The sequence below is a fragment of the Nycticebus coucang genome, chromosome 6 (assembly GCF_027406575.1).
Source record: "Nycticebus coucang isolate mNycCou1 chromosome 6, mNycCou1.pri, whole genome shotgun sequence".
NCBI lineage: Eukaryota > Metazoa > Chordata > Mammalia > Primates > Lorisidae > Nycticebus > Nycticebus coucang.
Window position 1 is genome coordinate 8,893,106 of NC_069785.1, and position 1,119,395 is coordinate 10,012,500.

At 37.1% G+C, this 1,119,395-nt stretch overlaps 2 protein-coding genes and 1 non-coding gene across 5 annotated transcripts; 2 read left to right on the plus strand and 1 right to left on the minus strand.

Annotated features, from left to right (window-relative positions):
* The first annotated feature begins 119,070 nt into the window (after positions 1-119,070).
* On the plus strand, positions 119,071-957,579 carry MDGA2 (MAM domain containing glycosylphosphatidylinositol anchor 2). Of its 3 annotated transcripts, none has more exons than XM_053595463.1 (17): positions 119,071-119,395; positions 446,447-446,586; positions 518,964-519,138; positions 585,436-585,632; positions 609,700-609,832; positions 642,363-642,632; positions 682,077-682,406; positions 710,757-711,050; positions 777,629-777,898; positions 804,164-804,312; positions 848,654-848,831; positions 853,286-853,306; positions 856,699-856,854; positions 857,605-857,763; positions 870,665-870,795; positions 889,499-889,604; positions 957,460-957,579. In XM_053595463.1, exons 1-17 carry the CDS (start codon positions 119,116-119,118, stop codon positions 957,555-957,557), a joined length of 3,087 nt encoding a protein of 1,028 aa, XP_053451438.1. In that variant the 5' UTR covers positions 119,071-119,115; the 3' UTR covers positions 957,558-957,579. The 3 variants fall into 3 exon arrangements, with proteins under 3 accessions (XP_053451438.1, XP_053451439.1, XP_053451440.1); XM_053595464.1 differs by lacking the exon at positions 957,460-957,579 and adding an exon at positions 892,636-894,573; XM_053595465.1 differs by lacking the exons at positions 119,071-119,395; positions 957,460-957,579 and adding an exon at positions 892,636-894,573 and having other exon boundaries at positions 446,442-446,586; positions 518,969-519,138.
* LOC128589319 (U6 spliceosomal RNA) lies at positions 396,141-396,247 on the minus strand. The gene has a single exon (XR_008380914.1). It is a non-coding gene; the product is annotated as a U6 spliceosomal RNA (small nuclear RNA).
* A 104,018-nt stretch (positions 957,580-1,061,597) lies between the features above and the next one.
* On the plus strand, positions 1,061,598-1,062,363 carry RPL10L (ribosomal protein L10 like). The gene has a single exon (XM_053593379.1). The coding sequence runs from the start codon at positions 1,061,648-1,061,650 to the stop codon at positions 1,062,290-1,062,292; it is 645 nt and encodes a 214-aa protein (XP_053449354.1). The 5' UTR covers positions 1,061,598-1,061,647; the 3' UTR covers positions 1,062,293-1,062,363.
* The last annotated feature ends 57,032 nt before the right edge of the window (positions 1,062,364-1,119,395 follow it).

The window sequence follows — 1,119,395 nt, forward strand, 5'->3', positions numbered from 1 at the left end:
GAAGGTTCATCACAGATAATATTGGGGCTTCTTAGCAAGCTTATGAATGAATGAATCCTTTTTCTTAAATATTTTATGTGAAATTTATGTTTGTATTGCCAGATTAATATTTATTTATATCATAAAAAATAATATGTAGAGGCATCTTTAACATCTATTACACAAATACAATCACTGTTAGCAAATGTTATAGTGGCCACAGTATATGATAAACATGAAAAAAATTAACATAATAGTCTTATCCTATAAAACACATATGAAAAGAAATAATTGACTTCTATAGTCACTATTTGTGTCTCTACTGCAGTACTAAGTACTGCAGTATTTAGTGTGCATCTAATTTTAGCAAAATACTAAAATGCTTATATAATCTTTACAACATATGAGAATGCAAATTAAAATGAAGAAACAACTCTCAGGAGATTAAATGACTTTTTTGAAGATCATAGTGAAAATAGAGTTTGGGTAAGCCTTTCTACCCTACCACCCTGCTTTCCATTTTATCTTGTGTGTCATGGAGTGTTCAAAACTTTTCCTTTTAAAAAGCCACCTTGGTTACTGATAAACAAAAACCAGAATGACCTACTGCTTCTTTTTTCCAGAGTAACAAAAGTTACTCTGGAAAAGTTACTAAAGTTGTGTTCAGTGCATCTATTTCTTTAATGCTGTGCCTCTTCACTTATTGATATTCGACTCAACTTACTCCCTGTAAGGATATTGAACCATCCTATTCTTAATTATGTGCTCCTCAATATACAGGACATTTAGGCTATGGAGTAAGTGATATGTGCATAGTTCTCCTAATATGTTTGCTGTAGTCTGTGGATTATGAAAACAAAAAGCCAATATTATTATGTTGCACATTTTACATTGAAAACACTGATTTTCCTTACACAGTTAAGGAAAGTTATATTATGATGGGAGGATTTTAAGAATACTAATGGATTCATGATGAGAACTGTGAGTAAAATGTCATTCCAGAAAACTTACCAAACCATCGTGTGGATAAATCTATTTACTTCATTTTAGACTCTTGCTTCTCAGTATTTTCTTTATCTGAGATATTAGATATCTGGAAAGATACTCTTTCTAGAGTCACACTTCCTTTGAATTTCCATAAATCATCTATTCCATTCATATTAATCTCTTTGAAAAGCAATGTTTATGATGGGATGATTTGAAAACTACTGACCACCTCTCATTGTCACTCAGGCTTTTGTCCCAGGCTTACTGGCATTTCTTTTATCTGTATTTATTTCTCTTATCTGCACTTCTTTTCACCTTTAAAGAGGCACTTTCAGCTCTGCCTTGGTGTTCATTAGTCCTTAAAATAACCTTAGTACTTGCTCCTGGGAAGGTTTATACACTTTCTCTCAAAGTTTGTGTTGCTAATTGGTCTAGTCAATGTTTCTTCTTTTCTTCTTTTCCAATCATCTCCCCTTAAATTTCCCACCACAGAGTAATTTCCCGTCCTTAGTATTGCTATGCCCAAGTTTCTATTTTTTATGTGAATATTATGGAGCCAGATAGTTGTTTTGTATTGATTTTTCACATCCGTAAGTTTTTTCATGCAAAGGGTACCCCCTAAAAAATTTATTGTTATTAAGAAATTAATTTGTAGAACCATTTTTAGTAACACTTGAAAATAGCTGTTATTAAAAGTAAATACTTATAAATTGAATGCCATATGTAATTTTGGTTTGCATGATATTGTTGTGATGAAAGAAGGTAAGTGATAAGTAGAAATTGTAGGGAAAGAAGCATTATCTTTGGTATTTAGAGATGGGAAAAAATAAATCAAGAAGGGAGATGGTACTGTACTCTTTTGACCCAAATGCAAAGCTTAGTTAAAAGGTACAGAGTAGAAAATCAGATTGCTAACCTTGGAAATAAAGTATCACATCCAGTTCTTTAATAGGAGCATGGAGTCTCATGCATTTAATAAACATAGCAGAAAGCAGGTATAAATTGTGAAAACAAAATTACACTTAAATTGAAAATCTAATGTAAAGAAACTAAAAAAAGAATCCAAAAAATAACAGGTCATGCACATTTCACAAGAGAAAGAAAGTCTTTAAAAAAAACCTAGCCCCGGCCAAAAACTGCAAAAACTGCAAAAAAAAAAAAAAAAAAAAAAAGATGGAGATTTTACCTTTTTTATGTTTACATGGATGGAACTGTAAAATATTCTTCTTAGTAAAGTATCTCAGGAATGGAAAAAAAATAATAAGATCAAATTCAACTGCCAATTCACTTTATATTTGCAAACACATACATTGGGATACTTGCTTTTGTGTAATTAAAAATGACAGCAATTTTAAAACATTTTATACTGCAGACAAAAAACTGTTCGTAAGAGGGTACCCATAGGAAAATAAGCATTCCAGGACAGAGTTTCCAGAAGTACACCTTTTACTACAATTACAATACTTGCATTCAGGCCCTCTGCAGTTTTCATCTATTTCTGTGGAACAGAAAAAAATCATATATCTACCTATTAAGTGGTAGATAAGTGTTAAATGTATGTATGTATGATGTATGTTAAATCATATATTTACCTTTATTACAGTGACTTATAATGTTCTTAAATAACTAAACATATGCTATATTTAAAATGTTCAATCTCACTAAAAAATAAAATAGAAAATGGTTCAATATCACTAAAAAATAGTAACAAAGATCAAAATATTTAATATCAGAAATAAATGAATGCCTGTGTATCAAAACTGAATGCTATGAAATTAACAAAATTTAAAATGTAAATTATATTATGGAAAAGATTATATATATGATCCTAAATAATATATTTTGTAGTATTATAGCCAAATAAGGCACAGTATTAAAATAAAATTTTTTTGATCTCTATGGTTGGAATAAAAAAATGCCTGAATATACAAAATTGATCCTAAGGAAAATAAGTAATTTTAACATAGAATGTAGTTGATAAGTGTTAGAAGGATTATGGTTTTTAAATACCTAAAGGTAAATTTTAATGATGCTTTAAGCAAATATTTTTTGAGGAAATTTCTCTTAATATAAATAAAAATGTCAGAAAAGCCTGTACTCATAAAATACATTTTTTCTTTCCATAAATTATAACACAGAGAGAAGAGAAAGTGACATTGATTGCTTTTCAGCTACTTCTCCCAAGCTCTGGTGGGAAAAACCAGTAAAATGTACCAGATATCCTGTGTGCTTCCGTGTGCAGGTAGATAGGGCCATGAATCTAATTTGGGGCAATGGACTTGGAGCAGAAATGAAGGTGCCACATTTCCAGGATAAGAATGGACATGAAGGTGGGTTCTCTCTGTCCCCTTCCCTGACCCACATGTTCTGGATGATCTCTGGGTAACAGTGAAGCAGAGCTCCCTTGCTTCCAAAGTTATCTGGAAATAACTTTGAACATGTACCCTTGGAGATTAAATGTGTCGACAGACTGCAATTCTGAGGTTGTCGCCTGCCATGACTCTGGCTCCTAGAACGCGCAAGGTTTCCAGTTGACAAGCGCAGGCATGTGCCTGTCCGCTCACGTCTTCTGGCCTCTCCTCTCAAAACACTTCACTTTCAAGGAGTAGCAGGACCACTGACATCATCACTATTTCCAAAGTGTTAGACTTAGAGGTTTGGATGAAGGCTCAGTTTAAGGTTCTCACTTCTTGATAAACTCTCAGGAAGCCACAGGCTAAGACTTGTATATTTTATCCTAGTCTGGAAATAACTTATAATATTGAAGAAAAATACAAGGGTGGAAAGTACCTAGCCAGATAATATAAAAAATAGACGCATACATGGCTGGATACTTTTCCACATAGCCCTCGCATAGCTCAGTAGACAAAAGAACAAATTTTGGAGTCAAGGACATCTGAATTCAAATAGTTCTATTATCATTTATTAGCTTTGTGAACATGGAGCAGTTAGTTTTTGAATGTCTGTCTGCAACCACACTTTGTCTATAAAATAGAAATAGCAAATCTGTTCTCATAGAGCTGTCACTTGTAAAATATTACAGTATGAAAGTGCTAAGCTTAATATTTAGTACGTTAGAAGAATTAACAGTTACCATTTGCTTACTAAATGCTCAGTAAATCTAAGTTACTATTAACATTCCCTTGATTCTCCTTAATGATATTGTAACTAAACTAATGGACCAGAGCAAACTGGGCTTCACATATGCACCAGAATAAAACATTGACGTGTGACAATGACTGGAACCCACAATTTCTCCCCTTGGAACCAAGATGGCTGGGACATGACTGGAACCTGGATACCAGAGCTCTTTCAGAAGCCTCTGGTTTTTTTCCCCCAAAGATTAGAGCTAAAATCTGCCTCTACATACCTTACAATAAATGATCAAATTTGAAACCCGTCCATCACATCCTGCCAAGATAACATTCTTTTTTTTTTTGAACTGTCAACCAAAAATTCTATTTTTAATGAGTAATAATTAAAAAATAAATATATTTTAATGGTCAAAACTTAGTTACATATAAATCTTCAGCTATCTCTTTTTCTGTTGAATATAAAAATATTTGAGCTATTTTTTGTGTTTTTGAAAGTTGATACATTTAAAATTGGCCTATCCTTTTCAACAAAAATTAGAACAATGGTAGGAATTATGAGGTATAACCAGAGAGTTTCCATAGTGCAATATTAAATATTACATAGTTTGAATTTGACATACTATTTGTTTTATGGTTCACTTCATGATCTCAGTTTGGATGGGGAAACTGCATATTTTAACCCTATAGTTATTTGTAACTTCATTTAATCTGAGATAAACAACAAATGGAAGTATTTTTTTTTTCTTTTGAGACATCTCACTCAGTTGCCCTGCATTGAGTGCCATGGCGTTATCATAGCTCACAACAACTTCAAACTCTTGGGCTTAGGCCATCCTCATGCTTCAGCTTCCCGAGTAGCTGGGACTACAGGTGCCTGCCACAAGGCCAGCTAATTTTTCTGTTGTATATTTTTATTTATAATCTTATGTGCTATGTGTAAGATAACATTCCTAAATCTATTCCCTTGCTTTCTGAGCCTGTAAACTTGCCTCAAACCCCAAACTGGAGTAAAAGAGTGGAGCCAGCTCTATCTCCTTGCCAGCTGGTCCATGCCACATGGTATTGGTGTCTGTTCTCATCAGCAAGGGAGCCCATTTGCTTGATAAACATATCCTATAAACTGAAAGTGTTGTGAGGAATCATTGTTCAATTTCTCTTTGTCTATTTGCTTCTCCTTAAAAGTTTGAAGTCATCATAATTCATCTTTTATGTAATTCTAATCTACAGATGCTTTCAACCAGATTATAGCATATTGATCATTTAATACTAAATTTGATAAAAGGTTTTCACAAAAATTAATAATTTAGGTCATGAGTTGAATATGACCCATAGTAGGATTCAAAAAAGGCAGTAGTATAATTATTGTAACAAAACCATTATCATATTTTATTTGGCATGGAATTTTAAAATACTGGGTGGATAAATAGAACCAAATCCTCTCTCTTTCATCCTTCAGCATGATCTCAAAATCTCAGTCAAGGTAAGCAATAACACTCTGGACTTTAGGGGGGATGATTTTTGTGTCATGTTGGAATGCTGGTGGAAAATGAGAAACAACTGTAGAAATTCCGATCGGTGAATTTATAGTTTCTAATCATCTTTCTCCCTAACACACTTCTCTAACTGCTTGCCATCCAGGTGACTCTTAAGTCCCACTCCGCTCTGGATAACTGCTTTATGACACTGGCCCTCACTTTTGTCTTCCTCCTGCGCTATTGCATTTATGACTTTAAATGTTCAGTGGTCCATGTCATGCACTCTATATGTGAAAAAAACGAGCTCTCCTTTCTTTTTTCTACAAAGCTATTTAGATTCTCACACTATTCTAGATGGTCTTCTCTGACTTTTATAGAACACATCTTATATTTCAAATGAGGTCCTTGAGAGGAAAAGGTCACAAAAGACACATTTTCTCCTTTCTTTTTTATTTTTCTGTAACTATAAAAGCATGTGGGATCTAGATGGCAGTGTGTCCTCTCTCGAAAATCTATTCTATATTGGAGGAACTTAATGTCAGATGATTTTGTCAACAGAATCTGGCACCACCCTGGGCTATGTTGGGTGATTGTAGTGGAATATAGTTCAGAAACATCCTGGGAAAACAATCATCCTGCATTTCTCCCCTGAAGAGCCTGTGCTCCACTGGAGCTGCTAGCTCACAGTTCTCACCTGCTGGCTGTCATTTTAAGAAGGTTCTTGATTTCAAGTGGCCTTAGCGGCTGGGTAGCATTGGAGTTCTATATTTTTCTGGTTGTAATCTACCTTTTTTCTATCTTCCAGTTGCTTTTGTTTCCTGAAAAAGAAAAAAAAATCAATATACACTTACATATCTACATATATAAGCATGTGTGTTAAGAATATTTTGTTAAGAATTTTAATTATTATATATTTATATGATTACTAAGAAAAGTTTTATTTTATTTTTTCCAATTTTATAAAACCTATACTTTATTTTGTTTGACCCACTTCAACCTGAGTTGATTCAATTCTGTTTTAATATATTTAAAGTCACAAAGCTTTCCAAATCCCCCCTAACACTTTTTAAAGACTCATTTGTAGAAAACATGCTCAACATTGCATCCTTGCAACTAGGTCAGATAGAAGAAACTCCCTGGAGGAAGTAGGAAGTATATCCATCATTTTCATATGCTTATTACTAGCAGCCCATCTGAAATCTTGTTAGTGCCAAGTAGGGGGATTTTTTTTTGTTTCCCTTCCCTTTGGCTAATGACTTATTTACATATTGACTTGTTCCATGGGATTTGGGGGAAAAAAAACAATAAATGTGCATTCGACTATAAAGTAAAGTCGTATTCAGAAATGTATTCTTATGAAAATCCTTCTTTTGTTACATTAACAATTTGAAATGATTAATGTGTCATGAAATAATCACTAAATGACATATGGCTTCATAATCAGCGTTGTTCTCTGCTGGCAGGATCACTGAGTTGTTGGATGTGCAAATGCAGGTCTTAACTTGTGGTAGCTTAGTGTAATGTATGAAAATCGAAGAGGGGGTGTTTCAAACCAAGAAAATTCAACTTTCATTTTGCATGCATGGATAGTACTGGCCTGTACAGCAAAATGAAACCTAGTCTTTCTATTATTGTGAGGTTTGCTTAGGATTTTTTTTCTGAGAGATTTTATATGACCTTAAAGATGCTGAAGCCCTTTTAACAAATTTCATTTATTTAAAGATAATTCTGCTAATGATGTAGCTAACCTCGTTGTAGTGTTGATTTTAAATCACATTCCTGGTATGATTTATAGAAAAGCATCTCTCTTCAGCAAATATCAGCTCACGATATTGGTCTGTCATAAGGACAAAGATTATCAGAAATAGAAATGCTATTTTAGATTAAGGATATTATCTTCATAAAACCAAAAATTATAACTCAATACAGTAAGTATTAGAAGAAATTAAAACATTATCTTTCCCTGATAACTTGGTGCCAAACCACAGAATTATTTTTTAAAGGCAACTATATTACTGATATTAATACCTTTCATAAATAGATATTATTGAGATGATCATTTCAATAAAATAACATTACATATGTATTTATAACAGGTGAATAGATGCTTCCAAGGCATAGATTTTACTCAATTTATAGTAGAATGTAAGTTCTGAGATAATAACTGACTTTCTCTTTTTAGTGACATATTATAGCACTGTATTTATATATATTAATAGTTTTATTAATCTACTTTGTTGTTATAAAACCATTCTATAGAAATAGGTACAATTTTGCTTATTTTGCAAGTGGAGCAAAGAAGGTGATATAAATGTGTAATACCATAAAATTATCTGAATTAAGTTGTCAAGTGATTTTTATATTCACAGTAGACATAAAGTTTGTGTGCAATTTAAAATAGTTTAACATAGTAAATTGCACACAAACTTTATAGATACCCTGTATATATGGCATTCTAAACATATACTTTGTTATCTAAATTTTAGTTGCAACCTGAGATTGTTACTTTAAATTTTTTTTTAGAAAAATAGTCTTAAGGTGACTTTCAGAAATTCAAACACAGAAGGATAGAAGTGTTAACATTATGATATAGTTCCCTGTCTTCTATCTCAGTGCATTTTTCCATACTTACTGCAATTTGAAGAGAAAAAATTAATCCAAAATAAGAATATATGACCTATTTCTATAATAAACACAGATGATATTTCCATTACAATCTCTAAGAAAAATATCTCTGTGTAATGAGACAAATTTTGACTTTCCCGGCTCCTTAATCTCTTGGATGACTTTGTTGGAACAGATATTAAAAACCCAGTTCATTGGCATGGTTGGGAGTAAATAACACCTTGGCACAAGTACTACTCCCTGGATTTGTTTTAGGACCACAGTTTGGCAGTCTCAGCCCTACCTGGGACCGATAACAAATCAAGATTGCCACTGTAGTCGGCTTTACTTCTAAGGATGAGAAAGAAAGAAGAAATCTGTGAACTCATGTTTTATATCATTTTTATTCATTTCTAAATAATAGACTCTATACTTCAAAAGATTTAGCCTATCTTCAGTAGCACTTGTGCACACAAATCATGGGGTACTGATCAAGTCCCCCTTTAAAAAGCCTTTCTTGTTGAGAGTATCTTTCATCTTTTCAGTTAGAATATGAGATTTTTGATGCTAGAGATTTATTTTATGCCCTCTGTCATTTATAGTGCACCAAGACAAAGACTTTGTGCAGAAGATTCTGGAATATTTCCTGATTGTTTTGTGATTATTTGATTTATCAGGTTTGACTAGACTTAACATTTGAAAATGTTACAATTATAGAAGCATTGTTATTTTTTTTTTATTGTGTGTGTCCAAATAAAATTATTTAAATAATATTACCTCTTCCCTATGATAATTCTGTCACACTGGTGATTAGGGATCAGCATATGAATTTAGGGGGGGCATAGATATTTAGACCATAGCATTTAGTAACTTAAATTGTTGCTGAATTCACTTAGCATCTCTAGTAGATTTTTTTTGTAGATTTTTTAAATTTGATTTTTCAATTGTTAGTTGATAGCATAAGAAATACAATAAACTTTTGGGTTCTGGCATTGTGTTCTTCAACCTTAGTAAATTTACTTTTATTCCTTATAAGTATTTTTTGTTGCTATCTCATAATTTTCCTTTTTAAAATTTTTTTTAAATTTCCAAATATTAGGGCGGTATAAATGTTTTCATTACGTGGATACACTGTATAATGCTGAAGTCAGGGGTTAGAGTGTGCATAGTGTTGGTTGTGCCCGATGGACAAGTTGGTTTCTATCACCTTCCCTCCCCACTTCTTGTTTCCCTGTGTCTTTTAAGTCTCTTTGTGCCCACGTGTACTCGTCAGTTAGCTCCCACTTATGACTAAGAACATGTGGTGTGCTGAGATACTCCACCGAGGATAATGGACTTGATTTCTTAATGATTTTCTACCTCCACAAGTAGGTTATTTGAGAAAGATAGTTTATTCCTTTTTTTCTAATCTCCTTATCTCTCATTTCTTTCCCTTGTCTTAATATGCTAGCCAGCGTTTCCTCACAATGTTGAATTAAAATGTGAGAGGAAAATTCTTTTCTATGTTTCTAATTTCAGGGGAGTAAGTATAGTATTAGCTAGAGAAATGTTGAATTCATTTATTCATTTTAGCATATTTTGTCCTTCTATTTCTAGTTTGATGTAAGATTTTTCCATCAGTGGATATTAAATTTTGTTGTATTTTTTAATAAACTGAAGTGACCATATAATTTTTTTTTATTAACATAATGTGGTAATTGCCTTAAATGACTTTTATAAATTTTTGCGTATTAGATTACTCTTATGTTACTGAAGTAAACCATATTTTCTTGCTCTGTTTTTCATATGTAGCATTCAATTCACTAATTCCTTTCTTTGTTAATTACTATTTTTTCTTTTTTTTTTGAGAATCTCATTTTGTCACCCTAGGTGACAAAGGTTGCTGTGAGCTATGACACCACAGCACTCTGGGGTTCAGGTGATCAATCCTCTGGGGCTTAAATCTTCTTCCCTCAGCCTCCCAAGAAGCTGGGACTACAGGGGCCTACCACAATGTCTGGCTAATTTAGGAGACAGGATCTCACTTTTGCTCAAGCTGGTATCAAACTCATGAGTGAGCTCAGGCAATCTACCCACCTTGGCCTCCTAGAGTGCTAGGATTACAGGCGTGAGCTACTGATCTCGGCCTGCTAATGCTTTTTAAATTTTATTTATTTGTTAGTTTATTTATTTATTTATTTATTTGAAACAGAGTCTCACTTTGTTGCCCTTGGTAGAGTGCTGTGGCATCATAGCTCACAGCAACCTCAAAATTCTCTTGCCTCAGCCTCCCTAGTAACTAGGACTACAGGGGCCTGCCTCAACACCCTGCTATTTTTTTAGAGATGGGGTCTCATTCCACTCAGGCGGGTCTTGAACTCCTGAGCTCAGGCAATCTATCTCCCTTGACATCCCAGAGTGCTAGGATTGCAGGCCAATTGATACTTTTAAAAGAATGCTTATAACTTTATTTGTGAAGGATATTTGTCTGTAATTTCATCATCATGAATATCTTTGTTTTGGAATCAAAGATATATGTGTCTCAGAAAATAAGCTCAAAATACTTTTTCCTCTTCTAGTAATATAATTTGTATAATATTGTTATTACCATTTTCTCAACTGCTTAAAATTCATCAATCAAGCCAAATCATCCAGAGTTATTTTTGTGAGAACATTTCATAATTAAAAATTTAATTTCTTTAATATATGATGCTATTCAGATTTCTATTTCTTATGCCAAGTATGTCTTTCAAATAATTGTTCCATTTCACCAAACTTGTTGAATTTGTTCACACATAGTTATTTATTATATTCTCTTTTTATTTGGTTGACTTCATAATTCAATTCCTTATCTTGGTAAATTATGGCTTCTATCTTTCAAGAGGGTTATAAATTTTATTAGGTTTTTCAAAAATAAGCTTTTTATTTTGTTGACACTTTACTTTTTGTCCATTTTCAGTCTTAATAACATTAACTCTTTATTTTCTCTTTTTTCTAGCTTTATACATTTCAGATGTAAGTCATAAATATTATAACATAATTAATAATTGATTTAAATTACCTGATAATAGATACTTTAGCAGCTTTCCACAAATTTTCATAATTTGTGTTCTTCCTATTATTGATCCAATTGTTTTCTGATGTCCTTTGTAATTTTTTTTCTTTTTGTTTCTTGATGTTCATGTAGAGAGTGTTTATTATTGGCAAAAAGATAGAAATGCTGAGGAATGGAATGGGGATGGAATAGAATAGAATAGGAGACTGTAAAAATAGATTTACACAAATTTAGTCAATTCATTTTTGCCAAAGGCAAAAAAAAAAAGAAGACATAACAAGTGTGGGTGAGGATGTGGAGAAAAGGAAACCCCAGTGTATTGTGGGATTGTGAACTGGTACAGCTATATATGAAAACCAGTATGGAAGGTCCTCAAAACGTTAAAAATAAAACTACCATTTCTGAGTATTAAAGAAAATAAAATCAGCATCCTGAATAAATATCTGCACTCTGTCATTCACTGAAGCATTATTTATAATAGACAAGATAGACAAGATATCTACCAACAGATAAAAACAGTGTATATACACAAGGGAATACTATTCAGTCATAACAAAAGGAATTCTTGTCATTTGTGACAACATGGATGCACCTGGATGACAGTTATTGCTAAGTGAAATTAGCCAGACACAGAAAGACAAATACTACATGATCTCACTCCTAGGTATGAAACCACAGAAAGAAAGAATAGATGAGGGTCAGGGGATGGGAGAAATGGGGTAATTTGGGGCACAGTTTCAAAATTTTAACTATAAAATGAGTAAGTTCTAAAGATCAAATGTACGATATGGTGATTATAGTTCACAATACTGTGTTGCATACTTGGAACTTTGCTCGGGCATTAGATCTTAAATGTTATCACAAAACAAAACAAAATGGTTAAGTAGATAAAGTGATATAAACATTAAATACTATGGAAATCATTTCGCCATATATATTATAGCAAATCATCACACTGTACTCCTTTAACTTAAACAAATTTATTTGTCAATGAAACTTTAATAGCTTTTAGGAAAAAATTGAAATGGTCAACCCCCCCCCCAAAAAAAAAAAACAACTCACAAGCATTGGTAATTGAAAAGGGACACACATGCCAAGCTGAAAGAGCTCCAAATTGGCAAAGCTGGAACAATTTGAGCAACAAAGTAAATAACATCATATTAAAGTATAACACAAAATATATAATCAATTTATCTGTGAATTTATTTATTTTTATACAGATCTCACTTTGTTGCTCTTGGTAGAGTGCCGTGGCATCACAGGTCACAAAGGTCACAACAACCTCAAACTCTTGGGCTCAAGTAATTCTTTTGTCTCAGCCTCCCAAGTAGCTGGGACTACAGGTGCCCACCACAATGCCTGGATATTTTTAGAGACGGGGTCTTGCTTTTGCTCAGGCTGCTTTCAAACTCCTGAGCTCAAATGATCCACCTGCCTTGGCTTCCTATATTTCTGGGGGGATTACAGGTGTGAGCCACCACACACAGCTGTGAGTTCATTTCTAAATAAATAAATAATAAAGGAGAACAGACAAATGTACTCAAATGCTTAGAAATATCAAATATATGTACTCCTCCCTCTGGGGGTGGAACTTAACTCCCTGATACAGTATGGATGTTTGCATCCTCTTAGAATCCATATGGTGAAACCTAATCACCAATGTGGTGACATTAGGAATTGGGACCTTTGGGAGATCATTAGTTCATGACAATGGACCCTTTGTAAATAGGATTAGATCCCTTATAAAGAGGTCCCAGAGAGCTGCCTTTCCCCTTGGTATTATCTGTGAACCAGAAAGCAGACCCTTTCCAGATACATAATATCATAATATGCTAATGCCTTGATCTTGGACTTTCCAACCTCCAGAACCATGAGAAATGAATTTTTGTTATTCGTAAGTCACCTAATGTATGATATTTTGTTATAGCAGCCTGGATGGATTATGATACTCTCCCTTATCCGCTTAATGTGGGTTGTATCCAACAGTGACTTATTATCAAAAAGCACAGAAAGAAGAGTGCTTTTTATTCCCTTTGATAGTTGGGGGGGAAAAAAACTGTTAAATGCCACCGTGATCCGATATTCAAGGTTAGCATCATCAATAGTAAGTCATGCTGATAACAAAAACCCTTAATCTCGTGTGATGCAAATGGTATTTCACAATCTGAAGCTCTTTATACACAATCTATTTTCCTTCTTTTTCTTATTTTAAGTATTAAGCCTACATTGACAATAATGACTCTCCTGTTTATTACTTACAGTTGTTACCATGAAAACATTGAACTACTTTGTGTGGGTAAACTTTCTGAAAGAACCAAACAACATTTTTTCCAGGACCTTTGCCTTATGTTTTTTTGTTTGTTTGTTTGTTTATTTGTTTTAATTTAAAGTGAGTATGAGGGTACAGGCCAGGCACAGTGAGTGGCTCTGGCCTATAATTCTAGCACTGTGGGAGATGGAGGCAGGAAGATCCCTCAAGGAATTCAAGACCAGCCTGAGCAAGAGCGAGACCACATCTCTACTGAAAAATAGAAAAAAAAAAACTAGCCAGGTCTGGTGGCTCCCACCTGTAGTCTCAGATACTCAGGGAGGCAGAGGCAAAAGAATAACTTGAGCCCAGGAGTTTGAGTTTGCTATGAGCTATGATTACATCACACTCTAGCCTGGGGCAATAGAGTGAGTCTGTCTAAGAAGAAAGAAAGAGAGAAAGAGAGAGGGGGAGGAAAGGAGGAAAGGAAAGCGGGAGGAGAAAAGAAAATGGGAGAGAGAGAGAGAAGAAAGGAAAGAAGGACGAGAGAAAGAAGAAAAAAATAAAGATATAATAAAATCAAGAAGGGGGAAGGGGAGTCCATAAATTCCCACATAACATTTATTTTTAATGTAATAAAGTCTATGTTGCTGTTTAAGAATACTGCAATGATATTTGTTTTTTATCTCTAGAGTTAATTTATATTTTTAGTATTCCATTTTATCTCCTCTGTTAATTCTTAGTCATGTCTCTTTGGGTTATTTATTTTGTAACTTCTTTTATGCATTTGTAATTTATCACAGTCTGCATTCAAACTATATGAACTGTATTTTTTCTGCTGCATTTTTACTTCTGTTTCTTGGGCTCCAACACCATGTGTTTTATATTATTTTTTAATTTTGCATCATGACTATATTATTTTATAATGTTCCCCAAATCTTGCATGCCCTGTTCTCTTTATTTACTCTTTCACTTTTGGTATTTCAATGTGGACAGCTTCTATACACCTGTATTTAGGTTGCTGATTCACTGAATTTCTCCTTTGGTGGGCACAATCTGCTGATAAGTTCCTGAGAAGAATCCTTCATTTCCATTACTGTATATTTCATATCTTGCATTTCCCTTTGATTTTATTCTTTATAATATCTGTCTATGCTGACAGTTCCCATCTGCCTTTTCCTTTAACATATTTATCATAGTTACTTTAATAAAATAGTTGCCTTTTTCTGTAAGACCCTTTACCATTTTTATTGTGGTATCTCAAAAATCCCTGATTGATAATTCCTACATCTTTGGACCTTGAAAATCGGTCTGTTTCTTCCTTCATCATTTGTCTAATACATTTTGCCTAAATTCCAGTGAAAAACAGTGTAGTAACTAGTTGCTATTACTAGTTTAAATATTTCAACAATTTATTTACACCTTAAAAATGTGTAATTGTCCAATTAATCAGAAAATTTCTAAGTTACAAATTAACAACCAAATAATTCAGAAACAAGGAGAAGAAAAACAAATTCTTGATTAAATCTGAGTGAATATAGAATAAATATTGACTGAAAACTACATTAGTAATTAAAAAATTCCCAAAGAATTAAATATAAAAGAATTATCTTTAATATAAAAAATTAATTATTACTGCAATATGGGTAAAAAAGAAAAAAAAACTGAATGCTATTAAGTAATCACTATGTGCCTGGCACAGTAACATCACTTTAGTTAACTATAGTAAGATTCATATTAGGGAGCTCGGGCTTACAAGTCAGTATTCCAACCTTGATCAAACATTAGTGGGGCTTAGTTCCAAAATTAGCTATGACTGACTTCTAGTTCCAGGTCTGGAAGAAATAAAAAAATGGAAGTGATAGGATCAGAAGAATAAGAAGAAAAGGCCTAACTTCAAAGATAATACGTTTTCTGTCAAACCACAGAAAGCAGACATCAGTATGAGGAGAGCCATCAAACAATAAAATTCTCGGAGGGACCATTAAGTGAGTTCTCGGCCAGAGAGAAAGGAATACAGATATTCTGGCTGCTCTACACACTGGTGCTCTAGCAGTGAAACAACTTAGGGATTTAAAATATTACCAAATCACTGAGGGCTGTGGCTGGGAGCATCAATCAAAGGAGGCATAAAAATGCCTCATAGCTGAGCCTAGAGACTCTTTATAAAATAAAGTTTGGTTAAAACATAGCTAGAGATCAGCAAATAGCTGAAATATCCTCCAGCAATGCTCAAGGCAATGATAGAGTTGACTGTGTTCATATACACAGCTCCAAGATATTCAAGTAGTAGTGAGGCTGGTAATTTTGAGATGTAGAATAACCCTAAAATATCAACCAGCTGGAAAAGGCAAGAACCTTCAATATTCTAAATGATTGTCTTCCTCAAAATACCTTTTACCCCCAGATATTCTTTATGAAATTAAGAATTAGCTTTATATGTATTAACTTTCTAAACAAGTCCACAAGTCATAACTCATAATCTTTATAATATATAATATCTCAGAGAAATGTCTACTTTTGGGTGACAGCTCTTATTTATGCCATTAAAAGGTAATTTTTTTTTTTTTTGAGATACAATTTCACTTTGTCACCCTTGGTAGAGTGCCATGTTGTGATAGCTCCCAGCAACCTCAGACTCTTGGGATCAAGTAATTCTCTTGCCCCAGACTCATATAACTGAACTACAGGCACCTGCTGCAATGCCCAGGTATTTTTAAAGATGGGGTCTCGCTCTTGCTTAGGCTGGTCTGGAACTCCTGAGCTCAAGCAATCCACCCACCTTGACCTCCCAGAATGCTAGGATTACAGGTGTAGAGCCATCTTGTCCAGCCCATCAAATGTTAATTTTGATCAGAAAAGTTAAGGGCTTTTTATCTGGGCTATAATAAAAAAACAAAATTTTGGAGATTTTGAATACTAGAATTCAAGCACATTTATACATACATGAAGTCAATTACCAAATTAACTACAATTATCTTATAATGCTGAAAAATTTTTTATGTAGTTAAGAAGTATAGACATTTAAATGCCATGCTTATAAAAATGAGGAGGATTATTTTCTTTGAAAGCTCTGCCTATGAAAATCAGAAATATAGGTCAGTAGGTTTGTTTTAAAATACAATGTTGCTTCAAAATATGTCCCAGAAGAAATTCTAATAAGTTGTTGGCATAGTTTTCCTTTCATAGAGAACTTAATAAAAATGATAATCAGCAAATCTATGAATATATTTGTGAACTTTTATTTCCTAACTGTGGTGAATGATTTTTCCTGCAAGTAACAGGGAAACCAATCAAAATGCAAGAAATACTATTTCACTTAATGAGAATCTTTCCATCGTGTGTCTCAGTAAAATCAGGAATAAAAGTTAGCATTGGAATTAGTCAAGATCAGTTTTCCATTCAAGGGACCAGAAATTCAAAACAAAATTTGGTTAAAAAATATGGAAGCTTAGTTTTTCATTACATAATAATTAAGATACATGGGCCAGGATTAGAAAGGTCCTCCAAGAATTGGAGATATAGCATCCTCCTATCTTGATGTACAACTTTTTCAGAGCTTCCATTTCCAGTTCACATTATGGTATAGAAAGAATATTTTAACCCTCATTCTAGATAATAGTAGAATAAGCTAGAGAGAAAAATATAGTCAAAACTTGTATGTCTTTGGACAGAATTGAATGACATGACAGTATCAATAAATAAGAAAAGTTAGTACATACAGACCTTATTTCAAGGAGCTAAGAGCACGGCTAAAATTCAGAAAGTCTGCTGTTAAAGAGTGGAATGGCTGTTTCTACTACAATATCTCTACCGGCTTTGTTTGTTTTTCCCTAAGACATTAAATGATTGCTACAGCTTCAACCATTACATAGAAGATAGTATTCAAAGGCAGGAGTTTGGAGAGGCAGGAGCTATTCCCACCTGCTACCCCTACTATCTGAGAGGGTATCCCTTTCTCAGTGATTCCTCAGAACTTTCATCTACAACTCAGGGGACACTATCAGGTCCCGTGCCCAGCTCTGAATGTAAGGATAGGTGTGAAAGCAAGGATCTGGGGAGGAGAATGAGATTGACTTAAATGACCAAAACCTATGATAATTAATTCTCTTTACTCTCTGAACTTTGGCGATAAAACAGAGTTCTGCTGGTGAGCAAAATTGGAGAATAGCTATTAGTTAAGCAGGACATAGTGATTGCCATTATAACAAGGTTTGGGGTGTACTTTTAAAAATTCAATGACATAATAAAGCCAAAATTAAAAATGTTCAGCACAAATGTTCAGTTTTAGAAAGTGGTATTGGAAAATGGAAAGAAAGTGGAAGGAACCAAGAAAGGAAGAAAGAAGGAAAGAACGGAAGGATGGAGGGAGGGAAGGGAGACCAACATTCTTATTTTTAATTTCCAAATACTTCTTAAGTAGGAAGTCAAAATGTACTATAAACTATTTAGAATTGAACAAAAATGACAATATAATGTACAAAAATACTATATAATGCAGCTGAAATTTTTCAGACTAAAATTTAAAGTCTGAAATGTTTTATGAGAAAGCAAGAGAAAATAAAAAATAATCTAAGCATCTAACTGTGAAAGTAACAATACATCAAATAAAAATGAAAGAAAAAATATTTCAAAGATGAAAGTGAAAATTAATTTCTTGGGGGTAAAATTATTTTCTAGTTCTAAATTAGACATCTATTAACTTAAGATATTATTAGGTCAAAGGAGAAAAATATACAAAAATATCCTTAGATGCTATAAAATAATTTGAAATCACTGCATCCTTAATTTATAAAAAAATCAAAAAACAAATTAAGAATAGGAGAAAATACCTATTGAAGAATATCAGAAATAAATAGAAAACCCCTTATTTTTTTTTTTTTTTTTTTTTGGTTTTTGGCCAGGGCTGGGTTTGAACCCGCCACCTCCGGCATATGGGACCAGCACCCTACCCCTTGAGCTACAGGCACTGCCCTAGAAAACCCCTTATTAACAATGCCCCAACCATCAGTTATTAACATTGTTACTCTAATACAGATACTAAGAGAATTAAAGACTTTAGTCACCTAAATAATAGAAAGTTAATATTTATGATAACTTTTATTATTCCTAATAAACTTAAAATATAAATATATTAACATAGTATTCAAATATATGAGAGAACTCAGCAAGATTCAAGGCAAGATATACCCATATACAATTACATACCCTTGCACTATAACTATAGCACTAATCAGTTATTAACAGATATAACTGATTTATAAAAGTAGTGTGAAAGTACTTTATCCAAAACATAAATAAAATAAATAGTAAAATAAATAATATCAATTTATGAGACTTTTATGAAGAAAATAGTAAATCTCTATTCAAAACATAGGACTTGAATAAATAGCACATATTCCTTAGATAAAAAGAATTACCGCAAAAAAACATTTTATTTCTCTTCAAATCTACGTAAATACAGTACAATTAAGTTTTCATCACCAATAAAACCTGAGTAAATAAACTTCTTTAGAATATAAGATTCATAGGGTTCCTGAAATTCAAATTGCAGGAGCTGAGAATATCTCAAATAGCTGATCTGAGAATCAACAAAGAGCCTTGCAAAGCCTGTCAATTTAAAAACAACAACACATGCATTTAAAAATCATTGTTAAGTAAGATAATCCTTGGCTACCATCATCACCCTCACACACATAAAGAGCAATGAAAACCACAGGTTCAACTGGTCCATGTTTACAGTAGGTAGCTCAGGGTTCAGAAGCCATAGGGATTATTTTCAATACTGGCTAATGGTTCTAAGGAACCAAGACAGATCAACCAACCCAGTAAGAGTAAGCTTAATGTAATATTTTGCCTAACAATGATTTTTAAATGCATACCTTTGAAATTGGCAGTTTATTCTTTAAAATTCAGAAATATACAATTTTCCCTTTTCACATGGAATTCATATTTCCATTCCACTTCCACTACTAAATTGTATAGTAATATGCCACTTTATGCCCACATTGTCACAAAATATGTATATACACTAAAGTTTTAAATTTTATTATATAAGAATTATTAAATAATTTCTCTTTTGATTTGTATTGTAATTGTTTTAGTAGATAATCTTAGCATATGCATATTATAAGTTTAATAAATAAATGTAAAAAATAATGAAATATTTTTTAAAATACATATATTAATGAGATTAATAAGGCAATTTTTTGTTTACTGCCCTTATCAATGGATAAATGAGTTATTATTAGAATATGCCTACACATAGTAAATTCTACTTAAGAGTTTTCATCTTATTACTTGAAACATAAAGGAAGTTTATGTGTATAGATTGATAGGAATGAAAGGGTTTTGTTTCAATAATGCCACTCAACTTAAATGTCTTTCATGCCAAAATAACAAAATAGTGTCTGATCAAAAGTTATTATTTATTATGAACCAGCTAGCAAGTAGATTGCTATCCTTTGAGTTTCTTTTTTTTTTTTTGCAGTTTTTGGCTGGGGCTGGGTTTGAACCCGCCACCTCCAGCATATAGGGCCAGCGCCTTACTCCTTTGAGCCACAGGCACTGCCCTCCTTTGAGTTTCTGAAAGCAATGAACATGAAACAATCTGAATTACAAAGTACTTTATTAAACCCAGTTATTAGCATCATTCACTGTCATGGACTTGATTTGGGGAAGAGATAATACCCAATGATGTTCTATCAAGGCTTTGCAAATGAAAATTTATTATTACTCTTACTCTATGTCTTGAATGCACTTTGTTTAACTTGATATATTAAGAAAGGGTTTGTGTTGATAGCTTGTATGTGTCCCTGCAAAACCACTCTGCTTTGTCCTTTGCCCTGCTTTCTGTGCTGGTATGCTGCCTGCATGGAGGAAGCTGTGGGCTTCCAGGCCTTCTAATTTCTCCATGGTTGCAGGTGGGAGAAAGATCGGTGGTCAGTCTTGAAGGAAACAAATGAAGTCAGTGTATTTGTTCTTCTGGATTCTTCTCCTTCAAGGCAACCTTAGCCTGGTTGTTTCCCTAACCAGAGAACAGCCTTGTTGACAAGAGTAACTCTATCAAAAGGCTCTCCTTTCTCTTGTGCCTTTGGCTCAGAGCCTGCCCCTACTGCCCATTGTGTGCCCTATGGTTCTGTAGCCCTGTCATCCCCCTTTAATTCATCATGTTCACAAATCCTAATTTTAGTACACCATTTATTGACATCTTGACTGATACAGAGTTGAAGTGATAAAGATATTTAAAGATTCATTAATGTAATATTTTTAAGTCTTTTTATCTTGAACTTGACATTTTCGTTAAGATATTTTGGAGCTACAGATTTGGCTCATTCAGTTTATGAGAAATGTTCATGAAACGGCCCAATTAGCAAAGCTGATTCTCATTTTCAAGCCAAATACCCAATTCTTTCTTTTCTTCATGTAAAGTCCAATTTCATTTATCAATTTACATAAATGAGTTATGTGTTTCCAGAAATGATATTAAAAATATTGAGAAACAAATAGTGGCACACATTTGCCAGATAGATTAGTAAATGCCATGACTCAATATTGAAATATTTTACATCGGATGTAAGTTTATTCATTTTAAGTTATAAAACTTAGAAAATATATCAATTCTCTATTTCTCTTTATTTAACTTTTATAATGCTATGCAATACTATGTATTTAGTAATAAGTACTATATATTTAGCTAAAATTAGTCATTTACAAAGCAAGGATATAATATAAAATATGATACACAAAAAATAAAGTACATCTTTTTTTAATATTTAACTTGTATGTTTGCATACATTTTGGCTTTGAGATGATTAAATAAGCAAGAACAAAAATCAGAAATAAATTCATTTAGTTTTCTATACATCATGATCAAATTTTCTTGTATATTTAATGATGCTAAAACTAAAAATTCTGATAGAATAAAATTTAATTTTACAAATTAGAATTAGTAAGAAAGTAATCTCATAATTATAAGTAAGCTGAGAGATGATTGTTACTAGAAATATAGTTTATGACATGATTTGGTAAAATAGGTTTTAACTTTTTTATTGATATGATGAAACTATAAATCTCTGAACAAAATTTGTCTCTTTCTCTCCCTCACACACATACATACACACACATAAAGTTCTGCATTAAGAACTTCTACTGTGATAACTTTGGTATATAACATCTTGGTTATATTTACAAATATCTTTATTGCTATACAACATTGATTCTGCAATTTGAAAATTCTTTCACTGTAGAAAGAGTACTGAGAATTACCTGATGAGAGTATCTTAAGTGTAAACAGGGGCCAGGAGGAAAGAAAATATTAACCTCTAATAATTTCTTTATGCTTTGTGTTCACAGAAATCTTCAATTATGATAGACATTTTGCTCTTAGATAGGCATTGGGAGATGTGAGTTCTTAAAACACTTTCATCATTACACCCACCACCCCACTCTACCATATATCAGATGTATTTCACTGTAGAAAAGGTGGAATGCACATTTTTTGTGAGCATATTTGTATGATTAACATTCTACACTCTTAAAGGTCATATTTATGATAGTAGCAAATAGCCCTATGAGTTTCGGGTGTGTTAATTAAATCATTGAAATAAGTTTCTTTTGTTTAATGTCTGGGGGTTATCAAAAATGCATTTTTTTGTGGTTAAAGCAGCCTTAAATAATTTTCTTAAACCTACCTTATAAAATTGCCTTTGAAAAGTATTTAATAAAAGATATAACCTTACCCTCAAAGAGGTCTGGCCTTGACACTTAGGCTTTAGGAGGTGAGGTGATCTCTAGAGCTTTGGAATGTCCTCCCTGAATGAGGATGGCTTGGTTTCCCTAAGGGCCTTGGCCACTGGACCTCTAACAATGTGAATTATAAAGGACGCTTTGGGCCATGTGGTATCCATTCAACATTTAATAGACTAAATCCTAGAATTGAGACCTGTGGGTAGTCAAACATGGAGTACCAGTGAACACTCTGGACAATACGGCTTGGATAAACTCCCTCGGCTGGCAGTATGATGTGCATATTGTCACACATCCATGTTAGGTAATACAGCCCAAAGACAATGGAAGCTTGACGTTTGGAAACCCCAGTCAACTCTGCCCTGGGCATCTCTTACCCTGGCTGATTTTAATCTGTATCTATTTCCAGTAATAAACCCTAACAATGAGTATAACAACTTTCAGTGAGTCCTGTGAGTCTTTCTAGTGATTGATCAAGGCTAAGGATGGTCTTAGAAAATCCCAAACTTGGTATTGGTGTTAGAGTGAGGATGCTGTTGTGGACTGTGCCTTCTACCTTCACAAAAGTATCTCATATCCCTTTTTACAGATACTCCCCCTTTAATGATAATATACTAGAGGACATTGAATGCATATAAAATCATGCCTAACATGGATTGTTACCATGGAATCAAGAAAGTAATAATGAGCTCTCTATCTACCAAGAGATCATAAATGGTACGGAGATTTTCAAAGAACTGTTGCTTCCAAAGATCCCAGTTATGGAGGAAAAGGACATTGTATTTGAACATTTAGAAGCTTTCAAGTAAAATTATCTTTGTTTTTTGATAAAATTAAGAACTATATAAATTCCTACAATACTAGGAATTGTAATTACCTTTCCTTGGTTTCTGGAAGTTAAATTGTGCAGTCATAACCAAGCATAATGCATACTTCTGAGTGGGTAGAACAGGTTTTTGCCATGTTCTTATACTTAGAGATGTAATGCTGTGAATGACAGCAGGATGACGGGTGACTGAAGTATAGCTCACCATACCCATTCAAGGCAACTGGTGAAGAAATGTGGCCCAATATTTTAACTGGGTTCTTAAATCATAGAAGTATGGCAGTAGACCTCAGGGGAAGGGGTGGGTACAGAAAAAGAATTAAAAAGAGAGAGAGAAAGAAAAGACAACACAAAGGCCTTAAATAATAAAGCCATATGTATTTCAAGTGATTTAAACAACCATCTTACATCAAATTCCACCTGTGTATGCAAGGCAGTGTTTTCAACACAACAGCAGAGAAGTAACTGTTTATTATTGATAGCTATTCAGGCTCTTTCAGAGGGAGTAAACGCTGAGCATGTCTGCAACCTGCAGCCTTATCTCTGTGAAGCAGCAGCCTGGAGAACATAGCTCTCTCCATCTGTGTTATATTCTCAGATCTTAGCAGCTGAGAAACAGCAGGTGACAGACTCCTAACTTCTAGGGAGATGGAGGAATCACACAGCAAAGAAATAAATATTCAGCACAAATAACTCATTGCATCACTACTGTTTACCTACCTAGAGCTCTTTGGGTAAATTATGCTTTATCAGTTTCAAATCATACACCTTAAGTTAACTGATGTTCCAAGCTGTTATATCTGGCTGGTAGCCTAAATTTTAGAGGGTTACAGATTCCAAGTCTTTTATGAATATTGTGCCTTTGATGCTTGTTTCATTTAATTATAATAGACAATGCTTGTTGTTTAACACATTGCATTTTACACAATTTGTCCTGTGTAAGGATAATATTTAGGCAAACCTTTTTGTAAACAGTAGAAGGAAGAACTTTCAGTGAATTCTGTGTTATTAATGTTATGAATATCATTATTTGTTCAGTTGTTACTGTTTCTTCAGCAAGCTGGGGTATTTTAGCTTTTGCTTTTTACCTATTATTTACTCTACTTAATAAAAAGAGAAGGAAATGTTTTTACTTTACACCTAAGCAGCCAGGTAAAGCACATGAGCTGGGCCAGGGAGAGGATGTAGGATCTCTCAGATCTAATGAGAAATCTGTAAATTCTCATAGGTACTTCTTTTACTAGTGACACCTAGTGAGACCTTTCTGTGAGGCAGTAGCATCCCACCCATTCACATAATAATGAGTTAGTAGAATGTGGACTGTGCAGCAGTGTCCACTGTAGTCTGTAGCATATGAATATATTCAGTGGTTTTATTTTATTTATTTTTCTTTTATTTTGAAGGCCAATATGGAATAAGACATATTCAGTGTTTTAAAAGGGATGTATATTACTACTAAGTGATATAAAATTTCTGTTTTCCAAGTCATAAAATATTAGTAAGTGAATGAAAGAGAGACAGGGGCGGGAGTTGTTAACTGTAAGTTAGTGATGGTGAATAAAGGACTGAGAGAAAAGAGCATGGGAAGAATGTGGTATGTCACACGAGGTGGCCACGTTGGCAGGCCGGAAGCAGCTTGCACACACGGCTCTCAGATTTCCCAGCGCTCCCCTTTCATTCTGGGGTGAAGTGGGTACCTCACTTGCCTTACCTTAATTGTGGCCCTGCTGCTCATACAAAAGTTTCCCAATAAACAGAGGGAAAGTGAAGAGAAAAGAGTATGGATTATAAAACATGTGACAATTACCTGCAGAGAATTTCATCATGTGTTTCATATTTCCTTCCTTGTCAAGCTTCTTGTGTTTTATTCATTTTTATTGTATTTCTGTAGTGATTCGAGTTGACTAGAAGTAACATTCTGCATCTCATCATATCTGTGATAAAAACAGAAATGTTTCTAATATTTTATCATCGAGAATGATTATTACTATACGAATTTGCTAGTTGTTGTTTATCAGGTTAAGAACATCTGTTTTTATTTGGCTGAGAATTTTTAATCAGACAGAAGTACCAAAATTTATCAACTCTATATTCTTCAGCTACTAGGTAATATTTCTTTTCAATTTGTTATTGTAATGTAAATTACAGTAATTGATTTTCTAGAACTAAAACAGCCTGTCATTTTTGGAATCATTACTAGATTAAATTTCCCAATATATTATTTAGTATTTTCCCCTCTAAGCATTTTATAATTTTCTCTTGTCATACTGGCTGCTGGAATTCATATCCATGTTATACTGGACACAAAAGGAGTGAAAAAGCCTCTTTTCATTTTTAAGCCTCTAAAATTTTCTGTAAAATTTAAATACTTAAAAAAAATCGGTAGACTTCATTATAAAACCATTGAGCCTGGTGTTTTCTTCTTGTTCTGGTTTGATTACTTAAAGGTATTTCTTTGTATATATTGGTAAATTATCTTTATCCATGTATTTTTTCATCTTTTTCTCTTCATAATCTTTTTTTATACGACAGTCTCACACTGTTGCCCAGGCTAGAGTGCTGAATCATCAACTTAGCTCACAGCAACATCAGACTCCTGGACTCAAGCAATCCTCCTGCCTCAGCCTCTAGAGTAGCTGGGATACAGGTACCCACCATAATGCCCAGCTAGTTTTTCCATTTTTTATTGGAAATGGGATCCAGTCTTCCCCAGGCTGGTCTCAAACTTTTGCACTAAAAGGATCCTCCTGCCTCAGCCTCCCAGCATGCTAGGATTATAGGCAAGAGCCACCATGCCTGGCCCTCTTTTCAAACTTTACATCAAAGTTTTTCATGGTTCTATTTCTTCTAATGTCTGTTTTGATAAATTGGTATTCTTTAAGAAATATGTCTTGTATTGGTAAATCTGGTATTCTTTAAGAAATATTTCTTGGTTCAACACCCATAGCTCAGTGGTTAGGGTACCAGCCACATGCAGTGGGGCTGGTGGTTTTGAAACTGGCCCGGTTCAAAAACTGGGCATGCTAAACAACAATGACAACTACTACAACAACAACAACAACAAATAGCCAGGTGTTATGGTGGGCACCTGTAGTCCCAGCTACTTGGAGGCTGAGGCAAGAGAATAATTTAAGCCCAAGAGTTTGAGATTGCTGTGACAGCACTCTATCAAGGGTGACATACTGAGACTTTGTCTCAAAAAAAATAAAAACCATAGAAATATGTCTTTATTATCTAAGTTTACATTTTTTATTGGGATAATGTTTATAATATCATCTTATTATATTTTAAACATGTTTAGGATCTATAGTGATGTTCTCTTTTTATCCAGGACATCTTTAAGTTGTGCTATATGTATTTGTTGATAAATCTTACTAGAGGCTTATCATTATCATTAATCAAAGAATTATTTCTATTTGTTGATTTTCACTTTTGCTTATTTTTTGGTCTAGTTTTTGTTATAGGTAATGTTTCCTGGGAAGCAAACTATAGGTAAAAATTAACACAGAAGTTTGATAAGGTGGTATCTTGGCATTAAAAACTGCAAGGTAAGGGGAAAAAATCAGAACTGAAAAAACAAACAAGTTGGTCTCTGATTCATTTGCAACAAAAGACTGAGTCAATCAGATGGAGTTCTGGAGCTGGGGTGGCTTTTTAGCATCCTCCTGCTATGCTGCGTCTATATCAGGGTTTCTCTCCTGGTCCATCAGTACTGGCACAGGGCCCCCTGGGTGGAGGACTTCCAGTGAGACCTTTCTGTGAGGCAGTAGCATCCCACCCGTTCACATAATAATGAGTTAGTAGAATGTGGACTGTGCAGCAGTGTCCACTGTAGTCTGTTCATGCTACTCAAATGTATTTCTGCTGTATGGCATGATTCTGGTATTTTTTTCTTTTCCTGGTGAAAACTTATTAGAGGAAAGATCCACAAAGCTTGTGACTCCTCAGTAGATCTATAGGCTGTAACTGATACACAGAATTGCCCTCCTGGTATGAACTGAATGTTTGTGTCCCCTGAAATTCATATACTAAAGCCATGACCTCACATGCAAGGGCATTTGAAAGTAGGTCCTTGGGGGAAATAACAAGGTTTAGATGAGGTATTGGAGGTGAGGCCCCCTGGTAGGATTAATGTCCTTATAGGATGAGGAAGAACACCAGAGTTGGCTCTCTCTGTACACCGTGTTGAGGACAGCAAGAGGCAGCCATCTGCAAGGTGAGAAAGAGGCCATCATAGGGACTGACTATTCTAGCATCTTCATCTTGGACTTAGCCATTCTCTCGAGCTATGAGAAGTGTTTGAGGTTTAAGCTACCCCGTTTATGATATTTTATTATAGCATCTTGAACCAAGAGACTCCTTAACTACCTGTTTTTATTCCCTTCACCCTTAAATAGCACCTCTACTGGTCTGGGTGGCCCAACTTTAGATGACTCAGACCTTCATCCCTAAGAATTCTAAAACCCTGGTCCCTCTGCAGTCTCAGGTGCTGGCTAGTACTATTGCATTCACTTTCAACATTCTGCAGGACAATAACAGGAGACGCAAAAGTGGATCACCTTCTGCTAAAAATATTCCTCCCTGCTCTCAACTTCTATAAGAGTTCCACCACTTCCTGAAGTTCAAATTTATTAGCCCTATTGGACTGATTGCTTTTTCTTGAGACCCCTGGCAAAAGTTGCCTGAAGCATCCAGGAAGAAACCACAGGTGAAGTTCCTTGAGATTCTGGCAGTGTCTTGGGGTTGATGCACTCTGCCTTTGCCAACCATGGCTTCTGTACCCCAGAGTCCAGACTCCTCAAATGAATAGCTGGGGGTGATGTTAAATCAGTTATAATATTTTAAGCCCTTTATTTTAGGCTTATACCTTCTACCTATTGGGAACAAAAAAAACATGTTATGGTGGTTGATTTACATTAACCACAGATCTTAAAAAATGACATTTCATCTTTGTATGGTTTCATAGCTGAGGTTGGCACCCCATAGGAAACTTTCTGGCTGTTTGATGGTTTTCCTGTGCCACCACTGAGTGGCTGATTAGTCTTTATAAAGAACAAATGCCACTACTCATGGTACTCGAAGTTTGTGTCTATACTTAGGGACATCACACAACAATAACAGATTAGTGTTAAGAAACGGTAGCTCACACTACTAAACTCGGGCAGTCTTCTTCACATCACCATGGTTACCGTAGGTACATGTCCACCATGCTGATACTCACGTTGCTGTTAACTTACCACGTCATTTTGTCGACTGGGACTTTTAGTACTTTAGTAGTTATTTCACAGGGTTAGTAAACACCAATAAATGCAAACATTTCTGTTACTTAAAATACAACTGAATGCAGAATCTTCAGAGACCTTGTATGCATTCAAACATTTCTGTGTTATTTTGTTCTTTTAATCTAAATAGTCACTCTTTTTTTTTTTTTTTTTTTTTGCAATTTCTGGCAGGGGCTGGGTTTGAACCCACCACCTCTGGCATACGGGGCCAGCGCACCCTACTCCTTTGAGCCACAGGCACCACCCTAAATATTCACTCTTATGCCAATTCTCCACTTCCTTCATTATTGCAATGTATGCTAAATCCTGAAATCAGGTTTTGTAAGTACCTTAACCATTGCTCTTAAGTTTTAGAATCACTCTGGCTGTTCTAAATTATTTGAATTACACAGAAATTTTAGAATATGATTCCCAAGTTCTACAAAAGTCCTGCTGAGATTTTAATTGGGATTTTTTTATTCTGCAGATCAATTGATGAAAAATATCTTAATAGTATTGAATTTTAAAATGTATTAACATGTTATATATTATCACTTACTTAGGGTATTTCTTACCTTGTTTTAGATTAATATTGTGATTTTTAGTATTTTTGTTTGTTTGTTTCTACTATTGGCTTAGTAACTATACTCCACTTTTTGATGTTTTAGTACGGTTGACACTTGAACGACATTGGTTTGAATTGTGGAGATCCCCTGGTACATGGATTTAAGATTACATGGTTTGAACTGTGAAGATCCCCTGACACCAAGCACGCATGCCTCCTCTCCTCCCCTTCCCCACCATCTACCTCTGCGATCTCTCCCAGACCAGCTTTCTCTAGCATCTCCTCCCCAGTCTTCCCAAGGAGATGGTGATGAGGATGAAGACTTCTATGAGGAAGTAAATATATTTTCTCTTCTTTATGACATTAAACAGTAATATTATTACTGTATTAATGTTTTATTAGTAACATTAAACAGTAAACATATTTTCGGTTCTTTATGACTTTCTTAATAACATTTTCTTTTCTCCAACTTACTTTATTAAACAATGCAGCCTTCAACTATATTAATTTATAGTACAAGAATCTTATAATTGTATATTTTTACTTCCTATCTCTCCTTTTGTTTTTATCATTGTTATTGCCAACATTCCTTTTATTTCCCTGTATGTTATAATCTCCACAACACATTATCATTTCTGCTTTTAAAGATCAATTAATTTCTAAATGTTTTCAAATGAGGACAAACTATGTTCATATTTATCCAGTTAATATTTTAACTATGACAATAATATAGTTCTTGTTTTCTGAGTTGTAACATTTCTGATAAGAAATGCACTGATGTTCTTATTTTGGATTCTCAGTGAGTAATGTCAGTTTTTTCTCCAACTACTTTTAAGATGTTTTCTATTATCACTGATTTTTCAGCAATTTGGTTACCGTGATCTTGTGATTCTGCCTTTATTTCGTCATGTCCTACTTGAGGTTTGTTGAGTTCTAAACACTTAGTGTTTTATAGGTATGATCAAAATGGAAAAATTGTGGTCATTATTTCTGTAATTTTTTTTGAATCTTCCTGTCTATAACATTAATCATATAGTATTTATGCCACTTAAAATTGCCTCACAGATCACTGAGACTGTGTTCCATTGCTTATTATTATTTTTCTCTGTGTTTCAGTTGGTGTAGTTTAATGACTTTAGTTCACTGATCTTTTCTTCTTAAGTCCAACTGAGTTTTTTAAAAAATCAGAATTTTTTTATTCTAAATATGTCTTTTGCTTCATTTTTATACCTTGAACATGTATTTTTTCCTTCAAAATTTTTTAACACATTTAAAATAATTTTTGTGAATCCCCACTCTTCTAAATCCACTATTTCGTTTATTGTTTCTATTAAATTATTTGATTGATTGATTTTTCTCATTGTCATAGGACCTGTTTTCCTGCTTCATCTCATATATAGTAACTTTAAATTGGCCCTAAACTATACGGGCTATAGTGGTGAGTGTTTAGTTTTTGTTGTTCTTTTAAAAATGTTAATTTTGACATGTGCCCTGGCAAAATTCTGTTAAGTGTAGAGTAGAAATGTCTTAACACGATAATTAAGAAAGTGAAATGAAGGCTATGTTAAGCAGTTTGATGTAAGCATTCCAAATTGTTTATAAAATCAGCACATGGTACCCCATAAATGCATTAATGTATACAGCTATGATTTAATAAAAAAATAAATAAAAATGTTAATTTTGTTTTGGTAGGCAAGGATGCTTTTGTGGATAAGCTTAATCTTTTAAGGGCTTGCGTGTTATGTTGGACTTAGCAAATTCTTTACCTAAAGGCTACTCCAATACCAAGGCTTGTCCTGGTTGCTGTTTCCACTGAGTGTCCTGTGTGGTCAATCTGTTCTGCTTGGTTGGAAAGCATATGTGACCCAGCCCTGTTGGAGTGCTAGGAAATGTTGGTCTGGAAGCTCCCCACCCATTAACTTTCCTCATGTTTATGCAACTTAGTAATGTGGAAACATACTCCAGGAAACACCTGCGGGTGTTCCAGGAGCCCCTCCTTGAGATAATTTTCCTTCTCACTTAAAATTTGCCCTGTGCATTCCATACTCCAGGCTCCTCAGCCTTCCTCAGCTCTGATCTCTGTTTCCTACACCTCAGTGAGATCATGCTGAGGATCACCATTCTCTACCACACCTTGGAAAGTGATTTCATGCCATTCATAGGACTCACTTTTTTTCTTCTTCCCTTAGGCAGCAATCCTAAATTGCCCATTCTCCTATATCAGAAAGCATTTGATTCATGTATTTCCCAAGTGGTGTGTGTGTTTAGAGACAAGGTCTCACTGTGTGGCATAGGCTGGTCATAACTTCTGGGCTCAAGCCATCCTCCCACCTCAGCTTGAGTAATTTCACAAGTTTTCCAGTTTATAATGTCAGGAAAACTCCAGTACCAGTTATTCCTTGTGACCAAAAGTTACATTCCATATGTGTTCATTGCTGATAACATTTTCTTATTTACAGATTTTGTAATTTTACCTATTATTAATTTGAGTATTTTATATGTAGTCATTTTACATTCTATTTCTGGTAATTCCTATATCTGAAACCCTTGGGAATCTTATTTAGATTTTGCTATTTGTTGTTTCTGCCATCTCACTCCTAGTAACTTGATTTCTTTAATCTTAATCTTTAGATAGTTTAGGGTCAAATTTTTCTCCAGGGGAGAATGTGATATTATCTCTGCTAGGAATTTGATGTAGTAAGCTCTGGGACCAGGCGTACTGACACGAAGCCAGGTTTCCTGGATCAGCTCCCTCAGGCTCAGTCTAGAGCACACAGTGCTGATATCAACATCTGTCTCAGCCTCGCTCCCTCTTTCTTGTTTCTGTCTTGCAGGCAGCTCACTGTTCTTTGATTCTATCTCAGGATTCAGGTCATTTTTTGCATGTTTATTGTGTTATTTATTTAAAGGGTGCTTGGAGATTTACTTCCCAGAGAATATGGCAATGCATTCAAATGTAGGTTTTTATGAAAAATCTAACCATTTTCCTTATAGGTTATTTACGTTGATTTTAAAGATCTTCCTTATGTCTCAGGTGTTTGGTTGTACTACTCTGTGTAATTTTATTTATTTCATTTTACCCTAGATCCAGTGTACTTATCTAATCTTAAAATTCATGTTATTTATTTTGAAAAATTCATAATGAGTATCTCATCCTCTGCTACATTTATCCTATTTCAATATATGACTTTACCTTCCTACTTTTTTTCCTCCCTCAAACTTGCTTTTAGTCTTTCTAAAATCCTCTAACCTTCTTCTCTGTTTACTAATCGCCTCGTGGGAATTGTCTTACCTGGTTTTTAATCATCATATTAGATTATAATTTTCTTTCTCAATATGCATATTTTCCTTGTAATATTTTTTTAGATGGGTACATGTTCACCTATCTAAATATAACATTTTCCAACCTTTATTATAGCAACTTATGGTCAGATCAATAGTATATATGTAAAATTAATGTGTTACAACCTTTGGATTACAGTTTTAAAAGGAATGAAGCAGGTGTTCCCATTCCTTTTTCCTCACTACCATGAGCTGAATTTCATATGTTGAAACCCTAATCCCAATGTGATAGTATTTGGTGGGGCATTTAGAAGGCAATTTGGTAGTGATGGTAAATCTCATGAATAGGATTAGTGCCCTTATAAGAAGAGGCCACCATGTGCTCGTCCTCTTTCCTCTGTGTAAGATAAAGGAGAAGCTGGCTGGCTATGAACACAAGCTGGGCCTTACCACCAGACGTGGAATCTGCCTGCACCTCGGCATGGGACTTCCCAGCCTCCAGAACTGTGAGAGGCAAATATTGATTGTGTATGCCACCTGTTCATTATAGTTTTTTGTAGCAGCCTGAACTAAGATACTCACTTCTCTGTGAGTGTAGATGTGATGGCTGGAGTGCAGATGTCCATGCTGGACACTAGTAGAAAAGCTTATGAGGGTTATTAAAAAAAATGAGTCTGATTTGTTGACAATGTGGAAATGCCTGATCAGTCACAGAAGTCATGAATCATTGACATTTATGAAAGATAAATGAACATGCATCTTATTTAAACTGTTTTTTTATTTGGAGTTTTGTCACAGCCACCTATATCCTGTTCAGAGTGTATACCTTGCTAACAGGCTCATAAATTAAAAGGCTTTCCTTTATTTAATACTTTTTTATGTGTGTAACTTCTGTGTGGCCTATTTTCAAATATATCTGCTTTTTATGTCATCTTATCTCTTACAGTAATTGATTTTTTCTTCCCAGCTTTATTCAGCTTAAAGCTACTTATTTTATAGTCTCTGTGTCAATCAGAGTTTGATCTAAGAAGCAGTGCCACCAGATTTGAGTGTAATAAAGGATTTGTGAGAGGGATTTGCCTTATATATTTGTGGGACCTGCTTTGGAAATCTTTGTGAGGTTATTATTTTCTGAGTTGGGTGCTGAGCCTGAAATCATCAGGACAAGCAGTCAGAAAGAAAAATGGGTATAAAATGTGGGTGGTAACACCAAGATAGTACCTGCAGGACTAAGCCAGAATCCACTGGAACACTGGCACCCACGTCAGTCCTTCCCAGTTTCCACGCATTCAACTTCAAAATCAGGATGAGCTACAGGGGGAACAGACATGAGCTCAAATATGTCTTACTCAGGAGTCAGAGCAATTGAAAGGAGGGATGTGGCAGGTGTGGCGTTTCTGTGGGACCACCTACCGCCAGACTCTAGCAAGGTTAGGCATACTGACCACAGCCTGCATGATGTGCAGTGTCTCAGCACTGACCTTCTGGAAATAAAAAGACTATAGCTCCTGCTTCATGTCACCCTTCCAGATCTCATGCAAAGTAGCTCTCATGGCCTCACTAATAAAGAAGCATGCTTGGAGAATTCTGGGGAACACAAGTTCGGTTGAGTTGATTTGACCTGATACAAATCCGTGACAGTCTCTGTGGTGAACAACCTTCAGCTTTCCCTAATAGCCACTGGCTCTCACATTTAACAGGACTCACTTACCTGTCACAGAAGTGACTGTGTGATCTGTGATTTTAGGTCATGGAAGACATCAGAGTCTCCTCCTCAGTTTTCTGTGTTATTCATTCTGAGGGAAGTTAGCCCCTAGGACACTTGCTAGGACACTCAGGTCCCCCTGTGTACAAAGACACCTGGAGAAGAATGAGGCCTCCTGCCAACGAGTCAGCGCTCCATTGCCACTGTGGGAGTTAGGACTGCAAGTAGCTGATCTGTTCCTAATCAAGTCTTCGCATAATTCCAGCCAGTCAGCCCTTGATACTCTGCCCAACAATGTGGGAGCAGAAACAAACAAGCCCTCTGTGCACTGAGGATGTGACCTTAGCAACTCTGAGGTAATATAATTAATGCTGTTTAAGCCATTAACAACAGTTAATAACACAATTGTTAGCTCTTGAACCTGCTTTTCATGCATTCTTTCAGAGAGTGTAATGTGTTGAACTTCTTTGAGAGGAGCTTCCTTTGAAATGACACAACACGGTTTGGTTTGAGAACGTTTACTGCCAGAGTTATTTGCATTTGTTTCTGTGAGGTGTGTGAAGAATCCACTACTCAAAGAAGAATTTGACCTCAGTACTTTCAGCTTGAGGATACTCAGATCACTTAGGCAATATAAAAATGAACCCTCAACTCACACCAGGTGAAATCTTTGTCTTAATGTGTATTTTCCTGAAAGCATTGTCTGATAAACATATGAAATGACTCATACGCAGGCAATGTATTCCAGAGGTGATTCCAAGGTGTCAGACAGAGGGAGTGAAGACAGGCAGGGAAAAACACAGCATTCATGGAGGGTATGCTGCTGAGCTGGGCCATTGCCAAGGGTCAGCGTTTCTAGAGGTACCCTGAGAAAAAGTATGAAAAATTGAGAAATATTTTTCCTCTTTCCCATCCTCCATTAACTGAAGTTTCTCCAAGAGGTGTTTTGGCTTTATAGAAAAGCTGGGGAGTAGAAGCTACATGCAGTAAGCATGGAAACTGTCCGCAGCTGCAGCTGAAACTGAAGACAGACCCAGAGTGTGTGATACAGGAATTCGGAACTATCTGCTACATTTTTGAGTTCAAATTTTAAGGGGGATATTTTTCTCTCTATACCCAGACACCAAGTGGCAATTAAAAAAGCTTTTGGCTTATCTTATTGTCATAGTGGAAATTATGTCTTTTTATTCTAACCTTCCATGGGAGGTCTAGCACTTTGGCAGACCCCAGCTTTGTATGGAAAACTCAGTTCCTACTCCCTACTACTATGCCCTGTTTCATCCTCCATTTTGCTGTGTACATTGGAACCGAGCTATGGAAGTTTATTCTTCCCCAGGAGAAAAGATTTAGCACCAGCTCAGAAAGTTGATATTCTAATATCCCATTCCATCATTAGTCTGAACCATAGACATTTCTTTACTGAAAGTTCAGCTCTATATTTATAATACAGGATTTCTGTAAGTGGACCACCCAAGGGACTGTAACAAGCTGTCAACAAACAGAGATGGTCAACATAAGGAATGAGGGCTATGGTACCAATACATACATGTGGTGATGTTTGGTCTGTGAAAATTAGGTCAACTCATGGGGATGGTCAGTGTAGGGATGTGGTCAGCTATGGAGGTTCTACTGTATTTGCTTTTCAACTTTTATCCATCATTTAAGGTATTCCAAAATAAGAACTTATTAAGCAAATCTAGTCAAAAACATTAAAGAAATGGAAGTCCCTTATCTTTTTGCTTGACAGCAGTGTGGAAATTGTCTCAGGAAAGGGACACTAGCTTTTCTGTCATTAAAATATAACAAAGACATCTGTACCAGTGTTTATTGCAACCCAATTCATAATTGCTAAGTCGTGGAAGAAGCCCAAGTGTCCATCGACCCACGAATGGACTAGCAAATTGTGGTCCATGTATACCATAGAATACTATGCAGCCTTAAAGAAAGATGGAGACTTTACCTCTTTCATGTTTACATGGATGGAGCTGGAACATATTCTTCTTAGCAAAGTATCTCAGGAATGGAAGAAAAAGCATCCAATGTACTCAGCCCTACTATGAAGCTAAATTATAGCTTTCACATGAAGACTATGACCCAACTATAGCACAAGACTATGGATAAAGGGCCAAGGAAGGGGAAGGGAGGGGGGAGGTTTTGGTGGAGGGAGGGTAATGGGTGGGGCCACATCTATGGTGCATCTTAGAATGGGTACAGGCGATTGCACTAATGTACACAGCTATGATTTAACAATAAAAAAATCTAATCATTCTCCAGTGGATTCTCCAGAAGGAATTTTGGATACGATGATCCTTGATACTCACTAAAATAGAATTTTGAAAGTAATGAGTTTTGGGGAATAAGTGGGGAGAGGGGTGGATGGTATTTGCATGTAACACAAAACTGATGGCTTTGGCTGTAAATGTAATTCCCCAATGTTTTGCCTAAGATTGAAACCATTCTTAATTACAAGCTAAATGAAGTGGAGCCTTGCAGAAATCATCTAAATATTTTGTGCCAAAATAAGACATGAGTATGTGTGGCCCATATTATGTTTCTATATCAGGATATTATTTATTTTCAAGGGAGTAATGAATGGCATGGAGTAAAATTGTCATGTCACCCTAAATTTCTACAAATATACTCTGAACATACAGTTGCATTTTGTATCTTTTTTATCAGGATATAAACTAAAGGAGCATTTATTTTTCACTACCTCTACCCTCTCAGCAAGTGGCCACATTCCCTTTTTTGTCAGTAGCTAAAGAAACTTAAGGCTTACTGCTTTCTATAAGAAACTAACTTACCTAAATTATTAATCACAGTTGAGTTAATCCTTTGAAAAAATGTGTATTTTCTTGATCCTAAAAGCATTGATGCAAATCTACTCATGAGGCTTTCTCTAGTTCTTACTGTTTCTAAAAAAGTTCTAAAGTCCAGAAACAACCAGTAGTTCCCAAGACTGACCATGCATTAAACATCAACATGAGAAGGCTTTTAAAAAATAAAGATCCTCTACCATGATGGCAGGAGTTAGCATTTACAAGGGCATGAATCAAGTATAGATAATTTAAAAAAACTTTTCCAACTGATACATACAAATTCACCTTGGTCCTGATTCTCAGTTTGGCAGCGAAAATAACTGAATTAGAAAGGTCACTTATTGCCATCTAGGATTTAGACAAAATATGGAATTTGACAAGATCTACTGACTAATGCACTTTTGAATAAACAAGGAAACTATGGCATAAAGGAATGAAAATCACTATTGTCAAAAAGGGCTTTAGTCACTAACGAAAAGTAAATTGTAAGAAAATTCTTCTATTTTTAGATAGAAGAGTTAATTTGCTGTTTTATTTATCTCTACCCTGATGAGGCTGAAAGAAAATTATTTTAAATTAGGCAAGAATATAAGAAAATACTTCCCTAGAGTAAAAGCCTCAGGTTTATATCCATTTTTATATGATCAAAAGGTTTAATTTTTTTTCTCAAGTATAAGAACTTTATTTTTTTTTATTAAATCATAGCTGTGTACATTAATGCAGTCATGAGGTACAATGTGCTGGTTTTATATACAATTTGAAATATTTTCATCAAACTGGTTAACATAGCCTTTAGGGCATTTTCTAAGTTATTGTGTTAAGACGTTTATATTCAACATTTAGTAAGTTTCACATGTAACCTTGTAAGATGCACCCTAGGTGTGGTCCCACCAATTACCCTCCCTCCACCCATCCTCCCTTCCCTCCCCTCCCTCTCCCCTTTCCCCATATTCTTGGGCTATAATTGGATTATAGCTTTCATATGAAAGCTATAAATTAGTTTCATAGTAGGGCTGAGTACATTGGATACTTTTTCTTCCATTCTTGAGATATTTTGTTAAGAAGAATATGTTCCAGCTCCATCTATGTAAACATGAAAGAGATAAAGTCTCCATCTTTCTTTAAGGCTGCATAATATTCCATGGTGTACATATACCACAATTTATTGATCCATTCATGGGTCGATGTGCACTTTGGCTTCCTCCATGACTTAACAATTATGAATTGGGCTGCAATAAACATTCTCGTACAAATATCTTTGTTATGGTGTGATTTTTGGTCTTCTGGATATATACCTAGTAGAGGAATTGTAGGATCTAATGGTGGGTCTATTTTTACTTCTCTAAGTGTTCTCCAAACATCTTTCCAAAAGGAACGTATTAGTTTGCATGCCCACCAGCAGTGTAGAAGTGTTCCCTCTTCTCCACATCCATGCCAACATCTCTGGTTTGGGGATTTTGTGATGTGGGCTAATCTTACTGGACTTTGATGATATTTCAAAGTAGTTTTGATTTGCATTTCTCTGATGGTTAAGGATGATGAGCATTTATTTTTTCATATGTCTGTAGGGCGTGTACCTGTCTTCTTCAGAGAAGTTTTTCTTCAAGTCCCTTGCCCACCCTGAGATGGGATCACTTGTTCTTTTCTTGCTAGTGCGTTTGAGTTCTCTGTGGATTCTGGTTATTAAACCTTTGTCAGAGACATAACCTGCAAATATATTCTCCCATTCTGAGGGCTATCTATTTGCTTTACTCACTATGTTCTTGGCTGTGCAGAAGCTTTTTAGTTTGATCAGGTCCCAGTAGTGTATTTTTAAAGCTGCTTCAGTTGCCGAGGGTGTCCTCATAAAATATTCACCCAGGCCGATTCCTTCAAGAGTTTTCCCAGCACTTTCTTCTAGAATTTTTATAGTTTCATGTCTTAAGTTTAAATTTTTAATCCAGTAAGAGTCTATCTTAGTTAATGGTGAAAGGTGTGGGTCCAGTTTCAGTCTTCTATAGGTTGCCAGCCAGTTCACCCAGCACCATTTGTTGAATAGGGGATCTTTTCCCCACTGAATGTTATTAATTGGCTTGTCAAAGATCAAATAACAGTAAGTAGCTGGGTTCATCTCTTGGTTCTCTATACTGTTCCATACATCTTCCTCTTTGTTTTTGTGCCAGTACCATGCTGTTTTGGTCACTATCAATTTATAGTATAATCTGAGGTCTAGTAGCGTAATTCCTCCTGCTTTGTTTTTATTTCTGAGGAATGTCCTGGCTATTCAAGGTTTTTTCTGATTCCATATAAAATGAAGTATTATTTTTTCAAGATCTTTAAAGTATGACAGTGGAGCTTTAATAGGGATTGCATTAAAATTGTATATTGCTTTGGGTAGTATGGACATATTGACAAAGTTGATTCTTCCCAGCCATGAGCATGGTATGTTTTTCCATTTGTTAACATTTTCAGCTATCTCTATTCTTAGAGTTTCACAGTTCTCTTTAGAGATCTTTCATGTCCTTTGTTAGGTAAACTCCCAAATATTTCATCTTCTTTGGCACTACTATGAACAGAATAGAGTCCTTGACTCTTTTTTCATCTTGACTATTGTTGGTATATATAAAGGCTACAGAGTTATGAGTGTTGATTTTGTAACCTGAAATACTGCTGTATTCCTTGATCACTTCTAAGAGTTTTGTAGTAGAATCCCTGGTGTTTTCCAGATATACGATCATGTCATCTGCAAAAAGTGAAAGTTTGATCTCTTCTAACCCTATGTGGATAACCTTGATCGCCTTTTCTTCCCTAATTGCAATGGCTAAAACTTCCATTACTATGTTAAAGAGCAAGGAGACAATGGACAACCTTGCCTGGTTCCTGATCTGAGTGGAAATGATTTCAATTTAACTCCATTCAATACGATATTGGCTGTGGGTTTGCTGTACATGGCCTCTGTCAGTTTAAGAAATGTCCCTTCTATACCAATTTTCTTAAGTGTTCTGATCATGAAGGGATGCTGGATATTATCAAAAGCTTTTTCTGCATCTATTGAAAAAATCATATGGTTTTGTTTTTTAATTTGTTTATGTGATGAATTATATATATATAGATTTATGTATATTGAACCATCCATGAGATGCTGGGATAAAACCCACTTGGTCATGGTGTATAATTTGTTCGATGTGTTGCTGAATTCTGTTTGTTAGGATCTTGTTGAATATTTTTGCATAAATATTCATTAGTGATATTGGTCTATAGTTTTCTTTCCTTGTTGGGTCTTTTCCTGGTTGGAGGATTTAGGTGATGTTTGCGTCATAGAATGTGTTAGGTAGTATTCCTTCTTTGTTTATATTTTGTAAAAGGTTGGGTAATGTAGGTACTAGTTCCTCTTTAAAGGTTTGGTAGAATTCTGACGTGAACCCATCTGGTCCTGGGCTTTTCTTTTTAGGGAGATATTGTATACTTGATGATATTTTAGAACTTAATATAGGCCTGTTCAACATTTCCACTTGATTCTGGTTAAGTCTTGGAAGGTGACATGCTTCTAAGTATTGGTCAATTTCCTTCAGATTTTTATATTTCTGAGAATAAATTTTCTTGTAATATTTATTAAGGATTTTTTAAATTTCTGAGGGGACTGTTGTTACTTTGTCTTTACCATTTCTGGTTAATGAAATTAGAGATTTTACTCTTTTTTTCCTGTTTAGGTTAGCCAAAGATTTATCTATTTTATTGACCTTTTCAAAAAACCAACTTTTTGATTTATTAATCTGTTGTATAATCCTTTTGTTTTCAATTTCATTTAATTCTGCTCTAATTTTGGTTATTTCTTTTCTTCTACTGGGTTTGGGGTTGGAATGTTCTTCCTTTTCCAGTTGCTAGAGTTGTCCCATTAAGTTGTTAGCTTCCTGTCTTTCCGTTCTCTTGAGGAAGGCTTTCAGTGCTATAAATTTCACTCTTAGGACTGTCTTTGTGGTATTCCAGAGGTTCTGATAATTTGTCTTCATTGTCGTTTTGTTCCAAAAATTTGGCAATTTCCTTCTTAATCTCATCTCTGACCTAGCTATCATTCAGCATAAGGTTATTTAACTTCCATGTTTTTGTATGAGTATGCAGATTCCTATTGTTATTGAGTTCAACTTTTATTCCATGGTGATCCGAGAAGATACAAGGAATAATTTCTATTCCTTTAAATTTACGGAGGTTAGGCTTGTGACCTAAGATGTGATTGATTTTGGAGTATGTTCCTGGGCTGATGAGAAGTATGTGTGTTCAGTTTTGTTGGGATGAAATGTTCTGTAGATGTCTGCTAAATCCAAATGTTGGATGGTTAGCTTTAAATCTAAAATCTCTTTGCTCAGCTTCTTATTGGAGGATCTATCCAACACTGCCAAATTAGTGTTGAAATCTCTATTATGGAGCTGTAGGAAATCATGTTGCTCATGTCTGTTTGAGTTTCTCTTATAAATTGAAGTGCATTCTGGCTGGATACATAAATATTAATAATTGAAATCTCATCATATTGAGTATTACCCTTAACAAATATGAAGTGACCATCCTTATTCTTCCTTACTTTTGTTGGTTTAAAACCTATTGTATCTGCCATTAAAATCGCAAAATCTGCTTTTTTTCTGCTTTCCATTTGCCTATAATTTAGATGACCATCCCTTCACCCAGAGTCTATATTTATCTTTTAAGGTAAGATGAGATTCTTGTATGTAGCATATATCTGGCCTGAGTTTTTGTATCCAGTCAGCTAGCCTGTGCCTCTGTAGAGGACAATTTAAGCCATTCGCATTAAGTGAGAATATTGATAAGCCTGGTAGAATTTTGGGTATGGAGTTTTTTGAAAGTCCAGTGGACATTTTTAATCTTTTTGCCACTGTGGAAGTTGGAATTTGTCAAAAGTTTATGAGTGACTTTACTTTTGTGGTGGAGGATTGCACTGGTCATTAAGGATAGGTCTGAGAATATTCTGGAGAGCTGGTTTAGTTATGGCAAATTTCTTCAACATGTGAATGTCATAAATGTATTTAATTTCTCCATTATAAATGAAACTCAGTTTAGCTGGATACAGGATCCTGGGTTGAAAGTTATTTTGTTTAGGAGATTAAAAATCAATGACCACCCTCTTCTAGCTTGAAAAGTTTCAGCAGAGACCGACAGTCATTCCGATATTCTTCCCCTTGTAGGTTATGGTTTTCTAACATCTAGCTGCTTTCAGAATTTTCTCCTTCATATGATGAGCCTGGGGATATCTTATTCATGTCAAATCATGCTGGGGTTCTCAAACTGTCTGCTATGTGAATTTCAGAATCTCTTGTCATGTCTGGAAAGTTCTCTTTCATAGTCTCATGAAGAAGAGCCTCTGTACCTTGTGAAGCCACTTCATCGCCTTCAGTGATTCCTATAAGGCGAATATTAGTTTTCTTCGAATTATTCCAGAGCTCTCTGATGGAATGATCCATTTTTGCTCTCCATTTCTCTTCCTCTTTGAGAGTTTTGGAGTATTCAAAAGCTTTGTCTTCAATGTCAGAAATCCATTCTTCTGCTTGGTCCATGCTGTTCTTGAGGGATTCTGCTGTATTTCTAAGATCTTTGAGGGCTACAAATTCTTGTCTCAATGTGTCAAAATCTTTGGTGATTTTGTCTTTGAATTTGTTGAATTCTTGAGACAATGTTGAAATACTCCTGGAATTTCTAATTCCAACTTTGCCTCTATTCTATTAATCTTATTTGAGATCCAAATTCTGAATTCAATTTCTGACATCTCGGCCATCTGTTTATGAATGGGATTTTCAGTTGTATCTGCCATAATCTTCCTTGTGGGGGTTGATTTACTCTGGTTATTCATGTTAACAGAGTTTTTCTGCTGATGCTTATTTTACACCATTTGGCTAAATGAGCACATAAGGAGAAGTTAGGTTGGAGGCTCCAGGAGTAGTTATTAACTAGCCCTTTGCCCAAAAGCTGAGACTGGTGTCTGTACCTTTTCCCCTAGAGCTTTGCCAAGGACCTGTACAGTGCTACGGCCTGAGAAACTGGGTCCTACTTGGTGTGGTGGGGCTAAGTGGCTCAGTCTTGTTTTCAGGTGGTCTCTGTCCTACACTGGTGAATCAGTTACTCTGGGTTGAAGTCTCAGCTGTGGAGAAATACCAGCAATTAAGTCTCCCTGCCCCTCCCCCACACACACAGGCAACAATTGTAAAAGGAAGGTTAAACCTTCACACAACCACACACCCACGGTACCACTTTGGAAAGTCCTTGGGTGATTGGAACCCGAGGATCAAACTACCAGTTCAAGAGGTCCAAATCAATTGTCCCAGTCAGCACCGGTCTCAGGTGGGGGAGTTCAAAAGGTCTCCGGCAACTAGATAGCGGGGTCTGCTGGCAGCTGAAGTATGACTTGCTCCGGTGCTCTGTGAGGTCAGAAGGACCCACCGAGCAAATCAAGTACTCTGAGAAGGTTGATGCCTCCTTCCCCACCTTGCACGTCTGTTATACCCAGTCACTGGTAACCCTGCAGGACTGTTACCCAGTTACCTCCAATGAACAGATGCTCCAGGGGTTTGCGCCTGCCTGAGTCACAGGGAGATATATGTCTTCTCAGCCAGGCTGCCGCTCTCTGCCACTATCTAGCAGGGAAGGTGTGGCCTGACAACCGCAGGTGCTTAATGGAGGCGGGGGTGGTTCACTCAGTTCCAACCCCACCCCTGATTGATGTTGCTGACAGAACAGAGCAACTTCACAGAATTTGTTTCTGTCCTGGCTATATTCCCCTGCGGATCAGACGCTGTTTGAGTTCACAGAAACTGCCATTCAGCCCCAGTCTGTGCCGCTGCCTGGTCTTGGCTGCAGTTTGCATTGGTGCAGGCATGGTTATAGCTCACACTTAGCTGTCATTTCCAGCCTCTGCGTGCCCACCTTTGTCTCAGCTATGATCCCCTGAGGGCCAGGCTCATCTTAGGCTCAGTAAAGTGGTCCTCTGGGTCAGCCACAGCCTGATAGTCAGCCGTCTCTGTGGGCGTATTCTAGTCCCCACACTCTGCCCAGGCCGGTACCACCTCAGGCATACCCTTTACTCACTGGGCCTGTGTTTCTGTCCCAGATCTGTTCCACCAGTGCCTGTCACTGGAGAAGATGCCCAGCTTCCTCTGGATGCCCAGAGAGACAGGGAGTGTCTGTCCAGAATATCCAGGGGTGTGGGCCCTATTGTTCCCACCACTGTGGCTGCTGCTCTGTGCCTCAGGGCACCACCGCTCCTGTATGGTTCCCTCTCAGTTGACTGTCTTCTCCTTATGTACATGCTGCAGAATCAGCACAGACAAGCAACAGGTCTTGTCCTGTCCACACCTCTTGAGAAAATGGCCAAGAATCTGGACTCTATGTGGTACAGACTTCCAGACCTCGGGGTGAGAGTGGAGGGGAGTGCTGGGAGTTCAGAACTGTAGGTAGAGAATATATACAGTTTTATACAGTTTTATAGTTTTATGCCTGGCAGGAGAGTGCCATGGCACCCTAGTAGGGGAAGGAGTTCTGATTTTTAGAGGGTCTCTCCCGTGGGATAAACTGGGAGGACATTTGAACTCTGCTTGCTTGTTTGTATGGAGAATACTGCTAGCCATTCTCATAGGGGTGGGGATTCCTGTCCACTTGGTGATGGATTTTGTACCTTTTGTTTGTATCCTTGGGGTCACACCTTGCCTCAGCAAGGTTGATATGCATTCTTCAACCTTCTCTCTTGACTCAACTCCAGACCATCAGCTTACTTGCTAAACTTCTGTCCTTTAATTCTCCTTCTGGACAGGTGCCTCTGTAGAGAGCTGGCTCCAGTTGGCCATCTTGCCTCTGCCCCTGATCAGAGAGTTTTATATGTGAGTATATGTGCATTTACATACAACATATGCATTTGCTTTGTTAGAATTAAAGGGTTTCAGGCAGCGTCTGTGGCTCAAAGAAGTAGGACGCCGTCCCCATTTGCCAGAGGTGGAGTGGTGGTTTCAAACCTAGCCCCAGCCAAAAACTCAAAAAAAAAAAAAAAGATTTCATATTTTTATTTTCATTGTTAACTGAGGCATAATTGACATACATCAATTACACATATTTAAAATTGAAATGTTGTAAGTTTTGACAGATCTGTACACGTGAAGAGCTATCACCAGAATTGATATAGTGAACATATTTATCACCCCCAATAGGCTTCTCCGACTTCTTTCTGGTCACTCCCACCAACCTCATCTCAGCCCTTCACAGGGAATCACTGATAGGTTTACTGTCACTATAGACTGATTTGCATTTTGTAGACTTATGCAAATATAATCATGTTGTATGTAGTCATTCTTATTCTTAAGTCTGGCTTATTCCAAGTTGAATAAATTTAGATTTATTCATACTACTGTTTGTGTCAGTAACTCATTATCACTCAGTAGGATTCCATCCTATAAATATACCACTATTGTTCACCTGCTGATGATCATGTGGATTATTTCCAGATTTTTCCTTTTACAATAAAACTGATATGAACATTTATGTGTAAATCTTTGTGTGGATATATGCTGTATTTTCCCTTGTGTAAATACCTATAAGAGAATGACTAAATAACATGGTAGTTGTTTTATATTTTTTAATGATTTTCAAAAAGCTACCAAACTGTTGCAGAAAATGATTGCACCATCTTCTAATCTCATCAACGGTGTGAGAGTTCCAGATCTTCCACGTTCTCAGCGATTTGTATGGTCAATTTTTAATTTTTGCCTTTTAATAGTTATATAGTAATATCTCATTGTGATTTTAATTTGTATTTTCCAGTGACTAATGATATTGACTATGTTTTCATGTGTATATTTCATCCATATATCTTCTTTCAAAAAGTATCTCTTCAAATCTTTTGCTTGCTTTTTTTGGTTGATTTTGTTTGCATTTCTAGAGTTATTTATATTTTTAACATCTTCTGAATATAAATCACTTACGAATTTTTTTCTCCAAGTTTGTGGCTTATTTTTTCATTCTATTAACTATATCCTTTGAAGGATTAATGATTTTAATTTTGATCAATTCAAACTTATCAATTTCTTTTGTAAATAATTTTGATGTCATTCACAATTCAAAGTCATATATATTTTCTTTTATATTTTCCTTCTGAAGTTTGATTCTTCTATATTTTACATGTAATTCTAAGATCCATTTGCATTAATTTTTGTATATGATGTGACATATAGATATAAGTTCATTGTATGGGGAGGTATGGAGGATACTGAATTTTAACTGTTCAACACCCAGATTTTGAAGAGACTATTAAACCTCCAAGAAATGCTTTTTATTTTTGTCAAAAAATTGATTGTGCATTTCTGAACTTGTGTTTTGATCCACTAAACTATTTGTTTGCCTTTATGCAAATGTCATATTGAATCACACATTGAATCACATTGAATACTTCATATTTTCAAATCAAGTAGTGTGAATGTTTCTACTTCTTCTTCTTTTTTTTTTTTTGCAAAGTTGTTTGGACTATTCTAGATTCTTTTATTTTCATAAGAATTTTAGAATCAGTTTTTTAACTTCTACAAAAAAGCTAGGATTTTGAATGACATGATATGGAATCTACAGATCAATTTTAGGAGATGTTTTATCCTAACAATATTAAATATCCTCACCCATGAGCAAAAAGTGTCTCCCCATTTACTTAAGTCTTCTTTAATTTCTGTCAGTAATGTTTTGATTTTACTTTTCAGTCTTCAGGACATCTTTGGTTAGGTTTATTCCCAAGTATTTAAAACTTTGTAATGCTTTTGTAAATTCTGTTTTTATCATTTTAATTTCCAACCTTTATTGCTAGACTTTAGTCATACAATTGATATATTTCAAATTAATCCTTTGCCCTTAAGCCTTTCTCAGCTCATTTATCTCATTTAGAAGATTTGTTGTAGAGTTCATCAAATCCTCTGTATGGGAGATCAGGTTATCTGCCAATAAACAGATAATGTCATAAACCAAATAAACAGTTTAATGTCTTTTTCAATTTGTAGGCCTTTAATTTTTTTTTTTTTGTTGTTGTTTGTTTGTTTTGTCTTATTATACTGGTTAGATCCTCCAGCATGATGTTAAGAAAAAGTGGTGTCCTTTTCCTTATGACAGAGGGAAAGTATTCAGTCTTTTATAATTAAGTAAGTTGTCAGCTGCATTTTTTTCATATATTCTCTTTATAAGTTTGAGAGAGTCTCTTCAATTCTTATTTTGCTGTGAGCTTTTTTTTCTAATCAAAAAGAGATATTAGATTTTCTGAAAATCTTTTTTTTTACCCAAAAAATCAGTGATAAATAGCTCTTTTACTATTCAGTAAGATACCATATGATTTTTCTTTTTCCCTTTCTGTTTGACAGTATGGCATGTTTCAATGACTAATTTTCAAATGTTTGAACAACTGTAAGTCTGGATTAATTTCACTTGCTCATAGTGTATGCTCCTTTTTAATATACTGTTTGATCTGACTCACTGAATTTTTATTTAGCAATGTTGCACATGTGTGTATAATGGATATGGGTCTGTGAGAATAGAGGTCTGTGGTTTTGTGTCTGTGTTTTATCCTTTTGGTATGAGGACAATGCTGACCAATAGGAGTAGTTGGCAACTATTTCCTCCTCTTCAATTATATGAAAATGCTGGTATAGAATCAGTATTATTCATGTTTCCTTCTTAATGTTTAATAGAATTCACCAGTGAAGGCATCAGAGACCAGAGGCATTCTTTTTGCAGGAAGATTTTAAGTGAAAATTCAATTTCTTTAGTAGCTACATGGCATAAGGATATTCAAGTTACCTATTTCTTCTCCAGTAATCTTTTGTAGTTTGTCACTGTTAATGAATGGGCCATATATTGATATTATTTATTTAATTTATATAACGGTGCTCTTAATATTCCTTTACTATCCTTTAACATCCATAGAATTTGAAGTGATTCTCCTTCTCTTTCCCCTCCTCCCTCCTTCGCTCTAATTAATCTGGCTGGAGTTTAATCTGATTAATATTTTCTTACTACCCTTTAATAGCTGTAGAATTTAAAGTCTCTCTCTCTCTTTCTTTCCCTTTAATTATTCTGGCTGAAGTTTAGTCTTGTTAATATCCAGTCAATTTAATATGATCAAACTGTTGTTACCATAAGCTCTACATTTGAGAATTAACAGGTTTCAGACCTGTGTCTTTGATAAGACAGCCACTATATCTGGTCAGGAGGAGAAGAGTCTGAAACTTAGAATGTAAGTATCTTCCTAGAGCTGGTATTTCATGTTTCTGGACTATCCAGCCTTCAAGAACCAAATACAGGTAGGAGTATTTAGTATAGTAGTTGGTTTGAGATATTTATATTAAGATGTTAAAACTTTCAAGTATATCCGAAGGAAAAGCCCTGTGAATAGGAACAATGCAGGTACTGATACAAAGGGGAAGCACATATGTACTCTTAGAAGCTAACAAGCATGATGAAAGGTGGGAGTAAGGTCTGAAAAGGGGGTGGCAGTGAAAAACAAGTCAAGGGCCTGATGGCAGGCAAGGGAAGTCAAGGGAAAAGAGGAAGCTTGGGTAAGTGGGGATTGTACTACAGACCGGGAACTCCTACTCAACCATCTACTTTAATAAATTTGTAAGGACAGGAGAAGAAAGGACGATAGTATTGACACTATTAATGCCTTGGAGTGTATAAATTTAATAATTAGATAAGAATTTAGAAGCACCCATGCTGAATTAAGCTGTGAGAAAACTCTAGAGAAGACAGAGGCAGATAAATGTGGCAGGATTTCAAAAAATGGATGTTAGAAGATCTAAAAGAACACTATAGTATTTTGAAAGGTTTGGTAAGATTATGTAAAGTTTTTGGTTCTTTCCTTTCTTAGAAAAAGTGAGCAAAGTATGAATTGAATGGTTCTCAGAAGTTCCTTATGGTCTCTAGTTAAACTATACTCTCACAAAACTTACATAGATACATGTTCACTTCCATAAACATTTCACAAACTATTATAACGTTTTTCTTCATTTTTGTTATCACCAGATTATTTTAACTGAAGAACATAGCAAATGATGAATATTGCATTAATTATAAATTCATATTATCTCCTTGATATTATGTTTCAAATTTGCACAGGCACATTTTTAAAATAAAATATTATTTTGCATTTAAACAAACCCTGAGATAATAATTCATAGAGAAAAAAAACTCTTCATCTGCTTCATTATTTTAAGCCACCACAAGTATTTCCTATTAAATGAAAAGGAGGCTCTATAATATAATTGATTCATTCTAACTAATTTTTTTATGTAATAAATATTCACTATGTTTCATGCTATAAATTTATTCATTATATTTAATTTCTTTAACTTTGCATTTCATATAGCCATTTCAACTACAGTAATTCTTTTTCCACAACATATTTTTTCAATTGAAAAATACTCATATAGAAAATAAAACAATAATGAAAACTATAAAGAAGAGTGTTAAATACACATAGTTGACTATTAACATGGGGCTGAGAGTATCTGACTTCTTCATATAGTCAAAAATTGGCATATAACTTTTGACTGCCCTAAAGCATACATGCTAAGAGCCTAGCGGTTACTGGGAGCCTTATTCGTAACATAAAGACACCACACATTTTATGTGCTGTATTGCAGTAAAATAAATGAGAGGAAAGAATGTTTTTAAGAAAATATAGTGAAGAGAGAATATTTTTGCTATTAAGTGGGAATGAATTATCATAAGAGTTTTCATCTTCATCATCTTTACTTGAGTAGGCTAAGGTAAAGGAAGAAAAGGAGGGGTTGGTCTTACTGTTACAGGGTTGCAGAGGCAGAAAGGGCGGCAGGTGAGCAGGCAAATTTGGAGTAACTTTTGTTGAAAAACAAATTTGTGTGTAAGTGGACCCACACGGTCCACACTCATGCTCTCCACGGGTCAACTGTAAATGCAAGGAATCATGTTAAAACCACCCCAAATATCACAAGGCAGAGAAAACATGTTTAAGTCTTTTTATGTACATATAAACTCTGTCTAGAACCAAACTTCTCCCAAATAGATAAATAATGTGTATGTCTTCCTTCACAGTGATGTTCCTCTTAGCAGCCCCTGTTGAATGTCCCTGCAATCAAGCATATTTGTTTTAACTATAAATACCAAATATTAATTAATATATTTTAACCTCTAATTGGTTGCAGAAGGGTTCCATGTTCCCAGTCTAGAAGTCTTTTGACCATCACAGATCCATACAGACAAATAAGAGAGGTATACCTTTATAATTTTCCTGGGAAGACCAAAATCACCTAGTTACACCTACATTGAACATCTCCAAACCATGCCTAGGAAGTGGGAGTCAGGAGGAATTGGAAAAATCACCCCCTTCTCTCCAGCTCCCTCCACTCTGACAGTGTCTAAATTTAATCTTCTTGCAGTGTCTTTAATGACATAGATAGTTTAAATACATTTGTAGGTCACAAATTTGAATCTTGCATTTAAGAAGCAATTTTCTAAAAGATACCACAGTGAAATGAACACCCTTCATTTTCTTTGAATGTTAATTTTAAACATCAAAAAAAGAAAAAAAGTTCTGTTTTGTTCTCTAATTATAACCTGAAGGTTTGTCCCGTGTTCCCCAAAGATGTATATTTTCTTTGGAAAATAAAATAAAAGGGTTTTTCTCTTTAGCTATACACATAAAATCTATTATTTAATTTATGTTGAATTTAATGAGAAATTAGCCAATGTGTTCTAACAGAGTCTGCTGTTAATGGGCAATAGCAATTTCTGCTTAATGATTATTAAATAGCTTTATTGCCAAAATGCATCATTAATACACAATATTAAATTGGGATGGAATGTGAAACGCAAATGGCATCAGTCATTTTCTTTTCATCTTCTCCATCTTCTCCCTCGGCACCACTGCACACAAGTGACACCCGGAGAGCTGGTTGTGAAGTCACTAACCTTTCTGAAGCAGATGTCTGCACAGCTTGGTGGGCACAGCATCACTCAAGCTCCCTCATGTTTGATATTCCCGAAATCAATCACAGAGGATGGGAAAAAGAGATTATGATTTTGTTTCCTTTACCCATAAAATTTAAGTTTACAAGAAGGAGACAAACAATGGCAACATCATAATCAACCCCCAAAACTAAGGGGAAAAGCTGATAACTAAATATCCATTAGAAAGGCAGCTAATTCCATCCTGAAGCTTTACTGTTTCTGTCTTATAGGAAACTATGTCCAGAATATGAGAGAACAAAATGGAGTTAAAAATCCTAATTTCTTTCTTTATTCTGTTGCATTATTGATACTTTGTTAGGTTTCTTAGTATTTTTTCTCCAGGGCTGTCATGGTTTTTTTCTTTTTTTTTAAATAAAAGCAAATATGATTCCTAGATAATAGAATAAGCACAACTGCGGAGGGTGCCTAAAGTGATGTATCAGGAGCATCGTGGAGATGTGATTCAAGACAAAGATAACCAACCTGGTCTTAGTCACTGCAGAATGTGTCAGCACATGAGGGCAGCTTTTCAATCCTTTCCACGCTCCCACTTACAAGCTTTTCTGAGCTCTCCAACAATCTAAGCAGTTTTTTTTTACAGTTGCTATTATTCAACATATTGTTTATAAAGGGACAGAAGTTTGAATATATATCATTATTTATTTTTTAAGATATAAAAGTAAAGGGTGGTGCTGTGGCTCAGTGAGTAGGGTGCCGGCCCCATATACTGAGGGTGGTGGGTTCAAACCCAAGCCCGGCCGAACTTTAACAAAAAAATAGCTGGGCGTTGTGGCAGGTGCCTGTAGTCCCAGCTACTTGGGAGGCTAAGGCAAGAGAATTGCCTAAGCCCAGGAGTTGGACGTTGCTATGACTTTACGTGGAATAAAAGTATCAGTCTAAAATTAATTGCTGGATGATGGTGAGTTATGTGATATTTCACTGCATTTGTGTGGGTGCGTGCGTGTGTGTATATATATATATATATATAACTGTTTATATATGTATAAAACTGTTTATAACTCCACCTTCTTTTCATTTGCATCCTTCCATTAAAATGAAGTAGCATTTCCCAGAGGACTCTATAGATTGCTAGGATCTCATTAAATTAAAGACTATAAGAACTAAGACAGAAAAGGAAGGAATTGCCATTTAGCTCGTTTTACTGCCTATAGCAGCATCACATAATAACAGTGATGAAACAGCAACTTTCAGTTTGATCTTCCAAAGTTCTGTGTGTGTACTTTTGAAAAAAGTTGCATTTACTAAGGATTCATTATATACTCTTGAGGAAATAAATACTATAATTTTCCCTAAAATATTATGTTACTTATATTCAACTCATTTTCTTCAATTAGATTCTAAAGCCAAATTTTGGAAGCATGTTTGGACATGATGTTCAGATAAGCAATTGTATTTCAGATTGCAGGTATACATTTTTTTGTACATAAAGTAACAACTTATTATGAAAATTTTTATATGTAGGTAGCTTGTTTAATTTGCCATTTTAGGCCATAGACAATGTATTGACTTAAAAACTAAAATCTGTCTCCTGAATGATAGCAACTTACTATCATAAAGTCATGGGAAAAATTTAAAAGTCCCTTAATAAGGTGATTAAGTTTAATTTCGTATAAAGGTATACACACACCCACATATCTTGAATCATTCTCTGAACTTGATCATGGTACAATATTGTTTTGTAACTTTCTACCTGGGTTCAAGTCATTGATCCACATATTGAGATGAATTGCAATCCAGGGATCAGACAACTCTCATTCATCCATGTCTGCTTGCTTCTGACAGGTACTTGGAGAATGAAATTCTGCCTTGGCCCCAGGAATTAAAAACTGACTTGAAAGTCCACCATCCATGAATGATTGCCTCAGCACTTGCTGTAAAAAATCTCTCTTACTTTAACACATACTATTCTGTTTTCAGGCACTGATGAAGCTTTTTTCTGCCCATGTCAGGGACATCCTTGTTCCATATTAATAGATTTGCCCCAACCTTCAAAGCTGAGACCCTTCCTAGAGCTTATGATTCTCCCCCTAACCCCAGAGACAGGCTCAAGACTTCTACATAATCTGTGTATCTGCTTTCCTAATCAACTGTCTTGGAGGCACTGGGAATTCTGCCTACACTCTGTTTTGCAGTGATTACTAACATAGACCTTTCACTTGGTTGCCAGTTGAACCATCCCTCAAAAAGGATAATTGTTAATTTGTTGAGCTACAATTATTCTTGTTATTATAGTCTCTTATTTTACAAACATATTTGACAAAATAGTACAAATGGTAACAGATGTTTGTGTTAGCATTTTTGCTTTGAATTATCATTTATATTGGACAAAGAGTTTTTTAATGGTATAGTCTGATGAGAGAAACCCATACTATATTTTTGTTTTCACTTCATATTGTATTTCCCCAGCTTAAATATAAAAACTGTCAAAGAAGGGGCCATACCAGTAGAACATAAAAACACACTTAGATTTTTAATTAAGTCATATGAAAAGGCAGATTTCTTAATAGCTAGAGCTACTCCAAATGGAATAAGATCACCAAAGAACAAGATAGCAAGTTTGGAGATATTAAAATGCAGATTAGCCAATTGCTGGATGGTGGTGCTATATGTATTTTCAAACAGCAGAGCTACAGTTGAGTGGTTTAGAATACGATCCCTAAGATCACTTGCAACTCCATGATTTTATAATATTGTATAATGTTAGAAGTTGATTGCAACTAAGATTATGAACCCAGCTCTTTCCACATGTCCTAAGCCTTTGTAAAATGTGCTGAACCTGTCTGATCTCCCATTCTCTCTTATGTAAAATGTATATAACTGTGCTTTCTTTCAGAGCTATGATGAGAATTAAGGAAAGTTTTTAAACTTCTCCAGCAGTTTACTTGTAGAAAGTGTTATAATTTCATTATAGTTATTAATAAAACAGTGTTTTACAGAACTTTAAAGACCATCTAGTTCAATACTCTTTCAAGTGTATAAATGTTCATTATAGCGCTATTGTCAATGTAATTCAGTGGTAAAATTGTAAAGAATATATTTTTTTCTTATAAAATATGGATACAAAGACCATATGATTCTCTCAATTGATGCAGAAAAAGCTTTTGATATTATCCATCATCCTTTCATGATCAGAACACTTAAGAAAATAGGCATAGAAGGGACATTTCTTAAACTGATAGAGGCCATCTACAGTAATCCCACAGCCAGTATCATATTTAATGGAATTAAATTGAAATCATTTCCACTCAGATCAGGATCCAGGCAAGGTTGCCCATTGTTTCCACTGCTTTCCAACATTGTAATGGAAGTCTTAGTTACCATAATTAGGCAAGTAAAGGTGATTAAGGGTATCCATACAGGGTCAAAGGAGGTCAAACTTTCACTCTTCACAGATGATATGATTGTATATCTGAAAAACACCAGGGATTCTACTACAAAACTCTTAGAAGTGATCAAGGAATACAGCAGCGTCTCAGGTTACAAAATCAACACTCATAAATCAGTATCCTTTATTTATACCAACAATAGTCAAGCCGAAAAAACAGTCAAGGACTCTATTCCCTTTAAAGTTGTGCCAAAGAAGACTAAATATTTGGGAGTTCACCTAACAAAGGACATGAAAGATCTCTATAAAGAGAAGTATGAAACTCTGAGAAAAGAAATAGAATAGAATAATTCTTTTGTTTTTTATTTCATTGAATTCAGCTCTAATTTTGGTTATTTCTTTTTCTTCTGCTGGATTTGGGGTTGGAATGTTCTTCCTTTTCCAGTTGCTTGAGATATCCCATTAAGTTCCTGACTCCCTTTTTTTCATTCTCTTAAGAAAGGCTTGCAGCAGTATAAATTTCCCTCTTAGGACTGCCTTTGCAGTATCCCAGAGGTTCTGATAATTTGTGTCCTCATTATCATTCTGTTCCAAAAACTTGGTGATTTCCTTCTTTTTATTTTTATTTATTTATTTATTTTTGCTGGGGCTGGCTTTGAACCCACCCACCTCCGGTATATGGGGTTGGCGCCCTACTCCTTTGAGCCACAAGTGCTGCCCTAGTAATTTCCTTCTTAATCTCATCTTTGACCCAGCTGTCTTTCAGCATAAGGTTATTTAGTTTCCATGCCTTTGTATGAATATGAAGATTCCTATTATTGGTGAGTTCAACTTTTATTCTGTGATGATCTGAGAAAATACAAGGAATAATTTCAATTCTTTTAAATTTACTGAGGTTAGCCTTGTGACCTAAGATGTGCATCAGTTTTGGAGGATGTTCCATGCACTGCTCAGAATGTGTATTCACATTTACCTCTTTCATGTTTACATGGATGGAGCTGGAACATATTCTTCTTAGTAAAGTATGTCAAGAATGGAAGAAAAAGTACCCAATGTACTCAGCCCTACTATGAAACTAATTTAGGGTTTTCACATGAAAGCTATAACCTAGTTACAACCTAAGAATAGGGGGAAGTGGGGGAGGTGGGTAGAGGGAAGGGGATTGGTGGGATTACACCAGCGGTGCATTTTACAAGGGCATATGTGAAACTTGGTAAACGGTCTGTGAAGCTAGTGAATGATGCCCCATGATCATATCAATGTACACAGCTATGATTTAATAAAAAAAAATAAAAGTTCAAAATTTGTAATAAAAAAATAAAATAAATTGAGGAGCATTTTGGTTGGGCACATAACTTTTAATAATTGATATCTCATCATGTTGAGTGTTTCCCTTAACAAAAAGTGACCATCCTTGTCTTTCCTTAATTTTGTTGGTTTAAAGCCTAATGTATCTGCAAATAAAATTTCAAACCCTACTTTTTCTGTTTTCCATTTGCCTGGATTATAGATGTCCATTCCTTCACCCTGAGTCTATATTTATCTTTTAAGATAAGATGAATTTCTTGTATGCAGCAGATATCTGGGCAGAGTTTTTGTATCCATTCAGCCAACCTGTGCCTCTTTTTTGGATAATTTAATCCATTCCTGTTAATTGAGAGTATTGATAAGTCTGGTAGTATTTTGGGTGTCAGGTTTTTCAAAAGGACATTTTTAATCCTTTCACCACTGTGCAAGTTGGGTTTTGATGAATAATTTCTGAGTGTGTTTACTTTGGTTGTAGAGCATTGTGTGGACATTATGGAGGATGGGCCTGAGAATATCTTGAAGAGCTAGTTTAGTTATGGCAAATTTCTTCAATGTTTGAATGTCATTAAAGTATTTGATTTCTCTGTCATAAGTGAAGCTCAGTTTAGCTGGATACAGGATCCTGGGCTGAAAGTTGTTTTGTTTTAGGATATTGAAGGTTGATGACTATCCTCTTCTGGTTTGAAAAGTTTCATCAGAGAGATCTGCAGTCATTCTAATATTCTTCCCCTTGTAGGTTTTGATTTTCTTACATCTGGCTGCCTGCAAGATTTTCTCTTTCATGATAACTTTGGTGAAGTTAATTACAATGTGTCTAGGGGATGCATTATTTGGATTGAGTCGTGCTGGTGTTCTGAATCTGTCTGCTATCTGAATTTCAGTATCTCTTGCCATGTTTGGAAAGTTTTCCTCTAAAATCTCTTAAAGTAGAGCATCTGTTCCTTTCAGATCAGTCTCATCACCTTCAGGAATTCCAATAAAGCAAATGTTTGCTTTTTTGGAGTGATCCCACAGGGAGCGATCTCAGGGAGTGATCCATCTTTACTCTCCATTTCTTTTCATCTTTGAGCATCTGGGAGCGTTAAAAAGCTTTGTCTTCAATGTCTGAGATCCTTTCTTCTGCCTGCTCCATCCTATTACTGAGGGATTCTACTGTATTTCTTAGGTCTTTGATGGATGCAAATTCTTGCCTAAATTTGTCAAAATCTTTGGTGATTTTATCTTTGAATCCGCTGAATTCTTGAGACAACTTTTGAATTACTCCTTGAACTTCTAATTCCAATTTTACTTCAATTCTGTTAATATTATTTGCTGAGTTCAAATTCTGAACTCAATTTCTGACATCTCAGACATTTGTTTATAAATGGGTTCTTCTGTTGCACCTTCTTTATCGTACCTTGGGGGAGTTGATCTACTCTGGTTATTCATATTGCCCGAGTTTTTCTGCTGATTCCACCCCATGGTTATTTTTCACCATTTGTTTAGATAGGCTGGAAAGGTGAAATTAAATTGAGGGCTCCTGGAAATGTAATTAACCCTTTACTAGAGTGCTGGGACTGGTGACTGCGGCTTTCCCCCTATGGCTTTACCTAGTTCCCATTCAGTACAATAGCCTGAGACTCCTGGGACCCACTTGGTATAATGGGACTAGGTGGGTCTGTCTTGTATTTATCTAGACTCTGACCAATCCTAGTGGATCAGTGACTTTGGGTTGAAATCACAGCTGTGGAGGAATATAAGCAATTATGACACACACACACCCCCACTGGCAATAACTGGGAGAGAAGAATAAGGCCCTCCCTTTACAACACAACCAGAGTATAACCTTGGAGAGTCCCTGGGTAATCGGCCCAGATCAAGAGTTCCAAACCAATTGTCCTAGTCAGCACAAACACAGATCAAGTTGGAGATTTCAAAAGGTCTCCAGCAACTGGACAGCAGACTTCCATTGGCAGCTCAAGTGTGACTTGCTCTGGTGGTCCGAGGAGTCAGAAAGGCCCGCCTAGCAAAAGAATTATTCCAGGGGGAACGTGCCTCTTTTCTCACTTTGTATCACCATCGCCCCCAGTCACTGGTTACCCCGCAGGGCTGCAGCCCAGTTCTCTCTTAATATTCATTACTCCGGGGATTTGCACTTAAATCAAAGAGGAGACAATGCCTGCCCAACTAGGCCATTTCACTGTGTGACCTGCAGGTTGGAGGATTTCAGGCCTGATTCCCTCTGGTGATCATTGGAAACTGGGGAGTGTTCCACCTGCATCTGTACCCAGGCGGGTGTTACCATTAAGTTGTCTCCCTCAGAGACCATGCCTCTGCCTTGGCAACACTACACCTCTGGAAACCCTGGAGGTCAGGTCAGGTTCCCTCGTGTTTCACAGAATTGGGGAGGTATCTTTCCCAAATTTGACCCCAGTGGGAGGGACCATGGAGTCGCTGCCACTGTCAGGGGTGGGGCCACAGTCTGGGGTACTGCTGTGCGCAGGTCCCATGATCCAGGCATGGAACCTCCAGCTGCATGGGTCATAGAACCCAGGTGGGGAGTCAGGGAGCTGGAGAGCGGTGCCCCATGGGTAGCATAAAGCTGGCATGCCAGCAGGTGTCACTGCAGTCCCCAGTGGTTGGTGGTGCTGGTCCCATGCTATGCTCTTTCCAACACATGGCAAATCTCTCTCCCCTTGTGACTCCCCGCCTCTATTAAAATTATAGTTTCAGTGCAGCTGCCCCTCAGTCCAAGAGATACCCTGCCCTAGCAAAAATCTTCCAGACACTCCGGATTCTGAATGGGGTAGTCTTCCAGACCTCCAGAAGAGGGAGGGAAGGGTGAATTGGGAGTTCAGGAAGGTAGGGAGAATATTAGTTCAACTTTTGTCCCAGGCAAGAGACTGCCTGGGCTTGCAGTGGTATCTCTTTGTGGAGGGAGTCCTGGCCCTCAGTCATTTTCTCCCCTTTCGTGAAACAAAAGGTCCTCTGTTCACTACTTGCCTCAAGCTGCTTTCCTGGGAAGGGGAAGGATTCCTATCCTTTTGGGGATGGGTTTTGTACATGAAATTTGTTTCCTTGGAATCCCAGCTTGCCTCAACTGGGGTGACGCAAACCTATCAATCCTCTCTCTCAACTCAGCTCCTGATCTTCCACTTTATTGGGTTGGTTCTGGCCAGTATTTCTCTGTCTGGACAGGAGCCTCTACTGAAAGCTGGCTTCAGTTGGCCATCTTGCCTCTTCCCCCTGCCTTATTTCTTTTAAGGTAGTCCTTTTCTTATTTTTTTTTTATTATTTTTTTTTTTTGTAGAGACAGAGTCTCACTGTACCGCCCTCGGGTGGAGTGCTGTGGCGTCACACGGCTCACAGAAACCTCTAACTCTTGGGCTTACGCGATTCTCTTGCCTCAGCCTCCCGAGCAGCTGGGACTACAGGCACCCGCCACAACGCCCGGCTATTTTTTGGTTGCAGTTTGGCCGGGGCTGGGTCTGAACCCGCCACCCTCGGCATGTGGGGCCGGCGCCCTACTCACTGAGCCACAGGCGCCGCCCCCTTTTCTTATTTTAATCACTACCACAATTAGGCCTTTTCTTGTAGTGAAAAAAAAAAATCTGCCCTTCTGCCACTTCTTCTCTGTGGTAGTGTTTCAATAATTTGGGACTAGACAGAACATTCTTAAACATAATACATATTTCGTACAAGGTACATTATTACTTTAGAAAAATATAGGGGCAGTTAACACCCATCAACACCTTCCACCCAGGTAGAATAATGAAAAACTTTATTTTAAAACTTAGATAAAATTTTAAAATTCCTAGCAAAATTCAAGTGTTTAAAAAAGAAATACAGTAAACCTCCATAGTTGACTATCTCCCTACATCAACCACCTCCTTAAATTGACCTAATTTTCATAGGACAGCCATGTACCACATGTACTTTAACAGTGTAGTAGGCCTAGTTCCTTATGTTCACCATTCCATATGTTGATCAGTTTTTTTCCAGTTCCTTAGGTGGTCAGCTTACAGATGGTCTACTGTTATTGAATAGTCTGTAACTACTGAAGAACTTAATTCAGCAAGTTAAAATTTTCCCACACATAAATATACCATGCCTAGGCTGGGCATGGTGCCTCATGCCTGTAATCCCAGCACTTGGGAGGCCGAGGTTGGTGGATTGCCTGAGCTCACAGGTTGGAGACCAGCCTGAGCCAGTGTGAGATCCCATCTCTAAATAATAGCTGGGGGTTGTGGTGGGTGCCTTTAGTTCCAGGTACTTGGGAGGCTGAGGCAAGAGGATCACTTGAACCCAAGAATTTGAAGTTCCTGTGAGCTAAGATGCCACAGCCCTCTACCAAGGGTGACCAAGTGAGATTCCATCTCAAAAAAAAAAAAAAAATCATACTTAGATGGTTTTATTGGTAAAGTAACAAATAATAAAAACTAAATGATAAAGTTTTCCAAAAATAGATGGGAAATATCCCACAACTTATTTATGAGGTTAGTGTAACATTGACACAAAAACAGATAAGAATACCAAATCCTAAAAGAAAATTCAGCAAACAATATGATGAAGAATCTGCGATTAACCCAGAATTTTAGAGCTGGTTTAATACCAAAATATTTATTAATGTTTTTCATCAAAAAAAGACATTGAAAGAAAAATATCTTGCCGCGGACCGCCAGTCGAATGAGTCTCAGTCCGAGGGCTTTCAGGGCGAAACGGCTCAGGTTGATTGGAAGGTTGACGCAGGGTGAATTGACAGACTACTAGACACCACAAGTGATGATGAAAGCAGCTGTACTTTACTGATTTTTAGGCATGGTATTTATACATTTTTGACAATGTCTTACAAACTACAAAAGATATTTTTATGACTTGCTGATGCTTACAAAGTTCTTATCGAGTTTTGTAGATGGGAGTAGTCAACCGTCTTTTCTTAGACAATGTTTCTGCCCGTAAGGGGGAACAAAGGACTGCTGCTTATCAGCAGTTACTCTTTTACTTCTCTTTATCTATGTTTAAACCTTCTTTCTTTGTAAAACTGCTTTGTTCACATTTTGTATTTTTATATTTTTATATTTGATTATGATTTTTATGTTGTTAGTGAATTGATAGTGAATTATGTATATGTTTTAAGTGTATAGTGACAAAATTATAGAGAAAGCAATTTCATAGAAAACTTATTTCAAAGAAACAGTTTCAAAGGGACATAAGGTAGAGATAAGAGACCGGAGGGAGCGGGTATCTGGTAGGAACATCTTAACTTATCATCCCTGCATTCTCTTGATACATTGTTTCAATTAACTGACCTTTATGGTGGGAATGTGTTCCCTTGGAGACATTTAGTCTCCATTGTATAGATGAAGTCATGGATTAGTAAGTCATTATGTTTATTCTTAGTTTCTGAGGACATTCAAGCAACAATTAACCATTCAACTCAACAAACAAGTTTCAAACAGGTTTCAGGGTAAAGGTTATTCAGGCCTTTATGCCGCACCTCATGAATTCTTACGTTCACTAAAAGGCATGCTAGGCAACTTATGCGCTGCTGTCGCAGGCCAGGGGGACCGGGGGCAACGCTCCGGGGAGCACTCACCGCCTTACCACAGTTTTTACAACGCGGACAGAGCCATCCCGCCACGGCTTGATGCCGGGGGTGCGGCATTTCCCCCTTTTTTGTTAATGAAACGTAGCTCAAAGAGGTCTTGGCGAACAGCCTTTAAGGAGGAAAAGACACAACGAAGGAGACAAGGTAACAGTAAAACAACACAGAATATCAAGCATCCAATAATGACAATAAACACAATGTACTGAATCCAGGACACAGGATTTAAAGATTTAAGATTGTCAGAGAGGGATTGAGCCAGTGAATCAAGAGAAGTGCTAGGTAAATGAGCTTCACTGATGGCAGTGATATCTTTTTGAAGAGTATGTAAATCATGTGTAATATCATTGTCCTTCCAGACACCCTGTAGATGAGCTTTAGTTTTGTCCCAGGAAGTGGACATATTATAAGGTAAAGGAGTTACACAAATAGCAGGAAAGGCAGAATGACATCTGGTTTGAAGTTTATGTTGTATAAACTTTATATCTTGTCCTAAGGCTAAAACTACTTCTTCTAGGATGTTAAGTTTTGCTTCAAGTTTATTATCTATGCTGGCTTGAGTCATTAAAGCTAGAGTTATGTTGCTGCTGAGAGAATTAACAAAGTGAGCTGTGTGAACTTCTTGAACCAAAGCAGTAGTGGCTACTGCAAATGTTGTGACTATAGAAATTAAAGCTAAAATACCGAGAATTAAAGCAGCTACAAACCTCTTAGGTCGAATTAACTTATTAACAGTATGTAAAACTTGTAAAGCAGAATTATCATACCAAGGATCATCTTGTAAATCAACAGGTAATAGTACATAAGAGGGTCTTTTAACAATTAAAACAGAATTAAACAAGCGTTCATTGAATAAATCAGTAGAAGTAAGACAATTTGTAACTTTACAAGCGGTACAAGAAATATGATAAGAGTTTTTAGATTGTGTAATAGTTAAATACTTATTTGGAGCTAAAAGTAGAGCATATGGATATCCAACACAAGTTCTTACTGACATTGCATTTGGTTTTGGCATATTAGGTTTCTTTTCTAAAATTAAGTTGGATGCAGCAACAAGTCTAAATAAATCATAGTGTATTTGAGTTTTATTTTTGTCTTGAGCTACCCATATGGGCTCAACTAGACCAGGTGTGAACCATCGTCGTATTGGTTGGGGAGTACCAGACCACTGATACTGATGAAATTTATCTAATTGGTTCGAGAAATATTTATTATGATCAAAACAAGAAGTAGGAGAATAATCCCAGATGACTGTGTTTGAATTTATAGGAGAATGCTTGTTGGCAGCATTTGGGAATCCACAGGAAAGCCAAGTAGGTGTTTTAGTTAATGATGATTCCCAGAATTGATTTTTATTTCTATATTTTTCTTTACAGTTAGGGAGAGGTAATGAGTTAACAGATAAACAGGTTTCATTATAATTAGGACTTCCAATAGTTTGTAACTCATATTCCCAAACATAACGTCTATTTGCATCATGAGGATCTGGAGCATCAGTTAAAAATACCCTGTAGCTAGTAGGTAAACAAAAAGGAGGTGTGTTGCCTCTTAAAGTAAAGCAAATAGGCAAGGAGTCGGCTTTGCCAGTGAAATTAATTAAAGCCGCAGCATGATGTCTGGATTCTGAGTCAGTTAAACCTCCTAAGCGGATAGAATCATTAGAAAGAATTTTTATGGGGTCTGGATCTAGCCAGCCCACAGGGTGTAGCAGTGGAGGATTAGGAACATAAGACCAATAAGCTGCAGTTTCTACCTTAGGAGTAGAGATTAGTGATAGAAACGCAAGAAAGTACATTGTAGGAGTTAGAGGGTTTCCTTGAGATATGAGAAGTTGTTTAGCTTGTTTCACCAGGGCACGGATCTGTGTCCACGTGGTCTTGGAGGGTTTCGGTGAAATTTCCACAGTCGTCCTCATTTGTGCAGATAGGATCTTCATCCGCCGCAGGCGTTGTCTTCTGCGCCGGGGTCTCCGGAGGAGCCGGTTTGATGAGCCGGTCTGGAATCCAGACGGGAGAGTCGGCATCCTGTGGAAATATGCAAGCATAGCCTCGTCCGGAGGTTAACAATACATCAGGGCCTTTCCATTGGCCCGATAATAAATCTTTCCAAAGAACTTTAGGAAGGGTGGCAGCCGATTGTGGCTGCCAATGGGAGAGAGCAGGGGTTAAATTGTTGGAGTTTACATTAAGGTGATTTAGGACGAATAAAGCATGGGTTAAAATATGATGAGGAGAGAAATATTTATGAGCTTTTTGTAGGCGTTCAATTTGTAATTTTAATATTTGATTAGTTCTTTCAACAATTGCTTGACCCTGAGGATTATACGGGATCCCCGTAGAATGAGAAATCTTCCACTGTATACAAAATTGTTCAAATGCTCGAGAGGTATAAGCTGGAGCATTGTCTGTTTTTAATTGATGAGGAACACCTAGCTGCTGAAAGCAGTAAAATAGGTGCTGTACAACATCTTTGTAGGCCTCGCCAGGTCTTGCAGAGGCACAGATAAAATGAGAAAAAGTATCAACAGTAACATGTACATATTGTAATTTTCCAAAACTAGACACATGTGTTACATCCATTTGCCATAATACATTGGGGCGTAAACCCCGAGGATTAACACCAAATTTTAAAGGATGATGAGTAATAGGACAGGCTTTACACTTTAAGACTATTTGTCTTGCCTGTTCTCTAGTAATTTGAAACATTTTTCTTAATGCGTTAGCATTTTGGTGATGTAAGGCGTGGCTTTCTTCAGCTTCAGCCACTGATGCCACCATAGTACGTGTTAACAAATCTGCAGTGGCATTTCCTTGGGCCAAAGGGCCAGGTAAATTAGTATGTCCTCTTATGTGACCAATATAAAATTGATTATTCCTTTGCTGAATTAAAGTTTGTAGTTTCTTTAATAAAGGTAGAATAGTTGAGGTTCCTGTTAAAAGAGCAGTTTCAAGAGCTGGAAAAAGAGAAGCAATATATTTTGAATCTGTGTACAAGTTAAACCTTTGTTTGAAATTATTAAAGGCCGAGATTAGAGCCCATAATTCTGTTTGTTGGGCAGAGGCTTGTGTGACCTCTTTAATAAGAGGAGACAGGCCTGGGCTAAAAACTACAGCTCGACCTGTAGAGGAGCCATCTGTGAACAAGGTTATTGCGTCAGACAGAGGCTGTTTGGAACACATAAGAGGAAATATAAGTGAAACTGTTTTTGTAAATTCAATTAAAGGATGTTTAGGATAATGGTATAAGATTTGACCTGCATAGCCTTGTAAGGCCAATACCCAATCATCATTATTTTGAAATAGTTGTTCCACTTGAGTTTTATTATAAGCAGTTACAATTACATGAGGATCTTTACCAAATAATTCCCGTGATCTTTTTCTTCCTTTATCAATTAATAAAGACACCAGGTATGGATAATCAGCAACAATCTTTGTCTGAACATGTGGTAAATGAATCCATTCTAAAATACCTTCCTGCCATAGGCAAGCTGTAGGAGTATACTCAGTAGAAAAAATGAGTAAAGACCATGGGTTTTGATAATTAATTTGTTTAACCCTAGCTTGAGTTAAAGCCTGTTCAACAACTTGTAAAGCCTGCAAGGCTTCTGGAGTTAAATGTCTAGGGGAACGGGGATTAGAGTCTCCCTGTAAGATAGTAAACAAAGGACTAAGGGTTCCCGTAGTAATCTTCAGAAAAGGTCGAATCCAATTTATTTCTCCCAGTAATTTTTGATAATCATTAAGAGTTTGTAATTTATCTCTCCTTATTTGCACCTTTTGAGGTGCAATATAGTCAGAGTGAATCCATTGTCCCAGATAACTTAATGGTTTATCTCTCTGAATTTTCTCTGGGGCAATGACTAAGCCAAATTTAGTTAATTGTTCTATAGCCTTTTCTAGCATTAGCTGTACTTTTGGCAGCTCAGGATGAGCTAGCAAGATATCATCCATATAATGAATTATGTAAGCACTAGGAAATTGTTTTCTCAGTGCTGCTAATGCAGCCGCCACAAATTTTTGGCATAAGGTAGGGCTGTTTTTCATGCCCTGTGGTAAAGTTTTCCACTGATATCTTTTAAACGGTTCCTGTAAGTTTAGAGAAGGAACACTGAAAGCAAAACGAGGACAGTCATCAGGATGTAAATTAATAGTAAAAAAGCAGTCTTGTAAATCAATAATTATAAGTGGCCATTGTTCAGGTACTGCTACAGGAGATGGGAGCCCAGGTTGAAGGGAGCCCATGTCTTCCATAATGGCATTAACTGCTCTTAAATCTTGTAAAAGTCTCCATTTGCCAGATTTTTTCTTAATGACAAACACAGGAGTGTTCCATGGACTAGTGGATTCCTCTAAATGACCTTTATCTAATTGTTCTTGTACTAAAATTTGTAATGCCTGTAACTTTTCTGTTGTTAGGGGCCACTGACTAACCCACACAGGAACATCTGTTAACCATTTTATCTTACAGGCATAGTTTTCTGCAGTGGCCCCTATGAAAAACACTGATCGTTCAGCTGATCCCCTGTAACTAGTTTCATATCTAGAACATGTAAAAGATCTCGTCCCCACAAAGTATAGGGTAGAGAGGGTAACACATAAGGTTGAAAGTAAATTTTCTTATCCTTATATTCACATAATAAATGAGATGTACTCCGCATAACACCAGAAACAGAACCTAAACCAACTAATGAAGACCCAGTCCGATGTACTGGCCAGGATTTTGGCCAGTCAGAAGCTGCAATGCAGGTTACATCAGCTCCTGTGTCCATTAACCCTTTAATAGGCCTGCCCTCAACTTTCATTTTTAACATTGGTCTATCATATAAATCATGTATGAGAGCTACACAGTCCTGATCAGTAAATCCAAATTGACCCTCTCCCCTGGCATCATGTAAGTGATAGGTGGGAAGTGGTATATATGGCAACAACAATAACTGAGCAATTCTTTGTCCCTTATGAATTTGTGTAGTTTCTACTAAAGACTTTACCATGACTTTAATTGTATTCTCAGTGTCAGAATCAATAACTCCCGGAATAACTTCAAAATGTTTGGTATAATTGGAACTGCGACCTAAAATAACACCCACTGTGCCCGGTAACAATTTTCCTTTAATTCCAGTAGGAACTAGAGTAACACCATCATGTTTAGATATAATTATGTCTTTAGAGCTGGCAAGATCAAGGCCTGCACTGCCAGGAGTTCCACGCGGGAGGTCATGAATTGTCCATTCTGGCGGTATACAATTAGTGGTAGATGTAGGTTCTAAAAAAGGTTGTACTACAGTAGACTTAGGCTCTCCCTTGGGGTCGGGGCTGGGAGAATGCCCCTCATCTAGTTTTTTGACCTATTGCCATTATTAGCATTTGCACCCTTGTCAGACAAGGGGGTTCCATCTTTATGAAACTTAGATTTACATTCATTTCTCCAGTGCCTGCCCTTCTTACAACGAGGGCATGGTCCCGGGGGTAGCCCACGAGACTTATCATTACTATTATTATTATTGGAAAACTTTTTACAATCCTTTTGTATGTGGCCATGCTTCCCGCAATTATAGCAGGTAGGTATGGCATGCGGGGGTGTACAACCAAAACATGTGTTGCTAGGATCTCTATCAAGAGCATTCTTAACATATGAACTAAATTTCTGACCCCGCATAGCTGCAGCAAACGCCATTCCCTGGACGATTGCTGGTGAGGCATCCATGCATGCTTTAATATAATCTTGTATTGTACCTGTTTTCCTGAGTGGACGTATTAAGTCCTGACACAGCGTATTTGCATTTTCCCAAGCCAACTGCTTGAGTAATAATGCTGTGCCCTCAGACGGTGGGAGCATTCTATTAATAGCTTCTTCTAGGCGAGAAATAAAGTCAGGATAGGATTCTTCCATACCCTGTTTTATGCCTGCTAAAGTTGTGCCCTTAGTACCTGGAGGAGGTATTCTGCGCCAAGCAGAAACTGCATTGTGGTTAATCATTTCTAAAAATTGCCGTGGTAGTTTAATTTGATTTTCAGAGGTGGCAAATTCATCTGTTCCTAAAAGCATAGATAACGTGGGCTGTGCCTTTCTACCTACATGTTGATTAACGCTTTCTCTGCATCTATCTTCATATTCTGTTCTCCATAAAATATAGTCACCTGGGGAAAGCGTGGCCTTGGCCGTTTGTTGCCAATCATACGGAGTAAGCCACTGACTACTGATTGATTCTACAATTTGTAAAGTATAAGGGGCAGAAGCTCCCGATGTACGGACAGCTTGTTGCAATTCTTTAAGTGTCTTTAACGACAGAGGTTCCCAGGTGGGTGGTGCCCTTTCCTCGGTAGGAAAACGTACCGGGAAAGCGAAAGTAAAATCTCCCTGCTGACGGGCTTCTCGCACCGCCGCCTGAAAGCCTATGGGCGGCGGGGGGAGACAAGGAGGCACACGGGGAAGTGGAGCCCGCAAAGTTGGCCTGGGTGTAGTCACAGGCACACGGACTGCCGGATAAGCTCGGCGAGGGTGAATGAAATCATGCATGTTATCTTTTTCATCTGGTTTAGTAAATTCATCCACCACATCCCACTCGTCACTATCCGATGAATTATCAACCGGTGGGAGCGGCGGTAGAATATTTTTGAGTGTTGGAGCTGAGGGAATGACGCCCTCAGCATTAGATATTGGCTCGGGGTCTTTAAGAGCCTCTGGGGGGACTTCATCGTAAATGGGTGCCACCTTAGTTTCAGGGCTTCCAGCCTCCGAATCAGTTTCTCTTATGAATGCTTCTAAAAAGGTATTGTCAGCTAAAAGTTCTCTAACCTGTAACCACAAAGGAAAAGCTTGTGGGGGCAAAACCTGCTCCCCATGTTCCTGCATGTAATTCCGCATTTCGCGTCCCACTCTCTTCCAGTCGGAGAGAGAGAGAGAGCCTTCCTCCAGAAACCAAGGACTAACCAACTTTATGAAATGCATAAGCTCCTCCAACCGTTTGAGAGACACATGAAAACCATTTTTTTCTAACAAACGCTGTATCATGACACCGAGCATGTGTTCCTCTTTTGCTAATGTATGCCCCATGTTGTCCTGCGGATTACTCACACTTAACCGGTCAGCCTTTACCGGCGGGACTCGAGCTCCCTGGTGAGAGTCGCCTTCAATCTGAAAAGAGAGGAAAGAAAGAAAAAGAAAGATCACCTGTCCTTCAGGTCCCTGTTCGAGGGCGCCAGCTGCCGCGGACCGCCAGTCGAATGAGTCTCAGTCCGAGGGCTTTCAGGGCGAAACGGCTCAGGTTGATTGGAAGGTTGACGCAGGGTGAATTGACAGACTACTAGACACCACAAGTGATGATGAAAGCAGCTGTACTTTACTGATTTTTAGGCATGGTATTTATACATTTTTGACAATGTCTTACAAACTACAAAAGATATTTTTATGACTTGCTGATGCTTACAAAGTTCTTATCGAGTTTTGTAGATGGGAGTAGTCAACCGTCTTTTCTTAGACAATGTTTCTGCCCGTAAGGGGGAACAAAGGACTGCTGCTTATCAGCAGTTACTCTTTTACTTCTCTTTATCTATGTTTAAACCTTCTTTCTTTGTAAAACTGCTTTGTTCACATTTTGTATTTTTATATTTTTATATTTGATTATGATTTTTATGTTGTTAGTGAATTGATAGTGAATTATGTATATGTTTTAAGTGTATAGTGACAAAATTATAGAGAAAGCAATTTCATAGAAAACTTATTTCAAAGAAACAGTTTCAAAGGGACATAAGGTAGAGATAAGAGACCGGAGGGAGCGGGTATCTGGTAGGAACATCTTAACTTATCATCCCTGCATTCTCTTGATACATTGTTTCAATTAACTGACCTTTATGGTGGGAATGTGTTCCCTTGGAGACATTTAGTCTCCATTGTATAGATGAAGTCATGGATTAGTAAGTCATTATGTTTATTCTTAGTTTCTGAGGACATTCAAGCAACAATTAACCATTCAACTCAACAAACAAGTTTCAAACAGGTTTCAGGGTAAAGGTTATTCAGGCCTTTATGCCGCACCTCATGAATTCTTACGTTCACTAAAAGGCATGCTAGGCAACTTATGCGCTGCTGTCGCAGGCCAGGGGGACCGGGGGCAACGCTCCGGGGAGCACTCACCGCCTTACCACAGTTTTTACAACGCGGACAGAGCCATCCCGCCACGGCTTGATGCCGGGGGTGCGGCAATATCTAAATGATCATTTTGATAAATGCAGGGAGAAATATATAAGCTAAAATTCTATCATGTATCATGTTAAATCCCTCAACACAAGGAATAAAAGAAAACCCTTTGTGGTTACCAGACCCCTAAGTCTGTGCTCTTCTGAACCCACATGCCTTTATCCCCAGCTCTAACCTATCTCTGCAGAATCCAGCATTTGTTTTCCACAACCGGCATTACCACTGCTGTAATGTAATAAGTTGCCTAAACCCACTTCTACTGTGGTGGCTGCCACTGTGAAAGTGAACAGTTCTGAGACACTCTACATAACAATTTCAAATATTGTGATTTGGTCATTTGTACTCTCACATTAACCTGAAATTAAAAAAAAAAAAAAATCAACAGTTCCCTATGGCAGCCACCCAGTGGCTTCTACCTTACCCACCCTTCCTCTTCTCCCAGCTCCTGGCAGTGTTAATCTTCAGCAGAACCTGGTCTCAAGGAATTCTGGAAAATGCAGTTTTCAAGCATCTAGCTCCAGGGATAGATTAGAAAGGTGTGGGCCTTAGTGCCCATAGAAAATAATCAGGTGAAATTAATAAAACAAATGAACAAGGGAGGCGCCTGTGGCTCAAGGAGTAGGGCACCGGCACCATATACCGGGGGTGGCAGGTTCAAGCCTGGCCTTGGCCAAAACTGCAAAAAAAAAAAAGAGAAGAAATAAACAAGTTTTCTAAATCAAGAGTAAGATTTAAAATCACTATACAAAAATAAATTGAATTTTCACAAAAGTCAGAAATTAAACATTAAAGTTACATTTATAATATTAATAAAATAGGATAATTATGAATAATTGTAAAACACCATTAAAATATCTAGGGCTAAAGCTAAAAGTAAAATTAAACTTTTTTTTGGTGTGTGTGTAGAGACAGAGTCTCACTTTCTGGCCCTCGGTAGAGTGCCGTGGCCTCACACAGCTCACAGCAACCTCCAACTCCTGGGCTTAAGCGATTCTCTTGCCTCAGCCTCCCGAGTAGCTGGGACTACAGGCACCCACCACAATGCCCAGCTATTAAAATTAAACTTTTAAAAGGAAACATAAGATAGGAAATTATGACATCCTTTAATCAAAAGGGATCATAAACACAATATACAAATTTAAAGAAAATATTTCAACAATAAGAGCAGACAAATATTTGCGCACAAAGACCTCAAAGAATTTTACCATATTAAAAACAAATATTTACTTCCATAGAAAATGAAGGGAAGGGTGGCCCCTGTGGCTCAAAGGAGTAGGGCGCCAGCCCTATATGCCAGAAGTGGCAGGTTCAAACCCAGCTCCAGCCAAAAACTGCAAAAAAAAAAAAAAAAGAAAAAAAGAAAAAAAGAAAATGAAGGGGAAAGATAGTCATTTCACAGTAAAGAAAATTCACCTATCCAACTCAGACATGAAAAGATAGTCAACCTAATTAGTCGTCATAGAATGCTTTTCAAAACCACAGTGTACACACATAATATAGTTTTACACCCACCAGATAGAAAATATTAAAAAGTCTGATAATACTGTATGTGAGGCTATAGAAGAAATGCTGATAGAATGTAATTTGTTGCTACGGCCAAAAGGCAAAGTAGCTCATGCCTATAAGCCTGGTAGGCTGAAGCAGAAGGGTCACTTGATTTCAGGAGTTCAAGACCAGCCTGAGCAAGAGTCAGACTCCCGTCTCCACTAAAAATAGAAAAATCAGCTGATGTCATGATGGGCACCTGTAGTCCAGCTACTAAGGAGGCTGAGTCAGGAGGATCACTTGAGCCCAAGAGTTTGAGGTTGCTGGTTGCTGTGAATGAGGCTATGAGGTCAGGGCACTCGGGGCAGCAGAGTGAGACTCTGTCTCAAAAAAAAAAGTAATTTGTTACAGTAACTTTAGGAAATGATTCAAAATTTTCTGCTAAAAGTGAAAGATATGTATATTCTATAACACCATAATTCAACTCCTAGAATAAACCCTTGAGAAATTATACCTATATACAAGGAGAAATTATAATAATGTTTGTAGGTTTGTCTTAGAGAAACCTGGAAACAATCAGAATGTTTACTGAAAGAAGGATTAAGTTAATGTTTGCATAATTAATGTATTAAATTATCATAATCACAGAAAACTGATAATAAATAAATATTCCTGAAACCTGAGAAACTTAAGTATAGGTTTAAAGAAAATATATTTATCTCCCAATGATAGATTTTGAAGAAACTCATGTAGTTAAAGAATGAACTTGAAATACCTTATTCTGAGTCCCAGATAATTCACCCCAAATCCATCCCCCCATGTACTCACACCCTTCCCTCACTTCAAAACATGCTTTTTGATTTCACTGTGGCAGAAATAAATGCCATCCCCGTTTGTTTTTTCTAGGCCCCAAAGATGGCTACATTTCCTATCTTCCCTGGCAAGAAGGTTAGTGGGACATGTGCTTGTCAGAGTCCTGCTAATAGTTTTTATGACTCTGTATAATCTACCCATCACAAGCATATCTTTGACTCTGACTTCATCTCCTATTATTTCCTGCTTGCTTTTCTGTTCTTTATTATTCATCGAACCTACTAGAAAGCTGCCAACTCAGGACTTTGAGCTTGGTATTGTCTATGGCTGACAGCTGTCCACATGACTCCCTCTCTCACTCCCTTCAGGTTTTTCTTCATCATTATAAAAATATTTCCCTGATGACACGATTGCAATCTTATCCTCTATCCTCAGCAGTCCTTACACCTCCATCTAAGTTTGTTTCCTCATAATGCCAACCAGCTTCTAACTTCCTAATTTTGTTTGCTTGTTTAATTATTTATTTACTTGCTGGCTTTCTCTTGTAAACCCAGGGAATATGCTATTAATTTATAGCCATTTTGGAGTGAAATTACCTATTTGTTTCAGTATTACAATAAATCAGAAACATCTCATCCGTAAAATGGGGCCATACCGTACTCTGCCAGATGAACTTCTTTACATGTTGATTGAAACAGATAAAACTGTGATACAATGTGTTCTATTCATGTAAAGCATTTATTCTAATAAAAAGTAACTATTTTGCTTACCCATTTAAATAACTGTGTCATTACATATTGTGTGTTTTTAATGTATTAGAAAATCCCCACCAAAAAAAGTTCTACAAAGTTCTCTCAGAGTAGTCAAAAATATCGATAGATTTGTTTATTCTTTATAGATAAGAGAAATGAGGTCCATCTAAGTTATCAAAAACAGAAAATATGGAATGACAAGTTGAGAAAAGAACTGTAATAAATCTCTGGAAGAGGGTGGCATTCATCTTAGAGTTCTGAAGGTTCTAAAGTACAAACCTCCCACCGAAAATAATTAATAGTGAAAACAATCACCACAACCACCACAGGTTGTATAACTTTGTCCTGAGTTTTAAAAAAATGTTTGTGTCTATGTCAGGAATTATGGATCAGTAGAATGTATATTAGAGCCCTCTCCCCCATAAGAAAAAATCAAAAGGTAATTAAATGAAAAAAATAACACTAGCCATAATCAGTATTAATGAGTTTAATTCCCTGGGGATAAACCATTGTTTTCTGTGAGGGCACAGTAAACTCTGGCCTCAGCAGATGAAAACTGGTACACGAATAGTCTCAAACCACAGATATATTGGAAAGAGATCAAAATAATAATTGATCAAGGAGAAAAGTTTGCCTTCCAAAAATTGGAAAAAATAATTACAATGCCTTAATGGAAAGATGATAAAATAATTAACCTTGGAATTTTAGAAGAGTCTCAGATTGACTCTTTTAAGTGAAACCTAAAACAAAAATTTAATAATGAGCTCTCAAGTTAAAAATAAAACGCAGCGCTAGCTTTTATGACAGGAGATGATCTACAGGTGTTTCATCTTCTGCTCAACTCAGTCATAATGAGAAAAGACCTGATGTCTGTCCATATGGTCACTCCTGCCCTGTCCCTTCATTGCCAGCCCTGTTGACCGTGCGGCTCTCCAGCCACCTCCCAGTGAGATGAAGTCATCTCCTCTGCCTGGACTCAGTGTGGTCTTTGTGTTATTCTGTATTTATGGTTATAGAAATACAGAATATTTCATTTTTTTCACGGATACTTTTTTCTTTAAAAAAAAAATCAAAAGGTTTGACATTCAAAATAGTTGTCTTGATGTTGCTTTCAGAGGCTATTTTCTGAAACATACCCTTCACTAGATCTTTATTTTTGCCATTCTTCCATAACAATCTTGTTCTCCTATAGATGATGTAGGTGTCTCTGACTATCCTGGGAAAGAAAGCACATACTATTTTGGCATATAATCTTACTACACATATTGTATTAATAACTACCTGTGAATGCATTCCTGTTATGGGCCATACATTGCAGAAATTCACTCTCAATTAGTTTGCCCTCCTTCACTCACATGCTCAACAGGGAAATACTTGCGTGGATTACATGAAAGATAAAAATAGCAGACTGCATTTGCCCAACATGTGACACTTGAAATATGAATAAATGAAATATATTGAAAGTATCCCTCCAAAGAGAAATCTAAAGGCCATTTAAATTGCCATAAACAAATAATGGTAATCACTAAGAACATTATATTTAGATTATGAAATGTAAGTTTTATATTTATTTTTGGTATTTTCTTCATCCTAAACATTTTATTATTCTGCCTTTGTTTTTACGTGGTTTTTCCTATATTATCAATATCTAATATACTTTGCGTATTTTCTATATTTTTGTGAATTATAAATTTTCTTTGTATCTCTTTGGAATAAGATAGTATATAAATAACTAGGTCTTTGAGCAGGTCTTGAGCTTGTGAGTTCATAGATGTTAAGAGGAGAAGCACAGATGGACAGCAAGCACACCACTAATCAACACATCTTTGTCAGATCTCATTCAAGTAATTACTGTCCCTACAGGGTCCCGTCTTAAAATATATGCTTCACCAAAAATTCTTAGTATACATTAAAAACAGATGTTGACAAATTCATATGGTTTAAATGCATGAAATAGGATAAGGAAGAATGTTTCCACAGTAGAACTTAGCAGCACTGTAGCTGTGAGTAAGACTATTTGGATGGCAGTTTAGATCATGAAGAAAGTGGGAGAAATGTTGATGTCAGAGAATTTGCAGGACAGACATCACCAAAAGGAATAGAAAGGCAGCGCAAAATGAGACTCTCAAACTTCTGCCCAAAAGGATACACATATTATACCTATAATTAAAAAGATCAGAAAAAGTAGAGAAAAAACAAGTTGAGAAAAGACCAAAATCACTACTTATGCATATGTAATTAAATGATGGGTGACATAAAGCTTACAAGGACCATTAATAATAACTGAAACTATTATAAAGCCTGTTGAGAGAAAATGAGGGATGGAGAATGCAGACAGAGAACAGCACAAGGGAAATGTCAGAACGAGTTGGGACGTCTCAGGATGTTGGCAGAGCACATCTTCCTAAGAACAAAGGCCTGAGAACACGGTGAAGCCTTTCAGTGAGTATTAAGAATTAAAACAATATTATTGAACCTCGACTTTCAAAAGGCATCAGACAACTATTTCAGTAACAATAATTTCCTGGAGTGACTGAGGATATAGCTAAGCTAAAAAAAATATTTTAACTCTGAAAGACACAAATAAGGATGATGGAAATGGAGGGGACAAGCATGTACTGAGGAAACCCTGTGCACAGAGGCCAAGTTCCAGATATAGCACTAAAATATGTGAAGCCTGTGGAATAAAACAAAAGCATTCATAAAGTAAGTAAATAAAACAAGGGCATTTGCAAAGTAGGAAACTTCAAGAAAGACACAATCAGGAACAGATTCAATCATTTCAAAGACATTTCAGACAAGCAAGGTCTATGAAACAATTGACTTGGACTCTTCAAAATGTGAAGGTCATGGAGGAATAGAGATAGACTGGAGAATGGTTCCAGATGAAAAGATACTAAATAAATATGACAGCTAATAGTATCAGACTGTTATAATGGAAGTTAAATAAACATAATGGGACATTTCTCAACATTGTAATAATAGTGGTTTTTCCAACTTTTAAAAACATGCAATTTGTATAATTTCCTTTTGCTTCCAAAAGATATTCACTGTAAGACCTTTTTATGTAATATAATTTACATTATAACATAATAATAATATAAAATAATATAATGTAATTTTTTTTCTACAGGCCCCTGATATTGTATGAACCACAAGTTCCACAAAGCCCTGGGTATACTACTAAAAGAGGGAAAATTTATAATTATAAATGAAAGAAAGGGGGAATTTTTTTTTTTTTTTTTTTAGAGTAGTCATGTGCTATAATAGAGAAAAGAAGTGGGAGTATTTATCTGAAATATGCAGCTATCTTCTGGTCAAAGTGATTCCAGACCACTTTAGGTAGCCACATTTAAAATTTAATCTTTACAGTTAATACTGAATATTTAAATGACCGGTTGATATAAATAACAAATTTATGCACAGAAGAAAAACCTACCTACCTATATTATTATAATCAGAAAGTGGTTTATAAAAAGACTGGCATTTCCACTGAAGTAGAATGATTCTGTAGAACTCTATTGGAAAGTTTGAAACTTGAAGGGGAAAAACTAATTTAAGAAATGCAAAAGTTAAAAATGAATAACTTCAAAGTTGGATTAGCCTAGATATTTGCATTCACTTTTCTAGTCTCCTTTTCATCCTGCTCATCTGTTATTAGTCACTTCTGTGATGTCAATGTGTGCATCTGTATAAACAGGCTGAGTAAGGGTTTATTTATCCAATGTCCAAAAGACTAAAAGATCTCACATTGTGTGTCAGTATTAGTTTCCCAATTTTATACAAGTAAACAAAAAAATATATATCTGTCTTTAAAATGTCAGCTATTACTTAAAAATCAGTGCCTGCGGTCTTTAGCCATTTGAGTTCTAATACTGTTCAGTAGTTTTTGTTTATTTGGATTCTCAAGGTTTATCTTAGTGTTATGCTCAAAACAGTATTTATTACTAATTTCCAAAATCACATATTATAGAATCCAGAAATGTAGATATATAAACTTTATTTAATGGTATGTTTGTGTACAGCCTTCCGTGTTCCATCTAGTTAGTAAATATCTTGATTTTCTTTTTTTCCTTTTACTGTTTGGGACTCATTAAGGGTACGAAGAATTAGATTACACTGATTGCATTTGTTGGGTAAATTCCCTCCTATAATTGTGTCCCTCCCCAAAGGTGTACCGTGCACAGGAACCCCCAATGACCCCCTCCTTCCCTCTACCTGATTCCCCCACCCCCCACCATGAATTAGCCCATCTACTGCTTTTATATTATAATTGAGTACATTGGATTCTTGCTTCTCCATTCTTATGATGGTTTACTAAGAAGAATGTGTCCCACCTCCATCCAGGTTAATACAAAAGATGTAAAGTCTCCATTTTTCTTTCTTTCTTTTTTTTTTTTCTTGAGACACAGTCTCACTGTGTCAACCTCGGTAGAGTGCTGTTTTGTCACAGCTCACAGCAACCTCAAACTCTTGGGCTCAAGCAATTCTCTTGCCTCAGCCTCCCAAGTGGCTGGGACTACAGGTGCCCACCACAACGCCCGGCTATTTTTAATTTTTTTTAATGTAGTTGCCATTGTTGTTTAGCAGGCCCAGGCTGGGCTTGAACCTACCAGCCCCGGTGTATGTGGCTGGTGCTATAACCACTGAGTTATGGGTGCCGAGTCATGCCTCCATCTTTTTAATGGTTGAATAGCATTCCATGGTATACATATACCACAGCTTGTTAATCCATTCCTGGAATGGTGGGCATTTAGGTTGTTTCCATATTTTGGCAATTTTAAATTGAGCTGTGATAAACAGTTTAGTGCAAATGTCCTTATGATAAAATGATTTTTTTTCTTCTTGGTAGATACCCAATAATGATATTGCAGGATCAAATGGGAGGTTTAATTTGAATCCTTTGAGAATTCTCCATACTTCCTTCCAAAAAGGTTGTATTTGTTTGCAGTCCACCAGCAGTGTAAAGTGTTCCCTTCTCTCTATATCCACAACTGGATAAAAGATTTAAATCTAAGGCTTGAAACAATAAAAATCTTCAAGGCAAGTGTGAGAAAAACACATGAAGATATTGACCTACAAAAATTTTTTTTTTTTTTTTTAAGACAGAGTCTCGCTTTGTCACCCTTGGTAGCATGCCATGGTATCATAGCTCACAGCAACCTCAAACTCTTGGACTCAAGCGATTCTTTTGCTTCAGACTCCCAAGTAGTTGGAACTACAGGAGCCCGCCACAATGCCCAGCTATTTTTAGAGACGAGGTCTTGCTCTGGCTCAGTCTGGTCTCAAACCCATGAGCTCAGGCAATCCACCCTTCTCGGCCTCCTACAGTGTTGGGATTACAGGTGTGAGCCCCCAGGCCCAGCATGGGGAATTATTTTATGAAGAAGACTTGAGTGGCAATTGAAACAAAAACAAAAATAAACAAATAGAACTTAACTAAACTGAATAGATCTGTACAGCTAAGGAGACAACAACCAAAGCACAAAGACAACCTTTAGAATGGGAAAAGATTTTTATGTATTATGAATAGGATGAAAACTTGATAACTATGACCTATTAGAGAACCCAAATTAATCAACAAAAAGAGCCAAAAATCTTATATATTACTGGGTAAGATACATGAATAGAAATTTCTCTAAAGATGACAGACAATGGCTAACAAACATATGAAAAAATGCTCATCGTCCCTAATCATCAGAGAAATGGAAATCAAAACGACCCTGAGAAAAATTTTGATGTACAATTGCCACTTTAGAGCTTCAGTATGACATGTAAGGCCTCAGAAGAAATTCTTGCAAGATAATGTGTGTTAGCTACTACAGGATAATTGACATTGGTGACTCAGAAGAGGTGAGTGTGGGAGGGAGATAAGAGATGAAAACTTACCAGGTAGGTAGGTACGATGTATACTAGAAGCTCAGACTTCACCACTATATACAATTCATCCATGTAAACCAAACCCACTTGTACCCTTAAATCTATTGAAATTAAAAAGAAAGATCTCCTAGTAACAATTATCATCCTCTTAAACACACAGTGTGAAACCTTAAACTCATCAGCTGCTCCACAAATGTTGTCATGTTTAAAGAATATCTTGTCCCTGGCCTTTCCCTTGAGTAAGATACCAGCTGGGTGCGACTTACACTTAATCTGTGACATCAGCCATCAGACTCACCAACAAACTCTGACTACGAAGAAAGAGATGGACCTTTAAGAAAAAAACACACATTAAATGCCTGTCCAAGACCCTTAACTAATGGTTCTTCTGGGAGAGCTGCCTTCTTAGCATCCATTCCCTGACACTGATGAGAGGCCTGGGATCTGAAGGCAGCTCACTGTTAGTTAGAAGGACACACAGCATCTGGCTGAATTCTGCTATGAGAAATTCTTGTTTAGCAGGGCCAAAAAGAGAGATTCTGTATCTTATTTCTGTGGCTAACACACACTGTTGCTTTCTAATCTGGTACAAAGATAGGATTAGTCAATGAACATATTTTGTTGATAAAAGCTCCAGAAAACAATTACAATGCAAACTACTTTGTTTTGGAAACTATGGTACTTTCTGCAAGACTTGCATCTGGCACCCTAAATATTTCAGCTTTCATAAAACTGTGCATGTCCCAGTTTTTAGGCATATCAGTTCATGATTATTCCCATTTTTTTTTTTTTTTAATAACCAAAGGACTAATTAGGTCACTTGTAGTCTGGCTGCAGTGCCAGGTCCAGGATCCCAGCTGGAAGCGACATTCAGGAGCGCAATCAGCATGTCTAACACTGCCGCCTGGCTATGGAATGATTGACATTTCAAGAGCTGAACAAGCTTAACATTAAATGAAATGCATTGAGGCAGAGCTGACACTAGGAAATGAACATATTTGTTTTACAAATATTTGCCCGACATTCACTATGTGCCAGCCATTGTGCTGGGCGCTGGAGATAGAGAGGTTAAAATGAAATAGCACCTGCTCGCAGAAACTACAGCCTGTGGATTCAGACAAGTATGAGATTTATAACATAGTATGATGAATGCCACAACTGAGAGGAAAAAAAAAAAAGAAGAAAGGTAACTAGAATCTGAAGGAGGAGCATAAAATGAGTTATAAAGGACAAATGAGGGAGGTTCGGAGGAAGAATAATCACTGGGTGGGAGATCGCTAAGAAACAACAGCACAAGGAAAGGAGCAAAAAGCTGGAAAACGTGGCAACTTCTGGGAAATTAGAATATTTAGAACATGAGGCACAACTCGTTACTATGGCCCTTACAACTTTGCGTTGTTGAGTTGTGGGTCTTGCATTTCAGCTTCCTTTAGATGTCCACTGCCCCTCGGTTGCTCAGGCCTCTGTTTAGATCCTCAATTCTCCCAGCTCTTTCCTGTCTCAGTCTTTGCCCATTTGGTTCTGCTGCAGTTGGGTCAATCTTATTCTTAATTCAGCTTAAATATTACTTCGTTCAAGGCATATTAAAGGGATCACATCTCCCTTATTCAGCATCATGACAACCCATAGCATCCCAATATCTGTAGGTATAACAACATATAATCACTTTTTCCTTTTTTTTTTTTCTTTCTTCCTTCCTTTCTTTTCTTTTTTTTTTCTTTTTTTGCATTTATAGTAGTCCCCACTTACCTGCAGGGAGATAAGTCCCTGAGTGAATACCTGAAACTGTGGATAGCACCAAGCCCTACATATACTATGTTTTTTCTTATATACCCATACCCATGGCAAAGTTTAATCTATAAAATTAGGCACAGTAAGAGATTTTCTTAGAGTCTCATTCTCTTCCTCAGGCTGGTCTTGAACTTCTAGCTTCAAGGGATCCTCCTACCTCACCTCTCAAGTAGCTGGGATTATAGACACTGGCCACCATAGCCAGCACAGTAAGGGATGACTCAGAACTAATAATAAAATAGAAAATAACATAATAACTAGTAATGAACAAGAAAAACTGTAACAATGGACTGCAAAAAGCATCTTTCAAAATATCTTATTGTATGTGATATTCTCAGATCATCCCTGACCACTGGTAAGTGAAACAGCAGAAAGTGAAGCCACAGACAAGAGGCTACTACTGTACTTGACTGTCAAGTATCTGTTCAAAATTCCTATTTTCACATTATAATATAATCCTTCACTTTTGTGTAATATGAATGTTTTCTCATCATTCCTTAGAACACAAAGTAGAATATCAATAAATATGTGTTTAACACGTAAATGAACATCTCCCTTCTCTTCACCCCAAGTTTCAGGAGAGCAAGAAGGATCTGTCATATCTACCACTGTAACCTCATAGTTTAGGTCACTTCGTGACACAAAATAAACAATCAAAAAATAGATGTTAATTGATTAAATAAACGAATGCAAAATGCAGAACAGTGAGAGGCTGGATTGATGAGGCGAGTCGGCAGCCACATCCTGAAGGGCTCTTTAAGCCCCATTAAGAAATGTAGATTATGCTCTGAGGGCAACATGAGCAAATGGATGATTTCAAATTTCAGAGTAACATAATTAGAATTTGTTTAATATGGCAAAGGTTTCCTAGATGCAGTGTCATAGTGAATCAAAGGGGTAAATATATAGAAAATTGGTTGGGTGGTGCCTGTGGCTCAAGGAGCAGGGCACTGGCCCCATATGCTGGAGGTGGCAGGTTCAAACCTGGCCCCAGCCAAAAACTGCAAAAAAAAAAAAAAAGAAAATTGGGGAAATAATAGGAACAATCCACGTTATTAAATCTCTATACTAGGGAATAAATATACTGGCCTAAGAGAGATATTGCTTTCAAAATATATTCTCCACCTGGATTCTTTATATGACCTTATAAAGCTCATAATCTTGCTTTTACATTTGTGCCCAAATATTCCCTTTCTTGGATGTGAAATGAATGTCTTGAAAATAAAGCTAATTCATCTTTATACTATAGGGACATATTAGGAGGAAACAGCTTTGATTTTCTCAGGATTTTCTTGATTTAACTATATTTAACATTAACCTCCTCCTTTTTTGGCGGGTTTTGATATTTTATTTAAAAACATAAAAATGGAATACCGTAGTGTCTTACAAAATATGTTGAAAAGATTCCATATGTATCCCCATTTCCACACAATGAGGTTGTTTTCACATATCGCTGGGGAAATATTAATTTAGCAAAAGAGATATAGAAATGAGTATGCTGCTATTCAGGGTTGCACCTCCACCAATTGTCTCTAACTTACTGATATTTATATACATTTTGAAATTGATTCCATGGTTTCAGATGACTGTCATTTCATGCGATACCTGCCTGATACAGAAGACACACATACAGTGGTCTAGTCAATACTATATGCATTTCATTATCCAACATAATAAAAATAGTGATAGAGTCCCTGAAAGTTAATGAATTTTTAAGTTTCTAGATGACCATGAAGAGAGATTATAAAGATTTTCATTTGTAGTTTCTCCTTAGGAAACAATGTATATACCACTTTAGTGTTGCCACCTGACCAGAATTTCATAGCAAGTTAATGAACAGTAGAGCTCTGATTTGAAAACAGTCTTGTGTGTAAATTTTGGTTTAGTCCAAAGCCAGGCTTTATTTCCCTTCATCTCCCTAGATTAGTGTCTCCTAATTCATCAGATAAAGAGATAAAGAATAAGTAAATGTATCTCTGAAAGCTGTTCTTATTTAAAGACGTTTCTTTTGTGTTGCAACACAAAGTTGGGCATCTTGTATGAGCTAGAACCTGATTAAGCTGCAGAGAACTACGTAATTGCAAGTCTCATAAAAATTAGGATGTCTTTAATTATGATTCAAAAGCAACACAAAATTAAAGAAACATTAAAATAAATACTAAGAGAAAGTGATACAGTGATTGACTAACAAAAAAAAGGAGTAAAATTTGAAACTACTAATATAAAACAGGATAAAATTGAAAACATGTTTTATTTTTTTTTTGTTTTGTTTTTTTGTTTTTTTTTTTTTTTTTGTAGAGACAGAGTCTCACTCTATGGCCCTCGGTAGAGTGCCGTGGCCTCACACAGCTCACAGCAACCTCCAACTCCTGGGCTTAAGCGATTCTCTTGCCTCAGCCTCCCGAGTAGCTGGGACTACAGGCGCCCGCCACAACGCCCGACTATTTTTTGGTTGCAGTTCGGCCGAGGCCGGGTTTGAACCCGCCACCCTCGGTATATGGGGCCGGCGCCTTACTGACTGAGCCACAGGCGCCGCCCTGAAAACATGTTTTAAAAGATAATATTCTTAGTAGCTTTTAATTGACAGAAATTTTTTGGTAACATAAGGTATTTATTTATTTTTCCTCAAGTGTCTGACTCAAAAATTAAAATCTGCTTTCCTTAACTAAAAAGAAAGACAAGAAGACATTAGAATGTTATAAATGTGTACCCTCGGTATCCTATGACCTTATTTAAATATTCTAATTCTTAAAGATAATTTATTTTTATTTACTTGTCTTATTTATACATCACTGATTTTACTTGTTAAATTCATTGACAGAAATCTTTGTGGGACAGTTGAGAATTCCCTAGGAAACATAAGCTGGAGTTTATCATATTCTAACACAATGCATACACAAAGAAGACAATACCTAAATGTGACGGTATCTTATGCCAGGACAAAGTATCAAGGGGCAGTTTTCCTAGAAGACCAGAAAATGATCTATTAAGGCAGTAGACCAACCCTATCATTCTTCTGTGCACAGAGTCTACATTTTATTGTCTGTCTAAATGTCTACAGAACAATAACTTCAATTGGGATTTATTATCTGTTTTCTCATTATACGTATTTTCTGGCTTTTTCATGGCAAAATGTATACTTTTAATTCAACATTATGAATAATAAACTGCTAACCATTTTTAGGGAAAACATAATTTGCTAAAAATATTAAGCAAAAATAATTTTCATTAGATAATTATTTTTCTGTATCTTTATAATCTTCAATTTCTATTATACCATTGATTATTAAATTTAAAGGGCACTAGGAAAATCAATTCAAAATGTGATTTATTCAGAGGAAAAGATTTCATGTTCCTAAGGCCTGCATTATAATTTAATTTATATGCCACTAGACAATGTTGTGACTGACTCAATATTTACAAATTTTAATAGAGCAATCTAATGAGACAGAGGGCAAGAAGAGGCCACCGTCTTCTCTGTGGAGTCCAAGCTCTACTCTCTTCCTAGGGGAGGAGACTGAGCCTAGCCATGGTGGTGCTTCATTTCCCATAATTTGTAGTCACTTCATATATTAGATTCCAACCAAGGTGGTATAATCAAACCTCTGAAAGAACAACTGATACATTTCCACCTCTTTCACAACTGCTGTATTTTGATGATGACTTATATTGATTACTCATGGAAACATTAATGTCCATATCCATGTTAGAAAGCTCAACAAAGCCAACCAGAGGTGGAGAACACAATAGGGCTTTCATTTTTTTTTAAGCAAAGGAATCCTTTAATACTATCATTTCTGTATTGGATTATTGCTCTAATATTCTTTATTTTTCTGACCATCTTCAGTAGCACCACCAAAACACACAAGCACAAGTATATGCTGTGATATGTCATGACCAAGGTTAGGTCCCATGAATCAGAATTTTAACAAACAGGGCCCAAGGAATCTTTATTTTTATAAAGGAAATAAAAGTTTGATGAACAGTAAACTATTTGGTTTATACAGAAGTATAACCTTAATTCCCTAGTTAGGTTCTGAGAATATCCTAAAATGTATAATTAATTAATAATTCTGATAATTTAAACCACAATAGACCAGATTAATATATAATTTTAATAACATCACCACATACATAGTCTTTATGAAAATTTCCCCCAAATAATATTTAATTATATGTCATTTTAAGTTATTAGAAATGTAAAGGCTAACATCTATCCTAGCTGTTGATGTCTGTTAACTAGTAAGTACATGTCAATTATTTTATTTTGCATAGTATAATGTAAGCCTGTCCTATTGTTTACAGGATTTCATTATCCACTATTACTGTAATAAAGTGCAATACTCCCAAACAAGTGACTTTAAAATATTATTTTGAATAGTTCAACATCACAAAGCTTGTACTATTTGTAACTACCGTAGATATGTTTTCAGTGGGTACAAAAATAGCTGTTAGTGGTAATTTGAGGTTTGATAAAATACAGAGCAAATGGAAACAAACTAACTTTACGTTTATTTTATTTGATTTAGAAAAATAGGGAAGATTTGAAAATTAAAAACCTGACTTTTATATTTATGTGAATTGGCAGGAAGGGTGAAAGGTATCTGACCTATTTAATGTCTTTTCTGAAATGTGGTTGTAGTTAGAATTAAATACTTGGCAGCACAATAGGCTCATAAACCTTGGGTGAGTTGAGAACTTCATTTAAACACAGAAAATGGTAATGGAAACATGAACTTTGTCTTTAGTTTTTAATTTTAGACTATATGAAAGATTAAAAATGAGAAAGACAAATATATGGGAGGGCAAGAATTGCATTCAGAAAAAAACTACCTCATTACAAAATGGATAACTAAAAAAAAAAAAAAAGTGCCAGATAATTGTTCTTATAAATTCTGGCAAATCAGATAATAACAATGTGTAATATATATTCATATAATACTGCTTTAGTATATATATATCTAAATATATATATATCTGATATTCCTTTAGTGTATATATATATATATATATATCTAATATATCTGATATTCCTGAACTTGATCTTTAAAGGAATTATCACCTTACCATATTCGCCATTGTTCTTTGCTTGGTTTTGTTTTCTTTTGTACAGCTGGGGAAAATGAGCAGAATTAACTTATTCAGAAATTCAGTAAAAGAACTAAGAAAAGAATTGTCTTTACTCTTGGAATTGATTGGTTTGTGTCCTTTTTTACTGTTCTATAAAAGAATCCAAATTTGAAAATTAAATAATTAATTTAAAATATAAACAACTAGAATTTTTTTCTTTTGAATTATGAAATATTGGATGTGACAAAGGATAGCTGTGATGTGTGGACTCCCACAAAATCATGCAAATTTTAAAGAGCTCAAAATCACAGCAGAAAACTTGTAACATGAAAATTATGTTTTAGTTTCAAGTTTCACAAATATTATGAACATTTTCAATAAGGACACTCAGTAGTCAATTCGATGCTGTCACCCTAGGTTTGGGAGATATCTCTCAGTGCCAACAACATTGATCCCATGACCTCCTCCACCTGGGAAAACAAATTAAGCCAGGTTAGCCATTGGTCTCACATTTTGTATCTTTATTATAGATATAGATAATTGTTTTTCTGTATCTTTATTATGGCAGAACATCAACCTTCCAAAGGTTCTCTTTGTCTAGTATTGGCGGGAATCTGATTACATGTCCAGCGGCACTAAGAATGATCAGGACCATGGCTAGCTCCTCGCAGAGTTGCTCTCCACCCACTGCTTTGTCCATTCCTCCACTCCTCATGTTTGCCAGTTGGGTAAGTACTCAGAGCATGATCTGAGTTGATACTCCTGATGCTGCTGCACTGTCCCCAGACGAAGGGTCAAGGCTGCAGTGAGCTATGTTTGTGCCACTGTACTTCAACCTAGGCAACAGAGTGAGACCCTATCTCAAAACAACAAACAAAAGTAGATTTTAAAAAAAATAAAATAATTTATTAACAGAGAAGAAAGCCAGTAAAATATCCTATTTTTAATAGGAATGAAATATAGAAAAATAGTTCTGGTGCTAATGTTTGTACAATAAAACTAGTCAATAGGCTGTGGTTGTTCTTACAAAGTCCATTCACAAGTATATTAGGTAGATAAACCTGAGTGTGAAGAATGAAGGGTACAAGGAAAAGAGTGAAAATAAAAGCAACTCCAGAGTATCTAAATTTACGGGCAATATTTGTAGTTCAGAACTTAGTTATACAGATGGGGTTTGTAAAAAAAAAAATAAATAAAGTAAAAAAATCATAAAAACATTGTAAAAGAGAAGCAGAATGATGCTGTGGTTAAAAGCAGAAGTCAGGAGAAAACCAGCCCTGTGCCTGAATCCCATTACTCCTGGGCAATAATTTGGATGGTTTATTTTAACCTTTTGAAACTTGCTTGTTCTTCAATAAAATGAGTATTAGAGATTTAAAAGATAAGGTAAATTAAAAAAACATGCATGGTGCCTAGAGAACATTTAGTATTCAATAAATGACTAGGGAAAAGAAGGATAAAAATTAAACCAAGTGTTAGACATTTAATTTACTCACATTAATATATGATTAAGGATGTGTGTGGTTCATTTGGCACATATTTGGCTTCTGATTCAGAGCAAGAGAAATAAGATTGAATTATTATCTTTGTTTCTTCATTAGTACCTTTTTTGTAATTTATATTTATTGAATGCTTACTCTAGGAGATAATATACCAGATATTTTCCAAGCATAATCTTATTTAATGCCCTCTATACATACACACACACACACACATTTTCCTTACCATTATTATTCACATTTTACAACTGATTTTCCTAACATCATATACTTAGCCTGTAACTTAGCTCTTTACAATCCCAGAAACTGATTTTGGCCTAGTGTACCTATTGTGGATTTCGAATAATATTCAGACTGAATCCAGAGAAGCTAATGAAAGAAGTGTATTAACTAAAGTATGAAAAATGTAGAGCACTAAAGTGCATGTAAATTACTTATTATTGGAAATCACCAAAGGAAGAGGGAGAGATTTTTTTTCTTACAAAGAAGATGTAATTGCCAGGGAAACAAGTGAACTGTGAAGACAGAAGGAACGGGATAGCAAACGCACAGGCACTTTGACTTGAGAGGGGTGCACATGGGCTGATCCTCACACAGCCGTCTCCATTATTCACCTTGCAAAAGAGAACTTCTGCCTTGATAAACAGTTACTTGAAGACACCCCAAGCCATTTCTTCTTGCCTACCTTGGTCATTGACGTGGAAAAACAGGACGCCTGGGGCAATAGGAGTGAATTTGTCTTTATGACAGTAAAGCTAAGGACCTCTCTGAGGTGTCAAATTCAATAACTCTGAGTCACATTAAGGCTTCTTGTTATAAGTCTTGAATTAATTGTCCATATTGTTTATGCCATGTTAAATTTAGCTTTATCTTAATGAAAGCCAAAGCCTCCTGAATGAACCAAGTTTCCAGGACTGTGTAAAAATCTTGAATAATCAAATGTGAATTAACTGTGCTAAATCTTTAATTTGATTTTTTCTATACTATACATACAACCTTATTATCTTTTTTCCTGGGGAGACACATATAATAATTTCAGAGTAGAAAAATGTGAAAAGTTGTTCTTACACAAAAACTATTTTTATGTATGCCTAAATTAACAAAAATGCCCATGGCAAAAAAATGAGAAATCCAGCAAAAATAATTTTACAGATGTGCAAATTTTCCATGTGTCTCTAATTATATTTCCCATAAAGTGATTATCATTTTTCATATTTAGAGCAATACCATACCAAAGGTAAAAAAATAGAGAATGTCTCTTGCTATCATTGAAAATAGTCATCTTGCTAAAGTATCATTTATTTGGGGGTATACTGCTTCATTATCAGTGATATAAGAATTCATTCTTTCTTCGAAGTTTGTAACACAATATATTTTGAGTGGAGACTGTTTATTCAAAATTTGGAGACTTGGTTGGCTGTGATCCATACGTAATACTGTTGCTGCCACTCTCCTTGGCATTTATTATTCTTGAAACGCTTTCTGAAGTTTTCAAGTTATTATCACAGTATCACTCAACGTGATAGATTCCAGTCGTCAGTACCAACATTGGCATTTCTCTTAAGGGCAATAAAAAGAACAAGAGAAAACATTCAGAAGCCAGGAAGACCCTTCTTTTCTCCCTGAGAGGTTTGCATGTCAAGATTCTCATGCAGCATTTGGTATAGACAGATACATAAACTCAGGAATGCAACATAGATTTGAAGTGTACTTGCACCCACAGGCCAAAAGTGTACTTCACCCAAAAATTAAATCTTTTTTTTTTTTTAAGAAAAATAAGCAATTAATAATGTGCTGTTATAAATTAAAGGCCTATGAGAATCTGTACAGTTTTTTTTAATGTTCAGCAAGGTAAGACTTTCTCATTTACCTCAAAATACTCCTCGAACAATATCCTTGAAATACTGTAAGTATAAAGTCCCTGAAAACAGGTGAGGCTGTCATATAAAATAAGATACTGTGTTAATCTGTCTGCAACAGACATTTAAAATTTGTAGAATATACCTTTTTATATCTATTTAAGTTTCACAATTCTTAATCAGGAAGGATTTTCCTTTTATCTATGATTATATTTTTCCTATTTATGTATTCAAACAATGTTCTTTATGTTAATCATGGCAATATTAGATAGTAGTTTGGGAAAATTGAGGCTTGCTTATAATCACGTGAACTTGAAGCTGGTTATTCAGTCCTAGTTAAGCCTTAAGATGACTACAGGTTTTTGCTAGAAACTTTACTACAACCAGGTGAGAGACTCTGACCCTAAATCACTCAACTAAGCTGCTCTAGGAGACTGGAACTGAAGAAATTATATGAGATAATAAATACATTGCATTGCTAAATTGTGAGGTAATTTTTTAAACAGCAACAAATAATTCATAAAGACACAAAGTAAGCAAGAGTTTTTTTTTGTCATTCTAGTTCAGTGTAAATAATATAGGACTTGAAGATTGATAGCAGGGCAATGCCTGTGACTCAGGCACCGGCCCCATATACCGAGGGTGGGGGGTTCTAACCCGGCCTCCGGCCAAACTGCAACAACAAAAAATAGTCAGGCATTGTGGCAGGTGCCTGTAGTCCCAGCTACTTGGGAGGCTGAGGCAAAAGAATCTCCTAAGCCCAGGAGTTGGAGGTTGCTGTGAGCTACCAAGGGCGATAGAATGAGATTGATAGCAGAATCTACTTTGTAACATCTGCAATTCATGGTGTATGGATATTGTTTGAAAGTTCATATTTCAAACTCCAGCTGAAGTTATTAACAATATAGTCTTTCTCTTTTTTTGTAACAGAGTCTACAATAATTTCACAGATGTGCAAAGTTTCCATGTGTCTCTAATTATGAATATATTTCCCATAAAGCAATTGTCATTTTTCAATTTAGATCAATACCATACCAAAAGTTAAAAAAAATGCCTCTTGCTATCATTGAAAATAATCATCTTGCTAAAGTATCATTTATTTGGGGGGTATAATGCTTTATTATCAGTGTTATAAGAATTCATTCTTCATCCAAATTATCTAACTGTCCGTCCATCCATCCATCTTTCACTGACCTATTAATTATGTATAGTGACTTGGACTAAGTTAACCCTACCTGAATATTAACAGTCAAGATTATTCAACAGAAAATTTTCTTGCAGGACTGATTCTGTCTTAAAGAGTTAACTTCTTTCTTAATGTACTATTCATTTTATACAATCTCAGGCAAAAAAAAAAAAATGGAGAAAGCAGTTGCAGGTAGGAAAAATGAGTTAACTGAGGAAAACAATGCAAATACTATCTAATCAGTTTCTACTGAGACAGGTATACTGTGTGACTTTCTGATAAAACAAGAGATTTTACCTGAACAAGATTGAATCTTAGTAAAACTGCTCCTGTTTGAACAATGCAAAATAATTTTAGACTTATTAATATGAAAAGTATAGACAACCAATCTTAAAATTAAATTGTTTTCTAGAGTATATTAAATCTTTCAGTTTTGCATTGCTACAAAACAAACCAACCCCAAACTTACTAGTTTAAAACAACAATAATAATGTATATGTTATTCTCATGATTCTGCAATTAAGGCTGGTTTTTATCTGTTTTTGTGGGGAGGAGTTACGTGTTTTGTCCATATAGTATCTGCCCACATCCAAGGTGGCCTGATCATTTGGGTTGGCTGAAACATCTAAGGATTGGTATTCTTTCTCTATTTCAACATACAGACGAGTAATGTGGCTGGCTTCATACAACAACGGTCTTCACATGTGGCTTTTTATGTGATAGCTGACTTCCAAGAGAAAGGAAGAAAAAACTTCTAGACTTACAGTCTAGACCTGAAACTGATGTAGCTTCATTTTCACTGAATTCTTTTGCTCAAAGAAAACTATGATGCCAGACCAGATTCAAGGAGAGGGGAAATAAATCCTCCCCCTTAATGTGAGCAAAAGTTACATGCAGAGAGCAAAGGATCTGGTGGCAACCACCTCTAGACGACATCACTCAAGACTACCTTCTAGCCACACAATTCTTTTTTTTTTTTTTTGCAGTTTTTGGCCAGGGCTGGGTTTGAACCCACCACCTCTGGCATATGGGGTCGGTGCCCTACTCCTTTGAGCCACAGGTGCCGTCCCGCCACACAATTCTTGATCCTCTCCTGTAAAAGATATCCTTTGTATGTTGAACCTGAAAGCCTCAGGTGATATCAGGTGCAGACTTGAGGTCCAGTGATCCATTATCTAAGTCAAATCCAGAGAGTACAGTTCCTCAGAATCAGAGATGCATGGGGGTAAAAGACTAGTTATCTTTCCTCTATGTGTCAAGGTACAATAGTAACACTGTCTATTAGTTTCTAATTTCTGCTACAAAGATGTAGCACAAACTTAATGAAATAAAGCAACACAATTTTATTACCTTACTGTTTCGAAGAACAAAAGTCCAGAATCAGTTTCAGTGGGTTACAGTCAAGGTGCTGGCAGGCTTGCTGTCTTTCTGGGGCTAGAGGAGAAAAATCTATCCCCTTCCCTCTTCAGCTTTGCGAGGTGACTTGCATGTGTTGGTTGATGGCCCTTTCTTCCAGCCAGCAGCATCAGACATTCAAATCTCTCTCTTTGAACACAGGCCCAGCTCCTGTCACCACATTTCCATCCCTCTCACTCGGACCTTCTTGTTTCTGAATTGTAATTGTATTGAACCAACTTGAGATATACAAGATAATTTTCCCATTTGAGACTCTTAATCATGTCTGCAAAGGCCTTTTTTTGCCATGTAAAGGGACATAATATGCCATGTGGTGATGGGATGACTCATATTCAAAAAGGGAAAAAACAAATGACACATAATGGTCCTTAGTCCACAGCAGTTCTGAAATCCAGCGGGGAATATTTTTCAAGTCTTCCCTGCTACTTCCCTGCTACAGTCTATTCCTTAGCTAGGACAAATGTGCTTTCTGACAAATGTGAGCCCTGTGGCCTTGTGTCTTCGTGCAGGTGTTTAGGGTTACCCTCTGAGCTACTCTCTCTTCTCCATGAGAAATTGCTCGGAGCACTTTGAGCTCAGAGCTCCTATACTGCTTTGTCCCTTTTATCTGCCTGTCACTTTATTCTACATGTATGGTGATTTTGCCAATAAAATTACCTTCAAAAGATAATATGTTTTCCTTTTTCCTTCCTTTCCTTCCTTTTAATACTTTACTTATATAACTTTACAGGGTGCAGGTGTAATTTTGCTAGTTGGATAGACTGCATAGTGGTGAATGAAGTCAAGGCTTTTGGGGCACTGGTCCTCAACCTTTTTTTCACTAGGAACCAGTTTCATGGAAGACAATTTTTCCATGGACCTGGGTGGGAAGGAGATGTTTGGGGGATAATTCAAGCAAGTTACATTTATTGTGCACTTTATTTCTGTTATTATTACATTATAATATATACTGAAATAATTATACAATTCACCATAATGCAGAATCAGTGGGAGGCCTGAGCTTGCTTTCCTGCAACTAGACAGTCCCATCTGGGGGTGATGGCAGACAGTGATAGATGAAGCCTCCCTGGCTGGCTGTCACGTTCTACAGAGTGGCCCATCTCCTAACAGGCCATGCACCACTACCAGTTTTAGGGTATCTATTGCCAAAATAACATACATTTTACCCAGTAAGTAATTTCTGGTCTTTCACCCCTTTTGCTGCCCCCTACTTTTCTGAATCCCACTGTGTACATTGTGTAAGTTTTTGGGTTTTATTTTCATTAAATAAAAAACACACTCACAAATCTTTTTGAGGTAGGACCTTATGCTTCATTTTGTGAGATGGGGTGCTGGGGGGACTGTGCTCTTAAGATTCATGCCTGTGAGATTGTAGAAGTATTTTTGTCTACATGAGAAACTCTCATTCTAAGTGCTGTCTTAAATTTTCCTACAGTCTTAACTCTCAATTTGAAATTGACCCTGAGTTCATGTTTTACTAGCAAACCCTGGATTGATCTGCCCTGAAGCCATTTTTATTTTGAAACTTTCTTGCTGTCTGGTGGAGCCAGTAATGCAAACCAGAAAACACTCAGTTAGGAAGGTTTCTCCTAAAATCTTTTTGAAAATTGAAGTATTCTTTCTTTCTCTCATCTCTCTTTTGCAATGTGTTATCATAGGTAACTAAAATACATCAGATTTAGTTTCAAAATTCTGCCTAGATACATCTTTATTCAGATTTACTGTTCTATTTTTTTTCTATTCCACTGAAAGTGACAATCTTACTAATTGTTTCAAAAATGCATAGCACAAGCTCCCTTGCTCCAGTAATTTCTTTCCTTTCAATTTCCATAAGCAGTCTCTTTTCTGCCCTTCAGGCCTCAGCTTGTCCCAAAGCCAATACCATATGTCTTAGTTATTTGTCACAGAAGTATCACACTTAAAGATATTAATTTCTATTTCAGTTATTTGCATCAAACTCAAAGTCAATTTTTTTCACATAACACAATCTGCTATTTCTCATGATCCTAAAATCTGTGCTAGGCTCAGATGTGCAGCAGTTTATGTTCCACGTGGTTCCTCCTTGGTCTGGATCATAAGAGGTAGCTTCAGCTCATAAGGACGGTGCAGTTGTGGTTGGCTTGCCATTTTTCTCTGCCCGCTCGGGCTTTTCCCATGGCTACCTTATGCTTCCTTACAACATGGTGGCGACAAGTAACCAGACTTCTCATATGGTGGTGGATTTCTAAGACATCAAAAGTGGAAGCAGCTGCTATTTGTAATGGCCAAACCTAGAACTTTCACACGTCCTTTCCATCTCTGAATCTTCAAACAACTCACAAAGCCAGCTTACATTCGGGAAGAGAAGTACAGTCAACCTCTTGGAGTCAGGTACATTGTGCAAATTTAGGGAGCGAAGGAAATGATGATTGTCGTCTTTGGAAACTACACACGAATATTATGCCCATTCACATTGTAATTTTCTCAAGGAAAGTACTTAAAATCACCACAGCTGCAATAATGGCAGTAATTATTTTTCAGTGTTTAACACTTTGAGGTTATAATTTATGTCTAAAATCATTTGACCCTAGAAAGCTTCATGGGCTAGCTATTAGATTACATAATTGTAATAAATCATACAAAATCAAATTATGTGAATATATTGTATAAAATGTTAAATTATTATGTCAATAAATAACCTTTATTATAGCAATACATAGAATATATGATGCTCTAGTTTCCATAGCTTTTAATTTCTTTAGATTTTATTTAATAGAAATATATATGTATATGAACAAAACCAAAAAGGGAAAAAACCCCAAATTTAATCTACTGATGGTAACTAGAGTTTTTTTTTTTTAAATAAAAATCCTGTCATCATACTCTATGGCTTACACACTGGATTTAGAAGATAACTTTAATAGCCACCGGGTGGTATCTTTTATTTAGCTAGAGTCCTGAAATACATAGGTCACAGGTGCTGGAAATAAATATGACAGTCTTTTTCATTTTATTTTAGGTTTTCTGTAGTATATGTTGGCTGATATTATTTTACCACATCTGAACACTATTCTTATTTTGGGTGAGTTTTCATGAAAAGCAAGGACTATGACCAGTCTGATATTTCTACCTGGGAGTTTGAATCTTGAAATAATAAACCAAAGTCTCAGAGATGATAAAGATAAATTCTCGAGGTGGTGGCCTGGCCTTTATTGTGATAAATCAAAGGGCAGCATAAAGGTTATCATGGCTTCCATGCCAGCAGAAACGTTCCAGCTAATTCATTCTCTGACAAGGTCTCTGGTATGTAGTCTTCATTGGTCTTTACCGCTTTTCTGAACTTAATTCTCTACGTTTTAAAAAGATTTGATAATTTTTGACTTTCTGCTTGGGCTACTCAGGATCGCTTTTTATAGTCTGTAATCAGGAAACCTAACGTACAAACTTAATCACAGTTTAACAGTGTTGTGCACAGCAGTTCCCTCTTATCCACGATGGTGATCCCAGCCTCCCAGTGGATGCCTGAAACTGGGGATAGTACATCCCCACCAAACCTTACATTGTGTTTTTCCCTGTACATACACACCTGTATAAAGTTTTAGTTATTCATTAAGTGTACTAAGAAAGCGACAACCGTAACCGATAATACAATAGAACAACTAAAATGGTATCTTAACAAAATTATGGGAAAATGCTCTTTCTCCATTTTCTCTCCCTCTCTCCCCCTCCCTCTTCCTCTCTTCTCTCCCTTTCACTCTCTCCCTTTCTCTCTCTCGCTACCCCTCTCTCTCCCTTTCTCCCTCTCTCTCTCTCTCCTCTCTCTCCCCTCTCTCTCTCTCTCCCTCTTCCTCTTCCTCTCTCTCTCCCTCCCTCCCTCCCTCTCCCCCCCTTTCCCGCTCCCTCCCTTACTACCCTTCTTTTCTTGTGATCTGTACCTCTGATAACCAAGATGGTTGCTGAGTGACTAACAAGAGGGTAACATATACAGCACAGAAACACTGGACAGAGATGGTTCACATCCCATATGGGACAGAGCGGAAGGGGGTGAGATTTTATCCTGCTACTCACAATGCTGCACAATTTAATACTCATGAATTATTTATTAATGACATTTCCATTTAATACCCTATTCTCAGACCAGAGTTGACCACCGGTAACTAAGACCCCTAAAAGTGAAACTGTAGTATTCACACATAACTTGAATATACCTTAAATGCTTTCTTTTTCATAGCTGTATGCTGTTATTCAAATAGTGTTAATATGTTCTCAAATGGGGACTGTACTATATTAGCAGAGCTACTGCCCAAGTGTTATGGAAGTTTTGTTTGTTTGTTTACAAATCTCACTAATTTTAATTATTTAAAGTGTCCCTGGATGAAAAATTCTCAATTGTTCCTATAAACTAGTGATCAATTACAAGATTTAAAGAGAAGCTATCCTATAGCAAGACACTTGAAATAACAAAAAGACAATCTTCATTTATCTATATATTTAAAAAATTAATCATTTTAGTCAGTAGAACTTTATACAAAGCAAAATACTCATTCTATAAAAAGCCAAAATATTACTTTTCTTGTTTTCAAGTTCATTAAAAATTACAATAATTACAAATGCATAGGTAGGAGTTTTTTAAAATAACACTTTGTGTAACTGGAACCAATATCATTAAACTGAATATTATACCTAGAGAAAGTATCCATCAGGCCCTTTCAGATTAATATTCCACTAACAGAATACACTAACCCTATGATTGTTGCTAGCATAGATGAATTTGGCCTGGTTATGTACTCCATATAATTCTGTCATTTTGTACTCTCTGGTGTACAAAGATCCCTTTTCCTTATATTATGTCTATGAGATTTATCATCCATATTACTAGTAGTAATTACTTCATTCTCATAATTTTTTTTGTGTGTGTGTGGAGACAGAGTCTCACTTTACCCCCCTCAGTAGAGTGCCATGACGTCACACGGCTCACAGCAACCTCCAGCTCTGGGGCTTCCACGATTCTCCTGCCTCAGCCTCCCGAGCAGCTGGGACTACAGGCGCCCGCCCCAACGCCCAGCAATTTTTTGGTTGCAGTTTGGCTGGGACTGGGTTTGAACCCACCACCCTCGGTATATGGAGCAGGCACCCTACTCACTGAGCCATAGGCACCACCCCATTCTCATAATTTTAATATAATTTATTGTATTAGCATTTTACTCTTTTTAATTTGGGTTTTTAAAAATGCAATATGTAGTTTATCGTAATGAATACTTTTTTGATGATTTTTTCCTAATGATGAAGACTAGTTGCCCTCCTGTAAGTAAATGCTTTTAAGAATGTAAGAGCACTGAGGTAACATGGAATATTTTGTCCCCTTCACCCATCTTTTCTTTTGATTGTAAGACTTAGAGTCATCTCCCCAATTTTGTTATTCTTTTGTTCCTTTTCCAAATTACTTCTCCCTTTCCATGTGTTACGATTTGTGAAATCATAATCTTGAACTTAGTGAAAGTCACTGTCAGGTCATTCCAAGTAGAGTTAATGAAGTGCTTACAATCAGCCTACTGTCGCTGGCCCTGAGTTCATGAAAAGGATAAGTGGGAGAGTAAGCAGAGTTCACTCTCAAGGTCAGGGTTACTCCAACAACATTCAGGAAAGGACAGGTTTTTCTTTTATCCAAAATCTTTGTGGATTGTGGATTTTATACTATTTCTTAAAAAAGCATAAAAGATAAGATATTAGAAAAAATTAATTATGTAAAACAATAAGCTCATGGATTTATTATTAGATCAATAAGTATAAAATTATCTCATCAAATTAGTATGTAGTTTTCTCAATATGTACTACCAATCTGTGTATTCTTATTACTGTGGACCAGAAATAAACAGTTTATAGATCATCCCAGTCAATAGACCACTATACTGATCTAGAATTCTCCATAAAATATTCAAGGTGTAATCTCTGGTTACTTCTCTGTGTGTCATTTTAATTTTATGATTATATTTAATTTATTTATCTTCTCAACATGACCATAATATATATGAGAGAAGCAACATTTTGCTTCATCAATGTTTTCTTTGCTTCTAGTTAAATAGGAAGCATTTAATAAAATTTAGTAAATGTGTGAAAAAAAACAGATAAAGGGATTGATGAGCAGATGGGAATTGCATGAATCTTATAAATCCCCTATTAACTGTTCAAAGAAGATTTTATTTTGGGTTTTTATTATAAAATAATTACTATTATAGTGTTTTATCTATAGGTGACTGTGTTTCTCTAGCCCAGGGGTCCTCAAACTTTTTAAATAGGGGGCCAGTTCACTGTCCCTCTGACTGTTGGAGGGCCAGACTATTTAAAAAAAAACAACAAACTATGAACAAATTCCTATGCACACATCTTATTTTGAAGTAAAAAAACAAAATGGGAACAAATACAATATTTAAAATGAAGAACAAGTAAAGTTAAATCAACAAATTTACCAGTATTTCAATGGGAACTGTGGGCCTGCTTTTGGCTAATGAGATGGTCAATGTTCGGTTCCATATTTGTCACTGCTAGTTGTAACAAGTGATGCAAGTGTGCATCAGTTAGTCTAGATCTGGTTGGAGATTTCAGATGTTTCATTCTGGAAAAAGTTTGTTCACAGACATAAGTGCTACCAAAGATGGTTGCCATTTTGAGTGCATGGTTCCTGAGATTAGAATATGTCTCAGAGGGGAGAGATGCATAGACATTAGGAAGGCTGCTTGACTTGAATGCATCTTTCAGAGAGTCACAATTCTGCAGTTCAGCCGGTTCCATTTGGTAAATCATATCCACCTTTTCAATGTCAGTAAAGCTGTATGTCCTGTTCATGGAGATGAAGCTCTTTAAATCTAAATTGGAACTCCTTTTGCAAATTTTCCAGTGAATCCACGCATGTTTTATTTGGGAATGCAACCAATGGATTTTCTGCTAACAGATTTTGAGTTGTGGGGAGATGGCAGAAATTTTCCTCCTTCACTAGTTTGATGAGGAGGCCTAATTTTACTTCAAATGCTTTCACGTGTGATTGTATATCACAGATGAGCTTCCCCTTTCCTTGAAGTTGCACACTGAAACTGTTGAGTAGCTCTGTTACATTTATCAGAAAGGCAAGGTGCCATTTCCATTTTGCATCATTGAGCTCTGGTACTTTTTTTTTGAAAGCAGAAAAGCTGTAATCTGTGGAAGTGGGTCATAGAAATGTTTCAAAATTCTCCCTCGACTCAGCCAATGGACTTCTGTGTGGTACAGAACATCTTCACAGGTAACATTTAGCTCAGACAGAAATTCCTGAAATTGTCTGCAGTTTAGTGTATTACCCCTAATGAAGTTAACACAAGATACCACAGTTTTCATAACAGAGTCCCACTTCAGTGATTTACTATACAGCACTTGGTGGATGAGGCAGTGTATGGCTTTTGGATGAGAATGGTTATGTTTGTCCATCTCTTGGTTAATGCGAGCAATTACTCCTTTCTTAGACCCCACCATGCTAGGAATACCATCAGTTGTCACACTGGCTAGTTTTGCCCAGTCCAGTTCCAAACTATTCATAGTTTGGCAAACCTTTTCATAAATATCCTGTCCTGTAGTTGTTCCTTTGATGCTTTGCAGTGCAGCAAGCTCTTCTGTGACTTCGAAATAGTCATTTGTACCATGAATAAAAATTAGAAGTTGTGCAGAATCATGAACATCATTACTTTAGTCAAGTGCCAAGGAAAAATAGGAAAGGTTTTTTGCAGAGTTTTGGAAATGCTGATGCAAATTGTCTCCCATTTCTTCAATCCTTCGTTAATTGAAAGACTCACTGTACTAAATAAATTTGCCTTCTCTGGACACATCTCTTTGGCAATAGAAAGAAGGTATTCTTTAACAAATTCTCCCTTCACAAATGGTCTGCCAGTGCACGCTATTATCTTGGCAACTTGAAAACTTGCTCATAGTGATGAAGTATTTAGCTGTTTCTACTTCACAAAAGTATTTTGCTGAGTTGTCAATGTATATTTCAGTTTTAATATTTTATCTTTTCTCACTTCTCTGACCAAACTATCATATTTGTCTTTATGTTGAGTTTGATAATGTCGATGTAAATTGTATTCTTTGAATACAGACGCTATATTCTGGCATATCAAACACACAGCTCTTTCCTTGTACTGCATGAAAAAGTAATCATAAGTCCACTGTTCTTTCAATAGCCTACACTCCAAGTCAATTTTTCTCTTTCTTGATATCATAGTTTCCTAGGGATTCCAAATTGCTATTAGTAAAATATCAATATATATACAGCACTCCAAAAACAATATACCAGCAATAACTTTGCCCACACAGAGACATATAGACTGTACTGCCCATCAATGCAGTCTGATCAGTGTCCATCAATGCAGCCTTGCCAGTCCACATCATTTCAGCCTCGCCAGTGCCCATACGGTGGAACTCTGCTTTTACCTCAGGCTCACACTGGTGCGGTGTGGGAACAGGCACGATTGCAGAGCCAGTTCCTCCACCACCTTTCCAGTTCACACTACCGTGTGTGAACTGCACTGCAATCTGTGAACTTGCACAGGAATCTGATCTCATGGGTGAAAAGACCCATGTGATCAGATTCCACTGCAGGAAAAAAGAAGGCATGTATGCCTTTTTTCTTCCAAATCTAATGCAAGATCAGCCATACAAGCATATGGCTGAACTTGCACTGCTCAGAGATCGCAACAGTGTGAACCGGGGCTTACACAGCACACAACATACAACATCATACACAACTAAATAGCAATCAGAATATAAATGCACTTATTCTCAATTAAATTGGATTTCCTACTCCTCAGCTGTCTGCAGAGCTGGATTAAGTTCCCATGGGGCCCTAGGCAGATTACTAGTTTGGGGCCCCCATGAGATAACACTGAGCACTGGCCATTTGCATTAACACTGACCACTGACCATTTGTGATAACACTGACTGCTGACAATTTGCATTAATACTGAGTGCTAACAATTTGCATTAACACTGAGCACTTACAATTATCATAACCACTGAGCTCTGACCATTTGCATTACCTCTGAGCACTGACAATTTGCATTAGCACTGAGCGCTGACTATTTGCGTTATCACTGTGATGCAACCCCTCTAGAAACTACCCCCAACCAACTAACCAACTTAAAAAAAAGGCTTTCCTAACTTCAGAAAAGGCTCTTCTAACTTCAAAAAAGGTGCCCCATCTGCAAAAAAAAAAAGACATCCTAACTTCAGAAAAAAAAGGCCTCCCTTAACTGCAAAAAAAGGCCCTACTAACTGCAAAAAAAAAAAAGACCTCCTAATTAAAAAAAAAAAAAAATCCTAACTTGTTCTTACCTCAGTCCTTAGGCAGCAGCAGGCTCTGCACAGGCAACCTGGTGACTTCTCTGATTACACCGGAGACTGAGATGAGGAGTCGAGAGACAGAGAGAAGGAGTGGAGTTGGAGAGTAGGAGGGGAATTGGAGAGTGTGGGGAACATTCCACACATGTGCACTGTGGCCTGGACAGTGGGTTGCTAAGCAGGGTGGCAATAACACCCAGTGGGGAGAGACAGAGAGAAGGAATGGAGCCGGAGAGTTGGGGCACATTCACACATGTGCACTGCAGCCTGGGCGGGATAAGTTGGGTACTAAGCAGGACAGGCAGCTGTGGCAAAAACACCCAGTGGGCCAGATAAATGTCCTCAGCTGGCCGCATGTGGCCTGCGGGCCATAGTTTGAGGACCCCTACTCTAGCGATCGTACAGTATCTTTTGTTGTTTGTAGACAAGCTTATGTGGCATATAAGCTTATATCTTGCTCAATGGAGACATCCTTCTTCGCTCTCTTGGCCACATAGTAGGTATCTATCAGTCAGTGCTCTTAACCTTCCCTAGCAAGTCACTGTTTTCTTTGGGTTTCAAAATGTACCTGTTTCCTCTAAGGCCTTTTTTCATAATTCCTAAATCTTAAATTGAGAATAGAATGTGAGTTAAAATCATGCTTCAGGCGGGGCACAGTGGTTAACACCTGTACTGTGGGAGAGTGAGGCATGAGGATTGTTTGGGGCCAGGAGTTCAAGGTCAGCCTGAGCAAGAAAGAGACCTCTTATCTCCAAAAAAATTAAGAAGATTTCCATACACGGTAGTATGTGCCTATAGTCCTAGCTATTCAGAAGGCTGAGGCAAGAGGATTGCTTGAGACCAGGACTTCGAGGTTGCAGTGAGCTATGATGGTGCCACTGTACTCTAGCCTCCACAACACAGCAAGATCATGTCTCAAAAAATAATAAAGCATGCTTCATAGGGAATACTCTCATTGTACTAAGTAAATAATAGAATCTGTTATCATTACTGTGATATATTGTTTTCTTTGATATCATTATATCTCTTGTGAATATTTCCAGCACTAATGTATTTCAAGCTGGTGACATCAGGTAAATAGTTATTAAGAGGAGTACAAGCCAGCATTTTACACTTCTCACAAAAAATTACATCGATATAGACTGATATCGCTGAAAACAAATGTATTAAAATATATCACCGTAAATCATTCAAGATTATATCACTCAATTAATTGTTTATGTAATTACCCTTTTTGGCAGTATGAACAGGTGTACTGGAATAATTTTATACAGTGATTAAGCTGTACCCAATGATAATAATAAGTGTGTCTAAAGGTTTTTCACACTTTGTATTTGATTAATAAATCTATACTTTAGAGATGCAAATAAAATTTATTCAATATTTCAGTAAAACTTTTAAAACATAAATAAATTTTAGGCATAGCAGACATTTTTGTATTTGGGAACTTGTCCAGTATCCATAGCCTCTTTCTATGTTTGAAGAAATCTCCAGTTTATGAATCTTGACTGGAAACAAATTTCTATTGCAATTATGTATGTGGAAGCAACACTGTGTTCAGGCATAGCTTTTAACTAGCTTGGTTTCTCTCATTGTCTTTTATTTGGAATGTTCCTTTTAAGATAATAGCTCTGAGAAACCACCGTCCATGCTGGAGGCCCACTGTAATCAAAATAGCATAACACTGTATAATGGACACACAGATCAGTGGGACAGAAGAAAGAAGCAAAAAAAAAAAAAAAAAAGCCACATACACACAGGCAACTGATTTTTGATGACAAAGAGAAGAACACATAATGAAAAAATGATAGCCTTTTCAATAATAATGCTGAAAAAATTGGTTCACCTTATGTAAAAAAAAAAAAAGAAAGAAAGAAAAAGAAAGAAACTGGACCCTTGTCTTTCATCACTTACATAATGAACCCAAAATAGATTAAAGATTCAAATGTAATCTCTGAAACTATAAAAATGCTAGAAGAAAGCATGGAGAAAACTCTTCTGGAAATTGGTCTTGACAAAGAATTCATGACTAAGACATCAAAAGCATAGGCAACAAGAATAAAAATAGAAAATGGGACTTAATTATACTAAAAAAGCTTCTCTATAGCAAATGAAATGATCAAGACAGTGAACAAACAACTTTCAGAATAGGAGAGAATATTTACAAAGTTTACATCTGACATGGAACTATTATCCAGAATTTACAAGGCAATCAAACAACTCAACAATAAAATCCCAAAAAATCCTTTGACAAAGTAGGATAATAACATGAATACACATTTTTTTTATTAAGTCATAGCTGTGTACATTGATATGATAATGGGGCATCATTCACTAACTTCACAGACTGTTTGACACACTTTCATCACACTGGTTAACATAGCCTTCCTGGCTCTCAGTTACTGTGCCAAGACACATTCCACATTTACCAAGTTTCACATATACCCTTGTAAGATGCACCACTGGTGTACTCCCACCAATCCCCTTCCCTCTACCCTCTTGCCCTCTCCCTCCCTTCCCTCTATTCTTAGGTTGTAACTGGGTTATAGCTTTCATGTGAAAACCCTAAATTAGTTTATAGTAGGGCTGAGTACACTGGGTACTTTTTCTTCCATTCTTGACATACTTTACTCTGAAGAATATGTTCCAGCTCCGTCCATGTAAACATGAAAGAGGTAAAGTCTCCATCTTTTTTAAGGCTGCATAATATTCCATGGTGTACATATATCACAATTTATTAATCCATTCGTGGATCGATGGGCACTTGGTCTTCTTCCATGACTTAGCAATTATGAATTGGGCTGCAATAAACATTCTGGTATCTTTGTTATGATGTGCTTTTTGGTCTTCTGGATATATGCCCAGTAGAGGGATTACAGGATTGAATGGCAGATCTATTTTTAGAACTCTACGTGTTCTCCATATCTCTTTCCAAAAGGAATGTATTAATTTGCATTCCCACCAGCAGTGCAAAAGTGTTCCCTTTTCTCCACATCCGCACCAACATCTCTGGTCTTGGGATTTTGTGATATAGGCTAGTCTCACTGGAGTTAGATGATATCTCAAAGTAGTTTTGGTTTGCACTTCTCTGATGATTAAAGATGATGAGCATTTTTTCATATGTCTGAAGGCAGCACACCTGTCTTCTTCAGAGAAGTTTCTCTTCAAATCCCTTGCCCAGCCTGCGATGGGATCCCTTGTTCTATTCTTGCTAATGCGTTTGAGTTCTCTGTGGATTCTGGTTATTAAACCTTTCTTGGAGACATAACCTGCAAATATCTTCTCCCATTCTGAGGGCTGTTTGCTTGCTTTACTTACTGTGTTCTTGGCTGTGCAGAAGTTTTTAGTTTGATCAAGTCCCAGTAGTGTATTTTTGAAGCTGCTTCAATTGCCCGGGGGGTCCTCCTCATAAATACTCACCCAGACTGATTTCTTCAAGGGTTTTCCCTGCACTCTCCTCTAGTATTTTTATAGTTTCATGTCTTAAGTTTAAATCTTTAATCCAGTGAGAGTCTATCTTAGTTAAAGGTGAAAGGTGTGGGTCCAGTATCAGTCTTCTGCAGGTTGCCAGCCAGTTCACCCAGCACCATTTGTTAAATAGGGAATCTTTTCCCCACTGAATGTTTTCAATTGGCTTGTCAAAGATTAAATAATGGTAAGTAGTTGGATTCATCTCTTGGTTCTCTATTCTGTTCCAGACATCTACTTCTCTGTTTTTGTGCCAATACCATGCTGTTTTGATCATTATCGATTTGTAGTATAGTCTGAGGTCTGGTAGTGTAATTCCTCCTGCTTTGTTTTTATTTCTGAGTAATGTCTTGGCTTTTCGAGGTTTTTTCTGATTCCATATAAAACGAAGTATTGTTTTTTCAAGATCTTTAAAGTTTGATGTTGGAGCTTTAATAGGGATTACATTGAAATTATATATTGCTTTGGGTAGTATGGACATTTTAACAATGTTGATTCTTCCCAGCCATGAGCATGGTATGTTTTTCCATTTGTTAACATTTTCAGCTATTTCTTTTCTTAGAGTTTCATAGTTCTCTTTATAGAGATCTTTCATGTCCTTTGTTAGATAAAGTCCCAAATATTTCATCTTCTTTGGCACTACTGTGAATGGGATAGAGTCCTTAACTGTTTTTTCAACTTGACTATTGTTGGTATATATAAAGGCTACTGATTTATGAATGTTGATTTTGTAACCTGAGATGCTGCTGTATTCCTTGATCACTTCTAAGAGTTTTGTAGTAGAGTTCCTAGTGTTTTCCAGATATACTATTATATCATCTGCGAAGAGCAAAAGTTTGATCTCTTCTGACCCTATATGGATACCCTTGATCACCTTTTCTTCCCTAATTGCAGTGGCCAAAACTTCCATTACAATGTTAAAAAGCAATGGAGACAATGGGCAGCCTTGTCTGGTTCCTGATATAAGTGGAAATGATTCCAATTTAACTCCATTCAATACGATATTAGCTGTGGGTTTGCTGTAGATGGTCTCTATCAGTTTAAGAAATGTCCCTTCTATACCAATTTTCTTAAGTGTTGTTAAGTGTTCATCATGAAGGGATGCTGGATATTATCAAAAGCTTTTTCTGCATCAATTGAGAGAATCATATGGTCTTTGTTTTTTAATTTGTTTATGTGCTGTTCGTTTACATATATTGAACCAGCCTTGAGACCCTGGGATAAAACCGACTTGGTCACGATGTATAATTTGTTTGATGTGTTGCAGGATTCTGTTTGTTAGGATCTTGTTAAATATTTTTGCATCTATATTCATTAGTGATATCAGTCTATAATTTTCTTTTCTTATTGGGTCTTTTCCTGGTTTGGGAATCAGGGTGATGTTTGCTTCATAGAACATGTTGGGTAGTCTTCCTTCTTTTTCTACCTTTTGGAACAGGTTGAGTAATATAGGTACTAATTCCTCTTTAAAGGTTTGGTAGAATTCTGACGTGAAACCATCTGGTCTCGGGCTTTTCTTTTTAGGGAGATTTTCTATGGTTGATGCTATTTCCAAACTTGATATGGGCTTTTTCAACATTTCCACTTGATTCTGGCTAAGACTTGGAAGGTGACGTGCTTCCAAGTATCGGTCAATTTCCTTCAGATTTTCATATTTCTGAGAATAAAGTTTCTTGTAATATTCATTAAGGATTTTTTGAATTTCTGAGGAATCTGTTGTTATTTCATCTTTGTTGTTTCTGCTTGATGAGATTAGAGATTTTACTCTTTTTTTCCTGATTAGGTTGGCCAAAGGTTTATCTATTTTATTGACCTTTTCAAAAAACCAGCTTTTTGATTTATTGATCTGTTGAATAATTCTTTTGTTTTCAATTTCATTTAATTCTGCTCTAATTTGGTTATTTCTTTTCTTCTACTGGGTTTGGGGTTGGAATGTTCTTCCTTTTCCAGTTGCTTGAGATGTCCCATTAAGTTGTTAACTTCCTCTCTTTCCGTTCTCTTGAGGAAGGCTTGCAGTGCTATAAATTTCCCTCTTAGAACTGCCTTTGCGGTGTCGCAGAGGTTCTGATAGTTTGTGTTTTCATCGTCCTTTTGTTCCAAAAAATTGGTGATTTCTTTCTTAATGTCATCTCTGACCCAGCTATCATTCAGCATAAGGTTATTTAACTTCCATGTTTTTGTATGAGTATGGAGATTCCTGTTGTTACTCAGCTCAAGTTTTATTACATGGTGGTCCAAGAAGATGCATGGAATAATTTCTATTCCTTTAAATTTACTGAGGTTAGACTTGTGACCTAAGATGTGATTGATTTTTGATAAGTTCCATGGGCTGATGAAAAGTATGTGTATTCAGTTTTGTTGGGATGAAATGTTCTGTAGATGTCTGCTAAATCCAAATGTTGCATGGTTAGGTTTAAATCTAAGATTTCTTCGCTCAGCTTCTTGTTGGAGGATCGATCCAACACTGCCAGAGGAGTGTTGAAATCTCCGACGATTATGGAGTTGGAGGAAATCAAGTTGCTCATGTCTGTTAGAGTTTCTCTTATAAATTGAGGTGCATTCTGGTTGGGTGCATAGATATTAATAATCGAGATCTCATCATGTTGAGTATTACCCTTAACAAATATGAAGTGACCATTCTTGTCCTTCCTTACTTTTGTTGGTATAAAGCCTATTGTGTCTGCAAATAAAATTGCAACACCTGCTTTTTTCTGATTACCATTTGCCTGAAATATGGATGACCATCCTTTTACCCTGAGTCTGTATTTGTCTTTTATGTTAAGATGTGACTATTGTATGCAACAAATATCTGGCCTGAGTTTTTGTATCCAGTCAGCTAACCTATGCCTCTTTAGAGGACAGTTTAAGCCGTTCACATTAATGGAGAATGTTGATAAGTCTGGTGAAGTTTTGGGTATCAAGTTTTTCAAAAGTCCAGTGGGCATTTTTAATCCTTTTGCCAGTGTGGAAATTGGAGTTTGATCCGAAGTTTCTGAGTGAGTTTACTTTTGTGGTATAGGATTGGGTTGGTCATTATGGAGGATAGGTCTGAGAATATCCTGAAGAGCTAGTTTGGTTATGGCAAATTTCTTCAACACATGAATGTCATTAAAGTATTTAATTTCTCCATCGTAAATGAAACTCAGTTTAGCTGGATACAAGATCTGGGGTTGAAAGTTATTTTGCTTTAGGAGATTAAATTCAGTGACCACCCTCTTCTGGCTTGAAAAGTTTCAGCAGAGAGATCTGCAGTCATTCTAATATTCTTCCCTTTGAAGGTAGTGGTTTTCTTTCTCGTGGCAGCTTTGAGAATTTTCTCCTTTATATTAACTTTAGTGAAGTTAATTATGATATGCCTGGGGGATCTTATTGGGGTTGAGTCGTGCTGGGGTTCTGAAGCTGTCCGCTATCTGAATTTCAGAATCTCTAGGCATGTCTGGAAAATTCTCTTTCATAATTTCATGCAGAAGGGCCTCTGTGCCCAGCGAGGCCACTTCATCTGTTTCTGAAACTCCAATGATTCGGATATTGACCTTGTTAGAATTATCCCAGAGCTCTCTGAGAGAATGATCCGTTTTTGCTCTCCATTTCTCTTCCTCTTTGAGAGTTTGGGAGCGTTCAAAGGCTTTATCTTCAATGTTAGAAATCCTTTCTTCTGCTTGCTCCATTCTGTTGCTGAGGGATTCTACTATATTTTTCATGTCTTTGAGGGCTGCAAATTCTTGCTTCAGTGTGTCTAAGTCTTTGGTGGTTTTGTCTTTAAATTCGTTGAATTCTTGAGACAACTTTTGAATTTCTCCTCGAATTCCTAATTCCACTTTGTTAATCTTGTCTGCAATCCAAATTCTGAATTCGATTTCTGACATCTCAGCCAGTTGTTTATGAATGGGATCTTCAATTACATCTGCCATATCTTTCCTTGGGAGGGTTGATCTATTCTGGTTATTCATGTTACCAGAGTTTTTCCACTGATTCCGCTCCATGGTTGTTTTACTCCCTGTGATTTTTTTCCCCTGGGGCTTTGTCAAGGGCCTGTATAGTGTTGTGGCCTGAGAAACTAGGGCCCTGTCTGGTGTGGTGGGTCTAAGTTGTTCTGTCTTGTTTTTAGCTGGTTTCTGTTCCACCCTAGTGAAAAAGATACTCTGGATTGAAGTCTCAGCTGTGGAGAAATATCAGCAATTAAGTCACCCCGCCCCCCATTGGCAAACAATTGGAAAAGAAAAATCAAACCTTCCTACCACCGCGCACCCAGGGCACCACCTGATTTGTCCTCAGGCGATTGGTTCAGTTCAAAAGGTCCAAATCAATTGTCTCAGTCTGCACCTATCTCAGGTGAGTGAGTTTAAGAGATCTCCTGGAACTGGATCACAGGGGTCTGGTGACTACTCTGGTGTGGCTTGCTCCAGTGCTGCGTGGAGTCAGGAGGAGCCACCCAGCCAATAGATGAGTCTGGGAAGGTTGCTGCCTCCTTCCCCACCTTGCATCACTGTCACACCCAGTTAATGATAGCCCTGCTGTTGGCTGACCCAGTTGCCTGTAGTGAACCTGTACTCTAGGAGTTTGCACCTGCCTGAATCACAAGGAAGTCTGCCTGCCGCTGAACTCTGCTTCTCTCTAGCAGGAGGAGGTGAGGCCTGACAACCTCGGGCACTTGATGAAGGTTGGGGGATTTTCACTCAGGTCCAGTCTCACTCCTGATTAATGTTACTGACAGAACAGAACGGGACAACTCTGCAGTTCCCCTGCAGAAGAGAAGCTGAATTGAGTTCCAAATTAGCTTGTCTTTCCTTTTGTATTGTCTATAGGCTGACGTTCCCCTGAGGGCCAGGTGTGTCTTAGGTTCAGTAAAGGGGACCTCTGGGTCAGCCCCGCCCTGGGAGTTTCCCCGCTTTGCAAGTTGGAGTTGGCTCAGGCAAATCCTATACTTACAGTCTCTGGTTGCCCAGGGAGACAGGGGGTATGGCTTCAGAATATTTGGTAGTGAGCTGTATTGCTAGCAAAAGAGGGCTGCTGTTTTATGCCTCAGGCAACCGCTGCTCTGGTGCAGCTCCCTTCTGGCCAACCGTCCTCTCTCCGCTCCCGTGCCCCAGAGTCTGCACTGACCGGCTGCAGCCTGGCACTGTCTTTACCCCTCGAGCAATCGCCCAAGAGTCTGGACTCCTGGGGGACAGGCCTCCAGACCTTGGAGCGAGAGCAGAGAGGAGCGCGGGGAGTGCTGGGAGCCTGGGGTTGCGGGCAGAGAACACACACAGTTTTACACAGTTTTATGCCTGGCCATATTGTCACCAAAAGATGGCTGTCGCACTGTGCCTCAGGGAACTGCCACTCTGGTGCGGTCCTCTCTGCGCCGACAGTCCTCTCTTCACTCCCGTGCCCTGGAGCTGAGCAGCTGCAGTTGAGGCCCCATCCACACCCCTCGAGAAATCACCCAAGACTCTGAACTCCTGGGGGACTGGCCTCCAGACCTCAGTGTCAGTGAAGGGCAGCACTGGGAGCTCAGAATTCCAGGTAGAGACTATATACAGTTTATACAGTTTTATGCCTGGTATGAGGACGCTGTGGCACCCTAGTAGGGGAGGTAGGTCCAGTTTTTAGAGGGTCTGTCCCGTGGAGTGTAGTGGGAGGACCTTTGAACTCTGCCTGATTGTTTGTGGGGCACTTTGAGCCGTTCTCATGGGGGAGGGGACTCCCGTCCGCTTGGTGATGGATTTTGTACCTTTTGTTTGTATCCTTGTGGTCACAGCTCACCTCAGTGGGGTTGATGTGCGTTCTACAACCTTCTCTCTTAGTGCAGCTCAAATCCACCAGGTTACTTGCTGAATTTTTGTCCTTTAACTCTCCTACTGGACAGGAGCCTCTGTGGAAAGCTGGCTTCAGTTAACCATCTTGTCTCCTCCCCCCTGTATACACATTTTTTTAAAGTATAGAAGCATGTGAGCAAGAAGCATATGAAAAAATGTTGTATGTCAGTAATAGTTAGATAAATGCAAATTAAAACTACAATGAGATATCTTATACTGATCAGAATGGCTCTAATTAAAAAAGACAAAAAATAACATATTTTGGCAAGGATATGGAGAAAAGGGAACTCTAAAGGCCTAAAAATAGAACTACCTTTTGATCTGGTCGTCCCACTACTGGGTATCTACCACAAGGAAAAGAAAGCATTACATCAAAAAGATATTTGTACTCATATATTTATTGTAGCTCCATTTACAATAGCACAGATATGAATCAACATATTGTACATTAAAAAATAGTTGGATAGATAAAATGTGGCATATGTACACAATGGAATATTATTCAGCCATTAGAATAAATGAAATCATGTCTTTGGCAGGAATATGGCTAAAACTTGAGGCCATCATTTTAAGAGAAACAAGCCAGACACAGGAAGACAAATGCTGTACGTCCTCACTTGTAAATGCAAGCTAAATAATCTGTACCATGGCTGTAGAGTGTGGAATGATAGACACTGGAGATTAGAGGGTGGATGATGAGAAATTATGTAATGGGCACAATGTGCATTATGCCAGTGATGGATACCTTATAAGCCTTAACTTCACCACTGTGCCATCTATCCCTGAAATAAGATTACTCATGGACCCCAGAAATTTATACAAATAAAAAACTATAAAAACTGTATTTCTAATTATCACAAACATCTATTAATAACTCTAGCCCACATACCTGCTGACTGTAACCTCTCTCCTCTTGTTGGACAGAGTGACACAGGACACTTGTGTGAGTGTGTGCCTGTGTGTGTGTTTCTGTGCTTTATTTCTATCTATCTCCATCTTCTTACACTGACAATAAAGCCTGTTGTTTATAGTAGCTTTAGGAGTTGGTCCCTAACTACTTCTCAGAAGGTCTTCTTTTTGTTCCTTCAATGCAGTAAGCTCCCAGACCTCTGTTTCATTCTTCTATTTTTCTGTAGAACTCTCACCACATTATATCCTCAGGTCTATCTCAATATAACCTTCCTGTTTATATCAGTTGTCTACTAATTACCAATCTTTTCATATTCTATCACATCCATTTCATAGTCCTTAGGAAAATCTTGAATTATCTTTATTGTTGTTAGCTTGTTTGTTTATTGTTATCTGTTTCCTCCCATCAGAATGTAAGCTTTTGAAACAAATCAAATGCCCCCAAAGGTAGCATGATTGAATGATTATATTGCATCTATATATTGGGATTCTACTTAGTCACTAAAAATGTTACAGGAAATGATCACTTATAGCATTGGAAAGATTCCAGCCTATAAAATGAAAAAAGCCAGGAATGTATAAAACAATGCCATTCAAAATATATGTCTAACAAGTATCCTTTCTCTAAGCCTGATCTAAAACATGATGATACATTAAGGAGTGATAGAAAAAATTTAATATGGTCCAACCACATTTTTTGAAATTAAAATCATATGTGAGAGACTAGAATGAACAGAAAAGGACACATAAGAATACTTCTCATGTGGGAAGAGTAATTGTTTTTGATGTATGCGTGTGTGTATGTGGGAGTGTTTGCGTGTGTAGGTACTAGTTCATGATGTAAAATGTATTTATTATTCTAGTTTGAGATTAAAAAAACTGTAAGAAAAGCAAGTTTGAAGCCCTGTGCTCTAAGGGAACTTTATTTAATAGGGAAAGGACGAGGCAGAAAAGTCTCCTCCCTGGTCACAGTAAAGTAAGGAAAAAAGAAGCAGGAAATTGGGAATTGGGAGTTTCCTTTTCCAGGCTTTTGGGAAGGAAAGTGGCATTCATCAGGTATAGAAGACTGAGGACCTGTTTCTGCCTCCATTCTCCTCTGTCCTGTCTCAGGCTTCCCATCCCTACTTGGAGAGCAGACTCATCAATGTTAAGTTGGGAACAGGATTCCTTTACATCCAGTTTTCCTTGTTCTTTCTGGTTCCCTGAGAGAGGGCATGATGTGGTACCCATGTTTTAGCAAACATTATTCCACTAAACTTCCACAGTATTCTCCAGAGACCTTGTCAAAGTAATATTTTGGAAGATTGAAATAAGGTCCCTTTTTCCCAATACAAAGAAGGTCAAACCCCTCTGGCCTGGTGGAAGTCTTGAAGTGGGAAGCTTATGGTGGAGGGCAGTGCAGGAACAGAGAGAGACAGTGGAGAATAAGACAGCAACTTTGGAAGACAGGTGTATGATTGTCTCTTACATATTAAGAACTCTACACTATAGAAAGTTTGCTTTTTGAATCTTGCCTAATGTCTGGTGAAAATATTCACAAAGTGCAAATAAGTGGATCTAAAACGAAGTACAAATGTCAACATGAGAGAGAAAGACACACAGGGCCATGTGGTTCCCCAAAGTAAGTAGCATGCAGGAGAGCTAGAACTTTCTGCTGGTCCCAAAGCAGAAGGAAAAATGTCTGGAGATCTGGGGAAAAAACCTGAGGCTGGAAAGGGGAGGAAGCTCAGTTCTTCTGACTCAAAGTCAGTGGGTGAGCATGTGAGCTATGCATGTAGCAGGCAGCTATGGGTGTAGCAGACACCCAGAGATCAAGTGGAGGCCAGCAACACTGGGTGAAAGTGGACATGTCCCCCCATTACCAGCACAAAACATGAACCAACACTCTTGGAGGGTGAGGACAAGGAGAAGAACATGTTAGAGAAGAGAAACAAACAACGACCACCAATACCCCACCAACCACCCCTCCAGGCCGCCAAACTGGGTAATTCTGTAAAAGAAAATAAGTTTTAAACCCAGAAGGGATTGTGTTTTCCTAGCCTTTTATAACTATTACCTGATATGAGGAGCTTGTGACAAGGTTGAATTTAATTATAAGAATGTTAAAATTACATTTCTATAAATATGTGTTGTGATGGCTAATTTCAAACCCCTCACCTTGTTAAGATCCAAAGTCCTTCCTTCTATTTCCTGTTACATGCACATCTATAAATTTTGTGTTTGATTCTCTCTTTTAATCCTTTACATCTTATCTATGGGTTAATCAAATCACTTCCTTTTCAGTAACAGCAGATTTCTTTATATTTCCACCACAAAATTTCTAATCTAACTTTGATGTAGATTTTAATATGGTTTATTGGCAACCTAGAACTGTTAAGTATTGCTTCATACTAATCTGTTTTCAAAAGGTGGTAAACTGATTACAGTCATAAACAGGAAGTTCTCCACATCAACATTTAAGTTGCAGAGTTCTTTAAGACTATGTCCAGAGATGTGGCACTTTCAAAAATAATCTTGAAGCAGAATTGTGCTCTCAAATTTTGAAGTTTCTGAAGATATTATACTATTCCTAAATACAGAAATGCCAAACTATTACAGATAAACTGAATTTAGAATTTGATGTGACTGAACAGAAATGGAGAAGATGAACATTGAATGAAAGAAGTAAAGTAATGCATTTAGAGAAAAGCAGTTCATCATACTCATAACATTAAAGGTTCTGGGCTGTCAGCTCAAACAAAATGGAAATCAAACAAGTTATTAGCCCCATGTATTAATGCTCTCTAACAACTAACAAAATTATCAAGAAAAGTATTCAGTACATTATAATAATGTATTACTTGGCCACCATGTGCTAAGTGCCAAGCTATGGTACTTTACGTGTATTATTTAATTTAAAGTTCCTAGTAACAGCTTGCTCTTTTCCTTTATGGGATATGGGCAATGTCAAGGTCACAATGACATCAGCAATTCAAGCCCAGGGCCATCTGATGTCAAAGCTCAGACGTTAGACTATGTCACACTGCCCTGTACTGAACATCTTCTACTCTGGAACAAATCAGCCTTATGTCTGTTCTAAAAATAGTGTCAGAATTATAATAAGAGTTCAAGGGAGACATTCCAGAATAAGAATAAATCTAGGGCAGGGCTACTAAAATTACCTAGAATATGGTATCTAAGGGTAGGCTTTTAAAAAATAATTATGGGTTTGAGATACATATTGTAGAGAAATCATGAGTGGCACAGAAAATCCTAAAAGTCTAGAACTAGGGACTAGCATGTCTGTTTTGGGGGAAAAAAAAGGCATTTATCAAATGAGTGAAAACTCCCAGAAACAGGAGGCTACTTTAAGTTAAAGATAGTGTATCAAGAACCTGGAGGCCCTTGCTTCATGTATGCTGCCTCTGCCTCTGTTTTCCTCAGTTTGTCGGACACTCTTCATGGGCAGCCAGGATATATCTGAGACCTTAGCCCCATCATCTGGTTAGAAATTACCTTGGCATCCTCTCAGAGTAGTATCCACATATCCAGCCTCTCCTAGGCACTTCCTTTTCTATTTAGATCTGAATGTGGTCCCCTCAGAGATTCCTCTTTGGGTATTTTGCTGCTTCCTCAAGCTGACTGTCCCCCCTCAACCCCTCTCAGTCCATACAGTATGGATCTGCCCTGCTTCTTTACTTCTGATTCTGGCAGTGACCATTCTCATCCCCCTTTTAGTTTTTACTAAAATCCTATTGAGGAATAGTCCTGTGTCCTCAAACTAAATAATTGTCTCAAAACTTCACATCATTGTCTCAGTCCTACTGCTTAGGAAAAACCGCCACCTGCCTGCCTTCTGGAAATGACCAGCACCTGTGTCCCCAGTGCTCTGCTGTGCCTCAGGGCTTTTGATATTATCTGAAACAGCTCATCTGTGTGACTTCTAAGCTCAGTGCTGAAAATTGCTACTAAGCAAAAGGGATAAAACTATGTGGACAGGAATTTGGCTAGAGAAAATTTACCAAGACAGAAGATTTTTTTGCACTACAGGGGTGATTTTAATTATGGGGTTTTATCAAATTTTGTAGCTTTTAAGGAGATCTGGTCAACAGGGTAGATGTGGAGAGGGTGATAGTTGGTGGACTCACATGTACGTCTGAGCCACAGATGATGAAGCTTACCTTAGCAGGTTTTGGAAATACCAGAAATAGGGTTAGTACAGGATAAGACTAGTCCAGACATCCAGATATGCAGCCAATTGCGGTATAATTTAGGAAAGGTTATAGTCCCAGCAAGCTGCGATATGGGCAAGGAACCTGTGATCAAGGAAAACAGAGCAGGCTCAGAGAAGTGTGGGGTAACAGGTCAGGGTGTGGAAATCCCAAAAGATTACTTGCACACATAGCACCACTGATGATTTTCATCTATTTATGTTCTGTTTTGTTTCTGCAAACATGCCAGGCAATGGTGTGTCTGGGAGTCTGATTTAAAGGGCCAGCAGGGAAACCAGAAGCAGATGTAAGTAACAAACAGGGTCTAGTATTTATGCTGCAGGAAGAGGCTAGGTTGGAAAGAAAAGACAGATTTGACACTGATATTCTGAATCTGCCTTAGTGAGCTGCATCTTCAGAGTTATTAGTTTTTCTTATTTTTGTCCCACCACATTGGATGGATCTTCTGCTGACCTGTGACTCTGTGACACTACCTCTCCTAGGCTACTGTGGTTGTAGCATCACGTTCATACTGAAGAACAGAGACAAAAATTTTAAATTGAACTAGGGTCAATAAAATTATGACAGGTTATTATGGTAAGTAAGGATGTTAGGGGAAAGCCCCCAAATTTTCATGACCTTGTTATCACCAATGACAGAGTGACCATTGTGGTTCCTACTGGAAATAGCATCTTACTCTTGAAGGGACCCTGGCAGTGACGCAGTGTGGGATTCCTTAGTGTTCTTTGCTCTATGCAACATTCATATTCAATATGCAAAATCCAAGAAGCTGGCAATCCCTGAAGTTATTTACACAGCTTCTACAGGAAACTGCTCTAATTAGGCAAGACAGAGTGTCTTGGGCCTGATTTCATAACAGTGTCTGGAGTCTGACTTCTAGAACTCTTCTCTCAGATAAAGTATCTCCTGTCTTCTCCCTCAGCCTCTGACTCCCCACCTGGAGACCCTCAGCAGCCAGTAGGAAGGTGTGGCTGCACACATCATGCTGGTTTTGTCCATGCAATCTTAAAAAATGTTTAATGTTAAGAAGAAAAAAAATACCTTGGTTGATTGAGCTGGCCAATTATTTCCATAAGTAACCTATGCAATATTTTGATAGGAACAAAAAACTACTAAATCTAGTGTGATTTTTATCTCATTATCTCATTTGGCTAGAGAAAATTTACCAAGACAGAAGATTCTATGCACTACAGGGGTGGTTTTAGTTATGGGATTTTATCAAATTTTATTGTAATTTGAACTAGCTTTATAAGGAGATCTGGTCAACTGGGTAGATGTGGAGAGGGTAATAGTTGGTGGTCTCCTGCTCTAATTAGGCAAGACAGAGTGTCTTGGGCCTGACTCAGCATGTCTGAGTCACAGAAGATGGAGCTTACCTTAGCAATTGATGAATGCACGCAAAATTTGTCACCCTGTGCCCTAGGACTTTATTTATAGCATTTACAGTTTCAGTAGAAGTCCTGGTGCATGTGTTGACCAACCTACCCTGTCCACTAGATCATGTGTTTCTTGAGAGAAGGGATTAGATATTATAAATCTCTTAAGTGTGTGATAATCTTGGACAAGGCCTGGCACAGAGTTAATGCACCAAGCTGTGTCCCCAATTTTTATTTAGGTATAATTGAAATAAATTATAATGCAACCAGGTTCTCTTAAGATCTCTCTAGGCTTCAGATATTTTACTTGGAAATTGCTGAGGGCTCTATGGGTACATGGTCCTTCCTGTGTGGAGATGGGCATTATATGAAAGAGAAAGGCCCTGTGTTCCTGAAGCTTATGTCTTAATGTTAAAGGTTAAGAACAGTAATGTCCACCATTATAGCCACTTAGTTTGACACTGACTTTGGGGGATGATTAAATATTCCAATCTAGAGTCCTGCAGACACTGAAAAGAGCCTAAGAGTTAAAAAGGACAGTACAGATGTGAGGGTGAAGGGCTACTTCAGAACATTATAAGCTGAACTCCAAAAGAGCCTCATGGCCCAGATATGTGTGAGCCTCCATATGAGAAAGGAGTTGCAGCTTCCTGCTCTGTGAGGTTGCTGTGCTGCAGTGTGCAGGAATCTACTCATAAAAGGCAGATCTCCAGAATCATAAGAATTTTTCCCCCTACAGGTGACCAGTGCGTGAGCTTCATTCATTTCCCTTCAGAAATGCTGTACGTTTGAGTTTTGCTTCTAGAGTGATACTACATTCCACCTGGTGAGAGGGGCATTTCATAAGCCAGGGGTTCTCAGCACTGCACGGACCATCCTTCAGGGCCCTGTTGATTCTTGGCTCCTCATGTCTTCTAAACCAGAGGGTAAGCGCTGGATCATATCCTATAAACATAATAGCAAATTCCATTCACATGAGGAAAAGGACGTTGGTAGAAATACTGAGGACTATTTATTTTCTAGCGCTTGGGGCCCCTCCTCCCAGCAGAAGAGCAGGTTAGGGATGGGGGACCCGCAGTACATTACATTAGTCTGTTAGGGGAGTAGGTAAATGATTAGTCCTCCAGAGTCCACAGAATTTACTTTGTAACGTATGTATAAATGAACGTTTTAAACCATTTCAACCACTTCCGTATCCATATGGTCTCTGAATAGTGGAGAATATTCTGCAAAGTGGACTGTGTACGGGAAACACTAATAGAAAACAGCCATCAACATATTCTCAGATTTTCCCTACTAATTCTTGTTGTACCATTTCTACACTCGTTCCAATGTAAATGAAAGATGCTTTGGATTTCGTAAAGATTTTTCCAGCCCTTTTGTATAATATATATTAGCTCCCTATAGATGAGAGGTAGCTCTGTCCCAATAAAAGACCCTGTCTTTCACAAAAAGGAAAGATTTCCCAAGCAGTTAACTTCAGGAGACACTGCATATAAAATAGACTAATCTCTGAACTCCTAGCGTTCCTTTCCCAAGAGACTTCATCTGCTGGGATGAGCCTATTTCCAGTAAAAAAGACAGAAATGGGAGAGACACGGTTCCACTTCTGAGTGCTAGGGCCTGTTCTCCCCTATAGCCAAGCAGAACGGATACTAGGAGACCTTGGGCGGCGGGGAGGGGACAGCATGTCATGTAATTACCCCGGGTCTTAGGTGGTAGCTGGCCTTTCGCGTGCAGACGCAGATAGCGGCCGCAGAGATAAATAACGGGCACTCGCCGCCGCGGAGCTGCCGGAGAGCCTGGTGGGCCTCGGCGGGGGAGGCGGGAGGTTGGAGGCCGGTGCCGCTGGCCTCCAAGAGTCTCCGGCGTTGTCCATACTGATGAGCTCGGCTGTCACAGGAAGGCAGAGCGAAGGAGGAGCAGAGGAGGCGCGGAGGCAGGCGGCAGAGCCGCGCACCCGGCTTTGACGTCGCCCGGCTGCGGCTAGCAGCTCGCGCTCTCAGCACGTAGCGCACAACGTGACCACACACCGCCGTCCTCCCAGGCAGCCCGGCAGCCGGTCCGCCCGCGCTCTGCGCTCGCCGCTTCGCCCTCCTCCTCCTCCCTCCTTCGCCTCCGCGGCGCGCAGCCCCGCGCACACCCAGGGATTCCGGCCGGCGTCGAGCCCCGGGCTCTCAGCCGCTCAGCCCGGGCACCTCTGCCGCTGCTGCGGCCCGAGCGGCGCCACGCAGCCGGTGTCCTCTGCGGGCGGCCGCTCCCGCCTTCACCTCCGGATGCCAGCACTACGTTAGCCCGAGCGGGGAACCCCTTCTGCGGCTCCCTCCTCTAAACTCCCGTCGGTCCCGACCGCCCCCACCCTCTCCACCTGGCGGGGGCGGCGCGGAAGCGAAGAGGACGAGCGCAGTGCCGGTGGGCACGCGTGGACGGGTGTGCGGATCGGGTCTCCGCTCGGCATCTCTCTCTCGCAAGTGGCAGTGCCTGGACTCTGCTTTCGGCTCCGGCATCGCTGCGGCCGGCCGGAGCATCCTCTCGCTGGCGAGGCGTTAAAGGCGATTCCGGAGAGCAGTGGCGGCGGCAGCGGCCGAGGCCGGTGCCCTAGCGAGCTCCAGACGCGCACTCCGCTCCCCGTTGGACCCTTTCCTCCTCCTCCTTCCCCTCCTTCCTGCCCCTCCTCCCCACCCCGGCCCCCTAGCCCCACTCCTCTTCCTCCCCGCTCGGCTGGGCGATGCGAGTCTGTGCGGTGTAACAGGATTGGCGTTGCAATGGCAACTGATGGAATGGGGAAGGCAAGACAGCAGAGCTGGGCGCTCCGGACTGCGGGCGGGCGGGCCGCTGCCGCCGCCTGACGCTCCTCCGGGGACCTTCGCGAGTTACTTTGTAAAGGCGAACCCAGGCCAGAGAGCCCCGGTGGTGTCCCGGGTCAGAGGCCACTTCCTGCTCCGGGGCTGTCCGAGCCAGGCTCGCATCGCGCGGCCCCCCGGCCCCCTGCCCGCGCCCGCCGCCTGCCCCGCGCGCCGCCGCCGCTGCGGAGACTCGAGCCCGCTTCCCTGAAGAGCCCTGCTTCTCTCGGTTCCCCTTTCCATCACCGCCCCCCGCTCCCTCCCCGCGTCTGCGATTCTTCCAGGCGCCCGGTGCGAGTGCGGCGTTCGTGAGTGTGTGTCGGGGTCTTGTGTTGTGCAAGTGTGTGTGTGCGCGCGTGTGTGTGCATGAGTGCGGGGCGTGCGGGGCTCCTGCGCTCCGCTCGCGGCCGCCGCGGGGGAAGGACGGACGGACGGCGCTTCCTCCTTCCGCCAGCAGCTCCCGGGCGCCTCGGCCCGGCCCGGGCGCGAGCGGAGCGCGCCTTGTCGGCCGCCGGCCTTCGGAAGGTCCCGCCGCGTCCCCCCTGGGCTGGACATGTTCATGTTCACGTGAAGATGGATTTGGTGTACGGTCTCGTGTGGCTGCTGACAGTCCTCCTGGAGGGGATCTCCGGCCAAGGAGTGTACGGTGAGTGCAATCGCGACGCTATCGTGACCTTGTGATTCTTAGGCTAGGCAGGCTGCCGACCGAAAACGCACTAGTCGCGCCGCTCGGGGCCCCTCCCGGCGTGGCTTTTGATTTACACTTCATCGCGTTATTGCAAGCGCCGAGGAGGCAGCGAGCGCGCTGCGGATTGGGCTGCCAGCCGCTCCCCCGGCGCCTGGGCTCCGGCGCGGAGTTGGGTTGAGCCGGCGGCGACGCACTCGTGCGGACGAGTGCTTTGCACTTGATTTATCCCCACGGGGAGCCCGAGCTCCAGTAGCCTTTGATTTAATAATGCTTGCGTGCCGCGGTATCGGTGCTGCGGTTTCCCCCTGAAGGGAAGCTTCAAGTGTGACCCTTTGGAGGCTCCCCACCCCTCTCCGCCTCTTACCTCTGCCTCTCCACCTTCCCCCTTTTCTGTCAATACCTACGTGCCTTGATTCTCCAGCTCAGGAAGTGGGGTGACAGTTGAGTCGCGTTCTGCTCCAGCCGTTGCCATGAGCACTGACTTGGGGAGGGGAAGATAGCAGGCGAGATTCTCGGTGCCAGACACAATTAAGGGACATGTTTGTGTGAATGGGTGAGCAAATTCATGAATGAACGGACGGCTAAGTCCGCGCGTCTCGGCTCCAGGGCAGGACACCAGCTGTCTCCAGCAGGAGCAGAGTCTCAGCTGTCCTCTGGAACCCAGATCTGGAAGGTTTAGGACCTAGAGAATGGCAGGCTTGTTAATTCGGAGCTTTTGAAGTCCTCAAAAGCAAATCCAGGTTCTTTTGCCTGTCAGTAGTTGGCACCCTTGGTTTTCGGAATTGAAATACTACACTACACTCACACGCACACGCACACGGGTCCTGGTTAATAGTGGACTGAAATCTAAGTCCTCTCTTAGGACAAGCAGGCGGTGCCCCAATAGAAAAATAACTTTTGTGTGCTCGAGGTATGGTGGGAGGGTCGGCGGCAGCCCTTGAGGGGACAGACGACCATGACTCACATACAGCACCCCCTACAGCCGGTATCCAGACGTGTGTGCTGGAAATCCAGCCCACTTCATCCTTGATCTCACTAGGGTTTGGACCCCAGCTTGCAGGGCTAGGTCAATGGCTGTCCCTGGGCCAAAAGGCATGAGTACTTGTGAAAGGGTTGGAGCTTTCTTTGCAGACTCTAGAGCAGACCACAGAGCAGAGGGTGTCTCAGTGGATTTTGAGTTCTTAGACTCTCTGGAAGGCGGGAGTGCAGCCCTGCGCAGGTGTTCATGGATGAACTCTGGCCATCAGACACAGCCTTTCATCTCTCCTCTGTATTCTGCCCAGGGCTGAGCAGTGCTAGGGAGAAAGGGGTGGGGTCCGCACCAGCAGCTGTGGTCTCTCCTGTGCTCCATCCGCCACTCCCCTCCCATGTCTTTCCCATTGCCTTCCTGGCTCAAGCTAGCAAGCACGCTTCCGTTCTTCCATCTCTAAGCATCTGAACTTCCCTCTCCTCACTCCCTCCTTCTCAAGTGAAAGACAGGTTGTCTGGTGGTGGTGGTGGTGACTTGGAGATAGGATGTTTATGTGTGGGGCGTGTGTTGGAGAGAGATGCTGACTCTTCTGGCCACTTCAAAACTGCGGGGACAGCAGGAGATAGGGCCTGAGAGAGAGCAGGAATTCACTTGGTTTTCATGTGACTCTGCTGCACTCAGGTGTCCCCTGAACCCTTGAGAGGAGCTGGGCTTCTAGAGATGGAGGAGTACTGTGGTTAGAGCCTCAAGAGCAGAATTCCTCTTATTCCATATCCGAATCTGTGTTTCTCTTTCATTGGTTCAGATCATCTCTGCTAAAAGAAGTTTTTGGTTTTGTATTGTTTTTTAAAATATGTGTGCCTTTCTCTGTGTGGGTAGGGGTAATGAGAAGTGAGAAGGACTATGGAAGCAGCAGGATCTTGATGGAACTGCCTGAGTTAGAAAGGCTTAGTTCCATTTTCCTATAATTTCTTTGTGGTTCAGATTATTTGTCTTGGAAAGTCTCACGATGGACAGTGGAAAGGAGTAACAGTGGAGAGAAATAGGAAACAATTTTATTAACATAATCCTGTGCCCATGTCTGTTAACAGTCAAGGAGAGGTAGTTCTGCCACTGAGCCGGGGACTGTAATGAAGACGGGGTCTTTTCATGTAGGTTTGTTTTAATATTGACGTGGTCATTAGTCACGTAGCTAGGAATAGAATTGGCTTTGTGTGAGAAACATTAATCAGAATTCATGGTCATTGTAAATGTCACAGCTAGTAGGTGGGTAAAAAAAAAAATTGTGTATTACTTTTCAAGTAGGTCTTGCCTATTACAGAAGTTTAAGTTCTCAAAGTGTCACGTGATCTTTAGCATCAGCATGACCTTGGGACTTGTTTGAAATGCAAATTCTCAGGCCCCTCTGAGACTTTCTACATCTGAAAGTCAGGGTGTGGGACCCATCCATTCCTGTTCATCACCTCAAGTGATGGTTCTGATGAACACTAAAAGTCTGAGAAGCTCTGACCTAGACCGACAATTTGCTTTGACTTTGTAAATCATGACCTTTGTTAACATAAGGTAGTGTTACTGTTGTCAAAGCATTTATAAGGAAGGAATCAGTTTAGTTTTATTTAGTTAAAAATTGATCAATTATAACAGATGTAAGATTTAGTGTAAGGCTGGAAAGTGTATTTTGAACATTTTACTTAAAGATCTTTGAAAGTGATTAATTTTAAAAGTAGATAGAAAATTTCTAATATAAAGGTCCGTATTTTCCAGATGCAAACCATTCATACTACACAGAGTATTATTTCTTAACTCTGTCTTCTGTTAGCCAGGTTCAAGAGGAAACAAAATCACCTTCTAGGTTACTCAGGTGAGATAACTTCATTGTCACCTAAAATTATAATATTTACATTAGTGGGTCTCAACCTTCCTTATGCCGCAACCCTACAGTTCCTGTAGTTAGCCAGCCACAGGTTGAGAACGGCTGATTCATATGCTTCAGAGTTGTGTCTTTCTAGTCTTCTTTTCCTAGAATGGTGAGGCAATCCTTTCACTTCTCCACTTCTGGCTCGAAAACTCTGATCATGAAATTCAGATTTTAAGTTTTAGGAAAATTGAAAATATTTGTTAATGCATGGGTTGTATTGCCTCTAGTACTCCAATTTTCTTCTTCTCATGCCCACTCAGTTCTACAACCATGTGTATAAAAGTTTCTGCCATAGACCTAGGAACTGATTGTCATTTATCTTGGAATTTTTTTTTTTTTTTTTACCAAACTAACTGCACGGCAGCTAAGATTTATATGTGATGTGGCAGTTGGATAAGAGAGATAGATTATCCTTTAACTGCCTGTCTACCCTTGGTCAATAGTTCTGTCATTAAAATTTTTTAATGGGATCTGTTCTTTATATTTCTTGCATGTTTCCTATTAGATATGACATAATAATAAAGTGAATTATTTGAAAACACTTCTGAAAGATTGCAAAACCTCTTCATAATAGAGAGTACGCACACATGTGTGTGTGGACACATACACATCATAGTCATGCGGACTTCCGAAGATATTTAAATGAATAATACGTATTTGGAGATACATATTTTTAAAATTTACTTCCGTACACTGTAATTCTCACTTCTGGAATTTCGAAAAGCTATTGGAATTTTCTTAAAATCACACGTAACAAAAACCATTTGTAGTATTTTGAAATTAAAAAATAAAAACATTAGAGATGCCCCCATTTTTTTCCCAAAACATTCTTGATATCTTAAAGTTTTATTTGAATTTTCTTGTTACTTAAATGCCACCACTGAAAACCAAAATGTCATTAAATCAACAATGAGCTGCTATCTATTTCTGGCATTATTAATTTTGTTGTGCTCACCTTGCATCAGGGTTAGCTCAGGTAACTAATAGACGTACCATCAAGGCTCAGCATGTGTGTGCTTCACGCTTACTCACATATCTAGAGCTAAGTGAGCTGAAGCATTTTCCTAGTTTTGAAAGTTTTCTTCTTATGTTATTCTGTGGTAGTAAATTGTTTGGGTTACTTAACTGTGTTTTATAGAGATCCTGTTGATAATGACATATTCTCTAGAATCATACCTTGTGTAAACGTCTCAGTTGGCTGGCTCAAAAAGGAAAAACTTCTCCATTGACACACTGTATTTTTACTCCTGATTATCACACTCTTAATTTCCAAGGAAGATGCTAAAATATTAGTGCATCAGCAAAGACAAATTCCCACTACAAACAACAACAACAAAAAAAAACACAGTAAAACTCCAGCTCTGAAAAGCTTCAGTGGGGACCAAATCAAGCAATGGCTTTGTGTTCTGATGACTGTCCAAAAATAGCTTCCAGAACGTGTTAGGTATTACACATATGTGTCAATCACATGCTAACTTGCGGAACACGTTCAAGTGACAAATTAACAAACCATATATAATAACCCTATGTCTATAATATACACTTTATATATATATGGTTTGCCTATAGCTGTATCTATCTGAGATATACATGTATATCTCATACAGTTTAAGAATGGCACCCCAGAGAGCAGCTAAACAGAAATAACTTGGTGGAATTAAGAACAAAGAGATAAGACAAGAAGGTCCCGGAAGACACTTCAGACCGTCAGTGGGTTGACTCTGGATGGGCACATTGATTCAAAAGGACCAAGATGCTACGGGAGGTCAGTCGGCCATTACAGCCAGACTGAGGACATAGCTGACCTCATAGCAAAGTTATCCTAAGGTATATTTATTGTGATTTTTTGTCCAGATTGGATTTCAAGAAGCCCTGTGATGAGATACTGCTTTTGACTGAACCATATTTAGGATGTCAGCCTGTAGGAGAAGATGACTTTAATAATACTGCTAAAAAAAAAAAAAATCAATCCGAAGCTCTGTTACAGTCTTTTCTCACCTCTTTTCCCCTTCCTTACATGACTTTCCCTGCACACTCACCCACTATCTTAGCTTGGCTTCCATCTTATCTTGGGATAAATTTTGTCCATTGGTGCTTGCTGATCATATTACTGCAATTTCACCTGCAAAATGGGTTTATTGTTTTATACTATATTAATTGCGCATGTGCTGTATGTCCCTGGGGAAGCCACCGAGTGGGCTAGTAAGTACAGGATATCCCATAAGTCACCATACATGGGGACAGTGTTGCTATATGTACCTTATTAACAAGATATTCATTACAAAATTTTACAAAAAAAGTGGTCAACAGGTAGAGAAGGCTTGTAAATTCTTTGTAAAATTTTGTAATGAACATTTTGTATTTTAGATTGAGCAAATTATACATCAAGCCTATGTTATCATTTTATAGTGAATAGGTAAGTAGGATGCCAGGGTGCAGACAATTAAGAGTCAGAGGTTAAAATGTAGAGATTAGGTAACCCTAGTGAACATGTTACAAAAGGAATTCTCGAAGGCATTCTTCATGATCTTGATTTCTTTGATTAATTTTATTGTCTTTGGTTATGATTCTTCATCTTTACATTTTAATACTATTTTATTTTTATAGCTTTATGATTGTAAAACACCTTAAACTTTTCTTGAGAAGAAGGACACAAGCACACTTTTCTGAACATGACTCTGTATTGTTTTAAATTTACTATTTAAATGTCATTGGATCACGTGCAGGACTATTTAAATGTTCACGACTCATGGGGATGGGATTATGTCATGAGCTTTTTGAGTTCTCTTTATATTTTAGTAAGACAGTATCAAGAACCATAGTCTTGGATTGCTCTTAAGATCTATAGGTGATTTTTCACTTATATTTTCTGTGTTGGCCCACATGTTGTGGGAAGAGACCCACAAGAATTGGGCTCAAAACTTGTAAAACCCACAAAGGCAACAACAAACAGCCAGATGAACTTGCCTGGCTCTGGAATTGACCTCTAGACCTTGTACTCTTTGTCAGCTAAAGCTAACCAGGGGAATGTGATATCCGCTCAGAGTTAAATTGGGGAAGGTCTTTTTAAATTCTCCTTTTAGGCTATTTTGGAAAAATATGAAAACTGTTATATTGAATGTTTCAAGTATGAATGGAATGAATGTTTTCAGCTTCATCATAATTGCCATTAACTAAATAGTTCCACAAAATGAAATTTTATTTCTTTCCTTCAGTGACTATTGATGTAAATAATATACTATTTAGAGGCAACTGAAAAAATGATTGCATTCATAGAAAACTATATCCTATTTTTGTTTTCAAGCCTAATTAATCTCTTGGTCCTGTAAAATCACAAAGTTATAAGTAAGAAGAAATTTTAAAATCATTAAATAACCTCAGTAATTTAAGACACAGAGGTTTTACTATCATGTCAGGACGTCCTATGGGATTTGTGAAATTTCTTTTTTCTAGGGTCTAGATATATTTACTGTAGGAACATTTTTTCATTTGCAAATTACTAAAATTTCTCATGAATTTCCCATGCTCCGTTATTGAGGTCTAAACTTAGTTATTTGCATTTTATGCCCTCACAGTTCTATTTTGTTTCCTAACTATACTGCCTTGCACAGATCCCATTTAAGCTCTTTTCATACTGGTTTCTTGCTACTTTTCCAAGGCACTCTGTCATTTCTCATCTTGTATTTTGAAACACTTTATTTCTTTTTCTATTGATTCTATCAGTTGAAATGAGTAAGATTAAATGAGTTGAAATGAGCAGATAAAGGATTTCTGCTTTATAATCATGCATTCCTTAGGGGTTAGAATCAGAGATGAGATTGTCAACTATTAGGATCATATTTTTTGGCCAATAAACATTGAACTGTAAATATATCATTTTAATACATGTTATGATAGGGTTAGCAGTATTAGAAATTATGATGTAGTTTACTCTTATTGTCTTTTAGTCTGTATGCTACCCCTACAACTTTGGATAAAACTAGGAGACTTTAGTTTCTTTCTATTCATGGCCATGTCTATATTAAGGACTGTCCTGTGAGGATCTGAGGTCCCCAACATCTGACCACAGACCAGTAACAGTCCATGGCCTGTTAGTAACTGGGCCACATAGCAGGAGATCCTGGCCTCACAGCAGATGGTGGCTGGTGAGTGAAGGAGGCTTCATCTGTATTCACTACCACTCCCTGTCACTCACGTCACCGCCTGGACTCCACCTCCTGTCTGATAAGTGGTGGCATCAGATTCTCATGGGAGGTCAAGCCGTACCGTAAACTGCATGTGAAGGATCTGGGTTGCACACTTTTTATGAGAATCTAATGCCTGATGATCTGAGGTGCAGATGTAAAACACACTTGAATCATCCCCAAATACTCCTCCACCCATAGAAAAATTGTCTCCCATGAAATCAGTACCTGGTGCCAAAAAGGTTGGGGACCCTTGCAGTGTGGTTGACAGAGTCAACTATTGATATGTTATTTTATTTTCAAGCAATATATTTCTTGTCTTACTTTGTTGTAATGGGAATGGAAAGAATCAAAATAATTGAGTGAGTCCACAGAAAGGGAAACCCGTCTGTCTGGAAGAGGAAAGGTTTCCTCCCAGCTGGATGTCCCCGAGTCCTAATGGACAGCACAAAAGGCAGCTGAGATCTGAAAGAGGGGAGGAGGAAGGGAAGGCTATTACAAAAATGCTTCTGCCCTTTAAGTAATGGCAAAACGGCAAACTCATTTTTTTTTTTCCTGAAGTAACTGGAACTTTTCTCAAATGCATCCTACAGAGTAAAAATGAAAAATGTCTGTTGTGTGGCTGAAGGACATCTTCAGGGAGAATTTTCTGGTAGGAAAAGATGAAGTGATGAGGGGCTTTTGACAAAGAGCCTATGTCATTTTCAACCACGAGATCATTCTTTTTTGTTGATGGATTGCATGACTTGGGAATGTAAGGAAAGGTGGGTGCAGACTGAACGTCAGCCCTGTGGCTGTTACTTTTGAGTGTAGCTGGGTTGGGTTCCTGCCTCACCTCAGGGGGACTTCTGTCTGAGGAGAAGAAAGCAGATACTATGAGTGTCCTACGAAGGATGGAAAGTACTTAAATAAGATGTGCTTCTTGTATTCAGCGAGAATGCTTCACAGGTTCTAGGCAAATTTAGGTAACGTTCCAGTAACTTCAAAGTTAGCACATTAACGTTTCACTGCTGTGGATAAATGATCCAGCTGTGTTGTAAGGGCTGTAAACTCCAAGAGGTTATAAGTTAATTAAGGAGATAAAAGCAAACGGAAAAACCAATAATAAGACTATGAGAAATACACAGATGTTTGTGCCTAAGCTAAAGAGAGCTATTCCATACAGAAGCTGTCATGCTTGGAGGAAACTTCAGAAAGCTGGTACATCAGGCACTGAGCCTTGAACATGGGTTGGCATGATACAGGTAAGGGAGGGGTGAAGAGCAGTGCTACGGCGTGGACCCCAGCGGGGGGATAGTGGTACAGAAAGAAAAATAGCCCTGGATCAGATGTGTAACAAAGCGTAAGCAATTTCTCAGAGTTTATCCCAACTTTAAACTGTGCCTTCCCCCTCCAAAAGTCTGGAGGTCTGCAAAATAAATGACTGTTTTGATACTCTGGGACTTGCTTGGACACTTAACGTCCCTCTAGTTTCTGAGGTGTTATCTGTGCAATGTGAAGCTAATTTAACAGCTCTTCGGAAGAACTCTAAAGGCAATTGTCTGTAAAATTCCTATGGGAAATGGAGCTCCCTCCAAATCTAAGCAACCTCAGGAAACTTGGAATATACATGGCAGCTCCTGTCTGAGGCAAACTCAAAAGACTTTTCAAGGCTAAAAAGAAGTGTTGCTTAGAAGCAGCAGAATATGACTCTAAGTGACTGAAAGCATCACATTGTAATGTGCGGCCAATGAGACAAATGCATTGCCCTTGCGAAAAGGGAGGCACATGCTTTTCCTGTTGCTTGTCATCACCGTGCAAGGCAGCGTGATGTAGTTGGATTCTGCTGGGTTACTTGGGCTTTCTTCTTGCCCTGCTTCTGCTTTCGTGTTACCTCAGGTCAAAATCTTAATCTCCAGCCTTGTGCTTCCACACCTAGGAAACTCTGAGGAGAGTGGACTGATGCTACCAGCTAGAATAAAAGTGCAATTGGGCTTTTATATCCGGAGTAGAAGGGGGAGAACACGGAACATTTCCTTTCTCTTCTTTAAAAACTGCATTCTTAGATGCTCTTGCAATTGAACCTCATAATAGGACAGTCACTTAGTTTTTAGAACAGAATAAGGGGCTAGGAGATAACTGGAAAAAAATATTCCAGTTGTTTCGGTCAAGCAGAAAATGACTCCAGTGGTGTATTTTTAAACACTAGCTGTAATATGTGCATGAAATGCCATCAGTGTTGTATTTCACATGTATGCGTGCGTGGTACCGGTCCTCAGGCTTCCTCTCTCCATCCATGCAAGGCTGAAGTTTCTCCTTTTTCTTTTTAATGATGGTGGTGGGCATGGAGCTGGTAACCCCCTCCCGTGAAGAGCTTTAGAGAGCGTGAGTGTAACCTATGTTACATGGGTACATTTATCTTATATAAAGATGTGTATGTTCAAATAGATGTACACATCTTGTTTTTATGTCAAGGAGCAAGAATATTTTTAATACCCTCCATTTCAAGCCTGATTGAAAAAATAGCACTATATAAAAAGAATTCACCCAAACAAACAAAGAAAATGTATGGATGTAGTTGTAAGAACGCTTATAATTTCTAAATAAACACATAAAATGAAGATAAATCATTAAATGGAGTTCTCATAAAATTATTTTGTAACATCTTCTAATTTTTGTTCTAAAGTAACCAAAATTACTGTTTCTCACCTACTCATATAATCACTGAAAAACATCTTTAAAGTAGAATTAACTGAAAAGGCTGAATGGGGTTTTATTTAGTCTTAAACAGTAATAACCACATGCATAAAAAGGATTTTTAGACACAATGCATTTTAATTCTCCTTGGCACTTACTTTGTATTTTTTGATAGTGAAAGGTAGTTCACTCCTATAATCCCCATTCATACAGTTAACTAGGTGGCTGCAATTGCTTAATTGAATTAGTCTTCTGAACATCAGAACATTAGCTTAATATTAGTTCAGCATATTGGTCAGGTACCTCTTCAGACAAACTAGATGGCTGCCTTTACTCAGGACTATAAAGAAACATCAAAATTGTCAGTTGAGAAGAATTTCCCCATCATGTGGAGGGAACAATACTGACTTTGCTAAAAAAAGCCACCCTAATCATATGTACACCCTGGACACTGAGATATCAACAGACAGAACCGCCAAGTGATTTCAGAGTTAGAAGTCTTACCTTGGTATCTCAGAATTACAGTTTCATGCTGGTTCGGAACATGTATCTTTCTTTTTTTTTTTTTTATGGCGTATGTTCCATCATTATCGTGATTTTCTGTCAGCCTTTGAGTCACTTATGCTTTTCATGTTCACACTGGTCTATATCACCTGTGCGCTTCGCTTTAACAAAGCTACTCTATTCATGTTAAAGAGGCTTCAGTCTTACCCCACAATTAATTATGACTCAATCTTTGGCTAATTTTGGTCTTTCATTGTCATGTACTGGTTCATCTTAACATACTTGGTTATGGTGGCACAACTCTCTTTCATTATGACCATTCCCTGAAATGTTGTAAACCACACAATGACATCATCATTGTGAAAATTGGTGTTTAGAAACCTCCCATCTTTCCCCAAGACAAGAAAAACTCTCAGTAGGCTGCAGCCTGAAATAATCCGCCTTTTTACGCAGAGGCTGTTTATTCTTTGATTATTTCCTAGGCCTCCCTATCAGTCACCCCTCGGGTTGCAGCCGTTGGGGTGGGAAATGGCCTATGATTTTACTGTTGAACTCTGTCATCATTACCTCATTTTGGCTAAGTTTTCCAAAAGCTTTTTTTTTTTTCTGTCATCATTGAAACTTATGGTTAATGTCTTAACTGTCTAAGCTGATTTATGCAAAGAAGTACTTTGAAACTTTTATGTTTAACCACTTTCCCAGTTTCAGAGGTCTGAAGAAGGTATGTCCATATATGTCTGTATAGACACACACACACACACACACACGTATATTTATATACATACAGGTGCACATTGCAACTACATATATTTGTATGTACAGTATGTGTATACATACATACTTTAAAAATACAGATTCACATATAAATATATTCACTACATAAATATGTATAAGAAAGTGTGTGTGTGTATTCAGTAGTAACTAAACTTTACTTTGGTTAATCTCAAGGAACTAGGTGGCTTTCCCACTTGCCTTGCAAATCTGACTCTTATTTTTGGAAGCAGGGTAATGTGATCTCTCACCAAATATTCATTTTAATTTTGAAATATTTTTTGTGATAAACTCATGTTTGTATTCATGAGTTTACGACATTACTTTTGGAAACTCTCGTTACTTTTCTTCTCTTCTTTTTTTATTTATTATTATTTATTTTTTTATTAATATTAAATCATAGCTGTGTACATTAATGTGATCATGGGGCACCATACACTGGTTTTATAAATAGTTTGACACATTTTCATCACACTGGTTAACATAGCCTTCCTGGCATTTTCTTAGTTAAGTTGTGTTAAGACAATTATGTTCTACATTTACTAAGTTTCACATGTACCCTTGTAAGATGCACCGCAGGTATAATCCCACCAATCACCCTCCCTCTGCCCATCCTCCCTCCTCCCTCCCCTCCCTCTCCCTCTTCCCCAAGTATCCAATGTACTCAGCCCTACTATGAAACTAATTTTTGGCTTTCATGTGAAAGCTATAACCCAGTTCTCTTCCTTTTTTTAGGTTGACAAAACAGAAATGTTTCTTAGCTCCATAATACATGCATTATTTATTTATTTATTTTGAGACAGAGTCTCTCTATGTCACCCTGGGTAGAATGCTGTGACGTCACAGCTCACAGCAACCTCAAACTCTTGGGCTTAAGCAGTTTTCTTGCCTCTGCCTCCCAAGCAGCTGGGACTACAGGTGCCCACCACAACGCCTGGCTATTTTTTGGTTGTAGTTGTCATTGTTGTTTGGCAGGCCTGGGCTGGATTTGAACCCACCGGCTCTGGTGTATGTGGCTGGCACCCTAGTCTCTGAGCTACAGGCACTGAGGCTTGTTGTTGTTGTTGTTATTGTTGCCATTGTTGTCTTATCTGGCCTGGGCTGGGTTTGAACCTGCCAGCCTCTGTGTCTGTGGCTGGTGCCCGACCCACTGAGCTATGGGTGCCGCCGTGCAGGTTATTCTATCCACATTACAGTGATTTATACATCTGAAGTTACAGATGTGGCAGTTACATACGTAGAAGACCTTCCCTGCCATTCCATTAGTCAGGACCTTTTGGTAGTATTCTCTGCTTTCTAAGTGAGAAACACATCAAACATATCTGCATTCACATCTGTTTTCTAAAATACATGCACAAACCAAATTTAAGTGTTTAGGATTATCTTCCATATTTCTCTATTATTTTTTGCATGAGATAGATGCAAAATCTGAAACTCGAAAAGTTTAACTTACCCTCATACAGTTGTTGGTGGCTGGATTTGGATTCAAATATGAAGAATATGTAAAAAGAAATACTTGTTAATAGTTTTTTATATATTATTCAAATTATATTTAGATATACCTATGCTTATACTTTCTGTGCTTAAAACATGGAATGTAGCTAGCTCATGTCATGCCATGCACGAAACTTACCTCAAATAGTATATACATATTTGAAATTCAACTTGGGAAATCAGTTATAGTGTTTTTCCTGAGAAATATATATAGGTAGCTAACATTAGCACTTTACACCATTCAGTTTTCTTTTTTGCAAAAGAAAGATATGGTTTATTTTTATTTTTTTCTTTTTAGTCTTGAAATGCCTGTACTGAGGACTCTCTCTGGTATAAACTACTTTTGGAATGACAGGATATTTTAAGCTTATTCATAATTAGTAACCTGTAAAAATGAAGACATAGCTCTGCTATATATTCTGCAGAAGCAGCTATATTCCTTCAGATAAAATCGCAGGCATTTGCTTATAAAAAATAACCACTGTCAGGTACACTGCATTTTCCCCCCAGGCTGATTAATAGTCACTGGCCTTAGTAAGACTGATAGTTAAATGTCGTATTTGGCCTGATTTTTGAGTTCCCTCTGGGTGTTGCTTGGACATTTTTCACTCAGAGTTAATTGAGGAGACTATATCAGTGGATTTCTTTTCTTGAAAATCTTGTTGTGCTCAGCAGGACAGTTGATTACAAGCTCTGCCCCAAGTTGCCAGTGAGTTCCTCAAACCTCAACGCTTACAAATTAGTGCAGCTTAGTGATTTGTTTTAAGCTTTTAGCTACAGTATTTGCTACTACAAAAGTCATTTTTTTGCAGTCCTTTTTGAATGCAGTTATTGTGTCATACAGTATAACCCTGTACCATTCTGGCTATCGTGTGATGGATACAGAAACTGCTTCAATAGGAAACCATTTCAAGAGAGAACAGGAAAGGTATTATATTCGCTGCAGTGCCGTGCATTTCTAAGCAGCTGATGTTTTCTTTAACTGATAACCATCCCCCCTCAAAATTTCAGAGGCAATTGAGTCTTTAGAACTTTAACTCTTAATTCAGTCTGGCTGCAGGAACAGCATCCTGAAATTCATTATACATTCACATTTCACAGTTGGGAATTCATTAATTCGGTAGTATAACTGTGTTGTTATTGTATTTTAAAGCCAGACTTCTTTACTTTTAAAACATGGAGAAACACTGATTTTGTGAATCCTTTCTTTAAACAGCATCTTCTTAATACCTGAGCCAAATACTTGAAACTGGGGGGATATGACTTGTGCATTGTAACTTGTGATAATACTATCAAACGGTTGGAGCATCACATATTTTGTAATGGAAAGTTTCAAATTAAAATGCAAGGCTTTGTAAAAGATGGGTGAACTCCAAGTTCACAAAGTGTTTAATAGATTTTATGTTTTTACAAGTTATACATTTAATTCTCTGTTTGGGAGTAATTTCAGAACATAGTATGCCCTATTTTTATGTCATTCTTTAATTTTAATTTTTACATTTTATGGTACCTTAGATGCATGTTCTATTTTGTACAGAGATGGATAGTTATTCAATCATTGAATTATACACTTATACATCTAGATTTTAAATGCATCTATGTATCATTTAATTGAATATTATATAATATTAACATTTATCAATAATTAAATATCTATAAAAAGTACAATAAAGATTGTTAAACAAAATAATGGATGAACTATTTTGTGAACCTAAAAATGATATTTTAAATGTCTTATGTTGTGGCACCAAGTCGTCCACGAGGGATCCCTCCCATGACCAGAACACCTCCCAGTAGGACCCACCTCCAACTTTGGAGATCAGCTTTCAGCATGAGATTTCAAGGAGTCAGACAAACCAAACTATAACAATAATTTTTTCAGGCTGGGTGGTCGATGATAAGATAGAACAAGTGGATTCCATAGTCTACTGCTGAATCTTTTCAGTGGATCTCTTTGTTTGGTGCAATGTTATAAGAGATGCCGTTTTGGCAGGTCACATATTCTGAAATCCTTTGGACTGAGGTGTTTGCTGAAGGGCTTGTAGGCAGAAAAAATAAACCCATACCTAGAATATGTGTCAGTTTCAATCAAGATGAATTTCTTCACTTTGATGTGTGAATGAAGTCCACTGTACTCAATTTGCACCAAATGGCTGGTTAGTCTCCTTGAGAAATGATGTATATCGGGGTCTTGCCTGCTGGCAGGTTGTACGTTTATCAGCACCAGCAACTAGGCCCACCCAGGCGACTGGGAGCCTACGCTGTTCAGTGTGGTCATAACGTCCACACTGAGTATGTGGTTTCTTCCTTCTTGTGCTGATTGCAGCGATGTTGGAGCAGCTGAGGGCAAGCTGACTCAAGTCAACTGGTCCATTCATTCTGTATACTTGTTTTTTACTGTATTCTAACCACTATTGCTCTGTAACAAGCCAACCAAACTTACTGGTATAAAACAGCCACTCTTGGATACAGTGGGCCAAAAATTCAGACAAGGCATAGTCAGAATGGCTTATCTTTTTCCAGTTATTTCTGGGCCCTCACCGAAGAAGACTTGAAGGTGTAGCATGATGTGACCCCTGGCAGCTGCAGTCACCTGGCGGCACCTTCACTCACATATATGGTGGGTGAGGTGCTGCCTGATCTCAAGGACCTCAGCTGGACTGAAGGCAGAGCACGTCAGTCTTACCTCTCTGTACGTTTGGGCCTCCTCACACTTCTAAGGAAAAACATCCCGAGGAGTTAGAAGTGTGGTCTTTTGGGATCTTGCCATGGAAATTACATGTGTCAGTTCTATGGCTCTCTGTTATTTGAGGCAGACACAAAAGTCCACCCAGGTTGAAAGAAAGGGATTATAGATCCCACCACTTTATGGAAATAGTGTCAAGTTCACACTTAAAAGAGGGCTTGTAGAATTGGAGAAATGTGTGTGATATTTTTTAAAAAGCACTGTCTACCGCATGCCTGTAACCCATTACAGACTTGCCTTGTGTGGCTTATGTGGGACAGTTTAACCCACAGGGTCAATAACATGGTGTACACAGATCTGTCTACTTTGTGGCCACTCCCACAAGACTTATGTTTGCATGCCTCTTCCCACAGAGATACTGTTGCTGATCTGGTATTTCTTTCTTACAGGCCTCCCACCAACAACCAACCAAGATATTCACTGCTGCCAATGAGGTGATATACAAAGTATTCTTACTCAGCCCCTCTCTTCCCACACAGTCTAGAATCTCGGAAGCTCTGCCCCTTGCATGGATTTCTCTCATTGCTGTATTTCAAGGCACCCCTTAGTGGGGCTGCAGGACAGCTGTTAGTACCTTTCTTCTTCATACGCCATGTGGAGCCAACCCATCTGTGAACTTGGCTTGAAGTTCGTGGTTTAGGGGACTGCCCATTCAGTCTTGGGTATGAGGGGAGGGGAATGAGTCAGTGCAACAGGAAGTGTGTAGGGGTCTGGACCCCTCTGCGTGCGGCTGGCTTGCGCATTCCCTGTCCACCTGTGCTCAGTCCCTAAAACACCATTTTTACTTATTAATAGACTGCTATGGGACTTGCTTGATCTTATGACTTGACCGATAGACCTAACTTGTAATGGGCATTTTTGGCACCCTAATCTCTTAATAGCCATTTTTCAGGCATTCTGCCTATCCAAGTTCCCTTTAATACACCATAAACATTTTTTGCAAATGGTCTGTAATTCCCTATTGCAAACAGCATGGGCTTGCTCAGTGACCTTAGGACCTGCTATAAACTCTATGTGTGTCTTTCTGAATTAAAGATATTTCTAATATTATAGAATTTGTGGGGACATTCGGGCTAAGCTTGAGAAATTCTTCAGTGGAACCTGTACCTACTGTAAAATGTTTGATTGCCCTAAGCACCACTCCAAGCCAGCATCTTTTTGTGGCATATATAAGTAGGTTAGAGCAGTATTCCTAGAATAGGATATGTTCTATCCTGAATCCAGAGGCCTTTTAGGGATTGTACTTCTTCCTTATTGATGGGAAATGTGAGAATGTCCTGTTATTTTAGAAGGTTGTCCTTTACTTTTGAATGTACAGTGATTTGTCATTTTCTTTGGTAGGGTTATCTTCCTGTGACTCAGGCCTTGGACTCCTAAAACTTTTACTGATAAGGTGTTTATTTTCCATTTTTTGAGCATATATGTCTTACCAAGGCTGCTAAAGTACTTGCCAGTTTCTGGTTATCTGGTTCATTTGACAGGATGCCATTGATATAATGGACCCATGTAATGATCTTCCTAATATTCAGTAAGCTCAGATTCTTTAATACTGTGTTACGGCAAAGGACAAAAAGTGTTATTACAGTCTTGGGTCAGGATGGCACCTGCCACATGTGAATGAGAACTGCTTCTAGTTGTCCTTGATAGACAAGATCAGTGATGATTTTGCTACATCAATTGCAGGGTACCATGATGTAACGTTGTATTAATATGTTCTAACAGAGACATGGCAACTGGCCAACTTCCTGCAGTTGGGGCTTCTACTTGGTTGAATTTGTCCAGTATTAGCTACCGGCATCTATCTTGTCTGTGAATAAAATGGAGAGCCTGATACCAGGTCCAGCCACTGCTGCCTGTTTTCTATCTTTAGGGGTGGTATTAGAAACTTCCATTCCTCCTGGAATGTAAAAAAGATGGTCCTTGATTTGCTGGCATGGTTTTGGGTGGGGACAGGAGGTGTTTAGGGAGCCCCTTCACTCATGCTGTCATCCTATCTATGCCACTCGTTATAATTGTGCCAACGTTGCTGTTGCTTCTGAACATTTAGTGACGTAAGTGTCCTCTAATTTTAAGGATCCTGTCATTCCCACTGCTGTCAGGGAATACAGTTCCATGGTGAACCTCCTGTCAGCAGTTTTGGTTTTGGCAATGTGGGGACCTCTTTCACTAATGCAGACTAGTGACTTAGAAGGTGAGTTTTCTGCCTTCAAGTAGTATGTGGATGCAAGCTTTCCTCCTTCTGTTAATCTTTTTTCTTTTTTAATTTTTAATTCATTTTTATTGTTAAATCTTAGCTGTGTACATTAGTGCAATCAAAGGGAACAATGTGCTGGTTTCATATACAATCTGAAATATTCTCATCAAACTGTTCAACGTAGCCTACTTCTGTTAATCTTTAAAAAAATTTTTTTCTGTTTGTCACTTTATGATAACAGTAAATTGTTAGGTCTGGTTAGTTTTACCTCCATTTTCTGGAGAGCCAGGTGACAGTGAAACAATGTTCAGACTTCTCCTTTTTCATTCCAAATAACCAGTTGTCTTGGTAAAATTAAAAAAACATACTCCACCATCGTAGACTCTGTTACTACGTTTTGCAGATCATTTGTTCAGTTTCCAAGATTGTTTGGACATAAATTGTGTTTTCCTACCAAAAAATTTTGTATGTTCAAGCCTCAGTTCCCAATGTGACTATATTTGGACATAGAATTTTTTTTTTTTTTTTTTTTGTAGAGACAGAGTCTCATTGTACCGTCCTCGGGTAGAGAGCCGTGGCGTCACACGGCTCACAGCAACCTCCAACTCTTGGGCTCAAGCAATTCTCTTGCCTCAGCCTCCCGAGTAGCTGGGACTACAGGCGCCCGCCACAACACCCGGCCATTTTTTTTTTGTTGCAGTTTGGCCGGGGCTGGGCCTGAACCCACCACCCTCGGCATATGGGGCTCACTGAGCCACAGGTGCCGCCCGGAAATAGAATTTTTAAGGAGATAATTAGGGATAAATGAGGTCAGAGGGTGAGACTCTTATCCAGTGAGACTTGTGTTTTTACAGGAAGGGGAGGAGACACCAGGCGAGTGTGTGCTCAGGAGAGGACAAGTGAGAATAGAACCACATGAAGGGCCGGGGGGAGGCCTTTGGAGCAGCCAGTGCTGCCAGCATCTTGTTTTTGGACTTCTAGTGTTCAGAATTGGGAGAAAATGGATTTCTGTTGTACTTTGTGATATTCTGTTATGACAGCCCTCCTGAACTAATACAGAAATCAGTAAGAGGAAGTGACTGCAATAGCAGAAATCTATCCTCCTTAGAATAAAATACATTGTATTTTTTTTTTTTTTTTTTTGTAGAGACAGAGTCTCACTTTATGGCCCTCGGTAGAGTGCCATGGCCTCACACAGCTCACAGCAACCTCCAACTCCTGGGCTTAAGCGATTCTCTTGCCTCAGCCTCCCAAGTAGCTGGGACTACAGGCGCCCGCCACAACACCCAGCTATTTTTTGGTTGCAGTTCAGCCAGGGCCGGGTTTGAACCCGCCACCCTCGGTATATGGGCGGCGCCTGTGGCTCAGTTGGTAAGGCGCCAGCCCCAAATACATTGTATTTTTAATACAGTATTTCACTATATATTACATTTCTGGCATTTTAATTCTACCTAGTAAGGGTGAAATAAGCAAAATTGGCTGGGCTTTTTTAGCAGCACTATTGCACCATTTCCTGGGGTCCTCACCATAGTGTGATTACAATTTGTCTCACATCAAAAACTCCCTTCTTAGCCAACTTTACATCCCTTCGCATCTTAATCCAGTACCTTTAGAATCTATTCACCTGCACACTCTTCCAGATTTTGCTGGTACTTATCGGCTAAATCCACTTCCTTCAGAGTGTAGCCTCTTTTCTTTCTTGGTAACCTTTGCACCTTCACAGCTGGGTTACGCTGTAACTTAGCCCTAGTTATGGGTTTGGCTGTCAGGAGGGGAGCTGGGGAGAGATCAGTGGTGCACCATTATTCAACTTTCTGCTCCATTCCCTTTGACCTAGCATCCTCCGAAGTGACCCGAGGTTATTCTCCTGATTATAGTGGCACGTGCTGGCTAGGTCCTTTGGGCCACTGTTCCTTTCCTTGCTTTGTGGGCTCCGCAGTTCCTCAGCCAGGTATGACTTACTCCTGGTTATTGGCCTTTCATCCAGAAGGGGAGGTGGTTGTTAATCCTGGGAGAGACTTACGCTCTTGCAGGGGACAGTCATCTGCACTGTTTTCGGGGAAACCACAAGCAGTGGTCTCCAATAGGGAGGAGTCTCTGCAGGCACAGGGTTCTGGGGAGCCTAACGGTCGAGACTGCTGAGTGCGTCAAAGCAGATGTCCCTGTCTCAGGGTCTCTGCGTCTTTCCAGGTTGGGCCACCTTCAGGGGTAGGAGACTCTGCAGGTCAGTCCAGGCATAGCCACAGCTCCGGCTCTTACGTGTAATTAAGTTGTGTCTCTTATCCTAAGGATTTTTTTTCTACTTGTTTGTAGAAAATGAGATTCTTTTTATTAACTGTCAAGAAAGCTTTTTGGCTGCCACACTTCACCTTACATTGATTGTGTTCGTTTTCTATTGCTTTTGTAACAAATTACCACAAACTTAGAGGTTTTAAGCAATATTAATTCTTTCTGTAGTTTGGAAGCTGACAGGGGTTTCATTGGGCTGAACTCAAGGGGTCAGCAAAGCTGAGTTTCTTTTTGGAGGCTCTAAGGAGAAACTTCCACAGGCTTCCTCGTATCGCTCAGCTCATGGCCTGTTCTTCCATCTCTGAAGCTACAGGTGTTACCCTCCCCCCCCCCGTGCCGTCCTTTCACAGTCATGTCTAGAAAGCACCCTGTTATGTACATAATGTCTAATAAGGATTTTCTCACATCATTGTTTTCTCTGCTCCTCTCTCCTGCTCTGTCATGTTCTTTCTAGGACCCTTATGAGTACACTGGCCCTGCCCTCACCCTGATAATCCTGGATATTCTGTCTGTTTTAAGGTCAATTGATTAGCAACTTTAATTATATGTGCAATTGGAATTTCTCTTTGCCGTGCAACCTAACACACTCAGTTTCCCAGTGGACATTTGTGTGTGGGTGTTGGAGGGGGCATTGCTGTGCTGACCACACTAATAAATTGATTCAGCTTTCCATTGTCTTTATGAAGTGTATGGGTTGGCTCCAGAAATAACATCTGACTTTGTAGTCCTTGCAATTATTACTTTCCCAACTTCTGAAATCCCTGAGACATTACACTCACCCAGGGAAGGCAAAGCTAGACCTGCGTACGGCTCAAGCAATCTCAGGCATAGATCTCGGTAAATCTCAGCAAAGAATGATTGCTTCCCCGGTATTCCTTTGATGAATGAAATCTGTTCTCTGGAGAAGTTCATTGCTACTGTGTTGCTCTTGTTTCCTGAGTTACTTGGGTTCCATAGAAAAATCCACTTTCTATTTTAAAGGACCTTAACTGTGGCAATGTCATATTTTCTTATGGTGGTAATTAGTTCATGTCCTTCTAAGGTTCTTACTAGACGGTGATGTCCTGCTGGGATAGCAGTCATATCTACCAGTGGCCCCACAAATTGGTATTTGGAAGTTAAGGAGTAAAAATGGAGAGAAGATGGTTTGTCAGACAGTACCTCCTTTTTTTTTCAACCTGAATCTGGCTAAGACTTTCAGTTACTTCTGTTTGATGTGGTAAGAACTCTGGCCACAAATGCCAGTTTTTAGGGATTTTTAAATCTTGATTTCTGATTCTGAGTTGTACTCAATTCATTTTTACTTATTTGGAAAACTTTAAAAGATGTATTTTATTTCCACCATCAGTTATCAGTTGCTTGCAGAAATTTTGTGTTTATGTATCGTATTAAAAAGATCTTCATAATTTTAAAAATTAAAAAATGATAAGGTACTATTTTCTTGCCCACCACCTATTTGCCTGGGTTTGTGACATTTTACAGCACTGTATTTCACTTCAGAAAATAATTATGTAACTTGAAACAATTTAAATGTCTTCTTCTTAATTTGTTACACATGAATCAAAGTTCACTTTTACCTAAGAACATATAAATATTGTAAACATTGAATAACTTAATATTTTCAGACAATATAAACTTACTTTTGTTTTTTCCCCACTATTGATGTTGGTCTCATTTATATAATATTTAAGAACATTCAGGTGTTATCTGATGATAACAGATTGTTATTTATGATATAATGAAAGCTCAGGTTTCTCTGTGAATAATTTATGATGTCCATCTAAAATTTTGTTCTCAGCAATAATAGATAAGAGGAATACCAGCCACCTTTGATTTTTTTTTTTTTTTGTAAATAGCCTCCGTTATTCCCAAATAATTTGAGATGTTATGATAGTACTTTATAGTAAAAGGAAATAATGCTTTCTAACAGAAGAGAAACGGATGATGCTCTCTGCATCCTTTTTCGGTGCGTTCTCCTTTCCTTAGTCATCAGGGAGGGAAGGTCCTCAGAGTCCCGTCCTTGTCCTTTTCTCTTCTCCTGTCACCATCTTGCCTTGGGCAGTGTGAGCACCATCTCTGTGTGATGACCGTCAGACTTACCATCGTTCTTATCAGATCTTACGTCTTTTTCGTACGTCCACTCGAGTGCTCAGAGGCCTCACAGTAAATATAGCAAAATCTGAACTCTTGATTTTCACCTAACTCTTCCCCCTGCTCCTTCCCCTTCTCACCCAGAGTCACTGTGACTATGTAGACAATGATTAAACCATTCAACAAAAATATATATGTTTTACATAATTAATTTTAGACATTGGGAAAAAAGTGTTGATGTTGCTGTCTTACTAAGGGCTTTAAGTCCAAGACAGGGGTCAGAATGTGTACTTAAACCTTTGAAGCGTTACTATGGTGGCTGCAGATACAACTGTTATTGTTAAGATTTCAGGTAAAAAATGGTTTAATAAAGAAGTGTTGAATGTACATGAAAAAATTCCAGATTTAAGTAATATTAACAACATTTTTTCTGACCTTTATTTTACAAACACTTCAATTAGATCAAAATATACTTCTGGAGAGTACTCTGCTGAGAACATGGTGTGGCTTTATTTATCTAGTCTTATTTTATCTATAAAATGCTTTTGCTTCCTAGTCCTGGTTCCCTGTCTGTCATTGATCTCCCCCTGACTGCCCTAGTCCACTCAGACCTCATTCTTTGAAGCCAAGCTTTTCTTGTGCTTATAACTTAAATGCCTGTGGCTTAGTACTTAATTGCTCTCTATTTGTTTCTGAGAAAATCATTATTAGACATTATGTACATAACAGGGTGCTTTCTAGACATTTATGAAAACATTCAAAGAATTATAAAAATGGCCTTTCTCTTCAAATGATATAAACTCTCGCAGAAAAGACAAGAAAATTATAATCATTCCCATAATAATACCATTTACTGAGAATGTGGTATGTAGGAGTACCTTTATTTCATAGACTTTCAAAATATTCCTTTAACAGGAGTATCCCAGAATTCAGAGGAAGAAGCCGGGTGTCAGACAGCTTGCATAAACTGTGAGAAGTTATGTAGCTAATAAATGTGCCAGAAGGGTGTAACTCCGCAATCTGTATTCATGTCTCAACAATACAGAATAGCACAGTATGAGACGGGCGGACATTTGGAAGGTTCACAAGAAACATAGTTTGAAATTATACGTGTATGAACACGTCACATTTGTGGACACAATTAGAGGTGGTCAGTGATAGGATATTGTTTTGGGTAGACTTTTAGAATGTGCCTGTGTTAATCATGATAACTATAGAGTTAATGAGAAAATAAAACTAGGATGTTTACAGCTGATTCCATATTCATAATATGTCATGTTTACTATACTTTTAATATAGAGATAAAACATATATTTGAGACAGAAGGTTATGAAATTTCTGTGTCACTGTGTGATAAGAAAAAAGTGACAAACCACTCTACTATCTTGATATTTCTGTACCGCATAGAATAGATAAATTAAGTGCCAACATAGGCATAGGACCACTTTTGTCCACAAAAGGAGATCCTACTCCTTTTGTCACAGTGTTTATAAAAGATTATGGTTTATTTCTCTAGTTAGGTTTTAATCATCCTGGATGAGAAATATTATTATATCCAGTCCCTGAGCCAAATGGTGAAGTGGAGTTACATTTTAAAGGAATTATGATTTTTTTAACCTTTTTTAAGCTTGTATCTGATGTTAATGCATACTATTATAAGGAAAAGTCATCCCTAAGAGGGCATTACAAAGATGTATACAGTGTAATAAAATGAATAATTCATTTGAAATGGGCCATGTGTATTACTGCAGATAATCTAATATAACACATTACAATTGATAGATATCTTCTGGAGTAGGTTTCCTAAGGTAAGGATTCAAAATGTCTGTACAGATTTAAAATGCACTTGAAAATTTAAAATTTCAGAGTATTTTTCATTTTCCTGACGAAGGGGTAAGATGTATTTTGGCACATGGATGAAGCATTTATTTATGTGTTCATTTGGTATATGAGAACGCCATACATAGTAGAGCTAGAGATTAATCCAAACACTATTCAGTGTAGACAACCAGACTTTCTCTGAGAGATCAATGTCTTTCATTCATAAGCCACAGTAAAGAGAAAGAGGATGTGATTTGGAGTACGGTGGGAGATGGTGCAAAGGTTTGTGCTGTATTTTGGAAGCAGAAGTTCACAGAATTGAGTTTGGAGAGGGTGAGGAGTGGGGAGAAATCAAGAAGACTAATGCCATCTCAGGAATTTTAGCTGGAGTTAGTGTGCAGAATTAGGTTGAATAAATTTGAAGGTGAACTAGTTTGGAAGACCTGCAATTCCTTATCCTTACCTAACTTTGTGGATTTCAGGTGCCAAAGACCTTGGACATAGAAGGTGTTGCATAAATGTTGGCCTCAAAGATACACATGAAGAGAAAGTTTTAATTGACGAGTGAAAATCCCAAGTTCTCTCATAACAAAACTGGATTTGTAATTAATCATCTTTCCACGAATTCTCTCTGTCATACACTCCTACTACCCAAATTAAAATTATTTTCAGTTATTTCAACTACCCACTGGATTTCCCATTTATATCTAAAAGTTCTGTGTCTGCACACACACCCATATGCACAGGTGTGTTCTGTGAACATAATCAGCACTAATTCCTTTGCTGTGGAGTGTTTCCACTTTGAGATGTCCGGTTTTCCTTTAATTCTTTGTGTTAGGCATCAGTAAGCCAACTTCTTTGACTCTGTTTTCACGTTGAACACTGTAATCACATGTTCAGAGCCTAGCAGGACTTGATTGAGAAGGATGATGACACAGGAGACAGTAAGCAAATGAATCAGAACTGTGTCATTTCATCTCCTCGGGTAACCACATAGACATTTAATCTGAGCGTGTGGCAGTTTGCCTCGCCAGCGCTAGTGTGGGGACAGAACTATACAGTTAGCCTGATGGTTCAGTCAGGAAGCAGGATGAAGTGAGACCAGCTAACATTTAAAATTATATGTGATACATATCTCACAACTGAAATCTAATGCCTTACCTTATCTAAAACTATTTTTATGGTCAAAATTTGAATAAGAGTTTTCTATAGGGACTTCACATTAGTTTATATTTTTTATAATATTCTACATAAGGACACTTTTATGCAGAACCACACACACATTTACAGTATACAGAATTGTGATTTCTTTAGATGTAGGAATGGGGCAGTCTTTCCTGGGATTTTTTAATCTTCAAAAATTATTTTTTTAACGTTTACACAAGAATATTCTTACAAAATTGTTTAATACTGTATTTTAATCTAGGTGTTTTGAGTGACCGTTTGGCCATGTTATTTTAGAGAAAATTCAACCAGAAAGAAAGAGAGTGATATTTCTCCTGAATTCCTTTTTAAACGTATATTGATGCTAGCTAGTTGTTATGAATAATGGCCTGCCAAAGTTGGTTTATTCATAAAATTAAAAATTCTTTATACGAGATTTTAATTGGGGGCATTTTAACCACCCACAAAACAAGCATCTCTTAGGGGTTGAAGTTAGGAGCTCTTGAGTTACTGCTCTGGGGTTTGAATCCTGTTTGTACCTCCAGCCAGCTGGGTAATCTTGGGTGAGTCATTCAATCCTGTCTACACATCTATGTTCATAAATAAGTTTTGTGAGACATTATTTCCTTATTTGTAAATTGTGTGTGCAATATCGGGTCTCATGAAGTGGTTTTATACTTCGAAATGAGAAAAGGCACATAGAATACAGATCATGATACTTTGCACATTGTGAGTACTTAGGCATTTTTTAATTGCTTGAAGTTGTTGGGCTTACACACACATATGTGCATTTATTAATGCTGCTTCTGGGCACTAGATATATTCAATTGATGGAGATGTCTCTAGCGTTAAAGTGATTTTAGTGGATTTTGGTCTGAATGATTAATTCAAACCTAGAAACCAACAAAAGCTGTCTCCTTCATTTGCATGCATTAAAGGCACAATTAGACTGCTTTGTGGTTTCATGTATTTTCTTTTCAGTTATACTTAGAAGCTGTTGCTTTTAATAATGAGATTAATATTCTGTGTTTCTTTTTTGTTTAAATTCAAGTTATACCTTTTAGAAGGATACCTTTGTTTTAGGAATTTTTGAGTCTAGGGGGATCAAAGTGTTTGAAAGTATAATTACATTACCATGAAAAGATCAGATGCAGTGACAAGATATCCATGTCAGAAATTACTGTCCTGGCTGGGTACAGTGGCTCACACCTGTAATCCCAGAACTCTGGGAGGAGAAGGAGGATAGAATGCCTGAGCTGATGGGTTTGAGAGCAGCCTGAGCAACCCCCCGTCTCTAAAAATAGCCAGGCATTATGGTGGGCACCTATAGTCCCAGCTACTCAGAGGCTGAGGCAAGGAATTGCTTGAGCCCCAGAGTTTGAGGTTGCTGTGAGCTGTGATGCCACAGCACTCACTGAGGGTGAGTCGAGTAAGACTCTGTCTCAAAAAAAAAGAAAGAAAGAAAAAAGAAATTATTGTTCTTTACTGGAAATCCTTATTCCTTAAGCAGCTTTTTGAAAAAATGTTCCCATTTATCCTGCTGCTTCTTAATTTCTGAGCATTTTTACAGAGGCAGCTTTTTGGTGAAGATGCACCAGTGCCTGCATTTTACATCTGGAAGTTTAGTGCCTGAGCATCACCCTTTCAAATTCTGTCTTGCATAAGGTGTGTCTATTTTTATATTTTCTAATTTAATATCTTTCCACAGTATTCTTGGGTATTTCACACACTCCTTTGAATGAAACTTACACTTGCTGCAAGATAATAACAAGGCATGTATAATTTTCTTGACAGAAAATCAGCACTTAAGAGCATTATCATTCCTGAAAGTTTGAGTTGCCAGATTATAAAACATGAACACTTCCGATTTCAAGGATCATTGAATTTTGGGGGTTAATTGTTTTCTGTGAAGCCGGATTTAAATCAGATAATCACCACAGCATTGTCTACTCACACAGGATATTTTATATACGCTTGTAGAAAGGTATTTTCTCTCTGGCAGTGGAATATATTTAACATGTAGGGAGAAGAGATGACTCACAACATTTGGCCTGTTGAGGTTATTTTTTATAAATAAATTTCATATGCCACAGAGAAGTTATTTTTTTCTAGTTATACCACTTTAAAAAACATTTTGAACATAATATTTAGAAGGAAGAATTTAAGAACAGCATGCCTACGTATTTTTACCTAGTAGCCTACGTATTTTTCATTTGCCACAAAATAAAAGACACACGGATATTTTTTATCTTGTATAAACTGGTTCAAGAACTCATAAAGTCAAATTAACTGCTATTAAAATCAATTAGTCTTTCTAAAGTTTATGGTTTAGGCATATGAGATATAGAGGTTTTCATTTTAACAAAATATAGTTCAAGGTATAGTTTATGAAAGATAAAAAGGAAAAAGTTTTGTCTACTGGAGGCCAAATTTGCAGCAGTTTTTTAAAAGACCATAGTTATTAAAAAATTCTAGGACTGATTTTTACATTTGGAAATTTTTAAAATGGATGAATTTTATTATAAACATGTATATTTCACATAATTTATTAAAAGATGAGCATTCAAAGTTATATAATTCTAATAAAGTATAAATTATTTATCCATTGTCTTATCTATTCCTAGTTGGTAGAAATGTGTAATTTCCACATAATTGAAGTCAACATTTATTAAATGTTTTTATTTGATATTATACAGCAACATGAGAAATGCTTATGATGTAGTTTGATTTTAATTTTAAGTGTTAAGTATAATCTGTTGTAATACATTGAACTCATTTTGAATCTAGACAGTTTTTATTTTTTCCCCTTTATTTTGGGATATACTACAATAAACATTATGATGCATCTGGCTTTTTTCTTCTTTAGAAATATTTTCTTTTCTTTCTTTTTCTTCTTTGAGAATATTTCTTAAAGTGAATTCCCCAAGGGAGTACTGGGTCAAACTATACAAACATGTTTCCAAATTACCTACCAGAAGACATGTACCTTATTTTCTCTCTTAAAGGATCAATTTACTGGTTAGGTTCATATTTCTCTGTATTTCATCTCCTAGAAAAGGACAAACGACCTATTTTTTAAACTTTTCACCTTCACAATATTTTGACATAAAGAGTTTCTCATGTAAAACTCTTACCCAGTTAATGCAGTTTGAAAAAGCTCAGATCTTGTAGCCAACCTAGAGAATGCACTTTTGAGGGTGATTTGGAGAAAAGGGTTAGATCCAGGGAGAAGAGCCTACCTTATGTTTACAGAGGACGGCAAACTGAAATTGGTAGTATCTTAGTACCACCATCCGTAGAAGTCTGCAGCTTTCATGCAGCATTTTTGAAATAAGTGTGTAATATAAGTTCAATGGAGATTACTGATATGACAGTAACATTTGTGAATATATTAGAATTCTCTTTTTAAAAATTTGTTTTTTCTTACATTCTCCCTTAGTGTTTTGATGTATTTATCTATGAATTTCTTTCTACTTCATATTTACTTAAATGTTTATGACATAAACTAGCAACATTACGCTCGATGTTCAAGATTATTCCTGAATGGTTTAATTTACATGTGTGTACACGTACATGCAGACTATGATTATCATCTCCTCCATGAAAAGTGCACAGCCTGTGCATTGGGAAAGGGTTCTATGTGCCAACCACTTTCCAAGTATTATCGCTTAACCTTGACACCGTTCTATGCAATGCACCGTTCCGTTATCTTCATTTTAAAGATGAGGTGATTCCAAATGAGAAGGGCTGGTCTACTGTCTTAAGTGCATGTGGTAAGAAAGGACAAGAGTCCCAGTTCAAGCACAGGCAGCCAATTATAAGCATTTTCTAGCCAAAGGAAACCTGAAAGATGAATGAAGTGTTTTCAAGAGGCTGGGGAAGGAAGAGAAGCAAGAGGAAATAATCTGTGCCAAGTCTTAGAAGCATGAGAAGCCAGAAGGAGCATGACAAACTCAAGGAAATTATGATGTTTATTATGGATATTTATTTAAATGTGAAGGAGGAAATCACACAAGATGAAGATAGAAAGGAAAATAGTGATCCGTCCAGATGTTTTATGATAAACCAATTAAGTTTGAACATTGTTCTGAGGAAATGTAAGGGCACTGAAGGGTTTTATTAATGAAAATGACTTTTCATAATTTCCTTGTGCGATGATCCTTATGATTACCATGTATAGACTGAAGAAGACAGAAGAAAATTGGAGGCAGAGGAAACAGAAATCGTAATCTAGAGGATGCTGTCAACAAGGCACATTTGAAAACAAAGAAGACTTAATTATTGGTTGGACTTAATGATCGGATGTTTTTATGGGGGGAGAGATGCTTCAGGAATGCTGCCACATTCTGAGACGGAGGAGCCTTGTGACACAGTTCATTGCTGTAGAGAACGATGGGTGATAAGAAAGTTTTGTGGGGAAGGTTATGAGTTTGGTTTTGGACCTAGTAAGTGGCTGTAAAGATGTCTACTTTATAATAAGGTAAGTGGGGAGGGGGGAGGTTTGGGTGGAGGGAGGGTGACTGGTGGGGCCACACCTACGGTGCATCTTGGAATGGGTACAGGTGAAACTTACTGAATGCAGAATACAAATGTCTTCATACAATAACTAAGAAAATGCCATGAAGGCTATGTTAAACAGTTTGATGAAAATATTTCGGATTGTATATGAAACCAGCACATTGTACCCCTTGACTGCACTAATGTACACAGCTATGATTTAATAATTAAAAAAAAAAGACAAATGGATCCGCAGTTCAAGAAAGCTCAAAAAGTAGGACATCGGGATTTGTGATTTACATCAGTGTTCATGTGGGTTTCATGTCAGGTGTCATAGTGTGAGAAAATCTGAACAGAACCTGAAGGACGTCAATACTGCAGTGACAAGAGTCCCGCAGAGTTGCTGAGAAGGGTTTTAAGAATCATAGAAGGAAAAGCAGAAAAAGTGCAGTGCTGCAGAAATGGGAAAATACTGAAAAAGAAAAAGTCAAATACTCTATAAGATGCCAGGTATCAGGTGAAAAGGACATCTGTGATTTGGTAAGAGTAGATTCTAGTGAATGTTGGGGCGAAATCATGCTGATGTTACTGGAATTTCTCAGCAAGGTCCTTGGTCTTGAGGAGTTGAAGAATGGATTCACTGACCACCACCAGTAAGCAGCAGGACAGGTTTGACTACAGATAAAATTATAGACAAGACAAAGAGGGGAAAAAAGCCTCCAGAGCAGCAGAGGGGGTCCCGAGTGGGGAGCCCATTTTGGTTGCCTGTTGTGGGGGTTATATGCAGCTTCTCTTTCCCTGCAGGCAGGAGGTTCACGAAGATGGAACATATGTCTAAAACATGTCACAGCCATCGGCACCAGAGGCCTGTGAAGTTAATTTTAAAAGTACTATTGTGTAGGAATGTGGTCCTGTTTAGAGCATTCCACTCCTCTCCAGGAGTGGAAGCTTAGCTAGAATATTGATCACACTGGTGTATGATCTGGGCCCTGCCTGGGCCCTGAAAGTGGCCTCTGTGTTCAGCCCTCAGGGAGGGAGGCCTGCCTCACTGACAGTGAGTGGAGGACACGTCGCCGTGCACTGTGGGTCATGGTACGTGCTCCCTGTCCGTCCACCATATGCTCATTTTGTAAGTACAGCACTTAAGCAACTTTTTTAACTTAAGTCTGTGTGTGTAATTTTTCCTTCATAAATATTGTATATATCCCCTTTTGCCAGTGAACAAAAGGTGCCTGGGATGGGCATATATGGACTGAAAGAATGTGTCCTGAAAAAGAGAAGACTTTGTTTCCAAAGATAGGAGAAACTTAACCATTTTAAAAAAGTAATGGAAATGTATTCAGGGAGTTTGAGGGACTGAGGGGGCTGCAGAGCCCAGGTGCAAATAATGAGCATTAGACAAAGGGGGATGAGTATGGAGAAATGAATCTCTAGTGTAAACCAGAGGAATAGAATATAGATAATAAAAAAGGAATTGCCCATTTCATAGCTTCTACTGCCCTTGTGAACTGAGAGATGAGGTCATCTGGTTACACCAAGGGGAGTGGAGGAGAACAGAACGCTTCAGAAGTGTGGTTTTCAGCTTTGATGCACATTAGAATCAGCTGACAGATTTTACACTCTGACTATAAAGACCAAACACCATGCTATTTAAATTAGAATCTCTAAGAGATGGGATCTGAGAATTAGTATTTTTAAAAGCTCTCCAGTTGATTCCATGCTGTATCCGTTCTTGAGAGCTAGTGAGAAGGTTTTTACCTATCTTTTCGGAGGAAAATGGGAGATACCTGCTTTGTGACCAAGGACAGGTTACTGATCATTTCTGTTTTATTTGTAAAAAGGGAGTAGTAGGGTCTGCCTGTTAAGGTTGGTGTGAAGAATGGCTGAACAAAAAGAAGTAGAGCATCTAGCATAGATCCTGGGAAGTTTTCAATAAATATTGATTCTATTGTTATTTGTATCCAAATAGAAAAGGATCTTAGAAATATCTTTCATTTCTAATATCTAGCTGTTTCATGTACTCAGGACCTTAGGATATTGTGTTAACTTCATGGGGATGAAGGGAACAGATTTTGTGATGCCTTTTTTTCCCTTTGCACCATCACGGTAATTTATTTTCGGACTTACAGAAGGTGCATGCCTGTATGACTTTTTTTGATGGTTGTTTTTGTTTTTAATATTCAGACACCTGAACCTATAGAATTCTTTTCAGAAAGAAAATCTCTGTATTCTATGGATTATTTCATAAGCACAGGAAAAGTAAAATTTATACTAAACAGACAGGAAACAATTGTTTTTGAATTATCGAAACTTGCTCTATCATTGTAGTGTAGTGCATAAACTTTGACATGCAAAATTGGGATCTGTGTGTGATACACAGAAATACGCATATATTGCATATGTATATATCCAATGATGATCTAAAAAATTTTAGTTCATATAGTATGAAAATAACGTAATGAAATTTTTCTTGCCCCAGGTTACCCCTACTCATGAGAACACATTATATTTAGCAGCTGTTCTCACTTGCTTCCCACAATGCTCATTGATGCTGAAAAGGATTTAGTTGATGTGTTCATTTCACAAGTATAAGCATTAAGTGCCTGTGTGTTATTAATTTATGCATGCGTTATGTTTGTGTGTGTAATTTCACAAAAATAGTATATATCCCTTTTTTCTTGAGCAATGCAAGAGAAATACTGCCCTATATCTAAATCATATTTTATGAGCCCAACCTACATGCTCTTATGTTTTTTTACACCTTGTTATTCAGAGTATAGCCCATGGACCGGCAGCGTCAGAATCACCTGGGTGCTCATTGGGAGTGTGGCTGCTCAGGGCATGCCACAGATGCCCTAAATTAGAATCTGCATTTTAATGAGGTCCTTTGCATGATATGCGTTCACAGTAAAGTTTGAAAAGCCCAAGTGCCTCAAGGGAAACCTGTTCTTCCTTGGTAAACATTTTTTAATGAGTTGCAGAAGAAGAATGTTTATTCTTTTAGAAAAAAGCATGTGCCTAATTTTAATTGCTTAACTATAAAATATGAATAAGGTACAAGAGAGAAAGGATTAAGGGTTAAATTGCTGAAAAAAAAATTGCTAACTTGCTGAAAAAAATTCCTTTATTTTAATAACCAAGGGTTGTCTCCCACTTTTTGTACAAGACATGCCTCCTTACTCTGAACTAGTCAGTATCCTCATCCTGCGTTCACCCTGTCTGAACCAACGACTTCTAGTTTTCTGAGCAGGTAAACAGAAACCACTCTGGTGTGGCACAAGTGGGACACACTAGCCTTCCTCACACAACATTATCTTCAATAATGTGTTTATTTTCTTCAGACCCATAGAGACCACAATGGTTAGTAACATTTTTTAAAAACTAGGATGAAAATACTAGCATATCTGTAAACATCCCCTCAACTCAAACTAATCAGAATTGCTATTCATATAATGCTGTTGGAAGAGCCATATGGTACTTTCTAGTAGTTCTTTCATAATAATATACACATCACAACACTGATGCTGTACGGGCTCTTTATCTGCCATTTTTGCCCACACATAACTCTTAACAATTTTTATTTTTTGATCACCGGTGTATTTGCTGTGAAGTAGACCCTGTGGATGGAGTTTAATATGCAGGATGTTTGGCAGGGATGGCTCTTGGGATGAAAGCCTCATCTCAAATCTTATCCTACGAGCCCAACTACATGTTCTTATGTTTTTTATACTTTGTTGTTCAGAGTGTGGCCCATGGATGAACCAACAGCATCAGAATCACCTGAGTGGTTATTGGAAGTACAGCTGCTCAGGGTTTATCACAGATGCTCTAACTTAGAATCTGCATTTTAATGAGAGGAAGAAAAGCCGCGATGTGTAGAGAAGTTGAGTGATGATACAGTGCCTGTGACAGATTCTGTGGACCCCCTGGAGAGCTCTGGAGGTGAGACTGTTTCAAGTTGGGATGGAGGGCTGACCTTTTATATGTCTGAAATATGAACGCCCTGCAGGGAGGAAAGACCTGAAATGGTGTGGTTTGCTTCAGCTGAGGCTGAAATTGTCTTCAGTTGAGGTTTTCTGAAGCTTTGCTTTGGTGCAGTACAGACTGAGCCCACATTTGTTGCTGTAACAAATGCACCAACTTTGGGAAGTCCTTATTCCTGAAGGGGGATCTGGCTGGTGCATCGCAGTATCCATCAAATTACCCCTTGCAATGATGTCTAAAGCAATCCAGGGACCTTCAGTAGGTGAAGATGATAAAAGAAAATTCAGTTCTGTTTTGCAAAGACTTTTGGGTGGTCTTTGAACATTGCCCATTTGTTAGTGTAATATTTAATGATGATACGCTTTATGGGTAATTCAGTACTATGCGATCTTTGCTGTTACAAACTCATATAAAATCATGATTGTTCAAAAATAATTAAGCTTAGTGAAAGCAACTTTAAATTAATGTAAAACATATTTCTGAGTATAGCAGTCACTATGCCAGGCATGGAGATTAGGGTGATGAAATAAAAACCCAATGTGATCTCAGACCTCGTGGAACTTATGAAAGATGTAGAAACAGACATTAAGCAAATAGTCTTGCCAATAAATGTACATTTTAATCCGTGCTATGAAAGAAGTGCAAAATATGCCATGAGAAGGAAATTTTCTTAAACACGGGTGAGTGGAGTGACTCTGAAGAAGAGCTTTGTGAGATGAGACCTAGAGATGAGTGAGGGCAAGGCTGGGGAGAAGGGACTTGGGACAGCAGGAAAAGAAAAGCTACAGCTGGGAGAGAGATCACGTATCCACCCCAACCCACGAAAAGAAAAACCCAAAACAATGGTGGGCAGCACAGTGGACAGGAAGAACATTGTTGCCAGGTAGATGAGGCCGGAGACTTGGGCTGGACAAACTCAAGTAGAACCTTTGGAGGTGGTTGTCTGTTCAGGAGGCAAGTCTTGACTCTTTTTAATGATAATCATTAGATTGACTTTAAAAAAAAATAGCTTCCGTGTGGCGCCTGTGGCTCAAGGAGTAAGGCGCCAGTTCCATATGCCGGAGGTGGTGGGTTCAAACCCAGCCCCGGCCAAAAAACACACACACACACACAAAAAAAGTTTCCTAGCTGCAATGTAGGAAATGGATTTTTAGCACAGATTACTGACTGATAGATGTGTCTGTTCATTTGATACCGTGTGACCCCCCGCAGAGGGTATCCAGAAAGACGGGGGGGATAAAGGAATGCCGAGAAAACACTGAGAGAACTGTCTCCATGAGGGGGGTCCCAGGACGAAGGATTTACAGAGACTGGAAACTCAGGTCTCCTGTCTTGGGGTTCCACTTAGCTATAATTAGATAAAGAGGGTAGCAGAGGGGGTCTGGGGTAAAGCGAGGGCAGACGCTAAGTCAGAGGACTTCTCAGAGGCAGCGAGGTTAGGGGAGGGAGTTTTCCTTTGTTCTGAAAACTGAGACACCATGGAAGTCTGTAAAGCAGAGAAAGGACCGTCTACTGAACATATTAGAAAGGTGGCTCTGTTTGTCCTGCAAGAGTAAAGATTGGACCATCATAACATCAGATATGGGGGAATTGTTAGAGAGACATTTCAGTAATCCAGATAAGTAAAGAAAGCTTATTTTGAGGCCTTAAAGATGAAGATGCAGCAGAGAACTTAGAAAATGTTTATTGTGAGTCTACATTTGTCTATTTTCAATTACTAATTTTGTTTAATAACCAGAAGTCATTGAGCAGTTTTGATAGCCGGAAACCACAGTTACCCGATTTAAGAACTGCAACTGCAATGTAAGTTCTGTGTTGCCTTGGTTTTCGGGGGATGTTATGAACATCAGCATGGGTGTGCGATTGGAAGGAACAATCAAATATAAGTTTTAGTGGGAGACTAAGTAAAACAGTGTTATTCAAATATTTTGGTAAAGAGTCTTGTACTCTGAAGTGAAATGTTCTGTTGTTGTTACTACCTAAATGTCGCTGGGGCCATATGTGTTCTTTGTCTCTACCCTTACTAGACATGTAAGAAATTAATAGACACCGTTCTAGTACCCTGAAAGAAAGCATTCCAAGGTCATAGAAACTGATCATAGAAACAGATATACTGTAACCTGTTATTTTTAAAGGAGCCATAGATCTCAGGAGATGCAGATTAAAGTTATGTATCTGAGACTGCTACACATTCTTGGGCTTTGAGTTGTTAGGGCAAGTAAGTTATGCCTAATCCAGAGACAAATCACTTTAAAATGGAAGTTTCAGTGTTTTTTTTAATTTCACATAGCAACTTAGTGGTAGAACCAGGTCTAAGTGAACATTCCATTTAACTATGATTGTAATAGAAATGTCTGTAAGGGCAAAAGTAAAAATCAATCTGTAAAAAATTAACTTAGACTGCATTCGACAACAGTTTTATAGGGTTTCTGTCATACAGTCTCCTATTTCTATGTAGTTCAGTCTTTATGTGAAAACTATTTATTTGGTACCAAGAAGATAAGCAGAAGTGTATGTTTCCTTAGGTTGAGATCAAGGAAACTAAATTGGTTTTGACTTTACCAGTTCAATGTGACCTCAATTTTAAATTAAAATTAGAAGCACCTAGGGATGTTGTTTACCATCAATCTCAGCCTGGAGCTTTTTTTTTTTTTTAACTTATTGGATCAAGGAATATTCATTTATTTTTATGTTCTGGAAGCAACACTTTGGATCTATTTACATCTTTATAATTTGATAAAATGTATAGATTTTTTTTCCTCTAGGATAAATAAAAAAGATTTCTAAAACAGAAGGAACCAGTACCTTCACCCCTACTATGTTGTAGACACATCCTTTACAGTTGACAATGATTTAATACTTTATCACAGGTGTCCTCAAACTTTTTAAACAGGGGGCTAATTCACTGTCCCTCAGACCATTGGAGGGCCGGACTATAGTTTAAAACAAAAAACTATGAACAAATTGCTATGCACACTGCACATATCTTATTTTGAAGTAAAAATCAAAACAGGAACAAATACAATTTACATCGCTTCATATGGCCCGCGGGCCACAGTTTGAGGACGCCTGCTTTATCATGTGGGTAGACATTAAAGGAAAATCAATGCCTCAGAGAAGGGGACAGTAAGGCTGACATGATTAATATCCTCCTGAGCATACACTGTGACTCAACATAGTTCTCTTGGAAATGACCAGAAGAAGCCAGCCATTGGCCTGTGGTTTGGGAATCAAACAACAGAACTTGTTTGAAATGATGTATACTTTTAGTATATTGTTAGGGTTTTGCCATCTGGATAATCTGTTTCTACTTTTGAGTTTCTCTGCACAGACTGCTTAAGAGGCATGCCTCAAAGGAGTAATAGTTTGTGTTTTAGTTACAATCTTTTACAAACTCATCGAGATTTTAGGCAAGATATAAAATTTTCACAAGCTTCAGTTTTTCCAGTTATAACATAAGGATATTAACACTTTTTTTCCATAACTCACAAAACTATAATGGCGGTCAGAGGTGTTTTTATTTCTTTCTTTCTTTTCTTTCTTTTCTTTTCCCTCCCCTCCCCTCCCCTCTCCTCCTCTTCCCTTCCCTTCTTCCCTTTCTTTCCTTTCTTTCCTTTCCTTTCTTTTTTTTTCAGACATTCTCTCTCTGTTGCTTTAGGCTAGACTGCCCTGCTATAGTTTCATCATAGCTCACAGCAGCCTCGACTCCTGAGCTCAAGTGATCCTCCTGCCTCAGCCTCCTGAGTAGCTAAGGTCCAGGTGCCTGCTACCACCACAACAGGCTAATTTTTCTATTTTTTTAGGAGAGATGGGTTGTGCTCTTGCTCAGGCTGGTCTCCAACTTGTGATTTCAAGGGATCCTCCCCCCTCGGCCTTCCAGAGTGCTGGGATTTCAGATGTGAGCACCGCGCCTGCCCCTCTTCACTAACAGGAGACGTCAGGCATGTCTGTTCTCAGTGGGAAATGAGCATCATCAGCTGTTTGCTCTGCCTGGAACATTCTTTCCATACACACTTTCTCTCCTTTATTACCTGCCTCCCATTTATTCTTGAGGACACAGCCTGGGGGGCACTTCCCAGATCCCTTCTGCCTGTTCTCAAGCCACCCTGTGCTTTTCCACGTCACAGGACACACGTGCTTAGCACTGCTGCGCACCTTTCTTTTTTTCCTCCATCTCAGTAAAGACAGAATTGCCTCATTCACACGTACCTTCTAAATGCTTGTCACTGTGTCTGACTCATACTTAACTATTCAATAAATATTTGTTGATTAAAAGAGTGATGCCGTTCATTCTCCCCTGCCCAGATCTTATTCTCCCTACCGTGGCTCCCTTTAGTTACCCTTTTGTTAGTGCTCCAGTGGTACAATTGGTTAGTGCATGGTACTGACAGAGTTATCCTTTTGTTGCCTTTAACTTTGACTTTATATAATCCGTATTTAGTAAGCACTGGTTATTCTTCTGGGCACATTGGGAGTTTAGAACACTTAGTTCTGTCTCTGAAGGATATGAGAAAATGAAACAGATGCCTTGGAATACTTAATAATAGGTCACATGTAGTGAATATTTACTGTCATAACAAGTACTGTGCTTATCACCGTGTAAGTTATCTCATTTAATTATCACTGTTGGCCGATGTGATAGTGTATTTGTTTTCCCTACTTTGTGCTAACCATAAATCTCAGAGTTTCAGTGGCTCAAAATAACAGAAGCTTCTTTCTCACTTGTGGCTCAACTGTGACTCTGCTCTAGTAACTTGGGGGAAGAAGCACCCCTGTCTGAGACAGGTCTCAGCCCGTATGTAGGGATACAACATTCAGATGATAGCAGGACGTGACCTTCTTGTGGCACAACCAGGCTTTGATTCATGGACTATGTCATTTCTGCTCACGTTTTACTGAGCAAATCATGTGGTCAGTGCTGGTGCTTGTGTTTTGATGATATGTGCTTGAAAGAAACGCTCTTTGCTATGGGGACATGGTCAGGAGAATTAATGAAAAGAGGTAAGACTTTGTGATTAATAAGGGTGGGCAGTTGGACACGGTGGCCTGCACCTGTAGTCCCTCCTACTAAGGAGGCCGAGTCAGAGGACCACCTGAGCCCAGGAGTTTAAGTCCAGCTTGAGCAGCACAGAAAAATTCCATCTCTAAAAAACAGGACAGAGGACAGTGGGTTGGCAGGATCTCCTGTGGTGTCTGAGTATTTAGAAAAGTGATATGGAAGGTAGTCAACATATATTTCATAAGGAGCTTAGGAGCTTGTGAAGGGAGTTAGGACTGTGAATAAAAGAAAACATAAATTTCTGTTATGCAAGGGTGTGAGTCATAGGAGACGGGGTTGGGAGTTAATGAGACTGGCAGTAATGCCAAATGCACGTATTCAAACATAAAGATACTTACATTTGGCCAGGAGCCGGAGGGTGACAAGAACTTTAATGGATTTGCTTCATTTAAGTAATCACCAAATATCTCTCACATTGAAGTATGTTAGAGGTAATGACTGAATCTGATTTTCAGCATTGGAGATGCTCAACAATTGCAGTCATAACAGGGCTTCGGGTGACAAATCGTGGGCAGTTTTGCCAGCTCATGCTTTATATCCTCTTAATGGGAGCAACGTTGTGTTTCAGCCAGCCTGACCCAGTCACAGTGAACACAGCATCCAGCCACGTACTGCCCAGGGCCAAGTTCAGGTTTGCTGCTCTGAAGACTGCAAGATGCTGCTGTGATTGTTGACATTCTCCCCTCAAAACTTCACCCTCCATTGGAGCCAGAAGAGGGCAACTAGATTCTTATTTCTGTAAGATTTTTTTTGACACATTGAAGAGTGGTATATAAGCTAATCTTATAATTTAGAAATAAAAATTTACTATAAAGGTAAAGTTTATGGCAAAATAAGGCAGGAAGCAGTTAAATTCTTTTTCCCTCTCATCATTATTTGCAGAAGGAGAAAATCTATTTGAAATTGTCTACGATATACCTGGGATCAAACGGGACTTACTTACATGTAATTAGATCTTTATGATTTAAGAGTTCAGAATTTAAATTGAATAAAGTTTTTTAAAAATTTATCATTCATGTCAATATTGTCTTACTCCTTTGGGAAAGAGTATTGATTTAGTTTCTTATATTAGGAAAATTAGAAGTAAATTGTATTGTCCTTAAAATTTCTAAATTCATAGAATAATTGAATTTGCATTTGCCAAAGTTTTCCCCCAAACAGTTCTCTCAGAATCTCTTTATCTTTAACATTCTTTCCTGTCCTCTCTATACATTTGTTCCAGGTAACCTTGAATAGTCTATAATGTTCTGACTGCTAACTATTGTTGCAGTTCAAAATCTCAGTAATTAATATCATCTTGAAGCAGAAGCAATGATTAATAACTTGATAAAACATATATATTACTATTAGCTTTTTGGTGATTCCTTGATTTCTAAACTTTGGCATTTCTTTGGTACCTTGGTTTTCATGTTGTGTGCACTGTTTATAACTCTGGATCTTTTGGTATTTAACCCCAGACCTCATAAAAGTTAGCCTTAATCCCAAGATTCTATGCACATGTATAACCATAGTCTAGAGCTTCCTGTAAACCTTTCGTCTGGCCTCTTTTGTAGCCAACATGTTAAGGAAGCTTGGGGCTGTCAGTATCCGGTGGGTGGCTGTGGCTGAGATGAGGCAGCATCTTATCACTCTGTGGGCCATTCGCGCCCCACAGTAAGGGGTGGAGCAGCTGTGACTGACCAATAAACAAACTTTAATAAGTTAAATTGCAGTTACACTTAGGATCAGTGCTAAAAACCTTTTCAAACATTATGTGATAAAAAAGTGTACACCTGTGGTGCATCTTACAAGGGTACATGTGAAACTTAGTAAATGTAGAATATGATTGTCTTAATACAGTAACTAAGAAAATGCCAGGAAGTCTATGTTAACCAGTGTGATGAAAATGTGTCAAACTGTTCATAAAACCAGTGTACGGTGCCCCATGATCGCATTAATGTACACAGCTATGATTTAATATTAATTAAAAAAAGTGTCCAATTGGATGACTGAAATTGTCAAAGGAAACAAATCAAAAAATCCACAGCCTTTATTTTAGTCAGTACCAGCCTCAAAAAGACCAATATAGCTGCTTATGCTTGGCCTGTGAGTGCAGGAAATTACCTCCTTGTCTGTGAGCTGTGCTGCCTGGTCGCTTGAGAGCCCCCAGGCTCAGTTGTTCTGAGTTTCCACATTGCCTCCCCAAAGCTGTGCCCTTTCTCAGCCCCACATCCTGACTCAAGATACAGTTTTGATTTCTGGAATTTTCCATTCTTCACTTGATGTGTGGTTGTAGGGAAGCCTTTGATTTACCTACGATATTATTGGTATTAGTTTTAATGTACCTAAAGCTTTTTGCTTATTTATTTTAAAGAATCAATCAGCTAGTCTTCTATTAGAGCTAACCCCCTAATGTTCACTGCTTCATGAAGAGTATAATTTTTATTCATGTGATGCATAGTTGGAATATTATTATTAGGCACTAACATAACCAGGTACTATTTATGTCTACTTAGTATCTAACACAATGGTAGGTGCTTTTATACACCGGGTTTCCAATCACATAGCAGGTTTGCAGAGAAAATATTGCTATATACCATATTTAAAATTTAAGAAACTTAAGTAACTAAGAAATGGAAAAACTAATGAGTTCTTAGTTGAATTTGGAAGCTCAGTTTCACCTTAAAGTAAAAACTTTCACATTTAATGTCCTTTGAGTTTTTTTTTAATTGGCATTATTTTGATACCAATCTTTTACTAATCCACTAATTGGTGTACAATGAATTTGAAGTTACCTGCTACCTCCTAATTACATAGCTTTTCTTTAAATTGTCTCTATCGCCATCTCTGTATAGTGTTTAGTGTGCCCATAATATGCTATATGCAGATTGTAAACAGTATGCATCTGACCTAAAAAAAAAAAAAAAAATTATTTGACCAAGTGACCTAGTAACATTTAGTTTTATAAATCACCCCCCAAAAATTGTGTTAGGAGAGTAAACAAATAATCGAAATATAGGAGGTGTAAGTACTTTTAGTCAGCTGGTAAATTTAGCACAAGAGTTGTTTTTTTAAGAATGCAGTGACTTATTGGTAGAAACATGCTACTTTATCAGTTCCTCATTTAAAGAAACTAATAAAATCATGTGGCGCCTGTGGCTCAGTGGGTATGGTGCCGGCGCCACATACCAAGGGTGGCGGGTTTGAACCCGGCACCGGTCAGCTAAAACAGCAGTGATAACTGCAACAAAAATAGCAAGGCATTGTGGCGGGTGCCTGTAGTCCCAGCTACTCAGGAGGCTGAGGCAAGAGAATCGCTTAAGCCCAAGCGTTGGCGGTTGCTGTGAGCTGTGACACCACGGCACTCTACCGAGGGTGATAAAGTGAGATTCTGTCTCAAAAAAAAATAATAAATAATAAAAATAAAATAAAATTTAAATAATCTTGCTAATGATTTATTCTTTTCCTAGATTACCAGACTATATTCACTATTCATAACATGTTAGATCATTTCCAGGGATTATTAGTCACTCCCCTTACTGGTCTTTATTTGACAAGATTATTCCAGCAGTGGTGGTTTAAACTCAGACCTGTCCAGAAGGACTTGCTTGGCAAAGCAAATATTCCTCATTTGTACTGTCCAGTGGGGAAGTGGCTAACCACGGATTATTTTTAAGCACTTAAAATGGGCTAGTGAGAATAAGGAAGTGAGTTTTTATCAATTTAAAAGTACATGGTCATGTGTGATTAATGGCCAGTCAGTACAGTTTAGAATGATTCATGTCATATTTATTTTTTGAACAAATATGTTTCCTTGAAATCATATTGCAAGGGTACATGTCAAATCTAATAAGTGTAGAGTATAAATGTCTTAATAAATAAGTGAGGTGAAGGCTATGTTAACCAGTTCGATGTAAGCATTTCAAATTGTGCATAAAATCAGCACATTATACCCTATAAATGCATTAATGTACAGAGTTATGATTTAATAAAAAAATTGTTAAGGAAAAACAGATTCGTAGATGAGCTCATACAATTATGGAAGAAACATACATTAACGGTCCCTTATTATTAAAAAATGGCTCTATTTTTATTTGGTGGTTACTTAGGTGCAAATTTTAGAGATTGGTCGGATTTCATTTGTCCCATGTGCAGCATACCCTCCCATTACCCTGTACTTAAAGCAGACGCAGTAATTAGCCCAGGCAGAGAGAAGCATTTGGAAAGTCAGACATGCCTGAAGGAAAATGCTTCTCAGAAGTGTACTGGCAGGTCAGTGAAGAGGAAGCGGGATTTAACAACATTATTACATTTAGGTCATTTTATTTTTCATGCAAACTCAATACCTGGAATGATAATAAATCACCTATTATCTCACAGATTATATGAGGGAAGATAAATGCATAAGCAGACACTATTAATATAAACCCTCTAACTGGCTAATTCAGAGTTTACTGCCGGGAACGAAGTAGTCTGGGAATTTTAGCAGTCCGTCAGACGAGCAGCAGACATGCACAGACATTCACTTTGAGTCTCTGTCAAATGTGACAGTAATGGCCCTTCACGTTTTACTGTGTGCTTCAGGATTCAGAGTCAAATGTCCTTTACATGTAACATCGAAACTCGGCTTTCTTGCCCTCACGCCGGGGTGTTAGTGGTCCGCATCCTCCTCCTCACTCCTTCTCACTGCCACTCTTCCCTCCCAGGGGAGGAGGAATGATTTTCTACTCGTGAGGTGGGAAGGAGGAGTGGGTTGCTCTCCCGTGATTGCAGCCCTGTCCACACTCCTGCCGAGACCCTGGCGAAGGGCACAGGTGCAGGTGGCTTCTGTGCATCGGTCCTGAAAGAAAAAGAACACGGTAGGCCCATTCAGTTCTGCGTCAGAACCAGGAATTTCCTGTACTCACAGATTACAAACTATACTTTAAAAACCCAGCTTTGTCAATAGTAAGAGTGAGGTTCTGGTCTTACTGGATTAGTTCAGAACTTACATGGGGAAGAGGGTTCTTATTTATTTGACTTATTTGAAATCTAATAATTGTCACCTGAAATGGTGAGAACTGAGACCGAGGTTGTGGGGATTGTTCACTGGAGCCTCGGTGGGTTTCAGAATGCTTTCAGAATGCAGCTGTCCTCTGTTTTCCTTTCTCTCCAGCTGACCTCACTCCAACACAACCCCTGGGTACTGTTAAGAAGTGGCCTAGGATGGAGGAGGCAATGGTTAAATTCTCACACTTCCTGGGGAAAGGGCACCCATATGACTTTGATTTACAGTATACAAAAGCAAATCATGTGACCAAAACACGTGTACCCCTGTAATATTCTGAAATTTAAAAAAACTAGCTTAGATATTGGAAAGGTTCCTTTTTTCTTTTGCTTATCATAGACCTGTACACCCCACATTTCATACTCTAACTGGACTGGGGTACTCTCTGTCAAATGTTGCCCTGTCTTTTGGCTTAGGCTAGAATGGTACACTTCACAGTGATCTTGGTTCTTTCGTGCTTAATGTAGTCCTTGTTCCGGATAACTGGAATTAGCCATAAAATGCTCATGCATTTAAAATTTTGTATTTATTAAGTATACATTATCATAGAATGGTTAAAATAGTTATTTTGGTAGGAATTAAAAGCACCACTTAAGTGCTATTTTTCATATTCTCGATGGTATCATTTTGTCATTTTATACTTATTTTCAGCACCTGTTGCTGAGAAGGTCATGGCAAGTAAATGTGTTTGTCTTTCCAATGGTGATATATCTATGACAGGGAAGCAAAAAGAAAATGAAACAACACACCAGGAAGATGGATTAAACTGCTATAGGGTATTTTTTTAATTAAATAAGTAATTTTCTCAACGAAGATTATAAAAGCAAATAGGTGTTTATAAAACAGCAATTATAAAATATACTTTGTGACTTCCAAATACTAATAATAAAGGTAAACTTATGAAACACTTTTCATGTACCAGATGTAAAGCTAAATCCTTAGTAGATTTAAAAATCCAAACCTACCTGAAGTCTGTACTATTATTGGCACCATTTTTTTGAAGAGGGAAGTTAAGACACAGTAGAAATACATAATCACTAAGCCTTGGAGACATACATCTGATCTCTGTTGTGGAAGTCGTTGAGCTACGTAAAGATTGCTATGCTTTTCATTTTCCCGTTTCTTTGTGTATTACTTAGTAAAAACTCTGAGTCAATAGAGATTTGATGTGATCAGTTAGCGTTTTAGATCCTTGACCCACTGGAGGGTTCCAAGTCAGGAAACCTGGCTTATTTTATATTTTTACCTGTAGTTATTTCTAAGAATCACTCAATGGTGAAAACTTCTCATTAATGTGAATTCATGAAAGAATATTGTATTGGAATTAATGTATCATTATTCTGTAAGTTGACACACTAAGCATGAAAATAACATGAATCTCTCTCTATTTATGTCTGTGGATGTGATGTGTGGTCAAGGCCAATATTAGCTGTAAGATAAATAGGATTCCTGCCCTCTAAAATTGAGTAGATTGTATATTAAATAAAACATTGATTTAAAAACCAAATAACCAATCTCAGGGCAAAAGTAATCAGAGATTTTATTATGGGGAAAATTTTGTTTTAAAACAGGGGAAAGTGTATCATGACTTTTTAAATGATTCATGTAAATTTTCTCTAAAGTCTGTTGTCAGTTCCTTCAGTCGAGCTATGGAAGCCATATTTGATGTAACTCCAAATATAGAAAGATATTTTAAATATGTTCATATTTGATAACAGAAATTAAAAATATCTCATATAAAAGTATAAGTAAAATACTTAATAAGTGCATGGAGGGTTATTTTTGGTGTGACATGAACGGTTATCACCATATGAGGTATTTTACTAGTAGAGAAAATTTTTTGTCCTCTTGTGTTAAGAACAGGTGTATTATTCACAGTGGAAATTAGGAAAGCTATATATAAATATATGTGCAGATAAAATATGAGTCTATATCCTAGACTGATTGTAACTAGCCCTCACAACATGAATTCTTTCATGATAAATATTGCCTGCAACGTGTGGATTCAGAACCTCTCCCCCGAAGTGTGAATTGCCATCCTCAGGTGAATATCTAAAATCCACCTGGCAACTTGGTTTATTTCTTTAATTTAAGACTTTGCTAATAGGTTAAGATGCAGAAGTCATTTGGATAGGAGATGCTTTTGTCAATTTGCCATTTAATGAAAAACAGGGTTTTGGGGGTCAGACAGAGCTGAGATTGACCCTTGCCAGTGGCTGGCTCAGGGGCCATAGACAAGTTATTTGTACTCTAAGGTAGGTCCTTAATTATCTCTTCAAGCAAGTTTCTTCAGAGTTAATGTGAAAAAGTAATGAGAAAACGACAGAAGTTATCACAGTAACTGGCACATAGAAAGTGCTTCAAACTCAATGGGAACAGTTGTCTGAGATTCTTCCCTATTTCAGTTTTCACACTAAGCAATCAGAGAAAGAAAGAATAAGGGGAAAGGGGGAGAGGGAGGGGAGGGAGGGGAAGGTGGACGGAGGGAGGGTGATTGGTGGGATTACACCTGCCGTGCATCTTACAAGGGTATATGTGAAATTTAGTAAATGTAGAATGTAAATGTCTTAACACCATAACTAAGAAAATGCCAGGAAGGCTATGTTAACCAGTGTGATGAAAATGTATCAAATGGTCTATAAAACCAGTGTATGGTGCCCCATGGTCGCATTAATGTACATAGCTATGATTTAATAATAATAATAAAAAAGAAAGTGTGATACCAGCCCCTCCCCAGAGTGCCTGGGTAGGAGGAACTTCAGGTTCTACAGACAAACTAGTCTGCATTTAGATAGGGTCGTTTAGGTCTTGGAGCTCATTTGCCCGATCAATTAGTACATTTTAAACTAGATGTGAATTTTCTGTGTTTTTTAAACTGTGGAATTAGAATATGTTTAAGGTACACTTGACTTCTTGTGTATGACACATTTCCCGTATAAATGTTATTAAAGCTGATTACATGTGAAAATAATTCATACAGTGTTTAAAGAGCCCCCACAGAGGCAAATTGCTTGGATAAAGTTTAACATTTTTCAAATAGAAGTATATTCTGATACTTTTCCATAGTCAGTAGTGAAAAAAATTATACATGCTGTTCATAAACCCTAAAGACAATTTACTTTGAAATGCTAATAAAATTTAAAATTCACCTGCCAGCAGTTATAATCTTAAACATCTAGAACTTTAAACAGCTTAAGCATGTTCTAGAAAGGTTTTTGTTATTGTTAAAGCTTGTATTTGATTCAAATTTCTATGTTAGCAAAGGATTGGTAGGCATAACAAATAGTTACTTAACAGGTGTAGTCTTTCCGTGTGGGTGTGTAACTTCCTAAATTATTTATCTGAATTCTATGGATTAAGTTTTTATCCTGCAACTGTCAGGCACTGGCAAATAATAGAACACAGAAGACAGATTTGTAGACATATAGTTGAAATATAAAATAGAATGTAGGGAGCGCAATGAGAAAATATGATAATATTGGAGTACAGATGACAGGAATCATATTTCTTGGATTCAGTATTCATTTGGAAACTTGATAAATATTTCCAAATAGCCAGAGTTTTGTCCCTCAAGAAGAAATATTTCACTCAAAATAGCCAAATAATTTTTATATTGACGGTATTGGGCCATCTGCGTATGCCTTGCTAACCAGCCTTCCCCTTTGGAGCAGTGACAGGTTCACCTGCCTCACTCCTCACCGGACAGCCACTTCACACAGGGAGTTACTCTGCAGCCGCTGCCGTAGCTGCTGTCGCAGGTACCGTCCTGCGCTGCTGGCCACCACGGTGCCTGGTCAGCATGCCCTGCATTCCAGATAATCTTGTCATTTCTCTTAGCTTTCTGGTTCTTTGTTTGGCATATGGCTTTCAATTGCCTAAGACTGGGGACATCTCAAACTTAACATCAGAACTGAATGCCTGGTATTTCCTCACTAGACCTTCTCTTTTGAAGTTTTCATTTCTTTTTCTTTTGCAGTTTTTGGCTGGGGCTGGGTTTGAATCCACCACCTCCAGCTTATGGGGCCGGTGCCCTATTCCTTTGAGCCACAGGCGCAGCACTGAAGTTTCATTTCTTTTCTCAATAAATGACATCTTAACTTTTCCAGTTGCTCAAAGCAAATCCTTGAATTCCTTTCTGCCCCCCAGCCTGAATTCCAATCCGTGAGCATAGCTGTCCTTCAACAAGTGTCCAGAATCCAGCCTGTGTCCCTGCTGCTGCCCTCATCCAAGTCCCATGCCATCGCGGTCAGCTACTTCAGACCAGCTCCTAGCTAGTCTGCTGCTCCTGCTCTGATGTCCCTAGAGTCTATTTCCAGTACAGAAGCCAGAATGGTTCTTTTAAAACCTACATTTTACATCTTTCTCTGCTTTCTCATCTCTGTCTCTCCATTCCAGTGGCTTCCTATCTCAGGGGAAGAGCCACAGATCTTTACAGGGAGAACCAGGTTCTACAAGAGCAGCCCTTCGTAGCCTCTCTGACCTCTCTCCCGTTGCTTATTCCCACTGCGCTGGCCACTCCCCGGGGCTCCTGGTCATTGGGCTTCCCGGGTGGACACACATTCCACCTGCTCCTTAGCCTTCGTATTTGCTGTTCTCTCTATTTGGAGTATTCTTCCCTAAGAGCCTCCTTGTGCACTCATCTCTCTAGGTGTGTATGCTGGGGTCTTGTTCTGATCACTCTATTTACCAAAGCAGTGTCCTCCACTCTCTCCAAGGTAGCATTCCTTAAATCTCTTTCCTGTTCTATTTATCCCCATCTGACACGTTATATATGAGCTTACATACTTGTTTCCCTTTCTGTTCCCCTGTTCATCTGAGCTCTATGAAAGCAGATATTTCTGTATTTTCTTTCTTTCTTTTTTTTTTTTTTTACTGTCTGTAGGGCTTGGAATTTTCTCTAGTGCATCAGATGTTCTCAAGTATCTTTTGCAAGAACAGGTGGATTTGGTTGGATCTACTAAACGTTGGCATATAACTTGCCTTGCTGCTGTCTGTTTGTGGATTGTGTTATATAGTTAGGATGATTTGTTTCTCATACTTCTATTCTGAAGAAGGTGGAGATGTTTTAATAAAAGACCCCAACTCACTAGAAACTACTGGTGCCTGAGGGCAATTCCCGAATCAGTCTCATTGAACAGTGCTACAGTCTGTGTCCCATTCAGTGATGCCTTCCCCACCAAATATTATTAAATGGACATTAAAATGTCTGTTTTATTCAGCTTACATTAACTCTTCCAAACCATTACCATGTCATTGTGGTCATGGAAATATAAAATAAAATCATGGTAATTTAGATAATAGCAATTTTTTTTAGCTTTTTACATTTTTTTTTTTTCATCAGGAAAAAGTCAATCAATGTGGTGAGCATATCTGAAATGTCCTGGAAGTGATCCAATTCAGTCTCCCTTCAACAGTTGATTTCATCACATGATAAACAGTTTTCTCATGGGGCCAAATTACACAAGACTATTAACCCATTTTAAGTAATCAGACCAGCTCCTAGCTGAATTGTTTGCTTATACTCCCATGTTTCCCATGGCCTCTGAGATGAAGTCAAAGCCTTTCAGTCCGGATGCAGGGCCCTTCCCGCTTTCTCTGTCCATCCGATGACCTCAACAGCCTATTGCTGGAGAGGACACCCTGTCTGATGTGCCATCTTCATTAGGCTCATTGTCACGGACCAAAATAGCCCCCACTGACCTTTCGTGGCCCCAGCGTACAGTGGCTTGAACCATTTCCTAGTTAAAAGTGTTTGTCTTAAAAGGCACAAAAGATTGTATTAAAATTTGTATTTTGCCTCAGCAGTAGTTCTGCTGACATATAACAACTAAATCAACTTTATTCTTTCCCCTCTTTGCTTCAGCAAAACTCAAGAAATGTGAAAAAGAAAGGACTGGACAAGGTTCACATGTCACTAGTTGCTGTGTCCCTTCTGTTTGCTACAGTGAACTATGAACACGTACTCTCTTTTCCTTTCTTTAAACCACTTTAATCTCTATTGTGGGATAGCAAACAAGTCACTAAAATTTGGAAGCTGCAAATATGTGGAGACCAATGTCACGCAGTGTGTTTTCTTCTGAAATCTGCCAGATAATGAAGAAGTCTGTGTTTGTTTTCTTGCATATTTAGATCTTATAACAAATCTCAACATTAAAGTCAATTGACTCTTGCTAGTCATTACCCATATAAGTGTCAGCAAACGATAACCAAAAAAATTTAAACTGTTTTCTATTCTTCTTGTATGTACTAATGAGAATTGAGAAAAATTTGGTTGCATCAGCATGTATTTTTATTAAATTCAAGCATCCTAGTGTTGTAACCTTTTCCCATACAAGATATTCTTCCTTATTGTTCATCAAACTTCTAATAAAACACCAACGTGTAAGCAGTAGGGAAAACTGGTGAATTATTTAGAAAAAATTTCTCTGTGGTTCATGGAGCGAGGCATTTCAGTTTTGCACAAGACACATGCTTTCTGACTCACTCCCAGCAGCTCTTTTTGTCCTGCAAACCATTTCTTCCCAGTGGGAAACAAATCATATCATATATCTTTATAAGTGTATTGTGCGCTGTGGGGAAGGGTGGTACATTTTCAAAGAGGTGTGGGTGGATCTGCTGACACAAGGAGAGTAGTACCTTTAGTATTTAGCCTTAGATGTGAGGTTTTAGCTGGCGGCTGGGATTTCAGGATTGCTGTAGACATCTAGGTCTCAATTAGCTCTACTGATGGAGAGGCATCTCAAGCCCCAAGGTAGGGATTAGAATACATTTAAACATCTAAAATACATAGTTAACTTTTGGATTATAGTCCTTGCAATAGACACCATTTAAAAATAGTTTCATTAGGCCAATATAAAAATTCAGCTGTATTTTCAGAATACCAGCTTTTAGAGAAAAGGGAAGAGATTCTAAATTATGTTTTCTGGCAAGACAAAACGACGTGGGATTGAATGTTTTAGCTTGGCTAGGCAGACAATTCTATGCTTCTCCCCTAGTTCACATGTCCAATTCACTCAATAAATGTGTGTATTCTAAGAACATACTAGTGGGCATATAAAGGAAGTTTCTTCAGTTAGGAGAAGATAAAGAATAAATAAGTCAACAAATAAATACAGTTCCGTTATGATTTGTGCTATGTAACATGATGTATCCACTTAATAAACACAAACTTGGGAGGGGGCACCATTAAATACACATTGAGAGCTGAACTCTCTTAAGACGGCAGGAGATAGATCTCGAGGGACAGATTTGGATGATGAGCAGGAGATATCCCGAGAGTGGGGTGGGCATGGCTGAGCAAAGCAAGCAACAGTGAAGAAGGGAAAAGGAGTTATGGAGACGTTGGAGCAGGAGCTAGATTACTGAGGGCATTACATTATAAAATGCATGGGCAATATATAACCAGGTGGCCATAGAGGTTGTGAAGACCTACTGGAAGATCATTTTCGCTTTTTGGGGGGTGGGGGGAGATACTTGATCCTTTGTTTGTGAAAAGGAATCATGCAGACATCCTTTAGAACTTATATTAAAGTCATTAGTCATTTCTTTCATTGTAACCATTACAAAGCTTACCTACAGGACTGTGGGAATGTTGAGCTTTACCTTACTTTTCTTCCCTTCAGTATTTGCTAAACTGATTTGATATGATTTTCTTCGTTTTGGTAAAGGCTGTTACTCTATCTGTAATGTTTATAGAAAAATACGGAGGATGCAGCATTTTCTGAGTTTGTTTACTCGCTGACTCATCCATCCCTGTGGGCCCAGGCGTCACTCCCATAGTTAGGGCATCTATAGTATTTTGGTACATAAAGTCCTTACAGCTGTAAGAAAACAATGTGTGCGCCTGCCCCCAGGAACACACGTATGCAGAGGAACATGCATTGCCACTTAACTACTGCGGTTCTTATCTATAGGCGGGAAAGTAGTGATTGCTTTTACCTTGTCTCATTGGAAAGTTGGACCACACATTCATTCTTGCAGCCCCTTTCATAACGAAGAGTATCTATTTCCACCCCCTTGAATCTGGACCAGCTTTATGACTTTCAGTGGGAATTATCCTGCATTTTTCAAAAGATCTCATTATCATCTTTTTGGTTCCATGAGATCAACTGCTCCCAAGAAACATGGTCTATCAGGGGTCCTCAAACTACAGCCTGCGGGCCACATGAGGCGGTATGATTGTATTTGTTCTCGTTTTGTTTTTTTTACTTCAAAATAAGATATATGCAGTATGCATAGGAATTTGTTCATAGTTTTTTTTTGTTTGTTTTTTTTTTAAACTATAGTCCGGCCCTCCAATGGTCTGAGAGACAGTGAACTGGCCCCCTGTTTAAAAAGTTTGAGGACCTCTGGTTAGGGCTGACATACCACAAGAGAGGCCCATGTGCTAATGGGTTTGTAGTTAAATGCTGCATTACTCATTAACACAGAGTATTTACTGAAGGCAAATGTCTATTGCATTGGTAGCACAAGGCGTTTTAAACTGTAGAGAAAAAAAAAAGAGGAAGAGAGAAAGAAAATGAGAGACTGAATGGAGCCTATCAGTTATACATCCCTCCTAACAAAACACCCTCAAATGTAGTGGTTTGAAAACGGGTTATTCTCACCATCGATTTTGTGAATGGTATGTGGGCTCCTCACTTGGTCCTGCCTGCACCTTTCCCAGGGTCCTTCAGCAGGTAGACAGGTCAGCTGGAATGCGTGGGACTCTCTTGTGGTAGTTCAGCCTTAAAAAAAAATCCAGACCATGTTTCTTGAGAGCAGTTGATCTCAAGGAACCAAAAAGATGATAATGGGGTCTTTTGAAAATTGCAGGATTATTCCCACTGAAAGTCATGAAGCTGGTCCGGATTCAAGACGGGGTGAAAAAAGATACTCTTCTTTATGAAAGGGGCTGCAAAGAATAAATGGGTTGTCCTTCTTCATCTGAGAAGGTTAGAGTAAGACCAAGATTAAAAACTAAAAACAAAGTGGAGGGGAGTGATGGAGGAAGGTGGTGGGAAGGAAATCAGGGGACATTTCAAATGCCAAAACGAAGGTTGCCAAGTATTTCTTCTAAGTTGTACCCATTAGGGTTCAGATACTGTCAGTCACATGTGTGTTCAGCAAAGCCTTCTAGGGGTTTGGAGACTGTGGTTGCTGAGCAGGAGAAGGAAATGAGGAAGGAGAAAGGGCACAGAGGGGAGAGCCTGGCAATACAACCTCATTCTAATCTTAGCTCAGTCATTGGACAAAACCAAAGCGTTTGCTAAGGCAGCATAAAGTTAGTTCAGAGGAGCAACCTGGCCTAGGAACACTTTTCAATACGATGTCAAAGAGTACCCTTTTCAAGAAGATCTTCTATGAACAGTGTTGATTTTTATATCTACTGTGCATAATTTGAGGATGTACCTGATGTTTTGGACTGTCCCATTGTGATATGGAAATAGTAAAGACTGATGTGTTCATTTACTGAAGCATTCAGATGAAATAGGATAGTCTGGGATATTAATGGCTGGGAAAGGATTATAAAAGCAAAATCAATTAGTATTGAGACAGGAGAAATTAGATCCCTTTATTTAAATCACTGAAGGTGGAAAGAGTAAAAATATTGCATGTCTTAGCACCTCTGCAGATAGACTTTGCTGTTGTTTACAGAGCTGGTCTCAGTTCCCATTGGGGTAGATTAGATATAGATTAATTAACCCAAATCCCAAAGTGACCAGATGAACTTGTGAGAACCTGGTTCCTGTGGCTTTTTGTGGGTAACAACTTAAGGAAGTCCAGTGTAAGTCCCATTCAATATATGACTTACATCTTGTTTGCACCCTTATCAATAACTTTAAGCATTTGGACTTTAAGTCCTTGCTTGGACTCCAGTGATACAGTTAATTTCAGTAGAGTTCAAAGGTTATCTAACATTCATCCTGACTTGCTCTGTGGAGCTACTTCCATCAAGTACCACATGTTTCATAGTCCCTGAGCCCTCAACAAGGGAGACGTGGGTGTCAGGTTAGTTTTCTCCAAGCCCTGGGTTCCTTCTTCTGGTTTGCACATATAGACAAAGCGATGGTAAGTTCTCCTGCCACTAAAGGCCCCAGGACAAAGCCTAAGACTTTGCTTTATCACTATTATGACCCCTAAAAAGCAAAAAGAAATTTCTGTCCTAATTCTTCATAATGGAAATAGCTTTCCATGGATACGTGGTCGGAAACTAACATAGGCACATTTCAACCGAGTGAGGGAAGAAACGTGGCCATGTCTCTTTTTTCCTGCTGCTTGCAGAGGAATTGTGATTGTTTTTATTTTATCACACATCAGAGCTCTGTAAACAACCTCTAAAAATAAAGTCGAATTATTTTACTGTTTTGATGAGTGATTCATCTGATCAAAGTTAATGCTGCTCATCTCTCTTGGCCCTCTCTGATTTCAAAGCAGCCATTGATTAGTGCTTTTGCTCCACTCCCCCCTCCCTGGCCTCCTGGTCTGGCCTGTCTTTGTGGATTTTAGAATGATAGCACTCACGGGCTACTTCTGTGCCTGGGCCTGTCAGTTAGTTGGTTTAACTATCTGGTTGTTTAACATGGTCAGTTCATAGAAATGTTAAATTGCTGGACCAAGATTGAAGCAAAACTTGTGCCACTTTTTTAAAAATACATACTTTCTGTGTAGATTCAAACTATTCACAGGTTTCCATAGTTTTAAGAGGAGCTATATTAGATTAATGACATAGCGTAAAGTGTGGCATTCTGAACCGGTGAGTATTTTTTACAGTGGTCATAGCTAAGCTAGTATATACCGACTCCAGGAAAATAAGCCTATATCAGATTTCTAAATCTGGGGTAAAGAATATAATTTTTGTACTTGAATGGATTGACAAGACTTCCTTGTAGTTAAATCAAATTTAAGTTTTATTTTACAATATCGGTTGGCACAGACCCATACATACCCTGGCTGGCTTTCGTTCTCAGTGTACATACATGTGCACTGGGTTCACACAGCCAAACACCACCCAAGGATGTAGGTGAAACATGACCCTTTGACTTGGTCTCAGATGCCACTGAAACTGGAACAACAACAACAAAAACTTTTGCCCATATTTTCTAAGCAAAATTTGAGTTTCATGTCAACTAAATATATATATGTATATATATATATCTGATAGGGTATTGTATTTTGTTAAATAAATAATTTTTAATAAAACCATTTAGTTTCAATCTTGAAAAATGGAAAAAGAAATGAATAGAGCTATTTTATCCTATGCTAGTAATAGAAAATAGCTTTGTATGTAAGCATCTTTTATAGTTTAGGGTCATACCTTGAACTCTTGTCTCTAATCCTTTGTCATCTTCTAGAAAAATAACTGTCCTTGATCAATACCATTTAAAAAAAAAATTCCTTCTAAATCTAGGATGTAGAGGACTAGCGGGGAAAGTCACAAACAGTGTTAACTTTGGCTACAATAGACTCATGGCCCATCAGCTCACCAGGGTCCTTGATCTTGCCCTGTAACCGCAGCTGTTCCAAATAGCCTCCTCATTACTCTCTATAGATACTAGAGACCTTGGCCACTTTCATCAGGCCTCCTGTCTGACTCTTCATCTCTAGCCAATAGCACTGACATATATTTTTTCCATAGAGTAAAAGGAGGTCATCAATATTCAACATAGGCGGCACTCAGAAATATGAGGTCAAACAAGCAAGTTTGCAAACTCATCCTAGAGAAAGGTGCTATATACCTCCTTGCTGAGTGTCACTGCAGTCATCAGAGGGCCAAGGGTAGTACTTCGAAGATGACCAGAATGAACTTAATTGCCAGACCTCCTGTTGGTTAAATTAAGATGCTTAGGATTTCTGTTTGACTAGATATGACATATTCAGGTGGCCTATATACTGAAAGACCTGGAAAGCCATATTTGTGCTGTTACTCTCTGTGGAAACACAGTCTTACAGACATTAGATTCTGTGGGGCACATGTCTTGTACCTGTTGTAAAAAAGTGCTGGTATAATGGCATTTAGTTTTGGTATCACCAAATTTAAAATTCTTGTTAAAATTGCTCATTAAATCATGGAAAAGTTGCTGGGTAACATGACTTTTTCCAGTATTGGAAAATTACTTCTATTTGACTATCAGACAGAATCGGAAGCTACCTTTTATCAGCAGTAATGGATTCATACCGATTTAAGCACATTCCTCCTTGGTCCTCTTTGTGATTGGACAAGAAGCATGCAGCTGTGCCATGCTTTACCAGGATGAGGAGGACCATCCCCACTGTGGGTTATCTCAGTAAGATTACTATAGAGCCCTGGAGAAAGCGTGAACACAATTCTTATATGTAAAAGTAACCAACAGTCATTAATTCAATAGGAATTAAATAAAATGTTCAATTATCCTCCTGGGATAACCATATACAGCATTTAAAAAGAGGAACCGCACCATAGCTATATGGCCTGTATACCCATAAATCATGTTTATCTTATTTCCTTGCAAGTTTAAATTACATTATTTTATTCTGTACAGTGTGAACTATCAAATAAATGAGCTCTCATTTTCCCTCCATGGTAGTGATATTACTGAGGATATACAGAGTACACATACAATGGGTTATCTAGCTAAATCTGTACTCAGTCTTTACCTTGATTTCTACATGTTTTATATATACATTTCAGACAGATTAATTCTTTATTTGAAAACCAAGGGAATTGAGAATAACCCATCTATAGACTTGGTGCCCAGCCTTGGCTGTAGCAATGATCAGCAAGGTGAGTCTGAGAACGTAATTAATGCTTTCCTGGCCTTATTTATCTATAGAAGAAGGATATGGGGAGAAGCTTATTATTTTTTTTTTAATCCATCCTTGTTCTAAATTAATATGATTTTAGGCCACGTTCTTGCAAAGTATGTAGAGGAAGTATTGTACGTTTTCTAGATGGGAATATAGAGGCAAATAAAATTGTAACTAATTTAAATCCTATTCTTTGTTATGGGGTTAATTTCATTGATGGGGTTAAGTGAAAATCTCACGATCACATATGGTATATTTTACCACTTCTTGGAAGATGAAAGGTAATTATTGCAGTAGAACGTGCAGCTGTGTGTATGTGTGTATGTGCTTTGAGTTCCGGGCATTGCCTCCTCCTTCTGTGCTTAAGTGTACATCAGTAATTACCTTAATTTGATTTACTGCCATTGGAATAAAATGGAAAGAAACTCCAGCACTTGTCTTAGTTTCCAACTGACTACATTCTTTCTTGCTAGCAGATTTTATGTCTAGTTATATTTCAGATGGAATGGCTTGACAGATTTCTTTTAAGCTACAATCACTGACTCAATTATAGAATGTCCTCTTTACACATAATGATATTGTGAGGCTTACCAGGAGAGCACAGACGTGATGTCTTCCCAGAGTGATTTTATTATCTAGTTTAGGAGATGAAATAAACTGATGGGAAACAAATAAAAAATGACACAGTCCTGATACAGTGCCCCATATTTGTAATTTGAACTCTGATTTACTCTACCAAACTATTCTGTCTAGAATTTTTAAAGCAGCTCTTCCTTATACTGTACCTAACAGCAGCTAAATTCTTTTGGCTTTTGTTTCTGAACTTTCTTTAGGTGGTGTAGGCTACAGAGATAATTGTAGGTTTCTTTTTTTAGTGTGGTGAAATATACTTTGCTGTGTATAATGCACATTTTTTGCCTGAATTTTTGAGGGAAAAATAAGGATGTACGTTATACATGGGTACTAATTCTGTATCTATATAAATGTTTCCAATTCCTTTATGCTTGTGCGTCAAAGGTATAATTCTATGTTAAAAATCAATGATAAAATTCCTTTATAATACAAAAACAAGTACCTGAATATGAACAAATACACATTTTTTTGGATTAAAAAATTGAAAGGTGTTTTTTCTTAAAGTTTGGGCCCAAATTGTGTGTGTGCATTTTTCATGGGAGCACATTATAACATGGAGAAATACAGTATGCTGTTTGTCGTTTTAACTGTTTGTGACTGTATAAATTCCATGGCATTCACAATGTTGTATAACCATCTACACTATCTATGCCCACAATTAAAAAAAAACAAAACACCCCTAACATAACTGTATACACATTAAACAATAACGATACCGTCTCTTTTTCCTCCACCCTTCGGCTGCCTGTATTCTACTTTCTGTGTCTGTATATTTACCTATTCTAAGTACCTTGTGAAAGTGGAATCATATAATTTTCATACTTTTGTGTTTGACTTATTTCACTAAACATGTATTCAAAGTCAGTCTATGTTGCACTATGTATCAACATTTCTTTCCTTTTTGCTGCTGAACAATATTTCATTGTATGCATGTACCAACTATTTTTTAATCCATCTGTTGATAGATACTTGGGTTGTTTCTGTGACCATTGGTGTACAAATATCTGAATTGCAGCTTTCAGCTATTTTGAACGTATTCTCAGAAGTAGAATTGGTGTATATATAGAAGTTCTATGTCTAAATTTTTGAGGAAACACCAAACTGTTTTCCATAGCAGCTGCAACATTTTATATTCCCACCAGCGATTTGTCCATGTGCTTACCAACAAGTTTATTTTATGTGACTTTTAAAATTATAACTTTTATAGTAGGTGTGAATGTGTGAAGTCTTACCTCATTGTGGCTGTGATTTTCACTGCCTTAATAACTGATGATGTTGAATGACTTTTCACATGTTTATTGTTGTCTGTTTTTTTTTTTTTCCCCCAGCATGTATCCTAAAATACACTTTGTGTCTATATCCTGTAGATAGATTACTTGGTAAGGGATACATACTCCTTCAATGTACTAATTAATCAATATTTGTTCATTCCCATGGCTTGGATAATTATGCCTAAAGGTGACAAGTCTAGACTCTCTGTGTGTGTGTGTGTGTGTGCATGTGTGTGATTTTAAAGAATCTTCCATATATTTAAACCTCCCTAAAATAAAATTTAATTGACTATAGATCTTTAAAGGAAGCTATTTTAGCATCTTTTGAACCAAAGAAAGCTGTGTGAAAGTGTTTTAAAGTTGTTACAATAATGATTATTAGGGAGAGGATGTTGAGCAAAGGTTGCTGTGATTCAAATAACTGTTAGGTTGTCACATTTATATTCATAAGCAATGAATATAAGGGAAAGGAATTATAAAATTATTTTTTGATATTTTCAATTCTTGAGATACAAAAACACAAAGTGAAGGGACTTAATGAGTTCCAAGACACCCCGAAGGCTACTGTGATGGTAGTTGGCATATTTTACCAACATTACTAATTTATATTTACTATTGATAGAGTTGGTTAATTTGCTAAAATAAAGAATGAGAGAAAGTTCCACCTATGATGACTTGAGTTTTACAAAATCCTTTAATTACAATACTAGGTATTTATTTTGTTTAAAAAATGGGCAGATTACTTCTTGGATGTCATTTCTTGATTGTCAAAACAGATAATCTCAATAAATTTGTGAGAAATAATCTTAATGAATTTGTTTCTTTCAATGGTTCTTTTAGTTTTGTTTTTTTTTCTAACCAATTACCTAGAATATATTTAATTATTAAGGGGAATTTTTCATTGCCTTAGCTTTGTAAAGTGTACATACCCTTCTACCACAGAACCTTTCAGTACTCAATAAAATTTACAAGACTACCACATAGAATAAAATAAGCCAAATATAAAAGAGTATATTATATCTGATCCCATTTATATAAACTTCAATGACAAAACTAATCTTTAATGTCAGAAAGCAGATCATTGTTGCCTGAGGCTACAGTGAGACAACTGGCTACAAAAAAGAACTGGATAGTCATGGGGGTGGGGGAATGGCAGCTTTCCAGATTTTGATTATGACAGTGGTTACACAGGTGTAGATATTTGTCAAAACTCATCTTAAAATAGGTGCATTTTCTTACTATTCTTCCTATAGTAAGACGGCCGGGGTGGTATTTTAAATGTGTGGTCTCAGTGTAGTAACACAGTTTGTCAGTAACACATTGGCATGAATCCTTTCTTTGATTTAGCTACCACTTAATGCAAGGCCAGGCTCTTGTAGAATGGGCTTATGTACCAAAACATACCCTTTATGGTTATAGGCTCTTTCTTGATTTAGACTTGAATCAAGACTGCATGATTTATTAATGTTTAGAAGTTAGGAAAATGGCCTAATCTCTGTGGAACTAGTTTCTTCATATGTAAAAAGAATAACAAAAATACAGACCTCAGAAGGATATTTTGAAGATTAAATAAACTATTCCACTGAGCAGACTGCCTGAGAGATGTTACACATTTGGCAAATGTTAGCTGTTAGTGATATTGGCAGTAACTTTAGGTAGGGGGGTATAAGGAGAAAAGTAAAAGAGAAAAATGCAATTTCTGGGCACTTCCTATTCCTTTATTTCAGAAGGAGCCCTTTGAGATGGCCTGAGGGTAGAATGGTTTTCTGGGAGGGGACAGAGCGGGAAAGGGGGTTCTGAGACTGGAGCTGGGTCATGGTCAAAAGCAGACTACACCCGCTGAATGATTTTCCTTTGGTTCCTGAACATACAAAACTACAAAGTAAAACATGAATATGGGAATTACTCACTAAAATTGACTTTCCAAAAGTGGGGTAGTCAGAAGCGCTTCCTGAAGAAGTGAGGAACCGAGTCCTCCTGTTTCCAGGTTTAATCAGTTGCTTCAAGTTCTTTAATTCTCATGCAATTCCTATGTCTTGACTCTGGAAGTATTAGCACAAAACCTGATGTCTTTGGGTTCCTTTTTATTTTACCTTTCAGTAAATTTTATTGAGGAATAATTAACAGGCAATAAAACGCACTTTTTTTTTTTTTTTTTTTTTGCAGTTTTTGGCTGGGGCTGGGTTTAAACCAACCATCTCTGGCATATGGGGCTGGCACCCTACTCCTTGAGCCACAGGCGCCACCCTAAAATGCACTTATTTTAAGATGAGTTTTGACAAATATCTACACCTGTGTAACCACTGTCATAATCAAAATCTGGAAAGCTGCCATTTCCCCACCCCCATGACTATCCAGTTCTTTTTTTGTGGCCAGTTGTCTCACTGTAGCCTCAGGCAACAATGAACTGCTTTCTGACATTATAGATTAGTTTTGTCATTGAAGTTTATATAAATGGGATCAGATATAATATACTCTTTTATATTTGGCTTATTTTATTCTATGTGGTAGTCTTGTTAAAGCCAGATTTGTTTTTATAGAGAAATCATTATACCTCATGCAGAATGTTTATTTCTTTACTTAGGGATTTGGTAACCACCAAATCACGTGGGAAAATTGAATTATAGGGCAGAGACCACACTATAAGCCTATGTACTTTTGCCTAGTGTGGGTCCTGCCTCAGTGACTCACTCCAGGTAATAAACACTTGAGATACATGGCTGGGGGTGGCTCCTTCAGGGAGTATAATTAATGCCTCTCACTTCATTATGCTGTCACATCCTTGAGTAATTCTTCATTTGGATCCAGCTAAAAACAGCTGAGATTCTGTGGGTTGCTCTTCTTTTTCTTTATTTTTTAAAGTATATCAGTTTTATTATTTTCCCGTAGTGCTTGGGATCAGTGAGAAACATGGCTGACCATCTCTAAAGGCTCTTCCCGTGAACTTCTCCGTGACGGCATCAGGCACTTGCTACGCCCCAACCCTAAGGCCTCTGTACAAGTTTTGTTAGTCACGTTCAGGGGTGGGAGGGAAACTTAAGTTACGGGCTTTGTTCTAGAAAAAAATCTGTGTATGTCAGGGTGGGATTTGTGAAAGAAGTTGATCATTTAGCTAGACTTTGTACCTGGGTAAGATCGTAAGTGTGAGGAGTGGGGAGGTGTCATTGTTAGGGGAGGGGAAGGATGTACCGGTAAAGGCCAAAACCTTGGGAAGAGATGAAGGAGGCTGCGGAGATAGTAATACGTGATCCACATCACATAATTCCTCTTACCCACTGCACTAGAAGCAGCTTGAGAACAGAAATGCTGTTTTACTCCATTTTATCCCCAGCATCTAGCACAGCCCAGGTTACACAGTAGGTACTCAATAAATACTGGTGGGAAAAAGGAAGGGATCCATGGGACCTGGTGCCTGGAAGTGGGCCTAGTGGCAAGTGGCTCCTGACTGTATCTGCATAGGTGGGAACCATGACCACGTCCATGTTAATGACCACAGTTGTCTCTGACACACTAAGGAAGCAGTGCCTCCCCCTGTAAGTTCTCAGGAGAACTGCACCTGAAAAGTTTGTTTCATAAAAGAGAAAGAGACTTTCTTTACTCTGCCTGAAATGCAGTGCTTCCATTAATTTATACCTTTCAAGGGCTTGGTACGGTGGCTCAGGCCTGTAATCCCAGCACTCTGGGAGGCCAAGGTCAGTGGATTGTTTGAGCTCAGGAGTTCAAGACCGATCTGAGCAAGAGTGAGACCCTGTCTCTAAAATAGCTTAGAGTTGTGGGGGGCACCTATAGTCCCAGCTTCTCAGGAGGCTGAGGCAAGAGGATCACTTGAGCCCAAGAGGCTGAGGTTGCTGTAAGCTGTGATGCCATGGCATTCTGCTGAGGGTGACAAAGTGACACTCTTTGAGGGGTGGGTAAATTTATACCTTTCAATTAAAAACAATTCCATGAGTCCTTCAGAGAAATCTTTAAAGAATCTATGCTTTCATGGAAATGTTGAATTTATTCGCATTGCTCTCAAGTAATGATGCTTTCTAACCCTTTATGATGGATTAGAGTTAGTAATAGAATTAGTCATTAAACCTGGAAGCCATTATAGAGCCATGAGAGTGAATAAATTAGAGAAACAAACTCATTGTTGTCTCTTCACCATGTCCCAACAAAGTGACTCTTATTTTAAAGTATGACCCCTAAACTAATATTTGTCCTAGACAAAACCATGATTTCCTTGAAGGAACAAACCTTAATTTAGAAGAGAATTGTACTTTGTGCAAGGGCGGCTGTTCCAATTCATGCTGAAACTGAATTCTTTTTTGAGGCAAAAACGTGCACCGATTGATTTATTTCGAAAGATTTTTAAGTTTTATTTTTTAAGAGCCAACACTTCTATAATTTCACTGTATTTTTGTTTAATTATATTTTAAATATTATTTAAAATGTGCCAAGTCACTGACAGAATCTCTCCACAAGAAATTATTTGCAGTAACTAAGCTCACAGATACTCAAGCTGAGTCTTAACTAAACTGCTGCCTTTGCCTGGTGCTGAGCTTTTCAAATTGTTTGAATTTCTGCCAGACTTTAACAAGTAAGTCTGAAAGCATGAATGGCAGATGTCCAATCCCAGCAGTTGAACTTGGGAATTTTCACATCAGAGATTAGTCGTTTTTCTTTTCTATAGGATTAGCAGAGAAAGAAATTCTCTTTTCTAAAACTGGTACTAAAATTTAATGAGATTCCATAGAAGAGGGTCATTTTTTTATGACTTATCAAAGTTCTGTTCATTGCCAGTAGAAAGGAAATGTCCTGTCCTGTCCCAAAATTATGCTGTAATTGGGTTAAATTGACATTTTTTTCCAACAGTCCATCATTATTTGTTGATTAGTCATCACATTTCAAAAATATTACTTTGTGAAGGCAATGGGAAATTTTCCTTGTCCTTAAATGTGGGTGGTCAGTGAATACATTAGGAAAATATCATTTAACACAGTGATTCTAAAAATGTTCTAAGATACTACTTATGAAAATTTCTTGGTATAACTGATCTGTGTTATATTCTTAACATTTTAATAACTAAATTCATTAATATGAGGGCACACAATTTTTCTATCCTATAAAAAATTCGGTTTCATCTGACTATTCATACTCATGCCCCATGCCTTTCTCCCTAAATGTTTTTGCTTATGTTTTTCCCTCTGCTCAAAATGTATCTTACCTTCTCAACCTCCCAACTCATCCTTCAAGATTCAGCCTGTATCTTTTCATTTCCACTACTAAGTGATAACCACCTCTCTTGAAACTTCTATTTGCATCCTTTTCAGGGCATTTTTCATATTCTTCTTTTCATTTAAAATGTTTGAAGTAAATATTAACTGTGTACCGTGTGTTTAGCAAGGCCATTGCAGAGTTTATATAGTTGATTGGATGAGAAAGAATATTTAACATACTGTTAAACGGTGATATCTGGCCCCACCCCTTCTATTCAACATTATACTGTTGAATAGGGTCTATCCAGAGCAATAAGGCAAGAAAAAGAATAAAGACATTTAGATTAGAAAGAAAGAAGTTAAACTATTAGCCAACAACATGGTCTTGTTAAGAAAACCCTGTTTGCGCGCGCACACACACACACCATTATAACTAATAAACTAGTTCACAAAGTGGCAGGGAACGAAAAAGAAGTCATGTTTCTATATACTGACAAGGGAACAATGCAAAAATGACATTAAGAAAGCCATTACATTTGAAATACCATCAACGAGAACAAGATTCGTAAGACTAAATCTAACAAAAGTGCAAGATTTGTACAGACATAATTGAAAGAAATTAAGGAAGTTGTAAGTAAATGGAAAATCATCTCATGTTCATGGACTGGAAGACTGTCTCTTGTTATAATGACAGTAATCTCCAAATTAATCTATAGGTTCAACCTATTCCATATCAAAACCCTCACTGCCTTTTTTGCAGAATTTGACATGCTGGTTCACAAACTAAAATGGAAATCAGAGTATCCAGAACAGCCAAAATGATCTTTAAAAAAAGAACAAAGTTGGAGGACTCATTCTACATGATATAAAAATTTACTACAAATCTGCAGTAAATCAAGACAATTTGATATGATCTATGGCACATATGAATGGAAAAGAGTCCAGCAACAAATTTGTGTATTTATGGTAAATTGAGGTCACAAAGGTGCTAAAAAAATTCAATGTGAAAAGAACAGTCTTTGGAAATAATGAGGATGTGATTAAGTTAAGGATCTCAACATGGGTAGATAATCCTAGATTATCCAGGTGAGCCCAGTATTATCACAAGAGTCCTTGAGAGAGAAAAAAGGAGGCAGGAGAGTCAAAATCAGAGGTGGAATTGTAAAGATGGAGCCAGAGCGTGGGATGGAGGGACTCAAGTCAGTAAATGCACCCACTCTCTAGAACAGTGTTTTTCAATCATTTTTTATCTTACAGCACACTTGAACTTATAGTTTAACTTTCAAGGCACACTTAAATTATGTTGATTAAAAAAAGAGGAAAAAGTATACTTACTTTGTGCTTTGAACTTCATTCAAATATAGTTTAATTAATGATCTTTAAAAATTTTTTATGGCACAGCTAAGATCATCTCATGGCACACCGGTGTGCCTTGGCATACCCATTGAGCATCACTGCTTAGAAGCTAGACGGGCCAGGAAACAGATCTTGCCCTGTAGTCCTGCCAAAACCTAGGGGATCCATTGTGGATTTTTGACATATAGAAATGTAACAGAATAATTTTACATTAGTTGAAGCCATTAAGTTTGTGGTAATTTGTTATAGCCAATAATAGAAAATTAATATATAGATAAGTTGGACTTCATTACAATTAAATCCTTTTGCATTTCAAAGCAAAACATCAAGTGAAAGGAAAACCCCTGAAATGGGAGGATATATTTGAAAATCATATATATCACAAGGGACTTGTATCTAGAAAATGTGAAGAACTCTTAAACTGAACAGGAAAACGATAAATTACTCCCATTTGAAATTGGGCAGATAATTTGAAAAAGACTTCTCCCCAAGGAAGATACATAAATTGTCAATGAGCACATGAAAAGATGCCCAATATTAGTGGTCATTAAGGAAATGCAAAAAAAGCCCACAATGTGACAGCAGTTCATTAGCACTGGGGAGGCTGTACAGAGAAGAATGGACCACAGAGCATGTTAGAGAAGGCGTAAGAAACTGGGACCCTCACACGCCATTGGTGAAGTGTGGAATGGTTCTGCCTTTGTGGAAACAGTTGGTGTTTAGTTGGGTTTTTCAAATGTAAAATGCAGAATTACAATTCTATTCCTTGGTATATATTCAAGACAACTGAAAATAGTTTTACACAAAATCTTGTATATGAATATTCCCAATGACATTATTCATTATACTGCAAATGTGGAAGCAACCCGAATGTTTATGAGTCTGTGATGGATAAATAAAATGCGGTGTGTCCATATGATAGTGATAAAGAGAAATAAATGATGATACTGAGTGCTCAGCGGAAGAAGCCAGACACCAAAGGCCCCGCTTGTATGACTTCATGTGTGAGAAATCTCTGGAATTTCTGGAATGGGCAAATGTGTAGAAAAAGAATATAGATTAGTTCCCTGAGCGTTCTCCAAACTTCTTTCCAAAAGGAACGGAGCACCTATGAAGCATATTGCAAGGGTACAAGTCAGATCTATCAAGTATTGAACACAAGTGTTTTAACACTGTGATTAAGTAAATGAGGTGAATGCTATGTTAAAAAAAAAAGAATATAGACTAGTGGTGCTGGTGGGCATTAAGGGAAAGGGGAAGGATTGTGACTGAGTGTGGAGTTTTTTGAGATAATAAAAATGGGCTATAATTAGATTGTGGCAATGGATGGAGAATTCTGTCAATATACTATTTACTGCAATAAACACTGCAGAGTGGTAAAATTCATGGTCTATATATTATATCTCAACAGAGTTATTAAAATATAAAAAATTAAATAAGGGGTAATAAGTACTTCAAAAGGGTAATGAAACCTGCTTTCATAACCTAGAAGTGCTATCCCAACTTGACTGAGGCTGTTGTGGAAAGCTGCTTTATACAAGAGATATTTAAGCTGAACCATAATGTGTTTGTTCATGTTCTTGTATAGCCAGTGATCTCCCTACCAAAAAGAGCTGAATTTCTGTGTGATGCAATATCAGATAGGGCAGAGGGCTGGGACTGGTGATGCCACCAGGACTAGCTGGACGCCGTCACTTTTGTGGGAGCTTTTTGCCTAGACTGAGCTGCATGACCAAAGGTAAGGAAATCAGAAATTGTGGTTGTCTATAATTATTGTTAAGGCACTGAGCTCCTAGAAGCAGGCAATGTAGTATAGACAGTGATTACCCCAAAGTTTTAAACCGCTGCATATATGTTTCTAAAAGTGTGTTAGAGTCTGGACATTATGATTTATGTCTATATTAATTGTTATGAGGGACATTAAAGAAGAAGTTTTTGCCTGAATGTGGATGTGAGGATTAGAAAAAGCTTTGTTGAGTGGAGTCTTGTCTTGAATGAATGTGCCGTGCTCCAGGTGAAGAACAGGGCACTCCAAGGAGAAGGGACAAGGGGCAGAGGCAGGAAACCAGGACCCTGAATGACCACCCTGGAGTCTTTGAGAGGTTCAGCTTGGCGGAGTTGTGGGTGTCGGTGGGATCAGAGCACTGATTAACTCAGGGAGCAACTTGTATGTGATTACAAAAAGTTTGAACTTTATCAATAGGAAAGAAGGAATCATTAATGATTTGTATTCACAAAATGACATAAAAGATAGACTTTTAAAAATGGAAAGTGATCGTGATTTATGCAAAGACGAATATTTAGGAGAATCTGTGAAAATCCAGGCAGGGAGCTCTAAGTTCCTGAAGCAAGGCCATCAAGAAGGCCTGGAGAGGAAGGCAAACTGTCATGTGAATTGTGAAGGTATTTAAGAAATATGAAAGGTTGGGCGGCACCTGTGGCTCAAAGGAGTAGGACGCTGGCCCCATATACCGGAGGTGGTGGGTTCAAACCCAGCCCTGGCCAAAAAGAAAAACAAAGAAATATGAAATGTCATAGTCTGTACTTAACAACAATACAACAATGATTTTCTCCCTGTAAAACCTCTAAGCAAAGCTCTGTATTCTTTATGATTTTGCTACTTAATTATAATCTACAAAACAAAGTTTTATGAGTCAGCAAGTATTGAATAAATAACCCTCATGTGTCCAGACTAAAGATGAATCTGTAACAGAGAATTATTCACGCATGTGAATATGTTTTACATTGTATCCGTAATACACTGAAAATCAGTGATTTGATTGACGGGAGAAAACATCACTGACTCACATTTGTATTCTCAGTGCCCAGCACAGCATCTGAAAAGCAAGAGGTACACAGCAAATGCTTGTTCAGTTAACAGTAATCCTATAATCACTGGATTAGAACATAAAAGGTGTTTTAAAAAAGGATGATTTTTTTATGTAGAACCTATATGCAAAGATTATAAAAAAAAATCTATGTTTCTCAGATAGTCACCCTTTTTGGTATCAGGGAGATAACCAGTTAAGGTGGTTACTGTTTACCCAGACACTTCGTGGCCCTGAAAATATGGGCTATTGACAATCGGGTAATCAGGAATAAGTAACTTAATTACCTGGTGCCTCAGTTTACTCATTAGCACAGTAGGGATAAGAAAGTCTTCCTTTTACATCACCAACATGTGTTGAGAATTATGTGGATTTAAAGTAATTAAAAATAAAAGTCTGAAGGGGATGGCTAAGCTCTTCAGAAAATATGCTGTTTATGCACAAGGTAATCATTTCAACTTCTAAACACGGCTAATAAAGAATTTGTCTTAGAAAGTAATCATGTATTATCTGGGGATCATATTTTGACTTGAAGACAGATGCAGTTTTAGATGATTTTAATCCAAGATTCAAATACAGGGATTTAAATAAAGAGCAGGTTGTTATTAATAAGCAGACATATTTAAAATCCACCATTTTCTCTATTCTTTAGAAAGTTAAAGGTAGTTAATGTGTTGGCTAGTACCTAAGGTATTTATTTTTCAAGATACAGAAAACCCAAAATATGTATTTGAAATGATGATACATTTCAATAAAGTCTTGATTATGCAATACCCATAGTCTAATATTTGAAAGTCTCTGAAAATAGATTAAAAATCAATTGAATAGTTCAAAGGAATCATGAAGATGTATCGAAGCTCACATTCCTATTTAAGCCAGGAGTTGCAAACCTCTCCGTTCCCACTGGCTTGTCATTCAGAGCTCAGCTTAACTCTCATCTCCCATGAGATACGTGTTTTCTGGCCGTTCTCTCTCACATCTTTGTCTTACATCACCACATCACAGGACACTCATCCATTTATTTACTTGCACATTTTCTGTCGCCCTCCCCCAGGCTGTGTGAAAGCAGAGACCTTGTCTGACACTCTATCCAGTGCCCAAAATAGTGCACTGTGGGTTCTTAATAAAGGTGTATTCAATTAATGCAGTGATTTTAAACTAGTGTGCCAAGGCACACTGATGTGCCATGAGAGGATGGTAGGTGTGCTGCAAAATTTTTTAAGGATCATTAATTAAATTATTTACAAAAGAAGTTCATAGTATGCTCTTTTTCTTTTACTCTTTTTTTATCAGCTTTTTTTTTTTTTTGAGACAGTCTCACTATGTCATCCTCTGTAGAGTGCTGTACTGTCACAGCTCACAGCAACCTCAAACTCTTGGGCTGAAGCTATTCTCTTGCCTCAGCCTCCCAAGTAGCTGGGACTACAGGTGCTTGCCACAACACTGGGCTATTTTTTGTTGCAGTTGTCATTGTTGTTTAAGCAGGCCTGGGCCGGGTTCAAACCTGCCAGCCTCAGTGTACGTGGCTGGTGCTGTAACCCTTGTTAACGTAATTTATGTGTGCCGTGGAAGTTTAATTATAGTTTCAAGTGTGCAGAGATAAAACAAAGGTTGAAAAACAATTAATTAATGAGTTGTGGATAAAATCACAATTGGCTTGTCTTTAGTATAATTATCTGAAGTTTTCCCAAGATGGTGTTATTTACCCAACAAATGGAGGGTCGTGGCAAGTTTAAGATGCACAGTTGCTCACTTGCTAAAGTTAGAAGTTTATGTAAGTGAGAGACTGAGTTGAACCTGACAGAGAAGTTGAAGCTGTGACTAATTCTGAATTAAGAGATGTTTTGAATAATGCTGTATTGTCAAAGAGTATCAAGAAATAAAGTAGAGCTTAACTGGGAATATGAAAGAACTTCAGAGAAGACTTCTGCATCCTTTGATTAACTCGTTTATTCATGTAGTGCAAGGCTAGCATCTATAAATTCCATGTCATTATTTAAGCTAAACAAGGAAAAAATGATATATGATGGTATTAAGGGATATAAGCTATAGATTTTGTTCAAGAATTAGTACTGATACTCTTAAATTTATACATGGTGTTAAAACTATAATACAAAGTATTAATAATTACTAAAAGTAAACAAGAAACTAAGACATGAAGTCCTCAAAGATAGTTAAGTTTCTAAAACATTCATACACGGGGCAAAGGTTTCACATAATACTTAGGTACATTTTCATCGAAGGATTTAAAATAATTTTAGTGCAAAAGAATGCACATTCCATCACATGTAAAAACCATTCTCAACGTCACTGTTTTAAAATGTGAATTTATTATAGTTTCATGTTTGATGTTGCATTTTTTTATGGAAAATCTTGAATGAAGTGTGGAGGTCTGTTTTATGACACTCGTGTGGAGGACTGGCCATCGGAAGGATGCCCCATTCTTTTCTTCCTCTACTTCCGTGTGCCATGACACTGTATCAAGGATTAATACATAAGTAATGAAAAAATGGTAATACCACTGCTAACCGTTAGTGAATCTTTGCTATATATCAAGCACTGTACTGTGGATTTCAAGCCTGTTATCTTATTAAGTCCACATGTACAAAGTAGGTACTATTATTATGACAATTTTACAATTGAATAAGCTTACAGAAGTTAATTTACTGAAGTTCCATTTTATTTCAGATTTTGCAAGTCTAACTACCATTGCCTTACTTATGGTAATGAATGCCCTTTTAGGCAGAATGAGAGAAACACGGGTGGGAAATAGTTCTTGAAACACGGGGTGTGTTAGACATGTTTATATAATAATAACCCCTAATTAATGACAACTTCAAAATCTCAGAGGCTTGTAATAGCAGCCATTTCTTTTCCCACATAAATGCACGTTGCTTTACCTGTGTTTTCATTTTGGGTCCAGTGGCAGCTTGGAGGAGCAGAACAGCAGAAGAGTTTCATACCTACTGTGGTCTTGACTTTGAAATGGCAAACTGTGGCTTCTGCTCAGATTCCAACCATCAATGCAAGTCATGTGACCATGTGCAAGAATCAATTGGGCCAGAAAGGGTGCTCTGCCCAGAGTGAGGATTAAGTGTGGGGAAGTGATGTGGGCACTTCATGTGGTGGAGCATGGTATGTTCTTCCAGCGTTATTTAGCCAAGTTCATGCTAAAGCGTATAGATTTTCTGGTTCCTTGATTAAAAATTGTATTCAAACACATTACCATAAAAACTTGTCTGTTCGCAGTCCCTTATTCCCCTATCCTCACATAATCAAAATAGTCATCCTTAACCAGGGCTTGGGTTATTGGAATCGTGGGGATTGAGAAAAGTTATCAGGCAGCGGTGGCGTGGACGTGATCCCTCTGTATCTCGTTCTTATTCCCAAATCCTGCTGAGAACCACTTTCCTGAAAATACTGCTTTCCTCTGGCCAGGAAGTGGGCCCAAATGCAGAGGTCACATAGGAGAGGTTGGAGAGAGATTTCCTTCCCTCTATGTCCATGAAAATACATGTGTAGGGCTTCACAAGCTTGAACGCAGAATGAAAGGATAAAAGCTTTTAAAGAAAATAGTTGAAGAAATGCAAGGCATTATGACAACTCGTAAGTGCTTCCTGATTTCATAAGATTAAAATATTACTTTACCCAGTAAGTGAGCTATCATAGCTTTAAACTTATTAGTAATCATTTTTTTCTTTTCTGAAATGACACAAGAGTTAGAGAAGTCTGGTAAGCCAGGCAGCCACTCTCTCAGTGTGCTCCTGGGAGGTGTGTGACCTGTGGAGAGGGCCATTGTCACCAAGCTGCCTAGGAAGCAAAGTGTAGCTAGCATGTTATGCAGCAAAAGCATCATTTCCCATAATTGCAAACCACAGGGAGAGAAAACCAGTGCCTTGTTCAGACTTAAAACCTCAGGGAAATGTAAAGATACTGTATATACTGTATATTTGTTTTAAAGAAGAAAATAACTTCCCAGGAGCATGTGTATCCTTGTTTTTTTTTTTTTTTTATTGTTGGGGATTCATTGAGGGTACAATAAGCCAGGTTACACTGATTGCAATTGTTAGGTAAAGTCCCTCTTGCAATCATGTCTTGCCCCCATAAAGTGTGACACACACCAAGGCCCCACCCCCTCCCTCCATCCCTCTTTCTGCTTTTCCTCCCCCCCCATAACCTTAATTGTCATTAATTGTCCTCATATCAAAATTGAGTACATAGGATTCATGCTTCTCCATTCTTGTGATGCTTTACTAAGAATAATGTCTTCCACGTCCATCCAGGTTAATATGAAGGATGTAAAGTCTCCATTTTTTTTAATGGCTCAATAGTATTCCATGGTATACATATACCACAGCTTGTTAATCCATTCCTGGGTTGGTGGGCATTTAGGCTGTTTCCACATTTTGGCGATTGTAAATTGAGCTGCAATAAACAGTCTAGTACAAGTGTCCTTATGATAAAAGGATTTTTTTCCTTCTGGGTAGATGCGCAGTAATGGGATTGCAGGATCAAATGGGAGGTCTAGCTTGAGTGCTTTGAGGTTTCTCCATACTTCCTTCCAGAAAGGTTGTACTAGTTTGCAGTCCCACCAGCAGTGTAAAAGTGTTCCCTTCTCTCCACATCCACGCCAGCATCTGCAGTTTTGAGATTTTGTGATATGGGCCATTCTCACTGGAGTTAGATGATATCTCAGGGTTGTTTTGATTTGCATTTCTCTAATATGTAGAGATGATGAACATTTTTTCACGTGTTTGTTAGCCATTCTTCTGTCATCTTTAGAGAAGGTTCTATTCATGTCTCTTGCCCATTGATATATGGGATTGTTGGCTTTTTTCATGTGGATTAATTTGAGTTCTCTATAGATCCTAGTTATCAAGCTTTTGTCTGATTGAAAATATGCAAATGTCCTTTCACATTGTGTAGGTTGTCTCTTTGCTTTGGTTATTGTCTCCTTAGCTGTACAGAAGCTTTTCAGTTTAATGAAGTCCCATTTGTTTATTTTTGTTGTTGTTGCAATTGCCATGGCAGTCTTCTTCATGAAGTCTTTCCTCAGGCCAGTATCTTCCAGTGTTTTTCCTATGCTTTCTTGGAGGATTTTTATTGTTTCATGCCTTAAATTTAAGTCCTTTATCCATCTTGAATCAATTTTTGTGAGTGGGGAAAGGTGTGGGTCTAGTTTCAGTCTTTTACATGTGGATGTCCAGTTCTCCCAACACCATTTATTGAATAGGGAGTCTTTCCCCCAAGGTATGTTCTTGTTTGGTTTATCGAAGATTAGGTGGTTGTAAGATGTTAGTTTCATTTCTTGGTTTTCAATTCGATTCCAAGTGTCTATGTCTCTGTTTTTGTGCCAGTACCATGCTGTCTTGACCACTATGGCTTTGTAGTACAGACTAAAATCTGGTATGCTGATACCCCCAGCTTTATTTTTATTACTAAGAACTGCCTTAGCTATACGGGTTTTTTTTCCGGTTCCATACAAAACGCAGAATCATTTTCTCCAAATCTTGAAAGTACAATGTTGGTATTTTGATAGGAATGGCATTGAATAGGTAGATTGCTTTGGGAAGTATAGACATTTTAACAATGTTGATTCTGCTTCCTTTAAAAAAGTCTCCTCTTTTCAGAGATTACTGGCAGGTGGAATATTTCCTCTTTAAATTCCTGTTTCCACGATCTCAGATATTCCATTGACATGGCTTATAAAAATGGCTTCAGCCAAATCATATTTATATTATTACCTTTTTAAAGACTAACTGCTCTGATCTGAATGTTTTCATCTTTCAAAATCCATATGTCGGGAGCTGAACTACCTGTGCAATCTAAGATCTGCTCTGAACATTTGGGTTTTATTGCCTTTTTCTTAATTGAGAACAGAAAATACCATCAAAGACCATGGAGTCTTTGTGGTCCCGTATGTCCTCACTGTGAGAAGCCTGTCCTGCCCGTTGGGTTTGAGCTCACCATAGGTTAGGGTTTATTTTTATACAGCACATGTTTTTACACTTTAAAGTGGGTTTGTGTGTGCATGTGTGTGCATGTTTTAACGTTGCTGTTATTTATTTACAGACTTCAGATAAGTTTTTATGTATTTTTCTTTCTTTTGGAGCTTCCTAAAAATTGATTAGCATCTGCACTGAAATATAATTTAACAGCAAATGGAAAAAAGGATTGGACGTTGTAAATTCTTAAAATCACTACAGTGACGATTATCCTAGTATTCGTTGCTTATGTAGCTGAGACCAAATAATTAGATTTCAGATACAACCTTGAGCACAGTTGATTGGACAGCTGTTGTTTTAAGCAAAGGGCTCCAGATGGCAAAGGTGCAGCCTTCTTCAGATATGGCAAGAAGGTACAGCACCTTCCACAGGGAAACAGGGATGGATTATAAATGGGCAAAGGGATTAACAAATTATGTATTTATTTGTTTTCATAGTTAAGTAGCTGAAGCTCAGAGGCTTTCAGCAACAGAGTTGAAAGTGTGGTTTTTAGTTTTGTGAATGGATGATCACAAAGAAAAAGCATTTTTAAAAAAGTTGGCAAACGCTGAAACGCACTGTGGTATGAAGCACATTGCATATCCATAGCACTGAAGTATCAGTTTCCATTCCTGGGCTGAGATTTTTTTCCCGTGGTTGTATTGTTCTGATTTTACGTACACCAGTAACTGACTTTTTGTTTTCTTGTGGAGTTAACAGCAAATAAAAAATTTAAAAACAAACAAACGATAAAAACAAAATCCATATGTTGAAACCTAATACCTAATGCAATGCTATAGAGGTAGAGCCTTTAGGAGGTGGTTAGGTCGTGAGGGAGGCGTCCTCATGAATGGGGCTAGTGCCCTTATGAAAGAGGCCCGAGGGAGCTTGACTTCCCTTTCTGCCCCGTGAGGACACATGGAAGGCACCATTGATGCAGTGTCAGCCTTCACCAGGCAGTGATTCTCTTGGTGCCTTGATCTTGGACTTGCCAGACCCCAGAACTGTGAGTGATAAATTTTTGCTGTTTATAAACGACCCAGTCTAAGTATTTTATCATGACAGCAGGAGTGGACTAAGATACTAACTCAATGTGTAAAAGCATGGGCTGGATTCAAAGTCTAACTCTACTAAATAATTAGGATGCGATTTTGACAAAGAAAAACAATCTGTTTGGATCTGCTCCTTCATCTGTAATATGGGAATAATAATTCTTTCTTCTTTCGACCTGCTCTGTAAATTAAAGGTGATTTTAATTTACATATATGTATATATACATATTCACGTATCATAATAACTTGTGATAGAAGTAATAGGTGTTCAGTAGTCTTTGATGATTTTTGTCTCCCTTTAACAAAAACCTCTTTACAGGGAGATGGAAATGGAGGAAGGACGGTCTGCACCGTATACTCCATCAGGGTCTGTTGAATCCAGATTCAGATTTTAATGTCTTTTGAGAACAATACTGATTGTGCAGATTTATATATCATGACTTTTATTATTTCTTTTATTCCAAAGGACAATGAGATCATTGACTTCTGTTTTAAAAGTGTAATAATAACCTTTTAATTATTACATGGGTTGACTTGACCCTTTTGTAAATCTAACATATATTATGGGATTTTAGTGATACTGTTTTTCTGTATCTTGAAACACTTCACTATTTCATCATCCTAGGAATTAGTTCTTTATTCATCATTAATTTCCAACTATTATTTAAGTAAGACTTAAAGAGAATTAAAAGAGAAGATATTCCACAATTATTAAATGAATCAGTAGATGAATGAAAAGAGGCCATAGCACTCTATTCATACACTGATAATTTTTTTGATATTTATTATATAAGTGAAATATCAAACCATGTTATTTTCAGATTAACAGATCAGATTAATTTTATCAAAATCAAGAATAACTGAATGAATGACTTTTTTTAAAATAAAAAAAAAGTGTGGAATCTCACCTCATTAGTCATTCAACTGGAAGGACTTTGTCATTTCATAATTTACTGCAAAAACTTGATTCATCCTATCTTGATTAAAAGGTTATTTTTTATAATATTTGTATCAATATTGAAAATTTAAAAGATCAAAAATTTAAAATAAATGTACTATAAATTACAATACTCTTTCTACTTATTTTTCTCTTATGTAAATTATTCATGAAACTTAAAAATATATAAAGATATTTATATTAAAAAGTTAGATTCAATTACATCTATTTTATTAATTTTTACTAAAATCTATAAGGCACATATTATCCATCTTTTTAATAGATGATAAAAATTAGGCTCACAAATGTTTTATGTTCAAGATCACAATGAGCTCTGGTTTCTGAACTGGAATTCCAGGACTGGTCTACAGAGCACACGGACATGCTGGATATTACTCTGCACTGAGAAAAAGTAGGGATTGCTTTTACTTAAAGTAGGACTATTGCTATTACTTGGGTTGTTCTTTAAGATTGAGGACATTTATACAATTATCTGTAAAGCAGGCTGCCATCTTTTACAAAAGACAAAATTTGGAAAACATTTACATTTTAGTATCAATTGACTAATTAATTGACTAATCCAAGTTTGTGCAATAGGCTAGTGAAAAAAGAGTGGATTTTGATAAGGTTTTGATTCTGAGTTTTGTGTTCTGTGATGTCATGTATTTGTCATTATATAAACAAACACACACACCCCAGTGTAATATTTTTACAGTGAATTACCTTATAATTACTTGAAGTTGTTGAGCTAGAGGCAGCAGCTCCACTGACACACAGTAGTCTGTGATAATGTTCAAATAAGTGGGAGTGAAAACAGACCTGTATGGAACTAGGTTAGTATGACAGATATTTCAGGGCTTTTTGCTTACATCTTTCTTAGAAAAATATGTAGTGGGTCACAGTCTCGTGTTCGTATTTTTACAATCCGTTCTGCAATAACAGGGTTATAAGACAGTGACCTTGCAGGAGGGCTTGGGGGCTGCACTTATGGAATTTCATTTATGAGAGCAGGATAAACTACAAATGCCATTGAAATCAACTGAAAGCCAGGAAATGTCACTCTCTAGTTAAGTCAGTGTTCTGGTATTTCTTCCTGACTTTATTAAATGCTCCCTCCCTCCTCTCTGTATTTAATAATGCTTCTCAACCTCCAGTTGTAATAGATGGAGCTTGCGGAATGCAGAATCTCTGTGACTTATGTACTTTCTTAAAAGTACATACTGAGAGGATTGAAGAGGAAACATACTGATGGGAGAGACTAGAGCTAACAAATGCATCTTGCATTTTGTGACGTTGGCTACAAGGAGTTACTTCACAGTTAAATGAGTATTTGGCCCATAGTAAGGCATTAATACAATCTTTGTTAGTATCAGCACTGATATTTTTTCTCCATCCCCAAACCAGCAAGTATGTGTATACAAGGCCATCTTCTCGTGTCTGCTCCTCCCTGGATCCTTTTAATTGTTCTCTTCCAACATTGACAGATTTACTTTGGGGATTGACACACCAGGGAAACATGGCTTTTTGTTTTTGTAATGATTGATTTGACGTTCGCACCATCAAGCATAATATGATTTTGAAATAAGACAAAAAAAGGAAATGAAGAGCCAAAGTCACGAAGAGGAAATCCCTTTATTTTTTCCACTGTGCTTAAGATTTTCTCTAAACATCACTTCTCCTTAATGGGTAATTGATAGGAGGAGAACATCCTAAGTTTTACTTTCTGATGCCCACCTATGAAGTTGGCGTTGCAGAAGTAATTTTTACTTATAAATATAGATACTTAAACTTGATCACAGGCTCCAGGTGATGTAGAATTTTTCTCTGGGTCTCTGTGGAGTTAAGAACATAGCAGATGATTTGCGTTATTTGGCAAAAATAATGCTTGTGTTTTTGATAGAATTAATGTGGGACTCTTAGTTTTTATAAATATTTAGATACTGGGACCAGATTTTTTTGTTGTTTATTATTTTATATGAAAACTATCCATTAAGATGATAAAAATCATATCATTAATATTTCAAGGAGAATTACTTTTCACCGTGGTACTGAGGTTTGATTTTTTTACTGCTTCTTCAATTATCTAATAAAACGTTCACTTCATCATTTTATATACTACGGTGGTGTCTGCTGCAAAGTTAATATATTGATTGCATTTTTTAAATGGATGTGATGGTTAGAAATTATCTTATTCTACTTAACCTGGGAAAGTAAACTTGTGGTAAACTCAGAGCCACTCATACTGAAATTACAGTGTAGAATGTTCTAAGGGTACAAGGCACAGACCCACATGCGCTGTATGCACAGACTCCTAGACCTTTGTGAACCTCTGTCATATAGTGAGTGACATGGAGTGCCCCCGGTGCCACCTGCAGTAACTGGTATAGAGAATGTGGGTCTCATGCCACATGGCAGTGGGAGTGAAGGTGATGATCCCAGCCTCTGAGGCCATTCTCACTGGGTTTAAGTTTCAACTCTACCTACTGGGTACATAACTTTAGGCAGGTTATTTATTTTTAAGTGGTTCAGTTTCCTCATCTGTAAAAGTAAAAGGCGGTAACAGTAGCAACTACCTTTGAGAGTTGATGTCCATATTAAATAACTAAATAGTATATGTAAATTGCACAGAAGTTCTGACTCCTAGTAAGCACTGAATAAACCTTAGCTGCTATATTTATCCTTAGTCATAAGAGTAGTACTAATAGAAATTAAGGCAAAAAGCATTTCTTATTTTTTTTTCTTTCTTTCTTTTATTGTTGGGGATTCATTGAGGGTACAATAAGCCAGGTTACACTGATTGCATTTGTTAGGTAAAGTCCCTCTTGCAATCATGTCTTGCCCCCAGAAGGTGTGGCACACACCGAGGCCCCACCCCTCTCCCTCCTTCCCTAAAGCATTTCTTATTTTAAAGAAAGAAATCAGATTTGCAGTTGACCTGTCATGACTGGATTAACTAGAATTGGGGCACAATTCATGATTAAGAAAGCCAAAGCAAACTGTTTAATAAAGAAAGATGGGAAACTGTCAGGAGATTAAACTGGAGTAAGAATTTCGGAGTTAGGATACAGGATGAGTGAATTAGGCTGAGGGGCCAGGGACGGAGCAAATGAAAGTCCCATTGCTGAGCCCAGGTCAGCAACCCAGGAGAGGAGAAGGGCTCTAGCAGAGCTGGCTTCTGACAGGATCCTGCCATGGGGCTCTCCTCAAGGAGTCCAGTAAGAGAGAATATAAAGAAGTATTGTGAGGAGAGCCTCACAACTGAGGCTCATGCTGGGGCTGGGCACAGGTGCTGGTCTTCGTCAGGGAAAGTCTCCCTATACCCCGAACCTACTTGGGTTTAATCTGCTGTCTTCCTTGGCCTGACTCTAGCATAGCAACAACAAAAACCCAGAACTCATATTCTTCTCCCTAAGAATTTACCATCAATAACCTAATGTTTTTGCTTGTAAACATTATCCGAATTGTATTATCACCCGAACAAAGAGAAAAGATAATAATGAAATACAATAGACATTTTTGTTCCAAAGCACTTCTGGTGAATTTCATGGCATTCAAAGTATTTTCTTCCTACCAATTTCAAAACATTACCCTCTACCCTCAGTGTCCCACCTTTTTTTTCCTCTGATGCGAATTAGAAGAATAAGTGTTACCTTGGGCCACACATTAAATACGCACTCACTGATGGATAGCTGATGAGCAAAACAAAAGGTCCATGCATACTTTTCGCAATATGCAAAACAGTCCTCAAAAAATCAGCATACAGCTTGCAGGCTGCAGGTTGAACACCCCTGCTCTGCTGTTTGATCTTTCTAGAATTTTTAAAGATAGCAACATTCTACAATGAAATCACTTCTTAATTTTTAAAACAAGGTTAGCAGATTCATGAGTTGTAAAACACTTCTTCCATGTCATTTCCTCCAGTCAGCTCCTCACATGCGTTTAGCTGATTTTCTCCTCCTTATTAAGAGCAGCTGTGTTGAAGCAGCTGGCGTGCACATCGGGCAGTAAATGCATGCTCTATAGATATTTGACACCAGTCAGTGCTTTATCAGCTTTATAACCTCTAATTAGTTAAACCACAGAACATCTGAGCACATTAGGTAATTATTAGTTTCCTCCCATTTCACAGATAAGGAAACTGAGCATAAGAAAGGTTTGTTTTCTACTAGATTCAAATGGTTAAATGAAGATGAGCATAAGGCGAACATTTGGTTTGTGAATAAACATGTTGCCTAGTGAGATGGTGAATCCTGGGGGCTCTGGCAATGAGAACTGTGATAACTTAGCTGCACTTATATCCCAGGGTTTATAACATGGCTAATACCAAGCCACTTTTTTCAGGGCTAGAAATAGTCCATGTACATTATGCTATCTTTTCTAACTCACAGTTCCTGCCCCATTACTTGGAAAACACTCCCCAAAAGAATAATGCTTATTACTTTAGTGATGTTATCTTAATAAAATCTCATATTTTGATTGATAATTTGATAGAATTGATGTCTATTAATTTTTCCAGAGGCATAAAAGAGACAGAGAAGTAAACTCCATAATGGATGTATTTAGTACAGAAATGTGTTGAGTTAGGGAAATAATCAGTTGCAGAGGGGTTGATCATTGATACTGTTTGATAGAGACATGCTCAAACAATGACCCCAGTAAATAAATTAAATCATTCTCCTCTTAGCATAATTTCTGCCTTTAATTATTGCTTGACACTGAATCAGGATGAAAATATAAAAATCATTGGAAAATGAAAATATTTATAAAAATTCTAATCAAAGTGCATTAAATCTGTTTCATACATGAAGTTTAAATGAGTCGGCTGGTCCAGTACACTTTTGGAGGTACTCTGGAGGCCAGAAATTTCCTGCTCCTTTATATGTGTATATGAGCCAGCTAATTTTCCGCTGATTTTTTTTTTCTATTTTTATAGTCAGTATTTTAAACTCCAGCCAGTTGCCTTCCCAGAAGCTGGACTATCTGTTCTGAGGAGCCAGTGGTAGTAGAAAAGACCAGGGCACTAAAAGAGAAGGTACGCTGCTTGTTGCAGGTTTTGGTGGAATTTCTACATGAAATATTTGGCCCTTTGTGACTCAGAACTTACCTGGGGTTACTACCAGTTCCTCGGGTAAACATCTTTAATAATTAAGTCTTACGTTGGAATCAGGTCAGAATTTTTTAAAATTATTCAACCAAAGGTTTAATTATCTTAATCATATTCAAGTGATAATTATACTTGATATGATACAACATATTTCTAAATTCAAGCAAGATATACAGCTAGGGATTATTCCAATGAATAAAATAGGGCGCATGATTTATATAGATATTTTTTCTTGCTATGTCACCTGGGATGGAATGTTGTAACAGGATCGTAGGTCACTACAGAAGTGAAATTCTGGGCTCAAGGGCTCTTGCTGCCTCAGCCTCCCAAGTAGCTGGGACTACAGGTGCACACCACCACACCCAGCTAATTTTTAAATTTGTTATAGAGATGGGGGTCTTGGTATGTTGTCCAGGCTATACTCAAACTCCTGGCCTCAAGGGATCCTCCTACCTTGGCCTCCACAAAGTTATGAGATTATAGATGTGAGCCACCACAACTGGCCTATTGAAAATTTAGATGGGGTATTAGAAATATGTGAATATATGCATGAGTTTTGTAAAGTAATGAGTAGCATGTAGAAGTCGGAATTATTATTCATAGTCACTGTACAGAACTATGCCTTATATTTAGGAAAAAATTAGCCATGTAATAAACTTTAAATACCATAAGTAGTGCAACAATATGGAAAAGCAAAGGCTGGGACTGGTCAGCCTAGGATTCTGTTAGGAGCTCCTTTCTACAGTAAGACAAAACGAAAGACATGCATGTGGCGGGAGTAACAAGAATAAGTGGTGGAGGCCTCAAACAAGGTCCCATGTTCTTGATCCATTTAGTTGTATTTAAGATGAGAAGAGTGTGTGTGCCTAAGGATATGCTAGGCAAGGCTGTGTCTCTTTGTGTGTGTGTGTGTGTGTGTGTGTGTGAGATGTATGCTGTATATTTTTAAGAGAAGGTGTACCTTTGGCTGAAAACTTGAAATTTAAATACAGAAAAAAAATATTCAGTAGAACATTCATAGTTGACTACCTCCCTACACGGTGCTCCTTCAGTTGACCTAATTTCCATAAATCTGACATCCGTCACATGTACATGTCGGTACAGTAGGCCTGGTTCTTATGTTGACCACCGTCTGTGGGCCGGTGTGTTCCCACCCTCATGTAGTCAACTTATAGAGGTTCTACCGTATCTCATCACTTACAGCGTGATGCCTTATTTCTTTAAACTTTCTAACAAATACAGAAACTAGGACTATCCTCCTTTTGCACAGGTATAGTGAGTTAAAGAACTGGCCTAATTTGAACGTGTATCTCTAACTCTAAAACCAGTGCTCATTTGATGCCATAGTAGCGGCTTGGATTTAGATGAAGTTCACAGTATCTGTTGTTTTCTTAAGTAGAAAGGCATTCTTCCTGTTAATTTTTATTTTTCTATTAATTCTGTGGCATATTTGAGAAAGAAGACAACATTTTTAAGATTAATAAATTTAGGCCTCTTAATTGGACATATTCTAATAATGTATATTGATAAAAACATTTTCCTTTATTTGTGAAATTTGATCGATGTTTGGAGTTAAACTTGATTTCCTTTAAAACGTTTTTCTACCTTCATCAATTATAGGATTTGTTTTGCCCATTTCATTGGCTGCTTCCTCAAATTTCTTTTGCTTTGTGAATATAACACTGATGTTTAAAATGCACCTTTATTGTCTCTCATGCTTAGGATGAATGTTCCCTTAAAGGTGACCTTTTTGAAAGTAAGACTTGAGGAGTTATTATTTGTGCTCTAGTGGAACACCAGACCACAAGAGGGAGAACATTACCTGAAATGTGCTTAAGATTGAATTCTCAACTGGATTAATCTTTTAGTAAACTGAATCAGGTAGGATGCTGTGAGCTGTAAGTAAAGGAAATTCTGACCAAACTGGCCCAAACAGTAAGGGTATTTCTTAGCTCCAGAATTTCTCTGTGCTCAAGAATTGACTGTCACCTGGGCCTCTGTCCCTAACTGGCCTGCCATGTTTGGTTTCTTTCCTGTGATCTTCAGATGATTTCTGTTGTGCTTGAGAATTGGCAGAGAACATGACCTGGGATGATGTGGGGGTTTTGTTCATATTCCTGAGAGACAGAGAACCTGTTCCCCAACCATGAAATGTAAATCTACTCTTTAATATGACTGGACCAGATGAATAGCAGTTGCTACATTAATGCCATGGACTGTTTAGCCAACAGGGCTCAAGATCCCTCACCTGGCAGCTGGGGATGGGGAGGGATCAATTAGATTATGGGTTAGAAAGAGGCGAATGGTTATTAGATTTTGTGTTATTTTATAAACTAGTACCAATGTTACTCTCATTTCAACCCTTTTCATATAAGATCTTTGATTATCAGAGAGAGTTACTTCAAAAACAGATATAAGTATTAGAAACAAAAAAAAAACACAAAGTTAGATATATTATTTATTTTGGTAGCCAAATTTATATCGAGTGAAAGTCATTTTATGTTTCAGTTTAAGAAATTCTCCACTGAAATAAAATAAAAAACTCTCCAAATACAGGCTTAGTTCATGAATATCACTTAAAATTGAAAGTATATATTATAAACAACAAAGTGAATTCCATCTCAAATTGGTAACATGAAAATCCAGCATTTAAAAAAATTATTTTGGCTCCAGTGAAAATTTCAAATATGCCAGGATTTTTTAATTATATACTGTAACCCTTGGTAGAAAGATGATTTTATGAATCTACGAAGATTTCTTAATAGCAGTTATTTAAACCTTCTTCATCTTTATTCTCTCTAGAGAATGTAAGTTTAATAGTGTTTGGGGGAAATTTCCATGATATGGAAATTGGAGTAAATGACCAATTAAACAGATTTTCAGTGTTCTGAGTTACCTACACTACCTTCTCCAAAGACATAATCTATTGATGGTTCTGTTTACCATGAGAAGCATGTTCTTTTTTCCTGCTGATAGTACTTTTGCTAAAAATTAGTGGTTATTCCATATCCACTAATTAGAATGATTCATTCACTTTTATATTGTATTTTAAGATTAAAAAAAAATGTAATGGCTGGCAAGTGTTTTAAGTGTCCAAGAATGAGAGAAGCTGAACAGCCCGGTGACTCTTCACCTGTGGTACGACAGGAACATCCCCAGAACAGCAGCTGGTTGATGACTTCAGTCTATATAGGTAGCATGAGGTCTATAAAACCCACTTTTAACTTAAGTAACCTTGCTTGTGTCGTGACTCGAGCAGGCTGAAACGTAATCTGTACTATTAAGGCCCCAGCAGAACTTCCTAGGGAAGAAAGAAAGGAAAAATGGGATTCTCTGGAGACTCGGAAAATTGTAGGGCGGGCTCCCTGCTGGGCAACTAGCATGGATGGAGCCAGGGAAGTAGTCCAAAGCAGTAAGTGTCCAGGTGTTTGGAACATGCCCGCCTGCAGAGGAATGGGAGGTTTTAGACAGCCTGACAATTCATAGCAGAATTTTAGCCATTCTTGGCAGTACAATAAATAAAATGTTGTCCCTTTTGTTAGTGAGGCATATATTTAAAAATGAACAACAACATCAAAACAGGCATGGCGCTAAGGCCTTCGTTAGTGGAATGCGTTTGGAGCAGGTCCCCTACCGTCAAGAAGCAGAGGAATTAGGGCAGGGGAGTCAGAAGCCCAGGCGTTTTCTGGGTGGGCTATCTGAAGATGGCAGCAGCTGCAGCAAGAGCGTGTGTACACAGCCCCCCTGCACATGCTGGGCACTGACTCTCATGAAGCCAGACTCTGACATTTCCCTTCCCTACCAACGTTTTGCCCATAAAGGCATCTGTGTCACAGTTGGGATGGACTCAGAAAACGGATGAGATTTAGCTTCTAGATGAGCAGTGTCTGCCCATTGGGCAAGAAAATGTTGAAAGGTTGCCACAGTTTTTGAATCAGTGTATGCCATCACTGTAATAATGTATGACACATGTTTGTCCCTCAGTTGATATGGAGCTAATTTTAGTCTGCAAGCAAAACTTACCATCTCATTCAATTACAGACACTTGCTGGTCACAGGTTTTATGATAGAAATGCATTCAAATCATCATAAAAAATGGATGTCTGGATTGAGTATCTTTGTCAATATTTAAAAATAATAAGTTTTTTTTTACCTATAATCTTATTCATTAATGTTTTAAAGTGCTTAATTGAGACTCCTACATGAAAACTTTAACAATTCCATGCAAAGCTCTTTTGCAAACCATGTGTGTAAACTTTATATACATACCGTATATATTATTATATTTTTTAAAGAAAATGAAATAAAATTTATAGATTATAGCTGCCTATTTTACTCCCTTAAAGAGGATATCTCCAAACAGGGATGATACTTAAGGATGAATTTCCTTGAGAAATTCTATTGTTAAAAATAATCATTCATCATCATAAATCCACCCCAAGATTTCGTTACAGTTGTCATTATACTATAATGTATGTTCCTTATTTACCCTTAGAGTGTTAAATTTATACACATCTTTGAAAGAGCAAGGATATTTTTATTGACTGGCAGCCAATAGTTATTGTAATAAAGGCAGAAAACTTACCAGATGGGCCAAGATGCTGTACATATGTGTTCACCCTGAAAACAGAGGCTAATTGTAAAATCCATTACTTAAGGGCTTGCTTTCTTTTGTCAATTCACGTTATTTATTTGTTCCCAAATTCCAGAAATGTTTACTCATTATTTTTGGAATCTTGACAGTTGTTCTTCATTTTGTTTAGGTACAAATAATGTACTCCCCCAGAAAACTGCTTGGTGAGTCAGTCACTTTCAGTAAATATTACTTTCCTATTGGAAATATAACTTCCTTTAGATGCTGGGTTAAAATAAAAATTGGCATTGTATCAGTACCTAAAATTTCCCCAAACCATTAAAGGAGATTTATTTTTTTTCTTACCCCTGTCTACCCAACATTGCCTCAGAATCTTTAAAACCAAGATTGGAAGTTCTTTGAAGAATAATTTTATTTTTAGAAAGCATTACATTTTTATTCATAGCATCTTCACCCCACCCTAAATTGGTCTCATATTATCAGCCAGGCCTTCTTTCGGCCACTCCTCCTCATTTGCCTTCATTTTCCCTGTCAACTAGTCCAGAAGAGTCTTTAAAAAAAAAAAAATGAAGAATCACATTTATTAGAAAGTAAGCCATTTAGATTTATATCTCAATTATGTGAGCTAAGTGAAAAAAATTTAATGAAAAATGTGCATAATCCAAAAATCAATTTACTTGCCTTATGGATCTGTATGCAATATAAGGTAGAGAGGTGAGTTTTGCATGGACAGGCTAATCAAGGGAAGCCAAATCAAACATTTGTTGAAGATCACTCATCAATCAAATCTCTCACACACACACACTCAAGTCCTCGTTAAGCACAACTACTTTCTCACGACGGATCCTTTTCATACCTTTCTGTTCGTAGTGCTTGATACAGAATTTGGTACATATAGGTACTTGTAAAAGTTTGTTGAATTAATAAAATGTAACATTTGTGAAGAATTGTCTTTCATTTGAAATTCTGAATGTTGACTCAAGCTTTCTAAGGTGGTATATGGCACCCTCCCTTTCTTCAACCACACAGCCTACTTGGTGTTAGAAATATTTCTCATTCCCTATTTCTTAAGGCCTGTCATGGAAGGGTCTTTTCTCAGAGTTGGCTCCTGAATCCGAGCCACTGGGAATTTTTATATACCTAAGACTTCAAATGAGAGATTGTAAGAACCAAACATTTTATTTTGTGATTACAAATTATATGTGAATTTCATGTGAATTTTCCCAGATTAAAACCAGTATCTGACATGTTGCTGATATTATATTTATAATCATTTAAATACTAAACGGTGCAACATCTTCAAAATTTTATAAATTTTACTCCCATTAGATTTGTAAATCTTACCTCCACCATAATTCCATTTTCCTTCCTTTGTTAAAATTGGAGGCATTCTGGGGAAAATCTTATTTTACCAATGAATTCATGAAATATGTATTCTCTGCCTACTTGGTATGAGACCATGATTATCTGCTCTGGGGAATAGAACAATTTTGAAGACACGGCTGTCCCTTCCTTAGAAAGCTGTGTGATTGTGCAGAGCTTGTCGAGGCTGGAGACAGGCTTTCCCTGGGCTTATGTCTTTGGATCAGTCACTTATTTCTCAGTCTTAGTTTTTTGTATTGGTGAAATGAGGATAATACTCACGTCACAGATTTATTGTATGGATTAACTCTTCTTCATGTTATCATTAGAGGCAAGATCTCTCTCTGTCGCCTAAGCTAGAGTGCACTAGCACAGACACAGCTCATTGTACCCTGAAACTCCCGGGCTCAAGTGACCCTCCTGCCTCAGCCTCCTGAATAACTGGGACTACAGGTGCTCACCACCATGCCTGGCTAATTAAAAAAAAATTTTTTTTAAAGACAGGATCTCACGATGTTGACATGGCTGGTCTCAAACTCCAGGTTTCTAGTGATCCTTCCATCTCAGCTTCCCAAAGTTCTGGAATTATAGGTATGACTCATTATGCCAGTTCTATTTTCTTTTTTAATGCAGAAATTTTAGCAAATGACCAAGCACCACATAAAGATATCCAGAAAAAACTTAGAAAAGGAGAGAAGTATTGCACATTCATAAAATATTTTACTTTTTATCGTAGTAAAAGTACCAGATAGTGTGTTGTAATAGCAGCTGTTTACTCTGCATGTGTTAGATGCCAGGCACTTTTCATTTTACACTCAGGTGGGCATCCCCATAACCTTTTGAAGTTACTGGGACTATTACCATCTGCAATCCGCAGATTAGTAACAAAGACTAAAGAAATTGAACTTGCCTTGAATGTTCCTGCTGGATAAGCAGAGACTCAAGTCTAGATAGTGTAGTTCTTCTGCTGTTCTGGTCAAGGTGATGACATTTTGGAAAATGAGAGTTTGCTACTGGACATAATCTGGAAAAAATGACCTTTGAAATCCAGCCTTGGAAAATGCCTATAATTACAACAAATGGAGACGGAATTATGACAGTGATACCGGTATTTCAGGTTCTTGGTCTCGGCGATTTAAAGAATAAATCGACGGACCACAGGAGTGGTAGTCAGGATTTATTTACAGAAACCAAAAATTATAACAACTACAGAGAGAACCCAGGAGGGGAACAAGTTCTCCTGCTCCCTCTTAGAGGTCTGTCTTTGGGCGCTCTGCTCAGGGGTTTATATAGTGGCAGGGGGTTGTTCTGTTAGGCCGAGAGTCTTGTCAGTTACAGCCAGCTGTCCACTGAACTCTCCTGCCTTGGAAACTGACAGGAAATTTACCAGTCAGAAGTGCCCTTGGAGGAGACAGCAAGGCGCCATCCATGAAACTGACCAGTTAGAAGTCCACGTGGAAGAGACAGCAAGGTGCCAGCATCTCCCCTGCAGGTGTCCGGCCCTTCCAGGAAGCTGGTTCCTCCATCCGCAGGAGGGTCAATACCTCAGGGCTAAGGCAGCAGGTCGTGGTGCTGCTTGTCCTGCATCAATTCTCCCTCTCTGAGTAGAAACTCTAACTGCTATTAGGGAAAAGGGCGAAGACTCGATCTAACTGCTTCCTGCTGAATCGGGCGATGATGCGGGGGGCAGTTAGGTTTCTCCAGAGGGAGAGTGATCCAGGGGTCCATGATAGAATCAGGTCTTGGACAGGAACCGTCTTTTCTGTGTGTGGCCTGATGACATTTCTGGAAAATATAAATCCGATTAGTATAATCAGTACAAAGCAAAGGTAGGGCAGTGTCAGGTTAGAGGCACAAATTTAGTGATGCTAAAAGAAACCTATATTAACATTTTTCTTGCTGTTTTCTAAATGATAAATTCAAACTTTCCTTTGGCTCACAAGTATAGGTGGACTGTGGCTGGCTCTCTTCATAGTCTGCTTCTGTAGAAGGTGGCGGGTTCCAGGATTTTACTCGTGAATGATGTATCCAGTAATCCATTCCCATAACTTTAGCAGCTGTAGAGGAAGATAAGATAACAGGAAAGGGACCTTCCCAAGTCGGGGTTAGGGAAGGTGAATTAGAGGGAAGAGTTTGATCATGACTAGATCCCAGGGGAGAAAAGTTCCTCCCCAAAAGGTGAGTAGGACTTGCAGACATGATTAGAAAGGTATGAGCAAATAGTCAGTTATCCTGATTGCATCTTAAAGACTGAGTGAAAATTTTGGTAACTGATATAGTTACAGATTTGGGGGATAAAAGATCAAGGTTAGAGAGAAGTACAGACAAGGTTGCTCTAGTGTCCAGAAGACATTCTGTTACCTGGTCTTCCACTGTGAGGCAAACTCAGGGCTCTTGAGGGGTGATAACACAAGCTAGAGCCATGAGAATTTGCCCCAGGCACTCTTAGTCCAGGTGGGGTGCTGATGGGATCACTGTTCCCAGGCAGTTCTTCCTAAAGTGGCCAGTCTGACCACATTGGAAACACTTGTTCTTAGCTTCTCTGGCTTCCCTCTGCCCCTGAAAGGTGCTCGTTTGTCAGAGTGCCATTACTAGAGCTGTCATTCTTTTTTTGATCCCTTATCTCTTTTTCTTCCTCTTTCTCCTGATCTCGGTTATAAAAGACCATAGTGTCTGTTTTAAGAAGATTCTCCAGGTTATGATCTGGGCCTAGAGCCAATTTCCGGAGTTTTCTTCGAATGTCTGGAGCCGCATGAGTAATAAATTTGTCTTTTAAAATAATTTGACCCTCTATGGAGTCAGGTGTCAATTGGGTGTATTTTCTCATTGCGCCCTTAAGCCTCTCAAGAAAGGCTGAGGGACTCTCATTTTGCTCCTGGCAAATAGTAGACAACTTGGCATAATTTGCAGGCTTTTTCTTGGACTGACGGACACATGTTAGAAAATGTTTACGCCACCAGTCACCTCCTTTCCCGGGTCCCATTCGGGATCCTGAAGGGGAACTGCCTGTCTTCCCGTGGGGTATCTGTCCCTGTCTCCGGGAGACATACTGCCATCAGTATTGGACATGAACCACAAATCACCCCACTTCCTAGCTTCATCCAGGACTTCATTTTTTTTTGTTAAATGTTAAAGTTTGATCTAATAGTAACATTATATCTCTCCAAGAGAGGTCAAAGCTTTGTCCTAACCCTTGGAGAACATCTATGTACTTAGCGGGGTCATCAGAAAATTTTCCTAAATCAACTTTAATTTGCCTTAAATCTGCTAGAGAAAACAGAGTGTATACTCATGTACTTCCCCTTTCACCACTCGCCTCCACCAAGGGACACAAAGAAGGATATGGTTGCCTTCTAGGGGTCCCAGTAGGACCAGTAAAAACTCTTGGGACAGGGCAGCACCTATAGCTCAGTGAGCAGGGTGCCGGCCCCATATACCGAGGGTGGCAGTTTCAAACCCAGCCCCGGCCAAACTGCAACAAAAAAATAGCTGGGCGTTGTGGCGGGCGCCTGTAGTCCCAGCTACTCGGGAGGCTGAGGCAGGAGAATCACCTAAGCCCAGGAGTTGGAGGTTGCTGTGAGCTGTGTGACGCCACGGCACTCTACCGAGGGCAATAAAGTGAAACTCTGTCTCTACAAAAAAAAAAAAACAAAAAACCAACTCTTGGGACAGCCTCCCTCCTGGGGTTTTCTGAACACATGGAGGAAGGTGTGGGAGAAGTAGATGGAGGGTTTGAACTAGGGAGTGACCTTGAGAATCCCTGACTATTTGGGGAAGTTACTACAGCTAAGTGAGCAGACTATCTGACAGGTCTTACACAGCTGGGGGTTGTCCCTGAGGGAAAAGAAAGCTTGCACATAAGGGCACCTCAGACCACCTTTCTTCCGGTTTACAAAAAGCATCTAGCTGAAAAATGGTGTCATAATTAAGAGTACCCTCTGGGGGCCATTGTTCACCAGCAGAGAGTTGATACTGAGGCCAGGCCTGGGTGCAGAAGAAAACCATACATTCTTTTTTCAGCGCCTGGGGATCAAACATGTCCCAGTGCTCCAGAATACAGCCCAGTGGACAGAGAATCCCACCCCATATTCCTGAGTCGTCAGAGCATCCTCTGACCAACTCACGAAGCCTTCCGACCAAATGAAAGGAAGCATCCTTCCAGTGCTTGGGGAAGAGTATCTGAGGAGAGTGGCCTCCTCAGCCCTGTACTTGTCTGGAATTAGCCACTCTTACCAGCATAGCGCTTAATGCCCGCTGGTTCTCCTGTGCCTATAACATCCAGGCAGCACAGCTCCGAGAAATCAGGTATCAGGGAGCCTTCGTCCCACCTGATGCATATATTCTGCCCCTTTCTGCCCCTTCCCCCCACTAGCCTCAAAGTATCAATTAAAGTGGGGATGAGCTCCATCCTGGAGAAAATGGCTGTGTGATGTTTGCACATTTAACTTTATAGAATCTGTATAAGCTTTTTCTAAACTCCCCATAACAAGAAAAGGAAAGTAGGCTTTCCATCATGAGCACGTCTTGGTGTTAAATACTATGCTTGTCTAACTTCCCTTTCTTTCTCAAAGGTTAGCAAAGCAACAATAAATTAGGGTTGAGTTGAGAGACCGTGTAAAACTTTTTGTATTACAATTAGTTGCACTCAGCCGAGGTCCTAGACAAACCTAGAATTATCTTAAATTTCCCCACACCAGAAGAAATTAAATACCCAGGGTCATCGTCGTTGCTCTTCTTTATGTTCAAAAGACTGAGCAGTAGCCAAGGTTCAGGGCCAGTCCCGGGAGTCATCCTGGGCTTCCCTTCACAGGCCTCTGGTTGCCCAGACAAACTATGGAGGGGAGTCATGTCGCCCCTTGTTTGAGGCTGACTTCTCTTTAACAAGGTCCGCCCTTGTGTTTTTAGTGACATAAAAACACTAATGAACAGTAAAAACTCTCAACCCACCTACAACATTTGAAACCCCCTTAAAACATCTAATACACACTTCTAAAAAAACAGAATACCCTTACAACATTAACTATATAAACAATTCTTACCTACATTCAAACAAAGCATATTTACTATCAAAGAGAAGGAGAGAATGAGAAGAGGTCTACAGAAATATAAAAAATTTGGGACCATGGAAGAGAAGAGAAGATAGGAAAAGCTGGGAGAGCACAAGTTTTCGAAGGCCCTCCCAAGTCCAGGGGTCAAACCATTGCTGGGGACCCCAGGGTCTTTGGGTGCTACCTCTTTACTTGGCTCTGGACCAGGGAAAAGGAATAAACAGAGAAGAGGTTCAATATTCTTTCAACAGACCCCTTGCCTCCTTTCTGAAGCCAAAGGGAATGAGAAAGTTTGCCCATGACCTGGAGGTCAGCATCTACACTATGCCCAGTTACATGCTGGAGGGCCTTGAATTTATTAATCTCCAGTAGGATAGCTATAGAGAAAAACAGGATAGAGGTAAGCGGTCCCATTACTTACCATAGATGTCTTCTTTCCATCCCCATATGGGCCACCAAATATATTACTGGAATTTTGTCTTCTCTCCTGGCTGGCTCGCCAAATATGATACCGTAACTTCAGGTTCTTGGTCTCGGCAATTTGAAGAATAAATCGACAGACCACAGGATTAGTGGTAAGTCAGGATTTATTTACAGAAACCAAAAATTACAACAACTACAAAAACCAAACCTCCTGGCAGAGAGAACCCAGGAGGGGAACAAGCTTTCCTGCTCTCTCTTCGGGGTCTGTCTTTAGACTCTTTGCTCAGGGGTTTATATAGTGGCAGGGGGTGGGGGTGTTCTGCTAGAGCATGAGTCCTGTCAGTTACAGCCAGCTGTCCAATGAACTCTCAGGCCTTGGAAACTGACAGGAAATTTACCAGTCAGAAGTGCCCTTGGAGGAGACAGCAAGGCACCATCCATGAAACTGACCAGTCCGAAGTCCACGTGGAAGAGACAGCAAGGCTCCAGCATCTCCCCTGCAGGTGTTCAGCCCTTCCAGGAAGCTGGTTCTTCCATCCACAGTAGCATCAATATCAGGACTAAGGCAGCAGGTCGTGGTCCTGCCTTGTCCTGCATCAACAGGAGCCTTCCTGAGTCAGGGAATTCAGTGAGGGAAGGATCAGGAGTGGAAAGTATTGAGCAGGAGTTAAAATAACATGTATAGTTGTCTGGAGAGAAGTGAAAAGGCAATGAATTATAGGTTCTGATCGTTGGCTCAGATCAGGTCATGGAGTCTTAAATGTCAGTGTATGGAGTTTGTGTTTGATTTAGTGTGCAGCAGGGTCCCCTGACCTGTTTTGGGTGGCACTCACAATGACTGAACCATCTTCAAAGCCAGAGATGGACACAGCCTAAAGTCTGATACTGGAAACAGGCATGACCTCACCCACCCGCACCCATATGAGAGCAGATGGAGGCCAGGTGTCTGGGGGAAAAGTCACTCAGTAAGAGTAATTGCAGAACCTGAGCTCAGGATAGGCCCTAACTTCAGAAATTTCACAATGGAAAGCCAAGGAAACTTTCAAGCCCGAGTAGCAGTTCTGTGAGGTTATAGCTTCTCTGAGGAACCACTGCTTGTTCTCCTGACAGGCGGGAGAGAGAGGGGTGTGCTCAGGGTTTATACATGGGGCTGGGGAAGGAAGGTATATAGAGTTGTGTTTGTGGAGAAATTAATCTGAGCAAAAGGGTATGAGATCTATCAATGAGATTGGAGGCAGAAAGAGCCATTTAAAAAGAAATCTAGCAAAGTTTTGCTAACTGAATTATCAGTTAGATAATTGTAGTGACTCTTCCACTGGATCACTATTGCTCTGTTTTCTTTTCTGGGATAAAAATCTCTTGAAATGTAGAAATAAAGGTTTAAAAATTTCTTAAAACGTTATATGTCAGAAGGTTCCTTACATTCCTGCCTCTGAGCCTTTCTCCTGAGGATACAGTGACTATAACTTCACGTTGAACATACGTGGCAACTTTATGACAGCACTGAGCATGGCAGTATCAAGTGTCCCCAGCACACTTACTGTTGAGAATGAAATACCGCGTCTGTCCAAGGCTCAGAAGAATACGTTTTTAGCCCCCTTTCACGCCCAATTCCATTGCTGTCCTACACACAACTCAGGGACTCTCCACAACCACACACCGCAGGTCTTGTGAGATGAGATTCCAGTGACTGAGCGTGGGTGCTAATTCCAGTGCTACTGTTAAATAGTTGTGTGACTTTGGTTTAAATTATTAGAGAGATTTTGCTTCTGACATGCCGTTTTAAGCCAGAGGACGCATTAGCAGCCCATTTTCTTTTTCAGGCAACAAAAGCACACATGGTCTGAAACCTGTCTCTTGTCACCAGCTTGTACTTTCATGAAGGTCCTGTCCTGTTCTAATAATCTTCTTTCCCAGAGCGTTTATAGGGCAGAACTCAGCATCCAAAATGTTATTTGTGGCTGAGTTGAACTTACTTGTTTGTGTATATTTAACCCTATTCTGTAACTCCACTGGGGTAAATTAGAAGAGAAATAAGGGAATGAGAAAAATGGAGGTTGAAACATAGTTTCCACATAGATAAAAGAAAGGAAGCGAAGGAGATATTGTTGAGGCTGCTTTTGAAATGCCAACTTCTAAGATTCTGTGTTGGAGTGAGGGTGAAGTGCACAGGCAGTGGAGACAGAGAAAGCCCACTCTCAGCCTTCCTCTTAGATAAAATAGAAAACTATTTTTTTATTTTTAAAATTAGAAAATTGGATTAACTCATTATTGAAAAACATTAAAAATTATTTGTTGTCCAGCAATCTCTGTACTAGGCATTTATCCCCATGAAAAAAAAAATTTATAAAGAAGACACTTGCACATGAATGTTCATAGGATTAAAACTGACAATCGCAAACATGTGGAAACAACCCACATGCCCATCAATACATGAGTGGATTCCTAAAATGGGGCATATATGTATACCATGGAGTACTACTCAGCTATTAAAAAAATGGTTAGCCTAATACCTTCTGTGATGACCTAAATGGAATTGAGACCATTCTTCAAGGTGAAGTATCACAAGAACAAAAAAAAAAAAAAAAAAAAGAAATACCACATGTACTCACTTTTAAATTAGAATGAATCAATCAATTCTTACATGCTCTTATGTAAGTAAAACTCCATGGAAATCAAACTGTTGGGAGGAGGGGAAGGGGGAGGGAAGATGGGTCAATTCATAACTAACAGGTATAGTGCACACTGTCCAGGTGATGGGCACACATAACTTTTACTTAAAACATACAAAAGCAATTTAGGTAACCAAAACATGTGTGCTCCTGTAATACTAAAAAAAAAAAAAAAAAAAAAAAAAATCCACTTGAGAAGAATTCTTTATTATGAATAGTTAAAGAGACAAAGATTTATTTCAAAGTACTGATAATAAAATCATCATGCTGTTTGGAAACTTTCTCAGACAATTACTGTGAGGTTCACAGCTGTCTAGTACACCTTCACACGCAGTCTTTTTCAATCTATGTTAGTTCTTATATTGCCAGGTTGATCTTTGAAAATAAGACAGTTTTTCAGTTGAGCATATATTTTTGTCCTTAGTCATAGTCGAAAACAAACACACATTTCAAAAAAATAATTTTCAAAGATATCTTTCCCAGCAACAGAATTTCCATCTACATATTTGTTTTTCTGTGAAATAGAATACAGAAAAACTACTAGGTGTACAACATACTCGTCAGACAGTCAGATGGCAAATGGAGACTGCAGTGCTGGGAAAGGAACTCGGCCCAAATCAATAGCACCTGTAAATGGAACTGCCACACCAAAACCCAAGCCTTAGGCAGCCAGAGAGTCAACTGCTCTTCCATAATGGAGAGTGATTTCAGCAACTGAACATTCATTGAAATTAAGTGGATTTCTTAAATTATTGCAGGAAAGAAAAGGATGAAGGGTTGAAACAACAAGACCGACACTGAAGTATATGAAACTGCCCTTGCTCTACCAGAAAAGTAAACAGAATGTTTGACTCAGTTCATCTGTTATTTTAAACAACCATCTTGAGTGTATGTTTGAAATATCCAGGGGCATCCAGTGCAAAGTGGAAAAGTTAGGCTTGAAAGCTATAAGAAATTGCGTAGAGATTGTGTGAGCCATTAAAGAATTTGGCAGGGTGGCATGATCTGACTTTGTCCCGTTAGTGTTTTTTAAAGTGGGTAGAAAGATGAAGACCAGTTAGGAGACTATTGCAACATGAAGGGTGAGGATGGAAGGATGATGATGGCTTGGGTGAGGGTTCGGGGGTGAAAGTGATAAAATGTGATCAGATCCTGGGTCGATTTTGACTGATAAATAGGATTTGCTGAGGGATTGGTACCTTGGCATAAGAGAGAGACATCAGGGATCACATTACTATTTTGGCCTGAACAATGGAAAGGATGTAGTCGCAAGTTTCTGAGGAGGGTTAGACTATGGGGAGAATTTGTTTTGGGTTGGGTGATATCTTGACATACTGGCTTGGATATCAGGTAGAATTATTGAGTTACATAAAGCCTGGAGTTCAGAGAAGAGCTTTAAGCTGGAGAGAGAGATACGTCAGGCCACAGACATAGATAAGACCTCTGGAGGCCTGAGTGCTTGTGTAGCAGAAAGGTAAACCCAGGGCTGACCCTGGGAGCACAGCAATGGATAAGGTCACTAAATTAAGATAAAACAAAGAAGACTAATAAGAAATGGCAAGAGAGAAGGGAAGAAACCTAGAAAGTTGACGTCTTGAAATGCTTTTAGTTTAATTTAAAATAAAGTGGAAACAACCTAAATGTCCTTCAACCTAGGAATGGTTTGGTAAGCTGTGGTATATGTATACCATGGAATATTATTCAGCCATTAAAAAAATGGAGATTTTGCAGCATTTGTATTAACCTGGATGGAGGTGGAACACATTATTCTTACTGAAGCATCACAGGAATGGAGAAGTATGAATCCTATGTATTCAATTTTGATATGAAGACAATTAATGACATTGTGGGGCATGGGGGAAGAGGAGAGCAGACAGAGAAGGAGGGAAGGGGTGAGAGAGAGGAAAAGAAGAAAATGAAAAAAAAAAAAAAACAAGAAAAGAAAATAGTGACTAATTCTCACATAAATTGGATTTAATTGTGACCAAAGTACATTGATTAAATATTAATTTTTAATTCAACTTGTTAATATGTTGTTTAGGATATTGCATCTTCACTTATAAGTGACATATGTTTGTAATTTTACCTTATAATAATATATTTTCTCCAATTTTAATATCAAGTGTACCCAGATCAAGTAGTATGATTTTGAAATATTTCTTCTTTTTCTATTGTCTATGAGATTTGGCATGATCTGTTTCTCGAAATTATCTTTTATTTATAAATATTAGTTATCTATTTTTTATACTTAAAGAATAATAAGAAGTTAACTGATGACTCCATACTGAATCTCAGACTCAAAGCATTCCATAATAGACATACTCTTATTTGACAATGTGAATGTTACTTTCTTTGCATTATTATTATTGCTTAATATTTCGATGTAGCAATTGACTGATTCCTTTTCTGAATGTATTTATGTTCATTTGTTCTTTACAAGGTTTTTGTTTCTTGTCCTTATCTTAAACATTGTTATTGTTATTAAACTTAAGCCTTTTTAATTTTGTGAAGGCAAAAAAATGGAAACCTAATAAATACGTGTATATGTAAAAATAAAACAATGAACATTATTTTTTTTTTTATTAAATCATAGCTGTGTACATTGATATATTCATGGGGCATCATTCACTAGCTTCACAGACCGTTTCACATTAATTTAAAATAAGCTGCAAATAACCATAAATCTTTCAGAAATGAATTATACCTTTTATTGGGAAATAGAAAAATAACAAGTTCTTTTTTAGATATTATTGTTGATAGTATTTATACTGTTTCTCACTTTCCTCCTTCATGTATGTTATTTCCTCTTACTGCTCCAAAAAAATAAAATGAGATTTATTAGAAAGGAGCAAATGGGAATTTATTTATACCTTATAAGCATTCCATGAAAAAATAGAACTTTTTTTTATTAAAGAACTATATTGATAATTACTCTTTATTTTATGTTGTTTATGTCTTCAATTTTCATCACATATTTGTTCATCGATTGGTTATGATGGACTTCACTTTCTTTCAATCTTTAAATATATGCTTCTCTTTCTTGTTATTTTGTGTCTTAAGCCTTGGAAGACGCTAGGCTGCAAAATACAGAACGTGTCTGATAATGTGCAGTCTTCTTTCTTGAGACTTGATTGGGCGAAGGGTTGATATTATTAAAATTGGAAGCCAAGAACATGCTTTATTTAGATAAGATATTGTCAGGCTGTGTCCTAGAGACCCAGAGGAGTGATATGTACTTATTGAGGTGTGAGAACTTCTCAGTATTTAGCCTGAAGTGCAGCTGCATGTAGTCAGGATGTTTTGATAGAACCAAAAAGCATAGAAAGCAGAAGTGGTTTATCCCTGGGCAAGAGCAGTCGCCGTGATTTCTGGGTTGGTATCGGAAATCACTCTAATACATTTAAGACTGATCTATGATAAAAGGCGAAAGGAAAACTACCTGCTATTTTTAAAGGGGTGCAAGTTTTGAAGTATTTTTTGAATGAAAAATATATTTTACCTTCTGAAGTATATTAAGCAATTATTGTTTTCAGTTTAGCTTGTGAGATGTTATATCATGTGCACTTTATTTATAAGCTTGATTTGAGTTTCAACTTAACATTTATATATGAATAAAATTAGTATTAAATATGAATAGTTATCTTTTCTGTAAATACTTTAGCCATTATGAGAACACTTAAAAACTGTAAATGAATGAGGTACAATCTGTGCTTTGAGAAAGCTGGGTTGGTTTGCTTCCCTGGTGTTTCATAGGGTCAGTACGGCTGTGTGGCCATAACATGGCTGGGGCAGGGTAGGGATTCTCATGAAGTCTCTGCCACTCTCTGTGTGTGTGCTGAGCCCATCTCAGAGCTTTAAGTTCAGCAAGAGAATGTTCTCTTGATATGTTATCTGTGTATCAAAATGCCATCACCCTAGAGAGTATTGCTTATAACTTGTGACGAGGCCAAGACATTGTCCCATGTGGTGATGCACATGTGATCCAGCTCTGTGTTACTGCCAAAACGCAAGGACCGGGTTTACAAAGACACAGTTTCATACATTGAAGCCAAAATTTGGCCTCATTTTGTACTTTTTTCAGACTAGTGAATTAAAAATTAAAAAAAAAACAACAAATCTTAAAAGCGAATGAATCATAGAATCATATATGGAGCATACATATGTGGAACATCTCAGAATTCTAATGATTTTGCTTTTTCTTTCACAAATCATTTGCTCTGTTGGTGGTTTGCTTGGCAGTGCTGTAGACACAGCTTTAATGTGGTGCACACACTCAGTGCAGGATCAGGGCTGTGAGAGTGGTTTCATGTTTACCCGGCTTGGCTTTAAATGCTTGATGTTGTTGATTTTGAAGTAAGAGGGGGTAGTATTAACATGTTGAGGTGGCTTGCCAAACACGTTGTACTGAACCTTACAGCTGTGGACGCAGACACAAGGCTATGATCATTTTATTATAAAGAAGTTGCTAATAAAGAAAAGAAAATGCTGGATAGCTTTATTTAGAAATGGTCACTAAATACTTTTGAAAGACATTTTATAAAATTGTCTTTACTAGAATATATGAACCTGAGTATTGGAGAGTGTGAATCATTACAAATTAGGAAAGAAAGGAGGAGTTGCTGATTAACAGTTATGAGCTCTATTTGGCACATGTTGAAATTATGACACAAGACAGACATCAAGGAAGCAGTGCCCAGCCAAGAAGTTAAAGTATGTGCCCATAATTCACAAGTGATTTTAGGAGTTGAGGATGAGATTTAAGAGATAGTATCTGTATCTGTCAGGACGGACTGCTGTAACAAGGCACCACAGTTTAGGTGGCTTAAAAAATACAGAAAGTTATTTGTTCCTGGTTCTGGAGGCTGGAAGTCAGAGATCTGGGTACCAGCATGGTGGCTGTCTGGTGAGGGCCTATGGACAGCTGCCTTCGGCTGTGTGCTCACGTGGCTTTTCCTTCATGCATGTGTAGAGGAGGGGTGGCAGGATGAGAGAGAGAGAGAGAGCACTTTTGGTGCTTCTTCTTTTAAGAATACCACAGCTATGATTTAATAATAAAAAATATATACTTAATATCATTAGGCATTAGGAAAGTGGAAATTAAAATTACAATGAGATTTTACTACTCACGTATTAGAATATTTAAAATGGAAATGATTTACTATATCACGTGTTGATTTACCATAACAACTAGAAAATGTATATACTTTAGGCAGGAATGAAAACCAGCACATTGTACCCCATAAATGCATTAATGTACATAGCTATGATTTAGTAATAAAAAAAAAGAAATGGTTTGATCACTCTGGGAAAAAAAAAATAATAATACCGATCAGATCAGGGCACCACACTTATAAGCTTACTTGACCATAATTTAGGCTCTATCTCCAGTTACAGTCGCGTTGGGGGCTGCGGCTTCAATATATGAATTTTGAGGGGAACATAATTCAGTCTATAACAGTAATAAATGCCAAGGAATAGGTAGAATCTCCCACACTTTACATATAAATGAACAAAACAGGAAGGAAAAGCGTGATAGCTAAGAATGATGAGGAAACACAATAGGAAGGTATTGACTCTGGGTATTAAAGTATGTTCAGGAGAGAAGCACTTTTGGAAAGGCAGAATGAAACCACCCAAATCTCCTCTTCGCTTTGCAAAAAGAAAATGAGAATACTGGCAAAAACCATCAACATAAAGTTTTTAGAATTCTGGAAATCAGTCAGAGATGACAATTTGAGGAGTATTTATTTGAGAAAATCATTGAATTTCAATAAGCACAGGGAACTTCATGGCACTTTTCCACCTTCTTTATATGCTTCTCCTTCTCCCTAGCTCCACAGTTCCTCCTGAACACAGTAACTGTGAAAACCAGCAGGCTGTCATCCATTGGTTGGAGAGGTTTGGAGTCTCTCAGAAAGCTTTCACGTGTCTGGAGGATCCCTGGAAAGAACCTTATTCAACAGGTCCTGTCTTTATCCTACTGTACTTAGGGGTTACTCATTGAGGAAAGCTCTATCACCTAGGAGGTCCTTGGAAAAAAAACACAGCCATAAGAGTTAGCATTGTACCTGTCTGAAGTGGTGATGCCAGTTGGGTCCAACAACAGACTGAAAATGCACTTTAAAAGAAAATCTGATGAATGAGAAGTCCATAGGAGACATGAAAATCTCTGTCATGTGCCTGAGGTTCTAGAAGGTTACAGCCATGCATGTCCTGGCCACATCCAGAGAATGTATGCATGCCCAGGAAGAAATTCAGAAGACCTTAATTGTCACCTCTGACTGATCTTGAGACTTTGAATTAACAAGAAGTAAAAACTAAGAGTTTTTAAATGCTGTAGTTTTGAAGCCATGTCTCAAACCCACACAGAGAGCACCTCTTCAAAGCTGAGAAACTTAATTGATTCAGCGCAATTGGGGAAATGGCTGTCTAGTCATTTGCTAACTATGTAACTAAGCAGAGAATTTAGGAGCTGCACAGAACAAAGAATACAGAAGTTTAGAATTAGTCTTAGAAGTCATTACCAAGCAGTAGCAACAGCAAATCATAGGAATGGAAGATCTGATTTCTTAAATTGTCCAGTTTTCAGTGAAAAAAAAAAAGACATACACAAACCTGTATATGGCTCATATACAGGTTAAAAATAGCAACAACAGGGCAGCGCCTGTGGCTCAAGGAGTAGGGCGCTGGTCCCATATGCCGTAGGTGGTGGGTTCAAACCCAGCCACGGCCAAAAAAAAAAAAAAATAGCAACAACAAAGCAGTCAGAAACTCCAATTATGACTTCATTAAAGTAAAAGGCTTATGATCAATAGCTTCTGATCAGCTATTTTAAATATGTTCAGCAAACTAAAGGAAGTCATGTCAAATAAACTAAAGGAATGTATGAGAACGGTGTGTCACCTAATAGAAAAGACATAAATCTTTTCTAAAAAGTTAGCCATGAGGTGGTTCCTGTGACTCAAAGGAGTAGGGCGCTGGCCTCATATGCCGGACGTGGCAAGTTCAAACCCAGCCCTGGCCCCAAACTGCAAAATAAATAAATAAATAAATAAAAATAAAGGTTAGCCACCTAGAGATTTAGAAGCTGAAAGTATAACTAAATGAAAATTCAGTAGTGAGGCTCAAGAGCAAATCTGACCTAGCAGAAGTAATAATAGACAAATGTAAATGTAGGTGAATTAAGATTAATCAGAACAATAGAAAAAGAAAAATATACCCAACTTCAGACACCAGGGTCCAAGATCCAAGATATACACAATGGAAGTCTTGTAAGGAAAGGAAAGAGAGAAAGTGGCAGAAAGAATATTTGAAGAAATGATGGCCACAGGTTCCCCACATTTGATGAACTTTGCATGTACAAATTCAGATGTGCCAATGAAAGCCAATGCATTACAAGTAAGATAAACTCAAATCCATACCTGAACATAACATAGTCAAAAGTTTCAAAAGATATAGAAGGAATTTTAAATGTGGCAAAGTAAAAGACCCCATTACATGCAAATGATTTTTTTCTTATTTTTTATCCTTTTATTAGTTTGTTTATTTATTTATTTATTTTGAGACAGAGTCTCCCTCTGTCACTCTCAGTAGAGTGCCCTGGTGTCAGAGTTCACAGCAACCTCAAACTCTTGGGCTTAAGAGATTCTCTTGCCTCAGCCTCCCAAGTAGCTGGGTTCACAGGCACCTGCTACAACGCCCGGATGCTTTTTGGTTGCAGTTATCATTGTTCTTTATAGTAGACCCGGGCCAGGCTCGGATCTGCCAGCCTCCATGTATGGGCTAGTGTCCTACTCACTGAGCTGCAGGCGCCGAGCCCATGCAAAGGATTCTTAATAAAATTAACAGCTCCTTTAATTAGAAACCTTGGAAGCCAGAAGAGAGTGGAGTGACAATTCAAAGTGCTGAAATAAAAATATTGTCAACCAGGAATTCTATGTGCAGTCAAACCATCCTTTTGGGAAAAAAGGATACTTTAAGAAATTCTGAAATAAATAAATTGATAGAATTTGTCAATAGCAGATACATCCTACAGAAATACAAAATGGCATCCTTCAGGTTAAACGGTCAGAATACTAGACAATAACCAGAATCCACAAGCAGAAATAAAGAGCACAGATAAAGGTAACTATTATCTATACACGCATATAAAAGAAAATATGATATATGAAAAGGCAACTTATAGTTCTAAAACTGAGTTGATGGGGTTATCATGTATAAAGGTATAATTTATGTGACAAAAATTGCACAAAATGGCACTATATTGGAGCAAAATTTTTGTATACTGTGAAGTTGAGTTGATATTAATCCTAACTGGAATTTTTTTTAAGATGTTAACTGTATACCCCAAGGCAACCACCGAGAATATTATTCAAAAAAATACAGCTAAAGAACATTAAGGAAATTGGAATGTTACTCCAGATAGTAATTATTTAACACAAAATAAGGGAGTAATGGAGGAATAGAGGAATAAAAAAGACATGGGACATATACAAATAGCAAAATGGCCTATGTAAGTCCTAGGTTATTACTTACATTAAATGAAAATTTATTAAAGGCTCAAATTGAAGCCAAAACAATAAATTACAAAGGAACTTAGAAAATACTGTGAGATGAATAAAAAGATGATACAGTGTGCCAGAGTCTATTGGATGCTGCTAAAGTCATACTTATGGGAAACACATAGCTGCAAATACCTACAATAAAAAAGAAAATATTCTCAAATCAGTAACCTAACATTTTTACACTAAGAAACAATAAAAAGAAAAACAACCAATTTAAAAATGCACAAAGGAATTGAATAGATACTTCTTCAAGGAAGATCCGTAAATCATCAATAAGTACATGAAAGAATATTGAGGATAATTAGTCACTAGAGAAATTCAAATTAAAACCACAATGAGATAGCGCTTCACAAATACTGGAGTTACTTAAGAACAAAAAAACAAACTTAAAAGAAATAACCTTTGTTGAGGATGTGGAGAAATTCAGAACCTTATAAATTATAGATGGAAATGTAAAATGTTGTGGCCATTATAGGAAATATTTTGGAAGTTCTTCAAGATATTAATCATGTATCTACCACTTGGTAGGTAAGTTCCTAATAATATACACCAGAGAAAGTAAAAGATATGTTCATGTAAAAACTTACGCACAAATGTTCATAGCAAAATTATTCATAGTAGGCTAAAATTGGAAACAACTAAAATATCTATTAAATAGTGACCTGGTGAACAACATATGCTATGGAATATAATTTTGCCAAAAGACGAATGAACTGTTGGTACAACAGAGATGAATCTTGCAAACATTATGCTATCTGGATACAGAAAAATTACAAAAGAGAGATTGCATATTTTGTGATGCCACTTACATAAAATGTCTAGAATATACAAATTTATAGAGACATACTTTGCATTAGTGATTGTTGGGAGCTGAGGGAAGGAGGGAATGGTGAGTGACTGCTAACGATTGTAGGGTTTGTTTTGGGGGATAACATTCTATAATTAAATGTTTACCTCTGTAAAATACGAAAAATTGAATTATGCAAAAAAGCATGAATGTTACGGATGTAAATTATATCTAATTACACTTTTATTTAAAAATGTCTTTATTAGACATTCTGCTTAAAAAATGATAAGTAGAAAAGAGGGCGGCACCTGTGGCTCAGTCGGTAAGGCGCCGGCCCCATATACCCAGGGTGGCGGGTTCAAACCCGGCCCCGGCCAAACTGCAATGAAAAAATAGCCGGGTGTTGTGGCGGGCGCCTGTAGTCCCAGCTACTCGGGAGGCTGAGGCAAGAGAATCGCTTGAGCCCAGGAGTTGGAGGTTGCTGTGAGCTGTGTGAGGCCACGGCACTCTACTGAGGGCCATAAAGTGAGACTCTGTCTCTACAAAAAAAAAAAAAAAAAATGATAAGTAGAAAATAAAAATGACAAAGAAGCTAAGAGTGAACCAGGATAAGATAAAAGGATATAGTTATCCTTTTAAGAAGTTTCCTTGTGAACAAAAGAAGATAGGATAATAAAATTTAAGGGAGAAAGAGGTCATTGATAAGCGCTTTGTGGACTGAAAAGTTTAAAGATTAAAGAGAAGTAACTAAGAGAAACATGACAAATATAAAGGAGGGAGTATAATTTGATAATTTTATTTCATGTGAAATAATTACAAGTTTCTTTTAACACAGATACATTGCTTCTAATTATGATTGATTACTGCTATTATCAAATTAAACTATCTAATTGTCCATTTTATTTACATCCATTTTTTTTCCTCCCCCAAAGTTTGCATGACATTCTGACCTGAGCCACATCAGTGAGTTAGGTCTATGCTGAGAGTATGATTAGAAAATATTAAACTGAAATTTTCAACCTGGTGTTGTTCACTCATGAGAGATGACTGCCTGACCAAACTGTTCATAGTTCTCTGATTTGTCAGCTCATATTCGCTATTTAGGTTTTGTTGGGTGGTTGACAGTTGTCAAGATGACACAAATATGTGATACGTGAACTTGATTCAACCACTTCCGCAGTTTGATTGTTGGTTCTAAAATTCATATCCCAAGGTACTTAGTTTCTGTTAATTTTAGGCAAACAATGTATTATCTGTTTAGGTATTTTGACTTATATATTCTGTTTACTGATATCTAGAAATTTAAACTCAGTGAAATCCAAGAAAGGTTGGATTGAAAGGTTCTTAGCCATGTTTTTAGTAGATCAAAGGGACTAATGAAAGCCTGCCTTAACTCAGGTCAGACCACACGGAATACCCGAGGCATCGGGACTATGGGCTGTAAACAGAAAATCTATGCATGTCATATGGAAAGGCTGTGGTTAGATCTGGATGGATAGAAGTACTGCTTCGATGTCTTTCTGTTTATTTGTTTATGTAGTAAACAAAAATGGGATATCAATATGTTACTAAACGGATCTCTTTAAGAAAACCTGTCTCTTAGAAAGACAATGTAGGAATTGTAAGTGAAAGACTTCAGATACTGACTGCTTCATTTACCTTTTTTAGGATGAAGTCAGTGTGAACAAATATATCAAAATATACATCAAATTATATTTTTAAATCAATGCTTGGAATTTAAAATTAACAAACATTCACTGTAATAAATTCAATAAGTATTTCTGGAGTATAATGTTAAATTTATGAGTAGCACTTCTGAAGGAATATCTTTGGCTTGTATGAGACGGTTTCTAGTTATGGTATAGGTTTTATTTTGTCTGTGCTTACTAATAATAATAAATAATTACTCACAATGACTAATGAATAATTATTAGAATCTGGAGAGGTGATACAAGTTTAAAACAAGAGCAGTAGTGGTAATATGAGTGCATATATGTGTGCCAGACATTATTCTAAGCATTTTTCATTCCTTGTTAATGCAAAGATGTTAGTATCAGATGAGACACAGAAAATCAGAGAGGTAAAGGAGCATGCAAAGACACACAGCTGGAAAGTGACTGAACTGAGGTTCAATCCAGACACCCAGGTTCCGGAGCCTTCGTTCACTATCACTGCCGTACACTGCGCTTTTTTATTTTTCTTTCTTTCATACAAATCATTTTTCTCAGTCTCCTTTCCTCATACTTCTGTCAATATCACCAAAGTAAATGCATTAGGAAAAGGTTAAAAATGTGCTTTTGTGTGTGTGTGTGTGCGTGCACGCTTGTGTATTTTATTCATTTAGGAAGAATATACCTGGATTTTATGGTGATGAAATTGATAGTTACTCTCAACTCCGTTTTTCCTATCTGGTGTAACAGACACAAATTTAATACTTAAAGTGCTTGGCTATATGAGCAAATTTAGACAATTTTTAGAAGATGTTATATGAGAATGGGACTCATGTAACAAGACTGATTTTTCATTCTGCATGTGAAAGTCAGCTTCGATGTTAGCATGGCTGCAGTCAGAGTTGATGCTAAAGATTACACTGGTGATGGCAGTGTCTTTACCTTCAGCTTCTGCAAAGAATTACATTTGACACTATTCAAAGTCTAAAATAATCTGGTTCAAAACTTATTATAAAACACCTTGCTCCTTTGAAACTCAAGGTACTGTCTTACAAGAAACTAAGGGAATGTTGTTGTTACTATATTATTATCTCATTTTAAGGACTGTGAATGTGTACCTGTGTGGATATGTAATATAGATTTAAATTATTTAGCAATTAAATGTTATGGTTAATCAGATTTTTGCATTACTGTTACAATTATGAATGTGTAATATACCTTAATAAATTTTTAACCACTAGTTAATAGTTTTTATTCTACATATCCAGAATGGGAATTAAGCAGAATTTTCTAAAAGAATACTCATTCTTTTAGATCTCAGAACTTTAGATCTGTTGCTAATCATGCATACATGTAATAAATAAGGTAGGTGAATGTTTTGTTTGTTTTAAAACCACTGCATTTACTTTATTCACTCTTGATTTATGACAAATAACAATTTCTGATCTTAGAATTAAATATTTGCTTCATAAAGAAAAATTAGAACAAAAATTATTGGTTTAATTATTTAACCATCGTTTCAGCGATAGTTAAATAATTTTCTCATCATTTTATAAATGATTTTATTAAGGACATGTCACACATAAGATATGATATATAAGGCTAAATTTTATTTTCAGATATGAATCTTCATAGAAAACTTTTTTCTTATTTTTAAACATGGAATTGTTCCATATTGTATTAATGGGCAGGAATAGCAGCAATAGAGACATAAACCCAATGATTAGTGTATTGCCTCTTCAGTGTAAGTATTTTAAATTAGCCATATTTAATAATAACAGCCACATCTGAAGTGAGTGAATACAAATGTAAGTGAACATTACAAATGTTCAGCTGCGGTTGTAGAATTTAAGTAACGTGCTCATGGTCCACCAAGAGTTAGCACAGAGGCAGATTTTAAAACCAGACTTCTTACTCAAGACTCTCTGTATTTAATGTATCTTAAGTTTTGAAAGAATTCCATGAAGCAGTAACTAACTCTCTTAGTCTGAGGATGTCAGGTTGCTAGGACATTTCTCACCTTCTGCGACCCATTCATCTTCTCATGTCCCCCATTCTTGGCAACACTGATCCCAGCTCCCTCTCCTCATTCAGCTGTGGACTCTGCTGAGCACCAGCAGAGTGACCAGAGTGGAGGAGCAGGATGAAAAGCCTTGAACTATCCTTCAAGGATTCATGGTCTGTAATTAGCAGGGGCAGCCAGTTCGGCCGTTACCTATAGCCTTTTTTTATGGTCCTCCTCCTCCTCTGTGAGGAAATGCCCAGAACATAGTGAACACATTCCTTCTCTTCAGTTTAGCTGAGTCTTAATTCCATCTCTTAGTGTACAAATACCCCCTGCAAAAAAAAAAAAAAAGTATGTTATTGTGCTTTTACTGTCTAATCAATAAAGAAAAAATGATTAGGACTAAAATAAAGCTGTTTTTTCTAGATTTACTTTTAGTAAAATTAAATTAATGTAACAGTCTTAAAGGGCCTAAGTAATGTGCTTCAGGAAAATGTACATTGGGGAGAATTTGTGAAAACAACCTGTTAAGTCCCTCATGGAGGGTTGGTTAAAATTAAAGTGAGAACGTTAGTTCATCCGATTTACCGCGTGCCTAAAATGGATCAGGTGCTGTTCTAGCTAGGCACAAGGTTCTAAAGTGTACGAGATTCAACTCCCTGACTTTCTGGCGGTCCACTGATGAAAAGACCAGGAATATCCTAGAACCTAGAAGACCAGGAAACATTCCTGAGGTTTTATTTATCGATTTATTTTTTAATGTCGGATTAGTATGAGAGAACACATGATTTGATTGTGTTGTTTACTTTTGTTATGTAAACTTCAAGTTGAAGTTGAGTCCTTCATCCAGGGGGTCTGCTGTATACCCTCCCATAATGCCCATTAGGAAGAGTTTTTCTCTCATGTGGGTGTTTTTCTCTCATGTGGGTGTGTAGTTATTTATCTGTTGGTCTCGTATTAGTATTGAGTACAGTTGATACTTAACCTTTCCATTCTTGTGATACTTTACTAAGAATGGGGTTTAACTCCTCCCAGGTTAATACAAAAGATGTAAAGTCTCCATCTTTTTAATGGTGAATAGTATTCCATGGCCTGTCATAATCTATTCATGTATTGATGAGCACTTGAGTTGAAAGTGATATGAAGTCCACTCAGTCCCTGTTTCTACGCATTCCCACTGCTGCTTTTGATGGCCAGATCCCTTGTCAAAACCAAAGCGTTTTCTCTACCAGGCTTCACTTGGGGGAGTTTCCATTTATAGTGTCCTTTGGATGGACTTGCAGTCTGGAATAAGTTCCTGATGGTCTAAATAAGGGCCTTGAATTTGTTTGACTATAGAAAACATTGTTCTTTTCATATTTATATGTTCAGTGAATATTGTAGCTTGCTTCAATAATATTGTGACTTAAATACATTCTGTGGATAAACAGACATGTGTCTGTATATGAACAGTGTGAAAGTCAGCTCACATTGCTGATGGATTGGTAATTGCATCCTCTCAGCCTCCCTCACAGCGACCACCTGACAGGGCTTCTTTCTTCCCTGCATTCCTGGATGCAGACAGTTCTGACAGTTTTATTAGTTTCCATTTCTTGTTTTAATTAGATTTCCATGCCTCTTATGCTCTATTGCTCTGCATAAACCATGTTTCCAAGTTCATATTAAAAGGAACCTTCTATCTCAAGTATTTTTTCTCCAATGTCCATAGTTCCTGTCTTTTGACTAATCATTCCATTTGTATTTACTTCAGTATGTTAACAAACCACTTAGAGTAATAGCTTTTTTTCCCCTCTTGAACACAGTACAGTCTACTCTATGCACCACCATACAAGTCCTTTAAAGGCTGGGTTTCTGTTTTAAACATCTAAATATTCTCCCAAAATGCCTAGCATGCTGTTGGTACTGAGGTGATCACTTTAAACACCCTATTAATAAATTGGTCTATGTTAATTCCAGACAAGCACGTCAACAAACTCACAGCATTTCAATTGTTTCTAAGGCCCCTCATAGGCATTTCTTATAAGCCTCTACACTGTTCCCTGGTTTATTTCTGTTGGTAGGACACTGCTGTACCTGAAGCTGGTGCTCTTTTCTTCTTACTATTATTAAATGCTCAAGGTAGATTTTATTTTTACCTTTGATCATGACAAAGTTCTCAAAGTCATTGATTGACATCACAGAGTAGAAATGTATTGTAGGGAAGAGAGCTTTGTTGGCAGAAAGTCACCTGTGTAAATAATTCATTGTAAGTAGCACCCTGCATAGTTTTCCTTTGCTTTCAGTATGTAGAGACCTTTAACCTATCGGTTTTATTCTGGTTTACAATGTATACCAAAAAATGAACATATTCCTTTTTGAAAAATAAAGTGTCTCTTACACCTCCCATGTGATCCCTGCCCCCAAGTCTTTCCTGACCTATAAAACATGAGATATTTTCAAACCAAACATGAGTCTGTCTGGCCACAAAAATGGCCACACTTTAAATAAAAGTGTGTGTTGATAGATTTTATAGTGTGCAGCTTAGACTGCTTCTCAGCCATTAAATATGGACACTTAGATACGTTTAGAGCTTAGCCATCAGCTTTTAGTGGCATCAACCTTTCTATGTTGTTCTTTTATTTGCACAAGTATTATTAACATAGCCAACAGGGACTTAGAATTAATTCATGGGTATGAAACTCATTTGTCACAGAACTTGACAGATCTTTACAATACAAGCACAGGGCCAGAATTTTTCATTTAAATATTGAACTTGGTGCTGAATCATTGAATAATGAAAATGATCTTTCTTTTTTAAAAAAAGTGAAGTCAATTTTACTTGGTGCAGTTAATACAGATGATTATTTACTCACCTCTCTTAGTACCATTTTATTGGCAAACTAGATGAAGTGTAGGAAAGGTTGGTTTACATTTAAAACTAAACCCCACCTCACCCTGCAGTATCTCTGGTGACCTAAAGTGGTTTGGGGAATCATCAGCTGTTTCTTACTGGCCCTGTGATGTCATTCTTGTTATCTTTATTTATTTCTACAAGTTTGGTTCCATTAGACCGTCTTCTTGTATTCTTCAGTATACATTGGGTGGACAAACAGACGTGATTGACTTTGCTGAATAGTATCACCTCTGGTGGGAAGACAGAATACTCACAGCTGAGTACTCTAGAGGTCCTTGCCTACTGACCTGGGATTTAGTGCACGCTTCTGTACTGATCAGGGACCACTATTCTGTACAACATTAATAACAGCATTAATAACAAAGCAAACACAAACAGTGTAGCGCTATCGTACAGGGAAGTATGTTTGCTGGTGGGGGATATTAGGTTTGGCAGACATGTCCAGTATCCCTATTCATTCAGAATGGGATTTGAAGAGGCTGTGATGACTTCACATTGATTTTCCCCACCAATTAAAAACACGTGCAATTTAGGAAGGATATCTTTAATAATGTTATCACATGACTACATGCTTGAAATATGCAAATTGTACATTTTACATCAGGAAAGCCAGTTAATAAACTATATTTTAACCTGATAATGGTTTTGTAAAATTCAAAGGAGTATGGAAGGTTATTTTTATATCTGCTTAAGCCTGAACACAATTAGCTTTTTAATAACTGTTATTTTCTTACTGGTGATATTAACCCTATCATTTAGTCCCCAACATACCTTTTTGTAGTCTTTACATTTGAAATATATGGACATTATCTTTAATTCTTTTTAATAAAGGAATATTGAGACTATATATGAACCAATCTCAAAACTTCAAGATATTTCTAAGGAGTAAAGATGTTTGGCTGACTGTTTCATTGTAACTGTAATGGAAAGACACTAGATTAGACGAAGTTAACCAGGTTTGTTTAGGACTCATTTTCTCAAAGTATTTTCATGTTAATGTTCTTAGGACTCTGGTCGGTCCCTCTCTCTGGTCCTCTCCCTGTCTCTCCATCTCCCTCTGTCTCTGCCTCCCCTCCCTCCTTCTTGTGTTAAGCCTGGGAAAATAGATGGTAATAAATTGAGTGAGCAGTTGAGTAATCCAGAATATTATGTAGTGAAAGGGAGCTATAGCACCAGTATTTTAATTTTTTAGATAGACAAAGGCATCTTGTGTGATTCTTCCTGTTAAACTGAGATGGATCGAGGTTGGTTGGGCAGATGCCACAGAGGCTTAGAAACAACCCAAGGACAGCATTGGGAAGTGATGGCAAGGCTTAAGAAGAGAACAGAGTGGAATGTTTTTCCAGGGGAACCATGAGAACACTACAAGAAAATTGGAGATGGATACAGAAATTTATCTAAGAAAAACTGTAGAAATTTCGATGTAGAGGGTGGAACAGCAATTGCAAGGTACAGCTGTGTTTCAGATCCTCTTTACTACTTTTTCCCACTGATTCCAAAATGGATGCAGGCTCCTGAGGATTTACTGTGGGTGGCTTCCTGGCGGAAAAGATACAAAGCGTGAAGGGCATAAAGAGGACAAGGGGAAGAGCTGATGATGTCTTTATGGGACAAAGCTTGCTTGGTAAGACAGAGAACTGAAATGTGAAGAGAATTGGCATGTGCAGAGCAGATTGAGAAGCCAAACAAGGAAATTACCTAAAATATCAGGGAGGGAAAATCGTGTGAACCCCCTAGATGCTATGGCTCCACCCTGCTTCCAGAGTATTTTGTTTGTCTTGCAAAGTATTTTGGTTTTCTGTTTGGATTCTTCTTGTTCTTGAATTGAATCAGAACCTGCATTTACAAACAAGGAGATTATACCCCAAAGACCTTATTTCCTGCCTCTTTTGAGAGGTCTAAAAACAGTAAGTGTTGACACTTATTCCTACTTGGCAAGGATTTTCAATAGAGATGCATGGCTGCTCCCTTCAGGAAGGACATGAGTCCTCTGTTTCTCCCTAGCCCACTTCAATCATTGTCTGAGTAACATCCAAAAAGTCTGCAGTGAGCCATAATCTGATCTTCATTGTAGGATGAGTCATTCCACATGCATTTATTGATTACCTAATTAAGCATCAGGTACTGGTCTAGACCCAAAATATAACACTGATGAAAGGAGAAAAATTATTTCATGGAGATTATATTCTAATATGTGTGGCAGATAATGACCAAAAATAATGAAATATTGTATAGAGTGTCTGAGTGACAAGGCTATGGAGAAAAATAAAGCAGGCAGAGGACATGAGCATCAGTTGAGTGCTCTTTTAAATAGGGCAGTTAGGGAAAGTCTTATTGTGAAGGTGGCATTTCAGTCAGAACTTGGAGAAAAATGAGTGGACAGTCCTGGTGGTTCTCTAAGGGAAAGCATATTCCAGGCAGAGGGAAAAGCAAGGGCAGATTTCCTGAATGGGTTTGCTAGTGTCTTATAGGAGGCCAGTAGGGGGATGGAGGGAACCAGTGAGACTAGTACCCAGGGTCCAGTTCTGGAATAACTTGTAGGTTCATGGTCCCCAGTCTTTTGGGGGCACCAGAGACTGGTTTGGTGGAAGATAATTTTCCCCAGACCAGGAGGTGGGGTGGGGGCTCTGACAGGAGGTTGAGCTTAGGTCATGGTGTGAGGGGTGGGAGCCATGTAAATACAGATGATTTTCCCTTGCTCACCACTCACCTTCTGTAACTTTCACTCTGAATGTGAACTATGTGGCCATAAATTTTAGGGAATAAAGCAAATGGGTTACATCAAACCTGCTCCAAGCTATGTCATGAAGCTGAATATTTTTACCCTTATCTATCTATCCCTTAGTTCTCTGAGATACTAGTGAGGGTACCCTGTGCTCTTTAAATGAACTGTACTTCCTTGTAATACATTTCTTGGATGAAGGATACAAAGAGGGAATGATCAGGTCTGATAAGAAGTCTTCGTCGAGGATAAGTTCCTCTTGATCATTGAATGATGCTTCCATTATGGATTCGTTGCCTTTTAACTCCAAAGCCACCCTTCATCATCTGCTCTGCTACAATGGAGTTGAGCCTCTAGGCCAGTGGTTCTCCACCTTCCTAATGGCGCAACCCTTTAATACAGTTCCTCATGTTGTGGTGACCCCCAACCATAAAATTATTTTTGTTGCTACTTCATAACTGCAATTTTTGCTACTGTTATGAATCGTAATGTAAACATCTGATATTAGGTGACGCCTGTGAAAGGGTCGTTCGACCCCCAATGGGGTTGCGACCCACAGGTTAAGAACCGCTGCTCTAGGCGGTTTCCCTTTGCAGTGATCTTGAAATCAACCTTTGCCAGAAGAGGGCACTAAAGCAGTTTTGCAGATGAAGCAGGGTTTCTCTTCCTTGTTCTGGTGTGATTCTGTTTTGCTTCTTAGTTCTATTGTAAGAATGCCTGTGTGGGGACATGCAGTGGCACTCTGCTGCAGCCATACCCCGAGAGTGTGCAGCCCTGCACCCCACCTTGCTGTGCTTGGCCCTTCCAGTGGGACACCGTCAACATCTGCTCTTCTGCTGCTCTGCTCCTGAGCAGGCTCTAATGGCCTAAGTCCATTTACATACACACAAACCTGCCTTCGCCTACTTGTGCTGGTGATGTTTCCTGCTTGCCTAGCAGCTGTGGACCAGTTCTACTCTGGAAACTAAGCTGACTTCTCCATTATCCACTGGGCTGCAGCCATCCGTCCTCCAGTGAACTCTGAATCTTGGACTTGAGGAGGCCTCCTGCCAATCCAATCTATTCCTTCCTTGGGTACTTTCCTTCAGCCCTGGGTTTACTTTAAAGTTTAGAGTGAACATTATAACAAATAGTTTTCTTTTCTTTTTTTTTTTTACAATAACCTTTATTTTCTTAAAGTTAATATTTGCAGTATAGGAAACTGAAAAACACAAGAAGCAAAGAACAAAGTCATCCAAAATCACAAGCAGTTAAGGGTTTTCTATTTTAAATTGAACACAAACCTTATGGACACTCCTGTATACATATGCATATAAATATATGGAGGGAGGGAGAGACAGAAAGAGAGAAAGAGGGAATATATCATAACTGGTATATATTATATATACCCAGATAAATACTGCATGATTTCCATGCTAATCACACAGGGTAGGCAGGAAGATTTTTACTTTTCAAACAGTTTAGAGACCAATGGAGAAGGGAAGGAGTGAAAAAGAGAGAGAGAAAGGATCATATACACACAATCACCTCTTGATGGAAGTGACAGAGTGAAATGTTACAGGAAGGTCAAGTGCATCTGCCAGGGAGAGTTAGAGATGTTTTGAGTGTGGGAAACCCCTGCCATTAAGGACTTCCCAGTCAGGAGGTCAGGAGGTGTTGTGTTGTTGTCTTTGTATGTAGCACTAAATGTCAACACGAAAGATCCTTTCTGAGAACACTTAGTCTTGTTACAGGACTGGAAGACTTTGGCTCACCACATCACTTACTGTTCTAGAACAATAATTTGCTGAAAATCTCCTGATAGTGGAAAATGAAGTCAACTTCTCAGCTGCTCATTTAACACTCATATAATGATGTACTGATCAGATCCTGAGAATTGTAGGGAAAAAAAAATAATTTGCAAATTTAAAGTAGACTGCCAATTATACAGCCCAACTTTAACGAAACATTGGTGCATCTTACTTCGTATTAGGCCATATATACCCAGGAGACATGTTTGCATCTGGATAAAATGTGCTAGCATAGATTCAAAGCATCATACAATTGTTTACTGCCTCTTTTAAATAATTAGCACTTAAAAAGAGTCTGGCGATTGTAATTTGAATTTGAATAGAAAAAAATAGGATCTGTTTATCTGAATCTGTATTGTCTTCAACATCAGTGCCTGTAACACTATTTATCATTTGACAGTATATTTCCTTATCATACAAATAAGACATTAGGGTACAAAACTGCCCACCTGTGCGTCAGGGTTATTATTCATTACGCTCTCCTGGGACGTCTGGTTTTTAAATATTTATTAGTATGAACTCATACAGCTCCTTTAATTCATAAGGAATATGTTGAAATCTTAATCTTGTCTTTTTGAGATGCACCGAACCCTGGGATTAATGTGGTAGCTGAAGTAGGGGGAAGTTTAAAGCACAATTCTTTGGCACAGGATCAATGGATCAGTTCCAGTGTAAACAAAGGTTGGTTTAGTCAAATTAGCCATCTGTCTCTGATGAATTTAAACAGTAATGTGACACATTTGAGAACTATAACAAGCTTTTGCTTATTTTTATTTTTTTTTTTTTAACAGAGGGAAGGTAGCAATGGATAATAGCAGCCCCCAGGTTTCCTCTCCAGATTAATTCCTGATTTGCACAGTAGCGTTTCCTTCCCCGTTAACAGCTGGTATAATTTGTAACAGTTGCACATTCGAAGCCATTTCCTATTCTAGATTCTACACTTCTTAAATTCCTACACAGTTACTTGACTTCTTTTCCAAAGTCTTTTTTCTTCGTGGATTAACCAATTAAGTCTGTCATTCTGCCAAGGAGTGGTCGGTCTATAAGCTTTAATTAAATGCTTAGAGTCAGCGTTGTATATGTCTTTTGAACACACAGCAAAAAGGTGTGTATTTTTGTCTTGTGACTAAAGTTAGGGCAAGACCATATATTGGGAAATTAGACTAGTAATATCCCTCAGTGGCAAGGCTGTATGGAATATTCATGCTGAGCTGTCAGTACTGCTGGTGATTTAAAGAGAAGCTTTTTACTCCTTACAAAGAAGTTAGTAGTAACTCTGTCTTGCTGGAAAATACTACTTTTATTACAAACTCTCCATTATCCCTTACAATGGTCTGATGTATTCTGCTACTTAACTCATCGCTACTGTTGCACCTGGTATGATGGTTGACTGGTGTGATGAACTCAACCGTGGGGTACTTGTGAACTGCTATTCCGAGGAACAAAATTCTGGAAATCCCTGTCTGCTTTAAGACTCACAAGAACCTCCATACTTCAGAGTATACAGAAAGTAAGATAGTTATTACTTATTTTTTTGTGCTAATATGTATGTCACATTTGCATATAGAATATCCAGCATCACAGATGTGCTCTGTAAATATAGGGCCGCCAGGTGGAGGGAAACATACATTTAAGTTTTCTTTTAATAATTTATTTAGGGCGGCGCCTGTGGCTCAGCGGGTAGGGCGCCGGTCCCATATGCCGGAGGTGGCGGGTTCAAACCCAGCCCCGGCCAAAAAAAAAAACAAAAAATAATAATTTATTTGTACATATTCTTTTATTGGTAATTTGCATTTGCTTGACTGTGACTTTATGGTGGATTAAATTATTGCCCTGATTTTTCACCCTGCCCTACATCCATACACTTTGCCTTGAGTCTTTCTGGTTCCTTTACCCAGAAGGAGGGATCAGTTAGTTTCGTGAGTTGAGTTCAACCATGTTTTCCTTGGATCAAGAAGATGTTAACAGTGGGTACTCCCAATGGCATTCAGTGTGTGACCAGGCCTGTCCGCTACTGCTCTGCCACTGCCATGAGTGCTAGTTAACCTGCTATTCCAGAAAGCATAAGAGACTCATGGAGGCTGGAGATGACGGCTCAGGCCTGTAATCTTAGCAGTCTGGGAGATCAAGGTGGGAGAACTGTTTAAGGCCAGGAGTTCTACATGAGCCTGAGCAAGAGCAAGATCCCATCTCTACAGAAACAGAGAAAAAATAGCCAGGCCTGGTGGTACATGTCTGTAGTCTCAGCTACTCTGAAAGTTGAGGTGAGGAATCACTGGAGTCCTGTAATGAACTAGGGAGATGCTATTTTACTGGCTCTGCCACAGAGTCAGACTCTGTCTCAAAAAAAAAAAAAAAAAAAAAAAATAGATGAGCGGTAGAGAGAGAGAAGGGGAGAGACAGGTGGTGTGGAGTCAACTTGGAAGGCAGGACTAGCTGAAGGCAGCCTGGGCCAGCCAACCTAGAGGCATGGGAGTGAGAATAAACACTTGTTAATTTAAACCCTTTGAATTTTGAGTTTGTGGCTGAAATTTGGACACCTCCTATGATGAAGAGCATGTCTATAGAGCTATCATACTAGATGTTAAGGAGATGACATATTTCACTCTGCACATATTTCATGTTTATTTCTGTCCTAATTTTTGTCTAAAAGTTATTATATCAAAAATTACCATTCCTAAGATCCATTATCTGCCTCTGTTATTCCGTCTGTCCCTACATTACTGAAATCTACTTCTCCCAACTCAGAGCCACTTTGTCCATGTCCTCCCTAACATGACTAAACTGTGTCCCAGAGTCTTGGGGGAAAAGCACGTTCCCCACAGTACCTGCCAGTTTGATCTCAATGTCCTTCAGAAAAGTGGCCCTTCCCCTGACTGCCATTAGTGTCCTTCCATTCATTTGAATTAATTTTCTAGTTAGTTGTTAACTTAAATAAGTTAGTAAGTACTTGACTTATATCTGCACGTTCAAGGAAGAAAACAAAATAGTGCCTTCCAGAACAAAGAATCTCACCTAAAAAAGGAAATCTGGTTTCTACTGTTAGAACCACCCAAAGCAAGTAACTCAATTGTAATTTATCTGTACTTCTGTTTTTCAAGTCTTCAGAAATAGGAAGGTTGAGCTTTAGAGTATCCTCTTACCCAAAACAAGTTGTGTAAGTGTTATAAATGGAATTTAAGAGACTGCTTTTAATTCTTTTTATTTGCTCGATAAGAATGCAATTAGATAATGAAATGTACAACATCTGGCAATCCTAATGATGACAAATATTAAGGAGAAACTAAAATAAAAGAACATATTGGCATATTAACATGGTTGGTTACCTGGCACATAACTCTTCATCACCAGTTTCTAGGTTTCTCTAGACTTTCTGAGTGGCATTCTCCAAGGGCTGCAGGACCCTGTTCCTTCTCTCTGTTCTTCCAGATCTGTGTGGCATTTAGCCCCCCCAGCTTCTCTCCAGCCAGGCTGAGAATTCCTGGGGAGGTTTTGCATTGTATATTTCAAGGTAGTTTTCTAGACTATGACACATCACCTCACGTTTCTCCCTTTTCTTCTGTTGGCACCCCAGTGTTCTCTCCAAACATCCTCAGACTGTTTCAGAGGGTGAGTGTTCTCGTCGAGACAGCCTGTGCCTGAGAACCTACTGTGTGTGTTGGTGCCAATGCTGCTGAAGCCAAAGCCAGCTCTTTTTACTGTTCCTTGCACTTTTATAGAAGCCACCAGCCTCCTTCTCTACCATGGGATTTATACATCATGAGTTCCTGAAGAGGAGACTATAATTCTGTCAGATGACAGGTGTTTCACCCGTATCCAAGCACTCTGACCTAATCAATGCCAGGTCACTGCTCTTGAACTTCTCCTGAGTCTTCTATCCACCCATACAATACTCTTCCTTAGAGTCTTCCTGCATTTGCTTAGCGTATCCAGACCCACGTGGTGACTATGGTGAAAACATGTTAGACTGCTTAGATTAGGACCTCCTGTGAATTATAAAGAACATTTCACAGTAATAAATTTGACCACTTCAGTTGTATTTACCACAACTGTAGGACTGCTACATTGTTCTTTTGCTTTGTATTTTTACTAATTAAAGCATAGGATAATTAATACTATTTAACAGATAGATATTCAAGACCTAGCATGTGCCATATCTTTTGCTGAGCTAATAAAATGATCAAATAAAATAAAATCTGGAGCTAATAAAATGATCAATTAAAAAGTTATTTATTCTTATAAATAAGTGTCCAGTCTTCTACATACATTTAATGAATATAGACTATTATACATATTCAATAAGTACATATAGAATACTACTACACATATCCATTAAAAATAGTATATGGGAATAATGGGAGAATAGTGAGGTCATAATTCTCAATAGAGATTGAGACCAAAATAGAGATTGTAGTATAGTATAAAGAAGGACAGTATTTGCAGATTTCAAATCATATTCTAGAATGTAATTGTCTTTGGAGTATTCTCCATATGTTTGTGGAGGTAGAAGATATCCATATATTCTTTTCTGTTGCCTTATCCTCCAAGCATCTAACAGGGCCCTGAACAAATTTATGGAAACCATTTGATCCAAAATGCCTTTATCAGATTGGAATTATACTTACTGATCAATCAACAAATCCCATCACGTGTACTAAGATAATGACTAGGTCTTATGAAGTCCTAGATATTATGAGAATGAAAGGGAAGGAGAGCAGAGAGAAGAATGGAATGTGTACAACATCATCTGTGCTCAGCTTTTCTAATCTAATTTGGGCATATGACAAGTATCTGTTGCTTTTCTACCCAGTGCCTATTTCTCCTTTTTCTAGTCCCCTGATTTTCCTCTGAAGGTTTTTTCTTAACCCCAGTCTAAGCCTTATGTTGTAGGAAGATTTGAGAATACCATTCACTCAGTAGACCCATCTCTGGTCTCAATGACCAGCTTAGTGATGGACATGACCTAAATTAGGCCAAAAGAAAACAATCTCAGGATGACGTGATGCTGTCAGAGAGATGCCGCCTTCTCTGGCAGAGACTGGAATATGAGGATTGGAGAATGGAGCTGCTTCCTCCATCTTGCTACCAGGAGGGAAGACAGGATGCTGTTTTAGAAGCCACACCATGGAGCCTAAGATGTTGCTGATTCCTTGGAAGGTCTAACAGTAAATCCTGGTGAAATCAGATCATTGATAACATGGGTTGAGGTACTGGATAAAACCTCGAATAAGATCAAAACCAGGTCTGGATTTTAATTTACCAGAGCCAATGAATTCTTTTAATAAAATGGGATTGGATCAGTTCTGCTATTGCTTGCAACAAAAAAAAGTTTTAACTGATACAAATGAAAACTATTCAGAGGCATAAATAGCTGGAAAGAGTCAACAGTAGGAAGGTAGAAGAAAGCATTATTAATATAACAGGGTGGTGCAAGGAAGTGAATATTATGAAATGGAAACACACTGACGTAGCTGTGTTCTCCTGGTCCCAGGACAGACTGGACCAGAGTAGAGGGGAGGGTGGGACAAAAGATGTGGATCTACTGGGAATTACTAGGACGATTGTTAAATCTGTTCATTACAGATTAGCTCATAGAAAATAAGCAGTAAGATGCAGTGGATTTAGGGAGGAAACTCCACTGCTAAGTCAGAATTGGAAGGTGAAAAATCATGATGGCAGGAAGAAAGATCAAGTCAGGAATTGTCAAGGTTATAAAAAGGCAAAAGATGCTTAGAACGCAAAATATATCTAAGGAGGGAGGAACATGTATAAAGCCAATTAAAATGAATAGACTTGTAACACAAAAAGAGAAAAACAAGTATCCAGTGTACACCATAGTAACATGAAACTAATATATAAACAACTACACGCCCACACAAAAGATAAAAACAAGTATATTCTAGGGCAGGGGAAGAGAGATGAAGGAGGCTCGGGGGAGGAGAGAGGGTGATTGGCAGGTTCTTACCTAACATGCATGATGTGTGGGTGTTCGGCACACCTCCTGGGTGAAGGGATCAACTGCAACTTGGACTTTACCTTAGAAATGCAAACAATGTAACCTAAACCTTTGTGCCCTCATATTAATCTGAAATTTAAAAAAGTGAATCGATCTAATGTATTTGTTTAATGATAACAATGTAAAAGTAATTAGCATGTAGGATGAAAACTAGAAGTTTTATTCTGCCTTCAAATGGGCTGGGATGTTACTCAGAAGGACACAGAGGCCGAGGAGTGTGGCTGGACCCAGACGAGTGCAGCTCTTCACTGTGTTCTGTTATCTTCAGATTCCCTCTGGTGTAAGGAGACTCTGCACATGTTGGTTTCTACTGAATAACTCTCATGGTGGCCAATGTTCTACAACACTCGCGTTGATCATAACAATATGTTTGTTGGTCTTTTCCTCATTAAATCTTTTGCAGGATCTAGCACCCCTGATTTTGCAGACTTCGGAATATAAATGCACATGGTACCCTGAACCATCTAGAGTATCTAATTTCACATGGAAATGATTTTTACCTAGTTAGAGGTGTCACAAATAAGAAAGTATTACTTCCTTGATTTCAAAGGGTAAACGCATTGAATGCTACAGTCAACATTTAACGAGTCTTTGCCTAATTTTCTTAAGTCTAAGGAAGAGGCTTCCGCACTAAGCTGAAAGAATACTGCTAAATTTAATGCTTTAGAATGACAACAGTGAACACGCTGTGTTTCTAGCACTGTTGTAAAAGCTTTCTGTGAATTAATTTATTTAACTCCCTTGCCAGTTCTATGTGGCAGTGTTCTTATTATCCATATTTCACAAGGGACCGAAGTTCAGATAGAGCAAGAAGTCACACACCTAGTAATATTGTATTTATCCAAGGGCTGCCTAAAAGAGTTCAAAGACTTTCTTTTCCCTTTTAATATGGGTCTTTGTTAACAATGACTTTCGAAAGACAGTGTAACACACGCACATTTTGTGATTGTGTGTCTCGTATCCTCATTTTGAGAGTGATCCTATTTGAAGTCTTGTTAAAAGAGAGGCACCACGTCCCAAGAGTTGCATCTTCTACCGGGAAGAGAATGTTAATTCCCCAAACACTTTTCATCCTCCTTTGGAAGATTAACTATATCCTGGAAACTTAAAAGAACGTGGATTACAGGAGCTTAATTCACGTACAGCTTTGATAGAGGTGAGCATGAGAAAAAAATTATTCTTTGTTTTTTTTTTTTGTAGAGACAGAGTCTCACTTTATGGCCCTCGGTAGAGTGCCGTGGCCTCACGCAGCTCACAGCAACCTCCAACTCCTGGGCTTAAGCGATTCTCTTGCCTCAGCCTCCTGAGTAGCTGGAACTACAGGTGCCCGCCACAACGCCCAGCTATTTTTTGGTTGCAGTTTGGCCGGGGCCGGGTTTGAACCCGCCACCCTCGGTATATGGGGCCGGCGCCTTACCGACTGAGCCACAGGCGCCACCCTATTCTCTGTTTTATTTTACCTTTAGACTGTTGTAACCTTATGTTTCTAAGTAGCAAAAAATGTACACTAATGAAAATATATAACTTCTATGGTGACCACGAATGAATGGTGGAGAATGCCTAGAGCCATATAATGTCACAGTCACAGACACTCTAACTCCCGAGTAATTTCACAATTGCTTTGAATGACATAATTTCTGAAATAGAAAAGTCTCTGGCTGTGACCTTATACTAGTATTTAGTCAGACATACAGATTCGTACCTGTACTCGTCAGAAAAACAGTTCTAGTGGACTGTTCTCAATATCTTTCATAAAATTAAATCATTCCTAAAAAAATTCCATTTTACCTTTACAAATATAAAATATTTTTTCTTAATATTTAATAAAATCTCCTCTGTGAAAATAGGTGCCTTTTTCTTGGAAAATTTTCTGAAATCATCTCTTGGGATACATATAGTTTGTAACCATAAGTGGATGTTTGTACGGATTATTTTCACTGTACAGTAGATGGATTGTTTTACAAAATAAAATGCATTGCTAATCTTATTCATGAGCTTCACAGTTATATGAAAAGAAAAAACGAATTTAAGGCTGTGGATCATTAGAAGAAAAGTTTTGGTCAATAGCATGTAAAAAATTAATACATTAAGAAGAAAATATGTGTTAATCTAATCAATTGTTCCTGTTACACAGATCATTTAAAAACCTGGTTAAATGTAAGTTTAAAAACATTCATTTTACTTCATTTTGTTGCTGTAATGTGTCTATAATTTTAGGTATTATTTATTTTCTAATCTAATTATTAGAAAATCTGTTGGAAACAGGCAATGACAAAAGAGGCTATGGCCACCATTTTTATTCAAAGGATGGAAGGTTGCCACAAGTTTCCACAGACACTGACCAAATAATTTAAATATTGGGGTTCTTATCAAGATGCATTATTAGTATGAGATGGAAGAATATATCATGCTGGGTGTGAGTGGCATCTGTTTTGTGCTGATATATTCTGCGTCCTAAGCATCTTTCTGCCTGCAGTAAGCACTGAGTAGATGTTTACTACATGCAGGCTTGGTGGGTTGGAGACAGGACATAGCAGAGCAGTGTCTGGGACAGGAACCTGGCAGCAGTTCTTGTGAAAAGGATGTGGTGGTTTTCTTTGGCCTTAAGTTTAATATGTGCCTGCTTTGAAATCTACACACAAAAAAGGTCTGCAGTGGTCATATTCTGTGTTATCACGTCTAAGTAAGGGATGTTATTTTGTTGGCTTTATGCTCAGATCCCAGCGCTTTCATTTTCTGCCTTCAGCTTCTCAAAAAGTGTCTCCAGAGTTAAAGCTAAGACCTTTGTTAAGTTTCATTCATTCCTTTAGGAGAATAATGAATAGCTGATGTCCTCAATCTCTGCTTTCTCCTTTCTGCTTAGCCTCTCTGCAATCTGGCTTTGTCACCAGTGCACATAGAATAGTCGGTCCTGTTTAAGACATGAAGACTGATGTTACGAGGGTCAAATACAGAGGGTATTTGCAAGAACCTTTTGCTCTATTTCTCCTCACATCCCCACCTTGAAGCTCTCTTCTCTTGCTCAGGTAGAGTTCAGTTCCCTTTTGTCTGACAACTCCAACTCCCCAAAGTTCTAGCCTGTTTCGGTCCAATGCCGTCCTCGTGACACCTGCTTCACGAGCAGTCCTTCCGTGGTTGCTGTTTGTAACTCACCCTCTGTGACGGCCGCCTTGTGCTTTCTTTTCTACCTCTTTCCCTTTCTTTTATCCTTCATTCTGCGCTTTTTTGCCTTGCTCCTTCCAAACATCTATCCATGAAAGTCTTGATACTTACGCAGTAACAAACAGTGGTTCCTTCCTCATGGGAAACAAGGGGACTTTCTAGGGCCATTTTTATAGATTTATTTATTTTCTGATTTTTTTTTTACAATGAATATGAATTATCTTTAAAGTCAGAAGTAAGAAATGAAATTGTTTCTGGTTATAAACAAGAAATGATTCTCAAGAATAAATGCTTTCATTGACTCCTCCAACAATCATCTCGCACGCATAGCCTGACCTTCTGTGTTAAGCAAAACGAAGGCAGTGTCTCAGTGCAGTGTGTATAATCTGTAAATACTTGGCATAACCATGTTCATACTGCGATAAGCTCACTGCACTCTGCACGGTTGAAATCGCCTCATACAAACTCTTGGGAGACCTGGATGAAAACTTAAGTCTGACAGGACTTGCACCAACATACTCAAGAGAAGAGACCATGATGGTGATCCCAACATTGTTCCACAAACTCCTTACACAATCTGTCCATTTGCAGCAAAGAGAAGAGAGGCTGGGAAGGAAGTGTGAGGCTTATGAGAGACTTGCTGGGTTGTTGAGAAAGATGTAGCATCCAGGGCTGCACAGTAGATTTGAGTTTAAAGAAGAAATCTCAATGAATGGAACCAGAAATGATACACAGTATGTAATTTCATCTGAAGGCATTTGTGAGCTATAGAAGTGCAAGGTGCACCTCTGAGAAACCAAGTGGAGACCTCTTCCCAGGAGACCAAAGAGCTGAGCAAAGATTCTCAGCAGGCTGCTGGTTTTAGGGAAGAGAGACATGCTATAATAAACAGCTGCAGATGACTAGAAAGAAAAGAAAATAAATGGAAAGAGACTTAAGAAATAATTTAGATATTGGAATTATCAGGAATCCCTAAAAAACTATGAATAGTATTTTCAAGAAATAGAATGAAAGATGGAGGATTTTGTCAGAGGACTGAAATCTGAAAAAAAATACAGTGACTGAAAATGAAAAATTCAGTGCATGGCTTAATTAAAGATTGAGGAAATGAAAGGAGAGTGTTAGTGAACTGGAAGATAAAGCTCAGGGAGGGAAAAGGCTGGGGAGTGAAGAAGCGTACTTTAAAAACCCTGTGGTCAGCCTACAAGCATGTCATTCAGAGCTCTAGAAAATGGGACAGAATCTATAAAAACATCCAAAATCTGATGAGTAAGCCACAGATCTAAAGTCTAGACTCCCAGTAGGTAAAATAATGAAAAACCACCCCTGTGTACACCATGATAAAACTGCTACCAAAAAAAGACAACAAAAAAAGCGGCCAGTCTCTATTTTAATTTTGTTAAATTTTGAATTCCACATGTATATAAAGTGATTGAAAAACTAGAACCTATCCAGTGGTAAGTCTCCAGAGATCATAAAAGATCAAGATACTGGGCCTGAAAACTGGAAAATAATAAAAATGGGGAGAGACATGAGGCTGTTAAACGAGAAGCAAGTATGTGAGACAATTACGGTAGTCTTAAAAACCTTCCAGTGTTGTCAGGACGAAAAGGCAATTTTCTCCTTCTGTGTTATCCAGAGGACAGAGCTCCAGATACAAGTTGCAAGGAAGCAATTTATGCACGTTTAACAAATGGAGCTGAATGAAAATGCAAGTGTGAACTCCGTCATTGAGATTTTTTAACCTGGATTTGGATGACTAAGCTTTGCAGATTTGAAAGGTATTCTTAAATTGAATGTGAGTTTAATGAGCTCTCCTGTAAGACTCCTTGTAACTCCAAGGTTAAATAATTCTATAATGTGCATTTTAGTGACTGATCGTTGTGTTTTCCTGACCACAGCTGACTTAGGAAACCATTCGCTTCCTCATTAAATCAGCAAGTGTTATTGAGGACCCACTTCACGGAAGGTCCCGTCAGAGGTGGTGGAGCTACGGAGAAGCGTAATACACAGTCCCTGACATTGACTCGACTGTGCACTTGAGAGAGGCTGTTCTGAAGAGTTTATAACTTATTTAGGTCACTATAATGTAACTTAGTACAAGGGAAGACAGGACATATATTATTAAAATGGAATTGAATAGTGTAAAAGAATAATTCATCTCCACTAAATGGGTACTTTATCCCTTTTTACAGGAGATTACTTGCTGTTTGTCATGTATTGAACAAAACTGTCTAAATATAAGCCTTTTCCAGGGTAGACAGACGATCTTAGTGTACTGTAGTTTAATGTTCTAGAAGCCATACTGGAGCCTCAAAGTTCTCAGCTGAAATGATCTTGTATTTCTTCAGTGATCCCTACTTTCCGTATTAGTCACCAATGTAACAATGCCAATTTTCTGGCATAAAATGATCAAGTAAGTCTTTAAGTAATGGCAGAAGAAAGGTATTATTAATAGTAATTTTAAAATGTATTTTCTGTGCCCTTAAAATGGAATCTTCTGCACTTATTTTCTGTCCTAAACATTTTCTCCACCTCAGACTAATGAGTTGGAAACTTTGATCTCATCATTTTAATAACCCAAGTTGAGGGGTTGGTGTACGCTGTAGTCTAAAATGATAAGGTGCACGTACCTTCAAAAACATACTCATACCAAAGTCTATTTTAAAAAGTATCATTTAGGGGAAAAGATGCCTTACATTTAATAGTTACCTTTAAACTGGAGGGGAAAAAAAAAGAAATACCATATACCTCAGTTATTTTTTTATCTGTCCTTGATATGCCCTCAAGCATTGCTGAAAAGTATTGTCAGTTCCTCTGCGTGAAGATTGTTTGCAGAGGAAAATAAATGTTTCGACTGTGACGTTGTGTTCCTGTTCCCATTTGATATACCTTGCAGCTTGTAAGCTGCTGAAGGAAGACATAGGGACATTTTGTTTCAGTGCTGACAGACTAAAGGAAAAGAGGCTTCTAATGTGATGAATGGCAAAATAAAAACAGAGACGTCTCTGTCGTGCTCGTGTGCTGAAGGCTTAATGAAGCTGATGCACAGTCTACCTGTAAGCGTGTTCCCCAGCCAGGAATCACCCAGAAACTGAGCCCTCCTTGGAATGGGAGCCCAGTCCAGGGGCCTGGGCATCTCCCATCTCCCTGCAGGGCCCTTCCTTGCTGTCGTCCTTTGAAGTTTTCTGTGAATTTATACCTAGGAAATCTGAACACGCTATGGACTGATTACAGATGTAACTGCCATTTATTCCAGATTTTAATCTGTGTCATCTCTTTTTTCCATTTCAAATAAATTGTGCTAAAAGTATATCTCAGTGCATTCTCCAAAATGCCTCAACGTTTTTTTAAAAGTTATTTTTAACAGTTAATAATGTAGAGACGGCATCAATTAAATTACATTCAACCTCTACTTTTGTGTTAAACCTCTGCTGTTTACCCAGAACTATTTTGGAGGCTCTGATCAATGTAGGTTTTCCCTTGAGAACTTTTTGTGCTGATAGAGTGCTTCATCACTGGAAGACAGAATAGACTTGTTGATTGTATTTTCATTAATTTTTGGTCCTCCTTTGGCCTTTGCTTAATTGGCATGCCCAGAGAGGGAGGACAGGCTGTTTCCTATTTCAGGGACATGTTGTTAGTGTTTGAAAACTATATAAATGTACACAACCATACTGAGGAGCCAAAGAAATTAAGCTTTGCCAAGGGCAGCTTTAATCTGTTGATTTGGAACTTGGGAAGTGTGGGTTATTTTGTGATTGAATAACATTTTTGAATGTTTAATACATGGCTCCATTTACCTTGATTAGCTCAGCAATTCGCTACACATTATTTCCAAAGATGCTAATCAATTTTAAATCAAAATAGATCAAATTGGCTCTAAAATTGTGGAGATTATACCTGAAATTGTCAGTCTCTTTGGGAAATTGAAATTCTGGCATCTTAATGGATACAACTGAGTCATGCTAGTACTGTATAAGAATAATGGGTTTTAGAAGTACTACAAGGTAGGATAAATTTCTGCATATAATAGCTACTTTTAAATTAATTTAGCAGTAGAATTATCGTATCAATTTTATTACATTTTGAGAAAATAACTGTGCCATTTTTTATAGATCCTGTTTCTTCTAATTGATAAAATTTGAAACTTAGAAATACCATCTAACGAGTTATTAGCTATCTTATTCACTTCTTCGTATTTTACAGTTTTAAACATTTATGGATTATTCAAACTTAACGGATTTAAACATTCACCCTGGTCAAATGGCAATAAAACTACTCAAAACTGAGGAGTTCAGGGGTACAGTTGGGGGAAGGGTTCCTAGAAAGAGAGGAGGCCAGTGCAAGGACTGGAAAGGCTTCATTAGAAAAGGGCAGAAAAAGAGCAGAGTAGAAAGTGACCAGAGCCAGCTCAGCTTTCATGCGGTCCCAGGAGGGTTTTGCTGAAGGTGGGAGGGGGTTCCCAGAGGGAGTCATCCTTTCCGCAGAGGAACTAATTTTGGGGGCTCAGAACAAATCTAGAAGTTACTTCCTTAACTGGCTGTCAGCCTGGACAGAATAAAAGTTATTATTCCACTGTTTCCCAGGAACACCAGCTCTGAAGAGTTCCTGGGGGTGGACAGTGGTTTGCTGTGATCACACAGTTTGGTTTCTAGCCTGCTTTTTCCCATCAGCTGTCTCCCAAAATGGCTTTGCTCTGTCAGGGCCATGAGGATTTCTTTCCCACAAAAACTGCAAGTGTAAAATTATTTAAAGCAAAGAAAATGCACTGTTTTTGGTGAACATCCCCAACGGAATACAGCATTTCTATTTATAATTAATTGTCTAAATGTTTATGTATAGTAAATAGTCTTGCTAACACTGCGCGTAGTGCATGAGTGATGAGTCAGGGAACTTTGCAAGGTGCACCAGGGAAGGCTGAAAGAACATGTGAGAGCATCTAAAAAAATATCCTCCAAATGCAGTGACTAAATATTTAGAATGACAATCATTGAAGCATTGGGTAAGGTGCTCTAGGAGGAAGAAGCAAGCACTTCATGAAAAGATTTAGCAGGATGTGGGAAATTAATTTGTCTGTGTGTGTACAACTGCATAGTGGAAGTTATTTTTGCTAATTATTATTATACATAGCATGTTTTGCTACCCTGAAATTTAAATCAATAACAAAGTATCAATGCTGTTCAATATGCATAAGAAAAGAAAGAAAATTCTCATGTAAGTTGAAATTCATTTTATATTAGTATTGTTTTAGAAATTATTTTCTTAATCTGGATGGCGCTACTCTTATATTTTGGACAGGTTCAATATTGGCTTTAATTTGAATTTATCTTTGACTTGAGAGAAATTTACCTGAGTTTTTCATGTAGTGAATATAATAGTTTAGAATCATATTTCAAGGAATAATCACTGGTCCCTTCAGTGTTCTGAAGTGTACATTCATTTCCAACATGTCAAGGGCTTAATTTAAAACACTTATTGATTCTTCATTTTTGCTTAGCTGTGAGCTCATTTATTTTAATGGAATTATTAATAAAATGTCAACTTTCTCCTGTTTGTGTTCTGTTTCTATTTTCTGACCACACTTACATGTGATAGAAAAAAATGACTTATACTATCTCTCAGGCCTTACAAACAACTTATACTTTAATGTGCGTGTTACAGATTTTTAATTAGAAAGTCCACGTGGGTTTCTAAATGCAGCTTCACTTATCATGGGCATCAGCCTTTTCTGGGAAATTAATCCCATGAGTTGCTTGGAATGAGACAGGAGCAACAGCTGGGGTTTGGGGCCGTCATATCCAGTGCTTCATGATTTTAGGCAATAATTTTTCTTCTCTCTCTCTCTCTCTCTCTCTCTCTTTTTTTGCTGGTATCTTGAGTAGGTTGTGGGTAGCTTGGATTCTAAAAGAGTACATTCATTAAAGCAGAATCACAAAGTGACTAAAATAAAGGAAAACATTAAAGAGAGACTAGTCGATAGTGAATGCAAATCCTTTGGAAATTCATAGTTGGGTGATTTGATGATGTGGGGGCTCACAGGGAATACGGCTTACATGTCTACACTTGATAACATCTGAGATCTGGAGTAGTCTATTGACAAAGCCAGGCACATGGACATGGCGTTTGCCAAATAAGAAATGAATGGGGGGAGGGGAGAGAGGGAAAGAGAGGCTAAGGAAGAGAGATATCCAGCAGTTTCAATATACACAGTTCTCTTACGTTTTTAAGCATTGGGCTATATTGATTTAGTATCTGGGCAAGGGGAGGGGTGTTTTTATCAATAAGCATAATGGATGCCAATTATATATCAGTGCCAATTATATATCAGAAATATTGCAAAGATGGGGGGTGGAGGGGACATCTTTGGACTCCTGTTTCCTCTCTTAATTCTAGAACAGAAGAACCATAGTGCTCACTCATTTGGAAATCACTATCTCACAAACTGTAGCTGACTGGGTCGTGAAGGTGGGGATGCCTGCATATGTGAGAGTGCCTGTTACCATTTGTTTTCAACTAACGGGATGAGTAAACAATGTCACCTGGAAAGTAATGAGGAGGAGCAATGAGGGACAGAATCCTCCGCTTCCATTCTGACAAAAGGATCAAATGAAAACTCAGGAGAACTTAACCATTGCCATTTCTGTATTTGCTTTTACCCCTCAGTGTTCAAAGACGATGAGAAGTATAGATAGCTTATGGCTCCTAAGTAGCTTTATTGTCCAAGAAAACCATCAATTTTTTTCCATTGAGCAAGATTGTAAATTACAGTGTTTTTCCCTAAGATAGAATTGCAGTGTAATTGTGCAAATGAGATATATATATTTAAGTCATATGTTGTATACAAACTTGCAATTTAAAATAATCACATGAGGGTGGGAATAAAACAGGTGGCCAAAGGCACACTTTCCATCCTATGGAAAAAAATGATGGAAAAGAAAATAAAATTAGTTCTTCAATTAGGACATAGGAATGTAGGAGGCAGAAATTAGGTTAGGATCTAAAAATACATTTTAATTGATAGAGATCTTTAAACTACTATATTAATCTTTGTCCTTTTATGTTTTTGAACATTCTACATAAAATCAAAATGAATATTCCTTAAAATAATTACCACTACTTGCTGAAATCTGAAGCCAAATTTCATTGCTAAAACATGTGGGTTTAATAGCTTATTTTCAAATAACATTGGATATACTGCCACCAAAAGTAAAAGTTAAAAGGTGGAAATGATGATGGCCTAGCACTTAGCGGATTCTCTTTGTCCCCTGAATATGTGTCTGATGGCTCCCAGTGTCAGCAGACCCTGGATAACGCAGACTGGTGATACAGACAGCAATGGCTCTTAAGGGGCTTCATTGTCACATTCCTTTAAATGATGTAAACATGTTAGTCTTTCAACTTTGTTTTAAAGAACATATCCAATGTTACCGAATATGAGACAGAAATAAAAGCCCAAGGGCAAATATAAAATAACAATGTATCATGGTATGCATGCTGTTGCAAAATTATGTTCCAATTCCTAGTGTTTTGTTTGTGTCTAAAGAATTAATTAGTGACTTGTAACAGTTTGTACCAAGTTTTATACATAAATAAGAACAGACATATGCATACGTAATTTTAGCATATTCCCCTCCATAAATTATTTATGTGTAAGGATATGTTGAAATTTGTATTACTTTTTTTTTCTTATCCAAAGGAAATTTAGTATATATGTCTCTTCTCCCTCAATATCTATCTGTGAAGCCTGTTGAACTCACTGCCACCTGCCCATCCCTCACCGCTACAAATTTAGTAGGTTTTTGCAGGTAAAATGATTCTGTTTCTAGACTTGTAAAGTATCATTAGTCAGTTGCTAAGGAAGAATGGTTTCTTTGCCCATGTTGGTAACTTGCGTATGCTTACTTGGCGTACCAATAACTCCTCATTCTTTCCACTACAGACCCCTGATACACGTAATAAACATACTTAGATTCATTTTCCTTTCCTCACGAGAGCACTCATCACCTTAACTTTCTACACTATACACTATTGAGATTTTTAAAAATGAGGAAAAAAATTTTAAGAGGTGAAACTTTATGTATGCTGTATGCTGGGGACATATTTTCTTGATGCCAAATTTTCCAGTTTTCTACTTGAAAAATAATAGTTTAGTAGGGATGAATGAGCTCATATGCTTAGGTTATTAGACATTTGTATAGTTGTCAGGTATTCAAGTTTATGTTACTCTTCATGTAGTCCTATGTACAAATATATGGATAACTGAAGGACAAAGGTATCTGTATAGTGCCCAAGTTCATGGAGCTCATTGTATGGCAGACACCCAGGTAAAAGTTCATTGCTTCTGCCTTTCAGGAATAGTCTAATTTTATACTGAGTTATCTAACATCATGTTTTACATTTCATATTAATTCATGCCTACATCATTTTATTTCGATTCCCTCTGTGATTTGCATATTATTTTTATAAATGAAGAGTTTAAGAAGTTAATATTTTTGAACGTTGTAACCTCCTTTCTAAATATTTTGCTATAAACATCCTCTGTTTTCTTCTCGGATATGGCCTTCTGGGATGTGTGTACACACGGGGGCACACTGATCTCTCTGCGTTAACTTTTGACATCACAATTTCCCTTTAGAGCTCTGGGTGTTTTCAGCTTGACTTATCTTGTTTTTAAGTCATTCAAAGACTCCCACATTGGAGTCAGTTATAAAAGTCAGATGCAAGCATTTTTGTAGACATGTTTTTTTTTTTCCCTTGTACTTGTGAAAAATAATCTATCCAAGATACCTTTTATCTAATGGATATTTCCAGTTTACAAGGACAATCATATGTGAAGCATTTATTGATATTTGTAAACTATATGTTAATGTTACCACTATCCTGACTCTTAATATGTGATTTCTTCCAATTGTTTCTTCTAACTTTTTCTCTGATGAATGTACATCAGAGCAGTTTTTTGGGCAGTTTTTTGTTTGTTTGTAAATAAATTATTCATTATGTTTATTCTTATAGGTAAGAATATATTTTCTAATCACTTTCTAGTTCACTCTTGAACTGGGAATCTGTCTGTTCCATGTGTTAGAAAACATAACCCAAATGGGTTTAGAAGGTAACAAGAAAATAACATGGCATATGCAAAACAAGAGGATCTGATGTACACACAGTTCCAGAACTTGGCTTCAAGTTCCCTTCACTTTGGTGCTGCTTCTCTGCAGTGCTGCAGCTGTGCCTGACCCTGTGTCCAGGATAGTGTCAGGGTCAGCTCAGGGCAGCCACACCATGACGTTCTGAGGAGGAGAAGCATTTCTTCTGTCTTCTGGCTCTTCCCCTCAAAAGAGGCAGAGACCCCTCTACTGGACGCTTTAGCAGATGCCGCCTCCCTATGGTCCACTTGCTGGACCTGGGCCATATACTTCTTCCTGAATCCATCTGCACTTAACAGTGTCCTAAAGAGGATTACTTGGGACTCATTACCCGATTGAAGCATGTGCCCTCTGTGCCCATAGCTCAGATGGCTGGAAATGAGGTAAAAACCATTTGTGAGAGGAAAGTGTGGGTTCTGTTGGTGAAAGAAGTGGCGATTAGTTGTGGAGGGTGCTCCAACCGATGTCTGTCTGATACAGTGTGTGAAAGACTGTGTTACAACACTCCTTGTGAAAAACAATCATTGATTTGTTGTTAGTTTCCTATGAGCTAATGGTTTGACTTGGTAAAGGCTAAGATGGACTTAAGGACATGGCCTAGGGAGGTACCGTGAGAGGCTGGTGAACGTGCACATGGGAAGGTGCACACGGTTAAGGACGGAACCAGGGTATTTTTCACGGGCTGTAGGAATAAAGAGATTCATTCTCCTTGGTTTACATTTCTGACGGGAATGCAAGCAGTCTTCAGCTTCATAACGGGTTATGATTCCAGAATTTATTTGGTGGTTCAGAAGTTGAAATGGCATGTAGATATTTCTTCAGTTGAGAACACTGTGGTGCAGAGAACTTAGTGATTTTTTTCCAGGGTCATGAAGCTGGTAGGTGACAGAAAAGTCACTTAGTAGTCTATATTGTTAATTGCCGCATACGCTATCCTTCAATCTTGGGCCACATTTTTCCTTAAAAAGAAATTGTGATGCTTGGTGGTTTATATTTCTAGACATGCCTGTCTTGGCTTATTTACATTTTCATACTGCTGAGCGTAATATTCTGAGACTTGACTTTAACCCCAAGAATAGATTCCCCTCCTGCCTTTAAGTACTGGTGGTGCGTGGTATCCAGCAACTGAATACTCGTTCTAGGTTCTGTGTGTGTGGGCATCCTGAAGAGTCCGGGAGCAATGCCCCACTGCCCTCCACACACCCAAATGTAGCAGCTCCCTCTGCTCGCTCTGACTGCAGAGTCTCAACATGTGACGCGCACTTGGCCCATCGGATGTGAACCTTACGCCGTTATGTGTGCCGGGTATCCAGGGCTTATTCACAACAGTGTCACCAGGTCGAGAATCCAGCAGCAACACAGAAAATTACTCGCATGATGACTGGGGATCCCCGAACCATCTCTCTGCTATATAATAAACTGGCTAGTCCCTCATCCTGGCCTAATTCTTTATTCTTCTTTGCAAATCTAGGAGCCGTTCTAAATCCTGAAATACAGTCCTTTTCTGCAAATTACTTTAACTGACAGAGCCACTCTCACTACTCCCTGTTGTTGATAGAATCTGCTGCTTATTCAGTAACTTTATAAGAAAATACAAAGTCAGCATTGGATACAAAGATAGAGCTTCGTCTATACTATGCAGAGGTAAAATACGATTAATCTGCTTTTCAGAGACAGCCATACGTAGATTATCATCACTGGAGATGCCATGGGGCCACTAATCTCCTGTTGGCATAAGAATAAAAAACAAAAGAAGTTTAAAAGAGGAAAGAACTTAACATTGCTGTTGTGTGACACCCTTGTAATCCGCAGTTTTAGTTGGTATGGGGTATCTGAGAATATCAAAAAAATAAATGTGTGGTCTCTTGCTAATCAATGGAGAGGAAATATATTAAATAAGGGGGAATCCCCTGATTAGGGCTATTATTCCTAGGTGATCTTTCAGTTTTAAGAGGGAATTTATTTTATCCGTGTATAAATGAAGACCTGCCTATATAAAATGTGCTCCAGTGACTGGATATAATGGAAGAATACTGATGACAAAATCACTGAATGATTATTCTAGACTCAGCACTGATGTCATTGGGTTTGTGATCTCAAGAGTTTTCAGAATGCTCCTTTGTAAAAAAAAAAAAAAAAAAAAAAAAAAAAAAAAAGAAAAGAAAAGAAAAAGGATTAAAGGTGCTCAAAGATTTCTTTCTCTAATCTTTATAAGAAAATACAAAGTCAGCATGGATACAAAGATAGAGCTTCGTATGTACTATGGAGAGGTAAAATACGGAAATTCAGCAGGAGGACAACATTCCAGAAGTTAATTCTAGTCTGGAGTGACTTTCTGATCTAATTCCACCTGCTTCCTCAGGCCACCTATAGCTGGCATATGAAGGAGGAGATTGGGGACATTATCTGTCTCTGCTTTAGACTTTTAAAAATGGGGCATATTGTTGAAAGGAGGAAAGAAGTGTGCCAAGGGGTGCTTTCTTTAACCTGCAGCTGGTATTGTAGCAAGTGTTTCTTCCACTTTTCTCAAAAACACAAAGCAAAACAAAGCAAATGAAACCTGAGCAAAAGGTTGTTAATTTAAGGTTGTCAGTTTGTTAAAATCGGGACTCTGCAGCTGGCTGCTGTGTGGTCAGCTTCCGAGTTTGCACTTCTTAGTCCAGTGACACTGTGTGGTGTCCTACTTCACTGGACGTTGCATACAAGTTAAGGGCATTTGCTTCATTTCAGATATTACACATTTATCTCAACATATCCCAATAGCAGGTGAGTGCCTACAAAAAAGAAGAAAGGTGCATAATAAAGGATTGTTGAATTCATATACATACGTGTGAGTTACCAAATGTCTGAATTTGGAGCAGCCAGTCTCCAGTTTGGAACATTCTGAAGCTACTATTGATGCGTGATTCTGAGTCTCAGATCCCACGTGTATAAGAATTCACATGATAAGAAACATTTTCATCCTAATCGATTCTGCTTTGTTACTGGTGAAATGCTAACTTTACCCTTCATCTATTCATTTTTGAGACTTTCCCAGTTATATGTGGGTAGAAAAAAAGTCCCCAAAAATGCTAAATGGGAAAGAGGTAAATGATTCAACATTTTCACATCAGGATCTATAGCACAAAATATTAAATTACCCCATGTATATATTATTCCAGTGATTATTATAGAATATTTCCTTCATTGTCACCTCCATTATCACATAAACTATTACTGTTTTGCTCACCGTTCCATCAAGCTATAGAAACTTCAATATATTTTTGAAGAATTTGGGTGAATACTTCTTTTATATAATTTGTTAAATTTTCTATTTTCAATTAACTGTTGCTTTTTCCCAAAGTAAGCTTTACTTTAGTAACATCACTACCTACGAAATATTACTTTCATGAAAGTTATCCAGTGTTTTAAATTTGTTTAAAAGAAATGTCTATACTATATACATGGACTTAGCATATATAATAGGAAAAGATAACATAATTTTTACCAATGTGTACATGAAATAAATTGTATAGTAATTAATTTGGGAAATTTATAATATTGTTAAAATATTTTTAAAATGTCATTTAGTCAAATTTTTATGGAATTGTATGAAACATAGCAGAGCTTCCAAGTGCAGTTATGAATTGTGGCTGAGATTTAAAAAACAATGTATGTTAAGTGGGTATTATAACAGGGACCTTATTTTTTTTCCTATTCTTTCGTTCAACTCAGACATAGCTGACATCCATGCAGTGATAGAAAACCAGGGATTTTGAGTGGCTCTACAGGGAATCTGCTTTATAAGAGACTAATATCAATAATTTCAACATTATGCTGTCATCTCTTAAGAAAATCATTGAACTGTGGATTAAAATTAGCACTTCACAGTTGAAATACTGTTAAGTAAGGACCTTGGCATGGGCTACAATGAATTAATGATGTCGATAGAACAAGGCATCTCTTAATAAGTCACTCAAATCTTCGGCACTTCACTTGAAAGGTTGATACCATTTCGGTAAGTAAAATGGACAATTTGATTTATGATTTTATAGTCCTCTGATTTTGGGGTCCCTTTGCATTTTTATCAGTGGAAACTATAAACCACAGTGGAATTAAAGTTGCATTAAATACATATATATAGTGAGTTGTTATTTAACATATCTACAAAAAAAAACTTTTGATCTTTTGTGATATTTCTAACGTGCAAAATTCATAAGGAAACTCAACAATTGATGGTTTCAAGGTCACCTTATTTTAGTTATATAACACATTTGATTTTGATTTATTGTTGAAGGTCAAGTCAGATATAAATAGAAAACATTTCACACGTTAATATTTTTGTCTGTCCAAGTATGTTAGCTGAACTTACAAAGAAAACATTAAGGTAATAATATCCATGGTGTTCACCGGTCAGTCTTCCATAACTCTCACAGTGTTTCCTGAGACACTAGCATGTGTCTTCTAGCACTCTGACTCTCGACAAACACTGAACCTTTCTAAGCCAAGCTTTATTACTTCGGGGTTGCTGTGTTTATGTATTCAGGATGGCTAGAACAACTTGAGGAACATAGGCCTGAAGGTGGTCATCATTAAAAACAGAAAAAATTGCTTCTTTGAAGATTAGACCTATGTGTGTCCATAACAAAGTCCATTGCAGAGTTTATCATCATTTGTTTTTAATACATTCCTGCTCCTCCTGCAAACTCAGTACGATGAAGACAGACTTTCCGCCTGCACTGGCTGCTCCGTCAGTTCATTGATACCTCAGCTAAAAAAAATGTGTTCGTGTATCTGTGGTCTCCTGTTCATTTTCTACCTTCCCTTTCTTTCATGCATTCAGTACACAAAACTTTTAAGTCATAAATGGGAGAAACAATTTTTATATTCAGGAAAATATGTCATGTTTAGATCCATTAGAATTGGAACAATCAAAAAATGAGTAGATAACATCTACTAAAATAGATGTTCCATAATGTTCTAAAATAACATCTTCCATATTAACTGTTTCTATGTTTGAAAATGTTTGATTGTTTAATATATTCTTCCTACATTATAAATGATAATACTATTTCTATAAACATATTTGATGCTGACTTTACGGCATAGCCTTTCAAAATTCAATTGCATTTCCACTTACAATGATATTTCCTTTGCACTAAAGTATAGTTTGTCTTCATTCATTAGTTTTATTGATTTTACTGGAATTTATTTATTGAGGACCTTTTCCCTGCTAAATACTATTCCAGGATGTGAAATCACACGGATGAAGGAACTATGGTCCTTGTCTTCATGGAGTTAACATGTATAGGTGGCTTGGTAGACATGACATAAACCACTAAAACTAAGAAAAGCACAGATGATGATATCTGCTGTACAGAAGGAGAGACCAGCTGGTGGCAATGAGGTGAAGAGCCATGACTGGTTGGAATAGTGGTTCTCGACCTTCCTAATGCCGCGATCCTTTAATACAGTTACTCGTGTTGTGGTGACCCACAACCATAAAATTTATTTTTGTTTCTACTTCATAAGTGTAATTTTGCTACCCCTATGAATCACAATATAAATATCTGATATGCAGGAGACCCCCAAAGGGGTCATGACCCACAGGTTGAGAACCACTGGGTTGGAAGAAGCCGCTTTAATTAAGATAGTGAGTTCTGTGGAGAGAAAACAGCAATTGGGGTGAGGTCTAAAGGATGGGAACAAAGTGCTCACATTCCAGTACGTGTAAGTGACAAGTGCACACAGTCCCTCGGGACTGAATCTGTGGAGTAGGACAGAAAGAAGGCACATTCCAGGGAAGGTAAAATGTGATCAGGGTGGAGAGGCAGGAGCCAGCTCCTGTAAAGACTTATCTGTAACTACAAGGAGTCTAGATTTTGTTGTACTCATAATGGGAAATCATTGGAAAGCTTCCAGTTATCCTGATATCACCTGTGCCCGTGGTTCCCCACTGGTATTGGTCTGTGACCTGGTAGGAACTGGGCCACACAGCGCAGGACACAACACAGTTTCGTCTGTATTATAGCTGCTCCCCATGGCTGGCATCACTGCCTGAGCCCTGTCCCGTATTTGGGGCTGTATGAATTATCTCAACTTTTTAAAGACACATTGAGTTAAGAAAGGATAATAAATAAAATTATAGAAACTGTCTATCAAAAGGGCTAAAAACCAAAATAAGGTGAAGCTTGTAAAATGGCTAATAAAAAGGTTGGTTTGTAGTGCTATTTAGAGCAAATTAAACAAGTAGAATGTTATCAGTTCTTTATTTCTCTCTGTATATTTCTGTCTTAGTTCAGGCTTTTGTCACAAAGTTTCATAGACTGGATGTCTTATAACGAGAGAAATCTATATCTCTTAGCCCTGGAGACTGTAAGTTAGGGATTAGGGGCTCTTCCGGATTGCAGCCTGCCATCTTTCTGCCTTGTCCTCACATGGGGGAATAGGTGAGGGAGCTGTGTGGGTTCCGTTTTATAGGGATGCTAATCTCTTTCCTGAGGATTCTGCTTTCTTGGCCTAATAACCTCCCAAAGGCCCCACATCCTGCTATCATCAAAACTGAGACCTGGGAGTTCAACATATGGATTTTGTGGAGACACAAAATTCAACCTATTATTTTCCACACCTGCCCCCCTGAAATTTGTGTTCTTTACACATGCAAAGTATTATTTGTCATGTTAAACTATTTTAAAGTGCACATAAACTTTATGTCCACCCTGTATTAATTATACCCCAACAGCCCTGAACATCTTATTTCCTTCCATTATCAACTCTAATGTCTAAAGCCCAAACTATCATCTAAATGTCACTTCATCAGGTCTGGGTGAGGAAAGACTCATCCTGAACACATGGCCATTTACCTGTGAACTTGTAAAACTGAACATGTTACATACTTCCAAAATACAGGCATAGGGGACAGGCACACTTCTTTGCAAAAGAGAGAAATAGGAAAAAAGGCTCCTAGCTCCAAACTATAGGACAAGCTCCAGGAGATTTTAAGGTTCAGGAATATCCTCTTTGGCTCGATTCTGTGCTTTCCAGGCCTAATGGGGTCATCCACAGGGCTTGACATGAAGGCCCCTCCGTGGGGCTCTCCCAGGCTGAGACCCCATACCTGTAGTTATGGCAGGTGGCCGTGTCCTTAGAAGCTACTTGGAGGCAGCCACACCCAGGGGTTGTGCTGTGTGGCCCTCACTGCAGCTCTCCCATATCCCGTATCCCATTGCTGGTACTCTTGAAGGGCAAGGGCTCCTGAGATGTGTGTTCAAGTCAGTTTCCTTAAATGATCTGAATCACTTCCATAGATCACCACTACGCTTATAATTTCCAAACTGATTTCTTTAACTCATTCTCCATAGTGCCAGAAGAAATCTTCCAAGGATTTTACTAGGTACATAATCTGTACCCACCCACGCCCATCCTAGCAGTTTCCTTGAGCATTCTACCTTTCTGTATAATTTGTACCCACCCACGCCCATCCTAGCAGTTTCCTTGAACATTCTACCTTTCTGCATCATAGTCTCTCCAGTTATTTGATGTATTCTAAATTCTCTCTCATCTAGACATTTCTGTGTTTTTCAGCCTTTTTTGTACAAATGACAATGGCTTTCTCTTTTTCTCTTTTGTATGTGTGTTACCCTCATTAATGCAGTTTTCTTCAGAGAACTCTATCTAGGGGCTGGACATCTACTCTAATTAACAAGAGTATATCGCCCTAGAGCAGTGTTTTTCAACCTTTTTCATCTCGTGGCACACTCGAACCTACGGTTAAACTTCCAAAGCACACTTGAATTATATTTATCAAAAAAAGACAGTGGAAAAAAGAAAGCACTTACTATGCTTTGAACTTCTTTCAAAATAATTTAATTAACCATTTTTAAAACTTTCTGCAGCACACCTATGATCCTCTCACAGCAACCTGGTCAAAAATCACTGCCCTAGAGGAAAGTCTCTGGTTGGTGCTAATCCACTGAGTTCAGTTTCAATCTTGTCCTTTTAAAAATTCCAGTTCATTATTTTGAAAGGGAGAGTGATAGCATGATGATGAAATCCACAGAGAAGCAAAGAAGTGGTGAAAAATCTGGGTATCGGATTGGGATGTGCTGATTTTCTCAATCAGTTGGATTAATAGAATGAATCAGTCAAGATGGCATTAAATAAGAATGAACGTGAAATCATTTTCTGCTCCACAGTGGTTAGTTGTGTCTGCAACACACTATCAGTGGCATTATTTTTTAAACCTGATAATTTTAAATAACTGATTTTCTAGTGGTGTTATTTGCAGTTACACAGGAAGGGTCAGTAGTGAATTTTAAAGTTAGCAAAGTACCAAACTGGGTTAGTCTAATGACTTGGTTATAGAGATGAGAAAATAGTCCCTGCTTATTCTGCACTGATCAAACTCCCTTCAGTCGTATAATCCCCGGCAGATGTCTGCAGATTGTCAGCACACAGAAGAAGCTCGAGCATGCATCAATGACCAGCACCGAGAAAATTGTGCAAACTACTGTAGGCGCCATGGTTTAAGGAACTGAAAATGTTTAGTCTGGAAAGAAGATTTATAGGAGACATAACTCTTCCAATATTTGAGTTGTAGCCTTGTTGAAAAGCAATCATTTTTATAGTGGAATTCTCCCACAGAGAATTGAAATGATTACACTACTCTATCAGGGAGACTCCCTAACAAATAGAGCTACTCACAAATAGAATTCTGTTCTAGAGATGTCGGAGGTAACAGTGATGCTTAGACTGAGGCAAGACTCACCAAGGGAGGTGTGGAGAGGCCCAGGCGTGAGGACGGGTGGGGCCGCAGTAGACACGGAATCACTATTCCCATCCCTGCTCATGATCTCATCAGAAACAAAATTCGTATATGGATTATTTAGGCAGTTCTGACAGTGAAGATAAGACCCATGGATGTATTACTTGGAAAAAGTCCTTTAAACGTAAAGAAAAATACTAAGGGAATCGTGCGTTACTTATAGCAGCAGAGAAAAGTTGAACTCACTGCTCAAAACCTTTCTCTTTTTAGTGTCCAATGGCTAACATGTTGCAGCTACTTGAAAGAAACTAAAAGTGAGAGGTTTATGCGCCCTTTCTTGTTTAGCATCAAACATAAATGTTAAATTCTGCCCTTCTCTTTTCAGATCCTGTCTGTTTTGTACATGCTACAATTGGTGTTATACTGAGCTTATTTTCTCAATTTACTTTTATGCAAAGTGCTTTCGAAATGGAGGTTTCAGTTTGGGGAAATCCAAACTCCATTTCCCTAGACATTTCAAGTTCAAAAGTGACTTCTCCCATAGGGAATAGGCTGATCATTCCAGCCCCCAAACCTCCTGCACTCCCATAGTGCTTGCTCTCTACACCTTCCCTCTCGAGGACCCTCTTCATTTTAGTGTTTATTTACATCCGCACCTTCTCTCTCCTGCAAGGTTTGTGTTCACCAGGAGCAGGAACTTGGTGCTGTTCATAATTTTCTCCTGCTTCACTGAATTTTCTTTGGGCATCATTTCTGCTTAGTATTTATTCAGTGGATGCTTGAGTAAAGTGATTATTATTTTCCTAAAGTTGGGTCCAACAGAGTGAAGAATCAATAAACAAGAAACATAGTAGTTAGCTGCAGAATCCACAGTGGCCTTGTGGCAGATTAGGAATTATTCCACAGATAAATTAACAGCAGTCCATATATTCTGTGCTAATGTCCCTGGAGACTGCAGTGCAGTTGAAATTTGAGACTTAATTGAAATAAGGAAGAATTAGCATGTACTTGGCAAATAATGATGTAAAAAACTCCTAGTACGTTTTTTTTTTTTTTTTTACTAAAATGGATTATAACAATGTAGATCAGTTACACATCAATTAATGTCTGCATTTGACCAATATTTATTGAGTGCTTTATGATATAATGGGCATTCTTTTAAAAATGCTTTCATTTATCAATCGACATATTGTAAATGTACAAATTAATGGGATATAATTTGATGTTTTGATACAAATCTATGCTATATAATAATCCAATCAGGGTAATTAGGATATATATACAATGTGAACCCATATTTTGGAGAGTAAATCTAGAACTAAGTATTCACAAACAGTATAGGATAATCACAGTTTAAAAGACTCACAGGTTAGTAGTGAAAAAGAAGGTTAGTGATGCCTTAAACATCAGTATCACTCAGCCATATTTCAGAGAAGATGTGTTGTTATTGGCAACCATAAAGGACATCATTATAAAGGGATGGAACATAGGGTCAGGTTGGGAGAGTATTCTGAGAAGGTGGAGACTCAGTTAATTTTGCCAGCACATCTCTTACCTAGGACTACTTTTCTAAGCTACCATACATGGGACTTTCTCGTCATGATACTTCATATATATTTTGCTGTCTGACCCCTTGGCTTTTCCTAGAACTAATTTTTTACATGAAACCAGTTAGATCCACTGTGTTGGTGATCAGTAAATTTAAAAAAACAGCTTTATATTAATATTCCACATATATATTTTTAAAGAGTAAAAACATGTGCATTGTCTCACTCTAGCCTGTACTACAACGGAGAAACATCAGATAGCTAGGTGAAGACACTGATTTGTCCTATAGTGTGGTCTACATTTTTGGATTTGACTGAGTCATTTCTTACGACGACATATAATTTATTCTGCTGTTTCCTATTATCTGTGAACTGGAGGTTTAATTATATTCAAGTTCAGATGTTTTTGATTTTACATCTTATCATGAAACACATAATATATTTGGAGGGTGAATTTGAATCTCTAAATGTTAAAGAGGGTGGGTGGGTGTGTTCAGATGTGTGTTTGTATTTTATCTTTTCCTGAAGCTCCCAGGAATGTTTTTAATATCATAACAGGTACACATATGAAAACATACCTTTGATATTTAGTATTTTTTACTGGATTGATAAAATATTTCAATTCTTTGCACAGAATTTCTTAAAAACTTGCTCAGAAGCTTAGTAGAATGAGCTTATCAACGTCATAAAAGGCGTGGATTAAGTATAAGTCATCACGATGACAGCAGTGAGTGGCCTTTCTCTGGCTGTGTTCTTGGTTCTGTGTGTGTGAGGCAGAATGACGCTCTGGAGGACATCCTTAACTTCAGCCGAGTGTTCACGTTTAAGCCCAATCATTGATTTTATGCATTTATTTTCTCTTTACAATGGACCATTTAAATCACACTAAAAAAAAGCAGTATGATCAAATTAACCCTGTATATCCATAATTCAGCTTCAATAACTATGAAGTTTCTCATCATTTTCATTTCTTCTTTTTCACTTTTTTTCGATCATTTTAATAGAAATCTCACACATGTAATTTCTTGTGTAAATAATGTACTTCCAGCCAATAAGGACATTGGAATACTGCTTTAGTTGCTGAGGCCACCAGAAAAAAAAAAAAAAAAAAAAAAAAAAAGAACCGGATGGCTTTAACAATAGAAGTTTATTGTCTCTCTGTGGGGGAGGCTAGAATCCAAAATCACCGGTTCAGGAGGCCGTGTTTCTGAAGGTGCTGGGCAGCTGTTCTTTGGCTTGTAGATGACTGTGTTTTCCCATTGTCTCTCTTCCACATGTCAATCTTTCTGTCCAAATCAGTCATACTGGATTAGAGCCCACCCTAATGAACCCATTTTAACTTGAGGTTAATTAACCTTATTTGATGTTACCTTTTTAATGTCTCTCCCTCCAAGTTCTAAGATACTCAGACACATAATTTGGGGTAGGGGGGCAGAAAATTCAACTCTTAATACGTACTAATTCAACTGACTTGGAATTAACGGTCCATGTTTAGATGCACATGTGGAAATTAACTCGATGTAAATCAGACAGGTGGGAGGGGCAGGAGGGAGCTGTGCACCCTGGTACAGGCACACAGTCTGGGTGAAGGGTGCACTTACAACTTTGCCTCAATCTGTACAAAAACAAATTATGTAACCAAAACTTATACTCCCTAACCTTCTAAAATTTAAAAATATAGAAATCCATTTCACAACACAATTACGCTAACAAAATCTTAATAGTGTCTAATATCTAGTGCCTGTTTCCCTGATTTGTTCTTAAATATTTTGACATAACTGGTTTGTTCAAATGGGAGACAAACACTGTCTACTCGTCGTGTTCATTTCTGATGCCCGTTTTATTCTGTGATGGGCCCTTTTCTACCCTCTATCTTGGAAATGCCATCAAGTTATCGAGAAATGGATTTATTTGTCCTGTAGAATGCTATACATTTTGTCTGAATCATTACTGATGCTCTCATGTAATTTATTCTGCATTATATTCAGAGGTTTGATTATATTCAAGTTCAGATGTTTTTGATCTTACACATATCACGAAATACATGATGTCTGGCTATTCCACTTTCAGTGATGATAGAATTCATTAGTAGTTTCAGGGATTGTTACCTTTATTTCTGCGTTATAAATTCTCCAGTAACATTTAATCTAGCAAATTTGCTGATGATCATTACCTACATCTATTATTTCATTAGGATTGTGAAGCAGTGATTTTCTAATTCTGTTACTCCTTTTGTATTTCAGTTGAAATCTTTAATACAAAAGAACTCTCCTTCATTATGCAGGTAAAGCCTGATGAATGCTTTGTATCTGTTCTTTTTTTTCTCCACTAACTCTTGATATAATAAGTGAGCTCTAACAGTTGTAATGAGTTGGTTCTATTATTTTTGTTAGTATTGTTATGGAAGTATGGATTTTTAAATGCACTGTGGGTTTTGATCAATTTTTAGTCATGATTCTTTTCAAAGCTAGAATTGTTGCCCCTTGGATGAACTGGAGCCCTTTCTACTGGACTCTGACAACTCCCTCCTGGGCCAGCACGGGTCCTACGCTCAACTTAATCTACCCTCTCATAGTCCAGAAGTCTACTCTTTCTCCAGGGAGCTCTGGTTCCTTTAAATGGGAATTAGCATTTGGATGATACAGCCTTAAAGCTAGGTGTCAAATTCTTATTTTTAATGAAATGTCGTTTCAGGCTCTAGCTCAACTGTTTTCAGCTGCCAGTTTTAATGGTCTCTTGTAGGCTTAATTTTCTTACTCTCAACAAACAGAGATGGTTCCTGGATATGGTTACAATGTCCAAGATAATCTAAATTGAGGAGGAATTCTTGTTACTGATTTAGGCCTCTAAAAGGATTAATTTACCTTTTAAAAGACTTTTAGAATAACCAAGGAGTTCATTGATCAGGAAGATATAAGCAAATGTGTGCTACATAGCTCTTGCCCTAAATTACCTTTTCTGAGGTAAAGACTTATGTTGGGGAATGTGCATTTTTTATATATCTTGTGGGTGTCCAACCTGCACCTGCGGGCCACTGCTGATTTGTGAGGAATTTGTTTGTTTATCTGTGGTGTTGGATATCACAAAAAGTATGCACAGACCTTGTCTTTGCCAATCAGCTTTCATTAGTGGCTTGTGTGTTTAATGTGCGGCCCAGGACAACTCTTATTTTTCTAGTGTTCGAAAAAAAAAAAAAAAAAGACTACGTACCCCTGATTATCATACTGTTCTGTGAAAATCTGCAATGATTTATTCAGTGGATGTAGACTTGCAGATTTAAAAAAATTCACTTTGAATACCTTTACTGTTGGTGTGTTTTCCAACATCTACTACTACATTTCACATTTTCTTTCATCTACAAGTTAAATGTGGGCACATATTTTCCTGTGGTTATCTCACAAACTGAGAGAACGCACAGTTGTAGTGGAATAAATTAGATCTGATTGAAAATGAAAATCTATTTGTAAATCCACAAGCATGGAATTGCGATGCCTATGAACTCTGGAGGGAGAGCCTGAGGTCCTGGTCTAGTGAATACAAAAGCTAATCAGAAGATAAGGGTGGGTTCTGGTCCTGATGTGCCATTTATCCCTGTTATTATCGTGGAATAGCTGGTCTCTGTGCATCTCTGTTGCTGGAAGCTACAGGTGTGTAAGGTGATAGGGAGCTTACTAGCCACTGTTAAGACTCTAGCAGTGCACATTAGAATGGATTGATTGGCTGGTTACAATCGGCCAAATACTTTCTTGGTCTAGAAGAATAGGGAAGAATTGTGTACTGTGGCTAGTGATAGAGAGGCCCTGGTCTGAGTCATTCGAATTCTGAATAAATAGGAGGGGACAAAACTATGTTTAGACAAGAAATATCAAATATAGTTCAGTAGTTTTCTGACAATAAGAAATAGAAGTGCAAGATCTGTGTACAAAGGATAAAGCTCACCTTGCTATTCCCCAATCCTCTAGGATTTTCTGTGGCTCTAAAATATTTCTATCAAGCCAAGACCAGCCAGTAGGAAGATAGCCAAATACATTTATGCAACTTTGTTCCATTATTTTCTGGACCAGCTCCAGCTGCCATAATTGGGAAGAAATGTGTGAAAATAATGAACACACACCTTTGGTTTAAAATGTGGACTAGGATTAGCTATTAATATTTTAGGGAGATGCGAATGTGTTAGCTTATGATATATGTACGATGGAAAGAAATCTTAACAGGAAAAAAGTGCCAAAATAGTCAAGTGTTAAATCCTTGGATGACTGACTCCTGCTTAGTCGGTGTTTTATAAACTGTGCTGTCGTAAACTGTAAATACTGATGTCATGGCAATCAATGAGGAAACCGATTTTTTTAACCTTCAAACCAAAATATGGAATGATACAGAGGGTGTGTGTATATGCCAAAATTGCTATATTAAAATCTTCCCCCGTATACGTATAGTATACTATACGTATTTTTTTCTTCCATTGCAAGAATTGAAGTGTTTATTTCCTAATATTTTTATTTTGCTATTCATTGGGCCCCTTAATTTTATATGCCTATTGCTGTGGACATGCTTGTTTCTGGGCATTTAGTAATGATTTAAATAATGCCAATATAGTTTTTCCTGACATAAGAGTGTGTCTTAAGTACATACTCCTTTGCTGAAAGAAAGTTTGATGTTGCCTTGAAGCACCATTTTTTGTGGACCCACTGTTAGAGTGGCAAGATGATGGCTCAGGGCAGCCCCTGAAATATTTGAAGAAAAGAAGAGCAAGTCAAGTTTTAGCAAGAAAGGAAATGTTCGTTTTAACAGATTGGATAGCAAGCTAGAGCTTGCCCTGATACTGCAGACATCACGGGGAACACAGTGCTGGATTTTATACACAACGTGAGGGGTGTCAGCTGCTTCTTGGAAGTTCCCAGGGTCTTGATCAGCTCTGTTCCCAAAACATATTCCCATCACAGTTTATATCTATTTGTCCATGTCAGAAATTAGTCAGCCCCCATACCAAACAACCAGTTCCCCAAAATAACCCACCTGCAAGGCCTTGACTAATCCCATGTCTGTAACAGTTCAGACCAGCCTGAACTAAGCCAGTTCAACATAGCCAAAATCTCCTAACTGCATCTGCCATCCACCTGCCTGTGTCTCATTAACCGTCTATACTAAAACTACCGTGGTGGAAAGGCACGTGGACATACATCTTTACTAACACTAGATTCTGAGCATGAGGATCCCTTCGTCATAGCATAGCCAAACTTCAGAAATGAAGGTCTTCAGTGTTTGTGTTGTTTCAGTAACAGCTTCATGCTAAAAAGATTTACCCTTAGCATTTTATTGTAGGAATATTAACTCAGGGAACAAGTTGCAACATATATGATCAGAGTTGACAAGAGGGATACTCCTCAGAATAGTCCATGGAAATGAAAAGAATACACACAACAAGGTTAAGTACATATAGAAGAAGCTGGTGTTTGGATGTTTAGAGAAAAATCAGAGATTATAAGTAACCCGCCAAGTTTCCTGTTCTGTGGCTCTATTTTCAACTTCTCTCCTTCAATTGTTTGCTTCCTAACTCCCATTCAGAGCTTGGAGGATTACTTAATTTTCAGAAACAGCCCACAAATTAGGTTATACCTGATACTTAGTTAAAGGAATATTTACCAGAGAATAATATACAAAATGAATTATTGTGAATTGCATTGTATTTTTCTGTTGGCTTAGGCTGACAGTTCAGAATAGTCAGTGTTTGTGTTTATTTTATGTTTCAGTAGAATCTTACCCTGAAAAATTAATAGCCTCAAAAATTTATGTGCAACAAATATTACTTATCTGGTAACTGGCACTTCTTAGATTATAAATAATCATAATTTAAAAGGAAGGTTCTATTAAGGTAATTATAAAAGGAAAATAAGTCAGTAACTTACACAAGGAAAATTAAACAAGAACACTGGGAATTACACACTAACTTTTATTGTTAAATTTAAATGTTCATGTGTTGCTTTAACTGGAGCATATTATGTTTGTAGAATATGATGTCAATTTTTCAATATTTTATTAATCTGAAGTACAGGATAATTCAATGAATTATCAAGGTCCCTCACCAAGACAATAGTGGTAATGAACGACTTGTTTTTTAACTAAATCTATTAAAAGGCTCAATATTGAAAATCTGAAGGTCAGTCAAATCTTATTCTTAATGAACATTTTTTTAAAAATGCAAGTATCAAACCTTTGAACACATATTCAATCTCACTAATTTTCAAATAAATTAAAATAAAAATAGGGTGAAATAATTTTTCAGACCCCAAATTAAGAAAGGTTTAAAATGCATTTTAAAAATGTTTTAATTTTTAATTATTATGGCTACATAAACGTTGTATGTATTTATGGGGTACTTGTGATATTTTGATGTAGGTATATCAATGTCAAATCGGGGTAATTTATAATTTCTTTATATTAGGAACATTCTAGTTATACTCTTGTTTTAAAACATATAATAAATTATTATTAACTATCTTGACTATATTGTGACCAAATACTAGATCTTTTCCTTTCCAACTATATTTTTGTACCCGTTACACATCCCCATTCTATCCACCCCTCCCATTTCCCTTCCTTGCCTCTGGTAACCACCCTTCTAATCTGTAGCCATGCATTCAATTCTTCAAGTTTTTGTTTCCACGTGTGAATGAGAATGTTTGAAATTTGTCTTTCTGTGCCTGGTTTGTTTCATGTAACATAATGTCCTCAACTTCCAGCCACATTGTTGCAAATGACAGGATTGTGTTCTTTTTATGGCTGAATAATATTCCATTGTAACCCGCTGGTTTTGAAAGAACAATGAATGCCACTTAAAATGCAAATCTGTCTATCCCCTTTGAAATGCAACCTGGAAATAAGTGTCTGACGCAATGATAATTTCAGTCCTTCTATTGAATGATCATGGTCCTCAACACATGCGCTGGGAGAAATACTTGAATACTCAACTATATTAGCATAAAGTAACATTTAAGCACCACAAATAACTCTCCATGAAAGTAGTTCTGTATTATTGGAGATAGAAAATAGAGCCCATGAAGAATAAATAAAATCACGCAAAGCGCTAAGGGTGATAGATAGGGGATATATGACTTGAAGTTAGTATCTGATGGCTAACTCTGTTAATTTGATTTACAGGACAATTACCTGTAGGGATTTATAAATAAAGTCCAAGCAGCATAGTACCTAATTTTCCACAACAATATTGCCAGATGTCTTTCTAAAGGCTTTGTTCTAGCTGCTTTGAGGAAAGGCAGCCATCAGCTGCAATTTCAAAATCATAAGACACTGGGATATAGCTTTCATGTTATATGAATCCTAGTAAATGTGGAATGTAAAGGTCTTAGCAAAATAACTAAGAAAATGCTACAAAAGCTATGTTAACTAATGTGATGAAAATGTGTCAAACGATCTATGAACCAAGTGTATAGTGCCCCACGATCATACTAATGTACACAGCTATGGTTTAATAAAAATAAAAATAAAAAAAAATCATAAGACAGAGATCAAACTATGGTCATGATGTCATGAGTTTCAGGAAGACCAAATTTTATAAAACGTTTCCTATTTTTCTATACAATTCAATTGTATATGTTATGCAGAAACCTCTATCTATCTCCATGGATTGTCTACTTGAATAACTTCTTTTTAAAGCTATTTATGTTTTATTTAAAATTGTTAAATCAGAAGTTCCATTTTGCATTGCAGTGATAGAAAGGAACCCTCAAGTATCATCCTATCTGTGGGACAGGAAAACACTCTGTCGTGGAATTTAAAAAAATGTTTAGAGTTACTTTTGGGGAAATGACATTAAATAGGCAAACATGTAAAATCTATTTTAGGTGATTTTATTGTATCAGAGTCCCTGAAATATTTTAATTTAAAAATATTTAATATGTCCATTAAAATCTTGGCAAGATGAAGTAATAATGGAATAAAGATTAAAGTACTCTATATTTGACTTCTTATGAGAGATCTTACCTGGAAAAATTGAGAACATCATATTTCAGAAATTAAAATGCAGAACAGACAAATAGGAAACCATGTGTATAATATGTATGCACGGTATTATCTTAACTCTGGAGATAAGACACTATTAGAAAAGTTATAGTGTTTTAAAAGTTCATTTTAAGAAACAATTAAGAAATGAATATTAACAGTATTAGAGAAAATAAGAAAGTTAAATGTAATTTCTCTTGATTCATGTCAAGTAAGTATTATTCAGATTTTGGCTTGATCCATTTAAGATACGGTTGATCTGTTTCAATTATGAACTGAAAGGCTGCCTATATTACATGAATCTGCTTTACTATAAAAAATAATTTTATTTTTGCTTATATAATTCAGTTTGGTCTTGGATGGGGTTCAGGATATTTTTAAAATAAATTGCTCACATGTTTTTGGTAATGTTACTAATAGAAAGAACTGTATTCAATGCAGTCCTTAAACATATCTAACTAATCTGTCAAAATAAAGCCAGGTGCAAATAATGTAGTCTGAAATTGATTATATTTTAACCTACCTGTGGTGATGAAGATTAACATATAATACAAACTTTATGACCATTAAGGGAAACCCAACCAGCCATCATGACCTTTATTCTGATGAGGTTCTAAACATTGTCTCTGAGTCTCTTTGTCATTTTTTCTCCCTATTTTCTGTCCAGAATCATAAGTTTGGAGCCATCACACACTCTCTCTCTCTCTGACTCTCTGTCTCTCTCTTTCTCTGTCTAGATAGATAGGTGGATAGATATAGGTATAGCTAGGTATGTGAAGATATATATACACACACACATGTATCTATATACAGATTTTGTATATACATATATATTCATATATACACATGTAATATCTCAAGACCACTGATATTGTAAACTGATTAAAATCATGTTCTGTATGATTATGGTTTGTATTGTCTGTAGAAACAAGCTTGAATATTTTAGTTAAAGAATATACAAACTTAATAAATGTTTGTTAAATCGATGATTAAGTGAAAAAATTATCTCCACCACCTGTTCATGTATATTGTGTAGCTGCTGAAACTAGAAATCATAGCAAATTTGATTGATACCTCGGATTTATTCTAAGACTAACATTAAAGATTAATAAAAGTTGGAAGCAAGTTCACAGTTAGATGTTTTTGGCAAACCTTGGCCTAAGAAATCATTGGCAGAAAAGAGGAATCTATGTTTGTGGTCATGGTTCAAAGAGGAAACATGTTCTTGAATGGTCATAGTTTGCTTGAGACTCTGTGGACAAACATACCTTTTGATTTAACTCAGTATCGTTGCCATAAATAGGAGCACAATTAATTTTTTTATTGAGTGAAATTGGATATTACCATGAATGTATGAAATGTTATCCCTATTCAGTAATCAAATGTGTTCACTTTTTAAAAATTTCTTTAATGTGAGGTTACATAAAATTAGGTTACATTGTTTGCATTTTATGTTACATAATTTTGAAAATTACATAACTTTGAAAATTAATAATAGCTTTAAGATCTTTCTCTTTATGTCAGACTGTTCACATGCCACCATAACTTATGCACAAAATAACAGTTGTCTGAAATTATTTCCTGATGAGAGGTATTTATCATATTGGTGATATTCCTGAGGAGAAAATAGACAAAAATTATTTCTTAATCGTGGGTATATGTCCAGGTCACCAATGAGGCCTAAAAAAGCAAAAGCAAAAATGACTGCCCTTGTTAAGCCCTGTTTTGATGCCTGTGTTTGTCATTATGATGTCTGTTTATTTAGGCTAATCGGGAAATCTTTTGATTAAGCAGAAGACTTCTGTTTCTAGGAAAGGAAGGAATAACTAGTTTTCTCCTTGCACTAGGCACCCCTGACCTTCTTGATTGATACCTTGGGTGCCTTCTTTCACTTGGATACAAATAGGGGAAAGTTCCCTTCTCTTCTTCTCAGAGATGAAAGAGAATCTTAAATATTTTAAATTTGATATTTCACTATAAAATATGAACTCATGTTAAGAACTTCAAAGAAACTCTCAGGAGGGGTTGATATATTTGGTATTTGGTGGTAATAGGGCCAGCCGAGCCCTACTCTGCACACACCATAGAAAGCATTTGATCACAACTTGAGGTTCCTGCACATGGCTTTAAAATGTCGGCTAATTAATGAATTTTATTTTTAGCTATGTGCCTTATTTATAATTCTTGGATAAGAGAAACATTTCTACCTTAACATTCTGTTATAATTATTCCCTGACAGTCAGTTAGTCTTTAGAAAGTGATAAGATGTGTCTATCTGGCCTTCTATCTATACATCTACCTACTGTCCGGAAATCAAAGGCCAAGTCTTCCAGTTCCTTAACAGACAAGTGCAAAACAGGCTGTGAGTAGTTTCTAAGCAAGAGGACTTTTGATAACAATCTTCTCACTGGTTACGTGAAAACTTCCCTCTTATTACCTACATGCAGCTCATCAATGCAAGGGACATCTGTACTTAGCCCAGAAATCTCCTTCCCATTCACTGATATCTCAATGGGATATCAGTGAATCTGAGGCCCTGGAAGGGAATTCTCTAGAGTTCTCATTAACTAGATGCTATTTTGATTATTACATCCATCTCATATTCTTCACTACCGCTTAGATTTTAGATTTTTTGGCTTCTTCTTTTATAAATTTGTATACTGCATTCCTGTTCTCTTAAAATTCTACAATTTAACACTTCTAATGTGGCTTCTATTACAGCTTTTAAGCCTTTTGTTTTTATTCCCACAAATATACACAGCATTGTGAATGTGAGATTTGGCAGTTACGGATTTAATGTGATCTGTGTAGGGGAGCTAGACTATACCATCTGATTTATTCTCAAAACGAGTCTTTAGCCTTCACAGAGTTATCATAAGATGCCATTAGTCATCAGTTATTAGACAGTGGCTTCCTTTCTTGAAATAAGATCCTTTTTCTCAGATCTTTCATTTCTTTAGTTGCTCTGATAGTATTTTCAATTACTCACCGTGATTTCGCTAACAATAGTCAATCCGTTCAACTTTTCTGCAAGTAGGAAAGTGATTTTGTATAAATGACAACAAGCACGAAAAACTAGACTTCAGAAACTTTCATGTTAGCTAATCCCAAGAGCTAGAATTTTTGCATAGTTCATAAGCAAAAAGGCTTACAAGCTGCACTGTGGTAGGTGTTTGTTTGGGGAATAGATCTTACCCTGCTGTTACCAAACTCTCTCTCATTAAAGCAGCCACCGCTGTCTCCTTTTGGTTTTACAAACTAAAAGTGGGTGCCTATAGTTACCTTCCCACAGAAGTATATAAGGACATGAAGACTTCTGAGTCTTAAAAGTAACATGCTTTTCAGAAAATAAAATGCAAAGAATGTTGATGATTAGCTGGAGCAACGTGAGACAGAAAAACCCATCTCGTGGAGAGTGAAGTCATAGAAAAACTTCATAAGAGGTGCTTCCCAACTATTCCTGCAGTGTTACATTTGCTGTCTCAGTTTTCCCTTGATAAGATGGTGATGGTAACTCTTCTGAATGCTTACATAATTTTTATTCGGTAAGTAGCATTTTAAAAACCTTTAAAATTAAACTTTTTAAAAATACAAATGGTACATATGCAGTGTACTGCTTGGATTATCAGTTTCTTTTCTATTGCCTTCCTGATTCAGGCATTTCACAGACCACTATGACCTCCATAAATAAATGAAGGACATCAAGTAAAACAGCAGCCCCAACAGCAGCACCTAAGACATGTCCTTTATTCTTCTCAGTTAATTTAGTTGGCTGCCACTGTTTTGGGTAAGAGGTTCAGAGATAAAATAGAAACTAAAGGCTTATTCAATGTAGTAAATGAGTGAGTGAATCCTTTCATATGTGCCAAGAAAAAATTACCATGAATTCAGGATGCAACCATAACTTAATGAACTCCATTGGAGAAAATGATCAAGAGAGCAAATAGACAACCTACAGAATGGGAGAAAATATTTGCATGGGGTCCATCTTATAAAAGGACTGATAACCAGAACCTACAAAAAACTCAAGCAAATCAGCTAGAAACAACCAAACGACCCCATTAAAAAAGTGGGCAAAAGAAGCGAACAGTAACTTGTCCAATGAAGATAGATTAATGACCAACAAACTCGAGAAAACAAAAATGCTCATCATCTCTTATCACTAGGAAAATTGAAATAAAAAAACCACAATGAGATATCATCTAACTCCAATGAGAATGGCTCATTTAAAAAAGTCCCCAAACAGCAGATGTTGGTGCGGAAGCAAATTTACACACTATTGGTGGGACAGAAAACTAGTGCAACCTCTGTGGAAAAGTGTTTGGGGACACCACCCAGAACTGAAAGCAGACCTACCATTTGATAAACAATCCCGCTGCTGGGAATAAACCCAAAGGAAAAAGGTCATTTTATAAAAAGGACATCTGCACTAGAATATTTATAGCAGCACAATTCATGATCATGAAGACATGGAAACAATGTAAGTGCCCACCAACATGTGACTGGATTAATAAAATGTGGTATATGTGTACCATGGAGTGCAAGTCCGCCTTAAAAAAAAATGGTGATTTTTGGACAATCTAGAGGGAACTGGAAATCATTTTTCTAAGTAGTTAGAAAATACTAAATTGGAACTAATCCATTAACATTTAAGCACACATATGGAAATACATCTTGATGAAAATCAAGCTGAGAGGAGAAGGGTCCAGTGACCACTGTCTGGGTGCAGAACACACTTCCGTGCATAACTTTGACTTAATCTGTACAAAAACAAAGAATGTAAACCAAACATCTGTGTCCCTTAACATTCTGAAATAAAACAAGTAAAAAAGTAAAAATAAAACATTGTAAAATGGAACTTGCAATAAAAAAATGTAATGTTTTTAAGTTTTCTAGGTGCTAGCTAGTTATCATTAATGTTGTCCTAATTTGTGTGTGTGCCTGTGTGTGTGTGAAAGAAACAGTCCTTTCTTTTGTCCATTTATATTGTTGTTAAATCTTTTAGTCCTTAAAATCATTGTAGCCTAACTTGAATCACCCATATCTCTTTTTTTGCGAAAGCTGCATTAGAATAAATACCAGCACTGGTATGGTAACTGGGAGAGTGCTCAGGATGGTACACAGAAAGAACTACATTTTCTAATTATGTTCTTTGGTCCCTTTGGTCGATTATCAGGTCATCTCTTTGCCTTCTCCTTTCTAGAAGGGGCATTTCCTCATAGCTGAGAGGACGCGCTGCGGTCACCCATCTGTTTCAGCTGATTATGACGTACACGCCTCCCAGGGCACATTTTTTTCTTTATGTTTTCTGGTCAACCTCTGCTGTACAGAGTAGATTAATTATCATCCTGGTTCATTGCATACTATCGATTTTGTTCTGGGCGTGGTCTTCTTTTGCTTAGTTATTGTTCACTGTCTTTTATCTTTTCTTATAATCTCTAGTAAGCATTCACCAGCCACGTTTCAAATGAAAACTCGTATCTTTACCATGACTCACTTGTATGTACGTCAGCTTCCTTCATCCGTTCTTTGCCTGTGTTCATTCCTCACTTGTTCTTTTTTTGCATAGTATTAATTCATTAATATATTTCCCTTAAAAGTCTATTTATGTTCATCCTTTTTAACTTTATAAAAGTAGCATTTGTTTTCATGATGCATTAAGTAGTCTCTAAACCAGTTACATAGCACAAAAACAGTGGTAGACTGTAAAAGGTAGGGTGTTAAGAGCGTAATGATTTCTCTCAATCTGTAAACAAAATGTACAGGCCATTTACTTCTTTGGGAGAAGTAACTAGTCAGCTTGCATCTCTTGCTTTGCAAAAATTGGTTTATGAAAAGATTTTACTTACCTACTGCAATTTTGAAGTTTAAGGGCCTCTATTTCTCCTCTGGCGTAAGCAGATTGTGTTGATTTGAAATCTCGTATGTCAACTCGTACAAGACTGCTGTTGACTATACTTAGATACACAGTGGTCTGACTAGGGCCGAGAACACGTGGCTGGAAACATTGAGACAGCACAGAGAGCCCCCAGGGCTGTGTAGCAGTGAATAATTCCTACATGGTTATATAAAGAGCCACCATTTAAACAATCATTCCTAACCCACCAATAATTGTATTTCCCTATTATAGCAATGTTTCATGGGCAAAAGTTCTTTTATGATATATGAAAATAAATGATAATTTAAAATAAATTCATTTTCCAAAAGCGACACAAACACAGACTTGTTATCATGAACATTTTTGAGGTGATGGTCAAAACTAAGTGAAAGAAGAATTTTGGGGAGTGCTAGAAAGAAAAGTTAGTTATTTCAAATAATTAAGATTTATGAAACGGCAAGTAAGGAGTTATGCATTTTATAGTTATGGTACTACTTTCAAATTTAGAAATAACCACTACATTTTATTAGGCTAATAAATCTAAAATGTCTGATTTGGAATTAAAAGTTTATTTTATTGTATCTCAAACAAGAAGCACTTCGGTTAACCAAAGTATGCACCTGAAATATCCACACGGTTTTGCTGTCTTAACTGTAGCTTGTGTGTCACCAGTGAAGGAACTCGGAGAAAGAGTGGTTAACGATGAAACAATGAAAGGTGTTTTCCACAGGTTGTTTTCACTGAATATTTTTCCTTTCAAGAAGTGGCCCAAAGCCTGGAAGAAGTGGTAGTCAGTTGATGTGACGTCTGGTGGACCACTGTGGTTGACAGAGTTTCCACATCCAGCTTTTGTAGTTTGAGCAGTGTTGTTTATGGGACAGGGTTGTCTTGTAATCTCTGTTGCTTTATTACAAGCATCCTCATCATTTTGTCTGGTTGACTGCAGTAGACATCTGCTGTAATCGGCCAGCCAGGCTTCGTGAAGCTATGGTGGGTGACACCAGCACTGGGCCACCACACAGACACCATGAGCTTTTTTGGATGAATGTTCAGCTTTGGACTGTGTCTCAGCACTTTTTCTTTATCCAACCATTGTGCCCAACACTTGCAACTGTCAGAAATAATCCATTTTTCATCACACATAACAATATGGTATATAAATGGTTTGCCTTTATGTTGTGACAGCAAAGAAGGGCAAGCTTTGAGAAGATTTCTTTTCTGATGCTTCTTTAATTTATACAGAACCCACCTGCTCCAGATTCTTTACCTTGCTGATTTGTTTCAAATGGGTATAATATTGTTGAAATAAGGAATGTGAAACCTTACTGCTAATTCACGCCTAGGTTGAGATAGATTGGTTTTTAATAATCTTGGCTCATTTTCTTTCTTTTCTTTTCTTTTTTTTTTTAGCAACAAAGTCTCACTTTATCGCCCTTAGTAGAGTGCTATGGCATCACAGCTCACAGCAACCACCAACTCCTGGGCTAAGGTGATTCTCTTGCCTCAGCCTCCCAAGTAGCTGGGACTACAAGTGCCTGCCAGAATGCTCGGCTATTTTTTCTTGCAGTTTGTCTGAAGCCACTTTCAAACCCGCCACCCTCGGTATCTGGGGCCAGTGCCCTACCCACTGAGCCACAGGCAAATTGAAGGAGAATGGAACTCCTCAAACCATGGACATTCATTAGCCACATCCTAACCAAACACTTCACTGATATTTCAAGATTCCTGCATTGCATTATTTCCATGAGGAACTCATTAAAAAAAAAAAAAACGCACATTTTTAATTTATCCCTGGTTTCACAAAAATTGCTATGAAAAAATATTTGGAAAACAATCACAAACCAAAGCACCTGTTTCAAAGACTAAGGATACACTTTCACAATTAAAAAGCAAAGCAAGCTAAGAACAGTCAAAGTGAAAGGTCAGCATTATCAAATTAGATTTAATACTTAAGTAAACTGGACAGTTCTTACGTAATAACCTGATACACATATCATTAAGAGATATTAGGCTCAAATAATAATTTGATTTACTTTCTGTCCTCCCATTCTGTGAAGATATCATTTAGGTGACATAAAAATGAAGCCAAACTGCTAGGAATATGTGAATCTTAACTGTGAATATTTCGGATAGGGATTTCATAAGTTTTCATTTTCTGGAAGCCTTACTCTTTCAATTACTTCGTTTTATTCAACTCATACAACTATGTCAGTTATGTTTTATAATTTTTGTTTTATAGATGAGAAAATCAAAGGAGAAATATATTTGGTAACCTGCCCAAGATATGTGTTTTGATAATAATATTGCTCATATTCCATGTAATGGGAAAATGCTAAACTCCTTTAGTGAGACACAGATGGAATACCCTTCTAGCTCATTGGATATGGTCTACCAGATCTCCGTTAGGATTACTGCCCCCCCCCCATACTGATAACACCTACACCTGAGCATGCATCAGGAGATTCGAATAAAGTGCCCTGCACAGAGGACTGTGTCCCTTGTTTTGAACAAGGTCTAGGTATGATACTATCTGTCTTCTCAAGCGTTGGCCTAGGAAAGGATTATCAAGATGAAGTAAGCAATCACTCACACTAAACAGTTATTTTCCATAGCCGAGGGAAGAGACTTTTTGCTTCTGATGTGATTGATGATTAATACAGAAACTTTCTGAAACACATTTTCACATAAGAATAATAATGGTGGAAAAAATCCACATTAGTGATAACTTGGCATTCCCCTGTCAGATTTGAACAGCTGTTTTAGACGCCAGAAATCTCTATGAATTTTATGCCAGGCAGAAGAATAAAATTAATGATAGTATTGGATTCATTGATAATTTGAGGAAAACTTTGAGTTATTGAATCCTCCCTAAAATTAACAAACTTCCCGGCACTTTTTGATGTATCTGTCCTGTTTTTAAAGCACTGATTTATGAATTATTCTTTGTGATTAATCCAATGTCATGAAATGCTGCTTTGCTGAGTGGACTTGAATGTTGCACTTTATTCTAAAGTTTTATAAAATGTCTTGTATAATTGTATGAAAACTGAAAAAAAAATGTGCACCATTTCACATCTCATTATGTCTGTGAAAGTAAATCCTTTCGAAATACACAGGTATTCATTTTTAATTCCTGGCTCATAATTTTTATATTATAATTAGGATGTTGGTTGATAGGATAAAGTCAAAACTTTGTGTAATTTAATAACTACCTAAAAAATTATATAGTGATAAATCTGTGAAGTATTAAGCCGTGTTTATATACCCACATACTTTCTCTTTAATTTTGAGTTTTCTCACATTGAGTTATCATTGAATTTATTAATTTATTAAAATAATTATGTAAAATTTATTTTTAAAACTATGAACATGAGGATGTTACAGTTATTGATCAGAGAAGATTTATTTCTCAAAATGTTTGATGCCAACAGAGAGAGAGATAGCAGGGATGGTTTCCACCAATGCTGGGCAGTTAAACTACAGATTGCTGAGGAGTGAGAATACAGAAATAGTTCTTTGGGGCTAGAGTATGTCTTTGCCTCTTGTCTTTATATTATCATGCTGTTTAGAAAATGGAGACTCAAGAACTACTACAAGATGAAAATAGATGCCAACCACTCACTGCCTGCTGAGATCTGCCAGGGTGAGTGGAAGTAAAGAGGAGCACTTGTGGGCAAATGAGGTCAATATGAATATGTTAACAGATGGGCAGCTGCTGCGATCTTGCCTTCCAAGAGGTGCTAATGTGCTTCAGCTTCCTCCGTTAACCACCTGCATTTCTTGTACCTACACGGTGGACCTTGATGCTCTGTGGGACAGAACTTAAAGCAGCTCTCTGTCCCAACTCTTTGAAACGTGGAGTCCCAGGTAAATAGAATGATTCTTGCATCTGACACCTCTCAGAGTTGAAGGTCCGCTCTGGACGTGAGAATGGTGGGGCAGGAAGAGAGAAAAGAAATGAAAACGGCAGCTGCGCTGCTCGTGACGATTGGGGTGATGGTGTGCACTGTGTGAAACAGTCTCTTGTCACATGTTTCCGATTGACACCTTAACAAAAGCTGGAAGATTGGTAGAAAGAGAGGAGGAAGAACAATATGGAATATCTGAAAAATAAGATCATTGAAAGTAAATGTAATAGTAGAATGATAATAAAAGTTACCAAATTTAACAACAACTAAAAACTTTCTGAGGTGTTTTATAGAAGTGTGGGGCGAGAAATTTGGGGTCAATAAAGGCATTCGAAGTGATGCTCTCATGATTAGAAGTGCCATGATCTGAAAAAGTACAAATGAGAGTCTTTTAAAACTACCTGTTTTTTCACCGTAGTGCTGTTGAGCTAAAACGTCTCTAGAAAAGGAAGGGGTGATAATTTTGAAATGGAAATCACAGAATATTTTTTTTCTTCTCTTCCTTTTCTTTTTTCTTTTGTTCTTGCTTTTCTTTCTTCTCTCTTTCCCTCACATGCGATGCTTCGGGAAATCCTCTCAAAGCTTCAGAATATGTCTAAAATCTGCACCTCAGAATCCATCTAGAATTGTTATTGACTCTGCTAATATCCTATTACAGAATGCAATGATCACTATAGCATCCTAACAGGCCTCGTCCCATCTTAGCTACGTGCCATCCCTTTTCAACACAAAAGTTAGAATGGTCCTTCGCAAGAAGTCACTAATACAGAATGACTGAATGTATGAGGGAATGAATGGACAAGGAAGAGAGATACATACGTGTTACGTCTCTGACACAGGTTTCCTTCTATTACAATCTAGAAACTTGGATTCATATTAAGTTCTGTAAAGTAAATTAACATTAATTCACATTTAAAACTTAGATATATTTAAATTTTTCAGAATCACAATGAATTCTGGACCATTACTATGTGCGCGGGGAGGATATAGGGACTATTTTCCACATCATAGTTTACTTAGACCTAGAACTAATTTCTAGTCCAGTGTTTCCTCTAATGAGAGGATGAAAACTGTTGGTAAAAAAAAAAAAAAATGATCAGGGTCCTTTGTCCTGCAAAAATGCTGTTTTGTGAGAGGTGGCCCAACAGTATCTTTGTAAGTTAGTTCCCTAGGGAAACTTCCCCCCATTCCCCTCTCATCCCTAAAGGAACTGTGTACTTTTCTTCATACCCGGGAGTCAGAGTACCCAGAGCTAACGCTTCCTTATTTTGCTTCTCACTTAAAAATTATAATGTTTTTAAGAACTAACTGGAGTTACCCTTCACTCATAAACCAATGATAAATTCCAGCTGGAAATCGAGGTGCAAGCTTCAGAGACTGTTGACTAATTACAATTTATTTACTAACACATGTCAGATGAGATTTACCTCTGTGTCACAGTCCCTGTATACATTTATGGTTATGAAATTCATGGTATCCATGTCATCACTGTAAGTTTGTAACTGTTTCTCCATTTCTGACTATTTATATAGTACCTCTTATACAGTGCTGTTTGGATATTTATCTTTTTTATATATTTCAGAAATAATCTATATTACTTATAGTGAAAGCTCTGCTTTTTTGTAGTATTGTAATTTTCCCTCAATGGGGAAATAAGTCTGATGTGATATTTTTATTCCAAATTTCCATGTTAAACATAAATTATTTCTGGGTCATAAAATATTTCTACCTTTGAAGGCCTTTCTACCTAGGATGTAGAAACTAAACGCAACATCATTTCTCTTATGCACTTTAATTTATATGATAATAAAAAGGACTTGAGCCATTTGGTCACTGATAAGTGATTATATGACTCTGGGATAATTTGATTGCTTTTTCATGTAGGCAGAGATTGGATTTTTTTTGAAGCAGAACTATTTTATACTCTGTATCAAGACGGAGAAACATTATACAGGCTGCTCAGGATATTAGCGTCTGTTTGAACTAGTTCCTCTTGGCTATTAATATGTTGGACAAAATACCTTGCGTCTAATAAACCTTCTGTCCCATTACGGGCAGACCACGTCACATGCAACTCTCATTTCCTGTAAACTGGGGCATCGTGTAAATGTTGTCAAACAAAAGTGTGATCATCTGCTCAGATGTTGATTTGAAAGTTTCTGAGTTGAAACTATTTTCTTCACTCTGGAAATAGCACTGGTTCTTTGCCAAGTGAGAGATCTCCTCCCACGCTTATCATCCTCTCTATGGTAAAGGGAGTAAAAGGCTGGGAGGAATAAAGCCAGCATCTTTTCTTAGCAGCACACTAACTAACTTGAGCAGAGCATTGGACTTTGTTAACTCATATTTGCAGTGACGCTGCTGGTACTTATGTACCTTTCAGGGATCTTAGCCGTTCTCAAATGTCAGAATGTTCTTATATAAAGACATCTAATTTCTCAGAGTGTTTTTTTTTTTTTTTTTGCCTTCTTTCTCCATTTCTACCCTCAGACAACATGAATATTACCATTATAATGGCAAGTTAATTACTGTTATCAGAACCATCTCTGGGTTGTGTCTCCCTTTCTGTGTAAAAATGAATCATACAATCATCCTATAGTTTGAGAATTTCTATAGTAACATGTCCTAATTACTACAGGAGAATCTATAATATCTTATTTTTCTGAAAGATTCTTATTTGAATCTTCCAAAAAATCTTCTCTTTCCTAGTTTGTCTTCAATACTCAAATTCAGAAGTCACACTAAATATTTGGGGACCAGGTTTATCTATTCCTTTCTTATCTGTGTACATTAGCTAGAAAATGAACTGCATTTTAATCACTTTTTAGAAAAAGGCAAAGATGTGAGAAAATAGTATTTTTCTTTTTATCATAAGATGAACATCTAATAAACAATAAATCTATGTTTTTGATAGAAAAAATATTGGATTGTTGGTATTTGGAGCTTAAAGTGTTAATTCTTTTCTTTTTTTTTTTTTATTGTTGGGGATTCATTGAGGGTACAATAAGCCAGGTTACGCTGATTGCATTTGTTAGGTAAAGTCACTCTTGCAATCATGTCTTGTACCCAGAAGGTGTGGCACACACCAAGGCCCCACCCCTCTCCCTCCTTCCCTCTCTCTGCTTTTCCTTCCCCCCCATGACCTTAATTGTCAGTAATTGTCCTCAATTGGAAACTAAATATTGTAGTTATCAGTAAACATAATTTTATTGTGGATAGATTATAACTATTGCAGTACTTTTGCTGCTTAGACTTAAAAGACCTGTACTAAGAATAGTTTCTTTGACGTATTCAAATAGTCCTTCAATACTTTGAGTTAAATACTGCTAGGAACGATTTCTTAGTTGAATTCATGCAGTTCTTAACTATAAACACTGATATGTTCACTTTTCTCTCTGAAATTATTTTATTTATTTTTATTTATTTATTTTGAGATAGTGTTCCACTTTGACGTTCCCGGCAGGGTGCAGACTGGGCTTAAGCAATTCTCTTGCCTCAGCTTCCCATGTAGATGGGACTACAAGCACCCAGCACAAGGCCTGGCTGTTTTTAGAGATGGAGTCTCGCTTTAGCTCAGACTGGTCTTAAACTTGTGAGCTCAGGCGCTTCGCTTGCCACAGCCTCCCAGAGTTCTGGGATTGCAGGTGTGAGCCACCGTGCCCAGCTTGAAATTATTTTATTTTATGTGTGTGTGTTTATGAATTAAATTTTAAGTATGAATTTGACTTCAAGGAACTATCCATTAGAAGTTTTTAAAAATATATTAAGGAAGAAATTTATTAGCATAAAATAATTTCTAAATAATCAAAACATTAAATCTTTTTTTGTTTTTCTGTAAAAGAACACATTATTTATAAGGTTTATAACCAGGTTAGCATGTGAAATTTGAAAGAGATGAACCTGGCGGGACAGAGAACAGAGAGAATGTTATTGCATGACCTTGGGGAGGTTAGGTGTTAGGCCTGAACAGTGGCAAAGGCAGTCGCGATCTCGTGGGAGCTGCACACTGCAGATCAGTGGTGTAAGGAGGACCGTTTGCGTGTGGTTAGCGGGAAGGGTAATGCCACAACTAGGGCAGGGATGGTAGGACTGGTGTAAATCATCACTATCTAACATTACTTGTGTCTCATATGATGTGAATATTTTTCCTTACTCATCTCATTTTGAATGTTTACCAGTGGTTATTTAGAAAAATATTTCAGTAGAAGTAAAGTTTATATGACTAAAACTTTATGTCCTATATGTTGGGCAGAGTTGCTTCTAGAAATATGCTTGTAGTTAGGTTAGATGCCAAGAGAAGGAGGGGGATCCTTTATTAGACGGCACATTTTGCAGCTTTGGGTGTGAGGATACAGCATTAAAAATTGTCAATAAGTTGCTCATTCTAAGACTTTACTTTTGAAATGATTTCAGCCTTATTTGAAAATTAAATAATTACGTTTAACATTGCAGATTATTCTTTAAAGTGTCATAATTTCACTGACTATATCAGAGGGGAAGATGTTGTCAATTTCAAACTATTTGAGTTTATATTGGGATTTGGTAATCTATGGGTAGATCACATTGCAAATTCATTAAATCAAGAAAAAATGATCATGTTTACATGATTATTGCTCCAAAGATTCTGCTTTGTTATTCTCAGAGACAATTCTTTTAAAGTAAGATTTGTGGATATTTCCTTTTGTTGAAATTTGGCATTCAGGAACTGCCAAATCTGATGTCCCTCATATAAAACGCCAAAAACGAGGTTCTCTAGAAATTAGCAGCAATTTCAAAGGCTTCAAGATGTCAAAGATTTTCAACACTTCAAAGCCATGCCCTTTACTCATCTATTTAGCATGACCTGTCATGATGAAATCCACAGATGAAATACTGTCAATATTTCATCCACAGATATCTGAGTATCTAACAGGAGATATTTTTTTAATGTACTCCCTCCCATCAGAAAGGTCACTTGAGCTCATTAATGCTGGAGGGATACTGCTCTGACGTGTTAAAATATACGTCCATGCTGTTGGATTTTCGGTAAAAGTATCGTGGACCACAGCATTTGATGCTGCATAACTGTTTTTTTCTTGGCCATCCACATGTTCATCTAGAATACTTATGCAGTAAAGTCTGCGTTTTAAAAGATACCCTTTTCCACCAAGTTTGCATAATCTATCTTATGAAAGGAAAACTTTCTAGTAGACAACTGCGACTTTTTAAAATTAAATTTTTATTTTACTTGGAAAAAATACATGAGGTTGAGTTTTGCCTTAGGCACTGTGAGCTAGAATACTAAAAGTTTTGTCCATTTCAAAAACAAAAGCAATATGTTTCAGAAGCATTGAGTCTATTTTTAAGTACCTTAAAAGAAGCAATGAGAAGTGCATGGCCTGGGACTGAGAAGGTGTGAACTGAGTTCTCTTAGCAATTAGCTGTTTAACTGTGGAAAGATGACTTGACCAACAGGGACAAAAATTCTTCCTCTATAAAAGAAAAGCTGTGTTTGATGGTGTGACAGGGTTATTGGCGCTACTTGTAAGTGAGGATATCTCTGGAATATCATGGATTTTCTTCATGATAGAGCTGGGCAAGTTACTTCTACCAAATGGATTCTGTTAGTATATCTCTTTCTGTACTTACGAATCTTTCTCATATTGCTGACAAAAAATTAGCAAAGAAATAAATTGTTATGCTGAAGGATTTCGGTCAAATGGACATATAATTTGGTACATAAGGATGACTAAAATCCAAGGTAGAAATCAAAGTTTAGAACCATTAATTACTGTAATCAGGTAAAGGCAAAAGCTCTGTAAAGCAAAAATCAGACAGAGTTGTAAATGAAAAAATGAGTATGGACTTGGCAAAATCCAAAGTGTCAGGGTAGAGATGCTGGGCCAATACCTTAAATATAGGGGAGTGTGCTTTTCATAGTGTGCATTCAGTCTTATTTCCATTCCACAGAGATTTTTTGTGTACTTTATACTAGTTGAGGTTCCAAAGGTATTAAAAAAACATATTGCCTAACATCCAGACTCTTAAAACTTTTTCAGCATCCAAAAACTAAAAAGACAGATATTTATTGAATACTCACCATGTGAAAATCATTGTCTCAAGAACACATTACATGAATAATTGCACTTAATATGTGTGACCTTTATAATGTGGATGTTAATATTAGATAAGAACTTTAAGTGTCACAGAGATTAAGAAGGTGGGTGATGATAGAACTGCCTCTCAATATCAGATTCGACTGTGTCCAAAGGCTATGATTTTACACTTTCAACTATATTTCTCCATTACAGATCTAAACACATATGTCTACATTTGTTACTGAAAATTTAAAAAATATAAATTAGGGAAAGGAAGACCAACTTAAATATAGAAAACTTTATTCTAAGTGATAATCTCACACTTATGTAGAATTTACACAAATAAGTCCTACCATTTGTTTTCTAATCCCTTTTCTTCACTTGGCAGTGTTTTATATGTCAGTAAATATTAATGAGGTCAAATTTAATGACTATGTATGCTATCCGATCTCTTATCAATCAGTATTTGTTTTGTGGTTTTGTGTCTATATTTTTATTGTACAAAAACTTGTAAATTGATTATGTTTGTGTCTGAAACTTAGTGGAGAACATTTTGTTTATGATGTTCTAGATTAAATTTTGTAGACTTTTTAAAAGCTTTGTTACATTTTTTGCATCAGAATGTTGTTAACATTTTTACCCCTGGGAAGTCTGATTCCTACTTTCCTCATGCCCAATGCTAGATTTTGTGTAAATATGCATGTTTTTGTACTTTTGACAATTAACAAGTTGTTGACATTCATAGATCTTCACTTGATACTCAGATTGAACTTTTCTGTTATTCTTTTTGGTAATTTAGATTTTTTAGAAAAGTAATTTCATCCTTTAAGCTAGTCCATATTTCTACTGCAGTACGCATTATAGAAATTTGCTGTGTAAGGCTTTTTAGATAGCATGAATTAACCTTTTGACCCATTGTTTTTGCAATTCCCCCAGGTTGTCCTTTACATTTTAATTTTCTTCATGGATTTTTTTTTCACATTTAAAAGAGGTTAATATTGGGCAGCACCTATGGCTCAAGGAGTAGGGCGCCGGTCCCATATGCTGGAGGTGGCGGGTTCAAACCCAGCCCCGGCCAAAAAAAAAAATAAATAAAAGAGGTTAATATTAATATAGTAAAATTTATTTGTGTTTCTTTTTGACCACTACCTTTGATTTCAAACAGTTTCATTTTTAAAATAGTAAATTCTCTCAAAAATTCTTCTAGAGGACATATGTACTATCTTTAGGCATTAGTAAGGCTATTGTAAACCCAACTTAATGATTATTTTCATTGCTTGTTACTGTGGAACAAGTGAGAGTTTTTCGTCTATGGCTTCCTGGTAGCACCTGCCCTGCTGTTGACAGGTCTATCCAGATGTTGCCTGGTGCCTCATTTCCCAGGGTCAAGAGTGTGTACTGGTGACATGTTGAGTGGGGACCGAGTGGTCACAGATAACAGAGCAATCCCTCACTCACAGTTCATTACAGGAAAAAAAGCGATATGAAGTGAAAGTGAAGGATGAAGCTGCACAAAGTAGCACAAAGTGCAGATACGTTACAGAGAGAAAAGAACAGGCCAGCCTTCATGAGCAGAAGTCGAGCACAGGCTGCTTTTTATGGGCTCACTAGCTGGTCCCCTATTTTTCCCGCAGGAGTGGTAGCCGCTTCTCACATTTGGGGTGATTGATTAACAGGTTATATAACAGATGTTATATAACAGTTTCCCTTTCTACTCATGTGTCTTCTCCAGAATCCTTCAGGAAAGCTCCACCCATGCTATGCTAATTAGATGGTAATGAGTTCTAGGTCATTTAGAGGTCACTAAGAACTGTCTCACTGTGGATGTCCCACCCAGAAACAGTTCCTTGCTGCTGTTTGGCTCCTAGCTACAATTCCATTCATGCTCTCTGCCCCTAGCCACCTCCTTGCCCTCTGTTCATCCTCTGCCAGTGCCCTCTGGTATTGTCACAACTCAAAATAAGTAGAATTGGAAACATAGAGCAAGGGAGCCAATGACAGAGCCACTTGGGCCTGTGCCCTGAGACGTGTTCCTTGCTCTCATCAGTAACTCTAGGTGACTGCTTTGTCCTCCATTTGTTCCACTAAATATGTTGACACCACAGGGGTCCCCTCTGATGAGTGCCCTGAAACTTGCAGATTGTTCCTTTCTTGGAGCAGGGAAATCCTTCTGTAACCTCCAGGATCCTGACCCTCAATTATAGGGAACAACCCTAGCATTGGCTCTTTAATTTTCTGGAGAATATGATCAACAATGATTAATGTTTGAGAGTTTTAAAAAATATATATGCCAGAGGCTCCTGTAAACACCTTTCATGCATAAACTCATTAAATCTCACAACCATTCTGTGCAATGGGTATTGTTGTTGTTATCTCCATTCAATACCTGAGGAGATGGAGGTTCAGGATTTTCAAGGTACCCAGCTGGTAAAAGAAGGCCCTCTCTCTCCAGCTTCTTGTGTTAAACATCTTTCCTCCCTCTGTACTGCATAAGAGTCAGGTTCTCCAAATCTTAACTTTAGTCTTTGTTTGATGCTACCATTTTTAATTAAACCATGGATGTGCTAATTCCATGCTAACTGCTCCCTCCTAATTATCATTAATGTTAACTGAACCTAGCTTCCTTTGTGATGGCTGCAGTACTAATGATCCAGTCCATAGCATGGAATTAGCACATCCATAGTTTAATATGTGAAATAAATGATTTATATGTATTGGGAAGAGTTATGTCTTACAAATTATTTTTATATCCAATGTAGTACAGTAACTTTTACAAAGAACCTTTAGTTTTATGACAGAAATAACACATATGCAGAAATTTAGATGTACCTTTTATTTCTTGGCAGACATGAACTTAGACTCTGTGGTTTTAATATCCCTCAAATCAAGTAGGCTGAGTGTATGTATGGATGAGGAAAAAAGGTTAGAAATCCACAGACAGCCACAAAAAAATTATTGTGAATTATAAACCATGTTGGAATTTCTAGTTACAAATTACCAGGGAAATTTAATTGCATCAGTGCTGCTCTAAATCATTATTCTACTTAAAAAACAAACAAACAAAAAAAAAACTTAAATATCTTTAGTTAAAAATGTATGAATTAATTGTTTAATACAATAGGATGCACTCATCACTAATAACACTAGAAATAGAAAAACATAGGTAAATATCAAGTAAAAATGCAAATTATAAATAAAAAAGTATATGCAGTCATCCACCTCATATTGACATTTTGATCAATGAAAGACTTCATGTAAGATGCTATTCCAGGAAAAATGGAATACTGTATCTTTACCTTCTCTGTGTTCACACACATACACACACACACACAAACGCTTGCCATAGCATTACAGTTGTCTGCAATATTCAGGGCGGTAACATGCATACCATTTTGTAACCCAGAAGCAGTAGGCTGTAGCCCATAGTCTAGGCATGTGGTAGGGTGTATTATGTGGGTTTGTGGAAGCTGTGTAGTAGGATATATTCTGTGGCTCCTGCCATGTTGGCACAATGACAAAATCACTTACTGATACCCTTCTCTGAACACATCCTCATTGTCAAGCAACACAAAACTGTGAATGTGGGTAGTTATTTCACACCTAAGTTATACATGTAAGCATAGTTCAAAATGAAATAAGTAATTACAAAATAATATAGCTTTAAATATATTATTTAAAATATTGAATATACTTTCCCTTTTTCTGGATCATCATTACTTTTGATATGTTACTTTTGCAATAAAAAGGGAAAAATAATCGCATCATTGTTTTCTATTTATTTCCTATTCCGCACTATGACTTTCTCTATTACTTTAAACAGAAAGTATTTTATTCAGTTTTCACTGAAAACATAATAACACTTCAAACCTTCTATTGGTAGAGTTCTGTCTTTGTAGTAGGCTTAAGGTTATTTGGAAAGGGATACTAATGATTTTTCAGCTATCAGATTAGTAAATTATTACTATAATACAAAGTTGGAACTCTAATGGAACACAAAAAGTATTGTATCTGCCAAGACTTTAATGTTTTTTGCTTTCATAAAGTTTATTAATAAGTTAATTTCAATGACTAAATATATAACTAGAAAAATTGAAATGATTTTAAAATTTAGAATTATTTGAATACTTATCAAGTAAGGATATCTAGTATTAGTTATTTTATTTGAATTAAACAAATCAGTGAAACCAAGATTAGGTGTTTCTAAAGTAAAGGAGAAAGCATTTTGCCAGAGATTAATTCTAAAAATGGGGGAAAAAAGGCTGTCATGATATAATTGTTTTTTGAATAAATACGCATTTTTGCTAAATTATATTTCTTAGGCGTGTTCATGTAATAATTTTTCTTCATCTTTTTCCTTTAGTTGTTAAAACATTTCCATGTCGTTTGATAGAAAGTAGAAATAAAGGGCTATTTATTTCTACTTTCTATTTTTTTAATAGAAAGTAGAAATAAATGTCAAGACAATTTTAAAACTTTCTTACTACTGAATGATTTAGCATAGACTGTGTAAAAATGATAATGTGAGAATATCCAGAGTCTGTCAGAAGAGAAAAAAACAAAACACAATGAAACAAAACAAAAACCTCCTTTAATGCCATTAATCACAGGAAACAGGACAACACTCAAGAATATCTCCCTTCTCCTCTAATTTCCATCCGGAGAGCCATCTAGCACTTCTCTGGCAAAATTAAGAGCAGAAAGGCTGCTTGTTTCTCACTGTCAACTCATAATACTTTGAGACACTAAACCAGGAGCAAAGTGTGATTTTAGAGCCTCCTCTCCAGGACCACTCCAAGGGAAGAAGGTCCGTGATCTTTTCTTCTTTCCCTGCCCTTGACACCAACCTTGAGATGACATTTGTAATTAAATTCACTATTGCTAATAAAACATAGCATGTGCATTCACTCTCTGAAAATTTCCTCTGATTTTTGAGGGAAAGATACTGTCTTCTTAGCTGAGTATAAATCAACCTCACCTCTATGCTTTCATTAATTGATGTCAATTTGTCAGCTGGAAATAGTGACTCCTGGGAGAATATTTCATTCTTAATCTTGACAGAAATAGTGGGTAATATTAAGACTTTAGTGGAAGTCCCGTTGACCTGAAGGAGCCAATCCCATGGGAAGCCTAATAAAATCTGCTCGCTTGCAACTATGATGGAGCTGAAACTCCCAGGGAACTGGCTGGTGATGTCACTGACTGTTTTAGCTCGTTGGAGTTTTCGGTTTTCTTTTATATAGAGGAAACACAGGCAGAGTGGGGGGAAGACCTAATTAGATATTAACTTGCAGGTTTGCCCTCTAACATAATATCAAGACGTTAATTTCTTTCATATTCTAATCCAAAATAAAGTCAAATAAGCCTGGAGAAATAGCTGGTTTTGAATATGTAGCTCTGCTACCTGATAGGTCACTGTACATGATTTTCATATTTCTCTGGGGTATTTCATATATAGTGATCAAATCGGATTATATTTTTTTCTAGAGCCTTCTCATTGAAAAGACTTTTTTGTTTGGTTGGTTTTTTTTGTTGTTTTTGGCCGGGGCTGGGTTTGAACCTGCCACCTCCAGCATATGGGGCCAGCGCCCTACTCCTTTGAGCCACAGGCGCTGCCAAGATTTTTTATTTTTATTTTTTTTTTCAAATTTCCAGCTCTCACTGTGAAGCAGATTTGACATTTCAAAGGCAGTTTTGAGTGATTATTACTTGCATAATCAATTCTCAGGATTCTCTATAGGCTCTCACAGTTTGCAGTGTGCTGAAATCATTTGCCAAACTATGCACCTGGCATTTATATCCAAAAGAGGTGTCACGTTTAACTAAAATACATATTTTTAAAAATTTCTGCATTGGCTGAAGTTTGATTTTAATGCTGTTTTAACTCCTTAGATAAAGGGGGGAAAAACCTAAGAAATTCAATTTATTAGGTCAGGAGAAGCTTTGCTGGGCATAGCTAAGGAATCCATCCAGTCTCCCTTTGTTTCAGCTGATTTATTAAGTATCATTTAGAATTAGATTAATTTTGACCTCAGCTCTCAGTCCTCATCGCAATCAAAGTTAACATCCACATAAGTCTGTCTTCAAATAGGCTTCTGAAAGAAAATCTCCTTATTGTCTTTGGCTCTAATTAAGAGTTTTCTAGCGTATCGGAACAAATAACTGGTGTCAGGCTTTTGAACTCAGACACAAGATAAAGGGTAATAAACCCTACATGAGTACCCATCTACTTTGACTCTGTCATAAGTATATTCAGTTTTTAACTCCCGTAAAAATAAATAAATAAATAAAAAACAACAACTAAATTTAGCACTCTTTTCATTTTTGTTCGTTTGTTTGTTTGTTTTTTCACTCTTTTCATTCTTTGTGGCAGCTTTTAAAGACCATGGATGGGTAGGACCTGGGGAAATAGAACCAGGTCTCTCCAGGTTGGTTTGGGGCCATCCAAAGATTACTCTGCCACTGTTACCTATTTACAAACACTTGGATTGTTAGAGGTTGCCAGTCTTTCCCGATTGCCTTCACTCTTCAGTTCTTTCTCTTGCCTGTGCTTACTTTGTAGACGTGTAAAACGAGGTCTCGTTCTATGTACCATCCCTGTAAGTTACTATCCCCCATACCCGCTCTTTAGTACACAATAAGAGTCTAATTACCTTAGCCTGTTAATCCAGTGTTTCCTACTTTCTTCCCCATTTTTATACAAATGTTTCCTTGAGGGACAAACCCTGTGACGATAGGGTTTTCACTTCATTCTTGTTTTAAGTATGAAGTTAAAGTTTATATTTCACTTTGTATAAGACCAGTTAACAAGATTAAAATATTAAATAATGCTAAGTGACATACTAGTGTTGAGCATCCCTAGGTTGTGTTTTAAACACACACACATAAGCATGCCCTTAGTAAAACATCAGAACAACTTCACGTGCTCCTTGTGTCACACATAAGGAACCTGCGCTGCGGAGGGCTATGTGGCTTTGCCAAGGTCACGGAGCTAGTCAGCAGCTGTGTGTCCCTCAGAGACGACCCATGCTCACGTATTTTGCTGCCTCCTTTGCCATTTCTAAAAGTTGAAAATTATGCCCAGCTATCAAAACCCTTAAGTGATGTCCTGCTTCACCCAACTGTAGGGCGTACTGATAGACCGGGGAGGTTGAAAGGTAACAGTCACCTTTCCTAGTGCCCTTACCCAGAACCTTTATTGGTCGTCATGGTGTGAGATTCATGTTTCTTCACTTCCAGACTTCTTTTAATTTGAAACTCTGATCATGATTGCCATTTCTTTTCTGAAACACATGTACTTTTGTACTTTATGTGCTATTATTTGATCTCATCAACCCATAGCCAGCCATTGGTAAATAGTAATGCTTAGTCTTTGATGTGGTTTCCGGAAACCTTTCCTGCTTACTAAGAAGCTCTGTTTACCCCTTTGTCTGTCAATCCTGTTCTGGCATCTACTTTGACTGTTTTGGCAGATCTTTATTATAAATCTTTGTGACTTTTGGCTGAGAAAGCATAATTTATGACTCTAGTTCCATTTTAAAAAAATAGAACTACTTCCTTATAGACACCTTCACTGTCCCCTTCGGTTACAATTACTTCAGTCCACTGCCTCTGAATTGGTGGTGTGTCCCTGACCTTGGGCCTTGTTCCTTCCAGAAGTGATTCCGTTTCCCTCCTCCCTCAGTCCCCATTTCCCTCTGTTGCTTATGTCCCGCACGGTTATGTGCAAGTGTCAGAAAGTGAAATCGAACTAACCAGTAGAATGAAGGAATGAGCATTAAAATTTGTATTATAACATGTAATTAGTAATATATTAACATATTATATCTAAAATAAAATTTGTATTATAAAATTTTATATCTATATTAAAATTTGTATTATAACATGTAATGATAGTAATATATTAACATATTATATCTAATATATCATGCGTATTTGTGTGTATAGACACCCCACCCCACCCCTCCCCACCCCGCCCCACATAGTTAAGGATTTTGTAGACTTCACCTTGATAACAGTCCCCTTTGAAACATATCCCTGTATTTCAAATAACAGAAACTCATCCATTATAACATAAGTTGAAAGGTAATATCATGCCATCTCCTGGTCATCCTTATTTTGTAAATGAGCCACAGCCTTGTCACAGAGGGGACATTTAGAAAAGCAGATTCTTCTGTTTCTTGCAGATAAAACTGGTGTGAGCTCTCTCTCTCTCTCTTCTCTCTCTTCTGTCTCACTCATTTGCTTATTTCTCTTCATCTTTTGATTTCCGCTTTCATAAAGTCCCTGATGAGTGTATATATCCCAGCCTGAGTTATCTAACAAGTCACTTAATTATTCTTAATTTCAATATCACTTAATTTATATGTATGATTGAAGCACTTGCATGTAAAAAGAATCAGATTGATTTTGTCTGCCCCTGTTGTTTTCTCCTGGATCACGTGTCTGCCTGTGGTCATCTCAGGTCCATCAGCTCAGGCTCACGTCTGCTGGTACCAGCAAAGCAACAGAGGATCTGTGTATGTGGGTGTGGGGGAGTGTGTGCATATGTAGGGGGCGCTGGGTGCATGTGTATAGGGAGTGCGTGGGTGTGTCTAGTACATTGGAGATGAGTTTCCACACCAGCTAATTGTCCTAGAGAGCACTTGTAAGTTATAACATTGTCCCAACATTCTCAGGTTGTGCCCCTTGGTGATCTGCCCTCTGTGGCGCTCACAATTATTCAGTTGTTAAACTGCTATCAGGTGCAAGACTGTATTTGAAGTTATATCCACTACAAACTAAAGGAATACTGCAACATAAGGAATAATCAGAAGAACATTAGAGTTTCCATGCTATTGTGGGAAAGAAATAAAAATCAGTAATATAGAGATTAAACAATAAAAGTGGTTAGCACAATTCGTAGAATGTGACTGGTGATTTAAAAAATAGGTATTATTATTATTATTTTTTTTTGTAGAGACAGAGTCTCACTTTATGGCCCTCGGTAGAGTGCCGTGGCCTCACACAGCTCACAGCAACCTCCAACTCCTGGGCTTAAGCGATTCTCTTGCCTCAGCCTCCCGAGTAGCTGGGACTACAGGCGCCCACCACAATGCCCGGCTATAAATAGGTATTATTTTAACAATACTGAATATGTGTTACCATCCCCAGAAGTTCACTTGGAAATAATAATAACTCTTACATCAATAGCACTCCCTGACCATGGCTTAGTATGTCTGAATCTCCCCATTGTTTAAAGTTCACCACAGTCACTACTTTCTCTGTGAAGAGTTAGCTTATCAGTCAAGGCTCCCACATGTGGAACAGTATTTGCTCTTTCATTAGGCACCTCATGTGCATAATATACAGTATTTATATATTGGATAACGTACAATTATTTGTAATCTTGCATACTATTGACTGTTATTTTAGTGTTTGGATGTCTGAGACTCCCCTCTCCCATTCTCCACCTAAATTGTGAACATCTTGAAAACAAGGGCTTGGACATACAGTCCATGAAACACCCACCATAATAGTGCTGTATGCTTGGCACAAGCATTCACATTGTTTCTTGCAGGAATTTGTAGACAGATAATTTTAAAAGGATTTTTCTCCAAGGAAATGGTGCGGGGAAATATTAATTTTAATAGAAATTCAATTTAAGATTGAAACTTGCTGAAAACTATTTTCTGTGATGTAATGTTTATTTTCTTCAGATGTACAGTTAGCCTTTTAGGACTAACTGTATATTTCTGGGCTTTTTTTTTTCTATTTCTTAGATTTTAATTTATTTCTTCAACAGTCACACAGATATACACAAATGCAAAATTTCTTTTCTAAAATGATCATTAAGTCCTCTAGAATTGTCATGGCAAACCACAACTCTACATATGTGCTTCAATTTTGCTACTGAAAGTTCCATTTTAAACCTTTCCACCATGTGTTTTGAGCATCTGATGCATGTATTTTGCTCATGTGTTCAGTTGTTTCCACATGAGAGATGGATGGGAGAAAGTCCAAATAATCGTTGAGTATTGAACTCTTCTAGGCAAAAATGTAGGGCAGTGCCTGGGCTGGGTGGGTAGGGTGCTGCCCCATATACCGAGGGTGGTGGGTTCAAACCCTGCCCCAGCCAAACTGCAATAAAATAGCTGGGCATTATGGCGGATGCCTGTAGTCCCAGCTACTTGGGAGGCTGAGGCAAGAGAATCGCCTAAGCCCAGGAGTTGGACGTTGCTGTGAGCTGTGAGATGCCAGGGCACTCTACTGAGGGTGATAAAGTGAGACTCTGTCTCAAATAAATAAATAAATAAAATGTAGCTTGTTTTAGTTAATTATTTCCATTTTAAAAAATTCTCCATTGTTGTTATATCATGTGTTTCCAGAACTTCCACAGCAATAATGATCACTGGAAATACTAAGTATGCAGCTTCCTGTCTCTTCTTGGGAGATTCTGAGTCAGCAGCTCTAGGTGGAAGTTGTAATTTTAACAAGAATTTGTATTTTTAACCATAACTTCTATTCCAGCAGAATTTCATATTTTAAAAAAGTACCTCAGGCAATTCTTAACATCCAGGAAGTTTGGAAAAGCGTCTGTATGAAGCCGTTAGCCTTCCTGTCTCTTTCCTTCACTCCTCGTTACAAATCTTCGTGGCATCACCCGGCACAATTTGGTTTTATTGGGAACATGTCTTCCGAGTTGAATTTGAGGCATCAAAGCCATTAGGGTTTATTAAGTTTCTTTTAGTGCAAAGAAAACCACTCACCTAAGAGTATTGTTAGCTGGTGAATTGTCTTCATTGCTTGTAAGATAGTTCTAACTAGAGCAATTTATTCTCCTCCATCAATTATGTGGGGATCCTGCAGATTTGAATTTACGATTGTTCTGAAAGCACTTTACTCACTTCTGAGTTTCTTTTGTTGTTGTTGTTGCTTCAGTCTTTTCAAAGTGCTCTTTTTTGAAATAATTGGAAACTGTGTTTCCAGCAAAAGTGAATAGCTTTGAACTCCAGTAGTATTGTTCATTTAAATGAAAATAAGAAAACGGGATCATATGTTGCTCAAATCCTTTTATTAAATATCTACCTATGGTCTTTCTCTTTTTCTCGTTTTTGACACCTTATTGTGGTGTGGTCTGCCATCCACAATCATTATAGGTATTCTTGGGGCTGAAATATATTTGAACCACTGAGCACAGATTCTGTGAAGAGAATGTTCACAGTGGGAAGCCATTTTTCTGGGAAATAAATGCACCACAGAAAATTTAAATTGCTTCCATATTTTTCACAGTGATATTCTGTTTATAAAACTAAGACATGTGCTCCGTTGTTATTTCTAGGGTTGAATCTTCCCTGTTCTGAGAGCTTTACAATTCTCTTTTTTATTTCTATTTTGAGAAAGAAGTTTGACCAAATGTTTTTCCTGGTGCAGCTGCCCGGACCCTGCTGGTTTTGTGTTTCCATCTCACAGTATATTTATTTTTTAACTTCAGCTTCTTGGAACTATAAAAGTACTTAATTTTGACTCTTTCATGGAAGTAATTAGGAGACTCTGGGTTATTTTGATTAGATTTCATATTTAGCCTCCCGCTACTACCCGCTTAGCTGGGAATAAGAGCAGCATTGCCATTCCTGTAGGGAGAGTTCTCAAAACAGCACTGTCACTATAGGCAGTTTTATACTTTCATGAGCAATGTTGATTCCCTCAGATTTGGAAAAACAATATTTGAAGATTTTACTTTTTGAAAAGCCCAATTAGAGGCAGTTCCTGTGTAGAATGTAAAACTGTGAAACATAGTGTACCTTTCTTATGAGAAGGCTTGTAATTAATGTTCAGGCAACTATATATATATAATGAATATATGGTCTCAGTCAAATAAAGGGAATGGAAATCACTTTCTTGGGGCTTCCTGCATTTCTACTGATGAGCTTGTGGACCTCTATAGTTTTGGAACCATTCCAAGGTGAGCACAATGGATCAGGAATACTCACCTGTTCCTTTGTCATAGTCTATTGGACAGATCTCACCTAGGACTAGGGGCCACCTGGGTTCTGTTCTCAGGGCACCATGTCATGCCATTATGTAATATCCTGTCTCCTAAAGAGGGTACATTCCTGGATGAACCTCTCATCTACATTACGTGGTGAGAACTGTAATGCAAAAATATTTCTACATAGCATTTTATTGCATTCCCTATCCCTTATTATGACTTTCTTCTTCATCTTTCATTATGAATTTTGCATGAATATTCAGAGCACTTTCCTCTTTTACAGTATTTTTTCTTTTCCCTCTCTTTGTCTCTCATCTAAATGAATACATCTAATGTATTGTGTTCTGAAAATAGAGGGGCAAAAGAACACCAGATTGTAAACACTGTAATACAGCAGTTGTTTTTCAACATGCCTCCTTTCAGTCTTAACATTTCCTCTGTTCCTATTTAATTCTGAAACTATTTCAAAATCATTTTTAAGCTCCTAATTGTTCCTTTTTTCCTCCATATATCCTTATTTTCATAGTAGGACAAATATTTATTACTTAACAATTTAAGATCATTTAAGAGAATCAGAAGTTGTAATAACTAAAATAGGAATGACATATCCTCGAACATACTTCGTAGTAGGCATCTCTAAAGAGTATAACTCTCTTAGGAGTTGATTTTAATCCCGACAGTGAGTGAGAATGAAGAACATGGTATCCACCTTTTTCATAAAAGATTAGAATCGGATCAAGTGAAATATTCACTTTGCGATTTTGAAGTTAAAAATAACAGATTCAAATTGAAGTATACATCCACAACTATATTGAAAAATCCACTCTGTATATAAAAAAAAATAAAGTACCAGATTTGGAGATGATGAACATACTCTTCTCTTTTTCCTACTTCTTCCCACTACTCTAAAAATAATCCTGCTTCTTAGCATTTTGCAGAAATTGGAAGAAATAGCTGCCTTCACACTTAAGTCAGTTCCTTTGGTATTAATTCTCATAAAATTTTGGATAAGAGCAATAGTGTTAGAGACTGACAAAATTATGGAATAAAATTCACTTGGATTACTTAAAATTTTTCTTTTAATATATGCCTTCACTTTAAATACTTAATATATTGGTCTACAAATTTCTGCTACTGATCAAAACACACACACACACACAGTCTCTCGTGAAAAAGAAAGAAAATAGGAATTAAAGAAATGGAGGTAAGAAAGGGAATGCCAGGAAAGGAATGGAAAGAAGGAAGTTGATCGACAGATTTATCTTGAAATTCTGTAAATGAAGGAAACTAATAGTTAAACACTGACTTCTAATAGAGAAGGAATTGTTCGCCCCTTAAAATAGCACAGCCTACCCTCACTTATTCTTGCGGGTACAGGACCTTCTCTTAGAGAAAACCAGGCCACGGTCTTAGGCCCCCAACCTCCAGGGCCTTTGCCGGCCTTCTGAGGTAATTCTCCTTGAGGAAGTCAGAGTTATTGTCCTTTCACTCGTCACCAGTAAGTCCATGACTCAACGAACTCAAAGAAGACACCGCAGGGGGGTTGAAGGCCTTGCCTGCCTTCTGGAGGAATATTTCCTGCATATAGTATTCTGCACAACAGTATAAATAGGCTTAGCCATAGGGATTTGAAGATTTTTCTGGTCAAAGAATTATAGACTACCTCACTTTCACTAGGACATAAATAATTCTCCTAGTTAAAGAATCATTGAAAGGCACAAGAAAATGTACCTTCATCCCACAGAACCATACTAGATACATTTCTGGCCATTCGTGGAAGTTGGACTGAAGCTCTCAGACCTGCCAAAAACTGGCTTCTGCTTTCGGTTGCAGAGGACAGCAGAAGCACGAGGCTTAGTTCATATGTCCTTGCCTTCCGTTTGAAGACTCTTGCTTGCTTATTCTGTGTATTTAAGGTGCAATCTGATGATTTGGTGTGCAGACACATTGTGAGTTAATGTGCACAGCAAAGTGTATTAACATGTTCACACAGTTACCTTCCTTGTGTGTGTTTGTGTGTGCGCCCAGCAAACTCAGCATCTGCCTTCTTAGCAAACTTCAGGTATACAAAAGGGGATTGTTACCTGTAGTCAGGATGCTATACAATGTGTATGAGTGAAACTTAATAACCCGTGACCGACCCCTTCCTATATCTCCCTTCTCCACCCCTGGTAACTTTCATTCTACTCTCTGCTCTCACCGTATGCAAACCCAACGTAAAAGGATATAGGAACTTTCCCCTTGACACTGGTCTTGGCAATGACTTTTTGTATATGACACCAAAAGCACAGACAACAAAAGCTAAAATAAACAAGTGGAACAATAGCAAACAAAAATGCTTCTTTCAGCAAAGGATAAAATCGAGAAAATGAACAGGCAACCTAATGAATAGAAGATAACATTTACAAACCATGTATCTGATGAGGGTTTAACAGCCAAAATATATAAAAAAACATACATAACTCAAAAGCAAAAAAACAATAATAATCTGATTAAAAATGAGCAAAGGAACTGACTATACATTTTTCCAAAGACATTCAAATGGCGAATGAGCATTTGAAAAGAATTCTCTTAGTATGTCATTAACCAGTTTATCATGTTTATGGGGAGGTGTCATGGTAAAGGTAACAGAAAAAAGAAAATTAACTCATTAACTGCAAATAAGCAAATATCCTCTAAATCACTTGGAAGAAGAATGTGCTTTTGAAGATAATTTACTTTAGTAATAATAGATGATTTAAAAAATATATAGTATTTTTATTAGTAAAACAATAAATATTAAATAGAAACAAAAGCAGCAAAAAAAGTCCATATGATCTGAGAAAAGAAAATCATAATAAAAGATAAAAATTATGTTTAAAAAACATAGACAGACTCAAGCTAGGATTTTAAAAAAAGAAAGAAGCTAATTTTTTAAGTAGCTATAAAATAAAAAATAAAATGGCACATTTAACTCCAAATTTGAAGTCATGAAAAACAAAATTAACAATGTAGAAAACACTATTAGAAGGTAGTGCAGAATGACTTTTTGGGGGAACGTACATTATCTCCTTTCTGTCCGAACATTTTTTTTCCCTTAAATTATTGTTTATGTCATTCCCAAACCACTTATCACATGGCACTTTGAATCAGAATTGGTTGTTTTCATGTCTTAAATTCTCAATTATATTTTAATTATGACAGGCCATGAGTTTGCATTAGTGTATTTCTCTCTGCATTTATAAATATTTGTAGGAAGCAGTCCTTCTAAATTGCATGCTGCTAATATTCCCTCTTTTGGGAGGACACATACCAAAAAGAAGCACTAAATCCTTTCATTCCAAATTGGTGACATATATGTTAAAATATTTAAGGTCAGCCGGTTATTGAACTGCACTAAGCAGTTTAGACCTTTTGACTGCGCACCGCTTGGTGGGAAGGTCATCTCTCCCTTCGCCTCTCCAACACTGGGTTCAGACACTTGCTGCAGAACGCCGACTTCGGTTCTAGACATCTCATTTTACGGGCTAATCTAGCATACCTGAGGTGTCAACATGTTTTTACCCAAAGTCTACATACAGCATAAGATTTTAAAGAGTATTTTATAGTTTTACAGTTTTCTAAAGTATATTTATTCAGTAAGGCCTATTGCTGATTTATTTATTTATTGAGACAGAGTCTCACTATGTCACCCCGGATAGAGTGCCATGGCATCACAGTTCACAGCAACCTCAAACTTTTGGACTTAAGCAATACTCTTGCCTCAGCCTCCCAGGTAGGTGGGACTGCAGGCGCCCACCACAACGCCCAGCTATTTTTTTTTTTTGCTGTTGTAATTGCATTGTTGTTTGGCAGGCCCAGGCTGGGTTCGAACCCGACAGCTCTGATGCATGTGGCTGGCACCCTAGCCACTGAGCTACAGGCTCCAAGCCCCGAGTGCTGCTTTAACCGGAACATAATATTCACAAACTGAGAGTCACTGTTCTTCTGGTATTCCTCTATCAGCAGCATTAGAGAGAAAGTTTGCCCTTGTAATTTCAAACATCATATTTCTTTCTTCAAGGGGGTTACTCCATTTAATCATGTTAATTTATTTTTCTCTCACAAGAGGATGTTCTGGCTTGCCGATTGTCTTCTGATTTATTCTTCCATGGTTTCATCTCTAACTCTTTAAAAATGGAGCTGGAACATATTCTTCTTAGCAAAGTATATCAGGAATGGAAGGAAAAGTATCCAATGTACTCAGCCCTACTATGAAGCTAAATTATAGCTTTCATATGAAGGCTATAACCCAACTATAGCACAAGACTATGAGGAAAGGGCCAAGGAAGGGGAAGGGAGGGGGGAGGTTAGGGTGGAGGGAGGGTGATGGGTGGGGCCACACCTGCAGTGCATCTTAGAATGGGTACAGGCGAATCTTACTAAATACAGAATACAAATGTCTACATACAGTAACTGAGAAAATGCCATGAAGGCCACGTTGAACAGTTTGATGAGAATATTTTAGATTGTATATGAAACCAGCACATTGTACCCCTTGATTGCACTAATATACACAGCTATGATTTAACAATAAAAAAAGAAAAAAAAGAAAAATGTTGTACCCAACTTTCTTTGTTGTGTATCAGTTGCTAACAGTGATTCAATTGTCTGTTTCAGTATGTGTTACAATTCCTGAAAACTTTCCCATTACCACTTAAAATTCTCAAATGTTATACTCTTTAAAGCTGCGTTAGAAGGCACTAGAGCCAATGAACTCTCTCCCTCCTCAACTTCCTTTCCTTTACAACATGTGGTACAGACTCATTCAACTGATCTCACATTTTTCCCACAGCTCACTGTCTCTCACATCTTAATATTTAACCTCCCGTTCACTTCCATCCATAAATGTTAAAAACGAAACAAAAACTGCTATGTTTCTGTGGCTCATAGTGAAGATTCTTTGGTAAATCATTTTACATTATCTAAAACCTACTCATGCCTTTTTAGCATAATGTACTTAATGTAATGTAGCCCTCTTTAACACATTCCTACTTTTCGTGCATTTTTAAAATCTAAAGAATACACATTCACAAATTATTTTGTATTCATTTTGGCTCATTCTTTTGTGTAACAGAAATGTTACAACTTAGTTCATCACTCTCCTCTCTACATAATGGCCGTGCTTTATAGAATCTAATGTTCCTGCTTTCAAAGGTGTTACATGGAGTTGTTTTACTCACAAACAAAGCTGAATGAAATGATACACCCACCCCCTTCCAGTCGCGTTATTATATCCACTTCTCTACTATTATATTCGTGTTCACTGTCCATACTCTCTTTCCAGCATTCCCCATTTTCAGAAGTTAACATTTATTGGTCCTTCATGTTTTATCTTTTCTTGAAACCATCTTCATTTGGAAGAATGTGTGGTTATCTTGCTCAGAAGAGTGAATTCTGAACCTGGGGCGATCCTGAATCGTGTTGTATCATTCATTCCTTCATGCAGCCATCCAGCACACCTTCAAGTCTCTAATCCGAGGCCTGGAATAGGTGCCCATTAGCTTAATTAGATGCCACCACTACAGAGCCGGAAAATAATTATAAGCTGAGAGAATTAGATACATGTGCAAAAGCTTATTCTTCACTGAGTGTGAAAACTACGAACAGAGTTTAAAAAACAAAACGACTGGAGGATGAATAATTTTTACTGATCCCTCGAGGACGTTAAGTAGCATTTTATAATTAGTTTGTGGATTTTTTCCTACATTTTATATATTGATAATATTAAAGAAATATCAAAGCTATACATATATCATGAACCCATCATTCCTCTTCCTGTGAAGAAGATAGTAAAATTTCATGATTTATGATAAACAATGCCACCTTTATCCACCCGGCTTTCCCCTTCATCATAAATAAATGTTTGGAGAGAAAGAGAGACTCTAGCAAGAGTGTTATGTGCTGTGTCAGATGTCAGAAGTCGGAGGCTGCTGCCTGTGACTCTCTCCCACCTCCCTAGGTGGGACGGAAGCTTCAGTCCCTCACACAGTCGGCAGTCTGAGGAACAAAGAGGCTACATTGATTAAGCAAAACCTCCCTATTGGGGCCCGTTTTCACAATTCCAGTAGCAGAGGGAGTGCATAGCTTATAATAGGACAAATTAAAGATTTCAAAGTACCGTATGCTACAATTTCAGTGTGACATTTAACATCTGTTACCTCATATTTTTAAATGTTCATCTATGTGAATTGATTTTCCGTAAGATTAAAAGAGTCATTGGGGCAGCCCTTCCTATTTGATCACCTAGCCCCAGTTCACTGACCTCACTGCTGCTGGTGACTGTCCCTGCTCAGCCGGCATCAGAACTTGTCAGATGTCTCCAGCTGCTTCTACCTCTTAGCTCCTTTCATAGCAGGCTACCGATGAGCCAGTCCTTCGGAGCTTGCTAGAGATACGTTATAATTGTGTGATTTAAAAGCCGTATTGGAATGACCCTTCTAGAATTTTGTTAACTAATATTTTTTGCAGTTTTGGCTTGCTATTGTGTGAGATGGCAAACCTCGTACTTTTCAATTTCTCCTGTCAGTGGGGGTCAGAGTAAGATGGAGATCCGGTCAGGAGGGCAGCGAACGCTAAACACTGAGAAATTGTGAAACACACTTCTTGGGAGTTCGGGATTTACTCAGAACTTACTATATGAGGGGGACGGTCAGGTGACTTGCTTCAGTTATCTTTTGCTGCATAACAAACCACTTCCAGATTCAGTGCCTTAGAATGACACGAATTTGTAACTTTCCAGGATTCTGGAATTCGACTCCCGGATTCGTCAAAGACAATGGAACTCAATGTTCTTTGACACACGGGGGCATCCCTTTGTAATGAGAACGTTTATATTTTTAAAAGAGAAGGCACAGGGAAAGGAAGTTAAGAAATATGACAAAGCTGGGCTAATTCAAAACCAAACCCGGGCTCTGTCAACAGTTGGTCATATTTGGAGAGAAAAGACAGCCTTCATTTAAAGTATTCTCTTGACATTTCTTCTTCATTGCCATGAATGCACATAGTAATAGAGCATGTAATAAATTACGATATTATTACAGAGCTAGACTATGAGAAATGATTTAAACTTTATTACAGAAAGAGGAAATTATTATAATTTCTATTATTTAAGGTAGGGTAACTGTTATAATTAACCCTGAAGTGTTAGTGGCATGGCATAATAGAATTATATTTCTTACTAATGTAGCAGTTACTGTTAGATGGATATAAAGTCAGTGGCCTTCCACAGTGTGATTCATGGTGTCAGGGGCCCTAACTCTTAGGTCTCTACCTCCCCCTAGAACAGTGCCGTTCTGCTTTCTATCCAGAAGACAAGGAATCAGAGCATGGTGAAGATAAACCAGTTTCTCAGTCATTTCATCTTACAACTGATACGTGTTACTTTTCTTAATATTCCATGCGATAATTAGCTATGTGGCTCTATGCGATGTAATGGAGCTGGGAAATATACCCTTGGTTGGACGGATATTTTGTAACAACAATTCTGATTTTTGAGAAGAGAGCACAAGTCTTTGGTGGACCATTGGTCATTTATATTGCAATATGATAAAAATCTCTTACTCTGAAAGGAATCCTAAAGGTTATCTAATAGGACAACACTTCTGATATCTGAGTTTCTTTTGTGAGATTCAATAAAGTGGCCACAGTAAAGTGGTCTTGGTATGTCAGAACATACTGGTATAGGAAATAAGTTGAAATTGGTATTGTAAGTAAGAAAAAACAAATTATTGAAGTTTTAAATCATATTTACTTTTTTTTTTAATTCAGATTAATATGAAGGTGCAAATGATTAGGTTACATTGAGTTTCTAAGGCAAAGTTCCAGTTGTAGTGGAGGCAGCTGAGCCCTTCATCTGGGGGTGGGAGGTCGCCCATCTCCCCTCTCCCACCCCTCCCCCACTTGAGTATACTGTGTTAATCTCTCTTATGGGCATGTAGTTGTTCTTCTATTAGATTCACATTAGTAATATTTCCTTTTTTATAAAATAGATGATTTTATTGACTGTTACCGTGATGTACATTTCATTTGTACCTCTTCTTTGTTGGAGTGAAGCGGTAGAAACCCTAAGCTGCACGTTACGGGCTGTCTAGTCTGTTCATCGGCCCCTTCGTCAAAGTCTGGGGCACGTAGTGTGTGGGAACATCAGGCACCAGTGTGCGTGGACAGGGGCGGGCACTGGGAAACTGGCTCTCCTGTTCACAATGCACCCGTGATCGCATGCTTGTTAGAAGGTTCTCTTTTTAACAACTAAAAATGTTTTCTTGAAGGTCTTGCCTGTGGCCTCTAACTATGCACCCTCTTGAACAAATCTAAATACTTCTCCATGATGGCTTTCCTCAAATATGTACTCAAAGAAATTATCTCTCTCCAAGTTCCTTGAATGTAATACCCTGTGTGAGGTCTGTTTCCTGACTCTTCTCATTACCCTACTCTCAACATTGCTAACTCTTTCCAAGGTCTTCTGTTAGCTGCATATATTTCTGTTTGCTTAGTTTTGAGTCAGTGTGAAAATGGCAACAGTTTTATTATAGTTTGTGTTACTGAGTTTTCATTTACATAGAGGAAGATATGGAAAATACATTGGCCAGGAACAAAATCTCATTACATTGAAAAGCTAGCTGCCTAATATATCCACTGTTACCCTTATGTAGTTAACAAAGACACACAAAGAAATACACAGACTAAAGCTATCTTTATCACTTTACAGGTTTTTGGCTGTTAAATGCATTTACTTTCTCATTCTGGTAGACTATGGTAGACTGTGACAGGTAGGTTAGCCTTAAATTTTTTTTTTAGTTTAGATTAACACGGGAAGGATGTTTCAGCAGGCCTTTTCTCAGAACCGTATCTAGCTATCTGCCTGACTTCCAAAGACAGAGATCTAGGTGGGCAATTTCTCAGACTTCATTTTAATACACATGGAATAAATAGAATGGAGATAAGCACAGTGATTTGTCCCTATTCAGATTTATTTATGAACATTATATTCCTCCCACAAAACCACTGAAGTTCCACCCTTATCCCAATGGCCTCCTTGGGGCATTCTTAAAGAATTCGTGATGGACTTGTTCCAAATGAGAGTTCTCTAGCTTCAGCTATATCTTAGGGTTATAATGTGCGATGTTTTAGCAAGTGTTCAGGATCTACAGGTAGTAAACCTTATGTCAAGGATTCTGAAGTGGGGTTTGGCAGGCTTTAGTAGTGGAGACAGAGGGAAGAAGCTCCCGGGGCCCCTTTTCTAGGGAGTGGCTGCTATTTTAAAATCCCTTTGTGGTAAACCAGCATTACTGGCCCCAGAATGTCTCTCTTATCTCCCTCTGTTTTTAGAAAGTAAAAGCACTTCAGAGCACCTGCCTTATACAGATGTTAATTTAATAGTGCCCCAGCTAAGTCAGAATTGTGAATTTGAATCCCTTAAGTCTATTTGAAAAGTTAAGTCCTTCAGTTCTCTATTCCATTAACCTTTATTATGAATTCCAACAGCAATCACTTGAAAAAATTATACTATTCACAGTTTGTGCAACAATTGCTTTTCCTTTAGCTTGAAAATAAGCAACCCTATTCATATTCACTAATACATTTCTTCCATTATTATCAAGGCTCTATGTAACTTTCCTGACCTGTATGTAGTCTGTTCTCAAAAAAGTCTTAATAAATGTTTGCAGATGAACTGAGAATAATCTGAAATACCAGGCAATGAAAAAATAGATGTCATTATTTGGCATTGATAGTTTACAATTTTATCCTTGCATTTCTCCTGGAGATTCTTTTTAATATCTTTAATAATGCTAAGTGATGTCAGTGAAAATATACCATTACTGGGAAATTATTTTCCAATTTCTGACATAGCCGCTCCTCTCTGCCACTTACTGGAAATAGATGGTGCTTATTTAAATCTGATTTGTGAAATATACTTTTACTCTGACTGCTTGGTCTTGGGGGGGAAAGTTAGTGTGAGTGTTTCAAAGGATTTTGCTCAGAGAAAGTAAAGAGAGAAAAGTGACACCTCCTTAGAACCATTACGAACCATTACGGGCCTAATATTTGCTACCAGATGGTAAGAAATAAGATGCTCATATTTAAGTAAGATTGGAATAATCTTAAAAGCAAAAAATCCAAAAGGAGAAGTTTTTATTCTCAGAAAACCTTCAAAAGAAGATACAAATTAAGGCAAATGTTAACTATGTGAGGTAATGACTATATTAATTAGCTATATTCATCTGCTTCACAATGTATATATCATTGAAAATATCATATTGTGTATGATAAATAGATATAATTTTCACCATCAACTTAAAATATTTGATACTTCAACATGACAAAAACAAGATGTGTGTTTTCTTTCTGCCAGTAAAGACTGCAAAAAATGAAACCATTGAAATTTATTATGAAGTCTTACTTAGACAAAATAATTTTTTTCATATTTTTGGATAGATAGAAACTGTCAGCAAACAACTTTTTTTTTTTTTTTGGCATAAGAAAGCACATTTTGAACAAAATCTAAGATTATTTTCACAAAGAATAAAGAAGTTGGTCAGTGTCAGCCTCAGTAGCTTTGCTTTGGTTCTTTATGGTAATGTATATATAGAAAAGCTAAAACCATAAAAATTTTTTCCATTTTTCTTACCTTTTGGCTGTGTGGTTGCTGATTACAAAATCAGACATGAATATAGGGTGGCTCTCTCTAGCTGTAGTTTTAATGTTGTAACCTCTTAAATGTGTTCGTCTGTTATATTTTTAAACAAAACTGTGCCCCTTTGAAATAACACAGCCATTGTGGCTGATTCTCATTGCCTACCTATGAGAAAAACATACAAAATAGTACAACAAAAAAAAAATGACAGTTAAGATAGCGGAGTTGCACAGTGGAAGTGTGCTGGGCCCAAAAATAACAGAAGTTTGTCCTAAATTGCTGTATAATAATGGTGAGTCTAACCGTGTTTTTATAGGGTAGACCTCATTTCAGTTTAAGATGATATGCAACCTGAATTTCGAATATGAAATACTATTTGGGGGGTGTATTGGCATTTAAGTGAAAAATAGACTCTTTCAGACACCTATAGGGCTGAGAACTAAACAAAGGCCTGTGCCTGCAGGGTCTTAGAAATGTTGCTGGGCCCCACAGCATGACGCTGAGTGCCAGTTTGAAGCATCGTAGCTGCTCCACGCTTTCCAGAGTATACAGGAAGTTGCAGAATCAAACGGAATTAACATCCTCTGGTAATAATTGAGGAGATGCATTCTTTTCACTTACTATTAACTGTTTCTATACACAGAACACAAATGGCACCAAATGTGTAGGGTTTTTTCCCCATACCAACAATTCTGCAACTCTCCAGACACCAACTGGGTGTTCTACAATTTAATTAAATGCTGACTCTAAACTGCGAGGTGTTAGTATCAGATCCTACAAGCTAAGGGCTCAGTCCCACATGGCTTCCCCACTTCAGATGCGAGTTCCAAGTCCTGGACCACTGGGACTTCTGACCCACTGGCTATAAATTCAGGGTATCCCCACAACTTCTCATGTTTGATAGTTCACAGACTCCCAGAACTCAACACCCCTTGCTTACTATCAGTGGTTCATTATAAGCATATGAATGAGCCAATAGTGAAGACTTAGGGAGAGGTCCAAACAGGTCCCAAGTGCCAATCTTCTGCCCCTCGGAGTTAGGCAGCACCACCCCCTTCCTGCACATGGATGCGTTCACCAACTTAGAAGCTCTCCATAGTATTAAGGGCCTTTTATGGAGGTTTGATCACTTCGGCACGACTCGAGTACAAACTCAATAGCCAGCTCCTCTCACCTCCCTGGAGGCTATGGGGAGTGGGAATGAAAGTCCTAGGGTTCAAAGCCAGCTGCATCTTCCTGGAAATGACAAGACATCTAGGGTCCCACCAAGAGTCATATCATTACACCCAGAGGGATTCCTAATTATCCAGAAAATTCCGTGGATGCAGGGGCTATGTCAGAAACAGAAGACACATCACTTCCGTCACTCGTGAAATTACAAGCTCTCTGTCAGGGACAGACGGTAAAGATTAAACACACCTCTCATGTCACATCTCCCCAAGTCAAAGGAGAGAATTTTAGAGGAACCCGAAACTCAGCTGTTCTGTTTCTGCCTGAGACATTTACAGGCAATAGGCTTTGATTGGAGCTACCACCCTTACTATTTACCAAAGAGCTCACTACATGATGAATGAAATCACTTCTCCTGATGGTAGGAGCAAAACTTTACCCATCTCATAGACCACAACAGATCACAGGAGGGGAACCACTTACAGTGACCTTCAAGGGAATTTTAGAGGCACTGCGGGTCTGTGTGGGGGACTGCTATGTGCCCTACATCAGTGTCGAGGATGGACATCAGAAGGGACCAGGCGGAGGAGCGCTTTGCCATTCTCCAGTCACCGTGGAGAATTCCCCTGCAGTCTGTGTCATCATCCTGCCAGAGAAAGTTCAGGATTAGTCCCAGGAAACTTCCATACCAGCAAGGCCCATGGCCTGGTGGTGCCTGAGGCAGTCTAGGAAGGTCCCCCTTCCCGTTCCTTGGCCCCTTTCTTCGCTGCTCTAGCTCCCTTAACAGATTCTCAGTCTGTGACCAGCTGGGCAAAGGGAGGACGCATTGTGGGAGGAGGGAGATAAGAGTCTGACCTTTCCCTCCACCTCAACAAGAAGCGTCTCGGGCTAGCGGTGCAGAGCTGAGCCGGGGTAGGGTGGTGGAGAAAGCAGCACATTTTATGAAGTTAAAATCTCCCTGGACTAGACTTTTTTTTTTTTTTTACAGTTTTTTGGACGGGGCTGGATTTGAACCCACCACCTCCGGCATATGGGGCTGGTGCCCTACTCCGTTGAGCCACAGACGCTGCCCTGGACTAGACATTTTTATTACTAAAATAGTGATGTTTAATATGTGAGAACAACATGAAACTATTTTATTATCTGTAAAAAATAGGAAAATATTTTATATGGGGGTTAGAGAAGAATGAGTCCGTGGGTCAGGCTTAAGAGAACAGGGTGGGGAAAAATAAATTGTTTTCTATTACATGCCATTGAGTTCAGCCCATTAGATGTATTGATTAGTCACTACAAAGAGACATGGAATTCATTGACAGCATGTGAACAGATTTCTGCTCTGCCACACTGAAGTCTGCTGTGGGCAGGGTGGTTAAAATGAATATGATGGATACTAATATTACCAATTTAAACTTGACTTTGGAAAATGGCAGCCTTTAAATCTGCCCAGTTTGTTTTACTTTTTTCCTAGGTTCACTCACATACTCTGGCCTGGGCTTGTCTGTTTTCAGGGGTGAGCTCTCTGACAAATGAAAGGAAGGGTGTATTTTTGCACATAGTATAAACTTCACTTGTCTTTCAGGTCTTCATGAAGCAAGAATGCTCTCTTTCTCTTTTCTCCCAAGCACATTCCTCACCCCCTTTGATTTGCCCAAAGAATTATGTTCAATAAAAAAGCCAAAAATTTTCTAGCATTTCCACTTCAGCCATACCTTAAAGGGAGGAGTCTCCTTTAAACAGTGATGTGTCTGTTTAAACCAGGCATCCTCAAACTTTTTAAACAGGGGGCCAATTCACTGTCCCTCAGACCGTTGGAGGGCCGGACTATAGTTTAAAAAAAAAAAACAAACTAGGAACAAATTCCTTTGCACACTGCACATATCTTATTTTGAAGTAAAAAACAAAATGGGAACAAATACAATTCACACCGTTTCATGTGGCCCGTGGGCCGCAGTTTGAGGACACCTGGTTTAAACTATAGCTTTCTTTTGTGTTTTAAGCCTTATGGCTGTAATCAAACCATTATAAATTCTGGATGGCAAACATAGAATGATTTTGGGGGGCGCAGCACCCATAGCACAGTGGTTACAGTGCCAGCCACATATACCGAGGCTGGTTGAACCCTGCCCGGGCCTGCTAAACAACAATAAAAACTACAACAACAACAACAAAAATAGCTAGGCATTGTGGTGGGCACCTGTAGTCCTTGCTAACTGGAGGCTGAGGCAAGAGAATCACTTAAGCCCAAGAATTTGAGGTTGTTGTGACCAGTCACGCCACAGCACTCTGCCAAGGGCGACATAGGAGACTCTGCACCCCCCGCCCACCAAAAAAAAAAAAGAGAATCATTTTTGGGACTATTCACTGACTGTAATCTCCCACACAGATTTCTTAGATAATCTTCTCACACGTAATTCCCGTGATGCTGTCCATGTACAAGACTAAGTACTCAGATACATTTTCAGGTAAATTTTCTCCATGGCAAATGATTTTATTAGAAATTCCACACCTGGCTGACTCTGTGGTAGAAACTTTTTTTTTTTTAATTTTAAGGAAATAAATAAAAATATGAGTCATTATTTTTCTATACTATTACTAACATTATTTTTTTTAAGTCACAGATAATTCCTTTCTGTGAGCACAAAGAAATGAGCTCTGAGAGGGATGTACTCATGAGAGTCCGTTGAAAAAAATAGCAAAGTGATTTTGTAGGCTAAGATTACAAAGCTATGTACTTGTCACATAAACAAAGTATTGACCCAGACTGCTTTCTATGTTCCCACGAGAGTTACGGAAATAAATTATGTTTCATCCCTTTGTGTTCCTTTCTATTTTTCAGCCATCGTACCTCTACTATCATGGCATCAAGAAATTGAATTTCATTCCTGACTCTTTGCTCTTTCTGTCTGTGCTTATCGCTGTCCTGGGCCATTACACAGGGAGCACAGGGCATCCCGGGAAGCTGGCCTGCAGCACCTGGCTGTCTTTCCCTGCCCTTTCTCTCAGCCTTCAAAGTCTTCCTCATTTTCTTCGGTCTCTATTTGTCACTGCCATCCCTCTCTGCATTTTTAGAGAACAAATCATTTTACTATGTTTTGTGATCTCCATGGTAAATAAGAACGGCTAAGAATGCAAACTGTAAAATTGCTCAAGTTCACCCTTTTGGATAATGTTTTTTCCAGAAAGTCTCTTCTTATCATCTAATAATGATTTTAAAAAAAAGAAGTTGGTGAAAATGAACTCACTAATTAAAAAGAAAGGACTCTCGTTGCAATTTAAATATAATTAGAATATACCAGGTGTGATTTGTAAATTTAATAGCTGTACCTATTCTTTTGAATTTTAGGAGATGTCTGAGGGGAAAACATTTACTTTCAGAACACATAGATGCTTACTCTCTGACAGTCTATAAACAGAAAAACCGGGCACAGCTGACTGTGGCCAAAGGCAGACCTCCTTTCATGACCTTGCTGCTGTTTCAAGTGTGTTTTATTCTTTCCTTCTTTCTTGCTTTCCCCTCTTCCTCGTAGTCAATACTGGTGTTCCCTGTGGGTGCCAGCGTCCTACCCCTGAACCTCACTTATCCCCCAGAAGGGAGCAAGCAGTGGTGGAACGGAGGACACAGCCAGGACGGTGCTTTCTTCCTTCAGTTTTGTTCATTTGTGCACTGGAGTTAGCACTTCCCTTCCCCACCCTCTCTCTCTCCAGTCACTTGAGAAGGTCCTCACGCCAGAGCAGGGACTGGGCGTAGGATGTTCTCCGTTCTCTGAGCTGTCCATCATCACTCATGTATCATTACACATTTTATAATACTTTTGAATATAAAGCCATCCGAGGTAGGTAAACCAAGCATTATGACACTGTTTAATTCAGTTACGGTATGTGGCGATTTCAACGTACCACTCCTATTAACTTGAGAAAACTGAGATGCAGCTGGTAGACCCAGGGTTAATGGCTCTTGGGTGCTATGTGGTTGCTCTGCTGTTAAAAGCCAAGGCTATGAGGCTAAGTGATGGTTGTATCTATATACCCACCAGCACCAAGTTAGTCCTTCCTTGTCTTGAAAAGGTCTGGTGAATAATTAAGACTAATGTAAGATGACCTGTGGAAACCTCCAGAAGTCTTACATGAATGTGTCATGTACATAAACTAAAGGGAAATTTCAATCTTCAGCCATGATCCAACAGGCAGGAGCCTCCATCTGGAAACAGGATGACCTCCTTTTAAGCCTGTGCTTCTCAGTGGCCTTCATGGAGGGCCAGTGCTGTGGGAAAGGTAAATGGAGAAACAAACAAGTAAACAAATGTTTTTCATGAAGTTATAATCTAGTGATTGAGTAATAGAATTGGAGCAGAAAAGATCTGCCAGGACCTACTGTGGTAAGGAAAAGTAAGGCTCCCAGGGACAAGCCCAGGATTGAGCAGTGTCCTCAGAAGTTTCCAAGTAGAAGGCCTTGGGCCCTCTCCCTTATCAGGAGAATACCTGAGTCCCAAAACTCACCTGAGAACCCTCTTTAGGGTCATTCCTAGTCAGTTGTCTCCCTTTTGGAGGTGGCCGATTTGTATTCAGTTTTGATCCTGGATTTATTTTTCATTAACATATGGTTGTATATAATTGATAGTTTGTCTAGAATTGCAATAGTGGACTTAACTACCAGCAGTGTACTGTTTAAATAGACAGTTACTACCATGACTTATAGTATTTTATTATAGAAATAAATTACAACACATAATTTGTGTACTCAATCATATAATTGTGAAATTCAGAGCAATGAATATTTCTGTAGTAAATACATATGTAGAGAGAGATAAAGACATATATAAATCTAACCCTTTTCGTATGAGCAGATTAGCACAATTATCATTTTCTTATCTATTTCAGAGCTAGAGACCTCCTGGTGATATGTAGTGTAGTAGCTCTTCCTTATCCACAGCAGATACAGTCCAAGATGTCCAGTGGTGCCTGCAACCATGGATGGTACTGAACTCAACTGCTGTCAATTGAAAGACATTTCTGTTCAGATCTTCCACCTACAAATTAAATGCCTTTCGCATCTTCACTGAACACTTATTGTCCATTGTGCCCATCACTCATGCAATTTGAGAGCGTGGATTCCTCTTTCCTGTCTTGCAAATTCATGGACAGAAGATTTAACCTTGCTATAGATCTTAGCAACCTCCACATACGATTTTTTTTCTTTCCTTATTGAGCAAAGAATTTTCACTTAAAAGAAGCACTTCATGGCTTCCCTTTGGCATATCCAAATTGCCAGCATCACTTTTCTTGCCCTTTGAGCTCACTTAGTAAAATCACGGTTTCTAGAACACAGGCACTGTGACATTGCAGCAGTCTGTTTGATAACCAAGACAGCTGCTAAGTGACTAACGGAAGGGAGGGTACACAGCACGGGCATTCTGGACAAAGGGATTATCCATGTCCTGGGTGGGGATGGAGTGGAACGGGACAAGACTTCATGGCACATGTTTTAAAACTTAAGAATTTGTTTCTTTTTGGAATTTCCCATTTAATATTTTCAGGCTGAAGTTGACTGTGAGTAAATGAAAGCACAGAAAGCAAAACTGTAAATAATAGAGGACTGCTGTATACGCAGGAGTGGTGTCTGCAGGCAGGTGGAGAACGTGGGGGTTAGGGCATAGGCTCTGGCCTCATGCCACCTGCATGCATTTTTAAATGCATTTTAGCTTTTGCTTGCCCATGTAGACAATAAGGTTTATTATAATACCTACAAAGGAGAATCATTGTGAGAATAAATTTGTGAGCACTGGGTTACTGACTTCGCTCCTGACCTCAGCTCCAGCACCCGCCCTGCTCACGTCGTCCCCTGCACCCGCTTCCCTTGAGCGAGTCTCTGATCTGTCAAGGGCGCCCTTCATCCTTGCCGTCCCCTTCCTGCTCCCTCCGCTGACTTTCTTACTTGGATCTTTCTCAAATCATCAGGGAAGCTTTTCTTGGCTAGCTTATCTAAAACGTTGACTCATTATCCTCTTACCCTCCTTTATTTTTACTTTTAGTGCACTTTCACTGGAATTATGTTACATTTTTCCTCCTTTAAGTACTTTTTGCTGTCTTTTCACCACTAGAAAATAAAGGACAGAAATTTTTGCTGTTTATTTGCTCTATTATGTCTGTAGCATCTGGGTCAGTACCTGGTCTAAATAGACAATGAGTTTAGTGTCAGTGAATAGGAGACTAAATAATGTGTATAAATCCTTTAGCAGTCTGCTTATCACAAAATAAAAAGTCAAAATATGTTATCCATTACCTTTATTATCAATTATACTATTAAAATTGATACCAACCTGTGGTAAGTCATATGAGTAGTGTTTGATTCCCAATAATTTCACCACCACAGGCCTATTTACTTTTACTGTGCTAGGCTGAAGTGAGGGTTTTGTTTTTCCTGAATAGAAACTTAGATCAATATATTTGACAGGGTTACTATTTTCTGAAATCAAAATAGGAAACTGTTTCTTCTGCCGCACCGAATGTGTGCATTTGACAATGTGCTTTCATCCCAGGATACACTGTGGCAGGTGTTTCTGATCGTTCTCAGCTTTCCACTCATGATGTTGGGTCCAATTAATAAGCTTCCTTTAAACTTCAGGAATTGGTTTGTATTTCTGTTAACACTGTTCTGCTGTTGGCATAATAGCGCACGTATACGTCTACATGGATCTGCCAGTTACATACTTGGCTCCTCTGATCGTGTCACACCTTGCTTGTGCCTGTCATTACCCCGATTTTCACAAAACTGTAAATTCCAAGAGAAAAGTGAGTCTGCAGGGTTCTGCAATGTTAGCCTAGTTCTCATAGATGCTTCATATACGTTTGTTGGTGAAATATTTATTTGTATATATAGTAGTAGTTAAAATTAGACTGGCCCTTAACTTTCCTACTAGGCCTTCTAATAATTCTCAAGTAGACGCCTTGTTTTAGTCACTTATTTGACATTTTAAAAAATGTGCATTATCAAATGATTTTATGAGGTTGAGACCACACAACCTTGCTTTTCTCTTATGTGAATTAGCTATTAAACTACTGTGGTATTGTTTCTAGTTAATATTTCTTATCAAATTTCAGTTATTTAAAATGTCAAATGATTTATTTCTGATAAATTTAGTATTCCATAAGATTGAAGAGCTTTTTCTTTTTCTGAAAAAAGTGTTATTATAAATGGCAGATTTTCATTATTGCTCTTTTCTTCATTGTGAGGAAGAGAGTTGCATATGTTTTGTTTTGTGGTTCATTTACAGTTCAGGACAGTTTTAGGTTATCCTTACCCTTGGTTCAGCTCCTTCCCCTGGCTTAAGGAACACACCATCTTAACTCCCTCTATCAAGGCATCCAGCTATGAATTTCTGATTAACATATGGACACAAACGATTCGGTTCTGTTGTCTGCATTTGTCAAGTGAAGTTCAGGGTGTAGTTGAAGGCTTCACTCAGGAGAGGAGCCATATACCCCAACCTTGCACCCCTTTACATGAAGGATTACCAAACACCCTCGGTAGGCTCCCTCCCCTCTACTTGAATTTAATTGTGTGTGTGTGTGTGTGTGTGTGTGTGTGTTTTCTTGGGTGGGCCCGTAGTTGGTCACCTTCGAGTTTCATATTAGTACTGAGTACATAGGATGCTTGCTTTTCCATTCTTGTGATACTTTACTTAGGAGGATGTTTTACATTTTTAACAACCTCCGTCAGTGGGATTTCAATCACAAGGGAATCCAGCCAGTGGGTCTTCATTGCATTCCTGAAAGCTCCCCACCACTCTGCTTGCCCTGGGCCTGCCTGGCCCCAGGCTGCCTTCCCCCCTGACTGCCCATGGTGTTTCTGCCCCCACAAGTGCCTTCCCCGGCCCACTGCCCTGGGCCCTGCACATCGCAGGCTTTCTCTGTCCTGTGTTTCTCAATTTGGAAACCCTCTGCCTTGGCGCTCCTTGGCCAGATCTTCGATGTTAAAGGATCTCATAAAGAGCTTTCTTGGCAGTGTTTTTTGCCTGACCACTCAGGTCACAGTTCATCGGTCTCACCTTCCGGCTTCCCTGAGCCTATATTTTCCCTGTGTTTCCCACTGTATAGCTGTACCCTCTGCGTTGCTCCTGCTACATTGGGAGGCAGCTGGAGCCAGGCAGTTGCTTGTGAGGCTGTCTGTGAGCCGTCCCCGGCTGGAGGTCATGTGTTCAGCTTGTCATGTGTTCAGTTATTAGCTGTGCCCTGAATTTAATTCTACCTTTAGAAGGATTAAAGGGAAAGGAGGAAGAAATTTTCTATAAATTCCATATAACGATAGCTGGGTTTCCAGGGAAATCACTCACATCTTTCTCTCTTATAACTATGAGGTCAATGGGCACCCCTAGAATGATAGGGGAGCTCATCGTTTTTGATATTTTGACACTTTTCTTTCCAGGGAATCTCTAGGTGGAATCATGCTGAGTAAGACCATGGGATTTATTTCAGCTTTTCATTTATTCTTTTCTGATGTCTCCCAGAGATATCAGCTAGGAGAGTCTTTATCTTTTCATTCTTCCCAGGAAGAAAGGATGTATAAAATTGTTCTGTGATTCTCAGCTTTACCAGTTGTAGGCTTAACAATCACCAGTGGCTCAGGTTGCCCTCCTTCTCCTAAGAAGACAAGGTTTCATGAGAAAGTTATTCTTTAGAAAGTATTTTCCGGAGTGAGGAAATGGTACAAGGACAGCAAGTAAGAATGTGAGATAAAACCAAGTTCTGAGGACACAGAGGACTGGTGGTGGTGACGGTCACACTCAGAGATGTCAGACTAGGAGCCAGGTATTTATATGCCACTTTAACACGAAGGTCTGCTCCAAGTCTGCATCTCCTCCCAGCAAAGCGGACGGCATCTGGCTTGCAGAGGCCTCAGCTGCATGTTGTTGGAGTGACAGCCCTTTGCAGCCAGTGCCTGCGACTGTGAAGGAATCATAGCTGCACGGGGAAGCAGTAACAGGGTTGCCTGTGTTATCGCAGGGGTGTGTTTGGAGTCCTGTTGTGGGAGCATTGCCCTTCAGGTGGGGAGATACAAAGATGCTTTCATGTCTCTATTTACGAACCCAAATAAAACAAGATTGGCTGCATGTCTTCTTTTTATTATGGTCTTACACCAACAATTCTGGAACCTGATACTGAAAAAATACTGCCAACTCTGTCCCTGTCATGGGCATATATATATTCACACACACACACATGCACACACAGACACACACAGACACACTCCCTTGGTGCACACCTGCCCTGGCTCACTCTTAGGTACTCAAGCACATGCCATCATAATCCCTGCTGTGCTTCAACAATTCATGGTCAGAATATATAAGGGTAGTCATGAAGTTCATGTGCAGGTTAAATAGTTACAGTTACAGCTATTTAAATTGCACGTGAACTTTATTTCCACCCTGTATATATAAAGTCAGTCATTATTTCCATGCATATAAACAATTTGGTATTCTTTTTAAATAATATGAACACAGCATCAGCATCAAAACAAAAAGGAAGAAATGTTTTTCTACATCTATGAAGTATATTTCTGCTACTAAATCACCACTGGAATAGAGTGTGCAGGGGACAGCAGAGGATCACTTGACCCCGAGGAAGGTGAACCTAGGTTTTCAATTCATCATTCCACACATTTTGTGGCCTTCTGCTAGGTGCCAGATACTGGTTACCATGCACCTTTTGTGATAAATGATTATGTGAGCATGAATTATTCCATGTGTTTGCATATACACTCCTATAACCCATCTCACATATGCAAATATGACCTGAGCACATATCTGTCTACACCATGGTTTATTTCCTTATTTAACTTAAGTCATTGCTGTGTTTCTCAATAAACCTGCTATGTATAACTCCATCATATATATATATATATATATATATATATATATATGGAGGCTGGCAGGTTCGAACCCAGCCTGGGCCAGCTAAACAACAATGACAACTGCAACCAAATAATAGCCAAGCATCCTGGCAGACACCTGTAGTCCCAGCTACTTGGGAGGCTGAGGCAAGAGAATCATTTAAGCCCAAGAGTTGGAGGTTGCTGTGAGCTGTGATCCCATGGCACTCTACTGAGGGCAACATAGTGAGACTCAGTCCCCAAAAAAAAAAAAAAAAAAATTTTTTTTTTATAATACATCTATTAACCAGAGCATCACTGCAGTTCATTTTGGCATCTTGAGTAAGACAAAAGGACCTAATTTACTACAGAAGCCTAATGCATAGTTAAATTCTGCAGATTATTTGCTAGTGAGTCAGCCTATTTACCAGGATAATTCAACTTGCAAATTAGTCATGTAGAAAGATTTAGTTGGCGAAGATAGAGTGGGCACATTTGCCCTAAAAATAGACACACTATGCTTGTTCCTAAGGCAGTACAGTAGCTCCACACATAAGACACAGAGAGGCAGCGAGAGACTTTTTTTTTTTCCTATCCAAATGATCAATTCCCTTCCCTGATAGAGCTTGGAACCCATTGCCAAGCTTTGGTGCCAGCTTCTTTCTACACTGAAAAATAAACCCTGGCCCATGCTAATGAATCAAGCAGCAGCAGTGCTGATGGGTCTGGTTCTTAATTTGCTTTTTGCATTGCTGACATTTCCTCTTTCCAGCTTGGGAGTCACAGCTGCAGGAATAGAGCTGCAGCATATTTCTGGCTCCTGTCTCTTGAAAATGGCATCATAGAGCTTGGTAGTGAAGGAGCTACACTGGTTTACATACATGAGAAATGGGAACTATTTAAAGCCTTATAAGCAATACCTAAAATGTGCTAGGCTTCAAGGTCAGAGCAAAGTGTTCTTCTATTCTGTCATACCCAGTGATGGATATTTCCTCCAGGGTTGTGGACGGATCTTGAGCCTGAGAGCCAATAGATACCACTCCCTTCTGGAAAGGACGGAGACTCTTAGGACTCTGTGGGCTAGCCTCAATCACAAACTCGTACTGTACTAGGGATGAGCTAAAATTGTTTTCCCTTTCAATTATTTTATTTTTAGACTTTAAGTTTGCAAATGTAGTAGGAAGCTAAATCAGTGCAGCTAATAGCATTCAGAGAGGGATAAGTTGCACTCAGATCCTCCACTCTTGTTCCTGAATCACACCCGAATGTATTTAGGGCTTGGGAGTTTTGTTGGCTTGCTTGTTGGCTTGTTTGTTTGTTTGAGACAGCATCTCATTCTGTTGCCCAGATTAGAGTGCCGTGGTGTCATCATAGCTCACAGTAACCTTAAACACATGGGCTCAAGTGATTCTCTTGCTTTGGCCTCACAAGTAGTTGGGACTACAGGTATGTGTCACTGTTCAGCTAATTTTTTCTATTTTTCGTAGAGATGGGGCTCTGGCTTTTGCTCAGGCTGGTCTTGAACTCTTAAGCTCAAGTCGTCTCCTATCTTGTCCTCCCAGAGCTCTGGGATTGCAGGTGTGGGCCACCGCACCCAGCCCATACCCCGATGTAGAATGGACTGAGACGTTGACATCTACAGATACTCAGAACGAGATGTTGAAAAGTACATGGAGTCTTATGTATTGGATAAGCTATCTGCAATTCGAGAAGATTCTCTGTTGTAAAGATTGGTATTGTGCTTTCTGAGGAACAATGCTGTACATAAGACATGACCTTCTGTGGTGGTATTCAGAAAGACATTGCCTTTATCAGAGTATAGCATGGCTGCTCAGAATAAACCAGGGCCAGAGCTCATTAATGAGGCTTCTTCAGCAAATTACCCCTACTGTGGATATGCTTGCATATTGCTGGGCTGAAATACCAAAATTTGCATGTGTTTTTCCAGCTGTGCTTGTTGGTTTAATTTAAATGATCAGCTGAAGAAGAAATTCTAATCGTATTTTTAAATAAGGAGAAGGTCTCAGTTTGATCACATTTGAAGGCTGACTTGTTTCCCTAACTTGTCTCCATTCTATTCTTCCTCCATTTGAAATTTGGAAACCCATTCCATTTACAAACTGTGGGTAGATTTGAGCACAAAACACATGAGAAAATACTTTACCCTCTCAGGAAAGGAAAGCATAGACAGTGCCTTCTGGTAAGCTGCAGTCTTTCTACAGTGGTGGCAAATAGACTATGGAATAATTGGAAGCATATCAAATATGTGGTATAGACACAAATAACAGCTGATATCCACTGATATTTACCATATGCCCTGGACTAGGCTAAAGTCGGGTGCATTATCACATTTTAACCTCTGTGCAGTAGGAAATCATCATTCTCATTCTCCAGTTAAGTTATCTGAGGCACAAAGAGGGTGAATATTTTGCTTTAGTATTCCGGTGCTGCTAGTCCATAGTGTTAGCCATTATTCCATAGAGTCATAGCCTCATTTAAATGCTTTGGAGTGGAGAGAAGTTCATATGAGTTATTTCTCAGAGAGGAAAGATTAGAAGAGTTGGAAAAAAGAAAAAAAAAAAGGTACTGTTCTAGGCTAAATAGTAATTAATGTGTTCACTCTTTAAGCAGCTTTTTACATTGTGTTAGAGACAGACAAACCAACCAACATCTACCTGGCAGAGCAGGAAGTGCCGGGTGGGTGCACAGGAGCATCTGGAACCCACAGGGAAGCACAACTGAGCCAGAGTGGACCCCATTCATCCAGCAGGGGGCAGGTGCAATGAGGATAGATGAAGAACTCAGATCCTGAGCTAATGATTTCCTCAAGAAATGACCTGGCTAGAGGATACCTCCCAGGGTTGCCCTTCAAGCCTGGAGTATTATAAAGAAATATGTTGGTTTAAGTCAGAAAGTTTGGGGCACTGCTCCAGGTAAAGTTCATTTTCCTGCCTTTCTCCTTTCTATGCTAAGTATGAACTCTAGTCGGGGTCCTCTCTTTATAGTTTTTAAAAGGAGTTTCCCCTTCCTTGCTTATTTATCCTACTAGAAATGGGCTATGTGAAACATTGTGAAATTCAGTTTATGCATAAGGGTGAAAATCCAACATTAAACTTATTTGTGACCCCTGTCCCAGTAGCAAGCTGAAGTATTCATCCAGAACTAAAAACCTCAGCCATTTGGAAAAACCTGAATCTCTTAACAGCTTCCATTTGTCTCAATGAGAAGGGCAACTTCTCAACTAGAGAAGTAAAAATGCTGGGAGTATCAGAGGTGTTTATGGATGAGTTTTCTCTGAGATGTCCCAGTTAGTGGAAGATTATTAGCTGTGGACCTTCCTGTTGAAACAGTGGCTGCAGTGAATGCTTGAGTTGAGGGTGAGGAGGTATTTGATTGTGAGAATGGGCTCTGTGGATATAAGTGACCAGCTTGAAAAATAGAGAGGGAAAAAAAAAAGTAAAGGAGCCTTAGAAAAAAAAGCTAAAGGTTTTAGGTCCATTGGGAACACTGTAGATTTCCTAAGGCGGGGGGGTAGGGTGCGGGAGGAAATCAATCATACAAAAAACTGTTTGATAGGCAACATTCTGGAAAATTCTTAGGGAATGAATTTGAGAGAAGTGAGCCCAAAAGAATGAAGACCAGGGGGAACATTTTCAATAACCTGGTCATGAGGAAATGAAACCATCCATCGCCATGTTGGCAAGAACACAAAGCCTTGCTCTCCTTGATGAAAGAGAGCTTTGGCAGGGCTTAGCATTTTTCAATAAGCCTTTCCTGTATGCGAGTTGTTATCATGAATGCAAATGCCCAACTATGACGACATTAGAAAGTTTTAGAACACAAGGTATAAACATTATTACAAAGGCAAGACAGTAGGTCATTGGCAATGCTAAGCCAGGTGGTGAAAGTGTGGGTAAAAGGTTCAGTGAGTGACACTCGGGAATGCTCACAGGTGTTGCTGTGGCCCACACTTCAGGCCTTGAGCCCACAGTGATGTGTGGGTCCAGGTGAAAATCTACACAATTCTCCATTCAGAAAATGGTGGACAATTTGGGGAAAATGATAGAGCTGCCAAAAATATTTGCATTGCAGAATTGCTTTCAACAAATGTCTGGCAAAACACAGAGAAAATGTTGGCTTAGCTAGAAATTAAGGGAATTGGATATTTTTAGGAGGGTGCAGCCGCTCTTCCTTATGAGTGGTGCTCTCATGAGATTTAAGTAGGGTAACTGTATTGACTACATAAAGTTTATTTGTCTATTGCAGTACTGGCTTTAATTTAAAGGGCTGACACCCCCCATCTTTAAATATTGGGGTCCAGATTAACCAAATCAGAGTTTATATGCCCCACACTCAAATGTGGGTTCTAAAGGGAGCTCAGTAGATCTATAAAGGAACAAGAAGGTGGGAAATTGTATTAGTGCATTGAGGCCACCCGTATTTACATTCTCCATACAGGGATATCTCTGTGATGTACTGAATATCTCTGCCACACTTACGGTATCCTGTCCCTACCTGTGAAGTGCATTTTGGGGCAATAAGTATGACAGTACAGATTGGTTGTTTACGCACACTGAGAGTGATATTCTGCTTTCTTTACCTTCACAGTAATAGCCTAGGATTACTAAGAACCATTTGATTAAAGCATCAACTATGTTAATTTTCCAGTTGAAAGTCATTTGATCAGCCACAAACACAAAAGACAAAGTTTCACAAAGCTACAAATCATCCTGTTTCTATGAGATATAGTGCTTCTATTTCTGTTTTTTTTTTTTTTTTTAATAAATCCAAAGATAATTAAAGGGTAAATGTGTACATTTTAACCTGGGCCCATTTTCACCACAACTTTGGGGTCTGCACAGTGAACCAGAGAGAGAAACATCTCTGAGCACACAGTAGTCCCTGTAGCATAAAACATTTGTAGCTCGCAAGTTTTGGGACAGTATTTAAGTAACATTTTCAAAACAATCTGCATCTGGGTATTATTGTAACAGCTGAACTTTGGTCAAAATTGAAGGTATCACAGAAAAACAGTCATTTGGCAAGAATAGCAAAGAGCACTTATACCATAATTGATAGGCTGTTCTTAAATGATTATTTCTCAATATGTGGTCTTATAGCTGTGGGGATGAGGGGAAACTTCCCCTTCACTCCAGAGAGTTCACTGAAAGATCAACTCAAAATAAGACAGATTAAGAAGAGAAAGAGATTTATTTACTGTGTTCATGGGTAGAATCACAGTGATAACCCAGTATTCCAGGGGAATCCTGAAGTTTGTATACCCTTATTTTAAGGAGGAAGAATGAATGGGTGAGGGGAACGGATTGACTTGTAAATGACTCTCTTTGGAAAGTAACTTGAGAGACAGGTGTTATTTTTAAGATGAGTTGGTCCAGGTCTGGTTGCATTCTTAGTCTTCTCTTCTGCACTGTATTGAGGTAACAGGGAGGGAAGGAAAGACAGTTGTTCTTTTTGCTGGTCCTCTGGTTTTATGCACATAGAGAGAAACCTGCTGTTCTTCAAGGGCCTTTAATTCCAAGTACTTTTTCTACCAAAGATTCATACCCTGTTTCCTTGAAAATAAGACATCCTCTGAAAATAAGACCTACTTACAGGAAAGATAAGACATCCCCTGAAAATAAGACCTAGCGCATCTTTGGGAGCACACCTTAAAATAAGCACACTGTCTTATTTTCGGGGAAACAGGGTATTTTGGGGTAAAATTTCCTGTGCTCCATCATAGCCAAAACATTTTTCTCCCATCAAAATAATGTTTTATATCATTATTCCTTTTCAGATATGTTTACTTCATGTTCTCTTAATTTAGAATTAATTTGAGAATAATAAGTGATGGACATATATGCTAATTTCAGATGTGTCCGCTGTGATTAAATTTTTAAACACATGCAGAAATTCAGCAATGGCCAATAATTGTTTCACTGGCCATATCTCAGACTGTGCTCTGTGAAGCCTCCACACATTCCTGAATTAGCACATGCATTAGTTTCCTGCACAACTAGATGAGATACTTAAATAGCAGAGAATGCTTTGTCTGCTTTGAATAACAAAGAGATGATTTCATTTTTCTCAGTGTGCTTATAATTCAAGTCTACAGCCTTTTTCCATTTCCATGGAATAACAATGTAAATGGCAGCCTCAGCCCCACAACACTTCAATTCCCTCATGTCCTGAATCCAGAATCTCTAATTTCCCTCAGTGAATAGCTTTCCAAATGTCTCTGCAGTCCTAAATTAAGTTTTATGAAGCTTTAGGAATATCTCCATTCAGGTCTGAGGCTTCTTACTTCAAAACTGGCAGTAGTCATGGTGATTATTTTATATGATAAAAAATAATTTTCAAAATGATTTTAATTATTTTGTCTTTTCTATTTTTCTATGCATTTAGTTTTGGAAATCAAAATAGTTTCTCCAAAAAAATTAATCAGATAGAATGCCACTTGTTTACTTAGTCAGTATTTCACATTTCTGGAAGACAATCCCAGCCAAAACACCCAGTGGGAGGAGGAGGGGCCTCTGTTTCCCAAAAAGACAACTCTGGTTGTTCTAAAGTTTCTCTGACTAACATCATCAAAATGCTTTTAATGGAAAACTATTTATGTATCTGTGATTTCTTTATAATTACCCAAATTAATGTTTCCCCAAAGCCTGTTTTTTTTCTAAAACTTCCCAAGTTCTGTTTATACCATGGCTTTTATCTTTTGAAAAGCAGTTATATCCAAATGTCCTGGCTCAGTGCAACCTGGTGTCATCCTGAGCATATGAGGAATGCCATTCCTCTTCATCTGTGTATCCCAGTGTTTGGCACCATTTCTAATACATGGTGGGTACTCAACAAATATGGAAGGAATGTATGAAAGTATGTAAATATCTGGGTCCTGATCTGCAACCAACCTCCAACACAATTATTAACCTTTATAACTCTTATCTGCATTCACTTAGGTCATCCAATAATAAAATAAAGAGAAGTTTGTTCATCCGTCAAAAAGCCATCGTTTAGAATATGATTTATTTAAACTACATTGCATATATTAGTGACATCACGATTGTGAGGGTAATTTTTAAAGCATTTACATTTAGCACTTTCTTTTTCTTCAAGTTTTATATTAATATTTTAGATAGGCATTCCTTTTTATAGAAAGACACAGAAAATAGATAGTTTAAAAGGGCTTTGCTCACATAAGTGAAAATAGAAATATATTGGTGTACTGAGATTCCATCATTCTTTTAGCATCTCTTTTTAGCTAAATACATCAAGAAGAAATCCCTTCTACCTGTCATGGGACAGAATCACAGCCAAAATGTACATATAAGATAACTGGAATATATAGATTCTTATCCCAAAGATGTATAAATCTAATTTAGCAGTTACTTATGAGACAATGTATGAGACAATTCATTTGCTGTACAAAATTTGAGCAAAGCTGTGACATGATATGTATGTGTGAGATTTCCTTGATCATCAGAAATAAGCATTAATTCAGTCATATCTGTTTAATGCTGAACATAAAATAGACTTTTATCTTATGTCATACATTTTTAATAATCTTTTTACCACAACACCATGAGCTGAAACCTAATTGTCCAAAAAAATCTTTATAAAACAGAGAGAGACATATGTCCAGAGACCCGTAGGTTGGCCCTGTCATTTCGACTCTTTAGCTCCAATGAACATTACCTTTCACGTGTTACTCTTTTATGTTGGCCGTCACTGAATATCCAAATTGGTATAAATAATGCATTACCAGTAGCTTATCTCCCAAACTTTATTCCTTGAAGTGACGATGCCTCACGTTATTACTGGAGGTCTTGGCAATGGAGCGTTTACAGTCAGATATGTTGTGGGAAGCTGTATTTGGCAAATTTAAAGTGAATTTTCTTTACTGCAGGACTTTTTTATAGGCTTTACTGAGGTACCTCATGAGTTGCCATTTTGGGAAAGGGAATTTAGACAAATTCTAATTTTCCAGTTACTAATTCTTTGCTAATTTTAGACTTTCTTAATCTATTTTTCACCATGAAGTTTCAGAAATGTGTTAAGCTAACTTATTTTTCTAATAATAGAATGCTTTTACTCCAGAAGTTCTCATTTATGCAGAGAAAACATAGCATTCCAGGAAAGGTTTTATTAAATGTCTTCTTCATTTACTTCTTTCTGGTAGTAAACCGGGACTTGAACTTACTTCTAGTGTTATGCTTTTCCTATTATAAAAAAAAAAAAAAAAATGTACATATGTGTGTGTGTGTTTGTGTGACTGAGGACACCTTTCAAACAGTTTTTTTCAGTAAATTTTGAAAATGTCATCTTTTTTTCCCCTTTACAAAACATAATGATTAAACTCGTAGCAAGGTAAGTTGCCTCTGCCTCTGGCGATGCATGCAACCTCTTGAGTTTTTAGTAATTATTTATGATCACTAGGGTTTCTTACATATATATAAACATGTATCCACACACACATACACACACATATATGAATAATATAAAAAGAGGAAAGATCCTGTCTCATCACACTTTACTCATATCGCCTACTCAGGGCTAACCAGAGCTGCATAGGTATACAGACAGTCTCAAATACAAAGAGACAATGGCATAAAAACCATAATGGCTGTCAATGTTTGATGAGTTCTGAATGTGTGTACAATTCTGAGCCTTTCATACGACTGTGTGTACTCATTCAGTCTTAAGAGTAATAACCAAGAGATAGATCTCGTTTTGTAGTTGATGAAAGTGACACAGATTAATTTGTCCCAGGTCCAACAGTGAGGATGATGGGACAGGATATGAATTTATCCTGTCCCATCACACAGAATGATGTGCTGCTATCATTGGAATAAGGAAGACTTTAACCTACAATGAAGAATATCCTTCTGAGTTCTTACTTGCTGTAAGATCTTGTATGTTTAAAATGACATGACTTGAGTTGCTCTGTTATGGGTAGGTTGGAGCAGGTTTTATAAACCTGATTCAGTAAAATAGTATAATGATAGCTTCTTTTCCTTTTCCAGGGAGCAGAAATTTTATTTAGATATTTAAAAACTCTGACCTCCACTCAAATTAATTGAATATGTACTTTCTTAAAGTCTAGCATAAGGGACACAGATCATGGCAGAGGTCAAATGCCGGATGGTGACAGAAGGTGCCTGACTGAGGATGTAGGTGTCACCCATACTCATTGTCATAGCACTACCATGCACAAAGTTGCTCAGGAAAAAAGAAAAAAAAGAAATAATCTTTGATTCTTCTGTTAGTTGATCAGTTCATTAGCATGTTTTAATGGCTCTACCTCCAAATATGTTCCATTAATAAATCATTCCACATCTCTGAATTGCCTCCTTGACTCCTGCCACAGTCTCCTGACTGCTTCTTGCTATTCAATGGTCTTCAAAATGTGTCTGAGATCATGTCGTTGCCCTACTTAAGACTGTTTTCAGTACTTTAAAAATCAAATCTGGACATTATAGCAGAGTCAACAGGAGACTGCTGTTGACCTCTCTGACTTCTGTAGGTTCCCCTGGTATTCCTTACTGTAGGGACACCCTCTGCCTCTCTCTTTTCCACCTCAGAGACTTCGTCCATCCCTTTGGAGGGCTCTTCTCTGGTTCATCATTGAAGCCCATGCCTCCTGTCAGTCCGTCTTCAGGCCTCAGATCATGTGTGTTTAATATGCCCTCCCCAGCCCTTTCTCCTCCCCAGCGCTCAATTTATCATATTACTTTTATTTTATTTCTAGGATTCATCACTACATGAAATTACTTGTTCTTACTCCATCTTTCCCACTAGAATATAAGTCTTTTTTTTTTTTTTTTTTTGTAGAGACAGAGTCTCACTTTATGGCCCTTGGTAGAGTGCCGTGGCCTCACACAGCTCACAGCAACCTCCAGCTCCTGGGCTTAAGCGATTCTCTTGCCTCGGCCTCCCGAGTAGCTGGGACTACAGGCGCCCGCCACAGCACCCGGCTATTTTTTTGTTGCAGTTTGGCCGGGGCCGGGTTTGAACCCGCCACCCTCGGCATATGGGGCCGGCGCCCTACTCACTGAGCCACAGGCGCCGCCCAAGAATATAAGTCTTATTTCTCTCATTCATAGGTTTATCCTCAGGACCAAAAGTGGTGCCTGGAACATTGAGGGACTCAATAAAATACAATAAATATACCAAATATGTAAGAACAAATATGTGATGTATCAAATATACCAGAGTGAATAAATATTCCAAATAATGATTAAAAAGTGAAGCTGGTATTAAGCATTTGAATGGAAAAGCAAGTCTACAAAATTAATTTATAAAGATTATACTTAAAGTGAAATTTGAACATTGATAATTCACAATGCAGAGATGTAGATGATGATGAATGCTTGATAACAAGATAAGACTTTCAGATGAAAGTGCTAAGGGACAAAGACATCAAAAATTGTGGTAACTTCTTTAGTGAGACAGAACTAGGAATAAACAGCCACACTGCGTCTACATTTATATACATTATATGTATAAATAGTTACGCATAGGTATATATCCTTATATTTTATAGCTGATTATAATTTCTTAGACAACTTATGAAAGGTCTTATTGTAAGTTTGTGCTTTGAATTACCTTCCACAAAGCTGTTATTATGTTGTATTAACTTTTTTTCCATTTAGTGTTTTACAAAGATCTAGTTATTAAGGTCAAAAATGTACTCTGTGTGTGAAAATGTACTCTGTGTGTGTATATACATATTTATAGATATACATAGATGTATACATATAGATCTATAACTATAGAGATACATAGATGTATATAGAGATAAAAGATGTATAAATGTATATAGAGAGAGAATATACATATTCTCAGATCTGTATAGATGTGTATATAGAGAGAAAAAACAGTTTTGAATTCAGATGCTTGAAAATTGTATTATCTTAAAGGTGACAATTTCATTTTAAATTATTATTCCAAATTCTGAAAATTAGTAATTTTCAGATTAAATCAAGATTTCCTTATTTTGTGGTGAGATTGAATGAAAACTCATCCTAAAATATTTTTTGCAGTGCTCAAATTTGAAGAGAAAATGTCTAGTTGCAATTTTGAAAAAAAAGCACAGGAACTATGTCAATGAAACAACTGAACTTTGGGACTGCACGTCAGTCTCTTCAAATATGAGAATGACCGAATGGTACTGGTATGGCCTGCTTTGGATTCATTATCCTTCTTCATAAATAATACGTACAAAAAAGTGAAATAAAGTGTTCTTTTAAAAGGTTTTTCTGTTTTCTAATTCTATTTCAGATTTGAGCAGCATAAAGAATACAATGATATATTTTTAATGTAATGTATTTCTAGGAAAGTTTCTTTGTGAACTGATTATAAAATTAAAATAGCTATCCAAAGAAAGCTAACAAAAATCTGACAATAAATGTGCTCCAGTGAAATCAAGGATTAATTTATCTTTCTTAGGAGTTTAGCACCAGTTCATTTCTCTATTAGGTAGCAGCAAATCCATAGATCTAGACTAAGTCCATGATAAATTTTAATCTTGGCATGTTCAAACAGTAGATCTCTTAATAAGAAGTGTCTCTCACACAGTCTGCAGTGAATCAGATGTTTGGCAGAAACTGGGTGACGCTTTCCCAACTCACTAATTCATTGGCACTTTCTAAGAGAGAAAGAATTGCTAGACAATTGAAACAAATTCACAAGTTGAGGAAGTATCTGGCATCATATTAAGTCCCAGAAAAGAATAAAAAAGGGGGTGGGGGAGAGGGGATTTTCTGCTTTTCTGACTCTGTCTCTTGGCTCCAACCATCTAGTCTGGCCACAATTACACAGTTGCAGTTAATTCCCCCTTCTACAGAGAATGTTGCAAAAAGAGAGGGCTGCGGAGAAAAAGGATATTGCACGTTTGTATTTATATCTAAGTGAATAATAACAAAGCGTTTGTATTTATATCTAAGTGAATAATAACAAAATTGCATGGAAAACTTGGTCCAACACCTTTCCCCTTATTACGTTGGTCAAATTGGTGAGTACTGGGAGTTTTCAGAATCGTACTGAAAACATAGTATCTGCAGACCCTAGCATCTGAATATCAGAGTCACACTTCTCTCCCTTTCGCCTTCAGTTCTGTCTTGATATTTTATGAATAAAAGTCATGTCATTTTCTTTAAGTCCTTCTCTATGTTCTCATCAATTATAGGGTTTGGACTAGGGGTGTGTATTTTCTTTTTACCTTTAGACAACACAGTAAAGCCATTTATTTTTTTTTAAATACCAATAAAAGTAATGGCTTTTTATACCGCTTTGTAACATATACGAGGACTGACAACTAAGTTCCGTCACCGTGCTGGACTTGCTACCGTGCACTCAGATTGCAGCACTGTACTCACAGCTAGGTGAGGCTTCATCCCCTGGGCGTGTTGCCGGGTCCGCTGGAGGAGGAGATTCCCTGGTTCTTGCTTCCCAATGCCAAGAAGGAGCAGGTGCCTAGCTGATGACTGAGTGATGGCAAATACAAAGCAAACACAATCAATGCACATTTATCACAGAGCAAAAGCACACAAACGATACCAAAAACATGTCTCAAAGAGTGAGATGGGTCCCTCTGTGTAAGTGGAGAAGAGACCCCAATTCTGGGCAGACGCCCTCTTCGTACCTGTGCACCCTTCCTCAAAGCTTCTTGAAGAAGCCACTAGGGTTGAAAGTAGGGATTTTAGCTATAAGTAAATGAACACCCTAAGACCAGGTCAGTGTCAGTTCCCAGGGGCTCCCACTATCTGTTCCAGGGGGAAACAGTCCCCAGCCAGTAACTTCCTACTCTCTGCCCTTCACCAACCCCCTTAGCCTTCCACACTATGAAGGAGAGAAGCTGCGGCGGGGGCCGTCTGTCTCCTGCCAGGCCCCCCACTCCCACCCTTCCTGTCAAGGCGGGAAAGTGGGGGCCAAAAGGGCAGACTCCGGGCTCAGACAGAGCAGCCCCAGAGGGAGGGACAGGCCATGTGTTTTGTGGCTGAGGCAGAGCTGCCTCCGCACCGGGGCCTGTTCCTGTGAGCCTGGCCTTGCTTGGTGCAGGGCACAAGGAGGGGGCGTCCAAACTCGGCCGACACTGCCCAACAACATGTGTCTCACAGTTGTGTTCTGTCCAGTTTGGGGGTTGTCTAGTTGAAATATATTCTTTTTTTTTGTTGTATGTTTTGGGGTGCCACCATGAGAAAGAGCTTGAATCAGACCAATGAACAAACATTAAATTTTCCAATTGAACTTATCAAGAGTGGAAGAGAAGTCAGGGACTTGTTAGTCCAAGTTTGGGGGGATAGTGGCATGAAGAAAACTGCAGTGTACATATAGACAAAGAGCTTTCCTGAGGGGAGAGAAAGCTCAGGAGTGACGAGAGGCCAGGGCTGCCAGTAATGAGCAGAACTGATGAAAACATTGTAGAAATTCATCAAATTGTGTGTCATGCTGTGGGCTGACTATGAGAAGCATAGCAGACCAAGTAAACAACAAGAGAGAAGCAGGAAACTTTTGGCTAAAAATCTCAGCCAACAACTCATGACTGTTGGATCACGACAGTGCACTAGCTCACACAGCACTCTCTGTGAGGGACTTTTATCCAGTAATAAAATAACTATATTGGATCATACTGCCTTCTCACCTGATCTGGACCCCAGTGACATTTTTCTTTACCCCAAGATAAAGAAAATATTGAGAGAGGAAAGAAGGGAGAGGGGTGGGGCCTTGGTGTGTGTAACACCTTCTGGGGGAGCAAGACATGCTTGCAAGAGGGACTTTACCTAACAAATGCAATCAGTGTAACCTGGATTATTGTACCCTCAATGAATCCCCAACAATTAAAAAAAAAAAAATTCTACCTGCCCTAAAAAAAAAAAAAAAGAGATATTACATTTATTTCATATTGTAAAACACAATGCAGTCTTGGGAATTTGATATTTTAAATCTATATGAGATCAAGATTCATATATAGAAAAAATGTATAATGAAATACACTCAAAAGTAACATTGAAAAAAAAAAGAAAATATTGAAAGGAAAACATTTTGACAACATTCAAGACATCAGAGATTATATGATGACAGCTCTGATGGCCATTCCAGAAAAAGAGTTCTAAAATTGCTTGGAAGCATGGACTGGGTACTGGTATCAGTACATAGCTTCCCAAAGAGAGTACCTCAAAGACGACCAAAGTGATGCTCAGCAATGACATATGTAGAAAATGGCCTTTAAATTATATTTCAGTGAAAAATAACCTACTGGTCCTCAACTGTCCTGAAAAGAAACAGTGTTACTCCCTGTTCCTGGAATATTCCAGCCTCCATGCTTGTCTGCGTGTGTGCATGCACTTGAGTTTAATATCTCTCTTACTCCTAGACATTAGATTGGTCTGCATGTTCACTAGTTCTTGAAGTCTTCCATTAAAAAGTCTTGTTAGGATTTGGTGGTGTTGGATACTATAATTTTGTGCTTTTAGGTGACTTTTTCCACATTTATTTTGTATCAAAATTAAATGAGGATTTATTTATCTGATCTCATATTATTGTCCATATGGATATGCACAATTATTGGAAATATCTTTTGCCAGGTAGTACTAAAAATTGGTATCCCCACTCCGAAGTTTGTAATGGGAATATCAACCTTAGTACATCCTCTCCCAATATGGCATTAACATTGAACCATATTTTTCAAGGATGAGGATTTCACAAATTTACAGAAATACACCAGGGATTATGGAGACTTATCAGATAAGCTAAATTTAAATTGCCTGGTAAATTTAAATGAGAAATTGTGTCTGAAGGTCTGCCGTGGGAACTGCTTCGATTCCCATCACACTTGGGCTACTTTGTAGGATCCCCCCACCACCCTCCTTTCTTGTCTCCACACTGTGCATCCTTTCTCTCACAATGCACCCACACGAGATGCCTTTCTATCATCGGTTTCTTTTATCATTATAGAAATACAAACTATGCGATTTTGGGTTGTTTGCTTTGGATTATTGATAGCTAGGCAATGGGAGGGCAGGTGGAGGATGAGAGTACTTTTCTTAGTCTATGAAATAATGGAATTTTCCTTATGTAAAACAGAGACATAGGGGCCAGGCACGGTGGCTCATGCCTGTAATCCCAGCACTCTGGGAGGCTGAGGTGGGTGGATTGCCTGAGCTCAAGAGTTTGAGACAAGCCGAGCCAGAGTGAGACCTCATCTCTAAAAACTAGCCAGGTGTCGTGGGGAGCCCGTCATCCCAGCTACTTGGAGGATAAGGCAAGAGAATCACTTTAAGCCCAAGAGTTTCAGCTATGATGCCACGACACTATACCAAGGGCACTCTGTAAGAATGACATGACGTTTGGAGGACAAGATATGCAATGCTATGATCTAAGTATTTGTCTATCTCCCAAAATTCATACATTGAAATCTTAAACCTGAAAGTGATGGTATTAAGAGGTTGGGCTTTTGGGAAGTGATCAGGTCATAAGGACAGAGCCCCCATGATTTGGATTAGCTCAGTTATTAGTTTTTGTTTTCACTTGAAATAGTAAAGTTTGTCCTGTAGAGTGTATGTGTGTGTGTATATATGTATAACACGTATATATGTATAACACATATATGTGTATATATGTTACATATATGTGTAAAAACTTACCTAGACACTGATTTATAGTGATGAAATTAATAGCTAGCATTTACTGAGGACTTTGGTATGTTCTAGCATATCTTATGAATTATATGACTTAATTCCCTGAGCTTGCTGATGAAGTGGTCATTTGTTGTTCTCATTCTATAATAGTCTTAGAAAGATTTAGTTACTAGACCCAGGCCACACAGCTTGTAAAGAAGGCTCTCATATGGTAACAAGATGCTGTCTGTGTCCAGTTGGTGGCCTTGCTACAGTGTCCATGGAAATTAGATGAAGAAGTTTGATTCAGGGTATGTAACAGGATAGTACCTTAGGAGTATCACTCAATTTTAAACCTAAGTTTTTTTCTAAAAAAGAAAAAAAAACATGTGTTCTACAAGCATTTCACCTTCTTTTAATTCCCAAATGACATTTTATCTCTTGAATTCTTTTGGCCCTTAAGAAATGCTGCCTACCGTTTTATAAATGCATTTGTCTCTGGATAGACTCACAAGCCATAGAAAGCCTGCGTTTATTCCTCTTCTTCTTGGAACTTACAAAAGTCAGGGGCGTAGACACTGTGTGTTGTTAATGACATTTATGACAGAACTGAAGGCTGATTTTTGTGCCTTGAATTCTAATACACCTCTCACCTTGTTGTGGCCGTAGTTGACTCACTGACCCACTCCAATCCCTTGATTTCTTAATGTCTTTCATAACATGTTTCTCTTTGCATATAAAACATGTCACTTTGTGCTCAGTCCAATCCCAATAAGACAGTATGTGTCTTTGCTTTATTTTCTTTGTTTAAATTGACTATTGCTTATAGTGAAGGGACCATCAAGAACCTTGACCAATCTTTGTGTTACATAGATATTTACCTTGTGTCTGTTCAAGACATTTTAAACAAAATTTTAATCTATGTTTGACTCTTTCAAATTATTTTTTCAGAAATAATATTGAAGTCTTTCTCTCAAAGCTTCATTGAAGACGTAGTCAATACCGCTAGGTACATTTACTCCCCCTTTGGTATGTTACTTTTATCTTTCCCACTGGTTCCCTTATAAACAGAGATGAAGTCTTTTCCATATTTCAAAACTCAAGTGCCTCATGCAATGTATTAAACATGATAGGAATTTAATAATTTCTGAGCTTAATTTTATTAAAGAATATGCTCTCACCCTCAAAAATTAACCAAGCACAGGTTCCAGCCCACTTGCCAGTAATTTAAGAGCATTTCCCTCGCTGTTCCAAGTTTACTTCTAGTCAAATACTTTGTGGCCTCGTTAAAACTTTTGTCACTTAACAGATGTTTAATATTGCTATCTCAGGTTTAATATCAATTTGAAACAGTAAAAACTGTGGCTCAAATGCTTAATCAGCCTGATGGAATGATATAATTTATGTGGAATAAAAAGGTTTTGACACTATACAATTTTCTGGGCTGAAGCAAAAATGCTTCTAAAGAAAAATCAAATGAAATTTTGATGAGATGTTGGTAGTTTTCAAATGCACATTAATAAATCTTTGAGATACATCAGTTTCCTTTATTCGTAATATATTCTGCTTTCAGTGAAACCATGGACTAAAATCTCTGACTTCTGATTAAGGATGAATACAAAACTGTTTAGCTCAAAAGGATTTTTCCTGCAGTCTCACCTTGAAATTGGCTGTGCATCACGTGATTTGTGTGTGTCTAGCAGTAGCGTTTGAAAGCCTCAGGGCCTCCGTCCCAGGGAAACGTACCAGTCTGACATCAGTGACGGCCTCCAGCGCTTCTTCCATTCCAGCCTGTCTCTCCCTCTGCAAATGCACCGTCAAAATAATTGATCTTACCGCATAATTTATACCTTAACTGTGATCTACAAAATTACAAAAAATATTTTTGCAACTTGACATATTTCCATTCATTTCTATTTTGTTTTTATTCTAAATAACTGTCTGTAGGGTTTCCTGTCTCATGGATTCCTTTCCCTCACTCTTTTATTGTTCTTTCTTCCCTTGACTGACGTTTTCTATCAGCCAAACTGAAGACAGTCCCAAGTGCTGTCATGTCCTCATTTCCCCTCTTCTTTTCTGAAAGTATCACCAGAAGGAATTATTACTGCGAGACGGCATTGGGCTACTAGCTGTGAAACTTTAGGCAAGCTTCTTAGCTGTGGGCTTCAGCTTCTGAATCTGTAAGTTGGTAATACTCCTGAGAAGAGTCCCCTTCAGTGTCATTGTGAAGAGGAGTTCACACCTGCAAGAGAGCCTGGCACACGACACTCCCCAGGGTACACTCCAGGCCTTGGGGGTCTTACCACCTGTCCTAACATGGCCGTGGCTCTGGCTCCAAATAAGAACCCATGTCAGATGATCTATTCTAGAATATCACTGGCATGCAGAGTTTGTAAGTTTGGCAGACCCATGGAGCAGATGCCTGTGATCTTTCTGTTTTACACATAGGTTACTGCTGACATTTTCCTTAGCTGTTTCTTCATGAGCTCACTTCCAGTTAACATTTCTCATTTCCACAAATTTTATATTCCTGTCTTTGATCCTGTATGAGATTTTCGGTTTATAGTTATGATTTTGGTTTCCTAAGACTAACTGTTCTGGACCCAGAGATGCAATAAAACTTTACAGACTGAGAGCAAGACTTTGAGTGAACTTGAACTTAATCATTTTAGAGCATGCAAGGTTTGGCCATAGTCCTCCTACAAGGACAGAGAAGTAAATGTCCTTGGTTCTGTCGATGATAATTGTGTCCAGAGCTTCAGGAGATTTCTAGAAAGCTCTAGAAAGTTCAACCACAGGAGCCGCCAGTACACATGCGTTATTCCCCCCTGGTGGTGTCAACGCATGGGAGGTTTTCCTACAGTTGTCTTAACTACCACTCACTTCTCCTTCCTGGGGGGAGGTAACTTTAAAGTATTCCTTTTATAAGTATATATCCTAGGATCAATTTATATTATCTTATCTTTCTTTTTTCAGTCTAGGAATTCTTTTTTCCTGATTACTTCCACTCTTAGAAGATATTTGCTTTCCTCCCTCATAAGCTATGATCTACCACTATCTCTAGGAAACAGATTGATTCACGTAGCCCAACACTAAGTTAGCCATTGGTTTTCCAGATAAAAGGCATGGAGTTTAGCCAGAGCTGAAAGCCCATTCGGCAGACTGAAGTAGAATTAGAAAAGTCTTTGAGGTCTTCAAAGACAACACTTGTGCCATAAACATCTTTTATTTCTAATGACCAGCAGCATGCTTGATGAATAGTAAGCATTTGGATACTTGTTGATTTAATGAATAAACAAGTACATTTATAGTACGATTAGGCCAATTTTTTTTAACATAAAATGCTATTCAGTTTACTTTAGAGAGAACTTAGGTAAAAGCAATAGATTCATTTATATAGATAGAAAATTTAGGCATGGGGATACTTTCAAGTTAGAATAATAAGCTTCTGAAAGTTTTTGCTCTCTGAAATACTTTCTCTCTTCATCCATTCACCCTATTCATTCACCTGTTCAAAAAATATAAGCATATATCAAACATCTCTTTCATGTAAGGATTATAGTTGATGGATCATTTGTTTTCTGAAGTTTTCTTATAAGTTTGTTACAAATATAAACTTGAAAGAGTGAAGGGGTAAACAAAATACATAAATGTAAAAACCTAAGAGAAGGGCAAGGAAGTAAATCACAAATATGTAAAAATAAGAAGAAAACGGATAAATGCTGGTATCAAATTAGTACAGCAGAAGTTAAAGGAAAGGGTGTAAATGGCCTCTCCATTTCTTTGAATGACCTATAGCATTCTTGTCAGTAAAATTTTTGAATACTAGAAAGTAGTGATAAGTTCTTCCTCCATCCCCACATTTCATCATCCTCAGTAAGCTGTAAAAAACAAAGGCTGACTCAGGTTCATTAAGCTTTGCTCGGCACTAAGATGTTGAAGCCATTAGTACTGGGGATTAATTTCTACGCATGTCTTCTAATTGGTGATCAGAGTGCATAGTGGTCCTTGCTCAGATCCTGACAAGCTTCCTGTCTGAAGACAATAAATGTTACATGGCTTTTGTTGCTGTTAGACTGTGAGCCAAAAATAAAATAAAACATTTTATTATCCAAAGGAAGCTCATAGCCTATAATGTCTATGGTGCTTCTTACTAAGCAGAAATCTGCTGTTCCCCATTCTCCCACGGGTCTGCACGTTTCTGCACCTTCCTCTCCTCAGCGTGCTGGTGCTGCTCATCTTCTTCTGTTTTTTTTTTTTTTTTTTTTTTTTATTGGATTATTTTAGGCTCTTTCCTTAGAATGGTGCAACCCAGAAAGGGGAAGAAGTGAATTCAAATCCAAGAAGGAATATTCCATATGGCTTGTCTTTCCACTGATGATTACACTATATTCCTGATATATTCTTTATACTTAAAAATAAGTCAAAGTAATATGAACTCGATTTTCACCTCAACATATCACCAAGGTGGCTGGGAATGACAGAGCTTCTGAGGGAAGTGGCCTTCCTCTTGTGTCATAAAAGACACCTTTTTAAAAAAGACTTGAAATGTACCTATTCCAGTACAGAATTAGAAATAGGGATGGCAGCATGTAGCTTTTTATTAGGCCCATCTGGAAATATAAAAATTGCTTTTCTCAGAGTTTAATTTGCCATCTAGAAGGAAAAAAAATAGAAACAGATAATTTCAGACCAGTCTGATGACTGCTTTAATAATAGTGTGATGTGTCGTGATAATCAAGTGAAGGTGTCTTTAGTCCTGTCATGATGGCTTCCTAGAAAATGAGCATTTCAAATTTTATATGTAAATTAAAAAAATTATTTCAAGACTCGAGTCCTGGCTCATCTTCATTTTTACCACCTTAGTTTAAGCCCTCATCATCTCTCATGTGCGTTGGTGAAATGTCCTGGTTTTTATCTTTTCTCACATAAAAGAATACTCTCAGTACACCAGCCAGATTGGTCCTTGAAAAATTTAAATCAGATCACATTATTTTTGTACCCAAGACTTTTCAATGTCTTTTCATTTCATTCACATTAAGCATTGGTTTTTCCAATGGCTGAGATGGTACGTGGGCCAACCCCCACACCTGCCTCTCCCCTGCCTTCCTCCTCCCAAACCCACTCCTATCCAGGCACATGGGGCCCCTGACGTTCCTCAGAGATGTCAGGTCTGCTTTGTGGGCTTCCCTGGAGCAGGTTCCTCTGCCGGGAAAGCCTTCTGTCATACGTCCTTCTTGTCGTGTGCCCACATCTTTAACTCCTTCATATCTTTTCTCAAATGCCGCCTTCTTAATGAGGCCTAGTCTGGCCACCCTATTTAATCCTCCATCTCCTAGCCTCCTCACATGGGCATTCCTGACCCTTACGATTTTGTACAATTGTACCCTTTTCTCCAGATCATATAAACCCTTCTAATATTGTCTAATTTACTCTTCTTATTTTGCATTTTGTGTTAGATTTCTGTTGATGTCAGGACACACAACACACGTGGAGTCTGGCTTGGCGAAGAACCAATCTCCAAACTCAGGCAGAATCCAGTTCATTGTGGGGTTTCATTGTCCTTGCTGGCTGTCAGCTGTTGGCCACTCTTTGCTTCTGGAGTCCTTTCTTCCAGTTCTTGAATATAGATTTCCACATCTCAGGGCCATCAGTTGCTTATCAGATTCTTTTCGGGAATAGAATATCTTTGATTTCTCCTTCGGTCCCACCTCCCTGAAACTCCCAACCAGAAATAGTCCTCTGCCTCTAAGAGGTCAGAGATTAGATTGAGTCCCCCAGATGAATCAGGATAATCCTCCTATTTTAGCCTTCATGACCTTGATGACATTTACAAAGCCCCTGGTGTCATACAAGGTCACATATTTACAGGTTCTGGGGATTAGCGACTTCTCTGAGAAGCCACTATTCTGACTACTATACATGCTGTTTCTTGTCTGTCTCCCCCATTAGAAGGTAAGAAAATTTCTGTCTGAAGGTAAGAATCTCCATCTGTTTTGTTTACTAATACATCCGAAGCACCTGCAGAGAGGCATTTTAGACCAGTAGTTGGTCAATGAATGGTACTGAAAGCGCCATGAATGACTAAACAGTGACTCTCATCCTTACTCCCTAATACTCAATTACTATGTAGATAATAATTATCATTATGTGTTAATAGTAAATCAGAAAAATAATTAGCATATAGAATATCTCACCTTACTTGGAACATGCATCTTAGGTTAAATATGATTACATGCATTCCTTGAACCTTTTCAATTGAATTGAATTGAACTGAATACTGAACATATTCAGTATGGAAAAATCTACTAAAAGCCAAAAGACCAGCAAAGAACCCTATTTTCAGGGTTATAAACTGCTATTTGTAATGATACTTGATGATACCATGGTAATCTATAAAGAATTCAAAAAAATTCAGTTGAAAACAAGATGATATGTTTCAATAAGTGATCACATAATAAAAAGTAAGGTATCTAGTAAAAACAATAAATGATTAACCACGTTATTCATCAAATGATTGAAAACGAAACAAAATTGTCCATTTTAAGCCCCCAAAGTAGTAAACAATTTTTAAATGGTTATAGTAAATGTTGGTGAGGGTGCAGTGAAATAGGCACACGCCTGCAGCGGTGTGAGTACAGACTGCTGCGTTTTGGAAAGCGGAACCGAACAGAAACAAGCATACAGGAATCTGCTCTAATTGCAGAAGTTAAATGTGACTTGAGTATTACAAACTAAATATGTTTTTTTTTTTTCCTTTCTTAACATGTGTAGACATTTTTTGACACCCTCCATATTCCTATAATTGTACTTCATTTATAATGAAGAAAAAACATCAAGAAGTCAACCTGCAAATATCCCTACAGAGAGGTAGAGAGGCCATGTATGACTTTTATCTTCTTTGTAGCTTTTTTGAAACTATAATTCTCTTCATTCGGGATATAGTGCTTTAATTTTTAGGAGGAAAGTATTAAAAACATTATATGAAAATACTGTTATTTTGAACTTGGGATAAAAGGTTCACTCATTCAAACATAGCTATTTTCATCAGCATCTGTTATGTACAATGCTTAGAGAAATGAAGAGGAAATAAGCCAATTATTACTTGCAATATTTCATGGCTACTTCTATCTATATTTAGATTGATAATCTGGAAGAAGACAAAATTGATAAGGTATGAAGTCTAGGATGTATCAACACTCCCTGATAAATTCTGTTCCTCAGACATTCAATCTTCTCTGTTTTATAATTACTATTATTTTAGTGTTCACATAATAAACCATCCTAAATTTGTACCGTAATTAAGTAAACAGTTACCATATTGTCAATCATTCTGTACTATATTTAGTAAACACATGATGATTTCAGAAATTATATAGTTTTAATTTTTTTTTATTTAAAGTATGCCGCAATGAACTATTTAATTATATGTATTAGCTTATGGTTATTTCTATGGAAAAGATTTCTGACTTATAAAATTTATTATGTTTACTGAAAATTAGTTCCAAATTTCTTTCCAAATTATATACTGATTTGCACGCTTACGACAGTGTGACAACTGGACTTTTCACGTATGGTCATTCTCACAATTATGTCAGCTCTCTGGTTCTTGGCTTAGTCCTGTATTAAACCACTTGCATAGAATTTCCCCATAAGGAGGTGAACACCTTTCAGTTTCTATGGACCATTACTTAGGCTTCGAAATTTATACTTTATATTCAATTTGGATTGTATTGAAAACTATTGAAAAGCTTTAACCCAATTAATGCTTGAAGTTTTCAATTGTTTCTTTTTTATGCAAATATTGACTGTGCAGGTGCTGTTAATAATGTTGAGTCATGCGTGAACATAGATAATGTTTTAGAAATATTCATCGTAGAGGTAAATTTTTTCTTTGAATTTGTGTGGTTGCTTTGCGCGTCATTTATCCTCTAGTAATTCAAGCACTTCAAACCTCTTCCTGTCTTCATGCTCCAAGGACTTGGAAGATTATACAAAATTATGTGACAAAAGGCATGGATTCTAAAAATAGAATCTGTAACTGTCAAAGTAATTTTGCGTTTCATAATTCAGGAGAGGCATTTGGAAAAGACTCTGAAATGGGACAGACTTGCACCTTCCAAGTCAAGTGTGCGACTTGTTCGGGGAGTGATAATTTCATTTCCTTCCACCAGTGCAGCTACTAACATCGCTTAACATCTCCACTCCCCTTATCTGTGAAGAAACATGCAAAAACGTAAAAGATATGTCAGGAAAGGGAAATAAATGATTAATTCTCAGACATTTTTAAAAGCAGCATGTCTTCATAGCTTAAGACTTTGTGGAGTTTATAGATAGCACAGAATATGACCCTCTAGCAGTAACATCAGAGTTTATACCTATCAGGAGCGCACCAAGTGAAAAGCACAAAATAAGGGTACGGCTTAACTTTTATTTAGGAATTCAATTAAGAACTGTAAGATGAAGGGTGCATTATAGTTCCTTGATTTAAAAAGTATTTTAATTAATTTTTACTCTGGATAAAGCTACATGGAGGCACAGCTGTTATTAATCATTTTTATGCAAGTATAATACATGTATACATTAGCCAAGAAATAAAGAAACTGATTTGGGGGTATGACTTAGAAGCACTGATTAATTAATTATTGATATAAATATCATTTATTATTTCAGATTCCAAAACTTAGCAATTCTATTCAATGTGCACAGAAGGTGAGCTGCAGTTTTCTATTCTTACTGTCTTGGGATAAAGGCTTTATGACTCAAGCAGATACTCTGAAATTCATTTCAGGCATAAGATGGGAAATGTGCTCAAAATACCTAAAAGATGTATGTCATAACCACTTTCGTCAATATTTACAGGAAGGCAAATAAAGAAACAATCCTGTAAAGTGATAGGCATTGTAGGTTGGATTTCCTTTCTCTCCCATTGCTGTGTTCAAGATTGAGACTCCTATAACAAACACAAGAGAAAATAAAGCAAAAGAAACAGGGAAACATGCGTTTTATGCTAAGTTTGAGAATGAGTGGACAGTTGTATGAATGTAGAGACAGGAGGGCTCTGATCTAATGGTGATAAACTAGGGGAGCTCAGTAAGGCCTGCTTGCTCACTGTGTGCCTGTGTCTCCAGAAGAAAGGACATTTCTTCTCAGTTTTGCCGGGAAGGAGTTTAGAGGAAAATCAGACAATTCTTCTATGGCTAGTTTCAGGGGAGAAGGGTAGAGACCTTCCTACTTCTGCCTTTTTCTCAAACGCCATGGTGCCATATTTGGGAGTAGCATGTCCTGAACCCATCATTATAAAAATCTAAAGGACTCAAATTAAAATTAAATGTAGGAAGTCTTGGGAAAGCTTTGACATAAAGATAAGGGAACGCCTTTGAAGGCAAGAGGCAAAGAGGGCCTTTCTAGATAGAGGGAAGCGTGCCTCCATGGGACTGAAGGAGCAGTGTGACCTCATGGAAGAGCAGGACACCTGTGGGCTGGAGCTCAGAGTCAGGCTGTAGATTAACAGTGGAGGAAGCCCCAAAGAGGCAGGTGTAAGCCTTCAATAATGGGCTTGCTAGTTTAAACAGTTGACTCTTGATCACCAAGTAAAGCTGGACAGGAATAATTTTATTTGTATCCTTGTGCAGAATGAATGAGTATTTGCTTTTGGTGGTGGTGGAAATGGAGAGAAACAGCCAGAAGAACTGTTACTAAACTCTGTGATCATCCAAGCAATAAAGTGTGAGGACGAGAGTTAAGGCCAGGGCTATGGAAGTGGAAAGGGCAGACTGACGTTCCATGGGATTAGTCAGTCCAAGGGACAAGTACAGGAGAGCCGCTGATTTCACTGGGAAAAAGGAGAGGGAAAAATCCAAAAAGACTGCGATATTGACCACAAATGTAACCATCTAACATTCATTTAGACAGCAGAAAAGGGAGTTCAAGAAGACTGATTAAAAGTGAACAGGGAAATGTAAAAGCATGATTTCAGGCTCTAGAATGTCAAATAGAAAAGATATGAAGGGAGGAGGTAGAGAGTGTTGAATACGACAGAGACATTAATGCAGTTGAGAAAAAGAAAATATCCACCCAGTTGAATGGGCAGGTAGGGGATCTGGGACCCAGCAAGAGTGCTTTTGTACAACTGAGAAGGACGGAATGACGTTGCCAGTCCATGGTGTTGGCGATAGAGGGTGGGAAGGAAGCAGCCTGATATGGTAGCTCCAGAAATGATGGAGAGAGAGAGACTGCTGTTTTTAGCTTGGGAACCTGAGAATGATTTGTGTTGAGGGAAACAAGAGCATTAAATGATGGTGCCAAATACCTAAAAAAGGTGAAAAGGTAGAAAATTCACAGCATGAATGAGGAGAGGATGGTTATGCAGAGGATTAAAAACTTTTTTTTTTTTTTTTTGTAGAGACAGAGTCTCACTGTACCACCCTGGGGTGGAGTGCCGTGGTGTCACACGTCTCACAGCAACCTCTAACTCTTGGGCTTACGCGATTCTCTTGCCTCAGCCTCCCGAGCAGCTGGGACTACAGGTGCCCGCCACAACGCCCGGCTATTTTTTTGTTGCAGTTTGGCTGGGGCTGGGTTTGAACCCGCCACCCTTGGCATATGGGGCTGGCGCCCTACTCATTAATGGAACAGAAGAGAAGGATTTTGAAAAATTAACTAATATTTAATGGATCCCTTTTTTATGTTATTTGTGATTCAGTTTCCTCTCTTGTAATTTTTCCATTTCATGCAATTTTTAAGGGAAAATCAAACATGCACAGAATAGTTTGTGAGCTATATTTTGTAGTTTACAAAATATTATATGCTATATAAATGCAAACAAAAATTAAAGGAAAACAGTTCATGTTCTTCTGTCTCCTTTCTTTTTTTTATCTTAACAGTCTTTGCAATCATAGCCTTTCTCACATTGTGTCATCAACGTTATAGAATAAATATGCTTTGTAGGCTAGAAATGGAATTTTGTATCATTTATAGCATTACGTTGGAGGGATGATGTACTCTGTGGTGAGATGTGAATGTGGCACTTGAGGATAAGTTTACTCTGCTGTAGCAAAGGAGGAGGGTCTGCTAGAGCAGGGAATCTGGGACTCGACCCTGCAAGTGCTTGCTTCCTTTTCTTTTCTCCTCCGCTCCTCCTTCTTGTTTTATTTCAGTCTCTGGAATTTCTCTCCTAGCATAAACCAGTCACTAATTTTTGAATATCCTACATCAGGTTTGTGGAAACATAGTAGTAACTGTACCACCAAGTTTGGGGTTTCTCATTCTTCTGTTTTCCTAAATATACCAGAAGCTCCTGGAGGTCTGGAATTGCAGTTTTAATCCCCTGTAAACATGTGCTAATGCTGCTTACAGCAGAGACACAAATGTAGGTACAGAAACAAAATTTAATTTGTCAAGTGAGAAACAAACCTGGAAAAAGCCTTCAGTTTCTCTCACAGCCAGTTTAGATCACACAGTCATGCTAACTTCAGACCACAGAATGGAACATGGTGGCCAGTGATTTTCAAACTTTAATGCCTCATGTCCTAAAGCCAGAGACTTACTTCTTATGAGGTATTTGAATACTGCTTATTCATCGTCCCTCAGCTGTCACCCCTTGGTGAGCTATCATGTTAATTCTACTTCACAATGAAGCAATTTCACCTCTCAACATACATCATAATTTATCACTTAATTTAATCAGCAAAGATGTACAATTGGTGGGCCAGGCAGACCTGACCATTGGCTGTCATGGAGTTTCCAGTAAGAAAGTTCATGAGTGCCAGAGATGTGTCCACAGACGGAGCTCAGATTTCCAAGTGAATTTATCTGATCAAATACATGGAAGGGGAGGTGACAACTATGGGTTGTGGACTGGCCAGTCATTTGCTGCCAGATAGCCTGGGACCAGACATGTTCATGACCTCAACTTACAGTTTGATTCTATTTAAGCATTTAATACTGGTGTGCAAATATGACCAAACTAGAGGTATTTGCTAGTAAAAGTTTAAGCATTTTGGTGAGTACCTAATTTCTAAGGTTGCCCGTGTTGGTTGTACACAGCCTGCTTATAGCCTCTCTCTGGCAAGCAGAAGAACATGTGGTTTGCTCTCTTCTCCCACTTCACTCCTGTGCACTTGCTCTGAATCCCATCTTAAGGTCTGTTAAGTGTTCTGTGTCTCTTTTAATTATACATGTACCTCACGTCTCCCCTAATGAACTTGTACTGCTGTCAAGGCTGGAGTCCCATTCTATCTTTTTATTTCCATGGTGGATGTTAGAATAAATGGATATAAGAATTAATGATGAGCTGAATAGATGAACAAAAATAATGAATAATTGTTTTGTTACTGTTTTCCAGATTGAATGTGTTTTCACTGAGTTTCTTATTAATTAGGCAAACAAAGTACCTGGAATGGTAGCAGGAACATGGAGGGAGATACGTGCTTTGCCATTAAGGGTTTTACAGTTGTGTTTTTATTCCAATGTTTTTGTCTTTGCTGGTGCCACTGATATAAACCCAACAAAGTATATTTTAGGTGTATCAAATATAACTGGAAGATTTTGAGTGCGATGTGGGTACAAATGCAAGGGGACAGGGCTGTCAAAAATGTATTCTGCATACATAGCAAGTGGAGAAAGATAAGATGCAGAAAAATAATAAATAAAAAATAATAGTTATGAAAGGAAGAGAATTAAACATTTGATGTAAAGTAGTGTGAGTTTGGGGGAGATTTCAGATTAAATGTTACCTCTTGTAGCTTAAGACCTTACGTCTATAAAGTGAACAATAAAGATTTTGGCATTATATTGTGAAAGAAACAAGAGGAAAAAACAGTACGGAAGTAGAAGTGTTGTATATTTTTCATAATAAACATGGACTTTTAAGTGCTCTGCACTTCGAATTTTTTTCCTGTACACGTTTGCCCTGTCAACAAAGTTATTTTTAGCAGAATATTACACATTCAAACTGGAAGAACAATGTCAGGGAAAAAAAGGAAGAAAGGTGGAGGTCAGTGCTATTCTTGTGCTGTAGGTCAGTCTTTCAGGTGCCGCTGCTTAATTGCATGTTCTCGGTACCACATTAAGGGACTTAGATCGTGACCAGACCACCCACTGTGGATGCTGTCTCCAGTCTTGTCAGCTCACCCACATCCCTTTCCTCTGAATTCCTAAAGCTTGCTATTTTTATATCTCAAATAATTGTTATATAGCATTGTTTTTCTTTCAAATCACACAAAATTTGTTTCCTGAACTTTCTGTAAACTTTTATGAAGATGTGTATATATATAAAACATATGTGTGTACACATATATATATCATATATATATAATAATGGGTGCTCCAGCACATATTAATGTTGTGTGTGCTTGCTAAGAAAGACATTTTCCTTAGAGTTGGCCAACTGAGGCATACTGTACTATGCAAAGTATTTTAGAATCTGATCCAATCATATTAAGGTTTCTCTGAGGTCTGGGAATGAATGGAAAGAAATCTAATGAAGCAGTAGTGTCTGCCTAAGAACTCAGAGCAGATATTGGACTTTTATTCCTCAGTCGTCTTCTGATTATGCAAATAAATATCTCCTATCTCCACTTTCATTACTTGGTTTCCCATTTTCCAAACCTTGTTGGTCCTGTATCTTTTCTTTCCTTCCTCCCCCTGCTTTTATTTTTTTGAGCAAGTATCTTACTCTGTCACTTGGGCTAGAGTGCCAGAGTGCAGTGGCATCATCATAGATCACTGCAGTGTCCAAGTCATAGGCTCAAGTCATCCACCTGCATCAGCCTCCTGGGTGACTATAGGTGAGTGTCAGCACACCCAGCTAATTTTTGTGTGTTTTGTAGAGGTGGTGTCTCATTCTTCCTCAGGCTGATCTGGAACCCCTTGCCTTAAGCAATCCTCTCACCTCAGTCTCCAAAGTGCTAGGATTACAGGTGTGAGCTGCTGTGTCTGGCCTACCTTTTCTTATTATTCCTTCGTGGTTGGGTACAATGAAACTCTGTATTCATATCCATTCTTCCTCCTCCTCTTCCTTCTTCCTTCGTTGTGATCCTTCTTCGTATGATTCTTACAGATGATGCTTTCTTCTTCTTTTGTCTTAGCTTTGATGTATTTCTCCTGTATATTCCCTAATTTGTTGTATATGACATTTGAAACTGTCTTTCAGTAGCAAAATTTCTGCCGAAAACACAGTTCTCTTTCTTGGCTAGAGACACAGGAATTCCTAGAGAGGCAGAGAACCCATCAAATGCATACAAGTGGACCTTAACGATTTGTTGAAAGAATAAACTTTGTTCCATATTGAAATCAAGTATAAGTTACTTTTTGAGTACATAGGTACAGTTGAATGATGTTGTGTACAGATGTCAGTTATTCAGCCTTAAGGCAATTTGAAGTGTTTTGCAGAAACAACAACATACAAAGCTAGAAATAGATAAACACTGAATTGTGACTTACAAACTATATGCTATATAAATATTTGAAATCAAAGAAAAGTGATGTGGAGTTAAATAACCAAGGAAAATGTTGACAAGATGAAGTCTGTGTTATGCAAGGGAATTTTTAAAGCTGGCAGGTGCCCTATGAATTGAATGAAATACAGCATCAGAGCAGCTGACTCCAAGACGTATCTCTGCCTCTCCAGAGTTGGGTCTCCATAGGGAAATCTTGTGTATGCTCTGGGCCTCAATTTTCTGCTCTGTAAGTAGGAAAAAAATGATAGCTTAATAATAGCTGTCATCTACAAATTCATTGTCATATGCCAGAAAAAGTATATATATATATATTAGTTTCTATAATCCCCATAACAATCTTTAAAAAAATGCATTTTTATTTATCATAGGACAAAGTAGTAAAAAGGTTAAAACACTGACCCACACTCACAAAAAGTTATAGAGGCAAAAGTTATGGAGTTGAAATAGAACCCAGTTCAATGCTGCTTCTTATAAGACTCTTGAGGGAATTAATGCAAGTGAAATTGCACCTCTCCAGATGATATGGATTTCTATAGTTCAGTAGATTCTGAGTTATAAGTAAACTGGGGATAGTATATTTAAGCTATAGGTCTATATCATGGAAATTTTAGACTTCAGTATTTGCTTGACAATATAGCAGAATGTTGTAGATCATGAATCAGGACTGGGGAACTGTGGCCTCTGAGGTCCTTAGATAAATCATTCTGAATGAATCCAAATTTTACAGAAGAAATCCTTCACTTTTCATCCATGTGTGTTTATCATTCACATTTTTATTTTATTTTAAAAATGAACATATTAAAATATCCCCAAATAGTATACGTTTCAATGAAATAATCCTTTCAGATTGACATACACGAATAGAACATTAGTAAACCATAAGGGCTAAATTGATGTCTGCTATGCTCGTGACTTCGTTCTAACTTCCCCTGCTTGACTGGTGCCACTACCACACATGGCTGGTTGGCAAGAGTTTATGGGAGTTCAGTACGCCAGTCTGCTATCAGATTTTGACAACAGCAGTATATTCTATTTCTGTCTGAAGTGAAATTTGTGAATAGTTGGATAGCGTAACCATATTTTTCACTTGTCTGCTTAATAGCCTGTCATGTCAAAGAAGACCAATAGAACACCAAAAGAAGAAAATTGATTTTTAATGAGGATTGTGAATTGCAATATTATTTTATTTCTGCCGAAGATAAGGTGATTTGCTTGGCTTGTGATTCGGCAGTATGAGCATCAAAGAAATTCAGTGCTCATCAGCATTGTGACACTCAGAAGGACTGCAAATATTTTACATTAGAGGGAGAGGCACAGAAGGTTGTACTGCAGAAATTAAAAGATGTTAAAGCAAAAATAAGTCTTTCAAGAAGCAATAAGACACAGACATAATGCCACTGAAACAACTTAAAAAATAGCTGACATATTCAGGAGAAAGAAGGGAAGCCATTCAGTGATGCAGAAATTGTGAAAGAATGCATTCTCCAAGTTTAGATCCTGATAAGGTTTCAACGTGCAAACAGCTGTGTCTTTCAAGAAGAACCGGGCAGCATGAATTAGCCTTCAACTTTACAGAACAACTTCATGCAATACTTCAAAAGGACAACATATATTATTCAATCGCTTTGGATGAATCAGTTAATAATACCGACTCGGTGAGATTTTACAATTCATTTCAAGTGCTAAGAAGCATTCCTTACTTTGGGCACTCTTTTGAACAGAACATGGGAAATAGGTATCTCCAACAACTTTCAACATAAATGCTTTGAAGTTGGACTGAATTGGGTAAATGTAGTGAGTGTGTGTACAGACGGTGCAGCTTACATGACAGGAAAATATGAAGAGTTTATTGTATAGATTAAAAAAGAAAAGTATTAACAGATCCAGGTGCTCTCATTTCTTCCCATTGTGTCCTGCACAAGCAAAATCTCTGTAATGAAGCCTCTATTTTAAGTGATGCTTTGCAAGAAGTTAAGTCTTGTTAACTGTGTTTGTAACACAGCATCACCGGTTTGGTAACATGCTAAAGTTGAAGGACGAGGCGTTCAGTGTGGATTTGCCATAGCATTCTAAAGTGCCTGGCTATGGCAGGGACAGCTTCCCTATGAGAACAGACAGTTAAATTTTATGAGGAACAGAATAAGCACTGTGAATTGTTGAAAGAAGATTTCTACAGGAATGCGGCATTTCTGATGTGATAACATGTTATCATGTTAAATCATGTTAAATCAAAGCAACTTGAATATTTCTTTGCAAGGCGAAAACTAAGTGACAAAATGAGCATTTTGAAAAAGCTATTTCTTTTCAATACACTTCTTCAAAAATAAATTGCAGGTGAACATTTTCTCCAGTTAGCAAAGGTCATTGATGAATAGGTTCATATATGCAAATTATTTGAAGACTACACAGCTGTTACAGACATATTAATTGGAGAGTACAATAGAAGTTTCACTGACTCTAAGAGTCATGACATTGCACTCAAATTAGCGTCTCAGCCTCACCTATTGTTGTCACCGTGGCTCCAAAAGAACTACAGATAGAGTTGATTGAGCTCTTAGTAGATGGCATTTTAGAGTCATTGTTTGATGCTAAGAAAGATCCAACTGAAAAATGGAAAAATGCAGTAGAATACCCACACTTTCAGCAAAATGTCCCAAAACTGTTTTCTTGCTTTTCAAACACTTTTGTTGTGAATCTATTAATACCTTCACCTCTCTAACCCAAATCAAGACTCCCTTTGGACACAAATGATTGGTTTTCATTTAGAGGATCAGCTGAAACTGATCATGTAGCAACCAAATCTCAATGCTTTCCAATAAAAAAGCAGACACTACAAAGTCATTAGAAGTTGGGTTAACTTTTACAACTTGAACTTCACCTAAGAAATGCGAACAGTGTAACCTAATTATTTGTACTCTCATATTAATCTGAAACTTAAAAAAAGGAATCTCAAAGAAGGTTAATTTTAAAATTAACAAATCGTTTTCATTTATTGAAATTATCAGGTATGTACTTGTTAGATGTTTATAGAATAATGTACATTTTAAAGTAAATCTAATCGAACTTTCTTGAATGTGGCCTTATTTAATTACTGCTAAATTAATGTGGCTTCTACTAAGAAAAGTTCCTCCTCCTCACCCCTAACATGGATTGTGGAGCTCAAGCACCATGAGTGTGATTACTAGATCTGACAATAACCAATGTTGTGAATGCAGCAGTGTCATTTACTTTTGTGGTGAATCAGCCCCTCATATAAAATGAGGATACTAAGGTAAGATTCTCAAAGGAGTGCTATAAGGAGAAAACGAGAATATGAACAGTGCTCAGAACAGGGCCTGGTACATAGTAAGTGCTCTATCCTTGTTAGTTACAGATATTTCTTGTTGAAGAATGTAAATTGTGGAAGCAAATATGCTTAACAGATAAAAGGAACTTTCCATTCACTGTATTATTCCTGTCTCTTGATCTGGGTCTCTTCAACCAGTCCCCGGTGATACCCATTATGTCTAGGACATGATTATACAACATTTTTTTTTTAATATGCGTATGTGAGTTATATAAATATCTCTGTTTATATCTTCTTGCATTTTATATACATACATACCTAATATATAATAGATCATCTACCTTTAGAGTTATCTGTTGATCTTTTGAGAAAAGCAATGTTCCCAATATGCTGATGCTTTATTTTACGTTGGCTTCTGAAAATTAGGTAATTTTCCCATCATAATTCAATGTTAGGTGTTGGTTTTATTGCAGAGTACCTATCAGTGTCTATGAGTACAAATGTGACTACAACAATGAAAACCTTCTTCATTACAAAAAGCAGGAGAGAAAATATATTCTGTAAAACTTCCTTAACTTTGAAAATATGCTTATTAGGAAAATCCTGTTTTTCACTTGAAGTTATAAGCTGTTTATTAGAAATTGATTTGTGTGCTTATCTTATGAATATTAATACAAGTCCACTTCATCACCTCAATTTTATATAGCCCTAAACTTATAAAAATCTGTATATTCTCATACTAATTAGAAAATAATTAGTAATTAATTCTCTTACTAAATCTCAGACGTTGTGTGTAGTTTTTTCTTCATGCTTACTACACATGATAGTAAATAAAATGCTGTGGCATAAATTGCTAATTACATTTAAGTTAAACATGGTCCTTTATTTTCAAATTCAATATATAGTTAAATGTTATGATTATAGTAATGCATGTAAACAAAATGTTGACTATACTGTATTCATGAACACGATTTAAAAGTTATAATTATGAGGAGCAAACTCATTCTCAACTCCAACACTTTATCAAGAAAAATCTACTAGGGGGACAGAGTGAGATGATGGACTAGAGACATCTCCTTGCCAAACTACTCATGGTGAGACAGGGGAAAGGGACTTCAGCCACCTCTGGCTGGGGAATCTACCCAGAAACATCGCTCTTGGGGGACAGTGAAGCAATGGGAGACTTCAGGAGCCAACAAGGAGGTCTGGAGCTGAGGAAAAGTGACACAGAAGGCAGGTGTTCGGTATGGGCAGAGGCCGGTCAGTCAACCAGCTTTCCCATGGAGAACTGGGGATGGGAAAGGGCTAACCTACAGTGTTTTGATTTTGGACTGAGCTGCTTTTTGGAGCATCAAGTAAACTTGAACAGCAACCAACAACCAGGGTTAAACACCAGGTAGGATGGTTCTCCCATCATCTTGCCTGCTGGTGAGGCACCGCCATTGTGGGAAGACCATGCACACAAAAGGAACAGACTGCAGAGTCCTGATATGTGGCCAGCTCTAGCACACCTGCTGAGCTCAAGCAGCCTACCTTGGGGTGAGCTGAATGGCTCCTGCACCCCCTGGGGGGGGCTGCTTTCTTTAGGGGGGACACTCTTTGATGGGCCTCCTGGGAAGTCTGGCAAGAGTTAACACACACACACACGCGCACACACACATATTGTTTTACATTTTTTGCTTTCTTTTGTCGATTTCTTTTCTTTTTTTTTCTCTTTTTTTGTTATAGTTTGTTCAGGTTATATTTGTTTTTCCATTTTATACTTTCTTCAATAGCAAGGGGTTTTGTTATGATTTTTTAGCCCTTTCTTTCTTTTTTATTTCTCTCCTTTTTCTCTCTTTTGATAGAGATTTTTCTACTTTTCTCATCTTTCCCACATAAATTTTCATGCAACAGCTAAAATATGCCTACTTTTTTCCTTTCTTCTCTATCTCATATAATTATATTTTTAATTTTCTTTGTGTAATTATTATTATTATTTTTCCTTTTTCTCTTCTCTGAGGGCTGAAGAGTCATGGCATAAGTCTGGATCAAAGAAGCTACAGGCTCATGGTTTAGTGTGTTCTTCTAGCTCTGGCCTATGGAAAGAAGGTACTGGTAGGTCTCCACTGGGACATATTGCTAATTTCTTTCTACATTCGGCAGAAGTAGGGTCAGTCTTGCTTTTGCCCAGGTGGGTAAGGAGCTCCTGACTTTTAGAAGGACCTGTCCAGCCCAGCTTTCCAAAGTCCTAGAGCTTGGGGTGTGGTTAAAGTACTCTGTCAAATGCCACCATTTCTCCTGCTGCTCTCTTTCTCTCTTACTATACTTTTCTCTCTCCATACCTTTCATTATTTCCTTCCACCCCTCTTCTTATTTTTTCCATCTTTATCTTTTTCTTTCTTTTCTGCCTTCTTGCTCTTTACCCTCACCTTTCCTTGGCTTCATATGAAAAGGCCATTTCAACACCTAAGCTAGGTAATTTAAAGTGAAGGAGGTAGTGAGAAAGAAAAAGTAAGAGAAGGGAGTGAACTAGAAGAAAACACACATGAGGAGGAACTAACAGATAAATTCAGGCAACATGAAAAATTAGAACATAGACACCCCTAAGGGACCAGGGGTAGCTACCAGAGAAGATTCTCTCTCTAAAGAATTGATGGAGGTGACAGAAAGTAATTTAAAATATAGATGGCAAAAACAATAAAGGGAATTGACAAGAAAGTGGAAAAACAGAACCAAAATACATATGAAAGATATGAAGAATATAGAAATGATATGGTGGAGCTTAAGGACTTAAAGGAGTCAATTGAGGAAATTAAAGATGCAATAGAATCAATAACAGATTAGACCATACAGAAGAAAGAATCTCAGAGCTAGAGGATATAGCTCTTGTACTGACTCAGGCAATTAAGGAGAGATAAAAAGAAGAGAGAGAAAGCAGAACCTTTGCTCAGAGAATTATGGGACTTCACAAAGTGTTCAAACATAAAAATTATAGGTATTGTTGAAGGGGACGAATAATGTCACAAAGGAATGAAAGCCCTATTGGAATATATCATAAATAAAACTTCTCAAATGTCACTAATGATTCTGAAATACTTCTTTTAGAGTGATATTGAACTCCAATATCATCTCAACAAAAATAGTGTATCTCCAAGATACATGGTCATGAAATTTTACAAAGTCAAGACAAAAAAGAAAATTCTGCAAGCAGCCAGGAGTAAGTGCCAATTGACCTACAGGGGCAGATTCATCAGGGTAACAATGGAGTTCTCAGCTGAAACATTCTAAGCCAGAAAAGAATAGTTGTACCTTTAACTTTCTTAAAAAAAAATTAATTTTCACCCTAGAATTCTGTATCCTGCTAAACTAAGCTTGAAAATCAATGAAGAAATCAAATATTTTACTGATATGAAAACATTGAGGAAAGGTGCCACAATAAGAACAGAGCTACAGGAAATACTTAGACCTATTCTACACACTGACTATCGCAATGGACAATCAGCAAAGTAAAACCCCACAAATCGGGGGTGCTTGTGGCTCAAAGGAGTAGGGCACCAACCCCATATGCCAGAGGTGGCGGGTTCAAACCCAGTCCCGGCAAAAAACTACATTATAAAAAAAAAAGAAAAAAAAAACCCCACAAACTAAAGGACAAAACCTAGCTTCCACAATGGCACAAAGGATAAAACTAAGCAAAAGACCTTCACAACAAAATGAATAGAACTCCACAACACTTACCAATTCACTTAATAAATGTTAATGGTTTAAATTCCCTATTAAAGAGACATAGGTTGACTGATTGGATAAAAAGTACAAGCCATCCATACTCTATCTCCGGGAAATATACCTAACCTTGAAAGACAAAACAAGACTCAGGGTAAAGGGTTGGAGAACAATATTTCAGGCAAATTGAAGTGAGAAGAAAGGAGGGATCGCAATCTTATTTTCAGATTCAAGTGGATTTAAAGCAACTAAAATCAAAAAAGACAAAGATGGTGACTTCGTACTTTTCAAGAGCACATTTCAATTCTAAATTTTTATGCACCCAACTTAAATGTCCCAGATTTATGAAGTAGACCATAATTAGTCTGAGTAATATGCTATCCTATAACACCATTATAGCTGGGGACTTTAACACCCCTCTGGTAAAACTGTGCATATCATCTAAACAGAAACTAAACAAAGATACAATGGACTTAAACGTGACTCCAGAGCAATTGTGCTTAATAGACATATACAGAACACACCATTGCAAAACTAAGGAGTAAATGTTCAGCCCATGGAGCCCATACTCCAAAATAGATGATATCTTAGATCATATCAAACCTCAACAAAGTAAAAATAATTGCCATTATACCTTGTATCTTTTCAGACAACAAGGCAATGAAGGTAAAACTCAACTCTGACAAAAATTTTCATCCCCACACAAAGGCATGGATACTAACAACTTGTGAATGACAGTTGGGTTAAGAAAGAAATAAAGAAGGAATTTATTAAATTCCATATAAGTTATTAAATTCCATATAACCACAATGACGCTGCAAGTTACCAAAACGTATGGCATACTGAAAAAGCAATTCTAAGAGGGAAATTTATCACATTAGATGTCTGCATCTGAAAAAACAGAGAGTGCATCAACAGCACTCTCTTAAAATGAATCATTTTAAGGAAATTGAAAAGAAAGAGCTATCCAATCTCAAAGATAGCAGAGGAAAAGAAACACCAAAAATTAAATTATAAATAAATGAAATTGAACATAAAAGAATCATTCAGAAAATTAATGAAACAAAAAGTTTGTTCTTTGAAAAGATAAAAGAAATTGATAAAACCTTGGCCAGATTAACTAGAAACAGAAAAGTAAAATCTCTGATAACCACAATAAGAAATGAAAAGGAAGGAAATAACAACAGATGCCACAGAGAAGCAAAAGATTATCTCAGACTACTACAAGAAACTCTACACCCAGAAATTAGAGAATGTGGAGGAAATTAACCAGTACCAGGAAACACACCATCTTCCTATACTTAATCAGGAAGAAACAGATCTCTTGAACAGACCAATATCAAGCACTGAGATTGAAGAAACAATAAGCTTCTAACAAAAACAAAAAATCTTTGGACTAGATGGCTTCACACCAGACTTCTATCAAACCTTCAAAGATGAGCTTCTACCTATACTCATCTTTGAAATAGAGAACCCTCAGAATTGGAAAAGACATTTGCAGGGTATGAATCTGACAAAGGCTTGATAACTAGGATCTATGGAGAATTCAAATTAATCAACAAATATGAGCAAACAATCCCATGTATTTCTGGGCAAGAGACATGAACAGAACCCTCTCTGAGGAAGACAGATGAATGGCTAAGAAACATATGAAAAAATGCTCATCATCCCTAATCATCAGAGAAATGAAAATCAAAACCACCCTGAGATACCATCTAAGCCCAGTGAGAATGGCCTACATAACAAAGTCTCAGAGTTTTAGATGTTAGGGTAGTGTGAAGAGAGACAGACACTTCACACTGTTGGTGGGACTGCAAACTAATATAGCCTCTTTGGAAAGAAGTATGGCGAATCCTCAAGGAACTAAAAGTAGACCTCCCATTTGACCCCACAATCCCACTACTGGACATGTGCCCAGAAAAAAAAAAAAAAATTTTATCATGAAGACATTTGCAGTACATTTTTTTTTTTATCATAACCCAATTTACAGTTGCCAAGATGTGGAAACAACCTAAATGCCCATCAACTCATGAATGGATTAACAAACTGTGGTATGTGTATACCATGGAATGCTATTCATCCATAAGCAAAGATGGAGATTTTACATCTTTTGTGTTAACCTGGATGGAGTTGAAACACTTTCTTCTTACTAAAGTATCATGAAAATGGAAAAGCAAATATCCAATGTACTCAATTTTCTTATGAAGCCAGTAGGTGATCTAACACATGCCCACAGAGGAGAAAAACTTAGTTCTACTCAAGTCGAGGAAGGCGGAATCAGGGAGTGGGGAGAAGGGGAATTGGTGTATGGCACAATGTAAGGGTGTATGGCACACCTTTTGGGTGCAGGACATAATTAAAAGTGGGGCTTTACCTAACAAATTCAAATATTGTGACCTGGCTATTTTTACCTTCACAATAACCTGAAATTTATTTTAAAAAATAATTTAAATAAATACTAAAAAAAAAGAAAAATTTGTATTGCTCACACAATAACATATAATTCTTGGTATGTGCACTTTTCATAATCTGGTCATATTTACTTTATCATGTACTTTTTTAATTTTTACATTTTTCATTGTAGGTCCTAAGTTCATACAGAATAATACCCTTTTCTAATTACTTGGTTTTTTTTTTTTTTTTTTTTTTACTAGTCATTTTCTTTTTTTTCTTTTTTTTTTTTTTTTTTTTTTTTGTGGTTTTTGGCCGGGGCTGGGTTTGAACCCACCACCTTTGGCATATGGGACCAGCGCCCTACTCACTGAACCACAAGCGCCGCCCTCTAATTACTTGTTAATTTGCTTTAAGATGACCCTTTAAAAGATAGTCTAGGCAGTACGTAGTGGCTCACGCCTGTAATCCTACCATTCTTGGAGGCCTAGGCTGGTGGATCACCTGAGCTGAGGCATTTGAGACCAGCCTGAGCAAAGTGAGAACCCCACTCTCTTCTAAAAATAGAAAAACTTGCAAGGCCTTGTGATGGGTGCCCCTAGTCCCAGCAACTTGGGAGGTTGAGGCAGATGATTGCATGAGCCCAAGAGTTTAAGGTTTATATGAGCTACAATGATGCCAGGGCACTCTACCCAGGTCTACTGAGTGAGACTCTGTCTCAAAAAAAAAAAAAAAAAAAGGAAGTCTAATTATGATGCAGTTTATGAGAGTCTAAGCATATTAGAAATAATTTTAAGTCACTAATATATAATTTTACTTTTGTTTTCAAGAATTACTCATTTTAAAACTTTCTAACAATTGTGGTTTTGAGCATAATTAATGATAATAATATATTTTGGTCTAATTTGCACTTTACATTTTAATCATGCAAATAAATCCACACATTTCAGTAGTTATATTAGAGACCTATTATAAATGGAAAGACGTGAATAATAAATAGCCTTTGTGAAGGGAAATGTTAAGTATTCTTTACATTCTATTTTGTATTCTTTCACTCAAATGGCAATATAGTAGCCACTACGGTTCCTTTAAACTTAGGATAGTTATATCTTTTTATTTATTTATTTATTTCAGTTAGACTCAAACAACCATTTCATTATGTTATGCTTTCTGATCTTCTTAAATGCCTAGCACAGTTGAGGTTAACTTCAAGACAATTTCTTACTAGTAAATATTGGGAGTCTATATCCTTTTATTGGAGGTTTCAAATACCTGATAGCTGATCTTATGTTCTGATTCAAAGAGCTTCAGTTCTATTCTGGGCTCTAAAATGAAAAGTCCTTCAGGTGTTTAGTCAAAACCTCAGTGGTTTAATTTTTTTTTATAAAAATTTGAAAAACAAATCCTCAAATACATTGGGATTTTGGTTAAATATACGGCAGTATAATTAGGAATAAGATACTTTGCAATAAATATACAGGTTCTGATGGATGTAAAATAAATTAATGTTTTAGATTCTGCAATTTAAGCAGCTGTGATGATTATTTCTCAAGCCTGAAAATCTTAAGAGAACAACAATGTTTGACACAGGTAGCTATTTGCATCTCTTGCTGTAACGTTTTTATTATCTTGAGTATTTAGCTAGCAGCAATTCAGGGTTCAAATAATAAACATTTCAGTTTTTAAGACTTTGGAAGATTAACTTCTCTTTTAGCCAGGGGTCTTGTTAGAAAACACAAGTCTATGCAAAATTCAGAATATTCTCACACTCCTCAGCTTTTTCATTTCCCTAAATATGATCTTTTCCATTTTGGCAGTAACAAATTTGTGTACTTCATGTTTAAATTCAGAACTCTTACTCATCATATTTTTTTTCTTAATTCTTTTTGTTTGCTTAAAAATACATCTACCTCTGGACAGCAACTTTAAGTGGAAAGGCAGAGTGAACCACAATGCTGCCCACAGCCTCTCCTCATCTGTCCTAGAGGATTTTAACAGAGCCTTGCTTTCTGACAAGGTTCCGGAGATACCACAGATGTGCAGCTCCCTAAAGCCTTCCTGGAATTCTGCCCCTTTCTTGAAGGCAGGGGTTTACATTTATTTTGTTTATCATTACATTTTCTATATAAGCAACAAATAAATTTTTCTTGAAATTTGGACAGGACCCACAGGACTAGTTGTATGAGTCTGTATATGATAAGCATTTTGATGTGGGCCAGTCTTGCACTAATTCACTAAGAATTAGGTCATGCATTACAATATATCATGACGACAATTTCCACCACTGGAAAAGTTGGATCACTTCATGAAATAATAAAGGTTAATGAATTCTAAGCTTCACTTTTCCTTTGCCCTTTGGACGTTAATAATTAACTATTTTTCTTCTCCTCAACCTCACCCTAATCAATGTATATATTCACATACTTATTGTTCATGTATTCATTTACTGTTTCATTTAATCACTCTCAACACTACTTCAATTTTTTTTATTTTTCAATTTTTAAGTCATTCTTTTTTCTCTTATGTCTGTATATTTCTGGATGGCCTATCTCAAGCTCCCTGATGTTTTTCTTATGTTTGATCACTTCTATTGTTGAAAGACCCTGATGCATTTTTCAGTTTGTCAGTTGAATTTTTTTTATGTCCAAAATTTCTTCTTGAATTTAAAAAATTTCCATCTCTTTGTTAAATTTGTCTCATAGGCTTCTGAGTTCCTTTTCTGTGATACCATCCCATCCACTGAGCTTCTTCAGGACAGGTATTTTGAAGTCGTTATCTGAAAGGTTACATATCTCCATCCCTCTGGGTTGGTCACTGATACCTCATTTATTTTGTTTGGCAAGGTCGTGTCTTCCTGGATGTTCCTTGATGTCTCAGAATTGAAGAGTTAGATATTTAATTTATTTAATTTATTTTAATCTTCACAATCTGGGTTTGTTTGAACCTGTCCTCCTTGAGAAGGCTTTCCAGATATTCAAAGAGAATTGAGTGCTGTGATCCAAGTCTTTGGTCCCTGTGGCTGTCCTAGCCCAGTAATGCTGGCTCTTGGAGACTGCTGATAGTATTGGTTTGATGGACGTAGGCCAGATACAGGATGATTTCCTGGGTTACCGTGCAAAGCCCATGACTTTCTTTCCTCACTGTGCTGGGCTACTGGAGTTAGGGGAGGAGTGACCTGTACCCTCTCTCCTGGCCAAGGTGCCAGGTCATATCTGACAGTAGCTCAGTCTCACCCAAATCTAGTGGTGACTATTGTCTGGCTACCTCTGATGTTGATTCAAAGCCCCAGGGTCTTTAGTCAGCAGGTGGTAAATACTGACAGTTCTGGCGCCTTCCCTTTGTGTAGTTGGTTTTCTTCTAGTCAGGGATGGTTCTAGAAATGCTGTCGGGGACTAAGTCCTGGATTTCCAGTTCAGGAGTCTGCTTGGTACTTTACATTTTACTGTGGCTGAGGTGGTATCAAAGCTGCAAAACCAAGTCCTCTGAGCTCTTCCTTTCCCTTTCTTCAGGTGGAACGTGACTCTCCCTTAGTTGCACTGCCCGGAGTTGGGGGAGGGGTGGCACAGGCATTTCCTTGGCCTGTATGACCAGTTCTCACTTAATCCACTGGCTACCAGCCAGCACCACCACCAGAATTCCCTGCCCAAGACCTACAGCTTTGTGGCCTGACAGCCTTATGAATTTCCTCCAGCCTGCTGGCTCCTTTATGGCAGTTTGTGCTGGGGCTAGCCAGAACCTGGGCTCTGGGGGCAGAGGATTCTCCTCTGGCTGGGCTCCTCTGAATGCTCCCTGTGTGAGTGCTGGCGGAATTCTGCCCCATGCTGTGTTGTCCCATGACACAGCAGCTCTGACTCCTATGTAAAGTCCCATAATGACTTTATACACATCCCACAATCGCTTTATACCCCTTCCCCAACACACAGATTCTCCCTCTGCCTGACAGACTGGTGTGGCTCTGCCAGGATGTGGGTGAGGGGTGGAATATACAATGTAAGACGGTCTTCTCTGCCCTTTTCAGGATCTCTGTCCTTGAAGTAAATGATAAACTCGTGGACTATGATCACTTACCTGGTTTTTCGTCCTTCTGAAAGGGCTCCCTAGTGAGGGTAGTTGTTAAATTTGGAGTTCGTGCAGAGGTCATCATGGTCTTCTCACTCTCCACACCCACTTAGTTCCACACACCTAGCATTTGGTGTCTGCTAGGAGGGCTCAGTGTTCAAAATCTGAAAGGTTGAAAGTTTGATAAGATAAAGGCAAGCTTAGGTTCAGTTTTCTGTCCACAGACAGAAGTACTGGCTTGAGCACCTGTGTCAAAAGCAGTCTCATGTAGCCCCCTAGCTTTTTGGATAATGCATATTAGAATAATTAACCAAAAGAGGACACAATTTAGTAAAAAATAAGAGAATTAAAAAGAAAACTTTAATTTTTAAAATGATACTTTCCGATACTAACATAGAACTTAAATTTAGCAATTTTCCCTCAAGAGGTACCTCGTTGTCTATATGAAAATAGTTCATCAAATTGGCTTGGAATAAATTAAATGAAAATAATAACCTTCAGATAATGGCCCTCAGCTGCTTAGGTCAGAGTTTGGAGTTACCTGTGTTGAAGGGGTTTACAGTCGCAGCAGCTCACCAAAGAGAAAATGGAACATGTGATGCTGATCATATATTCCTGGGTATTTCTAGTATTTGCTGCTGTTGACATTGCAAATTAGGAAAACATTTTTAAATTCATGTACTTTGAGAATGACTTTTAGAGATAATGAAGATCAAACCAGACATTTTATAATCGACAAACCAAGATCAGAGAAGTGATTCCTCTTGACTAGTGAGTTATATTTATACACACATGTGTCAAGAACAAGTACAATTTAAGCAGATATTCCAAGTGAGGTGGGGTTGACATGTAACCATGGAAGCCCAGCGAGCTGCCACCCATTGACCAATGGCAGCGCTGCCATTATGTGGGGTCTGACTCAGCCCCAAACCTCAGAAGCACTCCGCATGCCTCATCCCTCTTCTTAGGGGCAGTTTCACATTCATCTACTCAACACAAACTGATTCATATAAAGTATGATAAAATAATGCCCGCCTGTTTACCATGAGAAATCACTGTCCATGAGGAGTTTCAGGGCAGACCCCTCCAACATCCCCTAGTCCCCAGCAAACCCATAGTTACGGTCAGAAGATTGCTTGCTCAGAATGAAATCAGAGCAGAGTTGCACTGAAGGACGTGTCAACAGAAAGAAGCCATACTCTTAAAAATAATTTTAAGAGGTTTATTCTGAGCCGAATTTGAGGACCACGACCCAGAGCCACACCCAAGAAGCCTTGAGCATGTGTACTTGGCTGTGATGGGTTTACAGTTTGATTTTATACATTTCAGGGAGACTGTAATTATAGGTAAAGTCATAAGTCAATACATGGAAGGCATACTTTGGCCTGAAAAGGTAGGAAATCTTAAAGTGGGGACCCACAGGTGATAGATAGGTGGGTTTAAAGATTCTTTGGCTGACAATTGGCTGAAAGAGTTAGGCTTTTTCTAATAGACCAAGAGTCAAAGAAAAGGAATGCTGGGTTGAGAGTCTTTTTTTTTGTGTGTGTGTGTGTGTGGTTTTTGGCCAGGGCTGGGTTTGAACCCGCCACCTCCGGCATATGGGACCAGTGCCTTACTCCTTGAGCCACAGGCACCGCCCAAGATGAGGGTCTTTTAATCAGAGATAAATTACAGGGCACATGCCCAGAACCAAGTGGTTTGTTGTATACACTGAGGACCTGCAGGTGTGTCCTGCACAGTCTGAGGCCTGTTAATGAGTCACAGAGGACATCTCTAACAAGGGAAGGGGGCAGGATGCCTGTTAGATCTCCTTACTCATGGCTGGCAACTCAGCTTTATGGTATCCTGTTGGTCAGGAGGAGGTCAAGTCAGTCTGCTGTTGGGGGTCAGGGAGTCTCAAGATTTTCTTTTAGTTCATAGAAGTTGAACTAAAGTTTCTTACTAAGCTAGGTCCAGAGAAGTGTCACAAGATGTCATAACAAAGGAGGGTTACTACTATGTGTGTGCCATGAGAATGGAAGAGGTGATTCTAGTCAGACAGAACCTTAGAAGCATCTATGCTGTCTCTAGGACAGTGTGTTACACTGTAAAGTGTGCAGGGGCTGGCCGGGGGCAGGGATTGGTAGGGCTGGAAATTGACAGGGTAAGTGCTGGAAGAGTAGAAGGGGACCAGATTTTCCCTATTCTATGGCAAGAGAGAAAATTCAGCCAAGTAGATCAAGAAGGAGCAGATAAATAGGAAAACATCCAGGAGAAACTGTTGGCCCAGAAGACAAGAGTAGATGTTAAGAAAATACAATTAAAAACAAATTTTTCAAACCAGAAACCCTTTAAAGCAATAAGAAAGAATTTACAAGAATTATGAAGAATGCTCTAAGAAAAGTAAGGGAGAATGTCTCTTTTCTTATTTGCAACAGAGAGAATTGGGCATCTCATTTTTAATTTGTATTTTCCCTTAGGTACAGTTTTAAATTGAGAGTTATCAAACATCTAAATGCTGGAGTTGAGAGAAGAATTTTTTTAAAGATGGGTGGGGCATCAGAGAGGGTCAGGGGGTTGAGGGGAAGGTAACAGTTCTGAGGGCTCCCAAGCCCACATTGTTTACTCCAAGTCTGGATATTTACTACCAAATAGTTAAATGGCCTCTTTTTACCTCTAATATACCTGTTACACTCATGTAATTCAATGCTTAAAATGTTGTTTGTAATGTTTGAGGGAATTACATTGGAATCCTTTACCCCTAGGCATTTTAAAGTACAGGATTGTGGCAACAGTTTTTATTCACAGCTCTCGGGGAATTCCAGCCCCCTTCTCTTTTTTTTTTTTTTTTTTTGTAGAGACAGAGTCTCACTTTATGGCCCTCGGTAGAGTGCCATGGCATCACATAGCTCACAGCAACCTCCAACTCCTGGGCTTAAGTGATTCTCTTGCCTCAGCCTCCCGAGTAGCTGGGACTACAGGCGCCCGCCACAATGCCCGGCTGTTTTTTGGTTGCAGTTTGGCCGGGGCCGGGTTTGAACCCGCCACCCTCAGTATATGGGGCCGGCGCCTTACCGACTGAGCCACAGGCGCTGCCCCTCCCTTCTCCTTTTTTTTACCCTTAGGTCTAAGGACTGCAAAATAGGCCAGAACTTTACCTTCTCACTTCTAGAACTGCAGGGACAAGACTGCTTTGTTTTGTAAGGACTTTTTTCCCCTTCAAAAGGGAAATCCACAAATCCTTTGTAATTCTTCACAGGGGCTTTTACTTTTCCTTTATCCATAGCCTACAGACATTTCTAGAAAGCAGTGTTTGAAAAAAGACTCTTTACAAGTGGAAATAAGTGTTTCTATATACCATTTAAAATCACAAAAATTAGTAAATTCAGCCTAAGAATCTTGAACAGCATACTTAAATACTTTTAATCATTATAAGTTAGTTTTGGGACTTTTTTCATTTAACTTCATCATACCTCAGTTTGTATATGGGTATACATTTTTATGTATTTACACCTATATTTTCTCTGTACAAAATTTTTATAACTTTCATTTATTTGCTTTCATAGATTCAAAATGTACACTGTTAATCAAAGCTCTCAGGAAACATTAACCATTTGCTAATACCATGCTGGGTACTTTTGGAAATAAAGAAAAAGTAAAGACTTGATGCCAGTCACAAAAGTTGATAGTTTTTATGGTGAATTGCAACTAACTGATATAGGTAATGCATAACTTTCTACAGAATTGTATGACTTAAAACCTCGGTGGTCATGGAACTTTCCAGATGCAGGAATCGAAAGAAATAATCAGGGAGGATGCCAGACAGAAGGTAAAATGTGACCTTTAGTTTGAATGATAGTGTCTGAGTTGGGACCCATGCTGTGTCTAACAAAAATCCACTCAGCTAACTGAGGATGAAAATGCTCAGTGTGGGGCTCAGGTTGACTAGGTCAAATGACACCAGGAGTTACACTCAGTCTTCACAAGCTGTTAAGAACAAAAGTGGCCTGGCTTTGCCTTCATCCTTTTCTCTGGGCCATTCATGCTTCTGCCTTCTTCTCCATGTGCAGTGGAATCACACTGCCTTTTTTGTATGACATCCTCAACATTGTTTATGTTTCTGAACATGACAGAAAATTAGTTAGAACTTACACTCCAGACTCCCAAGACTTTGCTCTTTGGTTCAAATGCCAAGTAAATGTTGTCTGTCATCTCAGAGTCCTTAATTTTACTGTATATCATAAGAAAAAGAGATTCATAATTGGTCAAGTACAATTAAACATCTTTTCTGGTCAGTTTGGATGGGTGACCCTGAAAGCATCTCCCAGTAATGAGCAAAACTCAAGAAAACATGACAAAACTTCATCAAATTGTGTGTCTAAATTGTTGGCTGACTGTGAGAAGCATAGCAGACAAAGCAAACATCAGTAGAGATACAGATAGGAAAATCTTGACTGAAAATCTTGGCCAAAAATTCATGACTCTTGCATCACAACAATGCACCAGCTCACACAGCACTGTCTATGAGGGAATTTTTAGCTAGCAAACTAATAACTGTATTGGAACACCCTCTCCACTCACCTGATCTGGCCCACAGTGACTTTTTTCCTTAGTCAAAAATAAAGAAAATTTTGAAAGGAGACATTTTGATGACATTCAAGACATTAAGGGTAATATGATGACAGCTCTGATGGCCATTCCGGAAAGAGTCCCAGAATTCCTCTGAAGAGTGGCCTATGTGCTGGCATCAGTGCACAGCTTCCCACGGGGTGTACTTCAAAGGTGACCACAATGATATTCAGCAATGAGGTGTGTAGCACTTATTCGAGGATGAGTTTGCAAACTTAATTGTTAAGCTACATGTATTGAACACTGTCATTTCTGAAGTGCTTATTATGTGCTGTGCCTACTATTTTAAATCCTTCATATTATCCTCATAATAAAACCAGTGAAGTAGGTATTGACACCCTCTTTGTGTAGCTGAGGAAAATAAAGCACCTTGTAAGAACACACAGATGGTCAACATGGAGCAGAACGTGACCCCAGGCACCCACCTTGCGAGTTCTTCCTCTCAAGTCATCTGCTACACTGAGTCATGCTGTGGCTCATATATAATCCCTGAATGATACAGACACCAAGCTGTAGAAGTGGATTCTTTTAAATTATTTTTGTTCCGTAAATTACTAGAGGCCAGCTTCAGCCAGTATCGACAGTGGTGGTATTTGTCTCTTCAGTTTTCTTTTCACTCCTCACATGTTTTTGCTCTGTTTCTATAGCTAATCAGTACTTTTCAGCAAGGCTCATATTTTATACTGCCATTTCCTGAGAACTCTTTCACCTTGTAATTGTCACTTTTGTTGCTATATTTTGTGAAATGATTACCATGTTCACAACTTTGAGGAGCGGTAGCCATTTTACTGTGAAGCTAATGGTAATGACCATGTCTTTATTGACTACCCGTTATCAGTCAAGAGTTGTGGTTTTTTTTATCCACCATAATTGGATGTAGTTAGGAAATAAGAATTTTTGAAAAGCTCATCAATCAAATCTATACTTTTTTAATTTAAAAAATTACTCCAATGGATATGAAATGGGGACCCTTATTTTATTTTGTCATTCTGAATAATACTTGGCTATTACTTTTTTCCTTTGTCATGTATGTTATTGATTACGGTCTTGAAATTTATCAACATTATCAAGGTCTTATTTGCTATCATCAGTGACTTTCCTTAGAACATTTTAGAGATGAGTTGTTCATTGTGGTTATACAAAAGCTACCCATTCCTTCCTTCCTCCACAGAAAGCAAATACTGTAGCTTCTCTGCTCCTGGCATTGGGGAGAGAGACAGTGACAGCTGGAAGGTGGGGAGGAAGGAGGGTGGAAAGAGGAGCCATGATGCTCACCAGGCTGTCTCCCGACCTTTATAAGACTTCAAAGGAAAAAATATATATCTTTTTAATTATCAGTAACCATTTATCAGTGTCTGTCTCTTAAATAAAAATATTATGACTCCATCTTTAAAACAATGGCTTTGTGCCATTCTTGAAAGTACTTCTGATTGAATTGTTACCTTGATGCATGATTTCATATGTACAATATTTGGTAGCTAAAAAAATCTCTTACTTAGCTATTTTTATCACTTAGTTCTATATTCTTTTTCCATTTTTACTATAAATATTTTACTAAATATTTTATTTTATTGACTAAGGGAATATGGATTCCTAATCTTGGTAAACGTGAACATTTACAATAAATTTGTTTGGTGCAGAAATATAGTGTATATATGTGTGTGTGTGTGTATACATACACATTCATGCCCATATACATACATAGTTATAATATTTAGTCTTTGACATGTAATTTATTAAAATGTATAAAATTATTAGAAATAGTCTAATTTTATACTTCTAATTGACGATATTATTAGATACACATCATGTTTGTGAGGTAGGTCAATCTACTGGTTCTAAATACTGCTTTGCCCATGATTATATAAGCAACTAGTAACTCAGCTGGGGTTTGAAATCATGTCTAATCACATCAAGAATAGTGTTTGCTCCCTTTTAGGAAACGTTGGCAAGATAAACTTGACAGAGCTGAAGGCATCAGCAGTATCCCTTGAACGTGCCTCCGTTGCTGTGAGCTCATCTGCCTCTGTGTTCCCAGGTTGCGTGGTTTCCTGATTAGCTCCGCAGGATTCTATTCATCGCAGTCATCCCACTGAGCTTAACACCCTCATTTGATCAGTGACTTTCAATTTTGTTTTTGCAATATTTTGTTCTCTACTGGGGAGTCTCTAAGTGGGAATATCAGGTAGGATGGAGCCACTGGGAGCTGCATGGAAATACTGTGGCTCCCGCCCAGGCAATCAGGAGCAGTGATTTTGACGGCAGTATGTGGGAAAGTGGCCCTCTCAAGCTACAGTGCAGATCATAAAAGTCTGAAATATACTAGGATGTAAAGGAGGGAATGCAAATAATAGTAAAGCTGAGTTGTCCCTAGTGTAGTCGATACAAACCAAGGAGAAAATGGAAGGAACAGAAAAGGAAGGGGAGAGGAAGACAACATAGCAGTTCTTTGAGAAATGATCCTGGAAAATTAATTTTGAGAAAAAATTTGTACATTAGATTTTTTCTAGATTTTAAAATTACTGCGTGGCCTAATGTCATTATGGCATCGTATTAGACTGATTAAGAAAGTATAATCAATGTTCTCAGCCTTCTTCTCAGCTCACTTTATGTAAAACTCTGGAGTCATGTGGATTGAGAGCCCGTCTTGTGGCTCCCCAGCTCCTCTCTTAACCAGCCCTTCTCTTGGCTGAGTTCCTTTGCCTCAAACAATGCCCGTTTCTCACGGCCTCTGGGACTTCCTAACATTATGTCTGTGTGCTTATCTGGTTATATTTTACAATACTTCGTAAGCCTCTGGATATATTTCTTATATTCAAGTATATGAGAGAGTAGTTGATGGTACTAACTGGTTACTAACTGATGTGGAATACTGTTGTGTTCTATCCATCTATCTACTTGACTTATCTATGGAGCACCACAAACCGGCTTTACGTTGACTGTCCATAAATTACAATGTTTTTATCTCAGGTGTGATCACAAGAAGCTTCTTTTATATTCCCAAGTAGAGTGCTTTGTGTACTAGAAATTCTTATGAATTTCTGTTCATAAAAATAATGTACTATGTTTCATTTACTTTTCCTGTACAATTGAAAATTAATTACAAATTGCATATAACAGTGAGATGCAACATGGGCCTTATTAGACAAGCATTTCATAGGCATTGCCAAGTAACCTAGTATCTTCCTGTTCAACTTCATTATCTTTAGTTTTATGAATCCTCTGCTTCAATTAAATCAACAGGTCATACCCTGTACTTCAGTTTTTATAGTGAACCTCTTAGCCTATTTGTAGACCATCTCCCTCTGAATATGCAGCTTTCCTCTTCACAGAAAATTTAATTCCTTTCATTATATCCAAAGCTCACTAACTCTAAAACTTGTGGACTTCAACCCTAAATAAATCACCCTTTTCTTTATTGTAGCCAGTTTCTTCTTTATTTTATATTCTCCCAGCACTCTTATTGTTGCTCTATGCTAGGGCATGTTGATCTTTTCAATTGGCTGGAATTAATCTTCAGGAAATTTGATGATGTCTCCAAGCAGAATTTGAAAGCTGCTCAAGGCTGTGCATTTTTATTTTTTCTACATTTTTCCACAGTGCCTTAGTTCCCTATCCAAAATGACTGCTCGATAAACTCTTGCTGAGGAACTAATTACATGGATATGCTGGAGTGGCCTGAGAAATACAGCATGAGGTACCTGGCGGCTTTGAGCCAGAAAATGAAGCTAGGAAAAGGAGTGCAAGAGCAAAAACCCAAAACCAGAGGGGCTAAAGGAAATAAGCTGCTATGTGGTGAATTTTAAGATTCGTACCGAGTTTGCGCAGAGGCGAAAAAAGCAAAGGCAGACAGGACAGGGTTTAAACTTAACATTAAATGAACCTGTTCTGAAAAATAAATGTGTGCTTATAGGAATTTATGTTGTGTATTTTTTTTTCACAACTTGAAAAAGAGAACAAACCTCAATCAGAGATTGACCAATAATAGATGAATTGCACAGTCTACCTTTCTTTTTTCTCTTTGTTAGACATATTGGCCTTTATGTACACCGGTATGTAAACGTAAAGGATAATGATGTTTACCAGAAAAGTAAGTGTGGAAGGAATGCGTGTGAAATGCTTGGTGTGTTCACAGAAGGCAAGCGCCAGCATCTGGTGCCTTGCTGCGGTAACTCTTAGAGCTATTCACACAGGTTTTCAAAAATGAATAGTCAAATATCTAAAACTAATTAAAAGACAATTGATATAAAATAAAGATTGATGAAAATCCTCTGAGGCTAAGGCATTGGAGTAAATTGTGTTTTCTATTGAATGGCAAATACTGAAAAATGTCTTTTTATTGTGTTGAAGATATTTGACAAAAATACTTTCTTATAAAGTGAAAACTGTATTTTCTCAATGATTCATAAACATGCCTTACCCTAAGCAATCTTGTAAACATAGGTGTTGTATACGTGTGTATGTGTGTGTATATGCATGTATGTGAATATGTGTATGTGTGTGTGAGCGTGTATGTGTGTGTGTGTGTGTGTGTTAGGTGATTGTGTTGAAAGGAAACTGACTAAAGAAGAGCAAATTACCTGATTCTGAATGGTCAAAGACACTAATTGTGCCCAAGATACTTGGTGTGGGGGTTGGCTGTGGGAAACACATAGCTCACTTATGTGATATATAAAGGATACACATAAATGATAAATCACTGGAAGAATATTTTCTGAATATGTCATAAAAATACAAAATTAATTGCCTTATAAACTCTAAAAACTGTTGCTTTAGAGCAGGCGTCCTCAAACTGCAGCCCACGGGCCACATGAAGCAGTGTGAATTGTATTTGTTCCTGTTTTGTTTTTTACTTCAAAATAAGATATGTGCAGTGTGCATAGGAATTTGTTCATAGTTTTTTTTTTTTTTATTAAATCATAGCTGTGTACATTAGTATGATCATGGGGCACCATACACTTGGTTCATAGACCGTTTGACACATTTTCATTACACTAGTTAACATAGGTTTCGTGGCATTTTCTTAGTTATTTTGCTAAGACCTTTACATTCCACATTTACTATCCAGCTCTCCAACGGTCTGAGGGACAGTGAATTGGTCCCCTGTTTAAAAAGTTTGAGGACCCCTGCTTTAGAGGTTAGGAAGAAGTGAAATAGGGCATCTAACTAGAATAATTAGAACAAGTTTTTACAACAGGAATGAAAATTGAGATCTTGATAGTTTGAAGATTGGGACAAGTACAATGTCATGAGATGGTTTAATGGAAAAGGAAATTGTAAAATGTAGATAGTCATAAAATCCAAGAAAATAGGTTCAAAGTGAATATTATTTTTTATGTATTATAAAAAAGACTTACATTAGGAAAGTGGCAGATTTAGGGATAACAAGTTGTTTAAAGTATCATGAGTACATCAGTTTGGAATAGAAGGAAGATGAGGCTCGATGAAGGAGGATTTTAAAGGTCAAGCTAAAGCATTTTCAGTTTATTTGGCATGTTATTTCCATAACTTGGCATTAAAGATTTTTGAGAAGTGAAGACCTGAGGTGGATTTGGGGGAGATAACGTTGGCAGTAGTGCTTGGTGTAACGATGAAGCAAAGTGATAAAGGCTTTGACTGAGACGGAAGTTGTAAGCCAAGAAGTTATGAAGAGAGTTAACTCTTACTGAGTCATTTTGATGACTAATTAAACCCTTCACTGAACTACAGAGTAGATATACCTTCTCCCCATTGTCTAAGTAAAGAAATGGGTTTGAAAAGTTAAGTAATAAAGTAAATGCTCGGAAAACACCTAGTTGAGCTAGAATTTATGATAAGTTCAATTTTCCTTCAAAATTCAAGCTCTGGGCGGCGCCTGTGGCTCAAAGGAGTAGGGCGCCGGCCCCAAACCCAGCCACGGCCAAAATCTGCAAAAAAAAAAAAAGGGGGGGGAGGAGAAAAAATTCAAGCTCTTACCACTTTAATACACTAAAGAAAAGTCTTCAAAATGTTGGTGAACTGATAGCTATGGGAGTACAGTCAGGTTAAAAGAAAATTGAATCACAGGTGACTGTCAGTGAGAGGGTACTTAGACAAGTAATAAGTTTTATACTTAATCCATCTGACCCACTAATAATATATTAGTTTGGGGAGAAATTTTGAAAGGAAACTGTAAGTATAAGATTAGAGGCGAAAGGACCACATATTTCTAATTCTAAATAAAAACTTCCATCAGTTGGAGGAAGAAAAGTGCAGAAAACAACAGAAGCAAATGCAGTCTGTGTTTTTCTTGCTCTTGTATAAAATCCCCAAGTTGACCTGTCACGGTATTTGAAATTATTTTGATGTTTAGTTTGAAAATGTTAGTGGTGGTGTTCATTGATGACAACTACATTTGGCAAACTGTAAACTAAAAATAGATATTCACACAGTAATTCGTGTAGTAATTTAAATCCTCTATGGAACAAAAATAAGTATGATTAAGAAAAATCTTAATAATTTACATATGAGAGAATATCAAGAGCTCTGCCTAAACTGAAAATTGGGACATTAATATCACATGTGCCTTATTGCCTGGCAATATTAAAATATAAAACACAGTGAAAACCAAAAATTAAAGAAAGAACACTTCTGAGCAATCAGAATGGATCTCACGATATATAAACAGTTAATGTCAGGTATGTTATTCATAAGAATGCAGGATTTCTCATAAACGAGATTTATACCTTAACTCTCATTTAAATGTATATTTAATGATCTCTACCATCAAAAATAATTAGTGGGAAATCAGGGGGAAACTTCCGGCTTAACTGTTATTTGCTTTTGTGCCATCTTTAAACTGCATTATGTCATAATATTAAAGATGGTTTTTTGGGCGGCACCTGTGGCTCAAGGAGTAGGGTGCCAGTCCCATATGCCGGAGGTGGTGAGTTCAAACCCAGCCCTGGCCAAAAACCAAAAAAAAAAAAGATGATTTTCGTATTATCGACTTTAACTTTCAAGGAAAGTGTGACACATCATTATTAGACACTCCTTAAAAATCAAACAGGTTTATAACAAGATTTAGATATTTTCCTACCTGGAATATTTAAACTTAAGAGGGAGTCCTGACTTTTTAAGTGGAATTTTCCAACCAACAAGGAATTTTACTGGTAAACAATACTTTATTCTCATTTGATGTCCGATTATAAAGTGTCTAGTTCAATGAGCATAATATTTAAAAATGAATTTGTTAAGAGACAGTTTAACATATTCCACAAAATCAATCATCGTTTTTACTCAGCTTTATTAAGGTATCATTCACATACAGTACAGTTCACTCATTTAAGGTACAAAACAAATTATTTTAGTATATTTACAAGGTTGTTCGGCCATCCCCAAACATGAATTATACCCCTCTGCTGCCCACCAAAAGCCCCCTACTCATCAACTATCACTTCTAATTCTTCTCTCGCCAGCCTCACAGCCCTGGCCAACCACCAATCTACTTTGGCGCTATAGCTTTTCCTTTTCTGGACAATTCATATAAATGAAACCATACTTCATGTGGTCTATTGTAACTGGCTTTTTTCACCGAGCTTAACATTTTTAAGGCTCATCCATGCTGTGCATGGGTCAGTATTTGTTACAACCAAATAACATTCTACTTCATGAACCTGCCTCATTTCATTCATCCTTATATAAATTAATAATGGATAATTGGTTGTTTCCACCTTTTAGCTTTGATAAGCCGTGATGCTATGAATTTTTGTTAGTAAGTTTTCCTATGGATTCTGCTTTTATTTTGTTGGGATTATTCCCAGGAACATAGCTTTTGAAGAGATATATTGGGGGTTATATACTTGCCCTTTACTAGTCTTAATTTTTAAAAGTGTCACAGTTTCTTTTTTTCCATGTGTAATTAAATAAATTCATGGTGATCTATTTAAAGAAAAAATTAATCTCCCCATTCTGCTTTTCATCAGACCTATCAGATAATCAAATGAAAATCAATAGTCCAGTTTTTAACATTTCATATCCCATGTTATTCTCACATTGTTACAAACATATAAAACACATATAAAAACTGGTATGAGTACAGCATTTGATATCTACATGAATAAGGTCTGTTTTATGATCTTTGAATATAGAACAATACTGGTGTTTGCAATGCAAATTGTTTTTCTTGTTTAAAAACCTACCTTAAGTATTTCTCCTCTCTCTCTTTTTGTTTTGTTTTTGTTTTTGTTTTTGCTTTGGTTTTGAGACAGAATCTCAAGCTGTCACCCTGGGTAGAGTGCCATGGCATCATCATAGCTCACAGAAACCTCCCATTCTTGGAATCAAGCAAGCCTCTTGTGTCAGTTTTTCTATTTTTCTTTTTTCTTTTTTTTTTTTTTATTAAATCATAGCTGTGTACATTAATGCGATCATGGGGCACCGTACACTGGTTTTATAGAGTGTTTGACATATTTTTTGTCACACTGGTTAACATAGCCTTCCTGGCATTTTCTTAGTTAAGTTGTGTTAAGACAATTATATTCTACATTTACTAAGTTTCACATGTCCCCTTGTAAGATGCACTGCAGGTGTAATCCCACCAATCACCCTCCCTCTGTCCCCCTCCCTCCCTTCCCTTTCCCCTTTCCCCTTATTCTTAGGTTGTAACTGGGTTATAGCTTTCATGTGAAAGCCATAAATTAGTTTCATAGTAGGGCTGAGTACATTGGATACTTTTTCTTCCATTCTTGAGATATTTTACTAAGAAGAATATGTTCCAGCTCCATCCATGTAAACATGAAAGAGGTAAAGTCTCCATCTTTCTTTAAGGCTGCATAATATTCCATGGTGTACATATACCACAATTTATTAATCCATTCATGGATTGATGGGCACTTGGGCTTTTTCCATGACTTAGCAATTATGAATTGGGCTGCAATAAACATTCTGGTACAAATATCTTTGTTATGATGTGATTTTTGGTCTTCTGGGTATATGCCTAGTAGAGGAATTATAGGATTGAATAGCAGATCTATTTTTACATCTCTAAGTGATCTCCTCCAAAAGGAATGTATTAATTTCCACCAGCAGTGTAGAAGTGTTCCCTTTTCTCCACATCCAGCCTACAGACATATGAAAAAATGCTCACCATCTTTAATCATCAGAGAAATGCAAATCAAAACTACTGTGAGATATCATCTAACTCCAGTAAGATTAGCCCATATCACAAAATCCCAAGACCAGAAATGTTGGCGTGGATGTGGAGTTTTTCTATTTTTAGTAGAGACAACGTCTCATTCTGGCTCAGGCTGGTCTCTAACTACTGAGCTCAGGCAATCCACCAGCCTGGGCCTCCCAGAGTGTTAGGATTACAGGTGTGAGCCACCCCGGGCCCTTGAATATTTCTCTAGGCTAAACGATGAAGCTCCAACTCATTTGTTTCAAAGACACAACATTCTATAAAATTCAATTTATATAAACGTTTACCTCTCATTTAATATTCAAATTTAATGATTTTACCTCCTATTTTTTGTGACTACAATAAAGGTACAAGACTCATCCTTTCATGTATTTTCTTTATAACTGGACATAGTTATAATTATAGTAACTGTAAGTACAGTAATCTGTATAGGCTAGATTCTACAGTTTTAGGTTGACCTAGTCAATAGTAAGCCCTAATTTTAACATAGATTGCTGAATTTATTTTCCAAAAAAAAAAAATTGTGTGGCCGCCCAGGGAAAAACTGTTTCACAGCCTCTCCACCAGCATTGTACATAGTAAATTTTTTTAAATTTACCTATTTTATGTACATTTCATTGTTGATTTAATTTGCATTTATCTGACTACAAATGAGATAGAACATCTTTTCGTAGTTTGATTAGCAATTTAAATCTCCTCTTCTGTGAATTGCGAATTATTTTCCTTGTCTCTTTTTCTATCAAGTTCGTTTGTTTGCTTCTTATAATTTATTGGAGCTCTTTATATATTAAGAATATTAACATTTGCTTATTATTTGTGTTGCAAATATTTTATCATTTGATGTTATACTTTGTTTTTGCTGTCCTCTACCATACACATCTTTTATAAGGTACTCACCTGTGTCTGTTTTTTTTCTTTTTTTCTTTTTTAGTCATTGTGGTTTTCTTAGGAAGGCTTCCTCTGCCTGCTTGTAATAGAAACATTTTCATATTTTTTTTATACATTTCCTAAATGCATTTCAACTAATACTATGTTCAAGCAAAAGAACAATGTTTGCAAGGTGTTCAGGTGTTCTCAGCTTTCTGGTGTTTCTAAGGTGATGCTACTGAAGTTATCACATCCAGTGTTTTCTGCACAATATGGGGTGCTTTATAAACTTTCAGAATATGTTATAAAATAAAAGCTTATTCATTTTATTCATTTTTTTCTATAATATGTTTCAAGCAGATATTGGAAAATGCATATTATAAATGTTTAAATTACAAAACACAGGCCACTTAAAAGTTATCACATATAATGTGAAAAATAAGGCTAATAAATATTTTTATCAAAAAGAAGTATTGATTCAAATGGTGCTGTACCATAAAACACCTCAATTTATAAACCTAGAAATCATCTTGTTGTTGATTATTGTCTGGCGTCCTTTCAGTAATAGGGGGAATCTATTATTCTTAAACTTGGAAACTAATTAAGGCTATGGAAAATTTAAAATTCTTATGAGACGACTTGATTAGCACATTTTTGGAATAAGGGAATTGCAGGAATATTAACATGTAGGAAACGACTTTTTGCCTTGTCATTCGAAAGTTATTTAACTGGTTTTGTGCTACCCTTGATTCTATTCAAAGTATGAAAATGTGCCTGGGGTTAAAATGATTAATTACTATAATGTTAATATTTTATGAGAAAATATATTAAATCCTGTCTTAAATACAAGTTGTAACTGAAGAGATTACATTAATTTAGGTAACTAAAAGAAATGGATGCTTCCAAGTAAGTTGGGCATTTGAGACTTTACCTTAACACTCAGTCTCTTGTTTTTCAACAGTGGACTTCTCCAAAAGATCCAATTTCATTAGATGGTAATATTCAATTCTGTTCTCCTTCAACACTGTCTAGCCTAGATAGTAGAAATATTTGACCTGTAAATATATCTTGTTGGTGTTCACTAGGGCTACGGCACCATTTATTTCAGTTCTAGATTAATGTAGCACATCTTCCTTTTTTTTTAAAATAGTGTGGCTATAATAAGTTACTCTGGTATTTGAGGGGAAAAATAAATTTTCTATCTCAAGAGTAGTTTGCCTTTGTAACAGTTTGCTTTTACTTTCTCAGGTAGATATTAAACATACTGACTTAGTAATTGACAATCTTAGAGTCTGCTGAAGACAAGTTTGGAGAAATTACCAAAAAAGAATATCAGCCACATAAGGGCCTGGCTTAAGCAAAGCCAAGAAAATGGAATTTCAGAGGAGGTCAAGAAGAACATTTGTGACTATTGTTCTTTATATATATATGGAAATATATATATGCCTTTGATGCTATGCAAAGACACAGAGTACAGTTTTATTTGAAATTGTTCATAAGAGTTAATGACTGATCTGAGTGGAAATGTTTTCAGTTTTACTCCATTCAATATGATATTGGCTGTAGTGTCCATTGACCCATGAATGGATTAACAAATTGTGGTATATGTACACCATGGAATATTATGCAGCCTTAAAAAAAGATGGCGACTATACCTTTTTTATGTTTAACATGAATGAAGCTGGAAAATATTCTTCTTAGTAAACTATGTCAAGAATGGAAGAAAAAGTATCCAGTGTACTTAGTACTATTACGAAACCAATTTATAATCACTCACACTTTCATATGAAAGATAAATCACAACTATAACCCCCATTACCACCGTTTGGAGCTCAATATTTTCCTTTCTTTCTATTTCCCTTCATATTACAAGGGTACATGTCAATTCTATTAAGTATAGAGTATAAATGTCTTAACACAATAAGGAAGTGAGTTAGGTGAGGTGAAGGCTATGTTAACCAGTTTGATGTAAGCCTTCCAAATTGTGTATAAAATCAGCACATTGTACTCTATAAATGCATTAATGTACACAGTTATGATTTAATAAAAAAATTGTTCAGGGTACATGTCAATTCTATTAAGTATAGAGTATAAATATCTTAACACGGTAATTAAGTAAATGAAGTGAAGTCTATGTTAACTAGTTTGATGTAAGCATTCCAAATTGTATTTAAAATCTGCACATTGTACCCATAAATGCATTAATGTATACATGATCCATGTGTTTATGACTCAATAAGAAAAAAGTTAATGAATGAATGAATCCCACTATATTTCCATTATTTATTACAAATTAAAGAACAAGGTAGTTCAGTTACATTTGTATTCCTCTGAGAATGTTAACAGTAACTAGCTAGTAAATTCCAACCGAGATTTTATTTACAATTGTCAGTCTTTTATTTGATGATACATGATTAGACTGTGAAATAACTTTATTTTTAACAGTTCTAACCATGTAGAGTAATGTCCCTGTTCTTCTTATTTTCACATACAAATTGGATTGGCTTTTTGTTTATTTATTTGTTTTACTATTATATACAAAGCTAGTTGGGCAAAGTCAAACTGAAAATGATTGCTTTGTATCTAACTTTTAGTAAAACATTATCTCACACATTATCTTTAAGGGACTTAAATCTGCTTAGATCTGACAACTTTTAGATGGATTATAGTACATACAATATTTTTAAATGCTTCAAATGAAATAATATGTCTATTTGAAAAAACACAAGTAATGATAATAAAGAAAAACTGAATTTAATCTGTACTTTAATCTGAAAAACAGAATTAAACTGAAATTAATTTATCATTAATCTGATCAATGATAAATGAGTCAGAAGGTAAAATTTAAATAATATATTCTCTACAAATACAGTATATCATTTGTAACAGAAACAGTGGTTATATCACCCATGTTATTGACTGGTAAGTAGAACACGTTCAGTGATATAACTTCCTAATAAAAGTAACCAGGTGAAAAAGAGAATTAGGAAGGAATCTCTGGCTGTCACTTTGACTCTTGGACCTTTGGAAAACCTGGTTAATACTGGCTAGTACTAGAAGACCTAGAAAGAATCACTATTTCCCTAGGGAAACTCTAAAATGGATCAATTTTTCTTGGAATTATTTCACAGAGAAATAATATCCTCAGATATCCTCAGGACATTCACATTTCCAAATTCTTTCAACTTTTTTGGTAGAAAAGACACTTATGCAAGAGGAGATTGGCGTTTGGGACTCTAATCTACACTCTTTCTGTAGTTTTCCTGACCTCCCCCAACACTGGGAAGCACTGAATCCAGGGAGCTCAAGCTGTAGGAAAGAGCCCTTGAAGGTTCCCTGTGCTGTAGGAAGAACAGGCCCTGTCATGAGATTCTACGTTACTGAAGTACAAACAAAAATGGTTTGGAGCTCAATATTTCCCTCCCTTTCTTTTTCCCTTTATGCATAGTTATTGAGATTGCCTTTTTGATTGAGTTCTTGGCACCTCAGCTCTAAAAAAGATTTAGATAAATTAAAAGCTTCCGAGAAAAGCCACAAAAATGATGCAAGAGGTCTAAGTATTGATTTATGAGGGAAGAGAAAAGAATGAATATGGCTTGGCGTGGTGTCAAATGGGGATGTGGTGGCATGCTACGGCTATAAATATTTGTAAACAGAGGGAGGAGGAAAATGTTTTTACAATGGTTTCATGAAGCAATATGTTATACAAGAAAGACAAAGTTAACACTGTGTATTAATGTCTTTCTTTCTTGGTTTCCTCTCTGAATATTCTGCTTATATGTTTACATAAAAATGGAGTAAGTTACCATTCACTATCTGGGCCAACTGAGTACCTCATCCTATCTCATGTGGGTAAAGAAAGCGAGAGAATAAACAAGAGGAAATTATTTCCTTTTCAGCATTTGAAGAACACTGTGTGATGTCCATGAGTGCTGTAGGCCTTTACTAGGTCTCTGTTCACCAGTACCAGCCATGGGCACCAAGTAGCTTAGGAATGACAAAGGGGTTGAGCTGCAGCAGCAGAGCTGTGAGATTCTGTGCAGGCCAGCACAATCGGCTCTGTGTTCAGGGGTGCAGAGCTCCTCTCATTTATTATGGGCAGAGTCAGCCCCACCTCAGCAGCTGTGCGTGCGGCTGGCCGCATCGTCCATGTGTGAGCCCAGCAGAAGGGGATGGCAGGGGTGGGGCACCGCAATGCACATTTCCAGCTGTGCTCTGAAAGGCACGTCTTTCTTCTAAATCAGAAGGGAATGGACTACTAACCCCATTTTAAGTTTTTCAGAAATAATACACATTGGAGAGGTGGATGGAGGTGAAGGAATTGAGTTTTATTTGATTTTTGTGATCATATGCTTGAGCATCTGTTTAGTTCCAATCCAGTTGAATAGTGTAGAAAACAAACTACAGATTTCCCCAAAGGAACTTTATTGTGTACAAATGGGTTTTCTTCAAATTGACTTAAGTTGTTTCTTAGAATTCAGATGCACTATATCAAGAAAGTGCATTCCTAAGCAGTGTTATATTGGGTGATTCAATTTTAGATGAGACTGTGAAATCCTGTTTTGCCTATAAAGTACTAATAATTCCATTTTGCCTCTACCAGGCAACTCTTCTCACATGGTTTATATAAAAAAATGAACTCTAAGATTTAACTTAGAATTCCAGAAGGACATTTTTTCGTGAAGGGCCAATTCCCTCAGTGGAGATTTGCACATTGCACATGAGCATCGATCACTTTTAACTATGCATTTGCTGTCATGGAAGGACCCCACTTGCTTGTTACTCGCCTGGAGAACTATGCCCTGTCATCTCACATAATAGGCTTAGTAAATTAGCATTTTCAGTGTGGAATATTCACATATATATGCCGTTTCCTTTAGAGATGACTCATACATACTGTTGAAGTAGAATCAATAAAACTCAGAAAAAAATCACTAGAATGATTATCTGAAATACAGATGATGAAATCACACATGATAATTTTAAGATTCTTTTTGAAGTTCTTCTATAAGGTCTGACAATTCAGTTCATGAACTTATCCTAGAAAAAGTGCTGTGTACCTCATTGCTGACTATCACTACAGTCACCTTCAAAATACTCCCCTTGGGGGTCTATGCATGGATGGCAATGCCTAAGTGTGCCCTTCAGAGGAGTTTCGGAGCTCTCTTCCTGGGCTGATCATCAGGGCTGTCATATGGCACACTAAACATGCAACAATAATGAGCCCCATTCAGCAAGACACTACCACACATTGGCAGCAACACATTGGCAGACAACAACTGTGAGACACTAGTACACTGCCCTGTGACACCTTACTGGACTGTTTGTACAGCTGCACATGGTGGCACGTTCACAAACTTCATTGTCAGGCTCGATTAATTGTGTGATTTGGGGTAGGTGCTCTTTTATATTTTTCCTATAGCACAGAATTTTCAAGGCAGATGCTGTTTAGAACATTTCTAAAGTATGTAGTTTAAATTATAAAAAGGTACAAAGCAAATAAACCATACTCATTAGACATGCATCAGGTATTAAAATACAGGCATTCTGAAGCTAATTGGATGCTCTTTAGAAATGTTCTGCAGCTTATAGATTTTGGCTTTGGATCCCCCGTTCCATCTCCCTCTTTCCTCCCATATTTCCTGTTTCTTCTTTTCCTGTTCCCCCTTCTTCCTCTTCTATGTCTCCTTCTAGCCCTTTTTTAGAAAAGAATTTAAATGTTTATCAATTTATTCAACATGCTGTGTGACGTTTTATTGTAATCTGTGTCTAGGAGCTGTTTCAAACTAGAATCTGTGATCAGTATTTGGTGAATATACAGATAAGATATAATCAAATATTCAAACATTTTTAATTAACTAGGAAGTCTGAGAGTATATTTAAAAGATATGAAAATAAGGTGTTTACAAGTGAGGGAAAACATCCTCACATAAACTGTTAGATTACCAATATGACAAACACAGACTCTAATATCTTTAGCTCCCAGAGAGCTTTTCCTACGGGGAAACAAAGGCCGTTTTTGAAATCTGATGAAATTGTATTGCTATGACCAAATTATTAACTATTTTCCGAATCTTTACTGATTGCTTTTTTCTCAGGAATGCATATTTTTGATTCAAAATAAAAACTGTCAAGCATTTGTAGTTTTTAGTGATCCTGTAGAACAAGAAGCGTCTGATGTTAATATTGTAGCCTGTGATGCATTTATTGTGAAGTAATTCAGAATAAGTAGAATTAAATAATACCTATTGTCAAAACTTAAGACTTATTCATTTGACACAAGGACAGCTTTGCGCCCTTTGATTACATCTCATTCCCCCCACCAGCCTGGTCACCACTCACCTACTTCCATTTCTGTATGTTCACCTTTTTTATTTTTTGTCTGATTTATTTCACTTAACATAATGTCTTTCAAGTTCATTCGTATTATTGTAAGTGGCAGAATCTTTTCCTTTTTGAATATCACATATTTCAGAATTTCTTTACCCATTCCTGTGTCCATGGACACTCAGACTGTTGTGAGTAATTCTGCAGTGAGTGTGGCAGCACAGATTCCTCCTCAAAGTGCTGAGCTCATTTCCTTTGAGTATATACATAAAAGGATTTTCCAGGATACATGGTAGCTCCATTTTTATTTTTTTGAGTATTCATCTTTCTGTTTTCTACAATGACTGCACCAATTTACAGTTCCATTCACAGTGAACAAGAGTTGCTGTTGCTTTTCTTTTTTCCCCCTCCAAGCTCTTCTTAGCATGTGTCTCTTGTCTTTTTGGTGGTAGACATCGTAACAGGCGTGAGGTGATAGCTCACTGCTCTTTTCATATTCACTTCTCTGATGATTAGCCTGACATCTTCATATGCCTGAAGTCCATCTTTATATCGTCTTTGGAGAAATGTCTATCCAGATCCCTTGCACATTTTTACATCATGTTACTTGTCTTTTGTTTGTTTATTTGCTATGAGTTGTGTGATCTCCTCATATGTATTGGATGTTAATCCCTTGTCAGATATGTGGTTTGTAAATATTACTCCCAATCTATAGGCTGCCTTTTCATTTTTTGATTGTTTCCTTTACTGTGAAGAAGCTATTCAGTTTGATGTAGTCCCATTTGTTTATTTTTGCTTTTATTGCCTGAGATTTTGGTATGATATCAAAAGCAAAACAAAACAAAACATTGTCAAGGCCAGTGTCAGAGGACTTTTCTGCTGTTTTCTTCTATTAGTTTTATAGTTTCAGGTCTTACGTTTAACTCTTTAATTTATTTTGAGTTGATTTTTATGTATGTTGTGAGATAAGAATCCACTTTTATTCTTTTGCCGGTGGATATCCAGTTTCCAACAGCATCTATGGAAAATATGATCCTCTTTGTTCTTGGCCTGCTTACCAAGAATGAATTGATTATATTTGCTTGGGTTTATTTTGGGGCTCTTTATTCTGTTGCATTGCTCTGAGTGTCCGTTTTTATGCCACTGACATACTAGTTTCATCAGTATAGCCTTTTTTAAATTTATTTTTTATTAAATCATAGCTGTGTACATTGATATAATCATGGGGCATCCTTCACTAGCTTCACAGACCGTTTACCAAGTTTCACATATACCCTTGTAAGATGCACTGCTGGTGTAATCCCACCAATCCCCTTCCCTCTACCCACCTCCCCCCTCCCTCCCCTCCCTTTCCCCCTTCCCCCTATTCTTAGGTTGTAACTGGGTTATAGCTTTCATGTGAAAACCCTAAATTAGTTTCATAGTAGGGCTGAGTACATTGGGTACTTTTTCTTCCATTCTTGAGATACTTTACTAAGAATAATATGTTCCAGCTCCATCCATGTAAACATGAAAGAGGTAAAGTCTTCATCTTTCTTTAAGGCTGCATAATATTCCATGGTGTACATATACCATAATTTATTAATCCATTCGTGGATCGATGGGCACTTGGGCTTTTTCCATGACTTAGCAATTATGAATTGGGCTGCAATAAACATTCTGGTACAAATATCTTTGTTATGATGTGATTTTTGGTCTTCTGGGTATATGCCCAGTAGAGGGATTACAGGATTGAATGGCAGATCTATTTTTAGATCACTAAGTGTTCTCCATATCTCTTTCCAAAAGGAATGTATTAATTTGCATTCCCACCAGCAGTGCAAAAGTGTTCCCTTTTCTCCACATCCGCGCCAACATCTCTCGTCTTGGGATTTTGTGATATAGGCTAGTCTCACTGGAGTTAGATGGTATCTCAAAGTAGTTTTGATTTGCATTTCTCTGATGATTAAAGATGATGAGCATTTTTTCATATGTCTGAAGGTTGTGCGCCTGTCTTCTTCAGAGAAGTTTCTCTTATGTCTCCGACATAGGTTTAATAACCAGAATCCATAGAGAACTCAAATGCATTAGCAAGAATAGAACAAGGGATCCCATCGCAGGCTGGGCAAGAGATTTGAAGGGATTTGAAGAGCATAGGTTTTTAATACAATTTAAAACAAGGAAATGTGTTACGTTAAAATTTATTTTTTTTTCCCATTAAGATTATTTTTTTTCCCTCAAGGTCTTCTGTTATTTCCTGAAAATTTTTAAGCTTTTTCTATTTGTGTGAAAAATGCCATCGAAGCTTTGATAGAAATTGTGTTGAATCTGTATATCACTTTGAGTAGAGTAGACATTTTAGCAATATTAATTCTTTCAATCCATGAACATGGAATATCTTTCAATTTATTTGTGTCTTCTTTAATTTCTTTTGGAAATGTTTTATAGGTTTCAGTATACAGATCTTTCACTTTCTTGATTAAATTTAAATATGTTATGCTTTTTATTATGATGCTATTATAATTGGGATTGTTTTCTTGATTTCTTTTTGTATCAGACTTTATTGATATACTTTATTAATATTGGTGTATGCAACTAAATTTTATATACTGAAACATTATTGAACTCGTGTTAGTTCTTACTGTTTAAGGTGGTATATTTCAGGTTTTCTGCTTACAGAAAACGCGTGTCATCTGCAGATGAGGATTCTTTCACTTCTACTTTTTGATCTGAATGCTTTTTTAGAAAAATTTCCTATGTGATTGCTCTTGCTAGCACTTTTTTTGTACTGTATTGAATAGAAGAGGTAACAATGGGCAACCTTGCCTTGCACTGAATCTTAAAAGAATTTTTAATTTTTCTCCATTTATTATGATTTCAGCTATGGACTTTTACTTACTAGCCTTTAAAGAAATTTCCTTCTATTCCTAATTTCCTGAGAGTTTTCATTTTTTATCAGTACAGAGGGTTGAAGTTTGTCAAATGCTTTTTTTTGCATCTGTTTTGATGATCATGTGGTTTTTATTTTTGATTTGGTTAATGTGATGTATCACACTAATTTGTGTATTTTAAACTAAACTTATAGCCCACTTAGGGTAAATCCCACTTGGTTGTGATAGACAATCTTGATGCATTGTTGACTTTTGTTTGCTAGTATTTTATTGATGAGTTTGGATCTATCTTTATCAGAAATAGTGACTTCTACTTTTCTTGTGGCATTTTCACCTGACTTTGGCATCAGGGTGATGCTAGTCTAAAAAATAAGTTTGGAGGTACTTCCTCTATGTACATTTTCTGACAGAGTTTAAAAAGGATTGGTTTTAATTTTTCTTTAGATATTTGGTACAATTCAGCCATTAATTCTTCTGGTCCTGACTTTTCTTTGTTGGGAATTATTTAATTACTTTATCAATCTCTTTATATTTGTTATTGGTCTATTCAGGCTTTCTATTTTTTCTCCTTCCTAAGACACCAGCCAGCCTGGATTAACACCTTCTCTGCAGCCTCATTTTAACTTAGTCTATTCCTTAAAGACCTTTTATCCAAATATTATTACATTGTCAGGTATTGAGTGTTAGAAATTGAACATAGGAATTTTGATGGAACACAATTCAGCACATAGCACGTGATTTTTAGACAATTTACTAAAGCATTAATTATAGTGCTAAAAAATAGAAAGCATGTACAAAAAGAGCTCTTGAAATATGCACCATAAAAATGTTTAATGGCAAAATGGGAAATTTTAAAATGTTGGCAATCATGTAGTACTTATACTACTAAAAATGCTTATTAATATCTGTTTAGTAATTTATGATTTACAGGAAGCTTTTATAAACATTGTTATTTTTACTCATAATAACCTTGTGAGATTAGGTAGGAGATTAGGTAAGATAAATTGCAATGCATGGGGCGGTGCCTGTGGCTCACAGGAGTAGGGCGCCAGCCCCATGTACCAGAGGTGGTGGGTTCAAACATGGCCCTGGCTGAAAACTGCAAAAAAAAAAAAATTATAACACATGTAAGAACATGACTTTTATTTTGTGAGACCATCATGTGTCAGCCATTGTGTCATTTTGGTTTTTTTTTATCGTTATCGCAATTAACCTTTATAACTCCTCACCTCTGACTTTACACACCAGAAAACCAAAACTCAACAGAGTATTGGAAACAAATTTTTTTCCTAAAATATCCTGTGATTATCTCTCATTGAAATTTATATTTGTATGTGTGTATGTATATATAGTTTTTTTTTTCATTTTTGTTTTTTACAGAGCGTACAAACTCTATAAGATTCTTGGTGTTACTAAAGATATGATTAGGCTTTATTAATCATTCTTAACATTTATAACTTCCTTTGTATTTTTGGTCCTTTGCTTTCCCTGAAATGATCTATAAAGCCATTTCTGTTCTAAGACTATTGGTAATTCACACTAATTAAAAAGATGCTTACCTCATTTGCTTAGGTATTAACTTGAGGCCTATGATGGTATGGCATAAGAAATGCACATCTTTTAAGTAAATAAGATTGAGATAATGGATACACAAGAAACTCATTAAAGGCTATATATGAATCCAGGTAGATGATTTTTAGACCTGATGTCTCATTTAACAAATGTTTATTGAACCTCAATCAGATAAAGTCATAATCTTAAAGATACTGAATCCTTGCCCTTGAGATTATAGTTTGCTAAGGAGGAAAGATTAAAAATATAGTCATAACTATAAATATTTTCTACACCTATTACTATGGTGCTGATGATGAAATTTAAGAATACTTGATTGCATTGTATAGCAAAACTCCACCTGCCCGTGAAACGACTGTTATTCCTTTAACTAACCTATTCCAACTATACTCAGATTTCCCTTATCTTCCATTGAAATCTCTTCATGCTCCTCAAGTACCAAAACCACTTAGGTACTTGAAAGCTACTGAAATAGAAATTTATTAAAATGGTGGAGTTATGCATGTGCCTTGAAGATGCATTCTTCCAGTGGAATTTCAGACTACAGAAATCCTTTAAAAGTTCTCTGCACGAAAGCTCTACTTACATTGTTTTATGCACATACACACACATGATATCCCTTACAAAAATGGCAAATTCATTTTGATAACATGCTGCATTTTGTATATTTAGAATTTAATATATGACATGTATGTAAAAATAACAGTATAATTTGAATATCCTCTTTATGTTTTGGCTTTTACATAGTGTCCTAATCACCTGTCCATTATTTACAAAGTCCTGCGTATGTTTAAGCCTAACTGGATAGTCATAAATTCTTGGGAATGCCTTGTATTCTTTTACTTTAATATTAACCTATCAGAAAACGAAGGCCGGTGCATAGAGATCTTACTTTTCCACCAGCCAGGAAATGTACTAATGCCAGTGATGGGCTTACATACAGTGGATTTGCAGATCATGGTACACAGAGGAGCGGTTACAGGTGGTTACTGCTCTCTTTGTCTTGAAGATGTAGTAAAGTTAACCCAAAGATTTCTAGAATGTTGTCAGAGCAGAAAGAGAATCTGATTCCAAGCCAATGTACAGACATATAAATGGACACACAGTCAGCCATGTGCTGACTTCAGGGTTTTGAATTCCAAGTTCCATTTCCTGAAAAGAAGCTTCAGACTAGAACAGGTCCTGTCTTTGATAAACTGATATACCTGAAAAAATACTAAAGCAGCAAGACAAACATAGATTATGATGACAGGCATCCAGTTATTTCAAGGTATATCTAAGGTGTTATTTTTTAATAGGTTAAGTTGTGATTAAACAGCAAGGGCAGAGTGACAGTGTGCACAGGATGGAAGTTTCTCTCACTGAGGTGGAGTCCACTGAGGGTGACAGGGTTTTCCATGTTGTCAGGGACCAAAAATTCTTTCTTCTGTTATCAGAGATGTTTTTGGTTCAAGGTGTTTTTGTCACTGTTACTGCCAGTTTTCTAGTCTATAGGGAGGAGGGTATCTTGGGAAAATGCCCCCTCCCTTTAAAGACATCCTTAGATGTTACACGTCACGGTGGGTTATATCTCATTGCACAAAGTGCAATTATGTGACTCCAGTTAGCTGCAACGAAGACTGAGATATATGATCTTTTGTAATATTTGTGTCAGTAGCTTTGTGGTGGTCAGAAAATTAAAGTAAAATCTGAGGAGAAAATGGCAGTAAACATTTAGGTTACTTGACCATTGATCACACAGAAAAGATAAACAGTCCTAGCTCTCCTAGGAATGAGCTATCAGGCCAAAGAGGAGATGGCAAAAAAAGGCTAACCTCAGGCTGAGTCATTGGAGATACTGATCGGGGTTCTTAAGTTTTTCCTTACTAGGAGAGAAGGACTAGTCTCAGCTTGAAACATGCTCGAGTATACTGTGATGTGAAATATCTGTAATGGATGACTAGTGTTTTTAGAAGTCCAGTAACCCACTTCTAAGATCTTCCTCTTGATATGAGATGACCAGAAATAAGAGGTACCTTGGAAGAAGGATACTTAAGTACTTTACAAAGGCTGTCTTTGGTAAATAAATTAGAATGAACTGTGTAATCTAGCTACATTGGTTGAATATAAAGTAAAACCTCTATAAGTTGACGCCTCAAGGGACTGTAACAAGCTGATCAACATGTAGAAGGGTCAACGTAAGGAAGTAGGCCTTCTGTACTGATGTGTAGTCTACAAAATTTAGGTCAGCTTGAGGAGGTGGTCAGTGTAGGGAGGTGTTCAACTATGCAGGTTCCACTTTGTTTTACTCTGCAATTCATATTGTTCAAAAAATAAATGTTTTCAAAGAAAATTAAGAACATCTATAATGAAAATGCTAAAATTCTTTCTAACAAAACCAAACTTTGTGCCAAAGCAAGCAATGTTTATTATTTTGAAGATATAACATAATTAGTTACTTTAAACATTAACATATATTTTTGTAAGCAGGAAAGCTTAATTCAATTTTACTGATTTGCATTTGAAGATATTTGTTATGTGATTTCTATTAAACATTTTCTCTTAACTACAAAGTTTTGGCTTTGTCAGTAACAATAATGATGGCTACCATTTGTTGAATATTTTTTATATGACAAGCACATAACTTACTCAACCCCTGTGTTGCAAAATTTTAAGGGGCTCTGTTCTTATTAAGAATATATTACCTCATTTAATCACAAAGACTGTATTAGAAACTATGAGGCTCATTTTTCAGATCATAAAATGTAAAGAGGATAAACTTATTTAACCTCTTTAAATTTGACTCATTCCGGGTCAAACATTTAATAAGTGAAAAGGGGACTTGTGCACTCACATCCGTGTCGGGCCAGTGCCCAGGTACGTCCCTGCGCTGTGACAGACCTGTCCTGCTGCAGCTTGTCTCTCTGTCCTGTTTAGACGTCTTGGTTCATCATTCTAAGTAGGCTCTTGGGCATACTTTCAGATCCATTTCCCTTTTGTCCCTTTGTCTCAGCTGCTTGTCAGGACCCAGACCCTATATCAATTTGAGTGTTCACTTTCTTCGCTCCTACGACACAAACTCTGTGCACTGCCACAGAAGGTCAAATACATAAAAAGATTGATTTCACCACACGTTTATGTCTTCCACCCTTTTAATCTCAACTAGATTCTCAATACATAGGAATCTTTTTATGCGTGTCAGCAATTCTCCCTCCATTTCTCCTTGGAAGCGATGTATAACTTCTTCAATTTTTCTCCACTTGCAAACTAGCTTCCCTCATATGTGAATGAACCAGCAGGTGCCTTTCAAATAAACAGTAGTCATCACATTGGAATTTTCTTCATTTCTTTCCGCCATAGCTGCAGAGTTCTTTGCTTCCTCTTGTCTTCTGCACTCTGTTTCTGCCCGTCTCTCCCTCCCTCCCTCTCTGTCTTAGTAATGAAGAGGTGTTCTGTTCCTTTCTAAATTAAGATTTTCTTAATATGTTCATTATTTTATCCTTTTTTTGCCTTCGTAAAACTTTGTATCCAGGGTGGCGCCTGTGGCTCAGTGAGTAGGGCACCAGCCTGATATACCGAGGGTGGTAGGTTCAAACCAGGCCCTGGCCAAACTGCAACCAAAAAAAAAAAAACTTTGTATCCAGTAACATGGATAGTTCGTGTGTAAAGTTGTTGGTCAATAATTTGTTAAGAAACTCTTTCTCGCCTGTGGCTCAGTGAGCAGGGCGCCAGCCCCATATGCTGAGGGTGGCAGGTTCAAACCCCGCCCCGGCCAAACTGCAACAAAAAAATAGCCAGGCGTTGCGGCAGGCGCGTGTAGTCCCAGCTGCTGGGGAGGCTGAGGCAAGAGAATCGCGTAAGCCCAAGAGTTGGAGGTTGCTGTGAGCCATGTGACGCCATGGCACTCTACTGGAGGGCAGTAAAGTGAGACTCTGTCTCTACAAAAAAAAAAAAAAAGAAACTCTTTCTCTCTCAAGTCATCATCATTCACTTCTCATTCTTCTGACTGCAAATGTCAGGATCAAACATGGTAAGGATTTCCCGTTTTAAACACACACATGCACAGAGATGCACACACCACACAGAGATGGACACACACACATGCACAGAGATGCACACACACAGATGTGCAAACACACACACAGAGATGCACACACACAGATGTGCAAACACACGCACAGAGATGCACACACAGAGAGAGATGCACACACGCATGCCCAGAGATACAGGCACACACACTCACACACACACAACTTCTTTAAATCCCAAGTATTCCAGCAGATACTGAAGCTGCCCTTTTCTCTACCTTGACAGCCAGACTTCTTCTGTAGACATTTGCTCTCCTGTTCTTTCCTCACCTCTGAGTGCAGTCTTTCTTCTCCACTAAGACTCCCTCTTGCTTTCCTCCTGGGGCCCTTTCTCGTTCAGATTTTGCTTGACCTTCCCTGCTGTTTCATATTGTTGGACATTTCCTCACATCTTGGGTTTTAGAGCACTGTGCTTTCCCCTTTACAGACCCATGTGTCAGAACATTCCACCTCCGTCATTTCCGTGGACTCCATCCATTCTTTGCGTGTCGGTAAAGATTCACCATGATGTTCAATGCTTCCTCCTCTGCGTCATGTGTTTTCAGTGAGATGTGAAAGGCCCATGACTCACTTCCACTGTAGACTAATGGCTTCCAAGTCTTTACCTCCAGGCCAGATTTCTGTCCTGTTTCATGCTGAAGTGCTACAAGCATCGTAATCTTAAGATGTTGAAATCTAAACACGATCTTCAAAATACTGGCATTTTCTCTTGTCTCTCTAGTGCAATGAATGTCAGCACCAGTCACTGAAAGTCTAAGCCGGACCATGGAGTCTTCCAGTCCCTTTAACTAACCAGTCCCTCCCATTCCCTCTGCTTATTCCTATTCACAAACTAATCAACCACCAATATTAAAAATTCTACCATCAAAACATCTATTATAGTTACTACTCTTATCCGTTCTCAGTGCCATGCTTTTTCCCCTTTTCTCACTGTCATTCCTCACTGAAATTCAGTCTCCACAGAGTCTCCACTTTGACCTACTTAACCCGTTACCTACCGTTGATCTCCGAATGAATGTACAAAATAAAAATCTAGGGTCGGCGCCTGTGGCTCAAGCGGCTAAGGCACGAGCTACATACACTTGAGCTGGCGAGTTCAAATACAGCCTGGACCGCCAAACAACAATGACAGCTTCAACCATAAAATAGCCAGGTGTTGTGGCAGGCACCTGTAGTCCCAGCTACTTGTGAGGCAGAGGCAGGAGAATCGCTTGAGCCCAGGAGTTAGAGGTTGCTGTGAGCTCTGATGCCACAGCACTCTACCCAGGGCAACAGCTTGAGGCTCTCTGTCTAAAAAAAAAAAAAAAAAGAAAAACAAAATCTAACCATGTCACTTACCTGCTTAAACCCATTGCTCATGAAATGAAGTCCAGACTTTTTAATGTGACTGCAGAGCTCTCTTTCAATGGTCCCCAGTTTATGCCTCGCCACTCCTCAGGCACATGTTAGAACACACCATGCCGGGTTCAGTCCCTCAAGCGCAGTGGGTCTCTGTTGGAGACCATTAGCCACCATCTTCCCCCTAGCCTTTCTTGAATCTCAAGACATATTGAACTGTTCCTACAATGCATACATCACCATCTAAATTCTTACTGCTTTATAATTTCCTACTTTTGTATCTTTATTTGCCATGGTTTATATGTTTTATGAGAGCAGAAGGCATAGCAAATGTGTCTATCATCATATCCCCAACACTTAGAATAGTGCCAGACACAGTACATGCTTAATTAATTGTTCTTGAATGAATTGATACCAATAAAATGTGTGCTATAAGAAAATTACACTGAAAAGGAATATTTATAAAAATGTACCTAATGAGTACAATGAACACTGTTCGGGTGATGGGCATATTTTATAGCCCTGACTCAAGCCATGTAACCAACACATTTGTTGATATTTTGAAATTAAAAGAGTTTACTTCATTTGAGGGAATTAGTCTTAGCTAATATGTCAAGTATTTTCATATGCATGATATTACGCAATCCTAAGAGTAACTCTCTGAATAGAAAGAACTTTTATACATGAAAATATTGGGACTTAAAAAAAATGGTGATTTTTCTAAGGTCAGAAAAAAGTTTTTTTTAAATGCAATTAGAACAACACCTTTTGGATAAGTTTATTCAGTTTTGTTTTTGCTTTCCCACAATGGCTAAAATTCTGATAAAAAAGCACACAATTTGCATACACTGTTCAATTATACAGGCTTAGAAGATGCCCAACTGGTTACAACTAACAGTAAAACAAGAATCGTGGTTGCCATTTAGTGAATCTTGGCTATATTACTCACTAGTTGTTCTTTAATTGACCTTATCTAGACTATTGGAACACAACTCCCTTTACCCAAGTTAGCTACCATCTACAGAAGTATTTGCATTTATAATGAAAAGAAAACAGTCAACACATGCTATTATACAATATGAAGCTTCTAGTATTTGGTTAGCTAATTTATGACCACTCTTTGGGCCTCACTGTAATTCATGTTCAGTCTTTTTTTTTTTTTTTTTTTTTTTTTTTTAAATATGGAACGCTTCACGAATTTGCGTGTCATCCTTGCGCAGGGGCCATGCTAATCTTCTCTGTATCGTTCCAATTTTAGTATATGTGCTGCCGAAGCGAGCACTCATGTTCAGTCTTACAGTGGAAGAATCCTCATGCTGTGGAAAATGCCAGATTTCTGAGGCTTTATTGTCTAACAAAATAGCTTTATTTGGGAGGTGGGAGTGGGAGTATGGACATAGATTTAAATCTTTTTTTATTAATATTAAACCATAGCTGTGTACATAAATGCGATCATGGGGCACCATACATTGGTTTTATAAACAGTTTGACACATTTTCGTCACACTGGTTAATATAGCTTTCCTGGCATTTTCTTAGTTATTGTGTTAAGACAATTATATTCTACATTTACTAAGTTTCACATGTACCCTTGTAAGATGCACTGCAGGTGTAATCCCACCTATCACCCTCCCTCCACCCATCCTTCCCCCTCTCTCCCCTCCCTCTCCCCATTCCCCATATTGCTAAGTTATGGAAAAAGCCCAAGTGCCCATCGATCCACAAAGAGATTAATAAATTGTTGTATATGTACACCATGGAATATTATGCAGCCTTAAAGAAAGATGGAGACTTTACCTCGTTCATGTTTACATGGATGGAGCTGGAACATATTCCTCTTTGTAAAGTATCTCAAGAATGGAAGAAAAAGTATCCAATGTACTCAGCCCTACTATGAAACTAATTTTTGGCTTTCATATGAAAGCTATAACACAGTTATACCCTAAGATTTAAATCTTTAAATCATAAAGGTACCATTAAGCTGAGAGCTGTCACCAAGAAATTGCTCCAAGTAGAAATTAAAAATATCTTTTGAGAGTTTTTTTTTCCATCTTTTATTCTCTTGATACTTCACTTGCAAATGGATATAAAACTGTTGTTTGGGATGATATTTATTTGCATAAAGGACATTGGTGCTGTCCTTTAACTCTCATTGTTTTATAGAACTAGTTCTTACCTTCCTGTTCACAGTATGTGTGAGAGTACATTTTCATATAAAAGGGACAGTCTGAAGATCATGTTTGCTTCCTGTTGGTGCATTTCCAGATTGGATGAAATCTAAGGAGAGCCATCTGTTGAATATTTAGTATTCAGAACTGTAGAACTACTTCTGGCATCTGGTTTTGCCAAGTCCTAGCTAAAAATAAATATTAAATGGGGTTTGTGTCTTTCTTCATTGGTGTTGAACTCTCCTAGAAGTTACATATTTCCTAGGGAGAGAAATGTGGGAAAAAGAAAAGTAGGAATTTATTTTTCATTTTCATTCACAAAACATTAGGTTGAAATTTAAGATCAAATATACTAAGATATTTCTATTTTCATTTCTCTGTCTAAGTTTTCTACAAGCTGCAGTGAAATAATATCACCAATTTGTAGAATTGTGCACATCACACACATACCTAAGCTGTAAATTTATGATGAGGTAATAAAAGTGTAAAATTACACTATTTTGCTAACATTTCAAAAAGGAGTCTTTATATTTAATTTGTGATCATTGGAAAAGTGTACTGTTTCTTACCTACTTGTACTTTAGACCGACCTCCTCTTAGCTGTGAATCAATGCTGTATTGATTCATCTAATTCTAAAAATATCTCGCAAGACTTGAAGTTCCAATTTGCATTAAAGAAAGAGAAAAACTGAATGAAAACATTGTTATATACGTTAATAAATGTTAATCTAATTTCTCTCTGTATTGTATAATGTTATATGGTAGAGATAATATTGGGAAATTTTATAGAAATCACCTGCTCCCAAGGGGCCAGTTCGGCAAAAATTAAAATGGTAAATAACCACAGAGGTTTGTTGTATTTTCTTACTTCTGAAGAATCTACCTGGATACCAGATTCTCCATACAATTTACTGTTTTTAGCCATCATATACCTTGTAAAAAAATTATATATGACTACGGCTTTGAAGATACAATATTGGTGGTGGGGAGGGTTCACATTTTCTAATCATCCTTCTGGGACGGCAAACCAGTATTTAAGGGAATAAACCAGAAGCATTGCATCAAAATTGTTTGTTCTTGTATTATGGAGAGGGGGATCTTGTCACAGAAGAATGTCAATAGGCCCCACCCTGGCCGATCTTTAACAATAGGATGAGCTGCAAAACATTTGTCTCTGGCCAGCATGGCACTGTGAAAAGTACTTGGCTTATGCACATGCCAAAGCTAAAGATACTTCCATTTTCATACAGTAAAAATCTCTTATCCCTCAGAAGAAATGTTTTTGATAAATACCAAGGATAAATAAGGCAGAAGGAAATTGTCAAGCAAATGAGGGAAACAATTATAGTTGAGCATGATTGTGTGGTAAACAACCATCAGCTGTTTGCACTCAGAGGCTCAGTGAACAGCTCAGTTATTTAGATGCTCCGAGGTACACACTCTTTTCCAATTTCTTTGAGAGTGAGGGTAAAGGATACATGAGCCATAACATGGTAAATTCCATGATTGAATTGAATACTGAACAAATACATTGAATTTCCAGACACACGTGGCTATTTTTTTATTCTGAATTATTGCACATTACCGTAACCGTTTTTTTTGAAATGTATTTTGTAATGCATGTATCTTCTACGTATAATTGCATGATGGTCAAATCTATTTTATAGCAAGAAAGCCTCACGAAGACATAAAAAATTAGAAAAAAACCTTAACAAATCAATTAACTGATCAATACCACATTTTTAATATAAATGAAACACTTTTTAAGGAGCAACAAATTTCCTATTGGATGTAGTATCTTTACATCATTATGCCGTGTTCAGATAATGAAGAAAATGGCGTTGTTGTTTCTTGAGGTCTGCCTTCTTTATTAGACGAAATAATTTTACTCTGTGTCATTTGATTGTGTTATCCTTCTGTCAATCCCAGATAAAATAAAAAAGCGGTGACCGTGAAAAGAAAATTGAAGGAAAAAAGACAAAGATGGAAAGAAAGAGAGAATGGCAGAATCCAAAACAGTACCTGCGTGAGACTAGGAAGTGGAATTTAGTGATGTGGGCAGAGCACAGACAGGTCCAGTGGAACCTCCCTCACTGGCCTCCTCCCTACGCTGACCACCTCCTTCAGGCCAGCTACTTTTCAGAGACTGGACATGCACCACATGTAGGCTCAGTGCAGCAGGCCGAGTCCCTTGTGTTCACCACCCCGTGTGCTGACCAGTCTGTTGCAGTCCCGTGGGTAGTCACCTTACAGAGGATTGCCGCGGACCGCCCGGTCGGTGGCCTTCAGTCCAAGGGAATGCAGGGAGAGGGAACGAGGAAGATCGAGAGATCGGCGAAGAAATGACAGTCTGACACACCACGGGTGAAGTATGCAGCTGTAATTTTACTAGGTGCACATGTTGGTATTTATACATTTTTTACACAATTACATAATGCAGTTTTCATTCTGCTGGTTATCTTTAGTGCTTACAAATGTAGTTTATTATGCATTGTCAGGTTTCTCCACATTCCGTCCCCCCCCGGAGGGTAGCGGTTTATCAGTTAACTTTGTTCGTTTCCTCTTATCTTTGTGTTGTAACCGCCTACAATTCTTTTCTTAGTTTCTTATTATCTTTTCTGAACAGTTTAACTTTTTTCTTGATTTTAATGCTTGACTACTTCTATTTTTATTTCTACTGATTATAACTTAAGAGTTGATTTTTTGGCATGTATTAAGTTCTTTCATTGATTTCTATTATATGTGAGAGTTGGTGAAGCACGGTGTTCTGAACAGAACTTTATTGTATTATGATGAGTGGATGTGTTCTAGTGAATTGTTTGTGCTCTAGGGTTTATTGTTTCAGCTCTCTGGTATTTACGATGGGAAAACATCTTTGTGTGTTCATTATCGGTGCCACTGAGTCTGACAAGCTCACGAGGTTGTGCTCTATCTGAATCAACAGTGCATTGTGCTCATTCTTAAGAACGTACATATTGACAATTTATCAGAGTGAATGAGTTTCAGGTACAGAATGACAATCACATGAACAGATGCCATAATCTTTAAACTTTGGCAAATACCTAAGACACGTAGTGCAACATTTCTGATGCTTGTACGTGTTGGGGGCGCTGGGGGCTAAGCTCCGCAGAGCACAATCCACCTTCCCGTCGTTCTATAACGCGGACAGCGCCGCCTCACAATGGCTATATGCCGTGGGCGCGGCAGAGGATCTACTGTATTTATTTTTCAGTGACAGCCTTTTTACACTAAGTCCCTCCTTGAGGCTGAGCTGTGGGAGTATTCAGTTCATCACAGATTTAGCATATCTGAGTGCTGTTTATCATTTAGGCCACAGTACCATTCGGTAGTAGTGCAATGCCCAGGATTTAACAACCTGTTCCTAAAAAGTGAGACCACCTTCCCTTCTCATGGCTTGAGACTTTACCAGAAAGATTATGAGAACTTAGTTCTTAGAGTGACCTCCGCCATTTCATGAAGCTGTGAAGTGGGCCTTCAGCACCTGGTCCTTCAAGGTGTGGCCCCTGTGTTGGAATGTGAATCCCTCAGGCTCTGCCTCTGGCTTCCTGACCCTGCCAGCAGCATTTCCTGCCCAGGGGTAGCATTCTGCTAAGCAAAGCTGCCTCTCCTCGTCCCCACTACTTTGACTTCAAAGGAAAGGATGTGGTCACCCTAAGTCCATTCCAACTATGGAGTAAATTCCTCCCACCCCCCGCAGCAGAACCTAGCCTTTACATGTTTAAGGAAAATCTCCATGGTTCACAAAAGAGGAGAGTAACGTGGAGAGCGGCTGGCTGCTCCTGTGTGAGTGGCTCCTCTCAGGCAACCCCACTCCAGAGCGCTCGTCAGGAACTCTCTCCTTCAGGCCACTGCTTAGCCCACTCAGAAAGCCACTTTCCGCCTACATCTAGGGTAGTTTATCTCTGCTGAGAAGGACACTCTCAGTCAAGAGTCCATTCTCCAAACTGCAGGCCGCCCTAAAGAATATTAGTTCTTTTCCCCAGGTCAACACCTTCACAAGACTACACATGTTCTGTCCCACGCTGGAATTCTTCCAAGTAAAACACATCCTGGCATCTCTTCTCCTTTCAGAGGAAATGCACCATGAACCTCTAGGGATACAGGGAAACAGGAGAAATGAATCAATCCTCTAGTCCTAGGTTTTTTTTTTTTTACATTTACAGTAGCAAATGTAAGTTACTTAGTCTGTAAAGTAATAACATCAAGGTTTGCATCTTAGCCCCACCACTCACTAGCTATGAACCTCTGTTTTCTCATCTGTAGAATGAAAACGATGATTGTCCATTGCATATAGAAACTGAATAAGATAAAAAATGTATAAAACATTTTGTCTATGCTGGACATGCATTTTCAATAACTACTAGTGATTTTAAAGTGCTAAAATCCCGATGTAGGGACACACAGGTCCCCCTTATGAATCTCAATGAACCAGGTCCAGGTTCTACTCACATTCTCTCCCGTGGGGCTGCCATTCTTTCGACTTCAGCCCTTTGACTTTTGTAAATAGTTGTCCAAAGAATAATGCAGATATAGTCCAGTTTCTTCAAGGAAAAGGGAAACAAGTAACACTTCCCTCCTAAGAAACATTAATGTTTGCCGAGATCATTTAAAACCTCTTAAGATTGATTTGTCAGTGTACCCTTAGATGGTGAAGTACAAACTATCAAAGCGAACCCTAATTGCACTGAGGCGACTCTGTTGTCATATTTTCTTGAAGAATTAAATGCATTTATTTTAGCTTTGCATTAAAAAAAATACTCTGATTTAGGATTTACTACAAATTAAGAGATGATCTTCCAAGGAGCAGGTATTTCTTACGTTTTTAATTTGATTTAGTCTGCATTTTGTTTTTATCAATGTTGAAAGGAATAGTCCAGGCTTCAGCCCTTCACTCAATGACATCTATAAAGCAGGTTGGTTTGGACAATATTATCTTTAGATACAAAGATAATATTGGATTTTGTAATAGGAGATACTATTAATTTCACTTATATTTTCTGAAAATTTAGTTTCTCAACCAAGACCTTTATGTGATGTTCAGCTGTTCTTTTGCATACCACCGGCTAGCATGTTTCTTAAAAGGACCATTTAAAATAAGATCAACTCGGGAGAGGGGATGCAACTCTCTGGAATAGCAGATGAAACTGTAGAAGTACATCTTAAAAAAACTACAAAGCAATAAAAAAAGTAAGACCAAAAATTTAAAAACAACAAAACCCCCTCAAATTTGCAGATGAGGCACTCACTGAGAATACAGTTATAAAGAATTAAAAAGGGAGGGGCTGAGGTAAGTCATCAGTACAAGCAACTCACATGAATAATACTCCTGAATGTTGTGTCTGGAATCACAGAAATAGCCTGTCAGAAGAAGGGTGGATTTCATGACATTGAATCTTGAATGTTTAAATGTATAGTATGTCCAAAATTTAATTCTAACTCTGGGACTACAAACAGATTTCATTTAAAATGACAATTATAATGAACTTGTAGTGATTGCCTGGGCTGAGAAGGAGTCTCAGATTCAGCCCAGATTCATTGGAAAAGAGGGCTGTAACTGACACCTGCCATGCCGTTGCATCATGAGAGGCGGCTCACCAATTGCTGATCCCTTATTACTTTGTCTTGCAAAAGGCTTTGCTCACAAAATCTTACTGAGAGATCAGTAAGACTTTTTATGAAACAATTTTGAAGTGGATTGTGGGTTTGGTGCTTAAGTGATAGTGCCACCAACTTCAGTGACTCCTCCGAGGTCATACCCCTGAGAGTGAGGGGGGTTCGCCGGACTGGAATGGCTGGCTGGTACTGGCGATTGATATCATCTAGTTACCAGGAGTCCTGGAATTATGATTAAAATCAATGTTTGGGATATTTTTATTTCACATTTCATTTACTCATTGGGGAATAGCACTCTGATCAAAGGTGCGTAAGGATTTGATTTGCGTTGTCGGGCATTCATGTTTCTCATTCAGAACTAAAAAGTAGGAAATCTATTTATACATTGGTTTATGCATTGATGTCTTGAGAATTTAGTTAACCGAATCATTCCAGTTGAGTACAGCCAGCTATGATCTCTGTGCTGACAAAATTAAACGATTACCTATAAAATAGAGGCCCCCTAAACTAGGAGTGTCAAAATTATCTCTGGAAGCCCTTCACCAGCCAACATCACTATAATGTCATCTTTCCTTTCTTTCCCTAATACAATTCTTAGATGAAAAGCAATTTTTTTTTTGTTGGAGATTCATTGAGGGTACAATAAGCCAGGTTACACTGATTGCAATTGTTAGGCAAAGTCCCTCTTGCAATCATGTCTTGCCCCCATAAACTGTGACACACACCAAGGCCCCATCCCCCTCCCTCCCTCCTGCTTTTCCTCCCCCCCATAATCTTAATTGTCATTAATTGTCCTCATATCAAAATTGAGTACATAGGATTCATGCTTCTCCATTCTTGTGATGCTTTACTAAGAATAATGTCTTCCACGTCCATCCAGGTTAATACGAAGGATGTAAAGTCTCCATTTTTTTTAATGGCTGAATAGTATTCCATGGTATACATATACCACAGCTTGTTAATCCATTCCTGGGTTGGTGGGCATTTAGGCTGTTTCCACATTTTGGCGATTGTAAATTGAGCTGCAATAAACAGTCTAGTACAAGTGTCCTTATGATAAAAGGATTTTTTTCCTTCTGGGTAGATGCCCAGTAATGGGATTGCAGGATCAAATGGGAGGTCTAGCTTGAGTGCTTTGAGGTTTCTCCATACTTCCTTCCAAAATTTTTTAACCTTGTATTCATTTTTAGAGGGCACTTATTTGGTAAATACTATTAATAATTCTTGAGACCATATAAGTCATGGTATTTGTTGAAAATTCAGAACAGTATTGATGTTAGTAAAGACCTATGTGACTAGAAACACGTGATTATTTATACACACCTATCCTTATGTTAAGGTACCTTAGCCTCAGAAATCATTCTTTCTCCATTGTAAAAATCATAAGGTATGTGTCTTAGCCTGTTTATGTCACTATAAAGGAATACCTGAGGTTGGGTAATTTATAAAGAAAGGAAATTAATTGGCTCATGGTCCTGCAAGCTGTACAAGAAGCATCTCACCAGCATCTGCTGCTGGCCAGGGCTTTAGGCTGCTTCTGCTTCTGGTGGAAGGGGAAGGGGAGCCGGCGTGTGTGGAGATCACATGTTGATAGAGGAGGTGGGAGGGGGAGGAATACTCCAGACCAGGCTGATCTAACTGCCCAATCACTCAGGAATTAATTAATAAAGCTAGAGAATTCACTCAAAGAGCCATGCAGGAGGGATCCACCCTCATGCTCCAACACCTTGTATTAGACCCCACCTCATGACATAGCCACACTGGGGATTAAATTTCAAGGTGAGATTTGGAGGGGAAAAACACACCATGTTCAGACTACAGCCCTGTAATTTATGGAATGCTATTTACAAACTTTTAGTACTGTTGTCCCTTCTTCTTGAGAAGCATGAAGCCACTTTTCCATATTATTTGTAATTCAAATTAAATACTAAAATAAGTGTATCCAAAAAACAGTGTTTCATTTTCTAAGTGTTTACTATCGCTGGTTTCCATATTCTTTTATATTTCTGAATATGACATACCTAGCCTGGTACCTTGAATAGTATATAAATATGACATTATAGCCCCTTTTAAATGGAATGTCCTTGTAAAACATACAAATTTATTATCATTGATTTCAAAGAGAATAAAATAGACACATAAATTATCGAAATGGGTAATCGCACCATGTTAAATGAGGTTTTGTGAGTTGGTTGTCCATCACATGAACAATAATGTATGATACCAAGTTGTAGTAGTGAAATACTATTGGTGTCACAAATGTGATAATCTTTCAAAACTGAGGAAGTGCATCATATTATCTTATAGCTCAGAAGCAAGTCTTTTGAATTACAATGTTTCTGTGAAGTATTCTTATTAGAATCTATGGATACCTTTTCTTTCTAGAGTAATTGTGTTGTGGGTAGAATTCTGTGGTATGTATGAACCTACAACTACTTGTAGAGGATTCTCAATGTGTTCAATTGACTAAAATGGTACCTGTGTTCACCAAACTGCTTGAACAACTATTTTCCTACAAGTGATTGTTTATTCAGGCATTATGTGAACTCTTCCTTTAGGTATAACTCCAAACCCATACAACTAGGTTGATAATGTACCTTTATAAAGACAGATTAATATTTATGACTTACAGAAAACAGTGAGCTGGGCCTTATCACATTGCTGTAGACCAAAACCAAGTTGGTAATGCAAAGAGAATACATTTTGGTTGCCTGCTTAGAGCAGTGTCAGAGAACCTCTGAGTAACAGCTAACATGAGTATCAGAACCTACAGATTTTCAAAAGTCATTTATAATGTGATCGAGAGTTTTACTATTCTCTTTTAAAACCAAAATCTAATAAATATGTGAAATTCACCTCTCTTTCAACCTTAATACTTTGCAACCTTAATGCTTGCAACCTTAATACTTTGTGTGTAATTTAAAAAAAACTATGATGAGACATAAGATGTTTATTTGTCTATAAATACCCATTACTTTAAAACATTTGTTTAACTTACTTTAAATGAATGTAGTGACATACACCTTTTTGTTTGATGTCTCCTATAATATAATTGAACAATTCTGTACAAAATCTGATGATGTGATGTTGTATACCGTGTAATCCTAAGTCTGGAACATTTACCATCATACGAAACTAAGGGTAATAGTTATTAATGGTGTCTTGGCAATGGTCATCATTTGAGCAACTTATTTTCTCCTTTTCCTTTTACCATCTCTTTCTCCTTATTTATAAATATCTTTCTGATTTCTCTCAGTTTTTTTTTAACTTCTATTCCCAGAAAATATAATTGTGTTATCACTTCCTAGTACGTGTAGTAATAGCTTGATAAATTCGAAAGTGCCTCTCCTCTTTCCCATTCTTTGCTTTGTTAAGAATTTTTTTCTCTTTTAATTACATGGACATGAAAGTCTTGTTACTGTTGCCAAATTGGTCAGATTGATGGGAAATTTAATTTTTAAAAAGATTTGTGTAAACATTGCTCAGAAAGGAAAACTGCCAGTCAAGGCAAGCTGCCACGTCCCCTTCTCCTGATGTGAGATGAGCCTTAGGCCTCATCTCCGTCAGCGGCCCCCACAGCATCATTCACTGAAGACTCTCTAGTTCATAAATACCGTAGATACTGGGTACGGCCAAGGGAATGCTGAAGAGCAAAGCAACTGCAGCAACTAATGTGATTCTTCTAGTAGATGCTTCCAGAGAAACCCCTGGGTTTAATACTTTTGGTGTTTACATCTCTAACAGACTTGAATGTGTTAGCACTGGTGAAGTTCTAGAAAAGCAATCAAATTTGAACATCTAAAATGTGTAACTTAACACACTATCGATAGTGCATATATTTTACCTTGCTGGAATTTATTACTTAATTTCATTAGTTACTTTTATTGAAAAATGAAAGAAAATATAATTTATATTAAAATGGTATCACCATAATTTAATGTAATACATTATAGGCATGATTAGGATTAGGGTTGAAATGTAAGTGGAATCTGATTTTGTAAGAAAACTCATGAATGGTTGCAGTTTTGTTGCAGGAAGGTATATAGAGATAATATGTTCCTTTTCTCTGCACTGCTATGAGTGTGAAAGGTGAAATAAAAGAAAGGGCATTCACGGTTCACTGGATGTTTACTGGGCACACGGGGAGCGTATACTAGAAGGACCCCGTGCTGAGAAATGCAGTGAGCATGTTGGAAGCGACCCCTGAACTCATTCACACATGGGGAACTAAGTAAGCAAATAAATGAAAAACAAAGAAGTAACTCAAGTGAAGGGCTCAACTTCAACTTGAACTTTACCTTAGAAATAAGAGCAATGTAACCTACACATTTGTACCCTCATATCAATCTGAAATTAAAAAAAAAAAAAGAAATGAAATAGCAGCACTTTTTTGAGTACTATTAAAGAAGCATGTCATATGGTGACGGGATCTTCTGGGGACCCACTCTCCTTGGAGGAGGTGACATTTAACCTGAGATCTGAAGCACTTAACCATTTTAAGGCACTGCACTAGTTATATAAAAGCATCTCAAACCCAAAGATTTTAAGATCCTCAATGACTGACCTAAGGCAGCGATTCAAAAAGGCATTTTAATTTAAATAAAATAATGTGTAGTTATGTACTATGGCAACTTGTTTTATGATCTAGGGCAAATTACTTAAGACTTTGTAAAATAGGAAAAGTAATGCAAACTTCAAAGGGTTATCATGAGGACGGCAATTATTTCTTGCTCTCATCTTTGTCTTCTTTTTTACACATATTCCCTGGTCTGACTCTCCATTTCCACTTCCTTTCTCAGTTAAATCCTTGAGACACTGCTCCCTCTGAGGTTGACTGCTCCATCCTTCCCTTCTCCGCCTTGGTGACCTCCTCCCAGGCCCCCTTATCCTGTCTATAGCTTCCCTGCTGGGGTCAGTGGTGACTTCTGTGTTGTTATAAGTCTAGGGTGTTTTTTTTTGTTGTTGTTTTATTTTGTTTTTAATTGTTTGGGATTCATTGAAGGTACAAAGAATTAGGTTACACTGATTGCATTTGTCCCTTTTTTATTTATTTAATTTGAGACAGAGTCTCATTTTGTTACCCTCGGTAAAGGTAAAGTGCCATGGTGTTATAGCTTGCAGCAACCTCAAACTCCTAAACTTAATCTATTCTCTTGCCTCAGCCTTCCAAGTACCTGGGACTACAGGTGTCAGCCACACCTGGCTATCTTTTTAGAGATGAAGTGTCGCTCTGGCTCAAGTGGTCTTGAACCTGTGATCTCAGGCAATCCACTGGCCTCAGCCTCCCAAGTGTTGGGACTACAGGCGTGAGCCACCATGCTGGACCAAAGTCCCTGTTATAATTGTGTCCTGCCCCCAGGAGATGTGCCATACACTGTGACACCCTATCCTCCTCCCTCCTGCCTGCTCCCAGCTCCTTCATTTCCCTACCTCCACGGGCTTCATATTAGAATGGATACATTAGATCCTTGCTTCTTCATTCTTGTGATGCTTTACAAAGAAGAATGTGTTCCACCTTCATCCAGGTTAATACAAAAGATGTAAAGTCTCCATCTTTTTTAATAGCTGTATAATAGTTAATCCATTCCTGGGTTGGTGGGCATTTAGGCTTTTTCCACATTCTGGTGATTGTAAATTGAGCTGCGATAAATAGTCTAGTGCAGGTGTCCTTACAGTAAAAGGATTTTTTTCCTTCTAGGTAGATGTCAAGTAAAGGGATTGCAGGATCAAATGGGATGTCGAATTTGCATTCTTTGAGGATTCTCCATGCTTCCTTCCCTAAAGATTGTATTAGTTTGCAGTCCCACCAGCAGTGTGAAAGTGTGAAAGTTCCCTTCTCTACATATCCACGCCAGCATCTGCAACTTTGAGACATTGTGATGTGGGCCATTCTCACAGAGGTTAGGTGCTATCTCAGGGTGGTTTTGATCTGCATTTCTCTGATGATCACAAACGATGAGAATTTTTGCAAATGTTTGTTAACCATCGGTCTGTCTTCATTCAGAAAGGTTCTGTTCATATCTCTTGCCCAGAGGTAGATGGGATTGTTTACTCATTTTTTGCTGATTGGAGTTCTCTGTAGATTCTAGTTTTCGACCCTTTGTCAGAGTGATACCCTGCAAGTATCTTTTCCTATTGAGAAGGTTGTTTTTTTGCTTTACTTGTTGTGTCCTTAGCTGTACAGAAGCTTGTCAGCTTAATTAAGTCCCATTTGTTAATTTTTGTTGTTCTGAAGTCTTTGCCATAAATCTTTCCTCAGTCCAACATCATCAAGAATTTTCCCCATACTTTCTTCTAAGATTTTTTCTTGTTTTGTGTATTAGATTTAAGTATCTTATCCATCTTTTTTTTTTATAATGTAGTTTTTGACCAGGACTGGGTTTGAACCGGCCACCTCCGGCATATGGGGCTGGCGCCCTACTCCTTTGAGCCACAGGTACTGCCCTATCTTATCCATCTTGAGTCAATTTTTGCAAGGGGTGAAAGGTGTGGGTCAGTCTTTTACATGTGGTTATCCAGTTCGCCCAGCACCATTTGTTAAGCCATGACACCTGGCCTACCGTGCACGAATTTTAAGTGCTTAACTCAACAGATTGTGCTCATTCAATTTAAGGGCAAATCTGGTCTTGACGCTACCTCAGCCATCTTTCCACCATATCAGATTAGCCGTGTGAGCAGTCACATTTACTGTATTTGATTCTCCTGGAATTATCACTCATGCCGCACCCGGCATCCTTACGATATTCAAGGTATGGTGGAGAAATACCGGCGAGATGTTTACTTATTTTGCTTGCAGAATTATCAGAAAAGATTAACAACTCAGATAACCCAATTTTCATTTTATTTATTTATTTATTTTGAGACAGAGTCTCACTTTGTTGCCCTTGGTAGAGTGTTGTGGCATCATAGGTCACAGCAACCTCAAACTCGTGGGCTCAAGTGATTCTCTTGCCTCACTCTCCTGAGTAGCTGGGACAGGGTCTCCCTCTTGCTCAGGCTGGTTTGGAACTCAAGGATCCAGAGTGCTAGGATTACAGGTGTGAGCCACAGCGCACGGCCTCCAATTTTCATTTGCCATTAACTAGAAATAATGAAAGCTATCAAGGATAATGTATTTAAATTAAAACTGTGACTAGTATTTATTTACCGTGGTTTAAAGGAGTTATCTCTTTAATCATCCAAATAGTTCTATGAGGTATAGTTATTCCCTATACTTAACTCATAGGGAGATTAGATGATCATTCTAGTAGTAAATAACATGTGAACCCAAGCCATCTTATTTGCTTCAGAACCTTGCATTTTGAAGATAACACCATATTATATAGACTTGATCCAGTTAAAATACCAATTTCCAACTGAAAGGATTTTTACATGAATTTTTGTATAATTTGTGTTTCTTTATGAAGGTGTCTCAAATCAGGTTTTGTGGCATGAACAACATGGTTCAGGTAGCCAAACTTAACACGTGGCCCAAAGCATTTTGAAGGGTTTTATTTTGACTAGACTTTAGAATAATTGGATTTTATCTGCATGCAGTGGCTCACATCTGTAATCCTAGCACTCTGAGAGGCCCAGGCAGGTGGATTGCTTGAGCTCACAAGTTCCAGACTAACCTGAGCAAAAGCGAAGATCCCATCTCTACGAAAAATAGAAAAACTGAGGCAAGAGGATTGCTTGAGCCCAAGAGTTGGAGGTTGCTGTGATCTATGACGCCATGGCACTCTACCCAGGGTGATAGCTTGAGACTCTGGTGCAAAAAAAAAAAAGAATAACTGGATTTTATTTTCTATTCTTGCATTACTTTTTGTCTCCATACTTAAACATTTGACTCTTTATGCCAGAATGTCTGTGTGTACTAAATGACAGTTGATTTATTTTACTTCCTTTTAGAAGCACACATCTGTGGTCGATTATTTTAAAGAACAAAGGACCACTTTTAAAATGGTTGAGAGTTAGAATGGAAGTTTACTAATAGTCGTATTTAATCACTAATGGCAAACGTGTTACTGATGTAGTTAAACTAATAAATGAGTACAAAATAAGGCAGCTGGTCTTTACTAATCCTATCACCAGGTAACCTAATAAGCCTCTCCCTCTTACAGTCCCAACAGGATAATTTATTTCAAAAAAAAGTCAACGTTAACTAGCTTTCCAGACAGGTATTAAAATAACCCAGAAAAACCTCCAGTGATTTGAGAAAAAAAAAGAAAAAAGAGGAAATATGTCTACAGGGTTATGGGATGAGAGAGTGGGAGAAATAGAAAAAATATGGAATGAGAGAGTGGGAGAAATAGAAAAAATTTATATTTTTCATCGAAATATATTTTCCCGTGATGTTGAAATTAATGTTGCTTTTAATTGTTTTTAGAATCTAAATGTGTGTGTACATGTAGCTATGCATGCTTATACTTCATTAGTAGTATTATAACAACATCATTTTTTTCCATTGATCTTTCATAAAATTCCTCATGGATTGGTATGGTAATTTGCAAAACTTTCCAGATTAGTAAGTCTATTTTATACTAAAAAGAATTGGATTCTTAAATCATGATAAAAATAGTCAACTCAGTCTGAAGTTTATTAATAGTGATGAGGTCCTACAGCTCCAGAAGTCACAAAAACACAGAGATGGCATAGTCTAAAAGTATCTAATTATTTCATAGAAACAGTCTTTGACTTTATGAAAACATACAAATTTAGATAGACAGGAATATGAAAAAGATTATTTCATTAAACTGCTTCAATTGATTCCTCATTTACTCATAACACACTTTTAATGCCCAAAGGGAAATGGCCTCTGTGTGGTTCTTTGACAGAATAGTTACATCGGTTTTTAAGTCTGAGCATCTCAAATCTTGCATTTTGTTTGCTGGTGGCTGCAGAGAAGATGAGTGACTCATTATGACGACTGTTTACTGTAGTTTACTACCTAATGTCATAATTGAAGTTGACTTAGGAATACAAGTAAGGCTTGTCATGGAAGAAAAATGCTCTATACATTTATTTATGCCCCACTTCTCAAAGATGCCTTTTCTTTTCACTATGAGGGTTCTATTTTTTCAACTTAAAATTTTCCAAGTGTTTGTAAATTATTCCCTGTGATACAGTACTGAATTATGATACACGTCCTGTAAAACTGTTTGAATGTTTGTCTTTCTTTGAATTTCTTTGTATATCCCAGTTATTCAAAGCACAGGCACATGTTCCCCAAGCCATGGCATTTGTGTATAGATCTAATTGTGTTATAGATTAATGTGTCACACATACACAGAATAATAATCATTCCTAAAATGTATTTCATCTTTAGATCTAGGCATATAAAAATAAATCAAACTGACATATAAGACACCTTATATAAATTAAACATTTTTATTAGGTAACCTGTAGCCCACTCATCAAACTGAGTGAAATAGAACATACTTTAATTAGCTCTTTGTGAAATACTCATGTGGGTATGGATACATTGATTTTGCATCCCCTTTCTTTCCTCCCTCCCTTTCTCTCTCCCTCCCTTCCTTCCTTTTCTCATCTTTAATACGACACGTTTGAGAGAATACACCCCTGTAGCTTACAAGTATTAGTCTAACAAACTAAGCTATGTTGTTTGAGTTTGATAGTTTTTAAACAGAATTAAGAGCACAAGACATAATTTATCACTGAGTCAATCTGAATCCAAAGATGATGATAGCAACAACAAATTTGGCTTTTATTGGGCTTTAAACATACATGAAAAATGAGTTGATTCAGTTAAATCATTTGTCAATTGAGAGTGAAAGCAGATTTCATAAGTTTGTTGCTGGATAATAATCTGAAACCTAGAAAGTTACATTAAAAATAGTCAACGCAAACAAAATCATGTCTGAGTAACTAATGACAGAGAGCAGTTGCATGAATGAGAATCGTGTCCTTTATTTATCATTGCTTATACAGGCCAGCACCTGTGGGCTGCTGTCCACCTGCACAGGCAGGTGGCTCGAAGTACAGAATGTCTACATACCTGGGGTTTCTAACATTTTTGTCTCCACTTAAAAATGTGGATGGAGTTTTCACTATTTAACATACATACACATTTTCCCTTTAAAAAAAAAAAAGGGGTGGGGGGAATGTGTTTGCAATGAGACCATATTCTCACCTGACAACCACCAGCTAGAAGAGTGTCAACTCTCCACCCGCCCTCACATCCTTGTTTGAGCCAATTCCTTCTGGTTCTCAGCAGAACCCACCCACATCTTTCTCCCTATCCTTTCTAACATTTGCTCTGCTGCAGATGACATCTGATGTGTCCCCTAAGGTGCTGGAAGGATTTTTGTTTGTTTGTTTCCTGTAGTTCATGACACATTTTTAAAATAAGAATTAGCTTAATAGGCTTTCATGGTGTTTTTTAGGTAAGCAATTAAGATCCAAACCAATAACTAGTTAATAATTTCGTAACACCCGGTCTATTTAGCATTAACATGAGAGTAACCAAACATTGTTATGATTCTCATCATTTTATTTGGGGATGGAGCACCTTCCAAAATACTTAGATTTTATGCAATCTTAGGTCACTATCTGGGCACAAGTCCTAAAAAGAATCCCCAGTATATATTTCAAAATCACTCAGATTGATTGCTTGTCATTTTTAGATTTTAGTTTTTTGGTCTCATGTTTATAATGCAGATTTACATCAGCAACATAGTTCGTGAGAAGCTTTTTCTCTGAAGGTTGTTACCTGGAAAAGTGAAAACTAAATAAATAACTAAATCAAAATCCCATCCAGCTGGATACATACACACAAAGGACACAATTCTTTGGGACAGGTCTATGAATTCACACTTGCCGATTTGTTCTAGGGGTCCAGGCTGTGAGAAGGGGCAGTGTGAACAGAATCTCTTACGATAGTGCATAAAATGTGAACATTGTCAAAATAGGCTTGTATTACTTAGGGTCTCTAACATAGAACGTGATACTGGGGTGAATTTGGTTGTATGCCCTGAGAAAAGAAGACTAGACTCCTTAATATATAGATTTCTTCTCCAGACACTTTGTTTTTTACTTGCCTCAACTGATCATTAAAGTCGCCCTGGTCTGGTGGAAATACAGGATTTCACAGTGGGTGACAAACGCAGTGTGAAGAGAATCTTTCCCAGGAATTTGTGTCTAAATCCACATTGTTTTCCAGACAGTGATTTGGTTTATCACCTACAGCCTACGCAGACCATAAAATTATAGAGATGTTAAGTGATAGTTGAATAATCACCTCAATCCTTTGATCCTCAAAGAACTTGAGAAAGAGAATGAGATTATTAAGGTTATCATAGGGTAAGCGGTATTTTTGTTTGTTTTCCACAAACGTAACGAATAATAGTACATTAGTCCATGTGATTCGCCAATTGTAGGCAAGAAACTTTGTGATTAACAGTGTAACTGGGTGTTAAATTCCTATAATTTCCTCTCCAGCTTCTACCTTTTCCTTACTGTGTGAACTTTTGGTATTCAGTTACCCTCTGCAGACAGCAAGATTTCTTGTGTAGATCATGGTGAGATGTACTATCCAGGGTTATGTGAACTTTGAATGAATGATTTTATTCAAAATACGTAACAAAGAGCCAGATATCTTGAAAATCATTCAAATATTCACAAATACATATAAATGTTGGTACTGTACATGTGCATATGTGTGCGTGCTAAATTTATACTTTGTGCTGTAATTTACATTATACATTGTTAAGTGGGTCATGATGGGAAGTAATTCTAGGAGCCACAAGGAAGATGAGTGCACTAACCTGTCTGGCTTTGTTCGCATTAGGGTTTATCTGTTAGAAATAAGAGTACATACATGTCTCCCCCAGCCATGGTCCTTGATTTTGTAGGAGGTCACAGGCAAGATTATTCTAGCAAAAAGGCACTAGGGAGTGGAATCCCTGCCAGCATTCTTGTTGCCAAGTGTTAGACAATATGCTTGTTCCTTAGGTTCAAATAGACATTAATTTATATAATTTAAATGTCAAAAACACCACTGTTAGATACAAAAGCAGCAAAATGTGCTGGATATTCTCCATTTCTGCTTTTATGTTCAACCTCTGCCCTTTTCTACCTTCCTTTGTTCCTTGGCAGGCTGACCTGGGTGGGCCAACTCAGCTGATTCTGATTGATGGGGCTGCCAGGGGAAGGGGCTGGTTTGTAGGTGGAGAAGAGGTTTGGGGCTTACTCCTCTAACTTCCTTAGGGGGCTACAGTTTGTGCTCCTTTGTTCACATTATGCTCCTGTCTGTGGGTCCTCTCCAGCTAAAGTTTGTCCAGAGCTACACTTATTGCTAGTTCTGGCCCAGGCAGGGGAATAACCTCCAGCCTTCTGTGGTCCTAGAGCATTTCATAGTCTTTGCTGTTTCTCTGAATTCCGCCTGGTCCCTGAATTCCACCTGGTCCCATCATTAATATCTCCTTAATCATGCTTTTGAGCCTGTTGTTTGATTCCTGATAAGACTTTGACTGATAAAAAATATCTTCAATGAAACAAAATTAATGACTTATCTGTAGAGAGGGAGGAAGAATCCAACTTCTGGGATGGATCAATAGCATTTAATGACTCTTTTTCTAAAAACAAGACAAGTTGTAACCAAGTGGGTCGAATTTTCTTTCTCTGTGATTCAGAGTTTATAAAAATGGTACAACTGTGTGTACATTACCTTACTGGCCTAAAGGGCAGAGTGATGCTATGACTTGGCGTTTTACAGTGACTGGTGTGCAAGTCACAGGAGAGTAACTTGAGATGGAGTAAAACTGAAAGAAGCATTCATCTGGAGACTCTTGAGTGAATTAGGTACAAGCTGAGAGTGGGAGGGAAGATGTGCTAGGCAGGAGTCATTGGAAGTTATTGAAGGGATATTACAATATACAGATAAAGTTTTATTCTTGCTGGATTTGTGACCTAGGCAAGTCATTTAGTATTTCAGAAGCTCAGACCTCATCATTTCAAAATTGGGAGAAAAGGGCCTTTCCCATTGTTGTTTCATGGATTAAGTTGATGTAAGTAAAGTGCAGGGCATAGTTCCTGGCACAGAGTAAGCACAACATAATATAAACTTCAGATATTATTAGCAGTGTATTTATGGGTGCTGAGGGCTGCGGGGGAGAGAACACATCTGGGATAACTTGTGGATATATAATTTATTAGAGTAGGTGATACTTTGGTGCCTTTCACTGTTGTAGATAATTTAGCAGGATGTTCAGATCTTTATGTTTTCCTATTAATTCTGTGTAGGTTTTTTTCTCAAACTTACATTGCTCTCATCTTAATGTCTAATATTGTCATTGTGCTCAAAATAGAGCTAAATAAAACCTTCTGCCTGAAATTCCAAGGGTATCTAGATATCCGCTTTGATATTTTTTAGTTTATTAATGGAATGTGCATTTTGATACACATTCCCTGTGAGTCTGGTACAGCTGGCCATAGGCAACACTAATGTATCTGACTTTCCTGATTGTACTTTGTGCTTTTGGGAGAAACAATATCTTATACATGTTTGTATTACTCAAGGATCTAAATACAACATTTCTTACAAAGTGCCTGCTCAAATATTCATCAAATTGAATTGAAAGGAATTACTCCCCCGTATAGCTAAGGCAGTTCTCTGTAACAAAAATAAAGCTGGGGGCATCAGCATACCAGATTTTAGTCTGTACTACAAAGCCATAGTGCTCAAGACAGCATGGTACTGGCACAAAAACAGAGACATAGACACTTGGAATCGAATTGAAAACCAAGAAATGAAACTAACATTTTACAACCACCTAATCTTTGATAAACCAAACAAGAACATACCTTGGGGGAAAGACTCCCTATTCAATAAATGGTGTTGGGAGAACTGGATGTCTACATGTAAAAGACTGAAACTGGACCCACACCTTTCCCCACTCACAAAAATTGATTCAAGATGGATAAAGGACTTAAATTTAAGGCATGACACAATAAAAATCCTCCAAGAAAGCATAGGCAAAACACTGGAAGATATTGGCCTGGGGGAAGACTTCATGAAGAAGACTGCCATGGCAATTGCAACAACAACAAAAATAAACAAATGGGACTTCATTAAACTGAAAAGCTTCTGTACAGCTAAGGAGACAATAACCAAAGCAAAGAGACAACCTACACAATGGGAAAGGATATTTGCATATTTTCAATCAGACAAAAGCTTGATAACTAGGATCTATAGAGAACTCAAATTAATCCACATGAAAAAAGCCAACAATCCCATATATCAATGGGCAAGAGACATGAATAGAACTTTCTCTAAAGACGACAGACGAATGGCTAACAAACACATGAAAAAATGTTCATCATCTCTATATATTAGAGAAATGCAAATCAAAACAACCCTAAGATATCATCTAACCCCAGTAAGAATGGCCCACATCACAAAATCTCAAAACTGCAGATGCTGGCGTGGATGTGGAGAGAAGGGAACACTTTTACACTGCTGGTGGGACTGCAAACTAGTACAACCTTTCTGGAAGGAAGTATGGAGAAACCTCAAAGCACTCAAGCTAGACCTCCCATTTGATCCTGCAATCCCATTACTGGGCATCTACCCAGAAGGAAAGAAATCCTTTTATCATAAGGACACTTGTACTAGACTGTTTATCGCAGCTCAATTTACAATCGCCAAAATGTGGAAACAGCCTAAATGCCCACCAACCCAGGAATGGATTAACAAGCTGTGGTATATGTATACCATGGAATACTCTTCAGCCATTAAAAAAAATGGAGACTTTACATCCTTTGTATTAACCTGGATAGACGTGGAAGACATTATTCTTAGTAAAGCATCACAAGAATGGAGAAGCATGAATCCTATGTACTCAATTTTGATATGAGGACAATTAATGACAATTATGGTTATGGGGGGGGAAACAGAAAGAGGGACGGAGGGAGGGGGGTGGGGCCTTGGTGTGTGTCACACTTTATGGGAGCAAGACATGATTGCAAGAGGGACTTTACCTAACAATTGCAATCAGTGTAACCTGGCTTATTGTACCCTCAATGAATCCCCAACAATAAAAAAAAAAAAAGAAAGGAATTACTCAAAATTTGGTTTTTCTCATACCTGTGTCTTCCAAGCTAGTCTGTGCTTCCATTTTTATCAGATTTCTTTCTAGTTTAAGTAATTTTGCCTCTTGTGCTTTTTGCTGTTTTCACTTTTAGACTTGTCCTGCAAACTAAGTCTAATTGAGGATATTATTCCAGTTGAAAATATTTAATAACAATTTTATAGTTATAGACAGCTTTATTTCCTGTGTTGATTTTTCCCTCTTATATAAAATATGAATCATTTATTCTATCATATCTACTAATAAAGTCAAGTCAAAGTCATTTAAGAAATAACTGTAGTTGAGCCTTTTGCTGCTTGTAAACCTTCTATGGTCACTCCAAGTGTCATTTGGCACAATGCACCTGTATGCACTGCTCTTTACCTCTGGGGCTGGGCTTATCCAACACGTGACAATGTTCATCCAGGACAATGGATGAACTTAGTGTTTAAAAAGGGAGGGTACTTCTACCACCTCAGAATTTGTCTTCCTACTTCATGACATAGCTTTAGGCCTCACCTCCCCTTTATTATTGTGGCAACTACAGGCCACAATATTTTTTTTTTTTTTGAGACATAGTCTATTTGCCCTCAGTAGAGTGCTGTGGTGTCACAGCTCACAGCAACCTCAAACTCTTGGGCTTAAGTGATTCTCTTGCGTCAGCCTCCCAAGTAGCTGGGACTACAAGTGCCCACCACAATGCCCGGCTATTTTTTGGTTGTAGTTGTCATTGTTGTTTGGGAGGCCCGAGCTGGGTTCATTCAAACCTGCCAGCTCTGGTGTATGTGGCTGGTGCCCTCGCTGCTGAGCTATAGGCGCCAAGCCAGGCATTCTTTTAATACTAAGCAGCTGCCAGAGAGAAGAGATTCATGTTTGTGAGAGTGGTGGTGGTGGCCATGGTAGGAGAGAGGGAAGGAGTTATTAGCAGATGCAAGTCAATGCTAATAAAATATTTCCCATATTTGCATCATGGGTTCATGCCTCTGGAAAAAAATTCAGACTTTAGGTAAATACACTTTACAAAATAATAACAGTTGCTGTTCATGGAACCTAGAATTATTATTATATCTGAATCCAAACTGAAAATCTGAGTACCCAACTGTGATAAATACAATCAGAGACGTGGATATACCCGTAGAATTTACTCTCTTTACTTGAAGATCACATTTTCTGTGTCCTGTCATATTAAAAGTCCTGCCCGCTTGATTCCAGCACCGTCCCCTGTAGGACAACATACTATTGAGCCCTCTTCCTCCAAAATCAGTATCTCCTGGTCAGGGTTTTTGACATTATTACATTTTAGTAGAATCCAATCTTTGTCATTTTCTTGCTAGAGAGCATCAATGTTAAAATAATAATTACAAGGCACACAATGAATTCCAACACAAAACTACTTTCTAAGATTGCTGTCAGAGGGTAACTTAATTTTTATGCTTCAAAACTTGTCAGTAGCATACCTATTATGAAAGAAGAAACGTTATTTTACATGTAGACACCCTTAGCTTCCTCCCTTTACATGTTGCTGTTTATGGTAATTCCTGCTGAGTGAGTTTTAAAAATATATGCTTTGTGACATATGGCCATGTCTGTCAGAGTCTGTTTGCTCCAATGACAGGGAGTTAATCCAAATAGAACCCTGTTACAGGAAATGCATTTTTTTCTGTGGAATACCTAGGAATCCCTCTTGTCTCTGTCTTTCCTCAGTTTACTATTGTATTTGACATTGACTTTTTTAAAAGGGCCATTTTCAGCATATTAGTGATGAGTAAAGTCACTATTTCAAGGTGTAATGTTGCATAATTTGTAAGATCATAACTTCAGGAACTGAAAGGGACATACTGAAAATAAATTATTAAATAATTGGTATCCTCTTTCTGAATGTTTATGGTCAATATTTATGAGAGAGAAGATGGAAGTACAGTCAGCAGTTTTGGACACAGAGTGTTGTGGAAGTGCGGTCTAGTCATGACATGCCACTGCGTTCTTCTTAAGGCCTCTGCATTCCTCTTTGTAAGCATCTTTAACTTACATAGCTGAACAATCTATAAGAAACTGCGTTGTCATTTCTCTTTCTTGTCAGGCTTAGATAAAAAAGTAGTAAGGTGAGTACTACAGAGTAGTACATGGCTATTAATTATGTTTAATAGTTCTTTCCAGATCATTTTAGCACAGAGGAAACTACAGATCAGGAGAAGGTGATGTCATTCTCTGGTGGGAGACAACTGGCCTTCAGTGCTGACAACCTTAGGAGGGAGAGGTTGGGTTTCAATGACTAGCCTTTGGGGCAATCGATATGTGACAGCCAGAACTGGAATGTATCCTTTAGTCAAGGCATTTCATTTGATACATAAATCTGTGGGAATTATTATGTGTGAGGTTGATAACGCTCTATTGAGTACCAACTATATCATACAGCTATTGATTAAAAGATAATTTCTTGTTTAAGTGCAGTGACCTTGGTTATGCCTGCAGTGCAAGAGGGAATCTTAAGAGAAAATGTATAAGATTACCCGGAACTGATTACAGTGTCACTTTCATGTGTGTTTGTGTGTTTCCACTTTTTTTTTTTTTTTAACCCACTATGTCACACTGGGTAGAGTACTGTGGCATCACAGCTCACAGCAACCTCAAACTCTCGGGCTTAAGAGATTCTCTTGCCTCAGCCTCCCAAGTAGCTGCAACTACAGGCACCCACCACAACACCCGGCTATTTTTTATTGCAGTTATTAATGTGTAGCTGCCCCAGGCTGGATTCGAATCCACCAGCCTTGGTGTATGTGGCTGGTGCATTAACCACTGTGCTATGGGCGCCAAGCCTGTGTCTCCTCCACTCTAAAGCTACACTAGAGCAGCCAACCAGTCCCTCAGCTAACCTGCTCAAGTCTACTTTCATCCACCTTCAAATATACCTTGACTGGGCACATATATTGTTTTTCAATTGGTCACATATATTTCATTGATGATACGATCTTGTATCTAGAAAACCCTGAAGATTCCTCCAAGAGTCTCCTGGAATTGATAAATAAATTCAGCAAAGTCTCAGGATACAAAAACAATGTACACAGTCCACTAGCATTTCTATATATGAATAACAGTCAAATCATAGAGTCGATACCATTCACAATAGCCACAAAGAAAAAAAATATTAATACCTAGGCATACAAATATAAAAAAGTAAAGTCACATCATTTTTACAATAGGGTTCTGTAGGTTTCTTTGAAGCTCCTCTGTCAGTGAAGCCCCTTGCTTGCGTCCCCTTTAACCATTGTATTTTAGAAGTTTTGGTTCAGTTTCATCTGGGTTACAGTGTGATGTGGGTGAACAGCAGAGGTAGATAGCTCCTCTCAGTGGTGGTACAAATACAGATGTTCAACCTCATCTTTCATCTCTTCCTCTACGATCTTGCCTTCCAGGAAAAAATTGAAGAGGATTTGTGGTTTTGATAAAAGTTCAGATTTTGTAACCATCCCTCATTTTCTCTTACTATACTTAAGTTCAAAATAATGGGCTTATTTATTTGGAAAACACAAGTTTCTTTTCATTAGTGTTCTTCTGTGTGGTTGAGACCACCATTATTCATCATGCTGTTGGAAGGAAGGAAGGGAGGGAGGGAAGGAGAAAGGGAAAGGGAGAAATAATACAGATGGAAGAGAAAGTGGACGAGAGAGAGGGAAATGGAAGAGGGCGGGAAGGTGGGCATCTTGCTCCCGTTCCTCTCTCACATCAGTTTTGTGACCATATCCTCATATCCTCAGGGAATGGGGCGGGGGAAATGCCAAGCTGGAAACACCTCTCCTTTGTCACTTATCATTGAGTAGTGTATTAATATTCCAGGCTGCTTTAACAAAGTACCACAAACTTCATGGCCTTAACAAGACAAATTTGTTGTCTCACGGTTCTGGAGAATAAAATTTTAAGATCAAATGTTGACAGAGCTGATTCCTTCTGAGGGCTTTGAGGAAGAATCTGTTCCATCTGTCTTCCTGGCTGTATGGGTTCCTTCCCTTACCTGGGTGCGTCACCCCAGTCTCTGCCTTGATGCTCATAGGGCATTCTCCCTATGGGCTTGTCTGTGTCCAATTCCCCTTTCATGTAAAGCCAACTTCTGTGGATTAGGGCCGACTCTAAAGACTTAATTTCCAGTTGATGATCCTGTCAAGAACCCAACTGTAAATAAGGTCACGTTCTAGGATAATGGAGGTTAAAGCTCTGCTATTTCATTTTTTCTTTGGAGGGGGGGACATGTTCAATCCCATCAAATGGCATATCCTTTTTATGTAATAATACAAAGTCATTGGAAACATTTTCTCTTACTGCTTCCTAAGCCAATTCCAGACTGGAAAGCACACTTTTGCGCCTTTCCCCCATAAAAATTAGTAGGTGTGAGATCTATCAGGAAGTATCTCTCTTATGGAAAATAGGCCTCTGCCAATTTTTAGCAGTTCTACAGGAAATATAGAAATGATTCTGAAGAGATGAAATATCCTTGACACTTTCTTTCTGTAGGCTGGAGTTTAGCAGCACATTTTAACTGAAGATGGAGCATGCTTTTAATCTTTTAGTTTACAAACTATTTAGTGCAATAGAAAAAGGAATATACATTTACCATATCAAGGTAAATCAAGATCTAGAGAGGTGTAGAAAGAATTTCATTATTTGAGATACAAAAATAATTTTTCAGATTATAATAGATGTTTTGGAACTTACCTCCAAGTCAGAAAGGTACATTCACAGAACCTGATTGGGAAGTGATGGTGGTTTGAATTTCATCCAACTCCAGGATACCATCCTGCATAAAACAGACAGTCTATTGTTCCAGTCATGGATACTAGGAAGTGGCTGGAAATCCACCAACAAGTAAGAATTCTGTGATGTCACACTTAGGGAAAATATTGTAACATAAATCACAGTATGCACTTTAAGTGGCATGCCTTCAGATATTTTATATAGGTGTTACAGCATAATAAACATTCCACATAAAAGGCAATTAGTGTTTACTTCTTATTGTAAAGGAAAGTATATAACTTATCATAAGAAAGGGAACTAAATAATTCCCATATGATGTAGTGAAAATCCACGTGATCTTAGCCAAAGGCCAAGAAGCGATAATGTAGTGAAGATCAATTAGGAAAAGCTATAACTTTTGGAAATAGAACTGCAAGTCATCTGTAATACTAGAATTCTAGTCTAAGCACATATTTAAGTATGGTAGTTATCCTCTCTTTCTATGAACTTTCTTTTTTTCTTCCTCCCTTTCTTCCTTCTCTCCCTTCCTTCCTCTTTTTTCCTTTCTATTATTTATTCATATAGGCTGTTTTGTCAACTGCATTAATTAATGCATTCAATAAATGTTTAATTAAGGAAATAATGTCCTTGATACAGTGCTAAGTCCTTGAGATATTACACTGAGTAAAGTTAGGTAGAGTTCCTCCATAGAAGGACTTGACTTTAAAGTGGAGGAGACAGACTTTAGCAATCCCAGATGTGTAGGTAAAATTGTATCTGCAGAAAGTAGTACAAAGAAGAAGTTTATGTTACTCTGAATGTCCATTAATGAATGATCTTACTTATTCACGGGGTTCAGTTGGTAGCAACTAGGATAAAAGGAGTGGAATGAATCTAAGAACCATAGAACCACACATGCAAAGCCTTTGGGTCTGAATTAAACAGTAGGGACAGAAAGGAGAGAGAGGGGAGTTTGAAGGCTACACAGAAGCAGGGGAAGAGTTTACAGGGTTTCCAAGGTCACATCCATGTCAGTTTTATTTTATAACTATTAAAGAGCCATAGAAGATTATTGAATATGGTCATCAGTAAGAGGGCTTTTACATAGCCAGTGAGAGATTACAGTGGCTTGTGATGGCATGAGAGTGGTGACCATTGAGGGATGGATGGACAAAGAGAGTAAACTCATCAGCACATGCTCCATAGTGATGTCAAGGGCGAATTCTTAGACGTCTGATGTAAGAAACGTTTCAGATGGTATTGCCATTCAATGATATAACGAAGACTGAAAAAAGATATCTTTTTTTGTTTGTTTGTTTTTGGAAAGAAGAGAGTTCAATGAATTAAATGTGGAACATATAAAGACATTTGAGAGAAACTGTCAATAGCTATGTATAGGGCCTGGAAGGCCGGCAAGTCTCTGTTGGGAATAGAACCTTATGAGCCATGTAGATGGTAACCGGGATTCTACAACTTCACATAAGCGTCCTCTAGAATCAGAGTGGACAGGACAGAGCTAGGAGGAAACAGGCAGCCTGTGGTTTTGACTCTTCTTCCTTCAGTCAACCAAATTGGAATGAACCATGAGCCCTCTCCCTCCTATAAATCATGGATGGGAGAATGTGATTCTTTTAGGAGAAGACTTACTGGCAGATATCCCAAGGAGCTTTTCTTAAGATGTAATAAGAGTTTTAGGTGAATTCTTCCAGAAGAGTGCAAAAGCCTTAGCTTCACAGTCCTTTTCTAACATTCTCCATCTCAAGAATTACAGAAAAAAGTTACAGACATGTACCATGATAACATGAATTAAAGGCTTTTGACTTGGCATTTTCATGAACATATATACACACATGTCATGTTAAAGACTTTGTCCTTAGATTTCTAAAAGTTAATTATTTCTTGTCTGATTTATTTAAAATGGAAATTTATTTCCAGAATTGAATTGTGCACTCACTCTGCTAAATCCTAAGAAAAAAATATTATCAGAATTTAGGAAGCTTTTTCTCATTGTATTTAATTTTCCCTTAGTGTCTCTCATCCAGTGAGTAGAGTAGAAACAGAGGTATTTGTATTTCATGGCTGTGGAGGTATTCTTCTAAATATTCGGCTAGAGGCAGTAATCTGAATTACTGTGATGTGTAGGCACTAATTTGTTGTCATAATTTGAGATACTAGTGTAGGTCAGTGACAAAACACTACTTAAAGGTATTGGTAGCTAATAGGAACAGATCGACATGAGAACTTGTCAAAAGGGCCTTTCACTGTAAATTAGGGAATATTTGATATATGTCAAAATAGCTCTGGAATGAGACCCTCAGGTCTCTCATTCTCAACCCTTAATTAAATGTAGGTTTCATCTGCATAGTAACATCTATGGTTCAAGCTATTCCTTGGCTATTCGTTTTAAGTGCTGAAGCTTCAGTACAAAAAATGCCATTTTATAATAGATTGGCTGTTTCTTGGAATTTTTTATAAGTATCTGACTCCTTTGAGGTTACAATAGGAGTATTAAAGTTCTCTTTTTTAGGAATGCTGATTATAGTGATGGATTAGAAAAAAAAAAGCCCATCAGAATTGCTTTTCGGTTGATAAATTTGATAGCTATTCATTAGTTCTTTTTCCCTAACTTTTGCTCACTTTAAAGTGGTTTTTGATATTAAGTAAATGAAGCAGTAGTTACCTGGAAAAGGTAATTGTCCATGTTTATTTTTGAAAAGTCCAGTTTCAGTTGAAATTTTCATAGTGACTTTCATTTATTTGTTTGATGAACTGGTCTCAGTAAAAGAACTTTAAATTTGTTTATAAATTCAATCATTTTTATTACATGAGGAATTTACATCAAATTGATGTCATTTTTTACAAATGTGCCTAATTTCTACTTTTTTTTTGTATATACTGTTGAGAAGAAAATGTAATAATTTTACTGATCAGCTATAAACTTCTTGTATGTTTCTTCCATACATGGATATATTAGACCACAAACAAAACCACAATTCTGAATTATCAGTGTGATTTGAATGAACCAGGAACTGTGACAAGCCCTAGATATGAATTATCCAATATGGTTCCTTCACCAATATGAGATAGAAAGCCATATAATTTTCAGTTTATTGATGAGGAAAATAAGATTATCCAAGATTATATGATGGTATTCCAAATTCAGGAAATCTAGCTTTAAACCCAGTAGATTACATGAGCAACATTGGGAAGATTTAACTCTTATCATTAGAGACTTTTTAATTAAAGGAATATACTTATACATATATCTGTATATATGAACACACATACATATTCATAAGAACAAATATATACATGTACATGTTTATTATTTTAAAGTACCATTAAACAGATATGAAAAAATTACATATGGCAGAAAATTACTATTGAAAGAATGAATTCACTTTTTATTTTCTCTTAAATCAGCAGTTCTCAACCTGTGGGTCATGACCCCTTTGTAACAATGTACATTGCGGCATTAGGAAGGTTGAGAACACTGTCTTAAATGATGTTGATAATGTAAAAGTATAATTTTGGGTTAGGAAGAGAGATCCTTGGAAAAGTGGGCCAGTAAAAACAGAGGTGGATAAGATGATCTTGAGTGAGGATTTGCCATAGGGGACCCAGTGAGGAGGGCAAAGCTGTGACTTGAACCATAGTAAGTTTGGTCATTCATTGAGTTTTTATAAATTATCGTATTTTCTATACAAATGAACTGAAAAGAGTTAGAATGAACTTGAGAGAGTGCAAGAAATCAAGAATTTCATTAAGATCTGGGTGTGGTGGTTCATACCTATAATCATAACACTCCAGGAGGTGGATGCAGGAGAGAGCCCTTGAACTCTTGACCTCAGAAGTTTGAGACCAGCCTAAGCAAGTGCGAGACCCTGTCTCTACTAAAAAAAAAAAAAAAAAAAAGCAATTTCATTAAAGAACCTGGTAGCAGAAAAAGCACAGCATTGGCCTATTGGAAATGAACACAAAATGCTGTCATACTCCACTGAAGGCCCAGATTTCAATACCACATGATGCTTACAGAAACCCTGCAAAGATAGTCACTCAGAGTAATGCAGTAAGTGAAAAGTCAGACTTCTTCCAAGTTACAAACAGAGGTGTGGATTATGTCTCAGGCAAACTTAGCAGGGCTAAGAAGAGGGTAGGATTTGTAAAAGCCAGAAACAAAATTTAAGAAAAGTCAAATGCTATGATTTAATTAAAAAAAAAAAGAAAAGAAAAGTCAAATGATTCTAAGTCAATAAAAACTGGTTTTGAAGTTCAGGGTAAAAATGTAGTGAGTCCAGATAGATAGGTGTTTCTTTATCCTTGTGGATTACAAGAATGAGAGTAACTGTGAAGTGGATTGTAAAAAGGACTACGGGCAGAGAGATAGAGTTTGGTTCCAAAACTTAGAGACTACAAGATTGTTTGACTAAAAACCAAAGATATTGGCAAATGACTTTCCTAAGACATCACCACTGTTAAAATTCTGCTCAGGATCCTGGTCGCCCAATCTCTAGGGATACAGTGCGCAGTAGGACACGAACAGGGTCATACACGCACAGATTATTCTTAACAATTAGTAATCACCATAGTAATCTGACAGGGATTTCTTTCCACATCAGTATTTCTTTTTTTTTTTTTTTTGTAGAGACAGAGTCTCACTTTATGGCCCTGGGTACAGTGCTGTGGCCTCACACAGCTCACAGCAACCTCCAACTCCTGGGCTTAAGCGATTCTCTTGCCTCAGCCTCCCGCGTAGCTGGGACTACAGGCGCCCGCCACAACGCCCGGCTATTTTTTGGTTGCAGTTTTGGCCAGGGCCGGGTTTGAACCCGCCACCCTTGGCATATGGGGCCAGCGCCCCACCGACTGAGCCACAGGCACTGCCCCACATCAGTATTTCATACCATTTTTGCATGGTAGTATAATAATCCAGCGATGGATACTTCACCTTTTATTAGTCCAATGTTTTATTGCTTGATACTTAGGATATTTGTATCTTCATCAAACATTTAAAAAATTAATTCACTTTTATAGTTATACTTGATCAGACCTTTTCTCCCTTGTATGATTTTATGTATTATTATTTTTTTTTTTTGGTGGTGGTTTTTGGCCAGGGCTGGGTTTGAACCTGCCACCTCCAGCTTATGGGACCAGTGCCCTACTCCTTGAGCCACAGGCGCCACCCGATTTTATGTATTATTTTTAAGAGGAGATTATTGAGAACATCTTTGTAGAGATCTTCTGTGCAGACGTATAGTCCTCACACATACAAAGCCTACACGTGTGCTTGAAAATATTGATGGTTTCCATCTACAGCAGCTTACTGTGGATGGGACGCTGATCCACCGAGCATTCATCTCATCATCATAAAATCCCTTGATCACCTTTACAGAGGCAGAAACAGAGGTACAGAAAAGTCAGATCATTTGCCCAATATCACATGTTAGTGTCAGAGAAGGGACTGGAATCTGGAGACCTGTATTTAGAGTCATTACAACTACACTGCTTACTCAATCTCTATAAAATCCATATTCCTCTTAAACTGCCTTTTTAAAAATCAAATGATCTTAATCTTTTCCATGTCATTACATTGGAGCTACAAATACAGTTCTCCCTGTATGCTGTTATGTCCAGATTTTTTCCATTATACATGTAAATATTGCAGTGAGCATATTTACATATAAATCTGATGGAAATTTTTCTTCTTACAGTAACTTTTTTAGAAATGGACCAAGCATTATATGTATTTTACATTTAGAAGCAAACTGCTTCCCCCCAAAACTGTCCATACTACATTGAACAAGTGTGGAGGTGTATGCTGCCTCACACACACCCCAACATTAGGATAATAATTTACATCTCGCATTTATTAATATCTTAGGCAAAAAGGAATAATTGAAGTATTCAAATTTATTTAAAAATTATTTAGGTAAAACAGTACTGAACAACTGAGCATGTTTCCGGCCACACATCTCTGAAAGCAGATTTTGAAAGGCATTGACCCAGATGTTTTACAACTTAGATCAATTAAAGTCTGAACAGCTAATTTGGTTCAACATCTAACATAAACATGATCTCATAATTTCTCTAGGGTAAAATTAGAATAATTTCCAAAATAACATTTAAAATCAAAGTAAGACAAATAGTTATGTGAATATTTAAGCAAAATAATTTTACATTTAACAATATGGGACGAAGTAAATAATCATTTACTTAGTTATTTTTTATTTATTTCCTTATTTATTTAAAAACTGTAGGGAAGTATTAGAAATTTACAATAGATAACAGGTTAAACATTTAAAAGTAAATTTAAAAATCTTGTACACTTAAGTGTTGTGAGACTTGCTACTATTCTTAAGTTTTCAAGATTTGGGGCATTGCCTTATTTTATTAACAAACTCTAGCATTATAGCAAGCATGATGATTCTAAGAAGGGGTATTTACCAGTTTACTCAGGAGAATGTGGAAAATTGAGGGTCTTGACCTGGGGCAAGCAAAACAGCACAAGTATTTTTTGAGAGAGGAGACTGTGGCCCAGCTCCTGAAGCCTGAAGTTCCAGGTGGTCTTGGAGATGGCAGGTGTAAGAGCGTTCATGGGAAACCGCCACAGATGTGAACCTCTGATATCTGTACTTACAGGGCTAAATTGAATTGTTCGAACAGAAATTTTGGACAAGACAGCTCAGCTCCTGTGTATACTTCTTCCAGATTGTCAAAACAATATTTTAAAAAATTTGGAGTTGAATAACACTTGCTAATAATTACTTATGTTTCATATTGTGTGGTTTAGACAAATGTTTTCTTTGAACTCTTATGGTACCAATTAATTTTAAAAGAGTATCTTTTGCTTATTAGAAAATAAATGAACGATTAATTCTTTTTCGTAATTTTATTCTATCCTCTGAAATCCTAAATACATAAAATGGAAATGTAGCGTGGCAAAATGAAACACACGTGTGTTTATGTGTGCCTGTGTGTCTGTACACATACAGAGGATGCCAGAATTACACAGAGACATTTTAAGAAGGGAAAAGACTGTATTAAAATTGTAAAACTCACGAGTACATGCTGATAAAGTTATCTTGCATATTATATCTTAGCAGAAGTCAAACATGAGCTGAGTATGATGATTTCCATACAATACATTTTTTTTCTTTCTTTAAATGTGTATATATATATATTTTTGCACCCTCTATAGAAAATGAAAATTACAAAATTTATTTCTAGCATTACGCAGAATTGAAACTAAAATAAGCTTTGGCAACACTAATCTTCATTGGGTTGTTCACTTTTTCAAATGGAAGTTAAAACATACGCTTTTCAGGGTTTTAGAGTGGACTAGAGATCATGGGACATGCCTGCACTGTCCAGTGCTCGGTGTCTGCCAAATTCTCAGTCCACGAGAGAACTGGGCCAGCGGAGTCCAAATCTCCCTGTCTCACCTTAGATGTTCTTTTGCCTCATTCTGACTTTGCGTGGGTGCCATTATCGCACTCATCCCTTTCTTCTGGGGTCCACAAGGCATTATTATGACGGTGTTCAGCAACCTGCTCTTTTCAGGGCTAGTCCCAGGTGGTGGCAGTGATTCCTCAGTGGAGAGAAACAGTGGGGAGCATAGCAGGCCAGAGCCCCATCATTTTGTGCCTACTATTGCTGCTCTCAGAAAAGCAGATTGAAGTTTCCACTTTTGACATATCATTTCCTTTCTTGATGAACCAGGCTCTTTCTAAATACCTAATTTATGATTCAGGTTGGAGCACAATTGGGAGATTAACTGCATTTTGGTTAGTATTTGCTTGGACTTTGTGATTATCTCCAAGAAAACTGAAAAGCTCTTAATTTTAGAGAAGCGTAAGTACACTTAGGTGTACATTTCAGTCCAGAGGGGTTTAAAAAAAAACAAACAAACTGTTGTTAATACCTCTGACTCCAGGAGTCCTGATCTCTTGAGATGCTGTGATCACTTGTTAAGAGGCAAGGAAGATTTGGTTCAAAGAACCTTGGCACGTTCATCGCCCATGTAACATATGGCTTCCAACACAACTAAAAGAAAAGCCATTTCACAAGTTTGATTCTGAGGGCAAGACCTGATAGAAGATTTGAAGGATTAAATGATGTCTCCTCCTGTAGCGTTATATTAGTTTCTCTAACTCCTTCACTATACTCCTGCAAAAATTTCAAAACCCATAAAGAACGGTGCCCTGAAAGCAAGAGGGAAATTCCTTTGTGTTTACCTCGCTTTTGTGTTTGTTTGTACGTTTTATAGTTTATAACCTGCCTTGCCACCAACATTTCTGGAGATGTTTTTTGTCTAAAGTAAACCGAGTAGGTAGAGACCCAATTCAACCTTTAGGTGGAGACAATTCAGGATGTGGCATAGGATTCCATATAAAAACAGGCAACGTGTGCATCGACTATCACTTCCTTCCCAAGACAGAGGATACTCCATTCCCCGCAGTTTTTGCCTTCAAGTTGGGGTATACTTCACTCAGTTCACACACGTCCTTTGAAGTCAAATATGAGATTAATGAATATTAGATAGGCTCTCAGAAATTCCCCAGATGCAGGTTAAATATTTTTCCTGTCGAGTACCTGGAGGGAGGTAGTGATGGGCTCAGGGTAGAAATAGCCATGTAAAGACAGTGGCCCTGAGTGACTCTGCAAACTTGATGACTCACATGTCAGAGTCTGAGTGGAATGTTTATTTTTTATATTTTATTTCATTTCTTTTGTCATTAGTATTATTAATTTTTTTATTTTTTTTGAAACAGAGTCACATTCTATTACCCTGGGTAGAATGCTGTAGAGTAATACCTCATAGTAACATCAAAAACTCCTGGGCATAAATGATCCTCTTGACTCAGCCTTCAGAGTAGCTAGGCCTACAGGCACTCACCATTGTGCCCTGCTTTATTTTTCTATTTTTAGTAGAGACAGAGTCTCCCTGTGGCTCAGGCTGGTCTTGAAGTCCTGAGCTCAGTCAATCCACCTGCTTTGGCTTCCAGGAATGATAGGCTTATAGGTATGCACTACTGCACCCAGCTGAAACTTTTCTTCCTTTCTCTTTTTTTTGCATTTTTTGGCCAGGGCTGGGTTTGAACCCACCACCTCCTGCATATGGGGCCAGCGCCCTACCCCTTTGAGCCACAGGCACTGCCTCTTTTTTTTTTTTTTTAATCTATAAAACATGCAAAAGTCTTTGAGGTTTTAGCTTTAGATATTAGTGGATTTCTCTCTTTTTTTTTCTTTTTCTTTTTTTATTGTTAAATCATAGCTGTGTACATTAGTGCAATCGCCTGTACCCATTCTAAGATGCACCATAGATGTGGCCCCACCCTTTACCCTCCCTCCACCAAAACCTCCCCCCTCCCTTCCCCTTCCTTGGTCCTTTCCCCATAGTCTTGTGCTATAGTTGGGTTATAGTCTTCATGTGAAAGCTATAATTTAGCTTCATAGTAGGGCTGAGTACATTGGATACTTTTTCTTCCATTCCTGAGATACTTTGCTAAGAAGAATATGTTCCAGCTCCATCCATGTAAACATGAAAGAGGTAAAGTTTCCATCTTTCTTTAAGGCTGCATAGTATTCCATGGTATACATGTACCACAATTTGCTAGTCCATTCGTGGGTCGATGGGCACTTGGGCTTCTTCCATGACTTAGCGATTAGGAATTGGGCTGCAATCAACATTCTGGTACAGATGTCTTTATTTTGTTGTGACTTTTGGTCTTCTGGGTATAAACCTAGTAAAGGAATTATAGGATTGAATGGCAGATCTATTTTTAGGTCCCTAAGTGTTCTCCAAACATCCTTCCAGAAGGAACGTATTAGTGGGCATTCCCACCAGCAGTGTAGAAGTGTGCGTTTTCCTTCATATCCACGCCAACATTTCTGGTTTTGGGATTTTGTTATGTGGGCTACTCTTACTGGGTTTAGGTGATATCTCAGAGTAGTTTTGATTTGCATTTCTCTGATGATTGAGGATGATGAGCTTTTTTTCATGTGTTTGTAGACCTTGCGTCGGTCTTCTTTAGAGAAGTTTCTCTTCAAGTCCCTTGCCCACCCTGACATGGGGTAACGTGTTCTTTTCTTGTTAATACGTTTGAGTTCTCTTTGGATTCTGATTATTAGACCTTTATCGGAGGTATAACCTGCAAATATTTTCTCCCATTCTGAGGGCTGTCTGCTTGCTTTACTCCCTATGTTCTTGGCTGTGCAGAAGCTTTTTAGTTTGATCAGGTCCCAGTAGTGTATTTTTGATACTGCTTCAATTGCCTGGGGAGTCCTCCTCATAAAATATTCACCCAGGCCGATTCCTTCAAGTGTTTTCCCTGCACTTTCTTCAAGTATTTTTATAGTTTCATGTCTTAAGTTTAAATCTTTTATCCAGTGACAGTCTATCTTAGTTAATGGTGAAAGGTGTGGGTCCAGTTTCAATCTTCTATAGGTTGCCAGCCAGTTTACCCAGCACCATTTGTTAAATAGGGAATCTTTTCCCCACTGAATGTTTTTAGTTGGCTTGTCAAAGATCAAATAACAGTAAGTAGCTGGATCCAGCTCTTGGTTCTCTGTTCTGTTCCAGACATCTACTTCTCTGCTTTTGTGCCAGTACCATGCAGTTTTGAACACTATGGATTTATAGTACAGTCTCAGGTCTGGTAGCGTGATTCCTCCTGCTTTGTTTTTATTGCTCAGTAATGTTTTGGCTAGTCGAGGTTTTTTTCTGATTCCATATACCACGAAGTATTATTTTTTCAAGATCTTTAAAGTATGACAATGGAGATTTAATAGGAATTGCATTAAAGTTATATATTGCTTTGGGAAGTATGGACATTTTAACAATGTTGATTCTTCCCAGCCATGAGCATGGTATGTTTCTCCATCTGTTAACATCTTCGGCTATTTCTTTTCTTAGAGTTTCATAGTTGTCTTTGTAGAGATCTTTCACGTCCTTTGTTAGGTATACTCCCAAATGTTTCATCTTCTTTGGCACTACTGTGAAAGGAATAGAGTCCTTGACCGTTTGTTCAGCTTGGTTATTGTTGGTATATATAAAGGCTACAGATTTATGGGTGTTGATTTTGTAGCCTGAGACATTGCTATATTCCTTGATCACTTCTAAAAGTTTTGTAGTAGAATCCCTAGTGTTTTCCAGATATACAATGATATCATCTGCGAAGAGTGAAAGTTTGATCTCTTCTGACCCTATGTGGATACCCTTGATCGCCTTTTCTTCCCTAATTGCAATGGCTAAAACTTCCATTACAATGTTAAAGAGCAATGGAGACAATGGGCAACCTTGCCTGGTTCCTGATCTAAGTGGAAATGATTTCAATTTAACTCCATTCAATACGATATTGGCTGTGGGTTTGCTGTAGATGGCCTCTGTTAGTTTAAGAAATGTCCCTTCTATACCAATGTTCTTAAGTGCTCTGATCATGAAGAGATGCTGGATATCATCAAAAGCTTTTTCTGCATCAATTGAAAGAATCATATGTTCTTTATTTTTAAGTTTGTTTATGTGTGAATTACATTTATAGATTTACGTATATAGAACCAGCCCTGAGACCCTGGGATAAATCCGACTTGGTCATGGTGTGTAATTTTTTTGATGTGTTGTTGGATTCTGTTTGTTAGGATTTTATTGAGTATTTTAGCATCTATATTCGTTAGTGATATTGGTCTATAATTTTCTTTTCTTGTTGGGTCTTTCCCTGGTTTGGGGATCAAGGTGATGTTTGCTTTGTAGAATGTGCTGGGTAATATTCCTTCTTTTTCTATATTTTGGAAGAGGTTTAGTAGTATAGGTACTAGTTCTTCTTTAAATGTTTGGTAGAATTCTGACGTAAAGCCATCTGGTCCTGGGCTTTTCTTTTTAGGGAGATTTTGTTTAGTTGATGCTATTTCAGAACTTGATATAGGCCTGTTCAACATTTCCACTTCGTTCTGGCTAAGTCTTGGTAGGTGGCGTGCTTCCAGGTATTGGTCAATTTCTTTCAGATTTTCATATTTGTGAGAGTAGAGTTTCTTGTAGAATTCGTTAAGGATTTTTTGAATTTTTGAGGGGTTCGTTGTTATTTCATCATTACCATTTCTGATTGATGAAATTAGAGATTTTACTCTTTTTTTCCTGGTTAGGTTGGCCAAAGGTTTATCTATTTTATTGATCTTTTAAAAAAACCAGCTTTTGGATTTATTGATCTGTTGTATAATTCTTTTGTTTTCAATTTCATTTAATTCTGCTCTGATTTTGGTTATTTCTTTTCTTCTGCTGCGTTTGGGGTTGAAGTGTTCTTCTTTCTCCAGTTGCTTGAGATGTTTCATTAAGTTATTGACTTCCTCTCTTTCCGTTTTCTTGAGGAAGCCTTGCAGTGCTATAAATTTCCCTCTTAGGACTGCCTTTGCAGTATCCCAGAGGTTCTAGTAATTCGTGTCTTGATTGTTGTTTTGTTCCAAAAATATGGTGATTTCCTTCTTAATCTCGTCTATAACCCATGTATCCTTCAGCATAAGGTTGTTTAGCTTCCATGTTTTTGTATGGGTATGCAGGTTCCTGTTGTTATTGAGTTCAACTTTTATTCCATGATGGTCTGAGAAGATGCAAGGAATAATTTCTATTTTTTAAAATTTGGTGAGGTTAGATTTGTGGCCTAGGATGTGGTCGATTTTGGAGTATGTTCCCTGGGCTGATGAGAAGAATGTGTATTCAGTTTTTTTGGGATGAAATGTTCTGTACATGTCTGTTAAGTCCAGATGTTGAATGGTTGAGTTTAAATCTAAAATTTCTTTGCCTCGCTTCTTTTTGGAGGATCTATCCAGGACTGATAATGGGGTGTTAAAATCTCCAACTACTACGTAAGTGGAGGAAATCGAGTTTGCTCATGTCTGTTAGAGTTTCTCTTATAAATTGAGGTGTGTTGTGGTTGGATGCATAAATATTAATAATTGAGATCTCATCCTATTGAGTATTACCTTTAACAAATATGAAGTGTCCATCCTTATCCTTAATTATTTTGGTTGGTTTAAAGCCAATTGTGTCTGGGAATAAGATTGCAACACCTGCTTTTTTCTGCTTTCCATTTGCCTGGAATATAGATGACCATCCCTTCACCTTGAGTCTATATCTGTCTTTTAATGTAAAATGCGATTCTTGGATGCAGCAGATATCTGGCTTGAGTTTTTGTATCCAGTCCACCAACCTATGCCTCTTTAGAGGACAATTTAAACCATTCACATTAATTGAGAGTATTGATAAGCCTTTTGAGTGTCTGGTGGACATTTTTAATCCTTTTGCAACGTGGAAGTTGGAATTGGGTCAAAAATTTTTTGGGTGGGTTTACTTTTGTGGTGGAGAATTACACTGGTCTTTATGGAGGATAGGTCTAAGAATGTCCTGGAGAGTTGGTCTCATGTGCATGTCGTTGAAGTATTTAATTTCTCCATCATAAATGAAGCTCAGTTTAGCTGGGTACAGGATCCTGGGTTGAAAGTTATTTTGTTTTAAGAGATTAAAAGTTGATGACCATCCTCTTCTAGCTTGAAAGGTTTCAGCAGAGAGATCTGCAGTTATTCTGATATTCTTCCCCTCGAGGTAATGGTTTTCTTTCATCTGGCAGCTTTCAGAATTTTCTCCTTCATATTAAGTTTAGTGAAATTGATTATGATGTGTCTGGGGGATGTCTTATTTGGGTTGAGTCGTGCTGGAGTTCTGAAACTGTCTGCCATCTGAATTTTGGAATCTCTTGGCATGTCTGGAAAGTTCTCCTTCATAATCTCATGGAGAAGAGACTCTGTGCCTTGTGAAGCCACTTTGTCACTTTCGGGGATCCCTATAAGACAAATATTGGTTTTCTTAGAATTATCTGAGAGCTCTCTGAGAGAGTAGTCTGTTTTTGCTCTCCATTTCTCTTCTTCTTTGAGAGTTTGGGAGTGTTCGAAAGCTTTGTCTTCAATGTCAGAAATCCTTTCTTCTGCTTGCTCCATTCTGTTACTGAGGGATTCTACTGTGTTTCTCAGATCTTTGAGGGTTGCAACTTCTTGTCTCAATGTGTCGAAATGTTTGGTCATTTGGTCTTTGAATCCATTGAATTCTTGAGATAGCTTTTGGAATTCTAATTCAATCTTATTTGCTATCCAGATCCTGAATTCAATTTCTGACATCTCAGCTATTTGTTTGTGCATGGGGTCTTGTGCTGTTTCTGCCCCATCGATCCTTGGGGGAGTTGATCTACTCTGATTATTCATATTGCCAGAGTTTTTTTGTTAATTTCGCCTCATGATTGTTTTTCACCATTGCCTCTGGCTGTCCTCAGAGTTGGGGAGGTGTCTCTCCAAGTTTAGACCCCAGCGGGATCACTCTATTGTTGCTGGATCTTTGTAGGGAGTGACCCTGTGTAGTTCCTCTGGGGCTGCTCTAGCTAGGGAGTTCTGGTTGTGGAAGCAGCTCCGGTTTGTGACACACCCGGATCCAGCAACAGGGCTGGGGGTGGTGCGCACAGTTCTGGGAGTGCCTGGTGCGCAGTGACTTTGGCATAGAGAACCCAAGGCTCCAGCAGTCTCTGGCCAGAAGAGGAGGTCTGCGCAGAGGCAGGGAGGGCTCCAAAGGGCACACAGCTACCAGAGTCCCTGTCCAGATGAACGGGCTAGTGTGGAAGCTGGGAGGACACAGGAGGGAGGATGCAGGGTTGCGTGGCTCCCGCAGTTCCTGGTCAGGGAATGTGGAGGTCTGGTGGGTGTGGGTCACTGGTCGGGGGTCGCTGCACAGCTCTTATGGAGGTCTGGGCGGCGCCAAGCCCAGGAGTTTGAGGTTGCTATGAGCTGTGACGTCACGGCACTCTACCCAGGGCAACAGCCCAAGGCTCCAGTGTGCCAAAACCGTCTCACTGTGCCCCTAAGGATTAAGGCTGTAAGGCAGCTCAGTCCCCGCCTTTAGGCTGCTCAGTCAGTAGGTTACTTTGACCCTGAGGGCGGAGCTTGCAGGGGTAGTTCTTTCACAATGGCTTCCTGCACCCAGCTCAGTGGCTCAGTCTGGGGCCCCAGACAATGCCCAAAGTTCTCTACACTCCTGCTCAAGCTCTCCCCAAGGCAGTTCAACTGAGTCCCAAGTCCTATTAGTGGATTTCTCATTAAGAAATGTTTTAGTAATGAAATCTGAATTTGCAAATGTGGAAAACTTTATGCAATAACATTTTTTAAAATGTAGAGTGCTTTGCTTAAAAAAATAGGACATGTACGTATTAGTTTGTGGAAAATGATTCAGAATAATATCTAGTAGTTCTATGTTCAATTTTTTAGGCACTTAATACCTTGCCTTGAATAAATTAGTTTTGTACAAAACATTATTGCTTTTTATCATTGTTTTAACATCAAAATTTAAATTGCATCCTGGCTTCTGTATTTACCATTGAAATTAGTGTAAATTTAATGTGAAAATTGAAAATTAACTTGTTATTGAACTTCGTTGTTTTCTCTCGACAAACTTCCATTGATCTTCTTACATACTATATTGCATATAAACTGATAAATTGAGCTTAAATTAAAAATTAAATTAAAACTTAATTTAAATTACAACTTTAAAACTATGCTTTAACACTTGGGTATCACAAACCTAAAAATATTACATCAACTTTTGTTTATGAACACTTACTCCATGTAAGACTTTTGTTGTTAATAAACACTTACTCCATGTAAGACCAAAAGCTTCTAGGTTTAATTTTCTTACCTTGGGGCTTTGGAAAGTCTCTCACTGTGGCTCACTTAATTTATAACAGTGCTGCTCAACATGTAGTCAGGAAATAATACAAAATGCAGTAGAAACTCACAGCTGACCCTCTCCCTAACTGACGACCCCCTCCCTAACTGACTATTCCCTAAGTTGACCTGATTTTCATAGACTGGACATGCACCACATGTACTCAGTACAATAGGCCTAGTTCCTTATGTTGACCACCTCTGTGTTGACAAGTTTGTTACAGTCTTTTGGGTGATCAACTTACAGAGGTTCCACCATATTTAAAACTCTTCATAATTAAAGCCTTTTACTAAAGTTACATGAGGAAGATAATGATCTTTTGATTGAAGACAGTATAATCAAGAATGGATTACTTTCATTTTATAGCTAATCAAAGTAAAGACGAAAGAAAAAAGTGTTTCTCTCTACTGGATGGGAATACAGTGCTAACCAAATACAGTAGAACCTCCGCAGTTGACCACCTCCCTACATTGATCACCTTCTTAAGTTGATCTAATTTTCATTCACCTAATTTTCATGCCCCTCGTGGACATGTAGGTATAGGAGGCTTGGTTCCTTATGTTGACCACCTCTGCGTGTTGACCAGTTTGTTAGAGTTCTTTGGTTGGTCAACTTACAGAGGTCCATAGAGGCAGTGGGTAAATAAGATCACATTGATACCAAAATTATAGTTAATTCAAAATGAACAGTGGGGACAAACAAAAAATAAGCTGAATGGCTGATTTAAGATAATCTGCATGTTGCTTGTGTATCAAAATACTGTTCTTTTGGGGATGACCTAAATGACAAGGACAGAAAGATTTCAACTACGATGTTTTGGGGAGTGTTATTGTAATTGACCTACAAGTTGAACATTTTGTTTATGTGCTTGTTTGGATATGTGTTCACCTTCATGGGTGAAGTGAGTGTGGTAGAAGGATGTAATGATAGTCTTTTTTGAATGAAGTGGAGGGCAAGTATGTGATTTAAAAATATCTTTGCATAAAAGCAAAGGCAAGTAAACTAAGATGAGGGACAGGTAGGAGATCATAATAATGACCAACATATAGAAGCTTATCAAAGTGGTCTTCTATTTTCTTGCTCTATCCTTTCACACATACAAATGACATGGTAGAAGCTAGCCTGCAGTGGACTGAGGGTTGCCAAGTACGTGCTGAAGTATGGATGAGTGTGTGTCAATGTTTCTGATAAGGAGACTGTAAAGGGAAGGGGAGAGGGTGCTTTTCAATGGGGAGATAAGTGTGGATTTTTCTCTGTTTTTTAAGATGAAGGAGATTAGGCATATTTATATGTTGTGGGAATTAACCATGATTTTATCAGAGAGATTAGAATGTTTTGAGAGATTTCTTCATATGTGGTTTGGAAGTTGGCAAAGTTGAACTTACAAAAGAGTAAAAGAAAAGAAAAAAGGAAAGAAAAGAAATTGGACTTGTAAGGAAGTACCTTTTTAATAATGATGAAGAATACTAGAAACTAGTATAGTGTTGCAAGAAGTTATAGTTGTGTTGGAAGTACAGATGTGCAGGTTTGTTTCTTATAATGTGTGTAGTTATTCTTTGCAGGCCTGAAGTGTACAATATCATTAAGATGTTCAATTTTTCTCTCACCACATGTGTCTTACACACGGGTAAACCTCAGTGGGTGTTGAATATTCTGCATTAAGCTTGGTTTGACCTACTAAGATTTTTCTCCTCTATCAGACCTCACTTTATTCATCTTTTGACTCCACTTCTCCACAGCCATATCTCACTTGAAATCTCTCAAGGGCAATGACCTTTTGTTCTCCTAGTTGACAACTCTGTGGTCAGAGGTATTTTTTGAGAGTCTTCCAGACTGGAGGGTCTGTTGGTGTAACCTGTGAACTGCTTCTTTTTTGTTCTCCTTCTACCTCTCTGACTATAATTACACGAAGTCTCGCTCCTTAACTTTTCTAGTCAACGATTCATATTGAACATGGTTTTATCATGACTTTCTTAATTTCTCACTCTGTATACTCTTCCTTGGAAATCTCATCTATTCTTTTGTCATCAACAATCACTTTGAGGCTCAAACCTTCATAAGCAGCACCTTGTCAATCACTGGTTAGGTCTCCATCCGCGTCCAAATTGACTTCTTCACCTTCTCCCCCAATCTTGATCTTCACCTCTTCTTTATTTGATTTTGTCATAATGGAACATGTAATATAACTCAGCTAATGAGGAAGATAGAGTTATGAATAGCAACAAGAATAAGATGGACCAGAACTATACACACAATACTTAATTTAAAATTCAGACTGGAAAATCACTGTGGAATAGAGAGGTAGAAGAGATCTCACATAGTATCTTTTTTCTTTTCTCCAGACATAAGAGCGACACATTACAGACCAGGGAATAAAAGTGGGCTAAAATATGTATTTTAGAGAACATACTTGATAGGATCTGATTCAAGAAATGCAAGTTGGAAGGAAAGGAAATAAAGAGGACACAAGTCACATATCCTAGAAGTACTGTACACATGTGTTGCACAGAAAATTGTGAATAAGCAGAAGAGACCAGGCATTGGCAGTGCTGATTAGCTAAGTGCTATAGAAATATTACAGACCACTGAAAAGTTTGGTGAAAGGAATACAATAACTTAAATTGATAGAAAATGGAAGAAATTTTTATTATGTTTGCTTTAAAAGTAAGACTAAATGACAGCCAAAAGAATGGTGTTAGGTGTCAGTGCCAGCTCTGTTCTCTTTGGCCATGTGGGAGCAGTAAGCATGAAGCTCTCTTTCAGTCAGTGTCTCTGCCTGTCTCTCCCTCTGCTCCCTCTCCTTGTCCCTTCCCCTCTCTCTGTTTTCACAGAATCCACAGTGCATTAGGGATGCTGGTGCAGGCTGGCCTGCCCATCTCTTCCCTGGAGCCTCTAGGAGAAGGACCAGTGAGAATACTTCTCTCCACCCTCCCAAGAGATCTGTTCCCTGCATCAAGAACATAAGCTCCATTGGTCTAGTGGAGAAGCTTAGTACTGTGATAGTGGCAACTTGAGTTTCCAGAGAATTGTTGTATGAAGGATTTGAGGGATTTGCTAAAGCACAGCTCTTAGTTGGGACTCTCAGAGGACAGAAAGCTCCTACTATCAAAATGATTACTGTCTAGTAATAATGGCAGAGCTTTTAGGAACTGTCCCTGTTAATGGAAAAAGCTGCTGCTTCAAAAACATTTCTCGTCTAAGTCCTCATGCTAACAAGCCCCTCAGAGGCCCTCTTTTTGAGCCTCTCCCAACTATAAGTAATGTGAGCTTCTTGGTAATCAAGAGGGAATCTTCTATTAATAAATCACCATCCTGGGCAGCATCTGTGGCTCAACGGAGTAGGGCACCCATATGCCAGAGGTGGCAGGTTCAAACCCAGCCCCGGCCAAAAACTGCAAAAAAAAAACACCATCTTCCACCTCGTCAGCCAAGGTATAAACTTCAGTGTCATCTCAACTCCTTCTCCCTCACTCCCATTCAGTTCTTCCTCAAATCCTATCAAGTATGTTCTCTAAAATACATCTTTTAGCCCATTTTTATTCCCTGATCTGTAATGTGTCGCTCTTATGTCTGGAGAAATAATGGCAAGCTTAGTATCAAGGTGTATAGTACCAGTGTCAAGGTCTGGAGTAAATTATAAACTACATGGGACACATTTTAATGCCATTATTTCAGGAACATAGCAGTCACTTTATTACAGACATACCTTTAAAACATGCTGTTTTCTCTTGCTGGAATGTCCCTCCCCTTTTGTTCAAACAAGCATCTTTCCAAACTTAAGTTAAATGCCATTGTCTGTGCAAAACCTGTCAGATGCTTCCGGATGGATTCAGCCATTCTCTGCTTTGCTATCATATGGCACTTTCCATTTTCTTCTGCCAAGGTGCCTATCTTGTTCAACTGTAATTACAATTTTTAATAAATTGGATGGACCCAATAGGCTGTTTGCCCCTAGAGGCCACAGCTATGTCACGAATACTCATATCTCAGCACATAGCCTCTTGCCTAGAGGGAAGTCGCGTAATAAAGATGCTTGAAAGTCTGTATAAGATGCAAAGATAAACAACACTCCTGGTTGTTGCCATTGGAGAATAATTTATTTATAATCTTTCTGCAGAGACAATTTGGTTTAACTTTCAGAATGTATTCTAACAAGAAAAATGCCATGTCTGTCTTTTGTCCTTTGAGGCTGACCTTTTAAACCCAAAGCCGAAACTTCCTCAGATTAAGGCACTTGATATGATTACTGTTAGGAAAGATTTAATGGGATGAAATTTAGTTTGCTTTTGGAAAATTTGTATGAATATGAGTCTCGTGCGATAATTAATAGCTGACTAAATAGAACAAAGGGGACCATGACCCTCAGTACAGTTTAAGGATGATGAATTGAGGCTTTTCCCAATAAGGCAGAGATTCAAGCTATCTTTCTTTGGATATAATACTTCAGATTGCATTTATATTTAAAGTAAGGAAATTCAGTGCCAGAATTGTTGATATTTTGCTAAATAAAGTAGGAGTTTATTGTCACTGCAGTGATATTCCTAAAACAGAAATTATGAAGTAATTTTAATTAAATACCTGTCTGTTCTCTGAATTATGCGATGCGAGGCAGATGCTAAATATGCTCCCCATCCCAGCACTGAGGCTTCATATCAAGCTAGAGTATTAAGGGAAAGGATCATCACTAAGGGATACATATCCCTGGGGGTGGGGGAGATAAAAAAACAAAACAGGAGAAATGCACTGCTAAGTAATTCAAGAAGAATTACCGTTATAAGAATTCTAGGTGGGGAACATCCTGGGGAAAGACACTTAAAATCTCAGGGTGTTCTAGCTTCCTACAGCGATAGGCTGGTGTTTCAGAGAAATGAGGTTTTGGGTTGGAAGGAATGTGGACCTTTTATGCTGGACTTGAATGCCACCCATGTAAAGTGTCAGGATACTGGGAAAAGTCATCAGGAGACACTGTAGCTTCTTAACTAGGAAACTGATTTGATAAAAATAGAAATTTCAAAATACTGTTTTGGGAGGTGCATGGTGTCAGGGATTGTGCAGGGGCTAGAGGCAGAAGGAATTGTAATACTTAGGTTCTTCATGTAGTTACAGTGCTCTAACTACTTCAGAAACAATGTCTCCATACCTTTGTACCCTTTATGCCCTTGGTCCATTCTAGGTCTAGTTTTGGAGCTATTTAGAACCTGAATTTAACTATGACAGACATATTTTTAATAGGCAGCCTGAAGTAATGAAAAGTACAAAGGACCAATGATTTTGGTTTCATTTAGGCTAGTACTACCACGGGACTGTGACCAGGTCATTTGATATCCTCAAGCTTTCCTCCTTAATACGGAAATAAGAGTTTTGACCTGCATGAGCTCTAAGGCCCTGCTAGGTAAGCTTTTCTGCCAATGAAAGAAGTAAAGGGCGCTTCCAAATGTTCACCTTATCACTGAACAGCTAAAGTACGGTACATATATTTTAGTGAACACTGAAATAATCCCTCTTTAATACTTAAAACTTAGTGGAATATTCCGTCCTCCTACAGGATAGGTGGTAGGCTCATGATCATTGCTGTATGTAGGCAATTACCTTTTCCTAGAATGTGTTAAAATATAGAAGAAAAAAGCAGAAAATTAACTCTTATAAATGTCTCACAGTGTGCTTACTGTATAATTTAAATGGTTTCAATAAAGCTACTTATTTGCATAATGATGTTTTTGAAAGAAATATCTTAAAAATAATAATACTATGCATTGATTTGAAATTAAAGCAAAATAACAAGTGTAAATTAGTCTGGAAAAGATGTCAGCTCACTATATAATTAGATATATTCATAAACACGTGGGCTATCATGTATGAAGCTAAATTCAGCATGGGGATAGTGGGTCTATATTTTCAAGATGGTGGGTCTATATTTTCAATTTAATTTTTTCTATTTCTATTTTTTCTATTTATTTTGTAAACATTTATTGATTGCCATCAGTTTGTTAACCTCCATAATAGGGATACAACTATGTATGTCAGTTGTCTAAAAATAAATACCATGCTAGTATTACTTATCTAAATTGAAGTCTAAATTAGATAACTGTCGGAAATGATTTATAAGAAACATTACGTGAAACCTATCAGAGCCCCCAGAGAAACACCAAGGATAAGGATTTCTAATGTCATAACACTAAACAAATTATTACAATGTCTAGACAGAATCCAATGACATAGTAGAAAATTTTTGATAAATTGGTTTTATAGACCAAACTAGACAGTTGGTGGTTTAAACATCACTTAATTTTTCAAACCAATGAAATAATGCTTAGCATAAAGTTTAGTTACTTTGAAAAAAGTCAAAGGAAAAAGGTCAGTTTATCCCTTGGAATATTTTCCTTTAGCCAACCAATACTTATATGAATCAGAAAAGTCTTTCCAATAATCTAGTCTGAGTAGTAGTATCATTATAGTTAGCTGGGGTATTTGGTAAAAGTGCAAATTCCCAGGGCTTCTGCAGACACACCAGGTCATTGGGTACACTTCTAAAATCTGTATTTTTAAAACATTCTTAAAGGTGTTTATTGTACACATTAACTATAAAAGATAATTTTTCAGAAATATTCTTCATTTTTATCCTATTGTTGGAATTGTTTATATGCCATTTGATGATGGATATTGGGCAGCAGGGTTCTGAATGTTAAGGTTGAATAATAAGATTCTGCTTTTGTACTCAGAAAGAAATAGAAATCACCAATTTTATTGTCAATAACTGGGCTTTTCCATCTTGCAGTTTCTGCCTGACATTGGGAAGGATAACAAAATATACTCTTCTCAATGTTTAAGCTGTATGGTTGGGCTGTGTATTTACGTTATATTAAAAATAGTATTAGATATTAGAAATTAACTATTCTGTTTTCTTTTCTTTTTTTTTTCTTTTCTTTTTCGAGATAGAGTCACACTTTTTTTGCCCTCAATTAAGTTCTATGGCATCAAAGCTCACAGCAACCTCAAATTCTTGGGCTCAAGCAATTCTCTTGCCTCCCAAGTAGCTGGAATTACAGGTGCCTGCCACAATGCCTGGCTATTTTTTAGACAGGGGTTTCACTCTTGCTCTCTTGCTCAGGCTGGTCTTGAAATCATGAGTGCAAGCAATCCACCTGCCTCGACCTCCCATAGTATTCTGTTTTATTTTTAAAACAGGTTTCCCCAGAAGGGATTTTCCCATAGATTGGCCTTATCATCTTTTTCCCCCCCCCATAGAACCGTCAAATTCATTTTCTACTTCTATAGCATATATCACCGTCTTGGTATACAGATACAGCCTTTCCACTTGTCTTTAAGAAAAATAACCTTTTCTTTGCATACCCAATTACATTACAAACAAAAATGCTAAGTTTATAAATGGGATGATCCCAGTCTGAGGCCAGTGGCTGTCAGTGATTTAGCAGATAGCAGGTACTGTATTTTAATAGTAAGCACTTATATGGCCCATAGAGTTTTTGTATGTAGTTGCAAGTCGGGGGCTAGACAAATTTACATTGGTCCTTTTGACACTGAAGTAGGGGGAAATTATATTTAGGAATTTTACCAGTTTTATGAAAACTAGGTTTCTTTTGACTCAGAATTTTAGACTAACGCATCAATAATTAATTTTCTTCCTCAAAGTCGTAATTCAATAATCATCTTTTGTTTATGTCAATGCAAGCATCCATAAACATCAGAAATTAAGTTCCTGAGAAACAAACTGTCTCATTCCTTCCTTCCTTGTTACTTGCACCCCAGGACTTAAAAAATTAGTAGGTAAACATCACTGTCTGCAACCCAAACATCATTGTCTGCAATCCAAAAATTCCTCTTTCCCTTCCAACTGTCTTAATTCTTTTGCACTACCTATTCCTTGCTAGCTGAAAGTTTGCGTTTCAGGAAGGGAGGGCCGCGTCTTAGCAATCGGGTTGTACCCTGGGATCTTGTACTGCCTTCCTGAGGCATCCCCCGCCACCCCGGTCCCCTGCAAATGTGTGGGTGACTGTAGGGTAAATGTGGAGTTACGAGTGATAGATATGACTGTGGTGAAGCCTGATGAGCACTGCTCCTTGGGTCAGGCTGGTCTGTGGAGAGCAGCTTACTGACCTCCTGTCCTCCCACCTCCAGCTCCTCCCACAGTCCGCATCGTGCACTCCGGCCTGGCCTGTAACATCGAGGAGGAGCGCTACTCCGAGAGGGTCTACACCATCCGGGAGGGCGAAACCCTGGAACTGGCCTGCCTGGTCACGGGACACCCACGTCCACAGGTGAGTCCCGCGCTGTGACGCCCTGAAAAATTCTCTTTGATCTTTTCTGTAAGTCAAAAAGTGTGTAGTTTAGATTTAGCTCCAATGAGGGGTGTGTGCACCCGAAGTGTGTGCACAGGGCGGGAGAGGTGATTTATAAACATTCGAGCTCCAGGTATCATTTTGCAATAAAATGAAAAAAAAAAAAAACAAAAAACATTGTTTTGGTATTGTGAGAAATTTAGAAAACACTTTTAGGGAAGCTGTTAAAAAGGCAACTACAAAAATATCTCAGTAAGATAACAATTCATATGGCAAGGAGTTTATTTTGAAAAGTGGAACATGATTTCATGATGACATAATTGCAATCAAACAGGCATTTGTTCTGAAGAGTGCCAAGACAAGGTCCATGTTCCTTCCTTAGCCCCAGTGGTTTAATTTATGGAAAATTTCAAGAAACGAACATTGACAGGTGCTACATGGACTCAGGCTTTTGGAATCATCAGCTCACACAAGCCAATTTAATAGCAGGAACAAAAATTTAGACTTTCAAATGGTCCTAGAAGTACAATGATAGGGGAAAGAAACTTGTAGAGACAAAAGATGGCCATAGAAGCCAGGTAATATATTTACGGTACGTATATACGATGCAGAAATCTAATTTGGATACAGAATATCGAGATGAGTAATTGATAAGTCCTATTGTTAATAACCTGAATAGTTTAAAATTCACATTGGTGATCAACATAGACACAAGGGCAAGAAATGAAGTCTGATTTAGTAGAAAAAGTTACATGGTTTAGTCATTTGTGTTACAGGAAAAAAAATACAGCTAATATAGCTTCAAAGGCGAAAGTGAAGAGTGGGTGAAGGTTTTATGAACTCACCATTTTATCTTTAACTTCTGCAGCGGCCATCTTTATTCTTCATACTCAAGGATCTTTTGATCCTTCCATTTTCACTGTGAAGAACAAATAAAAATAAGCCTAAGAAACTTCATGGAATCAAGCATTAGATAGACAGATGAGGGAAGACCATGGATAAAATTGAAATGTAAATATTATTCCATAAAACTTATGATTTGAGGAAAATGAGAAACAGCAAAAGTAGTCTAGAAAATATAATTAAATTTTTTTTTGTAATAATTAAAAATTTTTGACCATAAAAATAAGTAAGTGAGGGGATGGTTGTGCTAATTAGTTTGATTTAAGCATTCCACATGGTATATCAAATCATCACAGTGTACCCCATAAATGTATACAGTTACAATTTAATAAAAATTAAGTAAAAATGAAAATAAATTGAATAAAAACAATGCTAAAATTTCAAATGATAGCATTTGTTATTAATTGAAAATAGATCAAAGAATAAGATTGTTTTAAATTTGTTTTCCTCGAAATTTGACCCAGAATGGTTAGACTTGGTAAAAAAAGGATTTCAAAAGGCGGCATTCAAGGACGAAAGTGGTAGTGTTAAAATGTGATACAGGGAAACAGATATGTAAAGCATTTTTATTTTAAAATGTATGCAGAAAACAATGGAGTCCAGCGAAATAATTTTACCAAATTTTAAAAATTATGAAATTAACTTCACTGTATTAGCGCAAAGAAAAATTAGTATTATAATTTGATTATAATTTTTGTATTTGTAGATATGGATAAAAAAATTCTAGAATAGAACTTGAGATCAGAACTGCAAGGTCTAAACAAATCTGAAAGAAGCCTTGAGGAGCTTAGGAGAATCAGTTCATGGCAAGAGATTTATCAAGGCTCTCATTATCCCCACAGTGAATTTACCAAAGTGACACCCTCTGAATTCCAAATTATACTTAAAAATGCGACTTATTCTTTTAAGCGTTTATTTATTTTTATTAATACAAATGGGGAAATGAAGTTGTGATTCATAAGTATAATAGCAAAATTGCTTCAAAACTTGAAATTATTGGTACCATCAGACTTCTTACCTCTGTTTCTAACTCACGCTCCCTCTCTCTCTGTTCTTATGACTTTCTAATATTAGAAATGGCTTATCTTCTCCACATATATTCCCTTTTTATCATTCATAAATCAGAAGTATGGTCTTTGACTGTAGCCAATTGAGAAACAATTCTGAAACAAAGGCATAAACCATTACCTATTTTTTTCCCAAGCTATTCCAGTTTTGAACTATTTCAGTGTGTTCTGATCCTAAGAAAAAATGTACTGTCCCAGTATCAACATGTTTTCATTCATTCCTAGAAATAATTCAAGTGTTTGCAGGTGAATCAATTTCAGCATATGGTGCCAGTTTGAAAAATGAACTGGGCCTCTTTCTTGTCAACAAACCATATAAAGAAGGCTGACAAAACAGCTGGGGCTTGGCATCCTGGCCAGAGACTAAAGGGCATGCTGTTGGCAAGTGGTCCTGAGGATGATTTTTCTTGGCTGATGTTGTGAAGCTGAAATGACTTTCTTGTGTGTCTAATCTGAGCATGACCATAGTTGGGAACACAGTGGAGGAGAGAAGTTTCTCATTCACTGATCAGTAAATTTCTTAATCTGATGCCTGTTCCTGTAGAAATGAGAGTTGGAAAAGTTATCTGTTTCTGGAAGGATTCTAAAGCAGCACGGTTTTTCCAGACTCTTTCAAATTTTCTTTCAAAATACATTGTTTCTGTTGAGTAGTGACTTGACGGTATTGGGGTATCCAAGGAAAATACAGGTGAAGGGGAAGTTAGAGGTTAAGAGCCTGACATGGGGACCAGACAACAGTGGGACCTTGGGAAAGTCTCCTAACCTCTGCGCTGTGTGCCTGTGTTCTTAACAACAAGGAAGCTTATATCATAGACTCCTTTTGAGAGATAAAAAATTTACATTATGAATATATGTACTATGCTACTTATATTTACACATTTACATGTACATTCTGTGTACTTAATATGCATTATGTTGGCATGTAATAGAAATATATGTTGGCTTTATTATTTTTAAGTAATTTAGGACCGTCTCCTCTGTGGTCTACAGTTGAAAGCATATATGTGGAAATACGTAGGTTTTAAAAATGTTTTTCACATTCCTATATTCTGTTTTTAATTAGATACATTTAAATCATTTTCAGTATTTGTTTTTGGCTTCGTGCTCTGCAGAGCCTAAACATGTCTGTTTCAGCATTCCACATTGTATATCAAATCATCACATTGTACCCCATAAATATATACAGTTTTTTTGTTTTTGTTTTTTTGCAGGGAATAAAACTATGTATAGACTACCTCATTTAAAGAGGGTTCAGTATAAAGATACATGAGGAAATAGGAAAGAAAGGACGTTGGGTGCTGTCAGCAGGTCTAACCATCTGGTACAAGCTCTAAGTACTAGATTCACTGGCCCACTCTTTCCCTCTCACTCCCCTCCTTCCTTCTTCCCTAAATCCATCCATCTATTCCTCCCTCCCATCCTCCCTTCCTTCCCTCCTTCCTTCCTCTCTCTGCTTTCCTATCTCTCTCAAAAGTATCACACAAATAACTCAAACAGATGAGTATTCTTGTAAATGATTTAAATAATAGGATATTTAACACAAATATTCCTTTTTTGCCTCCTACCCAAATTTCCCAGTGGCTAATATTGAATAGTTTGGTGCGTCACTTTGCAGTCCTTGTTCAATGCATTTCCATAAATATAATTATTTATGTCCATATTGCACTTTGAATTGTAATATGTTATATAATGAAAAGTATTATTCTATGACTAGAATTTTCCACTTGGCTGCGTATCCAGAGCACCAAGCGTGGGTCTTGTCTTGTGGTTCTCTATGGGTGGTTCTCAGTGGCAGAGAGCATGACAGGCTTTCAAAAAAAAATTTCTCAGTGGGAATATTTCATACGTCTAGCACATGTGCTCGTTTATTAGACCTTAGTGTATTACACCTGACCCATTAGCGCTTTGCTTTTTGTATAGGAAAAATAAGGCAAGGCCATTTTCTCATTTTATAATAGGATCATATTCAGACATTTGATTGCTCTATAAAAGCATTTTTTACTATCAAGACTGCTGTAGAGATATTGGTGTTTTTGTCCTTGTTAATCGTCTTTACAAATTCTAAAGTGATAAACTTATAACAAGGAAAATCTTAGCAAACCTTGATAGCCACTTCTTCAGTTTGAAATGATTAGTGCTACCTGCGTACTATTTTTTGCAGTTATTTTATGTATCTTGATTCATATTTCCATGCCTTTTTCTGAATTAGTCTATTAAATTTCTTGTAATAATGCTGATACATGCACATGAAAACAGATATGAAATTTGTGAATTTATGTCCAAGTAAGATGGGAAGACTTTGGTTCTACAATCTAATCAGAAACAATCAAATACCACGTGTGTTCATTTTGTGCTATAGAATTCAGTATAATTTGCTCTTTTCATCTGTGGCAAATAAATCCATACTGGATCTATCTGCTGCATTATGTGAGAAAATACTCAAGAAAACAACTAGTATTTTTTGGATAAATATTTGGATACTGTGTGGGACAAGTATCCCAAAGTTTTATTCATCAAAACTTTGGTAACAATGGCTGCTTTCACGAGCTACCCTGCCGGGCTCCAATACATGGCTTATCCTATCCCCAGGTGATGCACGTCTGTATCAAGTTCATGGTTATGTGGGTAAATGTCCTCAGCACAGCTCATTCAGTCTTTCTGGTGGCTGATGTCATACCTGCAGATTGTTTTGTTCCCATTGATTTTTATGTAGAGAAAAAAAAGCCTTTTTTGTCGTTTTATTTATTTATATTAAACCATAGCTGTATACATTAATGCAATCATAGGGTATGATGTGCTGGTTTTATTAAGCCATTTTGAACCAACACTTTAATATTCTCCCCAAATACTAATAGTTTTTACTCCCAGTGCATCAAAATTGACAAAAGATTTTTAAAAATTCAGGGCGATGCCTGTGGCTCAACAGAGTAGGGTGGCGGCCCCATATGCCGGAGATCATGGGTTCAAGCCCAACCCCGGCCAAAAACTGCAAAAAAAAAAAAAAAAAAATTCAATTAAAACTCTCATGAATACAGTCATTATTGCTCCTCCAGAGATGTGAACCTACTTACTATTCTTTCAAAATTCAACTTTTGTTTAGTTCTATGAAACATTTTTATGCTTGGAAGGACCATTTATTGCACATTCCACATACTCTGCCCGAAAATGTTAGTCAGTGTAGTCCATAAGGCAATACATGTAAGTCATTTAACAAAGTGCCTAGCACAACATAAATGCTTAGTAAATTACAATAATATTTGTGATTGAGCTGTTGACTTCAAATAATTTCTTCTATAAAAATAATAATTTTAAGCTATTACTATCATCACTATACAATTACATTTAACCAAATGGACTAGAGGAATTATTCCTGCCTGTCCCATTGAGATTGGTCTCGGCTGTATATTGGATTTGGCTACTAGATTTTGAGGTAGCTGTGATATGGGTCTAGATTTTTAACAGTGCTAGGCTAGGGAGAATGTAAAGTGAAAACATTCTTCCATTACTTAGGTTTAATTATTATTAGTAAGAATATTAAGAGCCAAGTCCTAATATGCTGTTATGATAATTCTTTGGAAGTTAGACACCATGAAAACGATAGTAAGTAGGGTGGAGATACAGGAACTTTGTTGTACTGAAGAAGGTCTCAAAACACTCAGGGACATGGAAATATGACTTGAACTTATTACATGAGACTAGTTTTTAGTGAGCTCCCAAAAGACACTCATTGTAAGAAATGCCCTGGTGAGATGGGTCAGGCATCTTTGAGAAGCTTGGCCAACACTCAGAGGAGGGGGTTGTGGGAGCCCAGAGATGGGGAATCCTGGCCCAGATAAGTGAGTCAGTCTGTGATTATTTACTCCAGACTCCCAAGTGCATCACTGGGATGGACATACTTAGCAGCCAGCAGGATTCTCACATGGGGTATATATGACCTGTGGAGTAAATCAGAGTCATTTTGGTCGGAAAGATACCCTTCAAACCAGCATACTAAATCGGTAGTAATACTGTGTACGCCAGGAGAAATTCCAAACATTATATGCTACCATCGAAGACTTACCATCAATGAAAGAGTGCTGGTCTCCATCATGCACCTGTTCATTTCACATGTAAAATGCCTCACATGTCAAGTGGGTTATCGTATATGATAGAGAATGGCTAATAGCCAAACCAGCACCGCTGCTGGCCCAGGTGTGCTATCTTCATAACAACAAATCAGCACACCTCTGGTACTATCTGGGAATGCTGCTAGTCTCCTGAAAAATACATGATTTTTGTTTCTTAGCCAGAAAAAGAATTTAAAAGTTTGCATGCGTGTGGTCTATGCCCAAGGTCAGGGTAGCGCTCACTCTCCGTAACTTACTGTACACAGGGAGCTTGGCCGTGTGGGTAATCGACAGAATACTGTGCAGGCAGTTCCTGACTTACAATTTTCCTGCTTCACAATTGCAAAAGCAATAAGCATTCAGCAGAAACTTTATTGTGAATTATGGTCCTTTCCCAGACCAGCTATCTGCAGTGCAAGGCTCTCTCTGGGCCGTGGCCGTGGCAGTGAGCCACAGCTCCAGTCAGCACCCTGTAATGAGGGTAAACAGCCAGTGCTCAGTGTACCGTGTTGCCGGATGTTTTTGTCTAACTGTAGGACAAAAGTCTGAGCCTGTTTAAGGTGGCTATACTAAGCTATAGGGTTTATTTGGTTATATGTAGTTAAATGCTTTTCAACTTACAGTGGGTTTGGTAGGAGGTAACTCCATCATAAATTAAGGAGTACTAGTGCTAGTCCACTGTGTTGGTTATATCATGGCATTTTTGCCTTGTGGGGAAGAATGAGTAGCAATATTCTGGATTCCACAGTAAGATATGTGCACAGAGAGAGGGATCTAAGGTGTTACTCCTCACAAGTCCTATCATTCGGGATGGGAACCCACTGTGAGGTAGACTTTTGGATATTAGGGGCAGCAAAACTAACATATAAAACATTGCCCTGAGCCACCATATCAGTTAACCTTGACAGCTGCAGTTTCAAGTAGGACTCAGAGCAGGATGAACCCTGCAGCATGTCTGGGTCTCATTGTGAACCACCTGATGCTCAGGTGACAGGTCCAGGAGACTTGGTGTTGGGTAAAGATGCTGTGTGGATTCTTTAACAGAATTATATCACAGAGTAAAATCAAGCTTTCTGCAGGAGAGTTCTAGTTGCTGTCCTTTTATAAAAACTGTGTAAATGTAAGGGGTACAAAGCAACGTTGTTGTGTGCATAGTTCGCTTAGTGGGGAAAGCCGGGGTCTGTAGGCCATCCATCATCAGAATAGCACGCACTGTGCTCATTAAATGACATCTCACCATCTCTCCCCCGTCTTCTTACCCACTGTCTACAATTGCACCCCAACACCCACGCCTACACATGACTTAGCTCCTGCTTGTGACAACGTGTAATATTTATCTTTCTCTCTGGTTGTTTCACTTAATAGAATGGCCTCCACTTTCATCCATGTTGCTGGGAGGACATTCTTTTTTTATTGTTGAATATAATCCATGGTGACATTTTCTTTGTCCAGTCATCCCTTGATGACCCTTAGATTGAGTCTATGATTTTGCTATTGTGAGTAGAGCTCTGATAAACACAAGTGCAGGTATCTTTTTGATGTAATAATTCCTTTTCCTTTGGATAGATACCCAGTAGTGGATCAAATGATTGTTCTGCTGTAGGTTTTTTTGCAAAATCTCCAGGCTGTTTTCCATAGAGTTAGTACTACTTCACTTTACACCTTTGTCAATAAGGAGTAGGTTTCAGTTGACACATACTCTCTTTTTTTTGTCCCTTGGTTGGGTAATCCTGGGGCTTATTCTACATGGCTCCTTAGAGGGTCCCAGCAGAATGGAGCTCCAGTCACTCTCAGCCATGACCAGAGCAGTAGCATTTTCTTGTGCTGGGTTTTCCTCATTACCTGTGTCACTGTCCCCATTCTTTTATTCTGTTTCTCTGGCATTAATTCCCCAAATAAACTACCTGCTTCATAAGCTCTTGTTTCAGATTTCCTTTTGTGAGCTAAGCTCAGGATCAGGGAGTACCCATCATCTGGACTCAAACTTAATGAAGATGCATCTTTCACATGGTCCTAACATCTTCTTCCCTCTGATGACCTTATGTTGCTTAATAGAAACTCAGAATTATTGTACTTCTATTTTAGTTAAGGACTTATAAGGGAAAGGTACAAGTCATTAGCCAAGGCATAATGTTCAGTTACAATTTTGTTTTATTTCTTAAAACTTTTATGCAACATAATTAGTGTGGGTATATTCTCTGTCCATTTGAGCTACTGTAACAAAATACCATAAACCAGGTGGCTTATGAACAACAGGAATATATTTTTCACAGTTCTGGAGACCCAGAAATCTAAGATCAAAGTGTCTGCAGATTCCATGCCCAGGGAGGACCTGCTTCCTCCTGGTCAGCATCTCCTCACTCTAATCTTACACAGCATAAAGGGTGAACATCCTCCTTGGGTTCCTTTTATAAGACTATTCCTCCCATCCACAAGGGCTCCTCCTTCGCCCCACCTACTAACACCATCACATTGTGGTTAGTATTTCAGCACATGAATTTGGGAGGGACACAAACATTGAGAATATAGCAGCATAGACTATATTTTCCTCATGTATTCTCCTGATCTCTTAAAAGATGTATCTTTTACATGAATTAAATCTATGCATTGAAAGTTTGCAAGATTATGCACATAGAATTTTGTGTGATTGAGATTTGCGGTATAAATATAGACTGAGGATTTGTTGAGTTATTATAACTTTGCCTCTCACTTTCCCTCATCATTCCAAATTGTGAGAGATCAGCAAATGGATCTAAAAACACAGAATCAGAATAATTAGGTGTACACATTACATGAACTTTTGAAATTACTGTCTCCTTTCAAATCTATATATTTTAGTGAGAGGTATTATAGGTAGGGGTGATAAGATTGCATTGTTTTATTAACACTACAGCAGTTTACATGGAATCAGTATTATAAAATTATCAGAGTATTTCAAGAAGATAGAAGGAAATCAATACTGTCCATCAACATGTAATTGAGAATCTATTGATCATCTTTTTCAGCTATATATATGTCATTTTGAGCTAAACAGTTGTAATTCCTTTCATATAGAAGTTCCAAACAATCATATGGACATTGATGGATTGGATTTTGTATTTTTATTCTTAGACAAACATTCCTTATTTATTTATTTTATATTTTTATTATTATTATTCTTTTGAGACATAGTCTCATTATATCACCCTTGATAGAGTGCTATGGCATCACAGCTCACAGCAACCTCAAACTCTTGGGCTTAAGCAATTCTCTTGCCCCAGCCTCCCAAGTAGCTGGGACTACAGGCGCCCGACACAACACCCGGCTATTTTTTGTTGCAGTTATCATTGCTGTTTAGCAGGCCAAGGCCAGGTTCAGACCCGCCAGCCTCGGTGTATGTGACTGGCGCTATAACCACTGTGCTACAGATGCCGAGCCTAGAATAACAATCCTATTGACATAATTAAAAAATGTATGATTTAACTGGGATGATAACTAAATAGTAGATATCCCACAATATATATACTTTTTCTTGGATAAACCTTAGCATAGTGTGACAGTAATTTTTTGTGATGGAATGATAATCAAATTAGTGGATCCATTTTTATGAGCCTTTGTTATTATGCATATACTTTAAGTCTGTGCTGATAGATAAGTTATTTAGACATATTCATCATGTTGTAAATGATCATTTGTAGTTATATTTACTCGTATTTTAAAGAGGTAGCATAAAATAAATATAGTAGTAGTCTACTTGTGGTCCTATTGAATGTAATTCATCCTTTTCACATATGGTAAGCACATTAATAATGACAATTACAGCAATTAGATCTGCTTCAGTTTTCAAATATCTAATAAAGCACTCCTTAGAATGACTTTAAAATACAGAGGTTTGAAATTTAAAATTGATAATTTTACGTACACTATAGAAAATACCACCTATTCATTTCTGTGTTACAGAATATATTGTCAGTAATAATTCATAATCTATACCAATGCTTATTGTAAACATGACACATTTATTCTAAATTAGGCTCATTACAGCCTTTTTGCGAAATGCTGAGAAATGCTTCAAATAAAATCAATAAGAATTAAAACTCATTCTATTCTCTGAAGAAGTTAACTTATGCCACACAAGTGTATAAAATGTATTTCCAGAACTAAAGAATAAGGAAACAATTATTGAGAATGAATCAATCAGCTTTTTTTTTAGGAATTGTTAATCTTTTGTTTTGATTTTCTTTCAGTGCCAAGGTCTTGACAAAAAGCTAAAAATAACATTTATTTTCCTGACGGTTTTATCTTTTTCCATCAGCAAACATTGATTTCTTCCTTTTTCTGCTTCTTGTTGTACACAAGAAAACATCATCCAGTACAACCTGGACCCTTCTTCTTTACTTACTTGCCTTTGGCAGAAATCATTAAGCGATGTTGGATAAAGCTTGAGCAGAACAAAATTCTTAGTTAATTAGTGCCTTCTCCGTTGGGCGTCATAGAAATTCTGTAATTTTTATTTTTTTTAATTCTTTCTTTCTTTATTTTTTTATTGTTAAATCATAGTTGTGTACATTAGTGCAATTGCCTGTACCCATTCTAAGATGCACCATAGATGTGGCCCCACCCATGACCCTCCCTCCACCTAAACCTCCCGCCTCCCTTCCCCTCCCTTGGCCCTTTCCCCATAGTCTTGTGCTATAGTTGGGTCATAGTCTTCATGTGAAAGCTATAATTTAGCTTCATAGTAGGGCCGAGTACATTGAATACTTTTTCTTCCATTCCTGAGATACTTTGCTAAGAAGAATATGTTCCAGCTCCATCCATGTAAACATGAAAGAGGTAAAGTCTCCATCTTCCTTTAAGGCTGTATAGTATTCCATGGTATACATGTACCACAATTTATACTCTGGTTTTTCTTCTGATTGGAGAAATTCTGTAATTTTTAAAATCAACTTTTAGGCATCCAGGTCTGCAGTCAAACATGAGTGACCTTTTGTGCTGACACCATGTTTGATCAGAGCAACTGACCATTCTGAATAACTTTTTATAGCACTTCCAAGAAGATGAATTATAGCCAAACTTACAGATAATGTTAGAAAGAGTTTTTAGAAATAGCACAAAGGCACCGTGTGTGTTACTCTGTAGAATGAATGTAAACCTATTGCCTGAAATATGTTAATATTACATTAACTGACACCCCACATTAGCCTAACTGGTTCTCTAATTCAGGAATCGTGCAAGCACCTCAATTGCATACATAATGTGTTAGTTTCCTAGAGTTGCGCTAAGAAAGCAGCACATACAAGGCGCTTACAGCAACAGAAATTTATTCTCTCCCATTTCCAGGGCTAGAATACCAATATCACGGTGTCAGCAGGGCCACCCTTCTGCTGAGACGCTGGGTGGCATCCTTCCTTGCCTCTTGTTAGCTCGTGGTGGTATATATATAATATGTATATATTACAATTTATACATATCTAAAAAGAATAGATTTGAAATGTTCTCACCACAAAGAAACTATAAATGTTTGGTAATGGATATCCCATTTGCCCAGATTTGATTATGACACATTATATATGTATATAAAATATTGCATGTACCCCATAAATATATACCATTATTATGTATCAAAAAAAGGTTAAAAAGTAAGAACTCTTAAAGTTTATATATAAATATATATATACACATATTTCTGTGTATAGACAGGTATATATAAAACCCTAAAGATAAAAGATTCACCCATAGACTGCCTCATTTATTGAATAAATGAATGTGACAGGTGTTATCACTTAAGATTGATTGTTCAGTATTTAAATTAACTTTATTATTTTTGAAATATAAGCCATTCACCACTAAGAATTAGGCATTTAAGGAAACCTTTGGATTACTGGGGTCTATGAGACACTGTTAGATGCCATATACCTCATTGCCTACCTTGTGACCTAGAAGACATCATGTGTTTTCTTTTCTTTCTTTTTTTTTTTTCTTTGAGACAGAGTCTCAAAGGCCACTCTATTTCCCTTAGTAGAGTGCTATGGCATCACAGCTCACAGCAACCTCTAGCTCTTGGGCTTAGGCGATTCTTTTGCCTCAGCCTCCCGAGTGGGTGGGGCTATAGGTGCCCACCAACGCCCAACTATTTTTTGTTGCAGTTTGGCCGGGGCCGGGTTCGAACCTGCCACTCTCAGTATATGGGGCTGGTGCCCAACCCACTAAGCCACCCAGACGTCATGTGTTTTTTTCTTTTATAACTCAGCAAGGACTTAAAGACACTTGGGGAATGGGACTCAATCATATGAAGCTCCTTTAGTCAGAGAAAATTCTAACGTTAAACCCTCCATTTTGCTATTGACATATATACTTTCCCCCATTGATACATTCAATTCCCACTAGTTAACGTTAACCCTCTTACACTTTCCATCAGCAATTAAATAGATTTCCTCTCTGAAGTTCCACTCTGGTCAGTATTGCCCAAACAAAGACATGAGATTAATCAATAACTGTCTATATTTTATATTTGTTAATTAATTTACTGATTCCTAATTGTTCACCACAAACATGTTTATGGATCATCTACTAGTGCAGTGCTAATCAAAGCAAGGTGATGAAGATGGTTTAAATGTGCAATTAGTTATTTAAGTTTGTCTTGCTTTGAAAAACATAAATCCATGTGTTCATCATTTGTCCTTATTGCATGTATTTCTCCTTGTTTCTCTTCTATCAGCGTTACTTGGGTCAGGATTCCTGGAGCAGTTCCTGAGATGGGGATTAGTGTGCAAGAAATTTGTTTTTAAAAAGTGCTCATAGGAGAATGGACTGGTGAGGGACTAAGGGAGGAGGCAGAGCGGAGCAGGGAAACAAGCAAAGCAAGGCTGTGATCTCAGGCAGAGCTCCTCAGAGGATGGTGTCGGCCTGATCCTTCAGGGGAGCTTTGCAGTGTAAGCTGTGCCTCAGAGTTTTCCTGTCCCTGGTGGCTTTCAGTCTGTTTCACTGTCAGACCTTGTCAAGCTGTATCCCGGGTAAGAGAATTCCCGGGCTGGAGGGGCTGGGTAATAGCATTTTTCTCTTGGAGTTCTGACCTTGTACCCCACACAAAGTGACCTATACCTGCTGAATATATATGCATTTGTTAGATAGATAAATTGGAAATAGACTGGTGGAGGAGCTTAGATTCTACACATAAAAAGATAATGAGGAGTGTGATCAAAGCTGTAAGAAGAGGGGAAATAGATTGCTCTTGGAGTTCAGAGGAAGAACAAAAGATATGTACTTTAAACCAAGCTGATCAAACAGATCGACCACTCCCAACAAAGCATTGCCAGGGCACAGAATCCTTATCACATCTGAATTGATGGAGACATTAGCAATTGCAGAATTGAATTTTTTTCTTTTGCATGTGTTTTTTATAAAGATAATTTTTTTCTAATTTCACAGATATTTCCTGGAGAAAAAAATGTAATTATAATATGAATTCATTTTTCTTTACTTAGAATAAGGAAATTCTCCCATTTTTATAAAGGTAACTTGCTAATTTAACCAAAATACCTCCATCAGCATTTATTAATTTATTGGCACCTCAATTACTAATATTATTTGTTCGTCCACATTTCCATGGATTTTAGATTTAAGTATAAAGTAATTTACAATTATTTATTTCCCTTCTGATAAATAATCTGTGGAGATACAAGAGCACCTGAGAGTGATTTGTTTACTTTATATTCTACTTCTCTGTATTTAAAAATATTGAAGCATAGCAGAAAAAAAAGCTAGAATTGGAGTCGATAGATACTCTGGGTACTAAAGAATAAAATTTCGCTCAATGTATTCATTATCTCTAAGACTTAATTTCCTCGTTCCTCGAAAGAGGGTCCCTTTTACCTAACAGATTATCTTAGAACTCATAATTTGGACTCATTAGTATTATGTATTTTTAAAAACAATGACTGTTCGTGTTTAACTAAGAGGCAAACAGGTGGAAGATACTTCTGAGAGACTCCCCTGGAACTGTCAAATCAAACCCCAGAGGTGACAAACTATTACTTGCATGCTGCCTAATGAGGCACTCACCGCTTGCCTCACCGGTAGATTCTGTTCAGACACTTCATCCAAGCAAATCCTAGTTAGAGAGATTATCTTGTCAAATTCTTAAATTTTTCCAATGAGACAAAAGGGGTCTAGAGAAGGCAGGTAATGTGCCTGAAGAGACAGAGCTCCGAGAACAGGATGGGGGGTGTTGTCTCTTAGAATTTGGCTCTTTGTGTTACATAGGCTGCTCTCGTGTGGAAGCGGGATATTTCCACGCTATTAAAATAAAACGAACAGTCAGGCCCTTGACTGCTTCATTTAAGTGCACTAAACTTTAAGAAAACTAAGTAGAATCATGGATGTTTAAAAAAATGATATTGGAAATAGAGATTTATCCAAAAAAAATAATATGAATAGTATAGGTAGCTATAGTATGGATATTACTTTATACCATTTTTCATGGTATTAGAGAAAAACTCTTAAGTTATACGTGACAGTCTCCTAGGTCTAGTTTAACATTCAGGGTTAACATTCAGGGTTTACATTAGGAAATGTAAACTGGACTTTGCCTTAGGGTCTCAAAATTATCACAAGTCTTTTAATTATTTAAAGGAATATAGATACTTTTGGAACGTTTGCATCACATAACTTCTTTCAGGACATCTGTTACTTCAGCAGAGCTGAAGACTCATCTGGGAACGACACTGTACATTGTAAAACTGATGTGGTGGTACGCCGCATGGCTATTTTTGGCTTGTAAGAATCTACCCTTCTCTACATGAAGAGTAATTCAGAACTTCGTGCTTCTGTGCCCCTACTTGTTCTGTTACACCTGTCTGGAATGAGCTTGCACTGTCCTTAACTTGGTTTCTTCTTATTCATCATTTAAGATATAAGCTGAGAAGCTTTCTTAATATGACACCAAAAGCACAAGTGATAACAACAAAATAGATAAATTGTACTTTATAAAAAATTAGGAATTCTGTGCTTCAGATGAGACAGTTGTGAATGTGAAACAACCACCCAAATAATGGGAGAAAATATTTGTAAAGCACACCTCTGATAAGGAACAGAGTGTATGTGACCCAATAACACAAAGACAAAAAACACCGCATAGAAATTGACTGAGGGCTGGACTAGACATTTCCACAAGAAGAATACGAAATGGTCAAGGCGCACATGAAATAGATGTCCAAAACTACAGTGACATACCTCTCAGACCCACTAAGACGAAGACTGAGAGGGCTCTGAACAAAACGAACAGTAACAAGTGTTGGTGAGGATATGGGGATATTGGAAGGCTCATGCTTCTCTAGTGGGAATGTAAAATGGTTCAGTGACTCCGAAAAGCAATTTGAAAATTTCTTAACAAGTTAAATGTTGTGACAGTATGACCCAGAAATTACACTGCTAAATGTGTACTCATGAAATAGAAACATGCCTTTACACAAAAACTTGTTAGCACAAATGTTCATGTAATATTACTTAAAATAGCCCCAAAGTAGAAACAACCCAAATATCTCAGTAGATGAATGGATAAATGAAATGTGCCTATTTCTATTTTTTGGCTGTATTTTATAGTTATAAATAACAATTGTATATATGAGTACACTATAAAACAAAAAGATACAAATAAAAGTCATACATGGTGCAAAAAGAATAAACCTTTTTTTATTTTATGCTGTATAAAGAAGTCACTCACAAGGGACCATTGTGAACAAGTCTGTTTATATGGAGTGTCTGGAATAGGACACTCCATATAGACATAAGGGAACAGACAGCGGTTGTTTGGGGCTGGTGGAGGAAGGGCAGGGGGCACTGAAGGAAGATGATAAATGACAACTAAACTAATAACCACAAGCCTTCTTTTAAAGGGGACCAAAATGTCCTAGAATCTGATTTTTGCTGATGGTTGCAAAATCATGTGACTATGATATATGTTGAATTGTAAACTATAAATGTGTGGGTTTTATGGTAGGAAATCATATCTCTGCAGTTTATCAGTGAAGCTGTTAAAAATAATTAAACCCCTAAACTTAAATGTGCCTTCTAGAGTAATTTCCCTGAAATCTCAATTTGAGCTAATGATTCATTCTTTGGGCTATTGATGTTTATATTTAAGTTAACGTAAAAATTCCTCTTATGTCTTATATTTGTGTTAACATAAAATGCCTCATACCACTGTGAACTAATAGTTCCTCATGATCAGAGATGAATTCTTCTTTATAATTATTATTTTTATTTGTGCCAGAGTCTGGCATAGTTCCTCACGTATAAGAAGCACACAGCTGAACTTAACTAGTTGTTCCTTGCTTTCGCTTTTAGATTGTATAACAATTTTTAAAATATAAAAATACTATACACTGGAAAAATGCATCCCTTAAATATTAGAAAATGCTATGTGCAACATATTCTTTCTAAATGAGGGGAAATTTTTGCCTTGAATGTGTGGACGATAAGGATATACATATTATAAGACAAATATGTAACATGTAATGTACATGATATATTTCATACAGAAGGCACAAAAATGTTCTGGGCTATTGACATGATTTTTATGAAGGAAAAACCAGATCAGACTCATTTTACTTACTTCTTGTTATATAAATATTATAAATCAAAAAGCCCTAATGATTATTTTATCTTTCATTAAAGTACCATTGAGCTTTCCAAACATTGTTAATCTTCTCTGACTTTTTCTTGCCTCCGTATACTTGAGAGAAGGAGCTGGGCTGAACTGCTACAACCTTGTTATTCAAATATTATTATACAGTTTTACTAAAAGATTTCATGAGATTTCACTGTCATCCCACTTTCATTAATAACACCAGAATATAATCCGACGTGAATTTTGAAGACAGCTTTAAGCTTTATGTAACAATTATAAATTGGTTTTACATTCAAAGTTATGCTTGAGAAAATAGAAAGTCCCTTAACTCAGTGACTTGTGAGGTTCTTTGGACTAAATTCTTTTTCTTCAAACAAAATCTCATTCAAAATCTAGTATCTAAGTCAGAAGAAGAGAGTTGCTCCTCTTAATAGGGACTGACAAAGGGACTGTCAAACTCTAGCCATCATTGTCCCTGGGCACCTTCAGAGATTGCTTAAGGCTCCTTAGAGTAGAAATCATTGCCTGTTTGGAAAGTAGGCCTATGCATCTCCCTGCACCTGTGAGATTATGTTTTTTTATAGTAACCAATTACCTTGAGCTAAGTTAATTTAATGGCATTTGTTAACTGATTAGCAAACAGTGGCACTGACTAATAAGAAAAACAAAGAGGATAAAAATAGTATTCAAAAATTCAATATATAGTCATATATATGTATAGTTTATAGTTTTATAGACTCTTTTATAGAAAGGTGTTAATGGGTTAAGTTGGTGATAACACAATGATGTGATGAAAATAGATATGGAAGGATTTGCAGGCAGTTTGTTTACCAGTAATATTTAAAGTGCCAAAGTTTGCAAATGGTTCCCTTGGAAAAACTTTGAAGTTACTTTATTGTAAAATTATTTTTATCTTCATTATTTTCTTCATTAAAGGCCCAAACTAAACCACTAGAGAAAGGAATGGAGTGGCAGCTAGCTTGGGGATTGCTGTTAACACTGGGTGTGACTCTGAGTCTTAGTAAAGGGGGTGAGCAGGTGTGCTCTGGAAGGGAGAGGACGGCTGGGAAACTTCTCTTCTTTTCCTCCTTTGATCCTCCCTCTCCTCTTTTTTTTTTTTTTTTTCTTCTTTTTCTTGACCTTAATCTCAGTCTCTTTCTATTTTGCTCTCTCTTCTTTCTTCTGGAGTTTACCAGAGATAGATGGGCTGTTCGCCCACAATGGGACCTTCAATCAGATCTTTAGATTTCACCTCAGTTTCCTCATCTGCGAAGTAAAGATAATCATGGTGCCTCCTTTATGGTGTTTTGTGAGGGCTGAATGAGAGGGGCCATGCAGAGCATCTAGCAGAAGGCCGGGCTTGTAGTTAGGATCAATGAATATTACTGATTGATCATTTTTTTCTCCTTTGTCTTTTTCTTTCTGTACTTTTTTTTTCTTTTCCTTTATTTTATTTATTTATTTTTTAGACAGACTCCTTTTCGGTTTTTCGTTGCCCGAGCTAGAATGTTGTGGCATCATCCTAGCTCACAGCAACCTCAAACTCCTGAGTTCAAGGATTCCTCTTGCCTCAGCCACCAGAGTTGCTGGTACTCCAGGAACTCGCCACACTACCTGGCAAGTTTTTCTATATTTAACCTCATTCTTGCTCAGGCTAGAATTTCTGAGCTCCAGGCATTCTCGGAGTGCCTGGGCCTCCCAGAGTGCTGGGACTGTAGGTATAAGCTGCCGTGACTGGCCAACAATTGATCTTTTCCTTTTCACATCTCCTCCCTTACTTCCTTAAATTTTATTTTTTTTTGTTATTATTATTATTTTTATTTATTTTTATTTTTTTATTGTTTAATCATAGCTATGTACATTAGTGTAATCAAGGGGTACAATGTGCGGGTTTCATATACAATCTGAAATATTCTCATCAAACTGTTCAGCGTAGCCTTCATGGCATTTTCTTAGTTACTGTATGTAGGCATTTGTATTCTGCCTTTAGTAAGTTTCGCCTGTACCCATTCTAAGATGCACTGTAGGTGTGGCCCCACCCATTACCCTCCCTTCACCAAAATCTCCCCCCTCCCTTCCCCTTCCTTGGTCCTTTCCTCATAGTCTTGTGCTATAGTTGGGTTATAGCCTTCATGTAAAAGCTATAATTTAGCTTCCTAGTAGGGCTGAGTACATTGGATACTTTTTCTTCCATTCCTGAGATACTTTGTTAAGAAGAATATGTTCCAGCTCCATCCATGTAAACATGGAAGAGGTAAAGTCTCCATCTTTCTTTAAGGCTGCATAATATTCCATGGTATACATGTACCACAATTTGCTAGTCCATTCGTGGGTCAATGGGCATGTTTATTGCAGCCCAATTCATAATTGCTAAGTCATGGAAGAAGCTTAAATTTCATTTTAATACTTCATGTGTGCTGTCTCTTGTTTTTACTTTCTGAAGAAAAAATGCAAAGTACTTTTGTTTGACTTTTTCAAGTTTTTAGGTTGAGAGTGCTCTAATGTAATAATGGCTTACAACGGAAAAGTGAAAAGCAAAACAGTGTTACTCATGAATATCTGAACTACAGTATAAAAAGTGAGGTGCACAAAGCAGCAAACTATTAAAATTGAAGTGAACAGTGATTTCAGTGTTCTGCGATGTACCAATGGTGACAGTCCAAGGTTAAAACAGTTTTTTGCAGGAATTGGTCACTGACAATTGAGAAGAAAAAATTATTTTAGAAATCTAGGGGGAAATAAGGAACTAATATTTGACTTTTGGGAAATCATTTATAAACAAAATTTTATTAATAATTTAAAGTTATTGTCCAACATTGGAGACGTTGCTATATCAAAAGGGAGAAAATAGTGGTCCGTTTGGCATAAGTGATTTATTGGAGATGATGAAATGGGGAGCCAGACCCCAGAGTGGGGTGGGGACCCTGACTCTTGGTAGGCCAGTGTTCCCAGGACCTTCTCAAATCACAGTTCCCATATTTTCTGAGGTTCTACTTACTCTCATCCTCTGCTACAGAGTGACCATTTGTAAAAGAACCTGTAGCCACGTTTTAGGCCTTTTCACTTCATCAATACGTTCATCTTTTAAACACACACACACACACACACACACACTTGCTCACACTGCACTTTGGTAGGTATTTTCTTTTCAAGATTGGTAGTGGGGAAGCAGAGCAGAATTACATTAGTGATTTTCAGTGAATTGTGTTTAAAATACTAAAGACAAAAGGAAGGGATCAGAGATGAAGCTAATGCTTTCGCTGGTCAGCACCTAGGCACATGAAAACCAAGCTAAGCCTTTGTTGTGCGGGAAGGTTAAGTGCAGACACCATGGACTGGAATCTTTCCAAGTTCCTCCCTCTGATAATAAGACCCTAAAACCTTGCGCTGGCTGCTATCAGAACATATTCCTCCATAACTAAAGTTAGTAATTGCACACAGGAAAGAAAAGAGCCAAATAAGACAGAAGAGGTAATTCCCTTTTAGCTTCCCCTAGAAAGGGACAGCTTCAATCCCGCCAAGTAGAGATTTTCTTTGCAAGATTCTGGTAGAGGAAGTCATTTGAGTAAATAAACCTCCCTGGCTTTGAAAGTCAAATTAAGAAATAGATCTTCCCTAGGTCTTTCTATTATTTGGGGCACATATTCACACACACAGACACACACCCCATGTGCATGTTTACGTGCAATCTGTCTCAAGCATAGTTTTCTTGCAGTGATGATCATTCTTGTATAAAACATTTATTTTTTTCCCATCACTAGAGTTTGTTCTAAAAAACACTGTGAAAAAATTTCATGTCTTAGTTCTCATTCCCAGGACATTTTGTCATTTGAGCCACACATAATTCAAGAATAGATGCAGAATAGATGCATAATTCAAAATGATGGTATCATCATTCCTTTTCCCCAAACATTAATCTTTATGTTTTAAATATAAATATTTGACTTTTTATTTTGAACTTTCTGGGTCCATTAAATTATAGCAACCAAAGCTCTTTTCTCTCTGATTTCCCAAGTGGCACGTACCCATATTACCAATGTGAATATTAATGACTAGAATTCTTTAGTTTATGGAACCACTTAGTGTGTTCTATTAGGCAAAACCAGGATTGTATATGCATGCAACGGAAAATTCTGGAACTCTAGAAAGTGAACAGAAAAAAATCTCATTGCCTTTTGTGGAACACAACCCGTTCATTGTGTTTAAGAGTCTAATATTGCTTAATGGAAAAATCCAGGGTACCATTCAAACTAAATGAAATAATGATGTAAGTTAGGGTGCTCCTTCAAACAGCATCTTAAGTAGATCCTTACACACTTCTGAGTCTGGCCTCACAGCAGCCATGCAGGTTCAGAGCTTGTTATGGAATTTCATATTCCTTTAATGGAAATGGCCCCATGCTGAGCTTTCGCTTTCTCCAACTGTGGCAGTAATAGTTAGTAATCAAGTCATAATGTAATAATCACAGCTACAGGGAAATGCCGGCTGATGAAATGGGCTTCAAGGGGGAAAGTATTGGTATTTTTCCAGACTTCATTTCATCAGTCTTTTTGTTGTATGAATCTAAGCTTATAGGTGAAAACAGCACCTCAAAAGTGCCTACACAGATAATGCAATATCACTTGCTTATTCCTACTGAATTTTTCTTGTCTGTGTACTCACAAATTTGAGAATTTTATGTGGAACTCTGAAGAAGCTGTATTCCCTGAGCAACAGCCAAGAACATTCCTAATTGTAGAGTTCCCCACATATCTAACTGATATTTTAATGATCACATATCAATAAAGTGTGTTTATATATTATGAGGCTTGAAACTATTTGACTTCTTTAGAAAATTGATATTTACAGTGTTTCAGGAATTTCTATGAAAAAACTGCTGCTTATTACCTAGAATGAGTTATTACTGCATATATATATATATATATATATATACACACATATAAAGTCATGGTCTTAAATTGTTTCAATAAAATACAAAGTTCTCAAATTTAGAAATACAAATTATACATTCTTTCTGTGAAAACTATACGGTCTATTCTTTTAATTACGGGGTAAGAGAACTGGTCCCTGAAAAGGTAATGGACTTTATGGTTTTACCTTGGAGGGTTGTGAATGGAATGTAGTTAATGATGATAATGGATGATTTCCAGAGGCTTTTAGATTTTCTAAGAATAAATATAGACATGGCCTAGCCAAAGGAAAAGTTTGAACAAGGGTGCATGAAATTCTGCTACATGCAGTACTGAGCAGTGATCTTAAGGATGTGAGCATATTTCCCTAAATCATATCTTTCAGCTAACCCCAGCTACTCCACTTCATTGTAAAAAGTCTCCCCACTGGATGTTTTCTTGACCTACAAGAATTTTTCTCTTTCTCAATATTACTCAGGTATTAAAAGTCGCTCTTGGCTCTCAGGAGTGAGACTCAAAGCATTCTGAAATCTTTATAATCACATATGTGCTAAGAATATTTTTAAGAAAAATTTTAACTTACTAATGAAAATTATGTTTTCCTATTATTGCTATTACATTCGGCAGTTTTTGTTCCTAAACTTTGATTTCCATGAACTCTGCCAATAGCCGATCTCCAGCTACTGTTTTATAATGAGAAAGTTTCACATACAGGTTGAAGTAGAGTTCTCATGGTATCATCAGACTATCACAGGCTAGTTATAACTGTGCAACCCCAAAAGTTCCTTGTATCTAAAGAATAAATAATTATAAAGTGTTGGCACCAAAGAGATCAGAGTTGTGTTTAGACTCATGGTAGTCAAGCAGTTGATGCTTTTGGACATGGAATCCTTGACCACCCTGGCCATCTTGCTTTCGCATCAATTACGGGGCTCCGGGATGAAATCTCTCTTGAGTTCTACTCCTAACTATTGCTACAGCCCTCCTCTTACTATTCTTTAAGTATCGGTTAGATTCCAGTTATTTGTTCTTTTAGTATCATTCTTTTTAAATTTTTTTTTTCAAAATTCCTTTCATGATGATGTTGTGAATATATAAAAAGGAAATAAAATGTTTTTAAGGCCAGATGAATAGATATAGGCTTTATAATATTGTGTTAAGTTCTTCACATATAAACAAAATAATGTTTAAAACTCTAGGGAAAGGCAGAAGGAAGGTTGCTCAACATATCCAATAAATGCTTCTCAATCAAACCGTAACGTTTAACTGCCATGCAGACCACCTAGAAGGGGTATCGTCGACCTACTAAAGGGCTTTATATATTGTAAGTTCTTTACATTTTATTCCAAAAATAAATCAAATTATGAATCACTTATACATGATAAATGGTTAAAAATAACACAAAGCCAACAGTGGATTAAATTAAAAAGGTTTAAAATTTGTAAAAGAAAGAAATTCACAGATTATGTTTTCCATAGGATTGTCAGAATTGTGTGTGTATTTGTATGTTAGAAATCACCTATAAAAAACTGACATCAGTCAGATAAGAAGATATTAAAAAACATTATATATAGAAAATAATGGAAAAATAGAATCGGCCTGACAAAATTTCTTTTGGGAAATTGGGAATCAATAAATACAATGGCCACAAAAACAAAAAAATGTGGAATAATAATTAAAATTTGATATGAACAAAATCAAATAATGAATCAAATCCTTTTTACATAATTAACATCAGCAATAATGGATACAAATTAAAATATTCAAAAAAGTGAATGTTAATGGAATTTAAAGTTACTTAATTTCCTTCTCAAGGATTAGATTACCTTTGTGATCTTAATTTTAAGGACTGTTTTCTTATTTAAAATGTTTCCACCTTGGTGTAATTATGATTAAAAGCTTTGTATTTACCAAAAGTCACCTTATGTTGAGATTAAAGTGAAAGAGTCAAACCTCCTGTATTCTGCCATCCCTTGCCCACCTTTGTGATTATACTTGGCATGGTTACTTTCTTATATAGGACTGTATTACCAGAACTTCATATCACCATTCCGTTTTAATCCTCACAACAAACCCATCAATTCATTCAACATATGTTTATTGATTTCCACTGCTATTTAAGCCATGGTATTCAGAGTTGGGTTTACAGACAGAAATAAGATAGTCCTGGTTTAGGACTGCACAAAAAAGAACAATTGTGATATCAACTGGTAAATGTTTTGAATGGGAAAGTCTGGATAGCCCGCAGGCAGGGTACCTGGCCTAGACTGGGAGAGTCCAAAAGGGCTACCCTGAGGAAGTGAGGTTGACCAATGAATAATTAGAGTGCAGGGGGTTAGGGAAGGAAGGAGTGGAAGATTAATACCTCAGACAGAGAAAATGGTTTGTTCAGAAGCCATGAGGTGAGAGCTTGGCACTTTCATTGAACCAGAAGCTGGTCAATGTGTACACAGGAGAGGAGAAGTTGCGATTCCAAAGACTGAAGAGATTATAAGGACCAGATCCTGAAGAGCCAAGGAAATCCACTGACGGTCTTTAAAGTTAACTTCAGTCTTCTCTGAAATATTTTAATTAAAATATTGACAGAATTAGACTTTAATTTTGGAAAGATGATTCTACTTACATGATAAAGACCAACCAAAGTTAAGGAGCAGGGGATCAGGAGCAAGATGGAAGAGAAAAAAACATCACATAGGAGATTCTTGTCGTTATGAAGGTCAGAGATGATGGTGGCCTTACCAAGTTGGTGGCAGTGGAGATGATCAGATTTGCGACCTATTTGGAAGTATTTTTATAATCTAGAGGATTCAGTGATTGATGTGTAAGGTGGGGAAAGACTAGACAAAATTAAATGTCTGGAGTTCCTGGGTTTTACAGCTGGTTGGTGAACTACAAGCAAAATACAGATTATAAAATAATAAGTGTAGTGGAGTAAATAAGGGGCTGAACCATTAGGCAACTCTCAGTTTTGGTTTCAGTTTTATAGCACCAATTATTTGGGTTAGTTACTCTATTTAAAATACATCTGTTTGCCCGCATGTAAATTGGGAATCTCCAAGGCACTTCTCATATAGCTGTGGTGATTAAATAAGGTAAATGTATATACAAACTCAACCAGTGTTTAGTATTGTTAAAATTGGTTATAATAATAGAAGTCAAGATTTGTGCAGAGTAGAGATTATAGTTTCTAGGCATTGTGATTTGTAATTTGCTTTTCAGCGACCTGGATAGGATCTCTGTGTTATTGGAAACTAATTCAATTAGTTTAATTGGTATTAACATGGAAGTTAAGTTTTCTCTAAAGTGAGAAAAGATTATACTAATGTCACTGGTCCTCACAGTGGAGTTGGGATTTTTCTAGGAGATTTCAGAGATGGCTTAGTCAATTTTTAAATACGAACACATTTATCCTGTACTGAATCAGTGCATTTAAAAAGAATATAAATCCCCAAGCTAAACAAAACACTGGCTTCCATAATCATGGCAACTTTTAGCTGTTACCTTTAGAATCTCCTCCATGACCTTAAAAGCAAAGAAGATAGTAGCGTACATCAGCTACCAGGAGTAGTGAAATATAGTGGCCAATAAAAAAAGGAAGTGTAGAATATTTTAGGGATATTTAGAGTGTAAATTCTACTATCAGGAGATACATATAAACTTAAATCTTGATTACCTTACAACATGGACTTCTAGCACTGTCCAGGACTAGATGTCCGTGTTACAAGGTAATCAGCGCTAGACGCGGTTCTTAGTGACCTATGAAAGGTGATTGTTACAGAAATTATTTTATTGTAAATTAAATGAGGCTATTTCACAATAGTCAATAATACTAGTAGTCAAAATGAATCACTTTTTAATGATTTTACTACACCATGTTATTAAAGGTCTCGAAGTTATTCGTGTCTATTGCATCTGTGTGGTGGAGATGCTAATGACGCACCGTACACCTCTCTCCGCATTTGTATTCAGTGCCTTGTATTGGTAATTTGAAACAACACTGTAGGGAACATTTATGCCTCAGAAATGGGCAAATGCTGCGAATCAAGGCTTTCTGATCTGCTTTCCTTTTGTTTACAGAACTAGTAATTAAACATTTAAAGCACATATTTTATATTTTTTATTTTAAAATATTGAGGGGGTACAAATGTTTTTGATACATAGCTTGATTCAGGGCTGTAAATGTGCCCGTCATTCAAATAGTGTTCATTGTACCAGTGAGGTGGGTTTTTAACCCTCTGCTACTCAACCCCCACCCGCACCCCGGCTTGATTTCCCATGACTTTTGCTTCCCTCTGTGCAATGGGTGCCCAGGCATTAGGTCCAATTTATTAGAGAGTGCACGTGTTTTCCAAGTCTTGAGATATTTTGATTAGAATAATGGTCTCTAATTCCTCCCAAATTGCTGCAAAAGGCCTCATTTCATTATTTTATATGGCTGAGTCGTACACCATGGTATACACACCCCACTCTTTTGTCAGTCAACTTGGGTTGATTCCACATCTTTGTAATTGTGAATCAGGCTGCATGAAACATTGAGGTGCTGTTGTTTTGTTTTTGTTTCGTTTGTTAGTTTTTGATAAAATGACTTCTTGTCCTTTGGGTAAATACCCAGCAGTGGGAATGTGGATTGAATAGTAGGTCTACTCTTAAGTTCCTTGAGAAATCTCAACAGAGCTTTCCACAAAAGTTGGACTAATTTGCAGTCCCACCAGCAGGGTGTAACTGTTCCTTTCTCTCTGCACCCATGCCGGCATCTGTTGTTCTTGCACTTTTTAATAAAGCCCTTCTAATTGGGGTAGGGTGACATCCCATGGTGGTTATAATCTGGGAGTTGGGCTCACAGCGTCTGGTGCTGGAGGATGTGTTGGAGTGTTCTAGCTCCTTTGTCTGGTGCTGGCGGATGTGTTGGAGTGTTCTAGCTCCTTCATCTGGTGCTGGAGGATATTTTGGATTATTCTAGCTCTGTTATCTGGTGCTGGAGAATGTATTGGGGTGTTCTAACTGCTTTGTCTGATGCTAGAGGATGTTTTGGAGCATTCTAGCTCCTTTGCATGTATGACAATTATAGTGATGATCGTAAAATAAAGAACATTATCAGTCATCTTAACACATAGGAGTATTTTAATGAGGATTTCCCTGAAACACTAAAAAAAGCTCGTAGTAGATCCAAAGTCTTTCTTATTCAAATGATAATAACTCAGCCAGAAAATATAAATCATACATTTTCTAAGAGGAGATAGAAGCATATTGCTCTATACGACTATTTAGCTGTGTCCTGCATACTTTTCTTAGATGATGAGATCATAAAGCTCTAGAGAAAGACAAACAAAAGTCTTAAAATTTGAACCCACATACATGAATAACTCTAAGTTCCGAGGTTATGTGAAATGCCTGCTTATTGACCCAACTGTGCAGGACCTGCTGTCAGTGATGGAGCTCAGGAAACTGATGGTGACAGCACCTGAGATGCTCAAAGTCTCCAGACAATGTGGCCAGGTTGGCGACAGGCAAAGGGAGGGATTATCCTGGTAAATTCTCCTGTGTCCAAGATCTGCCCCACAGCCCAGTAGGCCCTAGAACTCAAAATTTTCAGTAACCTTGGGAGGCTGACTCGTGCTAACAAAACCCACAATAACTTTACGTTTCTAAGCAGAGTGGTCATTAATTATTCATTATGAGATTTGCGCTTATTCTCATCATTTTTCTATGTTATGTCTATTTTTTACGTAATATGTACAACATTTAATAATAAGATCAAACAATCATAGTGCGAGTGTTATGTTTGTCACTATATTAAGGGCTTTTAACATATCTGATATTTATAATAGCCTGCGATAAAAGTATAAATGAAGGCAAGGTTAAATCATGTTAACTTGTCCAGAGTGGTGGAAAAGTTGAAATTTAAGCCCAGGCTGTGTGACTGGAGATTCCATGCCTTTGTTGTTGTTGTTGTCACTGTTGTTCAGCAGGCCTGGGCCGGGTTCAAACCCGCCAGCCTCAGTGTATGGGCAGGCTCCCTACCCACTGAGCTGTGGGTGCTGCCTGAGGTTCCATGCTTTTAACCACTGTACCATACCACTTTCTTTTTTTTTTTTTTTTTTTTTTATTGTTGGGGATTCATTGAGGGTACAATAAGCCAGGTGACACTGATTGCAACTGTTAGGTAAAGTCCCTCTTGCAATCATGTCTTGCCCCCATAAAGTGTGACACACACCAAGGCCCCACCCTCCTCCCTCCATCCCTCTTTCTGTTTCCCCCCCCATAACCATAATTGTCATTAATTGTCCTCATATCAAAATTGAGTACATAGGATTCATGCTTCTCCATTCTTGTGATGCTTTACTAAGAATAATGTCTTCCACGTCCATCCAGGTTAATACGAAGGATGTAAAGTCTCCATTTTTTTTTAATGGCTGAATAGTATTCCATGGTATACATATACCACAGCTTGTTAATCCATTCCTGGGTTGGTGGGCATTTAGGCTGTTTCCACATTTTGGCGATTGTAAATTGAGCTGCAATAAACAGTCTAGTACAAGTGTCCTTATGATAAAAGGATTTTTTTCCTTCTGGGTAGATGCCCAGTAATGGGATTGCAGGATCAAATGGGAGGTATAGCTTGAGTGCTTTGTGGTTTCTCCATACTTCCTTCCAGAAAGGTTGTACTAGTTTGCAGTCCCACCAGCAGTGTAAAAGTGATCCCTTCTCTCCACATCCACGCCAGCATCTGCAGTTTTGAGATTTTGTGATGTGGGCCATTCTCACTGGGGTTAGATGATATCTCAGGGTTGTTTTGATTTGCATTTCTCTAATATATAGAGATGATGAACATTTTTTCATGTGTTTGTTAGCCATTCGTCTGTCGTCTTTAGAGAAAGTTCTATTCATGTCTCTTGCCCATTGATATAAGGGATTGTTGGCTTTTTTCATGTGGATTAATTTGAGTTCTCTATAGATCCTAGTTATCAAGCTTTTGTCTGATTGAAAATATGCAAATATCCTTTCCCATTGTGTAGGTTGTCTCTTAGCTTTGGTTATTGTCTCCTTAGCTGTACAGAAGCTTTTCAGTTTAATGAAGTCCCATTTGTTTATTTTTGTTGTTGTTGCAATTGCCATGGCAGTCTTCTTCATGAAGTCTTTCCCCAGGCCAATATCTTCCAGTGTTTTTCCTATGCTTTCTTGGAGGATTTTTATTGTTTCATGCCACAACTCCCTTTACCACAGTCTCAAAGAAAATGAAATACCTAGGAATATACCTAACGAAGGAGGTGAAGGACCTCTATAAAGAAAACTATGAAATCCTCAGAAAGGAAATAGCAGAGGATATTAACAAATGGAAGAACATACCATGCTCATGGATGGGAAGAATCAACATTGTTAAAATGTCTATACTTCCCAAAGCAATCTACCTATTCAATGCCATTCCTATCAAAATACCAACATCATACTTTCAAGATTTGGAAAAAATGATTCTGCGTTTTGTATGGAACCGGAAAAAACCCCGTATAGCTAAGGCAGTTCTTAGTAATAAAAATAAAGCTGGGGGTATCAGCATACCAGATTTTAGTCTGTACTACAAAGCCATAGTGCTCAAGACAGCATGGTACTGGCACAAAAACAGAGACATAGACACTTGGAATCGAATTGAAAACCAAGAAATGAAACTAACATTTTACAACCACCTAATCTTTGATAAACCAAACAAGAACTTACCTTGGGGGAAAGACTCCCTATTCAATAAATGGTGTTGGGAGAACTGGATGTCTACATGTAAAAGACTGAAACTGGACCCACACCTTTCCCTACTCACAAAAATTGATTCAAGATGGATAAAGGACTTCCTTTTTTTTTTTTTTTTTTCAGTTTTGGCTGGGGCTGGGCTTGAACCCACCACCCCTGGTACATGGGGCCAGTGCCCTACTCCGTGAGCCACAGGCGCCACCCCCTACCGCTTTCTATAGGAGTCCCTCAGTGCAGTGTACAAATGAATGAATGAACGCACTTCCATTATTTACTGATAGAGCCACACAGGGGATTCCATTTTTTGACCACAGCCTGTTCTTTCCGGTTTGAAAGTCCTCCGCAGGCCTCTGAGTGTCTGTGCTCTGATCTGCGAGTTATGTGTTGCTTTACAGTTGAAATGTCTGTGGGTCATCACAGCCTCGTGTTCACAGCTGCTGCTGTGTGTGCCCACATTCTGGAAGGGATTTCCCGTCACCTTTAATGATCTTAAAATCTCTGCAGCAATAGTTAGTGTCACCAGACTTAATGAGCGTCTCTTCCTTCACAGCTAATTCAAAGACCAGTAAATCCACCCCTCGCCCTTTTTTTTTTTGGTGGGTGCAAAATTCTCTGCCAGAGCCAACTGGACAGCATGCCCCTTCCTGGGCTGCTGCTGTAGTTCCCTCTCCGTTCTCTCCATCTCAGAGGTGATCTCATAAGAGAAGGGGCCTCAAGGGAGGGAGGTTAGTCTCTTTCATATGAGCACCACGAGCACTCAGACGCTTAAACATATGCATCAGACCAAGAGTAATTCAGAAAATAGCACTGAGTGTAAAGAGAAAAAACCTTTTTTTGCAGTGCGATTTCTTCCTAAAGGTATTTTTGCTGCTGTACTTGGCATCTTGTTAATAAAAATATTACTTGGGCTATTTTAGCTCTAGTCTTCATACTTGTGTAATGCAACACTGTGAGTTGGGCCATCTGTTTTAACATCTTATGATATATCATTCTTTGCTGTTTTTAGCAGATGAATCTTTCAAACAGCAGTTCATAAGACTTGATCCTTACTTGTGGCACCACCTTTTTTCTTTGTAAAAATATCCTGGATATTCTAGATCTCATTTTACATTTCACTCTTGACCTTACACTTGAGATAGAAAAGGGATAAATGGTACCATGGAGAACATGTAGTTTTGAAAGATTTTGGCTAAATATCAATTTGTCCATTCTAATCTTTGTTTGGTTTTGTTTTAAATCCCAAGCTTAGATTTTTAAAAAGCTCGAAGAACATGATATTGAGGAGACCTCAAAAAATGTGCTGCTGGTTATAAATAAAACTATTTATAGCTTGCTGATTGATTTCTCCTTTTAACTGTTTCCCCAACCCTCTGAACCCTCTTAAGCCTACACAGCTTTTGTTGTCACCGCCATTCAGTGTGACATCGAGGTAATTTGCTTTTGCTCAACTTTTATGCCATTCTTCTCCGTGTTATTAACTCAGTGGGCTAGAATGCTAACAACTTTAAATAGCCCATTTGTTGTCATAGTAACTGATATTAAAGCTAAATATAATCTGTCTCTTGGATTTCACATTGAAATCGTTGCTGGTAGCTGCATTCTCCAGGAACTCTGTGGACTGACTGTAGGACTTTGTAAAAAGTGGCCTTGAAAATTTAGGCTTGCTAGAGAAGTTGACACAGTGGCATCCAATTTCAGCCCCGTTTATTATTTGTTTAGACTCATTCCTGTGCCATGAAATGGATATTCAGAGAACACCAACAAGGATGCTCATTGAAATATTACATGACTGTAGGAATGAAAATAGCATTTACTCACCGGGTATTTCCTATGATGTTTCGTTTTTCTCTTTTACTTTCCTTTGTAATGTTTTCTGTAATGGTTCTGAAGTTTTTAAAAATGGCCCTGTGGGTCCCAGAGTTAGAGAGACGACTTGTAGACACATCCTGCTACCAATTCTGTGTCTTTGATTACGTGTCCTCTACTTAGAGTTTCAGTAAAGATTCCACCTCCTGCTTAAAGTCAAACTATCCTCTTTCACTTCCCTTGTGTCAGTCTTTTTTCTTCTCTATTTTTTCTTTTTTAACAAAAATACATGCACTGCATTGAGCACACAAAACTTGACTTTAATGTCGGGAATCTCAGAAAGAAAGCTGACTATAAACAAACAAAACAAAACAGAAGAACAAAAGTTAAATTTCCCTCTCCTCCCTTACTAATTCATCTTGCCTTGAAGAATTCATTGCTCTCATCTGGGCTTCGTGATCATCCTCTCTAGATGGATCAGTTTTTTACCCTTTTATTTTGGGCTATGCTATCTTCTTTTTACCTCCTATATCATTACTTTTCTATCTAACACCCTTCCCAGCTGAATGAATTCTCTCAACTCCCTTGCTCTGTGGAGATGCAGAGTTATTTTTGGTCTAGGCTCCCCATCCACCCCCAGATTCAAAATGAAAGAATATTCTCGGCAGCAGCTTATCTGTTGAATATGTATGAAATATCCTAGATGTTAGATCTTCTTGTCAAAGCCTCTTATATAATAACTTGTTGGTAACAGTCATCTCTCTCCCTTCCCCCACGCTTCTCCACTGGCCCTTTTCTATTCTACACATGTAACACGCCCCGAACCCCTGTGCCCCCCTCTCCTCTCTCAGACCCCACAGTTGTCAAAATTCACTTCCTAGTAACTTCAGCATCTGTTTCATAAAGCTAATTTTCTTCTCAAAGTTCCTGGTTTTTATATATATATATAAAATAAAATACATATATCTCCATGCTTTTTAGTAGCAACATCTATTCTAGTGCTAAACGTATACAAGTTCAATATTAGTTCTGTCGGTTGTCAAATCATGTCACAAAGGAAACGCATCCTGTGTTCAAATATGATTTAGAAAGACTGAGTTAAACAAACCAAACAGGTTTCCTCACCAAAAGAACATCCATCCATATGTTCATTATATGCTGACAATGAATGCTGTGAATTTCTTAAGGAGAAAAGCAAAAATAGCATCTCTCAAATATGTCTTTCTTGCAAACGTCTAGGACCCTCAGTTATGGCACCATTTTTATTTTTCAGCAACCTTCGAACAAGGGTATGTGAGCAGAAGGACAGTTGTAAAGGAATTGACCTTAATCTCTTCAACCTTGCTGTGTACCTTTTTCTATAATTGATCTGGTCAAAAAAGAGTTGATGTGATTTGTTTTTCCCCACCCATTATAATGACTCTTATCCCTTTATACAAGAGAAAAAAGCCCATGTACTTAGCAAACTTAATTGCATTATTGGTGCATTAATCCTATATTTAAAAAAAATCCAACTCCAGGGCACCAAACAAATCAAAATTAGTTTTTGGTCTTGGTGTGGAAAACATTAAATGACTTTTAGGTTTGAATAACAAATTCTGCAAATATGAAGAATTTTTTCAGTTCTCAAGTTGTCAACTGATAGGTTGCTGGAAAGTATTTTTGATGAGGTAGTATGATATGACAGTATATGATATTCTTACCATAGCTAGGAAGAATTTCCAGGAATCATTCCATGTTCTTATTTATGTGAGCAAGTTCCTTAGTTTTTAATTAGAAAAATGAAACATATAGATAAGCAGGATGCAGAGCCCTTTGTCAAATTGAATTAATTTGAAAAAATGGCCTTTTTCAGCTGATGAAGAGATGTGCTTCCAATAAATGCTTTATCAATCACATAGTATATTTATATAATTTAAATAAATTATATACTAATATAATTTTGGTGATAACTCAAAGTATCAATTCAAAAAATAGATGCATACATACCTTCCCTTCGATAATATAAAAAGTAATCAGTGAATGATTTTTTAAGCATATAAAAGGTTACATTAAGATAAAATCCTCTGTAGAAAAGTCGAGTGAAACATTACTCAAGGAGAAGAAGAAAAGTACATAAAATTTCTGACTATTAAGGAAGACTGTGTTTTCATATTTTTCAATAAATGATTATCAAATTATCTTCCATGGATCTATCATCTAAGTGATGATTTTAAAATTGAATAATTTTACTTTCAAATTTCAATAGTTAAAATGCATCTTTGCAACTAATTAAACTTACGAGAATAATTTTAGATGTCAGCTGAAAAATCTGCGAAGGGAAGCCTGATATCTCAAAAGTCTTCTGGGACTTCTGTGAACAGAGCTGTTTGAAGACCACAGTTGTACCACTCCGTGGAAGCTCTGATCTCAGACTTCTAGTTCTTCTTCCAAAACCCAGAATCGCCTTTTCTATCCCATCTTCCCAGGCCAATTGGCCTTTTCTGGATAGAGCTCTTGAACTATAAAAAGTGATTAATTAGCTAATCCAATTATGTAGTCAGTTTAGGTAACTAATAATAGCTTTTGGCTTCAGTCATTACTAAAATGTTACTAAGCGACTCTATACACCCGGCCTGATTCCAGGCGCTGGATAAACCACCAGGGAGCAGGGTGAGACAAATTCCTGTCCTCAGGGAGGACAGGGATTCCTGTCCTCCTTTATGGACACCCCGTATAATAAAATATAAGAGAAATAGGAAGAAGAGAGCTGGAAGAGGGAGTCAGGGGGTGATTATAAGATCCTGCAAAATATTTAGGGAAAGCCTCCTTAGAAGCTGACATTTGAGCAGAGACCCAAGGGAGGTAAGGGAGTGAACCGTATGAATATCTGAGGCCAGACATGTCTGGAAGAGGAAGCGGCAAGGAAAAGGTGCCTGGGGTGAGATGGACCAAATGTCACAATACCAAGGAAAGTGTCGGTGTGAATGGATGGGTGTGAACTATGAGGGTGCAAGAGATAAGACCAGAGCAGTGGGAGGCAGAAACCTGGGGCTGGGAGCCGTGTTGTCTGTTGAAAGGCTGCTGCTTTTTATTCTAAGCTGGGAAGCTATTTGGAGTGTTTCTGATAGGCCAGCGCACACTGCAGGCCAGCGCTGAGGACCCAGGCTCCCCTGACCTCACTGTCCCTGCATAGATACTTTTCTCCCCCATTCCTATCTCCTGCAGTTTTCTCTTGGTCTCCCCTCCCTTTCTTTCTCTTATTTCCTTCCTTTTATTTTGTTTCTATGTGTAACTAAATAACGTTCTTTAATGACCTGTTGCATTTGCTAAAATGTCCATTTCCTTCCATGTCAAAAAGCCAACACAATCAAACTAGAATAGAGACAATTCCATACTTAAAATCACTGCTACGTGGCATGGCTCCTTCCTCTCTTGGAGTATCAGAATTGCCTTCCAGAGAAACGGCTTCTTGTTTAGCGTGATACCTTCTCTAAGTGCATAGGGTGCACTCTGGAGTGCACAGTTGGTTGGAAAGAAAGAAGCAAGTTCTCCTGGAGAAGTGCCCTAAACCTGAGAAGGACCCCAGCAAGGTGGGGGAGAGACGGGGAGTGGGGCAGGAGAGACAGTGCCTGGGAGGAGAGGGCTGAGTGGCTTTGAGGGACATGTGTATTTAGCATTTTATTTTACAGTTGTTTATTTGCTAATTCCATGATGTAATTATAGGCCCTACCCACAACTGCCCTAAAATCCAGTGGTCCCCTGCAGTCCCTACACATGCTCCGTGCTAATCGTCTCTGGGTGCCGTCAAGTTCAGGGGATTTTGTTATACGTTATTCTGGGGCATGAAGAAGAAAATAGCCAGGGGACTGTGATAGAAATGAGATCAGAGTTTCAGAAAAATCATAGAAATTTGAATTAAAAAAAAATTCACTGAAGTAGCCCAAGACATGGGGAATGTGTAGGAATATGGAGGTGGGCCTCAAGCTTCTCAGTCCTGCAGAGTTTGGGGTGGTGGGTGGGAAGAGGCAGGGAAGGGGCCAACTCATTTCGATGTAAAAATCTGAAAAGATGGAGCAATGTCAGTTGACATCTGGGCTGTCATTTACCAGACAAGCAGGAACAGCACACACAGAGCTGAGGCACGAGAGCGCTGTCCTGGAAGCTGAATGCGTGTCAGCTCTGCACGGGTTGGACCAGGGATGTGAGAATGAGAGGTGTAATAACAGCAAAAGTGCCGACGCAGCTATTAAGCCAAATTGCCATTTTTAGGCAAAAATGAAACATCCAATTTCAATGAAATCTCATTCTGTGGAAATTGGGGAAGCCAAAGGGAAAATGAAGATTAAAAAGAGAAGGAAGAGAGTAGGGAGATTTTCTGTATTTAGCTGCAAATACAGTTTGAAAGTTACTCTAGATGCAGCATAAACTTAATGGACAAAGCTAAGTGTTAAATGCCTGGACCTAGACACAAACGGGCAGTGAACACAACGGTGTCCCTTTTTAAAGCTCCCGTTGGATCCTGCTTGAGGCGTGACCAGCGTTGCCCACCCCTGGTCCTTCACGTCCCAGACTCCCTGGGAGATGGTCCGTGTCCTGTTCCAACCAATTCCGAGCTCTTCCTCTGACCTCCTGTTATCCTTCATGCTACTGGGTTTTGCCCAGGATCTAGAATATCCTCTTCTTTGTGAAGTTATGATCTCTTTAATATTTTGGGTATTTCGGCCTTTTAGGAATTTGGGAAATTTCAATACTTTGTAAACTTAGTTTCAATACTTGGGAGGCTCACAGTGTCTGAGGTAGTCTTTCCCCACCACTGGCTAGCTGAAATTCTAAACAAAGTTGCTCTGTAAATCCCTGTCTTTTAAACTACCCAACCCCACAAATTCAATTTTACCCTTTTTATTGTATTAAGATGATTGAATTAGATAATCTCATTGAGCACCAGCCCGTACAGTGCTGAGAAAGTAGTAACTAACAAATAAATGTTAGTTTTCATAAACTTATTTAAAGTCAAATAGACATTCCTCCAGAGATGATATGAAAATGGCCAAAAAGCATATGAAAAGGTGTTCCACATCACTTATCATTCTAGACATGCAAATCAAAACTGCAGCGAGATAACATTTCACCTCCACTAGGATGGACACTATTAAAAATGACAGAAAATGCCAGGACCTGGCAAGAACGTGGAGAAATCAGACCTCTTGGTGGGAATATAAAATGGTGTAGTCGCTATGGAGAGCAGGATGGCATTTCCTCAAAAAAATTAAAACTGAAACTGTGAGATGTTCCAGCATTTCCACTTACGGGTCTAGACAATAGAACCTCCATAGCTGACCTCCTCTCCAAGTTGACCTAGTTTCCACAGAGCAGGCGGACACCACATGTACGTGTCAGTGCAGGAGGCCTCGTTCCTTACAGTGACCACCTCCGTAGGGTGACCAGTTTGTTACAGTCCGTTACAGAGGTGATCACCTTACAGAGGTTCTCCTGTATTTGTAATTCAAAAGTGGGGTCTTGAAGAAGTATTTACATACCCAAGTTCCTGCGGTGTCATTCACAGATAGCCATCAGCTGGAAGCAACCCTTGTGTCTATTGACAGATGAGTTGATAAACAAAATGTTGTACGTATGTGCAACAGCACATTATTCATTCCTAAAAGGAGGGAAATCCTGCTTCATGCTACAACACGGATGGACCTTAGTAGCATTATACAAAGTGAAATGAGGCAGTCACAGACGAATACTCTCTGACTCCACTTACCTGAGTGATCTAAACTAGGTAAATTCATAGGGACAGAAAGTAGAATGGTGTGTAGGGAGGAAAAAAAGGGGAACTGTTGTTTAATGGGGATTCTCAACAGGGGGCCAGTTCACTGTCCCTCAGACCGTTGGAGGGCCGGACTGTAGTTTAAACAAACAAAAAAAAACTATGAACGAATTTCTATGCACACTGCACATATCTTATTTTGAAGTAAAAAAACAAACCGGGAACAAATACAATCACACTGCCTCATGTGGCCCGTGGGCCATAGTTTGAGGACCCCATTAGTCTTGCTAGGTGGGAAAGTTCTGGACATCTGTTGCATAACAATATGAAACCCTACTATATTGTACATTTAAAAAAATGTAAATGATTAGGGAAAAAAAGCCACAGAAAAGGATTGTCCATTTGCTTCTTTTATTGAGACTTCACTTGCACATGGCCTTTACTAACCCCTTTGCTAATTCCTTCCGATCTCTAGTAGCAATTGTCCCTACTCCTCCATTATAATAATACTCAACTCCTCACCTGTTTATCTTTCTCACAAGAATGCCTCTTAGAGGCAGCACCTGAGACCCGTTCTTCCCTGCATCTTCATGTCGTGGTGATGGAAGACCCAGATCCAGTGCCTCACACACCCTGCTTACTAAACGAATGAGAAATACATAGAAACGTTGGCCATCTGCTGTATCACCTGTCAGTTTCAACCCATTTTCTAGCATGAAAAAGAGACTTCACTGTCACACAAGACATAACAAAATCAAACCACATTGAAGAACTCAGACACCATACTCTTTGGACAGCAGGGCCTATCATGCCAACATGAATGTTTCATCTATTAATTGTTTTGTAAATAGGAGAGACATAAGCTTTAATTTTCATGAATATTATTCACGGGCGGCTAAGCTTAAACAGCAAATGATTTTCTCTATTTCATAAAGTATGAAAAAGCTGCCAAAGGAGAATTGAAATAGGCTGAGATATTGACCATATGTTGGATTTTTACTATTTTAGGAATTTCTACTTTTCCTAAGATATTTTCTGTTAGAAAAGTAATTTTCTGTTTTCTTATAAAATTAAAATAGGGAACACGTCATCCGTAAAAGTTATTTTTATTCCTTTATTGAGAAGTTGCTCTCACCTTGTTCTTTATCTCACTGCTGTGGTGTTTTTTTCTATATTATAAAATATAGATATGTTTAGCATTTTGACATGTGTTAAGCTTTGATTTTGGGTTATCCCTCCCAAACTGTGTCCCTGTTAACACTTTTGTTTTACCACCAAAATGTAATACTAGTGATACATCTTAATTTGCAAGAAGAACAATTATTATGTGAACAGATTATGGTTTTTTAATTATCCATATTTCTCTCATAGTTTTAAACCTTTAGTGCTATTGCAAGCTCACCGGATTATGAAAAAATAGCAAACTCACATTTAATAGAGATGTCTAAAATTGTGATTAAATATTTCTTTTATTTCTTGAGAAGGGACCTGTGTGCATATCATTATAATTCATGTGAAAAGAAGTGATATTTCCCATAACTAAATATATCACAATCTTTTTCTGTTCTGAAAGTGGTCTTCCTAAATAGCTTCGAGAATTTATTTCTTTTTGTTATAAGAATATCTTAATTTTAGCAATGCTTCTATATTTCATGAGAGTCTTGAACTTACTGAATTCTAGCTTCTCTAAGTTTTATCCCTCCTTTTCATCAAAGTATGCTTCCTAGCTTCTACCTCCTTAGCCATTAGAACAGCTCAGTAAAGTAAAAAACAAACAAAAAAACAAACAACAACAACAACAAAAAACCACTGTTTTCATCATCTACAGACCTGAATTGAACATGAGGCTGAGGATTACGATAGAAGAGGCAAAAGGAACAATAGCTGCCGTGAGAGGAAGTTAATGGCTGTCCAGGAGGTGGCTGTGTGGAACTGTAGTTGCGTCCTTTATTTCCAATAGCCCTGTGCCTCCCTACCACCACAAATTAAAGTAATAATAGTAACAATAATATAGGTGGTGCTTGTGGCTCAGTGGGTAGGGCGCCGGCCCCATATACCAAGGGTGGCGGGTTCGAATCCAGCCCAGGCCTGCCAAACAACAGTGACAACTACAACCAAAAAACAGCTGGGCACTGTGGTGGGCTCCTGTGGTCCCAGCTACTTGGGAGGCTGAGGCAAGAGAATCACCTAAGCCCAAGAGCTGGAAGTTGCTGTGAGCTGTGATGCCACAGCACTCTACCCAGGGCGACAAAGGGAGACTCTTATCTCTAAAAAAAGCATTTTTTTAAAGTAACAATAATAAACACCACAATTAACTACAATGGAAACCCACCTTTTCTATGAGAGAGATCCACCATTTTCCCTCCTTTTTAGGTGGAACTAACCCAAAGAAAGTATGAAGTACTTGACAGAGGGCACTCGACTGAGGACCAGGACTAGTCTTTTCTTTGCAGGGAAACGTTCCAGGTAGACGCAATAGCAGATGGGAAGGCCCTGAAGTGGTCAAGCATGAAGAACTCTAACAACAGAAAAGCAACATATATGAAGAAACAAAGTAACTGCAGGCATTTTAAAGCTCAGTAATTGATAGGAGTTGTGGGAAGTTGTCGGAAATTTTTAAGCAAGGATATAATACATTAATGTAAACATTTTGATTTTTTTTTTGAGTTTTTTTTTTTTTTTTTTTGTAGAGACCGAGTCTCACTGTCCCGCCCTCGGGTAGAGTGCCGTGGTGTCACACGGCTCACAGCAACCTCTTAACTCTTGGGTTTACGCGATTCTCTTGCCTCAGCCTCCCGAGCAGCTGGGACTACAGGCGCCCGCCACAACGCCCGGCTATAAACATTTTGATTTTTATTTAAACCTTATTTCCCTGCGAGACGACAGCTGGCACTCCAGTTCTCTTTGTCCTTTTCCCTGGCAAGCAATGGGCCCGTGATGTCCAAGCTTGGGGGGGGGAAATATCATAGAATTCCCCTGGGACCCACTAGTCCCTACGGCCACCACAGTCAGGGCAGGAATTGGGAAATAATCTGTGGAGACTAGTGACATGAAAGTGAAGAGCTGATGCTCCCTGGGGAGGACAGTGGCACACACAGGTGGAGAGCAGTGTGACGCCTGCATCTCTGAGGACAGGGAGAGACCTCAAGGGAGCTGGCATCCCGGGGATTTGTGTTTAAGAATCTCCCAGTTCACTGGCCACAGCAGCTTTGGGGCTCGTGAGAGAATAAAAGCTCTCCAGCAGCTCAGGACCTGCAGACAGAGGCGTGAGGGAAGGAGGAACAGAACCCCAGGCCTCTGCGCTTCTCAGGGGTTGATCTCTGCCCAAAACCCTGCTCCTTGTTCTGCTCCGCATCTTCCTCCCGTGGACTCTCCAGAGGGTTCTGGCACTTTTCCCTCTGATTCTCACCAGAGCTTTTTTTTCCCTTCTTCTTCTTATTATTTTTTGTCTAAAACTTTTCCTATGTGCTGAGAAAATTTGACAACTTATGCCTCTAGTTGGCCTAAATAATATTGCCTCTCCTAAACAATATTTTTCCATCTTGTCGTAAGAAAAATGTATCGCAAAGGAAAAAAAGAAGGAAATGAAAGCAGGTCAACCCAGAAGAGGTGATTGACACAGTTCAGGTGGGGTGATAATAGTGGCCTGGACTGTGATGACAGCAGGTGAGATGCAAGTCTGTCCAGATTCAAAGATGGAATGTGAAGACATGGACCCGGTCTTTCAGTGGGAGGCAGGACCCATGACTACGGCTTTAAAATTTCCATGATGTTTTATATCTTATCTGTGTGTGTGGAAGACTGCTGTAGTCCGTTCAGGCTGCTATCACAAAACATTAGCATTGCAAGCCAGGTGGCTTAAAAACAGCAGAAATCCCATTTCCGCTCTAGGGAGGCTGGCAGTCCACAGTCAGGGGCTGGCAGATCTGGTGTGTGGTCAGGGGCCTGCTGTTTCTGCCATGGCTGAAGGACAGAACTTTGGTCTCTGTGGCCCCTTCTAAGGGCTCTAACCCCATTCACGAGGACTGTCTTCTTGTGAAATGATTAGCCTCGAAAAGGCCCCACCTTCTAATTGAGGGTTAGTACACACAAGCTAATAAGTAAATGATAGAACTTTGAGAACACAGTGTCAGCCACACTTCGCCAGGGGTAACCTTAGTCTCTGCAGCATAAACTGGTTGCAAATTCAGGTGTCTGCTCTCTGAAAGGTGATAAAGTGGTTTAGTCAGTAGAGCTGAAATATTCTTAACGAAGGGTGTCACGCGGGTGTCACTGCAGTCTGAGGGTAGGAGTATACTGACTCAGAGTCTAATCCTATGTGAAGCTGTGCTGACAGATGCCTTACCAAAGAGACCCTCTCCACCTCTCCAGATTTCTCTTCATGGTCCTATATTTCTGCCACATCTGCCAGAGACTTTTTAAGACATTTCTTAGGCCTCTGGATACAACCATAGTAGACTGTGGACAGTCTATTACAGCTTCACAGTCTATTATGTAAATAGTGATAATAGTAATAATATAATAATAATAATAGTAAAATATAGGTTTTACATAGTATGAAGATCTGTTTCCTGCCGCAGACCTGCCAGGTTCAGATGCCTTGCCTTTCATTAGCTTCTCTGTGTATCAGCTCTTTATGGACAGAACCTGCTGCAAAAAGGGAAATGCAAAGAACAGGTTAAAAGTTTTTTCTTCAATAAGTGGCTGTCTTATTCCTCAGCACTTTGCATCCTGCTGTTCATGGGAAGATCTGAACCTGTTTCTCTAACAGACTAAGGTAACCTCTGATTTCTCCTTGTCTTAGCAAAAAACCTGAAGAAGTGAAGGGACCAAAAAGATTAATTGAAACACAAATTTAACTTTTGTTTTGTAGGCATTGCTTTCAACACCATATATACTAATTTTTTTTTTGCAGTTTTTGGCCAGGGCTGGGCTTGAACCCGCCACCTCTGGCATATGGGGCCAGTGCCCTACTCCTTTGAGCCACAGGTGCCGCCCCAAATATACTAATTTTTTCTAAGTTCTTATAGCTCTATTAATTGAAATTTTTTTATCAGATGTATCTAGCTATTAGGTAAATAAAAATATAAGATTTAAAAAATTACTTTGATTAACCTACTACTGGCTTTCTCTTAAACAAACGCTTTTGTTTTCTAGCTACTAGTATGATTTACCAGTATTCTGATGCTCAGGAATTGTATTTAATGAAAATAAAATGCAAACCAAAAAACAAAAATAAATGAAAGTCAGACACTGTAGTTTCCCTGATGCCAAACATCTGTCAATTTTAAGACTCATTTTATTAGTACAAAATGCCTAACTTCAATAAAACATTAGACTTCTGTCGTGTATCTTTTTGGAACTGTCATTTCCTTTCTGGCTCCCAATTCTATCCCATTTGAATCGTTTCCTTGTTGCTCTGTGTTACTATGATTTTTCCATAAATTCATAGAGGAAAATTATCTTCTTTCATTAATCTATTTTCCTAAACTTTTTATAATAACATGACATTTCCACTATCTCTTCTATGAGATTTATGTAAGATGTGGGAAGAGGTATGCTTTTTACATCATGTTTTCCTTTTGGTATTATATCATCTTGTTTTATTATTGTTATTATCATTTTTGTTGAATTGTAGAGATACAAACTGTGTGTGTGTGTGTGTGTGTGTGACTGAGTCTCACTTTGTTGCCCTTGGTAGAGTGCTTTGGCATCACAGCTCACAGCATCCTCAAACTCCTGGGGTCAAGTGATTCCCTTGCCTCAGCCTTCCGAGTAGCTGGGACTACAGGCACCTGCCACAACGCCCAGCTACTTTTTAGAGATGAGGTCTTGCTCTGGCTCAGGCTGGTCTCCAAGCCCTGAGCTCAGGTAATCCACCTGCATCAGCCTCCCTGAGTGCTGGGATTGTTTTTGTTTTTGTTTTTGTTTTTAAGATGTATTCACCTTTTGTACTCTTACTCTTTGCATAATACCCTATGTTATATTTGTTCTCTTGTCTTTATACTTTCACCTATTAAATACATGTAGTATTGATTATAAATATCTGAATTTATACCAGGCCCAAAGATGTATGCACACATGTTTAATTCTGGGCCCCCTCTTAGCGGGGCTCCCACCACTGTCTCCTTGGCTTCCACATGGCCCTTATCCCACAGTGTAAAATGTACCCCCTCAGCATCCTTTGTCCTGAAAGTTTTTCATTTTGTACTCAAGATGATGCTGGACCCAACAAACTGGATTAAGATACAGCCTGAAGAACAGCCTCAACATTATGTTGCAGAAGGTAATTTTAATTAACAGAAAGCACATCAACAACAGAAAATCTGCACAGTGCCTTCCATAACCAACGATCCCCCAATGTGCCTGTGAGCTCTGCTAGTATTGCACATGGTCGTCAGATCAGTTATGGGGAATCAGCCTGCTCCCCAAACCCAGGACTGCAGCTCCCTCCTCTACACGGTGTTAGGCTACCATGGATCCTCTTGCTTGTCACTGACGTGTCAGAATATTTATGTGTGTGTGTGTTTTATCACCTGCCCCTGGAATTCATTTTTTTTTTTTATTTTTTCACATTCCCTTTCTTATTTCTCTCGGACAATTAGTGCTCCACCTCTAAATTTAAAAAAACACATAAATAAAATAAAGGAAGGAAATAGTCTGCTCTCGGAATTTGTTGACCACGTTACCAGTCTTCATTCCTTGGGGATAGCCCTATTCTTTTCAGCAGACATGATACTTAGAAACTGGCTCATTCTATGCTTGTTAGATGAATCTAAGCTTCATCTAGTTCAACCTGTCAGTAATTCCTTCTAACAATTCAGTGTAGGTATATATATGGTATTCCTTCTAATACATGATCATTTTGAGTTGCCTGAAAGGGGTTTGTGAAATTGTAGTCTCCTGGAGGGTACTGAGGGTGGTGTGTTTACATCTCCCTGAGCAGCCTTTGAATGCCTCCATTTTTCTGCTGATGATAGTGACATTGGTAATGGGTGTGAAGTGACTAGATCAGGACCTGGAGGAGGATTGACAGGTTTTAGGCTAGTTGTTAGTGGGAGCAAACTGAAAAACGGAGCTCATAGTTAATGGAAGCAGTCTTTTTTTTTTTTTTATTGTTGGGGATTTATTGAAGGTGCAATAAGCCTGGTTACACTGATTGCAATTGTTAGGCAAAATCCCTCTTGCAATCATGTCTTGCCCCCATAAAGTGTGTGGCACAGTCTTTTTAAAGTTGTGCTTTACATGTAAATGGTGCCCAAGGCATGCTCATAAAATAAAGGAACAGAAAGTAAACGTGAAGTCCCGTTGCTGGTCAGTGTGAGGATCAGCTGAATGTCTGGAGTGTGCTGTAGAGTGAAGAGCACAGAGCACCAGCTGCCGTGGATGGACTTGGACTTGGGCACAACTGGTCTCAGAGCCAAGACCTCTCCTGGAGGTTAAACTCTGCTAACTGTTCTCTTTCCTTACCACAGTTTTTTCATCTGCCAAATACAGGTAATAATGACAATGACTTTGTGATGTTGTTAAGAAAATTAAATGAGTTAGTACTTATAAAGGCCTTTAGAAAATATGCTTGCATGAAGAGCTATATTAGTGGTTATTTTTATAATTTCCTTAAGTGAATTATTGTAAATAAAGATAGGATGTTATAATACTTGAGTGAGCTTTTACCTAAGTAAGGAGTTATTTTAATGTCTTATGGAAACATCTTATTGTGTAAATTAGAAAATATTTTACAGTCCATACATTTACAAAGGCATGACCACTCTGTATCTAGAGTTTTACAACTTGCTTTTTTCATTTAAAATATACCTTGGAAACAATTTTCTGTGCCTAAGACATTAAAATTTTTCTCTTCTTTCATAGTCGTTTAGAGTTTTGAAGAAACATTGAATTCATTTATTCTGGCCTTCTACTTTCATGTTAGGAATTGATTATACAATTGATTGTTGAATAATGCAGGAGGCAGGAGTGCTAAGCCTCTGTGTGGTCAGAAATCCACCTATATCTCTGAACTTCCTCAAAAATTAACTACTAATAGCGTACTGTTGGCTGGAAGCCTTATCAAAACCAAATAGCCAATTAACACATAGTTCGTATGTTGGACGTGTTGTAGACTGTGTTCCTACAATAATCCAGAGGAAGAAAATGTTAAGAACATCAAAGGAAGAGAAGATACGTGTACTGTTCAGTACGTGGGCGTGGACCATCACAGCTCTTCACCATTGTCCTCTTCCTGGTGGGTAGGCTGACTAGGAGGACGAAGGGCAGGAGCAGGCCTCGCTGTGTCAGGAGTGCAGAAGGGCAGGGAAATCCACGTGTACTCCACCGGGCGGTGCAGACTATGTTGCTTAAGGGTCAGCGGAAGGACTGCAGATTTTCAGATTCATTTTTGTAGTATGGAATTCTATAAAATGTGCCATCATTAATATGATTCATTTATTGTGGTTGTTGATTAGAGTGACTACCCCCCCAAAAAAAAGAGACATTCATGTTTATTATTAATAATACCTCTGGTTGTTTGTAGGCTATGAAGCCTAAATCTATGTAATTGCCTGAAACATTGCACACAGAGCAGTAACGTAATCTGTTAAAACTCAGTTAAAAATAATGGATGGAGCACGCTCATTAAGGCTGTTATGTTATGAAGTTGTAAAAATAACAACTAGAATGGGCAAGGTGACGCCAACAAATAAATTGTTGGAAGACAAACAACATCTGGTCATCAGAAAGGGGAAAAAATTGAATTTGAAGCCAGTGTTTTTAAAACCAAGAAGTATAATTTATAGCACAGAATTCTTTTTGCAATCAAAAGCTTATAAACTTGCAGCACCTGGTACCCCTGGAAGTGGAGAGGATGGCAAACCTCAAAAAGCCAGGAGCTTTAGTGGAAAGCCTGTTTCAGGAGCCATTAGACCCTGATGGTCACGTTTAGGCTGTGTGTGATGGAGTGCTGGTCCCTTTCATTCCCTGACAGATGCCAGGTTCATATTCAGGAAAAGGTAAACGACATGATCTCTGCACAGGTAAGGGGACACTAAATTAAAATAAAACAAGAAAGTGAATGTTTACATGATAAAGTTGAGGTGCCCTGGACACAGCCATAACCTCCTACCACCTCACACCCAGGATGCTAAGAATACGGTCTCATCCTCCATGGATACGAATGGAAGATGCCCCCTCAGAGAAGGCCTGGGAGCAGGAATCCTGAAGATGCTGAGATCAGAGACCTGTAGTCAAATGGCCTAGGAGATCCTCATCTAATGAAGACCATGGTTAGCAAATACCAACCACCAGCATGGAATCTCCAATCAACGTTCTTAGTGTTTTACTCTTAAATATGGCTAGACAGCTATAGATCGTGACATATGTATTTGTGGAAGGCATCTTAGGTAAAAGACTGAGGCCAAATTAAACCAAAAACTCATAGAAGTAAACAGACACCAAACAGGGAGTGAAGATCTCTGAAGAACCATTCATTAGTAATCTTAGAGTAATAAACCGTGATGATGCATTGATGAAACAAGAATAATTTGCTATTAAAAACAACTTTCCAACAGAATTGAGCTCTTGACAATTAAAGATCAGATAGTTGTGAGACAAATCTCAATGGGAGGTTTAGATTAAAGAAATCTTTCGTAAAGGAGAGCAAAGAGATAATGAAATGGAAATTAGGAGACAAAAAAAAAAAGAGAGTGTGGGTAGGAGAAAAACAATATTCCAATAATATTCATATTATTCAAATGATTCATATCATTTGAATAATATGAATCCCAGAAAAACACAAAAAGTAAAAAATGGAAAGTCATTGTCCAAGAATTATGACAAGAATATTCCCTGAACATAGGAGAGAAGAGAAGCAAGTTGAAAGGATTCCCTGGGACGATGTTGCTGGGAGGTCTGAGATAAGATCTGCAGAGCAGGTTCAGAAAACAACTGATCCAGACTGGAAAGGCAGACACTCCGGGCAGGGATTTCTCCAATCAGAGAAAGGAAAAGGGTACTGATTGTATTTTTACCAACAGAGGGAGATAAGCATCCTGACAGAGAAGTGAGACTAAATTCATGGTGACTGAGTTAAAAAGGATCGAGCAGTCATGACACTATTTTTTACTTCAAGGAAAGCCAAAAGTGGTGGGAAAAAAGAAAAATTGCATAGTATCCTACATGGCTGGGCAGTGAATAGTATTCATATAGTCCTGGTGACTTATGACTTAATAACATAAACACTGAGTCTTCATTAAACTAAAACTCTGATACACAGTATTTTGGAACATAGGGGGATATGACGTGTGTCTGTGTGGCTGTGTCTTTGTGGTGGAGGTGGTGCGGCTGGCTAGTGTTGTCGAACTAAATCCCCTTCTCACATAATGGAAATCCAGTTAATATGCAATGCTCCAAACACAAACACCGAGGAAACATTTATGCAAATAAATTTAAAAAAAATACTAAAGGGATTGAAATTTGCTGCCGGGGGCCTGCCCCAGGGGCAGAGTCTTTTAAGAGCTGTGGAAGGCATCTGGGGAAACAGAGTAAAGGAGCCAAGAGATACAGAGACGGGACACAAACAATAAAGTTTGAAAGGTTGGCGCAGGGGACCACTGCTGGCTTGTGGGGCTTCGGTGAGTGGCCCTGAGTGCTTGTTCCACCCAGCTTTTATTGAAGGCTATTTTCTTAGTTAGCCAAGGGGAGTAAACTGGGGAAGGGAACCAAAACATCAGCAGTTTCTCTGAGTAAGCATGTTACATCTTATTCTGTCTATAATCATTAACTTCAAGGGTCTGGGCAGCCTAAAGACATCTGGAATCTGAGCCTGTTTAATTCTAAATTATACATATAATTGATTAAAACATTATAGGAGGAAAAAAGAAAGGTTTTCTATACTTTTCATAATACTGTGGTTTCTTCATAACTAGGTTTTTAAAAATAATATAAAGCAAAAATCCTTCAAAAGTCAGTTCTATGTATAAAAAAATGGCCTTTTTGTCTGCTGTATTATTTAGTAATTTGAATAAATGCTACAAGAAATGATTCTGAGAACTCTATGGCATTGAGTTTACCACTATTTACCCTTGTACTAATTTAAGAAGTTAGAGTGAGAAACACTATTATCCTTTGATAGGGATAGGAAGAGGCCTGGCTCCAGGGTGGTAATAGTTCACTTGATAACCTAATTTCACTTTGAAATATGAACATGGGGAGTGATATGTGGAGAGAAAATAAAATTATACTAATTTTACTATTTGTTTAAATATGCAAAATGAAATTGTTAAATACATCTATAAATCTGAGACAGCCAATAGAAAAATACCATGTAAATGGCAGCTACGAAGTAGCAATTTGTATCTTGCAGTTATTTTTTCATAGGTTTTTTATCTTCACCTTTTTTTAAGTGAAAGGATGGAGTTTATTGATATATAAAGAGGAGGAACAGAACCTCTGGTAACTGATGGGGGAACCCGATGTGGGAAGCCCCCTCTATCTGCACCTTAATGGAAGAGAAAATTTGGGGTATATTTTTTCTATTTTTATCAATACACAGTATCATTTAAAGAGATCAAGGAAAGAAAACAGTGTTTTGGCATGTGCATATAAAATTATACACACACAGAAGCTACATTTTCAATAGCCTTTCACAGGATGGCAATTTCTACCCTTTAACGAAGATGTCACATCACTGAAAAATGCTAGCTGGCCTGTGTGCTACAACCTAAACAATAGCGCATTTGCCACAGAGGCCTAATTCTGTTCATAATAGAGTTTTAAAATAGAAGATTCAAAGATCAGTACTAATATAGATATAAGCATCAAATAAAAAGGGTAAAAGGAAAAGTAAATTAAAATAACTAAGACAACTACATTTGTAAGTATGTGACTTAGATTCTTTCGATGAGTAATTACTAACAATTTTGATATATGTGACCATAACATATTAGACATGGAAAGCCAGAGATAGGTCTTTAAAAATCTAAGAAGGTTGCACAGGGGTGTCCAATCTGTGCCCCATGGGTCACTAATGCATGGGTCACTAATCCCCATGCAGATATTTGAGGCCTGTTTTGCTTAACTGTGGTGTTGAATATCACAAAAATTATGCCTGGACCTTTTTCGTTCTTTGCCCATAAGCTTTCTTTAGTGTTTATGTATTTAATATGTAGCCCAAAGCAACTCTTATTCTTCCAATGCACAGCAGAAAAGAAAAACCATTGGACATTCCTGGGAGTAGAAAAGATAGATATTACTATAAAGGTAAAAATTACAGGAGTATAAATTGTACACAGAGGAACTTATTCATTTAATTCCAGAGGGCACATAACTTATAGTGAAAATACTTTGCTTTGGAGAACATAAAATTTACCTTAAATACATTGAAATTAATAGAATTTTAATAAAAATAAGATGAGCATTTTTCATTTATTAAGCCAATTCATGTAATTCTGCAGGTGGTTTTTAAAAGCCTACTATGTGTTAGGCACTGTGCTAACTTGGGGATAAAATAGTTAGAGAAATGGGTAAATTTGTACCTGCAGAAGCAGAATCTCCTGGGAGAGACTGGTAAAGAAGCAATTATCAAACATGCAAATGCCATCTAGGGAAAGTCATCAAGGGCAAGAATAGATTCTTTATAGGCCATAAATTTTAGAATTATTAAGATAGACGTGCAGTGGTCATCTAATTTTTTACAGAGCTATAAACTAAGTTCCAGAGGATAACGGTGTAACTGTAGGCAGAGGGAAAACAATGACACGTGCGTCTTCTCACCACTGGGACCTGATCTCCCATCACCAGGGGGAATGGCTAGATGGCTTGACGCCTTTTAACATCTTCTATGCAAGGCAAAAATCTCATCAAGCCATTTAATAACTACATAATTTTTGAGGCTGAGCACAGTGGCTCATGCCTGTAATCTCAGCCCTCTGGGAGGCAGAGCTCACGCATTTGATACCAACCTGAGCAAGAGCAAGACTCCATTACTAAAGAAAAAAAAACAGCCAGGTGGGGCAGGTGCCTGTAGTCCCAGCTACTTGAGAGGCTGAGGCAGGAGGATTTCTGGAGCCTAAGAGTTTGAGGTTGCTGTGAGCTATGACACCACAGCACTCTACCAGGAGACAGAAAGACCCTCTCTCTGTAAAAAAAAAAAAAAAATCACATGGCTATCAGATGGTAGTTTCATCTCATGATTTTCTGTTCAGTTCCAAATGTCAATGTCTCTATTTTTTGTGCCAATACCATGCTGTTTTAATCACTATGGCCTTAAAGTAGGGCCAAAAGTCTGTCTGGTAGGGTGATAACCCTCCAATTTGTTTTAACACTAAGATTCGCCTTGGCTACATGGGCTTTTTTCTGGTTTCATACAAAACAAAGAAGTATTTTTTCCAAAACTTGAAAGTATGATGATGGTATTTTAATGAGGAAAAGAATCCCTGTTCAATAAATGGTGCTGGGAGAACTAGATAACCATATGTAAAAGACTGAAACTGGACCCACACCTCTCACCACTTACAAAAATTGATTCAAGATCAATAAAAAAAATTAAGGCATGAAATAGTAAAAATCCTCAAAGAAAGTGTGGGGAAAATATTTGAAGATATCAGCCTAGGGAAAGATTTTATGAAGAAGACTTCCATGACAATTGCAGTAACAAAAATAAATAAATGGGTCTTAATTAAACTGAAAAACTTCTGTACAGCTAAGGAAACAACAATCAAAGCAAACAGACAACCTTTAGAATGGGAAAAGGTATTTGCATATTGAGAATCAGACAAAAGCTTGATGACTAGGATCTACAGAGAACTTAATCAACAAAAAAAAGACCAAATAAGAGAGATGAATAGAACCTTCTCTAAAGAAGACCAGATGAATGGCTAACAAACATACTTTAAAAATTCTTATCATCCCTAATCATCAGAGAAATGAAAATCAAAACTACCCTGTGATATCACCTAATCCCAGTGAGAATGGCCCAATGGCTAACAAACATACTTTAAAAATTCTTATCATCCCTAATCATCAGAGAAATGAAAATCAAAACTACCCTGTGATATCACCTAATCCCAGTGAGAATGGCCCACATCACAAAGGTTCAAAACTACAGATGTGGACGTGGATGTGGAGAGAAGGGAACACTTTACACTGCTGGGGGGACTGCAAACTAATGGAAGGAAGAATGCAGAACCTTCAAAGAACTCAAGGTAGACCTCCCATTTGATCCTACAGTCCCATTACTAGGCATATACCTAGAAGAAATAAGTCCTCTTATCATGAGGACATTTGCACTAGATTGTTTATCAGAGCTCAATTTATAATCACCAAAACGTGGTGCCATGTTCAGCCACTAAAAAAGATGGAGAATTTACATCTTTTGCATTAATCTGGATGGAGGTGGAACACATTCTTCTTAGTAAAGCTTCATAAGAATGAGAAGCAAGAATCCAATGTACTCAATTCTAATATGAAGGCAATAGATGATCTAATGGGGGGGGTGGCTAGAGAATAAACGGGGGGGAGGGAGGAGAGCAAGGGATGTGTTCACGCTGTATGGCACACCTCTTGGGGGCAGGACAATTATAAGAGGGACTTTATCTAACAAATTCAATCAGTGTAACCTAATTCTTTTGTGTCCTCGATGAATCCCAAACAATTAAAAAAAAATTATTGAAAAACAGAACTGTGTGTGTGTGGTGGTAGGAGTTACAGTCTGTATGAATGATTAGTCTAAACAAAATAGTAGCAATCGTAATGGGTAGAAGAAAACTCTTAGTAGGTTTTACAAAATGTGAGGGCAACAGCAAAGAAATTAAATTGAATGAAACATTCTATACTTGCATTTCTTCACACTACCTCGTCTTTTGTTCACTGTGGCCCCCTGTGTTGGGTATCACTTTTACTGATGTGAGATGTTTCGTTCTAGAAAACAGACTAACTTCCCTATGATCACAAAGCAATTTCATGATAAAAAAAAAAAGGACTTTTAATCTGTTTTGTTTGTTCCCTTACTTACAAAAAATATTCTTGTTAGGTAAATGTCACTTTATATATCAAACATCACTTTCATCTCAGTGGAAAAGTCACAGAATGTAGTCTAAAGGTGGTACAAGAAAATATTCTAGAAAGCAGAACAATCAGTCAGAGGAAAAGAGTTGGGAGATGCAGGAGTTTGGGGAAACCCTTATGCTCCTTCCATACAGAGTGCGTGCAAATGTTCTCACTGGAGACTTAAGCTTTCCATTCAACAACTGGTCTTTACTTAGAGGAGGCACATGCAACTAGACTTCTCCATCTCTGACAAAGTTTTGTCACTGAAACAATGTTTTTTCTCTGTCTTTTATCCTGGGAAGGAATTGACATTTTAATGGAAAAGATAAGATTTTTCTGGATCTGGATGGGGTGTCCCTATGAGGACATCCTGAGGCATGAGGATATTTGGGTGTTTTTCTGGAGGGGAATGGGAGCCTGAATGTAAGCCTTGGCTTCACCATTTTGCCTTTTGTGACTCATATTAAAGCACAAACTTAGTTTTTATTATGAGTACTTTAAGCACTTTGCTTCCCCAAAGTTCTTAGGAGTTGAGCTGCTTCTGTTTTAAGGAAGTATTAAAGTAGCCTTGTAGGATCACCAGAACCCCACTACTGGGGATTCACTCAGAAGAAAAGAAGACATTGTATAAAAATGACACCTGCTCCCGTGTGCTTATTGTAGCACAGCTCCAATTGCAATACTTTCTTCTCGACTTCTTATAGTTTTGTGTCTCTAAGTTTAAGTCTGTTATCCATTGAAAATGATGGAAAATCTCTTATAGATACAGGCCTAGGCAAACATTTTATGGAGAACATTCTAAATGCGATCATAGCAATAACAAAAATAAATAAATGGGACCTGATCAAATTAAAACATTTCTGCACAGCTAAGGACACAGTGAATAGAATAAATAGACAGACTACAGAATAGGGGAAAATATTTGCATGCTATATATCCAATGAAGTGCTAATAAACAGGATCAGACAATCCTATTAAAGGGTAGCCAAAAGAGATGAACAGAAACTTTCCGAAGAAGATAATAGCTAACAAATGCATGGAAAAATGCTCAACATCTCTGATCATTAGGGAAATGCTAATCAAAACCACGATGAAATATCATCTAACTCCACTAGGAAGGACTCTTAATCAAAGGTCCAAAGCAGCAGATAGTGAGGATGCAGAGAAAAAAGAACACCACTGGTGGGATGCAAACTAGTACAACCACTATGGAAAATAGTATGGAGAGTCCGCAAAGAACTAAGAGTAGACTACCATTTGAGCCAGGAGTCCACTATTGTGAATTTACTCAAAGCAAAAAGAAAAAACAACAAAGACATTAAAAAAAAAAAAAGACACTTGTGCTCAAATGTCTATAGTAGCATAATTCTCAGTCAACAATCACAAAAATATGAAAACAACCAAATGCCTATCAAAACATGAATGGATTAATAAAATGTAGTATATGTGTACAAAGAAATACTACTCAGCCTTAAAAGGGTGACATAGTATCTTTTCTAACAACCTGGATGGAGATGGAGACCCTTCTCCTAAATGAATTCTCACAAGGATGGAAAAGCAAACATCACATTTACTGGATACTAAATTGGAACTAGTTAATCAACACTTATGTGCACATATAGAAGAAAGTTCAACAGAATTCAAGTAAGAGGGAGCAGGTGGGGGGTTGTAATTCAGACCTAACGGGTAAGTACATTGTACACTTTCAGGACCAAGGGCACACTTACAACTTTGACCTAAAATATGTAAAAGAATGCTATGTAACCAAAACATATATATCCTGAATATAATGAATTTTCAGTATTGTTCTGAAATATTTTTTAGTAATATTCTGAAAAAAAGAAGAGAAAAAGAATTCACAATGGACAAGATATTAAGTGCAAATGTTAAGTGCCCACCAGTTGATCAGTGCTCCTCAGCCAGCACGAAGAAGGACGTAATGTCTTTTGTGGCATCTTGGGTGGAGCTAGAGGCCACTATCCTAAGAGAAGTAACCCAGGAACAAAAAACCAAATACGGGTATCATATGCTTTCACTTCTACGTGGGAGTTGAGCAATGGGTGTGCCAGCTCAATTAGCTGGGCTTAATGGGGATTGGGTAGGAGGAGGACTTAATGGGGATTGGGTAAGAGGCTGAAAAATTACTTAACTGGGTACAATGTATGCTATTCAGGCCAAGAGTGTATCAGAAGCCTAGAATTCTCTAGCATGTAATTCATCTATGTAACCAAAGGAAAAATTAAAAAAGAAAAGAAAGAAAAAGAAAAAAGGCATTTTTAGGTTCTAAATTAATTTTAGGCTCTAAATTAATTTAAATAAGAAACTAACAAAAAGATCACATATTTTAAATAACACACATTTTAAATGCTTAACTTTGCAACATCACGTGATTCTGAAACCCATCTCCTAGATTGGGCATCCACTCCTGAGAATTAGTTGAGTAGAATTTGGAGGTCCTCCATGATTTCAATAAAACATATTTAGGGCAAGTTTTCTCCAAATGACCTGTTTTCTAGAAATCACACACACGCACTCACTTTTTCATACTCCTGTGTGCAATAACATTTTCTAAATGTAGCTGATTCTGCTGAATGTTAAGAAGAAAGCTCCCAATTAAACTAATTGGCAATGTAATATGAATAATTGACTGACACTGCCCTCCTTAGTTAGAGGTATTCGCTTTCGAGAGGGGTGGCTAAGTCCTCTCTGACTGGGAGACCAGGAGACAGCAACAGCAATTTAACACACTGCCTCTGTTGCTCATTTTCCATTCTGGGTAATGTATTTTTGTCTGAAATGTCTTCATGTGTTTACAATATTCCAAAACATGTATTGCCTCCGTAACAATAATCATTCCTTACTTTCAATGCATGATTTCTGTAACTTATTTTTGAATATTTATTTTCACTCCAGTGTGATACCATGCACGTTTTCATTTTTAATTTGTACCTTCTCATGCACATGATATTCACAGAGAAAGACAGATTTCAGGGCCCTGGACACTGACAAACGATGCCTCTCGAACCCTTTTAATTATCTAGCTACTCTTTATTATTACAGTTGTTATCTTATGGAATGTTCACTCACTCGATGTATTCTTATAACCCAATTCAAGAAACTGAACATTACCGGGACAGTATGATTCTTCTTAAGAAATGTTTCTTACCAAGAATAATGTCTATCTTCCCATTATTTTTGGTGAAATCACTCTGTGTCTTGGCAGCTATTTGAGTGACAAGGTTAGAACACTGAATGCACCTAAAATATTTCAAAAACCAAAATGTTGACTGAAAAACATTGCTTCTATGCTCCAGTAAAAAATGTATACCTAAAAAAAGATGACATAAAATTTTGATATAAAGTCTGTTGTTTCAAAATGTGAGAGTGCAGCAGCCGTGGTGTGTGTGGAGGAAAAACAAACCTTTTCTATCAAATATTTATTAAAATGGTGAACTTTTAAGCAGATAATTTAATTTAGAATGATCCCATTTGTTAAGCACTGAAGACATTTTCTTCCTAAGGAAGATTTATTCACATTTTATTGCAAACGTAATAATAAAATAGCCAAAAGTAATAATAAAATAATAAGACTTACAGCGTCTTTTGGGTATGCGTTTCCTTGAAATACTAAAAGGTAACAAAACTTCTCTTCAATTAAAATTGTATGCTTCATATCTGTTTTATATGAAAGAAGCTTTTTACGTTTCATGTCAAATTGATCAAAGCATGTGACTTCCCTTTTCCTATGCAAACACATCTTTTTGAAAAGGCTGATTTTCTCATCTGTAAAAAAGTCTATAAATTATTTTATACAATGTACAGTAATTCATATTAGACAAGTTAAAGTAGATGCCTACAGTGAAATATTTGTGATTAAAATAACTATACTTTTCCTTAACTCAGTGATACTCGTCCACAAAAGTAATGCTGTAGGACTTTCATGACTTCATAACTTCACTGGCCTCTTCTCACAGCCATTTCCTGTGCATATGGATTTCCGTAACAGTTACGGTCCCAAGGTCATGGAGTACGCTCTGCTTCCCCCTAACTAGCATGTCATCCATCATAGGCCCTCACAAAAACTTGGGTAATGTCACTAGTTAACAGCCCTAAAATTTGTGCCAGAAAATTTGTTTATAGTTGTCCTACAACAGCCAGACCCGGCTTCATAAACACTGATAATAGAATTTTTGGTAAAGAATTAACAAATAAGTATAGAGCTGATCGTAATTTATTTACAATAAAAATTTTAGATATTTCTCCTATTTAAAATTTTCTATCTCTTAGCTCATCTTTACTCTTCATGAATTTAAAAATATTCTTATAAATAATTTTGTATTTGTGGTCGTCTGGGCTAGGAATATTTTACTAAAAACAGTTTTATTTTAGATAAAACTTATCAAAAATAAGATGTATCCATTAACTTCTCCACATTGTTAAATGGAGCTTTTTGTTTCTGAGCTTTATTTTCTTCTGAAAACTGCTAAGCCTTCGTCTTTTCATAAAGCCTCTTCTCTGAAAAAAATGCCCTTCTTGGGTATGTGGTGCTGCCAGATTTATTTGGCAAAGTCTACAGGGTAACTTATACTACAAACATTTTAATTAATAACGTTGATGTTGATGCTTTTATTACTGCTAAACGGATAACTTGCTTTGCGTCAGCACCTAAGAAGTTGAGTTTCCTGGAGTGCAGATTCGCTTCAGAATTACATGGGAGCATTAATGCTTCTTAATGCTTTAGAGTTGTCAAGAAAAACAGCTGTATGCTGTTGTAAGGAGGTGAGTATCAAACACCTCCCAGGTATGGAGCACTGTTTGCAATGAACAAGATCTACTAAATGTTAGCTTTCATGAGGGTTATAGTTTTTAGGGAAAAAGCAAGCAATGAAATATTTGATAACTATTCTTATTTCTGGTATTGAGAAGTGTCTTCAAGAAAATTAAAGTGGATATGGTGATTGAGAATATCAGAATCTGCTGTTGTAAGTAGGGCTGCAGGGAAGCTTACTCTGATGAAATGGCATTTAAGCAGAGGAGAGGGAACAGCCAAGGGCACAGGCCTTGTAACAGGAGGACTACGGGTGTGTTTGAGGAAGGTCACTTGGCTAGTGTGTGGTGCTTGAAGGGTGAGTGGTAGAACGTGAACAGGGATACAGGGCCTGATGAAAGGTGGTTGGGTTCCATTTCCTGGGCAATGAGAAGCCAAAAAGGGTGGAGGGGGAGGATGATGTGACGTGACTGGGTTTCAGCAGGGTCATGTTGGATGCAATTTGGGAAATCAGTTTGAGGGGTCAAGGGTGGAAGATGCACATTGTGTCCAGGGAGAGGTGATGGCAACAGGGGTAGGGGGTTAATATTTAGAGGTGGTGGGATAAAAGTAGATCCATGTTTCTGAGTGAAGATTTTGGTTGAGGTGTTAGATGTGAGAGTTAGAGAAGAGTGGTAAAGATGACTCGTGAATCTTAACTTACTAATTTTTGACAGTAAAGTTTATCATCGATTATCAACAGGTACATTTGAATAATGCATCTTTGATTTCTAATATTTTTGTGTTACAAACAGATAATCAGTGACCATGCCAAAACCAATATCTTGATTCTTGTTTCCATTTCACCCCATGTTTTAGTGACCAAGGAGAAATATATCACCATTTTTACCTATAAAATCATGTTTTCAAGGCATATTCTTCATTCAGAGTGATTTCTGCTACACTGTCTCAGGTGATTTAGGAGGTATTAAGAAAAGCTTGCATTAACACAAGGCCTAAGGAGCTGAGTGTGAAATATAGCTAATAATTGTTGCAAATCAGATGAACAAGTCAGAAGTTAGAGTTCTTCAATTTGCTTAATCTGATTTTAATTTTTTATCAGGGAACTAAGGTTATATTTTAGGACCTTACCTTCTTGGATCATGCCCAAAAAATGAATGACTTTTTATTTGCAAAGCTTTCCTTTTTAATGCACCAATTTCTCTGGCATTCTGAATTAATAAAAAGTCCTGTCTAAATTAGATTTTAGTTGTGGGCAAGGGAAGATTTGCTTTCCTCCAGGGGAGGTAATAGCTATATTTATAGGAACCTGGGTATGCTAAGTGCTGCATATTCAGGGTATTTGCACTAGTAAGTTATATTAATAGATAACGTGATAACAAATTGCTAAGAACTGGGTCAGAGGAAAATATTAAATTGGTGCCTTATAAGTTTTCTTAACAGCTTGGCTTATTTTTCAAGTGAAGTGGGAATGCATTTTCATGGAGGCTTTCTTTTATATTTAATGACCCAACTCAAAAAGAAGTTTATTAAAAATTAACTCTGAAAAAATTTAGAGCTGATAAGACATGTTAACTTACTTTGAACATTTTCAAACATGTTGACATTGAATACTTCAACATGTTGCTAATGTAGAAAGACACAGTGTACTTAACTCTCCTCCCTGGATGTGTCCAAGTGGCTGCCATTCATTTAACAGCCACTCACCAGGCACTGTAAGGAGCCTGCAAACAGTGCATCATCAATCCTTGCCTGGAAACTAGGGAGGTGTTTGGGAAAACATCACTAACCAAATCAGCCTGTCAAAAATTTATTTATTTATTTATTTATTTATTGCAGTTTTTGGTCTGGGCCAGGTTTGAACCTGCCACCTCCAGTATATGGGGCTGGCGCCCTACTCTTTTGGGCCACAGGCGCTGCCCTTTATTTATTTTATTTTATTTTATTGTATTGTATTTGTTGTTGAGACAGAGTCTCACTCTCCCTCGGTAGAGTGCTGCGCTCACAGCAACCTCCAACTCCTGGGCTCTTACCTCAGCCTCCTGAGTAGCTGGGACTACAGGCGCCCACCACAATGCCCGGCTATCTTTTTGTTGCAGTTTGGCTGGGGCTGGGTTTGAACTTACCACCCTTGGTTTATGGGGCTGGCGCCCTACCCACTGAGCCACTGGTGCCGCCCAAATTTTTATTTATTTATTTATTTTTTTTATTTTTAAACTAATGTTTGGAAGAGAGCATCTTACCTAATTTGCATTCTTTTTATCCCAGAAGTAACATGTGACTCTTGGTCTACTTCCTCACTGTCACCCTTCCCTGGCTTTCCTCAAACTCTGTCTACTCCCATACATTTCCTACTGAGGTCTGTTGTACCCTCCAGCTTTCATCTTTGGAGTATCTAACAGTGTTGGCCCCCAACAGTAGATTCTTTTGTTGTAACCCCATTTTCTGTAAAATAGGCTTTCTTCCTTCCTGTCTCATGGACCCAAACGTTATTGGTTCTAAAAGCCTAATTTTAGACCTTCAGATCTGGTTTCCTGAACGGCTATCAGGGTCAGGTGATGATGCTCCAATCTATGAGAAAGTAAGTTCCTCTTGGCAAGAATCAGAGGGACTTCACCCAGCAAACACAAGCAGTATAACCTGGCTCATTGTATCCTAAATTATTCAACAACAACAGCAACAACAAAGAATCTAGATAAATAGGGAAACAACAAATAAGAGGGGATAAGACAATTTTTCTTTCTTTTTGTATTGTTGGGGATTCAATGAGGGTACAATAAACCAGGTTACACTGATTGCATTTGTTAGGTAAAGTCCCTCTTGCAATCCTGTCTTGCACACACCAAGGCCCCACCCCCGTCCCTCCTTCCCTCTCTCTGCTCTTCCTTTCTCCACCCCTCACTCCTTCTTTTTCTCTCTGCTCTCCCCTTCCCCCACCCCCACCATGACCTTAATTGTCATTAATTGTCCTCATATCAAAATGGAGTACATAGGATTCATGCTTCTCCATTCTTGTGATGCTTTACTAAGAATAATGTCTTCCACTTCCATCCAGGTTAATACGAAGGATGTAAAGTCTCCATTTTTTTTTAATAGCTGAATAGTATTCCATGGTATCCATATACCACAGCTTGTTAATCCATTCCTGGGTTGGTGGCATTTAGGCTGTTTCCACATTTTGGCGATTGTAAATTGAGCTGCAATAAACAGTCTAGTGCGAGTGTCCTTATGATGAAAGGATTTTTTTCCTTCTGAGTAGATGCCCAGTTAATGGGATTGCAGGATCAAATGGGAAGTCTAGCTTGAGTGCTTTGAGGTTTCTCCATACTTCCTTCCAAAAAGTCTGTACTAGTTTGCAGTCCCACCAGCAGTGTAAAAGTGTTCCCTTCTCTCCACATCCACGCCAGCATCTGCAGTTTTGAGATTTTGTGATGTGGGCCATTCTCACTGGGGTTAGATGGTATCTCAGGGTGGTTTTGATTTGCATTTCTCTAATAGATAGGGATGATGAACATTTTTTCTTATGTTTGTTAGCTATTCATCTGTCTTCTTTAGAGAAGGTTCTATTCATGTCTCTTGCCGATTGATATATGGTATCATTGGCTTTTTTCATGTGAATTAATTTGAGTTCTCTATAGATCCTAGTTATCAAGCTTTTGTCTGATTGAAAATATGCAAATATCCTTTCCCATTGTGTAGGTTGTCTCTTTGCTTTGGTTATTGTCTCCTTAGCTGTACAGAAGCTTTTCGGTTTAATGAAGTCCCATTTGTTTATTTTTGTTGTTGTTGGAATTGCCATGGCAGTCTTCTTCATGAAGTCTTTCCTCAGGCCAGTATCTTCCAGTGTTTTTCCTATGCTTTCTTTGAGGATTTTTATTGTTTCATGCCTAAATTTAAGTCCTTTATCCATCTTGAATCAATTTTTGTGAGTGGGGAAAGGTATGGGTCCAGTTTCAGTCTTTTACATGTGGATATCCAGTTCTCCTAACACCATTTATTGAATAGGGAGTCTTTCCCCCAAGGTATGTTCTTGTTTGGTTTATCGAAGATTAGGTGGTTGTAAGATGTTAGTTTTATTTCCTGGTTTTCTATTTGATTCCAAGTGTCTATGTCTCTAGTTTTGTGCCAATACCATGCTGTCTTGACCACTATGGCTTTGTAGTACAGCCTAAAATCTGGTATGTTGATGCCCCCAGCTTTATTTTTATTACTAAGAACTTCCTTAGCTATACGAGTTTTTTTCTGGTTCCATACAAAACGCAGAATCATTTTTTCCAAATCTTGAAAGTACGATGTTGGTATTTTAATAGGAATGGCATTGAATAGGTAGATTGCTTTGGGAAGTATAGACATTTTAACAATGTTGATTCTTCCCATCCATGAGCATGGTATGTTCTTCCATTTGTTAATATCCTCTGTTATTTCCTTTCTGAGGATTTCATAATTTTCTTTATAGAGGTCCTTTATCTCCTTTGTTAGGTATATTCCTAGGTATTTCATTTTCTTTGGAACTATGGTGAAGGGAGTTGTGTCCTTAATTAGCTTCTCATCTTGACTGTTATTGGCACATACAAAGGCTACTGACTTGTGGACATTGATTTTATATCCTGAGACATTACTGTATTTTTTGATGACTTCCAGGAGTCTTGTGGTTGAGTCTTTCAGATTCTCTAAGTATAAGATCATGTCGTCAGCAAAGAGGGAGAGTTTGACCTCCTCTGCTCCCATTTGGATTCCCTTTATTTCCTTGTCTTGCCTAATTGTATTGGCTAGAACTTCCAGCACTACGTTGGATTGTAAAGGTGACAGAGGACAACCTTGTCTGGTTCCAGTTCTAAGAGGAAAAGCTTTCAGTTTTACTCCATTCAGTAAAATGTCAGCTGTGGGTTTGTCATAGATAGCTTCAATCAGTTTTAGAAATGTGCCACCTATGCCTATACTCTTCAGTGTTCTAATTAGAAAAGGATGCTGGATTTTATCAAATGCTTTTTCTGCATCTATTGAGAGGATCATGTGATCTTTATTTTTGCCTCTGTTGATATGGTGGATAACGTTTATGGACTTGCATATGTTAAACCAGCCTTGCATCCCTGGGATGAAGCCTACTTGATCATGATGAATGACTTTTTTGATGATAAGCTGTAATCTATTGGCGAGGATTTTGTTGAGTATTTTTGCATCTATATTTATGAGTGAAATTGGTCTGAAATTCTCCTTTTTAGTTGGGTCTTATCCTGGTTTTGGTATAAGTGTGATGTTTGCTTCATAGAACATGTTGGGGAAGATTCCTTCCTCCTCCATTTTTTGGAATAATTTCTGCTGTACAGAATAAGCTCTTCCTCGAAAGTTTTATAGAATTCTGGTGTGAAGCCATCTGCACCAGAGGTGTGATGGAAGCACGTTTGCTGTTTGTAAACCTTACAGATAAGCTTGCATTCAAAATAAAGGCATATTACAAACATATCCTTTGTATTTCTTTACATCTTTCTTTACCAAGATCATCCCTCCCCCCTTTCCCTTTATGTTCGTTTCCTTGGTTTGTGCCTTTCAACGAAAATGTCAGTTCTCTAATCCTTACCCCAGGCTCTGCTCATTTTAAAGGATCTACTATAAGATAGCTGTAATTATTAATCTATTCAATTAGCAAAGATTGTGAGGAGCAGAAAGGTTTCTAAGAGCTCTCTCTTCCTACATGATCTGAATTCTATTAACTATTCACATTAACTAATTCACACTATTACCACTATTCTTTCTATGATGAGTTTCTAAAAAAGAAATAAAAACAAAAAACTTTGTTTCAGAAGACTAGAACATTTTTTTCTATTATGATTCCAGTATAAAAACAAAAGTCTCTCTATCAAAACTTGTAAGTAATAAATGTCTCATAAAAAATAAATTGAATGAGTCAGAGACTGGTGAGCTATTACTGATGGGTTCTTTGACATCCCATAGTATGGAATAAGCAAACATTTTTCTATGGCCTAATATGAACACATAAGATTTATGTTATTTTCTCTTCACTTCTCGCTTCTTTTTAAAAAATTAAATTAACTTTGGAAAGTAAGTAATTTAAAGGGAGAATTGCAAATAGTGCTTCAACCTTTTCTTACAGATACCTAATAAATATGCATTCTTTTAACATCCATTAGTCTTGGAGATTTTGATCATTTCAATATACCCTACTGTTATACAATTAGATATCATAATTACATGTTCAAATGATTACAAATATGAACATATTTCCTAATTACAGGCAGACAATTATACAAACTATGTAAATGTACAGTAATTGATTGATGTGACAAATATCAAGAAAATATTTCCAACAAAGGATGTTAGGGGAAAATAAAAATATACATATGTCTATACCACAGTTACTTTCCATGGTTTTCAGTATTTGCTGTTGATTCGAATTCTGATGTGAATTCTATTTATTTTGAAGTGAGACTTTAAGTGAGACTCTTACCTGAAATAGTGAATGTATAAAATTATAGAAAGAGGTAAAATCCTCTTCATGATATGTCATGATAGCAAATTGGAATACATGTCCCTTCCTATCCCCCAATATGTTCCACACACTTTTATCTCCTTTGGGTTTTGTATCCTCAATGTGTACTGTTGCCAGAAAGCATTGACTGTTTGAATATATTTGAGATCTTAGGACTTCTTAAACATCAGTTGTAGAAGTAACATTAGTTGACGTGCTTGTGGAAAGTGAGATTTTTAAATCTTTGTCATTTGCTTTACTGAAGGAATACAATGTATGGAAATCACTAGTGATGATAAACTTGAAGTTTCAGATATGTCCACCATATCTGATATGTGCCCACCACCATCCAACCAACCTTGGTTGATAATTGATAAACGGTATCCATAATTCACCTCATGGTATCTTGTGTTATAGAGGACCAACATGTAACCTGCCAATCCCATTTCTGGCAGGAAAGAGGGGAATTCCCCTCTTTCCCCTTCTTCCCAAAAGAGGGGGATTCGATATATTGAAAAGGCATCTACACCCCCATGTTTATTGCAGCACTATCTACAATAGCTAATATTTGGACTGAACTAAGTGTTCATCAGGACATGAGTGGATAAAGCAATTGTGGTACATATACACGATGAGATGCTGTACAGTCATAAAGAAGAATCAAATTCTGTCATTTGCAAGAACATAGATGGAACTAGAAAACATCACGTTCAGTGAAATAAGCCATACACACAAAGGCACGTCTCACATGTTCTCACTCATATTCGGGAGCTGAATATTAAAACAGTTGATCTCAAGTAGACAGAGAGTAGAAGGAGGGTTACCAGAGGCTGGGAAGCATCGCAGGGGCTGGGGTGGATGAGGTGAGGATGGTGACAGACACACATATACAGTTAGATAGACAGAATGAACAATATTTGATAGCAAAAGAAAGTGACTGTAATCAACAGTGTGTTAAGGAATGCTTTAAAATAATAGAGTAGAATGTTCTGGAAACAAAGAAATGATAAATCCTTGTGGTGATGGATAATCCATTACTCCGATTTGATTAATTCACATTCTGTGCCCCTATCAAACATGTACCCTATAAAATATATAACTATTATGTACCCATAATAATTTTTGGAAATGAACGAAGAGGGTTGCATTCCCTCCCACCCTTGGGGTGGGAGAAAAATTTTCTCAGAAATGTCAAAATTTGGGTCTGAATTGAAACTGTCTACTATTTGTTTGAATTGTAGGACCAGCAATTCCTGACTTTTTTCTTCCCCCTGCCATCATTATGCTTTGAGCCCACCTTATTCATGTTGAATATCACAATATTCAAAGTACTGAAATGTGCTTAACAAAGTGGCAACTGAGGGCTAATGTACAGAGTCTGACTTTTTTTTTTTTAATTAAGGAAAATGTACTGATGCAAATTGGCTGCATTTTCCCATACTTGGTGTTTTGAAAACTGTGTAAGGAGAGAACAAATATTTATGATGCACATTGTATTTTTTCCCATAAATTATAGTAAGGACTTTATTTATAGGTGCCTGACAGAAGTGTTTTATGTTTAGTTCTCTTACCTTTCAATTCCAGATATTATAAAATAAATCTTCAGGATGAAACTTAAGTATTCATGGGGGTTTGTTGATATCACTGTTAATTTTACGTAGATGGATGAACTTGTAACATAATTTACTATCAAACAGCAGACTTATTCCTTAAACTTGATAAAGTTATTTATTGAAATGTAAATACACTCCTAATTTAAATGAGGAGTGTGAAACTCTTCTATACTAAAGCTTGCCTTCGGCTGAAGACACAATAATGTCTTTATGAATTATGCAAAGTAGCTTCCACGGATTTCAAGCAGCTTCCAGTAATGTTTTTATTTAGCAGAACATGACTTCTGATGGGTCTCAGGCTGCTGACGTTGCCACATCTGTCGTTAGGATTGACATCACACAATTACTCTGCTCGGCTTGGCATTAGAGGTGAACTTGACTGAGGGCAGGTGAGAATGGAGGGAGGCGAGGTATATCACTAAGCATTAAGTTGCAGATAATGGAATTAATTCCAACTTGTTTAATTGTAAATCGATTAATCCTGGTAATAATTCCTTATAAAATGTGTGGTCAAGCCTGCAGGAAAAGTTCTAAGTCTGTGCTTAGAATGATACCACAATGTTGCTAACCAAGAGAACTACTTCCTCTGTGACAACCCCAACGTAATTCTCCCAACCAATAGTTCAAGAAAAATGCATTGTAATTATAATCATTGTATTAAGAAGCCCCCCAAGAACTCTTAACCATGATTTGCATTTGGAATAACGGGTTCCTCACAAAGCACATCTCTTCTCAATTAATGTGGTTCTGAATTCTTAAGCAGAGAACCCAGATTCTGTCTGCAAGCTTAGTGTAGGGGATCTGGCAATGTAGTTTTTTCAGCTTTCTGGACTCTGAATTGCAAGGAATCCAAGTGAAAAGTTGAAAGATGGTGAGTGACCAGTGAACGGTATCCTGTGGGCATATGGGGATATTTCCTATCTATCTACCCCTGTAACTCATTTGATCCTTACTATGTTTTAGCAAAAATCAAAACTTCTACCTTGCTATTGAAAACATTAAACTGATCATAGGTTAGGATTATTTCCTGTCCATTCCGGTTGTTTGGGGCGACCACTCTGTTTTAAGAAATCTTCTCTGATAACCATTCTCTTTTAATTTTTAAATTGCCCTTCTCCCTTCTTTCCCAGCATACAGGTTCCCTCCCTCCTTCCCTCTCTTCCCCTCCCTCCCTCCTTCTCCCTCCTCCCTTTTTCCTTTCTGTTTCCTTTCTTCTTTCTTCTTTTCTGTCCTGGGAACATTCAGCCTCAAGAATCCAAGGTAATGCTGCAGAGGATAACTATATTTTATTCTTCCTTTACATCCCAATTAGTAAAAAACTATTGGGTAGAAATATAATTATATACAGGAAAGTTTACAATGAGTCAGTAAAGTTGAATAGTGTACGCTCTGTTTAGCAAGATTTAAAACAAGTATCCATTTTCACTTGTTCTTGGAGAAAAGTTTTCTGTTCTACTTCAATTAAAGCACCTAGAGTTAGTTTCTCTTAACCTCATAGTGAGACTGAGCACAGGCTCCGAATTCAGAGGGAATGGGACTCCCACCCCAGTCCACCCGTGGGTCTTAGAAAAATCATTTTCCCACTTGAAGAATAAGTTTCTTCCTTTATAAAATGAACATCTAGTACTTAACTAATATGATTTTGTCGGGATTAAATGAAATGCACTAATAAAGCATTTGCCAGAATAAATCCTTAATAAATATTTGCAACCTTTACTAGAGAGGTAGTCACACAGATGATCTTTAGAATCCTGGAACCACAGGATTACTAACAGTGTAATCCTAGAAAAAGTCAGCCAACCTTTCTGAATTTCCATTTAGTCATCTGCCAATTGAGGATTAACAATATAATATTTATCGGTAAGATTTTCATGAAGACATTGGGCTAAAAGTGCCTAGTACAGAATCCAGCAAAGGATTAGCCCCTATTTCTTCTCTTTCTAAACCTCCTTCAAGGTTGAGAGAAGTAAAATACAAACTCTTGCTCTTTACCCCTGGCATTACCCTAGAAGGCTGAAATACTTGAAACGTGTGCAGGAACAGCTTACAGCTCATGTTCCCTGATTCATGGGTCCCCAAATGGGCCCACCTACACAAACATTTCAAAGGGGCCTTTTTCACTTCTATTACTTCTTATGCTGCATTTTAGTTTTGCAAATCTTCTCGTTAATAGCTTTTGATCACCTGGATGTTGAGTGGAGTTGATGTCCATGAACAGTTATGTATAAAGGTCATTTATACCTCCAAGTGTTGCAAAGTGCCCATACGATGTCATGTTGTAGGGTTTTTTTCTTTTATCTTCTATAAGTGTTCAAATATTTTGGTGGCAAATATGAGTTAAAAATCCTTTCATAAGATTGAAAATGCCCTCATAGGAATTTGATATGTTAATTTTTTCTCTTTGGTTCCAGGTAGCGAGAAAACTGAGGAGGGACAGATGATTCACTCTATATTTCTTAGGGAAATTTAATGTAAATTTCTAGGGGATGATAGTTCAGATAAATTGTTAGAAAACATGAAAGAGAACTGAGCTGCATTATTTATTTGGCAAACTCTGGCTAACTGTCCCTGTTAGGATAATACTTGTATATTATTATCATAAACATCTCTGTAAAGCTTATATGCTTCGAAGACATTCTCATTTTTCTGAAATTATGCTGGCGTTCATTTTTAATCCCTTAAATGGTAGGAGTTCACTTGGTTACCTTATGAATAAATGTAAAAGTGACTTAAGTAGAGTGCTGTTTGGAGTGAGTGGAATCGAGCCATCGATTTTTTATAACATATCTAATACTCTGTGGTGTCTGCAATACTGTTAATTCAGGATATATTCTATCATAAAAATCATTAAAGAAATTACTGATTCACCTCCAACAAGATTGAGAATGATGGTGAAAAAAAAATCCCATAAGAAACTTATAAGGGGAAGATGGAAATTCTGTTCAGCAACACATAAAAAAATTCATAATTTCTAAAATTTGTGTTAAATCAGTATTGATTAGTGAGTGTAAAAGTGCTAAATTTAAATCAGGGAAAGCTTTTAATGTTCTGTGGGAAACATTACAGTGAAACTTGAATGGCCTCCTGTATTTATTCACTCATATTACAACAAAAATGTGCTTGAAATATACTCCATGTCACTTCAGCACCTTTCCCTACATAAAAATGACGTATTGATAATTAAGTTGTGAAGTTCCATTTTAAGCTACTTAAGGCCCAGTTTAATGATTTATTATTTTTTTTTTTAGCCAATGGTGTATTCTTTCTCTCATGATATGCTTGCTACTTGGATTTTTAAAGATTTGTTTCCTATATAACATTTCTGACGCACCCCATATGCTTTATTCCTTCAGTACTTTTAGCTGATCCTTCAAGGGCTTTATTTTCATTATTTTGCCTGTGAAAAACAGAAACAGAGAAGATCTTTTACCTACAGGATCTTCAAATGTTAAAAATGTCTTTCTAATTAAAGTTTTCTTCATACTGGTTTGGCTGCTCATTAGTGACAGGCATGAATTCTCTCATGGAAAGGAAACCTAGTGACAGAGAATATTGAGATAGCAGGGTCGCTTCATGGGGTCATCAGGGACCATCTTTAGTACAAGATTTCTACCTGGAAACTGGCCCAGAATCTAAATCGGATCTTGGAGCTCCACCTGTCATATTTGAATTTCCGGCAGCAAGGAAGAAAGGGGGGAAAGGTAAACAGTCCCGTTCCGTTGTCTTTTAAGGCGTGCCACCAGAATTCCCTCATAGCCCTCTGTTTCCATGGCATAGCTGTGTGCAAAGAAAAGATAACCCTGTAGGCCTGAAAATGCTCTGCGTAGAATGACCTGCTTGCAAAGTTAGCCTTCGCTGGCATCTGGGAATTTGGATTTCAGGAGGGAGCCCTGCATTCTCATGTTACTGAATGTTTGCATATCAGTGAATATTTTTCTTTCACACTAAGGTGAATGAGGTCTTGAATAAGTATCAAATATTGGAAGATGTCCCCTCCTCCTACCTTGGTTAGTGAATGTGGATTCTGGGCCAGTGTTTTTGAGTTTTCATTGCTGGAGGTGAGAATCCTGAGGACAGCTGCCCTCCTGGGTCACTCCAGGCATCTCAGTTAGAATTAAGTTTGCCTGTTAGTCACAGGAAAGGCACAAAAAGAAGTGAACAAGATAGTGTTTACTCCTGCCCATGTGGAAGACTGGAGATACACGTCAGTCAGGAACACCACGACCCTGGGAGGTGAGGGGGTCAGATTTACTCCGTTTTACTGTGCCTTTGTGCTTGACGTTCATTTCTTATCAGCTCATGGTTCAAGATGGAGTCCACCAGAAATATGCAAAATGTAGAGTGTGGCTTTCCTAATAAGGGCATTTCTGCAGTACCTACGCTGGCCAGGTTGTAGCTGGGAAATGTCCTTATTCTAGGCAGTCACGTGGTGACTAATAATTAGGAGTCTATGAAGAAGGGAAGAGTGAGCATGGGGAATGAGCAGGCCCTGACAATTTATAAGTTTGTTCCTTTTATCTGTATAATTTTCTTCATGAACTTTTTTTTTAATCTTTGTAAAATTTATTTATTTATGTATTTATTTATTTATTTCATTGCATTTCAGAGTAATAGGAGGGTACAGATGATCATGTTACAATGTTTGCGTTTATTAGGTAAGGTCCCTGTTGAGTTGTGCCCCTCACACAGGAGGCATGCCATGACCCTTATGATCCTCCTGGAAAATCACGCAGGTTTCTTTTCTTATCAGTGAGGTCTATAACTGGGAAAGCTGTTGCAATGAAGAGATTTATGTCTTTCTGCCACTGAGGAATATTTCCGTTCAGTATTTATTTTATATTTTATTTTTTTTATTTATTTTTGAGACAGTCTCACTCTGTTGCCCTGGGTAGAGTGCCATGGTGTCATAGCTCACAGTAACCTCCAACTCTGTTCTCAAGCAATTCTCTTGCCTTAGCCTGACAACTTGCTGGAACTGTAGGTGTCCACCATAATGCTCAGCTAGTTTTTTCTGTTTTCAGTATTTATTTTTAAAAAGTAAGGGAGGAAAGAGGAAATATTTTTCCTAAGTGATTATTTCCATTCCTCTCTACTTCTGTTGTTTATCTTCCCTATTTCCTATCTTTCACTAGAGAATTATATTTTATTTTTTAACATTGTTTATAATAAACATTTATATTTGCTCATGGTAAAATGAAATAGGTATAAATAAGAACTTAAAGTAAAAATTAAGAAAAAGAAAGTCTTCCCAATACCCTCTTCTGCTGGGTTGTGTACATTGATTTTGTAACTTGAAACTTTGCTGAATTTATCAGTTCCAGAATCTCTTGGTGGAGTCTTTGGGGTTTCTAGATAGCAGATCACATTGTCGGCAAAAGGCGACAGTTTGACCTCCTTTTTTAGGCAACAGTTTGACCTCCTTTTTTCCAATTTGGATACCTTTTCTTTCTTTCTCTGGCCTGATTGCTGTGGCTGAACTTCCGGCTCTATGTTGAATGGAAGAGGTGACAGTGAGACTTTGATGGCTGTGCTGTATTTATGTAAGAGAGATCTTTGTGTTTAGGAAGTGCACACACTAAAATAGAGACAACTCACTTTTAAGTAGTGAGAGAGAATATTTTATGTAGTAAAATATTAGCATTTGGGGAGTGTGAGTAATGGATAGCCAAGTATTATTTGTAGTGTTCTTGAGACTTTCCTCTGTCTGAAAATAGATCCAAAGAGTAATCAATCCCTGTAGTAAGACTGCTGCACCATTGCTGGCCAAAAAATCCCCCATATATTTATATATAGATATGTGCAATATGCAGATATGTTTAGTATGTATGTCACACATCTCCTTCTGTTTCTCCCAGTCCTACTTATAGAGAGTTCAGTTTCATGCGTTTCAACATGTTAGTGATATGTACACACAGATATATGCACATATACTACATGAGAAAATTCACTTTGTTTCTTTTTATCTTTTTAAAATTTAATAACACATCTTGTATTTTAATTCTTTTAAAGATTTAATTCAATTCAATTTTAAAGTCAGTCAATTTTAACCACTTCCCTATCACTTGATATTTATATTGTTTTCCATGTTAGACTGTCACAAAAGCAGTAGGCTTATTTTTCTGATTCTTGTGCAAATATGTTAGCAAGGTAAATTTTAACCCAATAGTTGAAGTGTGAGTCAGAGTTTCCAGTTTTTACATCATTTATAAAATTCTTTTTTTCTTTGTATGGGTATGTTAGTAATAAATTAACCTCTTAAGTTCAGGAGTTAGCCACTTACTTCTTTGAGTATTCCATTTACTTAAGAAGGAATTCAGTCATTATTTGATATTTCATTTTGTTATTTCCTGAATTTTTATTAATCTCTACATTTTCATTTCATTCACAATTAAAGGCAAACATGACCATATTTATACTGATATATTAATGATGTGTAGTAATTTTAGATACTTTTACATTATACACTTTATTTACTTTTATATACTTTTACATTATATATTTTAAGTAACATTAAAAATAAGCGTACATAATGGCAATATTATAGGACTTAAATTCTGAAGATTCAGGCTCTAGTTTCATTTTTCATGGTCCATCATGTGCGTCAGAGCAGAGAAGGCCTCCTGGCCATTTCCCAACTTTAAAATAAAAGCAAACGAAAATATACTGTATACAGCAGGGACAAGGAGAGAAATAAAATCAAATCCTTTTTAGTTTCTATTTTGTATCACTCTACAGTACCAGCGTGTAGCTTTTGTTCAGGTTTTATAAACTAAAATACACAAAATTTGAGTTGAATGCCAGTCATTATTGCTAACAAAATTAAGTCTGTTGTACACAGCTGTGTTTAAAAGAATGATATTGTTTATAATGAAATGTTTTAGATGTTCAGAGTGTTTTGGCAGTTTAGTAGAGATGTTCTCCTTGAAAAAGTTTATACATTTTTTTGAAAATAATTATTGATGTAAAGTGAATTCTAATTATCAAAATAGTCGAATCATTTGTGGGCTTATGAAAGCAAAGCCATTAAATAAAAAAAAAAACCCTCTTTTAGCAACCAGGTGTTAAAATTATACATAATCTTGATAAGTCATTATAGTAATATGTCTAAACTATCCAAATCAAATAGGAAATTTAAAATAAATAATGAAACACATCCAAAAATAAAATGAGAGCCTACCTGCACTAAATAAGGAAAAATAAATATTTCACAAGGCTTAGAAAATATGTGGGAGGAACTAGTCCATCTTTCAATGTAGCATTGAAATTTAACTCTTTTTATAATAAAATTTATGTTGCCCTCCATCAATGTTAGGGTATTAGGCTATGAAGAATTCTATGTAATTGAATTCAAATTACAAACACTATGCAACGATAACATTACATTTAAAATTGTACAGTTTAATTGTGTCTATACATTTCTTAAAACATTGTCAGTAATTTGACAGGAGAGGTAGGGTAGCGACTCTGAAAGCAAACTCTTCGAATGAGTTACTGCTATTTGCTTTTGCTGTGGGGAAACCAACCTAAAGTAACAATCTCTGTTGCTGCTTGCTCAGATCAGGTGGACCAAAACAGCAGGAAGTGCCTCTGACAGATTCCAAGACTCAAGTGTCTTCAATGAGACTTTGAGGATTACAAATATTCAGCGCCATCAAGGAGGCCGGTATTACTGTAAAGCAGAGAATGGCCTGGGGTCCCCAGCGATAAAGTCAATCAGAGTGGATGTGTACTGTAAGTAAATTTCCCAGAACATTTTGATTAAGCCTAGTATGGGTTTCTTCTATCCTACAACTATAGTTTTCTCAGAAATCATAAATAGTTCTGTTTAGTTCAGAATGAAAGATAATATCTCCTTTAATACATTCTTGAATAAAGAAATCTTTAATAGAAATTTCATAATGTTCATGATTATAAGAATACATATTCATTATATAACATTTAGGAACAACATTAACAAAAAGACAATAAATATTACTGGTCATTCCACCAATAACTGCTCGTGTTTTAATGCATTCACTTTTTTATTTATATATAAATATATACATTTCTATATTTTTATGAAAAAAGGTCATAATATATATACTTCAAATTTTGTTTGTTAATTTTACCTCTGTGAGAAGAGAGCTATTCTTATCTTTAATAATATACATCATGGAAGCAGAAGAATCTGAATTAATTCATAAATGACCAAAATCTGTGCCTAGTCTGGTTTTGATCCAACCCTTTTGGAAGTGATCAGCACCACCAGCCCTGAGCAGGGCCCCACCACCTGAACAGTATCCATTGATTTATCTTTTTGTTCTCAATCTCATTTTCTTACTTTTTGCTCTTTGCATATATATTTAAAATCTCCGTAGTCTCCTTACTTTCTTTCCATCCATAATGAAGCAAGGCGGTACAAGCAAGTGCATCTTTTTCCTAGGTTTATCAACCACTCCCTTAAGTGTTGCTAAGAGCTTGCATTGAATATTTTAAGTCTCTCATGTTATAACATAAGGTTTATTTTCTCTCTTTAAAGCAACTGAGACAGGTAACAAGTGAGGAGTTTCTGTTTTTCTACCTTTCTTTATTTCCCTCTGCCTTTTCTGTCTGAGAGGCACAGGCATGTTGCCTACGTAGGATGGGTCTTGACATTAGATATGGCCTGTGTAGGAGGCGCAATGCTGAAGCTCACTTAGTTACTCAGGTGACAGAGATGTGGTGACCACACCGCATTGGTGATTGGCCTTCCACCGTCAGGTACTTGCTCCCCTCCTGAAAAGGATGGACTAGAGGTCTGTGATTCGTCCTCTCCTGGATGCTGTCGCCTTGCAGCCCCTCTTCCCGTATAATTATGGGTGCACAGATTGAGCACACCTGTATACTACCCAACAGTAATATAGCCTCTGGCCTCTCTTTTCTTGACTAAATATTTCTAGTGCTTTTGTTCATATATAAAATGAAACTAAATTTAATTTAAATGAATTGAATACTTCTGTAATGTGACTTTGTATAGTACATACCTTTGCTATTTTGTTGTTGTTATTAGAGTTTAGGTCATAAAGTTTTAAAATACGTCTTTCCAATGTCTTAAACACGATTCTGAAATATAAAAAAGTTCTGAAAACGAATGGGTATGTTTTGTTTTGTTGTTGTCTCCTTTTTTTTCTGTTATTTTGTAAACAAAACCTAATGTGAACTAGTTTCACGGCAAAATAAGATCTGAAATGATTTCAATAGAAAAACAGATAAGAAAATTATACCCTTTATTTACCTTACTTTGTAGGAATAATCATATGTTTTGTTGAGGAAATGTATTTGGTGACATAATATAACCATAGTTCTGGCCGGGTGTGTTATATAATATATGCACTGTATTATATTTCTAAAATCTGAAAACTTCTGAAACACATTCCTCAAAGGTTTTCAATGTGGGGTTGTGACCTACATTGCTACCACAATGGGTTGGGAATTTAAAAAAGAAAAAAAAAAAGCATTACTGGGCTAAAGAAATAAATATTTATATTTATTGGGGAAATCACATTTTTAGAGACTATAAAAAATACCTGCTCCTTTTAATCCCCTGCAAAACGTTTCCAGTATATTCTGCAGTATCCTTGCTTCTTTCTGTCTATTCCTATTTTTTTCTCCCCAGACTGGGTTGAGCTCAGGTATCTTACTTCATACTGCAGAGTTCCCTAGAAATAACCGCAGGGCCGCCTCCAGTTTTCCCTGCCCCGTGAGTCTTCTGAGGCTGCGCGCACTGTCCACCAGCCACGCCTGAAGCTTGAGGTCTGCCGTCCTCCTCTCTGACTTTCTTTGGGTTTGTCCTCACACAACTTGGACTTGATAAATGCCATGAAATGTCACTGCGTTGTCTGTCCCATTGAAGAACTATTTTCAGTATTTTTTTGTGACTAGAACTTATAAAGTTGTCTAAAATTACATTTGAGAAAATAACATGTTAAATTCTGGACTCTATAAAATTAACGTCGCATCTTTCTGATATACATTTTCCAGAGACTGTTTTACCTTCTGCTCCAGAGTGTGTCTTTCTAACATGGGGATATTCACATACTTTTTATGTAGCTATAGTTATTCTGGAAGATTGGAATAAATAAATCCATTTAGATGGTAAATTTTCAAACATGTTTTGACTGATAAGATGATTTCATAATAGAGACAACTAGAACTAATTGAAGAATTCATTTAACTCCAAATTTAGGAGTTAGTTTTTAGGTTCAAGTATGTTTCCTCTATGTAAATCTTTGTAATTTAACATACGCACTATCATTGTTACTAAGGAAATGACCAGCCTATTAATACTGCGTTTAAATCTTGCAACATGGGTGTCTAAAATTGAATTATAATACTTTTAATGTGCGCAGATTTTGATTTGATGTTGGACTGCTTGATTTAATAGATGCGCATTTTTATAAACCATAAACAAGGGAACAGCTTTATTTCAGGTATTTTGCCTTAATTATTTTAGGAAATGCTAAAACAATAGAACTGGTATCATTGTTGAAGCCTTAGCTTTAGAAATTTCCTCTACATTTTTTAAAACTAATTTAACACATGTTATATTCATAAACACTGATAGAACTTGGAAACAGGATGCACATAAAAACAAAATACATATACAGAAATCTTTAATAAACTTATGCAACACCAAAGTGAGGTAGACTATGACTTGGAGTTAATAACAATAATAGTAATGTTAAAATTTATCTGAGTGTCTGAGCTGGGCTGTCTTTAGAAACTGCCCTATAATTATCAATGTGGTGGCTCACACCTATAATCCCAGCACTTGGGAGGCCAAGGCAGGTGGATTGCCTGAGCTCACAGCTACAAGACCAGCTGACCAAGAGCGAGAGCCCATCTCTAAAAATAGCCAGGTGTTGTGGCAGGCACCTGTAGTCTCAGCTACTCAGGAGGCTGAGACAAGAGAATCACTTGAGCCCAACAGTTTGAGGTTGCTGTGAGCTGTAATGCCACTGTACTCTACTAATGGTGAACAGGTGAGACTCTGTCTCAAAAAATAATAAATAAATAAAATAAAATATTAATTAGTATGTAGCATATGTATCAATACAATGTCATCAGCAGTCTTGGATAGTTTTTATTATAGTGAAAATGGATATTTTTCATTAAGTCCCATGTTTTATATAAGTTTCTAGACTTTAGAGCTAAAAGCTACTTAAATGAAATTTAGTGCTAACCATTCATTATTTTGATGAGGAAATTCAGTTTTAAAAAATAAACTTAAAAAATTAAAAAAAAAATTAAAAGGAACTTGCTACAATGATAACTGATAAAAAATGAGGTAACTTTTGGTTCCATGCCTGTAGCTCAGTGAGTAGGGCACCAGCCACATACACCCAGGCTGGCAGGTTCAAGCCCGGCCGGGACCAGCTAAACAACAATGGCAACTACAACCAAAAAATAGCTGGGTGTTGTGGTGGGCGCCTATAGTCCTGGAGGTTGAGGCAAGAGAATTGCATAAGACCAAGAGTTTGAGGTTGCCGTGAACTGTGATGCCACGACCCTCTACCAAGGGCGACATAGTGATACTCTGACTCAAAAAAACCAACAACAAAAAAAAAATGAGATAACCTTTCTTCACATGAAAATTTTGATATATTTATAAAACTATATTAACATTTTGGTCACTTTAAAAAGATTTGTTAATCTTTGGCAACTTTTTCTCAGATAATTCTCTAGAATTTCTTTTAGTAGAAAAAAATTGAGCTCTGTTGAGTTTCTAAAGGTACTACCAAATGCTGTTTTTACTATTTAAATCAAGAATATAGTTTGAGAAATTATTATAATTATGTTCCTCGATTTATGGGATCTATGATTTAATTTTTGAGAATTTTAAAAGCATTCTAGGAGTGCTATGGCATATAATTCCTACTTAAAAAGTATACTTATAGCCTAGTAGATTTCATATCCACATAGTGATGTATTATTTTTTTCCAAAATGTGATACGATCATTTACACAAATATTTCTGATCAAAAGCTAATCCATTGCCTTTCTTCTTCTGGAGTCTGAAAACTCACGGTGAAATCCTGGAGGTGAAATGTGTTGTCTTAGTTCTACTTCAAGCTACTTGTTCTTAACATGCCCTTTCTTCACCTCTTCTCCCTAAAAGCACACTACAACAACAGTAAAGGGATACAGCAACAACAACACTAAAAAGGCATCTACAACAAAGATAGAGAACATGAGGAGTCGGGCGAGATGTTCTAGAACCCTTGAAAATCTCAGTAATTGGAGTCGTCAGTGAGGTCTTAGACTGACGGTATAGTTGTGCCTAAAAACAGAAGAATTGGTCAAAAGTCTGTGTAAGGAGAGTTGCACCTAACTAATCTCCTTCCACGGTTCACACAGCTCAGTGCCTACCCTCCCTGTCCCCATTCCCATCAGCTCTCCTGTCACCACCCCCAAAATATTATAAATGCAATTTTTTGAGAAGCTCTATCTATGCTGAAAACTGGGGAACTTAACGGAACAGCCCAGCTAATAAACTCAAATTGAAACTTACTATTGATCAGCAAAGCCTCCAGTAGGCTCTTTTGTAAGTGATTCTTAGATGTGAATGAACCCACTGACTGCCCATGTAGGAAAATCTCTGAATGAGAAAACTCAAGGTGAAGAAATGGGGAAAAGCATTGAGCACGGAGAGAATGCCGAGCATTAAGTGGAACATGATTATGAATGCTTATAATCGGCATTCCCAGAAAAAAAAATCGCATATTGCAGTCACGTAACAGGAAGAGTAAACATAAACGAGGGGCTTTCAGAAAATATCCAACAGTTCTTTAATTATTAAAAATAACAAAAATCAATAAAAGGGCCAAAAGATAAATCTGAAGAAATTTCAGAGAGTAAAAGAAAATGTAACAATCAAATGAACAAAATGAAGATGTTAGTTAGACTTAGAGATGTCCAATGAGCTGTTTTCCAAAATGTTTACATATAAAAACTTAAGACTCAAAGTGATGTTGATCTTTTCAATAGAAATCTGGCTAGAAGACAAATGAGTGAAGGCTTTTGAAATTCTGAAGGAAAATTATTTTCAAACCAGACTTTCGTACCCAGGCTATTTTATTTCAAATATCAAAGAAGAAAGGAAACCACTTCTAGGCCTGGAGGATTTCAGTCTTTTTTTCTTCCGTGTATCCCCTCTCAAGACTGTCAAGATGTATTCTCAAAAATCTATCTACTTTTAGATTTATTCTCCCCAAACTTGGAGGTAATCCAAGTAAATGGAAGAAATACAATCCAAAAAATAGGAGAGTTATATATAGGACAGTGTCAAGGAGATGCTTAGGATGGTAATGGAGCAGAGGACCATGGCAATCGTTGTGCTTTGAGATTCAGGTAGAAAAGACACAAGCTGGAAAGGGAGGCTCCGAGAAGGACAGATGTCTTCAGGAAAGAGATGGAACTGCTGGGTGACCTGATGCTGCAGAGGAGAATTTGATACTTCTCAGGGAAAGCTTAATATTATGGTAGTGTGTATAAAATGTGGGAGTTATTAACAGAAGGCAAATACAGTCGTATGAAATGAAATGTAATCAAAACATACTACCAGGTTCAACTGTAAAGAATACTTGCGTAGCGTTTACGATAGCAACAGCACGTGACAGCTGCAGAGGGATGACAGGCACATCTGGAGAATGGGAGAGGGTAGTGCGAGAGAGTTGGAGGCTTTTTTTCCACAGTTAGAAATCAGTAAGGCAATGAGAAAATGAAAAAAATAATCTATAAATAGCAGTTAAACGTTCAGAAATACAAAGGCAACACCAAAATGGATAGTTAAGGGGTTAGAAAAGGTTGCCTGTGCGCATTGGAAATGTGGAAGGAGGTTTTATGTGTAATTATTTGGCTTTTTAAATTGACTCGAATGCATAGTTTTATTTTTCTAAATTCATAAAATATAGATTTGAAGATTTTACCACCGAGGTTCTTGTTATTATAACTTCCAAGTCAAAACTGATTTCTTTCCAGATTTTATCATAAGATCATTGTCAGTTCTAAAATGTAAGACAAATTCATACTCACATTTTTCTTTATTTATACAAATTAATATTTCTTGATAGTTGGTAACAATTAAGTATGACTTAAAAGATACTATTTCATATGTAAAGGATATACAATAACATAGAATTTGTTGGTGCCACATTCTGATGACCATTTTTTTCCCTAAGCTTTTCACAATGCTTTTTCCCTAAACTTTTCGGGTTAATCTCCACTACTGTTTGGTTACACATTGTTTAGAGTAAAATATTTAAAAAATAACTTTGACTCTTTTCTTCATTCAGCATATATTTGAGGAACCATTCAAAATATAGCTCGTTATTTAAGGAGACAAAATGAAAAGTTGAATTCATTTAAATGGAATACAAATGTTAAGTGATAAGGTTAATAACATAAATTATATCACATGACAATGAATGATGTGCCAGTGGCACAGAAAATATAGTGCCAGGAATAAAAGGTTACTGTGGCTTGTTGTCATGAAAGAAGTGGGTTTTTTGTTGGAGTTTGAAGGATGAGTTTTGAGAGACAGTTCTCCCTGGCACTTCTACATGTCTTTTGACAGCTTGTGTCCTGACCTTTCTTTTTTCAAGGATGTTTATGTAGCAAACAGCTTTGCACACGAGAGCTAGTGCCTGCTGACAAGGAAGAGGGCAGATTTGTTTCCTGACCAAGATAGCAAAGATAATGTCTACCGTGGGGGTGGAGACGGGCAGGTGTTCTAATAGGACAGTGGTAAGATGGGGGGGTCCCTGAGCTCCAGGTCCCGATTGTGTCTTCACAAACCAGCCATGTCACACTGAGTGTGCACGGTGGCTGCCTGGGCTGGCCATGGATTGCCCCTGGGCAGACAGAGGTTGGGGAGAACACATGGGAACAGGGGGCTCAGACTTCCATCTGAGACTTCAGTAATAAAGTCTTGTCTCTGACACAGAAGTGTTGTGTTTTCTGCCAGAATCCATGAAATTGTGGCAGCTAGCATGTTAGCCAGCCAGGAGAGAAAATATCAGACTCCCTTAGAATTTTTGACAGAATATGGCTTAAATAAGTAGAGGGAAAGGTCAAAGTTTTTTTTTGAGACAGAGTCTCAAGCTGTCTCCATGGATAGAGTGCTGTGGGATCACAGCTCACAGCAACCTCCAACTCTTGGGCTCAAGCGATCCTCTTGCCTCAGTTTTTCTATTTTTAGTAGAGACAAGGTCTCATTCTTGCTCAGGCTGGTTTCGAATCTGTGAGCTCAGGCAATCCACCTGCCTCGGCCTCCCAGAGTGCTAGGATTACAGGCCTGAGCCACCATGCCCAGCCCAAAGATATTTTTTAATGAGTGATAAATTTGATGCAGTGTTGGGCAATCATGGTTAATGTGGCAGGTTTGGGGAAAGAAAGCTTAATTTGAACAATGGACTTCTAAATTGTGTGGACTTCTAAATCATCCACCATATGAATTATGATGCACCATTTATTAAATATTTAAAAATAAATTGTAATTTTATGACTGCAGAAGTACTGATAAGAGTTAACATTCTCCTGATAGCAATATCGCTTCATTTCTGTCTAAATAAGAAGCAATGGCCATTCAGTGAAAACATCCAAGTCCACCTTTGGAGGAAGAAAGAAGTTATTCTAGGTAGGAAAAACAAAGTAGGTTCACAGAATTTTGGGTTCTCATTCCCAAATATACATTAAGATTCATGAAGACACTGAAACAATTTTCTAGGAATGTATTCACCTAATTTTTGCACTTATTCTCAGCCATGTCTGTGTTGCTCACAGGGTAATAGAGGTCATATAGCTTTAAAGGTTAGGGTTTGATTAAAACTTAGTATTAATCCAGAAAGAAATTAGATTCAGAGGCATAAGCTTAATAAATTTTCATGTGTGCATACCCTGTTCACACATGAGTCAAATCTTTTCCAATATCCATTAAACATTTTGTAAGCATTCTCATTTCTGAAACGTATTCTCCACTTTAATCTCACTTAGGTAGATTGCTGCATTTCATTATTCTATATTCAAGTGGTGATATTTTTGGTCCTTGTCTGTTAGATTTATTTATTACATTTTCACTAGAGAAATTAGTAGGAGATTAGGATGACATATTATGAGTTTATTCTAAAAATACAATTTACCTGTGTTAGAAAGAATTACAAACTGCACAGTTAAAAATTATTAATAGTGAGTTTTTTCTTTTCTCTTTTTTTTTTTTAATGTTATTGGAATCATCAACATGACTTCTGAACTGAATAGTTTAGGAAAAGGCTAGAATGACTAATGGGAATTCCGGATATAGGGCAAACCCTGGAGAAAAGTAATGCCTTAAATTAATCCCAGTAAGCATAATTTTATCACCCACTGCCCACCCTCCAAAAAACGTCCATCTTGGGTTTAGAAGCTCTTAGTAGTGCTTGATGAGTTAATTACAAAGTTTATTAAAATGGGTCGCTGTCATGGTAATTACACTATTAATAACATTTAAGACAAGATTTTGCAGAGTTATGAATGCTACATAGGAAGAGGAATAGCCCGTCATTGTTGTTTACTAGTAGGACACACAACCAGTCTATTTCCCACATACTATTAGAGTTCCTCATAAAAGAGTTTAATCGAAAACCATATTTGATACCTGTTTACTGTTTTTTTTTCTTTTTCTTATTTATTGTTGAGGATTCATTATGTTATTATTTTTTTAGTTGTTTCAGGTTCATTGAGGATGAAAATAATTAGGTTACACTGATTGCATGTGTTAGGTAAAGTCCCCCTTACAATCGTGTCCTGCCCCGAAGAGGCGCTCCATACACTGTGACCCTCCATCCCTTCTCCCCACTCCCTCCTTCCCCTACCCCTCATCTTGAATTGATTTGAGTTTTTCTCTTATGAGGTTCTGTATAGGTTTACTATTTCTTATTCACAGGATGTAAGAGAAGAGTTACTTTTAAATTAGTTTAGCTCTATTTTATAAGGCCGAGTAGTATCCAGTGACTACTAGTCACATGCCCCTGTTAAGACCTCGTCACCACCCACCTGCTGGAATGCTTCCTGCATGGCCCAGACACAGGGTCAGAGTGGAAACTGGCAGTTTTCCCTCGGTTGCTCTGCACTATTCCTACTGGATTTAGGTGGCTGTGCTCATTCAACCTAGTTCTGAAACTCCCAGACATTCTGTGAGCCTTCTGGACTGCACGCCCTGAAAGGCCACTTCCAATTACAGTCTGTCAGTTTGCGATGTTAATTGACGAACTGCTGTATGCAGAACACTCTACTAGGAGTTCTGGTGAGAGATAAAAATACCAGGCCTTTGCCCTAAAGAAATTCATAAGCACTTAGAGATTTGAAAAATAAACATTAAAAAGAAGAACTTGGTTAAAAATTAGATGAGTCTCAAGCATGATACTGAAAGAACTAAGGTAAAGGTGATACAAAGGTGATATTAATTAGAATGTCCTCTCACTAAATGCATTAAAGAATTCAAAAAATGGATATAATTATTACATCAGTGTGCATTCAATTTCTAGGCCTAAAAACTATCAATTCCGAGCCAAGGTATAAACTGAAAGGTTCCAACATTCCTCGTAAAGATTGAAGGCTATTCTGATGTGCAACCGTGTTTATGTTTTTTGTTCTTGTAATTACCAACAGAGAAAAACATTGTATCTAAATTAGTAAAAGTTATTCCTCGTTTAAAAATTGCACATACATTTTATCTGTCACTTTTAAAGAGGTAAATCTACGGGCTAACCTGAGTTAAAGGCCCATTAAAACACAGACCAGGGCCAAGTGGGATTGCTTAGCCAAAGGTTAAATGGTGAGCAGATGCTCCCACGGAGTCAGCAGAGTGGAGATTGGCATCCAGTGCTCTGATTTCCAGGCAGTTCATGAACCCTCTGAATCTGGCTTTCTCCCTGAGGCCAGAATTTGCTGCTGTCAACTCTCTATCACATACACATTTCATTAAGGAAGGGAGAAAAACGTTAAGCAGAAGAATATAATTTGTCCAAATAAAGTGAGGTAATAAAATGGTTTGAATATGAAAAATATAGGAGGCTGATTAATGGATGTCTTTCATCTATTTCTTCAAGTCTAGCATATTCTGAGGCATTCAGAAGACAATGTAAAAGTTTTAATGGTAAATTATTGCTTACTTTAGTATTTAGCACTTAAGGCCATTACGGAAGTAGTACTTTCTCTGAATTTGTTCACAATGCATTATACCACCTAATTTAGATTTATATTAATAGTAGCCCCAAGAAAACCTGGCATTTTGCTCAGGCTGATCTCAAACTCCTGAGCTCCAAGGGATCTTCCTCCTTTGGCGCCCAAAGTGCTGGGGTCACAGGTGTGAGCCGCCTGCCCGGCCCCCGTTGTGGGTCTACTGTGCTCTTCTCTCCACTTTTCCATCCAGTCCTGAGTCCCTCCTGTCCTTCCAGGTCCCCTGCTCACTAACTGCTTGAGTTCTTTCTTAATCTCCTCTCCTGTGTTTGCTTTAGAAAAGGTGCACCACAAAATTTAGTGTGATTGCCTGTCTCTTTAAGTGACATGTCCAGAACTTACTTTGTGAAATTTTGAGAATGTTTCAAGATGCAGAGTGTTTTTTTTTTTTTTAGAAAAGTTGTGTGTAATGTATATTATTTATTTATTTATTTATTTATCTCGGTAACATCACCACTGAGATCAAGGGCAGTGCCTCATGATAAAAAACATTAATATTCTGTTATTAGATCTGTGTGCGAAGTCATGTCAAACCACGAAGTGGGATAAACAAACAATATTCTCAAATCATTCCAGGGCAGTGATTGTCATCAAAAAAGCCACAGGCACGTCAAGTGTGCTTCCAAAAGGTTTACAGAAAAACTTTCCTTTTTCAGATGTTTTAGATTTCAGAATTGTACAGAAGACATTGTGGAATTGTACATAAGGCACTGCATTAATGGTTTTTGTGTGAGCAGAATTATGCGATGACTCACAGCTATAAATCAATTTTTTCAAAAGGACTTATAAACCCCAGCTCTTTGGGAGGCTGGGGCAAGAGAATGGCTCAAGTCCAAGAGTCTGAGGTTGCTGTGAGCTGTGATGCCACAACACTCTACCAAGGGCAACACAGTGAGACTGTCTCAAAAAAAAAAAAAAAAAAAAGGTCCTATAAACCTCTAGGGAACAGAGGATCACTACTTAGTTTACCCCCATTCAAATAATTAATTCAGCAATGAACTTTTAGTGGGGTATTAAAAACATGTGTTGGTTTAACCTGAGGGACACTTGGCAGTAAAATCAAACTGTTTGATGCTCTTCCTTTCAGAATGTCCATTTGAATTTTTGTTTTCATCCTTCTTTAGACCTCTGCATTCTCAGAAATCGCCTACATATTTTAAATTACTACGTCACTGTGCATTCCCAATTATAACAACGGCAAATAATACTATTTACATTTATATGGTATTTTACTGCTTAAACATTGTGTTTTCATAAATGTCATCAATGCAAAGATCCAGGCAAAGGCATTACAGATGCGTCATTATGTATAATAAGAAAAAGAGAGCAAGTGACTTGTGCGATTAATGGCAATTCACTGAGAGAGGGAAGTATCATATAGTTTGAAAACTCTGAATCATAAATTTAACTGTGGCTTTTCTTGTCTTTCTCTGTGAGTAGCAATGTTTTCAGTGTGAGACCGAGATCTATAAAACAATGCCTTCTCATAGCACCCTTTGTGGGAGTAAAATTCCACTTCATACGGTAGCGTAGATAGCAACCCATTCTGTGTTCATTCAGCAGAGAGTTGTCACGTGCCTCCTGTGAGGCAGATTTTGTGTGACTCAGTGTTGGGAACAGAGGGGTAAACAAAACCAGCACAGTTTCTGTCATCAAGATAGTAGAATGCAGCGTATGACAGTTTCAGATGCTAGCTGTAGCAGCTGAAATGCTGAGCTAAAATTAGGAAATCGTGGTTCCATACTTTATGTTGCCCCGAGACTCACTAAATTGTGAATTCAAACAAACAGATTTGCTTTTCTGGGTCTCAGTTTTTTTTGTTGTTGTGTTATTTTTCCTTTATCAATGAACAGATTGGACTAAACATCTTTAATCATGTTTTAAATTTTTAGATTCTTTGATTCTGAACTTTTTTCTTAGAAGTTTACTTTTAATTAAGCGGAAATCATTTAAAGTGAAGATTTTGAATGTGTGCTATAGAATACAAGGAAAATGAACCTTGATAAACAAATGCTTGCTTCCCTTTCTCAGGAACTGTTCTAAATACACATTTAGCACACACATATATCAATACACATTTTCTGAGCACCTGTTAGACATGGAGATAGTCAAATACGCAAAACATACTTTCCTACTACTAAGTTACAGCCGCTTTAAGAGGATTGTAAACACAAATAAGATATTTACAAAAGTTCAGAGAAAAAATAGTTGCCAAAAATTTGGCATGATCGAAGAAAAGTCTTGAAGTTGTTAAGAAAGAGCTCCCCTGGACAAGTGTAGGTGGCAGAGGGGAGGATTTATGACTGGTAAATTGAGGCAAAGATCTATGTATATGAGACAAGATTAATCTATATACATACACATACATACAGGGTGGACATAAAGTTCATGTGCAATTTAGTTTACTATTTTAATATATAAATATACATATTTATATGCATCTCTATCCTCAGTAAACACTATTATCAACTATTGTTAACAAACTATTTCAGAGCACCCATCTTGAGATTCCACTCCTTATAAAATGATACAAAATAAGGAAAGGGTGTTACAACTGATGGAAATTAGACATTGAAATGAGAGAATATATTTAGAAAAATTAAAATACAGTTTTAGTACTTTGGCTTAGAAGAGAATGGAAAGTATCCCTAAAATAGAAGAGCTCAAATTAGATGGTTTGTCAATAACTGCATTGTCCTCTTGAAAGTTTACTTTTAATTAAGCGGAAATCATCGCTTAATTATAAGGAGATTCCACTCCTTATAATTGAGATAGATTTTAGGGATTTTTTTTTTCTATTTCATGATTTCCTTTTCCATTGAATGTGTTTTATTTTACTTAAAAGACCCATGACACAGATCACACATCTTGTGAATAACTTTGTAATACAAGTCATTTAAATAAATCGTTGCGGCTGAATTTCCTCCCCAGAGCAAGTGCTTGTCCATGTAGCTCTGTCTGCCACACACTTGGTCTTACTAGGCGAATCTGCAGCATTGTGCTAAAACGGGGATAAATCATAATATTACTTTTGACTACAACTGATGGATGAAACAAAATGGAATGACTACACACTTGGTATACATCAAAAGTAATTAGCAACCCTTTCAATAACGACTGTATAGTCTTTTCCAAACATCATTCACTATTACATATAAATATATTATATATATATTCACTATTGTATATATTTCTAATAACATGAACAGATAGTTTTCAAAAGAAGATATGTGAATGGCCAAAAAAGCATATTAAAAAATGCCCAACACCACTATGATCAAAACAATGCAGATTTAAAACTACAGTGCAATACCACGTTACTTCAGTTAGAATGGCCATTAAATAAAATGTTAAAAAAAAAAAAACCAACCCAATAGACATTGGTGTGGATAGGAGAGAAAGTGAACAAGAATGCTTATATACAGTTGGTGGGACTATAAATGAATATAACCTCTATGGAAAGCAGTATGGTGATTGCTCAAAGAACCTAGAGTAGATACACTCTCAACCTAGCAAGCCCACTACTAGCTGTCTACCCCAAAGAAGTCATTATATTAAAAAGATGCCTACACTCATATGTTTACTGCAGAAAAATTTGCAATTGCAAGGACATGAAATCAACCTAAGGGTCCAACAATGACTGGATAAAGACAATTTGATATATACATACCATGAAATATTACTCGGCCATAAAAAGAATGAGGTAACATCTTTTGTGGCAACCTGGATAGTCTATTATTCTAAGTGAAGTAAACCAGGAATGAAAAATCAAATACTGCATGTTTTCACGTCCAAGTGGGAGCAGAGCTGTGCGTACGCAGGGTGATACAGAGTGGAATGTCAGTTCCTGGGGATTCCAGAGGTAGGTGGGGTCTAAGGGGTGGAAAATTATATAAACTAATAAGTACAATGTATATTATTCAGGTGATGATGACATGTGCACTAAAAGCTTAGACTTTATTACTGTATAATTATGTCATGTGACAAAGCTGCCCTTGTGGTCCTAAACCCATTAGAATGAAAGAAACATCCAAAAACCTAATGTGGTATATGAATTATGGCATTCAATTCTTAATTGATTGCCTTCAATGAATCAAATCTATTCCATGGAAGAATAATTTTAAGAATATGGTATCATTTTAAACTATTTCATGGATGCTGTTCTACCTTCAATAAATGTTTGTAATCATGTTTCACCCTATTAATGTAGGCGATTATTTTTTACTTCATAAAAAATAAATTTAAAGTACCATATATAGTGATAATTGTTTTTTTATATTTTTTTGCTAAGACAATCACCACCATTTCTATACTTTCTTATTTTTCATTCATAGTCCAAATTATAGCTTATACATATATACACACGTATAAAACATTTAAGAATAGTGTATATAAATATGTATGCACACACGTAAAGCATCTGTTCTGTTTTTTCTTCTGCTTTTCCTATATTCACTTCTCCTTTTTTTCTTTTCTTTCTCCTAATTTTCTCTCTCTTTTACTTTTATTTTATCATATTTGGTCTATGTATTAGCCTGTGTTCTGATAGTATCAATATTATCTGTATTTTATACTACTAAGATTCATATTATAGTTTTATATTTTTTAATTTACTTGAGGATTATTTTTACTATAGATAAGACATTTAAGCCAAAACTTAGAATGAAGTATATTTATTATACATTTCTTTGCAAACGGATCTGAAGTATTATTACTGGAATTGAAAATACAATTGGGGAAGAAATGGTCTTAATTCATCCTCTTCCTCAATCATTTAATAGTATTTGAATGCTTATTATGCATTTGAGGTGATGTATCTTTGTATTTCTTCAAGTAAAATGTCAATGTAGCCCCTTACTGGGGATCAGAAAGAGAGGTTTGATCCTGCTATTTTGTTCTTTGTATGACCTTAGAGCAACAATCACTGTGAGATGACGGAGTTGGAAGCAATCTATTTTAAGGTCTAATCTAGCACTGGCATTTTACTGCTGCCTGTCATTTCTGATAAAAATTTAGGAACTGAGGCCAGGTGTGGTGGCTCATGCCTATAATCCCAGCATTCTGGGATGCCAAGGTGGGTGGAGTGCCTTGAGTTCACAGATACGAGACCAGCGTGAGCCAGAGCGAGACCCCATCTCTAAAAATAGCCGGGCGTTGTGGTGAGCGCCTGTTGTTTCAGCTACTTGGGAGCCTGAGGCAAGAGAATAGCTTGAGCCCAAGAGTTTGAGGTTGCTGTGTGAACTGTGACACCAGGGCACTTTACTGAGGGTGACACGTGAGAGACGTTCTGTCTCAAAAAAAAAAAAAATTAGTAATTGAAATTAATGTAACCAAGCAATTAGTAGAAAGTGAATTTTTAAAAATAAACTGAGTTTTCCCCGGAGGTGCTTACTTTCACTTTGTCATAATGATTTGTCCTGTTAAAGAAATAGTGCTATTTAATACTATTCCTAAAATAAATAGGCAGAATTATTGGAATGTTAAATTAGAAGAGGTGAAATTGTAGGTTGCCTAGACCAAGTTTCAAGTATTCTGTCCCTATTTTAGAATTAAATGTAAATGTATACTTTATATGTATGTATGTATATATTATATGTATAAATTATATGTATGTATGTATATCTTCATATCTATGTATAATATATATTTCAAATAATGTATATATATTCATACATACATAGGAATACATATATACATGTCCGCACATTTATGTGTGTGTATATATATGTGCACATATATATTTGTATGTCTATATATATATGAGAGAGAAAAAGATTGGGAAAGAACTGGCTCCAATAATTGTGGGAGCTGGCAAGTTTGACATTTTTAAGATAGTCCAACAGGCTGGGAATTCAGGTAAGTATTGGTATTTTCATCCTGAGCTAGATTTTACAGGCAGCATTTTTAATGTTGCAACCTTTAAAAAAATTCCCTCTTTTTTTCTGGAAACCTCCGTTTTTGCTCTTGTAATCTTTGACTAATTAGTTGGGGCTCTTTGGCATCATGGAAGATAAGTCTTACTCAGTGTCTACTGATTAAATTATTTGTCACATCTGAAAAACAGCTTCCAAGGACTGATGTTTGACAAAACAAATGGGCACAGAGCTTAGCGAGTTGGCACATAAACTTGGTCATCAGATCTCTTTCAATCATTTTGAAATTTTATTCTTCATCCAAATGTGTCATCAATTCTTTTTAAACATAAATTACTCATAAAAGTTTCAAAACATGGCTAAATAAATAAAGCTGGTCGAAAACAGCAGCATATTCTTAGCATTCTTACAAGCTTTTCATCGTAATTAATGTGGCAAGTAGTCAGTTGATCATTGTATCAGTCTTTGATAAAGTAAATAGACATCAAAAGCTGAAGTTTAAAAACTGTTTCAACAAGTTTGTTTTCAAATGAGTCACACAGAAGCCATTCGATGCACATACACGAAGTTAATGCCTGTGGTACGCATAAACACACATTTATAGCTACACTTATATAACTGTGAACAATTAAAAAAAAAACAGGATTGTAGCAAAAGTGTATACATGTTAATTCCATGACTAATGGTAACATTTTATAGGAAAATTCAGGACTCTGTTACCGTAACTGGACAATACTAAAATATTATAATCCAATTATAATTATAATCATTGTGGTACTTTTTCTAATCTTGCCATTTCAGATTGATTAATGAGAGTATTTCTTGCAACATTCCTGGATTTAAAAGAAAATCATTCTTTTTGCTTTAAAACATATTACATACAACACATTTATATGTGATTGTTTTTATTTTAGACTGAAAATAATCTCAAACGATTAGCATGAGTTCACTGTTTGATATCAACCCTCAAGTTTGATATTTATAGGATTTTTTTTTTTCTTTTTGCTGTGAATCTGGCTTTGGTAATATCTCAGAATTGAACCTAACCAGTGATGGATCATAATGGTACTTTTCAAAGTCATTCTCTCTCCTATGCACAACTTTTCGCTGTTTCTAAATCAGTGCAAGAGATTAAAATTTTTTTAAATATTTTCTCATCACTTCCATCCTTTGAAATTGGTTGGCTGACTCTATTCTCAGAACATTCCCTGAAAAAAATTACTTGGAATCATTTTATTAAGTTACAGCAATTGCTATGCAAAAAGTTTCTCAGATGTGCAAATACTAGGACTAAGGTTTACTACAAAAATCAAGAACCTGATCATAATATTCCTTATCCTAGAATCAGCTAACAGAATATATGGAAATTCTCGAAGGACAATTGTCTTAGGCTGCATTAACAGAATACTAAGAAAGCTTAAAAATCATTTACTTCTCACAGTTCTGTAGGCTGGGAAGTCCAAAAGGAAGGTGCCAAGAGAAATGGTATCTTGAGAGCGCCTGCTTCCTGCCTTGTCCCCACACCGGGGAGAGCTCAGGAGAGCAAGCTCTCGTGTCTCTTACCAAGATACTGATCCCAGCCATGGACCACCCAACCCTCAGGACCCAATTGCCTCTCAAAATTCTATCTCCAAATACCATCTCATTGGATTTCAACCTATACAGTTGAGAGAAGGCACTCAGTGCATAGAAGCAGTAAACCCTTATACACGTGTATTGTATTGCCTATGTTTCAGATTATGATATATGAACCCAACATTGAGAGAATATTTTTATTTAATAGGAATAATTTTTAACCTTTTGAAATGTGAAGCTCTAATAATTTCTATCAGCCTTTTTTTAATTTCAAAGATTTACAGGGTACAAATACTTTTGGTTGAATGGATCGTGTCTGTGTTTGAGTCACGGTCATTAAGTGTGACCGTCGCCCAGCCAGTGCTCCCTGAATTCAGGAGGTAGCTTTCTGCCCATCTTCTCCTCCTCCTGGGCACCATGTTGACATCTGTTAGGCTCGGCTTCCCTCTCACTACTTGTGTGCTCATCACTTGGTTCCAGTTTAGTGAGTGCACATGGCATCTGTTTTTCCATTCTTCAGATATTTTGTTTAGGATAATGGTGTCCAGTTCCATCTGAACTGTTGCAAAAGGCTTCTTCATGGCTAAATAATCTCCATGGCATCCATACACCGTATTTTGTTAATCCAGGCCTGAAATAATGGACATTGGGATTCCACATCTTTGCAGTTGTGAATTGTGCTGTGATATATATTTGAGACCAGGTGTCTTGTTGATAACACTACTTTTCTTTTGAGTAAATCCCCAGTAGCAGTATTGCAGGATCAAATGGTGGGCCTGGTTTTAGTTCTCTGAGGAACCTCCATAGTGTTTCCCATAGAGGTTGTACTAAGGTGCTATGCTGATATTCATCTTTTTATGTTACAGTGTGTCTTATAAGGTCCGATGTTATCTAAAGTTACTGAGCAGTGTAAAACAGTTGCACAAACCGTAAGGTTAGCAAGCAGCTGGTAGTTAAAATTTTGGCTAAAAAACAAACAACTTGTTTGATCTTAAACCAGTTAAAACCTTTAAAACCTCTGAGCATCAGTTCTCTTAATATAATACATGGTAATAATAATCTCTGTAGCAGCCCGTATAGCCCATGGCTAGGAGGAGTGAGAGTTATTAGAAATACCTGTGTAGCTCAATAATGGAACACCTTGGTGAAAAGGGCATGGAGAGGGATTTAGCTCTCCTAACAAGCATGAGAGCACATGAGATGAGAGCAGAGGTGAATTGGCAGTCTCTACACCTGTGGTGTTGAGAGGCACGAGATCAGCCTTATATTAGACTGGAGGAGCAGGCAGTGGGGAGCATGCACATTCTATCACAGACTCACTTACTCTGACTCTGTCTCCTCTCCTGCCTGCAGAATGCCAGCATTGCATCTCTCTGCTGAAGATTACCAAGCTCTGCCAACGACTAAGATCTCTTTCTAAGAAGACTGCTTCTCTCTCTCTCTCTCTCTCTCTCTCCTCTCTCTCTCTCCCCCCTCCCCCCTCAGCTAAAGTAGATAGCCCTCAGGCACCTAAGAGAAATTGTTCCTGACCAAGGTAGCTTAGGGGTCCATGTTAAGCCTATGGACCTATGGACTAGCGGAACCTAGTTAAGCTGGCCTGAGACCTGAGTCCAGGACCTGACAAGCCGTGGCAGGGGTGCGCTGTGACAAATCTCTACATCCCAGGGTTCTTGTTACTGAGGACTCTACATACCATTGCTACTGTAACTACTTATTACGTCTCCTATAATATATTTAATGAGAACTGTTTGACAGAGTGATTTTTTGCTTAACACAAATGTTTTACTTCAAGGGAAAATTAGCTTATCCTAAGGTATTCTAGTTCAATTTTCCCTGAAAAGGGGTAACTAAAGTCAGAAAATATATTTTCTTTTTATGAATGCAGCATATGTAGGGATTAAATAACTTACAGAATTATTACATAAATGTGTATTTTGAAAACTCTTCCTTGTAAGCCTATATGTGTGTATGTATACATATCTTTACTGATGTGCATCCGTGTGTGTAAATACACTTTTTATGTGTGTGTGTTTGTGTGTCTGTGTGTATGACTAGACCAAATGCCAAAATAGGATATATAAGAAACTTTCATTAAATTAAAATTAGCCATGATACTAGAATGTTCAAAAAATTATAATTTTCTACATTTCTCTTTGTGTGGGTTTTAATTTTACTTTAAATGCGGCTTTTAATTCATCATTTTTCTTTACTAGACATGGATTGGGGTGATTTTCTATAGCCATGAGCAGGTCTCAGGTGCTTCAAATGTAATTCACAGATCGAAGAGAATGTAACATCTTTATATTTATAGATTCCTCAGCTGCCTGCTCGACTGCCAGCTGTCAGTTACCTACTGAAGCAAACTTTGATTCCCTGTTGCAATAGCGGTTTACAATATGACTTAAAATATATAACAAAGTTCAGTGAACTCTTTGAACTTATCTCTTTTATACGATTTTTACTTTATCAAATCACCAGTTTATTATTTAAATACCAAAAGAAACCTTACTATGAGGATGGTTAAAGTTTATAGAGATCAGTCTATATTGATTATTTGCCATTTTCACATGAAGGATCAAATGGAATTTGATGAATTTCTACCAATAAACCAGTTCATCAAGTCCCCAAACCCACCTGCCGTGAAACGTAGACAAGAGGCTTTAATGTCTCACATTTTAATAAAAGGTATTTTCGGGAGATTAAGATTTTAAATTAATTTCAAGATTTAAATGTATTTATCAAACATTTAAGAATATTTTCTCTATTCCTTCCTTGAAATGCAATACCATCTTAATCATTTGGTTGAAAAGAGGATGCTTTTCCTGGTAGTTCAATAAATGTAAAAACTATTGCCAACATTGGTAGAAACACAAAAGAATAATTGCAAAATCATTAGAACTTGAAACACAGTGAAAATGTACATGAAAAAAATACGGCTTAAGGTTGAATGAAGAAAACCTTTTACCCTACTGGGTTTATAGAATCTGTACTGTCATTATTTAACCAATGCACTGAAGTTTATGCTGAAATGCAAGGATTGTACTTTAATGCACAAGAGAAAGTGTGAAGAAGACAGCCTCTGTTATATATCAAACATTCATATCACAGTCAGTCCAGAATAAGTAAGTGATATGTTGTGATAGAAAACACTAATAATGCGTATGGTGCTGTCTCCATGTTTAAGAGCTACCTGGCTCTGCGAAAGTCCAAAAGTGTCATTTTCTCTTGTTAAAAATGAGAATAACAACTCTGTCCAGGTTAAAACAAAAGATGCAAAATCTGCATCTTTTTTATGGCTGAATAGTAGTCTATGGTATACATATACCACAGTTTATTAATCCATTCATAGGTTAATGGGCATGTGGGTTGATTCCACATCTTGGCAATTGTAAAATGAGCTGCCATAAAAAATTGAGTGCAAATGTCCTTGTGATAAAATGATTTTTTTTTTTCTTCTGGGTAGATGCCTAGCAATGAGATCGTAGGATCAAATGGAAGGTCTATATTGGGTTGTTTGAGGATATTTTATACGTCTTTCCAATATTCTCTTTAGTACAGTATCACAATAATTGTAAAACAAGTATGCAGTATTTTCAATGCTATTTATGAAGCCAGTAGACAAAATAATGCATGACACACAAGAGAAAAATTGAATTTAATTCAAGTTTGGAGGAGGAGAGGGGGGAGGGAGGGAAGAGGCGGGAAGGGGAACAGGGAGGGGATTGGCGTGGTCTCCCCTAATGGGCACAATGTAAGGGTAAATGACAACTATAGCAGGGACCATACCTAACAGTTGTAAGCATTGCAACCTAATTCTACTCATATTAATCTGACATTTAAAAAAAATAACATTCCATGTTGACTAAGTCATGATGAATTGAGCAGTCCGGTTGGCTGATTATTTCTAGAATAGCTTGACAATTGATAACAAGAATCTAAGTCTGTTAGGGATCTTTCCCAAGGGAATAATCACCAGTGCTCATGGCATTTATGTTTAATGACATTCTCTATACCGAGCACTGGAATAAAACAACATAGAAACAACAAGAATAACAGTAATAAGTTATGTGCATTGTGTGTGAGGGGCAGGAGAGGAGGATGTGCCACCTAATTTCCTAATTGCAATTCTAGGATAACTTAAAACCATTGTCAGTGTGCCATCGCTTTGTCTGAATCGTCGGTACAGTACTATGGGGTTTTTGTAGGTTTCTGGTTTACTATGAGCTGGTTGCTTTACTCTATCAGACCTGATTGCTTATCTTGAAACTATCCTTCCTAGAGAGGTCCCAAGGCTCTAGTCAACCTACTTGAATGAGCACGTTTTACTACTCACTTTTATGCAAAGGAATAGTCCCAACATGAGTGTCTTTACAAGGCCCCCAAACTTTTAAGCCTGCATGCAATAAAAAGAAAAAATAATACCTAAAACAGAGCGAATCAAGGGAAATTCATCATCAAAACCTACTGATGCTTGAATTTTTCTGTGCAATATATATCCATATAAAATGAAGCTTCTCTGAAAATACTTTTGAAAAAAAGTTTTTTTGATGATTAAGCTGGAGAAAATGGAACATTAATGACCCACAGTCTTCTGCATGAACTCGATCCTGAAACTTCTGAAGCTGTTTTTATGTATTTAAATCAGGTTTGAATCTCAAAATATTTAAAAGTGTTGTTACTATGTTTGTACATCATTTTCAGTTAAATTTCAACTTTTATCAGAATATGGTTTTGCTAGTTAGCATACACTTTAGTAAAATGTTAAGATAAAAACAAGTGAAATATCTGGAAATTTTTTTCTACAGCTCTTTGAGATACATAGTGCTAGGAAAGAGATTTTTTAGTGACCTGTCCTGAAAAGACAACACAAAATGCATTCTGCCTTTTGTCTCAGAGGCTAAAGAGCCCTCTCTTGCATCTAGGTGAGTCTAATTATGATGACCATTTGATGAACATACTCTAAATTAGTTGAAGGTCTCTATGTAGAAACCCATCTTCTCACTGTTGTCTCCCATTGTTATTGTGTGTTTAAAGTAATTTAATAATAAATGACGAGTGACAAATGCCATTTTCAGCAGCTATCTGAAGAAGTCACTAAAAAGCACCCAAAGAAGGGACAGCAGTGTTATTCTCAGGGGTCTCAATATGCTGTGAATCTAGATGAGGGCACCTTACATCAGTTTATCTCCAGCCAAGTAAGGATTAGAAACATTTTATCTTTGTCTCCCTGACTCCTCACCCCCTTATTCATAGCTTTCTGTCTGCTCACAAGTGTGTGGGACACCCAGTGCTCTAAGCCCTCCACATGCAGTTCTTTCATTTAATATAGTCTCCTATGGTAGGTACCCTGATGATCACAACTTCTCTGTTTTAATCTGCACATTGACAGATCAAAAATATACAGGATGATACATCGTTAAAGGCTCATAGAGCACTGCAAAAATGTGCAATAATGTGGAATTACTATGTAGTCACGTGGTTGAGAGCTGGGCTCTTGGACAGATGGATCCAGTTCCTAATTTCACTCTAACTAGCTGTGGAGCAACAGGTAAGATACTAAAATATTCCAGATACTAAAATAACTGCTAGTGGTGTGGGACCTGCCCTGCAGTGTGATGGTACGACGTTCCCTTAAGTGTCCCCAGGTACACCAGCTGCTGTTCCTGCTGTCCCTGTCTCTGCTGTGACGGCTGTCGCTCCTGCTCTGGATATTACGGAGATAAATAGGATTACGTTAAATTACTGAAACCTTTCTCTGTCAGAAATAGGAAAGGTTTCTGAGAAAGAAAATACTTGAATTAAGTCTTGGAATAAGTTAGGAATTTCACCAAATAACTTAAGAATCAAAAATTTCCTAAACTTTGGGTTTTTAAAGAGGATGATAGGGTTCGGATGACCTTAATGAAAGATTGACATGAAAACAGTGTAGATAACCTGCCTTTGAACCCGAGGCAGATGTGCACGTCCTGGGGAAAGTGTGTCCACTGTGGTGGTCATCAATCAGTGTTTGCAGGGGGTTAGTTAGAAGACGTCATTGCTGGAGTTCATAAGCCTACCTGTCTGACTTCTCTAGTGGAGACACTTAACAGCTAATTTAGAGTGATGGAGTCCATCCTATGAAATAATGATTTTGTGCAATTTGCTGTTATAACTAAATTAACATAGTTCTGTGCAACAAACTAAACGATATTTTCTAAAGATCATCTATTATTAATTTCCAAACCTCCTTTCAAAGAATTAGCAACACAATTGTTTATCTTCTGGCCTGTCACAAATTTCTCTCAGTTGGTCTTACTCTTGTCTGCTTTGGGGTTGTCATCACCTTGCCCTCATTATTAACAACTAATTGCAGAGCGTTCTCAATGTCTGCGCACACTCACACCAGATTTTAAATGCAGAGGCCTCATTAACTTCGTGACTAAGGTGGTTATTTTCTCCAATATGCTCAGCAAGGTGCAAACAGTCAGTTTCTCATTATTTGCAAAGGTTCCTCTCCTTCCTGTGAGAAGGAGTGTTCCCCTCTCCATCAGCATCTGGGCTTCTGTCTTGGTGTTCACTTATTAGGAGCATATCATACTGGGTGGGCTCATTTACTCTGATTTGACTTGGAGAAGGAATGCTGAAGTGGATGTGTGATATTATCAAACCTCCTCTGGCTGCAGCATTTCAGGAGGTTTACTCTTTAACTACCTTGTCTCCATTCATTGCAAAGGTTGACCAGCTAATGAGAGATAAGTAGCAACCTATTATTAGTGGGAAAATTTAGAAAGCCCTGATGTTCCTATTTCTTTGGCAGCCTTGTTGTTTTCATGAACATAGAGTCATTTTCTAGTAAAGAATTTTGGGTGAAATTCTTTAATAGACACCTTAATCATGGGAACATGTTAAACTACAGGTGTGACAACTGAACTAGCTGAAAATATAAAGATTGCCCCAATATATCCTTTTCTAAAAATAGTATGATAATATTTGTAGCATTTTATATATGTGTGTGTACATGTGTGTACACATATATATGTCTTTATATATACATGTATTAAAAAGGTAATTATTTCAGGTAGGAAGTCATTTTTTACATTCTTATAATATAAATGAGACCCGTTTATTTTATTTATTTTATTGGTTCTGTAAAGAATACAGATGTATAAAAGAAGTATAAGTAAGGATTTTATGGTAGGTTTGTAGGGTCTTCATGTTGTTTCAAATTTATGAAGTGCTAATGTGCATGACATTCCAGTCCTAAGGGGGAAAAATACACCCCCACCATCCACAGAGATGTGTGTCTAGATGTCGACATACATGTGTACGTTATGGCAGCTGAATCTAGATGCTACAAGTACTCTTTAAACTTCATATATATATATTTTTTTAATATTTCTTTTGAAAAATTTTCCACCTTCCCTAAATCTATTTACTTATAGTGCAAGTCTCAACCTGACGTGTGTTTAAACTCTTGTGTGTGTCCAAGCCTCCTGAAAAACCAAGCTTACAGAGAGGACAGACATCCACTGGCCCTTCTCTATCATCTCTGGCAAGGCAGTGAGGTAAGAGAGGAAAGTCCAGGGCACACACGGCCTCCAGCCTTGGGTTTTCTGCTGGATTACCCAGCCAGTCCTCGCTTACTCAGCTGTGGATATGGAAAGAAAATGACTTAGATAGTTCTACACCAAGCCACATTTTTTTCTTTTGCTGGAAATATTTCTGTTGATAAAATTCCTTTTTATTAAAGGGGGAAAGGAAAGAAAATACTCAGTAGTTTATATGTAATCATGATATTCTGAGCATTATAGAGCAGATATCATGAAAAGTCACACAGACATGGCGATCTTGTAGAGGTGCACTTTTGTCAGGTCGTTGTTATTTTATATGTAGCCGCAGATGATATTGTAAGGATTATGTCATTTCTGGGAACATCAACCTTGTAGACAAGTCAATCTGTGAAGCAACTTTTTGAATTTGCTGATGTTCATATATTTCTACCAGAGATTATAAGAAAAAATCTAAAGGACAGAGGCCTTGAAAACAGATACCTTAAAAATACAACATGTCCCAAATTTCTAATATTTCAGCCAAAGGGACAAACAGGCCCTTCCACCCAAAAAATTGACTTTAATCTGGTTCACTGTCCTGGGAGGCTGCGTATATTGCTGTGATGGAGATTAGTTAGTTTCATGTTCATGCTATTTTACCACAGAACTTTTGCAAAGGGTCATTAGATTCCAACTCCTAGATGAAAGAGGTCATTACCAGACACTTCATGGAAAGGAAGGGACGATCCCACAAATTCAATTTGCACGGGATTAAATCCACCCTCATGTTGGGAGTAGAGATGGATCAAACTGCTTTGAATTTATCATGGGCGGTTTGTTTAGTAAATGTGAAATCCAGAATTCCGAGTGCTTCTATGAGATGTTACCACGGCCGTGCAGCTAAAGTGACAGATGAATCGGAGAAATGATGGAAGTTGGCAGACAGATTCTGGAGAAGTGAGGGAAAGAGTGACATTTCACTAGGGTGTTGGAACACAGCCTCGTTATTTCTTTTTATTGTTATACACAGGTGCCTTTTAGGTGTTAATTATGCCGTATCAGTGAGGGAAACCTCCAAACGTGATTTCAGACATACAAAGCCCTACCTGACAGAGTGACTAAATGCATCTCTAAGTGTGTACTGTTCAAAAATCATGCATCTGAGCTCAGTCTCTACATGAAAGATTTAAATAGAAAATGATATTCAGTATCCGTTTTAATGTTTTGGGAAACAACTCTGGGACGACAATGAAATGATGCTTGTTAGGCTAAGGGCAGAGGCGTGTTTCAGTTATCAATGACAGCATTGTTGGCTAAGAGGTGATGGGGAGGAGGAAAGTGGATGGATTCAGAATATCTCCATGTTATACAGGGAAGAAGAGAAATGACAGCTAAATCAGTATCAGCAGCTTTGATTGCCAGAAATAGTATTTGTCACCTTTATCTTGTGATTCTACTGAGTCTTAAAGAGGAGTAGTGAAATCAGCTGTGTTCCCTGGCTCTGGGGCAATAATCCCGTGTTTTCTTGTCAAGTCCCTGTGGGAAGAACCTTTTCACAAAGGAGCAACGTGATAGTTCCACCCCATATCATGGGGATGGCAGCAGCAGTGCTAGTAATTCATTATTGAAAAACTCGAGCGTGTGTTGGTGAGTATGTGTAGATGTGAGTGAGTGTGTGTCTGTGTGAGAGACAGAGAGAGAGAGAATGTGTGTCACAGGAGGACCATGAGGGAGATCAGGGCTGCAAACTCAGGAAACAGAGCTCTGAAGCCTTTGGCCCTCTTATTTGCTTATCTTTAGCTGAAAACACTTCAAATTGGGTGAGCTATCCCGATAGCAACAGCCAAGCTTCTTCACCCTAAGGCCTGCTTAGACTGCTGTGCGGAAGGAGCCTGGTGGGGAGGAGGGGACGTGGCCACGAGTGTAAACAGCACTGATCTACCAGGCTTCCACCTGAAGTTCAGCAAGCTTTTGTGAACAGTTATTCACAGAACATTTAGTACGATGGCTGTCCCAGGTCAATTTCCAGAATGTTGGTGTATTCATTGCCTTTTGGAGAGGATATTTGAGGATTGTTTGGTCTGCTTGCTCTGTCGTGTAGGCAAAGAATCTCATCTAATTGTCTTGTTGAATATGTCGACATATCTTGGCCTTTATTCTTTTTAATTTTACTGCTAGAAATATTTTTTTACATTTCATCGTCTGATTCTTTTCCAAAAAAAGGAGCCTTGGCTATTCATTACACCAAAACTTGAAACAGCTCAAAATAATAAACATTTACTATTATCTCACAGTTTAAGCTATGCCAGGAATTCCATCCTGGCTTAGCCAGGTCTTGTGCTTAGGGGTTCCATAGGCTGTCATCAAGCTGTCAGCCAGGACTGCGGTCAGCTCAGAACTGGACTTCCCTTCTGAGCCCGGCTGTCAGCAGGCCTTCTCTCCTTGCTTTCGGTTCCCTGGAGACATGGATCCTTCCACCTGGCAGCTCATCGCAGGGTAACTCGCTTCCCTCAGAGAAGCAAGAACTCAAAACCGTGCAACCAAGAGGAAAGGCGCATTGTTTTTGTAACATAAACTTGAAGATGAAATCTCACCACTTCTGCTGTATTCTGTTTATGAGAAGTGGGTCAATGAGTCCAGCCCACACGCAGTGGAAAAGCTCACACAAAGATGGAGCATCAGAAAGAGACCATCATCGGGGCTGGTTTTATAAGCTGCTGACCACAGATGGTGACACGCAACCAATGACTTTAGCAAACAAATCACAAAACGACAATTTCCTGAGTCATTTTTATAAAACATCTAATAAGAAAATAAAAAGTATTGCAAGAATGGAAAAATAAATATCCAGTGTCCTCCGTACTAATATGAAATCAATGTATAAACAATTACATGCTCATAAGAACAATACAACACTAATATAGTCCAGTTCAGGGGTATCGGGAAGTGGGAGGGGGGTGAGATGTTTGGCAGAAGGAAGGCGGGCAGGAGGCGGGATCTCACCTAACGTGCACATTGGGAGGGTGTGTAACACGCCCCTGGGTGTGGGGCTCTCTACAAATGGAACTTTAACCTGGAAGTGAGAACAATATAACCAAAAAATTGTACCGCCATATTAATTGTAAAAAATAAATATAAATACTCAAAAAAAGAGAAAATACTTTTCTCATTAGATTATTTTTAATTCAATATTTTGTACTTTGGGGTGGCACCTGTGGCTCAAGGAGTAGGGCACGGGTCCCATATGCCGGAGGTGGCGGGTTCAAACCCAGCCCTGGCCAAAAACCACACACACAAAAAAAAAATAAATAAATATTTTGTACTTTGATGGAGCATTTGGGAACCTGAAAGCCATGGAAAAGAATAGAGCATGGCAAATGTAGTTAAAAGGGGGGAGGGATCCTCTTTTCCTGGGGATAATTACTATCCTGACAATGGTGGCTTTCCTTACATTACATTTATTTGTAATTTTACTACATGTATGTACTATTACTGATACAGTTGTTTTGTTGTTTTAAGACTGCATTAAATGGTGTGTATATATTGGTGTGCTCACAAGAATATATGTTAAAGATTATTTGGCTTCATAACAACCAAAAAGTAAATACCTAGCAAATTTATTACCAGCAGAATGGATATATAAATTGTCATATATTACCCAAACTGAATATTACACACAGTGAAAATGAATGCACTAGAATCACATATTAACATGGATTTATCTCATAAGTATTAAATTTAAGAAAATATATCTAATAATAAATTTAAATCAACTAATACTTGAAGGTAGTACTTTAGTGCAATTCTACATTACTTGATAAAAATGTGTATAAAAGGAGCGAGTAGAGCAGGATGGCTGAATAGAGACCCCCAGCAGTTTTCCCCCTATATGAAATCAAATTCAACAATTAACCAATCAAGAAAGCACCTTCAGAAAAACCATAAACCAGGTGAGTGGTCACAGCACTTGTGTTTAAAGGTCTATTAAGGAAAGACACAGTGAAAAGGACAGAAAAGACCATCTTGCATTGCCTGTGCCAAACTTCCCCCAGCAGTGCTGTATCACTACACTGAGTGAAGGGAAAATGTATGTGTCCAGGGTGGGGAGAGGAGGGCAGTGAATGTGGGACTTGGTATTGGAAGTCAGGGCCAGCCTGGCACAGAGGAACCCAGCACCAGACAGAATTCTTCTGGCCCCCACAGAGGGAAAATTAAGACAAACCTGGCCAGAGGGAAGTCCTAAGTCCCAAAACTCAAGTTCCAGCTAGCCTCACTGCTGTCTGACAAAATGTGCCTGGGGTCTAAAATAAATTAGTAATGAAGTTAAGCCACAAAGACTGCAGTCCTTGGGAAATTCCTATTGCCGTGCTGGGCCAGAGCAGTGGACTTGCACACGTGACCCAGTGAGAAACCAGCAGCAGGGTCAAACAAGTGCCGGCAGTGTAGCTCTAGGAGAGTCTCCTTCTACTTGGAAAAGGCAAAGGGAAGAGTTCAAAGGACATTGTTTTGCAACATAGGTACCAGCTCAACCATAGTAATAAAATAAAGCACCGAGAAGATTCCTGAAGCCCCTTATTCTAGGCCTTAGTTCCTGGATGGCATTTCTAGACCCATCCTGGAGCAGAAGGAAACATTCTTCCCCCAAAGAAAAGACCCATTCCTGGCAAGATTCATCACCTGCTGATAAACTGGTGCTTGAGCTTTGAGTAAATATCAGAGTAGCCAGGCAACAGTCACCACTGTCTTCAGGTTTGACCTAGAACAGTCCTAGCCGCAGTGCCAATGAGCAGGTGAAAATACATAGTCAAAAGGGAAAAAAGAATAAAAAAGAATGAGGCATGCATAGAAGATACAGAAAATAGCTCCAGAAGGACAAATCTAAGCTCTATCTGCCTTCAAGAGAAGGAAGAGGGAGCTATTGTGCTAAAGAGTTTATTCAATGAAATAATAACAGAGAATTTTCCAAACCTAAAGATACATATTGATATTTAAGTACAAGAAAGGCACAGACCACCACGCAAATTTAACACAAGACTAACTCTAGGCATTTAATAAGCAAAATCTCAAAGGTTACAGGTAAAGAAAAGTTCCCAATGGAAGAAATAAAAAAGAAAAAATAATGTATATAGGAGTTCTGAGAGGTGTGATAGCAGACTTCTCAGTGCAAATATTACTGATCCGGAGAGAGTGGCACTACATATTCAGAGTGCTGAAAGAAAAACTCCTTAATCCTAGAAGATTATATCCTGCAAAATTATCCTTTAAACATAAAGGAGAGATAAAGACTTACCCAATCAAACAAAATCTGAAGGATTTCATCAAGAAATCCTTCTGTCATACAAGAAATTCTAAAAAGAGTTTACTGACATGAATGGAAAAGATGTTAATGAGCAATAAGAAATCATCTTATCGCTTGTTGAATGTGTGGCAGACCTTCTCAAGAAGAACAAGTTCAAACAAACCCAGACTATGAAGATTAATACATCTCACCAATAACAGTAAGTAAAAAATACAGAATACTTCATGGTTGTCATTGTGGTGAAACCGTTTATATCTTGAGTAGGAAGATTAAAAGATAAACTTATCAAGAATAATAACTATAGCAACCTTTTGATCTTAGAATGGGTACAAGCGATTGCACTAATGTACACAGCTATGATTTAACAATAAAAAAAATAAAAGATATAAAATTAAGGATTTATAAAACAACATGGTCTATGCAAAAGACATTTGATTACTGGCTTATTCAAATGATTGGACTTCTTTTTAGAGAAGAAGGTGAATGATAAGCTTCTGGATTTCATGTTTAGAATCCTCAACTACCTCTGAGGTAACTTAAGACTTTACAAAAATCTCCCCAGTCAGCAAAAAAGTAACTAAATATTAGAATGTTTCTTCTCATAACATATTCTCATGTGTGTGCTTGTATTACCTGCTTCACTTGGTTTTAATCTTAATGGAACATAGCTACTCTCAATGCACTGAAACCATTCACTAAGATTTTGACATGCCTGTATTGAGTGAGGAAGATTCCATGACAGGAAATGGGAAAAAAGGACATCCACTTGAATCCATGAAACATTAACAGGTAACACAAGCCAATAATAATAAGAAACAAGAACTAAACTAAACAGGCCCATGAAGGCAGCACCTGTCCCCATAATAATGCTGAACCTACACAGTTCTCACCGCTGGTAGGTGTGCATTATTTCTGGAATGAAGAAATGAACTGTCAAAAGGAAGAGCTAAAGGCTAAATGGGCATAACCACCCCCATGTGGCCTCTCTGCCTACTGGCCCTGGCAATGGAGGCACGTTCGCTGTCTATGGCAAACGTATCCTGCTCTGTAACCTTTTATCTTGCTCTTACTCTGCAAACCTATCTTTCTTTTCCTCAATAAACTTTGTTTCATGATTTCCTTAAACAATAAAAAATATACACCACATTGTGGAATGTTGCCGAACTGTTACATTTGGAAAAAAAAAAATACATAAAAAGATACACGTGAAAACAATGAAAGGTCAGGGTAATGTAGTTAAATATAGAAGGTTTTAGTTATATTTTCCTTTGCCTATTTACATTTTTGTTTATAAGCAGAATTATATTGTTATAATGTAATATAACATATATAAATTAAATTGTCATAATTTAATATAACATATAAATTAAATATAAAAATTTAATTGATACATAAATTGATTATAATGTATTTTCACAAGCCTCATGGTAACCTCAAATCCAAAAACTTCCAATATATACACAAAAAATAACAAGAAAGGAATTAAAACATGCTGCCAGAAAAAATAACTTTCAACAAAGGATGACAGGAAGGAAGATGGAAAGAAGGGGAGGGCCACAAAGTAACCAGAAAGCAAGTGACAGCATAGCAGGGTTACGTCCTTACCTGGCAATCACCGCATTAAATGTGAATAGACTAAACTCTCAAATCAAAAGACAGAGTGTTGTTGACTAGATTAAAAAACAAGATGCAACTACGTGTTTTCTATAAAAAACCCACTTCCCCTATGAAAACACACAGAGACTGAAAATAAAAAGATGGGAAAAGATATTCCCTGCAAATGAAACCCCCCCCAAAAAGTGCAGGAACAGCTTACTTTTATCAGATAAAATAGATTTCAAGATGAAAACTCTAAAAAGAGAAAAAGAAAATAATTTTATAAAGAGCTCCTTTCAGCAAGAGGATAGAACAATTTCAAATACATATGCATATGCAACCAGTGCTGGAACACGCAAATATATTTATACACACAAAGATATATGTGTATATATCACAGATATTTAAGAGCTAAAGAGAGAAAGATGACAATAATTCCTGGAACAAATCAAATTCAAAATTAGTAAAGGAAAAAATAATAATGATCAAAGCAGAAATATGTGAAATTGAAGCCAAACAATACAAAATATCAATGAAATGAAGAGTGGGTTTGTTTTTGAAAAGATAAAATTGGCAAACTCTTATCCAGACTAAGAAAAAAAGAAAGAAAACCCAAATAAATGAAATCAGAGATGAAAAATAAGACATTATAACTGATACTGAAAAAAATTCAAAAAAACCTCTTTAGACTATTATGAGAAACTACATGGCAATAAATTGGAAAAGCTGGAAGAAATCAATAAATCCCTAGACACATACCACCTAATCTAGCAAGGGTGAACCAGGAAGAAATCTAAAATCCAAATCAGCCAATCACAATTATCAAAGGAAAGTGGTATAAAACAGTCTCCCATCATATTGCCCATTACTAAAAAGTCAAAAAACAATAGATGCTGGTGTGGATTCAGATAAAAAGATCATTTATACACTGTTAGTGGACTGCAAATTAGTACAACCTGTAAACAGAACTTTGGAAATTCCCAGAAGTAATAAATGTAGACTTTAAGCAATGTATAGATTTACACCATCTTTAGATTTAATTCTGATTTCCATGAAAATACCAATTACATTCTTCACAGAAATAGAAAAAACAATCCTAAAATGTATAAGGAACCAAAAAACAAAGCAAAACAAAAACAACAAAAACAATAGCCAAAGCCATCCTTAGCAAAAAAGAATAAGACTGGAGAAGTCACATTACCTGACTTCAAATAATACTACAGATTTTAACCCAAGCACATAGTACTGGCATAAAACAGACTCATAGACCAATGGTCAAGATAGAAAACTTAGAAATAAATCCACTCATCTCTAGTGAAATGTCTTTGCAAAGGTCGCAAAAACATACCGTGGAGAAAAGATGGTGTCTTTAAATGGTGTCAGATAAACTAGATGTCCAGTGAAACCTTCATCCCTCACCTTACACAAAATTTGAACCAACATGTATTAAAGACTTAAATCCTAGACCTGAAACTATGAAAGTACTTAAAGAAAACTTTCAGTAAATACTTCAGAACATTGGTCTGGACAAGGACTTCTTGAGTAACACCCCCAAAGCACTGGCAAGTAGGAAAAAAAAAAAAAGACAAAAGGGATCACATCAAACTAAAAGCGTCTCTGCACAGCAAAGGAAACAATTAACAAAGGGAAGAGACAACTCACAGAATGGGAGAAAGAATGTGCAATCTACCCATCTGGCAAAGGATTAATATACAGAATATAAATACAAGGAGCTTCAACTACTGAATAGGAAAAAAAATCTGATTAAAAAATGGACAAAGTATCTGAGTAGACATTTCTCAATAGTAGACATAAGATGCTCCACATCATTGGCCATTGGAGAAATGCAAATCTAAACTACAATGAGATATCATCTCACCCAGTTAAAATGGCTTTTATCAAATAGGCAATAACAAATGCTGGCAAGGATGTGGAGAAAGGGGAAAACCTCATACATGTCGGTGGGAATGTAAAATAGTGTCACCACTCTGGATAATAATGTGGAGGTTCCTCAAAACACTAAAAATAAAGCTACTGCGAGACCCGGCAATTCACCTAATAGGTATATATCCAAAGTGGCGAATTCAGTATATCAAAAAGATCTGCATTCCCACATTTATTGCAGCAGTGTTCACAACAGCCAAGATTTGGGATCAACCTTAGTGTCCATCAACAGATGAATGGATAACAAATTGTGTTACACAAAATGGGATACTATATAGCCACAAACAATGAAATCCTGCATTTGCAACAACATGGATGGAACTGGAGAATGTTACGTTAAATGAAATAAGCCAAACACAAAGAGACAAATCTCACGTGTTCTCACATATATGTGGGAGCTAAATATTAAGAACAATTGGTCTCATGGAGACAAAGAATAGAATGATGTTACCAGAGGCTGGGAAGGGCAGTAAGGATGGGGGAATAGAATGGGGGGAGTTAATGGCTATAAAATACAGTTAGATAGTTAGATAGAATGAACAACATTTGACAGCACAAGGTTACTATAATCAACAATAAGTTAAGGTCTACTTTAAAATAGCCATCAGAGTAGAACTGGAATGTTCCTAAGATCAAGAAATGATTCACTGCTGAAGTTATGCATATCCCAGTTACCCTGATGTGATTAATTCACATTGTATGCCACTACCAAAACCTCATATGTATCCTATGAATATACAATTATTGTGTACTCATAATAACTACTTTTTTTTAATTGAAAATGCTTATAAGGCTGGGCATAGAGGCTCACACCTGGGAAACTAAGGTAGGTGAATTGCTTGAGCTCAGGAGTTCAAGCATAGCCTGAGGAAGAGTAAGTCCCTGTCTCTAAAAATAGAAAAACTAGGAGGGTGTTGTGGTGTGTACCTGTAGTCACAGCTACTTGGAAGGGTGTCGCAGGAGGATCACTTGTCCCAAGAGTTTGAGGCTGCTGTGAGCTATGACATCATGGGACTCTACCCAGGGCAACAGAGTGTGACTCTGTCTCAAAAATAATAATAATAATAATAATAATAATAATAAATTAAAAAATAAATAAAAATGAATATAAAGAAAGTTTTTTATGAAACTAAATTTTATTTTATATCTTCATACTTTATTGTTCTTCAGTTTGCCAACTGTTAACATAGGTGAAATAAATAGAACATTTCAAAAAAATCTTAAGCATTTACAAGCTTTTGCATTAGTTTTTTCAAGCTTGTTGTACAATTGCACTCACTGTATGTGTTAGTTGGTGCTAGGATTTATATTGCTTTATTCAATTTGAAGTGTAGTGCCCTGGAAGCAAATTACTTCTTCTTCTTTTTTTCTTCTTTCATATTTTATTCTGAATGCCTAAAGAATTGATGGATGTACTTGTGCCCTGGTACCCCCACCTCGTTTCTCTTACAATTGGGATAATTGCAGCAGCTGTGGCTAACTATTTACGTTCTAAATAATAACATGTGTAAATAGCATCTTTTTAACTCTTCATTATTGGCAGCAGAAATAAATGGGAATATTGGCTGGGGCTCATTGTAGAAACAGAGCCACATTCAGAATGAGATAAAACAAATGATTATAAACTCATAGCAGAACAAGAGCACAAATTAACAAAAGAAGGTGGTAATAGTGATAGCCAACAATACATAATAATCTTAGAAAATCCAAGTAATCCGACAGATAGATTTCTTTTGAGAGAATTGGTCTCCATGTGTTGATTTACATATGCTGAGTAATTTGAGAAGGGTTGAATGACCAGAGTCCAGTGGAAGCTAAAAGTCAATTAGTGTTGTAGGCACATAAATATTCAGAAGAACCACGGTTGACAGCAAAAGCTAGACTGCTTTGAAAATCAGTCCCATCACTCAATATTTAAGGAATCGTATCAATTTCCTAAACTGTCCAGTTCTGTTCGTGTTGCTCATATGCCTTGTAGGTTTTTCTCTGAGTATTAAGTGAGTTAATTTTTATAAAGCAGGTAGAAAAATAATTAGCCATAGTAACACCCTAGAAATGATTGCTTGTACAATTATTTAGAAGTCAAGCCTAAGTGGATTTCCAATTATTTGAAAATAATTTATTCCTTTCAGTGAAAATAATTATGTTCCTATGATAATCTATGCTACGGTCCTAGTGGGTGTCTGTATCCAATTACTACACCTGTTTATCTTCACTATCCACTAACATTAGGATTGAACCTCTAATCCATAACTCTATACTAAACAACTTTATCAAAGTTTATTGCAATGTGCAACATGGTATTTGATAGAACATCAGTGAGAAAAATACTGTCTTTCAAACCTATGTCTTGATGCATTTGTTACATGTTTTTGTATCACAAAAATCATAGCTATTTTTAAAAAATATTATTTACAGAAATGTTATTAAAACCACATGTATCCTTTTGAATGCTACTTTTTTATTCCACATAAATATTTTTAGAGTCATTCATGCTTTATAATATGCAGTTCATTCATTAAACTACAGTATCATACTCTATTGAGTGAACAGTGATCCTAAAACTTCTAATTTTCTGTAGGGAAATAATTGAATGTACATGTTCTTGACTGTGTGTGTACATTTAAAGTTATTTCTCAATGCCCTGTACCTAGAAGTGAAGTTATTTGGTATGGTAGTGTGTCTTCATATTTACTCCATGTTGCCAAAGCAGTTATGTCAAATTTTACTCCTATGAGAAATATATTAGAGCAGAGGTTCTCAACCTGTGGATCGCGACCCACAGGAACTGTATTAAAGAACCGCGGCATTAAGAAGGTTGAGAACCACTGTATTAGAGTTCTGTTCCCGATGTCTTTGTTGATATTTAGTTTTGTGAGACCTGATTGTTGCCAGTCAAAAAGATCAAAAATGACATGTAATGAAAAGGATCTAAAATTGTATCTCATCATTGTATTTGATATTTTTAATTACTAGCAGGCACAAACACCTTTGTCGTACTTATCATTCAGGCCTTCCTTTTCTAAGAAATATTTATTATTCTTGTGATCGTTTTGGATGTATTACAACTATCTTTTCTCAGGCCTTGTGGTCTTTATTTTTCCATATTGCAACTTACAGATTTAAAAACTTTCATGTAGTTAATTTGATCCTTTTTAATAGTTTGTGAACTTTGTGGTCAGTAACAATATATTTACTCTGGGAGAATAAAATAGCACCGCATATATTTTCTAGAGTCTTTAGAGCTTTGATTTTTATTTTTATGACTTTAATACTAAGAATCTATATTTTGTGTGATATCAAGTAAAGATTTGCACTGATTATCTAATGTTAAATACTTTAAAGATTCCGCAGCGTATATTCATGTAAAGCTTTAATTAAAAGATATGATGCAATGAAAGAGGAGGAAAGCACAGGAAAACAGATTGATAAACATCAGGTGGTGTCGTTTCTTGGATGCGCAAGACATATTTTTCTTCAGATGATGAACTAACGGAGATATGTGCATGGTATCTTAGTGCAGGCGTGTGATCAGTTGAACCAGAGGCAAACCATCACTCTACATAACTCTAAATATTGTAGACAACTTAAGGTGTTCGGCTTGCAGGGGAGTTTCAGATTTAAACGGTATCGTGTAAATCACCAGCTAACCTCATCCTGGGCGAGGGTCACTACCAGACTTCTAGGAATCTGTGTTGACAAGCACAGAGCTATAAATTAATTCTATCCTTATGCAAAATGTCATTTCATTTTTTTCATTTCATTCATTTTACTTTAAATGGAAAGTTTATTGAATAGTCAGCTGTTTTACTGCGGATTTGAAATGTCAGTGTTCTCACAAACCAAGCTGATTTGTGTGGGGTGTGCCTGATTCCTGTCTCCCTTTTCTATTCCCTTGCTTATTTTGTCAGTTCCTACCTAACCTGATAGAACAGCATTTGAAAGCACTGGCTAAGAGCAAAAACATGTTAGATTTCCCGAATTAAAACCATGTCTCCGTCTAGGAGAGAGATGATCATGGATAGTTTATGCAATGTTTCTTTGCGTCAGCATCTGTATTGATAAAATAATAACAATGGTTACTTGATATGTTCTTCTGAGGATAAAAAATAGTGCACATAAATTATTTAGAGTAGATTTTGATGGTAGGCATTTAACAATTTATTATGATTATTATAGCTTAAAAAGAAATTTTATATTGAATAGGGCAAGTTTTCCACTTTCTTTAAGATTCTTTTATCACTTTTGACCATTCATTATTCAATATGAATCTTAGCATTAGTAAGCCAAATTCCATAATATAGTCTTTGATGCATTGCATTACATTTAAAAATTAATATGGGGCAGAAATTCCTTCTCTACAATAGTGAACGTTTTTATCCATGATAATAGACTCTTTTCCCCTTTTTGGGGGGGTTTTTCATCAAGACCTTTAGAAAAATAATTTGATTTTCTCCTTAACAGTTTTGAATTTATTTTTCTTAATTTGCCCCTGAATTTGTTATCGATTTTGTTGGTTTTGTGAATGGGATTTTTTATTATTATTTTCTTCTAAATGAATAATGGTGAAATGAGCACATTACTGATTTGCAATATTAAACTTGCAAGTTTAGTGAAATTTCTTATTTCTAAAATACATTTAGCAAGTTTAGTGAAATTTCTTATTTCTAAAATACATTTAGCAAGTTTAGTGAAATTTCTTATTTCTCAAATACATTTCTATAGATAATGTTTCTTTTCTTACCACGTAAATTTAAAATGATGCATTAGATTGATTTCTTCTTTTCCATGGGTTTTATCTCATACATATTTTTATTATAGTATTTCATTATTTTAAAAGTGTAACCAAATGGTATCTGAAAGCCTTTAAGATTTCTCCATTTAGTGTGAAACCAGCTGTATGTTTTTGGTGATAGAGACCTTCAATCACAGTAAGAAAGTTATATTTATATTTTGGAAAGGTTTTCTTTTTCGTAACTATCAATAGGCATGTCATTTTGTATTTGCTTTGATTTGTGATCTATATTTGTGCGTTGTTTTGCTTTTTTATTTTAGCGCAGTTAATTACAATACTCCGTTTCCAAACATCAATTATCACCTATTTCTCTGTTGTAGATACAATCAGAAATGATGTTTTTTTATTGTATTTTGTTTACTAATACCTTATTTTAGATTTCTAAATATGTTTATAAATAAGATTTATACTCTTATACATGAGATTAACGAAAATGTCCATTCTCCTATGTTGTTAATCAGTTTTACTGTTGACATTGTACTTGGCACCTGAAATACACTAGTGGTCTGGGACTGTCTATCTTTTTTGTTCTTTAAGGTGTTAAGTTATTTATATGAGTTTTCTCTTTCATAAGTAATTGGTAAACATTCCCTGTAAATTGCCCTTACCTTAAGTATTTTATTAGAGTTTTGAGTCTTATTCAATTTCATAAAAGTTATACATCTATTCATTTGATAGTGGGTGCATATGTTAAACTATATAGTAATAATATATATTACCATCATATAAAAGGGTGGAATCATAGGCGTATTATTTAATTTTTCTGTCCTTTAACTTATCTAGAAAATGAGAACATTAATAGTACCCAAAGCCTAGGGGTGATTTTAGGATTCATTAATATAGGCAAAGTGATTAAAGAACACCAGCTGGCATATAAATCTTTATTGTTTTTCTGAAAATTATTTTTTATTACAAAGTAAGACACGGTTTGTCACTATCAATTCTTTTACCTTATTTTTTCCTTCTTTAATAGTGCTTATATAACATCATTCTGGTTTAAAAATCACCATTCCTTATAGATAATTTTTTATTCAAAAACTTTATATAATTATATTAACATTTTATGTATATATCTTATACAAAGTGGATCATCGGATTATTTGAAAAACAAATATCTGTATCTTACTTTCAAGTTACTGTGATTAATGTACATTTGACATATTTCTAGCATATTATTCATTCATTTCTATTTGCTGTGGTTTTTCATCTTCATTTTATCCCTTCATAGCTTTTATTTGGTTATTCTAGTTGTGCTTTTAAAATTTAAAACACTCTTATTTTTATATTTTAATGACTAAAAAGTTTTAGCATCCATATTCAAACTTCCAGGCAAGTTAAATCATAATCACTGTCTCTGTTCTTTGTATAATATGTATCTTTTCAGTATCTTTAACTATTCAGCTTCATCTTTTGTGTGCTATACATCCACTAATCTAATTTTCATGAAATGTTGTTACTAATGAAAATTAAAGAAATAATATCACATCTTAGTTTTCATAAAACAATTATTTTACCTTAAATATTATCTAATTAATATTTTTTAAGAAGTGGAAGGATACTGTCAGAGAATGATATTTATTTTACATTTATATTGCTCATATTGATATTAAGTAGCAAAACTTCCCTTGAAAAGTGCAAGATTTTGTGAGTCTTACCTGTTAGGAAATACTACAAAAAAACTGTGGAGAGAGAGGGAATTTAGAAGTTCATCTGTATCACCTGGCTATGTAATAAAATAGCACAAATTTATATCAGTATCAATTTGTTGAATTTTTTATTAAATGGGCTGATTTCCAATTAACTACATGGACAAAAATATGTTCTAAAGTATCCCAATAGAGGTCTGATTTGCAGCTGGCTGACTGTTTTCCCCTCCTATTATCTACAAAGCAATATGTATGAATGAAGACTTCTTGACTAGCTTTCAAGGAAATATTGACCATTAATGTATTTTCATTAAGGGATATTGAAGCAGAAAAATTTATATCAACAATGTTAAATCAGGGTGAAGTTTCAATAGTAAGCAATTTAGAAACGTTTGTTAATGTTTAATGTTTCTGTTCCACATTCATATGCACACATATATATGTACACATAATTCAAATGTCATTATACTACATATATATGCACATAAAATGAATGTATAATAAATACAGAGTCTGCCTCAGATCATGTAGGGTGGAGATTTACACGATTATTTGTGGGGGGGATTATTATGGAAGGCTTATTCATGAAATCAATGTCTCCATTGAAACCTTAAGAACAAAATGAGAGTTAAGGGTGCATAGAAGGGAATGGAGATTTCTAGGTAGAGGAAGATGTGTCAGGTACAGAGTCAACGGAATAAGTGGGGGTCAGTTATCCATTTCATTGTCAAGAAGACCAGGATTTGAGTTCTGCTGTGGAATATTTTATAGAAATCATTTTATTTCAAAGATATGTGTAAAATCTAATAATGTCATCTCTCACCAAATTTTGTGTTGGAGATTTGCAACACTTGTGTGTGTTTTGTGCAGTTCCTGGACGAAAGTAAATGATCGATAAAGAAATATTACAAAGATGTTTACTAAAATTATTACTGTTGTTCACTTAGGACACTAGAATTATTTCAACATAACTTCAGAACACATGAAAAAGAGTAGTAAGAATTAGAGAGGAAAAGAGGTAAACTAGGGCAGGTCATGAACCCCCTTATGAGCCTCATTAAAGCGTATGAACAATATTTTGTGGTCGTAAGGAGCTAATGAAGTGTCAGAACTGGAATATAGAAAGATGTCTCTTGTTATATTTTAAAGAATGGAGATGGGGCCTGTGGAATAAAACAGGGGAAAGATACAAGGGTAGCATAAGTTAGAGAGTTTGAAGATTTAGTATGATAAAAAATCTTTCCATATCTCATTAATAATTTTTATATTGAGGGCAGCACCTGTGGCTCAGTGAGTAGGGCACCAGCCCCATATGCCAAGGGTGGCGGGTTCAGGCCCAGCCCCGGCCAAACTGCAACAGAAAAATAGCCGGGCGTTGTGGCGGGCGCCTGTAGTCCCAGCTGCTCGGGAGGCTGAGGCAAGAGAATCGCGTAAGCCCAAGAGTTAGAGGTTGCTGTGAGCCGTGTGACGCCACGGCACTCTACCCGAGGATGGTACAGTGAGACTCTGTCTCTACAAAAAAAAAATAATAACAACTTTTATATTGAATTAAATTAATAATTTTATATTGAATTTATATTCGATTTATATTGAATTTATGTGTTGAATTGACCACACTAGGATATATTGGGTTAAATCATGATTGACAAGCTTTCTCTATGAAGATCTAGCAGTAAATATTTTCAGTTTTGTCAGTCACTCATTCTCTACCACTGTAGTGCAAAAGCACTGTAGACAATAGGAAAACTAATGGGCATGCCTATGTGCCAATAAAACTTTATTCAAAAAAAACGGATGATGGTCCAGATTTGACCCACAAGTAGTAGTTTGCTGATTTCTGTGTTAAATAAAATACATCAAAATTAAAAAATATAAAGTTAGAGAGTTAGTGAGCCTAACCTGTGGTGGATGCAGTAGAGACTGATGGAATTCGAAACGTGCTCAGGAGGTAGACTGTGCTGGCGTGGGAGTATATTAGATTCAGCAGTTGAAAAGGAAATATGATCTTTCATCTAGAACACCTGAAAGACTCCACCAAGAGACTCTTGGAATTGATAAATAAATTCAGCAAAGTCTGAGGATACAAAAAATCAGTGTACATAAACTGGTAGTGTTCCTATGCAGCAATAACAGACAAGCTTAGAGTGAAATCAGAGACTCAATCCCATTCACAATAGCTATAGAGAAAGTAAAATACCTGGGAATGAACTTAACCAAAAAGGTGAAAAGCTCCACAAGAGAACTATGGAGCACGGAGGAAACAAATCATAGGAGGCACACACAGGAATGGAAAACCGTGCCGTGCTTATGGATCAGCAGAATCAGCATTATAAGAACATCCTTGCACACTACCCAGGGTGGTTTGTGGATTCAGTGAAATCCCACCAAAATACCAACATCATATTTCATTGATTTGGAAAAAAATATATCTGCACTTCATTTAGAATCAGGAAAAGAGGCCACACGGCCAAAGGAATCTTAAGCAAAGAGAACAAATATGGAAGCATCACATTACCGGACTTCAAAGTATACTACAAGGCTGATATTGGCACAAAAATAGAGACATAAACCAATGAATAAAACAGAGAACCCAGGTATGAAACCATCCACATACAGTCAACAAATGTTTAAACCAGCAGACAATCATATACACTGGGGAAAAGAAGCCCCATTCAGCAAACGGTGCTGGGAAAATTGGAGAGCCACATGCAGAAAAATGAAACAGGATCTATGTTTCAAAAAAAATTATGAAACTCCTCACAAAAATTAATTAAAGATGATAAAAGACAAACATAAGGCACAAAACTGAAAATTCTAGAGAAAATGTAGGAAAAACTCTTCCACATATCTCATCTCAAAGATGAGATTTTTTTACATACACTAATGTGTGACAAAGAACCCAGTGGGTTCTCAGCAACAACCAAAATCAATAGGACTTGATTAATTTAAAAGCTTCTGCACAACTGAAGAAATAACAGAGCAAATAGACAATCTACAACATAGGAAAAATATTCACCAACTATCTATCCAATAAAGGGCTAATAACCAAAGTCAGTAAAGAGCTTACTCAAAACAGAAAGAAAAAAAAAAACCAAACATTAAAAAGTGGGCAGAAGTCATTAACAGAAGCTTTTCAAAAGATAGATATATAGCTAATAAACATATTAAAAAATTCACAATGTAACCAAAACATTTGTAACTCCCGTAAAATCCTGAAATTTAAAAAATTTACTTAGGGCGGCGCCTCTGGCTCAAAGGAGTAGGGCGCCAGCCCCATATTTCGGAGGTGGCGAGTTCAAACCCAGTCCTGGACAAAAACTGCCAAAAAAAAAAATTAGTAATAACATTGCCGAAATCTCCTAAAGAGATAAGTTCTTACAAAGATGAATATGCATGACTGTTCACTACAGCTTTATTTGGAATAAAACAATTAGAATAGCCTAAGGGGAAATAAGTTCTAGATGAACCTACTAAAAATTCTCCTTCCCAAAGGGCGTGGTAGGGTGACAGGAAACACCTCTAAAGTTATTTTGCTTTGTTTACATACATACTTTGCTGTAAACTTGTTGACCATATTGAAACTCAGCTTACAATATGAACAAAAAGAATATTTGACAACTTTAACAGCTAGTTTCCTTTCAGAATATTCTCTTAAATTCTTTGCTCTTTAAATATTCATAGCTATTTATATAATTGAAGTAAATTGTACTTAAAATTGTGAAAAAAATTATTGAATTGCCTTAACTGATCTATAGATGTTAATACAAATAGTCATATTAATTGGTAAACAGTAAGTTTTGCTTTTTATAAGATTTCTAATATTGTTAACATGGAAAAAATATTACTTCTATATGAACAAAGAGTTTCTTACTATGTCATGAATTTATGAATCTAATTAGAAAAAAGTAAACATAGTATCCATTTGAAAGGTGAGATATTTTACATACACCAATAAATACATAATGACTCTTTATACTTGACACTAACAATATAAAACATCATAAACAAGCTTATCTGTAGTTTATTAAAACCAAAAATGTCTCCAGTTTTGTTCTTCAGCTTAATAATTAGATTTATCTTGATTAAAAGATTTTTAAATGATTATTTCCTCTAAAATATGAATAATTATAAATGAAATATATTTAAATTAGAAAATTCACTCAGAAATTGAATAAAAATTACATATAGCATTACAGAGCCCCCATTTCCACTTTCACCACATTCCAGTCAAACCAAGGTGATACAATGTATTATTGAATAAACATAAATGATGGTTAGAATATACATATTTCAACTATCCTGAGATAATCAGCCTGTATATTGTTAATAGCCAAAATAAATCCTAGTGTTCACACACAAACACAGAGTTCTTTTAACCAGTCAAAAAAAAAAAAAAAATACGTCTGCATCCTTTATTCATGCAGTTAACATGTGGCTTCCAATAAAAAATGTTATTTGAAAAGACTGACAGTAAGTAAAGACGTAGTCATCAATCATAATAAATAACACTAAATTATTTGCTATCGTTTATCAGAACCAACTATGTTCCAGTCACCGTATGGGCTTTGGCCATTTCAGACAATTTTTATAAAAGCGTAAGTTTCTCAGAGATGTTGAGTGAATGACGAAAAGGTCAAGAAAAGACTCAAGACAAGTCTATTGAGCCTCAAAATTCTTTCTTTAAGAATTTAAAGAATGTAAACGTTGAGCACTGTGGACATTCTGTTCAGTGGGAAATAGCCCTACACACTTCATTAGAACTTCATTGCATTTACAAGTTTACAGAAGGCAATTAAGGAACAGCATTAAGATGACAAATAGATAAACATTCTAAAATGTTTCCTGCAAAACTCTCTGACAAGTCTATGTAAGAAGCACATCTCAACAGACTCAACTCAAAACAAATTTTGGTTCTGTTGAGATTTATTCTCCCTGAAGAAAGGTGACGAACCTAAGGGAAAGTAGTTTAAAAAGTTAGCATGAAAAAGGGTTTGATTTTTTTTAACCGTCATGGCTTAAAAATATTTTGGTGTGGGTTGCCTGAGCTCACAAGTTCAAGACCAGCCTGAGCAAGTGTGAGACCTCATCTCTAAAAAATAGCCGGGCATTGTGGCAGATGCCTGTAGTCACAGCTACTCTGGAGACCGAAGCAAAAGAATCCCTTGAGCCCAAGAGTTTGAGGTTGCCGTGAGCTGTGACACAGTAAGACTCTCTCTTAAATATATATATATATATATATATTTTTTGCTGTGGTTCATTGAACATCTTCACATATACTTAAATTGAAATATCAAAATATAGGCTCTCTGATGCTTTACATATTGACTTAATATAGCTTAATTGAGATACATAAGAAAATAAAGAGTAAAGCCCTGTATTTATAAGCCGTTGGTTCACAATCACTTGTGTAACAAAGGTGATTTTTTTTTAAATCCTAATTTTTTTAGAGAATTGCTCATTGTATGAGAAATAGTATGATTTTTAGTCCCTAGAAGGTTATAATCTCTGAGAGCTTGCGGGGAAAATGCTAGAAATTCCATATGTGGAATGTACAATGAGAAAACTCAAAAGTGTACAGAATGTGGTTTCCTCTACTTTAGTAGATACCGAGGCTCAAAGCATAATTATTATGTCATAAATCCTTTTAATTTCATAAGTAAAAAAAATAAAGTCATAATGCATTGCTTCCATCGAAAGAATTGAGGAACGCCTTGGGTTTAAATGGAAAAAAATTAAACAGCCTATGTTCTTGGCCTGAGGCAAGGCAATTTATGTGAAAAGTAGTAGTACTTCTCTAGAATTCTCTTCCATTGCTCATGATTGACAAATAATACAGATTAATGTAGGTGGTATTTTATTTTTCAAAGGGAGATAATTTCTTTCATGACAATATCCGTTTCAGATAGGTACTGCTGATCATCTCAGAATCTATTCTACTTTAGCCATTTTACGGTCAAGTTAAGATGTATATATGTGTGTGTGGGTGTTTGTGTGTGTTTAAAACCTGTTTTTCTAATTTTTCCCTGGTGAATTGTTTAGCAATCAAGGTTCATAGAAAGACTTAATAGATCAAATACAAGTATATATACCAATATGTCACCATCACCAATCCTGCTCCATGGCTTAGGATCAAAAAGAAGATTACCCTTTAAATGCATCCAGGAATGTATTGCTTAAGGAACCCACATTGAGGCAGGCAGATGCTGTAGACTCCATAATTCAAAATATAGCCCAGTACAGCTTCATTTCATGAAAATATATATATATTTTTTTAATGAAAGGCATTAAGCAGTATTAAACATCATTAGGAGAGCACCATGGCATTTTAAAGTAAGTGACATAGTCCTGACATTTTCAGCTTTCAAATAGGAAATGCACATTTGGCAACCCAGTGAATTTCCAACATTTCCTTGGAGCTATTATTTCTTTTCATATCTGATGAGCGTTCAAAGCATCCCTTCTTGGTCGAGAGCCACCAGACTGACAGGGGCCTTTTTTCACTACTCATAATAGATAATAATTTAAACCTGGGCCTATGCCTGCTGCCTATGCCAGCAAAGTAGTCAAATTACCTTTGACTATATTGTCTTTGTTCTTTTTCTAACTTTGGAATCTTGGGGATATAAAATACCTTTTTCTCAGTTTATTACTTCAGAAATTTTACAAAATGCATTGTTGAATTGATTCGCTTGCCGTAAAAAAAAGGTGTTACATGGCAACGATTTGTGTTCCAGGTATCGAACTAGTCATAGAAATGTAAAAATGACAGAGAAAATTTCTCCTTTAGCAGCTCACAATTCAGTGAAGCAGAAAATAATAGAAAAACAAACCATCATCATTTTTCATGGCGGCTGCTGTGGGAACTATCAGAGACAGTTGTATTAGAGATAATGATTATACAGCATACCCAAATGTATCCAGGGACCCAGCAGACACAGCAACAAGTTCTGCCTGAGGAGGAATGCCGAGAAGGGTACTTGAGCTGAGTTGACAGGTGCGAAGAGGACCAGGCAGAGGAAACAGCAAACATTTGGAAGTAAACAGGAAGAGGACAAAATGAGCAAACTGCAAGGCATTCAAAATGTCTAGAGTCGCACAGAGGAGACCGACCAGGGACTTTTAGTACGTGATGAGGGCAGGTCTATACACAGAATATAAATTTGCTTGGTAAACAATTTGAATTGAGAGCCTCCTGTGGCCATCTTTTGCAAGACCACAGGAAAAGAAATGTGAGCAAAGCATAGTGATTGTCCTCCTGGAGAAAGTAAATATGAAATAAATAATTATAAGTAGGTAACTAACAAGGGTGCAGTGTTCTAAGGGGAGCCAAATCAATAAGAGCTATAAGGTTTTACTATCAAATACAAAACAATATTCCTGTTGATTCTCTCTTATTTTGATACAACCATTATTTAAAATTTTTCCTATTTTCTTCTGTTTGCATCTGTGCTACATAGTTGTTTCTACTATAGTTTAATCATATTAATGTCTAAATAACATTTTTTATAACATTTTATTTTAAAAAGTCTTTTTATTTTTCCATATAAATGACTGTATATTTGTGAAGAATTGATTTCTTCGTAGTATTCACGCTCCTACTATGAATGGTACTTATCTATATTAATGCAAGTCATTTACATATCATAAACATTTCCATTTTTCATCATAATATCATGTGTTTTTATTACATATTCTAATAGGCTACTGTGATATAGGAGCTTTAATTGTATATATATAACACTTATGTACACACACACATACATATATATACACCACATAAAAGCCTCAATGCATAGCACTATAGTTTCTGTAGGCACAGGCACGCAGAGGGACAATTTTAGACAATTATGAAGAAAATTCAAATTGTCAAATTCAGATACTTCTTTTGATCAAAATATATGATTGGAATAGTTACACACAAATTAACGATACTGAACCATTTTATTTTTATTCTTTCTAAACCAGAGATCACCATTGTAAGAACTTCATTTGACTCTTTCCTTAATTTGACAATAACTTATTGATTGTTTTGGGATTATTAGACATGCTTTTATCAGCATGTATTTTTTTAATACGTTTCATGTGCTCTAATGAACTCCTCTTTATTCACTATCTGATTCTCATTCTACTCTTTAATCACTTATTTCACTTAGATTTTACTTAATGATAAATACATTAATATAATCTTGATTTGTAATTTTTATAAACGGAACTTTACTACTTCTCACTTCAGATTCACAGACAAAAATCCATTTTAATTGAGACTTCATTTTCCCTCTCCAATGATTTAACTGTTTTTCCTATTAAATAAGTGAACATCACTTCCCTTTGCCTTCCTGTTCTCTTGTTTCTATTTCCACACTTTGTTCTGAAAATCACATTATGTCTCCATTTTTTAAGCCATTTTTCCAAACCATTGTAGATGATGAAGTAGTGGGGTTAAAAAAAAAAATTAGAAAAACTAAGTTCCAGAAACAGTCTTTCTATTAGATAAACGTGTGACAGGGGGAAGTATTAGCCTGTGTTTCGATTTCATTCATGTTGGGGAAACTCTTGCAGCTATCTTCCTAAGCAAAGACCTAAAGGCGATCTCAGCAACAGCAAAAGATAACAAATGAGACTGATTAAATTAAAAAGCTTCTGCACAGCCAAGCAAACAATCAATAGAATGAATATACAACCTAGAGAATGGAAGAAAATATTAGCATGCTGTACGTCTGATAAAGGGCTGATAACCAGAACTCAAACAAATCAGCCAGAAAAAAATCCAATATGCTCATAAAAAAAAAAAAAAATGGGCAAAAGACCTAAACAGGGGCTTTTACAAGCCTAATAACTGATAAACATATGAAAAAATGTTCAACATCTTTAATCATCAGGGAAGTGGAAATAAAAACCACAATGAGATTTCTATCACCCAACTCCAGTCAGAATGGCATTTATCAAAAAGTCCTAAACCAACAGATGCTATTGTGGATGTGGAGAGAAAGGAACTTTTATACACTTTTGGTGGGACTGCAAACTAGTACAACCTCAAGGGAAAGTAGTATGGAGATACTTCAAAGAAATAAAAGTAGACTTACCATTTGATCAGCAATCCCACTACTCTGAATTAATCCAAGGGAGAAAAGTCATTTTTATCAAAACAACACCTGCACTCAAATGTTTATTGAAACACAATTCACAATCGCAAAGATGTGGAATCAACCCAAGTGCTCATCAATTCACAAGTGGATTATAAGAGTATTTGTAAATCTCATGTGATTTACTTATATCGAAAGTATCAGGTCTAAATGCTGCTGGGGGTTAGCAGATTGAGAGACTGTGGGTGAATCAATTCTTGCTCAAAGGGAAATTAATTCATTGCATTTGTGTCTCCAAGGCAGAATTTCTCCATTAGCTTTCTCAGCATTTTATTACATTGCTGTGAAATTCTAGCTTCTTAAATTTAATATATAAACATAAAATAAGGTGAATTAATTTGCATGTGAGGCAGTTCCTGAAAACGAACTGGGTAATATCAGACTATAAAACGTAACATACACGTTTATTCAGGTTTATCTCTTTTTCTAGAACTCAGTACATCCCTGAACTATGTAAGATAGTGTTTGTTTTAAAATCCTTTTAGGAATAATTTTAACAGATACTTTTTCGTCAACAGCTTATAAACAGAGGTAGTTTAGGGGAAAATACTCAAGAAAACAAAAACAATACCTTATATCAGTGAGACTATCCAACTTAAAAAAAAACCTGAAGATTTATATACTAATTTGGCAACATTTGGCCACATTATGATAATGAAATGATGAAAAACAATATGGAGTATAGAAGTTATTAAAATTAAATGTAAGTTTAGTTGTGATCAAGATGTTAAGCTTTCATGATGAGACTTTTTCCTAAAGTAATGTAAAAGTGGATGGTAAGAGCTCCTCACATATCCACACAAGCTTAGCAATTTCATCAGGGAACTTAAGACAGCATGTCTGCTTTGCTTTTATAAGCGAAAACAGGCCCAGATTACTAATCTGAGTTAGCATTGTGGAATGTCTCTACAAAGTACAGATTTTTTTTTTCTTTTTTTGGCTGGGGCGCGGTTTGAACCCACCACCTCTGGCATAGGGGGCCGGCACCCTACTCCTTTGAGTCACAGGCACCACCTTAGATTGTTTTTTATTCATACATGTTAATACATGATAAAAAATGACCCTCTTTTTTTTCTAACTGAAGACCCTGCCTTCTGGGTCTGCTTATGATCTCACTCTATGTTACAAATGAAAGTATGGAATTTCAGATTTGTTCTTTTGCTTCCTGATGCTTCCTCCTGATAGCTAACTTTATTTTTTCTTCCTTTCAAGGAATTTATTTATAACCAGTAGGGAGGAATTCTAGCATATTTTGACTAACTCTTGAATAAATGGCCATTGATCATTTTGATTGAATTGTTCTCTAGTAACTATAAATATGGCCAGGATCAATTACAGTAGAATTTTATAAATTGACCACAAAGGGGCTGGTCAAAATACTGAGGTGTTCAACGTAAAGGACCAGCCTACTGTACTGACAGATACAGGTGGTGCGTGTGTGATCTGTGCGAATTATGTCAGCTTTGGGAGGTATCCCGATGAAGGAAGGTGGTCACAAACTTCAGATTCTATTAGCATTCTCAACAGCAGAAAAAACGGTCCCTGACTAACCTTTGTTGTCGTTTTTGGGAAAGTTGAGTGCTGGGTCCATAGATAGTCACAAGGCAGATAATAAGAAGGCTACAGCATGAAGCAGGCATTGACATCATGAGGTCACCCCAGGTGGGTCACACTGTGATGTTTATATGTTCTTCCTAAGTTTCTGTCATTCTGATTGAGGTTCTTATATATCTCCTGTTTAAGTGGCAAGAGGTGTATGTTCTAGTTTTGTTAGCATTTAATTCTTAAAAATTCCTTAAGAAGAAAAGAAAACGCATGACAGAGAAAGAGAGTCAGTCATCAATTAAAGAGAAATAGACCTAATTCCCTGGCGGCCAGGCCAGTTAGATGGACAGGTGTTCCGTGGCTGTCTAATCTATTGCCAGAGAGAGGTGAAAATGAGGAACAGCAGAGATAATGTATTTGTTAACAATGCATGTATGGATAAATGCAGTGGGGCTGTACATTTTATCTAATTGAAATGTGTAATAAAATAGATGTAATTGTGGTGAAAATGCAGTGAAGTTATTTGCTTGAGACAGAGGCAGCACTCACATATTATTCAAAAGCTAGCGTACCAAGATTCTCAGATTTTAACAGACTCTGATGATAAAGAAAATAATTTCATTTAGAGTAAAATCTCATTTTGTTCATAGTGACCTTGGTATACACCACTCACTTGTTAAGTAGGAAATACAAACCTGGTTCTGGCTTTGAGCTTCCTAAATATTTTCAGTAACTCCCTTAGATATTTACATGCGCAGATGGAAGGTGCTATAGGCCCTCTCTTCTGATATCTCAGAGGAAAATGACGATCGGAGCCCCACCCGCAGCTCGGAGAGCCTTCTCTTTTGCCCTTTGGCTTCTGTTTCCCAGTCTCCTCTGAGGAGAACGCTCACAGGGGCTGATCTCCCTTCTGCCTCAGCCTCCTTTGCTCTTCTCTCTCTGCAATTACTCAGAAGTGCTCTCCAATTTTCATAATCCTTCTCATAAAGCAGTGTTTTTCAACGTTTATTATCGTATGCACACATGAACCTATAGTTAAACTTCTATGGCACACTCTAAATCACATTGAGCAAAAAAAAAAAAAATGAATTTAAAAAAAAGGAATATACTTACTGTGCTTTAAACTTCTTTGAAAATTTACTTGATTAATGATCTTTAAAGATTTCCACGGCACACCTGAGATCCTCTCGTGGCACACCAGTTGAATCACTGTTGTAAAGGCTCTGCTTCCCACAGCAGCAGCAGAAGACGTATTTCCAAGAGAGTTTCATTCACTTGCCTCAGATGGCAGTATGGATAAGGAGCAGAGCAAAGATGCTGTAGATTACTTAGTTCCTTGTAACCAGTAAGTCGAACTGATGTATATGCAACTTCAATGAGAATTAATTTCATGTAATTACGTTTTGAAATAGGTGTCAACTTCTGAAATAATAGTCCGCAGAATAAGAAAAAAAGGAAAGAAGGAAGACAGATGGCCACATCTGCATTTGGAAAGATAGTCCTAGAACCAGTGTCAAAAAAAACACAGTTGAGTGGATAATTAAGGTGTACCATTATCGACTGTTCAGGGTATACTTTTGAGAGTTTGGTTAACTTTCTCCAATTTTCTGAGAGCTAATCCCGGGCCATTAGGAGATGGCAGCTGAGAGCAGAATCCTATGTGCCGGATACTTGGCTGGGTTTTCTGTTACAAATTGTCTTATCTGCCTGTGTGGAACCCTGCTGAATAGTTTTTAAATTTATAACTAGAATCAGGAGCATTTGGTAATAAGTGGGTGGCACCAGTTAGTTATTAGTACCATCAGGCTAGTCCTGGAGGTATGTTTAAAGCATGTTTTTTACGTGCTTTTATGATTGTTTATATTCTTTATTTTGTTTTTGCTTTTCTTTGAATAATCATTTATTTCAAGTTTTGTTCCCTCAAGCTTTGTAGTCTGGAGCTGGAGATAAAGTTTTCTCTTGGCCTTGTGTCTTTTGAGGTCTATTCTGCAGAGACATTGTTATAGAAGGTGCTGCTGAAGATGCCTCGCCTGCGGGATGCTGCTTACTTGTACTTGAATGTGGTAGTCAGTTTTGTTAGAAGGAAAAGGCAAGTTGTACTTGAGGAGATAGAAAAAATCAGAACTTAGATATCTACAAATATATTTTGGACTGACAAGTTTTATATATGTGATAGTTATTATTGCTATTGAATCTTTCAAAAGTTTTTAAGGATAGATTAAAAGTTAAAATAGCTGTATATAAAATTGAAGAAATCAAAATGCAGAGCAGAAGCCTATTACTCTATCTAAAAACTAAATTATTTTGTCTATGAAAGTTATTAGACAAAATTAATAGAAAATAAGAATCAAAAGTTTATAATGTATAATATGCAAAGACATGATTTAAAATTTTAAATAAAAAGACAATGAACGCCAAAGAATATAGCCAAAGAATACAGATAGTCTCTTTAAGCAAAAAATATAGAAATTAATTGATTAAATGAAAAGACACTCAAGTTTACTAGTAGTAAGGGAAGGACAATCTAAAGTAAAACGAACTATCAGCTTTTATAATCAGAGTGGGTAAAAATTTAGGGGGGAGAAACCAAATCATGCCTCACATACAGGAAGAACAATATTCCTGGGCTTGGGGTGAAATGTGCATTCCTTACGGACAGGAACCAGGCAAACTCAGTTACAGCTCCATACAAGCCAGCCTCCCACTTACAATATTTCTCCTCTCAAAACAAACCCTCCCGTTTAAAGGTAGGTACATATTCAGAGCCAATTAATGTAGCATTACGTGCAGAGGCAAACAACAACAACAACAACAAACAAATCAATGCCCATGACTTAGAAATGACTGAATGAATTTTATAATTTTTTAATATTATTTAATATTATAATTTTATAATACATTCATGACCATATGGTACAACTATTTTTTAAAGGGGAGTGGTGATTATATCCACATCTTAGAGGGATTTCTCAGGTATTTTGTATGAGAAAAGCAACATGTAAAAAGTATTATATCACTTAACTTTTTTAAAAAAAGATAACACACACACACAATTCTGAGAAATGAGTTATCAGCTGCTGTCGTTACCGTGTGAACATCATGGAGTCCTTACACAGCCTCGGTGGCACGGAGTCTGTTTGCACTTAGCTGTGTGCTATATTCTCTTGCTCTGAGGCCATAAACCTGTACAGTTATAACACAGGCCACAAACTGTAGGCAATCACGATACAGTTTTACGTATTTGTATATCTGAATACATCTAAGCAAAGAAAAGGTTTAGTACAAATATAGCATTGTGCTCACATGAGATTACCATCTTATATGTGGTCCATTGTTGACAAAAAATGTCATTCTGCAGTTCATGGCCTATGTGTGTGCGTGAATGTATTGTGTGTACACACACATGAATGCACAAATAGTAAATAAGTTCAGGTTACTGTTATTCTCATTTTTCTGACATTTGATAGAATATGGATGAGGAGGAGGTAAAGAGAAAAATCTTGGTATAGTTTTTCCAGACAATCTGAAGGTTCAAAAAACCTTTCTCCAGAATGATATGAAAATCATCGGGATAATATTGGCTATGAGCTCTGAAACATATAGTTGCATAGTTTTTACACTTATAGAAGGTGAAACAGATTATGATTTGTGTGAATAAATAAGAGCACTTACACAAGAATGGGTCTAAGTTTTATCAGTGGGCTCACTCTTATTAATGTTCCATTTTGAGAAGTTAACTGTAAGTATCCATTTTCTCTGTCTTCTATTATGGGTTATCAGATAAAATTGGTTGTTGTTCAAAAATCACCATGTAGGAAAGCCATGAAACCTTTCTTATCATCCATATTTGCATAGGATTTTCCATAGAATATCAAGGAAAACAGTGCTTTTGAGTTAGTGTCTACAGAAAGTGCTACAAATTATTCATATTGATGCTTAGTTCTTAATTACTGAATGTCTAACAGTTATTGAATTTGTTTCCTTTTTGTATAGTTCAAAGTAATCTAATTTTATTCAGGGTGTGGCAGTGGACATGTGTATACAGTGAGCCGTATCATGTGCTTTCATCCTATGGTTATAGTATAGTATTACAAATTTTTGTATGTAAAGAAATAATATCCTCTTCTAGCTCGAATGCCTCCAAATGGATTGCCTAGTTATTTTCCTTAAGGAAACACATTTACATATCTTCTGTATAGGATTTTTATCCTATACAGGATAAAAAGTTACATTTCTGTAACTTTTCAGAGGAAAGGATGGGGCCAGTGCAGGATTTAGTGTGTCTTTGCCATCTGGGTTTTCAGATTCATTTGGTTTAATTCAAAGATTAAAGATGGAAAATTCAGACCAAATGGTGGAATAAACCCCCATGGAAAACATGCTTCAGCTATGATTATTTTTGAGATTAATTGATTCGTTAACTTGTAACTACACGCCATGACTTTGGTTGCAGTTAATAACTGATTAATCACAAGCACATGGATTAATTGTGCCAGTGCATGCTGGGAGGTGAGTTATTCATGTCACCGGAGGGCCCCCCTCCCCGCTCAGTGGAAGTGGAGAGCAGACTGAACAAAGTCTTCCATCATTTACCTATCTCAAACAAAACTATTTAGTAAGAACTAGTTTCGGATATTTTTTAAAGTTAACAAAAAAATCTATGCCTTGATGTAAAAAAGGAAGGGGGGGAAGATGTCAAAATAATTTAAAGTTTTCTAGTCTAGAAGGTGGGAACTTACATGAAAACGTCCTGAAAAACAGGGTCATACCACTAATAAAGAAAATCTAAATAATGTTGACTTGTAAAAATCCATATAGAAATTATAACACTACAATTACACTTATTTACTAGAATACCTTTTTCAAACATTAAGTGTTCTTCTAAAGCGCCCTATATGCACCTCTCAGCTTAGGGAAAAACAAAACAAAGATAAGTCAAGACTATTTGGACCACCTGTTGTCTCGTTCTACCCCCAATTCTTTGTCAGAGCCAGGTTGAAAGTATGTGACTTCCACTCTGTAAAGGATAAGAAAATGGCTGGCAGTCCCATCACTCCACTGACACGACTCTGGAGAGGGTCACCAGGGACCTATTGCTCGCCACATTTATAGTCATTATTTTCTTCCTGCGATCTTGTTTCCCCTTTTATTTTTGCTTTCTAACCCTCCATAGCTATAGAAGTGCTTTCCCAGTTTGTTTGCTCTGTTTTTAATTCTGGATCAATATAAGGGTACATACGATTAGGCTACATTGTTTGTGTTTGTAAGATAAAGTCCGCGTTGTTGTGGGTCCTTCACCCAGATAGTGTGTGATAGACCTCTACATTGTGCCTTCTCCTCTCCCCCTTTCTTGAACTGCATTGTGTTTTTCTCTTGTGTGGGCCTATGATTATTCATCTGTTTCACGTTCGTGTTGAGTACATGGGATACCTACTTTTCCATTATTGAGATATTTTACTAAGGAGAATGTTCTACAACTCCATCCAGGTAAATACAAAAGATGCAAAGTCTTCATATTTTTTGTGGCTGAATAGTATCCCATGGACCACGTAGCCCCGTTTACTAATCCGTCATGGCTTGATGGTCACTTGGGTTGTCTCCACATCTTGGTGACTTTGAACAGAGTTGAGATGCACAGACCAGTACAGATGTCCTTGTGATAATGTTTGCTATTGATTTGTTTTGACTGTATCTCTTTCATCACTATTCCTTAGCTTTTTTCAATGGTTTTCTTATTTTTTTTCTTACTTTTTTCTCCTTTGTCTTTTCCTTTTCCATTCTGTATAGTCTTTGAGTGGTCCACTCTGCCACAGGACAGACTGCTCATGCTCATATCCAGGTCTGCACCCCATACTTCTCATTCTGTGCCTGATGGTCGGCATGATCCAAATAGAACTCGTCAACTCCCACCTTTCACAACCTCTGTCCCACTCCACCCTGCGGCGAGCCAGGCGATGTTCCCTTTTTACATGTCATGTTTTAATGAATGCACCAATTGCCAAAGCAAGACGTTCCTTAACACCCCCCCACCTTTCCCTCTGCTCGGTGTCTAATCACCTGCCCAGTTCACTTCCTGGGGGTCTTTCTTCTCTCTGTTCTTGTTGCCGCAACCTTATTTCAAAGGTCTTCTTCATCTCAATAGTTACAGTGCTTTCTTACTGATGTCCTGGCCACTCTTCTTGCCTCCTCTAAATCACAGAAAGACCCAGGATGATCTTTCTTAATGAAAGCTCATGGTGGCATCCCCCCTACCAGAAAAAGATATAATGAACTTGATTCCTTTTATCCTACATGAGCTACTAATGATTTGGCCCATTTTTACCTCTCAAACATCATATCATATTACTGCTCCCCAACACCCAAAACTCTTGTCTAGCTTTGCTGGGTATCTGAAATAGGATATTTGCTCTGATATCTCAGAACTTTATGCATGACATTGCCTGCCCTTTACTTGGCTTACTCTCTTAATAACTTTGGATTTATCTCAAGCATCATCTTTTTAGAAAAGCTTTACTATTCTTCCCAGGAAGAATTAGTTGTCTATCTTTGGTGTATGGATCTATAGGATTATTTATGTATCTTGTTTTTTAAATCGTACTCTTTTTTTTTTTTTGAGACTCAAATTGTAGGCTACTTGTAAACTGAGTGGTTTATATAATGCCTACTATGTTATAGATATCCAAAAATGCACGTGAGAATAATGGACAGAAAAATTTGAGATCTGTACAGATTTGATTATAATACTAACTCTACTGCTTATAAACTGAAAATCACTTCTTTCTGAAACTCAGCTTCCCAGGAGAATAAAAGAGAAAAGTTTTCTATTAAAATAAAATGGATTGTTATATGTGAAGTATCTTCTCCAAAAAAACTGGCCAAAAAAATATGTGCTCACTAAATACAAAGCCTATACCCATGATTGGGTGATTTCTCTACTGTACCTTGAACATCTGCATGTTGAAGTCTAGAAGAATTCAAAACATATTTGTAAAATGGATCTGAACAAGTAGGAGCACAAAGAAAAGAAAAACTATGGAAAAGTTCACATTGTCTGGAATATTTCTCTTTCCACTTTATTAGAACCTAGGTCAAATTTTTTTCATGCTGTAATTTCTTTTAGGAGACTTCTTTCTAGAAATAAGGAGAACAGCATACATCATTATATTTTTAATTTTCTTAAAATGAATTTAGTCTGTTAGTGTCTGGCATATTTTATTATCCAAAATAAATGTTTCAAGAAAACTATTTCAGTTATAAAGGGGCAACCTTTGCACTTAAGGGAGAAATTTAAATTTTCTTAATTGTTATTATGACATGTATGGGTATCTTTGTTAACTATCGATACTACGTAAGAAACAGATACATCTTTATATTAATTCATAGGATTAGTATTGAGTACTTATGTCCATTATTTTAGTTTTTAGGTATTCAGATATAAAGTGTGGGTCTTATGCACACAAAATATATTTTATAGAAAACCATATTAGTTAGTTATTAAAATATATTTAACATTCTTATACCAAATAGTATATTTATTTATGTTACTTTATAAATGTGAAGAATTTTAACCCTGATAAATAATAAAAATTATATGCTCTTTACTTCAAAGAATAGTTTGCATTTGTCAGTAAATATATTTTTTAGACATTTGAATTTTGTACACTTAGCCAATGAAATTAAAATAAATTTATTTTAAAGAGACTAAATTGCACAAAATATCAACAATAACAGAAAACAGTCCAGTGTGGTTTTGTAATAGTATCAAAGCTATAAAGCATGAAAATTGACTGTTGAATAAATATAGAAACAGATTTTTTAAAGACTGAAAAAAAATGATAAATGGCAATCTCAAAGTAAATTGGATAATACTTGGATAAGGCTACATAACAGGTGCTCTAAGTCCTGGGAGTGTTGGAAGATGTTGGCTCTCAAGTCTGCCCTTCTTATAGAATTTTCCTTACCTGGAAAGAGTCCCATTAATCCAGGTCAGTCCTCCTACCCAGAGAAAGCCCTAACCTAGCAACTGATCAGTGTCCTTCTAGGAGAACTCTGGAAGGCTTTCTCAACTCAGGAGATTCATCTGGCACCTCTGTGGTGGCAGATCACCCCTGGACTTCTCCCCCTGCCCAATCTGCCCAATCCTTTTTTTTTTTTTTTTTTTTTTTGCATGCTACCGCTTGAGCTGATATAAGGGTAATCTCCAATAAATGTTCTAAATGTATGTCTTCATCAAAGGATCATATTTCCAAGGAACCCATTCTAGGTGGTCTGAGGAAGTTGAATCTAAAAAAAATGGAATTTTAGAGATGGCTCACCCATCAGCCAAACAACCGCCTGGCAGTGAGGGCTCCCCTGGTGATGGGAGGTGGCCCGTCAGTAGCCCTGCATGGTATAGTGAAGAAATTGTTAAAATCTTCACCTGTGGTAAACAAAGGTAGGTCCCAACTGGAAGGCAATGCACTACAAGTTTAATACCTCAGCGTTTTGAGGAAAGCAATAATTATAAGGTCAATGACATTTTTTTCCCCTGGGTTCCTTTTGTGCAATGGAGAAAATAAGAGGCTGAGACACTTAATCACCACTGGAGGGTGATCTGTGAAAATAAGATCTCTTTTGCACTGCCCGGGAGGCTGAGGCAAAAGAATCGTGTAAGCCCAAGAGTTAGAGGTTGCTGTGAGCCGTGTGACACCACGGCACTCTACCCGAGGGCGGTACAGTGAGATTCTGTCTCTACAAAAAAAAAAAGATCTCTTTTGCAAAATATAAAGAGACTCTTATCTTCTGTAGCAAGAAGTCATTAAAATCAACATAAGGCTTAGGACTTATTTAAAAGTAAAATGGAATTTCAGAAAGACTGCATCTTTAGCTAAGCTAGAGTTTGAACTCCCTTTGGGAACAAGTGGGACCCTGATTTGAGGGGGTGGGCTACCTCAAGTTTTATGAGCTCTGTAACCTTGAAACCACATATATGTCTAAACCTTCAGGCCTACATAAGTAGCCTATTTTTCTCAGCTAGTGGCTATCAATTCCATCTTGCACAAAGATGAAGCAGAAACATCCTCCCTTTGAGACAACACACACCCCACTTGGGATATAATTTCACCTCCACTCCATATATGATCACCTCCACCAGATCAATATGTAGGATCAATAGATAATATTATTGGGGTATGGAAAATATTAGGTTTTTAAGATAGAAAAACAACTGTCTCAAAAGAGCTGTACCTAGTCAAGATTTACTGGCAGGAATTAGGGAAATATAGAGCTAAACCCTGAGGCTGCTCCACTGACTGGCATTGGATTAAGACTAGCAAGTTGTGGTACATGTATACCATGGAATATTATGCAGCCTTAAAGAAAGATGGAGACTTTACCTCTTTCATGTTTACATGGATGGAGCTGGAACATATTCTTCTTATCAAAGTATCTCAGGAATGGAAGAAAAAGTGTCCAATGTACTCAGCCCTACTGTGAAGCTAAATTATAGCTTTCACATGAAGGCTGTAACCCAACTATAGCACAAGACTATGAGGAAAGGGCCAAGGGAGGGGAAGTGAGGGGGAAGGTTACGGTGGAGGGAGGGTAATGGGTGGGGCCACACCTAAGGTGCATCCTTAGAATGGGTACAGGCGAAACTTACTAAATGCAGAATACAAATGTCTACATACAATAACTAAGAAAATACCATGAAGGCTACATTGAACAGTTTGATGAGAATATTTCAGATTGTATATGAAACCAGCACATTGTACCCCTTGATTGCACTAATGTACACAGCTATGATTTAACAATAAAAAAAAAAAAGATTACGGACGGAGAATAAGGTCAAGTGAAGATGGAGAATGCAAGTTTATTGGTAGGGAGCATTCTACCAAGATACAAGATATAATAGCTTAGCAAGGCAAGCAGGAAACAGTTATATGTATGCTGCTAGGGTGGCTCTTGGAAACTTAGGGAAAGCAATGATCCTCACTAGATAAAAGTATAAATGCCAGCATTGATGGGCAGACTTTAAAAAAAAAAGATAAAGACCAACAGACTCAGAAACATGGGCAGAATAAAATGAATATATCAAGTAAGGCCAAAAGGTGTCATCAGCTAACCGTTATTCTTTACAAAGTCTTGTAGGACATCTCAAGGACTAAAGCAGTAAGATTGTGCTAGTCACTTGAGACATAGGCATAATTGAGAAGCTCCCTGGTGACCAAATTCTGAATGTAAATATTGATGGCGGAAGATGCTATTATAAAATTGAGCTCTCTGATAGCAATGAAGATGACAGGATCTTGGAATAATAGAGGTTAGGTAATTGTGCTTAGTTGTCACAAAAAGATGGGTACAATTATCTTAATGAGATGCTAATTCAAATGCATCCAGGAATCTAGACTCATGGAGAGCTATGGTGATAATTAATAGAACACAGAACCTTTAAGTGAAAAATAAGTAGGCGACAATTGAAATAAATCTGAGATGGATGATCAGGAACTGAAAATGGCCACCTCATAAAAAGTCATGACTCTTTGTCCAATCTCTGAACCAGAGGCAGTTTCAAATCTTGAACTCATGGACGGAAGGCTCAAATGAATCTCCAGAAAGAACCCTGCAACACCACTGCAAAAATACATGGTTGTGCTTCTCTTCTGTTTTTTCTACAAGGAGCCTATGTCTGTTTTCTTGGATAACATGTGCTAGAGAAAGGAGAGTCCTGAAACATTTGAGAACTGTCACGCACAGGATCCTAGTTGACCCGTCTGGGACTCTGTAGTGGGCACATTGCCATTAGATAATCTGCCCACAGTATGCACTATTAACCCATCACCTGAAAATGCCAATATCACAGAGCAGTAGGCTGGCATTGTAAGAGGGCTGTTGAATGTTGCAGAAATAATATCCACTGAGGGATAGCTGCTGTCCTCCAGGGTGCAGTTAAATCCTGAATCATTGTTATTACATGTTTATTACATGTTTCTGTTTTTCACCCTGTAGAATACATGAGTCTAAGAACCAAAGGGTGACCTCGCTTACAACAATTCATCGGCCCAGTTGAGGGATCTATGCCTCCTCTCCCACAGCTGTAGACTGTGCTAGTTTAGAGGTCTCACTTCTAGCAATGAAAAAAGCTTCTATTAAGTGACATTGCAGGAGTCACCTGTACTCTTTAAGCCATGACAGCTACTCGGTTTCTTTAGGCTTCTGTGTTGAGAAACAGCATATAAGGGGAGGCACTATCCAGGTAGGAGTAATTAGCCTATGTGATTGGCTAGATCTAGGACTGTTGTTACGCAGTGAGGCAGTTAAGAATATGTTTGATATTCAGTAGATGAACTCTTCTCATTTTTTGGTATTCACTTGTCCAATTTTGGTGGCAAAGAGACAAATGCATTGGCCATGGCCGGAGAGGAGTATGATGAACAAGGGCTCAGATTGCCCAGCGACCAAGTCCTGGTATCCCCACTAGATAAGATACCAACACCAAAAGATGTGCTAGCCGTGGCTGACAACAATCTGGAATGGCAATAATAGAAGAAGATGATGAATTTCATCTGACTACTGAGCCTTTGGAAAGTTTTCCCAGAAGGAGACTAACCAGAATCCCGGAGTACCTTTACTGTCATGCCCCAGCCAGATGTCAGTCTCAGGACCCGAGCGTGCATCATTCCAGCTGCTGGGAGTATTAGCAGGTGATTGCTGTCAGCTAAATCCCCCTCTAGAAATTGTCCTAAGCCAACCAGATCAGCCCTTGCTAAGGGCCCTGCCACCTAGTGGAGAGAAACGCAGATTGAATGCCTGCTTGATGAAGCTGCCAAAGGCTGTCTAAAGGCTTAGTCCCTTTGCCTCTAGGCAGGACAGACTTGAGGGACCGCATAAATTCAGAACTTCTCTAGAGCTCCCAAGACCTGTGCACCTGTCCTGTAGTTCAACCCTTCCCCTGCTCAGACCTACTTCTTTCAGCCCCAACATGTATTGATCTAGAAGGTACTTCCAAAAGCATTCAAAAAACAAAAACAAAAACAAAAGCATTCCTGCATACACATCTGTGTCTTAGAGTCTCTTAGAAAGTTATCTTAAGATAAATACATATATTTGGTGTATATTTGGTAATATAGAGAATATATATTAAAATATATTTAAGTGATACCTAATTGTGTAAGTTCCTTAAACTGTAAATTAGTATATGCCTATGTAGTAGAGTATATATTTACATATATACACATATACATAAGCACACATACACACACACATGCAGATATACATAAAATCTTCCTTAAAATGTATTTTTTAACCATGTCATCATTTGACTTGTCTAAAGCAGTTTTGTTTTAGTGTACTAGTTTTTAAATCCGAGAAGAAAAAAAGGACTTATGAAGTAGAAATTCCTAAACATGAGTGAATTCAACAGATAACTTAGCCAATAAAATGTTCAGTAAGCCATTGTCACAGGATTAGAATCTCAGAAGGCCACTGACGCAAAACTCATCCAGAGCAGGAAAGAGCACGTTGAAATGATTGTTCAGGGTTGGTCTGTTACTGACTGAGCTTATTGACACCCCTCCTAACAAGAAAAGAGCCAGGAGCACATCAATAAATGGATGTTGGGAAGTACAATACTATTCACTATTTGGAACCCAAGAGGAGTTACCATTGTTACACTGTTTATTACCCAATTCTGTTTGGTCCCTAAACTTTCTGGATTCAGAAGTTTGTTTTTATAACATATGCAGCTTATAACTTCTAAAACTGTGTCTATGGTTAAAAGAAAGTGTGTTTTAAACAAGATAGAAAATAGTTTAGAATTGGATCAGAGTAACATTTTTTGTCACTAAGGTTAAATTCAGTTAATCAGCCTCCTGGAACATTTGATATACTGTATGTGTGTGTGTGTGTGTGTGTGTTGTGCTAATAACCAAATAAGTAAATGTGAATATTTGATAGATGCCTAAAGCCTTCAAACATTTCATCATAGTGTGCTGGTCTCCTTAAATATGCCAATAATAAAACCAGACAGCGCACATCCTTATGCTGCTAATAGGGTGAATTGAGACGGAAAGTTCTTTAAGCATTACCAGAAAGAGGCAGTTGTTCTGTAATTTACACTACTAAAATTAGCAGCCTTTGAGGTAGCTGTGAAAACATTCTAATGTTGGAAGGAGGAAAAAAACCTTCAAAATGTTGCAAAACTAGGAATCAAGTAGGGATGTTAAGCAATTCAAATTGGAAAAAAGCAACTTTTTAAGAAATATGGAAATTTTGGGTTTTGGTCTTTGATTCCGCACAGTAGCTGCAACGTCACCACTTTTATTGGATTTTTATTATTTTAACATATGAAAAGTACCTTTTCTAAACAACAGTGTCTTTTTATATGCAGGGTATCACATATACTCACTTCCTTCACTGTTCTTTTGTCCACGTAAAGCTCTCTCAAAAGCAGTTGTCATTTAGAAGCACTTGATGACTTGAATGTGAGCAAGTGACATTTTTGCATATTTATCACAAGAGTTGCATATATTATGAATTGGTGAGTTAAGGCAAGAAAACAACCTGGAATCAGTGGGAGTTTAAATGAGATTATATAAATGATAGTAATAATAATAATAATTTTCTATTAAATAGCAGTAGCTAACTTTTATTGAACATTTACTATGTGCCAAGAGTATGGATTGTCTCATTTAATCCTTTAATAGTCTGAACAATATAATGCCATTATTAATACCATTATTATTTCCATTTACTGACAACAAAATTGAAGATCACAAGAGTTCAGTAACTTTTCATGCTTGTAATATTAAAAGTGGATAAGCTGGGTAAAGGTGGTAATTAATACAACAGGTGTCTTCATCATACTTTAGTATATACTAAGTTATATTAGCATAGGGAACTATGAGCTTATTGTTGCTTTAAGGAAAGTACACCTTTAATTTCTTTTTATCTTAAGAAAAGGGCCTGGGGTATGCCATATCCTAGTTTGCAAACTATGGCTCATTAACCAAATATAGCTGAGAGGTGACTGTACTGATAATAGAGTTTTACTTGTACTCAGCAACATTCTCTTTTTATTCATTTACTCACGGCTTTCACACGGCAGTGATGGAGAAGAGTATTGAGACAAGGACGTATGACTCATTAAGATTAGGATATTTACAAATTGGTCTTTTCCAGAAAATTCTAACCCCTGATGTGTACAGTCTTTCTTCAGGATTCATGTAAAATGACACCTGGTTAGTTCCAATATTCAGCAATAGGAATATGAATGATGTTTCATAGTGCCTTCTGTTGGCGCATTTAAAATTATCTAATAAAATCTAGGATATCAAATTTGAGATGAAGGGAAAATTTAACCAGTACAGGATCCTTTTTGTGACAATAGAGAGTATAATGATTTAAAAGCATAATACTTTGTTTTTAATATACTATAACAGTTGTAAAGAATCGGTAGAAGAATTATTAATATGCTAAGAAAAAGAGTCAGTTGGGATACTTAATATCAACTTCGCTGTCACCATGGTTCATTGTTTTGGCTAAACTCTTAAATTTGAAGGTTTTGAATTTTGATCTCTCTTATGGATTATTGTTTTCTGTGGCTAATGGCAGAGTTGGAAATAGACGAGATCATATGTACTATCTCAGCCAATATAGAGCTTAAGAAATAACTATTGCCTTACTTTGTATCACTGCAAATTTCTTTACAAGTGAGTTCAATAAGTTCAAAAAAGAACATATTGATAAGTAATATTGATAATTGATAATCAATTAGGAACATGTGTCTTGGGTTAGATTGTATTGTGTAAGTTCAATATTTTAAAAGCCATGTACCTCACAACGTTGTCACTTGGTTGTTTTTGTTTCTTCTAGATTTGGATGATCCAGTAGTAACTGTTCATCAAAGTATAGGTGAAGCTAAAGAACAATTTTACTATGAGAGAACAGTGTTCCTCCGGTGTGTAGCTAATTCCAATCCACCTGTTCGGTATAGCTGGAGACGAGGCCAGGAGGTGTTGCTGCAAGGATCTGATAAAGGAGTTGAGATTTATGAACCCTTCTTTACCCAGGTAAGAATTAAGGTGTAATGTTTCCACCCGCACAGCTCTCATACCTTCCTGATTCACTTGCACGCAGCATTGTTACTGTTGAAAAAGGTCGTTTCTCCCAATCAGGCCTTTTAAAAAACAATATATACTTGACTGACAGGTCAAAGAACTTAAATATTAAGGGCAACTTGTTTTTATGTGGTAGTTAAACCTAAAATGGTAACTCTTATAAACATTTTTTATTATACTGTATCCTTACTTTATTTCTTTACCCATAAGTTTACCGAGGTTTCACTCTGAAGTACATAAGTACCCCATTTCCCCGAAAATAAGACATCCTCCAAAAATAAGACCTACTTACAGGAAAGATAAGACATCCCCTGAAAATAAGACCTAGCGCATCTTTGGGAAGCACACCTTAAAATAAGACACTGTCTTATTTGGGGGGAAACAGGATATATATTTTTCTGACTGATTTGGTTTTTATGGACAATATTTCTTTTAGAAAGAGATTTTCATTTCCCCATTTGCAATGGTCAATGACTTTTAAAGGAACAAAAAAACATATTTGAAATTACCTTGGCTTTGGCTTTATAAAAATATGTGTTTAATTTCTTTTATTTATTTTTATGATTTAGTTTAGAAAGAGATCCTTCATTATTTTAAAAAAGAAAACAGCTAATGATTAAGTATTAATTTAACTTAGGGAATAAATTATTCTTTTATAATGTATTGGAAGTGGAAAATAGGAAGATGTTGGAATTTGTAGGAATATTAGAGAGATGTTGTTATAAAGCTTTTCTGATGACTGGAGAGGGTCAGAAACCTAAATCAACAAATAAAATGTTTTAAATGGAAAAATTTTATTTGAACAAATATTCAAATCTATTGTGACCATGAATAATGATTTTTAAAATGATATAAGCACAAAAGAAATAGGGATGTGGCCACATTGTGTATATATTTATGATACTTATATATCTCTCTCTAGAGAAATACACAACTTAATTTTAAATATTATAAAGATTCTACTTCACGATTTTAATACAGCTTTTACATCCAAACTGATAACAGAAGGTTATTGTGAGTTTATAAATATCCCAGAATTCCATTTTCCATCATTAAATATATTTCCTTATACAGTAAACTAAGGACTGATATAAAATTATCATAACCTTTCAAGTAAATATAATTGTTTATGTGTGGGTATCAACTGTGGAACAATGTGTGATGATATAATAGTGTCCAGCATGCATCATATTTTGTTTTGCAAAGGTATCATAAATAAAAATATGTCTTTCTCATGTATTCAAATATACAGAGCAGTTGTAAATTGCCAAAATACTAATCTATGAAAATCACCATTGCATGTGTCACCAGGGAGTTTATCATGACAGAGTTTTGAAGCCTGTTCTGGTCCGAGCCTTCCTTGACTTAGGCCCCTGTGACATCAAGTGTCTAAATGTTTCCCATATATTCTGCACTACTACAACTCATGCTTCAATTTTTTACTAAAGGGTGTCTTTACTTAAAAATATGAAAGAAAATTATTATCATCCAGATAAATGATTGCCTGTTATGTATTTATATATTTGATTATTCTATTGTCGATGTTTTTTCAAAGTATGAGCGTTGTCAAGATTTAGAAAATGTATTTTCCTGTAGCATTTGTCTAACATGATAATGTTGACAGATATTGGGGTAATTCTAAACATTTTTACTATATTGCAATTTCTATTCTGCAAATGAGATATGATCACTTGGAAATGAACGCATGGGCCTGGGTCAAATTTTAGGAAAATTTTTATGATGTCAAGATAATTCGGAATTTGGTTTAAAGATTTTTTTTTTAAGAGAAAGTTTATAGCACTTTCAAAGAGAATTGGAAATGGAGTAGACTTGTTTTAAAGATTTTAAATAAGCTTAATCCAATTTTTAAAAAATTGACATTTATAAAGTGTGGTACGATGTTTCAATAAATGTATACATTACATCATAATAAAATCTAGGTACTTAGCACATTCATCACTTTTTGTTTGTTTTGTTTTGAGACAGAGTCTCACTTTTTCACCCTTGGTAGAGTGTTGTGGCACCATAGCTCACAGCAGCCTCAGACCCTCGGGCTCAAGTGATTCTCTTGCCTTAGCCTCCCGAATAGCCCCGGCTATTTTTGTAGTCAGGGTCTCGCTCTTGCTCAGGCTGGTCTTGAACCTGTGAGCTCAGGTAATCTACCCACCTTGGCCTCCCAGAGTGCAGGGATCACAGGTGTGAACCACTGCACCGGGCCCATTTGTTACCTTTTATCCTTTATCTTTTTTGGTGTGAACATTCAAAATCCTCTCTTTTTGCTATTTTAAATATGCCTTACAATACTTTTAACAATGGTCACCCTCAACACGAGAACTTATTCTTCCTCTTTAATTGCCACTTTGTACCCATTGACTAATCTCTTCCTGTTCTCTCCTCTCCTCTCTCCAACCACTAGTAACCATGATTCTGTTCTCTGCTTCCATGAAATCAACTTCTTGAGATTACACTTATGAGGAGGAATCACGTGGTAATCTTCTTTCTGTGCCTGGCTTATTTTTACTTAACATCATTTCCTCCAGGTTCATCCTTATTGCTAAAATGACAAGAATTCATTATTTTATGGCTGAATAATGCTCCATTATAGATGTATGTGTATACATAGAATCTTTATAAAGATTGTGTTCATTTTACTAGGTTAAACTATTTTAAATTGCATATGAACTTTATGTTCTCCCTGTGTGTCGGTGTGTGTATATAAAAACATGTATATAATATATATATATATATATATATATATATATATATAATAACAATGGCTGAAAAATACTCCATTATGTGAATATGTGTGTGTGTGTATATGTGTGTCTGTGTATGTGTGGTATTACATTTTCTTTATTCATCTGTGAGGGATGCTTTGGTTCATTCCGTATTTTGGCTATTATGAATAGTGCCCCAAAAAGCACGAGACTCCAGACATCTTGTCACACGGATGTTACTTCCTTTGGCTATATTTACCCAGCAGTGGGGATTGCTGGATCATATGGTTGTGCTATTTTTAATTTTTGAGGAATGGTCACACTGTTTGCCATCATAGTTGCACTAATTTACCTCCCCACCAACTGTGCACAAGTGTTCCCTTTCTCTACATCCATACCAGCATTTCTTATTTCTTGCTTTTTCAATAATAACCATTCTAATAGAAGCAAGGTGATACTACGCTGTGGCTTCATTTTCCATTTCCCTGATATATGCATTAGTGATGTGGTGCATTTTTTCATGTACCTACGGGCCATTTGTATGCCTTCTTTTGAAAAGCATTCAAATCTTTTGCCCATTTTAAAATCACACATACAAACACTATTCTTTTGTTTGTTGCTGAGGTGTTTGGGTTTTTCTATATTTTGGATCTTAATCTCTTATCAGATGCATAGTTCGCAAATACATACGTTGTCTCTTTGTTGATTGTTTTCATTGTTGGGCAGAAGCTTTTTAGTTCAACGTAATCTCCTTTGTCTATTTCTGCTTTAGTTGCTTGAGCCCAGACCAATGTCATGAAGTATTTCCCCTCTGTTATTTTTCTAGTAGTTGTATCATATTAGATCTTACATTGAAGTCATTATTCCATTTTGAGGGGATTTTTCTATATGATGAGAAATAAGGGTCTAGCTGTGCTTTTCCGCATATGGACATCCAGTTTTCCTGGCCCCATGTATTGAAGATACAGTATTTGCACTAGTGTGTGTTGGCCCCTTGAAGACAGCTGGAAGGAGATGAATTTGTTTCTGGGTTCTCTCTTCTGTTCTATTAGTCTTTGTGTCTAGTACCAGCCTGTACCTGTTATCTTTATAAAACATTTTGAAGTCAGGCAGTGTGATGCCAGCTTTATTGTTTTTGATCAAAATTGCTTTGGCTATTTGAGGACTTTTGTGGTTCTGAAAAAATTTACAATTGTTTTTTTCTGTATCTGTGAAGAAGGTCATTGTTATTTTGATGGATATTGCAATGAATCTGTAGATTGCTTTGGGTAGCACGCACATTTTAACGATGTTAATTCTTCAAATCCTTTAACATGGGACATCTTTCATTCATCCGTAAGACTTCCCTTCTCTTCAATTTTTTGGAATAGTTTGAAAAGGATTTGTATTAATTCTTTCTTTTCTTTTGCCCCCTAGTTCCCTGTATTAGTTCATTTTAAAATGTTTGCTTGAATTCAGCAGTGGAGCCTTCAGATCTGGGATTTTCTTTGATGAGATATTTTTATTACAGAATCAATTATGTTACTTGTTATTAGTTTATTCAGGTTTTCTATACCTTCATAATTCGATTTTTGTAGGTTGCATGTATTGTATTTATCTATTTCTTCTAAGTTTTCAAGTTTTTTGTGTACCATTGTTCATAATAGTCTGTTATGTACTCTGTGAAATAAGTTTTAATTTCTTTTTTTTTATTAAATCATAGCTGTGTATTAATGCAATCATGGGGTACAATGAGCTGGTTTTATATACAATTTGAAATATTTTCATCAAACTGGTTAACACAGCCTTCGTGGCATTTTCTTAGTTATTGTGTTGAGACATTTATATTCTACATTTAGTACATTTCACATTTACCCTTGTAAGATGCACCATAGGTGTGGTTCCACCAATTAGTCTCCCTTCACGCATCGTCCTCCCTTCCCACCCCTCCCTTTCCTCTTTCCCCATATTCTTGGGCTATAATTAGGTTATAGCTTTCATATGAAGGCTATAAATTAGTTTCATAGTAGAGCTGAGTACATTGGATACTTTTTCTTCCATTCTTACGATACTTTGCTAAGAAGAATATGTTTCCAGCTCCATCCATGTAAACATGAAAGAGGTAAAGTCTCCATCTTTCTTTAAGGCTGCATAATATTCCATGGTGTACATATACCACAATTTTAATCCATTCATGGGTTGATGGGCACTTGGGTTTCTTAATTTCATACTTTTAACCTCTGTTTTTTTTATTTGGATCACTCTCTTTTTTTTTTTTTCTGAGTCTAGCTAAAGATGCATTATCAAGTTTTCTTTTCATATAGCCTACTGCTCTGATATTTATTATTCATTTTATTCTACTAATTTGGGGTTCAGTGGGTTTATATTTTTCTAGTTCATTTGGGCTCAGTGTCAGTTGTTTGAGATTCTTATTCTTTTAGATGCGGGCACTTACTGCTGTACACTTCCCTCTTACAACTACCTTTCCTGTATCTTATAGATTTCTTATGTGTGTCTTTTCATTTATATCTAAAACTATTTCTTTATTGATCTATTTGATGTTCAGGAGCATGTTGTTTAATTTCCATTTATTTTTAAAATTTCTGACATTTCTCTCTTTATCAATTTTTAATTCCATACATTTGTGTTCAGAAAAGATGTGATTTTGTTCTTTTTAAACCTTTTTGTGTATTAACCTATGATCTGTCCTGGAGGATGTTCCATGTATAGTTGAGAAGAATCTATATCTTTAACCTGTTGGATTTAATATTCTGTAAACATTAAACATCTTTTAGGTCAATTTGGTCTAAAGTGCTATTTAAATCTATTGTTTCTTTGCTGACATTCTGTCCAGAAGATGTGTCTATTCCTGAAAATGTGATGTTGAACTCGCCACTATTCCATTGCAACATATATTTAGATCTATTAATATTAGCTTTATATAGTCAGGCTCTGTAATATTGAGTACATATATATTTATAGTAACTATGTCCTCTTGCTTAATTATACCCTTTATCATTATATAATGCCCTTCTTTGTCTCTTTTTCCAGTTTTTGACTTAAAGTCTTTTTTTTCTCTGATGAAGTGTAAGTACTCTGTCTCTTTTGCTTTCTGTTTCCGTGGAATATCTTTTTCATCCATTCACTTTCAGTCTATGTGTGTCCACACAGGTGAAGTAAGCCTTTTGTAAGTAGCATATATTTGGGTCTAGTTTTATCATTTATTGATTCATTAATTCACTCGTTCATTCTATTCAGCCACTTTATGTCTCTTCTGTTTCTTGAGACAGGGTTTTGCTCTGGCAACCAGGCTTCAGTGCAGTGGCACAACTGTGGCTCCTTGCAATCTCAGATTCCTGTGTCAGGAGATCCTCTATCTCAGCCTCCTCAAGCTAGGAATGTAGGCTTCCATGACCAGGCTTGGCTATTGTGTTTTAATTTTTTGTAAAGCACTTTATTCCTCTTAATTGAATTTAGTGCATGCACATTGAAGGTAATCGTGAACAGGTTAGGAGTTACTATTGTCATTTTGTTAATTGTTTCTCATTTTGTAGATCCTTTCTTCTTCTCTTACAGTGTCTTCTTTGGTTCAGTGGTTTTCTCTAGTTGTGTGTTTTAATTTATTGGCTTTTATTTTTAGTGAGTCTATTATAAAATTTTGGATTGTGGTTGACCATGATTTACAAAAAATACCTGAGCGTTACAACAGGTTATTTCAAACTGATAAGTTAACTTTGATCACACAAAGAAAGAAAAAAATAGTAAACTACTCTTTACCTTCCGTTCCCCTCAACCTGCATGTTGAATTATTATGTCACAGTTTACATCCAATTTTTTTTAACAAACTACTGTAATTATTATATTTAAAGTTTTGGTTCTTAATAAACCTTCATACTAATAAGTGGCTTACACACTACCATTTTATTACCCACCCCACTATAATTAAAATACTTAGAATTTGACTGTATACTTTGTGAACTTATTCTTTCTTACCAGTGAGTTGTATACTTCCAGATGTTTCCATGTTATTTGTTAGTGTGCTTTTCTTTCACCTTGAAAACTACCTTTATCATTTCTTTAAGACAGGTGTAGTGGTGGTGAATTCCCTCAGCTTTTGTTTGTCTGCGAAACTGTTTATCTCTCCCTCATTTCTGTAGAACAGCCTTACTGGATATGCTATCTTCATTTACAATTTCTTTCTTTCATCACTTTCAAAATATTATCCCACTCTATCCTTGACTGTAAATTTCTAGTGGGAATTTTGCTGTTAGCTATATTGAGACTCCCCTGTATGTGATTTGCTACTTTTTAGTAGCTGTTTCAGGATCCTGTCTTTGTCTTTCATCCATAACAGTTTGATTGTAACTGTTATGGAGTATCCTTATTTGGACTGAATCTGACTGGAGACTTTGAACGTCTTTTACCTGGATATTATATCCTCCACAATTGGAAAGTTTTCTGTTATTATTTCTTTCTACCCCTTTATCTTTATCTACTTCCTCTTGAACACTGATAAGCCATTTATTTGCTCTTTGTGGGTTATCCCATATATCCTTAAACTTTCTTTCTTTTCTCCTGTATGTTTTTTCAATCAGCCTTTCTTCAAGTTTAGAGATCCGTTTGTCTATGTGATAAATTTTTCTGTTGGTGCTCTCTGTTATATTATTTATTTCATTCATTCTGTTTTCTGCTTCAGGATTTCTGCTTAATTTTTTATTATTATTTCAATGTATCTATTCAATTTCTCTGTTAAACTTTGGAATTGTTTCTATTTTATTAAAATTTTTCTTAAAATACTATTTTGTAATTACAGTACAACCTTTGTAGTTTGATTACCCAAAGGACTGTAACAAACTGGTCATCATACTGACATGGTCAACATAAGGAACTTCCATAAAGCACATATGGTACACATCCAGTCTATGAAAATTAGGTAAACTCAAAGAGGTGGTTGATGTAGGGAGGTGGTCAATATGGAAGTTCTATTTTATGTCTATTTCTATGTAACCAACTCTAGAAATTATCAAATGCAACTTTTCACACTAATAGCTATTGATTCTACCTTTTAAAAGTGACATTTTCTATTTCTCCTTTATTTTCTCCATCCTTTTATGAGAAAACAATTTTTTATTTTTAATATTTCAATACTAATGTTTCCTTTCATCTGAATATTAGCCTCTATTATGCTGTATAACTCAAACTTACTCTACCTTTGTCTGTGCTAGTTAGAAACTGCCACTGGTACAATCTGATTTCTCTTAAAAATACTAAGGAACAAAAGATCTTTTCTTGCAATTTTGTGTTCTGTATTATGCAGCTATAGTTAATTACACTTTTAGCTCCTATTTTAAAATGTTTTTCCTGTATTTGATTACTCCATTATGTTGCTTATCTCTCTGCTTATATATTTGCATCTGTCTTAAAAATTAAGTTGCAGATTAGTACTTGACACTTTCATGTTATATGTATGCTTAATTTGTTAATATTAAATATATCTTGTAGGCCAAACTGTGATAGAAAGACTCAAACATCAGTGTCTGGCAAGATAAGTTCTTATAGCCACAGGCAATGTTGGCTTTTTCATAGACAAGTTGTTATCAATGTTTTTTTCTATGAACACATGTAGTTGATAGATGGGCTTGATAAATACAAATCAGCTGTATACATTCTTTTTTATTTCTCTTCATGGAATATTGCAATATGCCCCTAACTGCCATCATACTTTACTATAGTAAACTTCATTCCAAGGGAGCATTTAAAAATACAAATCTGATCAAATCTTTTTCCTGCTCTGATTTCACCTGTGGCTTCATGATATTTAGAATGTATCAAAATAATGTATTGTGGCCTGCCACTCCATGAACAACTTGCCCTGCTGTCATCTACTGTACCTTCTGTATGCCACTCAGTGTTCTGGTCAGACCATTCCTAAACAGGCCTACCTTGCCTATGACTGTGGTCTGTGAATCTTTGATCCCTCCACACAGAATGCTCTAATCTTAGAAAATATCACAGGAATCTTTTTAACACTGAGGACTCATCACCTCAGGGAAGACTTCTTTGAAAACTCTACGTGAAGTATCAGTCCTTCCCTTCCATAGCTACTCTTTCATAACGGCCAGTTTTATTTTTGCTCATAAACTATCAAATTATCTTATTTGTATTTTTGAACATAAACTCAATAACTATAAAGGCTTTGTCCTTTCATCAGCTCCAACGTGGCCTGACTCATAGAAGATTCTCAGTAAATATGTATTAAAATGTTGAACCAATACTTGCAAAAGTTGTCCTGACTACTAGGTATGAAATAAATGAAATTGACTACAAGTTACTAGTAACTTATGAGTTAACACTTTCTAATGCCATCCCTCTTCACCCACTAAAGAAATTTAGTGGAATGTGAATAAGTACGTTATAAGTGACTCCATTATGTTAAATGCCATTTTCAAACTGTTGATAGTTTTCTACTTATAATTTTAAATTGATTTATAATTTAATTCTACTGTATCAGAAAGTAGACTCTGAATAATTTTAATCTTTAGAAATTAATTGTGATTTGCGTCATGCATAGGCTGTGGTCCATATTCACCAATGAGCTGTGTGCACACAAAAGAAATCTGTTCAGTGCTAATTACATCACCTTAGTAAATTGTGTTGTTCAGATCTGTGTACTTTCTGGGTTTTTTTTTTTTTTCCTGCTCCTCTAAAATCCATTGAGACAGACTATTTAACATCAATGACCATAGTTATGGATCTATTTCTTCTCTTACTTCTATCAATTTTTTCTTATGTATTTTGAAGTTACTATGTTGTTAGTTCAGAGGGATTTAGAAGTACTATATCATCCTAATAAATCATACTGGTATATTATTATCCTGATATTATGACTTCCTTATAGATTCTTAAAGATATAACCCTTTTTATCTCTAGAACAGTTTCTGTCCCTGAAGTCTTCTTTCTCAGTCATACATAAATTTAACAATATAAGCTTTCTTTTGGTTAGTTTTCTTTGGGGGGGAGGAGAAGGGTATGGTGATGCTAGCAGATACTCATCTTTGCTTTTAAATTCAATTTTCCTATGTATTTATACTTACAAGATTTTACTTGTAACCAGTACATAGCTTTTTTTATTTTTTTCAGTGTTGTTTTAATCCAGAGAGGCAATCTTAGTAGTACATTTAAGCCAATGACTGATAGATCCATATGGCTTTTTTCTGTATGATTTAGTTTACTTCTGTCTTTTCTTGCCTTTATTTGGATTTATAAAAAAATAATTATTATACTTTCTGCTTTATTTAATTAGTTTTACAGTATCTTAGTATCATTTGTGGGGAGCCTTAAAAATTATATCCTGGACCAGCGGTGCCTGTGGCTCAAAGGAGTAGGGTGCCAGCCCCATATGCCGGAGGTGGCGGGTTCAAACCCAGCCCTGGACAAAAACAGCAAAAAAAAAAAAGAAAAGAAAATTATGTCCTGAGTCCAAGCATGGTGGCTCACACCTATAATCCCAGCACTCTGAGAGGCTGAGGCAGGATTGCCTGAGCTCAGGAATTCAAGACCAGCCTGATTAAAAGTAAAACCCATCTATAAAAATAGCTGGGTATTGTGGCAGGCACCTATACTCCAGCTACTCGGGAGGATAAGGCAAGAGGTTTAGTTGAGCCCAAGAATTTGAGGTTGCTGTGAACTGTGATACCACAGGACCCTACAAGGGTGCTAAAGTGACCCTTTCTCAAAAAAAAAAAAAAATTGTATCTTGGAAGTCCAGTTATGGTAGCACATGCATATAATAGTAGCAAAGGATTGGATGGGAGGGGCAAAGTGGGAAGGTCGCTTAGCATAGGAGTTTGAGACCAACCTGGCCAACATATCCAGACTCTATCTCTGCAAAAAGTTTTTAACAAATTAGCCAGGAATGATGCATGTGCCTTTTATCCTAGCTACTCAAAAGGCTGAGGCAGGAGGATCACTTGAGCTCAGGAATCGGAGGTTGCAGTGAGCTGTGAATGTGCCACTGCACTCCAGCCTGAGCAAGAGAGCGAGACCCAGTCTCTTAAGAAAAAAATAAGTGCAGCCTGTATGCTTAATTGTTACAGCACCATTTTCTCATTAATAGTAGAAGCTTAGACTAGTTCAACATTTAGTCTTCTTGTTTTTTAATCTATTTTTGTCTAGTATTTTAATTCTACATATATTTTTTAATTCTACATATATTGCTTCATTTTAACATAAAACAATTATTTTATTTTATTCTTCGAAACAATCATTATTCACTTATATCTACCAACATATTAACTGTTTTGAGTTAAGTTTGCATGGAGTGAGGGAACACTTGGTATTTATTTTTTACAAAAGACTATGTGTGTTTTCTAGCACCACTTATGAAAAAGGTTATTCCCTCACCACTAACTTTTCTTGACACTTATGTTAAAATAAATTGGTTTGATATGTTAAGATATATTTAGGAACTATTTATTTTTTCCTATTGACTTATTTATCTATCTTTATGCCAATACCAGAGCTATCTTAACTACTGAAGCTCTATATTAAATCTTGAAATCAGGAAGAATAAGTCTGCGAACTTCTTTTATGTTTTCCAGAATCGTTCTGTGTAGTCTAGCTTCTTTATATTTCTACATACATTTGAGAATCATTTTACAAAAAATCTGCTAAAATATTGTGTGAGATTGTATTGAATGTATAGATTTGAGGAGACTGATATTGATGTTAATGATCTAAGGAATATAAGAAAGACTGATACTGGCAAATGTATTATAATCAAGCAAAGGGAAATACTGATCCTCTTATTTTTTTAATTTACTTATTTGTCAAGTATAGCAATGGTATATGAACAATTTCAAAGCATATGCAAAATTTTCCAGTACAAATTTAATTTAAGCTTACCAAGCTTTGAGCTACTGCTTTGAGTGTATATGTGTTTATCAAAAATACCTATGAAGCTGGTCATTTATTTAAGAACTTACAGAAAGTTTCTTATAAAGAAATTTTCAGTGGGGGCAAGGCAGCTGGCTGTATATACAGCTTCCTACAATTCCAGGGTTGGTTGTTTTCAACTAAGCCATATTAGGTTTACTTTTATAAAGTGATCACACACGCAAATGCCTACCTAGACTAATTTAGTAACATAAATTTGTGAATCTGTTTGGTAGTATGAGATGAGAACTGGTGAGGCCAGCTGTGAAATCAACAGTGCATGCCTTTTCTTCAGAGAACAATACACCACCTGTTCTTCCAGATCTGTATTTGTCCCCCTAGGCTGCCATTCTGAAGCTCTACCTGAGTCCACAACTTCTTCAGGGTGGGTCTAGTGATATATATGATGAAATCACTAATTTCATATTATTTCATATATCTAGCACCTGTTTCTCTAAAATTAATAGCTTGAGAAGTCCAGGACTGATTCTGTGATCCAGGGTATCTTTTTAATATATATATGAAAATCATATGGAGAACATTTTTACCCATGAGTCTAACTGATTGCAAACAGTGTAGTCATTTGCAGCTTATAACTGCCTTGGAAATTCAGAAGCAATGTGAATTATGGTTGTTCAGCAGTACCAACACAATGGACTTAGCTTGTCGTATTTATATGTATATAATTATTTACTTTTAATTATTATGGGTACATAGTAATTGTATATCTCTTTATAGAGCATAGATGATATTTTGATATAGGCATACAATATGAATTAATAAAAAACAAGTAATTGGCATATCCCTCACCCCAGGCATTATCACTACTTTATGTCAGGAATATTTCAATTCTACACTTTTAGTATTTTAGAAGTATACTTTAACTTATTAGAGGTTACAGTCTTTGGGGGGCTATCAAATGTTGTTCATTCTACTTAACTGTCTAATGATACTTTTATGCCCATTAATTATCCCCACATTATCCTGTCCCCTGCCCCTGCTACCCTTCCCTCCTCTGCTTACTTTCATTCTACGCTGTCTCCATTGGATCAATTGTTTTTATGAATTAGCTTCCACATATGATTTTATTTTCACAATGACAAAACACAGCTGTTGCATAGGCTCTAATTTACAAAGTTACCATATCTAGTTGCCTTTCTGTGTGTTAGAAGATAAACCCACACACCTCAAGGGAATTATTCATGGTTGTGCTGTTGAGTTAAAGTTAGCAATGATTTGATGTACATGTCAAAATGTTTTGGATGTAAAATTAATTTTGGGTAGTACCCTTCATTTATTTACCAATGTTGACATTCGTCTCCTTTTCATATCGATTTGCTATTTTTAATGGGATGGAAATGGTGTTCACTTTTCCTTTTGCTTATCGCACTAGTGTTTTTTTGTTCATATGTATTATTTTTAGATGTTATTGATTTATTGAACTATCGTTTCCCACCAACTTCCATATGTAATTAATAATTAAAAACTTTCCATTGTGTGTATTGGAACACATCAGTAATATTTTTACTGTCTCTCTATGGATCCATATGCTATGGTTTCTAGGCCTTTGTAATATAAATAAAATCAATTAAAATAAATGATATCCTCTATATGTACGATATGAACAAATCATTACCAGATGTATGGAGTTTACCAAACAAGGCACCTCCTCTGCTAACTTAGTTGATCCATAAGGGAAAATTTAAGGTAAGCAGAATTATGGTATAAAGGAAAAATCGCTGTCAGCATAGAGGTACACAAAATGGCTGTGGAAGGAGCATTGAAGGTGGAAACTCAGCACCTAATAAGCTGTACAGAAGGAAGTCAGTATCTCCAAAGATTGCCTATGTCTATGGCTGGTTGGATTAATAATTGGTATAAGTGAGAACAGTGGGCCATAATGCTGGGAAAGAATACTGGAAATATAGTATGAAAGGATTCAGATGATAGACAATATGTCTGCTTATTTTTTGATGTTAGAAATTAAATTTCATTTAAGGATATTATCTTTTTAATAATAATGCTATTTTGTCTTATATTTTTAAAAATAGCATTTCTATGACAGTGAAATATATCTGTCCTGCATGCCTGTTCACACTATGCAAGTAAATAATATCAATCTATATCAATCTGAACTGAATATTTATTTCATGGTTCTGTTGAGTGACAAAAAAAAATCTCGTTTAAACCCTTGTATAGATAGTATTTCCAGAAAGAAATTGGTCTGTTTTCCTGAGGCTGGTAGGAATTCATAAGCGCAGAACACACTAAGACCAAGAGGAATAGTTAGGCTCCTCAGACTTCCACTCACTTCATCCTGAAGGACAAACACCAGCACATATGTGAATAATCATATGGCTACAAAAGAATGTAAATTTGATGTTTTTTTTTTTTTACTTATATCTGAGGATCAGAATAAACAAGTAATATAAATTGTTTTTAAAAGTTCAAGATCATATTGTAAGTACCATGGAAACTATAAGTAACAGGGAACTGCTTGAGGCTCCGGGTACTTTTCACTAGACTGTGAACCTTCGTGGGGGCCACTGACATCTTTTATTTTAATGTGGTGTTAAAATGTAAATAAAGGAGTTGCAAATAATTTTGAAATTATTGAAGAAATGTATACTTAAATTCGTAAATTGCACACTGACTTTCCATTTTTCTAGAACTTTTATAAAGACGTTCATGACATCATCTTGTGTATTGTAATTACACCATATAATTAGAAGACTGAACATATTTACATCAATCACATAATTAGTCATAATTATGCTAATTAGACTAATTACACAATTAGACAATAATCAACTCAAAACTCCTTTTCACAAATCATGGAATTTCATGTGCAAAAAAGCTTCCCAGTGTCACAGAATATCAAATTTATATGATCAACAACATAAAATTAATGTTATTTGATAGATCAGTTATAAATGGTAAAGGCCAAATTCTGTTTATAGTCACATGAATATATGTCATTTGACAGTACTTGTGAGTATTTATCTATATGAACACACATATACTCACACATCAGTTTTCTCTGTGTTTTTACGTATTATGCTATATTTTTAAAAATTATTTTTCATCATTTCCTGACTGTGTGACCCAAGAAGGTATGATTCAAATTCTTCCATAATTCGGCCTGTTATTTTTTTATATTCCTTCAACAGGCTTCATCTCAATTCAGCTCTCTCACCCTTAAGATAGGAGATATATATATATATATATATATATATATATATATATATATATATATATTCACTTTAGCTATGAACTCGAAAGACCGTGGTACCAGGGTCCTTGAGTCCTGGTACCTTGTTTCTTCACTGAAAGATGTAATCACCTTAGTTCACCCAGAGCAACAATCCAAGCCCACGATAGCCAAATTTTTGAAAAACCATGGATCTAGTGTCTTCTTTCTGTCTTGTCTATCCTATCTTTGTCCATTTTGTATTCCTCTGATACCTGAGACAGGGTAATTTAGAAAGAAAAGGGGTTTAGTTGGATCATAGTTCTGCAGGCTGAACAAGAAATGTTAGGCAGTTAGCTAGATATGAGCAGAGTGGATGACGCATGTGGTTAGGCTACTTTGATTATTTTGGGTCAAGCTGACCTGGGCTATTACGGGAATGAGTCTGATTAAGACCTTTCTGGGGTATTGTTTTGAAGACCTTGCAGGTAGATTGTTCTGAAGGCTTTGCAGGTGGGTTGTTTTGAGAACAGAGTTAATTAGGACCCTGGGAGTCTTTAAGAAGCAGCTGATGTCCTTCAAAGTTGTATATAAAACCCCAAACTGGGATGGTGCCTGTGGCTCAGTGAGTAGGGTCCCAACCCCAAATACTGAGGGTGGCAAGCTCAAACCCAGCCCCGGCCAAACTACAACAACAACAAAATTAAAAAAATAAATAAACTTAATTTCCTCAATGAATCCCCAACAATAAAAACAGAAAAAGAAAAGAAAAAAAAAATAGGGCTTTCCACAGAGCTTGCAGGCATTAGGATGGGGTCAGCTTGCTAAAACTTTACTCACTCTTCTCTTCAACTATTTTGCCACCACCTTGAGCCTTCTACTACTCCAACAGAAATATGGCAGTGGCATCTGCATCTCGTAAAGGTGGGTGGCTGCCTGTACTCAAGGTGGAAGGTGAAGGGGAACCTGCTGTGAAGAGATTACATGGTGAGAGACACCACAAGGTGGGGTGGGTGTCAGGGGAGAGGCTGCAAGTGGGGTGGGCGCCAGGAAAGAGGCTGCAAGGTGGGGTGGCGCTAGGGGAGAGGCTGCAAGGTGGAGTGGGTGTCAGGGGAGAGGCTGCGAGGTGGGGTGGGAGCCAGGGGAGAGGCTGCAAGGTGGGGTGGGTGCCAGAGGAGAGGCTGCAAGGTGGGGTGGGTGCCAGAGGAGAGGCTGCAAGGTGGGGTGGGTGTCAGGGGAGAGACTGCAAGGGGTGGGTGGGTGTCAGAGGAGAGGCTGCAAGGTGAGGTGGGCGCCAGGGGAGAGGCTGCAAGGTGAGGTGGGCACCAGGGGAGAGGCTGCAGGGGGGGGGGTGGGTGTCAGAGGAGAGGCTGCAAGGTGGGGTGGGTGTCAGGGGAAAGGCTGCAAGGTGAGGTGGGCGCCAGGGGAGAGGCTACGAGGGGGGGTGGGCACCAGGGGAGAGGCTGTGCAAGGGGGTGGGCGCCAGGGGAGAGGCTGCAGGGGGAGGTGGGTGCCAGGGGAGAGGCTGCAAGGTGGGGTGGGTGCCAGGGTAGAGGCTGCGAGGTGGGGTGGGTGCCAGAAGCCAGGCTGCAAGGGGTGGGTGGGTGCTAGGGGAGAGGCTGCAAGGGGGGGTGGATGCCAGGGGAGAGGCTTCAAGGGGTGGGTGGGTGCTAGGGGAGAGGCTGCAATGGGTGGTGGGTGCCAGGATCTTGTAACAACTAGCTTTCGGAACTAACGGAATGGGAATTCACTCAGCCCCCCTCCACCTCCCATCACACTGAGGGAGGGCATTAATTTATTCAGGAAGAATCCACCCCCAGGACCCACAGGCTTCTCATTAGGCTTCATCTCCCACATTGAGATTGAATTTCAACATGAGGTTTGGGAGACATATATCCAAACCATAGTACCTTTGCATACTTCTCCTTTTATGCTGTGCTCTTGATAGGGATTAACTTAGGCTATGTCATGTGAAAACCTTTGTATTTATTTAGCATACTTTGTCTTCAAAGACTAGGGACCATCTCAAAGGGTATCATGAAATCTTGTTTCAATGTCAGTGTTACTACCCAATTCATATTCTTCACTTTTATATAACATAAATACCAGCAGCATTCCTAACCACAAAAACTCAGGGATACAAAACATTTCAAGAATGTATCTGGCTATGTTAACCAGTTTGATGAAAATATTTTGAATAGTATACAAAACCAGCACATTGTACCCCATGATTGCATTAATGTACACAGCTATGATTTAATTAATAAAAAAAAAAAGAATGTATCTGTGTAGAAGTGACCTCTGTATTTAATGGTCAAAGAGTCATTGCTGTCGGCCCAGATGTGGTTAATCATTTTAGATATTTCCCTCAGGGCTTACTCCTCTTTCGCTTTTCTTGTCCATAACTGTTTAATTCTTCTGTGGATAGCCCCAAACTAAGCTTCATAAACTCATCTTGCAGCCTCCCCTAATGTCAATTTCTTTTATTCCTATTGCTACTTTTAGAGTCAATATGGTTTAAAAATTGTTTACCCAATGCATTCCCTCTGTTCCTTTCTAATCGGCAAACTTTCTTGGTTGACAACATGCAAATACAAAACACTGCCCAAATGGCAGAGATTAAAATTTAAAGTGATGTTATCTCATAGAATTGAAAAAAAGGATGAATACAATTATATAATGAAAATGACCAAATCATCTATAAACATATACACAAAATATACATATAAACAGACAAAAGAAAATAAAGGCGAAAAATAGAAAGAATGCACTTTTAGGGTTGGCTCAGAGGTAAGCACTTTATTTAGAAATGTCTTCCTTGAACTAACTTGCCATCAGGCCCTACTCAGAATGATGGGAGGGGCATCTGTTTTTTGGTAGGGCAGGCAGTTATGGCTAATGAATATCAACTTTAAAATATCTTCCAAAAGCAGAAGGTGAGCCTTGATGAAAAGTCAGACAGATGAGATTAGTGGCATTAAACACAGAACAAGTAATTTTAGAATAAATACAAATCTACTTTGAATCTAAGCTCTGAAATTTTTCCATCCATGCCCTTCATTCATTGCTGTACACCAGCCACATTGACTTTCTGTCCAGCCCTGCAGCAGCTGAGCTGCACTTCTCCGACGTGATCTCTGTTGTTGTGGTTCCCAGTGTCCTGCTGAACTGCCCATCTCTCAGGTGTCTTTCTAGTCCGACATTCAACACACGCCCGAGAGCTGCTGCCCAGATGGTCCATCTCAAGTAGCTCACCACGTCCTTCATCTCACTCTCTCTCTATTACTTTGCATGATCTATTTAATAGCATTTAATACTCTTTAATATCCTATCTATCCTCTGTATTTATTTAGATATTTATTATTTTAAACATATAGGACACATGTTCTTCCCATTGTTTCCCCAGGGTTTATAAAATGCCCTGGGTGATTATCAGACCACAGGCCACATAAACCTAACATACGTATAGAAAAGTACGTAAAATGTAAATATCCAGCTCCAGTTTTTACAGCTACTACCCCTTGTAGTAGCTTGAAGATCACAAAACAGAACTTGAGAGCAGTTCATTCCTCCAAGGTTGTACGTTATTTTAAGTCATCAATCAGTTATGTCTTAAAATTTGATAGCCAGGACGTGCCATGGCTAGCATAACTTTTAAAATAATTGACCTTCCTTTGTATAGTTTTTATTATGATTTTTACAAAGAATAGGGAGAAGCAGGAGAGTTGGCCATGCACTGCTTCTAATAGTGTAAGTGAAAATATTTAAATACAGAATCATTGCCGTGAAAGAATCAGATGGTTTTCGATTGATTATTAGTGTGACATTTATAGAAAGGCCAAGAAAGCGGATAAAGTAATGACACTGATATAAGAAAGACAGCAGATATAAGCAAAGGACATAATACTTAGTGAATAAGAATGAAGAAAGCTAATTTTTATAGATTTTGTTTCATATATTTTTTTTTTTTAGGTCATCATCGTTATACATTTATAGTAGTGAAGAACACTACATTTCTTCTTCGGGGATATATTGGGTGAGAAATGCCAACATTTAAGTATGTCTTGTTAATCAACAAATATTTATCAAACAATGGCTATGAAAATCTCCCTGTTACATGCTCCAGGAGACACATACACCTCTGTCCCTAGAGGCCTCACGATAGGTCGACATCCTGAAAGACAAGTTGTGGCCTCATCCTAAACAATGAGTTATACGTAGATGTCATATTGTGAGATGCAACATAAACTCCAAGGAAAAGAGAATTTACTTCTAATTTATATAAAAAGGGGCTTCCCAAGTGAGTACACATTTTTTGAACTACACATCCACCCACATAGGGACAGAAAAATATTCGTATCAATGGTTGGGGAGCATTTTTCTTAACCACAAAATGCTGAGAAATCACAAAGACAGATCTCAAAATAGTGACAAAATTAATTTGATGGAAAAAAAGAATTTGTATGAGGAGTAAGAATAGTTTTGCTTAGATCATGTTGAGTCTCAAGCGACAAACTAAGGGGTTTTTGAAGTGGCCTTTCAGAGAAGGAGAGCCGGTGAGGGTTTTCCGGCACCACGCTGAGGTGTTGAAGGCAGGTGTCTGGTGGGCACGTGCAGAGTGATCAGGAGAAGGTGAGCTGCAGTTCTTGTAGGATGCAGGACCGTACTGGGACCAGAGTAACTACCCAACAGTCCTGGCTAAGCCGATGGTAAGAGGGAGTGAAGCCAGCATCGTGCCTGCAGGATCACAAATGAAAGGCCATTTGTGAAATAAAAATGAAAGAGTGAGTCCAAAGCCCGGCCATCATTGAATTTGGGGAAGGAGAAACAGTGAGAGTGGAAGATGATATGAGGTCTGATTGTGGACTGTGGGAAGAATGGTAGGGTCTCTCGTGAAGAACAGAACAGCCTCAGAAGAGAAAACTGATGAGAGGTGACAGGGCAGAAAACGCAGCAGGATGGGGGGGTCACTGTCTCCGTAAGGCATGATGCGTCTGTACTGACGAAAATGCTTACCAGCTGATCAGCGAAAAATGTGCGATGAGGATGGAGGTGCGAGGCAGAGGTGTGGACCAGGGCCAGGGACAACCAGGAGGACAACACAGAGAAGAGAAGAACCGAGGAAAGACGTCCAATAAAGGGGAGTTTTTAGTTCATTGGCAAAATAGGACATGTGCACAGTTCATTTTTTGTTGTTTGTTTTTTTGTTTTGGCATTTTGTTTGTTTGTTTGTTTTCCAAGGGGGTAAATAATGTAGGGAGAATAGAAGCCAATAAATGACAGAAAGAATTTTTTGAAAAAGGAATGTCTAAAGGAAATTATAAAAGCGGGATAGATTATCTTAAGAGATGGAGACGGAGAAATAATCAACTGCAGTAGAGTTGTCACCAGCAAACACTGCAACTGAAAGGACAGGAAAACGTAAGAATTGATTCAGTACAATAGCATTGCCAATAGTATGATTATCGTATATGTGTAATGGCATGTGGCTGTTTCATCTGTATTGGTCATTTTTATTTCCACTGATTTTTAATTTAATTTTTAAAGTTTGCCTTATTCTGATATTTTTGTCTTCAGTATAAATTTCATGGCAAAACTAAATGTGTGATAGATAAATTGTTAACAGAGGACTATTCCCTCTTTTTTTATATTGTACACAATTATTTATTGATTGTGTGTAATACAGTAAGGATATTTTTCTCTAAATGCATTTATTCTTTAATTTTATTTCTTTAACATTTATTGAATTTGTATCAGCAATGAGCAAATAGTAAATTCTGGAGAAATAAATATCTATATAGAAACCAAAGCCCTGAATTATTATAGTACTTTAAACTGAAAATCTACTCATTTTAGAAGTGTCTGCTCTATGCGGAGTCCTGTGCTAGGGACTCAGAATATAATTCTCTACTCTCCAGTTTCTTCCTGACAAGGGGAGGAATCTGATATTAGTAGAACATAAATACATTACCCAAATAAATACAAAAGATCCTCTTGTAAAAGGGAATTCTGCTACTTCAGCAAGTGGAGGAACAGCTTACCTGTGGGGGTGAGGAATGCTGGCATCTCAGAGTGAGGGGGAGCTGATTGGACACGGGGCTGAGGAGCCAGACGTCTGCAGAGGGTCCGTGGGGGGGAGAAACTGGAGGTGTATTAGACACACAGAAAATGAGATAAGACCAGAGATTCAAGAATGCAGATTATATAGAGTTGAGAGAAATGTTAATAACTCTGTGTTTAATCTGCAAGAATAATACTAAGTCATTTATATGATTTAGCAGGAAAATGGTATAAACACATTGCCTATTACTAAAAAGTGGGGAAAAAAATGGTAACCGTTGTGGGTGAAGTCTGTGTTGATTAGCTTGATTGTGGTGACTGTTTCCACAATATATATCAAAATATACAGTAGTATACCTTAAATGTACACAATTTTTATCTGTCCCTTATGCCTCAGCAGCAAGTTAAAGTGGATCATTATGCTTCCTTGCATACGTAAATTATGCTAAGCACAATCTGGAACTTTCCAGCTTAATGTAGAATTTAGAGTATTACAATTAAAAATAAATAAAAAGAATAATTAAGATTGAATGTTTTTTTTAATTTTTTTTATTAAATCATAACTGTATACATTGATATGATCATGGGGCATCATACACTCGCTTCATAGACCATTTGACACATTTTTATGACAGTGGTTAACATAGCCTTTCCGGCGTTATCTCAGTTACTGTGCCAAAACCTTTACATTCTACATCTACCAAGTTTCGCAAATACCCCTGTAAGATGCACCACAGGTGTGATTGAATGTTTTTAAAGGTTAATGAAAGGATCTAGCTGATCCTTTCTCTAGAGAATAAGAATCTAAGAAATTATAATTGTGTAGTTTCCTGTTATTGGAGAAGGAAGAGTAGGCTTAGAGGAATCAATTCGAAATTCAATTCATTTATGGCTTTCATATGAAAGCTATTACCCAGTTATAACCTAAGAATATGGGGAAGGGGGAGAGGGAGGAGAGGGAGGGGGGAGGTTGGGTGGAAGGAGGGTAATTGGTGAGATTACACCTGCGGTGCATCTTACAAGGGTACATGCGAAACTTAGTAAATGTAGAATATAAATGTCTTTATTTTTTTATTTTTTTATTTTTTTGGATTTTGGTCAGGGCTGGGTTTGAACCCGCCACCTCTGGCATATGGGACCAGCACCCTACTCCTTGAGCCACAGGCGCCGCCCAGAATATAAATGTCTTAACACAATAACTAAGAAAATGCCAGGAAGGCTATGTTAACTAGTGTGATGAAAATATGTCAAATGGTCTATAAAACCAGTGTATGGTGCCCCATGATCGCATTAATGTACATAGCTATGATTTAATAATAAAGATAAATGAAATTGAATTCAGGATATGCTGAGTTTCAGGGTGCCTGGGAAGCATCAAAATGTTGAGGTAACAATGCCTCTGAAACTTAAGGGAGATTTCTATAACAGACTAGGGATACAAACTTGGACAGCAGGAAAATAGGGCTTACAGTAGAAATTCATCAAGGAAAATATCACCTACAGGAATTTTATGAAGTTAGTTAAACTGTGGAACAGATGGAATTCTGACACAAATGTTGAAGGAGAAAGAAAATTTTTTTTTAAATCTGAGTATTCAGCATCACAGAGGTAGGAGAGATAAGATGTATCACTTCATTCAAAAATTAAGTCAACTGATTCTAGTATAACATTTTCTTTCAACTATTCTTTCTAAATAAGCACATTTTTCTAGGAATTTTATATGTTTATTGTAGAAAAATATTTTTAACTATAAATTCTAGAAAAATATAAAGACTTCTGTGTATACACGAGATATGTTTATATGTGTTTGTATATAAAAATGAAATGCTTTCCTTTAACAGAATTCAAAGGTAAAAGGTTATTATTTAAATTGCTAAAGGCATTTAGGATTGAATTTTGACAGTGAAAGCACAAAGTTATATCATAATGCCCAGGGGCACTGGAGTACAGGTTCATCTGACACATCTGGTCTCAAACACATTGGCCTTAAGTGATCCTCTCACCTCAGCCTCCCAAGTAGCTGGGACTTCACGTACAAGACCCTGCACCTGGCTTCATCTGACGCATTTGGAAATAATAAGCCAAGGTCTGGGCATGATTTCTCACCAAAGAAGGACAGTGTCTTTATGTGTTAAGACACTAAGTATTTCTAAGTATACCCTAAATATAATGCTATCCAAGTACAGTGAAAGAAACACATCACGCCACATAGATGTTACCTAGTAAAAATTAACGTTTTGAAAATTGCTGTCCTGAATACTGTACTGCCACAGGGACATTGTCCTGACAGCACTGTCAGTGACTTATGAGAGGAGCTATTTTGAAATTTGCATCAATAATTTAGAAGGCAGAGAAGCCCAAGGGGCCCTAATCTGAATTGGGCAGAGGAGATTCTTATTGTCCATTGCTGATTCTTTTTACCCTTTGAAAATTTTCAATCCAATGTTTTTCCTTAGCCTTTCCTGGCTCAAGATTCTGTAAGGTGCTCTGGCCACTTGGCTGATTTGGATGTTTGTACAATTTTATAGATTTATCTGTAGACCTAGCCCTCGAACCCCTGAACATAAAATACCAGGCACAATAATGTTATTAAAACACTCATGAATGCTTCTTTAATTCAGTTTTAGGCCTGTCACCTATCACTCCATACATACAAGATTTTTATATCTGTAAATTTAATTAGACATCATTAGATTGACTTCATTAACTTTGTTCTAACAACGATTTTTCATTTATTGGCTCTTCTTTGGGGTTCTTTTATTTCATAACTTTTCATAGTGATGTCTGCGTCGATTACAATGTTTATTGAATAAAATCCATTATTAACTACACTGGTCTGATCTTTGCATAATAATTTGTACAACTACCTCCAGAAATAGAATTTTCCCTCTAGGAAGATTATAAAAGAAAATGTTCTGAATTTTTATTGCAGTCTGTTAGTTTTTGATCTCCAGGCAGAATTAATATTATAGTGTTATTTTAAAATGCAGCACTTTTTTAAAATTTAGGATATTTTCCTTAAAAAGTAAGACAATCTGCCATGTCCTGATAACATGATGTAGTACAACATAAAGTTGTGTTTCATTCATTCATTGTGATTACCGTTGGCTTTTTCTAATGACCTTTTCTACATTTTCAGGGTGAAACAAAGATCTTAAAACTGAAGAACCTTCGACCTCAGGACTACGCTAATTATAGCTGCATCGCTTCAGTGAGGAGTGTATGTAATATTCCTGATAAGATGGTGTCATTTAGACTGTCCAATAAAACAGGTATGGAACTAGCTCTGTATGTTCTATGTCTGTTACCTACAACAAATGTTTGCAAAATGCTAACCTTTTTCTAAACCAAGTGTTTTCTACAATGTGAATAGGAACAAACACTTTTTTTTCTCCAGAAAATTCTGGGCTATCTGAAAACTTGGTAAATAGACACGGTATATTTAATTGGAGTATACACGATGTAATATGTTTATCTATGTGGCATACAAAATTATGGTATCTTAAAAGAGTGTATTCGCAAATGTGACAAGCAGGACTAGATTTTTGTAGAAGATGTCAAAACATTAGGACTGCAACTTACGTTAGCCTGTGTTCTTAGATATAAACCTCAGAATAATTATAAACAGATTGAGAAAATAATTACTAAATGAAAGAGCAAAGAATGTTCATGTGAGTGATCATCTTTTGTGGGACGGTGTATGAAAAATCACCTTACATTAATATTTGACCTTGTTTTGAGAAAGTCCAATTTTCCATGGCATTTAATTTAAATGTTTGCTTTAAATAACTATATTAAGCTAAAGAATTTTAAAAGTCTTTTCTACGTGAACAAAAACATCTAGGAATGTGAATGTTTCAGATCTGGATACTTGTCTGACACTTGGTGTCTCTTGGACATGGTTGATAGAGTCACTTCACTCTTCTGTTTCATTTCCTCCTAAAGTCATCAGGTTCTAGTGACAAAGAATGAATGAGTTGATACATGTATATGTATATGTATTATAAATAGATAAACATGTGGAACCACTTAATCAGTCCTTTCAACATAAAGCTGGCTAGTAACTCCAGCCAACTCATTTCATAACAAGATCAAACCTAGGACTTTATGGGATGATTAACAAAATGGTGTGTTCACGACATTAATTCAGCAACACATGTTCAGTGAGTGGCTAACATTTTGAAATGCTCATTTCTTCATTCACCCGTCCCTTTCTTCATCAGTAACTTATTAGGTCCTATTACGTGTCGGCAAGGATAGGCATGGGGATATTGGCTAAGATCTGAAGTCTTTCAAACTAGAAAATACTCTATTGAGCATCAGATAAAAATCACTAGAGGACAGAACCAAAACAATGTGAAAGAGAAAAGTACACCTTACCAATAAATAAGGATGAGAAAGACTTGACAGATATTAGATATTGAGGGGAGGAAATAGAAATATGACATCTTAATGTACTTATAAAAATTAACAGTCTCTCACTTGTAAAAGAGGAAATAGGATATTGAGAAACAAAGATTAACTTACATCTAAGAAGTTGTAATTATGTTCTTGGCATGAAATTATTATTAATTGGTATAACTAATTTTGTTTATCCTAGTTTTGGTAATATGTTTTTGAAAGACATATGATTCTGAGAGAAAACTTACAAATAAAATAAGAGTAGGTCCTGTGCTGTGGATAAGTCCATTGCAAAAGAATGAGAAAGAAGAAAAAACGGTGCGAGTATCATTACTTACGTCACAACCTTGTAGGCAGGCAGTGCTAATTAGTTTTTAACGTTTATAACTACTGGGGCATAAATAGGTATATTTTTAAAATGATGGCCTTCCCTCTCATCTGACATAACAAACTGTCCACGGCAATTCAATATCCTCATTGGGTTGTTTTTGAGAATGAACTAAGTAACATATACAAAAAAATCTTTAGAGGCTAAGAAATACAATATTAATATTTGTATGTTCCATAGGAATGGTTTCCTTATTTTTAAGTTCCCACACGTTATGGACAAGATTGACCCAGTGTTTGAAGGGTTATTCTAAATAGGGGACTGACCAGCTCTTCTTAGGTTTTATAGAGCGAAAAAAAAAAAAATGACCTTAAATATTAGCCAGAGTGTTTATTAGGAATAAATAAGAACTTCTTATCTCAAAGCTGGAAGAGGAAGATTACTATGAAAGGATTCCTAAGGTCTTTTAAATAAGCAGGGTGACTTTAATTCTGAGGTGATTTTTAACAATCAGAACTCAGAATCAGCTCAGAAAACAGAATCTTGAGGACTTGTCCTGTGGAGGGCACCGAAGCGCTGTAAACAGAGACACTTTGTTAACCTTTCAGCTTTCTCAGCCTAATATATTTCTAGATTAAGCACACATAGAAGCCCATTATTCTCCTTTATAAACAATCTCAAAAAATTCTAGGTTGATATTCACAGCAAAATGATTATTAGAACACAGTAAAAAGTTAAAATTAAAATATAATGAGCCAGTAGCCGGTTGGCTTTTCAGTAACTACACTTAAGCCGCCATACACCTGATACTTTACATATTCAAACTGGGCATGCTTTGGCATTTTTCCTATTTGACCGTGCTCAGGTTGGAAGGGTGTGTGTATTTCAACAGATGGAATCAGTAAGGTATGTCTCAAAATACACAGGGATGAGTTAAGATTAGAGCATTCTCCTGGGAACAGGTCTACAACCCCACACTAAGTGCAGAGCTGATTGTCAGAAGAGCAGTGACTCAGCAGTGCCAGAATCCACGTGACAGTCAGCTGGTCCTAATGAGCAGCACTGATTTGAGTCTCCAAGTGATACAGCTTAAATTATCATAGTTCTAACTCTTCATTGTCAAAATGTCAAGGAAATTGTGTCCTTTACTGAGGAGGAGAAAACTATAAATATAACCCTATATTTGACTAATCTCTGTAAACCCATATGTTTATGAAAATCTTAACTTGGAAAATTATTTTTGTAATAGCAGTCAAATAATTGACCGATAAATATAATTTTGGCATAAACAAAATTTTATTGCAACATCTCCATGATCACTTAAACTTTTAATTACCTTCTGTCTGTGAACTTGCTTTGCACAATGCCCAAATGGCACATAGTAAGATGGAAACAATGTTTGCTATGAGTGAACGTGCCTAAAGCATCTTTGCAATAGGAAACTTGCCTTATGAAGCACAGTTTTCTGAGTTTATCTGTACCTGCTGAATTAGAGTTTCTCGGGTATGGACCTAATGTATACATTTTGAACTAGTTTTAATAACTACTTTGGATAATGATAAAATGTAGTCTTTGTTAGACCGTTTTATGTGAACTCATTCCTTTTTTATTTTTTTTTGGAAACTTTTGTTAATAGAAATTAATTTTCTAGAACTACTTTGCAAATCAGTGTCTAAGTGCTATTTTAAAAGTTAGTATCTTCTGTGGATTTACCAGTGACGTGTTTTCTTAACATTTCTGTCGTAAATTGGCATTACCGTAAAGCTTATAATTGTAGATTGGCTATCGAAAGCATTCACTAATTTCTTGGCCCCCTTTTCTTGCTTGGCATGCTATGAAAATGTCTCCTGCCCAGAAGTGTCATTACGTATTCTATCTAATCTAGCTGCCTAAAACTTATCATGACAGTTCATGGAATTTTATAAAATAGAGAGTGCCATGTTTATTTCCTGTCATGCACACTGACCACTACACACAGAGCTGCAGCAGGGTCCAAGTGTCATGGAGGTTGTTTTCCTTGTCCCACTGGGAAGAAAAAGAGCATTAGCTTTTGATGGGTAAATGTTTCATGTAGCTGTATTTCTCATAGTTTTTTTTTTTTTTTTTAAATAAACCTGTTAAGATGTGTAAATTTAGAATTTTAATATAGGTATATTTTGAAATTATCATAAGTATAGTAAGTAAAAGTGTAAATTATTTTAAATTTATCAAATTATGTGTATTCCAACATGAAGGCACATAGTAATTATGATAAAACAAATTTTACTTATTCTAATGTATTTAAAGCATTCATGTGTTTGTGTCTCAATTTTAGAGGCAAATAAGAATTAGGTATATGACCTAGATTAGGATGAAAATATATTTTCTACCTACTTAAGAGGTTATGGTGAACTTTATAAAGAAATAGAACAAGTGGAGTTTATTTTACTTGATTATATGGATCCCTTGATTTAATCTGTTCAAGCTCAGCATTTATTAAAGTGTTTAATTATGATGTCTTCCTGAAATGTGCACTAAATCTGGGAACCAAGTCATCGCAGGTGTAGCTAGTTATAGAAATGGGGCAACCTCTACCTCTTCCTCTTCTTCCTCCTTTTCTTCCAGAATTTTTCCTCCATTTCTTCTTTCTCCTCTATTTTTTTTTATTTTTATTTTTATTTTTTTAATTAAATCATAGCTGTGTACATTAATGTGATCATGGGGCACCATACCCTGGTTTCATAGACCGTTTGACACATTTTCATCACACTGGTTAACATACCCTTCCTGGCATTTCCTTAGTTATTGTGCTAAGACATTTACATTCCACATTTACTAAGTTTCACATATACGCTTGTAAGATGCACCGCAGGTGTAATCCCACCCATCTCCCTCCCTCTGCCCCCCTCCCCCCTCCCCCTCCTCCCTTCCCCCCTTCCCCCTATTCTTAGGTTGTAACTGGGTTATAGCTTTCATGTGAAAGCCATAAATTAGTTTCATAGTAGGGCTGAGTACATTGGATACTTTCAATCCACGAATGGATTAATAAATTGTGGTATATGTACACCATGGAATATTATGCAGCCTTAAAGAAAGATGGAGACTTTACCTCTTTCATGTTTACATGGATGGAGCTGGAACATATTCTTCTTAGTAAAGTATCTCTATTTTATTTTTATCTCTAATCTGTCTCATTAAATGATCATGGAAGAATTAGAAGTTAAGGAATAGTAATCTACAACTACTATTTGTTCCTTTTTATTTTGTATGACTCATGGGGGAATTTATAACATAAATCCCCAGGAATTGCTGTAATCTTTGATATAAAACTCTCTGTATACTGTGGTCTGTTCACGGTAGTTCTTTTCTGTGTTTAAAGGAATGTAACTAATTTATCTAAGTCTTACGAGACTATATTTCATTTATAGATTTGTTAGTATGAAAAATATACAAAGACGCTTCCTCTCTGGATGTGGTCTCTGCATTGTCAGAAACAGTTTACATGTAAATGGAAATGGCAGTAAGAATTTTGATGTCACCTGCACCTGAGTACTGACCATAAACTAATGGCCATTCAGTGACCTCCATGGGATCTAGGTGATCATTTATTAGAATCTAAGTATATTATTTCACCAATGACCACATTTTTTTTTTCAGTTTTTTTATGGCCAGGGCCAGGTTTGAACCCACCACCTCCAGTATAGGGGACCAGTGCCCTACCCCTTTGAGCCTCAGGTGCCGCCCCAATGACCACAGTCTTAAAGAAAGGCTAAGTTTGTGAGAGGCACAAATGTGGTGCTGTCCTCAACCTCTTTGGGCTTCTGTGATACAATATCACAGACTGGGCGGCCTAAATAACAGGAATTTATATTCCAGAAGCTACCAGTCCAAGATGCAGGCGCCATCAGGCTTGACCTCTGGTGAGGGCTCTCCTCCTGGTATGACAAAGACGGCTGCTTCCTTTCTGTGTCCTTACATGGCCTTTCCTCTGTGCAGTGTGGAGGGAAGGAGAGGAAGTGTTAGTGTCCCTTCTCTTCACGTAAGGAGACTTATTGAATTAGGGTCCACCCTTATGACCTCATTTAACCTTAGTTACCACTCTTCAGGCCCTATCTCCAAACGCAATCACGTGGAAGATTAGGGCGGCAAGGTAAGAATTGGAGGAAGGGATACAATTCAGTCTATAACACTTCCAAATTATAGAGAGTGGAGTTTGCGTTGAGGGTTGTTTTTCCTTTAAATTGTCAGATATAAGTTTACAATATATGTTAAATCCATGTAAAAAAATGAGTCCAACTTTTTAACAATTAAAAAAAACAATTTTTCATCAGTAACTTAATTGTAAAAGGGGACTCTACTGAGTGTACGGCCCTGTATTTTTAGCTTTGGGGGAAATAGGAAGAAAGTAACTCTAAAAGCAGAAGGTAAAATGAAACAGTGATAAGGAACAAATATCCCTCTTGTAGAAACATCATCATGAATTTTTAAAAGCATGGTCAAAATATTAAAATTGATACCGAAATGATTATCAGTGAAACCATTGCTTGCAAGTTTTTGTTCTCTTCCAACTTTCTTTTTTTAAGATGGCACAGTTAGCACATGTATGAAACAGAAGAAAACATTTGACTTTTCACTTTCCCATGTGTTAAGATGTTGGAAACATGAATACCTTAAAACTGCAGTCCTCAAGCCATCCCCCCACAGCAGATGTGTGGTAGGTGAGGGAAAGAAGCTTCACTGATATTTACAGTCACTCCCCATGGCTGGCTTCAATGCCTGAGTTCAGCCTCTGTCAGATCCTCCCCACTGCTCTCCTCCCACCTTCCATCCATGGAAAAATTGAATTATCTTCCATAAAACCTGTCCCTGGTGCCAAAAAGGTTCTTAGAGAATAACATGTTTCCTGTAACTCTTTTGCGTACATTTTAAAATTCAAAAGTCTAACATTAAATTTTTCTTCCGTGATCTTGCATCAGCTTCTCTAAATTTATTTTCCACCTTCTTAAAAATTAGGATCACAAAAATACCCAGCTTATTTCATTTCCTAGGCGGTAAATCCTATTTAATATAAAACTTAGAAAAGTATCTGGCATATATGCAATAGTAAACGTTCATTAAATAGTAGCTATAACTGGGGTGTTAATGTAGATAACAGAAAGAAGGGATGAATCTGGTATTATCAGCAACTATGGCGAGATGATAACAAGAATCTTGCTTTTTTGCTAGAATAGAGTGTGTAGCTTCAGCTGGGGATAACTGGCCTTGAAATGAGTTCATGATCATTTTGTGGATTACTTTTCCCAGCAGGTACATTAGATGTTAATATTTCCTAGAAAAATCTCTAGAAAGGAATGCATATTCTGATCATATTTGTATCTAATCTATTAGCAGAAATGTTTAACATCAATATAAAATATTAATTCGTGAAATTGATAACGGTTTCTTAGGAAACAGAAGAAACATGAAAATTCGATAATATTCAACAGATTTTTCCTCTGAGTTCTCTGTCATTTCCCAGGGTAATCAAACTTAAATATAACCCATTCTCACCATTGTAACTTTAAAAAATACAAATTAGGATGAGGGAGCGGATCTGCAGACGAAACTAATGGTCATTATGGAGTTTCACCTTGGTCTTCCGAAGGCAGTTGGGAGAGCAATAAGATGTCCAAGATTTCTCAATATTCTGTTACCATAGTAACAGGAAGTTTGCATGGTGCTGAGATCTCCACACACCTGTGCTTTTCTTCCGATTCAACAATGAATTTTTCAGGCTTCTTGTATTTAAGTTTATTTTGAGACTATGAGTCCTGATATAAATAACCCCCAACAACTAGTTAGTCTCCCAGAAGATACCATAACCCAGATAAAATGGATAGCTAAAAACAGAAAGATGAGAAAACATCGTTAGCCCACTGGAGGGAAACAGCACTATACTCATAGACAGGGATGCACATTATTAAACTCCTATCTCAGGACTTAACACATATAAAAAAGCCTGTATTTTAGCAAACATCTAGAATATTCACAGACTAGATGTATCCAACGTTAAGTATTTATTTTTTAATATGCTATGAGATTATAATTATAATTGAAAATTTTTAAAGTTATTCATAAGAAGATCTTACAAAATCTCAAGCTATATATTTTAAAATCATTTCAGTGGATTTACTGGAAATATGAAATAAAATAATTGCATTTTTTATATTCGTAAAAACCATTTTTAATTTGTAAACTGCTTCTAGATGTTAGTTGGTAAACCACAGCTTGATTCTTTTCCATCTTTTACTGTTCTAGTGAAACTACTGAGGATTGTGTTACAGGTAATAACAAGTCAGTGGCTAGCAGTACCTTCACAGTGTCCTCATGGTTTTTGAGCTTGCCACACATAACTTACATAATTTGTAGTTTTTAGTATCTCCATGATCATTCACTGACAAGCTGATTTTGTAGATTACTGGCTCTGATGAAGAGCATAATAATTTCCTTAAGTGCATATAGATAGTCATGTTAGTAGCATTCACCCCAAACCATAGGCTAGATCATATCAGAGAGTCATCTTTGGGTTGAGCAACCATCCAAGATTATCTTGCAGTCAGTGAAAGTCCCACATCATGGAAAACCCCATACTCTTAGGCAAACTGGGACAACTAGTCCTGCAATGATCTAATTGACCATCTGGCTTACCTCCATATTCGATATTAGTCTCAATGTCAGTTGTTACCGTTGGTGAACAGAGAGCCTTTACCACCTCTACATAAAGAAGCATTAATGAAAAAGACCCAGATATGGATTATGGCTCCTCCTATAGTTCAGCAGTATGCTCAATTCTTTCAACTCTTTGACTTGTCTGCTAAATGCTGTCGATAACATGCTCTGAAGTAGGTTACATATTGATGGAAGAGAACATACTGTATGCTTTCATATTTATTTAGTAAAATAATGGCAGTAACACCAACAAAATGTATAGGGAATGAGGTTGCTTCAAAGAAGGAGATGTGCCTGTGTCACACAACTTCCCTGGAGTCCCAGGATTCATACAGGCAAATCGAGGTTTACAGAATTTGAGAAGAAGAAAGCTTTTGTGCTGTGGTCCTTTTATATGTAGGCCTTACATTACTATTTAAGAAAAAAATTAGCCAAGTATCTGTGCTGTCAATATTGCTTATAAAAAAAGTCACTGTTGGGGAAAATTTACTCTTCTCTATTCAAGAAAAGATGTATACCTAGTCATTCATTTCCCTCAAGCCCTAAGGGATTCGAAGTATCAGTTTTCAAATGAATCTTACTTCCTTACAGATATTGTAATGATGAAATAAGATTACATGTTTAATGTTTCTGGCAAACAATAGGCTTTTATGTTATGGGGTTTGTTTTAGTAGATCATAAATATCCTTTATGAAGAAAGCAGTGAGGCTTTCTAAAATCTCATCTGTCACTTTCGTTTTCTTTTTTATTTAGTTGAAATTATCAATAAATCCCAGTTAAATTCCAACTTTTTTGTCAATAGATGGAGAAATAAGTGGAGGAAATATTAAATCCCAGCTAAATTCCAACTTTTTGTCAATAGTTGGAGAAATAAGTAAACATAAAATAATATGTAAATATCGAATGTTGCTAAAATGCAAACTATATTATTACTATGAAGAGTATGCTTATTACATTAGTTCCTATGGATTTTAAAAGGTCTTTTTGTAATAACCCGTATTTACTTCTATAATGAAAAATCTAAACATGTTCTCACTGTGTCTTAAAATTAAGGATACTTCAGTACCAGGTAAATATAATTTAAAGAATGTTTTATTAGGAACATAGGAATGTATTATTATCTCACCAAAGAATACATTTTCCAATTTAAAGATTAGGCAAAATTCAAATAGCTTTCCTTTGGCTCAGCCATAAATGAATGCCCCCCACTCATGTTCTGATATGCTGAAATGCACATTTTTTTTAAACCCTCGTTCTAAAATATTTATATTTTCAGAGCATCTAATGAGCTTCGCTGTACTCCTAGGAGCGTAGCTGTACCAGACAGCACACCATACACTGCGTGGTGCAGCTAAATGCGGCCTTGTGGTCACTGTGAAAATCAGTTTGCCACAGCCAGGTGTAATTTAAATGATCCAGTCGGAGGGGAAAAAATGGGAGACTGGAAGCAGCCTGCTGACTCGCCACTCCCAAGAAAAGTAGGGAAAAGTGCAGGCACCTGCCTCCGTTCAGCTCAGTCTTCACAGATATAGCATCATGAAGTCACAGAGAAACAGCACAGGATGCCCAAGGTGAGGGATGAATCTAGAAAACAGGTGACTGGGAGTTACAGGTAACAAGATCAGAGACTATGCAGAAGCAACATGAGCAGAGAGGGCTGGGCACTGCACTCCTCTGCAGGTCAGTGCTGGCTGAGCTACTGGAGGGCTCCCGGCACCCCCCCTCCCGCCAGACCTCTGGTGGGACAAAGGACCTGCCTGACATCTGTACAGAGCCAGTGCCCAGACAGCCGGTGCAGAGAGGATAGCACCACAGTTATCACCAGCCTAAGCGCTGGGATATACCATGCCCGGCCTGCGCAAGGCTGGGAGGGAGTAGACTGATTTGTGGCTTCCTCAAGCCAACTCAGTGACTTGAAAACAAGGGCTTCCCCCAGGGAAACTTGAGGGTATTTGAGCATGGGAACTGATATGGGAGGGACACAGCAGGATCCAGCCCTTCGCAGGTCCAGGGGCGAGAATTGGGGCCAGGTGTGGAGGCCCTAAAGTCTGGGGAACACCCTGCCACTTGGTCAGCTCAGACTCTGGCCTCTAGACCCAAACTGCCTCTTCCAAGCCTAATCCCCCACCACCATCCAGATCAGCTCCGCCTTCCCCATGGCCCTCTGATGTCTTGGCCCTGCTCAGATATTGCCTTTAGTCCCCAGTCCCAGCCCTGAGGCTCTCTGTCTGGAGCTCAAGGCTCCTCCAGGCCCAAGACACCATCCCCACGTCTCCAATGGTGCACCTGACCTAAAGACCCTGCTCCAGAGCCCCCACCATTGTAACAGAGCCAGAAGATCTATTCCAAGTTCAAAGCCCTGTTTGGGACACCTCAGCTCCAAGCTGCCAGTTGGGGACCAAGTTACAGTAAAGGCTCTCAGCCACAGAGACTCAGGAAACTCACATGGAGATGCTGCTGTTACCACTGTTACTAGAGCATCATTCTAGTGTATTCTTCTTACTGGAATAAGGCAGGAGAGTTTCCAGCAGGGAACTGGAGCCCTCCAGACCTACTGGCCCTGAGCTGAAAATAAGAAAGTTGGTGAAGAGAAAAATTCAAGAATAAGCTATAATAATCCTATTTATGCACCCAACATAGGTGTGCCCAGATTTATTGAGTAGGTACTACTTGATCTAAACAAAATGATAAACAAAAGAAAAGATAAAAAGCAGCATTATAATTTCTGGGGACTTCAATACCCCACTAACAAATGGAATAAAACCTCCAAGTAGAAAATAAACAACTGACCTAAAGATCACTCTAGAAGAAATGGTCCTAACAGATACTTACAGATAATTCAAATCCCAAACTACTGAAACTACATTCTTCTCATCAACCCATGGATCATTCTCTAAGCTTGACCACATTCTAGGCCACAGAACATGTCTCCACAAATTTTTTAAAAATTGAAAATATACCATACATTCTTTTCAGACCATAATGGAATAAAATAGAAATCAATTCCAAGAGGAATTCTCATCCCTACTCAAAGTCATGGAAACAAAACAACCTATTGCTGAATGATCCTTGTATCAAGAAGGAGATAAAGCCAGCCATGGTGGCTCACGCCTGTAATCTCAACATCAGGGAGGCCAAGCCAGGTGGATTGCCTGAGCTCATAGGTTCTAGACCAGCCTGATTGAGAGCAAGATCCCATCTTTACAAATAGCTGCGTGTCAATCCCTATTAAAGTTCCACTGTCATACTTTAAAGATCTTGAAAAAACAATACTTCATTTTATATGAAATCGGAAAAACCTCGAATAGCCAAGACATTACTCAGAAATAAAAACAAAGCAAGAGGAATCATGCTACCAGACCTCAAACTGTACTACAAATCAATAGTGATCAAAACAGCATGGTACTGGCACAAAAACAGAGAAGTAGATGTCTGGAACAGAATAGAAAACCAAGAGATGAATCCAGCTACTTACTGTTATTTAATCTTTGACAAGCCAATTAAAAACATTCAGTGGGGAAAATAACAAATGGTGCTGGGTGAACTGGCTGGCAACCTGCTGAAGACTGAAACTGGACCCCCACCTTTCACCATTAACTAAGATAGACTCTCACTGGATTAAAGATTTAAACTTAATACATAAAACTATAAAAATACTAGAAGAGAGTGCAGGGAAAACCCTTGAAGAAATCGGTCCGGGTGAGTATTTTATGAGGAGGACCCCCTGGGCAATTGAAGCAGCTTCAAAAATATACTACTGGGACCTGATCAAACTAAAAAGCTTCTGCACAGCCAAGAACATAGTAAGTAAAGCAAGCATACAGCCCTCAGAATGGGAGAAGATATTTGCAGGTTATGTCTCCGACAGAGGTTTATTAACCAGAATCCATAGAGAACTCAAACATATAAGCAAGAAAAGAACAAGTGATCCCATCGCAGGCTGGGCAAGGGACTTGAAGAGAAACTTCTCTGAAGAAGACAGGCACACGGCCTACAGACATGTGAAAAAATGCTCATCATCTTTAATCATCAGAGAAATGTAAATCAAAACTACTTTGAGATATCATCTAACTCCAGTAAGATTAGCCTACATCACAAAATCCCAAGACCAGAGATGTTGGCATGATGTGGAGAAAAGGGAACACTTCTGCACTGCTGGTGGGAATGCAAATTAATACATTCCTTTTGGAAAGATGTTTGGAGAACACTTAGAGATCTAAAAATAGATCTGCCATTCAATCCTATAACTCCTCTACTAGGCATATACCCAGAAGACCAAAAATCACATCATAACAAAGATATTTGTACCAGAATGTTTATTGCAGCCCTATTCATAATTACTAAGTCATGGAAAAAGCCCAAGTGCCCATCGATCCACGAATGGATTAATAAATTGTGGTATATGTACACCATGGAATATTATGCAGCTTTAAAGAAAGATGGAGACTTTACCTCTTTCATGTTTACATGGATGGAGCTGGAACATATTCTTCTTAGTAAAGTATCTCAAGAATGGAAGAAAAAGTATCCAATGTACTCAGCCCTACTATGAAACTAATTTATGGCTTTCACATAAAAGCTATAACCCAGTTACAACCTAAGAATAGGGGGAAGGGGGAAAAGGAGGGGAGGCGGGGGGGGGCAGAGGGAGGGAGATTGGTGGGATTACACCTGCGGTGCATCTTACAAGGGTATATGTGAAACTCAGTAAATATGGAATATAAATGTCTTAGCACAATCACTAAGAAAATGCCAGGAAGGCTATGTTAACCAGTGTGATGAAAATGTGTCAAATGGTCTATGAAACCAGGGTATGATCACATTAATGTACACAGCTATGATTTAATTAAAAAAAAAAAATAGCTGCGTGTTGTAGCCAGCACCTGTAGTCCCAGGCTGAGGGAAAAGAAACACTTGAGCCCAAGAGTTTGAAGTTGCTGTGACATGTGACACCACGACCCTCTACTGAGGGTGACAAAGTGAAACTCTCTCTCAAAAAAAAAAAAAAAAAGAGAGAGAAAGCGATAAAGATGGAAATAAAAAGATTCTTGAAACTGAATGATAGTAGGGACACAAGTTATCAAAATCTGTGGGATACAGCAAAAGGAGTCCTGAGAGGAAAACTCATCGCTATAAATGCCCACATCCTAAAGACAGAAAGATAAATCAATCTGAAGCAACTGGAAAAGGAAAAGCAAACCAATTCCAAACACAGCAGAAGAAGAGAAATAAGATCAGAGCAGAACTAAGTGAAATCCAGAACAAAAGAACTGTGCAGAAGATTCAGGAAGCAAAATGTTGTTTCTTTGAAAAGATAAACAAAATTGATAAACCTCTGGCTAGATTAACCAGAAGCAGAAAAGAAAGAACTCTAATAAAATCATTCAAAAATAAAAAAGCACAACTGATGTCATAGAAATACAAAACATTATCACTGAATACTATAAAGATAATCATCATGAACTTGAAATAAAATGGCAGAGATAGACAAAATCTTGGAAATACACAATCTCCTCAGGTTCAATCAAGATGAACAGATCAGTATCAAGAACCAGAACTGAAGCAACGATAAAAAGTGTCAGTCCAGATGGTATAACACCAGAATTTTACCAAAATTACTAAGAAGAACAGTACTAAGAAGTACCTGTACTGCAGAAATTATTCCATACACTAAGAAGGAAGGAATTCCTCCAACTCAGTCTACAAAGCCAATATCAGCTTGATACCCAAAGCCAGGAAAGGACACGACAAAAAGAAAACTACAGACCAATGTCCCTTATGAATATAGACTCAAAAATTCTAATAAAACCTTTACAAACAAAATTCAGCTGCACATAAAAAAAAACAAAAATTATCATGACCAAATAGGCTTCATCCCAGAGATGCAAGGATGATTCAACATATGCAAATCTATAAATGTAATTCACCACATAAATAGATGCAAAAACAAAGAGCACATTATCTTCTCAATGAATGAAGAAAAACCCTTTGACAAAATTCAGTACCCTTTTGTGATGAGAACACTTAACAAAAAGGGTATAAATGGCACTTACCTCAAAATAATAAATGCCACATATTATAAACTCATACCCAACATCATAATGAACAGGGAAAAACTGAAAATATTCCCACTTAGAACTGGAACCAGACAAGGTTCACAGCTTCTATTCAACACGGTACTGGAAGTCCTAGCCAGATAAATCAAACAAAAGGAGATCAAGAGCATCCAAATGGGAGAAAAGGAGATCAAACTATCACTCTTTGTATATGACATGATTTTGCATCTAGAAAACTCTAAAGATTTAACCAAAAGAGTCTGAGAATTGATAAATTTAGCAAAGCCCAGTTTGCAAATTTAATGTACACAAAACAGTAGCTTGACCAGCAACTTGATTGGTCAATCTGAGAATCAAATCAAAGATGCAAAACCTTTCATAGTAACAACAAATAAAATAAAATAGGAATATGTTTTTGTTGTTTTGTTTTGTTTTGAGACAGAGACTCATTTTGTCACCCTCAGTAGAGTGCCAAGGTATCATAGCTTACAGCAATCTCAAATTCTTGTGCTCAAGCAATTCTCTTGTCTCAGCTTCCTAAGTAGCTGTGACTATAGGCACCCACTACATCGCCTGGCTATTTTTCAGAGGTGAGGTCTCACACTTGCTCAGGCTGGCCTCGAGCCTTTGGGCTCAGGCAATCCACTCACCTTGGCCTCCCTGAGTGCTGGGATTACAGGCATGAGCCACCAAGCCTGGCTAGGAATATGTTTAACCAAGAAAGTGAAAGATCTACCAGAGATAACAATGAAACACTGAGGAGAAAAACAGATGGAAAAACACATTGTGCTCCTGGATCAGCAGAGTTAACATTGTTATAATGTCTGTACTACCCAGAGTGATTTCCAGGTTCTATGCAATTTCCATTAAAATACGAACATCATTTTTTGCAGGTTTGGAAAAACTAATTATACACTTTGTAAGGGACCAGAAAAGACTCTAGATAACTAATGCAACATTTTGTAATAAGAATAAATTGGGAGAATCACTTTGCCAGGTTTCAAACTATACTGTAAGGTTATAGTAACCAAAATAGCATGGTACTGGCATAAAAACAGAGACATAGACCTATGGATAAGAACGGAAAATCCAGCTATGAAAACATCCTCACCTTCCCATCTAATCTTTGAAAAAAGCATGCAATATCATGTGCTGGGAAAACAATCCCTATTTGAGAAATGGTTCTGGGAAAAGGGGATAGACATGCATAAAGGCTCAAACAGGATCTGCACCTCTCACCACTCACAAAATTTAATTCACAATAGATACACGACAACCTTAGACACAAAAAGATAAGAATTTTAGAAAAATACATTGGAAAATACTGTATAGCTATCAGACTGGGGAAAGAATTTATGAAGAAGACCACAAAAGTAATCACAGCAACAACAAAAATAAACAAATGGGACTGATCAAATTTAAAAAGTTTCTGTGCTTGGGTGGTGTGTGTGGCTCAAGGGAGTAGGGTGCCAGTCCCATATACCATAGGTGGTGGGTTCAAACCCAGCTCCAGCCAAAAACTGCAAAAAAGTTTCCATGCAGTCAGGGACACAATCATAGAGCAAATAGAGAACCTATAGAATGGGAGAAAATATTTGCAAGTTATATTTCAATAAAGGGCTGGTAACCAAAATCCATAACGAACACAAGCAAATCACAAGAAAAAAAAATAAGACAACCCCCTTAAAAAGTGGGCAAAAACATGAACAGATTCCTTTCATATGAAGATAGACTGATGGCCAACTAAAGCATGAAAAAATGCTACACATCTCTAATCAGCAGGGAAATGCAAATTAAAACTGCAATGATATATTAACCTAACTCCAGTGAGAATGGCTTTTATCAAAAAGTCCCAAAACAAAAGATGCTGGAGTGGATGCGGAAAGAAAGAAACACTTGTCCACCCTTGGTAGGACTGCCAACTAGTACAGCCCCCCTGGGGAGTAGTATGCAGACAGCTCAAAAAACTAAAAGTACACCTGCCATCTGATCTAGCAACCTCACTACTGTGTATTTACACAAAGGAAAAAAAGACATTATATAAAAAAGAGATGATGCTTGCACTTGAGTATTTATTGTAACACAATTGACAACTGCAAAGATGTGGAAACAACCTATGAGCATTTATTGATGCGTTCATCAATACCAGAATGAATTAATAAAACATGGTATGGGTGACCACTCAGCCATTGAACCGATGGTGATCTGCTCTGTTTTCTAACAACTTGAATGGACCTGGAGACTCTTCTTCCAAGTGAAGCATCACAAGAATGGAAAATCAAAGCCCACACGTACCCAGTACTAAATAGGAACTAATCAATTAACATGATGTGCACTTGAGAAACTGAAACTCGGTGGAAATCCAGTGGGGAGGAGGGGTTGGGTAAATTCACACCTAACGAGCATAGTGTACACTTTCTGGGTGAAGGACACACTTTACCTTTGACTTGAAATATACAAAAGCAAGTTGTGGTTACCAAAATGTATGTATGCTCATAATATTCTGAAATAAAAATAAGTAAATTGAAAAAAACAAAACCGAAAAAAAGATTTTAAAATCCTCATTGGTTTGCATTGCACTTCTCATTAAATTTGCAAAAAACAAGGGTCTGTAATAGCCCCTATCGTGGGGAATAGCGTATCCAGTTCATTGCTCTAAAGCAGTGATTTTCAACTGGTGTGGGCTGTGGCACACTGCTGCGCTGTGAGAGGCTCTTAAGTGTGCCACAAAAGTTTTAAAGATCATTTATTAAATTATGTTCAAAAGAAGTTCGAAGCTCAGTAGGTATATTCTTTTTTTTTTTACTTTTTTTTTTTTGATCAATATAATTTAAGTGTGCCATAGATGTTTAACTATAGGTTCAAGTGTGCCACGAGATAAAAACAAGTTGAGAAACACTGGTCCACAGACTTCAGGAGAGAGGAAGGCTGGTGGGCTGGGAGGAGCGGCCAGGCGCAGCCTCAGAGACGCGACAGCATCATTGCTGGACTGCTCATTGCAGTGCGGCATGTAGCTTTGTTCTGCTCCTGTGGTTATTTCCAAAGCATCCTAGTGATTTTACTCTTTTCTTCAATTTCTGGTTCCTGCAAAGTCAGTCTGTTTTAAGAATCACCTGTTTAGTTTTTTGTTTTTTTTTTCATAGCAGCAGAATACTCATCTGGCTGTTGACTCATTAGTATAGAAAATAGCCATGGCTGATGGCTGGGCAGTGGGCTTTAGTTTGTGTTTTGAAGGACTTTTCTTTCTGCCAGCTCCTTTTAGCCACTTGGTGTTAGTTGCTACCTGGTTCTACTTGAGCATTTATTTTGTGGACTGCATTCTTCAATCACACACTCTGCAGTGACTCTGCCCTAAAGTCAGTAGTATTGATTTTTGATAGATACACAGTGACTCAGGAATTTGCTGATTTTAACCTGTTCTAATGATACCAATTGCTCTGATTTGACAAGAACGGAAATTATCAAGAAACCAGGTGTAGAATTTTTGTTATAACTAGGTGTGGCAGGTGTATGAAACTGCTCTTTATTTTTAGGTTGGCATGACAACATTGTGCTCAAGCAAGCAAGGCAGGATTTTCAGTTAGCCAACCAGAGAAATACTGGGTAGTGTTCTGTTCTATCTCTGGTCTCTAACAAATGTCAGCAAAGCCAATTTTATTTGTTTTACTGACAAAAATTGTAGTTCCAAAATGGACAAATAGAGTAAACTTTACATAGTTTGATTTAATAGGTAACAATAGATGGGTATCAAATGGAAATTAAAATACATTTTTTCCCAAGATAAAGAGAACAAAAGTTAGGCACAAAAGAAAGGAAATGAACAAAAATGTGGGTAAACAAGAGTATACTATGGACTCTTCTTAGATTTCTCTGGCAATGATTCTAAGACAAGTGCCTACCTAGGGAAAAAATGAGGCCAAGTTCCTGCTGTTCTTTTTATGTCTTTCTAATTCTCTTGATGAGGACTATTTAATAAAGTCCTGCCTCATGGCATGTTGTATTTAAATTTAGCTCAGTCTGATGAAAACTATAATATTCGTGGGATTTGTTTTCATTTTGTAGTCATCAGTAAAAACCAACAGGATGTGATATTCGTATGGAATTATGGTACTATGAACAGAATATAGATATAACACTTCAAGGAACCTAAAAATTCTCTATGTCCTCATCTAAACATTGTGTGTTTAAGCAAAGTGCTAAATGTGAATAGAAAAGCATTTTTATATAGAGAGAGATCCACGCCGTTAAAGAATATGTGATATGGGTCTAATTATCTAGTCCCGGGGAGTCACTAGACAAGGGACTACATATGCATATGAAGAAGTTGGGAAACAAAAAATAATTGGTCTGCCAAGGTATTAAAGTAGCTCATCCATCAGATCAAAAGGGGAATTGTGGTTTTACTAAAATCTGTAATGAAAATACCAGAACTAGAACATGTAAGCTGTATTTTCTGTAGCCCTGAGAAATATAGTCTTGACAGGACATTGCAGGCATGCATCTCTTAGTGTATGGAGGAAGCAAATTCAGAGATAATCCAATGTTTTATCTCTCAATTTAAAATAGCATTCAAAAGGTTTTATTGCCTTTTAATCTTTCTTTTAGCAATATTCTATTTTGTGCAGCTTATTTAGTTCCTTTACGTATCTTATTCAAAAATAAATATCTCTCTTATCAAGCTGAGCCATTGTCCTCTAACATGGTAACAATGTATCCAAATGTGCTCTGGGTGTGAAATCCCAGGATAATAAATGTGGTTAAGTAGTTAGATTTGACTTTTTTTGAAAATCGATCTCTAATAAGAGTATTAAGCAGCAGCTAGTACTTATAAGTGAAAAGAGTGACACCTATGAAAATGACAATGGTTTAAAATCATTTTTTTTCCATTGTAAAACCACTATTTTACGGCTTTGTAATTCAGTACAGTAAATTGTCTCCTACCCACAAAACTTGGAAACAAATCCCTCTATCTGGCAGATTTGTTTATTTTTTTTTTAAATGTGCTTTAAATGTGTTTTTATTACAGTAAGAACTCTTAGAAATTGACATTCTTTATAATTTCAATGTGGTTTTTTTTTGTTGTTTATTTGTTTGTTTTGTCTAATAACTCTGGCTAGGACTGTGCTAGTGTGGTGAAAAGAAGTGGTAAATGCAGGCAGCTCCTTTCTCTCCCCCAGATCTGAGTGAAACTCAGTGTTTCAACATTGAGTATGGTGCTGCCTGTGGGCTTTTCAGATAGCCTTCTGCGCGTTGAGCTAATTTTCTATTATTGCTCATTTTTCACAGTTTTTTCATGAAAGGGTGCTGAATTTTGTCACATGCTTTTTACGTATCTATTAAAGCAATCATGTGATCTTTATCCTGCTAATGTGGTGTGTAACAGTAATTTTTTCACGTTGAAGGACAAATTTACTTATAACAAATGATGCTTTGAATCTTTTTCTGTTTCTTCCTCCGCCCTTTTTATTTAATTAACTATGGAAAAGGCATGTTAATTAATCTAAATAGAAAAGTAAACAATACTTACTGTATCTGTGCCAGAAGGGAAAACATCTCACATAAACATATAAAACCAAATCTATATATTTCTATGGTTTCTTAGATTAGGACTTAGTTTATTGAGGCCCCTTCACCTCCCAGAATTAGACCCCTCATTCTGACGTCTTCAACATACACGTATCCATTAAAGGCTACAGCAGCAATGCTAGCCAATATTGCAGGAATATCTGGTAAGATTTGTAGTCTAAATGACACTGGATTGTGACCTAATTCAAACTATCGAAATAAGATATTCTGTTTTGTAAAACTATTTCTAGAATTAGAAGTATTTGACCAGTGTAATATTTGACCATAGAAAGTATTACTGTCTAGTAATTTGTATGCTTTGATTTTATGTCCTTTAGCTTAGCAGTGTATTTAGCAAATGCTCATCACCCTTTTTTCCCCTTTGTCAACTTTTTATATTTTACAACAAGCCTTAAAAGCATTGGCTTTTCCTCTCTCTCTCTGTCTTTTTCTCTCTCTTTCTCCTCCCCCTTTCTCTTCTCCCTTACTTTCTGCCCTTTTCTTTTTTCATTTCCCTTTTTTTTTTATTTGAATAAACTTATTACTATTCTACATTCAAATTCCTTCATCTTAGGCCTTTCAACTTAGTCCATTAACTGCTCCTATTTCCAGACTGTGCTGCAGATCTGGTTGGGCAGAGAGCAGGAGCCAGAAGGAGTCGGCTGTCTCCATCCCCTCCAGGCTCTTTTCTGGAGAACTATGTAATCTCTATACCTCAAAATCGTCCTCTGCTTACTGTCATCGAAATGCATGTGTGCATTGTTTCTTTTCTTGCTTTATTAAACTGTCTTACCTAATCTGGCCTTTGGAGAGTGAGAATTGAAACACAGGGAAGCTGGGTTACTATTACTCTTCCTGTCCCCATCACCGTTCTATACTTTAGTGTTCTCCACTCTTCTCTAACTGACAGATTGCTCTCCATTTTCCTGTGTGATCCTTTTCATGTTTATTTTTTTCCTGCTTACCCTGAAAACTAACAATTTGCATCACTGAGCCCATTCGAGTTGGGTATAGATTAAGTACAAACACATCCTGGCAGGTCCTCTTCCATAAACACTTTGGAATGTAGGATTTGAAATGGTGACTTATGTGGTTCACCAATCTTTTTCAACTTCTATTCTGGACAGTAGATATTTCTGTAATTCTGACTAGCAACCCAAGTTTGTTTTCATTCTAGCTAATATTTTTTATAATATGATAGTTGGTGTCAGTGTTAGAGAGGTGGCACTAATTCTTCTGCCATAAACACCATCAAGAATTTAATTGAACATGGAAACTATGAGATTTACTTCACTCTAGAGTGTGACTATATTACTCTATACCAGTGACTTTCAACTTTTTTTTTTTTTAGAGACAGAGTCTCACTCTATCACCCTCAGTAGAGTGCTGTGCTGTCGCAGCTCACAGCAACCTCCAGCTCTTGGGCTTAGGTGACTCTCTTGCCTCAGCCTCCTGAGTAGGTGGGATTACAGGCGCCTGCCACAATGCCCAGTTATCTTTTTGTTGTTGTTACAGTTTGGCCAGGGCCGGGTTTGAACCTGCCACCCTCGGTATATGGGGCTGGCGCCCTACTCACTGAGCCACAGGCACCGCCCAGACTTTCAACCTTTTTTATCTCAAGGCACACTTGAACCTAGTTAAATTTCCACGGCACACTTAAATTATGTTGATCAAAAATATAGTGAGAAGAGAATATACTTATTATGCTTTTAACTTCTTTCAAAATAATTTAATTGAATACTAACCAATAATTTAATTGATTATTTAAAAAATTTACAGCACGCTGGTTGAAAGTCACTACTCTGCATCATCACTACTGTACGTTAGAATCCCAGATCCACCTTCACTAGCTATGTAACTTTCGGCAAGTTATCTAAGCCATTTCTGAACTATTTCTCATCTTAGTCATAATTGACATAAAGTAATAATAGCATTCATCTCATACAATTAAAGGGGTTAATATATGTAAAGCTTATGGGGATGGCCTGGTACATATCAAGGAATATAATTGTCTCCATCTAATTGTAAACTCCACACAGGAAGGATCTTTGTCCTTTAAATGTCCAATGCCTGGTACAGTTAGTACTTAGTAAATATAAGTAGAATTAGTGACGTTTCTTAAAATAGAACATAAGTATATCCCTCAATTAGTAATCAATTTATATTGTTGTGATCACTGACCTTGCTAGTTAAGCTCCTGGTATGATTGTATTCCGTGTTATACATGTATCGTGGAGCCAATTTAGACATCTGAGGTACCTGAGCGAGCACAGGTGTGTCACAGATTAGGCCACTTGTGCCCAGGGGTTTCCTTAATCTTGGTAAGAACTTACTCTAAGCAATCTCTAGAAATTATCTAAGAGATTTCCTCATCGTTAGAGGAGAAGACGGAGGCCTGGCAGAGTTAAATGTCCTCAGCATTATTCTTAAAGTTTGATGACTATGAACAAAGTTTAGCCAAAATTACTGTAAAATGAAGTGACAGAATCACAAGGAGGTTCAGAGTATGAGACTGAAGTGAAGTATCCCCAGGATGGATATTGAAAAGGAAAACTAATCTTCATCAGGCAAAATCTCTTTTCCAGTTGCAGCATACCTCCCCTTACACTACAAACTGAAAAAGTGAAAAGTGGAGCTGTGAGTTCTATCCCAGCTAGAGGTCTCAGGCTACCCCGTTGTCTGCTCTGCTGTTACACATCCCTCTCACGAGAGAGCTGTAAACCTTGACGGACCTGATAAATCCATATTGAATATCTACATATTGGTCCTATTATGAAAAAGGGCACATGCCCTTTATTTCGGTTCTAGTGTCGCAATTTGGCTTAATTACATGGTTTATTAATAGCAACGTTAAGTAGTGGAACAGAACAAAGAACTAATTAGAAAGGAGTGTAAATAATATGCTGTATTTACTTTTATGAGTAGCACAATAATTTTGGATGGGTAAGTTCTTACCATCTCCTTGTTAGTAATGTAAAACATAGTTAAGTCCAAATGGATTGAATAGTGAAAGAATTCTCGGGTTCCTCCGTAGGATTTTTCAATAAATGGTTCATGAAATCCTGAGTCATCCATCACATTCTTTCACACTGGTTTTTTAAATTAGATTTATGATGAATAGTTGGGACGGGTTCTGATGGAGTTTCTATTTGTTATTTTTTTAACTAAACATTTTTTTATTCACTAGGACTTTATTGAGCTCCAAATTCCTTGTCCGATCCTCTGCTGAGTACTGGTGGTACAAAGTAGAGAAATACTAACTTTTTCGCCCTGATGTCCTCTTCTCACAGTGAAAGAGTAAAGGCAGCCGTTTTAATGGAGGGGTTCTTACAGGAAAAGCTATGCTCATATAAAAGAGGAAGCAACTCAGCTGACCTGGATAAAAGCTGGAAATTTTGATCAAGAGTTTACATTGTTACTTGAGCATGGTAAATTATCTGATGACTGCTTTACTGGGAGTGAGGTCTAGACAGAAGAGATAGAAAGTTCATGATTTGCTGCTCTTGTGATTAAGATATCTATGGTCTAATACTGCTCTTAAAATTCTGGTGTTCTCCATGAAGAACGAGAGGATGTCATGGATAGCACATCTCTTGGTTGGAAGTGGTTAGCTTGGACTTGCCCTTTGGAGTGATGCCCTCTAGGTGTCCGCTCCTGAAGATGAATGCTCAGTTTTTTATAAATTTAAATGAGAACAAGATTGCCCAGACCTCACCTGCTGGAAAGGACAGTAGAGACTGTTGCCCCAAGGCAGGAGATGTGTGGTGCTACAGATTTTCCTCCTCAAGTCATTCCAGTGTTTGTGATAACCTTTCACACTGTTAGGTAGTAGATCCCCAACTATTGGAATAGCTTATGGACTATGCTAATCTCCTTGGCTCTGTCAACTTTTGCTCGCCTTAGAACATAAATTCTATTTCCAGCTTTTCTCTTTATCTTGTTTAATAATTAGATTCAAATGTAAGTGTCACTTCTTATATTTATTTATTTATTTTTTTTGTAGAGACAGAGTCTCACTTTATGGCCCTCGGTAGAGTGCCGTGGCATCACACAGCTCACAGCAACCTCCAACTCCTGGGCTAAGCGATTCTCTTGCCTCAGCCTCCCGAGTAGCTGGGACTTCAGGCGCCCACCACAATGCCCAGCTATTTTTTGGTTGCAGTTCAGCCGGGGCCGGGTTTGAACCTGCCACCCTCGGTATATGGGGCCGGCGCCTTAACGACTGAGCCACAGGCGCCGCCCAGTCTCAGTTCCCTGAAGAATGAATCTTTAGGTAGCTTTCTTTACTTGCTCTCTCTGATGACATAGATGTCTTGGTTAAGGATCACACATGCGCATGACTTCAGAGACACTGCAGGTGATGGAACCAATAAACTCTGTGAAGACCGTGAGAGTGACAGGGAGAGGGCTGGTTCCCTTCTTGTCAAGCTGTAAGCTTCTGAGTGCAGGATTCTGTTGCTGTGTTCTTTGCTGATACGTCACAGGGGACTATTCCAGAGGCTGATACACAGTAGATGCTCTAGAAAGACATCCTGAATAGATGAATAGAGAGAGTGTATTGTACTAGGGAGAACAAACCGTACCTAAAGGCATTTGTTCACTGACAATAATAATAACAGAGACTACACCAGGCCAACAAAACTCATCCAGGGACTCTCTGCTTCAGGACTCATGGTCCTATGAATTAGGTCTCTTGAAAAACACTTCCATGCAATTTTCGGTGAAAGAGCACTTTGTCCTTAATCATGTCCAAAAATATTTCCCCTGCACATTCTAAAATAATGAAAACGCCATGTTGGCTTCAATATTTGTAGCAAAAATTCTCTCCTGCATTAAAAATGATTTATGAAAACTATTGCAAATATCGCCTCATATCCTGAAGCATCGTTTTTAATAGAATTTTCCAGTATGATGTCATTCTTGAGCTTTGTGAAAATCAATCAGTGTGTGAATGATAGCATTTGAATAATAACCCCCAACTAAATGGGTGTATTATTTTCAGTTTTCAAATCGACTTCTAATATATTTTCTCATCTTTATTTTCTCAAATATTCACTGCTACTTCTATTTCAGTGAAATATTAATACATGTTGAAATGGATTACAATGAAATGTGTAAAGCGCAGTGATCCCTTCTCCCAGTGAAATGACGAGTCTTCTAAGGGAAGCATTTTTCTCTTCCTGGAGTCTGTAGGCAGGGGTTACACATGCCTCTCCACACACAAGCTAGACTGGGTTTGCATAGCATCTGTTAAACATTTGATGATTTTAAAAATGTAGGATCATGGAACAGAAGTAGACAGTGAAGGGTATGTTTTAACTTGCTGTCTGCTTCACACTGTGCTCCCATGCATTTTATGTTGTACCGTTCCCTGTTTTTCCTTTGTTTTTTAATCTTTCTCATGTTGTTTCCATGTAGCCAATCACTGATTATTGAATTTACTGGAAACAGTGTCCTGGAGACATGGTGAGTGGCTGGCCTTTTCCTCCCACTCTGACCTAGAGCTTGCTGCCATTTTTTTTTGGATTCCGTGTTCTATATCCTGTCTGAGGACTTTCTCTGAATGTAGGAATCTGTTCAGCCAGAGCATGAGATTGGGAAGTTGTGGCACACAGAATAATCCTCAGTTAATGCAGGACTGGAGTTGGTGGATAAACCCTCTGGCTGATTACCTTGTTCTTCAGAGAGAGAGTTCTCGGCACCTGCTACTTGGTCTCTCGGGGGTTCCCAGCAGCAAGGCGTTGACCACAGTGATAACTTGCTTATTAGTACCCCTCTTCTGGGTTTGCTTCCTTCCCTGTCACTCTTCTCGGCTCCTTAAACATGTTTCCTGTGATCTCAGCCCAAATGAAGAGCTGGGTCAGAGCCTGCTTTGGGGAGGATTCAAACTATGCAAATAGTATCCTGGATGAGCATGTCTTAAATTGGAATTAACTTTATTCTTTTATGTTTCTCATCCTTAATGATCTTCCTTATTAATTAGGTTACTTTGTAATTTTTCAGATTACTTTCATTCCAACAACAAAAAAAAAGTCTCTAAGTTGAGTTTGAATATCTCGAATTCAAGGCAAATGGCTACTTAATGAGTAGTCAACTGCTTCATATCCATTTAATCAAAATCTAGATGGACATCTAGACTCTTTGTTTTAGAATTAAAAGCCCCAGATCTATAGAAGGCCAAAGTCTATAAGAATATAAGATGTAGTTTGTTTTCAGGTTTTTAAAATCATGTGTATTTTCATGTTTACCTATTATGAGAAGTAGCAGGGGAAACAGAACACTCACAAAGTCGCCGGCCTCCACTGAAAGGGCGTTCTCTTTGACACAATGTACTGTCACGAAGCCCAAATTAAATCTTTGCATCCCACACCCGGAAGATCTTATGAGGAACTGTTTCATTAAACTTTCTAGTGGGCAAGAATCCCAGTATACAAACTCAGGTTTGAAAGAAATATAGTTTTCTTTATTATTTCATAATTCAATTTTACTTCACTTTCAACCCCCTATTCTGCCATAATTTCAGAACTTTTCTTTCTGTCAATTTGGAGTTTCCATTTTGTGTAAATTCTGTTGTGCCAAGGCCCGGAGCTTATAATCTGAACCCTTGTATAGGGGATAGGCGGATATTTCCTGAGCCCTCTCTCATTGCTGTTGTCCTGACACAAGGTTCTGACTGGCCACCTGCTCTTTCCATTCGCCATAGCCAGGAGCTGTTTCCCTGGGACGAGGATTCTTTTCCATCATTGAACTATATCCTTGTCTGTCTCGACAATCATGCTCAGTGATCTCAAATGGAAAGAGTGATACCGATCCTTGCTGCTCTTGAATATCCAAACGTTTGGGATTTGGTGTGGACATCAAGAGGCCTGTTATCCCTCTCTTGGGCCCAGTGAAGTATCTGTTACTCAGTCCAAGAAAACTTTTCTTTTTTGTGTACCAAAAGAGGTGCTGAAGGGGATATGAGAAGAATTCCCTTTCTCAGAGATGTTTTCTAATATATTTATTCTCTATATTGCAGTGACTGAAGTTCTCTTAAAGGTTTATAATTTCGTAAAATGGAAACCACAGGTTTTCTCTCCCCTCCCCTCCCTTCCTCTCCACTTCTCTCTCTTCCGCTCTCTTACTTTCTTATCATTTTCCCTCATCCTTTCTCTCCCAGGACCATTAATGTCTGTCTGTCCATCTGTCCATCCACCTGTCTGTCTGTCCGTCCGTCCATCCATCCATCCATTCCCACAGAATGCATCCAGCATTCCAGAGCTGATTTTGAACAAGAGAGTCCCACTTCCATGACAACTGCTGTGGTGACCTCTGCCTTCCATCATTAAACGCTGGTGGACACCAGTCTGAAAGTCAGCCTGGTATTGCAGCTATTTTCAAGCACTGTGTACACAGAGAAGGTTTACAGCTGGTGGAGTAAAATTACTTTTATGTAATTTGAGCCATGTTTTGACAGTAACTGTAAACATTGTTAAAACAATCCATGATTTTGTAAATGTTTTACCTAATTGAAAGGATTTCCTTTGTTCACTTTGTATGTATCACGTTTTTCTAATTTTTCATCTTAGTTTGGTGTAAGCATTTCAAATACAAATTTCATGCTGCCCCATGCAGTGTTTTTCTTGTCCCATTTTTATCCGTTATGTTGGAATTTTTTATTACTTATAAATGAGCTAAATTTAATAATCTGTCTCATATGTTGCTGTGCTGTGAAGAATGAATGGACATTTAGGTTTTGTAATTATTTCAGAACAGAGAGCTTTTCTCATGGTAATAAGGAAATGCATGTGCTGTGTGGCCTTCCATGTTGAACCTTGCATAGCAAAGGGCAGTTCACCCAGTGTCTTGAATTTGGGCTTCCTTCATGTCCTATATCCCTACAAAAGTGGAGAAGATGCAGCTTATAATGGATGGACTCAGCGTGGTAGGACAGTTTTAGGAAACTGTGAAAAAATAGCATTTACCTGCATGGTACGTGATAAAGTTTTTCTCCATGAAAATTCTGAATCTTGAAAAAAAAATAGTTTCAGTATACAAGTATTAATATTATAAAACAAAAAAGTTTAATTATATCTTTTCAAAGTGTACAGATGTATTTAAAATAAAGTAAAAATGGTCTTAAAATATTTCTGCCATATCCCATCAGGATAATTGCACGTTATAGTAACCACATATTTTATCCTTACTCATTTATTAATTTTCCCTTACTCATATTTATTAAGCACTCACTAATTTCCAAGCCCTAGGTCAGGCTATGATGGTAATATAAACAATGACAAAAAACAAAACAAAACAAAACACCTATTCAGTGCGTATTTTATATTAGCTATGATTGCAAGGACTTTACCCATGTTAAATCTCCTCAGTGCTATAAGATCATTATAATTGTTTTCCTCTTTTTAACAAAGAAATTGAGGCACTGAGAAAAGAAAGATTTTGCCCAAGTTCACATAGTTTATTAAGTGGCAGAGTCAGGTGTCTTTCTCCAGAACCACTGACCTTACTGTGGACTTCACAGAATGCAACCACAATACTTAACCTCTGACTGAACGGCCATAGTGTTAGCCTGGCTGATATTATACAGTGTGATATGAAAGTGGAAAATGTGGACGCTTGAAAGTCTCTAAGAACAAAGTGACCAACCTGGAGTGTTTTACATTAATCTTTATGTAGCACCAATTAGCAAATGATCCATCCAATAGGAAATGTTTTATTTAAATTTTTTTTTTTTTTTTTTTTTGCAGTTTTTGGCCAGGGCTGGGTTTGAACCCACCACCTCTGGTATATGGGGTCAGCATTCTACTCCTTTGAGCCACAGACACCGCTCTATTTAAAATATTTTTAAGGGTGGCGCCTGTGGCTCAGTCGGTGGGGTGCTGGCCCCATATACCGAGGGTGACGGGTTCAGGCCCAGCCCCGGCCAAACTGCAACCGAAAAATAGCCAGGTGTTGTGGCGGGCACCTGTAGTCCCAGCTACTCGGGAGGCTGAGGCAAGAGAATCGCTTAAGCCCGGGAGTTGGAGGTTGCTGTGAGCTGTGTGAGGCCACGGCACTCTACCGAGGGCCATAAAGTGAGACTCTGTCTCTACAAAAAAAAAAAAAAAAAAAAAAATATTTTTAAGAATATGCAGAAATACTTTGATGTTTTTTCTATTTTTTTTCTCTAGGACATGATTTATATTTTAGCTTGCTAAATCCTAATGTCTTGATGGTCCTTAAGCAAAGCTTTATAGTTTAAAAAAAAAGTAATATTTAAGGAACTGAAATCCAGATGCTAGAACAAATATAACAATGATTTTAACTATTTTGAGGGAGAATTTAAAGCTAGAAAATTTTGGTACTAAAATACATATGAATATTCATAAAGTCTTGAAATTGTTAGTCTTTTGTGGTCTCCTTGGGCTATTTTTAATTTCAGGTATAATCAGAGTAAATAAATACCATTAACAGTAAAACTAACATGGATGACACTATGTTTTCAGCTGAAATGTGGAAAAGGAAAAAATTTTTAATAAGACTATGAATATAGTTCCACAATGAGTGATAATTAAAACAGTGATCCTACTGTTATACGTATAGTCCTAAGTGAGCTTTGAAATTTTCTTGAACTTTTTTCTTTAAACAGTGTCCAATACAAACAATGCATCCTTACACAAATCAATTTTAGGGACATGTATTTCTTGACTGAATGCCACCGCTGTGTGTTCCTGCCATCGAAATATGTGCTATTAGTGGTCTTTAGGCCTGGGGACTTTTAATTTGACTAAAATGTGATATAAAACAAATTAACCTTTGTAAATATAATGTACATGTTAGTACCTCTATAATTATGTTTGAACCAAATACTTTTGTAAGATTATGCTGTTTACTTCATGTTGGGCTTTACTTCCTGTACCTCTCCATAACATATTAATAATTATCATATCTAGTTTTGGAATATTTAACTAGCAACACCTTCTATCCATTTAACGACATCAAATAATTCTTTGAGATACCATTTTTTCTTTCCTGTGACTTTTGCATGCTATTTTCTTTTTAAAAAAGATTTCAGAATATTGTGGGAGTCTTAAATGTTAGTTACATGAATTGCTTTTGTACACTGAGTCAAAGTTATAAATGCTTCCGTCACCTGGATAGCATCATCGTACCCATTAGTTGTGAACTTATACCTTCCCTTCTCTCTCCTCCCACCTGTTTGCCTCCCACTGAGTTTTACTACCAAATGTGCACGTGGATGTCGATTGGTTCCTTCCAGTTTAATAGTGAGTAGATGTGGCATTTGTTTTTCCATTCTTGTGACACTTCATTTAGAAGAACGGTCTCCAGTGCTGTCCAGGTCGTTATAAAGGGTGTTAGTTGCCACTTTTCGTGACTGAGTAGTAAGTACTCACCAGTGTACACATACCATGCTTTGTTCATCCACTAATGTATTGATGGGCACTTGAGTTGTTTCCACATCTTTGAAATTGTTAATTTAACTGTCTGTATCTTTTTGATAAAAATGACTCTTTTTTTCCTTCAGGTAAAAACCCAATAGTGAGATTGCTCTATCTCATGCTACTATCTCCATATGACTTTCCATACAAGGGGTGCCAGTGTACAGTCCCAACGACAGTATATAAGTGATCCTTTCTTTCCACATCTATACTAGCATCTGTTTAGGGATTTTTTTTTTTTTTGATAGAAGTGATTCTCACTGGAGTGAAGTGATACCTCACTGCAGTATTATTTGCATTTCCCTGATGCTTAGAGACAGTGAGCATTTTTTTTACATATTTATTGGCCGTTATGTTCTTTTGAAAAGCTTCTGTTCATGTCTTTTGTCCATTTTGTTATGGCGTTGTTTGATTTTTTTTCTTGCTGAGAGGGCCTGAATAGCAAAAACAATATTAAGCAAAAAAGACAAATTAGGAGGCATCACCTTACCAGACTTCAAACTATACTACGAGGCTATAGTAACTAAAACAGAATGGCACTGACAGAAAAACAGAGATATAGGGGAGTACATTAGAACTGGATACCCAGATTTAATACCGTCCTCATATTGCTATCTGATCTTTGACAAAACACACAATAAAATTGAGTAGAACAGATAAAAGACTGAAAACAGGGTCTGCATCTCCCACCTCCCACAGAAAACAATTCAATGGAAAATAGACTTAAACCTAAGGCATGAAACAATAATAATTCTAAAGGAAAACATTGGAAAAACTCTTATAGACATCAGCCTAGACAAAGAATTTGTGAAGAAGACCCCCAGGACAATCACCGCAACAACAAAATTATCAGATGGGAACTGATTGAATTAAAACGCTTCTGTACAGCTCAGGAAACAATCAATAGAATAGTAACCTGTTCATCTTATACATCCCATAACGGGCCGACAACCAGCATCTATAAAGAGCTCATGCATATTATTTCCATGATGTACATTTCCCAAAGGGTTTTTAGCCATAAATCTTTATAATTTAATGGCAAGACCTGAGAAGGGATAATATTATATGATACTTAAAATGTTTTCATATTATTTAGAATAATACAGTGACATCTGAAAAGGCCCTGAATGGAGAGGCGCCTCGTGTCTCCCCCCTGCACCCTTGACGTGGAATTCTTTTCTTCATTCCTTTTCTTTCTTTCTTTCTTTTTTTTAAGAGGCAGGCAATATTGAACCACACAAGAAATCTCACTTTTATTCTGAGAAAACATTCTCCAACTATAAGCTAAAGTTAGTATCTGAAAAAGTCACACAGCAGAATTGAACCGTTTGAGTATTTCTAATATGGATTGATTTCATACAAAGCAGCTCTAACTTTCACATAAAGTATTTCTGAAAGTGTGGACTCAGATGTCAGTAGAGTGCATTTCTCATCTTTATTTAGGGATACATAATTTAGGATGGCCCTGCAGTGTAAGCGGGAAAACAATGCTGTATGTGAATATAGTTTTTTTTTTTTTGTAGTTTCTATTTTGAGTGTTTGGTGAAAAGGCTATCACATAGCATCTCCCACTGATTGGATGTTTACTTTGGTGTTTTTTAACCTGAAAGCTTGCGATGGACTTATTTTCGCTGGAAGATGACTATACCCCAAACATGAGAGCAGCGGCAGGTGTGATTTGACGGCTACGTTTGTGCTTTCGTGTGTTTGTTTCCTATGTTTTAAAGCAGTGTTTATGAGAACTCACTGCCCAGACCGTGTGACTCAAGAGATTAGAGATGAAGTATGAGCTCTGCATTTAAATCAGATCATTTTGTTGTTCAAGAGCAAAAATTAGAATCATGCAATAGTATGAGACAAGATGACCTGTGCTTTTTTCTGTTTGGTTGTGTTCGGTTGAGAAAACTCATCATCTCACTTGACATACATTCAAAAATGAAATCAGCGACTATTTTTACCATGGAAAACAAGGTCTAAATTGCTATGCTATTTATACTGGGAATCACAGAAACAAAAGATGATCACCCACATTAAAAGAGAAAGGGATATTTTGTTTTAAAACATGAGTCACTTTTGTCATTCAAATTTCATAATCTAGGGAAACAAAATTTGAATCCCGCCCTTCATGTGTAAAATGCTTAATGTAATGGCATATTTTATACTCTTTAATTAACATCTGAAGCCGTTAAATCTTGTTTAAACTTGAATGATCCAGTATGATTTAGGCTAAAGAGAACAGCAGTTCACTTTGTTTGAATGAATGAACACTGTTGAACTCTGGTTGGGGCATATCTAATGAGGTGCACATTCTTCTGTTTATGTCTTTTAGCATCTCCGTCAATTAAACTCTTGGTGGATGATCCTATAGTTGTAAATCCTGGAGAGGCCATAACATTAGTGTGTGTTACGACAGGAGGGGAGCCCACGCCTTCTCTCACCTGGGTCAGGTCCTTTGGGACTCTGCCTGAAAAGACTGTTTTGAATGGAGGCACATTGACCATACCTGCCATCACCTCAGATGATGCTGGTATTTATAGCTGCATCGCCAATAACAATGTGGGAAACCCTGCCAAAAAGTCCACAAACATCATTGTAAGAGGTAAGTTTGCCTAAAAATGTTGTGACACAGATTTCCGGGTTAGATAGGCTATCAAAAAATCAAATAATGTTTGATATAAAACTGTATCCTCAAATATTGCATGCATACATACAATACAAAGAAAATTATCTACGGATAATGATAGTGTTCATTTTATAAGTAGAACCTAAAATCCTAAATCTTAATAACAATGTTTTATATTTGAATTAAATTGTTGCATAATATATTCTTAATGATGCTATTATATACTTTTGTAATAGGTTCCCAGTTAATTAAATTATTAAATGAAAAATGAAGCATAGAGCATAAGACATAGTTCAACAGATTCTATGTTAGTTCAGGATTTTAGTAAATTTATCAAGTTCATGTTTAATATGCATTTATTAAATCCCTGTTACAACTAGATCTTTAAAATGTGAGGCTACACAGAGTTCTATAAAGTATTACACTATATTTAAGGACTCCACTTTCAGAGAGTAGAAATGATGGCAGGTTATGAGGGAAGCAAAACATAACTGAATGTATCGGGATAAACATTTGTGATTTTGTGAAAATAGGTTGTTATTATCCAAATTATTAAAAATATATTACTATTGAAAGAGCTTTGAAAATTTGTTTATGCCTTGGTTTTCTTCTAAGCCACATGTCACCCATTAGCTTATATAAAAAGGAAATAAAAGCAAAATAAATTGATTGGACTGTTCCTAAAACTTCATGCTCAGAGCCTAACTTCTAAATCAGTCTTCACCCCAGCGTCTTTCATGACCACTGTTTGCTACTCAGCATTGTCTTTGTGTCACCAAGAACATTCATAATTCAGAATTATGAAGAAATGTTATATTTGAAGTTTTTGTCCAAATCAGGTCATCACTTCCGTTCCCAGCCAATAGCAGCTATGACAGGCCGTTAAATGTTAAGATGCATTCTGGTTGCAGAAATGTTAAAATGTTAAAATAAAGATAGATTTTAGAATCCATGAAATGTGCTCTTCATTTCAATTGTTTAAGAACTTCTGCTGGACAGCTACCATATTCCAGGACTCAACACATGTAAGGGATGGATGAGAGTATGGGTGAAGATCAATGTGAGATCCCACCCCAAAGGAGTTTGGTTACAGTCCTGTAAGGAAGATAGACATATAAAGGAAACAGGAAATATCTGGAAATAAATTTATAAGATAGGATTCACAATGGAAGCATTCAACCCTCCTATTTCAAATACAGTGGAACTTCTGTAAGTTGACCACCCAAGGACTGTAACAAACTGGTCAACACTCAGAGGTGGTTAAGATGGGGAGGTGGTCAGCTGTGGAGTTTCTGTGTATCTGTGTGATGAAATGGAACTCCTCCTAAGGCTTTTTCTCTGTGAGCAACCAATTCTGCTTTCTCCGTAACCTAAATTTTTTTAAAAGAAGGAGAAGAAACAAAAACATGACAGTCGCCAATAATTGTTTTATCTCTACTTTTTGTTTTCTTTTTAATATGCTTGCTTTCCCAAGTACCATGGCATAATCTATTACGTCTTCCTACAGTGATGGTGAACTAGCAGAGCATTGCAGCACCTTCCCTCAGTCTCATGAATACAATGTAGAATATTCTCTGCAGTGATGGTGAGCTAGCGGAGCCCGGCAGCACCTTCCCTCAGTCTCATGAATACAATGTAGAATATTCTCTGCAGTGATGGTGAGCTAGTGGAGCCCGGCAGCACCTTCCCTCAGTCTCATGAATACAATGTAGAATATTCTCTGCAGTGATGGTGAGCTAGTGGAGCCCGGCAGCACCTTCCCTCAGTCTCATGAATACAATGTAGAATATTCTCTGCAGTGATGGTGAGCTAGTGGAGCCCGGCAGCACCTTCCCTCAGTCTCATGAATACAATGTAGAATATTCTCTGCAGTGATGGTGAGCTAGTGGAGCCCGGCAGCACCTTCTCTCAGTCTCATGAATACAATGTAGAATATTCTCTGCAGTGATGGTGAGCTAGTGGAGCCCGGCAGCACCTTCCCTCAGTCTCATGTATACAATGTAGAATATTCTCTGCAGTGATGGTGAGCTAGTGGAGCCCGGCAGAACCTTCCCTCAGTCTCATGAATACAATGTAGAATATTCTCTGTAGTGATGGTGAGCTAGTGGTGCACCGCAGCACCTTCCCTCAGTCTCATGAATACAATGTAGAATATTCTCTGCAGTGATGGTGAGCTAGTGGAGCCCGGCAGCACCTTCCCTCAGTCTCATGAATACAATGTAGAATATTCTCTGCAGTGATGGTGAGCTAGCGGAGCCCGGCAGCACCTTCCCTCAGGTCTCATGAATACAATGTAGAATATTCTCTGCAGTGATGGTGAGCTAGTGGAGCCCGGCAGCACTTTCCCTCAGTCTCATGAATACAATGTAGAATATTCTCTGCAGTGATGGTGAGCTAGTGGAGCCCGGCAGCACCTTCCCTCAGTCTCATGAGTACAATGTAGAATATTCTCTGCAGTGATGGTGAGCTAGTGGAGCCCGGCAGCACCTTCCCTCAGTCTCATGAGTACAATGTAGAATATTCTCTGCAGTGATGGTGAGCTAGCGGAGCCCGGCAGCACCTTCCCTCAGTCTCATGAATACAATGTAGAATATTCTCTGCAGTGATGGTCAGCTAGCGGAGCACGGCAGCACCTTCCCTCAGTCTCATGAATACAATGTAGAATATTCTCTGCAGTGATGGTGAGCTAGCGGAGCCCGGCAGCACCTTCCCTCAGTCTCATGAATACAATGTAGAATATTCTCTGCAGTGATGGTGAGCTAGTGGAGCCCGGCAGCACCTTCCCTCAGTCTCATGAATACAATGTAGAATATTCTCTGCAGTGATGGTGAGCTAGTGGAGCCCGGCAGCACCTTCCCTCAGTCTCATGAATACAATGTAGAATATTCTCTGCAGTGATGGTGAGCTAGTGGAGCACGGTAGCACCTTCCCTCAGTCTCATGAATACAATGTAGAATATTCTCTGCAGTGATGGTGAGCTAGTGGTGCACCGCAGCACCTTCCCTCAGTCTCATGAATACAATGTAGAATATTCTCTGCAGTGATGGTGAGCTAGTGGAGCACGGCAGCACCTTCCCTCAGTCTCATGAATACAATGTAGAATATTCTCTGCAGTGATGGTGGGCTAGTGGAGCCCGGCAGCACCTTCCCTCAGTCTCATGAATACAATGTAGAATATTCTCTGCAGTGATGGTGGGCTAGTGGAGCCCGGCAGCACCTTCCCTCAGTCTCATGAATACAATGTAGAATATTCTCTGCAGTGATGGTGAGCTAGTGGAGCCCGGCAGCACCTTCCCTCAGTCTCATGAATACAATGTAGAATATTCTCTGCAGTGATGGTGAGCTAGTGGTGCACCGCAGCACCTTCCCACAGTCTCATGAATACAATGTAGAATATTCTCTGCAGTGATGGTGAGCTAGTGGAGCACGGCAGCACCTTCCCTCAGTCTCATGAATACAATGTAGAAAATTCTCTGCAGTGATGGTGAGCTAGTGGAGCCCGGCAGCACCTTCCCTCAGTCTCATGAATACAATGTAGAAAATTCTCTGCAGTGATGGTGAGCTAGTGGAGCCCGGCAGCACCTTCCCTCAGTCTCATGAATACAATGTAGAATATTCTCTGCAGTGATGGTGAGCTAGCGGAGCCCGGCAGCACCTTCCCTCAGTCTCATGAATACAATGTAGAATATTCTCTGCAGTGATGGTGAGCTAGTGGAGCCCGGCAGCACCTTCCCTCAGTCTCATGAATACAATGTAGAATATTCTCTGCAGTGATGGTGAGCTAGTGGAGCCCGGCAGCACCTTCCCTCAGTCTCATGAATACAATGTAGAATATTCTCTGCAGTGATGGTGAGCTAGTGGAGCCCGGCAGCACCTTCCCTCAGTCTCATGAATACAATGTAGAATATTCTCTGCAGTGATGGTGAGCTAGTGGAGCCCGGCAGCACCTTCCCTCAGTCTCATGAATACAATGTAGAATATTCTCTGCAGTGATGGTGAGCTAGTGGAGCCCGGCAGCACCTTCCCTCAGTCTCATGTATACAATGTAGAATATTCTCTGCAGTGATGGTGAGCTAGTGGAGCCCGGCAGCACCTTCCCTCAGTCTCATGAATACAATGTAGAATATTCTCTGTAGTGATGGTGAGCTAGTGGTGCACCGCAGCACCTTCCCTCAGTCTCATGAATACAATGTAGAATATTCTCTGCAGTGATGGTGAGCTAGTGGAGCCCGGCAGCACCTTCCCTCAGTCTCATGAATACAATGTAGAATATTCTCTGCAGTGATGGTGAGCTAGTGGAGCCCGGCAGCACCTTCCCTCAGTCTCATGAATACAATGTAGAATATTCTCTGCAGTGATGGTGAGCTAGCGGAGCCCGGCAGCACCTTCCCTCAGGTCTCATGAATACAATGTAGAATATTCTCTGCAGTGATGGTGAGCTAGTGGAGCCCGGCAGCACTTTCCCTCAGTCTCATGAATACAATGTAGAATATTCTCTGCAGTGATGGTGAGCTAGTGGAGCCCGGCAGCACCTTCCCTCAGTCTCATGAGTACAATGTAGAATATTCTCTGCAGTGATGGTGAGCTAGTGGAGCCCGGCAGCACCTTCCCTCAGTCTCATGAGTACAATGTAGAATATTCTCTGCAGTGATGGTGAGCTAGCGGAGCCCGGCTGCACCTTCCCTCAGTCTCATGAATACAATGTAGAATATTCTCTGCAGTGATGGTGAGCTAGCGGAGCACGGCAGCACCTTCCCTCAGTCTCATGAATACAATGTAGAATATTCTCTGCAGTGATGGTGAGCTAGCGGAGCCCGGCAGCACCTTCCCTCAGTCTCATGAATACAATGTAGAATATTCTCTGCAGTGATGGTGAGCTAGTGGAGCCCGGCAGCACCTTCCCTCAGTCTCATGAATACAATGTAGAATATTCTCTGCAGTGATGGTGAGCTAGTGGAGCCCGGCAGCACCTTCCCTCAGTCTCATGAATACAATGTAGAATATTCTCTGCAGTGATGGTGGGCTAGTGGAGCCCGGCAGCACCTTCCCTCAGTCTCATGAATACAATGTAGAATATTCTCTGCAGTGATGGTGGGCTAGTGGAGCCCGGCAGCACCTTCCCTCAGTCTCATGAATACAATGTAGAATATTCTCTGCAGTGATGGTGAGCTAGTGGAGCCCGGCAGCACCTTCCCTCAGTCTCATGAATACAATGTAGAATATTCTCTGCAGTGATGGTGAGCTAGTGGTGCACCGCAGCACCTTCCCACAGTCTCATGAATACAATGTAGAATATTCTCTGCAGTGATGGTGAGCTAGTGGAGCACGGCAGCACCTTCCCTCAGTCTCATGAATACAATGTAGAAAATTCTCTGCAGTGATGGTGAGCTAGTGGAGCCCGGCAGCACCTTCCCTCAGTCTCATGAATACAATGTAGAAAATTCTCTGCAGTGATGGTGAGCTAGTGGAGCCCGGCAGCACCTTCCCTCAGTCTCATGAATACAATGTAGAATATTCTCTGCAGTGATGGTGAGCTAGTGGTGCACCGCAGCACCTTCCCTCAGTCTCATGAATACAATGTAGAATATTCTCTGCAGTGATGGTGAGCTAGTGGAGCACGGCAGCACCTTCCCTCAGTCTCATGAATACAATGTAGAATATTCTCTGCAGTGATGGTGGGCTAGTGGAGCCCGGCAGCACCTTCCCTCAGTCTCATGAATACAATGTAGAATATTCTCTGCAGTGATGGTGGGCTAGTGGAGCCCGGCAGCACCTTCCCTCAGTCTCATGAATACAATGTAGAATATTCTCTGCAGTGATGGTGAGCTAGTGGAGCCCGGCAGCACCTTCCCTCAGTCTCATGAATACAATGTAGAATATTCTCTGCAGTGATGGTGAGCTAGTGGTGCACCGCAGCACCTTCCCACAGTCTCATGAATACAATGTAGAATATTCTCTGCAGTGATGGTGAGCTAGTGGAGCACGGCAGCACCTTCCCTCAGTCTCATGAATACAATGTAGAAAATTCTCTGCAGTGATGGTGAGCTAGTGGAGCCCGGCAGCACCTTCCCTCAGTCTCATGAATACAATGTAGAAAATTCTCTGCAGTGAAGGTGAGCTAGTGGAGCCCGGCAGCACCTTCCCTCAGTCTCATGAATACAATGTAGAATATTCTCTGCAGTGATGGTGAGCTAGTGGAGCCCGGCAGCACCTTCCCTCAGTCTCATGAATACAATGTAGAATATTCTCTGCAGTGATGGTGAGCTAGCGGAGCCCGGCAGCACCTTCCCTCAGGTCTCATGAATACAATGTAGAATATTCTCTGCAGTGATGGTGAGCTAGTGGAGCCCGGCAGTACCTTCCCTCAGTCTCATGAATACAATGTAGAATATTCTCTGCAGGGATGGTGAGCTAGTGGAGCCCGGCAGCACCTTCCCTCAGTCTCATGAATACAATGTAGAATATTCTCTGCAGTGATGGTGAGCTAGTGGAGCCCGGCAGCACCTTCCCTCAGTCTCATGAATACAATGTAGAATATTCTCTGCAGTGATGGTGAGCTAGTGGAGCCCGGCAGCACCTTCCCTCAGTCTCATGAATACAATGTAGAATATTCTCTGCAGGGATGGTGAGCTAGCGGAGCCCGGCAGCACCTTCCCTCAGGTCTCATGAATACAATGTAGAATATTCTCTGCAGTGATGGTGAGCTAGTGGAGCCCGGCAGTACCTTCCCTCAGTCTCATGAATACAATGTAGAATATTCTCTGCAGGGATGGTGAGCTAGTGGAGCCCGGCAGCACCTTCCCTCAGTCTCATGAATACAATGTAGAATATTCTCTGCAGTGATGGTGAGCTAGTGGAGCCCGGCAGCACCTTCCCTCAGTCTCATGAATACAATGTAGAATATTCTCTGCAGTGATGGTGAGCTAGTGGAGCCCGGCAGCACCTTCCCTCAGTCTCATGAGTACAATGTAGAATATTCTCTGCAGTGATGGTGAGCTAGCGGAGCCCGGCAGCACCTTCCCTCAGTCTCATGAATACAATGTAGAATATTCTCTGCAGTGATGGTGAGCTAGCGGAGCCCGGCAGCACCTTCCCTCAGTCTCATGAATACAATGTAGAATATTCTCTGCAGTGATGGTGAGCTAGTGGAGCACGGTAGCACCTTCCCTCAGTCTCATGAATACAATGTAGAATATTCTCTGCAGTGATGGTGGGCTAGTGGAGCACGGCAGCACCTTCCCTCAGTCTCATGAATACAATGTAGAATATTCTCTGCAGTGATGGTGAGCTAGTGGAGCACGGTAGCACCTTCCCTCAGTCTCATGAATACAATGTAGAATATTCTCTGCAGTGATGGTGAGATAGTGGAGCACGGCAGCACCTTCCCTCAGTCTCATGAATACAATGTAGAATATTCTCTGCAGTGATGGTGAGCTAGTGGAGCCCGGCAGCACCTTCCCTCAGTCTCATGAATACAATGTAGAATATTCTCTGCAGTGATGGTGAGCTAGTGGAGCACGGCAGCACCTTCCCTCTGGTCTCATGAATACAACGTAGAATATTCTCTGCAGTGATGGTGAGCTAGTGGAGCCCGGCAGCACCTTCCCTCAGTCTCATGAATACAATGTAGAATATTCTCTGCAGTGATGGTGAGCTAGTGGAGCACCGCAGCACCTTCCCTCTGGTCTCATGAATACAATGTAGAATATTCTCTGCAGTGATGGTGAGCTAGTGGAGCCCGGCAGCACCTTCCCTCAGTCTCATGAATACAATGTAGAATATTCTCTGCAGTGATGGTGAGCTAGTGGAGCACCGCAGCACCTTCCCTCTGGTCTCATGAATACAATGTAGAATATTCTCTGCAGTGATGGTGAGCTAGTGGAGCCCGGCAGCACCTTCCCTCAGTCTCATGAATACAATGTAGAATATTCTCTGCAGTGATGGTGAGCAAGTGGTGCCCGGCAGCACCTTCCCTCAGTCTCATGAATACAATGTAGAATATTCTCTGCAGTGATGGTGAGCTAGTGGAGCCCGGCAGCACCTTCCCTCAGTCTCATGAGTACAATGTAGAATATTCTCTGCAGTGATGGTGAGCTAGCGGAGCCCGGCAGCACCTTCCCTCAGTCTCATGAATACAATGTAGAATATTCTCTGCAGTGATGGTGAGCTAGCGGAGCCCGGCAGCACCTTCCCTCAGTCTCATGAATACAATGTAGAATATTCTCTGCAGTGATGGTGAGCTAGTGGAGCCCGGCAGCACCTTCCCTCAGTCTCATGAATACAATGTAGAATATTCTCTGCAGTGATGGTGAGCTAGCGGAGCCCGGCAGCACCTTCCCTCAGTCTCATGAATACAATGTAGAATATTCTCTGCAGTGATGGTGAGCTAGTGGAGCACGGTAGCACCTTCCCTCAGTCTCTTGAATACAATGTAGAATATTCTCTGCAGTGATGGTGAGCTAGTGGTGCACCGCAGCACCTTCCCTCAGTCTCATGAATACAATGTAGAATATTCTCTGCAGTGATGGTGAGCTAGTGGAGCACGGCAGCACCTTCCCTCAGTCTCATGAATACAATGTAGAATATTCTCTGCAGTGATGGTGGGCTAGTGGAGCCCGGCAGCACCTTCCCTCAGTCTCATGAATACAATGTAGAATATTCTCTGCAGTGATGGTGAGCTAGTGGAGCCCGGCAGCACCTTCCCTCAGTCTCATGAATACAATGTAGAATATTCTCTGCAGTGATGGTGAGCTAGTGGAGCCCGGCAGCACCTTCCCTCAGTCTCATGAATACAATGTAGAATATTCTCTGCAGTGATGGTGAGCTAGTGGAGCCCGGCAGCACCTTCCCTCAGTCTCATGAATACAATGTAGAATATTCTCTGCAGTGATGGTGAGCTAGTGGAGCCCGGCAGCACCTTCCCTCAGTCTCATGAATACAATGTAGAATATTCTCTGCAGTGATGTTGAGCTAGTGGAGCACGGTAGCACCTTCCCTCAGTCTCATGAATACAATGTAGAATATTCTCTGCAGTGATGGTGAGCTAGTGGTGCACCGCAGCACCTTCCCTCAGTCTCATGAATACAATGTAGAATATTCTCTGCAGTGATGGTGAGCTAGTGGAGCACGGTAGCACCTTCCCTCAGTCTCATGAATACAATGTAGAATATTCTCTGCAGTGATGGTGGGCTAGTGGAGCACGGCAGCACCTTCCCTCAGTCTCATGAATACAATGTAGAATATTCTCTGCAGTGATGGTGAGCTAGTGGAGCACGGTAGCACCTTCCTTCAGTCTCATGAATACAATGTAGAATATTCTCTGCAGTGATGGTGAGATAGTGGAGCACGGCAGCACCTTCCCTCAGTCTCATGAATACAATGTAGAATATTCTCTGCAGTGATGGTGAGCTAGTGGAGCCCGGCAGCACCTTCCCTCAGTCTCATGAATACAATGTAGAATATTCTCTGCAGTGATGGTGAGCTAGTGGAGCACGGCAGCACCTTCCCTCTGGTCTCATGAATACAATGTAGAATATTCTCTGCAGTGATGGTGAGCTAGTGGAGCCCGGCAGCACCTTCCCTCAGTCTCATGAATACAATGTAGAATATTCTCTGCAGTGATGGTGAGCTAGTGGAGCACCGCAGCACCTTCCCTCTGGTCTCATGAATACAATGTAGAATATTCTCTGCAGTGATGGTGAGCTAGTGGAGCACGGCAGCACCTTCCCTCAGTCTCATGAATACAATGTAGAATATTCTCTGCAGTGATGGTGAGCTAGTGGAGCCCGGCAGCACCTTCCCTCAGTCTCATGAATACAATGTAGAATATTCTCTGCAGTGATGGTGAGCTAGTGGTGCACCGCAGCACCTTCCCACAGTCTCATGAATACAATGTAGAATATTCTCTGCAGTGATGGTGAGCTAGTGGAGCACGGCAGCACCTTCCCTCAGTCTCATGAATACAATGTAGAAAATTCTCTGCAGTGATGGTGAGCTAGTGGAGCCCGGCAGCACCTTCCCTCAGTCTCATGAATACAATGTAGAAAATTCTCTGCAGTGATGGTGAGCTAGTGGAGCCCGGCAGCACCTTCCCTCAGGTCTCATGAATACAGTGTAGAATATTCTCTGCAGTGATGGTGAGCTAGTGGAGCCCGGCAGTACCTTCCCTCAGTCTCATGAATACAATGTAGAATATTCTCTGCAGGGATGGTGAGCTAGCGGAGCCCGGCAGCACCTTCCCTCAGTCTCATGAATACAATGTAGAATATTCTCTGCAGTGATGGTGAGCTAGTGGAGCCCGGCAGCACCTTCCCTCAGTCTCATGAATACAATGTAGAATATTCTCTGCAGTGATGGTGAGCTAGTGGAGCCCGGCAGCACCTTCCCTCAGTCTCATGAATACAATGTAGAATATTCTCTGCAGTGATGGTGAGCTAGTGGAGCCCGGCAGCACCTTCCCTCAGTCTCATGAATACAATGTAGAATATTCTCTGCAGTGATGGTGAGCTAGTGGAGCACGGTAGCACCTTCCCTCAGTCTCATGAATACAATGTAGAATATTCTCTGCAGTGATGGTGAGCTAGCGGAGCCCGGCAGCACCTTCCCTCAGGTCTCATGAATACAATGTAGAATATTCTCTGCAGTGATGGTGAGCTAGTGGAGCCCGGCAGTACCTTCCCTCAGTCTCATGAATACAATGTAGAATATTCTCTGCAGGGATGGTGAGCTAGTGGAGCCCGGCAGCACCTTCCCTCAGTCTCATGAATACAATGTAGAATATTCTCTGCAGTGATGGTGAGCTAGTGGAGCCCGGCAGCACCTTCCCTCAGTCTCATGAATACAATGTAGAATATTCTCTGCAGTGATGGTGAGCTAGTGGAGCCCGGCAGCACCTTCCCTCAGTCTCATGAGTACAATGTAGAATATTCTCTGCAGTGATGGTGATCTAGCGGAGCCCGGCAGCACCTTCCCTCAGTCTCATGAATACAATGTAGAATATTCTCTGCAGTGATGGTGAGCTAGTGGAGCCCGGCAGCACCTTCCCTCAGTCTCATGAATACAATGTAGAATATTCTCTGCAGTGATGGTGAGCTAGTGGAGCCCGGCAGCACCTTCCCTCAGTCTCATGAATACAATGTAGAATATTCTCTGCAGTGATGGTGGGCTAGTGGAGCACAGTAGCACCTTCCCTCAGTCTCATGAATACAATGTAGAATATTCTCTGCAGTGATGGTGAGATAGTGGAGCACGGCAGCACCTTCCCTCAGTCTCATGAATACAATGTAGAATATTCTCTGCAGTGATGGTGAGCTAGTGGAGCCCGGCAGCTCCTTCCCTCAGTCTCATGAATACAATGTAGAATATTCTCTGCAGTGATGGTGAGCTAGTGGAGCACCGCAGCACCTTCCCTCTGGTCTCATGAATGTAATGTAGAATATTCTGCCATTATTTTATCAAGAACAGTGTATCACTAGAGATAAATGGTCCGTGCCACCTAGTTCTCAACAACAGGATCATTTGCAACTACTGAATTCATATAGAACTGGAAAATTGTTCAGTATAAAATGTCTATGTTGCTCTGGCAACCTCTACAGAGGACTCACTCTTTAAACAGCACATATGTGCTCAGAGAATGATTTGTTCCTCCCCACGTGACGCCTAGCAAGCGTCACGTGTCCTTACAAAAGAAAGTTTCCAACTTTGACGAAATGACCTCAAAGCCCTAAAAATTTATTTTTCCGATCTGTGATTTCTTTCTATGCCTTTAATTTGTCTGAAGTATACATTTGCATAATCACATTATATTGCCAGTGGGGCTTCTCAGGAGAGACGTTCACATAATTCATAAAACCAAGTTTGTATGTAATCTTCCTGAGGAGAGAAATAGCCTTGGTTAAAGGGTCCTAGATTAAACTGTGGAATGAAAAACTACAACAATAATGTGAGGCATCTGCTTTCTGTCCACAGAAGCCAAGAAATTCAGTTTAAGTAAATTAGTTTTCTTTTTATTATATCAAAGAAAAGATTTTCAAGGCTCCTGAATGTATAGACCTCTTCAGTGTCTCTGATTAACTTTGTCATGGACACAGTAAAAAATAGAACTCTAGATTTATTTTCTCCTTCTTTTCTGTAATTAAATCAGGATCAATAGACTAGGTTTCTGAGCAGGCATAAAGATATTTTGTGCTTACACTTCCCATTCTGATTTGAGAATGTCCACAAACAAAATCAGAATGTAGGATACCAAGAGGATAAAATACAACAAATATTTCATAACTCCTTATCTGACTTTTTAAAAAATAAAAACACCTTAAAGTAAATAATTTAGATGATCCTATGTAGATAACAAGCTCAGATCCGAATGTGGGTCTCGTATTCAGAGATCCATATTTACTACTTTGGTGGAACATTTATAATACAGTAACGATGCCTTTCCTCACGACCCTCTAAGAACCTGCAGTTACTGAGCGACATTTTTCCTAAGTTAGGAGAGAGGCAGCTTCCTGATATATCCAAACAAAGACTTTTATGTTGATTTTCTGATCACATATTGCAAGACCTGAGTTCTGGGCTTTCCAAAATCCCATTAGATGATATGGTATTTCCATTTAAAGACCTGTCTTGCTGTGGTGCTCTGGATTTGTAAATGCCTGCATTTCTCTTCTGTCATGGATTAAACCACTGTGTTGAACAGGCATGCCTCACAACACCATCAAGATGTTACTGTATTTTAGTGTCCTGGGGCCTCTTTGAATGTTCTTACTACACATTCGAATCCCAAAAACACATTGAGTTCAGTGTTTTGGACACAGGATCTAAAATGGAAATAAGACCCCAAAGCTCATTTAATGTGACCTGTTCCCCCCTCCCCAGCTTGGGTCCACTCTGGGCTGGAGACCTGCAGTGGGAAGGGCCGCGGGCTGTGTCTGGCTGGGCTCCATCATCCTCCACCCTCCTGTAGCCTCCACGCCCCCAGCCCACAGTCAGGTTCTAAGCACCCTGGCTCGGGGTGGACTTTGGAGGCCTTCTCTCTGTGTGCAAAGCTTTCTTGTTTCTTATGTGGCACATTAATGGACGCTGAGGAAATTCCTCTACTAGGAGATATGTACATCTGGGGCACCCGGGAGGTCTCCCATGATGGGAGTCTCCCAAGTCTTTTCATTGCCCCCACTTCTGAGCATCTTGGGCTGAGCTCCATCTCCTCTCTGCTGGGGGCCTCCCCGTCCTTCAGGCAGCCAACGTCCTTCAGGTGTCCTTTAGGGTCCACGCCGGGCTCAGTCCCTTCCCTGTGAGACTCACCCCCATGTGGTGTAATCGCATCCCCATAAACCCTGAGAGCTCACATGTTTCAATGACCACTTCTTCTATCCTGACACACAGGCTTTAATTTTTCAGCTATGAACCAGGGAAGACATTTCAAAGCTGACGGGTCCCTCGGAAAGATCCTCAAAAGTATTGAGATAAAATAGACAGGTTCTCTGCTCCACCTTGGGTTTGGAAGAGGCTGCATCTGATAATTTTCCCCCCAAATATCCTTTAATTGAACCTGGTCTCTGAATGTGGTCTGCCTTTACTCTTAATTCTCCATAACGTCTAAGAATCATATAATGGGATTTCTTTCACTTCCTTTGAAAATTCTGCATAAGAACGAGCTCCGTTTTGCACTTACTATAGAATTCTGCAGATTCTATTTTCAGACAAAAGTGAGTCAGGAGAAGTCCATTCTACCATCTAATTTTACAAAAATATAGGATTAGGGGGATTTTTCAGATTTCTAGCTGACATTTTTTAATATGATTCATCAGCAAGTTTTCCTAGTTTCATCTTCAAATAATGCTTCAAATCTGGCCGTATCTTTTTATGTTCACTATAACCATCCGTGTTCACACCATCATGTATCTCCCCTGATGGATTAAAACATTATTTTCATGGTTATTTTTTCCACTCCAGACGCTCTTCTAGATGTTTGTCCACTGTGATACTCAAGGTAGACTGAGCTGAGTTAATAAATAGACCCAGACATGTGATCACTCAAAACAAAAGAACTTTAGGTTTTGCTCATGAATGAGTGCAGAGGGTTCACCAGTTGATAATTCCGCTGGTGGTATTGTGTGTGACTAGTCTGCCTGGGTAGGGGAAGGTGGGTTCTGTTCCATGCAGGTATTCTAATATCCAGGCTGGTCAAGTCTCTGCCATCTTCAGTCTGGGGCTAATAAGGCTGCTCTGAGTATTGGCCTCATCTTTGTCAGCTGGAGCGGGAAGGAGCTTGAATGTGCATCCCCGGGAGATTTTTATGGTGAGATACACATTAGTTCCAATCACATAGACACTTGACCACATTCGATGACTTGAAGGCTGGAAAATATATTCTCACTGTGCACTAAAGTATATGAAGGCATGGAATCTTATCACCCACCAGCCATCTCTGCCACATTCATGCAAGAGCCAAAATGACTCAAACCAGCTTCCCCTGATAAATGCCCCGTGACGTTCCCTCTCACCATCATTTCAGCTGCCTCTCCTTTTTTACACCCTCTGTCTTAGACTCATTGTCCTTTTTTGTTCTTCACAACTCAGGACTTAAAAATTTACTATTCCTTCTGCCTGGAATGTTAATTTTCCAATACTACCTTCTGGTAAATATCTTCTCTGATACCCTATCTTAAATGGCCCATGTCTAATTTCTATACCATGATTTTTTTATCAAATAACTACTTTAATTATTTTATACATATTCCCTTATTTGTTATCGGTCTCGCTCATGGGACCACAGGGGCAAATACTTTGTTGCCTCCTTCAGTGATTTGTCCTTGGAGTCTGGAATATCACCCCACCCTCAGTAGGTACTCAGTAAACATAGGTTGTGTGAATAAATGTCTCATATATGTTCACTGGCTCATATTAGACATTTTTCTGGATATCACTCTTTGGTAGCCTATGTATGCATTAGATGATGTTTAGAAAAATTAGGAAATTCTGTGTGCATGTTTAATAATATTAAATCATTCATGTGATATGACTAGCTCATTCAAGGCTACATTGTCCTGAATATTCTTCACAGTGTGACAAGCCACCCCAGAACAGCAGCTTGTAACAATCGCAATCCTTTGTTTTATTCACAAGTCTGGGAGCTTAGCTCAGCGAGGCCATTCAGGGTCTCTGATGTAATTGCAGTGAGAAGGTGACTGGGGCTAGAATCATCTTCAATGCTTTTTTTATGGAAATATTTGGTGCGTAAACAAAGGCACCAAACCACAGTGGGATTTGTCAGGTCAGCATCTCTCTGTCCATCACCCTCTGTCTGCCTGTCTGTGTCTCTTGGGGTCTCTCTGTCCTCTCTGTCACTCTCTCTCTCTCTTGCCCCTTTCCCCCATTTCTCCACATGGCACCTTCCAGACAGCCAGCTTCTATAAAACTCTCAGATGGAGTTTCGCCAGAGCTGCGTGGACACCTGGAGCTGAAGTCACACCGCATCATTACTGCATCTATTCTTCAAGACAGTCACAAAATCTGGCCCAGTTCCCTGTGACGGGAGGAGTGTCTAATCACTTGCAGATATATTTTAACTTCTGCTGTTTCTTTTTTTTGTTTGTTTTGTTTTTTTGTAGAGACAGAGTTTCACTTTATCGCCCTCGGTAGAGTGCCGTGGTGTCACACAGCTCACAGCAACCTCCAACTCCTGGGCTTAGGCGATTCTCCTGCCTCAGCCTCCCGAGTCGCTGGGACTACAGCTATTTTTTTGTTGCAGTTTGGCCGGAGCCAGGTTTGAACCCGCCACCCTCGGTATATGGGGCCGGCGCCCTGCTCACTGAGCCACAGGTGCCGCCCTCTGCTGTTTCTTTGCTGAGGGTTACATAGTTCTTTCTGTAGCGGTCCTTCAATCCTGTGTTAGGTATATTCCAAGGTATTTCCTTTTCTTTGAAGTTACTGAGAAGAACATTGTGACTTTAATTTGGTTCTCAGCTTGATTGTTATTGGAATCTAGGAAGGATACTGATTTGTGGGCATTAATTTTGTAACCCGAGATGTTACTGTGTTTCTTGATCACTTCCAGGAGTCTTGTTGATTCTCTAGGGTTTTCCAAGTATAAGATCATATCATTAGCAAAGAGGGAAAGTGTTTCCATTTGGAGACCCTGGGTATCTTTCTCCCTCCTGATTGTGTTGGCTCAAACTTCCAGCACAGTGTTGTATAAGAGTGGCAATAGAGGACATTCTCATCTGGTTCCAGTTCTGAGTGGAAATGCTTTCCGTTTACTCCACTCGGTATTATGTGGACTGTGGCTTTGTCATAAGTGGCCTCTATCGGTTTAAGAAATGACCCACGTGTACCTACTTCCACGAATGTTTAAAGCCACTGCCTTATGAAGAGCCATTTGTTCACATCATGCTCCCATGCCTCCAAGCCCATTTATGCCTTTACTTTTCTCCCTTTTTGAGCCCATGGCCTTCTCAAAGTAACACTGTAAACATATTTTTGCTTTTCACTTTAGAATCATTTCAGCATATTTTTTTGTTGGCTATGATCTCAGAGTCCTAATGTGAAGAAGTAGAAAAATATGTCAATATTGAAATAGAGTTAACCTTTACGGAAGAATCAATATGTATTCAGTGGGGCATGAAGTTATACTTCCCGGACTGCACAGAAATATGCTGTGACCTCCAGGAACATTATAACACTCTGTTCTGAAAAGTGATGATTTACCTAACTCTGCTTTATCCACATGAAAAAACTGTAGTTTCTAAAAATATGAATTTTAATCTTAAATATATTTGTTCTGAACTCGTTTGACTGAAATAGATCAAATATTAGCACTGCTAACACTTCAAAATGATCATCTTTAAACTTAGTACAGAAAGTCTTATAATTCTGAAATTCTATGATTAAAAACTGTGAACCCTTGAGTGTGCATTTCTGTTAAGATAATAGTAACAGCTAACATGGATTGAGCAATTGCAATGGATCAGACCACTACACCAGGTGTGTGATATGCATAACTTTTTAATAATCTCAACATACTTATGAGGTCAAAAAATTATTATTCCCCTTTTAAAGAAGAATAAAATGAAAGAAAGAGCAGTTAAGTAACTTTCCCAAAGCCATCTTTACCCAAGACAGCTGAGACTCAAAAACTATGCAACATTGTTTCAGGGACATTTTGTTAACAAAGGTGTCTTTTAGTGTTTAGCCAGATTTTTACAAATATTTAATTTTCTGCTAAATATGCCCGCTGATGAAAATCTTTTTCTGTTCCTCCTGTCCTTATGTTGCCAGTGACCTATTAGGGAAAGTTTCTGGGTTGTGAATACAGTCTCATTTATACCTATGGAAAAAAAAAAAATCTCCAGCAAGACGGAACCCTCAGATATTTTTCCGAATTAATACTGTTTCCTTTCCAAAGATATAACCTCTTTTGAGGGAAAAAGAGGGAAATTGAGGGAAATTCTGTGTCTTTGGTAATCAGGATTTTTCTTTACTAACAGTGAATGTACTTTTATTTAAGTTCTAACCAACATATTCTTTATAGTTGGTGATTTTCTAAATAATATTATATTTTGAAAGACTTGGAATAAATTTGACTTTCACTGGCTGTCTTACAAATTATTGTAGAAACTTCTAAAGAATTCTGACTTACTGGAAAAAAGCAGTGGAATCATGAAACACAAGTACACAAAATATCTGCACAGTTAAAACATTCAGGTAAACGCAGAAAAAATAAGTAATATACAGTTATAAATGTCTGCTTATTGTTTTGTTGAGAGGTGTGTATCTCCAATCTTTTAATCAGAAAGTCAATCCAAACTAATTGACAATTTCCTGGAAATAATCGATCTAGGTTAGCCCACGATGCATTTCTGAAGAGAACGTATTTGTGAATTTTCAGTTACGGGATCAGTGCCATCCTTCTTAGCATTTAGATCATCAAGATTTAATTTCTAGTCACCAATAGCTTTGTTTCATAATCTTTCATTATTAAAAACTATAAAGATAATAGCTTAACTTGGAGAAGACCAATCCTTTAACATTCCCCCAAAGCAGAACTGTCTATGGTATACAATGTCCCAGTTACTCATCCAGATTAAGTTCTCTGTTTCTCTTCTCAGTTTAATGTTACGTAGTAAATTCTCCTCCCCAAAACACCAGAAATGATTTTATTATATTGCTTTGTGGCCCTAAAATGGTTTAATTACCATCTTCTAAAAATTAATCAGAACCATATCAAATCTAAAAGTTATCAAATTCAGTCCTCTTCTGAATTTTGTTCAGTTTCCTTTCGTAAATAAAATACTGTGTATCTAACTTGCCTTTATTCTCTGAAATAATATGAAGGGTGTCCATAAAGTTAGCATGAGATTTAAAATAGTAATTGCACATGAACTTCATGGACACTCTGTATAAAGAATTTTGATGAAATGCAATTCAAGTATAAAAAGCTTTGTCTAGATATAGCTTAATCTTATCATTGCCTTTATATAATATACACACAGCATAGTTCTACATGTTTATTTTTTTTAATTTAATTTTTTTTTTTTTTTTGAGACAGAGCCTTAAGCTGTAGCCTTGGGTGGAGTGCTGTGGCATCACAGCTCACAACAACCTCCAACTCCTGGGCTCAAGTGACTCTCTTGCCTCAGCCTCCCAAGTAGCTGAGACTACAGGCACCTGCTATAATGCCTGGCTATTTTTTTGGTTGTAGTTGTCATTGTTGTTTGGCAGGCCTGGGCTGGATTCGAACCCGCCAGCTCTGGTGTATGTGCCTGGCACCTTAGTTGCTGAGCTGCAGGCGCTGAGCCTACATGTTTGTTTTTTTAAAGCTTACATTGTCCTGCTTAGTAAATGGCAGACTCTCTTGTCCCATTTACTTCAGCCCAAATAAGATGTGACAATTGATAATAATGTTCTAGCAGTCAATATCATTTAATAGTCAGAGAAGAATTTTATTCAAGTCATTTTTTTTAATTCTTTAATTAGTTCTTTTGAGACACTCTGTAGTTTTTCTGGACACCCTACAGTTATAAAATGGTGCTAAAACAACAGATCCTAATTTGATCACTCAGAATTTGACATTTTTATCCTATTGTTCAGCAAGTATTTATTCCCCAACCCACTGGCTCTTCACACTTAGTCTGTGTGGGCTACCTGGTCTGTACGCAGGCAGGTACAGGGCAGGATATCTGTGGTCTCCTAGTTTTTGCCTTAAATTAGCTCTCACATCAGGGACAATCAGGCCCCTGCTTGTTTCTCTTGAAAATTAAGAAGTGAAGTATATGAACTCTGAGATATATTGGCCCTATGGTACTGTTTCACAAATGTGCCTTGGTTCATGACCACTGTTAACATATTTTCTGATTCCATCATTTTTCTTGTTTGTTTACAAATTTACCTGAACAAATGCAAGAGTATTCATGGCTCTACAAATTTACACATAACCAACAGATAATCATTAAAGAACACCGGATTTTAATTTATCAGAACCGGTGGGATACTGCAAAGGCAGTCCTAAGAGGGAAATGTATCGTGTTGCAAGCCTTCCTCCGGAGCACAGAAAGAGAGGAAGTCAGCAAGTTAACGGGACATCTTAAACAACTGGAAAAGGAAGAACATTCCAACCCCGAACCCAGCAGAAGAAAAGAAATGACCAAATTAGAGCACAATTAAATGAAATCAAAAACAAAAGAATTATTCAGAAGATCAATGAATCAAAAGGTTGTTTTTTTTTTAAAGTTTAACAAAATTGGATTTTAAAATGAAGTTCTATTCTCAGGATAGTAACCCAGTAAAGTAAATGTAAGTGATGTCATTAATAGTTACATAAAATGTTGCTAGTCAATGCTAGATCTGTGTCAGTTGCTACAAGGGGCACAGGGAAAATAAGCCCAAACACTGAACCCACAGAGTTCACACGTTTACGGGGAGAAAGATATCAGGACAGTTCTGTTCATACAGCCTGAGGAAGAATAAACTGACTTCACAGGCTGAAGCACAGGCTGTTGGAACTCAGATGAAGAAACAATTAATTCTGATTAGGGAGACAGTAAAAATTCCACAGAGGAAGGCACCTTTCATGCTGAACTTTGAAAAGAGAGAATCCTTACATATTCAGAAATATGTCTCTTTCATGTGTACCCCAAATGATAACACTAACTAGTTTTTTGAGCTATTCCATTTTCTTATTTATGAAGTGTTAGAAACCATTGATAGTTTTTGGTAGAAAAATCTATGTTTAACTTCTATCTTTTATAATACAGACTTTTCAGAATCCAAGTAATTTGTATATTCTGTGGTTTTAAAATAGCTTTGCTTAAAAGTTAATTTTTTTGGCCATTTTGAATTGCACAAGATTTTATGTACAATTTTAATTGAATTAGCAACCTGCCAAATTTTTGGTTCACTGTGTCTGTCTCTGTTTCCCTTTGAATTCTGTCCAAATTCTTCAAACATCAGTGCTCATTCCAAATGCTTCAAATTTCTAAATAGAGTCAATCAAATCAAATTCTTAAAGTCATCTAGACCTCATAGGATAATTTCTTAATTTTAGCTTTCAAAGAATCTTTTTTTTTCTTTTTTGTTTTCCTTATTGGCACAACAAATATGCTTATTTGAGAATTATATAAGCATGGAAATCATCAATCCAGTAGTTCAAATCCAGTTTACCCAAAATATATGTGTTAATATCAACCAAGAACTAGTGACTGATAAGAAAATAGTTACACACTGAAAGTCCATATTCAGAAGAGTAAACATTAGTTAAAACTAGTTATAATTTGCATGTAATATATATTTTACTGTAGGTAAATAATACGCTAGTACTCAAGGTAATTAAAAAGACCAAGTTGGGATATATTCTTTTTAACTAATTCAAAGTTTAGGTAAAATCAGTGTTGCTTTCTCTTTGTTTTAAAGAACTCTCAAGAGACACCATCTGGGTTTACAGATTGCTTTGTACAAAGATTTTCAATTATAGACTTAATTTCTATAATAAATACAGGACTATTAACATGTCTATTTCTTTTTCCTATTTCGTTTTGCTTTTCTAAGAATCCAAATATGACATTTAAGTTGTTGATGTTATTGATATAAAGTTATTATCATTCCTTTAATTATCTATATAATGTTTTGGGGGTCCAGGCTGTGCTAACAAACCGACTCACTAAAAGAAAAACAAAAAAAGATACTTGATTTGTGGTATTTTTCAGTTTCCATGGTACGGCCCATATCCAAGTTTTATAGGTGAGAAGAAATACTTACAATCTGCTGTCCTGGGTAGGTCTGAGGTGGTACCAACATACAACTACCCTAATTATAGTGAAACTATGATGTGGGTATTTGAATCTTTTTCATTTGGTTTTGCTAGAGTTAATTCAATTTCCTTAGTTATCTTCAAGCACCAACTTCTTAACTCTTGGTTTGCTTGCTTTTTCTCTGTTTGCACACGTTTTCTATTTCAATGATTCTTGGGCTTGGTTATTTCATTCATTCTTCATTGTTAGATTGAAAGTACTAATTTTTTCTAACACCTTAAAGCATTGATTTGATTATTGATTTTAAACTTTCCTATTTTTCTTTATGTAGGCTTTTAAGACTGTAAACAGTCTTCTAGACATGCTATTAACTATATCCCAAAAGTTTTGTTGTGTAATATTTTTATTACCATTCGGCTTGAAATACTTTCTCATTTCCACTGTGATTTTTGTTTTTGCTCAAAGGTTATTTAGAATTATGTTATTTAGGTTCTAAACACATGAGATCTTCTATTTATATTTTTGTTATTGATTCTAACTTAAATTAATTTTGATTAGAGTTTATATTCTAAATGTCTTAGTTAGTTCAGGTTCCTGTAATGGAAATGCTATGGATTGTCTTATAAACAACAGAAATTTATTTCCCACAGCACTATATCCTGAACGTGCAAGACCAGGGTGTCAGCACGGTACTCTGGTGAGGACCCTCTTCTGGTTTGCCCCCTTCATGTTTCTCAGACTCTCACATGAAGAAGGATAGACAGGGAAGCAGGTGCTCTCTCCACTCTCATATGGGTAAAAATCCCATTGACGAGTCTCCACCTAAATTCCCCCCTGAAGGCCCCACCTGCGAGTACCATCGCAGGGAGGTTGGAGTGGGGGTAGGATTTCAACCCAGGAATTTTAGAGGGATCAAATATTCAGTCTCTGACACTGAGTTTTATTTCGTTTTCCGGCTCAGCATGCTGCCTTTCCCTTTCCCCTTCTTTTTCCTAGGTTTTTGAAGTGAGAGTTTAGATAATTCGCGTAAGACTTTTCGTCTTTTCTGTTGTATGGGTTGAGTGGTTACATTTCTCTCTCAGCCCTTCTTTAGCTATGCCACACTAATTTTGATCTTTTTATTTTCATTCAGTTCAATGTGTATTTTCTTTTGTTAATTTCCCTTGGGACTTTGACTTGGTTTAGAAGAGTGTTCTTCCGTTTCCAAAGGTTTGGAGATTTTCTTTCTGTAATTGATTTCTAGTTCATCGTATTCTGTTTGGAGAACTCACTCTGTATCATTTCAGGTCTTTTAAATATTGAGGTTTGTTTTATAAGCAGGATGTGTCTGCCTTGATAGGGGCCATGGATACGAGAAGAACTTGCATTCTGATGCTGTTGGGTGGAAGGGTCTGTAAATACCCACCCGGGATTCTTGGTAGATGAGCTCTTGTCTCTCCGTATTCATTTGCTAGCCAGTTGTCTTATTTATTTAAGAGAGGTTTTCAGTGTCCTCAGCTTTAATTGTGGATTTGTCTATTTCTCCTTCAGTTCTATCAGTTTTTACTTCACATATTTTCTGCTTTTTTGTTTGCAGTTTTGTTTTTTTTTTTCTTGTTGTTTTTGATGGCTGGACCCTTTGTCCCACTCTGAATCTGGAAATTTTCTTTGTTACTGCTTCAGCTTTGATTCATAGTTGCACAACATGTATTTTTTATCCTTTTACTTTGAACCTACTTGTATCATTATATTTGAATTGTGTTTCTTATAGATAATATATATTTTAAAATAGAAAATAACTGAGAAGCTTAGGGTGTCTTTTTTTTTCCACCATAAATTAGATATTTCTTTAATAGCTCCTGTACTTAAAGAAAGCTTTTTCTACCCCTCCTTTTTGAGGAGCAAAACAATAATAAAATATGAAAATACTCATAATCTGATCTTTTTACATGGAAAAGGCTAACCGTAGCCTAATTTAACAATATAATGATCGGGTGGCGCCTGTGGCTCAGTCGGTAAGGCGCCAGCCCCATATACCGAGGGTGGCGGGTTCAAACCCGGCCCCGGCCAAACTGCAACCAAAAAATAGCCGGGCGTTGTAGCGGGCACCTGTAGTCCCAGCTGCTCGGGAGGCTGAGGCAAGAGAATCGCTTAAGCCCAGGAGTTGGAGGTTGCTGTGAGCTGTGTGAGGCCACAGCACTCTACCGAGGGCCATAAAGTGAGACTCTGTCTCTACAAAAAAAAAAAAAAACAATATAATGATCAAAAGTACAAAAACAATGATTGAAAAATGGCTTAATCAGCAAATAATGAAAATTTTAAATTGAGCAATAAATTCACAGTTCTTTCTTTCCTAATTGAATATGTCTTAATTGCAGGCCTTGTGCACTGGAAATGATACCTTAATGGATATGTATTTTTCCAGTGATATTTTTAGGAACCATTCATTCTTACCAGTTAATACAATCTGACATAGTGTGCGTGTAATTCAATCATTTAATTTAAGGGCTATGTCCTTTTCTAAAATAGCCTACAATGCTATTTTTATTTTTGTCAGATCTCGTGTGCTTTTTTTTTTTCTCATTGAAGAGGCCAGTTTGGCTGTGAGTGGAAAGGTTGGGGGGAGGAATTATGCCATGAAAACAGGATCAATAGTGTGTGGCATGTTAAATAGCCATGGTCTTCATTAATATTTATCAATAATGACCTTAAAATAACTCAAAACTAACCTTTAATATCAGCACATCGTGACAATGCTTGCTGATTCCACCTTTTTTTATTGAATAATTGAATTTAATAGGGAGTATAAGACTGGTGGTTGTCTACTGAAAATAAAACGAAGTCTCTATCTCTCTTTTTTTTTTTTTTTTTGTGGTTTTTGGCCGGGGCTGGGTTTGAACCCGCCACCTCCGGCGTATGGGACCGGCGCCCTATTCCTTGAGCCACAGGCGCCACCCCGAAGTCTCTATCTTTTAACGAAAGTTTTGCATCCTCATTCTTTAAAACATAAATAGGACAAATGGCAGTAGTATGCAGAAATATTCAGTATGGATCTGGAAAAAATAATGTTAGGAACATATATGGTGTATCTTAAAATTACCTTTACAAAAAAATTTTTTAATTGATAGTTAAGCATTATGTTTTCTCATTGCAGTAAAACCCTTTGAAAGCCTCTGTGGAGAAAATAACTTGATCTGGTGTTCCATGTAAACTGGTGGCTATATATATTGAATAGACATCTCTTCAAACAGAAATCATTGAATTAAACATGAGTGCAATATAAATTATTTTTACTACTTTTAGTACCTCACAAATCTAGCTTTGTTTTAGAGATATTATTTCTTCTCAATCTGTAATGACAGGACTGAGTCCCCCCTAATGCCTACATTACATAATTAATGCTTAGTATCTGTTTAATGGAATTAAACAAAGTGGTAACGTTCACCTTCAGTCCCTTCCTTCTATTTTTATTGAATTCCACATGGACTGCAATAGAAATTAGGAGAAAAACAGCTGACCCAAATAACACAGTACATTCAACAACATTCATCTTTTGTCAACACAACCTAAAAAATACTTATTAGCAATATTATTACTGGCATTTATATGCAGTGGATGTTTTCCTATAGTTAATCTGTGTGCAAAGGGTTAAGTTTACTGTTCTTTTCACTAAAATTTTTTGCCACGTTCAAAACAATGTCTCACATTATATGCATTTTTCATATTTTATTTAGCTGCATTCCAATGTTATTTTCTGCCAGATTCTACTCCAAGTAATGATAAGGGTGAGGGAGTATTTGCACAACATGCAAACGTCATTCCATACTGATCTACTCGGATATGGAAAAGGTCGAGGTCATGGCAATCATCAGTGCTTGGGTCTTTTCAATTCAGCAATCAGAAACATTCGGATCAAGGACACGATTAAATGTATGGCTTGGTTTCTTTTTTTTTGAACTGTTAGTAGTTCTGAATCTGTTAATGAGAAATTTTCATCATTTATTCTAATTTGTGCCTTCTTCAAATGACTAAAACATGTCACCCAAATCTATAAATCACAGAGAGACGTTTATTCAGGAAAACGGATGTCCAGTGCAGGCTGAGTCACGGGTGAGGCTCTGAGACGCCCTTTCTTCCTGGTTTCCTTCCCTCCTTTCTTCTGTCTCACATGTGTAACCTAAAATTACAGGTGAACTCATAGAGACAGAAAGTGGAATGGTGGTTACCAGGGGTTATGGGGAGGAGTGCAAAGTGCTGGGGAGGTGTTGGTCAAGGGACACAAAATTTCAGTTAGGGGGAATAAGTTCTCAGAGGTCTCTACATCCCTGTCAAATGCCAAATGCTGATCAGATCCCGGTAGCTCACTAGAGAACTGTGTCCTGAATGATTTTGAGGACTTACCAAGCCCGAGTGGGAAGGCTTTGCTGGGAAATGAGAAATCAGCATTGTTGTTTTTTTTTTTTGTTCGTTTGTTTTGTTTTTTGGGGGTTTTTTTTGCCAAAAAAAAGTTTACTTTTGAAAGATTACTTTAACTTTGCTGGGGGAAAAAAGTATAAACAAAGTATCTAGAGTCCAACACCTAAATTGAATATGGATGTTTTCATTAATACGTTGCCATTCTGAAGGGTCTGTGTCCATCCATGCTCTGAGCAGATTTAGAGAAAGCTTCAACTTGGTGATATTTTAGCTCCATGGTTTAGCTTCAGGCACTAAGGACTGGTTCCATGAAAGACAATTTTTCCGTGAACCAGGGGTTCACGGGAGATGGTTTCAGGAGGATTCAAGCAAGTTACATTTATTGTGCACTTTATTTCTATTATTATTACACTGTGATACATAATGAGGTAATTACGCAACTCGCCGTAATGCAGAATCCGTGGGGGCCCGGAGCTTGTTTTCTTGCAACTAGAGGGTCCCATCTGGGGGTAATGGGAGACGTTGACATCGAAGTGTGTCACATATGTCCACAGTCTTGTTTCAGTTGCTGTCACTGCAGAAAACCCAGCTTCACGAAGATGAGATGCTGGATACGGAACAGGCTTTCTAATGCTTTTATGTCAATTTCATGATACTCTGCTTGACTTTAGAACACATGGAAATGTGAAACTGTCTGAAACATACTTTTAGCAACTGTCATTTTCAATCTCAAGTGGTCGATTCTCTTCTAGCACAGACAAAGTCGACTCACCCGGCTTATTCATAAACAGGTGGCAGATCCTGTCTTTCAAGCTCAGGGGTCTTTTTTGGTTGGCAAGTAAGACTCTAACTCTTTTGAAAGCTGAGATAGGTGATCAGGCACCAGCTGGGAGAGAGAAGGCCCTGGCTCGATCTCTCTCGAAATCTCTGCTAATGTCTAACACATGTCAAAAATCCCAGCGTTCACTCATCACTCCCATAATTCCAGTTTAGCCTTGAACGGAGCCAGTTTATCTGCAGACTTGAACACAATTCATTCTCTGCCCCAGTGACAGAATAAGTTCATTGAGCAGGTTGAATATGTCACACAAGCAAGCAAGTTATGCAACCATTCTGTGTCACTGGAATATGCTGTCGGGGTGACTGTCTTTCTCAAAGAAATCTCTGGAGCAACTCGCATAACTCAAAAACTCTGGCCAATGACCCACCTTTAGAATCCATGTCACTTGTGTGTGTAAGAGAAGACTTGTGTGTGCTCTGCATCCATTCCCTCGCAAAGCTGTGTGAACAGATGCGCATCGAAGGCACAGGCTTCAATGTGGTTGATCATTTTACTCACATCCTGCAAATTATTGCTTAGTTCAGGTGACATTTTTCAGCTAGCGAGCATTACTGTAGGGATAACACAGTGCATAGACTCATTCAGAAGTGCCCTCCTTGACCGGTGTAGCAAAACTAGCAGCTGTCCCATCATGGCAGCTGCTCTGTCCATGCGTGCACCAGCACAGAATGACCAGTTCCATTCCCTGATGTGTAATCATTCAAAGATTCGAATAGTTCTGCGGTTGTGGTTTTGTTTCGGAACAAAAATGCACATAACAGGTCCTCAAGAACACCCTCCTGAAGAATATATTACAGAGAGACAAGCCCTGTTGCCTTGTTGTCAACATCAGGAGACTTGTCAACCTGGATCGTGCACCACGGTGGCTCTCTGACAACTGTGCCTAAGTTCTCACCTGTTCTGTTCATTTGTCTAGTTATGGTGCCTGCTGAAAGAGGAACGCATGCTGCCTTTCAGACCACAGCCTCTCCTAAAAGTTCACAGCAAATATCTTTGGCAGTAGGCAGGAGTTACTCCTTACTAGCAGTGGAGGGCTGCTTAGTTTTAACAACCAGGTGAGCCTCTAAGAATGCGTCAACAGTGCAGACACATGTGATCAAGTGGTGGCCGTCAGTAATTGCTTCTGTTCACATTCTTTTTTTTAACTTAGACAAACTCCAAAGACTTGTCTTTTAATGCAGGGTTCTTGGTATCCACGTAGCAAGCAGTTTTGAAGGTTTCAAGGCTTTGTTGGGTAGACGGTCACCACATATGATACAGAGCAGGCTCGGAGAGCGTGAATCACCTGCTGTGATGAACCCATAATGTATGTAGGACTCTTGCTGCTTCCTTTCACTTTGTTGGCCGTCTTAGATATTTCTTCTGTCTTATCTTTGGGTTTTTCCTTCTTTTATTCACCTTCATTTTTGCTAGGATTACTCTGTGGGCTTACCAAAGCTGTGAGTGGGCCAAGGGCACAGTGCAGGAAAGGTGTAGAAGGAGTTGGTAAATAAAATAACGGGTGGGCCACAGTTGGATTCCAGCCACCAGATGGAGATGCACAGTTGACAGACAGTGAGGGGAAAAAAAGGTGCCAGGGTTCAGGAGAGCGGACATGGAAATAGATTTGTGACCTGAAGGTCTGTGAGGGTGCACACAGCGAGGGCAGCAGGAGGCCGCAGCTTCTCGGAACAGTCCTCACTGGCGGACTGAAAGGTTCCATTCTGGTGGGAATCATAACTATTGAAAGAGGTAGAAAGTGAGTGGTTTCTGTATTGATATTTTGACAGTGAGAGTGAAAAGGAGAGTAAGTAGAAAGTAGCTTCAGAAAATAAAGAAGTTGAGTGCGGAGGCTTTTTGTATCATTTAGCATCAGAGGTGTCCTCTGTTGCACATTGGGAGAATGAGAGTCGTCTTGGGCCACACATTAAACACAAACACCAATGAAAGCCGATCAGCAAAACTGTGCATACTTTCCTGATATCTCACACCACAGAGAAGCAAACAAGTCCATACAAAATTAGTGTGAGGCCTCCAGGCCATGGGTTGGACGTCCCTGATAATTGTGGTTGCTTCGTTTTATTTCAACTAATGAGGAGTTTTGGATCATGTTTATAGATAATGTGAAAGAATTATTTTTGAGGAAAGATTTAAGATTAAAAAGAGAGGAGCAAAGTAATGAGAGAGGAAGAGTGAATGTGTGTGTCTGTGTGTGTGCGTGCACAGGTGCAAGAGGGATGTTCCCTGAAAAGCTGGGACTGAGTTCAAGAGCACAATTTAAGAGGTCAACCCTGGAAGGAAAATCAGCCCTACATTCTTGGAGACAAGAAGGGAAATGAAAGTGAAGGCTTAAAATTACAGATATAAATACATCCAGCAGGAAAAGGAGAAGATTTGCTGGAGCTAGTGAAGGCCGCCCGGTCCCCAGCTTCAGGGGAGTGGGAGTTCCTGCGGCAATACCATGGTGCCACCACATTCTTCCTTTTCTTCGAAGTGTCAGGCACCAAATGAATGAAGCTTTTCCCCACAGGTACTAGCTGTCCCATAGGACAGTGTATGCTCAGCCCTTTTCTTTAGAAATCACTGGTGTCTAAGGAGTTTCCACCACTAGGGTTTTCATCTTTGTACCATTAGTAGCAAGAATAGTGATGCCGTGTTGCAAAGAGGAAGCAGCTGACCTGCACATTTATTCTGTGCTGGCACTGGCTCCCCCGGAGTTTCCCGGATCTGCTTTATGTTTCATTACCACTTCCATTTAACAGATTTAGGAATAAGACATTGTAGACTTAACTGCACTATGTGACGAAATCACACTAGAGCCCAGGTGACTGGACCTCCACCCTCTGTACGCACTTTCCCTAGGAACTGTCGGTATTCAGAAAACAGTTGACAGGCTATTCATCTCTTGATCTCAACTTACAGACATTTGTGTTTTAGATGTTTTCTAATGCGGGTTGGTTATATTCTTAATACTCTGACAGAGTTAGAATTTCTTGGATAAAGACGAGTGACCTTAATACATGTATGGACCACCCAACATTTTTATTATTTTTTAAAGAAATATGAAAATAGTAAGTGCTTTTTGGAATCTTTCTCAGACTTTGGCTCTGTGAAAAAGAAGTGGTTACCTATTAATCTGTGTGAGGTCAGTTCAGATTCCTTCATCTTGATACTTACAGGAGCTGTTCTTTAATAGTATTTCAAGTGTTATAATGAGAGTAAACAGGCTCTTAAGGACCTTATAAAATAAAAAGGTATGCTAGGGCACTTTTTACAGTGTGCCTTAATAATCATTCAGTAATCCTTCCCACGAGCTGCTGGCCTCCTGTCTGCTGGCCCTGCATTTCTCCTTTGTGGCAGAATAGCTGTTTTTTTTTTCTAACAGAAGTTCTTGAACTTACAAGCACACAAGAATCAATCAGAGGGTTTGCTAACTAACATGCAGACAGCTGGACCTAATCCCTAAAATTGAGGAGTTTGGTCTGGGGTAGCTTCCAAGAACATGCCTTTCTAACAAATCCTTAGGTAATAAATACTGTTGCTGTTTCCTCAGGAGAACACTTGGAGAACCAAGGCTCTAAACTATAGATGTCATAGTTTTAATTTCAAAAAGTAGGAATCAAGGATTACTGGCCTTAACAACTATTCATTCTCATTAACAATAGATTCAGATCAACTCTACCAGGATAAAATTATTGTTTCTGGTAAATGTGTCTTCACATTTGAGTGGCTTATACCCAACAACTCTCTAAGTCCGTGCTTCTCAGCCAGTGTGCTGTGACAGGATCTCAGTTATGCCGCTAAAATTTTAAAGACCATTAATTAGATTAGAAAGCACAGTAAGTATATTCTTCTTTTTACTCTTTTGTTTTGTTTTGTTTTTGGATCAACCTAATGTAATTGTGCCATGGAAGTTTAACTGTAGGTTCAAATGTACCGTGAGATTAAAAAAAAAAAAAAGGTTGAAAAACATTGCTCTTAGGAATGTAAACAATTTAACACAAGGGTACTGATGAAAACATTTTTTTTCCCTTGAGGTATTCAAAGTTTTTATATTTTATTTTATTTATTTTTTTGTAGAGACAGAGTCTCACTTTCTCACCCTTGGTAGAGTCCTGTGGCATCACAGCTCACAGCAGCCTCCAGCTCTTGGGCTTAGACAATTCTCTTGCCTCAGCCTCCACATTAGCTGGGACTACAGGCACCCGCCACAACGCCCGGCTATTTTTCTGTTGAAGTTTGGCCGGGGCTGAGTTTGAAGCCCCCACCCTTGGTATGTGGGGCCGGCGCCCTACCCACTGAGCCACAGGCACTGCCCAAAGTTTTTATATTTTAAAGTTGCATTTCACTGGTTAGAGGCACCATATGGAATTGCCTATCCTTTCCCTAACTATTAATACTTACATCCTTTTCTCTCCCTTTTTACGGAGTTGGGACCATAGTTTTGTTTTTTTTTTCTCATTTCTAAGGATACCTCTCATTTGTTAACCGTCAAATATAACCATCAAATTACAATATCTGCAGCACCCTCTTCCCCCGACAACCCTGACCCTCTTTGGTCATTTTCCTGTAGTATAAATTGGTCTTCACTCCTGCTTAACACTTACCAAGACAGTATTTTTGGAGTCGTCATTAAATTGAGCCTACGTAACTGTTCATGGGGACCATACTCCTGTGGTTCCTATATAAAATCACAATGATTAGCTCATCTTGAATTGTAGATTGACAACCGGTCTTGTGAATTTCATTGTTAATGATCACCATGAGGATGTGGTTAAAAATGTTGCTCATTTAATATCCCCTTTATTCAGGTTCAGAGGATAAATTCCAGTCAGATTTCTGAACCAGACATAGTAATTGTTGTTCATTATTTATTTGAAGAATAAGAGCATTGTTAAGTCACAGATGCTGTGACTTATGAAATCGGTATTTCCTTTTTTGCCTTCTTCCTGTAAAGAGTAAAGCCAGTTTATGGCCCAACTAGCAATTGTTCAGAATGGAAAAGCATGTCTTTACCACCATCATCTTGACCTAATAGTATTGCTTATTTGTGAGAATTTTTTTAGTAAAGAGAGAAAAAATACATTATAATATGTATTTCTAAAATTAGCTTTAAAGATTCCTAGAAGAAAGGTTACATATTTTTCTTTATAACATAAATAACGTATTGTAACGTTACATTTATTTAGTTTCACAGTCTATTCACACCTAATTTTAGCAGTCCGACCATGCCTATCCTGTGATTTATTATAAGGCCTTGAAAAATAAACAGAGCTTACCCTGTTGGGAAAGCATAAGTTTATAAAGGCATTAAATTAACCTCTTTAACTCTCCAATTCTCTTGGGTTCACATGAGATTCCATATTTGAGTAACATATTATACCGCATGTCTGTGAGCGCCACGTTTTATACGTTGGAACCAATTTTGCAGTAATGAATTTCCTAGACTAATAAGAGAAGGGCTGTAAGTTTAGTTGGGACCTAAACCAGTTTCTAGTCTGAGGAAATAGCAAATGAAAGATAAAATAGTGGAATTTCAAGAGACGTGAATAACTGAAAGGGTATAGGCCATTGGGGTACAGTGAAAGAGCTTGACGGATGGGGAAAGAACTTTAGAAAGAAAAAGGGGACAGCTTTTGAGACATAAAACAAGAATGGCAAGAAAGGTGATGAAAGATTTTTAGTTTGAGTTCCATTATGTCAACCAGTTTTCCCTGCCACATGATCAATTCCATACATATTAAGAATGTACCATTTTCGAAGGGATTTCAAGTGAATTTTATTTAGATCAGGTCATCCTAAGCTCAGCCCTCCAAATTGCTGTTTCTAATAGTAGAACTAATAGAAAATATAATTTACTCTGGACACATTCTCATTTCTCTTAGTAAAGAGTACTATTAAATTTGATAGAAAAGGAGAGCTCAAAATATCCACAAATTTTTAACATCGTAGGACCAACAAATTGTGCAGTATAGTAATTCCCTGTTCAGGTAACTGTTGCTAAGACATCGTACTGTCTTATGCCATTTGTATGGTAGCCCCATTATGAAAATTGTTTTTATACTTGACATCCAGACATTTTGTAACATATGAGATTATATATAAGGGATATGTCTCTCTCTCTCTCTCTCTCTATATATATATATATATAGAGAGAGAGAGACATATATATATACATATATATATATATCCCTTCTTAATATAGTGCTGAAATGTTAGGCAACATAGTAATGGTAATAATAATATTAATACAGTAGTCCACTTCTTTTCCCCCTCTCAGGAAGGCCTTACCCCATAAAGCATAATTCATGCCTACCTAAACCATCCTTTCTTTATTTAATTTCCGCTTAAGATACCTACTAGCTATTGTTCTATTAAGCAAAGACATTTTAAAAACATTAAAATTCAACCATAGTTTATTTTTAAAATGTTAATGGTTAACTTCAATAATTAGGTTTGAGTAAGTTCACAAAATAAATACTTTATTTATAAAGTATCAAGCCTCTATCTTACTTTCAAATTTTTAGGGGTGCTATATTAAATCACTTTAGGAAAGGGTATAATATGCTTTTTTGTTCTTGCATTGTTAACGAACTTCCATTCTGAGCATAGATTGGCCGTTGGAGTTGTTAGACACAGGGAAGCGAGTAAACAAATATCTAATATCAAATATCTAATAGGATATAAGAGGGATATAAAGACCTCGTTACTCATATCCGCACTCTAGAAGCGTAATACTTTTATACTATTTACAATAATACTTTATATACTTTTGTTTTTTAACAATTTAAGGTATAAAAAAACTCAAATTGCTACTTCTTCAAACAACTGGTTGTCTTACGGTTTATTTTAATGCTGGAAATTGCACAAAAGCTAAGGTATTTAATTTCCTTTTAATGCTATTTGTGTATTTCGAACTAGGAAATATAATTTTAAAAATTCTGATTGTTTATGAGGGAAAGAGGCCAGCATCCCTGAGCACTGATAGTTTTATTAGGTGGCTCCAAAATAGGTTTTACAACTTCAACAGACCATTAGATAGTTTTGACTTAAAGACTTAGGATCATTCCTCAGTCCTTTTTTAATCATAAATTGTGTTTTCACTGTAGAGTTGTATCTTGTCAATTGTTTTGTAATTCTCATAGTGGAAATGTCTGGGAACATCAAGAATGAAATCTCACTGCATCCAGCTGAGCAACGGAGTGAAATCCTATCTTAAAAAAAAAAAAAATGGAATTGAATTTACAGACTTTTCAGTGATTCTCTTCAACAGATAGATTTCCTTAGATCGTTGTATCTTAAATTTTATTCTCTGGGCCCTGGTCCTGAGCCATGTTCCACAATCAAGGGTTCTTTGGTGAATGCAATCAGCCTCTCCAGGATGTGGTGCTGTGCATGGGAGCACGTTCAAAGTTCCGGAAGTTCTGCAGAAAAGCAAACTTTTATCCATGCAGTCAATCCTCAAACTTTAGTTGCTCTGCTTTGTTTTAACATAACCCCTATCAACTTTCTTCTTAAACAGATTTTGGCAAATACTATTTCTGATAACGTAAGTGTGCTTAGATGTCACTTTTCTTCCTTTCCCCATCTTTCCTCAGAAATGATTGTCACTGAGATCTGAAGCCTGCAAGCAAGCCCTTTTGCATGAATCTCCCTCTTCTTTTTTTTTTTTTTTGGCCAGGGCTGGGTTTGAACCCACCACCTTGAGTATATGGGGCCGGCGCCCTACTCCTTTGAGCCACAGGCGCCACCCAAAACTCCCTCCTCTTTACAAGCAAGATGTTTCATAGCTGGCACTGCTGACATGTTCTATAACGAGGACTCGTAGCTACTGGTCAGTTGCTGTGCTGGAGTCAGTTCTCCTGTGTCCTGTACAAAATTCTCTTCCTCACATGTCATCCCTATGTCCATCAAGTCTGATTCCGCTCCCACAACATAATCTCTGAATCTCTGAGGACATCAGATCTGTTCTGTTTCTCCATCCCTTTTCCCTTGATGCATCTCAGGACATAGATTACAAAAGAAAATCAAAATTAACAGGAATTTACCGAACTGAATGGAAACAATGCTAACTGTAATGGAGTGAGTGCTTAGAAATGTCAATTTAAATTAAATTAAAATTATTGAACACCGACTATTAACAAGGGACTGTGTTCAGGATGCAGGGACAAAAAAGAGTGAGATGTGCCCCCCTGCCCCCAGCTTGTCAGTCTCCCTGTGGAGAAAGACGGGTGCCTAATTATAACAGCAAGGATTCTATACACTATCCTTTCTTGTCTCTAAGTTGCTTATTGACGTAAATTATTTCCAAACGCTTATGCAGTTGGCATCTGGTGAGACTGGAAACTACTCATTTCTCTCACAAATATTTTTCTTCTCCTTAGCATAAAATAAATGAATAGAAAATCAATTTTTGTTTATCTGATTATGCCATAAATAGTTTATATCTCCAGATCTCAGAAACATTTTGTCTTTTTTTTTCATGTTGTCCAGAATTCTACTGAGATTATAAAACTTGATATATTTGGAAGAGTCTTTTTTGCTAATTTATCAACCCGAACTGGTGAAGAGTGGCCACCCTGTATCTCATTGTTCCTCTGAAACAGATTCTCAGCGAAAGTTGAAAAGCTGACACCTCATTATCTATCTTCAATGAGATGCTTTCTCATGAAAATTTAAAACACTTGTCTTTTTGGGTCCTATCTACACATTTTATTTTAAAATTGAATTACTCTGCTCTGTATGCTGCATGGGACATCGGACCACTAAAGCAATGCATTTTATTATTTTAAGTTTACAATTAGAGTTAAAATACAATCTCATCGCCTCTTCTTTGTGGAAACCACAAGCCTAGACTTCTCCAAAGGACACGCTTTCTCTTTCAAGCATAAGCTCAGGAAGTAATCTAGTTTTAAATAATGGAAGTCATCCATGGGGCCATCAACATTGATAGGCGTAGATCTGCTTTGCTTTTTCGGGAAGGACCAGCAGCAGACTCTACCCAGATTTTTGCAGTGGGCCGTGTTTGCTTTTACATGTGGATTTTATCCCTTTCATAGAGCACCTTTGTATATTTCAAAGAAGACGGGCTTCTATCAGTGCAATTAGAATGTCTTAGCAAGCGAACTGTCAAAAATGAATGTGGGTCACGTATGCATGCAGTTTTCACAATATTAAAAAAGGGAGGCTATGGTTATAGTGCACTGTTTCCAAACTGATTACACAGAACAGGGGCTCAGCTTGATGCCAATAGCTCACATGCTTTGCCAGGCTAAACAAGTGCTTTTTAAGGTTCATCCATCACAATTTGCGGTACATTAAGCCAAATCTAATGTTCTCTTAGGCTGTTGTTAAGGGATTTTCAATATTCAAAATAAGAAATTGCATTTGGGGAAAGGGATTTCTCCTCTACTTTTCCATAGAATGTCTTTAGTTCTACAGAGTCTCCTTAAGTCTACTGGATGCCTGTTATACTCCTGTGCTAATCACAGATGGATTTTAAGAGTTTGAACTCTTAGCTGGTAGCAGGAAATGACTTTAAATTAAGATTACATGAACTACTGTAAATTGTTCACTGAAAAAGAGAGTGTTTAATTATAAACGAAGGAACCTACTTCCCAGCTGATTAACTATATTAAACACTTTATATTTTCAAGCTCAAACACAAATGCTAATAAGATATTTCTCACAATGTGTCTCCAAGGGAGCCTGATACCATCACCTCCTATTTTTATAAATGACTCATTTGACCCATAAAAATTACACTGCCCATCTTGGACCACATAGACATGGAAAAACAGAATTCGGTTCCAGTTATCAGTCTAGTCACACCTGGTTCACAGAGATATGCTTGTAGTTTTCTGAGCAAAGTAAGTGAGAAAAACAAATAAAGTTTACTCCCTTCTGTTACTGTAGGTGACTACGCGTGTACATGTACACACACACATTTTCATTGTTATTTTCCTTGTAACATTTTTGTTGAGTATGCAAAACTAGTCATTTTGTGACAGGAACAACGTAAACACAGAGAGATGGCTCTGCAGTAAATGATCTTTGCTACTTGGTCTGAGCTCACTTAACAGACTTACGTGCCCCACTTTTTCCCCTTGGAAGCAGCAGCATTTGGAAAACTCGTACAATAAGCTTATGCCAAATATAGAATTGTCTGATAGTGAGCTATCCAATCCCAATATCAGTATTTTGGGCAATGAATTCATTCTCAAAAGCGTACTTGATTATATTAATTTCAACCATTGTGTAATTGCCTATCATATTTAATATCATTAATTACAGTTTTATATCTATAGTGTCTTTCACTTTGGGCTCTAAGTTATTTATGAGGAGAGAGTATAACATAATATGGATATTGATTTCATAGTTTTAATCAGTAGTTTCTGAGTTGTTTAGTAGTTTAAATCTAACTTGCCTAATGAGTTTGTCATTCTCTCATTGTCAGCACCACTTTAATATGTATCCAAAGTACAGAACTAGAAAATCATAAATGTATAGTAAATAAATGGTGATCACATAAACATCTGGTTTTTGTTGTGTTTGTGTATAACAACCAGCATATAACTTTGTAATAAAATTATTACTAAAAAAGTACCTCTGTGTATGCTCATATTTTAATCATGTTATTGACAAACTAATATATAGAATTTTTAAAATTTCAAAGTTATAACTTGTCTTTTGTTTAAAAATTCTATTTCTGCTTACCATTTCTCTGTAGAAACAGGCTAAGGAAAATCCTTAGGAAATGAAAGACAATTCTGACAATGTTATGGTGCTAACAAAAGTAAATGCTCTTGAATTTTTTTTTTTTTTTTTTTTGTAGAGACAGAGTCTCACTGTACCGCCCTCGGGTAGAGTGCCGTGGCGTCACACGGCTCACAGCAACCTCCAGCTCTTGGGCTTACGTGATTCTCTTGCCTCAGCCTCCCGAGCAGCTGGGACTACAGGCGCCCGCCACAACGCCCGGCTATTTTTCTGTTGCAGTTTGGCCGGGGCTGGGTCCGAACCCGCCACCCTCGGCATATGGGACCGGTGCCCTACTCACTGAGCCACAGGCGCCGCCCTTGAATTTTTTTAGATCTATTTTAAAAAGAAAAGGATAGTCTAGGCTACTATAATTTGCTTTGTTCTGAAGAACTGCAATTACATTGGAATTGAATGTGCACGATTTTATATGCCAAGTGTGATGACCAGATAGAGATGTTTTCATCACATTTCCTTTTCTAAATAAAATGTGAAGTCAGATTTCAGTGCCTATGAAAATATAAATACATGACGCTAGGTAGGAGAGTTCTATAATTTATCCTACTTTCAGCCTAGAATGACCTACTGATAAGGATATGGTTAGAGATATCCTCTGAATTATGGTAAAATGTAGCAAATAACGAGAGAATGTGATATAAACATTTGCCTCTGGGGTTTCTATCGAGCCTGAAGCTTAGTGCATTTTCTAAATAATAATTTGGGGAGTTCTCCTCTGAGATTCAAACTTCTTCAGGCATATATAGTATTTTGCATCTGTGTAGTATGTTATTTCTCTAGACATAGGTGTTATATGTGTTTTGTGAATAAATTAGGCTGTAATCTGTGCACACAGAAGTCGCAATATGTGAGGGCCGTGGTTATGAATATTTTGTTCATCTCGTATAATCAGGGTCTAGTCTAGAGTGTAGTCCTGAGAAAGATTCCTACAAATAAGTCTTGAATAAAAAGAAACATTGCTTTTGATATTCATTTACCTCTCCTCACAAGATGAAAACAAGAAAGCACATGGAAATATTGGAAGGTAAAGAGTAAAGAAATTTAGAACAACTTTTTTTAAGATTTAAAAATATATTCATCTCTTGTTTATTCTGCACAATTCTACAGATTTTGCTGGCACCTCCTGGCCTTTATCAGACTAACTGAGGAAAATGTGGTTAAATTTAGGAGTGATTGTATAGAATGCCGTTAGGATTGCTGCTGCCCACAGTCCACTGAATTCATGACATTTTTGACAGTAGCATTCCATAGTAAGGTTTTATGGTGAAAGTGAATGACCAATATTTTATTCTGATAATTGTATTTCACCACAAATGGTGCATTTCATTATATAAAGATGTTAATGTTCTGGGATAGAGACATGGGGAAATTCCGTTTCATGTCCCCTGGTGTCTTTCAGAGTTCAGGCTCTTAGATAGCTGGATCCAGATTGTGAACACAGCACTGACCACAGACCCAGAAAGCCCGGCTTTTAGGGTACAAACGTGACACGTTTACTGAGCCATCTGCCAAGAGGTCCTTTGATTATCTGTAGAACGCCAGACATTTTTAACTGGCAATGTCTCTATATGGTAGAATAGAGAATTTCATAGAGATTTTTTGAGACTATTTTTGCAAGTTTTTTTTTTTCAGTTCAGATTATTTCAATGTGTGAGAATGCCTCATACATGTGAACTGAATCAAATCTTGCTACTTTTGCCAGTACGTAGATACAGCCTTCAAAAAATTTTCTTTAATATGATATTTGTGCAATATTTGAGCTGTTTGGAAAGTCATGCAATAACTGAGAGATGACATAGGGAAAGAATTAGACTAAATGATCCCTATTATTACTTTTAATTTTAATACCCTATGACTTTATAGAGAAAGATTTCATCATTATTTTTTTCAAAATTCAGTGCCAGCAGTGTTTAATTATAATTGTATATAGTCTTAAAGCATTACTTTTTATAACACTGGAAAATATTATCCAATTTATAAAAATCAGTGTTTAGAGACATTAAGTGACTTAGGTTTTTAGATTTTTCTGGATTGCTGAGAAGAGTTTTACTGGTATACATGCTATTTAGGTATAATAAAGATACATATGTATATTTTATTTTGTTTATTTCAGTGGTGGTTATCTAGAGTGAATTAATCCCTAAAATGGTGAAAGTAACACTAACCACTTACGGAATTTTTATATTTTAGCATTAAAAAAGGGTCGATTTTGGATCACGCCAGATCCTTATCACAAAGATGACAACATCCAGATTGGGCGTGAGGTGAAAATATCTTGCCAAGTAGAAGCTGTTCCTTCTGAAGAGCTAACGTTTAGTTGGTTTAAAAATGGTCGTCCATTAAGAAGTTCTGAGAGGATGGTTATTACACAGACTGATCCTGACGTCTCTCCGGGAACGACAAACTTGGACATCATCGACTTAAAATTCACGGATTTTGGGACATACACATGTGTAGCGTCCCTCAAGGGAGGAGGAATATCTGATATCAGTATTGATGTGAACATATCCAGCAGCACAGGTAAGAAGCACATTCATGATGCAAGAGATGTTCGCTTTTAAAACAATTGAAGTTTAGCTGACAAAAGAGTCTTTAGTGAATAACACTGTCATTTTTTTAAGTTTCCTAGAAACAAAATTCTGATATTCTGAATGCTTAAAAAATATCAGATTATGAAACATTGTTATGTACATCTGTAGATGAGGAAAATGCCAGAGCTTTCACGTTAAGTTCAAAGTTAAGGGCATTCAGAGGCTTTAAAGCCCTTTAATTTTATGTAGTGCAATCAGCACCCAACCAGAGAGTTGCAAAGTCGGCGTATTTGTTTTGCCAACTTGTTACCAGATTGAATTTTAATTGAAGATTCTTACATTATTCCAGGTGAATAATACGTATGGTAAACACTGTTCACAAAGGTAGTAGACAGAGTGTGTTCTGAATAATGTTCAACACTTGCTTTTTCTTTCCAGTCAGGGAGCATTTTGTGCCTCCTCATGGTTCCAAATTGTAGGTCACACTGGATTGGTTTTACTCCTTAAAAAAAAAAAAAAAAAAGAGGCCCGTACTTCAGGCTGACAAAATATGCTCACTTTTCACAAGTCTGCTTTTGTTTCTGAAAGATATTCCCTTTTTTTGTCATCCACAGCTAATGTCAATGGACTTTAGGGGGATGAAAGTACTTGTGTTTAGTCATTATTCCTTTTCTAGGTTAGAAAAAATCAAGAAAAAACAAACACTTTATAACTTTAAAACTTTGTAATTTTATAACTTAAATTGCTATTTGAATATCAGATAGATGCATTTCGGTTATCTGATGAAAAATTGTGGCTATGTTCAGTCTGTATCATTGACTCGTGTGTTCATTCAGTCAATAAATACCCATTGATTCCCCGCATCTATGTGGTAGGTGACCCTGTTCCAGGGGACTTCCCACATATCATACTTTCTAGGTGAGTAAGAATAATTTATGTAAAATCCAGGATCACTGTCTTTGTTTTCTGAGGGATGGCGGCTTTTCCGGACTTGTTCTGCACTTGATCGTAAGCCTTGCTTTGTTTTGGTTCGGTTGCTTCTCCAGTCTTGTTCACTTGTTTCTTTTTTCAGAGACAGTGACATAAAGCCCCACATCCAAAGAATGAGTGCTCCCATGTAAAAGGACTCCTCTGAGGGGAGCACAGTTTCTATGCTATTTAACATAGAAGGAGCACAGTTTGACGAGAAGGAGGGTGCATTAAATGAGTGGGCCGTAACGTTCATGCTACAACTATAGCAGTTATGTGGCCTGTTTGAAATTATATATCGTAAGCAGCCAAAGGTGACTGACATTGATTTGTGAAATTTCCAAAAATCCTAAATGGAAAATCCAAGATTATCAAGAGCAGATTTTACTCAAGAAATGCCTCTTAGTAATCGTGGGTTAAGTATAATAATATTTTCTTAATTGTGATTTATTTGGTAACCAAAGGAAACAACAGCAGAGTTAAAAACATATGTATTAAGTCTTCTTGGAAAACACTACCCTCCTGCTATCCACCTCAGGAGGAACCAAGGAACTTCGTATTGCTTATTGACGTAATCTCAGCATTTGGAACAAAACACAGCCCAACAGTTGCTGCTCAGAAATTGCTGAGTAACAAAATGAGCCAAGTGTGCACCCACTTACCTTGTAGGTTTCTTACAACCTACTATCTCCATAACACAGACAGTTGATGCCCCCTCTTACTGACCTTGGAATTCCTTACTAATTTTAAGGCAGGTGATGTGATAGAAAAATGTATACTATGACTTAATGTGTTATCACTCCCAGTGGCTCCATAATTTGTGGTTTCCAGTGAAAATAAAAGTATGTATCCCTTATTCAAAATAAAATTTACAAATTCACCATGGCAGCATCAGAGCCAAGCTTGGAGCCCTTCTCACTGTGTCTGCATGGGTGGTGGACTCTGGAGGCCGGCCTGCCAGGAGATGATACTTGCTCTAAAGAATGAGCCACTAGAAGCGATGGTGTGCTCTGTCTTCATGCTGAAACATGTCGTTAATGTTTGACTTTGCTTACAGTACAATGGAATTAAAGCAGTGGTTTGCTATGAAAATGATATCTATTCTAAGACAGAGTTTGAACAATGATAATGAATAAGTTGGTAGCATAGAGGAAAGTCTTGGACTATATTAATTCTGTGAACTAAAAATGTATACAGAGGAGATTCTTTGACTCACTCACAAATGGGGTGAGTGAGCCAAAGAGAAGAAAGGAAGTGTTAAAACCTAAGTATAGGGCAGCGCCTGTGGCTCAGTGAGCAGGGTGCCAGCCCCATATGCCGAGGGTGGCGGGTTCAAACCCAGCTCCGGCCAAACTGCAACAAAAAAATAGCCGGGCGTTGTGGCGGGCGCCTATAGTCCCAGCTGCTCGGGAGGCTGAGGCAAGAGAATCGCGTAAGCCCAAGAGTTAGAGGTTGCTGTGAGCCGCGTGACGCCACAGCACTCTACCCGAGGGTGGTACAGTGAGACTCTGTCTCTACACAAAAAAAAATAAATAAATAAATAAAAAGGACTTGAACTCTTAAAAAAAAAAAAAAAAACCTAAGTATAAACGTGGAGACCTGCTAGATTTTGGGTTTTTCTGGTTACACAGCATGTCTCACAAGCCAACCAGAATATTGCCATACACATAGCATGCATATGGAAAATGAGAAATTATAGCTTACTGTGCCTTCTTTTATTTATTTATTTATTTTTTTAAGACAGAGTCTCACTCTTACACCATGGGTACTGGGGCATTATAGCTCATAGCAACCTCACGCTCCTGGGCTCAAGTGATCCTCCTGCCTCAGCCTCCCGAGTGGCTGGGACTGTAGGCATTTGCCACAACACCCAACTGGTTTTTCTATCAGCTCAGGCTGATCTTGAACTCCTGAACACAAGCTATCCACCCACCCTCAGCCTCACAGAGTGCTAAGATTACAATGCACCTTTATTTATAAAATATTCCTTACAAAATTTTGCAAAGAGTGGCCACACATAGAGAATATTTTGTAAGATTTCCAACACTGCCCCGTGATATTCCCCATCTTCTCCAGAGAGACCTGGTTCCTCCTAAAGTGGAGGCCCCGTGAAGCCTTGGACTTTGTCTTGTGTGTCGCAGTAACTCAGCGTGTGGAACAATATGCAGCACGCAGGAGGTGCGCTGTTATTACTGAGGAATGAAATGAGCTGATTTTTGCCCACAGCCTTCCTCTCAGGTTTTCTTTCCTCCTATTTTGGAACTCTTTTTTTCTGGAGTGACCAGCAGAGCTTTTGTTGTATGTGGTGTGACAGTTAAGTTCCTGAGCTCATCCTAGAAAAAGTGCTGTGATGGCTGGACTAGTTGCTGGCCTTGGTGCCTAGCTAACCCAGGGGAGTGCTTCAGAGGTGACCACAGTGATTTTCAGCAATGAGGTATATGGCACATCTTCAAGGATAGCTTTGCGAATGCAAAAATTGTCCAACCTCATATGGTGACTTGAAGGGCAACTTTTGGGACACACTGTATGAATACTATTTTTTAAAATTGTGGATTAACCACGTAGTCAGTGGCTTTTTTTTTTTTTTTTTTGCATTAACCATTTTCCTTATGTTAAATATAAGCTATTGTGGGTGGCATTTTAAAACATTTCTGACTATGACATAAAACCATTTTTTCGTTGCAGTTTTGGCCAGGGCTGGGCCTGAACCTGCCACCCTCAGCATATGGGGCCGGCACCCTACTCACTGAGCCACAGGCACCACCCAAAACCATTTTTTCAATGGGAAAGTGACACTTCAACGTGTTTTTGATGACTTTTAAATTGCAATATAAAATATGCCATGAAGATAATTCTAGCTTACAGAATTATTAGCTTTTTTAAAAGATGATGATTTGCTTTTAGAGAAAACTTTGGATAGAAAAGCTGTATGTATTTTGGAGTTTGCTTCATGCATTCGATTGAATATTAATAAAAAATTATAATATGTGTGATTACAGATCATGTCATTTTCACATTAATTCAATATTAGAAACCTTTTATCCTTCTGATTCTGTAAATATGCAAATTGTTTTGCTGGGCACACTTACTGTTCTGTCAGTTTAAAGTTGATGTTCCTTTCAGATTTCTTCACTGAGTTGTTGCTTCACAGCAGGCTCTGTGTAATATGGGGACAGTGTGAAGGGACCTTGCCCTGAAGGCACTTAGAGTTTAAATCGTCAAGACAGATTCCCTAGAAATGAGGCAATATATAGAGTGGGTGGATACAGTGCTGAAAGTTTGATCAAACTTCTGTAGAAATTGCAAATGCTTTTGTCAGTGTGGGCACAGGAAAGTTTTAGAGAGAAATGACATTTGAGCTAAATCTTAATGAAAATAATGTTGTGATAGTGGCAGTGGCATGAGGGAACATTTGGCAGAATACACAGAATGAATAAAGTCCCAGGAATGTTAAAGTGACTCTTTATTTCTTGCTTTTACTGTAAGATTGATATGAATAATATTGATCCAAATAATATTGATATGAATAATATTGATTCGAATAATATTGATATGAATAATAAGCAAATTATATTAGTCTATTTCAGTTCTATAATTTTCATTACTGATGCTATATTTTTACCTGACTAGACTGCAGGTAACTTAAAAATATAGTGTAATAGTTGTAAATGTTTCAGTTAAAAATCAAATACGGTATGGGCAGCACCTGTGGCTCCAAGGAGTAGGGCCCCGGCCCCATACGCTGGAGGTGGTGGGTTCAGACCCAGTCCCGGCAAAAAACCGCAAAAAAAAAAAAAATCAAATACCGTATAACTTTCATTGCTATAAATCAATTTTGAGTTTTGTGAAATAAAAATCCTTCACATACTTGCTGAAAAATGTATGTGAATTTCAACCTAAAATGTTAGCAACAGTTAAAATCAAATTCTTAAAGTATTGTCATTTGAGTGTTACTCATTTACATAAATATTTATTATACAGTAGTAGCTTTCTAATTTTCGGAGAGCTCGCTGCAGAGCACCCCATTGCTCCCTCCAGTGTGTTCCTTGGTGACAACCTCGGTGCTCATTAGAAGGCATGTGCTCGTTTGTGGGACTTGACAAACTCGTAGGTTTATAGTAAACTCATTTGCATCATGTCTCAAAAATCTAAACAGTCAAACTAGTGGTCTGTGGATTCCCATGGTGAGACACCTGCTGGGCAAATATAGCAGAAGACTCAGCACAGATGTGGATGATTTGTTTTCTTCCTTGTTACAGTTCCCAGGCATTTCATCTAGCAGGAAGTGGAGCGAGGTTTAGGGGATTGAACAACAGGCTAAAATATAAGCATAGGTGCACAGGGGTAATCAACTGAGAAAATTAGGAACTCGTGAAATTCTGCTGATTAAAACTCAAGTTCTATAAAATAGCTATCAGAGGGATAGGTGGTTTTATGTAAGTGGAAGTCATGTGTATATGACTCACATAAAACCCTGACAATACTTTGATCAGTGGAGGCTTCTACGCAGCTAAACATTATATAATTAGCACCTGAGTTTCTAGGCAAAGAAATTTTAATTTCCTTCCTTGAATCCACAACTGTGAAGTATAATCCATGACCTCTGATACTATGATAGAGACCAGAGGTGGACAAACTTTCTGGAAGGGGCCAATAGAAAGTAAATATTTTTAGTTTCTCAGACCACACAGTTTCTCTCATAACTATTCTACTCTGCTGTTACAATGGACAAGCCATTGTAGACAATAAATTAATGGCACAGCTGTATTCCAATAAAACTTTATTTACAAAAACAGGTGATACATTATATTTTGCCCACAGGCCATAGCATGTTGAATTCACACCTACACTTTTGAAATTGTATTAATAAAGAAATGAAATAACAACAAAGCTGAACTCTATGGTCTTACTAGGAAATGAAGTGAAAGTCACATATTCTTAAATTTTATTGGTTTATTATAAACATTTATGCATTTCATAGAGATTGAAACAAAAATCTCAGTCTTATTCCTCATTTACATGTATATTTTATTGAATTAATTGCTAAGCTGATCATTGTTTGCTAGATGGTCCAATATGTAGAATTGTGATGCAAGAAGTTTTGGAGATTATTTTGTAATTGATCAAGGCTCATTACTAAAATACAAAACTTTCTGTTATCATTTCTATTCTGTTTGAAAACTTTTATTTATCTTTCATTCCTATTTCTATGTATTTAAATTTTTTTTTTGAGTGGCTGAGAAGACATAATGGAAAAAACCTCAGACGTTAAAATTAGACATACTCTGAACTTCAGAATGTCTTGATTTGGGAATAAGTTTCCTTTCCTTTGAGTGGCTCTTTGGCCACTTTTTGTGCTGGCCTGGGGAGAATTAGTTTTATGCAAATTGTTTCTTTGTTAAGTCTTGAAGATTCCAGTGTCTCAGCTGAATCTTGCGTTTACTGTAAAAAGTATTACATCCTTTCTTAGTATGGGTTAGGAAGAAGCATAGTATTTTGGGCAGGGTGTCTATAGGGAGAATGGCCCCCTATAAAATAGTGAATTTTCTCTTCTATAGACTTTCTGGCTGTCTTTTCACATACTTTCCTACCTTACTTACAGCATTGGAACTAGAACTAAGTGTGGTTAAGCAAATATCTTGCCTTTGGTAGTCTTAGAGCCTTAAGATGTTACTGTGTTTAGTGATTTTCTCAGAGAAACTCTGAAACATGGAATTCTATTCTTGCTGAGTGTGTGAATTCCATTGAGCACATGCAAAGAACATTTTTTTAGGAAATATTGAATTGTGCATACCCACCAAGGTACATTATTCCTTTCAATTATGTTTCTAATAAAGGATGGTATTAATGTTAGCCTAGATGATAGGCATTATTAAATAAATTATGTAACTTCGTGTTTAGGTTATTTGAAAGTTTACCAAGAAGAATATTTTATGCTCAGCATTGCTTATATAAAGATAAGCTTTTCTGACCAATACCTTAAATCACACCACCTTCCTGGTCTTAACCAGGAAGAAATAGATCTCTTGAACAGACCAATATCAAGCACTGAGATTGCAGAAATAATAAAAAAAGCTTCCAATAAAACAAAGCCAAGGACTAATAGCTTCACATCAGAATTCTATCACACCTTCAAAGATGAGCTTGTAACTATACTGCAGAACCTATTCCAAAACATTGAGAAGGAAGGAACCTTCCCAACATGTCCTATGAAGCAAACATCACCTTGATTCCAAAACCAGGAAAGGACCCAACCAAAAAGGAGAACTACAGACTAATTGCACTAATGAATATTGATGTAAAAATATTCAACAAAATCTTAGCTAATAGATTGCAGCTACTCATTAAAAAATTATATGTCACAATCAAATAAGCTTCATCCCAGGGATGCAAGTGTGGTTTAACCTACACGAATCCATAAATGCAATATACCATATCAATAGAAACAAACAAAAAAAAGACCATATGATCCTTTCAATAGATTCAGAAAAAGCATTTGAAAAAATCAACATCCTTTTCTAACAAAAACACTTAAGAAAATAGGCATAGGTGGCACATTTCTCAAGCTAATTGAAGCCATCTACGACAAACTCACAGCTAACATCATACTGAATGGCGTAAAACTGAAAGTGTTTCCACTTAGATTGGAACCAAACAAGAATGTCCACTACCCTAACAAAAGAGGTGAAAGATCTTTTCAAAGAGAATTACAAAACCCTAAGAGAAGAAATTGCAGAAAACACTAACAAATGGAAGAATATACCGTGCTCTTGCCTGGAAAGAATCAACATTGTCAGAATGTCTATTCTACCCAAAGCAATCTACAGATTCAATGAAATCCCCATTAAAATATCAACATCATATTTTGAAGAACTGGAAAAAATAGTATTTTGCTTTGTATGGAACCAGAAAAAACTCCATATAGTTAAGGCTATTCTTTTGTATTATTATTAAGTCATTTGTACATAGATCATGAATACATTTATACCATTATGGGATTCAATGTGTTGATTGTTTGTACAAATTGGAGGGCTTACATCCTACTAATCAACATAGCATTCACCTCATTTACCCAAATACAGCTTTAAGACATTGGTGTTCCACAACTGATAGATCCAACTTGTACTTGCAATATGCTTCATAGGTATGGTCCCCCTATTAACCCTCCCTCTATTGACACACTCCTCACTTCCCCTTTCCCTCACTAGGCTAAAGTTGTGTTTCATCTTTCATGTGCAAGTGTAAGTGATTATAAATTAGTTTCACAGTAGTACTGAGTACACTGGATATTTTTTTTCATTCCCGAGATACTTTACTAAGAATATTTTCTAGCTCCATCCATGTAAACACAAAAGAGGTAAAAGTCTATTCTTAGTAATAAAAATAAAGTGGGAGGCATCCCCCTACCAGACTTCAGGCTATATTACAAGTCCACAGTAATCAAAACAGCATGGTATTGGCACAAAAATAGAGACATAGACATATGGAACAGAATAGAAAACCAAGAGATGGAACCAGTCTCTACTTGCAATCTGATTTTGATACACCAAACAAAAGCATACGGGGGGAAAGAATCCCTATTCAACAAATGGCGCTGTGAGAACTGGATTACCACATGTAAAAGCCTGAAATTCAACCTGCACCTTTCACCCTTACAAAAATTGACTCATGATGGATAAGAGACTTAAATCTAATACACAAAACAATAAAAAATCTTAGGAGAATGTGTGGGAAAAACTCTTGATGATGTTGGACTGGGGAAAGATTTTATGATAAAGACTTTGAGCAGCCATTGCAACAATAAAAATTAACAAATTGAAACTTAAGCTGAAAAGCTTTTGCACAGTCAAGGACACAACAAGTAAAGCAAAAAAGACAACCTTCAGAATGGGAAAAGATTTGCAGGATCTCAATCTAATAAAGGTTTGATTAATTAACTAGAATCTAGAGAGAACTGAAATTAATCGACAGAAAAAGAGTAAACAATTCCATCTACCTCTGGGCAAAAGATATGAACAGAATCTTCTCTGATGAAGACAGACAAATGGCTAACAAACATTTGAAAAAAGGTTCATTGTCCCTGATCATCAGAGACATGCAAATCAAAACCACCCTGAGATATCACCTACCCCCAATGAGAATAGCCTATATCACAAAGCCTCAAAGCTGCAGATGCTGGCATGGATGTGGAGAGAAGGGGACACTTTTACCCTGCTGGTGGGACTGCAATTTAATACAACCATTTTGGAAGGAAGTATGGAGAACCCTCAAAGAACTCAAGCTAGACCTCCCATTTGATCCTGCAATCCCATTACTGGGGCATCTACCCAGAAGGAAAAAAATCCTTTTATCATAAGGACATTTGCACTAGACTGTTTATTGCATCTCAATTTACAATAACCAAAATATGGAAACAACCTAAATGCCCACCAACCTAGGAATGGAATAACAATCTGTGGTATATGTATATCATGGAATACTACTCAGCCATTAAAAAAGATGGAGACTTTACATCTTTTGTATTAACCTGGATGGAGCTGGAACACATTCTTCTTAGTAAAGTATCACAAGAATAGAGAAGCAAGAATCCAATGTACTCAGTTGTAATATGAAGGCAGTAGATGAGCTAATACAAGGGGTGGGGTAAAGGAATGAGGGATTGAGGAGAGGGGAGGAAGGATGAGGATGGGGGGTCATGGTGTATGGCACACCTCTTGTGGGCAGGACACAATTACAAGAGGGACTTACCCAACAACTGCAATCAATGTAACCCAGTTCTTTGTACCCTCAATGAATCCCAAACAATGAAAAAAAGAAAAGAAAAGAACCTTTTCTCCTTAAATAAGTTTTTATTTAAAATTCAGAAAGTTTTATTTTAAAATTTTAAATGCTTTCCAAGAATTGTTAAATATTCGTTGGAATTATTTCTTCTGTTAATCTTGCATTGTTTCGCAGCTGACTCAAATTTTCCACGGAGAAAAAGCAAATGTATGCAAAACCAAGAGTGTTGAGGAATGGCTGGAGACTTACCTTAAATCTGTGTTTGAATAGATATGCATAAAATAATAAGAAAAAACTAGCAAAAATAGCAAAAAGTTTCAGAGACACTAGCTCTCCACATCAAATATTATTGTTTATATTATTGCTGTTGTTATCATTTAGCTTCAGATAGCATTGACAGAGATTGTGGGTTTGGAGCTAATGTCCAGTTTTCTATTTTTTTTTTTAAATATATTAACCATCCAAAAAATCAAGAATACATGATTGAATGTTTTAGGGTGAGAACACCTTTAGAAAATGCCACATTAAAATGTGCTAAATGACTTAAGAGAGAAATTTTTTAAATGACATAAAACTAAGTGTGGTAAGTCATATGGGAGGAGTTTAGGAAGACCTGAAATTTCTGCAATTTTCTTAAGGAAGATAGGAAATCAACACAGTATTTATGACTCAAGACAATGATGTTTTCTCCCTTCCCTTTGTTTCAAGAGCTTCCAGCCTTTATTTCAAAAGCTTTCAGCCTTTATTTCAAGAGCTCTCAGTGGTCCTAAAAAAAATGTCATGAGTGGAGGAAGATTGAGGCTTGGAAATTTAAATTTGGGAGGCAGGTTAACTGGCAGTGCAAGTAAAAAGTCTTCTGTTACGGCAAAGAGAGATTAAGTATGAGGGGCATCCACAATTCTGGCCTTCATTCAAAAATATAGTGCACATTTAGATCAATACATATTTGCTCAATAACTACTATAGGAAAGGGGATGAAGAAAGAAGTAAAACATAAGGGTTCTAATTCATAATGATCTGTATACCTGCTTTGGGAAAATCCCAGGATGGTGTAGAAAAACCACACTCAAACTGACATGGTGCAGAGAGACCAAAATGACCCAGACCAGTCCAGCTCGGTGAGTTAGATGAGTGTGTTATAGGTTTCTTACACAGGACCCTCATATGTAATCTCATTCCCAGTCAAGAGAGGAATCCTTTGGACACTCACTCATTGGGCAAGAGTTCTTGGAAGAGTAGGATTCATGCTGCCTGTCTGTAGAGACTTCAAATCCTTTCTGGCAAGTGATGCAGAGCTCTCTCTCTCTGCATCATTGTATATTTATGTGCAATACAGGTTACCCGTGCTTAGTACTTCCTATTAGGTGGGGACTGCAGTATCAGAATTTAATAAAGGATTAAGGCAACCAAGGCAGCTTAAAAGAGTTCAAACTGGTCTTAAGACTTATGACCATCGATATGAAGAGAGCTACTTAGGAATACATTTGTGCTTTGTATTTCTTTCAGCTTTCTTGTTTTGATCTATATCTTTCAATTCAAGAGAAACCTACTACGTGAGTTCCGTTAAACTTTAAAAGCCAGTGGTGGGGAACTTGTGTTTTTCCCTCAATACCCCATTGGGATTCCACTTGAATAACTTTAGTAACAGATAAAATCTAGCACTCACCTTAATAAACTACCAAAATGATGTGGAAGCACACAAGATCACGTTCTGTAAGGCAGGCAGCAAGTGGGTGGGAATAGGACTGAGGCCCAAGGAAGGGTCTTATTAGTTCACGTTCACATAATCGAGAATGACCAAAGGATCTTAGCAGGGGAGCAATACCATCTGATGGGTACTTTGGGGGTCTATGCCGTCGATGAATCTGCAGAGTTCAGAAAAGGGATGACTAGAGGAATAGTGGTGGAAAAATAAAATAGAGGCTCAGGAAACATTCCTGAGGCCTAGCAATCAATGGGAAACAGAATACTTCTATTTGCCCAACACTGAAAATACCTTTACATTGTGCAGAAGTAGTCAGTGAATTACTTACAGATAATGTAAGAGAGAAGGCAAACATTTTCTTAAGTTATAAAGAAAACTAAGGCAATGGGGATGAGCAGTATATTATGGATACTGTTCAGGTGACACAGGAAAGGATTCAGAAAGCTTAGCTGATATAACAAGCCTGAGACTCTGGAACTATGTCTGAGAAGTCGGTTATCCTCTGTGCATATTAGATTCCTTATGTCTCCACCACCACTTTGGAATATTTTCAAGACAGACTTTGAAGGAATTGAATGAAAAGGAAGGGAAGAATGAAGTCTATAGATTGCAATGTGTATGTGTGAGGGGTGGGGGGCAGTTAACATTGATCACACTGGAGAGATTGTTAATAATCCGATGAGCTCCCACGACTTCTCTCATTAAGGGCCAGATAAGTCAAGGACAACTTTTTCATGTCAATTTAAGAAAGAGCCTGATTGACACCAGGCAGCTTAATGGTCTTGGGTCCTAGCCCAGATTCACCACTTAGTAGCACTATGATGTTGGTCTGGCTGGGCCTCAAAACTTTTCATCTATAGAATAAAGGGATCAGCTGGATAACTGATTTCCAAATGGAATTTCAGTGGCAACTAGAAATTCTTTGGACCATTTTCAAGGGCTACTTGAACGGTAGGTTGAAGGAGCATAACCAGCTGAGAATTTTACCCTTTCTTTCCTCTTCCAGCTTCAATCAGAGCAAAATATTTTTCCCTTTTCGTACAGAATTTTGATGTCAGATTATATTTGGACAAAGGATTCTGACTCCCATTCACCCATAGGTATAGGCAAGCACACGATTAAACACTCATATTTGACAACCATGGGCTTAGATACCTTCTCAAGTATGTTATGATTCTGTGATTTCAGGATGGCATGACTTGGCATTTTAGAATATTGTAATGCTACATACTGAAGCTGGAGGGAGGTTAGAGCAGACAAGGGGATGGTAAAACATTCTTCTGTTTCTGATGACCAATTAAAAATCAGATTACAAGAAAGGTCAGAACTGAAACATGGACTTCACAAGTAATTATACTAATTTGAAACTCAAGGGCTTAAGAAAAGAATAAAAAGCAAGGGTAAAAATTGTTCAGGAAGATGCTAGAAAAAACAGAAACCGTGAAGAAAATGAGTAAGAGAAGCCAGTAGAAATCAAGAAAAATGAGCCCCCCAGGTTGTGAGGGAAAAAATATCTACTTGAAAATTTTCTAGATTTCCAGTGTCTGCAGGGCCTGTGCTATCTTTTCGCCCACGTGGAGAGACATGTGAATTGTAACATCAGTTCCAGGTATAGTCATATTGCTGCATAGATTTTGATAATGGAAGCAAGCTCTTATTTTCCTTTAGTGAAAGGATTGATCATTGAAGAGTGAGGGGTGTGAAAAAAACACAGTGAGAAGGAGAAAGAGTGGGAGGAAGAGAAGAAAACAGGAAGGGGGGGTGGGAAGAGGGGAGGAGAAAAGATTATCCAAATTTTAACTCCAGTATCTCTGTGTGAAGAACAGCCATCCTCAGATTGTATGCCACAGAATTATGAAGAAGAATTATGTTCATTCTTCACAGGCCGCAGGTAGCATCATAAGACACTCACAGAAATTAACAATTATACTAATCCTTTTTTCAACAAGACGATTCAAAGGAGAGAGAATATTTAAGACATTTTTAGTTGCAAGTCATTTCGAGAAGCATAAGTTATATCACTATTTTTACTACTTATTTTGAGGGGAACATAAATACAAAGACTGGCTGAATAATCTATAATAGTTTAATAAACTTTTTTTTTTTTTTTTTAAGAAACAGGGTTTCACTCTGACACCAAGTGTAGTTCAGTGGTGCAATCATATCTCCCTACAACCTCTAACTCCTGGGCTCTGGCAAACCTCCCACCTCAGCCTCCTGAATAGCTGGAGCTATAGGGCTATGCCACCATGCTCAGCTAATTGTTTTTATGTTTTATAAAAACAGAATCTTGCTATGTATCCCAGACTGGTCTTAAACTGTCCTTAAGTGATTCTCCTGCCTTGGCCTCCCAAACTGCTGGGATTACAGGCATGAACCACTGTGTTCAGCCATTAAGCATGTTTTCATATTAAAATTTTCTCATGTAAAATTGGATCTATATAATTATGGAAAGAACATTAGATTCATAATTTTCTTCAATTATTATGTTAAAACACAAAAATACTTTCCCCCCAAACATGAGAACAAAGGCTCTACGTTTCAATTGATAGTACAACAGTGATTAATTAACCTTTGTTTAATTACTGTCCATGTTTTGAAGACTTTCTTCACTTGGTAAAATTAAACACATTTTGACATTCCCAGATTAAATTGAAATAAAAGCAGACCAGTGAGGAGAAAGTGAACCTGATTTATCCCTTCTATATCCTTCCTCCTGCTCTGGTGTAAGCAATGGGGGCATAGGAACTTTCTGAATTTTAAATGACTAGATGTAAATTTCTTCAATGAGTACTAAAAATCATCTGTTAGTTTCATAATTTGTGGTTATAATTATAACAACTAGCAATGATTTACTAGAATTAAAGAAAGGCTTGTGACCAATATCTCCATTAACTGATAAAGAATAAATGTTTCTATCAGATTTATAGCTAATAATGGGCTATAAATTAGAGTATATTATTTTAAGATTATAATACCATGACCAACCCTGGTGTTTATTTTATAAGAGAAGCTAGAACTATGGGAATTGTATTAGGTTCATTACTTATATAATTACGATAATACTTCAAATTTGTATGTTCACAGTTGACATTGCCTACCTACCACTAGCAGTTGGTGAACAGAGAAATAAATTGAAGTATCCACAGTACTTGGATTCGTAGACTTAACAGTTTGATCACCATTTTGTTCCACATGGTACCAAAAACTCTAGAACACTAATTTCCTACCATTAGAGAGAACAGTTATTACAGTGATTTAACTTGTATGTGGCATCTTTAAATTTCATTTAACAGTTCAGAGTTCTGTTTTGTTTTTTGAGACAGAGTCTCACTAGGTCACCCTGGGTAGAGTGCCATAGCGTCACAGCTCACAGCAACCACAAACTGGACTACAGGCGCCACCACAGTGCCTGACTATTTTTTGTTGTTGTTGCAGTTGTCATTGTTTAGCCAGCTGGGGGCCAGGTTCGAACGTGCCAGCCTTGGTGTTTGTGGCTGGCACCGTAACCCCTGTGCTACAGGCACCGAGCCAACAGTTGGGAGTTCTTAAAGCTACTTCTTTCAAGAGTTCCAAAATAGAAACTAGAACTATGAGTAGAATAAAGAACTTTTCCCAAAAAAATCCACCTAAAAATAAACATCTTTTTAATGTTAAAAGGACTTCATTCATTTTCATTATCTTTTCATTTTTCAACCTTCATAGTATTTATCTGAGAGGTTTGAAAAAGAAATTGAAAAACTTTAGAAAAACCATTAAATTGGGATTTTGATGGTGCCACCGTGGAATATGCATTCTACATATCTATTTTTAAATTAATAAAAATAAACGATTTGGGGGGCATGTCCACAGATAACTTATTTCATAATATATTTTAAAAGACTCATAAATATCTTAATTATTAGCATAATTAATAACAGAGAATACTTGTAGATTACATAGTACCTTTCGTTTTGTAAAGAAGGAAATGAGACCAAAAAGCTTACTTTGTTCACTTCCTATAGCTATATCCTGACTGAAGCGTAAAATCTCAGTTTCAAAATTCCATACAAGAGCTTAAATTAAATGGGTAGTTCCCCTTACTAGTTTAGACAATTCAAGCTTGCAGGACAAGGTCACTGTAGGCAGGTGCTGAAATAGTGTAGAAGCATTTCAGTAGCTGTCTGGTTGAATCATGTGACCACATACTTGTTGGGGCACAAGATTTTCAAGACTATCTTTCCAAAGAGTATTAGGATATTAGGTTCCACTTGCCAGTCTTAAAAGTTGGGAGAGATCTCACCTATAACCAATGCAAATACCTATAACGGTATTAATTTTTCCAAAGACGACCATTTTCAACATCCTGCTAGATTAAAATTCCTTGAATGCAGCTCAAGAAAATAATAATACATGTCTCATTCTAGCTGCTGAAAAACAATAGACCCATGGTATGAGTCTTCATATTGCACTTAACTGCAGCAGGAGTGTGTACTCCTGAGTAGCATAACTACAGTGTTAACAGAATGCCTGAAATATACATTAACAAGTGCAGTACACAATGGAGATAGCATTGTTTATGGTATTTTTAAAAAACGTTCATTGTAGCATAACAAAAACTGAAAAAAAATGCATTAATTGTAAGCATGCAGTTTAAATAATGAACACGCTCAATGTAAGTAACAAAATCATTATTACAGGCAAAGTTTTACAGACCATCTAGCATAGGGTACATACTTATATACACACATACACACTCAGAAACATCTAAAGTGTTTGGAATATTAATTACGTTCTAGTCGCGAGGCTAAGCACTTTACAATTTACAATTGGCACTTTGCAGTTGGCACCACCCTGGACACCATTAATCCAGGTGTTGTGATCACACTCACTTTACCTAAGAGACACTTGGGCTTTGGAAAGCATAGTAACTATTGGGGGCCTCAGGTTACTAAGCAGTGACAGGTGCTGTGCAGAGGTCAGTGCTGCAGAACCTCGGTTGTTTACACCAAATGCACAGTCTTCAGCGGAATGGGCTCAAGTAATGTGATCTCAGGCTCCAGAGATACACTGTGAGGATTGTATTTCTGTTGAGTGAATCCATCTCAGAAACCTCAAATCACATTATGTCTGCCTTTTGACCTCTTTGACTATAGAAGTGGAGCCTGAGATGTCCTCTTGAGTAAAAGTCAGGATAAGAAGATGCTTAAGATCCAGACCTAAAACTTTAGAAAAGGGTAGAGAACCCTGGTTTGCGAGGGAGGGGGAAGAATTGACAAGAGCTCGCTCATCTTGAGTCCCTGAGGATGTGTAAAGGAATCAGAACTTCCCCAATTTTATAGAAGTTCTATGAGCAATAATGACACAAATAAAAAAAAAAGTACAACAGTAAAAAAAATGCACACTATTTATATAGTTTGACACTGTATCAGGTTTTATAAATAATCTAGGAATGGTTTAAAGTAGATGGGAGGGCCATGTACACACACCTGTAGTCCTAACATTCCAGGACACTGAGGTGAGGCTCCCTTGAGGTCATGAGTTCCAGACCAGCCTGACAAGAGTGAGATCCCGTTTCTACTAAAACTAGAAAAATTAGCCAGGAGTGGTGCGGGGTGCCTGAGGTCCCCCAATAGTTTTGCTGAGGTAGGAAGTCCCAGCTGAGGTAGGAAGATTGCTTGAGTCCTGGAGTTTGATGTTCCTGTGCTCTAGCCTGGGCAGTAGAGTGAGACTCTGTCCAAAAAAAAAAAAAAAATGTATATATATATATATACATATGAGGAAAAACATAAGTTATGTACAAATACTGTGCCATTTTGTAAAAGGGATTTGAAAATCCACAGATTTTGGTATCTGTAGAGGCCTTGAAAACAATTCCTCACTCTCCACCCATGAATACCTAGGAAGAACTGTATGCCGCTAATTTAAATATGTGAAGAAAAAAATAACAAAGTGACAGGTCATTTAAATGTCTGTGCTAAAAAGCATTTAGCATGAATTACAGTCCACTATAAATGAAAAATAGGCAGTCCACTCTTGCCAAGTCAGTCTAAATAATACTTGTAAGCAAAATACATTTATTTAGTTGGCATTTAAATAGAAATGTCCTTCCTTGGGAATAACATGCAGTGTATTGATAAAACCCTATTAATGAAATGATACTAAACTTTGTTCACATTCACATATTAACTCAGAATGAGTTATGTATCATTCCAATCAATGACATTATATAAGTTGTTATGTGGTTTTAAAATTAGGCTCATATTTTTATCATAGCATTTCCACAGACTAACAGAATGGATCATAAAGCTCACTCATGCGGCCGTAGAATATTTGTTAATAAAGCCCACATATGTTATAAGAAAACCCTGCTCCTGTCTTTTAACTGACTAGTTTATCTATTAACCGATGTGTTAATTAAACCTTGTTTGCTCTAAAGAACAGGTGAGCGCGGTCTGATAGTGGGACATTGTGTTCACTGGTTATTTCATTTGCTCTTGACAAAGCACAAAAGAGCCAGCTTCATTGTATATCCATATGTTTATCAAGGTGGCAGTGTTGTCTTTTTCCATAGGATAAGGCATACTCAGTGGTACACGATTGGTGCTGTGATTACGGAATTTGTAAACCACAGGCGAGAGTGATCATTTATAAGAGGCCTAACAATGTCACATGGGTTCTACAAGGAGACAAACGGCCTTTTTGTTGTAGAAGTAAATCGATTTCTTTTAAGCCTTCTGCACGAAAGAGTTTATCACAGTGAGCAACGGTTGCTCTAGAAAGCAAAATAATCTGTGAGTTGCTTTAAATTTTCTTTCTTTTCTGATGCTTTCATAATTTTCTTTCTTCTCTGATGCTTTCATAATAAATTTTCTTTCTAATTCTGATGCATTTGATATATAATTTATAGCTTATCTTCCTTTTAATTTAGAATTCCTTTATCCACAGGAAAGCAGTCACATAATTAACATGATCAGCAGCTCCTTTTAACTTCCTAGCCCCTGGTTTTCATGGCAACACCCTGACCTTTGCAAAAATGGACAGCACTGACATTTTGCTATCCTCGTAAGGGAGGAATAGATGTATTTAGGGATGTCCAAACCTCATTACTTCCCAGGAATGGAATGAGAGCTAGGATAGCTGTGTTATGTACCAATTTATGATAATAAGCAAACATATATATCAAATTATTATGCCTAATGGGAAACAAGTGTAACCTTCTTTCCTTGAATAGCCTTCGCGAATGCCTTTACCTATTCAGTTTAGAAAGATTCATTACTACTCTTTCTAAAATGTCATTTTCTCCAAATATTGTCTTCACCTAAAATGCTTACATAGCTCCTGGGCAACTAACAATGGCAATTAAACTTATTGTATATACAAATATATTTATGCATTCTAATTATGCAAAGATATGTTTTCTCTGTGTATATCCATCCTCAGTATTTTGAGACATTATAGATAGAAATAAAACAAAATTGATGTCCTCAGTAGAGAAATCTGTGCATAATAATATAGTTTTCAATATCACACAACTCAAGGGCAGTGATGAGAAAACATAATAATAACGGCATGTATTGCACATGTAGGATATACGATACCTTATGCTTAAGATCTTATTATGTAAAAAAAAATGTAAAGTTGACACTATTATGCTAACTTTGAGTGAACTGACAGATGGGGGCCAGGTGACTTCCCAAGGTTACCCTGCTAGAAGGTGATAGGGGTAGGCAGCCCGACCAGAGCCTTGTTCTTTAAATTGCAAAACTCTAATTGCTTTACAGTTCAGAAGGCACTCTCATGTGCATTGCCTATTGTATCTGTAAATTCCCATTGAATTCTTTTTATCAGCCTAATTCATAGATAAAAACAAACAGAAATAAAGACAGTCCTTTGACCCTGACTGCAAATTAATTTTCCAATCTTATATACCTACACTTGTCCAAACTCTGTTTATTTTTTTAAAAGTCCTTTAATTTAGAAATTAATTGTAATTGCTGGCTAAGAAGCCTCCATATTTATCAGTTTCCATAATACGTAGTGTAATTTCGAAGGCTGTGAATGACCTAACTTAATCTCTCTTACCACCAGTCTCAAGCCTATTAAAGGGCTCAAAAGTGTGTACTGAGATAAAGTTGCTTAGGATACAAATTTTAATATATATGTGGTGTGTTTTTGTTACTACTAGAGTGATTACTATTAAAGGAAGATTATTTATACACACATATAAATGCATTTGTATAAACATGACAACATTTTTTTAAAGCATCTAGGTAACGGTGCAAATATGTTTATAGACTATAAGAATTATAGGAATTTGGTGATTTTAGTTAACTTTTAGCTATAGGACTGTCTCTTGCCTGTTATCTTTAGATTGTATAACATACCATTTATGTATTCTAATTGGTATGTATACCATTTAGAAAGCAGTATTCAACGTTTAAAGTTAAAATTTTTAATCAACTTCGTATACTCAAATAACTATAATTTTCCAGATTGATTCTGCACTTCTTTTTAAAACATACCAAACGTGAAATGAAATTTGATTAAGAGAGTTAAGTTGAGGAATTGGTCCCGAGTACTCAGAAATGTTCATAGGTTGATTATTTCTTCATCTAAGACCTACTCATTTCTTAATTAAATACCATACTGTTTATTCAATGTTTTGTCTCTTACGGTTCCCCATTCATAGTATAGAAAAGAAGCAGCCACTTCTTTGGTAAAGTCCATATTTATTCCAACAGTCTCAGTCTAATCCATATTCCTTGCTTGCTAAAATTTTAACAGAATTTGAGTCACAAGGAAGCTTAAATATCTTGCTTTTATTTCTTTACTTGATTATCTCAGGAAAAAAACCTCCATATGTGAGACTTTACACAATCGATCAATGATCACCATTCATTTATGTCTTTCAGGAGGTCAAAGAAAGAAAAACATGGTGTGCTTTGTACAAAGAGCTTGGTGGAGAGTCCCTGTTAATAGAGATTTATTTAAATAATCTTAGAGAGTAGTCTTTTGTGAGCACAGGCTAGATATCCAAATTATGTTGAAGATCATAAAAATTCAGAGTATTTGAAAACTTAGGCAAACTAGTGTGTAAGCTATCTCTGCCTAAGTCACATTTACTTATCTGTTCATGAGGCGGCAACAACACCAGTGTTTACTCACAGCCAGGCCTGTAGCCTGAGTAGCAGGGAGAATACGAATGCCACACAGAGAATGATTTTCTATTTTGTTCTTTCATCTTACACTTTGTGTTCTATCAAATCCCTCAGAGACTATTCTTGTGCCATAGCAACACCTGCTGGGAGAGGGAAGTTGGAACAGCCACAGCCCTCACCTGCCAGCCCTGTTTTGCACTGCATGTCCCCCGTCCTCCATGCTAAACCCTTTAGAGTGGCTCCCTTCCAGGAGCCTGCCTCTCCCCGTATGTTGCACGTTGCTAACAATGCCATTCTAATAAGATTTCCTCAACTCGCTGCAAAATAGGCATTGTGTATGTGTGTGTAGGCATGGATATTTTTGCTTAGACTTTCTAAATGCAAATTCTGTGATATTTTAACCTGTGATTTTTCTTTTAAATGTGGGCTTCTTTCCTATTCTATTGGTAGTATTATAAAACATTGTCAAAACTTTTTTTGATAGCATCTCATGATTTATTATGGATGAGGTTCCAAAAAGTGTATATCAGTGGGGGGAAAAGGCATTTTTTATATACAGAGCTGTATTACGCTTATTTATATCATGGACAAAAACAGTAGGCATATCATCTGGTGTGAACATATATTTTTTTTTAAAAGGCACATCATCTGGTGTGAACATTTATTTTTCATGTATGATTTACCCATGGGATTATAAATAAGACAAGTCTTAGAATATGGTGGTCCCACATGGAAATTCTATTGTAGAGCTGACCAGCCTTTTCTTTATTGCTAATCGAGAAAAGTCACAGAATAGATAAGAACTTAATACAACCAGATGCTTCCGACATTTTAGTGTATTCATTTTTACCTCTTTGTATCTTTACTGTATCTGAACCAAGTGCTAAGATTATAAACATCTATTGTTTTCCTGTGAATTATAAAAATTAAAAATAGATGAGAATTCATGTGTGAAAAATGATCTTGAATTTATATGGTTTATAATTGAGCCTAGGATAATCAAGAGGTGATTATTCATCAATAGTTGTTTTTTTTTTTTTTACTTTGGTTGCTTAGTAACCTTGATTGGTGCTCCATCAATCAATTAAGACTTTATTAAGGATCTCTAAAATACTTTAAAATGTCACATGATGTGGGAGTTACCGAGGAACTAAAAAACCTCTGGTGCTGCCATCTGGACATCATAGGCACAGACGTAAAGAAGTGTACATTGTGTCATGACACATGTTCATACTGGAGTAAATTGGACATGGTCTAAGCAGTGTCACGGAAGATGAACTAAAGATACAGATGTCGAGAAAGACTAAGAAGAACAGGAAACTTAAATGGGGCCTTAGAGAATGAAAAACCATTGGATATTAGGGGTGTCACAGCCGCTCCCAGGGAGAAGGGAGGAAGGTGAGAAGCTGGGCTAAGCCAGGGTGTTAAGCAGACTGGAAGACCTGTCCCAGTTAACAGAGAGCTTTTCACAGAAGCACTGTGGTTTAATAAAGATTGTCAGGTAAGATGTAAAATAAGCAATAGGATTTAGACCTTTCCCTTCTGGAAAATGGTGAGCCACTATAGGTAATTGAATGATACAGTGACATAAATTTCAAAAGGAATAATTCATAAATGGTAAATATGACTTTTTAGAAGGAGAAATAGACCTGAGTCAATCAAATTTTAGTAATTAATTTATAAGAGAAAGGTAATCCAGAAGGAAGTGCAACACTGCAATATAATATTACATTTACCATTGGCTTGGAGAAGGTCTGTGTATTCTAAAACAACTATGTTGTTTGCATATAACACATTTTGTGAATCCACTCATGAATTAATGGTCTCTTGGGTTGATTCCCCATCTTACTGGAAGGTTTACTGCAGCACAATTCAGTCTTAACTGTTTTATATCTGTTTATATCTGGTTAGTCTGAGAATTCTTGAATTCTGGCTTATAGGGGTACTTTCATAAACATAAAATTTCTTTGAAGTCTTATTTATGTGTTTATATTTTTGGTATAGATTATTCCTTTACTCTAGAATACACATACCTGTTGTAAACTATTTCCCCCTCAAATTCAAGCACAATTAAATTAGTGCCATGCTAATATTAGAATTCTTGAATAGATGAATGTGGTTATCTCCCTGGAGAAAATTGTACTTACTACTTAGTTTCTCATGATTTTCATATTAAAAGAATATATTTTTGTTTTAATATTATATACCATGAAAAGCCTATTTTGCTGTCTTTGTTTCAGATAGCTGATATATCCTCCCAGAGTTCCAGGGAACTAAGCCCTCCCCGCATGCATCCTTTTGAGTAAGGAAAATGAGCCAATGTCCAAGTAAAGATGAAAGATTAAATTTCCTCAGCTTCCTTCCCAGTGAAGAAATAAAAATATTTTCTTTTTCTATACTCGGTTAATTTTAAAGTCTTCGATACAATTTTTAAAAAGTGGATAAAAAACAAGTTCGAGTTGTTTGTCTAATTATTACATGTGGAATGAGACACTGTGGAGTCACGTCAGGTTCTTCAAATTTCTCCACTTGTAGTGTCTTCCTCGGCAGCATTTCAGACAAGGAGCAGCTCAAAGTAAAGGCCATGTATAGATCATATGTCAAAGAATGCGTGTGTATTCTATTAAGAGGGCCTTTAAACAGCAAGTATATTGAATACATTTGCATGTCCAAGGTACTGACGTTTTAAGTTTTTGTGTTTAAATTTGACATTTTATTGATGTGAGACAAGATTTAAAAGAATAATTAGTAAAGACAGAAAAACCATCATGGTAAAATTAAACAGCATGTCTTCAAATTGCCTCTTTCCTCTGTGTGTGTGTGTTTTTTAAATTTAATCCACAGTTTATTATCCAAATCTTTAAGGAAAAAGAAAACTGGACAAAGCCTTTCTTGATTCTCTAACCTTTCTCAGACATCCCACACCTCTCAAGATCTATGTAAGAAATCCACCCTAACTTACCGTACTTTGTATTAGCTACTTGTATTAGTAATTGTTACCGTACTCTTAATATTGATCACTTTTTTCTAAAATGTGCATGACTTGTATTATGTTTATTTCTATTATCTGTTATATTCATAGCTTTTTACCTTTCTCCATTCCCACCCTCCTCCCCCCCTCCATTTCTTCTTCTCTTAATCCATTATTGGTGGATACTGACAATATAAAGATGGAACATCTATAAAGAATTCTCCCTTACGCTGACTTGATTAATTCACATCAATTAATTCACACTGTATCAAAGTATAGCAAATCTATACAACTATTATATAATCCATACTAATTAAAAATAAAAATTTAAGTCAATGTTATTGTGTATATTTGAAGATTACAACATATAGATAACAAAATGGTTATTATAGGGAAACGCATAAACCTATCTATCATACTTTGGCATATGAGAGAATTATCCACTTTTCGATATAAAAATTAGATACAACTGTTCATTCTGCACAGTAACCTATTTTACTTAATAATTATAGCTATTTATACTATTCACTAACATGCTCTTTTTACTTAATAATATAAAATCATTATTAATGAATATAGGTTTATTACATCATAATTTAAATAATCTATACTCTAGTCTGTTTTGTTCCAGGATTTACTTAACAAATCCATTAAGCTATTTTCAGTTTTGTTTAGTTAAAGTGGTAACATAGTAAGTGCTCACCCTGAGGGTTGTAGATTTCATGGCGACATGAATAAGGTTGTGTTGATGATACAGTGTGACAGGGTCGTAAGAAAGCTGGAAGAGTGAGATCGGTGACAGAGGCCACTCAGGGTGCTGTCACAAGAAGAGAAAATAATGACTTCTGCTGATACATCTGCCTGTGGAAATTAAAAGAAATAGGCAGATGTGAGACACACTTTTGATAAACAACAGGACTTGATGGCTGCTTGGAAGTGGTGGAGGAGAGGAAATGGTGAAACGAAGAACATTCTATGATTTTTAACTAGCAGATGGGACGTGTTGATCATTAACTACTAATCAAGTTTGGAAGTCTGAAAGAATTTTGTACTCTAAAAATAGGCTTCAATTAGAGGCTAGAAGAACCTTGGGATAAAGTGAGAATGTATATCATCATTATATAAAACATAGAGAAATACATGAGAACAAGATCTCTCAGTGAAATGGAATATTTATAGTAACAATTAAAAGAGTTGAGTGTATAATTCTAGGAGAAAGAAAACTCAGTGTGGACAGGAAGATGGAGAAGACCCATAAAGCTTCAAGGAGTCATAAGGTCTTTTTAGCCCTGAAAGTTATAGAGAAAGATTTAACTCTGACTTCAAGATTGAAAGTCTTATGGAAGAGACAAATATTAAACCATCTTTTTTTAGCTTTTACTATTTAGTAAAATTGAGCCTAATTTATCCAAAAATCTATCTTTAAGTTATCAAGATAGAAGCCGAGGTTTCAATTTCTGTAAATTTACTCAAGGGAGAACATTTATCTAAATAATTAAACAACATAAACAAATGTATAAAGGGAATTTTGAACTATTTAGCATGACAAACTTTTTAAAAAAACAATTAGAGATAGTTAAGGATCTATTTTCATTACAATGATCTAATAAAATCAGATTTTTTAAATATATATCATACTAAGTCAGAAAAAATGTTCATTTGACACCACTTCTCTTACTAACTTTTCACTATTCATTTTTTTTGTAATTAAAATGTCATAATCTTGAGGCTAACACAGTGCAAATTCTTAGTTCCAAAAACAGAGAAGTTAATACTCAGAGTGGTTATGCTTGGCCCAGGTGATGTGGTTGGAATATTTCAAGTAGTAAAACTCCATTCAATAATCTTTTAATTTATAATCTATCTTCATTTATTTCACACAGATTTATCAAAAGTTGGATACTTGGGTTTGTATAGCTTATACTCAGTTTTTTTTTAGTGGTACAAATATGTTTTATTATATCAACAACATATTCCACTAAGAACGTATCACTGTGCTCTACTTTATAAGATGGAATAGTGCTTTTTTTAAATTTTTATTTATTTTTTACTGTTAAATCATAGCTGTGTACATTAGTGCAATCAAGGGGTACAATGTGCTGTGACATTCATAAAAAATACTCTGATGTAGATGACTGATAGATCGATACACATAGTTATATAAGATAGATAAGACAATTGGCAAAAAATGTTTGCTACATTTCTCTCTTGACTCTTTCATCTGGTCCCTGAGTCAGTGGCCATGCCATGGGCTTGGATTCTGTCCATTTTGTCCATTGGAGCAGAGTGGTCATGAGCAGGAGAAGAGGAGTCCAGTGCTAACTTAAGGTCATTCATTCCAGGTACACTAACAGGAGCCTGCTTCAGGATTCATGCCTCTGTGTGGGCTACTTCTATAAACTGGCCTTGATTCAATTCTGTTCAAATAAAAGTATATCTCATATCTTATTCCCCTTAATTATTAAAATCTTTAACATTTGGTCCTAAGGATTATCAAGAAAATTCAATGAGAATGTAAAATCCCTGCTTGTACCTGACATGCAGGAGGGGTGTAATAAGTAGGTTAAATGTCGAGGTCATTGCCGCGCCTCTGCGCTGGTCCTGATGGTGGGTGAATAAACATCAGAGCTCCATCCCAGTCCTGTCGTCACAAGGTGCTGCTTAGAATTGCATCATGACTTTGTGTTTTACTTCAAAAAGGACAGATTGTTTGACTAAATCATCTAATTGTTTACATATACAAGAACAAATTACTTCCATCTAGGTTATGAAAAGGCAGCAATTTTGAAACAGACTTTGTTAAGGTCAATTCCTATTGTAGCCAGAATTTTTCTCTGCTGAGTCCTTGGTCTCAGAGATTTGAGGAATGAATCCACAGACCACTGAGGAAGTGAAAGAACAGATTTTATTGATAGATAGATACGTGAAAGAGGGTAACAGAACGTCTGGCAAGCAGAGGCAGGACCCAAGTGGGAAGCCCATGTGGGCCTTTTGTCTACAGGTTTATATAGTTTTTCCTATCCTGCGGATGGGGGGTTAGGGGAGATGCAACGTGTGTCTGGAATATGTGACAACCATTTGGCACCAGGGGTCTGTGCGCAAATTTTAAAACAACCATAGTTGGTCCACAATTACTGTGTGGTCCTTGCTCCAGACACTTCCCTGCACCAGGAGGGGTGGGAGGGTATGTTCCCTGTTCCAGAGAAGCAGCCCGAATTAGATACTGGTCAGTCTGCTTTTTTATGAGCTTGTTTCTGTCCAGAGAATGCAACCTGCAAAGGGCCTGTTTGTGCCTAGAGGTGGGGTCTGTGAAGGGACTGATTTCTGAGCCTACTTAGGCCAGATAATGGGTAGATGGGGGGGTCCCTCTCCAGCCTTGAGTGGGGGAACCCTGTATCACTATGATGTATATTAGTGTATCTACTTTAGCATGATGGTTAGTGTTTCAAATTTTCTAAATTCCAGCATGTTGTGCATTATATAACTAGTTTTTTTAAAACAAATAAATTAAGAAATTAAATGAAAAAGTTGAAAATATTGCATAGCAAGATCATTCTCATATCACCTTGGGCTTGAGATTTTTTTCTCTATGTAATAAAAGAAACTACTTTTCAATATTGGTTGAAAAATAATCTAATTATCTTTGAGTTTATACTTGAAAGTAGAGCTTAGTAATACTAGAAGGGAAAATAAAAATTTTTCCTCTTCATTCATTTGGAATACTTCTTCCAAAGGCACATAGGATATTTATCAGAAGGATAGAATTATTCATGTTTCTGGTTATTCATGCTTTTAGCATTTTATTTAGCTCATGTCTTTTTGACAGATATTCTACTGAATAAGTCCATTTGAGTTTACATATATTAATAATTTTATAAAACATAAAAAATTCCAACATTACGTGGAAATACTTATACAAAAAAACCACTGTGAAGTACTTCCTTCATATTAGTTGGTGTTTTTCCAAAATCCAAACACAAATGTATTTTAGCACAGTTAAGTAAGTTACAGTAAAGTTGATATTTCTTCTAAATATTCTCAGTAACATAAGAAATTGTCTTCTCTTGAGAAAATGCTATGTTTGTTGAAATACATTTGAAAATTTATTGATAATTAATTTATAGAAATAGTGACAATAGCATGGCAAGCTAGTTACAACGATTTCAGTCCATTTTAAAGTGAAATCATATGAAATTCAAATGTCACAAGCAATCAAGAGTCCCAAAGAGCCGGACATAGTATTCAGTTGTTTCATTCTGTTCCCTTGAGGCAGAAAACACTGGAAATATTAGCAACTTTGCAACTGTTTTAAACCAGTCAAGACTTGTGGTTTGAAATTAACAGTTTTCCCTTTTCCACTAATTGCACTTACCTCAGCTGCTAAGTCTGAACAGCTGCCTGCTGCCCTCAGCAAGCTAGATCACTTTTCTGTGAATTACAGGTGTTAAAGACCCAGTTGGTCCTGATAAGGTCGGTCATTGAGTAGACGGGTCATTACGTTGGCCATTCACTTTTCAGTTGAATTCCTTCCTGATTGTGCTAATGTTTGAAGCCCTCATTTAAGAGCCTTTGATGAAGGCATTTCAGAATTATCTTAAGTGAAAGTATATTTCATTTATTCCCAAGGTCTTTATTTATTTATTTACTTTTTTGTGATCTGAATTGTCACATTTCTTCAACCAGCAGAAATTGTTTCCTTATGATGTTCTGTGTCTGAATCATGTTTTACCCGTTTATACTAACCTAGAAAAATTTTCTTTTTCCCATTTCAAGTTCCACCCAATCTGACTGTTCCACAGGAAAAATCACCTTTGGTCACCAGAGAAGGAGACACGATAGAACTACAATGTCAAGTCACGGGGAAACCTAAACCCATCATTCTCTGGTCTAGAGCGGATAAAGAAGTGGCAATGCCCGATGGATCAATGCAAATGGAGAGTTATGATGGAACACTGAGGATTGTGAACGTGTCTAGGGAAATGTCAGGGATGTACAGATGTCAGACCAGCCAGTACAACGGATTTAACGTGAAGCCCAGGGAAGCCTTGGTGCAGCTCATTGTCCAGTGTAAGTAACTTGCCTTTCTGTGCGTTTCCATTTGGGGATGAGGGAAGGAAGGATTCCGTTATTCTACCGCGAAAGTAAGGTGATTAGAATGGGGTGTCGGATGAAATAGTTCTGTGTCATTACTACTCAATGTAAACTATACTTTCCTCTAAATCTGCTTATTACTTGAGCTTATACACATTAGAGAAAAGAGTTGTATTGGGGGGGACGTGTGTGTGTGTGTGTAGTGATTAAGATGGGGTTACCTGGTTGGTTAATGCCAAAAAATCAACAAGCCTAACGGTTTAAAACTGCCCATGTGTAATAAGACAAATTAGAGACGGGAAGTAATTGCTAATTCAGGTTATAATAACACTTCTGTTTTCACAGTTCATGTTTGTGCTTCAGGCAATAGCATGCCCTTTGCTCAAATTATTTACTTATTTCAGTGTGTTCCTGTGCTGAAATTGTGGGGATGTAATCAATGAAATGCTTCTTGCTTATCTGAAGGTGCAATAGTGGATTACATAATTATCTAGTAATATAGAGATAAGTCAGGCAGATCATAGGTGCGGAATTTTATCTGACTTATAATAACAAATAATTATTTAATTGTGAGAGTGCCTAAGATACATTTTTAACTATTTTTATTGAAATCACAGTTACAGTTCTATTAAAAAATTGCATACATCCTGGGCTTTATGTTTGCTTTTAGTATTAAAAGTACATAAATCTATAAATTTAAGGCTTATTAAAAATGTAACAGTGTTGTTAGTCTTGGGTTATTGGAGGATTCCCTAGAAATTGAGCTGCTCAATGGTGAAAATATTGCCGTATGAAAAGAAAAGTAAACACAGTCTGTCCAGTTGCTAGTAGTGCTGCTATAAATTTTAACTGATGTACTAGTTGTTAAATATATGGTCTAAATCCTTCAAAAAAAACAGATGAATCAGATGAAGCTATGCACTTCAGTGAACTTTGTTGTTTCCGTCAGTGATGCTCTGGTAACAAAAAATTGAAAATAGAATTTAGTCCAAAGTATCTATTTTTACATTAGACTTAAGGTTGCTGGCAGAATGAATGAATTGATTTTAAATTCGAAAGAATAATTAAAATATGAAAATATGATGCTTGGAACTTTCTAGCAACCAATGCATTTATGTGTGAGGTGGGAGTGGGGGTGGGAAGCGAGGCTCTGGGTGCTGCTTGGCCATTCTCTTTGCCTCTTCTGTGGAAACTCAGACGCTAGGGAGATGTGATTGGCCCTATAAATAGGCAATCTGATATTTAGAAACCAATGCCAACTAACTCAGCTGATTTGTAATTAAATGGGTTGTCAGTTGTTTCTCTGTATAATCAAATCCCGTACGACAGGTCAGAAGTCCTTCTTCTCACTGGCCTCTACACCTGGCAGGAATGGCATGGATGTGAGGTTCCTGTGGGGAACACAATAAAGAGAAAATGCTCCTCAACTTTCTAAAAGTAAGAGAGAACTGCTAGTGGCCACAGAGGAATGTGATAGAATTTAGACCCCTTCAGTCATGCTGGTAAGGAGGGGGCTCTGTGTCTTCTTCCACAAACCTCGAGTGTTCCTGAATAGCAGTGCTGTTAGTTCTCCCTGCTCACTCCTTTCTGGAGATGCTCCAGTGCAAACAAAAGCTACATAATCCAGAGGCTCTAGGGAACTTCAAGTTAAAGTTTCAAGAGTCGGAATCTCCAGTCTCCATAAAATATACTTCAGAATTCTTTTGGTCACCTAAATTTCATATTTTGTGTTTTTCTCAGATTTTTAATTGGTTCCCAGGAAACATGAAATTCAGCACATTGATTTTGGAATTCAACACTATAATGTGGAAAATGATAAATAATGCCACAATCATCTCTAGTGTAGCAGGGATATGAATGAGTAGAAATCACCAATAGGTTCACCAACCTTAAAATAACAAAATCCCGCCTGCATCTATTGGTGCTCTGGAATGCCACCTTGGGATGTGCAGGGGTATCATCTGTCACCGCTTCCTCTCAGGGACGAGCTTCCCTGCCTGACCCAGGGCAGCTGGGTTCCAGCAGTCTTACTACCCCCAGGTGACCATCCTATCTTGCCTTTCAAGGAACTCCCTCCCATATATTCCCAACTCTTCTGAAGAATCATGTTATATTCCTGAGTATTTACTAGGTACAAATAACTGGGAACAACTCCTGAATAAAGCAGAGGCTCATTTTTCAGGCATATGCTGTCTGTTGGCAGATCCAGCTTACGTGACTGTCTCAGGCTTATTTCTGCAAAACTAGTAATGCAGGAATCCTGGTAATATTTTAAAAATAATAACCATTGTAACATTGAGAGTTTATCTAAAATATAGAACTAACATATTGTTTACTCAACAGGGATAGCTATGCTATGTGTAAGAAATTAGACTCTAGAGTGCTGAGGTTATTTCATCCATACATCACGTATCTGCACGTGTAGTGTGGGTTCAGAGCATGCTCAGCAATTACCTTCATCTTTACAGCTAATAAAGTATACTTTATAAGTTTTGTATTCCCTGAAGAATATATATTACCCTATATCTATTCATTAAGTTTTTTGAGTAAATAGAAATTTCAATAACAAACGGAATCCACACCTGTTTTTATTGTATAGATTTCAGTGATGTCTAAGGATTTGTTGTATATAGTTTAAGACCCCAAAATGGCCAAGTATATGGAGGGAGAAGGTGTTAAACTGTTCTAACTCTTAGAAAAACACCTTGGATTTTCACTCTATAGTTTATGATTTCTTTCTCAACGTGCTCATTGGCAAATTCCAGAACTTCCTATTTTACACACAGGCACACACATATGTATACATATTTTTTCCTGTTTTAGGATATAAAAGAATGAAAAAGAGGTGGCAATAATAAGTCACATAGAAAAAAATCCATTACGTGTGTATCTCCATGACACTTTTTTCTTTTTTGGTTTTACTTGTAACCAATTAAAAAATAACCAATCAACAGACTGAAGGAGCACAGAAGGAACTGTAGAGCGTGTCCAGCCATTGTTAACAGCATTGGTCATTACACGGCTGGATACTTTCTGGACAGCCCTCTTGTGTGGGACTTTGCTGAGTGCAGGTTAGGTTGTCTAAACCTAACTATAAATAGTACATACACTTTCATTTTATATAAATAAAGGGACAGTCCATTTGGTTTAATGTTCTAAATCTTCAAATAAGATTTATTCTTAGCTAATGTTGTGTTAAAAATGGAGCAGTAAGAATTTGTGGCTCAAGTGAGAGAGTGTGTGTGGGTCTATACGTTTGTGTGTAAATACACATACATATGTGTGTTTATACATGTGTGCATACATATATGAACTAGAGAGCTGTATTTTAAGGAAATGACCCACATGATTATGGGGCTGGAAATTTCAAATCTGCATGACAGGCTGGCCGGCTGGAGACCCAGGGAAAAGCTGATGTTGCAGATGAAGTCTGAGGGCACTGGGGCTGGAGACCTGTCAACGAACCCCAGTGAAGAGTTTTGGGTTCCCCTCCTCTCCAGGCTCAGTTACTTGTAGCACAGGAGGCCAATTACTGAGAGGAGGGTTGTCAAGGGAGAAAGGTGATTTATTGCAGAGAACACAGCTGGGAGGTGGACGGACTGGCTCGGATCTGCATCTGCCACCACGGACAGGGTTAAGGTTTTCTAGGGAGAAATGAATAATGCGTGACGTGACGGAGCGTCGGTCCCCAATTAGGTGGGGTGCCTGCTGAGGGAGGCAGGGGGCTGGCTTGTACCTGGCAGGGTCAGAGGCGGGAGGTCAGCCTGTCCCAGCAGGGAGGGGTGGGGGGCTGCGCGGTCATTCTGGCCATCTGTCCTTCAGTCTCTGTGCACTGGTGGTGGGGAGGAGGTCCCTCAGTGCAAGATTTGTTGTGGATGAGCTTACCATGACTTCCCTAAACAATTGGGTCGTGTAAGGACTTGGGATTATTTTGTTACTGCAAGGAGGGGCCACCATTTCTGGAAGGCAACTCAGAAGGGAAGGGATCAATGCAACAGAGAATTGGCAAGTTCCCATTGGCAAATGTGACTGGGGTGGGAACTTGAAACACAGGAGAACTGAACTACAAAAGGCTTTTTAGATCACGGAGCGGGTCATAGGCCAGAGAAGAGCCAGTGTCTAGCTGATCTTCACTCCTGCTGCTTGTTTTGCAAATGAACAACTGACTGCCCAGTCAGAGGAGACCCCTTGGTTACTGCACCAGCCTCGTACAACGTGAGTGGCGGGTTCGAACCCGGCCGGGCCAGCTAAACAACAATGACAACTGCAACAAAAAATAGCCGGGCATAGTGACAGGTACCTGTAGTCCCAGCTACTTGGGAGACTGAGGCAAGAGAATCGCTTGAGCCTGAGAGTTTGGGGTTGCTGTGAGCTATGACACAACAGCACTCTACCCAGGAGGACAAAGTGAGACTCTGTCTCAAAAAAAAAAAAAAAAAAAGTTTTGGCCCATTTAGGTGCCATGTGAAGAATATTACAGAGAAATAGGTCGTGCTGCTGTAGAAAGATGCATATACAGATATATAAAGAGAGAGATTAAATGCTCCTTTTTGTCTCTGAATCTATTCTGTTGAAATAAAAGTGGGTGTAAAGCTTTATGTGGACAGGTTGTCACTATGGCATTATTTGTAATGATAAGTACAAAAATATAGTAATAAAAATGCCCATTAATGAGAGACTGGTTAACTATACCATGTATACCCATAAAGAGGCTATCACACTATTGTTAAAAAAAATGAAGTAGATACAGGTGAAGGTTTGGAACAATCTCCAAAAAATAGTATTATATGAAAAAAGAAGAAATAAGAGAGTCTGCAACCCTTTGTGTGTGTGTGCATTATTTGTAAAGTTACATTTTAAAAAATAAACAGTGCTTAATAGCACATGGAGTCTGCAGTTCAGGGAGGTTTACTTTCCACTGTATACCCTTTTATGCTATTTGACTTTTGCAACCATGTGCACGCATAACATTTTTCAATGCAAAATGCCACTTTCTGAGCATCTATTAACCAGAGAGAGATCTATTTTTATCCTGTCAGAAGCTTGAATTTGGAATTTGGAAATTAATCAGTTCCCTATCCTTGACCCTATCAGCAAGGCTAATATTCTACCAATTTCCTTATGTTTTATTTGAAGGAGGATAGTTTGCACAATGGAAGGGAGTTGAGGATGAAAACAGATTATAAAATTAAAAACAGCATCCGAGGGTGACTTAGAAGTTAAGGATACCACAAGCAGAAACAGCCAAGGCTCAGTCTGCTAAACTATTCATCCTCACCTGTCTCTGAAGATGCCCAAGAATGCTGAATGTAATTTAGCTCAGGGACTAGCAAACCTGGCCGCATCAGAATCACCTGGGATACTTTCAAGTCTCCTGTTGTTATTATAGAGATAATAACTGCATTCACTTTCTAAGAAATTGAACCGTATAGAAGAAAATGTTTCCTGTTTATCTGCTGGGTTCCAGTCCAGAGATGACTGCTTTTCATTCTTTCACATTTTGAGTTTTTCCGATGATTAGCTTTAGACAGCGTTGATCGACTCTCTACAAAGAGAGATGAAAGATTTAGCATAGTTATGCTACCTCCTTTAACTACTTCTGATTTTTCCCAAAAGTGTATTCATTATATTATAATTTTTAAAATGATTTAGTGGTTTCCTCCATAACTTTAAATAATGTGCATGATCTTTATTTCCAGATCCATTAGTTACAGACAATATATATTGGTGCTCATCTCAGACACACTTTGTTTCCGCTCTGTCCCTGCCCCCACACTGCCTCTGACTTCTGTCAGCTCTGTTACTGGTGCTTTGTGAAGTTTGTAACAACTACTGACTGGATTTAAATCCCAGCTCCGCTGCTTGTTATTGAATGCCTCTGCGTCCTTGATTTCTTCATTCAACATAATATAACAATAGCTTCTTCATAGGGTTGATAATAACAGTATCTTCTCCCTTGGGTTGCTAGGAAGAAGAAGGGTTGCAGTAGTTGGCTATATTAAATTGCACATGACCTTTATGGTATTAAAGGTCATTTAATTCCACTTAAACTGAAATAAAAATCTCAAAGCAGTTAAAATAGTAACTGCTAAATAGTAACTGCTTTTTCATATTAAAGTTAGAAATAAAATAACAAAATTAAAAAGTAAAAGAAATTCTATTTTGCAACTTTAATGAAATCCTCAGAAAGCTTTATCCTCAGCTGGATACAAAAAAAAACAAGTCAAAGGGCAAAAGAGATGAAGAGGAATTTCACCAAGGATGGTGTAAAAATGGCCAACAGGCCGATGGAAATGTGTTCACCGTCATTAATATTAGGGAAACACAAATTAACAACACAATGAGATCTCACTGTGTCTATCAGAATGGCTAAACCTAGTGATAACAATACACGCTCAAGGAGATTTGGTGAAAGTGGATACGTTGTGGGTAGAAATGTAAAATGATGCAGCCACTCTGGACAAAATTTGGGATGTTTCTTTAAAACACTAAACATGCAAATACTATTATAACTCACCAATTGCAATCCTAAGCACTTAATCCAGATAAATGAAGACTTAAGTCCACAGAGAACCTGTACACAGGTTCACAGAAGCTTTTGTTCAAAATAGCTTTGTTTCTTAACTGGAAACACCCCCGATGTCCTAAAATGGGTGAACAGTTAAACAAGCTGTGGTCCATCCGCGCAATGGAATCCTACTCAGGAATAAAAGAGAATGAACTATTCATATAGGCAGCAACCTAGACTAGTCTCCAGAGGATAGGCTGAGTGGAAAACACCAGTCCTAAAAGGTCACATATTGTCAGATTGTATTAGATTATTTATATGCATTCTTTTTTCTTTTTTTTTTTTTTGAGACAGAGTCTCACTATGTCACTCTAGGTAGAATGCTGTGGTGTCACAGCTCACAGCAACCTCCAACTCTCGGGCTTAAGCAATTCTCTTGCATCAACCTCCCAAGTAGCTGGGACTACAGGCACCCACCACAACACCCAGCTATTTGTTGTTGTTGTTGTTGCTTAGGTGGCCCGGGCGGTTTCAAACCCACCACCCTCGGTGTACGTGACCGGTGCCGTAACCACTGTACTACGGGCGCTGAGCCAATATATGCACTCTTGAAATTATACAATTATAGAAGTGGAGAAGGTGTATTGCTTGTCATGGATTAGGGAGTGGACGGAATGAGAGGAAAGTAGATGTTGATATAAAAGGAATCCACATTTTAGTTGGTAAGAAATAATTTTATAATATCACTGGGAGACTTTGTAATATATTCTACTAGAATGCAGGTTTGGGAAAGCCTTTAGTTAAGCATTTGTCATATTTTAACATTAATAATTATTAAATGGAACTCAGAATTTATAATGTAGCATTTCCTTATTTTAACTAAATGGTCATTATAGTTCTTTTGTTGTTTGCATAGTTATTAGAAACATTAATCAGCTGAAACTTTAGGCAATGTTAATGTTTCTTAACCATCAATATTTTTCTTTTCTTCTATTCTACCCTTTCCCTCCTCCCTGTAGTTAAGATCTCCTCTTTTAAAAGAGGAATATGTTTACTTAAGATAGTATCCAGTTTGCTCTGTACAAAGTAAGTGGCTTAGATCATGATTTCAAGTAAACAGATATGTGTATCTTACTTCATTTCCCCATAGATTTACGTTACTCCTGAATATTTGAAAATCGAACTTCCCTAATGTACATTTTCCACAAAGTTTTTAAGACAATTTTACTTTAACTGAAGTACTCCTGCCATCCTAAGCATTTTTCTTTCTCTCTGTTTCTTCACACTTCAGAGAACGTAGCATGGTAGATAACCACCCAAGGGGCAGATAAACACCCAAGAGGTAGATAACCACCTAAGAGGTGGATAACCAGCCAAGGGTTAGGTAACTACCCAAGAGGTAGATAACTGCCCAAGGGGTAGATAACCAGCCAAGAGGTAGATAACCACCTAAGAGGTGGATAACCAGCCAAGGGGGGTCCACTTGGATATCACTCAAGAGATTGATAACCATCTAAGAGGTGGGTAACTACCCCGAAGATAGATAATCATTCAAGAGGTGGATAAGAGGTGGATAACCACCCAGGAGGTAGATAACCATCTATGAAAACTGGCCAAGAAAATAGAAAGAAGCTCTCCTTCTTTTAAGGACTTAGTGCAGAGCATGGACAATAATATATTTAGATAGAGCAATTGGCTACACATTACCTAGAAAGAGAATCAGTTCATCAAGTATATAGCTCATGTAAATAAGTATATAATTTATTTTTCTATATTCAATTCTGCTGTCACTTTAAGGTAGGTACAACTATAATTTGATGTTTAGAACAAGATTATCTATTGAATGTTTTATGTTCAGTGTCTATGCAAAAAAATAATAAGGATAGGCATCAGCTAGTTTAACAGAATGATTAAAAGTAAAGCTCAACACAGCCAAGACTTATTTTTAATGACATAGCCATCTAGGTACTGCTGTCCAACCTATCCTAATTGTGTAAAAATGAATTCAAGGGAATGATCATATTATTTCCATAGTACATCAAGGGTATTTTCCCTCTTGAAACCCTTTAGATATGTGATTATGTTAAATGTGACTTAAATAAAAAAAAATGTACATGGCTCTTTTCCTGGGACTTTTTCTGCTCTCCTTCATCACTTATTTGCTTTGTGGAAACATAGTCTCTTGTTAGAAAAGTGAACATGTACACATATTTAAATATGTGTAACTATAAAAATTCTGTGCTTTTGTAATCTTTCTTAGTTAAGAGGAATTTATCTTTCTTTAAAAAATAAATCTATTCTTCGTAAATATAGAATTTAAGCATTTCACATATACTGTGATCTTTTCCCATAAAACGAAAAGTGGCAATAATAGATTATTAAAATAAATAACACATAAAGGTGAACAATAATATGTGATAGGAATATACCCATGACATTATCAATGTATTTTAAATAAACCATCAATAATATGTTTAGTGCAGGAGGAAGTAAAAAGTACACAAAGATGGCTCTTTGGTTGAGAAAGATACTTAACCACTTCAAAATGTAGGAAACAATGTAAGGAAGTGAATACCAGAAAGGTACTTTTATCAGTGCATGATAAAGCCAGTAGGTGAGAAATCAAAGGCAGTATTGTGAAAGACGTGACTTCCTAGTCCTCCAGCAAGAGGCACACATTTACCAGTATTTAATTTACCACCAAAATTGTTCTCATAGAATTTTAGCTGATATATTGCTATTGGTTTGATATTATTGATTGTCCATTGTTTGATGTAATATCACATTTTAATGTTAGCATCAGCCACAGATGGTTTTCATGTTATATTGCACTGGGTTATGTTATTAATCACTTTTGCTTTGTGGTAAACTTTCTATTGTATAATCCAGCGAGAGTCTTAGATTCAACTACAGCAGAACCTCCATAGTTGACCACCTCTCTACTTGACCACCTCCTTAAGTTGACCTGATTTGATTTTTATAGACCAGACACGCACCACATGTACTCAATGGAAGTCCCTTATGTTGGCCAGTTTGTTCCAGTCCCTCGGTGGTCAGCTTACAGAGGTTCTATTGTACTTTCAAACTCATAGGACTACTATAGGCGCATCTGCCATTAAGTGCACACACAAGGGCATAAATACAGTAACCATTGCTTGGCAGCAGGCCCTTCTGCTCCCCAGACCCTGAGCCTGTGGCTCAGTGAGTAGGGCGCCGGCCCCATATACCAAGGGTGGTGGGTTCAAACCCAGCCCTGGCTGAACTGCAACCAAAAAATAGCCGGGCGTTGTGGCGGGCGCCTGTAGTCCCAGCTGCTCAGGAGGCTGAGGCAGGAGACGCCACAGCACTCTACCAAGGGTGGTAAAGTGAGACTCTGTCTCTACAAAAAAAAAAAAACGTCCAAAAACAGTTTTTATTTTCATGATTGGGGGAAAGGGGCAGCTACTGACACCTAGTGAGTAGAGGCCAGATACTACAAAATATCTCAAATGCGTAAGACAAATTTCCCACACAAAATTTTCCTGCCTGAAATGTAATTTTTTGTGTATGTGAAGAAGTTTAGCCTGTGAATTTTAGGGTATGTGGAAGCATCCCTGGTCTATTATAATATTTAGATGCCAGTAGCTTTCCCCTTCCCCCATGTCATAATAATAAAAGGTGTCTCCAGACACTATCAAATGTCCCCTGACTGGCAAAATCAGCTCAGGTTAAGAATCACTGCCTAGATAAGAACTCAAATACAAGGGAACAGGTGCTATGTAATTTGGGGATGGGAATGCTGACAGAATCCTCTGCCCTACAGGAGCCAATGTCCCTTACAACAAAAATATAGGCATAATTTCCAGGGCCCTTCCAGAGGACATGTCACAAGAGTCACTGTTTTAAGCTGAAAACTATGGCTTTCTAACAGGTATTAACATTTCTCTCAATACAAAAGCAATTTAATAAGAAATGTCACCTAAAATCATAGTTGACATTCTTCTCTTGTCAGGTTACCAGGAAATCAGAGCTAGAACTTTGAAAAAAGATCAGATGCTTAAGCAGCAAGGAAAAGGCTTTTTATCCCTTCAATTTCACCCACTCCCTGCATCTGCCATGTTAAACTGTCTTAGCAATTCCTTGACTCTTGTATTTTTTTAATTTGATCATAATAATTATAGTTGTGTGTATTAAACAAACATATTTCCAACATATCTTTTTTTTTTTTAAATAAACTTAGGATTCAGTTCATTTTCGGTGGACTGCTGTGCCTATGTTCTTTCTTTGTGGGTCTTTGGCTTTGTGTCATAGTTTGTCAGTGAATAGTTAAATTTCATGCCATTCCATCAGATGATTTTGATCTGCCTTATGAGTTCCTTTCTTCTAGCAAATGAATATTTCCTTGAAGCCTTAAAAATTGTAGTAAGCAAAAGCGAAAGTTCTTCTAAAGGAAACCTCAGACCTTAAGCTGACCAGGCCTTGTAAAACTAAAAGAAACTCTCCCTTGATTTTACACTTGGTGGATTTGAAATTGTTCTTGATCCTTTACACAAAACTATTTTCAAAGAGTAACTAGTCAAACTTTTCTTGAAAATTAGGAAAAAAAAAAAAAAAAAAAAAAAAGAAAATTAGGAAGTGGATTTTTTTCTTTAATCTTGCCTCTTAATCAATGAAATAGAAGTTTTAAAATGTCTTCATTGATAAGGATTACTTAGCTTGAATAGCATTTTTTAATTTAAAAGGAATATAATAATAAAATTAATCATGGGAGGAAGATATTTTAAAAGAAGTGGGGAATTGAAAAGTATTTAAGAAAAATCGGAAGTATTCATCCTTGCCATTTTAATTATTTACATTGAAATTTATGGATAAAATAGCAGAAATAATCTGATGTTCATCCAGTATTCTTAGTTTTTTGTGCCTATCACTGTGATGATTTTTCTAGTTCCTCTAATGATTGATGATATATGTTTGTAAGCACAAAATAAGTGTCTTGTATACAACACAAAATGATGAGTATAGTGTTTTATAGCTGAGCTAAAAATGTAAGTGATTTGAGTATGTGATGTTTTCACTTTAAGTGCTCACTTGAAACCCTAAGGTACAATTTGTCAACGGATCGATTAATGATATATGTACACAGATATAGATGGAGATGCTGGAAATATTTAGAGATAGGTGAATGCCACGATGTCTGCCTTCCTATCTACATACCTGTCTCTGTCTAGCCATGAGCCTGTCTGTGTTTCTTTTGTCTCCAAGCAGAGGGAATATTTCTTGAATGAACACTCACTGCTGTTAATGCATTTTTCTTCCTTGTTTTTCATAATACTGCATATGCTAGTCCTGTTTTTACCTTCTACTCATGTTTTGATTGCTCTTTATTTTTTTTATTTGTAAGTCAGATTTTGATCCTACTTTTCCCTTACCCTACCCTCTCTCACTTGCAATAAAATGACTTAAAATATCACTGCTATGCAGTTCCCAAATTTGTATCTGAGACATTCATCGAGCTTCTGTAAAATGTCAATTTAGTTTCCAGATGACTGATGCTAACGTCAACTGTGACTAAAATAAAACTTACAGTGATCCTCCTTAATTATTATTTTTTTCCATTTGAATTCCCTATCCCAGGATCTCTCACGGTTACCAAGCTCAGGGTCATTCTCTCTTTCCCATCATGCATTTGAAAATTAAGATTTTGTACGCTGAATTGAAGACCTGTTTTGAATTCTACTTTTGTTACTCAATTTCTCTAAATACTCAATTTTATATTTGCCTGGAGGAAAGAAATCTCCTTAAATCATGGATTTCTCTGAGGTTTAGATCAGATGATTCCTGAAAACTATGCCTAGTGTTTGACAGATAAGTGGTACTCCATAAATGTTATGTCTCATTTCCAAATACCTTCTCGAAATCTATTCCTGCTTCTCCATTCCAACTTCTGTTTTCAAAAGTAAGACCTTTTACCATCTGCAAGAATTTCCCATTATTTTCCCCACTTCTGATCTTCTCTTTTTAACTGACAACATTGCTGTCAGGTAAACATTTTTTTAAGAGTAGGAATAGGTTCAATTATTTTCTAACTGTTGTAGGTGTGAAAGTGCAGTGGGTTCCAGTAGCTTTAACCATCTTCTCTACTATCAACTCAGTTCTCTCTGTTTGTGTATATTTAAATGTTCTCACTCCCAAGTATACCTGATAAAGCTTTGACCCCTTAGCTTCTCACCCAAGGAGTAACTCCAAAGGCAGTCACCTCCCAGCAGAGGTGTGACTGCCGTCATTGTTCCCTTTCTGTTTGTAAACTGTCTATGTCTAATCATGACCTGTGATTCAAAGTTTAGTATCCTAATCTGGCAAACAACGTTCTCCGCCCTTCATAAGACCATATTTCATGTTCCAGTCTACGTGAACAGTTCATTGTCTTGGGCACTTTGGAAGTTGGTGCTGTTTGTAATTTCTTTCCCTTTGCCATGAATATCCTTGAAGTCATCTCTTTGAACCCATTGGTTACCATCTCCAAGGCATTCCTCAAATGCCATTTTTTCCAAGGTATCCCCTGAAATCTTCAGCTATGTGTAATCTTTTAAACTTATAATTTGTATTTTTCCCTGAACTTAGCAATTTTGACCTTCTACTCTTACATAAGGGGTAGAGGCCTTCTCTCTCTCTCTTTCTCCCTTATAAGGGGGTATAAGCCCTTCCTTTTAGGGGTCATGATTATAATTTCCAAAAATGTACTGATTGGTACATGCATAAATGAATGAATTATTTGAAATAAGATCATGTTTTACATTTATTTCATTTTCAGTTCTCATCTATTTCATATTTAATTATTTCATTTTCAAATATGAAATAATTTCAGGAGTTATTTGAACTTCAGTCATACTTTTAAGCTGCAGTTTTGTTAATAAAGATAGAGCACCACACCCACAGCTTTTACCTTAACTCTGAATAAGAATACACTTGGGAGTTGCAGGAAAACAGGGAACTACAAATTTGTAGGATAGATTCTAATTCTAACGCTGGATTCTAATTCTAGCGGTGCCAATTTTAATTGTGTGACATGTCTTTCTCTTCTACCAAATTTACTATGCAGATGAAAGACTTAGTGAGATGATCTCCAAGAAATCTTTAAGTTTGAAAATCATTGTCATCAAAATTGTCTGATTTATATTTAACACATGTATAACAGAAACATATTTCATCAATTATTTTAGGAGTCTCTTAGAAACAACACTTCTGAATTAAAGAAAAGATTTATGGATGACAAAATTTTTATTGCAATAAGTTCCCAGCTTTAAAATAACTCAGATGTGTTCACTTATGAAGGATAAGTATAAAAAAAGAATATAGATATATATATAATTATATATAATATATATTTATAAATATATATTATGTAATACATATAATTTGTATGATTTTTTGGTATCTATAGCACCTAGAAAAAATGCAATACATTTGAAATCTTATTTAAAGATTTCAAATCTTTAAATAAGAATCTTATTTACATCATTTATATGACAAGATTTCATCAGATAAGGGCAAGATTTCAGTCTCTGATGAATTAAAATTTTAAAGTGCAGGGTGGCGCCTGTGGCTCAAGGAGTAGGGCGCTGGTCCCATATGCCAGAGGTGGCGGGTTCAAACCTAGCCCCAGCCAAAAACCAAAAAAAAAAAAAAAAAATTTTAAAGTGCATAAAAGATGTCATCTTGTGTATTTTACCTTAATCGTTTCCACTGTTTGTTTTATTATATGATTAATTTCCAGTAAGAATAGGGATGACTACTATTGTAGCATCTGTCCAGATACTAGGCTGTGTATCATGCATAAAGACTGTAGATCTGCTGTCCTATTCAAGATCCTGCTATATCATTCCTTCTTGATGTAAGCAAACATCCGCATAAATAAGAAGAAGAAAAGTAACATCAAATTATTTCACTTTTGTTTGCATGTCTGTTTCTATGTAGATATCCTTTTCAGCTTATCTGTCAAAAAGAAAACTTGACAAAGCAATGCAAAGATATAAGGGCCTGGAAATTAGTATTTCCCTCTCAAAAGCCATTTAATATCCAATGCCTAATTTAATTATGAGATTTCTCTTTTCCTTTAGCAAGTATCCTTTTTTGAAAAGTTTCTTATTTCAGGGTATTCTGCAATTTCAAAGCACTCTGTTAAAAAATAGTTTTGCATTCAGTGTTTTAAATATATCAGTTTATTTGGGGAAGAAAAAGTAATTTGTTCAACACACACATATTAGTATTTGTCTGAAGTTAAAAATATTGTAATTAAAATAGATATTTTTATCTGGGTCATGTCCAAAAGTAACATTTAATAAGTTATGTGACAATCTTATGACAGATGTGTTAGATTCCCTTGTATGATCTTGAGAAGAGGTTTTAAAGATTCATGCCTTCAGAAAGTTTTCCTCTCCTCTCTCTCTCCCTCTCTGTGTATACACCTACATTTTATACATGCTTTTTGGTGATTAGAATTTAAGTCCATTACTCCTTGTTTGAAGATGAAAGATACTTTGTCATTTGTTTCCTTGTATCAGATTGTTTTGTTTATTTAAAGAAGTCTGCCTTGGGAATTCTTGATCTTTTCTCATGTTCATGTATATATTATGCATATTAATATGTTATTTTGCAATTACTTATTTTTATAATTTTTGTAATGTTTACATGGGCCCCGAGCCATCTTATGCTGTGGATTATTAGACATACTCTCTTTGCATAATTTCTCCAAAGCAGTTTAACCTAAGGCAAAGAGGTGGGCCAGATGGAAGGTTTCCAGAACTGTGGGAAGGGATAGACAGGAGAAGGCAGGCGGATCCCTTGAGCTCGGAAGTTGGAGACCAGCCTGAGCAAGAGCAAAACCTCGTCTGTACTACAACTAGAAAAATTAGTGGGCCTGGTGGTGAGCACCTTTAGTCGCAGCTACTCAGAAGGCTGAGGCAGGAGGAGTTTGAGTTGCCATGAGTTAGGATGATGGCACAGCAGTCTAGCCTGGGCAACAGACCAAGACACTGTCCAAAAAAAAAAAAATAGAAAAACAAGGAGAGCCTTTAAATGGATTCTCATTGTCCCCAGCTGGCCATCATTATCTTAGCACTTTCAGTTTGGTATGTTTTTCATGAATTCTCACCGGGGTTAGACCTGCACTTCTTTACCCTTAGCCGGTAACAGAAGCACACTCACTTATGCATAGCAATTTAGTGCTTCTTAGGGTAATTCTCTACTATTTAGACTCCTGCCTAAAAATCAAATGGCCTATTTGACCTACTAAAGGTGTTTTTTTGGTTTTTTTTTTAAGACCCAATTACCTCAGCGAACATTTATATTTCTAGAGCACATAATCATTCTGTGCTTTTTTTTATTTTTGCAGTTTTGGCCAGGACTGGGTTTGAACCCACCACCTCTGGCATATGGGGCCATTATCTTACTCCTTTGAGCCACAGGCACCGCCCCCATTCTGTGCTTTTAAACGGAGCATTTTTTACTATTCCTCTCTGTTCAGTGCATGACATGTGTGTTCCTGTTGCCCTGGCACCATGTATCTGCCTGCCTTAGGGCACACGTATGCGCCCAAGTCTGCAGGAGTGCACATCAGCAATAAAGCAAGTGAACTGGGAAAAAGAATAGAGTGTAATAAACACCAGAAATAAGGAGCCTAAAATCCAACCTGGTGACAAATAAAGATAATACCAAAGCAAACATTGACATTTTGCACAGAGATCCTCTCTAACAGCCTGATGTCATGTAGGTCCTATTCGTGTAGCATGTTTAAAGGTCATTAGAAGCAATATTCAAACCCAGAAGCACACGGGATGGTACTGTTAATCCATGCAAATAGAATCTCATGAAATTTCAGAAAATATATTCTCCATCTACCAGAGCTGGAAAGCAGGACTTATCTCTCTAATGAATGAGGACAAAGGAAGATTAAAAAAAAAAAGCTATATATTTTTGGCTTCATTTGGGATTTTAAAACTTTTCTTAAGAAATCATGTGAAGGCTTTCTTGAATTTTTCCCCTGAATGTTGAAGATTGCATGTATTTATGTAAATGTCCCAGTTCTGATTTCAGGGATTGATTAAACCCTGCAGCTAAGTTAGGTTTCTTTCTCTGCTTTTCTTATTTCTCTCTTTTACTGGTTTAACCTCATTTCATAGCTTGACGTGGTATAGATTTAGAATTAGAATGTATTTTATTTCTTGTCATATTAATTTCCTTCACAATTTTAAATATCAGTGATTAGAATATTTTATATCTCTCGCTAAAAACAATGCAAAATTCAAACTAGATTAAAATTGCATTCCTTTTATTTATTTGAGATGAGATTGATTGATTCTTTTTGACCTCCTGAGTCAGACGTCTTCAATGGAGCGAGGCTGCCCTTTCTGTATCTAAAATAAAATTTGTCTCTAACAACAACATGGGAGCATGAAGTCAGGAAAATGTTTTCCTTTGGTAAGCTTGAACAGTCAATTTCAAGGATAAAGCACCTCGATAAAAGTAAATCAAGCTAGATAAACACAAATGGAAACCAGGAGAAATAGAGACGTAAATAGGTATGTGATACCGTCTACTTTTTCTAAAGAAGAAAGGCAGTTACACCTACAATGCAGGTATTTTGTGAGATGGAAACTCAACAACAACAAAAAGACAGAAAAAAGAATGTGAAAGAGAATTGAAGGCAGATGGGGACCAAAGACCCCATTTTTGCCAAGGGAGGGCACCCCCAGAAAAAGGGAAAATTAAAAAGTAAGCTGAAGAAGTCAGAACAAAGAAAAGTCAGCTAATTTACCTTTAAGCCAGCCATTGCCAAATTTCTTATCTGAACAAGTTTCTGGCCTTTCCTGAAACTCTGGCCTATTGGGGATACAGCTTACACCAATACCCTGCTGAGTCTATGAACACTCTGAGGAAGGTAATGGCCATGGAAGAGATTATGGTAAGATCTGGAATAGATACATCTTCTAGGTCATTTCCTGCCCATTAAACAGACAAAGCAGAAACCCATTGTGGAGATTTGCATTTGGCTGGGACAGAGACCAAAGGAACAGCTTGAGCCCTGAGATATGGGCAGGAGGGCTTACATCCCTTATCACAGAGGCAGAGGAAAATCTTCTGTGGTGGTGATGAGAGGAAAATGCCTCTCTCCCACTGATTCCTCAGAGGAGATTAACGCCAGCAGCATATTACTCCACAGTGAACTAGCGGAGCTTAACACCTCCCTAGGAATCTGTGTGTGTGACTCCAGAGAGGAGGCTTCCCCCACACAAGTCCCAACTTTCAGATTCTTCAAAACTGCTCAAATCCTTAAAGTTAATAATAATAGCAACAGGAGCTGATATTCTCACTCAGAGAAACTGTTGATGTCTTTGTTCCCTCCCTCAGCTCACCACCTGGGCATATAGATTTCAGTAACAGCTGAGTGGAACAGACCCTAGGGCCACTCGCTAGAGCCCACAAACGGGCGGTGGTCCCCTGAGCTCCTACCTTTGAAAATTTCATTCTGTGTCTCGTGTCTTTGTTTATTGTTATTCCTAAACTTACATTTCTTCAGTTGGTCACGGCAGTTCCACAGGTCTTAGCAGACCCCAACAGAAAATTATAAAAACTACTGTAAATAGGAGATAGGAAAATATTTTAAGCAAGAGGCATTTACCTGTTCTTTATGCAAAATCTCAATAATTTCCTATTAATTTGGACCTCTGCTAAGTGTTTTGACCTAAATATCAGAGTTTAGATTATGAATTTTATTTCTATAATTTTTTTATTATAGGTATATATTTACAAAAAACAAGTAAATCTTCCTTTTAAAAGCCCTTGTGTTATCTGTATTCAATATGAATGTTATTTGGTAAGACATTTTTTTCATACCTCAAAAAGCCCAGCCCAAGTGGCATCACCACAGACTCCAAATTAACAGAGTAGTAAAGAAGATTTTAAGCTCTTTTTCTTTCCACTAGGGAAAGTTTATACAGATAATGTGTCACTGAAAGTCATATAACACAGCTACTTCAGTGCATTTATTTATTTATTTATATCTCAAAATATTAAGAGGACACAAGTGTGTTTGGTGATACATGGATGAATTGTATCTTGCCGAAGTCAGGACATTAAGTCTTTCTGTCACCAGAAGATGTTTGTTGTAGCTGTTAGATAACGTTTTATGCCTCATCCCCTGCACTGTGCCCCCTTTCTGGTTTTTAATGTCCTTAACACCTCTTTGAGCTCATTTATTCATTTCTCACTTAGTGACAGCATGTGGTGTTTGTTTTTCTATTTCTGTGATATTTCACTTAAGATAATGGTCTACACTTCCACCCAGGTTGTTGCAAATGACATTACCTTATTCATCTTTATGGCTGCGTAGTGCTCCATGGAACATAAATACCCTACCTTTTCATTGTTCACTCTTCAATTGATGGACACTTAAGTTGTATCTGTATCTTTGTTAATTGTGAATTGTGATGCAATAAACATTTGAGTGTGGGTGTCTATATTGTAAAATGGCTTCTTTTCCTTTGGGTAGATGTCTAGTAATGGGACTTCTGAAGGTCTACATTTAGTTTTTGAGAAATCTGCACAGTTTTCCACAGAAGGTATACAAATTTGCAGTCTGGCCAATGTTGTAAGAGCATTACTTTTTCATAGAATGTTGTTTATTGATTTTTAATAATGGCTATTTTGACAGGAGTAAGGTAGTATCTCATTCTGGTTTTACTGTGCATTTCCCTGATGATGAGTGATGTTGAGTATTGTTTCGTGTTTGTTGGTAATTAGTCTATCTTCTTTTGAAAACTTTCTGCTCATGTCTTTTGCCAACTTATTGATGGAGTTGTTTTCTTCTTGCTGATTTAGTTGAATTCTTTATAGATTTTAGATATTAATCATGCTTGGATATATAATTGGCAAATACATATATTTTCTCCCTTTCTGTAGGTTGTCTATTTATTCTCTTGATCATTTCCTTTCCTGTACAGAAGCTTTTTAATTTAATTCAGTCCCATTTATTTATTTTTGTTGTAACTGTGTTTGCCTTTGGGGTCTTAATAAGACATTCCTTTCTAGGGCCTTATCCAGTAGAGATTTTCTTATGCTTTCTTCTTGAGTTTTTGTGATTTTATGCTTTAAGATTTAAGACCTTAATCTACCTTTAATTAATTGCATGTGGCAAGAGACAAGGTTCCTGTTTCATTCTTCTGCATATGGCCATGCAGAGGACCTATTTTCCTGTTGGGGACCAGCCCCAGACTATACCACAAGTTCTTTCCCAGTGAGTGGCGGAGAGGAGAGGATGAGGGGAAAGGAAGCATCAAGACGCAAAGCAGAATTTTTTTAAAGAGCTGAGTCAAAGATAGGTCCATCTTCAAGTGTGAGGACCAGTGGCAGCCCCTAGCTGCAGACTAGCTCCATTCTTATTACATGCATCACTATTTTAATCATCAATCTAACAAGGGAAGTCTAAACCCTTATGTCATGGTTTTTGCTGGGCTTGCATTTTCTAACCAAACTATTTCTTTAAGTAACTACCTTAATTAGACTGATTTACCTCTTACTATTATTACTCTAAGTTATTTATGATCTTGACACAAACAGACCATGGGATAGAGAACACGGTCCAGGAGCAGGAAGTCAAAGCAGACCCCAATCAGATCACACACACAAATCTCAAGAGTAGCAACTAACCCCCAGGAAGCCTTGTGCTCAGACAAGCTGGCGCTTCTGGCCATACTGACATACAGATATTTTTTTCCTTATCTTTTCCTGAGAGACCTTATCTCTCTTAACAAGGTTTACATGCTCTTCCTGTCTCCAGCGCATTCTGCATCCCCTCACCAGCTCCCAAAATGCACTCCCTGTCCCTGAGATGGCAGCCCCACCGGCGTGAGCCCGGTTTCTCAGTGCTCAGTGACTTGCAAGCCGAGTTGTGCTGGGGGAAAACTGAAGCCCTGGAAGTTCCTGTTTGAAGAACACCAGACTTTCAGGCTGTCACTTTGCAAGAGATTTTGGGTTTCTCTGATCCACTTCTCTCCTGTTTCTGTTCCCTTTTGCCCATCATCTGCAATCATTTTCTTAATTCCATTCCTAACCAACTTATCATAAACAATTGAATATTGATTTTAAGCTTATTAAATCATTATTTCTAGCAATGCAAGCACATCAAGATGTGACTCTTCCCTTAAGTACCCATATGTCCACCTACATTTTCCCAGCACCATTTATTAAATAAGGCATCCTTTTCCAGTGTGTATTTTTCTCTACTTTGTCAAAAATCAGTTAGCCTTATCTATGTGGTTTTCGTCCTAGGTTCCTATGCTACTCCATGTATCTCTACTTTCTGCCAGTAATATGCCATTCTGGTTACTCTAGGGTTCTTGTATAATTTGATGTCAGGTAATGTAATACCGCATAACATTGCTGCAACTGTTTGGGTTGTATTTTGGTTCTTAATGAAGTTTGAGATTTTTTTTTCTACATCTATAAACTATGATATTGTTATTTTGGTGGGAATTGAATTGAAGCTGTAAATCATTTTGGAGAGTATGGATATTTTAAAGATGTTGACTCTTCTATAGGGTATTTTCTACTATTTCTTTTACCATATTTTGCTGTTCTCCTTGGCTGTATCTTTCACCTCCTTGATTAAATATCCCGATGTATTTTATTTTTCTTGCTGCTATTGTATATGGTATTGAGTCCTTGATTTGACTGTCATCATGCCTGTTAATAGTTTATAGAAATGCTAGTGATTTGGGTGCATTGATTTTGTTACCCGAGACTTGGCTGAATTTATTTTTTCAATTCTAGGAGTCTTTTCTTGGAGTCTTTATGGAGTTTTATCCATATAAGATTATAGTGTCAACAAACCTGGACAATTTGATGTCCTCTTTCCCAATTAAAGTGTCCTTTATTACTTTCTCTTGCCTTATTGCTGTCACTAGGTCTCCCTGTATTGCTGAATAGACGTGATGACAGTGGAAGCACTTGTCTTACTCAGGTTCATATAAGGAATGGCTTCAGCTTCTGCTTTTCTGAATTTAGTATGGTGTTATTTGTGGGTAGGGTATATCATATATGGCTTTTATAATTGTGAGTTATGTTCTTACTATTCCTAATTTGTTAAGGGTTTTTATCTTGAAAAGATGCTGAATTTTATCTGCATTCTTTGAGCTGATCACACAGTCTTTGTTTTCATTTCTGCTTATGTGATGAACCACATGTATTAATTTGCGTATATTGAACCATCCTTGTATCCTTGCTATGAAAATTGTTCAATATGGTGGGTTATCTATTTGATTTGTTCGTATTTTTTTGAGGATTTTTGCATGTATGTTCATAAAGCATATTGGTCTGTTATTTTCCTTGTTGTTGTTTTTGTGTCTTTCCATGGATTTGTTATCAAGGTGATACTGGTTATATAGGGTAAGTTTGGGAGAAGTCCCTATGGTCACTCATGAGCTGTGATGTAGATGGTCAAGGAGATACATGTTTTCATACCTGCTATGACAGCATCCTCTCTGTAGGCCATGGATCATAAAGTAATTTTATGTTCAATTCTTATTTAAGAAATGTATTAAATAAGCCTGTAGCTGCCATAAATAGTGACTCCTCTAATGGATCTGGGAAAAGTAAATTGAAAACTTTCTATAAATGATCTATCATTCTAGATCCAGTTAAGACCATTTGTAATTCATGGGGGGAGGTTAAAAAAACAACATCAGAAAATTTTGGAAGAAGCTAATTCCAGCCCTCAGGGATGACTTTGAGGGATTCAAGACGTCAGTAGAGAAAGTAACCATAGCAATTTTGAGACCAAAAAGACAACTTGAATCAGAAGTATAATCTAAAGATGTCACTGAGTCACTACAATCTCATGATAAAATTTTTAACAGATGAGAAAGTCTTTCTTGTGCATGAGCAAAAAAAGTGGTGTCTGGAGAGGGAATCTACTCTTGGTGAAGATGTTGTGAATATTCTTGAAATGATAAGAAAAAATTTAGAATATTCCATCAACTTAGTTGATAAAGCAGCTACAGAATTTGAGAGTATTGACTCTAATTTCCAAAGAAGTTTTACTCTCAATAAGATGCTAGCAAACATGATACAGAGAAATATTTCATGAAAGGCAGAGTCAGTCACAGAGGCAAACTTCATTGTCTTTTTTTCAGAAATTGCAACAGCCATCTCCACCTTCAGCAGCCACCACCCTGATCAATCAACAGCCATCAACCTAGAGGAAAGACCCTGCTCCAGCCAACAGATTCTGACTCAGAAGGCTCAGATAATCTTTAGCATTTGTTTGCAACAAGTTTTTGTTTTTTTTTTGCAGTTTTTGACCAGCGCTGGGTTTGAACCCACCACCTCTGGCATATGGGGCAAAAAAAAGTATTTTTTAATGAAGGCATATGCTTTGTGTTTTTAGACATAATGTTATTGCACACATAATCAGCTACAGGATAATGTAAACATAAACTTCGTATGCACTGGGAAACCAAAAAGTGACTTGCTTTGTTGTAACATGTGCCTGTTGCAGTGGTTTGGAACTGAACTGCAATATCCCTGAGGTATGCTATCTGTGCCAATTTGATCAAGACATCTGCACTGAAACTCTGCACTGAAATAATGACCTCTTGCCTCTACACCAGAGTTAACAAGGACAACAACATCAATAACAAGCAAACATTTGTGGAATGCTCATTTTCTGCTAAGCACTTTAGGAAATGTTTAACCACATTTTTTGGGTGGTCTTGAAGTCACTCTCCAACTGTGCATGTTATATTTTTATTTGTTTGTGTGATTATTGATACTTCAGCCAACTCTGTTCCTTTTCTAACCTACAAACTAAGCTTAAGTTTCTTAAAACTAAAGTTGCGATTGACTTATTTTGACTTTTCTGCTAGAGACAGTTCAATGGTTGACATTAAACTTGTATTTGAAAACAATATATGAGATGATAAAACGATGTAGGACAACAATGGAAAATGTCCACTCTGAGAATTCAGGCTCTGAAGCATAGGTTTGGCCTGATTTACCATTTGTGTCGTGAGTGTGGAATCAGTTGACTATTTGAAAACATGTCATTATGTGTAGCTCCTTGTTCTCCCAAGCAACTATAAATATATCAAGCTCACAGGGAAGAGATTTTCAGGAGACAATGGGATGACTAACCACCCATCCTACTCTTTGGTTTTCCCCTACTCCATTTGTGCACTTTTTTTCTGATTTCATCTTCTTATCTTGTTAACTAACATAGTCATGTTATACACTGAGTTTGAAAGAAACATCAAAATATTAAATAAAAAATTCAATTTCCTAAAAATTCAATGTTAACAGCATACTTCAGGAAAGTTCTGAAGAAAACAGCATATATTCATTCAACTGAACACGTTAATATTGTGATTCTTCTTTACTGGTGAAGAGTGAAATTAAGAAAAATGACAGAAGAGGACAAAGACAGAAACTGAAAATAAAGTTTATAATTTCATTGTTTCTACTTTTAAATGATCTGCAAAATATATCCCACCCATAGACACATCAAATTATAATCAATTATAATTTATCCTAGGTGAAATTGTCATAATAAAAACTAAATATTATCATCTGCGTTTGGCTTTTCCCTGTTTTTCTTAATGGATATCAGTGCTACCTACATCCTAATGATTGACTTGTGTTTGGATCTCTTAACGTGGCTGGTCCTAATTGTTACACAGAATGAGAAATAGACTGTGAAAGTATAATCTGTATGTATCAGAAATAAACCATAAAAACATATTCCTATATGTATCAAATGTGTATTTTTAGTAGTTATTGACTATACATAGTTGTTGACATGATGCTAAAGAAATTTTAAAAATATGTTTAAGAGTGTGAAACCAATAGATTCTTCATATATATAGATAGTGTAAGCTTGGGGAAATTTATAGAACTCCCAATGCACTGCTTTAAAACATGCTTTGATGAAACATATTATAGGGCAGAATGTATAGCTTCAATAGAACCAGCCAACTGGACCTGTTACTCCTTCTCAACATACAAGCACAACACAGATTCATTAGGTTCTCTTTTAAAAGTTCATTAAAAGATACTTATTTAAATTTGGAACACATGTTTCCATAGAAAATAATATGGTGAATGGTATGTACATTCTTAAAGTAGAGCACAGATCCGTGGAATAATCATGAATCATAGCAGGAGCTGTATTATTCCAAAGTCATAATTCTATTTATTTTAATTTTTTTATTTTTACATATACATATGTTTATTATGTTTCCACTTTTTGCCTTCACAAAATTAAAAGGCTTAAAATTTAACAACAATAACAATGTTTAAGATAAGGACTAGAAACAAAACCTCATAAAGAACGAATGAAGATAAATACATTCAGAAAAGAAATCAGACGATTGCTGCAACGAAGTATTAAGCAGTAATAATAATAGTAATGCAAAGAAAGTAACCTTCACAAGAGTCAAAGCATTCTATAATACACATACTCTTATTTGACAATGTGAAAGTTAAAGTCATAATTCTAAGTTTATACTATGTGAGAAGTAAAATTTTTTCCCTGTTCTCCAACTCCAAGGTAGAGTAAGTTTTTGTTTGTATGCTTGTTTGGAATTCTTCCACCTCCCTCTGATTATTGTTGCCTGGTTTGAAATTCCCTTTTTCCCTATGATGCTAAAATATTATCTATTAAGTAAACTTCTAATCATCAACCTCAAATACTCTCTGTACATAAACAGAATGTGAATTACAAATTAATGATATAAAACTGCTTTCTCAATATAAATGGATCTTAATAGAAAATGCATATGATTAATTCATATTCATATGTTCATAGCTTATATTTATGTAATTAGAATGAGGCACCAAGTTTAATTAACACAATGTTTAGTTGGTTAACAAAAGAAAGGTTGACGTTCAAAGTACTGAGTGAATTAAAAGAAGTCATTTCTATGCAATTCTTTATAGTCAATGATCAGAAAAACTTAAAGGAGATAAAACTGGGTTATATAAATATAGTTATGAATTGAGTTGCTCAGTTTCATAGTCTATAGACTTAAAGAAAAAATTGAGTTCTTTATTGGAATATGTCAGAAAGGTGAATGCTAGTTCTATTTTTGTGAGTGAAGTCCCTCAAAATTCTACCATAGAGTGTATACATTCAGCTTCAATGAACTAGAAATTTGTGCTATTTCTCATATCTAATTTAAATAACTCCCTAAGATTATCTCAAAAGCTTATCTGATCATAGCTAAGTTATTTCTTCAAAAGCACATATTGAGAATCTGCATGCCATCAGTTGGACTAGGTGTTAAAGATACAAAGATGAGTAAGAAATAATTTTCATCCTTAAAATACTTCCCATCTGGCTGAGAAGTCAAAAGGAACTGTAAACCATTTCCATGCTGGCCAGTGAGGACAGATGCCACAGGAATGGGTATTACAGGGACATTATTGGAGGAAGATTCAATCCTGCCCTGTGAAACCAAAGAGGAAATCAGAACTCTTCTGCAAGAGGATGTGCAAGCTGAGACTTAATTGATTAGGAAAAGAATAAAGGGCTGAAGACCCCACGTGTATGTAGCCTCAGAGGGCTGGAAATAGCATGCTGTACCTGGCTGACAGAGACTCAGTATTTCTAGCAGATGTGGCTATAGATGCATGAGCAAATCAAGTTACGGAGTGGTCTTCATGCCTTAACCCAAGTGTAGACTGTCTCTTTATACTGTTGTCCTCTTTCCGGAGAGACTAAGAGTTCTCAATTCTTGCCCACACCTAATCAGATTCCCTGAGGGTGTCTAATAGGCAACAGGGAAAATTAAATGTGCTGCCTCATCAAGAAAAGACAGAAACACAATTTAACATTGTATGGACAATGTTCCTTCATTGTATCATATTAACCAAGGCAAAATAATCCTCTAGTCCTAATTGTTACAGGTCATACTTTTTTTTTCTGCTTTACCTTTGTATTACTGATAGAAAGTAAAATGTGTTTGGTTAGAGAAAAGTGATGTTGATTAGATTTTGACAGTTTGTAAGTAGAGGGGCAGAGATGCCAGTTAACAAGTTAGGATTTCATACTTGTCCAAAGGAAGTAAAAAAGTTTCATGTAATCAGATCTACCAGGTACATATGTGAAGAGTGGTCAAATTGAAATCAGTTATACTTATAGGTCTTTTTTCTCATTATAATTAAATTAAGAGAAACTATAGCATATTAAAAACATTAATATTTTAAGAACATTTAATCACTGTCTTTGAACATTTCCATAGTATTATTGCTCCAATGCCAGAGAATAGAATAATTTTGTATATAAGCCAAAAAATTATAGTAGTGCCAAACTCAATTTATGTAGAAAATGTAAACTAATCTAATCTAAATAGGACTAATCTAAATAGGACTGGAGGACTATGACACCATACTACATAATTTATCTATGAAACGAGTGCTACTTTAAATTGTGTTATCTGATTAAACAATGTTGAACTGGTGTTATTTACTAGGAACAAACATACAAATATGCATTTTTTTATTTATGAGTTGGATAATTGGAATATTTTCTTGTATTTTCATATTGGGTTAAAGATAGAAAGAAATGAATAGTAGCTTAATTGCTGAATAAGTTTCAATCATTCAATAGCTAATATTTCCACAAGAAGGAATACATACATGAATTCTTAATAAAGACCTTAGATATTTTTAAATAACTAATATTACTACAAAAAGAATCAAGGTACCTCATTAAAGGGAGTGTGAGATCTGATAGAATGATCTTTAGTGATATTGGTGTTTTAATTTTTAAAAACCCCTCCAAGCACATTAATCTATCTGTGCTCTCAGAACAGATTCTTTATAGATAATGATATTGTAGCTTAAGAGGTTAAATGACTTAACTAAAACACACACTTGATTAGTTACAGAACTGGAGCTGAAATTTCTATTCCGGTGCCATTTTTCACTCAGGCTGCCAAATTCTGTAAGGGATTTAAATATTTAAGTCTGTGTAAAATAGTTTTGCTGGGCAGAATTGTGAAATAAGCCATACTTCTTAACTTAGAACTCCAGGGATATGAGGCCTAGAATTGGAGTTTGTTTAGCCAAGTCATTTCCAGGGAATATTTGGTTTCAAAGACTTACTTCCACATGCCAGATACATCGTCTCACTGTTTGCCTGAGCCAACTTGAACAATTACAATTAGGCCTTGGGCAGTTCTCCCGACACCACCTACTAGGGTTCTTTTGATCTACCTTTGGCTTTTTTTTTTATTATGAAATCATAGCTGTGTACATTAATGTGATCTACCTTTAGCTTTGAGAGTTTATTCACACTTTATGTTTTTATTTTCCTGATGTCCCTTTGTCTGTCTTCATATTTATCCAGAGGACTCCTGAATTGTTCTGTTCATTTAATATACACATTTCTGAAACATCAGTCCCTTGATCCACATACTTTACTTATCCATTATGGATTCAGAAGCAAGATTATAGAGTGGTTGTCTACTATTCATCATGTGATACTCACTAAACTCAAAATTTGGATTGGAGACCTAAAAAATAAAGGCCTCTAATCACATAAGTACTTTTAAAAATTACATGCTTTTCCAAAATAATTTCAATCATTTTACAGTATACCCTGTGCTCCTTTTATTTGTTAATTTTTAATTGGAAATGAGTAAGTTCATTACTTTTAGAACTTTATTTATTCAAGCTTAATATAATTCCAGCAGGGAAAATGACCCCAGCCATGAAAATAAACATCCGTCATGAGATCGGCAGAGCACCCTGATACATCTTCACATCAGGAAAAGATCAGACACAATGAGCAGGACAATTGGGGAGCAAAAGGAATAACATGGAAACCATGGAAAACTATCCATGATTTTTTTCATTGTATTCCATTTCCTTGCCTATCGTCTTTTATTTTCTAATCTTAGAGGAAAAGAAATGGATCTTTTATAATCATGAAGGGAGCATTCTAAAAAGGCTCTACAAGTTTTTTGTTTTTTCTTTTCCTTCTCCTACTGGTGAAGGTAAAGTTGTGTTCACTGTATCTTCATTAAATGTTTCTCTCACAACTAATAAGATACCTTGTAATCTTAACCTGGAGTAAAATAGCCTTTATGTTTACTAGTATGTACCTGGTGAGCGTTTTCACTGCTAGACACATTTCTGTTACCTTCACTTACCAGACTCCTCAAACCCTAAGCATCTCATGACATGGTGGAAACTCAGCATAAGATCTTAGCCTTCAGTTAATTTTTTTTTTTTTTTTTTGTAGAGACAGAGTCTCACTTTATGGCCCTTGGTTGAGTGCCGTGGCCTCACACAGCTCACAGCAACCTCCAACTCCTGGGCTTAAGCAGTTCTCTTGCCTCAGCCTCCCAAGTAGCTGGGACTACAGGCGCCCGCCACAACACACCCGGCTATTTTTTTTTTTTTTTGGTTGCAGTTTGGCCGGGGCTGGGTTTGAACCCGTCACCCTCGGTATATGGGGCCGGTGCCTTACCGACTGAGCCACAGGCGCCACCCAGCCTTCAGTTAATTAAAAACAAAAATTGATGTGAAAAATTGTGGGAAGCAACAATTGATGACTAGATGTTTGAATTTTTTTTTTCCCTAAAGCATTTGTATTAGATATTTATAACTCTACTTGTTCAATATATAATGTTCTTCATCAGGCACCTCTGAACATTAGTTCAACAATTACCTAAAAATCTTAACCCAGGAGTGGGTATTAACTCACAAAATTTGATTCTTACTCCTATGTAATACAAATTCTGTAGGAAGTTCTCAATATTTCCTCAGGATATGTTACCGCACATCATCAGTTACCCCGAACTTGAGATTTTTTTAAAGAAATATTCTCTCCTTGAAATTTCTTGGTTGTATACATAAAGTTATGGAGGTAAATAGTTACATTGAGAAAAGCATTGACTACATTACTCCACAGAGAGGTTATCCAAGTCTGCAGCCTGTTTCAGGCCAAATAGTGTTCTGTTATATTTTTTCTCATGGATTATTGCATCCTTTCTTCTTTTATATCTACATAGTTAAAATGAGACACCAAGGTAGTTATTTTCTACATGGGAACTCTGTTTAAGAACAAGTTCGTATCTTGCCACTTAAAGAAAAGAAAAAATAATATCAAATTTTAAAGAAAGAGAAATCTTCTAGCATAAAAAAATTATAGAAAATAACAATTTAATTCCTGTTTCCTCATTTAAGGTAATACTCCAAGAAAGTCATTTCTGAGAAATAACTAAATGTTACACAATATTATCAGCTTCCCTAAAAATACAGAATTAAGGCAATTTTATGTTTCTGATTCTCTGATCTCACATGTTATATTCAAATTAGAATTATGTTCATTCTTTATGTTCATTTATGCTATTAATGATCTTCTAACATGTTGAAGCATTTACATCACTATTTTATTTTTATTATATGTTGCAATGAACCACTTTTACACCATGATTTCTGTTTATTTATGAATTGGAGATTGGTCATCATTTCAAATTTAGGTATTATAAACATTAATACTTAAACATTCTGAAAATAACTGGGGGTGAAATGAATTATGTCTTGATAGCTAAGGATTCCTGAGATTTATAGACCATAATTGTTCTTACAATATATGTTCAATACTTAAGGTGTAATTATTATTAATAAAGTACTTTTTAAAAAGATAGCTAGTAATCTTACATTCAAATTGGTAAATATAGGTGAAGTTGGACTTACTGGGTTTTTTTTACCAGAAACTATCACACTTAATGATGACTACTTTATGGATTCTTGATAAGCCACCATTTCCCAGAAAACATGTTAGAAAGCCTGGTTCTCTGGCAATCAGGTTAAAGAGCTGACAGCATCCATTCATTATTGCAAAATATTATATTATAGCTTTTAGTTTATTTTTCTTTTCAATGTATAGATTTTAAAGACAAAAATACTATGTATGGTTTATAAAATTCACACTCAATATATAAATATATAAAGAAAAATATTAACAAAGAAATCTAATTCTTATAACTCAGCAATTAATACCGATAGCATTAGATTCGTGTATATAGAGAGAGAGGGATTAAAAAGTAGATAAATATATATATATGCAACTTTTGATCAAAGTTAAATCATTTTACACATAAGTTCTTTTAGAAAACTGAATTATAGTGAGTACTTCCCAACTTAGTCTACAATAGCAATATTACACAGACATAAAAAAATAGACAATCACTGTGCTACAAAAAGGAAGAAAAACTATAGACCAATATTCTTCATGAACTCAGACATGAAAATTTCTAAACAAAATTTAAGTCATTGAATCTAACAATACGTAGAACTAATAACATAATGACGCGCTGTTTATCTTGAGAATGCAAAATTGGTTTAAGATTCAAAAAATCAAGCAACGTAATTCACCATGTTAATAAACTAAAGAAGAAAACCCCAATGCTTCTTTCAATAATAGTAATAAGAGTGGTTGAAATTCAACAACTAAAAAAAAAGAAGAAAACTCTTTTGAGAACTAGAAATAAAAAGAAACTTGGTGATTAATTTGGATACCAAAAGCCTAGAATTAACTTCAAACCCTATGGTAGGGCAGTACCATAACGCAATACTGAATAATATCCCCACATTAGGAAAGAGACAACTGTAATGTCTTCCATTGGCACTTCTACTTGTTAACCTATTAGAGGTTTTAGCTAATACGATAAGGCAAAGAAAAAAGTAAATTACATCTATCGTGCAAGAAATCAAATTGCCTTTATTCACAGATATGATTATAAAGGGTGGCCATAAAATTCCTGTGCAATTTAAAATTAAATTGCACATGAACTTTATATGTATATGTAAACCATGTATATGCTACCCCATACATATAAATAATCTGATGGAATAGACAAAAGATACTAGAACTAATAAATGAGTTTAACATGCTTGCAGGATACAATAGCAATACCCAAAATAAATTATAATTCTATATATGACCAAACAATAAACAGAAGTTAAAGTAAGAAAGAATATAATTTAATAACCTTAAAAGTATGACACTGGGGGGAGGGGGAAGGGAGGAAGAAGGGGGCTCCCACCTAACGGGCACAGGGTAAGGGTACGTGGCAGGCACACCTCCTGGGTGTGAAACACAACTACTAAAAGGACCTTGCCTAGAACAGGCAAACATTGTAAACTGTTTGTACTCTTGTATTAATCTGAAATTTTTTTAAAGTGTGAGACATATGAGCATAAAGGGAAAAAGCCTAGAAAACACGTGAAAGACCTGCACACAAAAATTATAAAATATTACTGAGAAAAATTAACAAAGACCTAAATACATGAAGAGATATGTGATGTTCATTGATTAGGATATTCGGTATCATTAAGATTTCAATTCTCCCCAACTGGATCTATAAATACAAAACAAACTCATTATAAACTCTAGTAATTTTTTTATTTTGGTTTTGTGCTTTTTGAGGAGTAGTAAAATTATGAAGTAAAATCTATATGGAAATACAAGGGAACTATTACAGACAGAATAACTTTCAAAAGCTAACAACAAAGTTAAATGACAAACACCACGTGATATATAGTCTTACTATAAAAACAGAATGTGATATTGGGATGCAGACAGGATAACATTATAAAGATCCATAAATAACTCAAATATACGTGGACAATTGATTATCACTAAAGGAGCTAAAGCAATTTGGCTGAGAAAGTCTTTCCAATGAATTCTACCATAATAATTGGATTTTCATACCCTAAAAAGTAAACTTGGATCTACTTCTTAAATCCCTGATGAGTAATAATGTTGAGTACTTTTTTACATTAGTGTTTGGCATCCATATGTGTTCTTTTTTTCCTTTCAGTGAGACAGGGTCTCTCTCTGTCGCTCAGACTGAAGTGTTAATTGCACAATTATAACATGCTGTAACCTCGAATTCCTGGACTTGAGTGGTCATCTTGCCTCAGCCTACTGAGTAGCTAGGACTACAAGCATGTGCCACCATGCCTTGCTAATTTGCAAAAATTTTCTGTAGAAAGGGAGTTTCATTGTATTGCCCAGGGCTGGTCTCAAATCCCTGAACTCATCAATGATCCTCACACTTCAGCCTCCCAAAGTGCTGGGATTACAGACATGTGCCACCATACCCAGCCATATATATTTATTGGTAAATAAATGATGTCTTGTTTTTATTAAGCTGTTTTCTTATTAAGTTTTAAAAATTTCTACATATTCTGAATACACGTATTTTATCAAATATGTGATTTACGAATGTTTTCTCTTACTCTGTGGTTTGTCTTTTTATTCCTTTAAGTGTCTTTTTTTTTTTTAATTTTTTTTATTTTTAATTTCAACTTCCTTGTTCATTCTTCTTTGTTTGAAGTACTGTTTTTTATCTTCCTCTGGCAGTGTTCTTGATGTTAGTAGAGACGGGGTCTTACTCTGGCTCACATGCTGTTACATACAGGTCTCAAACCTCTGAGCTCAGGCAATCCACCCGCCTCAGCCTCCCACAGCGCTGGGACACAGGCGTGAGCCACCACGCCGGGCCTCCTTTAAGTGTCTTTAACAGAAGTTATTTGTTTTGTTTTGTTTTGTTTTGTTTTATTTTTATTGTTGGGGATTCTTTGATATAGTGTAATTTGTCATTTTTTTCTTTATGAATTGTGTTTGGAAGGAATATCTAACAAATATTTATGTAATCTAAGGTCACAAAGATTTTCTTCTACAAGTTTTATAGTTGTACGATTTTTTAGACAGAGTACCCAAAATACAATACATAAAAAAAAATAAATTAGACATTATTTTTTCAAAAACTTCTGCTCTTTGAAAGACACTGATTAAAAAATGAAAAGATAAGTCGAAGGCTGAAAAAATATATTCAAATTTCGATATGTAAAGAAATTTCAAAACTCAGTGATGGGAAAACAATAAAAAATGTGCAAGATTAAAATAGATACTTTAGGCTGGGCACAGTGGCTCACACCTGTAATCCTAGCACTCTGGGAGGCCGAGGCAGGTGAATTGCCTGAGCTTAGGAGTTTGAGACAAGCCTGAGCAAAGCAAGACCCCATCTCTACAAAACAGAAAAACTAGCTGGGTGTTGTGTTGGGCACCTGTAGTCCATCTGTCAATCTTTTAACAAACATGTTAAGTCATTACCAAAAACCAGAGAACAACTCTATCAACCCCAACTTTCTTCATGCTTTTTGGTAATTAATTCCTCTCTGCAGGGAGAATGGGTGCCAAAGACATCGTTCTTGGCAAAGGAAAACACCCCCAGAAAAGGAGGAAAATGAGAAATAATCTGGGTGAGGTGGAATAAAAACAGTTTAGCTATCTTACTTTTAAACTAGCAGCTAAATTATTTGTCTGAGCAGTTTCTGCTTTTACTAGAGCCTGGCCTGTAGGCATACAGCTTGCAAACACCCCTGCTGGGTCTGTGAACACTCTGAAAAAAAAAAAAATGGCCGTAACAGAAGAACATGCAAGGCCTGGAAAGGAACGTTAACCAGGCGGAATCAAAGCAAATACCCATTGTGGGGATTTGTTTTATGGCCAGGGCAGAGATCAAGGGAAGAGCTCAAGCCCTGAGATATGAGCAGGAGGGCTTGTACCCTAACGACAGAGGACAATGATGCCTCTTGGAGAAAAGGGGAAAATTCCTCTTTTCCACCCATTCTTCAGAGGAGGACTGACACCACCACGTCTGCTCCACAGAGAAACCAGAGGGGTTTAACCTCCCCCAAGGAATCTGTGTATAGACCACAGACAGGAGGCTGCCCCCACATAAGGCTCAGGTTCCAGATTTCTCAAGGCTGCCCAGACCCTTAAAGTTAATGATTATAGATAGAATAAGAACTAACATGCTTCCTCTTAGAAACTGCTGACGTTCTTGTTTCCTTCCTCAGCTTATGCCCTTGGCTAAATGAAAAAATAGTTTCAATAAAAGCTGGGTGGAACAAGCACTCAGGGCAATGCGCTGAAGCCCCCCAAGCTAGCGGTGGTCCCATGCGACCAACCTTTGAAAACTCTATTTTGTGTGTTCTATCTTTTTATTTCTCACCACTTTTATTTTTCTTCAGTTGATTGATGCCCGTTCCACGGGTCTTAAAGGTCCCTGTCCCCAGGGTGGAAGCTTGGCACTTCTCTGTTCTCCTTCCCCACCTTTCCCCTGGATGAGAAATGATACACTGTTTGTCACTACGGATTAATTTGTGTTTTCTTGAATTAATGTAAATGAAATCAAGCTGTATGTAGTCTTTATTTATTTAACCTGGCTTCTTTCACTAAGAAAAACTATTTAGAGATTCATGTACGCTATGGGTGTGTCTATAATTTATTCCTTGTATACACATACCTCAATTTGTCTTGTTTTCTTATTTGTGGATATTTGAATTGTTGCCAGCTTTTGGCTATCACAAGCAACGATCCTGTGAACGTCTATCTGTGTATATGTCTTTGAGTAGATTTATGGCTTCATTTCTTACTGTCAAATACCTGCAAGTGAAATGGCTGGAATGTAATGATACATGAATGGCTAATGCTAAGAATAAATAAATCTGCCGAACTCTTCGCCACAGTAGTTATACCACTTTTCATCCTTAAACAGCTGGATGTGTGAGTTCAGCCATCTATTCATACCTCCAACAGTTGGTATAGCCAGGACTTTTAATGTTAGCCATCCCAATCAGTGAGGAATGGTATCTTATGTGGTTTTAATTACATCTCCCTGATGAATAATACTACGTACCCATTCAGGTGATTATTTGCCATCCATATATTTTCTTTAGTGAAGTATCTATCTATCTATCATTTATTTATTTATTGGCACAGAGTCTCACTCAGTCACCCTGGGGTTAGTGCTGTGGCATCATAGGTCACAGCAACCTCCAACACTTGGGCTCAAGGAATCCTCCCAATTCAGCCTCATGAGTAGCTGGACTACATGCATGTACCATGACACCTAGCTGATTTTTCTATTTTTAGTAGAGATGGGGTCTCACTCTTGGCTCAGGCTGGTCTGAAGCTATAGTGTTAGTCTAATACATATTTGTATTATGTTAGTTCACTGCTCACCAGTCCTTTCTACTCAGCTTCTCCATCTCCAGTATTTTCGATCCACCTGTCCCCACTCCACAAATGGAGATAACAGGTACAATGTATCTTGCCTTTAAAAATACAGATTTGAGAATCTTTAATTTTTGCTTTTATAATCTAGCATCATTTTATCATGATCTTTCTCCATACACACACATAAATGAATGTGTCTGTCTATACATGTGTACACACTGACATATGTAAATGAATGCATGTGTTTGTACACACACCGAGAGAGCCCACTAATTTTTGCTATGAAAGTATTTACCTAGATATGTCTGTGCCACTTTTACTAGAAGATATTTACCACCACCACTTCTGCCAACACTATTCTGTCTGCGTGAATTGCTGAAAAACTGTATCTTTAGTGTTGAACCAGAATAGGGACCAGTGTTGAGTGTTCTACATCTTTTGCTTTTCTTAGAATAATGTGGGTTCTTTTTAAGAAAAATAATTTGTATTTTACATAGCCTTTAATTTCACTTGTTCAGATCCCCGCCCCAGGTATACTTTATTTTTGCCCTGAATAGTATTTGACCACCCCCTTTATTAGCTCCTTGTTTGGTTATAAAGTCTCTCTCTTGCTCGCTGTTCACGTGGCCCGACCACTTCAGCTCTTTGCACCCCATTAGTAGCTCACCTTTCTGCCACACTTGCTGTTTCCTTCTGTTTCTAATTTATTTTCTTCTTGGTTGTTTTGGTCCTGGGATTGTTTCCATCGGGTTCCATTTCTCTTTTCATCCTGTTTCATTATTTCACTGCTCATCTATGGACACTTGTTTTACAGAACTCAACTTCTTATTAACATATCCTATGTCATAGAGCACTCACATAAAATTTTATGCCATTTCACTCAGTTGAATTTCTTGCCCATATTTGCATATCATATTCAATTTCCTTTTAAATCTGTGCTTATATTCTATATTTATCTGGTTGCAAACTGGCTTAAAATTTTTCCATTTTGTCCCTGATAGATCAGCACAAAATAAGCAGTTTATTTGCTGTGATATACAGCAACTGACTTCCAGATTGCATTTTTACTGCTTCCTCCCCAAGGCTGATGTTTGAAGCCTGAGTATTTCATGGACTGTCTGCACTGGGGGGTGATATGAGAGGATCTCTGTTCCCACTTCCTTAGATGTTCCATTGATATCATGTGTAGTATTACTGTCTGTTTTGGAATCAAACTATGCTTAATTTAGTAATCAAAGGAATGTAATGTTATTGTTATTTTCTTTCCTATGTTGATATTTGAAGGAAGGTAGATGATTCCATAGAAGGATAGCAAGGCAGACATTCAAAGTGCTGCTTCCTTTATTGATATCTGTAATTCAGGTCTTAGGTCTGCAACCTCACTGCATGATCATAGGCAATTTACTTAACTGCCTTGTATATCACTTTGAACTTATGAATTAGAGACCCAGATGATTTTGAAACCATTTGTTTTATTTCTGGCTTGAAAAATCTATTATCACTCTATAGTCTTTTCTCATGATGTTAGAGGTTAGAGCAACAAACACCTCCTTACTTGAAAAACTTAGGTATAAGTGTTGTACTGCAATAGGTAACAATTTACAGGGAGCCATTTAATGTGCAAAGATCCTGCTTGCCATTTTTCTTATTATATACTCACAATGGTCTGGACCTAAGAATAGAAGGCATTATTATCATTAGAGCAGTTACATGCTTTAGAGTCAGGCTTTTTACCCTTCAGCTTTCTTTTGTATTAAATAGATATAATTACGTCTAACTCAGAGTGTTGTGAGAATTAAATATGCCTCGCATATAATAAGGATCCAATAAATGGCAGCCATTAATATTAGACTAACTTTTTAGATATACATATAATTGCAGTTATGTTCAGAAGAATTCACTGAAAGTAAAGGATAAATGCCTTGTAAATTGTATCCCTATCAAAGTGCAACCCTAGGAGTTCAATCCAGATATTTCACTTCAAACCTCACCACAATTAAATCTTATTCTGTTGTATTTAATGAACAAATATTACTCCTAAGAAACAGAACCACCTAGAAATGTGTGCAGTTAGTGTAGATGATCTCATGGGCCATAATGTGTTAGGGATGGGAGCCTTTCTAGACTCTCTTTGTACCTAGTTGGACTATAAATGATGAGGCTATAGTTTGTAAAATGTTTCTAAACATTTGACCTTAATTTAAAAAAAAAACAAGAAAGCACTACCTGTCAGTATTGATGTTTCAATGATGCTTGTAGATCTCAGTATCACAGTGATTAAAAAAAAAACCTTTATCCCAACAATAAAAAAAAAAAAAAGAACCTCACCCTATGCAACTTTCTAACTTTGGAAAATACTTTTTTTCCCTCTTATTTTATGCCCACTATTCTTCTCTGAAAGTAAAGCTATTGGTCAAAATGGAAATCTTCACCATTAATTCCAATACAATTCAAGTACTTATATAAGTTATTTGAAAATGAGTCATATTTTCTTTATTTTAAATAATCGTCAAATTGTGCTACCTCTATAAAAATAAAATAATAAATAAAAATTAACAGGTACTCAAAGCTTTTATTAAAAAAAAAACCTTTATTACCCAAATTATCTTTCTTAGCATGATAGTGTGAAACCGTGAACTACATACATTGTTGCATTTTCTGTTTTTATTGTTTGTTCGTTGGTTTGTTTTACTTGTTACAATAACAGTAGAATTTTGGCCTTTCTGGTTGTGCAATTTCTACATAAATCGTATTTCAACATGCTATATTTTATATTTGATCAAAAAATTAAGACTTCTGATTTCAGCTAGGGCACAAAAAAGGTAATGAAAAATCAGCTTATTGCAGAGATAGTATTTTTCATCTACTACATTTCATGCGGCCTTTCTATTTTACCTTGTTTACTGACAAGTATCCAGTAAACAATAGACTGTTGTCTACTAGGAAGGTGAAGGTCCTGAAATTTCCTATGATAGAAGGATTTAGAGTTGAACAACTTAAAATTATATGGGAAAAATGAGACAAAGAAGCCCCAGGTTGTGGATGAAGGTCTCAAACCCCTTGTTTAATTTTTAAATACCTTGAAATAATATGCATTCAACTCACTAATCAAAATCATACAAATGATGTCATACACCTATTTAATTGTGAAAGGTAAGTAGTGAATAATTTGTGTCCATTTATTATTCAATGTTGATAAGATATATTTCAAATCTTTTGTCTGGGAAATTTGAATAAAATTCTTAATTATGTTTACTTTTCAAAGAACAGCTAATCTAAAAGGAATTTTGTATGAGGATCTGATTTCCTTGAGCTTTTCTCATTTTGTCACTTAATATATTGGCTTTTACCTTCTAGGTCTCTTGCTATATTCAGAAATTCAGAAGAGCTTGATCTGGAGTTTTAAGGTCAAGCAAACTTTATATAGCATTTATTTCATATATTCTGCTTTATTGAACTTGTCCATACAATATTTTAACTTTTCTCTAATACCTATGTTCGTATAATCTGAGGTTTCCCAAGATAGCTTCCTAAGCTCTCCCTTCTTACAAATGGCTTGGTTCACTCACTCCTCATAGAGAAATTATTTTCTGAGCCTTATAATATTTTATTTCAGGTCCTTTTTCTTCCTGAGTGCTCTTTCAAAACACCTTTTCTTTCTCTGCCATCCATTTCTTTTTCTGGTATTGAAATGATACTGATATCTGTCATATGTAGAACTCATCCGCCCTACTTCTTTCCCATTATAATTACTGGGAATTTCACCAGTAATCTTTATAAATTAACAAATATTTTATGTTTTTCATTTTTTACAGAAATAAAAGTTTCACTAAACACATCACTTATTTTCAAAAAATCACAGTGACATTACTCCTTTTTCTGCCCTGCCAGGCTACCATCCCAGAACCTCACGTGCATATGTGCACAATTTTCAGCAGCAGTCATGCTGAGAAGGTAAAAGAATTGCAATTCTGAGAGTAAGGTCGCTTAAACAGAGGGATGACACAAGCATGGAGGTTAATGGGTTCCTTAGCCCGCTCTCTGACCACCGGTCCTAGGCCTGCTCATTTTGTCTCAACAAGAACCTTTTTAGGCATAGAGGCTCCCGGGCATAATTTAAGTGATACTGTGCAACTCTTTTAGTAGCGTTCTGCTTTCAATTACATCTATCCTGTGTTGTAACTGGCTTACCCTGACTCACAATCTCATTCAACTGATGATCTCCCTTTGAACTTAGTGAACAAACACCTCCTCCAACCCCCCCCCCAAAAAAAGAACAGTAAATTTCCAAAGGATGTCAGTTGAGACCTTTTACAGATGAGACCTACTTCCTAAACATCAAATGGACAAACATAAGAAACAGGAGGAGATAGTAGATGTTGAAAATAGATCCAGTATGAAATATTTTCAGTATTCAATGCAATCCAGTTATTTGATGTTTATAGATTTAAAATGATCATCATTCACAGAGAACAGATGTGTAGCTTATTTGTTTGAGGCTACAGTCAGTTGTCACAGCTGGTTCTTGAGATTCTTAATGTATAGTCCTTCAAGTCTTGTGAAATCCTTAATCAATTTCAGCACTTGGTTTTTGACCACAGCAAGGGATTTTAAAGTTCCCCATTCCTAGATCATTGATACATGCTCTCTTTGGCTGTTATAATATATGGGGTCTGACAGTTAAGTTTGCAAACTTGCCACTGTGCCCTTACTTTGGCAGCACTGTACAATCAGCTTGGTGAGGATTCATAAACTTGGCATGTCAGTGTCCCACAGCTGTGTTCATGTCGATGTGTGATGGTGTCTTGCTGAGTGGTATTCATTATCGTGTATTTTTGCATGCTGTCACAAGAATGTCAGAGCTTGAGTAAAAGCAGTGAACAAACATTTGTAAATTTCTTGTTAAACTTGGCAAGAGTGGAAGTGTAATCAGGGATGTGTTAGTCCAAGTTTATGGGGATAAAGCCATGAAGAAAATGGCAGTGTACAAATGCATTATACATTTTTCTGAGGAGAGAGAAAACAGCACTGATGAAGAGAGGTCAGAGTTGCCAGTGATGAGTAGAACTGATGAAAACATTGCAAAAAATTATCAATCTGTGCATCACTATCATCAGCTGACTATGAGAAGCATGGGAGACCAAGGAAACATTCACAGAGAAACAGGAAAATCTCAACTGACAGTCTTAATATGAGAGAGGCGTGTGCAAAACTTGTCCTGAATGCTCACCAATGTACAAAAAGAAAGGAGAATCAAACTTTGCCAAGGCCTTTTGGAAAGACAAGACAATATTTTGTCAAAATGCACAGTGGAAGTCAGACAATTCTCTATGACCAAAAAGTTCTGTCGGTCCAAATCAAAAGTTAAAACAACGTTGCTAACCTTTTTTTGATATCAGTGCTAAAAAGGCTGTATGAAAAAGTTAGACAAAAATGACCTGAATTTTTCTCCAGCAACAACTCATGTCTCTTGCATCACAGCAATGCACCAGCTCACACAGCAATGTCTGTGAAGGAATTTTTAGCCGGTACATAAATGACTATATTTAACTCCCTCCCTACTCGCCTGATCTGGCCCCCAATAACTCGTTTCTTTACCTTACGGGAAAGGAAATATTGAAAGGAGGACATTTTGATGACATTCAGGATATCCAGAGTAATATGAGATGACAGCTCTAATAGCCATTCCAGAAAAATAGTTCTAAAATTGTTTTAAAGGGTGGACTAGGTGCTGGCATCATTGCTTACCTTCCCAAGGGGAGTACTTCGAAGATGACCATAGGGATATTCAGCAATGATGTCTGTAGCACTTTTTCTAGGATGAGTTTGCAAACTTACTTATCAGACCTCATATCTGTTCAGCATCATGTGTGCATTGGCCACTTACAGAATAAGTGTGATAGACATTTTCTCAGCCTCGGGGGGGATGCTATTAAAGGCCACTAGGCTTCTGGGTAGATGCCTACTAATGGAATTGCAGGGTCAAGCTGTGGTGTATGTGTGCTATGGAATACTGTTCATCCAGTAAAAAGATGGAGACCGTACATCTTTTGTATTAACCTAGATAGAATTGGAATTCATTCTTCTTAGTAACGTATCACAAGAATGGAGAAACAAGAATCCAATGTATTCAATTCTCATATGAAGCAGGTGGATGATCTAATACCCACATAAGAGAAAAATTCAAATCAATTCAAGGTGGGAGGTGGGGGAATGAGGGAGTGGGGCGAGGGGGGTAGGGGTCACAGTATATGGCACACCTCTTGGGAGCAGGACACAATTATAAGAGGGACTTTACCTAAGAAATGCAAAGAGTATAACCTAATTCTTTGTACCCTCAATGAACCTGAAATAATTTTTTTTTTAAAAGTCACTAGGCTTTTTCTGTTCTGAAGTGATCTTGGGTGCCCAGCCACTTTCTCAAGTTTCTGAAGGAACCACAGTGTTTTCACTCTGATGTACTCTGCGCCACCCCGAGTGAACATCCGTGGTGCAGCTGTCCTGCTGTCTCTTTTGTCAGCAATGTTCACTAGAACCCTCTCTGCATATTTGATTATCTCCACCTGTGGGGGACCTATGCACTCTCAACATTTGCAAGTCTGAACTTTTTGTCAGTCAGGGTAACAAAAAGCAGCTGAGATGTGGCCAGGCTACAAAGTGCTGGGCTCCGGCCCTGGATTTCTTTTCAGACTGAGAAGGCGTCAGCGAGCTGCAGATGCCAGGTGGGGCTGCTGTAGATTTCACTTCCCCTTGGGGGAGAAGCCCAGAGGCTCCGCTGTGGGTTTGCAGCATACCTCCAAACCTTCCTGCTGCTGTCATCCTGTAATTTCCACCAGTTCCCTTCTGCCTTTTGAGTATGAATAATGTTGAGTCCACAGAGATTTAAAACAATAATTTAAACATAAAAATTTAATTTTCTATCAGCAGAATTTTGATGCTCTTTGAAAAACATGGCAAAACTTGAACCAGAAAAAGCTTTTCCTAAAGCCAATGGAAATGATGCTACTCACTCTTCTCTCCCACTGCTTCAAGACATCACAAAGCTATTAACATTAACGTTGCCTTTGACCAATGGTACAAATCCTTAAGATCCTGTCCTCCAGCTTAGGAGTGAATAGACACTGCATACAGGCCCGGTGTTATTTTATTTTCTTCACTTATTCCTATTAACTGAATTAAACATATAGACTTAATAAGAAACATATAGCCCATATAATTCTGTATTTCTTAATATACAGAATTTAAGAAACTTGCTTTTTAATGTGCTTTAATTCTAAATTTTTATTATACTATCTCATGAATAATAAAATGAGAGTTTTATATTAAAAACAAATATAAATTTGTGTTAATACATTAAAAGTGTTTGAAAATAGTTTCCTTAAACTAATACCTTCATTATTTTAAAAGCATGAAGCACTGAATTATCACATTAATAAAATTATGTTGAAATAGCCGGGCGTTGTGGCAGACACCTGTAATCCCAGCTGCTCGGGAGGCTGAGGCAGGAGAATCGCGGAAGCCCAAGAGCTAGAGGTTGCTGTGAGTCCTGTGACATCATGGCACTCTACTGAAGGTGGTAAAGTGAGACTCTGTCTCTACAAAAAAAATAAATAAATAAATAAAAATAAAATTATGTTGAAAAAGTTTCTGCTGAAAAACATCTGATTTAAAAATTGTCAAATAAAACATTGAAACATTCCAAACAAATGGCAAGAGTTTATTTCTCATAAAAAACTCCTCTAAATATACTGTCAAATCAAAGCAATTATCATGGAAATCATTTAACAACATATATTAAAACACATATTTATACCTTACAAAAATCACGATTCACTAAAGGTTGACGGTTAAATGGTAGAATATTGAAACCTTATATCCCAAAATGTAATGAATTAAATTTCCACAACGTTTATTTAATTCAAAGCCATATGCTAAGTCCCGTCTGAAGAAACTTTTAATTTAGTTGGTCAGTAGTGCTTAAACTTTGGTATGCAACAGAACTATCTAGAGAGCTTGTTAAAATGAAGAAACTCAGGATCCTTCCTCCTCTACCAAATTAGAATATCTTAAATTAGAATCTGGGTATCACAGAACTCCTTAGCTGGTTCTAATGGACATTAGTTTGATAGCCACTGTAAGTGGATAATGTACTGAAACAAAATAGAAGCAAAGTAAATACTGATTTTTTGTTTCATTTGATTTGTTTTTTGATGTATCAAATCCACTTCATATAGTGATACTCATCACCATATCATGATCTAATGTCTCTGTTTGATCAGAGAGATACCATTTTATCAAATTTCATACGAATACGGTTTGGGTCTATACTAAACAAGCTAAATTTGGAATGAGGAATTCCAAATTTTTCATTTTAATATTGGTATTGATTAATGGTTGTATCCACAAGAATAATACTATAATTTGGAAAGGTCTAAAAATGATGTCTTAAGAAAACTGAGTAAAGCAATTACCCTTTGTATTTAAAAAAACAAAATGAAGGAAAAAATGAAAATATTACAGGGCGTTATACTTAATGCATTTTCCACTGTCCTGTGAAATTATTTTCTTTTCATCGAGACAAAAATTAATGCTTTAATGCTTTCGATTGTAGAAGCTTTCTATTTACAGGTGTTTTGCTCTTATAATTAAAGCTATTTTCCATCAACACTTGAGTTAACGATTAAAATCCATTCACAGCACAAAAGGCATGAGAGGAAGCGGTGATGTCCTGACAGTGAGTCCTCTGAATGTTTGTTAATGTACAATTTGTCCCGCTGATGCTCATTTTATGTTTTGACTGAGTTTCTGTCTTTATATATTTGAGTGTTTTCTCTGTGGGTGTTTATATGTGTGTGTGTTTGTCTTTTAGTTAATGTGGCATCTAACCATTTCTACCTGGGAGTTAATCCACCTGCAAAGTTTGGGGTCTCAGTCGTCTGCAGATTGCCCTCACTCTGACCCCAGATGCAGGGGTTGATTCCAGCCAGTCCCCAATGCTAGGTTCAATAATTTATTAGAAGCATACACAGCACTCCTTGAAAACTACTGTATTTAAAGTTACAGATTATTATGGGGAAATATACAGATTCAAATCAGCCAAAGTAAGGGACACATGGCGGAGTTTAGCAGGGCTGAGATGTGAAGCCGCCCTTGTCCTCCCAGTGGAGCAGAATGCATTACCTTCCCAGCATTGACTGATTTGTGACAAAAGGCATTGAGTGTTGCCAATCTGGGAAAATTTTCTCGGACTCTGTGTTCAAAGATTTTATTGAGGCTCCATTAGGTAGGCATAATTGATTGATTGCCCACAAATCTGAACTCAGTTTACAGGGCAACTGAAATGGTATGACCCAAAGCCCTCATCCTAAATCATATGGTTAATCTTTCCTTGTGATTAATCCCCACCAAATATCTGATCATTGATCTTTATGGCCTGTCTGAATCCCAGCCTAAGATTATTGGGTGTGGCTGGCTCCCACCCTGAGCAAACAGGGTGGCACACATCTTTTAGGCGTAGGGTAGATCACTACCCAGAAGCTGAGTGTGAAGGCAGCACCTCTGTGTGGGCAAAGCCAAATCCTTTACAACACAGCTTGTTAAAACAGAAAGATGAAAGCTTGAATGAATTAATAAAAAGTTAGTCAGTGTTGGGCAGCCCTGTGGCTCAAAGGAGTAGGATGCTGGCCCCATATGCCGGAGGTGGTGGGTTCAAACCCAGCCCCAGCCAAAAACTGCAAAAAAATAAAAACAAAGTTAGTCAGTGTGGACCCTAGAGTATAAGAGCAATACAAAGAAAAAGTGATAACTGTATAAAGAAAAATTACTTATACTAAGTAAATCAGTGACTTAAATGTGCAGGATTTGAATTAATTATTTAGTACGAAGCATTGAGAACCAAATAGTATTAGAGTCAAACTAGATATTGAAGGAGGTTGCTGGATATAAACATTGAGAGAGGAGGTAAATCATTTCCAGGTGTTTTAAACTTATCCTTATTAATAACTGGAATAAAATGTGCTCTATAAACAATGCTACTTTATTATAGGAATGTACCATATCATCATACCACTGGAGTAATAAAATATTTTTATTTCTAATAAACTGCAAACACCTTCTCCATCAGAAGTGACTTTCCTAGTATATGAGAATAAATTTTTAGTTTTATTTTCAAAATAAGTGTTCATAATAGATAAAGTGCCAAGTAAAACTCCAGATTGAGTAGATTACAGTTATTGGGGAAAGAGGTGTACAATTTCAAGACTTTTGTGGAAAATGTTTTCACAGCCCTCGCGTCCCATTGTCGATAATAAATGCTGTGAATATTAAATGCAGTGGTTGTAGCCGAGTCCCGTGGCCGTGCTATTAATCAGCTCCATGCGCGACTCAGGAATCATTGGAACAGTCGTGAAGGCTATTTTTGTCTCAATTCATTTTGTAGAGCTGAGCTCAAAATGTAATTTCTCTATATATCATGGTGAAATAATTTATGTAGCTATGCTTATTATGTAGGAGCTTTTCAGCAAAGTACAAATAAGTATATGGTTGCTGGAGAACTCAGGTCTCTTTGCAGCTCCTAACACCATTATAAAAACAAAAATCACTACACTACATTATTCTAATGTATAATACATTTAATCATAAATGCTTGCTACAGGCTACTATAATACGTAAATTACTAGTAGATTTTTCTGTAGCATTTCATTGTTGAAAATATTGAGATTCCAGTAATTCTCTCCTCAGTGGAATAAGAACACTGTCGTATTTAAACATATGTTTAAAATACTTAACTGATGAGCGGCGCCTGTGGCTCAGTGAGTAGGGCACTGGCCCCATATGCCGAGGGTGGCGGGTTCAAACCCAGCCCCGGCCAAACTGCAACAAAAAAATAGCCGGGCGTTGTGGCGGGCGCCTGTAGCCCCAGCTACTCGGGAGGCTGAGGCAAGAGAATCGCGTAAGCCCAGGAGTTGGAGGTTGCTGTGAGCTGTGTGACGCCACGGGACTCTACCCGAGGGCGGTACAGTGAGACTCTGTCTCTACAAAAAAAAAAAAAAAAATACTTAACTGATTACTTGGCTAGGGAATAGCCAACTTCTTATAATATTGGTTGCTTTTCATCTACATTTTATTTTTACTTTTGAATAAAAATATTTGTTTTATTTTACTATGGACTTTTTAACAATTTCAGTCTCCTCTATATTAAAAATTCCAAGTTAGATTTATTGTGGAATAGTCTTCTGCTCTCCCCTCTTTTATTCCTGTTCACATTACGCATTTGACCTGGGTGAGAAGTTCTGAAGCGTTGTCACTGGAGATGATTTTTTGGTGTATTACTCTGTTGATAGCATCTGTTATTTTCTTCTTCTTCTTTTTTTTTTTTTATCTTTTGACACATTATATTTAGGGCTAGCTTTTTTCAAGAAATTATGAAATCATGATTTGGAAGCAACGATTCTCCTTCTGTTGAGATCATCTAACTGTGCATTCTCCTGAGTCCCTGTCAAAATGTTAAACTTGTTTAAAGGATAAACAAGGCTCTTTTTGTATTTTAACTTTGGTATCTAAGAACTTCTTATACTGAGTACTATCTTATTTTAAAGTGACCTAAGCAGTATATTGAATGAACAGAGACATTTGAAAGTTTATTTTTAATTTTAAGAGTTTATTATAAAACACAGTGTCATTAACTGTTTTGTTCCTCTTGCAAGTAGAAGGGAAAATAACCACATTTTAGTTTCACATATTTCTTTTAGAAATATTCAAGCCTGGGGAAAAAAAGAAAACTATCGCTGTAAGATCTATGTTAGAAATGTTCTCACAGACATTAAAAAAGTTGTTTACTTATATACCATTTAGTGGATATAAATTTTCAAATAATTTAAATATCAAAGTCATAGATGACTAAATTTGTCGCTTTGAATCTTGGTCATAAATGAGGAAAAGAAGGGAGGTATCAGGGACATTTAAGGGTAAATTGTCAAGTGACAGATGGTGTTGCTACTTGGCAAGAGTTGTCTTTGATAACAAGAATAAATAAGTCGGTATTTAACAAAAAAAATAAAAATGGTTTTATAAGTACCAGGATGAGCAAACTGGTACTTTTCTCTCTGAAAACTCTAAGAGCATCTTTCCATTTCATGAAGGATTTAAATACTTCTCAGGAGATGACCTTTCCAAAGCAGAAGATGTCTTCCCTATTATCGTTCTGTATCTCAAAGTTCCTATCAAAGTGTGTGACATTTCCACAGAACTTTAAATAGAAATATGACAGGACAGGAAGTACATTAATAATAATAAAAAATGTCTGGCTTAAGTCCCCAATAAAACAAGTTAAATATATTAACATTACTTATTTCATATTGAGGGACCAGATGGTAATCATAAAAAAAGACTGAGTATGAAGCCTAAAGTCGGTGTGAGTGCTGTGATCCTCAGTGAGTATGAAGCCTAAAGTCGGTGTGAGTGCTGTGATCCTCAGTGAGTATGAAGCCTAAAGTCAGTGTGAGTGCTCTGATCCTCAGTGAGTATAAAGCCTAAAGTCGGTGTGAATGCTGTGATGCTTGCTGAGTCTGAAGCCTAAAGTTGGTGTGAGTGCTCTGATCTTCAGTGAGTATAAAGCCTAAAGTCGGTGTGAATGCTGTGATGCTTGCTGAGTCTGAAGCCTAAAGTCGGTGTGAGTGCTGTGATCCTCAGTGAGTATGAAGCCTAAAGTTGGTGTGAGTGCTGTGATCCTCAGTGAGTATGAAGCCTAAAGTCGGTGTGAGTGCTCTGATCCTCAGTGAGTATAAAGCCTAAAGTCGGTGTGAATGCTGTGATGCTTGCTGAGTCTGAAGCCTAAAGTTGGTGTGAGTGCTCTGATCCTCGCTAAGTATGAAGCCTAAACTCAGTGTGAGTGCTGTGATCCTCACTGAGTCTGAAGCCTAAAGTCCATGTGAATGCTGTGATCCTCAATGAGTATGAAGCCTAAAGTCGGTGTGAGTGCTGTGATCCTTGCTGATTATGAAGCCTAAAGTCGGTGTGAGTGCTCTGATCCTCGCTGAGTCTGAAGCCTAAAGTCAGTGTGAGTGCTCTGATTCTTGCAGTCGTAATCCCGTGATCCCATGGGAAGCAATCACCAGTCTCTTTGTCCCGTGTTTCCTGCTCTCTGTTCTGTGAATATGTGTGTGCGTGGTGTGTGTGTGTATGTCAGTTAGATTCCATGTATGAAGACGACGCTTAACCATTTTTACTAAAATTATTCCCCATACTGCTATAAAAAACAAAGTAAACTTTGCCGTATTTTCCAAATAAAATTTATATTTTATTCTGTATCTGTATCTACTATCTTTACTTAAATTATTTTAAATCTTTGAACTTATTTTTTTAATGATATGTTTCAGGGACACCTTTTTTTTTTTTTTTTGGAGACAAAGTCTCACTTTATCACCCTCAGTAGAGTAGAGTGCTATGGCATCACAGCTCACAGCAACCTCCAACTCTTGGGCTTAGGCAAGTCTCCTGCCTCAGCCTCTCAAGTAGCTGGGACTACAGGCGCCTGCCACAATGCCCAGCTATTTTTTGTTGAAATTTAGCCAGGGCCGGGTTTGAACTTGGCTACCCTCAGTATATGGGGCCGGCATCCTACCCACTGAGCCACAGACACCACCCTATTTTTCTTTTAAGGCAGAATGTTACTCTGTAGCCCTTGGTAGAGTGCCTTGGCATCACAGCTCATAGTAACCTCAAACTCTTAGGCTCAAGTGATTCTCTTGCCTCAGCTTCCCAAGTAGTTGGGACTACAGGCACCTGTCACAGTACCTCGCTATTTTTGGAGATCGGGGTCTCACTCTTGCTCAGGCTGGTCTTGAACTCCTGACCTCAAGCAATCCTCCCCCCTCTGGCTTCCAGAGTGTTAAGATTACAGACGTGAGCCACGGCACCCAGCCCAGAGAAACCTTTTTAATGTGTGTTGCATGCAATGATGGACATCAGCAGAACCTCAGAAATAAAAGTAGTAGTAACACTTTTGGAAAATGCTTCACAAACATCAACGGTTTTCTTTACCTGTTACCTGTACCTGCTCACAGTACTTCTCTAAAGCTTTTATTTTTTAAAAGACTATTATTAATTTTCAAGAGGAGAGTAGAGCCTGTAGCATTTTCCAAATCAATTTTGCTACAAAACTTTTTCATTTCTGGTCATTTATTTAAGACGTATTAAATGAACACCTAATTACTAGTAAATAAGCCTGAACAATTCCCACACTCGTGGTAAACTCTTCTTTTATGCAATGACTGTGAGGGAGTAAGAGACTCAATTAAATGCTTCATATATGTTATCTCATTCCATTTTCAAAAGAAACCTATGATTAAGCACGACTATCATCTTCATTTTACAATTGTGGATAAGGAGCCGAAGGGGAATTAAGTTTGCGTATTCCAAGATCAAATGTCTAGCAAGTGATCAAGTTTGGATTTGAACCTGGGAGATCTTAGGGACTCTGTATTATGTGAGGACTGATATTTTATAGTATCCTGTTCTACTTAAAACAAAGCAAATATTTTATCATATATATGAAACTTGGACCTGTAATTTCAGTTTCACTGCATGGATCAGCTGGATGGTAGGAAACTTGTAGCTGGAATTTCAGTTCAACTAAATGGGATGTTGAACTGTTAATATTTCTTCAACTTCTGAGTGATCTGTGATTTTGTGAAATATTTATGATGTACATGGTAGTTTCAGCCACTTACTGCAGCTCAAGTCAGCTAATCACATAGAGCTGATAGAAGGGCAATTGTGTGGTTCTGATAAAGTGCAGTCATGATGGAAGCCATTTGCGAAGAGAAACAATGTATTATTTTGTGATATCTGTCCCTTTTCCTTTCTTGTTGACACAGTTACGCTGGAGTTAACTGCATATGTTTTGAGTAGCTGTTACAACAGACAATTCAAGCTGATGTTGTATTTAGTCTCTCTCATAGTATTAACAGGAAATTTTAGCTGTGATGGAAAAAATTGATTAGTCAATATTGTCAGCTGCCAAGATGAAAACTATGAACTCTGCACCTTATCTTTATATTCACACCTAGTCCATTCTCTAATGATGAAGAATAATCGCTGGGCATGTCTATTTTATTGTCTTCGTAAGTGTGCTTTTATTTTGCTACATCTATCATGTTCTGACATATTTTGAGGAAGTCCCATTTTCCCTCCTCTTCCCTATGAGTATTCCTAACTCATATGGATGTGAGGATGGTGGGAGTTGCTAGTGACAGGGTACGTAGACAGAGCAAGCAGAGGCTTACGGTGGCGCTGGAAGTCAGAGTGTCTGGACAGATACAAAGAAAGAAAAGTAAATCTGGGATAGACAATTCTAAGTGCCATGATGAGCAATCTGCTGTTGGTGTGAAACACTGAAATTTGTGATGGATGTGTTGTAAGTATAACTTGAGAGACGTTAATAGAAATTCATATTATGCCCTGGGTGTGCCTCCTTTCAAATGAAGGGTAGAGTTTACTCTCAGTCCAGGAAGTGCACATGGCTGGTAGCCTTTTACAGTGTTTGCCTCTAATCTGCGAACACAGATATTCCGTGTTACGTTGTGTGTGGGACTGTTTTCCAAGTTCCTGGTTGAGAAGCACTTGGAAATCACATTCTGAAGCGATTTATTCTGAAATAGGCCTCACTCCAGTGCAGAATCATTCCAGAACATAGAAGCCAGTTGTCCCTGAGCACAGATAGGGAACTGACAGCTTCCTCGGGCGAGACGCGCCGCTCCCCCTGGCCTCCCTCCAGGTGGGGCATCCTTGCTGGTGTGTAGGAAGGATGCGCCTGCCTGCTCACTTCCTGAGCACGTGGTTTGCTGAGTCCTCCTAACACTCTTTACCTTCCTGACCATCCTGCGCCTATGTTGGGGTGGCGCTGCGCTGTGGGGTCCCCAGGGACGCACCGCATCAGTTTCTGCAGGCAGCGCAGCAGACCTGGCCTCTGCTTCTCTGGTTTCCACTTTTCTTAAGCTGCTTCTATTCAAATTAGACTCTGTAGCAACAGCCGTCTCAGTTGCAGAGTTAGAATATTGATCCTCTTACTTTCCCCCCTCCTTTTCCAATCTGTTCTATAAGGTAAACGTGAGTTCTTTGTAACTCTACTTGTTTTTATTGGACCTTAGTTTTCTATTTCCATTCTTTATAATTTATGAAATAATCAACATGATTGTCCTGTTATGAATCTGAGGGTGCAATTAAGAACCTTTACAAACAGATGAAGAAACTGTAACCCTTTTCCCGTATTCCTGTATTTCCAGGTGACGCCGTCTTAAGAAGCCATGTTCACCATGACAGGAGTAAGGATACGTGACATTTAGTGGGGATTCGAAATGAGTTCTTTCTTGAAGGAAGTTAGTAAAAACCACTTACGACTGACGTTCCTAAGCCAGCCTAACACCTACTGTATGATAGAACCATAGCTTGCTCATGGCACTTTCAAGAATTATTACCATATACACTTTTTTACGCTTGTGTGGACCTGTGCCTCCACTTTCCCTTCTAACGCTTGCGCTGGCACTGGCCTCATGCCAGCATTATACTTTGCACTGGAGATTGGGGAGTGAAGATTATAAAAAAAAAAAAAGAGAAGAAGAATAAAGGAGATTGAAAGTTGTGAAACAGGAAGTAAGAGTGGGATGAAGAGCAGGAGAGGGTCAAGGAGGCGGCTGGATGGGGGTGTAGGGCGACGGGTCTGACAAAGTGGCCAGGTTAGAGAGCAGGTGTCTCTCTAGTGGTGAACTTCTCAGTTTTCCCTCCCTGATCTTCATAGGGATGATCTTCTTATGTTTCCATGATAATGGTCAGTGGAAGGAAGATAAAGGAGAAACCGAGTGCTTCTGTAAGTGATTACAAAGAGTGCAGGTATTCAAATGAACAAGTTTGTGGATTTGAGATATTGGAATTGTCAGCGTGCAGCCCTGAGGTACTTGGTACCTCTTTGATGCCAATTTATGTTTTAATTCTTAGTTTTAAACTGTTCTGTATTCTGTTTTTTTAACAATTTGTTTTGAGAAAATATGATTTTTCTTTGATCATGCTTATAATAACCTAATTCCATCTATGTTATAAACTCTTAATAATTGCCTTCTTGGTGACTGTAATGCTGGGTTGATGCTATTTTGCTTTTCTACAAAGGTCCTTGGGATATACTTTCAGTTAGATATTTTCAGAACTGGGGGAATGTTCGTAGAGTCTTCAAGAAATCCACTAGGTGGTTTATTGAATAGATTCATCCTGATTTCAACTGGTAGAGACCTTTGTCTCAGGCTTTTTTTCTTACCCATATCCATGGCTTATCCTTAGTATCCTAAATCATTGCAGCATAATTATAGACGGAATTATAAGGCACGCACACACATGCACACACACACACCCCTGGTGTGTGCTCCGTCCTAATACTTCATTACTTTCTAGATATATATGTTTCCTTGTATCACCTTATTGGATACAGTGGTTTATCGTTAAGGAGGCTGTCCTTTTTTAGAGGCCCTAGCGGTGCTATATGACTGTATTTTACTTTACACAGTCCAGGTTAAGTTGCCTAGAACATGTAGGAACTTAGTAAATTTTCCCATTATCCATTTCCCTTGATTATTAGGGAGGTTTCCTCCTGAGTCTTATGAATATTTAGGAACTCAATGAAACAAAAATTTCTAATACACTAGTGTTTCTCCTTAAGATGATTTTCTCTGTTCAGATCACCATAGTAAATTACTTCGCACCTTGTCACTCTGGTGAGTCCCGTGTTGCTGTGTCTATACTCTGGAATACTCAGAACATAGGCCTTATGCCCCCATGCATAAAGGAGAGAATGTTTGTTAAACCAATCTAGGGTTCCTGACAAACAGCATCTCTTCTGGGTATCATGAATAAATCGTGGATAGCAAGATTTTTTTACCTTAGACATTTGTGTGTCCATTTCTGTAATATCTTGGCAGGGTCGAAATGTCACAATAACACCTTTGTGGCTTGTACCTGTAGTAATTAAGAGGACTCACTCATTATAGAGACTACCAAACTAGTAATGAAACATCCCATCTTTATCCCAAAGATTTGCCTTGAGTGTATTAGTACTCCAATTGCTCAGCAGAGAAAACGGTCATTTGAAAATAAGTTTTTTGTTAATACATTTCTGGAAATAAATTGAGTTAAATACAGATTCCATATCAGGTATCTGAGTGCTTCACTATCAAGAGCTACTACTACAGATAAGTAGATAGATGCTACGTACGTAGATATATATGCAGACACACCTAACTGGGACAGCTTTGTAAGTGTCACAGTGAGGGATTAAACTAAGGCCATCTTAAGTAAATGAGAAAAGTCGCCTTTGTGTGTCATAAAGTCCTTCTCTCAGAATGCACTGAGAAAGCAATAAGCCTTCTTAACCAAGCATTCTAAGTAATCTGATAGAAAATCAGACCTACCTGACAGGTCGTGCTAAGAAGTATAGTATAAGCTAGTCACTTCACTGAGTTCAGTTATTAAATCAGTCCTTGATAATCACATATACCCAACCACTGATGTTATGGGACAAATAATTTGCCAGTGTGTTTATCAGACAACTAAGACAGCATACCAAACACCTACTTGTGTCTTGTGGGTAGAAGATTTCTGTTGAATCTTTAATTTTCTCCCTTGGAAATTTCCTACATAGCCTTTTTCAGACTATTTGCTGGACCTGAAATCTAGCAAAGTTAATTATGAATTTAATTAGTCTGTGGATGAGAATCAGAAAGGAGATCTAACATCAATATTTTACTTTCAGGATAAATAGTTGGGATATTCCGAGATCACTGTGACAGATGCCTAGGCTATCAGCCTTCGATACTATGTTTCCATTTGATGGGGTCATTAGCATTGAACACAGCACCCCGGGGCTGTACAATTAAAGGGAGCAGCTTCACCTCAGAAAGAATCCCCAAAGAGGCTTTGTTGGTACAAATAACAAAGACACAGAAGTAGAGGGAGCTGGTAAAACATCCTGCATGGAGGGCTCCTATGTCCATGTGTGCCTGATGTGACACTGTTCTCGAACAGAGAACAATTGACATCTCTGTGTGGTCTGTTATTTTGTGTCTGTGCTTAGTGCCAACACCATTAAAGTAAAAACAGTGGTCTGAGAGCACAATCGATCGTGTGGATCCTGTTTCAGTAAGCTTCCTCAGGCTGCCAAGGCTAACAAAATATAAAACTAGCTCATTATACCCCATAATTGCTTTAATGTACACAGCTATGATTTAATAAAAAAAAATATAGTGACACTTTTTATTAGGCAAAGATAATACTCAGCATGATTGACTCTTGATGAATCACATTTATGGCACAGCCCAGGAAACCTCAGAGGGACACTTTTCCAGGAAAGTGCAGAAAATTGCAGATAGCTATTGGTGACTATTGACAAATGACGGACAGCAGTGTCAACACAGGAAGATGAGTTGATGACAGCTGTGATTCTTACACCCACTATCTCCCTTTTCGCTTGATTGCCACATCACTGACATTATGGAAGTTCCACAAAGGTGTTCTTTGACTTTGCTGTGTGTTCTTTTCATGTTCAATATAGGGTGGCCATAAAGTTCATGTGCAGTTTTAAATTGTACACGATTTTAAATTGCACATGAACTTATGGCTACACTATATGTTACCACCTCAGTTGCTCAAGTCACTGACAGCCAGCTCTATTGGCGCCATTCAACCAAATGTTTGTTTAGTTGTTGGGATAAGCACCAAGCTTCATTGCTTAACTTAGAGAGTAGATTTTTCGACTGTGGCCTAGATTCTTTTTAAGGCCATAATATCCTTGTTGCCAAAACATGCATTTTAGGAAGAAGTAAGTCAAGTAGGAGATAAGTGTGCCCTCCAGAAAACTGATCTTTCTCCAAAAATGTCTCAGTATAAATCATTGTAAGGTATACTTACAAGCATTAAAAATAAGTAAAACATTTTTCAGACCTTAAACTGAAGAAAAGAATCCAGCAGCATCCTTGGTATACCTAAAAAGTTAAGCAGATGATTACATAGGCATGTATATTCCTCGAGGGTCCTTCAATTCTTTCAATGAACTTCTGTTGAGAAATACTTGTCTTTAAGGAACTAGACTGATTCCTCAAATGAATAAAGTCCATTAGTAGAAAACAATTTTGATAAATTGGTTATTCCTGGTCATAGTATTATTTTACATTTTTATTACTTCTTTCTAACCAATTCCATGTATTATTTCATTTAATCTTCATAAGAATTTACTGATAAACACAAAAGAAGTCTATACCCAAGATTCACCAAATACAAACCAGGAAACCGAATCCAAGGTGGGTCAGTGGCTCGGTCCCAGTCACCCAAGTTATCAGCGTTACCAGCAGCAAAGACTCCTGGGTCCTGACCTGCACCTCGAGTCTCATCTTGCTTTACAATTCCTCAGAAGCCCTAAAGGAGAAATGAATATGAAAAATAAAATGCGCTACTAAAAATGTAAAGAATACTAGTTAAAAAAATATTTTGAGGGAAATTCAGAAAATACCTACTTAAGAGATTTTAGGATGAACTATAATTTAGAAAGACCTTTACTTGGGCTTAGCTGACGTTGGGTCAGTGTCAGCAAAAGTAGGTTCTAAACCTGAAAGAGCAAAATGGGAACTTGAGTTGTATATTAACTCTGTATTTTTGCTAACAAAAAATCGGAACATGGAAGTAATGGCTAATTTTTTTTCAAGTTGGCAATTGCAACTATTTATTTATCACAGTATTTTAATATGGTTGCCAGAGCAGATCTAGTTCAATAGCTGAGGACAAGCTATAATATTATAAATCCACTGTGTGAGATTTTAACTGATGAATTGATGAGTCAAGTAGTAGGTATTTGAGGGAAATGTGACAGGGACCCCTGGACAAGTTCCACTGGAAACCGCGGTCCTGATCTGGGTGTAGTGGCATCGATTTACCAGTGAGAGATGAGCGAGTGGGAAGCATTTATTTTCTATGTGGACATGTTCCAAGTGCTTTGATTATATTTTTCATATACAGGGTGTCCATGAAGTTCACTATTTTAAATTGCACATGAACTTTATAGACACTCTTGTACATTGCATGTTTAGTACATAGGAACAAATCTATTCAATGTTATTAAAGAAGACAGTGCATATGTTGTACTGTTTGACCGTTAGAATATATGCTAAATAATTTCCTTAAGATATAACAAATGAAGAAGCCAATTTTAAAGTATAGAAGGACGTATTAATTTAAGTGTTTTCTGTATATGAGTGTTCCTAGTAATTTTTTATCAGCGAGTTTATCTTTGTTAAAACACAAAAGAGCAAATGATAACCATGTGATTGCTGTATTTGACATGACAGTTTTATAGCCACTGGAATTATAATCATTTTGGTTGTGTTTTCTTACATCGCTTTGGTTTGTTTTCTGTGTGTGTGCATATAGTTCATAAAGAATGACTTCAATCCTCAAAGAAAAAAATAACTAATGTATATTCTTAATATAAAAACACTCTTTGAAAGAACTCATAGCCATGAGTAAAAATGGAACCCAAGCAGGCTCTACTTGTCCGGCATTTTGGGTGGTGGAGTCCATTTCTTAAATTCCTACAACTGAGAGCAAAGCAGCAACAACCAATTGTCATAGTTTCGCCAGCAAGATTTTCAAGGATGATTCTTTTGCCTTATCTTATTTCCCTAATTTTTATGATTGTAGAAAAAAAAAAGCCTTGATTTCTGAAGAGTTCTGCACCTACTAACTTTGTGGTCAATCATGTAATAACTTACTTTTTATATGCATCTGACCACGCTACTCAGCTTTACGATTTTTTGTTGAAAGTTGGACATTTGAATTTAGTAATATGGCAACTCTGTAAATCAAATTATCCCCTCCCTCAGAGTTTGGCACTCATTATTATTTTGCGTGTGCGCGCGCTGTGTGTGTGTTATTACTGTTGGCCACTCCTGTGCCAATTCTCAACCTGAGTGTCACCCAAGATCTTCCTAGGTCTCTTCTGAATGGTACCTTTCCCTGAAGGTGTGTGGTCACTTTCTAACTTTCTCCATACATGCAGGTGCTTCTAGCAGCCTTGTCTTTAACGTCTGGCTCCCTAAAAAAAGAGGAAAAGAAAATAATGAAGGGGTAGAGTGGAAGCCTGTTCTTTAACCCTTTGGAAGTCACTTTAGCTAGCAGAGAAGGGGCTTGAAACAACTGGGAGCCATGCAGTAACAGTGACCCCGCTTCTGCACTCCTCTGTGGCCAGAAGCAGCAATCAGTAAGCAGAGCACAGATCCCAATATTTGGAGAGCAGGGTCTTTTTGCTTGCCTTGGCTACCATAGACGGCACGGGCTGCTTTAGAAACATGTGGGCAGCTGCCTGCCAAGGGCCTGGGAGTGGGGCACATGTGGCTACTACTGTCTATGCTAATTGCTGAAATTGGCCAACATTAACTGTAATTGACTGTCCAAGCCTTCCCCTGGAAGTTGCAAGCCTTCAATCAATGCTAGAATTACAACACACAGTAGTTACATCAGACAGGTTTTGAAAGCGTGAATGTCTAGGTGAGGAGAGAGCCGCGAGGTGCTTCGTACTCCAACGTGTTCCCGGAATCCTCCGTCTGCATCCACAATCTTAATCTCTTCTCCCCTCCTGTCTTTATCAGCCCCAAGGAACAGTTCAGCCTCTCTTTGCTATGCCTCGCCTCTCGCACTCCTCATAGTGCCGGAGTTCTACTCCACGGAGCACTGCCCTTTTCTTGTTTCCTTTCTCTTGGCCCAACTACGCTTACCTAAAACATTTCCTCTAGCTCCGCCTTCTCTAACTTCACTTTCTTATCCCCAAGGGCTCATCTTGTTTTTCTAAAGAACCCCAAGAGGAACTGTGTGGGCTAGAAGCAGCCCCGGTTCACATTTATAAAAACACAAGTCCTATTCCTGCATCTTGAGATTGTTCACCTTATGTATCTAAGTCACCACAAAATTTTACAAGCCTTATTTTAATTTATCCAAAATTTAATTTTCTGTGTCAGAACCACACCTTTTTAATAGACTTTCTTGATTCATTTTTAATATCATTGCCAACTGTGCATTCTTTTGGGAAATACTTCTCACAAGAAAATCATCATCTCCTGAACATAAAACTGAATACAAAATTTATGCTCTTCTTTCAACTTTTCAAGAATTAATTCTGTGATCACTGGTAAGCTCCTATTGCTGTTGAATGTATATTTGCCCACTGTTATGTGTATTTATCTTCTGTTGTATAAGAGTGTGAATTAGATGGTGTCCCTAGTTTGGTTAGTCTCAAGGCCTATCCTAAGTTGATGCTTAAAATAATCATTCTGTTTTCATTTCTGTTTAACCGGAACTAATTGTAACACTGGAATTTTACAGCATGAATGAATTTCCCAAACTCAAGGATGGTTACATGACATCATAGTCTATAGGCAGAATTAAAAACTTATTGTAAAATGTATTCTGTTATATTTCATTTTCTCTGTGTTGTAAATCAAACATGAGCACAAATTATGGATCTTCCCAGTTCATTTTCTGAGATGGTGGTTCTGCTTAATTGGGCTTTTTGGTTCAGAGTTAATTAAGAGGACAATTTTATTGAACTGATGCTTGCTATTTATAAAGTTTCTGAAATATTCCTTACCTTGATGAATATAAAAGACGGAAGGGGTTGAGGCTTTGAAGGTTGCTTTCTTCCAGCCCTTCTGCTCCCTCACTAAGTGCTACATCTCAGATCTTGAGCATGATATCTCAATCATCAAAAATCATTATTTTCATCAAAATGAAAAAACTTTTTCATTTTCTCGAAAGAGTTTTTTTCAGGACAGAAGATCTTAATTGTAATGAAGTCCGGCTTATAAATTATATCTGTCACAGATCATGCCTTTGTTTCACCCAGAAAGACATCACCAACCCCAAGGTCAACCAGTGTTTCTCCCACATCCTTTCTACTTGTATGGTTTGGGGTGCTGATGTCACTTGACTTGAATACAGTCTGTTACCTGAAATGTGTGGGTTGCTTGAGAATGTGCCTTCTCAGATTGACTTTTCTTCTCTGTAAAAGTCAGTAAAATGGAGATAAATATAATACTTTGCAAAGTTGTAAAGATTAAATGTGGTAATAAGTATGTGAAATGTGCTAGCACAGTCATGCTAACTAGATTAGCCTTAAAAATCTTAGCATTTTATTTTATTTTACTTTATTTTATTTCATTTGGTTTGTTTGTTGGTTTGTGAGATAGAGTCTCACTCTGTCACCTAGGCTAGAGTGCAGTGGCATCAGCCTAGCTCACAGCAATCCCTAATCGCTGGGTTCAAGCCATCCTCCTGCCTCAGCCTCCAGAGTAGCTGGGACTACAGGCACCTGCCCTGATGCCCAGCTCATTTTCACTATTTTTACTAGAGACAGGGTCTCATCCTTGCTCAGGCTGGTCTTAAACTCCTGAGCTCAGGCAATCCACCCACCTAGGCCTCCCAGAATGCTAGAATTATAAGCATGAATTATGCCTAGCTTTTTTCTTTTTCCAATTTTTTAATTTTATTATATTAGCTAGATCCCACATACTTTCCAGTATCTTTTCCAAGTACATCAGTTTTCATGTCCTTCTCTACTGAGAAAATTTGACCTATTTTAAACCTTCTGGCACCAAATACCTGGTGTGTTTTCCACATCAATTTTTCAATTCTTCTACGTCAATTGGTGTTTAACAATTCAGTTCAGATCCCACAATACCTGCCCCAAATTATCACAGGTTCCACAAGTTAAAGGACTCAGTCTTGCACGTTGGTCCCCATTTCAGATGTCAAATCCCAGGCTGCCACTCAGACTTCTAACCTACCAGTTACAGATACAGAGGTTCCCATGACAACTCCTTCTACCTCAGATTTGATAACTTACCAGAAAAACTCACAGAACATAAGAAAACCTTGAAATTACATTTCCTGGTTTATTATACAGTATCCTTCACTTTCCCCAGTTTCAGTTACTCAGTTGCAACTGTGGGCCAGAAATATTACAGTTTTTTGAGAAACCACATTTTGTGTGACTCATTTTTTAGAATATTTTATATTTAATTAATTAAGGGCACTTATGTATATTTACTTATACATACTTATGTATATATACATTTACTTGTCATACTTATGTATATTTATGGAGTATGTGTGATGTTTTAATCACTACACATGGAATGTATCTAATTTATAAATGAAACTTTATCATAGGTACATGTATATAGGACAAAACATAGCATGGAGAGAGTTCAGTAATATTTCCAAGCTGTGGCTTCCACTGGGGCTTGTGGACTGTATCCCCCATGGATAACAGGATGGGGGGGTTACTGTAAAGGATGCAACTCAGGAGCAGCCAAACCAGGAGAGGCTGGTAGAGCGTGTATGGGGGGGTGCTGACCTCCCATGTCCCCTATGGACAACATGTAACCCTCCATGTGTTCCTGGGGAGATTTTCCTGCAGTAATTGTAGCAGTTTAACTCGTTTTGTTGTAGAATGGCATAATTTAATTCACTGACTTAATACTCCACCTCCTAGATTTTCTCCTGTAAATACTGGATTTGTTAATGGTAAAGAGCAAAATTTTCCCAGCTTCCTTTAATCCTAGAGAAGAGCAGAAGACAGTGTTTTACCCAGCCATCTTTTAACTTGGGAAGAAATGGCTTTAGGAAAAATGACACTGTAATGTATGCATATTTAGCTGTGCTCCTCTTGGGATTAAATTGGGATCATTCCTACAAGAAACACTCGCAAGAAGCAGGGATTCTCTTCCTTTCGCTATGACTGAGCATCTGTAACACATGCAGAATGTCTATGGTCCCAACTACCTCAACAATTTAAAAATATGTTATATTAATATTTTTAATATTAGTTTTAAAAATTTTATTATGGGTGGTGCCTGTGGCTCAAGGAGTAGGGCGCCAGTCCCATATGCCGGAGGTGGCAGGATCAAACCTAGCCCCGGCCAAAAAAAAAAATAAATAAAAATTTTATTATGTATGTAAACATCTTTTTTTATTTTTAAAATCAAAGGTACTGTTTTGCCTACTAGTGCTCACTGGTGATTGTTTTCAAGAAACAAAAGCAAATTGAACATACAGAATGTCAAAAATAGCATATGAACTAATTTTTGATAACCTTATTAAGGAATATACAGTACTAACACATTTTTCCTATAATCTGAGGTTTTCATGCACTATTTTTTTTTCAAATAATAAGATAGACATCTCTATATGGACTTAAACATTAGAACTACCCCCTGTTTGGAAATCTTCCCAGACATTTTGAATCAGTAGGTACAAGAGAAGAAAATGCTAAACTCAGAATTATTTTAAGCATGTGTTTTAATGGATTTATGCTTATTGAATTTTTAATTACTTTTAAAGTTTACACTTTTACCTCCAGAAAACTAATACCTTGTTTACATACACTCATATATATTCTGGTATTTCTTAGCTGGGTGATTTTGCTTAATTTCTCTGTTGTTCATTCTCTTCTTCTATTAAAAAAAGTTAATTATCCTGAAAAGATAACTAGATGAATATCTTCACACAATATCTAGCACTAAATATTCAACGTCAACAAGAATAATTTTATTTGTATCTTCAGAGTCATCACCCTTCAATATATATGTGGTGAGATATTCTGACAATAGACTTCTCAACCAGTTATTTTAATATAAATGAACAAAATCTGTATAATATAAAAATGAACCACACAGAAAATTTACATATTAAAACTACACTATTGAAATTTTAAAAAGACAATGAATGTTTAGCATATTAAGCAAAATTGAAGACATAATTAATGACTGAATCAGATCAGAAGAATGTATTTATAATGTAGTACAGAAAAACAGCAAAAACTTCCAGAAAGTCTGAAAGACAGGTTGAAAGACATGGAAGACAGAATGAAAAGTATTATCAAGTAAGGATGTAGAGAAGGGAACAGAGACATTGTTCGATGAGCCTATGATAAGAATTTCCCCAAATTTCCCAAGATAAAAGACACAAAATTTAAATCAACAAATATAAGAAGCTCAGCAAATATCAAACCTATAAGTAAAAAGACTCCCATACTTAAAAACATATTGAAGCCGTAGAAAATTAAAAACAAAAAGATTTTGAAAGTAGGTGGAGGAAAAAAAGGCATTCGCTTCACAATGTGAGACTTTGAGCTGACCTTTCTACACTGACAATGGCCATCTGAAGACAGAGGAATTATGTAATGATGTACTTAAAATAAAAAACTACCACCTTATAACTGTATGTACAAAAAAATCTTTTAATAATGAGGATAAAATGTATATTTATTTATTTATTAACTTTGATACACTTATTTACTTTCCCACATCATTATTCATGGATTACTGTCCTATGATTATGAATGGCTAAGTCTTATATCTCCCCAGGAAAACACAGCATTACCAAGTGACTATGGCATCCTATGGAGAATTTTAATCTTTGGTCATAGGGTTAAGAGCTCTTGGTTTGCAGCTCTATAAGCTAAAATGCATTTTTTAGAAAATAACTGTCAGAGAGTTCACTAAAAATATATGGAGAGAATTCCAAACAAAGAGTTTAAATACAAGGAAAGTGATCACTGGTGGAAAGTTTATAAGGAAAGAAGAAATGATGTGTAAGTAACCTAACATATATCAATGTTTTTTAAAATAGTGCAGGTATGAAATGATAATATGTAATAAATTTCTTTTAAATACATGTTAGGATGAGAATAAAATGAGTAAATTTTTCTTGGATGGGTGTTTTGTTCAATAAGGTGAGGGTATTGATCAATGTTTTTGGATAACTTGAGTGCACATGTTGCAAACTTTATGACAATCAAAATAATAGAAACCGTGAGTAAATACTCGACCAGCAATAAGAAAATGGTTGGAATAATAATGTAATACATCAATATGAAAGAATAGAAAACAAATAGAAAGTACAAAATAAGAAGGTATAGTAAATGTATTCCAAAATGAAATGAAATAGAATTATAAAATAAGTAGTTGCGGTAATGTGAATGAATAAAGTACTGTGTGCTCTGAGTTAAATAATAAGTTTGTCAGATTCTTGAAAAATTAGAACATAAGCACATGCTATTGAAAAGAGATGCTTGTAAAATAAAGGATACTAAAATGTAAGAATAAAAGAATGGAAAAATTCAGCATGCAAATACTAAATGAATGCCAGTATAGTTATAATAATAGTACATGAAACAGATTTTTAAAAAATAAGCCATAAACTAGTGGTAAAAGATATTAGTTTATGGTGATGAAAACTTTAATTTATGAACAACATAAAGCAATTTTAAATTGATATATATTTAGTATTGGTAGCATAGACTCAAATTAGCTGAAGCAAAAAGGAGGTAGGACTATAAGAAGAGTTAAAAAAACTAAGCCACTTTTAGGAAGGTTTCATAGACTCTCCTAAATTAATCCAACTAGAATAAGTAGGGAAAAAGATAAATAAAGGAAGAACCATATGGACAATGAGGGCACCTCAACTATTAGACTTGACACATGTCATGCTCCCAAACTCTAGAGTCTTCCTTCTTCACAAACACACACAGGACAGAAATCTGTCGTGTGTCCCATACAGCAGTGTCAGCTCGTTCAAGAGATTAAAATCTATCATGTGTCCCATACGGCAAGTGTCAGCTCATTCAGGGGATTAAAAACACATGGATTGGGCGGCGCCTGTGGCTCAGTGAGTAGGGCGCCAGCCCCATATGCCGAGGGTGGCGGGTTCAAACCCAGCCCCGGCCAAACTGCAACCAAAAAATAGCCGGGCGTTGTGGCGGGCGCTTGTAGTCCCAGCTGCTCGGGAGGCTGAGGCAAGAGAATCGCGTAAGCCCAAGAGTTAAGAGGTTGCTGTGAGCCGTGTGACGCCACGGCACTCTACCCGAGGGCGGTACAGTGAGACTCTGTCTCTACAAAAAAAAAAAAAAAAAAAAAAAAAAAAAACACATGGATTATTTTCTCAGATCATAATCTAGTTAAGCAAAACATCAAAAGCAAAAAGATAATAAAACATAGCCCATATGTTTTGTAATGAAGAAACACTTTGCTACCAGGTACGTGATTCTCCGGTGCACAAAATCACAACTTGTCCATCGTTATCTGCGCCCTTCCCTAAGGCATCATTGCTGGTCCTGCTGACCTCACCTTTGGTCAGTCTTTTGTCAATGATGTCATTTTATTCTATAACTTGTGTCTTTACTCTGTGCTTTATGTGTCTCCTACCTGTTACAAAAATTAATTTAAACATATAAATTCTTTATTTAAAATTTTAAAAAGACCTCCCACATATTATCAGGGTTAAATTCAAACTCCACAGCATGACAGTTAAGTATCTATGAATGGAGTCTCTGCCTCTCCTTCATCTTACTTCCTTTTTACCCCAAGCCCTCAGGGGCTCTTGTTCATCAGTATACTAACCCAGTATGCTAACCCCTATGCTAACACAGTATGCTAACCCAGTATGCTAACCCATTATACTAACCCAGTATGCTAACCCAGTATGCTAACTCAGTACACTAAACCCAGTATACTAACCCAGTACAGTAACCCAGTATGCTAACCCCATAGGCTAACCCATCTGTGTTTCTCTGAACACTTTCTCCTCTCCAGCTTCACCTTACCTTTGCATATACCTGGCATTCTCCCTGGAATCCTCTCTCTGACTGCATACCCTCTGACCATCTCCTGGAATACACAGCTCAAGTGTGACCTTTCTTGAGATGCCTCGTCTATTCAGTCCTCACACTGTCACTCTCTTCTGTTTATTGCTGCCCTGAAATTATTTATCATGCTTCAGTTTTGTAATTTAGCTTTTTTTTTTTTTTTTTTGGTAGAGACAGAGTCTCACTTTATGGCCCTCGGTAGAGTACCAGGGCATCACACAGCTCACAGCAACCTCCAACTCCTGGGCTTAAGCAATTCTCTTGCCTCAGCCTCCCGAGTAGCTGGGACTACAGGCGCCCGCCACAACGCCCAGCTATTTTTCAGTTGCAGTTCAGTCAGGGCCAGGTTTGAACCCGCCACCCTCGGTATATGGGGCCGGCACCTCACCGACTGAGCCACAGGCGCCACCCTGTACTTTAGCTTTTTAAATGGCTGCCTTCTGTGATAAACCATGAAGAAAATGAACGTAGGAATCATCTTCTTGTACATTTTAAAAAATTCTTACCGTTTCTAAGAAAGAAGCCCAAACCCCCCAAAAAGAATGAGTCAAAAAATAATTAATATTAGAATTAATAAAGTAATTTAAAAATATTTGCTGAAAGAAGTAAGAAGAGCCAGTCAACCTACTGGCAATGGGAACATAGACCAATATTATGAAAAATAAATGGGAAAGTGTTTTTAAAGTTTACACGTGGATATTGTGACTTGAAGCCAAAGAAGATTTAGACCAAATAATTTAGAAAATTAATTTATATAATTGTGCTACCTACTTTATTAAGTAATAGGTACCCAGAACCCCAAGGACTAAACCTCATGTGGGAATAATTAGAATTCGCTGACTGGAATCAACAGCATGGTCTTTTCAAATTCTCACAGTAGTTTGGAACTCCAGCTTCTCTCCACATTTCATATACAGAACGTCATTTGGCTGCTGGTGGGATAAATGAACACAGTCATGGCAGTTTTTCCTAATAAGCAGCTAGGAAGAAAAAAGATTAATTCTGCTAGTTTTACCGGCAAATGCTTTTGTGAAGCAGTGAGGCTCATTCACTGCCCACACTCAGGGCATCACATTTTCTAACACAAGCTGAAATGTTGGGGGTCTAAATATATTCTCCACCCACCTGTTATAGTCCTTCCCCAGTGCTGCCTGTGTTCTCACAAATAGCTTCTCATTATAAGAACAGCCTTTGCCTTCCTGCAAGTCATACCTTTCATCTGTTGTAACGTTTCTTTTCTGCAGATCCCCCTGCCGTGGAACCTGCATTTCTGGAGATCCGTCAAGGACAGGACAGAAGCGTCACTATGAGCTGCAGAGTGCTGAGAGCCTACCCTATACGGGTGCTGACCTATGAGTGGCGTTTGGGCAATAAATTATTACGGACGGGTCAGTTTGACTCTCAAGAGTACACAGAGTATCCAGTGAAGAGTCTTTCCAATGAAAACTATGGTGTTTATAATTGTAGCATCATAAATGAAGCTGGAGCTGGGAGATGCAGCTTTCTTGTTACAGGTAAGATTTCGAACATTTACATTTCTAAATATATGACCAAGAAATCTCAGGCCTATGTCACTTTAAGAAGGAAAACATTTTGTAAATCAGTGGAATACGAAACAGTTGTACTGCTGTAGATAGAGTTTTTATTCAGTTATTTTTAAGGCAAGTCTTTTAATAGTTAAAATAGGGCACATGCCTATAAAATTACACAGAAGTTTATTTTAATTCAAGTGGAGATAGAGATAAAGTTGGCTATTTTGATTATTTCAGCAATATAAGGAGACAAACTCCGGTGTTTACTACCTCCATTTAGATCAAATTGCACATTAATACATAGTAGAATCTTTATAGTTGACCACTTCCCTACATTGAGCACGTCGTTAGTTTGACCTAGTTCTCATAGGCAGAAAGTAAAGTGCATGTATCAGTATAGTAGGTCTAGTTCCTTATGGTGACCACCTCTGTATGTTGTCCAGCTTGTTGTAGTCAGTGGGTGGTCAATTTACAGAGGTTCCCCAATTTTTTGTTCCCTCTGCAACCAGAATCTCTCTGTCCTGAAACATCCTTTACTTTTGCCTGAGGAACAAAAACGGGGGGCCTAGGATATCTTTCGTCTGATCAGCAATCCTAGACAAGGCATCTTGGGGTACAGGAACAAAGATGGAAGATCAGGTGCAACACTGTTACGAAAGAAAGAAGACAATTGAATAATCTATTCCACGTTAGATAGGAGTAATAAGAAACAGAGTTAAGATTTGTAAATACACAAAATTTCATCTTCAAGGAAAGCAGGAACAATATAAGAAATACAAAGAAGGAAAAATAGCATTGACAAAAAAAAAAAACAACAGTTGGTGATAATGGGCATAAAAATAATTGTGGGTATAAATCTTTATTGTGTCCTCGCAATTAAATTGGTGAAATAAAGAGCTGGATTACTAGATTAGATCTATAGAATATACGTGGCCCAGGCTAGAAGACCTGGGTGAGGAACTCTTCTCTTAGAGGACGCAGATAAGAAGGGAAATTTTAAGAGATGTGAAGGGCAGAATCCATAGTGTAAATATCTGCTTACCGGAAATCTCAGAAGGAAATAAAAGATCAAGTGAAGAAATAAAGATAAATTTTTAAAAATACTACTTTCTTTTGAATTAGAAAGAAAAATAGCTAGGCCTGGAGGAAGGGGTCCATAGAGTAACAGAAACGATCGATTGAGGTAGGGGGGAAAGTCTATATTCTCTAATAAATTTTCATACTGTTTAGGAACGTCAAGGAGGGAAAATATTTAACAAGTGTCTACAAAGATGCAGCAGATAATTTATAATATTCGGGATTTAGAATTACATTGGCATCCAGTTTCCTGCATCTTTACCTGCAGAAAGATAATGGAGTAATATTCGCAAAATATTTATTATAAAAATTAAAATATTAAAGAGAAGTCTTGGACAGAGAAATGTGCCTGCAGACAAATGTACATTTAATTGTGAGCACACAATAAAGATTGACACATAAAATGTGTCCCCCTGAAAACAGGGACACAACTTCCCTATTTCAGAAATTGATATCACAAAGAATATTTTATAAAAAATTTTTGGTTATTAAAATCCAGTAAGAAATGTAGAATATAAATGTCTTAACACAATAACTAAGAAAGTGCCAGGAAGGCTATGTTAACCAGTGTGATGAAAATGTGTCAAACGGTCTATACAACCAGTGTATGGTTCCCCGTGATCACATTAAGGTACACAGGTATGATTTAATAATTAAAAAAAAAAAGAAAGAAAAGAATGAATCTAGAAGAAAAGAATGGGGTATGGGAAAGAAGGAAAGATGAATAAAGATTTAAGCTCATTGTTTTGTAATGGAGTAACATTTAAAATGTATTCATAATAATTTGGTATTGGGACTCCAGTTGATGGCTCTGTCTGCCATCTTTCCTGTGACCTGTCAGGGCAGAGTCCTGGACAGCAGAAGTCAGCCCTTCCCCCTACTGCCCATGGTCTCCCCAGCCTGGGGTGGGAGGTGGTTGGAGGAGTTTAGGGATAAAGAGGAAAACTGCAGCTCTAGAACAGTCTTCTGTGAAGGTGTTTGTGTGACTGGCTCTTTCTTGCACTTCAGGTCTCTTTTTATCTTTTATAGAGACTAAATCTTCAGAATATTATCAAACTCGGAAATTACATAGCAGCTTGCTGACTGTCTCCACATTTTAATGCATGCTCCTTAGAAGAAAACATCAGTCCCTTTGCTGAATGAATATTTCGTCCCATTAAGATTTTTCTCATGAACTACTCAGCTATGTCTTACTCCATCTTGTTAGGCTTTTATTTGCTGGTATATGGGTAACATAATTCCACTGCAATATAAGTTCACAGGCAAATGCATTAATTCGTTTAGAAGTATATTAACCTTTTAAAGGGTAATGTTTTTTGTGTATGTACATCAGTGGATTATTTTCAGTGAGTAAACAAAGAAGAATGTACCAAATTTAGATCTTTACTATAAAGATTGGTGGTATTGGTGTAAAGAACAGACAATAAGACAATTTTATTTTGAGTTCAGTGTCTAGAACCTCCCCCAACCAAAGCCTGTCAGAGCTCCTGGTGCATCGTACACTATTAACAGATACTTGTTGAATGAGAAAATGAGGCAGAGAATGAATGAAACTATAGGAAGGAAATAAAATTTGGAAGTTTAAATCCTATGTCTAAATTTTCATTCAAATCAAATTTAAACCATCACTTAAATTACAGTTCTAAAGTTTTTGTCTACTTTTTGACTCCCTTCTTCTGTATTGCAGCACATTATTATTGTTATTTTATACTGATTTTTAAAAATTCTCTTTTGAACAACATCAATTATTTAACCACATATGTTAACCACATCTTTAAAATATTTGCATTGCACAACTCATATTTTCCTTAAAATCCTTTGAATATTATGATGTAGCATTGCAAAAATCTTCAAATTTGTCTGGGAAATATTAACAGGACCATTCTTTCTGTTAGAAACAACCAGAAAATTGGACAAACTCTATGAGGTGACGGTTTTCAGGAGTGAAAATCAACAGGGCAAGATTATAAGGCATAACGTTAGCCCCATTATCAGTCTTGCTCCCTGTCTGAGACCATTTACCCAAACCAACATAGTGAACTGGAACCCAAGCAGAACATGAATTTTTGGCTGAGCCGAGGAAATACATATTAAAATTTGACACAACAAAAACTCTGTGTGTAGGCCAGAGCACTGTAGAGGAAAGAGCTGTAGAGAGAAGGGTCATAGGAATTTATGCGGACCCCATACCTAAAACACAGGCTATACAAGGACAAGATGAAGTTCACCACTGTGGGCTCGATGGGGTTGAGACAGGAAAGTAATACAGATCAAGGACTGCTGTAGGAAGCTCGAATTTGAGCTCAGCAGGGTGAGATACACCTGTCAGAATTCTAAACATCCTGAGTAAGCACTATAATGGTTAAGCAGTAAGAATAAGAACCGTGTTTGTGAGTAAAGGTACACACTAAGCAAGGCTTACAGTGCATTCTGATAAGATCATGGGGAGGCAGAATCTGGAGGCTGAGTCTCACCAAGTGAGAAGAGTTTAAGAAACACCCATGAATTTCACAGCCTAATAAAATGCAAAAATCTGGCACACAACAGGTTAAGGTAGTCAGCAAATAACAGATTGCTTATAAAAATCAGCCCTCTTTAGAGAATAAAAGAGAGCAAAGTCCACTTATCTGTATTATTCATGATATTCATTAAAAAATAAAAAATAACCTGGCATATAATGAAAATAGGAAAATTTTACCCATAATCAAGAATAACAGTATTTTATTAAAAACAAACATTCAGATAGCCCAAGTGTTGGACTTAGCAAAAGCTATAAAATAGCTATTATAAATACTTAAAAAGTATTAAAGGAAGACATTTTCAAATATTAAAGAAAAATGAAGCATTTATGAGCAAAGAAATAAGAAATTTCAGAAGATAAAGAAAACTCTAAAAAAAGAAGCAAATGAAAATTCTGATATCTAATACTATACAATAATTGAAATGAAAATTTCCTTGGATGAATTAAACATCATATTAGAAAAGGCAGAATGACTAGTGAAATTGAAGACATTTGAAAGAGCTGATATAATCTGACAGATTAAAAGAAAAAGAAGGGAGAATCATTTTTAAAAAAGAAATCTAAGAGTCTGGGAGATAATATAAAATGGTCTGAAACAAAGATAATTGAAATTCTAAAAAAATAGAGTAAGACTGGGGCAGAAAAATGTGTATCTAGAAGAAACAACTGACTTTTTCTCCCCAATATACAAAATACAAGCATATCATGTTACACAAGGCAAGTAAAATACAGTACAAAAAAAAAAAAATTGCACCATAGATTATGGTGGACATACCGTAATCTATTTGTAGAAAACCTAAGAAAAGATAAAATTTATTTTTTTAATTAATTAATTTATTTATTTTTATTGTTAAATCATAGCTGTGTACATTTGTGCAATCAAGGGGTACAATGTGCTGGTTTCATATACAATCTGAAATATTCTCATCAAACCGTTCAAAGTAGCCTTCACGGCATTTTCTTACTTATTGTATGTAGACATACATTTGTATTGTAAAGGAATTATAGGATTGAATGGCAGGTCTATTTTTAGATTTCTAATATTCTCCAAACATCCTTCCAAAAGGAACATATTAGTGTGCATTCCCACCAGCAGTGTAGAAGTGTGCCCTTTTCTCCACATCCATGCCAATGTCTCTGGTTTTGGGATTTTGTTATGTGGGCTACTCTTACTGGAGTTAGGTGATATCTCAAAGTAGTTTTGATTTGCATTTCTCTGATGATTAAGGATGATGAGCTTTATTCATGTGTCTGTAGATCGTGTGTCCGTCTTCTTTAGAGAAATTTCTCTTCAAGTCTTTTGCCCACCCTGAGATGGGATCACAAGTTCTTTTCTTGCTAATACATTTGAGTTCTCTGTGGATTCTGGTTATTAAACCTTTATCAGAGGCATAACTTGCAAATATTTTTTCTCATTCTGAGGGCTGTCTGCTTGCTTTACTTACTATGTTCTTGGCTGTGCAGAAGCTTTTTAGTTTGATCAGGTCCCAGTAGTGTTATTTTTCATACTGCTTCAATTGCCTGGGGAGTCGTCCTCATAAAATATTCACCCAGGCCAATTCTTTCAAGAGTTTTCCCTCCACTTTCTTCAAGTATTTTTATAGTTTCATGTCTTAAGTTTAAATATTTTATCCGGTGAGAATCTATCTTAGTTAATGGTGAAAGGTGTGGACATAGTTTCAATCTTCTACAGGTTGCCAGCAAGTTCACCCAGCACCATTTGTTAAATAGGGAACCTTTTCCCCATTGAATGTTTTCAATTGGCTTTTCAGAGATCAAATAATGGTAAGTAGCTAGATTCAACTCTTGGTTCTCTATTCTGTTCCAGACATCTACTTCTCTGTTTTTTGTGCTAGTACCATGCTGTTTTGATCACTATGGATTTATAGTACAGTCTCAGGTCTGGTAGCGTGATTCCTCCTGCTGTGTTTTTATTGCTGAGTAATGTTTTGGCTATTCGAGGTTTTTTCTGATTCCATATAAAACAAAGTATTATTTTTCAAGATCTTTAAAATATGACTATGGAGTTTTAATAGGAATTGCATTAAAATTATATATTGCTTTGTGTAGTATAGACATTTTAACTATGTTGATTCTTCCCAGCCATGAGCATGGTATGTTTTTCCATTTGTTAACTTTTCTTAAAGTTTCATAGTTCTCTTTATAGAGATCTTTCACATCCTTTGTTAGATAAACTCCCAAATATTTCATCTTCTTTGGCACTACTGTGAAAGGAATAGAGTCCTCGACTGTTTTTTTGGCTTGGCTATTGTTGGTATATATAAAGGCTACAGATTTATGGGTGTTGATTTTGTAGCCTGAGACATTGCTGTATTCCTTGATCACTTTTACTAAAAGTTCTGTAGTATAATCCCTAGTGTTTTCCAGACATACGATCATGTCATCTGCAAAGAGTGAAAGTTTGGTCTCTTCTGACCCTATATGTGTACCCTTGATTGCCTTTTCTTCCCTAATTGTGATGGCTAAAACTTCCATTACAATGTTAAAGAACAATGGAGACAATGGGCAACCTTGCCTGGTTCTTAATGTAAGTGTAAATGATTTCAATTTAACTCCATTTAATACGATATTGGCTGTGGGTTTGCTGTAGATGACCTCTATTAGTTTAAGAAATGTCCCTCCTATACCAATTTTCTTAAGTGTTCTGATCATGAAGGGATGCTGGATATTATCAAAAGCTTTTTCTGCATCAATTGAGAGAATCATATGGTCTTTATTTTTCAGTTTGTTTATGTGCTGAATTACATTTATAGATTTACGTATATTGAACCAGCCTTGAGACCCTGGGATAAATCCCACTTGGTCCTGGTGTATAATTTTTTTTGATGTGTTGTTGGATTCTGTTTGTTAGGATCTTATTGAGTATTTTAGCATCAATATTCATTAGTGATATTGGTCTATAATTTTCTTTTCTTGTTGGGTCTTTCCCTGGCTTGGGGATCATGGTGATGCTTGCTTCGTGGAATGTGTTGGGTAATATTCCTTATGTTTCTATATTTTGGAAGAGGTTTAGTAATATAGGTACTAGTTCTTCTTTAAAGTTTTGGTAGAATTCTGATGTAAAGCCATCTGGTCCTGGGCTTTTCTTTTTAGGGAGATTTTGTATAGTTGACGCTATTTCAGAACTTGATATAGGCTTATTCAACATTTGCACTTCATTCTGGCTAAGTCTTAGTAGGTGACGTACTTCCAAGTGTTGGTCAATTTTGTACAGATTTTCATATTTCTGAGAGTAAAGTTTCTTGTAATATTCGTTAAGGATTTTTTTAATTTCTGAGGGGTCTGTTGTTATTTCATCTTTACCATTTCTAATTGATGAAATTAGAGATTTTACTCTTTTTTTTCCTGGTTAGGTTGGCCAAAGGTTTATCTATTTTATTGATCTTTTAAAAAAACCAACTTTTGGATTTATTGATCTGTTGTATAATTCTTTTGTTTTCAATTTCATTTAATTCTGCTCTGATTTTGGTTATTTCTTTTCTTCTGCTGGATTTTGGGTTGGACTGTTCTTCCTTCTCCAGCTGCTCAAGATGTCCCATTAAGTTATTAACTTCCTCTCTTTCTATTTTCTTGAGGAAGGCTTGCAGTGCTATAAATTTCCCTCTTAGGACTGCCTTTGCAGTATCCCAGAGGTTCTGATAATTTGTGTCTTCATTGTTGTTTTGTTCCAAAAATTTGGTGATTTCCTTCTTAATCTCGTCTATAACCCATCTATTCTTCAGCATAAGGTTATTTAGCTTCCATGTTCTTGTATGGGTATGCAGATTCCTGTTGTTATTGAGTTCAACTTTTATTCCATTATGGTCTGAGAAGATGCAAGGAATAATTTCTATTCTTTTACATTTGCTAAGGTTATATTTGTGGCCCAGGATGTTGTCGATTTTGAAGTATGTTCCATGCACTGATGAGAAGAATGTGTATTCGGTTTTGTTGGGATGAAATGTTCTATAGATGTCTGTTAAGTCCAGATGCTAAATGGTTAAGTTTAAATCTAAGATTTCTTTGCTTAGCTTCTTTTTGGAGGATCTATCCAGCACTGCTAAAGGGGTGTTAAAATCTCCAACTACTATGGAACTGGAGGAAATCAAGTTGCTCATGTCTGTGAGAGTTTCTCTTATAAATTGAGGTGCGTTCTGGTTGGGTGCATAAATATTAATAATTGAAATCTCGTCATATTGAGTATTACCTTTAACAAATATGAAGTGTCCATCCTTATCCTTCCTTATTTTGGTTGGTTTAAAGCCTATTGCATCTGCGAATAGGATTGCAAAGCATGCTTTTTTCTGCTTTCTATTTGCCTGGAATATAGATGACTATCCCTTCACCTTGAGTCTATATTTGTCTTTTAATGTAAGATGCGATTCTTGTATGCAGCAGATATCTGGCTTGAGTTTTTGTATCCAGTCAGCCAACCTGTGCCTCTTTAGAGGACAATTTAAACCATTCACATTAATTGAGAATATTGATAAGCCTTTCGAGAGTCCAGTGGACAATTTTAATCCTTTTGCGACTGTGGAAGTTGGAATTTGATCAAAATTTTCTGGGTGGGTTTACTTTTGTGGTGGAGAATTATTCTGGTCTTTATGGAGGATAGGTCTGAGAATATTCTGGAGAGCTGGTTTAGTTATGACAAATTTCTTCAACATGTGAATGTCATTGAAGTATTTAATTTCTCCGTCATAAATGAAACTCAGTTTAGCTGGGTACGGGATCCTGGGTTGAAAGTTATTTTGTTTTAGGAGATTAAAAGTCAACCATCCTCTTCTAGCTTGAAAGGTTTCAGCAGAGAGATGTGCAGTTATTCTAATATTCTTGCCCTTGTAGGTTATGGTTTTCTTTCATCTGGCTGCTTTCAGAATTTTCTCCTTCATATTAACTTTAGTGAACTTGATTATGATGTGTCTGGGGGATGTCTTATTCAGGTTGAGTTGTGCTGGAGTTCTGAAACTGTCAGCTATCTGAAATTCAGAATCTCTTGGCATGTCTGGAAAATTCTCTTTCATAATCTCATGGAGAAGAGACTCTGTGCCTTGTGAAGCCACTTTGTCACTTTCGGGCATCCCTATAAGACAAATATTGATTTTCTTTGAATTATCCCAGAGCTGACTGAGAGAGTGATCTGTTTTTTCCCTCCATTTCTCTTCCTCTCTGAGAGTTTGGGAGCGTTCGAAAGCTTTGTCTTCAATGTCAGAAATCCTTTCTTCTGCTTGCTCCATTCTGTTACTAAGGAGTTCTACTGTGTTTCTCAGATCTTTGAGGGCTGCTACTTCTTATCTCAATGTGTCAAAATCTTTGGTCATTTGGTCTGTGAATTTGTTGAATTCTTGAGACATCTTTTGGGTTACTGCTTGGAATTCTAATTCGATCTTATTTGCTATCCAGATTCTAAATTCGATTTCTGACATCTCAGCTATTTGTTTGTGCATGGGATCTTGTGCTGTGTCTGCCCCATTGTTCCTTGGAGGAGTTGATCTACTCTGATTATTCATGTTGGCAGAGTTTTTTATTTGATTTCGTCTCATGATTGTTTTTCACCGTTGCCTCTGCCCGTCCGAAGAGTTGGAGTGGTGTCTCTCCAAGATTAGACCCCGGGGGGATCACTCTATTGTTGCTGGATCTTTGTAGGGAGTGACCCTGTGTAGCTCTTCTGGGGCTACCCCAGCCAGGGAGTTCTGGTTGTGGGAGCAGTTCCGGAATGTGACACCCCCGGATCCAGCAACAGGGCTGGGGGTGGTGCACCTGATTCTGGGAGTGCCTGGTGCCTAGAGACTTTGGCACAGAGGACCCAAGGCTCCAGCAGTCTCTGGCTAGGAGAAGGGCTCTGCGCAGAGGCAGGGAGGACTCCGGAGGGCATGCGGCTACTAGAGTCCTTGGCGAGACCAGTGGGCGGTGTGGAGGCAGGGAGGGTACAGGAGGGAGGACGTGGGGTTGCCCGGCTCCTGGAGTTCCTTGTCAGGGAGTTGGGAGGCCCGGCAGGTGGGGTAGTGGGTCCCAGCACAGCTCTTACCGGGTTCCTGGTGGGCACAGCTCTTACAGAGGTCTGGGAGGGTCCCAGCCAAGCTCTTACCAGGGTCTGGGAGGGTGCTGATTGCGGGTCGCAGCACAGCTCTTCCAGAGGTCCGGGAGGCCGATGGCGGGTCCGGTGCCAGAAAAGATCCAGAATAAAAACAATATTCTGATATATATATATCACTACCTTTCTCATTAAAAGCAATGCAGACTGAAAAACAATGGAGCGTTTTCTTTCGATCTTTCTTTAAATATCTCTTAAAAATACTGTCAGTGCATAATTTCTTATCTAATAAAACATACTTTTAAATTAGCGTCAAATAAATATGTTTCTGAAAAATAAAACTAGAGAATTGGTAATCTACAATACTGTACCACAAAAATATGGTGAAGGATTATCTTTATACTGAAGGGAAAGGTTACAAATGGAAACCAGAATCTTTAAAAAGAAATAAAGAGGCTCATATATAGAAAACATGTGGGTAAAGATAGAAAAAAATAAACTTTATTCCTTCTTTCTTGCGATTTCTCTAATAAACATCTGTATAAACAACAGTCAGCAAATTACAGCCTGCAGCCAGCCGACTGTTTCTGAAATAAAAGTCAACTGGAACACAGCCTTCCCCACTTGTTTATGGATTGTCTACAGTTTCTTTATTGCTCTAACAGCAGAGGGGAGTATTTGCAACAGCAACCTATGGCTTAAGCCTAAAATATTTACTATCTGGCCCCTTATGATAAAGTCTGTCCATCAATCCCTGGTGTGAAGAATAAAATGATAACATTGAAAATTAGTGTTTATAACAGATTAAAACTAAAATAAGACAAAAATAGCACAAGTGATGGGATGAACTTGAATTACACCATTGTAATGTAGCACACTTGTGAAGTGGGAAGTGAGAAGTGACTAGGAACCCCAGAGAAGCAGGAGGCATGGAATGGGCTATATTAAGAAGGACAATATTGACTCTAAATAGAACCAGTGAGTTAAAGTTGCACAGTTAAGCCATACAAAAAATTGTTGTTTTTTTTTTAAGTAGTGCCTCATAGGCATGAAAATTTATTTGAATTTACTCAAAATACCACAGGCAAGGAGCAACAGATGAATGAAGTATTGGAAGAACAAAGAAAGCAAAGAGCAGGGTGGCAGACTTTAACTCAATTACCCAATGATTACATTAAACATAAGTGAACTTAGCATTCCAGTTAGCTGTGAGAAATGGTAGGACTGGGTTAATTAAAAAAAAAAAAAAGAGCAAGCTATCTACAAGATACACACTGCTGCCTGCCAGAAGCAGAGTCTAAATACAAAGACACAAATAGGCTGAAAAGATATGGGGGATACGTAGCCTGCAAACACCAGGCAAAAGAAAGCTGCCATCAGCTATATTGTTCACAAAAGTAGACTTCAAGACTTAACCTAACTATGAGAATTAAGGGAGGACCATAATAATACAAGGGGGCAAAGTCCCTCTTGCAATCATGCAAGACATGCCTAACAATTGCAATCAGTGTAACCTGGCTTATTGTACCCTGAATGAATTCCAAACAATAAAAAAATAATAATAATAATGATAATACAAGGGGAATTTATAGGGAAGTCATAACTGTTTTAAATACCCACATACCTAATAATAGAATTTCAAAATTTATAAATTAAAAAACTAACAGAAATATACTCCATAATTATAGTTGAAAATTTTAATCTCCATCTGTGGATAATGATAGGCTATCGGGACAGAAAATTGCCAATGTTTTAGTCAATTGACTTAATTGATAATTACAGGCCACTATATCAAATGTAACAAACTATAAATGTGGAATGCTCAGCAAAGTGGGCAATATACTGATAAAACACTTCCCTTCTAAGATTGGAAGCAAGATAAAAATAACAGTCACCAATACACTGGAAGTGCGAGGTGTGTACCACTGCAAAAACACACAGAAAGTAATTAAAATGAATGCAAAGTGGAAAGGAAAAGTGAAACTATTTCTATTCACAGGCCATATGGTTGTTTTTCTTTGTTTGTTTGTTTGTTTAAACCTAAGGAATCTACATGAAAACTCATTTAAGGTCACAACGATGGTATACTCTAAAAATTAGTATGAAAACTAAATCACATTTTTGTATAGTAGCTACAAAAATTTGAAATTGAAACTACAAAACCTGTTTCCAATGACATCTAAACAGGAATAAGTTTAATAAAATATATGCAAGATGTCCGTTGAAAACATAAAGTATTGCTGAGGAAAATGAAACAAAATATAGAGAAATATACCATGTTCATAGATTAGAAGAATCAATGTTGTTTTAATGTTTATTCTTTTCAAATTCTTCCATACTTTAGTGTCATCTCCATATGCTTTTTACTGTTATTTTTATAGAAATTGAAATACTTATTCTACATTTTGTGTGGAAAACTAGGATCCGCAAATATAGTTAGATCTAAGCAAGGAAAATAAAAATGAAGGGTGTTGTAGGACTCAAAGTACCTGACTTCAAGGCTTACTGTCAAGCCACAATAATCCCAATAATGTGTTGTCTGTGTGTGTAAAGATGAACACATGGGAAAGAATGAAAAATCCAGAAATAGACCTTTATGGTCATATATATAGCACATACATGATCAATTGGGTTTTCAAAATCATTAGTATAATTCATTGGAGAAAAGATAATCATCTGAATAAATTACTCTAGAACAACTGGATATCTCTATATAAAAGTGAACCTAAAACAATACCTTACACTACCCACTAATTGATGTAAAATTGATTATAAATCTTAATACAAGAAGCTAGAGCTAAAATAGTCTAGAAGAAAGCATGAGATAAGACCTATATAAATTTGGAATTGACCAAGATTTCTTAGAAAGCAAACAAGTAAAAGCACCACCCATAAAAAAATAATCGACACTATAATTTTCTTTTCTTTAAAATATATTCTTAAGAAATGAAAAAGGCAAACCATAAAGAGAAGAAAATATTTGAAATATATGTATCTGACAAAAAACTTATATCCAGAGTTTTCAAATAATTCTGATAATAATAAGATAAACAAATCAACTGGAAATTAGAAAAAGACATTTCACAACATGGTATATAGTTGACCAATACTTATACAATCTAACATTAGTTATCAGAGAAATGATATTTAAACCACAATGAGATAACACAACATACACAATGTAATGGCTACCATTAAAAAGATTGCCAATATTAAGTGTTTGTTTGTGGGGGTAGAGGGTTACAAACTATCGAACGCTACTGGTGGAAATGCAAAATGAGATGCTTTTTGAAAAAGAGCTTGTTTGTTAAAATGGAACATGCACTTATCAAATGATTCTGCAATTCCATTTGTAGGTAATTTCCAACAGAAATGAGCACATATAACACAAAGACTTACTCATAAACTTTAATATCAGCTTTATTTTTAATAGCTTTAAAATAGAAACAACCCAACTATCCCTCAACAGGTGGAGAATAAGTGATTGTGAGCTATTCATGAAATGGAATTTAACCCAGTCCTCAGGAACTACCGATAGGTGCAATGCTATGGGTGGATTTCAAAAACAATATGTCGAGCAAAAAGAACCAGACTCAGAAAGTGCATACCTTATGATTCCATTTGTATGAATTTCCTAAACATGGAAAGTTCATCTTCACTAGTAATAAATGGATGCTCTTGCGTGGAGCTGAAGAATGAAGTGATTGATATCAAAGGGGCGGGAGGTAACTGTATGCAGTGATGGCACAGTGATTCCACAGTACTATATATATTTTTTCAAAGCTCATCAAAATGATGCTAAAATGTATGGATTTTATTTATGTAAATTATACTTTAACAAAGTAATAACAAATAGATTTTTGTTATTTTGTTTGTGATATTTACCAAGTAAAGTAGACTTAGAAATAGGAAATGTTTCTTAATGTGAATGGCATTTGTTCTATCAAGTCATATCATGTGTACAATTCTTCTAATCCATTTTTTAAAAGTAATTATTCCTCAAGAATCCTTTGCTGCACTTTTCTCTCTACAAACCTTTAAAATATTTTCTATTAGGTAGAGACCCTACGCTAGTCTTCCCAGTATTTCCCCTCTTTGTGGTAACCACTGTTATCTTTTTTTAATTCTATTTCTTGCTTTAGAAGGCAGTGACTGTGACTTCAAGAACATACTATGACATAGTTGGTAGCAAAGGTCATATATGTAAAACTTAAATCATGAAGCTGGGAATCAGATTTTGGAGGATGGCCATTTTGTAAGCAGAGACTGAGTAGACTATGGGAAGACAGAGATAGCAGCGTAAAAAGTGACACGGTGAGATTCAAAAACCTTTCCTTGCAGCTTCCTCACCTTGTTTTGGACTCTGTGTCGGGTCTAATTTGTAGAGAATAAGAAACAGTGGGAATCTCAATATCCCTGGAGAGAAAAGAATCTGTAATGTTTACTGGCACCAAAGGAGAATAAAAAAAAAAGCTGAGCGGAGAAATGCACATATATGAGTATCATATAGTGTATTTAGTAATTCTGTCTTTTTCTTACGGGCTTGTTTAATACTTAGTACCTTCGTATTTTTCTGTAGATACTGAGTGATAATAAATCTAATCTGTAAGAGAATCATAACTTTTTAAGGTGGGACATGGTGGCTCATGCCTGTCATCTTAACACTTTTGGAGGCCTAAGTGGGAAGTTCACTGTAGGTTGGGAGTTTGAGACCAGCCTGAGCAGGAGTAAGACTCGTCTCTACGGAAGAAAGAGAAAAGTAACTAATCATGGCATGGTGGCCACTACATGGTGGACCTGTAGTCCAGCTGTGTGAAAGGGTGAGGCAGGAGGACGCTTTGAGCCCAGACGTTTAGGTTGCAGTGAGCTATGATGACACTACATCCTTCTAGCCAGGATGACAGAGTGAGACCTGTCTCTAAAAACAAACTAGCAAACAAAGAACTTTTTCTTTGAATGAAAGCCATCTCCCCTCCCCACCCCCACCTCTATGTGTTTTTAAATACCTGGCCTGTGTCTGTCACCCCGAAGGACAATTGGTGGATGAGGATATTGCAGGAAGTGTCCCAAAGGCACCAGACTAAGCATGGGCCGGAGAGAGAGTCCACAGTGACAGCCCACAACCTCAGCAGACAACTTTTCTCAAGGGAGATTTGTGATGGGGCCGGAAGTTGGCTGAGAAAGTCAATTGAGGTTTTCTTCTTATAAAGTATTTTCAGGTTTCACATCAGAGATTATAATGAAAGTCTCATAATTTCACATGACGTAAATGAGCATTATTTAAGACATCTCCATCTCTCCGTCATTCTAATGAACTTAGTCTTTTTTTTTTGCAATTTTTGGCCAGGCCTGGGTTGGAACCCACTACCTCTGGCATATGGGGCTGGGGTCCCTACTCCTTTGAGCCACAGGCGCTGCCCAACTTAGTCTTTTTTTAAAAGAATTTATCAAACGGGTGGCACCTGTGGCTCAAAGGAATAGGGCGTCAGCCCCATATACGGAAGGTGGCGTGTTCAAGCCCAGCCCCAGCCAAAAACTGCAAAAAATAAAAATGAAGAACTTATCAAAGTATCAGTTACTGGAACCTCAGGATCTAGCCTCAGGCAGATACCTACTTTGCCATTGGCTCAAACCCATGCTTCCTAGCGATGCGATAGGAACAATGATTTTTGCTCTACTCTTTTCCTTGTTCTAAAAGTCATATGCATGAATCTATTAGTTATTTCTGGAGAGTCACAGTGATACCATTGCCATAACTAGTTTCCTTTATTCACATCTAAATCCACTTTATTAACTCAAGTTATATGTTTTGGAGAAAATAAATGTTCCTAGAAGGTAAACAGCATGCCTTCTGGGCTTCTCTCCAACACACTTGAACGCCTCTTGCTCCCTGCCTGAATGACATTCAGCGCATTCAGATGCAGTGATGGACCTCCTACCTGCACGGCAGGAGCACTTGCCAAGAAGTTACTGTGGTCTGTAAGGACCCCACTGAACATGCGGGCTTTCAGGCCGAGAGCCACAGGTGGTTCATCCACCTGTTTCCCCCTTCCGCTCACACCCGCCCAGTGTTTAGGCTTTGAGGTCATGCATAGCTTTAGCAAGCACTGAATCCATTTACTTGAATGAATTGTGTACTTATTTTGTACTTATTGGGTACTTATTATTCCTAAGTTAAATGGTTAATGAAATACTGTGGAGATTCCTTTGATCCTTATCTAAATTCCTGAGCTGACAATACTTTCAGGTAATGCTACAATAAGGCAGATATGGTTCAGTCCCAGGGACAAAATTGTAGTTGAAATTTCTGTATTCACAGAGGCCAAAGTGAATAAGTCAGCAAGGATTCTTTTTTTTTTTTTTGAGACAGAGTCTCACTATGTCACTCTCGGTAGAGTGCTATGTGTCAAAACTCTCAAACTCTTGGACGTAAGTGAACCTCTTGCCTCTGCCTCCCACGTAGCTGGGACTACAGACACCTGCCACAACTCCTGGCTATTTTTTTAGAGATGAGCTTTTGCTCTATCTCAGGCTGGTCTTGAACTCATGAGCTCAGGCAATCTACCTGCCTCGGCCTCCCAGGGTGCTAGGATTACAGGTGTGAGGATTCTTTTTCGTGCACCAGCTATCAGGAAATGCTCCCATTTACAGAGTATCTTTGTGTCAACTGGGGAGGAGAGGGGAGTTCATTTCTTTGAGTAGATGTGTCTGGGCACAAATGGTGGCAGGAGGAGGCAAGGCACACACTTGACTCTGAGCAGCCACACACAGAGGATTGGATGTTAGAGTTAAAAAACAAAACTTTAAACAGCCTGGGTTAGAAAGTAGCTTTGTGACTTGGTGGTTACATATTCTAGGGCAAGTGGCTTAAGATGTCTAATCTTCACTTTTTGTTTTTTTCTTTTCATAAGGGTGAGGTGCTAAGGATATTACCATTTTGCAGGGAGTTGTGAATATTGAAAGCCATGATGTGTGCAAGTTGATCAGCCTGGGGCCCGACAGATGCAACAACTGCCGGGAAAAGTGGCCTTCAGTCATCTCGTATGTGTCAGGGAGAGATAAAGCAGTAATTCCTCCTTAAACCTAAAAAGAATGGTTTTATCTGAGATTAAGCTTTCAAATAATGCTTTAAAAGCTGCAATTTAGAATATTTTTTTGTGATGTGGTGGAACGCTGAAGCAAGCTTACAGCATCATGAGTAGGAAGATTCCGGTGGAAAGTGTTTCATGAGAATGTTAGGTTTTTTTTTTTAATTTCTAAACTGACATAATAATGTACATATTTATGGGGTATGTGGTGGGGTTTTGTACAATGTATAGCGATCACAGCAGGATAATTAGGACACCTATCCCATCAAACATGTTTTGTGTTAGGAACATTCAACATCCCTTCTACTAGCTATTTAAAAATATACTGCACATTAATGTCAGCTACAGTCACCCTACTGTGCTATAGAACATTAGAACTTCTCCCGCCTGTCTAGCTGCAATTTTTTATCTTTTAACAAATCTTTTCCTAGCCCTTCTTTCCTCCTGCTCTTCTTAGCCCCTCGTAACCTCTGTTCTCCTCTTCTGTGAGATTGACTTTCTTAACTTCCACAAATGGTCGGAAAACGTGGTAGTTAACTTTTCTGCTCCTGCCTTATTTCACTCAACATAAAGGCCTCCAGGCTGGTTCATACTGCTGCAAATGACAAGATTACATTCCTTTGTATGGCTCAGTAATATTTCATTGCGTAAATACACCAGATTATTTTCCAGGCTTGGATAAGATCTCTTAAATTTAGTGTGTTGATATTTTTTTCACCTACTATTTTAGTTTCATAATTCAAATTCACACAAAATCTGCCTATGTGGTACCAATATATATAAACTTCCATTCCCACCAGTAAAGTAAAGAGATTTTATTTAATAACTGGAAGAGAAAAACATCAGTTCCTGGGAGGCAAAGAGAAGGGTTAGGAGAAAACTAAAGGTGATGTAGGGGAAAGGTGTGTGGTCTGTTCTCCGACTGTCTTTTGGCATCTGTCTTAGGGGTCTGTCCTTGTGTTAGGGGCTGGTGCCAGAGGTGACCAAACTGCTCAAGAGCCAAACTGTAGACATAAGCAGAATCTCAAGTGGTTGAGTGGCAGGGCCTGTTAGGACTTCTTTGCACTATGGTCACATACGTCTTTGTGAACTACTTACTTCCTTAAAAAATAAATTTTAATTTTAAATTTTAACATGTATGACTGCATGTTTATAAATAGGATATACAATCACCCAATTATTATTATTATCATTATTATTTATCCAGTATTATTATATTTTTCTTCTGATTTTAAAATTAAAACATGTTCACGACCTTCCGAATCATTGTGGACTCCGTGCACCATGAGTCATAAGGAGAAATCATCTCTGCCAAATGGAACATCAGCGCAGCACCTCCTCCCACACACACTGCCAACCAACTGGCCCCCTTTACACTCCAGAAAGTGTCAGGAGCGTGCAAGCCTGGGATCCTTAGTGTGGTGGGGGCATGGGGGAGTGGCGGGGTGAGCCTTCCCTAGCTGGCTTTCTGGGCATCTGCCATGGACTAGTGGAAGCTGAACAGGAAAGGTGGGAAAGAAAGGCCAGTTGTTGTTATAAAATATAAATTGAATTTATGCCATTTCCCAGATTAAAAATTCAGGAACATCCTCATTTCTATAAAAGAATTTCTTTTACTTTTTTGTCTTCTTTTTAATTTGACTCAATATTCATTAATTTTAAGAGAAAGTAATTCTGCTTTCAACAACCGCGTGCTCACTCTTTGTCACTCTGTACAGAGAAATGACAAAAGAGCTGCGTATATTTTTATTGCACCTTGTAGTTCACAGAAGGTGATGCATAACTCACTGCCTTGAACAGTCTGTATGTCTAAACATCTGAACACACTATGACCCTGATCCAAAATCACTGGGCTATATTGAAGGGCTTCTACTAAAATTACATACAGGCTGATTTTTAGAAGGTTTTGTATTTAATATTGTTGTATGTCAGTGTTTGTTTTAAGTTTGGCATGAAATTTAGTAGCTACTGCTGTTGTTAATCAATAGACATTTTACCCATTTAAGAAGTTTTAAAATAGGTTTTGTTATTTTTGTGTGAAATTTGTTCCCTTTGCTACCATTTTGATGATTATTTTCAACTTTGCTTTCACCAAGTTCTTTTCATACTGGGAAGTAAAAATCAGTGGATCCACTACAAAATCCCTTCTCCCACTTGCATTTGAGCTGGTTAAAATAATTTCAGAGTACGTGGACTATGTAGAGCAAGTATTCAACATCTCAGCTTGTGGAGCCAGGTGCTTCACAAACAAGTGCTGGCCTCTTTCTCCTGTCTTAGGGTCTTGTTCACATGTCTTGAGTCAGCCATTGTCGTAAAGGCTAAGGACACTTTCCTCGTTCTTTAGAAACGTGGTAGGGCGGGTGGCCCTGCAGGTCTAACCACACCAGCGCCCACGCTGTCTCTTCCTCTCTCTCCACCTCGGCTCCTGCTTTATTTCTTCTCGCTTTCATCCTTCTGTGAGCCAACCTTGTCTGTCTGAAGAATTTCTCCTCCTTTCAGATCAATGAAAATGTCAAACATACCCCCTGTGAAGCTGTCCTTTGTCCCAACAGAGAGCATTAATTATTCTGTCACAGGAAGTTCTCTGGCGCTAGTCTACGTTCTCCCTTGTATGACCTCAGTCATGTGAAGCATGCTGTTTATAGGTTCGATTTCATGATTCTACGGTCTAAATCTAATCTTTCTGCTTGTTCACCTTATTGGTCACAGTGAAACATTTTCTTAGGTGTGTGTAGTGTTAGATTTTGAAATCATATTCAGTGGGATTTGGAAGAATTTTGTATGGAGGAATTCTCTACACCCAGTTGACAAAATGTCTTTCAAGACCAATTTGGTATTGGCTCTTTTCAAGCAGTCCAGGGGTGTCACAAGCCAATTTTTTTTTATGTGAATATTTGGGTCACTTTCCTTTCCTGGTGAGAGAGACAGTCTTTTTCTCTATTATACCCTCCATCTCAGAGTATAGCTTTGATAGATTTTGGTTAAATACCATGACCTGATTTCCAGCTTCTCATTTTGAAGTGGTCTATTAACCTTGACTCCTTGGACCTAAAAATTCATCTTCCAAGGGTACAAAGACCAAAAACTCTTTCTCTTTTTTTTCCTTCTTAAACTTCTGCAGTGTCTTTTTTACAGGTCTGCTTTTTAATCCCTGGGGAATTCCCTTTCTTGTTTGCAAGCATAGGTATATATCTAAAAAGATGTTTGTTATAATTTCATTTAGTATTTCTAGATAAAAACTGAATTTCTTCTTCCTTTAGTACCTCTCTTACAAGCAAATCTATCATAATTCATTGTTTTGTGTAGGTTTTTATTCTCCATTTTTTTGCAGTCTGAGACTGGGGGCTTGTTTTATTTATCCATGTGACATGTATCAATTTCTTAACACCTCCTTTATGAAGTGAGAAATGAACAGATATCTCTTACATATGCAAATACATCCTATAAATTATTTTATAAACCAAATTGAGCTGTTTTATCTTCCTATAACCTATTTTTCAAATGTATGAACTCTTTCAAAAGCAATGTATGTGGTCCTGACCGCTAATAGACACTTTTTCTTTGCTTTTATTTCAAAAACTGTATTGACTTTACTAAACTCGATTCATTTAGCTGAGCACATTTAAACTGTTCTCAGTGGGAATGGTGATTATTTGTAGTGTATGCTTGAGCTGTATGCATAAAATTACTTTTGAAACCTCAGTGAGAAGATGTGTGGTTGACAGATGAGCACATGAAAGGGGCTTAACATCCTCCATCACTAGGGAAATGCAAGTCAACAAAATACCACCTCACACCCAGTAGGACGTTACCATGAAAAAAAAGAAAAAGAATGGCGGGCGTCTGTAGCCCCAGCTACTTGGGAGGCTAAGGCAAGTGAATCGCTTAAGCCCAAGAGTTTGGAGGTTGCTGTGAGCTGTGACACCATAGCACTCTACCCAGGACGACATAGTGAGACTCTGTCTCAAGAAAAAAGTAAATAAATAATAAAAAAAAATAAAGAAATAAATAAAAAAGGAAAAGAAAATAGCCAGTGTTGGCAAGGATGTGGAGAAGTTGGAACCCTTGTACACTGTTATTGAGAATGTAAAATAATGCTCCTGCTACAGAAAACAATATAAAGTTCCTCTAAGAATTAAACATACCGTTACCAGAGGATCCAGCAATTGAGAGTCTGGTCTCACAGAGATTTCTGGAATCCATGTTGATGGCAGCATTGTTAGCAATATCCAAGGTGAAAGCAACTCAAGCCTCAATCAGGGGATGAATGGATAAGATGTGGGATGAGTGTAAGGACATTATTTAGCCTTAAAAAGGAAGGCAATCTGACATGCTGAAACAGAGATGAATCTTGAGGACACAGCACGCTCCTGGTGTGCCGACCTCCTTGACTGGGATTTCAGGGTGTAGGGTCCTTCTCACCCCTACGTATGCACCCTCCCCCTTTTGCTCGGCACTTTGTGAGCGCGGGAGAGTTCTCCCTCCTGTTCTCCTGGTCATTTCCTGCAGCTCTCAGGTGTAAGGAATAATCAGAGAGCAGGCAGGCACTTCCGTCTGGCTCAAGCCTGCTCTTGAACAGACTCTCAGTGTTTCATAAAAAAGGGCGATGTACAAGGACGCCTGAAAGAGAAAAGCAGAAGCACAGGGGTTTGGTGAAACTGGGGGTACACAATGCTAGTGTAATTATCTCTATTACACTCTTTCTGTGTAAGAGAGAACAACTTCCAAAAATTAATAAACGCAATCATTTTCAAAAAGTGTCTGCAAAATAAAATACTTGTACTTTTGTATAAATGTATGCAACATTTTAGACCACATACATTTTTCTGTCTATAAATCTTCATAATATTTTAAAATCCAAGATTTATATATAATCATACATAACAAACCTGAAAATTATCACCCAGTTTGGATAACGGATGTAGTTTTAGGTCAGTTTGTCCGAAAAGATTTAAACTAAAATAAATTGTATAAAAATAAAACTAAAACTACAATGTAAAAAATTTAAGAAAATATTCTTAATATGCTTACGGAAGGAAGAAGGAAAATGACTGCATTAGAAAAAGACAAAGGAATTATGAATCTTTCCTGTTCAACCGGCAGATGTCCATGTTTGAATGTCCAAGCCCAAGACTATTACAAAGATATTTCCTTGTTTTTACTGTGTGTTTCTCACAAATGAGTCTACAAACATTAAGTATGATTGGCTCCAAAATCTGTGAGGAAAATTAAGTGTGTATGTTTTTTCTTTATTTTTAAGATGTCTGTCTCAAATGATATCAGGAAGCATTTTACCTTTTTAAAAAGGTTTTTCCAAGGGAAGTTCAGTCAAAGCATGCTTTGAGACCAGCGGATCTCCACTTGTGGGTTGCGACCCCTTCGGATTGTATTAAAGGTTTGCGGCATTAGGAAGGTTGAGAACCACTGCTTTGAGACATAGGCTAGCATATCTGTTTTTAACTATAACTACTGAAAATTATCTATGATTAGTACTTATTAATTACTAGTCAATACTGTTTATGGACTATCTTAAAGCATTTTTTACCTTTAATTCAAGGCAATATAATTATTCACCTAAAATAAAACTATTTTTAAAATATTTTATGAATCGAAGTCAAACTTGTAATGACTCAATATATTTGGTTATTCATTCATAATACCTTCCATTGTCACCACCATCTCCACTCTATGTCTTAATTTCTTTCTCTGTAGAATGAGACACTGGAATAATCACTAATGTATTTTCTGTTCTGCTGTTTCATGACAAAATGTTGCCCAATGCAGGTAAAATGCAGTATTTTAGGCAAGATGTGGTAATACACACCTGTCATCTCAGCTACTCAGGAGGGGCAGGCAGGAGGACCACTCGAGGCCGGAAATTGAGGTTCACCCTGGGCATCATAGCAAAACTCCTTTTCACAAGCAAAACTGTATTTAAAAAATATATATTGGAAGGCCTTTTTAATACTCTCCAATTAGATATTAAGGTGATGGAATTTATAGCAAAATTTGACTTCTTTGTAATTTTAAATGAGGGCTAGATTGGAGCTTAATTTTTTCACTGTCTTGAAAATAGGTCTTGATAAACAAATTCATATTATTCACAAGGTCATGAGGATCTTTTTTATAGCTTTTGGGTCAGACTGTTTCAGTAATTTAAAAAGTAATCATTTAATTAACAGTTTTAATGTAATAATGCCCATTTGCATAATGTATCATATAGCCAGTTACCTGCCTTGCTGTTAAGAAAGTCAGTGATACTGGGGCACCCCCAAGTCTGAAATTCTCAGAGTGAGGTTTCCTGTCATCCTTCTTTTCACCTCACACCTCCCCTTACCCCACCTCCCTCAGTCTCACCCCAGAGATCCTGGCTGTTGTAGAAAGTGCGCTGCTATTATCTCTCCAGGAGGGAGTCAAAGAGATGTTTCCTATAACTTCACAATTAGTTTTGATTTCTTTTGTTACACCCTCTTAGAGGTAATTTTAGGGGAGAAATTTCAGCTTTTAAAACATAAAAATTGTATGGACTATATTTCGTTGCATCCGAATAACCTAGGGTATTGGCAGAATACCTGAATTCAAAGCCCTACCTTAGAGATAAACTCATATTTATGCATACTAAATTTGGAGAAAGATTACTCTTTACGATTAGTGTATAACCTTCCTAGAAGAATACTTCTAAAATGCTATGAGATAATTTAAAAGTGCTGGTCCTCAGTGTTTGGACCACATTTAATCTAGAATTAGTGAACATAACAAATCTAGTTTGACCGCTGACAGATGTTTCACCACCACCTACAAGTGCACAACTGAAAGGTACTTAGTGATCACCTTGTGGACAGCTACTCTGGTCAGCCCTGATAAATGGCTATTTGTGTATAGACTAAATACCTCTAGTGAAGGGAAGCTCGCAGTCTATGGAGGTGGGGCATTCTACATTCAGAGATCTTGGGCAGAACATTTCTGAGTCAAAATATGTGTACTTTTGTTAGGCAATCACTGATACTCATTTTGTTTCATAGATCTGTTAACATTTAGTGTTGTTTTTATTTAGCCAGATTTTCTTTCTCTTCTAATAGATTGTCAACTCCTTGAAAACTATTAGCCCACTTTTGAGAGCTATTTTGTTTCTTTTCCTTGCTAAATAGCATCTAGCTATGATTCTATTATCTTTAAGTGAATCCTTCATTCATTTTATTAAAAATATGCTATGTAGAACTAAATCTAAGTTTCCTTCCTGATCCAATAACAAAACAGCCCCAGTTTCCCTTTAAATAAACAAGCAAACAAACAAACAAACAACGACATCATCAGAAACCCCACTAGACCCTCACCTCCCTAACTCAACATACAGATGCTGCTTTCCAGTGGAAACCCTCTAGGTCTGTGTTACCGAGGCAGCTCGTTACTTTCTCGTCGTACCGATGCTTGTCTTTAATTATTATGACATCCCTAGCTCTTAGAGCTACTACTAAATTCACCTCTGCAATTTTGTTTTGAGAAGTTTTGTTTTAAGCACAAGTCGTCAAGACTGTTTTGAGTATTGGTTCTTTAACTCGGTGTATTATTTACCTCTTATCTGAACTTTGCTCTTAGATACTCTGAACACGAATGAATTGGTGCTATCATCTAGTACTAAATGAAAACATCATATAAGATAAAATAAACTAAAGTGATAGCTCTTTTGTAAAGGCCCCTCTCCTTGGTGTTCTTTATATAGAGGTGATGATCCATTCTCAGTTGAACTGATTAAATACTCATATAACATTTTAAAAAATTCATACAACTTAGATATAGAAAACCTTGACAAATTGTTACCAAAATTCAAATATTTTATTCCATATGTTTCATTTTAATAGTAAACATGTCAAATATTAAATTCTATTCATGCGTCATTCTTGGTGAAACTCTTCAGGGTAATAGAGATCATTGTTTACATTCTTGGTATTTAAAACCCACACTTTAGGGGCGGCACCTGTGGCTCAAGGAGTAGGGTGCTGGCCCCTTATGCCGAGGGTGGCGGCTTCAAACCCAAACACGGCAAAAAAAAAAACCCTACACTTCAATTATGTGATACAAGTGTTCCTGGATAAACTCTTCTGCAATCCTTACAGGACAGTAACTGATGATAAGGAAATGTGAAAAGCAGGTATAAGAAGTTCCTGCATACATGAAAAAAACACATGAGGGCCTTTAGTCCTTAATCTAATTCAAAAGAAGAAAAAACAAAAAGGTGTCGAGTGAGTGATGATAACTGTATTAACTTCTAACATCTCCAGTAAGAATTGCAAAGGATTATAAAGCTAGTTGCAAAGTCCAGGTAAATGTAATCAGTCTCCATGAAGCTGAGGCCACACACCCTCTGCTACTGTATCCAGAATTGTGTCCAGCACACGAGGTGGCATTGAATCAGCTTCTGCTAAATATTTCTCAATTATTAAATAAAATATGCTATTGGTAGTGGGAAAAATATCTGTATTTTAGAATATCAGGAAGTTTAATCTAAAATTCCAAATAGTCTACACAGTTTTAATTTTGGCAGTTGAAAAAAGAAGATAATGAGATGGTTTATACAGGGTGGCCATTAAGCCATGTGCCATTTAAATAGAGTACAATGTCAAATTGCGTGACCTTTACAGCCACCCTATACCACCTGCTGTGTCGCCACATGCACTTCAGATTTCCTGGAACTCTAAATCAAAGGTTTTTTTTCTATTGACCAGTTCTTTTATTAAGTTGTTTTCTTAAGTTTTAAGTTCAACTTTATGGACCAAAGCTGCAGATAATAGAAACCCAAATTTTCATTTTCCACTAGTTGTGTTTAAGAGTTAGTCACTCACTTTCGGATATGTGGCTTTAGACCTCTAGGATACCACATTTTTGGTTTCCCTCTTTTACTGGTTGTTCCATCTCAGGCCTACTTCTTACCTCCTCCCATAACTCTAAACACTGGATTACCCGAGTGGTCAGACTTCCATCTCCTGGACCTACTCACACCCCGTTGGGGATGTCATCAGTCTCACGGCCTTGCATTTAAATTCTTTCTGTGCGTGCCCACGGTAAGACGGTGTTACCTCTAGTCCTGACCTCTCCTGTAGTCCAAACCAGGTATATCGCACCGCATACTTATTGTCTCTGTTTAGATCACTTAACTTGTTTAAGAATGACTTCTTTATATTCTGCTTCCAAATTTGATACTCTGTAGCGGTCCCTTTGCATTTCTGAAATTTTCGGAAATTCTGATTCTCCGGTTGCTTAGTCCACACACCTTGCAATCGCCCTTTATTCTTTCCTCCTCACACTGCTCATCCAGCCATCTGGGAGATACCCTTGCATCTGTTCTCAAAGAATATCCAGAGCATTGATTGGATTTTAATAATACTAAACTTTTCAAATGTAAGAATTACTTATGAAACCTGTAACATTATAGAAAAAAATGATAAAAAGAACCAAAGAAAGTAAAAAGTATGTTTAAACTGTAATGCATCAGCATTCAATGTTAAGCACTTCTTCTTTTTTTATTCCAGGAAAGGCCTACCCTCCAGAATTCTATTATGACACCTACAATCCGGTGTGGCAGAATCGACACCGCGTTTATTCCTACAGCCTGCAGTGGACGCAGATGAACCCTGATGCCGTGGACCGGATCGTCGCGTACCGTTTGGGTATAAGGCAGGTGAGAAATTTGATCAATGTCTTTTTCTGTGTGTGTGTGTGATCTTCTGTGAAATCTCATTGCTATAATTTTCTAATCATTTTTCATGACTCCATAATATATTTTCTACATGTATGTATATATACTAATGCTATTGATGTGTTTACGTATTTCCAGTACGTGTATTACGAGACACAAACTTCTGAATTACCTAAAAGTGTTTGAAATTAATTTACACACTTTCGACTATGATGATCGACATATTCAGGCAACATGATTTGCACCTTCTGAGATCTTTCATTTCTAAATACACTAGAGAGGTTACATGGTTTGATTGCCATCAGAGGATGTTTTTAAGATGTGTTCACACATACATATAATGCATAATAATTTGTCGTGTTTCCTAAGAAGCTAGAAGCCTTCCATATTTTTAGTTTAAAGGTTTAAGGCACATTTATAATGTTTTAAAAGTTAATTTAATATGACTGAAAAATAAAGATAATTTAGTGAAGTGAGAAGAGAAAATTAAGATATTTTCCTAAGGTAGCTGAAGATTATGACTTATGTGGAATAAAATATATTTTTCAAATGAACCAGTGTTAAACTTATCAGCTCTGTTGGTGTAATATGATATTTCTTTAGTTTAAACATAAATCTTTGTTTCTTGTTAGCCTGTCACTTGGGTGACTATTTCAATATAGTAAGACATTTTGGTAGATTTATTTGATTACTACCTAATCTATTACTTTTCCCTCACAAATTTGTATTATCGACAGATGTGCAAAGTGTGTGTCCCACTTCCTTAACTAAATCACAGAATAAGGGTTTTAATTTGGAACAGTAGAAAGGACAAAATTTGCCTGGAGAAAGATTGGTCAACTTCCGGCAATCCATTCAGCTGTTCTATCGTATCATAAAAACACTGTTTTTCTGTATTACAACATTACAATAAAAGACCTTGTAATATACCTTATTCACAGTGATATACTTTGTAAATTATTCTTATCCTATCTGTTTAAGAATTTCAAAAGACTAAAAGAACTTTTCCTAGTGAAAACACCTCGGCATTCAATCATTACTGCTTCCTGGCCTGTGTGCCTAAGTGTGCCCAGGTCACTAATAACAGTAGGCCTTTCAGAATGTCCCCATCATAATCCTTGGTTTACACTGATCCCTAGGAAAATCTGAGCAAATCCGAGCTTCATATCAAAATTATTTATCATACTTGTTTTAATTTGATAATTTTCCTTGATAAAGAAATTAAAAACAGCAATGAAACATTAGGAGTTCTTTCTCAGTAGATGGGCTTAGTCCTTTTCTTAACGTTGATAATACTTTAAAATTTTTCGTATTCGGAGTATCTTTAAGCATTTTTTACTTTATACATCTCACACTCTTTTTTCAAATTCTTGACCCATTGTTTGGTCATTTTTTTGTTATACATGCTTTTCAAAAGTCTTAAAACACTTATGACTAAATTTCCACTTGTGAAGATAAATTATTTTACTTTTCCTGTTTTCTGGTTACGGTTTCATTTGTGACGATACTGTCATTATTGTGTCTTTAGTTTCTCTCTTTCTTCCTCAGTATATTTCCTGCAGTCTCTGCATCACCTCTCAGGACTAGAGGAAGGACTCAGGTCTGAATGTGTGGAATTGACTCAGGCCTGACCACCACCCCCTGCCCTCCCTCTTACTTGCTTCAAATACCGGTTTCTCCTTAACATGTCTGTTGTGAATTCTTCTCCATAAGCCAAGTTGAATAGAAAAGTAGTCACCATTGAAATCCCCCCACCCTCAAAATAGAAGGCAGATTTTAGCAGAGCTAGAATTCCTCAAAGAGGGATCCAATTCATTAAATCCCTCTCTTGTCCATACCTTCTACCCATGATTGGAGAACCATCTTTTGTGATATCCTCTGCCAGTGTTGCTGTATTATTTTTCAGTGATGAGGTCTCTTTATTTTCCTTTCCTGACATGAACATACTCCACATTCACATTTCTTGATCATAGAATGGGCGTATAATTCCCTGGAATCCAGGGACACCATTCCCAGTCATGGTGTTGTTTCTTTCTTTTTTTTTTTTTATTTTTATTAAACTATAGCTGTGTACATTAGTATGATCGTGGGGCACCATACACTTGGTTCATAGATCGTTTGGCACATTTTCATCACATTAGTTAACATAGCTTTTGTAGCATTTTCTTAGTTATTTTGCTTTTGAACAGATTAGTTAAATAATTTTCTCTTATTCTGCCTTTTGAGAATAAATTAGATATGTATACATATGAGGGTGTAATTTTCCTTTTTCTATGTTTTGTTAAAATAATGAATTCCAGACATGTCTGGTTTCTAACTTTAGTCGATCTAGCCTCATAATGAAATAGCTGCATAGCCTTGAACATGTTTCTGGACATACCGGAGCCTGGCGTCTTACCCTGTAAGTTGAAGAATACACCTGTCAGGCTCTCAGAGGATGATGTGGACTATGTCCCCACTTGTCCTCCAGCCTAGGGACTCTTGGTGCAGCCTTGTGCAAACAGTTGTGGCAATTCTTATATTCATCTGCCAGGTTTTCATAAACATTTCTCAAAAGTGCATTTCAGGAGCTTAATATGTTTAATATTTTTATATTTTAGTTTTAACTGGCATATTTCATATCCTAGGTCTAAGCCTTATCCTCTATCATGATTTTCACAATAATTTCCAGATTTTTTTTGCCACTTGGTATTTTTATTTCAAGCCTGCTGTCCTCCATAATATCCATCTTACTGATTCATATTCTTCTTTTCCACTTTGAGTCTTCCCGTAAAGCCTTCTTGATCAGATCAGTAAGTTGCCTGCTAATACTGTTCCTCCCTGGTTCTGTGAGATGCCTTCTATCCACTAAAGGAAAATAAATTTATGGTGTTATAAACCATGGTCCAAAAGACAAATTCTTTGTCTTACTCAATTGTTGACGCTTACTCTTTATTTCTCATAGCATTCTTTCCTGGGCTGCTTTTTCCTTAGGATTTTCTTTTATGTTTAGAAATAAATATTTTTTTCAAGATTTTTTTTTTAAATTATACTCTATCCTAATTGACAGTTTCACTCAGATAGTATATCTTCCCTTGGAGAGAAACTCTGATATATCCTTTGGGTCTGTCCTAGTACAGACCTTTACCATCCCTTGCACTATTCTGCCATTCTAAACAGGAAGATGCTGTTTGTATATGGAATGTAAGAAAAGAAGGAGCCTGCAGACACTCTTTTCTTTTTTCTACTACAAATGTGTTTCATACTCCACCCTTACATGAAAAATCTATAAGGCAAAAATGGCTTCATTAAGCAACATTTCCTTTGAAAATCCACTTGTATGTGGACTTTTAGAGTGATAGGAAAAAAAATCATTCTCAATACAGTAAAATTTATATAATTCTTTTAAAAATACCTCAAAAGAGGGTGAAAAGGCAAGCTACAGACAGAAAGAAAATCTTCACAAGTCATCTATCCAACACAGGGTTAATATCCATAATATATTAAGAACTCTGACAACTCAAGAGTAAAAAAGCAAACAGTCCAGTTAAAACGTGGGCAAATGATATAAGGAGACACTTCACCTAAAAAGATACATAGACAGAAAATAAGCACACGAAAAACATTCACTGTCATTAGTCATTCAGGAAATGCAAATTAAAACCACAATGAGCTATCACATATTTGTCTGAATGGCTAAAATTTTTCTTTAAAAATATTGGCAATACCAAATGCTGACAAAGAGGAGGAAAAACTCACACATAAATTGTTTGACAGCTTCATAAAAAAGTGAACATGAAACTTCTATGCAACTCAGCAATTATACTCTTGGCCACTTATTATAAAGAAATGAAGATTTTTGTTCACACAAAATTCAACTGCACATAAATGTTTACAGAGGCTTTATTCCTAACAGCCCCAAACTAGAAGCAAACCAATGGTCATTCAACGCGTGGTAAAGCAAACTGTAGTACACCAGTGCCGTGGAATGAAATGAATGAACTGCTGATAAACACAGCAGCCTAGATGAATCTCCAGGGAATTAAGCAGAGAAAGAAAAGCCAATCCCCAAAAGTCATATACGCTACACTTTCATATACATATATATGTAATAATAATATATAATATGACTGAAACAGCAAAATTTTTTAAATGGTAACAGTCTGTAGGGCAGGGGCAGAAAGTAACATGAGTATGTCTCTAAAATGGCAACATGAGGCATCCTTGCAGTGAAAGAAACATTCTCTCTCATGATGATCTCAATGTCAACATCAAAGGTTGTGCTAACGGGCGGCGCCTGTGGCTCAGCGGGTAGGGCGCCGGTCCCATATGCCAGAGGTGGCGGGTTCAAACCCAGCCCCGGCCAAATTAAAAAAAAAAAAAAAAAAAAAAAAAAAAAAAAAAAAAGGTTGTGCTACCATACTACAGTTTTGTAAGATGTTACCACTGGAGGAAACTGGGTAAAGTGTACATGAGCTATCTTTATTATTTCTCACAACTGCATGTGAGTCTATACTCGACTGAAAACAAAAATTTTAATTTTTTAAAAACTCAGAATGATTGGCGGGGATATGGATGTGTTATCTTGATTGGGATGGTTTGATATGTACATATACATATACCTATAGCAGACTTGATCAAATTGTACCCTTTAAATGCATACATTTTTGCATATCAATTACACCTCAATAAAATGATGGGGTAGGGGGAGGAATACAGCATTTTTCTTTTTCTTCCCTTTCCGAATAATTCAATCTTATAGCTCCAAAGTGAGCCAGGCAAAATAGGCATCCACACTAAAGGGGAGGGAAGGGGGAAGTAAAAAAAAAAAATACCTTTTTGATAATAGGAAGCAAAAATCATTATTTAAATAGGCTTATTTTTCTCTGTTATCTTAGAAAGTTGAGACTTCTTCTTCCCCACGTATCAACATTTAGCTATCGACATTGTCTTAGGACACCATCAGATACCAGCACTTAAAAAAATCACTCTCAAATTCTTATCTTACATTATTTTAATGAAGATTTTATATTAAATGCATATGGCCTGTGTAATCTCCCAAGCTACCTGAGAATCTTACATCATTGAGCTTTTGAATATTGTCAATGTAGCTTCTATGGTTTAAATGAATTATGGCCTAGCAACATAAATTTTTAAAATAATGGTTTCTATTCCTATTAATTGTGTTTATGTCATTGACTATGAGCTCAAGTTTTCATCAAAGTATTGTTAATTTGTGTTACATCTTATCATTTTAATATCTTACTATTTTAGGCCATATTTTTATTTTGAGCCTATAGATGTAAATAATTTTTCTAGCCATAAAATACTTAGGTTATCTGGAATAACATAGCTCCCCTCTGAATATCAGAAGCGCCCTTAATTAGGCAGGTATTTTTATATTTGATGGAGTCTGAAAAACAAGTTAGATTATTTAAGATTAGTGGCAAATTCATTTCTAATGACTCTGCTTTATATTTAATCCAGAAACCTTTAAAACCTTATTACCTATTCCTAAATTTAATAAGATTATAGAATCATTGCTGTGCTATTAACCACAGCCTGATGGGGCTTGGAAACAACCCAGCATTCCTCTGAGCGTTATGATAGTATTATCTGACTCTTTTGGTTAAAGCTGTATATCTGCATTTAAGTATTATCAGGGACATAGCCTCCAAATTTCAGTATTACACATTTTTTTATAAAATGCTCCAGAGTATCAAAAAAAATTTTTTTTTTTTAATTCTGGAATTGCTGCTTCAGGTAACTTAAAAAGAGAACAAATACAAGACATCATGAGAAGCTAAAAAATTAATTTGTGGGGAAAAGGTTTTTCAAAATCTTGATGTCCTAAAGTTATGCATTTTAGGCTCAGCTAAGCAATTGTTTAATCTCTTTGCAGCCACTAGCCTCCAATTATTTGCTTCATTTTTTGCTTAACAGGAAAGAGAAAAAGGTTATTTGAATCTCTATTTTCCTGGTATCTAAGAAATTAAGAAATGAGCAAAACTTTCCAAACTATCTAAATACACCAAACAGTATAAATTTTATTTGACTCCATAAAGGATTTTCGAGTTTTGTAAAATTTCCTCTTTCTATTCTGCCGTAAAGATCCACAGTGAGTATGACGTTTTGACTCTCATCTTTGGAAAGTAAGAGATTTTACTGAATAAAAACCTTAATTGTCCCTGTTTCAGTCTTACTTACTCATGGTGTATTAAAAAATTTATCATACTCATTTCGTCAATAAAAATTTGAGTAAATTAATTATAATAATAAAAACCAAGGCTTACACAATGAAGAATTATTGTCCTCAATGCCTTATTAAAATAAGTGCTATGATAGAATGATAGAGATGTTTACATGGTTTTACAGAAACAGGTTTGGAAGTACCCTGTTTCTCCGAAAATAAGACCTACTTCCAGGAAAGATAAGACGTCCCCTGAAAATAAGACCTAGCGCATCTTTGGGAGCACACCTTAAAAGAAGACACTGTCTTATTTTCGGGGAAACAGGGTAGGTAGTGCTGGCAGGTAGTGGGCTAAAGACACAGTCACTAAGATGAAAACTTTGTTAGTTTTATAAGTTTTATCCCTAAAACTTTCTTCTTAAACTGTAACCATTAACAATATTCAAAACTCGGGAATCAAAATATATATTTTTGATATAACTGATTGTTAGATAAACTTATCATACACTGAATTTTGATCTTTTTTTTTTTGTAGAGACAGAGTCTCACTGTACTGCCCTCCGGTAGAGTGCTGTGGTGTCACACGGCTCACAGCAACCTCTACTCTTTGGGCTTACGCGATTCTCTTGCCCCAGCCTCCACAGCAGCTGGGACTACAGGCGCCCACCACAACGCCCGGCTATTTTTTTTTTGTTGCAGTTTGGCCGGGGCTGGGTTTGAACCCACCACCCTCGGCATATGGGGCCGGCGCCCTACTCACTGAGCCACAGGCCCCGCCCTGAATTTTGATCTTTATAGATGTGACTTGAATGGCTGAGAAATTATTTATTTCTCCTTCCAGTTAAAACATTTCGGAATTCATTGTTAATTTTTGCTTATTAAAGGCTTAATACTATGGTACGGTGTGCAGATGCTGAAGAGGAGTGGTTGGATAAGATACAAGTAAAATGGGAATAATCCGCAAGATGCCCCAAAAGTTCATGAGCAGTTTAAAATTTGTGCTTGATTTAAAACAACTGGACAGGTTTTGTTGAGAGGACTGTTTTCAAAAATCATTTGAAATTAGGCATTTCGGGCGGCGCCTGTGGCTCAGTCGGTAAGGCGCCGGCCCCATATTCCGAGGGTGGCGGGTTCAAACCCGGCCCGGCCAAACTGCAACCAAAAAATAGCCGGGCGTTGTGGCGGGCACCTGTAGTCCCAGCTACTTGGGAGGCTGAGGCAAGAGAATCGCTTAAGCCCAGGAGTTGGAGGTTGCTGTGAGCTGTGTGATGCCACGGCACTCTACCGAGGGCCGTAAAGTGAAACTCTGTCTCTACAAAAAAAAAAAAAAAAAGAAAGAAATTAGGCATTTCATGCCAGTTCAGGGAAAGAGGTGGAGATTTGGTAGATGATTTGAATTGCTCATATTGTCTTAAATCATGAACAAAATGACATCGTCTATAGATTAATATGATAATGCCATACAACGTGTATTGATTGCGTAGAGACTGAGACTACCGTTAGGCCCAGGTTTAAGATGTGTGCTAATGATTAGAGTAGTGAAAGGGGAGGATAAATGAAATTGAATTAAGAAACTGTTGAAATGGGCAGACATTAAATATTGATTTACTTTCGAGGAAAAGTTTTGAAAAGGACAATGACCTCATGTTCATTGTTGTTTACTTCGTCTCTTGAGTGAACGTTCTGGAGGGTGTCAAATACAGAAAGATAAGAGAGGGAGCCAGGGAAACAGGGGCAATGTAGAGAAATAATTTTGTATATGGGTTTTTTTTTTTTGGTTTTGGAAAAGACATAAACCATAATCCAGTTGGTAAAAAGTGAAGTTATCTCCATCTTCCAAATGAAAGACACCACCCACATTTGTTTCATTCCTGAAAAAACTAATTTCAAAATGTTATATATTAATAGGAATAAATATATAGTAAATTTGAAAGGTCTGGGTAAGGCATAAACCTTCAATTGATGCAGAAGGCTCTATAAAATAAGAATACCTTGTCTTGCAAAAGTTCTAATATTTGCCGAAGAGTTTTTCTGAGTCTGTGGCATTTGTACAGATCTTGTTCTGTTTAGCAATACTGCTTCAGAAAATTAATTAGAATCATCCTTTCCCTCCACCCTGAACGTACTGGAAAATGAGCAACCTCAAAGAGACTTTTGGAGTGAAAGAGTATTAAAATATTGATAAAAATAAGTTTATAAGTATGCTCATATTTTTAAATATGGACTTGTTAAGTTTGAGTGATGGGGAGCATAGAACGAACCCTAGTTAAGACTATGCTACTAAGACTTGGACAAAAATGTCTTCTTAAATATGTAAATTTATAGGTCAAAAGCATTAAACCTGAAAGCTGAAGGTGGAAAAAATATGGAGACATGAATTTACCATAGAAGACAGTAGAGATGGAATTTACAGCAAAAAAGAAAGAGTGGAAAATTTCAAACATTTGTGTCTGTGTAGGGAGTGGTGTTTATACTTTTAAGCAACATTTTAAAAGAGAAAAAGCCCTAAATTTTTAAATACCAGATACAAGCTGGTGTTGTTTTTTTACTCAGGGTAATTAAGGTAAGAGGGTAATGGGGGGAAAGATGGTAGATGAATTATTCCAAGGTCGACTGGTTACAAGTATGATTAAGTTGACCTGAGGTATCCTTGACATCCACTTAAATCAGTATTTTATTAATGAAATGAAGACTTTATTTCTTTGATGAAAGAACACTTGTTAAGTGTCTAAATTATTTCTTTTAAATACTGTAAATAGATGGTTATTATGAATTCTAAGACTTTGATCCAAATCAAAGAGATTATCTGAATAGACCAATTACATGCTAAGGGTCACATATGATGAGTAGGCGTGTAGAGTTCAATGGAAAACAGTCATTCATTTAACAACTTTCACTGAAAAAAAGAAAAAGATCAAAATTTGAAATAGACTAGGGGTATGGAGTTTGTAACTGTTCTTATTTTCTTTTTGTGTGTGTGTGCTTAACACTATGCAAGTTGCTTGTTTGAATACAGATTTATAGACTAAATTTGTACTTTATTTACTGAGTGTCTTATAGCACTGGTTCTCAAGCGCGAGTGTGCATCAGAATCACCTGTAAGACTTGTTAACAGAGTTGCTGGACCCTCCCTCCAGAATTTCTGATTTAGTTGATCAGTGCGGGGCCCCTGTATTTCTGACACCTCCCTGTGTGCTGCTGGTGCAGCTGTCTGGAGCCCTGTTTTGAGACCCACTGCTTTATTTCATTACACATTCCTAGAGAGCCTGAGATCAGATCCCATTTTCATTATCTGGGTTTTCATTCATACGCTGACGTTCTTATATGATCTCCATGTGGAAGCAGCAGTGTGAATGTTGCCTGATGGTGTTCACCGAGCATTTGTGGCAGGATGTTTGCAGGTTGGAACAGGTGACTGTTGAGATCTCACCAGAGGGGCATCTCCTCGGCATGTCTGGATTGATGCACTTCCAAGATTAGGGATTATTGAAATATCAAGATTTAAAATTTACCTACGGGACTGAGAACTAACTCTAATGCAAATATTTTCTTTACTTCTTCTGAGCAAGGTGCTACAGGCCTCAAGTGATGTCATTTTAAGGTCCTTTTGTTATAATGTTGATGAGGAAAAAAATGATTGTTCTGCAGAGGCACTGTGAGAGTTCGCACCTTCTCCCTCTGTGGGTTTTCTCTGATTTCCTCTCACCTCACAGAGATGAGCGCATTGAGTTAATTGGCGTGTCCAAGGGGTCCCAGTCTGAGTGAGTGAGGGTGTAGGTGTGAGCGCACCCTGGGAAGGGATGGCATCCTGTCCAGATACGGTTCCCTCCTTGCGCCCTGAGCTGTTAGAGTGGCTCTCGTCACCTACAGCCTTAAACTGGAATTATTGGGTAAATAATATCTTACCTGTTTTTATCATTCTTTCTTCAATTTACATATAGAAGCTCACACTTATTTCAATGTTTAATATTGGAAGTGATTATTTAGAAGTTTGATAAGGTATTTGTGATGAGCAATATGCCATTAGAATTTAATTCTTATTTACACCAATTAGCCTATTGCAAAATAGGCTAATGTACCATTTTCCTTAACATCAGTTTCTAAGAACCTATTGTTGACGTAAAGTGAAGACTTACTGTGTAAAGACACACAAACTTAGGCTTATATTTTTATGTCTTCCTAAAGGTTCTTCATAATAAACCTATTAATGAAGTCCTAAAGGTTATTTATAATAAACCTATTAATGAATCCTAAAAATTACTTATGAGAGTTGTAAATTAAAGTTTACATTTGATAGTTTTTCTGTGACTAATTCAAGGCTCCACTAAGGAGTATGGCTACTAAGTAGCGGGAGATATCAAAACACTGTTACAACTACCCAGGGATCATTCTTTCAGATTTCAAGAAGAATGAATGATTCTTGTCAGAGTTGTCTCGACTTCATTATCATTTTCAAATTGCTTCTTTTAATTTTAAATCATAAATTACTATTAGTTCAGTTTTATCACTTCCAGTTATGTTTCTTTAGGTTTCTTAAGTTACATTGAAATGTGGAATCATCTCTATATTTACACTATTTTTATAGCAAAAACTCAATAACTTTTCAACAGTTAAAATGTTTAACTGAAATAGCTGAAACTATTATCCTGGAATAATAAATATCTAATGTGAGAGATTTCAATAAAATTACATAGTAACTATGGCCCTACTACCACCTGATAATGTATTCCTGTGTTTTCCAAGTTTCTGTTCTCCATTTTAAACAGTTCAAAGGAGAAATGTAAAGAATCGTAAAGTGTTGCTTCACCGTACCTCAGGGTTTGAGAAACCATTTCTTAAAAGAAACAAGAATTAGAGTAGAAATTTAAAGGTAATATTTGGACTATCATGAGGCATTACCTATGTATCATGCAGCCTGGCACTATTATAGGTGATTATATATGGTGCCTTAAGTAATTATTAAAACAACACAATGAAACAGATACTATTACTAATTCGATCTAACCTATGAAATGAAGAAACCAAGGGGTTCAATAACTCACTCAAGAGCACAGAGTTAAGTACCAGATGAAGATGGGGTTTGAACCCAAACCATCTACTCAGAGTCTGAGAAATGTAATTCAGATGAATACCATTTGATCCTTCTGCCTTTTTCATTACCTTTTTCTTCTTCACTTAATGATAGATATCATAATTTAAACATTTATAGTTATTGCCTGTTGAAAATTTTACCTTTTTTTGGTATCAATGTCAGCTATTATTAATATGTTAATGTAAATTGTATATTACTGTATATGTGTCCACATAGTCGAGTATGATATTTTTATTCCTTTAATATTTTCTACATTTGAAGGTAAATCTGCATTCCCACCTGTAATGTATACATTTGTATAAGACTCTTCTGTTTCTGGATTTATTTTCCTCATTTTTTAATTCTATGAATCATTCAATTATGACACACTATTAACATCTCACTTTTTGCTTTTCTTCCAATGGTACTTGAGGAAAAATTGAAACAGTTATTTTGTTTGTAAAGAAATAAAATTAAAAATTAGGAAAATATTCTAATATAATATTCAATACCAAAAAGCTCGGGGAAATTAATATTTATAGCTCCCGTTCAGGTAAGAAAAAAGTCTTACAAAAGTTAAGCTACTCATGTTGTATAGAGTGAGATTGTTGGAAGTTGGGAGGTTATATTTTTATTTTATGAGGCAGTCTCACTCTGTTACCCCAGGCTACAGTGCTGTGGCATCATAGCTCACAGCAACCTCAAACTACTGGGTTCAAGAGATCCTCCTGCCTCAGCCTCCTGAGTAGCTGAGACTACAGGTCCTGACCACAACGCCTGGCTGATTTTTCTGTTTTTAGTAGAGATGTGTTCTTGCTTTTGAACTCCTAAGCTCAAGCAAACCCCCCGCCTGACCTCCCAAAGTGCCAGGATTTCAGGCATGAGCCACCACACCTGTCCAGAAAACTGGATTATTATCTTTGTTTATCTAATTCGAAAAGCCTTACTTTTAATCTCTATACCTCACTACTGTAAGATTCTATAATTTTGTGAATTATCAGAGATTCTATAATTTTGTGAATTAAAGTGCTGTTTGAGATGAGATTGGTTAGGCAGCTCTGAGCCCTGTCATGAAAAACTTCATATGTATATTCAGCTTTTGACCCTACCTCTATAGATAAATAAAATTATAAACTAAAAATAACATTATAAGAATAGGAGCTTTGCTTGCCTGAAACAAATAAGACTAGACTATGAGATCATGCTTTATTTTAAATGAATGCTTAATTCTATGTTCTGTATTTGATTTCAATTTATAAAGAAATCATGAATAAGAATTCATTTGTATAATCAACGAAATATGTACTGAACTCAGATTATGTCTAGGACTCTGCCAAACACTTAATTGGATAAAAGGGTGGGGGATGGTGAATGAGAGGAGTACTTGTTTGTAGAGAGTTTAAAACATATGAGGAGCTAGACCATTTCAAGCAGGCCATTGCATTCTATAATAGTATAATGGGTATCACAGTGGGTACGGAGAGAGGTGTTGTGGGAAAACATTACAGAAGAATCTAAGATAACCTTGGGAGGCCAGGGATTTGGCAGAGGAAATAATAGCAATCTGCCGCGGAAGGGATGAGATCAAGGGACACGGATGGAGTTATACGGGCAGCAAGGGGAATTTAATGAACTAAAAATATTACAGACCTGGAACATAGCTCAAGAGATAAGGAAAGAGAACAAGCTGGAAATATGAGGGACGAAGATGATGAAGGGACATATGAGCTGGTCCAAAGATGTTGAACTTTACCTTGAGAAACAGAGAGACACTGACAGTCAAATAGGGAGTCACATAATCACTAAAGCAGCACAAAATTACTCTAACAGGACAAGCACAGAGCAAAGCTGTTGTCTATTTCAAATGGAATAAAGTAACCTGAATCCATGATACTGCATCGGGGACTGAGGAGAAATAGTATGTGTTTCAAAATCTGGATGATTTCATGGTTGAATAGAATTTGAAGGAAGGGAGGGAACAAAAAGGCAGGGATGGAGACAGTTTTCACTAGTGTGTTTATTGTCTTTAAAAAACCTTATGTCAAAACACTCAATATTTGTCTTCTTTCTTTTTTTTGGCAGTTTTTGGCCAGGGCTGGGTTTGAACCTACCACCTCTGGTATATGGGGCTGGCGCCCTACTCCTTGAGCCACAGCCACCACCCTATATTTGTCTTATTTCTATAAGCTAAGAATATCTGCTTGAGTTTGATTGTTTGTATAATAAAAAGAAATGAACTTTTGAGAGGGATGCTATGCATGTTTCATGGAATATTTTCAAGAAAATATAAAATGAGAACATTTAAAAACAAAATCTGAAAGAAACTCATGCTATAATATAAAAATAACTGTAAGGAGTTCGTTTGTTTTATGTTCTAAGGATCTTAAGTTGAAATCCTTCAGAGATCCTTGTCTTAGCAAAATTACACAATAAAAATTTCAGAGGTAATTTTTATAGTTAATGAGCAACTTCTTTGCTTAAAGAAGCTAATTTTGAATATATACATACCTATGCTATGATATAAGTGACTGTGACATTTGGTTCTAAATTAAAAAAGAAAAAAAACTTGGTAGAATTTGTAAAAATAGTTTCACTTTGAAGTCATATTTTTTCCTTTACATTATCTCCTCTATAATTTTGGTATTACCCTTTCCTCCTATTAGGAGGTGTCATAGTATCCCATAGATGTTGGTAAACTAGGTTAAGTGCTTCCCTGTATTGATACAAAATGATCTTTGCAGGATCAATTGCATTTTGGAGGGAGCATGTTGGAGCACACACTTAAATCTAGCTAGTGCTCAAATCTTCCACTTGAAGGGACACATATCACTTCTACTCATATTTTCATCACCCAAGTAAGTTCCATGACTTGATCTGAGGTCAATAGGGCAAACAAGTGCAACACTTCAGGTACCTGCAAAAGATAAAAGAATAAAAGTATTCTTTTACTTTTAGAATTCTAAAAGAATAATAGCAAAAATTTAATTATGAAGTTGTACTATTCATTTTAAAGAAAGTGGCTCTCTGATGGTGTAGTGGCTAGGATTAACCAGTGAAAAAAAATTGTAAAGACTTCAAAGAGGTTCAATAAATTTCTTATGATTGATTAAACGAGTTAATCAATAACTAATTAAATACATATCCTGGTACACATATGATCTGTTTTTAAAAAATATGACACATGCTTCTGTAAATAATTCACAAAAGCCATAATGCTGTTTGATTCTTCTTTTGTAATTAGATGTTATATACCATTATCTCCACATGGGCTAAGAATCAAACCAGACAGAAGAATTCCATGAGCTCACAGAGCTATTAATGCGGTAAAGAACAGGAAAAATATTATACAGAAAACAATTAATGCTATGCAACCAATAAAATAGAGATAGAAGAAAAACTGGCATCATTCAAATTCATTCTGTATTCAAAATGATTAAAAATTTGAGAAGAGACTAGGGTGGCACCTGTGGCTCAAAGGAGTAGGGCGCCAGCCCCATATGCCAGAGGTGGCAGGTTCAAACCCAGCCCTGGCCAAAAACAAGAAAAAAGAAAAAAGAGAGAGAGAGGTGAATAGAAGACAGGTCTTTACTTTTCCCACATGTTTATCATTTCAAGACAGTTTTCAAACCATATTGCTGGGAAGTAGACCTATAGTTCAGTCTGGGAAAAAAGGAATCTAATTTCGTTTACTCAAGCGAATAGGTAAAATGAAGCAGTAATAACTTCTCACACATCCATTTGACCTTTTAGTTATTCTTAAAAACTATTTGATGAGGTAAGGGAAATGACCTAAACATTTAGTGACTACATTCATAACCCTAATTATGTTTAGGAATAGGAAAAAACTCTCCAAATTGGAATACAATTTATTTATTTATTTTTTAGTAGATTTTATTTATTTATTTATTTATTTATTTATTTATTTATTGTTGTTGCAGTTTTTGGCTGAGGCTGAGTTTGAACCCGCCACCTCTGGTATATCAGGCCGGCACCCTACTCCTTGGCTGCTCTTAGAATACAATTTAAACCATATATTTTAAGGACATACTATGTCTGATAGATATGTAAAAAATACCGACAATTTACAAGACAGGTCATTTGCATAACAAATTGTTGGCAATAAGAACTTATGTAGTTTGAAGAGGCATTATTGTGGACACAGGAAGTCCTGCTTTAAAAGGGCCTGAGACTCCTAAATGCTTCAATCATAATAACTGTATTTCCTTGCTTACTTAAATAATCATTATGAATTTTACACCCCCATAAGCACAATTTTTAAAATAGGATGGAATGATTACAACTAGCTTCAAAAAGTTGGCCAGAGTTAAAGAGCAACAATGCTGAGTGAAAGATAACAAAAGATGAAAATCTTAGAACGAAGTTTAGTCAAGTCAGGGGGAAGGAGCTCCTGCTGTCGCCCCTTGTGTTGAATAACTCCTGTTTGCTAGGTTTTCCAATATATTTTTTTTTAATTCTTAAAGTAGGCTTGGCTCCTGTAGCTTAGTGGCTAGGGCATCAGCCACATACACCAGAGCTGGCGGGTTCAAACCCAACCCAGGCCTGCCAAACAACAATGACACTATAACAAAAAAATAGCCAGGCATCGTGGTGGGCGCCTGTGATCCCAGCTACTTGGGAGGCTGAGGCAAAAGAATTGCATAAGCCCAAGAGTTGGAGGTTGCTGTGAGCTTTGACGCCACAGAACTCTATCCAGGGTGAAATAATGAGACTCTGTCTCAAAAAAACAAAACAAAAAAAATCTTAAAATATACCGTAACTGGTTCGTATGTGTGTTGTATCTATCTTTTCCTCACCTATCTATCATCTTTAATACTTGGCACACTCTTTCGCATGAAGCCTTTAAAATCTTTTTTCAAAAAAACTTTATTTTGCAATAATTAAAGATTTAGAGGTAGTCTACATGGAAATGTACAGAGAATTTCTATACAATGCTTCTTCACCACCCTTCCAAGCCCAAATCCCATACCCACATAGCATGTTATCAAAACAAAAAAAAAATGACATTGGCATGATCCGTGGAGTTAAATCCAAGTTCACCCACTGTACACACACTCATTTGCTTATGTACGAGTGTGTGTCCCTGTGTAACTCTAAGGTATTGCTTTTAGCTTTGTGTAACCACAGTGCAATCAGATACTCAACCGTATTACCATCATCCACTCTCTTGCTACTCCTTGATAGCTGCAAAGTTGCAATTATCCCTCCAAAACCACTGATTTCCTCTCCACTTCCATAATTATGGCTATTTCAAAATTGCATAAATGGAATCATGGAATACATACCTATTTTAAATTGACATTTTTCCCTCAGTATAATTTCCTTGAAATTATCCAAGTCGTGGCATGTATCCATAGTTGCTTCTTTTTGGGGGGGTGACTAGTCTTCAATAGTCTGAATGCACCATGTTTGATTCATAATTCTTCCTTGAAAATACTTTTGCGCCATTCAAGTTTTGGGCTATTAAGAGTAATGTTGCTATTACTGGACCAAGATGGCGGCTGATTAACAGCTTCCCTGCAACTAGGCATAGTGAGTCTGGGGAGATAAGACTCCAGGCATCTCTGGCTGGTGGGATCTGCCTATAATCATCCCTTTGAGGATACATGGAGTCAGCAAGGGACTTCTGGACCCCAAAAGGAGGACGAAAACAGTGGAAAACTGGCAAGTGGTTGCGTGTGTTTGATCGACCTAATTCCGCCAGCAGCCGTAAGTACAAGCAGCAGTGAGACTACAAACCGGAAAGGCCTTACCTGTGAACTGTTTCCGTATTTTTGGACTTGGCACTCAGTTGAACTGCCTTGGAGAGAGCTTGAGCAGGAGTGCGGAGAACTTCGGGCATTGTCTAGGGCCCCAGACTGAGCTGCTGAGCCAGATGGAGCTAATAGTGTTAGGCTATGGGCCGCAGGGAGCCATTGAGAGAGAACTGCCCTGGCAAGCTCTGCCCTCTGGGTTGCAGAGCAAGGATCGGGCGGGAGCTAGGAACCTAGTGACTGAGCAGCCTAAAGGCGGAGACTGAACTGCTTTACAGCCTTAAACCTCGGGGGCAGAGTGAGACCAGTTTTGGCACACTGGAGCCTCAGGCTGTTGTGCTGGGTAGAGTGCTGTGGCATCACAGCTCTTAGCAACCTCCTCAAACTCCTGGGCTTGGCGCTGCCCGGACCTCCATAAGAGCTGCACCGTGACCCCCGACCTGCGACCCGTGACCCGCACCTGCCGGACCTCTGCATGCCTTGACCAGGAACTGCGGGAGCTGTGCAACCCTGCGTCCTCCCTCTTGCACCCTCCCTGCCTCCACAACAGCCCGCTCATCTGGCCAGGGACTCTGGTAGCCACAATCCCTCCAGAGCCCTCCCTGCCTCTGCACAGAGCCCTTCTCCTGGCCAGAGACTGCTGGAGCTTTGGGCTCTCTGTGCCAAAGTCACTGGGTGCCAGACACTCCCAGAACCCTGCGCACAACCTCTGGCCCTGTTGCTGGATCCAGGGTGTCACACTCCGGAGCTGCCTCCACAACCAGAACTCCCTGGCTGGGGCAGCCCCAGAGGAACTACACAGGGTCACTCCCTACAAAGATCCAGCAACAATAGAGTGATCCCACTGGGGTCTAATCTTGGAGAGACCCCTCCCCAACTCTGAGGATGGCCAGAGGCAATGGTGAAAAACAATCATGAGGCGAAATCAACAGAAAAACTCTGGCAATATGAATAATCAGGGTAGATCAACTCCCCCAAGGATCAATGGGCAGACACAGCACAAGATACCATGCACAAATAGCTGAGATGTCAGAAATTGAATACAGAATCAGGATAGCAAATAAGATTGAATTAGAATTCCAAGCAGTAACCCAAAAGATATCGCAAGAATTCAATGAATTCAAAGACCAAATGACCAAAGATTTTGACACATTGAGACAAGAAGTTGCAGCCCTCAAAGATCTGAAAAACATGGTAGAATCCCTCAGTAACAGAATGGAGCAAGCAGAAGAAAGGATTTCTGACATTGAAGACAAAGCTTTTGAATGCTCCCAAACTCTCAAAGAGGAAGAGAAATGGAGGGCAAAAACAGATCACTCTCTCAGAGAGCTCTGGGATAATTCGAAGAAAATGAATATTCATCTTATAGGGATCCCCAAAAGCAACGAAGTGGCTTCACAAGGCACAGAGTCTCTTCTTGAGATTATGAAGAAGTTTCCAGACATGCCAAGAGATTCTGAAATTCAGATAGCAGACAGTTTCAGAACTCCAGCATGATTCAACCCAAATAAAACATCCCCGAGACACATCATAATCAATTTCACTAAAGTTAATATGAAGGAGTAAATTCTTAAGGCAGCCAGATGATAGAAAACCATCACCTACAAGGGCAAGAATATTAGAATAACTGCACATCTCTCTGCTGAAACCTTTAAAGTTACAAGAAGATGGTCATTGACTTTTAATCTCCTAAAACAAAATAACTTTCAACCCAGGATCCTGTACCCAGCTAAACTGAGTTTCATTTATGATGGAGAAATTAAATACTTCAATGACATTCACATGTTGAAGAAATTTGCCATAACTAAACCAGCTCTCCAAGATATTCTCAGACCTATCCTCCATAAAGACCAGCATAATCCTCTACCACAAAAGTAAACCCACTCAGAAAAATTTGGTCAACTTCCAACTTCCACAGTTGCAAAAGGATTAAAAATGTCCACCGGACTCTCGAAAGGCTTATCAATATTCTCAATTAATGTGAATGGTTTAAATTGTCCTCTAAAGAGGCACAGGTTGGCTGACTGGATACAAAAACTCAAGCCAGATATCTGCTGCATACAAGAATTGCATCTTACATTAAAAGACAAATATAGACTCAAGGTGAAGGGATGGTCATCTATACTCCAGGCAAATGGAAAGCAGAAAAAAGCAGGCTTTGCAATGCTATTCACAGACACAATAGGCTTTACCAACCGAAATAAAGAAGGATAAGGATGGACACTTTATATTTGTTAAAGGTAATACTCAATATGATGATATTTCAATTATTAATATTTAGCACCCAACCAGGACACACCTCAATTTATAAGAGAAACTCTAACAGACATGAGCAACTTGATTTCCTTCAGTTCCATAGTAGTTGGAGATTTTAACACCCCTTTAACAGTGCTGTATAGATCCTCCAAAAAGAAGATAAGCAAAGAAATTTTAGATTTAAACTTAACCATTCAACATCTGGACTTAACAGACATCTACTGAACATTTCATCCCAACAAAACTGAATACACATTCTTCTCATCAGCCCAGGGAACAAACTCCAAAATCGACCACATCCTAGGCCACAAATATAACCTCAGCAAATTAAAAAAAAAAAAAAATAGAAATTATTCCTTGCATCTCCTCAGACCATCATGGAATAAAAGTTGAAATCAACAGGAACCTGCATACCCATACCCATACAAATACATGGAAGCCTTATGATGAAGGATAGATGGGTTATAGACAAGATTAAGAAGTAAATAACCAAACTTTTGGAACAAAACAACAATCAAGACACGAACTACCAGAACCTCAGGGATACTGCAAAGGCAGTCCTAAGAGGGAAATTGATAGCACTGCAAGCCTTCCTCAAGAAAATGGAAAGAGAGGAAGTTAATAACTTAATGGGACATCTCAAGCAACTGGAGAAGGAAGAACCCTCCATCCACAAACCCAGCAGAAGAAAAGAAGTAACCAAAATCAGAGCAGAATTAAATGAAATTGAAAACAAAAGAATTATACAACAGATCGATAAATCCAAAAGTTGGTTTTGTGAAAAGGTCAATAAAATAGACAAACCTTTGGCCAACCTAACCAGGAAAAAAAGAGTAAAATCTCTAATTTCATCAATCAGAAATGGTAACGATGAAATAACAACAGACCCCTCAGAAATTCAAAAAATCCTTAATGAATACTACAAGAAACTCTACTCTCAGAAATATGAAAATCTTAAAGAAATTGACCAATACCTGGAAGTACACCACCTACCAAGACTTAGCCAGAATGAAGTGGAATTGTTGAACAGGCCTATATCAAGTTCTGAAATAGGATCAACTGTACAAAATCTCCTTGAAAAGAAAAGCCCAGGACCAGATGGCTTTATGTCAGAATTCTACCAAACCATTAAAGAAAAACTGGTACCTATATTACTAAACCTCTTCCAAAATATAGAAAAAGAAGGAATATTACCCAACACATTCTACGAAGCAAGCATCACCATGATCCCCAAACCAGGGAAGGACCCAACAAGAAAAGAAAATTATAGACAAATATCACTAATGAATATGACGCTAAAATAATAAGATCCTAACAAACAGAATCCAACAACACATCAAAAAAATTATACACCATGACCAAGTCGGATTTATCCCAGGGTCTCAAGGCTGGTTCAATATATGTAAATCTATAAATGTAATTTAGCACATAAACAAACTAAAAAATAAAGACCATATGATTCTCTCAATTGATTCAGAAAAAGCTTTTGATAATATCCAGCATCTCTTCATGAACAGAACACTTAAGAGAATTGGTATAGAAGGGACATTTCTTAAACTAATAAGAGCCATCTACAGCAGACCCACAGCCAATATCATATTGAATGTTGTTAAATTGAAATCATTTCCACTTAGATCAGGAACCAGGCAAGGTTGCCCATTGTCTCCATTGCTCTTTAACATTGTAATGGAAGTTTTAGCCATTGCAATTAGGGAAGAAAAGGTGATCAAGGGTATCCACATAGGGTCAGAAGAGATCAAACTTTCACTCTTCGCAGATGATATGATCGTATATCTGGAAAACACTAGGGATTCTACTACAAAACTTTTAGAAGTGATCAAGGAATATAGCAATGTCTCAGGCTACAAAATCAACACCCATAAATCTTTAGCCTTTATATATACCAACAATAACCAAGCTGAAAAAACAGTCAAGGACTCTATTCCTTCCACATAGTGCCAAAGAAAATGAAATATTTGGGAGTATACCTAACAAAGGACGTGAAAGATCTCTACAAAGAGAACTATGAAACTCTAAGAAAAGAAATAGCCGAAGATGTTAACAAATGGAAAAACATACCATGCTAACGGCTGGGAAGAATCATCATTAAAATGTCTACAAAAAAAAAAAAAAAAAAAAAACTACTAAAATGTCTATACTACCCAAAGCAATACATAATTTTAATGCAATTCCTATTAAAGCTCCATTGTCATATAAAGATCTTGAAAAAAATAATACTTCGTTTTATATGGAATCAGAAAAATCCTCGAATAGCCAAAGCATTACTCAGCAATAAAAACACAGCAGGAAGAATCATGCTACCAGACCTGAGACTGTACTATAAATCAATAGTGATCAAAATAGTATGGTACTGGCACAAAAACAGAGAAGTAGATGTCTGGAACAGAATAGAGAACCAAGAGATGAATCCAGCTACGTAATGTTATTTGATCTTTGACAAGCCAATTAAAAACATTCAGTGGGGAAAAGATTCCCTATTTAACAAATGGTGCTGGGTGAACTGACTGGCAACCTGTAGAAGATTGAAACTGCACTCACACTTTTCACCATTAACTAAGATAGACTCTCACTGGATAAAAGATTTAAATTTAAGACATGAAACTATAAAAATACTTAAACTGCAGGGAAAACTCTTGAAGGAATCGGCCTGCGTGAATATTTTATGAGGAGGACTCCCCAGGCAATTGAAGCAGTATCAAAAATACACTACTGGGACCTGATCAAACTAAAAAGCTTCTGCACAGCCAAGAACATAGTAAGTAAAGCAAGCAGACAGCCCTCAGAATGGGAGAAAATATTTGCAGGTTATACCTCCGATAAAGGTCTAATAACCAGAATCCACAGAGAATTCAAACATATTAGCAAGAAAAGAACACATGATCCCATCTCAGGGTGGGCAAGGGACTTGAAGAGAAACTTCTCTAAAGAAGACAGATGCATGATCTACAAATACATGATAAAAGCTCATCATCCTTAATCATCAGAGAAATGCAAATCAAAACTACTTTGAGATATCACCTAACCCCAGTAAGAGTAGCCCACATAACAAAATCCCAAAACCAGATGTTGGCGTGGATGTGAAGAAAAGGGCACACTTCTACACTGTTGGTGGGAATGCACACTAATATGTTCCTTCGTTTGGAGAATACTTAGAGACCTAAAAATAGACCTGACATTCGATCCTATAATTCCTTTCCTTTCTGATATGGAATCAGAAAAATCCTCGAATAGCCAAAGCATTACTTTGGCTGATGAAAAATCACAATATAACAAAGATGAAAAATCACAATATAACAAAGACATCTGTACCAGAATGTTTATTGCAGCCCAATTCATAATCACTAAGTCATGGAAGAAGCCCAAGTGCCCATCGACCCACGAATGGACTAGCAAATTGTGGTACATGTATACCATGGAATATTATGCAGCCTTAAAGAAAGATGGAGATTTTACCTCTTTCATGTTTACATGGATGGAGCTGGAACATATTCTTCTTAGCAAAGTATCTCAGGAATGGAAGAAAAAGCGTCCAAGCTACTCAGCCCTACTATGAAGCTAAATTATAGCTTTCACATGAAGGCTGTAACCCAACTATAGCACAAGACTATGAGGAAAGGGCCAAGGAAGGGGAAGGGAGGGGGGAGGTTAGGGTGGAAAGAGGGTAATGGGTGGGCCATACCTACAGTGCATCTTAGAATGGGTACAGGCAAAACTTACTAAAGGCAGAATACAAATGTCTACATACAGTAACTAAGAAAATGCCGTGAAGGCTACGCTGAACAGTTTGATGAGAATATTTCAGATTGTATATGAAATCAGCACATTGTACCCCTTGATTGCACTAATGTACACAGCTATGATTTAACAATAAAAAAAAGAATAATGTTGCTATAAACATTCATATACAAGTTCCTGTGTGTTCATTTCTCTGGGATAAATGGCCAATAACAGATTTGCTGTGTGGTATAGTGAGTCCATTTTTAGTTTTAAAAGAAAATGCCAAACTGTTTTCCAGAGTGGTTTTATTACTTAGACTCTGACCAGAAATGTAAGAGTGAACCAATTTCTTTACATGTGCATCAGGATTAGCATTACCACTATTTTCAGTTCAGCCATCTGAGAAGTCTGTTATCTTAGTTTTATCTTAGTGTTATCTTAGTTTTAATTTGTATTTCTCTAATGGCAATAATACTGAATGTTTTTCCTTAGATTTATTTGCCATCTATATATTTTCTTCAGAAAAATGTCTACACATGTCTTTTGCCCACTTTTTACGTTAGTATTTTTAATTCTAGAAATTTCTGTCATATTTTCAAATGTTGACTACTTAAGCTTATTCTTTTTTATCTGGTATGTGGTTATTGCCCCCATTTCTTCCTTACATATTTCTTAGTATTTTATAGTTTGTATATGACACTCTACTGATACCTACTGAGAGAATTATTTGACAGAGTTTGGTTCAAAACTTTTTCTGAAGATACATCCATTTTGCAGTTCAGCCTGTATGGGTTCTATATTGCAACATCGCAATACCCAGTATTTCTCAAAGGTTTTAAAAGGTTTGTAAAGCTACCTGTTTTTCCTGCTAACTATTAAAAAATAAAACATTACTATCCCCGGGGTAACTTCTGTTATGTTACCCCAAGGATAGTAATCTTGATTTTAAATTCTTATCCTACATTTGGGTTAAGAATTTAATATTGATTGCATCCCCGTCTGTTCTAGATGATTTTCTTTGTTATCATTATTGATCATGATTGAGCTCCCTCTGAGTATATATTCCTTTGCCCTTGTCAATCGCCTTATGTCTCTGAGATGAGCTTAAGCTCAGCTCATAACTTCCTTCCAACCATCGATTTTGAGAATCAGATAGCAAGTGAATGGTACTGTGGTTCAGCTCCAGTGTAGCCTTCGGTGCTGTAGACTGGGGATAACTGGTCTCCATGCACCATCCTACCTGTCAGGGAAACGCCTCCTACTTTGTTTTAGAAAGTTCCTTTCACGTGTAATTATTTTGGGAGGAAAAGATGGGAAGAGACAAAACACTCAGGTTGCCAATCTGCCTGGGACTGTTGTTATGTGCCCCAACTCTGTTAGCTGGTATGATTAATTTTTGTTTCCTTAGAGGGAGAAGCCTGAGTAGTGATCAACTTATAACAGTGAAGAAATATGGGAGAAAAAAAATAATAAAACACTGTCTGCTAGCCTTCTCCTGTAGGTGATGTGATCCCATTTCTGCAGTTTCCCCCCCACCCCCGGGCCTTTGTCTTATTTTATGTGTTTCCACAGCTGGGTTTGGAGAGCGGCAAAATCCTAATAAATACTTTATTATTATTAATGAGAACAGCAGTATGGACAATTACATACTATCTTTTCTTATCCTGAGCTAAAATTTGTACCGTGTTCCAATATTTTGTTGATGCCATCTGTCTAATTAAAATGATTGGCACCTTTTCTTCTTAATTGGTTGTCCGACCTTGGTAAAACGCTTTATTTTTCTACAAACCCTCATCTCCCATCCAGTCTTGCAGTCTTGCCCTGCCTGGAGTATTTTCTTTTAATCTTTTCCCCTGACTTCGTTTTCTTTTTCGCTGGATAACATGTGATTGCCATAACCTTACATTGCTTGTCAAGTAACAGAGGACCCGTCAGTGAAGGAGGTGGTCAGAGTTTTGGGGTAACCTCCCCAGACCTATCCACTTGAAAAATCTGTACTTGGACGCCTTGGTGACCTCTCAATCTTAACAATTCTAAATCCTCACCTATTCTACCTCAAACCTGGTCTCCCTCCTGTGTTCCCCATTATACTGAAGGGCTATTATCTGTCCCATTGCTCAAACCAGAAAGAAAATGAATTCCAACACTTTTTTCTCTTCGATTCCCCAAATCTAATTCATCAATCAGTCCTGTGAATTTTATCTTTTCAATACCCCTCAAATCTTTCCATCTTTATCTCCACCACCATCACACAGTCTAATATCTTGCCAAAGAAATGACTAGAGCATCTAGCTACACAAACATTTGTCCCCCTCCAAAGTATTTTCCATTTATATTTTACTTTTTCAATTGCGATATTGTCTTATTGATTATACAAACTCTATACATGTGTATGTTAAGAATTCTATCACACATTTTGGAAATAGTCTTTGATGCATTTGTATTTTCATTCATTTGTTATTTTTATTGTGCACGTTTTATAAATTTTTGTGCAATAGAATTTTCTATTTGACGGTCTCTGAATTTGGCTTTTCTTAGAAAACCTACCATACTCAAAGATCTAAAAATATTCTCAATATGTCCTTTGAATACCTTTATGGTTTCATTTTTTTATTTTTTACTTTAACATCAGCATTTACCTATCATTTATTTGGTAAATTATCTGCTTTCCACAACTGGGTAAAGGTCATTATAATTGCCAAGCTATCTTAGATCCCCATATCATTCATATTATCCATTCCCAGCTCATTACATTTCTGAGTGTTAATTAATCTCTTACTATGTTTCATACACATACCAACAGCCCCCCAGTAATAGTAGTCTTAATAATAATAGAAATAGGAGATGTTATTATTATATGAGCTAACACTTATGTAATGCTCACCTTGTGGTAAACGTTTTTAAGTGCTTTCCGTGCATTAACTCTTAATCCTCCCAACAACTCAGTGAGGCAGGTACTAAATTAGACTTTATAACCTCTATGAAGAACGAAGACTCCACCTCATTTATTTGAGTAATAGGGTCTTAATTGATTATTGATCTTGAACAATCAATTGATTGTTATTTGAGTAATAGGGTCTTAATTGATTTGTTGATATTGAACAACATTTTCTGTTAAGATAGAATACTGTGCATATTTACCATTTGAAATGCAATTTCAGAATATCACGTGACCTTAATATACACTTTTGCATAAGACATAACTTGCTTCTCTGTTTACAATCTAAAGCAATGCTTTAAGAATTCTTTAATGATTAAAGCATGTTTCTGGATGCTGACAGAAACATAGAGGACAGATTTGATAATTCTATGAAGGTAAATAATATTTAAGCGTGGGCAACATCAGTGGAGAGTGATATTAGAGATTAGCACTTTTTTATTATTGTTTGGGATTCATTGAGGGTACAGAGGATTAGGTTACACTGATTGCGTTTGTTCGGTAAATTCCCTCTTATACTTGTGTTCTGCCCCCCACGCGGTGTGTCATACACGGTGACACTCCCCGACCTCCTCCCTGCTTCCTTCCCCCTGCTCCCTTGTTCCCTTAACCCCCATGTGTTAGGTCATTTATTGTAGATTTGACCCTTAATAAATACAACTAAAACATGTTAGTAGGCAATAATAGAAATCCAAAGTACGGATTTCATATATAGATAAAAATGGATATCACATTGGAGTTTCCATTTGTATCTCCAGGACTGGGCCCCACGAGCACACCTAATTTAAAGGGAGTACCACTAAAATTTGTGTTGTCTTGTTAAAGAGCAAGCAGATTCAGAAGGGATTAGGAGATAGCATTTCCTGACACGTTGTTCTTTTTATTCATTAAGAAGTTACTGTATCTCATGGAGCATAAAAATCAATAAAAATAAGACTTTATATTTCAGGTAATTTTAAATTCTAAATTTTACAAGATTCAAAAGAAAATGTATGAGATCAAGATTTGTTAAACCGTGTTTGAGTATTTTTATGTAAGTCTCATGCTCTTATGTGCTCTCCTTTCCACTCCAAATTTTAATGCTGAATAATATAAAAAGAGCTTACTCTGCCTGATTTCTCTTTAATTTATCACGACAATATAAGCTAAAATGATTTGGAATGAATGATTAAATTATTAGTCAAGCTCCTGCAATGGTTTCTATGAGAAGAGAATTTTATTGACATTTTGGTCAAAAATGCAGTCAGTGGCGCTAATCTCTAACATTTTTGCAAGTACTGACGTTTTTAACCTTTTTCTTTTGATTCTATAGTTTTAGAACACTTGGATGATTAAAGTTTTTGTCACTGTAAATACCTGAATTAAAGCTACAGTGTATGAATACAATTAAATTTATGTATTAGTATTCTTTTCTATATAACGTCTTTAGAAATATATTAACATGAGATTTTGCCTATGATTATCAAATTGATACACAAATGGATATTTGTTTAAGTAGTATCAGCCTAAAATAGTGAAAAATATTTGCAGTGACATTATAAATTTTAACTAAGTTAACTTAAATAATTCATCAGAGTTTATAGCAGGTATTCAATAATATTAGCTAACAATATAAATAATATTAAAAAGAGTAATCCCTCAGATAATCTGAGCAGGAGAATAAGATTGAACTACTTCAGCGGCCATTGTGGAAGGAGTAGTAATCAGAAGTTAGCAGAAGCAAAAACTTTAGCTGAAAGATTATTGGAGAAAGTTGTCAATGAGATGTGGAAGGGAGAGGTGATATTTGCAGAATCAAAATATAAGACCATTAGTAGTAGTAAATCCAGAGCGTAGCAATAGCAAAGTATCCCATAGATGTAAAGAAGTATATTGAGTTGTTCAAAGTAATTGAAGAAAGAGTTATGGTCTGAATAAAAACTAAAAACTCTAAATGCACAAACCCTAAACCTGAATATTGCTCTACTACTTCTTCCTGGAACATCTGTGAGTACTCCCTGGAAAACCTAATTTATGAAAAAAGATGCCAACTGAGGGTCTTAATTCCGGTTTCTCAGGGTTGAAATCTAGAACAAGTTAATCTTTAGGGTGAGGTGTCCCTTCACCTGCTCATCCAAGCATGACAGGAAAATAATTGGACTGTTATTATCAAACTTGTTAGGTAACAAGGTCTCATTCCACAGTCATCTGTCAGAACCTGCTGAAGAACGATTTTGTTTTTACTGTTCTTCATGGTTTGTTGGGTGGCTTTCAATGTTGCTTTGTTTTAACAAATGGAAGTAATAAAACATGATGGTGGGGACATGTCACTAATACACACCAATTCCTTTCTGAGGCAACATGAAATACCCTGTCATTGAATGATTTATATGAAAGTTACGAGTACAGACTCAGCACAACCACAGCACACATCCAGGGATTCCTGAAATAAAATTCCAAAGCAGAGCCTGAATTCACTTAAACTTCCAGGTCTCACAAAATTAAAATCTTTTTTGTGTGCCTAATCCTTCACCAAAAGACAGATCCATTATCATAGTCTATCGCTCACTGCTATGTAATTCAGTTCAACATAATTAGGACTTACAAAGTATGAAAAGAAGTTCCTTTATAATTTTTCTAAGAGAATGGGAATAACATGCACGTTGGTCAGGAGAACTCGTGAAACAAGTGTAATAATAGGAATTGGAAAACAGTGATTAAGAGGATAGCCTTGGAATTGGGCAATATTGAATTCTATCTCAACTTCTGTGTCTTACCAACTGGATGACCTGAAATAGTTTATTAGTTATCTATTTTCCCAAATGGGGAAATAATAATAATAGTGACCTCAATGGATTTTTTATAAGAATTAAATTAAAAATATATATAAAATATTTAGCAAAATGCTTGGCAATAATGGCTTCTTAAAAAGTTGATAACTATTACATTTTGTTTTTGTTTTTTTTTTTTTTTTTAGTAAACAGAACTGATTTTGTTGCATATTCCCAACTGTCACTGCAAACTACAGCTCCATGCATTGTGGAAGAGGAATTAAAGGCGCTGCTATCCAATTTGCCTTTCTGATGTCTGGTGCTGGAATTTGAGGGCTCTAGTATATAGACATCTGACAAAATTAGGAAATAGCCATGGTGTCCTTATAAACATTGATTTAGGCACCCTATGGGCTGGAATTAGTGAATTCAAGGGAGTCTGACAGAACAATTTTTACAAAAAACACTGAAGAGAATTTTTAATTAATTTCTTAATTCCTATGTAAAGAAAAATATAGTTGTCAATTTGTTCGTAGAAAGTTAATTATCTATTAAAATGTGAATGTGCTTTTAGCAGCTGTTTAATTTCTCTTCATTATTGTATGTATTTAAGGTGCACATGATCCACAGTAAAACGATTCCTACCGTCGGTCACAGGACTGTGTCCGTCATCTCACACAGGTCCGTACGTGTGTACCCAGCACCTACTGCAATCTTCTTTCAAAAATTCCTAGTATAGGAAACTAGAGCACTGCTGGAGTTTGTTGATTTCCATGTAACTGAAACTTTGCAGACTTTGACCCCCATCTCCCCATTTTCCTCACACTTTTCAACCCTGATAACCTTGCTCTGTTTCTATGAATTTGCATTTTTGTTTGTTAGTTTTATAGTCTACATGTAAGTGACATCAGATGATATGTTTCTTTTTGTATCTGTACTTCACTTGCCATAATGTCTTCTAGGCCTATCTGCATTGTTGGAAAAGCAGCGTCTCCTTTTTAAGGCTGTATAATATTCTATTCCTTCATTCATCCATTGATAGACATTTATGTTGCTTCCATATCTCGGCTACTGAACAATTCAGTGCACATAGTTATCAGATGTCTTTATAAGGTGGAAAATTCCTCTGGGTGTAATCCTAGGGAAAGGATTTCTAGGTCATATGGTGGTTCTATTTTTAACTTCTTTAGGAATTTCCGTGTTGTTTTTCAAAATGGCTGTGCTCGTCTGCATTCACACTAATACTACAGAGGATTCCTCATCTCCACACCTTTGCCAATGCTTTGGATCTCTTGTCTTTTTAGTAGCAGCTGTACTAACAGGCAGAGATAGCTGACTGTGGGTTTGATTTGCATTTTCCCAGGTATTTGAGATGCTGAGCACCTTTTCATACACCTGCTGGACAGTCTATTTCCTCTTGGAGAAATGTCTATGTAGCTCCTTGGCCCACATTTTTCAGATGATTTGTTTATTTGCTATTCAGTTGATGAGTCCATTATATAGTTTGGATATTAATCCCTTATCTGATGTATCGCTCTTAAATGTTTTTCCTAATCCGTTGACTGCCTTTCCATTTTGTTAATTGATTCCTTTGATGTACAGAAGCTTTTAATTGGATGTAGTTTAACTTTTTCATTTTGTGGACGGTGCTTTTGGTGAGATCATCACAAATTCTTGCCAAGACCACGATCAAGGAGTTTTTCCCCTGTGTTTTCTTCTTGGGCTTTTATTTCTTCAGACTTATGTTAGGTCTTTTAATACATTTTGAGTTGATTTTCATGCATGGTATAAGATAAAGGTCCAGTTTTATTCTTTTGAATGCAGATATCCAGTTTTTTCCAACACCATTTATTAAAGAGACTATCGTTGCTTTATTGTTTTTTCTTGGCAGCCTTGATGAAAAATAGTTGACGATATACGCTTGGATTTACTGCTAGGTGCTCTCGTGTATATATGTTTCTATGGTGGTCCAATACTGTTTGGATTGCTATTGCTTTGTAAATACATTTTTATATTTTTATTAAAAGAAGTTTTGGGGGGGTTTTTTTTCATTTTTTTTATTATTGTTTGGGATTCATTCAAAGAATTAAGTTACATTGCTTTGAATTTGTTTGGTAAAGTCCCTCTTATAATTGTGTCCTGCCCCCAGGAGGTGTGCCATACACGGTGATCCCCCATCTCTCTCCCTCCTCCCTTCTCCCCTGTCCCTCCTTCCCCTACCCCACCCCTTGTATTAGCTCATCTACTGCCTTCATATTAGAATTAAGTACATTGGATTTTTGCTTCTCCATTTTTGTGTTGCTTTACTAAGAAGAATGCATTTCACCTCAATCCAGGTTAATATAAAAGATGTAAAGTCTCCATCTCTTTTAATGGCTGAATATTATCCCATGGTATACATATACCACAGCTTGTTAATCCATCCCTGGATTGGTGGACATTTAGGTTGTTTCCAAATTTTGCAATTGTAAATTGAGCTGTAATAAACAATCTAGTTCAAATGTCCTTATGATAAAAAGATTTTTTTTCTTCTGAGTAGATGCCCAGTATTGGGATTGTATGACCAAATGGGAGGTCTAGCTTGAGTGCCTTGAGGTTTCTCCATACTTCCTTCTTTAAAGGTTCTATTAGTTTGCAATCCCACCAGCAGTATAAAAGTGTTCCCTTCTTTCCACATCCATGCCAGCATCTACAGCTTTGAGACTTCGTGATGTGGACCATTCTCTCTGGGGTTAGGTGATATTTCAGGGTGGTTTTGATTTGCATTTCTCTGATGAATAGGGACATGAGCATTTTTTGTAAGTTTCTTAGCCATTCATCTGTCTTCTTAAGAGAAGGTTCTATTCATGTCCTTTGCCCATGATATGGAATTGTTGGAATTTTTTGTTGTTGTTGATTAATTTGGGTTCTCTGCATATCCTAGTTATGGAGCTTTCGTCTGATTCATAATATGCAAATATCTTTTCCCATTCTTAAGGTTGTCTATTTGTTTTCGTTGTTGTCTCCTTAGCTATGCAGAAGCTTTTCAGTTTAATTAAGTCCCATTTGTTTATTTTTGTTGTTGTTGCAATTGCCATGGCAGTCTTCTTCATAAAATCTTTCCCCAGGCTGATATTTTCAAGTGTTTTTCACACACTTTAAAAGAAGTTTCTGAAAACATTTTTAACAGACTTGTCAATTAAATCTTGAGGATTCGTGTTTGCCACAAGGGACCATATCCCCAGAGGTTGGGGTATGTTAGTCTGACCATGACCTAAGTGACAATTATTCTAAACCAAAATGACCCATATTCAGTCCTATTGTATAAATTCATTTACTCTTTATAAGTTTAGATCAAAGCTTCCAAAAGTTCAAATATTGTTTCATTTTAAACTCTTAAACTGTTTTATCATAATTATACTATAGAAAGAAACATACTAGCCTCATTATCAAAAAAGTCCAATAATCAAGGAATTTTTTTGGTTATGAAACTGTAGTTATTAGAGTTTCATACATGCTATAGCTTTTAAATAATAATAACCCATTCTTTTATAAACTAAAAGAAAAAGATTTACCTAAACTTCACCTTTAAATAATCTTTTCATTAAATGCTAAATCATGTTACAAAGGACTTAAAACAGTCATGCAAAAGAAAAGGAATAAAAAGACCTTATAAGATTCATTTAAATATTATTTACTCTGCATATCTCCAAAAACAACATATTTATTTTTCTCTTTACTATGATTATTTTAATTTTTCTAGATATTATATTTATAAATAATAATTTTATACATTTTAATATTATGAATTAAGTATGAAAATTAAGGATTCAAGTAAAAATTAATTATCCAGGCTCAGCACCTGTGGCTCAAGTGGCTAAGGCGCCAGCCACATACACCTGAGCTGGCGGGTTTGAATCCAGCCCAGGCCCGCCAAACAACAATGATGGCTGCAACCAAAAAATAGCCAGGCGTTGTGGCGGGTGCCTGTAGTCCCAGCTACTTGGGAGGCTGAGACAGGAGAATTGCTTGAGCCCAGGAGTTGGAAGTTGCTGTGAGCTGTGATGCTATAGCACTCTACCCAGGGCAACAGCTTGAGGCTCTGACTCAAAAAAAAAAAAAAAAAAAATTAGTTATCCAGATGACTCATTGAGTTCTTATAGATTAAATAACTAATAACTAAAATACTTAGAACAGATGTGGAACATAGCAATTGCTCAACAAATATTATCTGTATTTCATATGTTCTCATATAACTCTTCTAATATATTATAAACTGTCACCGTGGGAATGTAAAATTAGGTTACATAAAAATATGTACTAAATATTAAAGACTATGTAAAATACTAGTCTCTGTTTTCAACCTCTTCACTTAACTTTTAGCTGTTGCGAAAACATTAATTTTTTTCAGGGCACTAAATACCTGCTTATGTTCTGTTCTAGTATCAGTCTCAATTTCTCTAGAAGTACATTTTTAACTTTGTCAACATACCCTTAACATATTTAGGAAGTTTTATGCTTTATTTTTCTTCTATTTCTACATTTTCCATGTCTATGATCACTGAAGGTAGGGTAGACGGACTGGTATGTCGCATTTTCAGATTTCAGCCTTGAGGCAGTGCTGTCAGACCTGCCAACCCCCAGGAAAAGAGCAGCGTAATGCTCTGATACTTACAGGATTGGTTATTTGCCGAAGAAAGATGCAGTCTGAATTAGAAGTATTGACTAAGGGCCAAGGCAGTTCCACGAACATAAAAAATAGCTACAAGATTCTAAAATAGAACGCACACACACACCGAAGATGCAAAATACCAGAATAAAACTAGGAAGACCAGATGAAGTTGTCTGCGTTGCGGCAATAAGCATCTCTTCCGCTACTGTGCCAGGCACTTTCGAGGAAAGCTACTTAACTTTAAATTAGATGTAACTGAATTAAGAAAAATAATATAAGCCTCCAAAGAACAATGGCAGAAAAATTAATAAATATCTGTATGTATTATTTAAAAACACACTGTCGGGACACTGCAAAGGCAGTTCTAAGAGGGAAATTTATAGCACTGCAAGCCTTCCTCAAGAGAACGGAAAGAGAGGAAGTTAACAACTTAATGGGACATCTCACACAACTGGAAAAGGAAGAACATTCCAACCCCAAACCCAGTAGAAGAAAAGAAATAACCAAAATTAGAGCAGAATTAAATGAAATTGAAAACAAAAGAATAATACAATAGATCAATAAATCAAAAAGCTGGTTTTTTGAAAAGGTCAATAAAATAGATAAACCTCTGGCCAACCTAATCAGGAAAAAAAGAGTAAAATCTCTAATCTCATCAATCAGAAACAACAAAGACGAAATAACCACAGACTCATCAGAAATCCAAAAAATCCTTAATGAATATTACAAGAAACTTTATTCTCAGAAATATGAAAATCTGAAGGAAATAGACCGATACTTGGAAGCACGCCACCTTCCAAGACTTAACCAGAATCAAGTGGAAATGTTGAACAGACCCATATCAAGTTCAGAAATAGCATCAACTATACAAAAACTCCCTAAAAAGAAAAGCCCGGGACCAGATGGTTTCACGTCAGAATTCTACCAAACCTTTAAAGAGGAATTAGTACCTATATTACTCAACCTGTTCCAAAATGTAGAAAAAGAAGGAAGACTACCCAACACGTTCTATGAAGCAAACATCACCCTGATCCCCAAACCAGGAAAAGACCCAACAAGAAAAGAAAATTATAGACCGATATCACTAATGAATATAGATGCAAAAATATTCAACAAGATCCTAACAAACAGAATCCAGCAACACATCAAACAAATTATACATCATGACCAAGTCGGTTTTATCCCAGGGTCTCAAGGCTGGTTCAATATACGTAAATCTATAAATGTAATTCAGCACATAAACAAATTAAAAAACAAAGACCATATGATTCTCTCAATTGATGCAGAAAAAGCTTTTGATAATATCCAGCATCCCTTCATGATCAGAACACTCAAGAAAATTGGTCTAGAAGGGACTTTTCTTAAACTGATAGAGGCTATCTACAGCAAACCCACAGCCAATATCATATTGAATGGAGTTAAATTGGAATCATTTCCACTCAGATCAGGAACCAGACAAGGCTGCCCATTGTCTCCATTGCTTTTCAACATTGTAATGGAAGTTTTAGCCACCGCAATTAGGGAAGAAAAGGTGATCAAGGGTATCCATATAGGGTCAGAAGAGATCAAACTTTCGCTCTTCGCAGATGATATGATTGTGTATCTGGAAAACACTAGGGACTCTACTACAAAACTCCTAGAAGTGATCAAGGAATACAGCAGCGTCTCAGGTTACAAAATCAACATTCATAAATCAGTAGCCTTTATATACACCAACAACAGTCAAATTGAAAAAGCAGTTAAGGACTCTATCCCATTCACAGTAGTGCCAAAGAAGATGAAATATTTGGGAATTTACCTAACAAAAGACGTGAAAGATCTCTATAAAGAGAACTATGAAACTCTAAGAAAAGAAATAGCTGAAAATGTTAACAAATGGAAAAACATACCATGCTCATGGCTGGGAAGAATCAACATTATCAAAATGTCCATACTACCCAAAGCAATATATAATTTCAACGCACTCCCTATTAAAGCTCCACTGTCATATTTTAAAGATCTTGAAAAAACATTACTTCGTTTTATATGGAATCAGAAAAAACCTCGAATAGCCAAGAGATTACTCAGAAATAAAAACAAAACAGGAGGAATCACACTACCAGACCTCAGACTTTACTACAAATCGATAGTGATCAAAACAGCATGGTATTGGCACAAAAACAGAGAAGTAGATATCTGGAACAGAATAGAGAACCAAGAGATGAATCCAGCTACTTACCGCTATTTGATTTTTGACAAGCCAATTAAAAACATTCAGTGGGGAAAAGATTCCCTATTTAACAAATGGTGCTGGGTGAACTGGATGGCAACCTGCAGAAGACTGAAATTGGACCCACACCTTTCACCATTAACTAAGATAGACTCTCATTGGATTAAAGATTTAAACTTAAAACATGAAACTATAAAAATACTAGAGGAGAATGCAGGGAAAACCCTTGAAGAAATTGGTCTGGGTGAGTATTTCATGAGGAGAACCCCCCGGGCAATTGAAGCAGCTTCAAAAATACACTACTGGGACTTGATCAAACTAAAAAGCTTCTGCACAGCTAAGAACACAGTAAGCAGAGCAAGCAGACAGCCCTCAGAATGGGAGAAGATATTTGCAGGGTATATCTCTGACAAAGGTTTAATAACCAGAATCCACAGAGAACTCAAACGCATCAGCAAGAAGAAGAAAAAAACAAGGGATCCCATCGCAGGCTGGGCAAGGGATTTGAAGAGAAACTTCTCTGAAGAAGACAGGCGCAAGGCCTTCAGACATATGAAAAAATGCTCATCATCTTTAATCATCAGAGAAATGCAAATCAAAACTACTTTGAGATATCATCTAACTCCAATGAGACTAGCCTATATCACAAAATCTCAAGACCAGAGATGTTGGCGTGGATGCGGAGAAAAGGGAACACTTCTGCACTGCGGGTGGGAATGCAAATTAATACATTCCTTCTGGAAAGATATATGGAGAACACTCAGAGATCTAAAAATAGATCTGCCATTCAATCCTGTAATTCCTCTGCTGGGCATATACCCAGAAGACCAAAAATCACAACATAACAAAGATATTTGTACCAGAATGTTTATTGCAGCCCAATTCATAATAGCTAAGTCATGGAAAAAGCCCAAGTGCCCATCGATCCACAAATGGATTAATAAATTGTGGTATATGTATACCATGGAATACTATGCAGCCTTAAAGAAAGATGGAGACTTTACCTCTTTCATGTTTACATGGATGGAGCTGGAACATATTCTTCTTAGTAAAGTATCCCAAGAATGAAAGAAAAAGTACCCAATGTACACAGCCCTACTATGAAACTAATTTGGGACTCTCACATGAAAGCTATAACCCAGCTACAACTTAACAATAGGGGGAAGTGGGAAAGGGAGTGGGTGGGTAGAGGGAGGGGGATCAGTGGGATCACACCTGTGGTGCATCTTACAGGGGTATTTGCGAAACTTGGTAAATGTAGAATGTAAATGTTTTGGCACAGTAACTGAGATAACGCCCGAAAGGCTATGTTAACCACTGTGATAAAAATGTGTCAGATGGTTTATGAAGCGAGTGTATGATGCCCCATAATCATATCAATGTATACAGTTATGATTTAATAAAAAAAAAAGGCTAAAAAAATAAAAATAAAAATAAAAAATAAAACCCAAAGTACAAAAAAAAAAAAAATATATACAAACCAGAGCTGTATGAGGCTTTGAAAAGATGTATACATTTTAGCAAGTTTAAATCTTTTTTTTTTTGTAAATTAATGGGCATGGGGGAGGGGAGGAAGCAGAATAAAAGAGACTAAAAATAAACAGCTGTATACTACTTCATTAAAAAAATAAATAAATAAAAATAAATAAAAACACACTGTCTTTTCTAAAGGTATTAATATCATGAGTAAAATATGATAAGCAAAATAGTTTCATCATACAAAAAGGACTTTTTATTCAGAAGAATTCATACTGAATTTGAAGATAACATTCAGGTTTGTGGTGATTAAAAAAGAAAAGGTATGTAATTATTTGGATACCCATACGCTATCATTAGTTAGTAGAAAATAGAAATGAAGTATATTTATTGCCTAAGTATATTTAATGTTATTTATTATCTCCTTACCACTAAAAAGTGTTATTTAAACAATGATGCTTCTTAAAATCCATGTCATCTTTTATTTGGGACTATAAGGCAATTTGATCTTAATCCATAAAAATATCATTTTAGCAAGTTCATATACTGTGGGATAATTATGCAAGCGTATGATTTAGGGTCTGTTATGTCTAGAAGTTTCATGTCACCTATTATATTTACTAGCAATGTGGCTGGTCAACATGAATAGCAGTTTCCTAAAAAATGGGTATATCAAGGTCTCTCTTAAAGAGTTACATCAAAATAAATGGAAAAATACATGTACGTGTCCTTATTCCACTGGTGTGTTCCCTCTGCCGGTCAGTCTCTCCCTTATCCAATACTTTTGGAAGGAACTTGTAATAATGCTGAAAAAGGTTCACAGTCCAGATAAAGGGGGGTGGGGGGGTTGAGATGGCTGCTGGGTTATTTCTCTTCCCATTTCAGAGTCTGTTGCAGGCTTCTGATTAAAGGAGATAATTTTGTTCTTTTTAAAATTGAGAGAAAAAAACTAATATGGTTTTTCCCCCTGAGACCATCTCAGCAATAGCCTTTTAATTACCTCTGTGGTAAAAATAACAAGCAACAGATTTTAATAAAAAAGCCTCACTTTGGGGGATTATGTGAAAGGAAAATATCTCTTAGTAAAAGGTAAAATTAAATGGATTGTTTTAATTGACATGAAAAATTAGAGTTTAACGGCTGCTTTCTTATCTGCACGCTGTCCGTACCATCTGGGGCTCTCACCTGCAGGGCGGTGTGGACCCAGCTTCTCTGAAGGTTTTGTTGTATCACCTTCAATCCATGGACAGTATTGCATTTCCTTTTACATGTGTGAGCAAACATTGCATTTAGTTTTCTATTTTTGCATTTTGCACAGCTCACTGAGATACAATATAAAGTATTTAATTGCTTATTCCTCCAACTGCTGAAGTATATATTTTCATGATAGGTTTAAATTAAGGACTCAAAATCAAAGTTATTGCTTTTTTAATATGCGTATGAAGTTATGTACACTGAAGTTTATTATAAATAACAACATTAATGTATCTGCCAGCTGTAATTACTTGAGTAGAACCCTCATTATAACAACAGGAGACCTACAGTCTCCTTTGGAATGTTGTACAAATCCTGAGTGGGATACCTTGAAAAGTACACCTTGATTAAAGTTGGGTGTCTTTAGATAATAGGAAAACATATTGTTCTGTATATATTTTTGTGGGTTAAAACTGCTTTTATCTAATCTCTTAAAATAATTTCACTTTGCCTTTAGATCATACATTAAAAATGTAAAATCTAAAGAGTAAAAGAAATTATCATTTATATTAAATTAGTTTATAGCATTTTTAATTTCCAGAAGTGATAGAAACTTCACAGTATCTGGTATTAACATGCAGGGTTATCTATGAATGAGAGATACTTTCTGTAGATTCAGGATTTGTATTCTTTCGAACGTATGTCAATCCAGTGACTGTATACAGTTACCACTGAAACAACTTGTATTTCCTGCTTGGTTCCTTGGAGTCTAGTTAAACGTATAGTAGATGCTGAAATTCAATCTTATCACATCTTTATCAAGTTAGTGATCAGACACTGTAGGTATAAAGAGTCATAAGAAATCATTTCTGGCTTTTAATCAGTATGCAAAACAAACAAAGCAAAGAACCAGAAACCACCACAATACGACAAGTGTCGTACAACTGAATATTTAAAGGCTCTAGTAGAAACGACTAGGAGCACAATAAATTTAGGGACAGCTAAGGATAAAGTGGCCTTTGGGTTTAAGCAGATTCTGGAGTGCCACTACTGGGAGTCACCTTAACCTTCCTCTGCTGCGGTTTTCTCATTTATAAAATAGACCTGGTGTTAGATATAACTCAGTAGGGTTTGTTGTGGATTAAATATAAAAGACATATAACACAGTCAGCATAGTATCTGGGATATGGAAGAGTCTACTAGATGTACTTGTTTTTTTTCCCCCTTAAGTTTCTGACCTAAAGATACAAGTGAGAGAGTTTTCAATACAGGGGTATAGAAAAAGCTGATACTAATACCAATGACGCGTTTGGCAAGGCTGAGCTGTGCCAGCCCAATACAGCCCCCGGATTATCTGTGTCCAAACTGCTTGTGGAAAGGGAGATGCTTTTTAAAAATGTACAGACTACATTAAAGCATAATTACTGGTGGGCGAGACAGAATTTTAGCTAACAAGGTTGCCCGGCTGCCCGCTCTCATGTGTGCCTAAACATAAGAACTGCTAATGCAGAATATTAAAAACACCGGATATAAAACTCCAGAGGCCAGCAGGATTTGGGACTCAGGAAAAGGAAAAACATTGCAGAAAGGGCGTAAGAAGGAAGAGCCAGAGCTGCAGGTGAGGCAGCACTGTCTAAGAAGCTACGGGAGGGTTTCAGAAAATTCAGAAGTCCTTGCCTCTAACTCTTATTCTACAATTATCTCTTTAGGAAAAAAAAGAAATATTGCAAGCATTCCCAGAATCATGCAGTCATAACTTGTATGTAAAACACCAATCTAAAAGAATCCCAAAACACCAATCTAAAAGAACCCCAAACTGTAGAGTTGAAGGCCTTAGACCCTCTTAGGGCCCTCCTTCAGGCTATAACTTCCATTCCATTTTATGAAGTCTATAATTTCCTTATTTGTCCTTTCTTCTTGATGAATGTTTAGATCACCCAGATGATATCCGTGGCATGAATATGTCTGTTTCCAACTGTAAGAGTTTGCCTGTTCTCCTTGTAACATTTTTATTGACAAATTGCTCTCCGAATGTATACCAATTTGCATACTTCTCTAGGAAATATTTTTGGAAGACATCTTTAATGAATAAGGTGCATTTCTACATGCCTTGTGTGCATAGGCACCAATTCTCATTTTGTTATGCTGTATATTTTCAAGGTCATTTGTATATCAATCTTTAAAATATACATAGTATCAGTAGTATCTCCTGGAGCAGAGGGAAAGGATGTCCAGGGTAATAACAATGTCTGCCTTCCTGGCAATGGTCAGGCAGATTTGGATGCTAGCAATTACGGAAAGGTCTGAGAAGCTCAGGGTCCCTCAGGTGTGATGCTCAACCCAGGCAAAGCACGCCCTCCACCCGGGCTTTTCTGCTGTACCCCTGTGCAAATTTGGATGCAAGAGGAATCAGTGAAGGCTAAAGTAGAGTTTAGGATGTGTACCAGGTGGTGAATCTTCCACTATGGCCAAGCAGGCTCAGTCTTCTGCTCATATCACTGATACCGTTGCACACTAAATTGTCAGCTTGTGTGTTGTGGAAAATCTCACCTGTTTCCCACACCACACCCCTGGTTCTGATGTGCATAAGAACTCTTAGTGTTTTATTTTTACACCTAACCTTAAAATTGTTTGCTCTGAAGGTTTTATCTCTCTGTTGGTGGAAAATAATGTGGATTTAATTTCTATTTCCTTATTCATTATGAAACTGAGACTCTTCTGTGATAAATTAGTTATTTTGATTTCTTCATCTATGAAACACTTATTCTTATTTGGTTCATTTTGCTACTGACTTTTTTTTTCTTTTTTAGTTCCAAGAGTTTTTAATGAAGTCCAGTTCATTGTACATGTTACAAATCTCTTCCTAAAATGTCTGGCTTATATTTTGCCTGTTTAATAGGGAATACTGATGACAAGAAATTTTTCACTTGAATCTTCAATTTTAATTTCAAATGGATGATGGACTAATTTGTCAGTCCTTTCCTGCATGAGTCATCCTTTCCTGTTCTGTTTTAAAAAGCTCCATATTGCTTGAGGTTACAATGAAATTCTTCTGTACTTTTTCAAATGATTTAAATTTTTCCTTTTAAATTTAAGTATTTCATCCTACTGATTTTTCTCTATAAGATGGAAGATAAGGATCCAATTCTTTTTCCTCATATGCACAAGAAATTGAGTAGTATATATTTTTCTCTCTCCTCAAATCTGCAGACAACTCCACAGATTTGTACATGGGTTTTCTGTCTCATTCTGTTATTGTATTTGTCACTTATTAGAACTGTACTAACAGCACACACCTTTGAAATTTCCATTTCCAGAAGAGTGGTAGTATAGGCCATATCATCAGAATTGATTTATCTATGGAAAACAAATATATGAATATATGAATACATATACTATACATGCCTTGTATACGTAGATATATATACAGTGTGTGTACGCATGTATGCAAGTGCATGTACGTATAGTATAGATGTGTATGTGTACACAGACAGAGAGAGAGAGATGGCCAGGTAAATCTCCAAGGGAACATGGCAATCCAAAGCAATAAATGGAATTGTTACCAAAACTTTTACTGCCCATAGCTGTTTGCCAGCCTGGACAGACTTGAACTTTGATTCTTAAAAGCATGGCAGTGTTGAGGCAGACAGCAATGAAAATCCCAGGCCTGCCAAAACAAGGGATCATTTTGACTTAATCTGTGGCAATCCGAGTAGAAGTGGCTGTACTGTGGATGCCTTAAGAGCCTGTCTGACACAAAGGTGCATCTCTAAGGGAATATATCTTTGTTGTAGGCCCTAAAGAACCCCCAATAATAGACTTGTAAGCTACATGAAAAGCACACAGTCAAAAATAACCAAGAAAATACAAAGAAACAAGAACTAGGAGCTAGACACCGTGGATTTCAGATTTAGGAAATACTATCAGACACTTATTATAGGGCATATCAAATGCTTACTATATACATAAGTATGCATAGACAGAGTAGATATACGTTATATATACAGATGTGTGTGTGTGTGTGTGTGTGTCTATAGTGGAGTATAATGAAATGCAAAAACCACCACAATTATATCATATAAACCAGCAAAATAGCTAAAATATCACAAAGTCATCATTTATAACATCCCACAAATCGATGGGTTACTGATTAATAAATTTAATAAATTAAATGCATAAGTTTAATGATGAAAACACGAGTAAAGGACATTCAGGAGACTTTAAAATAAGCTTTGACTCATTTGTGAGAAAAGAAAATGTACTTGAGTGGAGGGGAGAGAGACCCTTCTGTAGAGGGCCCTACAGATTTGTTTTTTCCAATTATTTTATTTTTTTCCAATTATTTATTTATTATTTATACAAAGTTGTAACAATAAGGTTACAACTTTGAATAAATAATATTGAGCATTATTTTGTCATTTTTGATTCTAAATGAAATAATTATAATATGTAAGCATTATTAATGAAGCCGCCTCTAGATTTTTGTTGTATCTCACTTACCAGGATTAATCAAGTTCCTTGTTACCAGCTTCTTAATAGTTTTACGACAACTAAAAGTTGACATTTTCCCAAATTTTCTCCCATTTACTAGAAATATCTTTCTTCTTTTACCAGTTAATTACCAGGTGTCTTGAAAGTTGCCATACATAGTGATAATGGGAAAATCTAGCTAAATTGTACCTTTATTTTTTTTTTTTTATTGTTGGGGATTCATTGAGGGTACAATAAGCCGGGTTACACTGATTGCAATTGTTAGGTAAAGTCCCTCTTGCAATCATGTCTTGCCCCCATAAAGTGTGACACACACCAAGGCCCCACCCCCCTCCCAATTTTACAGAACATTACAAAGTATTCTCTATAGGTTGATTACCTTCTTGTAAAACTTTGCAATGCATATTTTGTAAATAATGGTACATCTGGCTACAATCTCCCATTTTCACAATGGATGGTGACTGTAAGGATGCTCTATACATTAACACGCATCACGATGTTAAACAACGCTTACATCTGTACTAGATGAACCACACTGCATGAAATATGAGTATTAAAACTTGATCAACTTCGTATAAATGTATTTTTTTCTCTGTTGTGCTGTCCATAATCTGTTTAGTTTAAATTAAATAAAATTAGGTGGAGAGTTATTTTTTCTTCTTCTTTTAAATCTCCCCATAGATTTTATATACAATCAGAATTACTTGTTTCCTGAATACTTTGTGTGCTGTTCTGTCAAATTGTCTGAGGGTTGTGTTTTTTAATGCGTCAAGTGTTGTAAAACTCTTTTACACTGTGGCAGGTATTACGAAACCCATTCTTCTTTTAACTTGTTATAATCAGGTTTTCCTCTTTATTACTCCACTGGTAGCATTTATCTCAAGGTCACCATCAAGTCTATCTTGCCAAGTCCAGTGGTAAAAACCTAGCCCTTATCTTAGTTAACTTCCCAGCATCCTTCTTTTGGGAGGTGTCCTCCAATTACCTAGATGAAAGAGTCCCCCTCCAGCCTACCTCTCTACCATTGCTCTTAATCCCTTTGTCATTTTTAATTTTTCTTCATTGAACACATAACTACTTATAATCATTGTATATTTTATTATTTATTGCCTCTCTTTTCACCAGACTTGAAACAGTCAAGAATTAAGTCGTCTTTGTTTTATACTCTTAATGCCTAGAATCCATCCTGGCAACTGTTATATATCTAATTCCTATGTTTATTAACATGATAAAGAAATTACAGGTATTCATAGACTATTAAAATGCTAAATAAGAAGTAAACTTACATCTCCCCAGACCTCCAGATCAGACTCACATTTGAACTTTCAGACAGATTCTTTTTTAATATTGGATAACATACAACATACATACATATTAAACCTGTTCAATCAACCTCTGATAACTTGGCAATTATCTGCAAACATATGCTTGCAAACATCTGCAAAATGTGTTACTCATTATAGCAACTTGAACTTATATATTCATATAATATAAAGTATATTCTAATTTAATTGCATTTCAGAACTTTAGTTTTCCATTTTCTTATAACATGATAAGTACTTCTGAAGAAAATCCTTGGAACATTATAATATAATTGTTTTGATTTCAGGCTGGACAACAGCGATGGTGGGAACAGGAAATTAAAATAAATGGGAATATTCAAAAGGGAGAATTAATTACATATAACTTGACCGAGCTAATTAAACCAGAAGCTTATGAAGTTCGACTGACTCCTCTCACCAAATTTGGTGAAGGGGATTCAACAATTCGTGTGATCAAATATAGTGGTAAGTAACCTTTTATTCAAAATTATTTATTTGCATATTCAGTCATAGAGAATATTTAGGTTGCAACTCTCTACCAAATTTACTTAGAAACAAAGTAAAATGTAGCATATTAATTTTGAATCATCAGCCAACTGACTAAAAATCAAACCAAAAACCCCAAACAAACCAAGGAAACAAGCCCCAAACCTTAATCATCACAAACTGTAATATATGACTAGAAATTTGGACGTACAGAATAATGCTTTCATGAACCCTGAACCTATGTGCTAACGTCAGCCGTGCTCCTTAACTTTTGACCCTCAAATTGTGCAGCAATATTGTTTAAATTTTTTCTTTTTAAATTCTTAATAACATTTACAACACTAAGAAGTAATGAAATACGATCAAAATGTTTTCGCAGGTTTTTTTAATGAAACTGATAGGCTTCAATTTTAGAGCAGTTTAGGTTTATTGAAAATTAAGCAGGAAGTACAGAGAGTCCCTTTTCCCCCATGCGCTTTCCCCTATTCATAACATCTTACATTATTGTGGTACATTTGGTGTAATTTATAAACAAATATTGATACATAATGACTAAAGGCAATAGTTTATATTAGGGCTAGTTATTTGTATTGGACAATTATATGGATTTTGACAAATTGTAATTTCTTTATCCACTATTGCAGTATCATACAGGATGGTTTCCCTGCCCTGAAAATCCCCTATGCTCAACCTGTTTCTCTCTCCCTTCCCACTCCAGCCCTGGCAACCACCAGTCTGTACAGGGTGTGTCATTTCTCTTTCTCCAGAATGTCAGATCCTTGGAACCAAGAGCATGTAGCCTTTTTAGATTGCCAAGTTTTACTTAACAATACACATTTAAGATTTTCTCATGCCTCTTGGGCCTCGATAGCTTGTGCCTTTTTATTTTTGAATAATATTCCACACCATAAATATATTACAGTTTATTTATTTATCTATTATTAAAGGATATCTTAGTTGCTGGATCATACTGTTTGATACCGTGACAATTCTTTTTTCTGATTGCAAATGTTAAATGTGTCTAAATGTCTGTGCGTGTGTGTGTTTGGAATAAGTGCCTTCATAAATTACATGCATGAAATATTTCTTCACTAGTTAAATGTCCTTCCTATTTGAGCAAAAATTGAAACTAGTATAGAAAGGTGAAAACATTGAAAGTTTATCTTAAACTTCATCTAGAATTAATTCTCAAAGAGAAACAGTGACAATCAGATATATTTAGGGTATACCAAACAGATTTCAACTTTTAAAAGTGGAAATTGTGTGAATTTTAGAATTATAATGTGAAATGCTACCTCTAGAGTTTTCACTGTAGTTTTCAGGGTTGAATGAATCACTGGTGAAATCATTTATATTTATTTCATTGCTTCAATATTCTTTGTATTGGTGATTATCAGGGCTTGAGTTACAAAGATTATAGAATATTTTACAACTGAAATTTCTCATTGTTATCGGCATTAAGAATATTTTTCCTACTCAAAGGGAGCAGTAAATACTGTCAGAGTGAAAAATAAAGTGAAAGTATTAAAAACTCATTGAAGTTATTTGTAACTATATTCAATTTTTATTACAAAATTAAGATGTATAAAAGTGAAATATTTGTGGATTATTAAGTAATATAAAAACATTAAAGTTTGGCTCATGTCTATAATCCCAGCACTCTGGGAGCCCAAGGCAGGCGGATTTCTTGACTTCAGGAGTTCAAGATCATCCTGAGCAACAGTAAGACCCCTATGTCAACTAAAAATAGAAAAACTAGCAGGGCGTAGTGGCACATGCCTGTAGTCCCTGCTACTCAGAAGGCTGAGGCAAGAGGATTGTTCACACCCAGAAGTTTGAGGTTGCTGTGAGCTATGACACCATGGCACTATACCCAAGGTGACAGAGTGAGACTTGGTCTCAAAAAAAAAAGAAAAGAGTCATTTCATATATATTTTTAAATGCAGTCCTTTAAAATGTGAATTTTTTAATGTTAGTGACATGAATATTAGAATCAGCTCCATGATTCTATTTGGCAAACCATTAGGTAATGTCTGAGATATTTTTCTAAATTGTCTAGTTTTATATGTTTTATAAAATATGAATTATTATATCATTTTATCTAATATTTATGCTTCCTTACCCTAAAAAAATTATAGACTATTTGATAGGGGGACATTTAAAAGCATGCATTAGCATCCATTTCTTTAAAACATTAAGATATCAGGACCTAGAAAGCTTCAGTATCCTGTACAATTAAACTAATAAGGAATGACAGATCCTGACTGGAACTCAGATAAACCCTTCCATGACAGAGTTATTTACTTCTTTGCTAAATTAGGAGATGATTGTGACTTTCCTAAAAAGAGATATTGCAGTAGTTTTTATTGAAAACTCTGAAGCAAAATGAAAAATACATGTGGGTAGAAAATAGATCTTTACTTTTAGTTTTAAGTTTTATAAAACATTTTTACATTCTTAAGTGTATACATATTAAAATTGTCAACATTTTATATATTTATCTATATTATATTTATATATTATTTTTTATATATTATAGATTTGGGCAAATAATACTTTCGTGCTACACAGGTATTAAATTAGTCTGCTTGGGCTGCCATGATGAATAATCATAGACTAGGTGGCCTAAACAATAGAAATTCAGGTCTCACAGTTACAGAGTCTGGAAGTCCAGAGCAAAGAGACAGCACACTTGCTTTCTGGTAAGGGATCTCTTCCGGGCTCGCAGATGGCTGCCTTCTCATTGTGTCTTCACATGGCAGAGAGAGAGATAGTTAGTTCTCTGGTGTCTTCCTCTCCTCTCATAAGGACACCAATCCCATTGGTTTAGGGCCCCACCCTTATAACATCATTTAACCTTAAATACCTCCCTAAAGGCTCTCACTCCAAATACAGTCACATTTGGGGATCAGGCTTCATCACATCAATATTTAGGGGACATAATTTAATCTATGGCAAGCATTTATAAGAAATTATGCATGCAAGGTCAAGTGAAAAAAGAAAAAAAATGGATTCATTGCAATACTTAGAATTGCAAATTTTCACAAAGTTAACTGTGCTATATATAGTGATTTTGGTCACAAAAATATTGGAGAAGATTCAGTTAAAATTCATTCTGGTCAGAGGTTATATGCAAATATAATATTCCTTCAGAGTAAATTAGGATTCAAAGATTCTTCTTTGAAGGGTAGTACATAGAATTTTTTATAATTTTATATTAACTGTGAATTTTTACTAATTGATTTTTCAAATTAAAGTATACTTATAGGTTGCAAGAAAATGAAATTGTTATTTTTAGTCCATTTCCAATGGAATTGGTAAATGTACAGTCTCTTTTCTGTTTTCCATTTCATAATTTGGTATGTGGAATGCAGAAGCAGAAAAATAGCTAAGGTAATAAGAATTGTCTTCCTTGTGTAGAAATAGCAAAAATAATGGAAAAACTTACTCAGTTTATTAAAACTTACGTTAATGAAGAAATGTAGCAATTTTATATCAACATGCTTCGTGCACATCTATGTGTTTTTTTGCCTGTCATTCTTTAGTTTAGTCAGAAATACTCAGAAAATGACTAAAATAAACATAAAGTTCTACAGGGTAGATTAACTGCTTATTGTAATCTTGGGAACCACAATCACGCTTTCCTTCATCCAGAATGGAATTTTCTCTCAGGGTGATAAATGCCTAATCAATATTTACAGACACCATTTTGTCTCTTAGATGAGATATATATTTGTTGATGTTTTAGTAAAATTTAAAGTACTCATTTCTCTTTGGGTAAAAATCAATTGACACTGTATTGAGACCATAATTAGTTTTCTGAAACAAATACTTATTATCACGCATAAAAACACAAAACATGTGGCTTATCATCGAAAACTTTGTGTGCATACGTACATACGTGTGTGCGTGTGTGTGTGTGTGTGTAATTCAAGAGGCATTGAAATAGCTACTTGGTTTAGGACACATATTGTGATATGATGTAACATTGCTTTATTTTCATATTTATCGTGTTAGGCTCATTAAGAGTTGGTAACAGCAAAAAACAAAATGTAACTTCCCTTGGATAATTGCTTGCTAAACTGTCTGCTGCCTACTGTCAGCCTCAATTTTTACATCTGGGCTTTTTTGTTTAAGGCTGGTTAAGACATAAAAGGTTAGCAGTACTATTCCTTAAAAAAATGAACAAATACCTTATGTTATTTTACTGATCTTTTTGAGACTTTGAGGCTGTTTTAGCTGAGGTCCAAATTAGATTGTATTCAATCCTTTAGAACAAAATGAATGGATTTCAGGTATATTTCTCTATGGCCACATGGGAAAGAACATTACGTTTGGTAACGAACTGTGAGATGCTGATTAGGGTTTTGTTTATAAAATTCATTCACACCATACTAACATTGTTTTGTTTTTGTTTTATGGTTTTCTTGTAGCTCCTGTAAATCCTCATTTAAGTAAGTATATTTTCACTTTTAAAATGGAACTATATTTCATAATTAAGAAAGGTAGCACATGTATAAATATACAAAGATTATTTAGCAACTTTTCTTATTAAAATGCCATAGTCTAGCATCAGTAAAATTGGCATTAAAAAAATTAGTAAAATTGCTATTAAATGTGAATTTTAAATGCCAAAGGACACATATTTAAAGATAAATCATTTAATACTGATAATTTATATTTATAAATGTTCCTAAATATGGAAACATGGAGGCATTTTTCGAACCATGGGATAATCTTTAGCGGAATTACATATCATTGTTATTGTTGTTTTATGTCTCTTTGATTTTAATTCTATATTCTACTCATAAGAGACTAAAGTTGTTTACAACTTTAGTTGTAAAGAAATTGATCAGTGTTTTTCTTCACCAACTTTAAATCTCAGTGTATTCGTTCTGATTTAGGTTATGAATTCTGTCAGATAGTTAAATTTTGGAACTTTTGGAAAATTATTCTTATTTTGTTTTATAAATGTATATATCTGAAAAATATTCCCATATATGAAAACCTCTCTATCCCTTGAAAACAACTTTTGAACTAAAAAAAGGAAAGACAATACCGAGGGTGGCGGGTTCAAACCCAGCCCCGGCTGAACTGCAACCAAAAAATAGCCGGGCGTTGTGGCGGGCGCCTGTAATCCCAGCTGCTCGGGAGGCTGAGGCAGGAGAATCGCGGAAGCCCAAGAGCTGGAGGTTGCTGTGAGTCCTGTGACGTCCCGGCACTCTACCAAGGGTGGTAAAGTGAGATTCTGTCTCTACAAAAAAAAAAATAAATAATGTATATATCTGAAAAATATTCCCATATATGAAAACCTCTCTATCCCTTGAAAACAACTTTTGAACTAAAAAAAGGAAAGACAGTAAAAAGTCCACTCTAAAATAAAATAGCAATCTATGAAAGCTTTATATTTTTAATGTAAGGGTAGATTTTTGTAGGTTTAGGGAATGACTGAAGACAGGAGGCCAATGGGCATTAGGTTTCTTTTTCCTGAGTTTTGAATCTTTCTTTACAATATTAGGAAGAATTCATGGAAATAAGAAAAAATTGTAGACATTATGTAAAGTAGAATGTTTAAATTATCTTTATTTTTATGTGGCCCCTAAAACTCTGCCAAGATCATTTTGTAATTAGAAAACTAATAAAAATTCAAGATCTATTCAATTCTCAGTTCTGTATCTTTATGAAAATCCTGGACTTTATTACTGTCCTAGTTTATGAGATCTTTTGATAATGTAATAGTACATTGGCTTTTAATGAGTTTATACAAGTCCATGGATTTTCATTATCTATCAAATAAGCTTTATTATATGAATAATATTTATAATATATTATTCATATGTTATATGAATAAACTTCTTTGCACATATTTATAATTATTGCATTTAGTAACAGGATAATCATAAAATTGTGGTTCTGACAATTTGTTTTGCTTTTATAATTTTTCCTGCCAACTTTTTTGTAAAATTCCTTTAGTAAGAGGTTTCTTTACTGTAAAGATAAATGTCCTCAGAAGTAATGAAGAACTTGACTTTGCTTATGTAACTATTTTCAACTATTATAGCAATTACAATAGTATAAAGGAATGATGTCATATAAAATAACCTAAATTATGTAGAATCTTAGGCATATATAACTTTTTTACAGTTTCATAAGCTATATTGTTGATGAATTTTACTATCGAGAGGCTTAAATATTCAGTATTTAAAATGTTCTTGTTCATTTTTAAAGACAAAATTGTTTCTTGTTTTAAATAAGATATTAAATTATAAAAATATATAGTTACATAGTGTTATAAAAATTCATTATGCATAATTTTATATACCATATAAAAATTTTGGCAACAAATTTATAAACTGAAATTCCTAGCCTACACATCTGTATTTGATGTCTTTTTGTGTGTGTGTGTATACATATATATAATACATAGTTAAACGACTGAAAACAGTCTTTAAAATGAAGAAGTACCCTTACAGGATTATTGTAACTGCAAAAGACCATCTAGGTATAACATGTTGTACCTACAAGACATTTTAATAAAGATCCGGGGCATAAATATGAGTCTCATAAATATTTTATATGCAAAATCGTTTCTCTAGAAATTTACTAATTTTGACTTCTTTGAAAACTTATATTTTCTGTAATACTACTTTTCGGTATGTAAAATATAAATAAGTACAGAGGGACAGCAAGTCTTTAATCTGGAAAAAAAAATTTAAGAAAAATCCAAAAACTTATTCCTTAAATTTAATGTTTTATTTTTATAAGTAAGTTTCAGTTGTTTTCAATTAATTCAGGTATATTATCCCAACCAAGGGTTCCATTGCCAAGGATATCTGATCAATCTAGCCCTCTGCAGGCAGAGTGGGGGAAGACTGGGCACTCAAGCAGGAGTCTCTGTTCTTTAGATGTTTATATCTCTATGAATTCCAGAAAATCTGGATTGTGTTTGCCTTTTTAATTTATTACCTGGCCTTAGCCAATGTTTCCCCCTAATTGAACCTTATGCGTAAGGAAAATTGTGATTTCATATACTTGTTATAAAGTTGAATGAAATAATATACACTATATTTAATTTTTCTCAATTAAGGATATACATTGATTAATTATGTGTCCAGTGGATCTTACCAACTTCTATATTTACACCTGTTTTTCAAGTACAGTACATCCCAGTAGGAAAACTTTGGCTACCTATAGGCGATATTCCCACCCACATTTCAGGGACAGTGGAAAAAGTTTCTCTCTGTACATGATGAGTCTGAACTCAGCTTATAGTAGGCGTCCAGGAAACCGCAGCCCTTCCTCAGGGTCTTCATAAGTTCTTTGTATTGCTCCATTTCAAGTAAATGTCAAGCATTTGGGAAACCTATATTCACATAAATTATGAAAGATGACTACTTTTCAAAGTAATTTGCTATTATCTTGCCTAAGCAACTTCCATTTGGATATATATGAATGCATTTGTAAACATGCTCAATTAAAAACTTAAGGTATACATCTTTAAAACATCATCATGTAATATAATAAAGGTGATTTTCCAATTAACAGGTTTTTTATTGTTCCTACACATACAATTCAGGCATGCATTACATTCTTTAATTTCAGAAGAAAATGGTTTGGGTTTTAATTATTCAATGAAACTGACTTACATATGAAAAATACTTTTCTTTTTCATTAAAATTACAAGTTTTACATTTAGTTATCCTGTGCACTATTACAGCTATGGTGCCATTATCACAATGTTGCATTGTTAATGCTGTGTGATGTTTTAAATTTTTCTTGTAAAGGTATGTGGATGTTTGTATTAATTTAATTAATATTAATTACCTTAATCGAAATTTGTTAACAGGAGAATTTCACTGTGGATTTGAAGATGGCAACATTTGTTTGTTCACCCAAGATGATACAGATAATTTTGACTGGACAAAACAAAGTACTGCAACAAGAAATACAAAATATACCCCTAACACAGGGCCTAATGCTGACCGCAGTGGCTCCAAAGAAGGTAGGAGGATATGGAGCGTTGTGTTCATAGCAATCGGAGTCTTACAAATGCTGCTAATATGAGCTGTGAGAGTATTCTTGTATAGCTGTGCATGGTGGCTCATACCTGTAATTTCAGGACCCTGGGAGGCTGAGGTGGGTAGATTGCTTGAGCTCACAAGTTCGAGACCAGCCTAAGCAAGAGCAAACACCATCTCTACTAAAAATTGAAAAACTAGCCAGGCATAGTGGTGCAAGCCTGTCGTCCCAGGAGAGGAGGCTGAGGCAAAATGATTGATTGCTCAAGCCCAAGAGTTTGAGATTGCTGTGAGCTATGACATCATAGCACTCTACCCAGGGCAACAGAGTAAGACTCTGCCTCATAAAAAGAAAAAAAAAAAGGTATTCTTGTATGTATTTGAAGATATGGAATAAAACATTTAATTTTATGACAGTATTAATTATTTAGATATTTCCAAATATTGTAGATATTTTTTCTTAGATCTCCCTGATATATATACTTGGGAGCGGGGATTATTTGGTAATTCAAGTCTAATCTTCAATTTTTTCTCAAATTTTTATACATCTTTAATTAGGTAGATGATTTATTCTTTATGTTACAGCCACTATTAGTTATATATACATACAGACCTCATAAATGAGGCACAAATCCTATCAGTCTTTGTATAACAATCATAATACTTTTCAATGATTTGAAATTTCATGTGCCTAATAATAATTGTGTTTAAGCTTTTATCCTGTCTGTTTCAAGGTTTTTATATGTACATTGAGACATCACGACCCAGATTGGAAGGTGAAAAAGCTCGACTGCTCAGCCCTGTCTTCAGCATAGCTCCCAAAAATCCTTACGGACCGACAAACACTGCGTACTGTTTCAGCTTCTTTTATCACATGTATGGACAGCACATAGGTGAGACAGCAGGAATTGTGCTTATTGTGAAGAAATGCATAGCTAAGGAAAAAGGCTCACAAACACTCAGCACGAAAACAATTTTTGTCAAAGAATGCTGGAATTGGCTTTTTAAATGATACACTTGCAAGTTGCAAAATGACATACTAAAAATTTTCGTCTATCTTTTAATTTCCAAAATTTAGGTCAGAATTTGAAATTTTAGAGCATTACCTGTCTCCTCTTGGAATTTAATTCAGGCCGACCATCAACAATTAAACACTCTGTGAGATCTTGTAGAGACAGCATAATTTCATTTGTTTCTGTCCAAAGAAATTTGATTGAATAGTGACTCGGTGCCTATTCATCACCATGCAAAACAGCATGGTCCTGTAGTAGTGCTGGCAATTACTTGTAGCACCATCCTCATGTTTGGAATATTGGTGTGACTTTTCTCTCCTTTATAAAGCATGCCTAACATGCCTCGTACAATTAAGCATGGGCTAGGATCTGAAGAACATAAAAAGGTGAAGTCTCATCCCCTGCCCTTAGAGACACACAGGATAGAGGCTAAGATGAGTAAATCCTTGACTGTCAGATAGAGAACCACAGACCCCTGAGAACAGACCTAGCAGATCCCTGTGTGTGGCGGGGGCAGGGGGAGATATGGCAAGTTTAAAATTCTTTCTACGCAATTCTAAAATTCAGAAGACTGAACACCAACTTTTTTAAATATTTCATTATTTGGCAGTATGTGTTAGCCTGATTTAATGACCTGAATGGATACAAACAACTTTATACCTTTATTTATACCATTTGCACTATTTGCAGCAAAAATATTACTGGATTCTGCTCCAGGGCACATCATGTAATATAAGAGAGATATATCTATTACCTTTCTAACAGAGGACAAAATTGTGAACAGTGAAGCATATGTAGCCCCACAGAGGTTAGGCAAGGAACTATGAGTCTGTATCTGCTTAAGGAATGAGGCAAATGCTTCAAAACCAAGGGAAACATTTCCCCTAGGCTCCCAAAGGGGCATGTGTTCTCCAGGAGGAGATTAGCACAGACAGGACTAAGGCATTGGTAATGAGTAAGTAAAATATGGGAAGTTAGGATGATATTAATGTCTGTATATACATTAATTTAAAAATAATATAAATATATGTTGGTATAAACTAAAAAAAATAAGACACAACATGTAACAGTTACTGTATTACATAAACTAAGTAATGCTCTTAATATGGTTGTCAAAGTGAGACTCCTTTTACAGTAAAACTGAACTTCAAGACATTTATATAAGTTTCCATTACTGGCTGTGCTGGAATTAAAATTTGTAGCCAACACTATTAACCTTCATTCTTCACAGGAGAGGAAAAGATAAGTGCCTTCAACATGCAGTCAGAAGATCTGGGCCGGAACTTGGCTATAGCACTTAGGGACCCCAAGACTGTAGAGAAGTCACTTTAAATGTCTGTGTCTTAGTTTTCTAATCTGTAAAATAGGAATAACAGTGCCTATGTCAGAAAACTGTAGTTTAAGTTAATATACAAAATACCTGCTGTCAGATGGCAGATGCTCATCATCTCGGATTATCTTAAATCTCGAGTAGCTACAATAATAAAGTAATAGCTGACGGTGACAGAACACCCAGCAGAGACCAGGACGCATCATGGGTTATTTCTCTCTCTCTTCACAATGAAAACTTGTGCTCAATTCAAATCATTGTCCTGTGTTTCAAATAAGAAAACTGAAATACAAAGAATTTAAATCACCATACTCACCCTGTGGCTAATAAGAAGTGAAACCGTAATCCAAGTAAGTGAAGCCCCAGTCCACGTCTAGGGAGCTGAGCACAAAGCCTGTTCAACCACAGTGCAGGAAGATGGGGGGGGGAGTGTGGTGAGAGCTCAGCTAAGAACGTGACACTTCTGTAGTAGACAGGGTGAAGTATGGCACATTTTGTGCAAACAAAAAACATAACAGGATCTTTGATCTAGGAAAATAAAGATTATGAGAGTGGGTGAAATTATTGCAAAACAGATTCTGAACTGGAAAAGCACTTAAAAAGCAATGAGAAGACTCATGATTTCACCACCACATAAACTATGAAAGAATCAAATCTTCACATGGCTGCTGAGCCATTTTGCTTATCATGAGATTATGAACTCTTGGTAATACAAAAGTAGCATTAGCTCAGCTCTAATTGTTAGCTGTGCGTGTCTATTTTATTCTCCATTTTTAACATATTTCATGGAATATCTCTTCTTTCAATTTACCTTGGAACAGGCATGTTTATTTGTTTTTAAATAAGTAATTCCAGGACTAATATTTTGAATTACTTGAAGATATAAAATACATATTTTGTTATTTATGAGACTGGCTCTTTTAAGACTTCCTTTCAAAATTTCTGCATACTTATACTGTGTCCCAAGATAATTTTAATACACTTTTACAATTATTATTCTTACCCTCTTTATGGGCAATGGATGTCCAGATGACTTTCTACTTATATTTCGGTGATTATTTCAGGTGTGTAGTTGGCAAGGACAGTTCTCTATGTCTTGGTAAACATTTGACCTGTGTGCAAACTCTTAGCTTTATCAGGTGGCTGAAGGATGCAGGTTAGGTATCAGGGTTTGTTCTGTTACTCTAGTCCCTCTCCACAGGCATGGGCATTCTGCTGAATAAAATGTAGATTAAAAATACCCATTCCAGACATTGAATGACGTTGTGCTTTGTTAGGGAGATCTCCCCATAGTTAAAACCTTCCCTCTTTGTGTATATTATTCTCAGACCCTCATTAACCTGGAAATCCAGGAGTCATTTATAGTCACTGGTTTTCCAAATTTCATTCTAAGTTTTCTTTATTCCTTAGGACATATTCAAAACTGACTTGGACTGTGTTTCCAATAGCCTAATTGCATTTATTACTTGTTGGATAAAGGTAAATAAATTATAGTTTTAACTGTGACTGAAGGACAGTAGATCATTGAGAAGAGTCATAATTAATATAAAAATGGGTGGCACATTAATTAGAAGAGAGATTCCTTTTTGAAATAAAGTCAAATATGTTACATTACTTATCTATTGCTGCATCACGAATTTCCCACAAATACTTTGGCTTAAAACCAGCAACATTTATTTTGTCGCAGTTTCTGTGAGTTCAGAATATGGGTGAGGCTGAGATAGGGGCCTGTGGCTCGAGACCTCTCAGGAGGGTGCAGTCAAGTGTCCAGATAGGACTCCAGTATGATTTGAAGACTCGGCTTGGACAGGACATAATTCTAAGCCCACTCCCTTGGTATCTGGCGGGCTTCCGTCTCTGGTGTTGGATCATAGATACTGATATTCTTTCTGGCTGTGGATCATAGGCCTCCCTCAATTTCTTATCACGTGGACCTCTGTACAGGGCTGTCTTCTTGCCTGGTGCAGGCTTTCTTCAGATAAGTAATCCAAGGAAAAGAGATTAAATACATGCCCGGACTGTCTCTGAAGTGACATCCTGTAACTGCGTCCTCATTCCATTAACAGTAACTAATTTGATGATTACAGCCTGTATTCAAGGGCAGAAAATAACACAACAGTGTTAAAACTAAGAGATTGAGACTGTTTTGAGGTAATTTAGAGGTTGTCTGCCTCCTGGGTACAATTAATTCTTAGTAAAATGTCTCATCAAAACTGATTGAAGAAAAGACATGCTTCCAAATGAAAGCTATAATGTGTTAATTCTTAACAATATATTCACATGTAAATGATACTATATCCAGCTATTGATAAATATAAGATTATTTCAGTATTCCTGTGACTACTAATAGGCATTTTTAATTCATAATATATCAGCTGAATTTCAAATGTTCTTGCAAAGAAACTGAATCTCATATGAGGACACTAGATGTGACAAATGCTTACTAAAACCCAGTGAGATATAGTCTTGATTTATTTCTAAAAATGAAGAATGAGTGAGATATAAGCATCATATCATACCAGGAAATTGAAGGTAAAAATACAAAAGAGACTTATGAATACAGCCGTTTACTTAGTAAGAATGGTCCAGAAGAACCTCCAGAGAGTGTATTTCACGGTAGAGCAAATGGGGGCAGGGTAAGGAACAGGAGTTTGTTAAAGAGGAACCATGAGAGTAAGAAGGAACTGGGAAAGCAGAGAGGGGTGGAGTTGTATAAGGACTACAAACAAGTTGACAGACAGGGTAAGTTTAGAGACACAAAAACCATAGAGAAGCAAGTTTTATGAGGAGATGGGAAAAAATACTCAGGTAGGAAGGTGGCTTCTGCTACACTCCCAGGTGCAGAGATGGGAAGCCAACAGGAAGGTTGCCTTCCCACAGTCTCTATTTTTTCTGAAAAATAAATAGAGAGATACATCTTCAAAGACTGTTTAGCCCCAGGGAGTGATAAAAGGAGCACAAACCAGCAGTCCGTAAGGCTAGGTGGAGAGGTCGGAGATGAGGACATCAGTTCTCAAATTTCCACAATGCCTTTTAGGAGACAGTGTTCAGCTTGAGTCCTCACCATTGCTGTGTACAGTACGTTCAGTCTGCTGATTTCCAGCCTGAGTCCTCACCATTGCTGGTACAGTACGTTCAGCTGCTGATTTCCAGCCTGAGTCCTCACCGTTGCTGTGTACAGTACGTTCAGTCTGCTGATTTCCAGCCTGAGTCCTCACCGTTGCTGTGTACAGTACATTCAGCCTGCTGATTTCCAGCCTGAGTCCTCACCGTTGCTGTGTACAGTACGTTCAGCTGCTGATTTCCAGCCTGAGTTCTCACCGTTGCTGTGTACAGTACGTTCAGCTGCTGATTTCTAGCCTGAGTCCTCACGGTTGCTGTGTACAGTACATTCAGCTGCTGATTTCCAGCTTGAATCCTCACTGTTGCTGTGTACAGTACGTCCAGCTGCTGATTTCTAGCCTGAGTCCTCACCGTTGCTGTGTACGGTACATTCAGCCTGCTGATTTCCAGCTTGAATCCTCACCGTTGCTGTGTACAGTACATTCAGCCTGCTGATTTCTAGCCCGAGTCCTCACCATTGCTATGTACAGTACGTTCAGCCTGCTGATTTCCAACCTGAGTCCTCACCATTGCTGTGTACAGTATGTTCAGCTGCTGATTTCCTACTGCCTCTTTGGTCCATAGTTTCCAGCGTCAGAATCATCCTATAAAACCAGTAACCTGGGGCTGCAGGGCTGTATGCCCTCTGGCTTCTCCCTGGGCTGGTAGCTCCATAGTCCATTCTACTCATACATGGAAGTTCTCAAATCAAGCTCCGTCTGGTAGGGTGCCTGAGGCCTCGTCACAGGTTCCATCCTTTGTTCTTCTGAGTTGAATGTTGGGGGGAGCAAACTAATGTCTGTTCCCTTGACATGGTGCCCTGCCTGTGGGTATTTGAGTGCCAATAAATATTTATTACATTAATGAACATGCTTACAATCATGTTCTGACCCTCTAGTAAAACTATGTGTAATTTCTAGGACATTCACCTTTTGTGTACCTAGTTTTGAACCACCAAGCTACCTCTAATAGTTTCTATTTAATTCTTCATTGATAATGATCTCTTTGACAATGTGTAGTAAAAGGTAGCATATTGAAGGAAAATGAATGATACAAATTGACTGAGAAAGACCGGTGTTTCAAAATAGACAAGTCTCATTTCAGTGTAATAGATAGACATCATCAATTAACGTAATGGCAAGCCAATGAGTTAACAGCATTTGATTCTCACCCAGTGTAACGAGTTTCTTTAAAACAAACTTCATTGAAAATCAGCATTTATAGGGATGGATATTTTTTATCTTTAGATCATTTCCATTCAAAAGGATGAAATGCACGTGCTGTGTTTAGTGGCATCTAGGGGTCTGCAGTGTGTAAAAGCAAAGTATGCAAAAATTTCTTTTCCATCAATTGTTTGTCATATATTTGAATTAAAAAGTCAGAAAGTGATATGTATCAACATGTAGGGCAGGCCTATGGTGGGTGACCAGGGAGAAAACACTGAAGACAGCAGGGTTCACGTAAAAGTCTCAATGAGAGAGAGAAAGTGAAAAGCATCCTCCAAAAGAAGAAAATAAATAGGAAGGAGAAAACAAAGTTTAGACAACGTGAGGAATAGACAGAGCCACAGTGTGACAACAGGTGATACTGTTCTTAGGGGTGAGGAGAGGAAGGGTAGAATCAAAGCAGGAAAAGTCTACAGAGGAGACCTGCCATGCATCAGAGCAGTAGAAACCCTGACAGAGGCTGTATTTTAGAAAAGTCTGTTTGACACAAATGTACAGCTACAACTGGACACCAGACGCTATGGCAATGGATGTATGCAGCTGTTTATGTTCAAGCAGAAAATGATTTTACAATTCTCTTTTTGAATGTGTGTATAAAAGAAATGATGCTAATCATACTCTACCAATATACAAAGATCTTGCCTAGAGTAGATGGGGTTTGGGACATCATCTTTCATGAAATGTGAAACTCAGTAAGTTGTGTTACTGATGACAATGAAAATGTGATTTATTTTCATGGGCTCTCCATGTCTTAAACCAACTCACAAATTAATTCATGGGAACCTGGCGATTTCAGGCGATATACTGAAAGTTTGTATGTACATTTTAGGACATATACTTTAATTATTTATCTAAAATATATAATACATATTTATAGTAAAATAATTAAAGTGGAAAGTATGTTAAGACCTTAATAACAAAAAGAGCAAGGTAATAGTAATGATAAACCTTAATTGTATGAATTATAATCCATGTATTAATTCATATGAAATCATATTAAAATAAAAATCATGCTTTTCTATAATGCCATAAGTAACCCCAAAGTTTTGGCCATTACTCTTATGATAAAAGAGCACTTAGCCTATTTAGCATTTTGCTTACATAAGAATAAGAGATAAGCAAAGTCTTTTAGCTTTAGCACCTAACTCTTGAGGGAAGGGTGAACAGGAGATCAGAATTAGGAGAACCTAGAGGGGAAAGAAGACAGTTTGAGTTTTGCTGAGCAGCTTCAAACTTGTGTCATAGAACTAAATAGCATCTGAAAATCCTTGGGGATGATTAAATTCATAAACTTTGGTATCTAGTGCCTACTAAAGCACAAACAGTGTCTCTGATGATTTAAAATTACTTTCAAGGGGTATTAACACAATCCATCATATTTACTTTGGATTTTTTTAAACTATAACCCTATAATAACGTACTGAGTCAGCATTGCTGAATCTAACTTCTCTTGAATAGCTTTATTCTATGTATTTCACAAGTTCTTTGTTGTCCAAGATAACCTGAGATAACTTTTAATATCTTTTGGCACTGAAATCTCTTTTATAAACTTAACAACTGGAAACTTGCTTGGAAAAAAAGTTTCAAAGTCTTTTGTCTGTCTATTTAAAATTGCTTTCATTATCACCTTTAAAATATGCCAGTGAATAAGTAATTAATATTTATTGATTGGGATAATTATATAATTATGACTTTGTTCATAATAAGACATTTAAATTATAATGCATTTGAAAGATTTGTTCAGTTATACTTCTAGTGTCATTTTAAAAATAAAACAAGTAATATGTGCCTTTTAACATGTAATCTAGCCAAATTTGGATTCTGCTCATGTAGTCTATTTGAAATCCTAATTAGAATTCTGGGATAATTCAGACCTGGCTTCTTTTGATCCAGGCAAAATGTTTTTCACTTATTATGTATTTGGAATACATACGATGAAAAAAATCAAGTTTGAACTTACATATGTTAAAAAAAAGTTAAGTAAGAAATGTCAACATGATTACAAGCAAAGTAGATTTACTAACTGTGAATCTATTTAATACTGATACAATACCCTATTATTATTGATATAATAATGGTGATAAATCATATATAAATATATATTTTATTTAAGCATATAATTATTACTTTAAGTAAATTCTAAAAGACATATAGTATGAACTATTTTGTTAACAAATTACAACTAGTGGTTTTTAAAATATATTATTTTATTAATGTTTAACAGAAAATATTCACTTATTTATAGTAACAGGATCAATTTCCTGTCAATTGAATCAAAGCCAAAGATCTTGCTAACCTAGGAAAATAAGATGGAACAAAGAAGCCCTCACCATGATTTGGTAAAAAATGACCCAGGGTTACTTCCCATTAAGAATGAATCAGGAGGCCGGGCATAGTGGCTCATACCTGTAATCCTAGCACTGTGGGAGGCTGAGGCTGGTGGATTGTTTGACCTCAGGAGTTAAAGACAAGCCTGAGTAAGAGTGAGACCCCATCTCTACTAAAAATAGAAAATAGAAAAACTATCCAGGTGTTGTGGTGGATACCTGTAGTCCCGGCTACTCAGGAGGCTGAGGCAGGAGGATCAAGTAGGCCCAAGAGTTTGAGGTTGCTGTGAGTTGTGATGAGGCCACAGCACTGAACCCAAGGTGACAGAGTGAGACTCTGTCTCAAAAAAAAGAATGAAGAAGAAGAAAATAGAGAAAGAGAAGGAAACAAATAACATTCCCATAAACATTTTACTAAAAGGAAGATAACGTGGTGCCCAGTAGAAGAACATACTATGGAAAAAGACTGACTTCAGGTGAAATGTAATTGGTACACTCTGAGTTTATATGTCAAATAAAAGACCCAAGAATCTGAATTTTATGAAACAAGATAGAACAGAACACAAAACGAAAGAACTGGATGAAAGAGATGAGCAAAGGAGGTATTATTATAAATTATGCCATAGTGGCACAATGATGACATTAGAAACAAAAGAACAGAATCTATCAAATGAAAAACAGAGTCAGTACCATGGAGGACAAGTTTGAGATTATTTCTTATACACTGAAAGATAAAAAGATAGAAGATAAGAGATTTTAAAGTAAAATGCAAAAATGTAACACTGAAAGATAAAACCACAAAAGAAGAAAACTTTTCAGATAAATATGCATTATTCCTAAATATTAATACAATACTAGAAAATTGAGTCAAACTTAAAAGAACAGTAGTCTATTATCAAGTAAGATTTATCTATGTAATGTAATTCTAGTTCAGTATCATGGGATGTGTTAGCTCTATCACATAATTAGGAAAATTGAGAAATATTTGAATGTCTTTATAGATAACAAATATAGTGCTGATTATATAGCTACTTTAATTCTCACAAAATGATACTAATTATCATCGTTTACCTGCTAGGGAAACTGAGGCAAAGAAAGATTTAGAGATCAAGCCAAAATCATACAGGTGCGATATGAAAAATCTGAGGTATTTTTGCTTTAAAAGTGATGCTTATATTTATGCACTTATATGTTTAATATCCTTATGTGTGGTTTTCTGTATAAAAAGTAAATTAAATTGCTCTAAAAATTTGAAAGCTAAACTATTTTATATCATATACAGTGTACAAGTAGGTAAATTTTTTTTAAAAAAACTTGAGGCAACATACACGAAAATATTAAGGAGGCTACCTCTGACTGATTTCATGACAATTTTTATATAATTTTCCTGCTCTTCAATATTTAAGTGCAATGTTCATAAATAATATATTATGTAGAAGATAAATATTGACATTTTAAACTATATATAAACATATTACTAATAATTTATATGATTATAAAATTATCAAAATGAGTCATGAAGACATGCATTAGTAAATTAGACATGCAATTAAGTCCTCCTGCCCTAAACAACTTAAAAACATATTAGATGACTGTTTTTAGAAAATAGTGAGGTTTTGGCGATGTTAAATGGAAGACACCTCATCAACCTCTGGCAAAATAAAGAAAACCAGTGAGGCTCTTCCTTAGGAGTTAGAATCATAGCCAGTAGAAAGTTCTTCTCTAGACTGTTCCTTAAAAAGCTTAAATGTAAACGCCAACAAGATCCATGGGCAAGACAGATTTGGAGATTATTTTTCTGAAGAGAATCTAGAGCAACGATTTGGGCTCTTCATAGATTTGAATTAGTAGTGTAAAACCAAGCATATACAAGTTAAGTATCATTGAACAGTCTGCCAAGTCAAGAGCTGAGCCTCTGAGAAAGAATACATATTTAGAGAATAATGTAATATTCACAAAGCCCATTATTCACTGAAAGTCACCAGATTTACGGGGAAATAGGGAATGTGACCCATAGCCTTAAAAAATTAAACATCTGTCCATAGAAACCAAAACTAAGACCGGTATACTTAGCGGACAGAAGTGTCAAAAAGGTATTATAAGTGTCTTCAATAAAGAGAGATTATACTAAAAGAATAAAAGGAAATGTAGTCTTAATGAATGAGCAGATAGTAAAGTTCAGCAGAGAATGAGAAACTATACAAAAGGACAGGATAAGGAAAAATTGTACTACAAAGTATTATAAATGAAATTTAAAAATTCACTGGATGGCATTAACAAACAAAACACTCGACATGGTAGAAAAAAATAGTCAGTGAACTTGAAGACAGACACAATTTTCTGATCTGAGAGAAAAGAGAAAATGCTGAAGAAAGATGGAGACACACGATGAGCTGTAGAAGAATATCGAATTCCATTAACAAGTGTATATATGTAGGTATGTGGGGTGTACGTATGTGTATGTGCGTGTGTGTGTGTATATGTATATAAAAAATCTAGAATATGTGAATGAGACAATGAAACAGAAAAATATTTTAAGAAATAATGGAAAAACATGAAAGAAACTCAGCAAAACCTTGAGCAAGATGAATATAAAAAGAACTGTGTTTAGGCAAAAAACTATGAAGGCAACGGAAAATTCACAAAAAGCAGCTGAGGGAGAAAGGAAAGCATATGATGTAAAAGTGCTCAAAGATGAACTATGGCTAACTTCACTTTAAAAATAATGGAGTACGGATGATCATGGACCAGCATCTTTAAAAAGCAGGAAAAAAACACCTGTCAGCATTCTACTCCTTTCAAAGAAAAACCACAAGGGTGAATTGAGGATATTTTTATTAAAACCAATCTGAGGAACTTTGACACTGTCAGCTCACCACCGTGAAAAGGTCAGGCCACAGGGAAAGTAAGGGTACCAGATTGTAAGTCAGATCTACCACTACAAATGGAAACCACTAAAAATGTTTACTTAGTGGAAATTGAAAAGCCAGGTTTTCTTTATTCTTGGAATTTATATAAAATATATCTGGCACTTCAAAGATAATAGCAGTCTAAAATAAGGTTTATAATGTAAACAAAGTAACAGATTTACAATTGAGTAAAGAAACGGAGCAGATGAGTTATCCTGTGGTAAGACCGTCACACTTGGAGGTGAGACAGAAAGTGAAGGATCAGGTGAACTGAACAGGGAAGGGTGATGGGGAACTCTAAAAGGGGGGTGAGAATTATGAATTGTGAGTAAGAAGAGGTAAAATAATGACAAATTAGACTCTGAAAAATTATAAATGCCTCTAGAACAACCACAAATGCATAATAAAAAGAAATGTGATTAAGGAGTCCATAGAGGAAAGAAACTGAAATCTAAAAAATTTTTGATCAGCTGAAAAGAAGGAATGGGAAGAAATATGAAGGAAGGAACACAGAAGGGACAAGTGAGAAACAAGAAGAGGTTCTATTCAAGTCTAAACATATCAATGACTACGTTAAGTGTAAATGAAATTAACACTGAATTTAAAAGCAATACAAGCAATAACACAGATAAATATTACATTTTGCTAAGAGAGAGTAACCAGACACACAAAAAAGTACATACTGGAAAATGTCATTAGTGTGAGATTCCAGAAAAGGCAGAAATCTTTGACTAGTGATAGAAGTCAGTAGATACTCAGCCATAGGAGGGGTGGCTGGAAAGGATAAGGGAGGGAACTGGACACAAGGACAGGGATGGAACTGTTTGGGAAAATGTAAATGTTCCATTGCTGGATTGAGTGGCACCTAGTTTGCAGAATACATTAGTCTAAAATTATTTCCCAGTATGCTTAAACATGAATGAATTTTTTTGATTTCAGGGGTACAAATGATTCAGTATCTACTCAGAGGAATAAAAAACTGACGTTCAATGCATGTAAATTATACCTCAATAAAGTCAGTTTTTTAAAAAAATTATCCATCGATTGCCTAATGAGTTAAGATGTAAGTTAATATAATTATTTATAATCATTATTGTCATTACAGCATACAGCAAATGAAACTGCTGAAAGAGAGAAATAAATGATGAGAACCTATCTTTATTTTATTTGCAAATAATTCTTCTAGAAAGAAAAATAAGATGGGCATAAATTAACCTGAAAAAATAAGCTAAATGGTAATATAAGAGAACACGATGGGGTCTAACTGTGAGCTAGTGGGTCACATTATATTCATTTTCTGCTACTTCTGTAACAAATAGCAAAAGACCACCAACTTTGTGGTTTGCAACAATACACATTCATTCTCTTAGAGTTCTGCAGAACAAAAATCAGAAATAAGTATTATGGAGCTAACATCACAGTATCAGGAGAGCTAGTTCCTCCCAAAGTGTCCAGGAGAGAAACTGGAGCTGCTTAACCTCCTTGCGGCCTGTTCCTCCAACTTCAAAACCAGCAGTGTAACAATATTTTTTTCTCTCACATGGTCTTCTCTCCTGCATCAAATCTCCCACTGCCTCTGGTTTTTACAGATCTGTCATTGCACTTAGGGTCTACCCAGATAATCTGAAATAATCCCCTGATTTCAAACCTGAATCCATTCCCTTTTTGAATACCGGGAAACATTCCCAGGTTCTGGGGATTAGGCATGGTTATCTTTGGATCAAATATCAAACGTCCTAACAGCAAGATAGGAAATGAGAGAAGAGAGGATAAGGCACTAGTGTTTGGCAAAATTTTAATTTAAAAAGTTTACAAGTGTTTGGTCTAGGAAAGGCAAATTTGAAGCAAAAACAAACATGCAAGATAACATTCTGTTGTTATTTTTAGGTGTCTTAAATGTTTATCTACGCTTGAAAGGGCAGACGACAATAGAAAATCCACTGTGGTCTTCAAGTGGGAATAAAGGACAGCGATGGAATGAGGCTCATGTTAATATCTATCCAATTACTTCATTTCAGGTAAGAGAAAAGCTGTCGTTGTTGCTAACAGATTCTACACACGGGCAGACATAAAGGTGGAGATGAGCAAATGCCTATTCAGAAACATTAGCATCACAAAAATCACGATAAGATTTTTTAGATCTAAAAGTTATTTTATAAAAGAAATAGCCTTTTGGTTTATTAACTAACACCTATCAAGTACTGTGTTTCGATAATTTGCCCTCAAAATTCAAATGATTTGCCTGGAGAAAACATAATCTGGACAAATTGGGATTCTCTAAAATCACACGCTTGCATTTTATTTATCTGAAGAAAAACAATATAGGCTTTTATAATAATGGAACTACGTAATCAATTCTCAATTAAATTGCTTGAATTTTCCTTCATGGAATTTTATATACTCCTCACGAAATGTGTCTCTTTGATTTAATGCCATATCAGTTTCTTATCACTTTAATTATCAAAGTCAGATAACTTTGAACAAGTTGTTGTTCTTTGTTTTTATGTAGAAAAAGCTTAGAAAGTTAGCGGTAAAGATATCATAAAAATGTAATGAGTATAACAGGAGCCATCATAGCTAGAGACAAGGATGATAAACTATTTCAATGGAGTTAATAATACACTTTCAGTGATGTTAATAACAATATAAACATACAGATATGGAAATGTATATATTAACATAGTAAATTGCACATGAACTTTAATGTCCACCAGTATAAACTTAATTCCAATATATCAAAATTCCAATAAATATGACACATAATATGTTCTGTAGTTCTATGCTGTGTTATGAAAAGATTCAAATCATTTTATCGCATTGTATTCATAGCATTGGATATTTCTTCTGCTAGTGATTATTTGGGTGCATTTCATAGCATATGGTGTCATGGTATAGAAAATTACAGACTATTCCATATGCCAATTTTTATTGGTGGAATGCCTTTTTCTTGTAATCTAATCCATAAAATTCTAATTTTTTAGAGGTTTTATTTCTAAGTTCAACCAGGATGATCAAAATGGATTCAGTCATTCATAATGGTGAAGAATAAGGGAATGAGAATAGCCAGTTATATACAAATATACCAATGATTGACCCCTGACCAGGCATGAAGTGGCTCACGCCTCTAATCTCAGCACTTTAGAAGGCCGAGGTAGGAGGTTGGTTGGTCAGGAGTTCAAGACCAGTAAGGACAACATAGTAAAACCTCATTGCTACAATTTTTTTTTTTGTTTTTAATTTAGCTGGATCTAGTGGCATATACCTAGTCCCAGCTGAGGTGAAAAGATTACTTGAGCCCAGTTTGAGGCTCTGTGAGCTAGGATGATGCCACTGCCCTCCGGCCTACGTGACAGAATTAGACCCTGTCTCTTAAAAAAAAAAAAAGATCCCCATATGATACTCATGACTTTAGGAAAATAACAGAAATCGTTTTGTTTGTATGAAGAACAATACAACTGTCAAAATTGAATCTATGGAAGCATAGACTTAACTAAAACTGAGAGGACAGAATTCCAAAGCATTACTGAAAAAAGTAAACATTAAAATGCATTAGAAATCCTTCTTCCAGGTGGTGCCTGTGGCTCAAGGGGTAGAGTGCCGGTCCCATATGCCGGAGGTGGCGGGTTCAAACCCAGCCCCAGCCAAAAACCAAAAAAAAAAAAAAAGAAATCCTTCTTCCTGAAAGTTGTTAGTCTAGACATATTTTTGCTTGCTACATGATTACCTCTCCAACACAAAATTAGTAAATTAAATAAATATGTAATAAGGATTAAAGAAAATACTTATATTACGGTTGCCTTTAAGATGTTTTATTGCATTTACGTCCATTTAATAAATATTTATTGAGTGCCTTCAGAACAATCATTACCATAAACAATGGTTTGAAAATACTTACGAAGTTCCTGCTGTATGTCAGGTACATGGCTAAGCATGAAGATTTGAAAATGTACTGTTCACCTCAGGCTGGGTTATCTGACATAAATCACATATTGCAATAATTTCAGTGATAGAGGTAGACACAGGGTTCTGTAAACACATCAAACCCCAAGAAGGATGGGGGACAGTCCAGGAAAGTGGATTGTACGATGTAAAACTTTCAGGAGAGGAAAGGCAAAGCAGAGAAAAGGCTATTGTTAATAGTCCAGCAAAGTTCAGAATGAACAAAAATATCAAGGTCATATACCACAGGATCTCCCAGAAATACAGGAAGATGTTTATCTGGAATTCAGTATACAAAATAGATCAAAGACGGGCTGCTTAAGGAATCTGAGGAGCTTAAGTAATGGGGAGTCAAAAAAGATTTTCCTCAGGAGATACCGTGGTACATCACTCAGGTTGTTTGTTATGTGGAATACTGGTTCAAGTAGGGAATATGTGGTTTGCAAATGAGTTAAGTTGCCTTCGTAAAATCCACATAAAAGGTATTCAAGGGACAAACTAGGAAGTGGTAAAAAGAAAAGAGGATGATTTCAAGATAGACTTACATGCAAAAAGTAGCAGAACATTTTTATGTTTGAAATTTGGGAAGTAGCCAGGAATGACGAATAATTTTTCATCTAGGGCAGCGGTTCTCAACTTGTGAGTCACGACCCTTTCACAGGAATTGCCTAATATCAGATATTTACATTATGATTCATAACAGTAGCAAAAATTACAGTTATGAAGTAACAACGAAAATAATTTGATGGTTGGGGGTCACCACCATATGAGGACCTGTGTTAAAGGATCGCGGCATCAGGGAGGTTGAGAACCACTGCGCTGGGGAGTCCTGAGTGATATTTGTGCCACATCTTACCTTTTTCTAGAGAGGACAAAGGCACAAGTTTCAGAGATGAATAAGATTTCTTTTATCTGGGGCAGTTATGTACAAGAGATTGTTATGTATGTTCAACTGAAATTTGGGGGGCAGACATATCTGTGAGCCATCAGATTGCACGTGCTACCTAAAACTGTAAGAGTTGTTGATATTAACAAGAAAAAGTATATATATGGAAACACAGATTAAAGAATAAGTTGGTGCAAAGAACCAATCATTAAGATGAAGTGTGGAAGAGGAGCCCAATCCTAAGCAGTATTCTTCAAAGTTAAAAGGAAAGAAATCTAGATGTCCATGGAATTAAATGAAGACAGTGAAACTTGAATTGAAATTCAGGCTGAGGGCGGTGCCTGGTGCTCAGTGGGTAGGGTGCCGGCCCCATATACTGAGGGTGGCAGTTTCAAACCTGGCCCCGGCCAAACTGCAACAAAAAAATAGCCAGGCGTATGGCCTGCACCTGTACTACTCAGGAGGCTGAGGCAAGAGAATCGCCTAAGCCCAGGAGTTGGAGGTTGCTGTGAGCTGTGATGCCACAGCACTCTACCAAGAGTGACAAAGTGAGACTCTGTCTCAAAAAAGAAAGAAAGAAAGAAAGAAAATCAGGTTGAGATCGACAAAGTAATTAGAAAGAAATTGTAGGATGGTTTCAGCTGAGTTACAGAGGCTGAAGCCACATTTGTAAGTGGATATGGAGAGTGTCCAATCTAGAAAAATTTGGATAAGGTGGTAAATAATTTTGTAAAAAAAAAAAATCACCATAGGGCGGCTTCTGTGGCTCAAAGGAGTAGAGCGCTGGCCCCATATGCCAGAGGTGGTGGGTTCAAACCCAGCCCCAGCCAAAACTGCAAAAAAAAAAAAAAAAAAAAAATCACCATATTAACTCAAATTGGCTTCACTGTTCAAAATTAGTAGAATGATTGACAGGCATATATTAAATTATTATATGTATTTATTCAAGTAGTTCTTTTCCAATATCATTTTTACATACGGATTTTATTTTATATTACAGTGTTTTTGTGAGGGAATGAACTTCTTAATTAAAGGTGTTACAACGGGCAGTATCCTGAAGGAAATGTCTCCCTAAATATAAATAACGAGAGGGGTTTCAGAGGGAAAAAAAAAAAACAATAGAAGCTCAGCGCTGCCTCTAAATTTTATGTTACAATCTTATAGAAAGAAGTTGCTTTTCTTTATGACTTGGCCCATCTTGGTCAGTTTTGTCGACTTTTCAGAATGGACTGATTAAAAGAAGAAACCACAAGAAGTGAACTAGTCTTCTGTTACTAGGAAGCATGATGACTGTAAGTCAGAACAGGGAGTATTTACAGTTCACTGTGAGTGACAACAGGCTTTCTGCAGCATTAGGGATTTACATAGTAAATTCACAAAAACACACAAAGAAGGTTCAAAGGAGAGTTTCAAGAATGTTCAGTCTTAAATAAGAGTTCATTTATAATGGTGCAAACCTTGGAGAACTTTCTCTCTGCTGTGCTCAATTCATCTGCTTATTCCGACTGAGAAATCAGACTGGGTTTCTGTAGTGGTGTTCAATATAGTTATCAGTTCTGATGCTTTTTGTAGATTTTTATAGATCTATATTTTTATCTGATATCAATTTTATTTTGCCTGAGGGATTCTTTTAACATTTCTTGTTGTATGAATCTGTGAATGTGATTACTTTCCCTTCTTGTACTTCTGAAAAATTCTATTTCGACTTTATTCTTTGAAACGTTATTCCTCTGAGTACAGCGTTTTAGTTTGTCCTTCTGGAATTTTAATGATACTGTTCCACTGTCTTCTTGTTTGCAAAGTTTCCTAAAATAAATCTGTAGGTATGCTTGTATTTATTCTTCCGTATGTAATGTTACATTTTTCTCTGGTTCGCTTTTAAGATTTTCCTTATCACTGATTTTGAGAAATTTTCTATGATGTGTTTGGGTGTATTTTTCTTTGTCTCCCATATTTTTGAGGTTCATTGAACTTCTTGGATCTGTGGATTTATATTGTTCATGAAATCAAGGATTTTCTGGCTGCTTCTTCAAATATTTCTGCTCTCCTACCTTTCCTCTGATGGTTTCAGTCACATATAGAGTCCTTTGAAAGTGTCACACAGATTGTGCAAGCTTTTCTGTCTTTCTTACATTTTTTATTTGTGCTTAATTTTGGATAATTTCTATTCTGTCTTCACCTTCACTAATCAATCTGCTTTCAACTCTATTCAGTGTGCTTTTTGTATCAGCCATAGGACTGATCTTGCATCTCTGTAAGTTCAATTTGAGTATTTTTAGAAAATACGTTCATGTCTCTAGTTAATGTTTTTCAAGATAGAAAATCCAGTTAAAATCCAGTGCTAACATCTATGTCAGTTCTTGGTTGGTTTTTCTTGATCAAATGTTCTTTAAATTATGGGTCATTATTTTGCTGCTTCTTTGCAAATCTGGTACTTTAGTTAGGGGCCAGATATTGTGAATTTCATGTTGATAGATGTTGGATAATTTGTATTCCTATAAATATTCTTAGACTTTTTGAGGGACGCAGTAAAATTACTTACAAACATTCTGATCATTTTAGGTCTTGCTTTTTTTTTTTTTTTTTTTTAGGTCTTGCTTTTTAATATGTGTTAGGTGACACTAGAGTAGAATTTGGTATAGGGCTAATTATTTCTTACTATTGAGGCAACAGTATTCTGAATACTCTACTTAACAGTGCATGAATTATGAGGTTTTTTGATGTGGTTGGTGGAAATAATCACTATTGTCAGTCCTGGATAAACAGGCACTTTTAACTCAGCTTCATTTTTCTGCTTCTTTCCCAGGTCTTGAGACATTTTCTTTTATCACGTCCTGATCAGTACTCTGCTGAATACTCTTGGCATCTCTCTCTCTCTCTTTCTCTTTCTCTCTTGATTTTCTGGTATTCTGTTCTAAACACTCTAGCTGTCTTACTTTTCTTTGACTTTCAGTTGCATCTCCTCAGGTTTTCTACCAGGTTTTACCTTGGTGCCCTCTACTTATAGGAGGAACCATTAGTCTTTGTGTCTTGAACACTGTTGGTTCATGTATTTTGTTAAGTTATTTGGTTGTTTCAGATGAAAAGCTAAATCTGGTCATGTTATTCTATTCTTAGTTGAAGCAAATCAAAAATAAAGATTTTTAATTAATGAATTTTAAGTTATTTAATTTACCAATGAAAAATAAGGATAAATAAAATAACATTTTTCTTTTTCTTTTTTTTTTTTTGGTTTTTGGCCGGGGTTGGGTTTGAACCCACCACCTCCGGCATATGGGACTGGTGCCCTACCCCTTGAGCCACCGGCGCCACCCAATAACATTTTTATTTTCTCATATATGTTCATGTCCTAGTCTCATTGGCTATGGACTGTCTTTTATTTCATTAATCTTAATTTTTCATGCAAATATAAAACACAACTGAATAATGTTATGTTTTTAAAAATATTATGTAATTCTAGACTTTCTTGAATGGTTTAATACAGTTTTTTTTCAACTAAAAAAAATCATTTATAACCTGTCAAGCTTTTGAAAAATACCTGCTTAGATAAAATTATTTATAATAGAGGAAGATAGAAAAAACTAAGTAAGAACAAGAAGACCATAAAACCACCAGAAATCAAATAACAACATGGCAGAAGCAAGTCCTTACCTGTCAATAATAACATGGAACTTGAAGGGACTAAACAACCCAGTTAAAATACAGAATTTTAAAGATAAAAAAGGTAACTGAAAAGATAAAAAAGACCAAACTGTATGTTGTCTGCAAGAAATATACTTAACACATAAAGATGCACATAGACTAATAACAAAGGAATGGAAAAATATATTTCATGCAAATTGAAATCAACAAGAGAAAGAATAGCTATACTTCTATCAGATAAAAATAGATTTCAAGACAAAAACTATAAAACAGAGATAAAGAAGTTCATTATATAAGAGGATCAATTCACCAAGAGTGTATAATAATTCTAAATATCTGTGCACCCAACAGTGCATCACCCAGATAGTAAAGTAAGTATTTTCAGAGCTAAGAGAGATAGACCCCAAACAGTAATCATTGGAGACCTTAACACTCCACTTTCAGTATTGGACAGATCATCCAGAAAGAACTCAATAATGAAATATTGGACTGAATCTGCCTATAGACCAAATGGACGTAAGAGATGTTTATAGAATGTTTAATCCAACACACATTCTTCTCCTCAGCTCAAGGATCATTCTTAAGGCTAGACCAAAAAATAATTCTTAAAAGTTCAAAAAAAAAGATATCAATAACAGCAGAAATATTGTAACCTATACAAACACACAGAAATTAAACAATCTTCTCCTAAATGGTTAGTGATATAATGAAGAAATTAAGAAGGAAATTTAAAAATGTATCTAAACAAATGAAAATGAGAACACACCATTTCAAAATCTTTGGGATACAGTGAAAGCAGCAAGAACAGGAAAGTTTATAGCAATAAGTTTTTACATCAAAAAAGGAGAAAAGCTTCAATCTAATGATGCATATCAAAGAGCCAGAAAACAAGTAGAAACCAAACCAAAATTAGTAGAAGAAAAGAAATAATCAAGATCAGAGTAGAAAAAAATGAAATTGAAATTATAAAAGCAATACAGAAGATAAATAAAAGTTGTTTTTTCAAAAGATAAACAAAATTAACATATTTTAACCATACAAACTAAGAAAAAAAGAGAGATGGCCCACATAAACAACATCAGAGACATTACAAATGATACTACAGTTATTGCACATTACAGACTACTATGAGCAACTGTATTCCAATAAACTGGAAAACCTAAAAGAAACAGATGAATTTCCAGACACAAGAAATCGAACAAGATTGAGCCAGAAAAAAATTCAAAACCAGAATAAACTAATAACAAGTAAGGAGATAAGCAGTATAAAATTTCTCCCATTAAAAAAAAAAAAAAACAGGAAGTGATGGCTTCACTGCTGAATTCTAAGCATTCAAAGAGGAAGTAATACTAATCTCATTTAAACTATTCCAAAAAATTGAGGAAGAAGGGATACTCCAAAATCAGGCCTATTATCACCAGGATATCAACAGCAGATTAAGACACAACCAAAGAAGAAAATATTTCTGATGAACACAGGTGCAAAAACTCTCAACAAAATACAAGAAAACTAAATTCAACAATATGTTGAAAAGATTATTCATTATAATCAAGTGGGGTTCATCCCAGGGATGCAAGTACAGCTCAATGTACACACATCAATTAATATGATATATTATGTCAACAGAACGAAGGACAAAAGCCATATGATCATTTCAGTTAATGTTGAAAGAATATTCAATAAAATTCAACATACTTTCATGATAAAAACCTCTCAAAAACCCGGATATAGAAGGAACTTACCTCAATATGATAAAAGGCGTATGTGACAAACCCACCGTGAGTATCACACTGGATGGGGAAAAAGGGAAAGCCTTCCTTCTAAGATCTGGAACAGGATAAGGACGCCACTGGCACCACTCTTACTCCACAGAGTCCTGGCAGCGGCTCTCAACCTGTGGGTCACAACCTCCAAAAACACATCCTGCATATCAGATATTTACATTATGATTCATAACAGTAGCAAAATTACAGTTATGAAGTAGAAACGAAAATAATTTTATGGTTGGGGGTCACCACAACATGAGGAACTGTATTAAAGGGTCACGGCATTAGGAAGGTTGAGAACCACTGAGCTAGAGCAATCAGAAAAAAAGAAAGAAACAAGGGGTATCCGAATTAGAAAGGAAGAAGTCTAATTATCCTTGTTTGCAAGGATGCTTGTGATCTCATATAGAAGGAAAACTAATGACTCCACACAAAAAAATTACAACTGATACCCAAAGTAAGTCAAGTGTCAAGATACAAAATCAGTGGCACTTTTATATGCCAACAGTAAACAATCCAGACAAGAAACCAAGAAAGTAACCTCATTCACTAAATGGGGTTTAGCTAAAAATAAAATAACATACCTAAGAATACACTTAACCAAAGAAGCAAAACATTATAGAGACAATGAAAACTACAAAACCTTGATGAAAGAAATTGAAGAGGATATTGAAAAATGGAAAGATATCCCATGCTTGTGGATTGGAAGAATCAATATTCTTAACTGTCCATACCACCCAAAGCGAACTACAGATTCAATGCAGTCCCCCTTAGGACAATTTTCGCAGAAATAGAAAAAATAATCTTAAAATTTATATGGATCTAAAAGAGACCCAGAATAACCAAAGCCATCCTAAGCAGAAAGAACAAAACTAGAAGAATCATTGTACTACAGAGCTTTAACAGCATGACACTGACATAAAAACAGATACATAAATCAATGGAAAAGAAGAGAGAACCCAGAAATAAATTTACACATCTATAGTGAACTTCAATAGAGTTGCCAAGAACATACAGTGGGGAAAGGACAATCTCTTCACTAAACAGTGCTGGGAAACTAGATAGCCATATGCAGAAGAATGAAGCTAGATCCTTATCTTTCACTGTACACAAAAATAAAATCAAAATGGATTAAAGATTTAAATCTGAGACCTAAAACTATGAAACTACTAAAAGAAAATTTTGGAGAAACACTTGGAGACATTGGTCTCAGCCAGGCCTTCTTGAGTAATATCCCCAAAGCTCAGGTAGGCAAAGCAAAATTGAACAATGGGGGCGGCGCCTATGGCTCAAGGAGTAGGGCGCTGGCCCCATATCCCAACGGTGGCGGGTTCAAACAAAGCCCCAGCCAAAAACTGCAAAAAAAAAGGAACATATGGGATCTGATCAAGCTAAAATGCTTCTTCAAAGGCAACCATCAACAAAGGGAAGAGACAGAACCCACAGAATGGTAGAGAATATTCTCAAACTACACATCTGACAGGGATTAATAAACAGAATATATCAGGAGCTCCAAACACTCAATAGGAAAAAAAAGAAACAAATAATCCAATTACAAAATGGATAAAAGATCTGAATACACATTTTGCAAAAGAAGGTACACAAATGGCCAACAGATATATGAAAAAATGCTCAACATTATTAGTCATCAAAGAAATGCAAATCGAAACTAAAATGATAGTCTGGCCTTGTGGCAGGTGCCCGTAGTCCCAGCTACTCGGAAGGCTGAGGCAAGAGAATCACCTAAGCCCAGGAGTTGGAGGTTGCTATGAGCTATGACACCACAGCACTCTACCGAGGGTGATAAAGTTAGACTCTGTCTCTAAAATAAAATTAAATAAAAATAAAATAAAATGAGATATCATCACAGCCCACCTTTTGATTAAAAACAAGTTTTTATAAAAACAAACAAACAAAAAAACAGGCAATAATGAATGCTAGTAGGGATGTGAAGAAATGGGTATATATCCAAAGGAGGGCAGTTTTGTGTATCAAAAAGATTATGAATCAACCTAAGTGTTCATCGGCAGATGAACAGATAAAGAAATTGTGGTACATGTAGATAATGCAATATCTTATAGACACAAAAAGCATGAAATCTTGACATTTGCAGCAACATAAGATGACGCTAGGAAAATTATGCTAAGTTGTTCTCACTCATGTGTGGGAGCTAAGTATTACAAACAATTTATCTCATGGAGACAGAGTAGGGTGATGGCTACCAGAGGCCAGCAGAGTAACGGGGAGAGGATTATCAAGTAGGGATGAGTAAAGGGTGAAAAAATGTAGTTAGAATGAACAATATTTTATAGCACAACAAAGTGTCTATAATGAATGATAAGTTAGGGTATACTTTAAAAACATAAAGATGGATTAACAGTGTTTGTAACACAGAGAAATCTTAAATGCCTGAGGTGATAGATAACTCAGTGCCCCTGATTTTATTAATTCACATTGAATGCTTATATCAAAACATCTCTTGTACCCTATAAAGATAAAAACTATTATGTACCTATAATAATTAAAAAGTAAAAACTTCTAAAAACCTAAGAACCCAAAAATATTTTCTTTAGTATGGAATTTCTAACAGGAAGGCACAATATCAATAATAACACAAGCATATTACCATATAAATTAAGTTGTGAAACATTTTAATATTATCCAAATGTAGCTTTCTGGCATTTGAAGATGGACAGTAGTATTTAATTCAAGTGAAAGGCATATCTCTTACCTCTTGGAATTTTAAATGTGGTATAAGTGACTTTGAGCCTCTATTTTATTATCACTTAAGATTTTTTATTTGTTTGGAGCTTCCTGCCTTTACATGAGTGTGAGCCATAATCTCTTTAAAAACAACCACTTGGAAAGTCATTATTTAGAGTGTGTGTTATCAGTGGGCTTAGCTGAAAATAAAATTATTGTGCATTAGTTTTCAGGGGAAACAGAAGTTTTATTCTACTGAAATTTTTGGAGGGGCTCTTTTACCAGAATTAACTTAGCATGATCAATGCTTATGAGGAAAATATATTTTCCTGTGAAAATGTGAGTGGTTGTAAATTGGTTTCATAATAGTACTGAGTACATTGGATATTTTTTCTTCCATTCTCAAGGTACTTTACTACGTAGGGTATGTTCCAGCTCCATCCATGTAAATGTAAAAGAGATAAAGTCTCCATCCTTTTTTAAGGCTGCATAATATTCCATGGTATACATATACCACATATTATTAATCCATTCATGGGTTGATGGGCACTTGGGCTTCTTCCATGACTTGGCTATTCTGAAACCAATTTACAATGACTCACACTTTCACATTAAGAATAGATCACAACTATGGCCCAGGACAAAGGAGAGAGGAGGGTGGGTATGAGGGGCGAGAGGAGGTCAGATCGAGGGAGGGTGAATGGTGGGATCACAACTATCGTACATAATACAAGGGTGCATGTTGTATCTATTAGTATAAAGTATAAATGTCTTAACACAATAATAAGTAAACGAGATGAGGTATATATTAACCAGTGTGATGTAAGCATTCCTAATTCTATATGAAATCAGCACATTGTGCCCCATAAATGCATTAATGCATACATGACTGTGTTTATGATTTAATTTAAAAAATAAGATTCTAAATACAATAAATACTAAAAAAAAATTAAATATATTTTCCTGTATGTGGAAGAATTAGGGCAAAATTTCCAAAAATGTAAAATTAATATAGTGTTAGTCTTGTAATGTCTTTGCAATCTACACCAAAGGAAAATATTTAACCATTCCTTTTAATGCTTTACTTCTGTTATAGGATGAGCCAAATGTTTTCCAGAGGTAAATTTTATGAGACACAAAATACCCTTCACATTTTCTTAGTTCTTAGATTCTGGAGATCCTCTACTCTTATACTCATTCAAAGATTCGAAAATAGATTTTGAGACAATTAAGATACAAACACTTAACATTAAATAAGGACTTTTACAATCTAGAAGACATGACATGCCCATGTAGCATGCCTGGAATTCTAAGCCAGATATCAGGGCAATTATCTAAACATGGTGATGGCTCCTGGATTAACCATGGAAAAAATTTTCCAGCTGCAGCTCATATGCAGTCCATTTCTTTCTGATTTTGCCAACAGTCGAAATCTTATCATGTTATTATTTCAGATTAGAAGCTTTGGCAAGTGATTGACATTCATCCAGCAAGTTGATTTGGCAGAGTCTTGTGTAAACTCACTGTTAATATTTGGGATAGTCTCCTTCTGTTGAGTAACCTCTGGGAAGGGGGAGAGGGAGGGGGGAGGGGGGAGGATGAGCAGAGGGAGGGTGATTGGTGGGATTACACCTGCGGTGCATCTTACAAGGGTACATGTGAAACTTAGTAAATGTAGAATATAAATGTCTTAACACAATAACTAAGAAAATGCCAGGAAGGCTATGTTAACCAGTGTCATGAAAATGTGTCAAACGGTCTATAAAACCAGTGTATGGTGCCCCATGATTGCATTAATGTACACAGCTATGATTTAATAAAAAATATTCTTTCATAATGCTTCAGGATAGTTCAGTTATTTGTAGAACCAGTAATAAAATAAAGGTAATGTCATAATTGCAAATAAGCATTTTCAAATATATTTGTGTCCTGAAGTTTTTGAAATGATACACACTATCCATTTTCAAGTTCAGTTCTGAGGCTTTTGCATTTGCCTTGGCCATGATGATAAGAGCTGACGAGAAGGCGCCATCAACAATAGTCAGATCAGCAGAAATGCATTCTCTTCTTGATTTCCTTGTCTACTTATGTAATCATTACTGCTGTACACAGCTTGTCTTTTCTTGCTGAGAAATCGTATTTGAACACAAGCTTTAAGAGTATCATCTCTATGTTGAATCATCTCTATGTTAAAGCAGGGGTGTCCAACCTTTTATTTTCTTTGCCAGGTACTTGAAAACTAAGAGTTATTTGGGGCCACACGTTAAATGCACAAACACTAAAAAGAGCTGATTATAAAAAAAAAAAAATGGTCCTCCCTTACCTTCCATGATATCTGACACCACAGATAAGCAAGAAAAAAAAAAGACCTCATAAAATCAGCCTGCATCCTGCAGGCCACAGGTTGGACAACCCTGCTTTAAACCATTATAATGTATTTAAGACACTAACCAATGAATTGGAACAATTTTGTAGTAGAATTCTAATGCAGAAAGTCCACATAATTTTTTAATTCCCATTTCAATTTACCCATCAAGAGTTAATTTTCTGATTATGCAGTGTTTCTTATGTATTAAGTTTGCGGAATTGCATGAACACTTTGTAAAAAGACTTAAGTTTTAAACTTGTTGTTTCAATTAAGGGAAATTATTTTAAATAATATCAACATGGTTGTGTGGGAAGTACAGATTTTGCACAGGAGACCTAAACTTCAACATTTTCTCTGTGCATATCTAGGTGCTATTAATTCTTTCTTCAAATCAATTAAACCAAATGTATTTCAGAAGCATTGTAGAGGAAATGAACGCAATTTTGTCTTTGTAATGTATTATGTAATAGTAGTCAGAATAATAATGACTACTATTTTAAAAACATAATTTAACTTTTTAAACTGGAGAGCCTTTTTTCTAAAAGGGAATGTGATTAAGAATATTTTTTCAATGCATAAATATCACATCTTCCATATCACAGTCCAGTAGATCATATGACTGGATTGCTATAGTTTCTCATCCTTATATTCAAGAAAAAAATGGGTCAGCAAAGATTTATTTTGACAAAGGCTTGAAAATTTGACGAAGAAATATACTTCGATTTTAATACATAAGCATTTTGTTTCTGTAATCTACTCCACAGTGAAAATATAAAAGAAAACATTATCCATTTATCAATCTACTGGCATTTATAAAATTTAATTTCAATAATTCAAAGATATATTGTAGTCAAGAGTTCAGAACATAAACAGAACTATGCCGTAAGTATTTATATATGAAAGGCAACCAATTAAAAAATGATCTGTTATCTTCTCAATAGCAAAACTACTATGGAAACAAATACACCACGTAGAATACAGGAGCTTTCTCCTTCTGTTCTAAAAGGACTCTGAGGAAGACTACTGCCTATTTCTCTGGCCTGTCCCCTATCCTCACAATTTTATAAATTAATATAAAAAACTAATTATGACTGTACCAAGAGTTTTATTGTCAGAAATTTTATTTTTATACCACTAAATAACTATTAATTTTCTGATTTATTTCCACACTATGTCTAAAACTTGGGTTATGCTCATATGGAAACAATTAACTTATTTTATTAAATGCTAAACTGTATCATCAACAATTGCAAGGGTACATGTAAATAACAGCCTTGCGGGTCAGTCAGCTTTGTTCATTCAGTATCAGGCGTGTGGGATGCGTGTCAGGGAACGTGCTGGGCATGGCAGCCCTCTGGACCCTGGACAGTTCCATATGTGTTCTTGTGTATTTTTGCCATTCAGCTGACCACACACAGTCACCATCCCGTCAGCAGGGAGCAGCACGCGTGTAAGGTACATCAGTCCACCTACCTCCTGGGGTTTACTACAAGCATCACCCCACACCCCTTCTGGCTCTGCCACAAAAGCGGCTGTCCTTTGCAACTTCTCCGCTTCCAGATTTTTGTTGTTAACATAGCTTTGCTCTAACCTTGAGATTTTGATCAAGCTGCCCGGGGACACAGGAGGTACTGAAAAGGAAATTAATAGAAAAGGGAGGTTTTTATAATACATTACAGGCAGTGGCAGAAGTTTTCAAATGTTTTGAGCAATAGTAGGGTTATTGTAATGAACATACAGCCTCCTTGGGAAAGCAGCTTTGAAAAGTTCAGGAATGATTTTGATGACATAGTATGTTTTTAGTTTTTATTTTTAAATATATTCCTATCATTTTATATGACTCCTACCTACAAAAAATGAAAAATTACTAAGTGAAATACTTCTTTACTTTAAATAAGAAAAACTTGAGTTGTAAGGGGGAATCTAAGAAAAATTTAATAAAATAAAAACAGTGGACAATTGCATTAAAGTATTCCCCTTCACATAGCTAAGACATGGATCCATGTACTCCCCAGCTTGTTTCCCCTCTATCCTTCCCAAAGAAAGAATTATGATTTCAGCTTCGTCTGTGCAAATCTCAAGTGTGAGCAGGTGCAGACCATCCTGACCTGCCCTTCGAGACTGGTCCCCATATCCCACTGCCTGACCCAAAGCACACAGAATGCCCCCCAGCTCCACTGAAAACTGTATTGTGCTCCACAATCAGTATTTACTTTCTTTCCCTTCCCATTTCCCACTTCTAAGTTTTAAAATTAAAGTAACAGATGACTGAAGAAGGTCTCTTCTTTACTATACCAAATTCTCCTAACTAAAACATTCTTGTCCCTCCTTCACTCCAGAATTAAAACTTGACTGGCAGGCAAAAATCTGCCCTTTATTCCATTTGATCACTTAATATACCTACTTAAAAAAATATATTGGCATGGCAGCATCCTGCCTTCATCTGACAAAGTAATTAGTCTTGTACTCGAAGTAGAAAGTGTATGGATTTATGGAACCAGAGTGGTTGATATTTAGCATGAACTATTGAATTTGGAGTGTCTCCAAGATTGATTCCATTCCCGTCTGATCTTTAGAAGAGTCAGCACACATCACAGAGGGGCAGGGGATGACTACTGACTTACTCTAACTTTGCTTATTATCAGGTAAGGGGCACATATCAAAGGAAAATATATCCCCAAAGACTTGAAAACCAGTTGTAAATTAGGAACAAGGCAATTCCTTGTCATAGATGATTGGGGCAATTTATAAAGACCTTAAAGAACCAGTGTTCCCATTAAGTATTGAGGATGATAATTTGAAATTACTCATTTTGTTCATAATAGCAGAAAATAATTGTAATATCTAACAATAATAATAGAATACTAGTTAAATAAATTATATTCACAACTTGAAATTTTTGATAGCCATTAAAAGGACTTCCCTTTTCCTGTATTAAATTCTCTCAAATGTTTATAGTACTTTTTTGTTTTTGTAATTCTCATAGAGAAATTTTTAGCTATTTCCCAGATACCCTGCCAGACACCATCCTAACTCAAATGCAAGTCAAAGCAATAATTAATTGCTGATCCTATTTGAGGGCTGAGAATTTGGTGAACTGCCTTCGTTCAAAATATTTGAACTTGGCCTGGCAGGGTGGCTCACATCTATAATCCTTATACTCTGAGAGGCCATGACCATTGGACTGCTTGAGCTCAGGATGATATAGGCCTGAGCAAGAGTGAGACTCTTTTTCTTCTAAAAACAGAAGAAAAAAAAAGCCAGGATTTTTGGTAGGTGCCTGTAGTCCAAGCTGCTTGGGTGACTGCGGCAAGAGGATCACTTGAGCACAAGAGTTTGAGGTTGTTGTGAGCCATGACACTACAGCACTCTAGCACTCTGGCCTGGGGCAACAGAGTGAGACTATCTCAAAAAAAAAAAAAAAAAATTGAACCTGGCCTGCCAGTTTTTTTTTTTTTGGCTTCTGTTAAACAGGACATTGTGGATGTTTGTCAAAGAGATGGTTTTGGACAATCTTTATTAACATTCTTGTCTCAACATAGGTTAAATATGAAACTCTCTAAATATATTAATAAAACTTCTCAAACCTCTCCCTCTTATCAAATCATAAAAATTATTCTTTGCCTTACGGACTATATATTTAAATAGAAGATAAGGACTCATGCAAAAGTTGAAAACTATTGCCTCTGCTTACCACTTGGACTTTTCCATGGAAATAATTATGATAGCATATCAAAGAATAGTGAATCAGTTTCTCAAAAGCAGCTTCAATTCTCTGAAAATCACCTGAAACTTGTCTTTAAGAAAATGCTTGCAAAGGCACACAAAAACATAAACAAAAATTTTGACATTGATAAAAATAAACCTTTACTCACATTTGTTGTAATCAAATGGACCAGAAATTTTATTTGAAATGCACATAAAATTTTTGATACTAAAGGAAGCACTTTATGAAGCTAAATTTTCTTTAGAAATACCAAACTAGGAATAAAAATTTTTCTAGGAATATGAACCACTAAGTGCATAAGTTGCTTCTTACTTTCAAAAGGATTAAAGATTTTTCTGGGTGTAAGAAATAATTTGAGGGTTATGGGGAAAATTCTAGAAGACTCATTTCTATAAAAATGAAATAATATAAATTTGCTAATTGTTGCTGTCATTTTATCCCAAATTTAGTAATAAAGGGAGCCTGATCTTATTCATTTATTTTTCCAATATTCATGTACTAAGCCTCAGTGCCCGCTGCTGTTGCTTCCACTGGGAACTCGAAGGTCTTCCATGAAACATTCAGCATAAACAGATCTGTAAATATCTAAAGGTTTCAAAAATAATACACAATGGACTAGAATCATAGAGGCAAATTACAAGGTAAATCTAGGGAAATGAGAAACCTATTCAATGTATTGGATAGAAATCAAATAATTTGAGAGATGATACAGTAGGTCTGACGATTAAGTTTGTGAACTCATCTTAGAAAAAGTGCTACATACCTCATTGCTGAACATCACTGCAGTCACCTTCGAAGTTCTCCCCTTGGGAAGCTACGTACTGATGCCCACGCCTAGTCCACCCTTCAAAGCAATTTTGGAACCTTTTCTCTGGAATGGCCATCAGAGCTGTCATTGTACACAGGTCTGACAATTAAGTTTGCGAACTTGCCACCATACACTTAAAAACAACTTGGTGCATTTTTACAACTATAGCATGTGAGTTGTAAAAACTTAAAACTGTGTTCGTGTCGATGTGTGGGGTTGATTATTGTTGTGTGTTTTTGTGTGTCGTACGATGACACTTCTGATGGTCATTCCAGAAAAAGAGTTCCAAAATTGCTTTGAAGGGTGGACTAGGCTCTGTCATCAGTACATAGCTTGCCAGGGAGTCCTTTGAAGGTGACCGGAGTGATATTCAGCAAAGAGGGTGTAGCACTTTTTCTAAGATGAGTTTTCAAACTTAATTGTCAGACCTTCATATTTTTGTTCTGGGCTTCAGTAAACCTAATACTATTATAAAGAACCTGTAATTGATTGAAAAAAACATACATTTCTAGAAAATTAATGTTCTGAGTTAATAATTAGATAACATTGAAGGAAATCTGTGTCAGAGAAAGATCAAATAAAAAAACTTCTTTACCTCTGAAAACTAAAAGATGATTTGTAGTATTGTTATTTTATTATTCTCTTCAATTGAATATTGTTTTAAAATAAATGCAAAAAACTAATACTACATAAGGAAGAGCCCATTACTGATTTTGTTATGGAAATGTATGGCTTTATCGTTATGTAACAAATTTGAAGAACATCAGGAATAAAAGATGCCAAAATTACCGACAAGTTTACATTTGTCTCCTCAGTTTCTCAGTGGAAATTGATCTGCACAGCAAAGCTCCACATTTAAGTTTGTTTTCCTCCCATTTGTAGCTCATTTTTGAAGGCATTCGAGGTCCAGGCATAGAAGGCGACATTGCCATCGATGACGTGTCCATCGCAGAAGGAGAGTGTGCGAAGCAGGACCTCACAACTAAGAGTGAGTGTTCTTTTCCTGGGACTGGTTGGTGTGGTGGTAAAGTAACATAACTACTAGAAAATTACTATCTTCTAATTTTTTAAAAATAAATTTATTTTTAGTTTATTTATTTAGAAATGTCTTTTATCTAAGACCCTAAAGTTTGGGTTAATTTTTTTTTTTTTTTTTTTTTTGGTAGAGACAGAGTTTCACTTTATTGCCCTCGGTAGAGTGCCGTGGCCTCACACAGCTCACAGCAACCTCCAACTCCTGGGCTTAGGCGATTCTCCTGCCTTAGCCTCTCGAGCAGCTGGGACTACAGGCGCCCGCCACAACGCCCGGCTATTTTTTTGTTGTAGTTTGGCCGGGGCTGGGTTTGAACCCGCCACCCTCGGCATATGGGGCCGGCGCCCTGCTCACTGAGTTAATTTTTAAATTAACATATTCAATTCAATTGTAGACCTAGTTTGCCTAAGATAAAATAGAATTTTGATTTTATTTCATGTAAGAAAATCCTACTTTGATTTTTTATTATATATTTATTTAGAGACTTTTAAAAAATATTTGGCATATATATATATATGCTCAGCACACATTTTATACAGCCATAGATGTATTTGTATTATACCTCTAAGCAGTTTATGAATATATTTTTTAGACCTAGCTTTGCCAGCCATTTTTGTCAAAATGGTTAATGCTCTTTTTTAAAGACCCCTGGTGTGTACGTATGTGTGTAATGAAGTAGCTCTATTTTTTTCTTATATAATTAATCACCTTCTTTCTGAACTATGAGATAGTTTGGTAATTTGGTTTTCACTTTGTATCCTTGTTTGAATGCTATTGTTTATTGGTATCTTAAAATTTTATTTTTCACCACAGGTTAATTTTTGAGTAGAATATGTGTAAATTAAAAAAATGATAACTAATGGAAAAGAATGAGAATTATGTATTGAGCTGCCGCTTGAAATCCTCATCTTTGTGTTACACTTTTGAAGCCAGGATATCTAAAACTATTCCTGTTAAAAATGACTGTAATGGAAGGATTTAATTTTGTGGTCATATAAAGACATAGTAATCAAGCTAAATTTATACAAATAATGGATCAATTATTAAGCACATACAAAAGAAAGAAAATCTATGTTATATCAGTCCAGAACAAAATGGTCTTTGCTAATTTACTATATTTAGTGAGAAATGATATCAGTCTAGATGTGGAAAGTCAAATTTCTACAACTCTTCACTGATTACTCATATGAACTAAATTGACTCCATTCTTAAGCATTGCAAAAAGACAAAAACTAAGATTACATATAACAATGAGCCATTCAGCTCACAGTTTCTTGTCATCACCCTTAGCATTTCACATAATACATTTAGTAAAAATGTCTTCCTGCGTCTGGTTAATTCAGAAGCTCCACCCAAAGAAACCAAGTTTGTCTAATGCACAGAAGAACAGGCATTCTCCCTGGAGGAGAATGGAATTCCTATTGAATTTCACACATGAATCCATAGCGGTCACATTTCATCAACTTAAAGTTAACAATTGTCTGCAGAAATTTTATGTTTTCATAATTCAATCACAAAGAAATATTACAAATTATTTTCAATAAATTGAATTAAATTTGGTAAAAGAGGAAAGCAAAGAGAAAATAATTTACTTCCCAGAGGAGAATGCAGAGCTGATGAGAGTAGCCACAGGGAAATGACCACCACAGCCCATGGGGAACCTCATTACCACATAATAGCATGTTTTTATCGTCATTTTTTTCTCTTAAACTCATAAATCCAGTGAGATGCGGCAGTTTTAAGTAGGATATATTTATGTGTTTTGGAGACATTTTTTATTTAAACTATGTGAGTCAGGAAAAAGAATCCTAATTGAACAAAAATACAGTAGGACCTCTGTAAGTTGACCACCTAAGGGACTGGTCAGCATATGGAGGTTGGGACGAGGCGACTGTACCGGTGCATAAACATGGTGCATGTTCAGTCTGTGAAAATTAGGTCGACTTACAGAGGTGGTTGGTGTAGGGAGGTGGTCAGCTATGGAAGTTCTGCTGCATTCTATTTGGTCTGAGAAAGTATTCTATTATATTTGTGTCTATTTGATTAACGTTCATTAAGTCCATTTTGAAGAATACTGCTTGATTATTTGATGAATATTAAGTTAATGCTTAGTTTCAGTTACGGACCAGCCAAAAGCCTCTTCCTAACTACTCAGACTCCCAATCCTTCCCAGGCAGTGCAGAGTACTGTGGCCCCCACCATCAGACACTAACGTTAGGTGTCTGAATTTTCAAAGCCTAGTTTTCTCCTAGATAAAAGCCATTTTGTAACTTTTATCAGGTTACTGAATTATTGGGAATGCCTGTGTTAAGACAAGCACTCTAGGAGGCAGCCTTGGGATTCTGGCTTTGACTAAAATACCAATTGCAGTAGGACTCTCAAGGCAGATTGGTGGAAGGGATTTTGGGTTGGAATGAACTTCGTAGTGCTTTTAAAAGTTAATCAACAGAGACAATTATTTACACAATTGACAGGTAATGGACTGAGCTAAACATAGAAAATCTAGTTGCAATATTTTTCTACCCATAACCATCCCTTCCTAGTTTTCATTAAGAGCAATTTTTCTCTTAGTCTTCAAGCTTAAACATTTTTAGAAGCTTGAAAAAACAAAAAGCTCATCTTTTTCAAGACTTTTAAGTATCTCCAAGCCCATGCTTTCGTGTGTTTAGCAGAACTCTGAGGTTGCCTCGACCCCAAACCTATGTGACTATCTTACAAACAAGTTTTCAGGCTATCGTGTATCAGTTTTCAATCTGCAAATATTTTTATTTTATCCAATGCCTTACCATATTTTCAAAGTATTTTCCTTTTTACTTGCCTTAGCAATGAAGGCAATAAACAAAACCAAACAAAAACAAACATTGTCCAAAAATATTTCCTGTATATTTAAGTTGTCTTGTTAGTTCACCCAAGTTGTGTTGGTAGCTCAGTAGAAGGTTTACTCTACTTTCCTTTATTTTTTGGTGTTTATTTTCCTTATCTTTAGATTCCGTTGATGGTGCTGTTGGGATTTTGGTTCATATATGGCTTTTTCCGGTTATCGTCCTCATCTCTATCCTAAGTCCTCGAAGGTGACCTTATTCTGGCAGAGGCTATAAAAGATTCACCAGGCACTGGCATGAAGAAAGAGTCTTTGTAAATGGACATTGAAAAAACAAACTACCAAAGATTCCTCCACTGACTACTGACTCAAAAATAGAATAATAAAAACAAATTTTTTTAAGCACTGGGGATAAAAAGACATCATGGAAGCATAACTTATTCCAAACTACACATAAAAGATAATCTTGACCTGAGTAGAGAAGAGACCTTCAGGTGCTTTTGTGGCTAAAAAGATTACAGCATCATCTGGTTGAACTCTGGAAAAAAAAAAAAAAAAAGGAAAAAAAAAAAGAGCTATAGAAATCCTTGTCAAAGCACAAAGTCACGGCTGGTTTTGTTTCAAATGAATAGTTTGCTTGTTACCATGGATACCTAATGGCCTGCCAACAAAAACCTCACTGTAAACAGGGTACGTGAAGAGCTGGCATTTATTTTCCTTTTGAGCAGGTTTTACGTAAAGAATTAAATAAATGTAGGCCCTTTTACCTTTGGCTGTTACCCTTCCTTGAAAATAACCCGAACTCAGAATTATTTAAAGCATTCATGTCCCCCCACCCCCACCTTATCCCCTTCCCACCTTTATTATTATTTTTTTCTCCCATGGCTAAGCTAGATAACTGTATGCTGTCTCTTTTTGCATGCACTACTATCCAGGATGGTAAACCTGGGCTTACATATTACACAGGCTTATCGGAGTTTGCTTGCGGCCACTCGAACACCCAAACTGCGTCATCTATTCCAATGAAGAAACCAAACCACCATCTTTTATAAATTGCCATGGAAACCAAGTGCCTTCAATGAAACAAGCCTGAATAATTTTCAACTCAGAAGCTTGCACTGCTAAGAGTGGTTTGTGTAAAACTATTTTATAAACAAACTACAGAGCCTACAAGTGCAAATCGCAGGCAAGACAACAAAGCCGCTTCTGAAGAAGCAAGGACGGGAGCTGCTGCGTAAGCCCATGCAGACAGGATATCTGTTGTTTAACCTCCTAGACAGCCATGACCTTTCGGCTTATTGTCCATTAGAAAATAACTTCCATTGAGACCAGACATGGAGCAACCCTTTTTTTCTTCCAGGTTATTAAATGGGTCAACCAGAGCAAAAGGTTGTTAAGATAATAGCGCAGAAGGTGGTAAAACACAAAAGTGATTTTTTTTACTCTAACCTCCATTTGAAATGAAATTGGCCCGAGCTTTAGAGGGAACAAGAAAATGTTTGTGATTGCAGTGCATACAAACTCTACAGCGGAACTGGGCCTGAAAGATCTGGCTTTATTCTAAACATTGAGGGTAATATGCCTCTGCCCGTTAGTCAGACTCTGTGCAAATTGTGAAATATTATTTTATTATTTTACCAAGATTAAAAAACACTTTTACAAAAAAACAAAAACCTGTAAAAATGATTTTGAGCTACCTGAGGACAAATCGTACCTTTAACCAGCCAGTTTTCCAATGCATTGTAAATTTCACTTAAACCTGTTGGTTATGAAAATTTGAAGATCTTTTTCCTTAAATTATCTCAGCTTTTAACTTCATTTAAAAAGACTTTTGTCTAAAGAAGAATATTTATTATTATTATTATACGTTCTTTCAATACCCCAGGATTATGATTTAAAAAACTGATTATGCAAGTAATTGGGACACAAGAATTAAATTATAAAATTTGCAAATATTAATATAAAAAGCACAACAAAATGTAGTGGAAAAATGACAAAGCTTGATTTAAAAAAATCTGTAGAAATGTTTGTGCAAATTCAGTAATTCAATTTAAAATATAATTTTACAGCTCTGTTCAATAAAGCCTCTTTCCAGGTAAGGTATGACAAGCCGTATGTGTGTTTGTTGAACAGTTTTCACTTATCACTAAAATGAGATTATTTGTACAATTTATTGGTTATTTTACCATGGGAAAAATCTTCAATGCTTCATACACACTATACTTCCTGTAGACAGGAAGAAATTTTAATGGGAACGCCCTCATGCACTGTCCTATATTTGTAATACATATTAAAAAAATTAAAGATTAGAAGGGAAAATGTGAAACTTGAAATTTAATGTATATTTTCATAGTTAAAAAGAGGACCAGTCTAAGTATCTAGGCAGTTACAGAATTGAGCTAACCCAAGTCCTTTAAATTAAACAGCATAAGCAAATGAATTTCATAATTTATTTGAACAAATTAGACATATTAAAATTTTTTCAGAATTTCAAAATCTATTTTATCAAACCAAAGATATTCAAGTAAAAAATATCTGGGGCACTTAGCTTAATATTTTAAAAATCTCCGTTCACTCTGACTTTGTGGTAACTAACCCGTTCTCTCAACTACCCTCTGTTAGTTAGTTTGCCCTTTTAAATTGGTTTTCTGGGCTCTCATTGCTGATAATATCAATAAAAAATATTTTAAATCTAAAAAGGCAGGCTTAACTCATTGCCTTTTTTTTCCTTGATCTTAAGTTGATTTGAATAAGGTTTTTGCAAAAAAATAAAAAATAAAAACAAAGCAATAGCTCCCCCAAAAAACCTGTTTTCAGAATATTTTGAATACGCATATGTCCTTTCCAGGAAAATAGTCATTTTTTTCCTAAGTGATTATTCACTAAGAAATTGCTATAAAGGAAAGTTTCAATCCTACTGCTAAACGCTCATAAATACTAAAACTTTTCCCAACCTCTCATAGAGGAAGAGTACACACTGCTTCAGAAGTTGATGAGAACTGGCTGGTACTTCAAAAATTAATTTCAATTAAATGTTTGAGAAATTGCAAGGGATTGTAAAGAACAAAAGGGCAATCAGACTTATTGAGATGGTAATAAATGAAAATGTGTATCTCAAGTGGATCTGGATCATTTATATAAACCAACAAACTTAGAATCAATGATTCTTACTTCCAATCAAATGTTCAGTTGCTTTAATTGAAAGTAAATGGATAACAATGCAGAAATGTTTAAAACACTGAGATAAATGAAATTTAAACTGTGTTAAGTAGCTTCTTCTTTAATATTAGTAATAATAATGACTTTAAAACACCCATTTAGCACCAGCCTTCCTTTTCTTAATTTGTTTTTGTATTTATTATGAGTTGGACTAACCACTGTATTTCTCTTTTTCCATTTGGATAACAGATCCGAAGTATAATTGATGCCAATATTTTTTATTCTTTCACCGGAAGGCATCAGGCAAGGGAGCTTTTAACTTACATTGTATATTCCCAGTAATTGATACCAACTAAATGGGAGCATTACTCCGTCTGATCAGTTGAGAGATAGATACTTGTTTCTCTAATATCTCTGCAGTCGGGCCTATTTTAATTTCAGTCAGCAGCATTTCTGTGTAGTGACATTTAAATGCATCTTAGAACTGATGTCATCTTCTATATGAGGAAATTCACTAAATTCACTAAAGTTGCCAGAAGTAACAAATAATGTTTAATATTACTACTTTTCAACAAACCCCCAAATGAGAATAAGATACCAAACTATATATGTAAGAGTTATATTAAATATTCATTGACTATGCAGTCTTAAAAAATAACATGACTCTTTTGTCCTTTTTAAAAATCTGAGTCTTTTCCTTTGTACATTATATACATATTTAGCCTCGTTTTTTTTCTTTATTCCTGTTACTTGTTTTTTATTTCTATTACTAATTACAATATGCTGTGTGTCCCTGACTTAAAATGTGTCCTGGTTCCATGTGATTCACAGTACTCGTTCGGTCAGAAGTTTGGCCTGCCATTAAATTTTCTTTAAAGAGATTTGAAAGATGGATGGTACACAACATACCACAGGGTCATACAACAGGCTGAACTAATGGTATTTCATTTCACATGTATCACGGAATTGACTTTGGCATGGCAATGAATTATGATAATTATAATAATCAGAATTAGAACCCAGCTAGTCAGTTATATCATGTAACAATAGTAAAAATAATCCCATTCCTTACTTTTTTATTTTAAAATATGATGAAATACAAACTACAGCTGTACTAACTGTACAAACATGCATTTTTATTTTAAAGACTTTATAATAAACTTATATGTCAATAAAATGTGTAATTCAAAGAACAATTAATTCATTTAGTTATGTACGTCAGACTGTCTGAAACTGGCTGTGCTTTTATTTTTCATGATCTATTTTTGTTTGTCTTAGTTAATGATTTGAAAGATTGTGACAAACCAGGCTGATTTTGATAGACTGATTTCAAAGTATTCTTTTGAATGCATTTTCTTTCCCACAAATCTTTTTTCCTGTATTTTTTGCTTTTAACGTGCCTTTTAAAGATCAGGGCCACTCAACAGACGTATAACTGGAAGAATTTTGTCCCATTTCGTTGCTTCTTGGTTGGTGACTGCTTTCTAATTGTCTCACCAAGGCAGAAGGTCTACTCTTCTTGCAACTGGGTAGTTGATGTCAATGAGGAGTTATTGCATTTTCTGTGAAAACAATAAAATTATAGGGTTCAATCCCAAACTACTTCCTTTCCTACAATGTTCCCTTCGTGACTGGCCAGTTTAATTCGTTTTCTTACAGCTTATTTTTAAAAAAACAATGTCTGGCATTTTCTACTTCTACTTACAAGAAAAGCTACCACGGAATGATCAGACCTTTTCCTTTTTTCCCCCAATTTAATATGAAAAGTTCTTTGCTAAATATCCATAATATTTATAACTAAACATATATGTTACTATTAATAGAACAAGAAAGACTTAAAAACTTAAAATCTTCATGTGAAATATGTCAGTTCAAAATCAATCCATCATATGTTCACATCTGCTTGGAAACAGAACAGAGAGTTAAGAGAGAGAGAAATCTTCCATCTATTTGTATACGGATTACATTATTGACGTTATTAATTTAAAGCTTAATAAGTTACGACTGATGATTTCACTACCCTGAATCTACATTGAATATTCTGAAATTAAGGAATTGGAGTTGAAAATTTTGAGTAGGGCAAAGGTCATACTTGGGGAAGAAACAGAAACAGTTTTCTCAAGGGAATATTTACAACTGATTGAATTTAATTTCAACTGTATTAACTTTCCATGAGTTGAGTTGACATGTACTCTTATTTTTAAATAAGACAATGGGAAATTCTTTACAATAGGGATTAGTTTGTTAGTTTCCGTTTGTTTTTGTATGGCTCTTAATTGTTGTCCTGGATTTCCAGGACTTCATTTTTGTTTCTTGAGTCTCATCAGTATATTTAAATGTACAAGTTTAAACAAAGATTGTGTTAAATTTATATTGAATATTATTAGTTACATCTGAGATCTTACAGTTTAGATTTAACTACATTTTCCTTTTGATATTTTTCTTCTGCTAAATAGTTTCAGATAGTTGTTTATTATTTTCCCTTGGATTTTTTTTTCAATAAATGAAATTATGTTAAATACTCTATTAGTGTTTGGGGGAAATTTCTGCTGTCAATAAGCACTTAAGTTAGAGACAAAAAGATATTTGGAACGGCAATTATGTTTGCAATTTGAGATGAAAATGCCATCTGAAAACCCTTTATAGATTCAACACTGCAGTGAGCACAATTAGCCCATTAAGATTTGTGTTGATTTTTACATCCTTTGTGAGGGACCATTTATAAGATTGTGTTAAACAAGTAGGGACTAAAATCTTCCTGAATGAATGTGATTTAAGAATTATAACTCAATCTAGTAACTCTGAGCTTCTGTGTAATATGTGAAATTATTGCAGTTTAATGGTGCTAATGTTATGCAGGAAGATACTTTTAATCATGTATTTCACGGGGACACTTTTAGGCTAAATGCAAGTCTTCTGGGGGACACAAGGCTTCTTGACAATAATTTGATAAACCAAAGTATTAATGAAATCCTAAAAACTAAGTTGCTTATGGTCTACTTACTGATGATTTAGCTTTATTTTTACCTTTGATATCATTTATCTTGATACAATTTTGGAAAGGTAGATTCAATTAACACTAACAGATCCATTAACAGTGTTTGAAAGTCAACCCTCCGACTGCTCACTAATGATGTATTAATTACTAGTTACTCTTCGTATGCCATTTTAATTTAATAGTTCAAGTAAGGGCCTTACTCCATTTTTATTTTCTATAGTACTTGGATTACTTTAAAGTATTCTCTCGTCTGCATATTTGCTTCCCAAGTGGAAATTATTATATAACTCCTCCAAGGCAAGAAAGTGTCTTGCATTTTCAGTGGTATCTATGGAACCTAGGTTCTATGGAGACTGTTGATGTAATGAATATTGAAGTAATTCACGATTTCGATGTATGTTTAGTACTTCGTCAAAGACCCTAGGAAATAAGCATCCGTTTCAGCTTTCACTCAAAAGTCAATGAAATTTTATGGACTGAAGATTCCTCCTGTGTCCTGACAGAAATGGGAAGCAACTGAAGCAGCAGTTGAAACATTTGCAACACAATTTTCTGGCACTTCCTGGTTTAACAGAAAGCTATTATATTTCTTAATGAAAGGGCAAATGTCGTTAATGTTCAAATGCAGTTGTTTTATGGTTAAACTAAGGAAAATTAGACTAATTCTGTGTGCTTTTTGTTAGATTCCAGGATTATACATAATACTTTATAGAATCGCTTCATTCAAGTAAAATGCTTTAATTATAGAATATCATGCTTAGTTTTATGAAAAGTGAGATCATGTGAACGCTAGCTAAAATCCAAGTCTTAGTTTTCTTTCTAGCGTCTGGTGCAGTACCTATTTTGGGGGATCTAATCATTCACTAATCTTGAAATGTAGTATATTCAGCAAATATTTGTAAGAGTTGCATGATAATTGGAATTGTAAAACAAAATTAAAAAATAAGAAGGTATTTAGTTGTGGATAACATTTTACAGAGCAAAAACTACTAGATTTCTACAAAAAGAACAAAAATAATAAGTAAATTTAATTTTCAAAATGGGAAACAATACTGAATGGATAACTATTAATTTTCATTATTTTAATCTGTTTCTACTGTGAATTATGTTTTTAGTTTCCAAATTTAACATAATTCAACAGGCCAAGGAGCTCAAAATAAAAGGATGGTACAAGATTAAAATGCGGCAGCAATACAATAATTAATTAATTGTTAATTAAAAAAATAAGTAGTACGGTGTCTGTTAGAACTTTTTAATGAAATAAACATGCATGTTTCCTTTTATATTGATTTAGATTTTGACAATATCCTGTCCAAGATTGGGATTTTGCATGAATCCACAGGCTTCCCCCTGCCAATGCAGCAGTAGCTGGGGTTTCCTAACAGCGCCTATTCTGAGTCAGTTCTCCCGCGAGGGTCTGCAGTCCCCCCCAGCCATCCATCCCATCCTCCTCAGCGTCACTTTCTCCATTACACTTCTTTCAACCTACAAGTATTCCCCTAATGGGAAGATATTAGCCCCAAATGTTGTCGGGCACATAACTAGTTCACATTCTTGGGAGGAACTAAGAAATAAGGAGAAGCAAAAGATGGAGTGATGGGACTTCAGAGACGACCTCTGTCACACATTTTTTGATCACATACCCAATAGAAGAAAATGCTGATTGAATGAGGAGAATGTCTCGCTCTCAGATACATGAAAAGCTGAAAGAACACAGCAGGCAAACTCACAGGGCAGCAACACAAGAGGGCACAGGGCACGGCGGGTGTTCAGATCAGCAGAAAAGGAAAATTTCATAATGAAATGCGTTCGGTGGGGCCACATAATCTAGAAAATGAAAGTAGAGTATTGAAACCAAGTACGTTTAAAAAGGAATTGCAATAAACGTATTTACAAATATTTTCCCACCTGTTCGTCTTGCTTGCTTTTCCTTTTTCAGAGACGTAGCTACAACTTGGCCTTTCTGCCCACCTTTTCCTTCCTGTGTTATTTAAACTCAAAGTACATGGGTTGGTCTAGAGCAACTTTTATTTAATATTTATTTCAGCAAGTTCCTGTCTCAAATTGCCTCTCTTCACCCTCTGACCCCACCGCTTTCTCATTATATAATTTTAATCAATTTATTTACCATCCTTACAACTTTGTTTTCTCTCTTGTAAATAATAACAATAATATGGTATTGCATAGAATGGGGGGCTCAAATAAGATAATCTGCATAAAATGCTCAGCTTCTTAGAGCATAGCAAGCAGTAACAGGAACTATTAATATGCCTGCTCTTCTTCGAGAAAGAAGAAAGTTCAAAATCACAACGCCCACTATATTGTACCTGTGCCAAGTTTGGAAATGAGTATTTTATCTCCATTTTCTCTAATAATCGTACTTCAAGCCCACCCTTACACCCAAATTCATACACACATGCCATTTACATAACAATTTATCATTTGCAAAGTATTCTCAAACACATCATTTTATCCGCTCTACCCCCTAATGGGTAGAGACATGCCCGTGGTAAACGTGACTCTAGGTAACTGCATGACTTACAATCATCTTTCCAGAGCCCTGTGTCTGCTAGGATATAGAAGGGCACCTGTTCCCGTGTGACCTAAGAGTAAAAAGAACAGTGCTTAATAAACAATATCTTTTGTTTTTTATTTATCTAGTGAAACCTGTGATTTTAATAATCTAAAACAATATTTTATGTAGCACTGAGAAGAAAAAAGCATTCTTTTTTTACTAGGACTGCAAAGCACCACCAGTTATAGCAGACAGTCTTATTTCAGAGATGCTAAATTATGAAACAAAACTGAACCTTAAGATTAATGAAATATAGCATCATTTATATTTCTACCAGATATTTCATTTGGCCCCACAGGAAACCTACTTTACGTATTAGAAAGCATTCAGACTCAGACCTTAATATTAATCAAAGTCTCCACGGATGGTTGTCAGTAATTCAGATTCCAGGGTCTTAGTACCAGAGGCCTGGATTCGGCAGAGCTGGGGAAAAGGAAAGGGTCAGGTTTGAAACAAGTGGCTTAAGTTACTTGTGTATATATTTTTAAAAAACACAATTTGATAAGCATTTGTGTAGCGTAGTGAAGAGAACTTGAGTTCAAGTCCTGATGTTACCTGTGTGGACTTAACTATGTGGTTTAAAATCTTTGTCTCTTAGTGTCCCCTGAACATATCAGAGAGAGATCTGGAGCCAGACCTCCTGGCTTCCTCCTATCAGGAAAGGTGGATAATGTATGTTCTCATCAATGAGCTAATATATGTAAAACACACAGCACGTTCCTGGCACCCAAGGAGCCCTCTGTGCTTGCTGACCTATAAAGACAGGACGGTACCACCTCAAAGCACCATGACGATTAGATGAAGTAAGGCATATCAAGTATTTATCCAAGAAAGAATGTTTTTTTACCCCCAAATATTAGCTTAATAAAGTAACATATCTTCTCAATATGTTTTTTGAAATTTCTTTTTATGAATAATTCTTATTTCCTTTTCCTTGTTTTCTATTGAAGATAGATAAGAATTTTCCACAATATTTTAATGATTCAAATATTCTAATGTTCTTTTTTACTTGTATCTGGTATGAATTACATTAGCTCTGAAACAAAGAAAGTTCTCTGGAATTACTTTAAAATTAAATGACTTTTGAATAAACATGGTTATAGTAGATCATAAAAAACTTAGGAAAATGAGACAGTTATTAGTGAATAAGCACAAGTATGTCATTCTAGACAGCAATGTTGCTAATTTTTATAGTTTTTTATTTTGATATCATTAGATTCACCTGCAGTTTTAAGAAATAATGCACAGACTTCATTTTCACTTCACCTACTGACCCCGGTGACACTTTGTAAAACTGTAGTATGATGTCACACCCACATTGACATTGGTGCAGCGCTCTGGTCTTATGCCATAGTTTTATTTGCCTTTGACTGTGTGTATGTCTGTATTTAATTCTCCGTATTTTTATCACATCAATAGGTTCATGTATCCACAACCATAGTCAAGATACAACAGTTCAGTCCCCACAGGAGTCCCTTATTATTGCCTTTTTATAATCCATCTCCCTCCCTCTGATCCAACCTATACTCCTGACAACTTATCTGTTCTCCATGTCAACAGCTTTGTCAATTCAAGAATGCCACGTAAATTGTACCATACACTACATAAATTTGGGGAGGTTGCTTTTTTCAGTCAACCTAATTCCCTGGAGATTTATCCAAGTTGTGGTATATACCAATAGATTGTGCCTTTTTATTGCTGAGTAATATTACGCAGTATGCACGTGCGGAAGTCTGCGTATCCCCCCATTCACCCATTGAAGGACATCTGCGTTGTTTCCAGGGTGGGGCTGTTACAAATTCATGTACACGTTTTGGATAAATGCAGCCTTCCATTTCTCCAAGATAGATGTCCAGGAGCACCAGAGCATGCCATATGGTAGTCCTGTGTTTAGTTTGATGAGAAAATGCCAAATTGTTTCCAAACGAAGTATATCATTGTACATTCCTACCAGAAATGTATGAGTAATACAATTTCTGTACACTCTCACCAGCATATGTTGTTGTCAGTGCTATTTTTTAATTTTAACTATTCAGATCATTATGCTTTTAATTTGCATTTTAAAGGCTAATAAAGTTGAACTTCTTCTCATTTGCCATCTGAATATCCTCTTCTGTGAAATGTCTAGCCGTGTCCTTTGCCCATTTTCTAATTGCGGTTTTTTAAACCAGTAAGTTTTGAGAGTTCTTTTTATATTCTATATATAAATCATTTGCTGGATATGTGGCTTCAGATATATCTTCTCCCATTCTGCACCTTGCCTTTCATCCTTTCACAGGGTATTTTCCAGGTAAAATGTTTTTCATTTCGATGAGGTATAATGTATTATTTTTTCCTATATGGTTTGTGCTCTTGGTATAGACCCTAAGGATACTTTGTCTAGAACTAAAGATTTTCCCCTATTGTTATTTCAGAATCAATGTTGCCTTTATTAAGATAGAAAGTTGAACACATATTTAGTCCTGCCATAATGTTAGGTACATATATTTTAGTTCAAAATATTGACATTTTTTCATAACAATGATGGAATGGGTGAAATTATAAATAAATGTGGCTAACAATTTGTATATTTTAAATATTAAATCTAACTGTAGAATGTCATACCTAAATGTAATCATGTATTATCTGACTGTTCCATAAAATCAAATTATATAAACAGAAGAAAGTTTTGTTTCTTTATCCTAAAACACACCCAAAGATTAAAACCTTTAATGTTTTGAATAACTTATTAATTTCACTTAGAGGAATTATCTAATGAAAAAAATAGACAGCCATGCATATGGTCATGTATGCAGATAATGTGACAGTAAAATGGTGAGAACAGTTGGAAACCATCTAAATGCCCATCTGAAATGCAACATTAAATAAAGTACAGTTGTCCGTTCTTGTATCTACTCCAGCTTTACTAGCACAGAGCAGCTGGGGACTGACAATTGCCAGAGAGCTTTCTTCAGGAGCCACACCCTGCCCATGACAGTAGTGCAAAGCTGCCAGGAAATTTACCACCACCAGAGCCAGACACCCTGCCCCAGCAGCCCCTGTTCCACTTCCCGGCTTTCTAGCCCTACGGAAAATAACTCCGAGGAGCCTGTTACCGCCTCTCAGAGTTCTCCCGTGGGACCAAGTTCATTGCCCACAGTGGTCCCTGGATTAAAAGCAATCTTTTTTCGGTTGCCTTACCTTCCCTTTCTCACTTCCTCCCATCACTACTAGAATTCCTTGGCATCGCCAAGGAATTTTTATCCACCAGATGAAATACTGCAATCCTCATCTCAAAGCCTGCTTTTCACAGAGCCAAACTAAGACGTTGGTTCATTTTTAGAAAGGCAAGAAATCTATTTCCAAAAATGTGCTCAAACTTAACATCTAGTGTGTGTACTAACATATGAATGTGTCCACTATAGATTGTTTGGTTAAAGAAATATGTAACATTATGCATATATCATCTGCTATATTCATAAAAACATGTGTACTCCAGACTGCTAGCATTCTTCCTATCTAACAGATAGAGAGCTAGGCAGCTTCATTTTCTACTCATTCATTTTCTTCCTGGGTTCATTTTTTTTTTTTTATTAAACATATGTTAATTTTTTAGCCTGAAAAAACACAACTTTGGAGTCAAAAGGAAGAAGATGGCTCAGTGCAAGGAAAGGTTTACTCTGGCGGGGCACTGGGGGTCTTATTCAGAAGTAGATCTTTTCTGGATTTGAACAGCCCACAAATAAAGTTAAGCATTCTATATGGAGGCATAAAACAGGAAGGATATGTCTTCCTGGGGAGGTGCGTGGATATGCAAATGGGATAATTAGCAAGGGCTAAATATTACTTAATCATGCACATCAGCAGAGAACATCAGGTAGTTTGAAGAGTCAAAATATGCTCGACTTGGTGAGGAGCACTTGATTCAAAAGTTTAGGTTGGGAATATTAATGGAAGAAAGTGAAAATCTTATTTGTAAGTTTAGGAAAACTACAGTATGTGCATTAATGATGAGTAAGAATAAAGCATTCTGGGTGGCGCCTGTGGCTCAAAGGAGTAGGGCGCCGGCCCCATTGTATGGAGGAGGTAGTGGGTTCAAACCTGCCCCAGCCAAGAAAAAAAAAACAATAAAGCATTCCATGATAAAAGAAATAAGCAGAATTTCTGTGTTAGAGTGTAACGGGCATGTTCTTTACGACCTGGATACTAACTATTTATTGATCTCAATTATGGTCTGTCAGCTTCATTTATTTGTCTGGAAAATAGAACACAGCACATGTAAGTGATCTCCCTCGCAGTGGACACATTTCTTTCATCTTTCTGGCCTGGTTGGCTCTGCTGATTTGTGTGTGTGCTGCTGAAGCCAGTGCTGTAGATTAAACCCTATCCTGATTAGCTCGCTGAACTAAACTGACACACACAGCCAGTCACAGCCAGACAGCTGACCCAGGCTTTTTACTGCTCAGAAACGGGACTAAGATTATGTGGCTGAGTTTTCATAACCACTACTGAATAAGAACGTGGAAACCTTGTGTTACACTGGTGCATTAACATCTACTGTTTGTCCACTTTTCCTGCACTTAGAATAGCACCAACAGTCACTAGAATATAAGCCAGAAACCTGGGGATCAGCCTCGATGCCTCCCCGTTCATCATTCCCTTGCTTATTTTTGCCTCCTGAATGTATTTTGAATAATACAAAATAGCTGCCATCTCTCATGTTATTGCCCTAGACCAAGTGACCGTGAACTTGTGCTAAGAAACTGCCACAACCTTCTCATCACAGATTCCACATCCGACCCCGCCAGTCATTCCCTGCAGGATAGCTTATGAGAGTGTACATAGACAGAATAAGTTCACTTTCCCCTGTAAAGCCTTTTAATGGCTTCCCACTGCCCACCAAATCAAGACAGAATTATTTAAAGTAGCCTACAAAGCCTGCACAACTCGCCTACGTCTCACCAACTAGCCTTCTCTTCTCTGTTTGCTGGGCACTGGGACTCCCCAGGACAGAGCCAATTGTACAACCTATAATCAAATTTAGATGAACAAATGAATTATCCTCTGCTCTGACTCTTGTTCCTGTTGCTTCAGAAGCAGAGCTTTTCCTTCGTTTCCCCGGGGCTGCTTCTCACTCAACACCCTGAGTCTCAAGTGCTCTAAGCCCCCCTTCCCTTTGCCCACTTCAGGCCTGGTCTCAGTTCATACACGTGTTCCCCTGAAAATCCTTTCTTCATTATTTAAACAAAATATATTTCTTTTATTGTATTTTCCCTTCAAACATTTCTCAAAAGTTTAATCGAACATTCATGTATTTTATTATCCGTCCCCTTCCTTCCCTGTAAGCTCTCTTCATGTTTTACTGTGAGTCCCCTTTACTTCAAGCTTATTTTCCTTACTATTTCGTTTTGTTCATTAAACAACCATGAATGACTGTTTTTCCCCACCATTGATCCCTTAGAAGCCCAGTCCAAAGACTTCTCCAAGGATTGATTCTCTTCAGTCATTTCATTCATTTCAATGTTGTTCATCACACTTTTAATTGTGAAATTAAAGACACTGGCATATGTTACTATATGTACTGGCTTTCCCTGATTGTTTTTGATATTATCTATTGCTTCACATGCCCCAAATTTCTTTTTTGACTGTAGGTGTTTCCCAAGGGTTTGTTCCTTTTTTTAAGTCCCACCCCATCCATTGTAAGAACTGCATCTCACTGGGCGACCTCCAAATCGACCCATTCTCCAGTCCTGGCATCAAAAAGTATGATGAATCCTGCACTCCACGGTCAAATTTAGAAATCAGCTAACTCTTCATTTCTGGCAACCAAATTTTTCTCCTGAATTCAGAATAATTTCCGAATTCTCTATCTTGGTTAATATGGACACCGTTATGTTCCCATTTTTCCAGTCAACTATGCCTATTCAACTGTATTGAAAACCCATAGAACATCTTTACTTCCATTTTCCTTGTATTCAAAATGTAATCAATGTTAGCTCCTTGTCTTCTTTAACCCTTCCTAAATTCCATTCTGCTTTCACAGAAATTCGGACTTATATTTTCACCTGCCTACACAGTGCAATAGTTTCCTAGCTCATGTCATCACCTGATGCCCCCCATTCTCAAACTCGTCACCTGCTTCAAATTACTTTTCCTAAATAGACTGGAACATCTTTACAAAAATGCAGACCCTCAAACATACCAGTCCTCTGCTCAGGGATCATTAGTGTCTACCTATAGTATACTGAGTAAAGTAGAAATGCCTAAGCGTGTACCCACAATTTTTCTTAAATGTGTGTAATATACTGTGCCAGATTACTATGCATTGCACCCTTACTGGAAAGCATCCTATTACTAGAACATACTCGCCCTTTCTAAAGTCTTCAAGTTCTACCTTATACACCACTTCACTCGCGTGGCTTATAGCTTATGATCTTGGTGGTGGTGGCAAGTCTTGACCAGACGTGGCAAATGCTACATTTTCACCAGATAACCTTCTTGAAATTCATAACACTTTTGGACATTTCTTTTAAGAAATATAGATATTTTGCTTTATGAGATAATATTGGGTCCTTATTTTGTTTTCTGAACAGAGACTGTAAGCTCCTTAAGAGCAGGCATTATTTCTTATTAATTTTATGTTTCCTGCAATGCCAGTCTCAAAGATTGGCACATACTGGTGCTCAATTGCTATCTGTTGAATTAAACTAAATATATAGGAAACCCCACTAATAAAAATCTGTATATATTGAAAAAAATTAAGAAATCAATTAAGTTTGTACATCAGAATGTATAAAATAAAGAATTTGTTTCTGTTGTATCATTTGTTTTATTATAAGACTTAATACTATTCATGTTTATGGGATTTGTCTTCAAACTTTCTAATAAAATCTGATGTGATGTTCCCAAATGCTCTGTGAGATAATCAGAACAAATTAGAATAATCATTTTATAAATTAGTAAACTGATGGTAACATGAAATATTCTGGGTCCAGAGATTTTATAATAAACCTCTTTAAGTTCACATGACTGATAACAAAACTGGGACTAATACCAGAGTCTTTTGATATTTGCTACCATAAGGTACTGTCTCCTAATACCAGCATTATATGTAAATATAAAGTGAATATATTAATGGTGCTCAATTGTTTTGTTGTATCTAAACATATAATATATGTAGAATATATACTAGATATTCTGGAAAATGGTGGAAAAAAAACTAACCAAGCTCTTTAATGCAACAAGAATAAATCCCAATGGTAAGAATTTATCAGTTATTTGTAATTATGTACACACATGCACACTTATGTAGACATTTTTATACACACGTCCATTTACGTACATACACACAATTAGTCGTATGCATGTATATGTCAGTATATATAAATATACAGATATAATTGAAAATTCTAAGTGTATGATTATTTCTCCTAAACAGTTTACAATTTAAAACACAACTGATTGTCTCTCAGAGGCTACACCAATCTCTTGAAAAGCATTATGCATCTGTATGCCAGAGGGGATAAGACCGAGAAAGATTTATCTTGTTAAAGTTTAATCACATTTATGTTATTTTGAACTTTTCTGTAATGTATCAGTATAAATAAGTTTCATGTTACGGCAGCCTCTTCAATTATTTTAATGTAATTTGTACACCACAGGTCTTCATACGGATAAGCCAGATTTAGATCCTTGGTAACACTTTATAGTTTGGGTCTAGAGCCATGTTGAAAATTGGAGAAGGAAGTCACGGAGTTTGAACTTCAATAGTCTTCTCCACTCCTCCTTAGCACTGAATGCAGGCTCAGGAGAAGACCTGAAATACCAGGTTGTTGGTAACACAAAATGTTCTGATATCAAAAGAATGTAGAAGATCTTTCTTCTGACACACTCATGGTGAGAAGCTTGTCTAACTAAGAGATTTAAGCAAAAGTACACTGATGTTGTTAAAGAAATGACATGACTTAGTTGTAAGAAAAATCTGTTCTCATAATTCCCTCCCACCCACCTGCTCTAAAAATGAGTTTGTTGAGAAGTTCTATGGATGTTTCTGCTTGGCTATAAATATCAAAAAGAAAATTTTAGACCATTAATTCTTTGATAAAATCAAATAGAGGGAAGTTTCATAAAGATAGAATATAAATACATCAAAGATTAATGCAGGATTAATGTTTATGTTTTCAATAAACAGGCTAAGAAGAATGTCATGTCTCTTCTTAAAACATTTCCAAAGATTAGAGTCATATCATTTTGCAACTTGATGGGATAAGAACAATGCCTATACAAAATGTAATTCTGTTAGAGAGAAAAAAATGTTATAAGAAAGGTTTGCCCATAAGGGGAACATTTCAGTTTTTTCAAAGTAGTATTAACAATACAGTCTGCTTTTTCAAATTCCTCAAAGGTTTTTTTCTTTGACCTTCTCATTTCTATTCCTTTTAATTGTGAGCTGGGTGGGTGCTTAGTGTTGAAGAAGAGGCAGATGAGTTGTCTGTATTAGCCAGAGTGTGGGCCTTACAACTTGGTTGTGCTGGGTTTAAGACCGTTCTGTTGCTTCTTTTGCACTTCCGAATTCATTTCTTCAAGCATGCATTCATTCAACAGAACTGTGAAGCATGCTATCATGGGTCGGATGTGGCGCTAAGAAGGAGGAACGTGCTGTGAACGAGATGGATGACACTGCCCATTCTCAACTCTGTGTCACCAATTGAGCAAGCCTCTGTTTGTTTGTTTTTTAACTTTTTTTTGTAGAGACAGAGTCTCACTTTATTGCCCTGGGTAGAGTGCCGTGGCATCACACAGCTCACAGCAACCTCCAACTCCCGGGCTTAGGTGATTCTCTTGCCTCAGCCTCCAGAGTAGCTGGGACTACAGGCGCCCGCCACAGCTTTTGCTTTTTTTAAACTTCTGGGTGGAAAACAGTAACAAATCTTGAGTAAAATATCTATGTGCATACTTACAGTAGCTCTATTCAAGTATCAGAATCTTTTAAATACACCCCACCCATCCACTATTTCTAATGTTGATTCCATGCTTGTTTTGCACAACTAAACTTAGGAGAATCACACTGAAAATAACATTCTATCTCTACAGACTATTCTTACCTCATAAACCCAGTACCCCTTAATTGTGCGAAATTGCTACAGTGACCAAAATGTGGTGCCCACAACTGAAAGGGAGGTAGGAACTCTGGAGAGAGGATTCTGTGAGGCTCTGTGAAGGTCAGTTGCCCAAGACCTCACTTGTCTCAGATCTGATATTTTGCAAAATTATTAACTAAAGCTATAAAGTAAATGTATTAAGAATTCTAAAGATATAACATGAGCAAACTATCTTTTTGTGGGGTTATCTCTGACTTGAAACTTAGATTTTATATCAAAAATGAAATAGATTTACCAGGAGTTTAATGAAATCTGTGATGCTGTGCAGTCAGTTGAGAAAGAAGCTAATTTACAGCGTCTTTGGTTAAATATGCTCATTTCTAAAAAAGCTATTACAAACTTGACTTTCCTTATCCTTAAGTAAAGTAATACTTATCTGATTAGCTGTTGCAAGCAAACTTTCCAGAACTGAGCTGCAGGCATAAAGAAAGAATAACCAAGAAATAAAATCACTGGATTACCTACATTTCATTTCATCCATAGTCTGCCCCAAATCTGCAGAAATTGTTGCAGATTCAGTGATTATTTTTAAGTGACAGCTTTCATAGTGTCATTTAGTCAAAGTTGTTTCATTTCTCTTTCACCAGTAACTAAGTGTTAATAGAATGGGTCTATTGACAAAGAGTGTGACGGACTCTTTACGGTAATGGATGCACAGATCTGCCCATTTATTTGACGGTAAGAACAACAAAGTGATGAGTGACATCTGTGAGCCAGGCATTGTTCTGTGTTCTTAGAACACAACAGGGTAAACAGAACAGACAATGATACCTGCCCCTGAGTGGCTTCTACACGTATACTAGTGGAAATAGAAATAAAACCGCTTCCCCCACAAACCGCACCAAACAGATAAGCAGTTTAACATGTTAAATGGTGAGAGAGCAAAGGAAGAAGAAATAAAAAAGAAAGGGGGAGGGAGCACGGGATTGGGGACTGCTGTAAGATCCTTTGCCCTCAGTAAGTTTTGGAATACTTTCACAAATAAATTGATAATGATCCACAATAAAGAAAGAAGGAGGAAAAAATTCATTCTCTGCCAAACCAACAAACAATAAAAAGTATCTAAAAATCCATTTTTTCTCTTTTCCCCTAATGGGAGGAGACAAAAAAAAAATAAAAAAATAATAATTGCACAGGTCTAGAACTGATAGAAATCAAATAACTATCAAATGATTAAAGAAAGCTAAACTGAGTTATGATAAAGAAAGATTTAAAGCATACAATATGTTGTAATTGAATCTAAAAATGGATTTTTTTCTCTTTTCCCCTTAATGGGAGGAAAGGAAAAAAAAAAAGCCAATAATTACACATATCTAGAACTAATTAGAAATCCAATAATTCTCAAATGGTCAAAGAAAGCTAGAATTGATTTTTCATAAGTAGAATTTTAAAGCATAAAAAAAAAAATTGTGGTATTGAAACTCACATGAGGCATGAGGCGAATTGTCCAAACCTCTGTGCTCCTGTAAGGCCACAGTTTGTTTTAAAAGATGGATACAAGGGGCCATTTGCAGATAATCTGTCTATTTTTGGTTAAAAATATTTAGAGATATAGTTAAGGTCACTTAAAACTTCTGATATGTCAAATATATTTAGGATGAAGATGATCAATAAATCAAAAATTGAGTTACTCCCTACTTACGATAAGTAACTTAAACATTACAGTTAATATTTAAATAATTACCTTCCATTTAGGAAATTTGAATCTTTACACTTTTTGCACTGATTACTTGCTAATTAGCTCAATTTGTTGCCTTAGATTATTTACTGCTCAGATTATTCACTTAGTCTGAAGGATGTTTTCCAATTATTTTGCCTTATTCTCGCTCCCTGAGAGAGGCACTTGAATGACAGAAAAAAGGTTCATAATTTTAACTCGGAAAGTATGTACAGGTATATATAGTATACATATAAATACATATATGTGTGTGTACAGATATATACATATATATGTATAGCTCATGTCTTTATCTTTTAACTTTTCTACAACCTATATCTCCAGATAAAACATTTGACATTTTGGATAGACTTCAACCCCTATCTTTCTTTGCTTCACTCTCTCTCTAGAATCTAATCAGACAGCAAATTCTACCAATTTGTTCTTCTTCCTGTCCCTTTTGCATTACTGATTTTGTACCCTTTGACCTCCTGACTATATAATTGTTCTCAACATTTTCTTTTCCAAGGTATCTTCTTTTCTGCAGAAAATGGCCTCATGCATATTTTACTCAATTCATCTCAAACACTAGCTCTTCAAGAAGCCGTCCTTTGCTAGCTGCCGTCCACTAAAATCCCTTTTGGATTTTATGTACACTTGTGCTAATTTCCTCATTACTCAGTCGTGTGGCTCATATATATATATATTATTTTATTCTAATTCCTGTTTTATTGATCTGAATCTTGGCAAATTCTGATTTGAATAAATATAATAAAAATCACAATATAATAAAATCTATAATATATAAAATATGAGACAAGTCACAGCAGGGAATGCTGTGGCTTCCCACGGTAGGAAAATGAAGCCTGAGAATTTTTCCTGTTCTCTGAGATGAGGGGGCACCGGGAGAGGCAGCTGTTTTAGCAGGAGTCAAAAGTCAATCTTGCAACCCCAAAATTAATCACCCCAATAGAACAATTCACGTGTCCTTTCCTCCATGACATAGTACCACAGTGTTCCCAAAATAGAGAGGACGTCCACCTAAATTGTTCCGCATATATCTCTTTAGACATTCATCTTCTCTCTCAAACTGTGAACTCCTTATTCAAATTTGCCCCAATAATTTAAGCATTGCCATTGTTTTATAACTAGTTATTGAATTAAGTTCCATTGAATTAAATAAAAAACAAAGATCTGATTGGCAAGAATGTTAACTTGGTGCTAAGCCCAAAAATCTTGAGTGGGGATTCTTTCATACTTCCGCCTGATACCAGCTCGGGATGAGGCTGAGTTCACAGTAAACTTTACCCATTGTAGGAAAAGGCACCATGTAGCGTAATCTCAAACAAAATATGAGAAAAAAACTCTGAAGTTGGGAAAAACTAGTAAGAGTAAAAGAGAGAGAAAACAGTTTGTGATGTCCCAGAAGAGGAGGGGAGAGAGGCTGAGGCTGAGTCATGTGCTCGGGGCTATGAAGACCCCCCTCCTCTGGGCTTTCCCCGGGTGCAGCAGCAAGGGCCTCAGGAATCTGAAAGCGCTTTCACTCACCCGGAACCAAGAGAGAAAAGGAAGCGTCAGGACAGCCGGCAGGAACGGAGCAATGAGAATTTAACAGAAAAGTTTAATTAAGTATATAGCCCGCAGGCAAGTGTATAGCAGATAGAACTCAGCTGCCAGAAAGCTGTGAGTCTCTTCCTGGAGAATGAGGGAGGACCTCTGAGGAACTTTTACTCTTGTATTAACTCCCCCGTTCCTAGCTTTGCTCCTCCTACGTCTACGTTTGTGCATTTCTTAACTCATGTTTCTGTATTTCTTCCCCCTAAAGCTGGACCCAGCTGACTCTACAGTCTATTCTTAACAATTTCGGCTTTGCAAAGTCCCTAAGATATTAATCGGGCATTGATTAATCATGGGATGCTGATTGACTTCTTTGAAATGTTTCTGCTGATAGATGCCTCTGTGGGGGCCTTAGGAGTTGAACAGTGCCTGAGTTTATAAACTTTCGAACCACAATCTTGGCTACTTCTACTTTCGCAGCGGCCCAGAATAGTCTTTCTTCCCTACCCAGCTCCTGTCTAAGCTAAGGAACTGGTTCCTCTGCCTGGGCAATCGTCTGCTTTTCTTTTCTCAGCAATGGTCTGCTTTTCCTTCTTACCTTGTTCTCCACCCGTCCCTAACAGTATAGAAGGGATAGCCCTACAGATTTCTGCAGAGCTTCCCAGGAATCCCACCCAGTGCTAGCAGGAATGGCTTTGAGGCTGTCTGGGTTCCTGTGGGGCGTTTTTAATTGTCCTTACTCCATCCAGCACATGTCTTTAAAACAAACCGTGACCTGCAGGTAACAGACTCCACCGCCGTAACATGGACACATCACACTTTGAGAACCATTAACTGGTCATCTTGTCCACTATTTTACTAAAGAGTAAACAGTAAAATTTCAGCGTAGGTGGAGAAGCACTCGCCTGCTGGGCGGCAGGGTGCAGCCATGATGACTCAGGAACCGTGAGCGTGGCGGCGTCTGAACGTTCTCTCCCCAGTTTAGGAAAGCTGGAGCAGATAGAGCTGTCATGCCTCTAGGGCCCCAGATTCGGGACATAAGAAGTAGGTGAGCCTTCCAGAGCAGGAGGCCTCCCTGACCGTAACATGACAAGAGGATACACCTAAGGGAGTGCGATGTGAAGCCCCCTGGTGGGGTGTCAGCAGAAAGACGCAGGAGGAGCCGGAGGGAATCCCCAGCGCGGAGGGAGACCGTTTACAGCTGAGCGTCTGCTCCGTGAGGTTTCTGCCTTTCTTCACATTGATTCTATAAACCGTAGGGTGGATGGTAGCCACCATGATAGTACCACAACCTTCCCACCTGCTCCTGTTATGTGTGATTGTAGGAATCAACTAAACTGCCACAGGCATCCAAAACCAGTCATCGCTCCCTCTTCTTTCCCCTTTCCCATTCCCTGAGAGCAAGGGGAGGAAGGGGAGTGCGCCGGCAGCAGCCCGAGTGCACGTACCCCACGGCGCGAGCTACCGCAGCCTCACTGAGTCTGGGTGGAGCAGGGGAGCTGGGGGATGGCACCAAGTCCAACATGAATCTGTCTTTGTAGCTGCAGGATAGAACCTCTGTGACTGAATCAGGCTGCTATAGTAACCTACAGTGAATAACACCTTGAGGAATCCGACTGAAATGTCAAAAGGAGAGCTTCTTGATGTCCAGCAAAAATAATGGGAATGGAGCAGAGTGGGGAACAATGACAGAAACGATAAAGCCATTTTATGTTTATGCTTGAACGAGATGAAACTATGTACAGAATGCAGCAGGAAATATACAGATGCAAAGTATAAATGAAGGGGTTCCATGACCGGGCTTAGCAGCTGACTCCATCTTTATTGGCTACACTTACTGACACCAATACGATGGAAAGATGCTGCATCTCCAAGGACAGCAACAACTTCCAAGTGATCTAAGCCTCCAATTAAACACAGCCCTAACGTCAATTCCCCTTAGGATTACAGAGCCTGGTTTACCTCTCACTGTCTAATTAAGAAGTGAATAACAGGAAATTAGGGGGCATGGAACACGGGCTGAATTCTGCTGAGCTCTTGGAATTGGAGTGTAGTGGGTGAATGGGCGCTTCTGTGCCATTTCCTGGTGCTTTGGAAAGTGCAGTGTCTTAAAGATGCTTCTTCTCTGACTCACCTGTGATTCACGTTTGCCAATGTAAGATAATAGGTGGTTTTAAATGAGCAAAAAGCAAGTCTATTGACTAAAACTAATCACTCAGCACCAATGGTTGCTTTGATAACTGAAGACTCAGTGCAACATAGAACATTAGAATGATGTGGTTATGCCTTCAATTTGGGTAAAAACTAACCATTGTTTTTCCATTAAAAAATCTTATGCCCTATGGGAAACGCCCCCAAAGGGTTTTTAACATAAGAATTATTGTTGTGAAGGGATAGTCTTTTAACTCTCAGAGGGATCTGTCCAAATTTCTTCCAATTCTATGACTTTAATAGCTCCCAGCTTTACTGAGGCATAATTGAGGAAAAAATGTGTATATTTTAGGTGTACAATGTGATTTTTAAAAATACGTACACATCGGGTGGCACCTGTGGCTCAGTTGGTAAGGCGCTGGCCCCATATACCGAGGGTGGCGGGTTCAAACCCGGCCCTGCTGAACTGCAACCAAAAAATAGCTGGGTGTTGTGGCGGGTGCCTGTAGTCCCAGCTGCTTGGGAGGCTGAGGCAAGAGAATCGCTTAAGCCCAGGAGTTGGAGGTTGCTGTGAGCTGTGTGATGCCACGGCACTCTACCGAGGGCCATAGAGTGACACTCTGTCTCTACAAAAAAAAAAAAAAAATACGTACACATCATGAAATGTATGCATAGAATCAAGCTAATTAACATATTCATAACCTCACATAGTTACACTTGTTGTGTGTGCTGAGAAGAGCTAAGATGTACTCTTTCAGTACATTTCAAGTATATAATACAATATTATAAACTATAGTCACCAGGCTGCCTGTTAAGTCTCCAGAAATTATTCATCCTGTATAACTGAAACTTTCTACTCCGACGCTTTCATTTCTCACCATATCATATGAAACTTCTGCCTTTTACGTGAGGTTTCTTAAAGTGGTAATGTGATTAAGTATAAGGAAAAAATAAAAAATGAAGCACTGAAATACTAGAATATATGTATGTAGATTCTCTTGTTACAGGGAAGAATAAATTTTGCATTTTGAGATAGAAGAAAACCTTTGGTAGCATCTTCTGAAATATCCATTATGTAACATTAGATGACAAAGGGGCTTATTATAAATTTAAGAGAGGCTATATCATTCTAATGGCCACCATGAAATTCTATGGGCACAAATTCTTTTTCCCTAATCACTACTATGAGAATCTGAAAGTAAATGTACTACCATCACTGGCAATTGCAAGTGCCAAATTATTAAGTGCATTAACAATTTTAGGCTACTGGAGTTCCACTTAATGCACTAGAGTAGCAATTTACTAAATGGACTCAAGTGGCCCAAAAGATGTAATGCACCCCACAAAGGTAAGCCCTCAATCATTTCATTATCATTGGATCATCTGTATACTCAAGAAGAATAGGACTATGGAGGTGAAAAATTATCATTAAGAAATTATTAAAGGAAAAATACCCCATAACATAAGCAATCTAGTATTTGTGTTTTCTCGGGAAATCAGAAACTTAAAAGGGCTTCTTTTTAGAATATTAAATTTACTAAGTGTTATGTGATAAATTGTAGTCAACAAAGTTAGCCCTTTTGAATACTTAAGATTCAAAGTAGAAACTATTCTTAAATCTTACTGCAAATACTGAACACTATAATGTGAAGTTGGTCAAAGGAAAAAGGAAAAAGTAAGCACTCATGAGTAGAGAGCTAAACATTCAAAGTTATTCAGTTAACAAGCAAAAATACATTTGAATTTATAGACTTAATGATGTTAACTTACACAGAACACAAGGGTATAAATTTGTTATATGTATTGAATATTTAAAGAAATTTTGATTAATCGGTTTGTTTTAATTTCATATTTCAACTGAGACTTCAAAGAGAATATCACATGTAATCTTCTTTGTTTTTTTTTTAACTAAAAGTAAGTTTACTCTAATAATTATTGATTCTGAACATTGCAACTAGCTATCTTAATTTTAATCTGCTTTAGAATGCCATTAAATTGATGAATATTAATGAATAAATTTAATAATCAAGTCTCTAACATAAATATTTCTCAGTTGTAGATATATAAATTCATCATATATTAAGTGAAATCCAAAATTGTTTTGAAACTTTTTGTAGATGCTTCTCTTTTTTGTTTGTTTTTGTAGTTTCTGGCTGGGGCTGGGTTTGAACCCACCACCTCCAGCATATGGGGCCTGCGCCCTACTCCTTTGAGCCGCAGGTGCCGCCATAAAGGTTACTTTCTTGTTTATACCTTGGCTAGACACCACTAACCATAGGAAGAAGTTATTTCACTAGTTATCCTAGTGCAGATTAGGATTAAGGACGTGCAGAGATATAGGAGACTCTAGTTTTATAACATGAAAAGAAACTTGTACATGACTGGAGAATAGAATTATTTCTAGAGTCAAAGCTCTGGTGAGAGAAGAACTTTAATAATGTATATACATGAAAATGCTTCCCATTTATAGTGTCTTAACAGCTCCCTAAATCTCTCTTTCCAGCTGGGTTTATTGGCATCTTTTTCTGCTGCCAATTGCTCCCCACAACAAATATTTGCTAAGTGTCTATGTATGCCACATTCTGTTCTTGGCACTTGCAAATCATCAGTGAACAAAAGAGACAATCGCCCAAACTACTTACATGTTTATTTTAGCTGTCAAGCGATAACAATGAACAATAATTTTAAAAGTAAAGTTAGTATGTATTAATAGTTAATATATTAGATGGTAATATATATTGTGAGGGGAAAAAAGAAAAATGCAAGAAAAAGCAATTATAATTTAGAGCTGTAATTTTAAATTTAAAAATTTTAAAGAGAGAGTAATTTTAAGAAGACGTTCCTATTGATCAGCTGAACTTGAAGGAGAGACTAGTAGAGACCTGAAGGAGGTGAAGAAGTTTGTTCCAGGAATGTCTGCAGGAAGAATGATCCAGAAAGAGGAAACAGGAAACAAGACAAAGGTCAGAGGTGAGAGTGTACCTGGCATGTCCCAAGAGCCACAAGGCACCTTCTGTGGCCGGAGCACATTGAGCAGGGACATGGGAAGGAGATGAGCTCCAACAGAGAACAAGGCAAGGCAGGCGATAGAGCCTCGTGTGTGTCTCTCTCAGTGAAATATAAAGATTTTCGAGAGTTTTGAAGAGGATGGAATCTACTGTATTTTAAGTGAATCCATGGACTCTCCTGTTGAGAACAGTCTGTAGGAAGCCACAGTAGAGAATCAAGACTAAAAGCCACCAGTGTAAAAATCCACGTAAAAGATGGTGATGATCTAAATTGGCAGAGATTGTGTTCAGTGGTTGAATTGGTGTGTATATTTTGAAAATAATGGTGATATGTCCTAGTGGATGATTGTCTCGTATGAGAGTAAGCTAATAATCAAGGAAGGCTCCCAGGTTTTGGTTTGGGAAACCAAGAATGGAGCTGCTAGCTAGATGAGAACAGTTTTGGGGAGCAGGTAGTTTAAGCTCAAGGGTGGCTTTTTTTTTTTTTTTTTATATATTGTCTTATAGACATATCTCTTAAAGATCAAAGACATGAGTCTAAAGTTTGAGAGAGAATTCTGGGATGCAGATCTAAATGTGAAACTCTTCAGCTTTATTAAAATCTATATATTTAGGATATTTATATACAGACCCAGCACACTGATATACAGATAAATAGATCTGTCTGCGTCGCTCTTGCCTAACATGGTGCTTTGACCCACTCACAGCAAGTAAACTGAGTACTTCACTACAATGAAGTGCGGGAGACAAACTGAATGCTACACAATTTCTGGGGTCCCCATTTTTCTGTCATTTAAGAGCATAACGAGACACTGGGAAGAATGACAGTGGTTTCAAGACTACAAATATATAGGGTATGATCAGACTTGCTTATAGACATTTCTTAATTGGGTTGTGCTGAATTATGATCAGACTGTGTTCTGGCATTAGTTCAGCATGCCACCTGCCTCTGGCTGACACATTCCTGCCGTCATTCCCAAGTCCACATTCTGAGAGTTGGAGATACTGGCGTCGTGCCTTCCTAAGGGTTACACCAGAGCGTGCCACAGGACTCAGTCTCTCTCCTGTACACACTTCTTTTTGCTAACAAGCCCAGGTTTTCTCAGTTTCATCCTCCTTCCCATGGAATTAATAACAGTCTGTGCTATTTATATTCTATAGTTATAGAAATAGCAATCATAATAGCAATCATTTACTGACGTTTTCTATGTGTCTGGCACTGTGTGTTTTATACACAAAGACTCATTCCTGCTATTATCATATAGATGTGACTCAGAAGTCTTCGGTCTTGTCTGCCATATGCTAGTTGTGATGACAAGTTTTGTATACATGAGCCAAGCAGGACAGTATGTGACACTAAGCAGAGCAGGCTACCATGAGTGTCACTACTCTCTCTAGACCAGCGGTTCTCAACCTATGGGTCGTGACCGCTTTGGGGGTCAAATGATCCTTTCACAGAGGTCACCTAAATACATCCTGCATGTCAGATATTTACATTATGATTTGTAACAGTAGCAAAATTATAGTTGTGAAGTAGCAAGGTAAATAATTATGGTTGGGGATCACCACAACATGAGGAACTGTATTAAAGGGTCGCAGCTTTAGGAAGGTTGAGAACCACTGCTCTAGGCCTTCCACAATCTCACTTGATTTCATAAGCAGAGGTACGAGGGGCAGTAAGGTCCCATGATATGCCTGACCCCAGCCCCCTTGATTGAAGCAGCTACTTGAGACTAGAGAGAAAAACATTTCAAAAATGAAAAGGATGAAGCAGAAAAGGGAGAACATGGACAAAAAGACCAAAAGAGGAGACAGGATAAAATTCTAACGGGAGATGAAGGAAAAAGAGCTGAGCGAGATGTCTCCCCGAGGCCTTCACCCGCATACCACAGGGAAGAGAGTGAACACTAAACCTGTTCATTTATTTGTATTGAAAAGTTGTGCAGCTGAGCATCAAGACCCAGTCAGGTCTCCGCCCCTCATCAGAGTGACACTTCTCTTCCAGAGCTTGAACAGCAGCAGGGATGGTGGTGGTACATGAGCTGGTGCTGCAGGAGAGGCCCCTTCCCTGGGGGGTAAATAAAGCATGCTGCATATTTACATGCCTGAGCAGGATGCCCATGAAAGGAATTCGTCAGATAAATCTCTTATAAGAGAAAGACTTGTCAGAAGATTCAAGTGGAATTATAGAGAATCCGCCAGCACACTGAGAGAGATTAAGGCGAGGGTCTGCATTGCCAGCAGTGGACAGTGGCTCCTGCTAAAAGAACTCTCAACCCTGAGGAGTTGGGTTGTAGGTCTTTTAAGCTCGGCTTCTGGTTGGGCAGCGGAGTCCTAGAGCAAGCAGAATTTTACACAAGCGAATTTTGCAAGAGTAGAATCTATAGGGTGGGAAGTGGGTAGTCAAAGGAGATGTGTTGTGCAGAGGGGAATGTGCTTTTACAAGGTTTTTCACCTTTAAGCTAGTCATCCTGTTTCTGCAGGTTGTGTGTCACAAGGTCTGCTCAGATAAGCAAGGGGAAGGGCATTTTAAGCTATTTGCCTAATGGAGTTAGTTTTTAGTTTCTCGTAACAAAATGGAGTCACTCTGGTTTCACAGACTGACTCCATTTTCTTCACGTTGACTAGCAGACTACTTTCAATCCTCCTCTCTCCCTCTTCTCTTCTCGCTTCACATTTGTCAAGTAGGAAAGCTTGACACCCCGTCCGGTGGCACTGGCAGAAAGTTCAAATCAGGCAGTCGCTTGACTTCCAGAGGGAACAGCCCCACTCCTAACCCCATGAAAATCCAAATGAGAGATTTTTTTCTTGTTTTCTCAAGTCATTTTTCAAACAGGCTTGGGAGCCTTCCTGCTTCATTCAGAAGCTTCATTGCATTAGTTTCAAGTCTGTGGACATCCTTCGGGTGTCGTCTGTGTGGTGTCCTCATCTGCTGAGGGTTCCCCTAGCCCAGGTGACCTGGTTTGATAACTGGGAAGAACTAGGAAATTCAACTGATGAATAGAAAGCAGAAACGAGACTGGAGCAGCACAGGTAGATGAATGGAAAGCAAAAGTAACTTCGTACAGGCTTTAGCACAACAAAGAGAAAGTTTATTTAAGAACAAAGAGAAAGTTTAGAGCATATCCACAGAGAGCCGGAAGTAGGTCCCCTGTGAGTGAGAAGAGAGACCATGAGCAGTGTGGAGGTACAAATAGCCTTTCTCTCCACTTGAAATTGTTTGTGGCTCTGTCATTGGTTTCTCTGCCCCTCTGGACACCTTTGTCCTTTCCTAATTGTCATTGATCGTGCAGGTTACATCCTACCCACATTTCTTTTCCCTTTTTTGGTGATAATTGCTGTTTCTATGGGCTCCCAGACGTCTTATTCAGCAAGCCAGAATTTTTTCCCTTCCCCCTCGAAGCCCCTTTCTTTACCTTTTCTCGGCATCCTAACCAATTTGGATGAGGGTCCATCTCCCCTTTGTTGCAAGGGGTGAAAACAACACCTATGATCAACCAGGGCAAATCCAAGTATCTCACATTTGCAAGTCAATTTCCCTTTCATTTCAGACAAATTAGGCATTTAGATCATCACCATCTTTTACGTGGATTTCTACACTGGTGGCTTTTAGTCTTGATTCTCTACTGTGGCTTCCTACAGACTGTTCTCAACAGGAGAGTCCATGGATTCACTTAAAATACAGTAGATTCCATCCTCTTCAAAACTCTCGAAAATCTTTATATTTCACTGAGAGAGACACACACGAGGCTCTATCGCCTGCCTTGCCTTGTTCTCTGTTGGAGCTCATCTCCTTCCCATGTCCCTGCTCAATGTGCTCCGGCCACAGAAGGTGCCTTGTGGCTCTTGGGACATGCCAGGTACACTCTCACCTCCGACCTTTGTCTTGTTTCCTGTTTCCTCTTTCTGGATCATTCTTCCTGCAGACATTCCTGGAACAAACTTCTTCACCTCCTTCAAGTCTCTACTAGTCTCTCCTTCAAGTTCAGCTGATCGATAGGAACGTCTTCTTAAAATTGCTATCTCTTTAAAATTTTTAAATTTAAAATTACAGCTCTAAATTATAATTGCTTTTTCTTGCCCTTATGTTAACAATTACTAACATTTCAACAACTAGCTTCAAAAAAATAACGTCAGAAGACATTTGTAGAATCATTTTCTTTTGTCCACTTTCTTCTCAATCTCCTGATGTAGAAGACAAACAGAGAGATACTAGGTTCCTGATTAGAAATTACGTTTGTGTTTGTCCATCTGTTTGTTTTATCATTTGATTTCTTTTCCACAGCAGCTAAAGAATAAGACAATTTTCATGAAAACTGAGGTTGTCCCTTCAACAGTTTCCAGGTTAGAACAGTCCAGTCTTACATGACCCCATTCATTTCAACTTTCCAGATTTCCAAGGAGAAAACAGGCCATCTAAGACTATTATATAAACACAGAATGCAGGACTGTTAAAAAAAAAAAAAAAATCACAGCCACATATGTAACAGTCACTATAGTTTAAGTCAATATACAAATATAAAGTATTTTATTATTCATAGTAATATTTTACTTAATTATAAACTATTCACTATCTGGAAATTTAAAGAAAAACTTGAATCTCTTTTATTAAAAAACCCAAACTAGCAAGAACAAATTAAGCAAGCAAAAGGCATATATATTTTTAATAACCACTTAGAATCATTTTGGAATTTTGCATATATATGTATACTACATATATATGTATATATATAAAACATATATAAGTATAATAGTTAACAGATATTTTACAAATTAAGTCAACCTGTTTTAGAAAATACTGAGTTTTTTTTTCATTTTTTATTGCCTTCAAAAACTAATCATGTTCAATTTTTAAAGATAAGTGGATTATTAAACTTTTCCTTATTTATGATGCCATACCATAAAAATTTTTTTCTAGTAGTTACCAAATTTGACAAAACACTCTAATCACATTTTTAAATCTATGCTTATGGTAAAATTAAAAAAATACATATTTGGACTTTCTCCCTGTTTCTGGCACATAACTCCTAAACTCTTGGAATCTCCTGAGTGATGAGTGCCTTTGAATGCTAAGGAGATGACTCTTGGTTGAAGGGCGGGACTTCTCAGTAGTTTCAGGATGGGATTCAGTCACCAGAAAGACCAAGTCTATTAGAAGCTTGGATATTTCAGCCCTATTCCACAACCATCAGAGAGGAGAGCTGCTGGAGATTGAGCCAATCACTAACGGCCATTGGTTTAATCAGTCATGTTTATGTGGTGAAACCTCCATAAAACTCCCTAAGCCAGGCTAGCTGGAGAGAGCTTTGAAGTTGCTGAACACAGCCGTGGCCTAGGAGAGAAGAACACTCAAACTGAACACCTGCTAGATGCTCCCTGCTCAGGACTGCACCTCTTATTCTGGCTGTTCATTTGTACCCTTTACAATAAAGAAATGATAGCAAATAAGATGTATTACTGACTATAACGTCTTCTAGACATTATCAAATCTGGAGAAGGAAGTTGTAGGAACCTCCGATACTGCATAGCCAAGTCAGAGAGAGGTGTGGGCACACAGTGCTTGGCCACTGCTAGCTGTAGTAAGGACAGTCTTGTGGGACTTAGGCCTGAAACCTACAGGATCTGACACTATCTCTGAGTAGTTAATGTCAGAATAGCAGGATGCTCAGCTAGTGCATAGGGAACTGGAGAATGGTTGTTGGTGTGGCAAAATCCTACACCAAAACTGATGTCGTAAGTCTTATGAGTGAAAACAGATGATAATGCCATAGAATATGGTTCAAGAATTTAATAACTTTATTATTATGTTATTGTCATTGTATGTGATTGTATGAAATATAAATTTATTAATATTGATGAAAATCACCATTTTTATTCAAAAATATTTATTGAGGATTTATGTTCTGGCCTTAATATAAGACCTGGATATAAAGTAGTTGCAAAAAAGATGCCTTGAAATCCTGTGTGGAGGCAGATAAACTAAGCAAAAATAAAAAAGAAGAAAACTAGAAATGATATTAGAAATATGTAATTTGGTTGGATGATCTTAAGTAGAGGTGTCTTTGAATAAATGTTAGTCAAGGTGAGATATGTTATGTGAGTAGACAAAAGGAGGCAGCCCGGGTGGAGAAAAATCAACCCCCTGGGCCTGACAGGATGTGGTAAATTTGAGAAAAAGAACTGCGGACTGAAGTTTAACGGGGGCAGGGAAAGTGGATCTGTTGCCTTCGTGCAGTGCCATTCCATAAGCCGAGCTCACAGCAACCTCAAATTCCTGGACTCAGGGGATTCTCTTGCCTCAGCCTCCGGAGTAGCTTGGACCACAGGCACCCACCACAAAGCCCAGCTACTTTTTCTATTTTTAGTAGAGATGAAATCTCGCTCTTGCTCAGGCTGGTCTCAAACTCCTGAGCTCATTCAACCCACCTCACAAAATGCTAATTACAGGTGTGAGCCACTGTGCTGGGCCACCTCCCTAGGGCACTCTTACAGTGACTGGAAGCTTATCTTATAAACTGGATCTTCAGTCACTAAACAGTTGGAAATCATGAAATGGCTTTATCCAGGAAAGTGACATAATCAGATTCACAAAATAGTTTTCTTTTCGTTGTTGTTGTTTTTCTTTATTAAATCATAAATGTGTACATTAATGCATTTATGGGGTACAATGCGCTGATCTGATATACAAACATAATTCTTCTGTCAGGATACAAATGCTTATGAAAAACAGGAAACTAAAAGAAGGTGGTTCATATTATTGGAAGGAAGGAAGATACAGAATGAGCTTTTGAATTACTTTGATTCAGTGGCCTAACTGGTTAGTAAGAATCCCATTTCCTTTCTTTTTCTTAGTCCACGTTTCACCTTTGCAAACAACTCCTTTCCCTCATGACAACCACATGACCAAAGTACTTCAAGGCTCCATATCACACACACACCAGCCAAGAGAAAAGAGAGAGTGAGCTATTCCTACAGAACATTAAATAAGTTCTCTGGAATTCATCCTAATTATTTGCTATTATGTGTTAATCATGTATCTAACTCAGAAATAGAAGGATGAAATCTATGAATGTCTTAAGCCAGTAAGTCCAGCCCTGTAGGTGATGGTGAGACCAGTTTCTTTTCCTGAACTGGGTTAACTTATGGAGGAGAGATGGATACCAGAAAAAAAAGAAAAAAAATCAGTAATTTAGTAACAGGGAAGGAGGCAAGGGATACTAAATGACATATCACACCGCATATCAGTGCATTTGACAATCACAGCTCTCTGTGATGACATCCAGATGATAATAATAATACTAATGTTAAAAATGTACTCATGGTCAGAAAACTTTATTTTTAGGATTTTCTTTAAATGATATTTCTAAAACATGGCATTGAATTCCCTAGTGACAAACATTTATATATTTAGTATTAAATTGAATCCTAAATTTAAAATTTAGGAAACTTAGGGGTTTTCCCTAACTTCAGGCAATTATGTGGGACAGAACAGACATATTGCCAATTAAAGGAATTTGTGATTTGGGCAAAGATAGTGCCCTATCAAAGTTTAAATGTAAGTCTAAAATTAGAAGGGTGACGTGAAGTTCAAAAATAAGATTTCAAAAATGATAAAAACATACTACAACAAAAGAAAACTGCAGGCCAGTATCGCTAATAAACATAAACACAAATGCCAAACATGTCAGGCAATCAAATCCAGCAATGTATGCAGCTGTGATACATCACAACCAAGTGGGATTTATACAGGGAATACACAAACAGTTCCCCAGGTGGAAAACAACGAATAGAATGAAGCATTTTAAAGGACAGAAAAAAGAAAAATAGTATCATTAACTGCAGAAAATGTCAACATCAATTCATTACAAAATCTCTAAATGGACTGGTATAGTAAGAGAAATTCTTCAACCCAATAAAATGTATCTATTAAGAAAATGCATCTCAAATAAAAAAAAAAATACAGCTCACATTACATACAGCTCACATTCACAATGGTGAATGCCTTTTCCCCTAAAATCGTAAAGAAGGAAAGAATGTCTACTCTCCCCACTCCTATTCAACATTGCTCTGGAGGGTCTAGACTGTACAATGAGGCAAGTAAAATATAAATATAAATATAATATTTATATTTCTACATAATAGCAATGAACAACTAGATGTTGAAATTTAAGAAACAAGAGTTTCTTTGTTGACCTTGGTAGAGTGCCATGGCGTCACAGCTCACAATAAGCTCCAGCTCTTGGGCTTAGGTGATTCTCTTGCCTCAGACTCCTGAGTAGCTGGGACTACAGGCACCCACCATAGCCCCTGGCTATTTTTTTGTTGCAGTTTGGCTGGGGCCAGGTTTGAACCACCACCCTCAGTATATGGGGCCAGTGCCCTACTCACTGAGCCACAGGCACTGCTCAGAAACAGATTTATAATAGCACCTCAAAACACGAAATATTTAGATATAAATATAATGAAAGATGTAAACATCTGTATGATGAAAATTACAAAACACATATTAAAGAAATCCAAAGGACAGAGTCAATAGAGATTTATAAGTTCAATAATTTATAAGGCTCACTATGTTTGAGATATTTAAAAGAAAGCTCACCAAATCTGTTGTGTAGATATACTGCACTTCAATCAAAATCCCAGGGGGATTTCTTTTGCAAAAATTTACAAGTGGATTCTAAGATTCACATGAAAAATACAAAATAACTATAATGGTTAAGATAATCTTGAAAAAAAATGTTGACAAACACACACTATTTGATTTCAAGATGATTTTAATGAAGAGAGGGTAGTTTTGGTGACAATATGGTTACATAGATGACTGTGAAAGAATGGAGTGTACCAATATACACCCACACGTAAAAAGTTAGTTGATTTTTGGCAAAAATGCCAGGGTAATTTAATAAAGGAAAGACAAATCTTTGCAATATATGGTGGGTGCTAGCCTTGCCTACACACTACATATTTATAATTCCGTGACACGCTAAATACATTTCTCTCCTTCCAAGTTTCCCCAAAGTCTCATCCCTTTGGATATATAGAAAAAAGTTTGTAATCTTGCCTTTTATACCAATTCCAGAATAGAAAGGCCACTTCCTTAATTTAGTTACTTAAATACAGCTTCTGAAGTACAAGCTAAGACATAAACAGACACTGCCCACTCAACATACAATGGGTGTGACAGTTATAACTATTACAGGCCTTCCTGTTTAAAAAGGGAAACAATGGAAGTCACCAAATAACTGATGCGCACTAATCTAGAAAGCCAACCAAACAAGTTTTAGGAGTTTCCTGATGTTCACTCATCCTAGTCCTCTCCGTGGATAATTCTCCTTGACTCCTGTCTTTGCCTTCGGGGCTCTTAATTATACCTTTTAGGCTCTTGGTTTCCACTGGTCAATCATCCTTCTTTTGTGTGAAAGGTAGTTTAGGTATACAGGCTCATAATTTTCTTAGCTTGCATTCTTCCAAGCAAATTTGGGGAATTCTATGCTCCTAAATGGGCAAGTGGCATTTCTGCCCTTTCCTCTCTCCGAGAACCACCATGGCAGTCGACAATAACAAGCATTTACAAAAGACAGCAAAAAAGGAGCCAAGAATAAAGTGGTTGACCCATTTTATAAGGAAGATTGGTGTGATGTGAAGGCACCTGCTTTGTTCAATATAAGAAATATTGGGAAAACACTAGTCACCAGAACTCAAGGAACCAAAATTGCATCCTATAGCCTCAAAGCTCATATGACTCAAGGTCATATGTGAGTCTTACTGATTTGCAGAATGATGAAGTTGCATTTAGAAAATTCAAGCTGATTACTGAAGACATGCAGGGCAAAAACTGCCTAACTTCCATGGCATGAATCTTATCCAATGTGTTCTATGGTTAAAAAATGACAGACTGTATTGAAGCTCATGTTGAGGTCAAGACTAATGATGGTCATTTGCTTCATCCGTTCTATGTTGGTTTTACTAAAAAAAAAAAAAAAAAAATCCAACAATCAGATACACCCAGCACCAATAGGTTTGCCAAATCCAGAAGATAATGGAAATCATGACCAGAAAGGTGCAGAAAAGTGACTTGCAAGAAATAGTCAATAAATTGATTCCAAAGAACATTGGAAAAGACATAGAAAAGGCTTGCCAATCTATCCTATCCATGATATCTTCATTAGAAAAGTAAAAATGCTGAAGAAGCCCAAGTTTGAATTGGGAAGACTCATGGGGCTTCATGGTGAAGGTCGTAGTTCTGGAAAAGCTACTGGGGTCGAGACAGGTGCTAAAGCTAAATGAGCTGATGGATATGAACCACCAGTCCAAGAATCTGTCTAAAATTCAGGCTTTTAATAATGACAAAGAAAGAGTCCTATTTGTGAAAAAAAAAAAAAAAAAGTTGGGGGAATACAAAAACCTTTTCATTTGTATTGTCTTTGTGCCTTTTATTGCAAGTTTGCAGAGTTTAATAAATAGAAGTACCTTAAAACTTTGTGGGTCCTCCATGAATAATAATGGGATTTACTTCATTCTCCAAAGTCAGACTCACAAATTTGTTCAAGACGAATCTCTCTACCCAGGACTTCTAATGTGACAGGAAGGACGATGCCGTTAAGCTTGTTTAAAAATGTATCCATTGAGAGAAGCCATGAGATGACTGATGAAATTCTTCACTGGACCTTTTGCAGAGACATCACCATTGATATTTCTGTGAACAGAAGAAACAGTTTTGCATTCATACCCTGGTTTTCCTACTTAGACAACGATTTTCTTGCAGTCAACTGTATTTGATTTTTTGCTTGAAAGTCATCGGTTAATTTTAACATTGTTTGCCTTCTGGGAAGTCTGATAATTTTCACTGCTATAAAACCTCGAATCATTAATGTTTTACAGCCCTTGCATTGTTTATCTCTTTCCTCTCACATTTTGCTAAAAGCAGCAAGAAACTACCAGGCATCATGTTCAACACCCAGGTTAGAAATATCCTCAGCCAGATCCTCCAGTTCATTACCTGTATTTCCATTTCCAACAATATCAGAGGAGACAGTGTTACTAACTCCCATTGCATTACAAGTATCCATTCGCCTCCAATTTTAAATAAGATTTTTCTCACTTTCCTTTAAGCTGGTACTAAATGTCCATGATGCTTTTACAAATACTTTGTTCTAGGCTATTTCAGGCTTTACAAACCCTCTTAAATTCTCTCAGCTTCTTCACACTGCTTGGTTTGATGGCCACTCTTATATCATAGGATTATTTTATGGTAGCTCCACACTTTCAGGTATCAAAATGGATATTAGTCATCTACTGCTGCAGAACATATTGTTGTTTAAACCCAGCAGCTTCAAACAACAAATACTATATCATAGTATCCAGGGGTCTAGAATTCAGGAGAAGGGTATCAGACAGGCTGAATCAGGGTCTCTCAGGTGGCTGTGGTCATTTGTCAGACAGGGCTGCTGGCATCTGGAGACCTGACGAGGATAAAGAATTTGTTTAAGAATGGCTCCCTCTTAGCTGGGCGTTGTGGCGGGCACCAGTAGTCCCAGCTACTCAGGAGGCTGAGGCAGGAGAATCGCCTAAGCCCAGGAGTTGGAGGTTGCTGTGAGCTGTGTGACACCACGGCACTCTACCAAGGACCATAAAGTGAGACTCTGTCTCTACAAAAAAAAAAAAAAAAAAAGAATGGCTCCCTCACATGACTATTGTCAGAAGGCCCCATTTGCCTGATTCTTTTTGGCAGAAGGCTTTAGGTTCTTGCCACATGGGCCTCTTGTCACAATATGGCAGCTAATTTTCTCAAGAGCGAATGACTAAGAGAAATCACAGGTCCTTTTATGAGCTCCATTCAAAGGCACAAGCTATTATTGCCACTTCACTCTATGTTTTAGAAGCAAATCACTAAGTCCATTTCACATTCCAGCAGGTAGGTATTGGGCTTCATCTTCTAAACAAGTCTTCTCAAGGACTTAGTCATCATGGTCATATATATATATATATTTTTTTTTTTTTTTTTGAGACACTCTCAAGGTGTCACCCTGGGTAGAGTGCCATGGCATCACAACTCACAGCAACTTCAAACTCTTGGGCTTAAGCGATTCTCTTGCCTCAGCCTCCCAAGTAGCTGGGACTACAGGTGCCTGTCACAACACCTAGCTATTTTTCGTTTGTAGTTGTCATTGTTGTTTGGCAGGTCTGGGTTGGGTTCGAACCTGCCAGCTCCGGTGTATGTGGCTGGTGCCCTAGCCGCTGAGCTACAAGCACCGAGCCCATCATGGTCATATTTTAAAACCACCACACATCCCTCCTTTGGAGACTCCAGTTATACATACATTGCGCTGTTTTGAGGTCCCACAGCTCAATGTTAACCTGTTCATTTGTCCATCTTTTTTTTTTTTTTTTATGAGTTTCCTTTTTGATAGCTTTAATTGCTATAGCTTTACAATTACTAATTTTTTTCTGCAAAATTTAATCTTCTATTACATACATCAAGTGTATTTTTTATCTCAGACATTATAGTTTCATCTCTAGAAGTTCATCTGTGTCTTTTTTATTCTTCTATATTACCATTTAACATACACAATCTTTCTATAGATTTTTACACATGTGATGTAGTTCTAGTAACTGTTCCAAAATCTTTTTCTATTCATTTGATTATTATTCTATGAATTCATCACTTTTGGGTCAGTTATATTTCTCATCATTCTATTATCATGTCTCAGTCAGTCATATTTGATTTTTCTCCTTATTAATAGATATCTGTAGATAACTACTTTTTTAAGAGCATATCTTAAATTTCAAAAATTTATTTTGTAAAAAATATAACAATTACTTATGGTGCAAATAAGTAACAGCCTAATAAAATGGTTAAGAAATGTTTTTTTATTAACACAAGACTTCTGCATTATTTTCATATAATAAGTATGTGTATATATATACGATTACATATACATACTAGTGGATTTGGAATTTTTTTTTTTTGCAGTTTTTTGGCTGGGGCTGGGCTTGAACTCCCCCATCTCTGGTATATGGGGCCTGTACCCTACTCCTTTGAGCCACAGGCGCCGCCCCAAGATTTGGAATTTTTTGTAAAACATGCCAAACAAAGCTTCAAATTTTTAGTGAAAATATTTAATCAAAAAGTAATTTGGTCATATACATTCTAAAGGCAAAAATTCGAATTTTAGTCTGCATTTTTCGTATTTTCATAGATACATTAATTATAAGGCTCAGCCCCTCCTAAAAAAAAAAAAAGGCAGAAAAGGGAAAAACATGTTTCTGAGCTTACATAGATAAAATTGAGCCCCAGGTTTCTCTTTTTGTAGGTCGAAAGCAGCAAACTTGATTTTATCTTTGTGCAATGTAATACAGCTCAAAGCACCTCTCTACCATGTGGTACTAACTGATTCCTGTAAATTGCTTTCTGAGATGTTTTTTTTTTTTTTTTTTGTGGAGACAGAGTCTCACTGTACCGCCCTCGCGTAGAGTGCTGTGGCGTCACACGGCTCACAGCAACCTCTAACTCTTGGGCTTACGCGATTCTCTTGCCTCAGCCTCCCAAGCAGCTGGGACTACAGGCGCCCACCACAACGCCCGGCTATTTTTTTTTTTGTTGCAGTTTGGCCGGGGCTGGGTTTAGAACCCGCCACCCTCGGCATATGGGGCCGGCGCCCTACTCACTGAGCCACAGGCGCCGCCCGCTTTCTGAGATGTTTTCATAAATGCTTTTATTTTGAGCATATTGATTGCTGTGGAAATGAATTACAGCTGTCAGTAATGGATTACTTAGCTGACTTCTTCACACCTTTTAATAAACCGATGTTATAATTTTTGTCATTGTGAAAGTAAAAAAAGTAATTTTAATACAGAAAGGAAGAAAAGAATAATGATTAAAACAAACAGTGATTCTCATTAGAATGGAATGGAGGAATTGCTATTCTTTTCCGTTCTGGGAGAAATTCCAAATATAGAAATGGTTTGTAAATTGATCCTTTCTGTGATGCTCTACTGAAACAGCATTGCATAAAAGCAGACATTAGACTAGGGACCTTCACATTGCTATTATTATGCCTTAATGTTCATTAATGAAAAAGAGTGTAATAGAACTCAGCACAAACCTCATCCCCTGATTGCACGAGAGCGTGTCTTGGCCAATCCTGAAGAATTAGAGTTTCTCTAGCAGTGAAAATAGCTTTTCCCACTAAGGGAAAAAAAGCAAAAGTTTCTTTGAAAGAGGAGTCAACTTGAAGAAATACCAAATTAAAATTCAACTACACTTTAGAAATAAAGCTACTTTATGAAGAGAAAATGGACTACTCTAGAATTGCCCTAAAAAATCTAAGACAAAATACAGAAATAATTTTATAATCATCATTTTATAATCAGCCTGATATAATGAAAGTTAAAACTTTTAAAAAATTAATGAATTAATTAATTCCAGACCCTTGGCAACATAGCATTTACAATGCCTACCATAAAATGAAAATGTGAAGAAAACTGTGACTCATAACCAGAAGACCCACCCCTTAAAAAAAAAAAAATAGAAAAGGAAAAGAAATAGAGAAAGAGACCCAGAATTACACATTTTAAAATTGTCAATAAGGAATTTGAAACCAACTATAAATGAAGTTGATAATTTAATGGAAAAGATTAACATAATGAATTAAGAGACAGGACTCTCAGAGAAATCAAAGGCTATAAAAAAGAACCAAATAGAAATTACAAAGGGAAAAATGCTATTTACGAAATAAGGAATTTACTGAATGTACTTAACAGCAAATTAGGTATTGCAGAAGAGAGGCAAATAAGTAAAAACTACACTAAGTGAAGCACAGAAAGAGTGTACAGAAATATACTTATCCCAAATCACCTTAAACTTACTTAAGTTTTATAATGTATTCCTTTCCGTGATTTTTTTTACATATATGCACATATATGACCAAGCCTTGGGGAAAAAAAGAGATCATATCAAAAAGCCTAACAATTTTTTTTTTTTTTTTGGTTTTTGGCTGGGGTTGGGTTTGAACCCACCACCTCCGGCATATGGGACCGGCGCCCTACTCCTTGAGCCACAGGTGCCGCCCCAACAATTTTTTTAGTAGAAAAGAAGAAATAAAGGAGATTAAAAGTGGAGTGAAAAATTTTTGCAGAAATAATGTCCCAATAAACATTTTTATGAAGAAGATCAGTTCTTATGTTCAAGTAGCTCAGCAAATTTAAAGCATGGTAGAACCCCACCCCCCCACCCCCCCAAATTACAATAGTCAAATGTTAAAAATCAAAATATGAAGAAAAATCTTAAAATCAGCCAAAAAAGGATATGATACATGCAAACAAAAACTTTAAAATCTTCTTACTTATAATCAAAAATGATGCAATACAGACAGATATAAAAAGATATAGTGTTTAAAAAGAAAAAAAGTCAATATAAAATTCTGTATCCAGCAAAAGAATCCATTAGTAGTGAAAGTAACAGTTCCACTTCAGCTTAGGATATTGAAAGCTCAAAGAGAATGTCATCGCTCCAGTAGTGATGAAAAAATAGCTGAACCATTACCAAATCATGTTATTTGTTTTAACTCCATCAGAGATACAAGGTCACAAACCAGTTAAGTATTTTGAAGTCCAAAGAGTAGCAAATTTCTTTGAGGACAGATGGAACACAGGAATTGTTTCACCTTTAAAGCACTGGAAGAAAAACTAAGCCAGTAAGACAAAGTAATGCAAATTTTAACACATTCTTAAAGAGAAAGTAGAGGGTAGCATGATAGTTTAGAGCTAACCGCAGGGGTTCTGAAACCAAGTTATTCCACACACTCTCAAGATCTCTTCCACGGATACTTACTAGATCCTCTTAGGAAAGATTGGGAACAGATCAGGGGACAGGGTAGAGAGGGGCCTCTATTGAAGGGAAATTTATCCAGTGGGTGATTTACTGGGTTGGGGCTCAGCTAGGCATTTCACACAGCTGTTTAGAGACCATTCTCTTTTATGAAGCAAAATATTAACCACTGGGAGAGAGGCATAATCCTCTCTCATAATCCCAGGTTCATGAAAAGTCCATCTCTTGAAGAAATTCCCTTAACGTTTATTATGGTGTGTATTACTTCTGATGAATTATTTCAACTTTTAGTTACTCAAAGAGACTTTGGATAGACTTCAGAGAATATACCCCTTCTGTTCGGCCCTCCTTCAGTGGTATCATCCGTGGAATCTAGTCACTGCTGTGGGAAGCTCAGACAGTGTGCAAAGATTTCCAGTAGCCAGTGTCAGCTGCCTTGTAGACGGAAGAGGAAGACATGGAGATGACCCTACCCCTGGCTGCCACCTGACTGTAACCTTGTATGAATCTGTGAGCAAAAATCACCCAGCTGAGTCTAGTCAGCCCGTGAACTATGTAATATAAAGATAATTGTTTTTTGTTATTATAGCAAGTTTAGGATGGCTTGTTATGCAGGAGTAACTAAAAAAACTCTTTTGCAGTTTATTCACTAATGTATTTGGTTTCACATGGATGACTTTGAGGAGTTCAAGACTTGAGTGGAGGAAATATCTGCAAATGTGGTAAAAATAGCAAGGGAGCCTGAAAATGGGACTGAAATGCTGCAATCTCAAAATACAATTTTAACAGATGAGGAGTTGCTTCTTAAGGTGGAGCAAAAAAAGCGGTTTGTTGAGATGGAATCTACTCTTGATAAAGAGGCCAAGGACATTGTTGAAATGACAACTAAAGATTTAGAATATCAAATAAACTTCACTGACAGCAGTAACAGGGTTTGGGAGGTTCAAATCCAATTTTGAAAGAAGCTCTACTGTGGTTAAAATGCTGCCAAACAGCACTGCACGCTATAGAGAAGTTTATTTTTTGTGTGAAGAGAAGGTCAACTGATGGGGGAAAACATCATTGTCATCTTAAGAAATTCCCACAGCCACCCCAACCTTCAGCAACCACCACCCTGATAGTCAGCAGCCATCAACACGGAGGCAAGACCTTCCTCCAAAAAGCAATTCAGACTCCCCGAAGGCTCAGTTGATCATTAGCATTGTTAATTAAGGTTTCTACAAACGTTGTATGTGTAGACATAATGCAATTTCATACTTAATAGACAACCGTACGGTGTGAACATAACTTTTCATATTCACTGGGACATCAAATAATTTGGTTTGATTGAATAAAGCAATTACTTGGTTGCTATTTTCACTCTATTGTGGTGTTACTGCATCAGACCAATATGGTTTTACTTGCATGTAGTAGAGCTGTAAGTTGTTTAGAAGGTTTTAGTTGCCACAGACCCTCAGGTTGAAGGTATGAGCCCAAATGAAGCAAGTGCACAATCACAGGTGGAATTTCAGGGCTCAGACGCAGGAGCAGGGACCGAATTAAGAAGAGGACAGAGTAAGTCAGGATCCAAGATCCGACCAGCTGGAGCCCTCCTGCCACCCCCTGTCCCTGCGACATTCAGTCCAAGTCTGTTTCCGGCATCACCCCATCAGAAGATCCCAGATAATGCCTCCTTATCTTCTGGTTATAACACCTGCCCCAACCCCCAGCCTGGGAAGACAGAGTGAGTCTGACTCCTGTCCCCTTGTTTTGGTTGCCTAACAACCTTGCTCTTTGCCAAGACCCAGGGCTTCAGTGTTTGGAACTTTGGTTTGGTTTGGTTCAGTCTCAGTGTGTGGACACCAGTTTGGTTCAGACTCAGTGTGTGGACACCAAATCTGCAGGCAATGCCTGCACAAACTAGGAAAACATGTAACCAAAACACAAACTAATTTTATGTATGTATTAGGGTCATGCTTTTATGTTTTTCAAAAAATTATAATTTATCAACTCCTACACATAAGAGAGAGCACTTTCCACCTCATATAGAGGTAAGGGTCAAGTCTTATTAAGGGAAAATTCAAAATATTTTACTGGACAACGTGATTGTTTTGCTAGTCGAATTTTTGTTTGACAGTTGAGGATTGCTTGGCTATGGGGGAGTGCTATGTTAACCAATTGCTGATCTGCAAAATTCCTTATGGGATACATTTTGTGGTGGTAAAATCAAATTAGAACACCCAGTCTAGTAGCTGCAGTCCAGTAGCATGGTCCAATATCTTTCTCATGAATTTTTCTATTAAGAGTTCTCACAGGGCGGCGCCTGTGGCTCAAGGAGTAGGGCACTGGTCCCATATGCCGGAGGTGGCGGGTTCAAACCCAGCCCTGGCCAAAAATCACAATAAATAAATAAATAAATAAAAGAATTGTTGAGCCAAGAGTTTTTTTTTTAAAAAAAAAAGAGTTCTCACAATGTAACTGTCTTATCATCATGGACAACTTCTGTGGGAGCAAAGACTGTAGTTTCAGCATAAATAATACAGAAGCATAAATAATTAAGTAAGCACTTAATTGTTTCATACTGATTACAAGGAGTTTGTGAATACAGAGGAAAGTCAGGATCTATATTTTTTGGCAGTTTTATGCAAAAGATAGTGTCTAATAGAGCCTACAAAAAAGAGGGGAGGAAAGGAAAGTATTTTGTGGAAAGTAACGTGGATAAGGGCATGAAAGCAGAGGACGACGTTGGTTTAGAATAGAAGCAGCTGGAGCCTGCAGAAAGACTCTGAGGCTAGAAAACGGACAGAGGTGAGGCAAAGAAAAGTAGCTACATAAGTGGGTATCAGGGGGTAAGAGGAGACATTGGGGAAGCAGCCGGGCTGCCGGATGGAACTACTACGAGAGTTAGAAAGTAAAGGAGATTTTCTGTTAGAAGCAGAGCAGGAATGTTTCTGTGAACAACCTCCAGAGACAGATAAAGGTAGAAAAGCAAAATGAACTCATGCATAGTAGAAGGGAATGCTAAACAGCTTTCCAGGAAAACAACATCTGCGAGAACGATGTGGGAACAAGTTGCTGGTTTTTTTAAAAAACATTATTTGAAATACAGAATACACTTTTGAGACTAGGGAGACTATCTAGCTAATGGGCATAGGATTTGGAATCTCAGACAGTATTAAGACAGATGGTTTTATCTGTGAATAAATTTTCAACAATTAAATTAAGTCAAGTTTCTTAAAACACTTTACAAGATGATTATAGAGTTAACATGTAATTTTTTATTGAATTATGCTATTATTGTTGATGTGTTTTTTTCTGTTAAATTCTTTATGTTTTGGAAGTGTGTATGACCCTCTCTCCTTTAAAACAGCAGAATAAAATATAATATATATATATTACGTGTTTTAAATATGTATGTTTGTGAAGAGTAATTGAATATATTTATCTGAAAGCAAAGGTTCTAAAATAACAGGAAGGAAAAGCAAAGATTTCTTGAATTAATAGATGGGTGAGAAAATGCTGGCTTCAAAGTTTTCTTTGATGTCCAAATCTTATATTTACATCAACGAACACAGCCAGGGTTTTCAGAAGCTGCTAGTCAAGTTTTTCAGTGATTGTCTCCCTCTATTTCTCATTAAAATAGCTGTGAAAGTGTCAGAAAAGTTAAACGACAAACAAATTGTGGAAGCACCTTTTTTCAAATAAAGGCACCTGTTATGACAAAATTCTACAAACACACCTGAGAAAGAGCCATGCCACTTTCCCTACACCGTAAGTCTCCGGATTGGGATGATGACACAGACTTCACAACTAGGACACACCTGACAAAGGCCTGATTTTGGAAGTATCAATCACATGGCTATTAAGGCACTTTGGGAAATAAGGTCAAAGGTCAAATTGCGCCCTCCTCCCATGCCACATACGTTTAGCCATCAAAGGACAGTGGGACAGGAGGCCAAAAAAGGCAGAAGCTCCAAATAAGTGTGATGCACATATGAGGCTGGACAATTAAGTTGGCAAACTACGGTCACCTCCAAAGTACTCCCCTTGGCCGCCTGGTGATGGTAGGGACACTCGGCAATGAGGTATGTCACACGTTTTCTAGGATGAGTTCACAGACTTGCTCATCAGACTCATAAGATATTAGCAAAGGGAAGAAAAATTAGCTAGACTAGGACAGACTGACAGCACGCTAGACAAAGAACGCAGATATGCAGGGTGAATAGCAGACCTCCTTCCAGGGCTGGCTACACAGAAAAGAAAAATGCTACATCAGACCATAAAGGAAGGATGAGCAGCTAAAACACGGACAGTGGGAAAGGAAAGGACCGACTGACTTAGGCAAAACCAATTACGAGAAAACAAGACTGAGATACCATCTAGATAAAATTTAGTTCACATTTGCAAACGTTTATTAACCACAAGTCACTTCCCTATAGAACCCAGACACCAGGAAAAAAACCTTCACTCGTTCCCACGCCAGCAATTTGTTCAAATTCATCTTGAGTAAAAGATGGAATTAATTAATTAAAATCATAATAAAATTAATCTTATGTATTATAATTTCTTACAAAATATCAGGAGTTAAAAATTGAAGTATTTAATCCGATTGACTGAAAAATGCCACCAGATGCACATCCTGTTATAAATGACCTTGTTTTCCTAAGAATGAGCCTGTGTTTAAAATTTTATATCTCGAGTTCTGGTTTTAATTGTTCTCATAACTCTGGTTGAGTAAATTTGAAATCAGAATCACTGCTGAAAAATCCATACTTTATGCATATTTTATGTATTTATGACCATTCTAGGAATACGTTTTAATAATGTTTGCAAAACGTTTGTTTAATCCTAAAATATGATAAACATGAGACATTTGCCCTCAAAATTGTCAATTTTAAAGCATACTGTGGAAAGAAGAGTTTCTCCAGAACCACCTTCCACAGATTTTCACCTTATTGTATAGTCGCATGGTCCAGCTTAACCGCATGAAGGGTTGTATTTCCTTAAACAACCTTTACAGTAAAAAAAGCAAGTGATAACAGGGTTGGGACTATTAGCCAGGCCCGCCTTTCCCGTATGACTGGTGTCCTAGCGGTGTGAGATGGCGAGTGTTGCCCTCGACATACTGCAGTATTCTCGGGGAAGAGTGGGCTACTCCATCATCTACTACACACCACGTGGTTCTGAGTAATGAAAAGCAAAAGTATCAATTTAATTTAGTATCAAAAGCAAAACTAATCCTTTGAAAAATGACTGTAACATGTTGCTTCTGTAATCATCTCAAAGGTGTAGTTCAGGTCTCCTGTGATCACATGTCTCTATTACCTGTGAAGAAATTCATTTAAAAAACAGATTTATACTAATAAAATCCAATTTAAGAAAAACTGACACTATTTTATTCTAATTAATAGGGAAAGCTAAGCATCATTTAATTTAATCTTTATAGCTGTAAAATGACAATGCCAGTTTATGTTACTATTTACAGAGCCATTCACTAATTAATAACCTTGGAAATAAGTAATGTTAATGAAAGCCAAATTTGTATCTGCTATTAAACATCAGCTGCCCTTGAAATAACACTTCAATCTTCTCTAGAGGCTAGCGATCTTTCCGTGTCCTTGAAGACCATAACCTCGGCCACTCTGTGCTAAGAAAGAAGAATCACGAATTCATTTAGAAATTAATTAACCTTCACATTATAAGTACTTATTTCTGACCAAATTACAAATATGCTTCCTTGTGAAAGAAGGAACAAACGCCAAGTATTTAGGCAAATAGAATCTTGTTTAAAGCACAAAAAATATTCTTTTACACATATATACAATTTTACATAAAATTAAATTTGTAGTAGTTGACCACTTTAACTGATTTTGTGCTACACATGTACAGCCTACAGTTACTTATATTGAACTCAAAGAATAAAAAGTCAAAAATGTAGCTCAAAACATCTTCTGCAATGGTCCCTCCACCACCCCATATAAAAGCCACTTCCTATCACAAAGGGGTTATTTATGTCCCAAATTCTGTCACCATGAAGACACATTTAATTTGGGTCTAGAATTGGTGATCCACATTTCTCTATTTATGAATTTACTGTACATTTACAACCAGAGTTATGGTGGATTATGGCTAAAACCTTTCAAATGTGCAAGGTGGCAATTAATTAAAAGAGGATTTCCATATACCCTACCTAGATCTGTCATTAACATTTTGCTGTACAGTAGAACCTCTGTAAGTTGACCCCCCAAAGGACTGTAACAAACTGATCAATGTATAGAGGTGGTCAACATAAGGAATTTCCATTGAGTACATGTGGTGCAGGCCCAGTCTATGAAAATCACGTCAACTTCGGGAGGTGGTCAGTGTAGGGAGGGGTCAGCTGTGGAGGTTCTCCTGTATATGCTTTTTCAGACGTCTATTGTGTATCCATTTCTTTATTCATCCTTCAATTCATCCCTGTACTTTCTGCTACACACTTCAGTATGAATATCAACTTACATTCGATATTTACATTTTTCTTTTGCAGTAACATTTACATAAAATAAAATGCACAAATTATGTATACATTTGCTTCATGTATGCATACATTAACTAATTAATACACTTGTGTAATTCAAAATCCATGTAAATATATATACAGGGTGGCCATAAAGTTCATGTACAATTTGCACATGAACTTTATAGCTACCTTGTATATATATATATATGTGGAGAGAGAATGAGAGAAAGAGAGACTCATTTGTGGTTGTATATATCCGTACTTTATTCCTATTTATCACTGAGTAATATTTCATGGTATGGATGTACTACAGTTTGTAAATATATTCACATTATGGGTATTTGATTTATTTACAATTTCTGGCCATTATGAATAATGCTTCTATGAATATTCTTCACAAATTTTTTTTGAAGATTTGTTTCCATTTATTTTGTGTAGATATAGAAATTGAATTTTTTGTCAAAGGGAAGGTATGTGCTAAATTTGTAGTTGTATCTCATTGTTTTACTGTACATTGTTTTATATAATATAAACTTAGATACAAATCTTCATAAAATACAAGTGTACACAACAATACCAGATTATATATAATCATGATAAGTTCTGGTAAATTTTTAACACGTCTTTCAGAATTTCCTCTTTAAATACACACACACAAACGGTGGTGCCCGGAGCTCAGTGGGCAGGGTGCCGGCTACATACACAGGGGCTGGCGGGTTCGAACCCAGCCTGGTCCTGTGAAACAACAATGACAACTGCAACAAAAAAAAACAGCCAGGCATTGTGGTAGGCACCTGTGGTCCCATCTACCTGGGAGGCTGGGGCAAGAGAATTGCTTAGGACCAAGAGTTTGAGGTTGCTGTGAGCTGTGATGTCATAGCACTCTACCGATAGTGAGACTGTCTCAAAAAAAAAGAAATAAATAAATACACACAAACATTTATACTTGGATTAATTTTTGATAAAATTATCTAAAACATTATTTAAAACCAATTATATGCAAGGATATTAGTGAAGAACAAATAAAAATATGTATGGGGCCTACATGAAGAATAAAAGTTATTGCTAACTCTGATATATACATGTGAGTCTCAGGCATGATATGATGTCCATTTGCTTGAATTAACTCATTTCATCTCCACATTCACTCTATGAAATAGAAATAATTTGCTTAAGTTTACACAATTCAGACATGGAGATAAAAGATAAGAAATAAATCAGCTCGAGAATCCTGGACACAGAAGGCTTGCCCTTAACCTTATCCTATAGGGGACAAAACCAAGTGCACCATTCACATTGCATTGAATGTGAATGGTGCCTCTGAAATTGTGCAAAGCAGGGGTTCTGGGTGCAACTCACGCTAAGCATACTGCATACATGTGTGATACGATTTCTCTCTAATAACACACAATAAACATAATCCTGTTATGTTTTAATAACCTTAAAATATTTCACTTTAGTGTAATTTATTTTTAAAATAACTTACTAAATAATTTCCTCTGGTAGGAATCATTCTTATTATACATATTAGAACAAGTATCTTTATACTTGTCTTCTTTTGCTTCCTTAGGATAAAATTATGCAAGTAGAATTTCTGGATGGAAAAATACTCACATTAAAATTTTTATACTTTTTTTTTCCCTCCAGAAAAGCACTAATATATCATCTTCAATAGAATATTTTAACAACAATTTTACTAAATCTTATAATACTAGATATTATAAATATCTTTAATCTTTTCCAATCAAATATTTGAAATTGTATTTTAATTAACTAAACATTTCTTAAATTTTCTATTTTTATCAGAAAGTCAGTATCTGTTTTTATAAAGAAAGTGTTCCTGTGCTAGGCCCATTTTTAAATTTAAGTATAGGGACATGGTTCCTATTACTCAGTAAGTTACAAATGTGTACCAAAAATGTTAACACCTTTTTCATGCAATTCCATCAAGCTTTTCAAATTTTTTTTCCAATAAAAGTGTACATAGGATGAAATGAATAGATTTTAAGTATTTTTATTATTCTTTTAACAAATATAGGATTTGTAGTAATGGTTCTCTTTTCATTTTTAATAATGGTAATCTGTGTTTCTATTTTTGTTGTTGTTTTTTTTTTTTGAGACAGAGTCTCACTTTGTTGCCCTCAGTAGAGTGCTATGGTGTCACAGCTCACAGCAACCTCAAACTCTTGAGCTAAAGCGATTCTCTTGCCTCAGCCTCCAGAGGAGCTGGGACTACAGGTACCTGCCACAGCCTGCTATTTTTTTGTTACAGCTGTGTTTAGCTGGCCCGGGCTGGGATTGAACCCTCCTGCCTCCGTGTATGTGGCCAGCGCCCTACCTACTGAGCTACAGGCGCCAAGCCTATTTCTATTTTTTTATCAGTGTTAGTAGAAGTCTGTCAATTTCATTAATATTTTCAAAGATTCAAATTTTCTGTTTGTTAATTTGTCTTTTCTATTTTATTTCTACTCTCATTTTCATTATTTCTTTTATTCTACTTATTTTCTGTCTTATTTGCCTTTTGGTGAACCAACCTTGCACTCCTTGAATAAATCTCACCTGTGATCATGTATCTTCCTTTGTTCCAGTGCATTGTTGAAACCGGTGTGCTAAAATTTTTTTTAGGAGTTTTGCATCAATGTTGATACATAAAATTGTTCCACTGCAGGAAGCATACCAAACACCCACATGCCAATTACAATATATAATTTCCCAGTGAAACAAACTAAAGCTTGGGGAAATGGCTGACAAACCAAACATGGCAATTTAACAAGACTTGGATACTGTTGAAGGCTCTGTGGGGGCTGATTGTAATATTCTTGAAATATTGCTGTGGTTTGAATTTTTTAATATAAAAAGTAAAGTGAGTTCAAATATTTATCAGTTTGAAAATATAAAAAAATAGTAAGAATTGGGTGGCACCTGTGGCTCAGCTGAGTAGGGTGCCGGCCCCATATGCCAGAGGTGGCAGGTTCAAAAACTGCAGTAAAAAACAAACAGGCTAGTCTCACTGGAGTTAGATGGTATCTCAAAGTAGTTTTGATTTGCATTTCTCTGATGATTAAAGATGATGAGCATTTTTTCATATGTCTGAAGGCCGTGCGCCTGTCTTCTTCAAAGAAGTTTCCCTTCAAATCCCTTGCCCAGCCTGCGATGGGATCCCTTGTTCTATTCTTGCTAATGCGTTTGAGTTCTCTGTGGATTCTGGTTATTAAACCTTTGTCGGAGACATAACCTGCAAATATCTTCTCCCATTCTGAGGGCTGTTTGCTTGCTTTACTTACTGTGTTCTTGGCTGTGCAGAAGCTTTTTAGTTTGATCAAGTCCCAGTAGTGTATTTTTGAAGCTGCTTCAATTGCCCAGGGGGTCCTCCTCATAAAATACTCGCCCTATATCACAAAATCCCAAGACCAGAGATGTTGGCACGGATGTGGAGAAAAGGGAACACTTTTGCACTGCTGGTGGGAATGCAAATTAATACATTCCTTTTGGAAAGGGATATGGAGAACACTTAGAGATCTAAAAACAGATCTGCCATTCAATCCTGTAATCCCTCTACTGGGCATATACCCAGAAGACCAAAAATCACATCATAACAAAGATATTTGTACCAGAATGTTTATTGCAGCCCAATTCATAATTGCTAAGTCATGGAAGAAGCCCAAGTGCCCATCGATCCACAAATGGATTAATAAATTGTGGTATATGTACACCATGGAATATTATGCAGCCTTAAAGAAAGATGGAGACTTTACCTCTTTCATGTTTACATGGATGGAGCTGGAACATATTCTTCTTAGTAAAGTATTTCAAGAATGGAAGAAAAAGTACCCAATGTACTCAGCCCTACTATGAAACTAATTTAGGGTTTTCACATGAAAGCTATAACCCAGTTACAACCTAAGAATAGGGGGACGGTGATTGGTGGGATTACACCAGCGGTGCATCTTACAAGGGTATATGTGAAACTTGGTAAACAGTCTGTGAAGCTAGTGAATGATGCCCCATGAATATATCAATGTACACAGCTATGATTTAATAAAAATAAATAAATTAATTAAAAAACAAACAAAGAAACAAAAAGTAGGAATCATCATATTATATAGTACAAACATAGCTCAAAAAGAGGCAAAAATCCCATTGGGCAATTAATTCAGTAGTGATTATTTTAATGTGCAGCTATGTGCATCTTTATAAACTTCTGTGGATATATTTATAATACATCAAGTATTCTGAAATAAATACTACATAATTTTTATATTCTTGAAAAGAGATTTACAGATTGTAATTTTGTTTAAACTTAAAAATAGAAATTAGTTCACATATGTGTAATATATTGTTTGTTTTTCTCATACTATTAGGCTGAAAGAAATGACTATTCCCTCAAAAAGTGGGGATTACGAGCTTTCTTAGTAATATAAACCCACGTAAAAGAAATGGCCTTCTCTATCACCCCAAAAGTTTTCAAGTAAATGAGTAATAATTAATTTTTTCATTTTTTTCATTTAAAAAATGCAAATTGGATTCAACCAGATATTACATGCTGCTTGATGGAAGCAAAAGCACCACCTATGAAGTAATCTTGCTGAATTATTAATTAATAAAATATACAGAGACAAAACCCATTAAATGCCACCTGGGGAAATGTAATCAACAAAATCTGGATGGTGAATAATTTTCTGGACCAAAAACAAAACAAAAAAAAGAAAGCCCTGGTTTCTTCCACTAATATAAAGAAAAAAGAGAGAACTGAGAAAAATGATTACTAAAATACTTACTTTGCATACTTTATGTGGCTCATAATTCAAAGGAAAAAATTAAAACTGACATTTGTGATAAAATTGGAAAAGTGAACACTAACAGTATATCTAATTAAATCATTAATTTTATAGGCTCAGAAAAAATGAAATTACAGTTTTTTTTCTTATTGAATTTACTTAGAGCTACATATTGAAACATTTACACATGGAATTATATGAAGCCTTAGGAAATAGGTGACAATGTACAGGGAGCTAGATTAGCATGAGTTGACAGCTATTGATACTGATAATTTGCTCATAGTGTTTATCATGTTCCTTTTTTCCTTTGGTATACATCTAACACTTTAAATAATTCTTTCAATGAAATTAATTAAAGTCTTTTTATAAAAAAAAAAGTGGTTAAAATTTGAGAAATCATACCAGAATTTAGAGTACATCCCCCAAACCAACCAACAAACACAGCAATTCAAGAGTAAATGCATATTTAACATAAATGCATTTAACACTATTGCCAAATAGAACTTTTCTTCAGAAGATTATCTACATAAAAATGTATTTTAGAAACTTCTATTATCATATAATAAACGTCCTAATGAATAATTTTTGAATACAATTTGCACTGGTTAAGAGATAGTTGTTTATAACAACATGTATTTTTGAGTGTTATAGAATATAAACCAATTTAATTCATTACCTATGTCATTTGTTTATACTATATGTGTATTTTGTTGTCTAATAAGAGTATGAAAGAATGTTTTTACACTTACTAACATAAGCATAAAAATTTACTAGCTCACAGTGTCTGTGGGTTAGGGGTCTTGGCACTGACTGGCTGGGTCACCTGCAGAGTTGAAATCAGTCTGGACTGAGATCTTACCTGACTAGGGAAGGATCTGTTATCTCACTCACATGTTCATCCATAACATAGTGTTACTTGCAGACAGCCAGACTGAGTGTTACTCACACTCAAAGGGAGAGAATTAACCTAGAGTATAAACATCAAGAGGGGAAGATCACGGGCACCACCCTAGAATCTATTTACCATATTAAGGAAATCAATAATACCTGTAAAATATAAGAAATCTATAATAGACTATAGTACAAACTAGCCTCTTTTTTGCTTTTTAAATTCATTTACCGAATCTGTTTCAAGAATTATCAAAATATTCTCACATATTCATGTGTTACTCAAATATTTTATGAATATTCTATAGTCTTTTTTCTTTATTTTATGCAGATGAAGATGGTTGTTACACATCTTGTTATTTGTTCCCCCCACAAATTATTATATTTTTAAAGTAAATAGTCTTCACGTACATCTTTTTATCTATCTGTTATTGTAACTATGAAGTCTTGGTTATATTCAGGGTACACTAATTCAACATCAATCCTAGGTGCTTAAAGATGATCTACGTTCCCATTCACTATACTCAACACCTTATTTGTAAGACTCTAAGGAAAATAGGCACATAATGTATTTAATAAAAAATAACTTGTCACTCTTTCATTACATCTTCATGAGAAAGAAGAGAAGTTAAAAAACAGTCTAGCCAAGAAATATAGTCACATTTTTACAGAGGGTCTGAAACCATCTGTTCGATGCTCCATTTCAGTTTGGCTATGAGATGGCAAACTCTTATTGTACATGTACATTAAGCTACAAGTCACTTACCCATGAGCAAAGTTTAAAATATAAGAGTCCATCATAAAAATGACCTTTGCATTCCTCTGTTTTCAGATGCAGATAGTCTTAATAAAAATTACGTAGCATGGAAAATGATGTTGCTCACATTATCACTTAGAGAACTGGGGGAGAAGGCTCCAGACTCAGCTGCCAGGTCTCACTCCTTGCAACAAGTACCTTATGCCTCTGCCACAGTTGGGGGTGTTTCAAAAGCTGAAAAGGAAGTCATTGCTACAATTCCTGCTTCAGAACATCACTGTCTTACTTAGAAACTACTTACCATATAATCTCTTTTTCCAACTGACTTAGTCTGTATCAAAATCTCTCATATATTCTCCCCATTGGTAGGTAGACCAGCATGGTTACTGAAAAGAGAATTGAGAAACGTAATGCTTTAGTACTCCAGCTACAGAGGCTTTTCTGTGATAGAATGGACTATTGAGTAAGCCGGTTTATATGCCAGTAGACATCAATATCAGTATCTGTATCTATATGTGAACCAGTTTACTATGAGAAAATAAATACCAGTTATGCCTGTATTCTAATTTCAAATAGCCTCACTTTCTTCACTGATAACATTTTGAAAGAATTCATTTATAGAGTTAATCTCATTGAAAACTTTGTGGGATCTTTCAAAATACATCATTATTCATGCAATGATACCTTACATTGTACGTTACTTCATCATTTTAAAGAGCCTTTACATCAATTATAAACCATGTCCATTACTATTAATTTATAAAAGTTATGACATTGAAATAGGTCATTATAAAATCTATTTTATGGATGGGGCTGGAGAGACATTTAAATCCCCAAAGTAACTTGCCCCAAATACTTGTAACCTAGTAGAATCTATACACAAGACCCATAAAATGTGACTCCTTGTCCCAAAATGTGTTCTCCCATATGGTAAAAAGTACCATTATCTACTGAAATACACTGTAGGTCCAGCACACTTTTTTTCAAACAGGATTTTAGGATACGAAGTTGAGTCTGTATGTGCAAATTTAAAGACTACGAGAACCAAAAGCAAACGAAACGCTGCTCCTTTAATACATTTTTATAAATGAGGCAAACGTACAGATAATATTAGTATAATTATGAATAGTTACAGTGGGGATGCAATTTATAATCCACGTCTGAGGACAGCAGGTGTAACTTTCGTAATTTGTCTATAAATGAGCTCCCTTTAGCTCTTGAGGTCTTATTTCTGCCAAGTAAAAGAAAATTTAATTTTGAAACCTTAACTCAGCAATTTGAAGTTAAACATTTAGTCAATTTTCAGTAAATACTCAATTGCAAGTTTCTTGCCTTACCTCCTGTGCTTTCCAGCAAGAACATTATTTTCCATTATGGTTCTGTGAGCCAAGACGTTTTTTTCATACAAGCTCTTTGGCCTGGCTACATGGTGGCTCTATTTTAGTGATTGGTGTGATTTAGTGATTGACGTGCAAATTGTGAGCGATGTGCAAATAACAGAATTGTTGTCCCTCTGAGAAGGGGAGGTGATTTACACCTTTACCTGATCATTACCAGAAATGGTACTAGACCTTCCTAATTTTGAGAGAGCAAAAAATATATTTACTTGAAATTTTATTATTTTCGAATGTTGGCTATTTTTTTTTTTAATGTTGGGGATTCATCGAGGGTACAATAAGCCAGGTTACACTGATTGCATTTGTTAGGTAAAGTCCCTCTTGCAATCATGTCTTGTCCCCATTAAATGTGACACACACCAAGGCCCCACCCCCCTTCCTCTGCCCCAATTTCTGCTTTTCCTCCCCCCCCATAACCTTAATTGTTATTAATTGTCCTCATATCAAAATTGAGTACATAGGATTCATGCTTCTCCATTCTTGTGATGCTTTACTAAGAATAATGTCTTCCACGTCCATCCAGGTTAATACGAAGGATGTAAAGTCTCCATTTTTTTTAATAGATGAATAGTATTCCATGGTATACATATACCACAGCTTGTTAATCCATTCCTGGGTTGGTGGGCATTTAGGCTGTTTCCACATTTTGGCGATTGTAAATTGAGCTGCAATAAACAGTCTAGTACAAGTGTCCTTATTATGAAACGATTTTTTTCCTTCTGGGTAGATGCCCAGAAATGGGACTGCAGGATCAAATGGGAGTTCTAGCTTGAGTGCTTTGAGGTTTCTCCATACTTCCTTCCAGAAAGGTTGTACTACTTTGCAGTCCCGAACCAGCAGTGTAAAAGTGTTCCCTTCTCTCCACATCCACGCCAGCATCTGCAGTTTCGAGATTTTGTGATGTGGGCCATTCTCACTGGGGTTAGATGATAACTCAGGGTGGTTTTGATTTGCATTTCTCTAATATATAGAGATGATGAACATTTTTTCATGTGTTTGTTAGCCATTCGTCCGTCGTCTTTAGAGAAGGTTCTATTCATGTCTCTTGCCCATTGATATATGGGATTGTTGGCTTTTTTCATGTGGATTAATTTGAGTTCTCTATAGATCCTAGTTATGAAGCTTTTGTCTGATTGAAAATATGCAAATATCCTTTCCCATTGTGTAGGTTGTCTCCTTCCTTTGGTTATTGTCTCCTTAGCTGTACAGAAGCTTTTCAGTTTAATGAAGTCCCATTTGTTTATTTTTGTTGTTGTTGCAATTGCCATGGCAGTCTTCTTCATGAAGTCTTTCCCCAGGCCAATATCTTCCAGTGTTTTTCCTACGCTTTCTTGGAGGATTTTTATTGTTTCATGCCTTAAATTTAAGTCCTTTATCCATCTTGAATCAATTTTTGTGAGTGGGGAAAAGTTTCAGACTTTTACATGTAGACATCCAGTTCTCCCAACACCATTTATTGAATAGGGAGTCTTTCCTCAAGGTATGTTCTTGTTTGGTTTATCGAAGATTAGGTGGTTGTAAGATGTTAGTTTCATTTCTTGGGTTTCAATTTGATTCCAAGTGTCTATGTCTCTGTTTTTGTGCCAGTACCATGCTGTGTTGACCACTATGGCTTTGTAGTACAGACTAAAATCTGGTATGCTGATGCCCCAGCTTTACTTTTATTACTAAGAACTGCCTTAGCTATACAGGGTTTTTTCTAGTTCCATACAAAACGCAGAATCATTTTCTCCAAATCTTGAAAGTATGATGTTGGTATTTTGATAGGCATGGCATTAAATAGGTAGATTGCTTTGGGAAGTATAGACATTTTAACAATGTTGATTCTTCCCATCCATGAGAATGGTATATTCTTCCATTTGTTAATATCCTCTGCTATTTCCTTTCTGAGAGTTTCATAGTTTTCTTTATAGAGGTCCTTCACCTCCTTCGTTAGGTATATTCCTAGGTATTTCATTTTCTTTGAAACTATGGTGAAGGGAGTTGTGTCCTTAATTAGCTTCTCATCTTGACTGTTATTGGTGTATACAAAGACTACTGACTTGTGGACATTGATTTTATATCCTGAGACATTACTGTATTTTTTGATGACTTCTAGGAGTCTTGTGGTTGAGTCTTTGGGGTTCTCTAAGTATAAGATCATGTCGTCAGCAAAGAGGGAGAGTTTGACCTCCTCTGCTCCCATTTGGATTCCCTTTGTTTCCTTGTCTTGCCTAATTGTATTGGCTAGAACTTCCAGCACTATGTTGAATAGTAAAGGTGACAGAGGAAACCTTGTCTGGTTCCAGTTCTAAGAGGAAAAGCTTTCAGTTTTACTCCATTCAGTAAAATATTAGCTGTGGGTTTGTCATAGATAGCTTCAATCAGTTTTAGAAATGTGCCACCTATGCCTATACTCTTCAGTGTTCTAATTAGAAAAGGATGCTGCATTTTATCAAATACTTTTTCTGCATCTATTGAGAGGATCATGTGATCTTTATTTTTGCCTCTGTTAATATGGTGGATAACGTTTATGGACTTGCGTATGTTAAACCAGCCTTGCATCCCTGGGATGAAGCCTACTTGATCATGATGAATGACTTCTTTGATAAGTTGTAATCTACTGGCTAGGATTTTGTTGAGAATATTTGCATCTATATTCGTGAGTGAGATTGGTCTGAAATTCTCCTTTTTGTTTGGGTCTTTTCCTGGTTTTGGTATCAGGGTGATGTTTGCTTCATAGAATGTGTTGGGGAACATTCCTTCTTCCTCAATTTTTTGGAATAATTTCTGCAGTACAGGAATAACCTCTTCCTTGAAGGTTGGATAGAATTCTGGTGTGAAGCCATCTGGACCAGGGCATTTTTTGGTTGGAAGCTTTTTTATTGTTTCTTTGATCTCAGTGCTTGAAATTGGTCTGTTCAGGAGCTCTATTTCTTCCTGGCTAAATCTAGGGAGAGGGTGTGATTCCAAATATTTATCCATTTCCTTCACATTGTCAAATTTCTGGGCATAGAGTTTCTGGTAGTATTCAGAGATGATCTCTTGTATCTCTGTGGGATCAGTTGTTATTTCCCCTTTATCATTTCTGATTGAGGTTACTAGAGATTTTACTTTTCTATTCCTCATTAGCCTGGCCAATGGTTTATTTATTTTATTTTATTTTTTTAAAAAACCAACTCCTTGTTTCATTAATTTTCTGAATGATTCTTTTGTTTTCAATTTCATTGATCTCTGATTTAATTTGGGATATTTCTTTTCTTCTACTGAATTTAGGCTTAGATTGTTCGTCTTCCAATTCCATAAGATGGCTTGTGAGATCGTTGATGCGCTCTCTTTCTGTTTTTCGAATGTAGGCATCTAAAGCGATGAATTTTCCTCTCAAAACCGCTTTTGCAGTATCCCACAGGTTTTGGTAGCTTGTGTCTTCATTGTTGTTATGCTCAAGGAAGTTACTGATTTCCTGTTTTATTTCTTCCTGCACCCATCTGTTATTCAACAGAAGATTGTTCAATTTCCATGCCTTTGTGTGGGGTTGAGAGTTTTTGTTAGAGTTGAGTTCCACCTTTAGTGCCTTATTGTCTGAGAAGACACAAGGTAAAATTTCAATTCTTTTGATTCTGTTGATATTTGTTTTGTGTCCCAGGATATGACCAATTTTGGAGAATGTTCCATAGGGTGATGAGAAAAATGTATATTCTTTATCTTTGGGATGGAGTGTTCTATATGCATCTATTAAGCACAGTTGCTTTAGGGTCTCATTTAAATCTCTTATATCTTTGTTTAATTTCTGTTTAGAAGATCTGTCCAGCTCTGTAAGAGGAGTGTTAAAGTCTCCTGTTATGATGGTTCATCAGATATCATATTGCTCAGACTGAGTAAGGTCTGTTTCAGAATCTGGGAGCATTTAAATTGGGTGCATAAATATTTAGAATTGAAATGTCTTCTTGTTGTATTTTTCCCTTGACCAATATAAAGTGACCATCTTTGTCTTTTTTGACTTTAGTTGCTTTAAATCCACATGAATCTGAAAATAAGATTGCAACTCCTCTTTTCTTCTGAATTCCATTTGCCTGAAAAATTGTCTTCCAACCCTTGACTCGGAGCTTTGTCTTTTGAAGCCAGGTGTGTTTCTTGCAGACAGCAAATAGATGGCTTGTGTTTTTTAATCCAGTCAGCCAATCTATGTCTCTTCAGTGGGGAATTCAAGCCATTAACATTTATTGAGATAATTGATAAGTGTGGTAGTATTCTATTCGTCTTATTTGATGAGAGTCCATTGCTTAGTTTTATCTTTTGCATCAGTGTGGAGGTTAGGTTCTGTCCTTTAATTTCTGAGTTCTTACTTGCTGCTGATCCATTGTGGTGGTCAGTGTGCAGAACAGGTTGAAGTATTTCCTGTAGAGCTGGTCTTGTTGTGGCGAATTTCCTCAATGTTTGTATATCCGTAAATGATTTGATTTCTCCGTCAATTTTGAAGCTTAGCTTAGCAGGGTACAGAATTCTGGGCTGGAAATTGTTCTGTTTAAGTAGATTAAAGGTAGATGACCATTGTCTTCTTGCTTGGAAAGTTTCATTTCATTAGAGAAGTCTGCGGTCACTCTGATGGATTTGCCCCTATAGGTCAACTGGCGCTTACTCCTGGCAGCTTACAGAATCTTTTCTTTTGTCTTGACTTTGGACAGGTTCATCACAATGTGTCTTGGAGAAGCTCGGTTAGAGTTGAGGCGACCTGGGGTCCGATAGCCCTCTGAAAGCCGTGTGTCAGAATCTTTGGTGATATTTGGGAAATTTTCTTTTATAATATTCTCTAGTATGGCTTCCATTCCTCTGGGGCATTCTTCTTCCTCTTCTGGGATTCCTGTAATGCGTATGTTGGAACGCTTCATAAAGTCCCATAATTCTGACAGCGAATGTTCTGCTTTCTCTCTCTTCTTTTCTGCCTCTTTTACTATCTAAGTTATCTCAAGAACTTTGTCTTCTACCTCTGAAATTCTTTCTTCTGCATGGTCTAACCTGTTGCTGATACTTTCCATTGCATCTTTAAGTTCCCTAATTGACTGTTTCAGTTCCTTCAGCTCTGCTATATCCTTTTTATATTCTTCATATCGTTCATCTCTGATTTAATCCTGTTTTTGGATTTCCTTTTGGTTATTTTCCACTTTATTAGCAGTTTCCTTCATTGTTTCCATCATTTCTTTCATTGTTTTCAACATGTGTATTCTAAATTCCCTATTATTCTTAACATTTCTTTATTAGGTGGAATCCTCTGCAGTAGCTACCTCATGGTCCCTTGGTGGGGTTTTTCTGGACTGGTTCTTCATGTTGCCTGGAGTTTTCTGCTGATTCTTCCTCATGAGTGACTTCTTTTATCTGTTTCCTTGCCCTAATTTTCCTTTCACTTCCTCTTGCTCTTTAAGTTCTCGCGCCATTTTTCCACTGTTTTAGATCTCCTCTTGGGGTCCAGAAGTCTCTCGCTGACTCCCTGTCTCCTCACAGGGGTGATGATAGGCAGATCCCACCAGCCAGAGATGCCTGGAGTTCTATCTCCCCAGACTCATGGTGCCCAGATGCAAGGAAGCTGTTACTCGGCCGCCATCTTGCTCTCCACCGGCTTACTATTTTTTTTAAATAAGGATATACACAAAATATGTAAAAAACTATATAAAGATTGCTGTTGGTTTCCAGGATGCCATTTCCCCATGTCTGGCAATAACAATACTTATTTTTATTCTTACAAGCTGTGGTACGTGTGTCTTGAGTTTCAGTCATTGGCCTCACTAGCCATCACCTGTTACACTTATCTATAAATTAAGATTAAATGGTTCAGAAGAACTACTCACTTCCTCTTATCTATAGCTACTATTTCCTGGTAGAATCTGTAGGCTGTTTCATAATGAGTAGATTTTTTAAATGTTATTCATAGTTTCATCTAATCATGATAAATTTAAAACCATGGACATTTTTTTTACACTCTGAAAATCATTATAGAAACAGCAATAGAATAATAAAGAAGTTTAACCTACTAATGAAAAAGAAAAGAATAGTGTACAAAAACAAAAGAGGCCAACGTATTTTTGAGAGATTCTCTGAGGCATCTGATAAATCGGAAGTAGTATTGAAAGTAGCCGTAGTAGTGAAAAGTGGCAGGTTCTTCATAATGGACGACTCATCAAGCAGCAGTTTCAGTAATAAGGGGGCACAGTCTCACTGAATAGAATGTCTGGGACTACACAGTCAAAGTCTCAGTATTATCGGGGATGCAGGCTTTGTCCAGCTCTATGCCCTGATGTGTTAGTTTGCTAGGGCTACTATAGCAAAGCACACAAATTGAGTGGCATAAAGAACAGAAATTCGTTATCTCAGTTCTGGAGGGTAGAAGTCTGAGATCAAGACCGCTGTGATTAAGAGTCTATTCCATGTCTCCCTCCTTGTATCTGGTGACTTGTGGACATCTTTGTTATCCCTTGGCTGCTTCTGTCTTACTCTGGTCTCTCCCTTCATCTCCACAAGACCGCTGTGATTAAGAGTCTATTCCATGTCTCTCTCCTTGTGTCTGGTGACTTGTGGACATCTTTGTCATCCCTTGGCTGCTTCTGTCTTACTCTGGTCTCTCCCTTCATCTCCACAAGACCACTGTGATTAAGAGTCTATTCCATGTCTCTCTCCTTGTGTCTGGTGACTTGTGGACATCTTTGTCATCCCTTGGCTGCTTCTGTCTTACTCTGGTCTCTCCCTTCATCTCCACATGGCATCCTCTGCGTGTCTGAGTTTGTGTCTAAACTTCCTTTTGTTGTAAGAACACCAGACGTATTGAATTAGGGGCACACCCTTAATGGATTTCATCTGCAATGAGTCTTTTGTCAAATAAGAACACATTGAGGTCCTGGCAATTAGGACTCAATGTATGAATTTTGGGGTGTACAACTCCACACATAACTCCTGACATCCCAAGAGCATAAATTTTGATCTCATGCTTATCTTGTGGTTACAACATATTCAGACACCTGATTCATTGCTTAAGGCAAGAAGACAAAAAAATCAAAAGCTGTGCTTTGGACAGGAAGGTGAAAAGGCAAAAGGTCAAAGGACTAGAGAAATAAAGTCTTATATCTTACAAAATATTCTTGGAAGCGCTACCCAGCAACTCTACTTACATGGCATTGCCAAGGACTAGGTCATATTCAATGTACTTTGAGAAGCTAAGAATATATTTTTTCCAGACTTCATATTAAAGGAAACATAGGATAAAGGACGTTAATCAATCTGGAGGTGCTCTGTCTTCACTGTCTTCTGTAGTATTTTCATATTGTCAATTTGGGAAACAGTAGTAGCATTCAGTATGCAGACAATTAAATAAGTAAAATAACAATGTAGCATCATTGTCTCTAGAAAAGGTGTCTGTACAAGAAAAGACATGTCATCATAGTGTAACTTAAAGGCCAGTTTCATAGCCATAGTTAATTAAAATCAAACGTTGACTTAACTTTTTGATGTAACTTCAGGAGATGGTCCAAGGAAAAGTGGGAATTCCATAATGACTTCTTGTAAAAGTTTTAAATCTTCACCTTCCATAGTATAAATAGATAAATACCTATAATTAGGGAATTAACAAATAGCAGAATGAGGAAATCATGAGAAGTATGAAGTTAAATGAGGTGAGTCCCAGCGGGGGGAGCCTCTAGGTTTCTGGGAAGGCTGTAGAGAGAAGATGCAGATGCTTGGTGTAATTCACCCACACAATGAAGGGTCCTGGGGGCGGGGGGCAGACACTGTCAAGTGCGGCACTGTGGCCCTGACTTCAGGTTCCAACAGGTATTTATTGAGATTCAAACAAAGAAGTATAAGGAAAAAGTTACAAAAAAAGTCACAATGTTCAGCAGGCTGCACAGACTTTTTGGGGGGAAGGGTTAATTTGGTCTGACTAGTATCTTCCTTAGCTGTTTCTGCCCAGCTAAGTGATTTCTTGTGTTGTGCATATGGTTGCAACTATTGCTGCTAACACTTATTCCCTGTTCCTAGCTATGCACATGACTGCAACTTCGTTACAGCTATCCATGCCTAACTAGTGTCATCAGCTGCCAGCCGCCAGCCGCTAACTTTTGCCCCTGCATCCTGTTCCCTAGGCACATCTTGAGATGTCTTTGTTACATGTCTCACACCCCGATTATTTGTGACTCATAATGTGTTACTTTATCTCAGTCACAATCACGTAGCAAGCAAATAACAAAAAGGTTAAGCACAATGAGAACTGCAGGGATTACACATTTTCCCACAACCATTGATTAATATTATTTCATAAAAGCCAAGTGGAATTAGTTCTCCCACAGTAAAATGCTTAGGGGGAAATAGTTTAAAGAGTTAAAGGAGCTGGCATTGTGGGGAGGGACTTCGGAAGTGAGGGAAGGTGGATGTATCTATTTCTGTAAGCTCTGTGATTTCATATTATGTGTACATGTATTATTTTGATAAAAATATAACTTAATCTAAAGACCTTCCTAGTTAAAATGTGGACTGAATATTTTAGTCCATGTGTGTTGAATATCTGGCTATTAAAACTTTAATCTTCCATTAATTTGCACAGATGCCTTTTCTAGAGCTTTACTTTCTGTAATCCCCTGCTTTTATCTCCTTTCAGCATTTCTCCTTAGGTCTGGGAAATGGAAACCTTCATCTTTAAAAGTTCTGAAGAGGATCCTATGTCTGACAGAATCAGAAATACTATGCCAGCCTTGAAATTGAGAGTTACAAGTTTCACTATTGGTCTTACACCAGTAATCCTGGCCTTTTAAAACATGGTAGAAGTTCTGGTTAGAGAAGTCAATTCAATGTTTTAAACCAGTAAAACTGGGCATCTGAATTTCCATAGTGTAAGGAGGGAAAGGAAGGAACATTTGATGTTTCATAATCACATTGGGACCTGCCCTGCAGGATCTTAAAATACTTCAATCTGTAGCATTAGCCGGCAGAAACAACATAATGATTCCAGAGGGAATGAGATAAACACAGCGTTGCCTCACTATATGCCTTAAGCTACAAATCTTTCAAAGGAACTCCTTTCTATGGGATTCTGTTATTTCAATATACAAGATAAATACCCCCAAGAACATATGCTGCCATAAGTTAATATCTAGATAACACACAATCTCAAACATAATTTTCTCATTCTATTTCATTTAATAAAAAGCAATTTAAAGTCTGCTTTATGAAATTTATTCTAGCATGTTGCAAACAGAGAGCTTTTGTGTGCTCTACTTCAATATGTCAATTAAATAGCAGTTATAAAACTGTACTTTTATTTCACCATAATATAGTTCACAGTCCAAAATGGATTATATGGAAAAGAAGCTGTATGTATTTTTGCCATGCTTTTGTTGCATTACTCTTCCTAGAACTACTCAAGATTAGTCATAGATATGTGTGTATTTATTCAAATATTAGAAGTTCTCCTATTCAAAGTTTTTTTTTCCTGCAGTTCCAGTGTAACCAAAATCTGACACTAAACGTAGCTATTCAAGGGTCTTTGAAACTATCCTGAGACATGAAGGTTGGTTTGCCTGCGGAGTACACAGTATGTACTATCTGGATTATAGTAAAGTCTTTTTATGGAGTGTTTTACCTTGTCTTCTATTTAAACAAGATTGAATAAAACAATAACACAAAAGAATTCTATTTTCTTTATGTTTACATTGAAGCTTACAGAGAATTTACTATGCAGTTAGTCAATGCAGTTACATTTTAAAGGCTGACTTTCCTTGAAGTTGTAGCTCAGATTGTTTGATCAACTGTATTTTAAAAAAGACTGATCCATCCATCCATCCATTCATTGAATGTGTTTATTGTATATCCACTATCTGCTAAACACAAATTTTATGTTTATAAACTTTTTGAAAAGATGAGTGATAATCATTATTTCACTTAATCCTTGAGCATGATTTTTACTAAATGCCTGATGATTGCTGAGCACTCTGCAAGCTGCTGATGATACCGTGAACTTACAGTGCTGGGAAGACAAACGGATACGGTAATTCACTGTAAGTAGAAGTGCTGGGCCCCAGGAGAGAGCATAGATGTAGTAACTGACTTCAAGGAATTAATGAATGCTTTCCTGATAAAGTGCCGTGTAATGGTAGGAAGCATACTGCCCAGCACAGGAACACAAAAGTTTTCTAAGCAACAAATTCTGTAGGTGTAAAGGTATTGGATAAAAAAATGCTGAAGTGTAGTTCTGTCCTCTGAAGAAACAGAACAAAGTTTGGGAAAGAGAGAACATCTCAGTTCACAGGGCACAGGGTTAGTGATGAGGCTAATGTGGTTGATAGTGGCTGGAAAAATCTAAAGGAATTTGGTGTTTACCCTGAGGGACACGAGGGACTCATTTCCTTTGAAATGCTTAAAGTTGAACATAAACATAAGGAAAATGGCCTATATTTGTCATAGGCCTACCACTTGTCGTATGGCAAGATAACATTTTTATTAAGGCTCAGATTCCAGTGATGAGGTGCCACACATGCTGGCCACAGAGGCTGAGCTAGCTCACCTCTGCTCAAGAGCTCTCCCCTCTCTGTCACTCACTGGCTGTCTGGCTCTTCCAACTGAGCAGCTCAGGAACCCCCGCTGGTCAGTTCCACACAGAGGCAGACATTTCCCAGAGAACCTTAAGATGCTTTCTCCATTTCAACACTCTTAGATACAAGCGTGAAACCTTCTCTCTCTTCAATTTGCTTAGAATAGAAAAGACCAAATTTAAAACTTCAAGTTTTTATGGTTGAAAATTTAAAAGAAGTACAAAAGCAGAAAAAAGAGTAAGGCGAGAGCCCACACACAGTCATAGCTTTAACAAGTTATCAACTAATCACTGATCTGTTTCATTTAAACCTCCCAACCACTTCTTCCTATCCTGCATTATTTCATTTTTACCTTTTTTAAAACAAAGGTCTGACTTATACATCATAAAATTCACTTAGCAAAGGTGTCTGAACTAATAATTTTTAGTGAACGTATACAGTTGTATAACAGGCCACATTCCAGGTTAAGAATGTTCCCACCACCCCATGAAGATCTCCTGCGCGCACTGCAGCAATTCTGCAGTTCTAGGCCCATCTATCTGTCATGTCGGATATTTCACATAAAGGGGAGAGAACGATGCCCACTTTTTTTTGCATTTGGTTTCTTCCATTTAGCGTAATGTTTCTAGATTAACTTGCGCGCTAGCACGTATTGGTACTACGTTTGTGATTGCTAAGTGGGGTTCTGTTGCATGGATGTTTCGCGTACTCTCTGTGGTGGGCATTTGGCTGTTATGAATAACGCTCCTATGCACATTCATATACCAGTCTTTATATGAGACTGTGTTTTCATTTCTTTTGGGTACATTCCTAGAAGTGGAACAACCGAGTTGTGTGCTATATTTATGTTTAACTTCGTAAGAACTAGCCCAATTATTTTGTAAATAGCTTTGTCATTTTACACCCTTCAGCAGTGCATGGGGGTTCCGATTTTGACACATCCTTGCTGACACTTAGCATTGTTCTTCCTTTTTAAATTATAACCATTCCCCTGGATGCAGAGTAGCATCTTAGTGGAGTCTTAGTATCTAATACTAATTAACTGCACACATGCTTAGTAGCCATTTATATAACTTTTGGGTGAAATTTCTTTTTAGATTCTTTGTCATTTAATAATGATCAAATTGCCTTTATATTCTAGATTTAAGATTTGCAAAATTCTTCATTTGGGCATTTTCTTATTGATTGATACCTGTATAAAATACAAGTGTTTATTTCTGGACTTTCAGTTCTATTCTGTTGACGTATATTCCTAACCTATGCCAATACCAACTGGTCTTTATTACTATGGTTTTAGAGTAAGTTTTGAAATTGAATAACGTTAAGTCTTCCAACTTTGTTAAAAAAATTTTTTTTGACTATTCCAGGCTTTCCATATGTTAGCATGAATATTAGAAGCATTATATCAATTTCTATAAAACAGTTTGCTGGGATTTTGATAGGAGTTTCATTGAATTTCCAGATTAGTTTGGGTAGAATTGCTATCTAGACAATATTGAATTTTCCAATCCATAAAAGATTTTCATTATCTATAATTTTTCTCAGCAATGTCACCACATTTTCTGCAATGAGTCTTATAATGAATTCTTTTATTTAATTACCCTACACAGTTTATTCTTTGTGATACTACTTCTTCATTCTATATGGCAAATGAAATGACCAGGGCTTTCCAAAAGGCATACAAACATACCCAAGCTTTCACTTCCCACCACTGATACCAGATTGGTCGTTCTTTTGTGGGGTACTGTGACAGTTTCACCTCAGCATGAGCAGCCTGAAGTATTTAACACAATGGTTTTAATGAAATGAAATGATGAGGTAGTAGCCTGACTGCTAAACAAATTAGTAACCCTATTTGACTTGAATATTTTACATTTAAGGTTTTTTTATCCCAAGACAAATGACACATATTCAAAAGAGACATTGTTACATAAATGTAGTAATAACCATACTGTGCTTCTTGACGTAGTTGACTCTGTATATAAATCTTTCTCAGAAAAATCCATTAGTCTTTTCTAAATCGAGTAGGTTTTAATATAATCCCAGAAGACACACATACTAACAGTGTTTTTTGATGATTTGAGCTGATAGTCTTGAAAAGAGGGAAATCTTAAAATGAAAGTGGCTTTATTTCCTAAAGGAATGAAAACATCATTTCTGTTCCATATTCAATTTTTATCTATGCTAACTATGAATCACTTAGTACATGCTATAGAAGGTGGTAGCTTGTAGCGATAAAAAGAAATGTCTGTAATCCCCATGGATAATTTTAAAAGAATTCTCACATCTTATTCAAATATAGCACTTTTTAATTTTATGGCATTTATAATATAAACTAACACTCATGCTTACCAGAAAGACAAAATGATTTATAGAAGTAAGAAAATGTAACGCACATTGAAGTGTGTAATTGTCATTATGTAGAAGAGAAAAGATGGATTTGTGGGTTAGATACATGTAACAATTTGAAAGCAACACTTAAATGTTTCTAAGCCTTTAATGTATCTCTCTGAGATTTGTCTTTGATGCCCAGTATAGCGTAACTCCAATGTTTAGACATTTTCACCAAGTACAAATAAGTCAGGGAAATCATATTAATTGATCAGAGACCATGCCCTGGTGCATTTGGCTAGAATAACTTTTTTTTTTTTAAGAATTTAAAATGATAATCTCTAGCCAATACACATACTTTCTAACCTGCTGAAGACTCACGATTTCTGGTAATCTATAGACTTGCACTTCACTCTTTTCATATACCTACCGGTTCTTAAAAATATTTGAGTCTGTACCATTCACGAAGTATAGTGCATCTTGCAAGTATGGTGCTTCCTAACTAAGGAAATACCTAAGTCAACTCACAAAATCATGTTCTTTATTTATATATCTCTGTGGCAATTCACATACATAATAGCAAATTAGAATTTTTGGCAAGTGAATGATTCATTTATCTAGCATTCCTCGTCTCTGAATACATTATGGAAAAAATTTTTAAATGTAATTATAACAGTTAATCATGTAAGTTCAATTGTACTTACCCAGAAAAGTTTTGAACCAAACATAGCTTGATTTTATCAAAATGGTAAATTTTCTCTACTTTCTGAACAGCAAACAAAAATACAAGCTGGGCTTCTCCCATACCCCTTCCCCCCCCCCCCAAAGAAAGCACTTTCCCTTTAAAAATCCTTGTAGTAAACAGAACTGGGGCTCAAATTTATATACATTTACATGCCTGCTTACTTACATAGACATACCAGCAATATATAATATTATTAGGGAATGAACTGTGTCTCCCTCAAATTTCTATTTTGAATTCCTACCCACTCACACCTTAGAATGTAACTGTATCTTGGAGAAAAGGTATTTAAGTAGGAATCAATTTAAAATGATGCCAGTGGATGAGTCCTAATCTTATCCAATTGAGGTTCTTACAAGAACAGGAAATTTGGACATACCGAGAGCTAGCCAGATATGTATGCAGAGATGGACAGCAGGTGAAGACGCACAGTGAAGCAACCACCTGCAAGCCAAGAAGAGCCTTCCCAGGAACAGTGAGCAGTCAGGCTCTCACTCTCCTCAACACGTTCACATACTGAATAATCCTGTGAAACCCATCTCTTACCTCTGCTCCCACACCTTCCACTGCATGAACATCTTCCTCACTTTCTCACTCTAGTTAGATCCCAGTATCCCTAGAGAAAGGCTAACACCTGTAACTTTTTTTCTTATGCAGATTACTAGCTCTTTACTTTGTCAAAATAAAACAAAAACACCTAGTTTACGTAACCAATAACTTTGGTGGTTATGGTGTTTGCAGAAATTCTCAAATTTAATGGAGATGACCAAACCTTCTTATTAAGAATCCATTTTAAAAACGTCCCTTAGAATGTAATAACCTGCAAATCCTGAGTAGCCTTATTCATGCGCCGGCTTTCATACTTTTTAGTTTTAGAAAGAAATCTTTACCTTGTTATCTTTTGATCCTAATTTTGAAAGGTTACATGAGAATGCAATGAATGGCAATTTAAAACTCTACAAAGACAAAAAAGAAAATAAAAAGGTTTGCACTGTTAAGGCGGAGTTGCAATATAATTGAGTTTTATGGGGTAAAATGACTATAATTACATATTTAGACTAAGTAATAGAATATATTTCTTCGCTAAGAAATTTATTGGACCACAGAATAATTTCTCTTGGGAACTTCTATAGAAAAATTGAGTATATTTGCAATATTGATTTTCTCTCCACCTAAGCAAGTGACTCATGAATTCTATATTAAGAAAGAGGCAATCCAAGAAAAGGCTGTGATCTAAAATTTGATTCCATCTATGTAAGAGTAAAATGATTCTCCAGAAAAATAAGGTAGACTATGAAAAAAAAATTCTTGGTCTCATTTAGTTACATACATTCTCTATTTTTTAATCCAGACAACCAAATATCCATTTCTAAACCAATTTCTTATGAATATATTTATCATGATTTAAAAAATGGTGCCTTAAGTAAAACCATAAATAAATTTTACCAATTAACTTCCTCAGATATATAAGTTGAATTCTACTGTTGTTTGGATATTTTACTACGTGTATCAAATCACCAAATTTATTTGGGATGATTCATTTATCTAGCATTCCTTATCTCTGAATACATTATTGAAAAAATTTTAAAATGCAATTATAATATCAGTTGATCATATAAGTTCAATTGCATTTACTCAGAAAAGCTTTGAGCCAAACGTAACTTGATTTTATCATCATGGAAAATTTTCTCTAACTCTCTGAACAGCAAACAAGCTTCTTACCAAAAGACAGCTATCTCATGACCATTTTTCCCCCGAATAAAAAGAAACAATATCAATTTTTCTTTTATTAGTTTTACAATATGTATATGTTGCTATACATTTTAGATAGACATTTTTGTAAAGTTACTCTGAAAATAAAATGTGATTACTGCTGAGGTTTAGGGAGGGAAGCAGTTTATGTACATTCCAAGTAACAACTAAGCATATGCTCCCAGCTAGAAAACTCCCGCAGTGAGAGCCAGCACTCAGCCAGTCTCCATTACGGAAAATGAAGTCTGTTTTGATTTCCTCTGCAGGAATCCACTATTCTCATATGAGAAATTTTTTCTTCACTAAGAATGTATAATTTTTAAAAATTCAAGTTTCTGCCATTTTGCTTTAAATGAAACTTCAGCAGAAACAGTATCATTGAACAATGGTAGAATGTATAAGAATGAATTGCCATAAGCTTAATATCTCTTCCTTTTCATTATCCAATGTTTTCTTTTTTTTTTTTTTTCTTTTTTTTTGTGGTTTTGGCCGGGGCTGGATATGAACCCGCCACCTACGGCATATGGGACCGGCGCCCTACTCCTTGAGCCACAGGTGCCGCCCTCCAATGTTTTCTTTTTAAAATATCACTGTCCTTACTACTTAGTGAAAAAGTAATTTCTTTCACAAATATAATTTATTTTCTGAAAATATATTATTTTCAAAGATAAAAGGGATAAAAGATGAAAGACTCAGTATATCATGTGTGTGACCGTGCCCGTCCCTCTATGACTTTCTTACAGTAGTATATGTATATATGTATATATGTGTGTGTGTGTGTATATATATATATATGATACAGATTGTTTTAAACAATTCTTTCTCTCCCTAGAAGCACTACTTATAGAGAAAATGGCTATTATGCATTATATTTTCTATGATCGCATGGACTTTTTCATTCATAAAGATCATACCTTCTTGAGGGCCAAAGAAAGTTTTGTTTTAATACAATATACTGCTGACATTCTTGGTCAATGTAAGAAAAACAAAGCATTGCCAAAATTGAAACGCCCCTTCTCATGAATAAAACTATTTAGCTGTCAGATATGGCTCACAAAATAATTGTGAAGCATTTTTTTTTTTTTTGTAGAGACAGACTCTCACTTTACCACCTTTGGTAGAGTGCCATGATGTCACAGGCCTCACAGCAACCTCTAGCTCTTGGGCTTCCGCGATTCTCCTCAGCCTCCAGAGCAGCTGGGACTACAGAGTTTTTAAGAGACCACAAGCAACTTCAGTTTTGTGTATTAGTTCTCTTACTTTAAATAGCATTATTGTCCATAATGTTCTAAGAAAGGGAGAACTCTCAGTTATAGGGTTAAAATATGCAAGAGTGTGTTGATTAAAAAGCATTGAGATTTCTAAGATTTTTGTTATATTAGATTTTGCTAGTGATTACAAAAAAACAGACATTAAGTTCTTAAACTCATATTTAAAATTGCTCAGTATTTACACAACTTTAAAATAAATTGAAGGCAGAAAACATTAAGTGGGACATTTGGTAATCATGAATAGAAAAGAAGGTTACTTGAGTTCAATTTTTTAAACGTAAGTATATATTCGAAAGTCTTGAGTTTATTGACATATAGGTAAGGTAATCTCTCAAGTTTGTTATCATATTTAGCCTGACAAGGTTACCATTATAACTCTGATTTTGGGCTCAAGTCAGTCTCTTGCCTCAGCCTCCCAAGTAGCTGGGACTAGAGGTGCCCCCATAACACTGGGCTATTTTTAGAGATGGAGGTCATGCTCTGGCTCAGCCTGGTCTCGAACCTGTGAACTCAGGCAATCCACCAGCCTCGGACTCCCACAGCCTAGGATTATAGGCTTCAGCCACCGTGCCCATCCCTCTCTGACTTTCTTACAGTAGCATATGGTATTGTCCCAAGTTCAGTGATTCACTAGGAGACCTCTATTACTCACCAGCTAGCTATATGCATGGCTGGGATTTATACAGTGAAAGGATTCAAAGCAAAATTGGCAAACAGAAATGGTAGTGAAATCCAGAGGAAACCAGACACACTTACAAAAGCTCTGACCCCGTGGAGTTGCACAGGATGAGCTTCACTTCTCCACCAACCAGTTGTAACAACCCATGTGAAGTGTCATCTACAAAGGAAGCTCTCTTGAGCCTGAATCCCAGGATTTTACTGACGGCTGGTCACATGATTTACCACAATCACTACAAGTCCTGATTCCTGGAAGGAAAGAAGATACTCAAGGAAAATAAAGTTTGCTTTTTTTTTGGTAAAGTTTAGGCACAGTGAGTCACTCTTACCATTTAACAAAGTTGTGTATCAGTGTAGGAAACTATTTATAAATCAAGTATCTAGATACCAGCCAAGAGCTGATATGCCAAGCAGGCCTTCCTAAGGATACCTTCAGGCCTACTATAATAATTGTTTTGTACACTTGGTTGTAAAATTAAAAGCAGATGTCAGCATCTATATTACAATTTTTATAATACTGTTATAATTTTCTTCTCATGAAAGAAAACCGAAAGTCAAATATCGTGTTAAGGACTCAGGTAGCAGGTATGCTTGATATCGTCCCATTTCCCCTCCATATTCATCCTCAACTCAGCCGTGGGTCTCAGGGACATTTGTGGACTGCACCAACCAGCTACCCTTAGGGGCTTCTACTGGGTTTGACAATTGGGAAGCAGAGCAAAAGACTGGCTATAGAGAATAAGTTCATGATATTTATTAATACTGCAATAGTCATGCAGGACTTCAGCCAGGGCTCATGTAGTTGTGGAAAGCAAGGGTGGTTCCAGGACAGCTCTCAGAAGGAGGTTTTGGAATCCTTCTCTGGGAATATGTTGATAGCCTCCTTTCTGAGGGGCATGTGTGTAAGCCACGTCACACAGTGAGATTATTACTACCTACATGATTGCTGGTGGTACATGAGATGGCATGTAGCTAGAGACCAAAATGTTGATAGATCAACTATCTATGACAGTCACTATGTTGACAAAAATGACTATACACATCACCCGTCGTCCTTTCCTCTGCTGGCTTTAGAGAACATATAGAGGAAGGAGGAGGAAATTAAAGGCTGGAAATACCCAACTCAGAAAATAGATGGAAAATTAGAAAACTTCTAATGTAGCTTGAAACAAATACCTCCTCTCTTATTGCAGTAAAGCACACTATGACTTGGTTGTAAGGGTTGTGCTGTGCTGTTGTAGCACTAATGAAATTCTACCCCAGAACCTTAAGGTAAGGAAAATAAACTAACAGGGAGAGGAGAGGGGTCTTATGATACATGTTCATTTGGGGACATCCTAAGCAACATAAATGAGGCTGAACACTGTACTCTCAAATCCCCTTGAAGCTCTCCTGTCCTGGTGGCATGTGTAGAAGAAACCACTACTATCCACACCCCCACTTTGAGAACACCATCTTTCTCCTGGATACTTACACTCAACTATTGAACACTGAGTACTGTCCCATGTTATAAGGCTAAATATAGACAAGAAAGTAAAGTTCAAGACCTACGTAAGGAAGAAATAGTTCATGCTCCAAAAAAGTTATAAAAGCTTGTCAATCTATTTATGCAGAAATATTGGAAACACGTGTGGGAGTGGGTTTTAAAGGTGTTAGACCAAGAGTATGAGATGAAGGCTCCTTTAGGTTGGAGTCATTGATTGTGCTGCACTTACTTGGGATTTAAATTTTCAAGACTTAGTTTGAGTCCCTGGGGCTGACAGGTCAGTCCTCACCCCAGCCCCACCCCAGCTCAGGGCTGGACATAGAACCTATTTTCATGGCTCAGTAATCAGCTTGATCACAGACCCTAAACAAAAGAGCCAGTCTGACCAGCATCCTCCCTAACCTGCCACTCCCACAGCAGAGAACACTCATCAGACAAGGTCAGTGTCCCACCCAAGCCACCACTCCAGAAACAGAAAGCACACCCAGAACAAAACAAGGCCTCATTCCTACAAAGGGCAGTTTTAAAATTAACTTCTGCCCTCAGGCTCCTGGTGCCAAATGGTTACAACATTTCATCTCCCCAACCCCCCTGCTCACAGGGTAGGAAAGGCTGCACATAAACCCTAATACAGAAGCCCCACAGGGGCTACCCCTTTGGGAATCCCCCTTCCACACACTGAAGGCTCTGACTTTTTTTGAACTTTATCAATCAATACAAATCTGTCCTTTTGCTTACTTGGGTGCTCTGTGGATTCATTCTTCAAATCTCTGAGACCAAGGATTCAGCAGAGGAGAGATTCCAGATACAGAGCAACATTAATAATAATCTGATACCCTGGCTACGGGAAGTCTGAGAAAGAAGTATGGCCTAGTGTCTGCGAGGACGGAGATCTGGAACTCCTCTGGCATCCCCCAGAACTGTGCTTTCTAATGATGAATGGACACTGGAATTAATGAGGAATGTTTTTTAAAACACAGTTTCAGTAGGCCAGAGGTGAGAAATAAAATTTAAAATCTCTGGAGAAACTCCCAGGTGATCCTATTGTTACTAGTGTGGAGCTCATACTTTAAGAGCAAAGTTTTAGTTTGCCTTTATACGGACAAATAATTTTTTTTTAAAGGCTAATTCTCCCAGATGAAAATAAGGAAAGGCATTTCTCTCCCACCCTTTTCCTGACACTATGTACTTTAGAAAACTTGTAAGTATAAGCCCTTTCTCCTCTCTGAAATGTGTATAAATCCTTTTGAAAACTATGGAAGAACTTTGTTAGCTTTATTGAGGCAAGGAAGTCTTTCTCAAAGACCTGGAAGTTATCTCTTTGAAATGTAAACATTAAAAAAAGAGAATGTCAAAGAGGCGGCAGCACCACCCATTTCTGTGGGAAGATGAGTTCTGAGTGGGCACCATGTTCTAAGTTGAAAAACTATATCTTGCCATAAAAATATGAATTTATTTTTCCTTTGGTGAGAGCCAATTAGTTCACACAAATACTTACCCTAATTACTGATGAAATTTATCTATTCCAGTATGTGGAAAGAATGGCGCTGTGAAAATCTCTTACTTGAGGATTAGTTACTGCTTGTCTTAGAACATGCATATAATGGGTTGTACCTGCCTGGTCACATAAAAGGTAAGATTTCTGTCTGCCTTCATAATCTACTGTGTTTCCCCGAAAATAAAACATCCTCTGAAAATAAGATCTACTTACAGGTTTCCTTCTGGGTGAAATATAAGGCACCCCCCCCGAAAATAAGGCCCCCTCAGGCTCTGTCTCAGAATGAAAATTAATTTACTGTAAACTGGTTGCTAGGGCCGCCCCGATTGGCGTCTAGCAACCAGTGACATACGCGGAGTCCTGACGTCACTGCTGTGTGTAGTTGGAGGGAGGTCCGAGTGAGCGGTGAGCCCGGGGTGGGAGGGGGAGGAGACTTTCGCAGATGCGTGTAGAAGAACAGGAGGATCAGAGCGGACGGGTCGCGGCGAACAATAAATGTGTACCATATTCTTCTTCATGGAAAATTAAGACATCTCCTGAAAATAAGACCTAGGGCATCTTTGGGAGCAAAAATTAATATAAGAAACTGTCTTATTTTCGGGAAAACAGGGTATTAATGGATTGCAGCCTGTTCTGGTACTTCATGCTTGCTCAAAAATAATAAAACTATTCTCTGTCCCTGTTCCCTTTGTGGAAAGGTTTTGGGGTTTTGGAGAAGAGCTTGTTTTCTAGCTGTATTCCCAGCACCCTCTACCCATGCACACCAAACTGCTTGGTACATCTACACAGTAACATGTTTCATTTTCAGCTGTTCTTGTTTCTCCAAGGCAGAGTTAAAAATGCCCCTAAGTTCAAAGTAGCTGCTTCAAAAAATCTCTTGGTGCCAACATGTTTTGTGCCTACATTTTGTCACACCCTTATTTTTTTTTCTTTCTTCAAGTTTCAATTAATGCTTCCAAAGTAGAAGCCGCTTTTGTCCATGCTGAGCATATGTCCAATTTAGCACAACTTTGCCTACTTAACATCGTTGTATTTGACATGTGGGGTGTTAGAAAGGGGTGGTGAATCTGGGATAGTGTGTACATTTTTAAAGGTTCTGGACAAGTGAAGGGTTTAGAATCTGAGATTTTTTTCAAAGAAAAGTAATACCAGTATTTTAGGTTTAAAAAGAGTCATTCTTTAGTGACACAGAAACTATTACGGCAGAGAGGAATGGGCCAGTAACGGCAGTTGATGAAGTAGTGAGGTCCAAAGGTCAACTAAATACACCAAGAAAAAACAGAGATGAGAAGAAATGTTATTGGTCACAGGTTCTGGACACAGCCCCCCTAAACTTAAGTCTGAGTTTCACCACTTACTATGGCACAGGACTACTCTCACCTTTACAAAATGTGTTAGCACTCACCAAGTTATATAAAATTCACACTGCCTGACATCCAATAAAAAAAAAAAAACACACCCACAAAGTAGTAAAATAAGTCCCATAATGAGGAGGAAAACTCGGTAATGGAAGCTGACCCAGAAATGACACGTGATGGAACCAGCAGACAAGGACAGTGAACCAGTTATTGCAGTTCTATTCCATATGTTCAAGAAGCCATTTGAGTTAGTCAGTAGAGATAGGAAAAATATGAAAAAGACTCAAATGAAACTTTTGGAGATAACCTATAACATCGGGTATGGAAAAGACCTTGAATGGAATCAACAGCAGAAGAAAATGTTCCCCAAAAGACCAAGGTGTGTTTGCCTGGCAAGTAACAAATGACTCTCTGCAAGAATGTGAGTCTTAATCCGTAGGAGTTTTAATTACTTGTGGCAAGTGAGGGGAGCACTGAGAATATTTTCTGAAGAAGTATTTCCCCAAGGGAAAGTACTGTGGTGTTTTTATGGGATAGTAGAGAAAGAAACGCGTGTCATCACATATGAGGCATAGTTCCTGTTAACGTAGGTACCCGGGTTGTAAGTTATGATAACGAAGCTACAGCTCCTCCTAGGGTGGAAATGTTACTATGATAATGGAGAAAGTTTATTTTAATTTATCTATAAACTTCCACAGTCTGTCAGGAGCTTGATTTAGCCAGATGAGTTAACACTGGCCTCAAAAACAAAAGCTACAGAACATGTTGATTGCTCAAGCTGGTCAAATTCTTATAATCCCTGGAGACCTTACCCTCCTACTTAAAAAATGATGTGAGTGAACATGAAGACACACCAGTAAAAACTATCCAAAATGGAACACAGAGAGGCAAGAGACTTAACAAATGAGCTCGGAGACTTGGGCCACACACGGCAGAGCCCGGTGGGACTCAGCCTGAAATCTCCCCTCTTAAACTTCACCGTTTTCCAGAGATAGAGCTTAGGAGACCAGGGAATGATTTTAGGGTCTCTGAGAGCTGGGATAGGCCTAGCATGTTGGGAGCTACTCTCTAGAGAGGCCCCAGGGGAACTAAGGCTCCTCTCCCCACAGCTTTGCAGGAACTCAGAGAGCTTGGATGCACATTCTACAGCCTTATTCCAGTCTTCAGAATCACCCAGCTAAATTGCTCCCAGATTCTTAACTCCCCAAAGTTGGTAATATAATAAATATTTCTGTTTTTTAATGGTACTTTTAAAATTTCCTAGCATCCAGTGCTACAAAATTGATATTAAATAAACACTATCATTTGCATAAAATCAACAAGTTTGAAATCGGATAAATCTGGCAAAAGTTGTGCACGATCTGTATTGTTAAATGGACACAATTTTGCTAAGATAGTAAAAGAGAGCTAAATAAATGGAAGAAACGTACTGTTCGTAAGTGTGGAAACATTGCTTCGTCAGATGCCTCTGCAGTATTGCATCCGCTGCCCCACTGTGCCACGTGGACCTCCTTGTCACTGGGGCTATTTCCCTCCTTCCTTTCCTAACACACCACACCCACAGCTTTGAATATCCTCTTAGCAGACTAAATCACTCCCTAAACCCTATTGTGGTCCTCTACTGCCACCAGCCCCTGCCCTTTAACTCCTTAAAGATTTTTGCGTCTGCATCTTTGGCACAATCATATAATTCTTGAAACTGTTAAATCAATGATTATTCTAATAGCTTGCCTTCAAGTTCCTAGACAGTGTTTCTGCAATGATCTCATCCTCCTATCTATCTCAGACCACTCCCTTCCTTGGCAATCTCTTATACTTGGTCATTTTCAAAACTGTCACAACAACTATACCCGCTCTATTATCTCAGTTGCAAGTGTTTCACTCTCTGACCATCATTTTCCTCCCTCCTAGATCCTGTTCCCCAGTCCTCCAGCTCCTGAGTCCTTGCAGTCCTCACCAGCCTTGAACTCTGTGGTCAGTCATATTCACCATTCTATATGCACACTCCATTTTTCCAGTCCCTTTATCTCTTTTTGTCTTCTATTAGCTCTCTGGGAGGTGCAATCATTTCATTTAGTTTGAGGGTTGTCCTGTGTCCCCAGTGCATCTTTTGAGAAGTCTTGTGGTAACTTCAAGTGCTCGTATCTTGGGAGATCTTTTCCATACAGATAATAATATTTTTCTAGAGACGCTATTCCTCTAAGCCACAGTGTGGGAATACTTGGGAGCTCTTACTGGTTTCAGCCTATTGGCAGATAGTATTTGAGAAATCTTGGCCATCACCCTTAGACAAATCTGGAATGTCAGAGATGCTGTGTCACCGTATCTGGGGACATCCACCTATGGCCTCCCATTGGCCATTCTTACTCTACTTTTGAATCTCTAGAATGAAAGACTTGATGACAATACTTTCAGATTTTTAGAATATACCTTAGGAAGCCAGTCTTGTATTTTCTAGTTAGTATCTGTGCCCCAAACTTACTTATGATGTACATTATTTTAAATCCCATTCCTCAACTTGGATTTAGGTCGGTATGTGTCCATGGTCCTCTCCTGAGATAAATACTAGGATCTAAACTCTTGTCACATGCCTTGGATTTAGTTGAACCCTCAATTTCCTTCTTCAATGTCAGAAACATTAATATTCAATAATCTCTGATAACATTCTTCCCTACTCCATGACTTAAACTAGAAAGTTTCACATTCTGCTGCTTTTAACTTTGGATTTTGACTTCAAAGTATTTGAAGATATATATGGCTCATATATATATATATAGACGTATGTATATATAAAGATTATATATATATAGCCAACAACCAGCCAACCATTTTTTTTTTTTTTAATAAGATGGGCCACAGGAAGCAAAGTTCAACAAGTCTTCTTGGATTTGGTGACAACTGGAAGATGTAATGATCCTTCTTTCTTTTGTTGAGACAGAGTCTCACTGTGTCGCCCTCAGTAAAGTGCTATGGTGTCACAGATCAGAGCAACCTCAAACTCTTGGGCTTAAGGTATTCTCTTGCCTCAGCCCCCCAAGTAGCTGGGACTACAGGTGCCCACCACAATGCCCAGCTATTTTTTGGTTGTAGTTGTCATTGTTGTTTAGCAGGCCCAGGCTGGGTTTGAACCCCCGGCTCTGGTGTACGTGGCTGGTGCCCTAGCCGCTGAGCTATAGGCACTGTGCTGATGCAGTGATTCTTGACACTGGGGGTGTGTATGTGTGGGGTGGGGGAGTCTGTTTGATATTTTGTCATGGGTTCTCAAAGGTTTCAAAATGCCACAACGTGTCAGGAAGGTTATTTCAGGTGCCTGTTGCAGGTAGGGGAAGTGCGGTTCCATAAGTATCCGCAGAACTAGGTCTGCTGAGGCTGTCTGTCATCCACAGGACACGAGGGCTTAACACAAATAGAACCACGTCCTCTTGTGCTCTTCATCTATTTGACCATGATTTATTTGGAATAGAGGTGTTGTTTTTAAGGAAAAAACAAGTCATGTAGGTTGCCCAAAAATAAAATACATTTAAACTAAAAAAAAAAAAAAAAAAAAAAAAAAAGATATATAATTTCTACCCACAAGAAACTCAGGCATTGGATTTGAAAGTGAGAATATTAAATACTATTTTTTTAAAATTCAGGACTCAATTTTATTTTTCACTAGATTCACTGTGTCATTTTTTGGTTACAAAATCTATTCAAATAGTGGAAGATGTACAAATGGGATTACCAAGGAGGAAAAAAAAAAAGAACAGATATTAGATACAATAACTAACCCACTAAATTAGAAATCGAAAAAATCCTCGTGGCAACAGGTGGAAAGGGTCTCTGTTCTTTTCTTTCAGGGAACAAATGTGGCTAATTATCTTATATCCTATTTTCAGGAAATATTTAGTCCTTTAACCATACCTAGATTATAGACTAAGAGCTTTCCATAGACACTAAAAGGAGTCCCTTGAGCTTTTGTTTTTGTTTTGTGTTGTTGTTTTCATTTGTTTGTTTCTGTAAGGGGCAGTGGGTGTAACTATGAGATCCTGACTACATTTCCTGAGTGCGACTTACCTCTGTCTTCAGTTTCATAGTACTCACGCAAGCAGCTTTTTCTTCCTGGGCACTCTGCAAAATGCCTTTTCTCAGTGACTTATTTCCTGGAAATTCTGTCTACAAGGCTACTAGCACCGTGGTATTCTGTCCTCTGTCTGTCTGAGACATGTTTGTGCTCCTGGCCAGTTTCCTATGTGTTCTGACGGAGCTGCAGCAAAGGATAAGATTATAAATCAGTTCCTTTTGATAGATTAAATTTCATATTGGATCCAACCTCAAAATAATCCTTTCACGGTACAGAAACATGAACCCCATGTTACTTGCTGAGTCACACCATTACACACCCCGAGTATAGCGACTTACAGTTGGACCTTTTAGTCTCTGTCATACTGGCTTGTTTTCCTTTACATTGAGTAAATGTTTCCTTTTAACCTCACAAATCCCTGAGAGTTATCAGAGCCACAGAAGAATATCTACCTGTGCCTTCCCTTACTCTGACATAGATTGCATTTAGTTTATTGTGGGTACCACAGGGACATATTCCCTTCAGAATAGAACTTACAACTGTTTAACATGCATCAGAATCACTTGGAAGCTTGTTACAACACGGATTGTTGGGCCCGATTCCCGGAGATTCTGCTTTAGCCAGTCTGTGGTGTGGCCTGTGAAGTTCTCTTGTGATGCTGATGTTTCTGGTTGGGGAATACACTTGCAGAATCTCTGCTCTAGAAGGATGCCTCATTTCAGTTTTCCATTCTGTCTGGTAAAAGTGAGTTTCAAAAGTAAAACAGAGCCTTCCACAGAGGTCTAGTTCAAACTGTATTGAATCTTAGTCAAATCTGAAACTTGGTGAAAGGGGGCTATCGTATTATAATTGCTGTCATGAGAAGCAACAGTCATGAGGATGAAATGTCCTTGATAGGCTGGAGAATTTTATTCTCCATGCTCACTCAGGGACTCTTGTTTCTCTGCGTGTAAGGGAGGCTCACAGTGTTAAAAATTTTTTCAATGGAATAAAATCCTGTACAAAGAATATTATAAAGTCAGACATTGTGGTGATTATAACACAAGCTGTTGAAAGTTTAGCGAGGAAATGCTTAAAGTAAGCCAAAAGAATATTTGCTTTTTCTGATGTGGCTATTTTAACTGGAACAAAATTATAGTTTCAAATAATATACGAAACTGAAAGCTATGAATATACTTCAGATATTTCACTGTGGATATTTGAAAATGACAGAATTAAAAGATCACTTTCTTTCTCTGTCTCTCAGGAGTTGAAAAAAATGGATAGTCAAAAAAATATAGATAGAGTTAGATGTTGCCAACATCAGGTTGAAGCTGCCTTTATCTGGACCACTCCTGATATAAACCTATATATTCATATTCCTTGAATCCATGAAATCTGAAGCAAGGTAAGCATCTTGCAATACAAGTGAAAAAAAAAAAGTTATAGAAGATAATATTTATGGACTTTTAAGAATCAGGAGCTATGGCTCGGTGCCTGTAGCTCAGTGGTTAGGGCACTGTTCATATACACTGGGGCTGGCGGGTTCAAAACCAGCCTGGCTTGCCAAACAATGACAACTACAACAACAACAACAACCAAAAATAGCCGGACTTTGCAGCAGACGCCTATAGTCCCAGATACTTGGGAGGCTGAGACAAGAGAACTGCTTAAGTCCAAGAGTTTGAGGTTGCTGTAGGCTGTGACGCCAGGGTAACATAGTGAGACTCTATCTCAAAAAATAAAAAATAAAAAAATCATGAGCTAGAATGGTGGTTCTCAAACTTGTGTACACATAAAAGTAATCTGGGACAGTCTGAAAAAGAAAAACTCTATGACCAGGATGAAACACAGGTCTGTCAAACCAGAATTTCTACAGTTGGAATCCAGACAGGCAATTTTTTTAAATCTCCCAGGTAGTTCTATTTTGTGCCAATACAGGGAACAAAGTAAGAACAGTCTTCTGTTTTATCATTTCATTTGCTTTCAACCACTTGTGATATTTGTAGCAGATTGAAGAGCTTTAAGAGAGATGGATATTTATGTATTAATCCATTTGCAGGAGGAAACTTAAACATAAAGCTAAAATCATTAGTTCTTGGATTTCTATTCAAATGCCCTTTTCCTTTGTTTTTCTTGAAGTCCTTGTTCAAGTAAGCTTCTAACCCTCCATTAAAGTGATGCATTCCCACCATGCTGAAGTTGGTGCCCCTACCATGAATGCAACTGGCTTTTCAAGAGTTTGAAAGCTCAGACATTTGAAAACACTTAACTGGCCAATCAGTTCTAAATATCAGGTACTTGTATGGCTCTTTTAAAAGCAATGTCTGGAACCACATGTTTTCCTTTATGTAGTTTTAAAATGAAAAATTACTATTTTAAAACTGGAAGAGTATGTATTTTTCAGAGAATCAAATCTTCACAATTTTATTCAGGCGTTTTTAAAAGTTACTTTATTCTACTGGTAATGATGCCATCATTGCAAACATGCTGATCAGAGCTTTTAAATAATTGAAGCTGACTTTCTAACCCCCAAATATTTTTCCACTACTAGAAATCACTGAATGTGTTATTTCTTTTATATATTATGTAACAAATGTTTATTAAATATGTTCTCTCTGCAGGCACTGTGCCAAGCATTACAGAGTATTTGAAACTAAGCCAGACATGTTATTTTCCTTTTAGATATACAGAAAAATGGTTTTTACCTATAGAGTTCTATAGAAGTGAGAAAAAAAAACTTTTTTTCTTCTATGAGCAGAGCCATTCATCGGTGATACTACGGAGTTTCTTTGCTACTTATTTGTTGGAAAACAGACTGGCATTCAAATTCAATTTTTTTTTTCTCCATGCTAGAGTGCTGCCATCAGCCTAGCTCACAGCAACCTCAAACACGTTGGTCCCAGTGATCCTTCTGCCTCAGCCTTCCAAGTAGCTGGGAGTATAGGCACCAGCTGCTATGCCTGGTTAATTTTTCTATTTTTGGTAAAAACAGGGTCTCACTCTTGCTCAGGCTGATCTCGAACTCCAGAGCTCAAGAGATCTTCTCGCCTTAGCCTTCCAGAGTGCTAGGATTACTGGGATAAGCCATGGCACCCACCTAGGGTATTTATTATGGTACAAAAAAATCGGTGATTATCTGTCTTAGGCAAGATTATCAAAAAACTCATGGCATCTTCCATAGCTCAAAATTACTGAGTAATAATCCACTTTTATAAAGATTTAAATTAAGGATCATAACATAAAATGCCTCTCAAGATAGAACCAGTAATTAACCAGCATGTTGACAACAGGGAGCTTTGGGGACTTAGCAAAGTAAAGCCACAAGCTGCTATGTGAGCCTATACATGCTATGTTGCTGATCTGTCTACTATTTTTGTAAATAAATAGTAGGAATAAGGACATCTCACAAGAAATTCACTAATTTTTATAAACCCTTAGGAAAATTTTTAATTTTTAAAATAATCTATAGATGAAACAAAAATCAGTGACGGACCGCCACATTTAGTGAGTCCTCACTTTGTAATTTTTCATTTAAAACAGATAATAGACCTATATAGTAATGGTGATTAATTTCATGTGCAAGTTGACTGGGCCATAGGATGCCCAGATATCTGATAACATTATTTTGGGGTGTGGCTGTGAAGTTATTTTTGGAAGGGATTAGCATTGGAATCTGTAAGCTGAGTAAAACAGACTGCCCTCCCCAACGTGGCTGGGGTTCACCCAATCCACTGAGAGTCTGAATAGAACAAAAAGGTGATGGAAGAGGTAATTATCTTTCTGCCCGGCTGTATGAACATCTACCTTCACTTGCCTTGAGACTGAGACTTACATCATCAGCCCTCTTCCTCTCAGGCATCTGGACTTGGGCTAGAATTCACATAGTCAGTTGACCTTAGGCCTTTGAACTCGTCTGAAACCACACCACTATCTTTCCTGGGTCTCCAGTTTGCAGACACCAGATCATGGAATCCCCTGGTCTCCATAACCACATGAGCCTATTCCTCATAATCTCTGCTTTTCCATTTGGCTCTCCTACTGGTAATGTTTTTCTCTGGACAAGTCTGAATAATACAGAAGATTACTAAAGCCTTCTAAGATGATTCTATAATTTTGTAACCAAACTGTGAATGGATACCATTTACCAAGTCCTTGAAACATTTTAGTAATAATACATTAATTAATTAATTGACTGATACATAGATTAATCCAACAAATTTGTGTTAAGGCATACATTTAAGTACCAGAAATTGAGCTGAGGATTGGTGATATAATGGTGCATTATTTTAGATAATGCCCCTTTTCTTAGGTAATTAACAGTCCATTGGGAAGGAAAAACCCTTAACCATGAACAGTACCTTGCAATGAAAGTACATGTTCCTGTAACAGTGCACTCTAGTAAATTTTTACTTAGTAAAGAAGGACAGGACTGACTTATCTAAAGAAATGTTGAGCTGATTACTGAAGATTATTCAGAAGTTTGCTGGGAGGTATGAGAGAAGCGTGGGATTGGTGTCCATTCTTCCAGGCAAGAAGTTGTGTGGAAGAATAATGAACTTGGACCTGAGAGAGTGTCATACTGTGGACAGTGGGAGCGGCTGGGTGGGCATCAGAGAGTGTCTTCAGGGCCATGTAGGTATCTTGGGGATTTTCATCATCACTCCAAAAAGCAAGGAGAAATGATTGAGCTAATTTAAGAACCTAGTTTCTGACCTATAACATTTTCTTCTCTCCAAAGAACTTTTAAAATTTCTTGCCATGGAGGTATAATGGTGACAAGTCTGCTTCATCTTTAGCTGAGAAAACTTTTTTTCAGTTCTTCACTTTTAAAAGATGATTTCTGTGGATACAAAATTCTACACTAGTGTTTCTTCTTTCTTTTAAAATTTAGGGCAGTACCTGTGGCTCAGTGAGTAGGGCCCATATACCTGGCCCCGGCCAAAGTGCAACAAAAATAAATACATAAATAAATAAAATTTAAGTATTTCACTCCACCTTCTTGCTTACATGGTTTCCAAAGAGATGTTTAATGTAATTCTTAGTCTTATTCTTCTATATTAGTCATTATTCTCCAGAAAAACAGAATAGGATATATGTGTCTGTGTGTGAGTATATATGTATACAGAGTATATATCACACTGAACATCTATAGAATATGTATTTGTTAGATATAATATACATTTATTATGATATAGAGATTTATTATAGGAAGTGGTTCATATCATCTGTGCTTGTAAGGCTGACAAGCCAGAGACCAGGAGAGCTGGTGGTAGAGTTCCAGTCCTAAGGACGGCAGGTTTAACACCAGGAAGTGTTGAAAGGCTGTCAGGCAGGAAAAAATCCTTTCTTAACCAAGGGAGAGAGAGCTTTTCTGTTCCCTTCCAGAACAGGATTTAAGGATTGGGTAAGGCCTGCCCACATTATGGATTTACCTACTCGACCGATTTAACACTTTAACTCAGAAACAAATGTGCCAGTTGAGGCACGCAGGGGCATCCCAACAACTGCTAGGGCACACAGCATGCTACTGGACATTCTTTGTTTCTTATTAATCAAAATAATTCACCCAACGTGGTTTCAGTTTCCACTATCTATACAAATTATTTCAGGCACAATTGTGAAAAATATTGCGAATGAACTGTATGACGCTGTCCAGTATGAACTGTACCACTCAATCAGATAACATAACAGTAACACTGCCTTCAGGTTTTTGTTTGCAAAATGAACAAAGCCTATAGGACTTGTTCACACCAAATGAACAACATCACCTTATAGTCAACATCCACTGAACGCCTAAAGGCCTCATACGCACTAATGAACACTTTCTTTGAACACCTATAGATGTTATTCACAGTCAAAAGGTTAAATGTTAATATGATCCAAGAAAACCCTCACAAAAACACTCAGAACGTCTGACCCAATGTCTAGGCATCCCAGGCCAAGGCAAATTGACACACAAAATTAGTCAGTAAACACAAAAGGTAAACTTGTTTTCTTCTCTATCTTCTTTTAAAATGTTCTCTTCTCTTTCTCTTTGGTTTTCTGGACTTTGAATACATGCATAGATGTAGGGTTTTTGTTTTTTTTTTTTTTGTTATCTATCTTTCTTGGGGTTCTTTGAGATTCCTGGATTTGTGGTTAGATTTCTGTCTTTAATTCTGGAACATTCTGAACCATTTCTATTTCAAATCTATTTCTTCTGCTCCCTTCTCACTCTTGTCTTTTTTATGTTGTAAAAAAAGACACGTTACGTTTTCATAATTATCCCATGGCTCTTGATTATTCTGTGCCAAATTCGTAATTCTCTTTTCTTGTTGTGTCTTACTTTGGAAAGTTTATGTTAACATATCTTTAAGACCATTGGTTGTTTTGTCCATTGTGTTCAGTCTATCAATGTGCATGACTAGGAGGTAGACTATGTTTACCGTTTGCTTGTTCATTTCAGAGGCTTCAATTTCCATTAGTGCCTTTATTTTTGTCTCCTCTGTTGTATTATGTTTTCCTAGAAACTCCTCATAAAACCTGAGCCCTGCAGTTCTTTCAGATGTAAGTCACTGTTATCATACAGGAGCCTGTTGATGACAGTGGTAATGTGCTGTCAACAAGGCGAGGATGCTGTGTATGATCCTCTGAATCCTACACCCCTGGACTGTGACCTTCACAAATAATTACCTTTTTTTTTCTCAGCTTAGTGAGACAGGAAGGTTACATGAGCCTAGAGTTGGCTAAATTCCCTTCCCCTGTATCAGATAAGACTCTGATGCATTTTCTAGGATGAGTTCGTGAACTAAAAAAAAAAAAAAGAAAAAACTGATGCAGCCTTTTCCTTCGATGGTCTGGCCTTTGTTGTGGAGAATGTTACGGGTCTATTTCAATATAATAACTTTCTCCTGGCATATTTTTAAATGATTACTTTTTTGCCTCCTCCTGGTCAAATGAGAGGAGTTTCTCTCTGATTTTTACTACAAGAACCTGGTAGGACAGCTGAAGGTAAAACTCAAGAATGTATGGGGGCCTCCTTCAACTTGAACTTGAAACCCTGGGCCATGTTCAAGCTCTAGCAATTAATAAACTGGTCCACGTTCGAGCTCTAGCAATTAATCAAGTGCCATGTAACTATTCTTACCTGTTTCTGGCTCCAAAAGTCTCAGTTCCTGGTGAGCTGTGCTTTTCTATACTCAGCTGTCTGTCCAGTTGCTGTGCCATCAGTTTGCCCTGTAACCTTGGTTCTCTGACAGATCTCACAAAAGTCATTAATTTTTAACTTACTCATCTTTTCTGTTATTGCTAGGCAGGGATGATAACTTGTAAGCTCTTTACATGTCAAAACACAAACCAAAACTCTATAATAATCTAGAACTTTGTCCTGGAAAAACAACACGTTATCCTGGCTGAATTATATGGATAATTTAAATATGAATGAAGGCATGAAGTCACATAAGAACCAAAACAGTAGCTTTAAGGATTGGTTGGAAGTAGGGGAAATGGAGAGGCGTACATAGATTAGAGAATACTCAGATGTTTTGTTCACTTTTTTAATAAATTAAAAATGTATAATGAGTTAGTATCATCTTATATAATCTTCATAGTAGCCCCATGAGATACTTTTAGTGTCAAGGACAGACGATTTTGGCAGTCTGGGGAAGCTTATAGACCCCTTTTCAGAATAACCATTTTTAAATGCATAAAATAAGTTAGATGGGTTTGAAAAAAATCATACATTGAAATATAAGTAACAACATTTAATGCAAATATAACTACGCTTCTTTACCAATGTATTAAATAACAAGAGAATACAGTGTCTAATGACCTGCGCTATTTCAAAAGATTGGAAATCACAGAATATAGTTGAAGACTTCTGTAACAACTGTGATGTAATATAAGGAATATATAATGTTTTCATTGATCATAAAGTCACAAGTGCTATTTTTACTACTTGGGCTTATATTTAACATTATAATAAAGGAAATACTAAATTTCTATTAAGTATTTCTCAAATAAAGGTTAATTTGTTTGCTAAGGTTCACTGACACTCTGAATTTTACTGACAGACCTCACTTTGAATTAGAAGCCTGGGTAAATCCCCACCACCACCAACATTCCAAAGTAAGCTAATATGCCATGAAATTAAGATTAAACCAATCAGTCTACCACAAAAGAATTTTCACTTAATATTGTGATTGAAAAGGAGGAAAAGTTTTCATGGTGCGGTAACTTCTGGCCACAGAACTTTCGGCCTCCCATTCAGTAAATGGAAAAACTTAAAATTTCTCCTCTAGATATCTGCGAGCACAGATCAGAAAGAAACTTTGTCACAAAACCTTATTGTCTATGAAAATGTAATTTCACGTGATTTACTCTTTGACCGAACATTCCTGTTTTCTAACAGACCTTATCTGAAGCGGTGGCTACATTTGTTTATTCCTGTAGTCATACTCCCATTCATATTTTTAAAAATCATAGCCCCCTAACAGTACAACTGTCCAGACTAATGGAATAAATCACTATAAGAAAACAACATTTAGAGCAGTGCCTGTGGCTCAAAGGAGTAGGGTGCTGGCCCCATATACCGGAGGTGGTGGGTTCAAACCCAGCCCTGGCCCAAAACTGCAAAAACAAACCAACAAAAAAACATTTACTTAGTTTTATTTTTTTTCTAACACTTACATACACGTTTTATAAGTGTAATTCAGATCTCTCAGTTAATTCATTAGTTTGCTAGGAGTTATTAATTTTTGCCTCTCTTTCTACAATGACTAGAGATACACATCTACATAAACACACAAGAAAGATACGGAATCAAACGTCTATCACATAGAACTAGTTTTATTAGCAACATTTTGTGTGTAAAAACTGATATTGATAATAGTTATTGGACCTATATTGAATCTCTTAGAATTGCTTCTGACCAGGTGGAAATGAGGATACAACAAAGTCTTTTGAGAATTTCAAAACTACTCTTTTCAGATGTGGCTTCACCAGATTTACATGACAGAAAACATTTTGCTATGGTGAATATGTGGTAGGATTATTTCTGTACTATGTATGTATTTGGCATACGACATGAATTGTTCTACATACTGGAAAAGTGCTCTACGTATTATGAGGCAATAGCTCTGGTCCTTAACTGTGCATACCCAGATCTCTGAAAGAACAATTGGTCCCCAGGAACAAAGATATTTGTGTATTTGTTTCATTTTATTATAAAACATCTCAATAATTCTCTTAGGAAATGTATATTAGGCTTTGATTTTATACTAAGTGCTGTTTTATTTATTTATTTTTTTGAGATAGAGTCTCACTTTACCATCCTCGGTAGAGTGCCATGATGTCACAGGACTCACAGCAACCTCTAGCTCTTGGGCTTCCGCGCTTCTCTTGCCTCAGCCTCCCTAGCAGCTGGGACTACAGGCGCCACCACAACGCCCAGCTATTTTTTGGTTGCAGTTCAGCCGGGGCTGGGTTTGAACCCGCCATCCTCGGTATATGGGGCCGGCGCCCTACTCACTGAGCCACAGGCCCCACCCCTAAGTGTTGTAAATGTGAAGAAATTAAAAAATGTATGAGCTATAATGCCTTTTCCATAGGAGCTCTCAGCTGTCCATAGTCTACACTGACTTTGAATCCAGCATCTCAATACTGCCAGCTCTCAGCTGTCCATAGTCTACACTGACTTTGAATCCAGCATCTCAATGAAGAAAGAAATGGCTGCATATTACACAGACACTGGAATTTGAAAGGCATGTATTTCTTAAGTGAAAATGTTCTCTACTAAGTGGAAGATTTTTTCCTCACATTTTGACAAAAGCTTTTGCTATAGCTTATAATAGCAAGAAAAATATCCAAGCCGGGGGTACCCAGTGGGAGCCGGAGCAGCAGCAGCAGAGACGGCATATGGAGGACTCCTGTAGCTGTTACTATTAATATTATGTGTCCAGGCACTTTTGCCATACGTCTAATAAATGGTTGAAATGAAATGAAAATCTACTAATCATACTATGCTGACACTTCAAGTTTTGCTGAATGTCAGCTCTGAGAGAAATTGTGAAGTAGCTGGGATTTGTCTTCCCTGCCCGTGTACTCTGCTTTCCTTTATTTATGTTAGGTTTTCCTTTCAGGCTCCTAAGCTTTTGCCCACCCAGATTTTTCCTAAATCACCCTCCTGACAAAGTTTTAATCTCCCGAGTAAAAACTGCTATGGGCTTATATTAGCTTTATGTCTTACACAGCACAGGACACTCACAGAGGCTAATATCTTAATCAAAAGACTCTCTTTCATGGTGAAACTTTAGATTCTTCTCCAGCTAAAACAGCTGTCCAGTTACAATTGCAGCATTTTAGTTTTTGCCTCACACTTCTCATAATCCAAATTCTCTTGTTTATTTATATAATGTTTTGTTTGTAATTTCTCCACCAGAAAGTAAATTTTGGTTCTCAGGACTTCATCTAACACCATTATAATATTTCCCCAAAGTCTAAAATGGCCTGACGCATACAAAATTCTCCAATATAATTGCTAAAATAATAAACAGAAAATAGTAATATAAATGAAAGAAACACACTTAGCCATTACCTAACAGAGGAAAGGTATAAATGCAGAAGTTCGTGTATGGAAGGAATAGACTAAGAAAGACAAAGGGCCATTGATGTCTGGGGTGTTCAATGGCATCTCAACTCAAACCTCACACTGGACCACAGCTCTGTCCTTGATAGTCACACCCTCCTCTGCCTCCTATCTTTTAATTTGGCTATACAACAAAAATATTATGTTGGACTAATGTGTGTACATTCTCAAATTATTATTTTTTTATTTTTATTTTTATTTTTTTTGCCAGTTTCTGGCCAGGGCTGGGTTTGAACCCGCCACCTCTGGCATAGGAAGCCAGTGTCCTACTCCTTTGAGCCACAGGCGCCACCACATTGCTCAAATCCTTAATGGTGATGCATGGAAAGTGGTTGAGGTGCTCACAAATTTCAGATGAAGCACTGGAGGAAACTGTAAACTTCACTCCAGAAGCTTGGTACACTAGGGTGTCAGAGTGTTGGTCTGGCACTGACTGTCTCTAACCTTTGCACTTTGTTCTTCTTACTATCTAGGAGGCCAGAAAGACATTTTCATAGAAAGAACGATATCAACGTATGGAGAACCCTCAAGTACTTATAATAAGCAGTGAATTCCTTGATATAAACTCAGTAATACTTGGAGAAATCTCTGTGTAAACTAGAAATGCAACTTCTTTAGCATGCTAAAAAAATTATCTAAAGCAAAGAACCAACTTTCAACTTTATATTGAAACCTTAGAATCATTTCTTTAAAAAATAGCACAACAGAAAATAAGCCAAGTAATGATGTTCAAAATTGTTCTGGAAACAGTAACCTATATCATAAGGCAGCAAGAAGAAATCAGAATAATCAGTGGCAGGAAAATGACACAAATATTAAAAAAGACACTTAAGATATAATTGTATACCTGGAAGGCCCATGAAAATAAAATACAAAATTGTGAAAATAAGAATTCAATATATGAGAAATAACTAGTTGAGAAATTTAACAGAAAAGGATTTCACTTATAAAATAATAAGTACCAGGTGATACATTTTACATCTGCAAGACCCATAGGAAACATGCAAGACCTATAGGAAAAAAAATGTCAAATCTAATGAGAAGTCTAAATTTATACATTTAACCTTCCAGAATGGAAAAATAAAAACCTGTAGGCCACTATGAGAGTTTTGAGACAGACTGTGTCATGGTCCATTATTTCACTTCCAAGAAACACAGTGGACCATGTCCTTTCTGATTCACCCACAGCGGACAGCATCCTTTCTGATCCACCCGCAGCGGACAGCGTCCTTTCTGATCCACCCGCAGCGGACAGCGTCCTTTCTGATCCACCCGCAGCGGACAGCATCCTTTCTGAATTGCTAATAAAAAATTAAAGAGTAACAACAGTTCAAAGTTACATTAACTTCCTAGATTTTTAATAATTATTTCAGCATTTTAATTTATCTAAAAATGTCTTAGATATTATATGATTATCTATTAACATAATATAACATGACTTCATAAATGACTGAAGAGAATTTTGGAACTTTGATACAAGTACCCTTGCTAATGTCTTCCTCAGTCATCATCCCAGGTAGCCACGTGGCATCCAAGGATGGTTACGAAGGATAGGGTCCCTGTGGGTCTTGAATTTATATATCAAACACAGAGTTTGGGACTGAGGACAAAGCTGTGGAGATAATGAATGTGTAGCCTTTCCTAGCCTGGGTCTTCTATTCCTTTGGTCTGTTTGTGCATCAAATCCGCCCGCAGCGGACAGCGTCCTTTCTGATCCACCCGCAGCGGACAGCGTCCTTTCTGAATTGCTAATAAAAAATTAAAGAGTAACAACAGTTCAAAGTTACATTAACTTCCTAGATTTTTCACTAAAAGTAAGGGTTACTAAGAGTTAACAATGTATTAATATATGTAACTAAAAACTGCTGAACATAAAAAATTATTGTATATACAAAGTATATAAAATGTGTTTTTTAGTAAAAAAGATACAATGCACACTGCCCAGGTGGGGCACTCCCTGGAACTTCAGTCTGCACAAAAGCAATTCACGTAACCAAAATACTCTGAAAAAGGAAAATATAAAATGACATACGGATGTGGTGAAAAGAAAAGTAATTTTGTCTGGTTTAGAGTCTTTAAGACTGTTTTATATAAAAATGAAGAAAGGACAGAGATAAAACTAAATGAACATTAAAAGTTGGGAAAGAAAGAAAATACCAAAAAATTGTAAAAGATTATAAGAGGTTTATAACCTTATTTTGTGGTTAAACCAATTAAGACTGGATAAGTTTGTTTATAAAATTTTATTAAAATCAGGTTTTAACATTAATAATACACGAATACAATGATATAATTTGGTTTGAAGTGAGATTTTCATATAATATTAATGGAGACAGTAAACTTTTTGTTCACTTTTTGAGTAAACTGCAAAGGGAAGAGAGAGGTTTTGTTTACTTGATGGTATCTTTATTAGTCTTGTGTTTAGGAAACTAAGTATCCTTTCTATAAAGAAATAAAGAATTTTTAAAAACTCTTTTGAATCATAGCTTTGGTTAAATAAATGACTTATTTTACAATGACCTGTGACCTCATTTTGTGATATAAATTGTTTTAAACCTTTAATACCTTTAAAGATCCAAAAGAAACATTCACCATGTATTCTTTCTGAGAAACCTATCTTTGAGGTTTTATCTACATAACAAGGCCATCTTTCCTAGTCTCTGCTTAAAAAGCCCTCCTTTTCTGCATTAAGGCAGGATGTAGCCCTCTGAGAGGCTAGTCTGCTGCCCTCCCCATTTGATGGGAAATTAATAACTACTCTTTCCTTTTCCTCTAACCATTTGCCCTCATTCCTTATTCTCACTGATCCAGCCTTGGGCACAAGTACCAAACTTTCAGTAACAAAGATACATGCTCTCTTTCTACAAGCTATCTTGGTATATACAGAAGCTTATATAGTCTATCAGTTCTATACCCCAGTGCAGGGTTGGATAATCTGTGATACTCCCTGTGTACACGTTAACAAAATCAGCATGCCTTTCTCCAATTAATCTGCCTTTCTTGAGTTGATTTTTGAGCAAACCTTCAGACAGCAAAAGGGAAGTTTTTCCCTTGCCCTTACAGAAGTCTATCTTGCTAGTTGACTAACCCTATGGTAAGGGAAGAAATTTTAGGCAGATATCATTAGAGCTATCAAGTTAGTAAGACTAGATTTTTCTAGAGTTTGGAAAAATTATCCCACACATAAATTTAAAACTATTAATCATGAAAAAGGCAAAATTTGATATTTACAATTTTAATATCATCTTCCACCATTGCTAGTGCTAGGCAATATTTCCATTATACTCACTCCAGAGCCAAGTAATCCTGTTGGAAAAATCATTCTGTTCCTATACCTTTTTAAGTATTGTTGGCTGTTTAATGACCCAGATGTCAGGTCCCCATATTCCCAGGTTCTTGGTTCCCAGTACTGAGATGACAGAATGAATGAGAAGAACAGCAGGTGTAAGCAGAGAAAGTGCCAAAGCTTTATTAAAGATGAAAGCATAGTACATTTCAAAGAACAAGCAAGACAGTCTCCATAGGTGGAGGAGACCCTGAATTTGACAAGATTCTTCCTTTTGTGCTGATTCTCTAATTTTATGTTAAGTAGGGAATGGAATATTCATTTTTTTCTTGGAAAAGCATAGAAAATTCCTGGAATTGGGAACCCTCCCCTTTTCTAGCCTTGTGAGACAATTTCCAAGGGTTGCCATGGTATTTATAAACTGTCATGGCTCTGATGGATGTAATTTTTACTATGGTAATGAGGGCAGTCCATGTAGGGACACTGTTACCTCAACTGTGCTCATGCTCCCAAGACCCTCTGTTGAAGCCTTGACAATATCTCTACTTTGGGGTTTCTCTGCCTCTTCCTGATTGGTCCATCTTTGAGGACCCCTTTGACATGCCATCTGCTTTTTCTTGGAAGCCCCCTCCTTAAAGTTCTAATCAGGATGTTCCCAAAACAACCTAAGTCAGTATGACCACATCTTTCTGTGTCAGAAAGTCCCTGAACATCGATTAGACTCTATCTCAAGGCAACCACCTGACACTTGCAAGGTCTCCCCATTGGCTCCATTCCCATGATGACTCAGCATCACAACTCAGGCTGGCCTGACCCAAGCCAGTCCAAAATAGCATCCACTATCCACCCTGCTCATGTCTAACTGCCTAACCTAACGGTATCCTTAAAATTTTTTTTCAATGGCAGCACCCAAGGCTCAGCAGGGAAGATGCCAGCCACATACACAGAGGCTGGCAGGTTCACATCCAGCCCGGACCAGCTAAAACAACAATGACAACTGCAACAGAAAAATAGCCCGATGTCCTGGCGGTACCTGTAGTTTCAGCTACTTTGGAGGGTGAGACAAGAAAATCGCTTAAGCCCAAGAGTTTGAGGTTGCTGTGAGGTGTGATACCACCACACTACCCAGGGCGACAGCTTGAGACGCTCTCTCAAAAAAAAGAAAAAAAAAAAAATTTCAATGTAGAAATTCAGTTTCACGTTTGTGACATTCCTTGTACGTGTATAAAACATACGTAATATTTGCCTAAACTTAGTGAAAAAGTAATGTTAACGTATACTTTTCAGTGATTAGTATTGTTTTATTAAAATAATAAACTGCTGAGCTAACAAATAGCTATTTTTTAGTATATATATGTTTGAAATATAAAATCATGGTCTCCAAACTCATTAAAATTGCATTTCAGGACCAAAAATTTTATATGTTATTTTTAAAAAGTTGAAACATTTTAGAACATTTAAAATTTTTAATTAGATATCATTTTATAGATATTTTAGCTAAGTTTATCTCAGAATAACTTATATCTAATTTCGTATCAATATATTCAGTTTATAAAATGACTTTAAAAAATATCAGCTTGTATTTACACACAGAAATCTTGTAATAAATAAGTATGTAATATTATACTGTGTCATTAAATACTGTTATGTCACCATGATGGCTATGGGAAATATAAGATTTAATATAAATTAGTAAAGTATGACTATGTGTATGCGTGTGTATGTATGTATGCATGTATGTATGTGTAAGGATATAGACTTACATATCCTTAGTTCTTTGCAAACTGTTCTCTTGGCCCAGAAGCATTTTGAGTAAAATAAATTCTGGTAACAGAATAAAGACTATTTGAGGGACCTCAAGAACTTTGAATTGTGACACAATGCCTTCATATAAGCACTTAACTTGCTTTGATTTTATTTCTAAAATCTTCTCTAGCCTTTTATAAAATATTAAAAACCTTTCTTCACTGTTTACATTTTTATGTCACCTTTAAGTATCATAAGAAAACTTTCTATATTTAAGGCAAAAATATTAAATGCTGGTAAAATCTTGTTGAAAAGTACAAGCTATTTTCAGAGGACAGAAAAAAAATGGATTAGAAAGGGTACAGGTACGGAAATCTAAATAATCATGTATATGATTAAAAGGTATTTCAGATCTGGATTCTGTAGAAGCCCCCAAGAGTAGCTCATACTTTATCCTATAAGCTTTCAATTAAAACCAGCGTGGGGCAGCACCATGATGAAGTCTGTAATCCTAGCACTTTGTGATGCCAAGGCAGAGGGACTGCTTGAGGACAGGAGTTTGAGACCAGCCCGAGCAACACTGCAAGTTTGTCTCTCTACAAAAAATACAAGAATTAGCTGGGCTTGCTGGTGCACACAGGAGGCTGAGTCAGGAGGATCACTTGAGCTCATGAGTTTGAGGCTACAGTGAGCTACGATGATGCCACTATACTTTGGCACACTATCTCAAAGGAAAAAAAATGTCCATTTGTGATAGTGATTGATCAAAAACCTCACAGAAACAATGTTAAGACTTGACAAAATTAGTGTGTGAGGAAACGTTAACAGTGGCTAAAAGAAGTAAGGCATTATTGGAGGGATTTATGAGTGTAGAGTGTGGTAAGGGAAAAATGACTATTTGGGGAAGTGTGGGAAGGGAAAAATGACTATTTGGGGAAGTGTGGAGACAAGTTTTTGAATTGAAATGCATGCTAGAGGTAACAGGTGGTCTCCAGGTTAAGGACAAGATATGTTTCTGAGAACATCTTTCAGTCAGATTTGTACATAACTCTAATCAATCCCTCATGAAAAGCACATATGGTAATAATAATACTCTAATGGTGTGTATGTGGTAATAATATGGTATAATACCATAATAGTAATGATGATAACAATAATATTCCACACTGTAATAAGTTGCAGAAACTATTGTGCTCATTCTTTTAATTCAAACAGAACATAAAAATAAACTCATATGAAAAGCTTAGATAGGAGACAGAAAAAATTTTATAAAGGAATATTAATGTTTACCATACACATGATGTTGCATCAGTACTATGCTGTGAGAAATATTACACTTATTGGGGCGGCACCTGTGGCTCAAAGGAGTAGGACGCTGGCCCCCTATACCGGAGGTGGCAGGTTCAAACCCAGCCCCGGCCAAAAGCTACAAAAAAAAAAAAAAAAAGGAATATTACACTTATTTTGATCTTTTAACCAAATCAATAATAGTCTGTCCATTTCAATAATTAATCCACTTTACTGCTTAGTAATAATTGATGCTTTCATTGGAGCACTGTGTTCCATTCACCTGTTCCATTATGCTTACTTATCCTTTATAATTGCTCTGATAGTTCAGCTACTGAAGCCTAATGCTTTTCCAATGAATGATGGCATCTGGCCTTTCTCCAAATACTTAATTATTTCAACTATTTCCACTGTAATAATCTTTCTCTTCTTTGCAGGCTCACCTGGAGTTGAAGTGGACTTTTGGTTTGGAGGCATGATCAAAAAGATACACATATACTCACAAAATCAAATTTAAAAGTTACACCAAAAGTGATGCCGTGCATAGGTGGCTGACTGTATGAACAATGAGACCAGCCACTAGCAGATGAGCATGAGCTGCTTAGGCCACATGGATTTTGAATCCATGAATGGAAGAAACTCAGTCGCAAATTATTAATTACATAATTATAAATTATATTTCTGGAAAACCTTGGGAACTTGTTCATAAGTACAAAATACCGTAAGTCAGGTCATCCATAACCTGGGGACTGCATGCATTAAGTATCAATGAAAAAGAGAGAAATAACAAAACGAAGAGTTTAAAGAATTTAGTGAAATATTTCATATTAAGAATAAAAAGTGAAGAATTGAAATATGTTTGACGTGTTCACAGCAAAATTCTTTAAGAATTCCATTGAAGGATTCAATAATTACTAGGTGTCACAAATGAGGGACAAATACATTTTTATTTTGAATCAAATGCTTTTTTTACATTTTTGCTCTGTCAAATCTTTCCTTCAACTTTGTATTTTGTACAATTTAAGATTTGCAAAATTTCCAAAATAGTGCAGAGACCTTTATACCCTTCTCCCCACTTCACTTACATTGACAACTTACCCAACAATGGTGCACTGATCAAATCTAAGGAATAAATAGTTACCATACAATGAACTAAACTGTAGTCTTCATTGAGATTTCAGCTGTTTTTCCAACTCATGTTCATCATCTATTCTAGGACCCAATCCAGGAAATCCACTCTGATCTTCGTCTTTCATGGCCTTGCCATTTATGAATAATGCTGGCCGGATGATTTGTAGAATGTCCCTCCCTTTTGGTTTGTGTAATGTTATTTTCGTGATCAGAATGAAATTATGTATTTTGAGAAAGACCCACCACAGAGAGGGACGAACCTTCACGAAGCATCACACCAGGGGTAATGATAGAAACGTGACTACGGATGATGCCAACTTCAATTACTTGGTTACATACTGTCTGACAGGCTTCTCTACTATTAAGTTACCACTTTTCTCTTTCCTGAACTCTTGGTTAGAAATGAGCCCAGCCCAAAATCAATCAAGGGAAGGGAATTTAAGCTCATCCGTCTTGGAGGATCATCACTCACTGGAAAAACATCAGGCTATTACAGTAGAAGTTCTATAAGTTTGTCACCCATGGGACTATAACAAACTGGTCAACGTGCGAGGTTATCAACGTAGGCAACGAGGCCTACTGCCCTGACATGTACAACTGGAGCATGTCTGGTCCATGACAATGAAGGCAGCTTAGGAGTGGGAAATGCAGGGAGGTGGTCACCTATGGAGGTTCTACTATCTTTGAAATTCCTTTGCAAAAGCACTTTATCCTTTCCTCTTCACTTATTGACTTGGCTAATTATTTATTTCAGTGTGGATTCGTGGATATTTATTTTATATTTGGGGTTATAAACACTGATTTTTTGCTTTTTTCCAGATTTGGCCATTAGGAGCTCTTTTTTTGGATATTTTTAAAAATTGTATCAAAAAATAAGATTTTTAGATACAATTAAACACAAAGTTTCAGTTACATAGGAGTGATAATTTGAAGATATCTATTGTACAACGTGGTGACAGATGATGGTAACACAGCAGGAATGGTGGCCTGTGCTGGGTCAGGAGCCACAGCGGGCAGGGAGGCCTGCTGAAGGGGAAGAGCACTGCCCTGGCCCCAGCTTCCCTCCTTCTTCCTGGAGTGGGGATGGAGACCTGCCTCTCTGACAGGTGGGGTGGTAGCAGCTGGGCCTGGGACGAGACACACTTCCCTAGCCCCTAGCTTCTCTCCTTGGTAGGAGGGGAGACTGAGGTATGTGGCTAGCAGGAGTAGGAACCAAGAATCACCAGGAATTTGACTGGGGATTCTTCCCAGAGTAGATGGTGAGGAACTCCTAAGTGACCTTACACTGATATGGACCCACTGGGTCTCTGGAAAGGTTCAAGGGAAGACACATGTGTATTAAGATGTTCTGTTATATAACCCCAACTTGTCAATTATCTGAAAGGCAGGAGGCAATGGCCCGTTTTGCCAAGGGAAAGGTGGGAGAAACCAGGCAGCTTAGTTAGCCCATTAAAGACGGTGTGGGTTCACACTTCATCAGCTCCTCTCCGCTCACTGAGAGGGACCTGTGTCACTCTTGAGTCGTAGTTAGCCCATTAAAGATGGTGTGGGTTCACACTTCATCAGCTCTTCTCCACTCACTGAGGGACCCGTGTCACTCTTGAGTCATAGTCAGCCCATAAAAGACGGTGAGGGTTCATACTTCATCAGCTCTTCTCCACTCACTGAGAGGGACCCATGTCACTCTTGAGTCATAGTTAGGCCATAAAGGACGGTGTGGGTTCACACTTCATCAGCTCTTCTCCGCTCACTGAGAGGGACCCATGTCACTCTTGAGTCGTAGTTAGCCCATAAAAGACAGTGAAGGTTCACACTTCATCAGCTCTTCTCCACTCACTGAGAGGGACCCGTGTCACTCTTGAGTCGTATTTTCTTTATGGTCTGTATGCTTTGTTCTGCAATAAATAAAGTATGTGAATGGTGATCATTTTGTATTATTGAACACTCCTTAATCGGCTATGCTCCAGTGGTCAAGAATCTTGAAAATGAGAGCCAAGAAGCCAAGAAGCAGTGATCCTCCCCCTCCAGAGGGACCTAACATTTATCTTTTCAAAAATCCAACTTCTTCTTTCATTAACCTTCCAAGTGTTTTGTTGTTTTTGTTGTTCTTGGTTTCATCTAGTTCTGATCTAATTTTGGTTATTTCATTTCTTCAACTTGGCTTAGTATTGTATTGGTCTTCTTTTTCCAGATCCTTGAGATGACTCATTAGATGCTTGATCTGTGTGTTGTTTCTGTTTTTGGATGTGGGCATTTAATGCAATACATTTACCCCTTAGGACTGCTTTTGAGTATCCAAGAGGTTTTGATATCTTATGGTTTCATTACGGTTTTGTTCAAGGAATTTAATGGTTTCCTTCTTTTTCTCCCCCTTGACCCAGCTACCATTCAGCAAAAGGTTGTTTAGTTTCCATGACTTTCATGTGGAGAATGTATGTTTCTGTTAAAATTGAGTTCTACTTTTATTACGTTGTGTTCTGTGAAGATATGAGGTGTAATTTCAAGCATCTCAGGTACTCAATGCTTTGTTAAAACTAGTAGATCAACATCTATGGACCCATAGAGAGAAAAAAACAATTAAATTCAAGAAGGGGAGGTGGAGGAAGGAGAGGGTTCTGTAAGCTCCCCCTTCACAGGTACAATGTAGGGGTGCATGGCATACTTCCTGGGTGAAGGACTCAACTGCAACTTGGACTTTAACTTACAAGTGCAAACAATATAATCTAGTCATATGTACCCTCGTATTAATCTGGAAAAAAAAATAAACATTGACAGAATCTGAGATACCCAACTATCCCACCTTTCCTCAGTTGCAGAATTACTTGTCTCTAGAATTGTTATTCTGAAATTTTTAATAATTTCTTTTTATTGTTTTAATATTTATATGTACATTTCCAGAAGAGTTAATTTTTGCCTATGTTTTACATACATTTTATTATAAATTTAAACATATATATGTCTTGCTGCCTTATTTTAATATTATGTTTTGGGATTCATCTAGGTTGTTGTGTGTAACCATACTTTGTTCATTTTCACTGGTATTCATCAATTTCACAATGGAGGATAGTTGAGTTGTTTACTATATTAACTCTTCATAGAATATTCTGTATAGAGGGGCGGAGCAGGATGGCAGCCGAGTGACAGCTTCCTTGCATCTGGGCACCGTGAGTCTGGGGAGATAGGACTCCAGGCATCTCTGGCTGCTGGGATCTGCCTATCATCACCCCTGAGAGGATACAGGGAGTCAGCAGAGACTTCTGGACCCCAAGAGGAGGACTAAAACAGTGGAAAACCGGCAAGTGGTCGCGTGTGTTCAATCCGTCTAAACCCGCCCGCAAGTGTAAGTTCAATAGCAGCGAGACTACAAACAAGAAAGGCCTTACCTGTGAACTGTTTTGGTGTCTTTGGACTTGGCACTCAGCTGAACTGCCTTGGGGAGAGCCTGAGCGGGAGTGCGGAGAACTTTGGCGTTTGTCTAGGGCCCCAGTCTGAGCCGCTGAGCCAGACGGAGCTAATAGTGTTTGGCTCTGGGTCACAGGCAGCCATTGTGAGCGATCTGCCCTGGCAAGCTCCGCCCTCAGGGTCGCAGAGCTAGAATTGGGTGGGAGCTGGTAACCCAGCAACCAAGTAGCCTAAGGGCGGGGTCTGAGCCGCTTTGCAGCCCTAACCTTCGGGGGCAGAGGGAGACCAGTTTTGGCACACAGGGTAAGTGGATAGTCACTTCAGCAGTGATTCCAGCGACAAGCACTTCCCTGGGAAAGCTTCTGCTCAGCAAGTGAACAAGTTCAAAGAGCCTTTTAAGTGGGCTGAAGAGAGATTTAGGGTGTCTACCTGCTGGGGTTTGAGAAACTAGCAGCCTCCAGTCGTATCAGAACTGTGATTAACATCTCATACACCAGAAGACCACGTGTTGCCCAGACAATATTCAATAACATATACATACTGCTTTGTTTTTGGTTGTGTTTTTTGTTTTTTTTTTGGTTTGGTTGTTTTTTTTATTTTGATGTTGTAGACTGTTGTTTTGTTTTTTAAGTTCAACCTTTTCCATACAGATCCTTTTTCTTTCTAAATTTTTCTAGTTTAATTATAATTTCCCATTGCTGCCTATTTCAATAATTAGAACTTCATTTTTGTTAGGGTTTCTACCGCTATTATTTGGTTTTCCACCCAATTTTATCCCGTAAAGTTTTCTGTTTGCTTGTTTTGGTTTGATTTATAGCATTTTTGTCTTTCCTCTCTACTTGGTGGAGGTGGGGTACTGTGTCTGATCAGGTTAGCAAAGAGCTGCTGACCTCAAGGGAACCACCCAACTGGGCACCCCCAGAAGGTGGTTTTTTTCTTTTAAGGTTGTATCAAAGTACCCTACTGTACACCTATATTGCCCCGTCTCCCTCTTTCTGTGCCTCTCTTCTTTTTGTCAATATTCCTTTTACCCACACCCTCTCCTTTCTCTATTTTTCTTTTTTTTTCTTATCACTCGGTCAGCCTTTCTTTCATCCCTTTTCTGCTCTTCAACATTCTCACCCTTCTGGTCCTGTAACCCTTAGTCCACAGGCACGAGAACTTAAAGAGAAAGAGGAAGTGGAAGGAAAATTAGGGCAAGGAAACAGATAAAATAAATCACTCATGAGGAACAATCAGCAGAAAACTCCAGGCAACATGAAGAACCAGTCCAGAACAACCCCACCAAGGGACCATGAGGTAGCTACTGCAGAGGATTCCACCTATAAAGAAATGTGAGGAATGACAGAAAGGAATTTAGAATAGACATGTTGAAAACAATGAAAGAAATGATGGAAACAATGAAGGAAACTGCTAATAAAGTGGAAAATAACCAAAAGGAAATCCAAAAACAGAATCAAATAAGAGATGAACGATATGAAGAATATAAAAAGGATATAGCAGAGCTGAAGGAACTGAAACAGTCAATTAGGGAACTTAAAGATGTAATGGAAAGTATCAGCAACAGGTTAGACCATGCAGAAGAAAGAATTTCAGAGGTAGAAGACAAAGTTTTTGAGATAACTCAGATAGTAAAAGAGGCAGAAAAGAAGAGAGAGAAAGCAGAACGTTCCCTGTCGGAATTATGGGACTTCATGAAGCGTTCCAACATACGAGTTATAGGAATTCCAGAAGGGGAAGAAGAATGCCCCAGAGGAATGGAAGCCATACTAGAGAATATTATAAAAGAAAAATTCCCAAATATCACCAAAGATTCTGACACACTGCTTTCAGAAGAAAGCATAGGAAAAACACTGGAAGATACTGGCCTGGGGAAAGACTTCATGAAGAAGACTGCCATGGCAATTGCAACAACAACAAAAATAAACAAATGGGACTTCATTAAACTGAAAAGCTTCTGTACAGTTAAGGAGACAATAACCAAAGCAAAGAGACAACCTACACAATGGGAAAGGATATTTGCATATTTTCAATCAGACAAAAGCTTGATAACTAGGATCTATAGAGAACTCAAATTAATCCACATGAAAAAAGCCAACAATCCCATATATCAATGGGCAAGAGACATGAATAGAACTTTCTCTAAAGACGATAGATGAATGGCTAACAAACACATGAAAAAATGTTCATCATCTCTATATATTAGAGAAATGCAAATCAAAACAACCCTGAGATATCATCTAACCCCAGTGAGAATGGCCCACATCACAAAATCTCAAAACTGCAGATGCTGGCGTGGATGTGGAGAGAAGGGAACACTTTTACACTGCTGGTGGGACTGCAAACTAGTACAACCTTTCTGGAAGGAAGTATGGAGAAACCTCAAAGCACTCAAGCTAGACCTCCCATTTGATCCTGCAATCCCATTACTGGGCATCTACCCAGAAGGAAAAAAACTCCTTTTATCATAAGGACACTTGTACTAGACTGTTTATTGCAGCTCAATTTACAATCGCCAAAATGTGGAAACAGCCTAAATGCCCACCAACCCAGGAATGGATTAACAAGCTGTGGTATATGTATACCATGGAATACTATTCAGCCATTAAAAAAAATGGAGACTTTACATCCTTCGTATTAACCTGGATGGAAGAGGAAGACATTATTCTTAGTAAAGCATCACAAGAATGGAGAAGCATGAATCCTATGTACTCAATTTTGATATGAGGACAATTAATGACAATTAAGGTCATGGGGGGGGAAACAGAAAGAGGGACGGAGGGAGGGGGGTGGGGCCTTGGTATGTGTCACACTTTATGGGGGCAAGACATGATTGCAAGAGGGACTTTACCTAACAATTGCAATCAGTGTAACCTGGCTTATTGTACCCTCAATGAATCCCCAACAATAAAAAAAAAAAAAGTTTAAAAAAAAAAAAAGAATATTCTGTATAAATTATGTGTAAGCTTAAAAAATATTTAAAAATCTTGCAGTCTCAACAATTCCAAACACCTTCTGAGATAGATGGCATATGTTACCTTTTGTTTTTAGGTAAGAATAAAATGACACCTTAGAAGTTGGACAAAGCATTTAACTAATCGCTATTAGTTACAAATCATTATTTCTCTAACTTCATCACTACTGATGCTTCCAAAGGTCTCCTCTTGAGTCCTTCCCATCTTCAGAGAAGATGAAAGTAATGCAGATGAAGCTCACCATACATGTGTATTATAAAGTTGAAAATAAGAAATTTAATACAGAACCCCAGTATTAGGAAGCTACTCAACTTGACAGGGGTAGTACAGGTAGATTATGGATTTTTTTATATGGGGACTTGTCTTTGTAAAATATTTAATGGGGTAAAGCACAACTGAATGTTTATTTCCGAGGGATTGAGATGATAAAGAGAAAGGGATATAAAAAAGGGACTAGGCTTTCTTTCTTCACTTAATTCTACATCCAGCTCACCAATACAATTCACTTTTCTTTTCCCTAGGCAAGATGAGTAGGGAAGTAAAAGGTCAAAAGTATTACATCAATTGCTATTCTCCACAGAAATATAAAACATGGGAAAAGGCTATTTCTCCTCCTCAGACCGCTACTCTGCAGAAACACTTTCCCCTGGATTGTTGGGAAGCAAGTCTGTGAAGGGCAGCTGAGGGAATAATTGTTTTAGTCACCTCAGAGCACCCATATTTTTTATTCCTTTTCCAGATTTCTTGGTTTCTCAGGTGAATAAACAGTAGACAGTCAGCAGACTTAGCTCAGTAGTTCTTCAGACATTTTCAGACATGCCTGAATACTCTGTGTCATGAGAATGTATTGAGCAAGCTCACCTTTCTGTCTTCAATAGACTCATGCTCTCTTCAGTTCTCCTGAGTTAAAGGTGTCTAAATCCTACTTATCCTTTCATATGAATCCCAACTGCAACTCTTTCTAAGATTTCCCTGAATCATAAAACTCTAGATCCTAGAAAATAAAGATTCGGGACCTTCCAGTTCAAACATACATCTTAGGTTTGAAGCTTCTATATGATTCCACAACAAAATAGTTATCCTCTCTTATCAAAACACTTTCCTCCTGAAAAAGTCCATTCTTCCTTTGAAAGGCTTTGAGCGTCAAAAAGTTATGTCTTGTTGTGAATCAAAGTATTACTCTTTACAGTTTACATATATTAGTTCTGTTTTTCCAGATATACAGAACAAATTTACTTCTGCTTCAAATGATCTTTCCTCAAGTGTTTCAAGACTCTCTCATCATAGTCTCTTTTCTTTCTTTGGATTTTTTTCAGCTTTCTGAAGTATAATTGACAAGTAGAAGTTATATATATTTAAGGCATACAACTTGATATTTTGATATATGTATACACTGTGATTACCAAGTCAAGTTACTTAACATTTACACAGTTATAACCGTCTTAATATCATGTAAAACATCTTCTTTGTTATCATCTAAAAAAAAATCAGTGCATTTGAATAAATTAGTGCTCAAAATATCAAAAATCAAGGTATGGTAGTCTGTATAACAGTCCCCCAAATATGTCCATATCCTGATCCCCAGAACCCAGGAACAGGTTATCTTACATTGCAAAAGGGATTTTACAAAAATAATTAATTTAAGCAACTTGAGTTAGGGAGATTATTCTGAATTATATGGATAGGGCCAAGTAACCATAAAAAAGAGAAAGCAATGTGACTATGGAAGCAGAAACTGGATTCAGTCATGGCCATGACCCAAGGAATGCTGGGAACCTCTACAAACAGGCTTTCCCAATCCAGAAAGAGTTCATACTTGTGACTCATATTCAACTGCTGACCTTCAGAAGTGTCAGATAATACATCTTCTGGAGTTTTAAGTCACTAAATTTATGATACTTTTTCACAGCACTTAGAGAACTAAAACAGGATGGAATATTAAATAATTTTAAATCTGTTAGAATTTTAGAACATTGCTACAAAATAATACCTTTAGAAAAAGATAATTTTCTTATAAATTAATCTAATACACAATAATCAAGATGATCTATATCATAGAGAACGAACTAAAACAGGATGGAATATTAAATAATTTTAAATCTGTTAGAATTTTAGAATATTGCTACAAAATAATACCTTTAGAAAAAGATAATTTTCTTACAAATTAATCTAATACACAATAATCAAGATGATCTATATCATACATTACATTATTTATGTAATTTTGCTTATGTAACAATTTAACTGGAAATCAAGATTAAAAAGTATCAGGAATTACATAAGCATCTTTTTAGGTGACATTTTATTTTTGTAAAGATCATTTCATTAAAAACATTTTCATTTTGTTGTAGTGAATGAGAATATAATGAGTAGTGATGAACTCCAGAATTCACCATTCTTACCCGCTAATTAAAAAATAATTGCAACCAAACAGAAACTAAAATCACCAAGGTTTTACATTAAAAATAACTACATAGAGAGAGAGAGAGATTAAAGATGGCGGCCGAATAACAGCTTCCCTGCAACTGGGAACAGTGAGTCTGGGGAGACAAGACTCCAGGCATCTCTGGCCGGTAGTATCTGCCTGTAATCATCCCTTTGAGGATACAGGGAGCCAGCAAGGGACTTCTGGACCCCAAGAGGAGGACAAAAACGGTGGAAAACTGGCAAGTGGTTGCGTGTGTTCGATCGTCCTAATCACGCCGGCAACCATAAGTACAAGCAGCAGTGAGACTGCAAACCGGAAAGGCCTTACCTGTGAACTGTTTTGGTGTTCTTGGACTTGGCACTCAGTTGAACTGCCCTGGGGAGAACCTGAGCAGGAGTGTGGAGAACTTTGGGCACTGTCTCGAGCCCCAGACTGAGCCACTGAGCTGGGCGCAGGAAGCCATTGGGAAAGAACTGCCCCGGCAAGCTCCGCCCTCAGGGTCTCAGAGCAAGGATTGGGCGGGTCAAAGTAACCTACTGACTGAGCAGCCTAAAGGAGGGGACTGAGCTGCCTTACAGCCTTAATCTTTAGGGGCAGAGTGAGACGGTTTTGGCACACTGGAGCCTTGGGCTATTGCCCTGGGTGGAGTGCCGTGACGTCACAGCTCATAGCAACCTCAAACTCCTGGGCTTGGCACTGCCCAGACCTCCATAAGACCTGTGCAGCAACCCCCGACCGGTGACCCGCACCCACTGGGCCTACGCATTCCCTGACCAGGAACTACAGAATCCACGCAACCCTGTGTCCTCCCTCCTATGTCCTCCCAGCTTCCACACTAGCCCGTTCATCTGCACAGAGACTCTGGTAGCTGTGTGCCCTTTGCAGCCCTCCCTGCCTCTGCGCAGAGATCTTCTCCTGGCCAGAGACTGCTGGAGCCTTGGGCTCTCTGTGCCAAAGTCACTGGGTGCCTGGCACTTCCAGAACTGTGCGCACCACCCCCAGCCCTGTTGCTGGATCCGGGTGTGTCACAAACCGGAGCTGCTTCCACAACCAGAACTCCCTAGCTGGACCAGCCCCAGAGGAACTACACAGGGTCACTCCCTACAAAGATCCAGCAACAATAGAGTGATCCCGCTGGGGTCTAATCTTGGAGAGACACCTCCCCAACTCTGAGGACAGCCAGAGGCAACGGTGAAAAACAATCATGAGGCGAAATCAACAGAAAAACTCTGGCAATATGAATAATCAGAGTAGATTAACTCCCCCAAGGATCAATGGGGCAGAAACAGCACAAGACCCCATGCCCAAACAAATAGCTGAGATGTCAGAAATTGAATTCAGGATCTGGATAGCAAATAAGATCGAATTAGAATTCCAAAAGTTATCTCAAGAATTCAACGGATTCAAAGATCAAATGACCAAAGAATCCGACACATTGAGACAAGAAGTTGCATCCCTCAAAGATCTGAGAAACACAGCAGAATCCCTCAGTAACAGAATGGAGCAAGCAGAAAAAAGGTTTTCTGACACTGAAGACAAAACTTTCGAACGCTCCCAAACCCTCAAAGAAGAGAAATGGAGAGCAAAAACAGACCACTCTCTCAGAGAGCTCTCGGATAATTTGAAGAAAACCAATATTCATCTTATAGGGATCCCTGAAAGTGACAAAGTGGCTTCACAAGGCACAGAGTCTCTTCTCCATGAGATTATGAAGGAGAACTATCCAGACATGCCAAGAGATTCCAAAATTCAGACAGCAGACAGTTTCAGAACTCCAGCATGACTCAACCCAAATAAGACATCCCCCAGACATATCACAATCAATTTCACTAAAGTTAATATGAAGGAGAAAATTCTGAAAGCTGCCAGACGAAAGAAAACCATCACCTACAAGGGGAAGAATATCAGAATAACTGCAGATCTCTCTGCTGAAACCTTTCAAGCTAGAAGAGGATGGTCATCGACTTTTAATCTCCTAAAACAAAATAACTTTCAACCCAGGATCCTGTACCCAGCTAAACTGAGCTTCATTTATGATGGAGAAATTAAATACTTCAACGACATTCACATGTTGAAGAAATTTGCCACAACTAAACCAGCTCTCCAGGACATTCTTAGACCTATCCTCCATAAAGACCAGCGTAATTCACCACAAAAGTAAACCCACCCAAAAAATTTTTGATCAAATTCAAACTTCCACAGTCGCAAAAGGATTAAAAATGTCCACCAGTCTCTCGAAAGGCTTATCAATACTCTCAATTAATGTGAATGGTTTAAATTCTCCTCTAAAGAAGCACAGGTTGGCAGACTGGATACAAAAAACTCAAGCCAGATATCTGCTGCATCCAAGAATCACATCTTACATTAAAAGACAGATATAGACTCAAGGTGAAGGGGTGGTCATCTATATTCCAGGCAAATGGAAAGCAGAAAAAAGTAGGCATTGCAATCCTGTTCGCAGACACAGTAGGCTTTAAACCAACCAAAATAATTAAGATAAGGATGGACACTTCATATTTGTTAAAGGTAATACTTAAAATGATGAGATCTCAATTATTAATATTTATGCACCCAACCACAACGCACCTCAATTTATAAGAGAAACTCTAACAGACATGAGCAAACTCGATTTCCTCCACTTACATAGTAGTTGGAGATTTTAACACCCCATTATCAGTCCTGGATAGATCCTCCAAAAAGAAGCTAGGCAAAGAAATTTTAGATTTAAACTCAACCATTCAACATCTGGACTTAACAGACATCTACAGAACATTTCATCCCAAAAAAACTGAATACACATTCTTCTCATCAGCCCGCGGAACATACTCCAAAATCGACCACATCCTAGGCCACAAATCTAACCTCAGCAAATTTTAAAAAATAGAAATTATTAACAGGAACCTGCATACCCATACAAAAACATGGAAGCTAAACAACCTTATGCTGAAGGATACATGAGTTATAGACGAGATTAAGAAGGAAATCACCATATTTTTGGAACAAAACAACAATCAAGACACGAATTACCAGAACCTCTGGGATACTGCAAAGGCAGTCCTAAGAGGGAAATTTATAGCACTGCAAGGCTTCCTCAAGAAACCGGAAAGAGAGGAAGTCAATAACTTAATGAAACATCTCAAGCAACTGGAGAAAGAAGAACACTTCAACCCCAAACGCAGCAGAAGAAAAGAAATAACCAAAATCAGAGCAGAATTAAATGAAATTGAAAACAAAAGAATTATACAACAGATCAATAAATCCAAAAGCTGGTTTTTTGAAAAGATCAATAAACTAGATAAACCTTTGGCCAACCTAACCAGGAAAAAAAGAGTAAAATCTCTAATTTCATCAATCAGAAATGGTAATGATGAAATAACAACGGACCCCTCAGAAATTCAAAAAATCCTTAACGAATTCTACAAGAAACTCTACTCTCACAAATATGAAAATCTGAAAGAAATCGACCAATACCTGGAAGCACGCCACCTACCAAGACTTAGCCAGAACGAAGTGGAAATGTTGAACAGGCCTATATCAAGTTCTGAAATAGCATCAACTAAACAAAATCTCCCAAAAAAGAAAAGCCCAGGACCAGATGGCTTTACGTCAGAATTCTACCAAACATTTAAAGAAGAACTAGTACCTATACTACTAAACCTCTTCCAAAATATAGAAAAAGAAGGAATATTACCCAGCACATTCTACAAAGCAAACATCACCTTGATCCCCAAACCAGGGAAAGACCCAACAAGAAAAGAAAATTATAGACCAATATCACTAATGAATATAGATGCTAAAATACTCAATAAAATCCTAACAAACAGAATCCAACAACACATCAAAAAAATTACACACCATGACCAAGTCGGATTTATCCCAGGGTCTCAGGGCTGGTTCTATATACATAAATCTATAAATGTAATTCACACATAAACAAACTAAAAAATAAAGACCATATGATTCTTTCAATTGATGCAGAAAAAGCTTTTGATAATATCCAGCATCTCTTCATGATCAGAGCACTTAAGAAAATTGGTATAGAAGGGACATTTCTTAAACTAACAGAGGCCATCTACAGCAAACCCACAGCCAATATCGTATTGAATGGAGTTAAATTGAAATCATTTCCACTTAGATCAGGAAACAGGCAAGGTTGCCCATTGTCTCCATTGCTCTTTAACATTGTAATGGAAGTTTTAGCCATTGCAATTAGGGAAGAAAAGGCGATCAAGGGTATCCACATAGGGTCAGAAGAGATCAAACTTTCACTCTTCACAGATGATATGATCGTATATCTGGAAAACACTAGGGATTCTACTACAAAACTTTTAGAAGTGATCAAGGAATATAGCAATGTCTCAGGCTACAAAATCAACACCCATAAATCTGTAGCCTTTATGTATACCAACAATAACCAAGCTGAACAAACAGTCAAGGACTCTATTCCTTTCACAGTAGTGCCAAAGAAGATGAAACATTTGGGAGTATACCTAACAAAGGACGTGAAAGATCTCTACAAAGACAACTATGAAACTCTAAGAAAAGAAATAGCCGAAGATGTTAACAGATGGAGAAACATACCATGCTCATGGCTGGGAAGAATCAACATTGTTAAAATGTCCATACTTCCCAAAGCAATATATAACTTTAATGCAATTCCTATTAAATCTCCATTGTCATACTTTAAAGATCTTGAAAAAATAATACTTCGTGGTATATGGAATCAGAAAAAAACCTCGAATAGCCAAAACATTACTGAGCAATAAAAACAAAGCAGGAGGAATCACGCTACCAGACCTGAGACTGTACTATAAATCCATAGTGATCAAAACAGCATGGTACTGGCACAAAAGCAGAGAAGTAGATGTCTGGAACAGAACAGAGAACCAAGAGATGGATCCAGCTACTTACCGTTATTTGATCTTTGACAAGCCAACTAAAAACATTCAGTGGGGAAAAGATTCCCTATTTAACAAATGGTGCTGGGTAAACTGGCTGGCAACCTATAGAAGATTGAAACTGGACCCACACTTTTCACCATTAACTAAGATAGACTGTCACTGGATAAAAGATTTAAACTTAAGACATGAAACTATAAAAATACTTGAAGAAAGTGCAGGGAAAACACTTGAAGGAATCGGCCTGGGTGAATATTTTATGAGGAGGACTCCCCAGGCAATTGAAGCAGTATCAAAAATACACTACTGGGACCTGATCAAACTAAAAAGCTTCTGCACAGCCAAGAACATAGGGAGTAAAGCAAGCAGACAGCCCTCAGAATGGGAGAAAATATTTGCAGGTTATACCTCCGATAAAGGTCTAATAACCAGAATCCAAAGAGAACTCAAACGTATTAACAAGAAAAGAACACGTTACCCCATGTCAGGGTGGGCAAGGGACTTGAAGAGAAGCTTCTCTAAAGAAGACCAATGCAAGATCTACAAACACATGAAAAAAAGCTCATCATCCTCAATCATCAGAGAAATGCAAATCAAAACTACTCTGAGATATCACCTAAACCCAGTAAGAGTAGCCCACATAACAAAATCCCAAAACCAGAAATGTTGGCGTGGATATGAAGGAAAACGCACACTTCTACACTGCTGGTGGGAATGCCCACTAATACGTTCCTTCTGGAAGGATGTTTGGAGAACACTTAGGGACCTAAAAATAGATCTGCCATTCAATCCTATAATTCCTTTACTAGGTTTATACCCAGAAGACCAAAAGTCACAACAAAATAAAGACATCTGTACCAGAATGTTGATTGCAGCCCAATTCCTAATCGCTAAGTCATGGAAGAAGCCCAAGTGCCCATCGACCCACGAATGGACTAGCAAATTGTGGTACATGTATACCATGGAATACTATGCAGCCTTAAAGAAAGATGGAAACTTTACCTCTTTCATGTTTACATGGATGGAGCTGGAACATATTCTTCTTAGCAAAGTATCTCAGGAATGGAAGAAAAAGTATCCAATGTACTCAGCCCTACTATGAAGCTAAATTATAGCTTTCACATGAAGACTATAACCCAACTATAGCACAAGACTATGGGGAAAGGACCAAGGAAGGGGAAGGGAGGGGGGAGGTTTTGGTGGAGGGAGGGTAAAGGGTGGGGCCACATCTATGGTGCATCTTAGAATGGGTACAGGCGATTGCACTAATGTACACAGCTTTGATTTAACAATAAAAAAAAATACTTACTGTTTGTAAAAAGAAAAAAGATCAATTGGAGATTATTTTGAGAGTCAAAAAAAAATAACTACATAAACAGATTATTATAATTCTGGTAATCTTTCCACTAATTAGATTCCTTGGTGATACAGACACAAAGTGTACCTTACTTTTCTCTAAGCTCATCAAATTGTTTCTGGAGTAATAACTTCTCATTTGTAGTCTGAGTACTTCATTCAGAGAACCATTTGTCAAATCTGACGTGAAGGTATGAAATCTAACAGCTTTACACAAAGAACTAAAAGTCAAGGGGAAACGGCATTCACCAACAGGCTATTATGGAGCCAAAGCCAAAGTCTATAAAATTCTTTTAACTTGCTCGTATTCATGATTGAATTACATTGGAAGATCGATTAAAATTTTATTTTCTAATTTATGGTTCACATTGTCACGTTATACTAAACAATCTTCTTACTGTATGAGACAACATTCACATATCATTTTATCAACTTTAAAGTAGGTAATCTATATAAAGTGAATGCTAAAAATTTACCAGTGATTATCATGTTTATAGTTACGTCTCATTATGCTTTAACTTAGCAATTGGTTGCAAACATTGGTCATATGTTAAGCAGAAAGGAAAAATGAAATAAGTATGTGGATAATTCAAAATCTGTCAATGTTTTCCTGAACTGCTTAGAGATACTATATGAATTATGTTGATTACACATAAGTCAAATCATATTCTCAATTCTTGAATTTTTTAAATTAATGGGAAAATTTTAATAAGCATTGAAATGTACATCAATAACTATAATACTGAAATTGTGAAATTTTAAATATTTTTCTCAGAAAAGGGGAGTGATTTTTTCTCCCCTCGGGAAATATGGAGACCCAACCATAAGCATTGATATGGCTTAGTCCAGGTTACTAAGGGTTACATACATCTCATAATTTAAATGGATCAAGTTCTAACAGGAAAGATTTGAACCAAATGTTACAGTATAATACTATTTGAACCTATGCAATGGACCATGTGATCATGCTCAAATAATATGTGAAGCAATTCTTAGATAAGTAAAAACCAATATTTATTTAAATATGAATGCTCACATAGCCAAGATTACTGAAAGCTTTAAAGCCAAAGAGGTGTGGGTTTTACTAGTTTTTATTTATTTATTTTTATAAATTATTCAGTGTCTCAGCTACCATACTCACCTCATCTTTCATGATATTTACATAAGACGTGGGCACAGATATCTCTCAACACAGTGGCTAATATAGTGCAAGGGGCAGGTCTTCATTTTAATATCGTTGAGTAAATGAATAAACAAGTGATCAGCATACAGGTCAATTATTAAATGTAGCTGTTCAGATTATAATTCTCCATTTCATTATGTTTCATTCTCTCTTCAGAAGTATCAAACATCAGAGGTATGCACTGAATCACTGAATCACCATGATGTTTACCCCTATTTCCTTCATTGTTCTGCATGTCAATATAAAGAATGTGTTTAAGTATATTAATTAAAGTAACATTAGGTGCTGTCGTCTATTGGATTTAACACTACAGAAATTCAGTGAGTTCTCTGTAAAGTCTAATTAGTCTGTATGGAGAAGGGCAGTGGGGACGTCTAAGGATGGCAGAGGAATCCTGGGCTTCCTAGTCATCAAGCACCCAGATTCCTCCCTCTCTCTCTCCAGGGTCAACCCTCTTCTGTACACTTTCACAGCCTTCTCCATTGTCTGGGGGGAGAAGGGACATGTATATAAATTTCACCCACCTTCCATTTTCATAATTTAGTATGTGGCCATGTCTTAGAGAGGAAAGGAAAAGGGGTATGGCATTGTGCCCAGGAGGAAAAGGAACCACATTTGGCTAACTGTTCTCTATCAGTCTAACCCTTATGATCATAAATCATCTATTTATTTTCCAAACATACTCACATAAAACTGGTATCTTCCCCTAAATAAAACAATAGAAAACCCCCTCTAGTCACAGAATCAAGAAAAATTCTAAAATATGATATGCCATTCTTCCTGAGTGGTCATGAAGTTGTTGATCTTGAGAGCAAAGAACAAGAAAAATACCCAGCAGGGGTTTGTACACTGTACTCCTTACAGGCTAGGCTTCTAGTAACAGCATGAATTGCCCACACAAGTAATTTAACTGTTAGTTTAAAAGTAAGCTAAACAGGTTTAATTCTACTTTGCTCAGCTCACTCCCCTGTTTTTCCCCTTTTCTGGAGAGTATTCTGCCTTGCCCAGAATGGGGTCTTCGGTTCCCATTCTCACCGCACACTTTGCTTTGTTTTGTAGTATTGGTTCCACTAGGTTCCATCACCAGTAATAACATGCCCACAACACTGTCTTGTCTCTCCAGAAGGTCTTAGTTAACTTTGACTCTCTTTTGCTTTTGTTTATTAGAGAGTTCTTTAGGCACCATTTCTCCACACCTTTCTTCCGCCAAGATTTTCAGTTAAGATTTTCCTAATTGTTTCTCTATCAATGTTTATTTGGTCCGCTATGTTTCTCATAGTCAACTGACCATTTTCACATAAAATTGGACAAATTTTCACTATGTTTTTTTCAGTTCTGCTTGTTACTGACCACCCTGACCTTCATCAGGGATGGCTTCTCTCCCTGCAGAAAAAACATTTAATCTATTTGTACACTGCTGTTTTTGTCATTGTATTATCCCAATAAACTTGAACTAACATGTCCCTGATTTCACTTCCAATATAGCAAGGTTTAACAAGAAATTAAATGTTAATTGCTCTAATTCAAGTGTCGGCATTCTTATAATGGCACACAAAAACACACAATAGCAATAATGAATGTCATTCAGCAAAACACCACCCCACATGAACGCAGTTATGAGACACTGATACACCGTGGTTATGAACCTTTTCCAAGTTGGTTGTACAGCACCGCCAACACAGGCACACAGTGGCAAGTTTGCAAACTTAACGTCAGACAACAATTATACCTACTTTTGTCTGATATATGTAGATTTCTTATATTCAATCACAAAAATTATTTCCTGCTTTTACTTATTAAAGAGCAATTGGTATTAAACTTTCTATCTTACTGTCAACAACTATAAAAGTTTTTCTACACAAATGAAACAATAATTTTCAGGTACTGGACAGCAGCCGAGGCATGATGACGATCCATGAGAGAAGGGAAGCACATAAGGAAACCCTGCAGATGCAAATTTTCTACTGAGAAGTAACGTTTTATTCTGACAAGAATGGAGAACCAGAAAAGCCAGGAGGTCTAAAGAAGGTGAGGAAACAGAGATCAGAATTCAGGAAAGCTTCTGAGGCTGGAAGGTGTGGAGCCTTGCATCAGACACCAAGGAACTATAACTGAGAAAAAGTGTCTTACGTTTGTATGAGGCCCCTTTTGAGTCTTCTCCTAAATACCAATCTGTACTCATGGCATCAAAAAAAGAATGACTTCTAGGAAACTATATACTAAACAATTTTCTGAGCTTACGTAATCACAGGCGATGTTCTAATTCTGACCAGCTAGAGTGGAGAGAGCTGTTGACTATCTAGGCAATCAGTGAAACCCCAAGATCGCACGTTGGTAGGAAGCATGGATTAGCCCTAAAGTGAAAGCTATTTAGACCCACCCAAACAAGCTACTACTTGCAAGACTAACTTCAACACTCTTTAAAAGAAACAGGAAATGTGACTCCTAGCTACTCAATAAAAAGACAGAAATGTCAGAGATGATAGCCTAGAAACTTGGCTAAAGTCATGTCTAAATTTATGGCCTATTTGTATTGATTCTTTAGATTCCTTCATTAGAAGTTTGTCATATATTTATCTTTCTCATTTCATTTTTAATTGGTACTTAGCTTAATACAATTTAGTATTTAATGTCTTACAATAAGCCAAATTAAATCAGTTGTAATATTTAAAGTATAAACCACAATGAAACATAAGATTTTGTCCAGTATACTCAGAAAGTATTAGTTTTATAAACTCTTTTTTCCTATCAATAAATTCCAGGTTAGATATTTCTGTATTAAAGATGATATTTTACAGGCATGGGAAACTACATTTTAAAAGAGACAAAGAAATAAAGAAATAGTAATTAAAAGTAGTAATTAAATTCTAATATTCGATGTGAGGGGTCTGTAAATCAAGGGACTTTGGCAACATCAGGGCTGCTGCTTCTTTTTGTAATTAAAGCTTTATCCAAGCACAGCCAGGCGTATGCATTTACATACTCAGGGTGGTTATTTTCTCACTTTAATGACTGTGATAAGTAGTTGCAACAGAGTCTGGCTATTCACACACACACACACACACACACTTCACACACAAATTGCTGAACTCGGGCAGCACCTGTGGCTCAAAGGAGTAGGGTACTGGCCCCATATACTGGAGGTGGTGGGTTCAAACCTGCCCCTGCCAAAAACTGCAAAAAAAAAAATTTGCTGAACCGCGCTCTAGATTATCATACAAATTTTAAAATTCATTATTCAACTTTTTTCACTGTGTTTATTTATTGTTCACACAGTCTTAGTTCATGTCTATGTGCTGTATGAAAATGTCATAACAATTCAAAATCTTACATGAGCAATTATGAAGACTCTTTATGAAATAAGGAAATAAGTGATCACACGAAAATGTTTCTAAAAAATTATCCTTAAATACAGAGAAACAATCATGCCAAAATCATAAATTTCAGTCAAAGTATTTCTGTTAACCATTGAGTATGAGAATAATTTTGTTACATATTGAGTTTTATGTATAAAGAAACCATAATTTTAAAATAATTATCAAACAAATCTCAAATTAATCAATAGTCACAAGCACTTGAAATTAAAAAAAAAAAAAAAAAAAAAAACCAGCAATCCTAGTGTAATATAAGTTAAAGTTAGTTTTCTTTTTGTGTGAAGAATGCAGAGTGTCCACTAGGTGAAACCAGTTCCACAGAAACTGAAAACTTAGTTCATTTTCATGAAGTGTAGAATGTACTTAAATGTAAAAGTATCATACATTCAAGTAACTATATAATAAATTCTTTTGTAATCAGGAAATTATATATAATGTAATAGAATTATTATGACTTTATTTTCATTACCCTTATAAATTATGACTTAAAATACTTTAAAGCAAACACAAGATAACTTGAAAAGAAATATTACTGACTTTACAAGATTTAGAAATCATTTTTGTCCAGTTGTTGGCCCTATGAACAGAAATGGGGGGGGGGGGGTCCAGACAGCACTAACACACTTACCATGCTTGGAAGGCCCTTGTCAAGTACAGTCATGGTTATTGATATTCTGAGACACTTCTACCCAAAAGCTTAGCCATACAGTCCATCTCTGAAGCAGATAGCTGGTTAAAGGTAGACTTCTAGCAGGGTATAAAGTTTCACTCACATAGGATGAATAAATTCTGGAAGTTTATTGCACAGCATTACTAGTTAAAAACAACAAACTATATACTTGGAAAAATAGTAAGAGAGTATTCTTAAATGTTCTCACCAGAAAAAAAAAAAAGATACATTATGTGAGGTGACGGGCATGCTAATTAGCTTGATTTAATCATTCTACAGTCTGTGCAAGGGGACCACAAAAAGTTCATGGAAAAATTGAACTAAAATACAAAAATAAAAAATACAAAATTTATTTCTCAATATAAGGTGTCAAGATCAAGACACTTTTGTAGGCAATACCAACCCTTTAGTCCACCCTACAGAACTGAAGATGCTGGCAATTCAAACCATTCAATGCAGTCTTTTTTGCATTATTAACTAAGAAAAGTTTTTAAGATTAGGAAACAAAAAGAAGTAAGAAGAAGCCAAATCAGGACTATAAGGTGGGTGCCTAATGATTTCCCATCCAAACTCTTGCAAATTTTCCCTTGTTTGATAAGAAGAGTGAATGAAGCAGCATTGTCGTGACAGAGGACTCTCTGGGTGAAGCTTTCTCAGGTCATTTGCTGTTGAAGCTTTGGCTAATTTTCTCAAAATGCTCTCATAATAAGCAGATGTTTTCATCCTTTGGCCTTCCAGAAAGTCAATAAACAAAAATCCATGAGCAACCCCCCCCCAAAAAAAAAAAAAAATGTTGCCAGGACCTTAGCTTTTGAACAGTTTCCTTTTGCTCTGACTGGTCCACTTCTACCTCTTGGTAGCCACTGTTTTGACTGTACTTTGTCTTCATGGTCACGCTGGCAGACATACAAAAACACACTTCATTTTTATGTTTTGTTATAATGCTTCAAAGAAATGCTTTAAGATTTTTGATCCTACTTGTCTGAAATTTACACTGAAAGCTCTGCTCTTGTCTGTAGCTGATCTGAGTATACCAGTTTTGGAACCCACCAAATGGAAAATCTGTGCAACTCTACTTTTTTGCTCAGAAATGTATAAGTTATTGAGATGTCTATGGTGTTGGCTGCTGATTCTGCTGCAATTCTAAGTCCTCTTATTTAGGCCAAGAACAAGACGTTTTATTTTTTTCTGGTCAATTGATGTGGATGATCTTCCATTGTAGGCTTCATCTTCCAACATCAACTTGTCCTTTCTTAAAATAAGTTATCTGTTTGTAAAATGCTAATTACTTTAGGGTATTATTCCAAAAACGTTTTGCAAAGCATCAATAATTTCACCGTTCTTGTATTCAAGCTTCATCCGACATTTGATACATATTCTTACTTCAATTTTAGCAGAATTTGTTTTTTTGTGAGAGGGGCTTTTTCAAACTGTGTTATCCTTCTCAGTGCTTCAAACAAGATCCTGTTCAGACATGTGGTAACAAGTTAGCATGAGTTTATTTCAGTGAAAAAAATACAAAATAGTCATTTGCTATGAACTTTCTGAAGTCTCCTCATACATGTAAACATTGTACAACAGGTAAAGCATCATGTTCTACACAGTAAATATATATAATTTATAGTTGTCAATTACACCTTAAAAAGCGGGGGGAGGGCATTTATAAGAAGTTCTGGATGTTTTAGAATTAATTGTTGTTGAAATGAATACTGTGATATTCTACATATTTAATTCAGGAACTACTGAGCCTTGCTAATTATTCTATCAGCTGAATAAATGGGCATAAATTAGCCAATAATCCACACTAATCTGACTGTCTATAGGAAAGTACATGACCAGTGACCTTATTGAGGGGATTAGATTTTTTAGTATTAGTATTTCCAGCCCCGTTAAGAGGGATCTTTTAGAAAGTGAGCTACAATTTGCACATGCAGTCTTGTGCTGGTGTAATTATTTACAAATGCATTTTGGCATCTGGCTCATGCCTTAATGTTACCCAATGTCTGTATTATTATACATATAAACTTAGGAATTGAAAAGGGACATTAGGGTAGCACCTGTGGCTCAAAGGAGTAGGGCACTGGCCCCATATGCCGGAGGTGGCGGGTTCAAACCCAGCCCTGGCCAGAACCTGCAAAACAAACAAACAAAAAAGAAGGGGTAAGAGGAAAACCCAGCCTGTAGAACCAGGAAGTCTGGAGGGCCTATAAGAATGTTGATATACAGTGACTTAGGTAACCAACGACCAGTAGAAAGAGACCATCAATGACCAACACAAAAGGGCAAAACTGGCTTGGTGCCTGTAGCTCAGTGGCTAGCGCACCAGCCACATACACCGGAAATGGCAGGTTCAAATCCAGATGGGGCCTGCCAAACAATGAGAACTACAACCAAAAAATAGCCCAGCACTGTACTGGGCGCCTGCAGTCCCAGCTACCTGGGAGGCTGAGGCAAGAGAATCACTTAAGCCCAAGAGTTTGTGGGCGATAAAGTGAGACTCTGTCTCTAAAAAAAAAAAAAGAAAGAAAAAGAAAAAAGAAAAGAAAAGGGCAAAACTGCCTGGAGGTGGAGAGAAGCGAATGAAAGACTTGCAGCCAGTTCCAAAGGGAGAGGGTATTCACACCCTGCAGGCCTTTCTCTCTCACCTTTTCTCCTCTTTGAGAGAGAACTACTTCCAACTCTTTGATACTGATGTTAACTCTCTCTTTGCTCTTCCTAAATAAAGCCCCTCTTTGTTACCCTGAAACTTGTGTGGGTTATTTTTGCTTTCTACCCACACTCCAGTTTTGTTTCCAATCACTCTTACTTTTGGTCATTGTTGGGCCCAGTTGAATAGCTCAGCTGAGTAATCGGACTAGATTAACTGGGTTCAGGCAATTGGAACCCCAACAGGAATGATTACTCCTAAGTAATTACTGCTTCAGGAAAATTCATAAACAATCTACTGATGAACTTGCTAGGATTAATGACTATATGTTTAATTCTCAACTTATTATTTAATTAAAAATATGGTACTGAAAAGTAACAGGGCCATTTGAAAAATTATTACAAGAATTCCATGCAAAATATCCACTTGTCAGAAGATCACAGACTACTGGCACAATGATGTAATATATACATAGTAAGTGCAATTTACATGCCCATGGGCCTTTACATATAAAGAAAGACCAGAGTCAATGCTTATTCTAAAATTGGATGTCCTATTAATTCAATTATCACTTATCACTTTCTTGATAAAGTTGGATAATTTAAAGCTGCATGTAATTCCTATAGTAATGGATTGAATTGGTATATAATTTTATGGAAGGAAGCATTTTCAAGTACTTTATTAGCACATTTTTCCTAACATCATTTTAAGGAATTTTAGGTAAAAATCTATTTCGAAAAATAATACTATACTAAAAATATCCAGGTTTTTAAGCCTTAACAATGTTCCCCTTTCCAAGGAATATAGCAACAATCAGGAAGAAAACAAACAAAACCTTTATTTTGTCATGGTAGGATTTAATTTGCACTATTTGTTATTGCAAACAAAACTGCTTGTTCACTTGCTCAAGCTCTTTTGAGTTGTACAGCAATGTAAAATATCACAAAAATGGGGGGGCTGAGAAAGAGAGTTGCTTCCTCCTTTTCGTCACTGTTGTCATTTATTGACACAATGATTATAATAGACATATCGCTTAATGACCTTATTTAGTAAAGTACGAACTTTCTAACCTACAACAACCTCATACCTTTTAAAAAATATCTTACTGGGCTCGGCGCCTGTGGCTCAAGCGGCTAAGGTGCCAGCCACATACACCTGAGCTGGCAGGTTCAAATCCAGCCCCGGCCCACCAAACAATGATGGCTGCAACCAAAAAATAGCCAGGCATTGTGGTTGTGGTGGGTGCCTATAGTCCCAGCTACTTGGGAGGCAGAGGCAAGAGAATTGCTTGAGCCCAGGAGCTGGAGGTTGCTGTGAGCTGTGATGCAACAGCACTCTACCCAGGGTGACAGCTTGAGGCTTTGTCTCAAAAAAAAAAAAAAAATCTTATTGATCCATAATACCACCAAGATCTGGTACCCAATGAAGACAGAAGGTATGTATTGGAACATAGAAAGTTAAGTCAGAAAGATAATTTTAACAAGAGCTTTGAAAAGGCCAAATCCTAAGGCAGAAATGGTGATGTTATACAGGAAGAGATCAATTTGGAGCGCATATTAAAGTTCAATTTCATGAAGAATCCAAAATATGAACTAATCACAGAACTGATTCATTTTAGAACTAGATGACACAATAGCATTCATTTTATCCAACCCTGAACATACTTAAAGGTGAAAAAAATAAACAAGTTAGCTAGAGAAGCCTGAAAAATGCAACTTAGCTAATTAGATTTAAAACTGAAAAATCTATGAAGTGAAACGTTTAGTGAATATTCTACAGTTGAAACTTAGAAATCTTAATGTCAAATGTAACTTTCTATTTACTAGAAAATATTACACATGAAAATGTTTAATCCATAACTCTTTTAAATACTGTAAAGTATTACAGAAAGAATGCTAAGTTAATAAGGAGTTTTGGTTTCCACTCAGCCATTAACCAGTTCAATGATTCTGATTTTGTCAATTAAGTAGAGTTCATTTTTTTCTTTACAAAAAATAAACATAAAGGATTTAAAAGTCATATATTTCAAAAACACTCTAAAATTCAGTGCACATATTTAATAAACTTGCACATGAAAAAGTATTTGTTCTTCGAATGCCCGTTGTGCACCTTAGTCACAAGAATATAACTTCCCAAAATGCAGTATATTTATTTTAATAACAAGTATCTCTTGAAGTATTATATCTCTAAAGTTATAGATTTTAATATTTTGATTAAAATAATCCACAATAGAAAAAAATAACATATTATGTTATCATTATATATAAGTAAATATTTTACAAATACTTTTAAAGAACTAGGTTAACTCTTACATAAATAAGCAAATTGCCTTCTGAAGACTAAACATAAACAGAATAATCCCTTCTCTTCTGAATGGTACAACAGCATGGGCAAGGGTCTTGGGCGGGCTGTTGTAACCAAGTACTATAAACTGAGTGGCTTATAAAAAACAAAACATGGGCAGTGCCTATGGCTCAATGGAGTAGGGCGCCAGCCACATATGCCGGAGGTGGCGGGTTCAAACCCAGCCCGGGCCAAAAACTGCAAAAAAATAAATAAATAGATAAAACTTTCTCTCTTACAGTTCTGGAGAGGATGTGGGTTCCCTTACCTACAGCTGGACACAGACTCCATTTTCTGGGCCTAAGCAGGATCATAAAACAGTCTGATCAAGGTTCCATCTAAGCCACCACTCCCGGGGAAAACCATAAATCCCAAAACATGACTACACTCCTACACAATGGCAGTTTTAAAATTAACTTCTGTCCACAGACAGACTTTTGGCACCAATGGTTGTGACATATATTCTGTCATATATTCCATTTCCCCAAAGCCCCCTGCCTGCAGGGAAGGAGATATGATTAGAAGGTGTACAGAAACCCCTAGACAGTGAGCTAAAAGCAGCAGCCCACTCAGGACTCCCTCCACTATGCCAGCCGCTTTGCTTTCCTCTTATCTATAATAAAAGCTATTCTTTCATTTACTCATGGTCCATGAATTCATTTAATTCCTGACAGCAAGGACCTGGCAGAGAAATTCCAGTAACAGAGCAGGGAAGTCTTAGATCAAAGTCCTAACAGAGTCAGCATCTTGTTCAGGCCTGATTCCCAGCTCATGGACCATCATCTTTTTTGCGTGTCCTCACATGTGAAAAGGGAAAGGCAGCTCCCTGTAGCTTCATTTATAATGGCACTAATGTTATTTATGAGGGCCCAATACTCATGATCTACTCATAACCCAAAGACCCTCATCTCCTAATGTCATCACCTTTGCTGTAAGATTTCAACGTATGAATTCTGTGGAGGACAAGATCACTCAGTTCACAGTAGAAAGAAAGCCAAATGAAAGATGATCTGAACATCACTGTTTAGGAAACATCAAATTGGCATATAATTTTCCAACACAGAGTCTAGGACTTTACTATTTCTTCAAGAATTAATATGTAACTGTTACATGAGTCCTATCAAAACAATCAAAAACTAAACTGCAAGCCAAGAACATAAAAATCAAAAACACAGAAATTTCCTTTTTCTTGTAGGGTTGGTTCAGTTACATGACACATGTCCTTAAATGAGGCATTTTCTGAGCAAGAATATTTTCACAAGATAGGTGAAGACCACCTGTAGACATGGTGGAATTGCTTATTCCAAAGTGCTAATAAAAATACCTTAACAATAATGTTCATTGCATCCAGAAGAAAGATGTCATTTTTTTCACATCGATTTTGTAAGATCTTATAATAATTTCCAGAAAAATAAATAAAAAAGAAAAGAGGAAAGTACAAGGCAACATGCCATCATATTGGCAACTACACGATCTTTTCTATACCTGCTCCGAAATCCTTTAAAAAATTAAAAAGTACTTTTTACCTTAAGAAATGGAGGCCACGTGGCTTCATAGGAGGTAATAACATAGGGTCAGAGCTCAGTGTTGGGAACTCACGCTCTGGAATCAGCGCTGGACTCAAAGTTTTTCTATTTACTACCATGTGACTTTGGGATACTAACTTATTTATCCATAAATGTGCTCATTTACAAAATCAGAAACATGTTGCTGAGAAGATTAAATGAGATAACATGAAGAATATATACTGTATATACATTTAATAAGTGCTTGGTATTATTAACAATAATATTGACATAGGTATCCATTCAATAAGGAAAATAATCCTGAAACTGAACAAGCAACAGCAAATAATGCTAAAATTTATATTCTGGTGTCGGAACTTTTTTTTTTTGGTAGAGACAGAGTCTCTACCTGGTGTCACACAGCTCACAGCAACTTCCAACTCCTGGGCTTAAGCAATTCTCTTGCCTCAGTCTCCGGAGTAGCTGGGACTACAGGTGCCCACCACAGTGCCCGGCTATTTTTCTGTTGCAGTTCGGCTGGGGCCGGGTTTGACCTTGCCACCCTCGGTATATGAGGCTGGCGCCTTGCCGACTGAGCCACAGGCACTGCCCCAAGACTATTATTTTTTTTCTCTGTCTACTTAGATATGCCAGTTTAAGAAAAAAATTAAAGTCAAATTGAAAGAATAAAAATGATTGATGGATTGTGTCACTTTTACACGCGTGAATTATCTGGTATTATTGGAATTTGTGTGTAAGGGAGGAGGTGATGCAATGGAGAAATACAGTCCCCTTTAATCAGCGCACCATTGCAGGGAGAATGGGGACCAAAGACCCCATTCTTGGCAAGGGAAAATACCCCCAGAAAAAAGGGAAAAACGTGCAAATAAGCTGAGCAAGGTGGAATAAAAACAGTTTAGTTATCTTACTTTTAAACTAACAGTTAAATTACTTGTCTGGGCAGTTTCTGTTTTACCAGAAGCCTGCCTGTAAGGGGTACAGCTTACAAACAACCCCGCTGTGATCTGTAAGCACTCTGGAGGACAAGGAATGTAGCAGACACACAAGGCCTGCAAAGAAACATTAACCAGGCGACTTCTGCCCTTAAACAGTCAAAGCAAATGCTATGGGCAGGAGCACTTGTACACTAATCATTGAAGGAAATGCCTTCAGGTGAAAATAAGAAAATTCTTCTTTTCGGGCTCAGCACCTGTAGCTCAGTGGCTAAGGCACCAGCCACATACACCGGAGCTGGAGCTGGTGGGTTCGAACCTGGCCCAGGCCTGCCAAACAATAGTAACTACAACAAAAACAAAATAGCTAGGTGTGGTGGTGGGCGCCAGTAGTCCCAGCTACTTGGGAGGCTGAGGCAAGAGAATCACTTAAGCCCAAGAGTTTGAGGTTGCTGTGAACTGCAACACAACAGCACTCTAGAGAGGGTGACATAGTAAGACACTATGTCAAAAAAAAAAACAAAAAAAGGGAAAATTCTTCTTTACCACGGATTCTTCAGAAGATGAATGTTGCCATAACATTTGCTCCACAGAGAAACTAAGAGGGGTCTAACCTCCCTCAAGGAATCTGTGTGCATGACCAGAGGCAGGAGGCTGCCCCCAGATAAGACTCAGGTTTTGAATTTCTTAAAGCTACCCCAACTCTTAAATTTAACGATTACAAATAGAATAAGAACATGCTCACTCAAAGAAATGCTGACTTTTTGTTCCCTTTCCCAGCTTACTCCCCTCAGCTAAACAAGAAAATACCTTTCAATAAAAGCTGGATGGAACAAAGACTCAGGGCCATTCGCTGATGCCCAACAAGCCAGCGATGATGCCCTGTACCCACCTTTGAAAATTCCATTCATGTGTGTTCTACCTTTTTATTCCTCACTGCTTTTAGCTCTATTTTTTTCCCAATCAATTGCTGTTAGTTCCACAGGTCTTAAAGGACCCTGTCCCAGGGCAGGACCCGGGCACACTGTCATTTGAATGTGAGGTTGATACCCTCAGATCACTTTTTGCAACGTAGTTTTAGAGGCTCTGAACTTGTGAGAAAACTGTAGGCTGTTCTGCAACAGGGTGTTCTGCAAGATGGCCGCAGCATTTGTAACTGCAGTCCTTCTGTAAGGACTGATAGTAAAGAAGAAACAGCTGGCCTGATTCTGATGGTTAACATGACATATCAACTTACTGGGTGGATAGGTAGTTGGAGATATCTGGTACAATGTTATTTCTCACTGTCTGAGAGTGGTTCTGGAAGAGGCTGGAATTAAGTCAGAAGACAAATAAAGAAGGTTCACCCTTACCCATGTGGGCAGGAATCATTCAGTCTGTTCAGGGCCCTGATAGAACACAAAGACAGAGAAAACGAGAATTTGCTTTCCTTTGTGAAGCTGGGACATCCATCTTCTCTTGCCCTCCAGCAGCTCCAGATTCTGATGAATTAAGCACCACATCCCCAGGTTTTGAGACCTTCAGCCTTAGGCTGAGCGTTACACCATGGACTTCCTTGGTTCTCAGGTCTTTATACTCAGATTAAATCACATCACTGCCCTTCCAGCTTACAGACAGCATACTGTGGGACTTGTAAGCCTCCACAAACACATGAGCCAGTTCTTACAAGGGGATGCCTGAGATTTTCCTGCTCGATAAGGGAATCCCAATCTCCTTAGTTTGACCTGTACTCGTGACTCCCTCCATTTTGATCTTCCATATTTTTCCAATTTCAGCTTCCTCTGCTTCGCCTGTATGGTGGCCATCTGAGATAATTGTCTTCTACACAAGCCACTTTACTTAATGGTCTCTCTGCCACTAGAAACTGCCTTCTCCCAAAGTTCAATGCCTACTCAAGAATTAAGATCTAGAGTTAACTTTTGTTTCTATGATCTCTTCCTCTTCCTAGTCTCTTTCTTTTTGTGTTTATGGTGACCCAGAAGTTACCTGGCAGGAGCAATTTATGCTTTCCTTTAATTCTGTAACATTTCACCCACCATGCTTAAGGCACTTGACACACTTCACTTGTTAAACCACTTGATCTCAGTTTTGTTTTTTTTGTTTTGAGACAGTCTCACTTTGTTGCCCTCGGAAGAGTGCTGTAGTGTCATAGCTCACAGCAACCTCTAACTTTTGGGCTTACGTGATCCTCTTGCTTCAGACTCCCAAGTAGCCAGTACTATAGAAGCTTGACAGGCTATTTTTTTTTTTTAAGAGATGAGATCTCGCTCTGGCTCAGGCTGGTCTTGAATCTGTGAGCTCAGGCAAACCACCCTCCTTGACTTCCTAGAGTGCTAGGATTATAGGCGTGAGACACCACACCTGGTCTTGATGTCAGTTTTTGACAGAGATAAACAAGTAAATTGATAAAGAGAAAGGACAGATAATCTATTTGAGGAAATCAAAACAGTTCCATGGAAGAGTTGGGTTTTGACCCAGACCTTGAAAAATAAGGATGATTAGGCCCAACAGAAATGAGAGAGAAAGTTGTTTCAAGATAAGAGAACAACACGAGTAAAGAAAATATTTTCTGGCCAAGTGGGAGCCAGAAAAGAGTTCAAGTAATAGGCAGTAATGGCTGGAGAGTCACGATGTATAAACATTAAAATAAGAATTGAGGACTAGATCGTGCTCTTAGTAACTGAGTTACATATTTGGCTCATCTTTATTTGCCCAGTGTTTTATCGGCTGTTAACCTATGTCTCTTATCTACTCTCTGAACATTCATTTTCTTATAATTCTTCCCATTTCTGGCACATCCATGACCCATCAGAAAAAGTGATTTTCTAAAACACAGATCATTCTCTTGTGTAAAACTCTTTATTAATGTTTCATTGTATCAACTTAAATACAAACTCTAAAGCAGGGTACATATTAAATGATTAGTTCATGCATGATTTTCTAGCTTTCTTAGAGTTTTCCATACTACTTAGCTTAAATATTTTTCTATTCAACAGTCTCTTCCTTAACAAGTCTATTATGGGTGTACAACCTCTGGCCTGCGTGCAGGCTTAATGCAGATTATTTGAGGTGGTGTGGATATTGTGAAAATTATGCACGATCCTTTTTTTTACTCATCAGTTTTCATTAGTGTTTGTGTATTTAATGTGTGGCTCAAGATGACTCTTCTTCCATTGTGCAGCAGAGAAAAAAGAAAAGGTTGGTTATTAGTTAACATTTCTTGCATTTTTTTAAAGAATATTTTCCAGCCACCTTTGACCCATTAATCCAAGAGGCATTCGGTGCTCTCACCGCCCTTCCTTTCACACTGTACAAAAACATTTTTTTATTGAACTCTTAACAAGTTTTAGTGCTTGTTTACTTGCTTTTTATCTTTAACATAACAATCAGTTGGTTTGTACAGTGTTTATTTCTTATGTTCTAGCACTTGACACATAAAAAAAAGATTAGATGCAATAATAAGTGTAGAATAAAAAAAATTTTACTAAAAACTTAGCTTAAGGGAGATATCCTCAGCAGGAAAAACTAGAGGTTAGGCACCCAGTTACAGTAAAGAGTCTGAGTGAATAACACTGATTAATTATCCCTTATGTTACTTTTAAGAAACTGGACAGCGGATACCTTGTGCTGCCTCTCACCAGCAAGAAGCCTCTCATCAGATGCAGCCCCATGACCTTGGATTTTTCAGCCTCTATAACTGAGCTGATGTGGCAGTCACATCAACAGGCAGCTATAAAATCTAAGCATCTGTAAATCCTTTTGGGCACCATTGTGGATTTTCGGATCAGCACCATACCTATCTCACCACCATCTCTGACTCTGCACAATTCCTTGCCGCAGGAGTTTAATGCTCGAGCTAAGCCACATCATTCCGCTCCCTTTGCCTGCTGTAGGGGTGCCTGATATGCCATAAATTTACATGCATCAGGGTCACTCAGACAGAGCACGAGAACTTAAAGAGCAAGAGGAAGTGAAAGGAAAATTAGGACAAGAAAACAGATAAAAGAAATCACTCATGAGGAAGAATCAGCAGAAAACTCCAGGCAACATGAAGAACCAGTCCAGAACAACCCCACCAAGGGACCATGAGGTAGCTACTGCAGAGGATTCCACCTATAAAGAAATGTTAGGAATGACAGAAAGGGAATTTAGAATACACATGTTGAAAACAATGAAAGAAATGATGGAAACAATGAAGGAAACTGCTAATAAAGTAGAAAATAACCAAAAGGAAATTCAAAAACAGAATCAAATAAGAGATGAATGATATGAAGAATATAAAAAGGATATAGCAGAGCTGAAGGAACTGAAACAGTCAATTAGGGAACTTAAAGATGCAATGGAAAGTATCAGCAACAGGTTAGACCATGCAGAAGAAAGAATTTCAGAGGTAGAAGACAAAGTTCTTGAGATAACTCAGATAGTAAATGAGGCAGAAAAGAAGAGAGAGAAAGCAGAACGTTCACTGTCAGAATTATGGGACTTTATGAAGCGTTCCAACATACGAGTTATAGGAATTCCAGAAGGGGAAGAAGAATGCCCCAGAGGAATGGAAGCCATCCTAGAGAATATTATAAAAGAAAAATTCCCAAATATCACCAAAGATTCTGACACACTGCTTTCAGAGGGATATCAGACCCCAGGTCGCCTCAACTCTAACTGAGCTTCTCCAAGACACATTGTGATGAACCTCTCCAAAGTCAATACAAAAGAAAAGATTCTGCAAGCTGCCAGGAGTAAGCCCCAGTTGACCTACAGGGGCAAATCCATCAGATTGACCACAGACTTCTTTAATGAAACTTTCCAAGCAAGAAGACAATGGTCATCTACCTTAAATCTACTTAAACAGAACAATTTCCAGCCCAGAATTCTGTACCCTGCTAAGCTAAGCTTCAAAATTGACGGAGAAATCAAATCATTTACGGATATACAAACATTGAGGAAATTTGCCACAACAAGACCAGCTCTACAGGAAATACTTCAACCTGTTCTGCACACTGACCACCACAATGGATCAGCAGCAAAGTAAGAACTCAGAAATTAAAGGACAGAACCTAACCTCCACATTGATGCAAAAGATAAAACTAAGCAATGGACTCTCACCAAATAAGACGAATAGAATACTACCACACTTATCAATTATCTCAATAAATGTTAATGGCTTGAATTCCCCACTGAAGAGACATAGATTGGCTGACTGGATTAAAAAACACAAACCATCCATTTGCTGTCTGCAAGAAACACACCTGGCTTCAAAAGACAAAGCTCCGAGTCAAGGGATGGAAGACAATTGTTCAGGCAAATGGAATTCAGAAGAAAAGAGGAGTTGCAATCTTATTTTCAGATTCATGTGGATTTAAAGCAACTAAAGTCAAAAAAGACAAAGATGGTCACTTTATATTGGTCAAGGGAAAAATACAATAAGAAGACATTTCAATTCTAAATATTTATGCACCCAATTTAAATGCTCCCAGATTCTTGAAACAGACCTTACTAAATCTGAGCAATATGATATCTGATAATACCGTAATAACAGGGGACTTTAACACTCCTCTTACACAGCTAGACAGATGCTCTAAACAGAAATTAAACAAAGATATAAGAGATTTAAAAGAGACCCTAGAACAACTGTGCTTGATAGACGCATATAGAACACTCCACCCCAAAGATAAAGAATATACATTCTTCTCATCACCCCATGGAACATTCTCCAAAATTGATCATATCCTGGGACACAAAACAAATATCAACAGAATCAAAAGAATTGAAATTTTACCTTGTATCTTCTCAGACCATAAGGCACTAAAGGTGGAACTCAACTCTAACAAAAATGCTCTACCCCACACAAAGGCATGGAAATTAAACAATCTTCTGTTGAATAACAGATGGGTGCAGGAAGAAATAAAACAGGAAATTATTAACTTCCTTGAGCATAACAACAATGAAGACACAAGCTACCAAAACCTGTGGGATACTGCAAAAGCAATTTTGAGAGGAAAATTCATCGCTTTAGATGCCTACATTCGAAAAACAGAAACAGAGCACATCAACAATCTCACAAGAGATCTTATGGAATTGGAAAAAGAAGAACAATCTAGGTTGGCGCCTGTGGCTCGAGGAGTAGGGCGCCGGTCCCATATGCCAGAGGTGGCAGGTCAAACCCAGCCCCGGCCAAAAAAAAAAAAAAAATCAATCTAAGCCTAAACTCAGTAGAAGAAAAGAAATATCCAAAATCAAATCAGAGATCAATGAAATTGAAAACAAAAGAATCATTCAGAAAATTAATGAAACAAGGAGTTGGTTTTTTGAAAAAATAAATAAAATAGATAAACCATTGGCCAGGCTAACGAGGAATAGAAAAGTAAAATCTCTAGTGATCTCAATCAGAAATGATAAAGGGGAAATAACAACTGATCCCACAGAGATACAAGAGATCATCTCTGAATACTACCGGAAACTCTATGCCCAGAAATTTGACAATGTGAAGGAAATGGATCAATATTTGGAATCACACCCTCTCCCTAGACTCAGCCAGGAAGAAATAGATCTCCTGAACAGACCAATTTCAAGCACTGAGATCAAAGAAACAATAAAAAATCTTCCAACCAAAAAATGCCCTGGTCCAGATGGCTTCATTCCAGAATTCTATCAAACCTTCAAGGAAGAGCTTATTCCTGTACTGCAGAAATTATTCCAAAAAATTGAGGAAGAAGGAATCTTCTCCAACACATTCTATGAAGCAAACAACAACCTGATACCAAAACCAGGAAAAGACCCAAACAAAAAGGAGAATTTCAGACCAATCTCACTCATGAATATAGATGCAAAAATTCTCAACAAAATCCTAGCCAATAGATTACAGAAATGCCCACCAACACAGGAATGGATTAACAAGCTGTGGTATATGTATACCATGGAATAGTATTCAGCCATTAAAAAAAATGGAGACTTTACATCCTTCGTATTAACCTGGATGGAAGAGGAAGACATTATTCTTAGTAAAGCATCACAAGAATGGAGAAGCATGAATCCTATGTACTCAATTTTGATATGAGGACAATTAATGACAATTAAGGTCATGGGGGGGGGACAGAAAGAGGGACGGAGGGAGGGGGATGGGGCCTTGGTGTGTGTCACACTTTATGGAGGCAAGACATGATTGCAAGAGGGACTTTACCTAACAATTGCAATCAGTGTAACCTGGCTTATTGTACCCTCAATGAATCCCCAACAATAAAAAAAAAAAAAGAAAGAAACTGGACAGCATTATTAAATGTTATAAATATAGAAAATTAAGAGGAAATTTGGGAAGATTAAGTGACTTGCTATGTGTCTCATTAAAGAAGTTATTTTTTATAGCTACTTCTTCCCAAGGACAATAAAAAACATTCTAAAAACCATTTGAAAAAGATCAAGTGCTTTCACTTTGATACAGGTGAACATAAAAAATTAACATTTTATTGGCATTTATAAATGGTAGATAGGCAAACCCCTTTGACGTTCATCAAACCCACAAAAGTGCACAGGTTAGGTCAGATTACCTTTGTTGAACTTAATAATGCAAATGATAGCATTTAGAATTTGGGCATTTGGGCATTTACCTACAGGGCTGATATGCCAAACTCCTCCCAGCTTCCTGGAGGAAGTTCTGCCCATTCATACACAATGAATGCTGAAATGATTTTTGATTGCTTACCTTTGAATAGTGGCCTACCATTAAAAATCAACAGAAAAACTTGAGAATATCATTCTTTCTCAGATACATGACAGTCAGATATTCAAGTGGAATACTAAAAGCTTGGTGACAGGTTTAAAATGGCTTTTGAAACAAATATAACTGAGGAAGCAATTGACAACACTACCACAGTCTATTCATTCAGTCAATATAGAATATTTGAAAACATATCGCTGCTATTTTCCCAGACATTTAGAGGATTTTCTAAGTGTGAACTAGAAGGATATTAGACTATGTGATATTTGCTCTCACTAAAATGGGGTTGAATTGACCAAACATATCCCCATTGAGATTTCAGAATTGCTTCTACCAGAAAATGGTATGTTTTTGTTTTTTATAGCTCATAATTAAAAAAGTATTTAGTATATACTAAAATAGATGGTTAGAATAAATTTTTAAATGAATGTATGTTCGATCTTTTTCTATTATGCTTGTATTTTATTAAAACAATGAACCAATGAAAGAGATAAATGTATTTTAGATAAATCAAGAGAAAAAAATCAAATGTAAGTGGATATTTTGAAGAGAAAAATCAAACTTAAGTAGACATTTTAAAATATGCTTTTTCAAGATTCATAGAATTATATCCAATTGTTTTTTGAATGGATGTAATATGTGTTATTGTAACCATCATCATTATCATTGAACAAGAAAAGGAAAAACAAATCAAAATTTTTGGCTTATTTAGACCTTCACAACTCACATTGCGAGTCCCACAATATAATAAGCTCTAATTCTGATATTATTTTTACTCTTACAGTTATTTCCTGATTTGTAAACTCAAAGGGATTCTTTCCATTTGTAGCAGATCCTTCTTCAGCATCTTTTGGCTTTGTTTGCTTTCAGTGTCTAATTAACATGCTTTTTTAAAGCAGTATTATCTATAATAATTCTTGACATTTCATTTTCGTCTCTCCAAATCTGTTTTTTGGGGAAAATGCAAATTCCTATGTACCAACAGAGTAGTATATCTCTTATACTGTCACCCTCATGGCTTCAAATGCATTGCAACATCTCAAAAGAATTAAATTTCTGTATTCTCAAGATTCTTTAAAACTTGTAGATAATAACCCTTGAACCAGGTCCAGTCCTTCACTGATTCTTTCTTATTGTGACATGAGCTCAGGGGAAGTGACTCCTCTTAGCCTTATCTTGATTAATCACAGCCAAACATGGTTGTGTAACACCCAATCATTGGTTTAGTCATGGAATGCCACATAATTCTGGCCAGCAAGATATGAAGTCAGATCTACTACAGGGTTTCTCAGATGTTTTCCTTAAATGGACTTCAGTATAAGACAATCCCTTTCCAACTCTGGACATTGAGATAAGGTGAGGCTCAGAATTATGGACATCTTCCTGGAGCTATGAAGGGACCAGCTGAAGAGGACAATCAATTTTACAAGGCAAGCAGGATGACAAAATAGGAATCAATTGGTATATTGGCAAAACTGTTGCAGCACTGAGTGTATTAACTGCCCTTCTTCCATATTTCTTGTTATAAAAAAGTAATAAATCCCTATATCTAAGCAATTTTTAATCAGGATCTTTGTTGTTTGCAGTTGAATGTATCCTAAATCATACTAAAGAATAACCGTGCCTATCATGGACAAACGTCACCCAATAACTAGATCTGTCCTATTTCTGAAATGAACCCTGTGTCAATCTTTTTTTCTACATGAACTTTTTTGATTGGTCATGGACTTTACATTTGAGAAAACTTACCTTAATACAAAACATAAAGTGATTCTTTCATTGTTATCAGCATTGGTATTCACACCTCCTGAGTCTTCCCAAATTACATTCACTTGATTTTGGGAAAGAGCCATATTTAAATAATCTACATCTTGAGTACGTAGCTGTTTGTAGTAGCATAACTAGAAATACAACTCTTAAAATGTGATAATCTCCTATCCTTAAAACTTCCTGTAAAAAGAGTTCTTATTTTTAACAAAAATCTTTCAGTTTTATCATGTATTTATTTTTCTTGTTATAATTTCAGAGAAGGTGTATAGCTGATTATTGTATCTTTTATAGATGTGCATATTAAAATCATAATTGAATTACATTCCTGCTTTAATTACTGAATGATAAATTGTTATTCCCTACGTATGAATGCGAATGGTACTTTTCAAAAATCAATTATGTTCTAAATATGTATAAAATGTCAAAATCCTCGTATAATGAAAAGCAAGGAAATCTTTCTCGTGCACAAGTCTGTACTTTCAGTAGAAATTATACAGAAGCAATTATGCTGGTCAATATAAAACAAGCCAAAAAAAAAAAAAATCAGTGTCTTTCAATTAGTTTCATTCAAGCTCCTACGGTAAAAGTATAATTTTAATTCAGACTTTTTTTTTTTGGTAGAGATGTCCTTGGTGGAGTGCTGTGGCATCACACAGCTCACAGCAACCTCCAACTCCTGGGCTTAGGCAATTCTCTTGCCTCAGCTTCCCGAGTAGCTGGGACTATAGGCGCCTTCACAAAGCCCAGCTACTTTTTTGTTGCAATTTGGCCAGGGCTAGGTTTGAACCCACCACCCTCAGTATATGGGCTGGCACCCTACCCACTGAGCCACAGGTGCCACCCTGAATTCAGACTTTTTTATCTATATATAAAATATTTTCCTTAGTATTCTCTTAAAACTGCAGGATATGGGCGGCGCCTGTGGCTCAGTGAGTAGGGCGCCGGCCCCATATGCCGAGGGTGGCGGGTTCAAACCCAGCCCCGGCCAAACTGCAACAAAAAAATAGCCAGGCGTTGTGGCAGGCCCCTGTAGTCCCAGCTGCTCGGGAGGCTGAGGCAAGAGAATCTCGTAAGCCCAAGAGTTAGAGGTTGCTGTGAGCCGTGTGACGCCATGGCACTCTACCCGAGGGCAGTACAATGAGACTCTGTCTCTACAAAAAAAAAAAAAAAAACTGCAGGATACTCAACTAAAAATTATGTTTGCTGACTAGTTTAGTCAATTTTCTACTTTTATGTTACACTTTAAAAACTCAATTTGCTACATTGGAAATTTTTGACCTAGAAGTACCAAAGAAAATGTTATAAGAGTTTCTGATTGGGCGGCTACCTATGGCTCAGTGACTAGGGCACAGGCCCCATATACCGAGGGTGGTGGGTTCGAACCCAGCCCTGGCCAAACTGCAACAAAAAATAGCCAGGCGTTGTGGCAGGTGCCTGTAGTCCCAGCTACTTGGGAGGCTGAGCCAAGAGAATCACCTAAGGCCAAGAGCTGGAGGTTACTGTGAGCTGTGACGCCACAGCACTCTACCAAGGGCAATAAAGTGAAACTCTGTCTCTAAAAAAAAAAAAAAAAAAAGAATTCCTGATCGTTTTTCTCTAGTACCTTTAAAGTGAATATACTACAAATAGGTTTTAATGGGGAGCTTGATTTAAGTTAAAGAAAGCATACTAACATCTAGAAAAAGAAAACTACTCAACAATAAAAAGCTAAGGTATAGATCTTTACTTCAAGATAAAATTTGTGAGATTTGTGGAAAATTTTTACAGGAAAGGTTAGACAAAAAGACAGAATAAAAAAAGTAAAATACATCAACTACGAAATATATTTAGGTATCAATTTTAATTGGTTAGATATTTGAATGGGTGACCAAATGTCAGTGTGTTTTCATGATAAAATGATTACACAGTGTTCTAAAATACACTTATTATAGAATTCATATGGCTGGTATTATCCAAATGTATATCCAGTTACTAAGATCAATATAAAACATCTAGATTAAGAAAAACTGAATAAACTAGGTCTCCCTTTTATCTTATTTAATTAATGTGCTATATGGCCCTTCAACTTTGGTCATATATTGTAAAACCAGTATCTCTTTGTTCCTGCATATTTTCCTCCTTGGACAGATCTCTAAGAGGTGCAAATTGATTTAAGAGCAGAGAACAAAATGCCACCAAAATATTAAAACCTCTCTACATTACCTCAAGACCCTGCATAACTGAAAGCCATCATGTAGGTCAAACTATCTCAATCTCCTAGGTAATCAGCTGTTGGCAAAACACTTAAAACATTAACTAGTCAAAATGAAATGGTGTCTTAAAAATTCACTAATATATCAGAAGAACAAAACCTCTGAAATTCTTGAGTGTCATAATGACACAAATATTAATAAAAGAGGAGACAAATATACATTTGGTTGTTAATATTGACAAATAACTTTATCATTTTTCTTTTATTCCAAAGAGGCTACTGAGATTTCAAATGGCACACATTAAAGATAGCGTAAATATATTTCCATGTTCGCTTCATGACAATTATGTGGCTGTAACACATTTTTCTTTATTTAGATAAAATTACATCTAGCAGATCATTTCTATATTAAAAAAACTCTATTTAACAGCTTTTACTTACAAATTAGACTACAAGAATAATTTTTGAAAGAAGTAAAATCCTCATGATACTTCCTTTCAATTATGTTTATGTATCAGGAATCTTTCTCAGAGGCTTAGCCTGTGTATTTGCTTAAATCCCATACTCCATTCATTCAGTAAGCAATTATCAATCTCCTGCTCTGTGCCAGGAGTTAGAATACAAAAATGTTAGTGTGTGGGGAGGGGAAATGGTCTCCCCAGAATTACCACCCAGTTAGAAGCATACCCATACACAGAAAAGTTACAGGGAATGAAGTAAATGCATTTGGTCAACAATCTAAAGCACAAGTTCAATAAATACATAAGGTCTGCCTGGAGGAATCATAAATGACATTACTCAAGAGGTAACACTGCATCTGCAGGAATCTTCTAGGTAGAGAGAGTCCAGAACATTCTAGACAGAAGAAATCACATCTTGTCATTACTATGTATAGATCCTTTACGTCAGTGGTTCTCAACCTTCCTAATGCTGCGACCATTTAATATAGTTCCTCATGTTGTAGTGACCCCCGACCATAAAATTATTTTCGTTGCTACTTATACAGAGGGTGGCGGGTTCAAACCTGACCCTATCAAAATTGTAACAAAAAAATAGCCAGGCATTGTGATGGGTGCCTATTGTCCCAGCTACTCAGGAGACTGAGACAAGAGAATCGCCTAAGCCCAAGAGCTGGAGGCTGCAGTGAGCTGCGATGACACAGCACTCTACAGAGGGTGACAAAGTGAGACTGTCTCAAAAACTAAAAAAAAAAAAAAGTATAGTACCAACAAAAATGATTTTATGGTTGGGGGGTCACCACAACATGAGGAACTGTATTAAAGGGTAGTGGCATTAGGAAGGTTGAGAACCACTGCTTTATGGCCAGCTCTAAGACTCTGACTTCATACCAGCACACTTCTTTAGCCAAATTTCCAGATGTTTTTTTCCTAATATTTCAAAGCTAACCTCGATAAAGTCATTCTGAAGTTTCTAATGCACTCACCACCTCCTCTGGTGCACTATAAATTTGTTCCATGGCTTTAGTCCAGCTGTTATTATATCATCCTGGAATTTATATTGGAGTGTTGACCCCACATTGCAATACTTGTAGCTGTATCCAAGGAACCTAATTCAGAGCCTGGGTTATCGCAGAAGCTCAGTCTATGAGTGTTCATGCATGAATGAATAAATGAATGAGTGGTATTAGACCCTTTCGAAAAAGAAAGGAAAGTAGGGAGGGTTACCTTCACAGATGAAAGGGTGTCTATAAAAGGAAACACACACACAACAGGAACAGGAAGAAAAGAAGGAGCCTGATTCATGATTTTAGTTAAATATGGACCACATTTAGTACCTCTGATATTTCTAGGAAACCATACGAAGAAGTAATCACACATTTTTTAATAGTATTTATAGGATTAAAGTGAACTGTTTGCTTAAATCTGTGAACCTCAACCCCAGGCTGTGTGTGCGTCTAGTCTCCTGTTAGGAACTAGGCCACACAGCTGGAAACATCTGTATTTGCAGCCACTCCTTATCACTCGCATCACTATCTGAGGGCTACCTCCTGTCACATAGCTCATTGAGTGCGAACCCTAATGCAACTGCAGACGCAGGTGAGGAACTAACATTCCATCTGTATTTGCAGCCACTCCCCATCACTCGCATCACTATCTGAGGGCTACCTCCTGTCACATATGCTCATTGAGTGCGAACCCTAATGCAACTGCACACGCAGGTGAGGAACTAACATTCCATCTGTATTTGCAGCCGCTCCCCATCACTCGCATCACTATCTGAGCTCCACACTTCCTGTCACATATGCTCATGGAGTGCGAACCCTAATGCAACTGCACACGCAGGTGAGGAACTAACATTCCATCTGTATTTGCAGCCGCTGCCCATCACTCGCATCACTATCTGAGCTCCACACTTCCTGTCACACACGCTCATGGAGTGCGAACCCTAATGCAACTGCACACGCAGGTGAGGAACTAACATTCCATCTGTATTTGCAGCCACTCCCCATCACTCGCATCACTATCTGAGGGCTACCTCCTGTCACATATGCTCATTGAGTGCGAACCCTAATGCAACTGCACACGCAGGTGAGGAACTAACATTCCATCTGTATTTGCAGCCGCTCCCCATCACTCGCATCACTATCTGAGCTCCACACTTCCTGTCACATATGCTCATGGAGTGCGAACCCTAATGCAACTGCACACGCAGGTGAGGAACTAACATTCCATCTGTATTTGCAGCCGCTGCCCATCACTCGCATCACTATCTGAGCTCCACACTTCCTGTCACACACGCTCATGGAGTGCGAACCCTAATGCAACTGCACACGCAGGTGAGGAACTAACATTCCATCTGTATTTGCAGCCGCTCCCCATCACTCGCATCACTATCTGAGGGCTACCTCCTGTCACATATGCTCATGGAGTGCGAACCCTAATGCAACTGCACACGCAGGTGAGGAACTAACATTCCATCTGTATTTGCAGCCGCTGCCCATCACTCGCATCACTATCTGAGGGCTACCTCCTGTCACACACGCTCATGGAGTGCCAACCCTAATGCAACTGCACACGCAGGTGAGGAACTAACATTCCATCTGTATTTGCAGCCGCTCCCCATCACTCGCATCACTATCTGATGGCTACCTCCTGTCACACACGCTCATGGAGTGCGAACCCGAATGCAACTGCACACGCAGGTGAGGAACTAACATTCCATCTGTATTTGCAGCCGCTCCCCATCACTCGCATCACTATCTGAGCTCCACACTTCCTGTCACACACGCTCATGGAGTGCCAACCCTAATGCAACTGCACACGCAGGTGAGGAACTAACATTCCATCTGTATTCACAGCTCCTCCCCATCACTCACATCACTACCTGAGCTCCACCTGCTGTCACATCCTCTCATCAGAGTGCAAGCCCTAATGTAAACTGCACACACGGGAAGGATCTTGGTTGTGGATCTTGCATTATAAAAATCTAATGCCTGATGATTTGCAGTGGAGATGAAATAAATGTCATTATTATCCCCAAACCATCCCCTATCAACCCACACCTCATCTGTGGAAAAACTGTCTTCCATGAAACCAGTCCCTGGTACCAGAAAGTTCGGGGCCACTGGTTTAAAAGAGGCATTAGAATTCCTGATACCAAAGCCCAAAGACATTTTTTTCTGTGGATCTTTGGGCAAACAGTACTTTATAATTCAGTAAATAGTATCTCCACTAAAACCACCTCAACAAATACATCAGCAAGAATCTCTTGACTCATTAAATTCAAGGGAAAAAAATGAAACTGTATCAGTGTGAATTTTTGTAATATTAGCAATCCTTTGTGAACATTTATTCTTTAAAGGAAGCATTAAGTTGCAGTAGGCTGGAAGTGATAGCCCTAGCAAGAGAATGGAATATGACATTCCTGTTGCCTCAGCTCCACACAGCTGAGCTGAGGCAACAATGGGATTTGTTTACAAGAACTGAAATTATTCATAAGAAAATGTGTTGAGATATGTAACAAAAACACAGGGTAGAAACCTGTCCCATCACTGCTCAAAAGATTTCTAAAACAACTGGGAGAGATTCTTAATAATATAAATAACAGTGATATTTCAAGACTTAGATAAACAGAAAGTGCAGACCCCGAGGATCTGGTAATTATAGCCTAAAAATAAATAGATCAATTAATCAATCAGGCAACTTTTGTATAAAAGTAATTAACAGGGAAAGTAGTTAATAATGTGGCTTCAACTTCCTTGAAAACACAAACATTTACATAAATAGGACCGATATTTCTGATAGTTTGAATTCTTAACTAAAGCTAAATATGTATTTTAAAAGAATAAAACCATCTGACTTCCTGATAAGGAAAATGAGAAACTGCACAATTCGTTTCACATACCGATGATTCTACTGTACATGCTCTGAGTTGAACAGATTTAGTTTCCTTTTTGTCATTTTAGTATTTTAAATAGAAAAATGTTTCTAAAAATATCTGTGCTAGAAAGTTTGATGTGTCAGTTAGGTTTCTTTTGGTTGTAACTGAAGACTCAAATAAAATGAGGTTAACTAGCCGGCCTTTGTTTTCTTATATAACAGGAACAGACCTTCAGGGTAGACGTATTCAGGAATTGCTGATGTTCTGGAGCTTTCTATCCTTCTATCCTGCCATATTCAGCATGCCAGTGACATCTCACTGTGCTGAGGCACCATGATTCCCACAATCCCGCTCACCCCATGCAGATGTAACACCGTCCAATGGGGTACTGGGCTTTCTTCCCCTTATCAGTGTATTTTAATTAGTGAGCAACATCTTTCTAAGAAGGAAAAGTTCCATTTTATCTCACTGGCAAGGATTAGGACACATATCCATACATAAACCAACCCATGGCTACAGGAATAAGAGTTTTATGATGAGCTTAGACCATTCACTCCTCACTTTAGGGACGAGCAGCAGTGAGGACAATAACCACATCTGAGACTCTCATTCAGGGCAGTAAGACTATCCAAACAAAATCAATGTGTTACAGGTGAGGAAAAATGATGGCAGAGGGTGTTACCTATTGAGAGGGCAATCAGGGTGACTGCCAAAACGGGTGAACTCATTCATTACAAAAAGTAAGACCAGATGACCCAGGGAGTCCATGCATACTGTTGTTTCTGCCGTAAGGAAAAACTTCATCTACCATTGATGGCTTTGGCAGATAGAGGAAAAAAGTGAACCCCAAGTAGAGAATAAATTCATTAACTATTATTCTAGAAAGTGGCTAGACTTTTGGAAAAAAAATAAACAAGCTCTTAGGTAGTTGCTATTGTAGCTGCTGTTGATTTGCAGTAGGAGAAAGGCTCCTGGTTGACGGGAGGTCAGATTGTCCTGTGAAGGGGCAGAGCACATTCTTTGAACTTCCAGAAGTTAGAAAGTTGCCAAAACCCTAAAATGAATCCTGGAAGATTAGGGAAAAGAACTAGAACAGTGGATCTCAGTTAAGATTGATTTTTGAGTCTTCTGAATGAAGCTTTTCAAGAACGTAAAAATCTTTAAAATAAAATGGTTTTACTCTCTCCTGTTTTACATAATATTTCGTTTCATAGAAATTAACCCAAAATCAATGGAATTATATTAGGCAATATGAGATCTCTTCCTTTTCATCAACTTTTCAGATATTTTATAAAGAGAGTAACTTAATGTATACATGACCTATGTGTTTATGATTTAATAAAATAATAAATACATTACCCTCCAAAAAAAGACAGTAACTTGTTAATATTTATTTTAATACTATAGTTATTTTAGATATTTACCCTAAAATATTTCTATATCATAACAGACGGAATAATTATTGTTTTAGATGTCTTAGACATACTAAAGTGTAAAAAGAAAAGTTTCTTAAAGCCACTCAGGATAAACAAGCCACAGTGCCGTGTGAGCTGTTGCTCTGTTGTGGATGCAAAAGCTACACTTTTATCATGCCAACTTTTTCAGTTAAGATTTCCTGTTTCTCCTGTGATGTTTACCTGGTCTGCTGTGATTCTCACAGTCAGCCAACGATTTTGGTGCACAATTTGACAGATTTCAGCGATGTTTTTATCAATTCTGCTTGTTACTGGCTGCCCTGACCCTTCTTCATCACTGACCATTTCTCTCCCCTAAGAAAACATTTAATACACTTGTACACTGCCATTTTCTTCATGGTATTGTCCCCACAATGGGGGGACTTGGATGACCATATACCCCTGATTTCACTTACACTCATGCCAGTTTAACAAGGAATTTAATGGTTTGCTCATTGCTTTAATTCAAGCTCTGACTTTCTCTGCCTGCACACAAAACACGATGAAAACAATAAATTCCACTCAGCAAGACACCACCAAAACTTACGCTGAATGTCATCATTCTTTGTGACATTTACAATTTCAGCTAAGCTACTCTCGAACAAACTTCTACAACCTTTACTGTTCCACTCCATACTTAATTATAAACTAAAAAAACAGAACGCAGTTTAGAGAACAAAAAACTGGATGCAAAAGCAGTCATCAGACCTGACCACACACACAGTTTTCACAGGAGGCAATTAAGTCTCCAGGTCCTTGCAGGGCAGACAGGCTAACACCATACCCATATAGGGAGCTGAGAGAAAGAAGCTGTTCTTATCTATCCCCAAGAAGCTGTCCCTCTTTTCAAGGAGCCAGCTGCCTGTACTGTTCCCAGTAATCTCACAATGCTCACTGCCCCTAAAGACCTTTGTACAACCTCTCTGTGGGGGTAAAGTCAAGCCTCAGCAAGACACTTCTTATCCTTTCACCAAGCCCTGTGCTGGGGATGCCAGTACCCACTGTGTCTTCCTGTGTGCATACTCTCTGAAATATCCCAATCTTCTTTCAGTCATTTATCCCCTTGCCTCACCATCTGCATTCCCTAACTAATAAAACATTTCATAAATTCCAATTTAAATGAATACATCCAAAAGACGGTTTCCTCTGCCTGCACTCCTCAGCCTAGTGCTCCATCCAACACGCCCATCCATAGGATTTTATTATTGTATTTTGATGGCATGGAACATATTTTGTAAATATTTTATTAAATTTTATAATGAATTTTTTGTAAATAAAGATACATTTAGTTATAGCTTTCTATTTCCCCTATGTATGAAACTTTAGGGGCAACTTTTGGGACACTTGTGTAATCTATTTATATTTTATTTTAATATTTATAATACAATAGTATTTCGATTTATACATTTGTCATTAAGACTTCTTTCTCCTATAATTTAGATTAACATGGATCATTTATTCATTACCATACATTTATTGATTACATACAAATTGTGTTTCCAGAAGAGATGATGAGTAAGGCATAATACATATATCCAAGAAGTTTAATATCAAGAAGTCGACCTATGTAACCCAGCGTGCTGGATATGTTATATAAGAAAAAAAGTAGAGGAGGGTTATAGTAGACCTATGTAACCCAGCATGCTGGATATGTTATATAAGAATAAAAGTAGAGGAGGGTTATAGTCGACCTATGTAACCAAGCACGCTGGATATGTTATATAAGAATAAAAGTAGAGGAGGGTTATAGTAGACCTATGTAACCCAGCACGCTGGATATGTTATATAAGAATAAAAGTAGAGGAGGGTTATAGTCGAACTATGTAACCAAGCACGCTGGATATGTTATATAATTATAAAAGTAGAGGAGGGTTACAGTAGACCTATGTAACCCAGTGCGCTGGATATGTCATATAAAAATAAAAGTAGAGGAGGGTTATAGTAGACCTATGTAACCCAGTGTGCTGGATATGTCATATAAGAATAAAAGTAGAGGAGGGTTATAGTAGACCTATGTAACCCAGCATGCTGGATATGTTATATAAGAATAAAAGTAGAGGAGGGTTATAGTAGTCTTATGTAACCCAGCATTCTGGATATGTCATATAAGAATAAAAGTAGAGGAGGGTTATAGTAGACCTATGTAACCCAACGCGCTGGATATGTTATATAATAATAAAAGTAGAGGAGGGCTATAGTAGACCTATGTAACCCAGCGTTCTGGATATGTTATATAAGAATAAAAGTAGAGGAGGGTTATAGTCGACCTATGTAACCCAACGCGCTGGATATGTTATATAAGAATAAAAGTAGAGGAGGGTTACAGTAGACCTATGTAACCCAGTGCGCTGGATATGTTATATAAGAATAAAAGTAGAGGAGGGTTACAGTAGACCTATGTAACCCAGTGCGCTGGATATGTCATATAAGAATAAAAGTAGAGGAGGGTTATAGTAGACCTATGTAACCCAGCGTTCTGGATATGTTATATAAGAATAAAAGTAGAGGAGGGATATAGTCGACCTATGTAACCCAGCATGCTGGATATGTCATATAATAATAAAAGTAGAGGAGGGTTATAGTCGACCTATGTAACCCAACGCACTAGATATGTCATTTAATAATAAAAGTAGAGGAGGGTTATAGTAGACCTATGTAACCCAGCACGCTGGATATGTTATATAATAAAAGTAGAGGAGGGTTATAGTAGACCTATGTAACCCAGCGCGCTGGATATGTTATATAAGAATAAAAGTAGAGGAGGGTTATAGTCGACCTATGTAACCCAGCGTGCTGGATATGTCATATAAGAATAAAAGTAGAGGAGGGTTATAGTCGACCTATGTAACCCAGCGTGCTGGATATGTCATATAAGAATAAAAGTAGAGGAGGGTTATGGTAGACCTATGTAACCCAGCATGCTGGATATGTTATATAAGAATAAAAGTAGAGGGGGGTTATAGTCGACCTATGTAACCCAGTGTGCTGGATATGTCATATAAGAATAAAAGTAGAGGAGGGTTATGGTAGACCTATGTAACCCAGCACGCTGGATATGTTATATAAGAATAAAAGTAGAGGGGGGTTATAGTCGACCTATGTAACCCAGCACGCTGGATATGTTATATAAGAATAAAAGTAGAGGAGGGTTATAGTCGATCTATGTAACCCAGCGCGCTGGATATGTTATATAAGAATAAAAGTAGAGGAGGGATATAGTCGACCTATGTAACCCAGCGTGCTGGATATGTTATATAAGAATAAAAGTAGAGGAGGGATATAGTTGACCTATGTAACCCAGCGTGCTGGATATGTTATATAAGAATAAAAGTAGAGGAGGGATATAGTCGACCTATGTAACCCAGCGTGTTATATAAGAATAAAAGTAGAGGAGGGATATAGTCGACCTATGTAACCCAGCGTGCTGGATATGTTATATAAGAATAAAAGTAGAGGAGGGATATAGTCGACCTATGTAACCCAGCATGCTGGATATGTTATATAAGAATAAAAGTAGAGGAGGGATATAGTCGACCTATGTAACCCAGCGCGCTGGATATGTTATATAAGAATAAAAGTAGAGGAGGGTTATAGTCAACCTATGTAACCCAGCGTGCTGGATATGTTATATAAGAATAAAAGTAGAGGAGGGTTATAGTAGACCTATGTAACCTAGCATGCTGGATATGTTATATAAGAATAAAAGTAGAGGAGGGTTACAGGTTGTATATAACCAGGTAAAGTCAAAGAGAGAATACAAGTGAAATCTATTTAACTCATTTACTTAACAACATTGTATTTACTGTCTAATATGTACGATCATGCTGCCAGAATTTGAGAGTGTAAACCTGGCACAGCTGTTTTACTTTTGAAGCTTCAAGTCATGGAGAAATGCTCACTAGGTTGTAATGATGGGGAAGACGAGTGATACAACTTCGATTTCAGAAGATCATGCATGAAAAGGTTCAAGCATGAAAGTTAAATAAGAGAGTTCCACATAGGCAAAAGTAGCAACAAATTGCAGGCATTTTAAAGCAAACCAGGGAGGGCATGGGGACATAAAATGCCATGGCACCACATTTAGGGATGGGCAAGTAGTTTGATATAGTTGGAGCAACAATTCTTATACTTTATTATGCATGTGAATCAGCTGGGTATAAAATTAAAACATGGATTTCATCCACCTTTAAATTCATAGGTCTCTAAAATTTTGTTTGTATAGAACTAGACTCTCTTTTTAATAAAAACTTTATGCCAGTGGTCAATGGATCACAAATGAAAAAAACTAGAACCCAGGCCCAACCTCCTTTATAGAGGCATTTAAATAAGCAACAATTAAGTTCATATTCATTTGTATATATGTAATACATATAAAACAATTAAGTTTATGTATGTGTGTATGTATATGATGGTCTTAAAGGAGTTTAAATAAAATGAATAAACAATTTTTATTAATAGAACAAATTTTGATGATAATTATTTCAACTCAGAAATTATGTCATTAGTTTCCTATCGCTGCTATAACAAATTATCATAAACTTAGTGGCTTAAAACAAACTTATAACCTTACAGTTCTTTAGGTCAAAAATATGGTACAGATTTCACCATATTCATCAAGGTATCAGAGGGAATAAATACTACAGAAGAGAATTCTCACTCTGACTGCTGAAAGAATGAAATTCTCTGCTCTTGCTGATTTTCTCACCTCTATAACTTCTTAGAACATGGAAAAGGTTGCATTTATCCCCTTATACAGAAAGATCAATTGGAATTTGGAATTTAGATCCATTTGCTATGGTCTAAATATTTGTGTACCCCCACCTTTCACCCCTAATTCATATGTTGAAATCGTAACCCACAGTGATAGTACTAGGAGGTGAATTATGTGGGAGGTGAGAGAACTATGAGGGTGACAGGAAGGCCACCCTATGAGGAAGGAGGCCCTCATGAGACACTGAATCTCCTATAGCCTTGACCTTGAACTTCCCAGCCTCCAGACCCAGCTGCAATAAATTCCTGTTATTTACAAGCCACTCAGTCAATTATTTTTTGTTATAGCAGCCCAAATGAACTGCTATAACAAGACATCATTTGACAGAACCTGTCTTACTCTGAAATAGAATAACTCTGCCAATGAGTGATTAAGTAAGAGAAGGTTAGAAGACTTAGGACAAATGAAACACATTGTATTTGGAAAAATTGGTTATAAGGGTGCTCTTAGTACCTGTTCTAGCCAATTCTGCCTTCTTTAACAAGTTTCAGAAAGTAATTCTGAGTAATGTTCTGGACATATTTGTTTTGCTCTTTTCTTTTCAATAATCCGTTTTATTTTATTAGACTTGCTAGAGAAAAAAAAATGTTCCTTTGAAACAAAACACCACGTTTCCATGGAACATATGGTACGCTTATGTGAATATATTTGATCAGAAATTACAAAAAAAACTTATTGAAAGTAGGTAAATAATTCTTAGTATTCTCCTTTATCTAAATTTAATTGCTCTTAAAGTTTATTTATAAAAAGTTAAATGTTTATAATGAAACTATATAGGAAGAAATATATTAATAGAAATTTTCTGTAGATGTATCCTCTGAATTTAAAAATTTTAAAAGGTTTTTTCTTTAAGTTTTAAAACTTGATTTTATGCTTTACTAATTCACTGAATAAATAGTTGAATATGTAGAAGAGAGTTACTTAAAAATTCTCAAGACACATTTCTCTTTGCCTACCATTGTGAAAAAAGAAATTTAGGATGGATTCGGATTTTATAAGCTGTTTTATAATGAGAAGAAAATGATTCTCATAAAAAAGGAATAACTGATCATTTGTAAGCTTGAAATGAAACATTTAGAAAGCTTACCTTTTATAATGAAAATGTAATCCTAAAATTGACAGATGATAGATTTTACAAATACCTCAGTGTATGGAAATCTATCAGGAAAATGACAAAATGATAAAAGAGAATGCTGCTCAGGAATATTAGTGAAGACTGAAACTTGTGCTAAAAAAGCCATCCTACTGCTGAGAACATCATTAGAGCTATTAACCAACCAGTATGCAATGCCAAACCCACATACTTGGAGTGATTGATTAGAAAGTAACTGAGTTTATACTTAGTGCACTTGGCCAAAAGAGCAGAAATAATGTAAAACTGCTATAAATTACCAAGCTCGTTTTTTCAAATCAAGGAAGCACGAATATTTAATGCAACAAAAAATATGAAATAATCTCTTTCCAGAAAAGCAAAAGTCACTAAAATTTATAAAAACAGGAAATAAGGGAAGATATATACAAAAATGGAGACCAAATGAATGGTAGGGGAAAAGGATTTGAGCAACTTACATATTTCATTATCTATCATTACTTTCACTGTTATACTAGTTATCATTCTACCAGCCAACATTCCAAATATAGTATATGCATGAATCATCACTGCAACTCCATGAAGTGTAATGGGTTGCTCATTTTACAAATAAGAAATCTGAGACAACGTACGGATAATTAACTTTCCCAGCGGCATCTGGTCAGTAAAGGGTAGAACAAGGATGTGATGCCAGTGTAACTGCAGGACCGTTTCTCATTTTAACCATTCTACAATAATGGGTCTAATTACTCCCAAATAGCTTTATATACTACAGCTCTATTTTAAAAAATACATATTTTTCCCAATTTAAGAAATTTAGAAAGGGAGAACAAGTGCATTAGGTACATTATTAGTACACTAAATTATCAGTGGTTTCTAGATAGTGTTCTTATATCACGGCCTTCATACACGTATAAAAAAGGTTATATACTAGAGATGAACAAATGCATTATAAAATGTAAAATCTTGAGTAAGATTATGAACATAAAAATAACATAAGCTTCATAATATTTTGTAAAGAAAAAACAGAAGAATTTCTTAGTGACACTAAGAATCAGAGTCCAAGTTCTGAATTAGATACATTCAAATTTCAACTTTGCCACATAGAAGCTGTGTAAAGTTGATGAGGGGTTTGAGTCTCAACAATCTCACTGGTTCAATGAAAATAATAGGCTAATCCGTTGACCAAGATTATCTTGACAATTGTTATGAGTTAATGTATATTTAATGCCAAGCAAAATACTTGACAAACAGTAAGCAATTAAAACCACCACCACAACTGAAAACAATAGGTGGTTATTTTATTTTTCCATTGTAGTCAAACATGCATATGCAAATAATTACAGATTTAGCACTGCAAGATGGGCAAATAGAGCCCTCCAGCAATTGTCTCCCTTGAGGAACCTGAAATTGAACAACTATCCATGCAAGGAAACACCTTCCCAAGAACTGAAAGTTCAGCTGAGCTGCCACAGTGCTTGGTGTAAGCATAAGAAGAAGAAAAGGCACTTTGAAGAAGTTAGGAAGAACAGTCTCAGATTGTACATATATACTCTCTTCCCCTCAACTCAGGCAGTGCAGTGAGAAGAGATAATCTGTATGCTTGGAAGAAGGAAAAAGAAGTGACTATGGGAAGTGGCACTGGAACTCAGGGCCAGCCCTGCCACACTGGAACACAACACAGGCAGAATTCCCCTGGTTCCAGAACAGTGAGCTTTAGACCCATCTGGGCCTAGAAAGAAATCTGCTGCCCTAACAAGAAAAGCCCAACTACCTGCTCATTTTACAACTAACTGACTACAGTGGCCTCTACTACTGAATAAATTTCAGTGGTAGCCAAGCAGTAATGATGGCGGCCCGTGGCTGGGCCCTGATTCTGTATTAGTCTGGGGAGTTATGGGCCTGGAGTGCAACTCAGCATAATATCAGCTGTGATGACCACTGGGACAGCTGTGTTACATCTTTCCCAACTTAACGCTACAGTGCAAGGAGAAACTCCTTCCATTTGGGAGAAGGATAAGGAAAAGAACAAGGGATTTACTCTTGACCCTAGTACCAGGCTCAACAATGAAACACACACTCACCAAAACAATGAAAACCCTAAAGCCAGGACACTGCTCCTGGGCAATGCTTCTAGACTCGCTCAAGGCCAGAGGGTACCCCAGGAAGGAGAGACCAGAGTCCGCATTAGTTTCACCACCAACTGACTAAAGTGGCTTTGGGCCTTGAACAAAAATCAACAGCAGTCAGGCATTAGCTTAAGTAAGCGAAGCAGCCATAATCCCAGCTGAGGGCTTCAAGTAGTGTCACCCTGAACAACGCAACCTGCGGTGACCATAGGAGTGCCCACATCATCCCTCCTCCAACTCCTAGCGAGAGACTCCTTTCCTTGGATGAAAGAAAGGAAAACAAACTGAGGACTTTCCCTAAGAACACAGAGAATTCTACTTGATCTTTCCAAGGTCAGTTGGGTATCTAAGAATCTGCAAGAGAGTCAGAGTGTAACTAGCCTTCGAGCATCCTCTAGTGCTGAAACAGCTACAGAAACCACGAGGTTCAGAACTCAACAGTCTCCTTTGAATTCTTAGAAGGTCCTCTGAAGAAAACAATCCTATTTACAAAAAAAAAAGAAAAAATAAATAAGCAAAAAAACTCTAGGAATAAATGTAACCCAATAAGTAAAAGATCACCACAAAGAAAACTATAAAACACTGATTAAAAAAATAGAAAAGGACATTAAAAAAAATGGAAAAATATCCCACATTCATGGAATGTAAGAACACTGTTAAAATAACAAAATGATCCAAAGCAATTTACTGATTCATAGCAATACCCATCAAAATACCAATAACATTCCTCACAGAAATAGGAAAAAAACCTTAAAATTCATATGGAACCACATAAGACTGAATAGATAAAGAAATCCTTAGCAAAAGGAATAAAGCTTGAGGCATCTCTCTACCTTGTGTTGAAATATATTACAGAGCTATAGTAACGAAAGCAGGACAGTAATGGCATCATAAAAACCTAGCGCAATGGAACAGAATAGAGGGAGAAACAAATACTTATGTGTAAAGCCAACTCACCTTCACAAAGCTGCCAAGAATGTATGCTGGGGAAAGGAGAGTTTTCCATAAACGGTGCTAGCAAAAGTGGATATCCATGAAAGATCCCTATATATCACCATATACAAAAATCAAATCAAATGGATTAAAGAATAAAATGTAAGATATGAAAATATGAAACGACTAGAAGAAAACATTGAAGAAATGTTCTGGCACATTGTTCTGGGAAAAGATTTTTTACGTAAGTCCTCAAAATCACAGATAACCAAAGCAAAAACAGATAAATGAAGTGATACCCTGCTAGAAAGATTCTATACTGCAAAGAATATAAACCACCTGAGATATCCTACACAGTAGAAGAAAATTCATACATACCACCCATCTGACAAGGTATTAATAAGAACATACTATAACGAACTCAACTCAGTAAGAAAACTGCAAATAATCTGATTGAAATTGGCAAAAGTTCTCAATCAGTATTACTCAAAAGAAGACATACAAATAGCCAATAGATACAGGAAAAAATATTCAATATCACCAATCATCAGGAAGATGCGAATGAAAACCAAAGTGAGAAATCATCTCACCTCAGTTAAAATGACTATTATCAAAAAGACAGAAAATAGCAGATGATAGTAAGGATGTGGAGAAAGGGGAACACTCAAACACTATTAGAAGTATAAATTAGTACACTACGGAAAACAGTACAGAAGTTCATGAAAAACTAAAAACAGAATTACCTCATGATCTAGGAGTCCTATTACTGTGTATGTATCCAAAGAAAGAAAATCAGAATATAAAAAAGGTATCTGCACTCCCATGTTTACTGTAACATTATTCACAACAGCCAAGATATAAAATCAACCTCAGCGTCCATCAAAGGATAAATGAATTAAAAGTGGTATATATACACAAAAGAATATAATGCAGCCAGTAAAAAGAATGAAATCCTGACATCTGAAGAAATATGGAGGGAACCTGAGGTTATCATGCTAAATGAAATATGCCAGACCCAAGAAGACAAATATTGCACATTCCTACTTACATGAGAGAGCTAAAAATTACTGATCTCATGGAGCTAGTGAGTGGAATAATGGTTACCAGAAGCTGGGAAGGTGGGGGGGGGGGGTAAAGAGAGGTTAGTTAATTAAATAAGTTGTGTTTTTTGATAGCATGGTAGGTAGGGCAAATATAGTTAAGAAGAATTTATTGTATAACGCAAAATAACTAGAAGAGAGTATCTGGAATATTTTCAACACAAAGAAATGATAAATGTTTAAGGTGATAGATATACCAATTACACTGATTTGGTCACTACATATTGTATGCATATTACCAAAACAGCACGTGTACCCATAAATATGCACGTTTTTTATCCTATCTCATATCAATAAAAAATGAAAGTGAAATGTTAAAATACTAAGCCCCCCCAAATTAGAGGTTTATTTATGAGGAAAAAGATGTATTTTAAAACAATATTACATTTTCTCAATTTTTCTTATTTTTTTCATTTAGTATTACAATTAAGTGTAACATTATAGAGAAGAGGATGAAAGGCAAAGAGCCCTGGCCCATTAAAATATTACTGATGTGTATAAAACACGTAAAAATCAGTTTATTCATTTGTACTTCAAAATAATTTTTTGGTACCAAGAAAAAAGTTCAAATTAGTATTTGACTTTTAATTGAATGCATCTCTCAGTTTGCAACATAGATAGGAGACCATGCCAAATTATTCAGCAACAGAGTTCCACAATACATTCTTAAATAAACATATCGGATCGACAGTATTTCTCCCAGCTCAGCTTTATCCTTATGTGTTATAAACTTATTCTAGGAGCATTTCAGTCAGTACATATTAGAAAAACTGACACTGAGTTTTCAATTCAATTGCATCCTTTACCTTGGTTTAAGCACTTTCATCTTTTGACTAAAATATAATATTCAAAATTGAAAGAACTTTGACTATATAAAAATGTTCTACCAAAAAAAAAGCCCTCTAGCCTATATTTCATTATACTACATATATTCTTCATTTTTTTTTTTTTGCCATTAGTGGAATGTCAGACTTCATATATTAATCACTGAGTTAAATCCCATATTTATACTATAATAATTTATTAATAATAAGCCCAGTTTAACATCTACTGCATGCATGGCCATTCCTGAACTATATTTTACATTTTTACTTTCTTGAAACATAAAGTACTTCAACTGAATTTATTTTTAATATCGGCTTGTTTGGTGTTAAAAGTTTAAACTACATCTTTTGGAAGATGATTTGAAGTTTTAGCAAATAATAATAATGTGAAATCCACACATAACAGAAAATTCCAAACCACTTTTTATTGACACGTTTCCTAAACACAATTTTGTCCCAGAGTAGTCATGTAGATAGAACTTTAAATTTCCCTTGACCAAACAGGAAAGCGCAAATATCACAATGATGACATTTTATTCTCAATCAGAATTTTTTTCTTCCAAAATTAAAACACCAAAATGTTTGCTGTTTTATTTTTCTAAATGAATGTCCATACACTGTCCTAGTTGACCCACTGTGTATTGATCACATATTTGATGCATTAGGAAGTCTGGCTGACTACTAACCTATATTTTCCTGCTATTCCTTAGTTTTAGAGTACAACAAGATATATAATTGTAAATAAAAAACACCTGTCATATTTTTATTTTATTTAGAGTTAAATGGAATCAGTAATAAATTAATGTTTAATAAGGTAAAATTACCAACCCATGCCATTAGTAACAACTGGAATATATAATTTATATTTTCTTTAGTTTATTAATATAATGAGCAAAAATTAAATTCTAAGGTGTCTAATTTTTTTTTTTTCAGTATGGACCGGGGACAGGTTTGAACCTGCCACCCCCGGTATATGAGGCCGGCGCCCTACTCCTTGAGGCACATGTCTAATTTTTATGACAAAAATATCCCAACTTTTAAGTGTGTATATAATTATACCAACACATAACATGTATAGAGCTGTGGCAATAAATCATTGTCTTTCAGCATCAAGAATATTAATGGAGGTTGTCTAAATCATCTGTAGTCCTATTCCTCAAAATTTGTATATATTCATTGTTGACATTTCTTCATGTAAATTTGTGCTACATTAATGAATATTCCCTTGCTGTGGTGTGATGACATTGATATGTATGTTATTTTAATAGACCTCAGTTGTTTTAGAATTGCGTAGTTCTTTTTAAAAGCAATTATGAAAAACAGCAGTCAAGATGACAGAAAGGGTCTTCTAGCTAGAACTTAGTAAATCATTCCTATTGTGTACTAAATTGATATGCTATAGGAAAGCCAGGAGGCTTGAATTTCTCTGTTTTTAGGACAGATCCACCTCATTACCTTTACTTTTGCCTGCTCCAGTTCCTCACTGCAGGCCCACTGAGAGACTCTACCTTCAGCCTGCATCCTGTCAAGTTCCAGAATAGAAAGGCCAATCTAACACAGGAAGAAAATGTAAGAACTGCAAACATCTTTCCCCAGTCTGGAATATATCTTTTCTCAGCCTAGGACTCAGTGTACCCAGGAAGCACAGTCTACTGTTTTCTGGTCCACAAATCTGTCTTGAATAGTGTTAAAGTTTAGCACAGAAAATTATAAATATCATTTTTAATACTATTGCACAGAAAAGTCCTGCTAACATTTTGATGCAGCATACCACAGATGCACACACACATCACATAATACAAAAAAAAAAAAAAAATACTGCCTGAGTGAGAGCTGGAAAGCTAATCATTTCATTTGGGAAGTAAACTCAGAACTAAGCATAGAAGGGCAGGCAAATGGGAAGAAAGCCCACTGGGGAGCATTAATGGATAAGTTATCACTGTGAGAGAGTCAGCCAGGCACAGGCCTGCTGAAAACTCCAGGGAAACTGTAGAGAACATGATTCAGAGCTTTCCGACCCAGTGGGTGAGGAACTTGGAGTACTTATTCACAAACTCCACCTGTTATTGGCTGAGAGCTGCTCTCAAGAGTGTTAACCAGTCTGCCATTTCAGGCCTGTCATGCATATGCCTGGGGATAGAGTCCTCTGGCCTTTGAAGAAAGCTGAGGAAGAATGAGTGTCCAGGGAAAGGGGAGACATCTATAGAACCCACTATACAGGCAGAATACTCTGAATTTTTCTTACCTTGCTTTTTAACTTTTTATCATATCTATATCTTATCCTTTTTAACACAACTTTATCATCCTTATTAATATACCGTTTTATAACAGCATATTGCTATATTGTTTTCTACTTTCTGCTATAGAAAATTTCAAGCTTGCTATTTCATAAGCTTGCTATTAATAATATACCAAATTATTACCATTTTTACAATAAATTTTAGAAGTAGAATAATAGTCAAAGAATTTGCACATCATAAACTTTGACTAGTATTTTTTAATTGTTTAGCCTAAAAATTGTACCATTTTATATTCTTTCTAATAGAATTATTAAATATCTGCTTCCTTACATCTTTTCCATTACTGTTTTTTCAATGTTTGTAAGCTTTTTGGAATTTTTTTCTTTCAAGTTATACTACTTATGGTAGCAACCATGGTTATCCTAAATGGTCATTTCAGGCAGGGCACTGCTGGGCAGGCCCTAACCATGCCAGAAGAGTCTACATGCCAAAATGTGGAGACTGTTTATATACTTCCAAGGTCTTCTATCACAGATAAAGTTAGAAAACTGGACGCTCCAAGGACCACAGTATCATCAAGAACTCAAAGTACAAAGTACACTCAGTAATGCACTTAGTAAAATAATGACTAAGTACAAATTTAGCCCAAAGAAAGAATACTTTGAAGATGTAACTACTGTAAGATAGGGTATACTGTGTAACCTTGTAACCTACGCAAGGGAATCCGTTTGACATATACTGTAAGGATTAATAATATTACTAATGCCTACCATGAGGATCTAAGAATAAAGGGAAACAGGGCAGAACAGCTCTTTTGAGAAGATATCCTTGCTGTTCTCTGGAATTGCTGGCTTTTTTATAAATAAAAGTGAAACTATGGATCTCTCTTTTCCACTTCCCTGATGACTGGCTTAGGTGATAGGTGGATGGACTCCTTGTTCCGGCAGCACTTACACAATGAAGGGCCAGCTGCCCAAATCTGTTTCTTTACCACACGATATTAGTAGTATTAGGATTGTAGGTTTAACTTCTGTGCAAATCCTCAATAGACTTTCTTTCTTCATTGATGTAGTCCTCCGAATCTTTTTAAGAACTATACACACTTTTGACACTCAATTTCCTCCTATAATAAAAAAAAAAAAATACTGCCACACTTTCTCCATCTTGACTTTCCCAAGACTGACACTGACAACTGATCTTGACAGGTGGTCTTTCTTGGGTGCAGAGTTCAAAACTTTTAATTCAAGGGTCCCAGGCTTCCCCCATGTTGCTCAAGCTGGCACAACAGATAAAGCTTAGATGTCATCCTCAGGTAGATGACTACTAAAACACATTTGTTGTTTTGAGTCAGAAGTTTTGTAAACAGGAGCACTTTTTATAATTGTATACATTTAAAACTCAATAAAGACTGTTTTCCTAACCATTGACCAAAATTTTACTATAAGACTTTATTCCTGAGTGTGATACAGGAACATTTCTAATTTTCTAGTGTGATAATGTACCCTTCGTTCCCTGGTATGTTTTTAAATAGCATCTAAGCAATAAATTATCAAGTTTAAAAATTTTGATGTCCGGGGCGGCGCCTGTGGCTCAGTGAGTAGGGCGCCGGCCCCATATGCCGAGGGTGGCGGGTTCAAACCCAGCCCCGGCCAAACTGCAACCAAAAAATAGCCGGGCGCTGTGGCGGGTACCTGTAGTCCCAGCTACTCGGGAGGCTGAGGCAAGAGAATCGCGTAAGCCCAGGAGTTGGAGGTTGCTGTGAGCCGTGTGACGCCATAGCACTCTACCAAGGGCGATAAGGTGAGACTCTGTCTCTACAAAAAAAAAAAAAAAAAAAATTTTGATGTCCAACACTCTCCTAAGCATTTAAAAGCATTGAAATACTATAAATAGAATCTCTTTGTTTGGTTCTTCTAGGCAGAAAACCTTTTAATTAAGAAGAAAATATTACAGCACTATGTTTAGCTGAGGACGTGTTTTAATAATTATGCTGTGCACCCAAGGACCAACTGGCAATACAATATCCTGACACTGAGAAGTTTCTGTAGATTTCGCTAAAATTTTTTGACTAACATTCACTTACACAGTTACAAATTCTGTTAAACTGGTCTAACATTCGACATCACCAAAATTAAGTAGACTGGCATAAGTGTCTTTAACGGCTGGTTAGGTTCTATGTGTGGCTCGTCAGTGCCTTCTGTATCTGGAGTAGGTGCTACAACCAGAGTCGGATTTTTAAAGCATTGATTTCAGTCAACAAATATGTGGTTAGAAACTTTTACAATCCAGCAAAGTGAGGGACCCTTCCTTATGAATGTGCATTAATCTCAGTCAGCTAACACATTCATTCTTGTACAATACAAGCTTTAAATTCAAAAGTAAGGGTACATTATATAAGTTAGATCAAATAGGCAATTCGCCTATCTTTCCAATTTTTCTTTCTAGTTCTCTAGGTTTGGTATTTGAAGCCTTTCCAGGGTAAGTTGAAATTTTAAATTGACTTCCCTTTCTCCTGAATAAGCGCTCTTTGAAGCCATTCTCACTCTAAAACAGCCAAATGACAGGATAAATACTGTCCATACCAGGGTGGAAGTACTTAACTTTATCAGAGACAGACAAATATCACCATTATGTTTCACCCTCCCCGCTAGTGAGGTCTAAATAGCCTTGCAGAGGCCTTTCCTGACCCTGATCTGGGTTCTGACTAAACATGGAACTTTCACAAGTTAGTTACTCCTCTTGTCGTATCACCTCCTTCAATAGGCGTGATGAACACTTGTCTGCCAGAGAACCAAGGTCTCCCTCCTTCACCAGCACCTGCACTGGGAAGGGTGTTTTCTTCTTAACATTCTGTTTGTGATTACCTAACCTTGGTGAAATAAAAGACATAAATACATGTTCATAGGGGACATTTCTCTATTAAACATAATACTGTTTTTATTCCCCTTGTAAAATAGCTCAGATAACTGTGCTTAAGCAGAAAGATATCATGGATAGGAAAGTGTCAATATTAGTTACTACAGTCTGGCCAGAATAGTATTTTGACTTTTTCTTGTTTTGTTTGTCTATCATAAACTTGTATCCCTGTATAGACTTCAGTAATAGTAGTTCACACTGTAGTCACTAGAATATTTAGACCAGGTGTAGGCTCAAAACTCAAAACGAGCAAATGTTTCAGTACTTGTCTGACAACTGTAAAAGACTGATGACCCAGTTCAAGCAGGCAGGCAGGCAGGAGTTCCTGCTTACTCGCAGGAGGATCAGTCTTTTTGTTCTATTTAGGTCTTCAACTAACTGATGAGGGTTACCCAAATTAGAGACAACTCACTGTATCAATTCAAATATTAATCTCATCCAAAAACACAGACACACCTAGAATAATATTGGATCAAGTATCTCAGCACTGCATTTTCTAGTGAAATGGGCACATACCACCCAAGCACATCTCATTCGATTCGAAAGAATAAGATAATGGGAAATAAGACCTTACTCCTGATATAATGGCACTTGGGGGACAGTGTCAGTGAAACCACCACTATGTGTAAAGAACAAGAGCTGGTGGGGAGGGTGTAACAGCCCATACAGCCTATGGCTAGGAGGAGTGAGAGTTATTAGAAATACCTGCATAGCTCAATGGAACATCTTAGTGAAAAGGGCATGGAGAGAGGGATTTAGCTCTCCTAACAAGCATGAGAGCTCGTGAGATGAGAGCAGTGGTGAACTGGCAGTCTCTACATCTGTGAGTTGAGAGGCACAAGATCAGCCTTATATTAGACTGGAGGAGCAGGCAGTGGGGAGCACGCACATTCTATCACGGACTCACTCTGACTCTGTCTCCTCTCCTGCCTGCAGAATGCCAGCACGGCGTCTCTCTGCTGAAGATTACCAAGCTCTGCTAAAGACTAAGATCTATCTTTCTAAGAAGACTGCTTTTCTCTCTCTAAGACACTCTCTCTCTTTCTCCAGCTAAAGTAGATAGCCCTCATGCACCTAACAGACCTGAGCAAGCTACTTAGAGGTCCGCATCCGGAACTTGGCTAAGGTGGCCCAAGACCTGGCCAGTCTTGGGCCCTGACAGGAGGGAACACTAGCAAAACTCAGATCCTGGAGACAGAAGGCAGCTGCAGAGACCCAAGACTCTCAGGGTGTCCGTGGTTACGATCAACAACCATGACTGCAAAACAACCTAGAGGCAAAACACCCTCACTTTCTAGTGCATAAAAAGTTGCAAATGTATACACTAGCCAGATATACTCTGAGAAAGAAGGCCTAGTGTTTCAGGATCTTAGCTCAGTATCCTGAGTAGAGAAGCATCAAGGTCATTGTTGTATTTTTTTATCCACCCCACCCCAACTTACACTGAGGAAGCTTTCTCCATGTTATAATAGTATTTAAGTAGGTACTGAGAATACTAATGTGAGATGTAGCACAGAGAGGCACCGCGGAGAACGGAGAGGAGCTCTCTGTGGCCTCCTCAGCTAACTATCCATTGAAGGCAGATGCACTGCAGAGGTGATTTCCCTTTTAAAACTACTTAGTTCTTACTTTCAAAAACGTTTATTTTGTAATAATACAAATATGTTTATGCTTTATAAAACTGTAGTAGTCACACGAAAAGCACACACCTAGTAAATGTAAAAATTTTTCACTAACTGAACACACCCCTGTAAGCAACCCAAATTAAAACATAGAGCATGACTGGCCACCAAAAGTACCCCATGTCTCCTCCCGGTCACTGACTGCCCTTCACAGGATAGCCACGATCTTGACTTCTAAACAACAGATTAGGTTTGCCTCTTTTGTACTTAATTTTAATGGAAAATATTCTAAGTTATTAAGAACAATTTTTAGAGTAGTACTCAAGATCAAACCTCACATTTTGAATCTGTCTGTATCACAGTTCTTTAGTAAGTTCCTCAAACCATATTATTTCTCGTGCCTTTTAACAGGCCTCTATCTGGATTAAGGTGTCTTTGCACTCTCTGTTTTCTCGTAGTTCTTATCATTTACCTTATAACCTGCCTGCTGATGACTGAGCATCTTAAGTCTGGTTTGTATCTTTCCTTTTTAACTTGTCTTGTGAAGCCTTGTGCTCCTCACTTCCTAAATGCCCAGCTGAATTTCCCCAATCAGTAAAACTTATCCCACTAACATTAAAGCTCACATTTATCCTGATTTAATGTTAAATCTACTGACACAGTTCTTATGTTCCCAGCACTATGTCGAGGCAACATTATTTCCTTACCCCTTTCACCTAAACTGAGTGACATAAACTTAAACAATATGTAGAGCTTTGTTAACATCAACATAAACATGAGTAACTCCTTCTACACTTGATTAGTATATATAGAATAATTTCATAGTTATTAATAATTAAGATCACTATGAGTTGTTCATAATACAGTGATATAACAAAATGATAAATACGTGTTGTGCCAGGGAAAAGAAAGGTCACACAGTTGTGATAATAGATTCCATTTTTACTACTAGTTTGCCAAGGGAAAGAAATAAAATTAGAAGATAAAAATAAGATAATTGGTAAGTGTAAGAAACAACACGTATACTGAATTTATGGTCAGATAATAATTTAGTGTCATTATTTATCCAATCTATTCCTCCTCAGAAAGACTTGAGTACAATGCCAAAAGTCTTAAAAACACATGGTATTTCAGACAGAACCAAGCAAAACAAGGAGAAATCGTTTATAATTCTCCTTAAAGAGGCGATATATAGATTACTCATAATTGCCAGGATATGGAATCAACTTAAGTGTACACAAGTGAATGAAAAAAGAAAATGTAGTACAGATACACAATGGAATATTATTCAGCCAGAAAAAAGAAACCCTATAATTGGCAGCAACAGAGAAGGAATTGGTGGTCACTAAGTAGAATAAGACAAGCATAGAAAGACAAATATTGCATCTTCTTTCACTCATATGTGGGAGCTAAAAAGTTGGTATTGTGGATGTAGAAGTTGGTGGCTGCCAGAGGCATGGAAGAGGGCAGAGGACAAAGAGATGCTGCTTACTGGGACAAAAATAGATAGATAGAAGTAATAAGTTCTGATTTTTGACATTATAGTGGAGTGACTACAATTAACAATAATTTTTTATATATTTCAAAATAGCTAAAAAAAAAAAGTATTAGAATGCTCCTAACACTAAATAAAAGTAAATATTTGAAGTAAGGGATATCCAAATTACCCTGACTTGGTAACACATTGGATACATGTTATCAAAATATCACAGATACCTCCCAAATATGTACCGCTATTACATATAAACAAAAGAGGTAATGTGCTGAAGTAGAATCATATTAACATGGGCTGCAGACCTTCAAGACTGTCAAACAAAGAAAGTAATATTTATGCAGCTACAGGAGTTTCAAAACCTATAGAAAAATCTCACAAAAGACATATATTTGCTCTCTGGGAGCACATAAACTACAAGAAAAGCTGACTTTCACTTTTCTTCCTCTCAAAGCTGCTAGGTCTTGTTAACATCTTCAACCTGAGATGCAGAAACAATATGGATGAAAGTGAGTGTATGTGTGCGCCTGAACAGTCATCCATTATTAAATATGTTGAGAGTCCAGTTTCTGTGCCTCACGAGTGATGGCTATCAAGATTTCCATCTAAGCACCCCTAATGTAAGGTATTGGGACGGGACAAAAGAGGAGGAAGGGAGATCTTGTAAAAATAAGAAGAATAAAACCAAGTTTTCTGTAGGTTATCAGCAGTATCTCAGAAGCAAAGGAGGACAAGGTTTGGATTTACGACCGACACCGCTTCCATGAAGGGATTCATAGTCATAAAACTACCTATCAATTACTTACCACGTAAGACTAAGTAATGGCTTCTAAGTTTTGTACAAGGATAAAAATTAAACAAATAAATTAAAAATTTGCAAGGGAAAACAAATTGTAATGAGCCTATTTGTGCGCTATGCTACCTCTCTTTGATTTAATCCTTACCTATTTTTCTGTAACTTTCTGGAATGTTATAAAAAAATCACTTATTTGGGGGGAACTCATTCTGTACTACCAAAACATGAAAGTAAGCAGACAAATTCAGTTCTTATTTCCAAAATTAAAAAAAAAAAAAAAAAGATAACCAAAGGAAGAACATTTATGTAGAAAATACAAGTCAAAAATGAGAATGCTTTAAGCCCCGGGACTAAACAGTTAAAAATGTCTAACAATATTTCTGCTTCAAAAATATGCGTCTCTGTACATTTTCTTGTCACACAGATAAGGAACCATTGTGAATCAGGTACATGGAGAGACAGGCAGCATTGACCACCCGTTAGCCTTGACAATAAGTATGATTGCTGACTTTACAGAAAAGGCCAGCCACAACCACGGCTCTTTTATATTTACTACTCAACCCTCGGGATACTGTGCATAGATACTCAAATTGCTCAACTTAAGCTCTCAAAAAAAGTGAGATTACAGCCCCCTTAAGTGTGAAGTTACTAGAAATAAAGACAAAAAAGACTGTTAGTCATAAGAGGAACCTTCACACTTCACATCCAAGTGGGAACATGAACCCTGAGTTGGGATTTACTGTCAAACACAAGTGATGGCATGACACCTGTGACTGAATGATCAGCAATGCAGACACTTCCTGTAGCACGAGAGGGCTTTCATGATGTGTATCACTCACTATATTAGACTCCAGAATGCATTCTTCCTTGTGAACAAAGTCAAGTTCAGCTCTTTGTGAAACAATTGAAATGTAATAGCAAAAAGGGAAAGAAGATTATGCCTTAAACTAATACAAAAAACTGTTCTTTTCCAGTCTTTGCATGAAAGCAAAGGATACTGGGAATTTGCTTGCACTTCCAACATGGTTTAGTGTTAATTCCAAATACTTAAAGTTTGCCTTGCTGCATAATCAATAAGTACAGAATAATGCAGACCCCTTATCCAAGAGTTGTGGAAAAGCAAAGAGAAACAATGAAGGAAAGACTGTTTCACAGTCAAAGCTGAATCGAGTCTAAATATGTATGCATAGCCGCTTCTACGGGGTCCTAGAAAATAATCTCTCCCTGACCGCGCCAACATTTATTATTACAGGGCATGCATCATTAGAGTCAGCCAAGTTTGTCTTTTCTATTTTTCTTCTGTACACAGTCAAATGGCAGCATGCTGGAGCTGGTAAACACTGGCTCACAGTTGATTGTGTACATCCCTCCTCATCTCTGTGTTCAGTAACATCACAGTAATTGAAATTGATGATGGAGGGAGTATTTCCACCAAGTCAGTAAATACTACGAATCAGGTCTTTCTTCTCCCTTCTCAGTCAACAGGTTGTTAAATATTTATCAACACACCACTGCATCTCAATAATGTGTCAAAACAAGGAACAAAACAGGGAACCAAGTAGACAGAGTCCTGTCCTCAAGATCTTACTGGTCTTATGTAATTGCCCTGTCTCATTTATACCTTATTCCTTACCTCCACTTACACGTGTACCCATTCTTTAAACCATCTCTATTTTACATGATAGTCATGTCTCCCTTCGCTATAAATTTCAAAGCAGACAAGTTTTACACTTTTTTGTGCAAGGTTTGTTTAAGCTGATGCACACTGCAGATGGCAAAGGTAGGGAGATAAGGAAAAAATCAAAATGTTGAAATTGAGAAGAATGCTGTCCACATGTAAATCTAATGATGTGGTTCACGCATTTTCCACAGGATCTCCTGTAGTATTTGCAAGGGTAACAAAAAAGTATAGAGGATCACGCTGTGGTCCTCCCTCTTCTCTTCTCACCCTCCTACTTTAAACCTGCAACTGGCAGGGGCCTCATGCAAGAGCATGGTATGGTGTCCAACGCTCCCAATTTCGCAGAGAGTTGGACAGGAGGTTTTGCAGAACTGGTGCAGTTCCAGGCAAACAAGGATTACTCAGCCTTGGATTAATGAAAGAAGCTTACGCAGGCCAGCCCTGATACTGACATAAGCTTCTCATGGTCAGAGATTGCAGGGTTCTGACAACCCTAAAGAGGTGGGAGTCCAGACAAGTGGAAGTGAACATGTGATAGCACATGAACTCCAATCAGACATCTTCCTTTCACCTCACAGACTCCTCTCTCCTAGATGCTATCATAGACTCTTGGCATATAGTCGTAATAAAAATGATACAAGTATGTTTACAGAGTAAAATATATTGCGTTCACATCATATCTTTTCTGTAGCAATGCAAAGCTTTCCTTTTTGATCTATTTTTTTGCCCATTCTAGTCTATTCACCACACTATAATCAGAGTGATAAAACTTGTAGGAAGCTCTTCAATGACTCTGCATTAAGACCAGAATCCCATGCGATATGTAAGGCCCCTCTCACATATGTACACCCTCTAAGTTAATCCACTCACCCTCTCACTCACAGTCACACTGGCCTTACTTCAGTTTCTTAAAACATTCCATGTTCCTGCTTGCTCCAGGGCCTTTGCACATGCCAGGCCCCATGTGCCATGGTCACCACATGAAAACTCTTAACTGACAAAAGTCTTTCCTGTTCATTCCTCAGTCTACATCAAGGTCCCAGGGCTTACTTTGTCTTTTGTTGTTGTTGTTGATACACTTTACACTTTATGATATGTTATTTGAGTAGTATTTAAACCCTCTCCTAGACATAAGCTCAATGAGGGCAGGAGTTTTATAACAGCTGAGTTTTCTATGTTAAAGAGAAATCATTAGCAAAATATATTCATATTGGAGGGAATTTGTTACTTCATCCATGATGTCATGGATCTAGGAAGTAACATCAAAAAAAATTTTTTAAAGGGAGGAAAAAATGCAAGTAGGTTTTACAGACTATTCATAATTTCTCTGTCCTTCCTCCCTCCCTACACTCTGATCCTAGTCATAACATTTTTACAAAATGTAATAGCAGAAGAAAAAAAGATGAAACTTATTGTAAAGGTGTAAAAGATTACTAAAGCATAGTTACTCTTTAACATAGCTTCGGCAGCTTTAACGTTTAAAAACGCAAGTCATCTTAAACTTAATTTCAGTTTGCATTTTAATCTCTACACCCCACTTTGATAGTAAAATCACCCCATTAGGCCAAGTGAAGAGGAACAAAGAAAGCTTCACGTTTATAAGACAATTATCAAGCAATATGCATAACAAAGATCTTTTCTTTATGCCTCTCTTGACTTTCATCTCTTCCTGAGCCTTATTAGAAAGGTTAAGACATCACTTTACCTCGGGAAGGTGGCCGCACAGTCTTCAAGGAACAGCCTGATCTGCAAACACTGACGGGAAGATACAAGCCGTGGAAAGAGAATTACGGTTTTTAACTAAAGTGCAAACAGACTATACTAAGTGAAGGGACTCTTTTTCTAAAAACTTTAGCAAAATACGTCTTCTATGCTTTATGGAAGGCCTAAAGCAAAGGCTTCAAGCCCAAGACCACCATGGGGAGAAATCAGCCCGCGTCACTGTAGCAAGGCCTGACTCCTCACCCAGACCTGGACGCAGCCCCGGCCCTCGGCCACTTGCCCCAGCTTAGTTTACGCACTGTTGGGTAGCGAGGGCGCTGACGCATAGAGCGTCCCGAGTCTATGGTGGCGGCGCCCTGAAAGAGCGTCTTCACGTCGACCTACGGACTTTACGCTTCCCGCGGGGGACCACGGGAAACGTACTACTGTACTACGTAAGCTCCGCGCAGGCGCAGGTGTGGGAACGCTCGTCCCTTCGACGCACCACCGGGATTCCTGGCGTCGCCATGGGTCGCCGGCCTGCTCGCTGTTACCGGTACTGCAAGAACAAGCCGTACCCCAAATCTCGTTTTTGCCGAGGTGTTCCCGATGCCAAGATCCGCATCTTCGACCTGGGTAGGAAGAAGGCAAAGGTGGACGAGTTCCCGCTGTGTGGCCACATGGTGTCTGATGAATACGAGCAGCTTTCCTCGGAAGCCCTGGAGGCCGCCCGTATTTGTGCAAACAAGTACATGGTGAAAAGTTGCGGCAAAGACGGCTTTCACATCCGAGTGCGGCTCCACCCCTTCCACGTCATCCGCATCAACAAGATGTTGTCCTGCGCTGGGGCTGACAGGCTCCAGACCGGGATGCGAGGTGCCTTCGGAAAGCCCCAGGGTACTGTGGCCAGGGTCCACATCGGCCAAGTCATCATGTCCATCCGCACCAAGCTTCAGAACAAGGAGCATGTGATCGAAGCCTTACGCAGGGCCAAGTTCAAGTTCCCTGGATGCCAGAAGATCCATATCTCCAAGAAGTGGGGCTTTACCAAGTTTAATGCTGATGAATTTGAAGACAAAGTGGCTGCGAAGCGCCTCATCCCTGATGGTTGTGGAGTCAAATACATCCCCAATCGTGGCCCATTGGACAAGTGGCGAGCTCTGCACTCATGAGGGCTTTGGCAGTACTGCCTCCTTGGACCATGCCAGTCTGACTTACGCTCACCAAGAAATTGTATTTACTGGCAAAAAATAAATATTTGTTAATTTTATAATTTATCTAATTTTCAAAATTATAGACTACTAATATAATTTTTATATTAATACAGGAGGTGTTTTAATGGCAAGTGTTATTTTCTTTGCTTAAGTAATAAACAATTTGTATGAATGTATAGAGAAAGCTATTATATTAACCCAGCTACTTTACATTTAGGAGGGTATAGGGAAATACGTAGTTTTGTTTGTAGTAAAGTCGTAAATTATGCAGCTACCGTTACCTTGAATAAAAAATAGCTAGAGAAAATACAAAATTTGTGTGAAAAAAAATCTTCATTGCTTGTAGAATATATGCAATAAAGATAAAAATAATTGTAGGCATTAGTGTGATATTTCAACTGCAACCTATTTGAAGCTAAATAGTCTGTTTCTAAACTTGGTTGCTTGTGTTTTCCTGCATATTTCTGCACATTATTTTTTAGAATTATTTTTCACCTCTGATTATCAGCCTTAGGACAATCGAATATCACTGAAAAAGGTTTTTCCAGACAAGCCTTACCCTGTCTGTACAATAAGGAGACAACAGTCCAATGTTTTCTTCACAGAAAGGTCATAGGTGATAACAGAGTTCATATTGCTTGTATATGGGTCCCGGTAGAATCAACAGAAAAGAGAAATGACACTGAATAAGCTATCTGTACTCTAAAAGAACCCTAGAGAGAGTCTGCAATCTGTTGGTGTTTAACCCACATTACAATAACATTGATGGCAGAGGTGTTTTTTGTTTTATTTTAGAAACTACATAAGCTAAAATTTCTGGGTTTGCACAACAGTTTTTTAAAAAATTCCTATTCTTTAAGTTGATTTTGTCTTTTAAACCTCAATCCTGCAAACAATGCCAACAGTTTTCTTATACTACCTACTCATGTTCAGTGTCCACATATTTAATGAAAGCAACAAAATGAGTAGTAAACAGTGCATAAACATATACTGCTGTTTAGCTTTCATTTACTTAAAAAAAATTACTGTCAGTCCTAACATCTATGACTCCATAATTGCTTTTAGACCCTTGCTGTGAGTTATTTCCTATTTGTAAGTATATTTTTAATTTAGGTTGCTGTTTTAAGCTATAATGTTTTTCATCTTATAAATGAATTTGAGAAAGATAACTCTCAAATACTAAATATCATGAATGTAGAGAAAGGGCTTTTCAGCCAAAGAAGTGCATTCTTGTTCTATTTTACTCGATGCTTTGAAAAATCCTGACATTTTTCTAGGAAATTAAGTCCTATGCAGTTAGTAAATGAAGATGCCTTGAGCCAGGTAATTGACCTTATCTATACCTGTTTACGTTTTACCACACTGTCTTTCAAAAACAAATTCAACCTCAAAAAAAAAAAAAATGCAATACAAAACAATGAAACAAGAAGTTCCTTAGCTACTAGTATAAAATGATCCAGCTTTGATAATATTATCCATCTTCATTATTCATCCTTCTCTTTGGTCTTAAACCTCTCACACTTATCTTGACCTTCAAACTTGGAATTCTGCACTTGATATACAGAGAGACAGCTAAGGTTAAGCCCATAATTGTCCTTGTCCTACAAGATGGGTAACTATAATTGTTTATGCATCCAGATACGTGAGTAGGAAGGAAATGAGAATAAAACTTATACATTGAAAACCAATGGTAAGGTTTTTTTGTGTGTGTGTGTTTTTGTTTTTTGAGACAGAGTCTCAAGCTGTTGCCCTGGGTGGAGTGCTGTAGCATTACAGCTCACAGCAACCTCAAACTCCTGGGCTTAAGCAAGTCTCTTGCCTTAGCCTCCTGGGACTATAGGCACCTGCCACAATACCCAGCTATTTTTTGTTGTTGTTGGAACTTTCATTGTTGCTTTAGCTGACCTCGGCCGGGTTTGAATCCACCAGCATTGGTGTATGTGGCCAGTGCCCTGCCCACTGAGCCATGGGCGCTGCCATAAGTTGTTTTCTTCTTTTTTTTTTTTTTTTCTTCCTACAGGTTTATATTGTAAACAATTAATATATAAATTCTGTTTTCGTCAGTGTTGATAAATGGACACTTGCTTATTTTTCTTAAGTCATTCATATTAATTCATGTTTTCTAAGCCATAGTTTTGTTTCTTCAGCATTTTCCTTTTTTAAAAGGTCATTCCAGTTATTAAAAAAATTGACAGCTATGGTTTAATAAAAATAAAAATAAAAAAATAAAAAATTGATAGGACAATTGGGCTGAAGGATAATTATATTTTTGCAGAGCTCTTCATTAATTTAAACTTTCCACTCAAAACAGAGTAACTGGGAAATGTACTCATATATTTGTAATCAAGTACTACTGCAATAAAACAGAGTTATTTTCTGATTTGAAATAACAGCTGTAAGTACAGTTAACTAAATTCAAACAAATATTGTCCAATAAGACTATTTGATAGAGTCTGCAGGTTTTATGGAAAATACGGACTAAATAAAAAGACAAAGACAACTGTAATAAGAATAAGCAGTGTAATCAATTTAGTTTTTAAAAGCACATTCCATAAATGATCTTTATATAATCCACAATTTCTACTCCATGAAAATATGGAATTATATTAAACCTATTTAGCTTGAAATATTTACATTTTATAAAAATAGACACCAGCTCTGGAGTGAATTGGCTCTTTCTAACATTGGTAGGCATTTTATTTCTGCTTTCTCAGTCTTGTCCTGCCTACCCTAACATAATTCAAGCAGGGCTTTCTGGTTCTTAAAATGTCACTATTGACCTAAGGATTGAGCTAGGACGCCATTTTGTTATAATCACTATCCAGATTTTCATTCACGACTTAAGTTTTGGTTTTTGTTTGTTGATCTTTTAGCCTATTGATTTCATTTTCCTGGAAATAACTATGAATTATTTTTTTAAAGCAAGTAAGGCTGGGTGCAGTGGCTCACGCCTGTAATCCCAGCAATTAGGGAGGCTGGGGCAGGAGACTTTGAGTCCAGGAGTTTGAGACCAGTCTGGGCAACATAGGGAGACCTTATGACTACAAATAGAAATAGAAAATTAGCTGGGCATGGTGGCATGTGTTTGTAGTCTCAGCTACTTGGGAGGCTAAGGTTGGAAGAATACCTGAGTCTGCCAGGAGTTGGAGGCTGCAGTGAGCTATGATTGCAGTATTGCACTCCAGCCTAGGCAACATATCAAGACCCTGTCTCTTTAAAAACAAAACAAAACAAAAACAGTGAAGAAAAGGTAGAAGAGTAAAATCAAAATAGATTGTAACATTCAATAATAATTAAAAAATCAGGCAATTTTCATACTTAATGATGGATAAGAATAAAAGCTGTTGGCTCCCGTAGCTCAGTGAGTCAGGTGCTGGCCACATACACTGAGACTGGTGGGTTCGAGCCTGGCCTGGGCCTGCTAAATAACAATAACAACAACAACAACAAAAAAAAAAATAGCCAGGTGTTATAGCAGGCGCCTGTAGTCCCAACTGCTTGGGAGGCTGAGGCAAGAGAATCACTTGAGCCCAAGAGTTGGAGGTTTCTGTGAGCTGTGACACCACAGCACTCTACCAAGGGCGACATAGTGAAACTCAGTCTCAAGAAAAAAAAAGAAAAAGAAGGAAGAAAAGCTGTGCTGTCAGGATGACTGCATTTGAATCTCAGCCTTTTCACTTTCTTTAAGTAAATTATATAGTATCACTATTCTTTCATTCTCTCATTTATACAATGAGGTTAAGACATTTTAATATAGGACTGTTTTAGGATTCAATGAAATGATACATTGAGAAAGTGAATAGTATTGTGCTTTGCACATATTAAGTGTACAAAATTAAAGTTAATTTAGAAGAGGTAATATTGATGTTAATTACATTTGCTTCTCCACTCATAATTTTGGGTGCCAGTACTATTGTTATTCATGATTTATGATCTTCATATTCTTTATTGCAATCGTAATTCCCCCCAATTTTATACTTGGAGTTCTACATTGAATTGAATTCAATATTCTCTTTTGAATTTTTGTTGCTTTTTAGTTTTGTAATTTCCACTTTCATATCATTGTATTTTGTCATGTCTTTTTGGAGCTCCTTTTGAAACAAAATTTAATTATGCTTTACTGAATATTCTTCACAAATGACTCACTTAGAGTGATTTGCTTAATTTTCTTAATTTCCTCTTTCCTCCAAACTGGATTTTTTTTTTTTTTTTTTTGAGACAGAGTCTGACTTTGTCACCCTTGGTAACGTGCCATGGTGTCTTAGCTCACAACAACCTCAAACTCTTGGGCTTAGGTGATTCTCTTGCCTAGGCCTCCCTTGTAGCTGGTATTACAGGCACCTGTCACAATGCCCGGCTATTTTTAGAGACAAGGTCTAGCTCTGGCTCAAACCTGTGAGTTTGATCTCAGGCAATCCAACTGCCTCAGCCTCCTAAGTGCTGGGATTACAAGCATGAGCCACCTTGCCCGGCCGGCTCAAACTTTCTTTAATCTGAAATGTGGGTGAATTTCTCTTATCACCCATTCATGTCATTTTCTTCCTTTAGTCTTCTCTTTAGATGCTCTAGGTATTGCTATTTATCTACTTTTCCAAAGCCTTGGGATAAGAGGATGGGGGAAAAGAGAGAACTTGAAGGGTTAAGTATATAGCCTGTAGTGGATGCTAGATTCTGCCTTCTCTTCTTAGTTGACATGAAGGCTCTTATGCCAAAGCCAACTCCACTCAGCGAGGTATGTAGTCCCAGTACCAGCTGTGGCATATTTATTCTTGTCCAGCTACTATTTAGTGTAGAACCCTGGAAAATGTTAAGTCCAATTGTTTTGGTACTGCTTGGGACTCCACATTTCAGTGGATTTTCCCACAATTTTCCTTCATGTAAATATATGTTAAGTATATTCCTCTCATACTAAGGTGGCACTCTTTATACTTTTTTTTTCACAAATGTTTCTAAGAGGTTGGAGAAATTTGAAAAGGTACATTCCATAAATGAGTGTTATATAATCCATTATTTCCTTCCCCCACTCAAGACATGGAATTATACTAAATTTATTATGTCATAAATCTGTAAGTAAAAAACATCCAGCTCTGATACAGTATATGAGAATACTGCCTTCCTTTTTATATAGTCTTCTAAATTATTACATGCATATATAAGAACCCTTTCCTTGGCTGCTTTTGGCTATATTTTTCTCACTATATTTTATTCATTTTATTAGATATTGGGAAGAGAGATTCCTTGGCCATGTTTTATTTCAGCTTATTTACCTACAAGTCTTCTTAATGTCACACACAAAAAATTATCTATGTCTGGAGATACAACTATTGCAAACAAAACATGTAAAAATATTATACTTCCTTATGTACATTTCCAGTTATTTTTTTAATGGTATAGACCTGAAATTATTAAACTAAGATATTTGACTCTCAAAATGGGAAATTTTTAATATAAATACTAAAGAGATCAATTTTGTGTTGGCATCCATACAGAATCTTAACATCTCGTACTATATTATAATTAGCTAATCAATTAATTGTGCATATTTAAATAAAAAATAAATAGATAAGAGTTACTAATTAGATATTTTTATGATCCAAATACTTGAAAAATAGGACTTTATTTTCAGTAAAAATGTTGTATTTTGAAGACTATATTCATAAAATTCCCTGTTGTCTCAAGCTGATTGGTCACTTATAAATAGAAATATAAGGGATTTGGGGAAAGTATGGCATCATTTGGTGTCAAGAAGTAGTTATTTTGAGTGTTATGAGTCACTGAACAATAAGAAAAAATACTTGATGCTGATGACAGGGACAGACGAGATGGCAGAACTGAAAGAATATCAGGGGACAGCCCTCATCCCATCTCTGCCCTAGTAAGGATAAGACCTGATTTCCCCTGAGTGTGGGATATTATGGTACTCTGAATTTAAACAAGATTATGGTCTATGTGCCATTATTCAAGCGCATTGCTTTTTGGGAGGGAAAACCATAATAGCAAGAGACAGTGTTGAGGATTTCTTCCATAGTGGTGGCCAAAGGCAGAGGAAAAAAGAGCCACCGTGTCTTAGTCAGATTTCCCTTGAGGGAACTGGACAGAGCAACTGCAATATCTTTCTAAAGAACTGTCCAATAGACTAAATCAAGGAGTCAGCATTTGGCCACCAGATACATAGAGAACCAGGAGATAGTCAGTATATACAGAGAACCAACAGAGGCCGGGAGCAGTGACTCACACCTGTAATCCCAGCACTCTGGGAGGCCGAGGCAGGTGGATTGCCTGAGCTCAGGAGTTCAAGACCAGTCTGAGCAAGAGCAAGACCCCGTCTCTAAAAATAGCTGGACATTGTGGGGGTGCCTATAGTCCCAGCTACTCTAGAGGCTAAGAAAAGAGGATTGCTCAAGCCCAGAAGTTTGAGGTTGCTGTGAGCTATGATGCCAGGTATTCTACCCAGGAGGCAGAGTGAGCCCCTGTCTCAAAAAAAAAAGACAGAGAACCTACAGCAACTAAAGGGAACCTGTCTTCTGTGACTTAAAGTCATTAAACAAAGAGAACATGGTCAACACTTACAGCCTGTTGTCAATAATCTAAATCAAGGAATAAGAAAGGAAAAAGAGGAATAAGACAGCAATAATGTCCCCTTCTTTGCTCTAAGTATCTGAAAAGTCCTAGTCTGGGCTGCATAATCAGAGATGCAAGTAGAATAAATTAAAATTTTCATAATTGACAGTGATTAAAAAGGTATGGGATGAGGCTTAGATACCATAAAGGAAATGTGCTACTAAAAAAGCAATAGAACTTCAACTTTTCAGTTGGTAGGTCCTGAAAAATAAAATTTCACATTCACCTCCATATTTCCCTTGTCAAACAGTTCAATAACCATTTTGATATTAAAAAAGAAAGTCTACAAATCATGCTAGCAAATGTCCAAATTACTAAAACTTAGAGTTACTGAAATTTCACCAACTCAAGTAAAATCTCATTCAAGACAAAGAAACTTCTAAAATGATTCTTAGAAACACTTAACTATGGCTCCTTTACTTCTCTCATCTAAATAAAGGAAAACTTTAAATTCCTATCACTCAAACGAATGCTCTTGGGGCTCTAGTCAAATTTTATCTATCTGTATCTGTCTATCTGTCTATCTACCTATCTATCTAGTTATCTCCCAAATTACCCATAAACAATGTCTGCTTATAATCTTCTACCTACTTGGTAGGAATTTAATTTACACATACATTTATACATTTATAGTCTGCTTCATTTTATACCAATACTCCGCAATTGCAAGCCATTTCTTGAAACAAAACTGCCAAAATGACACTAATAGAAATGCCATTTTCACACTTTTATAGATTTTTCAAGATTTTACATAATAATTATAAGTTATCAAACTATGTAAGTCTGCAAGGTCAAAACCAGCTATGTAAAAAGCAAAGTTAACACTTTGAAAATTTGTTCCTTAAAAAAATTTGGGGGGGGAAGCCAAGGCAAGTAGATTGCCTGAGCTCACAGGTTAGAGACCAGCCTGAGCAAGCGTGAGACCCCATCTCTAAAAAACAGCCAGCATTGTGGTGGGTGCCTATAGTCCTAGGTACTCGGGAGGCTGAGGCAAGAGGATTACTTGAACCCAAGAGTTTGAGGTTGTTGTTAAGACACCACGACACTCTACCAAGGGTGACCAAGTGAGACTACAAAAAAAAAATTTTTTTATTAACTATGGGTACATAATAGTTTATATCTTTATGGGGTACATGTTATGTTTTAATTTAGGCAAACAGTGTGAATTAATCAAATCAGGATAATTGAGGTATCCATTCCTATTGTGTTAGGAATATTCCCCAGTCTTTTAGTTAGTTTTAAGTATACCCTAACTTATTTTTGATTATAGTTACTTTGTTGTGCTATCAAATATCATTCTTTCTATGTAACTAAAAAAATTGTTTCTTAACTATATCTGTGGCATATACCACCAGACTTACTGACTGAATTGGTGAGTTTGATGTCTGTGAAGTGTTGCAGGCAGAACTTCAGAAAATGATTTGATACTGCACAATCCATTTGGAGAAGCTTTGGTCCTAAGACCCAACCATGCCATTGTAGATACCTCTTTTAGAAAAACTCTCAGTCACAGAAATCAGGAGATACCTTCAAAGAGTCCTTAGAGCATTGCTCACAATAGAAAAATAAGATTAAAATTCTTAATTTTCATAAAGAGAACAAAGAATATATCTATTGTGGTATATTCACAATGAGAAACATTATAAACAGTGAGAACAAATGAAATGCAGCTATAGCCAAAAACATGGTTCACAAAGAAATGGTTGAATGATAAAAGAGAAAACAAGACTCCTAATAGTATGTCTCTTTAAAGCTCAAAAACAAGAAAAAACCAGATGAAATATTGTGTATACCTAAATAAATGTGATAAAGCTTACTTTTTAAAATAATTCCAACAATGAAAACTTAGGACCGTGGCTGCGTGGATGGGATATGACATGGCAGGGGAGAAATAGGTATGGTTTATGGAAGATGCTTTGTAATATTTCATCTTTTACAGCAAGGCCTTCTAGCTTATAATTCTTCACGATATCTGGCCTATTTTGGGGACTTTCCCCTTTGAAGGATTCCAAATTTGAGAATCAACGTGTCAAATCACTACAGTCAGTTGCCTTCAGAAATTCATTTATAAGGAAAGTTTATTAATTTATAAGATATTCCAAAAGTTATATTTTATAATTAATGATTTTATTATCTGAGGTCTTGTCATTTTTTGGTTTCATTTTTATTCCTATTTCATAATACCTTTTTTATTTTTTTTTAATTATAGACTTAATATTTTGGTTAAAATATTCTGTGGTATACCAAGACTCACTTAGGGTACTTTGTCTGCCAGAGAGGATTTGTCGTGGGTTCTGCTTGTTTCCTGCATTGCCATCCACCTGAAATCAATTTTTCTTGTTCTGAGAGACTAAGAATGTGGGGTTTTCGGGTTGAGCTTTCTGACTTTGCCTTGCATTCAGGTTATATAGGATATTATATAGTGCGGCCCTGAGAAATCTACTACCTTTCATGGGCTAACCCCTCACAGCTCTCTGCTGCAGTTTCAAAGTGTTTGCTTCTGTTAGGTCCTTAGAGATTTATTTATTTCCTAGTAAACCCAGAAATGTATTAAAAAAATACTGTAGGCAGAATCCAGTTCGATTTTGATGGGAGATCCATGTAAATTCTGCTGAGTGTAAATCCTGTGATATTTTTTAACCTGGTGTTTGTCTCTTAAAGAATATCATGGTAACTTCAACCTGAAATCATTTTAATATAAACTTCATAAAGACTATAGTCTTTCTATCCTCATTGCCTACTTCCAAAATTTAGATGCAAAAATCTTTGTGGAAAATGCTGGCCTTTTACTGTGTTATCTTACATGAATGAGAAATGCGTCTTTTAGAATTCTCTTTTCCAGAGGGTGCGCGATCACAAGGGAAGTGTGCAACTTAGTGCTGAGCAGAACAGACTTCAGTCCACTCACATCGTTGGAATTTGATGCACTGACAGACTTGGGTTACAGATTGTCCTTGTGGGATTTAGAATACTCAGGGTGTCTATTTGTCCTGTGAGATCCTGTTCATCTCTGCTTAACCTTCATTTCATATATGTTGTCCCCCTCAACTGCCTGCCCTCCTGATGTCTGAAGTCGCCGCAGACTTCAGGTTTACCCCTGGAAAAAGGCAGTCAGATTTCCTCAGTACCTCGGGCTCCGGACGGGTGACTTTTATCTGATCTCCCACTGTTTACTTCAGGACTCTTATTTTCACAACCTTTCCCATTATTCTGAAAAATCTAATTCCTATAACAAATCTCTTATTTTATCTTACGTTTAGTAGTTCTGCTTCCCAGACTAAACGGTAATTGATACAAGAATAATCATTAAAATAAGGAACAGATCAAAACTTAGTTTGGTGTTAACTATCGAATGAGCAGCTATATTGTAATATATAGACTTGTGTTTGGATCCCAGTCCTGCCCATGACTTTCCCTTTCATCTTGAGCAGTTTATTGAATTTTTAAGAGAACTAAACTTCAAAACAATTCCAACTGTAAAGTGAAAATTATAATGCCAGTTAAGAGAACATATATTTAACACAAGTTCTGGGACATGGTATGCTATAAATGAATGTAGTTTATTACTATTGTCATTTATTATTAAATAATTAGAGGTTAAGGGACGTTCACTACATATGACCTAAGCTTATTAACGCTGGTGAAATTTAAACGTCACCTACTTTGGTTTGTAGACTCTCCAAATCTGTTGATGTTACCTTTAAAACTCATGTTTAAAGTATGCATTGCTGCTATTCTTTTCTTAGTAAACTCAACAATGATGAAGTCTTTGAATATAAGTACAAAAACATGTAATAGCTGTTACACTCAGTCTTGCCTGGCAGATTAATTCTGGTTTTCTATTGAAGACATAACATTTCTGTGAAATAACTATTGCAGCTTATGTAAGTCTGCTGTATTTTGACTTTGTAACTACCTGTTAATGTATTGTCTAAGGCATTTAATCATAATTTTAATTATATAAGTGATTACTTGTATATTATGGAAAGGAATGTTATAATTAAATTATTTTTATAACAATGTATAAAAAAACAAAATAATTCACTACTTCCAATGTATGAGCTACAATAGCATGTTGGTATATGTTATTTTGGATTTAATGAATCACGAAAGCTATAATTAAGTTAGAGAAAGCATTTTTTAATTTATCCTCATGTATTTTATAAGAGGTATATAAAATGTAAGAACGGGCTATGTAAACTAAACCTCTAAAAAACCCTGACTGCATTCTAAGATCATAAAGAATATGGACCTAAGCATAGTCTTCTATTTGGTCCTACCCCCACTAATGCATCAAAATCACACTCAAGAGAAGTCTTGATGCTAAATTCTGAATATGGAAGCATTCTCTGCCTTTCTCTTTCACATACATAATACACATATGTGTATGTATTTCTCTCTTTCACACACATAATACACATATGTGTATGTATTTTGTATATATTTGCATGTTTGAGATAGTGAAGCGATACTCTAGCAAATTCAGTAGTTTTCATATTCAATCCAATCTCATGCCAACTGACTAGGGGAGAAAGAAAGGAGGAAGTATTCTTGCACAAAACTTTCAAAATATCAATCATTTGTCTAAAAAATGTTTAAAGAAACAAACTTACTGTTTTGAACTTTGAGAAGAGAATAGGAATGACTTTATCAGTAAGATATTAATATATAAGAAGGAATTAAACTTATTTATAGAAATCCTAGTTAAGTTTATTATTTACCAATTACAATAAGCCCCTAAGGAGTCTTAGAGCAAAATGTGGACTAAATAACATAATAAAGCTTATTATTATCAACCCCGAATTAATGCATCGTTCAGGCAAATATGGAGTAGCTCTGTGAGAGGCGAATTATACTCTTTCTTCACATGGATGTGCAATTAGATAAAATATGTTCTATTTAGTAGGTAAATCTGCATTTTTTTAAATACTGCTAGTGGGATGGGGCAGACTTAGGCAGAATAGAACCTGAAAACAGAATCCTTGGAATGGGTCCCTATTTTGTCATAAAGGCAGAACATTCTAATTAGAAAATATGGAGGCAGCTAACACTTGATAAAGCACTCATTGTGATTGATACAATTTCAAGAAATATCTAGGCATCTTTTTATGCTGATATAGAAATCCCATGGAAATTCCAACACCAATAAGGTTTAATGATATCAGTACAAGAAAAAAAATCTGCCATGGATATTTGGACACAAATAATCCCCTTGCACTTGGCCAAAACCGCAACCCCCTTTGCCAGGCCTGCTCAATTTCGTGTAAGTTTCCTAGGCCTGGGAACACTGACATTTTGCCCCCTAGAAAGGGATTGTATCCATTCATTTATTAGGTGAATATATATATATTATATATATATATATAATATATATATATCCCTAAAAGACTCAAAAGGGGAGGTTTTTTCAGACTTAGGTTTTTCCCTCTGATAAGCCCCACATGATTTGTAACCCAATAAACTATCTTTATTCTATCCTTGGATTTGTAAAATGATATTAAAACTTACCCAACATACCCAAACATCCTTCTATCATACTTCTTTTTAAAAATGAAACTTATAATTTCAAGGACCAATTTTAAACTAAAGGACAATATTAACCCAAATCTTTAAAAACATATTACTTTCAGGTGTATCAGTAGAATTTATTCTCTACTCAACTTTTAAAATACAATTGAAATAATAATACAATGAAGGCACACAGTGTTTTTAGGTGAGAAGGATTGTGATTTCTGATTAAAGTAACATCAGGAGAGGCCGCTGACTGGTAAGTGGCTGTAGACGATTGTAGAAATCTTCTAGATTATGAGTTTTATCTATAATATTCAAACAAAATACACTTCTGCATGAATTTTGTATTAGAAAAAAATACATGACAATCTGAAGTTCAGGATATTGCGACTAACAATGTCAAAACAATTACATAGTTGCCTTCATTGGAGTTTTTCTATTTGAAAACTCTTAAACTTAAAGGCTTTAAGATGTTATTTACTTTATTTTAGAAAATCCTGCATCTGTTTCTTTTGGCAGAACAAATTCCATTGTGTTTGGTAAATATAAATAATTATCAGAAGTTTCTGTGCACAAAGTTATTTCCTTTTGTTGATACCTTAATCTTTGTCTCTGGAATTTTTCGAGATAACTATGTATTAAAGTACTTTTTAGAGTTTTAGATAACACTATTCTCTTCCTTTAAACAATATATTTTTAAACAATATTACTGTCTTTAAAAAGATGTTTTCTTTAAAGACAAGTGCAATGTCTGTAATGCAACATAGCCAAAAACTTGAAATCATTTTTCTCTCTGTAACGTCAAAGTAGTTACATAAAAACAAGGACATAAAAGTAGAAAAAGTAAAAAATGCAGATAAATGAGAGTCCTCCACATTGAAGTTAATTTTAAGAATAAAAACCCTCACTGTGCCAGCTTATATTTCTACAACCCTAAGATTGGAAGGCCTAGAAGGTTGAAAGGTGATGAAAACGGCACAATGACACTCAGTGGGAAAAGGAGTATGAGGGTATTCGATTTTTTAAAAAGATAAAATATAGGTCAGGGTTATTGTGAAAGTAACTAAGTGGGAAATATAAATCAGACAAAGAGTATTTGCCTGAAAATAGCTAATATGGAAAAAGCAAAAATAAGCAGAGGAGGCAAAAGCATTGTTCTTGCTCACAGCAATGGCTCAGCAGCTCTCGAGCACACTGAAACTAGCTGTAATCACACGTTTTCCTCTGCTACTCTCTGTCACCCTGATGGCCAATTTATCCACAGTAGCATATTTACAGGCCTGTTTACGGAATTGAAATTCCTCACCAGAGGTGATGCTACATCGCCTCGGAGCACTCTAGGATTTAATTGAACCAGCATGAAAGAACTGATGAATGGCTTTGCTCGTAATGAAGAGCGTGGTGCAGGGGAGAATTTCAATGGAAAGTTTTAGTCAATACTTAGTGGCTGGGATATAAAGCTGCCGACTATAGAAGTGCCGCCCTTTCTCTGGAAGCTTACGTGTGCCTGATTGTCATTTTCTTTGTTGCAACCCCTAGTTTTCGTGATGTTTACGGCGCCATCTATCCTCAGTTCAAGTCTATGTGGCGGGACCAAATCAGGTATGATTGCAAACCTCAATGTTTTTATTACACCATGCTTCATTAAAATAGCCCAGAGGAATAGTATTTTCAAATTGCTGCCACCTGTGGGGTTATTGAGATGGAGCGTTGTGAATCAGCTGTAATGAAATTATGTCTACCCGGTCTGTGCCTTGTCTCTGGACTTGCACAAGTCTGTACAATGCATGTGTGTCCTGTGACAATCTTGTTTATTAAATTCTTGTGTCCTTCAGCTGTGTGTTGTTTAAATTCTTTATTCTCTTCCTTAGCTAGTTTTCTGTATTACAAATTTACTACTTCCTTAGAATTTTCTCTGATTACCTGTCCTCATAGTTAACAATTCCACTTTCCTGTTCTGATGTAGCTTTTCTTTGTCTATGGTAATAATTACTCCAAATTTCATAAAAGACATTGTTGTACAAAGCATTTTCTTTTTTCTTTTTTTTTAGAGACAGAGTCTCACTTTGAGTGCAGCAGCGTCACAGCTCACAGCGACCTCCAGCTCTTGGGCTTAGGTGATTCTCTTGCCTCAGTCTCCTGAGTAGCTAGGACTACAGGCGCCCACCACAAGGCCTGGCTATTTTTTTGTTGTGGTTTGGCCAGGGCGGGGTTCAAACCCACCACCTTTGGTATATGGGGCCGGCGCCCTACCCACTGAGCCATAGGTGCCACTCCTACAAAGCATTTTCTTAACATTTAAATTTTTCCAGACATTTGTTTCTGGTCTAGGAATTTCAAATTTTGCCATCTTCCTGTTCTATTATTTTTTCTTCTTTCTCTCATACTTGAAGGGGTTATTTCTGGTTTTGTTTTTTCTTATTATTATGTAATAAAAGCTACCCAAGACTTATATTTATTTTCCTTCTGTTTCTTCACTGTTTTCACACTCACTTGTCACTTTCAACCTTGTCTTCTCAGATATTACTTAATGTAAAAAGTGATTAGTGGAAATGATATAATGACATTCCTCAATTAGGTGAGGTATGTAGCTTAGCCATATTTGTTTGTTTTCTTTTTCCCCTAGATGTTATTTTTTTCTCTCTGCCTTTCTTCTTTGATCTTTCCCCTTTTCCTAATCCCCACACTCCAACTATAACATTCTGCTTTTGTTTGATTTAAGTTTCTGGGCTTCAGCCTCCCTCCTCCTTCCCTCCTTCCTTCTGTCTTTCTCTCCTTTCCTCCCTTTCACCCTCTCTCCCTCCCCTTCCTTCCTTCTTTCCTTCACCGTTGTCTTCCCTTCTTGTTCCATTTCCCCTTGCTTACCTACGATTGTAGACATGACTTCAGATTTGTCCTCAGTAGGCACTGACATCTCCCCCCTCCCATTCCTTCTCCTATCCGAATTCTTCTAGGTCAGTGTGGTTTGCTTCAACCCCTTGATGCTTTTCAGGCCTATCACCACTTATTTCTGTTATTTTCTCTGTTTTGGGGTTTTTAAAAATATATATATTTTCTATCTACATCAGACTCCAGAAATTTCTACTCTAAATTTTATTAGTCCTTATGCCCCATTTGTTCACATCCTACTTTTTGTGTTCAGCACACAAACATTTAATCAAAACCTATTTGCTACTGAACATGCCTTCCAGCCGTGTGTGGCTCCCTGAATCCACAGGGCCATTTCCTCTTCCACATTTACATGTGATTTGGAGATTATCAATAGGCAAAATGTGAACAAAATACATAATGGTTTCAATATGGAAAAAATTGGGCAAAAATGTAAGGGTGATTAAATAGGGAGCAATACTTTCTCTTGATTATTTTTTTCCTGCCCAATCTATTTTGATTTTTTTCTTGTAATTTATTTAATACTTATTTTTTTATTTCATTCTATGTAAAATTAAGAATCAGTACACACTGTTTCTCCTGAATCTTATGGCGATTCCTAAGGAAACTATATTTCATACCAAAAATTCCCAGCTATGAAAACAGAACAGTCAATATCCACAATAACAAAAGTAATTAAATGTCCTAGATCTAACTCCCAGGTCTCATGGCAGTACGCGTGCACGTGTGGTTCTACGTGTGAATGTATTAGGGATGAGAAAAGGAGGATAGATATAAACCAAAGAGAGGTTCTTTGAATGAAGGATGAACTTCCCTGAAAAATTTGAAAATGAAAGAGAAATACAAAGCACTAAACTCAAAGACATTTTGATAAGGGAGTGGCAGATATCTGACATAAATAAAGGATGTGAAATAGTTTTAGTCAAATGAGATGAATAAGTCTGGGGGGAAACAGTGTATAGACCCAAAGAGAATTCCTTAAGGCAGGTGATAGACAGCTAAGTCACCTCTCATTAAGTGGAGTTACCCTAGGTGACAGAAGACTCCTAAGGCACTGTACTAGTTTGGACATTTGCATCGTCAACAAACGTCCCATGAGAATCTATCAGAAACTGTGCTGGACAAGGCTGTTGGGGACCTTATGAAGCCCACAAACACCGTTCCCTTCGTCCTCCTTCTTTGCCTCCTGCTCCTTCTTTCCTCCTAGAACAAAAGGCCTACCTGGCCCCAGCCCAAGAGTTCCCCAGGAAATGCCTTAGCCCACCAGAACCTTCCAGCAAGTTGTAGAATCTTCCTCACCCCAACTGCCCTCCATGCAGAGGCCATCTTTGCCATGCCCTTTTACTGAAAGGTTGCTGTCCCTTTCAGTAAACTTAGCCTGAACCTCTCTGCTCCTGTCTTACCTCTGAGCATCACTGCTACACCTTTCAAAGAGTAAAAGGATACATTAAATTTCCTGTTCTTCAGAAGTCTGTAACTTGGTATGTGGAGAGAAACATGCAAAGAGGGCCTGGTGTACCTTGACAAATTCTTCAGTGCGAATAAAATGTGTAAAATAGATTTTATGTTTTTTGCTGAGATAGAGAAAGAAAGCTTAAAATATGAAGTTGAGGCCAGGCTCAGTGGCTCACGCCTATAATCCAAGCACTCTGAGAGGCTGAGGTGGGTGGATCGCTTGAGCTCAGGAGTTCAAGATCAGCCTGAATAATAGCAAGACATCGTTTCTACTAAAAACAGAAAAATTAGCTAGGTGTGGTGGTGGGCACCTATAGTCTCAACTACTTGGGAGACTGAGGCAAGAGGATCACTTGTGCCCAGGAGTTTGAAGTTGCTGTGAGCTATGCTGTCACAGCACTCTACTCAAGGGGACAGAGTGAGACCCTTTATAAATAAATAAATAAGAAGTTGAATGTGAGTTGACCCTTCAGGGATGGGTTATGTTTTAGTATGAAATATAAAAGGCAGGGTATTCCAAATAAAAGGAAATAGGCCATTAAATATGAAATGCCCAGTTTTGAACAGAAACTTTATTGTATCTCAAGTAGCAGTACAATTAATCAAAGTATACCCTTAAACTATCAACACAGTGTTGTCATCTTTTTCTTGTAATCATGGTTCTATTTGCATTTTATTTATTTATTTTATATTTCACATTAATGTGAGGGCACGAATGATTAGTTTACATTCTCGTATTTGTTAGGTAAAGTGCAAACTGTAGTTGAGGCCCTCTCCCAGGAGGTGTGCCGTGCACCCCTACACTGTGCCACCATAACAGTAGTTTGGGTGTGCCAGTAGTGAAGAAGCCTGGGGAGCAAAGGGAGATGAAATCATGAAAGGCATTTCCACAGATTGCAGAGAATTGAATGATTTTTCTTGCAAGAAATTGTTCAAAGCATGTCAGAAGCAGTAGTCAGGTGGCACAGGGTCTGAGGACTACAATGGATGGCAGAGAGTTTCAAGTCTACTTTCTATAGTCTGAGCAGTGTTGTTTGTGCGACCTGGGGTGGAGTGTTGTCTTGCAGGAGAATTGGCCTGTCTCAATTGACCAATCTCGCTGCCTGTTTGTAAGCATCCTCATCATTTTGTCCACCTGGCTGCAGTAGACATCCTCTGTAATGGGTTGACCAGGTTTTATGAAACTGTGGTAGATGATACCAAGGCCACCCAACAGGCACCATTAGCTTTTTCTGATGAATATTTGGTTTCAGACAGCTTTGGCTCTTCATCTTTATCCAACCATTGTGCTCAATGCTTCCAACTGTTAGGAAGAATCCATTTTCACCCCACATAACAATACGATGTAGAAATGGTTCACCTTTATGTCTTGACAGCAAAGAAAGGTAAGTTTCAAGATGCTGTCTCTTCTGATGCCGCTTTAATTAATGCAGAACGCATCTATCCAGCTTCTTTACCTTGTGAATTTGTTTCAAGTGATTCAGTATTGTAGGACCAGTAACATCAAACCTTGATGCTAATTCACACCTAGATTGAAATGGATTCGCTTCCACTACAGCTTTCATCATTATTCAGGTCTCAGCTCACCCAGATGGCTTATTTTTAAGATTAAAATCACTATTATCAAACCATAGAGGTACTGTGCATTGATTAGCCACATCCTTCACCAAACACTTCATGGATATGAACTATCTACACTGCATTTGTCCCATGATAGAACTCATATTGAGAATCACATGAATTTTTGACTTACCCATCTTTTCACAAAAGTTGCTCCAAAAAAATTAGAAAGACAATTGCAAGCATTACAAAGAATGAGGATGTACCTTACACTCAAAACAAAAAGTACCAAAGTGATAGTACTTAAGGAAATCAGACATTTCATACCTAATAAACTAATATATAGTCAAGACATAAATGGTCAGGACTTAATTGGGAGACGTTTTTGATGCAGGATAGGACTGTGATCATAGTTACATCTTAAAAAATTAGCTTTGCTATAGAAGGGACAATATATGTGGAAGAAGATTAATGATCATTTGATGCAACAGTCCAAACAAAAAATAAGAGGAACAACATCAATCTTAAAAAATGGAAAGAAATAGAGTTTTAGAGAATAGGGAATCGGTTGAGAATTGAACCTATAGAGGAAGTGAAACAAAGTGACTCAATGTGTTCAGGCTTGAACAGCTGAAAGAAACATAGTTCTCACAATTAGAAATACAGAAGAAGAACCTGTGAGTGGTCTACAGTATATAATGAGATTTTTTTTAATGCAGTCCTAATTAAGATCAGATATTTCCAAGGTCTCTTTTAAACCAAATTGTCTTCTTAAAACTACTTAATCATTTTTATTCTTGTTTTGTATTTGGCACCAATCAACATAGGATGTGTTTGGTAAAAAATAGTCAATATAACAGACAAATAATAGATATCATAAAACATCAGAAATACCCAAATTGTCTTCAATTGAATAAAATTCATTGTCTTTGTTGAATTTTATTAGGTATATTGAGAATAAGATCAGAAAATTATTGTTTAAATTCCTTTCTGATCTGAGAGGTATACCTAATAACCCATTTTCCACAATTTAGAAACAATAAATTTCTAAGTATAACCTTTTAAATACAAATTTCTCAGTCAAATAAATGACTTAAGTACAAATATGAAACAATAAAAATATCAGAGAAAACTTCAAAATGCTAGTGGGTTGTATTACAACTTTGGTATACAAGAAAATTTTACCAACCATGGTGCCAATACCCAACACCATATGCCAGAAAGAAAATATTTTAGAAAACATTGGATGGAGCAATCATTGTAGTGATGGTAAAGTTCTATGTTTTCATTTTATAAATGCCAGGGTTCTAGTTGTGGTGTTATAGTATTGTTTTTCAAGATGTAACCATTGTTGGAAAATGGGCACAGAGGAACTCTGTGTTCTTTCTTATAACTGTATGTCAATTTAAAATTACTTCAAAATTAAAAGTTTAATTTTAAAATTAGATGGTACATAAACTACTAAGTGGTTTTTAAACATTAAAAAAGTTAAATTATAGGCAAAAATGTTTAAAAATACAAATGTTGATGATAGTATAATATCCTGAATACTTGGTAGGTTCTTATCCTCTTATTTTTCTTTCTTTCTTTTTTTTTTTTCTATTTTTTAATTCTTAACCAGGCCCAGATGAGGTTTGAACTTGCCACCCCCAGTCTGCAGGGACAACACTCTACCAACTGAGCTAGAACATCTAGCTAGGCGCTTGTCTTTCTGAAAAAGAAATTAAAACTACAATAAAAGAATTCAGTTGAAAAATAGACACTCCCTAAGTGATAACTGATGCTTATTTGTCAAATGTTAAACATAGAAAATACAGATATTTCCTCTATAGGAAGAAAATAATTTCATACAAAAGAGTAAAATAAAAAATTGGGGCTACAAACTTTTTTTAAAAATCTAAACAATTAAATTGAAGTATTTGAAAGTGGAATTTGTCAAATGATTGCTTCAATTAAATATTTGATTGTCATGTATATAGATATAGCTGTGTGGTTCTGAATAATATATTTTTTAATTCCAATTCATTTCATTTATTAGAAAGAATGCCTTGCATAATATTTTAATATAATTTGTGTATATTTTACATAGACTTTATGCAAGATAATACATCCAAGGAATTTTCTTTTCTTAAAAAAATTCAATAGAGGGTGGCGCTTGTGGCTCAAAGGAGTGGGGTGCCAGCCCCATACGCTGGATGTGGCGGGTTCAAGCCCAGCCCTGGCCAAAAACTACAAAAAAACAAACAAACAAAAACAACTTCATAGATGGTTTACTTAGAAAATCACAGATGTGTTGGGACTCCATTCAAAAATGAATTATGAAGTAATATGAGACATGAAACTATTTTAAAGATAAGCAGAAAATCTGAAAAATCTTTGAATATTTTTCACCTGTGTGGCATATATTAAGTGATATGGCAAACTGAAATATTTAATAAAAGTTTCCACATATATTTTCTTGGGATATACATGAGTGAGATGAAACATTTCCAATAATTTGGGGACTGAATTTTCTCACTTTTTAAATTTCAGATCTTTTAAGCAGGCCTCTACTTAAAGAAAAAATGTTTTCTTGTGCTTAAGCAATGTAGTACTGTTTGGAAAATATGTATCTCATCAAGATACAGCCTTGGAAGGAAAAACAAAAGGGGGCAATGTCTTGAATAGAGTAACTCCCAACAAAGATAGATAAATAGATAGATAGATAAGTGATAGATAATGATAGCTAGCTAGCTAAAGTGACATACAGGTAGATAGGTAACTAGTGAGTTACTGAACAATATACCAAACACGCACCAGCTTCCGCACAGGTGTGTCATATTCATGGTTGAAACGCAAAAGGCATACCAGAAGCTACTTCAAACCAGCAGAGTGAAGACAGTTTTCCTGGAGTGCTATCGTCAGCCCTGCCCCAGATACGGAAGCTGAAGGAAGGAAGGCATTGGAACATGGGCCGAGATCTGTGAAGGACTAAGACAATCTGTGTCTCTCACACGTGTGTGGAAAACTGGGTAGATGAGGAGGCTGCCTCTAAAAGCAGTGAGAATTAGTCATCTTAGCCTGTGCTCTGAAGTCCTGGAGTTTAGGTTGTCTGAGAGTCCAGAAATGACTCCAGGTAGTGGGACGAGGGAGGGGAAACGCTCCTAAATCCTTTCCTCTTTAAGTAATAGAAACTCCAGTTTTAATGTCTTTTCATATTTTGTTTCTCTAAAGATTTTCTTTGAAGAAAGTCTTCAGAGATTAATTTTTTTCTTTGAGAGTACTAGACACCATAAATGCTATGAAACAATGATATATATTCAAATGTAAAAAGTTAATATTTTTCAACTTCTTTACATTTCATATAACTGGGACTATACATTCTTTGGAGATACAAATTAAAAAGATTGAAGGACAGAGCCATTCCTGATATCTTGCACTATATCGTATTTTTAAAATGTTTATAATTTTGTACAAAAGAAGAAAACATTACGATTAACTTGCAGGGCTTTTTACCCTTGAAAGTAGAAAATTATATTCAGAATTACAAAATAACCTAAGGTACTCATTATTTGTTACTTTGCTAAAAACTCGTTAGTTTTTATCCAGGGACACTTTTCAGCTCTTCTTTGTCAATTATACTTTTTCGTTTTGCCTATCTTGTTTTCCTTCTTCCCCAATAAGCACTTCTGCAGACATACGACAGAGTACTGTCACATGGAAAGATTAAGGCAGAAAAATATTTGAATGTGGATTAATCATTTAATACAGATTTATGAATATGAAGCATACAATTTTAGACAACGTAGAAGGACAAACTCCACTATCCATCTCATTCACTGGGCAAAGCTATACTTGTAGTTTGATCTTTACTTTCGTATATCTTTAAGGTACAGCATATGCTGTATAGAAATACACATAGTAAAATGATTGCTATAGTTAAGCAAATTAAGCACTTATTCGGCACCATCACCTTCCTCCGTGAGTTAAGAACCCTTAAAATCTACTCTGTGAGCAACTTTTTAGGATATAATACAATATTTTTTTTTTAATTTTTTTTTTGTAGAGACGGAGTCTCACTTCATTGCCCTTGGTAGAGTGCTGTGCCATCACAGCTCACAGCAACCTCCAGCTCCTGGGCTTAGGCGATTCTCTTGCCTCAGACTCCCCAGTAGCTGGGACCACAGGCGGCCACCAGAACGCCCGGCTATTTTTCGTTGCAGTTTGGCCGGGGCCGGGTTTGAACCCACCACCCTTGATATATGGGGTCGGCACCTTACTCACTGAACCACAGGACTATTGTCTTCATACTTTCTTTAGATCTCTAGAATTATTCATTCTAAAACTGCAAATTTGTATCTATAGTGTACCTCTATTCACTTCTTCCCCCTCCCTGCACCTGGTAACCACCTTTCTATACTTTATTTTATGTATTTAATATTTTTTTCAGATTCTCCATAGAAGTAAGATAATATTTTGGATATCTGTGTTTCTGTCTGGTTTATTTTGCTCAGTGTAACATCCCATGTTGTCACAAATGACAGTGTCTTCTTTTTTTAAGGCTGAACAACATAGACCACAGTTTCTTTGTCCATTCATCCACCGACAGACACACAGGTTGTTTCCTAATCTTGGCCGTAGGGAACTGTGCTGTAAGAAGCATGGGGCTGTAGATATCTCTGTGAGCTGATGTTATCATTATCTTTGGGTATATACCCAGCAGAAGGAATTCTAGGTCATACGGTAGTCTATTTTCCATACTATTAATATTTTCCATAATAGTTGTACTATTTTCCCACAGGGTTCCATCTTCTCCACTCCCTGTCTAGCACCTGTTATTTCTTGTTTTATTAAAAATAGCTATCCAAATATGTGTGGAATGAGAGCTCATTGTGATTTATATTTGCATTTATCCATGTCCCTGATGGTTTGTCATGTTTAGCACATTGCATATACTGGTTGGCCATTTTTGTATTTTTTTTTGGAAATATGTGTCTATTCAGGTTCTTTGCCTATTTTTTTAAATCAATTTTTTTTCTTTTTTGCTATTGGGTTGTGTGAGTTTCTTATATATTTTGTATATTGAATCCTTATCACACCATATCTTATACCTTATCTTATATCATATCTTACCTCATAGCAAACATTAATACAAAACGGTTAAAAGATCTAAACATAAGAACTAAAAACTGTAATAAAAAGTAGGGGGAAAAGGCTTCTGCACAGCAAAAGAAACAATCAAGGACGTAAAAAGACAGGCTACATGTTGGGAGACATTATTAAAATCAACCATAGTTTTGATCCTAAATATAGGGGGGAAAGTAGGAACCTAGAAAGATCCATTGGGGTGATGTGCATTTATTCCAAAATGCGTGTGTAAGAGAGGTTTTAGAAAGGGTGTACACACAACCCCAGAAGAAAATTCCAAGGAGATGAGTCTCTGTTGTAAGAACTGTAATCCTATCACTCCAGTACCTAAGTAGTTGCCCTTCAAACCAATTTTCTGGTTGAAATATTTCTGGTAAAATAAAACTATTACCATTAACATACAAAAATTTTTTTTTCAAAAAAAATGTTAAATGCATATTCAAAGGTATGTTAGAAAAAGAAATAGAACATCTATTCTGAACTTCCTCTGTGCCAGATACTTTCCAATTCAGTTATCCCATCTAATCGTCATAATCATTCTATAAGACCCATGCTATTGTTTCCATTTTACAGGTTAAGATGTCAAATCTCACAGAAGTAGCTCATCCACTGGCACATGGTTCATAGGAAGCAGAATCTGGATTTGAGCCTAGAACTTGCTGAATAAAAGTCTCGTATTTTATATGGACTCTCAGTGCTAATCAGAAATAAAATCCAATAAAAACAAGAACTAATTAATTATGATTTGGACACAGTTGGTGGCTGGCAGTAAGTACATTTTGGTGTTGGAAGTGACCCTCTAATCATGGTGTATATATATATTTTTCATCTTCCTGACTCACATGCCATCTTCCTGACCCACTCTGAGGTCATATGTGTTCATAGTAAAACTAGGAATAGTGTGCAGTCCTCAGAAACCATTCACCAAAATCATGTAGTCTCAGGGCAGAGAAAAGTTATCATGATATATTGGACACATGATTGGTTTTTTTCTTAAACTAAACTTCTACATTATTGGTAGGTAAAAAATGGAAGCAAAAGTAGGTTTTAGGCTTCTACCAGGACATGAGTATCTAAAGCTTAGTGGTTCTTGCTCTGGTGCAAAATCGAGCTGAAATATTTTCATTAAATATAATAATTTCTTTAAATTAAAAAAATAAAAAAGTCTAACGGAGTTCCAAATTGCTTTCCTGAGTGTTTTCATCTTGAGAACAGCAGGTGAATAGGAACAAGTTCAAACCTATTTTTATTTTCTAGTAAATCCCAAATGCCTTAGCTTTGCAAGCTAATAGCTTCCAAAAAAAAAAAAGAAAGAAAGAAAGAAAGAAAGAAATGCTGATCTTGGCAGTAAGAAGAGCCCAAAGAGAGATCAGACTGAGGGAAGGAACACAGCACTGGATTTTTATAAGAAAATTTAAAAGCAATCAATGCCAATACGAAAACTTTAAGGTTTATCGCTTTCTAATTCCAAAATTTGAAAGAATATATACTAAATAAATTAGCCTGGATTTGTTTTTAGCCTAGGTTAAAATCCATTTTCAGACTGAAAACAGTTGAAGTGCTATCACAACATGCACTAGATATACAGAGTCACTGAAAAAATAAATACAATTTGGTCATTCAAATATAGGTCGTATATAAAAATCGTATGTAAATATACTCATGCATATAAGTTCTATACAAATATTTCTATATATAAACTGTATAGAAATATATTTACATGTATGTATACCAATATTTAAAGCAGTCATGACTGATTATGAAATTTTGGAAATAATCCAAACCCATTATCTCTAGGAAGTTGACAATCTAACTTTCAGATTTGTTCCACTTTGTTAAGAATGTGTTTCTTGGCTTTTGTAACTCGGAGAAAAAGTTATCTTCCAAAGAAAAATAAACAAAGATTTTATTTATTTCCTGCCCCTCAGTTATGTTCCTAAAAATAGCTGTCATTATAATTGAACATTTTCTTCATTTTATGTTTATTTGATTATTTGAAATCTTCTTGTAATTATAATATAAATAATAGATTTTTAGAATGAACATAATTTCCCATTGGGCTGTTGAATGAATGAATGATATTACTAGTTTTTGCTATATATGTAGCTTGAAGCATGGAAATTTTATACCCTTGCTATCCTAGGAATGATTCCACTATTGAAAATAATGTATTACCCTTGGATGGCCAAGGCAGTATCTTACATATTTTTGTATGCTCAGCAGGGAACCAGCCAAAGAAACTTTACCTTTTGACAATGATGACACTGATGAAAATAAAAATAAAATCTCTCTGTGTAAGAGCCAAATGAGCTTTTAGAAATGGCTATGTATTTAATAAGAGATAAATGTTTAGAGTAACTAAATTAATAAATACCCATAAGGATCATTATAAAACCAATTCTAATCTATACCTAATGGCAGACATTGAAGGGGGGTTACTCCAAGTAAGACGGTGGTATCCCCTTTCCTCAACTTCCATTGGGGAATATTTGGACTAGATTACAGAGAAAAATGGGGACCTAATTCAGCTCAGAGCTGGTGTTTCAAAATTTGAAGTCCCCGCTCTGTTGACAATGAATAGGTGCATTCCCTTACCTTTCAGGCAGTAGAGTATGATCCACAATTGTAATAGAGAGATCTCATAAGCAAGGAGAGCTAAGCTCACAATGCTTTCCCAAGTAGTTCTATTTTTATTATAATCTTTGTTAAAAAAAAAAAAAAAAAAAAACTGGGCCTCCCTTTGTATGTTTCCTTGATACCCATTCAAAAATATGCTAAAAATATATGGCCCCTGCCATTTATGAGTAATATATGAATGTTTTATATATGAGATCATTCACAGCACAGAAATGGTGAAAAGATTCAATGTACCAAGCTATAAATGAAGCAAAAATCAGCAATGTCAATCATTCATTCAATAGGCCAACGGGAAATTAGGTTGCTCTGAAATGTATTTTCTAGGCTTTAACTTCAAGGAAATTTTTTGGAAAAGTTGAAAAGGAAATTTACTGCAGGCTGTTAGTTGCAGAAGCATGAGTCCATGGAAGTAGATAGAGACCAAACAAGCTACATAATATCTGCCTTCGGAATTTATGCTTCTGGGGCCGGTGGGACGTTCAGGTTGATTTTTGCTAATGGTTTTGGATATTCACTTATAGAACTCAAGATTCAGTTCAATGATCAGTCAACAAACACACCTGAGCATGGGAAATGTGCTGGCCACTGCGTTGGTTCACTGTGCCTCACAGATTTGGAATCCTCCACAGCTTACAGGCTAGTGGTGAAGACAAGGTGATGAACACGTAATTTGAGAAAAATACTTCCATTTTCTTGCATATTTATACATTATCAAAATTCTGACAGAACTGTGAATTATACTATTTTTCGGGCTATTTCATCTAGAAAATACAGAAAGGCATCTCTGAGGCACTGACATTTATGGGGAGACCAGAAGGAGACAGATAGGCTAGCAGCATTGATGTATATGCTAGATGATGACGGCCCAGTCGTAGATAAAATTGCCCAGTAACACTTTTCAGAGTGAAAACAGGAAAGGGCTAAACACAGAGTACTTGAGTAACATAGCATTGTATGTTAGAAAGAAAATGAATTTCGAACAAATGTGCCTTAAGCATGTAATGCAGGTGGAACAACCAGAGGTATAAAGTAAGCCTGGGAGGAATTACAAAAGGAAGGAAGGAGCTGATAAGGAGGACTGGGAAGAGGCCCAGAGTGGTGACTCACGGCTGTAATCCAGCACTTGGGAGGCCGAGTGGCTCACATCTGTAATCCCAGCACTCTGGGAGGCCATGGTGACTCATGGCTGTAATCCTAGCATTTGGGAAACTGTGGTGGCTCACACCTGTAATCCAAGCACTTGGGAGGCTGTGGTGGCTCACACCTGTAATCCCAGCACTTGGGAGGCCCATGGTGGGTGGATCGCCTGAGCCCAGGAATTGGGGACCAGCCTGAGCAAGAGTGAAACCCCATCTCTAAAACTAGCCAGACATGGTGACAGGCACCTGTAGTCCCAGTTACTTGGAAGTTAGAGGCAGAGAATCACCTGAGCCCAAGAGTTTGAGGTTGCTGTGAGCTATGATGTCACAGGCACTCTATTGAAGGGAACAAAGTGAGACTCTACCCCCCCCAAGAAGAGTGGGGAACCTAAGTTTAACTAAAATAAAAATTCAACAAGGCCATTGGTTTTTATAAAAAGAGAATGAACAACAGTCCTATAAAAAATAAAGAGGAGAGTGTGGGGAGATGGCGAGGCTAATGCTGGACAGTATTGTTTGAAGAGAGGAGAAAGATGAGATGGTAAAAAGTTTAACTGTTCTTTCAACAAAATTGATTCTGATAATAAATGATGGTGGTAGAAAAAGTAAAAAATGATAAAATCTTATTATATCTCTTAATATGTAACATATTCGTGAAAATAGTATACATAAATTAATATTAAATTATTTAATCCTCAGAGATGTAGTTTGTTTATACATGAAGATACTAAAGCATAGAAAGTTTAAGCAATTTGCCCAAAAATCATCACACTGGTAAATGGAAGGCCAGGTCTTTGATCCAGGAAGTCTACATCTAGACTAAATGTCCTTTACCTTTATGCTGATAAAGAAAAAGACGTATAGAATAGTAAAGTATTGAACATTTCTTATGCTGAGCATTCTAAGTATCTCAATTAATATTCAAAAGAATATTCTTAGTATATCCCAAAAGAATATACCTTCCCTTGTGGAAGGTATAATTGATATCCCTACCTTAGAGACACGAAAACTAAAGCCTGGGAAAATTAGACAAGCTAAATAAGAATCAATCAAACCTCCTCAAGGTCTACTTAATTAATTTTTTTCATATTTATTACAGCCTTTATTTGGTTTCTATTTCTGGAATTCTGGTTCAGAAGGGTGAGTTCATCAAACTCCTGTTTTTAAAGCTTTATTATTATATGTCCATCAATACATTTAATCATTAACAATGTTTTCAGTGGTGCTGTATAGATTCAAAGAAATTAAAACATATAAATCATGAAATGCTGTGATGTGGCTGAATATTCCGAGGCAAAAATTTTCTAGCTACCTCTTTACTAAAATATTCTCTCACCCGCTTCACTTTGTATGAGTCTTTGGACAGGTCTGCCTAATTTCGTATCCATTTCCCCTTTCTGTGTCTTTGAACTCCTTTTCTTTCCAATTTATTTTGGCATGTGAACAAGTTTGGGTATTTCTCATCTTTAAACACACACATGCACACACTATCCCACAATGTCTGTTTTGTTTAGCTCATGGCTTACTGTCAAACTTTCCTAAGTTTTGGTTTCCTTATCTTTAATTGTGAACTGCCATACAATATAAATTACAACTCTCTTAAGGGACATTAAGTCTCTTAGTACCATCACATATCAATCACTCCTAGAAACTGCAAAACCATTGGAAATGCATCATGGTTATCATATTATCAAACCAGCAAATGCAATCCCAAGTAAATGATGCAACGGGTGTAATGAATGGGTACATAACACATTTCTGATCATAAACCCATCAAGTTTTACCCAGTGCAGTATTTTCAGACTGGGTGATGAAAAATCCTTGGAGATAATTTGGAAATGACACATAGGTAGCAGGAGAGACTAACTATACATTTACTTTGCTCTTTGACAGCCAACCATCAGTGAGAAAACTATGGGATGAGATTGATTTATACAGAATTTGGTTTTGTTTTAATAGATGAAAATTTTAGTCATTCGAAAAATTAAAGTTCCAATTTCAGTGTTAAATCTAATAATATTTTTACATGATTTTTATCATTGTAATATAATTTGTGTAATTTCTTAGAATGAAATTATTCTTTGATTTTTCATATAGCCCATAAATAATTCTGTATTTCTACACTGACAACATGAGAGACAGATAGCAAGAGAGATAAAACAATATATTTGTCAAACATAAACCTGCACGATACTTGTAGGAGTGAATTTGTCAGATCAGTAGTTTAATAATATCATCGATGTCGACTAATGTGATTTTTTATGAGTACATTTGCATAAATCTGTAGGCATAGAAATTATAGTACTGGGACTAAGGTCTATATTTGTCCTAGGAGTTTTGTTATTTATAGTTATGAGAGAGGAAGGTTTACAAACACATGGTCTAAGAACTTTTGAGATCCCACAACTGTTAAGCAACTGTTCACTTTTGGTTCATTCCAGCTAGTAATCTGCGAGTAAGGCATATTACATTACATCATTAAAGGAAAAGGCTGCATATTGTCCAATTTTAAACTTTGTTTTGAATGAGCAGGGGGAGATAGTACAGTGTCATACTTGACAATGTCAGTGAGTGGTGAACTAGGAAAGATTAGCTCTTTAATGAAAACAGATTAAAATCTATCCAAGGCAGGGGTTGCGATGGAAACAGCATGGACTTCGGTGTTTCCCAGCCATAGTCTCAGTCAGAAAAACTCTTTGAGCCTTGGTTTCCTTATCAGTGGAATGGGCTAATAAGAACTGTGAGGATTACAAATTTTGGTAAAAGCAGTGCGTCATGAATAGTAAATGCTCAAGGGTAGCTACAACTTACTTTAAAGTAACTTAATATTTTTAATAACATTTTTCATTTATACATATGTGTTTTAATGTAATCTCATACCATCACATAGGAACTTTAAAATCAATTTTTAACTACTGCTTAGAATTTTGTGTTGATATTTATTTATTTATTTTGAGACAGAGTCTTAAGCTGTCACCCTCAGTAGAGTGCTGTGCTGTCATAGCTCACAGCAACCTCAAACTTTTGGCCTTAAGAGATTCTCTTGCCTCAGCCTCCCAAGTAGCTGGGACTACAGGTGTCCACCACAACACCCAGCTATTTTTTGTTGTTGTTGTTGCAGTTGTCATTGTTGTTTTAACTAGCCCAGGCCAGGTTCAGACCCACCAGCCTTGGTGTATGTAGCCAGTTCCCTACCCACTGAGCTAAGGGTGCTGTCCTTGCATTGACTTTTCAAGATGTCTTTTTAATTTGAAATAGTTTAAGGTTCACAGGAAATTGAAAAACTAGAACAGCGTTCCCATGAGTTCTGTGCCCAGCTCCCCCCAGTGTAATATCTTGTACACTGTATAACCATAGTACATTATCAAAACCAGTAAACTGATGTTGGAAAAATATTATTATATCAGGGACAGAACTTAGAATGAATGTTTAGTGTGTATCATTTTCTGTATTATTTTACATTAACATGGTATATGCTGGATACATGATAAAATGTATAAATTAGGGGCGGCGCCTGTGGCTCAAAAGGGTAGGATGCCGATCCCATATGCCGGAGGTGGCGGGTTCAAACCCAGCCCCGACCAAAAAAAAAAAAAAAACCTGCAAAATGTATAAATTAGGTTGTCAGCCAGACTGAAGTATTTAAGGTATTTTAGACCAAGATGTGGCATGTTGAAGCCAAGTGTTTGGAGGAATCATCAAGCTAGACCAAATTAGTTGTCCATTATGATCTCAAATTCACATCCATTCTAACATTCATTTCACATTCAACTTGTATTTGGTATCAAGTCTCAACACTGCATTTACCATTATGTAAGCTTGATTCCCCTCTTCCTTAGTTTACTTTTCTCTAAAAAGATCATAACACTACCCTGCCACATTGTTGTGTTGTTAAAATGATTAATACAGGAGAGGCTGGTCATTTCAGCTCTGGGATCACTGCTCTGTCCTCTACTCTGTGAAGCTGAGACACTCTGCAAATTAAATTTCTCCAGCTTTTATGCTCAAGAAAGGCCAAACGCATCTATGCCTATTAGGTTGTGCCGAGGGAAGGCCCAAGCAGACAATTGGAAGATGGAAGTATGGGAGGAGATACTATCTTCCTATTTTCAATCTTGGTCGGTATATGGTAGAACCTCTGTAAGTTGACCACCAGGGGACTGTAACAAACTGGTCAACATACCGAGGAGGTTGACATAAGGAACTAGGCCTACTGTAATGATATGTACAGGTGGCGCATGTCTGGTCTATGAAAATTAGGTCAATTTAAGGGGATGGTCAATGTATGGAGGCCATGAGGTTCTACTGTGTTTCATCAGCCAGCTATCTCAGATTTTATATTGTCCTCACAGATGTTTCAGCGACGGTTGGACTATCCCACCTTAACAGTCCAAGGGCATCCTTCTCCACGTTTTCTCTCCCAGAATGGGTTACATACTAAGCATCTACTGGTCACACCCCTTTTTCAGATGTCTGAGTATCTGCTGTACACTTTCTCCCAGAATGCCAAACATCACACTTTCAGGTCCCACCTAGTTCCAGACTCTGATCATACCACTTCCTTGGTGTTCTCCCTGATCTAGTGGTGATAGAGGTTTCATGCAATATTTTAGATGAATTCAACATCCTTTTTGCTTCTCCAGCCTCCTAATTCTTCTGTAACTGATTCTGTGTGTGAAACCTAATTTTGATTTTCCTAATGGGACCTACACTGGTAGGTACTCTACTACCACACTGGTCCTACCCAGGAGTACAGCCAGGGAGACAGACACTCAAATGCAGGATTCTAGCATTGATTTGTTCATCTTTGACCCAGAGAGAAAGATCGGTGTTGGCTGAGCTCTCTGCCAATGGAAAACAGTATTCTAGTAATTTCTGGCATGCAGCGGCATTGGAGCTAATTAAATTATCTATACAAGTTGCCTGGAGTGAAAGTCTTTGGGAAACCAAGTGGCCACAGAACTTGACAGAAATGGTAGAAAATCTGAGCCACCTGACAGCCCATCTCCTTCTCACTTGAATGTGGATATTAATCTTCCTTTGCTTTAAGATCCTAAAATAATAGAACCTAAAGTAGTTGCCTTGCAAGGGGAAGGTTATTTTCCCCAAGACTTCTCCATCATCTCTCATTGCTTTTAGAAACATTGTGTTAAAACCCAGCATGCTCCAGGGGTGGCACAGGCAAAGCCTGACCTAAAAGGAAACAAACATCTCCTGCTCCAGAAAAATTGTGTAACTTTGTAATTCTTTATATGCAGAACCCTGTAGAATCCAACTCTCTCTCCCTTCCTCCCTTGACACTAATAAAAACTAGTAGGCATGTTTTCTTTAAAATTCTTTTCAATCTGTGCATCTTGTTCTCTGATCAGCATTTATTTCCTATCACACTGGAAACTCAAATTGAGTTTAAGAGGTGTGCAATTCTTCCTTTGTTATAATATCTTCTTGTTCATTTATACGCTTCTTCATATAGCCACTGATCATTGGAGTACGGTGGCATAATGATGGATATGTTTTTATAACACATGGGCTAGAAGATTTTATTAGTGCAGCTGATATAAACAAATCTAAACATTGCAGTCTTCACTTACACTTGGGCCTTATTTATGGGCTGTTGAAAATGCAACGATGAAACAAAGGGGGTGGTTGCGAAAGTGATTTATAAACTCAGACTTGTTTTTAAATCCAGACAGATATAAATATTAGGGAAAGTATACATCCCATCGAAATATTCTTCTATTAGCAAATGAGAAAAGATACATCAAAATAAAACAAATATCACTCAATTAAAAAGAAACTCGATTATTATCAGGAGATAAAGTACCATGTGGCCCAGCTCTCTTAGATTTTTTTTATTTTGCCTTCTTGGTACTTATCATAATATGTAGATATTAACAAAAATGGATGAAAGAAACTCAATAATTTATTAAATACATTAGTAGGTTTTATTTATTACATTTATGAGTTATAAGGTTTTATGGCAAGTATTTATATTTTAGAAGTCCAACTGTTCTATGACAATTTGAGCTTAAAATATGTGAAAAGTATTCATATTAACAATAATGTAAAATTTAATTTATTTTAGAGATGAGTACTAATAAGAAAATATATTATGTATATTATGTTTCTAAAATAAGTCACAGTATTAAACCGTGAACAGAATTTCTTGGTGAAATTTACAAGAAAAAAATAATGAGACCCCAAATGGTTAAATGGTTTGCTCAAGGTCATATGACTAGTAAATGGAAAAGAGGGAATGGGATGAAGATTTTCTAGTCTGCTTCTGCGGTAGTTATTGAGTTCTTGGTACAGTACCCGTGTGGCTAAGAAAGCTTCTGTCGGCACTGACCTCTCATTTATTTTGTGCTTCATATCACTTTGAAATCTCTCTACTGGTCCTTAAAGGAAGGGCATACTGTGTTGGGGGAAATCAATCTTACCACTGTCATCAAATATTATCTTCAGGAAACAAAGCCACCCCCATTATTCAAATCCTCAGGTGCTTTTATTCAGGACAGGCACATTCCAATTGTCAGCAAATGGTTAAACTTACAGATTCCTTCTTAATTGGCCTTAATTCTTAATTGATGAGCTATAAATTCTCAGAGGAATTTTTAAATGAGACCTACACTTACTTCTCCTTGAGTAAAGAAGGATTACAACACAATTTGACACGCTATGAAATATGCATTAGGAAAGTAACCTCTTTGTTATTAAAAACAAAAAGAAGAGGAAGCTTGGATTCTGTAATTTAGCTGCAGAAATGAATTTCAAACGCATTTCAGAAATGCTTAATTTTAACTCTTCTTCTTTCTCTGAACCCCTCTAGAGAAAATCTGTGTGGGTTATGAAGACACAGTGTTAAAAATCATAAAATTGATCTGAAGTTCAGCAACCAAAAAGATCTTTCCCTGATGCTCTCTGATTGTGCAAGCTACTCTCAAAACTACCACATTTTAAAGGATAGGCATATGGAATACTGAGTAATCTATATATTTTTCTATAAAAATTATTTTAGAAATGATTTCTACTCTGAATTTTGAGAAACAAAATGATATCCAATAGGTGATAAGAAGATGTATAAAAACAGATGAAATAAAACCATTGGATCTGAATGAATTTTTTATTAGATATATAAATCTTCTGTTCTTTTATTAAGTCCTACAAAGATTTATTAAATTTTCTGTGATTTGAGATATACTTCAGAATTGTAATAAAAAAGATGGATGGATTTTAATCCAGTTTTCATAATGATCCAGTGGGTTGATTGCAGCATTTTGATATAGGGAATATAGAGATATTATAAAAAGAAGATTTATTTTTAAATTACAACTTTTGAAAGTTATAATCGATTCTTCGGTACATGCAATTGTCATTAGCCACTGAGTTTTCTCTTTAATGTCTTTCTATCAAATAATCAATTTTTAACTCAAATGACTAATAAAGGATACATTTATAAAAACAATTGCCAAAAACTATCACAAGTGAAATAACTTTAAAACACTGCTTTCCTGGTGTATATACAACCATAGGCATAGTAAATAAAATCTAATATTGCTATATTTACTGTAATTATATTTTTGAGATTTTTCCTTCACTCTACCGTGTAATGCACCCAAATTTTTATGTGGACCCAAAGAAAAACATTTTCTCCATTTTCAAGCTACAATTTGTTGAGCTTTTCATAAGGCTCTCATTTCTTTTATCTCATTAACATTGTGAAGTGTTTGTTGTGTGTGTTTCTGAAAAATCTAGAATCACATTTGTACTCAATTCTAGAAACAGTAAAGGGCTATCATTGCCCTGCTCTGCTCTGGTCCCTTTAGTCTCCATTGATTATCCACATCATTTATGTTTCAGATTCCTTTTAGAAGAACCTCCTCTCCTCCCTATTTGTTCCCTGATCATGAACTGAAATGTAGCTACCTTCTTTCATTCCTCTTCGATTCACTCAACAAATACAAGTTAGGAGCCTAGCACATGTCAGGTCCTCTGGTGGGTCTTGTAACTATGGAAGTAAAAAGAAGTGAAGAATCCCTCCTCCTCATAACCTTACAAGGTAGAGAAAGAAGAAAGATAGTAAATGGACATATGCATATGTCAATACCTATAATGACATTTACTAATCAGGTTAAAGGGATATGAAGAGGTTGTCACATACAGTATTGAAGAAAAGCCTCTTTGATAGGTGACTTAGTGGAGACCTATAGGAAGGAAGCACAGGTCTGAATGGTGGGGATATCTGGGGGATACACCTGGTTTATTTCAGGAAAGCAAGGAGGTCAGTGTGGCTAGAATAGCATCAAGGAGGTGACAGAATTAGCAGAATAGGAATCAGATTTTGTGCAGTTCTATAGGCCATTATGAGGACTTTGGCTTTTCCTTCAAATAAAAGCTTCTGGAAGCTTTCAGCAGCAGGGTGTTAAGGCTGGATTCATGTTTCTGAGGATCATTCTCAGAGCTGCTTGGAGAAGAGACCTTAAGAAGTAGAAGGGTAGAGAAAGGAGACTGGTCGAGGTACTGCTGGAATTGTCCAGGTTGCTAGCAGTGAAAGGTGGTAAGCTATGGTTGAATCTTGGGTATATTTTGGAAGTTTGTTGATTGATTAGCTGTATGATGTAAAAGAAAAAAATATATATCTGAAGGATCATGCCAGCTTTGGAGCCTGAACAACTGATACAAGAGGTGCCATGTGAGTTAGAAAAACCTGCATAAAGAACAAGTTTGAAAAGGGTATTGAGACTTTTCCTTGGACAGACAAAGTTTGAGATGCCTACTAGATTGCCAAGAAATCACAAGTGGGCATTTGGAAAAGAAGTCTGAAGTACAAGGAAGGAGTCCCAACTGGAAATGTAAATTTTTTCATTGCCAAAGTACAGATGTTTTTTAAAGACATGAGATCATGTAACATTAGATAAAGAAGACATGAAAACATCCAAGTTCAGAGTTGTTGGATAAAAAAAATGGAACTGGCATTTTTTTGTAATGAAATCATTGATTAGGAGAAGAAACAAGTAAATTACCTGGATAATTAATTGATCAAGTGTTAGCATTGATCAAGTGTTAGGCATCTTAGTTTGGGTTCCCTTGAAAATAGAGCCTGAGATAAAAATTGGGAAAAGGTAATTTATTTAGGATGTGATCATGAAGCCAAAATGAGGGATGGCAAGAATGTTACAGGATAAGATCAACATAAGGATGCTTTCTTAATCCACTCACCACTGTGCAAAACTGGGGATTCCTGGAATTATCCAGGGTGTAGGGCAGCTCCCTCTCTTCACTGATAGAAGGTTGCTCTCTGAAACGTTGACTTTCCTACCTTACCAGGCTGCACATGTGTAAAGACTCCTCATGAAGGCCCTGAGGATGAAGTCACAGTCATGTCTGGATTTGGCTTGAGGTAGTATCATTTCAGAATAAGTTTTAATTTAAAGAGAACTGTGTGTCACTTCTACATGAAATGCTGATATAGGTTAGAATCTATTTACTTGAAAAGCACCTCAGTCCTCTGCTTAGGAAAGAAATATTTTCATTGTTATTGTATATTCCCTATAGATAATTTCTATGATGTTGTTCTCAATATGGGCAGAATCCAGGTAGGTGGAGGTGTTTTTTACAAGTAATGAAAAAGAAGGGTCAGTTCCTCAGCCTTTCAAAAATGTCTATGGCATTCACTGATTAACTAAGATAACAAAGTCTGCAGGACAACCTACAGAAATATTAGGAGTGTCTGTATGCAATTGTAAAGGCATCAACAGTTCTGCCAGCTTTAATACTTCTTTTGTTTGAATTCCCTGGACAAAAAGGGCAATGATTGGTTAAATTAACCACAGCTCAGAATACTAACAATGGTGCCTCTGAGAGAAAAGGATGGAATGATACTTTAACATAGGGACATTTTTTAGGAGTTTTTTGTCAGAGGAGTTAAAACCAAAACTAGAAATTAGTAAGCAGTCATTGAAGACTTTTGGCCTATATAAGAGTTGTGAAGTGAAAATGAGCTTAACCTGTCAAGTAGCTCGGATGAAATGCAGCAAGGAGATGAAAGGAGAATGGAACTTAGTGCAGGAACAATTGTAGTAGCTTCTAAATGGGAGCACTGACAGTCAGGTGCATGTCGAAGAACCCCAGAAAAAAGAATCTGTAAGACTTAGCACACCCTAGCCATACAGAATGTGAGCCTAGAACCAAACAAGAATTTAGTACGAATTTCAGCCTAGACGGCAGAATGGAGAGGGTTGAGCAGAGAAAATACAGGGCATGAGAAAAAGTTATGAAAGGTTTAGCTTCACTTTCACTTTTGAAATAAAAAGATCGCTAAACATTAGGATATGCTGCATTGAAGATGTTAATGCCGTAAATAAGCTTTTGAGAAGGGGTTTGGCGTCTCAGGATACAAAATCAATACCCACAAATCAGTAGCCTTTGTATATGCCAACAATAGTCAAGCCAAGAATAAAATCAAAGACGCTATTCTTTTTATGCTAGTGCCAAAGAAGATGAAATACCTGGGAATATGTCTAACAAAGGATGTGCAAGATCTCTATAAAGAGAACTGTGAAATCCTGAGAAAGGAAATAGCAGAAGATGTCAACAAATGGAAAAACATACCATGCTCCTGGCTGGGAAGAATCAACATTGTTAAAATGTCCATACTACCCAAAGCAATCTACAGGTTTAATGAAAGCCCCATCAAAGCACCAATGTCATACTTGAAAAAACAGTACTTTAATTCATATGGAACCAGAAAAAAATCTGAGTAGCAAATACTATTATTAGAAATAAAACAAATCTGGAGGCTTCATGTTCCCAGATTTCAGGTTATACTACAAGTCTATAGTGATCAAAACAGCATAGTACTGGCACAAAAATAGAGACACAGATCTATGGAATAGAATAGAGCATATAGAGATGAACCCAGCTACATATTGTCATTTGACCTTTGATAAACCTAACAAAAGCATGCACTCGGGAAAAGAATCTGTATTTAATAAATGGGGCTGGGAGAACTGGTTAGCCACATGTAAAAGACTGAAACCAGACCCACACCTCTCACCATTGACAAAAATTGATTCTCCCTGGATAAAATATTTAAATTTAAGAACAAAACAACAAAAATTTTAGAAGAGAGTGTGGGGAAAACACTTGAAGATATTGGTCTAGGAAGAAACATTATGAGGAAGACACCCTCTCACCCCCGGCAATTGCAGCAACACCAAAAATAATTAACAGGGATTTGATCAAGCTAAATATCTTTTGCACAGCTAAGAATACCTCAAACAAAGCAAACAGACAGTCTTCAGAATGGGAGAAGATTTTTGCATGTTATGAATTTGACAAAGGCCTGATAACTAGAATCTACAGAGAACTCAAATTCAACAATAAGAAAAGAGCAAACAACCCCCTTTCTAAGCAGGCAAGAGACTTGAACAGAAACTTCTCTGAAGCTGACAAATGGTCAACAAATACATGAAAAAATGCTCATCATCTTTAATCATCAGAGAAATGCAAGTCAAAACCACTCTGAGACGTCACCTAACCCCAATAAGATTAGCCCATATCACAAAGTCTCAAAACTGCAGATGCTGGCGTGGATGTGGAGTGAAGGGAACACTTTTACACTGCTGGTGGGACTGCAAACTAGTACAACCTTTCTGGAAGGAAGTATGGAGAATCCTCAAAGAACTAAAAGTAGACCATGCATTTGATGCCACAATTCCATTACTAGGTATATACCCAAAAGAACAAAAATCATTTTACCACAAAGTCATTTGTACCGGAACGATTACTGCAGGCCAATTCATAATTGCCAAGTCATAATTGCCAACCCTAATGCCCATTAAACTATGAATGGATCAACAAATTGTGCCAGATGTAAACCATGGAATACTATTCAGCCATAAAAAGATGGAGACTTTATATCTTTTATGTTTACCTAGATGGAGCTGAAACACATTCTTCTTAGTAAAGTATCACAAGAATGGAAAAATAAATATCCAATGTACTCAATACTAATATAAGACCAATATATACAATAAACAGCAATAAATAACAAAACACAAATACATTCTAGTATGGGGGCAGGGGGAGGAGCGAGAGGGGAGGGGGAGGAGAGAGGACAATTGGCAGAAGTAGGGAGGGCATTTGGCAGGATCCCACGGAATGGGCACATGCAAGGGAGGATAGCACGCTCCCTGGGTGAGGGGTTCTTTTACAACTGGAACTTTACCTTGGAAGTGAGAAAAATGTAATTTCAAAATGTGTGCTGTCATATTAATTTGAAATTAAAAAATAAACTAAAAAGTTGCATGACCTACAAAATAAAATAAAATAAAATAAATTGATATGCAAAATGTAAGTTCTTAAAAGAAAAAAATAAGCTTTTGAGCAGTTGTTACGATACAGGGTTCCCCCCATTCAGGACTGGACAGGGACCCCTCCCCATTTCCCAGGCTGGCTCTAGAAAAGCAGCCTAACAGTATCTCATCTGGGCAGCCTTTCCGGAAGGGAATCACATACACCCTGCTGCTTTGCCTGGGACAGGAACTGTGAGGACCACATCCATTTGCTAATATATTCATTCTTAATCAATACTGACAGGATATGTCCGTCTGCTAACTCCTGGCCAAGTGTGACATGCAGTTCCCAAGATTCTAACCCCCCTTGAAGGTGGTATATGAGCTCCTAGACAAAGACCCACAGGGGTTTTCCCACTTGGGAATCCCCCATTCCCCTGCCAGAAGCTTTGTTACACTTCTTTCTCTATCTCTCCCTGCCAATAAACTTTGTCCTATCACTTATTTGCAGGTCCAGGTTTTTTTTCTTGAATCTCTAGACCAAGGACCAGCCATAGATAAAAATACTGGTGATAGTTGGAAATGTAAATTTTAAAACCAAGAAACATTCTAGAATTTGAAATCTGTAAGTAAAATTAAATTACATATAACTCGGTGGCATAAGCATAATACAAGCCTAAAGAAAAGAAAGAAAATAACTAAAATGAGTTAAGGCAATAAATTAAGCAAGTTCGGGAAGTATACCACTAACTCTTAAAAGCCATTTATATTGTGTCTAAGTGACATAGAAACAAAATGACCAAAAGAAGCGTTATTTACAATGGGAATGAAATTGGTTTGAGCTAGGCTATCTAACCACAAACAATTATAAAATGTAATGAAAAGGGCGGCACCTGTGGCTCAAAGGAGTAGGGCACCGGCCCCATATACTGGAGGTGGCTGGTTCAAACCCAGCCCCAGCCAAAAACTGCAAAAAAAAAAAAAAAAAAAAAGTAATGAAAAATATAAGACATGTAAGGTTTTAAGTCTTGCTGTGAAGATTAACTATGGTAAGGATGACACAGGCCTAAGCTGATATATAGACAAATCTGTTCTCATTAACAACCTTGGAGAATATTTCAGAAAACTTGCCACAAGCAAACTCTTCCTGGAAAAGTGAGCTAAAGTTTTTTTGTTTGTTTTTTTTTAATTTTGATAGGTTTCCCTTCCAAAATTTTTTCTAGTTTAACTGAATTCATGTGTAATATTATATTTAAATAGAACAGACAATACTCTATGCTTTCCAAGTTAACTCAATCATCTATATGAAGATTAAATGAAGAATTAAAAGCAAATCAACAATGAGAAAGTGAGTTTCATGAAAGCCAACATTAATCTAATTAAATGTAAGCATGAAGACAAAGTAAAATAGATCCCATGGCACATCTCATAATATATGCTCGATAAATGATTCATAAATTAAATAATTTATCCACCAACAATATTCTTACAGCCACTTAATGAGGACACGTGCTATTTTTAATAAATTGAAAGAGCAAAAATATATATACACAGCAAAATATAATGAAAACAAATATTAAAAGTAAGCAAGAAAAAAGAAAGCAAGAAAAATCAGGAAAATGTGTTACACATAATATAAAATAGTCATTATTTAACTGCAAAAAATGTATTCAATTATGGTAGTCTAGTGGACCAATTATCTTAAAAGTAGAAAAAGAACTGTTTGCTTGAAATGTATAGACTATTGTTAGATTATGCATGCCTGTTTATACAAATGTTTTGTAAGCTTTCTGAGTCAGAATTTATAACACATTAGTATTTTTATCCCAAAACAATTAATAGAATGCCATTAATGCCCAGAATATGCCAGTTGATTTAAGTATACACAGTGTATTAGTTCGAATGATAAAGGAAACTCATCATGTGCTTATTAGCAAATAAGAATAACACGGTAATAAAAATAAAACTGTATAAGAATCAGAAATTTTCTTTCAGACAATGGAGTGATTCTGACAAATTCAAGTAAATAAGTAATTATTGTTTGAACATTATATAAAGTGGCTCATATATTCAAAGGGAAAGCTACTTGATAAAGGCAGAGAGTAGCCTAGCTCAGGGTATCTAGATACTGAAATTAAATTGCAATCTAACCAGAGTATGCATTTATCAGAATGAATTGGTTGGAGTCATTTTTATTCTTTAGGTCAATGTTTAATGTTTAGAGACCAGCCTGTGGTTAGTCTGTCTACCCAAATCAAGTTGACTTAGGGTAGGGAAAGATTAGTTTTGCAAAACCTCTGACTATTATTAAAATGATGGTCAGTCCAAAGCAATAAAGGTCAAGTACAGATACCATTACTCATCTTTTAAATAGTAAGAGTAAACTGGATAGAAAAATCAGCCAGGCGGGGTGGTATGTGCCTGTAGTCCTAGCTACTCAGGAGGATGAGACAGGAAGCTTGTTTGAGCCCCGGAGTTTGAGGTCGCAGTGCACTATGATAATAGCACTGCACTCCAGTCCAGGCAACATAGCAAGACACTGTCTCAAAAATTTTTTAAATAATAAAAATGGAAAAGCAAATTGTATATAATTAAGTGCTATAGTACTGTGGGAAGACAGGTATATGTTAAGAGTGAAGATGTACTTTTTTTTTTTTAGAAAAGCAAATTTCTGATATAGTACGAGCTTAAAATTCACTCATATGCTATTCGGGAAATATAGTCTGAGGAACTTATCCTCTACTTCCTCTGGCCCCCAGTTTATTTAAATATATCTAGAAGTGATATCTACCATTGTGAATATTTAAAAAACCACTCAAATGGTAAATAAGACACAGATGAGCAAATTATCACATATTCCACATAATATGAAATAACTCTGAACAATGACAGGCCCTCCAGAGAAGGGCCTGCAGCCGTTCCCCTTATTTGAGGGGTAAACGTTCCAAGATTCCCAGCAAGTGGCTACACCCATGTGTAGTATCAAACCCCATGTGTGTCTGTGTGTATATATATAAAACATGTATGTATATGTATATGTATATGTATATAGATAGATAGATACATTGATTGACAATTAAGTTCTCCAACTTGCTACTGTGTGCTTATGTGGGCATCATTGTACAAAAAACTCAGTAAGGACTCATAACGTTGGTATATCAGTGTCTCACAGCTGTGGTCATACTGAAGTGTGGCTGTGGTTTATTGAGCAGCCTTCATTCTTGTTGTGCGTTTTTGTGTGCTGTCATAAGAATGTCAGAGCTTGAATTAGAACAATAAACAAACATTAAATTTCTCATTAAACTTGGCAAGAGCAGATGTGTAATCAGGGACATGTTAGTCCAAGTTTCTGGAGATAATGCCTTGACGAAAACAGCAGTGTATAAATGGATTAAATGTTTTTCTGAGGGAAGAGAAAACATGACTGATGAAGAAGAGAGGTCAGGGCAACCAAGATTTAACAGAACTGATGAAAACATTGCAAAAATTCACCAAAATGTGCGTCAGAATTATCAGCTGCCTGTGAGAAGCATAGCTATCTAAGTGAACTTTAATAGAGAAACAGGTTGGCCAAAATCTTGGCCAACGACCATGCCTCCTGCATCATGATGACACAGCAACTCACACGGTGCCGTCTATGAGGGAGTTTTTACCCAATAAGCAAATAACTATGCTGGAACATCCTCCCTACTCACTGGATCTGGCCCCTAATGACTTTTTTCTTTACCTAAACATAAAGGAAATATTGAAAGAAAGGTATTTTTGATGACATTCGGGACATCCAGGGTAATAGGACAACAGCTGTGATGGCCATTCCAGGAAGAGTTCTGAAATTGCTTTGAAGGGTGAAGACCCTAGAGAATAAAAGTATGGGCGAATAGAGAGAAGAATTTACTATTGGATACAGGGAACAGCAGGAGTCAATATTCTGTTTTTATGACCTTTATCCTGAGGGTAGTTCCCAGTATTGCCATATGAGGTATCTAAGGTTCCAGTGAGAAGTTGCTTATTGGCCTCAAGAACAAGAGAACAGGATTTGGGGAAACATGACCACTATAAACTAAGAAGAAAAAGACAGAGGGAGATAGTCAGAGAGGGGAGCACCAAATGCAGCTCACACTCTGCCTTAAGAGCTAGCTGAGCTCCTAACCATCTGTATAACCTTCCCATTTGTTATTAGAACAAATCGCACTCTTGTGGCTTCAAGCAACACACATTATCTTACTGTTCTGGAGGTCATAGGTGCAGAAAGGCTTCTCTGGATAAAATCAAGGCATCTCCAAGGCTCTCGAGGAGAATCCGTGGACTTGCCTTCTCTAGATTCCAGAGGCTATCCATATTTCTTGGTTTTGACCTTCACTTTTCATCTTCAAAGCCAGCAATATTGAATCATTCTGACCATTATGCCATGATCACATCTCCTTTTGAATCTGATCTCAGCTGGGAAAGTTTCTTTGGTGTTTTAAGACTGTATATGATTAAATTGGGCGTATGTGGATAACTCAGGATAATATTCTCAGCCTCAAATCATTAATTTGTTCACAGCTGCAAAGTCTGATTTTTTAACGTAAGGTACCCTATGCATGGGTTCTGTGAATTAGGGTGTGGGTATCTTCGGGATGCCTTTCTGCTGTCCTCCACGTGGTGCAGGCGCCATACACCTCCGGGCACCCAGCAGGGAAGGCCAGAGGAGCAGACTGGAGCTGGAGCGTTCGCCTGCCACAGGGAAGACTGAGTCTTATGTGGAGTACAGCAAAGTTAACTCTGCGCATCAAATTGAAAAAAAATTAAAAAAAAAAAAAAGAAAAGCGCTTTTCAAGGTTCAGGGTAATATCTAATAGTACTCGAATTATAAAGGAACTAGAAAATGTGTGCTCCTCTGAAAAGATCCCAGCTTTTACAGTGAACCAAACCCAAGATGATGCAAATGTTGACGTTCACAGACAAGAATTTAAAAAATGGTTTGTATAACTATGCTCAAGGACACGGGGAAGGTTTGTTCACAAAGAATAACAAGATAGGAAATAGAGGCACAAAAATTATACAATGGAATCAAATACCAGTTCTAGAACTGAAATATAAATAATGTGTCCTTTTTTGTATTCAGAATAGCAATTTGAACCCTCTTCCTTACCCTAGTCTCATAAAATAACACAAAGAAATGATTTAAAAATTCTATTCTAATGCTGAAATGAAAATATGAAAAAGAACAGGGAGTTTCAGAAATTCCTCTAATACGTGAAACAGAAGGTGTCAAGTTGAAGGGAAAGGTCTAATGCTGAAACACGTATGATGTCATCCCAGAAAATGGATGACTGTCGGAGAAATATGTAAATAATTCCCTTCAGCTATGTCCTGAGCTGCAGGAGTCAGTGGCAGAGAGTAAGAGCTTTGGGTGGAGAAGCGTGTGAAAATCGGGATGGGACGAGTTAAAGAATATTAGGTGACCTCTGCAAACGCCTATCAGTGGCATCAGATTTTACTGAACTACTCAAAAGGTGAAGTGAGGAATTTGATATTACAGGTTCCTGATATTACTCGTGTGAAAAGGAGATGAAGGAGAAACTCTGACTCGGTTCATCTTGAAGCGCTCAGGGATGAAAACCAGCAAGGTGGTCAGTTTTTAGTATAGTACTGCTTCGTGCTGTGTCTGTCACGGAAAGAAATGACTTCTGAGAAACAGCAGCTGGGCCGCAGAAGAGCCTGTCCACCACGGGACCTGGCTGCAGCATTTCATCCTCATTTTGCTTGTTCAGGAAGGACATTGAACGGATTGAACTTTAATTCTAAATAAGCTTTATTCCCACTCCCTGAAGATGATCAGATGATCATGAAGCTCATTAAAAGCAAATCAGTAAAATAGTGATCTGTACAACTGCTGAAGGAGTAAACGCAAAACTGTCAAGACATCAATTTTACCCAATTTTCCTTAACCAAGGGATGCATAAGAATCGGCTGAGAAGTTTTCTTAAAAAGACACTGGACTACGGCCTTTCCGGGCTTCCTGATTCCGAGTCAGGATCTTCCAAGTTGTGTTCAGGCAAGTGTATTTTTAGAAAAAAAAAAAAAAATTAGGATGTGATGATGAGGCACAGTGAACCTTGAGCGCTACTGGTACAAATACCATATGCGAGCATGAGTAGATCCTGACAATTCAGCCAACTCAACAAGAGAAGTGGACCCAGTTCGGTGAAAATATTTCAGACTGTATATGGAACCAGCACATTGTACCTCATGATTGCATTATTGTACACAGCTATGATTTAATAAAAAAAAAAATTAAAAAGAAAGAAGAAGAAAAGTGGAGATGCAAAAGAGAAAAATTAAAAGAGAATTGATGCTCACAGTAGAAGATAACTTTAGTAACATTAACAATTTGTCTTAGTGAGCTCAGGCTTCCATAACAGAAAAACACTGACTGTGTATCTTAAACAACAGTTTTTTTCCCCCACAATTATGGAGGCATAGAAGCCCAAATTCAGTTTTGTTTCCTGGTGAAGCCTTCTTTCTGGCTTGCAAACAAGCCACATTCTCATTTTGTCCTTACACGGGGTGTGGTGGTGGTGGGGAGTGGCAGAAAGAGAGAGAGGGGGAAAGAGAGGAATGGAACGTCTCAAACCATCACATACCATGCATTCATTACCGCCTCTTCCCAGACCCTTTGTGGATATTTTGAGCTGTCCATGCTGCACTGGTTTCACGATAGAACTCGCATTCAAAAATAAAACAAAGTTTTGACTTATCCATCATTCCACAAAAATTGCTCTAAAAATGTTTTGAACGATAGGTATGAGCCAAAATGTGCATTGAAGGAATAAGGATGTACCTTCACAATAAAAACAAAAAACCAAACTATGGGGCGGCGCCTGTGGCTCAAGGAGTAGGGTGCTGGTCCCATATGCCAGAGGTGGCGGGTTCAAACCCAGCCCCGGCCAAAAAAAAAAAACGAACACACACACACACACACAAAAAAAAAAACCCCAAACTAATACCCCCCCCAAAAAAAACCAAGAAGTGTCAAAGCAAATGTCACAGATACCAACTGTCAACCTTAGTACTTAAGGAAATGAGACTTTTCTTAATAATGTCATCTAACAAATAACTCAGGAAGGCCATTATAGGACATGTGTGCTGAGATAGGAATTTAGAGGAATCAGATGCAAAGGCTGTAAAATTGATGACATTTTCAAGAAAAATTCACAAGTACTAACGTAGCTATAAGTGCTTTCAGGGAGCACGAAAGGAGCTAAAGTCTAAGCAATGGGAAGATATCATGTAATCAATGAGTTGGCAGCCACAACAAAATGTTTGGATTTTATTTAATGTGTAATTAGAAATCATTGAAGGGTTTAGCATGGATGGCATAATTTGATGTACATTTCTACTTTTTTCAAAAAATTACATTTTGGCTCTCTATACAGTTTGAAAGGTTGACAGGGTGAGGGCCATGATGGAAGATAAGATACCAGGTGTGAAAATCCTGCAATCGTCCAAGTAAAAGACGATGTTTTTACATGAATAAATTAGTGATATATGTGAAAGGTGGCCATGGTCGTCCATCTCTTGGTTCTGAGAAATGAGAGATAGAAAGCATGTAGAACCATTTACTGAAATATAAATCAAGGTGTGAACGTGAAATTTCTAGAACGTGAAATCACAGTTTATTGTAGAACACTGAGTTTGTGATCCCAATTAGACATTCACGTGGAAGTGTCAAGCAGACCATCTTGATTTCAGTGGCAATGTGTGGCCAGTGGGTATAAATTTGGACACCATCACCATCTAAAGTCATGGGAATAGATGTTATGCTGTTTAACATTTCTTTCTTTTTTCTTATGAGGCAGATGTTTTAGTTAACTACTTACATAGATGTGTATATATTTGATGAAGTTACGAAGCCATATTTGAGAATTGTATTCTTGGGCTTTTAAACATTGCTTCACACATTGGGCTGACAATAAATGTTTGTTCTTTCAGTAAATGAATGGATTTTATTTTTGTAAGGAAGTATTTTTAGAACCTTCTTACAAATTTTTAAAAATTACTATATCATTGTACAATTAACAAAAATGACTCATTGCAAATAATTTCTTTATGATACTTATCTAAATATTCAAGTAAATACATATATGTGTGTGTATATATATTTGTTTTTATTTTTATTATTATTTTTGAGATAGAGTCTCACTTTGTCATCCTGGGTAGAGTGCCATGGCAGCAGCCTATCTCACAGCAACCTCAAATTCCTGGGCTTAAGTGATGTTATCTCAGCCTCCCAAGTAGCTGAAACAACAGACAGTCCCCCCAACACCCAGCTATTTTTTTTAGAGACGGGGGGGGGTCTCACTCTTGCTCAGGCTGGTCTCGAACTTCTGAACTTAAGCAATCCACTCGCCTCGGCCTCCCAGAGTGGTAGTATTTCAGGTGTGAGCCACTGTGCTGGACCAAGTACATATTTTGTAAATAATTTAAAATTAACTGTATATTTGTCTGTTTAGGTTTGAAAGGCACAGTCAGGTAATAACTTTATAGCTAAGGCAGCTTTCTTCATTAATCTCAATAAAATCTATTCCTGAGAGCAAAGTCTTTGGATGGAGCCACCTGTGGTCTCCTTCATGGTTTTAAAGGAATTTTCACAATTTGTTCTCCAAATAGTCCCTTCAGTTCTCTATGGCTAACATCCAAAAACCAAGAACAGTAAGTTTCATATCTCCCTTTGACTTCACCCAACAGTCTAATACCACATTACAAGTGGTTTTAGTTGTTGCTGTTGTATTACTGTTCCTGAAGATTATAGACATCAGATTAGTGTCTTGGTTTAGTACCACTATCTTGTCACCGGTGTATGTTAATTTTATGAAAAAAATGGCATATTTCAGTTCTAACAATCTTCAGAAAAGGATTTAACTTCCTTTTGTAACAAAAAAGTCAACATCTAAGACGAAGTTAAAGCCCAAGAAAATCTTTAATACACAGGCTTAGCTTTGCTTAGCTTTTTTAAAACAATGATGCCAAAACCTCCCTGAGACAGAAGTTTGCCTGATGTTACAGAAATAGACCATGATTTATGAAGAATTTTAAACTAGCTTATCTCTGGTGTTTTAAGTCATCCTTTTCATTTCAGATCTGCAAACCCAAACATGTATTTCAAATCACGTGTCTTCCAAGATGCTTCTATTTCATTCTTAGACAAGCCAGAGGTTTAATTCCAAAGAGAAATATTTCTTTTATTTCTTTTATTTTTATTTAATGTAAGAGAAAGGAATATTGTTACTGACAGACTGTTACTTTAGCAAATGTGGCAAATAGTTTTTCTTAGAGGCAGATTTAAAAATTCATGAATGTAACTTTGGTTATGAAGTTTAAATGCATTTACTCCTTGTTGAAAATAATATTGACACAAATATAAATCATATTATCATACACAAGCTTTCTGAATTATTCACCGGGGAGTATTTTAAATACTAAAATATTGTTACAGTTAAGCCCAATTGACATGTTCAAGTTATTCCATTATTTTAGACTATTAATAGGCAAGAATGCATTATTCAGGTAAAGCAGGAAAGATTCATTGCTAACTTGTAATAAGTATAGACATTTATAATTTATTTATTTTTTGAAGTTTAGAAAGATTGGACCATTAAGTGTTCCAGTGCTGAATGATTTCTTAGTCTGATGCAGAGCTCAATGTGCCCACTACACAGGACTGACAGCGTTTATTCAGCAGTCTTCCTTACTGAAAAGACCTTGAGTGTCTACGTTAAATATCTTCCTTCTGATGGCACAACCCTCAGTAAATGCAACCCACTGATTTTATCACCTTTCTCTTCCTTCCTAAGCCAGCTTAAATTTCACGGCCAATTATTATAATTCTCCCTTCCCTGTACTTTCAACACCTTTGTATTGTTCTCACGTTTTGCTTGGCAAAACAGGAGCCTTGATTTGTACCTACACCCCTTGAGCTGAAAACAAAAACAAAAATAAAAAAATGTTGATTACTTTTATTTTAAATTCGAAGGCAATACCCTCAAGGAGGCTCTTAAAGCTGCCCGGTCATCACACTCCCTTGCACGAGTCTAATACTCTCTTAAGTCACAGCCATGCCAATGGCTTTTCCTTAAAATACTCACACTTTTCTCACCCCATTCTCATTCCTGGGTGGAGGGAAGATGGAGAAGTGATGGGACGAGAACAGTCTAAACTTTCACCCTCTGTGACATCAGACAACCAGCATCTGTGCCTGTCCCTCGTTTACCATGATGAACTATTTGTTGCCCACAATGAAGCCACCCCACTTGTGGTGGGGGCCCCCTCGCCTAGTCAGGACACTGTTCAGCAGCCCACTTCCTGTGTGAGTGGTCACTACCCCATTCGCTGTGTCCTTCCTATCAGAAGTCACATGTCCTATGATTTCTCCCATCTCAAGACAAACTCTTTTACTCTATTTCCGTTTCAAGTATTCTACCACATACGCGTTCCTATTTATAGAAATACCCTTGGAAGAGTGATCTATATTAGCTGTCTGAAATTTTCCTATCCCTTTTTTCTTAAACTTATGTCAGCCAGGCTTTCATCTTCAAAACTCCACCAAAAACGTTCTTCTGAATATCACCAATGTCTTCCATATTGACAAATTCAGTGGTTATTTCCCAGTCTTCATCTGGTTTGAACTCAGTAGCGTTTGACTCAGGTGATCAATCTGCTCCTTGAAACATTTTTCTTTTTCACTTCCAATACAAAAAACTCATTTTCGCATGGCCTTTTATTTTCCTCCATGGGCCAATTCTTCATAACCTTCTCTTCCAGTTCCTCCTTATCTCTCTCAATCAGCTTTCTTTGTTCGGCTCCTGAGAGCTCAGGCTTTGAAACGCCTCTTGTTGCATCTCTAATAAATACAGTAATTTCTCCTTATCTACAGTTCCAGTTATCTCCAATCATGTCTGAAGATAATGAATGGAGCACTCCAGAAATAAACAATTCCTAACTTTTTAATTGTCCACTGTGGTGAGTAGTGTGATGAAGTCTTTTGCTCTGTCCTTTATAGCAGTGGTCCCCGACCTTCTGGGCACCAGAAACCAGTTTCATGGCTGACAGTTTTTACACGGACATGGAAGGGAGGGGCATTAGATTCTCACAAGGAGTGGGCCACATAGGTCCCTCGGATGTACAGTTTACAGTAGAGTCTAGACTCCCAGGGGGCGGAGCTCAGGTGCTGACGTGTGGGCAGGGAGTGGCTGTGAGCACAGATGAAGCTGCAGCTGTCTGCTGCTCACCTCCTGATGTGTAGCCTGGTTCCCAACAGGCCGCGGACCAGGGGTAGGGACTGCAGCCTTACAGGACATGAACCATCCCTTTGATCCGTGTACCTATAACATCTACAACTACCCACTCGTTAGGCACTTAGTAGCCCTCATATTTACCAGATTGAAAAGAGACAGGACAGACAGGGTTTTGTGATATCTATGGGTTTAGGCGTCCACTGGGGGCTTGAAACATATCCCCCACGGATAAAGGGAACTGCAATATGGGTGATTGACTTTGGCCTTGTGGCTTCAAATGCCGTTTGGACAGTGAAGATTTCAGAAATTATAGCTGTCAGCCAAACTCTTCTTTGGACTCAAAACCTGTATCTATCTGCCTGCTTAATGTAACAACTAGCAAGTCCGAAAGTTGTCTCCAGCTTAATACACCCCAAAGCCCCAAATCATAATTCCTCTTTCCCTCATCCTGCTTCTCCTGAAGTTTCTCCATCTAATTTAATCCTTTCTATCTGTCATAAAGGTAGATTTAAGTCTTATTACATAATACGTAATTTGTAGAATAACACTTGAATGAGGAGAAATACTCTCTACCCCAAAAACCTTTACCTAGTAATTTTAATACCTACTAATGATCCTTTTCTATATCAGCTATTACCTTGGTGGTGGCAAATAGTAATTCCTATAATGCATCAGTATCCAGATTTATTAGTTATCATAATCTGAAAATAATTGCTTTTCCACTCCCCCTTCTTTTTGTTTGTAGCCATGTGGATGTGATTATATGGATTTATGGCTGCATGGGCTGATTTTTTTTTTTTTTGAGACAGTTTCACTTTGTCACCCTTAGTAGAGTGCTGTGGTGTCACAGCTCACAGCAACCTATTCTCTTGCCTCAGCCTCCCAAGTAGCTGGGACTACAGGTACCCGCCACAACACCTGGCTATTTTTATTTTTTGGTTGTAGTTGTCATTGTTGTTTAGCAGGCCCGGGCTGGATTCGAACCTGCTAGCTCCGTGTATATGGCTGATGCCCTAGCCGCTGAGCTATAGACGCCGAACCCAGGCTGATTTTTTTAAAAGATAATTTAATGTGTTATAATTGATTACTGTATTGGTTGGTTTCTACATAGGAATCAGAAAACAATCTAGATTTTATTTTATTTCAAAATATTTAAGGGGGTGCAAATGTTTTTTTTTTTTTTTTTACGTGGATACCTTGTATAATGCTTAAAGTAGGGTTTTCCAGGTACCCATCACCAGAATAGTGTTCATTGTACCTGACAGGTAAGTTTTTGTCCCTCACCTGCCTCCTACCCTTTCCCATTATTGGTTCCCAGTGTCTTTCACATCTCTTTGTGCCCATGTGTGCACATCAACTAGCTCCCCGTTATCAGTGAATATGTGCAGTGTTTATCCGTTCCTGAGATACTTAGGAAAAGGGTCTCCAGTTCCACCCAAGTTCCCATAAAAGACAGTATTTCATCCTTTATATGGATTACAGTTAGAATAACTGATTTAATATCCTCGTCTGTTCTGGCTTTGGTCACCTTTGGGTCAGATTTATTTGGTGATTTTATCTCCTTTTTCACTGTGCTTTTTTCAGTACTTGTTAATTTTTGACTGGATATCAGATATCAAAAATTTTACCTTGTTAAATATCCTCAAGATTTATTTTGTGATCAAATATTTGAAAACTTTTTTTTGTTTGTTTGTTTCATTCTTGCTTTTAAGATTTTTTCATGTAAGCCAGGACAGTTCTCAGTTGAAAACTAATTATTCCTGATTATTGAGTAAGAGAGAAGTAAGAAAAATGACAATAGCTTATATAATAGTTAACAGATTAATCAGGTCCTCATCTACTCCTGAGAGTTATTTTAGATTTAATCCCCATGGATACAACTGATTGAAAAGTCATTTATACTAACAAGCTGTCCTTTTTCTGTGATAACTTTCACATTTGATGAGTAGTGCTACTCTTAAGCTATCTATAAACAGAGAAGGTAAAACAAATCTATTGGCATTGTGCTCCGTAGACTTTGAAGGACTTTCTAGATATATTAAAATGTTCTCTGAGGGCGGCGCCTGTGGCTCAAGGAGTAGGGCACCGGTCCCATATGCCGGAGGTGGCGGGTTCAAACCCAGCCCCGGCCAAAAACCACACCAAAAAAAAAATAAAATAAAATGTTCTCTGAAATTAAGAGGTGAATGGTATACCATTTTGTTCATTTCATAGTGAAAATGCTGCTTTTCCAGGAGTTACTAAGAGGAGAATAGAAATTTTATGAAGCCATATTTGCCTAAGTTACTGTATCTATAAGATGTAGTTTTATTTCAAAGCAGTTTTTAAATCTTAGAGATAAGTAAAATTATGACTTTAATTTATTAAATAAATTTCAAATAGATCAATATTTGAATGGGTACTTTGTCAGAGATTTTAAGAATACACTTAAAATATAAAAATGCATAATAATAATCAAACATATTAATTTTTAACTAATATGAAATATTAAATAATGCCCTAGATACTTTAAATTTTAAAATTAATTTTTCATTTTACTTGCAGCCCATGTTTTCAGCATGGAAAGTAACACTGGCATTGATGTTCAGAGATGAGAACAAGAGAGTCTTGGGTCTTATCTTGCATCCATTGATCATCCTCAGCCCCTGATGCTCCATGACATTGTTGGATGGGGAAGCCTGAGAAGTAGTCATTAAAATTGAGCCATGTATTAAAAGCCTTTAAATACATAAAGAGACCTAGAGAATTTACAAGAGAAATTGAATTATGTTCCATTAATTCAAAACTTGTAACTGCTAAGTGTTATTTACCCTCCTATATAGGAGGTAAAGCTAATAGCATGTGATTGCACAGAGATTATACAGAGGTGGAGAAAAGTGGAAATGGAATTCAGACTTAGCCACCCAAATGATCTTGACATAAAATTCCAACTCTTTCATGGACAGAATTCTCTCATTTCTTTCATCTCATTAATGCTCAGGAAAAATTGCTTTGCTTGGAGAGAAGAGATTTTTAAAATTCCATTCATGCATTTATTCATTCATTTGAACTTGTTTGCTTATTTACTTCCTACAAAATACTTATGCTAGCAGAAAGGTTCTGATATTGTGTTTTTTAAATATTAGCTAGTTATATTTTAATTTTTCTATGTTATAAAAATTTGTGACTTGTTCAAATAACTGACTAATATCAGTAATATTGTTCAAAAGAAAGTAAATGCAACAGGCAAACAGAGGGAATCAGATCTATCAAATCGGTAGAGCCAGCAGTTATCATCAGGTGCATGTAAATGTTGGAAAACCCTTGACAAAGCAGCCCAGCCGGTGTTTACCTTGTGAAAGAGTATTCTATGTTTACAGACCTCTTCCCTGCCTCTGTTACAGTGCTTACCTCCTTGTACTGAAACTAACTTTTAGTATTGCACTCCTGTACTAGAGAGCGAGTTTCTTAAGGAAAGGACTGTTTATTATTCCTATCTCCATTCTGAGTTCCCACACAGTTTCTAGCACAGTTAGTGCTTAGTAATGTTTTTTGGGCTCATTATATATTACTCACCTTTCTAGTTGGGCTAGCATAGCAGCAACATTTTTATACTTTCACAAGTATGTCTCAGAAAAATGAGGGCAAGTCATCTCAAAGTATAATATAATTAGCTATAGAAATGATTTGTCTTTGAGAAATTTCATCCTTTCTTCTCAGGCTATTGTTATTATTTGGTATCCAACCCCATAAGTTGTATTATGCTTAATTTCTAACGTCAGCACTGTTACAGAAAAAAGAAGCAGTATGTAACTCGTTCATCACGGACCTTTCCAATGCTTGTGATGTTTCTGTAACACGGAGAGAATTCTATACCATAATATGATTTACAGAAGACAATGCTAGGATCCATATTGCTTTTTGTTCCTCCTCATGTGTTTCTGTATCTTGCATGCACGCTAGCTAAATAGTCTGTTTCCTTTCAGGTTCGTTCTCTAACACTCTGCATGGAAGATTCACCAGAAGGAAGCTCCAGTGAAGAAATGTAGGTATCCCACCATTTCCTAGGGCACATCCAGCATCTCTTCCTTGACACCAACTCTGTAAAACAGCTCATGTATCTGTGCTCTGGTAATAAAATCTCTCCTTGTCCCTCCAGCGCTGGCGAGAACAGTTGTCTCCCATCGTCTGTAATTTTGGAGTTGTTTTGGTCCCTCAGCTCTTCAATCTTCAGTGTAATCTTTATCTTCACTAAAAATCCTCTATTCTATTTTTAAGGCTTTTCAAAATGTTTCTGCTTTCCTGATTGATACACCTGACTAAATACAGGACTCCATGAAGTTCTAATTATATAGGTTAACAGAACACATCCCCTAATATATGGTAAAAACCCTTTCTAGACAAATTGAATCTAAAACTAAAATAATTTTGTGGTCCTCAAGTCTTGTGATTGTGCATTATTCCGAAGCTAAGTTGTATGAACAATGTCCAGTCCTGGGAAACTCATGGTGTACTGATGAGGGATATTAGCATGCATTCATTTGATTGGTCAGTGATTCTTTAAATATTTATTAAGCTCCAAGTTTATGTCAATCACTATGCTGGATTTTGAGGATAAAGCAACAAACAGAGTAAACTACCTGTTCCAGGAGGCTCAGAGTCTACTAACAATAAATTAATCACTTCATATGTTATAATAATTAGTAGCAATATGTTATCAAGAACACAGAGTACATTGGGTGAGGATAAACACTAGGAACAAAAAAAAATGCAGCAGAATAAGGTGATAGGGTTTGAAAGGTCAAGGGCAGGTTTTGTAATTTAGAAAGCAGGGATAAGAAATTCCCTCTGATGAAATGACATTTGAAGAGAAAACGGAATCAGACGGATGCAGGGACTATGTTGGTATCTGCAAAGTTTATTAGAAGTATTTAGAAGTCCTGTGTGGAGTGGCTGCTCTATTTTTCTGTTGTTGTTTTCCTTCTCTTCTCTCACTCATATTTTTTTTTTATTTTTTTTTATTTTTTTTCTCACTCATATTTTTAATTTGTTTTAGATTTCTGTTTTAAATGAATCCTGTGTCCAGATAGCTATTATTTTTCTCCCCCCCCCTTTTTTTTGTTGTTGTTGAGACAGAGTTCTACCCTATTCCCTGAGCAGAGTGAAATGGCATCATAGCTCACTGCAACCTCACACTCAGGCTGTGGGCATCCTGTTGCCTCAGCCTCCAAAGACTCTGGGATTACAGGCACTCGCTGTGGTGCCCAGCTGGGTTTTTCCATTTTTTTTCATGAGTAGGGGTTTTACTCTCACTCAGACAAACCTCAAACTCCTGAGCTCAAGCAATCCTCCTGCCTTAGCCTCCCACAGTGCTACAATGACAGGCATGAGCCACCATCCCTGGCCAGATAGCTATTCTTATTTGTCATTTGATATTATCCTTTATTATCATCCACTTATTTGCCCACAGTTACAATGAAGCAGGATATTTAATGCTCATACTCTCTAATTATTATGAACTAAGATGGCAGCATTGCATTTTTCCTTTCGGGGGAACTTTGATACTATGCTGGGTACCAGCCTCAATCATGCTATGGGTTCCATCCCTGGGGCTCCATTGAAGCAAAAGGATGAAGACAATGAAAATTCAAGAGACAAAGAGAAAGTTTAATAGTTAAGCTGGGTCAGAAGACTGCATCCCTTTTCTTTGTGAGGTTCAAGACACAAGCAGCATCTTGCCCTAGGTCAGCTCCATCTTAATTTCATACACCATTGTTTTAATCATACATCTTACAAGGGAAAGGCAAATAATTCTGATATGGGCTATGTTTTCATTTTCCCAACCAAACTATTTCTTTAAGTAATTGTGTTAATTGGATGGATTTATTTTTTACCTTTATTGCTCTAAGGCATTTACGATCTTTAACATAAACAGAGTATGGAACAGTGAAAAACAGTCAGAGAGCAGGACACCAGAGAAGACCTCAATTAAGCCAGCACACAAATTGCAGGAATAACAATCAGTACTCAATAAGCTTTTTGCTTCAGACAGATGCTTCTGTTTATATCAACGTGACAGAAGAAAAGAGACATTTTATCTCCTCATCTGGTTCAGAGGAAATCTTGCTGCCTTTAACAAGGTTTAAACATTCTGTATACTTTAACTTTACAAAAGCTCTCCCTCTCTCAGGGAGATTAAAGACTTCTGCCCCTCCCAGTGAGCCTGACCTGCTTAGAGACCTCTGCAGTTACAGCAGAAGAGTTGAACTAGATGAGGGCTGAAATTTTAGCAAGACACTTCTGGATTTGTAAAGGTGCCAGGCCTCTAGAAGCATGCTGCACTGGGTTCAGGATACTTCTGAATCCACTTTTCTCCTATTTCTGTTTTTCCTCTGCCCATCCTCTGCAATCATTTTCTTAAATTCAGTTCCTAAGCTACTTATAACTAATGCTTGAATATTGGTTTTAAGCTTATAAAGTCATTATTACTAGCAATGCAAGCACATAAAGACATGACTCTTCCCTTAAGTACTCCCACATGCACCTGCAATTCTACTCAACCTTGAAC

Excerpts from the sequence above, each read along its gene's own strand:
- MDGA2 (XM_053595463.1), top strand. The coding sequence starts at position 119,116 with ATGAGTGCGGGGCGTGCGGGGCTCCTGCGCTCCGCTCGCGGCCGCCGC. Across the intron at positions 519,139-585,435 it reads AATCAGAGTGGATGTGTACT|ATTTGGATGATCCAGTAGTA; the intron begins GTAAGTAAATTT and ends TGTTTCTTCTAG. Across the intron at positions 711,051-777,628 it reads GGTGCAGCTCATTGTCCAGT|ATCCCCCTGCCGTGGAACCT; the intron begins GTAAGTAACTTG and ends TCTTTTCTGCAG.
- RPL10L (XM_053593379.1), top strand. The coding sequence starts at position 1,061,648 with ATGGGTCGCCGGCCTGCTCGCTGTTACCGGTACTGCAAGAACAAGCCG.